General features: G+C 37.0%; 6 protein-coding genes, 2 long non-coding RNA genes and 1 pseudogene across 20 annotated transcripts; 4 read left to right on the top strand and 5 right to left on the bottom strand.

Annotated features, from left to right (window-relative positions):
* Positions 1-128625: 128625 nt before the first annotated feature.
* LOC144339885 (uncharacterized) lies at positions 128626-323056 on the bottom strand. Its single transcript, XR_013415436.1, has 4 exons — positions 322909-323056; positions 147155-147272; positions 129734-129912; positions 128626-128776 (listed from the first exon to the last, which is right to left on the bottom strand). It is a non-coding gene; the product is annotated as an uncharacterized LOC144339885 (long non-coding RNA).
* Positions 323057-347850: 24794 nt separating this feature from the next.
* On the bottom strand, positions 347851-680311 carry CRPPA (CDP-L-ribitol pyrophosphorylase A). Of its 3 annotated transcripts, none has more exons than XM_001105001.5 (10): positions 679839-680311; positions 664711-664987; positions 641323-641472; positions 565117-565221; positions 558418-558463; positions 535968-536065; positions 517813-517905; positions 517277-517369; positions 477409-477540; positions 347851-349315 (listed from the first exon to the last, which is right to left on the bottom strand). In XM_001105001.5, exons 1-10 carry the CDS (start codon positions 680093-680095, stop codon positions 349211-349213), a joined length of 1356 nt encoding a protein of 451 aa, XP_001105001.2. In that variant the 5' UTR covers positions 680096-680311; the 3' UTR covers positions 347851-349210. The 3 variants fall into 3 exon arrangements, with proteins under 3 accessions (XP_001105001.2, XP_014989413.1, XP_077853121.1); XM_077996995.1 differs by lacking the exon at positions 347851-349315 and adding an exon at positions 398553-398696; XM_015133927.3 differs by lacking the exons at positions 517277-517369; positions 517813-517905.
* On the top strand, positions 679472-777448 carry LOC106997510 (uncharacterized). Of its 2 annotated transcripts, XR_001443709.3 has the most exons (5): positions 679472-679749; positions 681771-681829; positions 684449-684496; positions 690421-690602; positions 690813-694393. It is a non-coding gene; the product is annotated as an uncharacterized LOC106997510 (long non-coding RNA). The 2 variants fall into 2 exon arrangements; XR_013415435.1 differs by lacking the exons at positions 690421-690602; positions 690813-694393 and adding an exon at positions 777312-777448.
* On the bottom strand, positions 722686-795767 carry SOSTDC1 (sclerostin domain containing 1). The gene is given in 4 exon segments (NM_001194311.3): positions 722686-724174; positions 726714-727107; positions 760620-760753; positions 795528-795767. Coding segments are annotated over 2 exon segments (621 nt in total). The 5' UTR covers positions 726919-727107; positions 760620-760753; positions 795528-795767; the 3' UTR covers positions 722686-723758.
* On the top strand, positions 792213-845308 carry LRRC72 (leucine rich repeat containing 72). Its single transcript, XM_028845991.2, has 9 exons — positions 792213-792431; positions 797817-797890; positions 802975-803044; positions 825560-825641; positions 827080-827190; positions 835523-835612; positions 836601-836753; positions 843809-843836; positions 845067-845308. Exons 1-9 carry the CDS (start codon positions 792342-792344, stop codon positions 845230-845232), a joined length of 864 nt encoding a protein of 287 aa, XP_028701824.1. The 5' UTR covers positions 792213-792341; the 3' UTR covers positions 845233-845308.
* Positions 845309-847432: 2124 nt separating this feature from the next.
* Positions 847433-850489, bottom strand: LOC714683 (ataxin-2-like protein; annotated as a pseudogene).
* Positions 850490-863474: 12985 nt separating this feature from the next.
* Positions 863475-910752, bottom strand: ANKMY2 (ankyrin repeat and MYND domain containing 2). 6 transcript variants are annotated; one of them, XM_077995089.1, is made up of 11 exons: positions 910467-910714; positions 909604-909773; positions 901051-901115; positions 891852-891990; positions 889464-889562; positions 880046-880206; positions 874792-875006; positions 873874-874009; positions 868394-868522; positions 866071-866200; positions 863478-864644 (listed from the first exon to the last, which is right to left on the bottom strand). In XM_077995089.1, the coding sequence occupies exons 4-11, from the start codon at positions 891982-891984 to the stop codon at positions 864460-864462; spliced, it is 1188 nt and encodes a 395-aa protein (XP_077851215.1). In that variant the 5' UTR covers positions 891985-891990; positions 901051-901115; positions 909604-909773; positions 910467-910714; the 3' UTR covers positions 863478-864459.
* Positions 910753-911097: 345 nt separating this feature from the next.
* On the top strand, positions 911098-971087 carry BZW2 (basic leucine zipper and W2 domains 2). 5 transcript variants are annotated; one of them, NM_001194859.2, is given in 12 exon segments: positions 911098-911258; positions 930105-930169; positions 938633-938809; positions 945838-945941; positions 947250-947315; positions 950448-950583; positions 954342-954451; positions 959321-959491; positions 961412-961558; positions 962588-962726; positions 968985-969107; positions 970624-971087. In NM_001194859.2, coding segments are annotated over 11 exon segments (1260 nt in total). In that variant the 5' UTR covers positions 911098-911258; positions 930105-930111; the 3' UTR covers positions 970653-971087.
* A 47142-nt stretch (positions 971088-1018229) lies between these two features.
* Positions 1018230-1047969, top strand: TSPAN13 (tetraspanin 13). The gene is made up of 6 exons (XM_002803361.4): positions 1018230-1018506; positions 1039998-1040165; positions 1040832-1040912; positions 1041585-1041698; positions 1042806-1042919; positions 1046897-1047969. Exons 1-6 carry the CDS (start codon positions 1018444-1018446, stop codon positions 1046969-1046971), a joined length of 615 nt encoding a protein of 204 aa, XP_002803407.2. The 5' UTR covers positions 1018230-1018443; the 3' UTR covers positions 1046972-1047969.
* Positions 1047970-1049764: the final 1795 nt, after the last annotated feature.

The following is a 1049764-nucleotide window of genomic DNA, read 5'->3' as shown; positions in this document are numbered from 1 at the left end:
TTTCAGTTAAGGCTAGGGTACCCTCCATTATTTTTTGCCTCTTTGAGCAGATACAAAAAAAAAATCCATAGCAGTTCAGCAACTGTATAAAAAAAAAAAAATCCTCTTAGCTCTTTAACCTGAAAAATGTTGTGCTAAAAAGGATATGTAGCTAGAGTTCCAGAAACTGTTTTCATTTTTGTTTCTGCACTGTTTCCTTTGCTGGTCGTATATAGGCAGTATATCACCTCAGTGTGGAATGTGAAAGCACTTGCCTGCTATTGTTTTCGTCTTGGAATTTGAAGTCTCCACCAAAACTAAAAAGAAAGGTTTCCATTTTAACATCCTGTTACAAGAATGTATACTGCCAAGGATGTGATGTAATTGAATTTGACTATCAAAGTCTGTAGTTCTCAGAAAATAGGATTGCAAGAGGCATCACTTATGAGCAACTTGGAAGAATGTGTGATTAGTTTGGATGTTTAATTTTTTGTTTATTTGCATTTATTTCAGACTTTGTGCCAATATGCTGTTAAGATTTATATTGGATAACAAAACAAGATTATGAATAATTCTATAAATGTCAAAATACTAGCAAGCACTCTTATTAATATATTTTTCCATGAAAGCTATCAAAATAATAATACTTTGAAAAATAATTCCTCCTTATAATATCACAGATTTATCTAAATAGACAGTCAAATCAAAGGTTGTTTCTTGCAACTAATAATGCACGATTGATTATTTGGGGCATGGGATAATATGACTACATGCCAAAATGTCTTCTTACGTCTTGAAATTATTAGTGAGAGTTTAATGTAGAAAAGTTCATTACAATTCACAACACATTAAAATAACAAAGACTTTAAAACTTTTTCATAAAGCTAAGGAGAATATGTATAAGTTTGTTAGAAGGGGGTGTCAAAGACAAAAGTTTTATTCAGTCTATTACAATAGGGAGAACACTCCAGATCTGAATATCAGAGTTTCTCAGCAGGATGATTTTGCTTTGGCATTTATAAATAGGAATAAACAAGTTACAGGTGGGCAATTATCCAGTTGGGCTTATTTTTATAATCAGGGAGTGTCTCAGTCAATCAGCTGAAAAAGAAATGTTTATCTCCGTGTCTAGTTAATATCAGGGGACAAACATTTCACCTAATCATTGGTGAGCCAAAGAATAGGAATTTAGAGCTTTTGTATCTGGCCTTGTTATAGGTTAACAAGGAGGTCATCTGTCAGTCTTAGGAGAGTCACAATAAATAGTGGACATCAAATCTTATCTGAATCATATGGTGAAAGGTGGTTCTTTGCAGTAAACAATTTTCTGGAACATAAAATATTGGAGGTTCTGAAAAACACAGAGTGGGGAATGATTCTTAACCACAACTGTGTTGTGGAGCAAAGTGCTCAGGTTCAATGTTGTAAATCTTACCTCTGGATAGGTATTAGGAAACTGATTTAGCAAACCTTCCTTTGTGTTAAAGAAAAAACTAATGACATTGTTATGATTTTAATTTTTATCATTGGTACTTTGCAAATTAAAAAAAAAAAAACATTTACTTTCAGTCGAACATGTAAAGAGCTTAAACTCATCAATCCCATCCTCAAAACTAAAGAAAGCTGAACAAATTGAAAGTTAACAATGCTACTTAAACCCATCAGAGAATTACAGTCCTGAAGAAAATGAGGTACACAGAGAGTCACAATTTGGCAGGAACAGAATCAGTCAGAAGACAGGATCTGGGAACTGAAAAATTGTTGAAGACTGACATGGACTGGCTCAAGGGTAAAACCTCCTGGGACCAGCCTTGAAGAAGCTGTCATACGTTCTGGAGGTTCTGGAGTTTTTACCTCCAGAGGCCCACCAGGTTCTCAGCCTGAAGACTGCAGGAAATACTATCACGATTCTGGCAGAGGAAAAGGAAAAACAACCATTTTTAAATATCCCCATAGTCTTCTGTTCTTCCTAACAAAGTCCTGCCCTTAAGGGAAACTATTTTATCAGAACTTAAACAATTTGGGTTTTTCCAGAGACTGAAGGACCTTGGGGAAGGGAAATACCCAGTTCCAGGCTTCTCTAGCCTTCCTGTCTCACCTAAAGAGGAAAACAAGGCTGACAACACTTTTGAAGGTCAGGGACCAAGGGCAGAAGCCCACTAAAATATTAATCAGAGGAGTATAGAACACTTCCCCTCCTCCCACACATTTCCAACTAGACTACTGAATAGTAACAAGGGATTACAGCTGAAATAAGTGCAAAGCTCAGACCCTACTTAAGAAAGAGTCTAAAAGGAAATCCAAAGACAAAAGGAGGTGCAATAACAAAGACACTGGAGGAAAATTTTAGCCTCTGACACCTGTAGATACAGCCTAACCCCAGCCAGATAATACAAAACTTCATACTAATAACCTATTTATTTCAGCTCCTTGTACCTGATATGTCACTTCTGACTTTGAACAACAACAACAACAAAATCACAAGGCGTACTAAAAGGTAAAAAAAATATAATCTAAACATACAAATTAAGCATCACAATTAGATTTAGAGATGGTAGAAATTGGAATTTTCGGTCTGGAAATAGAAAATAACTATGATTAATATGCTAAGTGCTCTCTCGGAAAACGTAGACCCCACATAAGAAAAGATGGATGCCATAAACAGAGAAGACACAGAAATTCTAAGAAATAATACAAAGTATATGCTAAAAATAAAAAATTATATATTGCAAGAAAAAGGAAAACAAGTCTTTCAGTGGCCTGATAGGCAGACTGGAGGCTGAGGAAAGAATCAGAGACCTGGAGACATATCAATAGAAACTTCCCAAACTGAAAAGGAGAAAAAAGTGAAAAAAAAATAAACAAGATATCTAAGAACTGTTGGACAGTTACAAAATGTGTAACAAACATGTAACTGGAATCCTGTAAGAAGAGAGAAAGGAACAGAAAAGAATCATTTGAAGTACTTAATGGCTAAGAATTTTCCAAAATTAATGACTGACACCAAAACACAACACGAGGAATCTCAGAGAACACCAAGTACGATAAATACAAAAAATACATACCTAGGTATATAATGGCCACACTGCAGAAAATAAGAGTTAAAGGGAATATCTTGGTAGGAGCCAAGGATGGGGAAACCCAAAACACCTTAACTATAGGTGAACAAGGATAGGAATTATATCAGATTTTTTCTACAGAAATCATGACAGTAAAAAGAAAGTGAGTAAAATATTTTGTATTGAAAGGAGAAAAGCACCAACCAAAAATTCCATAAAGAATAAAATTATCATTAAAAACTGGAAGAAAAATAAAGACTTTCTCAGACAAAAGTGGAAGGAATTTGTTGTCTGTAGACTTGCCTTGCAAGAAATATTAAATTATATAGGTCAGTAACTCTACCTATACAAATGAAGGAATAGCATCAAAAAAGGAATTAAACAAAGGTAAAATAAAATAGTTTGCTTTTACCATTCCTAATTGATAATTGGATTTGTTTAAAATTCTAATAGCAACAATATATTTGATGATTATAGCTTATGAGTAAGCGAAATCAATAACAGCAATATTACAAGGCATGGGAGGGAGTAATTGAGAATGCTTTGTTATAAGGTACCTGTACTACACATGAAGCAGCACAGTGTTACTTGAAAATGAACTTAGATTACTTGTAAATGTATATTTCCTAGGGCAAACACTAATTTTTTTCTGGGCCACATAATGCACTATAAAATACAAGGAATAGCAATCATGTAAAATAAGGTCTCAGTTCACAACAAAATTAAAGTAAAACAACAGAATGATAGCTGGAAATCCCCCAAATATTTGGAGATTATAAAGCAGAGTATTAAATAACAGACCAGTCAAATAAGAAGTCTCAGGAGAAATTAGATATATTTGAACTAAATTAAAAGGGAGAAAAAAATCAAAATTTGTAGGATACAGTGAAAGCAGCAGTTAGAAGGAAACTTATAGCATTGAATGTGTATATTAGAAAAAAAAAAAAGACCTGAACTCAAAAAAATCTAAGCTTCCACATTGGGAAACTAGAAAAAGAAGAGCAAATTAAATCCAAAGTAAGAAGAAGATACAAAATTACAAAAATTAGAGCAGAAATCAGTGATCTTGAAAACAAGAGATCAATACATAAAATCAATGAATCCAAGAGCTTTTTTTTTTTTTTTTTAAAGATAAGTAAAATGTATAAACTTCTACCCAGGTTAATACCCCTGCCCCCAAAAGAAAAGAGAGAAGACACAAATTACTAATATCAGGAATGAAAGAGGGGTCATCACTACTGATCCTTTGGATATTAAAAGGATAATAAATAAATATTATAAACAACTCTTTGCCCACAAATAAACCAGATAAAATGAACCAATTTCTTGAAAGATACTGCTCTTCTGGGGAGAGAATTTGAGAAACCGTGCTTTAATTGAACTCAGACTGCCATGATGTTTAAATTTTTCTATCAGTGTTTTTAAACAATCTTCATCTTTAATATTGAAATTCCATTTGCCATTTCTCCTTTATCTTAAAGGAATAACAAAAGCAGACACCTACAACTGTATATCTGTTTATTCATCCTTTAAACTTGTTTATCTGTGTCTCACTGAACACTGCGTAAGATGCAGAGGACTGTGTTAGCTAGGGATCATTTGGTAGCAGTGAGAAAAAAGTTTTAGTCAGCTGAAATGGAAGGAGGAGTTTACTGGTGGAAATCAATCCATCTCACAGAATTTACAAGTAGCGAGTACTGCTGAGTCTGAGGAGGTGCTAAAACCAGGAGCTAAAAAGTTATTATGAATCTAGGTGTATTTGTGCTTATTGCTGTCTCTCTCCCTTTCTCTCTCCCTCTGCCACCACAGCTCCATATTATATCTCCTTCCTTTTCAAGTCCCTAGTTGAGCTGACTGGAGTTATTTTCTACCAATTACAAGTGTCAGGGAGAGAGTAAAATGCTCAATTTTGTCATCTCGACCCAAACATCTGTGTTTTAGTCAGCCTGCAGGTGATTCAGATACATGCTAGAGTGTGAGAAACCTTGGACCAGAACAATTATCCAGGAAGGAGGCTTCTGAGAGTTGCTGGCAGCAACACTGACTGCTAGATCTTGGAGATGAGTGCACCACGGGTGCACTCAATGGAAGCCATCAATGGCTTCCACTACAGGGTGCTAAGTGCTAGCTCCTCTCTTTTTATATTCACTTAGAAAATTTTACTCTAGGACACAAAAAATTCTGAGAGCAGAGGAGACAAGTGTCTTCTAATGTGTCCTAAAATTGGTAATAACCTTAAAATGTTATAGGTCAAATAGGAAAAGGAGCACTGTAGAAGCAGAATGTCTTACAGTGTCTTAAGCATATTACACATTACAATGGAAAACTGCAGAGTACATTGGTCTTTGAACAGAGCAGTCAGAGAAATTCTACCACTGAATAGCATGGCCTCATGGGCTGAGTGCTTGTTAGGCATGTGACCCCATTGAAGCACTTCTATTGAATGTGATTGCAGAACAAGATAGATGGACACTCAAGCCCCACAAGGGGAACTTCAGAGTTCTGGGATAGGAAGCTCTTCATTCATGGATGAGGAAATCCATTTACACACAAAACCTCAGCACAAGGCTCATCAACAATTCTCTGACACAAAAGAGATAACATTTGTTGGAAGATTTGGGAAAACAAATACCCTAAAATAATTTATTAAATAAAATAGAAGATTTTCTGAGAAAATGTACTTAGTGTTCTATCTTACAAAAGATAGAGGAAAATATTGCCTTAATTCTTTCTAAAAAACTGATTCAAATATGTCACATGATACGAATTATAAATGAAGACTCAAACTATGTTTCATTGGACTCTCCTATATAAGCAATAGGACAAAATGTAATTCACTGGAGCCCTATTAGGAATCTTCATGGGGGCAAGTATGTTGGAAGGAATGGCCACATCATTGAACCTACTTTGATGTGCAGAATCATTCTATCCTTTTATAGTGTAATCTAGCTCATGGGCCAAAGGAAACAGTTTCCTTTTCTCTGTTATTATTCACAAGTCCTCCAGTAGTTTGCTACCAGATTCTGAAGTCTAATAAAATATTATCATAACTGGTTAAAAATAAATGACTCATGTCTACTGTAAAAAATTAGCTCATATAATACCATTCTAGGAAGTACTATTAACAAAGTATAATTTAGTAAGTCCTATATATTATGACAGATATAATTTACAAATTTGTACTCTAGTCACCACTAAATAAGCCCAATAACCAAACTCTCGTAAAAGTAATATATAATTTTCTCTGATTAAATACATATTACAGAAGGCAAAAGCAGATTTTGCCAAAGTATATTCCTTTGACACTCTGAGTTGCATACGATTTTCATAAATACTTTTATGCATTATATTGAGTTCAAAATCCATGGCATATGTTTAACATTACATGTTGAAGAAATTCCAAGTTTACATTCAATAGTTAAAGTAAACAAATGCTTAGAAACACATAAAATTCTTATAAACTGTCACTACCTAACTGTCACCTGTCAATGTAAACATTTTAAAATTAACAGACATGTATTCACTGGCTGGAGTGATCACATGAAAACCATGGTCAGATAAAGTTTGGGAAAATGAACATAAAAGTTTCATGCAGATAAAAGAAGATAAAAAAGAAGATGGTCCATTACAATTTGGAGCGATCACAGCTGACCTCCTTCCTGCTTTGTGTGCTGCATGAGCAGAAGAAACAGAGCCTTTTTGGAATCTGAAGAGGGAGACGGGATAGAATGGGTGCTCTGCCTGGGGTGGTCATCCTACAGTAATCTAAGAAGGTCTATGTGTCTGAATTGGCCAATATGTGTGACATAGTCCATACGTACATTATGCTGGCATGCCCAGAGTTGTCATAATCTAAGAGCCATCAATGTATCTTGACTCTGAAGTATCATATCAGTCATCCCGGACTGCTAGTTCATCCAGAAGGAAAAAGATAGTCAAATAGGTGTTTGGTAAGTGTATCAGCAATGCCTTATTTCCAGCATCCTTTCCTACCTTAGAGTGGTTCTGCCCTTGCAGCCAGAATGTTGCCAAAAGCAGATGGCTGCTAGGGTGAGATGTTTTAATAGCTCATCTTATATTTCAAACTCCTGTTAACCAAGCAATATCCTTCCGTCTGGGTACATCTGAACTGTCTGCCGTTCTCTTCTCCAGGCTAGTAGGCAGGGAATGGATATATGGAATGTACCTTAAGACCCAAGTAATCTGGATAACAGGAATCTCTTTGTCCTCAAATTCTCTTTCCCAAATGATCTATCTTAAAATTAGGGGCATGTGGATATTCTGTCCCCAGTAGTTACTCTTTGTCGCCTCTGAAATCTGAGTAAATCCAAATCACAGTTTCACCAGTTATTGGTTGAACAACTCTTTTAACCCCTCTATGGCTTAAATAAATCATGTAAAGCAAGGACAGCAATAGGATTTAACAGCAAAAAAATTTACAAGCCCAGCATCACTATTTTCTAGCTGAGCGACTATGGCAAAGTTATTTAACTCCTCTGTGGCTCAATTTATTTCTGTGTAAAGCATGGATCATAATAGTTTCTGCTTCATAGATTTGATATGAAAATTAAATGAATTAATACATGTGTGTTACATAGAACAGACCTTGGCACATTGTAGACACTGTATAAGTGCTTGTTATCATTACTGATGCTATCATTATCATCATCATCATTATCATTATCACTGCATTTTCCATATTCAACTGAAGAGTTTTTCATGTGATCAATGGATATCTCTGCCCTTATTTGTCAATGTGATCATGTAAAAATTATACCCAGGTTAAACTTTCTTTTTTATGGAGTCTTGCTATGTCATCCAGGTTGGGGTGCAATGGTGCAATATTAGCTCGCTCTAACCTCCACCTCCTAGGTTCAAGCAATTCTCCTGCCTCAGCTTACTGAGTAGTTGGGACTACAGACACCCACCACCACACCCAGCTAATTTTGTATATTTAGAGACGGGGTTTCATCATGTTGGCCAAGCTGGTCTTGAACTCCTGACTGCAAGTGATCTGCCTAGCTCGGCCTCCCAAAGTGCTAGGACTACAGGTCCAGGTTAAACTTACTTTTAACAACTTACATAGATATAGAGATAAATAATAAAATATATAAGTAGTATTTGAATTGTGTTTCAGTGGGCTATTTTTTTCTTCCTTAAACTGGATGTGTTTTTAAAAATGTATAAAAGTATGGATCACAAGAACAGAAAACCAAACACCGCATGTTCTCACTCATAGGTGGGAACTGAACAATGAGATCACTTGGACTCAGGAAGGGGAACATCACACACCAGGGCCTATCATGGGGAGGGGGGAGGGGGGAGGGGGGAGGGATTGCATTGGGAGTTATACCTGATGTAAATGACGAGTTGATGGGTGCAGCACACCAACAAGGCACAAGTATACATATGTAACAAACCTGCACGTTATGCACATGTACCCTACAACTTAAAGTATTATAATAATAAATAAATTTTTAAAAAAAAGTATAAAAGTATCATTGTAAATAAAAATATAAATTTAAAAAATGCTCATAGCTGACAAAGAGTAATAATGAACATCTGGAAAAGAGAAGTATTATTTAATCTATGATGGTTGGACAATTGGCTAGCTTCTGTCAAAATAAATATCTAAAGAAAAAAATTTGGCCAGGCACGGTAGCTCAGGCCTGTAATCCCAGCACTTTGAGGGGCTGAGGCGGGCGGATCACGAGGTCATGAGATTGAGACCATCCTGGCTAACAGAGTGAAACTCCATCGCTACTTAAAATACAAAAAATTAGTCGGGCGTGGTGGCACCCGCCTGTAGTCCCGGCTACTTGGGAGGCTGAAGCAGGAGAATCCCTTGAGCCTGGGAGGTAGAGGTTACCAAGATCAGGCCATTGCATTCCAGGCTGGGCAACAGAGTGAGACTCCAACTCAGAAAAAAAAAAGGAAAAAATGTTAAATGTAAACATTAAATGGTGGAGTGAGGAACTTGGTAGATCCTCTCTTCAATAAAAACAACAAAACATCAGCAAAATCAACATGATATCAAATAACAAGAAAATAAAGGGAGAGACTTAACAAATTTCTGAATAAGGACAAACTTTAGAAGGTTAAAGTAACAGAAGAACTCATAACAATAATACTTTAGGCAAGGTGAGACTATTAGAAAGGTGGAGTGAGGAACTTGCTAGATCCTCTCTTCAATAAACACAACAAAATATCAGCAAAATCAACATTTTTGGAACTCCAGAAATTAACCAAAGGCTTACAATACTCTGAAGAGCAATTATATTCCGGAAAAACTACTGAACTTGGTGATGTTTTAACTTGGCTTACTCCCATCCCCTTGTCCACAGAAATGCAGTTTAAAACCACAATAAGATACCATTCACGCTTACTAGAATGCTTGTGATATTAATTAAGACAGACAATGCAAATATTGGTGAGGATGTGGACAAACAAGCCTGGTGGGAATGTAAATTGGTGCAGCCACTTTGGACGATAGTTTGACAGTTTCTCAGAAAGATAAACATAAAATTATCTTTTGACCCAGCAATTCCACTCCTAAGCACCTACCAAAGAGAAGGTATTTCCACACAAAAACATATGTTTACAGTACCTTATTCATCATATCCAAACCCTGAAAAACTGCTAATCAACTAGATAGACAAAAATGGATGGAGAGACAAAATGTGGCATATTCATACAATAAAATAGCATTCAGTAATAAAAACAATTGAAACATGTTATGTCATGGGTGAACTTCAAAAGTGATGCTACATGAAACAAGCCAAGCAAAAGATACCACGCAGTGCATGATCCCATTTATAAGAGATATTCATAAAAGGCAAATTGTTAGAGAGGGAACGTAGATTAATTATTGCCTGAGCTGGGAATTGGGAGGGGGATTAACTGTACATAAGGAGTGATCCTATTGGAAGGCTAAAAATCAATTATAAAACTGATTTATGTGATGTTTACACCACTCATTAAAGTTACCAGTGATCATCAAATTGTGTATTTGAAAAGGGTGAATTTTATGGTATGTAAAATACACTTCAATAAAGTTAACAACCAAAAAAAAGGTTTTAAGCTAATTCCCTGTCCCATAAACCAGTGGATACTTTGCTAGGTGTATTCTGGGACCAATGGCCTAGAGTCCTGATTATGCAAAAAGGCAGGATTTCAGTTGCCAATAATGTGCTGTGCCTGGCATGGACAGAGGAAAGAATTTATAAATCAGTGTCTGGTGGAGTCTTTGAATAAAAAGCCCATTAAAAATGGTCTTTCTTTAAAAACAGAGTTCTGGGTGTAAACTCAAATTACTGAATGACAGAGAGCCAAATATGTGTAAGAATATTTAAAGCCAAATTTAGGAGGCAGAGCAGGGACAAATTCTTAAAATAGCAGTGAGATAGCTGAGTGGCCTTGGACAGCTCCACATGCACTTTAAAAGAGTGTTATGTTGACTGCCAGGCATAGTTCTTCTCTTAGATCTTAAGTAAGAATGTAAATGTTCAAGGACCAATAACCAAGTGAAGAACAAAGTAGAGCTTTGGTACTCTAGACAAAAACCTTTTGTCACTGAAGTTTTGCTTGAGGAAAATTCAGATTATAAAACAGTTTTGTTTCTTTTATTGAATCCTTCATAGTTTATCTTTCTCCTTCAACAGAGGGTAGGATATTCACTGTACAGTTCACAACTATTCATTAATAATTATTAAGCAAGTATTATGCGTTAAGTACTTGCACTTGGGATATAACAGTAACAAAACAGACTATAACTTTTTTCCCTCATTGAGCTTGTATCCTCACAGAAAGAGAGTAACAAGAATAAACAAATAGATATAGATATCAAGTTAAGTCACATAGAGATGCTACAAAAAGTATAAATAGGGAAGGGGCATGAGCAGCAAAACAGGAAAGGCACTGTGATTTTAGGGTGGTCAAGGAAATGTCAAAGAGAACGTGGGACACTCTGGGAACGGTCATCCCATTGAGTGAGGCAATGTCTGCAGTGGTTGACAACTGAACATGGCTCACCAAGAGCACTCCCAGCCACACTGGCAATGTTTTTTGTTAAAGAGAAATCCAAGTCCACCAGGTGCTCCAATATTCTCAAACAATAAAATGATCAGAATGAGTTATTTACCTGTGATTTAGTTATTAATCTCCATGTATAGGTGGTTACACCCCATGATAGCAAACCCAGATGAGGGAGTAACAGGAGTGTAATACCTGATTGCTAAATTATTAGGTGTAGAAGATAATACACAAATCCAAAAAATGTAACAAGAATGTAGTAGGAGAAATCATCAAAACATAGATGGATTGCAACATGGGCATTTGCCATCTCTTTAATTCTTAGGACTCATAAAATATACATAATATTATTGGTATACTATCTCTTTTTATTCTCAATTACTTTAGGGTACAAGTGAAAAATTGCAGTCATATACATATTTTTAAAGTTCTATTTACTTCAAGTCATTGCCAAATTCTCGTTATGTAGCATTTATTCACATTCTAATGCAAGACAATTTAAGCTAAATCACTGTTATCACAAAGACTTTTCAAGAGTGTATAACTTCAGAAATAATAATAGCTAACATTTATTAAGCAATTTCTACATGTCAGGCATTATGTGGAACACTAGATAACTTATCTCTAACAAATCTGTATAACAACACTACCAAGAATAGTCCAGGATTAATTATCCTTATTAACATATGAGGAACCTGAGGGTAAGGCAGCCTAAATGGCCTGTCTAAGTTTACACAGCTACTAGATTGCCCATCTAGAATCCAGTCTCAGCCATGGAATTAGATGTAAAACTTGTAAGAGCTTTATTGCCAAGAATCCTGTTTGATGGCAACAGGAGATACACTCCTGATAAGGGATGATTAGCAGAGATGAAAGTCATATGTAAATGATCTGAGGAGCACTCCCCAGTCTAGCCTCAATCCCTGATTGCAGTTCTTTACCTCAGGTCTTGAATTGGACAGTCACTCACAAAGAGATTTAGAGAGCCAGGAAACTGAGGACTTAAACAAGAACACAAGAGGTGATAATAGTTCGGTGAAAACTAACAAAGCAATTCAGTTATATATAATTTCACAGAAAAAAAATTATGATCTTTAAAACATGCTGTGAGATAGGGTTAATTCTCTGAAGATATATACAAAAATCAGTCCAGCATTGGAAGAATGGAATGCAATGTTTAAGAAAAGTAAATTGCTGAAAAGTTGTCATTACAAAGAAACTCTGAAGTGTGCAATTGCTTTAGCTGAAGCAGATGGAGTTAATCATGCCATGTTCAAGACTTTTTTTCACCTCCCCTTGAAATAATTAGCCACAAGACTATAAGTACATTTTTCATGTCAAATGGACAGTGGCTTCAAAGAAATTGGAGGACAGAACTCTAGGAGAGAGTGAGAAAAGAAGATTGGATGCACGAAAGATAAAATATCAACATTTTTTGTGTAATCACTGAACATGTGTCAGCAAGTATGAGATCACTTTTTAACTGGGAACAATACAACTAAAATAGGTAGTTTGTTAAATAAGAGAAGCAACGAAGTGGAGCTCATCTTGCTGATCAACTCAAAGTCTTGCAGAATTTTGGGGGCATCATGGAATTTTAGTTAAATCTAAACTCAAACAATACGAGTTAAAGTAATGAAACTGCTAGAAAACTAATATTAAATACAATGCCCGAAAATGAAGAGCAAAAAATCTAATTCAAACCCTACCCAAATCAAACTTGATGACATGTCTTTTGGTCTGAACTGCACACTTGACCTAATAGTGGCAAGGTTGGGTGTCTCAGAAGAACGTTTATGTTACGGAGGGCCTAGTAGAAGCTCTCTTATTGAAGGCTATAAGCCTGGAATTAGTTTAGTTAATCAAAATGTCCATTATATGACTTCTGCCATGGTCATTTGAATCCAAATCTTTAGTAAGGAATGGTGAGTGAGTTTTATCAGATTCAGTTTGGTTGCTCTCAGACTCTAGTTACATAAGCAGAAAAATAGGCATACTTGTGAGTTTGCCATGCTAGAACTACTTACTGTCAAAACCTGTGTAGGGTATCACCAACCAGAAATAATAATCATCATCATAATTCTGGTCAAAGCGCTTTATATATAGTAACTCTTATAATTATAATAATAGTACCCTTTGAGGTAGGTCCAATGATTAAAGCCTCATTTTACTAATAAGCAAGCAGAGGTGCAGAGAAGTTAAGTAACTTCACCACATCACATACTAGCGAGTAGCAGAGTTGAGACTGAAACCCAGTTATCTCATCTTCAGAGTCTGCACTTAACCACAATGATATAACGTTGTGACAGCTACGTGGAGGCCACTTTGCTCTAATATGTGCATATCTCCCTCCTGACTCTAACCACAGGTTTCTTACCCACTATTGCTGACTATTCTGTGGAGTATCTCTTTTTGCTTCCTCTCTAGGGTAATCCAAGTCAACATTTATGAGAATGCCATAACTTACACGTAGCCTCAATGGAATCAAGTTTCGTTTCTTCAGTATCAGAGAACAGGATCCTGGGAGGCCTGAACATAAAGTCAATGGAAATTTACCCCATTCAAAAATACAGCATCCTATATATCATAACATAAAAATGCTCAAAGGGGCTATATCTAAGTTCTACTCATATAACTTGAAAGTAATGATTGAAAAATGTTTTGTAAAAACTCACAAAAAATGTTCTAAGCAGTTTTGGAATGAGTAATTGATGTTTGCGGTACCCAGGGACAAATTAGTCATTCAGAATTTCAGAATGGAAGGAAAGCCCCATGGGTGTTTCTCCAAATATTATTTTACTCCTTTTTTTCCTATTGTCCCTGTTTATTATAATGACCTGTTGGAATTTTTTGGATCGCACCATCCTTTCATCACATAGCTAAGAAACACCCGAATGTTCTGGCGTTCCCTGTATCTATATCCAACCCCGAGCCTGGTCAGCAATGATATAAGGAGTTGCAAATCAGAGAAGTTAACTCAGTTCTGCTGTAATCTAGGGCTTCTCTCTTTTTGGTGTCCAGCAATAATACTCTAGACACATGCCCGTAAGTCTTAGTCTGATTTTACAAGCTTAGTCATTGCTGTAGCCATCTTCTAGGGAAGTCATATGTCTTCCCTTGCTTGCCCCTTTCCCGAAACGAAAACCAACCAGGGTTCTATCTTTTGAATTTGAGTCTTATAACCTAAGGATTTAAACTCCTGCCTATCCCAAACATTGACGAGCCCCAGAGAAACTGTGCTTCTAAACTCCATTTTGATAACTTTTTGCATTTTACTTCTTGGCAGAATATCCTGATGCTTACTATTGCTTCAACCACTACTTGCTTCCTATTGTCATTTATTTTTTAAAAACCCATAACCTTGCTGTATTGCAGTTCTTCTGATCCATAACTTGTTAGATGCCACCCTCCCCAACCATCCTGTCATGTCCCCTACTCTATGGTAGGGCAGCTATTTATTTGTATCATAGTCTTCATGTTCCTTGACAGTAACATTAGAGTTACCAAATCTATTTTAAGTCGAACTAAACTTTAAATTCCAAAGGCGCAGGGAGGTTAACTTTCTTTCTTTCTTTCTTTTTTTATTTTTGTCTTATCATTTGTTAAATTCTTATTGTACAGCACACTGGTAAATTACTGGCATGTAGTGGACTCTTAAAAACATCTGTTGAATAATGAAAGGAAGGAAATGAAGAGGGAAGAAAGACAGGATAGCTGTGAAACTTTAAAAATTAGAACTCATTCAAGAAGTAGTAACGAAAGATAAAGTCCTAGTACAATTCCTGGTTTCCGAATTAAAAAAAAAAAAATACTACATTTTGGCAGGCAACTTAATCTGTTAGTGATGACATTTAGGTCAATGGTCATCGAAAATATAATAATAATTAAGATTTAAATATTTTGGTGCTAATAATTTTATTTAGAAACTAATAGTAACACTTAGATCTCTGATACTAAGAATAATAAATGCTGCATGGTGAGCAGGAAGAACATGAAGTCATACATTTTTCTGTTCCAACTCAGCTTAAGCTCTTGCTAGTTGAGTGAACATGGTTAAGTAAATTAAGCTCTGGGAAATTTACTTTCCTCATTATAAAAGGGGACTAGTAATTTTTATGTAGTTTTGAAATATTACCAATATTTGCCTCTAGGGGCAAGGTAGAATGTTTTATTTAAATGTTAGAGGGATAGAAAAGGAATCATGTTATAAAGAAAATTTAGTCACTTGAAGAGATGTTATTAATACTTTTAAGTTAATAAAAGGTTATAAAAGTTTCTATAACATCATTTTTGTATGTTAATTTATAAATGAAAAAATAATAAAAGTATGTTTTTCCACAAAAGCTACCATGAATTATTTCTGTGTTGTGGTTCTATCACATTTTGTTAAACACAAAGAAATTTATCAACATGTATTATATATTTATCAATATGTATTTATCAATATGTATTATACTTGTATTTATCAATATGAATTATACTTGTATTTATCAATATGTATTATACTCACAAATTGAAAACAAATAGATATAAGGAAAAAGGGAATTTAATATGTGTTAGATCAATGTTTTTAGCACATTTGTCTTCCGGAATAGGAATAACTGATAGATAAAAACTTGTCCAAAGTAGTATATTTGTTTTAATGTTATTTTAAAATCAATTAGTGGTATTTTAAATGAAGTGTGAAAGAAGGTAGTTTTTACTATCTGTATTTTTTAATTCTTGATTTTAAACTAATCAATAATATCGATAACGAAACACATAAATTTTTCTTTTGGTAAGAGAAAATATACTACTTTACTAAATATAGAAGATATAACAAACTTTGAGAGTAGTTTTGGTTGCTTTGAAGAGCTGGTTGTTGATTATAATAATGGTTCATAAAAAGAAACATGGATGCAATGTAGCTGATATTTTCATGATTCAAGATCTCCCTAAAATATTGTGTAGTTTGGCCTGCAAGTTGCACTGGTCTCTTATCCTCATGGCAAGCAAGGTAATGAAATGGGATATTACTTAAGCCAAGTAATTTTATTGGAAATACTACAGTTCAATTGTTGTCGAATCTTTCCAGAACAAGTCAAAATACACCTTAACTTACAAATATCCAAAGTTCTGACCTTTTGATTTTTCATAAATTTTTCTTTACTGACATGAGTTATTCTTCCCACCCTTTTCCAGTTAGTAATTTGGATTCTTTCCTGAAGAGGATTTTTCCATGCACACCACATAAAGCTATCCATCAACTTCTTCCCATGCTTAAGTTTTTATTCATCTTAACCAACACCAATTTTTGTTGGCAACAAATCAGAAAGTTAGGGAAACTACAAATGGAAAAGATACAACATGTCAACCAGTATAACACCGTACAAACAAGATTCTGTCTTAAAATTTACTTATAGTTTTTTTTATTATACCTGACATCACCACAATAGCATCATTATTCTTTAATCACAGAGTAAGAATATTTGCCTTGCTTAATGTTTAATATAATATTCAGTTTTATGTTTTCTTCCTTCCTTCCCAGAGTTGGAGGAAAAAATGAAGAGAAATATTTTGGCTGCATAATTCTCCTCCCATCCCTGCCTATGCCAAGTCTTTTCTTCTTAGTTCTGAACTATTAACTCTTAGTGCAGAGAGCATTACTAAACTAAAAGGGATTTTCCTCAACAAGGAAGAAAAAGGAACAAAATATTTTGTCATTTACTGGAAAGGGGATAAAGGAAAGTTACCCAAACTGTGTTCCTCTTCTCTGCTTAAAGATGGCCAGCACCATGATCCTCCTTATTACCCTTTACCTCCCTACAAATTTCCTTGTCAAGGACTGTCACTTCTCAATTATTTAGCAAATACACAAGCAGTTCATAGTATATAAACAAGCAGTATAGTATATGAACAAGCAGTTCATAGTATATAGCATATTGTTCTAAGTGCTGGGTTTACAAAATTAAAATTCTGTAATCTCAATCCTACAGTTGATATGGACACAAATGAGAAAGAAGTACTATGTAAAAAGCATTTTAAAGAACAATAAACATGGTGCAATGGAAGTATGAAAAGGATGGGTGTGGTGACTGTAATTCCAGCACATTGGGAAGCCAAGGTCAGTGGATCACCTGAGGTCAGGAGTTCGAGATCAGCCTGGCCAACATGGTGAAACTCCGTCTCTACTAAAATTACAAAATTTGCTGTATGTGGTGGTGTGTGCCTGTAATCCCAGCTACTCCAAAGACTGAGGGAGGAGAATCGCTTAGAACTTGGGAGGCAGAGGTTGCAGTGAGCTGAGATTGTACCACTGCACTCCAGCCTGGGAGACACAGCAAGATTCTGGCAAACAAGAAGGAGAAGGAGAAGAAGAAGAAGAAGAAGCATTAATTCTCTGAGAGTATAAAAAGGATGCAGTAAAAGAGGGCTTGAGGTTTGGCATGAGTTATGACTTGAAAAAAATGACTAGAAGGAACTCATCAGTGGAGCTGCCAAACCAATGAAAACAGTATGCAAAACCTAGATGGTGTGAGTGAGTGTGACATGCTTGGCAAGCAGTGCTAAGCCATAAAATGAATATCATAAGATCTTTGATTCATATTCAGAAGAAATTAATCTGGAACTATGGAGAGCTAAAATAATAAATGCAATCTCAATAAAGTTTACATTTCTAAAAGTTTATTCATCTTATTGTTTCAGATCTTCGGCAAAGGTAGAATTTCAAATATTAAATTAACTCTACATGATTGGTGACCATATCTAATATGAAAAAGAGAAGTACTTATGAAATGGTGAGGAGAGTACCTCTAAAAAGTCTTTCTTTCATAAAAAGAATTACAACAAAGATAATCAAAATAAACATTTACAGAATTCTGGAAATTAACCAAAGGCTTACAACAATACCACTAGTGGAACATATTTAAGGAAAACAGCTGAATCTTATTAAGAACAAGGAACGCTGACATTTTAGTCTATTATCAACCCTCTTTCTACAACTCTGGGGCAGCCTTAAAAACCAATACCCTTGTAACCACGGTAGTTGTGAAAACCAGCAGCCTACCAGCCAATGTAGATAACAGAAATGGTTGGAAGTACCCCAAATAACCTGTACCACCAAAAATTGTCACTATTTGACTAGTCTAGCAGCCTCCTAGAAAAGCTTTGATCTTAGGTCTTGTGTTTACTTGAGATGACTAAATAATTGCCGTGTGTGAACAGTTTTATCGCCAAGTTGTCTGTTGGAAACAATCAGTGACAAATGTTTAATGTTGTATTGCTCTGAGCTTGTCATATCAGTTGGGTTAACAAAGGCTGATGAAAATACTTAGCAGAAATTTGGAATGAAATGTCCATGGTAGCTTTGAAAGTTCCAACATATTTCTGGGAATCCAGAAGACCATGTCCATGTGCAGGGCTATGTGCATGCCCAGAAAAGACTTTAGAGGCCTTATTCTCTCACTCTTTATTCTGAGGCTTTACAAATCAGGAAATAAAGACTTAGGCAGAGTTATAAAATGCCTGTCAACACATTAAGAGCATGTCCCAACACACACACATACACACACACACCGTTGGCAAAGACTGAGAGAATCATTTGTTTGATGCATTTAATGAAATCCCTGTCCAACCATGAGCTGACTCCTGAACTAACTGAGCAGAGACTTCAGTGTCCACATATGACAAATAATACAGGCTTTACAGGATTAGTTCAAGAAAGCCAATAAATAAATAGCAACAATAACAAACAAGGGACAGGGGTAGGGGTTGATTTTAAGAGTTGTCACATTATATTATCTACAATATTCAATTAGTAATATAAAAGAAAATGAGACATGCAATGAAGCAGGAAATTATTGTCTACCCATAGGGAAAAAAAAAAAAAAAAAAAAAAAAAAAAAGCAGCCTATAGAAAGTGTCCCTGAGGAAACCATAAACATGAGACTTACTAGGCAAGAACTTTAAATAAGCTGTTATAAATATGCTAAACAACTGAAAAATCTGTGTCTAATGAACTAAAAGGAAATGTGAAAATGGTAATTCATCAACAAGAGAATATCAACAAAGCGTTAGAATTCAGTTTTAAAAATTAAGAAAAATTAAGCAATTGAAAAGTACAACAAATTCACTAGAAAATTCACTAGAGCTCAAAAGAAAATTTAAAATTTAAACTTACAGAAAAAAGAATCAAAAAGCTTGGAGAATGTCAGTTGAGATTATCCAGTGTGAGGAACAGACAGAAAAAAAAGGAAGAAAATGAACAGAGCCTTAGCATCCTGTGGGACACCATTGAGGAAAGGAATGTACTCATTGTATTCATTTTCTGTTGCAGCTATGATAAATGATGTCAAATTTAGTGACTTCAAATCACACAAATTTATTATCTTACAGTTGTAGGGGTCAGAAATCTCACTGGGCTATAGCCAAGGTGTCTATTGGACGGTATTCCTGTGCAGACTTTAGGGTAGAATCTGTTTTTTGTCTTTTCCAGATTTTAGAGGCTGCTTGAAATCTCTGGCTAGTGGGTAAACATCAGCTTGACCTCTGCCTCTGTCATAACATCTCTGACTCTGACCCTTCTGTTTCCCTTTTACACTTTCAAAGACTCTTGTGATTATATGGTGCCCACATAAATAATTCAGAATAACCACCACATTTTAAGACTCTTAACTTAATCTTATTTGTAAAGTACCTTTTGCCATGCTAATTAACATATACACATCCTCTGGGGAGTAGAACATGAAAGTTTTTTGAGGAGTCATTATGCTGTCTACTTCATACATAATGTTCCTAAAAGAGTGCAGAGAAAGTAAAGGGCAGAAAGGGTATTTGAAAAAATTGTGGTTGTATGCATCCCAAGTTTAAAGAAAAATGTTAATACGGCAATTAAATAATCTTAATAAACTTGAAGTAATATGTATATGTAGACACATGGTAGTCAAAAGAGAGACTTTCAAAAGCTGCAAAAGGAAAGTGACTCATGATGTAAAAGAAAACCTCAGTTAGTTTAATGGCTGGCCTTTTATCAGAAACCACGAAGACTAAAAGGCAATGAAATGACTTCTTTAAGGTGCTGAAAGTAAAAACACTGTAAACCAAGATTTATTTATATACCACAACCATCCTTCAAAAACAAAGAAAAAATTAACACATTCTCAAATACCAAAACGAAGAGACTTCATCATGAGTAGACTTGCCCTACAGGAAATACTAAAGAGAGTTTGTGAGGCTGAAATAAAAGGGCATTAGACAATAAAGTGCTTCAACATGAATAAATTAAAGCACTGGTGAAGGTGACTACATAGATGAAATAAAAGTGACAGTGTATGCTTTTTTGTTTGTAAATCTTTTCTTCTATTGGATTTAAAAGATAAGGGCATAAATTAATAATTATAAAACTGTATTGATAAGGTTATAATGTATAAAGATGTAATTTTTAAGACAATTATAGCACAAAGGCAGGGGAAAACATATAGCTATATGGGAGCAAAGCTTTTATATAATATTAAAATTAAATTAATATTAATCTGAATTATAAAATTTAAGATGTTAATCCTTATCCTTAGGGCAGTCACTCAGGGAATAAGTCCAAAAATAACAATAAAATAAGATTTTTTAAATTATATATTAGAAAATATCTCATTAACAAAAAAGAAAGAAGTAATACAGAAATAGAGGAACAAAAACAAAAACACAAAAAAAGTACCTAAGACATATAGAAAACAAATAACAAAATGATAGATGTAAATTTAATTCATCACTAATTACATTAAATATAGACTAAGCTCTCCAATAGAAAAATTGAAATTTATAGAATGGATTTTTTTAAAATATTTTCTACAAAGGACACACTGTATATTCAAAGATCAAAAATAGGTTGAAAGTAAAGTGATCAAAAAATATATACCACATAAACAGTAAGTACAAAAGAGCTCAAAGAGTTATGTTAAAATCAGACAAAATATTATTTAAGATAAATTGTTACCAAAGACATACCAAAGTATTGTATACTGATACAAAAAGATTTGAACAAGACTATAAATCAACCAGACATAACAGACATGTATTAAATATTCAGATCAGTAACATCAGAATACACATTTTCTCTAGTGTACATGCAGAACAGACAATATGTTAGGTCCTTAAAAACTCTTCATAAACTTAATGTTTGAAACTATACAAATGAACAAAATTATGTATGAATAATTTAAAGAGTTTTTGAAAATGTACAAAGTTGGGAAAATTATACAACATACTACTAAATAACCCATGAATCATAGAAGTCAGAAGCAAAAATAGAAAGTACTTTGAGATTAATGAAAAGGAAAACACAGTACACCAAAACTTATAAGATGTGTGTAAAACAGTTTATAGAGGTCAATTCACACCAGTAGAAGTCTATACCAAAAAGAAAAAAAATTCTAAAATCAAGAACCTAACCTTCCAGCTAAAGAAAATAGAAGAAGGAATCAAACTGAATTTAATGCCCATAGAAGGAAGAAAATAATATAGATTAGAGCAGAAATAAATGATATTGGTAATAGAAAAAAGTAGAGAAAATCCACAATGCCAAAAGTTGATTCTTTGAAAAAATAAAAAGTATTGACAAACTAGATGAATGAAGGAAAAAAAAAAAAAAGAGTCAAATTGCTAAAATCAGGAATAAAAGTCCACATCACTCGTGACCTCACAAACCAAAAGAAGACGAAACAAAAAAGACAAAATGACAAGGTAAAGGTATAATAAGGAAAGAAAACTAGATACTACTATCTCTTATGCATGAAGATGTAAAAATCCTAAAACCAAATCCATCAACAATAAAAATGAGTATACACCATGACCAAGTGGGATTTATCCCAAAATGGAAAGTTGACTTAACACATGAAAATAATTCAGTTTAATATATCATATTGAAAGGACAAAGAATAAAAACTACATGGTCATCTCAATAGACACAGAGCAGAAAAGGCATTTCACAAAATCTAAAACTCTTTCATGGTGAAAAACCATTACAAAACACAGGGAATAGAAGAGACCTACTACAATGTGGTAAAAAGTATCTATTAAAAATGCATTTATTCTTGCCACCTCTATTCAACATTTTACTGAAGGTTCTACATGGGGAAATTAGGCAGGAAACAAAATAAAATCGGCTGGGCACAATGGCTCACACCTATAATCCAAGCACTTTGAGAGGCCGAGGCAGGTGAATCACTTGAGGTCAAGAGTTTGAGACCAGTCTGACCAACACAGTAAAATTCCGTCTCAACTGAAAACATGAAAATTAGCCGGGCTGGGCATGGTGGTGGATGTCTGTAATCCCAGCTACGTGGGAGGCTGAGGAAGGAGAATTGCTTGAACCTGGGAAGCTGAGGTTGCAGTAAGCCAAGATCACGTCATTGCACTTTAGTCTGGGTGACAGAGTGAGACTCTGTCTCAAAAAAACAAAAAAACAAAAAAAAACATACATACATAAAATAAAATAATAAAATAAAATTCATCTTGATTGGAAGGGAAGAAATAAACTACCTCTATTTGGAGATCTCATGATTTTGAATGTTAAAACTCATAAGAAGGTTCCTGTCTCTCCCTAAAAAATCTTTTGGAACTAATGAACAAGTTCAACAAGTGTGCAGGAGATAAGAACAATATAGAAAGAATCAATTCTTTTCCTATATACTGCCAAAGGACACCCAAAAATGAAATTAAGAAAACAATTTTATTTACATTTAGTATCAAAATAATAATACTTGGTAATTGCCTGAATCAGTTTAGTGTTACTATAACAGAACAATGAGGCTGCATACTTTATTTAAAAAAACAGTTTTGCTGGGCGCGGTGGCTCATGCCTGTAAACCCAGCACTTTGGAAGGCTGAGGTGGGTGGATCACGAGGTCAGGAGTTCAAGACCAGCCTGGCCAACATGGTGAAACCCCGTCTCTACTAAAAGTACAAAAAGTATCTGGGCACGGTGGCGCATGCCTCTAATCCCAGCTACTTGGGAGGCTGAAGCAGGAGAATTGCTTGAACCAGGACCCTGGAGGCGGAGGTAGCCATGAGCAGAGATTGTGCCACTGCACTCCAACCTGGGCTACAGAGCAAGACTGTGTCTCCCAACCCCACCCCCCCAAAAAATAGTTTTATTTGGCTCATGATCCTAGTGGCTGGAAGGTTCAAGATTGGGTTTCAATATCTGGTGAGTGACTCAGGCCGTTTCAACTCATACTGGAAAGTGGAAGGGATGCAGGCATTTGTAAAGAGAATGCCTTGTGAGAAAGGAAGCAAAAGAAAGAAACTGAGGAAGCCAGATTGTTTTTTAAAACCTGCTTTCATACAAACTAACACATCCCTGAGAGAGTGAGAACGCATTCTGTGGGAGGTCATTAATCTATTTATGAGGGATCTGCCACGTGACCCAAACTCCTCCCACCAGACTTCACCTCTAAACCTGCCACATTCGCATTTCAACATGAGTTTTGGTTGAGACAAACGATATCCAAATCATAGCAGTAATAACATTTAACAAAAGAAGTTCAATTCTTGTACACTGAAAACTGCAAAGCGTTGCTGAAAGAAACCAAAGAATTCCTAAGTAAATAGAAATAAAAGTTTACGGATTGGAAACATTTAATATTGCTAAAATGACAGTGTTTCTCAAATTAATCTACAAATTCAACATAATCCCCACACAAATTCCAGTTGCTTTTTTGAAATAAATTGACTAACTGATCCCAAAATGTCTATGAAAAGGCATGGGACCCAGGGAGCTAAAACAATCTTGAAATTCAAGAACAAAGTTGTGGGACTCATACTTCCTGATTTCAAAACTTACATCTGCAATATTTAAGACTATGTGGTACTAACATAAGTCTAGACATGTAGATAAATGGAATATAATTAAAAGTCCAGAAATAAGCCCTTACACTTATTGTCAGTTTATTTTAGGCAAAGGTGCCAGTATGGAGGGAAAATAGCCTTTTTAAATTTTCCATCATTTTTTGCAAGTGCATAGATTTTTGCAAAAGAGTAAATTTAGACTCCTTCCTCACATCATATACAAAACTTAACTAGAAATGGAAAGTAGACCTAATGGTAAAGGCTAAAACAACAGAACGTTTAGAAGATAACACAGGACTAAATCTTTGTCACCTTGAATTAAACAATAGTTTCATAAATATAACAATAGGCTGGGTGCGGTGGCTCATGCCTGTGACCCCCAGCACTTCGGAAGGTCAAGATGAGCAGATTGCTTTGAGCTCAGGAGCTTGAGACCAGCCTGGGCAACATGGTGAAACCCTGTCTCTACAAAATTACAAAAATCAGCTGGGTGTGGTGGCTCACTCCTGTAATCCCAACACTGTGGGAGGCTGAGGCAGGCAGATCACCTAAGGCCAGGAGTTCAAGACCAGCCTGGACAACATGGTGAAACCCCATCTCTAGTAAAAATGCAAAAAATTAGCTGTGCACTTGTAGTCCCTGCTACTCAGGAGGCTGAGGCAGGAGAATCGCTTGAACCAGGGAGCCAGAGGTTGCAGTCAACCAAGATCACACCACTGGACTCTAGCCTAAGCAACAGAGCAAGACCCTGTTTCAAACAAACAAACAAAAACTATGATGAAGGTAAGTGTGCTCTGGAGTTACTTTAAAATGTCAAGCATCAGAAATACTAAGCACAACATTGCTGAAGATGTGGAGAAATTGGAACCCTCATTTATTGTTGGGAATATAAAATAGCTCAGATATTTTGGAAAAACAGTGGCAGTTCCTGCAAGGGTTAAGCAAAGTTACCATATGACCCAGCAATTCGAATCCTATGTATGTGCCTGTTATGGAGTGAGTTACAAATAATTAACTGCCCCAGGAGGCCAGAGTGCACAAACCTGAGGAGCAAAGCAATCTCTTCCTTGGCTCTACAGGTTGCAACACATCTTTGGTTTCTGCAGGCAAGGCTGCCTAGCCCAGGGTTTCAGGGGACAATCCACAGGTTATGGAAGGTGAGATTACTACCTAGGGTTGAGGGTGTGGAACTGTCACTCCCTTTTGGCCCTGAAGGTGGGGTTGCCACTCTAGTGGGCCTGCAAAGTTGGTCCAGATGGCACACCATTTAGACAAAGAGAATTATTCTCCAGCCTTAAGATCTAATGGAATTTGTTTAGCTAAATTTTGCATTTGCTTGGGATTCACTACCTCTTTCATCTTTACAATGTCTTCCTTTTGGAATGATTTTTCTATTCTGTCTTTTTCACCAAGCATTTTGACTGCACATAACTTGTCTGGTTTTGCAGATTCAGAATTGGAGAAAAAATTCATCTCAGGAACAATGTATCTTGAGTCTCACTCATACCTGATTTAGACAATGTTTAAATGAGACTTTGGACTTGGAGCTGATGCTCAAATCAGTTAGGGCTTTGGGGGCTGTTGGGCTGGGATGAATATACTTTACATGTGTGAAAGAAATAAATTTGGGGGGCAAAGGGTAGAATGTTATGGACTGAATTGTATCTCCTCTCAAATCCTCTATGGATTTGCCTATTCTAGACATTTCATGTAAATGGCATCATATAATAAATGATATTTTCTGATTGACCTCATTTAGAATCATGTGTTCAAGATTCATCCATATTGAAACATGTATCTGTACTTTATCCATTTTTGCTGACATATTCCATTGAGTAAATGTATCACTTTTGTCCATTCATCAGTTAATGGACAATTGGGTTGTTTCTACTTTTTTGGCTATTTTGAATAATGCTGTTATAAACATTAATGTACAAGTTATTATCAGACATGTATTTTTATTTTTAGGGGGAATATAATTAGGAGTGGAATTATTGGTCATATAGTAACTCCAGATTCCGATTTTTGAGAAACCACAAAACTATTTTCTAAAGTGTATCTACAGCTTTTCATCATCCCATGAGAAATGCATGAGCCGCAATTTATTATTGTTCATCCTTTTTATTTAGCCATTATAGTAGTATGAAGTGGTATCTCATTATGCTTTTGATTTGCGTTTTCCTAAAACTAATAATGTTGAGTGTCTTTTCATGTAGAGACAGGGTTTCACCATATTGGCCAGGCTGGTCTTGAACTCCTGACCTCATGATCTGCCCACCTCGGCCTCCCAAGTGCTGGGATTGCAGGCGTGAGCCACTGCACCTGGCCCTCATCAGAGTTTTAATCACAACTTCTTTCATTCTTTCTTCTGCCCTGTGATGACTCCTTTGCTTTTCTCTATCACTCCATCTTATCAAAGTCCTGCCAGCACATTCCCAGAATGCAACACATAAAAAGGAACTTGTAAGGCTTTTTAGAATTTTTTTTAAAATACTTTTGTTTTAGTACTATGACATTTGCCATCACTAAGTCAATTTGGTTTTGCAAGACAAGCTCTCTGAAGCCGGTTAATTTTGCTTGGATACCCTTTCTCCAGTTTTCTTCCAGACAGTTTCTGGGTGCCTGGAGTTCAGCTGGAGTGAGTCTCAGGCAAGGACTTCCTTGTCTAGTGGCAGAACATTTTCACATGAGGATAAAACTAAATTTAAAAAAATCAATATAATTAATTAATGTAATCGCATAAATTATATATGCTCTTGGTAATTAGTTATGTTTGCATAGCAAATTAACTCATGATCTTAGAACAAATTTACACCCTTCCAATAACCTCTCCAATGTGGTAGAAGTCTAAATACTGATGGAAAAATAAATGAGATAAAATAAATATTTTTTATTCAGTTAACTGTGAATTTTCTTAATAGCCCAAGTAAAACTAGTGCTTCTGCTTTCCAGCTGTGTAATTCCTGTCTGTAATTTTTTTTTTTTAAATGACCTTTTTCATTCACAGTGGTCACATAAACCTGGGACATCCTCTTTAACTTTAAATTGCAGATTATCAGTATCAGGCTGGAATTAAGTCATAAAAGATTATTGACTGATTTATTAGGGCTGATGTTGTAATGTTTTTTCAATTCATAAAATGCATATACTATGAAGCCAGAGATTCAGAGATTTTTTTGATACACAGATTTTTCCATGGAAACAGAGATGATCTTGTCGTTTCACAATTTACTAGTAAGGCCCAGGCCAAGCACGTGTTCAAAAAAAATTGGCGGATGGTCACAGCATGCAGAACAAATTCCAGCCCCAAAGTAAAGGCATTACAAATGCCTAAAATTACAATCTTTATCTCTAAGGCAGGTGTTTCAAAACTGGAGTCGTCCCAATTCTTTTTTTCCTTCTTGGTTATTGTTTTACTACAAGAATTTGAAAAGGATATTGAAGATAAAGCAGGTGTTAGATAAGATTCCTCACCAGGAATGACTCATCAAGAGCCAATCAGGGATTTTCTATCTGTGAACATGACCAGGGTGGTGGCTTGGCTATGGCTATGAAAATTCCCTTCAATTCAACAGTAACAAATAGTTTTAAACAAAAGTTTGAAATAATCCCCACTTTAAGGAAAAAAAAGATTTTCCACAGTCACTTGCACTAATTATATTCCAATGAATCTGTTACTGTGTGAACATAAAGTGAGCAGTTCTGACTTTGTCTATTACATTAAGGTGTATTAGATCCTTAAAATTTTAAATTTTATTAGATGATACACTAAATCTCTTAGTTAGTTTAAGTAAAACATATCAAAACGAATTATTAAAACAATATATATTAATCAAAGAATGAATCAGTAGCAAAAGGGAACAAACATAAGAGTTTAAGATGTTCAACACTGGAGTCTTCCAGAACTATGCTATTTTTCCTTGGAATAAAACGGATTAATAGATAATATCAAGACAGAGGTTCATTGGCCCCTTTGTCATTCACCTCCACTGGGAATTACAACAAGGAACAGTTGCCCTTGTTAACCTGTGAACATTTTTCACTCTCTTAGGTCATTGACTCTAGCTCAGGGGTCCAATTTTCCTTTCATTCATTAAGCACATTAGGAAGCAGAGTTCCTAACCCTTTCCAGTCTAAATGTGGAACAATCACATCCCCTCACAATCCACTGCCAGCGTGCTGGGACCTTTACGTTTCACTGTGCTCTTGCAGTGACGCAAGTTTCTAACAATTGAAGGATATTAACTCAAAAACTTGTTTTCTAATTGGAGGAGCTCAAGGGATTTCAAATAAATGAACTTGTATAAACTGGAAGCTGATACATGTGCCTTTCCAATTATTTTTTTGTTCAAATTAGAGGAGAGGGCACTGCTAATCTCAGAAAGCAGATTTCAGAAATTATTTTAGCTATGAAGCCAACTCTGAATAACAAAACTGAGCAGTTATGAATTGTTTAGATAACTGAAAAGATATAATAATGTCTTTTATCTTAGTAAAGATACCATATATTCAGAACAACGTCATTTTATTACTTAAACATGTGCATGTTATTAATCCATTGGATTGCTTTTATTTCACCAATAAGAAGCAAAGGAAATGTCCAATTGAATATTAGATGTTTGCTAGACCTTTTTACTTTCCTCCAATTTATATAAGCTAATTGTGAATGTTTTGAAACACAAAGTGTTTATTTGTAATAATTATGATCAAAGTATTTTCTTTATTAGTCAGCAATTTACTAATAAATCTATATTGCTAGCATCATCAGGGAACAACTTCCCACACTGTTTAAGTTAAGCACATCACCTTCAAGAGACTGAAATGAATGTGTACAGCAGGCTTTCAAGGAACTTTCAAACTGTGCACTATCAGTTTGAAGTTAAAAAAGCTTGATTTGGAAGAATGATAGGGAAATCCTCAGTATTATTTTTCATTTTCTATATCTCACAAGAATGATAGAGAGAGACAGAATATGTATTTGAGAAAAAGAGAGAGAGAGAATATGTATCTGAGAGAGAGAGAGAATATATATCTGAGAGAGAGAGAGAGAGAGAGAGAGAGAGAAGGTAGGGCCTCATATAACTATATCTCTATTCAGATAATATTAGATACTTCTTACAAAGGATGAGATTTAGGCCTCTTCTTAAAATCTCTAATTGATCTTCACAAGGGAAAATTTTCATTAAGAAAATATTTTATTTTATTTTTAATGTAAAATTATGTTAATATATAAATATATTAGAAAATTTGATATTAAAAAGCTGCCAATTCTCACCAACACACACACACACACACACACACACAAAATATCTCCAATGGCAAAATAATGCTTTTATACTTAAAAATTTGTTTCACTCAAATGGCCATACTACCCAAGGTAATTTATAGATTCAGTGCAATCCCCATTAAGCTACCAATGAGTTTCTTCACAGAATTGGAAAAAAACACTTTAAAGTTCATATGGAACCAAAAAAGAGCCCACATTGCCAAGACAATCCTAAGTCAAAAGAACAAAGCTAGAGGCATCACACTACCTGACTTCAAACTATACCACAACGTTACGGTAACCAAAACAGCATGGTACTGCTACCAAAACAGAGATATAGACAAATAGAATAGAACAGAGCCCTCAGAAATAATACCACACATCTACAACCATCTGATCTTTGACAAACTTGACAAAAACAAGAAATGGGGAAAGGATTCCCTATTTAATAAATGGTGCTGGGAAAACTGGCTAGCCGTTAGTAGAAAGCTGAAACTGGATCCCTTCCTTACACCTTATACAAAAATTAATTCAACATGGATTAGAGACTTAAATAACAGACCTAAAACCATAAAATCCCTAGAAGAAAACCTAGACAATACCATTCAGGACTTAGGCATGGGCAAGGACTTCATGTCTAAAACACCAAAAGCAATGGCAACAAAAGCCAAAATTGACAAATGGGATCTAATTAAACTAAAGAGCTTCTGCACAGCAAAAGAATCTACCATCAGAGTGAACAGGCAACCTACAGAATGGGAGAAAAATTTTGCAATCTACTCATCTGACAAAGGGATAATATCCAGAATCTACAAATAATTCAATCAAATTTACAAGAAAAAAACAAACAACCTCATCAAAAAGTGGGCAAAGGAAATGAACAGACATTTCTCAAAAGAAGATGTTTATACAGCCAACAGACATATGAAAAAATGCTCATCATCACTAGCCCTCAGAGAAATGCAAATCAAAACCATAATGAGATACCATCTCACAGTTAGAATGGCAATGATTAAAAAGTCAGGAAACAGCAAGTGCTGGAGAGGATGTGGAGAAATAGGAACATTTTTACACTGTTTGTGGGACTGTAAACTAGTTCAACCATTGTGGAAGACAGTGTGGGGATTCCTCAAGGATCTAGAATTAGAAATACCATTTCACCTAGCCATCCCATTATGGGTATATACCCAAAGGATTATAAATCATGCTGCTATAAAGACACATGCACATGTATGTTTATTGTAGCACTATTCACAATAGCAAAGACTTGGAACCAACCCAAATGTCCATCAATGACAGACTGGATTAAGAAAATGTGGCACATATACACCATGAAATACTAAGCAGCCATAAAAAAGGATGAGTTCACGTCCTTTGTAGGGACATGGATGCAGCTGGAAACCATCATTCTCAGCAAACTATCACAAGAACAGAATACCTAACACCACATGTTCTCACTCAAAGGTGGGAATTGAACAATGAGATCACTTGGACACAGGAAGTGGAACATCACATACTGGGGCCTATTGTGGGGAGGGGAGATTGGGGAGGGATAGCATTAGGAGATATACCTAATGTAAATGACAAGTTAATGGGTGTAGCACACCAACATGGCACATGTATACATATGTAACAAACCTGCACTTGTGCACATGTACCTTAGAACATAAAGTATAATTAAAAAAGTATTACTAATATCTTCATAAAATTCATTGATATAAATAAAAATGACTAATATGATCAATTTGTAGCATTTTGAAGACTAACATGACTCCTTTGAATATATAAAAATAAAAAATAAAAATAAAGAGTTCCAAAAATAGAAAAAAAAATTGTTTCACCTCCTAAAATTAAGGCACTCACTGGTCCAGTTGGTAAAGTATAAATATTTGGGTATAAGATTGTAATCATTAACTACTCATTTAGACATGTTGTTCAAATTACAAAAGTGATTCATGAAGATACACGTGTTGTATAATATTTATACAATACATAACACAACCAGGCCACTAGTTCTGCAATGTATATTACCAGTAGCAAAAATTTTTGAAAACAGTGACTCTATATTTTTTATTCTCCTATGTGTTCTACAAATATTTATTTTGTAATGTATGACAAATGACCAATTTACAATTTCAATGAAACCATATGAGATCCCTGGTTTCCAATAACTATAACAAGATGCAATGTTATCCTTCAAATCAAATTTTTTAAATATTATAGATAAAACATAATATTTTCTTGCTCTTTTATTTGCCTTTCTCTTGATACTAATTTGAGCATATTTCAATGCATTTTTAAACTACTTATGTTACTACTACTTATATTATTTTAAACCACTTTTAAATGCATCTGTATGTTTTACTTGTATATTTTAGGTTATTTTTATTTTTATATTTTGTTGTACTAGAACTTTTCATATAGTCTCTGCAGGGTAGTTACATTGAATGGTTTATTTGGTTACGTTATATTTACTAAAGATGCTTCTTGTAACTAAAACTAGTTATTATTTTTTGTCCTAGGAAAACAATAATAAGACATCCCATTAAGGGGCAACAGAATTAGACTTTAAGTAAATGAATTAATATAGAAGACAATTTCTGTAAAAAACGGAGATTATAAACAAATTATAATAGGAAGTCTTACTCATTACTAATGGGCATAAAAAATGGTACTGACACTTTGGGAGATGGTTTGGTAATTTCATACAAAACTAAACCTACTCTTACCATACAATCAAGCAATCGTACTCCCTGGGATTTATCCCCAGGCTCTGAGCTCACCCCTATGGCCCCAGGCTCCAGGACTGCCCAGCACACCCAGGTTCCAGACCCACTGCAGCACCAGACCAGCCCTCATGGTTCCAGGCTCCAGGCCAATCTCAGCACCAGGCTGATCACGGCCCTAGATTAACAAACCTGTGATCCAGGTCTGTCTCAGTAAACGTTGGCACTTGCCAGCCACCATGGATCTAGGCTACACATCCTGCCCCTAAAGTCCCAGATTCTAGGCCAGCCTTTATGGGAGCAAGACCCTGTAACCTTCCCCCATGACCCAAGGCTGTAAGTCCACCTAACAGGATCCCAGACTGGCCCCCATGGACTCAGGATCAGGTTTGTTTCCATGGATCTGGTGCTAGGCTCACCCCGGGGTGAGCACAAGGATCACAAATAATCAGGAAAACATAACACCAACAAAGAAACAAAATAAAGCACCAATAACCGAACCTAAAAAATATCTGACAAAGAATTCAAAATAATCATCTTAAAACAGCTCAGTGAGCTACAAGAGAACATATATAGATACAAATTAGGAAAACAAAACATGAACAAAATGATGAGCTCAACAAAGAGAGAGAAACCATAAAAAAGAATGAAACAAATTCTGGAGCTGAAGCACACAATGATTGAAGTAAAAAATTCCATAGAGTTTCATTCAACTAGAAGAATCAGTGAGCTCGCAGACATGTTATTTGCAATTACCCACATAGAGAAACAAAAAGAAAAATGAATGAAAAACAGTGAAAAAGACTATAAAACTTATGGGGCACCATCAAACAAATGAATATTCTCATTATGGGAGTTCTAAGAAGTAAGAGAGAAAGACAAAAGGGCAGAAGACTTATTTAAATAAATAATAACAGAAAAGTTTCCAAATCTGGAGAGGGAAATTAGTATTTAGATTAAATGTAAAGAAATTTTCAGTTAGATACATTATAATGAAATTCTCAAAACTCAAAGGAAGAGAGAATTTTGAAAGCAGAAAGAAAAGTGAAGAGTACCTTGTTGACTGCAAGAAAATCTTAAAATGGTCATCAGAGGACTTCTCAGTAGAAACTGAAGAGTAGGAGAAAGTGGGACGGCTTATTCACAATGCTGAAAGAATAAAACTACCACACAAAAGTAGTATATCTAGCCAAGCTTTTCTTCAAAAATGAGGAAGAGATACAGACTTTTCCAGACAAGTAAAAGTTGAGGAGTTCATGACCACTAGACCTACCTTAAAAGAAGAGCTGAAGGAAATTATTCGAGTTGAAAAAGGACACTAATTAACTACATGAAAGTGTAAAGCTCACTGTAAAGGTTGGAATATAGTCAGATTTACAATATCTGATACTGTGTAATGGTGGTGTGCAAATCAATTTTAACTCTATTTTAAACTTAAAAGACAAAAGTAATAAAACAAACTACAGCTACAATAATTTGTTAGTTGATATGAAATATAAAAATATGTAAATCGACACAAATAAAATAAAATCTTGGGGGAAGAGAAGATAAATTGTAGAATTTTTGTGTGTCAAGTTAAGTTGTTATTAAAATAGACTGTTATAAGATGCTTCATGTACACCATATGGCAAACACAAATAAAAAAATATGTATCAGATACACAAAAGATAAAGAGAAAAAAATCACAACATACGACTACAAAAGTCTAGAAATCACAAAGGAAGACAAAAAGAGAAAGAAGAAAGAAAAGAAAGAGAGAAAGAAGAAACAAAAGAAAAAAGAAAAGAAAGAAGAAAGATGAAAAGAAAGAGAAAAGAAAGAAAGATAAGAAAGAAAGAGAGGGAGAAAAAGAAAGAAAGAAAGAAAGAAAGAAAGAAAGAAAGAAAGAAAGAAAGAAAGAAAGAAAGAAAGAAAGAAAGAAAGAAAGAAAGAAAGAAAGAAAGAAAGAGAAAGAAAGAAAGAGAAAGAAAGAAAGAAAGAAGAAAGGAAGGAAGGAAGGAAGGAAGGAAGGAAGGAAGGAAGGAAGGAAGGAAGGAAGGAAGGAAGGAAGGGAGGGAGGGAGGGAGGGAGGGAGGGAGGGAGAGAGAGAGAGAAGGGAAACTTCAAAACATTCAGAAAAGAATTAACAAAATGGCAGTTGAAGGTACTCACCTATGAAGAATTATTTTAAATGTAATGTTATTCTTCCTTTTTTAGTTTTTTTTTTTTTTTTTTTCTTTTTTTGAGATTGAGTCTTGCTCTTGTCACCCAGGCTGGAGTACAGTGGCACGATCTGGGCTCACTGCAACCTCCGCCTCCCGGGTTCAAGAAATTTTCCTGCCTCAGCCTCCTGAGTACCTGAGATCACATGCACCCTCCACCATGACTGGTTAATTTTTGTAGTTTTAGTAGAGATGGGCTTTCACCATGCTGGCTAGGCTGGTCTAGAACTCCTGACCTCAAGTGATCTGCTCGTCTCAGTCTCCCAAAGTGCTGGGATTACAGGCATGAGCCACCATACCCGGCCTAAATTCTTCAATCAAAAGACATAAAGTGGTTAAATCAATTCTAAAGAAATTTTAAAAAACATAAATAAATGAAAGGCTATCTCATATTTCTGGATTGGAAAAATTCTTATTGTTAAAATGTTGATACTACTCAAAGTGATCTAGACTTAATAGAATTGCCATCAAAATCCCAACGATATTATTTTGCAGATATAGGATAAACAATCCTACAATTCATGTGGAATCATAAAGCATCCATAATACCTAAAGAAGCCTTCAGAAGGACAAATCTGAAGGCATCTGAATTCAAAATAAACTACAAATCTACAGAAATAAAAACAGTATAGTGTCGGCATTAAAGCAAGTATATAGACCAATGGAAAAGAATAGACAGCCCAGAAATAAACCCAAACTTAAAAAGTCAACTAATTTTTGTCAAGGGTATCAATAATACACAATAGGGGAAAAAAAGACTCTTCCATAAATAGTGTTAGAAAATCTGGATATCCATATGCAGAAGAATGAAATAAGACCCTTATCTCATACGATATTTAAAAAAAAATCAACTCAAAATGGTTTGAAGACTTAAAAGTAATGGCTGAAATTGTTCAAATTACTGAAAGAAAATGTAGGGAGAAAGTTCCTTGACATTGGTCTGGGTAATGGTTTTTTTGGAGAGGACCCCAAAACCACAAACAACAAAAGCAAAAAAAAAAAAAAATAGGCAAATGGGATTGCATCAACCAAAAAACTCTGCACTACAAAGGATATAATCAACAGAGTAACAGACAACCTAAAAGATGAGAGAAAAAATATTTGTAAACCACAGGTCTGATAAGGAGTGAATATCCAAAATATATAGTGAACTCAAACAGCTCAATAGCAAAATACCCTCCCCAATAACTCATTACAAAATGAGTGAAGAACCTCAATAGACACTTCTCAAGAGAAGATATCCAAATGGCCAACAGGCATATGAAGAAATGTTCAGTATCACTAAGCATCAGGGAAATGCAAATCAAAACCACAATGAGTTATCACCTTACACCTGGTAAAATGGCTACTACTATTTTTAAAAAGATAGCAAATGTTGGGGAGGATATGAAGACTAAGGAACCCTTGTACACTTAGTGGGAATGTGAATTGACACAGTCACTATGGAAAGCATAGAAGTTTCTAAAAAAAATTAAAAATAGAAGTACCATATAAGCTAGTCATTCCTCTTCTGGGTAAATATCCAAAGGAAATTAAACCAGCATCTCAAAAAGAAGTTTGCACTCCATATTCATTACAGCATTATTCACAATAGCCAAAATATGGAATCAAATGGAGCTGGTTAAATCTACTTGGAATTAATCTAAGACTGATGAAGATTTTAATATTATATATGTGTGTGTGTGTATATATATATATACAAACACATATAAAATATTAAAATACACACAAATTATATTTGTGTGTATATATACACAGATATAATATTAAAATCACACATATATGTGTGTGTGTATATATACATACACACACACACAATCTGATATTACTGAGCCTTAGAAAAAGAAGGAAATCCTGCCATATGTGACAATATGGATGAACCTATAGAATATTATGCTATGTGAAATAAGCCAGTCACAAAAAATAAAATACTTCATGATTTTACTTATATGTATAATCTTAAAAAGTTGAACTCATAGAAGCATAGGGTAGAATGCTGATTGTCAGGAGAAGGTGGGCAGAAAGGGCCATTGAGAGACGTTGGGCAAACAGTACAGAATTTCAGTTATGTGCCATGAATAAATTTTGGAAATCTAATGTAGAATATGTTGACTATAGTTAATAATACTGTACTGTACTGTATACTTGAAATTTGCTAACGGAGTAGATTGTAAATGTTCTCACCACAAAAAACTATGGCAACTAGTGAAATGATGGATATGTTATTTTGCTCTATTGTGGAAATCATTTCACAATGTATATACATATAAAAACATCACATTGTATACCTTAAATATATACCATTTTTGTCAGCTGTATCCTCATAAAGCTGACAAACAAAGCCATTGAATGTGCAACACCAAGAATGAACCCTAATGTAAACTGAACTTTGGGTGTAATGATGTATCATAGTAAGCTCATCCTCTGTAACATATGTATCACTATGACTGGGAATGTTGATAATGAAGGAGGCTAGGCATAAGGAGGGGCAGGAGTTATATGGGAAATCTCTGTATCTTTTGCTGTGAACCAAGATTTTTTTGGTTTGTTTCAAGATTATGCTAGTATTGTAAAATGAACAGGGAAACTTTATATCTACTAACATCTATTTCTGCTCTTTAAAACAGTGTATAAAAGATTAGAATAATCTATTTAAATAGAACTCATTCATAAAATTATCTGATCATAGAACTCATTCATAAAATTATCTGATCTGGGTATCTTTAATATAAACTGACTTTCAGCAGTCTTGTATTTCTGCAATGGTTATTGGTATGTTGAAATTTTCTACTCTATTTCTTCTCTAATTCTTGAGCCAATAATAAGGACGATTTAGATAACACTTAAGTATTCACAGATATCATCTATTTTGCATATATTTTCAAATATATTGGCATACATACAGGGTATATTCATTTGCTAGGGTTGGCATAACAAAGTACCATAAATGAAGTGGCTTAAATAACAGAAATTTATAAATTCCCAGTTCTGGAGTCTGGAAGTCCAAATTCAAGATGGTGGCAGGAATTTCTTCTTCTGAAGGCTCTAAGGAAAGAGTCTGTTGTAGGCCTCTTTCCTTGTATGTAGATAGCAATCTTCTACACGTGTTTCTTCATATCATTTTCCTTTTACATGTGTCTGTCTCTAATTTCCTCTTTTTGTATGGATACCAGCCATATCAGATTTAAGTCTAATCACCTTATTTCTAACTTGATTACCTCTGTAAAGACCCTATCTCCAAATAAGGTCACATTAGATTAGGTACTGAGGTTTGGACATTAACATATTAATTTCGGGGATACACAATTTAATCCATAGTACATGTCATCATTTTTTAAAAATTTAATATCACTTAATATCTGTAATTATGCTTAACTTCTCATTTCTAATATTACTTAGTGCTTCTTTTCTTCTATTTTATTTTGTTAGTCTTGCCGCAGTGTATTTAGTATTATTGAAAATTGTGTTCTTATTTATGTATTCCTTTCTTCCGCTTTATATGTTTTTTATTCTACTTTCTCGATACTGATAGAGGCAGGAGGCAAAGAAATTCTGGGCAGACAGGGGCAGGTCCCTGGCATAACCCTACCTTCAAGCTGAGAAGCTGGAAACCCATGGTCCAAAGTGAGAACTTCTATCTCTGTTTGCCTGCTTTCTCCCAATTGGTTCTTTGAATAATGTCTTTTTACCAATTAAATATTGCCTTTTCCAAAATTACCTATGGCCCACTCTGGCCCCCACCCTGTTCCTATAAAGAACCCGGACTCAGCCAGTAGGGAGAGAGACCTGGCTTGACTGGAGAGAGGTTTGACTTCACTTCAGAGGGACAGCTGGACTTCAGAGGAGAGACAGCTTAACTGTGAAGAGGCGGCTAGAGTCAACCAGACTTCAGGGAAAATTATCTGCCCATCCTGTCCCCTCTCCAGCTTTTCTCTCCACTGAGAGCCATTTTCATCACTAAAATTCTCCACCTCCACCATCCTTCAAGTGTCTGTGCAACCTCATTCTTCTTGGACGCTGGACAAGAGCTCAGCACTCACTGAGTGCACGTGCCCAAAAAAGGTTGTCACACTGGCTCTTTGCCCTCACTAGTGGAGGGCAGCTCCCCCATGTGAGGAGGCAAGGGGCCCACTGAGCAGATAACACAGCACTGTTCATGGATGGCAGAGCTAGAGAGCATTGCAACATGCCCTCTGGGGCTGCAGGGTCACAGACACCCCCACCTGTTCGCCGCAGTAGAGACCGCAAAGAGCCTGCTCCTGTAGGTGCCCAAAGCAGCTGGCTGGATCCTGCACTTGATTGCTCATGTGCTCCCTCCTGCAAGAGGTTGAGCATGATGGACTGAGTAAATGGGGCACCCCTGTCGCATGTCCATTGAAGGGGTTAAGAAAAAAATCCTGCATCAATATGAAACTTGGATAACTCATTTTTACATTTGCTTTTGTTGTTGTTTTGAGAGTATTTTGTCCTCTTTTTTTGTTTGTTTGTTTGTTTTTTGTTGTTGTTGTTGTTGTTGTTGAGATAGTCTTGCTCTGTTACCCAATCTGGGATGCAGTGGCAAGATCATGGCTCACTGCAGCCTCAACCTCCTGGGCTCAAGCTATCCTTCCACCTCAGCCCCCTAGAGCAGCTAGAACTACACGCATGCACCACCACATCCAGATAATTTTTTTAGTTTTGCAGAGATGGTGTATAAATATGTTGTCCTGGTTAGTCTCAAATTCCTGGGCTCAAGTAATCCTCCTGCCTTGGCCTCCTGAAGTTTTGGGATAACAGGATGAGCCACCTTGACTGGCCTACATTTTCGCATTTTTTAATAAACTCATTCGTAGATAAACGCATTTTGTCATGAGCATTATTTAAGTCACTTCCCAAAGATGCTAAGACATAGTAGTCCATCTTTGGTCATTTCCAAAGAGTTTCTTATTTTTATTTTTATTTCTTCTTTATCCTAATTTATAAAATAACATTTTAAGATTAATGAGTAGATAATTTGTGATTAAAGAAAAATAATTTAGGCTGCATGGTTCCCGTTTTTAAAAATCTATGGAGATTTATTTGGTCTACGATTTAGTGACTAATTGGTGAATTCCTCACATTTTCTAAAGCAGAGTTTTATTTTAAGAATACAGAGTGTTTATGTGTATGGGTATATACAAGTGTATATATTTGTAGAATGATATTTGTCATTTGCCTTACATTTCCCTAGACATTTTTGTTTGTTAAATCTCCTTGAATTTTTCAAAACTGTTAGGTTAATTCCTGGGACATCTTGGTGAGGTATATCTTTTATCAGAAATAATTTCCCTTTTTCAATTTAATAATTTCACATTAAAATAAATTTATTTTTATTGCTCTGCCTACTTTATTTTGTACTTACCTGCAAATTTACTTCTTATTTCAAAACTTTGTAATATCAGTAGGTAGATGTTGTGTAAGTATATATTATTAGGATAATACTCAGACAATTTGTGAATCTAAAACTTTTAATAGGTTTTATTTCACCAATGCAAGTTTTAACTATTTATATGTTTGGGAATATTTCTGTAATTGTATATTGTATTTCCTATTTACTGTGCTCTTGATAGATTTTAGTCCATTCTTCCTTTTGTTGTTTTATTTTTCCTCATTTTTTTTTCAAGTTATTTTGAGGGCTTCCATCTATATCTTGTGTGCTAATGAACATTATGCTTTTTATTCTGTAGATCTGCCCTTAAATTATTCTACCAAAGTCTAGGATTAAGCAATATCCTCTCCCTCAAACCAATTTTCTCTTTCTCAAAATTTTACATATTTTTATTTCTCCATTTCTGCATTTCTCTTCACTCCCAGGTTCCATTAATCTGGATTTTATATCCATATGTTATATTTTACATTAGAAATAACTGCTACATGCAGTTAAAATTTAGTGTTTTTTCCTTACCATGTGTCTATTACCACTTTTAGCCTAGTTTATTGGACTTATTTTGAATTTTGCTAGAAATAATCCCCTAGTTGTTCTTTTCTGGAATGTCTGTGTTTAGGGAAATTTATGAGTATTTATATGTTTTATGATGTCTTTATTTTGCCCTTTTCATTTATTGATGGTTTGACTAGATAGAAGACTAAGATTTAAACTCACAATCATATTTCCTCAATTTGTTAAATACTACTTTATATGCTCTAGCATCTGCTGCTGACAAGGAAGCCTTATTCAAATATAATTCTTGTTCTATTGTAGTAACTCATTTTTGTCTCTTTAGAAGATTTAACTTTACTCTTTATCCTCAGAGTTCTGCATTTTACCATGGCATTTCAATATGTAGTTCTTTCTTTATTTATTTGTCTTAGGACTTATTCATGTGTATTCATGTATGATGCCAATTTTTATTATGGAAATTTCCTTCTATGTTATGATCACTATGGCTTTTTTTTTCTGTATTTAGTGATTTATTATCATATGATCATTGTTGTATTTGAAAACACCTGTTCAAGTTTTATTAGAACTGTTTCTGATTATAGGAATTTGCATGGTTGATTATGGGAAATGAATATAATATTATTGGATGAGGTGCAACTGTAGTTTGTCTTCTGCATATGGAAGCTCAATCTCCTTTTAAAGAGTTGCTACCTACCTCAGACTTTGTCCAAATATCTTTGTTTCCTCTAACTTGGCCAATCTAAGAGACAGGAGAGGGTCTAGTCAGTCAGCAATTCCTGCGAAGTTTACAATTAATTATCTCAGCAGATCCCAGGGTTATCAGGCTGCTCCTTATATTTAATTACTTTGCTTTATCTTCCATTATAGATATGCTATCTTAAAATGTTTTATGCCATGTTATGTGCATTTTCTTGTCAATCTGATTATATCTCCTTTGTATCTTGCAGAAATTCCTCTCTCATCTACAAGTGCAGGATGCTATATTATGTGTTACCTTTTGAGTCATGTCCTGCATAGTTGTTTCTGTTTGTGTCAGGTCAGGCAGGAATTAAAGGCACTTCTGTTCATTTTCAAATACTATTGAGAATAATTTTCAATTTAAAAATAGTTTTTCTTCTTTTTAAATAGATTTAATTGGGAGTCAAGCCAGAAATATTTTATTAACATGACATTTGGTGATCAATCTTTGTTTGTTTGTTTTTGTTTATTTATTTATTTTTTGAGATGGAGTCTTGCTCTGTTGCCCAGGCTGGAGTGCAGTGGCATAATCTTGGCTCACTGCAAGCTCTGCCTCCCTGGTTCACACCATTCTCCTGCCTCAGCCTCCCGAATAGCTGAGACTGCAGGCGTCTGCCACCACACCCAGCTAATTTTTTTTTATTTTATTTTTATTAGAGATGGGGTTTCACTGGGTTATCCAGGATGGTCTCGATCTCCTGACCTCATGATCCTCCCACCTCAGCCTCCCAAAGTGCTGGGATTACAGGCGTGAGCCACCGCGCCCTGCCTAGTGACCAGTCTTCTTATTGTCTGTCACAGCAATCTGTTCATATAATCAAAAATTCCGTTTTTTTAAAGAAAAGGATATAGAAAGATCTTGCCATAACATAAAAATAAGACTATTAGTATAAGAAATCATATAATATAAATTTCCATGTTTGTTTTTTTCTTGGTATGTCATGGCAGTTCACTGTTTCTGAGGAAATTTGGAGTTTGTTGGCTCTAAGAAAATAGTTATGTTCTTTTAGCTCTCTCTAAAAATTTAGAATTAAAATTATGGCAGCTAATGATTCAAGAGAAGGCAGAAAAGAAAATGAATTCATTCTTTCACTGTTTTTTCAATAGAGCTATGGTTTGTCAAACTGATGTCTGAAACAATGAGTTTAACATCAAAGATTTATCTGGTTTAGGTACTAGAGATGGTTGGGTTCTGACTACATTGTTTTAGGAAGCACAAACATGACTTCTAGATAATTAGGAAAAAAAAAATCTTGCAGGAAATAAGAGTTGTCTCTTCGTAGCCCCTACACTTCCCATCACAGAGAAAAAGCCTTTAGAATTGTTCGATTTTACCTAAGCTAACTCCGCACAATGAATGACTGAACTGAACTTCCTCCCAGGCACCGCCCGTTATTCCACACCACTTCACTCACTAACTAACCCAGCTGGAACTTTATCTAGTCACTTGCCAAAATCCTCCTCCTTCTTAAAGATGTTCTGACCCACCTCTGAGTTTTAATTTCCTCCCACTCTACCCTAGTGATGAGCTCTAACCTCTTCCTTCCAGCTGTCAAACCCACCTACTCCCTGGAGGTAAAATATCTGCAACAATCTTGCTTCTCTGCCAACCATTCACTAAGGTGAAAATGAATTTTCATATTTCTTTCTCAAGTGTAAAAAAGTACATATCAAAGGGAAAAATTATACGCCCCCTTAAAACATATCACCAGTCTACTAGATACATCAATCTAGATGTAAGAAATCATTTTATTTTATTCTTATAATTTCTCCAGTAAATGCACAAGTGCACACACATGACATTAATGAAATATAGTATCTAAAAACTCATTTTTAAATATTAACTCATGAAAAGTAATTATACCATCTTGCTCCTCAGTTATTTGGAAGTGGAATTACTAGGTATTTCTCATATACATATTTTTAAAATCCTCTTTTTATAATGTATTACATTACTGGTTGCCTGTGGCAATCATAGAAGTATAGAATTTTAATAGAAGGGAATATAGAAATCATGTAATATAGCTTTTTGTTCCCAGCATGGAATTTAAATGTATCTAATTTTAGGTGCTTACTATTTTGTGAGGAAGTTTGTTTATTGTTCATTTATTTATTCAATAAATACTTATTGAGTGTTTTATTATGCCCCAAATTTAATCTAGTGGCTGGGCATAAATCCAGGAATAAAATATGGTTCTGCACTTTCAAGGAAGTTACATTTTAGTGGGAAAATAACAAGCAATATTTATAAGTGATCAACATAATAATTTTTAAAGTAATAAGTAATAAACATCATAATTAAATCAATAATGAAATGTGATGAGGTAATCTGGAATTTTACTTACTTGTGAGTTAATAAATTAGACACTGTTAACCTGTTACTGTTTGATAGTTGCTGGCAGCAGACATGAGACTCCTCAGCCAGGGACAAGGTTATCTTTTACTCTCAGCACAGTGGGCAGATTATTAGCAATTTTGCTTAGTCATTATGCAGACTCCCCCACCACCCCATAGGAATTATGCAGATGGGACCAGATGGATTCTGTACATACAGTAAGGTTGTAGCACAACTGAAGAATTCTGACTGTGGGAAAATCATGTTCTTAATCTTCCTTAACATCATAATGTTTACCTGCATTTTTCTATGAGTTTCTAAAGGTAGGTATCAAGAATCTACCAAAATAAATGGGCATAATTTATTTTTAAAATTATGCAGAATTTAGAATTGTGTATCTTCCTGTTGGATTGATAACTTCATCAGAAAATGACTGTCTCTGTATCTAGTAATGTTTCTCCTTTAAAGTTGTTTTATCAGATATCAGTAGAACCATACTAGTTTATTTTGTTTAGAGTACGTGTAGTACATGTCCAATAATTTTACATTTTTTTTTTTTTGAGATGGATTTTTCACTCTTGTTGCCCAGGCTGGAGTGCAATGGCACTATCTCGGCACACTGCAACCTCCATCTCCTGTGTTCAAGTGATTCTCCTCCCTAAACCTCCTAAGTAGCTGGGATTACAGGTGCCTACCACAACACCTGGCTAATTCTGTATTTTTTTAGTAGAGATGCGGTTTCACCATGTTGGTCAGGATGGTCTTGAACTCCTGACCTCGAGTGATCCACCCGCTTCTGCCTCCCAAAGTGCTGGTATTAGAGGAGTGAGCCACCATGCCTGGCCCAATAATTTTACTTTTAAACATTCAAGGACTGTATCTTAGACAGCATATAGTTGACTTCTGTGGTTTTATACAGTCTGACAATGTTGAATTTTAGCTGGAAGATTCAGTTAATTTACACTTTTTTTTAAATTATTTGTGACAGAATCTTGCTTTGTCACCTAGGCTAAAGTTCAGTGGCACAATCTCAGCTCACTGCAGCCTCCGCTTTCTGCTCCTCGGTGATCCTCCTGCCTCAGCCTCCTGAGTAGCTGGGACTACAGGTATGTGTCAACATGCCTGGCTAATTTTTGCGGGTTTTTTTTTTTTTTTTTTGATACAGAGTCTCGCTGTGCTGCCCAGGCTGGAGTGCAGTCGCACAATCTCGGCTCACTGCAAGCTCCACCTCCCAGGTTCATGCCATTCTCCTGCCTCAGCCTCCTGAGTAGCTGGGACTACAGGCGCCCACCACCACACCCGGCTAATTTTTTGTATTTTTTTAGTAGAGACAGTGTTTCACCATGTTAGCCAGAATGATCTCGATCTCCTGACATTGTGATTGATCTGCCTTCCTCGGTCTCCCAAAGTGCTGGGATTACAGGTGTGAGCCACCATGCCCGGCTTGTGGGGTTTTTTTGTTTTGTTTTGTTTTGTTTTGTTTTTGTAGAGACTGGGTTTTGCCATGTTGCCCAGGCTGATCTCAAACTCACGGGCTTATGCAATCCTCCCACCTCAGTCTCCTGAAGTACTGAGATTACAGACATGAGCCACTGTCCCCAGCCTAGTTAATTTACGTTTAAAGTTTTGTTTATATATTGGTATTTCAATCTAGCATTTTACTATAGCTTTTAAATTTTACTAGTAGTTTTGTTCTTTTCTTGAGACTCTTTATTTCTCTTTAATCTATATATGTTCTTATTTTACTTCCCCTCTGTTTGTTATGCATTCCTCATTTTTTGTGGTTACCCCAGAGATTGCAATATTTACCATTTATTAAACTATATTTCAAATTAGTACATTTGTCACTTTCTCAGAAATACTAGCTTTATGTACTTTCTTGCCAATGCATATTTGTCTAAAAAAAATCTATATATTTTGCCTTTGTTTGCAAAGATTACTTTTGCTTATAGACTGTTTGGTTGCTGCTACTGTTTACGCATTTTAAAGATGTCATTCTACTATCTTTTGTCAGCTGAACAGTGAGTCTCAGTCTTACACTGCACCTATGATAGTAATATGATTGTTTTATCTGTCTCATTTGAAAAAGATCTCTTAGATCTTGGTTCTGAAAAGTTTTTCTAACTCATAATGAGATGTGACTTTTATTGCATTTTTCTGTTTAGAGTTTCTATTATTTAGTGCCTAATTCTAATTATCGGAGTTTTCAGTTGTCAAATTTTCACTTGATTCTATTTTGTAGATTTCTCTTGTATAGTGAAATTCTCCATTTGTACCCATTTTTGAACATTTTAATCATATTTTAAAATTCACATTTGATAAATTCAATGTCTAAATTACCTATGTGACTGTTTCTATTTTCCGTTTGTTGTTGTTGTTGTCCTGGTTTTCAATAATTTGGTTCTATTTTCTAGCATGCCTGGTAATTTTTTTATTGCATGCTAAACATTGTATATATAAAAATGTATGGACTTTTTATGTGTCAGAGACTTAATTTTTTTTCTGGCAATGAATCATAACATGGGTGAGTTAGGTTATTTCAATTAAAATTTGAAATAATTTTAGTTTAGATTTCAATGTCATTGAGCCATCTGGATTATATCTGGTATGTTCTTAAATGTAGGAAAGATCTTTTTGTAGGACCTCAATTTATAAGTGTTCTCTCTTCTTCATGAGCACTAAATTCTATTTTTTCTAGGTCTCATATTGTGGGACAGATAAAATGTATGTTTCATTTTTTAGCTCCTTATTGTAACCATCTGAGGAGTTCTACCTCCCTGTTGCACAAAGAAAAACAACAACATTGCAGTAAAGAAAGCATTTAATAGACATGAAGCCAGCCATGCCACCTCAAATCAGTCTCCTTGAAGGCATGTAGTTAGTGGTTTTTCAGCGCTTACTGCTGATAGGTTGGGATGGAGACAAAATCATAAGTGGTCGAAGCTGTTCTCTTGAGCGTAGTGGTTTCTGGGTGGGCCCACAGGAATGGGGGTCAGCAAGTACAGATGGAGTCTCTGTGTCCACGTATAGCTATGAGTGTCACACATGCAAAAAAGTTGTGTATCTAATGACTAGTCTAGACATTAGCTCCTCTCCCTAATTTGATGACCTTTCATTAGCTTTAGAAAGGCAGTTGATGTTTGGAGAATGGCCATTATCATTTAAACTATAACCCAAAAGCCTCTCAAAGTTAGCTTGGTCCAAAAGCCCAGGAATAATTAAGGAGAAGGTGAGATAAGGAAAGGGTTAAATCAGAATCCTTCACTGCCATAATTTTCTCACTGATACAATTTTTGCAAAGGTGGTTTCATTATCAGCTAATCTCTATTCTTAAAAAAATATTTTAAATATGGCCCATACAAGAGTAGTTTAGGAGTTAGGAAATCCCTCAAGAGGAAATTGTACACAGAATGTTAGGTCCATTTCTCTGTGATTTTCTTTATTATCTGGGACATCAGCCCCTCAAATTCTGGCTGGCTCAATGGTCTTAAATTGCAATATTTTACCTCCCAAATACAGATTGATCACAAAAACCTTTAACCTTATTTTTCTGGTAACCTCTATGCTCAGTGCTTTGAATTATCAAATGTCCCAACGTGTAATTGCAGTGATAGATGTATGACTTATTTTGATGCATCTTCTTCTCTTCTTGATCTCATTGGTTGCTTTCTAATCCCTTCAACTGGCTGTTTCTGTTTTTGTGTTTTGCATTTACTCAGCTTTTTTACAGTAGTTGAACTAATCAGCAACATGAGTATGATACATATCTCTGGTTACTTTGACATAGCTAGAAGCAGAAGTCTGTCAAATATCTTTTTTATATTATAATTTAGAAATTGGATTGCAGGTTTATGAGTCAGATTATTGTGCTTTGAAAACAAATTTACTGCTTTTACGATGCCTGAATGTAAGCAAAGTAGTTACTCACTCTAGGCCTTAGTTTCCTTATATGTAAAATAGAAATAACAGAGTTCCAAAATTACAGAATTGTTGTGAGAAGGCATTACAAGGGTTATATGTGTGATGTGCTGTGCATAGAGTTTGGCACTTCTGAAGCACAAAGAAAAGTTACAAATATGAATATCAGTTATGTTCTACTCTAAAGATACTCACCCAGCAGAGAATAGAGACATTGCCCTATTTTTAAAACGAGCCTTGCCAATGCCTAACAATTAAAATTATTCTAAATAATCAAAAAAATTGTAATAATCTGCACAAGAATTTAGTCAGTACTTTTTGTCAAACTTACCAAATTGTGTGTTTTAATTATTCCTTTTAAAATATGGCATTTTTCTGTCCACTGTCCTCTATCACCTCAATTGTTCTGCAAAATTTCTCTAATACTACCTGAAATAATGTACTATATCTGCTTCCTTCCACTCAGTTTGGCATGAAGTTTTATGTTGTTGTCTATTTATGTTTTTATTTTCCCTCCAACAAAATTCTGTATGCCTAGTGAAAGCCATAATTTTTGTTATTGCTGATAATTTTCCTATGAGCAGAGTGCTGAGTACATAGTTTCAATACAATGTTTATTTGTTGACTTTAATAGGAGCATGAATTTAAAAAAAATAAATAGGAAAAAGAGAGATTCCCACTCTAGTTTAAAAAGTTGAAAAGATACATAGGGATTCACACCTCTTAAAATTGTGCTTTGAAGGAAATATTTTATGACTGTTTCCATGGAACACCAGAAGATGTAAAATATTAAGTCTAGTAAAATATGTGATTTACTTTATATATTTTAAAAGATAAAAATACTTTTAAATTACATATTTATTAATTTTTAATACCAATTATGGCATATAACAGAAAACATTAGCTTGTGCTATACCCATTGCACTACAAAAAGCTGCATTAATGTTTTTTGTTACTTGAAAACAGTTAAGCTTGTAGTTTGGTTTTATAAAGTTTCCAGGCTCTTCAGTAAGAGAGATAACTCAAGGAGTAAAAAAAAAAAAAAAAAAAAGGGGAGCTTAGGGAGGAGTGGAGCAAGGGAGCAAGAAGGCTGAATAGAAGGTTCCAATGATTGTTCCTCTGGCAAAGACACCAATTTAACAGCTATCTACACAACAAAAGCACCTTCATAAGAAGCAAAAAGCAGTTAGCACTCATAGTACTTGCTTTAACTTTATATCACTGAGTCTTGAATAGCTGGCACTACTTCTCCCCCATCCCCCAGCAGTGGCCATGTAGTACAGAGAGTGTTTCTGTTCCCTTGGGAGAGGGAGAGTGCAGCAATTGTGAGACACTTCATTGAATTTATCCTCTGTCACAGAAGAAAGCAAAACTGGGCTGAACTCAGCTGACACGTGTATTTAAAACAGCCCTAGCCAGAGGGGAATCATCCTTGCAAGCGGTTGAAATTTGAGTTTCAGCAAGTCTTACCACCACAAGCTAAAGTGTTCTGGGGCTCTAAATAAGCTTAAAAGGCTGTCTAGGCCACAAGGACTGCAACTTGTAGGTGAGTCTTACTGCTCAGAGCCAGTGAACTTGGGAGGCTTGTGACCTACTGAGATACCAGCCAGAGTGGCTGAGGGAGTGCTTGCACCACACCTCCCTCAACCCCAGGTGTCATAGCTCGCAGCTCCAAAAATGACCCCTTCCTTCTGCTTGGGAGAAGAGAGGGAAGAATAAAGAGGACTTTCTCTTGCTTCTTAGATACCAGCTCAGCCACAGTAGGATAGGGAACCAGTAGGAGTTCCCCTTTCCAGGCCCCCTTAGCTCCCAGATGACATTTCTAGAGATACCTTGAGCCAGAAGGGAACCCATTGCCTTGAAGGGAAGAACCCAGTCCTGGCAGCATCTATCACATGATGTCTATAGAGCCCTTAAGTCCTAAATATTCAGCAGCAATACCCAGGTAGTATACCGTGGGCCTTGGGTGAGCCTCTGAGGCTTGCTGACTTCAGGTGAGACTCAGCACATTCCCACTTGTGGTGGCTATGGAGCGAGACTAATTCTGCTTGAGAAAAGCATGGGAAAAAGTAAAGGGGACTTTGTCTTGCACCTTAGGTACTAGCTTGGCTATAGGAGGATAGCACATCAAACAGACTCCTGGGGTTCCTGATTCCAGGCTTTCCCTCCTGGACAGCATTTCTGGACCTCTCCTGAGACAGAGGGCACCCCACTTCCCTGAAGAGTGAGTCTGAGGCCACACAGCATTCAACGCAAGCTGCCTTGAGACATAAGGAAACGTCGGTGGTACCCTGGAAGTAGTCTCCGTGGACCTGTGGTGGGGGTGGCCATGGGGTTCTTTTCTGCCTGTGGAAAGGGAGAGAAGTGTGAGAAGAGCTGTGACTCATTATTTGAGTGCCAGCTCAGCTGCAGTAAAATAGAACACTAGGTAGACTTCTAAGATTTTTGACTCCAGTCCCTGGCTCCCAGATGGCACCTCTGGATCATCTGAGGCCAGAGGGAACTTACCACCCTAAAGGGAAGGACACTAGCCTGGCTGGCTTCACCCCCCTGCTGATTGTAGAGCCCCATGACCTTGAGTGAACATAGCAGCTAGCCAAGTAGTGGTTACAGTGAGCCTTGGGTAAGAGTCAGTGCTGTGCTGGCTTCAGGTCTGACCCAGCAGTCCCATTGATGGTGGCCACAGGGGTACTTGTATCACTCCACCCTTAGCTTCAGGTGGCTCAGAACAGAGAGAGAGAGAATCCATTTGTTTGGGAGAAAGTAAGGGAAGACACTAAAAGACTCTGCTTGGTAATCCAGAGAATTATTCCAGAACTTATCAAAGACCATCAAGCAGTACCTCTACAAGTCTGAAAGAACCACAGTGTTACTGGGTTTGAGATGCCTCCTAATGCAGATAAAGTTTGGATTACAACACCCAAGTCCTTTGGAATACCTGAAAGCCTCACCAAAAAGGATGACTACAAATAAGTACAGACAGCAAAGACTACAAAAAATACCTAACTCTTCAAGGCCAAGACAAAGATGAACATCCACAAGCATCAAGACTAGCCAGGAAAACATGACCTAACCAAATGAACTAAATGAGGCACCAGGGATCAATCATGGAGAAACAGAGATATGTGATCTTCCAGACAGTGAATACAAAATAGCTGTTTTGAGGAAACTCAAAGACATTCATGATAATACAGAGGAGGAATTCATAATACATTTAATAAAGAAATTGAAATTGTTCAAAAGAATCGAGTAGAAATTCTGGAGTTAAAACATGCAATTGAGATACTGAAGAATGCATCAGAGTCTTTTATAGCACAATTAATCAACTAGAAAAAATAATTAGTGAGCTTGGAGGTAGGTTTTTTGAAAATACATAGTCAGAGGAGACAAAAAAAAAAAAGTAAAGACAATGAAGCATGTCTACAGGATCTAGAAGATAGTCTCCAAGGGGCAAATCTAAGAGTTATCGGCCTTAAAGACATAGAGAGAAAGATAGGGGTAGAACAATTTTTCAAAGGGATAATAACTCAGAACTTCCTAAACCTAGAGAAAGACATCAATATCCATGTACATGAAGGTTATAGAACACCCAGTAGATTTAACCCAAACACGATTATCTCAAGAAATTCTAATAATCAAACACTCAAAGGTCAAGGATGAAGAAAGTATCCTAAAAGCAGCAAGAAAAAGGAATAGATAACATACAATGGAATGCCAATACCTCTGGCAGCAGACTTTTCAGTGGAAAACACCAGGCCAGGAGAGAGTGTTGTGACATATTTAAAGTGCTGGGAATTTTTTTTTCTTTTTTTCTTTTTCTTTCTTTCTTTTTTTTTTTTTTTTTTTTTTTTTTGAGGCAAGTTTCACTCTTGTTGCCCAGGCTGGAGTACAATGCATGATCTCGGCTCACTGCAATCTCTGCCTCCTGGGTTCAAACGATTCTTCTGCCTCAACCTCCTGAGTAGCTAGGATTATAGGCACCTACAACCATGCCCAGCTAATTTTTGTATTTCTAGTAGAGGTGGAGTTTCACCATGTTGGTCAGGCTAGTCTCGAATTCCTGACCTCAGGTGATCCACCAGCTTCAGCCTCCCAAAGTGCTAGTGTTACAGTTGTGAATCACCGCATCCAGCCGAAAAAAATTTTTTTGACCCTAGAATAGTATATCTGTTGAAAATATTCTTCAAACATGAAAGAGAAATAAAAACTTTCTCAGGAAAACAAAAGCTTAAGAGTTTTATTGACACCAGACCTTACGTATAATAAATGCTAAAGGGTGTACTTCAGTTAGAAAGAAAAGGACATTAATGAGCAATAAGAAATCATCTGAAGGTACAAAACTCACTGCTAATGATAAGCACACAGAGAAATTTAGAATACTATAATACTGTAGCTATGGGGTGTAAACTGTTCTTATCTTAAATAGAAAGGCTAAAAAATAAAGCAATCAGAAATAAAAACTAAAACAACTTTTTGAGACCTAAGACAGTACAACAAGTTATAAATGGAAACAACAAAAGGTTACAAAGCAGGGAGATGAAGTTAAGGTGTAGAATTTCTATTAATTTTATTTTTTCGTAGTTTGTTTATATGATTATGCAATCAATGTTAAATCGTTATCAGCTTAAGATAATGAGTTATAGGATAGTATTTGCAAACCTCATGGTATCCTCAAGTCAAAAACCATACAATGGATACACAAAATGTAAAAAACAAGAAATGAAATATCACCAGAGAAAATCGCCTTCACTGAAAAAAAAAAAAAAAAAAAAAAAAAAAACACAGGAAGGAAAGAAAGAGAAGGAAGAGAAGACCACAAAACAACCAGAAAACAAGAACTAACTGTCCTGTCAAAAGACATAGAGTGGCTGAATGGATTAAACAACAACAACAACAACCAAGACCCAATGATCTCGGGCCAATAAGAAATATACTTGACCTATAGAAACACACATAGACTGAAAAGAAAGAAATGGAAGAAGATATTTCATCCCAGTGGAAACCAAAATAGAGTAGAAGTAGCTATAATTATATCAGACAAAATAGATTCCAAGACAAAGACTATAAGAAGATACAAAGAAGGTCACTATATAATGATAAAAGAATTAATTAGCCGGGCGCGGTGGCTCAAGCCTGTAATCCCAGCACTTTGGGAGGCTGAGACGGGCGGATCACAAGCTCAGGAGATCGAGACCATCCTGGCTAACACGGCGAAACCCCGTCTCTACTAAAAAATACAAAAAAAGCTAGCCGGGCGAGGTGGCGGGCGCCTGTAGTCCCAGCTACTCGGGAAGCTGAGGCAGGAGAATGGCGTGAACCCGGGAGGCGGAGCTTGCAGTGAGCTGAGATCCGGCCACTGCACTCCAGCCCGGGTGACAGAGCGAGACTCCATCTCAAAAAAAAAAAAAAAAAAAAAAGAATTAATTCAGCAAGAAGATATAATAATTTTAACCCTATTCCTATTTAGAAAAAAAAGTGCAGCTCATTGCCAGCACTCATGTAATTTTACATAAATACACTCTTTGAGGCTGAAGCAAATCTGACTGATTTTCAATGTAAAAATAAAATATAAAAATTACTTTTGGAGTTATTTCTAAACAGAACTAACATCAGAATCATCAGAATCATTCCTTTTGGAAAAAATAAGATTTATCAAATGAATCTTTGTCAACAACTGTTCAAGAATGATGTTAACATTACATGAAATGTCACATTTTCCAAGGTCTGACATTGTCAGTAATCAAGAATTACTATATTTTGTAAATGGAAATACCACTATGTATTATTACATTCTCACACTGCTATAAAGAAATACCTGAGACTGGGTAATTTATAAAGGAAAGAAGTTTAGTTGACTCACAGCTCCACATGTATTGGGAGGTCTCGGGAGACTTACAATCATGGCAGAAGGTTAAAGGGAAGCAAGGCTTTCTTCATATGGCAGCAGGAGAGAGAAGAGTGAGCAGGAGAAATGCCAGACACTTATAAAACCATCAGATCTAATGAGAACTCACTCACTTTCACCAGAACAGCATGGAGGAAACTGCCCCCATGATCCAATTGCCTCCCACTGGGTCCTTCCCTTAACAGATGGGGAATATGGGGATAACAATTCAAGATGAGATTTGGGTGGGGACACAAAGCCACACCATATCACGCTACTAAAAACAGAATGCTACAAATAAAATGATGTCTTGTGTCCAATGTTGATCTACTAGAGCAATACAAAAATAGCAAAAGCGAGATAATTTCATGTCCAAGTTATCTTGGGATAAACTTGGGAACCACAAACTCTGCTGGCAAGTATTCTTGAGGCAGATAGGAAAAGGGTTAAATATACATCCACTGAACACTGGAGCACCCAGATTTACAAAGCAAATATTATTAAAGATAAGGAGAGCAATAGACTCCAATATGATAACAACTGGAGACTTTAACAACCCGCTTTCAGCATTGGACAGACCATTCAGACAGAAAATCAACAAAGAAAAATGGGACTTAATCACACTATAGAACAAATGGGCCTGATACATGTTAGCAGAACATTTTATCTAATGACTGCAGATTATACATTTTTTCCTCAGCACACGGACCATTCTCAAGGATAGATGATATGTTAAGTCACAAAACAAGTCTTAAAACATTCAAAATAATTGAAATAATATCAAGAATCTTCTTCTCTGAAAACAATGGAATAAAACTAGAAATAAATAACAAGAGAAATTTTGGAAACTATAGAAACACATGGAAATTAAACAATATGCCCCTGAAAGACCACTGGGTCCATGAGGAAATTAAGAAGGAAATTAAAAATTTTTGGAAACAAATAATAATGGAAACACAACATACCAAAATCTATAGGACACAGCAAAAGCAGAACCTAAGAGGGAAGTTTATAGCTCCAAGTGCCTAGATTTAAAAAAAGAAGTAAAACTTCAAACAAACAATCTATGTACTTTAAAGAATTTAAAAAAGCAAGCACAAACAAAACCCAAAATTAGTAGAAGAAAATGAATAATAAATATCAGAGCAAAAATAAATGAACTTGAAGTGAAGAAAACAATACAAAAGAACAATGAACCAAAAAGTTGTTATTTTGAAAAGATAAACAATTGTGAAACTTTTAGCCAGATTAAGGAAAAAAATAAATACCTAAATAAATAAAATCAATGATTAAAAATGAGAAATTATAACCGATACCACTAAAATTCAAAGGATCATTAGTGGCTATTATAAGCAACTATATGCCAATTAATTGAAAAATCTACAACTGGGCAAATTCCTAGACTTAAAACTACCAAGATTGAACCACAAATAAATTCAAAACTTGAACATACCAATAACAGGTAATGAGATAAAAGCCATAATAAAAATTCTTCCAGGGAAAAAATCTCAGGACCCAATGCCTTCACTGCTGAATTCTGCCAAACATTTAAGGAAGAACTAATACTAATAACAACTCAAACTATTTCAAAAAAGACAGAGGAGAAGAGAATACTTCCAAACCCATTCTATGAGGCCAGTATTACCCTGATACCAAACCCAGATAAAGATACATCAAAAAGAAAATTATAGGACAAAATCTCTTATGAATATTGATACAAAATCCTCAACAAAACACTGGCAAATCAAATTTAGCAATATATTAGAAAGATTACTCATCATTACAAAGTGCAGTTTATTCCTGGGAAGAAAGGATGGTTCAACATAAGCAAATCAATCAATGTGATACATCATATTAACAGAATGAAGGATAAAAGCCACATGATCATATCAATTGATTCTGAAAACCCATTTGATAAAATTTAACATCGCTTCACAATAAAAACCCTCAAAAAACTGTGTATAGAAGGAAAATAACTCAACACAATAAAAGCTGTATACAACAGAACCACAGCTAATATCATACTGAATGGGAAAAAACTGAAACCCTTTTCTCTAAGATCTGCAATGCAACAAGGATGCCTAATTTCATTCCTGTTATTCAACATAGTACTGGAAATCCTAGCTAGAGCAATCAGAAAAGAGAAAGAATTAAAGGGCATCCATATTGGAATGAAAGAATTCAAACTATATTTGTTTGCAGATAATATGATTTTGTATTTGGAAAAACCTGAAGACTTCACAAAGAGACTATTAGAACTGATAAACAAATTCTGTAAAGTTGCAGGATATAAAATTAACATACAAAAATCAGTATCATTTCTGTATGCCAACACCGAACACTCTCAGAAAGGAATTAAGAAAGTAATCCCATCTACAATAGCTACAGATAAAATGAAATACCTAGGAATTAACTTAACCAAAGGGGTGAGGGATCTGTACAACGAAAACTATAAAATACTCATGCAAGAAATTAAAGAGGACACACAAAAATGGAAAGACAATCTATATTCATGGATAGAAAGAATCAATACTACCAAAATCTCCACACTACCAAAAGCAAGCTACAGATTTATTGCAATCCTTGTCAAAATATCAATGACATTCCTCACAGAAATATAAAAAGTAGCCCTAAAATTTACATAGAAACACAAAAGACCCAGAACAGCCAAAGCTCTCTTAAGCAAAAAGAATGAAACTGGAGGAATCACATTACCTGACTTTATACTATGGAGCCATAGTAGCCAAAACGACATACTAATGGCATAAAAACAGACACATAGATAAGTGGAACAGAAAAAGGGAACCCGGAGATAAATGCATAGACAGTAAACTCATTTTTGACAAAGGTGCAAGAATCTACACTGGAGAAAGAGAAGTCTCTTCAATACATTGTTCTGGGAAAACTGAATATCCATATGCAAAAGAATGAAACTAGAACTCTACCTCTCACCATATACAAAAAAAAAATCAAAGCGGATTAAAGATCTAAATGCAAGACCTCAAATTATAAAACTACTAAAAGCAAACATAAGGGAAACTGTGCAGGGCATTGGACTGGGTAAATATTTCTTGAGTAATACCCCACAAACACAGACAATCAAAGCAAAAATGGACAAATATAATCACATCAACTTAAAAGCTTCTGCACAGGAAAGGAACCAATTGACAAAGTGAACAGGCAGTCCACAGAATGGGAGAAAATATATTCAAACTACCCATCTAACAAATTAATAACCAGAATATACAAGGAACTCAAATAACACTATAGGAAAAAAAATCTAATTATTTGATTTTAAAAATGGGCAAAAATCTAAATAGATACTTCTCAAAAGAAGACATACAAATGGCAAACAGGTATATAAAAAGGTGCTCAATATCATTAATCATCAGAGAAATACAATTCAAAACTACATTGAGATGCATCATCTCACCCCATTTATAATGGCTTTGATCTCAATTTCAGGCACTAACAAATGTTGACAAGGATATGGTGAAAGGGGAACCCTCCTACACTGTTGGTGGGAATGCAAATCGGTATAACCACTATGGAAAACACTTTGGAAGTTCCTCAAAAAACTGAAAATAGAGCTACCATTTGATCTAGCAATCCCACTTTAGCTATATGCTCCAAGTAAAGAAATTCAGTATATCAAAGAGCTATCTGCACTGCAATGATTATTGCAGTACTATTCATAATAGCCAAAAGTTGAAAGCAAGCTACATGTCAATCACCAGATGAATTGATAAAGGAAATGTGTACATATACACAATAGAGTACTTTTCAGTCATAAAAATGAATGAGATCCTGTTATTTGCAACAACATGAATGGAACTGGAGGTCATTATATTAGGTAATATAAGTCCAGCACAGAAAGACAAGCTCCACACATTCTCACTTATTTGTGGAAGCTAATAATGAAAATAATTCAACTCATGAACATAGAGAGCAGAAGGATGATTACCAGAGGCTGGGCAGGGTAGTGGGGGACTGGAGGAAGCACAGATGGTTAATTAATACAAAAAATAGTTAGAAAGAATGAATAGGATGTATTATTTGCTAGCACAACAGGGTGACTACAGTCAAAAGTGATTTAATTGTACATTTTAAAATAACAAAAGGAGTATAATTGAATTGTTTGTAACACAAAGGATAAATCCTTCAGGTGATGGATACCCCATTTACCCTTATGTTATTATCATGCATTGCATGCTTCTATCAAAATATCTTATGTAACACATAAATATATACACCTACTATATACCCACAAAAATATAGAAAATTTAAAAATATATGAGCTTAGCTTTCTTTACCCAGATCAAAGTAAACATTGCTGTCTGTCAACAACATGGTCAATATAAATATATTTCAGTAGTAACAGCATTTATAATACGTTTAAATATGGCATTCTTAAATTTTATTAGTCAAAATGTTGGAAACAATAAAGAAAGTACTATTTACCACCCAACAAACTATTTATAGTACTATTACTAAAAATTATAAAAATTCTTACTGTCTGTTTTGAATTTCTCTTCTGCTACAATCATTCCAAAGAAGTGTCTGTACTTGGGTCTGAACATATCATTATGGATCTCTGAATAACACACTTGTTATTTGATGAAATTCTTCTGGAAATCCTCTCAGTATTGAATTGTAATTGTTCTGTAAGAAGGAATACATAGAAAAGCCAATTAGCTTGCCAGGCTCCACCAGCGTTTTAAAGATGGTATTTAAGAGAGGCCCATGACTACTTTGATTTTACAAATTTCACTAGGTGATAATTTCCCAGTCATCAGAATTAATAAAAATTCAGGAAATGTCAAACTTCAGAGAATATAAAACCTCACCTAAGAACATTTTAGAAGGGTCCAGTAACCATCCTAAGTGACAAATCAGGCCTTCCTTTATGTACATTACAGGGAGAAGAGAAGGTGGAAGGGGAGCATAGGGGTGGAGGGCAAAGCTAGATCTACAGCTTCCTGCAGATGTATCCTCCACTTCCCTGGACAGGGGTCAGTCTAATTTAATTAACTAATTATTTTCATATGTTCTGTAAGAATGGACTATTTGCTACATCTGTTATAGGATGTAGTAATTGGAAGGGTGGATGGAAATACAGAGAGAGGAATTGACAGTGAAACTTGCCAATTTCATACTCTAAGGTGATGTGGATGTCCATCCAAGACCCTTCAGAAACCCTAATTCCAGAAGGCACTGACTACTCTTTAGGGAATTCAGGTCTCACTGCATTATTCATCAGAACCAGTGTCTGTGTAGATGACTGAAATAGCATATTAGATTTTTTTTCTATAAAAGGGAGAAAAAAAATACCGTTAGGTTATATAGATTGAATTTTAGCATGCAACTCTTAGCTAAAGAGAGACATACTCTCCTCTGCAGTCATCAACTGTAGTGCTTTTAATGAAGTTTCTTAGGAATACTATGAAGATCTTACAGGGTCATCTCTGTGTTTCTGGGGTAATCCTTTGCACATACCTCACCCTTCCCTGTGCCTTCAATCGGAAAACAACAAATTCTAGATAGTTGAGTGTCTTAGTCCATTCTCACACTGCTATGAAGAAATACCCGAGACTGGGTAATTCCTAAAGAAAAGAAGTTTAATTGACTCACAGTTCCACATGGCTGGGAAAGCCTCAGGACACTTACAATCATGGTGGAAGGTACCTCTTCACGGAGTGGCAGGAGAGAGAATGAGTGCCAAGTGAAGGGGGAAGCCCCTTATAAAACCATCAGATCTCCTAAGAACTCCCTCACTATCATGAGAATAGCATGCGGGAAACTGTCCCCATGTCTCAATTATCTCCACCTGGTCCCACCCTTGACACATGGAGATTATTACAATTCAAGGTGAGATTTAGGAGGGGATATAGAACCAAATCATATCAATGAGTGAAGTATTTATAAGCAATGGTGCTTTGTGTGGGTTACTCTCTGAAAAGCAGTGCAGTCATTTGTGCCATTACATATATCCCTCGGTATGTTAATAAATTTCTGCTCCATGACCTGTGGGCCTCAACAATAAATTGAGCTATATGACTTCTTCTATTTTTCACACTGCACTCAGAAACACAAGTCTAAAATAAATAGACTGTGAATCAGGGCCATGGGAGTCTCTTCTTTTACAAGGGTTGTCCTTTGGAAGCACTTTCTCCTTCCCTAAAGAGCTTATGTTTTTACCAGCTAAACTTAAAAATGGGTCTTTTCCATGTCCATTTCCTGAATATTTTGTTATTGATCCAAACTATTTTTTTCTCTGCCTTTAATGTTATTATAAAAGTAACCTCATTGTGCCCTAGTGCACATATTAAAATATAAAATAAAAGAAGATTAAAGGTATAAACCGAAAAGTCAGCAAGCAACTAAAAATCCTACCACTTAAAAAAAAGAAAGAAAGTGGGTTAAAAGGTTACAAAGGAAAAGAATATGGGTTTCTGGAAGAGGCTAAAACATAAACAGCCCCCTGACCTTGGGTTCAAATAAGGAATGAATAGAAGGGTTGGACATACTTATTAAGGCAGACAATTTGAAAAATTTAATCCTCAGCTAAACTAAAAAACATCCAAGGAAGGCAGTATTTGAATGTCTACCCTCAAGTCCAAGAGGAAGAATCTCTAGGGATTTTCTGGAGAGAAGAAACTCTATTACAACATTTTCCTGGCCTGAAAGCCTAGTTAGGAGGAAGTGAACAGAACCCAGCCCCAAGGCCAAATTTCAGCTCAAGTGGATGGACTGCCAGGACATCCTACACACTGGACAAAGACAGTGAAGCCAAGACTACCCACATTCCCATGCTTTTAAAACCGGGGAACCTCAAGGGGGTACTTGATTTATGTGGAATAACTGGTCTGCATAAATTCGTTTAAGAAAGAAAACCTTTTCCAGCACCCTCACCTGGGATTGAGGGTTTTAGAAAATGGAAATGGAAGATGGAAATATATTAAATTGCTCCTTGGCTAATATATTAGGACCCTGAAAAAAAGAGCCTAAGGTTCAAATGATAACAATAGACAGCAGTTATTGAACACTGACTGCTCCATGCCATGTTGTTTTACATGTAGAATCTCCTTCTATTGTCACAAAAATCCTATGAAGCATGTAACATCACACCAGGATTTATAGATGAGGAAGCCTGAGCCTAGGTTGGTTCATTAGCCAATGAATATATTATAAACATGTAATGAAGAGCTATAATAGTTAATGGTAGAGACAGGATTCAACCTCCAGGTCTGCCTGACTCAGGGCCTATATTCTTTACAACCTACACTATAGAATGAATGAACCACTGCAATAAATATAATCATGAATTAACAAGCAAACAATACGAATATGATACTCTACTTATATTAATAAATCTTATGAGCAAAGGATGTCAAAGAAGATTCTTTACAACTCACCTACACAACAATAAGAGCTTAGAGGGCCTAATGTTGCAAGATACAATTTGTGTATTTACTCAGGCTCTAACATTCAGAATTTCCATGAATTGGTCCTACTCCTTCATCAACTGTTATTAATCTAATGTATTAATCTTAAAATAATAAAAGTAATAAATAAAAAATAATAAAATAAAGTAATAAAAAATAATAAATAAAAAAATAAAAATTAAGTTACTATAATATGTCATTTCCTGTGCTGTTGCTACACATTCATAGAAATTTTCTCTTTTAATCTAATACCCACTTCAGTGGTTAGTATAAAATATGCATTCAGTAAATATTTGTAAAATAGTATAGTTAGTATTTCCCTCATTTTCCTGATGTGACAATTGACACTCAGAGAAAACTTACCAAGGACCACAGGTCCTTATGTAGGATTCAAATTTAGTTTTTCTAACTTCAAGACCCATATATTTGGTACAATATCAAAAACTACAAAATTACAAAATTAAATTGTTATAGAAATGAATAAAGTGAGTTAAAAGAAGATTACACCTGAGGAGTGTCTTAAATAATGAGCAAAATCTTTCATGGAACAAAAGTTGATTGTATATGGGGATCAGATATTCTTGGCCACTGCTTCCAAATTTGTTCATATCATGGCACATATATTAATATTTTTATGGCACACTTTTGGAAATAAAATGATTCTCAACTGGAAGCAACTTTCTTGTGTTATCTGGCCACCCTGGCTCTGACCAGCTACCCTATGAACTGTGGAATCAATATCACACATTTAGTCCACTGGTTGCATGCAAATATTGAGGATTTACCAGCTGAGAAGCTTAGTTGTATGCATATAAAACAGCATGCAAAAATGAAGATTTGAGGAAATGCATAAACTATTTTTGAAACCTTGAAAAGTTCAGTTTGGTTTAGGAAATATGGTGGGAAATAGTACCGGAGAAGAGTTTAGAGTCAGATCATAAAATTTCTTATATGTCATGCATTTGAACTGTAAAATTACATTAAATAGGCAAAAATTGCATAATAATGTATAGATTTTCGTTTTTCAATTTTTCTCTTCGGCATTGTTTCATTTACTTCAAACTGTATTTATTACTCTGGATTCCTTTCTGCAGTGCAGTATTTGGCACAATACAAATACTTTCAATGAGATCAGCTATAAAAGTTGCATAAAACAAATGAAGCAGTAACAACTACTTAAAATTATTGGAGATTAACTAAGTCAACAAGAAATTGAGGAACTGAGTTCCTGAAGAGAATGGAAGTACATTAGGATGAATGTTCATTTGCATTCACTTTTTTGCATTAGCAACCAATTATTAGCTCTAAGCATAGAAACTGATCATGCAGCAAGAGTCTAAAAATGTGAGGGGCCCAAATCAGCAAACTTCAGAAAAGTGACTTTGACATTCTACACAGTTTCTACTCTTGGCATTTACCAACTCTAAAACACTGAGATTAGAAACTAAAAAATAGCTTAGCAATGATTTTGAAACTTTTATTGTGCTAGAAAGACAAAAAGTAGTATTCAGATACCCCAAATAAGAATGATCCTAAGCACCAAAGCTCTTTTTTAGTTGAGATTTCTACAAACATTGCATAGAAATGACTGAGAACAAACTAAAAATAGGCCAGTTTTGCCTAGATGAAAATGATTTGTCTGTACTTGGGACTGGAAAAAACAAAACACATGAAATTGTCTTTGGAGGAAGATGTCATCTAAATATTCTACATTTTATCCCACATACTGTCCAGCATTTAATGAAAACTCACAAAACATGTCAATAAACACAGTCATTAACCAAACCCAAAGAGAAAACATATAGGAACAGGTGTCCAAGTAATCTAAATTTTGTTGGAGATACACATAGATTTAAAATAACTGAGTTTAATATATATAATAAGATAGAGTACAATTTGAAAATTTCCTAAACATCAACTCTTAAAAAAGAAATTAAGAATTAAAGGATTAATCTAATGGCACCTTAGAAACTGCAGAAGACGGGATTAGTGGCCTATAGATTAGTAGAAAATAATTTGTAATGAAGCACAAAGAAAGGACTGAAAATGACATATATATAGATAAATTAATAGAATTAATAAAAATAGCAGTGTTGCCAAGTATAATTTCTATATGAGTTAATTACATTCCTATCTTAGCAACAAGCATTTATAAATGGAAGTTGAAAGCTAAATCAATTTACAATAGTTTGAAAGTCACCACATACCTAGGAATAAGTCTAATAAAAATTGTAATACTGCTACATAGAAATCAAGAAAATACTACAAGTGAAATCAAAGAAAATATATCAAAGGGAGGAAAATATCATGGTAAGAAATACAGGAAGAACAGATATCTTAATAATATTGAATCCTCTAATCTCTGATTTACAACAAAATTGTTTTTGAAAAAAGACAACTGTGAGATTCGAACAATTCCAAAATTGCTTTTGAGAAACTATATATTACTTGGCTTGATTGTGAGTATTTCACAGTGTGCAAATACATACACAATTTTTAATTTTCAACTGTACCTCAACAAAACTGAGAAGATGCAACAAGGAAAGGGTTATCTTTTCAGTAAATGGTGCTAGGTCAATCGAATTTTTATTAAAGAGGTGATAATTTATTTCTTCTTCACACCCCACACATGAAATTCAGTTGCAATGGAATGTTAATGTAAATGCTTATTGCTCAAGGCTCCACCTCAAGCCTTCTTTCCTCCAACAGGCATCACCTTACCTTACTGCTCTAACAGTCACTTATGTGCTTATTTTCTAAATACTTTTAGGTAGAAATTGTATCACATTATGCTGTTATACATTTTCTTTACCCATGACCATTTTATCTACCCCATAACGTATAAGCTCTTTAAAGAGAAGAAATATGGGTTTGTTGTCCATATCATTAATTTGACAGGCACAGCTCCCCGATGTAAAATGCTTCGTTATCTGTATGTGATTCATCTACTCAAATACTCTGTTAGATTCAGGAAGTCAAGCTTCTAACTGTATTCTTTATTTTCTCAAACATTGAGCCCAATGCCTTGCACAATGAAAACCTCCAATATATACTTATGGATTGAATTTTCCAAGAATTAGGCCTTTATAATGCTAGAGACTAACACCACAAAAGTTTACTTTAATTCTAAGGGCATCACACTCAGCAAAAAAATCCTAATGACTCGCCATGTGCCACAGGTCTTAGGGATCTAGCTCTGTCCCAGTTCCCTGGGGTTCTATTCTTTACCTCTCTCCCCTCCCTCCCTCTCAGTCTAGTCTTATTCTTCTCTCTGCCTGGAATGCTCTCCCAGGTCTTCACAGTGCTTGACTCTTCATATATTTTCAGTCTTTCTTCAAATGTTGCCTCCATAGAGAGGTCATTATCCATCTTGTCACTCCCTGTCCAATATTCACTTTTGTTTTTCTTCATAGCTTCACCCACTCTTACCTAAAAATAAGCTGCCCAAGGGCAGGGATTTTGTGTTTCTTATTTTTGGTGTATCTCCAAGTTTTGCACATACAGTGTGTTCAGTAAATATGTATTGAATATATAAATAAATGAACAAATTGTGTAGACACTTGCAATAATGTTTGACAAAAAGAAAAACTTCTAATTCATAGCATTAGTTCAGAGTGAATGAAAACAAAATCCTGAGAGACAGAGTAATATAGCAATGATACAGGAAGAAGGCACAACCTCAGAATCTGTGGTTATAATTAATTTTAAAAATAGGGTGAATGTGAGTTGTGGGCAAATTACTTTTACAAAACGATAAGATGTGCTAGTGCTTTATAACTTCTAAATTCAGCCGACATTGAATACTGAGCTATATGGTAAATAATCAATAAAGCTCATTATTTATCTATGTCTAACCTTATTCTAAAAAGCAGTGCATCTGGGGGCCAGATGACTTTAGAATCACTTTATTAAAAATAACTCCTGGCCGGGCGCGGAGGCTCACCCCTGTAATCCCAGCACTTTGGGAGGCCGAGGTGGGCGGATCACAAGGTCAGGAAATCGAGACCGTCCAGGCCAACATGCTGAAACCCCGTATCTACTGAAAATAAAAAATTAGGCAGCCATGATGGCACGCACCTGTAGTCCCAGCTACTCAGGAGGCTGAGGCAGGAGAATTGCTTGAATCCGGGAGGCGGAGGTTGCAGTGAACCGAGATCGCGCCACTGCCCGCCAGCCTGCCAACAGAGCGAGACTCCGTCTCAAACAAAAGAAACAAAAAAAGAAAAAATAAGTAAAAATAACTCCTTAATTCTTCAACATAAGTGGAGACAGGCTTCATTATCTCATTTAGCAGAGATAGCTCACGATTGTAATCCCAGCACTTTGGGAGACCAAGACAGGAGGATCACCTGAGGTCAGGAGTTCAAAACCAGCCTGACCAAAATGGAGAAACCCCGTCTCTACTAAAAATACAAAAAAAAAAAAAAAAAAAAAAAATAGCCGGGCGTGGTGGTGCATGCCTGTAATCCCAGGTACTCGGGGGACTGAGGCAGGAGAATCGCTTGAACCCGGGAGGCAGACGTTGCGGTGAGCCGAGATCTCGCCATTGTGCTCCTGCCTGAGCAACAAGAGCGAAGCTCTGTCTCAAAAAAAAAAAAAAAAAGAAAAAGAAAAAAGTTGAGACAGTAAAAAGTAAATGGTTTGTCTAACGTTTCAACATTAATTTGATAGTGTCATGTTGAATATCAATTTGTAGCCACATGTTTGTTCCTGAATTTGTGACATCATTTATGACATAATTTATATTATGAACATAACTTTCAACAGAGTGAGAGAAGCATCACACTCTGTGCTCTAGAATAGATTCCTCTTCTATAATCATTCAATTATGGGTAACCAGAAAGGCAATGAATATAACATGAGGTCTTAAATGTGGACATTTCCCCCATTAACTCATTCAAAATGTGTTGTCAGGGAGTTGGTTCAGGTTCAAAAGTGAGCTGACTTATGGAAAGACATGAATTGAAACCCAAATTAGAATCTTAAAGGAAGTATGGTACTATAAAGCAGAGAAAGTGGGTTTGTGGTGGCACAGTGGTAGTGCATACCAACTTGATGACTCTTGACAAATCACATAGAAGTAGTTTCTTTAAAAAATTAAAATTAAACAAATTGGGGTAATATTGTGATAGAAAATTATTTTTCCTCTTGTGCACCATGTCCTACAGATGCATCCCTTTACTTTTATTTATTTTTTATTCATTGATATTCAAAACTCCATTCTCCCAACCAAAAAGTTCCAGCCTCAAACTTGTTAAAGTCAAAACAATTGTTAAAATGGAAAATAGAAGCAATTTTTATCATTGGCCCACCACAGTTTGGCTCAATTCTTCCAGTCTCTGCTCTAGTGAGAACGAAGCCAGACCACACACTGAGGCTGAATTACAACACTTCAAAAAGAAGAAAAACACTAATGGAAAAAGTCAAATGGGTTTCCAAATAGGAGGTGGTAGACAGTACAGAAACCTCTTAGCACAGCTCTTACAAGGCTAAACTCTGAATCCCAGGCCCCAACAGGCAATCATTAGCTTGCTTTCCCATTCTTCTGTGGTTGTAGGACAGGAAATGTCCATTCAGCTGCACATTGTTCTAGAGTGCATCAGCTTAAGTGGAAATGCATTTTTAGAGCCTCTTAACCCAATCCCCACTTTTGTAAAACGGAACCTGTCATTTATAAAAACAAAAATGAGAGCTGCATGAGATATTTTCTTCCTTAAAATTATTTCAGCAAGTGAATGAAAAAATAAAGGAGTAAATTATTTCAGCAAGTGAATGAAAAATTTAAAGGAGTAAATGTTTGGAAGGAAGTCCTTAAGTTGATAGTGGTAGAGAAACCTAATTTTGTTATCTTGGACACAAATGCAGCTTCCTAACTCCTAGAAGGCAAGTGAATGTTGATAACACAAACTGTGGAAAGGGGCGGGGTACAGACAGGTTTCAGGGAAAACTCAAGAAAGGTATTTTATTTCTTCTGGAATGTTGTCTATCTCTTTTCTCTGGCCATGGCACTTAGGACACAGTGGTAAGCAGAAGAAAATACTGCTCCTTCTTTAAGGAATACAGATCAAAATTTAAAAACAGTCCCACAGATGCAAAATTAGAATTGTCCTGAGTGCTAGAAAAGAGAGGTACCTGTTAATATGAGTATAAAATGTATAAATTGACTAGGGGAGGCTTTTCTGAAGAAATATCATGAAGCTGACCTATAATATGAGCAAGTAAGTCTCAAAATCATGAAGCAGTTTGTCTCCTGAACACAGCCATGCTGAGAAGTTCTAAACTATAGTTTGGTTAGACCTGGGAAGGTTAAGGTCATTTGGCCAGACATATATGTTTCCATGGCTCCTTCACAAACATTATGCAAACTTCTGAAAATCTGGACTTAACTTGACATTTAAGGAGTCCTTTGGGGAAGAGCACAAATAGGAGCTTGAGAGATGCTTTAAATCTAGTCAGCAGAAATAAAAGGATAAAAATAAAGAAGCAACAGGGAAGAAAATTGACATTTTTAAGTGTCAAGCAGAAACTTGATGCTGTATATCAATTACCTCACTGAATCTCCCCAAATACTACAGGCATTGGGTATAGTTGTCCCCATTTTATACTAGTTGAAACTGAGGCTCCTAAGATTTAAGTAGCTTACCAATGATGACAAATTCAGCTACTAGGAATGCTAGGATTTGAACACAGGACTTGCTTTGACTTCTTACTTTGCTCTTCAGTTTTCCATACACAGTACATTTTCTCTAGAGAAACATCAGTAGGCCTTAGGAGTGGATAAGAGATGTCATTTTTAACTCTATAGCTAATTCAATTTAAATATAGGAAAACAGTCCTGAAAATTCAAACTGATTGTCATTATCTTTTGGTTGGTTGGTTGTGTGTTTTCTGAGACAGGGTCTCACTTTGTAGCTCAGGCTAGAGTGCAGTAGTGCAGTCACAGCTCACTGCATCCTCAACCTCCTGGGCTCAAGTGATTCTCCCACCTCAGCCTTCCGAGTAGCTGGGACTACAAGCATGTACCACCCAATCCAGCTAACTTTTTTTCTTTTTTGTAGCAATAAGGACCTCACTATGTTGCCCAGGCTATATCATTATAATAAGAGAGAGATTCCAGAGATTTGTCTTAATTCTGTGTGTCTTGATAACTTTTTCTATCAATTTAGTCATGCCCTAACCTTCTTTTGTGAAAATAGGAGCTCCTCCCTGACCACAGAGACAGACCCATAACTCAGGCTGGGACAATAACACTTTCCTATTCTCCTGTCATAATATCAGTCAGTGTGGCAGCCTTTGTAGTTTGGCTCACCCAATACTCAAATATAATCACATTTTCCCCTACTTGACTCTATCACAGAGACTGAAAAAGACAAAATAATTGATGTCTCAGACTCTTCCGTGGATAAGAGTAGCCATGTGGTCCATTTCTAGTCTATAAGATGTAAGTGAAAGTTTGCTGAATAGGATTTCTGGGAAAGATTTTATTTCCCTGATAATAAAGAACGGACTCAGTTGGCTTGTCCTTTTGCCCATTTGTTCTCTCTCCAGCCTGAAATTCAGATGTAATACCTAGAGGCACAGCACCCATTCTATAACCATGAAGTAATAAGCCCGAGGGCATAAGTCAACACTAAAGATGTTGGTTCAAGAAGATGGAAAGCGCCTGGGTCCTTCAGTCACTTTTCTGGCCGCAAACTGTCTACCTTTGGTTTTGTCATAGGAAAAAATATTATCCAATTGTTTAAGCCACTATTGTGAGGTTCTCTTCTGTTTTATTGCCAAAAGCACTCCTGACAGCCAGAGTTGGGCATACAAAACAAGCCAGGCCAATTGACATTCTTACTCAAGATCTTTCTGACTGAGTGAGAAGGGTAACACTCTTTTCAATATTTTGCCTCAAGGCAATGGTCATGTTCCCTGCAGTTGTGACCACTCCACAGAAACAGGATGGACCCCCAATAAAATTTGGTTTGGATGTCTAGATTGATGATATCCCATGCAAACCAAAAGGGTGTGAAGAGGATAGGGACAAATCCTAAAACAGATATACTGGACCTATATCAAACAAATTCACAAAACAATGTTGGTAGAAATTTTAAAAACCTAAATAAATTGGTAAACTTGCATACAGGTGAGAGAACTCAGTATTTTAATATGTAAATCACCCCAACTTAATTTCTATGTCACATTAATTACAATCAGATCTCAGCAAGCTATTTTTTGGGAAAAGTAAACTGATTTTAAAATTTAGGTAGAAATGACCAACAGTAATCAAAGCAACTATTGAAAATAGTAAAATAATTGAAAAAAACTAACATTTGTTCTCAAGAATGATTATGAAGCTATAATAGTCAAGATTGTCTGCTAATGGCATCAAAAAAAAATAGATCTATGGAATACAATAGAAATTCCAGAAATAGAACTACACATATATAAACAACTGATTTTTAGCAAAAAAAAAAAAAATGCACAATCAATTCAATGGCAAAAGGAGATAAGAGATGGTGCTGGAACAATTGGCTACTGTGAAAAATAAAAGCTTCAATCTATACTCCACGCCATATATAAAAATTAACTCAATATGAAGCATAGACCTAAATGTAAACCTTAAAATATAAAACTTTGAGAATAAAACAGAGAAGAAAAATTTCATCATATTGGGTCAGGCAGTGATTTCTTAAATATTGCACTATTACAATGGATGAGAAATAGAAATTTTACTGTGATTTCAATTTGCATATACCTAATTACTTATGATGTTGAATTTTTTTTCTTGTGTTGTAATTTTTATATCTTCTTTGATGAAACGTGTGCTCAAATCTTCAGCCTATTTTTATATTTCTTCCTCTTATTGACTTGTGTGTTTTCTGTATATTCTAGATACAAGACAGTTATCAGATCGTTGTTTTGTAAATATTTTTCCCAGTTTGTGGCTTGTCTTCTAATTTTTAAATAATTTCTTTTGAAAAGTAAATGTTTTTAATTTAATGAAGCTCATTTTTTAATATTTTAAGTGAATTTAGCTTTATATATCCTGATCAGTCTTTGCTTATGCCAAGATTATAATGATTTTCTCTGCTTTGTTCTAGTTGTATTGTTTTAGCTTTCCCAGTTAGGTCTCTAGTCTTTTGGAAGTTTGCAGTTATGCTGAGGTTCTTTTTTCCTTTCTTGTGTAGGTATTCAGTTCTTCCATGACCTTTGTTGAGATGGCTATACTTTATGCATACTTATCTTCACACTTTTAACAAAATCATTGTTCATATTTATTTATGGACTGGTTATATTTGTAAACTCCCTATTCTGTTTGATTTGTATATTTAAGACTATTATGACCATGTCTTGATTACTGTAGTTTTGTTAAATTCTTAATTCAGAGAATGTGCTAACTTTGACTTTTACTTCTACTGCTTTTACGTTGGTGCAAAAGCAATTGCAGTTTTTGCCATTAATTTCAGTGTTAATAAGCATAGTCTATGTCCTTTGAATTTCCATATTGATTTTTAGAATCAGTCTGCCTATTTTCTAAAGAAAAGCCTCTCCCTCTGTAGCTTCCTCCTCCTCTTAAGTATTCTGACTCACAAATTCCAGCATGTTGTCCTCTTCAAACTCTATCTTTTTAAACTCTGAATCTACAAGGACACCAGGCTCCATTTGGGCTCATCCATCCTACCCTGAGGCCTGGAAATTGCTTCCAGGAAGCATTGGAGCATTTAGAGTGCTGACCCCATTTGTTTTCCTTCTCTTAGAGATTATAATCCTCTGGTGTCTGTTGTTCGATATCTGGAAACAGTTGTTTCCATTATTTTGTCCAGTTTTCTGTTTACATTGAGGAGACATTCTCTGCAACAGTAAATCCTTTATGGACAGAAGCAGAATGCCTGCCAGACATTTTAATATTAGCCCTTCCAGTGGAGGTGTAGTGCATGTTATTGTGATTTTAATTTGCATTTTCTGAATGACTCATGATATTGAGAATCCTGCATGTGCTTATTAGTCTTTCACGTATTTTCCTTTATGAAAGATTTATCAATTTTTGCTTATTTTGATTTTTTTGGTTTCTTTACATTTGTAGGAATTCTTATGTATTCTAGAAACCAGACCTTTGTCAGAAATGTTAATATGTACTGTGAACATTTGCTCTCACTCTATACATTTTCTTTTCATTTTCAGTAATATATTTTTGTAGAGCAGAAGTTGCTAATATAACTCAAATGTTGATTTTTAAAATTTTATGATTTACACTCTTTGTGTCCCAAGATACCTTTGCCCACCCCCAAAGTTACAAAGGTTTAGACATTTTATAAGTTTTAACTTTTATGTTTATATCTGATCCACATGAAACTAATTTTGCATGTATAGGTTAAGGTAAGCGTTGAGGAACATGTTCTTCAAGTATATGTCTACTTATACCAGAACCGTTTTTGGAAATAAATATTTTCCTCATTTAATTATCTTGGTACACTTGTTAAACATGATCTCCCTTTATATTCCCTTTTAATTTGTCTTCATTTTTGAAAGATGTTTCTATTGCGTTCACATTAATTTTTTCAGTGCTTTAATGCCATTTCATTGTATATGATCTTACAAAGCTTCTTAAAATAATTCTGCTGTCACATTTATTTTATTCCTTTGTATATAATGTGCACTTTTTTCTCTCTACTTTTGAGATTTTTTTTTCTGTATTGTTAGTTTTCTGCAATTTAATTATGATGTGCCTAGGTATTTGTGGTAGGTAGAATAATGGTACTCCAAAGATAAACACACTCTAATACTTGGAACTTGTGAATACACTATTTTTTGTGGCAAAGGGAGATTAAGGTTGTAGATGGAATTAAGCTTGCTAATTAACTGACGTTAAAATAGAGTCTTAATTATGTAGGTAGATTCAGTGTATTCACAGGGAGTCTTAAAACTAGAAGAGAGACTCAGAAAGTCAGAAGAAGATATGTCTATGTAAGAAGTTCACAATGAGGTGCAATGTTGCGATCCTTGGAGATGCAGAAATGGGATTATGTGGGTGGTTCTAGAAGCTGGAAAGGTCTTGAATTCATACTATTTGTGGGTTATTAATCCTTATGTATCAGTGGAGTCATATTTTTATTAAATTTGGAAAATGTTCAGCTATTATTTCTTCATGTGTGTGTGTATATATGTGTGTGTGTGCGAGCATATATACATATATATATATTTTTTAGACGGAGTGTTACTCTGTCGCCCAGACTGGAGTGTAGTGGCACCGTCTTGGCTCACTGCAACCTCCACCTTCTGGGTTCAAGCAATTCTCCTGCCTCAACCTTCCAAGTAGCTGGGATTACAAGTGACCGTCACTACACCTGGATAATTTTTGTGGGTTTTACCATGTTGGCCAGGCTGGACTCAAACTCCTGACCTCAGGTGATCCGCCCTTCCAAAGTGCTAGGATTATAGGTGTGAGCCACCGCATCCAGCCCCTCTTCTAATATTTTTAATGATTCTCACTTCAGGATTTGTATAACACTATCTGATATTTATCACAAGCCCCTGAGTGTCTATTTATATATTTTTTTCATTCTTTTTCTTTTTCTCTCTCTTTGGACTTCACTTTGTAGTTTGAGCTACTGCATATTCAAGTTTACTGATCTTTTTTAACATTGTGTTTAATCTGTTAATCTCATCCAGTAAAACTTTTATTTTAGTTCTGTTTGGTTCTTTTTCATTGCTTATATTTCTTTCCTCACATTTTGTTTTAAATACTTGAAGATATCAGTGATAGCCCCTTTAAAATCATTATCTGTTTATTTCACCTTTTCTGTCTTTTTTTTTTTTTTTTTCATTATTTTTTTGAGACGGAGTCTCATTCTGTCGCCCAGGTTGGAGTGCAGTGGCTCAATCTCGGCTCACTGCAAGCTCCGCCTCCCAGGTTCACACCATTCTCCTGCCTCAGCCTCCCAAGTAGCTGGGACTACAGGCACCTGCCACCACGCCTGGCTAATTTTTTGTATTTTTAGTTGAGATGGGGTTTCACCATATTAGCCAGCAAAGTCTCAATCTCCTGACCTCGTGATCTGCCTGCCTCAGCCTCCCAAAGTGCTAGGATTATAGGCGTGAACCACCACACCCGGCCTTCTGTCATTTTTTGGGTTTTCTTCTATTTCTGCTTATAGGTAACAATTTCCTGTTTCTTCTTATTTCTCTCTTTTTTTTTTTTTTTTTTTTTTCTGGAGACGGAGTCTCGCTCTGTCGCCCAGGCTGGAGTGCAGTGGCCGGATCTCAGCTCACTGCAAGCTCCGCCTCCCGGGTCTACGCCATTCTCCTGCCTCAGCCTCCTGAGTAGCTGGGACTACAGGCGCCCGCCACCTCGCCCGGCTAGTTTTTTGTATTTTTTAGTAGAGACGGGGTTTCACTGTGTTAGCCAGGATGGTCTCGATCTCCTGACCTTGTGATCCGCCCGTCTCGGCCTCCCAAAGTGCTGGGATTACAGGCTTGAGCCACCGCGTCCGGCCGTTTCTTCTTATTTCTAATCATTCTTATTTAGTGCTGGGCACTTGTGAATTCTATATTTTTTAATACTAATTTAAAAAATTGTTTAAAGGCTATTAAACTTTGGTCTGTCAGATAGTTATTTGTAGATAAACTAAATTTTTGAGGCTTGTTTTTAAGTTTTAGTAGAGCACGTTTGGAGTAGTTTTGCACTAGGAATTTTTTTTTTCCAGTCCTACTACTAACTCTGCTATGTATATTGAATGTACTGAGTGTGCATTTTAGCTGTGTGCATTCTAAACTCTCCATTCTAGCTGGTCAAAACTATAAAGTCTCCTAACCTTGTAAACTCTGCACTTCTTTAGCTTTCAGGTCTCAAGTCTTTCTTTTCCTAGACTAGTGAATTGTTTCCTATGCATGGACAATTTCAAATTTAGAAACAGACTCAAGGGTACCCTATGCAGATTTCTGAGACTTTCACTCTCCAGCTCCCTCTTTTCTGGCACTCTACTCTTCAATTTTCAGCTGTCTCCACCTCCCTGAAATCTAGTCTCTACCTCTTCAGAGAGATCACTATTCTATATTTGGGATTCCCACCCTACATACACCATGGACTGGAGAATGCCTCTAGAGAAAAAGTCACAAAAATCATAGAGCTCATCACACTTGGTTATCTTTTCTTAATATCAGGATTATTAATATCTTCATGGCCTATAACGACAGTTGTCCAATGTCTGCAAACCATTGCTTCATATATGTATTAGTCCATTTTCACACTGCTGATACAGACATACCCGAGATTGGGCAATTTACAAAATAAAGAGGTTTTTGGACTTATAGTTCCACATGGCTGGGGAGGCCTCACAATCATGGGGGAAGGCAAGGCAGAGCAAGTCACATCTTACATGGATGGCAGCGGGCAAAGAGAGAGCTTGTGCAGAGAAACTCCCATTTTTAAAACCATCAGATCTCATGAGACCCATTCACTATCATGAGAACAGCACAGGAAAGATCTGCTCCCATGTTTCAATCATCTCCCACTGGGTCCCTCCCATAACATGTGGGAAATATGGGAGCTACAGGATGAAATTTGGGTGAGGACACAGAACCAAACCATATCATTCTGCCCCGGCTCCTTCCAAATCTCACATTTTCACATTTCAAAACCAATCACGCCTTGCCAACAGTCCACCAAAGTCTCAGTTCATTTCAGCATTAACTCAAAAGTCCACAATCCAATGTCTCATCTGAGACAAGGCAAGTCCCTTCTGCCTATGAGCCTGTGAAATCAAAAACAAGTTAGTTACTTCTTAGATACAATGCGGATACAGGCATTGGGTAAATACAGCCATTCCAAATGAGAGAAATTGGACAAAACAAAGGGGCTACCAGGCCCATGCAAGTCCGAAATCCACTGGGGCAGTCAAATCTTAAAGCTCCAAAATGATCTCCTTTGACTGCATCTCTCATATTTAGGTCATGCTGATGTAAGAGGCGGGTTCCCATGGTCTTGGGTAGCTCCTTCCCTGTGGCTTTGCAGAGTACAACTTCCCTTCCAGCTGGCTTCAGGGGTTGGCATTGAGTGTCTGCAGCTTTTCCAGGCACACAGTGCAAGTGGTCACCCCAGCAACTACCATTCTGGGGTCTGGAGGACAGTGGCCCTCTTCTCACAGCTCCACTAGGCAGTGCCCCAGTAGGGACTCTGTGTGGGTGTGCCCACCCCACATTTCCCTTCTGTACTGCCCTAGCAGAGGTTCCCCATGAGGACCCTGTCCCTACTGCCTGGGCATCCAGGCATTTCCATGCATCTTCTGAAATCTAGCCGAGGTTCCAAAACCTCAGTTCTTAACTTCTGTGCATTTGCAGGCTCGATACCACATGGAAGCTGCCAAGGCTTGAGACTTGCACCCTCTGAAGCCATGGCCATAACTCTACATTGACCCCTTTCAGCCATGGCTGGAGCGGCTGGCATGCAGGGCACCAAGCAGCATGGGGAGCCTAGGCCTGGCCCACAAAACCACTTTTTCCTCCTAGGCCTCTGGCCTGTGATGTGAGGGGCTGTTGCAAAGTTTCTGACACGCCCTGGAAACATTTTCCCCATTGTCTTGGTGATTCACATTTAGCTCCTTGTGACTTATGCAAATTTTTACAGCCAGCTTGGGCTTGGATTTCTCCTCAGAAAATGAGATTTTCTTTTCTATTGCATTGTCAGGCTGCAAATTTTCCAAACTTTTATGCTCTGTTCCCCTTTTAAAACTGAATGCTTAAACAGCACCCAAGTCACCTCTTGAATGCTTTGTTGCTTAGAAATTTCTTCCACCAGATACCCTAAATCATCTCTTTCAAGTTCAAAGTTCCACAAATCTCTAGGGCAGGGGCAAAACGCTGCCAGTCTCTTTGCTAAATGTAACAAGAGTCACCCTTGCCCCAGTTCCCAATAGGTTCCTCATCTCCACCTCAGTCTGGACCTTATTGTTTATATCAGTATCAGCATTTTTGTCAAAACCACTCAACAAGTCTCTAGGAAGTTCCAAATTTTCCCACATTTTCCTGTCTTCTTCTGAGCCCTCCAAACTCTTCCAAACTCTGCCTTACACTCAGTTCCAAAGAGGCTTCCATATTTTCGGGTATCTTTTCAGCAATGTCCCACTCTACTGGTACTAATTTACCATATTAGTCCATTTTCACACTGCTGATAAAGACATAACTGAGACTGGGAAATTTACAAAAGAAAGAGGTTTATTGGACTTACAGTTCCACATGGCTGGGAAGGCATCACAATCATGGTGGAAGGCGAGGAGAAGCAAGTCACATCTTACGTGTATGGCAGCATGCAAAGAGAGCTTGTGGAAGAAATTCCCATTTTTAAAACCATCCGATCAGAATAGGGCATGTCAGACCTATTCACTATCATGAGAAGAGCACAATAAAGACCCGCCCCCATGATTTGATCTTCTCCCACCAGGTCCCTCCCACAACATGCAGGAATTATGGGAGCTACAAGATGTGATTTGGGTGGGGACACAGGGCCAAATAATATCAATATATTTTGTCCAATTTTCCAGTTGTTTATTGCAGGAGGGTAAGTCTTATATCAATTTCTCTAGCAAGTAAGGAAGTGTAATTGTTTTCTTTAGTTTTTATTGAAAATTTATATGTTGAAAGATTATCAGTATGACTTACCAAAGAAAAAAAGATTTTTTTCTTTCCTGTGTGTTCCTTCATGTATACTAGATTGTCACCTAATTACAAGGATTAATTTGTAAGAAAAAAATAATTGGAATTCAAATGGTGTGCCTTAATCATTTTTGCTTTAATTCCCAAAAGGAATTTTTAAAAATTATTTTCCTCTATGCATATTTTCAAGTAAAATATACATATTTTATTAAATTTTTACATATTTTTGGAAGATTTCCAGAATATTATACAAATTAGCATTAAACCAACCTCCTCACTATTTGTTGTTTGTTTACTGTTTATTTGTTCAATGTTTATTTTTATTGTTTATTGTTTTAATAAACATCATAGCAACTTGATATCATCTATAATCTTTTTTTAATGTATGTGTTGGCTCCTTTTTAACCTCATTTCCAGCAAAGACTATTTTGACAAAATGTAATATATTTTTAGTCTTAAATTATCTTATTGCTTATGTGTTACACTTCTCTGCCACAATAATGAGGACTGAAATGGAAAGTTAATATTTTTTTCTCATTTCCTGAAATTACAATTCTCTGAATATTAAAAAGTGCTTTTTTCTGCATTTTATTCTAATTATTTCTATTGCCATAAAATTGATCCAAGTAAGATATAATTCACATTTTGTTAAGTAATTATTAAACATTCAAAGGGAAGTTTTTTTTTTTTTTTTTTTTAAAGAAATGCATTTCTTAATGAGATAGATAGGCATTTTTTTGGTCAAGTTAGGTTTTAAATCCTTGGATGAAATAAGAAGTAAGGGTTCCGACATCAATTTGCTACTCATTTTTCATTTTTATAGATCTAAGCCCTGAGGAACCATGTAGTCATAAACTTAAAAAATTGAATGGAGGCAGTATTGTTTTAGCTATTTCATTCAATTCTTTGAACAATTTCTGATTTATATGACAGTGTAATATATTATTATTATTATTATTTTTTTTTTTTTTTTTTTTTTTTTTTTTTTTGAGACGGAGTCTTGCTCTGTCGCCCGGGCTGGAGTGCAGTGGCCAGATCTCAGCTCACTGCAAGCTCCGCCTCCCGGGTTCACGCCATTCTCCTGCCTCAGCCTCCCGTGTAGCTGGGACTACAGGCGCCCGCCACCACGCCCAGCTAGTTTTTTGTATTTTTTAGTAGAGACGGGGTTTCACTGTGTTAGCCAGGATGGTCTCGATCTCCTGACCTCGTGATCCGCCCATCTCGGCCTCCCAAAGTGCTGGGATTACAGGCTTGAGCCACCGCGCCCGGCCAATTTATTGTTTAAAATGATTTTTTATAATCAGTATGTAGATAACTAGATTACAGTCTAATCTGGTATTTCTGATTGTAAAGAATTTGAAGCCATCTGATGTGCAAAGAAAAATTTCATTAATCAGTAATTAGAAATTAGTGCCCTTCATTATCATTGGTGTCATAATGTTACCTAGGTATATTAGGTGATGCTAACGTTTGGGGTACAAATGATCCCCTCACCCAAGTACTGAGCATAGTACTCAACAGTTAGATTTTCGACCTTTCCCCCTTCCTCCCTCACCTGCTCTGGTAGTCCCCAATATCTATTGTTGCCATCTTTATGTCCATCAGTATCCAATGTTTATCTTCCACTTATAAGTGAGAACATGCAGTATTTGGTTTTCTGTTTCGGCATTAATTTGCTTAGGATAATAGTCTCTCGCTGCTTCCATGTTGCTGCAAAGGACACAATTTTGTTCTTTTTTATGACTGCATATTATTCATAGTATTCCATGGCATATACGTACCATATTTTCTTTATCCAATCTACTGTTAATAGGCACACGGTTTGATTCCATGTCTTTTTTATGTTGAGCAGTGCTATGATTAAAATATGAGTGTGTGTGTCTCGATATTTTTGAATTGTCCCTTTTCTCAGCTGGCTGCAGGTTTGAACACCATGAGTCACAAATAAAATAAGATTCAACATTTCTGTTGTAAAGCAGAAAAGAGGGCCATTAATTTCTTGACTATAGGCACTTTGTTAGGTAGATGACTCTTAGGAAAGTACAGGCACACCTTATTTTATTATGCTTCACTTTATTGTCTTTCATAGATACTGTGTTTTATAACCAATTGAAGGTTATGGCAGCCCTGCATCAAGCAAGCCTATGGGACAATTTTTCCAACAGCATGTGCTCACTTCATGTCTCAGCGTCACATTCTGGTAATTCTCACAATATTTTAAACTCTTTCCTATTATTATATCAGTTATAGAAATCTGTGATCAATGATCTTCGATGTCATTATTGTAATTGCTTTGGGGCACCACAAAGGATGCCCATATATAAGACAGTGAAGTTAATCAATAAATGTGTGTGTTTTGACTGCTCCACTAACTAGATATTTCCTCATCATTTTGTCCTCAGGCCTCCCTATTCACTAATATAAAATACTATTAGACTTAAGTCAATTAATAACCTCACAATGGTCTCTAAATATTCGAGTGAAAGAAAGAGCTACACATCTTTCACTTTCAGTTAAAAGCTAGAAATCACGAGGCTCGGTGAAGTAGGCATGTCAAAAGCCAGCTAAAGGCTAAACTCTTGTACCAGTTAACCAAGTTGTAAATACAAAATATATATATATATATATATATATATATATATAGAAGGAAATTAGAGGTGCTACTCCAGTGAACACATGAATGATATTAAAACAAAACAGCCTTATTGCTGACAGGGAGACTATTATAATGGTCTGTATAGAAGATCAAAAAAGCCACACTTCCTTATTAAGCTAAACCCTGATCTAAAGCAAGGCCTCAACTCTATTCAATTCTGTGAAGGCTGAAAGAGATGAGGAAGCTGCAAAAGGAAAGTGTGAAACTAGCAGAATTTGGTTCATGAGGCTTAAAGAAAGAAGTCATCTCCATGACAGAAAAGTGCAAAGTGAAGCAGCAAGTGCTGATGTAGAAGCTGCACGAAATTATTCAGAAGATCTAGCTATGATCATTTATAAAGGTGGCTACACTAAACAAGAGATTTTCAATGTAAATGAAATAGCTTTTTATTGGGAGAAGATGGCATCTAGGACTTTCATACCTAGAAGAAAGACAATGCCTGGCTTGAAAACTTCAAAGAACAGGCTGACTCTTCTTAGAGGGCTAATGCAGATGGTGACTTTCACTTGAAAGCAATGCTCATGTACCATTTCAAAAATCCTAGGGCCCTGAAGAATTATGCTAAATCTTCTCTCCCTACGCTTTACATATGGAACAACAAAGCCTACATGACAGCACATCTGTTACAGTAGGGTTTACTGAATATCTTGAGCTCACTGTTGAAACCCACTACTCAAAATTTTTTTTCTTCAAAGTATTACTGCTCAATAACAATGCACCCAGTCACCCAAGAGATATGATGGATGTGTACAGGGAGATTAATTTTGTTTTCATGCCTGCTAACACAACATCTATCCTGTAGCCCATGGATCAAGGAGTCATTTCAATTTTCAAGTCTTATTGTTTCCGACATACATTTCATAAGTCTATAGCAGCTATAGATAGTGATTTCTCTGATAGATCTGGGAAAAGTAAATAGAAAACCTTCTGGAAAGGATTCAGTATTCTAGGTGTCATTAATCACATTTTTGATTCATGAGATTAGGTCAAAATATCAATACTAAGGGGAGTTTGAAAGAAGTTGATTTTAGTCTTAACGGATGACCTTGAGGAGTCTGAGACTTCAGTAGAGAAAGTAATTGCAGATATGGTAGAAATAGCAAGAGAACTAAAATTAGAAGTAGAACCTAAAGATGTAACTGCTGCAGTCTTACAATAAAACTGAAATGGAGGTTGGGCACAGTGGCTCATGCCTGTAATCCCAGCAGGCATGAGCCACAGGGAGGCTGAGGTGAACAGATCACCTGAGGTCAGGACTTCAAGAACAGTCTGGCCAACATGGTGAAACCCCATCTCTACTAAAAATACAAAAATTAGCCAGGAGTGGTGGCGCACGCCTGTAATCCCAGCTACTCAGGAGGCTGAGGCAGGAGGATTGCTTGAACCCAGGAGGCGGAGGTTGCAGTGAGTCAAGATCACACCACTGCACTCCAGACTGGGCAACAAAGCAAGACTCTGTCTCAAACAACAACAACAACAACAAACTCCAATGGATGCAGAGTTGCTTCTTAAGGAACTCAAATGGATGAGGAGTTGTTTCTATCTTGTAGATAGAAACTGCTCCTAGTAAATATGCTATGAACACTATTAAAAAGACAATAAAGCATTTAGAATATTCTATAAATGTAGTTGATAAAGCAGTGGCAGAGTTTGAGAGGACTGACCCCATTTTTGAAAGATGTTCTACTGTGGGTAAAATGCTATCAAACAGCATTGCATGGTACAGAAAAGTTTTTCTTAAAAGGAAGAGTCATTCAATGTGACAAACTTCACTGGTGTCTTATTTTTTAAAAGTGCCACAGCCACCCTAACCTTCAGCACCTACCAGCCGTATCAGTCACCAGCCATCAACATCAATGCAAGACCTTTACCAACAAAAAAGTGACAACTCACTGAAGCCTCAGATGATCATTAGCATTTTTAACAATAAATTGTTTTAATTAACATATTTACATTATTTTTTAGACACAATGCCAATGTACACTTAATAGATTACAGTAACTTTTAACTTTTAAAAGTAAACATAACTTTTATATCCACTGGGAAGCAAAACATTTGTGTGACCCAGTTTATTTCAACAATCACTTTGTTGCAGTGGTTTAAACCAAACCTGCAATATCTCTGAGGTATGCCTGTACATAGATGTAAGTTGAGGATGTAGAAATTTGCCCTGCATTTTAAGCTATTCATGTCCATGCATTACTTGGAAAATCTTTATGTACCCCCACAGATCTCAGTTGGAAGATCATAGAACTAGAAGACTGTGCGAGTGCATGTGTGTGCGTGTGTGTGTGTGTGTGTGTGTATGCTCCATTCTGAATACCTCTAGGGATTGTGCAATCTAGAATAAAAGACGTGGATTCTGCTTTCTATAAGACTACATTTTGGCCGGGCGCGGTGGCTCACGCCTGTAATCCCAGCACTTTGGGAGGCCGAGGCGGGCGGATCACAAGGTCAGGAGATCGAGACCACGGTGAAACCCCGTCTCTACTAAAAATACAAAAAAAAAATTAGCCGGGCGCGGTTGTGGGCGCCTGTAGTCCCAGCTACTCGGGAGGCTGAGGCAGGAGAATGGCGTGAACCCGGGAGGCGGAGCTTGCAGTGAGCCGAGATCGCGCCACTGCACTCCAGCCTGGGCGACAGAGCGAGACTCCGTCTCAAAAAAAAAAAAAAAAAAAAAAAAAAAAAAGACTACACTTTGACCAGGTGCAGTGGCTCATGCCTGTAATCCTAAGCACATTGGGATGCTGAGGCAGGCGGATTATCTGAGGTCAGGAGTTTGAGACCAGCCTGACCAACATGGCAAACACCCATCTCTACTAAAAATACAAAAATTAGCTGGGCATGGTTGTGGGTGCCTGTAATCCCAGCTACTTAGGAGGCTGAGGCAGGAGAATCACTTGAACATGGAGGCGGAGGTTGCAGTGACCTGAGATGGCAGCACTGCACTCCAGCCTGGGCGACAAGAGCAAGACTCTGTATCAAAAAAAAAAAAAAAAAAAAGACTACACTTTATTGGGAAACAGAAGACTGCACACTTATACTGTGTTACTCTATTTCTATAGACGAGGCAAATGGAGCTCAGGAAGATGAGAGAGCATGTCCAGTTTCACAGGCAGTAATTGATGACCTTGGAGCTCAAACCTTGGCTCTGTTAATTGAAAGTCCATGCTTTTTCCTAATACCATCTTCTAAATGGCCAGAAAAAATAGTATAATTTGACTAACTTCATAAATGGAAGTTATCATATGAATATGTATTATTTGGAAGTTTACATGAAGAGAGAGGAAAAAAAATAACTTGGTCTTGAGGAATGGGGAAGATTTCTGTAGATAGAAACAAAGAGCCAGTTAGGTTGAGGCATAGTGTAAAGAATTTGGGAATGTGTAAGGCACATTGTAGAAGAAAGGGAAAACAAAAACATTCGGAGATGGAGTTTATTTGGAAAGCAGAGAAAGTTGGCAAGTTGTTGTGGAGTCAAGCATGGAAAATCTTAAAATGAAAATGATTTTCTTGAGAATTAGGAGGCATTGATGGGTTTTGAACAGGGGACATGGTAAAAGTCATGTTTTACGAAGAATTATCCGGTAGCAGCCTGAAGTATGGTTTGAAAACGGCTTTGACAAGACTACCTAAGTAGGCTGCTGTAATAATCCAGATGTGAGGTTATAATGGAATAGACTAGAGTGTGAGCTGTGGGAATATAAAGGAGAAGACAAATACCAGAGACAGTAAGAAGGAAATCGCAGCCTGGGTTAAATAATGCATGTGGGGAATGGTGAAATATTAGGCAAGAGAGACTACCTTGGATTACACAGAGCCTTTAATGCAAGTTCAGGGCCTGTGTATTTTAGATAGTAAGGAGCCAAAAAAAGTTTTGAGCATAAGAGGAAGAGTGTTTGAAGACTATTCATAGTGAAATAAATATTTTTATCTCATTCTACAGCAATGAAGTTAAAATATAATTCAAAAACCCAGGAATCTAAAGTCTCAATTCCATAAATTAGAAACTCCTTTCCTCAAAGAGTAATATAAAGTTGTTTATTTGTCATATTTGATCTCAGCCAGATTAGCTTGTTTCTGCCATTGTATATTTAAAAGAAAGTGTAAGGAAATGGTTAGTGAGACTTTTGGATTGCTCTGGAATTGTTTTCTATCAGGGGACAAAGAAGATGTAAACAATTTGGGCTCAGCTACCCTCTCCAGACAGTAAAGCTTGTGCGATCAATGGCTGCTATTCCCAACTTCACCAAAACACCACCCAAGACAACTGGCTGCTTGATAAGAGTTTCTACGACCAGGAGCTGGAGCTGAAGGGAGCACTGAAAACAGATAATTGGAAGTGAATCTCCCATGTCATGAAAAGTGCAGGGAGACTTTCAGCAGGGTTTGGAAAGAATTTATCTATTAAGTCCCATGAGAGAATCATAAGGTCAAAGGAAAGGTTGTCCTGGCAAAATCATGCAAGACTGACTGTTTTCTTCAGTGTCCATTTGACTTGCTAAACATGGAGGTTTCTTCCTCTTTCTCTCTCTTTCTCTCTCTCTCTCCTGCTCTCGCACTCCCTCCTACTCTCTCCTACTCTGCAATTCCCTTTCCCATATATCTAACTGGATGAGAGATACCAGTCTCCACTTTGTTCTCAATTTTTCTAAGTGACTCTTAAGGAATCACTCACAAGATTGGAAGTAGGGAGCACTACATTCACGATTCACACTGCAGGGAAAGGAAAAAAAGTGTTGAAAATTTCCCACTGACCCAAGGAGTCGTACTTCATTGACTCATTCTCTTATCTTTCCACTTACAAAGACTGATTGGGAGGCAGTAATGAAAGGATGTTTGGGAATAGCACAGTTAATTTGGTATCTTCCTAAGAAGATTCTAAGGAGGTCTGATCCCCACATTTTTAAAGTATTTTATTTTCAATACTATTTATTTAGATATAATTCCATATTTCCTGAAGATTTTAAATAATATTGCAAATAAACTCATTTACCTAGATTCGTCAATGTTGTATATTTTATTTTATCATCCTACCCACATATCTATCTATCTACCTACCTACCTACCTACCTATTTTCTGAACGTTGGAGACAGTTAGCCTCTTTAAATACTGCACTGTGTATTTTCTTAGGTATCCAGTTCTTTTTAGAATGTGACAGAATCAGAAATTTGTCCCTAGCTTTTGAATCTAGTGACAAAACCCAGAGCAACTAAGAGTCTAACTCAGCCATACTATTATAAAAACATTCTATAAAGTATAATTTTCCTAAAAAGAAAATTGATAAACAGTAGTCTGACAGAAATTTATTATTATATATCAACTACTTATTCAGGTTTTAAGATATACCAGGCAATGTATTTGTAGTTTTACATACTATTTATTGTTCTCATCATATTTTTCTAATCATGCTATTCTTTACAATAAATTCATGATGGAAGCCTTATTTGAACAAATTAGCCATAAAATATTAGTTCACTAAGTAAGGAAACCTAAAAAGTATTACTAGTTAATGTTGTATTAATTACTAATGTATGTGCCTTTACATCAGAGGGGATGAATATCATGTTCTATTAATACAAAACATCATTAAGTGGTTAGGAATATTCACTAATTCTAGAAAATTGCACCCAAGATATAGTGAATGTGTTTGCTTTAGACAGCGAGCTTGGTTAGTTTAATTTTGTACAGGCTTTACTTCACCCTTTTTCAATGGGTAGTCCAGTAGTTCTTTGTTCTTGATTCTTGGAGTTGACTACTTGTTCACTTTTCTCCTGATGTCTCAATGTTCCTTTCCATTCCCTTCTACCCTTTTTATTTTCTTAGTCATATCTATGAAAGACTTTGGACCTTGATGACCTAGGAGAATAAAAGCAACAGAGAGCCAAATATCTACCAAAAAAAAAAAAATTCGATCTCTTAGATAGTCCAGGGTAAAACCATTCTAAGTATAACTTCAATGTTAAGATCTTCCTTTTCCCTCCTCATCTATAAGTGACACAATTTACAATTTTAAAAAGTTGATTTAGCATCTTCTATGTAGCATGCATCGCTCAGCCACTTTATACATAACACAATTTAATCTTCAAAACAATCCTCTGTGTAACTAATGACTGAGAAAAAAATATTATTGAAAAATCTATGACCAGAATATAAATATTATATACTAGAATATAATGATAATAGAATATAAATATAATAAAATACCAAATACTTAAATATAAAGAAAATAACGTGATACTCACATAATAATATCTCTTTATTTGGGGCCATTCTTTTGAAATCATGCTTCTTTTCTCATACTATTGAGTGTCATTTGGAGAAAAAAAAATTAAGAAGTTGCTTCAGATGTTCTCCTTTCTTCAACTTCACCTTGTGTCTTCTTTTTCTGCTACCTGTAACAGATAGGATGGCTGGAGCTCCAGTGATTAACTGGGACCAAAAAGTGACTTTGAGAATAGAAATCTTGTGCTAAGCATGGCAGAGCAAAGGAGACTGAGTTTTTTGATGACTTTGTGAAACCTCCATAACAGCCTAAGTCATCCTGCCTCCACACTTTTTATATATGACACAGAAATATAATTTTCTCATTTATAGGCTACTCTAGTATCATTTTGGATTTTTCTATTAAATCAAAGTAAACCCAAAGCTCCTAACTACAAGTACTTAACTATGCTATATATTTAGGTGCTTGCACTTTATTCCATCATAAGCTTTGCAGAGACATTAACGATTATTAAACAGAAATCAGAGTGTGATCAGAATTTTTGTTTCAGGTATTTCTGACTAAAATATATTTGATACATTTTTTGAAAACTCAATATTGGAGCAGAAAACCATTTAGGAGGTTGTTACAGTGATTCAATAAGAAGATGATGAAAGCCCAATCTAGAAAAGCTATACTTAGGGTAGGGTAGGGGAAATAAAGAATAAATAAATACTTCGGATCTAAAACTGTCAAGAGTAGATGGAACTAAGATGAGAGAGAGAGTGGAGACATTCTAGAAACTCTTGAGTTTCCAAAACTCTGTGGTGCAACCAATAGTGTTAGTGAATATTGAGAGAAGCGTCAGTGGGAAAGTTCAACTTTGCACATGGTGAATTTGAGTTATTTATGGGAAAGCCAAATGGATATATGCAGAATGCAGCTGGATAAAAGAAGACTCTTGCTGTTGTTTACCAGAGAAATTCTGAATTCTACTTACAGAATGTGTGTGTGTGTGTGTGTATGTGTGTCTGTGTGTGTGTGTGTGTGTTTTATCAGAATAAAAATTAATCAACCAGAGAGGGAATGAAGAGTGGAAAAATTCATAAATTCAAGATGAAGTCTCGGGGAACCTTAAATTTGGGGGTTGGTGGAGAAAGACAGATGTTCAAAAAGGAGACAGAGAAGAAAGAGTGATTGAGGAACAAAGGTGTTCAAGAATTGTTTCAATAAATGTCATCTCAAGTGACAAAATAAAATGTGCTCAATGCAAGATCACCCTTGGATTGGGCAATGAAGAAGTCATTATTGTTAATGAGAAAAATTTCTGTTGAGTTGTTGAGTTGGGAAAATACTATAGTAAGTTAGGGGGTAATGATAAATGAAGATGGTTGACCATTCTTTGGAGAAGTTTAGATGAAAAGTAAAAAGAAATATTCAGTAATAGGCAGAGCAAAATCTAGATTAGAAGATGATTAAATGACAACTAATTTAAAAATAAGAATTTTGAAGTTGTCATTATTAAATACTATTTGATTGATAACTTTTGGAATAACACCTGTATCAAAATGATGCCCCTCATCCTAGGTTTAGAGAAATATGGTTTCAGTTTTAAATATTCTAAAGAGAGAGGAGCAACTCAATACAAATTCCAAGTTCTGTGTAGTTATGGATAAGGTAATAGAGACAGAAAATTATAAATAGTTTGAATTTTGATATCAATAGGAAAAAATAAAATAAATCAGGAGAAGAGTGAGAACAATGTTACCATATTAATTGGTCCACTAATATGTTTTTACATGTCTCTTAGCAGTTAAGAAAATAATAAACCAACCACATCTGTACTTTTTCAGTCAGCATACAGATCCAGGAATAGACTCTAAATTAGTTACCATGAAGCCAACGAGCTCATGCAAATGTCAGAACTCACGTTTCTGAATTTCACCATTTCCCAAAGCAAGTTGACCCAATGATCTATATTTGGTGGTGATTTTTATTCCCAGATGTTGAAAACAGCTTCTTTGCTGGCAGTAGGTCCTTGAGGATGCATGTTCCCTAAGCTTTAAATAGCATGCCCTAGGGAATTAGTATTACCCAAGATATAAAAAGATTAATAAGGATTTAAAATTGAATAACTCCAGTAATTCCTTTAATGGATGTGCATCCAAATTATTTCCTTGGTCAGTATTATAACTGCTTGTTTATCACTGCATTCCTAAGAGATAACTCTCTTAATTTAGTGCCCATAGGGTTTCAGTCATAATGCAGTGCTGAGGCGGCCTGCCTTATTTCTTGGCACATGAGCAACCTTGCATAAGTCCATGTGTGAGACTTTGGAGAGCCTATATCCTTTGATACCCTGTGTAGCTTCTTTTTAAAGACATCTGAATTTTCCCTGTGTCTTTCTGGCTTTCATTGAAGATGTTTATTCAATTCAATGTGAGACAATTGAATTCTCAACAAGGATCATGATGAATTTTCTAATTCAAACTGGGTACCAAGAGGTGGCCTGTCATCGTTTTCCTTTTGTTGTACTGGGGAAAAAAAAAAAAAATGGCAAAGAGTCTCCTTGAGAGCCGTTCCCATTTCTGTTTCAAGTTCCCCCAACAAGTCATTAAACATTCTCTGGATTTTGTCAACAGCCTGGTAAACATCCAGAGAAAGAATCAAAATAAGATTGTTTATTTAACATTCTTCAGCTCCAACTGCTGATTAGGGTAAATAGTTTGGATAAAACTCCTATATGATCCAAAAATCACAAGAAGAAAGCATTAGCTATTGGGCAAGTTTAGAATGAGTTAGAAATTCTTTAAACAGCAAAGACATTTTTGCACACTTTGATACTTTCTTCATCTTCAACTCATCTTGTGAAGGCATTGTTAGAGCTAAACATGAAAGTTGAACAACCACTGAGAAAGCTCCTTGGATTCTAAGTGAAAATATAAACAGTGATTTCCAGAACAATATGATGCCTCATATTATATAGCTGTGCAAGCTTTTTAAAGAAAATATCTATCATAATCCTGAAAAAAAGATCTAGTGAAATATGCTGCTAATATATTTTTTAAAATGTTATTTTCTTCTTATAACCTCTAATCCAAATTTCAGTACATTAATTGTGCTTCAATAAGTGGAATATTTAGCAGATCAATTTTTTTTTTGGTGGGGGGGGGAAATGTCTCATTCTGTCGCCAAGGCTGGGGTGCAGTGGTGTGATCTTGGCTCACTGCAGCCTCTGCCTCCCAGGCTGAGGCAATTCTAATGGTTCAGCCTCCTGAGTAGCTGGGGCTAGAGGTGTGTGCCACTGCACCCAGCTAATTTTTGTATTTTCATTTTAGTAGAGACAAAATTTTCCATATTGGCCAGGCTGGTCTAAACTCCTGGCCTCAAGTGATCTGCCAGCCTTGGCCTCCCAATAGATCATTTTTTAACATGAACTTTAACATAAATTTAAGGTTCTGAATAACACAAAATTTCCTCCACCAGCCTTGCTCTTATTTTCTGTCCTGCTCCAGATTAACTAATTTAGTTACAAGGGCCATAGGATAACACTCACATCAATGCATTCATGTTTTTTCTTAGAAAGTTCTCTTTTCCTTCTTCAAGGCTGATTATAATCCTATTATTACTTTCAGAATGACTTCAAATGACACCATGAAGTATTATTTTACTAAAAATAATGATTGAAAGACAAACTATCATTCTGCAGACTTGGATATTGGGCAGACATTTCCTTAAAAATGAATAAAATGAGCCTGGCACTTTGAGAAACACAAGTGACAATAATTATGATAAAATTCGAGCTGTCAAAAGAAAATAAAAATTTTGGAAAGTGTTTATCTACCTTCATGAATTTGGTAGTTTCCTGATACTTAAAAATATGACTTTTCAATAATGTATATCAACCTTTGGAGATCTACATAAGCCAATAATCTGTTATATTACAAATTAGTAATGTATTAAGTTACAAAATCATATATGAGAAAAAAGCCATCTAAAGTATAAGATAAACCAGTAGATTTTGCTATACAAGGTAAGAAAAGTTTGTTGATATAATTTCAGATTCTTACATTTCAACTAACTTGTAAGAAAATACTACTTGTCAGTTGTTAATTTAATACCAAAGAAGAGTATCTGCAATTATCTCCAATCTCCTCCTCTTTTCAATTATATATCTGTGTAAAAGAAGATTTTCTTCATATACTTCAAGTAGAAAGAAATATATTGCTACAGAGTGATTGCAGGAAAAATATAAGAACCCAATTGTCTTTGATTAAGACTTCAAAGAGATTTCCAAAAATGTAAAATAATACCACTCTTCTGGCCAAATTTTTTGAATATATTGGTTATTTTTCAAAATGACTAATATTAAGGACAATTTAAAGTGCCAGTATAAATTTATCCATGAAAAATATTTCCAAGGAAATGCAACTTTATATAAACTCTAGCTCATTTTATTTTCTTAAGTTTTATAAAATTTAGTTGCATTTATTTTTTGAATCCAAGCAAATTATTTGCCTAAAGAAAAAATATATCTAATCTCATTTAAATTTAAGGATTTCTTAATTATTTTATGTTTGATGCAAATCCTTTTAATCGCTTTCTTCCCACCTAATTTGGTGAAAGGAGGATAATTTGAGACGGGATTTTGCAGGTGCTATGAATCTCAATGGAGTAAGGGAGTGTTAACTTCTCAACCTTGATCTCAGATCACTTCGTGTACCATATATGGAGTAATTTGTCATCCGGTTCTCTACATTGCTGGAACTCAGGAATTTTGCAATGTTGCACAATGGGTACTAGAGAACAAGTTAAGTAACCTGATGTGAGAAGAGGGATGAAAAGCATATTGACTAGAAATTTGAAATATTATCATTACCATGTTGATAAATATAGAGAGAGCTGGGTACAATGGCTAGCACCTGTAGTCCCAGCTACTCAGGAGGCTGGGGTGGGGAGACAGCTTGAGCCCAGGAGTTCAAGGCCAAGGTGGACAATATGGTGAGACCTTGTCTTAAAATATATATACATAGTTCATCTTTTCTTGTTTTCTTGTTACATCTGCTTTATAAACAATATATCGGGGACATTTTATCTTCTTATTACATATTCCTCTAAATTATAATTTATAAATGTTGCATCATATTTTATCCTAATGACATACTTCATCTAAGAAATTTCATTTACATGTTTCCAATTCATCATTATTATCAACAATGAGCTTAAAACAGCTGTTCATCTCTTCACCCAAATCTCTGTATTCATTCATGATTATTTCATTAAGACAAATTCCTAGCAAAAAAAATTATTGGGTCAAAAGTTCTATATATTATTAAAGATTTGAGAGGTTTTTTTCAAGATTATTCTCTAGAACAGTTGTACAATTTAGAATTCACCGAGAACCGTATAAATATACTTAATTTAGTAGAGTGAACATTATTTCAGATATGAAATGGCTGTTTCAATATTTTTTGTGATCATTCTATTTATATTTATTGTCCATTTTATTGTTTGTATGTTGGGCCTTTTCTTATTGATTTAATTATTTGTACAATAATTCTTTGAGTGATCTTAATGATACCAGCCTATTCTTTCTTTTGGTTGTTTTACTTGTCTATCCTTTTATTTTTAAACCATGTCTATCATTCTGTTATGAATATATTCTTTTAAAAAGCAAATGTGCCTGGTGCTGTGGCTGATGCCTATAATCCCAGTACTTTGAGAGACCAGGTGGGAGGATCACTTGGGCCCAGGGGTTCAGACCACCTGGAACAATACAATGAGGCTGCGTCTCTACAAAAAAAATAAAATAAAATAATTGACCACATGTGGTGGTTGTGCATGCCTGTAGTCCCAGCTACTCCAGAAGCTGAGGCAGGAAGCTCTCTTGAACCTAGGAATTTGAGGCTGCAATGAACTGCGATCACACATCTGCACTCCAGCCTTGGCAACAGAGTGAGACGCTGTCTCTAAAAATATAAATAAATAAATAATAAAAAAAATAGAAAATGCTAGGTTTTTGTGTTTTGTCAAATTTATATAGAGAAATTTAACATATTCATATATTTTTATTTTATTTTATTTTATTTTATTATTATTATTTTTTTTGAGACGGAGTCTCACTCTGTTGCCCAGGCTGGAGTGCAATGGCACGATCTCGGCTGACTGCAAGCTCTGCCTCCCGGGTTCACACCATTCTCCTACCTCAGCCTCCCGTGTAGCTGGGACTACAGGTGCCCTCCACCACACTTGGCTCATTTTTTGTATTTTTTTTAGTAGAGATAGGGTTTCACCGTGTTAGCCAGGATGGTCTCAATCCCCTAATCTCGTGATTCGCCTGCCTCGGCCTCCCTAAAGTGCTGTGATCCTAGGCGTGAGCCACTACGCCGGCCCATATTCATATATTTTTAAAACTAATATCGAAGTTTAGTTTCAATGCTGTCATCCTCATTGCTTTCTGGGATTTTGTTTGTTGTGTTTTTTAGTGTTGCTTTCTTCTTCTATCTTTTGCTTTTAGATCATGTTTTCCTTGCAATTTTTGTTAGTAATTTGGATACTTTGCATCCTTCTTATAAAAGTTGTCATTACTTTTTAGTTATTAAAATACATCATAACCACAGCAAAAAAAAAAATACTTAGCATCTGTTTTGTAATTAGAATAATATCACTTGAATTATTTCTGTGTCTCATTACTGATCCAGGGGTTGAATTCTACAGGGGAAGAACCCTTTGGGTGATTTTTTTGTGACAATTTTTGTTATTTTAATAGGATAATTTAACATACTCAAAAAGAGTTCAATGAAACTCCATGTACACATTATGCAGATTCAAGTAAGGCTTGGCTACAGCTGTGCCATTTATTATCTTTGTCTAAAATATATTTAAATCACTGTTTCTTCAAATTACCAGTTCCAGTGATGAAAAAGAATCTATGTAATATCTCTTGTAAAAATAACTCCAGCTCATTTTCTTCCTATTTTTCTGTTTTTGTTGATATATGCCTTATTATTTTTTAAACTACACAATGTGGTAAGAATCTTTTGAATACAGATATTATTGTATATCCTGTGAAGTCAATTATTTAGACTTAATTCTGCATCTACTGGTTTCATGATACACCACAGTTTCTTTCATGCCATTATTCTCCAATCTACCCTAGCATATATTTGTGTCATCTTTACCAGGGAAGTATGTGGGTGACATCCTTCCTATGCCCTTGCATGCCTGATAATGTCAATCCGTTCCTCTCGCACATAAATAGATTTGGCTGGTCATAGAATTTTGCCGCTCACTGACAACATGACTCCTTTGTTTTCTAGCAGTTAAAATGCCTATATGATAAAATCCAAATATTTCAATTTATTTTCCATGGTTGGGCACAGTATAATCTTTAAATAGTCTTTCTTGTTCCAGCTCCCAAGTCTTCTGAACACAGTTTTTTGTTCAAATGAGACTGTTTCCTCATTGTTTTCCAAATAAGCCATGTTTAATTGTACTTGCTCTCTTTTCCTCACGCTGTATCATTGGTCTGGAATGGTTTCTATGCTATAGGCAAATTCTCTCCATTATTTTATTCCTAGCTCAAGAACTACTTTTTTCACTGAGCTATGTAAAGTTATCCCAGTTTACACAGTATTTTCTTTCCTGTGACACTCAGATTAGTAATTAATTGTATGATGTCGTATATTTGTTTTCATACATTGAATGAGGAGTTGTCTCATCTCTTCTACTTAGATAATACCTTAAGGTAAGTGGCAGTTAGCAGTAACAGTTTTTGATCTGCATTTTACCTTCAACATTGTATACATGATAGCTTTCAATAAGTACCTGCTGAATAAATAAATGTGTGAATAAACAGAGAAAACAAAACAAACAGACCTAAAAATTGGTTTTCACTTTAAGGCACTTTATATGTTCTTGAAAAAAGTCTAAATTTCTCACTGAAAAATTCAGTTGAGTTAAACTGAGCCTGGCATGGTGGCTCACGCCTGTAATCCCAGCACTTTGGGAGCCAAAGGAGGATGGATCACCTGAGGTTCAGGAGTTCAAGACCTGGCCAACATGGTGAAACCCTGACTCTATTAAAAATACAAAAATTAGCCGAGCATGGTGGCGGGCACCTGTAGTCTCAGCTACTCGGGAGGCTGAGGCAGGAGAATCGCTTAAACCCGGGAGACGGAAGTTGCAGTGAGCCGAGATGGTGCCACTGCACTCTAGCCTGGGCCACAGAGTGAGACTCACTTTCAAAAAAAAAAAAAAAAAAGTCCAAATTATTATAAATGAAAATTATACCACGTTCACAGGGTACTTGAAATGACCTTCAAGGTATCCTTTCTAGGATGAGCAGATAATTGCCTCATTATACAGGCAGAATGGTGAAATGAGCTTTGAAGTGAGGTCGCTTTGAGTTCAACTCTCAGTCCTGAGTTCTGTGACTGTTTAATGATATCTTCTTGGACAAGTTTCTAATCCCACTTTGTCCTGTTCCTTCATCCGTAAAATGGGAATAATAATGGCATATGAACGATGTGTCAGACTAAATATTTAAAATATCTCTGGAAGCACAGGGTCTAGTAGAGCAGAGAATAATAATCACATCTAGCAAACATATCTTTAACCCCTTAAAATGCATTCATTCATCTTTCACAGCTTGATGAGCTGGGTAGTAGTATCACTTCAGTTAAAGATGATGAGACTGACAGATAAAATAAGTACTTTTCTAAAGCCAGATAGTTAAAAAAAAAAACCAACAAACAAGTAGCAGAACCAAACAATTGATTTTGTGTGCATCTAGAGCACACATTCCTGACCTTGAGGCTATCCTGCTACCCAGAGCCACAGGTATTCTTGGCCTATTCTTATTCATCTTGACTCACACTGGCAGTCAGACCTTGTGGGAGTTACCCATCCTCTTGTGGAGCCGGTGTAAGCCTGTTGGGATGTTAATGGGAAATGATAATCCTCCATTTCCCTTGAGGTATGAACAGGAGACAGGAAGGATTTAAGAAAATAGATCACTTCTCAAACAGTCATAAAATCTCTTTTCTGGAGATTTTCAACAATATTATTTGAAATGGTTTAGCAATTTCTGAATGAATGTTACAACTTCTCATGGTGCCCTTTGAGGCCTATAGTACAAAATTTGATTTTTTAATTCTTTGATGTATGATTCAGATGTGTTTCCCTCCGTGCGAAAAATGAAATAGCTGGTATCCTAAGTGGGAAAGAACTCAGAATTTCTAAATTAGGCTTCTATTTATATTCATATATTTTGAAAAAGGTTTTAAAAATGTATTCTATATGCATTTAAATGAGACTATGCCTTTTATAGTTAATGAGGGAGCTGTGCTGGAACAAAGTTCGAAATATCTCATTTTTAAAGTCCTTTCTGTGGCTTTAACACATTCTGCAAATTTTGGTAAAAGTAATTAAATGTCTATCCTAACATACTCATAGCATAGACATATTGAGCAATATTAAAGCATGACAGGAAAAAAAAAAAGGAAAGAAAATTACAGGTCAGCAAAGGAGGAACAAATTACTAGGCTTGAGGCACTGCTCAATATGTATTATCTGATCTCCAGTATCCACATTGGAATATGATGACAACTCTAAAGGCAGCTCCCAGGATCAAACTTGGATGTGGGTGGAGTGAACATGAACAAGTGTGTGAATGTTTTTTCCTGGCTGGACAGATATTTTGCCATTTTGCCAAAGCCATCTTCTGTGTCGAAAAGATGAACTCCCTGTTCCTGATGCCATCACATACACCAGGAAGCAGCAGGAACATCCTGGAGCCAACGCTTTTGGAAAACCAGACAAACTCTTGGAAAAATGCCTCTAAATATTGAGTTCATCCTTGTGTACAAAATAATTCTTTTGGGGTTTTGTATCAAGTTATTTAAATATCCTGAAACCGAGATAGGGAAATGGCACATTATAAAAATAGAAGGGGGCTGGCCTTAAATGCTCATGTGGATCTAGTCTTGTGATGCTGTCATAAAATCAGTGACATGCAGTCATGCGAGAAGATGAGCCATCGAACTTCCTTAGCACAAAGAAAAATATCACAGTTTTCGCTTATGAGGCCATCCCTACATCTCATCACCTTACAGTAATTAAATGTCTCTTTACAGATAGTAAATGTAGATGACTACAGGTGTGGGATATGCAAGAAAGAAAGAAAATGAAAACAATGTTGCTTAAGTAGGTTAGCATCAAACATATTGAATATACTGAACAAGTATCTTCCCCTTTACAAAAATCAGTTTTACAGAAATCTTAGTTCCTTTCCCTTTATAAAAATCCTCTCAATAGCCCTTAAATGATATCACTCCCATTTTTCAGACACCGAGTCCTAACTACTTATAAATGATGAAGATGGACTTGATCTGTTTGACCACAACCCCACATATGAGTTTTCCACAACGTCAGGATGATTCTTCAGATTGTACTAGCTTTTCCAGAACCAAAGCAAAAACCCCTTTTCCTGATTTTAATTGGTATAGTTTCTTATTGAGATATCTGATTTAATGGCTATACCTTCCTCTCACAAGGCATTATAAAGTAACACTTAAAGTTTGGGCCTCTGGAGTTAGAGCTGGAATCCAAGATCTGTCAACTACTACTGGAAGTTACTTTAAACATCTTATGCTAGGAACACTAAGAAGACATTAAGAATTAATGAAATCTAAAAAAGTATGGAGTGCAGTTAATAATAATATATTTTTATTGGTTTCTTATTTGTTACCATAGTAATGTAAGGTGTTAATAATAATGTTACTAATACCCTTGGATATGTGGCATATGCAAACTCTCTGTACTATCTTCGCAATTTTCTGTAAATTTAAAATTGCTCTAAAAATTTATTTAAAACAAAAACACTGTGTTTCAGTGCTCTCACAGTTTTCTTGTTAAAACTGAATGAATTAATTAATAGTTATGCAGTACTTAGTTTCTGATAAATGTAAAATGTGCAATAATTGTTAGCTATTTTTAAAGTATTAGCTATTTTGGAGGATGTTTGGAAAGAGGAGAGGGTTTGAGAAAGAAAGAAACTCTCATTTATTGAGAATGTACTCCAAGTGGCAATGGATTGGTAGTCAAACTAGAGTCCCTGCCTTTCTATGCACCAAAGGTTTGTGCACCTAAAGTCTTACCAGAAATGTGCTTTTTAAGGTTAACAAGTATCCTTAGGTCTTCTAGGGAAAGTTTATCTGCCTGCTTCTCTCCAGCCTATCCCCAGTTACGAAGAAGGGTAAGGTGAGATTGAAGAGAAACACAAGAGGAATTAAACCAAGCCCCGCAGAGAGGCAGACGAATCACACATACACATATAAGTTAAAGATGTTTTGCTTAGACTCAATGTGACCCTGGTTGCTGCACTATGAAGCATGTTGGAAACTCAATATTCTGTTGCCTAAGACTCTCAGTCACCAGTTGTCAATCACCAAATTCCCTCATCCCTCAATATTTGCCTCTACTGCCTTTGGTTACAATTTTCTTACATAGGATGAAAAATTCAGTGTAGTGCCAAAGAAAGAAAGCATATGTGAAAAGATAGCACGTTCATTAGGAAATGAAACTAGGTGTCAGATGAAAAGAATTAACGACTGAAATGAAGACCTATGAATCATCTTGGGAAAGCTTCCATTTGGATGACCTCCACACGTTGGGGAAATGTCCTCCATCCGTTTCTTAAGTCCATGTTTCATTCATTTTTTAATGTACTATCAAAAAACAACCATCTACTAACTTCAAAAGATTTTCCAATAGCTGAAATTGTATATCGATCTTTTCCAAACTTGAAAGTGCATGTAAACCTCCCTAGAGAGTCTTGTTAAAAGGCACATTTTAAATTCGATGATTCTGTCATGCGGCCTGAAATTCTGCATTTCTAACAAGCTCCCAGATCTTTGAACCACACGTTGTTTAGTAAGGTTATAAGGGTTAGCTTAAGATATACTGCATTGTCTGCACATGAAGACCTTAATGTCATCTGGTAAAGGGTTAGCTTAAGATACACTGCACTCTCTGTACGTGAAGACCTTAATGTCATCTGGTGAGTTTAAACTCAATATGGATGAGCAGTCCTATCTATTTTTAGGTGAATAAACTCCTATATTTTGAAATTCTAAAGATACAATATACTTTTACATTTTTTAAAAATAGAAATATTCACTTAGCTCAATAATTCTTAACCCTGGCAGCACCACAGAACTTTGAAAACTGCCATACCTCATCTATAGAGATTTGATGCAATTGATCTGGTGCAGGGCTGAGAATCCGTATTTTTTAAAGCTTGCTGTATAATTCTACCATGCAACCAAGATTGAGAACCACTGCAGAAGAAAGATGAGATTAATGAATGTCTTTCCAGTCTGGTTTATTCATTGATTAGCTTCCTTATGACACCCAAGTAAAACATTAAATAAGTCACCAATGGCCTCTAGAACTCAGAGATCAAATATAGAGTGATTGTCTATTTCTGTATACAGAATACATATTCTGTATATATACATTTCTTATCCTTTCCTTAGAGATTCACAATACATACGTTCAAGGTGTATATATAGATTATCAGAATTTCTGTTGAATATGAGAGGAAAGTCAGAGCTCTGGAGCTCTGTCATCCAGCTAATTGAAAATGAACTTTGGGCAGACATTCTGTAGATATTACACATCTGTGTAGTGTGTCTAAAGCCAGCCCCATCCAAAACCAACTGGTCCCTAGAGATCACTGTGAGAATAACACCAGTGACAGAGAGTCTCTCTGGCCTAATTAAGAACATGGATATCAAGTTAGTATCAAGGAAGTACACTCTAATAACACATTAATTGTAAGATCTTTAAATAGGTCTATCCTAGCGCTTGTTCCTCCTGCTGCTTATCTGAGAGGAGAAGAAAATTTAAAAGGTGTTACAAACAGTAGGGAAGAGGCCTTGCCTTCCAAAGGAAATGTGGTGTCTTCTGTGCTCAGCATAGGATCTTGAATACAATCGGGACCAGCTGCTGGCCAAATTCTCCTTCACTCCACCCTTGGAACCAGGCCAGAGCTGGGCTTCAAAGTATATTTCAGTGAAAGTTCATTTCAACTTTATCAACAAACATGAGTGCAGCCAAGTAATGCTGAATTACCCTTATGTAAACAATGTTTATCTGTTGTTTCCCTTTGAAAATAACTATTGTGTTTTTTGAATAAGCCAATAAAATATTGTTTTTCTTTGTGATTCCTATGTTTTATTTTTCATACAAATTCCACCTATAAAATCTACTTTTAAAGGTTCCCAAAATTTAAAAACATGTAGTGTTTTGCTCATGAATTAGAGTACAAACACAAAGAGGGATATTCTGTATTGTTGACTATTCAAGAGTGTTGTGATAAGAAATGCTACCACAAATATTTTCCCCTTCTCAAACTTCAGTTTCCTCATCTGTAGAAGAGGGTGAAATCCATCTACCTGAGAGGATAATGAAGATTAAGTGAGAAAATATTCACTGTATTTAATAGTGCTAATGGTTTCTCTGTCAAGGGTTACTTACATGATGCATAACAAATGCAAATTAAGACTCTTGTGCGTTCATTTTGTGCCTGACCCAGTGGTGGGGGCGGTAGCATACTGAAAAAAAAAAAAAAAGTGTCATGCAAGTCGGGTTAACTCAGGAAACTTCTAGAGTCTGCATCCAAATCAAAGACACAGAGATAACCTCTCATCTCCTACTCTCAAACTCAGTGATACTCATTTTGCTTTTAATCAGCGCAAGCAGGCACAAGGGTTGGTTGCATTCACATTTCCTTGATGGTCTTTACATTTTAGAATCAGTGTTTTCCAAATGGGTACTCATGGAGCCTAAAAACTCCTTGGAGGGGTTAGGTTGTGAGACATGAGTTCAAACAGGTGAGGCTGTGCCTCCACTGCCACCAGAACAGCTTTATGCCTACTCACTTATACTTCTGCTTTGGAATAAGGTTTCTATGGTGGAAAAGGGTTTTATAGCTAATGTAAGAGTGATAACAATTGCTTTAAAGAACCACAAGCAATGAAGCACAGCCTACAACTTATATCAGTCCTCAATCGTCAAAATAATAAATGTTTAAATGACCTTACATCTTCCTACAAACTCATTTAATATTCCTTTGAAGTGGTATGCTAAGTGGCAATTTTTATGTCAAATTTCATTTCCACCTTGACTTTCTATGTGCTTTCAGATCTTTGTTTTCATTTAAAAAGTTGTTTCCTGCTGTCTCATTGAAAGGTTTAATCAATAAAAATGCTTTTGCCAAGTTGGTTAAAATCCATATATTTTAATCTAATTTTATTGGGACATGCTAGTCGAGCCATCATTCTGGGCATCCAACTGTTTAAAATGTGCAGAAATTAAATCAAGAACAGAAATGGCCACATGGAGATGCTTTCAGGGGCTGTACAAGGATCTCTAACATGTGCTCAAAAGGTTCCTTTAAATTGCTAAGTTTTTAAAGATATTTGCTGATTCTGCACAGCAGCTTTGTGTGTCGGCTGGCAGGATGACTTCAAATATAAAGAAATAGGCACCAGATAAACGAATTAAATTACAGTAACACTTCATTAAATGCAAGGATGTGAGAGTTCATTCAATAAATATGAATACAACAGACCGACCTATTAATGGAATTAATGGGTTAAGTATGTACCTTATTAAAAGGTATGTGAATCTCAAATACTATTTCTTAAATATAAAATTCAAAATGTGCTAATCCTATGAAATAATTTTTTAAAAAACATTCAATTATTCTCTAAATTTGAGTCAGACCATTGTATACATTTGGACTGATTTTTAAAATGATCACAGGGGAAAAAATACTGTGTTTTTGGTCAAGTTCACCTAAGTAGGTTAGAGGGGTAGGTACGATTTATTTCTCGTTTGTTTTAGAAAAAGCAAAGAAGAGAGAATATTTTTATTTTTTCTTTTTCTTTTTCTTTCCTTTTTGTTTAAATCAGGTTCTGACTCTAGAGAGCGCTACGGGGGAGAATGGGTGAATTATATTAATACAATTATTTCAAGGAGTAAGCTACATTTTCCATGAGGTTATCATAAATCGACTTTTCAGTGTTCCTAAGAGACACAGAAAATTTGAAACCCCAATAGATTTCTCTTTGTTAAAGTTTGTTTTTATATGCTTTGAAATTGATGTGTGCAGGTCCATCAAAAGGTATGTAAGAGGATGTTAACTCTAGCATCTTTTTTGGTGGTGAGGAATTGGAGGGAACCTGGAAACTCCTTCATCTCTTGGAGAACATATAGGTACAATGTAAAGGATTGACTCTATGGAGATTATGGAGCAGGTAGATGCTGCAGATTCGATTATGCATTGCAATGTAAATTGATTTTAAAGTCATGATGGTCAATGGAAAGTACAGAAGAGAATGTGATATATAATACCATTCCATGTATGTAAACTAAAAATGTGTGCATTCTAAAAGAACACATATTTTGCTAGAGTACCTATAAACTAAAAAATGCATGCAATGACTGAAGAGACAGATTATTTCAACTCTACATAATCAGAGGCCACTACACACAGGTGTGTAATGTTAGTCCTCAACCATATGTTGTTTAAGAAAATCAAAGACACAAAACAGACAACTCACTGCTTTATCATCCCCTTTCCCTTTTCTGACGTTTAATTAAAAAAAAAAAAAAGAATTAATACTGAATATACACAGTACTGATGGAATAAAGGTCAAAGTTAGAGGTGACCTTGAAGCTAACTTAATTTAATCATCCCTCTGATATTCAAATTTTTTTATAACATTTTCTCCAGGTGCTTGTCAAGTCAACACAGGAACACTTGCATTGAAGAGGCCTCCATGGTCTTCAAAAGGAGTACACATTTTCAATGAGTGTATGAAGATATTCCCTAACAAGGAAACCAACTGGGGCATGAATAAGTCTAACTCCCTTTGTCCAAGGCATTTTTTCATAAGATCTAAAGCAGTGTTTTCTCAAAATTGAGAAAAGGACCAATGGCATCAGTGGGAAAAGGAGAAAGTTATATTTTAAATTTACATTCCTGGGCCCCATTCCAGACCTACTGAATTAGACTCTCTGCATCAAGAAACTTGGATATTTAACAAGTCACTCACCACTACTAAGTGATGCTTGGGTTCATGAAAGTTAAAGAACTACTAGTTACTAAAAATACAAAAATTAGCTGGGTGTGGTGGCACACGCTTGTAGTCCCAGCTACTCAGGAGGCTGAGGCAGGAGGATCACTTGAAACCAGGAGGCGGAGGTTGCAGTGAGCTGAGATCGCACCACTGCACTCTGGCTTGGCAACAGAGCAAGACTCCATTTCCAAAAAAAAAAAAAAAATTTAACGTGTTCCAGTGATGAATTATTTTTTCTGTATTTACACTTCTTTCTTTTCAATCACTGCTCTAAAACATTGGATACACGCTGAAATTTAAAATAGAAGAAACATAAATCTATTAGCTTATTTTAAATTTAAAAGTTTTTGTTGTTGAAGAATGCCAAAAAATCAGGAATAAACTTATAACATTATGGTTATAATTATGTACTTCCATTATAGCAATAAAAAATATTCCTTTAGTAAATGTCCCTATAGTTATCTAATTCAAAAAATTCCTTTTCCTTTCAATACTGTTGAAGAAAAAACAAAACAAACACTCATTCACTGGCAGAGTTGAGAGAAGGCATTAGGGATAAAATGTTCAAGTCTGGCACTGATGTTAATACTCGTCACATATATATGTATGTGTGTGTGTATGTGGGGGGTGCTGTATACACATACACATATATGTAGGTATTTTACAAGAAAAAGACTTTACATGAAAATTCTTAACAAGGATAACCCTCTTTTAAAATGTAAGTTTTCAAAGCCAAAATTCATTGCTCTGAGCTGAGAGGATTACTTTCCCCCCTTCCTCCCGCTTGGTCATTCCTTCTCACCCTTAAAATTTGAAAATTTATAATTATGCTAAGCAAAAAAAAAAAAAAATAGGATAAAATATACTTTTCCTAACAACATCCAGTGGAAAGGGGCATTTAGTAACCAACTCATTGTGTTTTGTAAGGCTGTTATCGTCCTCATTCATTCAGCTTTGCAATTTTTGGAATTCTGACAATGATGCTACAATCTGGGACTTGGGACTTGTAGTATTTTTCTTTCTCTAAAAGTTCAAAGAAAACTACTCCCAGTCAACCCACACACATTAACTACACACTCACAAATACAGGTGAATGTATGTCCATATACCCAAACACAGCCCGTCCTTCTGAAGACAGAAATCTGGCCCTTTGGTGCATTACAAAGAATACTAAGGACCAAACTTTTTAGGCCTGGAAAATAGCTAATGTTCTTGCCAGAGAGTTAAAGCCGGAATATCCCCTTTGTCATAGTCAAATTTATGGCATGGATCAAAAACTATAAAAAGCTACGTTGCATCCTGCCATTAAGGAGAATTAATATTTTCAGTGGTATGTTAACCAACATTTTTCCAGTGTCTCTCGTTAAAAGCAGATTGTTGACTTTTCATCGTGGTGTGCCAAACATTTTCATTGAAACCCTAACAAGACTTTCATCTTAGAACCATTATTTCTTAATGGACTTGGATAAGGGCAACGTAAAGGAATGGCTTTGCTTTGCAGCATTGTGGCATGTGGCAATGGCCTGTCATTAGCGCATTGGGCCTTGCTGAATCATTACACATGTAGACACTTAAGGCATTTCCAGTGTGATTTGATTGTTTTCCCTGAAGCACACTTCATGTTTTATCTATTACACTTAAACAACAGAGGTTCTTTTTCCACTTTCATGTATCTTTATTATGATTCTTTCTATTCAGCTGTTCAGTAAAAACCACAATAAATGAAATCATTCACACTCACACACACATACACACAGAGAACTTTTGCTTTTTTGTTTTTTATTGAGGATATCTATGAAATTTTTCTCTGTGCTTAGGAAATCAATGCATCTTTTTAAAACCCCTGGGCTTCAACGACTTAGCAATAAACTGCGTGACATCAGTTGTTCAGATTCCTCAAATATATATATTTTCAAAAACCCTTGTCTCCATGCAAACTGGAATCAACTGTACTATAGCAAAAGAAGTCTGTAGTCTTGGAGACAAAAGGTGCTGTGTAAACAGCATGCGTCTTTTTTCTGGACCCCTTGATTTGGCTGAATTTGATATACATGATGTGAAAATGATTGTGATATAGTTAGTGAGCTGATGTCGACAGGCTCTAATTTGCCCAATAGGCCTTCTTTTTCCTCAAATACATATTCAGAGTCAATGACAATTAAATCTAGAGATGGAAACTTTGGCTTTTGGCCTGGGCTCTCACTTGAATGTGTTGGCCAATATTTCTATTGAGTGTTTTATGATGTGGTTGATCAAATTGTGGGGTATAACTACAGGCCCTACCACTGATTCTGAAACTGGCAAGCTGAGAGTCACCTGAAGTTAGCTATCAGAGTCAGACAAACTGAAATTTAAGAATGCCTGGAGGAAGGCTGGTTATCAAAGAAATAATACTTAATTCTAGAATCTAGATTTTATGGAGTTTAATATGCCTCTCAAGAAGTTTTATGATTTGGAAACCTGCATGAACTATATACATATTACAAAATCCCTTACTTGGAATATAAGTAAAGATATTCCATTTTTATTCCTAGGAAATAAAAGTCATCCCACTTCCTCTAAAGGTATTATTTCAGTTCAGATGCTTTTCACTGCAAGTAACCGATTTTCAAAACAAAAGTGGTTTTTAAAAAGAAAATTATCAATATAGCTCACGTAAGAAATTCAGAGGTTCCTTTCCAGGTGGGTTAATTGAGCAACTCAAGTTTGCAGGGCCCTGGGTCAGCACCTCTGCCATTTGCTTTCCCTCACAATTGACAGACTGTTGTAGCACCACCTCCCTCACTTCCCTACACCAGAATCTTCAAGATGAGGACAAAAGTAGTGAAGGCTTTCTTTTCACATTTCTCTTTTTTGTCCCCAAAGAAAAGACATTTCTAAAGAACTCCTCAATGGATTTCCAGTTACGTTTTTATTTGTTTATTTGTATGTTTGTTTTCAGCCAGAAGTGAAGCATATATAAGGTAAATACATTGTTAAAAATATTTGAGAGAATACCAAATTCTATTGGATCTAAAAAGTCATGCAACTAAAAATGTTTGTAAATGGTGCAACTTGGGAAATAACCAGAGCGTATGCAGGGACTAGTCAGAATGGATGACAGGTGTGAAGACCAAGGAGGCGTCAGAACGGGAGGAATGACATGTGTTCATTTAGACAGAACATGGACGGTGACGGAAACCCAGACTGGCATGTCTTCCCCCGAACTGTGTGTTTTACTCATGATTGAATCCTTAATGTATAGCATGATGCTTAAAACATGGAAGGCAATTTCTATTCAGTTAATTAATCAATGAATAGATGTAACCAATCACAAAATATCTGGATGTAGCTTAATATGAAATTAAGGGTTTGTTTTTTTTAAACTCTTCCATCTGTTACATTCTCTAATTACTTGTTCAATAGTTTTCTTTCTCTATGCTTTTTTCTTTTTGTGCAGTATAGATATAGTTGGTCGGAACATGTTATTCTTCATGTGACAAAATACCTAACCGTTTTATCATAGGCATTATAGAGTTTGCATAGTCTATAGCTTTGAATTAAATAAATGTAATATAAATGTTCTACAAAAATATACTCTTTATGTGGCATATTTTGCTTCTCCTATGAGGGCAATGATGAGGTTAAAAATAACAGTTCATTTTATACTTTAGCATAACCTATTTGGTTTGTTTCCTCTTAATTTCTGGGTGAGGAAATAATCTGTACATAAGAGTTTACCTTATTATGAGATTATCATCATATAATGTGTGATAAGAGTTTACCTTCACATGTACCCCCGAACCTAAAATAAAAATTTAAAAAAGCCCAAAATAAAAGTTATCTTTAAGAAACATCTTGATTTAGTATACTAGTATGCTGTAAAAGTTTATAAATGGAAGACTATGATAATGAAATTGCCTTAAAAATATAAATAAAATAGTATGATTGTGAAATTAAGCCCTTGTTATTGGTGCCCAAAGAGATAATGTATTTATAAAATTTATACCACCAGGGAAAATCTATGAAAAAAACAAAATATTCAAAATGTGATTTAAAAAAAAAAAATGGAGAGAACACTATTAATACTATATTTGATGTGCTAAAAATACTTTTAATTATTTTCGAATTCAAAATTGCTTTCTCTCACTTGAAATTGTTGCATAACTCAAAAGTACTATTATAATTCAGCCCAAATGGTACGGTACTTCAACGAGCTGGTGAAACTGATTCAGGACATTAAAGAGATGTCGGCAAAATTATAAATCGCTATTCTAATCGGGAGTGAAGAGGTTAATTCAAGATTCCACTAAAAACAGACTGGCAGAAATGTTTCCAGGGACGTGCGTATTTTTTTTTCTTTTCTCTCTCTCTCTTTTTTTTACTCAGTAGGGGTTTGGAGAAGAGGTTTGGAAGGGAAGGAGAGGGCTGGTTCCAGGCCCCTTGCATTCCCCAGAGCCCCGTTAAGGAAGGGGGAGGGCTTCCTGCCCAGGCAGCCATCTGTAACATTCTATGAACAGCAGGAACCCGGGCTGCTCCAGTCCGTAAACCCGGGTGAGGATTCTGTCTGCATTCAAAGAAAAAAAACAGAGGAGTCTCCCCTCTTATTTCTGCGTTCTATCATTTTTTTTTCTTCCTTTTCTACTATCTCTTGAGGGTGAGCAAGGTAGTTGGGGATCTCGGAAGTTGCTTACATACGTAAACTATCATCTCAATGATATCAGAACAGTACTATTGAGAACTGGCCCAACTGGTACCAAAATGCCGGGCCTGCCATCTGGAATGTGCTGGCAGCAAGCTGGGAATGTCATCATCCCCGCTAATGTCACACTGTCACACTGTGGACCGCTTTCTGGGATCAGTGGACGTGTGTCTAATGTTCCCTTAAGTTACTGCTTTCTAGGCTTGAGTCAATTAGAGCTGGCTTTTTGGAAAGTGGTGTCATTTAAAACCTATTTTATGAAAGTTATTTTTGTGCCTATAATTTTGGGGCTCACACGTCTGTTATTTCCTCCAGTTCTTGGCTTGCACAATATGCTGCCTATGGAAAGTAGTAAAGAGTGACAATGGAAAAAATAACAAGCACTTTTTTTTAACTTCCAACATCTGGAGAAAACACATTTAAGGAAATGTTAACAAATAGGTACAGGGATTGATAACATTAAAAAATATATATACTTCCTTATAGAGGGAAAAACAATCAGAATAGATAGAATCTTTTAGATCAGTTTTATACAAAGAATACCAAAAAATTTTACAACAAAAATGATCTCATTCAAGAGGATTCAGTTCACATCCTTTCCTAGGGTCAATCAAATGACTAATGTCAAATCCCCAAAGCACATAGGTACAAAAATCTTTTCTCCAAAAGAAGAAAGACATAGAATTTCAATTTCCAAAAATTTTCTATTTTCTACTTTTCAATAAAGTTTTACAGTTACATTTAACTTCCTGGCAGCGGAGTAGAGAAGTAAACACATTCTCATGTAGAATATGAAACTTAAAAATAAAAAAGAAAAATTCAAGAAGCAATTCAATGCAGAGATACATATTAGAACGAACAATGCAGCAACAGTTTTATTGAAGAAAAAAAAAAAAAAAGCACAAATGTGAATGTACTCTGGTCTTATACACCGAAATAACTTAAAGACAAAATATGCTTCAAGGGAAAATAAATCATAATGAATACCTACTACTGTATTACCAAAAGAGTGGTGGATACATTTCAGCCCAGTTTTTCTACTTTCATTTATTCACATTTTTATACCTTAAAGTAAATATTGGTAAATATTCCACATGTGTCTAAGTTTTTTCCTTTTTTTATTTTTTAACCCAGTTTTACACTATCAGTATAGACTAATTTATAAAGTCGTTGCATCAAAATCTGAAGACACGAAGTACCAAATATAACTCTTTTTTTCCTGGAATTACTCAGTGTTCAGATGAGAAAAAAAATCCAAGCCAGTATTTGGAAATAAATAAAAAATCTTGGTAAAATACTTTAAGAAACATATTGAAAATTGAAAAATCAGGTTTGTAGGAAGTTTTAAAGTTTTAGAAAATAAATGGATTGTTCCCAGGTGCATGGGGATGTGGCCAGTGCTTATGGGGTTATAAGTGCTCTTGATGGAGTATGGGGGAGATACTTCCTGAGGTGACATTAATTTTCTTCTTGTATCCAGTCATCTTGGTGTCATGTTTGGGGTCAAGATTTGAGTTAACATCTCAGAAACTTCATTTCATTTTAATCTTGCAAAAGCGAAGGCAGTGCCATCAACAGGATCAAGGACTTCCATATAATACCAGAAGAGCAAATTGTTAATTTACAATGACAAATGATTATTGTAAAAAGCAAGTTGCCCTCATCCACACAGCCAGCCTCTTCCTTACCTGTAGTCAAGTCACAAAGGAAACCAAATTATATTTCAACCAGTTTATTATTTTGCTGTGAGAACTTCTGTGCATGATGAGAATGGTCCAAATTCTATGACCCACATGATTTCTCCATGAGGGTACATATTCTTTCCTTAAAAACTTAATACATTGAAGAATGTTACAGTCCAGATAGGAGGGTCTGGGATCCATTTTGACTTTTTTAGGAAAATGTAAATATGTTAGATGATATAGAATTCTAAAGTAAAAGTATCCGTAAACAATTTTATCCTCCATTGTTTACATTTTTTCAGGTGCTTTTTGTTTTACTCAATTTCTAAGTATTGACAGCAGAGTTTACTTATATTTATTGACTTTTTTCAATGACTATTCAAGAGAAATGGTTATTGTGACAAACTCCAAATTAATGGAAGGAAGCCTCCATTTTTCCAGCCTAAAGCAAGATATTCATGAACTCTTAGCTATATATGTGCCAATAAAAGGCCTTGAAATTTATTACAGGATGTCTAAACTCAGTTAACCACATTAAACTGCCAATCTGGTTAATCTACAAAACCCTAGGATAAGAAAAATTACCCCTATTTTTCTGGTAAGAAAATTCAACTTACATAAGATTTTCTAGTCATTCATCTGATAAAGACAGAGAAGGTATTTGAATTAGACCTCTCTGACTACTCAGTATGACCACCTGACTCTTCTCTATGTTGATTCATATTTCACTAAATAAAAATAATGCCTCCTAAATTAGAGATAAATAGAGAATAGGAACTATGGCATATGACTTACACAGTCCCAGAAACTAGCACAGTGAAATAAATATGAAACATCCAGTATTTTCTGAATGAAAGAAAGGAAAAAAAAAATGAATGAATGAATGGTATAAACTCAACAAAACATTCAACTGCTGCTTTGGAAAGCTGTGGGTTGAATGTAAAATAAACTGACTTGTATTTCATTAAACTGTTTCTTTTAAATGTATACTAATCATTTAAAATATATACACTTGTACTATTTAAATTCATACAACATTGGAATTTTCTTTTTATTTAGCTCTTTTTTCTTAGAATTGTCAAATGGCAGGGAAAACAGTTTCATATCTACACAATTAAAAATATATATAATCAGAGAAAAATACATTGGTCCACACATATAAGTTCCTTTTTGGACCCTATTCAGCATTGCCCCCTCTCCCAATATTTGGTTTGTTACTTTAATATAATTTATAATCATCCAATTGTTCTTTTTATTATGAAGGAGAACATAATGATCTGTGGATGCTGGTTAATTACTTAAGTGAACTTAACATCTTTCAAGTTGAAATAACCTCTTTGATCCCAGAGATTCCTGAAAAGCCCATTCTTAGACATCATAGGAAATATTGCTGGAAAGTCTTAAGAAAATCAAGAGTTATAAGAAAATTCAGGATTTTAAAATAAACATTATCACCAATACCACCATAGTATGAATTACTTGTTAGCAACAAAATATAATTTATTAAGACCTAGACATAAAGAGATAGCAACAGCTAATTAGAATTGTTTCCTGTTCCACACTCTATGAATTCTATGAATTGATTTGTCAATTCTAGCTTCTGATCAAAGATGTACCTGTGGGCCATATGTTTTTTTAGTCAGCAATTAATTAAAATATGTATTTTTTAAAAAAAACTAGCAAATATTATTGATCACACACTCTAGCCCTGAGTAGGAAAAATACAATAAATATGGTTGACATGGACATATTAAAATGTGTTTTTCTGTAAAGAAACAATTCTTAAATAGAAATAATTACTGTATATTATACATTTTTGTTTTAAAAGTGTATATAACTCAAATTTCCAACATTGAATTAGAATGGCTAAAATATAGCCCTATAATTGATTGGAAAAGTTTTAAACATCATATCTTTCTATTAGAGTTTACAAAGAGTGGTGGTTAAATTCGTACGCTTATGGTTAAGAAGCCCTTTAATGATTTTTGTTTCTGTCCTGTTTAATAAGATCAAGAATGATGTACTGTACACTATATTATTTCTCTAATGCCTAATTTTATCTTTTGTGGCCAATTATAAACACTCAAATATTTAAGAATTCAACTAGAAGAACCATTAAGGAAGTAGAGATACGCAGAAAGGACTCTCAATATTGATTCAAGTCAACAAATACGCTTTTGGCCACAGGACACATTGTTACATGCTATTAAAAGAGTTAGGTAAAAGAAGGCCATGTGGTGTGCTCCCTTCCTTTATTCAGGAGGGTGTCAATGCCAGCAGCCTTCTTTAGGTGATTTGAAACCACTTGGCTTCCAAAGGGAAACTTGAGGTGAATGAACTGAAGTAGTTAAATTTCGCACACAAACCAAGTAGCCAGGAACTCCAAGACACAGACAGGTAATCATTATGGTATCTGGAGGAACCCTTTTCAATACAGAAGTTCAACAGGTAACAGCAGAAGATACTTTTGATACCAAGGAAGCATAAAGCAGAGAAGGCCGAGAACCTAAATAGCAGGATTCACCCACTTTGAGATTCACAGCATGGGCTTCTGGGCACATGTGTTTGGTAAAAGGTAGCAGCGAGTAGTTTGTGGAGGGGGAAAAAAAGAGGGCAATTAGTTATTAATAAAAGCAGTCATTAAAAACTTTCAAAAAGTAGAGAATGTTCAAGGCTTACCAAGCATGCTCTCAATAAACACATTCAGCAACAGAGACTGAGGATGACTTCCCTGAATGTCGTTGTTTTCCTGAAAGACCTTTCAGCAGGAATTGCACTAAAAAATAAATTGGGACATAGTAATTTGATGCTCCTGTATTGCTGTCTACTCATTGTCTCTCTTTTAAATAAGAACACATTGAACATCCATTTCTCAACAGCATCAATGAATACAACTATCTAATTTAAGCTTCATTCAGGAAATAAACAGCAGGTTCTAATACGGGCTCCAGAGGCGTAAATACATGTGTATACATACCAGCATGATGTACATAAGTGCCTTTGCTCTGCCCGGTCACAGCAATTACTACAAAAGCTTCAGTAACTTCATTTTGGCAACAGAATGATAGATCTGCAAACCAAATGTTATCCTTAAGTGTGTTTTTCTCTTAGATCATTAGGTTTCTTTTTTTTTTTTTCTGTGCTTAACAGATGTGTGGAAATTAAATGGGTCTGGAATCATTAATATTTTACGAATATGAAAAGCACTATCCTTTGAGTAAAACCATTATCCAGTTAATCTAAATAAAATATTTCCCTGCATTAAAAATAATTTCTGTGCTCTAACTCCATTTTTTATCTTCTTTGCTTCTGGAAACATAAACAACAACAACAACAAAAAACTACCAGGCTGTGGAATGGAATAAATCCCTTACTTTTGCATTCTTCCTCGCTTGCCTGTTAAACTCAACTCATGTCCTTTTTAAAGAGCAGTGAGTGTCATGCAAGTCCGTCGGCCCCAACACTTTAAATAACGCTAAAGCATGTGCTATGTCATCACACAGGAATCATTGTAAGGAATAACAGGAAGGGACTTCAAAGATTATCTGGTTTAATTTACCCACTTTATAGATGAGGAAACCAGGGTCTAGAGAGGGAAGTCCCCTGAACAAGGTCACATGTATAATTAGTGGGAGACCATGTTTGTCTGTATTAATACGATTCTACCTTCACTGTTCTCCAAACAGCTGGTGGCCCTACAACAGGAAAAAAAAAAAAAAAAAAGTATATTACTGTTTCTGTATGAATAGTGAATGAATAAACATTCATTTATTCAATCAATTTAGTCAGTCAACATTTAACAAACATGTATTGAGCCTTCCTCTAGGCAAGGCAGTGTGCTAAAAGTTGGGGACCCAGAGTTGGATATATTAGGTGGAATCCCAGCAGGAAAGAGTTGCTCTCTGCTTCCACAGGCAACAATCAGAATGAGCTGGTCCTTAACAAGCAAAGGCCATTGAGGACTCTTCATGGCCTATGGACATGGCACCAAGATAATGTCTCCTGCTACATGGAGTGAAAAAAAATCAAAGGGTCCTACCTTAATATTTTCAAAATCAGGCCGGGCACGGTGGCTCGTGCCTGTAATCCCAGCACTTTGGGAGGCCAAGGCGGGCGGGTCACCAGGTCATGAGATCAAGACCATCCTGGCTAACACGGTGAAACCCCGTCTCTACTAAAAATACAAAAAAAGATTAGTCGGGCGTGGTAGCGGGTGCCTGTAGTCCCAGCTACTCAGGAGGCTGAGGCAGGAGAATGGTGTCAACTCCGGAGGTGGAACTTGCAGTGAGCTGAGATCGCACCACTGCACTCCAGCCTGGGTGACAGTGCAAGACTCCTTCTCAAAAAAAAAAAAAAAAAATTCAAAATCAGTCACAGGTGCCACTGACTGTTAGTACCACAATCATGAAAGGCAGCATGTAAGTAGCGAGAACGGAGGTTATGCTAGGACATTGATTCGCACCCTTCACTGATTTTTGAATTGCAGTTTTCCTTATTCTTCCTACTCTCTAAAAACATTACTTTAAAAATTATTTATTTATTCATTTATTTATTATTTATTATTATTATTATTTTTTTTTTTTTTTTTTTTTTTTTTTTTGAGACGGAGTCTCACGCTGTTGCCCAGGCTGGAGTGCAGTGGCGCGATCTCGGCTCACTGCAAGCTCCGCCTCCCGGGTTCCCGCCATTCTCCTGCCTCAGCCTCCTGAGTAGCTGGGACTACAGGCGCCCGCCACCGCGCCTGGCTAATTTTTTGTATTTTTAGTAGAGACGGGGTTTCACTGTGGTCTCGATCTCCTGACCTTGTGATCCGCCCGCCTCTGCCTCCCAAAGTGCTGGGATTACAGGCTTGAGCCACCGCGCCCGGCCTATTATAATTTTTTTTTGAGATGGAGTCTCGCTCTGTCACCCAAGCTGGAGTGCAGTGGCGTGATCTCAGCTCACTGCAACCTCCGTCCCTCTAGGTTTAAGTATTTCTCTGCCTCAGCCTCCAGAGTAGCTGGGATTATCCACCGCACCTGGCTAATTTTTTGTATTTTTAGTAGAGAGGGGATTCACCATCTTGGCCAGGCTGGTCTTGAACTCCTGACCTCGTGATCTACCTGCCTCGGCCTCCTAAGGTGCTGGGATTACAGGTGTGAGCCACCGTGTCCAGTCAAAAATGTATTCTTTAGGTTCAGGAATAAGGGTCAGGAGATTAGAGGACTTTTCCATCAGGTAGATACTCTCAAGGTGTTAAAAAACGAAACTACATTGCAGTTATTTAAGAATATCAGGTTAGATAAATGTCAGTGTTCCTTTTAGAGAACAATTATATTTCAGTAAATGCTTCACAACTTATATTTTTTTAATTTATTTATTAATATTATACTTTAAGTTGTAGGGTACATGTGCATAACGTGCGGTTTGTTACATATGTATACTTGTGCCATGTTGGTGTGCTGCACCCATCAACTCGTCATTTACATCAGGTATAACTCCCAATGCAATCCCTCCCCCCTCCCCCCTCCCCATGATAGGCCCCGGTGTGTGATGTTCCCCTTCCTGAGTCCAAGTGATCTCATTGTTCAGTTCCCACCTATGAGTGAGAACATGCGGTGTTTGGTTTTCTGTTCTTGTGATAGTTTGCTAAGAATGATGGTTTCCAGCTGCATCCATGTCCCTACAAAGGACACAAACTCATCCTTTTTGATGGCTGCATAGTATTCCATGGTGTATATGTGCCAGGTAGTACCATTCAGGACATAGGCATGGGCAAAGACTTCATGTCTAAAACACCAAAAGCAACGGCAGCAAAAGCCAAAATTGACAAATGGGATCTCATTAAACTAAAGAGCTTCTGCACAGCAAAAGAAACTACCATCAGAGTGAACAGGCAACCTACAGAATGGGAGAAAATTTTTGCAATCTACTCATCTGACAAAGGGCTAATATCCAGAACCTACAAAGAACTCAAACAAATTTACAAGAAAAAAACAAACAACCCCATCAAAAAGTGGGCAAAGGATATGAACAGACATTTCTCAAAAGAAGACATTCATACAGCCAACAGACACATGAAAAAATGCTCATCATCACTGGCCATCAGAGAAATGCAAATCAAAACCACAATGAGATACCATCTCACACCAGTTAGAATGGCAATCATTAAAAAGTCAGGAAACAACAGGTGCTGGAGAGGATGTGGAAAAATAGGAACACTTTTACACTGTTGGTGGGATTGTAAACTAGTTCAACCATTATGGAAAACAGTATGGCAATTCCTCAAAGATCTAGAACTAGATGTACCATATGACCCAGCCATCCCATTACTGGGTATATACCCAAAGGATTATAAATTATGCTGCTATAAAGACACATGCACACGTATGTTTATTGCAGCACTATTCACAATAGCAAAGACTTGGAATCAACTCAAATGTCCATCAGTGACAGATTGGATTAAGAAAATGTGGCACAACATATTTTTATAGAAAGTATATATGTATCATTGAAGTATTTTTAAATAGAAACATATCCTAGGAGTGAATATTTAGAATCAGAAATAAGCACCTAGGATATCCTTGTATATACAGGTCACAAGAGACCACTGAAAAATAGTGAACCCTCAGAGACTTTTGACAAATCTCACAGGAAGGATCCCAAATCCTAATCCTAAAGTTAAAAACTAATAGAAAATTGGTCAGGTGCGGTGGCTCACGCCTGTAATCCCAGCACTTTGGGAGGCTGAGGCAGGCAGATTCCTTGAGGTCAGTAGTTTGAGACCAGCCTGGCAAACATGGTGAAACTCCGTCTCTACCCAAAAACTACAAAAATTAGCTGGATATGGTGTGGGCGCCTGTAATCCCAGCTACTCGGGAGGCTGAGACAGGAGAATCTCTTGAACCTGAGAAGTGGAGGTTGCAGTGAGCTGAGATCCTGCCACTCCAGCCTGGGAGACAGAGGGAGATCATGTCTCAAAACAAAAAAGAAAAGAAAGAGAAAATATGGTTAATTTCAAATAGGAAATTGTATTACTCATGATACAACTAGTTCACTAGCAAATAGAGAGACTATAATTTCTAATTCTAAAAGTGTATTGATTAAGAGCCTTGACCCTGGGAAAGACAGATCCAGTTTGAAATACTGGCTCTGTCACAATAGTTTCAGTAAGATTCCGTAACATTGATGACTATTAAGATAAAGTAGCAGAGCATTATATTTTATTTTCTTATGTCCAAAAATATTTGAAATTGAAAATTTTTTATTTAGTATTCCAAGCAACATTTCAGAAATGTGTACAGATCATATCACATGTCTCCTTTAGTCCAGTAAGATGCATATTTCACCAAACACTGCAAATCCCTTTCTGGTTTCCTTACACTGAGATCTTCCACAGCCGGTTGTTATCTCTTATGGACATTTAACCACAACCAGATTAAAAACTGAAGTTAAAGAAGTGACTGAAAACCAAAAAGGATTTACTTAATTGCCTATTTTATGTAAAAACAGGCCTTAGGCCCTAAAGAGGAAAGTGAGTCTGTTTCTTAACAGTTAATTACTGGGAGGATAGTTTCAGTGACCACTCCACTGCCAGAAGAGTCAGCAAATTGGCAGCTTGTTCTCTCCTTCTCTCTTCTTGGTATTTCACCAAGATAAGGTGGTATGAGATCAATTTCCCCAATTTCTCCCTCCCTAAGCTTTCCATCTTTCTCTAGAAATCAAGAACAGTTCCTTTCCTTTTTTCAGTGCCAGTCCCCCACCCCGCTTAGAAATCAATGGAATCTGCCTTGGTTTAGGAAAGTTCCAAAATACTTCCTAGGCAGAATCATGGAAATTAAAGATGTGGAAGACCTCATTGGATCATCTAGTTCATCTATTTCCTATTAAAGAGTTTTCCAGATGGAAGATTTTTGTATGTTGGATGCCTCCTCTCATTTCTGCAGGGCCTGAAGTCAGATTTTGAGCATCCAAGTCTAACGTAGAGAGGTGAATAAGGCCTGCATTCAATAATTTCATAGACAGAAAAGTGCCTTATCCCAAAGGTGTTATCATATTACAACAGCTTTTGGATGGAAATAGGCGACACCTCATCAGAACAGTTATGTGAGAGTGCTGGATGGTTCTCCAAGCACCATGGGCTTGACATTTCTTTTGCAGAGAACAGTGTTTTGTTGCTGTGTCCTGAGCACAATGGAGCCCATTGGGAGCTCAGCTTTTTCTTTCGTTTTTTTTTTTTTTTTCTTTTTCAAAAAATTGCTCTAGGTTTCTACATATAGGAACTGCTGTTTTGGTGACTTTTCCAGAAGGCTCTTGGAAGTGGGAGTGTTGTCCAACAGTACATAGATAGAATTGCAGGAGGCCATCGGCCAGTAACAGACACTTGTTTTATTAGCAATTTATTTATGAATCTCCCCATTCATATATTTTCATCAGCATCATGCAATGCTTCCAAAAAATGACACCAGTTTCTTCCTTAGTGTTATATTCAAGAGCCATCTTAAGTAAGCGCCATTGTGTTTACCTGGTTATGGTTATATTGTAGTCAAGAACGACCTTCAGTTTTATCACAATATAGAAACATACTTTAAAATCAGGTGAGGTGGAATCCTGGCTGGCTTGTTGTATTAACTCTATAAATTTGTATAGATTATTTACCCTGAGTCTCAATGTACACATTTGTGCTGTGATTTTTTTACAAGGCAAAACTAATGTTAAAATATCTGACCCATGCTCAATGCAAAATGAATAATAGTTTCTTTCTTCCCCTTTCAAAAATGACAATTAATTTGAGAGCCTTGGAAGAATCCTAAACATCAGAAATAAATGTTGTTTTTCTCCCCAGTGTCACTTTAAAAAAAGCCCAAATTAATTCTACACTTTTCTGGCAATAATGGTTTGCTTTTGAATGCATAGCTCCTTGATATTTCTTTTTTAAAAGAGGAGATGAAAAGAAAATCTTACATCTAGTATAGAGTTGATAAGAGCAACTGAAAGAATGTTAGATACTGAGCTTATTAGATCCTTCAGTACTCCATTTACCCTTCCCCTAATAAATTAAAATTATATCCTTTAAAAAATTATCTAATGACATAAGAATCATCAGACCGTTCACATTCAGGGGATCAAAATTATTAAGTCTCTTATTTACCAGTAGCAGGAAACAACTTGAACTAACAAGCATAAAGGGCAAAATATAGGAATGGTTTTGAGAGTCTTTGCTTAGAGTCCTCTTCCCTCAGATACGTCTCAGTTTTTCTTGTTTTTCCTTAAAATCGTTATTCAAGTGTAACTTTCTGAGGTTTTACATGACCTCTTTTAATAAAATTATAATCCCCTATAGATTCTCAACTCCTTTTACTTGACATATTGCATATTGACTTATTTATATTGTTTATTTTCCATCTACTCTCACTAAATATAAGATCCATGAGGGCAGAGATTTTATACAATTTTAAGATTTATATATAGACCAATTGCTTTGGCCTCAGCAACTAAAACAAATGGCATACAATGAGCATTCAAATATTTGTTGAATAAAGGACTGAAACTGAATTTTATAAAATCTGAGAAAAAATAAGTTGTGACTTCAGAAAGAATCTGGGTCATGTCATTTCAAAAGAAGACTATTTAGATTTTTCCCCTGGAGACCTACCATTAACATGGAAGCCCATTTTTATGGATAGAATGTGTCTAAAGTCCCATTCGATGTTCATTCTCTGTTAGCATACCCAAACAGTTAGTTTGGAGGAAGATACAACTAACTTGCCTGTCATCATCATTAAATAGCACCTCAAACATTTCTGTGCTTAGATTCTGGAACAGTGACTGAAATGTCTACTTACCACGTTCATATAAAGATGTGAGGCAGTCTAGGTGTAATCCAGTGGGAGAAGTGTACCCTGGTAGTGTACCCTGGTGAGAATGTATTGAAGTAGAAAAAAAAAAAATTCCTCTTTGAAAGAGCAAAACTCCTATTCCATTTTGGCTGAGTGTTCTATTGGGTCAAAGAACATGAATGTTGTTCAGAGCTTCTTATTTTAAAAAGAAGCTGCATATATGGATCTTTTTATAAAACTTCTCAATTTCAAAATTATATCAACCACTTAAAATATTGAATTAAAATATACTGCAAAGGTCATACAAAGTGTATCTAGCAGACTGGTGTGACTGACAGACCATGTATTTATAATTTCTGGTCTAGCTTCCAATTCTAATTATCTGAGTATATCTGAGCCTCCTGTCCACTCAGCAGTGGCATTAGATTCTCGTAGGAGCACAAACAATTGTGAACTGCTCATGTGAGGGATCTAGGTTGTGCACTCCTTAAGAGAATCTAATTAATGCCTGATTATCTGAGTCTGAGGTGGAACCATTTCATGCTGAAACCGTTGTCCCTGGTCACCATCTGTGAAAAAATTGTTTTCCTTGAAATTAATCTCTGGTGCCAAAAAGGCTGGGGACTGCTGTTCTAAGCCATCTTCACTTTATTTGTGACCTTTATACAATTACTAACAAAATCTACTGCTTTTCAAACTAGATTTCTAATACATATACTTTTTTTTTTTAAGTTTTCTTTCTATAGAATCCCCTTTGCTCTCTTGATTATTTTAGCATGCTCTTTAGGATTTTTCTAGTTCTTTATATCCATATCTTCCTTGAGTGCTAAGTAGCACGGATTAAAAAACAAACAAACAAACAAACAAAAAAACAGAATTTGCCTACAGAAAACCTAGACTATCCCTGGACTGATCTATCTCTCACTAGCTATGCAAGTTTGACATAAGCTATTTAAACCACTTAGATCTATGTAATTCTACTTGTAAAATGAACGTAAGAGCCCTGTTCTTTTTCACCTGATGTGAAGTCACATACATGAAAGAATTTGCAAACAATAAAAAGCTTTAAATGTTAAGTCTTGCCCATGCCTATGTTCTGAATGGTATTGCCTAGATTTTCTTCTAGGGTTTTTATGGTTTTCGGTCTAACATTTAAGTCTCTAATCCATATTGAATTAATTTTCGTATAACGTGTAAGGAAGGGATCCAGTTTCAGCTTTCTACATATGGCTAGCCAGTTTTCCCAGCACCATTTATTAAATAGGGAATCCTTTCCTCATTTCTTGTTTTTGTCAGGTTTGTCAAACATCAGATGGCTGTAGATGTGTGGTATTATTTCTGAGGGCTCTGTTCTGTTCCATTGGTCTATATCTCTGTTTTGGTACCAGTACCATGCTGTTTTGGTTACTGTAGCCTTGTAGTATAGTTTGAAGTCAGGTAGTGGGATGCCTGCAGGACACAGGGTGGGGAACATCACACACTGGGGCCTGTCTTTGGGTGTGGGGAGGGGAGAGGGATAGCATTAGGAGATATACATAATGCAAATGATGATTTAATGAGTGCAGCACACCAGCATGGCACATGTATACATATGTAACAAACCTGAACATTGTGCACATGTACCCTAGAACTTAAAGTGTAATAAAAAAATTAAAAAATAATAGAATAAAAAAAGTTAAGTCTTATTCAAGTGGAGGAGCACCGTGGCTTTACAGAACAGTTGGGTCTCTCTGAATGCTTTATTTCTAATAAAATGCTTTATTGCCAATAAAACTCTTTATTTTCAATAACATTTAGAATGCATAATTGCATGGTTTTGTTGTTGCTGCTGTTACCATTGCAACAATATTCTAAGGTGTTTTCTAGACTCCATGAATTTTTCCTAGGTCATGATTTATAATTCAGAGTGTAGTAACTTATACATTTACTTTGCCCCATCCTAACTGATCCTTTTTTCTCCCTTCAATCCACTTTCTGAGTTTTTTTTTTTTTATTGGTAACTATCTCCTTTCAGTCACACTAAATTTTACTTAGGAAATCATATTCAATCCTTTCTTATCATTTATTTTAAGTCACTTCCTCTAGTTTTACCTTTAAAAATCATATTCACACATCAATAGCTACTCAAATAACATGGTTTTTATGAAGCTCTAATTCTTCCAACTAAAATGTATCTCTTACTATGTTGAAACGTCTATATAACTTTGTAACTTTGAGGCTTAATGCCTTTTATTTTGGGGAAAATTTGCATTCATATTTCAAGACACAATGACTCAGGTTTATTCACTTCTATAACCCTGCAGTTTTTAACATAGGACTTTGTATTATATATAATAAGTACTCAAAATGAGTTGAATTAATGGGTCTTCTTTAACTCTATTAATTTTCCTACATCAAACTCAAATGTCATTATTCTTTATTTTCATTGCTTTCATTAAATTCTTCCCTGCTATGTCTACCAACTCAATATTTCACTACACAGAAGACCTTGTAATAAGAGAGAAAAAACTTAAATTTTTTTTGTCTTTATTCTAAGCAATATATTTAACGTATTAGTTGAGATTGTGTTCCAGCCTCAGTCCCTAGGGAACCTTGACACTAACCCTTCTCTAAGTAGAGAAATGCTCATTTATTCCTACACATTACTTCCTGTTATTAAGCCATTTCCACGCTTAAAGACAAAACACTTTCCATAATAACAAGGAAATCGGTTTTTGAAAATTGTGTTTGACCACCTATAGGATATACACTTTCAATCTCTTTGAAAGTGGAAATAAAATTACCTTCTCTTTTGTCCATATCACCTCTGAAAAATCTACACTCGTTTATTTAATAAATCGGTACTGATAACCTTCTATGTGCCAGGTACTGTAAGAGACTCTAAGGATACATACAAGAAAAGCCCATTTTGCTTTCAAAAAGCTTTGCTGTCTGCAATCTGCTAAGAGCTATAATGAGATAGAGAGGCAAACCTCTAACTCTACTTTCATGGATGTCTACGGAGATTTAACTGAGGTGAACACTTAAGTCTTCAAAGACAACTCACTTGATACCCAAGGGACAGGAGGTGCATTCTGAGAAAAAGGAAGAGCACATATTGAGGCATGAAGGCAGGCACCAGCATCATGATGTGGTGGAGGGCATGCAGGCTAGCAGGTGTTTCAGGAGAGGAGCTATGGAGGAAGATGAGATGGGAAGAGGCCCTATTGCAGAAGGCCTTCTGAGCTATGGTGGAGAGTTCCTACAGTCTGGGCAATTAAATATTTGCAGGCAGGGGTGGGTACCAATAAGAGATGTGCTAGAGCGTTTACTCTGATGGTGGAATAAAGAATATACTATGGAACACAAGGCTGGAAGCAGGCAGGCATGTTTGCAAGTTATCTGAAAAATCTAGTCCAATGCTCTGAACCATTAAAGAGTAGCAACAGTAAGGAAAGGAAGGGAGAAGATGTGTTTTTAGAAGATTTAATAGGAATATCCAATTGTGATTGAGTTAATTAGTGGGACACTATTTTCCCCTTATAGAAGCTACGTTACATATCTCCCCAAAAGTTGTATTTTTCTAGGAATCCATGATGCCATCATTCTTTCCAGCTGCTGCCCTCCTGACAAGTATGGGGATACGAATCACCACTCTGAAGTTCCCAGGTTTGCTTCCAGTTTCCTCCCAAAGGACACTGTGTACTGAAAACCATTAGTCTTTGCTACCACAAGTCAGCTTAGCATGACAGCTTGCACATTCTAGCCAAAAGTTTCACCAGAATCCCTGATGACTTATTTATACTAGTCTGTCAATTAAATATAGAGCATAACTCTTTATTTACCAAGTACAACTTTGTTTTACTATTTAACCTGCCATAGTTTGTGTATCTCTTGATTTCCTTTAAAGATGCTCTTATCCCTTCTCTCGACCATCTCTGATCATTCCTCATTTCCCATTTTAGCTTGCCAACGTGAGCTACAGTCAAGTTATTTTTTATATGTGACACATATTTTTCCTTAGGTTTCTGATAAGGTCATTGTAGGAGATTCCAGGCTTCCTGTGTTCTAATTCCTCTCTAAATGATTCCTGTTTCCTTTTACCAGTTTATGTCAATAAGTGAAGATAAAGAATTATGGGCAAAATGGAATTCTGATACATTGTAATTTATATACCATAAAATTAAAACTGTTGAGTCTACCCTTAATTTTGTAATGTTGTTATTTATTAAGAACCAGAAATATAATTAAAGTACTTTGCACTTGTTCCAATAATTCCGTATATTAACTCTAGCATTGTTTTTAAGCACAGAAAATATTTAAAAATAACCTAAATTCTCTAAGATGGTATTCTTAGTGACAGTCATAGTGTACATAGATAATGTGCTAAGCAGCTATTAAAAATTATTTTATTATTTTGAAATGAAAAGCTATTCATTATATGTAATAAAAGAAAAGCATGTTACATAATTAGATATAAGCTATGAACTTACATTGTGATAGGTTTTGTCCATAATTCTATTTGGGTAATAGAATTTCAGATGACTTTAATGTTTACAATGTCTTACCTTCTGGCAAAGAAAGCTGCTCCTTGAAAATTCAGAATCCTTTCTCTGTTTATTTGGGAATACTTATCCTGGGTTCAAGCTCTGCTAACACTTTCAACAAGATATTAGTCATGCAAATGACCAACATTCTATTTTAAGAATGTTTTCAAGACATATTGCAAAACAAAGCAAAAGTAAACCAAAAGACTTCCATTCATCATTTCCTCATAGTTTGGAGCCCCTGTCTGACCAAAGAGAGATACTAGGCCTCACCTGTGCCTGAGCCTAGTCAGGGTTTATTTCACAAGTAGTAATGCCATGATGACTAAATCGAATTGACAACTCCAGAGTAAATGGAGGTAACATACTGTGAATATGCTTAATCAATAAAACTTTCTTATTTCCTATTTCAAGGTTTATTTTGAAACTTTATGTCTATTTTATAAAATAGCAAACAGTGTTTTTCCCTTTTTCTATACTCTTTCTTTTGAAAGAATCTGCACCCCATCACCCTTCAGTCCAGTGACCAACAGCAGCATTTAGCATCGTTATTCCTATACTAAGAAAAAGAAAGGACAGTTCCTGGGCCCACTGACATTTTAATCTATGATCTCTATTTACTTGGTGGCTCACATTCTGCCATTTCACACTTGATAACTAGTGTGGGTATATTGCATGCATTTTTCTCTTATTCCCCTTTACTTTGGCAAGTCTCATGGAAAGGGGAGGTGACTCCTTCCAATATCTAGTGGTCTTTTTTCCCCTCACAATCTTGGAAATTACATTATAAAATGTGAAACTCAATATCATGCCACCAACGCATTTTGCATGTTAATTCACCGAGAAGATAAATTGCATTTTCTCATGTTTCCAGAATCTCTAGGATTTTACGGCATCCAACACTTGCTCCCGGGATGCTCTACCCTGGAGCCCCATCTGGTTTTCTTTTCTAACCGTGTTCCCCTGAGATCTTCTTTAATTTGAATTGTATTAAATTCATCAAACTCTTTAATGAGCCTTGGGCATTGTTCGACTTGTGTGGTGGCCTCTCCTGGATAGTAGCAGAGGGGAATCTTAACTGCCTTCAGTGTATATACTTCTGGGCGTTCCCATCAGGTCTAAGCGCTGTTTCACATTATGTGAATGTCATAAATAACTTGGTTGAAAGGGTCAATGTTTTCTTATCTTGAAGAGAGTCAAAGGGCAGTTTGCATTTATCTAGGAAATGCACCTCACAGATGCTAGTCTTAAAAGCTCCTCAGGGGATGGGTGGGGAAATACTATTATCCTTACATAATTCTAAAAATCTGGGGGGTAGTAAACCAACTGCATAAATCCTTCCCTTTCCTTTTAATCAAGGCTATAGCAAAAAAATAATAATAATAAAAAAATACTGCTCATAATCACAAGTAATTTTATTTTTCTTACAATATACTGCTTTTCTCAGTAGTATATGCTTTCTTTGTTCCCTCTTGGCTTATTTTTTAGGATCTCTTTTACTTGTATACAAAGTGGGTTGTAAGAGGCTTACTTCAAGAGTATCCTTGAAACTGTCTTAAGTATACCTCCCCATATTAAAAGAGAAGGAGCCAAAGAATTTTGTTTGTTTTGTTTTGTTTTTGCTGTGATGAACTGGGATCTGATTTAAGATTTTAACACAAACCAAGTTAAAATAGAGTTTTGCAACTGTATTTTAAAGGCCCCCTACACAGTCTACAGCTGTCTGGATCTGTTCCTGGATGGAAATCATAGATGAAGTCTGTAATATCTCCCTATTGAATTCTTAGTCCACCACCCATTTTCAGTTCATGCAATCTGTCCCTTGCCAAATTCCACTTCCTTTAGGCTGAATCTATGTCCATTCATTTATGTTTAATGTCTGGGAAAATCAGCTTCTAAATTCCAGAGAAGTGGAATTTTACTAGTGACTTTAAAGAATTGATAACACATTCCTGCAAAATTCTTTTTTAAAATAAATACTGTAAAATCAATTCTACTTTATTGTTGAGTTCTACAACTGAACTAGTGAATCTATTTTTGTTGTTGTTTAGCCAACTTTGTTGAGGTGTATTACAATGTACCTCAACAATACAATATACAATAAAATGGACTTAAAATATACAGTTTGCATTTTCACAAATACATTTATATCTATCCATGTAACAACCAATTCAATCACGATATAGAATATCTTCATTCCCCTAAAAAATTCCCTTATGCCTCTTCCAGAAAGCACAAACAGTGCAAAATTTCTAAGGTGGGACTGAGCTTGGCAGGTTAAGGAAACTGACAGAAAGCTAGTGTCGCTGTGGCATAGTGAGGAGGCATAGAAGAATGACATGAAAAGAGGTCAGATAGGCAGGTGGGGCCTGATCTTGCATAACCTTTTATTTTGTGGAGAGAAGTTTGGCTTCCATTCCAAATTCAATATAAAAAACACTACTGGACTCTTGATTGGGACCTTGTACATAGAAGAACGTTATAGTGTGATTTTTCTTCCATCTCCAGCTGTGTAGCTGTGCACTTTCATTCTGGCATAGGTCCTCTGCTTCATGCTTCCCTGTCACATCCACCACTGCATTAAATCGTTTCCTGTGAACTCTCTTTTTTTTTGAGACAGAGTCTTGCTCTATTGCTCAGCTGGAGTGCAGTGGCACGATCTCGGCTCACTACAATCTCTGCCTCCCAAGTTCAAGTGATTCTAGTGTCTTAGCCTCCCGAGTAGCTGGGATTACAGGCACGACCACCACGCCCAGCTAATTCCTTCCCCTGAACTTTCATAATACATTGTGCCTTCCATTACTTATATCGTTGACTCCATTCCATCTTTGAGCATGTAAAAGGAATGGAAGGAAAAAAAGAAAAAGAAGGAAAAGGAGGAAAGAAGCAAGGAAGGACTGGGAGCCCTTTCTTGGCAAATCCCTTGCACATAAATGTTCGTCTCAGGATCTGCTTGTGAGGGACCATACTTAAGGCAGCTTTCCTTGGAGGTCAATGTAGTCATAAATGTAGTTAAGAAGCTGAAGAGTTCTGCAGAATAGAAACCCACTTCAAGTTGTTTAACCAGCATGTCCCTGATTTATGGAACCATACTTAACATTGAGTAGACAATGAAAGTAGTTAAGAAAAACCATTTTTAACCTTTGATAGAGTACTCAAACTCTTAAAAAGCCTACTCTGAGTGTAAAAACTATTTTATATTGTAATTATGTCCTAAGGGGATTATAAGCACATAATTAGTCATTATTTTTATTCTGACATTTTTACCCCCAGACTCTCCTAAATTGCACTGCCAACCCCTCACTTCATGTGGATATAGTTAAGGTGATTACTCATGCCCACATTCATTTGCAAAAGTGTTAAAATTTGGGTGATCAACTATATAAATCCCTAGTTATAGGGAAATCATAATTTTAAAACATTGTCACACTGGCTATGACACTAAATTATATATTTGTTCGGTAATACAGCATTTCCCTAATTGGGACTTTACTGTTTGATATGGTTTGGCTCTGTGTCCCCACCCAAATCTCATCTTGAATTGTACTCCCATAATTCCCACATGTTGTGGGAGAGACCCAGTGGGAGATAATTTGAATCATGGGGGCAGTTTTCCCCATACTGTTCTCATGGTAGTGAATAAGTCTCATAAGATCTGATGGTTTTATCAGGGGTTTCTGCTTTTGAATCTTCCTCATTTTTCCTCTTGCCACTGCCACGTAAGAAGTGCCTTTCACCTCCCACCATGATTCTGAGGCTGCCCCAGCCACGTGGAACTGTAAGTCCAATTAAACCTCTTTTTCTTCCCAGTCTCAGGTATGTATCAGAAGCATGAAAATGGACTAAGACACTGCCATATAAGTGGTTCTATGAAAAGTGAGACAAAGTAAACAATCTCAAGGAAAACTTATCTTTTATACTTCATTGAAAATGCGACTCAAAGAAGTTAAGAAGTTTACTCGAACTTGCACAGCTCACTGAGGCAGAGCTGGTACTTGATTCAGCTGTGATGGGTTCTGATACCTACATTCTTTGCACCTAATATTAGAAAGTATGGCCATAAAGAAGAGTCAACATGTATCTCTTGGGCTGTAGCTGACACAAATGTCTTCTTTAATTACAACAGATAAATACATAAATAAGTAAAGAGTTGGACGTAGAAACTTTTAACATGAGATTATATTAGTCTATATTTAAAATTTTAACTACTTTCAACTATTATTATTTAGTTGGGTTCTTTAAAAGCATATATACAAAGGACTTATGAAGTAATGGTTTGACTTAGGCCAAGGACACATTATGGCTTTGATGTTCTATGTTTGTAAGAAACCATCCCTTAACATCTCCAATCCCAATGCATTCTTCTGTACTTGGTAGGATATTTGGTGGATTGGTGTAACCTCCAGATGAATCTGATATTACAAATATTGATAGACAGCCAGAGATTTCATGAGAGATTCTCTCTAATCTTTCTCTGTGTTCTAGGCAGTATTTCCAAAGAATTGTGAATAGAAATGATGTACAAAATCTGTTCTGTCTTCTCTTAATACACAAAGTCAAAAGACTGCTGCCTACCCTCCAAGTTTTTCTCTCCCCAACTCTCAAACCACTAGAAAAGATATTCAGAAAATTCTAGTGGATCTTATGGACAACAGATTCTGATGCGTTGCTGACTTTTTCTGGGGTCTTTTAAACAAATTGTCTTTTAACAGATCCCAGAAAAAAGAAATATCTAGAGCATATGATTTGGAGTTTATTATTCACACCAATTTTGAAAAGTGGATGTCTTACATACATGTGTACGTTAATTGAAGCACTATTCACAATAGCAAAGACATGGAATCAACCTAAATGCCCATCAGTGATAGACTGGATAAATAAAATGTGGTATATATATGGTACATAGAATACTATGCAGCCATAAAAAAGAACAAGATTGTGTCCTTTACAGGGATGTAGATGGAGCTGAAGGCCATTATCCTTAGCAAAGTAATGCATTATCCTCAGAAAACCAAATGCCACCTATTCTCATTTATAAGTAGGAGCAAAATAATGACAACACATGGACACAAAGAGGGGGACAATACACACTAGGGGCCATCAGAGGGTGGAGGATAGTAGGAAGGAGAGGATTAGGAAAAATAACTAATGGATATTAGGCTTAATACCTGAGAATATAATCTGTACAACAGACCCCCATTACACAAGTTTACATATGTCACACATTGCACATATACCCCTGAGCTTAAAATAAAACTTAAAAAACAAAAGTGGATGTCTTGCAGTGGTACTGATATCTTAAACTACCCAGGTAATGCCAGCTGAATGCTTGTTCTGAAAGTATTGAGGAGAAAACTAGAGAAAACTTCACCATGATCATCTCAGTATGCTACAAATCAATTTCTGCACAGGCAAAGACAATTTCTTCACTAGAATGTATCATTTGGAGCCAGGACCACCACTGTTTATTTATGTAAATTTATTTTCAAATCTGAAAATCCCAATTAGAAACTCAAGATATACCAGTTTGAACTGAAAATCATTTTAATAGCTAGTTTGGCTCTGTGCCATCTAATGATATATTCACAAAGAGGAGATATGAATATGGAATGCATTTGTGATTTTTATACTACCTTTATAATGATCTAGTTCTTGTTTGTGAGATCCTAATCTAATTATCACAATATAAATTATACAAGTCAGCATATTATAAGAGTCTTCATGTTAAATATTAACTTCTTTTAATGTTTTAGAATATATTTTACATACTAATCAATTTGGGCCATTTAATATTTTATTCAGAATTATTGGGACTTTTGCCAAGAAGCAACTTAATTTAAAAAAGGGAAAAAAGGGTGCTTATTTTTTTTAATGGTTTCAAAATTATTTCTAGATATAATCAGTGAAAAGTCACTGATCCAAAACTGCAGTTCTCCTTCCTAGGACAATGGAGAAGAGCAAAGTAAATCAGTAACCAAATAAATGCACATCCTGATTGGTCAGATAAATAGTCCAAATGGATCCTTTTAACTTTGGTAATGAAAGGGACTGGCTTTCAATGACAACACCTGTATTGTTAAAGATAAAATTTAGAAATATATGTCAAGGATTTTATTGCATAAAGCATACCTGGAACAGAATCCTTTTTATTAAAACTATTATGCCAAGGGCTTTTGTGACTTCCAGTTCTTTTATCACCTTACAGTCTTCCTGCTGATCAATTGCCTGCTGAAATGCTCCTCTGTGTTTCCCCCAGAGAAGGCAACTTCATTTCTCTTGGAAACAGCTCCATTTCCTGTTCTGTGGCTGGGGGCTCTGAAGTGTAGACCTTCTCATGCTTCCATCAAAAAGTGTCATTAATTCTAGGGCACTTGACAACCATGTTCTCTTTCAAAGACACGGAGGAAGTGGAAGGGGGATCATTGACCCCTCACTGCCAGTGCAAGATTTTTCAATTTCATCTATGAATGAAGGTTTCTTTAGAATACGTATATTATGCACTTTTTTATTAGCTCCAGAAAGATTATGCCAACTTTTCCTTTCACACTCTACTTGTGACATTTTTTGGACCTCAGTGGGTATAGATCTGACAGTGGAGAGATGTCAGGCATTGATATATTAAAAGAAAAAAGCTCACAAAAATGGAAATAATTGCATTTTTAAAAACCACCTTGGAATTTGCCATCCTACTTGCTCAAACACTTTAGCACTACTCAGAGAATTGTCTAGAAAAGGTAAATAGAAACTGATTTTTCTTTTGGTTAATATGCCCACTTTGAAGGTGTAAACATTAAGATTCATATTTGTAATGAAAGCAATCCCTACAGAGGTAATGCCTCAAATATAAACATTCGCTTAATTTTTAATTGCTGGCTGTGTTCTTCAATTGATTCCTCTAAATATGTTAAAAACAACGAAAATAATAATTTAAAAAACCCTTACAAAAGGCATTGTTATGAAGGCCTTCCTGTTCTCCAGAGCATCAGCTGGAATTGATGTGAGGTCAGAATAAGATGTAATGATGCTTATGTTTAAAGTTATCTCATAGGCGAATCTTCTGATTTCTCAGTATAATGTTTCTTCTTTTTGGAAATAATCTCTTGAAAAAACACAAATTAAAGAGCATGTATTCAACTGTAATGGAGACTTTCTAATGATTTCTTTCATAAAGCGTACATCAAATCTAAGCTCATACTTTGAATATGGGAATTTTCTTAGTGATGAAAGCTATACTTAGCAAATGTGGAATGTGGGCTTCATACTTTAAGTGTTCTTGAAAATAATAACTATGCCAGTGAACTTCAAGACGATGAAGTTTAATGGGCCCTGGAGTCTGAACAGATCTCACTGCTTAGATCCAAATATGAGCTTGCAACCAAGGAGTGTGTAGAATCAGCACAAATCAGCAGAGAGTCATGGCTTTGGTGGGAAAAGCATGTGTGCCCATCAGAAGAGCCCCTGGCTGGTGTAAGTGATTGAGGAATTGAGAACCTTGGCTCCACTGAAGTGTAACCGGGTGCTAGACAGGATTCCACGAGCAAACTTGCACTGAGATTATAGTGGTTTGTAAAAGATGCCAAGAAAAGCACAGTTGGTGCTGCTGGGGCAGACCGAGGCATGAGTAAAGAAATCATTAGACGTTAGACAGGATTAGAAAATATGAAGAATTATCAAATAAAAAGTGTTGCCTTTAGTCTTTGGACCTGCTTTTTTTGTTTATTTTCTTTTCCCTTTTCCTCTACTTCGGTGGTTGACCTAGAGTTAGGTTCACTTATTTGAATTTTCTGGCACTAGTGTCATCTGGCCTGGGAAATCCAATTAATTATTTTTGTGAAATAGCTACTATCTTAAAGCAATTCATTTATACTGGCAGGAGGTCAAAGCTAGTTCCAGAGTCTGGGGTGCCTAAAAAAACGGAAAATGTTCTCTTCTCATGCCCTGACAATGAAAGCCAGTAGGTAGTACTGAAGGGAATTGTGAGGCTTCTGGCATTATTGGCCTTTGCTTTGGTACCAGGAAGAAAAAGGAATGACTTGGAAACATATTTAGTTCTTACCTGGATGAATCGTGTCAAAGTTTTGGTTTTTCCATTTCTCTACATTTCATTTATTTGTCAGACAATGCTCTAATTTCACAAAGTGGTTGTGGAAACACTGCTGACATGACAGTTGTTTATATTTGTGGGTCAGAATGGTCACCGAGAGGTTGGGTCCATAGTGAGTAAACAGGAAGACTCTGGGAAGAGGTAATGGGCACAGAGATATTCTTGTAAATAGCACAAGATATGACCCATCTTATTTTTTTTCAATCAATATAGTTACAAAGTATTTAAACTCTCAAACCCAGTGTGAGGAAAGAAGTAACACATGTAAATTAACATAGGCACAATGGCTCACACTTATAATCTCAATGCTTTGGGAGGCTGAGTTGGGCGGATCACTTGAGCCCAGGAGTTTGAGACTAGCTTGGGCAACATGAAGCAACCCCACCTCTACAAAAAAATATAAAAATTAGCCTGGCATGGTGGCATGAACTTGTAGTCCCAGCTACTCAGGAGGCTGAGGTGGGAGGATCACTTGAGCCTGGGAGATCAAGGCTGCAGTGAGTCTTCATCATGCCACTGCACTCCGGCCTGGATGACAGAGTGAGACTCTGTCACAGAAAGAAAAAAAAAAAATTTCATAGTAATTTTGAGTTTCAAAAATGTAACACAAGAAATACAAAAATCTCATATATACACAAGAAGGAAATATTAACATATTTGAAATTTGGAATTAAATGCAGTATTATTGCCAAATAATGACTGAGTTATCTTATTTCCAATAAGGTCAAGGAAAGAAAATAATCAAACCAATCAACTGAAAACATTTATTTAACTATTTTGTCGATAAAAATTTATGAATCCAATGAGTCTTGTGATCCATCATCTAGAAGAAAGAAAGCTTATCTATTTTTCTCTTACCATTATTTGATGAAAATCTGTAGACTTTTATAAACTCACAGCTGTATGTCTTACTGTAAAAGAAGGAAAGTCTGAGGCCAGTATTTAGAGATATCTCCTTTATGCCAAATGCTTTCTGCACACTAACTCAATCTGAATTAAATGCCATTAAGGGTAGCATTATAGTTATCCATTTAGTGAATAAAAACATGAATCTCCAAAAGAGAAAATAACATCACCAAGGGCATGCTGTTGAAAGTGAAGTTGGATTTTGGGCCAAATCATTCTTATTCACAAATGCATATTTTATTTACTTCACTGACAAGCGAGAAATGGAAAGCAACTAAACACAATTTTTAAACTGTACTTAACACCAAGGGAGTAAAAACATAAATAAATGGAAGAGATTTGGCTTCATTCACACTTCATTCATTCGGCGAGACTCATTTGGAGCACTGAACTGACCAAGGCCCAAGCAAAGAAGCAAAGAAACAACCAATGTGTCTGCAGCCTTCTCTACATATCCTTGTTCCCTGGGGAAACCAGACGGCCTGCCTCACCCGTCATGGTTAATGCAGTCTGTTGGCTTTTTTGGCTTTCAAGTCACTGTCCCTTCAGGCCTTTGGTTTGAGAATACAGTAAATGTTCTTGGCAACCTGACTAGCAGACACTCTTTTTGTTTGCCTTCCAGAGAAGCCTGAGTCAGTTTGGTCAGGTTTCCAAACATCCTTCATGCAAACCATGTGCCTCAAAAGAAGGGTGACTGTATCAGTCTCTGCTTATGGGTGGGCATGATTCGTCTAAGGTAGCCTCCGTCTTTTACTGGCAACTGAGTCAAGTGTGAGTATGGACTTCACTTTAGCCAAATAGACATAAAGTGTTCTGGAGGTTCAAGAGAAGTTCTTTATGGATCTGCTGAGAGGGATAGAGGGAGCTTCTCTTTCACGTTAGAAATGGACTAGATCGTTTGTGACTTTAATGGCTCAGACAACTACTCCCTAAACCTAATAAGAAATAGCTTCAGGATGAAGCCAGCACTGGGTAGGGCAAAGCAGATGGACAGAACTTGTAAACTCATAAAGGTTTGGTGGGGCCAGGGCTCCATCAATCCTAAAGCATGCCCTACCTCTGTCCTTTCATTGTTTAAGCCAGGCTGAATTGGATTTTCTATTGCACTTATGGCTCCAAAATCTTGCAAACTGATATAGGAGCTTTAAGACAAGTGGAAAAAGGCTGAGAGGATCCCTGCCCCTATGTTGGCTCTGCTGGTTATCCAGGACCATGGATTAGAATCTCTACTAGTCCATTTTTGCCTTCCAGAAGGTGTCATATTGAAGGAAATAAGAATGAAGGAAAGCATTTCAGTGAACCTATGTCCCGGAATTGAATCACACAATAGGAAGTTAGTTGAGCCGTGTCAATCACTCTTCTAGGCTGGAGAGAAACAGTAGACAATCCAACAAGATTTCCAATGACAAGGAGTTTACTGTTTCAAAGGAGCAGAAAGGCAATAAACAAATAGACAGGTCTATAACCTGTCATACGGGAATAAGTGCTAGGAAGGAGAGCAAGAATGAGAGTAAGTGGTAGAGATGATAGATAGTAAGAGAGTGTGCTATTTTAAGGAAGGTGGTGAGAAAAGTACTTAAAAAACAGAAGGGGGAGAGATTCAAGCAGTAACTCAAAAAAACAGAGAGAAGCCTTCATGCAGATGTCTGGAGGAAACGTCTTCAGGCAGTAGGAATAGGCCATGCAAAGGTCCTGAGGTGGAAGAACACCTGATGTGTTATAAGCAAACCAAAAAGACCAGTGTGGCTGGAGTAGAGTGATTAGCAGAGTGATGAAAAATAAGGACATGGAGAAGAGGACACAGACCTTGGAGCAGACATAGAGGTAAGGACTGTAGGTTTTCGTAGACCACGATAAAGGCTTCAGACTTTCCTCTTCTCAAGAACTTTGGGCAAAGGTGTGACTTTTTTTGTTGTTGTTGGGGGGGGGATGGAGTCTCACTCTGTCACCCAAACTGGAGTGCAGTGGCACGATCTTGGATTACTGCAACCTCTGCCTCCCAGGTTCAAGCGATTCTTCTGCCTCAGCCTCCCAAGTAGCTAGGATTACAGGCATCTGCCACCATGCCTGGCTAATTATTGTATTTTTAGTAGAGATGGGATTTCACCATGTTGGCCAGACTGGTCTCGATCTCCTGACCTCAAGTGATCTGCCTGTCTTGGCCTCCCAAAGTGCTGAAATTACACGGTAAGCCACTGCCCCCTGGCAAGGTGTGACATTCTTGATGAAGTGAGGAAACAGACTGTGTAAGGAGGCAAGGTTAGAAGCAGGAAGACGTGTTAGGAGGCAAATGCAATAGTCCAAAAAGGAAACAATGGTGGCTTGAACTCAGGAGACAACAGTGGAGGTGAGGGAAGTTGCAAGATTCTGAATATATTCTGAATGTTGCTGAAAGACTGGCTAAAGACTGTGAGAGAAAGAAAGGCGTCAGGAATGACTCTATGGTTTTGCCCTGAATAAACAGAGTACTCTTTTTCTAAGATTCTCGCACCTGCAGATAGGCTATTTTGGAGGGAGAGAGAAATACGAGTTCAATATTGGAATTAGCAATTTTAACATTTGGAATTAGTGGGGAAAAATACGATTTTTATAGGTATTCATTGAGAAGTGTTGAAATGGTTGGGTATACAACTCTAGAGTTCAGGAAAGAGGTTGAGATTAAGGATTTATATGTAAAAGTTACCAGCATGTAGATGTATTAAAAGTTATGGGATAAGAAAACATTATTTGGAGTTGTGTGCAGACCAAGCAGAGGCTTAAGACTGACTCCTGGGCACACCAGGGTTTAGCAGTTAGGCAATAAGTACATAAACTAGGGAAGGAGAACAGAAGTGGAGGCCAGTGAGTTAAAAAAAAAAATGAATCAAGCCAGGGGTGTTCCAGAGGCCAAGTAAAGAACGTGTTTAAATGAGGAAGGAATGAACGAGCGTGTTTAATGCCACTGATTGGTACAGTAAGATGAGAACTGAAAAACGACCACAGTTTTATGAGAAAAAGACCAAATTCAAGCTGCTTGGCTTTTCTTTTCTGCAGGTACTGCCTTATCATATTTCCTCAGCATTTGGAATGCAGACTAATTAGACTATTTATGTTTGAGATTATATTTGACTTCTTATCCTAGCTTAAAATGAGAGTCAATAAATGGTGTAATATTTAGTATGATTAACAAGCTGAAAACTCCGCAATGGTGCTAGCTAGACTCCAACTATATGAGTGAATTAGGAGTACTCTGAGGGACAACAGGAGACACTTGAGAATTTGCAAATAAACCAGCAGATGCATTACATCTTTCATTAAACATCAGTACACACATCGACAAAACCAACATGAAATAAGTTTAAAACCAACCTGATTGGTTATACCAATAGTCAAAGGACAAGAAGAGTAGAGAGCAATGCTCTTTGCAGACATAGGTAGATGCATGATTTGACTGAATGTTTGGCAAACCTTTTGAAAATTTTTATTTAACTGTCATTATATATAGGTGTTAAATTATCAGAGACCTTATGCCAATAAGATAGAGTTAGTCTTCCAAACCAAAACATTTATACATCTGTGAAATACCTGAATATATGTAAGTTTGTAAGTCTATGTACTTAAAAATTTAATTAGGTTCTAAATGGTGTAATAATGAACAATGCAGACTTCCCAAATTCATGTTATACCCAGACTTGAGCCTCTCTTCTGTGTATTCCTTCATCTTGATAATGAAATAGTCAAAGAAAATGTTTTGGGCTTTATTTTTGTCATTTAAAATTTGTTTGTAGGCTGAAAGAAACTAATGCAGTGCGGTGCAATAAAATGAAGGCCACGTTGTTATTTAAATAATAGGTAGCTTTTACCCTTAAGCTTTTTCTTGGTTATTTTTATATAATAGGATTAAAAAGGAAGAACTGCCCATTTGAAATTTTTGGTTCTTAGTCCTACTTTTTGCTGAAAGATTATTTTTCTTTCCTAATGCATGATTCACAGATGTGTTAGTTTGCATTATGTTGGCATTAGTGAATTTCTGTGACTAAAAATTTGAAAGATCCTCAGTGACACTGAATGAGCTAAATAGTCATAATAATCACATATTGTAGACAATATGTTAATCAGCATTTTTATAGGTAATTATACTACTAAACAATTATTTAATAGTTTTTCATGTTTCAGACATTGTACTTAACACGATATGTAATTAATTCCTCAGAAGGATTCTAAGGGATAGGACTATTTCACAGCAGAGCCCCATTTTAAACAATGGAGATTGGGATTTGGAAATTTAAGCAATTTGGTGAAAATAACAGTAATTTGGTATGCCAGGGTCTTAATCAATACTCTGTACTGTGCTATGTGCAAGTAAATTTTACAAGGCTAATAGTACGATACAAAGTCTTTTACCATTAAGAACGTCTGTTCCCATAGGCGTATCATTTAAAGTTCCATCATTAGAATATTTGTGAAGATTTTCTAGACTTTTAAATGTACTAAGAGATGAGGTTTCCTCAGCCCTAGCTAATACAATAGCACAGGTTCGTTACTCATTATTAGTCATTACTTTAATGAGTACCTAGAGACTTAAAATAGAATAAATCAATAATCAAAATTTTTGCAAGTGTGCCTCTAAAAGAATGTTTTGAAAGGCAAGTTTAATGCTTTAGACACATTTAGGTGTACATTTTTAGAATATCCTCTTTCAATTTGTACAATTTAAATTGTAATGGAAATACAATAGCCATTTGACATTCAACATCTATCAAAATACTCATGGCAAGCTCTTCTTTAGTATTTGGGAATTTCACTTCAGTTTATTTTTTTCCTTGAAATACTATTTCTGTTCTCTTTCTCCCCAAATTCATCTCTAAGTAACATATTTTTATATTTGAAAGTCTTTATATTAACCATCCTTTTTTTCACCCTTTGCTGTAACTACAATATATATTCATGTATATTTACATTGAAATTGAAATGTTTTTAATTTCCTGTGACAATGAGTTCTTAAGGCTTAATACTTTTCTTCTGGATTTAATTTTTATTATGATGATTACTGATATGAAAATGATCATATTTTGAATTATTACAAATAATAATTCATCACCAGAACATAAAATTTATTTATTTATTTTGTCTCTTCATGAAGTGGAAATTAATGTTTCCTTATTTAGTGCCCTGAGGTTTTACATATTGAAACAATATATTACAGTAAGATTTGATATGAAATAAGAGCTATACTTATTTAAAAAGTGTGATTATGATGATTGCAATAAGGAAGATAGGAAAGAAGAGTCATCTTCACATGACCTCAGGCATATTCTCAAGACAGATTAGTTTTAGGAAAGGTGCATATGAAATTGAAGGATATTGCAATTGATTGCCATCGAACCTTGTGTACCATAATATCACCTGTGACGAGAATTCCTAGAACTCTCAGGTACCATTAGTTCTCCCACAGGGAGGAAGCAGGGATGTTTCCACAGGTGAATCTTGTAGGTCAAACAGCCTTATGGCCCTGTGTGCCAAAGGGACAGAGGGACAGACGAGAAAGAGAGGGAGAGGCATTGAAAAAGGAAATAAGGCCTATAGAAGAAAATGAAAAACCTACTATATACTATTTTATTTTAGACAGGATAGTGCTAAAAACAGGTAATTTGTTTTTACAAAACATTTGGATTTTATTGAATTAGTATTTTTATAAAAATACTGGCATAAATGATTTTTAACATATATTTTACAGTGCACACATGCATAAATGATATTATTGGCTTAAACTGTATTAAATGGTTATTCAAGTTGTTAAATTTATCAAGGCATTTATCTTTTAATTCCTTCCATGGATATGAGTTGAAATGCTGACTCAAACATAATCATGTAAAAAAATTATAATCCACTCTCTGAGAACGTGTTCATTTAATCATTTTTTTTTCATTCAATAAACATTGAGTACTTTGTATGTGCCGGGCACTATTCTAATTTCTGGAGATAATAGTATTGACTAAAACCAAGTCATTGCCCTTATGAGGCTTCCATTCTAGAGGAAGATATAAACAATTAAAAAGATCAATATATGCAGTTTTCTCACATTATCCCAAAGTTTCTCAAGATTTTAATTTTTCTGAATGGTAAATAAATCCAACAGATACAAATTTTATATCTTATTCATTTTTTAACACAAGATATTTTATTTTATTTTAATTGTTTACCAATTAATAAACAAGGGATCATTAATAACTGTTATTAAAACTATTATTAATAAATGAGCCAAGCAGGACAATATTAGAACATGTTTAAAAGAAAACTAAATGAGTACAATATGAGCACTCAGGGATGCTGAAATTACTTTGTAAGTAGGTACAAAACTGATTTCTTGGAGGTGCATTAGATAAAACTCATTTATGTTTTTATGAATAAGAATATTTTTATTGCTACTATTTCTCTACAAATTACAGTAAGAAAATAGCTCACAAACAATGGAAGGCACATATAACCCAAAAGAGTATGCTAGACAGGACACCAAATAATCTTTGCCTGTTCAAAATCTTTCACATTTTTTCTGACAGTCTATCCCCCTGTGATCATAATCTCAAAAGTTATTCTTGATTATAAAAGGCCTATTATATTGGACCTGATTATTTACATAGGTACAGGAACAGTATTAATTTACCATACAAGCTCCTTGAGTTTGCTTTGCAATTCCTGAGTCATACAGTACTGAACAGCTACAAAGTCCATAAATTAACCTTTGCCTGAATATGTCATAAGGAATCTCAGATTGTACCTTTTAAGAGACTCTATTTTTCTATCTCAAGGTCAGGAAGCTAAGCGTAAGAACCTCTCCCCATCAGATTTCACCAGCAGTATTGGTACATTGGAATGAATTATACCATCTTCTGGAAGTCTCCCAAATTTTTTAATGTTCCTTGCCTGCCAAAAATGTTTCTTACGGTTCTTAAGGGTAAGCCTGTCCCCCTATATGCCAGGTATCACTGGGTCAGTTTCCTTGGGAGAAGTTTGGAGGCATTGGCTCCTAAACAAAGTCCCCCCTTTTTTTTCTTAAATAAAGACTTGTCATACCTGATTTAAAAAGCATAATTTTCAACTATAACACCTCAGGCAAAACATTAGAGGATAGATTCTATTTGTCCCTATGTAAATATTTCCATGAAAAGTTGGGAGACTTACTAAGTTTCTGAATTATGGAGATGGGGTGGTAGTGGGTTGAACTATGTCCCCGAAAATGCTATGTTCAGATTCCAACACTTGTGAATGAGATCTTATTTGAAAATAGGCCCTTTGCTGCTGTAATTAGGAATTTTGAGATAAGATCGTCCTAGCTTTAAGGGGGATCCTGTATCCAATGACTGGTGCCCTTATAAGAAAAAGAAAAGAAAGATTTGAGACACAGACACATTGGGGTAAGCCATGTAAAGACAGAGACAAGAGATTAAAGTTATATACACACAAGTCAAGGAGGGCCAAGGATGTAACCACCGTCAGAAGCTAGGAGAGAGGCAAGGGATAGATTCCCTCTCAGAGTCTTCAGAAAATACAAACTGTGATGACACCTTGAATTTTAGACTTGTGACCTCCAGAATTTTGAGATAATAAATTTCTGTTGTTTAAGTCATCAAGTTTGTGGCAATTTGTTATGGCAACCCTAGATAACTCATATAGGTGGTTATTAAGAATCAAGTATTATCTTAAAATGCTTTAAGTTTAAAAAAAAAACAGATTTTACTAAGTTATATGCAGTATAGACAGCTTAAGAAGAATAAGAGCTTCATATATTCAGAAAATGGAAACTTAAAACAACAGCAACAGTATGCCCAATTATGATAAAATTTTCTTCTTTGATTTTTTTTATTCCCAGGAAACTAATTTTTGTTCTGCTAGTCCTTGGATTAGTAGTCTGCTTTCAAGAGGCAGTCCACTAACATGGTTTTAAAGTTGTCTATGTGATGATGTTAGCTCTGAAGGCTGTACCTGAGTCTAGTCTTTGAAGTGTCAATAATTTAAAAACTCAAGAGACTTTCGGCCGGGCATGGTGGCTCACGTCTGTGATCCCGGCACTTTGGGAGGCCAAGGCGGGCGGATCATGAGGCCAGGAGATCAAGACCATCCTAGCTAACATGGTGAAACCCCGTCTCTACTAAAAATACAAAAAATTCGCCGGGTGTGGTGGCGGGCACCTGTAGTCCCAGCTAATCTGGAGGCTGAGGCAGGAGAATGGCGTGAACCCGGGAGAGCCGAGATCGTGCCACTGCATTCTAGCCTGGGTGACAGAGTGAGACTCCGTTTCAAAAAACAAACAAACAAAAACCTCGGAGACTTTCTTTATTGGTTTATAGCTTATGGCAGAGACTTCAGGCAAGCATCAGAATAAAACAAAATTGTGTATAGATGAAAGAGACTTGATGGCTGTTATTAATTTGTTACCACAATCAGAAACATTATTATCATAATAAAAAGTATCCAAATAAAAAATAGTAAGATTTTCTCTTGGGGTATAATACATAACAAACTTATAAGAGTTTTGAGCAGTTTTCCTCCTGGGGATAAAGCACATTAAATAGGGAAGACATTGACAAATTCTGATATGGACAGGAGACAGGAAAATACTGGGTAGAAGAGGGTGGTTCCCTAGCAAACGCTCCACTCTCAAGCCTGGATACCCACGGCCCTATGTGAGAACAGGCACCCAAATTTTTTAATGTTTTCATGCCTAAAAAGTTGCCTTTTGGCCCTCCACACCCCCTATCCTGTACCCATATAAACCCCAAACCCCGGGCTCCAGAAACAGACAAGGAGATGAGGAGATGATCAGACAAATGGCAGAATGGCACAGCAGAGAAGGAGAGAAGAGAAAGAACATCGGGAGGAGTTTAGCTGGGGACGGTCAGAGAATTGGCCACTGGAATGCCAAAATGCAGAGGAAGATCATCTTTCTGCACCATCGTCTGTCCAGCTCTCCATCCGTCCTGCTGAGAGTCACCTCCATCACTCAGTAAAACCTCCGCATTCATCCTTCAAGTCAGTGTGCGACCCAATTCTTCCAGGATGCTGGACAAGAGTTTGGGATACAGAAAGCTGTCACACTGACCCTCTGTTCTTGCAAAAAGGCAGCGGGTCCACTAAGCTGGTTAACACTTAAGCTGTCCATGGATGGCAAGACTAAAGGAACACACTGTAACACATGCCCATTTGGGCTTTGGGTGTCACAGACACCCACCCCTAGATGCTGCCGTTGGGCCAGAACCCAAAAGTGCTTGCCTCAGTTCCCTCACCTGTCCATCTGCCTGCTCCCCCTCCCATAAGGGGTTTAAGCTGAACAGAGAGCCACACTCCTGTCACATGTCCTGCGGGGGGGGGGAGGGGGCGCAGAAACTCTCCTGTTTCAACTCCAGGATTTTCCATATTTCCAAATATTTGTACTAATACAATTTTACCTAGATAATACACACAGTATCTAGAGAAGTCTGTGTCTCTCCTAACCTGACAACTCTTCCCAAGTAACTCCTGTAATAATATCACATCACATGAACATAAATTCGACTCATATCTTTCTTTCTGTAAGGTTAAAGAACATACCTTGGTGATTTCTCATGGGGCCTCTTGGAAATCTGAAATATAGGTTTAGGTGCAAAATATGCCCTGAAAATGTTTTCATTATTTTCTAAATTCAGGGACCAATTTAGGGAAGGCAAAATCAAGAGCTGTCAGAGGCAATTTTGGAGCTTTAATAGTCTAAAACGGGTACTAAGAAATAATTCCTAGTTGTCTATTTAATAAAACTGATGTTATTTTAAAAACAAACCTAGAGGATATCATTATAAGAACATTAGCTCTTGCATAAGTGAGGAAGTTTTGTTCTTTTTTATTTTTTTCTTAAATAATTGGGAACATAATAAAGTCAATATAAAGCACAGAAAATTATTCTGGTGAGATAAAGCCTCTGCTATCTAGGCAGGTTGCATAGAAATAAAGAAAACCCTTTCATAAAGTAGCTTAAAGCACTAATCAGTAAACTAAGGATGTGAGCTCCTCAAAAGTGAGCAAATGTTACTAAAAATTTAACAGACTTCATAGCTTCTTTTCAGATATAGGTACATTAAATCAAGACTAACAAAATCCACTTTCCAAGTTTTGTCCTTTATTATGCTCTTTCATATTTGCAACATGTTGAACCTCTTTTTTAGGACATCATATAGTTTGGGGTTCCTTGGAAAACCCTCAGAAGATCTGTGAGGTCAAAACTATTTTTATAATAATGTTAAAATGTCATTTGTCTGTTTTATTCTCATCCTCTCATAAATGTGCATTGGAGTTTTCCAGAAGCTATAGGCGTGATACTGCCACAGACTGGATGCAGAAGCAGGTTGAGAATCTACCTGTTCTCTACTAATTTATATTAAAGACATTTACAAAAATATACATCAATGCTACTCTTCTCACTAAGGACATTTTTGAAACCATTATTTTTATAAAAATATTTTCTATTAACATGAAATTTGCTTACCACTTCTATCTCTAAATAAATCAGTGAGCCAGTATTTAAATAATATTTAAACATTTTCTGTTATAATGTTTAATATGGCAAAAAATTATAGTTCTAATCTGCAAAATTATGCTGTTTGAGATCTTCAGCAATTTCTAAGAGTGGAAAGGTATTCAGAGACCAAAAGGTTTGGGAAATGCAGCTTTAAGAAAGTTCTACTTTTTCCTTAAAAAGCAAACACACATACACAGTCATTTTTCTCTGTCACCATTACTCCCTGTTTAGTCTCAACCAACATATTACAACTTTTAACCAGAGTAAAACTTCTATTTCTAAAGTCATTGAAAGAAACTTATTTTTTTTAAATGTAATTTTAAATGTATACATAGGCCATCCTTTTATTTCTGAACTATACAGACAGAAAATAGTAACATCTAAGTAAGTGAACAAAAGCTCAGGAAGATTAAAGGGACTAGACACAAAGGAGCACATGTTTTAGAGATTAACAAAACTTCATTAAAATCACAAGTTATCACACAGGGAATTCAATATTCACTAAGAGACAGGCTCCCTATTTTATGAATGTTGCCAGAAAAACCTAACAAGAGGACAGGAAGGAGGCCTGTCAGAATCAAAGCCAAAGCAAATAGGCTTTAGTTAAAAAAACTTGGTAGACTCACTGAACAGCAACACACTCCTGACTATCTTACTTCTCCCTAAAGGAATGGCAAAACCTGCACTATCTGAAAATTAACTAAAGGTCTAATGACAGACAGGAGCTCCCCAAGAGACTTTCGTTAGTAAAGATGATCGTGTTACCTATGGTAGTGTCTCTATCTGTTCAGGTTGCTATAATAAAAGTGCCATAGATGGGATGGCTTATAAATAACAGAAGTTTATTTCTTACAGTTCTGGATGCTGGAAAGTCCAACATCAAGGCTCCAGAAGTGCCTGGTGAAGGCCTGCATTCTGGTTCATAGATGGCATCTAAGCTGAGCTCTCACATGATGGAAAAAGTAACAGACCTCTCCTGAGCCTCTTGTATAAAGGTGCTTATGAAAGATAAATGATAAGCCCTCCTGACCTAATGCCCTTCAAAGGCACCACCTTCTAGTATCATCACACTGGTGATTAAGCTTCAACATATGAAGTGTGAGGAGACATAAACATTCAATCTATAGCTTGTCCATTTTGCTTATTGTTTTCTGCAAAAACTGGATCTTAGTAGGAAATGATGACCAAACAACAGAGTACAATCAGAGCCTGGTGAAAGAGAAGAAACTACACGTGAATGTGGAAAGTCAATTAGGCTTGAGGAATTTCTAGAAATTGCTCTGTACAGTCAACACAGTTTTATACAAAGCGATCCATACACTTATTGACTGAGAGAGATGGCACCATCTAGCCTTTAAAGAAGCCTTGTATGAACAAAAAGCAATGCTGAGATAGCAAGTTTTTGCTATCACATTGGGAAGCATTATAGAGAATGATTATACTCACTATAGCCAATACATTGGTCTAGAAGCACTCACATACCGACTTTACATCTTTTCTGGAGGACTATTGGCCAAGTAATTAAAGTGTTAAAATGATGACAATTCTTTTTTTTTTTTTTTTTTTTTTTTTGAGACAGAGTCTTGCTCTGTTACCAGGCTGGAGTTCAGTGGTGCGATCTCAGCTCACTTCAACCTATACCTCCCTGGCTCAAGTAATTCTCCTGCCTCAGCCTCTCGAGTAGCTGGGACTACAGGCACGCACAACCACGCCCAGCTAATTTTTCTATTTTTAGTAGAGATGGGGTTTCACCATGTTGGCCAGGATGGTCTCGATCTCTTGACCAGATGATCTGCCCACTTCAGCCTCCCAAACTGCTAGGATTACAGGTATGAGCCACTGCACCTGGCCAAATGATGACAGTCCTTTAATGCAGCAATTTTACTAACAGAAACTTACCTTAAATAAACACTTAGATGTTGTCACAAAATGTTATTATAGTGTGTTAATACTAATACACAGGTTAGGTGAGAAATAACCTAAACACGCATCAATGCAGAATTGGTTCAAAATAGTAACAGTTCATCCATGTAATAAAACACTATTAGTAGTTACAAATAATAATGTGACTTCATTTAATTTGTTTATTCACTTGGCAAATATTTAACTGCTCATAATATTCTTGGTACTATTCTATATTCTGGGCACACAGAAATGAATAAAACAGAAAAAGCTCTGCCTCCCTAGAGATTACATTCTAGCTACAGATAGTATTAAGCAATGTACATAGTATATTAGCACTAAGAAGAAAAATTAAGCAGTTAAATGGGATGGTAGGATTTTAAATAATGTGGCTGAGAAAGGACCCTCTGAAAGGGTGGAATTTGCAACAAGATCTAAAGTAGATGAGAGAATAAGTCACCCGTGTATGGAGGAATAGCACCTAACCCAGAGGGAAGGGCAAATTCCAGTGCCCCTGAGCAACAGAAAGGAGCCTGCATGGACTGAGGGGGAATAAGCAAAAACGTGAGCAGTAGGACATGAGGTCAAGGAGGAAAAGAGGTCCTGTGATGGGCTTTGGAAAGGATGGAAGAGAGAAGAAATGTGAACTTTCCACATTGTAATAAGATCACTCTGGTTGCTGCATTTAGAAAAGACTAGAATTACCTAAGAGTAGAAGGAAGGAGACCAATAGCAAAGTTTCTTCAATAATCTAAACAAGGGATAATGGGGGCTTGGACCTGGGCGTAGGAGGTGGTAAACAGTAAGATTCAGGATTTATTTACGTCAACAGAACGTTTTTAAAAATCAGACCAGATGTGGGATATTAGTAAACAAGTTAAAAAATAGTTCAAGGTTTTTATCTTGAGTAACAGAAAGGATAGAGTTGTCATTCAATGATATAGGGAAGAGGAGTAGGTTTGGCAGATAACATCAGAAAATCAGGTTTGAACTTGAACTTTGAAGTTTTTAATATTAAGTTTGAGATGCCTATGAAACCTCTAAATAAAGATGTCAGTTGTATGCAGCAGTAAGGAATTCAGGGAAGGTAGCAGAGTAGAGATATATATTTGGGAGATGCCACCGTGCAAATGATATTTAAAGGTATCAGACTGTATGTGTACTAAGAAAATGGTTGTGGAACTAGAGGGAAAGTAGTGTAAAGACTAAGCCCAATAATATTCCAATGTTTAGAGACAGAATTGAGGAGAAGTCAGTCAAAAAGACCAAAAGGCCGGGCACGGTGGCTCACGCCTGTAATCCCAGCACTTGGGGAGGCCGAGGCAGGCGGATCACCTGAGGTCAGAAGTTCAAGACCAGTCTGGCCAACATGGTGAAAACCCGTCTCTACAAAAATATAAAAATTAGCCAGGCATGGTGGTGGGCACTTGTAATCCCAGCTATTCGGGAGACTGAGGGAGGAGAATTGCTTAAACCTGGGAGGTGGAGGTTGCAGTAAGCCAAGATCATGCTACTGTACTCCAGCCTGGGCAACAGAGTGAGACTTTGTCTCAGAAAAAAAAAAAAAAAAAGACCAAGAAATAGCAGTCAGAAAAGCAAAATTAGACGAGCTCTGGAAGTCACATGAAGACAGTGGTTCAAGAAAAAAAACCAACAGCGATCCACAGTGTCAAGTAAAATGAAGAATGAAGCTTGCACATTGAAATAGAAGTTAGTGGGGAACTTATCATAGAACCGTTTCAATGGAATGGGTATAAAAGTCCAATTAAATCTATATTTATAGATATGTAACATTTCTAAATCATGTTTAGGAGCAAAAGTAGCATATAAAACAACACACACTTGGAAAATTATATATATACATATATATGTTTATATGTGTGTGTTTATATGTGCATACATGTGTATGTTTGGTATTTAAATACATACATAGAAAAAATCTGAAATAAAATCTCCCAAGATAGTAATAGAGGCTATTTTAGCAAGTAAGACTTTAAAATATTTACTTTTTATGTTCCCTCTACAGTTTTTTTTTTTCTAATTACTATCTATTACTCTTGCAATTAGAGAAAAATAAAAATCCCAATAAAGCAATCTCCTAAAAAATAAGGAAAAAAATACATAAAGAAACAATAAGGTAATCTGTATTATGGTAAAAATATTTGTAAGATAAAGGATAAGTTAAAGAATGTTTAGTTCCTGTTAAATTAGGAAATGTTTCACAAAAGTTTGGTTGTAAAATATATTTGTATTTAAACATTTGAAGAAGCCATAGAACCCTTTCTTCTTACACTGTATTGTTTAGTAAAATGTGTTCTTTCACTTAAAAATACAAATCTGATTTCAATTTCTCTTAATGGTTTAAAAACAAGATGCTGAATTTACAAAATTGAAGAATATGCATTAGAAAGATGAAATTTCATTCCTTTTTGCTGCAAATTTATTCTTATTTTTTCTACAGCTGAATAAGTGTTTAGTGTAGTAAGAACTTATATTTGCACATTTTAATAGTGATATACTTCAGGGAGGCCTCAGTTTACCAAAAAAGATTATCAAACATAATCATGACCCAGGAAGCAGCTGTATCCCATTTCCAAAGAAAAAAAATGTACCATGCCGAACTGTTTAAAAGAAGTAATATAGTGGTGAATTTTTTTTTTTCATGTGATTTAGTTTGAAATACTGTGCCTAAAATGCTGAGCTTGAAGTCCCATAAAGCTTGGTATGCTTTGCAAAAAGCACACCCAGTTTAATTTAGGCCAGGCCTCCTTTTGCTTTGAAGAAACAAAAAAGAAACATTAGCTGTTCTTGGCCTTATCCTTAGGAATCAACTCAAGACTTCCTAGTGGTCATGGTGATATCCATTGCAAACTGAGATAATTTCTGAATGAATGAATGAATGAATGAATGAAAAGAAAACAGTGAGTTATATTTTATCTTGATAGAATGTAAATGTAAATCCTTGAGTGGCTTATAATCAAATATATTTTTCATTGATCTGAGGCAGTTTTCTTTCAAAACTATAATAGCTTTCTATAATAGCTTTCTATAATAGCTTCAGGTATGCACTACTATTTTTAGATCAAGTCTCATTGTGCTGTATCACCTATCTAAAATATATTTAAAGAAAATATTTATATATTTACTCCTAGGTTCAAATAATATAAATAAGGCTTAGTCTATCTCAGATTTGTGATTCCCATCTTCCTGTCTCCTGTTATAAGAACTACCCTCCTCTCTCATAGTCACTCTGAAAATACCTTGTCTTTCAATATCTCCAAAATTAGAGCTTAGAACACAAATTATATTTGTGTTAAATAACCAAAAACTTTTATCCTGATCTCATAGAGAGAAGTTCAAATGAGAAAAGCATGTGGAATGCATATTTTAGTCTATAAAACAACAAAAAATAAAGCAATGAATTATAGATAAAAGTTATTAAAGGGAATGATATGAAATATGTGAAAATATTTGATTGTTCCAAAGGAATATATGAAGACTAATATATATATTAGTCTAATATAATATACATAACTAATATATAAATATATAATCAATATATAAATATATAACATATATTAGTCTTATAATAATATGTCTAATATATAAGAAAGGAAGACTAATATATGTATTAATCTAACATATATTAGCTGAATATATTATATTATATATAATTATATTTTACATACAGGAAAATGGTAGACAAATTCAACAGTGCCAAGAACTACATTAAATGTAAATGGACCAAACATTCCTATTAAGAGACAGAGAAATCAGTATAAATTTTAAGAAATATCCAAGAATACGCTTCTTACAAGAGAAACACTTAAAATTTAAAACCACAAAGCTGAATGGAAAAAGTGTTACCATGCATTTACTAATCTTAAAAAAGTTGTTAATAACTATATTAATATCAGACAAAGTAGACTACAAACAAGCAATACTATCATATATAAAATGAAAGTTATAGGATAAAGGGTCAATTCATCAAAAAGATGTAACAACACAAATATTAATTTAAAAAGAGTTTTACATACCTGTAATCCAAGCCCTCTGGAAGGCCAAGGCAGGAAGATCACTTGAACCCAGGTGTTCAAGGTTATAGTGAACTGTCACTGTGCCACTGCACCTCAGCCTAGGTGACCGAGCAAGACCCTGAAAAAAAAAAGTTTTAAATCAGGAAGAAAAATTACCAGAACTAAAGAAAGAATAAGACAAGTTTGCAATAAAAGTAGATTTTTTGTAGAAGTTTATCATTCCTTTTTCACTAAGCTATAAAACCAACGGTTAAAATAAGCATACAGAACATTTGAACAGCACTACTGCCTTACTACAAACTGCTATACCAAAGTATCATAGACTGGGTGGCTTAAAAGCAGCAGAAAATTTTTTCTTACCATTCTGGAGGCTAAAAATCTGAGATCAGATTATGTAAGTCTGAGATCAGGGCATCGTTGAGTTCTGGTGAGATCCCTCTTCTATTTTGCAGATTTCTAACTTTTCCTTGTATTCTCACATGGCAGAAAGAGAGCTAAAATCTTTCTGAGGTCTCCTTTATAAGGCCACTAATCTATTCAGGAGGGCTTCATCCTCATGACCTAATTACCTCCCAAAGGCCTCGTCTCTTATTACCATCATATTGGGGATTAGGATTTCAACATACTAATTTTGGGTAGACACAAACATTCATTCCATTGTAGCTATCAACCTACTGAACATATATAGACCCAACAACTGCAGAATATATATGTATTTCAAATGCAGATAAAACATCCACCAAAGTAAATATATTGTGAAATAAAACCATAATAATTTCAGAAGGATGTCAAATAGGGTATAAAGACAATGGAATTAAATTTAATCATAATAAAAAGTCTAGATAACTCATTTATTTTTTGTGTGGAATAATACATTAACAAAATATGATTTAAATCAACTAAAGATCAATTCCATTAACAATAGCATAAAAACATAAAATGCCTAGAAATAAATATACCAAAAAATGTACAGGAACTCTGTTCCAAAAACTACAAAATATTGCTGGGAAAGATTAAGAACACTTATAAACACATGAAGAAGTATACAGTGGTCATGGGTCGGGAGACTCAATAATGTAAAGATACCTCATTGTGATGCTAATTTGCATTTCCTTGATTAAAAAAAAAATGCCTACGATCATTCACACATCTTTTTGAAATCTGATCACTAACTGATCCAGCTCTCATTTCACTGTATCTATACAGAGGAGTTGCATCCTTAAGGTATTAATTAACCCTATTTAGTGATAGCCCACTGACCTTCTGACTGAGCTCTTGGTTTATAAAGATAAATAACACAAGGTATCTGTCTTCAGGGAAATTGTAGTCTATATTGACTCTGCTGTAGCACACTGGAAGATACATGTTTTCAAAGCACTGTAGAGAAATTCAGCTGTAAAACCATTTTCTAAATTATCTAATGTGCTGAAAATTAAATTAGACATCTTGATCAATATATAGTCTATCAAAATATTCCTTTAAAAAAAGTCTTCAGACTTTTAATTTGCCACTCATCTAACTGCTCGAACCATGAATAGTAGTTTTTATTCCAACAGACCAACACGCTAAATGTGTGCCTTTATTTCTCAACTGGAAGTGGAGGCCTCAAAACCTCAGAAAGGAAACATTTGGTTTGGCCTTTTTTTAGCTGTCCTCATTGAGAATATACAGACAGCTATGAGAAGGAAGGATCCTGTTAAGTTTCCATAAAACCACCAACTCTGACACCACAGAACAGTTTGTTCCTTTTGTTGGTTTCACAGTCCCTGAAACTTGAAGGTGAGGACGGGAAGAAAGGTTCCTCAATAAAGAAATGAGAAAGTTGCCTTAGAATAATTAGAAGCCTGGTTCTCCTGCAGAGTATTTTTTATCTAATGAAGAAAATAGTTTCAATTTCACTGTGAAAATTAAAACAATTTTAATTCTTTTGAAATGAACTTACTAAGAATATCATTCAGTCATAATATTTATTTTTCATTACTGTATGTCCTAAAGTTTAGGACTACCATGCTTAATTTTGCATTTTCAATTAACAGAACAGGATAAATATACATATAGTAACCTTTTTATCTTATTTGGACATACTAAAATTCATAGCTTTTAATCTAGAAAAAATAAAAGATGTTAATACTTGATATGAGCTTTGTGGCAAATTACAAATTCCCCAAATTATTGTGTGAATAGTGAGATGTGGAGCAACTAAAATCCTCACTTGACACTTTAATAAATGTCAGAAGTAACTCTTATTTAACATTTTAGATGAGGTTAATATATTTTTATCCATTTTTATATAAAATATAATTTGCAATTAGTCTGCAGAATAAGAAACCACTTAAAGTCTATAAATTTAATCATAAAAATAACAAAAAATGAGAATAATAGGAAATATTTACATAGTACTCAGTAAGAAAAGCAACTGGTGTTTGAATTATAAATCTTAATCAGGAATGACTATGAATATATTGAATAACTTGTTAAATCTTGTAGCCAGCCTGAATGAGAAACTCTGATCAAAAGAAGAACCCAGTTTCCATTTCTGGTTTTACCACTAATTAGATGTGTGGTGTTGAGTAAAAATAGAGAACTTTAGAATGAGATGAGGACTCAAAGGTCTCAGTGAAGACATTTTCTCCAATAGACAGGACTGTAACAGCTGATCTTACAGCCTCTGCTTTCACACTTACGTTGACAAAAGCTCACTAATTCATGAAGCATATAGTGTTTTCTAAAAATTACCTGCAATTACTTCAGTTTAAATACAGTGATATAAATGTGCATGTCCCCTATGGATAATTAGTTACCTGGAAGAATCCTAATCAAGACCACGCACCCTGGGCTAGGCACAGTGGTTTACTCCTATAATTCCAGCACTTTGTGGGGATGAGGTAGGAAGATAGCTTGAAGCCAGGAGGTCCAGATCCCCATCTCTACAAAGTTTTCTAAAAAAAAAAAAAAAAAAAAAAAAAAAAAAGCAAAAAAACTAGCTAGATAGATGTGATGGCATATAGTTGTAGCCCTAAATACTCTGGAGGCTGAGGTAGGAGGATCCCTTTGAGCCTAGGAGTTCGAGGCTGCAGTGAGCTAGGATTGTACCACTCCAGCCTGAGTGACAGCTCTCTCTCTTATTAAAAACAAACAAACAAACAAACAAACAAACAACAACAAAAAAAAAACACTTCACATTCTAGGGATGATTAACTACTACCTGGAAAATCCTAATCTGAATCTCACACGGGAGAATTACGTTCATAATCAATTCAATTGTCTTGAGTCATTATCCCTGCTCAGTGTTAGACGGTATGCTAGTCACTCTAAGGAAAATTAGCAGTGCTTTTTCTGTGATAAAATGAGTATTGCCTCAGACGACATGCACGTATCACTTCTGCTACTGATTGAATAGGACATACCAACCTTGGTTGAATCCTTCAAAATAGTGCCTTACGTTTCAGGTTATAATCTCCCATGCTGACTAGCAAACTAATATAATTCTGCTACTGGAATATTGTGACATTTACCACATGGGGACCTTTCATTTAAGTTCATCTCAAGAGTGCCCCCCCGTACCCCCCCCAAAAAAAAAACTTCATCAGGTTTGCTGATGAATTTCGAAAGCCTGATTTGTGTGTGTTTGCTAATAAATACATCTGTGGCAGAATTCAGCCTGGGAGTTGCTTTTATTGTAATGTACCAAATGGTAGCAGGGTGCTGCAGGCTATAGATATCTAACCAAAGGAACCCAATCTTTCTGAGATTCATTTAGGTAAATTCACAACAGCAACCCCTTCTGTTTTATATTTGTGTTAATGTCTCAGAATACCGTTTATTAATCTGCAAAGAGAATATCAAATTTGAAGTAGACTAAACCATGTAAATTAGCTGATGAACACATGAAATATCCTTTATATTGAGCTGACACAAACTTCTGTAAAACTTCTATGCATTTGTCATGGTTTTTGCCTTCTGGGCCACACACGTGAACTTAATCCTTCTAAAGTAGGGCTAAATTTTTAAATATAAACTCAAAGTAGAAGACCCAGAACATGACTTAATTTTCTATTCTGGCTGAGACTTCGCTTGCCAGAACAGCATAAAATTCCATCTCGGTCAGTTTGAGTGCTTGCCCTTTCCAAGTCTTGTGAAAACCCCAGAGTCTTACAAAAGCCTATTCAAGGAATGCTTTCTGGTCTTTAGTTTGTATTTATCTGCTCTAATTTACTATTTAAGACCAACCCATCCCTTGAAAGAGACTACTCCTGTGCAAAGTAGAAAACCAGGGATCCTTGCCATAGCTCACAGGCCTGGTGCTTATACTGTAGAAGCTCTCTAGTTGCACCAGGTCATTTTACTCTGACATTTCACCACTGCCGTGGAACACAGCACTTTGAGAATCTCTGCTATTGACAGAGCCAAATCATGGCCCTCTTCCTACTACTGGGGAAGCAATCCCAGCTAGATTTCTGCTTCCCCATCTCCAAAAAATGTGACCTTATACACAAGCACATGCACACCCATTATCTTCATGTTGTGATGTTTCATCGTATTCTTCCCCATCAGTTCCTACTGCCATCCTCCAGAGGCAGTCACTGTTCTGATTTTTTTTAAACCATAGAATAGTTTTGCCTACTCTAAAATTTGTGTAAATACAACCATGCACATAGAACCATATAAAATGTACTGTATGTTTGTGGAAGGCTTCTTTCACTCAGCAACATGTCATGATTCATCCATACTGTTTGCATCAGAAAGTCATTCCTTTTCATACGTCTACAGTGGTATTCCATGACATGCATATGCCAAGTTTTAGTCATTCTCCTGTTCATTGAAAATTAGGTGATCAGCAGTTTTAAACTACTATGAAAAGTGTATTTGTAAACTTAAATTGTATTTTAGCTAAATGTATTTGGGTGGCATCGCGGGGTCACTGGGTGGGTACATGTTCAGTTCTATAAGAAGTTGCTAAAATGTTTTCAAAAGCAGTTGTACCATTTTACATTCTGACTAAAAAATGAATAGCTCCATATCTCCATCCACATCTGGTGTTGTCAGTCTATATAGCTTTAACCTTTATACTGGTTGTGTAATAGCATCTCATTGTGGCTTAAAGTCATTCTTGTCTCATATATTTCTGTGCCTTTTAGTATTATTAACTTCAACATTAAGCAATAATGAAACCATCTCTTGTGTATCCAAGTTTTAAATCAATAACTTGAAAGAAGCAATCGACTTGGGAAAAGATGCATATACATACCTACTCCTATTGTTTGCAAGGGCTGGAAAAGGAGTATAAATGGAAATCAACATATGATAGTCTAATATTTAAAAGTTCTAACTTGAGCTGGCAAACTCTTAGGTAACAGGTTTTATCCTCTTACCTTGACATATCTACCTGCAGAGGGATCTAGGAGGGCAAACTCAGAGTTCACACCTGAGTGTAGACATGTGAGGAAGCCAAGCCAAAGCCTTCTGACCTCCAGATTCCCAGCTCTGGCTCCTCTCCACCCCACAGAAGGTTACCCAGTGCACACCTTTGTGGACTGTCCAGATAGGGCATCTGAGCTTTGTTCCTCTTTCCATATACAGCTTCCCCTGAGCCATCCTTGGGTCTGGTGAGGAACATGTCAGTGTAATCATCTGGAGGGTGGGCCAACAGATGGACTTTGGTGGGTGTGTCGTTTAAGCCCTACCCAAATCCTTGCTCTTTTGAAGAAATGTGGCCAGAGGCACAGACTCCTTTAAGTAAATCTGAGCAGAGTAGAGTGGGCACACCCATTTTATTTGCTACTGAAGTTTCATTTCACTATTTGCCTCAGAGACATGAATTTCGTATTGGGCCACCACAGTTGCAATAGTGGCAGATCCTGAACAAATCTCTTATTTCCTCAGCCACCTTGGGCTTTCCCCAGCATTTGGCTGAGATGAATGTGATATTTTCACAAGGAAACAAAAAAGGAACAACAAAACTAACAAACAGATTGCAAAAGCATAGAAATGGATGTTGATCTATCTCAGATAACTTTTTATGGCTGACGCGTAGAAATACATTAGTGAAATAGTCAAAATCTAAATAACAAGAGGAAAAGAACACATACTCCCACAAGCAGGCACGCACGCATTCCTACCAAAATTATATACAGCTGAATTACAAATGCTTCCGAAAACATTTATTCATAGAGGTTAAATTTGTAAAACACTATATCCACTAGTCATTGCTCTAAGGGCTCTACATGAGTTATTTAATGCTTACATGCCATTTCTTTTCTTTTCGTTTCATTTGTTTTTTGAGACGGAGTCTTGCTCTGTTACCCAGGCTGGAGTGCAGTGGCACCATCTCAGCTCACTGCAACCTTCACCTCCCAGGTTCAAGTGATTCTCCTGTCTCAGCCTCCCAAGTAGCTGGGATTACAGGCAGGCACCACCACACCCGGCTAGTTTTTTTATATTTTTAGTAGAGACAGGGATTCACCGCGTTGACCAGGCTGGTCTCAAACTCCTGACCTCAGGTAATCCACCCGCCTCAGCCTCTCAAAGTGCTATAATCCCCAAAAGGGATTACAGGAGTGAGCTACCACGCCCGGCATTTTCATCTCCATTTTAGAGATGTGGAAACTGAAGATCAGAGAGATTAGGGTAAAAAGATTGTTACATTTACTTGCTAGGGAGTGGCATAGGCAACATTCGAATGCAGACAGTCTGGCTGCGGAGTCCACAGGCCTGGCCAGGAGGCTATGCTGGGTAGGTCTACTATGTGTTAGGCATTTTATGAGGTGTTTTATATAGATTAGCTAATTCAAACTGTGACATAGGTATAATTATCTCTGCTTGACAGATGAGAAAACAAAGGCTAACTAATTTGCCAAAATTATAAAACTAGTAAATGGCTAAGCTGGATTTTACTAACTTGCCAAAGTTATATAACTAATAAGTGGCTGAGCTCGGTTTTACACTTGATTAAATTATGTTCAGGACACTTTGCCTATGAAGGCAACATGTAATATTTTAAAGAATTATTATTTTTTTTAATTTTTGATTTACACATCAAGGAATAAGATTCAAGTATCTAAGCTTTTTTATTTTTATTTTTATTTTTATTTTTTACATGGAGCTCCTTGTCCTTTAACAATGCCTGATAAATGAGTCATTACTGTATCTCACTACACACAGGGGAGATGTGATTTAATTTCCAGTCTACAGCCAAGACCAAACCTAGGGTTTTGAAGGGTGCATTACAACTGGCTTTAAATGTATTTGATTTTTCCCCAGAAGAAAAAAAAGTGTCTTAGACATAGAAAGAAATATATCCATTAAGTATCAAACACTATTTCATTTCTATGTAAATCTATGGATAAGATAACTTAGTGATTTCATATTTCCCTGTGAATGCAATAAAATCTGATGGAAACTGAAGAAAAAATATCTACACCAAATCATTCAATATGCATTCCTCAGTACATTCCAGAGCTTGGAGCACATACAGGAAAGTATGGAAAAAATGACTGCCTGTGTTCTTCTACTTAGATTTAATTTTCCTTTTGAGCCCTTAGTGTGGGCATAGGTGTGGTGTTTTATTGTACATTTGTCACATGTTTCCAAGTTGCCACTGAATTAAGCATGTGCTTCTTGAATATAAGAGGAATTGAAACAGAAAAATTTCTTAAAGGAACCATTGCACTCTCTGTTCCTACATAGATAAATACCTGCACATTTTAGCATAAAATGGAGAGATTTTTATGCTTGCAACCATACTCACCATGCCCTACTTTTACAATAGTGGGTCTTACTTGAAGAAACATTCATTAACTAATTATTGCGGTTAAATTGTGCTTCAGAGTCTTCACACACATCAAAAAAAAAAAAAAAAAAAAAACTTTTCACAGATCTTGAGAATCCTAGAAGGTCTAAAAAGAAAGTAGTTCCACAATGGGAATTGCCAGTAGCATTCAAGGGCTGGTGATTAGAAAAAGAAAAGCAAATACAATCATAGGTAACTCTATGACTTTTAAAATAGAAATGTCTGTGTGGCCGGGAGCAGTGGCTCATGCCTGTAATCCCAGAACTTTGAGAGGTCAAGAAGGGCGGATCACCTGAGGTCAGGACTTCAAGACCAGCCTGACCAACATGGCAAAAACCCCTCTCTACTAAAAATACAAAAAATTAGCCAGGCGTAGTGGCACACGCCTGTAATCCCAGCTGTTTGGGAGGCTGAGGCAGGAGAATCGCTTGAATCAGGGAGGCAGAGGTTGCAATGAGCTGAGATTGTGCCACTGTACTCCAGCCTGGGCAACAAGAGTGAAACTCTGTCAAAAAAAAAAAAAAAGGAAAAGGAAGAAGAAAGGAGAGGAAGGAGAGGAAGGAGAAGAGGAAGGAGAAGGAGAAGGAGGAGAAGGACAAGGAGGAGGAGGAAGAGGAGGAGGAAGAGGAGGAGGAAGAGGAGAGGAGAGGAGGAGGAGGAGGAGGAGGAGGAGGAGGAGAAGAAGAAGAAGAAGAAGAAGAAGAAGAAGAAGAAGAAGAAGAAGAAGAAGAAGAAGAAGAAGAAGAAGAAGAAGAAGAAAAAGAAGAAGGAAGAAGGAAGAAGGAAGAAGGAAGAAGGAAGAAGGAAGAAGGAAGAAGAAGAAGAGGAAGAAGAAGAAGAAGAGGAAGAAGAAGAAGAAGAAGAAGAGGAAGAAGGAGGAGGAGGAGGAGGAGGAGGAGGAGGAGGAGGAGAAGGAGAAAAGAGAAGAAGGAGAAGGAGAAGGAGAAATATTAAAATAGAAATGTCTGCAACATCTCTCCAACTGAGAATGCCATATCAGTATAGGTCTAGGTTACCAAGCATGGCAATGTTGTTGCTGTTCTGTGTTTCTCTCAACCATATTATAAATGTCAATGTATATTGTCACAAGATTTATCTGTGCTGTTTGGTTAGCTTTTGGAACTTGACTTTCCAAGATTGCTTCAGCAATAAATGGGAGGCACATGGTGAGAACGGACCCCACACAACTTTCGGTACCAAAGCCTGGGCACAGCCCACACATAACAGTAAGCTACTCTCACACATTTGGCAGTCCTGCTGGGGCATGGAGCCATGGGCAACCTGGTTGCCCCAAGTCCTTCCCTAAATGAGAGGGTCTCCTTGGAAGTATGTAAACCAACATCTCCAGTGGCAAAGCTTAGAAATAAATACTTGGAGTAAAAGGAGATGAGAAGGAAAACAAACACATTGCAGTCTCTTTGCCAGCATCAACAGTGGGTGAAGAAATTCTTTAACTTGGTATTTTGGAAACAGGAGCTTTCAAGGTGAAGAATATTTTTCTATTGTTTAGTGATTGAATTCTGTCCTGCTTTGATTTGTGATATATAGCGTACTGGGTTTTTTATTGCTGTTGTTTGTGACTTTTTTTCTTTAAGAAACAAAACCATATCCAACAGGACATGACAATAGGCAGTTACCCTCCAGATTTTAATAAAGTTATGCAGAGGGTATTTCTAATGAACTTTAAACCATTTTATGGAAGGAAATACAATATCTTATGAATCTGCTATGTGCTAGACAGTATGTTAAGTGTTTAACAAGTTATTTCATTTGGTTCTCATAATTAAACTGATAAAATATTTATTTTTATCTCTGTCTTGTTGATGTAGAGTTTAAGGTACAATGAAGTAAACTGACATGCTCATAGTCATACAGCCACAAATGTGATTTTAGAAACTCAAACTTCAGCTCTACCTTTGTTTGACAAAGAAATCCGTTCTGTGTTACCACACTATAAAGCAAATTGCGTACATTTTCTCCTCATTTTTAATTACTAAATAATTTTGTCACATAACAATATCTTATACCAAATATGAATTTAGGTATTTTCCAGAAATCTCCATTGTCAATTGTATAATTTTATTTTAACAGGATTTCTAAGAGATATGTTTTCAGCCTATCTGGTTACATGATTCAAATTGAACATTATTACACAGAATCAAAAAATAATTAAATTAGAAGACTACCTAGGGATTGTCTTGTTCTGCAATGTCCATGGTCATCACTAGCCACATGTGGCCATTTAAATTTAAATTAATTAAAATTGACTTCTGTTTTCTGGTTCCACATGTAACAAGCTTGGAAATTGGCAACCCATTCTAACAAGTAAAAAACTATACAATCAGAAAAATCAGTAACTCTTCTTGAATCCAAAAGAGAGAGTCAGGACACACAACGAACTGCTGCCCCAAGACTGGAAAGACAGGTAGAATGCCAGGAGTCACAGCTTAGCACAACTGCCTCACAAGCAGAAACCTCCAAGGCAACCCAGGCTACAGTAAGAAACCTAACCGTAATTAACAAATTGCTGAAGGCTCAGTGTGGACAACTCCAAGAGTTAAAAACTCCAGGGGAACTCAGTGATTTGGCGGCCCTCACAATTTTGTAAGATTTATGTCCAGGAGATTGGCCAGGTTCCCACAATAAATATCACAGAAAGATCCCTTCATGGTTTCTGTAGGGAAAAGGAAAATAAACCATTTTGAAATTTGCCAAAGCATCCTGTTCTTAATAAGGCCTGCCCTCAGAAGAAACTAGTTAACCACAGCCTAACATGTTGGGTTTTTATTAAAGCCTAACTAACCTGGAGGAAGAGAAACACTCAACTTCAGCCTACTGTAGCTATCCTGTCCTATCTAAAGTTGGTGGACTCAGTAGCACAGTAGCACACATGAAGTTCATAGTTCGGAGGCATAGACTAACCAGAATACTGAGAGCTAATAATAAGTACAGAATGCTCCCCCTTCCCACACACCTTACCACCACATTTCTAAAGGGCTATTTACAGAAATTCCTTTTACCCAGTACATCACATCCCACTATCAAGAAAATAATTACAAAGCACACCAAAAGACAAAACACACACACACACACACACACACACACACACACACACAATTTGAAGAGATGAGCAAGCATCAGAACCAGATATGGCAGAGATGTTGGAATTAACAGACTGAGAATTCGACACAACTATGATTAACATGCTGAGGGCTATAAGGAATAAAGTAGACAGCATGCAAGAACAGATGAGCAAAGTAAGCAGAGCAATGGAAATCATAAGAAAGAACCGAAAAAGAAATACTAGATGTCAAAAACAGTGTAACAGATATGAAGAATGACTTTGATGGGTTTATTAATATGCTGGACACAAGTGGGGAAAGAATCTCTGAGTTTGAGGATAGATCAATAGAAACCTCCAAAATTGAAAAGAGAACACCAAATATTAAAAACAAATACAGAATATTCAAGGACTATGAAATAACTACAAAAGGTGTAACATGCATAATGGGATAACAAAAGAAGAAGAGAAAGGGAAAGGGGGAGGAGAAGGTGGAGGAGGAAGAGGAATGTTTTAAACAATAGTGGCTGAGGATTACCCCAAATTAATGTCAAACAGAAAACCACAGACCCAAGAAATGTAGAGAACACCAAGCAAGACAAATACCAAAAAACAAAACAAAACAAAACAAAAAACCCACATCTAAGAATACAAAAAACTACAGAAAATCAAAAATAAAGAAAAAACTACAGAAAATCAAAGATAAAGAAAAAATCCTGAAAGGAGTCTGAGAAGTAGGGGTAGAGATGAAACATCTTACTTATAAAGGAAAAAAAAATAAAAATTACATCTTACTTCTCCTCAAAAAACATTTAAGTAAAAAGAAATTAAGGGAAAGTATTTAAAGTGCTGAGAGGAAAAAAACTCCACAAATCTAGAATTCTGTACCCTACAAAATTATTCTTTAAAAGTGAAAGAGAAATGAAGACTTTCTCAGATGAACAAAAATTGAAGAAATCGGTTGCCACTAGACCTGAAATGTTAAAAGAAGTTATTTAGAAAGAAGGAAATAAATATAGTTCAGAAATTTGTATTGATATAAAGAAAGGAGGAGGATTGAAAAAGAAATAAGTGAAGATAGGCTGGACTTGATGGCTCATGCCTGTTATCCCAGCACTTTGAGAGGCCAAGGAGGATGGATCACTTGAGGTCAGGAGTTCAAGACCAGCCTGGCCAACATGATGAAACCCCATTTCTACTAAAAATACAAGAATTAGTTGGGCGTGATGATGTGGACCTGTAATCCCAGCTACTCTGGAGGCTAAGGCAGGAGAATCACTTGAACCTGGAAGGCAGAGATAGAGTGTAGTGAGCTGAGATCACACCAATGCACTCTAGCCTGGGAAACAGAATGAGACTCCGTCTCAAAAAACAAAACAATAACAACAAAAATAAATATGTACACATTCTTTTCTTACTCAATTAGTCTAACACTAAGAGCTTGTTCAAAATAATAATAGCAATAATGTGTTTGACTAGGTATGCTTATGTAAATATTTGTGGGCTGTTTGTGTGTTCATGTGTGTGTCTGTGTCTGTGTATATACCTATGTATACTCACACATAAGTGAAATAAATGACAGCAATGATGCAAAGGTCAGGAGGAAGGAATTAGGATTATTTTGTTAGCCTATGAAGTAGTATGGTGTTATTAGAAAGTGGGCTTGGATTAGTTGTAAACGTATACTGCAAATTCTAGGACAAACACTAAAAATTTTTCTTTTTTTTTTAATGATATAGTAAGAAAGGAGAGAAAATTGAATCATTTAAAGTACTAAACTAAAACTACACATGGCAGAAAAAGAATGAAAGACAAAAAGGCAACAAATAGAAAACAGGAAGAAATATAGTAGATATTAATCAAATTACATCAATAAATATTCTAAACAATGATATTCTAAATGCACCCATTAAAAGACAGAGATTCTCAGGGTTCACCAAAAATAGACCCAAATTTATATTCTCTACAAAAAACCCACTTTAAATATGAAGATATATATATAGAGAGAGAGATAGATTGACAGATAGATTAGAAATAAATGAATGGAAAAAAATACACCAGTCTAACACTAATCAAAATAAAGCAAGAGTAGATGTTATAATTTTAGATTAAACCCATCAGTTTGCTGTATTCAGGAGACCCATCTCACATGCAGAGACACACATAAGCTCTAAATAAAGGGAAGGAGGAAGGTCTACCAAGCAAATGGAAAACAAGAAAAAGCAGAGGTTGCAACCCTAGTCTCTGATAAAACAGACTTTAAACCATCAAAGATCAAAAGAGACAAAGAAGGTCATTACATAATGGTAAAGGGATCAATTCAACTATCCTAAATATATATGCGCCCAATAAAGGAGCACCCAGATTCATAAAGCAAGTCCTTAGAGACTTACAAAGAGACTTAGACTCCCATACAATAATAATGGGAGACTTCAACACCCCACTGTCAACAATAGACAGATCAACGAGACAGAAAGTTAACAAGGATATCCAGGAATTGAACTCAACTCTGCACCAAGCAGACCTAATAGACATCTACAGAACTCTCTACCCCAAATCAACAGAATATACATTCTTCTCAGCACTACATCGCACTTATTCCAAAATTGACCACATAGTTGGAAGTAAAGCACTCCTCAGCAAATGTAAAAGAACAGAAATTATAACAAACTGTTTCTCAGACCACAGTGCAATCAAACTAGAACTCAGGACTAAGAAAATCAATCAAAACCGCTCAACTACATGGAAGTCAAATTGTCCCTGTTTGCAGATGACATGATCGTATATTTAGAAAACCCCATTATCTCAGCCCAAAATCTCCTTAATCTGATAAGCAACTTCAGCAAAGGCTCAGGATACAAAATTAATGTGCAAAAATCACAAGCATTCTTATACACCAGTAACAGACAGAGAGCCAAATCATGAATGAACTCCCATTCACAATAGCTTCAAAGAGAATAAAATACCTAGGAATCCAACTTACAAGGGATGTAAAGGACCTCTTCAAGGAGAACTGCAAACCACTGCTCAGTGAAATAAAAGAAGACACAAACAAATGGAAGAACATACCATGCTCATGGATAGGAAGAATCAATATTGTGAAAATAGCCATACTGCCCAAGGTAATTTATAAATTCAATGCCATCCCCATTAAGCTACCAATGACTTTCTTCACAGAATTGGAAAAAACTGCTTTAAAGTTCATATGGAACCAAAAAAGAGCCCGCATTGCCAAGACAATCCTAAGCCAAAAGAACAAAGCTGAAGGCATCACGCCACCTGACTTCAAACTATACTACAAAGTTACAGTAACCAAAACAGCATGGTACTGGTACCAAAACAGAGATATAGACCAACAGAACAGAACAGAGCCCTCAGAAATAATACCACACATCTACAGCCATCTGACCTTTGACAAACCTGACAAAAACAAGAAATGGGGAAAGGATTTCCTATTTAATAAATGGTGCTGGGAAAATTGGCTAGCCATATGTAGAAAGCTGAAACTGGATCCTTTCCTTATTCCTTATATGAAAATTAATTCAAGATGGATTACAGACTTAAATGACAGACCTAAAACCATAAAAACCCTAGAAGAAAACCTAGGTAATATCATTCAGGATATAGGCATGGGCAAGGACTTCATGTCTAAAATACCAAAAGCAATGGCAACAAAAGCCAAAATTGACAAATGGGATCTAATTAAACTAAAGAGCTTCTGCACAGCAAAAGAATCTACCATCAGAGTGAACAGGCAACCTACAGAATGGGAGAAAAATTTTGCAATCTACTTATCTGACAAAGGGCTAATATCCGGAACCTATAAAGAACTCAATCAAATTTACAAGAAAAAAACAAACAACCCCATCAAAAAGTGGGCAAAGGAAATGAACAGACACTTCTCAAAAGAAGACATTTATACAGCCAACAGACACATGAAAAAATGCTCATCATCACTTGCCATCAGAGAAATGCAAATCAAAACCACAATGAGATACCATCTCACACCAGTTAGAATGGCAATCATTAAAAAATCAGGAAACAACAGGTGCTGGAGAGGATGTGGAGAAATAGAAACACTTTTACACTGTTGGTGGGACTCTAAACTAGTTCAACCATTGTGGAAAACAGTGTGGCGATTCCTCAAGGATCTAGAACTAGAAATACCATTCAACCCAGCCATCCCATTACTGGGGATATACCCAGAGGATTATAAATCATGCTGCTATAAAGACACATGCACACGTCTGTTTATTGCAGCACTATTCACAATAGCAAAGACTTGGAATCAACCCAAATGTCCATCAGTGACAGACTGGATTAAGAAAATGTGGCACATATACACCATGGAATACTATGCAGCCATAAAAAACGATGAGTTTGTGTCCTTTGTGGGGACATGGATGCAGCTGGAAACCATCATTCTCAGCAAACTATAACAAAAACAGAAAACCAAATACCACATGTTCTCACTCATAGGTGGGAACTGAACAATGAGATCACTTGGACACAGGAAGGGGAACATCACACACTGGGTCCTATTGTGGGGAGGGGGTAGCAGGGAGGGATAGCATTAGGAAATATCCCTAACGTAAATGACGAGTTAATGGGTGCAGCACACCAACATGGCACATGTATACCTATGTAACAAACCTGCACATTGTTCACATGTACCCTAGAACTTAAAGTATAATAATAAAAAAAGATTAATTTGCAAAAGTCAATCACTTTCCTATATACCAGAAATAAACAAGTGAAATTTGAAATTAAAAACACAATATTATTTATATTAACACCCCCAAAAGGAAAAACTTAGGTATAAATTATATATGCATATGTATGTGTGTGTGTGTATATATATGTGTGTGTGTGTGTGTGAGGAAAACTATAAAAACTCTTATAAAAAAATCAAAAAAGAACTAAATAGATAGTCCATCTTCATAAATAGGGAAACACAATATTGTCAAGATGTCAGTTCTTCCCAACTTGATACATAAATTGAATGTAATCCTAACCAAATCCCAGAAAGTTATTTTGTAGATGTTGGCAAAGTAATTCTTACGTTTATACAGGGAGGCAAAAGATCCAGAACAGTGAACACAATATTGAAGTAGAAGAACAAAGTTGGAGGACTGAAACTACCCAAATTCAATACTCACAATAAGCTATAGTAATCACGACAGTGTGACAGTGGCAAAAGAACAGGTCAATAGATCAACAGAACAAAACAGAGAGCCCAGAAACAAATCCACATAAATATAGTCCACTGACCTTCGACAAAGAGTGAAGGCAATACAGGGAGCAAAGATAGTCCTTTAACAAACGGTGCTGGAACAACTAGACATCCACATATAAAAAAAAAATTAATCTAGACACAGATATTGTACCCTTCACAAAAAGGAATTCAAAATAGATCACAGACCTAAGTGTAAAATGCAAAATTACAAAACTCTTAGAAGACTACATAGAAGAAAATATACATGACCTTGGGTACAGTCATGACTACATACCAAACCAAAGACATAACTCATAAAATAAATAATTTGTAAGTCAGACTTTATTAAAATTAAAAATTATGCTCTGTGAGAGACAATACCAAGAAAATAAAAAAGACGAGCCACAATGTAAGAGAAAATATTTGCAAAAGATATATCTGATAAAGTAGTGCTATCTAAAATATACAAAAAAAAAAAAAAAAAAACAACCTCTTGAAACTCAACAATAAGAGAACAACCCAATGGAAAAAAATGGACCAAAGATCTTAACAGAGAAATAAGATATAGATGGCAAATAGGCATATGAAATGAAACGATGTTCCACACCATATGACATCAGAGAAATTCAAATTAAAACAAGATACCACTGCGCACCTACCAGAATAGCCCATATCTAGAAAACTGACACCACCAAAGATTGGCAAGAACATGAAGCAACAGGAACTCTCATTCATTGCTGTGGGGAATGCAAAATGTTAGTCACCTTGGAAGACAGTTCTTCGTTTTTTTTTTTTTAAAAAAAAAAAAACATACTTTTATCATGTGATCCATTAATTATACTCGTTGGTATTTACCCAGAGTAGCTGAAAACTTATGTCCATACAAAAATATGCACATAAATGTTTATAGCAGTTTTATTCATAATTGCCAAAACCTGGAAGCAACCAAGATGTCCTTCAGCAGCAGAATGGATAAACTGTGGTACACTCAAACAATGAAATACTATTCAGAGTTAAAAAGAAATAAGCCGTAAAGCCTTGAAAAAACATGGAGGAAACTTAAATGCCTTTTAACTGAAAGAAGACAATCTGAAAAGGCTACATACTGTACAATTCCAATTACAAGACATTGTGGAAAAGGCAAAACTATGGATACAGTAAAAATATCTGGTTGGAAGGGGTTAAGTGGGAGGAAAGGATAAACAGGTAGAGAAGAGAAAATTTTAGGGGCAGTGAAAATCCTCTGTGTGATACTATAATGGTTGATACATGTCATTACACATTTTTCCAAACCCACAGAATGTACACCACCAAGAGCAAACCCTAATATAAACCACGGACTTTGGACAATTCTGATGTGTCAAGATAGGTTTGTCAATTGTAACAAATGACCACTGTGATGGGGGATGTTGATAATGAGGGAGGCTGTGCATGTGCAGGGGCAGGGAGTATATGGGAAATGTCTGTACCTTTCTCTCATTTTGTTGTGATCCTAAAATTACTCTAAAAAAGTAATGTCTTTAAAAATGATTTAAAACTAAGTGAACTGAGAACAATTCATTCATTAGTCACATGTTTCAAGGGTTTAATAGCCACATGTGGTTTATAACTACCATGTTGGACAGTGCAGATTATACAATATTTCCCTTGTCACAGAAAGTTCCATTGAATGGTACTGCTCTAGTACTTACTACTTTACATTTCCTATGAAAAAACAAAAGCCCAGAGTTATTGATCATATAACAAAACCTCTCTTGATGTGCTTTCTCATCCTGCTCTCTTGTCACCACACCACACTGTCTCCAAATAAGTTTTATGTGAGCAAAACTTTGGTAAACAATTATAGGAAAAACTGCAATAAATGCATTTCCTGTTTATGACATGCCAAAGTGAATGAGAAATAACACTTTTATAATTTCATCATAAATTATAGGATTGATAGCAAAGGTAGTTATTCATCTGCCAAAATAGCATGTTCTCATTAAACTGCTTCATAATCTTAAAAAAGGGTTATGAAACTTTAATGGATATTTTTTTCTAAATACGTACACCTGTGAGAATTTACCTCTTATTTTTAAGTGGTAACAATTTAATACTGAATGCTTTACAAATGTCCGTGTTGTGATAAAATAAAGTGATTCATTTAACTATATTTAAATTATAAGGTTAAAAATGGAAACTATCAATATGTTTTATATATGAGAAAATAATTCTCAAATTGTTTTAAACTATAATTCTCACAGTACTTGGATCCTCAAAATACCTTCATGTACAGATGCTCCTCATTTTACAATGGGTTTACATCTAGATAAACAAATTGTAAGCTGAAAATATTCTAAGTCAAAAAGCATTTAATACACCTAACCTACTGAATACCGTAGCTCAGCCTCATCTACCTTAAACATTCTCAGAAGCTTTACATTAGCCTACAGTTGGGCAAAATCATCTATCATAGAGCATATTTTATGACAAGCAGTTAATGTCTCATTGAACACTATATTGAAAGTACAAAACAGAATGGTTATATTGGTACTTAAGGTGTGACTTCTACTGAATACATATTGCTTTTGCACCATCACAAAATCAAAAAATCATACATGGAACCACCGTAAGTCAGGACCATCTGTAATTAATCATATGTTTTGTTCTATACCTAAATCTACATATTTTCATCTGGTTCTAAAACTTCATGTAAATAATTGCAAACATATAGGTCAAGACATTATGATCGAGACCAAAAAGTTTTTTTCTCTTTACTTATTTACTGTTAACATGGAGGATCATGTGATTGCCTATTTTCCCTGTAGTAATTACAGCTGACTTTAACACTCCATCGAGGCTTTGCAGTAACACTGGTGCTACTGCATTGTAATTCATATTAGTTTACCACGAAGGATTAAAAATGATTTAGTGATTAAACTTTCCTTACAGCATTCTCCTTAAAAAAAAAAAAATGCTAAATTCTGGTTCACAGGTGGGAAGAATGAAGTGCAACGCTGTGATTATCTAAGGGCTTGTTCAATATACCAGAACATGCAGCAACTTGAGAGTCAGGAAATCTGGATTCAATGGCTCACAAATGACCACAAGCCATGTAAGACTCTTGGGCCTTAATTTTCACATGTATAAAATCAGTGTAATAGCTAAAGGACTCTGACAGATGTAACATCTTATGAATACACCTCGTATACATGTGAGTACGTTCATCTCCTAGGATATCAACCAGGTGGCTGGATTGTATGAAGTAGCTTGGGTGAAGTAGCATGATTGTAACATTTGAAGATGCAGTGTCTTTCATTTTAACCCTCCCTTTCCATCCTTTTGCACTATTCAGGGTATCTCCTGAGAGAGATTGAAGAAACTTAGATTTTATCTCTTACCCTTTAGTGTAGACATTTCAGTTATTTTAAGTTTGCTTCCTCTTTGCTTCTGTATCATCCAAGTTTTTATTTCTTGTCTTTTTTTGTTTGTTTGTTTTAGTCGCTTTTCTTTCTCTTAGGGGCTTTTTTTTGAACCGTGTAGTGATCTTCAGCAGTGATCTTACATGATGGGTGTAGCATGAAAAACTGATCAAGGAGCAGAGGCTGCACATGGGTGGGCTACATCAGTGGGGCTCTGACTGTCCTGGTTCATGGGCGATCCCAAGTGTAACATCTGCAGACTCTTTCTCTTGGAATACACAGTTTCTCCACAGAATTGTTTTCCGAACTATTCCCAGGACAATTATTTTCTGAAAAAACTGCCCTCTCCCGATGAGGGAAAAGGCCTGAGTGGAGTTTCTCCTCTTTGCCTGTGCTACTGACCTGTGAAAACCAAAAGGAAAGATGGTCCCACAAACAAATGAATCATACCCAATTAAGTTCCAAATAAGAGTTTCTGGACCTTATTTTGGTCCCCAGAAATAGTAAAAAAAAAAAAAAAAAAAAAAAAAAAAAAAAAAAATGTTGGGGCTTCATAACCAGATCATTCTGCCTCCAGTATGTACTTGCTTAACCACCTATTGCTTCTCACATCTAATTCATCTCTCCTAATCACAATCTCCCTCCATTTCTTGAACCCATATTACCTCTAGTTCATTTCTCCCTTAACGTGTTTATTTTCCATGTGTTTTGTTCCTCAATGCAATTTGAAGGACATGATCCCCAGACCAGTGATTCTCAAACTTCAGTGAGCATGAACATCACTTGGAGGGTGCAGAAGCATAAAGCATTGGACCCTGCCATCAGAGATTCTGATTCAGTAGGTCTGAGATGGAGCCTGAAGATGGCATTTCTAATAAGCTCTCCTCAGATGATGCGCATGCTGCTGATCCAGAGACCATACTCTGAGAACAACAGACAGAGAGTCTATATTCATCGAAAGATCATAAGGCATAGAAGTAACAAATGACTTCAAGCTATAGCCCTGGTTGGAAGAGAGCTTCTACTATCATTTCTGCTTGGTTGGGTTAACATTTATTGAAAGCTTTATTCAATTATGATTTAAGGCAATACTGCCTTTAATATTGAGGGCTAATTTTCATTTTCTTACATTTAACTTTTTATTCATTCAACATGTCTTTTAATGAATAAGATTAGAGATAGAAGTACACTGTTTAGTAAAAGAAAATAGCGTGGGAAAGGCAGAATATGGGAAACAATGAGGTGGTTTTCAGGATGTGTAAGTGCCCAATTTGTTGAATAATACACACACACACACACGTACACATACACATCCTGCTGGTTCAGTTTCTCTGGGGAATACTAACATAGTAAGAGAAGAAAATTGTGTATATGTGTGTGTGTGATAGCACATGTATGAAGAGCTAGCACGTGTGTGAACATACATGCATATGCATTAGCTCTTACATAAATGCATATATACATGCTAATTATTCACGTATGTGTTAGGAAACATATGTATATTTACATATATTAACATGTATAATGTGTATAAAGCACAATGGTTTGAATTAACATTTTAATAATAGCAGACATTTGAATAAGGAGTTACAGGAAAAGAATTCAAGCTTAAGTGACATGGAGGCAACAGCATGATGAGCAAAAATAGCAAAATCAAAAGGAGTACTTATTTGGGAATAGGAGACAAGGCAGTACAATGAATTCAGGTTTATTTTGGAACATGTTACATTTGATTTACTAAATGGATCGCCAGAAAGGAAATTTAGGTAGTGAGAAGTGAAAGATTAGTAATGCATAATAAAATAATTAGGGAGGAAAGCAACATCTAAATTCCAAAATAACTGGAATAAAACTGTCAAGATTTTTAATGCATAAATATGTATACTTCTATTAACAAATATTAAGGAAAGACGAAAATTTTAATGGAATGGATAGAGCAAATTCTGTATTTTAACAGTAGTTTCTGCCAGTGTTTCTATTAAAGCATAGGCAATTATGTGTTATGAATTTATAATACATTACTTATATTTTTCCTTTTTGTAATGCTTAAGGTGAACTGCTACTTCAGAAAAGTGAGTTCATGTGTCAGGTGTCAAGTATTATTAAGCAGAATAGTATTAATGTTGAACTACCAAAGAAGCAAAAACTTATGGTCATACATACCTATGTACAATTTATTACAGTGATCATCCATTGTATGTCAGACTCTGTGGTATTTACTCTAGTTCTTCCTCAGAATATACCTGCTGGGTAAGTGTTTCTTCCCTAATCTATCCATGAGGCTCTAACTAATTCCCTTGAGCACAAACAGCTAGTAAGGATCCAGTTTGATCAGAACCCAAACTCTATGTGGTTTTGACAACACTTAGGTGTGTGGAATAGTTAACAGAAGAGATTTTTTTCACCCAATGGTTATCAAAATTAAGCATTTCTATTGGTTAGAAATGCCTCAAGAGCATTCTGTGGCTAAGGGTTTTGTATTCTTTTTGGGTTCTGCTCAGTCACAGAGGAAGTTGTAATAAAAGTTCTCTCATGGAAAGACACTTAATTTTACTTCAGCTACTGTCTCCTCCCACTCGCCATAAAAAGTTTATGTACCACAGACCATAAAGAATACAACCGAAGACAGAGACTCACAGAACAGGGTTGATGTAATCTGTGCTCTGCAAACACTCTTCCTATACGCCATTTGTGGAAAGGCACAATAACTTTTCAGACATCTGTTTTTGAGGTTACAAAATCCGAAAACATCTACAGACTTCAAATAACTTTGTAAAATTTAACGCAATCTGCCATATTGGAAACTAATATCACTCAAAATGTATTATCTTAAAGCAACCTTTTCTTCTTCCATATATTATTTGGACAATTATTCCATTATCCATTTGTCTAGCACTGAATATATTTACTGTACCTAGGGATGCTTCCTAGAGCTAAAATAACACTACAAATTGAGCAAGATTGCATACTTATTGTCCTTTCACATGTTCAAGCTTTGACAAAAACCAGGATAAAAGCCTTTGAAGATAGTCCAGAATCTTGTAACAGAAAGGGATGTGTTAGAAATTCAGCTTCCTGAGGTGGTGGAGCTCCAGAAACTCCTGGAGCTCTGTGCTAAGTTACAAATTGGCTAAGGGGCAGGGCAGGCAAGTGACTGCTTACAAAAAGCACTATAAAAGGTAAGTGGAAGCTGACCCCCAACCAAGAACCTAATCTGTTCCTGCTCAGTGATCTCTCATAGGTCAGTCTATTTTTTCCTCTAGAAGAAATATTATAAATTTCACCTACTCTTGGGAAAAACATTCCATACCTCAAAATTACCAAAAGAAAAAACTTATAAAAACAAAGCACAAATATATGCTTTAAAAATACTTACTAAGTAAGTAAATCAAGTAGAATATAAAACCACTTTGCAAATGCCCTTTATGGTGGATGATACATAAGCAGAAATGGCAAACCTATTTAGAAGGCAAGCCCAGTGAAATCAGGAGTGTATATTCCTCCAGCGTCAACCTTTAAGAATACAGACATTTCTCTTTGCACCAGGGTCAAAATTAGGTTTATTATAAATTTGCTATGTATTAAAAACGTTGAAAGCTTTTGAATTGGTAAATGCCAGAGACAGGCTTGCTCTTAAGATCTGCAGGCCCTGAGACTTGCATGTTGCCTGTGAGACTATTTTAAAGCTACTAATCAAGATGGCGTTGTGGCCTGGTTCTCACTAGGCCCCTTGAAGACTATTTCTGTACTAACCCTTGAAGCTGATGCTCAAGAGGTATCGCTCTCCCCCGGGCTGCACCACTCTCTGAAAACCTGATTAGCAATCTGGATCTGCTGGCACAGGCCAAGGCAAAGGCCAGTCCAGTGCCCAGGATGCCCAGCTCTCACTGCACTTGCCAGAACTAAGAATGGGACTGACCCACTCAGGCTCCCTAGAGAGTCACAGAGGCAGAATCTCCTCCCACTCTCCTCACCTTTCCAACTCAAGATTTCTAGGCCATTCTAATCACATTCAAAGTTAAACCACCCCTGCACAGGGAGAGGTGGAATTCAGTTATGAAAAATCTAGTCTGACTAAACCTCACTTTGGGTGATTTGAGGCAGTCAGCTTAAAACAAGAGCAGATCCTTTCCCTTGGCCTTCAGGACAGGGGTTGTGATTTTCTCCCCTTCTCTGCTCAGCCTTCTCCCTACTGCCCCTGTGCACGTGTGTGTACACACACAGGCACACAGATTTCTCTCAGCTCTGTGTCCTCTATCTAGAGGTCTAGATTTGGTTTCAAACATTCTTCCCAAATAATTATGTCTGTTTAGACAACCAGCTATCAGACTTTCAAAAATTTTCCTTAAAAGATCAAAAAGAAAAAAAGTCTTTGTATTTTTGTGTTTGGGATATGCATTGTTCCTCCGAAGCCTGGACTGACTCTAGGAGATTCCCCTTGCTTATATTTTAATACTATCTTCATTAATTTTCCCTAGCTAAAGCAAGTCTCTCAATTCAATTACATCTGCAAGAGAAACGTATAATTGACTAATTGTCATTTCAAATGCAGTTGTATTGTTTCTCATTATGCAGTATTTCTTCCAAAGCCTTTCAAATCTTTTTCTTTAAGTTTTAGAGTATCTTTTTCATGTTTCATTTTATTGGGATAAGAAGGCAACATAAGATCTACCCTCTTAGCAAAGTTTTCAGTGTACGATACAGTCTTGTTGACTATAGGTATAATGCTGTAGAGCAGATCTGGAGAGAAAGGCAGAGCATCTTATTACCTCTTTATGGTTAGATTGAGCTTTGGAAAGAACAGAATATGCCAATCAGCGTTCCCCCTTTCCAGCAGAGATTCACCCCTCTCCATTTCATGCAGTTCTCTTGGGATAGTCAGTCGTGGAGCTTGACCTGAGCACTGGCACCTGGAACAGGAATGTGACCAAGGATTGGACAACCTGAGTATTTCATGCCCTGGTAGCATGACTGGGTCATGACAAACTAAGTTAATCTGACAGAGATACTGAGAAAAGTTATGTTCTCTTCCTCAAGAATCAAAAGTACGTAGAATTAGGAAGGTCAGCTGCCATCTTATTGGCTTGTAGAAAAAACCTTTCTGGAATTGAAGCCAAACAGAAGCAGGGAGAGATGAGAGATAATGTTCTAGCGACAATGTTTAGATCTCTGAATTCAGCTATGTCCGTTTGCAAAAGTCAATAAATTCTTTGATTTGGCTTAGTTTGAATTGGATTTGTGTCACTTGCAACAAAACGTGACTGGAAAATAGCATTTCATTCCGAAAGCAACAATTCCATCTGATTCCTGGCAAATCCACACAGATGTCTCAAAAGCACATCATCTTACAAAATAAACTTGTTTTCCTCTCCCATATTCCATGTCACCAACAAACAAAAGACAAAAAACACTCTCACTGACATTTAGCTTACATAAGTACTGCCACATATACACCTGAAAATGCTTGAACTCATCCTCTCCTGTTTTTCCACTCTTGCTGCTTAATATATAATCTCAATATATTTTTGGCTAACCTATTGCAATAATCTTTTCCTAATTGCTCTCCTCTACCTCCAGTTTTTCCCACATCCAACTGTATTTCAGTTGTTGCCAGAGTGAAATTTCTAAAGTGTACATTTAAACAGGTGACACCCACATGAGCAATTTCAATAGCCCATTACTGCCTAAAAGATAAAGTTCTAATTACATAGTATATCCATAGCTCCTTTATAGCTTGGTGTCACACTCCACACTTCTAACCCAGTCTCCTGCCACTACTACCCTGCAAATAATCTGTGTTCCATACATAACAAATTATCTCTGTTCCTTGAACACACTAGTTGTTCGCATATAATGTTTCTCCTTTACCTGGAAAGGTCTTGTCAACATTTGGCCCTATCAGAAAATTATGTGCCTTCTGAGACTCAGTTGAATTTTGCTTCCCTCTGGTAGATTTAAGGTTCTATATTATCTAAAAATCCTCAGTCCTTCTGCTTTATAAGTTTAGTATTCTATTTGTACACTTTTTCTTAAATTCACTTGGAAAATCAGTGAGGTATGTCACAAGGGAACAGGAAGTAGTAATGTATCCAAGAACTTTGCTGCAAAGAGGCAATATTTATTATCTATTGTTCTGGGAGCCAAGGCAAATGCAAAAATTTAAATCTTTTGATCCTGTACTATTTGGCTGGCTCAATATATCCATGGATTACATACTTGTTCTATAATAGAAGCCCTAAATATGCACTGGCATTTGCTGAAATCATAGAGGACACGCCATGTTGTTTAGGGCCTGCCCCCTTCAGCATAACTTCTTTCCTAGGGCCCAACTGGTAACTTTGCTACAAAAAAAAATTAGGGATTTTCCTGTGTTTTCACAAGCATCTTGCTTTGGGCATTTCCTCAAGGTCTCTGGCATAGATTATTTTTGCTGGCTGTCTCCACTTCAAGCTACTTTGTAGAGTTTACCTATTGTAGCCAACCCACTGGAACTCTCTCCTTGTACATTCCCCCACTTATTACTGACCAGAGCCTCCTTTTAAGTCTGGTTAACAAGAAATATGGATGTTAGCTTGGCCATGAGCACACTTTTAAAGGCCCAACAGTGATCATGAAATCCAGCCAGATATTTTTTTTTTCAGTTACTTAGCACTTCTTCCTAATTCTTGTGTTTTAGCCTCTAAATGGAAGGAAACAAAAGTTCCTGTTTATTTCTCTAAAGTGCCTGCCTGCAACACTGATTTGTTCATTTTGAACCAGAGAATAGCCAAAGCCAGCAATAGTGAGACTTACTCATTTAAAAAGGTTATTTTGGTCCATCTCAGCAGCCTGGCTCCTTGAGGCTTTCCAAGCCAACAATACCTGGGTAAAGGTGGTTTATCATTCACTCCTTGGTTGCATGATGCTTAATGCTAGATTTTTAGTCATAGGTGTTCTGAGAAACCCTCAATGCCCAGGCAAGACATGCTGAATATATTCTGTGCATTCTGGTAAATACATCAAGGTAATAATTACTTCCACATTTCCCCTTTTAAACACACATTTTTTACTCAGGGCCACAGTTTGCCCTTACATACACCCAATGCATTTCAGATTTCTCTGTAATTTCAAGAAAAAGCATTGCTGAGGTGAGCCAAATTTATATATGAGCTCTTTGTGTAAGCTGTTTCAGAGCTACAAAGGCTATGTCCCCACGCTTATATACAGTTTGTTTCCTCAAAATGGCTTTCTGCCATCCATTGGAATACCTTTCTTATAGTACCCCAGATCCCAATATGAAAAGCATTTACTTATTTTTTTATTATTTTTTTTTAAAGAAAGAGTTCTTATGTATGTTCCTAAAACAGGAGGACTGGTTTGCATTTTTGAGATCCTCAATCTGAACATAATAAAAAAGGTGATATATTGGGGGGAAAATAGTGACTTGTAATGCCAGTGGAAAGAATGGGCTCATTTTCTTGCTTTGGAAGCAAGGTAGGGGGTCATATATAACTTTTATTTTACGGTACGGAAACTGAAGACAAAGTATTATTACATGTCTCTACGAAGCAAAGCAAATGTAACAAAACATACATTTGTAATATTATTTATAAAAGAATTCACCTCTGTTATATGCATTTCTTCCTTATGCATACTATATATACAGCATATACTATATATATATATAGTTTTATAATACTTTGAAATCTTCACTATGATTATCAATTAGGTTATCATTTATAAATTCTGTTCAGTATTGATAATGTCTTTTCAAAATGACAATTGTTCATCTACAAGCATTTTTATTAACATTTGAGACTGACTTTAATATTTTTTTCATCACAGGTTTTCAATATAGAACTATGTTTCTTAGTTTCAACTGCTCCTTCTAATTATATTTGATTTGAGAACATTTGAGACTTCATTTTTGGAAGTGGGTTTCTTTGTGCATTGTTTTTACATTTTTCTAAAACAGCCAACAGTTTATAGATGTATTGGGAAGTCACCAGGTTTTACTGTGTTTCTTACTTTTATCCATACTTTCTATTAAAATACCAATTTAAAATAACTCAAAATTCTGTCTGTGGTTTTGGAGACATTAAACTTAAGTGCATCTTGTGAATCAAATACATGTCTCTGCAGAGACAATCAAAAAGAAAAAGCAATTGAAAACTCAAGTACAATGTTGTTATGTTTTATTATAAAGAGTATTTTAAAAGCCAGATATTGTGGTGCCAGATACATTACTTTAATGGTTAACTTCTTGGCATCTCGTCAAAAGGTAGAATTTGTATCTGGAAAAGCTTGATGAGAAAAAAATGTCATAGCTTTAATTTTACTGCCTCAGACTATACAAAATTGTCTGTTCAAGTTTTACCTGCATAACTCATAAAGTCCTGTGTTCAGCACCATCCACGGAGGTTTGTGAAGGAAGTTATCCAGGAACACAAAAAACAGTCATTTTGATGTTTCCTTAGATTGTTTGCATAAGTTCAAAATTAAAAATCACTTTTGACTACCTTAACATGAATTAAATTCAAACCTAGACTTAATTGACCTATTCTCCAAAGGAGAAGTCTGAAATTCCATGAATTCTCAGGATTTTTGCAGGCTTTGTATGAGCAAATCAAAAGACTCAGGAATTATATTTTATAGTATACATTCCTTTAATCACATTTATTCTTCTCTATTTTAATTAAGATCTTCATATCTGACTTCCCAGTAGGCAGAGGGACAATCAGAAGAACAGGGACAGTATCTTTGTATCTTTAGCATCAAAAGCAATGCAACTTATAAATGTGAAGAATTCAATGACTTATCTATAAAGCAGGCCAATGCCACATAGCAGTAGGGACGTGTCATAAGTGAAAACATTTATGTCTGGCATTCAATGGATGCCCCTCCTCTTTCTTTCCCTGAGTAGTTAGTGGTCTATTCTCTGTAAATTACTCAAATGTATTTTTCTACCTGTGTAATTTGCCTTAGTTGATCCTTCATACAGCAATGTAAAAAAGATTTTACCCAAGGAATGAGGAGAAAGAGAAGAGGTAGCTACTAAATGTTGAGCATTTACTTTCTCTTTGAGATAAACAACAGTGCCTCACTTGGGTTGATGCTTCCAGTTGTTTCTAGTCCCATAGCTTTTCTTTGGAAGAGAGTATAGTCAAGTGACTAAATGCTTTGACCCTGGAACCATGTTGAAAGTGTTCAAATGCCAGGGTTTTAAAATCCTGTGCACTTGGGAAAATGATGAGTCCTCTCTAAGCTTTAATTTTCCCTGGAAAACTTGAATAAATGTTAACCTACATCATCAGGTAGTAGAAAGGATCAAATAAGATTGAAGCAAGTAAAACATTTATCTTAGACTCTGGCACATGGTAAGATTTGTTAAATTATTCCCCAAGTGTTAAAGATGAGGCTGAAGGTAAGGAGCAGAGGGAAAATGCATTGATTAATGGCATCCTAACACCGTTTGCTAACTTTCTGATAACAGGAAGATGTTGATAACATTTAATATGAGTCCATCTTTATCTTCCCACTTCTCTTTGCAAGCCAACTGTATCAGTCACCAGCTCTGCTAAACTCAGAGCAAAGTGGGCATTCTGAGTTGCCAGAGAGGGTGGCAAGCTACAGAATGGTAAATGTCTGTTAGTGCAATGGCTTCTTATGCTATTAAAACTGCAGTGTAAGGATTGGGTGGATGAGCATGTGGCTTACAGTGTCCCAAGTGAGACCATATCTGTTACACCAGTTGCTCTTCATCACAATTAAGGATGGAGAAGGGTCGAGCATGGTGGCTCATGCCTGTAATGCCAGCACTTTGGGAGGCCGAGACGGGAGGATCACCTGAGTTGGGAGTTCAAGACCAGCCATGACCAACATGGAGAAACCCCGTCTCTACTAAAAATACATAATAATAATAATAATAATAATAATAATAATAATTAGCCGGGCATGATGGCACATTCCTGTAATCCCAGCTACTCAGGAGGCTGAGGCAGGAGAATCACTTGAACCTGGGAGGCAGAAGTTGTGGTGAGCCAAGATCATGCCACTGCGCTCCAGCCTGGGCAACAGAGCAAACTCAGTCAAAAAAAAAAAAAAAAAAAGAAAGAAAGAAAAGAAAAAAAATTAAGGATGGAGAAAATTGAAATGTGGAAAATGTGAGCAGCTTACATGAATTCACAAAATGTTTAAGAAGAAGAGGTGAATCTTGCCCGTGTTTTCTATAAAAGGTAAATACAATAGCTGTTAATTCCTTGCTCATTATTTTAGAGGCATTGCCAAAGAAAGATAAGTAGCTGCATGTATACTTACTGAGTTGTTTTCTTCAAAAAAGAATGTGTAATTCAAAAGACTGATGTCAGTATAATATAAAAGTGACTGTTAATGTGAAAAAAAAAATCCACAATATTTCCTTGAGCGATTGGCATAACATATCACTTCCATGTGAGTGAAGTGAAGATTGAGAGGGAACATGTCAGTGTCATATCCCTGGTTCAAAATGACAGGTCTATGCACAGGTTTATTCCAGCCTGTGTCTCTTGTTTTTGTGTCAATCTTTGTTCTCCACCTACATTTTAATTTTAAATATAGGGGCCATGACTTATCCTTCCGCTAAGAACAGTTATTACCAAATAAAGTATACATGAACAGATAATGTAAGCCATAACTATGTCTCGAGAAGAATTAGAAGCTTGGCAAATTGGTCCAAGTGGAAGCATGAATTCATGAATACTTAGTTGAAGTCAGGATTAGAGAATCTTACTGGTTCATAGGAAGCTAGAGGCAGAGTACAAAGGCTGATAACTTTAAAATCAAAGTCCTGAGGAGATGGTCAGGCAGTCCACCCTAGGATGTTGTCAACCCAAAGGGACTAGATCATTGAGAGAGAGAGAGAGAGAGAGTCTAAAGCAGTGAGTGGTAAACAAATTAGTAAGAAAAAAACAATCAATCCCATCAAAAAGTGGGCTAAGGACATGAATAGACAATTCTCAAAAGAAGATATACAAATGGCCAACAAACATATGGAAAAATGCTCAGCATCACTAATGATCAGGGAAATGCAAATCAAAACTATCATGCAATACCACCTTACTCCTGGAAGGATAGCCATCATGAAAGAATCAAAACACAGTAGATATTGGCATGAATGCGGCAATCAGGAAACATTTCTACACAGCTGGTGGGAATGTAAACTAGTACAGCCACTATGGAAAACAGTGTGGAGATTCCTTAGAGAACTAAAAGTAGAACTAAGATTCGTTCCAGCAATCCCACTACTGGTATCTACCCAGAGGGAGAAAGGTCATTATTCAAAAAAGATACTTGCACATGCATGTTTATAGCAGTACAATTCACAATTGCAAAATAGTGGAACCAACCCAAATGCCCATCAATCAATGAGTGGATAAAGAAACTCCAGTATATGTATATGTACATATATTATATACACATATATACACATATATAATATATACACATATACACATATATGTGTATATATTTTATATGTGTATATATGTGTGTATATACATGTGTATATATATATGTGTGTGTATGTGTGTGTGTATATATATATGATGAAATACTACTCAGTCATAAAAAGGAACAAATTAACAGCATTAACAATGACCTGGATGAGATCATAGACTATTATTCTAAGTGAAGTAACTCAGGAATGGAAAACCAAACATCATATGTTCTCAATGATATGTACAAGCTGAGCTATGAGGATGCAAAGGCATAAGAATGATACAGTGGACTTTGGGGACTTGGGGGGAAGAGTGGGAGGGGAGCCAGGGATAAAAGACAATAAATTGGTGCAGTATATACTGCTAGGGTGATGGGTGCACCAGGTTCTCACAAATCTCCACTAAAGAAGGTACTCATGTAACCAAATACCACGTTTACCCCAATAACTTATGGAAAAATAAAAAAAAATACATAAGTAAATAAAGCAGTGAGTGGGAAAATAATCTGAAGTAAGTAGATGAACTAAAGAGAGTTAACTGTAGCAATCTTTTTTCCAGGGAAAGGGCAAGACAGGGAGTGGTGGTGGTTTTAACCTGGGACAAGCAGAGGAAAGCAGTCATTAAAGAGGTCAAGCCCCTGTGGGTCACTATGGCTATTTATTGTGAAGACACATTCTCTTAACTTCTCAGTCTCCATCAAGCAGTCATGCTAAGTGATAAATGAGTCAATCGGATAATATATTATAAATATTAATTTTTATTAATATGGAAAAAATATCAAGAAGAATATCATTAATTAAAGGAGGATGTGGTATGATCTATCAGAGACAGATTTGTGTGTGTGCATATATGTGCAATGTATACTTGAAAGAGGAATTGAGAGTTTACACACTGAATTATTGGCAGAATTTACTGATAGGTGCTGGTAATATGGTTGTTTACTATTTCCTTTTTGGTGTGTAACTTTTCTACAATTTTTGTTTTGTAAATGTGTTTTACTTTTGTAATGAGAAAATATACATTTATACGTGAAGAATAACTCTATAAAGTAAATAGCTACTCGGTCATATTATAATTACCATAAAAATAGCTTATAATGGAGCAAAAATATGCATGAGAATCATATAGTCCTTCATTGGACAGTACACCAAGGCATACTACACTTTTCTGATTTCTTACACAGATATATCACTGATTGTCCAAAGTCCCTTAGAATATTTTACTTCTTGACTGCCCATCACATTTCTTAGCTTTGGCTAAGTTTCTTTGCCTTTTTCCCAGCCAGTGTTTCTAAAATTAATACAGAATGAGAACATAATGACATTGGTTCTATAAAGAAATTGTTCTCCAGCCTGGTCAACATGGTGAAACCCTGTGTCTACTAAAATTACAAAATTTAGCCAGGCGTGGAAGTGGGTTCCTGTAATCCCAGCTGCTTGGGAGGCTGAGGCAGGAGAATTGCTTGAACCCAGGAGGTGGAGGTTGAAGTGAGCCGAGATTGCGCCATTGCACTCTGGCCTGGGCAACAGAGCAAGACTCTGTCTCTAGAAAAAAAAAAAAAATGTTCTTCACCTGCAGAGATGCTACAGAGGCATTGTCAGTAACACATGCACTTAGAGTTATGTGCTTGCAAATGTAGATGATGGTGTTGAGTCACCCATACTGTGTCTCTTGATCCCCTTTTGATCAGCAGCAAACATTTGCAAGGCAGCTGGCTGGAATCATGGTTGCATGCTGCATGAGCATAACACTAGCTTTGGTCATATGTAGGAAACTAAAGGGATAAATATCATACCCTTGGCATTATTAACACTGTATTCTCCACAACTGCTAAACTGCATGCCACTATGTATATTTGAACTGGGAGCAAATTCACTATGACATCTTAGACTAACTTTAGATTCACTATTGTTGAGAAACACAAATCAGAATTTTTATAAGTATCGTGTGCCTAGTAGGTGGGTGGACTAGAACAACAGTGGTTTAGAAGAAAGAGACCTGACTTCCAGACTTAGATAAATCATCCTTTAGATAAGTAATTTTCATTGGCCTTAATTTTGGTATCTGCAAAACAAGGGATTTGAGTAGTTCATTGTTTCCAAACTTATTCAGTGTTAATAAGTTCACAAAGTACCGTCTTATGTGACATTTCCCTGTTTGCTGTACATTGCTATTTAGCAGGAATGGAGCCTATGAACTATGATTTTAGCAAATACTCCAAGTAACTGATATGATAAGAAACACTGGATAACACTGGATGAAGTGTTGTTTGACCTCCCCACCCTAACCGTAAAAAGCCCGTGGTATGCGAGGTGGTCATCATCACATTATTGTTAACACATTCCTGTATGATCGGCTACGGTGAGAGATTTGCCTATTGCAACAACAACAAACAAATCTAAGAGATCATTTCCTTTAAGGACACATTGTTTTGCTTTTACAGTATAACTAAATGGCCAAATAGAGATTCACTCATACATACTGTGCATTGAAACCAATGGAGTGAACATGAGTCCTTAGAATAAATGCCTGTTGACATCAAGCATTCAGCTGTTAATCAGAGGGAAATCAGTTGTACTTTTCTACGTTGTAGTCTTATCTGTAGTTACAGAATTCCTTTGCAACATTTACTCTTGTAAGATGTAGAACATGGTGAAATGTTGTAGAAATCATGGAAATGTAGGCTTGAGATGATGCCAGCTTTGAAGATTGTAAGTGTGGACCCTATTAGCACATCAACATGGCACATGTATACATATGTAACAAACCTGCACGTTGTGCACATGTACCCTGGAACATAGAGTATAATAAAGCAATGAATCAAACAGAATATAGTACACACACACACACACACACACACACACACACACACTTGTGCTCATACTCCAAACATTCACACACAGAAACATACTTATGCTCCCCAAAATAAGAACACATGCACCCCTTTTCCGAACACATGCTGTGCCAAACTTTCAACTCTGGATTGAGTTTTTCGTTGATTAAACACATGAAACTGAAACTATCCAAATAAACTCTTTTGGCAGTTATTGAAAGTCTTTTGAAGTAAACCAGAATGCCTCTACAGTCAATGTTTCCATACTGAATCAGTCCCTGTCACAGTGATATTATGTTTATTTTTATGCTGGAATGTAGATTTCTTCTTTCTTTGCACCAGCTCTGCAAAGATAAAAATAAGAGGTAATGAAGCAGAATGCTATGGGTTTGAGGACCTCTTCCCTGGAGAGTGTGTAGGCTCTAATTCTTTTTACAGTCTCTTTATAATAAGATTGGCCTGCTACTTCATAGCGGTAATTGCAGCCTTCTTCTATTCCTCAGAAAGAGAAACTATTTTCTCGCTTCTGTGAATCAGTAATCCGTCTTAATACTTAGTGATTCCCTCCGTCCTCTTATGATTCCAAAGCCATGTGGTCTCTTGGAGCTTGTCATCTGTGACAGGAATTGACTGGGAGCAACCCATGTGGGAAATTCTAAAGGTATTTTTGAAGATTTCCCCAAATGCTTGCTTGTTTATTTCAGCACCCTTTACTGATCACAAACAAACAAAAAAAATTGATAAACCAAACTTAAAACTTGAGTACAAGTATGACAAAATTAAACATATCCAAAAGTGAACTCATAATTTTCTGCACTCCCCATAAAACTACTTCCTTCCTCTAAAAATCCCCATTTTTGGATAATGGCATTGAGCTAAGTGTTAAAGCCATAAACCAGAGTCACCCTTCTCTGCTAGACAAATCCAGTTACTCATCACATGCTGGCTATTCTAAATTCAAAATACCTCTTATTTCTCATCTGTCTGTTCACTCCCCACTCATGAGACCTCAAAGTAGGATCTCATTGATTCTAGCCTGTTCATCTCCCTGCCATTAGTCTTTGCTTACCTAAAGTCCTGATTCCACTGCCAACAGCCCTATTTCTAAAGTAGGAATCTGATTTTATCTTTAACAAATTCTTGAATAAGATGATAAACAATGTTTTTTATGATTGTTAGCTCCTTTATAACCCAACCTCAGTCTGACATCTCAGACCCATTAGTTATTATTTCCTTTAGCCTTTATTGACTTTCTTTTAGCCGCACTGACTTTCTTACTTCCTTCCTAATCATACTTCCTTGTTATTTGTCTATCTTTGCATGGACTATCTCCCAAAAGATGGAATTCCATTACCTCTTACACCACAACACTCCTGCTCTAGTCTAAAAAACTCCATTCAACCTTTAATCTTCTCATGTCACCTTCCCTATGATGCATCCTCAATTTCCTCACAGAGCACCGCATTCCTAATCTTTTAATAAAGTGCAAATCATATTATGGATGGTGCAGTGAGTTGAATGGTGGCCTCCCTAAAAGGTACATCATATCATAACTCCCTGAACCTCTGAATGTGACTTTATTTGGGAAAAGCCTCTTTGCAGATATAATTAAGAATCTGAGGATGAGATTATCCTGGATTATATGTGTGGGCTTTAAATCCATTACAAGTGAACCATTAAGAGACACAAAGAGCAGAGCCACACAGGGAAAATGGGAGACCATGTAAAGACGGAGGCAGAGATTGGATTGACCAAAACCCAAGAAACTCTGGAGCCACATGGAAGAGGCAAGGCAGGATTGCCCCATTAGAGCCTTTGGGAAGAGTGAGCCCTGTAGACACCTTGACTTCAGACTGCTGGCCTCCAAACGGCGAAAGGTTAACCTTCCATTACTTAAATCCATCAAGTTTGTGGGAAGTTGCTATAGCAGCCCTAGGAAACTAATATAGGTAGCTATTTATATATTTGCTCCTAAATATATCTTAAAATTCTGCAGGGCAGATGTCACAGATTGTTTTTGAATTGATAGACTTCATTTGTTGAGCAGTTTTAGCTTTACAGAAAAATTGAGCTCCAAGTACAGAGCATTCTCATATACCCCTTCCCATTTCCCTTATAATTAACAGCCTGCATTAGTGATGTACAGTTGTTACAGTTAATGAGCCAACAGTGATATGTTATGCTTGACTGAAGTTTATAGTTTACATTAAAGTTCACTCTTTGTGTTGTATACTCTATGGGTCTAGGCAAATGTTAATGACATGGATCCATGAATACAGTATCATACTGAATAGTTTCGCTGCCCTAAAAATCCTGTGTTCCACCTATTTATTCTTTCCTTCTCCCAAACCCTGGAAACTGCTGATCTTTTTTACTGTCTCCACCCGCCTTTTCCAGAAAGCCACATAGTTGGAATCATACAGTACGTAGCATGTTCAGATTGACTTCTGTTACCTTATCAGCATTTAAGTTTTCTTCATGTCCCTTGTTCGTTTGATAGCTCATTTTTAAAAAATCACTGAATTATCTTCCATTTTAGAAGTATAAGAGGCCATAGACTTGTATTTCACCCTTGTAGCCTTACCACATCACTCAGAGTAATACATACATGTTCCTTAAATACACAAGTAGATACATATACATGGATGACTGAATAAACAGTGAATGAGTTTTAATGACTTACTGAATATAAAGTGAAAGCATGAAATCCTATAAAATGACTAAAGTGACTGTATTATTTTTTTACTGTCACTGAAAGCACCCAGTGGATGTCACTCAGGAGTTCTAGGCTCATTCTGGGTTCTGGCTTGCATTGAACTGGTTTGTGTTAGATCCTAAGGCCAAAGGAATAAACTGAACTGAAAAAGTCATTATACCTAAACGACTCCTGGCCACATAAGAAATAGCCTTAAACTGCTAGGAAGTGTATAATTCATCTTCACAGATTGAGTGTACTTTCAGTTTCATTATTGTTGAGTTTTGTTATTGATTTTAAAAACAGTTAAAAGGTAAAAAATATGTAATACTTATGAAGCTTCTTCAGGCCACAGTTTCAGGCTGAATAATATCATTTCTCTGTGCTATAGCTGAATGGCTGAGATCAGAGGTATTTGCTTCAGTTACCCTTTTATCTCACCCTCTTTTTTGTTGAAAAGATTAACTTTCAGTAACACTTAATATTTATGAATGAAATCATACGAAATAGAGAATTCAAAATAATTTTGAAAAGTCTTATGGGAAAAGGAAAAAGATTGGTCCTGAGAAGATAATTGTTGAAGCTGAGTAACAGAGATAAGAGGGTTTGTTTTATTATATTCTCTACATTTGTATACGTTTGAATTTTTCCATAGTTAAGAAAACTCATTTTATAAAATAATGATGAAAAGAATGTCAACATATTTTGTTGTTATTGTTACTGTTATTGTTATTGTCGTTGTTGTTGAGACAGAGTCTCACTCAATCACTCAGGCTAGCGTGCAGTGGTCCAATCTCGGCTCACCGCAACCTCTGCCTCCCGGGTTCAAGCAATTCTCATGCCTCAGCCCCTCAAATAGCTGGAATTACAGGCGCCACACTACCTCGCCCAGCTAATTTTTGTATTTTTAGTAGAGACAAGGTTTCACCATGTTAGCGAGGCTGGTCCTGGCTGCAAGTGATCCACCCATCTCAGCCTCCCAAAGTGCTAGGTTTGCAGGTGTGAGCCACCGCGCCCAGCCCACATATTTTTAAAATATGTTTTAAATGTAAACTGAAAGTTGTTTTAATCTGATGTCAAATCAGAATTTTTGATACCCCTAAAAGACCTAATACCCTAAAAATCTGTGTGAATTAAGCAACTTCAGATCTTTACATTGCCTAAGTTGTTTCTCTCTCTGTCATTCTGCCTCCATATATATATTATTATGTAATTATATTATACAATCTCTCTTCATATATTTATCTCCACATATAAAATATTACTACAAAAAGTTCATATATTACTATTAAAAAGTTAGTATAAAATATACACTGTAAGAAAGTTGCAAGAGAAAACATTTGAATAGTCTCTTAAAGCTGTCAGCATATAATATAATTTCGGGTGCATTTTTTCGTGGTGACTTCAGAGAAGATACAGGAAACATTGTCTGATATGCAACCTCACAGCAAATAATTTCGTTTATTCTCAAATTATTGGTACACCACAAATAGGAAGGATTCCCCTTCCCCCATTGTTGGCAATCCTTAAATAAACTGCAAATTCATGTCACCATCTGGCTGGCAATGGACACAGGCAGATTAATCATTTCCTTTTTGAATAATGAAAAAAGTTCCCTTCAAAATGCCCCCAAAATACTGGATAGGAAAGAAAAACATGGAAGTTGTATTTACAATTTCAAATGGTTTGCAACACACGAAACCCTGCAACAGAAACTTGCTTTGCTCAAGCTGGCATTACACAGTTTGATTTCTTATTAATAAACATATTTATTATGTCTATAAGAAATGTCATTTAATAAAAGAATGATATAAAAAATTGAACTTTCGGTTTTCAGAAAGCACAGATTGCTCAAACACAGCATCTTAGTTCCCCAGGAAGCTCCACTCAGTGCCTCCCAACACCTCTCACACTTCAGTCTCCTGCCTTTTCATTCTTCTCTTCCCCATTGTTTATAATAAAAATTTTTAACACATTTATCATCGTTGGTAAAGTAAATCATTGAAACCTGAGTTGCCACCACCTTGCTGTTGAACATGGAAAAGAGCCGAAATCCCTCTGAAATAACCTGTATCACTTGGTTGATATTTTTTCCCTGCCCGTAGCAATGTTGCTTTGGTTTTGTTGTTTTGAAGCTTTCTGATTTATTTTGCTACACACTTTGATGTTTGACTAATAGAAAAATACTTCCTTATTTTCTTAGTCATTACTATGCCAAGTGATTCATTTCTTCTCTTTTTTTGTAGCCTCAGGCATTCTTAGTGGTGCCACTAAATTTATCCTGCAGATGTTAAAAAAGAATCCCCACTAGAATCCTAGTATGTAGACTTTTACAGTGTTATGAAACATGCCTATTTTTTAATATTTAATTAATATTTTAATGTGGTATAAAAAACAGCATCTCTGAAGCCATTGCTGTTCCCAGGAGTCAGGGCAGGCTACATAGAAGACTGTCTTGTTACAATAATGTTCTAATGATTTGGATTATAGTCCTTGCTTCCTTTTTTTGGTGCTATAATAATTTGACCCCTGACCCATACCAACTTCCTAGTCATCTATTCAGTTTTTATTTATTTATTCAATAAATATCTCTTGATCACTACTTTTTTGCCATGCACTGAGTTAAACATTATTAACTATTAGTTTAATACATTGTTAATACATTCAAGTAGCTCACACATCCTAGGGCTTTTTTTGTTCAAAGGGTGTTTATAGACAAGAAAAATGGGAGTAACAATGTCCTTCTGTGACATAAGCATAATTGAAAAAAAAGTAAAATTATAAAAGAGAGAGTTTTGGAAAGAAGAGAAGGTTATGAAACATTTTAGATTGGGAGAAAATATTTGGATTTGAACACCAGGCTTTCTAGCTTTTGACAAAATTCAAAACCCTTTTACATTAAAAACCCTCAACAAACTAGGTAGAGAAGGACTTTACCTCAACACAAAAAAGGTCATATATTAAATATATATATATATATATACACACACACATACACATACACACACACATATATCCCACAGCTGACATCATACTCAATGGTGAAAAACTGAAAGATTTTCCTATAAGTTGAGAAACGAGGCATGTATGCCCCATTCTCCACCACTTCTATTCAACAGAGTACTGGAAGTCCTCAAGATAACAATTAGGCAAAAAAGAAATAAAAGTCATCCAAATTGTAAAGGAAAAAGCAAAATTATCACTGTTTGCAGATGACATGACTTTATATGTTGAATATGTCAAAGACTCCACCAAAAAACAAAACAAAAAAAAAACCTGTTAGAATTAAGAAATGCAGCAAAGTTGTTGATTCAAAATCAACATACAAATATCAGTTGCATTTCTGCACACTATCAAAGAATTGTCCAAAAAATAGATTAAGAAAGCAATCCTATTTACAATACCCTCAAAAAGAATACAAATTTAGAAACAAACTTAACAAAGGAAGTGAAAGTCCTTGTACACTTGAAACTAGAAAACATTGATGAAAGAAATTAAAACACAAATAAATGGAAAGATGGTCGGGTGCGGTGGCTCACACCTGTAATCCCAGCACTTTGGAAGGCCGAGGCAGGTAGATCACTTGAGGTCAGGAGTTCGAGACCAACCTGGCCAACATGGTCAAACCCTGTCTCTATTAAAAAGAATACAAAAAAATTAACTGGGTGTGGTGGTGGGTGCCTGTAATCCCAGTTACTTGGGAGGCTGAGACAGGAGAATCACTTGAACCTGAGAGTTGGAGGTTGCAGTGAGCCAAGATCACGCCATAACCCTACAGCCTGGGCAACAGAGTGAGACTCTGTCTCAAAATAAATAAATGAATAAATAAATAAATAAATAAATAAAATAAAAATAAATGGAAAGACATCCCATGTTCATGAATTGGAAGAATAAATATTGTTAAAAGTGCTCATACCATCCAAAGCAATCTACACATTTAATGCAGTCTCCATCAAAATCCCATTGACATTTTTTACAGAAAAAGAAAAAACAATCCTAAAATCCATATGAAACCACAAAAGACTCCAAATAGCCAAAGCAATCTTGAGAAAGAACAAAGCTGGGGGCATCACATGTCCTGATTTCAAAATATGTTACAAAGCAACTGTAATCAAAATAGTATGGTAGGTATAAGGAAAAATATATAGACCAATGGAACAGAATAAAGAGTTTGAAAATAAACACACAATATGGCCAACTGATCTTCAACAAAGGTACCAAGAATACACAATGAGAAAAGGGTAGTTTCTTCAACAAATGTTGTAGGGAGTGGTGATGGAGCAAGATAGCAGAATAGAAATCTCCACTCATCATCCTTTCTGCAGGGACACCAATTTAACAACTCTCTATACCAAAAAAGCACCTTCATAAAAAACAAAAACCAGATGAACACTCTACCTGGTTTTAACTTCATATCCCTGAAAGAGTCACTAAAAAGAGAGGAAAAGCAGTCTTGAATTGCCAACACCACCCCTCCTCTATCCCTTAGCAGTGGTGGCATGGTGTGGAAAGGGAATCTAAGTGCTTGAAAGAGGGAGAGTACAGCAATTGTGAGACTTGCATTGAACTCAGAGCTTCCCTGTTAATAGCAGAAAGCAAAATCAGAATGAACTCAGTTGATACCCGCCCGTGGAGGAAGCTTTTAAACCAGCCCTAGTCAGAGGGGAACTACTCATCCCAGCAGTTGGATCTTAAGTATCTGCAAGCCCCAACACCATGGGCTAAAGGGCACCGTGGCCCTAAATGAGCTTGAAGGGTAGTCTAGGCCACAGGACCACAACTCCTAGGCAAGTCCTAGCGCTGAACTGGGCTTAGAGACAGGGAACTGGATGGGTGCACCACTTACTAAGACAAAAGTGCTGGCACCACACTTCCCCTAGCCCCAGCCTGCAAAGCTCATGGCTCCAAAAGAGAACCCTTCATTCACATGAGGAGAGGAGACAGAAGAGTGAAAAGGACTTTGTCCTGCATCTTGGGTACCATCTCTGCTACAGGAGGATATAATAGTTGCAAGGTCTCTTTTCTAGGCCCTAGCTCCCAGATGACATTTCTAGACACACCTGGGGCAAGAAGGAAACCCACTGCCTTAAAGGAAAGGACCCAGTCCTGGCAGGATTCATCACCTGCTACCTGATGAGCCCTTGAGCCCTGAATAATAAGCAGCAATATCCAGGAAGTATGCTGTGAGCCCTTGAGTGAGGCTCTGAGACTTGCTGGCTTCAGATGAGACTCAGCACACTCGCATCTGTGATGGACAGTGGGCAAGACTCATTTTGCTTGAGAAAAGCAGAGACAAAAGTAAAGGGAAATTTATCTTGCACCTTAGGTAGCAGCTTGACCACAATGGGGTAGAACACTAAGTAGGCCCTTGGGGTCCCCAGTTCTAGCCCTTGGCTCTTGGATGACATTTCTGTACCGGCCCTGGATCATAAAGGAGCCCACTGCTTTGAAGGGTAAGTCCAAGGCCAGATAGCAATTACCATAAGCTGACTGAAAAGCCCATGAGCCTTAAGGGAACATCAGCAGTAGCCTCCCCATGGACCTGTGGTGCCAGTGGCCACAGGGTGAGGTTCCTCTGCCTTTGGAGAGGAGGAGGGAAAAGTGGGAAGGAATACATTTCATAGTTTGAATGCCAGCTCAGCCACAGTACAAGAGACGAGGTAGACTTCTAAGGTTTTTGACTCTAGACTCCTAGATGATACCTGTGGACCCACCCAGGGCCTGGAGGAACTCACTACTCTGAAGAAAAGGACACAGACTTAGCTGGATTTTACACCTGATGATTATAGAACCCCAGGGCCTTAACTGAACATAGACAGTAGCCAGGGAGTGGTTAGAGCAGACCTTGGGAAAGACCCAACACTGTGCTGGTTTCAGGTCTGACCCAGCACAGTCATAGTGGTGGTGGCCACGTGGGGTGCTTGTGTCATTCCACTCCCATCTCCATGTGACTCAGAACAGAGAGACAGAGAATGAGAGAGAGAGAGAGAGAGAGAGAGAGAGAGAGAGAGAAGAGAGAGACCTATTTATTTGGGGAGAAGTAAGGGAAGAGAATAAGAGCTGCTGCATGGTGACCCAGAGAATTCTTCCAGACGTTATCTAAGATCAGCAAGGTGGTACCCCTGCAAGTCTGCAAGAACCAGAACCACAGCATTACTGGGCTTGTTGTACCCCAGTGCAGATACAGCTAGATCACAACACCCAAGTCCTTTCAGTTATCTGGAAAGCCTTCCCAAAAGGTCAGGTACACACAAGTCCAGACTGCAAAGACTACAATAAATATCTAGCTCAAGGCCCAGGCACAGACAAATATCCACAAGTATCAAGATAATCCAGGAAAACATGACCTCACCAAATGAACTAAATAAGGGACCAGGGACTAATCTTACAGAAACAGAGACATGTGTCCTTTCAGATAGTGAATTCAAAATAACTGTTTATTTTTATTTTTTTTTTATATTTTTATTATTATTATACTTTAAGTTTTAGGGTACATGTGCATAACATGCAGGTTTGTTACATATGTATACTTGTGCCATATTGCTGTGCTGCACCCATCAACTCGTCAGCACCCATCAACTCGTCATTTACATCAAGTATAACTCCCAATGCAATCCCTCCCCCCTCCCCCCTCCCTATGATAGGCCCCAGTGTGTGATGTTCCCCTTCCCGAGTCCAAGTGATCTCATTGTTCAGTTCCCACCTATAAGTGAGAACATGCGGTGTTTGGTTTTCTGTTCTTGTGATAGTTTGCTAAGAATGATGGTTTCCAGCTGCATCCATGTCCCTACAAAAGACACAAACTCATCCTTTTTTATGGCTGCATAGTATTCCATGGTGTATATGTGCCACATTTTCTTAATCCAATCTGTCACTGATGGACATTTGGGTTGATTCCAAGTCTTTGCTATTGTGAATAGTGCTGCAATAAACATACGTGTTCGTGTGTCTTTATAGCAGCATAATTTATAATCCTTTGGGTATATACCCAGTAATGGGATGGCTGGGTCATATGGTACATCTAGTTCTAGATCCTTGAGGAATCGCCATACTGTTTTCCATAATGGTTGAACTAGTTTACAATCCCACCAACAGTGTAAAAGTGTTCCTATTTCTCCACATCCTCTCCAGCACCTGTTGTTTCCTGACTTTTTAATGATCGCCATTCTAACTGGTGTTTAGAGGAACCTCAAAGAAATTCAAGATAACACCGAGAAGGAATTCAAAATTCTTTTAGATAAACTTAATGAAGAGATTGAAGTAACTAAAATGCATCAGGCGGAAATTCTGGAGCAAAAAATGCAACTGATATACTGAAAAATGCATCAGTCTTAGTAGCAGAATGAATCAAGTAGAAGAAGAATTAGTGAGCTTGAAGACAGGCTATTTGAAAATATGCAGAGGAGATAAAAGAAAAAAGAATAAAAAACAATGAAGCACATCGACAGGATCTAAGAAATACTCTCCAAAGGACAAATCTAAGAGTTATTGGCTTTGAAGAGGAGCTAGAGAGAAAGATAGAGGTAGAACATTTTTTTCAAAGGGATAATTACAGAGAATTTCCCAAACCTAGAGAAAGATTTCAATATCCATGTATAAGAAGGTTATAAGATACCAAGCAGATTTAATCCAAAGAAGACTACATCAAGGCATCTAATAATCAAACTCCCAAAGGTTAAGGATAAATAAATGTTCCTAAAACCATCAAGAGAAAAGAAAAACCAACGTACAATAGAGCAGCAGACTTTTTCAGTGGTAATATTATGGGTCAGGAGATAGTGGCATGACATATTGAAGTGCTGAAGGCAAAAAACAAACAAACAAAAAAAAAACTTTTACCATAGAATAGTATTTCTGGCAAAAATATCTTTCACACATGAAGGAAAAATAAAGACTTTTCCAGACAAACAAAAGCTGAGAGATTTCATCAACACCAGATCTGTCCTACAAGAAATGTTATAGGGAGTACCTCAACAGTAAAGAAAAGGACATTAATGAGCAATAAGAAATCATTTGAAGGTCCAAAATTCACTGGTAATAGTAAGTACACAGAAAAACACAGAATATTATATAATTGTAACTGTGGTTTGTAAACTACTTTTATCTTAAGTATAAAGGTTAAATGATGAATCAATTAAAAACAATCAATAACTACAACAACTTTTCAATACATACGGAATACAATAAGATATAAATAGAAAAAAGCAAAAAGTTTAAAAGTTGAGGTAAAAACTTAAGGCATAGAGTTTTTATTAGTGTCTGTGTTTATGCAAACACTGTTAAGTTGTTGTCAGTTTAAAATAATGGGTTATAAGATAGTATTTGCAAGCCTCATGGTAATCTCAAATCAAAAAACATACAATAGATTTATAACAAATAAAAAGGAAGAAGCTAACTCATATTTCCAGAGAAAATCACTTTAACTAAAAGGAAGACAGGAAGGAAAGAAAGAAGGAAAAGACCACCAAACAACCAGAAAACATATAACAAAATCACAGGAGTAAGTCCTTACTTGTTGATAATAACATTAAATATAAATGGAATAAACTCTCCAACAAAAGACATAGAGTGACTGAGTGGATAAAAAAATAAGACCTAAGGATCAGTTGTCTAAAATACACACATTAATCAATGTGATGCATCATATCAACAGAATGAAGAACAAAAACCTTCTGATCATTGCGATTCATGATGAAAAAAGCATTTGATTAAATTCACCATCCTTTCAAAATAAAAACCCTAAAAAAACTGGGTATAGAATGAAAATGACACAGTAAAATTTATATACAACAGACCCACAGCTAGTATCATACTAAATGGAGAAAAACAGTTTTTTCTCTAAGATTGGAAACATGACAAGGATACCCATTTTCATCACTGTTATTCAACAAAGCACTGGAAGTCATAGCTAGAGCAATCAGACAAGACAAAGAAATAGGGCATCCAAATTGGAAAGGAAAAAGTAAAATTATTTTTTGAATATTATGTAAACTTACATTTGGAAAAACCTAAAGATTCCACACACAAAAAAAATCCTAGTAGAACTGATAAACAATTTCAGTAAAGTTACAGAACACAAAATCAACATACAAAAATACAAAAACCAGGAGCTTTTCTTTTTCTTTCTTTTTTTTTTTTTTTTGAGATGGAGTCTCGCTTTGTTGCCCAGACTGGAGTGCAGTGGCGTTATCTCGGCTCACTGCAAGCTCCACCTTCCAGGTTCACACCATTCTCCTGCCTCAGCCTCCCAAGTAGCTGGGACTACAGGTGCCCACCACCACACCCAGCTAATTTTTTTTTTTTTTGTATTTTTAGTAGAGATGGGGTTTCACCTTGTTAGCCAGGATGGTCACAATGGCCAAGAGATGTTTTATATACCTACAGCAACAATCTGAAAAATAAATTAAGAAAGTAATCCCATTTACATTAGCTACAAATAAAAGACCTAGGAATTAACCAAAGCAGTGGAAGATCTCTACAATAAAAACTATGAAACACTGATGCAAGAAATTGAAGAGAACACCAACAAATGGAAAGATATTCCATGTTCATGGACTGGAAGAATCCATATTGTTAAAATGTCAATAATACTCAAAGCATTCTATAGATTTAATGCAATCCCTATCAAACTATAATTATATTCTTCACAGAAATAGAGAAAAGTTCTAAAATTTATATGAAAATACAAAAGACTTGAATAGCCAAAGTAGAAAGAAGAAAACTGGAGGAATCACATTACCTGACTTCAAACTATACTACAGAGCTAAAGTAACCAAAATATCATGAAACTGGCATAAAAACAGACTGTGTGCGGTGGCTCACACCTGTAATCCCAGCACTTTGGGAGGCTGAGGCGGGTGGATCATCAGGTCAGGAGTTCAAGACCAGCCTGACCAACATGGTGAAACCCCGTCTCTACTAAAAATGCAAAAAAAAAAAAAAAAAGTAGCCAGGCATGGTGGCAACCACCTGTAAACCCAGCTAACCAGGGGGCTAAGGCAGAAGAATCACTTGAACCCAGGAGGCAGAGGTTGCAGTGAGCTGAGATTGCACCACTGTACTCCAGCCTGGGCAACAGAGCAAGACTCTGTCTCCAAAAAAAAAAAAAAAAAAAAAAAGACACATAGTTCAGTGGAACAGAATAGAGAACCGAGAAATAAATCCATACATCTATAGTGAACTTGTGTTAGACAAAGGTGCCAAGAACATAAATTGGGGAAAGGACAGTCTTTTCAAGAAATGGTGGTGGGAAAACTGTATATCCATATGCAGAACAATGAAACTAGACCCCTATCTCTTCTATAAATAAAACGATCAAGGATATGGATTAAAGGACTTAATAGATTAAAGACTTAATCCATTGTATTAAAGACTTAAGCGGATTAAAGACTTAAATCTAAGACATAAAACTATAAAACTTCTACAAGAAAATATTGGGAAAACTCTCCAGGACATTGGAGTGGGCAAAGACTTATTGAGCAATACCCACAGGCACTGGCAACCAAAGCAAAAATGGATAATTGAGATCACATCAAGTTCAAAGCTTCTGCATAGCAAAGGAAATAATCAAAAAAGTGAAGAGACAACCCACAGAATGGGAGAAAATATTTGCAAGCTGCCCATCTGACAAGGAACGAATAATCAAAATATATAAGGAGCTCAAACAAATACGTATGTCCATAAATAATCTACTATCAAGTCTCTGTAATCAATAACAGGGGTCACAGGTTGTATTCTGGTTGCTTTCTAAGTCCAAGTCATTCCCAGTTTTGCTCCCAGAAAAACATTTTTTTAAAATAGGAGTTAATGATGTTACTTTGACTTTTTTAACTTTTTAACTCGGGATTCTTCAAAGCTTCTCTTTATGTTACATTAAAATTGAAAATCCCTAACAGGAACTGAAGGAACTACCTGATTTGACTCTTCCTATCTCTCCAAATATATCTTGAGCCCCTCTTTTCCTTGTTTGGTCCACTTCACAGTGGACATCTTTATGTTCATTTGAAGGACATGCTCATTTCTAAATTCAGAACCTTCACACATGATCTTCCTTCTGCCTGAAATGCTATTCTCCAACTCTTTTCTTTTCTATTGCCTTTTTATGGTTTAATCTATATGTTTCATCCACAAAATAAAAAGACTCATCTTGAGTCCTCTCATAACAAAGACTTCATCCTCTATTCTCATCCTTTTTAAGTTGTAATATAAACTGCTAGAAATATTGCCTATTGACTACCCACAGTTTCATCTTTCACTGGAAATGGTCATTTGCTAGGGCCTATACCATCTCGGAGATAGGGACAAAAATGCCTGGCGCTATTCACAATAGCAAAGTCATGGAACCAAGTTAAGTGTCCATGAATGTTTGACTGGGCAAAGAAAACGTGGTACATACACACCATGAAATACTACGTAGCATGTGGTACATATACACCGTGAAATACTACATAGCTGTAAAAAGTATGAAATCATGTCCTTTGTAGCAGCATGGATGTAGCTGGAGGCCATTATCTTAAGTGAAAATGGATTCCATTATCCTAACTCAGAAACAGAAAACCAAATAGTGCAGGTTCTTGGTTATGAGTGAGAGCTAAATAATGGGTACACAAGGTCATAAAGATGAAAATAAAAGACACCAGGGACTCCAAAGGAAGGAGGCAGGGGGTAAGGGAAAGGGTTGAAAAAGAAGATTTCTTCTAGTGTTTCTATAGTTTCAGGTCTTACATTTAACTTGTTAATCCAGCTTGAGTTAATTTTTGTATATGGTAAGACATAGGGGTCTCATGTCCTTTGCAGCTGAGCTTCTTAAAGAGTTGTTACATTTACTATTTCTGCTTCTTTTCTTCCCAGTTCTCTCCTCAGTCAGCTTCAACCAGCTTTGTTGAATCCATTATTCTAAAATTATCCACACCTAGATTGCCAATCTGATTGTTGATAAATTCAACAGAACATTTTCAAACATCAGATTGCAAAGCCTATCTTAAGGTTATATAACAGTTGTCCTGTCTCCTGAAATGACCTTTTTCTTGGCTAGCACACACCTGCTAGCTTTGTATTCCTCCCATCATTGTTCAAAATTGTTCTCAGCCAACTTTGTCAACAGTGTTCTGCAACTTCCAAAATTGTTGGAGTTTTTCTGGAGTTCTTGGCTCTCTTTTTTCAAGGTTTTATAATAATCAGAAGGTAATACCATTCAGTTTTTTGGTCTTATTTATTCCATCCATAACTCCAATGCACATCTCTATTTTCAATGTCAGATCCTGCTCCACCCCTTACTCTACACAGTGCAACCCTACATTTCTAACCGTGAGTTCATTATCTTCCTCCCTCCTCTCTACTGTTCCATTCATCCAGTAACACAAACCAGGAACTTGAGACGGATATTTATCTCATCTCTCCGGTCTCTAACTCACCACACAACTATGAGATGAAACTTTCTAAAATTGTACCCAATTATGTCAGCCCCTTGCTTAAATCCCCTCAATGGTCTTTACTGTCCTCAAGATAAAGCCCCATTTTGTTTGCAAACCTCACTAAAACTTTCATGAACTAAACTTCTCTCTCATCAGAGATATTCTATTTTAGTTATCCTTCTCTGTCTTGTCTAGAAAGGCAGTATAATTCAGAAGAGTCTTGCTGCCTAAATTTGAGTCATGGTTTGCTATCCATGTGATGTTTATTTGTATGGAGCTAGAGACTGAATTTGCCCAGGTCTCATTTTTCCCTTCATGTTAAAATAATAATAGTATTCATTTGGGTATGTATGAGACTTGACATCAGACCCGTAAAATCCTGTGATGGTGCCTGGCAAGTAGAAATCACTCAACAAATTGTAGCTGTATTCATTATTATTAACAGTAATATTTCATTTTAGACATTAAGTTTCTCCAGAGCAGGTGCTATGCTAGGTATACAGTACATATTAACTAAATAATTGTTACTTGGATATAAAATAGTAGAGCTCTACTTTATAAAGCAAACTTATTATACCACCTAATATTTCACTTCTTTAAACTCTGAAATAATTGTGCAAATTAAGCACACTTGAACGAATTGAAGTAAGTATACTCTGGGAGGTTACAGTAGAAATAACATACTCTAATACATATAAAATAAGAAGAGACAGTAAGACTAACCCAGGAAACTCAATTACTTCACATGTAGAGGCTTGATAAATATTTTCTGAAATATCTAAAAAAAAAAAAAAAAGAAAAGTTTTCTGTTAATCTGTTGTGCCTATGCCATTGGAGAAAGTAAACTTTGTAAAAGAAAACTCAAAGGATGTCTTTCAAGCTTTTTTATTCAAACCTTCTGGCAGAGACTGAAAACTCAACCACTTTACTTATCAAAGACTGCAATCAATATAGCAAAGCTTAAGAAAGATAGGAATGAATAAGCTGCTCCACAGACTCTGAAGATTATTAGAGTCTGATAGAGTCAGAGCCAGCCACACCATATGGTTGCTGAAAAATTCACTCATCAAGGAGAGTCATAAAATTGCAGTACATTTCTAAAGACATAAACCCCCTACCTGTTAAGTTTCAAAAATAACCAGGGACAGAGAATTTGCCAGGAAAGAAAGTAAAGCAGGATGAGAAATCTTCACAAACACCATTCCAGGATTTGTACTATATATAACTGCATAGCAGACAGAGAAACACAGGAATTGTCTTTAGACAATACTGCCTCAATGCTTACCCACTACTGACATATGCACATCCATTGGGCATTTCACCAGTGTGTGTCCTGATTCAATTACTGCCATGAATTTTCTTCTCTTCCACAAACTTTTCAGAATGAAGCAAGCACTATTTTTTTAAATAAAACCACAACATTTAGATATAAAAGCATATATATTTCCAAATCAAAGTAAGTCCAACTCTGAGTCACTAGTGAGAAATTCTATCTCTTGTATTGCAAAGCCCCAGGTCCCACGGATTGTATATAATTCAGAACAATTGAAAAAGACCTCCAGTTTTTTTAAAATTTCATTTTCCATTATTCGTGGATCAAGTGGGAATGGTCTTCTGAGGGTAGGAGTCACCACTTGTCTCTCAGCAGGCTTGAGAGAGGAAATTTTGCCCAGACTGGCAGCCTCAGTGTGCTGGATCTAGCCTTTCTAGGATCACCCTAAAGTTATGACCCTCCAAAGTTCTTCTACTTCCTCAGAGGTTTGCAAAGAAGCTGGAAGTGAGTCTTCCAAAATAGCATAAATCATGAATTGTAACTAATCAAAATGTGACTTTATTTTTGCTTCCCACAGACATTTTAGGTTTATTCAATGGGTAATTTTTCTTCATTCTTGGATGAAAACTTAAGCCCTGTGATTCCCTGCACATTCTTACCGGATTGGTTGCTGTAAGTTACAATCATTGTCTTATTTCAATAATTAGCATGTCCAGAACAAGATTTTAATTAGAACTTTGAATTCGTTTAAATATAAATCTCTCTTCTAGTTTAGACTAGTTTTATTCTGCAGCCTGCAAAAGGCATCAGGAGAGTGAGAATCAGATATTTTAAGTCAGCTGTACTCACTGCTCTTGGCACATGATTAAACTTGACTCTTGTGAGGCACTTGTATAGGCTTTTCAGAGGTGCTCAGCTCTAGAAACTTCTATTCTGAAGTCCCATGGCCATCTGATATTCTAAGCAGATACTCTGATTTTTCTTTCAGAATCTAGTGATAAATCCTAACTAGCCTCTCTTTGATGGGATCTTTGCAGGCCTCTATCCACCCTCTTTGACATGATCTTAGATTACCTCAAGCCAACTCTCTATTCCACGTGACCCACCACTGACCTGCCAATCACACTCTCACATCCTCTGCTCTGACAAACTCTAGGAGTGCAGGATGTTTGCAATGATGCAATGCTCTGTGGGCTCTGTCACCAGGCAATTGGCTTGTCGGTCTTCTGCCCACTACTGCTGTCAATGTGACCCCAAACTGCAGAGACACATGGCTTTTCCACTTATCTTGTGAAAGCCTTCCTTACCAGGCTTAAGCAAGTGCCACAGACCCAGGTACATTGTGTGGAAGGTGCCAAATTGGTCATAGAGCTCACAATACCATTTTCCCAAAGACATTGTCCTCAGAAATCTGCTGTCTCCACATTTCAAACTTTTGTATATTCTTCATCTGCTAAGAGTTCTCAGATTGGTGAAGATGGAACTCAAGATATTTTATATAAATATATACTGCATGTAAAGATGTGCCTCATCTCCACTCTGGCATCCCAGTCTCTCTTATGGTAGCATATTTGAAATGGAGTCAACATGAGTCTCCTAACACCCTGCCATAGCAGCATCACCTGCCAACACCACAGCATTTCCACTTTGGGGCAGGGTCCCAGACTTTCCTATAATATTGCTACTTTTCTCTTTTGTTGATCTCCAGAAAAACCACAATTTCTCCTCAATTTAAATTGGCTTTTAAATCCTCCATTCTTGGACTGGAATGGATAAATAAGATGCTCAGACCAATTTTATTTTTTTTCTTATGAATTGATCCTACTATATGAATAATAAAATGAAAGAACTGCAAGGGTTTCTCATGATCTACAGAGATCAGTTACTGCTGGAAAATTATATATATTTTGTATATTGATAAACATTATATGTAATTTCCCCAGAGTAAAAAAATACATGTATAAATATACACATGTATATATGTGGTTTTAAATTTTACTATCCAAATATTTAATGCATTTGTAAGCTCTGACAGCATTTGTGATGAATGATAAATCTCTAATTGCTACTGAAACACTCCTTAGACATGCCAAATACATTCAAAAGAAACTTTCACTGAGGGTGAAAATATCAAAATCAATAATCCTAATAAACAACTTGTTGGTATTTCCAGAATATTCTGACAGATGAGAGAGAAGATTGTTCATCTCTAGATTTTTCCCTCTCTTTTTTCTTTTGATATCGAGTGAGCATATATGTCTTACTTGTGTGCAGAAGTAAAAATAATGCAATAAAGGATTACAAAAGAGGATCTTCATCACAACGGATGAGCCATTTTTTTAATTAACAGAAGAAAAAATAAGGACCATACTGAAACAACTGTCTGAGGTCCCAGAGGTAAACCTTAACACCTACATTTTAACAGGTGTTTGAAATTGAACCAAGTATTGGAATAGAGGCGGCTATAAAAAATGACTATATTGTCAATTATTTCACACTTCAGAAAAATACACATTTGAAATCTGGCAAGCATGAAAAAGGTCAAATGGAAAAGAACTCTGCTACAGATGAAGGTATTGCTTTGCTGTATTACACATAAACTATTGAATAAGATTATAGTATTTACAAGGAAAGAAATATTTCAACTGTCTAATGACTAACAATGCCACCTATCTCCCTCCAAATAGGATGAACTTTGAACATTTTTGTAGGTCTATTCAAAATTATTTTCTCATTCCTTATTGTATTAGGTTATGATAAGAATTTTTCTCTGTGTATATATGTGTATGTGTACACACACATATACGCACCTACACGCACGTACACATATATACACATACACATATGGAGAGAGAGAGTTTATTCAGTTGATGAATCAAGAGTGGTAACATAGGAGAAAGAATGGTTCATTATAATTGTTGCAGGACATATGGTATTTTCTGGCCACAGGTAACATAAATAAGGAGGCGATAATGTCCCTATATTTACAATAATTAAAATGTGTGTGGGACATGCTTAGTGACATATTTTAAAGAGTATTTTAAGCACACAGAACAAGCAATAACTCATTAAAGTTGTGGAATAAACTTTACACCAATTCTTACATTTCAAATGACAGGAAGAACTAGGAAAAGTTTTCTCTGGAGAACACAGCATTTCGTTGAACAGGTACACTGAGAAACATGAGTACTATCTTCACATGTTTAAAACAGCTATGTGGAACAGGAGATAAATGTTTCTTTAGGTGCCAGAGAGGAATGAGAAAAAGATAGAGGGAGATCATATTTGGATCATAGATAGAATGGGATATCTCAGAAGGAAGCAAGTTCTCTACAATCTGAGGTGGTCAGATAGGTGATTTGAATCATGTCTAGGATGGAATTTGACTTGGCTCATGGATAAACAGTATTCATACTGTTTCATCACCTAATATCACATTAAATTCATATGGGACATATTCAAATGGGTTAAAGAGGTACAATAGAGAGATGCCAGTTGATCCCTGCTGCAAGTAGGGCCCCAGATTGACTCCCACTTTTGGGCCTTAGGTAGAACAGAGCAAGTAATTCGGAGTCACAAAATACTTCTGTGTTTTAGCCCTTTCAAAATGGTCAGCCTCCTCAAACAAGCTCTAAATCTACTCTTTAAAATCCTCTATTTTGTTGTTCAATTAATTTATACCCTCGTTTTTTGTTTTCAACCATAAAACTATTCTTTATGGATTTCGTAACTTAAAAATTCATATGCTACATTGACAGCCCAAAAAAAGAAAAGCACTTACCTTTTTCAACATCTGTACTATTGTGATTTATGACCTCTTTTTATTTGGTTCTCTGTCTTACATTTTTTAGTAGTTGGGGGAATAGGAATCTATTCTTTGAAGAGAAACATATATAAATATCTGAACTGAAGTACAATAACGGGTCTGTCGTGATCACACAGTAGAACCAGAAAGATAAATAATGTAGCTGCATAAAAATATCTTATTATGCTTATTATAAATACCTTCGATTTTACCTAAACACAGCCAAGTACACAGTATTCATACTACCCTAGTGTTTTCCATAGAAACCATGAAACATATAAACTTGTATGTGTGTTTATTTTCAGTAATCTCTAATCATTCAATGGAGTTTAGAGTTAGTTCATCTTTAAATTTAAACGATTATTCTATACACATGGAGCTATAACATTTTTTTCCACACGGTGTCATATTTATTTCCACAAAGGAAAAGTGATGACAGAAACATTTTTTTAAAAAAGGGGGTTCCAAAAAATATGTATTAAAACAACAGTAGATTTCCCATTAAGCAAAGAATTCAGTACCTCATTTTTCAGCCAGTTGAAGGAGCGCCGAGAATGTACTGGCTTTGGAAAAGATACCTCTTTCCAGCCAAAACTCTTCAGAGAAGTTCAATAGGAATAATTTCCATTCAGGAATTCCATCTTTCATATGCCAGGTGTCAGGACTGTCAAACCTTTGGACTGTTTAGTCTTATCAAATCTAATAAAACAATCGTACATAACCACAAGGAAACATTTTGTTCCTCTTTTCCTCACAGCATCACTTTTAAGTTCAACTAAATTTACAAAAAACCAGTTTTGCATTTTTGAACATCTTGTTCAGATTTCTAAGGAAGATTTTTCTTCAAAGCACATCAATATAATGAGTTATTAAAATATACACATAAAACAAGAGTGATATTCAAGTGGTTATATACTGAATGTAAACCCTGAGACATGAAGTTTAAATGGTATTCTTTCTGGAGAAAAATAATCTGTGGTTGAAATATTTTAGCCTTATCTTACACAGGGAGTCAGATAATGCTGGCTGGCTGCTGCCTTGTGCCAAACATTTGAAATTCAGTATAGAAAAGGGGCTTGTGAATTGTCTTCTTGACCCATGACTCAGTTTTGTGAGACGATGGTTTCCCATGCAGAGTTTCAAGTTGAAGATACCCTTGTTTTCTTTATTTCTCACAGTTTATAGTTCTACAAAAGGAATGCAGTAGGAAGAATTTCTCAAACTAAATATTTTAAGGGTCACCTACAATTGATATTGTTTAAATCAATTCCTTAACACCATTTCATTAAAATCTGTTTTAGTTTCTCCATCAATATATTAGTGATAAGAAAGCAATTCATTTTCATAGACCACTGTATTGCTCTAGCATAGGAGAAAGCATAATAGAGATTGCATTTTAAAAAATCCTCCCTAGATTACATTTCTCCTGATTTAGAAGATAATAATATAAATTATTTCTTTACTGACCTATCCTAAAATGGTTTTGAATGATCTCAGTGATTCCTAGATTTAAAAATTCCTGGCATTTAGGAAGGAGGTAAATATTTATTTTGCCCAAGTGCCAGACTATGGGCTGGGTGCATATTGTCTCACCTAAGGGTCTCGAGTGTCCCCTGAGGCCCTCAATCAGTCCTGCCCTTAGTTAAGGGGAGGTTTAAGCCATGACTCATTTTCAAATCACTGGGTCCATGAGGCCCTTTCTGATCATAAATTGTAGTTCTAAATTCAGGGATTCAGTATTAGGTTTAAGAGCAAGTCCTCGAGCTCTACATCAGTTTTAGCAGGTGGGTTCATAGTTTATTCTGCCATGCCTGAGTCCTTCTCTCAATAACTGATGTAATATTTCAGTTCCTCCCAGAATGTTTAGTCCTGTTTGCTTTAGCTACATTTCTACAGTGACTGGAGTCTAGTTCTAGTACTTGCTACTGGTTCTGTATCTTTTATTGCTGACTTCCAGCATATCCAGTCATTAATCTATTCTAGCCTCCTATGATAAAAACCATCCCTTTGGAATTACAACTAATAACTAGTGGAACGGAAATATTTATAAACCTGTATATTCTCATAGCAATGCGATACTTTGTAACATAAGCTGTTATATTTACCATGTTAAAAAAAAAAGGAGAAAAGCATTAATTTTAAAGATTACTGAAGTAATGTGGAAGTTGAATTTTTTATTTTGTCCCCGAGTGTGAAAAATCCTCAAAGCCAAAGAGCCATATTCATCATTGTATCCCTTGTCACCAAAATGGGACCTGGCCCAAAGGCCTCTGTCCCACCAGCAGGTCTAATTCTCAGGTTCTAATTCTTTCCAGTCTGATGCCGGAGCTTGATTCTGGCATCTGATAGCTTCATTTTAGAGCTTTCATGGTGTTGAAAAAAATGTCAAAGATGTCAAGATAAGATTAGCAGCTGCAAAAGTTTCTGACACAGCAGAGTAAACAGTTAATAAATTGAGGCAAAAGGGATAAGGAGAGAGTAGGCCTCCTTTTACATCTTAAAACATCAAATATATAAGGTGAATCAAGGTGACTTATTGCTTGTTCCACAGAGCCACACTTGACAAAGGAAAACTTCAGCTTAAAAAAATCAATGTGTTAGGCTAAAAGTATGTAACCTGCATCTTCTTGTTCAAGATTATCCTAATTTACTTAAATTGCAGATTGTTTTTTCCATACTAGTTTCCCTAGCAATTAATGTTCCCATGCATGGACATATCCAGGGTCAGGCATCAAAAATCTACAATTTTGTTTCCTGTAGTCAGTAAAGCATGGAAATGTGAACAGCATAATACATATTACCTTGATTCTTCAATCACTATTAAAATTAAAATTTGTACATTTATACATTTATAAAAATGCACAAATATACTCTATTTCATACATCTAGTTGCATTATTAATAATCATGAGATACAATATGTAGTATTAATCGAATGTGAACATTAATCTCTGTTCTGTTAACCAATTAAAATTTAAATACAAAAATATGGCTTACCAATGAGAACAAATCATTTAAGTATTACAATAGATAATAATTTTTTGGACAAGGGAAACCTTTCATATTTTTCAATGACAGTATTTAGTCCATTTTAGTAACAAACAGTATATCCTCTCAGCCATCCAACAAAGTGACCATATAGCAGGTACAACAGGAAATGCTTTTGGAAAATGCCAGGCATTCAGAAATTGACATCTACAAGGTCCATAAAAGAATGTCTAAATTACAAGTTTTATGTGGTTGTCTACAAAAATTCAGGTAGCCTATAGAACTCGATAGTATATTAGCCTTCTTAAGGAAATATTTGTGAATCCTAAACACATACACACATACACACATACACACATACACACACACACACACACACACAGAGAGAGAGAGAGAGAGAGAGAAAGGGAAGTTAAGAAAGACAAAAGTTTTTAAAAATGTACATTAGACTGGGCGCGGTGGCTCACAACTGTAATTCCAGCACTTTGGGAGGCCAAGGTGGGCAGATCATGAGGTCAAGAGATCAAGACCATCTTGGCCAGCATGGTGAAACCCCATCTCTACTAAAAATACAAAAATTAGCTGGATGTGGTGGCACGCACCTGTAGTCCCAGCTACTCAGGAGGCTGAGGCAGGAGAATCGCTTGAACCTGGGAGGCGCGGAGGTTGCAGTGAGCCAAGATCATACCACTGCACTCCAGCCTGGGAAACAACAGCAAAACTCCATCAAATTAAAAAAAAAAAAAAAAGGAGAGAGGGAGAGAGGGAGAGGTAAAGGGAGGGAGAGGGAGGGACGGAGGGAAGGGGAGAGAGTGGGGGAAGGAGGGAGGGAGAGGGAGGGAAGAAGGGAGAAAAAGAGAGAAAAAAAGGTACATTAAAATGTACATTATTAATATGTTTTGAATGGGTTCATCCAGAACATAACAGGAAGACACCCATACATTTCCTAGAAACAACTGTTTTCTTAAAATCTCAGGCATAGCATACCCTCATCTCTTGCCTAAAATCATCACCTTTTAGTAAATGATTTTAGTTGACGTTTCCATGGAGATCAAAAAGTGCCTGTGTGAGAATGTATATGTGAAGTTCCTTCTAAACTGCATACCATTAAAATGATTCCTGTTAAAATGATGGGGTTTTTTTTACACACACCTCTACTTATCTATCTTATTTTTTATATTATGGTTCTTCAAACTATGACCCAAATGTCCCCTGCTAGTTCTATTTCCTGAGACTTCCAAATATAAAACCCTCTCACTCATTACATACAGTAGGGATCATAGTTTCTTGTCATGAGAAGATGTGCTATGAGATTCAATATAGTGCCACTAGAATAACTTATTTCTCAACCCTCATGATGGTCAGAGACCAAGATGGCATACAATAGTCACACATATTATAGTAAAACACAAAAGATAACTATCAATGTTTAAATGTATATAAAAATAATGGTTTTGCCTAGAATAGATTTGGATTAAAAAAATAGTAATGACTGATGTCTTTAAACATACATGAACAAACAGTTGTTAGTGGTGTAATGAGAATGATCAAATCCTCTATCTTTTTTATCTAATATTTATCCAGTCTATTTTATATGTGCAATTTTAAAGTATCTTTGTGCTTTAAAATATAATCTTAAAGAAAATCTTATAAATGCAATTCATGAAAACTTACAAAAGTAATGAGGAAATATTTTCACCACGTTGGAAACTACATTTTATTAATAATTTAAAAAGGTAGCAGTTGGTAATTTTCTCAAAATTAATGTTGAATTATTTTAGTGTTTGAAATTATTTTTCTCTTTTATTTCTGATTTCTCATGTCATCTATATAGACTGTGGAATCATGTTAAATATTTTAAAACATTTCAAAAACACATTGTACATATATTACATAAATATATGTGTAATATGCATATATATGTATATGTGTGTATTCACACACACACACACTTTGGAGAATATTTATCTATGTATTTGTTTTACCTTGAGTTTTGATTCAAAACCTATGTTTTTCAATAAGATTGTAAGTTTCATGAGATTTAAATCTAATTCAATACTGTTTATTTTCAGCATGTATTATCATTCCTTAAGGATAATGCTCATTTTTTGTAGCTAGCTTTTTGTAGCTTCTATAAATTGTCATTCCAGATGGCACTCCATTGTTTCAAAGTTGATGCCACTCACCTTCTTTTAGGAAAAGATTGCATTTAATAGGAAGCCTGGGCAGTGTTCTTCTACAAAAAGAGAAGGTGTAGATTGAGGAATGATATTAGGTTTTGCAATTGAATTGTTCTTCTATGAATTACTTCCTAAAAACTGATGTAAGCAAATAACTCTTCCAAGTCTCCAAGAACTGCTTTACCACAGGAAATATCCCAACAATTTGCTGCAAATATTTGCATCTGTTCACTCAGAAAGTGAAAATCAAAAGTGATTATTATCTTTTTCTCCTTAAAGAAACCATCGTAGGTTCCCTGTGTCATCCAACACACACCCTAGCTATGGGTGTATGCTGTGTTGAGAAATGCTAATAATACACTCTTGAAAAGAAATGTATCTCTATGTTTCCATTGCAGCATATATTTTTTAATGAATTAAACATAAAGGTCACTGGCAGCAAGAAAATACTTTTATTATTATAGTCAACTCAGTGCCCAGGTTAGAGTCTGACACAGACTAGATGCTTGATAAATATTTACCAGATGAATGAATGAATACAAGTTGTTTATAATCTCAGCTGCTGAATAGGCTAATATACTGCTGCCTCTCCCTGCACATTTTATCATCTCCAGAGATTAAAGAGACCTGAAAGATGTATCAATATCATTTTACCATTCCAAGTGATAAGGCTTAAGAATTGCTTACATTGTGTCTGGTAAAGACCAAATATGGAAACAAATGGTATATGAAAAACTGGCAGGAAAAAAAATCACGCAAGACTGAGAGCCAGGCAAGGGATATTTTCTTGTAGTCCAGGCTATCCCTAGCTTGCTGTATGTTCCTAAGCAAATGACTTTATATTTCTGGGGATCTTGGCACATCTGCTACATGAAGAAGATGCTCTAGCTGCCAAAGTCTCTCACAGGTTCCATGTTCTCAAATGAAAACAACTAGAAATAGTGAAGAGTGGTTAGCTTGCTGAGCAATGAGGAGCACCCATACATTGCTGGTGGAATTTTAGAAAGTGCCACAACCGCTCTGGAAAACAGTTCGGCAGTTTCCTATAAAGTTCAATATGTATCTACCCATAAAATCCAGGAAGTCCACTCCTAGGCATCTACTCAGAAGAAATGAAACATTATATTTACACAAAAACCTATTCACAAGTATTTACATTAGCTTTGTTTATAATTCTTAACAATTAGAAACAACGTAGATGTCCTTCAACCAGTAAAGATGTAAACAAACTGTGGCACATAGCTCAAATGCAGAATTAGCAATAAACAGAGCAAACTAATGGTTCAAAGGACAACATGGATGACTCTTAAATACATTTTGCTGAGGGAAAGAATATGCTCTGGTTTGTGACTTTGTTCCTTTCAGGGATATGGATCAGGAATTCTAAAATAATTACATTTTTATATTAGGATTAAACAAATAAATGAATGTATTATACATAACAAAAGCCAGGTGTCCTGCTATCAGAGAAAGAAGTTGTAAAAAGTGAGGGGGAAGATTAGAATGGCTCCTATGGTGCTGACTTGTAGTAAAGGGTATCAATATTACCTTATTTTTAAGTATGTATATGTATACACACACACATATATAAGGACATGTAACATATACAAAAATAGCTATGAAAATGAGTGTAAGCATGAATTAGTATGCTACACGTATTTCTTACTTTTATCCCTGAATGGGGCTAGAATCACTAAGACTCCTGTAACAAAATAGCACACCTAGCACCCACACATTGGTTTCTCAATACCACTCTCCAATAAATGGAACCAGGACTCCTGTGAGACATGATTGATTCCAGGATTGAGACGGTAAAGTTCAAAGTGAGCCTGAAGTAACTTCATAATGCCAGAAAATAAGAAACTGGGGTAAAATGAGAAATAAAGAAAACAAAGGATGGAGGAATACTGAATAATCACAAGAGCCAAACTGAAAAATCTCCCAATGGCTAAAGCTGGAATAGCATGAACAAAAAATAAGTAATTGGTATTTGAGATAAACTCCTAAAAATAAAATTTTGAGTTCATAGTAACACAAATAAATGGGGTGATATTGTTTGGCTATGTCTCCACCCAAATCTCATCTTGAATTATAACTCCCGTAAATCCCAGTTGTCGTGGGAAGGACACAGTGGGAGATAATGGAATCATGGGGGTGTTTTCCCCCATACTGTTCCTATGGTAGTGAATAAGTCTCACGAGGTCTGATGGTTTTTTATGAGGTTTCCCTTTTTACTTGGCTCTCGTTCTGTCTTGTCTGCTGCCATGTCTGATGTGCCTTTCACCTTCTGCCATAATTGTGAGGTCTCCTCAGCTATGTGGAACTGTGAGTCCATTAAACCTCTTTTTCTTTATAAATTACTCAGTCTCAGGTATGTCTTTATCAGCAGCATGAAAATGGACTTATACAGTGGGGCATGGGTAATGGTTCTTCTTTGTCTATGTATATATCTCAATGGAAAATCACAATTAGAATACCACAGCAAAAATTGCCACAGGCATGATCCAGAGATGGATGCTAAAATGAATGGGCAAAAGTTTAAGCTAAAACCAGGTATTTACAACAAGGAAAACAGAAATTTAGAGTGGAAACTCTTCACAGACACTACTATAGTCAAGTGATTAAGGTTAACATTACCTGTCATGCAAACAGTGTCATCTTCAGTACTCTGATGTGATGCCCGGAGACAAGCATATTATCTGTGACATTCATCTCATAAATGTATAACCTCAATCTAATCATGAAAAAACATTACACAAGCTTAGGTTGAAAGTTTAAGTATATATAAATATGTGACGCTTCCACTGACCAGTTCTCTAATCCATCTTCTTCAAATGTCAAAGTCAAGACTGATGATTGTCACAGACTGAAGAAGACCACAGAGCTTGGACAATTAAAAGCAATGTGGGATTTGAGATTAGATGTAAAATACAAAAAGTACATTAATGGAAGAATTGGGGAAATTTGCATAAATCTTGTGCTTTGGTTAATACCACTGTACGAAGGGTAATTTATTTTGATAAACATTTTTTAGTTATATAATATATAAACATAAGGGTAAAATGGATTAAGGGTAGATTGAACTCTCTGTGCTATTTTTGGATTTTGTAACTGTAAAATTATTTCAATATTAAAGAGTTACATTCCTTGATCATTCAACCAGTAGGTATTCATTACATGATGCCAATTTGAGAATTTTTTAAATTTAGGATAATCTCTAATTTCCTCCTGTATGTTTTCTATGATCATAGGGAAACATCAAAATATCTAGGCACTCCCTAGTCTTAAGAAATTTCTTTATATATAGCACACATCACTTTAGCCTGAGACAACACTTTAAACTGAGACATTTGGCCACATCTAACTGTAAGGAAGTCTGGAAATGGTATCAGTTACAATTCTAGTGCTGTAGAAGAAGGGAAGAAAGATTTTTGGTGGTTGGCTATCAGACTGTGATATAAGAGTAAGGAACATTATAGGAGATTCTCAACCTAACATTTATTTACAATGTTGATGCACTTCATACCAAAAAAAAAATGCTCTTAAAGAAATATGAGTACTGTCATAAATATTAATTGCAATAGCTAACATTTTAGGTTTTATTTTACAAAAGATCTTTCTGTGAAATACTGCTTTTAAATCTATGAAGTAAATATAACAATCCCAATTTATATATGAAAAAAATAATGCAGAGAGAAATTACATATCTAGTGACACAGCTGGGGCAGAGAGACATTACATATCTAGTAACGTAGCTGGGATATAATTCAAGATTTTCTGACCCAACATGGACATTTTTCTGTATAAATTGTTTATAGGTACTATCAGTTTAATTGTTAAGAATGTTTTAAAAATTGAAAAAATCTCACCCCAATATTGAAATCACATTGTCAGAAAACTGTCTATCTCTTGTCTTCAGAGAATTAGGAGTTTAAGAATGAGTCAAATTCTCCTTTTGAACTTGACTTACCCATATTTGTGAAGTTCATAATGACTGAATGTTTCATTTGGGTCAAAGATCCACCAATTCCAGGCTCTGGGTGTAAGCCAGACCTCAAAGTCTCCTATTATTCCAAGAGTACATTTCCAAATATTTTATTTTCTTAATTTGTCTCGTGCTCTGGTTTTGTCCCAGTCAGGTCTCATTCAAGTCCAAGTTCAAACAAGAGCCTTTTAGTCTCACAGTCTCTCATCTCTGCCCCAATTTGTTTTGGCTGATTGCCTCCCTCTGTGGCCACACTATTTCTCTCACTCAAACAGTTGATCCCATATGTCAATGCTGTTTGCCAAGGAGCACTTGAAAGGGCAGGGTTATTCATAGGTAGCATTGTTGACAGACAGAAAGTCAGGAGAAACTCCTCAGTCTGTAACATTCCATTATCTACTACCTTACTGTGGAGTGATAAAATAAAACCCTATGTATCACAAGATTCAAAATCAGTATCTAGTCCTTCTTTCCTATTCATATAAAATTGGTATATCAACATTGCAACAAGACTGCCAGGAATGCTAGTCTGATTTGCATCAATGAGTGGGTAAATGTTCTGAATGGCAGAGCTGATATATATGTCCTTGCTCTGTGATAGTCAAAGTATACTGGAGGCTTTGAGCAAAAGTCATAGCCTCATTCTTTAAAAGACCTACAGAACTTCTGCCTGTAGAACTGTATAAAGGGTAAAGGGACTCAAAGACATTCCACAGAAGAATAACAAGGGAATATATGAAGACTACAGAAGAGAAAACTGCAATTGGAAGAGTTTTCTCCAACTATCTTAAGAGCAGCCCTGAAGAAGTCTTTAGTGAGGCATCATTTGGATTAACTAAAAGGGAAAGCCAGACTTTCTAAATGGTAATTCTTAGGAATAACATATTAGCTCAACATAAAGAAAGATAAGTGTAAGTATAAGAAGTATCAAAAAAAAAAAAAAAAAAGAATGGATATCTCAGCAGAGAGCTAGTTTATCATCTCTTGGAAGGCTTCAGGCAGGAGATCAAAAGTAAGAGACTCTGACTATGTAGCTACATCACAACTGACAAAGTTTATTTAACTATTTTAAAAGTCAATTTAGATTTATTACTGGATTTACTTTTTAGCTGTCCATAAATCTGTTAAGGTAGGTGTAATGGAACTAGTGCAAGTCAAAAAAGTGAGCAAAAGAAAAACAGCATCAAAAAAGGAAGGCATGCAAATGAATTCCTCTCTAGATAAACATATATACACACATATAGATGTACATATCTATATGATGTAAAAATTACCAATAATTTGAAGATAAATAAATAGGCTTCTTGTAAAGAATTAATGTTGCCAGGGATCCCATTTGTCTCCAAAGCTATGGTGCTGGATGCCATGTTGAGATGTTAACTTATTTTCTCCTCTCCCCTTCAAGGAGGTATTTAGCTCTATATTCAATCATTTCAAGAAAGACATGGCAGGACAAAAAAGAGGAATTGGTCACAAGCCTTTTAAGATCTTAGGAAAACCTGGAAGATTTTATGATGACGCCAAGATTCTTTGGTTTCATGGGCATAAGCTTCTGAATGCAGAGGGAGAAGAATTATCTCTAGACTGGAAAAATATGCCTGTAGTATATAAAGAGGGACATATAGAAGGAGGCTATAGATTAGAGACAGGGAGAACTACATCTGGTTTTCTAGCAGTTCCTCTGGAGAGCTAACAAGATGGCAGACAAAAAATGGCTTGACTGTGTTGTGCAGCTCAGTACACAGGATCCCTGAGTCCTACATTGGTCAGGGTTCTCCAGAGAAACTAAACCAATAGGGTCTGTCTGTCTGTCTGTCTGTCTGTCTCTCTCTCTGTATATATACACACACATATATATACACACACACACACACACAATATGTATATGTGTATATATATATACACACACACACATATAAATTTCTCTCTGTGTGTGTGTGTGTGTGTGTGTGTGTGTGTGTGTGTGTGTAATTATGGAGGCTGAGAAGTCCCATGATCTGCAAGAACCAGGGAAGCTGCTTGTTCAAATCAGTCTGAGTCTGATAGCCTGAGAACCAGAGAGCCAAAGGTATATCTCTCCAACTGAGGTTAAAAGCCTGAGAAATGGGGAGACTACTGGTATAACTATGGAAGTCTGAAGGCCTAAGTCCTGCAGTTCTTATATACAAAGGAAAGAGAAGAATGATAAGAATGATGTCCCACCTTCGGAAGAAAGAGCGAATTTGCCTTTTTTCAGCCTTTTTGTTCTATCTGGACTTTCAGCCAATTGGATGTTGCCCTCTCACATTGGGTAAGGGCAGATCTTACTTACTCAGTTCACTGATTCAAATGCCAATCGCTTCCAGAAACACCCTAACAGACACACCCAGAAATAATGCTTTCCCATCTATCTGGGTGTCCCTTAACTCAGTCAAGTTCATAACTAAAATTAGCAAGCCCTCTAGACCAAGCATGTCAGGGAAGCAGCAGGGAGCAACTGAACTTGAAGAGTCTAGAAGGGATCCTCAATGGACATCATGAAGGCAAATCACAGGAACCAATCGCAATGGTCTACATCTTGAGTGACCAATAATCTTGGTAGCCCAGGACTTTCTAGGTGTTAGCACTGAGAGATGCATAACTAGGAAAATCCTTCAGTTCCATGCAAACCAACATTTATCATTTCCCCATCCCATTCTGTGTTTGCCGCACTAGTCCAAGAAGGATGGATATTTCGAGAACTGAAGTTAAACCTTCTACCTTTTTCCTAAGTACTAGAGATTCGGGTCAGAATTTAAAAAAGAATGACCGAGAATAAAGTTATATTTTCTGACACACCGGAGTTTGTGAATCAAGAGTAATGCCTACCATAACTGAATACCATAATAAAGGAAAGAATGAAACTTTTTCAGAGGAAAATTGCTAGCCTCCAATTCTAGACTGAGCCAAAATACTCTATAGAACCACCAAATAGCCCCGTCATTGCAAAAGTTAGAAAACATCATAAATATGTATTTTAATGAAAGTACAAAATAAAAAAATACAAAGAAAAGGCAAAGAGCAGAATGCATTACACAATTACTGAAGTAGGATTCATCATATTGCTTGTGATAATAAATATTAATGAGTTAAACTCCCTCTTAAGTAACAAAACTCTCCATTTGTATTTAAAAAAATAATTCATTCACATGCTGTAATAAGAGTAATGCCTAAAATCAAACATAGCTCTGAGCCATCCAATATTCAGGATCTCTCCTGAAACCCCTCTATAACATGAATAAAGATGTTATTTTAAAAGACACAAAGTGAAAAATGGAAGAAAATGAAAGTAGAGACACACCAACAGAACCCTGAAGCCTGGAAAGCATATGAATAAGTGGCTTTACTCTGATTTACACTGCCAAATCTTCCAAAGACTTGGAAATTGATGTCCAAAGAGACTGTAGTGGGGTTGGTGTTGAGAAAGGAGGTTGGTTGAGAGCTGCTTGAGGACTGTTATCTGCCTAGCTCTCTCCCACTCTGTACCTTTAGTGGCTCCTCCCTGACCTAGCATAATAGATGTCTACAAATTTATTCTCCGGAAACTTGAAAGAGAGGGTCTCTGGAAAGAGGGACACCAGGAAAAGTTGAGAACACATGTGCTGCAACAAAATAAACAAACAACAATGAAAGGAAGATCAAGAGAACATCTTCAAACTGAATGATGAGACTTTCTACTCAGTTATCCCTGCCTTGTACCAGAATGCTACAACCAGGACTTAACTTCTAGGCAAGAGGCTAGAGGGATTTTTCCTAGGAAATACAACCAGTCCAAGAGGAGAGGACTTAAGAGACTCACATTAAGGAAGCCCCAACAAATGTCTCAGATAATCTTACTGTGCCTTACTGTGAATCCCAAGGCCAATGAGTCCCATTCTCGTGCACAGAGTTTAAAATTAGATTTTCAGACCTTTCACTCTTAGACACACTAAAGGACCCAAAGCTACCAGGTGTTTTAGGAAAGTCTCTCAGATAAAAGATAACAGGCCAAAGCAAACAGAAAAAGAAGACAATCTGGAGGAAAAGAAAATAATTTAAAAAGAAGGAAAAAAATATCATTAATAACCTAAGAGAGATACTGAATCTATGATTAAAGGATATAAAGAATCTTTTTAAAAAAGAAATAACTATTTAGATAATTTTTTAAGCCTTGGAATTAATAACACCATGAAAGCCAAGAAAAAACGATGTAAGTTTTGATAACAAAAAAGTTAATAAAAAGATGGAAAATAACTAGTAAGAGTAAGAAAAATAGAAATCTATGCAAGAGATTTAACATCTGAATAAATGGATTTAAGGAAAGAAAGAATTGAGACAAGATTAAACAATGAATGATGTAATTTAAGAATATTTTCCAGAATTAAAGGACTTAGATTTCTAAATGTAAAAGACCTATCTAGCGCCCAAGACAATGGGGTAAAAAAGTTGTACTCCAAGGTATATCACTATGAAATTTCGAAATAATAGAAAAAAGAAGTTCTATAAGCTTACAGAAAGGAAAGAATAGGAAGGCTCATAAAAAAAAATAAGAATGTCTTCCTTCTACACAGCAACACAAATAACCAAGAATATGAAATCATGCCTTCAAAATTCTGAAACGAAATAACGATCAACCAAACAGAATTTTATTGCAGCCAAAATATCAACAAAGCGTTAAGATAAATTAAAGATATCCTCTGACAATCAGTATCTCAAAATATTCACATGTCATTTCAAAAAATATGTTATAGAATATGACACACCGAAATCAATGAGATAAAAAGAATATATGAGAATACAGAAAACATAAAAATCTAACAATGGAGAAAGGGAATCTCTATGAGGATGATGACAGGAAATTTCATGGTGACAGTTGAATTCTGAATGGACAAAATATCTGGTGAAGTTGGCCCAGATTCTTATTCATTATTGTGCTGATTTAACCACGTACTGAGAAAAGTTTTATTCTCTCCTTCATGCTATATAATATTTTTTCTTTGGTGGACTTGTAGGAGCTAGAGGTAAACCATAGTAATTTGAGAGGCAGAACATGCAAAGCAGCCCCAAACTCCCTTCCATGCCCCTGTGGAATACCTGGTACCTGTCCCAGATCACAGTTCTGCCAGACAACTGGACAGTGGTGACCCTTGTGATCCTTGTGTTTTGATACCTACTCTAGGCCATATGATCTGGCTTTCTCAGAAAACAACCTTGAAATCATGCTGTAAAATCTTGGTTCAACTCATCTTCTTCAGAAAATGTTTGTCTAATAATACAACTATTGCCCTTTTCTTGAGCTTGCAGAGTGCTAATTATGCATATTTCATATTCATTTGGATTAACAGTGGTTGACATAATTTTTAAAAAATCCTTAAAAAAAATGAAATAAGAGGAAGGGCAAAAGCTTACCAAAATATGCCAAACCAATGATAACAACAAAAATTCTAAAAAAAAAATAAATAAATAAAAATCAAACAAGGAATATTAATTACAGATAAAGTATATTTTAAGGCCATGAAAAGCAGAATCATTCTGTGTTGATAAAGTGTACAACCCACAATGAAAATATAATAGTCTTCAATATGTACATGTGTTGTGATATGTTAATGCATACTGATAACTCACATCAGAATTCATGAAACAAATGCTGTCTGGAAATTGATGGATATAAAATTGTCATGGGAAACTTGAACTTGACAAAATAAATACACAGAAAATATGACAAAAAAAATAATATTAAGAACTATTTATGACAAACCCATAGGCAATATCATGCTGAATGGGCAAAAGCTGGAAGCATTCCCTTTGCAAACTGGCACAAAAAAGAATGCCTCTCTCACCACTCCTATTCAACATAGTATTGGAAGTTCCAGCTAGGACAATCAGACAAGAGAAAGAAATAAAGCATATTCAAATAGGAAAACAGGAAGTCAAATTGTCTCTATTTGAAGATGACATGATTCTATATTTAGAAAACCCCATGATCTCAGCCCAAAAACTTCTTAAGCTGATAAGCAACTTCAGCAAAGTCTCAAGATAAAAAAATCAATGTGCAAAAATCAAAAGCATTCCTGTATACCAACAATAGACAAGCAGAGAGCCAAATCATGAGTGAACTCCCATTCACAATTACCACAAAGAGAATAAAATAATTAGGAATACAACTTAAAAGGAACGTGAAGGACCTCTTCAAAAAGAACTACAAACCACTGCTCAAGGAAATAAAAGAAGACACAAACAAATGAAAACACATACCATGCTCATAGATAGGAAGAATCAATATCTTGAAAATGGCCCTACTGCCCAAAGTAATTTATAGACTGAATGCTATTTTCAACAAGTTAACAGTGACTTTCTTTGCAGAATTAGAAAAAACTACTTTAAATTTCATACAGAATCAAAAAAGAGCCCGTATAGCCAAGACAATCCTAAGCAAAAAGAAGAAAGCTGGCGGTGTCATGCTACCTGACTTCAAACTATACTACAAGGCTACAGTAACAAAAAAAAAAAAAAAAAAAAAAAAAAAAAAAAACCAGCATGGTACTGGTACCAAAACAGACATATAGACCAATGGAACAGAACAGAGTCCTCAGAAACAACACCACACATCTACAGCCATCTGATCTTCAACAAACCTGACAAAAACAAGCAATAGAGAAAGGATTCCTTATTTAATACATGGTGCTGGGAAAACTGTCTAGCTATATGCAGAAAACAGAAACTGGACCCCTTCTTTACACCTTATACAAAAATTAACTCAAGATGGATTAAAGACTTAAATGTAAAACCCTAAACCATAAGAACCCTAGGCAAAAACCTAGGCAATACCATTCAGGACATAGGCATGGGCAAAGACTTCATGACTAAAACACCGAAAGTATTTACAACAAGAGCCAAAATTGATGAATGAGATCTAATCAAACTAAAGAGCTTCTGCACAGAAAAAGAAACTATCATCAGAGTGAACAGGCAACCTACAGAATGGGAGAAAATTTTTGCAAGCTACCCATCTGATAAAGGTACAATATCCAGAATCTATAAGGAACTTAAACAAATTTACATGAAAAAAAACAACCCCATCAAACACTGGACAAAGGATATAAACAAACACTTCTTAAAAGAAGACATTTACACAGCCAACAAACATATGAAAAAAAAAGTTCATTATCACTGGTCATTAGAGAAAGGTAAATCAAAACCACAATGTGGTACCATCTCATGACAGTTAGAATGGTGATCATTAAAAAGTCAGGAGACAACAGATGCTGAAGAGGATGTGAAGAAATAGGAATGCTTTTACACGGTTGGTGGGAGTGTAATTAGTTCAACCATTACGGAAGATAGTGTGGCGATTTCTCAAGGATCTAGAACCCTAAATACCATTTGACCCAGCAATCCCATTACTGGGTATATACCCAAAGGACTATAAATCATTCAACTATAAAGACACATGCACATGTATGTTTACTGCAGCACTATTAACAATAGCAAAGACTTGGAACCAACCCAAATGCCCATCAATGATAGACTGGATAAAGAAAATGTGGCACATATACACCATGGAATACTATACAGCCATAAAAAATGAGTTCCTGTCCTTTGCAGGGACATGGACAAAGCTAGAAACCATCACTCCCAGCAAACTAACACGGGAACAGAAAACCAAACACCACATGTTCTCGCTCATAAGTGGGAGTTGAACAATGAGAACATATGAACATCACTCACTGGAGCCTGTCAGGGAATGGGGGGCAAGGGGAAGGAGAGCATTAGGAGAAATACCGAATGCATGGGGGGCTTAAAACCTAGATGATGGGTTGATAGGTGCAGCAAACTACCATGGCACATGTATACCTATGTAACAAACCTACATGTTCTGCACATGTATCCCAGAACTTAAAGTAAAATAAAAATAATGAATTTGTATGCTACATTTATCTAGATAAGATTCACATTTTAAGGAAAACATATTACTAGAATTGAACCAATAGGAAGAAAAATCTCAATAATTACTTCCCCAAAAAGACGCTGGAGTCAAATGGTTATGATGGTAAATTTTCTCAATTTTCAAGGAAGAATATGAGAATATTTATATAGTCTCATTTCGAGGATTATGCTGCTACATATGCAAGTGAAGGCAGACTCAAAAAGCAGAATATAAATAGTACCTAAATGCTTTATGTGAAAAATAAATAAAATGTAAAATGAAATGACAATCTTAGAAGGGGAGAAGAAAATTGTGAATATATATGACAGAAATTTAATATCCTTAATATGTAGGAGTTCTTAGAAGCAAATTAAAATTATAGAGGGCACAAAGGGCAAAATATTGAGGTTTGCTCAGGTTTGTGTGATGGGCACACAGACAGGTTGCTCAGAAAGAATTACAAACGACCAAAAAGCTATGAAAAAATTATTTGATGACTATTATTTAAAGAAATGCAAATTACATCCACAATGACACCTAATTTTAATCTGTTTCATGAAGGTTAAATACAATAATTATTATAATGTATTGCTATAAAAGGTGGGAAGTGGGAATTGCCAAAACCATCTAGGAAAGAAATAGGAAATAGTAAAGGAAGAGCTATTAAAGCTGACATAATGTTTTTGCCCAAAAAACCCAGTTCTAGAAAATGATCTTAGGAAAATAATTATACATGCACAAATTGATATATAAGAACAATATGGATGTTTTCATGATAAAGTGAAAATAAGGTGAGTTTCATTAAAAAGTGAGAAACATTCCATATGTGTATCAAAATTGAATGGTTTGCATATAAGGTGATTTATCTACTTAAGAAGTTGTTTTAACCATGAGAAATCATAGTAACAATTAAAACTTTTGGAAATTTCTGTAATATTGTGTAAATTAAATAACTCAATAGAAAATTACATATGTGGTACAATTCCAATATAAACATGTTTGAGCATGGATGCATGTGTTTTATGTGTATACAATTATACACAAATGTGAAGAAGAAAAGGCTAACAATTCTACAAATATTTAACTGTGCTTATTTCTGAGTGATGGAATTAAGAGTGAGATTGCTTTTCTATTTTTTCTATTCATATTCTACTTAATACTTTTATTCAGAAATAGTAAACATTCCAAACAGCAAGCTGCAACCCTCTTCAATGGAATTGGAAAGTGACAAATATGAAATGAATGGTTCTCCAAGGCATTTGATTGCTATTAGAATAGGCTTAGTCTTCCTACTGGCAGAAAAAAATCCAAAATAACCAATAAAACTTGTTCACACAACTGTGCTGACAATGATATTAATGCCTAGAACAACACAGCAGTTAACTAAGGGAAAACCATGCTGGGTTTGACTCAATGAGAACCAGAGGAGGGTAAAAGCAAATGGAAAAAGATGAAATTGACAGGAAAAGCAAAGGGTAATTTCAAGCTCCCGGCCTGGGTGGGCAGTTTGGGTGGGAAACTAACTTCTCCAGAGTTTGGGTTCACTGACCACAAGCGAAACAAGGATTGGCAGAGCAGGCCAGATCGAGGCAAATAGCTATAAAAGTGTTCTGCCCTGTAAGTACCACCCTGAAATATAATTAACCAGAAGAACAAAAGAAAACAGTGCCCAGGGTTTCTCCATTCAGGAAACAAATCTAAAGAGCAGGAACTGGAGACATGTGCCAACACTTCCCCAAGATCAGAGGCCAAGAAAACAGCATAATATCTGAAAAATAAATTTGGTTAGATTCTCGCAGGACTTTCTAACTCACCTCTTTGGAATTGTACTGTTTAGTTCTAAGGGCCACTTATGAAAGAAGACTGGGTATTAATTCTATCCTAAAACCATAACAATTATGAAGTTATGTTTACATGGTATATTTACTTTGATAAACTATATGAGTTATTTCTGACATATTGGAAGCAAGAGCTAATCTACCTGGATTATGAAAAGGTTTATTCTACTTTTAATATAAACACACACATACACATACTCATATACTTGTAAGTATGTATATGTAGATTTAATAGCTTCAATTCTTTTTTTTTTCCTTTAATCCATTTACACATTCAACCATTCAACAAATGTTCTCTAAATACAGGACATTTACTATGCCCTAGGCATTAAGAAGTATATAAAGTTATACAAGTCACATGCATACTTTTTAAAATCTAGTGGGGGGGAATAAAATATTAATACATAAATATAAATAAAAGGCTCTTACTTTCAAGAATAGGCTAGGCTACACTATAGTAAATAACAAAAACAACTTGGTACGTCAGTGGCTTCCCATAATAAAAGTTTATTTATCATTCACCAAAGTCTTAAGGAGGTAAATTGGTTCTCCAGAGCGATGTTCCATCACATGACGACCCAAGAACACAGGATGCTTCTAAAACATGGCCTCCAAAGTTGCTGTCAAAGGAGAAAAGAGATGGAGGAGGCACACTGGCTCTTAATTATCTCAGAGCAAAAATGATGTGTCATTTCGTTTACTATTTGTCAGAACTCAGTAATATCAGCCTTTGGTTGGTTACTCTGTGAAACAGACTCAGCCAACGATTTACATCCAAGTGGTTTATTTCACAAGTAATCCTAGGAGAAATCAATAATGAATGAGAAACACAAGATATGAAACCTAAGCAAGGAGGCAATTTCAGTCATTATCTGTGGATATGCCATTGGATTTGGTGAAATGAACACAGATATAAAACTCAGGCGTTTCCACATCTTAAAGATGAGGCAGCATCAGTACCTGGAGGAAACATCTAAAGGTGAATATACCAATCATTAGCAACAAGCTGGCTGATGGGCACACAGACTGGTTACAGGGGATCTGAGGGTCTGGGTGGGGCAGCAATAGTGTCTGCTCCAAGTTGTAACAAAAATTCAAGAGAAGCTGAAAAGTAAGAACTGTCCTCATGAAGAGGAAATTTTGTAGTAAACATGTGGTGTTGAGTCTACCATGTTCAAGGCTATGTCATGTAAGTAGAGAAGAACACTGCAATAGCTTGGTTATAAGACTGAAGTTTGACAGCTCTGTTCATCCTTCCGGTGATTTGAAAGATGAACAGAACAATGAACAATATCAATTCTTTATCGATCAAAGGAGTGTGTGTCTTATATATCAGATAAGCATTATACTATTATGTCTAATAAAAGAATATGGACTAAAATTCAGATTTCAATAGTAGTTTCAAAAAGCATAGGAAATCAATGTAAAGAGGGCTATTTTCTTCTTTTAGTAGAAAAGGCTTTTGATGTATTAGCCTTAGAGAAAAATGTTGGCCACTTATTTAAAATTATACATTTATTAATGTAAATGAAGGAAGTTACTTTGCACAATGCCTGCACAAAACAAGTTCTTAATAGATATTTATTTTGACATTACCTAAAACCAAAATAAGAAAGTGACTCCTTAGCAAGCACAAAATAATGTTCATGTATGACAATGTTAAGCTCTTAAGAATTTCTTTATAATAACAAAATTTGTTTTGAAAGAACCTTAAGAGATAAATGATCTGATTGTGATCCAGACATGTAAGAGAAACCTAAACTCAGCCTTCAAGCCCAAATCGACCACATTTCTAATTTAAGTGAAGAATACAAAGCATTTTTTAAAATTCAACATCATTACAGATGTAATAAGTGATCCTTTTCAGAGATTGTCATACTTACAACTTTGTAGAAATTTCTTAACAGATTTTCTTTCAATCTTGATGATGTTTTATTCCACATTTTCCTCTTTTTTGTTAATTTGTTCCATTTTCATGTAATTATGCTACTCATATGGTGATTTTCACATTAATGCATACAGAACTACTATGCTATGTGATAATAAAGATGGTTCATGGCCCAATTTTTCCATTGCACTGTCACTAACCAGAAACACAAGAATGGTATCAACCTTAAAATATACCATACCTGGGTTTAAACAATCATCTCAGTTACAGCATTATCATTATTGAAGGTAAAACCAAAATACTGCACTAATGCTATGCAGCCATAAGAAAAGATGAGTTCATGTCCTTTGCAGGGACATGGATGAAGCTGGAAACCATCATTCTCAGCAAACTAACACAGGAACAGAAAAGCAAATACCGTAAGTTCTCACTTATAAGTGAGAGTTGAACAATGAGAACACATGGACACAGGGAGGGGAACATCACACACCAGGACCTGTCAGGGGGTGGGGGTCTAGGGGAGGGATAGCATTAGGAGAAATACCTAATGTAGATGATGGGTTGATGGGTGTGGCAAACCTCCATGGCACGTGTATACCTATGTAACAAACCTGCACATTCTGCACACATGTCCCAGAACTTAAAGTATATTAAAAAAAAAAAAAAAACTTGACTGCCAAAAAAATAAAAAAATACAAAAACTGAGCAAACACACTGAAAACATTTCATCCATAACACTATGTCCTGAAGATTGTTCCTCACTGATTCTAATGACTTGATCCATCCAAACAAAGAAAAATTCCCAAAAGAGCAAGTACTGATACACAGATAGCAGGACTGTCCAAAGTCCTGCTAAAAAAAAAAAAATCCTAAAACATTTTTCTTATGCAATTATCCTTAGAGCAGCAAGAACACAGCTCTTAGTTGGCGTTAGCTGCCAAAATGCCAAAATAAAACCCAAAGAGTTGTAAAACTCCCACAAATTTAGTTCAACTGTTTAAAACATATTTTTGAACCCCCTACTATGTGCTGAGCCCTACTGGCTTTTGTAAGTACAAAAATGTGTAAGATCTTTTCATGCTGATACTGGAGTACACACATTTAATCAAAGCCTGATACCAAGTCTAGATAAATGATGGCTATCTAAAGAATATTCCCAAAGAGATCCATTAGCATTATGATTCAGTCAAAACTGGTGCTTAAATAATAATTAACAATCATTTGTTAAGCTCCCATAGCACTCTAGACTCTGAAATCGACCTAAATATATGAAACTTTCACTCATTCCCATGGTGATGTTGGGAATAATGGCCCTATTGTTTGAAGGTCTCTCATCTCTAATGACTTATCTGCAAAAAAACACCATGTACATTGAGATGCTTTGTTTCATTACATATAATACAAAGTTTACACACGGAGACTGCCCGGTACTTTGTACATATGCTACACTATTTGTCCTTAAGTCTAGGGATTTCCTTTACTTGGCATGAATTATAGGAGAAGTGCCTAACACCCAGACTGAGTGAGTTATTCTAGCTTATGGTGGTGTTGGAGAGAAAAGTGCATAAACCAGAGGATGTCATTAGACCAGTGACAATGGAGGAGAAAATATCCAGTGCTGACAGCCCTGCTCACTTGCAAGCTGATGGGTGTCAACGTGCAGAGCAGTACAGACAGAATGGCTTAGGAAGGGGTTTGCCGCATCTGGCAAGAAAGGAAATGTAACAGCAAAAAGAGAACGAAATATTGTATGTCTGTGTTTGCTCCACCTAGGAAAAGCAGACACAATGAATCTACAGTATGTATAGAGAAGGAACTAACCACATGTATTAATACCGTCTTTGTGCCTCAGCTGTAAAACAGATTCTGGGCTTGTAGTTAAAGTGGCTGCACAGATGGGGACTGTTCCCCTTTCTTTGCAATATTCCATATTCTAATTATGATTTGCACTGCTTCTGGCATGAAAGCAAGGCCACTGATGTGGCCCCAAGAGTAGGCATGATAAAAAGCCAGGCTCATGAACTCATGCGGCTGCTCTTTTCCACTTCCCTCCTCCTCCCTCTGCTAATTCACTATGAAAATTTTCTTTTTTTGGACAGCATTTGGAATTCTTCAGTCTGTCTCTGGTTCCTTTTCACTCCCTGAAAGAAAGAAGATTCAACCTTCTAAAGGAACTCAAGAATTACTGGCAGGAAAGGAAGCATAGACTGATTAATAATGTGGTACAAAACTCTGTAAGTATATAAAGTGCTAATAGCCGATTATAGTAAAATAACTTTTAAGAACTAACTAAATTATCTTGGAGTCTACATAAAATCCAAATGCAAAATCTGTATTATAGGGCACAAGTCTCCCAGCTCATATGGTACTTCATTTTGGCTCTATATGTGAAGTTAGTTCATTGTAATCCTTTCAGGAATAACACCAAAAAATTAATGAAAATCTCTAAATATGATGTTCTAAGTCATCTTATTTTATTTCTTTTATTGCCAGTAGAGCCTTACAAATTTTCTGTCCCGTAAAATTGACGTTTAACTAACGAACTTCACCTTAATATTCTGTCAAACTCTCATGAGAACAAATGTTCTTAATAATAATTTATCATGTAAACTGTATAGCTGTAAATACAGGAAAGAATTCTACATAATTTGTACAAATGTTTTAGCTCTTTAATATTCTAACACAATTACCAGGTATGCTCTTCTATTTCAGTGTCACCTTTTTAAACAATCAAAGAGAATTTTTCTTCTTTTTTGTCTGTTGCAGTCATTTTTTCCCTCAGAATCTCAATAATAGCTTTTGCCATTAGGTAATCAGAAGCATTGCTATACCTACTCATCAACTCACTCAGTTTTTCATTCAGCAAATATTTACTGAATACCAACTACGTTCCAGGCGTTATTCTAGGAAGTACAGTAGTTCATAAAACAGAATGGAGCAAAAACTCTACCCAACAGAGGTAGATAATAGGTAAAATAAACAAGCAAAGTGTATAATAAGCTAGATATATGAATAGGTGTCACGGAGAAAAAATAAATGAATATATAAACAAACAGAATGGAATATCAAATATTGTGACCAAGAAATGTTTCACTGAGAAGGACAGTTAAGTGCATCTGTAAAGACAGAAATACAGTTAGATGGATTTATGATAGAAAGTTGTTCTGTAAAGGAAACAAGTACAACAGTTTTGAAGATAGATTATGAGAGAAGTATGCAAGGAAGAGCAAGGTGGTGAATGTGGCCGAAATAGATTAATAAGTAGATGATTATCACAGAGCCCTGAACAGACCATATTATGAAGAACAATGTAAGCTCATTCCTGCTGTGTTTAAGATGAGAAGACATTGGACAGTTTGTGTAGAAGAGTGACATGTATGAATTTACGCTTTATAAATTTCTTATATTGATGATAAACTGTTGGGATAACAAAGTCAGAAATAAAGATACTAGTTAGAAGGTTATTGCAATTACTTAGACAAAAATTCATAATGATCTGGAATGAACTAAGAGCCGTGAAGAGAGTAGAGATTGGTTGGATTAATGATGTATTTTAAAGGTACAGTGAGCAGCACTTGGTGACAGATTGGACACAGGTTATGAAAGGAGAAAGGTCACATATGACTCCCAGAATTTAGGTTTGAGAAAATGAAAATGTGGAGTTGCCATTTATGGAAATGGGAAGACTCTTTGAGAGCAAGTTTGGAGAGAAAGATGGAGTGTAACTTTGGACTTGCTAAATTTCAGATGCTTGTTGAATATCTAAGAAAAGAGGGCTGAAGTCGAGGAGAGAGACCTAAGCTGGACGCATTCATTCAAATAATTTTTAAAATAACGAAAAAGATGAGGTTGTCAAAATAGTGAGAATAGGGAGAAAAGAGCAGAGTCTAAGGACTGAGCCTTGTGGTACTTTGGCAATTTGTGTTCTGAGAGGTTAAGAGAAATCCTCAAAGGAGACCAAGAAGTAGCAGTCAGTGAAATAGAAAAAAACTGGAGAGTATAGTGTCCTGGAAGCCACATAAGGCAACTTCTAGGGAGGAAGGAGTGATCAACTGTATAAAAATCTGGTTAAAGTTTAAGTAAGATGGTGAATAAATAAGAACCTACCATTGGATTTGGTGATATGGAGGTCGCTGGTACTTTTGATAAGAAAATTTTATTAGAGTAGTGGGTTCAAAAGCTTATTTGGAGAAGATTTAAGAAAGAAGGTAGTAAAACAATTGGGGAGTGCATTTAGACAATGTTTTGAAAGGTTTTTCTGTAAAAGGAAATGAGGAAAATCAATGGTAGCCGCATGGGAGGATGAAGGCAATAATATCCTCTTTTCAGAGGGGAGGAATAAGAGCATGTTTATAGGTTGACATAAACAATTCAGTAGAAAGTAGGGGGAAATGATACAGGAAGGAGAAGAATATCCTGAAGCAGGAGAGAAAGCAAGCAGTCTCCTGCCACATGGAGAGATTGTCATTGGATGGGAACACCCTTAAGTCATCCACTGTCCAAGAAACACATGCAAGTATGTGGTTTGTTATGATGGCAGGAGCTTACGGAAACTCTCTTTTAAGTGTTTCTATTTTCTCTGGAAACAAGGTCATCAGCTAGGAGTTAGGGTTTAGGAGAAAGTATTGGAAGTTAGAGGAGAGAATAAAAAGTATGACGTATTTTTCAGGGAGAGTGGTAGAATGAATGATGTGAAGAAATATGATTGTCAGGTGGCATTAAGGACCCACTTGAGATTAGATGTTATAAGGTTGAAAGAAGACAATCATTAGGGTTATGTTTTTCTACAACTATGTCTAGCAGTATAAAAGCAGATGTGGAGAAAGTAGAGAGATGGATTTAATCACAGGTTAGCTAGGGATGAAAATGTCAACACAGATACACTGTAAGGAGAGAAGTTATTATAATGATAGATCATGGAATGTAAGGTGATTAAATAAAAGGACCAAAAGTTGTGCTAATGGACAAGAAAAAAGTGGTATAAACAGTTGATTTCAGCCCCAGTGGGATATAGTGGGAGTGAACTGGAAAGACAAGTGGTGATCGTAGAGAGAAATGCCTGAAATTGACGTCTTTAAAAGTTAACAATTGTTGGTAAAAACAAGAAACTATACTGTGTAGCCATAGTACCAACAGTCTTACATAGATGGAAGGTGATAATTTAAGAGGAAAGGATATCAAAGAACTGAGAAACTGATTGAAAATAGGTTTTGAAATCACAAAGAATTAAATCAGGAATAGTTTGGAGAAGAGCAACTTTTACCTAAAAACTAAACTGCTGAAGGAAAAAGAGAGAGTGACCTCGAGGTCAGTAAACGAGCGCAACAAGGATGGAAGGGTAATGTATAGTCTCCCAGCATGAGCTTTAAAGCTGCAAAGATGTGCAAGTGAAAGAGAACAGATTACCTAGAAGTGGCAATGAGCAACAAGTGCATCTGCCCCATCTCCAGGCAAGTTTTTAAAAATACTTTTAAAAAGCATTTTTCACTTTTATTGTTTAAAGTTCTCAGACGAGGCCTGCCATATGATTCAACCTAATTTTTCAGACAATTAAATTGTATGATTGCTATTATTTACATCCTCTATTATATGGCTAGAAAACTGTCGAAAGTCATGCACATAAAGTTTACATTATTCCATTAATCAAATGTGAATGGACAGAAAACAAACTCACTTAAATATTCTTTTGGTTTTTAAGTTGGAACTCTCAAACAATAATAAAGGTAAATCCTCCTGGGACTGGGCGCAGTGGCTCACGCCTGTAATCCTACCACTTTGGGAGGTCGAGGTGGGCAAATCACGAGGTCAGGAGATTGAGACCATCTTGGCTAAACAGTGAAACTCCATCTCTACTAAAAATACAAAAAATTAGCCAGGTATGGTGGTGCACGCCTGCAGTCCCAGCTACTCAGGAGGCTGAGGCAGGAGAATAGCTTGAACCTGGGAGGCAGAAGTTGCAGTGAGCCGAGATCGCGACACTGCACTCCAGCCTGGGCGAAAGAGAGAGACTCCATCTCAAAAAAAAAAAAAAAAAAAAGATAAATCTTCCTTTATGTGTTGCTTTGAAGCCTGGAAGTCGAGTGTGGCACCAGTGGGAGATGACTGCTGGCACAATTATAGACAAGCCAGCCTGCCATGTGGCACTAAACACCCATGCTGCAGCCATGATCTCAGTCTTTCAGGCACTCTACCTAAGGTGATCTAGAAACTGGTGTTAGTCTACCGCATTAATAAGAAATATTACATTTGTTTCTTTTCTGTAAGGTGTGTGGTATATAGTTAATTGTACAAACAGGGCCAGATAAAAAATCAAGTGCTTAATTATAAAAGATTAAAGACCCAATTCAAAACTATTTTTTGAGGTTATTGTATCATCTGTTAGTTTTTCATTTATTCTCTCAAACAACATGTTTTGAGTGCCTCATATATGCAAGGCACTTTGCTGGCCAGTGGAGTGGCGAATGGAACCTTAACTTGTGAGAGTTTACAATTTTCTTGCTCTTATGAAAAGTAAGAGTTATTCACCGCCAAAAAGGCAAGATATATATGCACCCACACAAATATATGTGGGTGAGAATAATTTTCATTTGAATATGTTCTCCTATGTATTTCCTTAAAACTCTTGTGAAAACTGAATATATGTAGGAGGTCTTACAAAACTTGGAATGAAGAATCAAATCAAAAATTCAGAGAAAACCAGCTTCTAGGTAAATCTCCTGTGACTTTGAAAGTTAGAAATAAATGTTTCTGTCACCCCTGACGTGGGGACTAGGTGATTAAAATCAACTCATATATCTTCTTTAAAAAAAAAAAAAGTATGAATACTAAAAACATAGATAAGATTAAATAAAAGCAAGAGAGACCGAGGGTTTAAAAAAATGCATTTGGCCATGATTCCTCTTAGGAGCAGCTAAGACAAAATAGAGTAGTGTTGCAGAAAGAAATGAAAATCCCCAAGGCAACCTAGCAAAGGAAGAAGAGGCTCTCTTAAAGTATAAATGGGTCTTTGTTGAATTTTAACAAGCCCTCAATGCACAGATTCCTGGAGATGTCTGAAGTTCTTCATTTAATGTAAAAATACTTTACACTTTTCCTTAAAAAAAAAAAAAAAAAAACCACCCCACTGGCAAGGAGCCAAAGCTTGCACATTTTTTGAGCCACCACAGGAAAAGAGAAAGATGAGAGAGGCCAAGCACTTCCACATTCACACTGGAGGAAGAATGTGCCCCACTTCCCCGAGTTCTAATCAGTGGCAGTTCTGGATCCTGATTAATGAGCCCTTCCATGCTCTTGGCCTCTCTACCCCCAACTACTGCTCTATAGTTTCAATTTTCACTCCAAATCTGGAAATGCCTCCTTAGCGAAGAAAGCCCTAAGATGATGTGGAGGGAATAAACGGGAAACGCAGATATTAGTGCTACCTGGCCAGCAGGAAATTTGAACTGTATCAACTGAGATGGCCCAAAGAGCTGTTGAAATGTAAGGTGAAGTTCAGAATGGGACTACTATGTCAAGAATACGAATTTGAATTTCTTTTTGGAGGAGAGAGAAGGGGGTCAAAGTTTGAATTAAAAGTTTATGAGTCAATGGGACACACCATCACTTTTTTGTTGTGTCCTGCTCTGGACTGAGACTTCTCTGAGTCACAGCTGCAGGGAGCCTTTTTAGTACTTAACCTTCTGAAAAGGACTTTCTGCACCATTTGGGTGGCTGAGCTGGACTAGCTTATCAATGGACTATGATTTATTTAAATATATAAATATGACATTGACAGACATATGTAATAATAATAAAACACGTGTATTTGCATACGATTTACTGGGCACTGTTTGGGTTTTATAAATATTAACTCATTTAACCTCAACAGCATGGCTATATGGTATGAAAACTGAAACACAGGAAATGCAAGTAATTCATCCATAGTCCCGCAGCTAGGAAATGGTAGTCCTGGGAATTGATGATGGTTCCAGAGTTGGTGCTCACAAGTAATAAACCATCTGCTTCACTTTTCCAATAAAATCTCTGAGATGAACACTAGTGATAATTTTCCAACATGTATAGATGCACAAGAGGAACTAACATTTTAGTAAAGTAGAAAAGGAAGGAGTATATAAGAAGGCAACATAAAACAGTGGTTAAGAATTGAAACCGAATTTGAGTTCTGCCTTCTGCCTGTTTCCAAGCAGACTTGGACAAGTAGAAACCTCTTTAAGACTCAGTTTTCCCACCTGTAGTATAGGAGCAAGAGCATTACTGTAAAGTTAAATGAGATGATACATATTAGGTAACATACAAGTAACATAATAACATTATAGTAAATTTCAGCAATTACTTTAATGTCTTTTATATACGTTGCCCCCAAGCAACCTATTAGTGAACTCACCCCGATAAAATCTAAATTTTCCATTTATTTTACTCTCAAAATATATATTAAAAGATTATTTTCTGTAGACCACCAAGAATTCGAGAATGGTAAGGGTTTTCTTGGTTTTAAGGGATATGAACATTATTTTTAGTACATCCAAATTTTTGACAAGCTGACCATATGAATGAAGAAATAATTAAATTTAGAAGACACTAAGAAGTGGCTGTCTTAGATACATCAGAACAAATAATGAGTTTGCACCCCAAATGTCCCTCACTCTTAGGTTTCTTCTAGACCTTCCAGTGTATAGTTAATGTGTCCCTGGAGCAGCAGTTACTTATAGTCAGCATTGTGGCTTATGGTACCAAAAGCAGCTTTGTGACCAGATCACCCTAAGTCACTCTGATGTTTCAAGCTGCCAAAGACTCCATGGTAAGAAGAATGGTAGAAGGCTTCTATAATTTAAGACCAGAGGGTTTTTTTTTTTTCCACTGGAGTGATTCAATGTGCCTGGTGTGTGCACATGTGTTCCAGTACAGATGGAGACTCAAATGACTATCAGACCCTTTGGTGTGAGTTCAAATTTCCTGAAGGTGTTGGAATGTCTGTAAAACATCAGATGCCCTTTTGCCTGCATTTAAAAAAATAAATATAATTTAATTATACACTGATTTGACGTTTTGCTTTATTTTGGGTAAGACTTCACAGTGTCTTTGAAAAATTGTTCACAAAAAACGTTTTTGAGTTTCTGGCAGGTAGCTGACTTTCATTAAGGAGTTATATCTGATCTGTCTATAACAAAAGACCAGTCTTTGTTTGTGTGTGTTCCCTCCCAGAAAATCTTAAATCTTTATTCTTGTTCCAATACTATTAGTCATATTTTACAGAATTATTGGTGAGCTGCTGTCATCACTCTTACAATGCATTTTTCCTACTTAAGCTTCAGAAATTTTTTTCAGGGAGCCTTAGGCAATGTTATCAATACAAGTGCTGGGGTTTTTTTCCCCCTAAGCTTTTTGGTAATTGCAAAGTAGGTTTCTCTGATTTCTTAATTTTACATAAATCACAGTTGTTATAGTGAGAGGAAAGAAGCCTTCTGATAATGTTGTACTTTAAAGCAAGTGAATTCTGTAGTCAATGTCTCCCATCAGCTACTCATATATTTTAGGTAATATCTGAGAATCAAAATGCTAAGAAACTGTGTGAGAGGAGGAGACTGGAGATAGATATGACCTTAAGTAGGTACCCATATTTTCATTTTTAACCAGAAACTCAAAACACAAAAGTATTGATCAGTTAAACTACCATCAGCAATTAACCTTGTAAGTAGACTGAAGTGTAGCTTCTTATATTACATGCTTTAAGGAGCACATAACAATTCTATTTGCCCCAATTATTCTTCAGCATAGCAATTCTTGCTCCCTTTATCATGGCAGAAATTTTACCATCAGTCACTCTTATAGATTCCATACCAAAGATTAAATCAATGCCCTTAGAATGCCACTGTGACTATCTAATGCATGCTACTATAACAGTCAGCATAGGCTAGCTTATACTATTCTAACACACAACCTTCAAATCACAATAACAATACAACAAAGGTTGTTCTTTTTTTCTGGTTCAGATTACATCACTATTAGTGCAACAGAGGGCTTCTGTTGAGCACAGTCACCCAGGGACTTTCCTTATCATCACTCTAAAGGAAAAAAAGATTCCTCAGTCTTGCAGTAACAACTGGGTGTTCAACCCTCCAGAGTGACACCTATCACTTCTTCCTACAACTCATTGGCCAGTCCTAATCACATCGTGCCCTACAACTGCAAATGGGCCACGAACTGCATATAATGTGTCTGAATTTGGGGAATATAAAAGCATTTGCCAAGAGCCCTCATGACTACCAACAGTTACTTCAAAGAAGGACTTCTGATTTTGAAAAGAGCATTTTCCTTTTAACCTGCAAATTGTAAAGTAAGTGCTGAGTGAATAGAGGGAAAGTAGAACAAGCACCATTGAATTGAGAGGCTTCATGGGATGGAAGTCAGAAGGAGAGGACCCTGTTTATTTGGAAGCAAAAACAGGTGTTAGCAATGCAAAAATGAAAGAGGGAGACCAATTTACTATGCAACTTTGTTCATATCCATTTTGCTTAAAATTACATTGTTTTAATTAGAGTCCCTTATTTTAATGCAGATATACTTTAAAATCACATAAAATAATCAAGATTGTTCATGAGAAGATTTTCACCAAAAATATTGCATACATTTACATTTGTGGGGTACTACAATGAACAAAACCAGGTTAATTAACCTGAATTAAAAATCGTTGAAATTTGAAATGTACATACACTAAGGTTTATGTATACAAGTTTCTATGCATGTTTAGGTAAGTGTATTATAAGTATTCTCTAGATTCACTAATATGGATAGCTACTTGCCAGATAATCAATTTTACTTTGAGGACTCTATGCCAGCAGCTACAGTTCAGTTTGTCTATTTCATTCTGAGATGTCAGTGGCATTATAATTAATCGCACTTTTATTTGTAGTCAATCTCTCTAAGTGTTAAGTTACCCATGAATGCCAGATTACTCACTGGTTCTTAATTGTGTCTCAATAACTAATTCCTTTTTATTTCTGCATGACATCATATTGTATGAATATACTGCAATTCCTCTGTTGATGGACATTTAGGTTGTTTACAGTTTGGGGCTACTATAAATAGAGATGCTTTGAACATATAGGTGCAAGTGTTTGTATGGACATGTTTTCATTTCTCTTGGATATATACCTAGAAGTGGAATGATTAGGCCATAGGAAAGTGTATTTTTTTACTTTTTAAGAAATTGCTAAGCTGTTTTCCAAAGTAATTGCTAAGCTATTTTCCAAAGTAATTCTACCATTTTACATTCCTTTGAGCATCATATGAGTTCCAGTTGCTCCATATTTTCACAAACATAATACAGTCTCTTTAATTTTAGCCATTATAATAGGTGTGTAGTGGTATCACATTGTGGATTTAATTTTAGCTTCTGTAATATTGAGCATATTTTCATATGCTTATTCACCATTTGTAATCTTTTGTGAGGTGACTGTTCAGATACTTTGTTTATTCTTTGATTGATTTGTCTCTTTTGTAAGAGACTTGTAAGAACTCTATATACTATTGATACAAATCTTTTATCTAATAAATACACTGTGAAGTGTCCACTAGGTTATGACTTGCCTTTTCATATCCTAATGGTGGTTTTAGAAGTGTAAAGTAGGCCGGGCATGGTGGCTCACGCCTGTAATCCCAGCACTTTGGGAGGCCGAGGTGGGCGGATCACAGGGTCAGGAGATTGAGACCATCCTGGCGAACATGGCAAAACCCCGTCTCTACTAAAAATGCAAAAAAATTAGCCGGGCGTGATGGCGGCGCCTGTAGTCCCAGCTACTCGGGAGGCTGAGGCAGGAGAATGGTGTGAACCCGGGAAGGTGGAGGTTGCAGTGAGCCGAGATCGCGCCACTGCACTCCAGCCTGGGTGACAGAGCCAGACTTTGACCCCAAAAAAAAAAGAAGTGTAAAGTACTTTTTTTTAAAAGGCAATTTAATCTTAGATTAGATATTAGTTTTCTTAATCAAGGAAAGGAACTGTCCTCAAAGTTGCATCCTATTCCTTCTGACTCTGAGATACTGGGAATCATTAAGATGAGAACAGTTCAAACCTAGACATCCTCATAACAGCCACCACCACTACAACATACATTTCCTGAGTACCTAGATTCTATCAAGCAATGTGGTTGGTTACTCAGATAGGAAGTGACTAAGACAGAGGCATTCTGAAAATTATACTTTTATCTCTGCCAAACCCAGCACATTTCTAGTAATATTTTTTCAGTATTCTGACAACTTAAAAAGCAGTAAATTAAACACACACACACACCACACACACATTTGTAAACATCTGCTTCTGGCTCTTTTGTAAACATCTAGCTCTTTTAAAAACTGCAATACTGAGACAGAAAAGAAAAATCATGCAGGTGATCTCAATACGCAGGATCAAGTCTCTTTCCATTCACCCCAGCTTTTAGGAATTGATTGAGCCAATGATATAGCATTACACAAAATAACTAATAAGAGGGCTTGTTTATTTGTTATTAGTGGGCACTTTACATATAGTTTTAAAAATCAAAGCAAATAGTGTATTAAAGCACACTGTGAGGAAAAAATGTGTGAATTTTTAAAGTAAGACATGAAGTTTCTAGAAAATTTTATTGTTATAATGACTTCTGTCAATTCTACTCTCATGGCCTAGGGTTCTTTGCTCATTGGTGTGTGTCATTTGACTCAATAATAACTGAGTTTTAAGCCAGAGAGAGTTTGATGTTTAAGTCTTGAATGGTGGTAAAAAGTTACACATGCAAAGAGTAAGCTCTGGCTTCAATATAATCAGATTTTTCAAGTTAATGGGCTCATATTAAATAAAAAAAAATTCCAACTAAAAGAAGGGATAAAGTAGAGCAAAGATATGGATGTAAAATGTGAAAAATATTGTAAGCACATAGTAAAATGTAGGGTTAAACACAAGCATGTCAGTAATTTCAGTAAAATTCAATCCAATAATATTTAATGAATTAAATACCCTATTAAAGTCAAAGATTTTCAGACTGAATTTATCAACAACAGCAATAAATTTATGCTTATTACAAGAGAACATCTAAAAATAAAGCTAAGAAAATAGTTAAAAGTAACAAATAGGAAAATATAAATAGCTGAAACCAAACTAAAAAAAAAAGCAGCTACCATAATGATGTTGATATCAAAGAGTTTTATAAAGTGGAGAGATATGAGTCTAGATAAAAAGGAACATTTTATAGTGATAAGGGGTGTGATTGACCAGAAAAACTTGACACTTCTAAATGCTTAATTACATGGCTTTAATTTTATGATACAAAATTAACAGAAAAAGAAGGAAAATAGAAAAATAAATATGGAATATTTTATAAATTTTGACCACAACCTGGGCTAGAAAGCAAGAATTAAAAAATCATAAAAATCACAATGTGAAAATTCTAAAGAAAAGATGAAACAGAATCTAACAAAATATAACGGTAAAGTGTTCCAGTAAGGATGAGATCATTCCAGTAATGGTAGGTCTGTTCAGTGTGTTTAATTACCTTAATAGAATTTTAAAATTCAAGAGATTTTGTTTTTATGTACAGAAAAAGAATTAGCCAAACGTCAACATGTATTACTTATAAACACTTTAATAAAACTGAATTTTAAAAATCGTCCTTCTGTAATAAAGTATATCTACAAAAATCCATGGCAGAATACAGAATTATAAAATATTAAAAGCTTTCCACCTGAATATCTTATTATCAATTCTGCTATTCAACATTCTATGGGATTCCCAAGCCATTTTTTTTTTCTTTTTTGAGACAGAGTCTTGCTCTGTCGCTCAGGTCAGAGTGCAGTGGCACAATCTGAGCTCACTGCAACCTCCGCCTAGCTGGGACTACAGGTGAGCACCACCATGCTCAGCTAATTTTTGTATTTTTAGTAGAGATGTGGTTTCACCATACTGGCCAGGATGGTCTCAAACTCCAACCTCATGATCCGCCTGCCTTGGCCTCCCAATGTGCTGGGATTACAGGCGTGAGCCACAGCACCCGGCCCCAAGGCATTATTTTTTAACCGAGTTTATTTAATATGCATCATAAACTGCTGTCTTTCAGTGAATGGAAGAGTTTGACAGAAAATATCTTTGTAAGCAAACATTGAAAATATGTTGTTAGAACATATTTCTTTCTAATGATTTGTATTATGAGTTTACATATGCAGCTATAAAATGTAAGCATGCTTTTTTCTCTCTCTCTGTTTTCTAATATAGTTTTATTTGTGCAGGTTTTCCCTAGCCATTAAAAAAAGACAAGAAAGGAAATAAAATATGTAAGGAATGGAAATAAATAAATAAAATGCTTATTCTTCATAGTCAGAAAACCCAAAATAAGCTACATATGAATTATGATAATTAATAAGTGGGTACAAGATGCTTGCTGGATACAAGATTGTATTAGTAAGGTTTCTTCAGAGTAAGAGAGTCAAGAGGGATTGATTTAAATAAAATGGCTCACACAGTTTTGGGGGCTGGCAAGTCTGAAATACGTAAGGTCGGCCAGTAGGCTGGAAATTCAGGTTAGAGTTGATATCGCATTTCTGAGTTTGAAATATACAGGGGAAGCCAACAGGCAGGGTTTCTATACTGCAATCTTAAGGCATTTGTGATTGAATGCAGCTCACACTGTGTAAGGTAATCTGCTTTACTCAAAGTCTAATAATTCAACTATTAATCACCTTTTAAAATACCTTCACAACAACATCTTGACTAGTGTTTGGCCAAACAACTGGGCACTATAGCTTAGCCAACTTGAAACATAAAATTAACCATCACAGTTCACCCCATGTCAACTTGAAACCCATAGGCATCTCCTTAAACAGTAATTAAATCTAAAGACAATCACAGAGTCATACTTCTGCCTAACATGATACAATGTATCCTGTGTACAACTAAAAATACACTAACCTTTTTATCAGAAGAGGATGCAAATTCCTTGGGTGATAAACACTCATGTTCTTGATAGTCTGTAACTTAAATACAATGATGTAAAGATAACAAAAATACTACGATGTGAAGTTAATACATCTTATGTTTCATGATAAGGAGTAGAGAAGAAAGAAATCAAAATATTATACACACACATAAATATATTCATGACAAAATAAGGAATAAACCCTCATAGCAATTACAGTTCTAATTTCTGCAACTAGTCACATGGTCATAGCTGATATTTATAACTACCTTTTCTCTTTGTTCTGTGACCTCTGAAAGCACCCCACTGGTCAGTTGGTGGTGTTGAGGTCAGTCAGCATCTCAATTGGTGGAGTGACCCAAACCTTCATTCATTCCTTAAGGATCTGGGTCATTAGTAGTTTTGCCTAGATTGAGTTGTTGTAGTTTTCCAGTGGCTTAAGTCACAAGCATGGTAGTACTAACAGATGCCCTATGGGATCTCCTGCACTCTTCCTTATCTCCATTATATAATAGGCACTCAGTTTCTTCTGGGTAGTCAGGATTAATCACCCCAACCAGTATAGTAACTCCTTTCCTTCCCAATTGATTCAGAGATATGACAATCCCAAAGTGGCCTGGATGGCAGTTTTAACTTCCATTTCCATGGAATCATGGATGTCTCTTGGTGAAAACATCCTTTTCTTTGGAACTATAATCTCTATGTCAGCATAGATAAAGTCATGAGAACAGAAAGTAAAAATGTTGCTAGTGAATCACTATGGTTAATAGCGAGTAGTGCCACTTCATTTCTATCCCTTGATTCTTTAAATCCATGAATCCTGGCTATGAGAGAAAGAGTACCATATGCTGAGCACTCATATAGGACATATATAGCCTGCTGGAAAACTTTGTTTCAGCCCTGCAAAGTTTCACTACCTGTCTGGCAATGTAATTGAATCTTCAAAAGGCCATTCCCCCATTCTGTCAAGCCTGTTTCTTTAGGGTGGTAGAGAACATAAGACCAGTTAATTTCAAGAGCATGGGCCCATTGCCATACTTCGTTTGCTGTTAAGTGAGTTCTTTTATCAGAAGTAATGTTGCCTGGAATACCCTGATGGTGGAAAAGGCATTCTATAAGTCCTTGATGATAGTTTGGGCAAAAGCATCTTGTGCAGGGAAGGCAAATCCCTATCTAGAGTGTCTATTCCAGTAAAAACCAAAATACTGCCCCTTTAGTAATGGAAGTGGTCCAATCTACTCAATCTGCCACCAGGTAACTAGCTGGTCACCCCGGGGAAATGATGGCATGGCAGGTGCTCACTGTTGACCTCTGCTGATGACAGACTGGGCACTCAGCAGGGTCTGTAGGCAGGTCAGCTTTCATGAGTGGAAGTCCATGTTTCTGAGCCCATGTATGACCTCCATCCCTGCCACTACAGGCTACTATGTTCAGGACCCATTGGACAATGACAGAAATCATAATCTTTTCAATAAATTTCATTCAGTCAGTTATATATTAATATTAAAAACAACAAGAAAACAAGAAAGGAGTTTCTCTTTTTTACCATACTCAAAAATTAATTAAATTCCATGTAGATTTTCAGTCTAAACGTAAAAGATACAACATTACAGTTTTTAAGAACTATACAGGGAAATACTGTAACGACCTTAGTTTAGGAGCTTTCAAGAGAACACACACACACACACACACACACACACACACCATTAATGTCAAGAGTAAAATATTGAAAATGTGGACTGCATTAAAATTAAGAACTTTGTTCATCAAAATACTACTCAGAGAAGTAAAATGGCAAATAATTTAAGAACATATGCCACTCCTAAATGTGACAAAGAGCTACATCAAATATATAAAGAATACCTGCAATTCAATGAAAAAGACAGGCCACCACACCAAAGAGGCAAATGGATAGAAAACAGGAAGAAGATTTTTCACAATATTTTAGAAAACAAACTACTAGAAATATATCAAATGCCCATCACAGTAGAATGAATAAATAAAATGTAGTATATGAATATAGTGGAATCAAACAGCAGCAAAACAAACTATGGCTACAAAGAACAACATAGGTCAACTGCACAAAACAATATTAACTGCAACATCTTTATTCAGTTAGTAAACATATCAAAAATAGGCAAAATGATTATTTAATACTAACATAAGGATATTTTGGGGAAGGGGTGTGAAATGGACTTTTGGGAGAAAATATTTGCAGTTCACATAGTTGGCAAAGTATTATTACTTAGAATATAGAGATAACTTCTAAAATTAAATTTTTCACACATGAAAAATAATCCAATAGAAAATGAACAAAGAATATAAACAATAAATTCTTTCAAAATGTAAATAACTAAAAATCATATGAAAATGTGCTTACTACATGTCTAATTAGGTAGACATGTAGTAAATTTTAAAATGAAATACCATGTTATGCCTACCTCTTAGAATAGCAAAGTTTTTCATTTTTTTATACTATGTGTTGGCAAAGATGGGAGGAAATAAAACTTAGAAGGATAATTTGATACTTTAAACATTTAGTAAAGTTGATGATGCATAAAACCCTTTGGACCAAGATTTCTATATCTAACTTAGGGAAGAATACTGTAGGAAAATTCTTATCTATGTGCATAAAGAGGTGGAAACAACCTAAATGTCTTTCAGATAGGAGAAAGAATAGATAATGGTATGTTCTTACAACAGATTATTAAGAACTTTAAAATACATGTATATTATTCACATAGTCATAGCTCATTCTTTAACTTGTACTTTACTCTTACTATTTTTTAGATTCTCTATTTATGTATCAGAGAGATATAGAGAACTTTGTTCATCAAAATACTATTCAGAGAAGTAAAATGGCAAATAATTTAAGAACATATTCCACTCCTAAGTGTGACAAAGAACTACATAGAATACATAAAGAATACCTGCAATTCAATGAAAAAGGACACCAAATAGGCAAATGGGTAGAAAACAGGAACATTTTTCACAATATTTTAGAAAACAAACTACTACAAATATATCAAATGCACTACAAATATATAAAACAAATACTACAAATATATAAAACAAACCACTACAAATATATATCTATACACACATATTTATCTCAGGGTATCTTGAGTATAGTAGTAAAACACAAATTAAAGAATGAACTATACATTTATTGTACCATTTTATGTAACATATAAAAGCACACATCACAATATTAAATATTGTTTATAGATACATAAATAGTAAGATATTAAGCAACACTGAAAGGCTACACAAAAATGCAAGGAAAGGGTTATTTTTAGATAGGCAAGGTAATCGAAATATAAAGGAGCCTTCAATTTTTAACTTTTTATTTTAAAAAAATAAAAAATAAATCTGAAGCAAATATGGCAAAATACTATACTTGTCTAATGAAGCACCTGAGTCAAAGCTATGAACTGAATTGTGCCCCCCCCCCCGCCAAAATTCATATGTTGAAGCTCTAACCCCCAATGTGATAGTAATTGGAGCTGGACCTTTGGAAGGTAATTATGTTACCATGAAATCCAGTAGCGTGGGGTTCTCACAACCCAAGGTTGCTGTCTCTTTAGCTGTCTCTCTACCATTTGAGGACAAGGGAGAAGGTGACTGTCTCCATCTGCAAACCAAGAAGGGAGCCCTTGCCAGAATCTGACCTGGCTGGCACCCTGGTCTCAGACTCCCAGCATCTAGAACTCTGTTGTTGAAGGCACCTAGCCTATGATATTTTGTTATGGCAGCCCAAGCTGACTAAGGCAGTCATCATTATATTATTCTTAATTCCTTATATTTGAAAAATCACTCATACTTTTCAAAAATGTATAACCATAAATACCTAGGTTATATTGGCCTAAGATTATACAAAGAAACAGAATATTATTACAATTAAAAGTAAACAAAGGTATTCTTCAAACAAATCAATGTACTGTAAAATCTTTGTAAGCTAGAACTGCAAAAGTATCCTGCTACACACCGGTGCTTAATGTTTGTTGCAAGTGAAGCATACACAGGTTAAACAAAAATTATAATGCTACCTGGGAAATAAACTCCACAAATCAAAGTTTTTCTGAAATCCCCAGTAAAGAAACAAAGCTACAACAACAAAATACTTGTTTTCAAACATGTAATATCTGGAAACAAGCTTTTCAACTTTTAATATTAGTTTAAGTACTACAGACTTCTTAGTCTGATAAAGCCAGTTTCCTAGTATCCTCTTTACACAACTTTCTAATTCTGGCCTCAAAAACTGTGATGAAGCCCTTTCCCTTATTCTCTTTACAATCTGCCTTCCCTAGTCATCCTTTTGTAGTCCAAATCTTGTATCCTTGCAGACTAAACTGGGACATATAATAGCTTCCTTCTTTGCCTCCTTTTGAGCTAATAATCTGGAGTCAGTATTACTTTGGATCAGTCTCAAGAAGTGTACTTCAACTTTGTTAAAAAAAAGTGATCATATTTTGTTTGTAATCCTTCATCACATAAGGCTCAGAAGATGTTTTAAATTGATACACTGATAAACTGTCCTTGTAGGGAACTGCATCCAGATTATGGGCCTGGGTAGAAGTTCTAGAGATGGAGCTATCAGGAAAAATCTGAAATGTGTGGCTCCAAGAAAGAATTTTACGTATGGTCCTCTCCATTTTTTTTAACATCATATGTGTTTATACATTCACTAACTTTTCAAGTGTTAATTCAAATTGGTCTCCTAAGTATTCCCTCCTGTTGGTAGCATTTGGCTGTATAGTCAAATGAGCAGCTGCCTCTAAGCATTTGCTAATGCTTCCTTCCTCAAAGGAAGACTAACACAAATTTGTGTTAATTTCCACCTGAGGCATGATGGCCTCTGTTGGTTTTTGGCAAGTTCAGATAATTGCTACAAAATATTTTTTTTTCTTATTTCCATAATATAGGGCTGTAGCAACAATATGTCCACTGTATTATTAACCTGTTTTATAGTAAATGTTGTTTATTTATGGTATTGTACATGTGGTATCTATTAAGTAACATCTCAAAGAATAAAAACCACTTACTTGTTAAATGGAAAGCAAAATGTCAAAAACAATTTGGAAGAACATAAAAGTAGATGGCAAATGCTGACAGTCATGAGGCTTACTGAAGTTATCAAAAATGCAGATTACTTAGCCATTAATGAAAAGAAATAATAATAGTTTTTCAAACTTGACCAGGACCACTTACGGCAAGATTTCAACATCACTTCACACAACTTGACATATGCAAATTTTTCCAATGCAGTTTCAATTATAATGCCATACAAATTTTATTAGTCACTTGGTAATACTGTATATAATTGGAAAAGTCAGTGAATGATTTATAAAACAGAGATTGATTCCATGAGGCCTTCTTGATTTCAAGAAGAGAGAAAATTAACATTTTTTATATAAAGGAAAAATATACTGTTTTTGTTATTGAATTTATAGCTTATATTTCAATTGTCATTACAAAGGATTTGAGATGGCTAGCCTAAGCACAATGCAAAACACGTTAATTTTTAATGTAAATAATCAAGACTCATTTGGAAGAGGAGAATCTCGAGTACTTTGACCTTAGTATAAAAGTGATATTTCATCAACTGTTTTTTGCTCAAAAAGAGAACTGCCATTGCCTGAAACCTCATGTGATATCAGATCTAATACCAAAATATTCAACTATTCTTCCCTAAGACTGTGCTACACAGAACCTGAGCAAGAAATGCCTGTGGGCAATTGTTCTGCGTAATTTAACCACCTCGTTCATAGTGTGGGAGAATGATGGAGCCTGACAGAACATCCAAAGTGTTGGAACCACTGATCAGTAAATACTTGTGAGCTATGTCCCTACTTGGCCCTTGATGTAGCAGAGTATTGTAACACAAATTCCAAGACTGAAAGAAATTGGGAGATGCCTACTATATCTGACTATGGAGAGGTAGAAAAAAAGAACTAAAAAATAAAAATGCTACAATTTTGGATCGTTAATTCAGCTTGCCAATTTTCATTGATAAATGATAATAAATCCTAATACAAAAAAATACTGCATTCATTTTTTTATTTAGTCACACTCATTTTAAATCTGAGTTCCCATCCTATAAGACTGATGGAAGATTCAGCCTTATTCTTGGGGCTCCCCTGACACAGTGGTATGAAGCTGCTAGTGTTAAGAAAAGGGAATTCTCTTTGGTTGAATATCTACAGTTGATGCTGGCTGCTGAGGGAGGCCTGATATTTCATTGCTGTCAGAAACTCTGGTGCTGCTCCCTTTTAGGCATCTCTGAAAAAGCTGGGATTCTGGAGCCGCCTTCTCCACGAATTTCCAGAGGCTTGTGTGACTTATGGATTTCTCTCCCTTGGGTCACAGAAAAAACCTCCAAATTTTCTGCTTCTCCAAAGCACATCTCTTTGTCCTGCCCTCGCCAGACTCTAACACAATGCCTTCACTGATTTTAGGAGGTGTTATACAGCTTCTATTTTCTGCTGCAAAGTAACCCTAAGGAAAGAAATGACAAAGATTAACTACCAGCTTAGAATAAAAGGATAGGGAAATATGTAGGGAGCACAAAAGCTATTTAATGTGAAAATAAAATGCTGCCACAAGAGTGAATAAAGAATAGTGAAAAGTTTGTCACCAGACTTTAATTTTAATATAATCTGAGCCTAAATCTACAAGATACTTTGTCTTGTCCCATCAACGCAACCATTCCAAGAAATCTTCAAACACATGATACGATTTTTTTCCCTGTCACTTTTGTTCATCTTCCTTTGAACTCAAATTAGAATTGACTTCATTATTCACTAGATTTCCCTCTCCAACCTCCTTCCATCCAATCATTTCTCCTCTCTCTTCTTCTGTGAATTGGCAATTACACTGCCAAGGTAATTCCTCAGAAGTGGTACATCTCGTACTTACTGACTCTCAATGTTTCAGGAACATTTATTGATGTAAGCTGGGTTCTGTCATAGATGCATTCCTTCACAAGTCAACCAGTGATATTTTGCCCACTAGAAACTCAGTTACCAGGTCCTCTTGATTCTACTGTTGTCCACTAATTTCTTTGAAGTGGCATTTATGGTGTTTTGGTTGTCTCATAGCACTTTATCCAGAACCTTGTCTTGAAAAATCTGCCTGCCTACATGCAGATTTCCACACATTCCATCTGCACATCACGAGTCTCTCGACAATGCTGGTTTTGCTTGCTGTGGTCCTGCCCAAAAGTATTAACTCTCTCTGTTGTCAATAAGATTAAGTTCATGCAGTTCAGCTTGGTAATTTCCAATCTTCTAGCATCTAAATCCAACATTGCTTTTCTATCTCTTTTAAAACAAAAAACAAAACCCCAATGAATCTAGCCAAACACTCAAGTTGCCCTCCATGCAACCTATAGATCTCCCCATCCCCTATTTTTATAAAAATTATTTCTCTAGGATATAGATTCTCTTTCTAAATCTGAGGAAATTCCTAATATTCTCTAAGTTTAGATCAGGGCCTGCCTTCTCCAAAATGTGCTTTACAACTTTCTTTTTAGAGGCAGTGGCTTCTCTTGTCCAAAAACTTCCAGCTTTGCTTTACTGTAACCATTCATTGTTTCTTTGAAATATATACTTGATTTAGACTTCTTGGTATTGTCTGACATTTTTAAATCATTCACATTATTAAGTTTTACCTCTGTGTCTATAGCCTCTCCAACTAGGCTGTAGACTTTGAGTGTGAGGCTATGATTCTCTATCTGCCCCCACTCAGAGCTTGGCACAGCCTGTGAAACTCTCTTTTCCTCCCATTAAGAGATCTGAAATGAATGAACAGCCACACATTATACCATAGTCTGTTGACTACAGCAGAGAGTTTAGAGATGAAAATGTCTCCAGTGTTAACATAAAAGAAGTTGCACTGTTATGTCTAAATACAGCCATTTGATTCTTTTATAATTTTCACATAATACTATTTTTAAATGTGTTCTATTAATATGTACCTAGGTGTTTTTATACATATACCTATTAAAGTGCCTATTATAAGTACAATGGCTAAGCACACATCCTAATTTTTCAGAGTTAGAGAAAGGGATCCCACATTTCCCTGAAACAAAGAAAGTAGTAATTTAACTGGTAGAGGCAACGTCTGTCCTCCAAGAGAAGGGAAAAACAATCCCTCCAACCACTGAAATTAAATTTAATTTTTAAAAATAGTTCATACACATGTAAAATATATTTGAATTATCCATTTGTCAAAGCATAAAACTCAAAAAACTCATTTCTTCTCTCCAGAATGGCACCATTGCACATTTCTACTCCAGAGCAATTCTGGTGGATGTATCTGGCAGCCAAACATGAAAGTGTGGGTGCTGTGGTGCTGGCAGCCAGCCCAGCATTTAACCCTGCTGTTTTAGAATGTCATAAAATAAGCACAATTTAATCTTTTCAAATCATTTGGTCAGTGGCTGTGATTTCCGCAGAAAATAACTTCAAAGAAGACAGGCACCTTTGTTGATGCGTGTTTAAGTGCCTTGAGTGCCAATGCATTTAAGAATAGGAAGCGAAAACCTCAAAGCCTGGAGCACATTCCTGGGATTAGATACCAAGAGGATGTGTAGACTGGCCTATTAAATTTCTCTGGTGGTAAGGATGTGCTCAAGTTGATATAATTAAGAGAGAGAGAGTCATCCCCCCCCCAAAAAAATAGTAATCACAAGTATCACAAGTGACTAGACACTGCTTATTGTAATGTATCTAAGCAGAGACGTTGATATAGGGCACAGAAATCAACATACAAAATACTAATGTTTACTTCTGACATGGGCTGGGGGGAGCACTTTATGACATGGGTCTGAAATGCATATAACATCTTTTTTTTTTTTTAAAGTTTCGGGATACACATGCAGAATGTGCAGGTTTGTTACATAGGTATACATGTGCCATGATGGTTTGCTGAACCTATCAATCTGTCATCTGGGTTTTAAACCCCACATGCATTCAGTATTTCTTCTAATGCTCTCCCTCCCCTTGCCCCCCACCCCACAACAGGCCCTGGTATGTGAGGTTCCCTTCCCTGTGTCCATGTGTTCTCATTGTTCAACTCCCACTTATGAGGGAGAACATGTGGTGTTTGGTTTTCTGTTTGTGTATTAGTTTGCTGAGAATCATGGCTTCCAGCTTCATCCATGTCCCTGCAAAGGACGTAATATCATTCTTTTTATGGCTGCATAGTATTCCATGGTGTGTATGTGCCACATTTTCTTTATCCAGTCTATCACTGATGGGCATTTGGGTTGGTCACAAGTCTTTGCTATTATAAATAGTGCTGCAATAAACATACATGTGCATGTGTCTTTATAGTAGAATGATTTATAATCCTTTGAGTATATACTCAGTAATGGGATTGCTAGGTCAAATGGTATTTCTGGTTCTAGATCCTTGAGAAATCACCAAATGGTCTTCCACAATGGTTGAACTAACTTACGCTTTCACCAACAGTGTATAAGCGTTCCCATTTCTCAACAGCCTCGCCAGCATCTATTGTTTGCTGACTTTTTAATAATGACCATTCTGACACGAGATTGTATCCGATTGTGGTTTTGATTTGCATTTCTCTAATACTCAGTGATGTTGAGTTTTTTTCATATGCCCACTTTTTGATTAGGTTTTGTTTTTTCTTGGAATTTTTAAGTTCCTTGTAGATTCTAGATGTTAAACTTTTGTCAGATGGGTAGATTGCAAAAATTTTTTCCCATTCTGTAGGTTGCCTGTTCACTCTGATGATGATGATATTTGTTTTCTGAGCAGAAGCTCTTTAGTTTAATTAAATCCCATTTGTCAGTACTGGCTTTTGTTGCCATTGCTTTTGGTGTTTTACTATGAAGTCTTTGTCCACGCCTATGTCCTGAATGGTATTGCCTAGGTTTTCTTCTAGGGTTTTTATCGTTTGGGGTTTTACATTTAAGTCTTTAATTCATCTTGAGTTAATTTTTGTATAAAGTGTAAGGAAGGGGTCCAGTTTCAGTTTTCTGCATATGGCTAGCCAGTTTTCCCAGCACCTTTAATTAAATCGGGAATCCTTTCTTCATTGCTTGTTTTTGTCAGGTTTGTCAAAGATCAGATGGTTGTAGATGTGTGGTGTGATTTCTGAGTTCCCTGTTCTGTTCCATTGGTCTATATGTCTGTTTTGGTGCCAGTACCATGCTGTTTTGGTTACTGTAGCCTTGTAGTACAGTTTGAAGTCAGGTAGCATGGTATCTCCAACTTTGTTCTTTTTGCTTAGGATTGTCTTGGTTATACAGGCTCTCTTTTCGTTCCATATGAAATTTTAAGTGGTTTTTTTCTAATTCTGAAGAGAAAGTCAATGGTAGCTTGATGGAGATAGCACTGAATCTATAAATTATTTTGGGCAGTATGGCCATTTTCATAATGTTGATTCTTCCTATTCATGAGCATGGGATGTTTTTCCATTTGTGTCTTATTTCTTTGAGCAGTGGTTTGTAGTTCTTTTTGAAGACGTCCTTCACATCCCTTGTAAGTTGTATTCCTAGGTATTTTATTCTTTTTGTAGCAATTGTGAATGGGAGTTCATTCATGATTGGGGTCTCTGCTTGTCTATTGTTGATGTATAGGAATGCTTGTGATTTTTGCACATTGATTTTTGTAACATGAGACTTTGCTGAAGTTGCTTATCAGCTTAAGGAGTATTTGGGCTGAGACAATAGGGTTTTCTAAATATAGAATCATGTAATCTGCAAACAGAGACTATTTGACTTTCTCTCTTCCTATTTGAATACCCTTTATTTCTTTCTCTTGTCTGATTGCCCTGGCCAGAACTTCCAATACTATGTTAAAACAGGAGTAGTGAGAGAGGGCATCCTTGTCTTCTGCTGGTTTTCAAAGGGAATGCTTCCAGCTTTTGCCCATTCAGTATGACACTATGTTTTGTTATAAATAATTCTCATTATTTTCAGATATGTGCCATCAATGCCTAGTTTATTGAGAGTTTTTAGCATGAAGAGATGTTGAATTTTATCAAAGACCTTTTCTTCATCTATTGAGATGATCCTGTGGTTTTTGCCATTGATTCTGTTTATGTGATGGATTACGTTTATTGATTTGTATATGTCAAACAAGCCTTGCATCCCAGGGAAGAAGCCAACTTGACTGTGGTGGATAAGCTTTTTGATATGCTGCTGGATTCAGTTCACCAGTATTTTATTGAGGATTTTCGCATCAAGATGTCATCAGGGATATTGACCTGATGTTTTCTTTTTTTTGTTGTGTCTCTTCCAGGTTTTGATATCAGCATGATGCTCGCCTCATAAAATGAGTTAGGGAGGAGTCTTTCTTTTCCAATTATTTAGAAAAGTTTCAGAAGGTAGAATTCTGCTGTGAATCTATCTGGTCCTTGGCTTTTTTTGGTTGGTAGGTTATTAATCACTGCCTCAATTTCAGAACTTGTTATTGGTCTATTCAGGGGTTCGAATTCTTCCTGGTTTAGTCTTGGGAGGGTGCATGTGTCCAGGAACTTATCCATTTCTTCTGGATTTTCTAGTTTATTTGCATAGAGGTGTTTACAGCATTCTCTGATGGTAGTTTGTATTTCTGTGGGATCAGTGGTGACATCCCTTTTATCATTGTTGTTGTGTCTATTTGATTCTTCTCTCTTTTCTTATTAGTCTAGCTAGCAGTCTATCTATTTTGTTATAATTTTTTCAATAACCAGCTCCTGGATTAATTGATTTTTTGAAGGGTTTGTTGTGTCTCTATCTCCTCCAGTTCTGCTCTGCTCTCAGTTATTTCTTGTCTTCTGCTAGCTTTTGAATTTGTTTGTGCTTGCTTCTCTAGTTCTTTCAATTGTGATGTTAGGGAGTCAATTTTAGGTGTTCCCCACTTTCTGATGTGGGCATTTAGTGCTATAAATTTCCCTCTTAACACTGCTTTAGCTGTGTCCCAGAGATTCTGGTACATTGTCTCTTTGTTCTCATTGACTTCAAAGAAATTCTCAATTTCTGCTCTAATTGCATTATTCACTCAGGAGTTATTCAGGAGCAGGTTGTTCGGTTTCCATGTAGTTGTGTGGTTTTGAGTGAATTTCTTAATCTTGAGTTCTGATTTGATTGCACTGTGGTCTAAGAGACTGTTATGATTTCCATACTTTTGCATTTGCTGAGGAGTATTTTATTTACAATTATGTGGTCTGTTTTAGAATAAGAGCCATGTGGCACTGAGAAGAATGTATATTCTGTTGATTTGGGGTGGAGAGTTCTATAGATGTCTATTAGGTCCACTTTATCCATAGCTGAGTTCAAGTACTGAATATCCTTGTTAATTTTCTGTCTCATTGATCGGTCTAATATTGACAGTGGGGTGTTAAAGTCTCCCGCTATTATTATGTGGGAGTGTAAGTGTCTTTGTAGGTCTCTAAAAACTTGCTTTATAAATCTGGGTGCTCCTGTATTGAGTGCACCTATATTTAGGACAGTTAGCTCTTCTTGTTTCATTGATCCCTTTATCATTATGTAATGCCCTTCTTTGTCTTCTTTGATCTTTGTTGGTTTAAAGTCTTTTTTATCAGAGACTAGGATTGCAACCCATGCTATTTTTTGCTTTCCATTTGTTTGGTAAATATTCTTCAATCCCTTTATTTTGAATTTATGTATGTCTTTGCATGTGACATGGGTCTCCCGAATATAGCACACTGGTGGATCTTGACTTTTTATACAGTTTACCAGTCTGTCTTTTAATTGGGACACATAGCCCATTTACATTTTAATATTGTTATGTATGGATTTGATCCTGTCATCATGATGCTAGCTGGCCATTCTGCACATTAGTTGATGCAGTTTCTTCATAATCTCATTGGTCTTTATATTTTGGTGTGTTTTGCAGTAACAGTTTTTCCTTTCCATATTTAGTGCTTCCTTTAGGAGCTCTTGCAAGACAGGCCTGGTGGCAATAAAATCCCTCAGCATTTGCTTGTCTGGAAAGGATTTTACTCCTCCTTTGCTTATGAAGCTTAGTTTGGCTGGATTTGAAATCCTGGGTTGAAAATTCTTTAAGAATGTTGAATACTGGCCCCCACTCTCTTGTGGCTTGTAGGGTTTCTATGGAGTGATCTGCTGTTAGTCTGATTGGCTTCCCCTTGTAGGTGACTTGATTCTTCTGACAGTGCTTAACATTTTTTCCTTCATTTCAACCTTGGAGAATCTGAAGATTAAGTGTCTTTCGGGTTGATCTTCTACTGGAGTATCTTAGTGTTCTCCGTATTTCCTGAATTTGAATGTTGGCCTGTCTTGCTAGGTTGGCGAAGTTCTCCTGGATAATATCCTGAAGTGTGTTTTCCAACTTGGTTCCATTCTCCCCGTCATTTTCACGTACACCAATCAATCATAGGTTTGTTCTTTTCACATAGTCCCATATTTTTTGGAGGCTTTGTTCATTCCTTTTCATTCTTTAATCTTGTCTGCATGCCTTTTTTCAGCAAGGTGGTTTTCAATCTGTGATATTCTTTCTTCCTCTTGATCTATTTGGCTACTGATACTTGTGTATGCTTCATGAAGTTCTTGTGCTGTGTTTTTCATCTCCATCAGGTCATTTATGTTACTCTCTAAACTGGTTATTCTAGTCTGCAGTTTATGTAACATTTTATCAAGGTTCTTAGCTTCCTTGCATTGGCTTAGAACATACTTCTTTAGCCCAGAGGAGTTTGTTATTACCCACCTTCTGAAGCCTACTTCTGTCGATTTGTCAGCCTCATTCTGTACAGTTTTGTTCCCTTGCTGAAGAGGAGTTGCAATCATGTGGTGGAGAATAGGCATTCTGGCTTTTGGAATTTTCAGCATTTTTGTGCTGGTTTTTCCTCATCTTCATGGATTTATCTACCTTTGATCTTTGAGGCTGATGACCTTTGGATGGAGTTTTTGTTGAGTGGGGGGGTCTTTTTTGTTGATGTTGTTGTTGCTTTCTGTTTGTTTTTCTTCTAACAGTCAGGTCCCTCTTCTGCAGATCTGCTGCAGTTCGTTGGAGGTCCACTGCAGACCCTGTTCACCTGGGTATCACCAGTGGAGGCTGCAGACCAGCAAAGATTGCTGCCTGCTCCTTCCTCTGTAAGCTTCATCTCAGAGGGGCACTGGCCTGATGCCAGCCGGAGCTCTCCTGTGTGAGGCAGTTCTCCTGTCTTGCTGGTGTTCCAGGTGCCACTGGTGTATGAAGAATGTCATTGGTATTTTAATAGGGATTGCATTGAATCTGTAGATTGCTTTGGGTAGTGTGGGCATTTTAACAATATTGATTCTTCCCATCCATAAACATGGAATAGCTTTCCATTTTTTGTGTCCCCTTCAATTTCCTTCATCAGTGTTTTATCAATTTCATTGTAGAGATCTTTCACTTTTTTGATTAAATTTATTCTAAGTGCTTTATTTTATCTATAACTATAGTAAATGAGATTACTTTCTTGATTTCTTTTTCAGATCGTTCATTGCTGGCATATAGAAATGCCAGTAATTTATGTATGACCATTTCAACTGATGGTGGAAAAGCATTCAATAAAATTTAGCACGTCTTCATTAAAAACTCTCAAAAAACTGGGCATACAAGGAACATACTCAACATGATAAAAGCCATATATATGACAGACCCACACCTAATATACTGGGTGAGAAAAAACTGAAAGACTTTTCCCTAAAATCTGGAAGAAGATGATGACTTTCACTACTGTAATTAACACAGTACTAGAATTCCTAGCTAAAGCATTTCAACAAGAGGAAGAAATAGAACACCCAATTGGAATGAAAGAAGTCAAATTATCCTCATTTGCTGACTATATGGTCTTAGATCTAGAAAAACCTAAAGATTCCACTTAAACTATTAGAATTGATAAATTCAGAAAAGTTGTATAGGATAAAAAATATATGTGCTTTTATATATCTAGTCACTTTATATTCATTATAGAAAATTTGTTCTATAAAATATTTTCTGTTTAGCAACAATTGCTGCAAATAAATGTTATTTAAATAAAGATTATTAGGTTATTAAATGTTACCCTTTCTAAGAATTTTCTATTTGCATGGCAATAGAAAATTGTTTTCCAAGAACAAATCTATTGAAATTTTCTCTTGCAGGCAATAGAACTAATGCCTCTATATTTCTGTTTCAGAGGAGAAACAGTCTTTTAGCTGAGCAACAATATCCACCTAAATTTGGCTTTGTTTGCAGGATATGAGAATAAATTTGAATGGACCTTTGAAATAAAACCTAAAGAAAAATGAAGTGACAATTTAATAAAACAAAAGCCGAGTTAATTATTCAGAAATAAGGAAAACAATAGAACACACAAAAAACTCTGGTTCTTTTGTGGGGGCATAATAAAATGGATTAAATATTAACTAGAAATATCAAGAAAAATAAGAACACATATTGAGAAGGAATAAAAATATTTATAAATAGAAGAAATATTTAAAATTCTAACAGAAAATTCAGTGTAAAATAAAAATGATTTTAAACCATGGATCAATTGATTATTTTATGAAACGTGTAACTTACCAAATTGATTAAAGATATAAAGAATTGAATGAGACAATATCTATGAAAGAAGTTAAAAAGTTTATTCAAGAACAAGGTCACATCAGGACAAATAGCTAATTCATGCGGGACTTCAAACCTAGATGGCGAGTAGACAGGTGCAGCAAACCACCTTGGCACTTATGTAACTATGTAACAGATCTGCACATTTTGCACATGTATCCCAGAACTTAAAGTTTAAAAAAAAAAAAAAAAAAAAAAAAAAAAAAAAACTAGCTTACAACGAGCCTAAGTACAAATTGTAGAAACCCTTAGGAACAACAGCAAAAATCACCTGTCATGTGACTATCTCAAAGCATAAAGGAAGCCTATATCATACAAAAAGGAAATTAAATTCCAGTATGACTTGGTTTATCCAAGCTAATAAAATAACATATACTTAAAAATATTATAATCTAATTTGTGATATATTAAAATGCATATAAAATCCAACAATATATTTACATAACTTAAGAATTTCTTTCATAAAGAGTAAGGATATTTGGTATTGGGAAACTTATAAGATTCACTACATTAATATGTTAAATAATAAAAATGGCACATGCACCTTAATATAAATGGATAATCATCTGATAAGATTCAATACCAATTACTAAATCAGAAATATGTCAGAGGTCTTTAACAAGTCAAAATAACTCTCCTATCACAAACCAGTAAGAATATACTTTAGGGTAAAAGTTTAATTTTAAAGAGTACTAAAGTTAGAATTAGCATAAGGGTATCAGTTATCACTATTATTTTATTTTTCCATAAGAAGTCAACAAATCAGTAAATGCATTAAAAAACCAGCAAAGGGCCGGGCGCGGTGGCTCAAGCCTGTAATCCCAGCACTTTGGGAGGCCGAGACGGGCGGATCACAAGGTCAGGAGATCGAGACCATCCTGGCTAACACGGTGAAACCCCGTCTCTACTAAAAAATACAAAAACTAGCCGGGCGAGATGGCGGACGCCTGTAGTCCCAGCTACTCGGGAGGCTGAGGCAGGAGAATGGCGTGAACCCGGGAGGCGGAGCTTGCAGTGAGCTGAGATCCGGCCACTGCACTCCAGTCTGGGCGACACAGGGAGACTCTGTCTCAACAAAAAAAAAAAAAAAAAAACCAGCAAAGAAAGGATGAAACAGAACCTTAATTATTTATAGATTGTATAATCATATCTATAGCAAAGTATAATTACTATACAGATTATTAAGAATTATAGCTCACTTCAATATTTTGCCAGTAGCAAAATATTCTTCTCTACCAACAGTAACTAAATATAAAATATTTATTTTTCTATATTTTTTCGTCTATAAAATTGGTAAAAATACAATATACTTATAAGTAAACTTTTTATAAAATAGCTAATACCCATACAAATGTGATTATAAAAACTCTACTGAAGAACAATTCAGAGATCATGAATGGAGATACATATTGTATCTCAAATAGTAATATTACATTTTTTACAAGATTTCAAAACATCAGTGATTCCTAAGTTAATGTAAAAACTCAATGCATTCCTAATGAAAGCAGACATTTGTCTCTGGTCTTAAACATGAGTAAAGCTAAGAAAATATTTGAAATAAAAGCAATGAGTGTGACAAATCTTATATAACATTAAATTTTACTACAAAGTTAAAGTGATTGGAAACATTTGGTATGATGCAGAAACAAACATATCAATAGCATACAATAGAGAATCTAAAAATAGATGCAAGCACACATGGGAAATTCATATACATGAAAGTTAACATTTCTAAGTAGTCTAGATCATTCATCAAACGATAGTGGGCCAACTGGCTTGCAATTGGAAAAAAATAAAATAAACTTGGAAAATAAATCTGAACACCTACTTGCACCAGAATAAATCTCAAATTGACTTCAAAGTGTCACGCATGTAAAAAACAACAAACATACTATAAAAAATCATTTGTAAATATCTTTCATCTTTGAGGTAGGGAAGCTTTTTTAAGCACGTTACAAAAATCCAAAAACCACAAAGAAAAAAACAATTTTAAAATATAAATTATACAAGCAAAACAAAATTTTAAAGACTTAAAAAATTTGAAAGAAAAAATATGATAGCCAAATGGTCAACAATTACAATAGGGAAAAAATGTTACGTGAGTCATAAAGTAAGCGAAGAACACCACAAAAAAACTTTAGCAAATTTCCTGATGTGGCATTTTAGAGTCAAAAGCTTTTGATGACCTAAAAACATTTATTTATTGATTTCAACAATATAACAATATTATGAGTACAAACGATAAAATATTGGGGCACTGTGGCTGGAAAATGTATTCAAATAATTAGAAAACTTGGCAGAATTTATCAAAACTTCAATTGTGTATATTTTGACCACCTATTTCCAATTCTAAATATTCTTTGCAAATACACAGGTGGCAAAGATTTCTATATGTACTTCATATGTACCGATTTTATAATAGGTAGTGATTTTATACTGTTGGTAGAGAAGAATAAAATTGTTATAAAACCTAAAAATAACCTAAACATTGTTCAATAAGAACTAAATAAATTAACATATGTACTACATAATACAGACATTAAAAGTAACATGAAGATATACATGATACATTTTCAAGTGAAGAAAACAATGTTGAAGAATAAAATATAGAATAAGATTGTATTCATGACTAATTAGTAGTATTTATATTAAGGAAACATGCTCAAACAGAAATGCTTGGAAATCCACAGCATGCATAGTGGAGAGGAGAATGAGATCAGTGTGTGAGTGTGGCGCATGGGGGAGCAAAGAGAAGGATGGTGAAAATGGCCTTGTAATCTTATTTTATATAGTTCTGGGTTACTAGAAGTTTTTTGTATGAATATGTACTATTTGCATTATTTTAAAATGAAAAGAAGAAAAATGAGAGGGGTTGCTTTAATAACTATGTTTGTATAACAGTAAAAAGACACGTATCCTCTGACAATTTTATGACAATGTAAGTTGTTACAATTTTTTGGAAAGCATTTGGTAGCATCCATGAATTGAGTAATGTTCATACACATTGAGCCAATCATGATATATTCAAAAATTACACAATAGCTATATAGGCCCAAGTGAACAAAACTGTTTGAGAGAATGTTCATTAAATAATTGTTTCTAATATTCAAAATTTAGAAATAATCTAAATATTTGACCAGTAAAGAATTGGTTAAACAAATTATAGTAAGTTTATTTATTACAAGGATACACGGCAATATTTAAAGTATTGAAGCAGATTTCTGTGTATTAGCAGAAGTGGCCCATGAATTATTAAGCAAAAGTAAGAAATTGGAGGACCTGACTTAAAATTTGATAATTTCTGTACATTGATAATAGTAACATTATTTATGTAACAACGAGAACCATTAGTCTCTACCTTGTTAGTGTATAATAAAAAATCAGCAATAGTATACACTAATCTATTTATGTACATATAAACCTTTGTTATATTTCAAGGGTAGCATTAAAGGGGTTCCCTGAATTTCTGCTGTCATATTGATGAATTCTAATAAGCATTTATTACTCTTAAAATCACAAAAATTAAACTGTATTACAAATGATAATTTAAAAACACCTCTTTTTAGTAGTTTGGATGTCTATACAAATACATCATTAACATGAATGGTAACTTGACTAGTGAAATTAAGCATTGTGTCTTTGCCATAAAGTAAATCAAAGTTAATCTAATATATGTGAATACCTATCAATACGACATAATTTCTGTTCAATATCCACGAGCTTAAATATTGTTTATTTACACATATCACAGCAATAACTCAGGTGACATTCATAAGTAGATATGCCTGAAATTATTTTCAGAGCAATTAATTTCTCTGTAGATCTGTGCAATATCACTGTAAACAATTTCACTGATGCCCAGATCCTAAAGTTGGTATTGTTTTCTCATTCAGTAACATAAAAATAGAATAACAAGGTTTTTTATCCTCACCTCCCTTGGCTATGGTTGAGAATTTTTCTTTTCACAGAACTTCATATGTGAAAATTAATGAGCTACAATAGTGTTAACCAACCCATATTTCTCACCGTATGCATTATTGGCACACTCTTAAAAATTAATTGCTCAGATTTTCTTGGAAGAAACGTTCTGAATATCAAATCTTCTCTGCTAGTTATCTGAAATGTTTCCAAAACAAAGAAATAGTACATATTTGAGGTGATGAACAACTTAATTATCCTGATTTGATTTTTACACATTGTATGCACATATCAAAATATCACATGTAACCCACAAATATGTACAGTTATGTACTAATTAAAAATGTTAAAAAAGAAACCTTGTTCTCATATGATTTTGACATTTAATCTGAAATTCTTGAGCATAATATTAAAAAAGAAAATTTTATATTTATCTCAAACTTTGGCCATAATGAAAATATCTAATCATTTTTACTTTGAGTTAAAGAAAAAAATAATATAAAAATTTTTAGATTGGTAAGGTACATTTTAAATATAAGAAATTAAAATAAAACTATGAACTAAATCTAATATAATTGAGGTTGAGAAATACATCATTTAAATCAAAGTGTTAAATAGCTAATGTTAAATATTTAATTTATATTTAATTTAAAATGGGCTATAAATGCATATTTAACATGATCTCCTTGAATACATGTTTAGTGAAAAGACTACCTCAATAATATTTATTTTTTATTGTTTAATTTGGAGTTAGTTCTAGAGATTTTAGGTTTCCTAGACATATAGTAATTATGCACCTTAAAAACCCAATTAATTTTTATTTTACACAAAGTCACACAGGAAGGCAAAAACTCTAAAAATTCAAAAATTCTAAAATCCAAGCTGATAATATAAATAACACCAGGAATCTGGGCGCAGTAGCTAATCCCAGCACTTTGGGAGGCCAAGGTGGTTGGATCACCTGAGATCAGGATTTCAAGAACAACTTGACCAACATGGTAAAAATCCGTCTCTACTAAACATACAAAAATTAGCTGGGTGTGGTGGCGCATGCCTGTAATGCAGCTACTTGGGAGGCTGAGGCGGGGGAATCGCCTGAACCCGGGAGGTGGAAGTTGCAAGTGAGCCGAGACCGCGCCATTGCACTCCAGCCTGAGCAACAAGAGGGAAACTCTGTCTCAAAAGAAAAAAAAAAAAAAAAAGTAGGTGGTAATGTATATTACACACATCACAGCAATAACTCAGGTGATGTTCATAAGGAGGGATGCCTCAAATTATTTTCCTGGGCAACAAGAGGAAAACTTTTTGGAGGTTTTATGTTACAGAAGTCAAAGGTTGCAAAATAAGATATATGGATTACCATTCCTTTTGTACAAATTATTTAATCATATACTAATTTTACATGTGCACGTATACAAACATATACACACATACTGCATTTTATATATGTTTACATATATATAACATGTATGTCTACATATATATAGCATGCACGCATATACACATACATGCCTAATCATGCACCTCCTGGACTCTAGAATCAAATTGCCATCTCTCAAGTACAATCACACTCACTTAACAGTTTAAAGAGTAGCGTATGCCATTCTTTAATAAGGCTGTTTTTAAATTTTGAATAATTTCCTCTAGATTTCCATGGCAAAATATATTTTTTAATATTTATATTTTTAAAATACTGAATGGCCTTATTAGCTGCAAGCTATAAATGCCACAAAACAGATTTGGAAATTGGAACACACCCAACATAAATGGTTACCAACAGCAAATGGGAAGGCATAGGAAACAGGGCAGTAAAGCCACCACACAATATGAGGAAAATCATTAAACGATCTGGAAAAGCATCAAGATGGCTGGCCTCTTTGTAGTTCCAGCACAAAGACTGAGCCTTATTTCTAAATATTTTCCCTGGTGGGGAATAACAGCTTGAAAATAATCCCAGATGTATTCATTTGTGTAACTATTTGCTTCTTGCAGCATATAGGCATGGAAAAATTATTGAAGGTTTCAATTTTGGACTTGTATTTTTTAAATGTCAGGCTTTTGAAAAATAGCACCATTTTTCTTTAAAACCATTCATTTACCTGGAATGTTGGCCAGCAGGCCTATAATATGGACTTGGTTTTGTTAAGATTGAAAAAATGCCCAATGGCAAGAGAGGAATGGGCAATTTTAGTGGATAAAACTAAATTTGAACCCAAACTCAGCTGAGCAAATGTCCAAGCAGAGTATAAAACAGTGTTTTTACAATTCTCTAAACCGGCCAAGGACTTCTAGATCCCGTTAAAGAAACATAAATTTAGAGAAAGAAAGTAATCTAGAAAGTTTTCTTTAAAGATACTGAAAACAGCATATTTAAAATAAAGTTTAAGGCAGAAGTCAACTTTACACTCAGGCACTTTTTTTCTTAAAAGCATTCTCTCATTCGAGATGATTCTAGGTAGTGAGACTAGAGCTCCCAAAACTAAAATTCACTTTTATAAAACCATTTAACACAAATATAGATTAAATGGATTCATAGTTCTCTATCCATTGTTGACAAATTTATTTAAACTCAACTTTTTGGAGTCCTAAACATTTATGCAATCTTAAAATTAAAACAATTTCTCTTAAATATGTGTATAACATGGCCTCACTTCTGCAAATGGTCTGTTAAGTATCAGTTCTGTTTTCTACATTTGAGAATACATTATTTTCTTAAAGCAGGGTCTCTTGTAAGTGTGGAGTGTGTGTGTGTGTGTGTGTGTGTGTGTGTGTGTGTATGGAGAGAAAGATTATTATCAGCGTCTTTTTTCCTTCACTTATTTTTTTTTTAATTTTAAAGGATACCAGAAATTTAAACAATTGAGTGAAATTAGCAAAATTTCTAGTAAGCATTCCAGTGCTAAAATAAATGTTGTTGGTGGTTGTTTTATAATTACACTGTTATTTAGAATGTGAAGGTGTGTGTTTGAATCCACCATCCATTTTACAAATATTTAATGAGCACTATGGTATGCCAGGCAGTCTAGCAACTAGGATTTTAACCATGGTAATGTAAACACGGTACATTGGTCCTCCAAAATGCTTCTTCAGAAACAGCTAGAATCATATTCCTGGTTATCTTAGGAAGACAATCTGAAACAAGAGATAAATGGAAGAGTATTTTTCACTTACAGATCTCTACATATTTTATAAACATTACATCAATTCCCACATAATTTATGTAGATGATTTATCACCTGAGCATGTGGAACTGCCATCCTCTGCTTTAGAAGAAAAAGATCTCTTTGAATCAAGTGATCTCTTGCTTTGAGACATACTATTAGCCATCTGACGATGACACCAGGAGGAATGGATTGGATTAATTTCAAACAAAAATAAGGAACTCAATCTAAACTATGTAAAACTCACCTCTGATTTATCGCTTTTTTCAGACCATAGAAGCTGCAAATAAAATTTATGAGGGAAGAACAATAAATTAGGATTGGATAAAGGCATAATTTTAGGCCTCAAGTTGCTTGTAGTTAGATTTTAACACATAAAATTGGGAGCATAATACTAACAAGTTAATAAAATTAGCTGAGTGCTGACATGTAAAAACGTTTCTTTAAACAATTGGTGGGTTCAATCAGTTAGCCTTGTTGACAACTTGAAATTTTAAAAACCTACATTACTTATATTCAATGAAATTAAAAATGTAGAAAAGTTCATAAATGCGTGCATCAGAAATTCATTGGTCTTGGAATATATTTGGTGGGGGAGGGGGGAAGTTACCTTTAAAGTTAAAACTGTAAAATTACCACATAATAAAAACCTGTGCTTTGAACACTAATTGCCCATGCATTAAGTAAGAAAAAGCTCTCTTCCTACTATTGTGAAGGTTTGATGGAAGAACTTTCTTTGGTTTTACTGAGCTGTGTTTTATGTATTTTTAGTTCTACTGCTCTTTTTAGTTTATTCTTGATGTTAATTTTACTAATATGCATTAGTATCAATAAAGCATTAGGTCTATGAAGATTCCTACAGCGTTTTAATTGAGAGTAAATTGCCTACAATAAAAGGGGCCTCCTACCAGCCTAGAAGGCTGGCCCACCCTAGTGGCTGGGCACAATTGCTTGTTTGAAGAGTTAAACCGAGGCACGATAGCCCACTTTGTCAGCTGCCTAGAGGGAAGTTGTCAAGTCTGGGACCCTGCTGCTTTATTCCTATAACTGTGTTTTAGAAACACCTCACAAGTGGAATTGTGGTTGCCTCATCCAGAAAATGTGGAAAGGATTAATGTGGCATGTAAAACAAATCACTCCTGAGCTCAGCTGAGAAAGTGGGTATTAAAAGCACTCCAGTCAAAAGAGCTTTAGTGAGAGGGTCACGGTGATATACAGTCAGCATATGTTGGGCTGGTAATGCTGCAGGGTGTTTGGAAATGGTAATGGTCCATGAGTGTAAAGTCTTTCAAGACCTCTTAAAGGCACATGTGTTTCTTGAGCGTGTTCTCCAAACAAGGACCTGTTATGGGTTAGATTCACTGAAGCTTTTAAACTTTATTGATTGGTTTGTGAGATTCCAGGTTCACTTACTGCTTAAAAAAAAAAAATGTTGATAAACACAGGCAAGAATCCCACTTTAATCTTAACCTTATGAATCAATAAACAATGTGGGATGTTGCCTCCTCATCGATTACAGTACACGCTATTTATTTTTATTATGGAAGTGTTTGCTAGTTTTCAGAGTTAATGGGCAATATATCCATGTTGTTCTTCTAAATCCAGGTGCTTTGTAGATTTATTTTGAGGGGGAAGAAAAGGGAGAGACCTGAAGATTTCTTGCTATTTGAAATATGAACCATAGCCTTAATAAAAACTTGTGGGTTTCAAGTTGAGAGAGAACAAATAAACCTGCTAAGTGTAATTTCATAAACTGAAATGATTTTCCTTGGTATTTCCACTTTTGGAAAGAATTCATTCAGACCCCACATTATAATACAAATATATAATTGTAGCCAAAGATGCATGAACTTGTAAAGAAAAGAAATGTAATACAACAGTTTTGTACACGAAAAAAAAAAAAGAAAGAAAGAAACTCTGTGTCTCTTCTCTTTGGTTTGGTTTACATTTGCACTTCTTTTATGAGACACTCATGCTTTTTCCTACAAAGTTGTACCTCATCAATTCATTCATTTTTCTAAATAACCTATACCAAAGGATCACACAAAGTCTTTGAAAGATGAAAGCACAGGCAAAGGTTGCAATAAATAAGGAGTGCTGCATCTAAGTAGTTGTTAGCACATGTACACAAAACAAGGCTGGGTTTTTAGGTAGGACTTGGTAAAATATCAAGATAGGCTAGAAGGAAGTACTAGTTAACTAACCTAAAAATCTCATCAGTAAAACTAAACAAATAAAAATATGATGTGAAACTGAAAAAAGTCAGGGTGCTTTTGGGTTTAGGTTCAGTGCTTCCAAGTTTCGTCCCAACTTACAACCATGACTGCAAATATTTTTTCACTAACTTCAAGCATGACATTATTTGTTACCTTTGCTTTACTGCAGGCCTAGTAAAAGTCAAGATCAATAATTTCTCAGGAACAGCTCCACTCTACACTGAAATTACAACCAGCCTGAGGGACACGGCAGATATAAAATTTCTTGCCATCACTGTAAAACTCATAAAGCATCACCATTGCCTTGTTTTTAAACTGAACTTCCTGTCTTAGTCTCATTCATGTCATTGCTCTTTGCCTCACACATTTGGCACAGAGAAAGAAGACGGTAAGTGCTCATGGTATTGAATATGAAATGGGTATGTATAGAAAGGAGATAAAAATGTAACAATAAAATAACAAGATGGTAAGGACAAATGAAGCTGCCATTATCATATCTTCCGACTTAGCTTATATTTCCAGCTACCCTTCCAGAACTTCTATGTCAAGAAAGTATTTCTGCATTATATGTAAATGTGTGCAACTTTTATGCTCTCTGTTAGAAGTCATCACTTTCAAACATAAAATGATTCAAAATTGTCTATTCTAGGTTTAAAACTTTTCAAATGATTTCCTGATTGTCAAATATTCAGAAGGTAAAAGTACAATGTTTGTCTGTCCTGTATTATTGACAAAGGTATTTTTTTTTGTAATACTGTAATGATGACGGGAAATGGATGATCCTGAAAACAGTCTTGATTTTGTTAAGTATGTGTGAGTCTGCAACATTTTTGCCACTTTAAATTGAAAAGGATTCTGAGCCTGAATGATGGATTCTGCAGCATCTAACAGTAACCAGGTTTGGATTCTGGTAACAAGGAAATCACTGAAAGCTTGTTCCCTGTGCTCAGTGGTACCAACTTTGAATGCTTCCTCAAACACTAATTGGGGACCTGGATTATGTTGAATTTTGCAGGTTTCCACATCTTCCAGACAAACTGCACATGAGGGCAGACTAACCCACGCCAAGATGTGCTGCACACCTGTACAACAGATGACCAATTTTAATGTGCAAAGAAAAAACTCCACAAAATAATATGATGTTACTTCACATGGTGTACATACAACTCAGACAGCTAAGGGGCTGAATCATGCCATTTAGCTGTAAGTTTTCATTGCTGAAGACATTTTATAGGGCTTAAATTTTATATAGTCCGGTATCAAGTAGTACCCCTAATTGCATGACTTCAAAGTAGACATATGAGCCCCACTTTCATATTATTTTAGTGGCATGCAATCATTGCCCTTCCAATTGTTCCTATGAGATCCTATATTAATATTATTATTGGGAATTTTATTTAAGTTCAATTTTAGTGAAAACTATGCCTCCTTCTTTGAATGAGAATTTGAACATTGAGATTAAATTGATAGAGAAAATCAAGTCTGAATCATTTTATAGCCAAGAGGTACATTGTGAATCCCATAAAGCATTGTTTCAGGAACCTGGTTAGTGTTCTGTACACCTGCTTAATGTTTTTTTCATCATCACAAATGTCAAAGTGCTCAGTAAGTCACCGGGGTTTGAATGACAGCCATGCGCTAAGCAAGCAGTTATGTTTTTTCACTACCAAATTGGACCATAAATGATGAAAAAGAGGTCAAAAAGGAAGTATGGAACCATACAAATTTGAAAGGGGAAACTGCTAATAGCCATAAACCCTGTGCAATCAAAGGCTTGGCAAGTCATTGCAAATTACCTGCTCTGTGAATTACTGATCGCACTGTGTTATGATATAGAACTTTCTAACTCCTTTCATCTGTAGTAACAGTGCTTCTAATAGCTCACAGATCAAAAGCAAAACTCTGCTAGTGGAATTCTGATACAACCATGCCAAGGTTGCATAGGCATAATGCATGTGAACAAAATGTTAATATACAACCAATGTTGCTTTTGATCAACTGTTTAATATAGTGTATGTGTTTTACAATCAAACTTGCCAATAGAATCATTATAGGAAGGGAAGATTGGTAAGGCATGCATGACTAATTTAAAAGGAAGAGTGAAATATTGCGTGATACTTTCATTAGGGATTAATGTAGGTTGGTATGCTTTAAGCAAGATCTTGGCAATCTTTCAGATGCAAGATGCCAAATTCCTAAATCCTTTACTTTTAACTCAAGACTAAGACATGTGGGAATCAGGAGTACTCAAAAATACCCATCCAAATATTTTTCCTATTAGGGAAAATATCTGTATCAATAAGTTTCTCTTTTAAATGTGACATGCCTATGAAGGGTGAGGTTTAATCAGATTGCTTTTGTCCTTCCCCTTTGCTGGAAAGTATGGGTACTGATTAAATGGGTATTTTTATTCTAAGTGGAGAAGAAGAAAAACTATTGGGCCATGAGATATTTCATAGCAAAGATTTGGTTGAAGTGTAACCAAGCTAGATTTTCCCTAATACAAAAATAGCTCCAGTGCCTGGGAGGTAGAGAAGAGGAAGAATTAGATGAGGTAAATAGTTGCCAAAGAGAGATTTTCAGTTATCTTGCTACTTTACTTGATAACAACTCATATGCTTACAATGGAAAATCATTTTCTCATTGGTTTTTAGATCTATATTACAACCATTATTTGTTTTTTGTAAGAATTATTCATCAATGAGTGCTACTCATTGCTGTAATGCTGCAAATGTAACAACGAAATAAGAGAGAGCATTCCCGTCTTTATGGGAAAATGCACATAAATGCACACATGTATATAAATGCACACATTTATATAAATAAATATAGAATATTATAGTACAATAAAAAATAGAAATAGGAGGCTGAGAGGGTTTTTGCATAGGGGTGCTATTGCAGGTAGGATGGTCAGGTGACATTTGAGCTGGCATATGGTCAATATGAAAAAGCTAGCCTTGTATAGATCAAGGTAGATGGAAAAGATCTGACAGATGATAAGAATAGCCAGTGCAAAGGTCCTAAGTCTGCACAGAACTAAGAGTGGTTGAGAAACAGAAAGAAGCACAATGTGGCTGAACCATAGTGAGCAGGGACAAGAATAGAAGATGATCAGGACTGATGACATAAGACTGTGTATCACAATAAGGAGAAGAACAGCATGTTGTAACTGGCTATTCTGTGAAAAATAGGTGATACATCGAAAAGAACAAAAGCAAGAAGACAGGCTAGGTCAATATTGCAGTTGTCCTACATGATGTGGTTTGGACTAGAGTGATGGCAGAAATGAAAGTAATCTGTCTGCATGCATCAAGCTCCCAAAGACATTTTGAAAGGCTCTCTTAGTCCTCCAGTCCTTGTTGATACAGTGGCCCAACCTTCTGGTTGAAGTGTTCCAGTAAATGAAACTCTAGCCTCAACTCTCCAATCAGAAAATTTGTTTCTCTTAACATTACACTCCTTAAATTGGTGAAGTATAGTTTAAAAAAAACTGTTTAATTGAGCTAGGTACAGAACTAGTAAAAAAAAAAAAAAAAAAAAAAAAAAAACATGAATTCTTCATGAGAAGTTTATTTTAAAGTTGTTTCAAATATTTTTTGCACCTGTGGGGTTATATATCCATTGTTGAATAAATTGCAGTTGATGAAATCTGAGCAGCTAAGATAAAGTTTTATTATCATCAGAAATAAAGGTTGGGGAAAATTACCTGGGCAATGGGTATGACACTGGGGAGAGTTTTAGAAAGAACTGTAAGTTCCCTTGTACATACTCTTGCTTACTATGATTTTCACAAATAGCATGCATTCCTGGACTCTGTATAAACTAAGCAAGTTTCTCTATATTAAAGTTCTTTCAAGCATTTGAAAGAGAGACTCTGGAGACTCTCTGCAATAAATACCAGACTGAAAAGAGAAGACATAAGCATGTGGCAGAAGAGCAGACAAGAGAAACGAGAGGTAGGCAAAGGAGTGACTGTCTATCAAACGGAAATGCTAAAGTCTAGTATCCCAGCATTCCTGGGGCCAGGGTTCTGGGAGAAGCAGTTGATAGATAATACTAGATACTTATTCCTATATCTTACTTATAATTGCTTTTGGTACTTACTGGCTCCTTTGTTATTTTATAATTTCTCATGGGAGAAAGCAGTTTTAATTCATTAGTAAATGCAGTGAGATGAGCAATATTGCTCTGTCAGTTATCAGTAGCTGATACTATAAATGTAAGGCAAGTAACAAACACGCCTTACTTCAGGGCTTCCCCGTGCTTTTCTAGTCATAGTATACAGAGAAAATGACAATATCTGCATGGCTCACTAGAAACCAGAGGGATTTAATTGTGTCTATAAAACTCCTTTTGGAAAAAAAAAAAAGCATAACATTCTCTTAACATTATATAGTTATAATAATACAAAGCATAAGGGAAAATATTTAATGTTAAATTTGTATCATACTTCCAAATGAATTATTTTCAAATTTCCAGTGAGACACTTGAGTTAAACTTTACACTAGCTTTTCAGCTTGAAGAACTCATTCTTGTCTTTCACTGATAAATGTATTGTTGGCATTTCTAAAGGTAAAACATTTTTAATCCAATTGAGCTTTCTTATATAAAATATTTCAAACTAGGACTCAGAATGAGTATGCATTACTAAAGCAGTCAACATACAAGAATGTCGCTATGGTTTGAAAGTGTCCTCAAAGTTCATATGTTGGAAACTTAATCCCCAATGCAACAGTGTTGAGAGGTGGGAACTTTGAGAGTTGATTAGGTCGTAAGGGCAGAAGGATTAATGTCATTACTGAGGGGATGCATTAGTTATTTGAAGATTGTGTTTGTTATAAAAACAAATGATGCCTCTCTTGCTCTCTCTCACCATGTGATGCCTTTCACCATGTTATGATGCAGCAAAAAGGCTCTCACCAGATTCGTCACCTCAACCTTGGACTTCCCAGCCTCCAGAATCATGAGCCAAATAAATTTATTTTCTTTATAAATTACCCAGCCCTGCTATTCTGTTACTGTAGCACATAATGGACAAAGATGAAGCTTAAACATTATTAGAAGAATATACATATCAAAAATAGGTATAAGTATCCATATGTGTGAAGACAGAGATTGAGGCTGCTAGTCACAGCTAGGTCTACTAAGAGTTCTTGCAAAAATATCCTCCCACTAAAGGCTGTGTGCCATGATTTTGGGTGTTGGAGACCTGATCTGCTTTTCTAGTACAACTAGCACAATCTGAACCTAAGTCCTGAATAGATGACCATGTGTAGAACACTTTCTTACCCAGGAAGAAAGACTATTCAGATTGTCTGATGGCTGCCGGCATTATTAGGCCTTCCCTCATATTTGGGTGCTTTCAGGCCATCCATACATGGATCATCTGAATATTGCTTATAACTAGAGGTTACTGAACCAGGATGACAGCCACCCTAGGCCCTTCCTGGACTCCTGGGGGCTGCAAATCTGCAACTCATTGCTGAGGTCACTTGTTGGAAAGTTCTGCTTTACAGGACACTATGGAACCAGGGCATATGCCTTCTTCAGAATGCATAATTTATATGCACAAAACATTTGATCACGGGTTTATAAATATAAGTTGTAATAAAATGTAAGAGCAGATTTCTACTTTAGCAACTAATTGCTCTTAAAGGAAGACTTGGAGAGTTAGATAGACCAAAGGAGGTAAGTAGAGCATTCTGTTTCCTATGTGCACAGTATAAAGGAATGAATCCAAGCCCCGAATGTTGAGTGTGAGTTTTAAAGATTTGTCTAATACAAGAATAAAAATTGGGGCAGGAGAGGACTACCATTCTTACTAATGAGGTAAAAAGAGAAATTACTACATTGTATTCTAAGGCAATACTGTCTGACAGCAGTATAATATTAGCCACATATATAATTTAAAATTTAAAAAATTTTTAGTACCCACATTTTAAAAACTGAAAAAGGTGAAATAAATTTCATAATATACTTTATTTTTAACCCAATATATCTAAAATGTTAACATTTCAAAATATATTCAATATTTTTTAAAATTATTAAAGAAATATTTTATATCCATTCTTTCAGAGTCTTCAGAAGCCCAATCATCTATAGCATATCTCAAATGAAACTAGCCATCCTTGAATTTTTTTATTTCAATAGTTTTGAGGATACAGGTTGTTTCTGTTACATGGATAAGTTGTTTAGTAGTGATTTCTAAGATTTTAGTGCACCTGTCACTCAAGCAGTGTACACACGACCCAATATGTAGCCTTTTATCCCTCACCCTCCTCCTAACCCTCCTCCACAGGTCCCCAAAGTCCATTATATCATCATGCCTTTGTATCTTCATAGCTTAGCTCCTACTTGTAAGTGAGAACATATAATATTTGGTTTTCCATTTCTGAATTACTTTACTTAGAATAATGGCCCCCCAGCTCCATCCAAGTTGCTGGAAAATATATTATTTTGTTTCTTTTTATGGCTGAGTAGTATTCTATGGTGATATATATATATATATATATATATATATATATATATATATATATATAAAACATTTTATTTATCCACTCTTTGGTCAATGGTCACTTAGGTTGATTCCATATATTTGTGATTGTGAATTGTGCTGCTCAACATGTATGTGCATGTGTCTTTTTCAAATAATGACTTCTTTTCCTTTGGGTAGACACCAAGTAATGGGACTACTGGATCAAATGATAGTTCTATTTTTCTTTTTCTTTTCTTTCTAAAGAGAATCTCACTCTGTTGCCCAGGCTGGAGTACAGTGGCACAATCTTGTCTCACTGCAACCTCTGCCTCCTGGGATCAAGTGATTCTCCTGCCTTCACCTCCCGAGCAGCTGGGACTACAGCCTATTTTATTTAAGGAATCTCCATGCTGTTTTCCATAGAGACTGCACTCGTTTACATTACCACCAGCAATGTAAAAGCATTCCTTCTTCACCACATCCATGCCAACCTCTATCGCTTTTTTACTTAATTATGGTCATTCTTACAGGAGTAAGGTGGTATCTCATTGTGGTTTTAATTTGCATTTCCCTGATGACTAGTGATGTTGAGCATTTTTTCACATTTGTTGGCTGTTTGTCTACTTGCTTTTGAGAAATGTCTATTCAGGTCCTTTGCCCACTTTTTGATGGAACTCTGTTTTTTTATTGCTGACGGTTTGAATTCCTTGTAAATTCTAGATACTAGTTTTTTCTTGGTTGCATAATTTGTCAATGTTTTCTCTCACTCTGTGGCATGTCTGTTTACCCTGCTGATTATTTCTTTTGCTGTGCAGAAGCTTTTTAGTTTAATTGAGATTTATTTATTTTTTTGTTGTATTTTCTTTGGGGTCTTAGTCATGAATTCTTTCCCTAAGCCAATGTCCAGAAGAGTTTTTCCAATGTTATCCTCCAGAATTTTTATGGTTTTGAGTCTTAAATTTAAGTCTTTGATCTATCTTGGTTTGATTTTTGTATCATATGAGAGATAGGGATGAAGTTTCATTCTTCTACATGTGGCTTGCCAGTTTGCCAGCACCATTTATTGAATAGGGTGTCCTTTTCCCAGTTTATATTTTTGTATGCTTTGTTGAAAATCAGTTGGCTGTAAGTATTTTGCTTTATTTCTGTCTTCTCTATTCTGTCCCATTGGTCTACATGCCTATTTTTATACCAGGTACCATGCTGTTTTGATAACTATAGCCTTGTAGTATAATTTGAAATCAGGTAATATGATGCCTCCAGGTTTTTTCTTTTTGCTTAGAATTGCTTTGGCTATTCGGGCTCTTTCTTTGTTTCATATGAATTTCAGGATTTTTTTTTTTTAGTTCTGTGAAGAATGATGATGGTATTTTTGATGGGAATTACATTGAAACTGTAGATTGCTTTGGGCAGTATGGTCATTTTCACAATATTGATTCTTCCCATCCATGACCATGGGATGTGTTTCCATTTGTTTGTGTCATCTATGATTTCTTTTAGCACCCTTCAATTTTCAGTAGCCACTTGTGGCTACTGGCCACTGTATTGGATGGCACAGCTCTCAGGAATAACACAAGCAAAAGTCCACCTCCACTACTGGCTTCCTGTTGAAGATAGTTCCCTGATACACTCATGCTAGCAGGCCAGAGGGAGAGGGAAAAGAAGTGAGGAGAAAAGTTAAGTGACTGGTTCTGCTTAAGGAATGCTGCATTTTTTCTTCATTAGGCTATATAGCTGGCTAATCTTTACAATATTTCACGGGCTGGCCTCTTTCTTGGTAATACAGAAATACTCCAAATTCTTTTTCCTACCTCATGAAAATGAAAAAACAAATTCAGACAGCACAGTATAATTGCCTGCATTAGGTAATGGTAGAAAAGTTACATTGATGGAGAGGCAGGCACATTAATTAAAATGGTAAAGGAAGAAAAATTATTTCTCAATTATGGTCAAAATACCCAAAGTGTTTTTCTTTGAAACAGGAATAGCTGGTATCTCCAGATAATCCATTTGCATGTTTAATAATAATACTGCAACCATTTTATCATGGTGTACCTTATCCAGCACTGAATTTCAACTTCAAACCCTCTGATCTTCTGTACTTAAGCTTTGTCTGCCACATGTGCACATTGCTAAACTTCCTTTTCCATATTTTGCATTTTATTTATATGTTTCTTTTTATATGGGCCCAATGCATACACAGAGCATTAAAAGAAGTAACATATAAAAACCAAAAGAGTTTTTGTATTTATACATGTAGTGCACTATTTTTGAGTGACAATTTTTTTTAGTATTTTTCCACAATGTATATTTTCCTCTGAAAAATAAAATTTGAAAATAATTGCCAAATCTGTCTTGGAACTTCCACTTTAAATTTAAAACAGATCCCAAATGTCTACTGGGATATATCTCTAGTATGACAAAGAATGTGCACCTGTGATTACCTAAACCAGCCAAAGAATGGCACCATTGCTTCACATAAATGTAGTCACAGATATTTTTTATTTGGTTATAGAATTGTATCATAAATCCCATGGCTCAGTGTAGAATTCTATCTGTCCTACAGGTCCACTTTTTGCCTTTAGATAACATTTTACAGCAAAGGCTTAATGTATTGCTTCTGTCACCCTTTGACCACTAAAGGAACTTAGTACAGCACAATGGGTGAATAATAATGAGACAAAGGGAAATCTCTGCCCTTCTGGCTCAGTCCATGCATATGGTCATAATTTTCCTACTTTATGATAATAAGGGGAATGCATTTATCATTCCTCTGCTCCTTCTCAAGTTGATCCTCTACTGTTAAGTTCAGCAGTTGGCCATTGATATTATAGAATTGTTAAATAATGTTCAGGGTAATGAATGAGAAGGCCAGTTGAGTTTTACAAGGAAATAATGAATGAGGCAGAAAGAGTGGCAGATTTGAAGGACAGTTTCAGAGAAGCATTAACCAAATCAGATGGTCATCTTAAGATTTCCAAGAGTTAAAATAAAACTCAAAAATAGGCTGACAGATGCCAGACTAATTTGTCCTGTCATGCTCTGCTCCGGATAGGACAGCTCTACATTAGCCCTGGAGTAACTCCAATTAAAATCATATTTTTTTCTCTTCGATTGTAGACCACACCTGATAGCACTTAACCTGCTTTATCTACAAACACTAGTACATTTGGATGGTTTTATAAGACTGAGTTTTTCAGGCAACTAATTAAATATCAGTGATTTCACCTGAATTCAATATTGCTCAGTTTTCACTATCAGGCAAGAATAAACAAGCAATCAAATTTTTTAAATTGGGCAAAAATATTGAACAGTTTACAACTGTTCGGTTAAAAGCTATTGAAATGGCCAATTTGCACATGAAAAATTATTCAGTGTCATTAATCATCAGGGAAATTAAAATTAAAACCAAAATGGGACACCACTAGGTATACTCCAGAAAATCTAAACTTTAAAAGACAGAAAATATCAAATGTTGGCAAGCTTGTGGAGTCATCAGAATGTTCATACAGTGTTGATGAGAATGTAAAATTATGCAAACCCTTTGGGTAAAGGTCTACCAGTTTCTTTCTGAAACTAGGCAAATGCCTACCTCATGATCCATCAATTCTACTCTTAGCTATTTACCTGAGAGAAATGAAAACATGTGTAAATTAAAAAGCTTTGTGCAAAAATAACCATAGCAACCTTATTGGTAAAACCCTAAGCTGAAAACTAGCTGAAGTTTTCATCAGCAGAAGAATGGATAAACAAACTGTGATATGTTCATACACTGGAATATTACTCAGAAATAAAAAGCAACAAATCACACAACAACTTGGATATATCTCAAAAACATTATGCTGAGTAGAAGAAGTCTTACAACAAATGAGTTGGAGATTATCTGATTCCTTTGAATGACCATGAAGTCTAAAATGGGTAAAACTAACGTATGACCTAAAAACTGAAACTAAGTGTCTCGGTTTTGGTTAGCAGAGGCCTAGGAGGTGAGGATTAAGTTGTGAATTTGGAATAGTAACATTCTGCACCTTGAAAGTAGTTTTAGTTATACAAGTATATATACACATATACTTTTATATAGATATATATACTTATGTATTTATATACTTATGTTCTTATATACTTATGTACTTACATACTTTAATATACATATACATAAGTATATATGTACTTATACATGTATATGTATATATGCATATGTATATATAAGTATACTTATATATGTACATGTTATATACGTATACTTATATATACATATACATATATATGTACATATATACTTATACATATTCACCAAAAAACCATCATATGATACACAAGACATTTGATTTTTGCCTTATATAAAAATTTACCCAAACAGAAACGTTAATAAATATTAAACTCTAGTTGATGACATGCATACTAAGTGTTTAGGGGTAATGAGTACTGATATCTGCAGTTAACTTGAATTGCATTGGAAACATAAGATCAATTGATTTAATTGCATAATAAATCCCATGGCTCAATGTCGAATTTTTTTTCTTTTTTTTTTTTTGAGATGGAGTCTCGCACTGTCACCCAGGCTGTAGTGCAGTGGCCCAATCTCGGCTCACTGCAAGCTCCGCCTCCTGGGTTCATGCCATTCTCCTACCTCAGCCTCCCGAGTAGCTGGGACTACAGGCACCCGCCACCATGCCTCGGCTAATTTTCTTTTGGTATTTTTAGTAGAGACGTGTTTTCACCGTGTTAGCCAGGATGGTCTCGATCTCCTGACCTCATGATCTACCCGCCTCGGCCTCCCAAAGTGCTGGGATTACAGGCGTGAGCCACTGTGCCCAGCCAGCTCAGTGTAGAATTCTATCTGTCCTACAGGTCCACTTTATGAGAGACAGATTGATGAATGGATAAGTGAAATGTAAAGCCAGCAAAATTATAGATGCTGGGAGCTGAGTATATGAAAGTTCATTCTGTAAGCCTTTCCAATTTTCTATGTGTTTGGAAATTGTCATGATAAAATAGTAGGAAACAGATCATGCAGATGAACTTTTTTAGGATTGCTCCTGAAAACTAAAAGTTGAAACGAAAACAGCAAGAGAAATACTGCATATAGCTGTCTAAATACAAGTCTTTCATGTTCTGCTTGCTATTCTGTTTAAATCAACATCGTGTGATTTAACAAAGGAATTTTGTATTTAACATACAAAGAAACGATTTTCTTCCCTAAAAGGACACCATTCTCAAAATGAAGGGCATGGAAACCAATGTAGAAGTGTGTTGGCCAGGGAATGAACAAGCCTGGTGCATGGCTGCCTGCTCACAGACCTACATCGTGACAATGAGCAAATGGCACAAGCTCTTCCTCTATACATAGGGGGCAAAAGTCATGGAGTTTTAATCTCGAGGTCTTGAAGTCAGGAGCGTCTAAGTTTGAATTGGGCTCACCCCCTCATTAGCTTTGTTTCCCTGTAAACATTATTGAAACTTTCTGAGTCTTGGTTTCATCATTTACCAAATGAGCAAATTATTGGCATGTACCCTTAAGAGTCCTTCTGAGGAATAACAAAGTAATGTGGGTATTAACAACTATTATCACGCAAACACACACACACCTACACACACACACACACACACACACACACACACACACACACACAAACTGAAGAAGAAAACAGAAAAGAAAATTAATTTGATGGGATTTAATGAAAAGTAAATTTGAGCCAGATTTGTAATGATAAACTAAGGAGCTGGAAAGAAAGTATCAAACTACAGAACTTCTAATAAACTGCAATTACTCTGTTGCATTTTTTCCCTTTTTTGCACTACTTGGGTTGCAGAAGTCCCTCCCCCGCCATACCCTGCCCCCTTACCCCCCTTAGAGGTAACAGCAATGATTACTCTTAAGCACAAGTTTGAATGAAAAGCCACATTATGGAATTTTTTTTCACTTTCCCTGTAAATCTTCTCTCAACCTTGTCATAAATAAATGGAGCTAGAATCAAGGAAACTAGGCTAAATTCCTCTCTTACTACTTGGACTTTTCCCAAATCATTCATCATGGATAAAGGCAGATGGGAGCTTCTTTCTGGCATATATCTTCCCCTCCCCACAACCCCCTGAGACAGATTCTTGCTCTGTCACCCAGGCTGGAGTGCAGTGGCGTGATCTCAGCTCACTGTAACCCCTGCCTCCTGAATTCAAGCAATTCTCCTGCCTCAGCCTCCCGAGCAGCTGGCATTACAGGCGCATGCCACCATGCCCAGCTAATTTTTGTATTTTTCGTAGAGATGGGGTTTCACCATGTTGGCCAGGCTGGTCTTGAACTCCTGACCTCATTATTCGCCTACCTTGGCCTCCCAAAGTGCTGGGATTACAGGCATCAGCCACCGAGCCCGGCCTCTGGCATGTATCTTAGATCTGGCTGGGCTAAGGATAAGAGACAAAGGAGATTATGGTCAAATATTCAGGGTATTTTTTGCCAATCTACTGCTTTAAAAAAAATACATGAACAGCATACTTAAGTCAATAAATCCTCTCTTTGCTTAAATTGGCGGTGATGAAAATTGTTCAGGTAGCTCAGAAATCATTTCTAGAACTTTCAGCAGAAAGTGAAGTGATCAGTGAAGATGGGAATGTCTTTCTCTTACTTCTAAGGTCAATGACCTCTAAGAATTCCTAGTGGTTTTCACTGGACTAGAATTCACAGACTCTTTCAATTTGAGTGCTATCTATTTCAATTATGCCATTATTCCTGGGCAAGGAGGATGATCATGTGCAGGGGCACTGGACCAGGGTAGGAATAAAAATATCCTGATCCCAGGGAAATTATGGATGCTGTACATGTTATGGTCCCCGGGAAATATATATATGGTAAGAGCCACAAAACCCACAAGAGATTGCTCTAACAATGGATCTTAACTCTGCCTGAAGTTCTATGTTCTATTTTAAACCTTTGGAATAAAATTTCAAGCCATACAGTTCTCAATGAGAGGAAAAGTTAAAGGGGAAAAAAAATGAAGAGTAAAGCTGAAGCAAAACAACTTTCACAATATGAGTGGCTGTTATTTTCCTTTAACTCAGAGAAACACATTTTTAAAACTGTGCTTTCAATTTTTTAAATGCTTTTTTTATTGCTTTATTTGGGGGGAATAAAATTATTTATGGTGCTTGGGAGTAGAAGACCACCATGCCTTATCTTTGTCGGGCTCCTATGCTTGAAAGATTTTGCCTAATTGTGGTTGGGCAAGAAAACTTCAAGTGAAAAGTGCATTTTATATTTTATCTAATTAAATATGAACAAAGGTGCCCTCAGAGCATTTGAATGAGCATTTTCCGAGTTATGTGGCAAAGTCTGTATAAGAATATAGCCATTGGCTCAATGTCCTTGTTATTGATTCAATAGTTCCTTCTGCTATGGACGACCAAAATTTTCCACTTTGAAACCTCATGCTTTGCCACAGATGAAACACACCTGTTTCTGATATACAACCACTTTCAATTCTTGTTAACTGTGAAAAATTCATGAAATGTAAAAAAAAATCTGCATTTCCCATTCTAGAGTTAAATATAATTTGGAACTTCACATTGTCAATTAAAAGAAAAAATAGGGGACACCTACTCCATGCAACGCAGCCTCTATGGAGTCCAAAAAAATCTGAAGATGTTTATTGAACAGCCTCTTTGGGTCAGGCCCTCTTGCAGGCTATAAAAGGTGAGCTATAAAAACAAAAAGAGGAACAAACAGGGAAGGAAGACAGAGTGCTGGAGGTAGGTTGACTTTTAAATAGGATGATCAGGAACATGCTATTTGGGAAAATAAAATGATAGCAGGGAAATTCTAAGAAAGATTGAAGGAAGTAAGGGTGTGAGCAATGCAGGTCTTTTGGAGAAGACTGCCCCCCACAGAGGGAGCCGTCAAGGCCTTCAGGTCGGAAGTCCTGGACACTTTCGAAAATACAGAAGGCTAGTGATGCTGTATGTGAATGCCTGGCATGGGAAGTGGTAAGAGACAAGTTTGCAGAAGTAACAGGGCAAATTATACATGGTCCATAAGCCATTAGAAAAATTTTGTTGTTGTTTTTTTTTTTTTTACTGTGGTGAAATGGGAGCTTTTGGAGAGGTTGACTAAGGGGAGACAGTATCTAATTTCTGTTGTATTAATAACATAATAGTGCCAAAAACAATATGGTTGCTTTGTTGCATATATACAGTAGAGTGTTAGTATACAAACAGAGAAACCACTTAGCAAGCCATTGAGTACCCCAGGTAAGAGATTATTATGACTGCTGGAACCAGGTGATGATGTGAAACACAGAAAAGTAGTCTGCTTCTGGGTATACTTTGAAGGTAGAACGAGCAGAATTCGTTGGAAGATTGGATGTACCATATGAGAGAAAAATGAATCAATGATGATTCTAATATACGGATTGCCATTTACTAAAGGTAAATAAAAAGGTACCTCCATTGACTAAGGAAGTAAAATAAATTTTATAGTGGGGGTGGGGGGTTGGAATCAGGATTTCCATTTTGGACACATTTCAATTGAGGTGCCACGTAAAGATACAAGCAAAGATGATGTGGCATGCAGATAGACATAACCATCTGGAGTTCAGCGGTGAGGTTCAGGATAGAGATATATATTTGGTAGTCATCAGTATATAGATGGTATCTAAAGTCATAAAATTCATTGAGATCACTTAGGGAGGGAGTGGATATTGATCAAGTCCAAAAACTGAGCCTTACCACATGGTTAAGAGTCCAGATTAAGGAGCCAAAACCAAAGCGGGGGTAAAAAAAAAAAAAAGACAAAAAACAGAGGCAGAGGAATAGAGATAAGAGACCAAGAACTAATTACCATGTGGGGGCCTAGGGGAGACAGATGGGGGGTAGAAGTCAGGAAAGTATCATGTCCTGGGAGCCAAGAGAAATGGTGATATAAAATGGTGATATAAAATGAGGACTATACTTCGTAGTTATGTCGAAACAAGTAAAGAAAATAAGATGATATAAAACAATATTTAAAATGTGGTATAGTGAGTGGTAAGTGCAACAAAAACCCTTAGAAGAAGTGCTCCAGTTGTACAAGGAACTTCATGCCACTCAGTTCAGGAGAGGGCTGCTTGAAGTAGGCAGTATTTAAGCCCAATGTTGAGAGATGGATGGAAAAGTGAAAGGCAGAAGAAAGGAAAGAAGGACAGTTAATTAAGAGGTAACATTTTATAAGAATAGAGCAGGGAAAACGTAAGATATATTCTGCGAACAGTGAGGAGCTCAAGCTAGCCTGAGTATACAGGAGTTAGAGCCTAAGCCTACTTTCTGCACACCTCTAACGCAGGAGTCCTAGGGCCAGAGGTGTTCAGACTTTGTTACTCTTGTAGTATTTTCTGAAACCAAATCTTTAGCAGCAATGGGTATAAGAATTAACACAATATTGAAATGCTTTTTTCAATCCTTTTTCCCCTAATTGAACTCTTACTTACCAGAGCTTGTATTTTCATCTGCAAGTGTAGCAAGAACTATACAGAACATCTATCTCTATCTATTGAGTTCTTGTTCTGTGTAAATTCTGGTAGGAAGAAAAAAGGACTTACATAAATATGCAAAAACATTCACTATGGTGCAAGTCCCTATTGTGTTCCTATTCTGGAGGTTGGGGAAGGAGGCAGAGACAGGGGAAATATTAATAAGATAAGGCTCACTCTTTGGACGGCTGTTCAAATTTATTAGTTAGGACAGTCTGCCTTAACAATTAGAAAACAGAAACTCCGTGCTAAAGTTTGAAATTTGGCACAGCATAATCTGACCTATGCTCCAGCCCCATGGAGACAGGGAAAGCTGTCTTCCTATAAACATACACACACAATTCCTTAGGAATAACAGTTATCATCTCTGAAGTCTGATCAACTCACGGCATTGAAGAGAGAAAGGAGATAAAAAGAGAAGCAAGGAATCCCAAGAGTTTGTGGGTTTTTTTCCTAGTAATAGGAAATATTTTAATAGATTCCATTCCTCAAAATATGAACATGGTAAATTTTCTTACAGATTTTTAAATGTGACTTAATTTTAGGGCCAATTTTATTATTTCCCCCATCGTTGGGTTTCCAATGGCATAGTGAAGTAAACTGAGTCACAAGACCTGTTTCCAGTCCAAACACAGACATCAATTTAACTTCTTTATACTGCATGGCTCTCATATGCAAAATTAGGAAGATAGAGGCATGGAACAGAGTGGAAAAGATTCAACATTTTAGAGTCATACAGACTTAGTAATTATATGACATTGGGCAAGCTACTGAATCCCTGTGAATTTCAGTTGTTAAACTGCAAATTAGAGAGAATAACAGCTCTCCCACAGTGGTGTTATGAGGATTGAAAGAAAACATTTATGGAAAATTTCTGGCACATAGTAGACCCTCAATAAATGTTAATTTCTTTCCTTCTTTTAACTTGGGTATTTCAGTTCCAATATCACATCAAGCCTTTGGCTCCTTAATTTGGGTAAAAAACACTTAGGAAAGAAATTATCCAGTTTTACCATTATTGGCCGTTTTGTAACTTGTTTTTTTCTTTTTAATTGGGATCAAGTCTGTTTTAGAGCATAAGACAACCTGTATCTTCTTTAAGGTAAAAATAAAAACTGGAAGAGTGTTTTTACCTTATGAGCAGTGAGGAGAAAACTGGTATTTCCCTTGAGTAAAAGTTTAAGATTATTTGGGAGAAAAAAAAGGAAGGACGGGAGGAAGGAAATTAGCTAAACAGTTAAAAGGTCTGTAAATTTAAAAGGAACAAAGTAGGAGAAGGTATTTGCTGTGTTGCCCTCCTGGTAAGATAGGTTAGGTATTATGCACAGAATGACAGTCATCTTTCTCTCTCCCAAAATGTAAAAAAATATATATTTTTCTATGAGACCGAATGAGTTTATGGCAGGAACGTCAGTTCAGTGAATGATTCTGTGCTCTTTGTAAGAGGAAATGTATACTTTACAACTTTGACCTTTCTATATTTTTCATATTTTGACTGGCTATGTATTACAACCATTCCTTTCAGTTAGCAATTAAAATCTAATTTGCAGATGCCTTTATAAAACCCTCCCACAAATGAAAATTGTAAAGTCCTCTTGTTTGATCTCATATGATTGATATAACTCAGTGTCATACAATTCAGTATTTGAAACACATAAAATGCCCCAAATATGAAGAAAATGCAATAAAAAGTCACTGGCCATTGGCACCATTGTTTTAATTTGTCATATAGTATAAAACATAAATGAAGAAAAAAGGAAAGGAAGACGTAGTAGTAATTTACACCTGTCTAGAAAGTTTGGCACTGCATCTCCAAGTATAGGGAACCATTTACAGGGGAAAAAATGTAACCAGAGATGATGTAAGTATAGAAGATGAGATCATCTACCAACAGCAATCTTTCAAATTCATAGACACTTCTGTATTCATGAGCTGAGAATGAGCCATGCAGAGGACTGTAAAATTCATCTGTAGTGTTTGAATTTGTTAACACACATTATCAAGCTGTCATTGTTATGAGATAGAGCTCATATTGTAAGTGAAAAAATAATCAGTATAGAAAACACCTCTGTTAATCAAAATCATGACAGTCTTAAGCATCAGAAAGACAAAATGGAGCTCTGAAGTGCTATTTGAAGTGGAAAAGTAAGTCAATTTAGCAGAAACTTACAATCATATTTTCCCCAAAATATTTACCTGCTGTTCTTTTTAAAGACTCATTTGAATGAATTAATTAATTTCAATTCATTTTAATGCATTTGTCTTCTATTGGGCATAATTACATTTTTCTTTTTTTTCTAAAGTTCAAGACAGAATTAAATTTATCAAGAATTTAATAAAGACAAAAGAAAAATAATTTATAGACTTGTGCAACTATCCATAGCTCTCTTTTTCCTTTCCTCCTATAAAACCCAACATAGATATTATTTCAGCTTCCAGATCAGGAGAGGAAAGTGAAAAAAATCTATCTTAGTAGTTTCTCTAGAAACAGGCAACTTAAAGTCAAAATCTATGATTCAGATGATGAAAGGAGTAAGCTGTTTCAGAGTGAGACAGGGAAGAGTAACTGTTATCAATATTGCCTATTTGGAGCCTAGTATGTATTAGAAAACATTAAAATAATGTTAATAAGTATTGCTTATACTTTAAGACCTGTATATTTATTGGGTTAAAGAAAATATACAGGAAAAATGATAGACATTATTACGTTAGGGGGAAGGTCAGAAAAACCTGAAAGGATACCTAAGGACCTCAGCTGTATAGACCAGGGTTTTCAAACTTTAAAATGCACACAAATCACCTAAGATCTCATTAAAATACACATTCCCAGTCAGCAGGTGTGGGATAGCACCCCAGATTCTACGCTTCTAACTCCCCAAGCAATGCTGCTGCTGCTGGCCTGCAGACCACATTTTAAGAAGCAAAGCCCCAGGTAATGACAAAGGAGACAAGATTTATCCTAGAAGTTGCATCTAGGGAAGTCTGAATAGCAAATGATCTTTCTCACCAATTATTTTCCTTTCAATGGAACTCACTCTAATAAACATTAAAAAAACTCTAAAAAACTCCTTCTGCCTCTCCCATTCTTTTCCTTTCAAAGCAACTCACTCTAAAACACATAAAAGTAGCTAACATTTTAAAACAATCACAGTATGACATTTTACTAAGGTGAACAAATTATTTAATCTAACTCTCAAACAGCCTGTAAAGTAAATACTTTTATTATCCCCACTTGACAGAAAGAGGAACTTCAGCTTAGAAAATTTAGTTAATGGTGTCAAGGCCACATATACAGGATTTAGAAGCAGAATTCTGAATCAGACAATCTGACCCCAGAACCTAAATGTCTTAGTCAATGTGACAACAATTATCAAGGCATTCTTGAATGAGTTCTTTGCTTGGTTGCAAACAAAGAATTGGATACAAAAGGTACGATAAGGGATATAGTTATGTAAAGAGGACACCACTATCATTGCTAGCTTCTAAAATGGGAGTCCCCCGGGAATAACTGCCTTTAACATTAGAAATTGTAAATGCATGATGAATAAGAACCTCAGTGCAGTAAACAATCAATTGCAAGAACCATAATGAATAAAAGATGTGGATAAAGCACTTGCTGGATTCACCTACTTAGACTAAAGAAATCACATATAGACTCTAGATAAGGATATACTAGAGGCTCCGCAGACTTGAACATATGGGATAGCCCTTAAAGCTTCACATCAGAAAAAAGAAAAAAAATAGCTCTTAAACTTTAGAATCCCTAAAGGACTTTTACTATTGAAGGGTACACTGTTAAATATTTTATGCATTCTGTTATTTTTAAAGGGTGTAATCCCTCCTAAGGTGTGTTGGCCTTAGGGTCTTTGAACCAGTCTAGATCAGAATTAACTAGGAGTCATCATGTTCATTATAAGCCTGTTATAATTATGTTTGCTTATTTCACACTGTTTAATATACTCCCTCCTGTTAAACTACATCACAATGCCTTCAGCACCTGTTGCTTATTTCTGCCAGGCTGAAAATATTCCTTTCTCTTTATTATTCATGTGTAAGGATAGGATGAACTTGCCAAGAGTTGTCATTCTTGAATGCACCTGCCAAGTGTCAGACTTTAATAGTTGAAATGCTTATAGCATATGCTGTGGTTGCTGCAGCTACCAGCTTCCAGTGTCCAGTATTTCTTGAGGGATTGAATATATTTATGGTGACAGATTAACCTCTTGATGTATACACATGTGAAGATATACCCATGGGTATATACCATTTTGTTTATATAACACATCCCCAGATTTCCTTTGGCTAAAAATATATCTTACAGAAATTTACTACCTTACACCTTCAACTTTTTCAAATCAAGAATAAAGCTCTTGGACTATAATTATAGATTTGTTGGTAGTTGCTCACATTAATGATGGCATTAAACCATGTACTAAAAAAAAAATAAAAATTAGGTTTATGGCTACAAGTTTGAACTTTTCTTCCTGTTTTGATAAGTTCTTTAGTTTTCATTTCTAAAGATGCCTAATACCTTTACCACTCTTTTTAAAGGTCTTCCATCCAGATAGGAGTTCTTCTAAGCTACATTATTCAGAAGTGAGCTCAGCTTAGATAAATAGACAGGGTGAAACTATTTAACTGCTGGGACCTGGCCAGTTGACCCTGGGAACACTAGTCCATTATGTAAAAGACAGCAGCCAACATCCTCCAGTTAGGCTTTTCCTTAGACATAGATGAGGAACAGGACCTAAGAAAGAGTTGTTCATTCTTGAATCCTATGTAAAGTACCCACTATGGTAAAGATGGGAAGGGAAGCCATCTCTTTTCCATGATTTATTCAAGTTTATCCTGCCAATATTTTTAGATCTTATCACTGAAGTGGAATGCAGAGAAAGAAGGGTAGAGAAGGCTTTGTAGAATCCTGGCATATGGCTAATACTAAGAAAGACAAGAATGGAGATGCACTGTTGCTTTACCACATTCCCAAGGACAGGTGAAGACCTCACAGTTTTGCTCAGTTCCTGGGCAGTTCACATGCTTCAGTATACCTTCCTTCCCTGCCCACAGGAGTATGTGTCATTGGCAGCACGTGAACCTCCCTTTCTTCACAGATATAGAAAAAATGCACCTATCTTGTTCTTGGAACTCACAGTGAAATGGATCTTGGCAGCAGCCCTATTTCAAGAGCACCCTGCCTGAAGCAATCTCAGAACCAAGGACAGTTTTCCCTTCTGGAACAGCATCGCAAAATATTCCTAGGTCTTTCCCTCTGCTGCTCCCTTTTGTTCATGTGTACACACACACCACTCAGAGCCCAAACTGCTTCATAATTAAAGACTGAATTACAAATCTTAAGGCTTTTCCTATTAGGATACACATGACTTTAGTCTGTTAACGGCAAGCTTTTATGAATCTAATGCTCAAGAACCTAGGCTGGGCGTGGTGGCTCACGCCTGTAATCCCAACAGTTTGGGAAGTCCAGGCGGGCAGATCACTTGAGGTCAGGAGTTCAAGACCTGCCTGGCCAACATGGTGAAACTCGGTCTCTACTAAAAATACAAAAATTAGCCTGGTGTGGTGGCACACGCCTATAATCCCATGCACTCCAGCCTGGGTGACAGAGTGAGAGTCTGTCTCAAAAAAAAAAGAAAAAAGAAAAGAAAAGAAAGAAAGAAAAATAAGAACCTTCATAGTATAGCACCAGGATGAGATCAGGGACTTTTCTCAGAGGAAGACTCTCCAATGACATTATTTTTCAGAAGTAACTTGGCTCAGCTCTACGTGGACAAATTCATTGCAGTTCCTGGAATGAGAGCTCTTTCTGCAGAGCCACAGTCAAGCTGGATTTTCCTCATCCTGGGTTACTTATGGTGCCTCGGTAACAAAACCTCCTTGGATAAGGATATGGTTCAGTCACAAGTAGGATTTTCTCAAAGCTCTTTGTCATACCTAATTTCTAACTGATGCCACTGATGACATAAAACAAGGACAGAGATAAACTGGAAAACACAAAGCATTTTCTGGTATACTAAGCTCATTTTACCCAGCGAAGAAACAGAGCATCTGCATGTAAGTCCTCTTTGTTCCCATGGGCTGCAAGTCTATTACCTAGCTGGTAGCATGATTGGATAATTATCTAGGAAAACAACACAAGAAGAGGGCTGCTGGTCTTCAGCGTACTCAGAAAAATACAAAGGAGACAGAATTGGACCTCTTTCCATTAGGGCCTAGGCCACTAATCAGAGAATTCCAAAGAGAGTTCTGTGCACAGACACCACTAAAATTTAAAAGGAGATTAGAGACCTATTTCCATCCAGAATAATTTGAAAGGCCTGACATGTACCATTAGATTGTTTGATGAACATTTCCAGAAGAATGAGATGTCTGTTTTGACTTTGCAGTGTGAGTAACACATGTCGAAAAAGCAGGACAGGAGGCTTATTTTTCTTCAGATAGCAGAAAACTTCTCTACTTGTTAAGAAAGTATGGCAGCCTGCTTTTGTCTTTCTTTTTCCTTTGTAATTTGAAAGTCCTCCCAGATAAACCTTTGTGGTATACAACTTGGTTTTGACATCCTGGCTTTATGCCTCTGACTGTTTACAAGTCATGCAAGGAAGTCATCTATCTTGACCAATCTGACTCAGACATATTTTCCATGTTAATTACACATGTTTGGACTGACATTGTAGTGATACTATTTCATTTGTTTAAAACAACAGAGGGACTGGCTCTTTAACTCAACAAATGTAGGTAAAAATTCTTCCCAGGGTAAGTGTAACAAGTCTGGAAATTATAAAGTCACAGGCACTGGTGGCTGAAACCCCAGAGACTAAGAGGCTGATATTCTGCAAGGATCCCTTATTTAGATTAAAAGCATGTTGGAAAAGTACAACATCATTATCAAAAAAATTATAATTATAATAATGTATGTGTTAGGCCCTCCAACAAGATTGGCATCCTAAAACTAATCACCAGTTTAAAAGGAAGCGAGGCATTTTTCACTTTGACCCAATGGAAATGTTCACATTTTGGCTGTGTTTTTGAGCCGGACCTCAACATTTTTTTACACTTACCAGAACACCAGTAGTTAACCCCGTAATGGCCAACTGCTAGTTATTATTCTACATTTGGTCCACAGCTGCAGGGTTGTACTCACTTTATTGTCGTTTCAGCCCTCAACCCATTAGCTGCCTGGTGACCGCTTGCATGCAGAGGGGCCTTTGGTTAACTAAATCCCCATCAGGATCACAGCTGTTGTAAAATATGTGGTGACAAAAATATCCATGTGCAATGCATTGTAGATAAATCTGTAAGCCAATTTAAGCAAAACTTGAAAAGCAAATGAGGGGACTAGTTGGATTCCCTGGCTTCTGAACAGTACTAACTACATTTCTTTTATTTTTAGGAATACCCATCATGAAATTCCAGTGTTCCCTGTTTTATGCATTGGATGATGAGGGCTAAATTTCAAAGTGATAGGGACAATTCAGCAAAAATACTCTTTTCTAACTTCTTCACTCGGCAATAAGAAGATGAATGTCATACTAGATAATTCAAACAAATTCCTCATTTTGGCACAACTCTAAAGTCAACATTAGTATTTATTCAACTGTATGTCTCAACTTAAACCCCAAATGCTTGTCTCAGTTTCTCCAGCCAAGAGGCTTAGCTCTGTGCTTCTATACATACGAATGTATCACACCATAATTATTTAAAGGCGCCAAAGCTGCCACGTCTGACGCACCTACCAGACCGCCCTAGAAGCCCTATAGGTAATTATGGTTGGAGTTAGAATGGCCACCCCATGTCTGGTTACGATATTGGGAGATTTTGCTTCTCATAATTTGAAAACATTTAAGAATGGGAAGCACACAAACAATTAAATGACCTATACCAAAAAGGATGGAGAAATCCATTTTCTCTATTTTATCATGGAATGCCACTCCTTTATCACTTTTTCAAGACCCCAAATCAAGTGACAGAGGTGATCTGAAACTTTCTTAGCTCTAACTAAATTTCAACCCACCAAAGGGAAGTTGTTTCTGGTTCTAAGGTAAAATTTAGTTTTTATTTGCTGGTGCTTATTGATTGGAGTCCCCACCCCAGATTCTGTTCTTTCCATTTAATCATTAAGAATGATTCTTAAAAGTCAGTGACCTAGAGTTTTCTTTTTAATTAATTTAAACATGCATTAAGCACCTACTATGTGCCAGATACTAGAGATAAAATATTGAGTCACAGTCCCTGAATGCAAGGAACCTAAGGTTCAGAGGCATGTAATCTCCCAAGTGTAAAAGAATGAAGATATTTTTCCCCTTCCATTTGTCCTCCTTATATAGTGCTAAAAATGATGCGAATGAGAGGGAAAAGTGCCATTAGCTCCTTGTAGCTGTTTACCCAACTTGGTAAGGTAAAAGACAATTGCTAAGGTATGTGTATTAACTATGCATTAATGACTTATTAACTCATTTCTCAGTAATGTTCACTGAGGAGAAAAATTTTAATTATCAGGTAAATATCTGGAGCATAACTAGTGTATTTTTATGTGTGTGGTGTCTAAAAATAATACAAGACACAAGTTTTTTCTTCAAGGAATTTACAGTTAAGTTGGAGAAAACAAAATTTTAACAAATATTTTAAAGATAGAATAGATTGCATTGCACTTTTGTGTGTGCATGTGTAATAACTGATTTTAAAAATGAGAAATGTTCGTTTTATAGATAGAACTGCCCAGCAAATCTTTATTAGATTCTCATTATCTCACATTGTGTTGCTCTATCCCAATTAAGAAAGAGTAGGTATATGTCAAATAGGTGAAGGGTAGGGATCAATCAGAGGAAAGTGCTCCCAAGAGGAAGACAAGTTCTCAATCCAGTCCGAAGATTTAACTCGCAACATGGCTTTCAGGCTTTAAACTGTCTTCAACTTGGAACGATGATTAAATTTCCACTGATTTCTCATCAGAAACAATATACTTTATTATATTATATAATATATATTAAAATATACTTATATAATATATAAGTTTTTAATATATAATTATATTTATAATTTTTTATAATTTATAAATTATATTTATAAATATATAATTTACTTATAAATTATAATATATAATTATATAAATAAAGTATTAACATATACTTTATTATATAATATATAAGTATATTAAAATATACTTTAAGTAAAAAAGCTTTTATATTACTAAATTTCATAAGCTAGATATCAAAATAATGAAAAATATACATTTTATGTATCTCTTGAGCACTATTGTTTTATTATAATTATTTTAAAAGTGACTATATAACTTTATTAACCAGGAAGTATAATTAATTAAAAATTTTTGTTTTCAGTAATGCTGAATAATGGAAAGAAGCTGAATGTGTTTCCTTCATTTTTAATCAAGTTCTGCCTTTCAAAGGTGTAGCATATACAGTACTAACTGAATGTACTAACAGTTACATTCATCAAGACCACATAACTGGAAAGGAAATGACATACTCCAGAGAATGCCTTAAAGAAATTAGGAGGCTATGTCATTAGTTGGTTTTTGTTTTCAATTTTGGATTATATCAACCTTACAAAAACTTATATTTATAATTCATTAAAGCAAAAGCAACGTTTAGAAAGAGAACATTAATCAGTTCAATTTCAATAAGTACACAGATTACATAGGCCAATAAATCATGCAAGCAGCTGTTTCTTTTTTTTTAAAGCATTGGTAAATAATCAGTTGGACTGAAATTAATTGCATCCGTTCTACACACCCCTACACTCAGCAGTGTGAAAGCATCTGCACACAAAAAATAAATATAAGATTGTCATAAATAATATAGTATCACAAAATTATTCAGCATGCATAACAAGTAATACATAATAGAATCATAGAATCATTGAGTTAATATGTCTACAGAGTATTAAGAAATTAGAATGCAAATTTTCCCAAAGAATATAAACATTTTTGAATGTATGAAAATTTATATACATATATGGATTTTATTCCTTTTGTGGCATTTCCATAAATGATTGTTTTATTTACTCAATTATGTTTCTTAAACTCATCAATTTAATCCAATTATTTCTGATTATAACCCTTTGTGAGAAATAAGAATATATAGGTTGTAGATAACATCTCATTGTACTCTATGAAATTGGGATAATGATTGTGAACAAACTTTGTTAATTCTGAAGAGTTCTATGAAGGTGAAGGGGGAAGTAGAGGAGGGCTGCCTCTGAGTAGTTCCTTCCCAAGCACACCTGCCATCTTGAGCACCAAGAATAAAACTGAATTGTGTTGCTCACAAGGAGCTCACAGCAGACAGCTTCAAGCTTTGAGCTGCTACAGAGGACAGGTACCCTGAGGCCTCTACTTTATCACTTTGCATATCAGCCAGGAAAAAAAAAAAAAAAATTCCACACCCAGAAACTTCCTAAAGTATCTTTCCTCTCTCGAAGGCAGAAATCAGAGAAGGCTGAGACTGTATGTTATGGATTCAAAACTATCCCTGGAACTGATTATTCTTTTCCCTCTAGAGACCTAATCAGGACTAATCCTATCAGGACTCAAATTCCTGTTTATTTTGGTCAACCCTAATTTTAAATCTCCCAAACTATTATTATCTCTAGAACTGCTGAGAGGCCACGTAGCCTGGACACAGATTCTAGAACTCAATTGCTACTACGACCCTGGATCAGTTGCTTAAATTTCCAGCATTTCAGGTTTTTTCTCTATAAAATGGGAAAATATCATAAGGATGTTAGGAGGATTAAATTATAACATTTGTTAATCATTTAGAACAATGGCTGACACAAAGTTTTTCCATGTAAATATTTGTTAACTAAATAAATAGAGTATATCCCCTAATGTGACTCAAGTCTGCCCTCGCTCTCAAATCTTTGTCCTAGGTCTATGAAATTCCAGAATATGTAAGGCCAGCTTCACGGGTATGTGATCTGTACAGTCACACACAGGATCTCACACTTAGAAGGGTCCACACTTGGTATAATGGTTGGAATTCTTAATCTTAAATATGATATCCTGCATTTTCATTTTTTACTGGGCCTCAGAAATTATGTAGCAGATCCTAAACAGCATGTCATCAAGAGATATCCTTATAACTTCAAGTTCACTCTTCTCTGGATATTCTCATTAGCTTCTTAATTTGAGTCCTGCTGACATTCTCCCTACAACAAACAGTATAAAATGGAGGATATATTTTTCTTTATACCCTATATATCATAGTATCACAAGCCAGGAAGTTGAGATACTTTCTGCTTCCAATTTTCTTTATCAACCCCACCCATTTGAAGCTTGAACTACTAAACTACACATTGTACCTCCTTCCTACTCTCATATACTGACCCATTCATTCTCAAATTTGCTGGATTCATTTCCTTCTTCTTTATCTTCATCTCTTATTTCTTTGACATATTTTGAAATGGCTGCAGCAGGGGTTACCTCAAAGGAAAAAAAAAAAAAACCCAGGGTTTGCTCTCCTGGTGAATAACAAATGACTCTCCAAGAGAATGCTGGTTTTGATCAAATAGGAGTTTTATTAGTTGGCACAAGTAAGGAGAACACAGGGTGTATTCTCCAAAGCAGTGTTCCCCGGACGGAAGGTGACAGGAGGGTTTTATGGGGTGATGGAGAGGGGAGAGGGTGCATCATCTCATGTAGAGGAGGAGTCCCAGTTGTGCAGACGTAGTGAGTCATTATGCCAGCTCATAGGTTGCATGTTATGGTAAAGAAGATACAGCTCTTTCCAGGGTAATGAGGAAAATTCACTAGGGTTCATCTACAAATTGTTGGGGTCTGTCAGGAGCTGGTTCTAACCAACTAGGTGACTGCAATCCACACAGTTTAGGAAGAAACAGGCTACAGGGCAGGAGGCCTTAAAACAGGCTGATTACTCAAATTGATTAAATTCCTGTAATCCCTGAAGACTCTTCCAGTTGGCTGACACCAGCCGACTAAAATAACCCTGAAAAACTGTCTTTTGTGGGGGAAATTTGCATCCAGAGAATCTCCATTAATCCAGGCCTTTCCTAAATCTAGAAGAGATTGAGAATTGACACCTTTAAAGGTCTGAAAAGTAACATTTGCCATCTATTCTCTCTGAAGACTGTTACCTATGAGGATTCAACTACATAACAAGGAAACTTTGCTAGCCAGGCCTCTTCCTTTCTCCCTCCCATAACCTGTCTTGCCACTAAAACCTGGTCTACCACCATAACTTTTTTTTGGCCATGCTCTGAGCCCTTATTCTTTTTATAACCTCAAGACAGCATATAAGCTTCTGTATCTTATTGGCAGTTAGGTATTCATTCTGAAGGCTCCTATGTACACATGTTAAATACATTTGTATGCCTTTAGTCTTATTAATATGCCTTTGCAAGCTGATTTTTCAGCGAACCTTCGGAAGGCCAAGAGGAAAGCTTTCCTGCATCATCATTCTTGATAACTTCAGAATTCATAGGGATGAACCATTCAAACCCTGCCTGACAAAGACTTTCCTTCCTCACTGCCAATCACCTTTTCCTCCACCAATCCCCAGCCAGTGGTCACACCCTTGACATTGCATCAGCACTAACTCACCGTACCTCAAAAGCTTAAAATCAACCCCGGTCTCCTCTGGCTGCCACTTGGTGCTTTGTTTGCATTCTCAAGTACTCATTTTGCAATAATTCTTCAAACTTAAATGAAACCTCTAAAACATTGACTTTGCTTTTCATTATCTTCCTATGTGCTTCTGTTTCCTCTTCCCCCTTTACCTGGCTTTTAATCCACGTTTCACTAATTGAAGTAATTATCTTTTCATTATTTTAACTTGCTTGTCTTCCCTAGTATCCTCCCTTGGAAACCCAAACACTGATTAAAAACCATTCAAAAACTCTTTTTCATGCCAATGCCTGAGAAGCTGAATACAATTGTAGAAAGTCATACACTAGGAAGAATAAAATCACATTAAATTTATGCTAAAACATCCATATACATACTTAACACTGCCTGACAAGCCTATTCTCCCCAGTAGAATTGAGACAGCCAGGTGGGAGAGGGTCCCTGGAGAAACTCCAAACAGCCTGTCCACTGGGGTGGAGCCTCAGGAAATTCACTGTTTGCAGAGGGAAGGAGCCTGGCCCCTCCTCTTCCTGTGTGGAAACTGGGATTCCAATGGCCCGGCTGTAAGCACTCTAGCAGGGACTGTGGACTAGCTGGAGTCCCTGTTTCCTCCTCCTTTTCCTTTTCACCCAATAACAGCCTGTATTGGAGGGCACGGTGGCTCACACCTGTAATCCCAGCACTTTGGGAGTCTGAGGTGGGCTGATCACGAGATCAAGACATCAAGACCATCCTGGCTAACACGGTGAAATCCCATCTTCACTAAAAATAAAAAAATTAGCTGGGCATGGTGGCGCACACCTGCAGTCCCTCTGTTGGGAGGCTGAGGCAGGAGAATCGCTTGAACCTGGGAGGTGGAGAGTGCAGTGAGCAGAGATTGCGCCACTGCACTCAAGCCTGGAGACAGAGTGAGATTCCGTCTCAAAAAAAAAAAAAAAAAAAAACCCTGCCTTACTCACCAAATTGTCTGCGAGCCTGAATTTTTGTGGCCGTGGGACAATGAACCCTGCTTTTAACTGAACTAAGGAAAAGTCCTGCAACAGAATCACACACACAATAAAACCGTTTTGTATTTTCTCTTCTCTTCAACTACTACCCATCACTCTGCTCCCCTTCAATGCAAAGATACTGTGATGATTTTTTCACACTCACTGATCTTTTCTCCTACTCTTCACTCTTCAACATACTACACTGTAGCTTCTTTCTTCATCACTCCTCAAAATCTTATCTTCTTTAGGTAATTTGTGACCACCATCTTGTCAAATCTGCTGTTTGATTCTCCTCTTCCTTGACATTCCCTGGCATCCTATGGTTGGCATTCTCTCTTTCTCGAAACCATCTTTTCCTTTGGTTTCTGAAAAATCTGACACTTTCGTATCTTCTACCTACATCACTGGCTATAATTTCTAGGTTTCTCTTTCTTCTAAATAGTTCCCTGACTCAATACTTCTGTGTGATCTTCTTGGTTGCTCTCTTATACATACCATTTATCTTGAGTATCCAACTCTCCTGGTTTGCCAAGGACTGAGAAGTTTCCCAGGACTTGGGACTTTCAGTGCTAAAGCGGGGGTGTCCTGAGCAAACCAGGAAGTTTGATCACCCTAGGTCTACATGCTGCTAACTCCCAAGATTATGTTCCCAATCCAGACATCTCTGATGAGTTTTAGATCTGCTTGGATTTGTAATATTCATTTCAGACTTAAATTTTTTCAAGACAGAACTTGATTTTTGCCTTCAAACTCGTTTCTCCTTATGTTCTATCTCCACAGATGTCATCAGTGATTTTGGCAAAATAAAAAAGCAGAAAACTAGAAATCTTTTATGGCTCCCTGTTACTCTTCCCTTTTTCTCACCCCTCCGCAGCAGCTGCTACCCTGCCCAAGCCACCAGCAGCTCCTCCCTGGACCACAACAATAGCCTCGTAATACCTTCCTTAATTTAACTCCTGTACCTTTGTAATCCATTCTGCACAATATAATCTAGGGTAACTCTGGCTTTAAACTAGAGTTCTTTTGGAAAACATATGTAAAAATTCACTTCTTTATAAAATATTTTGGTGGGTTTCTTTGCTCTATGAAAAGCAACCAAATATCTCTCCAGGACTTAACAACAGTGTTTCTCTACCTATCTGTAAAGAGATGAGTTTGTTTTACTTTTGTTTTTCCATTACACTGTGGCTCTATTTGTACATGGTTAGGAGCAGTTAGCAATGAGATATACCATGTGAGTTTGAAACACCTGAACTGTTCTATGTCCTGAAATGAGTCCAGTGATCAAGTGTTGGATTCTCAGCAATGTGAAAGGTTACAGTAAAGGTATTTAACTTTCATGACCAGAAGTGGTCCACAATTTTACTCTGATCTTCATTTATACAACCCATTCTTTTGCCCCTGAACACAGAGGGCACCCTGGCTTCTTTGTCATTCAAAAGAGCTATCGGGTCCATGGACTCAGCTTAGAGTGTTTTTTGCCCAGCTCTCCACAATAAAGTTTGTTATCTTTCAGGTCTCAGCTCAAATACCCTCTTGAGAGGGGCAATCCCAAACCACCCTTTCTAAATTAGCTGAATTCAATTATTTTCTGACTCATCATACAGCTTATTCCCTTTATAACGTATTCCAGGATATTAACATCTATATTTGTCCAGGTTTATTGAGGTATAATTGATACATAAAAATTGTGTATTTAAGGTGTACGAAGTGATATTTTGATACACATACTTTTTGTATGTCATTTTTATGTTTTAATATACAACTTTTATTATAATTATTTTCTTTTTAGAGATGGGGGTCTCCCTATGTTTTCCAAGTTGGTCTCTAACTCCTGAGCTCAAGCAATCCTCCTTCCTTGGCCTCCCAAAGTGTTGGGATTACAGGTTTGAGCCACCATGCCCACCCTGTATACACTTCAACTTTTTTATGTCAAACAAATCTTTGGTTTTTGTAGGTATCTAGTTAAGAGGTTTCCCTGAACGCTTATATTGTTTATGTCACTTTGATGACTTTGTTCTAAGTGTTTTATATTTGTAATTAATTGAGAACTATATATAAGATATAATGTACTATATAAAATATATTTTATATTTATGTATATACATTTATGTTCATATTGACATATACATATATAAATTATACATAAATATAGCTAAAGATTATATATAGAGAGAATGAGACAGACAGCATTCTATCCAATTGAATCTTTTGCAATGATGGAAAAGTTTTATAATCTTCATTGCCTGATAAATTATATACTAGTCACGTGTAGCTTTTGAGCACTTTAAAATATGGCTAATGTCACTGAGGAGCACACTTTTTAAATCTTATTCAATTTTAATCAATTTACATTTAAATGTAAATAGTGCTTCTTGCTAGTAGCTACTATATTGGACAGCACAGACATAGTGAGAGTGGGTTCAGCTTTGTTTCTCTCTGGATAAATAGCCAATTGTCAGTCTTGGGTATTAAGTAAGTCATTCTTTTCCCACTGAATAGAAATATGAATGTTGCCATATATAAAGTTTTCATATACAGACATCTATTTTCCAGATTGTTTGTTTTTTCATGGATCCATATGGCTAAAAACCATATTGATTTGATTATAGTTGACTTTATAGTCTGACAAATAATGTGTAAAGCAAGTTTCCCAGCTTCTCATTCTCCTATATCAAACTTTTCTTGGCTGTTCTCAGACATATATTTTTCCAAGTGAACTTTAATATCATTGTATCCAATTCTAAAATCAACACTTGAAGTTCTATTTGGAAGTGTCTTGAATTTATAGAACAATTTGTTTAAGAATTGGCATTTTTACTGTATTAATTCTTCTTATCCAAGATCACAGTATGCCTTTCCATAGTTCAGATGTTATATTATGTTCTTCAATAAGATTTCTCAGACACTTTTGCTTAGATCCTGTGTTTCCTTTTTTAAATTATCTATAAGGATATTATGTTGTTTATTGTAAATAGAGTGTTTTTCAATTTTCATTGCCATTTGTTTACAGATAATATAGACAAAAACAGTTTATCTGTACTTATTTATCATGTTTCTATTCTAACAAATTCACTTATTCAAGGTTTTATTCATTGGTATTGATTTTAACAAGAATCTTGGGAGTTTAGACATACAGTGTTATTACAAGAAAAAAATCTAATTTTCCAATGTTTACACTGACTTTAATTTTCTTAGTTCACTATATCAAAGTAATGGTGGTAGTAGAAATTCTAACCTATTTTTCATATTAATTAAAATGAGAGTTCTGTAATTTAGAACCATAACTAGATTTGATTTGAGGTAAATTATTTTGTTGGATTCTGTAGTATATTTTTATTCCTAGAGATTTATTTAAAATGCTTATTATATAATCTTTTCAGGATTAGTTGATATCATATGGTTTTGATTTTTACAGATCGATACAAACAATTTTACTGATAATTTCTGACTATATGGAAATCTCTCTTATTTTACAACTATTTTTGCATTTGTACTTATATGTGAAGTTAAGCTATACTTGTGGGTGTTTTCTAACTTTATAAGGCTTTATATTAAACTTTTTCTGAATAGTCTGTAATAGCATAAGTAACATCAAAATTATCTAGTTTTTAAAGTTTTGATAGAACTCAGCTGTGAAAATCTATAGTCCTAGTTACTTTTGTTAGTGACAGATTTTTAAATTTCTCAGTTTTATGATTATTGGGTTTTTTTTGTTTGTTTGTTTGTTTTACTTTCTTTGGGATCATTTTGGAAATGTACATTATATTAGAAAAACATTTTATCTAGGTTTTCAAATTTGTTGCCATAGAATCTTCTTTAATTGCATTTCTCTAGTTATACTGAGAGGTGAAGCCAGCTGGACTTCCTGGGTTGAGTGGGGACTTGGAGAACTTTTCTTCTAGCTAGAGGATTGTAAATGCACCAATAAGCACTCTGTGTCTAGCTAAAGGATTGTAAATGCACCAATCAGCACTGTGTCTAAAGGATTGTAAACGCACCAATCAGCACTCTGTAAAAATGCACCAATCAGCACTCTGTGTCTAGCTAAAGGATTGTAAACTCACCAATCAGCACTCTGTAAAATGGACCAATCAGCAGGATGTTGCTGGGGCCAAATAAGGGAATAAAAGCTGGCCACCCAAGCCAGCAGCAGCAACCCGCTCGGGTCCCCTTCCATGCTCTGGAAGCTTTGTTCTTTAGCTCTTCACAATAAATCTTGCTGCTGCTCACTCTTTGGGTCCGCACTACCTTTATGAGCTGTAATACTCACCACAAGGGTCTACAGCTTCACTCCTGAAATCAGCAAGACCACAAACCCACCAGGAGGAACAAACAACTTTGGACACGCCACCTGTAAGAGTTGTAACACTCACTGCAGAGGTCTGCAGCTTCACTCCTGAAGTCAGCAAGACCATGAACCCACCAGAATGAAGAAACTCCAGACACATCTGAACATCTGAAGGAACAGACTCCGGACACACCATCTTTAAGAACTGTAACACTCACCGCAAGAGTCCGCAGCTTCATTCTTGAAGTCAGCGAGACCAAGAACCCACTGGAAGGAACCAATTCTGGGCACAATAACTCACATCTCATTCCCTCTCTTGTAAGTTCTTTTAATCAGACTTATTTTTCATGCTTCTCAAATTGCATATCCCTTGAGATTACATTTCCCCTTTGGGGAGTCCTGAGACTGACAGGACCTGAGATGATAACATGCAGCCTTTACCTCATGCATGGCACTTATCCTGTGTGTGGACTCAAGCAGTGTGCCCTTTGCTTTGAGAACCTCTGAAGACGAGAGCCAATCCCAGGCTCCCTCTCCCTGATTCATCTATCAGCTGCAGCTAGTCACTTAATTGTGACCCTCAAATTTAACAGATTGTATCCAGAAGCTAGTCTATTGTGTCTCCCCTAATCTGCCATGGATTCCCATCAAGCTCTCAGTGTTCTCTCTAAAGCTCTTCCTTTAGATCTAAAGAATAAAGCACATTCTCACCCTCTGCTTTTATATCTTGTACTCACAGCACAGCTATTTCCAAATAATTTCACTCTTTAAATTATAATCGTAGTTCAGTCTCAGAAAACTGAAATGACTCTAGCAATTTTAAGTAGAAAAAGGATCAATCTATTTAATTACTGCTTACCAAATTTTGTCAAGGTGGTATGATATAGTTTGGATTTATGTCCCTGCTCAAATCTCATGTTGACTTCTAATCCTCAGTGTTGGAGGAGGGACCTGGTGGGAGGTGATTGGATCATGGCAGCAGATTTCCCTCTTGCTGTTCTCGTTATAGTGAGTGAGTTCTCAGGAGATCTGGTTTTTAAAAGCGTGTAGCACCTCCCCCTTCACCCTCTTTCTCCCGCTCCAGTCATGTAAGATCTGTCTGCTTCCACTTCATCCTCCACCATGATTGTAAGTTTCCTAGGCCTCCCAGACATTTTCCTGTACAGCCTGTGGAACCATGAGCCAATTAAATCTCTTTTCTTTATAAATTACCCAGTCTTGGGTCATTCTTTATAGCAATGTGAGAAAGAACTAATACATGGTGAAACAGCCGCTGAGTTGACCTGAGGATTGACTCCCAGACAACTGGAAAAATGACCCATCAGAAACTGGCCACTTGTGCTACAATTAGGAAACAACCAAAACTATATACCAGGTTCTACTGTAGAGTTCCTGAGGATGCAATAGTGAACAAAATAAACAAGTTTCTGTAGTAACAACACTTTACTTTTAGGAGTAGAGTGGAGATGAGAGTTAGGGAGAGAGAAAGGCAAATATGTAAAATATGTATTATGTTTGAGGCTGATGATTGCTATCAAGACACAATGCAAAGGAGGTTTGCAATATCAAATAGATTAAAGGAGGGAAGGAAGCAAGATATGTTAATAGAGAGGGGAAGAAAGTCCCAGAAGGAGGAAGAATACCTGGCATGTTAAAGAGATAAGGAGACCAATGGGGTTAAAGCAGAGTGAGCAAAGAGTTAAGTCACAATAAAGTGTGGTCACAAGGTGATGAAAGTAGGGGGTCATAAAAACCAAGAACCCTTATTGGGTCTGCAAAGCAGGTTCACCAATTACCAATTCTAAGGGAAGACACCCACTCAGTGTAGGATGGCGAAGATCATCACTACGGAACCACCAGGAATAGGAATCCAAACACCTCTGCCCACTGCATTTTGGGCTACAGTTTTACTAAATGCCTGAGTCCAGTGGGACAGATCTCACTCACATGCAACAAGTTACGTGAAGCAGGTTTATTACTTACAGACAGGCAGTAAAGGGAAAGAAGTTTCAGATCCATTGTGAGCCAGTCACTCAAGCCTCGAGAAAGCTGCCTGGGATGGACAGAGTCTCTAGTGGACTTGCTTTGCTAGTATCATAGCTGAGGGACCTTAAAGACAGCCTGCCCGGGTTATATACCTCAGAAGCTACATTAGTGGTCCCCAAACTTTTTGGCACCAGGGACCAGTTTCATGGAAGACAATTTTTCCATGAACCAGTGGGGTGTGGGGAAGGGATGGTTTCAGGATGAAACTGCAACTGTTCCACCTCAGAGCATCAGGCATTAGATTCTCACAAGGAATGCACAACCTAGATCCCTCACATGCTCAGTTCACAGTAGGGTTTGTGCTTCTATGGAGTCTAATGCAGCAGCTGATCTGATAGGAGGCAGAACTCAGGTGGTCATGCTCGCTTACCTGCTGCTCACCTCCTGCTGTGTGGTCTGGCTCTCAACAGGTCACAGATCAGTACCAGTCTGCCGCCTAGGGGTTGGAGACCTCTGGGCTACATGACCCACTGGGAAAAGCTTTGAAGGACATTTTGTTTCCAGGGGAGAAAGGAACAAAGCCCTGAGCAGCTCCTCCCTAACTCAAGGTATTACATTCCCTAGGAGGGACAGAAACAAGGCCCAAGCCATTTCAGGCAATTCCTTCCTATCTCAATATTGTATTCCCAGCACATTCTATGGTTATTCTGAAAGCTGCATGCAGGAAGTAGGGGGAGCACTGGGTCAGTGCAAGACCGCCCAGAGAACTGTCCTGCAGGGACATGATATGCAGGATCACCAGCTGATCCTGAGGTGGGAGAATCTCCTGAGGCCAGCAATTCAAGACCAGCCCGAGCAACATAGCAAAACCTGTGGCTCAGACAAAAAAGGAGAGAGAGAGAAAATCTTCCATTGTCTCATTTGTTACCCTGGACTTCTACCATGGCATCCATACTGAGGACTGAAAGCATGCGTTTGCTCTTTCTTGTATTTAAAATAAAAAATTCACACCTGTAATCCCAGCACTTTGGGAGGCTGAGGCGAGTGGATCATGAGGTCAGGAGATCGAGACCATCCTGGCTAACAAGGTGAAATCCCATCTCTACTAAAAATACAAAAAATTAGGCAGGCGTGGTGGTGGGCACCCATAGTCCCAGCTACTCGGGAGGCTGAGGCAGGAGAATGGCATGAGCTTGGGAGGCAGAGCTTGCAGTGAGCCGAGATCATGCCACTGCACTCCAGCGTGGGCAACAGAGCGAGACTCCATCTCACAAAAAAAAAAAAAAAAAAAAACTCTCAGAATGGTCCAGACCCACACTTTATCTGCTCAAAATTTTGTTCCTTTTTGGGGGAGAGGGAAACAGAGGTTCCAAACCTCCATGGGATATCTTAAAGTGAGAAAAGGAAGAAATGTAAGCTAGCATTGATTTAGCACCTAGAATGTGTCATGCATCAGGCTAGGAACTTCCATCTTATCTAATCCTTGTAACTATTCCACAAGGTAGATCATATTAATTTCATGTATATATGAAGAACCCTGATTCAGAAAGAAGATAAGAAATTTATCAGGATCAGTGTCAATGCAAGTCTGTCTGAACCCAAGCCCCATGGTTTTGCCATTTAACTCTTTTTACCCTTGAAATATCATTACTTATCTCAACAAACTGACATATATAAGTATGAATGAACATGCTTTAATTAGATTTTTTAATATTTTCTGCATGTACTATCTTTTTTTTTTTTTTTTTTTTTTTTTTTTTTTAAACAGAATCTTGCTCTGTTGCCCAGGCTAGAGTGCAGTGGCATGATCTTGGCTCACTGCAACCTCCACCTCTCAGGTTCAAACAATTCTACTGCCTCAATTCTCAGCCTCCCAAGTAGCTGGGATTACTGGCGCTTGCCACCACACCCAGCTAATTTTGTTTTGTTTTGTTTCAGTAGGGACGGGTTTTTGCCATGTTGGCCAGGCTGGTCTCAAACTCCTGACCTCAGGTGATCCACCTGCCTCAGCCTCCCAAAGTGCTGGGATTACAGACATGAGCCACCATGCCCAGCCTGCATGAACTATCTTTTGGGATAATCTTCCACATCTCTCAGCCAGTTTCTCTGACAATAAATGGTGGAGGGACCTTGGAACCCACGAGTGGCTATCTCCAAAGCATTTGTTGTTTTCACTATAATGTACCATTTTCTGTAGCGAAATACAAATGATTTTGGATTGATAAAATTCCCCTTTATCTCTCTCTCTATATATACACACACTATATATATATATACACACACATACCCTATATATATATATATATATAATTAAGGGTTGATATCAACTCAACTCAGTTCTCCTTTATCTATCTATATATTCATATCTATCTATCATAGCTATCTAATTAAGGGTTGGTATTATTTAGCAAATTTACAGGACTTAATTTTTTTTTTTTTTTTTTGAGACAAAGTCTCACTCTGTCGCCCAGGTTGGAGTGCAGTGGCGGGATCTCGGCTCACTGCAAGCTCCGCCTCCTGGGTTCACGCCATTCTCCTGCCTCAGCCTCCCTAGTAGCTGGGATTACAGGCGCCCACCACCACGCCCGGTTAATTTTTTGCATTTTTAGTAGCGACGGGGTTTCACCGTATTAGCCAGGATTGTCTCGATCTCCTGACCTCATGATGCGCCTGCCTCGGCCTCCCAAAGTGCTGGGATTACAGGCGTGAGCCACCACGTCCGGCCCAGGACTTGAATTTATCAAAGAAAATTTCTCTGTCTTCCTTGCCATAAAGCAATGCCTGGAAAGTTCTGATCCCTTGCCTTGAGGCAGCCCAGTTCTTGTTCAATCTGACAACATGGTGCCTTGAGTTTGGGCCTTGGAAGATGCCAACGATGTCGGCAGCATAGAATTGCTGAGGTGTGTTTGGCATGAACTACGTAGTCCTCCCAGAACTACTCTAGTCCTTCCACTTTATTATACTGATATGCTCAGGAGTAATCATCACTCAGAAGTCTGGACCTTGTCCAGGCCCAGATTCCTGGACTTCTCTGAAGCTCTTATAATGGCCCCATAACCAAACTCTATTAACTGCTGAAGACCACCCAAGAGTAGCCTTTAAACTGGATGTGGCCATATCAAATTTCCCAGGGCTTCCCCAAGCTAAACTGGGTCACCCAGGACCACCCAGAGGCAGAACTGCAGATCAAGTGGAGTTTTGGTTTGCACTCAACTTCCAAAGAATGTGTGTTGTCTTCTTCAGCATTGAGAAACCTGGCTAGAAAGGCCAGAGTCTACTCACTCATGAAAACAGCTTGGATGGAATATATCATCCCACCACTTGGCTTCAGTAATAGGTATAGCATCAGCTGTCCTCATCTAAGAATCACAGGCTGTGAATCCTAAACTGTGAACTTTCCAAGAATGCTGCAAAAGCCATCTTTCTCAGCTACCCTATCCAATAGATTGAGGGAAAAAATGAACTTTGTCTCCTCTCAGTCATCTGATTCTTGAGAAGTTGAGAATATTTTACTCTGGATTTTACATACATTATTAACTGACTGATCATATAGTACACTGCAATTTTTGGATGAAATTTGTTATATACATAAAAGATATCAGCATTATTTGTCATTTAGCTAATTTCTTTGCATGAGTTTTGAAAATAAACATCTATATCATAAAGATTATATCAGGATGAATCCTGTGAATTGACAGTAGGTTAGGATTTAGTACTTTGTAAGTCTGATTGTGCAGGTGCTACAGTTCAACTTGCATGTAGTTGTGTGTCTTTGTTTAATATAAGCAAAAGTAGAAAGTGATGAATGAGCATACTGAACCATTCTCTAGCTGAGAAATTTTGACCTTCTGAATGTGTATTACCATGGCCATATTCCAAGTCGTTCTATTAAATCCCTTGAGCAATTCCAAACTGATATTATTTAACAAAAATTTTTTCTTGTGTACAGATGTAAACAGATACTAGTATAGTTACACTGCAAGTCACCATATAATCTGACTTCAGCATAGACATGTCTCTGAAAAACCTAGGATGCTGCTTTTCCTTCAGCCATCTGTCAACTCAATGACAAAATGTAAGAAAATTCTATTATTTTCCACCTTCCCCCAAAAAACAAGAATTAGAGGTTTCACCAGTTTATGAAATATTTAAAATTTCATCAAAGATAGATAAATTGATGCCCAAGTGATAGTTTAGTGAGAAAAGAGAAAATCCTGGTAGATTTATCTATTTCTTGAATAGGAAGAGGGGTTAACCCAAGAGTCATTTGTCACCTACCATGTGAAATCAATTATGTCAGACTGAGCCATCAATTAAATTGGAAAGCATTGCCCTTATGCTTTCTAGATTATAGAAAAAATCGTATACAAATGAGAAAGAGAAAGCAGCAAGATTGTACCTGGTTGATTCAAACCCCTGCTTTCCTGCAATTCTATTACCAAAGATTGTCTTTCATCACGTCCAGGATTTTCACCTACAACTGCACCGCAATACCAGCATCCAGTTACACATCCACACTACTGCTAAGCAGACAGACTAAGAAATCTCTCCAGTTTAGTCATTTATGTGTCAGCAAGCAGGGAGCCCCACTTCCTTCATTGCCAGAAAACTTACTTCTGCAACACTGCAGTAATGGCTAGACATTTACAAGCCATTTTCTTTGGCTGACAATTTTGTTTTCAAACCCTTCATGAAGCATCTGCAACTACTGTTTTTATTGAACTAATTTCAGATGCAGTTGTGTTTCCAGTAATCTATGACAGTTTTAAAAGTTTGAAGAGACCAGGACTTGGAGACAACAGTAGAGCAGATGTGTTTCATTGGGACTTGTTAGCATCTTGCTAAACTATGTTATAGACATTTTTCAGGAGGCAAACATCAGGTCAAGCAACAACAAATCCTCTCTAACCATACATAATTTCATGTCAAGAGATAAAATGAGAATGCACAAGCCACAAAAATTTTAGCTCATCATGCAAGGATTACACATGTATATAAAATATAACATGAATGATTTTTTAAATCTTGAAAATATCACAACAGATTATTAATTGTAAAGAAAATACGTTTGTTAAAAACGGGCACCTATGGTATGCCAGACACTGTTCCAGATCTGTGGAATTCATCAAAGTCTAAGGGGCTTGATTTCAAGGAGTTTCTGTCCAAAAAGAGTTGGGGGGCAGGAAGGGTGGCAGGGAGCAGACAGAAACAAAGAAAATAACAAGTAAATTATAAAGCTTATGGTAAGATGGTAAGTACAATGAAAAGATGAACAGGTGGAGTAGGGGAAGGGAGGTTCCAAGTGCAGGGATTGGAAAAGGAGGACAGGTCAGAGAATCTGAATTATCTATATGTTCTTTGATAAGGTGACATTTGAATCAACACTTGAAGTGAGGGCATTAGCAAGTATTTTTAAATATACTTGCTATATTATACTTGCTGTATTTTAAATATACTTGCTATATTTCAGTTCTGTTTATCAGATCGGTGTGTAATTCTCAAATCCATAGAGTTACACACCGATCTGATAAATAGAACTGAAGACTAATCATTAAATTTTAGAGAGCACAAATGGTAAAAATACTTTCATCTCACTTGGATTGCTTCTCCCAAAGGCTTCTTTTCCATACCTCTTTCTTTGTTCTCGTTTCTTGCTTTACTCTTCTATTTTTCCTGCCAAATTCATGTGATTTCTCTGTTTCTATATAAGCACTTTTAAAATTAAGTGAATAACTAGAAGTGTTTCCAGTATTACTATCTTCTCAGGAAACCAACATGCCCACTTACCTTATCCTTGCTGTGACCGCTTTTCTTTACTGAGGTGATCATAGGAATCAAGGTAAAGTCTATGTCTCATTTAATGATTTTAAGTGTGTTCCTGAAACCCTTGTCCTAAAATGAAAAGCCACAGATTGAAAAACTAAAACAAAAAAACCACCTCCACTAATTTCAGAAGGAAATTAACATTCATATTATCCCAATCCAAAATTCCCAATTTTTATAGATTTGAACATACATCAATTGAACAGTGAAAACAAGTTTGTATAAATAATAAGTATGAGAAAGATCTAGTTCAAATATAAGAAGTAATGTAATGAAGTTTCTTATGCTCACCAAGGAAGGCAGTGGTTGAATTGGTGTGGCAGTTGGTGCACATCATCAGGCAGGCATTTGATATCAAAGTTGGATATGCTGGATGTATTGATTTCTTTGGGTTGACAACAAATTATCACAAGTTTGGTAGCTTTAAAAGGTAGAAATTTATTCTCTCATAGTTATGAAGGCTGAATCCAAAATCAAGGTTTCAGCAAACTGTCTGGAGGTGGTAAGGGAGAAGCTGTCCCATGCCTCTTAGCATCTAGTGATTGCTGGCAATCTTTGTAGTTCCTTGGCTTAGAGACATATCACTCAGCCTCTGCCTCTGTCTTCACACAGCATTCTTACCTGTGTCTCCGTGGCCAGATTTTCCTTTCCTTATATGGACACCAGTCATTGGAGGATCCACCCTCCATTGTGACCCCATCATAACTTGATTACATCTGCAAATATTATTTTCAACTAGGGTCATATTGAGGTACCAGAGGTTAGGATTTGAACCTAACTTTTTATTGAACACAATTCAGCCCACTGGACAAAAAATGTCTTTGTCTTGGGCTACAAGAAATTAAAGGCTCAACCTGAGAGCAGTTCAAAACATAGAAAACACATGTGTAAAATAAACTGAAGATTCAGAAGATGCTTCCTCTTCGTTCTTCCCACCTGGCATACCAACAAAACAAAAGTGAATTTTAATCCAAACATGATGCTCACTTTTAATTTTTTCCATGTGATACTCTTTGATTAGAGATTATTATGTGAAGTGGATAAATGGGTCTTTTCTAAAATATTATTAACTTAGTATATTGTATTCAAGGTGTTTTGGGATTTAAAAAACTGTTATTTCCACCCAAAAAAAAATGTTACATTGAGAAAAGTGAACTGCGTGGTAAAACTGTTTAACTGAATAGTCATAACATGAAATAAATATACATCTTCAGATTCACAAACAATCCCGCTGTGATCCAGATAATTTCATAAGGACTGAAAGCAATATTTTCAATGTATGCCATTAAATAGACCCTTAAAAATTCTCAAATACCTCTATAGTCTAAAATTTCCTCCAATGAAAAGGAAATGATTGTTGCAATGTGGAGGCTTCAGGGTCAGGTAAGGGATCCTCCAGGTTCATTTTTTAACAAATGAATTTGCATACCAGGTATTATGAGATTGAATTATGTCCCCCTAAAAAAGATATGTTTAAGTCTTAACTCTCAGTATCTTAGAATGTGATCTCATTTAGAAATAGGGTCTTTGTAGATGTAGTCAAGATGAGGTCATTAGAGTGGGCCCTAATCCAATAGGACTGGTATCCTCATAAAAAGGGGAAATTCAAACAGAGACAGACACTATGTGGAGATAAAGGCAGAATGACATGTAGAGATGAAAGCTGAGATTGAAGTGATACATCCACAAGCCAAAGAACACAAAAGGTTGCCAACAACCCACCAGAAGCTAGGAGAGAGCCATGGATCAGATTCCCTTTCATACCCCACAGAAGAAACCAATCCTGCCATCACCTTGATCTCAGACCTCTAGTCTTCAGAGCTGTCAGACAGTAAGGTTCTGTTGTTCCACTTGGTGAGACTTTGCTATGGCAGTCCTAGCAAACTAATACACCAGCCTTGGTTGTAAAAGTGACTTGACAGAAAAAGTTAAAGTTATTGTATGCCATGGACTTTAAAGGTTGGCCTTGATCAATGAAAACCTCAAATGTTGAATGTCAGAAGTCTGTCCTATGCTGTAGCTTTCCTAGACAATCTCATCCACACCTTTCTGAGTCTGTTCTCGTTGCTGCTCCATTAACAATGAGAGATGAAACTTAGCTTCCCATTCCAAGGGTCGTTGTGGATGAAGTTCTGTTTCTTCTCTTTCACTTTGGTTGCTTAACTCCAAACAGAAGTCTGAGATGGCACTGAAATGCTACATGTATGTAACAGTAACTCTTCACTCCCAGTACTATCTACATTCTTTACTTCTTCCTTTGTAAGAGAGAATAGGGGAAGGCCATGTACGCAGCTATAAACGCATTTCTCAGCCTCACTTGCTCAAAGAATGGTTTATATGTATACATATATATATTTATTTATTTTATTTTATTTTATTTTTGAGACGGAGTCTTGCTTACTGTGCGATCTTGGCTCACCGCAAGCTCCACCTCCCAGGTTCACGCCATTCTTCTGCCTCAGCCTCTCAAGTAGCTGAGACTACAGGCGCCTGCCACCATGCCTGGCTAATTTTTTTTGTATTTTTTGTAGAAATGGGGTTTCACCGTGTTAGCCAGGATGGTCTCGATTTCCTGACCTCATGATCTGCCCGCCTCGGCCTCCCAAAGTGCTGGGATTACAGGTCTGAGCCACCACGTCCGGCCTATAAGATATATCTTATAAACAAGATGTTAGGTGACACTTTTGGAAAAGTTTATTCAGCTGACGGATCCCTCTTTACCCTTCTCATTTTTTTCTTTTGCAAAACATGGTGGTAATATCTTGAGGTCCAACAGCCTTTCAAAGATCATAAGTAAAAGGCTAAGAGATCCATCCCTGAGTTCCTGACACTCTTGTGCTATTCAACAGATACCAACAACTGCCATCGCTATACTTTTTATTGATTGACAGAAATAATAGCAATATAAAAATAACACAATTGACATCATTAGCCAATTACAACTTTTCACATATAAAAACCTATCCATGCAGAAATCATCTAAGCTTGTCATACTTTACAACCCAGACTCATATATTAACATTCTTCATTTTTCTCTTTAAAAAACAGTTTTGTTATTGTTTGACCAAGAGAATGTTATTTCACAACTCAAATAGCACAATGCTAATCAAAATAAATATTATTCTTCTGAGGTTTATTCTCATTACATTAGGCAGCTACCTCAGAAATACAGAAAACAACAACAACAACAAAAAAACAAGATCTTTGACCTACTTAAAAATTTTTAATTCATCAGAGCAAGTGATCATCTTTCAATGGCCACAGAATGGGCAAAGTCTAATTGTTCGATATGGGTTTGAGAAAGTTTTAAATTTTGTGGGCTACTAAAACATACGAAGGTAGTCAACACTTATTCACTATTCACTGAGACCTCTCCAAACAGCTTCACTAGCAGAGGAGTAGAAAAGTAGGAATTTTAAAGAGGAAGACTTGAGGATTCTTTATTCTTTGGGTATATTAGCCACTTTTTTGAAACTCAAGGAAATGTCTAGGGCATAGTTCTAAGGAAAGGATAGGCGGTTGTCAATACAAAAATCACTTCAAAAGTTATACCACTGAACCTGAGGACCTAGCAGTCTGGAGTTTTTGGTTTTGTTTCTACTTTTAAACCATAGCCTTATATATAAGAGAATAAATGAAAGCTACCCTTTGCTTTTAGTAATTCTTATTTCCTTTCTCCATGCAAAGAAAAAGGGAAGGAAATAGAAAAGGAGGCTATCATCTGATTTATTCTAAAATGAGGCTATATCATTACTTAAGATAAGGTATACATAATCTTTAACATCATAAAGTTAAAAGCATATTGTCAAAATGACTCTTTAAAACAAAGAGTGAATTTTTAAGAGATTTTCCCTATGTTTTCTTAGTTAACAGAACTTATTAAAAACCTATACTTTTTTCAGCAATTTCTCCCTGCCAATTGCATTATTTCATTTCAGAAGCCTTAGTTCAATTCAATTGCTGAACTGTCAGGCATTATTTCTTTGAGGGAGTTACCTCCCATGTGAGAAAACAAGTTGCCATGATGAGCAAAAACCTGAGATGTTTCATATGATTTGGTTTTCCATCTAAACCACTCCTTGGCTCAGAAAAAGCATGTCATTCAAAGGCACAAGGAAAAATATTTTTGATTAATCACCATCCCAGAAAATTCAGCCAACAAAACATTTTAGGATAGATCTTCCTGATGCTACATGTCACTCACTGGCAATCTTAAACAACAACAGTTTAAGAAATATGCCATAGTTCTTGGCCGTAGGAACAAAAGTCTTAGGTGTTTCTTGCATTCTCATCTTTTTATCTTCCCAGAGGCAGATTTTCAGGTTAGGACTTCTAAATCTGCTATCTTAAGGTAGAGCTCCACCTTGCAACCACCCTTCTGTTTTCCTTTTTATTTTCATATCTATTAACCTTTCAAATCTCATTTCAAGATGACAGCATTCTTCAGTTTTTTGACACTAATATGGATCTATAAGTGTAATATCTTAAATGTGTATGGCATCTTAGAGTATAATGAGATTTCATGTTTCTTATCTTGTTTTTGATGAGGTAGGTCAAGTAGGGAGTGTTACAAATATAAATTTGGAGACTGAGGATAAGTTCAGCTATTTATATAACTTAGGTTCATTTACAGTAAGGGAAGGAGCCAAGCCTGGAATCCAGGATTCAGCTTCCTAGTCCAGTTCTTCACCCACTCTCCTATACTTTCCTTCTATTGTAACTCGGGAAATGGGTACTTTTGCCCCATCAACTAAGAATGAAGTGACCCATAAAAAAGAGTTCTCTCCCACTGAACGGAGACATTCAATAAATGTCTCCAAATTGAATTATTATTGGTGAAAGCTGAAGAAGGTACTAGGGTATAGAAAAATGTCCTTTTGAAATAAGCAAATTACATTACGTTACTGTCAACAATTAGGCCATTTACCAAAACTATAATATTCAATGCCATTCATTGCAAATTTAATACAAAGACATTTTTAAAAGCTGAACAACTGACAAATATTTCCAGAGGTATCCTGTGCCTGAATTATGTGTTTACCTTAGGAAATGTTACAAAGCCAGGTACAGGATATCATAACAACCTCTGCTTGGATCAGAAGATTGTTGCTCCGAAATTCAGAGGACAATTGGCTTGTATTCTTTGTTCCCTTATCTCATAAGCTATTTTTAAGGAAACTTATATTAGCACAGTATTGGGAAATAGTCCATAAGGTTAGCAAAGGCTGAAAATTGGTGGCAAAAAAATTTGGTTTCTCTGTTCTGTTCTTCCATTTCCTACTCAATTTTAGCTCTATCTGTAGCTATGATAATCAGCTTAGCACAACTACAAATTAAGGTTGAATAAGCACACTCACAGCCTAAATAAATAAAAACAAAATTGCAGGTGAGGGTGTAAGTAGATAGGCTTAAAAATCATGTATCCCTGTATTTTTCCTTCTTTTTTTTTTGTTTGTTTTTCTTGGACATCTTTGTGGGAGAGGAGTATTCTGAGTTTTTATACATTAGAGCAAAAAAGTTAAACTTTCTCTCAAACCAAGAAGTAATTTGCTCATTCAGTTATCCATTCAATAAATATGTATTTTGAGAGTTTGTTCCGAGAAAGCCACTGTAATAAACAGTGGAATATGATATATGGTATGTACCTTCATGAAACTTATAATCTCTTGAGAGACAAACAAAAATTAAAATTTAAGTCAAACATAATCAGTGCTACAATATTGAGAATATAGGATTCTGTAAAATAATTTAGAAAAAAACATTTCCATGGGCATACTAAGATCAAACACAATTCACTGAATATTTTGTTTAAATCAACGTGAACTTTCTCTTGTCAGAAAGCTTTTAGGAGTAAAAATAAGAGTGACAGTACTCCAAGGATATTCTTGAGCCTGCTATAATGCAGAGAAAAATTAAGACCATTCTTAAACTTGAATTCATTAAGTTTTTGGAGTATGTTAATTGCAATGTGGTATATTGCAACACTATAATTGTGATTATTTTGAACATGGGTTTGGAGTAAAATAAAAGGATCTACTCTTTTATGCTAATAAAATTTTTTTTAACAGTGGAACTCTACCTTCCTTGGTTCATGTCTTAAATTGGATGCGCTTAAGGGTGTAATTCCATGAGGAAATAAAGCCAACTTCAGTCCATTAAAAAGGTAAAAAAAAAAAAAAAAAAAAAAAAGGCAGCTAATGTGTATCTGCATTCAAAGTGATGAGGAAATATATCATTCCATAATGTAGTCTGTGCTTTAGCATAGTAATACCACAAACATAACATTTTCATATTGTTTACCTAAATCACTGTTAAACTGTGAGTTGTAGCCTGGTACTGATTCTAATAGTCAAAAAATAATAAGGAAATAGAGCAAAGTACAAATTTGTCTTCTATGTCCTACTAAATATACAAAGTGTTTCTATGAGACATAACCAATAAACTTTTGACAAGACTCCATATTGATTGAACAATGCCAGCACAATAACTTTTGGTTGCGGTAGAATCCTCAAACCTCAACTACAAAAATCTCAGCTTTGTGTTGATAATTTGAAAACAGCACTCAAATAGAAGAGACATGAACATTTATTTCTGTTTATGGGTTTGTACTACTATCCACTGGTTTATAAAAACTTTCCAAAGGAACTTTATTCCAGTAATTAAGATAACCCACAACTGGGATAGATAATAATACATATCCAGAGATTAGCCAGTTTGATTTTCAAGGTCTTTCATAATTTGAAATGCCTTTTAATTTCAACAGTAAGAATCAAATCTACTGAAATTTAGTTTTGAGTTATATCAGAGTTATTGTGGTATTAATTTAACAAAGGAATATCTTATTGAAGACATTTCTTCCTTGTCTTTCTAACACAATACATGTCCTCTTAACAGTGATGCAGATTTAAATACAAAGATCCATGGAACTGACACGGATCAGTTGTCTGTGGAACTGACACAACTCAGGCTCCCCCAATCTTAGAATCTGAGAAAAAGTTTGCCAAACTCAGATTTACAACAATCCAAAAGAAATACCCTCTAATTTCTCCATCTAGTCTTATCTACTGAAGGTTACCAACCCTGGCAGCTGCTACACTAAACAGCCCTAGCTAAGCCCATTCTAGAGCAGACAGCGCCAAAGAAAAATTTTTTTGATGTTCACAATCCCCAAGAGAGTAGTTGTCAGCTGGCCAGGGAATGAGTCTGTGTGGGCCAAACCACAGAAATATTCTTATCTAGTGTATATTTATTTTACTATTTGGCATATCATAAATTTGATCCAAATTTCCCTTTCTTTATGAAATGTTAATATATATGTTCTGATCAGAGGCCGGAAATCTCTGCCATACTAGCTTTTAAAAGAATAGAAAAAAAAAAGGTTTTATATTATATCCAGATATTTTGACTTAACACGTTTGTAAAATCTACATTTATATAACCAGCCTCAAATAATATTTAAAATATGCACAATATTCAAAAATAGAAGAATATTCTTATTTCTTTAGCACAACTCTAAGGAAAATATCCTAATTGTTTCTGTGAATATTTTTACTGGGCATATAGCATACAGTACATGCTCAAAAAGATTGAATTTATTGCAAGAGCAAATTAGACATATAATTGTATATAATATCTTATCATATTAGCATGTTAATTATGATTGTCTAAACTTTGATATATCCAGTTCAGTATAAAATCTTTTTTCACTAATCTACTACCAGTCTTTCAAAATAAAAAATAAAGAATATCAGATATTTATTTTTTTAACTTCCTGCTGTCTTCTATTTTGAAAATTAGCATTTCAAAGGAAGTAATTTAGAAGACTTGTCATAATTTATAACTTGAATTTGACTATATTTGTCTTCCTTTCCTATGGCAGTTCACGTAAAATGACAGTAACAATAAAATTAAAGAATGCACTCATTATCGTAGAAGAAACAGAAGAATGAGTAGCATACTAGAGAACTTAAGAACAACAACAGCAACAAAAAATAGATGAGGAGAATTCTTTTTCTGGCAGTGTGGCAGCCTAACATAATCTGCCCTGAAAATAACTAAAATTGCTGGATACAACATGCATAGCATCAGTTTAAATTTGTGAATGTGCTATAAAAAGGTAAGAGTTATCTGAAGGCAAAAAGTAAATGACAAGAACTAAGCAATAAAACTGTTTTCACCTTCAGGATATTTTCCAAACCTAGGTAACCTTGACTGCCTGTCAAGGATACACAGGTCACAAGAAGTATGAGATAAGCCCTATAACTAATCCAACCCTACCGATAATTTTTCTGCATAAACTGAAGAGGATGTGGTTAACATAGTCTTGGTTGGAATATATGTAAACTCTGTTCCCTATAATCTCCCTATAATTCCCCATTCTCATCCCGCCCTACGCACACCTCTGCTGCTAATGATAAAAAGAATAAATTGCTCATCTCGAAACTTAGTGCTGGTAGTGGGGGGGAAAAGTAACTCTCCTAAGCATTTGTAAATACATGTGGGTTCTCAATGAGTTTTGCAAACCAATGCTATACTACCTGGAATGTCTGAAAATGTTAAGCCATAAATTTATTTTGAAGTGGTCCCAGATTAGTAGTAACTCTAGGCTCTGACAGAAAAAAACTTAATATCCTTGTTGGGGACACCAGTGGTAAACCAATACCTTAAGGAAATAACAGACACGTTTCCAAGAAATATGAACTCATCAACAAAATTACAAAACATGTAGGAAGTCAAGCACCATGAAGGTGTACAAAAAAATAAACACAGTAGAGCCGGATTCTCTGTGTGTCAAGTAACTCGTTAAAAATTAATATATTTTTTCTAGCCAATATATTTATATTGGCCTGGATAAATCAAAATTCAAAGAAAGAATTAGATATGTGAGTACAGAGCAAAAAGCTCTAAAATAACTCAGATTGGAAAATAATCAAATTTAACTTTTTTGGCCAGGCGTGGTGGCTCACGCCTGTAATCCCAGCACTTTGGGAGGCAGAGGTGGGAAAATCACGAGGTCAGGAGATTGAGACCATCCTGGCTAACACAGTGAAACCCCGTTTCTACAAAAAATCAAAAAAAAAAAAAAATTAGCCGGGCGTGGTGGCGGGCGCCTGTAGTCCCATCTACTCCAGAGGCTGAGGCAGGAGAATGGCGTGAACCCGGAAGGCGGAGCTTGCAGTGAGCCGAGATCGCACTCCAGCCTGGGTGACAGAGCGAGACTCCAACTCAAAAAAAAAAAAAAAAAATTAATTAATTAACTTTTTTAGTAATAAAAAAATGAATAACTCAGTGGCTAACTTTTGCTTCTGGTCAAATTAAAATATCAGGAACCAGCTTTATCTTTCTGCCTTAAAGAAACAGAAAATTGACAAAATATATGAAATTATAGTTTTCAGATATTATACACCAGAATTTTGATCCTACAGAAAAGCAGAAGTAATGAGGAGAGTTCTGATTGTCAACCCAGGCAGGGGAACCACGCAGAGCCCAGTGGTGTGAACGAGTTGAATACAGAGAGACTGAAATATGGAGAGGTTAAAACAGCTAGCATTTGTTGTACGACTGCTAAATAGGAGGGAGCTGCATATAGAAAAGGCTCCAGAGAGCAAGTATTTGTTGGAATACTGATCTGCACATATGTGAGAGAAAATTGCCTGAGATAGTAGAAATAAAAATCAGGAAACCTTTAGGCTAAACAATCTCTGGCGTTCACACAAATATGAGATTAGTGTTTTATATAGTTCAAAAAAAAATCCTAATACATGGGGTATAGAGAACAACTTTCAAAGATTTATATATAAAGGTTATATATATATATATGTATTTTTTACATTATATAAAACCAAAAAGATTATGTTAATTGATAATTTCATCACTAATTGATGATGCAAAGTATCTGATGAATGTAACAACAATTCATGGCAAAAAAAAAAAAAAAAAAAGAAACAAAACTCTCAACTAACTTAGAGGGAAACCTCATTGTCCTGATAAAAAGCATATATGTCTAACCTACATGCAAAAATCAATCAAAAATCATACTTAATTCAACCAAAATCATACTTAATGAAAGACTAATACCTACCCATTATAACTGAAAAAAAGGCAAAGATATTCCCTCAAACAAATTTTATTTAACATTGTACTGGAAGCTCCAGCCAGTACAATAACACATAAATGTATATAGACATATATGCATTAAAAATGTATACACATTGAAAAGGAGAAAGTAAATCTGTCTGTATTTGCCCATCATCTGGGCATCTACATAGAAAATCCTATGGAATCTACTCCCCCACCTCAAAAAAACAACTACCAGAACTACTAAGTAAAATAGGAAGACTATACCACATAAGGTCAATATACACAAATCTATGGTGTTTCTATATGTGAATGACAAATAATTAGATTAAAAGTTTTAAAAATAATACCATTTACTACATGACCAATAAAGTGGAATACTTAGAGATAAATTTTTAAAATTATGTTTAAGACCTCTACATTGAAAATTACAGAATGCATAAGAAATAAAGCACTAAATACATGAAAAGATATACTATTGCATGAGTCAGAACACTCAGTATTGTTAAAATGTCAGTTCTGTCAGTTTGATTTTTAAATTCAACTCAACTTGAATTTTGATGGGCTTTTTAAAGTAAAAATTAATAAGTTGATTTTGAGATTTATACGCAAATACAGTAATAAACCTTTGAAAATGAAGAACAAGTTTGAATGACTTATACTACATGATTTCTAGACTTGTTTTAATGCTACAATAACCAAGACAACACACTATTGGTATAAGATCAATGGAAGAGAAGAGTCTAGAAATGGACCCCTACACATGTGGTTAATTTTTAACAAATATACCAAGATAATGCAAAACTAAAAGGTGAAAGGTTTATATGCGCTGAAGAGAAACCAGAGAATCCAAGAGAATGCAATAGGAAAAGGGTAGTATTAAAACAAAAACTTTTGACAAATTAAATTTAACAGAGTCTAACTGAGAAAAAAAAAAATGATTTGCAAACCAGGCAACTCTCAGAACCAGAAGATGCTTAGAGAAACTGGGGCTGCTGCATGATTGGATAATATTTCTGAGCAGAAAAAGGAAAGCGATATACAGAAAATAGAAGTGAGATACAGAAACTGCTGATTTGGTTACAGCTCAGCAGTTGCTTTATTTGAACAGTTTGAACAGTTGGTTGTCTGTGATTGGCTGAAGCACAGCTGCTGTGGTTGACTGAGCCTCACCTATTTTTACAGACACATACTCCTAAGTTGGGTTTTCAATTTATTTATGTGCTAAGTTAGGTTGCAATTCATGAAAACTGAACTATGCAAGTTAAGAAGCCTTTCTCAGGTCAAATTTAGTTTAACAATAGTTGTATTAGTACATTTTCATGCTGCGATAAAGAACTGCCTGAGTAATTTATAAAGGGTAATTTGTAAAGGAAAAAGGTTTAATTAACTCATAGTTCAGCATGGCTAGGGAGGCCTGAGGAAACTTACAGTGATGGTGGAAGGCGAAGGGGAAGCAAGGCACCTTCTTCATAAGGTGGCAGAAGTGCTGTGCAAAGGGGAAACAGCCCCTTATAAAACCATCAGATGTTGTGAGCACTCACTCACTATCACAAGAACATCGTGGGGGAAACTGCAGCCATGATTCAATTCCCTCCACCTGATCTCTCCCTTGACACATGGTGATTATGGGGATTACAATTCAAGATGAGATTTGAGGGGGAACACAAAGCTTAACCATATCAGTAGTCTCTCTAACAAAGTATGCTGAACAATTGAATATAAGGGAAAAATTCACCGTAACCCTTATCCTATGCCATATACAAAATTTATTTTGAAAAACATTTTCAAAATAAAAGTTAAATATAAAACTTCTAAAGAAAATATAGGGAAAGACCTCCACAAGCTGTGGGCAGGGAAAGATTCCTTAGGGCAGAAAAAGTAGAAACAGTAAAAGAAAAATTAATTGATAATTGAATTTTAAAATATATATTTGTCACTAGGCATTGTCAAAAAAAATAAAAGGCAAGCCATATACTTGGAAAAAAATTTTGTAAAACATATAATTAGTAAAATACTTGTATGCAGAATATATACAGAATATAAGCAACATGATAGAAAATAAGAAAAACTCTCTGGACATGTTACACACACACACACACACACACACAAAATGAGATATCACTATCACCTTCCAGAATAGCTAAAATTATAAAGATTGATCATACAAAAAATTAATGAGGATGTAAAGCAGCTGGGACTCTCATACATTTCTAATGGAAATGTGAAATGGTACAACCACTTTGGAAAACATTCTGGTACTTTCTGATAAAGTTAAACAAATCACCCAGAAATCTCACTTCATATTTACCCAAGAAAAATGAAAACATACATCCCCACCAAAGATTCGTAAGCCAATGTTTATAGAAGCTTTACTTACAGGAGCCAAAAATGGGAAACAACCCAAATGTCCACTCTTCATTTAATGTGTAATAAATTATGTTTTATCTATACAGTGGAATGCTATATAGCAACAAGATGGAATGAACTACTAATATGAACAGCAATGTGGTTGAATCTCAAAAGCATTATAAGTGGAACAAGCAGGCATAGAAGGCTACATACTTCACGATACCATTTACATGAAATTTTAAAAAAGATAAAAGTGTAGTGACAGAAGAAGATCAGCATTTTCCCTGGGGTTGGATTGGAGAAAGGGTTGATGACAAAGCAGCATGAGACAATGGAATTGTTGGAGATGGAAATTATCTATATCTTGATGCAGTGGTGATTATATGACTATACACATTTTCAAACTCATTAATTTATGGTTTTTAACCTTGATGACTATACTCCATGCACTTATACTTCAACAAAACCAGTATTTTTAAACCAGTGGCAAAAAAAAAATAAGGTGAAAGCAAGTCAACCCCTTAATGTGATTGCATTTTGAGCCAATTTAAAGGAAAATAAATGAAGAAATCATTGAATACCAAGCATTGGAGAATACGTGGCTAAATGCAATATTTTGTGCATTACTAATGGAAGTATCTTCCAGTTGCAACACATTATAAAACATTTTTGTATTAACTTTTGAAATCGGATAACCATATACTCCATAGCCAATAATTTTACCATATGAGCATATTCAAGTTAACTCTTACATATATGAATCATAAAACATGTTTAACAGTATTCATTTTAGCACTCTTTGTAATATTAAATAATGAAACTATTAAATGTATATCACCAGGATGACAAGTTATAGTATATTCTCTCAAGGGAGAATTATACTATAGTAAAAATCAGTTAATCAAAGCCACATGTGACAACACTGAATGAATGTTAGAAACATAAGAAAAATAGTCTCAAAAGATTACAAACTGTGTGACACCCTTTTTATAAAACTCAAAACTGATATTAGTTTTCTAATCCTTGGTTATTGTTGTGAGAGTTCATTATATTAATAATATATTAATGTATGGATCAGTGATGGCAATGTCATAAATAACTATAATTATTTTAATTCTGTATTCCTAGAAGTTATTTTAAAGTAAACATATAAATATGCAACTAGAAAGAAAATGAATAAACAGATGAAAGAAAATAATAGAGCAAAAATATATCTTTTGTCTCTCAACAGGAGATAGAAATGTAAAGAGGAAACAAACTGGAAATGTTTCAGAAAGAAATGAAAAAAATTACAAAAACATAATGAACTAAAAAAATGAAGCATTGAGTTAGATAGCATTGAGAAAGAAAATCCATTTGAGACTGTTCTAAAATTCTTTTTTCTTACAAGTACCACATAGGTTATGACATTTGACCCTTTTAGAATTAAGTGAGAGAGTATATTTCCAGCACAATTTTTGGTTTTGTATAATTATTATTTATAATAATAATTTAAAAAAATTTAAGACTATACTATTGAGTAATATAGGAGACAAAATTTAAAGCATTCTGTGCTTAAGATTCTAGCACAGCATGTAAATCTTACCAATTTTGAAAATGCAAAAGTAAAGGTACAAATGAACAAAGTTAGGAGATGGAGGAAAGAGGGACAGAAGTTAGTAGCATGAATATTCTCATTTATAATTGGGAATTACAAGAAACTGGTATTTGATGAAATTAGAAAGAATTGTCTAAGTGCTTTAACTCAATAAAACCAATAAAATAAAGAAATAGTATTGTAATTGTTGAAATTTGAAAACAGGGACATTTTGTTCCTGCTACTGTGGATAAACTATACCACCATTTGTCAGATTGGAAAATCCATAGTTAATATTTCATAAAACCAAAACATTGTTATAATGATATTAATAGGAGAGACCTCCTCTACTAGGTAATCTTTCTCCTATTTGAATAAATCACTTTCATCTAAATAAATGAGTAAATAATAAGTGATAAATAACACAACACCAAAATAAAATGACTTGTGCAGAACTTTTATCATTGAACTACTGTTAACTAGATGACACAGCCTTATCTGACATCCTCCACGCAAGACTATTTTTACTCCTGTGTCCATGCACTAGCCCATATCATGATACCTATCTTCCTTTGCATGAAGAGAACCTAAATAAATCCTAGAGATGAATTGCAGGAAGTTTTGTCAATAGCTTGTAAAATATTTTATCATCATCCTGATAAGTGAGCTGAATTGTCAGTGTCAGTCATGGGAGAGGAACAGAAAGAAGCCATCAAAGAGTTCCTGAAATCATTCAAGGTAACCTATAGCCAGAGCACAACTGGAATTTAGAGATCCCACAGGGTTGCTCAGATGGTTGCTCAGCCCTCTGAACAGGACTGCCCCTTAATCCAAACACACCTAAACAGATGCAACGATGCTCTCGGTCTGAGGATCACTCAATTAACCTTACAGTGACATAGGATCAGCCAGCAGAGATGTGGCTCCTCTGACGAGTCGGTCCCATTCTGTCTCTAGTTACCCCTGTACAAAGTGTACTTGGTTTGCCTTTTTTTTTTCAAGCGTTAAAACTGAAGAAAATATTGGAGTCAAAATATTCTTTTTGCTTTCTTCCCATAGAAGCAGGAATTACAAATTGAAAATTCGTCCCCTAGTGTGGTAGGTAGCTGACGTTCGCTCAGTTCATTGGGTTGTTTGCTGTTAGCTACCTATGCTATCAACGCAGCTCCCTAGACGCTGTCAAAGAGAATGAAGGATCTTATCAAGGGGCCAAAATGTATTCTCTTCCTCTTGCAATTAAAAGAGGAAAGAGGGAGAGTTCCAATCTTTGTCTTATTGCTAGTTTTATTTTTCCTTTTTTTTTCTTATTTTGGCGGGGCTGGGGGCAGGGGCTAGTGCAGGGGGACAGAGTTTCACTCTTGTTACCCAGGCTGGAGTGCAATGGCGCAATCTTGGCTCATTGCAACCTCCACCTCCCAGGTTCAAGTGATTCTCCTGCCTCAGCCTCCCAAGTAGCTAGGATTACAGGCATGCACCACCATGACTGGCTAATTTTTTTGTATTTAGTAGAGATGGGGTTTCACCAGGTTGGTCAGGCTGGTCTCGAACTCCTGATCTCAGGTGATCCACCCACCTCGGCCTCCCAAAGTGCTGGGATTACAGGCGTGAGCCACTGCGTCTGGCCTTATTGCCAGTTTTAATTCATTCTTCTTTCTTTTCAAGAGATTACTCCCCAGCACATTGCAACCCAGGAACATAGAAACCCCAAATCACATCTTCCTAAAATTATCCCATGTTGGTGGACAAGTGTTCATTGCATGAAACGGATAATTAATATCCCACTTTTGAGTTTCCTAGATCTTGTTTGCTGACTCACCATGTATTCCTACGTCCTGTCCTATTTATTCTCTGCAGTTTTACTTCATCAGAACTGAATGAATCTTGTGTTTGTATCATTTACAAAGCTATGCAAAGAGAGACGAGGAAATAACTTTTCAGGCTAGGCTTCCCAAAAAGAAAGGATTAGTAAGGAATCACTGCCAATCTTATGATAAAATCTGTTTATAGGTTTGGAGTGCTTAATATACAGTTAAACATTAACACAATATAATCACTGTAATGATCAAATAACTACAAACACACCAGTATGTTCTCTAACCTGACAGTTGCTGACTTAGGGTGGTGACTTGAGAATCATCTTTCAGCTCCCTGGGTTTGCTGAACTTTCCATTCTCATGCAAAGAGCAGATTTTCCAAAGTTCAGCTAAGCCTAAATTATGAATAGTATCCCTTCGCATTCAGCGAGAAAAACTGTGTTATTGAAGAAGTATTTGCTCTAAATCTCTCTGGCATTTTGAAGCACCTACATGTATGAAGGAGAGAGGTGTGTCTGCACACACACGTGTGTATGTGATGTGTACTTATGCTGGCCGGCACAGTACTGTGGTATACATATGCTGGCCAGCATAGTACATATGCTGTACTGTTTCTCCAACACACCACATGTCCCCTGGGCTCAGGCCTCTTTTGTTTACTTTTCACTGCCTGCAATGGTCTCCTGAAGGTGACTATATGGTTTGTTCCTTTCACAGCTTTATGCATTGCTCAACTGTCACCTTCTTAGTGAGGTGTCACTGGACCACCAAATTTTAAATTACAACCCCACCATCCCAGCACTCCATACCCTTCTTCTGTTACATTTTTTTCCATAGCACTTAATGTCTTCTACTGTATGACTTAGTTTTTATTTTATATATTTGTATTAAATATAACTTTTTCTCTGTTCTCTAACACCAATACACCTGGTACATCTAGATATATGAAAAAACATTTTTTGAATGAATTAATACATTTAAAGATTATGCAAATGATGTCAGCTGTCTATCTAGACATGGCTATTAATGTGTCATCCTTCCACTATAAACATGCATTTTCTTTTACATTTTATGTTTTTTCTAATACCCAAATGCTGTGGGATTTTTTTCCCTCAAGAGACTCCTCAGCTTCTTCCATTTCCAGTTGCTAACATCTCACTGGCTATCTAGTCTGTCCTCAACCAGTGTTTGACATTTCCTAGTTTACTGAGAACTACCTCAACAAAGAGGGGTTTTCCAAGACAAAAAAAAAAAAAAAAAAGGATCCCACAGAGAAAAAATAATTGGCCCCATTACAAGGGTGAAGAGAACTTGCTGCAAGAGATCACATAAGCAAATTGAAAGATACCAGAGATATAGGCTACATCCACTCAGGAAGAGAAAGAAGCTGGACTGCCCATGGGATCCCCTGGTCTCCTTCTCCTTCCTCAGATGAGATGTCTCTGGCATAGGTTCCATCTACTCCCGTTCAAAGGCAATAATTCACTAGTGGAGCCATTTGGACACATGACTACTTTCCAATCACTTGAGAAGTTCTCCAGCAAATGAGTCCCGTGAAGATGTCTACAGTGTATGATTTCAGAAGGTGGATCTGCCTGAATGATTTCTTGTCTGGACTTGGCCAGGTCTCCCTTCCATGTAGTCTAATTTTTTCAGCCTCGATTTTTATGAGTATCAAATAATAAGAGCATTTTAGATGTCTCTAGTAGCTGAGATCAAGTCTTAGACAAAAGACCTCTAAGACTGAAATATAAATAGAGAAGAGTTCAGGATGACATCATGCTGTATGCACACCAGAAGTGACCACAAATAACCTACAATAACCTTTAAAATTAGTTTTTTCCTGACTTCATAAAACAATATTTTATTTGGCAGGCATCTTTTGGCAAGCTTTTTCAAAAGCTCTATTTGTTTTCTGTATCCAGGAAGACACAACCACTGTTTTCACATAGGTTTCCTCCTATGCTGTGGTTTTGCCATTTTCTGCTTCTTTATGAGTGGCTGCTGCAGAATATTTTTCTTTGGGACATTTATTAAGAGCAATAAGGATATGAATGAAAAACCATCCTTGTAACAATACAGGGTGGGTTTCTCCTTCCATATGTAATGCTGACCAAATCCAAAGTCAGAAGTGGAATATATCAACAGTTATATTATTGCTTTATTCTAAAGCAATTCTATACTACTATACAGCTGGATAAAAATACTGTATAATACATTAAAATAAATCAATCTATGTGCCCTTTGATGCATTAATTAAATCCAAGGTTAGAAAGATAATGTGACATCGTAACATACCTTTAGAAAAAGGCATAAAATCATACAAGCCAAATTGAGGTGTAACAGAGAGCAGGAAAACATAACTTCAAAGTTCTCTCATAGGTTAGCCAATTGTTCTAGCTTTAAAAACATGTTCCCATTTAAAGTAAAAGTGATATATTTTTTCTAAATGTGTTAACATACTCTAAAACTTTTTCTGAATCTAATTTCACATCAAAATCTTCTTCCACTATTTCCTAGAAGACAAAGTTGAGTATGTGTAAAATCTTTGAAAGTATAATAAAAACAAATACTTCCCAAATAAACAGCACTTCCAGAATAAGTCACTATATTACATTTTCTTCTATTTCATGTTAATATTGTACTCTCACAGAGGCAAAAAGAGGAAGGTTCCAATAATTAACCTTGTGCTATTGACCTAACCAAAATTAACTGGCTATGCAACAATTTAGTTGTCCATATAAAAACAGGAAGAGAGATTTCCCCAAGTAACCCTTATTCACCATGAGAAAAACAGCTGGTGCTCTCTCCTTCCATGTAAGCCTGTGGGGCACGGATGAAAGGATATATATTTCTGATATCCTCTCTTGTAAATGGGTGGTTTTTTCACCCATTTACTGTGCCAACAGCCAGTTCCTGAGAGGCAGGGGCCCAAGAAAATCTGGTCAAAATATTTAGAATTATTTCAATATAACATGAAGTCTGTGAAAATGAACAAACTTTCCTTACCAGTGTTACATGAGTAATCACTGCAAAATCATAATGGAAACCTATACCTTTTCCACCTAAGAAAGGAGGGAAAGATTAATAAAAAACATTGCCCTTCCAACGACAAAAATCAAAGTTTTAGTACCAGACTTTTTTGTGTCTCTGTTTTCCAGTAGTTCTGCTACATTTCCCACAGTACACTGCTGGGATTTTTTATTTTTTATTTTCGCTACGCATGCTCACACATCTGTTGCACATGTGTGATCAACCGACTAGATTTTCAAGTTAAATGGACAGAGTGGGCAGAGTATTCCTTTGAGAGTTAGGCTCTGCCTCTGGTGGATTGCCGCCAAATGCAATGGTGTAATAAAGAAAAGAAATCTGCTCATTTGAATTGCATTGAAATGAACTGTGTCGTCTCCTAAAATACCATATGGTAATGATCCCTGGAGGTATGGTGCATAACACCTAGGTCTGGCAGACACCATTGGAAGGCTGTAAACGTCCCTGTGTAGTCAGACTGTGAAAGGCAAGATAGTTGACAAGAAGCATGCAGGGTGAAACAAGAATCCTATCTGATGTCCCTCAATCAACTCGAAATGAAAGAAAATAGATTGAACAAAGAAATCCTAGCAAGTCGTCTTGGCGAAATCCTTCTTTTCCCATTAAAAAGCATTCTTGAATCTCACCTCCGGTAAAGTGAAACCTTATGGAAAGAAAGCTGTTTCACCTGAGCAGTAGCCAGAGTTTCTTTGCAGCAAATTATCTCGATAAGACTCAAGTGTATGTCTGTAAGGCAAAATGCAGTCTTCATAGTCAGACCTCCACCAGAGCAGAGCGCAGATGGACCAAGTAACCGGAGACGCTAAGAGTCATGCCTCTGCTTTGGCTAGCACTCTCAGTGAACCTGATCTTACTGCAGGTAGTAGCAGCTAGTGACCTGCACGTCATTCTGTGAAGTGTCTCAAGGGAGACACACCACACATCCACACACCATACTACACACACACACACACACACACACACACACACACACACAGTTTTTTAGTGAGGAGAAATAATTCAGGTGACATTGGAGAATTGGCAGTGAGATATCTGAAATGTCTGTATGACAGACAAGAGAAAAGGATAAGTACAGCTATAGAAACTTACAGTATGTGCTTTACAACAAAACCCCAATAATCATTATTAGTTACAAAATTTTCATTTATATCAATAGCACAATTTTGATCTTTTGTCTTCCTTGAAAAGGAGTAAATTCCCCACTAAGTCTAAAATCCTGATACATTGTATAGAAATAACATGGGAAGTTACCTCAAGACAAGAGATTATCCTTGCTTGTATTTTTTCATTTCTCATAATTTGATCATAATGGTGTATGTTAATGAGGTGCAAGAATTCCTAAAACTCTGGCTTCTTCTCAGCCTTCACTTTTCTTTCTCTAGAAGTGTAGACAACTAAAGAAAATTCTATCCATAAACCTAAATACCAATTTTAAATTTATTTAATTGTGGTTCTTAACTTTCCTGAAAATTAGCTTCATTTTTTTTAATGTCAAATGTGACTTTGCATTTTGATTTCTACAATTCCTTTGTGACAATTTGGAGGAAACTTGGTTATCATTACTTATAAAAACAAAGATACTGTGTAATAAAGTAGCAGTTAGTATACATTGGTAGTTTCATCTTGTATCAGTTAATAGTAACTCATTTAATCTTAACCATAACCAAAAAAGATAGGTGTTATTATCCTGGTATTTTACAGATGAAGAAACTGAGATTTATCAGGATTTTGTAATTTGTCCAAGGTCAAAAGTAAGCAACACACCGGAGATGCAACCCCACCTTGCTTTTCCAGAGGCAGCATTCTGAAATGTCTATCATACCATCGTGATAAAGGGTTTTGGGTTTGGTTTGGTTTGGTTCTTGAAATTCAGACTCGAGAACTGTCATTTTAAACACGTCTTCTTTCTATTTTAAGACAATCAAAAGGGAAAATTCTATTTACCTGAACAATTTCATAGCACTTTTAAAAACCATTATGTAACTATTTTTCCTTTCTTCAGATCTGATTTCCCATGACTAAAGCATTAATCCATTGTCTCTGATTTCTGCCACTAATAATATTATCTAAAAAGCTTAACTTCTTCCTCAACCTTTTTTCCTCCCACAGAAAAAAAGTTTTAAAATCTCACCACAGAAGTCATTATTCCCCTGCATTCTAAACCGATGAACTTTGCCAAAAGTAGAGATCTATGAGTAAATAATATGTAAGTAAATACATGAAAAATATATTTGGAATGAAGTAAATATGTTTTCAATCAGAGTCTTCCTATCTGTAGGGTCTCTTTCTTTTTATGAGTCATTTTTAGTTGAGGACCTCTGAATACTAAGATCACAAAAATGACTCTTGGAAATTATGTAGTAGGCAGCTGACATTTCCAGGGATATTCATATTTCAGAATAATTCTTATATCAACAAAGATGTTTCTTTTTTTTATTAACGGTAATATCTTCAAATTTGGTGATACTGAAACACCAAATAAATTTCAGTCACTCTTTGTTGATAAAGAGAACATTGGATTCTGAAGCCATGCTCAAATTCATGTGTTACAACACTGCTTATTGTTTCAACAGAGGAGCTCTGAGTGCAAAATGTGTGGGAAGAATACTTTTCTTCTTACAGATCAGAAAGCTGATGTATAGGGATTAAATTATATTTATGAAGTCAACAAAATATTAACAGAACTGTGATGAGCCAAATCTGCATTCCATAAAGTCTAAAATTAAATTGAGTTTCCAAATGACATGTAACTAGTATTTGAAAACATCTCATAAAATTAATGTATTTCTGTATCTGTGCTTTTGACTTCAGCTCTAATTTGGACTGTCAACATTTTATCATATTCGCAGGAAATTCCCAGGAGTTTGTCAGTCGATCTCAGAGCATAAAGTCTGAAGAAGTCGCATACATACACATATGCCTTTTTTAAATTTAAAGAACGTCTATCTCTAAAATGCACAATATCATCTGTACTAGGTCAACCTAACAGTACTGAGCTTGCTTTTCGATGAGGGAAAAAAAAACTGCAGAAATACAAATTCTCACTCTTCTCAGCTTGGCACTAACAGGTATTTTCTGGCCATTTTAAGGATGCTACTAATCGACCTGGATGGAAAATATGAGTGTAGCTGTCTCTTTTTTCCTAATTATTCAAATCTTGATTCCAATAGAGACTTGATATGTTATTTGGGGCGCCCATAAGAACAATTCCGATACTGTGCTGAATTTTAGTAAAATTGTTAGATGTGTTTTAGTGAAAGTGAGTGGCCATCTCTGTCCATTCGCATTTCCAACATTTTAAGAAATAAGCTTCTCATCAGAGATGGTCTGATAATATTCTTAAAAATTCTTTTCAGATTTGAATTACAGTTAAGACACTAACATATGTAGCATCTCTCTCTCTGCTATGTGTGGGTGAGAGAGAGTGAGCAAATAAGCCAAAAATAAGGATTTTGCAGACAAGCCTCAGATGAATGCCTCAGAGACTTTTTAGCCCAGATGCATTCTCTCCGGTTAGCATACAATGTACCCTGTGTGCAAACACTCACAAGTAAACAGGAATCTGAGCTCAGCAATACTCCTGCTTACTTTCTCTTCCTCTCCCCTCCCCTCCACATGTCTTTTTACTTCCTAATCTGCCAAATCAAATGCTAAATCAGGAGCAATAGCCTACAATTAGCTTTTTCAATTAAAATGTAGAGTTCAAAGTTGACTCTAGAGTGAGTAATTGCTTTTGAAAACCACAACCAGCAGGCAGCTGCCAGATTATTACAACAGTTTATTTAACCTCAAAACATCTGATCAATTTTATTATTTGGGCAGAAGGCAGATATCCTGGAGAGTAAGATTTAAAATATACTATACATCCTAGTTGTCTGAGAGAAAATTAAAATTCTTCAACACCATAAATATCCTTTTGCCATCACCTTGCTGAGAAAACAAACTCAAACCACACTTTCTTCATTCGAAAGTCAACGGAAAGGAAGAACATCGTGACATTCAGCTGGGGTGGGAGGGTGGGGAAGGGGCCAGGAACAGACAATTTACAAAATTACAAGGTTTAAAAACATTCAAACATCCGGCTCATGATGTTTGGGGTTTTTATTCATCCAGAAAGGAGAAGCAGAGAGGGCTGCCAACCTCACCAAAACAAAGAGTATCACGTTTCGAGAATCCTGATTTGGCTGCCTTCACACTGGTGACCTTATTATTCCGAAATCCACTCTATGGCTCTAGTAATGCCCTGGATTGAAACCGTGGTAATATATAAATTGACTGGAGGGCTCTCAGAGCTCCTCCCTCCACAGAGTGGCACCTCGAGGAATTTCTCCCCACCCCCTTTTTTTTGACCATACTACCCACAGACTAACAGCCTTTCCTGCAGATCCCTTGGATTTAATTCCACAATGTCTCTGCAAGTCCATTAGAACCTAAGACATTAAGCAGGTTGTATTTCAGCCCCTCCCCAATCTTCTTCCGAGGCAATATTGGATAAGAACATAGACACTAGCAATCTCTGAGTTTTGATCCCAGTTCAACCATTTACTATTAAGTAATAGGATGATCTTCAGGAAATAAGTTTTCCATTGCTCATTTTCCTCATTCATAACCCCATACCTTTGTTGTGAAGACTGAATGATTATGTGTAAAGTGCTTACAACTGTGACAGGTACATAATAAGTGCATGAAAGTTTTAGCTGTTGGTCTTTATCACTCACTCAGGATGCAGGCTTTAGTTCCCCCTGGCTCTAAGCCTTGCCTGTTGGACAGGTTTACCCAGTCTCAGGCCCAGCTCCCAGCTCCTGGAACATCTCTTCAGATAGTCTGGATGAGGGTTCAGACAGCTAGCTACCTGGGCTATCCTTGTGCCCTTACTTGGAGGTCACGTTGTAAGAAAGCTGTAATACAATTATGTACCTCTCATATTTCCAAAAGTTTAACCACCTTGAACAGTGCCCCAGATAGATGCAGAACACAAGTAACTCTCAACCGTAATTGTCTCCAAAATACACCATCATTTGCTGCCACAAGAGTGTTGCTGGATACTACTTCCCATCTCTGCATTGGAAGAACATTTGCATTGCATCTTTTCTGCCCTATTCCAACAAATGTCAACTTGACAGAGAAAAAAATTCTCATCACAAGACAATTTAGAAAGTGTTCATTGCAAATGAACCATTTATTTCTAGAAAACAACACTTCAGTGTCCCTGAAAACACAAGAACACTATCTTTGTGCTTTATTTTTTGTAAAAGATCTTTAATGCCTATTCCCCAATCCCCATTCGCTTTCCCATCTAGAACCATACTAACGTATTTGGTATCATTGAATTTCTATGAATTCTTATAGAATATGTAGCATTTTGTATTTTAGTGTAAAGTGCCCTGATTTATAACCTAATAATCAATGAAGTGTATTGAGTCACACAGATTGTTATTGTCACTTTTAAGCTCTCAACAGTGTTCTTATAATATATGCGTGTTATTTTGTCTACCTGTCATTTGTTGCTTTTAATTACTCCAGAATACTCCAGAGTATGTGCCTACTGCATTTTTACCTAACCACTCAATGCTTGCCATATACAAAAATATTAACATCCAATAGTTAACCTCATATTCCATTAGCCTCATCTAAAGTCACAGCGATTCTGGTTAATTCAGCAAGGGAACCTTTTCCCTCCAATCTTTTATGTAAGAGTTTTCCACCTGAATTATCAAGACACATAATTCTTTCACTTTCTGGTAAAGATGCACCTAGAGAAATCAGCATTTTTTTTTGTTTTGAAATCTGATTGTTGGCAACCAACATGTTTTCTTGATAAAAGTAAATATCTTTCAGAGACACTGAACAACATAAAACACAGACGTCTTAAAAGCTTTGTGGAGGTAGTCAGGCCATGAATGAAATCTAAATAATAACAAGCCAGCTGTGTTTTCAATATCTGTCGAATTTTATTTAGAAAAATGTAGAAAATGCACACGATCCAAAGGTGTTTATTCAAGTTTCTCCACTGCAGCACTATTTGGTATAACGAAATACTGGAAACAATTTAAATATATATTAATAGAAGTCTGGAGTCTAAATAAAATATAGGATTTTATGCAACCATAAAAAATGAAGTAAGTCTGTAAGTACTGACACAGAAACATCTTAAAAATACATTACTAGCAAAAAAGTCAAGCCACTGAAGAATATTTTTCATATGACCCAATTTTTGTAAAAAAAAAAAGTTAAGGAAATATGCATATATAATAACGTGTCTATATACAAGATTGCATGTGCTAGAAAATATCTGAAGAGATTTCAAACTGCAGAGGAATAGCAAGGTCTAAGGGAAGGAGAAAAAATATTTGTTTACCTTTTAATCGTTATCCTTCAGTACAATTTACATATTTTTATTTATCTACAACCAATAAGTGCTAATTTCATACTGAACTTTTCTAAACACAAGAAAAATAAAATGTGACGGGTAAGCCTGGCTTTTGAGGTAGGTTGGAGGTATGGTTTTACTTACAAATGAGAGTAACGAAGGAGCCGACCTAGTCCTAGAGTCATTCAGGAGAGGAGAGGCAGATGTGAAAAAAAAAAAAAAAGGATGTGAAGAGCAGGTCAAGGAATCAGCCCTATCCCAAGTTGCTTATAAAACGGCAACGTACAATCAAAATAACTTCACTGTTTCCCTGTTGACACATCACTTGCAAAGGTGTGTGTGTGTGTGTTTTATTGCAATGGAAAAGAGAACAAAAATGTTTTCATTTAAAAAGAAGCAGGAATATTCAGTAACTGGAGGAGTTGTGGCCACTGATATTAACAATAGGTAACTAAAGAAAGAAATCAGTTAGAAATGGTTTTCAAATAGCTAAGATCATAAGAAATTAAGTTTTTTTCATTAAAAATAAATTTGAAATAACCATACATGTGCTTTTTTTCCTTGCCGAAAATTATGTAAATTCAAATTTAAAATGTACTTTAATATATAAGGAGCTAATAGCATCTCGATTTTTCATAAAGATTTTCCTTTTGAACTTTGAAAATGCTGTTTCATTTCTCAATGTTTCAAAATGAGTTATAGAAATTATTTTTAGTTTATTTCCAAATGATCAAACATAAAAAGTGCAATCCAAAAATCGAACTTGGAGTCTTATGTTAGAATTTGACCATATTTCAATTTATGGAAACCAGGAAAAACATATAAAATTTTTAATGAAAATACAAAAAAGTTAAAATACAGGCCATTCATTTTACCAGAAGTGCTTTTACTCTTGAGAAATACTAATTGTTATTTTTCCTAACGCAGGTAGCAGATTGTTGCTTTGAACTTGAGAATTAAACATTTGATTTTGCTACTGTGTAACCAAAACAGTTGCCCAGTAACAAAATTTATCTTAAATATCTGGGAACACTGTAACAGAAAATGACAGACTAACAGGTAAATATATTGATCATATCCATGGCAAATAAAAACGACAATAACAACAACCCTCCCCCCAAAATTTGATGATGTGTTCTCCTACTCCAAGATGCTTTACATTGTTAGATGCAAACAATCCATATTTCATTTTGAGACAATGATTTTAAATTCTGAACTTTTCACATATAAAAATATTAATGTTACATATTATATACTAATTTTTCTTGTTTTTCTTTGCTTATCAGAATATTTCATAAAATGTGAATAAGAAAAAATTAGAATATAAAAGAGATTCTAGATATTTGCACTCAATCTTGCTTTCCTGCCAGCTTTTACCAGAAGCAAGGCAGCAAGCAAAAGGAAATATTTATGATGTTATACTCCCTCTAGTGGGCACTTTTTAAACGGAAAGTTCAGCAACCTCCCTGCAGGCGCCAGAGCATTTTGAGTTTCAGGATTCTCACCATTCTGAATGGGAAGGGTATTTGCAGTTTGTCTTGTGTTGGAGCAATTCTAGATAAGTCAGCTTATGATTTACCTAAGTGTCGTTCCCTCAGGAAACGTACTGTTTCTATATTAGTATAACTATTGTTAGGAAATTACGTTTATAACAAATCCGAATTCCACTCTTTGTACCATGTAATTCTTGGGCCTCATGAAGAAACTGGGAAGAGTATACTCTCTTTCCCATTCTGCCAATCCTCATGGTATATTTCTAAAATATCTCAGAATGAGAGAAAATACTAAAAATGTGAAAATCAATAACAATAAGCCATTTTAAACTAGATTGTTTCAGGCGGAGGTAACAAAATAAGAATGCATTAATAATCCATGAAATTAGAAACATCAAATGGTTATATTCTTTGCCATTATATATGCCATTGCCCATCACAACCAAAACTAAGGGTTGAATCCAATAGACAATCGTTTGAGCATAGAAAATATGCCCCAACAATGTTTAATTCAAATTTTAAAATGTTTTTCTCTTTGTATGAAACTACATAATTAATTTCTATTTCATGGAAAATCTAGAGCAACTCATTATTTTTGCTAGCCCACAGCAGAAGAGCCCCGTGTGAAGCCTAAAAGGCCTCAGAAGACTCACCGCCCAAAGGGTGAAGCAAAAATATGTGTAAAAAATAGCAGGATTTCGTCAAAGTGACTCAAGGTATGTCTATCTTACCAGATGGTTGAATTCATCTTCCCAGTTTAAAGGGGTTCATACTACCAGGCATAGTGGCTCATGCCTGTAATCCTAGCACTTTGGGAGGCCAAGATGGGTGGATCATCTTGAGGCCAGGAGTTCCAGACCAGCCTGGCTAACACAGAGAAACCTCATCTCCACCAAAAATACAAAAATTAGCCAGGTGTGGTGGCGCACGCCTGTATTCCCAGCTACTTGGTGGGGGTACTAAGGCATGAGAACTGCTTGAACCTCGGAGGCTGAGGTTGCAGTGAGCCCAGATTGCACTACTGCACTCAGGTCGCACAATAGAGCAAGACTGTGTCTCAAAAATAAATAAATAAATAAAAGGGTTCATACTGGAGGTTCCTCAAATAATTAAAAATAGAACTATCATATAATCTAGCAATCCCACTCTGGGTATATATCCAAAGGCAATAAAATCTCCACCTTGAAGTATCATATGTACTCCCATGTTCATTACAGTGTTATTCACAATAGCCAAGATACGTAAATAACCGGTGTCCATCAATGAATGAATGAAGACAATATGGCATGTGTATACAATGGAATATTATTCATCATTCAAAAAGAAGGAAATCCTGCCATTTGTGACAATGTGGATGGACCTGAAGGACATTATACTAAGTGAAAATAAGCCAGAAATGGAAAGAAAAATACTGCATGATCTTACTTATATATGGAATTTTTAAAAAAAAGGTTTAACTCATAAAAACAGAGTAGATGAGTGGTTACCAGTGGTCAGGCAGGGGTGGAGGACAAGGATACATTAGTCAAAAGTCACAAACTTGCCATTATGAGTATTTCTGGAGGCCTAATATACACTGTGCTGACTGTAGTTAATAATATTGTTACTAATATTACTTACTTTTGCACCAACCTAATATATACTTAATATTTGCTAAGTGAGTAGATCTTAAGTCTTCTTTCCATACACACAAAAGGTAAATTTCTAGAGTGATACAGATGTTAATTAACTTGATTGCAGTAATCATTTCACAATGTATCTCAAAATATCACATTGTACACTTTCAATATATACAACTTTTGTCATTTATACCTCAAAAAAGCTGAAAAATAGGATAAAGGCTTTTTTTTCTCAAATTCCTACTATTATATACCCTTTGAGCAGAAAAATCTTCCTGTCTCTGAGTTGGCACAGAACCTACAACTAAGTTGATACTTAAGCCATGCTTATTGTTGATGAAGATGAAGCCCCAGATTGAATGCTTGGGCTTGCCAACATTTATTAATTCCCATTTGCACCATATGACAATTATTGCCTTTTGGATTATCTGCACTGAAAGAAGTGTTTTCGTGGGAAGAGGGAGTCAGGAAAGGTATGGAGATCCATGTGATCCTGGACAAGCCTTGTGGTGTGTGACAGTGCGGAAATCTTGGCAGGCAGAACATTATCAACATAGGATGAGATGGTATTTGAGAAAGAGTGGTAGAGATACCAAAGATACAAACCTATCATGGGCCAGGTCAGATCTGCTATGCCACAGAAAAGAAAGCTTAACCTTTTTTGAAAGCTTAGTGCTACCTATGCCAGAGAATTACAGGACTTTTAGGCAGTAATTCTATCTGCCCTAGGTCTCCTCAGAAGCATGACTTTGTAAAATCATGGGGTGGAGTCATGAGGCAGGGGAGAGGTATCAGGACAGGGACCACTATGGCAGCAAATTTACTTGTAGATGGGGTTGCTTAGGCAACTATTGAAGATTGTACAACTAAACAACAACGTAAGTGCACCAAGCAATCTAAGCAACATTTATCACAGCGTGGCCTTCTATCAAAACTTTAACATTGACCCGCAATTTTTATAAATACTTGCAGCCCAAAGGCTACTCAATCTGTATTCCTACGGGGGCTACCTGATAAGCAACATATTTAACAAACTTACCAGCTGACTTTCTATATAGAAAAGTATTAACATATGAATTATAGCACCAAGAATGTAAACATTTTCCATGTAGTGGGAGGGAATGGTGGTATGGGAAACTTCAGGCTTTAAAATATCAGCCGTCATGAGGGAAATCACGTATAAATCTTTACAAATCTCTTAAAAATTGACATCTGAAGACTAATATACCATCCCTCAATTTTATTTTCCTTCTGTGTGGAAAAAGAATTTTTCTTCTTTGAGCACTACGTTACATAAGTCGGCTAACATTTAGAGGCCACATTGAAAAAATATTTATCTTTGAATTCTAGAACCATCTTGAGCTTAGGGAAATTACACTCTGAGAAGCCCAGGGCAAAACTGAGACCAGCTAAAGTGGCAGCAGCTTTAGATCCTTTTGGTTAAGTGAGAATATGTGCCAATAAATGGAAAAGATGGATGTATCCATTTATTACTTCATCCACCCATATATTGAGCAACTAGTATGTTTAATGACATGAATACCAAGATAAATGGTGACATTAGCATTTGTTGTGCTTCCAAAAAAATAACATGGTGAAAAATTTAAAACGTAATGTGAGAACTTTCTACCCTAGATTTTACTGTCAGGTTGATATATTAAAACACATTAAGTATTCTAGTTAAGTGGAAAAAAAAATCCATAAGGACAACCAGTTAGAAGTTTAGAGATAGGTTTCAATTATTCATGGGTTAACAGAAAGAAAACAGCCAAAAAAATAGTGGCTCACACTTGTAATCCCAGCACTTTGGGAGGCCAAGGCAAGAGGATCACTTGAGGCCAGCAGTTAGAGACCAGCCTGGAGACCATAGCATGACCCAGCCTCTACAAAAAATTTAAAAATTATTCGAGCATGATGGCATGTGCCTGTAGCTAGGAGCTACTCAGGAGGCTGAGGTGGCAGGATCACTTGTGCCTAGGAGTTCGTAGTTACAGTGAGCTAAGATAGCACCTCTGCACTCCAGCCTAGGAGACAGAATAAAACCCTGTCTCTATTCAAAAATAAACTTTTTTTTTCTGTAGAAAAGATGTATTTAAATGTTCATTTTAGAGTATCAGTTTGTTGACCTATTCAGCTGATGGTATTTAAATGCAGTCGTAGTTAGTATCCCTGGACTTCTCTGTGCAAATCCAGCATATTCTCAGGAGTAGCCAACTGTGAGATCTATTTCCATGAATTTCTGCATCTGTGGGCTTGACTGTGAATATGTGTTAACTACATCATCCCCCTTACACCACCACATACCTGACAGTCAGTATGCTTATCAGTGATACTACACAGACTGCAAAGCGGGTCTTACAGTGCCATAATCTCACGGAAACATTTTAAAGTATCATTCTCCTAGCAGGTTGCAAGGTGGCTCACTAGTTTTCTGTCATTCAAAAGCAACAGAAAGTTCTTCCTAACAAATATTATGCACCTCAGAGAATAAACAGCAATAATGTGAACAACGTGATAAATAAAATGTACTCTCTATTCTTAAGGTGGTCATCTGCAAGTGCCTGAAAAGGCTACACAAACTTATGCTTTTATTTTCTAAATATTATATTCATAATAAAGCTGGAAGAGTATTGACTCACTTTTTTTGGCTATAAAAGGAGCATTTCCAAATTGGAGAGAACGTTCTGCAATATATTTACATATAAATATGTGATGTACATTTAAATCCAGTTCTATTTAGAAATTCTCAGTATCTTGACATCTAAACTCTCTCCCACTTCCCCACTACAGATCAATTAACTATGCTTCCTACTCAATCCTTCAACCTACTTTATCCTCAAAAATCTACATACTATGAGTCTGAACCTGGATGTCTTTACGTCTGTTACACCAGTGGCTATGGCCTTTCTATCTCACTAGAAAAACTATGAGCAAAATCACCTCTACTACTTTGAGAACATATCCATATGTCATTTTAAACATCTATATAATCTACCCAGAGAGTATGGCAATCTTCAGGAAAAAGAAAGTTTATCTTTTGAAACCTCCTCCCTATTATTAACTCTTACCACAGTTCTATTTGCCATGGCCTGCCCTCCTTGCCATGCTACAGAAGTACAGTTCTTTAACCATGACCTTCTCTCCCTGCTGTACAGGGGTAGGGAGGGATTAGAAAAGTAATTCTCAAGGGAATAAGGAGCACAAGGAAGGGAATGGTAGGCAGTTTGCATGCTTAGTACTATAATTTAATATATTGAAAAAATATTCTCATAAGAACTTCAGAAAGCAAACTTCAAAACTTCTTTGCTGGTGTATTAGTTTTTTTTATTATTGCCCTAACAAATTACCACAAACCTGGTGGCTTAAAACAACACAAATTCAATTAAATATCTATCATACTATTTGAAGCATACCTACTGCACCACTGAGCCATTGTGAAAAACTATAGAGAAAGCAATTGAATACCATTTGGGTGGTTTTCTTTCATATTTTTGATGGTTGTTAACTCGTTTCATTTTCTCCTTCTGCTAAACTAAAAATTTCTCAGAGAGACATTACAAATAAAATACAGTGGTCATAAATGTGAATGACTACAGAAATCAGGCAATAATGAGTGAAGAAGGCAGCGTGTTACCTCAAGGGGTAAAGGGGCCTGAGAAAAATAAATGCGCCTGTATTAGTCCATTCTCACATGGCTATAAGAACTGCCTGAGACTGGGTAATTTATAAAGGAAAGAGGTTTAATTGACTCACAGTCAGCATGGCTGGGAAGGTCTCAGGAAAGTTACAATCACGGCGGAGAGCAAAGCTGGGCACCTTCTTCACAAGGCAGCAAGAAGGAGACGTGCTGAGCAAAGCGGGGAAGAACCCCTTATAAAACCGTCAGTCTCGTGAGAACTCACTGTCATGAGAACAGACTGGGGGGAACCACACCTGTGACTCAATTGCCTCCACCTGGTCTGTGATTCAATTACCTCCACCTGGTCTCTCCCTTGACCTGTGGGGATTATGGGGATTACAATTCAAGATGAGATTTGGATGGGGACAAAAAACCTGACCATATCAGTGCCCCTTCTTAAAAGGCTAGCTACTCTTCAGGTTGAGGTCACTTGCCTTGAAGGAAAAAGATCCCTTGGCTGGGCGCAGTGGCTCACACCTGTAATCCCAGCACTTTGAGAGGCAAAGGTGGAAGGATTGCTGGAAATCTGGAGTCTGAGACCAGCCTGGCGACATGGCAAAACCTCGTCTCTATAAAAAATACAAAAATTAGCCAGGTGTAATGACAGGCTCCTGTAGTCCCAGACACTTGGGAGCCTGAGGTGGAAGGATCATTTGAGCTCCAGGAGGTTGAGGCTTCAGTGAGCTGAGATCACACCACTGCACTCTAGCCTGGGTGACAGAGCAGACCGTGTTTCAATAAAAGAAAAAAGCCCTTCATTGCTAGATGGCTGCATTTTTATAATGAAATGCCCCAATTTGCAAATGTAAGCACCTATTTTGTATTTTTAATACAGATCTAACAACAGATCTGTGGGCTAAATCCAGCTGGAGGGCTTCTAGTTCTTATAAAGCTAAATGTTACAAACTTCTGTCACTCAACATAATAATGCTCTTACATGAGAGAAAAGACATAGTCATGTATTAAGAGTTGGACGAACCAGCACTATTACTTGAGTTAATATTTTCAAGTATTTCTCCATTTTTTTATTTTATATTAGTCACAAACTACTATTACTATCAAAGCATAAGTCAAATTCTTTCAAAAACAATCTTTATATGAAACAGAGGAAAGATTTTATCACAATAAGATCATTCTGGTCACTGCTGGGAGCCTGAACATCATGAGACATTAATAAGCAAATGCTGAATGTGTTGCTTTAAATGCCAATAAAGCACAAGAGTAAGCATAATTCACAACTTTTGTGACAGAACATCTGAAAACACACACACATATAACACATCAATGTATGCATATGTTTAGATGTACACAGATTTTGTTTCCCTGCTGAGTACATCTCAGTGGACATGCTGAAGTCCAAAGACAAAAACCCATTCTACCACCAGGTGGAGCTTAGTTTCCATTAAAGCAGCAGATATATAAAGAGGATTTCCAGTGCTTGTTTGATTTCTTTGTGTCCCTCAGGAAAGACCTGAAGAAAAAAGGTGAACTTCAAAGGAGAGTGTGTGTTTTAAAAGCCTGTCACAAGTGCCAGTTACCACAGGCCTTTAAGTATTTTTCATCAGCACTCATTTGATCAGGTGCTAGGGGACCACTCATGAATGGCTTGACAACTGACTTCCTTCCTTTCTGTTCTTTTCCCTTTCTTTGTATGAGAATGTTAAATTCCTATACATTTAAGTGCCTGACTTTAAATAAAAATTACAGATTATCACAATAACAGAGCCTAAGAAGTAAAATTACCAAAACAAATCACCTATATTATGTAAACATTGACTCTAATTCACACAGCAGAACATGCATTTGCTGTTAGATGAAATGAAATACAGTACAGAAAGCATCTAGGTGCAGCGCCTGAAATAAGAGTCAGGTGGTAGCAAAAGTGTCTTCCACCATATTCTCAAAGAAGATAACCATAATGATTCAGTCCTACCAAATCGACGTTTGCATATATACGAATGTCATTGTGTGTTCAAATATGGCAGGGCCTTGCAGAAGAGCCTGTTGTAAACCAAAACATGTTGTTTGTTCTTAAATTGAGGAGAAATGATGCTACATTTAATTAGTATATCCCAAGTCAGCATGTATACAGTATGGATTTGTGAGTTTACAGCCTTTAAATATCAAAATAATGGAAAGGTCCAAGAAGGTATGCTAGTTGAGCAGCAACAGGAATAAATACTGTAGGAAGCATGGGAATTGAATAAAAAGAGGGCAGGTGATGTGTTCCCAGTAAGAGCAAGGCCATCAAAGTGCAACAGCAAGAAGGCGATGTATGGGTATGTGGTCAGGAAGGCAACTGGTCTGATTCCACTGAAGGTGCAGGACTAATGTTGGCCTAATAGGTAGGACTAGAATGCAAATAGAGAGGTGGACTACAATGATGAAATACACAGTAAAGGAAAAATGATGGATTTACTTGCTAGAGAAATAAGTAGAGAGTTACTGAAGATCGTGGAATAGGAATGTAGAGTGAGAAGAGCATTATTTGTGGAGCTTAGGAAGGGAAAATAATTGGGGAGGCTCATTTAGTATTGATTCTGCATTTCTAACTTCTTTTATACCTGTCACCAACATTTATTCTTCTAGATTCAAAGAAAATAAAGAACATCTGTATGCCATCGATATGCCTTCTTAAGTTGTCTAGTGTTAAAATACTCTAAGTTCTATAATAAAATATGACATAAGTCTAAAGAAGAACCAAATGTGTATAAAAAGATAACAGCAGGCCACATCAGACAGCAACAGCATATTCAAGGACACAAGGCAAAAAAGACAGTGCTGATCAGGAAATGGCGAGTGGTTTGCTGGAGTGTGAAGCACGTAGGGCGTGAGTGGCTTGTGATGAGTGTGTAGATGGAAGTGATGGAAGGAGAAGTAAAGAAGCCAACTTAGATTTGAGGGATAGCTCAAAGAGAACTAGGTGGTTGGATAGGGAAGAAGGAAAATAGAAAAGGGTCCGAAACTCCAAAAGCAGGAGAGCAAGAGTGAGCACCAGTAACATCAACAAAGACAAGAATGTGGAGAACAAGTCAAGCTTGGGGGAGAAAACATAGTCTGTTTCTAACTGAAAAGATGGACAGATATAAACATGTTTTTCAGTAGACAAAGATACAGGATTGCAGGTCATGCAATAGTCATTGGGAGGCAGCATAGGTCCGGGAGGGAAGAGAAAACTGCACTGAAAAGAGAGGCAGTCATAATCTGTACCTCTCATTTACTACTCAGTATACAGAAGGCAGGACTACTTTGATTATTCATTTATTTTGTCCTGTTCTTTTTCCTCCCCATTCTACTGAAAAGCTTGTAGCCTGGTTTTACAGTTCTTTGCTTCAGAGATTTCAGAAGGAAGGTGATATGGTTTGGCCGTGTCCCCACCCAAATCTCATCTTGAATTGTAGCTCCCAGAATTCCCTCGTGTCATGGGAGGGACCCAGTGGGAAGTAATTAAATCATGGGGGAAGGTCTTTCCCCTGCCATTCTCATGATTGTGAATAAGTCTCACAGATCTGATGGTTTTATAAAGGGGAAGTTCCAGAACAAGCTCTCTTACCTACCATGATGCTCCTCCTTAGCCTTCTACCATGATTGTGAGGCCCCCCCAGCCATGTGGAACTGCCAGTCCATTATACCTCTTTTTTTCCTTTTCTTTTATTTTTATTTTTATTTTTTTTATAAATCCCTGTCTTGGGGATGTCTTTATTAGCATTGTGAGAACTGACTAATACAGAAGGAGAGAAGGAAGAGCCTAAATTTATAGGTGCCACTGGTTGTGGTGTAAAAGACAAAATCCATTAGATTATACAAATGATCCTTGGGTAAGGGAAATGAGGCAAATTAATTTTAATGAAAGCTGGCATTAACTACATAGGTACAACTTAATGATTAGCCTGAAGGGGATTACATCTTAAAAGTAAACAGAGATACATAAAGAGAGCAATCTGGAATATAATCAGCAAAGCGAAGGTGTCCACTGGTGCTATGTGACTATCAAGAGGATATGTTGCCCTCTAGGAAAGTTTAGGGAAGGAATTTCGTAGGAGCCTAAACCACACCTTGAATACTAAGGCCATAAAGAGATAGAGTATTCTCTGCACATCAGATCCTGGAAAGTTCTCTCCTCTGAGCTTCTATGACTATGTAACAATACCATTTACTTCACTCTTATCATATACCACTTTCCATTGTCATAAATTGTGTCTTTCTTACTTTTCCAGAAAACATATCAAGGAGAATAGGAATCCTGACTTATTTCTTCTTAGAATTTCCATGTAACCTAGAGGTCTTGATCATAAGAGATGCTCAATAAATTATTAGGAACCAGGATTTGGTCTGCTACACAGTTCTCATCTTAATGACCAAGAGGCACACATCTGTTGCTAATGACACTGCCAACTGGCCTGAAGCCCATAGAAGCATGAGAATCAAAATTTAAAAAACTGGAACACAATTGAATATGTAGACTCTAAATATATATTTTGTCACCAGATTATTTTCTTATTTTTTAGGATCACTTTTATATCCTAATTGATATGAAGCAGTGTAGGGAGAATACAAAAAATAGGGGCTTTGGGTACTGGCCATGCAACTTACTAGCGGTGTAATTTCAGGATCCTCACTTGGCTTCCGTGAGGCTCAGGCTCTTTTGTAATATACGGGTAACTGTAAGTTCTCAAGAAAGTTACATCAGATAATGAGAAAATTATTTGGTAAAAAGTAAGACACAACTTACTGGTAATTATCGTTAAATAACTCATTTGTTTCCAAGATACTTTTTTACCATAATAAAGATCACAGAGGTTTTATAAAGAAAAAGGCAGAGTCTGTCTTTTATATACATTGCCCATGCTTGTGTTCCTTGGTGAAATCATATGAATTTATTCAAGTCACAAAATATTTCCCCCAGTTAAATATACTTTTGAAAAAAAATCATTTTTTAAAATTACAATGTTACAGTTGACTGTGGCTACTCCAGACTTAGGGAAATGTATCAATACCCACACTGTTTTGTGTTTAACTTGCTGGACACATGAGCATTTTTCTTGAAGAGAATGGATGATAGTGGTATCACCCATTCTAGGAGTATCTAATCTTCATATAACCAATAAGGCACATCCTTTGGATGGGAGTAGCTATTGCTTGCCCTCTGGTTTAGGAGTAGTTGGGGTCAAACATCCAGTGATCTGAAGTGTTTCTGATAGGCAGGTGGAGACAGGCCTGATATGAGTGGCAAAGCCACCTTTGCTTCTGATTGTAGTACATGTTTCTGTTGTCCAGAAAGATTACTGAAGTTTCAGGGAAAGTCTAGCCTCTACCTCCTTCAATTGCATGCATCTGAGATCAAGCTGGAAGAGCATCCCAAACTGATACCTTCGATGCAAGGAAAGGATAGTTAAGACTGGAGGCAGCAGTGCCAGGCAGAGTGGCTTTCTCATGAGGATCATCAGCATCAGAGGTAACAGCATGGTGACAAGATGAAAAATTAAAGGTATAAGAAATCGAGGGGCCTATCTAGAGCATGCATAAAATTGCTAAGAATAACTTGAGTCAGGTTAATTTCTAGCAGTAATAATGTGGGCTGATGTTACAATAATTTGGGTTAAAAAAATGAAAGTGTAATCTCATTTTTATGTCACAGGCTTTTTATGTCGTCAGGCTGCCAACATAAAAGATATGCCATTGCTTTAAAAATGTATTTAACCTGCATTGCCAATGCGCATTGTTAATTGTGCATGTATCATTATTAGGTATAAACATGTATTTTTTATGTATACATATGCACCAGATATATTCATTTACTCTGTTTTCCCGCTTTGCCAAATCAGTGACACCCAGTCTCTAGAAGTTATTGTATATGCATGCAAAGCACAAACTCACAATGAAATTGTTTTCCAACTCTTTCTAGAAAATGTTCACAAAAAATACACTTTTCCTTCTCTACACTCACACGAAAATTAATGGACATGTCATACTGGTAGAATAAAACTTTTGTGTTATCTTTCTTAAGAGGGAGTTTTAGATTTAAGTTGTAGCCCTGGGTCAAAGGTAATAAAACGAAGAGAGAACACCACATTACTTTGTATCTCTTCGAACACAGTTTTTAGTTCACAGGCTGAGACTGACAGTTTCAAGAAGAGAGTATATCAAAAAAGCTCTTGGAGGAAAATATCCAGTCTTTCAAACTATACCTTACTGTGTTCATTGATTTATGTAAATACATAGATTAATAATAAAAATAAGTAATTTGCATATTTTAAATATGTAATAGGGTTTGAGAATATAAGTAGCTTCTAAGTTGAATAGTTGTTTGATATTAAGCAACAATTAAAAGCTAGTAAAATGAAAAAAAAATTCTCTTTAGGCAACATATATAGGCTTGGGAAGGAGTGACATTATACACAATGTCATGATTAACCCAAATATTTTAATATTCATTAACATTCCCAAACCAGAGCCAAGAATAGTTGGTCTATAGCTGCTTCTCCTGGCTATCTTATTATAACATACTGCATTTATCTTCATTTATCTTAAATTCCTGTATTATAGCAGAACTTATAGATATTCCCACTGGGATCCTCAAACTCTTAATTTGTTTACATATTTTGGCTTCTTTCCAGATTTATGTGAATAGTAACTGATCCAAGAAACAAACAGGCGGAAATGTCTTTGAATAACATTCTTTTACCATTGGGTCATACATACCTCCATTCAGTAAAACAGGCAACTGAATTCCTGAACTGGGCAGTTCAATAATACATTTTTGAAACTCAGGTGGGATTAAAGAGAATGATCTTCTATTCAAACAAGAAAAGAAAAAAGAACTATGAACTTAACAAGGTCTTAAAAACACACACAGGATGGAAAAGAATCCTCCAAACTATTGAAGAAAATTAGTAACACAGATTTTATCATCTATTTCCTCATCCTCAAAGGGATGTTTTGTTATCCACTTAGGCTGAAGAGCTTGCTTTCAACCAAATTAAGAGCTCAGATGTTAAGAATAGAAAAGGAAAAAAAAAAAAAAGAAATAAAAACCTGACATACCAATAAACCAACCAATTTCAATAGCCCACTTTATAATGAGGTAGAACAAAGAACATAATGGATAGCGCCAAATGGCAAAGCTCCAGAAAACTCATTCAGTTAATCTTACTAGATGCTTTGCCAAACCTTATCCAAATAACACAATTATTACAGTCTGCAGACTAGTGGAAATTCTTACAAAATTGGCCTCTACCTAGAATCTCAAATCATGTCTCCAACTCGAGTCAAAACCATCTCTACGATTGTCTTGTTGAAGCTTTTGCCTCTGGGCTTAACTGCAATTTTGCAAAATGGAAAATAAGTGAATGCATCCAGGTAAAATTCTGGATATAGATTTAAATCGAGTTTTTTAATCCTTAAGAACAGTCCTTCCTATATGTGATACAATTTCCTAAAAAATTATCCAGAGTAGATGGGCTATTATTGGTCCAAAATTGTCCTACATTAGAAATGCTGGAATTCCAGTTTGGCTTCCAGTGTGCCCAGCGATCACAAGTTCTTAATCTCTGCATCTGCCTTTTTGCAACTGTCATATCAAGAGGATGATACAGACCTACCTCGTAGAGATCCTGCAAGGACTAATTAAGGTTAAATTGAAAGAAAAAAATGCATTTGACAAGCTAGGCTTCATCAGTGCAGCTAAACAGATTCAGATGTTTTAACAACTGTTCAGATCATTTGGTAGCATCCTAAGTAGAGAATTAATTTGCATAATACATCTCAGCTGTGAAGACTTTGTTACAAGCGTCCAATGTTTCAGATAAGGGAAAACCCACCTGGCTCCACTCTGGCCTCTCATCAAACCAGGCACCATTCACCCCAAAATTTTCCTGCTGACCAAACATTGGTGAACATATGTGATTAGGAGAATCCCAAGACAAAGAAAGACTTTATACTTTCTCATTCCTGGGCACTTCTCTGAACCTTTCTTTCTCTAGTAAGGATAGATTTCAACTCTCTTTCATGTCTTGCTGTGTTGCTGAGGCACAAATGGCTACCTGCATCTCTTGTCCATCAAGAAAGTGCTTGCTTCCACTTTCATCTTCCACTTTCAATATCCAAGTGTATCTCATCATTCATTGCCTGAGGAAATCCCAACAACTTTAGAGCTCAAAGAGATAACACTGATAATAATCTTATGTACATCAACAGTCTTCATTGGTTTCACCGGCACATACAGATCCAAGGATGTTCTAAAATATGTCTTTTGGGCATGGAGATGGGGAAAGGAAGAGTACTGAAACACTGAAAAGTAATGGGCTTTACCCATTTTATTTCTCTTGTTATTAAATTTAAAAAAGGTCTCATTTTTGAGAGTCATTTGTTTAAGGGATCTTAAAATAGTATGTTTTTAAATATTGCATAGCATACTGCTCACAAATATAGGTTCTGGGGCTCAATAACCAAATTTGAATCTCATTCCTCCCACTTGCTGCTTGGTTGACTCTGAATATCTGAATAAGTTATTGAAAATGTATGCGCCTTGGTTTCCACAACTTTTTTTTTTTTTTTTTTGAGACAGTCTTGCTCTGTTGCCCAGGTTGGAGTGCGGTTGTGCAATCTTGGCTCACTGCAACCTCCGCCTCCCAGGTTCAAGCAATTCTCCTGCCTCAGCCTCCTAAGTAGATGGTACTACAGGCGCGCACCACTATACCCAGCTAATTTTTGTATTTTTAGTAGAGATGGGGTTTCACCGTGTTGGTCAGGCTGGTCTCAAACTCCTGACTTCATGATCTGCCTGCCTCGGCCTCCCAAAGTGCTGGGTTTACAGGCATGAGCCACTGCGTCCAGCCGGTTTTGACATCTTTTAAATGGTTATAGGTGTACTACCTAGCACACAAAGTAATTATGAAGAATACAGAAGTTATGCACAAGTAAAATAGTAAGAACAGTTTTGGGAACATAGTGATCATCCAGCAAGTTTGCTATTTTTATTATTTATTCTTTTAAATGTCCATATATTTAATTCAATATAATTTCATGTCTAAGAAAGTTTCACCTCTTTCAAAAACTTTTCACAAACACTCAGGTCTATCTTTCTCCTTTAAAAACTATTGAGTAGGAAATGAGTTATCCTCAGAACTTTCTAGTACTCTGGGATCATTGCTCTAACAACTCTCCTATAAGCATTCTGCTTTAGCAAAATGTGTGTCTCTACGTATGTCCTAGATTTGTTAAGGCAAGTATACCTCATATTGCCAAAGATTTTCGTTTGTTACCAATTGGTGTGCAATAAAACTACTCAAAACTCAGTACTAGCAAAATCTATGAGCATTCATTTGGCTCACATATCTGCTGGAGGCCAACCTAACGGGGCTAGGTGGCTCTGCTGATCTTAGCTAGGCCCTTCGTCTGTTTATGGGTTAGCTGGAGGTCAGCTGATATGGGCTCTCGACTTCCTTCTGGAGGCAGCAGGCTAGGCTGGGTATGTTCTTCTCATGGTGGTGGTGGAAGCAGGAGAGAGAGTAGAAACACGAAAGGTCTCTGCAGGTCTAGTCGTAGTGGCACACTGACATTTCTGACCCACTGTACTGGCCAAGGCAGGTCATATGATGAATACCAAAGTCCTGAACAAATATTTCTCCAGAAGGCAATGGGAAGAAAAGATTATTTCTGAGCAATAATTCACCTGATTACAGAGATTAAATCATCATACATTTCTCCACTGTGCCCAAGTATAGGTTTTATATCCTTAGCAGCCACTATAATTGCTAAAAACTAGGAGAAGAAGAGGAAATCTAATTAAGACTTCTGCTTTTATAATCATATATATGTTTATACATGTAATTATATATATGTGAGTACTATAAAATATATATATTTACATACATAGATATATATTTAAATATATATATTTAGAGAATATAGATCTGGACTTCAAATTCTATCTTTCTATAATATAAACCATCACAATGTTATATTTTGAGAATATTACATTTAGTTATTCAATTGTGAGTGAGTTTGAAAAAACATGTATAAACTAAAAAAAAATGCCATTAGATTTTAAATCAATTTATTTACGTATATTTTGTTTTGTAAAAACAACATATTTAGAATCTTTATAGTACTTTTTCAATGTCACCTTAAAAATATGCATATGCTTTTTATAATTGTGAAACTGAAATTAATAAGAACATATGTAAATGCAACTATAATGCCAACCACCATCTACACAGCTACTTCTAGTCCACTGATTTTAAGCCATATTAACAAATAGTATATCAATTAAAATGCTCCATTATTCTATTTTCAAATTAAACTTTCTAAATAACTTCTATCTTTCTTCTTGCATATGGTTGACATTCTAATTAAGATGTTATGATTTATGCCTCTGTGAATCTGTAGTTTCAACATTAAAACAAAGTGAAATGTACAGATTTTAAGACATTTTTTCAATTTGATTTTTATAAGATGATCTCTGTATTTACATAAAGTTGATACTTTTAAGTTAGTGAAGAAAAAAATTTCTGTTAAATTAATGCAAAATGCTTAAAATAATAACCATAACAAAGACTCTGAGAGAATATGGGGAGCTGACGCTTACCTGTAAATGAGTGTACTTGCAACAAGTCATCTCAAATTGAGCACTTCTATGAAAAAAAATAGGACCTCTACCAAAATGTCATTAATCAACCCACTGCTTACGCTGTGATGAATTCCTAAGACGACTAACTTTAATTTGCATTTAACTAACTAGCATAAGTTTAGAAAGAAAATAATCATTTTTCAACACAACTTCTCACAAGAAGAAGCATTTTCAGAAACCTTGAAGCATAATCACTATTATTTTTTACGAGATTTTGGAAAATAAAGTGAGAGTAGACAGCTTTTACTAAAGTAAATTTACAGAAGCAGTGATAAAAATGTAACTGTAAAGTTGCCTCTGGATCTCTTTTTCTTTTTTTGAGACAGATTCTCGCTCTTTCCCTCAGGCTGGAGTGCAGTGGTGCAATTTTGGCTCACCGCAAGCTCCGCCTCCCGGGTTCACGCCATTCTCCTGCCTCCAACTCACGGCGCCCGCCACCTTGCCCGGCTAATTTTTTGTATTTTTAGTAAAGACGGGGTTTCACCGTGTTAGCCACGATGGTCTCGATCTCCTGACCTTGTGATCCACCCGCCTCAGCCTCCTAAAGTGCTGGGATTACAGGCGTGAGCCACCGTGCCCGGCCAGATCTCTTAAACAGCAAAATAATTTCTCTTTTGGCCAATACTTCTCTTCATTTCCTTAACTTTAGCTACAATTTCTTTATGTTGAGAAGGTGACTGGAAAGCCGAAAGCTCCAGGACTTTCATCTAGTCCTTGGACATATGTGTCCCACCCTTCTTGTCCATTTCGCCAATGTTCATTTAGTGCCTCTGGCCTATATATCACATCTTTCAGGTATCTTTCCCAGGGGTCATCGTTAGACAGGAATATAAGCTTAACACTCAATATCAGTCTTCCTGAGTTTAAGTCCAACCTTTCGTTACTATTCAGTCACATGATTTCGGCAAGGTACCTAAGATCCCTGAGCTCTAATTTCCTCAAGAAAATAGTGAGGGACACACACACACACACACTATATATAAATATAAATATATATAAATATAAATATATATAAAAATATATATAAATATAAATATATAAAAATATAAATATATAGAAATATATAAAAATATAAATATATAGAAATATATAAATATAAATATATAGAAATATAGAAATATATATATATGCATGTATATATTTCAATGTTGTGAATTGCTTTGTCTGCTACGAAGGACCAAATGCTATTTTTTTCAAGCACAATTTAATATTTTATTAACTAAATTATACTAAATGTTACCAGTTGCCCAGGGTAATGTTATAGTAAGTGCTCTGGGATAAATTCTTGTCTGCTGTAGGATTCCTTAAGCTGAACTCCATGTTAACTCAGCCAGCGCTCCAGAGATCAGGGTGATTTTGCTGTGCCACAGATATGCCCAGTTTCCTTCTTTCTTCTTAAAGGCACTTACCCTGTCTTTAAAGCCTTGATAACATTTCCCCTTCTTCCTTCATGAGCATGTTCAAAGTCTTAAACATTTTCACCTGATGACTTCAACAGGTGCATGTTGTGGACTCGGCAGCTGTGGTTTTCGCCACACACACAGCCAACACCTGAACAAGGGCACAGACATTCTAACCACAATCCACATGTTGCTCACCTATTTCCACCCTCAAAAACTTAAATTAATGGGTTTTAAATTTCTTAATATTCCTAGAGAGAAAGAAAGTGGCAGGCCCAGGAATTTAGATACAAGCCTACATTCAAATAACACATTTCAATTAGGAGAATGTAAAATAGAAACTCTCCTACTATATAGATACATGAACACTAGAGGGAAAAATCACCCAACATGTTAAATAAAAATTCCACAAGGTAGATATTGTATAGTGTATCTTTAATTGAAAACATTTCATGCAACTTTTATAGTTTCCATGTGCAGCCTAAGCCCTAATCTGTTTCAATAAAATAAATGTATGTTGGCTGGGTATGGTGGCTCACACCTACAATCCCAGCATTTTGGGAGGCCGAGGCAGGCAGATCACTTGTGATCAGGAGTTCAAGACCAGCCTGGCCTACGTGGCGAAAACCCTTCTCTACTAAAAATACAAAAAAAAAAAAAAAAAAATTAGCCAGGTGTGGTGGCAGGTTCCTGTAATCCCAGCTACTTGGGAGGCTGAGGGAAGGGAATTGCTTAAACCCAGGAGGCAGAGGTTGTAGTGAGCTGAGATTGTGCCACTGCACTCCAATCTGAGTGACAGAGGGAGACTTCATCTCAAAAAAATAAAAAATGAAGTAAATAAAATGTATGTACAGATTAAAAGGCACCTCTAATGAATTAAACGACACCCATAATTATAAAATACAAGGGAAAATATTAATATTTAAGATGGATATACCAATGGAAAATGGAAATAAGAACTTGATTTTAAAAGGTAGCAGCATCTGAATCAAAATAACTAATTTAACTCTATGATGTACAATAGATTCTCTACCTGGAAGAAAACTAACCAGGAACTGACCAAAATCACTTACAAAACTTTCCAGACACTTTTAAGTTCATTCAGAAAACTAGAGACCCTTTAAAATAATGTAAGTCATAATTATAGTTCACAAACCAAGAATAACATACAATTTAAAAACAGAAAAGAAGGAGATGACATCTCTTTTAGAGATCTTGAGTAATATGTGGCAAATGGGGAAAACACTAGAAACAAACAGTTCCGTTCCCTGGCCCTCCCCCTCACCCTTTTTTACTAAGGTGTAGAAATTTTTAACACAAGACAAAAAGACAAAATATCACCTGGTGACAGGACAATTACACAAGTGAGAACAATTCTGAAGTTTATCCATTAGCTTCATAATAGTGTGAATGATTAATTATCAGTTAGGATAATAGCTGAAGTTTTCTAAACTCTCATTCCTTGAAAGAATAGCTCACCCATCATTATTTCTATTTGACCTTTCATGTCTCTGTGAAAAGATTCATTTGAAGGCTATTATTTTCCACTTACCTACTATTTTTTTCTGGTTCAGGCAATTAATATTTGTCATACACAAAAGTATTCTTTATTTCATAAATATAAACGTTAATCTGCTTTATAATCTAAGCATCACATCCTACATAGAGAAGATATAAAAGACAATTGAAACATTCTACCACACACAGTAGTGGGGGCATAAAGCACAATAAAGATACTCAAGTAGATGTTTTAGAAAGTAGGTAATTTTCTGTGTTCTTCATGCTATCAGAAGCTGACCAATGAGTCCAGAATTTCTTTCCTTGACTAATGAAGCAATAATGATAGCACCTTGCCTTAAACTCTCCTGTAGCTTCTGTTCATCCTGAAAAGAAAGGATAAAACAATAATATTAAAAAAAAATATATGCCATGTGTTAAATTTGAAAACAAGTCACTTTTCAAAATCTGCTGCTGTCCGGATTTGGCATTTTAGAAACTCAGACTCTAGCCACTGTCATGGACACAGTTCCCAAATAAAGAGGAAATACTTTCACAAACACTTTTCATTAGAGACCAAAAAATATTTGCTTAAGATACAAGGAAAAACATGACACAATTTCAAATGCTAACAGAAAGAAAAGATTATTTTCCCTTAATCCAATTTCTGACAACCTTTGGCTCTTCACTGAAGTGTGAATATTTCATCAATGATGCAATCCTTTTCTTCATCTTGTTTCTGAGTGTTCTCCAACTTTGTTAGGAACTGTTTGTGAGTACTGGTATGGGGGGAAAACCCCTGCTTGCTGTTTGTAAAGTAAGAATAGAGAAAATTCAAGAAATGAGTTACTTCACAAGTTGCTAAAAAGTGGTTTTGCCTTTGAAACCATATTGCCTGTAAGAATCCATTTATTCTAATTATTTATAATGAGGAGATTATAATGTGAAGGGAAAATAGAAACAGAGCTAGTATCTTTCAGGTCTCTGTGTTGTGAATTGTGCTATCTGTTAAAACAGGATGTGAACTCCAGAATCATCCTTAATGCCTTAACCCAATATCCAGTATATCACTAGGATCTACTGTAGCTCCTTCCTCTTGTTTCTTGCATCCATATACATTGGGATAAGGCATTAAGGATAAGGCTGCTCAAACTGCCACTGCCAGCATAGCACCTTCTGTCCTCAATAACTGGAATATTCACACAGATAGTCCCTCTAAAGTCTTACCCTCTTATACTCCATTTCCCACAGGGAAGTCAAAATACTTACTTTAAAATATAGATCTGATCACATCAGTATCCTGACTAAAATCCTTTGAAGATCACTTTTAAACCTCAGGATAAAGTCTGATCTCTTTACCTGATAATAAAATGTCTCTTATCCTCTTGGCCTCTTCTTGATATTCCCCTAAAATTGCTCAATTCTCCAAGCCACATAGAACTGCTTAAAATTGGGCAAACAAGCTATTTTTCTGAGCTTGAATCTTTTTGGGCCAGCTAATTCCTTTGCCAGAAAAGCTTTCCCACACCCTTTCTAGCTTATCTGACCCTAATTACTCTTCACGGTTCAACCTAGGTATCAGAGATTCTTGAAATCTACCCTGACTCCTATCCTCCAGTCCAATTTGGGTGAAGTGACTATATGTTTCCACAGCTGTGAATTCCTCTAGCACACTAAATTTTAATAGTCTTTTTTAGTTGACCATCTACTTTACCAGATGATGCGTTTTTTGATGTAAAGAATTTTTCATTTTATCTTTGAATATGGAACACTTTTCTCAATGCCTAACACATGGTAGCACTCCATAAATTGTAACAAATTCAAAGCAAAAGAGGTTCTGACTATGATAGACATATCACCCTTTTAGTTGAGCTCAGTTGTTAACACTAACTACAATTGCTTACTTTGTTTTCTCCTATTTGCATATTTAGCCTAAAGCCTGGCAATAGTACAAAATAAATATGTTATTGAAGCCTCACCACAACTACTACATGCTCCCACCACCCTGTGTCTGGGTTCCTCAGCTATGAGGATGGTGGTGAGAGGCCATCTCTGCTTAAAGTGCTCTTTTCTATCAATTTCTCCGATTGTGTTCTAAGGGGTAGAGCTGGAAAAGATCTGCAAGATGCTGAATGTCAGCTGCTTTGCTTCTTGAAAGCGAGTTTTATATGACATTTTAAAATTGGATTCAAATGCCATTTTGGTTTCCAGAATATCACAATACCTAAACCATATCTAAACAAATCATAAAACTCTGTATGTTTGGGCTTAAAATACGATTGATTTATATAAGAGTAGATTTCATCTGTGTCACATCATTCATAAACATATAAATATTCTAAAATGAGCAAATACAAACCAACTATTGATATGTATTTGTCATTCTTAATGATCAATTAATTACAGTGCTGCAGGGTCTATAATACACATCTATTCCTAAGTCTCATTTATTAAATTGAGACATAACACAGATGATAATTAAGGTTCCTCTTTCAAAAATAAACAGAACAAGTCTGTCTCTATCGCCCTGTTGAAACCAGTTTATACTTGTTATAATGAAGGCAGCACAGTAACAAATGAAGAAATTAAGGAAAAACTGTTTAAGATCCCAGGGCTAGAAAAATCACATTTCTATATCTTACAATAAATCATCTATGTTCATTTTGATATCTCCATAATGTACATATTTTTAGTAAAGAATTTAAGATGTCCTTTTAAAGATTAATTTACTTCTTCAATTTTTTACAGGCTTCATTTTGAAAGATTAGAATTGAAGGACAAGAAACTATGTCATTCTACTGAACATTTGTTTTCCCTCTCTGCCTGAACTCATTTGATCATTCTACCCTTAAGAAACATGGAAATTTAAAAACTGATTAAGATGGTTAGACACATATATATTCAGGAAACTCTAGTTTGTGGAAAGATTAGATAGTCACACAATTCATGGATTTCAAACTAATCTCAAAATGTGATAACTCTAGAACAGTATTAACACAGGAAAAAACTGCAAACCCAATATATCTTATAAAAGCACTTCTTGCCTCCAGCAAATATACAAAAAAAATGCTTGGGGAGAGTGGGAAGCAGAGGTGCAATACAGGAGATCATTTTATTATTCACATACATAAATGTGTGTGTGTGTGTATATATACACACACATATTACTTTGTGAGTTCCAAATATTATAAACATTTAAAATGTTTATTAAACTCAGGTAAGCAGGGTCAATATGAACAGTGAAAAATCATGCTGATAGTATACACTCTTTAAATTACGTGAAAATGACATTTATGTCTGTGGGCTTCCTCCCAAAAACCTGTACCTCCAGGCTAATCATGAGAAAGACATCAGAAAAGTTCCTATTGGAGGGACATTCTACAATATACCTGACAAGTGCTCCTCAAAACTGTACAGGTCATCACAAGGGAAGTGTGAGAAACTGTCACAGCCAAGAGATGCCTGAAGAGAACTAAAAGTAACATGGGGTACTGGAACAGAAAAACAAATTAGGTAGAACTATGGAAATCTGACTAAACTGTGGACTTTGTTAATAACAATACATCAATGTTGGTACATAAACTGTAACAAACATATCATATTAATAATGGGAGAAGCTGGATGTGAGTGTATGGGAACTTTCTGCAGCATCCTCTGAATTTTTCTGTATGTCTATAAACTGAAGCATATTCCCTTCAAAAAGGCATTTTTAAATTGATGACCATTTACAAATATTATGTGCTGGATTACAAAACCTGAGTTACAAAGGTAATTTATTTTTGCACATTGGCCCATTTGTATATTCCTTGAAAAATGTACAGTATTCCTTTAATAAACTATGCAGCTGGGAAGTCAGACTGCTGCTATTTATATACAGCTTTGACAACTTAAGTGATCTTTGAGCAAACTGCTGAAGTTGTATAGCTCTCCATTTTTTCGTCTAAAAATGGGATAACATTTTTTGTGGGAATTTAGATAAGACATGTAAAACACTGGTACCTAGTAAATATTCAATAACAATCGCAGTTGGAATTATTACCTTTATGAAGTAAACTAATTTCAGCTATGACAGAGTAGTACATATCTCCCTCACACCATATATAGCCATTAAGTCTGGAAAAGTTATGTGAGAATATTTTTTGCAGGTCTTGGACAGTAACATATGCATGTCTATAATCCTTGAAAGAAGAGCCTCCTAACATTCTCCCCAGCTGTCATGCTGAGAGCATTTTTGCAATCTACACAGAAGAAAAACAGAACCCAAGGAGAGCATAGCAATCTCTCTGGGTAGAAAAGACATAGATAACAATTTAAAGCTGTCAGAGTGGCTTGTATTTCTGCAGGCAGCGTCCCTGACAGGAAGGAATTGCTGAGAACTCCTAAAAATCTGCTAAAAATGCCTTCAGTCCTTGGCCAGCTCCTAACTGTGCATGCCCAAGGAAGAACTCAACGAGGCCTAGCAGAGAATAACTGCTGGAAAGTTGGAGAGCCAGGAGAGATTTTTGAGGCCCCACTGTGCCAAGGAACAGGAGGTTACATTTGAGTCCAGCTAGAATGAAGAGGCCTTGGTGAACATCCATGGCTTTCACTGGGATGTCTGAAAAGCCATGACTACAGCCTGGGTATAAGGCAAGACTGAACCCAACCTGCCCTAAAAAAGCGTCAACAACGTCCACAGGATCAAATTGATTCAGCAATACAACCGCTTGCTAGAATAAATTTCATATTCCTTAGAGGACATTAAAATAATCTAGAGCTTTTATAATGTTTGTACTCAAAGCGTGGCATCAAAGATCACTAGATAAGCAAAGACGTAGAAAGCAAAGATTCAGAAAAAAAAAAAAAAAAACCTATTATCAAGAGAAAAAATAATTTAAGCAGACCCAGAAATGAGACATACATTGGAATCAGTATGCAAGGATTTCAAAATAACCATGCTTAACACATTAAAAAATAGAACTAAAGATAAAAATGTTGATGAAAAATGGAAATTTTCAACAAAGAATCTATAATAAAGAGAATTTTAGTTATAAAATCCTTGAAATTAAGAATTAATTGGACTGGTTTTATAATGAATAGGGAGTGCAGAACACAGTATAAGTGATCTTGAAGACAGTAAAAAAACATTTGACCTGTAGCACAGAGAGAAGAAAATGACAAATTAGTATTATAGTCGTTTTAATACTTCATGATCATATTACTATTCTATTTTTCTATTCCTACCTTATCTATTGGTAATCCCCTTAACATTAGGAAACCTGTTTGGAACATTTAGAAAACCACATGTGGGCTATCCTAGCAGCCAAGTCATTTGGGAATATTTGCTTTCATGAAACAAACAAGATAAAGGAAACATCAACCCCATTCCTAGAAAAGTAATGTGATGTAATAAACACAAATAAGTATAAAGTGAGAAGGTAGACAGTATCACCATTTCTGGGCATAAAAAGATGAGGGAATTCAGAGCATGATAACATTAAATAATGCTGAGATGATTCATAAAAGAAGTGGAATCAAAGGATGAGAGAAAGAGGTGGCAAAAACAGATGAGTCCAGATTGGACAAGAAATACTTTGGGAACAAAAGATATGACTTATTTTTTTGTGGCATATCAATGTGATAAGATAGGTCTTACAAAGGTGTTGCAAGAAAAGTAGGTACCCCGATCTCCAGATTAAAAAGTAAAGAAGGAAAACCACTGAGATTACATTCAGCAGCAGTTAATTTACTATCTATAACTAGCAAAAAAAAAAAAAAAAAAAAAAAAAAAAATCTGGAACTGGTTTACTTTGATTCCAGCTCAACAGCCATAAAGAGCATAAGATATAAAACTGCATAACAATGTTTACATATCCACACATAAAAATAAAAAGCATACACTTGTGCAACTTAAAAACAGAACTATTGAATCCTATATAATGTGTTGAAGTCTGCATTTTCTATTAAATCTAAATTATTGTCATAGCCGGTGTGCTTGTTTTATCATCTTGTTCACTTCATAACAGTGTCAATTTTTTTAAGAAAATTTTGTTGTCCAGGGTAGAGTGCAGTGGCACAATCACAGCTTACCACAGCCTCGAATTCCTGGGCTCAAGTGAGCCTCCTGCCTCAGGCTCCTGAGCAGCTGGTACTACAGGCATGTGCCACCATGTCTAATATTTAATTTTTTGAAGAGACAAGGTCTCGCTACATTGCCCAGGTTGATCTCAAACTCCTACTCTCAAGCAATCCTTCTACCTCATCCTCCCAAAGTACCAGGCTTATAGGTGTGAGCTATTACATCCAGCTTCACTCTTTTTCTTGGTTACAACTATATTATAGCAAAAATAGAGACCAGCTAAAAAGGAGAAAAATAGTATACTCTTCAGTAGTCGGCTTTCTTAAAATACTGGGAGGGAAAATATAAACATGTTGACAGAAGTTATTTTTGGATGATGGCTTTATGACAATATTTTTTCTTCTTTCTGCTTTGCTATATTTTCAAAACCTCCACAATGAACACATTTTATTCACAGAGGAAAAACAAATTATTTTAAAATTTAGTTTTAAGACTGTTAAATTCACGGAGCTAAATTTGATTTGTTGTCATAGAAAATCAATAGTACTGAACATTGTCCAAATTCCGGGAGAACATTTCTCTCCATAAATCTTTTCAAAATCTATACAAAGAAAATCTTTTTTGCTTGAAAATTCAAGGCTTTAGTAAAAGGCCCCTAAAGGAATCATATTAATAATTCACAAAGTCTTAGCTTTCGTCTTAGATATAAAGAAAATTATCTAAAATTCCAGCTAAAAGTAGTAACAAAAAAAAAGTGTACTTAATTTTACCCAGCACGTAACAATTGTTCACACAGATCTTAAATAGTTTCATAATAGCTGTATTTTAAGACTATTAGAAGACAAAAAAAATAGCAATACAAAATAGGTATTTTTAATTTTCTAAATCATCAAACTGAATTATTTAGGATTAAAATTCACCATGAGTTTTACCTAGAAACTTATATTTAGCTACTTCTCTGTCACCTATAATTTCAAGTTTAGGATGAAATACACGATGTTTGGGTGAAAGATGCACAAAAGAAGAGATCTAATTACCATTATCTTTTAAACCTTATCTTATAAGGTAATTCTAAATTTAGTCCATAGTAATGAAGTCTTGTCAATAAAATCCCACATGCCAATCTTTGTCTGTGTTTGCCTCTTTTTGTTGTTGAGTTGGTTCTTTTATGATGACTATATCCAGCATCTTTAGCAGAGTAGTGAAGTCTTGATGAAACTTTGAAGGGACTCCTAAGCCTTTGGCAAATTTGTGGGAAATTAGGAGATTTATTTTCACAGAAGATTGGCAATGACAGTGGGACCTCCCCTAACTCATAGCGGCTCTTCTTTTACATCCTTCTCCCCTTCCCACCTCAAAATTTGAGCAAGGAAAGCCTGCAGTGAAGTAAATTACTAATACGTAGCATCTTGCAAGTGTGTAAGTGGTCAGTTTTATATGATGCCCATGTCCTCACAAATCCTTACTTACTAACAGTCCCTTTCAATTTTCAATTTTCTCAAAGGATAATTTTGGGAGAAACTATTCCCAGAGTACTTAAAATGGACAAACCTTTTTTAAAAGTATATTTTAAAACATTAAATCCCATAATTGAACTACACAAATATCAGCATTTGAATTTAAAAAGTGTAAACAAATTTATAGTAGGCTGTTAGAATCAAATTTATGTGGATTTGGTGGAATACCATCTCAAAGAATAGCAGGAAAAGCTATGACGTAATTGTCCTCTAAATCTTTATGGACAAGCTGAAAGGAAATCTCTTAGCGATATCTATCTTCTATACACATCGCTTCTAAAGAACACAATGTACTCTGCTAAAAGGAAAACTATAAAGTTAAAATGTATGCATATGTATTTAAGCTTTAGATGTCTCAAGAGATTACACAATGTTTCTTTAAGGGTAAACATTACATTGTCTCAGCAAATTCCATACCTAAAAATTGAATTACAATTTCCATGAGTTACAAAATCTCCTGAAAATCAGGTTGCTTATAGTTTGATATTAATACCCATCTTCCATCCTTGTTTTGGTGAACTTATGCAAAAGGTATTATTTAAATGTCACAAAATTTCAAACACTAAACAAGTGTACTAGCTATATTTACATCTAGTCATAAATATACACATCCCTATCTCTGTACCATATACAATATACAAAAACCACAAGTGTTAGACTTATTAAACCTTCAACAAGCTTGTTATAAGACCATTAATATCAAATCAAAGTAATTTGAAGCTAAATTTTCTTTTTGTATACATTTTGCCAATATGGAAGAAAAAACTTAACGGTGATACACTGTCCCCTAGTGGAGATGAAAGTAACTTTTCAGTGTATGTCAATTGCCAAAACTGCAGGAAAAAGCGATCACCTATTGATAGGGTGTGAGAAAAACAAAACAGCCCTCTCTGAATGAGAAACATTTTCCTCTTGCTCCTGTGAGTGAAAACAAATGTCTCTCAAAAACTTAGATAATACTAATGAAAAGGCACTTGGGTTTACTGATTAACATAATCATCACACAACAGTTTTAGTCTTTTTTATTTTCTGTGTCTAGAAACAGGGCCTTACAATACAGTAGGAATTCAATAACCGTTTCGGAAAGAGAAAATTAAGAAAAAAGGATCAGGAAGCCAGGTGCCATGGCTTAAGCCCTGTAGTTCCAGCTACTCAGGTGGCTGAGTGGGGAGGATCCCTTGAACCCAGGAGTTCAAGGCTGCAGTGAGCAATGATTGTGCCACTGCACTCCAGCTTAGGTGACAGAGCAAGACCCTATCTCTTAAAAAAGACAAGAGGGAGAGGAGGGAGAGGGAGAGGGACAGAAAAAAAGGAAAGAAAAAAAGGAAAAGAAAGGAAAAAATGAAGGGACAGGAAGGGGAGGGAAAGGAAGAATAGGGGAAGGGAGAGGGAAGGGAAGGGAAAAAGGAGGGATGGAAAAGGACAGGAAAAAGGAGGCATGGAAAAGGGCAGGAAAAACAGAAGGAGAAGGGAAGAGGGAAGGGAAAGGAAAAGGAAAGGAAAAAGGGAAAGAGAAGGGAGGGAAAGGTTGGTCAATAAAATTCAGTAAAACCCTGTAAGGCAGCACCGATACTTTACTGAGTAGGAACAGAGAGTTGGAAAGACCCAAACTTTACTGAGCAGGAACAGAGAGTTGGAAAGACCCAAACTACAAGTGCTCAGAGCCAGACGGCAGTGAGGAAAAATGTAGACAGCCAAAAGGCATCAGACTTCTGGCCTGAAGAACAAAGAGTTCATTACTGCATCCAATATTTCTAGATCTGGGACTTGTGACACTGTTACACTTTATTTTCTGAAATCAATCATAATGTAAATTCCACAACTTAATAAAGTTGAAAAAGCAGTGTCATATACAATGTCTTTTTTAATCAGCAAAAAATGTTTTGATCCTACACAACTCACCCAGCAGTTACCAACACCTGCTAGTTTTCTACTGTCATGCTTCAACCACTGTAAGCTACATTAGCACCATCCTATGCCTGGACTCCTCCAGGATGCTCTAACTGGCACTTCTCTCTGTTTTTGGCTACTGCTCCAACCTCCCTAAAATAGTTACCTTCACTCTATCAAACCCAAATTTTCAGCTACTCCTCTTAGCTTTCAAGGCCATCCACAATCAACCTAATCAACCCTTCTGCAATTCTCATTCTTTACTGTTCAGAATCCACTTTTGTTGCCATCCCAGTATAATCATTATTTCAGCCCCCAGAAAAATGGTTTCCCAGTAACTGTCTGGCTAATTCACATATTTTTTAAAGACCCAGCTGTAATGACTACCTCTTAAGATGTCATCTGTTTTTTATTGCATATCAGTAATTTATGTTATCATAGTTTTTCTCAAAATCCCTAATGTTTTCATCTGGTTTGCAATCTACAGGACTTAATTTCTCAGCTAAGTCGTAAGATACTAAAAGAGAACTCTTCCAAATTCTAAGCTCAATCATAGTACTATGTCCATAGTAGGCACTTGGTAAATATTTTTTAGTTAGAATAATTGGCTAATTAACTTTATAAAGTAGTGACTTTTTAGCTGACCTTAAGATACCTTTGAAATATCAAATGGTTTAGGCTGAGACAATGGGGTTCTCTAAATATACAATCATGTAATCTGCAAACAGAGACAATTTGACTTTCTCTCTTCCTATATGAATATGCTTTATTTCTTTCTCTTGCCTGATTGCCCTGGCCAGACTTTCAACACTGTGTTGAATAGGAGTGGTGAGAGAGGGGCATCCTTGTCTTGTGCCAGTTTTCAAGGGGAATGCTTGCAGCTTTTGCCCATTCAATATGATATTGGCTGTGGGACTGTCATACATAGCTCTTATTATTTTGAGATATATTCCATAAACAACTAGTTTATTGAGTGTTTTTAGCATGAAGCGGTGTTGAATATTATCGAAGGCCTTTTCAGAATCTATTGAGATATGTTCCATAAACATCTAATTTGTTTTTAGCAGGAAGGGGTGTTGAATATTATCAAAGGCCTTTTTGGCATCTATTGAGATAATCATGTCGTTTTTGTCATTGCTTCTATTTATGTGATGGATTACGTTTATTGATTTGTGTATGTTGAAACAGCCTTGTATCCCAGGGATGCAGACAGTTTGATCATGGTGGAAAAGCTTTTTCCTGTGCTCCTGGAATCAGCTTGCCAGTATTTTATTGAGGATTTTTGCATCGATGTTCACCAGGGATATTGGCCTGAGACACAACTTTTTTTGTTGTGTCTCTGCCAGGTGTTGGTATCAGGATGATGCTGGCCTCATAAAATCAGTTAGGGAGGAATTCCTCTTTTTCTATTGTTTAGAAGAGTTTCAGATTAATGGTACCAGCTCCTCTTTGTACCTCTGGTAGAATTCGGCTGTGAATCAGTCTGGTCCCAGGGTTTTTTTGGTTGGTAGGCTAATAATTTTGTCTCAATTTCAGAACTTGCTATTCAGTGATTCAACTTCTTCCTGGTTTAGTCTTGGGAGAGTGTATGTGTCCAGGAATTTTTCCATTTCTTCCAGATTTTCTAGTTTGTGTAGGTATGTTTATAGTATTCTCTGATAGTAGTTTATATTTCTGTGGGATCAGGGGTGATATCCCCTTTATCATTTTTATTGTATCTGCATGATTCTTCTCAATTTTCTTCTTTATTAGTCTGGCTAGTGGTCTATCTATTTTGTTAATCTTTTCAATAAAACAGCTCCTGGATTGAGCAAAGTCTCAGGATACAAAACCAATAATTACTAGCATTCCTACACACCAATAATAGGCAAACAGAGAGCCAAATCATGAGTTAACTCCCAGTTACAATTGCTACAAAGAGAATAAAATACCTAGGAATACAACTCACAAGGGATGTGAAGGACCTCTTCAAGGAGAACTACAATCCACTGCTCAAGGAAACAAGAGAGGACACAAACAAATGAAAAAACATTCCATGCTCATAGGTAGGAAGAATCAATATCGTGAAAATGGCCCTACTGTCCAAAGTAATTTATAGATTCAATGCTATTCCCCTAAAGCTACCATTGAATATCCTCACACAATTAGAAAAAAACTACCTTAAATTTCATATGGAACCAATAAAGAGCCCATAGAGCCAAAACAATCCTAAGCAAAAAGAACAAAGCTGGAGGCATCATGCTACCTGACTTCAAACTATACTACAAGGCTACAACAACCAAAACAACATGGTACTGGTACCAAAACAGATATATAGACCAATGGAACAGAATAGAAACCTCAGAAATAACACCACACATCTATAGCCATCTGATCTTTGACCGACCTGACAAAAACAAGCAATGGGGAAAGGATTCCCTATTTAATAAATTCCCTATTTAATAAATGGTGTTAGGAAAACTGGCTATCCATATACAGAAAACTGAAACTGGATCCCTTCCTTATACCATATACAAAAATTAACTCAAGATGGATTAAAGACTTCAATGTAAGACCTAAAACCATAAAAATCCTAGAAGAAAACCGAGGCAATACCATTCAGGACACAGGCATGGGCAAAGTCTTCATGACTAAAACACCAAAAGCAATGGCAATAAAAGACAAAATTGACAAATGGGATCTAATTAAAGCACTTCTGCACAGCAACAGAAATGATCATCAAAATATACAGGCAACCTACAGAATGGAAGAAAATTTTTGCCATCTATCCATCTGACAAAGGGCTAATATCCAGAATCTACAAGGAACAAATTTACAAGACAAAAACAAACAACCACATCAAAAAGTGGGCAAAGGATATGAACAGATACTTCTCAACAGAAGACATTTATGAGACCAACAAACATGAAAAAAAAGCTCATCACTGGTCATTAGAGAAATGCAAATCAAAACCACAATGAGATGACATCTCACGCCAGTTAGAAAGGCGACCACTAAAAAGTCAGGAAACAACAGATGCTGGAGAGGGTATGGAGAAATATGAACGCTTTTACACTGTTGACAGGTGTGTAAATTAGTTCTGCCATTGTGGAAGACAGTGGCGATTCCTCAAGGATCTAGAACTAGAAATACCATTTGATCCAGCAATTCCATTACTGGGTATATACCCAAAGGATTATAAATCACTCTACCATAAAGACAGATGCACACATATATTTACTGCAGCACTGTTCACAATAGCAAAGACTTGTAACCAACTCAAATGCCCATCAATGATAGACTGGATAAAGAAAATGTGGCATACATACACCATGGAATACTATGCAGCCATAAAAAGAATGATATTATGTCCTTTGCAGGGATATGGATGAAGCCAGAAACCATCATTCTCAACAAGCTAATACAGGAAGAGAAAACCAAACACTGCATGTTCTCACTCATAAGTGGGAGTTGAACAATGAGGATACATGGACACAGGAAGGGGAACATCTCACATCAGGGCCTGCCAGGGGGTGGGTGGCTAGGGGAGGGATAGCATTAGGAGAAATACCTAATGTAGATGATGGGTTGATGGGTGCAGCAAACCATCATGACACGTTTATACCTATGTAACAAATCTGAACATTCTGTACATGTATCCCAGAACTTAAAGTATAATTTTAAGAAAAGAAATATCAAACGTTTTAGATGAAGGCTACGTTGTCATGAAAATAACACCATAAAAATAAAAACCTTATATTTGTACTTGGGAACTGGAAATGGTGTCAAAAATTAGGAATTTGTACTCCAGGATTCTTCCTCCTATGAAAAAACACCCTGTCTAAGAAGTATAAGGGACACTGACAAATCTACACTAACACATCCAAGTCTGGGGGATAAGGGCAGACAATGAGGCAGGCATTCTCTTAAATGGAGTGGATGCATAAATAGAAAGCTATACACAATCTGTTGTTAGGCAACTGATACAATTTCCAGAACATATGTTAACTTACAGGAGGGATAGAAAGCTTAACTTCTCTAGTTAATGGTCCAGGTGTCAGTAGAATAATATTGATAATTTCTTATGAAGCAGAAAGACTGGTTAGATTTGTTCGCATAAAATTTAGTTTCAAAATTTTAAATTATAAACTTAACATCAAAGGAAAAAAGAATAAAATGGACCAATTCAAACATATCTTCTTGGCAGAGACGTGGGGCAAAGAAAAGGATCATTTAAAGGATATTTTTGACTAGTGAAAAAGACCCCTGGTTAATAACTATTAGGCTTTTGAATATTGGTTAGTAGGTGGATAGTTAGTATCCAAAGTGTTAATCTCAAAATTTCACAGTTGTTTACCATTGTATTAGAAATTATTTCCTTCCAAGAAGGTGGCCATGAATTACAACCTGCAAAAATACTTCTGTTCTGAACAGAGCAGTGCCAATTTTTATCAGCCTTAGTTAGCAAAATCCTAGCCTGGCAAAGCTCCCTCCTAGAATGAAGAGCAGAAGCAATCCTTTCTTGAGGTCACAGATGGTAGAATTATTGCCTATAGAGATTCTTCCCAATAGGGAGGTAGAAAAAAATCAGCATATAGATGAAGTAATTCTCCAGGTGGAAAGAACTTCTAAGAATCATTATAATTAAATGTCTCTCTGAAAAGATGCTTTTGAGTAAAATTGGAAAGCATGTTACATATTTTCTGATTTTCTGTCTCAGGAAGACTAAAGAAGAGGTTTCAACTACAGAGGTGGGCACAAAGTAAGAATAATCTGTGTCAGAAGAGTTCATGTGAATATTTAATGTATTTTGAATTAAAAGTCTCATTAGAGGCTAGGCACGGTGGCTCACACCTGTAATCCCAGCACTCTGGGAGGCCGAGGTGGGCAGATCACGAGGTCGGGAGATCAAGAACATCCTGGCCAGTGTGACGAAATCCCGTGTCTACTAAAAACACAAAACAATTAGCCAGTAGTCCCAGCTACTCAGGAGGCTGAGGCAGAAGAATTGCTTGAACCCAGGAGGCGGAGGCTGCAGTGAGCCAAGATCACACCACTGCACTGCAGCCTGGGCAACACAGCGAGATTCTATCTAAAAAAAAAAAAAAGAAAAGAAAAAAAGAAAAAAATCTCATTAGAGGTAGTGTACAACTTACTTTATCACCAAAGCTGTATTATATACATAGAAGACATACTTGAAATGTCTAGAACTCAGAAGAAAACAGTGAAAACAGTGACAGTAAAATCAAGGCATTAATTTAAAATCTAAGGGAATTCTGGAGATAAAACACAACAGATATTGTGGAAGTCATCATACAGGTGTAGAATGGGTGAGGTCAGCAAGATGGCAAAATGGGAAGTCTTCTCCTCCACTGCCCTCCAGAGAAAGTTCAACTAGCAACTATCCACAGACTAGAAGAATATCTTTTTTAAAACTCCAACACTTGGAAACAAGACTAAGACACCAATGTGGTCCATAGAAATGAATGAAATTACAATGAGAAAGGTAAAAAGAATGGTCTCACTCCAACTATGACATCCCTCATGCTCCTTTAAGTTGGCACAATGCCAAATGAAAAGAATTTCCTTGGGCCCCCATAGTTTCTATGAGTTGAGGGCAGGGGTGTGAAATAGAGGCAGTCATACCCATCCCTACCATTCTGGGATGCTTCCTAGACAGCCCACTTTCGTTTTATTATTTCATAGAAAACAGTAGTGAAAATGTCATGGCTAGACTACTTGGGATCAGGTAGAAACAAATAAAGGAGGCAGAGGTCCTAGTGATCAGGTCACGGATCTTGGTGGTACCTCTGTGTTCCTACCAGTTGTGGTATCCAATTACAGATACCAGTCAACGCCCACAAAGCTGAGCTGGTTGCCTTCAGAAACCTGATGGGATGTTCAACAAAACTTAAGTCCTAGACATCATAAGTTGTCCTGCCCAATCTCAGAGACCACTCCAAAGATCCTGTACAGGCAGAAAGGTGCCCACTTCCTTCCATTTCAGAGACATGAAGAGCCTAAATTCGCTTAACCCAGGAAGCCAAGCAGCAGCTCTATGAAGCTAAAAAGTCTACCCAATGACCCCATTCAGGAAAGAAGAATCCTACTTCTTTAGATTTTAGAGAAATGAATGGATGACACCAGTTTGACCAAGAAAGTCAAACAGTGGCTCCAGTAAGCCAATAAGCCCTCCTAACAACTTTGCACAGGCAGGAAGACTTCCACCTCTGTACATCTCAGAGAACTGTAGCCAGCTTGACCCAGGAAGTCAAGCAGTGGTTCTACTCAGCCTAAATCTCAGTTGTTCCACTCAGTGGAACGTAAATCTTAGGGGTTCCAACCAGCCTAAAAGCCCACCCAATAACTTTCCCATTTCCACAAATTTGGAGAAGCATAAGAGCTAGACCTGCTTGACCACGGAGCAAACAGCCACTCAATTCTGCAAAAAGACCCATCCTGTGGCTCCACCTTGACAGGTAGTCAATTATCAATCATGCATTTCTAAAGAGTATAGCCTCTCTTCTGACCTGTCCTGAGCAGCAATTCTGCCTAAACTTGGAGTCCAGCCTGAAGCCTTGCCCAACTATAGATCCCAAAGAGTTGAATTGGCCATCCAGGGAATATATCTTGTGACTAGTCTGACCAGAAGCTACTACAGTATCCAGCCAGAAACTATGCCTAACAGCAGACCCCAGCCACTGGACAGCAGAGCCCAACCAGTAGCCCCACCTGACATTTGAGCAAAAGGCAGTGACTCAGTCAACTAGAGAACTCAGAACAAGTTCTACCTGTCTGGGGTTGTTACCAGCTGTCCCTTCCAGAACCACAGGCTAGGCTAAATAGTGAAGATCTATCCCTGCCAAAGAACACCTGTTAGGCTAGAAGAGGGGGCTGCTGTCTCAAATGTACAGACGACAATGCAAAGACATAATAATTACGAAGAATAAGGGAATCATGACACCTCTAAAGAAAGTAATAAAGCTCCAATTTTCTACCTCAAAGGAATGTACATTTATGAAATGACTGATGAAGAGAATTCAGAATAATACTCAAAAAAGTTCACTGAACTATAAGAATATACAGACAGGAAATTTCATGGAATTTGGAAAACAAAAAATAAGCTTGACAAAGCAATAAAAATAATTTTTAGAAATCAGATAAAAACCCTAGAAATAAAAAATACAATTACTGATCTGAAAAACTCAAAAGAATCCTTCAACAATAGTTTCAATTAAGCAGAAGAATCAATTAGTTGGAAGACAGACATTTAAAATTATACAGTTAGTGAGGAAAAAACACAAAAGAAGAATGAAGGCCTATAGGAATTAAGGGACAGCAGCAAAGGACCGAACATTCCATAATGGGGAACTGCAGAAGGAATAGAAAGCAGAAGGGCCAGAAAAGAAACATATTCAAAGAAATAATGGCTGAGAAATGTCTTTCTGGGGATGCATGCCAACAGCCAAGGACAGAAAGCACAGAGGTCTCTAATCAATGCAACCCAGAAAGAAGTTCATCAAGGCATATAATGAACTATCAAAATCAAAAAATAAATAAAAGTCTGAAAGCAGCAAGACATAAGAAACATATCACATACAAAGGAATGACAATGTGACTATAAGCAGATTTCTCAGCAGAAACCTTGTATGCCAGGAGAAAGTGGGATGATATATTCAAAGTGTTAAATAAAAAAAAAAAAGACAAACAGCAAAGAATACTTTATTCAGCAAAGCTATCTTTCAGAAATGAAGGAGAAACAAAAAGTTTCTCATAAAATAAAAGCAAAGGGAGTTCATCGCTGGTATACTCACCTTATAGGAACTGATAAAGCAAGTTTTTAAACTGAAACAAAAAGTTGTTAATTAATAATATGAATCATAAAAAAGCAAAAAAATACATTGTGTAAGTAAAACAGTCATATTCATAATACTCTAAAATTGTAATGATGGTAAGACTAGTATGAGGGTTTTATACTAGTATGAGAGTTAAAAAAACACTATTAATAAATATAGCTAAAATTGTTAGGGAAATATATTATACAATATGAAAATTCCGACATCAAAAATATGAAATGTAGAGGACAGGGTAAGTACAAAGTAGAGTTAAATGCAATCAAAGTTAGTTTTTCACTTTGAAATAACATGAAATATACAGTTAGAAGATGTTCTACATAAGCCTCATGGTAACCACAAAGAAAAAAATATTTAGTGGAAATACAAAACAAAAATAAAAAGATTCAAAGCATACTAGCACAGAAAACCATTAAATCACAAGAGAAGAAAAAAATACAGTATCTACAAAATAACAGAAAACAACAAAAATGGCAATAGTAAATCCTTACCTATCAATAATTACCAAGAATGTAAATGAATTGAATTATCTGAGACATAGAGTCACTAAATGTGTAACAAAACAAGTAGGCCCAATTATAGGCCTACTAGAGACTTACTTCACTTTTAATGACACACATAGACTGTAAATTAAGGGATGGAAAGGATATTTCATGCAAAGGGAAACCAAAAGATAGCAAGGGTAGCTATACTTATATCAGACAAAATAGACTTTACACCAAATACAGCATAAAGAGACAAAGGATATTCTGAATAATAAAAAGGTCCACAGAATATAACAATTATAAATATATATGTACCCAACAACAGAGCACTTAAATATATAAAACAAATATTAAAGATCTGAAAGGAGATAAATATTAGAATATAATAATTGTAGGGGACAACAATATCCCACTTTCAACAATGAAAAGATCATCCAGACAGAAAATTAATAAGGATATGTTGTACTTGAACAATACTTTAGGCCATATGGACCTCACAGACTCATACAGAACATTCTGTCCAACAGCAATAGAATACTTATTCTTCTCAAGCAGATGAAATATTCTGCAGGACAGATCTCACATGTTAGAGCACAAAATAAGCCTCAGCAAATTTATGATATTAAAATTATATTAAGTATCTTTTCTGCCACATAGTGTAATATATAATTAGACATCAATAACAGGAGAAATGGTGGAAAAAATATAAATACATGAAAATTAAACAATATGCTACTAAAAGACCAATAAATCAATAAAGAAAAGGAAAATTTGTTAAATATTTTGTGACAAATAAAAATGGGAACACAACATCAGGCCTTAGGAGAAAGTTTGTAATGATAAATGCCTACACCAAAAAAAGAAAAAAACATTTCAAGGGAAACACCTAGTGTTACATCTCAAGGAACTAGAAAAAGAAAAAAACTCAGCCTTAAGTTAGCAGGAAAAAAGTGGTAATAATAAAGATAAGAGCAAAAATAAATAAAAGAGATTAGAGGACAACACAAAACACAAATAAAACTAAGAGTTGGTTTTTGGGAAAGATAATTAACAAATATTTAGGCACAGTAAGAGAAAAGAGAAGACTCAAATAAAATATAAATGAAAAAGGACACATTACAACTGATAACACAAAAATACAAAGAGTAAGAGACTATCTCAAACAATTATAAGTAAATTAATTGGGTAACCCAGAATAAATGTATAAATTCCTAGATAAATACAAACTACCAAAATTGAACCACGAAGAAATGAAGAAATGGAAAATAAGAACAGACCAATAACAAGTTAGGAGAGTGAATCAGAAATAAAAACTCTCCCACCAAAGAAAAGTCTAGGACCTGAGAGTTTCGAGGCTGAATTCTACCAAATATTTAAAAAACTACAAGAAAATAAACTGTATTACAAGAACATCACACTACAAGAAAAGAAAATTACAGACCAATATCTTTCAGAAACATAGATGCAAAAGTCATCAACAAAATACTAGCAAACCGAAAAACAAAAGGATAATCTACTATGACAGATGCAAGGATGATTCAACATATACAAATCAACAAGTGCTGTACATCATTACTAACAGAATGAAAGACAAAACCATATAATCTAATTCAGATGCAAAAGAAAAGCACTTGACAAAATTCAGCATCCTTTCATGTTAAAACTCTCACATTAGGTACAGTAAACTTACTTCAATACAATAAAGGTCATATATGAGAAACATTATGCCACAGCTAACAGTATAGTTAATGCTGAAAAACTGAAAGCCTTTCTATAAGTTCCAAAACAAGATAAAGATGCCCACACTTACCACTTCTATTTAATACAATATTGGAAGTCCCTCCCAGAGCAATTAGCCAAGAGAAATAAATAAAAGACATCCAAATAGAAAAGAAAGAAGTGAAACTCTGACTGTTTGCAGATGACATGATCTCATGTATATAGAAAGCTGTTAATACTTGAAAAAAAATACACAAATACAATAAGGTTGCAAAATACAGAATCAATACACAAAACTCAGTAGCATTGCTATATACTAGCAACATACCTGTGAAAAGGAACTCAAGAGGACAATTACATTCATGATAGCAGTAAAAATATTTGGGAATAAATTTAATCAAGAAGGTAAAAACCTATATTGTGAAAACTGTAAAACACTGATAAAAAAAATTGAAGACAACACAAATATATAGAAAGATATCTCATGTTCACATATTGGAAGAATTAGTATTGTTAAAATGCCCCTTCTACTCAAAGCAATCTATAAATTTAATGCAATTCCCATCAATATTCTAAAGTCATTTTTCATAACAATAAAAAATATTGTTAAATTCATATGGAACTGTAAAAAACCTTGAATAGCCAAGGCAGCCATGAGCAAAAAGAACAAAGCTGGTGGCATCACAATACCTGATTTCAAACTATACTATAAAGCTATAGTAATGAAAACAGCATGGTACTGATTAGAGAGAGAGAGAGAGAGACATACACAAACATACCCAAAGACCAACAAAACAGAGTAGAAAGCTCAGAAATGAATACATGCATATACAGTCTATTGATTTTTGACAAAGGTGCCAAGAACACACAATGTGAAATGGATAGTTTTTTCAATAAATGGTGCTGGGAAACCTGGATATCCACATTCAGAAGAATGAAATTGGGCTCTAATCTCACACCATATATAAAAATTAACTTGAAGTGGACTAAAAACTTAAACATAAGACCAAAAGCTATAAAACTACTAGAAGAAGGCTGAAGAAAAACTGCACAACATGGGCAATGATTTCTCAGATCTAACTACATTAGTACAGGGAACAAAAGCTAAAGTAGACAAGTGTGATTAGACCAAACCCAAAAGGAAACAACAGTAGGAAGAGACAGTCTACAGATTGGGAGAAAATATGTGCATGCCATATACCCAATAAGAGGTTAATTTTTAAAATATTTAAGTAGCTCAAACATTCCAACGGCAAGAAAACAAAACAAACAAAATAAAATTAAAAATGGCAAGGGACGTGAATACACATTTCTCAAAAGAAAAAATACAAATGGCCAACAAGTGTATGAAAAAATGCGTAATATCTGTAATCATCAGAGAAATGCAAATTTAACCTACAATAAGATATCATCTCACACCTGTCAGAATGGCTACTACTAAGAAGGTAAAAGACAAGAAATGTTGGCAGGATGTGGAGAAAAAAACTCTTGTGCACTGTTGGTAGGAATATGAATTAGTACACTGTGGGAAACTGTATGGTTGTTTCTCAAAATCTAAAACTAGAAATACCATGTAATTCAGAAATCCCACTTGTGGATTTTTTTTTTTTTTTTTTTTTTAAGACGGAGTCTCGCTCTGTCACCCAGGCTGGAGTGCGGTGGCCGGATCTTGGCTCACTGCAAGCTCCGCCTCCTGGGTTTATGCCATTCTCCTGCCTCAGCCTCCCAACTAGCTGGGACAACAGGTGCCCGCCACCTCGCCCGGCTAGTTTTTTGTATTTTTTTTTTTTTTTTTTTTTTTTTGAGACGGAGTCTCGCTCTGTCGCCCAGGCTGGAGTGCAGTGGCCGGCTCTCAGCTCACTGCAAGCTCCGCCTCCTGGGTTCACACCATTCTCCTGCCTCAGCCTCTCGAGGAGCTGGGACTACAGGCGTCCGCCACCTCGCCTGGCTAGTTTTTTGTATTTTTTAGTAGAGACAGGGTTTCACCGTGTTAGCCAGGATGGTCTCGATCTCCTGACCTCGTGATCTGCCCGTCTCGGCCTCCCAAAGTGCTGGGATTACAGGCTTGAGCCACCGCACCTGGCCCACTTCTGGATATTTACCCAAAAGATTTAAAACCAGTTTTTCAAAGAGATGTCTGCACTCAGTCCCATGGTAATTGCAGCACTATTCACAATAGCTAAGTTATGGGATTAACGTAAGTGTCCACCAACAGATTTATTGTTTAAGAAGATGCAGTACATATACAGAACAGAATACTATCAACCTTTAAAAAAGAAACTGTCATTTGCAACCACTTGGATGGAAGTAGAGAACATTATGCTAAATGAAATAAGCCTGGCACAGAAAGACAAATACCACAGGTCCTCACTTACATATGGAATCTAAACAATTGAATTAGAAGCAGAGTAGAATTGTGGTTACAAAAGACGGGGTTGGGGGAATGGGGAAATAATGATCACAAGACATAGAAATCTCAGACAGGATAAATATGTTTTCATTTTTATTTTTTAGTTCTATGGGAATGTGGTGAATATAGTTAATAATGGGAATATTGTACATTTCAAAACTGCTGAGTAAATTCCAAATGTTCTCACCATAAAAAAATTAAGTACTTGAAGAGATGTATATGTTAACTAGATTGATTTAAATATTTCATATTGTATTCATAAGTTATAACATCACTTTGTACCCCCATAAACTTATATAATTAAAAATTGCCATGCTGATGCCTGTAATCCCAGCACTTTGGGAGGCCGAGGCAGGAAGATTGTCTGAACTCAGGGGTTTGAGACCAGCCTGGCCAACATGGTGAAACCCTGTCTGTACTAAAAATATAAAAATTAGCCAGGCCTGGTAGCATGCGCCTGTAATCCCAGCTAATCAGGAGGCTGAGGCAGAAGAATTTCTTAAACCTGGGAGGCAGAGGTTGCAGTAAGCTGAGATTGTGCCACTGCACTACATCCTGGGCAACAGAGTGAAACGGTGTCTCAAAAAAAAAAAAAAAAAAAAAGTCAATTTACTAAAACATTTTTCAAGAAAGAAAATACCATTAGTTGAACTAAGATCAGGATCTGTAGATAGACAGCTATCATTGGGTGCCTTACAAAATTAGTAAAAGAACAGTAAAAAAGAAGTTATATCTAGAAGATAGCTTCAAATTTAAAGAAAAAAAATCAATAACCTCCAGCAGACAATACAGATTGCTTTTAAGAGAAGAATGATTGATGTGTAACTTCTCTAGAATACTAAGTAACAAAAAACAATGGAATATAAGTAGTTACCTAAGACTCCAGGCTGTCAGAGAAACAAAAAAGGAGACATTGTACTATGTGCAAGGACTTTGAAAGTAGTGCAATTAATGGAAACTTTCTTGGGGGAAAAACTGTTTACAAACTAGAAACTTAATTTGTCCAGTGATTAAATAAGTAATGTTGTGGGAGAAGGGAGAAGAATGGGAACTCCTTTATTCATTCAAGGACTATATTTCAGGAACTTACCTTATGCCAGACTCTAAGCTACATATAAAGATATGAATATATAGATTTTTTTCCCCTGATGGAATATGTAGTTAGGCAAGACAGCCACATACATAAATACAGAAATGCATTTGTAAAATAAAAATCTATGAAAAACAGACCCATTAGCATCAAAATAAATTCAGCATTAAAATTTTCAGGCACAAAATATCTTTCAAACTATGTAAAATATTTAAATAAATACATATAAAATCATGAAAATAAGAAAGCAAGACAAGGCTGTCACAATGAGAGCCTTGAAACAAAATAACAAACAGAAATGAGACTTGAAACACAAAAGACAGATTTTTTGCAAATGAAAAGCATTGTTGAACATAAAGAAAAAAGAATCTCAAAAGCAATAGATTAGATGCAGCTGAAGAGAGAATTACTGAAACTGGAGAAATAATTAAGGAAATTACTCAAAATATATATTAAACAGACAATGAAATGGAAAACATAGTAGGAAGTTAAAAGATTTGGCAGATACAATAATATATATTTAATCAGAATCCCACAAAGGGAGAATAAAAACAACAGGCAAAAAATAATAATAATTTATGGTTGTAAATTTTCCACCAATTATAGAACAAAAATTCATCAAGGAAACCTAATGAATTTCAAGGTGGATTAAAAAAAAAATCACAACAAGTAGATGAACTGTAAGGAAACTGAAATACTAAGTAGAGGCCATCTTAAAGCAACAAGAAGGAATACATCAAAACAGACCAACAATTAGCCTGGCAGTGTCTCTCCCAAAAATAATGGTAGCAAGAACACAGTGACAGTATTTTCAAAGTGCTAAAATCAAAATAAAAACTATCCCACCCCTCAACAAAGCTATCAAACTAGAATGTTTACAACACTCCCCCCTCCACACAGCAACATTATTTTTCAAGGTTAGAAATAAAATACTGCTTCCTTGAAATAAAATATGAAAGTGTATCCTTAAAATCTCTTCTTACACTAAAGTCTGCAACTCATATGGAAGGAAAATAATCTCTGAATCAAGGTCTAAAGAGCAGGAAGCCTTGAAAAATTTAAAAATGATTTTAAAATAAGTACATAAATCTAAACACAGCACTGTCCAGAAAATTACAAATAAGTAACATCTAAATATAAAAGATATTTAAAATAACAAAATCAAAATACTGGATAAGAACAGTAGCATAAAAGTTAGGAGGTAAATGATCAAACTTGAAATGCTCTAAGACTGATAAAAGTGTTGGGAGAGTAAAATACTGACTTCAGATTTTCAAATAAATATGCAAAGAAAAATTTTAAGAGACTGCTCAATGCATAAAAATAGGATGTGAAACTTCTAACAAGTAGAGAGAAATTAGAGTAAAAACAGTGGGGATCTCAGGTGGCTAAAGCCAATGGAGACTCTCAATACTTTCTCCAAAAATAGTACTGAACAAGATCAAAGTAGACACACACACACACACACACACACACACACACACACACACACACCCCTTTGATATCATTTAAGACAAAAAAAAAAAAAAATCCAAACTTCAAAGTAACTGCAAGTTAAAGAAAATAAGAAAAAACCAGCAAATCTCAATGAGCAATTTCTCCTTCTCCTGTTCTGCCATAAATGTTTGTGTGGCAACTAAGGGCAAGCTAAAAAAATATGAAAAGAAAGAAGGGAGCTACTGATGAGTATAAAGTTTATTTAAAACCACCACCAAAAACAGTAATCCTGACTTAAATGTGAAAATACTAAAATGTGTGAAGGTATAACCAGCAAGACTTTAAAGAAGGGACTTATGCTTGATTTGGCAGACTTCTCCTGGAGAAAACATACACACACACACACAACAAGAACAAGGGAGAAGAAATCTTTGGCAATAGAGTAATGAAGAGGAAAAGGAAAAAAATTAGGGTCCTGAAATACAAAAGACAACCAAACAACTGGAGGACACATAACTCCTTTCTCCACCATTAAATAAGACTAATTAACTAAAGAAGCCAGATTCTGCTACAGTGACAGAAGAGGGCAGCATTGAATTAGGTATCTTGTAAACCCTAGTCAAATCCACAAGAAATCAATCAGAGAGAACTTAATAAATGTATAGTTATTACATAAAATAAAATTCAATTATCTCAATTAATGACTCGCCTGCTCTTCAAAAAACAATGAGGCAAAAGACTAAGGTAACACTCCAAACTGAATAGCCTTTGACTATCTGACTTTCAAAACTATGTTAATGTTTAGTACACTCCAAAAAAATAATTAGAATCAAGCAGGATGGAGTGGGAATACTCTAAAATCGATTAACAATATGAAATGAACCAAAATATACTATAAATAAAGAACCAAACTGAAGAAGGTGGCTCTAACTAAATTTGGAAATTAGTATTTTGATTCAATATTCTAAGACAAAGAGCCATATATAAAACTATCATAGTAATTAGTACTATTGTTTTCTAAGAGATATGGGTTAGCAATTCTGAAGGTATACTATGTGTATGCTGTGTTGAGTAAGATACTGTTGGAGAGAGGGATTACATATCAGAAAAAGGAGAGCTAGAAAATTCTATGATGTTGGACTGAAAAATAGAGATATCAACAAATGGTTTCTTTTAGCTAGATTATAAATTACATATAAAGACACTCAGTTACAAATGTAGAAACAGTTATAGATGAGTGTTTCTACGTATAAAAACAGATATATTCCTAGTCCTGTTCGCTTTGAAAGGGCTTACAAATTGTGACATGCAAGTTGCAATGAGCACCCTTAGTGCTCAGGATCTTGGTTTCTAAATACCAATCTTTAAAAAAAAAAAATTAGGTTTCTTGCAGAAATTGCTCATTTCAAACCTGGATGAAGAATAAAATGAGTCTGAAATATCTTTTGGTGCCAGAATATAGGGACACCCTCAAAACCTGATGAGAACAGTGTTAAAGACAACATAAGGCAACACGAAGGAGCTCCCAATCACATGTGGGAAAACTGGAGCAACAAAATCCTAAGACTATGAAACAGAATCCATAAAATAAGACTAAGACTAATGAGTTCATTCAGACAGAATAGATAGATAGAAAGGGGAAAAGAGCAGAAAGAGATAGATGGCACCAAAGGGAAAGATATTCTTTATTGGAAAATTCCAATTAATACATATTTGGAAAGAATGATGGGAACAAAAAACCACTATGTGACAAGCAATACTATATAAAGGCTTCCAACAAGAATCATCGATGCATGCTAAAATTATCATGCAATGGTATGATTAAAAATTGGGATATTTACATGCTTTACAAATATTTTACCATAATTATTAATTATAAAGGTAGTAATATATTTTCAGTGGTGAAACCCAGCAGATGCCACTTTAACCAAGTGATCTAGGTTAATATCAGCAGTAGTGAGACAGACATCATATGATTCCTGATATGACACACTGAGAAGGATATAACACTAATTCAGTGGCATTCTTGCCTAAATACATTTATTCATGAGAAAACAGCAGAGAAATCTAAATAAGAGACATTATACAAAACAAGTCAGTATTTGCCAAAAGTACAAAGTCATGAAAGACAAAGAAAGAATGAGTGGCCAGGTGCAGTGGCTCACATCTGTAATCCCAGCAATTTAGGAGGCCTAGGCAGGTGGATCACCAGAGGTTAGGAGTTTAAGACCAGCCTGACCAACATGGCAAAACCCCATCTCTACTAAAAGTACAAACATTAGCCAGGCCTGGTGGCACTTGCCTATAATCCCAGCTACTCAAGAAGCTGAGGCAGAAGAATTGCTTGAACCCAGGAGGTGGAGGTTGCAGTGAGCCAAGATTGCACCACTGCACTCCAGCCTGGGCAACAGAGTGAGACTCTGTCAAAAAAGAAAAAAAAAAAAAAGAAAGAAAGAAAGAAAAGGAAAGGGAAAGGGAAAGGGAAAAAGAAAAGGAAAGGGAAAGGTCACTATTGCCCATATAGGTCAGTTCCAGAGTCCTCAGTCTTGCTCCTCCAAATATGCAACATTTCCCTTGTGTTATTGTAACTTACTTCCCCACCTTTGAGTCCTGGAGTGACTGTCTCCTAAATGTGCCAAGACATGAGTTAGCTTTAGAACATAACAGGTCAGTGTCAAGGTGGTAAGAAGCTTCTGTGTTCTAATGTAATTACATATTCCAAAATCATGCCATTAAGATCATCCAACTAACTCCCTTTGCTCAATAAATCTTCATCAGGTTTTTGAATTGGCTCTTAGAATGTATCCATTCATTAAGTACTTACAAGGTCTCGGCTCCATCCCAACCACTGTTCTATGTCAACTCCTCATGAACTGGTCGCCAAATCCAGCCAATTTTGGGCGCACCAGCCAAGAAGTTTCACTTCTGTCCCTCTGAAGCCCAGACTGTGGAAGGTCTTACCAACATGGGGCTGCCTTGTGTAGCCTTTTCTCATAGAGTAGAAAGCCAGCCAACCAAGAACACATCTCACTCGGCCTATGGGACATACTGTGCCTGCACTGCTCCTACATGTGACTGCTGGCATTGGGTTAGACTGATCTGAATCCTAGACAAGGAGCCAGAAAACATGCATCCAAGCCCTGCTACTTACAAACTGTGTTCTTGAATAGTCACCTAGCATCTCTTCTTTGACTTCTTGTCTTTAAAAGAAAGTACAGAGGCACAAATACCAATCCCAGTGTGTGGCCTGCTTCCTGAGAGTCAGCACAAGTGAGATAATGTGTGAATCAATAAAATGCTGGACAAAGGAAAGAACTAGGGCTGCCTGGGATTCCTTTTCATTGATAGTTAAGATGAATTCATGACTGTTAACTGTGATGTCTGCAGTGTCTGAGGATGACTGGAAACAAGGTTCCCCAAGGCATTGCTTTCTACCATGTCAGCTCTGAAGAAGTTGGCTAAGGAAAACTAAACTTGAAGTATAAATCCTAGCATCATGGAGCTCAAATGGATAAGCTTTTGTTTTTAAGACATTGATTATTTCTGACCTAAAGACCTCCTTGGTTTAGAGATATGAAGCCTGGGCAGTAGTTGTGTCCTCAGTGGCCCTTGCTCAGCTGAGGATGGAGGGAACCTTTGAAAACAGATCAGAGATAGGAGAAGGTACAAGGAGGGCCATGGGCTCACCTGGGCCTGTGCCCTCATCCTCAGACAACCTCTGCCCCATTCACTCACTTGTTTTGCCTGGTCTCCGAAGGAGTCTTTCTTGATGCCCCAGCCCCACAGCTAGCTCCATGCCCATTCCTGTCCCCAACTTCCAGTCTTGATTAAAACCCACATTTTCCAACCCTGGACTGTCCTAGATTCATCACTTAACTGCTTGATAAGACTCAAAACAATTTCTAATTACAGGGAAGGCTACTATGTGCACAGATGGTAAGACAAGGACTGTGCCATCTACATCATGTGGCTCCTTTGCCCAGCTCTGAGCAGGCACACAGTAGGATCATAGAAAGTGGGTGCTGAATTGAATTATACATATCATTGGTAGACTATGTTCATTTTCAGTGTTTCCATTAAATCTAAAAATCTGAAAAAATATTTAAAAAAAGAGAAAAACATCAAAATCCTTAAAGAGCTAAGAAATAAAAAACAAAGAAAGCAAAAAATAAGGTGAGATATACAAGTCCAAATAATTTTCCAATTTCAATAAATGTAAATAGACAAAACTTGAGGTGAAAACACAGAGATTGTCAAGATGGATTAAAAACTAAATGTAACCATATGACCTTTATAACAGTCATACCTAAAACACAGGGACCCAAAAGTCTGAACGTAATTTAAAAAGATATGCCAGACCAGGTATGCACCAAAAGAAACTTTGGTTCACTATATTCACCATAAAATATAGACTTTAAAACAAAAAGCAGTATTATAGAGTGTCACTACAAAAGTTATAAAAAGTTTAATTCACCAGAGGCTGGTTTTGGATGTTAGGAGCAATGAAGTATGCTTTGGATAAATCTGAAATGCCAGGAAGACATCTAAGAGAAAGTATCAAGTAGACAGTTGTATATGTTGAGTCTGGAATACGGAAAGGAGTCATTTGCAAATCAAGGGTGTTTAAATCCTTAGAGATGTGCAAGAATTCCTAGGGATCACACAGGAGTGACTTAAGAATCTTTAGTATTTAGGAATCTAGTGGAAGTCAAGCTGGCAAAGAGTCCAACAAGGAGCAGACACGTTTTACAGAAAGAAGCCAGGACACTGTTGTGTAATGCAACCTGAGATTAAAAAGTCATAAAGAAGAAAATGATACCTTGTTAACCATTAGTATTTACAGAGTATTACTAACAAAGCCTTTCTCCTTGATCAAACTATAATCAGGCTCCTTTAAGCCCTTTAGGTTTTGACCTTGGTCAGGTCTGTATCATCCAGTTTTATCAGGAATCTTGCTAAATTAATTTAGCAAAAATTATCCACCCTCAATATCTTATCTACCTTAATAGCTGATCAAATTTCTCATCCCCCACCATCCTTCAGGTGCTATCTCATCACCCTGGTCTGCCTTCAATAAGAATCCCATCAAGTGAGTTTAACCAGAATCACCCCTTACCCCTCATGTTTCTCTTAGTGATTATAAAACATTAAATCCAATCATTGTACTATATAGATGTCAGCACTTAAAGAGGGGCATATAAATTTATGGTATCTTTTAGAATCAAATTTATGAGGATTCTGTAATGTCTCAAAGAATGGTAGAAAAGGCTATAACATCATTGTTCTCCAAATCTGTATTTCTACCCACTGGCTCCTCATCTTGTTCCTTGGCTATAAATCCCGACTCTTCCTTGCTGTATTCAAAGTTGAGGCCAATCTCTCTCCCCTACCGCAAAACCTCATTGAAGTCATCCCTTGAATAAAGTCTTCTTTACTATCTTTAACAAGTATTAAAATAACATTCAACATTATAGAAAAAACGAATTGGTTATAAAGAGACAGACAATTGTTCTTAATAGATTATGAAGCAAAGCAACACGACTAATAATTCTGCAAAGATAAGGATTTTGAAAATACATTATTTAAAGTGTATCATAGAACCTGGGAATGTAAAGAGATAATGATAGGGTTGAAAGTGGTAGTGAATTTCTCATTTTACATAACAACAAGCTAATATATATTAAATTATCACTGATCTTAATAAGAAAAATATATACATAGAGAAAGAAAACAGTCAGCAATAGTATAAAACAAGCTTATGTCTTACAAAATGACTAGGGATAGAAGGTAATAAAACTTGAATAACTTGTCCAAACTCACATAGGTAGTGACCGAAAAACCCAGATTTCAAACCAGAATTGAAATCTAGAGAGTCCAACCACTTCATAGCCACATTAGAAATATTATCTGAGAAAACATGCTTTTAAATGACTATTTGAAATTTAGATTCATTTGTTATTTTATGTAATTTTATATCAAATTTCAAAATAGAATCCCTGTCTTGAGATTTTAAATGATTTGGCAGCAGAAAATTGGCTGTGTGGTCTAATACACATTCATACCTCCATAGTATGTATAACTTGCCTCCAGGAATACCCCCTCCACCTCCCAAAAAAGAAAAAAAAAATACCTAGTTAATTTATGTTTACAATGTGAATACAGACTAATGAGAGAATCAAAACTCTTGGGTCAATAATAATAAAAACCTTAACTTGAAAATTGGGATACTAATGATTCCCAAATTTGCAATATCCAGACAAAACGCAGAAATAAGCATTTTTTTCAGTGAATACTGATGGAGGAATAAAAAAGACTTCTGTAAAACAGATGTAATGGACATAAAGCAAATATTTATTGAGTCAAAATGTCATTTTCTCTTATAGTTTATATTGTCACACATATGCATTACAAAGGTAGGCAGGAAGCCTTGTCAACCTCAGGAACTGTTGTGCCATAAAATGATAAGCCATAGGGAAAAACAAATACCAGAATCAGGTTGCTAAAGCAAAGGCAAAAATAAAAATTTAAACCAAAACATACATTGATTTGACTGTCATGGTTGGTCGGGTTTGGCATGATCCCTGGCAGGATCTGTTTTGTATTGAGAAATGATGAACATTTGCTTTCTCTGCCGACATGTTTTCAGTGAGGTGTAGGACATAGGAAACGCTAAGGAACATTTAATTATTGCTCCAGCATTATAATAAACTGAAAGAGATCTGGGGAAAATACAAAAAAGCAGCACATTACAAATCTCCTGTGGCACCCTGGAAACCCTACAAAGGAAATGTTAACATGTTTTCCATTCACTCAGCCTAGGGCATAATTCTCCCGTTTCCTGGATATACTAATTTCATAAAGAATAATTTAACTGTTATATAGAACACACACAATCAAAAGGAAAAGAAGGGCTAGGGCTACAAAATCTTTCTTCCTTTTAATTGTTTATTCATTCTGATTGGGATTGGAAGGCCTTTAAAAGACAAATGTCTGGCAGCTATAAATAATTAAAATACTGGGAAAGAGCAATAATAATTACAAAAAAGAAAGAGTCCATCTTGATTATACACATTTCCAATGAAAAGAATGAGAGACACCACTGAATACTAAACTTAGAAAATAAAAAGCAATTGATAATCTTTATAGGAGCATGTTGTAAGACAATTAAAAGTCAACATGTTCAATAAGAAGTTCTTATAATTACACACATCATTCTTATAAAAACATACTCCTCTTACAGAATAAAATATTTATTTCCATAACATGAAAAATGAAAGGAAAACTTGAACTGAGAATCCCATCCCACTCAGATTTGTTTTGTTTTACTGTCTTACTTGGAAATAAGTCATCATGGCAGGCATAAAAACGAAGCAAAAACATAAATTCATCTAGATTATCTATGAAAACTGTAGCTTACACTGACATTCTTGACGCTATCGTACTCCTTTTTAAAACAATGGTAAGAGTTTAGGAAGAAAGGGTGGGAGAGTTTTGTCTAATTGGTATGGGAGAAACTGGTGGGCCTGCTCTTCATGTTTTCAATAATCAATGCAGGAAGAATATACTGATTTACAATATTTTCAATATGAGGTGACAACTTCTTTGTACACCCCTTTATAGCATATTAACCTTTCTGCCATTCATGAGTTATATAGCATATAGAAGGAATCAAGTAGGTGTTTTCAGAAGGAGGCAAAACAGATTTGTTTCAAAAATAACAAATTTTATTGGTTTTAGCAAGGCACATATTTAGGTATGAGGTTATGGGGCACATAAGGCGATGTAAAGATATTTTAATATCTTATAGTTTGGTTATTTATGCTTATTAATCAAAAAAGTTACGAGAAATTATAAATATAACTGATATATGCTATAGTTTAATATGCTTGAAATTTAAACACCCTAAGACATGACTTTAAGCTTGTAAGTGCTTATTTTTCTTCCCTTCAAAACAAAATAATTAGTTTTCATTTTCTTAGGTCTAATGTGTTGCTAATTTCTAGGGTGCATAAAACAGTAGGAAATCCATTTAAATTGGAGAAGAAGAATATCAAATATAGATAAGCCATAAGAAACTCAAATTTAAAATAAGTCCAAAGGCAAACTATGTCAGACTCATGAGAATTTGTACGTCAGGAAACAAAATGCAAAAACTCCAGTGACTTAAGCTCTGTCCAGCAATACTCATTTTCACATTAATCACAAGAAGCCAAGGATAGTTTCAAAAAAAGAGTTTTATAGCTCTGAGCAGGGACAACCTAACATGTTAGGCCACCCAGTAAATATCATGTAATGGTGATGATAAACTCAAATATATGGATTGTATGCCAAATTGTATGGTGCCTAAGAGGCATGGGAAGAAGTCACTGCAGCACATTAAACTCTGGAAATCCACAAGTCGAGGATTTAAAGGAGATTCTAATTTGTGATTGTTTAACTGTTTTACTTACAATTTTTCACATTTTAGAAAAACACCTAAACAAACAAAAATATGGAAAGGTCTTCTCCAACACCAGTCATTTTACAAAATAAAACTTTATTTAAAAACGTGAATTAAATTTAACTTAAATAACAAACATTCACCCTATTTCTTAATTTCTACTCATTGCTTTACAAAACCCACGTAGACATCCATACCGACATTTAAAATAAAATGCCTTAGGTTGATTTCATATCTTGGCTATTGTGAATAGATCTTCAATAAACATGGAAGTGCAGATATCCCTATCACATACTCCTTTCCCTTCCTTTGGATAAATAACCAGTAGTTGGATTGCTGGATCATACAGGCTCAATTTTTTTTTTTTTTTTTTAGGAACCTCCATACTGTTTTCCATAATGGCTCTACTAATTTGCATTCCCCCAAATGGTGTGTAAGAGTTCCATTTTCTCTGCATCCTTGTTATTGCCTTTTTGATAAATAGCCCTTCTAACTGGGATGAAATATCTCATTGTGGTTTAGATTTGCTAATGATTAATAATGTTGCACATTTTTTCCATGGAATTTTTTGGCCATTTGTATTATTTTGAGAAATGACTTTCAGATTAAACTGTACTATATATATATATGCAATGGAATACTATTTAGCCATAAAAAAGAATGAAATTCTGTCACTTGTGATAACATGGATGATCCTGGAAAATACCAAGTAGAGTAAGTCATGCAAAAATAAATTTGAAGATAATGTAAGAAAACTATTGTATATTTTCAAATAGCTATAAAAGAGAATTTTGAATATTCCAACACACAAAAAAATGATACATGTTTGAAATGCTGGATATGCTAATTACCTTGATTTAATTATAACACATTGTATACATGTATCAAAATGTCACATTGTACCCATAAATATGTACAATCAAATGTCAATTAAAATAATTTAAAAATAAAAAAATATATATAATCCCCTATTTTCATTAAAGAGTGGAAAGAGGAAGATAAAAAGAAAGAATAGCTTTTTTGAAACCAAATCATGCTACTTTAAAACTGTGAATTGGCCGGGTGTGGTGGCTCATGCCTGTAATCCCAGCACTTTGGGAGGCCGAGGTGGGCAGATCACCTGAGGTCAGGAGTTGGAGACCAGCTTGGTCAACATAGTGAAATCCCATCTCTACTAAAAAATACAAAAATTAGCCAGCCATGGTGGTGGGTACCTGTAATCCCAGCTACCTGGGAGGTTGAGGCAGAAGAATTGCTGAAACTTGGGAGGCAGAGGCTGCAGTGAGCCAAGATCGCCCCACTGCACTCCAGCCCGGGTGACAGAGGGAGACTGTCAAAAAAAAAAAAAGAAAAAAACAACTGCAAAAAAACGCAAAGCAGAGTTTTTGTTCCTTTAAATATAATAACTTCTCAATTTCTCGCCTGCCCCCTAATTATAAACAGTACCAAGCATAGTCTGTCGCTTACTATGGGGCCATTTATATAATGTACAATTTATCTAAAAATAGCTTCTCTAATACAACCCAATAGAATAGTTCAGAAGCTGATTAAAAATTAATTCAATGAGTCAACTAGAGAGTAAACACCATAAATTTGAAGATAATGTAAGAAAGCTAATAGCCAAGACATGGTATACTCTCAATTGACTAGATCATAAGTAAAGTTACAGTAATGGACCCCCTTTGTAAATAAGCAAGTGTTACAAATCCTAAGCATATCTTTGAAAAAGAAATCATTATTTTTTAATCGTATGAAACAGGTTGTCTAATGGGTGATGAGTTCAAAATTTATCAGAAGGCCAATATTTTATCATTGTAAGAATTTATTTCAAAAAATTTTCAAGAAGCTTGATCAAGATGGTAGCCTCAGGACACATGCCTTTGTCATTTTAAATCCCTACAAATATATATTGGTGGTAGCGGTGTTAGACGCACAATGGAGGCATGCCCCCACACACATACACACACACACACAAATACATACATAATAATACTAGAAAAGAAAGGTGAATTCTATGATGTGACGAAGAATTGGAGGATTTCTGAGAAATAGAAAAAAATAAAATTAGACTGGAAACAAAAATCACAGACAAAAACATGCACAAGGTAGGGCTCTATAAAAGCCAACACTGGATTTATTTAAGCTTCGGGGATGGGGGCAGGAATCAAGAAGCAGGAAAAGATCCTGTGCCAGTCTTTGAAGTAAGCACCCCTAAAGCTATATTCTTAGCAGTCAATAGGCTCTTCCCCCATTCCCTACATGAATTAAAGAACTGGCAATAAGTATGTTTATCTACTGTCTAATAAGATCATGTGTGCACTTCATCCAGAGAAATAACAGTGTCTTAGGTTTCCGGGAAATCCTAGAAGGAAAAGGGATTCCTCTATAAAGGAAACAAACTATCAGGATGCAAGGCCCAAATGTCTCACATGTTGTTTGTTCTCTCACCCCAGAACCAATGAGTTCTACTTTGGCTAATTTCAAAGATTAACAATACTCAAATGTGTATAAAGGCCAATACCATGAAAGGAAGTCAGTGAATTTAACAAAATATTCAAAGAAACTGTTGGTAGTTCAAAAAAATAAAGAATGTTCCTAATATAAGGTCCATATCCAAATGAGAATTAAAAATCTTCCATGTCTAAAATATCTAGAATTGCATTTGGAGATACTGAAAAACAAAAATATAATCACTGAAAAACTCAATAGAACACTACATAGCAGAATGAGTACAGGTGAAGATAAAATTAGCGAGCTGGACAACTGACTCTAGGAGTTCTTCCAGAACACAGAGAAAAAGAAAGACAGAAATACAGATGACAGACACAAGAGTTCAAAAAATGACTGATAACTTACATGATGTGCTTATGAATGAAAGGAATATTAGTTTTGTCATAGAAAAATGAGAAATAAAAGGCAAAGAAAATTGAACTAATGATTGATTCCCAAATTTGTACAAAGAAAAAATAGTATGCTACAAGACTCAGAAGTAAATGCTATTTATACAATGAAAATAATGTGAACAGTGAATACTGTGCTAACTAAAAGTTGTAATAATATGCAGACAATGTTCTCTCACTGCATTACATTGTGAGAAAGAAGTATGTATACTAGGGTTTCAAGTTTGGTTCACATATAAAAATCAATCAATGTGATTTAATACATTATGAAATTAAAAACCAAACAATATAAACTTTGGATGACAAAAAGCATTTTGCATTATTCAACAACCATCTCTATGAAAACAAACAAAAACTAAATAAAGGATAAAGAGGGATGATTTTTACTTCATGATTAAATGCATAATATGTAAATTATTTCAGTCTTACAGTTCTGTTACAAACAGGAAATGTTGGTATATATTGCTTCAAGTATTGTAGCTAAATCATAAGAGTAAAAGCATATGAGCGAAAGATTAAAAATTTCAGTAATCCATCCAATTTTAATTAGTATTACCACACCCACTATTTTCAGGGGGAAATGACATTGATTTCTCTTGCCACATCATACATCATGCTCTCCCTTTCTCTCATCTAACCTAATTAGTTCATTTTCAGTCCTATGATTTTAACATTTCCTCTGTCACAAGACCCTCATGTATGTTGCCTCCCCTCTAGAATGCTCTCTTCTACCTTCAGATCTCTGCTTGGATGCAAAAGTTGCTATTCATTCTATTCCTCTGCCTCAACAAAGTCTTTGAGCTCCTGCCTAGGTCAAATCCATCTGTCTTAGGCTCTCATTATCTCTCTCATTTTTAGCACATCTCTGTCCCAATTTTTTTTGTGTTTGAATGGAAAATTTGCTATTCATTCCATTCCTCCTCCTCAAGAAAGTCTTTGATCTCTTGCGTTGGTCAAATCCATCCCTCTCAGGCTCTCATTGTTTCTCTCCTTTTTAGCACATCTTTGTCCCAATTTTGTGTGTTAGTTATTCTCTTCTTGCCTGAAGCTTAATGCCACAATACCAGATATCATGTTACATCATCTGTTTTTGTTCAGAATTCCATCCTGAATATGTGCCACGTTACCGAAACCTGAGGAGTTGCTCAGTACATATTTTATCGTCAAGGGGAGGGGAGCTAAGCAAGCTTTGTACAGATTCTGAATAAGTAAAAGTATAAGGAATAGAACTTTGGTTTCTGGAACTATTTGTTGCTGAGTTTCTGCAGCTGTTTCAGGATGCAACTTTTTGTCTTTTCCCATAATATTTACAATTCATCTCCCTTCCTCTCACCTGTTCCTTTCCTCATTGGTATCCAATAACAATGACCAGAAAAGACATTTCTATTTGTGGGTTCCAACCCATCTGATATATAACCATTCCAACTCACAGGACCCATTCTTTCCTGGTTGGTGCCCTAGCTTCACAAGACTGAGGAAGCACACAAATGAATAACTATTGAATTTTTAAAAACTTGTTCCCATTCTACCTTAGATCATCAAAGATTCCATCCATAGCATGCCTATCATACCCCTCAAGTAAACCCATTGTTCTGACCAAACTCTTGATAGGAGTTATCTGTAAATAATAACACTATGATGTTAAAAATAGTACACATTTTTTTGTTGTTGTTGTTAATGGGAAATGATGACGTTCTGCTTTTTAAAGCAAGATTTCTTTTTTTTTTTTTTTTTGAGACCGAGTCTCGCTCTGTCACCCAGGCTGGAGTGCAATGGTGCGATCTCAGCTCACTGCAACCTCCACCTCCTGGATTCAAGCTATTCTCCTGTCTCAGCCACCTGAGTAGCTGGGATTACAGGCACCCGCCACCATGCCCAGCTAACTTTTTGTATTTTTAGTAGAGATGGGGTTTCACAGTGGTCTCGATCTCCTGACCTCGTGATCCGCCCGCCTCAGCCTCCCAAACTGCTGGGACATAATTTGTTTCTTTAATGGTACAAGATTGGATATTTTCCAGGCAGGAGGAAGTAAGCAAAAGTGAAAACAAAGGGTATCTCTAAATAAAGTTTCCAGAAAATCTTTAGTTATATCACAGAAGCCACATCAAGCTACAAGGCTGGCTGGGAAATGCTATCCCAAATAAAAATTGAGTTTCTATAGTGAAGAAAAAAAGAACCCAGCAGACTGTGTCTTGAGTTTTATTTAATTCTTAAAACAGAAATAAACAATAAAAGGAAAAGTTCCATTTCTCTGTTCTATACTATCCATTCCTAAACTAAGGAATGGATTTCCAAAGGGCAAGAGCTAACTTTGTAACACTGACCTCACCCCCACCTTCTGCCAAATTGCAGTAATTAGAAGTCTTCTTGGAATGTTTTCTTTTCCTTTTGTATACTAAGTAGTACATTTATTTATGGGAAGTAATGAGTAATTAGTGTCTATATCCTATTTTTAAAATTAGGTCCAGATGAATATCACCTGGAAGGTATTCCCAGAAGTTTGGGCTTTAAAGATGACAAAGTTTCTTTCCATAGACTGAATATTTGTGTCCCCCACAATTCCTATGTTGAAGCTTCATGCTCAATGAGATGATTTTTGGAGGTAGGGTCTTTGGGAGGTGATTAGGTCATAAGGACAGAGACATCATTACTGGGACTTGTACCCTTGTACAAGTGACCCCAACAAGTTCCCACGCCCTTCCACCATGTGAGGACACAGTGAGAAGATGACCATGTATGAACCAGGAGGCAGGCACTCACGAGACACAGGATCTGCCAGGACCACCTTTACCTTGAACTTGCCAGCCTCTACAACTGTGAAAAACAAATTTATGTTGTGTCTAAAACCACCAAGTCTATTGTATTGTTACAGCAGCCTAAACACACTAAAAGAAAATTGGTACCACAAAGTGGGGCTGCTGTAACAAAACCAAAAAAAGTGGAAGATACTTTGGAACTGGATACTGGATAGAGACTCAGTTTTGAGGTGTATACAAGAAAGAACATACATTGCCATGAACAGACCATTAGAGGCAATTTTAGAAGGAAAAGAGGAAAGCTATAGAGAAAGCTTTAATTTTTTTACAGAATAAGTGTTCTTGAATACAGTGTTGATAATAACAAGGAAGGGAAAAGTCATTCTAATGAAGTCTGAGATAGAAATTAGAAACATGTTATTGGAAACTGGAGGAAAGGTGATTCTTGTTATAAAGTGGTTGCCCCAGGTACAGCTCCAGTGGGCTGAAATGTGACCTGGGATATGGTGGAAGCCCACTTTGGAGTACAAAGTCAGCACATTTTGGCAGCCATGTGCAGAGTGCCCGGGTGTCAAGGCTTTCTCTACGTAGATTTTTCTTTTTTGAGACAGGGTCTCACTTTATGCCCTAGGTTGCAGTGCAGTGGTACAATCTTGGCTCACTGCAGCCTTAACCTCCGGGGTTCAAGTGATTCCCCTGCCTCAGTCCCTCAGGTAAATGGAACTACAGGCTGCACCACCATGCCCAGCACATTTTTGTAGTTTTTGTAGACGGAGTCTCACCATGTTACCCAGGCTGGTCTCAAGCTCCCAAGGTCCCGAGCTCAAGTGATCCGCCCAGTTTGGCCTCCCAAAAGCGCAGGTGTGAGTGAGCCACTGCACCCAGCCACCACTTAAGTTTCAAAGGACATCAGGCAGAGCTTCAGGCTTGGAATCCCACCCGTGGAGAGTTACAGTATAGGACCCAAGCCAGTAGGGCAAACCCTAGGCAGTGAACCACTATAGGGGAAGGGGTACTGCAAATAGCTTCCATGAGGGCAATGCCTAGCGGAGCTGCAGTGGGTGGGAATACCTACAGCCTTGGGGAACCACTTCCTGCCTGGCAAAGCTGTAGGGGTAAGACTGCCAGCTCCACTGGCCTAGAGAAAAGAGTATGGAACCAAAGAGCGATCTTGAGCCTTATGATCTAATGGCATATGCCTTAGGTTTTGGACTTACTTAGGACTGGTTACTCCTTTCTTCTTTTCTATTATTCTCTTTCAGAGTGGCAATGTCCACTGTATGTCTGTAACATCACTGTATTTTGGAAACATATAACATGTTTGTTTCACAGGTTCCCAGCTAGAGAACAATTTGCCTCAGGAGACCTTGACTACGGTGATGAAGACAGGATCTAAACAAATGAGTCTTACACATATAATGAAGAAAGTATATATAGAATTCTCATTGAAAGAGAATAGAAAGGATTCAGAATGACTCAGGACTTTGTAAAGGGAAAACAGTACTCAAAAATGTAAAGTTAGAGAAGTATATGTTTTAATGAGGTGAGAAAGAGGTAGAAAGTGAAAAAGAGATTAAATTATTTCTTCATATGAAACTAAAGTCTATAATAGGTTTTATAATACCGTTGACTCTTGAACCACATAAGCTTGAACTGCATGGGTTTACTTATATGCAAATTTTTTAAAAGGAAATTTACTGAAAAATTCTTTGGAGATTTGCAATAATTTGTAAAAATTGGAAAACACTGTAGCCTAGAAATACCAAAAAAATAAAAAGTTAGGTATGTCATGAATGCACAAAATATATGTAGATGCTAGTCTGTTTTATCATTTACTACAACAAAATACGCCCAAATCTATTGTAAAAAGTTAATATTTGGCTGGGCATGGTGGTTCAGGCCTGAAGTCCCAGCACTCTGAGTGGCTGATGTGGGAGGACTACCTGAGCTTAGGAGTTTCAGACCAGTCTGGGAAACATAGCAAGACCATGTGTCTGCAAAAAATTCAAAAGTTAGTCAAGCATAGTGGCTGGTGTCTGTAGTTCCAGCTACTTGGGATACTGAGGCGGGGGGATCACTTGAGCCTGGAAGGTCAAAGCACTTGAGGTCAGGAGTTCAAGACTAGCCTGGTCAACATGGTGAAATCTCATCTGTACTAAAAATAAAAAAAGTTAGTTGGGTATGATAGTGCATTACTATAGTCCCAGCTACTTGGGAGACTGAGGCATGAGAATTGCTTGATCCCAGGAGGTGGAGGTTGCAGTGAGTTAAGATCACACCACCGCACTCCAGCCTAGGTGACAAAGTGTCTGTCTCAAAAAAAAAAAAAAAAAAAAAAGAAAGTTAAAATTTATCAAACTCAATGCATACAACCATTTACAGACAGTAAGACAGTACACAGCACCACTTGCAGTCAAGAGAAACAAATTTATAGTATTAAGCTACAACTGCATAAAATTAAGTGTAATACATACTATACTACTGTAATAATTTCACAGACACCTCCTGTTGCTATTTCAGTGGGCTTGAGTGTTGTAAGTATCTGCTAAAATGCTGTGTGATGTTAATCATCTCCACATGAGCAGTTCATCTCTCCAGTAAAATGTGTTATTATAGTAAAAAGTGATCTCCCATGGTTCTTAGGTATTTTTCATCACGTTTAGTGTAATACTGTAAACCTTGCATAACACCAGGGGAGCTATACAAAATACCACTGATGATGCTGGAAGTGCTCTCAAAAAGTTAAGAAAAGTCATGGCATTACCAAACAAAATAGCTGAAATGCTTGATATGTATCATAGATTTAGGTCTGCAGCTGAGGATGCCTTCCATTTCAGAGGATTCATCTTGTAAAGTAAGAGATGAGGTAAACTTACCATATCAACAAATACGGTGTTGCACATGTCCTTATGATTTTCTTAACATCTTCTTAACATCCTCCTTATGATTTTCTTAACATATTTTCCCTAGCTTACTTTATTGTAAGAATACAGTATATAATACATACAGCATACAGCAGGGGTCTGCAACCCCCAGGCCACAGACCACTACCAGTCCATAGCCTGTTAGAATCTAATGATAAATGTAATACACTTGAATCACCCTGAAACCATCCTCCCACCGACCCGTCTGTAGAAAAATGGTCTTCCATGAAACTGGTCCGTGGTGCCAAAAAGATTGGGGATTGCTGGCATACAAGATATGTATTAATCAATTATGTTATCGGTAAGGCATCTGGTCAACAGTAGGTTAGTAGTCAAGTTTTTGGGGAGTCAAAAGTTTTACATACATTTGACTGCATGAGGGTCAATGCTCCTAACCCAATGTTGTTCAAGGGTATAATAATCAATAATCAAGAACACTTTCTGAAGTTTCAACAGATAAGTAAAAACAAAAATAAGATTAAATAACAGAAATGACCTAAAAATATGGGCAACCCTGATATTTCTAAGACTTGCTTTTGTAAATTACAATTGAATCACAGCCAGATCATGTGCAAATTCCTTAATTGTCAAAATATTAGAAATGCTCTTGAAAAGTACACACAACTAAATCTAACCATAAAGCAAAGGTAATGTGAAAAGATTTAAGTGAATACTATGTAAAATTTTTCTGAAAAATACAGAAAAAATTTTATATTATGATCACTTACTCATATACCTGTTTTGTTGTCTGGATTTTTGTATTATGTTTTCTTTAAGTGGAACACACTATATTAAATTCATAAATAACTAACACTAGGAACCCTTGGCCAATATCTCAAAGCCATATTATTCCAGTATTCCTGGAGGAAAAAATGGGGATGGATGAATGATTTTCTAACTTTTGAAGATCATGTTTACATCAATTGTTACATGCTCTTTGAATTGCTCACAACAAAACAGAAAAACTTTGCAAAGGTTTTTAAAACAGGATTAATCTAAAATGCATAGCCAGAAGGTTTTAATAAATCTAAACAAGGACAGTGTCAAGCAAAGTGTTAACATATACCTTTGTGAAGACCTCTGCTTGACTGGTCCTTGAATGTTTTGTGGTTAGGTAAGATTTTATTATATAAACTCTATATTGAGCCTTTATGCCTTATAATTATGTTAAGTGGTTTTTTTTGTGAAAGTTTCTTCAAATTATTTGGAATTCTGCTTCCTCAGCTGGCAGCAATTAGACCCAAAGACCACCAGAAATAATTCCTCAATCCCTTTTGGGATCTATGAACTTGTTATGAACACTTAAAGAAGCATACAGAAACATTACATTCTGATTAAAAAAAACAACGCCAGAGGGAAGGTTATTCTTTTCCCTTAGAAAAGGAAAATTCTGCTCATAAATGATTCAAAAGCCAAAAATAAATAAATAAATAAATAATTCTACCAAGGTATGCACCTTTATCTAAAATCAGAGCCACCTTCCATAGAAACTTGTACTTTGAAAGTAACAACTCACACAAATTATTGACTACTTCTTGCCCAGTCAGTACATTCATCTAACAAAGCAATTTCCATATGAGCAACCACAAACATTTGGGGCTTCAGTTGTTAATCTCCCATGAAAAACTATTTCCATAACTATTTTTAACTTGTATGTGTTAGTGATTTTCTGTTTATCTCTGGAGCATGAAAATTCTTATGGTGCCCTTTATTATGTATTTATGTATCACTTTCCCTCACGTGACCTCGGCAGACGGAAGATTCACATCTTCCTCCCAGGAACAAAAGTAGACAGGCACGTTGTTTTCTTTACAATTGGCATCTATTCTGTCTCCCAAATTCTCGCGTTATTGGGACTACTTCTTAACAGCTCTTCAATGTTCCCTTCTTAGATAAAAAGTACACTTATGTAATACTTGAAACCAACTAATGTGGAAGAGTAGATGAAATGCAAAATGAAGTTCATAATTCACTTTGACCATGTAAAATTAAGTATTACATCTTTTACTAAAAATTAGAAATTGATATTTTAAAAGTATAAAAATCCATTTGAGGTATTTAAATGTAGATCTGAACTAAGATTTCTTGCATGCTTTTTATCAAGTTTGTAAATTAACTCATTCAATACACTTAATAACCATGAGATAAGAACATTATTTCAGTTTTGCAAATGACGAAAATAAACTTCACAAAGATTAAATATCTCATCCAAGTTTAAAAACAAATAATGGTCCTGGGTATTAAAATCAGTTCCATCTGAATTCAGAAAACTATTCTTTTTGTGACAATGTTGTATCCGTTTTGAAGTTCAAGAAGGACCCAATTACAAACTAGACTGACTTCAAATACGTAGATCCTGAAACAGAGTTACAATACAAATTATTGCCAACAGTTGCTAAATATCACACATTCTTAAGGAACTCATAATTACTGTTGGGCACAAACATCTTTATTTCCAGCTGTCTCCATTACGTTAAATATGTGGATATAAGACCTTCACTAAGATGATTTCCTGAGAGAAAGAAGGTGTCCATTGTTTATTGGAGTGAGAGTAGTAGGAAGTTTATACACATATACACACATACACAAACATTTTGTACACATAGATCTCTTAAAAATAGGATATATATCTTTTAAAATTTATGTCTAGATTATGATATCTAAGAGACTTCATGAATGGGATTAGTATGCTGCTTAAAGAAGCTCCAGAAAGCTGTCTCGCTCATCTTCCATGTGAGGAAACACGCAGGAGGCACTCACTGTCTATGAACCAGGCATCAGGTCCTCACCAAACACTGAATATGCCAGGGCTTGACCTTGAAATTCTCAGCTTCCGAAACTACAAGAAATAAATTTCTATTGTTTATAAGCTACCTAGTGTATAGCTTACAACAGCCCAAACAGACTAAGACACCTCAGGAAAGAAGTAGAAAAATGGATGAAGGAAAACATTTTATCTTTATTTGATATATTGCTGTATTTTAAAACTTGTTCTCTAAAAAAAGGGCTCACGTATTAACTTTTTAAAAAATGACAATAGCAACAAAGATAGCATTCAAAATTAAACATTCAAAGGAGGGCTGAATTTCAGAGACAGCTACACCAAATATCCTTTTATTAGCATATGATTAAGAATACTATATAATATTTAAACTGATTTTCAATTATCTGATTCCAACAAGACATTTAACTTTTCTTTCAATTAGACTGATCCTATACTTCAGTTTTTATTAGAATATCCAATATTTTGATGGTTTTATTTTTTTGTAAGCATTTCCTACAGAAAACTATCTTGGGAATAAACTTAATAAACAATTCTGGGCGATTCCTCAAGGATCCAGAACTAGAAGTACCATATGACCCAGTCATCCCATTACTGGGTATATACCCAAAGGATTATAAATCATGCTGCTATAAAGACACATGCACACGTATGTTTATTGCGGCACTATTCACAATAGCAAAGACTTGGAATCAACCCAAATGTCCATCAGTGACAGACTGGATTAAGAAAATGTGGCACATATACACCATGGAATACTATGCAGCCATAAAAAAGGATGAGTTTGTGTCCTTTGTAGGGACATGGATGCAGCTGGAAACCATCATTCTCAGCAAACTATCGCAAGAACAGAAAACCAAACACCGCATGTTCTCACTCATAGGTGGGAACTGAACAATGAGATCACTTGGACTCGGGAAGGGGAACATCACACACCGGGGCCTATCATGGGGAGGGGGGAGGGGGGAGGGATTGTTTTGGGATTTATACCTGATGTAAATGACGAGTTGATGGGTGCTGACGAGTTGATGGGTGCAGCACACCAACATGGCACAAGTATACATATGTGACAAACCTGCACGTTATGCTTATGTACCCTAGAACTTAAAGTATAATAAAAAATAAAATAAAATAAATAAAATAAAATAAACAATTCTGCACCAGACTTAAAGATAACTATAACCTTTGCTTTTTTATTACCACAATGTATGCAGTACACAAACCATGATGAATTGTATAATAAATGCTTGTAATTATAATTTTATACAAAATATGAGTCCTGAGTGTTCATTAAACTAGTAATGCTTCATTAAAACCTAAGAAAATATCCTATAGGAAAATATTTTACAGCATAAGCTTTATTCTTTTTTGAAGTGACAAGAAATAGACAACATAAATATTAAGACAACAATAAAACCAGCATGCTGTGAAAGTCAGCAAAGTTAAAAGATCATAAACTATGTCAACCATTTATATGTATATATATTTGACTTACTTCTCCATCCAAAACCTTTATAGCTAAAGATATTTATGTGAAAACAAGATAATCACTTCTAAAGAATGTATGCTGTTTAGTTACCACCTACAATAATAAACTTTCAGGTAGAACAATTGGTTTACAGCTGAAATATCTACAATACCTCAAGAAGAGAATTTGTCTGTGCAAGGATAGCACTGGTAAAGGTACTACATCTCACAGAAAAGGAGAAAAGCTAAAACTGTATACCAAGAATATTTTAGAATCATTTAAAAGCTTTTATGTGAACATGAGAGGATATCTAAATTATACTGCAAGTCTACATTTACCTATATTAACCTGTTTTAGCTACCATCAGTTTCATGTTTTAGCTACCATCAATTAGAAGTGAGCTTGTTGTAACTGCAATCCTACACAAGCTCCAAAGCATAAAAACAGGGGAAAAAATGTAATTTGATGGCTTTGATATACTTTTCTCATTATATAAATAAAAATGTTTACATCTGGCCGGGCACGGTGGTTCAGGCCTGTAATCCCAGCAGTTAGTGAGGCCAAAGCGGGTGGATCATGAAGTCAGGAGATCGAGATTATCCTGGCTAACACAGTGAAACCCCGTCTCTATTAAAAATACAAAGAATTAGCTGGGCATGGTGGCGGGCGCCTGTAGTCCCAGATACTCTGGAGGCTGAGGCAGGAGAATGGCATGAACCCAGGAGGCAGAGCTTGCAGTGAGCCAAGATCGCGCCACTGCACTCCAGCCCGGGCGACAGAGCGAGACTCCGTCTCAAAAAAAAAAAAAAAAAAAAAAAAGTCTACATCTTACGAAATTAAAGAATAGTATAATTTTCTTTAAAATTATCTTATACTTTGACCAATGGTAGAGAGTAAGAATGAGTTAAAATATCTATTAAATATTGTAAAGGGCCCATTTACCCCACACACACATTGTTTTTTTGTTTTGTTTTGAGATATAGTTTCGCTCCTGTCACCTAGGCGAGAGTACAATGGCATGATCTCGGCTCATTGCAACCTCTGCCTCCCAGTTTCAAGTGATTCTCCCGCCTCAGCCTCCCGAGTAGCTGGGATTGCAGGTGCCCACCACCACATCCAGCTAATTTTTGTATTTTTAGTAGATACAGGTTTTCACTATGCTGGTCAGGTTGGTCTCTAACTCCTAAGTGATGCACCCGCCTTGGCCTCCCAAAGTGCTGGGATTACAGATGTGAGCCACCACGCCTGGCCAATTTACCCCCTTTATGAGCTCACTTCAAACGAGAAAGCCATTAAAACTAATAATTGAGGAAGAGGCAACGTGGAGTATTTGGAGGAATACAAGGGGGTGGAAAGAGTAGTCTAGTCAAAGATCTGAGACTTAAGAACATTGTGACCTTGGGTAAATCATTAAGCTTTTTAATTTTTTTCCTTTTGCAAATCAGAGACAACAAAACTTGACCTGTACATCCCTGAACCTACCTGTTCATGCCAGAATTTGTCTAAGGTTTAAATGAAAAGTCTAAGAAAGTCCTAATCAAATATAACATGTTATGAAGTTAATTCTCATACACGCTTTATGACTGATTCATTTGATATTACTGGGGGTAAAGGTAAATTTAAAACCTTATATAATGTGTTTTTCATATTTAAATAATATTAACACTAAAATATTAGGCTGGTACAAAAGTTACTGTAGTTTTTGCGATAAATTTTAATGTTAAAAACTGCAATTACTTTTGCACCAATATAATAATTTAAAATAGAAATGCTGTCTAGAAACGAGAAGCTTCTATCTTTCTCTTTCAACTTGATTATACTTGCCTTTGGATCCCTTTTGCCTGGAACATAGTAAACACAGGAAAAATCGATCAATAAAGGAAGAAAGGAAAAGAAATGTGTCCCTTGAATTACCCAGGCTCAACTCTGCCACATGATTTAAGAATTAACACAATTTAAATATTCCCAACATAGATACTTAGTATAACGTTCTATTTTGGTATTTAAAGATTAGCCACCCAGAATTTCATTACTTTTGCAGAGCAGATAATCTGCTACAAGATGCAGAAAAGTATCTTGTTTGACATACTCTGTCTGGTTAGCCATACTTCTCACAGACATAATTAAATTTAAGATTACTAGTATCTTGACACCATTAAGATTTCTGTTAAAAAAAAAAAAAAGTCAAGTAAAATTATTATTTTTGATTAAATATACTCAAAGGAATACTACACAAGATAGAGTAAAAATGAAAAATACCATATTTATGTTATTATAAATACTACTTGTTTTTACTTTTTAATTAATCAATTATTCATTGAGAGACAGAGTCTCACTCTGTTGCCCAGGCTGGAGTACAGTGGTGTGATCTCAGTTCACTACAATGTCCGCCTCCCGGGCTCCTGAGTAGCTGGTACTACAGGCATGTACCACCATGCCAGGCAATGCCAGGCTAATTTTTTTGTTTTGTTTTGTATTTTAGTAGAGATGGAATTTCACCATGTTGCCCAGGCTGGTCTCAAACTCCTAAGCTCAGGCAATCCACTGGCCTTGGCCTCCCAGAGTGCTAGGATTACAGGCATGACCCACCGCGTCCAGTCCTACACTACTGATTTTTAAGAAGTATGGCCGTATATGCTTTAGTCATACAAATTATTACACAGGACATAAGGATATAACACATGAAGTTGAATCAACAGAAGTCCCAGAGGCAATCTGTCAAGTACTTCTGCAGAGCAGTTTGCAAACTATGATCTTATATAATGCTTTTTATTTCAATCTTGTATAGGACGCCCTTTCTGACTCACAGGAGACTTTCATCAGGTTTGAAATTTTTGCAGACAGCAGTTTCAACGGGTATCAAAAATTCCCCAGCATCTCCTGTATATCTTTTCCAGTAGTCCAGAATGTTTATTTATAAATTTCTGCCATTTCTTACCGATAGAATACCTTTAACAGGTCATGAAATACTAAGAACTATTCATTCATTTATTGTTTATCAAACTGTTTTTTGAGCACCCAGTATGCCCCAAGCACTAAGGATAAGCATGGAACATTTCACATGAAAAAGGAACCAGTATACAACATTTGCTTGTGAATGCCTAAAACTGACTAATGGACCTGATATTAAGAACCTTGCCTAGAGTAAACATCCCCACTTGTCTAAGATCTCGTTTCCCGTGTCTTCTTTCTATGTCGATTGGCATCTTAGACCAGAGGTCAAGAAACTGTTGCCCTCCGACCAAGTTTTTATAATTCAAGTGCCATTGGGACACAGCTGTCCATTCATTTATGATTTGTCTATGGCTGCTTTTTCACTCCAATTGCATTTGAGTACTCCAAAACTCCTGTATCTTCCTAAACCCTTTATAAGAAAAAGAAAACACCAATTTATAAATAAATTATTTTGAAACCTAGGTTTTAATATATGCATTCTGAAATATTTAATCAACAGCATCTGATTTGTAAAAATTATCAAGAACCATTTTTTCCATCTATTCTTCTGTAATTTATGCAAATAAACTAAAAAATAGATCCTAATTAACAGCTATTCAGAAATTTTTATTTAGTGTTCAACAAAACTAAAAAATATGAAATATTAAACACAACATAATTTAAGTGAGCTAATATGAATAATAAAACACTTCATTTTACAGGGCATATCAAAAAGGCATAATATTATTCTATTATTTGCTATAATTCTTAATCCTTCTCAAGCTAGTAAGCATCAGTGTGTTAGAAGGATTGTTTAATCACTACATTTGAAACTGCATAAGAAAAACTCAAGCCAAGCATCTGTATAAGTGATTTTATAAGCCTTGATTTTCCACTCAGTATAATATATGCATGTACTCATCTACCAATGTCAAACATTCAACTTGCACATTACTCTTTTTCTGGCTTGAAGAAAACAGAAATTTATTTTCAGAGGTTGGGTGTCAAGTGCTCGTGTGGGGCTCCTTGGGTCAGACTGTCCTCTATCCTGTCACCCTTCCATCCTAGATCATTGTCCTCACACACACTGTCATAGATGGCCCACCCTCATGGTTGAATTTCAGCCTGTAAGAGAGAAAATAGGGGAAGGGGAAGGAGAATCACCTTTCTCTTTAAGAAAACCACCAAGAAATTATACACGTCATATGTACACGTGAACAGAATTTAAATTAAATGGCATAGCTAGCTCCACAAGTTCTGTTACTAAGAGACACAAACGAGAATGAATATTAAGGGGCATCTAGGAACTCTGCCACAGCCAAAAATTGGCTTCTACATTTGAACTAAGGCAAAAGAATTTTCTTCTTTTCTTTAGCTCCTATTTTAAGTTCAGGGGTACATGTGCAGGTTTGTTACATAGGTAAACTTGTGTCACAGAGGTTTGTTGTACATTATTTCATCACCTAGGTACTAAGCCTAGTACTCAATAGTTATTTTTTTCTTCTCCCCTCTCTCCTCCCACCTAACTTGTATATTAATTTAAATAATGGACAACACTTAATGTGAAACAGTTTCCTCTTTGAAGGATTCTTCTTTGAAGAATGAAATTCTACATTGTTGTATTAAAAAGATTGTGCAGGAAGAGAAAAACTCTATTTACAATTCGAGTTGCTTGGTAATTTGAATATACATGCTAGTAAAACTTTTAGATGTTGAGTTATTCTTGGTCAAATAGATCTTCCAAAGTAGTTCCCACTTATTTAAGTAAAATCTGTGATAAGGGTTTTCCTAGGTTTGTATTTACCCACTATCATTTTAAATTCACTTGGACACTTTCATAGCCTACTTAAAATGCAACATCTAAACTGTAGTATAGATCTGTAATAATTCTTCCCATGAGAATAATATATAATTCAAAATTCTATCCTGTGTTAAATTCTAATGAGGTATTAAGCAATTTTGCATTTTTAGAACATTAATGCATTATAAAATAACTAGCACAAAGAGTAATGAATCTCAATGCTAATTCACCTATAACTTACTTTTTTCATGTCCAAATAAAGTTTGTGATAACAATTCACCAAGATGATTTAAAGGTGAATAATAAATGCCTGAAATATATCAAGAACAAAATAATTATAGTAAAGACTTGTAACTAGGTAGGGTTGGCAGTTTTATACTGTATTCAAAGCTCACAGTTGACAATGTTGGAAAAAGAAAAATATCTTTCCTTGTATTTGGCTGAGTTATTGCAAACAAGGTACTGAGAACAGTTCCTGGCACAGAGTAGGCAGTACCCAAAGTCTGCATCACAATCATTACCACCATCACCATTATTATCACATCTTAGAAATAAAACAAAAACAGAAAACCTCATCTGCAGACAATTTTCCTCTCTAGGAGTGAAGCACTTGAGAGTACAAGAGATGAAACTGTATGTTTCTGGGTATTTACAAGGTGAGCATTTCCACCATTCAGGAAAGGTTTATCACAAGACATTCAAGGAATAAAAAACTTCTTTGGCACAACAATGTCAATATTAAAGTCAGTGGAAATACAGGGCAAAGAAAGGGAAGCAGTGAAATCTATGAGGTAAGAAATGTATTTAAGCCAGGGGTAAGGAGAATAATAAGTATCCATAGAGACCAGTTTATGATCACCTGAAATGAGGTATCAACAAGGTCACTGCATGTACAACTGCTACTCATTCCTCAAAGGAATCCTAAAATGCTGGACACCCAATTCTGACTGAAGAAATATTAATAAAGTCTATTGCTCTCTGACAGGGGAATGATGGAGCTATTAGTTTCTGTAGTTATGTATAAAGCACTAGCGTACCAAGCATCACTCTCTCTTAATGGTAGCATAACACATTAGCAATGGAAAGAGCAATGGAATAAGAAGATATGGTTACATGTTTAAACTGTAAAATGGAGGGCAATTTTCAGAAAAGACAACTCTAGAGGGGTAACATCTGGAAAAGTATGGCAGTTGTCCTGCCAAGTGATAACCAACACCTGAACTACATTGGTCACAATAAAAACAACAACAAAATAAAAGAAAGGTGGGTAATGTCGAAGAAACAGAACTAGAATCCAGAACATTTGGAGGGCATATTAACAAGATGGGAGAACAGGAGGTCCTCACACTGAATCCCTCTACAAAAACAAATATCTGACAGCTATCCACAGACCAAAGTGCCTATGTGTAGCTTTGGAATTTAGGTAGAGGGCAGAAAATTCTAGTGGAGCCAAAGACCCAGGAGGACTGCTTTAAGAAGACAGGCTTATACATTGATAACAAGCCCATAGACCTTGACACCAGCTTCAGAATAGAAACAATCTTGTTCCTGTGTGGAGCAGGCTCCAGTCCCACTCCTCCCCAGTCCTGCCAAGAGCTCCTTTCAACAACAATCCAGGGATGAGCCATGCCCATTCATGCCCACAGTAACAGAGCCTGCCAACCTTAGGCCCAACTGAAGTTCCTGAAGCAGTACTGTGACCTGACTTCTAACTCCATTCTACTTCAGCCGAAGGCAGTCCTACCTGTCTAGAGACATGCCCAAGGGGGCTGGGAGAAGTCATATGCAGGAGTTCAGTCAGAGTGGTGGGAAAAGTTGTAAGAAAAAGTTTCAGGGAAAGATGCCAGCCTTCTTGGAAGGCCAGAAGGTTTTGCAAAGCTTTGGGGAAGGAAGAGCTGAAGGCCGCTGTTCTTACCCTGGGGCTTAGGGTATAGGTACAATGGAATGCAGAGGAGTTTATCTAAATAGCTTGTTTACTCAAGTTGTCCTAAAACTGGCCTTTGATCACTCACACACAGGACTTCTCTACTGTGCAGGGGGCAGGGAGGGGCGGAGGGCAGTGACGTGGTGGGGGGGTGGTCAACAATGTTTTATTTCCCACAAATTGTGTTTGCTCCAAGCCTTTGTCATTAAATCTGTACTAAATAAATGCGAGCGGGGCAGGCTTATGGGGGCTGCACTGTTGGTTGCTGCATTCTCAGCAGCTGCACTCTCTCAGTGGCTGCTGTATTCTCCCGTCGGCAGTGTAGACCTGAGCAGTATGGTCCCCTACCTGCATTGTCAGGTAAAATACCTGTGTCAGTGTACTTCTTTCATCTGTTGCTAGGCCAGACTCTGTGGGACAGACTCGGCAGTCATACCTATAGGCATTCCAGGTCACAGATGTACCAATCTCAGATCCAACTTTAACCTCTGAAGCAGCACAAGGCTCCAGGCTTATCTTGGCCAGGAGGCTGTTGTGCTTACCCAGTTATCCAGCAGAAGTCAAAACCATAAGTGCCCCAGGATTTGGCCTATGAACCTCAGACCTGACTGCTGTCCCTGAAGCAGCATAGTGACTTACGCTCCATCCCTGTGCTACCATAATCTGGAAGCAGTTCTACCTGTTTGGGGACATGCCCTGGCAGACACATGCTCAGAAACCTGAAGGAAGCTACACTAATCTGTGCCCCTAGTAATAGGCCTGACAACTGCGGATATGAGTGAGGATCTTGGCACAACCATAGGACCCCACTCCATCTCACCCAAGTACAATTCCAGAAACAGTCCTATCAGGTTAAAGAAGGTCTGTACCCACTGAAAACAGTCTATAAAAAAATGAAAGAGGAGTCTTCTGTTTCACAAGCACAAACACCAATGCAAGGTTATACAAAACATGAAGAATGAGGCAAATATGACACTATCAAAAGAAACTAATAAACCTTCAGTAACCAATAATAAGGAGATGAACAATCATGAATGGCTTGACAAAGAATTCAAAATCTTTAAAAAGCTCAATAAGCTACAAGAGAAAGTGGACAAACAACTTAATAAAACCAGGAAAACAATATATGAGAAAAATTAGAAGTTTAACTTATAAATAAAAACAATCATAAAAAAAAACCAGAAACCCTGTAGCTGAAGAATATAATCCCTGAAATAAACAAATAGAGATCTTTAACAGCAGACTCAAGCAGAAGAAATAATCAGTGAGCTCAAAGACAAGTCATTTGAAATTACTCACAGGAAAAAAAGAAAAGAAAAAGATGGAAAAAATCCAATTTAATTAATGAAACAGCATCAAATTAAGCAACATATTCATTATGGGAGCACCAAAAGAAGCAGAGAATGAGAAACGGCAATAAGCTTTTTCAAAGAAATAATGACAGAAAACTCCCAATGTCTGGGAAGGGAATTGAACATTCAGCTCTTCAATGTACAAAGAACCTCAAGTAAGAGGAATTAAGAGGTTTTCACCCAGTCACATTACCATCAAATTGTCAGAAGTCAAAGACAATGAGAGAATTTTGAAAGCAGCAAGAGAAAAGTGAGTTGTTAAATACAAACATCCAAATGACTATGACTGGATTTCTCAGCAGAAACCTTTCAAGCCAAGAGAAAATGGGAAAATGTAATCAAAGTACTGAGAAAACAAATTTTAAAACCTCAAACAAACAACAACAACAAAAAACGCTACCAACCAAAAATATTATATCCAGCAAAGCTGTCATTCAGGAGTGGAGAGATAAAGACTTTCCTTTATCTCTTTATTTGTCCTTTCCAGACAAATAAAAGCTGAGGAAGTTCATCACTACTAGACCTGCCTGACACCTGCCTGACAAGAAATGCTAAAGGGAGTTCTCCAAGTTGCAACAAAAGACACTAGTTAGCAAGATAAAAACAAATGACAGTATAAAACTAACTGGTAAAGATAAGTATATAATCAAACTCAGAATACTAATATTGTAATGGTGGTAACACAAATCACTTTCAACTATAGTATACAGTTAAAAACAAAAATATTAAAATTAACTATAGCTATAATTTGTTTATGGATGCAATATATAAAAGATATAAACTGTGACATCAATAAACTAAAATGCATGAGAAGAGATGTAAAAGTGTAGAACTTTTGTATTAATCCAAAGCGAAATGTTATCTTAAAAGAGACTGTTATACCTATAAGATATTTTATGTAAGCCTCATGGTAATCACAAAGATAAAATGTATAATAAGCACACAAAAGATACAAAGAAAGGCAGGCAAGCAAACCACTATAAAAACTCATCAGACCACAAAGGAAAACAAGTTAGGGAGAGAGGAACAAAGGAATTAAAAAGCAAGTCAGAAAACAAGAGATGAATCACAGTAATAAGTTCCTACCAGTCTGTAACAACTTTAAATGTAAAGAGATTAAATTATCTAATCAAAAGACATAGGGGCTACACAGATTTTAAAAATAAGATCAAACTCTATGCTGCCTGCAAGAAACTCATTTAGGAACTCATTTTCAGGGTGAAAGTGAAAAGATCTGGTAGTTTTAAAAATGGGAGTTCCTCTGCAGAAACTCTCTTGCCTGCCTGCTGCCATGTAAGTTGTGCCTTTGTTCTTCCTTTGCCTTCCGCCATGATTGTGAGGTCTCCCCAGCCCTGCAGAGCTGTGAGTCCATTAAACCTCTTTCTTTTATAAATTACTCAGTCTTGGGTATGTCTTTATTAGTAGCATGAGAATGGACTAATACACTCACCTTACCTTTCAGAGAGACAAAATCTCTGGCTTCAAGGAAAGCATTTCCCTGATGCAGGCCACATGTTTTACCTCTATCCCTTCTATACACTTCCAGGGATTAACCCCCAAAATCAAACCTCCCATCAGTAGCCTGATATAATTATGTGTGGTTATAATACCTTCAGTTTAACTTATCAATCACTAAACATCCTTTGTTGAATGTCTGTACCAAGCACAGTCTTCTTATAACTGATGTCATTTATGCACTTACTCATCCTTGTTGAATATGTAGAATAACTTATTGAAGAAAATCAATAAGTTCAAGTAAATGAACTTCCTCCCTTTTAAGAAAAATCTGAAAAGGATGTTTTGCTACTTAGAGTAAGTTGTACTTTAAGCTCTTTGAGGAAATAAAACATTTCTGACATTTTCAGTGCCTATCACAAGGTCTTGGTGCATACTACGGATTCAAAAAATATTTGTTCAAACAATAAATAAAGGCAGATTAACAGGTATCCCAAGCATTCTACCATTTTTATTCTGACTTGCCTAACCTCCTATAAAATTTGACATTCATCCATATTTTACACATATTTTAGTGCAAACTATGTGTCAGGCTTTTCATCCTGTTTATTAATACAATGATGATTTGATCCCACCCTCATTCTTATAACTTGTGGTATTTCGGGTTTTTCAGCCTTAACAAATTTGATGTTGAAATTTATTCCATGAAGTATTTCTCAATCACCTCAAACTAAAATAATCAGTCTCTTCCAGCCCTTTATTGTCTATCCCTAAACTGCTTCATACAGCTGTTATTTATATACATACCTTATTTCTCCCAATGCAAACTTATATAGCATGTTAAAAACCGTTTTACATATAAACAAACATGTATATACACTACACATATACATAAAATAATTTCAGCATAATTAGACATAACTTTTTCCTCTTAAAAGAACAACCTCCAATTTCTCAAAAAAATCAAAAATACAACTGTGATATCAACTAGCAATCACACTACTCTTTATCCAAAGGAAAGGAAATCAGTATTGTTAGATATCTGCACCCCCATGTTTAATGCAGCACTATTCACAACAGCTAACATGTAGAAATAACTTAATGTCCATCAACAGATGAATGGATAAAAAATGTGGTATGTATATACAATGGAATACTATGGCCCGGCGCGGTGGCTCATGCCTGTAATCCCAGCACTTTGAGAGGCCGAGGCAGGTGGATCATGAGGTCAGGAGATCGAGACCATCCTGGCTAACACGATGAAACCCTGTCTCTACTAAAAATACACAAATTAGCCGGGCGAGGTGGCGGGCGCCTGTAGTCCCAGCTACTCGGGAGGCTGAGCCAGGAGAATGGCGTGAACCTGGGAGGCGGAGCTTGCAGTGAGCGGAGATCACGCCACCACACTCCAGCCTGGGCGACAGAGTGAGATTCCGTCTCAAAAAAAAAAAAAACAAAAACTGAAATCCTGCCATTTGCAGAAGCATGGATGAACCTCGAGGATATTAAGTGAAATAAGTCAGGCACAAAAAAAGAAATACTACATGCTCTCAGTCATAAGTGGGAGCTAAAAAAATGAACTCATATAAGTAGTAGAGAGTAGAACTTTGGTTATTAGAGGCTAAGAAAGGTAATGGCAAGGAGAAAACAGGGAAATGGTTAATGTATAGAAAATTACAACTAGATGGGAGAATGAGTTCTATAGTAGGGTAAATACAGCCAACAAGACAGAACAAATCTGTGATAATATTATGGAATGCTTTATTATAATTTTTGCATGTATTTATAAAGTTAGGTAGATTTTAAATGTTCCCAACACAAAGAATAGATAAAAGACTGAGCTGATGGATATGCTAATTACCCTGATTTTATCTTTACACATTCTATATGGGTACCAAAATATCACTCTATCTCATAAATATGTACATTATGTATCAACTAAAAATGAAGAAACTGTATAAAACCTCAACAAAAACTTACAAAAAATGTTTTCTACTCTGAAATGTAATTTATATTTTCATTGAATTTATTTTGTCTTTATCAACAATAAAATATTCATGAATCCTAGTCAATAAACGTATGATTACAAAGCAAAAGTAGGGTATGAATATACATATGGTTTGTTTCACCAAGTCACCATGAGCCAAGTCATTAGTGCTTTGGAAGGAACTGGGTTGACTCAGATTCTATGAATCCCAGGAATCTATATTTTAAAACACTTTTCAGAGGAGCTATGTGTAGCCAGTTTTGGCTCCTCTTGGTCAAGTTCACATGTAACAGATTTGAATAGTGAGGACATTGAAACATTTTTACTCTATCCTGCCACAGCATGGAAAGACAGACCAAGTCCATGATAATGTTACAGAATGCACTATCTAGAAAAGCGTTCTAGAAGGAAAGGGCAGGAAACATGTATATATCCTTTTCCTGCCATGACCATTAATTTCTCATTAGGGTCTGAGAAATTCTAACAATACACATTGGAAACGAGGAAATTAAGGCCATTATCTTGTACTATTTCTACAAAATTTAGCATTCAAGCATACTATCACTTATATTTAAAGAGATACTATATAGCATGCCTCTAAATTCAGAAGGTAACTAGCAAGTTGATTCATAAAAATTACAGTTAAGTTCTGATTACATCTATATAATTGATAGAAACTATTGGCCAGGAGTGGTGGCTTACGCCTGTAATCCCAGCAATTTGGGAGTCTGAGGCAGGAAGATTGCCTGAGCTCAGGAGTTCGCAACCAGCCTGGGCAATACAGTGAAACCCCATCTCTACTACAATACAAAAAATTAGCTGGGCATGGTGGCGGGCACCTGTAATTCCAGCTACTCGGGAGGCTGAGGCAGGAGAATTGATTGAGCTTGGGAGGCGGAGGTTGCAGTGAGCTGAGATCGTGCCACTGCACTCCAGCCTGACCGACAGAGCAAGACTCATTAAAAAAAAAGAAAAGAAAAGAAACTATCATTTACCTCCTTATAGATTCAGCTTATTTTTTAACCTCATTGAGACACTGTGTGTACAATGAAACCGGTATTCCTCATTTTATATAGTCATAGTATTTTTGTAAAATCATTACTTAACCCTTTTATTCTTATAATTAAACAAAGATTTTAAATGAGCAAAATGCCTTTGTAATAATGTTAGATTTATCAAAAACTGTAACTGAATACTTAGTGGAACAGGGTTTATTCGTTTTATTTTTCCTCAATGTAGGAATAATCAGCAACTTTCTGATATCTAGTTTTTAAAACTTATTTTAACTATTAAAATATAAAGTTCCTTGTCTTATTAAGAAGGATAGATATCCTCAACATTAACCAAACAGCTGTGCATTGGAGAATGTTAAAGGGATTCTGGGGATAAATCATCATTTTGAGGATGCTAAATGATAGGACTGAATTTGAAAGAAACCCATGACACTTTGAAAATATGAAACATGGCTTTTTAATGATTGTTTTCATCTCACATCAAAAACATGATATAAAATAGGAAACTATGCTATTTTGCTATTTTTAGAATTTAAAAACACTACCACCATACAAGAAAAAAATGAGTAAGACTTAAGCCTGTAAGTCAGCAACATCTACTGAGCACCATCTGCTATAAGAAAATTTGAAAGGTGCCTTGTCTTAGTCCATTCTGTGCTGCTTAACAGAATACCAGAGACTGGGTAATTTACAAATAAAAAATTATTTCAGTCCTAGGGGCTGGAAAGTCCAATGTCGAGGTGCCAGCAACTGGCAAGGGTCTTTTTGCTGTGTCATCCTATGGCAGGAGGACAAGTAACAGAGTGGGATACCAAACGAGTCCTTTTTATAAGAAACCCACTCTCCAGATAATAAACCCACTCTGGCAAATGGCATTAACCCATTCACAAGGGTAGGGCCTTCATGGACTAATCTCAAACCATAGCATGCCTGTTTTGTTGTCACTAATCAAAAAATCAAATTCTTTGTCAGAATTTTGTTAACAAACCAGTAGGGTTCACTGGTAGACTGATAAAATGAGACAATGTAGATGAGGTGGGAACTGTGTACCTCAATGACTAAATGAGTCAAAGATAATAAATCATTATTCATTAGTGTGTTGCCTCTTCTAAGGCAGGTAATATTTCAGTTAATAACAAACATAAGACAAAGGAGCTTCAAACTAGAAACCATCACCTGAAATCATCAATTTAGCAAAATCTATTGAATAGAAAAAGTACTTAATCAAAACTGGCCTCAGGCTCAAACTTGAGATAATCATATAAAGGAAATGTAGGTTGTGATGATTTGTTTTTTCAAGCAATAGTAAACAAAGGCACTCTGCTCACAGAGGAGCAGAAATACTATCTTGCCTTGTTCCTTGCTACAGTCAGAAGATAACACTAGAGTTATTATGCCCATCTCAATGGTTATATATATTCCTAATTCCAAAACATTCATTGTAGATGGGTAGAAAAACATTCTAAAATATATATTTTTAAAAAATTGATTATCTTCTTCCTAGACATTTTGAAGTGTATTTCTGCCATATGCTTTCTATTTACATATTTACATTCATGTACATTCTTTACAAATTGAAAAAATATTGTACATATTGTCTGATCTTCTAGTTTACCATATATTAGTTAGATTATTTTAAAGACTCCATTTTAAGAAAAGCATAAAATAAAACATTTTCAAAGTAATTTTCCTAGAAAAATACTAGTAAATATTGTGGGAAATTACAATATACTATGTCTTAGGTTAAAACTATGTGCAAATTATACACAATAAAGTTATCCCTGACTGAAAACATTGTGAGCAAATAAAAAAATTCACTCCAAAATTTCATGAAATATTCTTCAAACATTTGAGGTTCTCAAGAAATTCAAAATGGCAAATAATCTATGTTCCATTCCTCCATAAATAATTTTTAAATCATCACAAATAAAGAATGATTATATATAATCAATGTGAATGTGGTAATAGAAAAGAAGCTCTGCATTTTAAAAGTGTAAGAAAATATGATGGAAATGTGATACCATGTAATTCTAGTATTGTATGTATAAGTAGGTAGGTGTTTCATAATCAAGATACAACTGGGAATAAAATCAAAGTAACAAATACCTGAGATGTTAATTTGATGTACATTAAATGTGTACAAAGTATTATAAAATATACTTTATATAAATTTAAAAGTTATATAAGATAAACTTGACTTTATTTTAATAGAAAAAAACAGTAATTTTCCATGTGAAGTATAATACACTCAAAAAAAATGATAACTACCTCCCAGTGAGGGTAGAAAAATGTTACACTGGGACTTCTATTGGACGAATACTTCTTTTGCCTTACTGTGAATTAAAAGTGGCATTCCCATTGTTTAAAAGATTTTCTGCTAATTATTATTTTCCATAAATATTGATAAAATGAATTAGTATTAGGACTGAAATGTTGTGAAACTGAAGTTAAAACAACAGAAAATACTTTACCACTGCTTTTCTTTTTACAGTTCCTCTAATAAAACAATTATACACTGATTCTGCCCTTAGTATTTCAACATGAAAGGCATGGTCTTGGTTTAAAGTTATGAATATGATTTTAAAATTATTTCCAAAGCCTTTAAGTGGTTCACAATGTAAAATAGGACTTTTTTTCTGTAGCACCAATACAACAAACTCAAAGATCTTGTAATATATAAAGTTCTCAAAATATCTTCAGAAATGTGAATTTGTTCTATTTTTCTCTTATATGAGTTTTTAGTTTCTAACGTGCACTTCTTAGGGGGCTCAATGTATTTTCCAGAAAGAAAGCCAATGTTGTATGTTGTTCAGCATAAATTTTACTCTGCATATATTATGATTAGTCTAATTGTGATATTCTTAATAAAAAATGAATATTTGGGATTTTCTATATTTGGAATTCCAACTTTTAGGACAAAGGAGCATGTTGCTCACAGCTTGTCTTTCATTTATGCTTAGCTTTACATAAAACTAACAATGTCAATTTTGCCTTATCAAATTGGGAAAAAATTAAAGATTATTACCCTATCAGAAAGACTCACTGCCAATTTCTTTTCAAAATTTATGTATAAATTACCTATGAGGTATTTAAACTATTATGACATCAACATAAATCAAGGGTCAACAAACCACAATCTGTGAGCCAAGCTCTCCCTGTGGCCTATTTTTATTCAGCTCATGAGCTAACAACAGTTTTCACATTTCTAAAAGGTTTTTTAAAAAGGGAAATAAGAATACGTGAGAGACTATCAGTAGCCTATGAACTCTAAATTATTTACAATATTACCTTGTAGAAAAAAGGCTTGCTTCCCTGGTATAAATAATTTATTAAATATTTTTAATTGAAAAGCTTGAGCTAACTTTCAGAAGATATTTACTGAACAAAGCAAAGCAACCTGCAGGTAAACATATAAACATAAACATTTACCAAGTCCTATTTCCTATAGTTTTCTCACATGAAGTGACCTAATTTTTTTTCAATATATCACATGAAGCAGGCAGATATTACACAAAATGTTTCACAATAACTTAATATCTCAAATAATCTTGTGTCACTGGTATCACGAGGTCCATTTTACAAAGAAGGAATCTAAACTCCTGTGAGAGTAATTTTTCTTTAGAAAACTAAACTGTTCACTTTTTTTTAATCATAAGTAGCATTATCTTTCTACCTCTCCTCTTGAGATAAACTTTAGGAAAAGTAGAATCAAGTGTTGTATTTTAATTTTTTAATGAAAATAATTTGTTTTGTGTTTTATGTAGCAGAACATTAGACATTTAACTACTTAATCCAAAACTACAATTATAGATTTTCATTAGAAACAACTGTATCAGGAAAGCCTTTCATTGAATAAATTGTTTGTAGTGACTTGTGGCTCTCAGGTCATTTCGTACGGTCAAGTAAACTACTAATAGGCAGCAGTATTAAGTAAATAACTTGATGTTAGCAGGGGTTGTGGCCTGCCTCCCACTCCTTGTAATGTGGTAAATAAAAACTCAGTTTTTCTTTCAAGAAATTCAGACATAAACACATTTATTGAACACTGGGTAAGTTTTCATTTTTTGTTATTTCTTCATTAAAAAAAAAAAACAAACAGGATACATGTGCAGGGCATGAAGGTTTGTTACGAAGGTAGATGTGTGCCATGGTGGTTTGCTACACCTGTTGCCCTGTCCTCTAAGTTCCCTACCTCACCTCCAACCCCCCAACAGACCCTGGTGTGTGTGTTCCCCTCTCTGTGTCCATGTGCTCTCATTGTTCAACTCCCACTTATGAGGAACACCGGGTACATTTTAAGGACTTGATTTCCCTCATGAATTATATGTTAAATGTGAGGAAATGCTTATGGAGAAGAGTATATCATATATACTCAGAGTAATAAAACTAAACTTCTGTTACACAATTGTAAGATAAAAAATGTGTGCCCAAGTATTAGTTATAAAAGTAATCACTGTTAAACTAATGTCTATATTTGATCTTTTCTTGTTCTTGACTGTACAACAAAACATGAGTCTTTCTAATAGTTACCCTTGATTAATGCTTTTAAATACTATTAATTTTATTTTACAGGTGATTCAATCTTCAGAGTTTGACAAAAATATAATCAATATTCAAGATGAGTCTTTTTTTTTTTTTTTTTTTTTTGACGGAGTCTCACTCTGCTGCCCAGGCTGGAGTGCAGTGGTGCAATCTCAGCTCACCGCAACCTCCATCCCCTGGGTTCAAGCAATTCTCCACCTTTAGCCTCCTGAGTAGCTGGGACATGCGCCACAACACCCGGCTTTTTTTTTTTTTTTTTTTTTTGTGTGTGTGTGTGTGTGTATTTTTAGTAGAGACGGGGTTTCACCATGTTGGTCAGGCTGGTCTTGAACTCCTGACCTCAAATGATCCACCTGCCTTGGCCTCCCAAAGTGCTAGGATTACAGGAGTGAGCCGCCACCCCAGTCCTCAAGATTAGTCTTTATTACATTTGAATACATCAGTACTGCCACTTTGTGTAGTGTGTATTGTTCTATATTTCTTTTTCTATAGCTGTGGGCCAGCTGTCAGTGCCATAAATAGTCTACAAACATAAATTGTCTTGCTTTAGAGGTGCAAAAATTTCTGCATATCATATTCCCCCCATATTCAAGGGGAAATGACATCACTGAACAGGCTACACACTGGTTCAGACATTAACTCTGGCGGGTCTTATTTACAGTTAACTCATGGACAACATAAGTCTATGCAGGTCCACTTATCCAAGGATGTTTTTTCAATACAAGTTACACTGAGTGAACTTGCCTCTCTTGCCTCCCTTTCCATCCCTGCCACCTGACACAGAAAGATCAACTCTCCTCTTCTGCCTGCTCAGCATGAAGACGATGAGGATGAAGATCTTTATCATGCTCTGCTTCCACTTGAGAAATACTACATATATTTTCTCTTCCTTGTGATTTTCTTAATAACATTTTCTTTAACTTACATTATTGTAAAAATATAGTATATGACACACATAACATACAAAATATCCATTAATGGACTGTTTGTGTTACCAATAAGGCTTCCATTCAACATTATGCTATTAGTAGTCAAGTTTTGGGGGAGTCCAAAGTTTTATGTGGAGTTTTACCTGTGCAGTGTGTCGGCACATCAATTCCCACATTATTCAAGGGTCAACTGTACAAGCTGCTTACTAGGCATGAACAAAAGAAACACAATAATAGAGGGAAACTTTCAAATACAATAAACAAGGGTTCCTTAATCTCAGTTTGGGAAGCACTGCTATCCAGGATATGGCAGGGATATAAGGGGAAGTGAACAGGAGGGGGTAGCATAAACAAACATGATTAAGGCCAATATGGATACTGGATACATTTCATGAGGACTACATCATTTTTTTTTTATATTAAGCCAACACAAATGCAGCTAAACCCTGTATAGACTTACTGAGTTATTCAAAAGCAAAAAAAAAAAAAAAAAAAAAAAAAATGCTATTTAATTACACTATCTAGAATCTTAAGAAGTGTGTTTGGGTAACTGGTCAAGGTTCAGACCTAAAAATAGTTCTAGGGGCAACACTCATTTTATTTCACTTGCTTTAGCTAATAACTGTCACTGTTCTATCTTAGCCAAGACTTTCCCAAGTTTTGGCCACACTTGTACTTTGCAGTCAATTTTTGTGTCTGTACAGATATTGGCAGCTTTTTCAAAGGGCTATGCCAAGGGGTTAACGTCCTTTCTGATGGTGTTCATGAGTAAAGGGAAGAAAATCGATATAGGCTTCTAGTCTTAAGGGTCAGGTGGCAGAAATTTTGACCACACTCAGAATTTCCCTCTGGTGACATCTCTGTAACTTTGCTCCTATTCCTGCCTCTCCCACAGGGACCAGATGCTGGAATTTTATCAATGGCATCTTGGAAGATCAGAGAAAAACTAAAAGACAAGGCACAACCTATGAACGAATTTGTAAAATAATACGTCTACATCTAAGAAAATTCCATTCTATGTTATGCTGAATATTTTCACCTCCATCAAAATTCATGGCAAGAAATCCAGTCTTCATGTTAAAATGATCATAATAACGTTTCTTAAAAAATCTTTTGGGAGTACCATAACCCTAAGAATCTGCTGAAAGCTGTCAAGAGTACTTGTGGAAGAGTACTTGCATTAGTAGAGACTATTTTTCATAATATTTTAGGGGGCTCATAGATTAACTGAAATCAAGCCAACAACCCCAGGAAAATTTTGATTCAATAAAATAGCAAAATACAGCTACAAAGAGGTGACATCTTTTGCCTAACACAGCAAAGCATGTTACCAGCAATAACATACAAGTTTTTTTTGGTGGTGGTTGTTGCTGTTTTACTCCCAATCTAATGGCCTGAAGAAAGTACTTAACTTAATTCCTTTGGTAACAAAGACTTCAAAGTAAATTGCAGGAAGTTTTACAGAAGGAGGAGAAATATTTATTGTGTTTTTGAGGCATTGGGAAATCTTTCAGAACACAAATGCTGCACTTTTTTTTTTTTGCCCTGAAGAGCTGAAAAATGAAATTCATAAGCTTATTGCTATTCTGATTTGGAGAAACAAAAGTGAGGAAGATAAGCAACTGGAGTTAAAGAAAGTACCTGGAAAGACATCTGAGAGCTGGGAGAAGGTTCTCATATGGAAACAATATGATTCTGCAACAAGTCCGTATTTATTAGGATAAATCCAAGTCATCCCAAACATTATTGCAATTATATTAATGAAATATTAAATTTCTAAACCAAAACACATGTTCCAGCTCCCTCTTCTAAAGCTGCTCCCTCTCTCCCAGTCCCCACTCTACTTGACATCACCACCACTTATGCAGACTGCAAGCTTGAAACCAGAGTAATTCCAGGTTCCTACCCTCCTTTGGCCTCACTCTCTAAGACCTGTCAATTCTATCACTATGTTTGAAATCCACCTTGTGCTTCCCTACTCATCATCCCAGCCAAGTCTCAAGCTCAAGTCGTCTCTCACCTTGCTTCCTTTTTGCTTGCATTTCTACTCCCATATTTGTCCAATTCATCCACCAAGCTGCTCTGAAAGGGATCTTTCTACAAAGCGAATCTGATCTCATTATTCTCAGGTTTGATCCCCCTACTTCACTGTCTACCCTATTACCTACAACTTCACTCCAAAAAGTTTATTGGATTTCTAAAACATTTCTAAAATGTTATGTGAAAACCACTTTATGGTTTTACATGGCTTAGAATAAAGCAGAATATTTTAGATCATTGTATTAGCAAATATTGTACCAAGTTATACAATGTAGTCTTTAAACTCATTTTATTGACTAACTGAAAGAGGATGCAAAAAATAAAATAAAGAAGGCTCGGTGTGGTGGCTTATGCCTGTAATCTCAGCACTTTGGGAGGCTGAGGCAGGAAAATCTCTTAAGTTGAGTAGTTCAAAACTAGCCTATGCAAGAAAGTGAGACCCAGTCTCTAAAAAAAAAAGTTACACAGGAACTGAAGCAGGAGGATCACTTAAACATAGGAGGTCAAGGCTACAGTCAGCCATGTTCATGCCGCTGTACTCCAGCCTGGGTGACAGAACAAAACCCTGTCTCAAAAAATAAAATAGAAAAGGGATGGATGCTATTTGTATTGTTTTGTGTTTATTATTTAAGAAAAACAGATGTAAGACATAATGCATATTAAAACGACCGAAATTTTATGCGATTATAAGGAAAAGCATACTATTGTTTCACTATTTTGAGCTACTACAATTGCATAAAAATTATTGTACCCTGAAATTTGAATTTCATATTTTGAGGTTAATAAATCAGCTAGTATTTTTTTAATAATGATATGCCTTATGTTTAAAAGCTACCAAAAAAAGGGACTATTGTATAATTCCATTTGCAAGGACTTTTCCATAGCGACATACATCCCAGAAATACCTTCACCTACTCCGGGGGTTTTAAACAGCCAAATAGGTCCTGCTGACTTGCCAGCAAAGCACCAAGGTCTACCTTAACATTTTGCCCTATCTCTGTCCCTCACTCGACTTAAATCAACTAATTTGCAGTTCCCCATGCCCTTGAACATACCATACTTGCTTCCTGTTGTGTCTTTCTGATTTCCCTTTTTGTAAATGTAGATATTTCTTTCCTTTTTTTTGGTTTTGTTTTTGTTTTGTTTTTGAGACCAAGTCCCGCCCTGTCGCCTTGATGGAGTAGAGTAGCGCGATCTTGGCTCGCTGAATCCTCCACCTCGGGTTCAAGCAATTCCCCTGCCTCAGTCTCCTGAGTAGCTGGGATTACAGGCGCGTGCCACCACGCCTGGCTTCTTCTTTTTTTTTTTTTTTAATATTTTAGTAGAGATGGGGTTTGACCATGTTGGCCAGGCTCATCTCTATCTCCTGACCTCGTGATCTGCCCACTTCGGGCTCCCAAAGTGCTGGGATTACAGGGGGGAGCCACCGCGCCTGGCCAAATGTAGATAATTCTATTCATTCTTTACATCCCAGAGTAGGAATCGCCTATTTTATGAGGCCTTCTCTAAAATATTTTTCCTTTGTACCACCCTTTTATTTCATATATTATACATTATTGTCATTACATACATTTCCCCTTCTGAATTCTGTTTCTAGGGAGTAGGAACCCCAAATCCAAACACAGTATGGAGCAGCAAATACTTATGAATAAATTTCTAATGAAATTTCTAAATGGAATAAAGTTACTTTAGGAAAATAACTCAAGATATTAGGAAATATTAATAGAACAGGGACAGGTGGAAATTTTCTACCCACTGGTCTTTTACACAATTTTATACTAGCATTCTCTCCTTTAAGAGATGTTTTTTATATCTAAAAGATGTTACATGAACTTCATGTATTGTAAGTGAATCTACAATCGCACAGAGTAAACCAGTAAAATATTAATGTGACAACCCAAAATTTTACTTTTCAAAAATATCTTAATGGGTATAAAAATACTCTTAAAACAGTATAGCTTTCCTTATATATCCATTAGTATCCATGCTGACATTTGTTAGCTATCAGCTAAAGACTTTTCTTCACCCTTCTCCGTAACAGTAAAGCGTGGTTGAGACATGACTGCTGGCTAGGAATTGGGTTTCCCAGTCCCCTTTGGCACAAGTGTGATCATGTAATTAATCCCTCATTGCTCATAGAATCCAAGCAAGAATTATGTGACTAACTTCTTTTTTTTAATTTTGTGTTTTGTTTTTATTTGTTTTTTAGCAATACTTATTTTGCAATCTATAAACTGAACTGATTTCCATAAAATACGTAACAATTTCTATTTAACTTGCCTAAGAAGATATCCATGGCCACGGCTTCTGTTCTTTTCACCACCACTTAGAGTGGTTACAACCAATGACTTTGAAAGTTATGCATTAAAAATTGGGAGAGTGGCCGGGTGCAGTGGCTCACAGCTGTAATCCCAGCACTTTGGGAGGCCAAGGTGGGCTGATCACCAAAGGTCAGGAGTTTGGGCCCAGCCTGGCCAAGATGGTGAAATCTTGTCTCTACTAAAAATACACAAATTAGCCAGGTGTGGTGGCAGGCGCCTGTAATTCCAGCTACTTGGGAGGCCAAGGTATGAGAACTGCTTGAACCCAGGAGGTGGAGGTTGTAGTGAGCTGAGATCGTGCCACTGCACTCCAGCCTGGGCGAGAGAGCAAGACTGTCTCCAAAAAAAAAAAAAAAAAAAAAAATTGAGAGAGCCACTGCTGCATGAAGAAGAACTCCTAATTGCCCTGGACAGTCTACCTTGACTGTCACCAAAGACAGAAATAAACATCTATCTTGTCTGAACCACTGCATGTTGTAATCTCCTTGTTAGAGATTAGCTCTTTCCCCTAACTAGTACAGTATGATTAGCTCTTTCCCTAACTAGTACAGTATGAGGCATGAGAAAAGTACAAAGCTTTGTGTATTCCTAGAAATACTATATTTTTATCCTATTTCAATAGATCCTCAAGGCAGACCTTTTAAAACTAGCAAATATTAATTTTTATAATGACAAATATCTTCTGAACTAAAAAAAAAAAAAAAAAAAAAAAAAAAAAAACCTTTGGATACCAAACTTAATTAAACTGATCGTAAAAAGTTAGCTTTCTGTTTTATGTTTATAAGTGATTTGCTGGCAAAGAAAAACCAACTTTTATGCAGAATAGACATGATAAAATTTCTTGTTATGAGGCCCTATAGAAAAGAATGCATAAATGCAAAGATACTAAAAAAATAACCATCCAGTAAAACTCCACCATGTTGGTGTTTTCTATAAATCACTGGGTTACATTAAGTTGTTTTGAAGTTAGAGTAACTTCTGAATCATTAAACATAACTAAAAAGAGTACCAGTTTCTTTTGTTATATGTGGGATATTTAATTACTGAAGAGATCCTAGCTCCTTGGAATATACATAACAGTATAAATACAAGGTAGAATTATATTTGATATCTAGTTTCTGTTAGTTTTCAAGTTGACTTCATTTAGTATAAAAAGTTCTGGTTTGTCTGTATCACATATTTCATAATTCATAATGGAAATAAACATGGTAATAAAGTTTATCTTCTCTGTTTATCATCAAACAGAGGAAAAACACATAAAAATAGGTCTATTAAGAAAAACTGATTTTTTTGTAGGAAGGTATTTAAAGGAGTTTTTGGTACTACAGATATACAGATGAAGAGGTAAGTACTTTCTGAATATTTTTCCTAACATTTGAAGATCATTTTTATTCAAGTAAAAAAAGAGTTGACAGCTCTACAGTATCACTTTTGGCATTATTTTCAAGACTCTAATCAAGACTTGTTTAGTAAAACAGACGTTTGCCTCCTTGGGACACTCATCAATGCCACCAGACCAAAGCTTCATCATCGTTGGTCCTGGGTACTTACAGGGTTCCATTGGAATGCTAAACCATGGGATCCTATTTTTTAAATAAGTAATTCCTATTGAATGGGTCCAAGATTGATTGCCTCGGCTGGGCGCAGTGGCTCACACCAGTAATCTCAGCACTTTGGGAGGCCGAGGTAGGCGGTTCACCTGAGGTCAGGAGTTCGAGACCAGCCTGACCAACATGGAGAAACCCCATCCTTACTAAAAACACAAAATTAGCTGGGCACAGCCCAGTAATCCTAGCTACTCAGGAGGCTGAGGCAGGAGAATTGCTTAAACCAGGAGATAGAGGTTGTGGTGAGCCGAGATCCCACCATTGCACTTCAGCCTGGGCAATAAGAGAGAAACTCCGTCTCAAAAAAAAAAAAAAAGATTGATTGCCTCCATAGCTATCAAATTTTACTCCAAAGTACGTATAATACTTCTTACTTGGAGACTGGGTTTATATAGTTCTCCTTAAAATGTACATCTTTATTTCAAGACAGTGTTAGCCACCAAAGTTTTGTACCAAAGTTACAAAGTAGCTGCATAAGAGTCTTTTCTCCTTGCATAAAAAAGACTTGCATAAGACTTGCATAAGTCTTTTCTCCTTGTATTCTGTTATAACCCAGCAGTCTGCCTCTTTCAGGCTCACCAGGGACTGTATCCTAACCTGCTAGCTATCCTTACACAAGCCCCTCTCTATCCCCACATTGCCACCTTCTTAGTGTCTCTTTACCATTAGCATGTTTTCCCATCTTAAAACAACACAGATCCACACTTGTCAGCTGCATGCCTTCCTCCTCTCCTCCACAAATACCATCATTGTTCTACAGTTTTCCAGCTCTTAGCCTATTACTTCCTGCTATTTGGTTTCTCCCTAACAACTACATTGTAACAGTTCTGGTCACAGGTTACCACTTTTCTACTTAGCTACAACTTTCCTACTTAAGCAAATGCTTTATCTTTCACTAACCTTACCTGGCACCTTTTGGAAATTAGAGAATCCTCTTTGCACCAGCCAACTTTAAGAACACCACTCACCTTATAAGATATGAACATTAGACAGAGAAGTCTATCTATATAGATTATAACCTAATGGTGGCATGTGGCATTATGAAATGCTGCAAACTGGGTTTTTTTTTTTTGTTTTTTTTTTTTTTTTTTGGTATTTGGTAATGTTAACCAATTGTTTTTTCTTGATCTCTTCTTTTCCTTTGTTTCTACAATATCATATTTGCCTGATTTTCTTCCTATGTGTATGGCTACTTAGCATGTCCTCATTCCTCTACTTTTCCCTTAAATGCTGGATTCGTTAGGACTCTGTCCTCGGTTATTTTCTCCACTCTTCACAAGTTGGCCTAGGATACCCTCTCAAATCTTATGGCTTCACCTTCGTATACTCTGATAAGATCTATGTTCACATCCTAATAATAATGATCATAGATAGTATTTCTGTAGCCCTTATATTTTGCTAGACACTTTACAAGTTTAACATTTAATACAACAAACCCTATGGAAAGTGCTGTTTTTATTCCAATTTCAAAGATGTGGAAAGTAAAGCCCGAAAAGTTTTAGGAAACTTGCCCACAGTCACAGTGCTAATTGGTCACAGAACGAAGATCTAAACCAGATAATTGGCCTCCAAGTTTCTTCCTGCATGCTTACAATATTACTACACAATTGCCTAGCTCCAAGTGCACACCATTAAGTCTTATCCACACTCTTCTCCATAGGTAATCACTCAACTGAAGAGTCATTCCAGTGATAGGACATTCTCTTTAATTTTGGGGCTGAAAGTGCTGTAGAAAACACTATTTTACTTTAGATCTTTTTCTTCAAAATGATACAAAATACATTTGTCTACACTCTGCTTTTGCAGAGTCTACTAAACCTAGCTGGTGTTTTAGTGATTGAGAAACATATAATGCCTTTTGAGGTTATTAATAAAAAACTACTTTTTTAATAACATTGCTAAATTTTATTTATAGAAAATACAGCAGAACACATTAAAAAACCAAGCATACAACAGATGATGAAAGTCCTTTTATTTAAAAAGCTGACAATTATCACTAACATCACAAAATCTAAAAAATTACTTTACACACTCCTGTAATACTTTTTATTTTTATTACAAGTTCTGGGATACATGTGCAGAATGTGCAAGTTCGTTACATAGGTATATATGTGCCACGGTGGTTTGCTGCACCCATCAACCCATCAGTTACATTAGGTATTTCTCCTAAAGCTATCCCTCCCCTTCACCCCAACCCCCCAACAGGCCCTGGTGGTGTGTGATGTTCCCCTCCCTGTTCCCATATGTTCTCATTGTTCAACTCCCACTTATGAGAACATGTGGTATTTGGTTTTCTGTCCTTGTATTAGTTTGCTGAGAATGATGGTTTCCAGCTTCATTTATGTCCCTGCAAAGGACATGAATTCATTCTTTCTTATGGCTGCACAGTATTCCATGGTGTATATGCACCACATTTTCTTTATCCAGTCTATCATTGATGGGCATTTGGGTTGGTTCCAAGTCTTTGCTATTGTGAAAGGTGCTGCAACAAATATATGTGTGCATGTGTCTTCATAGCAGAATAATTTATAATCCTTTGGATATATACACAGTAATGGGATTGCTGGGTCAAATGCTATTTCTAGTTTTAGATCCTTGAGGAATCGCCACACTGTTTTCCACAATGGTTGAACTAACTTACACTCCCACAAACAGTGTAAAAGCATTCCTGTTTCTCCACATCTTCTCCAGCATCTGTTGTTTCCTGACGTTTTAATGCTCGCCATTCTCATTGTGGTTTTGATTTGCATTTCTCTAATGACCAGTGATGATGAGCTTTTTTTCCTTATGTTTATTGGCCACATAAGTGTCTTATTTTGAAAAGTATCTGTTCATATCCTTTGCCCACTTTTGATGTTTTTTTTCTCTTGTAAATTTAAGTTCTTTGTAGATTCTGGATATTAGCACTTTGTCAGATGGATAGATTGCAAAAATTTTCTCCCATTCTGTAGGTTGCCTGTTCACTCTGATGGTAGTTTCTTTTGCTGTGCAGAAGCTCTTTCGTTTAATTAGATCCCATTTGTCAATATTGGCTTTTCTTGCCATTGCTTTTGGTGTTTTAGTCATGAAGTCTTTGCCCATGCCTATGTCCTGAATAGTATTGCCTAGGCTTTCTTCTAGGGTTTTTCTTGCTTTAGGTATTAATGTTTAAATCTTTAATCCATCTTCAGTTAATTTTTGAATAAGGTATAAGGAAGGGGTCCAATTTCAGTTTTCTGCATATGGCTAGCCAGTTTTCCCAGTACCATTTATTAAATAGGGAATCCTTTCCCCATTGCTTGTTTTTATTAGGTTTGTCAAAGATCAGATGGTTGTAGAGGGGTGGTGTTATCTCTGAGGCCTCTATTCTGTTCCATTGGTCTATATGTTTTGGTAGCAGTACCATGCTGCTTTTGTTACTGTAGCCTTATAGTATAGATTGAAGTCAGGTATCATGATGCCTCCAGCTTTGTTCTTTTTGCTTAGGATTTTCTTGGCTACATGGGCTTTTTGGTTCAATATGAAATTTTAATCAGTTTTATCAATTCTGTGAAGAAAGTCAACGGTAGCTTGATGGGAATAGAATTGAATCTATAAATTACTTTGGGCAATATGGCCATTTTCATGATATTGATTCTTCCTATCCATGAGCACGAAATGTTTTTCCAGTTGTTTGTAACCTCTGTTATTTCTTTAAGCAGTGGTTTGTAGTTCTCCTTGAAGAGGTCCTTCACATCCCTTGTGAGTTGTATTCCTAGGTATTTTATTCTCTTTGTAGCAATTTTGAATGGGAGTTTGCTCATGATTTGGCTCTCTGTTCGTCTATTGTTGATGTACAGGAAAGCTTGTGATTTTTGCATATTGATTTTGTATCCTGAGACTTTGCTGAAGTTGCTTATCAGCTTGAGATTTTGGGCTGAGACAATGGGGTTTTCTCCATTTTCTCATATACAATATACATATACAATCATGTCATCCACAAACAGAGACAATTTGACTTCCTCTCTTCCTATTTGAATACCCTTTATTTCTTTCTCTTGCCTGTTTGCCCTGGCTAGAACTTCCAATACTATGTTGAATAGGAGTGGTGAGAGAGGGCATCCTTGTCTTCTGCCGGTTTTCAAAAGGAATGCTTCCAGTTTTTGCCCAGTGTGATATTGGTTATGGGTCTGTCATAAATAGCTCTTATTGTTTTGAGATATGTTCCACCAATATCTAGTTTATTGAGTGTTTCTAGCATGAAGGGGTGTTGAATTTTGTCGATGGCCTTTTCTGCATCTATTGAGAAAATCATGTGGTTTTTGTCATTGGTTCTATTTATGTGATGGATTACATTTATTGATTTGCGTATATTGAACCAGCCTTGCATCCCAGGAATGAAGCCGACTTGATATGGTGGATAAATTTTTTAACGTGCTGCTGGATTCTATTTGCCAGTATTTTATTGAGCATTTTTGCATCAATGTTCATCAGGGATATTGGCCTGAAATTTTGTTTTTTTGTTGTGTCGCTGCCAGCTTTTGGTATCACGATGATGCTGGACTCACAAAATCAGTAGGAAGGAGTCCCTCTTTTTCTGTTGTTTGGAATATTTTCAGACAGAATGGTACCAGCTCCTATTTGTACCTCTGGTAGAAATTAGTTGTGAATCCGTCTGGTCCTGGACTTTTTTTGGTTGGTAGGTTATTAATTCCTGCCTCAATTTCAGAAATTTTTATTGGTCTATTCATGGATTCAGCTTCTTTCTGGTTTAGTCTTGGGAGGGTGTATGTGTCCAGGAATGTATCCATTTCTCCTAAACTTTCTAGTTTATTTGCATAGAGATATTTATAGTATTCTCTTATGTTAGTTTGTATTTCTGTAGGATGAGTGGTAATCTCCCCTTTATCATTTTTTGTTGCGTCAATTTGATTCTTCTTTCTTTTCTTCTTTATTGGTCTGGCTACTGGTCTATTTTCTTAATCTTTTCAAAAAACCAGCTCCTGGATTCACCGATTTTTTGAAGGGTTTTTTGTGTCTCTCCTTCAGTTCTGCTCTGATCTTAGTCATTTCTTTTCTTCTGCTAGCTTTTGCATTTGTTTGCTCTTGCTTCTCTAGTTTTTTAAATTGTGATGTTAGGGTGTCAATTTTAGATCTTTCCTACTTTCTCCTGCGGGCATTCAATGCTATAAATTTCCCTCTAAACACTGCTTTAGCTGTGTCCTAGAGATTCCGTTATGTTATATCTTTGCTCTCATTGGTTTCAAAGAACTTACTGATTTCTGCCTTAATTTTGTTGTCTACCCAGGAGTCATTCAGGAGCAGGTTGTTCAGTTTCCATGTAGTTGTGTGGTTTTGAGTGAGTTTCTTAATCCTGAGTTCTAATTTGATTACACTGTGGTCTGAGAGATTGTTTGCTACGATTTCCATTCTTTTGCATTTGCTGAGGAGTGTTTTACTTCCAATTATGTGGTCAATTGTAAAATACATGCAATGTGGTGCTGAGAAGAATGTTTATTCTGTTGATTTGGGGTGGAGAGTTCTGTAAATGTCTATCAGGTCTGCTTTGTCCAGAGCTGAGTTCAATTCCTGAATATCCTTGTTAATTCTCTGTCTCATTGATCTAATATTGATAGTGGGGTGTTAAAGTCTCCCACTATTATTGTGTGGGAGTCTAAATCTCTTTGTAGCTCTCTAAAAACTTGCTTTATGAATCTGGGTGCTCCTATATTGGGTGCATATATATTTAGGATAGTTAGGTCTTCTTGTTGCATTGATCCCTTTACCATTAGGTAATGCCCTTCTTCTTTGTCTTTTTTCATTTTCTCTTTTTTTTTTTTTTTTTTTTTTTTTTGAGATGGAGTCTCACTCTGTTGCCCAGGCTGGAGTGCAGCAGCGCGATTTTGGCTCACTGCAAGCTCCACCTCCCGGGGTTCATGCCATTCTCCTGCCTCAGCCTCCCAAGTAGCTGGGACTACAGGTGCCCGCCACCATGCCTGGCTAATTTTTTGTATTTTTTAGTAGAGACAGGGTTTCATGTGTTAGCCAGGATGGTCTCGATCTCCTGATCTCGTGATCCACCCGCCTCAGCCTACCAAAGTACTGGGATCACAGGCGTGAGTCACTGCGCCCAACCCCTTCTTTGTCTTTTTTTGATCTTTGTTGGTTTAAAGTCTATTTTATCACAGACTAGGATTGCAAACCCTGCTTTTTTCTTTCCATTTGCTTGGTAAATATTCTCCATCCCTTTATTTTGAGCCTATGTATGTCTTTGCACATGAGATGGGTCTTCTGAATACAGCACACTGGTGGGTCTTGACTCTATCCAATTTGCCAGTCTGTGTCTTTTAATTCAGGCATTTTTCCCATTTACATTTAAGGTTAATATTGTTATGTACGAATTTGATCCTGTCGTCATGATGCTAGCTGATTGTTTTGCCCATTAGTTGATGCAGTTTCTTTATAGTGTCAATGGTCTTTACATTTTGGTTTGTTTGTGCAGTGGCTGGTACCAGTTTTTCCTTTCCATATTTAATGCTTACTTCAGGAGCTCTTGTAAGGCAGGCCTGGTAGTGACAACATCCCTCAGCATTTGCTTGTCTGTAAAGGATTTTATTTCTCCTTCACTTATGAAGCTTAGTTTGGCTGCTTATGAAATTCTGGGTTGAAAAATCTTTTCTTTAGTAATTTTTTTTTTTGAGACGGAGTCTCGCTCTGTCGCCCAGGCTGGAGTGCAGTGGCGTGATCTCGGCTCACCGCAAGCTCCACCTCCCAGGTTCATGCCATTCTCCTGCCTCAGCCTCCTGGGTAGCTGGTACTACAGGCGCCTGACACCATGCCTGGCTAATTTTTTGTATTTTTTTAGTAGAGATGGGGTTTCACCATGGTCTTGATCTCCTGACCTCGTAATCCGCCCACCTCGGCCTCCCAAAGTGCTGGGATTACAGGCGTGAGCCACCGCGACCAGCGTTCTTTAATAATGTTGAATATTGACCCCCACACTCTTCCAGCTTGTAGAGTTTCTGCTGAGAGATATGCTGTTAGTCTGATGGGCTTCCCTTTGTGGGTAACCTGACCTTTCTCTCTGGCTTAACATTTTTTCCTTCATTTCAACCTTGGTGAATCTGAAAATTATGTGTCTTGGGGTTGCTCTTCTAGTAACTTCGAGTATCTTTATGGTGTTCTCTGTATTTCCTGAATTTGAATGTTGGCCTGTCTTGTTAGGCTGGGGAAGTTCTCCTGGATAATATCCTGAAGTGTGTTTTCCAGCTTGGTTCCATTCTCCCTGTCACTTTCAGGTACACCAATCAAATGTAGGTTTGATGCTTTCACATAGCTCCGTATTTCTTGGAGGCTTTGTTCCTTCCTTTTCATTCTTTTCTCTCTAATCTTGTCTTCATGCTTTATTTCATTAAGTTGACATTGAATCTCTGATATCCTTTCTTCCACTTGATCCATTTGTCTAATGATACTTGTGTATGCTTCATGAAGTTCTTGTGCTGTCTTTTTCAGCCCCATCAGGTCATTTATGTTCTTCTCTAAACTGGTTATTCTAGCTAGCAATTCCTCTAACCTTTTTTCAAGGCTCTAAGCTTCCTTGAATTGAGGTAGAACATGCTCCTTTAGCTCAAAGGAGTTTGTTATTACCCATGTTCTGAAGCCTACTTCTGTCAATTCGTCAAACTCATTCTCCATCCAGTTTTGTTCCCTTGCTGACGAGGAGCTGTGATCCTTTGGAGAAGAAGAGGCAATCTGGTTTCTGGACTTTTCAGCCTTTCTGCACTGGTTTTTCCTCATCTTCATGGATATATGTACCCTTGGTCTTTGATGTTGGTGACCTTTGGATGGGGTTTTTGTGCGGTCATCCTTTTTGTTGATTTGATGCTGTTGTTTTCTGTTTGTTAGTTTTCCTTCTAACAGTCAGGCCTCTCTTCTGCAGGTCTGCTGGAGCTTGCTGGCGGTCCACTACAGACACTATTTGCCTAGTTATCACCAGCAGAGGCTGCAGAACAGCAAAGATTGCTGCCTGCTCCTTCCTCTGGAAGCTTCTTCCCAGAGGGGCAGCTGCCAGATCCCAGCCAGAGCTCTCCTGTATGAGGTATATGTCAACCCCTGCTGGGAGGTGTCTCGCTGTCAGGGGCATGGGTGTCAGGGACCCACTTGAGGAGGCAGTCTGTCTCTTAGCAGAACTCAAGCACTGTGCTAGGAGATCCACTGCTATCTTCAGAGCCAGCAGGTAGGAACGTTTAAGTCTGCTGAAGGTGCGCCCACAGCCACTGCTTCCCCCTAAAAGTCACTTCTCTTTAATTTTATAAGTCTATTTTCTTACACATTCTCTTCCATACCTAAATTTAATATTTATAATTTTTCTCTATGCATCTCTCCCAACCTCCTCCAAGAAAAAACAACCATTTTGGACATTTTAAATTAATATCACCTGTAAATATTTATGATTATATATGATAAAGGAGAAATACTAAGAGATGAAATGATCTGTTTAGATTATAAAACAAGCAAACTAGCAACAATACTAGAAGCTTAATATATTTACATTTGTCTCACAAACTAAACCCAGATACTTAAATTTTGGCATCTGGGAGAAAGCAGCCACATTTATAAAATATGTTCAGTTATCATCAGTTCCAGGCACTAGGTCAATACCATACACATGTTCTTGTCAATGGAAAATAATATAAGACCACATATGCTTCAGCAGCAATGTCTGTATGGAAACACCACACATGACGAGAAGTCAACAATTAACTAACTCTTATATATTCATTGTCAGATGGAATCCACATGCAAATGCGAATTCAAAAACAGCCTTTTCCTTATAAAATACTTAGAACAAGGTTCTAAAAACATCATAATTCCTTTCTTCCACATTGCTTTCTCTTTCCTCCCCCACCCACTCCCAGTTAGACTGTTATAAAAATTATCTGCACCTAAACATAAAAAGATGGCATAGCTCATGTTGGTAGAACTGGTCAGATGGACTTCTACAGAGGTCATGGCTCAGTGAACTATAACACTTCATAACCCTTTTCAACCTGTAAAATCTTCAGGTTGAAAAGACCATGGAGTTCTAGCTACTTTTTCTTTGCTTTTCCTTCACTTGAACAGCTCCAAAAGCCTGTATTAAATTTTTCTTATTTGAAAGAAAGGACAGAATTCCTCTGATCACATTCTGTCTAAACATGAACATTTTATAGCTACCCCTTTATTCCTTACCTCTTAAGTAACACCATTATTGGTACACAAAGTCAAACCTGTGGGTCTTTTTTTTTCATCAGACTTTGTTAATTACACCAGTTTAACCTGTTTTCATTTGTACAGTCAGACTAAAGGTGATGTGGCTGATAAATATTTATTTCAATGGTTCTTTTTTACAGCATTAGGAGTAGATAGTTGCATGAAGATTCCTAACACTATCGCTGCAGCCTAAACATTTTTTTTTTTTTTTTTTTTTTTTTGGAGATAGAGTCTTGCTCTGTCACCCAGGCTGGAGTGCACTGGCACAATCTCAACTCACTGCAACCTCTGCCTCCCAGGTTCTAGCGATTCTCCTGACTCAGCCTCCAAGGTAGCTGGGATTACAGGCTCATACCACCAGGCCCAGCTAATATTTGTATTTTTAGTAGAGACAAGGTTTCACCTTGTTGGCCAGGCTAGTCTCGAACTCCTGACCTCAGTTGATCCACCCACCTCAGTCTCTCAAAGAGCTAGGATTACAAGTGTGAGTCACCACACCTGGCCAGCCTAAACTATTTTTAACAGGCTATAAGGGAAGTACATTCTATAATTCTCATTTGTTATCAATTGGTTAAAAATACATTGTCCTACTCGAGAGTCTCCAGAGCCTCCTTACTAGCTACTGTGCCAAGTGTAAATTCTCCTGATGACTTTTCAGGACTCTTACATCATGATCTTGCCAGGTTTCCACTGCTCTCAATATGAGCCCAGCACTACTCTGTAAAAACATCCTACTTCTGCCTACCCCTTCACCCATGCCAATGCCCTTCTTGCTTTCTTCCTACCTAACAATACCATCCTAAGCTTGAGTGCAACCTCTTCAAGAAAGCTTTCCCCTTCTTTTCCAACCTGCTTTAATCACCAATTTCTCCAAATTTGTAAGGTCATAACACAAAGTGGCACTCATTTATACGCTATCTCCTACCCGTTTGGGTTGAGCTGATCAAATCTTGTCATCTAACTCATAAACTTTGCAAAGCTCAGGAAAAATCTCATACGTTCTTTGCATATTTGCTGTCAGCAGGTGCCCATATATAAGAAGGTGATCAGTATATTCAAATGTATTAAGAAATTAAAATTTTATCTGCCCCAAGTTTTCCAAGATGGACTATCCAGTCTGGAATAAAGGCATTGGGTCCAAATTGCCGGGTCCATTACTTATAAATGTGTCTCTATTACCCTGGTCAGTGTAGTACAGTATAAAAGAAATGGGCTTTGTAGGTTCTGGATATTAGCCCTTTGTCAGATGAGTAGATTGCAAAAATTTTCTCCCATTCTGTAGGTTGCCTGTTCACTCTGATGGTAGTTTCTTTTGCTGTGCAGAAGCTCTTTAGTTTAATTAGAACTCAAACAGATTTACAAGAAAAAAACAAACAACCCCATCAAAAAGTGGGCAAAGGATATGAACAGACATTTCTCAAAAGAAGACATTCATACAGCCAACAGACACATGAAAAAATGCTCATCATCACTGGCCATCAGAGAAATGCAAATCAAAACCACAATGAGATACCATCTCACACCAGTTAGAATGGCGATCATTAAAAAGTCAGGAAACAACAGGTGCTGGAGAGGATGTGGAGAAATAGGAACACTTTTACACTGTTGGTGGGATTGTAAACTAGTTCAACCATTATGGAAAACAGTATGGCGATTCCTCAAGGATCTAGAACTAGATGTACCATATGACCCAGCCATCCCATTACTGGGTATATACCCAAAGGATTATAAATCATGCTGCTATAAAGACACATGCACACGTATGTTTATTGCGGCACTATTCACAATAGCAAAGACTTGGAATCAACCCAAATGTCCATCAGTGACAGATTGGATTAAGAAAATGTGGCACATATACACCATGGAATACTATGCAGCCATAAAAAAGGATGAGTTTGTGTCCTTTGTAGGGATATGGATGCAGCTGGAAACCATCATTCTTAGCAAACTATCACAAGAACAGAAAACCAAACACCGCATGTTCTCACTCATAGGTGGGAACTGAACAATGAGATCACTTGGACTCAGGAAGGGGAACATCACACACCGGGGCCTATCATGGGGAGGGGGGATGGGGGAGGGATTGCATTGAGAGTTATACCTGATGTAAATGACGAGTTGATGGGTGCAGCACACCAACATGGCACAAGTATACATATGTAACAAACCTGCACGTTATGCACATGTACCCTACAACTTAAAGTATAATAATAATAAATAAATTTAAAAAAAAAGAAATGGGCTTGTGAATATTTCAACTTTCTGCTTATCGGCTGTCTTATTTAGGCACACGAGTCAATCTCTGAGCCATTGACACCTTGGAAAAAAAATCAAGGATAAGAATATTTACATTTCACGGACTTCTTTGATTTCTTTGAATGTATTATGCATACTCTGCCTCAGGGCTCTTCCCTCTGCCTAAATATTTCTTTCCCATCTATTTACCTAGTTAATCTCTATCATTGTATTCTTAACAGAGCTTTCCTGACTCCTCTCTCATCCCACCCTATTTATCTAATGACCATCTTTCCTAGTAGAGACTGTAACATGCTAGCAAGAATGGATCACACTGTCTTATTCTGCATTGTATTATCCTGTGCTGTGTAAATATGCAAATATTTGTTACTATTTTTCCCTTCCCCTGTCTTCTTGTTATGTATGATTTACTTTTAGCCTAAATTCTGTAAGTGACTTTTCTTATTCTTTGATGTGTTTCTTGGCAATTGATTATGGTCACCAATCACTATGTAATAACTTGATATATAAAATGTTTTTTAAGTTACATAAGAAAAGTGACAAAATCAGCCAAAAAATACAAACAGAGGTCAATATTTCCTTTGTGTGAACTGGCTAAATAGATAATTCACGTTCATTGCCAAGTTAGTTGCTCACTTTAATACAACTTGGTTTCCTATAAATGTGCTTTTTAAATAGTTAATGTAAAATTGTAAAATTAAGTGAATAGGGACATATAAGGAATATGACATATCTGGAATACTTTATATACAACCAGTATTAATGGTACTACATTGAAATAGATTTATATGATAGATAACATAAAACTATTAAATTTATAGTCCCCATTTTCATACCTAGTATCCGTGTTTTCAGTCTAATTAAGTCTGAATAAATTAGGACCTAAAATGACACAAGACACTGAGTGAAGTAAAACACACACACACATACACACACACACACACCATTAACATACAATTGAAGAGAGAATGGACATTGATATTCTTATGGAAACAATACACTTATGGCCAAAACAAGAATTCTAACTCCATTCAACCAGAAATATTAGGATATCTATCTAGAATTCTAAAAAAGGGAAACTCAGAGACTGTACAAATAAATTATCTTGTTCAATGTTAGCCAGACTGACGGTTAGGTTAACAAATACACATGCTAAAAGAGAAAGAAATGTACACTACATGGCTTTATTTACACAACAGTTAATAAAAGGAAAGTTTCTCAACAAATGAGGTGATGATAACTACTCAAGCAATTGCAATTAGATTTGGCTGAGTGTACCTGGAAAACCAGTGGTCCCTGAAGGGGTTCTCAAAATCACAACCCTATACTATTAAGGAATTGCAGTCAATGTCAAACTATATGGGAAATTGTGTTAGGAAAGTTTATGAATGTAAGGTTTTTAGGAAACTGAAATCCAACTGTCAGAAACAAGAACTTCTATTCTCCTTAGCTGGCAGAATTGAAACATCACACCTGTCTTACATGAATAAAAAAGATCACAGAAATTACATGTTATTTCCACTCCAATACGTAGCTTATATCTTCCTTAACTTATACAAGGTAAGATATAATTAAAATGGAGAAAAATATGACAGGGGAAGTTTAAAAAGTATATGTACTACATTAATTAAATGGAAATTAAGAACAGGAAATAATGAGGTCAAAAAATTATTCCATCTGAAGAAATAAAAATAGATTAAAAAAAGCTGCAGCTATATATTTGTTTACCTTTACATTCTGTCTAATAAAGTCTCACAATTAAACATTGCTAATCATAATCTAAAACTGTGTGCCAGAAAGGTGAGTACCAAAATGGAATATTTCTCAGACTGGTAAAGTGATTATCTTGCTTTATCATTTTACAAAGTATTAAGTATTCATAGGAGAATGCTTTTAGACTAGAATGTAGGTAGCTTACGCATGAAATTGTAAGGCTTTCAATTCAAGAAAAAAATACGCATTTAATGAGACATTGTCCAACTAACAGTGTGACTCTGTTGCCCAGACATAACCGTACCTGAAATGAAGTTCTTTTTGTGCTACGCTGTATCACCATTTCACTAGTGCCTCTCTCATAGACTATATCAGGAAAGAAAGTCATACACTTCTTCTGGACAACTGGCTAAAATGAGGTTATTTCCAACAACAGTTGTTTTGACTACTTAGACAATGGAAAACAATTCTCCTTAGATCCAGAAAACAAGAAGCACTGTACTGAAGGAAAAGGAAGAGGAACACAAAAGCTAATATTAAGCTATAAATAATTTAGATATTACTGGTAGATATAATACACTGAGTTTAGGAAGCTCTACATTTTTCTGTGACCAGCAGCTAGCATTTCTAATTAATCATTAGGTTGATGCAAAAGCAATTGTGGTTTTAACACATATTAAAGTGAACTTTTAGGCCCTAAATAAAATAGACGATTATAAACAAATAAAATACAGAAGTCTAAATCATAATCTAAAAGTAGGATCTGATTTTTTTTTTTAATTTATAGAATTGACTGTCATAGCTCCTTAACAGGGTTATTTGCCATTTTTCTTCTGTTTCTTTTCCAAGAACAGAAAGTAAACGATTAAATTATACATAATTAATCAACAAATTTAGAAATGAGCTGCCAGAGGAGAAATATTAGAACTCAGTATCTTCTGAAAATTACTACATGATAGATTTTTGGCAGAAAGACATTATTTTTAAATCTCTTAGTAGAAGCATCTGTATAGCAAACATTTAAAATGTTTCTCCAACCTTTTATGTAACTCAACATTGACTGCTCATCCCTTTATGATTAAAAAGCTAATTCATATTAAAAGTTACACAATAAAATATAAACGTTACATATCTTTTTATACTACTTGTTTCTCTTTCTTACTTTTTACCTATCTGTTGTTCGATTTTGAATGTATCTTGTTGATTTTTAAACTCAAAGTTTTTCCAACTCACTAAATAGATCTAAAAGTATTTTCCAAGAAAAGTTGTTTGGAACGAAGAATGCATTTTCTCTTAAAAATAAGTGCTTTCTCTCAGAGGTTCTGCACATTGACACTTCCAGTATACTATACATTTTAACAGGTACACTTGCTCACTGATATCCCTCTTCAACCAATCCTTTGGATAATTGTGGTATAAATGTTTTCCAGTGGTTTAGACACATAATAAAGGCCAACTATCCTACAAGTAGCTATATTTTTCCTCATTTTCTATTGAAAATGTCATTTCAGTTCCCTATGGTTCACCTCCACTTACCAAAGCATGCTTTCTTTGCTTCCTCCCTCAAACAAGCAATGTGACTGCTGTTCCACCTCCTACACATTCTTTACTTGGCAATTACAAGAAATTATTTCCTGATTACTTGCCCACCATAGGTAAGGCGGTAGAGACACTGTGGAATTTCCCCTCTGCAATCATACAAGAAGACTGTAAAAAGTAGAAACTAAGGAGCTTGATACTCATTGTTCTGAAGTTGGGTCTGCATCTAGAAGGGAAAGTGCAGCTATCAGTCAGCTACTGGGGTGGGCTCCATCCTCACAGCAGGAACAGTCAAAAGCAAAGTGGCATGAGGATTGGGCGGCAAAGGAAAAAATGGTAAAGAGCAGAGGACCGGTGTGTCCTACAATACAGGGAGTCTAGAAGGAAATTTCTTGCTGTAGTTACAGTCCAATCAGCCAAGAATATGAGTGTTGAAGAGATAACATTTGGTTATATATCATGTCTGTCAGGTTAAACAGAGGGTTGCCAATATTGGAGTATTGAATAAATGCATGCTGATAATATACGTGAATGAAGACCTCTTAGTGGGTGTGTTTTTCATAAATTACTCATGTATGATCATAAATATTTGAACTGTGAAACTCCTCTCTCTCCTATGTGATTCTTAAATAGTTCTAGAATAGGCGTGTAGGTAATGGACAAGATACTTAACATGGTAATTTCAATCCTAACTCATTTTAGGAACATTTGAATAGAACATGAGGGATCCTGGGGTGGGACAGATCTTTTAAGAAAAATCAGTTTAAGTATCAAGAAGCCATCAACACAAACAAAATATTATAGGAATGCCTTTCTCCCTAAGAAACTAAAACTGTCTTCTTAAATATTAAAACCATGATACCCGTGAAGCATTCCATTAAACATACTTTGTTTTTAACTGGAGAAATCCACAGTTCTCTACAGTTTTATCACTATAATTTTAAATGTGTAGTCAATATTTAACATTTTAAACTAATTTAGACATGTATTCTTTCACAATTAATTAGTGACCTGCTCCAGTGATTATCAAGGTAGTTGCATATAAGCATTATCTGAGAATCTTGCTGATGCCTGGGTCCTAACCCAGACCAATTCAATAAAAAATTTAGGGGTAAAGCCCAGATTTCACTAAGTTCATCCAGGTGATTCTAATGCAGGCTAGGAATAAATTCATTAGTCAAGTGCCATATCTACCTCTTCTGGGGAATATGCTAATTGGTATTCTGGAAAAAAGTATTCCATTGTTATATGTTTGAGACCTAAACCTAGAAGAATCACTATACATAATAATATACCAATCATTCTTTTAGTGAGAGAGAATATGACAAGTATTTCTACTCTCACCACTACATTTAAGGTAGTTGAACAAGTCTTAGTCAATGCTATAAGAAAGGAAAATGAAATAACATATGGAACATGTTATGGAAGGATGAATAAGATTTTTACTCTTTGCAACCTACTACATGGGTCACTTAGAAAAACTAATAAACTGTTAAAACTAATCAGAGAGTATAACAAGATGCCCAATAAAAGACCAATTTATAAGAATCAATGGTACTCCAGTTTAGCAATAAATATCTACAGAATATGATAAAATGAGAGACCACTCACAAAAGTAAAAAGCTATGTAGGAATTAGTTAACAAAGTATTCACTGATCCCTACAGAAAAAAAGGTTACAAGCCTTTTAAAAGGCATAAGGAACAGAGAATAGATTGAGATATTCTATGCCACCGAATAGAATATTAACAGCCATGATCTACAAGTTAAACTATGCTTGTATATTTAATACAATCTGAATAAAAATGTAACCCGTATTTGTTTAAAAACACTGATTAATAGATGGCATTGAAACAAGTAGCTCATTGTATTGAGAAAAAACTCAATTCCTACCTAAAACAACATAAAAATTGGACTCCTGATGGGTTAAAATTTCCAAATGTGGAAGGTAAATAAATGATAACATATACGATAATGTAGGAGAATACATTGCCTTTGTGATCTGTGAGGAAGGACTTCTTTAAACACTTCAAAAAAAATTACTACAAGAAGCCAGACCAAAAAGGCCACAAACTGTATGATTCCATTTACAAGACACATTGCAAACATGCTTTCAATGCAAACAGGTGGTGGCCCAATAGCATCACCCTGATGTAACTTAGAACTGGGTTCTAGAAAAACCTCAAGGATAGGGGAAAAATGCAAGGTTGAGGAGTGGCAATCTTCATCTTATGAAGTCAGGGTCAACAAATCGTTTCTGTAAAGAGGCAGATAGTATTTGTGGACCATATGGTTTGTGTCACAACTACTCAACTCTGCTGTTGTGGCATAAAAGCCACCCCATAGACAACACATATGAGATTGGCTGTATTCTAATAAAATTAGTTAGAGAAATAAGCAAATGGAAGACTTGGCCCATGGGTGTAGTTCGCTGACCCTTGCAAAAAATCCACTTCCAAATAAAGAATAATGACAAATTAATAGTCACTGGTCTTTTAAGCATATTCATAATGAAAAAGCATTAAATGATGAAGACAGGGAAGCTGAGTTACAGAATTAGAGGAAATACCCAGTTCTAATTTTTTTTTTTTTTTTGGCAGAAAGTGCCAAATCAACCACAAAATACTTAGATGTCATAATTTCCATTTTTTAAAAGTAGCACATGGATATTTACATGGAATTCTGTAAAGATAAGTCAATGGATTCTGAATTATTTAGAATAATTAAATATTTCAGTAATATATTCCAAGCAGGACTTCAAAGGAACCCTTACATTATTCAGCAAACAGCTCAATTTAAGATCGAAATAATCTATAATTTGCATCCTACTCTTTGTTAGAGAGAAAGGGATAAACAAGTAACCTGGAAATATTTCCACACATTATTTTCAATAACTAGAAGATATATCTCAGGTCTCCAACTGAGAGAAGAGTGATATTTTGTTTGGTTTTGAGGAACATCTGGAAATTCTTCATAGTTATACACTCATATGGCTTGGTGGAAATCTACTGTACTTTAGGCGGTCCATGGAAACCAATGAAAATGGTTCTTAGAGGCAAAGTCTTAATATTAAAGTTAAACAAATTTATGCATATACATAAAGAGAAGTTTTAAAACTGGACAAATTTGAAAGCATGCTGCTTAGAAGACTTAAACTGATCAGCTTTAAACATGATATAAACCCAAATCACAGTACTCTCTAAAGTATTCTACCTTAAAATAAGCAAAATATTAATATTAACTACTATTAATATAGTAGATTAAAAGTCACAATCTCTCAGTATACTGTTTGTTTCTGTTAAAGTCATTCCACTTTTAACTACATTTTTATATACATTACTTGTTTTTAAAATAAATCATCTTTAAAGGCAGTGAATATCCATTCTAAGTGCATGCATTATTCTAGCTCACTCTTTAACTCTAATGAAAAAGTTAAAAATACCAGATGCAAAGATTCAAACTCTTCTCCATCTTGTGATTCTGTGACTATAACCACTGAAAGACCAGAGAACTCTGAGAACAATTTGTTTCTGCACAGAATCTGCACACCTACCTTTGTTTGCTTTGTAAGCTCTCCAGTCTTTCCCCATTAGATTATCCTTTTAAGTATGTTTCTATGCTAGTCTACAAAGTGGCAACAATGAGAAAACAATGTTTTAATAATTATGCAAATTATGTATAAATTATATAAAGTTTTGAAATTTAAGTTTACAAATGAAGCGGGGAAAAGGAAAGATAAATTGTGCTTGAAAAAGATTATTATGGAATGCAGAGGACCAAAGATTTTGGCATTTCTATTGGATCTCTGAGCTTTTATCTGAAATTAAACTGTATATATGTCTCTCCTATTGATGACATTACTAAGAATTTCAGAAAATGGTGGAAATATTTAGGAGTCATGAATATCTAAATACAGCCTTAAAAGACACTGGTGCAAAGCTCCTCATTTATTGGGGGAATAGTAGGCCCCTAAGTTGCCAATCTTTTTCTCTTATGAAGAATTGTGGTTAGAAGAAGTTACAGATGATATACATCCTGAAGATATGAAGCACTATATTCCATGTTCTCTGTAAACAACCTTAAGTCCAACTGCCCTTCAAAGCTACATTGTATTAAGAGAATATGATTCCAACCATCTTCTTCAGTAATAAAAATGCCATTAAAATAACAAAATATTTAAAGAGAGAAGACCAAATGTCAGTTTAATATCCTAGAGGAAATTGTTTTTCCTAAACACTATGAGTCATTCTACACTCAAAATTTGTTGAATGTTTTCTTATCAGTCCCAATGCCTCTGAACTCTTGACACCAACCAAAGCAATTCACCAAAGTAGCTATATAGATAGCAAACAAGGACATAAAGAGATATTCAATCTCATTAGTAATTGTAGTTATTTTATGGAAATACAAATTGAAACCACATGAGGTACCATTACACACCTATGAGAATGACTAATATAAAAACAAGAATAGTAAGTGCTCTTGTAGGCATGAAGCAACTATCAATTATACATTTCCAACGTAATGCAAAATAGTAAAATTATTCAGAAAAAGTATAACAGTTTAGGAGCTTTTCTTAATAGATGGATTCTCACTATGTTGTTCACACTGTACTCTAACTCCTGGGGTCAAGTAGTCCTCTCACCTCAGCCTCTGCAGTAGCTGCACCACCATACCTGGCAAAAATGTTTTCCCAAAGTTAAATGTGCACTTTTCATATTATTCTCCACTGACCCTCCCAAGTGCTTACTCTAGAAAAATAGAAACATATGATCATATAAAATATTTAATAACTGAACATGAATGCTTATACAAGCATTATTTATAGTCACAAAATCTTGAAACAAAATATCCTTCTATGGGTTGAGTAAATCATTATATGGTACATCCATAAGAATACTATTCAGCATTAAGAAAAATCTATTGATATATGCAGCAACACAAATTAAGCTCAAATGCACATGCTAAGTGAAGGAAGTGAGACTCAACTCAGTAAGTTACATATGGTTTCATTGCATTTATATGACATTGTTGAAGAGCCAAAACTATAAGGACAGAAGAGAAATCAATAGTTGGCAGGTTTTAGGAGTAGGGAGAAAGTATGACCAAAAGGAAACATGATGACAGAATTTTTGTAGTGAGGGAACTGTTTCGTACCCTGGTTGTGCTGATGGTTACTCAATACATTTGTTGAAACTAATGGAATAGTACTCTAGATAGGTGGATTATTATATGTAAGTTTTAAAACTAAAAAAAAAAAAAAAAAAAAAAAAAAAAAAAAAAAAAAGGGCCGGGCGCGGTGGCTCAAGCCTGTAATCCTAGCACTTTGGGAGGCCGAGACCGGCGGATCACGAGGTCAGGAGATAGAGACCATCCTGGCTAACACGGTGAAACCCCGTCTCTACTAAAAAAATACAAAAAACTAGCTGGGCGAGGTGGCAGGCGCCTGTAGTCCCAGCTACTCCGGAGGCTGAGGCAGGAGAATGGCGTGAACCCGGGAGGCGGAGCTTGCAGTGAGCTGAGATCCGGCCACTGCACTCCATCCAGCCTGGGCGACAGAGCCAGACTCCGTCTCAAAAAAAAAAAAAAAAAAAAAAAAAAAGTATTACATATAAAATAAATGAAAAGGAATGAATTATATAATATGTCGTATTTGATATAAATTCATTAATTCAACTTTTTACAAAACAATGCAACATACAGAACTGTAATTTTGTGAAACAGTTACAGTCAAGGTTGTGGAGATCAGATAATCAGGTAGGATTAGAGATATTCACCTGGGGGGTCATCTCCATGTAGATGAAGACAATAAATGTAATAACCCAGAGTACAAAAGGACGTATGTATATGTTTCTACCAAACACTATACAAAACTAAAATGTTTGAAGGAAAATGATAAAAATACCAAGAGGAATTATTTTTATTTTTACTATTTCTAAGACATCTTGTTAGAGTACTAAGAGCAATTAATTGTGGGAAAAAAATTCTCTAGAAATAAAATATTCTAATTAATATTTTTCTTCACAGTTCCAGTGTTCTTTTTAAATAGAAGTACACAGGAGCAAACAGCAACAATTATATACATTATCACTTTATAAAACCAACTATCTTCTTACATAGGCCACCAAATGGATGGCTATTTTCCCTCTGGAATTTCTGTGAGCCTACTGTGACCATTGTGGTTCTTCCAAGCTTGAGAATTCTTAAGCAAATTCTATTTTTATCTTTCTGTACACCCTCTGTACTAACTTTTTCCAGAATATCAAGAGGAAGAAGATAGCTTCAATAAACAGCAGAGAGATTAATGAAGATTTCTTGGTTGTTGTCTAAAAGAAGGGGAAAAAAAGGGGGAAAAATATCAAGTTTGACTAGAATTTAAGACTCTGGAATATTTTTAAAGGCAACTATGTGATCTTTTCCTGATTGATAGAGAGTTCTGGATGCTGAATTTACAGGGGGAGTGCTTACTTGTAAGACTTTGGTCCTAACTCAGTCAGATGTATTGCAGGACAGTGACAGATGGAAGTGACATACACAAAGGACCGTACAGTAATTACTGTGATTCATCTGCTGGCATCTGGAGATTGGTAAAAGTGGGTTATTAGTGATTCCAATACATATGAAGTACAGTTGTTAAGCAGAACTTCTGAAAATTTATGTCTGTAATGCTTCAGAATTTAAAATAAAGAATTAGTAAAAGATGAAGATGAAAGAAAACATTTATGCCTGCACAAATTTTTACATGAATTACTGAGAAATTATGGGATAAACCACGTTGGTTCAGTTTCAAGAAAGAAATGTAGTATTTATACATTATAATCAAACTAAAATCATTTCTCTGTATCTCTCTTAGGCTGCTTTTAAGTTTCCTTGCTAAATAGGATATTATCTATTCAGCTGAGGGCAGAGCATCAGTGACTTATTTTTATATCACTATGGCTACCTCAGGATCTTAAGAGTATGGATACACAAAAACATTAAATGAATATATAGAAGATACATAAATCTACCAAGTCAGACAATAATTAAATGTTAAGTGTCAACATGAGCATTTTTAAGAGATAAATCTACTATACTGACAGCAAGTATTAATTTATGTCTTTATTATGTTCCTACCCCTGTGTGAAAAACATTGAGTGCACTTCATTGCTTCAGTATCAAACCCCCATAAATTGGGTTGAGTCTCTATTTACTGACAAGAAGTACGAAGACATGGAGAGATAAAGAAATAGAGCAAACAGTGTATGCCTTGGGAGTGTTTCAGGCACACACAAGTCTTATCTCAATTTAGACACTATGTTGTAAAATCAAATTCTAATTGCATGGTAAAGCAATCAGAAAAGTAATACAGAATAATGAGCTGAAATATTTTTACATAATTCAAACGTGTCAATATATTTTATAGTTTTCTTAACAAGTATCAAGTACTTGTTAAGTATTGTTTGCACTGTCCTGTTTTCTGAAACTCTAGCACTGAAATTTCTTTTTGTTCTATTCTTCACAGGCATCCTATGCTATGAAAAATTTAAAATGCTGCATTTTTAAAAAGTAGCTCAACTTTATAAATGATAGACAAAAATAAAGCCTTTCTAAAGATGTCCATTCACAAATTCTAGAATCTGTGAAACTGTTGTCATGCATAGCAAAAGAAGTTTTACAGGTATGATTAAGTTAAAAATCTTGGAATGAGAAGGTTTTCCTGGATTATCTTTATCTGAGTGGGGTCAACATAATCACAAGATTCCTTTAAAAAAGGAAGGTAGATGGCTAAGAGAGAGAGAGGTGTAACAACAGAGGCAGAGGCTGGAGTCTTGCGCTTTGCAGACAGAGGACAGGGTCACAAGCAAAGTAACGCAGGCAGCCTTAAGAATCCAGGAAAATAAAGTATGGAATCCTCCACTAGAGACCCCAGAAGGAATGCAACCTGGCTGACACCCTGGATTTTAGTACTTGTGACCTCCCAGAACTATAAATAATAAATCTGTGGTTTGAAGTCATTAGGTTTGTGGCAATTGGTTACACCAGCAACAGGAAACTGATACACTGTGGCATACATTTGTTCAGTAAAAAACACCCAAGGGTGTTTGCAGAAGTCTTTTCTTAGTTATAGTCAACAAATCATGATGTTTATTTATGTCAGCAGATGATTTTCCAAAGAATGACCAGCAATAGCAGGAGCATCCATTACATTTTGTTACATTACATTCATTTTAACATGTATTGAATGAAGAAATCTATGTTTTCTGAGCATCAGCAATAACATCATAAGGTTGTAAGTCAAGAAAAGGTTTTTTCCTAATTTGCTAGGTTTGTTAGAACTCTATAAGTCATGGAGATAAATAAAATTTTATTTCAGTGGTGTGCTATGATAGTTTTGTATATATTCTTGTACCACACAGACAAGAGGTCCTCAACCCAAACTGCATGTTAGAATTACCAGGATAATTCTAGAAACAAATTCTATTGCCCAATCCTACTCTGAGAGATTCTGATTTAATTGGTTTGTGGTGGGACCCAGGCATCAGTATTTGTTAAAAGCTCTTTTGGTAATTCTAATATACAGCTAGGGCCAGGAACCAGAAATATAGATACATTTTAAAAAATATATAACACTATATTTTCTATGACTCTTAATTAGTAAGAAAACTTACTTGAGAGAGTCAAAATGTTAAGTTATAATATATAACAACATAAGCAACAAATACATGAGTGTATTTGTTACACTTTTTTAATAAGATGCTATCCTTCATAGATAATGTAATGGTAGTTTTATTGATCTAGGCCTAAGTGGTTGCTAATTTCTCTAATCTCATTACATGCATTTGTGGCAAGCATTATGTTGTTCATTAATTTCAAAATCATACAATGGAATATATTCATCTAACAATATTTTCTACAATCTTATTCTGGAATTCACTGAAGTTTCACTGTGAAATGCCAATTCTCCAATTGTTATAGTCAGCTTTTTGTCAATAAAAACAGAAAGCCATAAATTCTATGGTAAATATTTAAGGAAAGAAGTCCTTCGTAAAATATAAATATAGCTTATTGGAATTATGTCTACATGTGCTATCTAATGAAAGTCAAAATCAAAACATTCATAAAACTAACATTTTATTAAAAAATATCAAAGATGTATGTGACTAAGATGGCTAAACTTGTATCTCCAAGCTGCTATGGTGCCTTATTCTTGTGCTTTTATATAAAAAGGAAAATCTTTTATGATTGTGTGTTTCACAGAATGGCAAATAGATGCGATAGACATGATTAGAAAAGCTTCACTGTAATTTTAGGTACAATGTTTGTAGAAAAGCCATTATATAAAGATGAAGACTTTAAATTTGTAATATTTTTTCCTCAGGTTTTGATCTTTACTACAGTCAAAATTTTTAAAATTCTAATTTTTAATTTTATTGAAAATTTAAAAAACCAACTATATGATTAAACAATTTTTATTTTATATGTACCACTGAAATGTGATACAATGCAATTGTTTTAAGAAAATGTATTTAGGACTTTTCCTTAGGAAAAAAAAATAAATACTAATTATAAACCCTTGAAAACATACTTCCTTTCCAAATGAATTTAAAATACATCCATATCCATAATCAGTGTTCATTAAAATGTTCTAATAAGATTAGAATCTCTTTTATCATTCATTAGCTATCACCATAATCAAATTGAACAGGTCAAAGAATATATTATTTAATTTTGTTAAATATTATATTGTTAAATATAAATATTGTTAAATTATATTAATTTTGTTATTCTTTATGTGACTCATTTATCAAATCTCTAGCTTCAAGGCATAAACAAAACACATATGTAGTATCAAGTACACCAAAACAAAAACACAAACCTAATGACATGAAATTGATTATTTTCACTGCTATAATCCAAATCATCCTGTCAGAGTACATTTTTTTTTCAAAATCACATTCTCTTTGAAAATAACAGAGCGCTTTTCTCTACTTAAAAAACAGCATAGGCCAGGCGTGGTGGCTCACGCCTGTAATCCCAGCACTTTGGGAGGCCGAGACAGGCGGATCACGAGGTCAGGAGATCGAGACCATCCTGGCTAACACGGTGAAACCCCATCTCTACTACTCGGGAGGCTGAGGCAGGAGAATGGCGTGAACCCGGGAGGCGGAGCTTGCAGTGAGCCAAAATCGCGCCACTGCACTCCAGCCTGGGCGACAGAGCAAAACTCCATATCAAAACAAAAACAAAAACAAAAACAGCATAAATTATTAAATTAATTCAAGGATATTTCACAACATAGGTGTAATTATTTTTCTCTACATATATAACAGCCTCTAAGATCCTTTTATGCTTTAAAATAGAAATATTTGGTGATATTATAAATACTGAAAATAAGGAAACAAAAAAGTACTATATTCTTCAACAATTATAAATTGGTTTTTTTTATTATTATACTTTAACTTCTAGGGTAAATGTGCACAACGTGCAGGTTTGTTACATATGTATATATGTGCCATGTTGGTGTGCTGCACCCATTAACTCGTCATTTACATTAGGTATATCTCCTAATGCTATCTCACCCCCTCCCCCCCCCCAATAGGCCCCAGTGTGTGATGTTCCCCTTCCTGTGTCCAAGTGATCTCATTGTTCAATTCCCACCTATGAGTGAGAACATGTGGTGTTTGGTTTTCTGTTCTTGAAATATTTTGCTGAGAATGATGGTTTCCAGCTGCATCCATGTCCCTACAAAGGATATGAACTCATCCTTTTTTATGGCTGTATAGTATTCCATGGTGTATATGTGCCACATTTTCTTAATCCAGTCTGCCACTGATGGACATTTGGGTTGATTCCAAGTTTTTGTTATTGTGAATACTGCCGCAATAAACATACGTGTGCATGTGTATTTATAGCAGCATGATTTATAATCCTTTGGGTATTACAGATTAATTACATTGTTTATATGTATATGTGTATGACTGTATATTAAACAGCTTAAAAACCGGTAACCTATTTACTGTTAAAACATTGTATTTAAGAAACAATTTTGGCAATGCGGGCTCTTTTTAAAGTTCATATGGAACCAAAAAAGAGCCCGCATTGCCAAAATTGTTTCTTAAATACAATGTTTTAACCATAAATAGGTTACAGATTTTTAAGTTGTTTAATATACAGTTCATATATATACATATAAGCAATGTAATTAATCTATAATGAGCAACAGAACCATTATAACTATATCATCAATATTTATTTCTAAATTTATAAACCTAATATATAATTGCTATAAAGGTTGGTAAACATCAGTGAGCAATAAATAAAAACATATGTAATACATACTCTACATCTGCTTTATAAAATATCTCTTTGCATCTGGCTGAAATACACTGTTTAACATTGTTCTACAACTACCCAACTAATTGCTGCTAGGCAGCATTAATAGGGATAAGAAAAATATTTTGTCCTAGAGAAACTATATCAACTATTATATAATTTTAATAGTAATAATTTTACTAATACTTTTAATTAGTAAAGTTTATGAAATATAAAAAGGTTTATTAGGAATTTGGGGAGGGCTGGGGGTGTTGGTAAATAAGCCACAGCAAAATTCCTTAACAGAAAATGAACATTTAAAATTACAAAAATATAGATTGTCACCATAGTTTGTAAACATCATTTCAAGAGCATCCTATAATAACATCTTGGTCCATTGTTACAAAGGGGCTTTGTATCCAAAGTGTTAAATAAGTGAAGTATTTCATAAATTATCCAAAGCAAAACTCCAGTGTTAACCTCAACAAAATAAATTAACAACCAAGAACCTAGATAGGTCTGTACAGAGCATCTACACAATCTTATTATAATAAGAGAAACTGGAGTCCAAAGAACTATATTTGTTTTCTTCATAACCAAGTTCTCAGCCCTAGTTCCCCAATTCTCACTTTGAGGCACTGCTCACTCAAAGCAATTTTAATCAATCAGTTAGAATCCACCCAAAGTTTAATTGTGACTTGTGTCGAGTTTGTCATCATCTTATCTTTCTTTATTTCTTTTACCTAACCTGTGCCCCTCCACTTTGAGTTTACCCTCATAGAATGTGCCAATGACATTGAGTTGGGGAAGTAACAAAAATGCAGTTAAGCTACTTTCTGCAAAGGCCCAAGAAACATCTATCTGTAAAAATCTTTGTGTTTTGAGTGACAGAAAATATTAAATCACAAGGGCTGACTCAAGTCTAAAAATGACTACTTCTATTTCAAAGTTCAAGTTCTTTACAGTCAGAGCATCAGTTTCTCATCTCAAAGATCTGGGGTCTGTAACTAAAGACCCCAGGGAACTGTAACTAAATGATAAGGTAACTACCTCTTCACATTCACACATCAATCAGTGGTAGAGAAAAAACAGAATAGCAACAATGACAAAGAGAATGACAGCAAAGGAGTAAATGAAAAGCAATCCAACGTCATCCATAACACCCTCATAGTCGATATTCCTAGCGCAGGAAAGTACAGGTTTCCAGGTTTGGGAAGATAACATGTTCCTGGATAGCCCAAGTTTCTGCTTTCTGAAGGGCTGTCTCTTGTTCATTTTCCCCGATGGCCATACTGAGAAAAGTATTGTGGAGAAAGCCATTTCTGGGAGCCATAGTTATCAGCTCATTTTGTCAGAGATGGTAAGCCTGAGAACTTGCCTGATTGATTGAACAGTCTCAGGCTGTTACCAGGACTAGCATTTCTTTGGATACAGGTTTCTCATAAAAATTCGTGAAGCTTCTAGTGTGTCTGAATCTAGTCAAATCTATGGCCTTGTAACTATAACTAGTGAGTTGCTTTAGAGTCCTTCTAGGACTCTGGACACTCTAGTGTTTCACAGGCATAGGGCTCTAACCTTGTCTATTCTACTGTCCTCAGTGTAATGGCCGGTGGCATAGGCAATTGAAAAGATGAACGCAAACTGAATTTATTACATACAATTCTGCCCCTTTGATAGAATAGAGAATGCTCAAAGGAAGGTGCGTAAGAGAAGCCAATAAGGTTAGGTTTGGTCTTTTCCCAACCTTATTTCCTGAAATATACCCAACCTGATGACCGTTGCCAGCATTAATTTTAGTTTAAGGTACAAAATTAAACTGTTTTTCTTTATAAATTACCCAGTCTTTGGTAGTTTTTTTGTTTGTTTGTTTTTGAGATAGTCTCGCTCTGTCATCCAGGCTGGACTGCAGTGGCATGAACTCGACTCACTTCAACCTCTGCTCCTGGGTTCAAGCGATTCTCCTGCCTCAGGATCCTGAGTAGCTGGGACTACAGGCGCACACCACCAAGTCCAGCTAATTTTTTGTATTTCTAGTAGAGACGGGGTTTCACCATGTTAGACAGGATGGTCTCAAATCTCCTGACCTTGTGATCTGCCCACCTTGGCCTCCCAAAGTGCTGGGATTACAGGCATGAGCCACCACGCCCAGCCAGGTATTTCTTTATAGCAGTATGAAAATGAACTAATACACCAAACATAATCCATTTTTTTCCAGTAAATTTTTATAAATGCATTTCATAGAAACATACGAGATTCTAATTAGCAAAGAAAATATAAAATACTCATATTGCTTCATCTCATATTTCATATTTTGTAGAACAAATCTGGTTTTCATATTTTATTGCTATCCCACCTATCTGACAAGTATCACATTTAGTAAATAAAGTAAATAACTTCACTATGAACTAAATATTTAACATGAATAGAAAGTCATATTATTCTTAATAAAAACTCAGAAGATACTGTTTGGGAAGTACATTTTTTGCTGCTTCTCAATGGCAGAGACACTCTAGGGCAATATAATTCAAAGGCACATTCTATTTATTATTGAACATTTTGTTATAAAATGAATACAGTTTCCTTGAAAGGCACACAAAGACAAAGTCCCACAGTGCCTCATCATACTACCTATAGTCACTCTTGGTAATTTTACTTATGTTGTCTTTTGTTTCCTCCAAATGTGTAGGCAGATTGGGTTTTTACAGTTTTGGTATAATTTTGATTGTTTATTTAACAAATATTTCCAATGTTTCTCATAATTGTCATTAGTGATTTTTAATAAATTCATACTCTACCATTGAGGGTATACATCAGTTTATTTAACCATCCCTATAGAGTCTTTTAAGTAATTTACAATGTTGTTTTGGACATTTTTGTGCATGTGATTTTCTACACTTATGAAAACTTAAATGGGATGGACTGTCAAAAGTAAACTAACTGGTTCTAGGTACCATAGACTATTTTCAGACAGACATATCTCTCCATGTGTATTAGTCCATTTTCATTCTGTTGATAAAGACATATCCAAGACTGGGAAATTTACAAAAGAAAGAGATTTAATTGGACTTATATTTCCACATGGCTAGGGAGGACTCACAATCATGGCAGAAAGTGAAAGGCATGTCTCACATGGCAGCAGACAAGAGAAGAGAGCTTGTGCAGGGAAACTCCCATTTATAAAACAATTCAGATTTCAGATCTCATGAGACTTATTCACTACTTGAGAACAGTATGGGGGAAACTGGCCCCATGATTCAATTATCTCCCACCAGGACCCTCCCACAACACCTGGGAATTATGGGAGCTACAATTCAAGGTGAGATTTGGGTGGGGACACAGTCAAACCGTATCACCATGGCTCATTTTACTAATCCACACCTTCATATTTATAGTAGTGTTATTATAACAAGGCATAACAGTGGTGGTGGCAATAGGAATAGAAAGAAAACTCCAATATTTTTGTATGTGGCTCCTGCCTCGCTTCTCCTCATCTGGATAAGCAAGTTTATACTTTGGACGACCATTTCTTTAGTTTTGTCTCAAGTCAATTGATGATTAAGAGAATAATAGTAATTGCAATACGAGAACCACTTGAAATACGTATTTTATATTCCATGAGGGGTTGAAAGTCAGGCAAAAATAAATTTTCTAGGTATCAAGTTCTAACAGATACACCACTATATAATTTAGCATCATGGTCAGGAGGCATTGATTGGAAAAGTGAACAAGGGAAAGGAGTGGCAGTCAAAATAATGACTTACCTATGATAGAAATGAATAAGGAGGCAACTATAAAAGAATGTTTACCTAAGAATTCCATTTCTTAGATTTCTCTTTTGCAGAAATAAACATACATGACTGTACATATTCACACATGTTAATGTGCAGAGCAGCACCAATAGACCATAAAATAGCTTATAGCAGTTAAAATAAATGATACATTTAGATAAACTTGCATTGAAAGTCCTCCAGGACATACAAATCCATATGTATACATACATATATAGACAGATTTGATAATGCAAGTAAATTTATCTAGGTAGATATCTACCAAAATGTTAGCCGTTATTTTCTTTGGAGGATTTTATGGACTGAATGTACGTGCTCCCCATACCCAGTTTAAATATTGAAACCCTAATATCAATGCATTAGAGTTCAGCTAATCCTGTGGTATTTGGAAATGGGTCTTTTGGAAGGTAATTAGGTCAGAAGGAAGAAGTCCTCATGACCTTCCTATAAGGGAGAATAGTATCCTTGTAAGAGGCTAGAGAGCTAGCTAGCTCTTTTCTGCCATGCGCGTGTACAAGAAGTCAGTCTTAGCAACCTGGAAGAAGGTGCTCACCAGAAACCAACCATGCTGTCACCCTATCTTGGACATCCACCCTCCACAACTGTGAAAGATAAATTTCTGCTGTTTATAAGCCACCTAATCTATGGGAATTTGTTATAGCAGCCTAAAATGAGTAAGACAGAGGGGGAACAGAATTGAAAGGAATTTACTGGTTGATACATTTATTTTTTTTATTTTTCAAGAAAAATAAATCTTACAAATGATAGGCTACTTAGTCAAATAAAAATAATAGACTATAAAAAAGAAGTCTTAGCCTCAGTATATGGTACTACACAATTTATATGTATTAAATAGTTTGAGTCCTGATTTTTTGTAAGCTCGAAAACAGAATTTGCTCCCAGGGTTCCCAAATATACACAGAGGATATAGCAGATATAACAGAGCAAAACCTAGAAAACCCAGGAAGGAAAAATACCAAGGAGAGAATTTTGTCCCACCATCAATGGATTCAATGCATTCAACAATGTTCGTTAACCTACACGGAAAGTTTGCTGAAAGAATCAGACAAGATCTAAGATTAAGATTCACATTTTAGGCATACAATTTTAATCTTTGCTCAGGTGCAAAGATGAAAATTAATTATTTAAGTGAAAGTTCCTCTTTCAGAGTCATAGTCTCCACTTTAATAATTTTATTTTTATTAAGTTTCATGTATGCTTCGTGAAAAAGAAAATATTTTTAGTATCCAATATTATTCAAAAACTGAAACAACAAAGATAAGGTTTTCTTGCCACAAGTAGTACCCCCATGATACCTAAATCACTGCCTATCAAAATGCTTAGGCCCATTAAGCATATGTACTATATTATTCCTGTCTGTTCTACTCATATGCATTTAATTAGTCATGGTACACTAAAAACATACACTCAGTTTCTTGACAGATTTCTAGGGGATTTTTCCGTTCCTAAAACTTGAATATTTCTGAATTATGGACCAATATGTATATTTACAGTTTGCTGTTTAGACAAAAAGACATTTTATTAGCATTTCAATAATCCATGCTAGCACAAGCACAAATATTGTAACAGAGAAAACAAAGGAACTGGGACATTTTTCTGAATCCCTTTCAATTCTAACTTCTGCTTGGAATATAATAAAATATTCTTGCTACTTCATTTTTCTGTTAACCTTAAGAGATTCAAGGCAACTCAAAAGTTGCTCAACAAAGAGCATGTGTCGACAATGTGTATAGCACAATTATAAATGTCCTGAAGGAAATAAAAATGTAGTCAAACAAAAACATGGAAGGCTTCATGTGAAGAAAAATGACTGTGACTTTGTAGATCCAAACTCAAATTTGGTAATTTTGAGGGAATATGGGATTGGTAAGAATTAAATAATTCCTTGAGAAAAAGGGAGTTGATGAGGAGGAGACATGGATTTGAGATGATAGGAAGGAAAATCTCCTTTACTGAAGCAGAAGCAGGAATAATGTAATGAAGAGTCTAGAGATTTGTGTGGTTGAAACAGAGAATTACATTGACAATGAATAAAACATCCTTAAAGATTAGGAAGTGCTAATACCCAGGAAGAGTGTTTCAGGCTGCAAGGTAATCTAGTTTGTGGTCTTAGATAAATGAAGAACTGAACCAATGCCAGGACAGTCTGTATGAATTTGGGTGAATTCTTTTTTTTTTTTTTTTTTTTTGAGACGGAGTCTTGCTCTGTCGCCCAGGCTGCAGTGCAGTGGCCGGATCTTGGTTCACTGCAAGCTCTGCCTCCCAGGTTCACTAATTTTTTTGTATTTTTAGTAGAGACAGGGTTTCACCGTGTTAGCCAGGAAGGTCTCGATTGCCTGACCTCGTGATCCGCCCACCTTGGCCTCCCAAAGAGTGAATTCTTTATTTCAATCCCTAAATAATTTTGTCCTATTCTATAGTCAGGACAATGAGAACAAATGTATGGGGTGAGCAAAGACAGGAGGTGAGGGAGCACATTAAATAGATGAGTATTAAATACATAGTTCAATGATAGAGATAGCACTATAGTTTCAAACCATAATTACTGATTGAAACAGGTGCAAAACTATTTGGAGAGTATTTTTAAGCAATGCAACATATAGTATTATAGTTATTAAAGACTTAGAAATCATACTGGCTTGGGATTCTATTCAGTGTCTGCCTCTGCCAGCAGTGGGAGATTGGACATATTACAGAAACTGTCAGAGCCTTGTTTTTCATCTATAAAATAGTAATTCCCCAATAGGTCTACTGTAAGCATAATATCAGGTTAACCTAGAGAAGTCAGTTCATTGCAGGAACACAGTAGGCCCTCAGTAAATAATATTCATCAACAACCCAACTTTTCAAAAGCAGTATAATCCATATTAAATGTATTTACTTTTATGTGGCTTTCAAAAGAAATGTACATATACAATGATAATCTGAAGAGTAGCATGGGAACTCTGTCATCATTCCAATTCAAATGTATTTTATTAATATAAATAATTGACTAGTATACAGCAGGTCTCCAGCTCCTTGAGAAGTGGCTTAACAAGTTCCAAAATATAAACAGCCATATTTTCAGCTCTTCTAGTGAGAATAACTGAAAATAACAAAAATATAAATAAAAATAAAAGAAAAAAGTAACTTAAATGCAGATTGGATGATCCACACTCACGCAAACATTTAGTATGTTGCAACATCATTCGATGTCTCTCAAGACTCTGGTAGATATAAACACACATTTTAAAAAACCTTTGAATGCACATTTCAAAGTTTCCAATTTCCTCTCTCTTATTGCTACAGATCATCAGGACAAGAATAAATCTCAGCAAGAGTGTGACTCAGACTATCTCACAACCTTCATTAGCAACTGGTATATTAACAAGGGAAGTAGTCCCTTAAGCGTGAATAAAATCACTGCAACTCTAGAAATCTGAGACATCACAGAACTGGGTTGGGCACAGCAGAGCTATTTTGCTGTAGTCCAATCTCATTTGATATTCACAGAGGTAAAAAGTACACAAGAAAAATTCAGAATGTACATTGATTTCTACCCAGGTGGCAATATTATCTGCAAAGTTATGGCTGCATATTTACCATCTAACAAGTGAAAAGTATTAGCCAATAAGCATCTAGATGTTTGAGCAAGAGCTACCACATAGCCACATGTGTGTAAAATCTGAATCAGGAACAAAGCCAAAGGCTAAGTCTTACCGAAGAATGAATATTCTTGATGTTGCCAAGTACCACACAGGTTACATTAAACACAACTCTTATAATTTCATATTGTTATTCTGCCTGACAGCAACATCAAAGATCAAAATAGAACATGATATAAGATAATTCATTGTGAATGTGTATTTACTTAGTATTAAGAAATGAATTAGAGACTAGCAGTAATCACAGAGGAATGTTTCTTCTGAGTGGGAAAGAATATTGTACAGAAATAGAATACAGACCACATGGAGAATCCCAAGTGAAAATATTCAAGGTAAATAGGAGGTTTGAGAAATCCTCTACAAATATGTCATGCTTTAGTCTTTTAAATCTGAATATGTTGACACCCATCTTTCTTTTTCTCAATTCTCTTAACAAGTATTTATCTCAGCTCTAAAAAATCCAATATTAGATAACAGTAGAGGAACCTTTACTGATAGTAAACATTTTGAAATCTCTCATGCAATAACTCTTTGGTTCACCATAGTCTTATCAAGATCAAATTGAAAACTTCAAACACAAAAGACTACACTTTCAAACATGAGGCTACAATGAAAATACATGCAGACTTACAAGTGTCAAGCCAGCCTGCAGACACATAAAACAGATACCTACTAGCACGTACATATACCTGCACAAGTGTCTGCCTTAATTGTTCCTAAGGTTTCACTTGAAGTTATCCAGGCAGAGCTAAACTAGAAAGCCATTTTCAATTGCTAACTTTTAATAGAAGACAGTTAACTTAAAAACATTGCTTTATTTAATGTTCAATGCACAAAAATTGGGATTTGAAGCTGTTTTAGGATAATAGGAACAAACAAATTAGGTATGGTAGATTAGGTTACCATGTTACAAAATAAAAATAATAACTATAATGAAACAATAAGCATTCCTCAGTAGATTTATTCCATTTGGCTTCACTGCATACTGAAAATAAAAAGTAATCTTCCAAACAACACAGGTCTGATTATGCTATTCCTCCCGTTAAATTTTCAAAGATCTCCCTTGTCTTTAGAAAGAGTACATTTTGCTGTGGCTTTTAGAAGTAGTATTTTTTTTTTTCAATAGGTTTTGAACAGGTGGTGTTTGGTTACATGAGGAAGTTCTTTAGTGGTGATTCCTGAGATTTTAGTGCACCCATCACCCAAGCAGTGTACACTGCATCCAATGTGTAGTCTTTCATCCCTCACTCCTCTCCCACCCTTTCCCCCAAGTCCCCAAAATCCATTGTATGATTCTTATGCCTTTGCATCCTTGTAACTTAGCTCCCATTTAGGAGTGAAAGCATATGTTTGGTTTTCCACTCCTCAGTTATTTCACGTGGAATAATGGTCTCCAGTTCCACCCAGGTTGCTGTGAATGCCATTATTTTGTTCCTTTTTATGGCTGAGCAGTATTCCATGGTATGTATGTATGTACATATGCGTGTGTGTATATATACACACCACATTTTCTTTATCCACTCATTGAATGATAGGCATTTCGGCTGGTTCTATAATTGGAAAATTAGCAATTTTCGAATTGCTAATTGTGTTGCTATAAACATGCGTGTGCAAGTATTTTTTCATATAATGACTTATTTTGCTCTGGGTAGATACCCAGGAATGGGATTTCTGGATTAAATGGCAGATCGACTTTTAGAAGAACCAGCAATCTTACTTTCATAGTGTAAAGCAAAGGTTTGCCCAGTATGTTCCAGAATGAAGACCCTTTCAATGTCTGAAATGCTCACAGACTATACAACTACTGAATTCAATACAAATGCTGAATTTTTAGTATTTATCAGTTGAAAATGCATAATTATGAATTTAGAAATACTTTTAAATTATCTTAATCAGTTATAACACCCATATATTTGAAGATAATTATTTATCCCTTACAGAGAATTCTGAGAGTAAAATACATTTGCAGACTTTGATAATGGTGGTGTGGCTCATGGTGTAGGAACCACTCCTAAGGTGAAAGAGGAAGGAATTAAGAATTGCCTTGGCACTATGTTTTTACTGTTGTAGCTCCAAAGGTCAGCACTATGCTTGCACACAGTTCACTCAATATTTATTTGCTAAAAGAATGAACTAGTGAATATAAGAGTACTAGTCTTAGTTATATTGGGCTTTGGGACTTTGCACTGGTTGCTTCCTTTAGTGAAATGTGCTACCCCAAGGTATCTCAAGGCGATTTCCCTCAGCTCCTTCAAGAATTTGGCTAAATGACATCTTCCCAATGAGGCAAATCCAGATCTGGGATCCTCAATGGCTCCTCCCTTACCTTATTCCACTTTATTTTTCCCCCTAGAAGTTATCACGGTAATTCTCTTACCATATAATTTTCTTTTGTACTATTTTTACTCTGTCTCCCACTTACAGAATGCAAGATGTACAAGGGCAGAGAGATTGTATGATTTTTTCACTGTGCTTCTAAAACAAAGCCTGGCATAGTGAATTTTTTAATGTTTAATCTTTGACAAATCATTCCATCTTAGTGTTTCTGATCCTTCTCTATAAAAAAGGGATGAAGTCTCCCCTGCTCAGCTCAGAGTGGTTCAAAAAACAAGTGGATTTCTCATTAGTAAATGAAATCCAATGATAGTTCTTAAACTTATGTAATTATACTTGTAATTTTTCCACATAGGATGGTGCGGGTGATAAGGTAAGAGAATAGAGGCATCCTCTCTCTGCTAGATGCTTACTGTTTGGGTGGACGTGATAGTTCACCCCTTCAGAATATACATATTCTGTTGGTTCTGTGTCTCTGGAGAACCCTGAGTGCTACATAAGGTTCTGAGGCAGACTAAGTTGTAAAACACAATGTTAGTGACATGCCTGCTTAGAGATGCACAGATAACATGTACAATCTGATGTGATTTCTTAAGGAAGCTAGTTGCTACAGAGAACTACAAACTGCACATTTCAAGTGTAAAGCTTAATGAGTTTTAACAAATACATAAAACTGTATATCCTCCATGCTCATTAACATGTAGAACATTTCCATCATCTCTCTTGCCCTTTTCCAGTATTCTGATTTCTATTACCTTAGTTTTGCCTGTTCCAGAACATCAAAGAAAAGGAATAATACAATACAAATCTTTCATAAATGGTTTCCATCGCTGAACATGTTTGAGATTCGACTTTGTTGTTGTATGTCTGTAGGTTTGTTTAACCTCCATATTTATATTTCTGATCATCTTGAGTTTACTTTTGCATTAGGTGATAGGTAGAGATTAAAGCTCAATATCCTCTAACAAATGTTTCCAATTCTATAACAATTTGCTGAAATGACTTTCCTTTTCCTATTGAATCACCTTGACACGTTTGTCAAAAATCAGTTGTCTATATATGTGTGGGTCTATTTCTAGACTATTTTAATTCCTCTACTTAGTTTTCTCACACCAATTCTACACAGTCTTGAGTCTGTAGCCTTGCAAGTCTTTAAATCAATTGGTATGAGTCATCTAACTTTGTCATTCCTTTAAAAATTACAGCTAACCTAGACTCTTTGCATTTCCATGCAAATTTGAAAATCAGCTTGTCATTTTCAAAAATAAATTCCGGTTGGCATTTTAATTACAATTGCATTGAATTACCACTCACTCAGTGGAGAACTGCCATACTGTCAATCCATTTATATACATATCCATTTATTTAGGTGTTATTTAATTCCTCTCAGCAGTATTTTGTACTTTTAAGCATAGAGATCTTGAACATTGCTCTATACTTATATTCCTCTTTTATATTTTACTATACTACTATAATTGATATTGTTTACCTCTAATTTCCAATATTTGTAGTATATACATTTTTTATGTTAACCTTATATTTAAGAAAACGATTTCTCTAAAATTAGTTAACTATGGGACTTTTTCATAAAATTCTTACTAAACAAGTTTTTTCTCACTTGTGAAATTAACATTTTACATAAATTACTTCTAAGGCAAATTTGTTTCAATAAACAAGTCTTCATTTACATTAGTGATACACTCATGTTCTCGGTCTCCTGTAGTTTAAAAAATATAAACATTAAGATAATAATTTCACCATATTTTAAGTTTCTGCTCATATAAGCTTGGGAAGAAACCAAACACTTAAGTATAAATACCATAAATATAAAAGGGATTAAATGTCAATTTTATATATATGTCTGTGTGTATACCTATAGGTATGTATACACACACTCAGGCATATATATAAAAGTCTTTACAAATCAAAGAAACAGCACTGCTTTTGCTGAAGCGGGACAAAGATACCTCAAGGCACAACTCCTCTGTGTGCTTATCCCCTGGAGTGTAAACAGGGCCAATTCATTGGGTCTTGTTTCCTTTACTTAGGCAGGATTATTTCCCCAACTTTTAAGGAATTCAGAACTCTCTAGACCATTTCATCAGCAACCTCCTTCAACCAAATAGCTGTGAATCTCATCTTTTATATATTTTGGCTGATATCATGAAAATTGAAAACACTAACGGTAAAATTTTACCAAGATCAGACCATTTAATACTTAATGTAGAATTAAACAAACTTACCTAAGACAAAAAAATTTATTTGTAAAACAGATGAAAAACTGGAGAGACAGATGAGAAAAAGAGGCTTTTAAATCACATGAAGATTCCTCTGCTAGTCCTGGAGGAAGCCTAATCTAGGCCTTTTAGTCCATGTTGTAGGCAGAGGAGAATGTGAACTTAGATTTTAATTCATTAGACATAACACTATTGCCCTAGAACACTGAAAGATAAGGTAGCCTTATACAAGTAGATGAAACATGGTGCTGTCTTTGGCTCCCTTATGACCTGAAATCTCTACTTCCTCAGAGCTTTTACACGCACAGATACTTTTGTTACTACTTATGTTCCAAGATTCATACTCCCTTACCTAATATCCATATACCTTTGTCTCTTAACTGTCCCCTAAATTTGACTATAAAGCTTCTAACAAAGTAGCATGGCAAGAAACTACAATCTGTCAACACAAATTTTCTAAACATGTATTAGAAAAGAGAAAACCTACGGAAAGTATTTCCCTATACCCAGAACAATCTGAGTGCCAAAGAAAGCTAACTTTGGATTTACACCTTGTATTATGTTTTATTTTGCTGTATTGCTTTAATGGTAAGATGTTTCTTGCACAAACCAACTGAATTGCAGCATATAAACTATACTCTCAATTAAGGGTCAAGACAGAAGGTAATGAAGACAAAGACCAAACTGAATGATAGAGTAGTAGGATCTATATTAATATTCTGGAAACTTGTGCGAACTTTGGAAATTATGCTCTAGTGAGTTTAAAACCTTGTTTTTGGTCTTTTTTTTTTTTCTTCTCTTAATATGAAGAATGTGACATTTGGATGGATATTGTTGGGAGGTGTCTTCTTGGAATCACTAGCATAAGAGATTGGAGTAGAGACTTTTGCAGCTTGAAACAATTCCCCAGATCATTCCGATAGGTTCCTGCAATACCACCATTATTGCCTCATCCCACCAAGAATCAGAGTGGTAAATTTTTTAAAAAGCATGAAAAACTCTGTTTACAAGGTTCTTTATATAATCTACAATTCAGAGCCCAACCCAAATCAAAGTAAACCACACAATGATGCCTTGAAGCAAAAGTAATTAAGATGTGCAGATAATTAAGGTGGGCATTATCAGAAAAGCAGTGTTACAGCTTTCTAGTTCCCTCTGGAATGTATCCCACCAAGCCAATTCTGGCAGTGAAACAAAGCAAGTGTCAAAGAACTATTCCTCCTAAAACCAAGTATTTCCACTGAGATTTTGCTGTTTTAAAAAAGGGTTGATATTTAAGTTGACTCACTCTTAATACTTCACTGAAAGATTTGCCCATCTCTTCCTCATACCACTGTAGCTGATTGAGGTAGCCCAGGTAACAGTCTATCTGTATCTTGATGATACTGTAGCCAATATTAGATCTAACTGAGATAGGCATTTCCCAGAAGAGCTGGGAAGGGCCTCAGCTTCCCCCATTTAGAAGTCCTGGGAATCCTCAGCTTTCCTCTGGCCAGAAGACAGAGTCTAAGAAAGTACAGCAATACCTGAACTAATCAAGCAACTTTAATATCTTCCTCCCCATCTCTGGGGCCAGGCTGTGGCTGCTCCATTATAAAAAGCTTCTTTCCTTTCATATGTCTTCTTCTCAAGGAATCTCGTTAGAAGACTCTGATCTCCAAGTCCCCTCCCACACCTGCACATCCATTCTTGCCATGATGATTACAGACCATCTGCTCAGGTCCATTTCTTGCTCTGCACTCCTCCAGAAGAACTGATAATACTGTCGTGTTTTCCAAGCACAACCAGGCCAGATTCCTTGGTTCCCCCGCATCCAAAGCTGAGGAAAGGCCCTGCCAACCCCCATTCCCCACAGCATCCCATCCCCAAAAAGGCAAAGAGAGAAGATGAGACCATAAAATAATCTGGAGATTAATACAAACGAGTTTGCTTCTTAGAATAAAGTGAAAGCTCACTAAATATTGACAGTGGAACATGGCTTTCATTTTATTTTGTACATATATATGTGTATATATGTAGTATATGTATATATGCAAACATATGTGTATAGAGATATAGAAAGTATATACATTGTATTTGTTACTTTAAGAAGCTCTTCTGCTAAAGCCTCACTGAGCATTTGAGCATAGTGGTGTATCTGAGGTCCAAATCTAGTTCAGTCCCTTATTAGCTTATGCATGTGAAGTGACTTGAGTTTCTGGGCCTGGGTTCCTCACTAGCATATTGCAGAGCTAGCAATTCCCACTTCATGCAGCTATCCTAAAGTTTCTGTAAGAGTTTATATGACAGTTCTTGGTGCACACCATGCTCTAAAAAATATGTCTTCTTTCCATACGTTATGAATGGCTAATTTTCATGAATACCCTTCATTTAGCAGCTTTACTAGGCTACTTATGTGAAAAAAATATATACAATCAGAAATAGTGAGGTTATATTCAGCTAGGATGACAGAAGACACACGGTAGATACTAACAAAAGCCCATTCAAGAGAAATGTAGTGTTTCTGAGTAATGTAGCTGGCAAATTCAGACAAACAATGTCAGTGAACTTTTAGACTTTCTACAACACATTATAGTATCCAGAGAAAGACACTCAGGTTTGAGACTTCAGAATTACAGGACTCACTCATAGTCTAAAACAAAAGAGCCATCTTCCCTAATTAGGTGAGAAGGCCTATTTCTATCACATCAAATTTCTGGTCCCATGAAAGCAATAATCACTCTCAGTTTCATTTTTCCCTAAATAACCAAGACAGTGAAGCCACCTAGATCACTCTTAGAGTTTTGCTGCTGTTTCCATACTAATGTGTTTTCATAACCTAATGATGTATATTATTTTTTACACACAAAATAAGCAAACCCTGTTGATTACTCAAATGCTGACGCTTATGTTTTAGTGAAACACAACAGGTGCTTTGTTCATCTGACAACATGTTGGGAAAAACCCTTGGAAAAAAAAAAAAAAAAGCAATCTACCCAAACCCAGGTCAAACAGAATAGGGTAAAAATGATAAACATGGCACACCTACATCATGAATGCACCATTGTGAACCTGAAGAATGCTGGAGGGCAAGAAGGAAAACCAAGTTATGAAACCAAGCCACACACCTGGGAATCAGGGTGGAGAATGAGGACTACGTTGATAGGGACACAGTGGCTTTCCACTGTGTACAAGTATATGTGATTTAAGTTAAAAACCATGTGAATACACTTTCTCAAAAAATCAGCTAAAAAAGACATACGTACTTGAAACCTTAAAAAGAATCAGTAAATTATTTTTTTTCTTTTTTGAGTCAGGGTCTCCTCTGTTGCTCAGCCTAGAGTGTGGTGGTGTAATCAATCATGGCTTACTGCAGCCTCAGATTCCTGGGCTCAAGCGATCCTCTGGCCTCAGTCTCCAGGGTAGCTGGGATGTCAGGTATGTACCACCACACTTGCGCAATGTTTTGTTTTTTGTTTTTAAAGAAACAGTTTCACCATGTTGCCCTAGCTAATCTTAAACTCCTGGGCTCACGCAATCCCTCCTGCCTCTGCCTCTGAAAATGCTAGGCAAAAGTTGGTAAATTCTTTCATCTGAATTTTATATAATATAAAGTAGTAAGAACTGTGAAACTTCCAACACATAATGACTCCATCCAAATCTCTGCACTAGAGGCAACCAAACTCCATCAGCAGAATAGGAACCTCTGTTTCCAGTCTCTCTGGGTAAACAGAATCTTAACTTCTTTGATTACCAGCTAACATACACAACTAGTCTAAACACATACACACTGACCAACCATTTGTAATTTTTTACTGGAGTGCTGCCCTCTCCCAGACTCCCAATACATTGAGAAGCATTGACCTGGACCCCGATGGCTAGTTGAGGGGTCTAACTGGACCAGTGGTTCTCAATTCTGGTTGTACATTACAATCACCTGGAGATTTTAAATTATCCTCTCCCCATCCCTTCATGCTCCCTTAAAAATGACCAGTCACTTCTGCACAAATCGGAAGGAAGCCTCACTCTTCACCCTATCAGTAGTTACTAAATAAAATTTGTTCTCACCACTGTAATCAATGTCTGCCTTTGTTTATCTTTAATAGTAGTTAATGCCTTTCCTATGTGTAAAGGATATGTCCAAAAACCTTAACTTAAAAAAAAATCTGTATCAAAGAATAAAATTTTCCCAATAAAATGGATAATAAAAGAACTAAAATACTTAACTGCCTTTCACACACCATTTAGAATGACTCTAAGTGCAAACTCTGCAGGATGAGCCCTCCTCAAAAAAATTAATCCCAAAGTCATTTCTTATTACCATTAAAATAAAATTCTCCTGAATCTCATTTCTATGTAGAATTTGCATGTTTCCTGTGCATATGCTCAAACCATAAGTTCACTTAAAAAAATTCAGTAAAGATTTTTCTCTCACTTGAAGTATCTTTGCACTGGCTAGATAATTCACTACAGTAAATTACTTAATGGTGTTTCTGGTTTCCAGATTTTGTGATTAACATGGATTCAAGAAAATCAGAAATTTACACTCTAATTTATTCCAAAACCATTGCCTTCAGATCTATAAGATTTTTTTGTTTGTTTTGTTCTGCTTTTTTTTTGAGATGGAGTTTTGCTGTTGTCAGATTTTTTTGTTTGTTTTGTTTTGCTTTTTTTTTTTGAGATGGAGTTTTGCTGTTGTCACCCAGGCTGGAGTGCAATAGTACGATCTCAGCTCACTGCATCCTCTCCCTCCTGGTTTCCAGCAATTCTTCTGCCTCAGCCTCCTGAGTAGCTGAGATTAGAGACAGGCACCACCACGTCCAGTTAATTTTTGTGTTTTTAGTAGAGACGGGGTTTTACCATGTTGGCCAGGCTGGTCTCAAACTCCTAACCTCAGGTGATCCACCGCCTCAGCCTCCCAAAGTGCTGGGATTAAAGGCATAAGCCACTGTGCCCAGCTAGATCTGTAGACTTCTAAAAGTGACTTTGCTTCTATAGGCATTACTGCTTTTCTCCAAAAATATAAACTTCAATCACCTCTCAGGAGTTCTTGTGCAAGAAGCAAAGTGATTATGCTTACATACTAAGTGACTTAGTCTTCAACAAAGTGACTCAATTGGAAAACATTCTCTCACACCAGAAATTAGAAATGTTAAGACTACAAACCTCAAATCTATACAGTATTTCAAAAAGTTGTATTACACAAAGAGTAGTATTAATTTACAGTAATAGTAACATTGACAATGATCATGTGGGAGTACTACATGCATGATCTAAACTAAACATTCTCTGCAAGGCATTCACATCCTACAAATTCGAAACATTGGAATTACTTGACACATAAAAGTTCAATTAAAAATAAATGTTGCTGCCTAATTTGATTTTTAGACATTACATAATTAATCAAGCTGCAGCTATCTTATAATGTCTTAAGATTTTTTACAAGTCAATGGAAATCTGTTTACAAGAAATTTAAAGTCACAAAACTTCTCACAAGGTTTTTTATAAAGTGTAAACATTATGTACATTTAAATGCTTAGTATTGTGAAAGAGTAATAAATTGGCATATCATCAATTCCCTTAAGCAACAATGCAAACCTAACAGACAATAAATTTTCACACGGTAATGCAGTGAGAAAACGTGCAGAAACCTGAAACAAATATCTAATACATAGACATCAAAAATTGTTCTTGCTTAACAGTCTACCACATACACTGAATTCTTCCAATCCAAAAGGAGTCCTATTCTTGTTCATCTATGTTTTTTATATAAGCATTTTTCCTCAATATTTTTGAGCTATGTCTAATAATGAAGAAAATTAAAACACACATGTGAATACATAAAAATATTAAATTTACTGCAAGGAAAATAAATTAAAATAATAGTCACATATCTCATAAGATGAAAGGAGAGATCAAGGGTACACACACACACCATTTAGTTTGATTCCATTTCATAAAATATAGCATTTGAAGTTTCAAAAATGTGTTGCATTTATGTTGAAATAAAAACATGTAAGTATTGCTTGCAACAGGAGACAGACAAATTCCCAGGCAGACAGGGTCGGGTCTCCAGTGAAACTCTACCTTCAAACCAAGTCTAAAGCCTGGAAAACCAAGCTACCAGTTACAGACTGAATCCATGAACCAGAGTGAGAACCTCCATCGCGTCTTTCTCTCAATTGGTTCTTTCTGAATGATGCCTTTTAGCCAATCAAATGGTGACTTTTCCAAGGCCAACCATAAACCAAATGGCACACATTCCCCCATTCTAAGCCCATAAAAACCCTGGACTCAGCCTCACAGGTGGCTACCCACTTTTGGATCCCCTCTTGCTGTTGAGAGCTTTTCTTTCACTCAACAAATTCTACTCTCCCTTACTTTGTCTCCAGTGTCCCTGTATCTTATTCCTCTTGGTTGTGGGAAAAGAACCTGGAACTTGCTGAACTGTGGGAGTGAAAGAGTTGTAAGCTCCTACATGCCGAGCTGCAGGGCAGTGGGAATTAAAGGTCTGTAACACTCTTGTCCACTGAACTACAGGAGTAAAAAAGCCACAACTATATGTTGCTTGCATGTGCAAAACTGTTGAGTTCTTAAATAATTGTATTATTTGCAAATAATGACTGATTTGTTTCTTACTTCCCCATCCTTTATTCTTTTACTTCTCTTTCATCTGACTGTGCTAGTTATAGCATCCAGTACCAGGCATAGAAATGGTGATTATGGTCATTCTTTTCTTGCTCTTCAATTTAAGTATAATGTTCCTAACACATTAAGTTTGATGTTCAATTTAGATTTTTGTTGTATAACTTTACCAAGACATTTTAATTTGCTAAGAGTTTATCATGATTGGTGCAGAATTTAATCATATCTCCTCTCCAACTATAGAGACGATGTCACTAACTTTTAACTTGAATATATGATAAATTACTACAATTGAATTTTTAATAAACTATCTCTGAATCCCTAGGATAAATCAGTTTATACTCATGTTTATGAATGATAATAGCCTGAAATTTGTAACTTATTAACTTTTACCTCTATAACTTGAACCTATAAATATATAAATAATTTAACCACTATTCTGTTCATGCTTTACACACTTTCAGGAATATAATATCTATAGCATAAACAGAAACCATTAGGGTAGTACATTAAAAAAGTGCTACTACTCAAATCTATGATGTCCTTACACAGCTTCTAAGTGTTTGTTCATTTTGCATATTGGTCACTCAATAGTCACTGAGGGCCTACACTAGACCAGGCATCATTCCAGTTCTAGAAATAAAGTGGTAAACCAGACAAAAACATCTTGTCTTCTTTGGCTTCATATTCTAGATAAGGAAGTCAGACAATTAGCATGAATAAGTAAAGCATTTTGTGCCAGATCATGTTAAATTGTTATAGAGAAAAAGCACGAAGAATGACAGGGAATACTTGAGTGAAAGATGGGAAGGTCATTTCACGCTCAATACAAACTGAAGCACATCTGGAAAGATACCAATATGATAAGGAAGCCAAAGCTAAGCATTATGATGAAAACTGTATAAACAAACTATTTTTTTGTGGAAAAGACAATTTTGGCAAGACTGGCAGATATGGTAGAGTAGTATTTCTCAGCTCAATTCATCCTAATGCAACAAAAATAAGAAATGATGTCTATGATGTGACCTACCCTTTCCTTCCTTGCCTAGAGAATGTACTGGAACAAAGATGAGACACATGGGTATCACTATTAGTTATTTTTATTAAAATAAATCCCAAATTTTAGAATTATTTTTAGTGTACGTAACTTACGTATATTTCACAAGTGGTTAAAAATCACTAGGTTGGCAATATTTTAAGGGTTTTATCTAGCTGTACCTTAAGGTCCCCTGAAAATCTGAATCTTTATAATTCCACAGCTAATTAATAAACAAATATTCAAATGTTATATAATTTGGACACAAATCTTTAGTGTCTTCATCTTACTCATTTGCTAAAGAGGAAAACTGCCAAAAATAATAAACATAATGACCTATTGTTTGGGTGTATCCAGCATCTGTTCCTGTGGGGAACGCACCTCACCCTTATTCTCATTCATGGAGTTTGGGTGGGGCTGACCTGGTTCCAGGTGTGGACAAGTTAACTAGGCCTGATTGACAGAAAGAACATTCACATAGGCCACAGTGGTTGAATCTGAAAATGAAGATATATTTTACAACAGGCTTAATGAGAATTAGAACTATAGTTTTTAGTGAAAATATTGGGATAGAGGCATTCTCTTTCCACTGAGTTTACAAAACATAAAATATAAAGTGGGAGCAGTATATTACATAGTATATGCTTGATAGTACTTAGAAAACCTCCTGAGAATAAAGAATCAAATTATTGGGTATAGATAGGGATGAGGAAGAGACTGATGAGAGAGGAAACTGCCCTTTTACCATCTGGGTTTGACAAAGCCTGAAGCCATTATCTTAGAATTTTTTCAGTTATATTTTTAAATCACTCTGTGTTGTGTTTCTGACATTTGCCATTAAAAAGCACCAACTGATAAACCAATTAGTTCATCAATTAATTCAATTGGATTAAAAACTACTCTTCCTTGATACTCCACCAGTAAATTTAGCTGAAATTGACATGCACGGCTGCATTTTAAATCATCACAAAATTTTATTCAGGAAGCAAAATACTGGAATCCATATGGCAACAAATCTACATAAAGATTTGACATATGTATTAATTCATGTTATAAAAACAAAGATCACTATATTCAAAATTTTAAGGATATTGGTTAAAAATTTAGAGATGAAATTAAAATTTGCAACTGTGGTGAGCATGTATTTCCTAGCTCATTAAAAATTATCAATCTAGTCACCTAAGTTATAATTTTGCAATTTACACACATTAGTCTACATTTTACTTTTTAAATTTTTAAATAAATTTGACATGTTGGACAAAACATTTTTACACACTTCCATCTAAAATGTCATAAGCATCAGAAAAATGTATGACAATTGAATTGAGGAAAGGTTAATCTGAATCCAATTAATATCCAAATAATATAAACCAATTAAAATTCTGAGATTTTGCAGCAACATGAGTGGAACCAGAGGCCATTATCTTAAGTAAGCAACTCAAACAGACACTCAGATACTAAGTTTTCAGTTATTAGTGGTAGCTAAATAATGTGTACACGTGAACAAAGAGGGGAATGACAGATATTGGAGACTTGGAAGTGGGGGAGGGGGTAAGGGGGAAATGAATGAGAAATTACATAATGGGTACAATGTACACTATTCAGATGGTAGATACACTAAACGCCAAGACTTCACTACTACATAACATATGCATGTAACAAAATTGCACTTGTTCTCCCTTAAATTTATACAAAATTAAAAAAAAAAAAAAAACTGAGAAGGCACAGAGTTAGCAATCATTTAGCCACCATACCTAAGTCAAATTTTGAAATTTTGAGCCAAACTACAGAATTTTGAGATAATTCATTCAAGTTTAGCACCAAGTAAAACTGAAAAGTCATAGAGAGATAGTCCCCTGTCTTCACAAGCTTTGTTAAAGCAAGGCATCTGTAACAGTAGAATCAAATGTAGCAATTTCTGTGACTTTTCCTAAGATTTTTTTAAAATTATAACTTGGTAACCTTTTGGATTTGTACTGATTATTTTTCTTTACTGTATATTTTACATCAGAGAATTCATAATTCAAAGACCTAGAAGAGAGATCTCTCCACGATTCTTAGCACACATGCTTTCTTATTAAGCCCCAAATATAGACCAGCTGAAAAGATCCTTAATCTCAACACAATATACACAGCACTTCGCAAGACAGAGGCTTGCAAACAACTGTCCCACAGGCAGCAGAAGGCAAAACAGCTATTCACCATCACACTTATGTTCTTGAATTTACAACAAGGGCCACATTTGCTATTGTTCAGCTAACCTCACATGCCTGAGGAGATAATTAAATTCTAAATAACAAAAGGCATGCATTTTTTAACACCCAATTAACCTGATGTAACCCTGGTTTACATGACTTGAGAAAGTTACTGGTGAAGAAAATCCATGTTCTCATGATGTTGCTGGCAAAGCCTGGTGTTCTGTTTATTAGAAAAACTGAAATTATGATATAGAAGGTAAAACTGTAGAAAATATGAATGAGACTCTGAAATTATATTGGCCAGGTCACTTGTTAAAAATTACCCCCCCATCACCAATTGTGTTTATATAGTTGCTTAAACTGGTAATTTTTAGGCTAAATACAATGCCTTCATTATTGAAATTGCTACCAAAGTTCAGAAAGATTTGCCATTGCATGTTTTAATGTTTGCTCTATAATCAGCATGTTTTAGAAAGCTTATGTAAACATTTTCATGTAAAAAGTCAGACTCAGGGATCATGCTTATTTATTTCTTCATGGGCTAGAACTGAGAAGTGAGTAACTAGATTTGAGCAACTTCTTATCTAGGGGCTTTGGCTTATTTCCTCTTATTACAGTGAGAAAATTACAAGCAAGTCTGTGTTAATGCTGGACTTTCTTAAACTATAAAAGTAAAAAAAAAAAAAGAAAAAGAAAAATAGACTACCCTCCCTGAAGAGCCAATATCCTTTAATATCATCAAAACATCTTAAATAAGAAGCCAGAAATTTAATAAAGGGATAAGAGAATTAAGGTGGTGAACATGGCGCAATTAAATTTAAATCCTAGTAATATTTTAGAAAACATATTATTCCTACTTAAAAACAAACAGATCAAGTCAGAATTTAAGATACCTAACCAGTAGATAAGCAAGAAATGACCTGACTCTTCACTGAAAGGCAACTAGAAATGAATAGTATAATGCAGATAGGTGTATTATAAAACCACAAATGCGTATTTTCATACATTAAAAAACTATATGTGGCTTAAGATTTAGTGATTGGTATATTTTCACAAAAGCATATCCCCACTGGAGGATCAAACTATTTTTTGTTACCTTACTTTATAGTAAGAATGGAGCATAAGGTTGACTCAAACCAATGATGTAAATACATACCAGTAGGTAATATATTGTTTAGTGGTCCGTATTTTAATACATTTTATATTGTGCTGGTTTCAGCTTGCAAGCCTATGAACAAAATTAAACTCTCTTTCCTTGCGTCTTAACTTCAATACTTCTAATACAAAAGTATTTTTGGTAAACAAAAAAAAGTAGTATGTTTAATAGTGAACTTTTAGTTCCTTGTGTTTCTGAACTCCTCTTTTGAAAGATTTGTCTGTACATAAGATCTGTGGTCTAATTATTTCTTTTTTCTTTTTTCTTTTTTTTTTTTTTTGGTCTAATTATTTCAATTGTGACTTAGAAACTTTTGAGCCATAAGTACAAATTCTGAACCTTTTTTTAAAAAAAGAAAATAGTAAAAATGAAAAGATTACAAGGTACAATTTTAGCTGGAAAAAGTGGCAAATTCTCTGTGGTACTCTTTTTGAACACTATTTCTTTATATTCCTCCTTACAAAGTGTTTTAGAATGATACAGTGATTACAAACATACATATAAACAATGACAAAAGCATAATAGTCATGAATAGTGTCTGTGTAAAACATCTGTGTTTTTCCTGTCCATTAAAATCCAGAATCTAAAAGGAATTACTGTAGATGTGTTTATTATTAAACCAACTCATTTCTAAACAGCATTAGTACATTGTCACTTTCCATTCAGTAAGAGGAAGTTTGAATCTTAATTAAAGTATACTTCCTTACCAGTTGTCAAAGGTGAATAATGAGATGGAAGAAAAACTAATAAATCTTGCTATTTTCTATAAACAAAACTAAATGCCCAACATGACACACCTTCCTGATTCTCCATGGAGAAAGTCCTTTTATATTTCCATTGTGATCAAAATCAGAAACATTGATAGGATTCTCAGAGACTATAAACACATGCCCTAATTTTACAAACAAGTCTCTTTACTGAGTGGGAAAGAAAGTAAGGAATTTTGCATATGACCCAAATTCTACCACTCTTCCACTCTCATTCCTGGAAAATGGTTCTTGGACAGATAGCTCCTGATTCTGGAAATCACTTACCTTTGCTCTAAAATGATATACAGCATCTATTAGGCAATACGCTGCAAATGTTTCAAAGCATTCAGACTTACTGCCATTGACTTAGAATGTCAAATCTTTAAAATTAGGTTGACTTCACATTTCTCCTATCTAGTTTCATTTCCTACCCTTCTTGATGCTTTCAAATCCTCCAGCATGAACGTGATGCTCTTCACTTGACTCCATTAAACACTGCAATTTTACAGTTCCTTGTACAGCTGCTTATGCAGTTTGGATAATTAGTGTTGCATAAAGTGAAAACAAACAAAGATATCTCCCTCACTCACATATTATTCAAGGAAATTCTACATAAAACTGCTGCAAGCAGGATACACACATTTTATTTCAATGCACTAAAATAATGCCCTGTACATTAGAAAACATTCAATTTTGCAAAGCCTAATTATTCAGTTTGTTCTTTTAGACTATTTGTCATGCCACTATTTTTTCTATATTTCATTACTCAAAATATCAGAAACTAAACAAAGACTAAAATCAAATCCCATTTTCAATTTTTCATTGATGTAAGTAATAGAGCTGGAGTTTTACTGAGTAAATAGTCATAGGAAATCAGATGAATCCCAATGAAGTATATCAATATTTTCTGTAAGTCCACAACATGTTTTCCCTGAAGACTACCAGTAGGATTCCACTTGTCAAATTGCCTTCTTTTTGTTTCTATTCCTCTTAACTTACTATATAACTATCCCCTGGAAATACCTTTCTAGAACCTCTGCAACACAACACCTTTTGTATTACATGCTTTTACTGTATGCATCTCAACTTTCTCAATTGTAATACCACCATTTTCTAGAATTATTTTGTAACACCGACTTCACTAACCTGAATCAAAATAATATAGCCTACCTATGCACTGCCATTAATACAATGCTCTAATTAAAACATTAAACTCATAGTGTCAAAAATAATTCCTTTTATTATGACATGAGTTGGGATAGTGAGGAAGTCTCACAAAAACAAGGGATATGGGACAATTTCTTAAAAATAACTTATACCTCTATTTTTGCCAGTTTAATATTTGTCTTAAGTAAAGTTCCGATCTCCTCTATTTATATTCTTAACACTACTTTTATTGATTTTGCAGTGTTCTATACTGAATCTCTTTTCAAATACATAAGTTGAAAAAGCAATACATTAGGTAAAAAAAAATGCAGTCTGTAATTTCATAATTTCAAGATAATGCATTTAATTTTCTCACTTCATAATGATCTTCTAAATTATGGTGACTCTATGGAGTCTCCTTTTATGACACACAGAAGCTTCCCTGCACCAGGTGAGACAGCACGGCAGGCAAGGTGAACATTAGCCTTCCTCTTATACTATTGTGTGTCCCACCCTTATCAAAGAAGGCTTTCTTTGGCTAATTCATCTTAAAAATGTGGTAGAACAAGGTAGAGAATAAGTGTATAACACCCATTCTTCATATGTATGCCCATGTAATTTTGAAGGATATCATCTCCAGGTGTATGAATTCCTTGAGAACTGAAACCTTGTTGGAAGTTCGTACTACCCCTTGGTGGCCAGCACATTACATTGTACAGAATAGACATTGGGCACTCAGAAAATAAGCTGGATGTTTGGACTTAGAATGAATAGAAAGATTTGAGTCTTTCCGTGCCAACAGCACTCTCACAAACGTGAACATTCCTAAAACCCATCAGATTTTCTGTGAGAAGTGTGGCAAGCACCAATGCCACAAAGTGACAGAGGACAAGAAGAGCAAGGATTCTCTGTCTGCCCAGGGAAAGTAGTGTTATGACAGATGGCAGGGTGGCTCTGGTGGGTAGACTAAGCCAGTTATCCAGAAAAAAGCTAAAACTACAAAGATGATTGTGCTAAGGCTTGAGTGCATTAAACCCAGCCCAACTGCAGATCTAAGAGAATGCTAGCTATCAAAAGATGCAAGCATTTTGAACTGGAAGAAGATAAGTAGAGAGAGGGCCAAGTGATAGTTCTAAGGGTCTTTTTATTTTTGAGATGAGTCTCGCTCTGTTGTCCAGGCTGGAGGGCAGTGGAACAATCTCGGCTCACTGAAGCCTCTGCTTCCCAGGGATTCAAGTGATTGTCCTGCTTCAGCCTCTCCAGTAGCTGGGATTATAGGTGCTCTCCACCACAATCGGCTAGTTTTTGTATTTCTAGTAGAGACGGGGTTTCACACTGTTGGCCAGGTTGGTCTCGAACTCCTGATCTCAGGTGATCTGAAAGCCTCAGCCTCCCAAAGTGCTGGGATTACAGGCATGAGCCACGGCGCCCAGCCCTAAGTGTCATCTTTTGTTTTATTACGAATAAAATAAAATCTTGAGTTTACATTCACACAAAAAAAGAAAGATTTGAAAGCAAATCTAAAACGCAGAGTTTTAGGTTGTACCATCTGAAATACAACCACTACGGAATGAGATCCTTTAGGAATGTATATAAGAACAAGCTATTAAACAAAATATTCATTTTGGTTTTTTAAAAAATTTAAGCTTGGTATCTAAAATAATATAGCCACTTTATAATTAAATCAAGAAAGACAAATTTTAGTAACGTGAGAATGACCACAAGGTTACTGAAGAACCAGAACTTAAAGCTATGGCTGAAGATGCCCATTTCAATATTACATCCACATTTTTTTTCACTTATATGCAATTTCCCTCTCTTTAATAAAAATTAGAAAATGATACAATTGCACTAATGTGTTTGATAGGTATCTGATCCAAATCAAGCTCTTTAAAAACAATTGTACAGATAACGTAAAAATAACTTTTGCCTTTCTACTACCCTATGTCCTCTTCCAGCTGTTATCACTCTCAGTGCAATAAAAAAGTATATACATATACACATGTGTATGGATAGATACATGTATATAATTTGTTTTTTTTTTTTTTTTTTTGTATTTAAACATGTCTAGCCCTATTTACCCTATAAACTCCTTAATCTTCATGGGGGTGAGTAGCAAGAAATACTTAGCCTACAATATCAGCACTTCAGTATTACTGTGGTAGGCAGCATTTGATATGGTTCCTAATGATAACCCTCGTGTAGTTACCTCCCCTGAGTGTGGGTACAGCAAAGGGGATGGGATGTCAGTTGCTGATGTTACAGAGGACTGTGACTTCCATCTTCTGGTTCTCTCTTGCTTTCTATGATGTTTCCAGACACTCTGTGCAAAGGCCCTTGTGGCAAAGAACAGAAGCAGGCCTGCGGTAAGGAGCTCATGAAATCGTGAACTGAGGCCTCAGTGCAATAGCACACGAGGAACTGAATTATGTCAACAGCCAGGTGAGTGAGCTACTTGGGAAAATTTCCGGGAGAGCTTTGAGATGGTTGCATCCTTGATGGAGACCGAGAGCCTGAGGACCCACAGAAACCGTGAGACAATAAATACTGGGTTATGTAGTAATAGCTAACAAATGCACTGTTCAGAAAAATTTGCTCATTAAAAATTTCCATGGCAGCACCCTCCTTAAGTTAGAGGATGCTTCTCTTCATTCTCGTAGAGAAAGTAGCTTTTCTGATCCAGAAAAAAAAAAAAGAAAGAAAAGATCTGGATACAAACATACTGTTAGATAGAAATAAAACCTACTGTTCAATACGTCAGTAGGGTGACAATAGTTAACAATCAAAATACATTTCAAAATATCTGGAAGAGCATAACTAAAATGTTCCTAGCATAAAGAAAAGATAAATAATATTCAAGGTGATGAATATCCTGATTACCCTGATTTTATTTTTACACATGATGTGAATGGATCAAATTACCAAATGTACCCTGAAAATACATGCATTATGTATTGACAAAATAATCTGTAGCAGAAGGTGTGTGTTTAATATTGCATTTCATTTACATATTTCTAAGTAAAACAAGCTTAACGCCATTCTCTAATGAGTCTGCCAAGTAAGCTAACCAAACTCTCTAAAAACAGTTTTTTTCAAAATTACAAATTTTTGAAAACATATTTTATGACCTTTGCATTTTCCCAAAGAATGACTAAGTCTAAACAATAAAAGCCAAAACAATATTGAAAGTGAAAAATATTTAGTCTCAGAAACATTCCCACATCAAAAAAGCCTGATTACTTTGAAGAGGGTATTATGGGTTTCTGTAAACAGATTTGGTGTTGCATGTTTGGTACATCTGCCATATGATTCGGTGCCATGGAAAGTTTTGTGTGTTTAGTAAATAATTCCCAGTTAAATTCCAAGTAATCGTTCATTGTAGAAAGTTGAACTTCTAAATCTAACCTCACCCATAATTACCATAAAAAAATCAGTGTTCTGCTAACTGACAGCATACACCCATTTGTTCTCCAAAGGATCATGCATACTTAAAGATGATTTCTCTATCTAGTGGACACAGAGCAAATGCTGACCTTTGAGATGAAAAAATGGATGTCGGTGGTACCCTATACATTCAGATCTTTAGGACCAAAGCTGTAATAGAGCAGTGAAAACTGTTCCTGTATCATTATCAGTTGATTTAAGGTAATCACACGGAGTTTGACAATCAAGAATGTTTCTTGGATGTCCTTTACAGTAAACAGAAAACTTTCAAAGCCCAGACAATAGAGAAGAACAATATTACTTACGTCATCGAGTAGAACAATATGATTTATACTTTGTAACACAAGACCAATACATACAGGTTTATATAATTTAATTTCATTACCAAAAATATTTATTTTATTGTTCCATATCCTGTTTTGGAGATTTTTTTAATAATAATTCTCATAAATCGTTTACAATTTTTTTTAAAAAAACAAAAATGTACAGAACTGCTTTGGTAACTTTCTTATTTGTATGTCTCTCAGATCTGCAGTTGTAGGAACAAAAGAAAACATAGAATTCAGGTTAAGGGAGAGGATAAGAGAGTGCTTCTGCTTTATCCCGTGGCCTCTCCACGGCTTGGTTTTTGCAGGTCTGCCCATTAGTGCCATCCTTTCCAATGTCCCCATCCAATTAAAATACCGAGTAAGCTAACATGGCTTTCAAAGTTCTATTTCCCACTATACGTTAGTGAAATGACAGTTTAGTGGGGAAGAAATAAGAGAAAACAGATAGGCTAAAATGATATACACTCCTCACCATGCTGCCACATTTAATATGCTCCTCAGCCTTCCTCTGATGGATCCTAACTCCCCAACTCTCTTCCACTGTACTTTGATCAAGACATCTGACAAAAGAACAGCTCCCTCTCTGAACTCTACTGAAATATATACACAGTAATGAATAATTTCTCCAGTAAAAGAAAGGAAATAATAGTGCAGGTGAAGTTTGTGGTTACATATGGAAAGGAAAGAAAAACCAGGCTCAGTTCCAGAATGTCTGTGTGTCAGAGTGAGATATGTATGTATAACGCATCTCTGGACACAGCCAGCAACACCATCCTCTGTCTCCACTTTCTCATCCAACATAGGCTTTAATGTGGAAGTTCTGACATCTGCATTTTACAAATGAAGAACCTGGGGCCTATAAAACTTACATTGCTTGTCTGAGGTGATATAACTAGTTTTTCCAATGTGGAGGGCAACAGACACTAGTTCAGTGAAAGAAACAATCAGTTATAATAGCTTATGGGAAACTTTTTAACTTTGAACTTATGTGCTTCTATTGCTAAATCCCTAAGCATGTAAAATGCACAGGTTAAAGACAAAACTGCTTACAGTACTTTAGATATTTTATAGGCTTTAAAATTTTTACTGTCACAGAAGTTCACATGCAAAATTTAAAAATATATAGTTGCAAATATTTGCATTAAAAAGTCATTATAGAGGTATTTTCAGATTTCAACAAAATTAAGACTACACACAAGCTATTGGCTTAGGCTATTCATGCCAAAAATATTCTGTCTCTGTAAGTTCACTGCTAGATCAAATACAGATTTTTAGGTGATTAGTACAGGTTCCTCAAATATAATTTTGTATCATGGACCTTAACGATGACTTGCATAGAAAAGTTAGATTAATAATTACAAGTGAATAATATTTTACACATAGAATTATTTAAAATTATACTTAAAAGGGACTTAGTCTAATTTAATTTTGCTACCAAAAAAATTCATTTTATTGTTCCATATCCTGTTTTGGGGATTTTTATAATAATTCTCAACAATCTTTTACAGCCAGGCACAGTAGCTCACACTTGTAATCTCAGCACTTTGGGAGGCCGAGGCGGGTGGATCACCTGAGGTCAGAAGTTCAAGACCAACTGGGTCAACATGGTGAAACCCCCGACTCTACTAAATATACAAAAATTAGCTGGGCACGGTGGTGGGTGCCTGTAATCCCAGCTACTAGGGAAACTATGGCAGGAGAATCGCTTGAACCCAGGAGGTGGAGGTTGCAATGAGCCGAGATTGTGCCATTGCGCGCCAGCCTGGGCAATTAAGAGCAAAACTTTGTCTCAAAAAAAAAAAAAAAAAAATTAACAGAACTGCTTTGGTAACTTTCTTATTTGTCCCTTAGTCTCTTTTAAGTATTAAACTATGAAAGCTCATTTTAATTAGCCACAGTCATGTCTATAGGATTATTTGAGAGAGAGAGGTAAGGCCTGGTTTCAATTCATTCAACAAATTGTGAAAGCAAGCTTTATGTTACACTTCTAATCTAGAGCAAGAATTTCAAATCATCCCAAATTACTTTACATGAGTTACTGAGCATTGGATAAAGTCAGAAAACTTTATACTATGTGTAAATGGCCAAGCCAATAACATAATCCGTAAGTCTATATTTAAGCTATCTACAAAGAGGTTGTTTTAAGTAATAAATTTTCTTTTTGAGTTAATGTTAAATCTGAATTTCAAGTAAACATCAAGGACTTTTCAATTCAAGTATGTTCTATGTAACATTTGGAAAATGCACTAAAAATTATTGTTTATGTGAAATTCAAATTTAACTGGACATCATATATATAACCTGGCAACATTACTCTCTACTGGAAAGTCAACTACAGTGCAGTGCATACAGACTCTTTTTGCCTGACCAAATGAGAGTTCCAGGGATTATTTATACTCTCCAATTTCTGATTGAGATTTGCCTCAATAAAGTCTATTTTCTAACTGCACTATGTGACAATAGTAGCATTTGTCAATGACTCCTTTAGACAACAAGAGAAAAAGAACAGATCTTCCCCACTGTAATAATCTGAGTACAACCAAAAAAGCTTTTTTTTTCTTTTTCTTTTTTTTTCTTTTTTGAGACAGGGCCTCACTCTGTTTCTCAGGCTGGAGTGCAGGGGTGGGGATCTCTGCTCACTGCAACCTCCGCCTCCACCTCCCAGATTCAAGCAATTCTCCCACCTCAGCCTCCCAGGTAGCTGGGACTACAGGTGCCCACAACCATGTCTGGCTAACTTTTTAATTTTTTTGTAGAGACGGGGGTTTCACCATGTTGGCCAGGCTCCTCTTGAACTCCTGACCTCAAGTGATCCACCCAACTCAGCCTCCCAAAGTGTTAGGATTACAGGCATGAGCCACCACACCCAGCCCAAAAAGAATCTCTTAAAGAGAAAATATTACTGACCATGGATACAGATCTGAGTTCTGTTACTCTACCAGTTATCTGTCTTTGGGCAAATAAATATATGTAACTCCTTGGGCCTTGGTTGTTCTGACTTCAGTAGCCTCCTACAGCATTAACATTTTGCAATTCCATTATCCGACGTGAACTAAAATTTGCCTAGTTGTTGATAACTGAGGTCATGCTTGCATATTTTGGAAGCAGAAGAAACAACCACCTCTAAGTTAAAAGAAAACCAAGGGACTAGCTAAAAGATGGTCCTTATATTTAATTAAAATGCATAGTTTCAGAAGAAATGTTACCCACAGGTTAAAAATGCAGCTGAAATAATTTCATAAACAATAGCTGTTGTTACCCATAAATAACTTTACATATCTGTCATTCGCTGGACATTCAATACCAAATTATTTTTGAGACCACCAAAAAAAGCAGTGGACTATTTAACTTGCTAGACTCTTGTATGGTACCTCCAAGAAACTCTAAAGTAGTCACAAATTCAATGAAAGCTATCTGTGCACAAAGGACAAATCCACAGATTCTCCAAAGTTTTTCCCCTAAATCTATTTCCTAATAGATTTTCCAAATTCTTTGTTTTAAACAGCATTTCTCTGCACAAAGAATCTGTAATGCTAGCTCATTATGTCTTCAGTGTACCTAGCATGCAGCTGCTGAAGACAGTGACAATGAATGCATTTCTCTAGTTAAGTACCATGCCCTCGTATAATCTGAATGCTAGGCAGTGCTTTCAAATGATTAAATAACCTGTTTAGGGAGAGAAACAATTGACTACCAATATCTTTAACATAACATGAAAGTAAACAATCTTAAATTATACCAGTGGACAAGGATTATGGCTTTGTAGGGTTTCCAGATAAATATAAGAATTTTATTAGATTTGAAATTCAAATTTCATATTTGGAACAAACTTACAAAAAGTATTATATATTTGAAATTCAATTTTAACTGGGCAAATCATGCTTCTATTTGATAAACTTGACAGTTCTATTTGAGATACCTAATATGAGATGTTTGCTCATTAGCATTTCCCAAATACTAGTGAGTTTTATTGGTTTCTATTTTTTTCTAGAGGCAAGAGGTTCTACTATGATAGCACACACATAGATGAGTAACTTTCCAGCCATAATTTCACTTGACATTAATATCCTCTGCTTTTAACAAATCAGATACCTACCATTAAAACTAGTCTACAGAACAGACATTCTGAAGATAAACATTTTACCTACCTGTGGGTAAGATATGAGAAGGCCATATAACAAAATATTTCTTTCTTTTACTTTCTTTGAAAATTCTTTAATCTGCATTAGGTTTTCCATTTTCTGACTGGGAGGTACTAATTTAAAATCAAGAAAATGAACCTGCAAAACACAAAAGACAATCTTTAGAATATCATTCCCGTCAACTTTCTCTGGAAGGAAAAAACATTAAAGAAGCTCAAAACCCATATGATTACAATATTGCAATAATCTTCATTAACTTGTGTTAATTTCTAGTTGTGCTTCAAGACATACCTAAGGTCAATGAATCCTCCTTTATAAATACAGATGTAGTAAACACTTACAGAGAACATGAGGTTGAAAAACCAAATGCTAGTATTCTCTTTCGCTTAGAGTCAAATGCATAAAGTATATGTGATTTCATCAAATCATTCAACTTAATTCATAATTTTTAACTAAGCGAGATAGAAATACAGTATTACATATACTAAGAAATTAACAATATAAATAAAATTCAAGAAGAGTGATCATCCATTTAAGTAAATTAAGTTTTTAAAAAGAATCTCTTTCAATGTAATCAATAATCGTCATCTCTAACATGTAATTATTTCTTAGACTAAGAGGGTTTTTATAGAGACTACTTTTAAGCAGTTACGTTTTTCTTGAAAATATTCTAGTGATCATTTTTAAAACTTTTAAATTTTTTATTGATACATAATACTTCTACATATTTATGGGGTACTGTGATATTTTGTTACATGCATAGAATGTGTATTGATCAAGTCAGTATATCTAAGCTGACCACTGATATTGAATATTGAACATTTATCATTTCTATATTTTAGGAACATTTAAAGTCCTCTTTTCTATTTTTAAATACATAATATATTAACTCTTGTCACTCTTGGCCAGGCATGGTGGCTCACTCCTGTAATCCCAGCAGTTTGAGAGGCTGAGGCAGGCAGATCACTTGAGCCTAGAAGTTTGAGACCAGCCTAGGCAACAAGGCGAAATGCTGTCTCTACAAAAAATACAAAAGTTAGCCAGGCATGGTGGCATATGCCTGTAACTCACTACATACCCCCATGCCAGCTGGACTAAGGAACAACACTGCTGCTTAATGTTAAAAGTCTCAACATTCTATTTAACTTTTTGAACTACGGAATTACCTTTGTTACTTAGATGCCATCTACGAACTGACTTATTTCTATGTTACCCATCAAACCAACTACTTAAATTACAGGAAAACTTCAAGACTTTAAGGAGACATAGGAAAAGTATTTACAGGCTCTTTCATGAATTAACTTAAACACAGATACAGAACTCAACCTTATGAAATGCATAATTAGGTTAACAAAATTCAAGCATGAAGAAGTAGGATGCATCTCAAAATTCTCTTTTACCAGATGCAAAGGCCTGATGATGACATGAAAACAGAAGACAATCTCCTGCAGATGTTCTTCCTAATACCATGAAACTTAAGTGTATACTTTAAATAGTGCTACTAAGTTTGAACTTCTAAAATATACCAACTACTTATATGTTCTAGGAAAAAAATTCAGTTGGTACAAAATCACAATTTTAAAAAAACAGGGCAGTTTTACATAACCACAGCAGACAGTTGCGAAATGATAACTCAAGAGAAATGTAAATGTTTTTGCCTTAATAAAATAAACTTACAGCCAGGACAGGCTTGCATCTATTGAAATACAGCCAAGCATTTCATATAGGTTGAGTTCTGAAGATTTGCTTATAGCTACACATCCAGTAGATATTTTTTGATGTCTTTTTGTACCGTTCACTAATTCACTACATAGAAATTACAGTAAAACAGTATTTCCCATGCAGCGTGACATTTCCAACAGTTCTTTCTTGCATACACATAAAAAAGATAAGGCTATCCTTCTGCCCTCCAAAAAAGAATATCTAATTTCATTTTAATGAAAGGTAGCACATTTACTCATATAAACTGGTAAACTGCTTAAACATTTAACATGTGGTTAGCCTCATGGCTTAGTGGGTGGGCGAGGTTTCTGGCTCTCGGTGTTTGGAAAAGGCTCCTCTGCGTCTTGTGTGTCTTTACACTCAGCTCTACGCAAGCTTTATGTTTGTCTAGCAATCATTTCATATATTCCTGGTCCCAGATGAATTCCAGTTAACTTTTTATATGTTAAAATGGGATTTTTTACTTCCGAGAACAGACATATTAATTAAAGGACTATAAGAAAGTATCCAGCACGAGGTACTTTAAAACCTCACTTTTCACACTTTCCTCTCATTGCAGAGTCTATGTTCACAATAAAAGGCATGCAAAGGGAGTCAGGCTGGGTGGTATGAGGGGAAATAGTCTCTGTTTATTTCACTAAAAAGAAAGTCAATTTCTGAAGCTTAAGTATATACCTAAATATTGCATTGCTTAATGCCCAACAAAGTGGAAAGAAGGATGGTCAAAATGAAAATTCTTATTATGAGTTAGAAAGAATTGGTAGATAAGCTAGAGAGAGTCTTTGAATCTACATAATAGCTGCAAAATTACCAACATGTGCATAAAAAAGTAAATTGCGTTAATGAGACCCAGAATCTTCAAAACATCACTTTTCAAAAGAAATATAATGAATCTAAAAACTGATGAAACCAGCCAATACTAAACAGGTCAAAGTAATATTTGATATGAAGGGTTAGAAAAGATTTTAGAAAAACTATCTTATCAACTATTTAAGAATTAGATTCTATTAATTAATTTAGTATATTATGCTTAAAAATAAGCTTCTAATAGTGAACCACTTCATTGTAGAACAAAATTAAATCAGTCATCAAAGTCAACTCATAATTCTGATGAATAGAAACTAAATTATAAACTATCATTGAAACTCAAAGCAAATGTTTAGCAACTCATTCGTAAATCTTCACAAAATAAAATACCAGCAACACTAAATGCAGAAATAATGGCATCTAATAAAAGGTAGTAAACAAAACACATTGCATTAAAATATTAACCATACAAAAGATTTAAATGTTTCTTTTGAGTCAAAAAATTAAAAAGTAAATGAGTTTCATAACATCAGTACAAATGCTACATGAGTATACACTGTTTCAAATCCTTATTCAAAAGATCAAAGTAATGAAACCAGCAATTCACATTTTAAACAGTTAATAAGAAAACCTAACTTCAAAAGTATTTTAAGTTATAAAATAAATATTTGTTCAAATTATTTTACTTTACAAGGTGGTCTCTCTTACAAGAACGTCACTTTAACACTTGTATTATAGAACAATTATCTCAACATTACATACATCTACAATTACCTTAATTAACATCTGTAACAAATTTTAGAATCAAAAGAACAATCCCACTGATTAATATAAAGCATTGATTTGTTTAGCTAACTAAAAACATAATTCTACGTTCATTTACTTTCTCCAAGAAAATTGTCAGAATATAAATCAGCAAAGAAGTTACAAAAAAAAAAAAAAAAAAAAACAGGTATTCGCTTCTTCAAAATTTATCTGAGTTTACAATGTCATGTTTTAGTGAATTGTCAAAATTTCATTTTACATCATAAAAACTATTACTGCTTAAGCATCAATCTGTAATTTATTATTAAGGTTCTCTGCAGGCCATGTAGGCATGCATTACTTGTCATTTAAAAAAAAAATACTAAACAGTTTTAGAGTTTACTTCACAAATAAAGAGGAGGGCCAACTACTACAAGTCATCATGCTACTTTTAATCTATAAGAATCAATTATGTTGTATGTACCTACTTTTGCAAGTTTTTAAAAAAATAAATATATTTAATGTGTTCCAAAGGCAAAATAATCTTTAAAAAAAACTTTTTAGAAAAGTTTTTTTGAGAAGATGAGGTATTCAGAATACACAGGAAAAAAAATATTCAAAGACGTGACCAAGATGCCTGTAAGGCAGTTATACACTGTATCCAAGTCATATTAGAACAGACTCCGCCAATTCACCCGGTGCCTTCTCTTAGGTGTGACCCAAATCATTAAGTCTTGGTAATGAGTAATTATTTAATAACTTCAGGAACAATGTTTTGGCAAAATAATCTTAGGTTTATTTGAGCCCAGGAAATAGATAATCTAATAATCACAATCAATGTAGATACATGATTAACATCTTATACATATTTATTCTGAATTTGTCATTAAAAATGTGAAAATCTATGAAAAACTGTGCTAAGAAATGTAAAAAGAATGACCATAGACAAAAAGATAATAACAAGAAGTTACAGTTACAGCGCTTCCAATAAAAAACGGGAAGGTCACTGTTGTTTTACTTTGTTGGGCTATTCTGGATTAAAATAAAATGCCAACTTAACATTTGATTTTGAATAGATTTTTTTTTCCATGAAGCTACATCATATGATAAAGCAGACCCAAATCAACGGTTGGCAAAATAAAACAGTCTACAACTGCACTGTACACTTGAGTAGCCATTAGCCATATACTGCTACATTTAAATTCAAATGTATTAGTATTAAAAATAAAAACTCAGGTCATCAGTTTAGCTATATTTCAAGAGCTCACATCCTCAGTTAGATAGTGGCTACCACATATAAGAGAAAGACAACTTTTTGTTAATTTTCATATAGGCAGATAAGATTTATAGTTTACTCTATACAACATGATGTTCTGAAGTATTCATTAGTTGTAGAATGACTAAATCTATACAATGTACACATGTACAGCCTCATAGTTGAAAGTTTATATTCTTTGACATTTCCCTAACCCTCTACTATCTACTGCCATAATATCAACTCTTTCGGATTCCACATGAGCAACATCATTCAGTATTTGTCTTTCTGTGCCTAGCTTACTTCACTTAATATCGTGTCCTCCAAATTCATCCACGTTATTGCAAATGCCAGGATTTCCTTCTTTTTCATGGCCGAAGAGTATTTAATTGTGTATATTTCACATTTTCTTTATCCATTCATTTGTGGATACTTAGGTTGATTCTATATCCTAGCTACAGTGAAAAATGCTGCAATGGACACAGGAGTACTGATATCTCTTTGAAATAATGATTTCATTTCCTTTGGATATGTAGCTAGTAGTGGGGTTAGTAGACAATACGGTTGTTCTATTTTTAATTTTTTTGGAGCCTCCATACTGCTTTCTATCATGGCTGTGGTAATTTTGGGAATGTAAGGGGTCCCTTTTCTCCATATTCTTGTCAACACTTGTCTTTGTCCTTTTCATAACAGCCATTCTAATAGGCGTGAGGTGATATCTCACTGTGGTTGTGATTTACACTTCCCTGATGATTAGTGATATTGAGTATTTTTTCATATACCTATTGGCCATCTATTTCCTTTTCAGATATGTCTATTCAGGTCTTCTACCCTTTTGTTAATATCTTGTTTTCTTGATATGGAGCCAAGTTTTTTTACAGAATTCTGACATTAAGTCTTTATGAGATGTATAGTTCGCATATGAGAGGTATGGGTCCTCTCCTTCTGTAAGTTGTCTCTTCATTTTTCCTCAGCTGTGCAGAAGCTTTTAAGTTTGATGTGACCCCAATTTGCCTATTTTTGCTTTTGTAGCCATTACTCTTGGGGTCATATCAAAAAGTCATCGCCCAGATCAATGTCATAAGGCTTTTCTCCTATGTATCTTCTAGTAGTTTCATAGATTCTAATCTTACATTTAATCCCTAATCTATTTTGAGTGGTTTTTGTATATGGTGTGAGACAAGGGCCTAATTCCATTCTTCTGTGTGTGGATATCCAGTTATCCCAACAATATTTATTGAAGAGACTGCCCATTCTCTATTGTGTGTTCTAGGAAATTTTGTCTAAATCAGTTGGCTATAAACATGGGATTTCTGGGCATTGTCCATAACATTCCATTTGTCCATGTGTGTTTTTATACCAGTACTATGTTGTTTTGGTTACTGTATCTTTGTAGTATATTTTGAAGTCAGGTAATGTGATTTCCTAAAGCTTTGTTCTTTTCCCTCAGTATGGTTTTGGCTATTCAGGCCCTAGCAAAAGCTTTTCCAATTTTTTTAGCTCTTCAAAAAAACTCTTAGTTTTGTAAATCTACTCTACCATTTTCCTACTATTTCATTCATTTCTGCTCTAATCTATATTGTTTCCTTCCTTCTCCTAACTTCAGGCTTAGTTCGTTGTTTTTTCTAGTTCCTTAAAGTGAAAAGTAGGTGAAAGGAAATGTTTCTTCATTTTTGATGTAAGTGTATATTGTTATCAACTTCCCTGTTAGAACTGCTTTCACTGTTTCTCATAGATTTTGGTATGTTAGGCTTCCATTTGTTTGTCTCAAGGAATTTTTTAAGTATAACTTTAAATTTTTCATTGACTCACTGTCTAGTCAGAAGGATGTTTAATTTCCAAGTATTTGTGAATTCTCCAAAGTCCTCCAGTTCCTGATTTATAGTTTTATATTTTGTAGTCAGAAAATATTATTTGGTATCTTAAGTTTTTTAACATGTTTCATAGCCTAACATGATTTACCCTGGAGAATGTTCCATGTGCAGTTGAAAAAAGTCACACTTTTCAGCTGTTCAACTCTTGGATTGAATATCCCGTGTATGTCTGTTATGTCTATTTGATCAAAAGCATAGTTAAAGTCCAATATTTCCTTATTGGTTTTCTGGCTAACTTGCTCATTGCTGGTGGCAGATGTTAAAGTACCCCACAATTATTGCATTGCAGTCTTTCTCTCCCTTCAGATCTATTAATATTTGCTTCATATTATATATGTAGGTATTCCAACATTGGTTGCATATATCACAACTGTCCTATCTTCTTACTTGATCCTTTTGACATTATATAATGACCTTTTTTATATTTCTTTACTAAAAGCATATTTTACCTCATGAATACAGCTATTCCTGCTTTTTTTGTTGTTTCAATTTGTATGGGATATCTTTTTCCACGCCTTCACTTTCAGTCTGTGTGTGTCCTTACAGGTGAAATGAGTCTCTTTTTGGCAGCATATTGTTGGATTTTTAAAAATCTGTTAAACTACTTTATGTCTTGTGATTGGAAAAATATACTTACATTCAAGATAATTATTGATAGGTACAGACTTACAACTGCCATTTTTGTCCATTGTTTTCTAGTTGTTTTGCCAAGTTTTGTTCCTTTCTTCCTGTATCTTCCTTTATGGTCAAGTAATTTTTTTAGTATTACATTTTTAATTTCTTGCTTTTTATGTTTTTGTGTATCTAATGTAAGTTTTTGCTTTGTGGTTACCATGATGCTTACAAAAACCACAATAAATTGTTTTAAGGTGGTGAACACTTTGATTTTAACAACAAAAGCTCTACACATTTACTCCACTCACTCCTCCATATTCAGTAATTATCATGTCACAATTTTCATATTGCATATCCTTAAATTCATTACTATTTTTAATAGGTTTGCCTTTTCACCTTCACACTAGTGATAAAAATGATTTACACACAACCATTACAATATGAGTATTGTGGATTTCACTGTATACTTTTACCATAGAGTTTTATATTTTCAAATGTTTTCATATTATTCACTAGTGCTTTTTTTGGCTTGAAGGATTCCTATTAGCATTTCTTGTATATCAGGTCTGGTGGTGATATACTGCCTCAGTTTTTGTTTGCCCAGGAAAGTATTCATCTTTTCTACATTTCTGAAGGACACCTTTGCTGGGTACACTATTCTTGGCTCACAGTTTTTTTCCCCCCTTTTCAGCATTTTAAGTATATCCTTTTGCTTTTTCTTCGCCTATAAGATTTCTGCCAAAAAGTCTGCTGCTAGCTATATTTGAATTTCTTTATGTTATCTGCTTCCTTTCTCTTGATGCTTTCAGGATCTTCCTAGCATTTAATTTTTGATAGTATTATAATAGGTCTTGGAGTCACCTTATTTGGTTTAAATTTGATTGGAGATCTTTGACATTTCTGTCCCTGGATATTTACATTGATCTCAAAATTAAAAAAAAAAAAAATTCTATTTAAGCTTTCTATCCCTTTATCTTTTCCTCCTTCATGAATGCCTGTGACTCAAAGATTGGCTCTTTGGATGCTGTACCATAAACCCTATAACCTTTCTTCATTCCTTTACTTCTTTTTTCTTCTATTTATTTCAAAATAACCTGTCTTCAAGTTCAGGTTATTTCTTGTGCTTGGCGAATTCTGCTGTTGATGAACTCTATTGCATTTTTCATTCCCTACATTGTATTTTCACCTCCAGGATTTGATTTTTTGAAAATTGTTTCATGCATTATCTAGTAGAAGCTAAAAAATATTATTTCAATCTCATTATATTTCACATTCTGGTCACTTAGTGTTTTCTTCATTTTGTTGAATTGTTTCTCTGTATTTTCTTCAAGTTTGCTGAGCTTCCTTAAAGTTTTGAATTCTCTGTCAGAAAGCTCACATGTCTCCATTTCTTTAGGGTCAGTCACTTGTACATTTTTTCCATATGGTCATGTAATGTTTTCCTGATTGTTCTTGATTCTTGTGATCATTTCTCAATGTCTGCACATTTAAAGATGTAGATACTTATTCCAGTCTTCACAGGTAGGGATTTGACTTTGCTTGGGATAGCTCTGTAGCAGGTGTGACACTGCCTGAAGCCTGAGGTTCACTACATCAGGTGTGGCACCAGATCTGGCCAGAAGCCAGGGGCCACCTGCTGCTGCTGAGTGCTGTTCAGAGGACTGACACAAGCCTGGCAGTGGTATAAATTGGAGATTGAGTCTTCAAAAAAAGACTGAAGCATGGGGCTCTGGGGTCCCACCTGGTGCTACATCTGGTCTACAGGTTCAGTCTGCAGTTACTGGCTTGAAATACAAAGTTGTGGGAATCACCCTGGTGTTGAGCATTATTGTGATGGGCCAAGTGTTGGGGTTCAAGGCAAAATCTCATACTCACTTCCTTCTTTTTCCTTAAGTGAACAATCTCTCTTCTCCATTCCATGCTGCCATAGTTGGGGAGGAGTAACACAGGTAACAAACTGTCCTTCCTACTCTCTTCAATGCGTATTTTCTTACTACCATGCTACAACCAGGTACTGGAATCTCTCATTTGGTTTATTTAGCTCTTTTGAAGGTATTTTGACATGTGGATAGTTGTTCAAATTGATATTTCTGGGGGTGGGGTGACAATCACTGGATAATCCTGCTTTGTCATCCTGTTCCACCCATCCACAACATGTTATCATTGTAAAAAGTGTTAATGGAAAGGGTTTGTCTAAACAAAAGTGGTGCTTATATATTATGATTGGTGGCCATATATCCCATTAAACATTTTTTATCATTAATTTACACATCCATACTGCAAAGGAATTTTTATTCCTACCTAGTGTTACTACTTAAAATCTCACTGTGAAAAATTAGATCTGGAACAGGCAAAATTACACATAATCTAAGCTAAAACAGACTGAGCTTGTTCTTCTTTACATAAAAATATTTCTGAAAATGTGGATGAGTATTAAATGTGTAAAAATTAAACACTCAAAATTTCAATGCACCCAGTTTCTGTTTCTAACTAAGGAGGAGTACTAGGGATGAAATTGTTTTTCTTCCTCAACCAACTTTAAAAAAGCAAACTATATGAAACAATGTTTTCTAAAGACATTATACATGTTACAGTGAAGAAATAATCCCTAAGAGACACAAAACAAAGTGAGCTGTACATGTACCCCATCCTACTGCCCACAACAGAGTTTCAGGACATGGTACATGAAGGAATCCAGATTTCATTTCTTTTAATTGAGAGATGAAGTTCAGAATCTGGGGAGACCAAGGCAGACAGAATAGAGTCACAAGTAGAGTACCAGAGAGGAGAGAGCTTCACAGCGAGAGAGCTCTATAGAACATCAGAATATCTTCCTCATAAAGACAGCAGAGTTGTATTGATCAGTGCACCTATGTGAGAAAATTAGTCAAAGGACTAGAAGGAACAGTACTCCATGCACACACAGGGTTGGGAAGATTGGCAATAGCCATGAGCCATACTAGAAAACTTCATAATTAATATGGTTTAAATTTCCCTACCAAAACTCACATTAAAACTTAATTGCCACTGTAACAGTATTAAGAGGTAGGGCCTTTAAGAAGTGATAAGGTCATGAGGGCTCATGAAGGGACTAATGTCTTTATCATGGGAATGGATTAGTTACTGCAGAAATGTGTTCTCGACAAAAGAAATGAGTTCAGCCCACTTCTATCTGCCATGTGCACTTGTTCCCACCTTCTGCTCTTCCACTAGGGGATGATCTTCACCAATTGTCAGCAGCATGCTCTTGGACTTGCCAGTCTCCAAAATCATGAGTCAAATAAATCACATTTATTTATAAATTACCCAGTTCATGTTATTCTGTTATAACACCAGAAAACAGAGTAAGACAATAATTTATAGGGCATTAGGTAGAGTATAAACAAGGGTCTTCCCTCAGTTGTGGGAAACAATTATCTCTACACTAAATATGCTAACTAGTCCTGCTAAAAGATAAAAAAAAACAAGACCCAAATGGATCAAACTGTTTTTAATTACTTGCATCTGGAACAAAGTTCATATTTACAAGAATATAAAAATACCCATCTCCTAAGATAAAATTCACAATGTCTAATACCTTAAATACCGAACATTTTAAAAAGCAGAAAATATGGCCAATTATGAGAAAAATCAACCAAAACCAACCCAACTGACACCAATATTAGAACTAAAAACATTGAAACAGTTATTAAAACTGTATTCCATTTGTTCAAAAACTACAGGAAAGACTGAACATATTTAGCACAGATGTAAAATAGACCTAAACCTAACTTCAAGAGATGAAAACTATAGGATGTGATATTTTTAAAACTCCCACTAGAAATAATTAACAGAAGATTTGATATTAAAGATTAGTGAACTTGAAGACACAGCCATAAAAATGATTTTAAATGGAACAACAACAACAAAAAAAGACAAAAAGAGGAAATTAAACAGACCACCAGTGAGATATGGATCATATTTAGTCAGCCTAATACACAGGTAACCAGAGTTGCCAATAAGTTGGGAAAACAACAGAAAGACATTTGAAAAGTTAATGCTGAAAACATTCCTAATTGAATGAAAATTTTAAAACCACATATCAACACATCTTGAGTATGCATGCAAAAAAGAAAAATCTTAGGCAAGGAAAGGAGGAAGACACTGTGACCATAATGAGGAGATACAAACTTCCTTTCAGTCTAACCCAGAACTGATAGGCATTAGAATCTTCAAAGATACTATAATGGTTGTTGTAATTAAATTACATATATTCAAAAGTTAGAGAATATATTAAAAAGGACCTAAATCAAACTTCTAGAGGTGAAAGCTACAGTGCCTAATACAAAAAATACTGTTGTTTAAAATTCAATGCATGTCTGCACACATAAGACAGTACAATGATGTATACCATCTCAGCACATGGATGCTGAGCTCAATTAAATGGCCAGCCAGAGCAAAGGAACATCTGTTTGGCACATGCTTTCATAATTATATAAGTTGTGCAACAATAAATGAATGAGTGAAATATCAATTCTGTTGACATATTATAATACTAGTGTTTAAGGTTGAAGGTAACTTTTGTTCTACTTTATATTGATGACAAGGGTAGAGGCTATTCACTTTCAGGCTGCCAGGTCCATTTAATTGAAAATGATAAATTGCAAGAAAAAAATGCTTCTGTACCTGTTAATATTACCAGTATTTAATAGGGCAGTCAGTTTACAACATAATCTAAATAAAAGAAGACAGGAAAAAAAGAACAATTATCATCCATAATTTTTTATTTCGAACTTTTGTTTTCAACCTAACATTTCTAAGTGTTGCACATATAAACTAAAACAGCAAATTCGCGTTCATAATGTAATTTTTGTTTTACTTAATATAGTAGTGATATATTTAAAATTTATTCTGGGATAAATAAAGGATGCTACTTCCAAAAAAAAGTGTGAATATCACTCCCCAAATTTAATTTTTAAGAGGAAAATGAAGTCCCATTTTGAAATGAGAAATACTTTAAAGATTAATACTACTGTTCAGGACACATACAGAAAATAATTTAAAATAAGAAATAAGCAGTCATTTATTGACACAATAAGATGCTTCATAAAAACTAAAAGGAGGCACTTGTAAGTTAGACAATTTTGAAATAAAAAAATGTTTTTCTAAAAGGCAAAATAAAAAAATTTAAAATTGAATTCTACTCAAAAGATCAAGATAGTAAAATACATGAAGTTGAAATTTATGTACTGTAAATGTCATAAAAATGCAGAACTAGTATTATTATTCTCCTTAATAGCATGTAGCAATTACTTGAGTTGCAATTTTTATTATTTCCTCATATCAACCTCCTTCTTTTCTGCAAGTCACCACAAAGCACCTCGTTGTAGAAGACAGCACTGAAGCAGGGTAGGATAGCAGACAACATAACTTGGAACATTAAGGCATGTTCAAATGAACAAATATTTCTGAATGTCTACACATGCTGACTTGTCAGAGGAGAAGGGATATGAGCACAAAGGTATTAGGGAAGGATTCCAAGAGGAAATGTCACTCAAATTTTTAAGGAGAGTTTGGCAAGTAAACAATTAAAAAAAAAAAAAAGTGTTTCAGGTAGAAAGAAAAACTCATGCAGGAAACACATCTAAATCAAGTTACAGGGTACATGTGGAGAACTACAAATAACTTAGTGATTTCCAGAGGGCAAACTACTCAATAAGGAAATGAGAAAGACAGAACAGTGGAATTAGGCAAGAGCCAGACCAGGCCAAGGCTTTATGATCTGAGTTTTGTCCATTAGGAGATGAGAAGCATCTGAAAGTTTTCAATAAGGAGAGTAACTTGGTAAATTTATACAAGCAAAATCTCTCACAGTGGCTATGGTAAGCTCAACTGGAAACAAAAGATAGAAGTTGAGATGAATAGTTCAGAGAAGGAAAAAGACTTTTAAACATTTAAACTGCCTGCATTTGAACATTTCTATCAAAACTTTGAGAAAGGATGAAATTTAGGGATAAAAACATAAGTCAGTGCATGAGTAATACTTTAAATCATGAGGCTTCATGACCCAGAGAGTGCATGTCTGTTAAATAAATGCCTAACACATATAGGATAAAGGTACTAATAACTGTGGCAAACTAGGTCATTTCAGATTGAAAATCTAAATCAAAAGTCAGCAAACTGTGGGTCAAGCCTATTTTGTAAATACAGTTTTACTAGAACACAGCTATACCCATTCTTTTGCATATTGTCTATGACTGCTTTGACATGAAAACAGCAGAGTTGATAGTTGTGAAAAAGACTGTGCAGACAGGCCACAAAGCCTAAAATATTTACTATCTGGTTCTTTACAGGAAAAAACTGCCAATTCTCAAAATAAAACAAGGTATCTTAGAGCCAGGCAAAGAAAGTGCTTGAGTTACCTCTTTAAAATGAAAGCATTCCACTAAATGATTTTCAAGATCCTTTTCTCTTGTAACAAAATAGGTTTCTACTATTCGAAAAGGACAAGTATTGGCATTACTCACGAAAATTACGTGATACAGTGAAATGATCACTAGGCTTAATTTTGAACTGGGGATAATGCTATCTTTGATAATCAACTCTCAGGGTTGCTCTGAAGACTAAAGCCCTGGGATCATTCATTTTAAAGGAAAAGAACGGTGACTCATTATTTCCAGCTTTTCAGTAAGTGTCTGTTATTACTAACATTAACCTAATTGTACTAATAACATACATTAGCAGGCCACATTTGCTGGGAGGGTTCTGGAAATTATAAACGTATTTGAAGTTCCATCTCATACCAATGGGAAGAGCAAGAAATACAAGGTCATAGTTGGAATTTTGATAGTTGAGGAAAAACTCAGAACTCAGTCATTACTATAAACATGTTAACTAAGAAAGTTTAAATCTAGAGGCCTCTCACTATATTCTAGAAGTGGAAGTAATACTCAGTACTCAGAGGAGTCATGCTGGTGACTTTAACCATTCCTACTGTTCCCAAATAAGTTTTTCAGTATTGACTCTGGGACTACCTTGACGACACTTGCTACATTCCACCTCAGCAAGTACCAGTAGAATTAAGCTTAAATATTGAGCATTTAGCTAAAATTAAGTTCCATAATTCCATAAAACAAAATCTCTGGTGCCCAGAAAATTGAATCATATTACACTTTTCAAAATTATCACACATAAACTTATTGCTAACAGGATTCAAGCCAAAAAAAATCTGAATCTAGAAGTTTCTGGCACTGATTCCATTATCTTTCTATACTTTCCATACGAGAACAGTTCAGGCTTTCCAAAACCTGCAAAAGTAATCTATTTTTAGGTGGCTACAGATCTTAATCCTAAGGCAACAGCATATAAGCCTGGTAATATTCTTACCATCTTCCTGTCTGCCAACAATTCAACCAATAGAAAAGGTTTTTTTCTGTTTTTGTTTTTCAGAATATGAAGTATTACAATAAAAAGGATTTCACTAAAAAAATCATCTGCCATACAGACACTATAGAAGGCTTGGAAAAGACATTGTAATATAAAAGATATATTTTAAATTTTGTCTATCCCTAGAACTCTATTAAAATTCAATATTAAGAAAGTCATAAAGGAGTCTAACTTGCCTTTCAAAGTAAGCTTTGAGAGCTTTTGTACACACACACACACATACACACACAAATGAACAGAAAACTTTTGAATATGAATAAAATCTTTTAAATTATACTTTGCCAAAAAATCTGGGATCTTCATATGCCTATTCAACCTTAAAAAACAAACCACAAAGTTCTCGCTTTAATCTTCCCTAGCTTACTATCATTCGCCAAGTTTTATAAGACATAAAATTAGAGGCTATACTTCTTTTCTCTCATTTATTTAAGCTTCAATTCTTAATGCTTTGATCTCTTAAATATATCTTGATTTCATTTGGTTCACTCCCACTAAAACTACCTGCCTTTGTTTCGCCTGCTGTAACACATACCATCGACCAGATGGCTTATTAACACCAGAAATTTTTTTCTCACGGTTCTGGAAGTTGGAAGTACAAGATCAGATTGCCAGCATCATCAGGTACTCATGAGGGCCATCTTCCAGCTTGCAGACTGCCAACTTCTCATTGTGTCCTTAGGTAGTGAGAACAAACTCTGACTCTTCTTAAAATGGCATTAATCTCATTCATGAGGGTGCTACTCTCAAGATCTAATCACCTCCCAAAGCACCCATCTCCTAATGCCATCATTATGGGGGTTAAGATTTTACCATATAAATTTTGAGGGGACACAAATATTCAGTCCAATACAGTAACCTAGTCCTCACTACCACTATTATTTCTTGTACTATTATACTGCAGTAGCCCCCTAACTAAACCAGGAATTTCTCTGCTTATTATAATCTACTTTCCATCCTGCATCGATGATGTATAAGATGGAAATCTGATCACATCAATTACTACTAGGCAGTGCTGCTTTATAGACTTCAAACTTAGAAAGCCTAGCTCAAACTCAAACCAGTCAAGACCCCACACTCAACACTTTACAATCTGCCATTCCTTCAGTTTCAGACGCACTCAGTGGCTCTTTCTAATTCCAACCACTCTATGTGTTTCTTTGTCCATATAGAAATGCCAGTCCTCTCACTCCTCACAGAGTTGGACCCTGCTCCGTCTTCCAAATACTGGCTTCCTCTCACATCCTTAAGATGACTTCTCCAGGCTGAATTACCTCTTTCTCAAGCACACCTGACTAAAGTTCTCAAACCTTCCATGGTAGATAGAAGGGAAAGGGACCAGGGATTTCGTTAACTATCAGTCACTAAAGCACTTCCCTGGCTAACTCTGGTTATTTTAAGTAAACTCTTATTACAAATCCTTATTTTAGAAAAACCAGACCAATACAATTTTTTCCTTAATATATAATAACCTGGAAAATTAGCTTACATAGAATATTTCAGTAATCTAAAGTAAGATGCTGGTTTTTTTTTTTAAAAAAGATTATATTATTAAATAAGTTCCATGTAGGCCAAAATATCTATCGCACAGACATTAAATCAATACTGTGTGAGTCCATATTAAGTAATCTATTAGGTAAGGGAGAGAATAAGATCATTCCCTGCCAAGTGCTAACTGGATAGTATACACAAAATAAGTTTAAAATGAAATGGTAAGAAGAAACAGTGTGAACATTACTCACTATGGAGTCATTCTCAGATGGAAGGGCTTGGATAGACATGAAAGGATAGATTCACTGATGAAAAAAATTTTGTAACAGTTATTAAGCAGAGAGAAAAAATAATGAAACACAAAAAGGGAAAATTTAGACTTAATCTGTAAACATTAGACATAAAAAAGAGGATAAGAAATGGACAAATACAAGAGAAAACATCAAAATAACCTATGAGTCTTGTGATAAGAATTAACACAGAAGGTCTCAAAAATGGCTTGAAATAGGAATATCATATCACCTGATTCATATTTAATATAACTGTTAAAACCTGAATTATTCTACTAAATCTACACATTAAGATCATGCATAAGAGCGTATGAAAGCAAAAAGACTTCACAGCATGTTCTAGTATAGAAAATAATTTTAGAAAAAAGAAGCCATTTAGGGCCAGGCACAGTGGCTCATGCCTGTAATCTCAGCACTCTGGGAGGCCAAGGTGGGTGGATCACTTGAAGTCAGGAGTTTGACACCAGCCTGGTTAACAGGGTGAAACCCCATCTCTACTAAAAATACAAAAACTTAGCCAGGCGTGGTGGCGGGCACCTGTAATTCCAGCTACTCAGGAGGTAGAGGCAGGAGAATTGCTTGAACCAGGAGGCAGAGGTTGCAGTGAGCTGAGATCATGCCACTGTACTCCAGCCTGAGCCACAGAGCAAGAAACATACCAGAATCTCTGGGACACATTTAAAGCAGTGTGTAGAGGGAAATTTATAGCACTAAATGCCCACAAGAGAAAGCAGGAAAGACCTAAAATTGACACTCTAACATCACAATTAAAAGAACTAAAGAAGCAAGAGCAAACACATTCAAAAGCTAGCAGAAGGCAAGAAATAACTAAGATCAGAGCAGAGCTGAAGGAGATAGAGACACAAAAAACTCTCCAAAAAATCAATGAATCCAGGAGTTGGTTTTTTGAAAAGATCAACAAAATTGACAGACCGCTAGCAAGACTAATAAAGAAGAAAAGAGAGAAGAATCAAATCAACGCAATAAAAAATGATAAAGGGGATATCACCACCGACCCCACAGAAATACAAACTACCATCAGAGAATACTATAAACACCTCTACGCAAATAAACTGGAAAATCTAGAAGAAATGGATAATTTCCTGGACACTTACACTCTTCCAAGACTAAACCAGGAAGAAGTTGAATCCCTGAATAGACCAATAGCAGGCTCTGAAATTGAGGCAATAATTAATAGCCTACCAACCAAAAAAAAGTCCAGGACCAGATGGATTCACAGCTGAATTCTACCAGAGGTACAAGGAGGAGCTGGTACCATTCCTTCTGAAACTATTCCAATCAATAGAAAAAGAGGGAATCCTCCCTAACTCATTTTATGAGGTCAACATCATCCTGATACCAAAGCCTGGCAGAGACACAACAAAAAAAGAGAATTTTAGACCAATATCCCTGATGAACATCGATGCAAAAATCCTCAATAAAATACTGGCAAACCGGATTCAGCAGCACATCAAAAAGCTTATCCACCATGATCAAGTGGGCTTCATCCCTGGGATGCAAGGCTGGTTCAACATTCACAAATCAATAAACAAAATCCAGCATATAAACAGAACCAAAGACAAGAACCACATGATTATCTCAACAGATGCAGAAAAGGCTTTTGACAAAATTCAACAGCCCTTCATGCTAAAAACGCTCAATAAATTCGGTATTGATGGAACGTATCTCAAAATAATAAGAGCTACTTATGACAAACCCACAGCCAATATCATACTGAATGGGCAAAAACTGGAAAAATTCCCTTTGAAAACTGGCACAAGACAGGGATGCCCTCTCTCACCACTCCTATTCAACATAGTGTTGGAAGTTCTGGCTAGGGCAATCAGGCAGGAGAAAGAAATCAAGGGTATTCAGTTAGGAAAAGAAGAAGTCAAATTGTCCCTCTTTGCAGATGACATGATTGTATATTTAGAAAACCCCATTGTCTCAGCCCAAAATCTCCTTCAGTGATGAGCAACTTCACTCATTGGGATTGTAAACTAGTTCAACCATTATGGAAAACAGTATGGCGATTCCTCAAGGATCTAGAACTAGATGTACCATATGATCCAGCCATCCCATTACTGGGTATATACCCAAAGGATTATAAATCATGCTGCTATAAAGACACATGCACATGTATGTTTATTGCGGCACTATTCACAATAGCAAAGACTTGGAATCAACCCAAATGTCCATCAGTGACAGACTGGATTAAGAAAATGTGGCACATATACACCATGGAATACTATGCAGCCATAAAAAAGGATGAGTTTGTGTCCTTTGTAGGGATATGGATGCAGCTGGAAACCATCATTCTTAGCAAACTATCACAAGAGCAGAAAACCAAACACTGCATGTTCTCACTCATAGGCGGGAACTGAACAATGAGATCACTTGGACTCTGGAAGGGGAACATCACACACCGGGGCCTATCATGGGGATGGGGGAGTGGGGAGGGATTGCATTGGGAGTTATACCTGATGTAAATGACGAGTGGATGGGTGGTGACGAGTTGATGGGTGCAGCACAGCAACATGGCACAAGTATACATATGTAACAAACCTGCATATTATGCACATGTACCCTAGAACTTAAAGTATAATAAAAAAAATAAAAAAAAATTTATCAATTCAAAAAAAAAAAGAGGTCATTTAGATGCCATCAAAGGCATCCTACTCTGTTTATAGATAAGGATTTTGAACTAATGTTCAAAAACATTAAGTAACTTGGACAGGTAAAGAGACCCTTGTTATTTGAAGACCTAGTACTTGTGACTTAAATCTTAACTCTAGATTCAGTATCCTTCCCATGCTCATTTTACAAGTTACATTTATGCATGAAGTAATGCTCTTTTAAATATTATAACAAAGCCATATTAAAAGGCATATTTAAATTGTATTTATTACAAAATATAACCATTAACTTTAATGATATTGAAAATATAATAGTTGGTTCCATCTTTGTAAATAAATAGCATACAAGAATTAAAGCTAAAGTCTCTTTCCATTATTTAAATAGAAGTCAGTAGCAAAAAAAAAAGAAAAGGTAGTGAGAGAAGTTGCCAGGCATCTTTTTAAAAAACTGAATGACCACATAAATTGTTCACATTTCTTACCTAGGGCTACAATCAATGTGAAATGCCTAACAAAGTCTAGTTTCATTTATTTTGCCGCCTGTGCATTTCATCTTAAATGTTATAAACTGATTTACTAGAATAGCACTGGAAAATAAATTCACAATCTTGCCAATCTCAGTCATCTGACCAACTTGAGAAAACTACTTCCAATAGGGAAATAAATAGCAATACCAAACTCTGTGCTTAATCAAGAAAAATTTACTCATAAAACTTAGACAAAGTTCTCTGGAATTCATTTTATTCACATATTGCTTCAGAATACCATTCTATCTGAAAATAACTTACCATTAAAAGAATGAATACTAGGGAGGTGTGCCCTGTGAGAATCATTTCTTTACACATCAGTTACATATCCATCACAACTAATCTCTGGGAGTATTCTATATCCCGTAACACAAACTTTCCATTAACCATTTAGTCATAAGCAAAGATCCCTAAAACTTATAACAACACCCTCAATTCTTTCTATTCAACATCTCGTACTAGAATGATTTCATCATTCCTCATCTTTGTGTAAGAAATGAATCCATTCATAACCGCAACTAGATAAAATATGCAAAGGTATTTTAACCAGTATTTATTTAGGTTTTCTTATTGATTTAGGTAGGAAATACCTGAGACATACTACATTAGCAGAAAACAAATGAAAAAATTTATAGAATTTATACAAGTAATTGTATTTGTGCCACTGGAGCAGTGTACAACTATGAAAGAGAAAATTTTAACATCTCTTAAGTGCCAACATAAAAATTCAGTATATAATAAAGCTATAGTTTTTCTGACTAAAAAAAATAAAAGAATCCATAAGGCTACAGTAGCAATAAGGCTGAGAGAGGAATGGAAGAGGGATTTGGACTGGTTTGCTCTTAAAGTCAATCATTGGTTATTACACACACACACACACACACATACATATATATATATTCACACACACACTATTCATTTAAAAATGCAAACTATCGGCCGGGCGCGGTGGCTCAAGCCTGTAATCCCAGCACTTTGGGAGGCCGAGATGGGCGGATCACGAGGTCAGGAGATCGAGACCATGCTGGCTAACACGGTGAAACCCCGTCTCTACTAAAAAATACAAAAAATTAGCCGGGCGAGGTGGCAGGCGCCTGTAGTCCCAGCTACTTGGGAGGCTGAGGCAGGAGAATGGCATGAACCCAGGAGGCGGAGCTTGCAGTGAGCTGAGATCCAGCCACTGCACTCCAGCCTGGGCGACAGAGCGAGACTCCGTCTCAAAAAAAAAAAAAAAAGAAAAAAAGAAAAAAAAAATGCAAACTATCAGGGACCTGAAACAGATTATAAAAAGTAAACCCAATATGGATGCAGTGAGAATGAAAATAGCCAGCTCTTTTGTTTGATATGAACTTGTGCCTTGAAAACACATTTTCTTAGTCTAGTAATAACAGAGTTAACAAAAGAACAAGTAGTTAAATAAAAGATGACAAAGATATGTCTGGGATCTGGTATTAAATTTAACAGCATCATCGATTTTTATAACAAATTCAGTAAGGCTCAATACTCTCTATGAAACTAAAGAAGCCATTAGCACATAGAAGGAATCACTGTTTTTTAAATTGTCATTTTTTATTAAGAAGGAATATTAAACACATATATGTGTATATATTTTTACTTTTTCCATGTTATTACTTAGCACATTCATGAGAACATAAAAGTAACAAGTATATATGATACATAGTAATACACTAGATTGATTCAGCTCCTGGCTCTGCCACTGGTGAGCTTTGGAACATTCTGGAAACAATTTACATCTGTGACAGTTTCTCCAGATGTGAAAATATCGAGTGTAAATGGATGGTGACTTTCTTTTCTTTTTTTAATTTGCTGACATGTTCAAATGCTAAATATTTTCAAGTATTTTAGAGATAATTTATTGTAATGTCAATAAACTACTTCCTAATAACTAGAACTCAATTCAATACTTTTGAAGGTTATGTTCCTCACAGTATTAAAATTCCCCTTGGTAAATTATGCTTTCAGCTAAAGTAAATTCATGAGATTTTTAACTCTCATAAAACACCAATAAAATCATTGCATATACAAGCAGAGTAAAGCAAAGCTCTCATATAATTAGATAATTACAGTAAAACTTTTGCTATGGAAAATGCGATTAACTATTTCATCAAGCAAAATTTAAGGGTTTGCTTTATATTTTGAACTTAGATTTGTTGCCAATTTCTTCCCACTTTTAACAATTAGACACTTATTTGGTACCTATTATGTGAACTTGCTGTGTTTCTTTAAAAAAAGCTTTAAATAACAAAATATAGTCCACTATTTTACCTGATAGTAGCAAAGGATATTTTGTGAAAACGTTGCCAGAACCAAATACATAAGGAGCTCTATTTTACTTTTTGGATGTGGGAAGGTATTTTTTGTGGTTTTACAATCGGTTTTACATAATACTGCTAAAAAACACACACAGTTAGCTTTTTCTCCTGAAATCTCCTTTCTCCATCACTGGGTAAAAAATAGCTCTCTGATCACTAATTTGTAAGCAAGGAACTCAGCCTACAGTTCAGATTCTTACTACCTAATAAATCTTCTTTAATGTAGGTAAATTTTTTTTGTTGTTGTTTGTGAGACAGAGTCTGGCTCTGTCGCCCAGGCTGGAGTACAGTGGTGCGATCTCAGTTCACTGCAACCTCTGCCTCCCGGATTCAAGCAATTCTCCTGCCTCTGCCTCCGTAGTAACTGGTACTACAGGCACATGCCACCACACCCCGCTAATTTTTTGTATTTTTAGTAGAGACAGGGTTTTACCATGTTAGCTAAGATTATCTCAATCTCCTGACATCGTGATTTGCCCACCTCGGCCTCCCAAAGTGTTGAAAGGCTTGAGCCACTGTGCCCAGCGAAATCTAATCTGTTTAAAGTGATTTTTACATGAGAAATTTTATGAATTTACCTTTTAGTAGTACTGCAACACATTTACTATATTACTTCATTTTTTAAGAATTTTTTCATCATTACTTAATGAACAAAAACACATAAAAGTAGAAAACAGAGAACTGGGTATGTCCCATGTTCATACCATATTTTTTGTGACAGGTCACCACCCAAAAAACTTTTAGAAAATCGTTTTTGAAAGATGCAATCTGACAGAGGTGATAGCAATACTACACACCCCTGTAAATGCAATGAACAGAAGGCTAACAACAACTTCAGTCAAATCAGGGCAAAAATTGAGCACCTCAATAACAAAGTGCAGACTAAGCACTTAGAGAAATCATATATGAAAAAAACAGTTTCAAATATAATTCTGACACAATTTTATTTTTACAAAAGAAAGTGCTGGTTTATAGCATTAGATTTTTCTTGTTAAGACATAAGGGATCTAAACTTATAAAATTCCATTATGCTGACCAGTCTCTAATAAAAAAATATATATATATTTTCACTTAAGTAGGGATATTCTCTTAGTATAAGGTGTGCTTCTTATCAGGCAATTGTTTCTAAAAGCTGACAGTTAAAAGACTGCATAGAATCATAATATCATGCTAACATACACAGATTCATTAAGAACAGAACATTTAGGGCCGGGCGCGGTGGCTCAAGCCTGTAATCCCAGCACTTTGGGAGGCCGAGACGGGCGGATCACAAGGTCAAGAGATCGAGACCAGCCTGGCTAATACGGTGAAACCCCGTCTCTACTAAAAAATACAAAAAACTAGCTGGGTGAGGTGGTGGGCACCTGTAGTCCCAGCTACTCGGGAGGCTGAGGCAGGAGAATGGCAATGGCGTAGACCCGGGAGGCGGAGCTTGCAGTGAGCTGAGATGCGGCCACTGCACTCCAGCCTGGACGACAGAGCGAGACTCTGTCTCAAAAAAAAAAAAAAAAAAAAAAAAAAAAAAGGAACAGAACAGAACATTTATAATACGACCCACCCAACAATTTCAGGCCACTTGACGCTGAAATCTATTTTACTTCAAGTAAACAATATTACCAGTCTCTAAATAATATGGTTTGGCTCTGTGTCCCCACCCAAATCTCATCTCAAATTGTAAATTCCCACATGTCAAAGGCGGGACCTATAATCCTCATGTGTCAAGGGAGGGAGGTGATTGAATCATGGGGGTGGTTTCTCCCATGCTGTTCTCGTGATAGTGAGTTCTCATGAGATCTGATGGTTTCGTAAGTGTTTGGGAGTTCCTCCTTCATTCTTCTCTCACTTGTCACCTTTTGAAGAAGGTGCCCGCTTCTCCTTCCACCGTGATTGTAAGTTTCTTGAAGCCTCTCCAGCCATGCAGAACTGTGAGAATTAAACCTCCTTTGTTTACAGGTTGCCCTATCTAGGGTAGTATCTTTATAGCAGTGTGAAAACAGACTAATAGAGTAGATGATGGTAAAAATCTGTAGAATTCTGAGAATTCAATATAATTACAATAAAATAAAGTTACATCTAGCAAAACATAAGTATTTTATTAAGTTGGTCAAAGTAATATTGGCAGATGCCTTAAATCATGCTAAATACTATAGGAATGAGAACTTCCCAAAAGAAGACTACATAAAACATATAAAGGAGAATGATGACCAAAGAGATGGCCCAAAAATATTTCTAATATCAAAGGATTAATCATGAACATTTTTAGAGATCTAGAAGTACCCTAAAAATATTTTTGCAAAAATAACCACCTGAAGGCTGGGTGCAGTGGCTACATCTGTAATCCCAACACTTTGGGAGGCCAAGGTGGAAAGATTGCTCGAGCTCAGCAGTTCAAGACCAGCCTGGGCAGCACAGCAACACCTCATCTCTACCAAAAATTTAAAAAGCTAGCCAGGCATGGTGGCGTGCACCTGTACTTGCAGCTACTCAGGAGGCTGAGACAAGAGGATCACTTGGGAGATGGAGGCTTCATTGAGCTATGATCACACTATACTCCAGCCTAGGCAACAGAGTGAGATCCTGTGTCAGTCAATCAATCAATCAATAACCACTTGAAATGAAGCATATCATAACATACTATTATATAATGTCCACAAGATTATACAAAAAGTTTAATTTTGCAAACATAACCTAAAGGATTTTTAAGAAGATAAAACTATTTTAATAAGTATCTTCATTCTTTTAAAAAAAAGTCTCGAATTTTTTTTTTCTGCTCTTCATGGTGAAAATTTGCTCCCTTCTGTAAGTGGATCTTAGAATAGTAGCCTCTTACTTGTGCCAGTTTACCTTAGCTAACAAAAATTTCCCACGTTAAACAATTTCTAGCCCATTTCACCTTTCATTAGAGACAAAAAGTTGATCTTCATGTAGTCAAGACCTCTGCAGAACTTAAATAAAATCCAGTTATGCTAGATACCAATGTACCAACAAGCACCATTAACTATCCACTCACTGCTTAACTTCTTCCAGGAGAAATAATATAGATGAGGTTCAAAGTTACATGTCCCTATTGAATGACAGATACCAGGGAATTTCAAAGTATTTGTATATACTTGAGAATGTAAGAGACAATGGAGGTTTCATCAGTATTGTAGACTGAAACAAATGGCTACCGCTTAAACCTAACCCAATGTTGTTTTTGCCAAATGCCCACCTAAGTTGACATTCAGCTTCATTTTTCTTTAAATATCTGTTCTTGTAGAGTAAAAAGTGATGACATGGCAAATGACAACCTTAACTAGTATCTCTATTGAAAAACCTCATAGATGCCTAATAGCCACAATTTTACTTAGCGTGTGACTCGTTCCTGCTAAGCCTTCCACTCTTCAGATGGACTGAAATTGGAACTTGACGACCCTTGCATAAGAAAAAGAACAATCATAAACTATTGTAAATCTCAGCCAAGACAAAATAGGCCTTTAAATATTTACAATAAATTCATTCAATATCTATGGAATCACATAACTCAAAAATAAAAATGGACATATTTTTCTATAACTTTGATATCACTTTGTAATATATTTTCTGATGAATAAAACCTACTTGTTTAGAGAGGAAAGTGATCATACTTCTTTTGAATATTCTTTTCAAATTTTAAAGTTGTTTAACAAAAGTCTTATATTTAAAAAAATAAAAATAAAAAAAAAGCTTGTGGTAGGGCCTCTTTCTTGGTTTAATCTTCCAGAAAAGTTAATTGAGACAGAATGAAAGAGAACACTATAGCCTCTGAAGTGCCTAGTCTGCAATTTTCCAATTACAAACATATGTATCCATGTTTGCATATGAATTTGCACATGCAACACTCTATGTATGTATGTGCATTAATAGTTTTTCCTCTTACTAATGAGCAAACTGTGATATATCTAGATTTAAGACTTTCATTTTACTGTATTTTATAATTGTCATATTTTCCATATATCTATTAATTTGGTGCACATTTGAAATGTTCTGCCAAATTTTCATTAATAGGAAAACTGAAATTACTTTCTGGCCATTTTTGGTGAAGGAAAAAGGATGAAGCCTAATCAGTCATATTCACAGTCACTGACAGGACAACTCAAACGTCCAAACACTATTCACTTGCCTCTCCATCCAAGAAGCCAGCATTACTTACTGTTCACTTGCCTCTCCATCCAAGAAGCCAGCATTACTTACTGTACCCTTTCTAGTAATTGGTTCCATCCTACAGATACTAGATATAATCTAGTGACACATTTTTCTATTAGGTTAATAATGCTCATAATATCACCACACTAAGTCTGCCTATGCAATGGGAAAGTAACAGGCCTGCCTCAAAAATATCGGGAGTTTCACTCCAGACTCCTGGAGCCAATAAAGCAAATATCATAATAAAATTAGTCACATGAAATTTTTTATTTCCCATGGCATGTAAAAGTCATATTTATATACTATCATCCATTAAGTGCACAATAGCATTATGACTAAAAAATAATGTACATATCTTAAATTAAAACTGTGTATTACTAAAAATCCTAATGACCATCTGAGCCTTCAGTGAGTCCTAATCTTTTTGCTGGTGTAATGGCTGCTGACTGTTCACAGTGGTGGTTACTGAAGGATGGGTGGATGTGGCAATTTCTTAAAATAAGACAACAACATAGTTTGCCGCCTAGAGTGATCCTTCTTTTCACAAAAAAAAAAAAATTCTCTGTAGCATGGGATGCTGTTTGATAGCATTTGACCCACAGCAGAATTTCTTTCAAAGTTGGACTTAATCTTTTCAAACCCTGCCACTGCTTTATCAACTATGTTTATATAATATTGTAAATCCTTTATTGTCATATCAACAAAGTTCACAGTATCTTCACCAGAAGTAGATTCCATCTCAAGAAACTACTTTCTCTTTGCTAATCCATAAGAAGCAACTCCTCATCCATCGAAGTTTTATGAAATTGCAGCAATTCAGTCATATGTTCAGACTCTACTTCTATTCTCTTGCTATTGCCACCACATCAGCAGTTACTTCCCCCGTTGAAGTCACATCCCTCCAAGTCTTCCATGAGGGTTGGATTATGACCCCTCATGAATCATGAATGTTCCTAATGGCAACTAACAGGGTGAATCCTTTCCAGAAGGTTTTCAATTTACTTTGCTCAGATCCATCAGAGGAATCTATCTAGGACAGTGATAGCCTTACACAAGGTATTTCTTCAAACATAAAACATGAAAATCTATATGACTCCTTGATTTATAAGCTGATGAATAAATGTTGTGTTAGCAGATATAAAGTAACATTAATTTTCTTATACTCCATCAAAGATCTTGGGTAACCAGTTATATTGTCAATAAGCAGTAACATTTTGAAAGGAATCTTTCGTTTTCTTTCTTTCAAAAGTGGGCTTAAAATATTCAGTAAACCATGCTGTAAACAGACGTGCTGTCATTCAGGTTTTATTCTTCCATTTACAGAGCACAGAGAGAGAGTAGATTTAGTATAATTCCTAAGGGTCCTAGGATTTTAGGAATGGTAAGTGAGCACTGCCTCCAACTGAAAGTCACTAGCTGCATTAGCTCCTAACAAGTGTCAGTTTATCATTTAAAGCCAGGCATTGACTTCTCCTCTCTGTCCATAAAAGCCCTAACTGGCATGTTCTTCCAGTAGAAGGCTGTCTCATCTACACTGAAAAATCTGTCATTTAGCATTGCTATACTCATCAATTACCTCAGCTAGATCTTCTGGGTAACTCAGTGCGGCCTCAACATCAGCACGTGCTGCTTCACTTTGCACTTCTCTGTTAGGAAGACAATGCTTTCTTTTTAAACCACATGAATAAACTTCTACTAGCTTCATACTCTTCTTCTGTAACTTCTTCACTTTCTGCAGCCTTCACAGAATTGAAGGGAATTAGGGCCTTGCTCTAAATTAGGTTTGGTAGCTTTTGACAGACACAGGACTCTTCCTTTCACTTGAACACATAGGGGTCATTGTAGGGTTATTAATTGGCCTGATTTCAATATTGTTTTGTTTCAGGGAATAGGGAGTCTCAAAGAGAAAGAGAGAGATGAGGAAACAGTCAAAAGAGCAATCAGAACACACACAGCATTTATCAGTTAAGCTGGCCATCTTATACAGGTGTGATTTGCAGGGTTCCAACACAATAATAGTAATATCAGCGATCACTGATCATAGACTACCATAGCAGATATAATAAAGATGAAAAAGTTTAAAATATTGTGAGAATTACCAAAATGTGATAGAGACAGGAAGTGAGCATACACTTTGGGAAAAATACCAATAGACTTGCCAGACATAGGGTTGCCACAAAACTTTGATTTGTAAAACATGTATCTTCAGAGTGCAATAAGCTGAAATATGCCTATGTTCAAGTATTATAAAGGGATAATGTTCTGATTTAGTAAACATTTTACAATATTTTAGCACATAGGCTTTTAATTCTATTTTCAAACTAGTTGTGAGAGACATGTACACCCTAACTAAAGGGTTGTTTATCTTTTCTCTTAGCTTGGTACACGAACAACAGATAGCCAGACAATTCTGGCATTCACTGGGACACATGACATGGAACTCAATAGAAGTCAAGAGAAAACTAAATTCAAATATTTACAGAGGCAATAGAAAGGTCTCAGATTGAGATACAATAGCAATGAACAGAAGAACTAACAGTTAAAAACTTAGGGCTAAGCACAGTGGCTCGTGACCATAATCCCAGCACTTTGGGGGGCAGGAGCATTGCTTGAGGCCAGGAGTTCATGACTAGCCTGAGCAACAAAGTGAGACCCATCTCTACAATAAACAGAAAAAAAAATTAGCCAAATGTGGTGGCATACACCTGTAGCCTCAGCTACTCAACAGGATGAGCTGGAGGGATCACTTGAGCACAAAAGGTTGAGTCTGCAGTGAGCCATAATCATGCCACTGCAATCCAGCCTGGGCAAAATAGTGAGGCTCTAACTCAAAAAATAATTATAAGAGAGCCTAGGGGCCTGTCTGTGTGCATTTGGTGGAGGGGGACAAAGAGAGAAACATAAAAGGAAAACTCATAGGTGGCAGATTCCAATTTGGGTGCCTGTATAGCCACAGCTGTACTACCATTAAGAAAAGAAGTCAACTTACAGAGAATGTGCTTCTGTGATAGATCTGATAGGCTAAACTTGAGAGGGGAGAACTCCAATGGAAATATCTAATAAAATGTTGGGAAATAGCGAGACAACTCAAGATGGCTGAATAGGAACAGCTCCCGTCTCCAGCTCCCAGCGAGATCCACGGAGAAGGCAGGTGATTTCTGCTTTTCCAACTGAGGTACCTGGTTCATCTCACTGGGACTGGTTAGACAGTGGGGGCAGCCCACAGAGGGCGATCCAAAGCAGGGTGGGGCGTTGCCTCACTCGGGAAGCGCAAGGGGTCGGGAGATTTCCCTTTCCTAGCCAAGGGAAGCCATGACAGACTGTACTGGGAGGAACAGAACCCTCCTGCCCAGATACTGTGCTTTTCCCAAGGTCTTTGCAACTGGCAGACCCAGAAATTCCCTCCAATGACTGTCTCAGTAGGACCCACACCCACAGATTCCAGCAAGCTAAGATCTATTGGCTTGAAATTCTTGCTGCCAGTGCAGCAGTCTGAGATCCACCTGGGATGTTCGACCTTGGTGTGGGGAGGGGTGTCCGCCATTGCTGAGGCTTAAGCAGGCAGTTTTATGCTTACAGTATAAACAAAGCTACCAGGCAGTTCGAACTGGGTGGAACCCACCAGAGCTCAGCAAGGCGGACTGCCTCTCTAGATTCCACCTCTGTGGGCAGGGCATCTCTGAACAAAGGCAGCAGCCCCAGTCAGGAACTTATAAATAAAACCCCCATCTCCCTGGGACACAGCACCTAGGGGAAGGGGCAGCTGTGGGCACAGCTTCAGCAGACTTAAACGTCCCTGCCTGATGGCTCTGAAGAGAGCAGTGGTTCTCCCAGCACAGCATTCAAGCTCTGATAATGGACAGACTGCCTCCTCAATTGGGTCCTTGACCCCTGTTTAGCCTGACTGGGAGACACCTCATACAGGAGAGCTCTGGCTGGCATCTGATGGGTGCCCCTCTGGTACAAAGCTTCCAGAGGATGGATCAAACAGCAATAGTTGCTGTCCTGCAGCCTCTGCTGATCATACCCAGGCAAACAGGGTCGGGAGTGGACCTCCAGCAAACTCCAACAGACCTGAAGCTGAGGGGCCTGTCAGAAGGAAAACTAACCAACAGAAAAGATAGCATCAACATTAACAAAAAGGATATCCACACAAAAATCCCATCCGGAGGTCACCAACATCAAGACCAGAGGTAGATAAAACCACAAAGATGGAGAGAAACCAGCACAGAAAGACTGAAAAGTCCAAAAACCAGAATGCCTCTTCTCCTCCAAAGGATCACAGCTCCTCGCAAGCAAGGGAACAAAACTGGACGGAGAATGAGTTTGACAAACTGACAGAAGTAGGCTTCAGAAGGTGGGTAATAACCAACTCCTCCAAGCTAAGGAAGTATGTTCTAACCCAACACAAGGATACTAAGAATCTTTAAAAAAGGTAGGATGAGACGGGACGGGCGCAGTGGCTCATGCCTGTAATTCCAGCACTTTGGGAGGCCAAGGCAGGAGGATCACGAGGTCAGGAGATCAAGCCCATCCTGGTTAACACAGTGAAACACCATCTCTACTAAAAATACAAAAAAATTAGCCGGGTGTGGTGGCGGGTGCCTGTAGTCCCAGCAACTTGGGAGGCAGAGGCAGGAGAATGGCGAGAACCCGGGAGGCTGAGCTTGCAGTGAGCTGATATCACACCACTGCACGCCAGTCTGGGCGACACAGCGAGACTCCATCTCAAAAAAAAAAAAAAAAAAAAAAAGGAATAGCTAACTAAATAACCAGTGTAGAGCAGAATACAAAAGACCTGGTAGAGCTGGAAAACGCAGCACAAGAACTTCATGAAGCATACACAAGTTTCAATAGCTGAATCGATCAAGCAGAAGAAAGGATATCAGTGATTAATGAAATAAAGTGAGAAGACAACATTAGAGAAAACAGTGAAAAGGAACAAACAGAGCCTCCAAGAAATACGGGACTATGTGAAAAAACCAAATATATGTTTGATTGGTGTACATGAAAGTGACGGGAAGAATGGAACGAAGTTGGAAAACACTCTTCAGGATATTATCCAGGAGAACTTTCACAACCTAGCAAGGCAGGCCAACATTCAAATTCAGGAAACACAGAGACCACCACAAACATATTCCTCAAAAAGAACAACCCAAGACACGGAATCCTCAGATTGACCAAGGTTGAAATGAAGGAAAAAATGTTAAGGACAGATAGAGAGAAAGGTCGGGTTACCCACAAAGGGAAGCCCATCAGACTAACAGCGTATCTCTCAGCAGACACTCTACAAGCCAGAAGAGAGTGGGGGCCAATATTCAACATTCTTAAAAAAAAGAATTTTCAACCCAGAATTTCATATCCAGTCACACTAAGCTTCATAAGTGAAGGAGAAATAAAATCCTTTACAGACAAGCAAATGCTGAGACAGTTTATCAACACCAGGCCTGCCTTACAAGAGCTCCTGAAGGAAGCACTAAACATGGAAAGGAACAACCAGTACCAGCCAATGCAAAAACATGCCAAACTGTAAAGACCACTGATGATATAAAGAAACTGCATCAACTAACAGGCAAAATAACCAGCTAGAATCATAATGATAGGATCAAATTCACATATAAAAATATTAGCCTTAAATGTAAATGGAATAAATACCCTCATTAAAAGACACAGACTGGCAAACTGGATAAAGAGTCAAGATCCATCGGTGTGCTATATTCAGGAGACCCAGCTCACGTGCAAAGACACACACAGGCTCAAAATAAAAGGAAGATGAAGATTTACCAAGCAAATGGAAAGCAAAAAAAAAAAAGCAGGGGTTGCAGTCCTAGTCTCTGATAAAACAGACTTTAAACCAACAAAGATCAAAAAAGACAAAGAAGGGCATCACCTATGGTAAAGGGATCAATGCAACGAGAAGAGCTAACTATCCTAAATATATATGCACCCAATAAAGGAGCACCCAGATTAATAAACCAAGTTCTTAGAGACCTACAAAGAGAATTAGACTCCCATACAATAATAGTGGAAGACTTTAACACCCCACTGTAAGTATTAGACAGTTCAACGAGACAGAAAATTAACAAGGATAATCAGGACTTGAATTCAGCTCTGGACCAAATGGACCTAATAGAAATCTACGGAACTCTCCATCCCAATCAAGAGAATATACCTTCTTCTCAGTACCACATTGCACTTATTCTGAAATTGACCACATAATTGGAGGTAAAACATTCCTTAGCAAATGTAAAACAATGGAGATCATAACAAACTGTCTCTCAGACAACAAAGCAATCAAATTAGAACTCAGGATTAAGAAACTCACTCAATACTGTACAACTGCAGGGAAACTGAACAACATGCTCCTGAATGACTACTGGGTAAGTAACGAAATGAAGACAGAAATAAAGATATTCTTTGAAACCAATGAGAACAAAGACACAATGTACCAGAATCTCTGGTACATATTTAAAGCAGTGTGTAGAGGGAAATTTATAGCACTAAATGCCCACAAGAGAAAGCAGGAAAGATCTAAAACTGATACTCTAACATCACAATTAAAAGAACTAGAGAAGCAAGAGCAAACAAATTCAAAAGTTACCAAAAGGCAAGAAATAACTAAGATCAGAGCAGAACTGAAGGAGATAGAGACAAAGAAACCCTTCAAAAAAATCCATGAGTCCAGGAGATGGTTTTTTGAGAAGATTGACAAAATAGATAGACCACTAGCAAGACTAATAAAGAAAAAAAAGAGAGAAGAATCAAATAGATGCAATAAAAATGATAAAGGGCATATCATCACTGATCCCACAGAAATACAAACTACCGTCAGAGAATACTATAAACACCTCTATGCAAATAAACTAGAAAATCTACAAGAAATGGATAAATTCCTGGACACATACACCCTCCGAATATTAAACCAAGAAGAAGTCAAATCTCTAAATAGACCAGTAACGGGTTCTGAAATTGAAGAAGTAATTAATAGCCTACCAACCAAAAAAAGTCCAGGACCAGATGGATTCACAGCTGTATTTTACCAGAGGTACAAAGAAGAGCTGGTACCATTCCTTCTGAAACTATTCCAATCAATAGAAAAAGAGGGAATCCTCCTTAACTCATTTTATGAGGCCAGCATCATCCTGATACCAAAACCTGACAGAGACTCAACAAAAAAAGAAAATTTTGATCCAATGTCCCTTTTGAACAACGATGCGAAAATCCTCAATAAAATACTGGCAAACCAAATCCAGAAGCACATCAAAAAGTCTATCCACCACAATCAAGTCTGCTTCACCCCTGGGATGCAAGGCTGGTTGAACATATGCAAATCAATAAATGTAACCCATCCCATAAACAGAATCAACAACAAAAACCACATGATTATCTCAATAGATGTAGAAAAGGCCTTTGACAATATTCAACAGTGCTTCATGCTAAAAACTCTCAACAAACAAAGTAATTGATGGAATATATCTCAAAATAATAAGAGCTATTTATGACAAACCCACTGCCAATATCATACTAAATGGGCAAAAACTGGAAGCATTCCCTTTGAAAACTGGCACAAGACTCAGTTTTATTTTATTGAGGATTTTTGCATCGATGTTGATCAGGGATATTGGTCTAAATTTATCTTTTTTTGTTTTGTCTCTGCCGGACTTTGGTATCAGGATGATGCTGGCCTCAAAAAATGAGTTAGGGAGGATTTCCTCATTTTCTATTGATTGGAATAGTTTCAGAAGGAACAGTACCAGGTCCCCTTTGTGCCTCTGGTAGAATTCAACTGTTAATTTGTCTGGTCCTGGACTTCTTTTGGGTAGTAGGCTATTAATTATTGCCTCTATTTCAGAGCCTGTTATTGGTCTATTCAGGGATTCAACTTCTTCCTGGTTTAGTCTTGGGAGGGTGTATGTGTCCAGGAATTTATCCATTTTATCTAGATTTTCTAATTTATTTGTGTAGAGGTGTTTATAGTATTCCCTGATGGTAGTCTGTATTTCTGTGGGATCGATGGTGATATCCCCTTTATCATCTTTTATTGCGTCTATTGATTCTTCTCTCTTTTCTTCTTTATTAGTCTTGCTAGTGGTCTATCAATTTTGTTGACCTTTTCAAAAAACCAGCTCCTGGATTCATTGAGTTTTTGAAGGGTTTTTTGTATCACTATCTTCTTCAGTTCTGCTCTGATCTTAGTTATTTCTTGCCTTCTGCTAGCTTTTCAATGTGTTTGCTCTTGCTTCTCTAGTTCTTTTAATTGTGATGTTGGGGTGTCGATTTTAGATCTTTCCTGCTTTCTCTTGTGGGGCATTTAGTAGTATAAATTTCCCTCTACACGCTGCTTTAAAAATGTACCAGAGATTATGGCATGTAGTATCTTTGTTCTCATTGGTTTCAAAGAACATCTTAATTTCTGCCTTCATTTCATTATTTACCCAGTAATCACTCAGAAGCAGGTTGAACAGTTTCCACGTAGTTGTACAGTATTGAGTGAGTTTCTTAATCCTGAGTTCTAATTTGATTACACTGTGTACTGAGAGACAGTTTGTTATGATTTCTGTTCTTTTACATTTGCTGAGGAGTGCTTTACTTGCAACTATGTGGTCAGTTTTGGAGTAAGTGTAATGTGGTGCTGAGAAGTATATTCTGTTGATTTGGGGTGGAAAGTTCTGTAGATGTCTATTAGTTCCACTTGTTGCAGAGCGGTGTTTCAGTTAGGCGATACCATTCAGGACATAGGCATGGGCAAGGACTTCATGACTAAAACACCAAAAGCAATGGCAACAAAAGTCAAAATAGACAAATGGGATCTAATTAAACTAAAGAGCTTCTGCACAGCAAAAGAAACTACCATCAGAGTGAACAGGCAACCTACTGAATGGGAGAAAATTTTTGCAATCTACTCATCTGACAAAGAGCTAATATCCGGAATCTACCAAGAACTTAAACAAATTTACAAGAAAAAATCAAACAACCCCATCGAAAAGTGGGCAAAGGATATGAACAGACACTTCTTAAAGGAAGACATTGATACAGCCAACAGACACATGAAAAAATGCTCATCATCACTCACCATCAGAGAAATGCAAATCAAAACCACAATGAGATACCATCTCACACCAGTTAGAATGGTGATCATTAAAAAGTCAGGAAACAACAGGTGCTGGAGAGGATGTGGAGAAATAGGAACACTTTTACACTGTTAGTGGGAGTGTAAACTAGATTCCTCAAGGATCTAGAACTAGAAATACCATTTAACCCAGCGATCCCATTACTGGGTATATACCCAAAGGTTTATAAATCATGCTACTATAAAGAACATGCACACATATGTTTATTGTGGCACTATTCACAATAGCAAAGACTTGGAACCAACCCAAATGTCCATCAATGATAGACTGGATAAAGAAAATGTGGCACATACACACTGTGGAATACTATGCAGCCATAAAAAAGATGAGTTCTTGTCCTTTGTAGGGACATGGATGAAGCTGGAAACCATTATTCTGAGCAAACTACTGCAAGGACAGAAAACCAAACACCGCATGTTCTCACTCATAGGTGGGAATTGAACAATGAGAACACTTGAACAAGGGTGGGGAACATCATACACTGGGGCCTGTAGTGCAGTGGGGGGAGGAGGAAGGGGGGAGGGGAGAGGGATAGCATTAGGAGAAATACCTAATGTAAACGATGAGTTAATGGGTACAGCACACCAATATGGCACATGTATACATATGTAACAAACCTGCATGTTGTGCACATGTACCCTAGAACTTAAAGTATAAGAAAGAGAGAAAGAGAGGAAGAGAGGAAGAGAGGAAGAGAGGGACGGAGAGAGGGAGGAAGAGAGGGAAGAAGAGAGGGAGGAAGAGAGGGAGGGAGGGAGAGAGGAAGGAAGGAAGGGAGGGAGAGAGGAAGGGAGGGAGGGAGGGAGAGAGGAAGGGAGGGAGGGAGAGAGGGAGGGAAGGAAAAAAAAACTGGCACAAGACAAGGATGCCCCCTCTTATCACTCCTATTCAACATAGTATTGGAAGTTCTGGCCAGGGCAATCAGGCAAAAGAAAGAAATAAAGGGTATTCAGTTAGGAAAAGAGGAAGTCAAATTGTCCCTGTTTGCAGATGACATGATTGTATATTTAGAAAATCCCATTGTCTCAGCCCAAAATCTCCTTCAGTGATAAGCAACTTCAGCAAAGTCTCAGGATACAAAATCAATGTGCAAAAATCACAAAGCATTCCTATAAACCAATAACAGACAAATGGAGAGCCAAATCATGAGTTAACTCCCATTCACAATTGCTACAGAGAATAAAATACCTAGGAATCCAAATTACAAGGCATGTGAAAGACCTCTTCAAAAAGAACTACAAACCACTGCTCAAGGAAATAAAAGAGGACACAAACAATTGGAAGAACATTCCATGCTCATGGATAGGAAGAATCAATATCGTGAAAATGGTCATACTGCCCAAAGTAATTTATAGATTCAATGGTATCCCCATCAAGCTACCGCTGACTTTCTTCACAGAATTGGAAAAAACTACTTCAAAGTTCATATGGAACCAAAAACGAGCCTGCATTGCCAAGACAATCCTAAGCAAAAAGAACAAAGCTGGAGGCATCACACTACCTGACTTCAAACTATACTACAAGGCTACAGTAACCAAAACAGTATGGTACTGGTACCAAAACAGAGATATATAGACCAGTGGAACAGAACAGAGGTCTCAGAAATAACACCCCACATTTACAACCATCTCATCTTTGACAAACCTGACAAAAACAAGCAATGAGGAAAGGATTCCCTATTTAATAAATGGTGCTGGGAAAACTGGCTAACCATATGCAGAAAGCTAAAACTGGATCCCTTCCTTACACCTTATACAAAAATTAACTCAAGATGGATTAAAGACTTAAATGTTAAACCTAAAACCATAAAAACCCTAGAAGAAAACCTAGGCAATACCATTCAGGACATAGGGATAGCCAAAGTCTTCACAATTAAAACACCAAAAGCAATGGCAACAAAAGCCAAAATTGACAAATGGGATCTAATTAAACGAAAGAGCTTCTGCACAGCAAAAAAAAAAAAAAAAAAAAAAAAAAAAAAAAAAAAAAAAACTATCATCAGAGTGAATAGGCAACCTACAGTATGGGAGAAAATGTTTGCAATTTATCCATCTGACAAAGGTCAAATATCCAGAATCTACAAGGGACATAAACAAATTTAGAAGAAAAAAACAAATAACCCCATCAAAAAATGGGCAAAGGATATGAACAGACACTTCTCAAAAGAAGACATTCATGCAGCCAAGAAACATATGAAAAAATGCTCATCATCACTGGTCATTAGAGAAATACAAATCAAAAGCAAAATGAGATACCATCTCACACCAGTTAGAATGGCAATCATTAAAAAGTGAGGAAACAACAGATGCTGGAGAAGATGTGGAGAAATTGGAACGCTTTTACACTGCTGGTACCATTGTGGAAGACAGTGTGGTGATTCCTCAAGAATCTAGAACCAGACATAGCATTAGACTCAGCAATCCCATTACTGAGTATATACCCAAAGGATTATAAATCATTCTACAATAAAGATACATGTACACATATGTTTATTGCAGCACTGTTCACAATAGCAAAGACTTGGAACCAACCCAAATGCCCATCAATGATAGACTGGATAAAGAAAATGTGGCACATATACACCATGGAATACTATGCAGACATAAAAAAGGATGCGTTCATATCCCTTGCAGGGACATACATGAAACTGGAAACCATCATTCTCAGCAAACTAACACAAAAACAGAAAACCAAACACCACATGTTCTCCCTCATAAATGGGAGTTGAGCAATAAGAACACATGGACATAGGGAGGGGAACATCACACACTGGGGCCTGTCAGGGGGTGGGGGACTCGGGGAGGAATAGCATTAGGAGAAATACTGAACGTAAATGAGAGGTTGACGGGTGTAGCAAACCAACATGGCACATGTATACCTATGTAATAAACCTGCACGTTGTGCACATGTACCTCAGAACTTAGAGTTATAATTTAAGGTATAATTAAAAAAAAAAAAAATGTTGGGAAATACTTGGCTGAAACTTAGGAATCAGATTAGAGCTGTGGAAGTTAATTTGGAGTCATCTCATCCAGAGCCAAAAAAAAAGGACCAGACTATTAAACAGAACTAACCTCACATGCCTGCTCAGGGCCTAGCACTGTGATAGAAACTACATTTTGCATCCACTCACTTTCATCCTTATAACAACTTAAGAAGTGGAGTTACTAGCCTTGTTTCTACATCGAAGAAACCAAACCTCAGAACAATTAAGTAACTAGACCAAGAAACAAGTGTTCTGAGTTCAAAGCCTCTGTTATTTTCACTACATTGGACAGTCTCATCAGCATATCTGGGAACATGGGAAAATGAAATTTCTAAGCAAGGAAATGTGGAGAGAGGAATAAAAGGCCAAACATAGAGCTTTGACCTTACCTCTATCCTACAGAGCCTCAGAGGCTTCCAACATTGGATATATTCCATATTGTTCCTAAAAAGCTCAATGAAAGCTTCTGTGTTCTATGAAGATCAGTTACAGAAGAAGCTTGGGTTTCAAAACCAGATGCAACCATGAAAGTTATCTTTATGGTATATGATGAAATAAAGAGGCCACTGAATTAATTAAATCTCCCATAGTTGCTCATTTGTTACTACTTGCATTACTTAGTCAAGAATTATTTATATTGCAAATTATCTTTATTCTTTATTACTAATCTTACCTGACAAGAATTAAATTCCCACAGTATGGGATGGGCCTGAGCTTTAGGAACTGGGAAGTTGCTAGGCACTTCTGAGAGTTTAACGTCTGGAACTCCTTCACACAGCAAAATACTACCAACTATAGATTCCGCTCCTCAGCCAATTTAGAGGGCTTGGGCTCTGATTTTGTTCCTTCCTGACTTTACTGATAGTCCCCTCTGCTATATAGTTTAATGGGCTAATCAAATAAATTCTGAACTAAACGCATACTTTTAGATTTTCATGGAAAAATCTCTCCAAAATTTTCCTAGGCCATTCTTCTAGGAATTCTCTTTAATTTGTTAGTCATTCTACTTTCGCTTTCGGTGGAACAGAGAAAATGAAACAACCCAAGAATCACTTTTCTTCCACTAGGTTTTTTCCTCACATTAACATCTGGAATGCTTCCCTAATATGTGTGTGTATGTGTGTGTGTGTGTGTGTGTGTGTGTGTGTGTGTGTATATATATATACACACATATATATACACACACACACACACATATATACACACACACACACACACACACATATATATATATATATATATATTTTTTTTTTTTTTTTGCTTTGGAGTCTCGTGCTGTCTCCCAGGCTGGGGTGCAGTAGCGCGATTTCGGCTCACTCCAAGCTCTGCCTCCAGGGTTCACACCATTCTCCTGTCTCAGCCTCCCAAGTAGCTGGGACTACAGGCGCCCACCACCATGCCTGGCTAATTTTTTGTATTTTTAGTAGAGACGGGGTTTCGCCGTGTTAGCCAGGATGGTCTCCATCTCCTGACTTCGTGATCCGCCCACCTCAGCCTCCCAAAGTGCTGGGACTACAAGCGTGAGCCACCCCGCCCAGCCTATTCTGATAATATTTTAAATAAAGCTGTTTTACATTATCAAAACAACCAGTTGACTTAAGCTGAATACTTTGCCATTTTAGTGAAGGAAAAAAAAAATGAAATTGGTTGCTGGGTTGAAAATGATTTCCAAACCTGTGAGTGCAACCAAATGATTGCAATAATAAAGGCATTCAGTCATAGAAGTCATAGCTAGGCAGTAAGCAGAAGAATCCACAAAGAAGAGTTTCTTTTGAGTTTGGGTCAGTGCTCTCAACTGGATGAGTTTTTAAAAGTATGTACATTGAGTTACAAAGAAGGAAGCATAAGTGAGAAAAATCTGCATTAATTTCACTTACTGAAACAACAACAACAGGATATAAAATGGAAAGATTACTCTCTTCAAGCATGCTCAGTAACTTCTGGGTTTCTTGAAAATCAGAGGTCATAACCTAAAAGACAAGAAAAATAAAACGATACGAGAAGACTTTTTAAATGACTTAAAAGTTAATTCAAGAAATAAATGGAGAGATTCTGCATAACATTCAAAATATTTATCAAGCTTAGTTTTTAATTTAGAAACAATTTTAAAGGATATCCATAAAGTTATGCATGTCAAATTTTGATCTACTAATTGAGTCAAACCTGTCTCTTATTATCTACTTTGGGCCAGGTACAAATAGAAAATTGAAAATATTGTCCAAAATACCACTCTTCTCATTATGAGAATCAGCTTGTTAAAAGTATTATTTCTCTTTCAAAGATAAAATCTCCAAAAACATGTAAAAGAACTCATCATAATCTCATATATAAATATTTAAGAATCAAATGAGTTCTCTTTCACATTACATTTGCTCATATCCTTAAGTGCTTTCAATCATTTGAATTGACTTACATTCACGCAAACAAAATTGTAGCATTGATCTAAGATGATTTGCTGAAGATGTCTGCCAGCATGACAGAGAGCCTCAGATGTGACTTTTACATGCTAGTAGGAAAAAACAGAAATGAATTCACAAATTAGACCAAACATAAACATCTTTGTTACAAAGGAACACATAATTGCTAGAAGAGAGGCACATAAAGTCAAGAACCATGTATTTTTTTAAAAAATTAATACATGCTGAAGTTCATCAGGCTATCAAGAAAACGTCATTTGAACTATGCTATGAATAATGCATATTTTAGCAAATAACGATATAGAAAATTGTTTCACATAGGAAAAAAATGTAGACATACACAGAATATATTCTGGAACAGGCTAGTAGTCTGGTTTATCTTATACAAATAAATATTGAAGAGCATGTTGAAGGACTAAAAGAGAAAGGTTGCAGAGATGATTGCAGGCATCTGGAAGCACATTAAATAACACAGTTTTAATACAGGGAATAGACTTCACTAAACCGGAAATAACTAGAAATGGGAAAAGCAGTAAGAAATCATCACAACAATATAAGTGAGAGAGAAATAAGACTTAAACTATACAGATTATTCCTAAAACTGTTGGGGAACTTACTTCTACTGCTATAAGTAGTCCCAGATTAGATTAGATTTAGAAAAGAACACACATATTATGCAAACTTTCCTAGTAAGATATTTTTATTCCATATAGCTTAATATTCCATATAGCTTAATATATTCCATATAGCTTAATATTCCATATAGCTTAATATATTCCATATAGCTTAATATTCTAATTAAGCTTAATATTCTAATTAAGATAATATTCTAATTAGCTTCTTTTAAGATTTTTCTAACAATATGAACAAAAACTTAAGAATTACTAGACATGGGATCTGTGATATCTTTGCTATAATAATTCCACAGGAAATCACATTTCAGTGATTCTTACTGGTATTACATTTAGAATGCTTTACATTTCATAGTTCTAAAAATAATAAAATGCTGTTCCTTAGTAAAACATCAAACTCTGTAACTCTACATTATGTGTTTAGTAGCTTAATTTGCTATAATTTTGACAAAATACTGGAGAATGAGAAAAGAAAGTTTGCAAGGCCTTAGCTTTGCTCTAGAAATAAGTAGGCTATTAAATTTTAAAAATTTCAGTTCAGTTTAAAATTTGTATTGAGCTTAAAGCTCAAAGATTAAGAAAAAAGCCAAAAAGTCCATAGTCATCAACAATATATTAACACTACAATAAAAAAGAAACCAGTATCCATTCTGCAATAGTAAGTTTGATAAAGTGGTAACATCTAGATATTACAGGGAGACAATTTTTCAAAAGTCTCTCACGTATTCAAACATTTTCAAAGGCATTAACAGCTAACTTGTTCCATACTTTCTTTGCAAGTATATTTGTACAAATTGCAGAAACAGAGATATTTCTTCCTAGAACAGATTTATTTTCCAGTAAAATAGGGACATCTCTCTCCCTGGATTAGGCTTACTTGGCATTCCAGAGTTATCTCTTGAGGAGCAGATGGGCTGATTTGCCTGTATAAGGCCAGGGTTTCCTACTATCAAGGTTCTTTTTAAAGAACCCTACTGCCTAGCAACAACTAACCCTAATTGCATCTCTCCATGGAAATTGGAATTCAGAAAAAACCAAGTGCTACATTTTTGTTCTTGCTACTGCTGTGGTTGTAATAAATGGTCTTTTCTCTGACCCTGTAGTCTCAGATCTTCCACCAGTATCTATGATACTGTGTCAGGTTGACTTACTTGCATGCAAGTAAGATATAGTTTCACATCCTGCCAAGTTTCTGACTTCACAGATATGAAATAAGGCAACCATATCACCAGATCTTAACTTCAGCAAAGATGCACAAGTGAATTCAGAATTCACCAAAAAAAAAAAAATCTTAAAGTTTCCTTCTTCATGCAGAGAATGAGAACATGAGGGAGATTCTGATTCAGTTTTTTTTGTTGTTGTTGTTGAAGTATTAAAATAAATTTCTTCAGGACAGAGTTTGGGATCTTTGAGGACAGAAACATTCATGTTTTTACCACTAGCAAATGCTTAATAATGTTAACAACAAACAAAACTTTGCCACCAGTTTTTTAAAGAAAAATATCTTGTGTCAAGAAAATAGTATATGTTTTTAGAACGAACAATGTGGAAAAGTTCTTTAAAAATAAAACTCATCAAAAAATACTACATAGAAATAATTACTCTGAAAGGTACGTATCATTCCAACAATTCTCTATGAATAATATATGTAGTCACCAGGAAAGACAAATGAAGGACTAAAAGCATGAATGTTTTATTAAAATGGAATAATATGCATGTCATTTTAAATTATGTAATTTTAGTGAATGCAAACCAAATGCAGTAAAACCAAAAGTATTGCTAAACTTCAGATAATTCATTTCCAGGAAGTATAATTTCTAAAGGTTAAGAAGAGATGCTATGGGCAGGATAGACACTATACTCTTAATAACTCACTTCTTTTTATAAGTCAGTATTCACTGACTTCCTTCTGTGAGAGAAGGAGAGAGCACATTTTAAGTTCTACCCATAGCCTAGGTCTGGTCAATCATGTTGTTTTAAATCTAAAATGTTTATTAGATTCTTATTCTATTTTGTGGCCATAATTAACATTAGACATTATCTAGCTTCAAGGAAAGTGACTTAAAATTTCCCCCAATTCTAAATTTTTCATTTAATTCACATCATTAGATGAATATGTACAAGTAGTGGGTTGTTTTGGAGCAATTTTTTTTTAACAAAAGCGGTAAAAGTTTTAGGTTCCTTGAGTTATCTTAATGAAATAATTTTTGCCCCCATTACAAGGTCTGGGAGATCCACGGGAAGGGTTTAGAAGACATCAGCCTGATTATCATCTGCACTTACTTTCTTGACTGTTACTTTTAAAAACGTCTGCATTAAGTGGGCCCCTCATGTTTGTTTGATTACTGTTAATTTTGCTTGTTTTCTATTGTTTTTAAAGCAATGGAGAAGGAAGATTTTTGTGAATAATCTTTATCATATTCACCTGGCTGTCACTATTATTTTTAAGTACTTTAAGGAATTATTTCATTTTTATATGTACATCTTTAGACAAAAGGAAAGTATTCCCTAACTATTAAGAGTATTTTAAGTATTCCTAGAAGAGCTTCATTTTTCTCATTAAGAACATGCAATTTTATATATATATATTACATGTATATGTGTGTCATTCCCATTAGATTAAATCTAAAATAGTGACTTTGACATTAAAGCCCTTCATAGTCTACTTATATTCTACCTCTTCAAATCCTAGCCACCCATTCCACTCTTCAACACAAATATTCTTAAACTCTGAAGAAATTTTTCTCTATTGTCACAAATACTGGGCTCATTCATACCTACGACAACTTCAGCCCATATTGACTTCAATATCTACTTGCTTCTTCAAAGCTGTTATGTATTTCTTAAACTAACAGTTAATAAGATGTACACTCTTAGAATATATAATGTAGGCCAAGCGCGGTGGCTCATGCCTGTCATCCCAGCACTTTGGGAGGCCAAGGTGGATGGCTCACCTGAGGTCAGGAGTTCAAGACCAGCCTGGCCAAGATGGTGAAACCCCATCTCTACTAAAAATACAAATATTAGCCGGGTGTGGTGGTGGATGCCTGTAATCCCAGCTACTCGGGAGGCTGAGGCAGAGAATTGCTTGAACCTGGGAGGCAGAGGTTGCAGTGAGCTGAGTCACGGGACTGCACTCCAGCCTGGGCAACAGAGTGAAACTCCATCTCAAAAAAAAAAAAAAAAAAAAAAAGAATGTACAATATAGATATATGGAAAGCACAATGCCCAGCCACATAGTGTTCTTGTAATTGTAATTAAAATATATTTGTTCACTTACATGATACATTTAAAACTGTACTTAAAGTCAGTCTTCGCTAATTGCCCATAGACTAAGACAGAAATGCACACACAATATTTACATAAAAGTTATCATATATTAGTATTTTTGTACTCTTGAAAAACCAAACTGTATTTTTTCCTTCTTGAAATTGAGACTCTTAATAATTGATCCCAGTTCAGTGTAGTTCTTTTAGTCATACTGCTTTCCTCCCAACCAGAAAACAATCAACATTTTCCATGCTTCAGTAAAGAAACTTAGATTTTACCTAAATATAGCAAAGGTATCTGTGACACTTTTAATCAACAAAGACCACATTAGACAATGCTATTAGGTTGTTTATATAAAAAAAAAAAATTCCTATGGCATCATGATATGCTGTCATTCCTGATGTTTCCACACTCAAACACAACAAACGGAACAATCTGCTGGCTAGAACTTCTTCTGTAAATATTTTGGTTCAAAGGACATTTAAACAAAATTTAAAACAACCTTCCAATGTGTTCAGTAAATTAAAGTACAACAACAAAAAATCAAACTTTCCTTACATCATAACAAATAAGAGTTTAGGAAAGATTTACCATAAACTAAATGCAAACATCTGTGTATTCACAATATTAATACTATACAAAGCATGGATATTAGGAATAAAGATGGATTGTCAAAAAAGTTTTCATTTCAAAAAGCATTAAGGCCTAACTAAGGCTGAAAGGTTTTGGTTCAATTCCCATGAGTCAGAGGTTCAACCTCTATGTGTTTCTGAAAAGTCAATCATCTTTTTACAGAAAAAGTTGGCTGGGTCATCTCTGAGTCTGAATCTGCCAACTTCTAGCCTTTCTACCATTCAAACAATGGCACTAATATAGGTATAAACAAGTGACCTGTAGAGACATGTATTTTCTTTCCACTCTGTGAACATGATAACAATTAACATCCCTTTTTGTCTATCTAGCATTCAGCATTTACTATTTCTTAGAATAAGCTTTTAAGTTTTTCTTTTTGTATGTGTGTGTATGTGTGTAGTAAAGAGCATGGACTTTGGTACCAAGATCACTGGGTTTAAATCTATCTCTGGAACATCGTTGCTGTGTGACTTTGGGTAAGCTACATAAGCCCTGTGGCTCGGTTTACTCCTCAGTAAAATGAGTACATCATAGAATTGATATGAGGATTGGCTAAGTTAGTATGTGAAGGGTAAGGGTTAACTTTTCCAAGATGTCTTCTCTATAGCTTGTCCTCGTAGAAGGCTTTAAAGAAGTCAATCCTGGTAGAGTTGTGAGCTAATAAATAAATTGGGTTACCAGTCAGCTACGTTGTAGAAGCTATAGCCTGCTAACCGTGAATCATAAGCTGGTGGATCATACCAGTGGCCCTCCACTTCATGACCTGCCACCATAGGACTTAAACCCTAGCTAGCTGGTCATACTAAAGCAGGTTTGATACTCTCCCAATCCCAGACACTGGGTAGGCAGAATAGTACTATAACCAAGGTTCTGAGACATTGCACTGCTATTGGATCCCAATCTCTTATCACACAAGAGAGTGGTGCTTCCCTCACTATGCAACTTAAAAGTCCCAGCACAAAGACTGGAGTCTAACATTCAGCCCAGAAGATCCATTTGCAGTGCTACATAATGCAGTGGACACTGCCTCTGTCTGAGTCCAAGGACTTTTCCCAGCAACTGCTGTTCCAGAAAGTCTAAAGTCTAACGTGTATGCTGTCAAGTCATTCATCTTTGAATATATGTAAAGACCCAATAACATTCATGTTTTGGGTCACCTAATGCACAGTGCTTTATTAAATGCTTGCTGTTATAACTCTACTCACTTCTTAACTTCCACTTTTAGAGGACCCTTTAAATCATATCTCCATTATCCCTTTACATTTAATATATTGTATTTATTGAGGCTTTATAACTTTCCAGAATCTGTGCTAAATACTTTCAACAATTATCTTGTTAAAACTGCATAGTACACCTATGCACAGGCAGGTATTATCATCCTCATGTTATAAAGCCGCACAGGCACAAAAGTTTAATCAAAGATTACACAGCCAGTAAGGGGCTAGCACTCAGACTCAGGCCTGTTGAAACTCCCAGCTCCACATACACAACCTCCAAAGCACACTGGACATCAGTGTTACTCTAGGTACTATTACCTTGTCACAGACATCACAAGACCCTTACCCAGAGAGGAGTAATTCTACAAGTCCCAAAGTTAACTCCAGGGGGAAGGGGTGCCGGGGAGGAACATGTATTCTGGAGAAAGTCAGTTAAGTACTAACAATCTTAATTGCCAGTATACACATTCCCTTAACAGTGATATTTCTGGGTCCTGGATAGGGTAGAAAGTACTTAAGAAGTGTCCTCCAATTTCAGTCTTCAGATTTGATGTCGAAGTAATATCAAGTGCTTCTCACCCACTGCATTAAACGTGTGCTGAGCCATTGGTGGTAGAAGACATTATTGTGGTAAGTCTTCCTTTGTGCGTCCCTCTCTCACTGTTAAAACTCATGTTGAAAACCAACTATTGTTCTGATGCAACATTACAAGGACCACGGAATGGAAAATGACAAGCTCTAATGCTAACGAACCTTGAGCACCTAACACAAATAATTTAAAGCTCCTGTTTTATTTTTTTTTATTATTTTTTATTTTTTGAGACAGGGTTTTGCTCTGTCACCCATGCTGGAATGCAGTGGTGTCATCTTGGCTCACTGCAACCTCCACCTCTTGGGTTCAAGCGATTCTCCTGCCTCAGCCTCCCAAGTAGCTGGGATTACAGGTGCCCACCACCATGCCTGGCTAATTTTTGTATTTTTAGTAAAGTGGGGCTTTCACCATGTTGGCCAGGCTGGTCTCGAATCTCTGACCTCAGGTGATCCACCTGCCTCAACCTCCCAAAGTGCTGGGATTACAGGCAGGAGCCACCACACCCAGCCCCGTTTTATTATACATCCAAAGTTATATAGTATCAACACAAAGTGTAAAGCTGCAAAATACCACCCTGCTCCTTTTTCTGTTGAGCTTTCATGACAGATTATACTATAACTAAAAGACAATGTGTAGTAGATGGGAAATGACTGGCATTAACTCATAAATCATGTTTGGCAGGCATGTTCTGTCCTATTAGCGGAAATCACTAATGATATGTGAAAAAGATACAAACAGTAATATAATCCTTTTATATGTATTAGTAATGCATAAAACATTTGCAAGCTGAGAATTGGCAAGTTAAAATGAACAAATCCTATCTGTCTTAATTAAAAATAAAACAAAATCACAAAGAACAGAGTATCTTAGCCATTGATAGATTAATATAATTTCATTCATTTGACCAATATTTATTGATAGCTACAAGCCAGACACTAAATTGTATACTGAGACCATTTCAATGACTAGACAGGTTTCTTCCCTCAAGAAGTTTGTAGCCTAATGGGAAAAAGAAATAAATTTTAGATGTGTGTTTCTCGAATTTCAATGTCCATGGGAATTCCTGAGAATCCTGTTAGAAATGCAGATTTTAATTCTTTTAGATTTGGGGTAAAGCTAAGAATAAACATTTCTAAGAAGCTTCCAGTTGATACTGATATAACTGTTGCCTGGATCACACTCTGAGCCAGAACAAGGTTCTATCATTTGAATCCACATTAATCTAAAAGCCCTCTCTCATTTTGAGTAGATATTTACTGAGGAGTGTGTCCTATTCTAGCAAATGAAAGACAATTGCAACCTTACTGAACCAAAGCCATTGCCTTTATCTTTATTACATCTATTGGTATGGCAAACATAAATGACTAACATTAAACAATTCATTAATTCAACTTTTTTCCTTCAAATTCTTGCTAAGTTTACAACATAATTTAATTTAAATGCATAAAGTTTTCATTTTTCCTAATAAAGACACTGCCTAAATGTAGTCTGCCTTCAGAATCGGTTGGTTCCACAGCTAAGGATTCGAGCATGGGTCAAAAACATTTGAAAAACAAAAATAAATAATAAAAATACAAATTTATAAAAATACAGTGTAACTATACAGCATTTATATTGTATTAGAGACTGTATGTAATCTGAAGATGATTTAACGTATACAGGAGGATGTATATAGGTTATATGTAAATACTATTTCATTTTCGGTAAGGGCTTAGAGCACCCATAAATTGTGGCATTTGTAGAGCAGAAAGGTAAGTCCTGGAACCCCCCTCTAAATTGAGGGACAACTGTATATAGAAGTACAATTGCAGCCTGTTTCCATATTAAAATGATGTGATGATAAAATGACAATCACTTAAATGACATGATTGATTGACATTGTGCTGCAAATGTTACAATTGCTCTCAAAATGTCTAGATAAGAAATATTAAAAAGGTTCTCAACAACCTCCATTTTCCACCTCATTTTTACAAAATGATAGAAAATAAAGAAAATTAAAATCAGCTATAATATGTATGAATAGCTTACCAAAGAGTCCTTTCACATGTAATCCCAAGAAAATCACGCAAGAGTCTTTCAAGTAATATTCAAACATCATCCCAATATTTGTTCAACCTGAAAACTGCCATCAAACCCTATGTAATAAGCAAACTATTTTTCATTAAGGTATATTCCTCTTGTATGAGAAGTATACTCGCAATATTTATACATAAAATTTCCCTCTCATACAACTTTCCCATTATGACTTATTAGTAGCCTGTTGAATATACATTGTTTAGCTTAGAGCTTCAAAATATTTAAAAAATACTAAGGATAAATTACATTTTGAATTTGTTGTGACTTGTTTCAGAACTATGTATATACCACAGAATATTTTTTAAACAGTATATTTCTAGACAATATAAAAAATAGATTCAAATATCAACATAGAATCTTACTGCAAATTCTACAGAATACATTTTAAAAATATTACTTATGGATTATCTTCTTCACTTCACTAAGAAGGTCCCCTCTGCAGTGCTCATTTCTCCATCACTGTCTTTCTTTCCTGACAGAAGGCTGCTCACCACCAATTTCATCACTGTTGCTAACTCCAGCTCATCTAATCTCTGCAACATCTGCTACCAACACCTTCTCTTCCCTCCTTTTGTGAACATAGTTTTTTCTTCTGGTTAGAAAATCAGTTCGACCTTCTTGGGTATGCTTTGTGTTTTAAACTCTTCTCAACCGGTCCCATGATTGATGGATGATGGCCAGAGGCTACCTCTTTATCTCCAGCAACATATTTGGCTGTTGGCCAGGTAGAGAGGTACTCCAGGAGCTTGCCGGTTCATCATGCTCTCATCTTTAATCACAACTATTTATCTGGCTCCTTCCATCTCCACAGCACTATGTGAGGGATCAGTGATAAGAGATGGTGAAAGAGATGTGCAAACGGATAAATAATAAGCAGGATATGCAGAATGACACAACTATTGATGAGTAATTTAGGAGATCTAATAACTAAAAAAAATGATTCGGGACAACTTCATGGAAAGAGTAATCAACTAAGCCTTAAAACATAAAATTGACAAATAGAGAAGGCATGCAATCCAGTAGAATAGAGTGCAAGAGTTAGAAGACTAATCGCTTCAAAACATGTTGAGCCACAACAGCAATAGCATTGTGACAAAAAGTTCAGTGTAGAGAGCAGAAGATCTTAAATGACGGATCAAGCTGTATAGACTTTTTTTTAACCCTCATATGCTGAATAGTCATTTAAGGTATATAATGCCAACGTAAGAGAGAAAGATAAAGATTTTTTTTTTAACACAAGTTGTAGGCCTTGGAAAGAAGGTCTCTGGTAACAAGATAACGAATAATTTACTGTGGTTATAAGCTCAAAGTGGTATATTTGATTCAGTTGTCCCAGAACCACCAAAACCTTGGAACCATTGTTTAGCTAAAGCTACCAGAACAACAAAATAATCTATTTTGTGGCATTATAAAGTAAAATTATACTACACGCAAACACTTGACATAAAACACATTTCCATACTCAATTATTAGGGATAACATAAGCATAAAAAGATGCTTTGCAGACATCATGTATCCTATAACTGGAGAAAAAAAATTTAATGAAATGAAGTGAAATCACTGAGTTCTGAAACTACATCTCAATTTAAATAGCATAAGCAATTCAGTATATAACATTCTTCAAAATCAATTGCTGACGGTTAACTATAATCTACATACAAAAACAACTTTGGCAACTTTTTATATCAATTTTCCTCTGAACATATTTACTTTCTGTGTAAAATCAAAAAAAAATTCCTGAATTAAAGGCTAAGACTTGACTTTATCAATACATGCCCAAAAATTGATGGTGGTTGGTTTCTGTTTTTATTTCATAAGCTTAGTATAATGGTTGTCCAGAACTTGTAAGCAATGACCTCATTTCTAAGCAGACAAGATGCAAAAGACCGTTTTTACAGATTAACCATCTGGTTCCTTTAGGAAGAGTAATATTTCAACAGGTTCCTGTATTTCAAGAATATAAACAATTAAAAAGATGAAGATACGTGAAATATACAAAGAAAAAAATAGAGAAAACAGCATTTAAAGCAAATCATCCTAGCTCCCTCAATTAATATTTTAAAACCATGACAATCAGTCATTAATATAAACTGTTAATTTTATTTAATACAACATGAATGTAATTCATACCACCTTCTGCAACTAGGTGGTCTATCATTTTGGAGTTTCTTTCCACCTCTGGAGAATTGTTCAGGAAATCTGGCTAACATACCAAATAAACCAAATGAATTCAATAAGATGGTTTTTGGCTAGTTTCTGTATTCTTGTATACACATGCATGCACCACATAAATGTGGTACCATTCAGAGTGAGAGGCGCAAGAGAAAAAAAGGAGCTTTCCAGTGTTATTTCATTGTTGACTATACAGTATTCAGGTGCAAACAAATGAAAAGCCTGTATATTCAGACTAAATATAATATGTATCAAAATAAGCATAAAATAACTGTTTTGGATAGGTCTTAGGATACTGCTGTGGCTTAATTTGCTCTGTTTATCTTCTCTCTGCTTTTCTTTATTGCATGTGCTATTTTTGATGTTTTGTTTGACTAATATGTCATACAGTGAATTTACTGAGGTCTATAATAAAAGGCATAGATCCATACACTGGACACAACCTTGAGGGCATAAGAAAAAAAAAAAAAAAAAAAACTAAGTACCATAGAACAGCCTCAACAAAATCAAAGCATGCTTTACACATGATTTTCAGTTACACCCTGCTTGTCATTTGTGATTACTCAAAACAATAATTAAATTATGTGCTCCAGGAAACAGGAAGGAGTGGATAACCAAAATACGTGAAAAGCCCCTACAGTCCCTGTTTGTTAAAAGTATAGATCAGCATTCTTTAGGAGTTCCATTCTTTTATTACAGGAGTGAATATTGGGTTGAACCCACTTATATGCATTTAAGGTGACATGATGTATGAAAACAAATACTGCAGAGGTTTCCTCTGTAGAACTGTACTTTTAAGAGGGAGCAGCCAAAATAATCTTCTTGTAAAGATGAAGTGGATCATGTCATTTTCAAATAAAGTCTTCTCTCACTTCATTTGCCCCTTAAAACAATATATAAATGATAATAGTAGCAATGGTAACAGTAGAAGTGGTGAACTCAACATAAAAAGCCTACAAGGCTGTCTCTGGGTCTGTCCCCAGCTCTTTTCTTGTCTCCTTCTACTCCCACTTCCACTCCATTTCCATCTCCAACCACAGACGCTTTCTTTCTATGCCCCAACGAAGCTCTTTATGTGCCTTTCACATACTGTTACTTCTGGTTTGTTCTTTAAATCGATAATTATTATCCTTAAAGGCTTAAGTTAAATACCACGTCTGCCAAGAGATTTCACTTACTGCCTTCCACTCCCAATCTAAGTCACTTTCTCTGGCTCTTTTATATAAGCACAGTTAGGTTTTCCTTAGAATATTCATCACAATTTGACATTTTAATTTGCATTCGTTTACTTTTTTATCCCCAACTGGACAATATGCTCCTTGGAAATAGGAAATCATACTTGTTCAGTTCAACTTCCCATATCTAGTGAGTATATCATGATAGGCATTTATTATTTGGTAAATAAACTAGAGAATTTAGGAATAAAAGACTAATCACATCTTCCTACTTATAAATTCCTTACTACCTTCAGTTCAGTATGTAGTATAAACTATTTTGGATATTTACTGAAAATTGGGAAGAAGTGAGAGAGGTCCCTTTACAACTGTCTACTACCACCCTGATCTATCTCTGGAGAGCTCTATCTCCAAAGGTGGTAAGGTCTGTGAAATACTTCAAACTGCTGAGGAAAATGGAAGAGGAAAAGAGCAAGACTGACAGCAAAGCCCTGTCCTTTAAGAATCAGTGAAAAGTGCCTGTGAATGGGGGAAGAAGGAAAGGTGCCTCTCCCCAAGTTAGCTCTTTACTTAACTTTTTAACAACCTCTTCCAGGTATTTGGTGTTCATCATTAAAGTTAGATGTTTGGTTCACCTGTAAGGTATGTTGCAAAATTCTAGTATAGATAATTACAATAAACATATCCAATCTTTTCCCTTAATTTCAAAGGAAAACATTTTTTCTTTTCATGTTAACAAAACAATCCTCCCATTATGTGTTGAGAAGCTCCACACCCACACTGATCTGCCCTACAGATGCCAGGATTTCAATAGTGGTGACATCATCCTTTTTACACATTCTTTCAAAGTAGGATGAAAGCTTTGAGAGGTGAAAATGTTAGAATACATTGCATTTTGTGTTTGTAAGTTATTAAGCTGAAAAATGTCATGAGATAAATTTACCTTCATAAAGGAAGAGAAAAAGTATATAAAACTAGATAAATCCTTTCCCAAGGGGATGTCTTTCAGACATTAGGTATTAGCCCTTTGCCAAACTTAAAAATCTCAGTCTTTTATCTCACCTTTCCTTAGAAGAATATTAATTAGTAGAGACCATTTTGAATCAACTAGCATCTATATTCACTAGTTACATGATATTAGGCAAATCAAACTGCAAGCTTCCGTATTTCTATTTGTAAAATAAAAGGGGGAAATCATAGGATTATTTTAAAGAGAAAAGAACTGCATAGTACTAATACAGACAGGAGGCAGGGAAATACTGAGTAGAAGAGGGCAGTCCCTGGTGAGGGCCACACCCTTAAGCCTGGGTACTGTGACCCAAAGTGAGAACATGCATTCCTGTTTTCCCACACAAATGCTGCTTTTTGGACTGCCCTGCCTCCCATCCTGTACCCATAAAAAACCCCAGGCTCCACTAGCAGAGTGGTGTCAGAGGGGCAGCAGAGTGGAACAGAAGAGGCTAGAAGAGAAGCAGTAGCTGTCAAAAAGAAGCAGTTTGACTTCAGAGGGACAGCTTGAAGGTGAGATTTCAGAAGGACAGCTTGACAGTAGGACCTCAGAGAAGAGTTCAGCAGGGGACAGCCAAACTCCAGGGGAAGACCACCTTTCCACTCAATCCCCTTTCCAGCACCCCATCCCACTGAAAGCCACTTCCACTCCTCAATAAAATCCTCCACATTCACCACCCTTCGATTAACTGATACGGCCTGATTCCTCCCAGATGCCGAACAAGAACTCTGGTACCAAGAGGGCTGGTGCAAAAAGCTGTCATCCTGACCCTCCACGGAGCTGTTAAACATTTAAGCTGTTTGTAGAGAGCAAAGGTAAAAGAGCACAATGTAACACATGTCTTCTGGGGCTTCAGGGGTCATGGATACCCCACTAGATGCTGTCATGGAGCCACATGAAGTTCTATTCCTGCCAGCGTGCCCAGAAGCACTTGTCCTGGCCCCTCTACCCGCTCACCTGCATGCTCCCCCCGTCCCATGAGAGGTTAAGAGGTTAATGAGCCAACCCCTTAGCCAGTCCTATGAAGGTGTCAGGGAAACTACCCATTTCAGTACTACTCCTGACACTGCATAATCAGTGTTGTGACTGTTTCTTTTTCTTTTTAAAAAAATTTTAATTTAATTTAATTTAATTTAATTTAATTTAATTTTTTGAGACGGAGTCTCTCTCTGTCACCCAGGCTGGAGTGCAGTGGTGTGATCTCAGCTCACTGCAAGCTCTGCCTCCAGGGTTCATGCCGTTCTCCTGCCTCAGCCTCCCAAGTAGCTGGGACTACAGGCGCCCACCACCACGCCCGGCTAATTTTTTATATTCTTAATAGAGACGGGGTTTCACCGTGTTAAGCCAGGATGGTCTCAATCTCCTCCCCTCGTGATCTGCCCGCCTCGGCCTCCCAAAGTGCTGGGATTACAGGCATGAGCCACCGCACCCAGCCTGTTGTGGCTGTTTCTAAGAGAAAGCATTCTCTTAAGTCTGTGTGGTATAACAGGTTTTTAAACTTTTAATTCTTTTTAACCAAATTAGAAGCCAGGGAAGGCTTAGCAGGAATGATATCTCCTTTCAAGGTGAACCAAGATTCTCTGAGTAAAATAACAGGACATCCAAAGTTCAGTTTTAGAAGTTCTACATTAGCTATTCATTAAAAATAAATAAAAAGTCTAATTTATCTCCAAAAAGGAAGATATTACAATTAAGAAATTTTTGAGGAACGGTGATTTTCTCACTTTTGAATATATGAATACTTCTTAGTTTTATTATATGAAGGAAATCCCTAACTTCAAGTCAAACCTAATTTTTTAAAAATTCCAAATTTGCTATGTCTATCTATATTTATAGATGAATTCAATACTTGAAATTAAAAGAGAAATGTAAGTGCTCTTTAAAAATTATAAATGGCCAGGAGAGCACACAAAGAATAAAGGGGAAAAAGATTCTGGAACCCTAGAAATATCATTTTAGTCTTTGAATCTCTGCAGACCCTTCATAAAAACAGAAAAGGCAAGGAGGATATCAAAACCAAAAACCTACAGACATTATCTACTATAAAACCAATATTTGGGAGGCTGAGGCATGAGAATCATTTGAACCTGGGAGGCGTACGTTGTGATGAGCTGAGATCATGCCACTGCACTCCAGCCTGGGCAACCGAGTGAAACGGTGTCTAAAAAAAATAATATTAGTGGGTAGGGATAAATTGGTAGCACATATAAAGACACACACAGTTTAAGAAACTGTAGGAAAAAATGGGAGTAAACCAAGAAAGACAGAAAGCAACAAAATCATCATCAGATACTTTCTGGATACCTTAGCAGGCCATTCCATTCTGGGAATAGCAACAAAAACTAGCTGAAAAATGTCATGAGATAAATTTACCTTTATAAGAGAAGACAAAAAGTATATAAAACTAGATAAATCCTTTCCCAAGGGAGGATTTTTCCCTTTCCCAAGGGATAAATCCTTTGTAGATAGATAAATCCCTTTCCCAAGGGATAAATCCTTTGTAGGCTTTAATTCAAAGTTGAAAACAAAGAAGCCACATGAAGGTTCTCTGCTAGGACTATCTGGGGGTATGGGTCCAAAGCACATTCAAAACCAATAAACAGAAGCACCCTTGTATGTTAAAGCACCAACCTGAGAAGTCTAGATGGACCAAAAGAGGTGCACTAGGAACAAAGGAAAGACAAAGTACAGGCAAAGCACGGACACAGAGGTGTTATTTTGACTTATCCCTTCCTCCTAAAACTAGAGAAAGCTCTTTTACTTAAAAAGGAACAATAGGGCTAGGTGCAGCAGCCATGCCTGTATTTCTGCCCTTTGGGAGGCCAACGTGAGAGGATCACTTGAGGCCAGGAGTTTCAGACCAGCCTGGGCAAGATATGGAGACTCCTCTCTCTACAAAAAGGAAAAAAAAAAAAAATTAGCTGGGCATTGCAGTGTGTGCCTGTGGTCCCAGCTACTCTGGAAGATGAGGTGGGAGGATCGCTTGAGCCCAGGAGGCCAAGGCCAAGGCTACAGTGAGCCATGATAGTAGCAGTGCACTGCACCCTGGGTGACAGAGCAAGACCCTGTCTCAAAAATATATATATTATTTGATATATTAATGACAGAAAGAAAGGAAAAGAAAAGACTAAAAAGCAAAATAATATCCCTACAGGAAACACATGCACATCAGAAACACCCAGTCATAAAGTAAATAAATACTGTAACCCAATATTTAATAAGCTAAAAGAAATTAAGAAAATGACAACTATAAAAGTCAGACTTGGAATAACTTAGAAACAAGGTGATGAGAAGAGAAAAAATTTAAAAAATATTTCAGAAATGAAGACTAAATTAGAAAAAAAACACAAAAGGTAATGACTGAACAGAAATAAAAGATGGAAAATAAGAAAATTAAGAAGAAATTAAGAGATTAGAAAAACTCAAGAGAAGGTAATAGCTGTAGATGGCCAAAGAACATGTAAGCTTCAGGCAACAGGAATCTCTGAAGAAAACTGAAGTAACCAAACAGAAAATACTGAAGAAATAATGTCATACAAAAATATTTGAAACTACACAGAAGAATCTACTATGTACCTAGCAATATCAGCCAAAATGACCATAATTAAGAAACCTGTAGTAAAACAAATGGACTTTAAAGGAAAAGAATTATTTGAGCATCCAGGCAAACAGACTAAATCACTTATAAGACAAAGAAAGTCAGATTTTCATCACACTTGACCAAAATACTTTATGACAAAAGAAAATAGATTGGCATATCGAAGATACTCAACAAAAAATTACTGAATCAAGATTGTTTTTAATCTAGCCAAAACCACCTTGAAGATTTTGAGCAAAAGAATAATTTTATTCACATGGAAGAACTTGGGAATACTGTGCCCATGAGCCCTCACTAGAACATCTATTGAAGGATTAGTTCCAGAAAACCGAAATGATTTTTAAGATATCAACATAAGGATTTGTAGTGACTATTACATATATATTTACTTATATGACTAAGAATAATGGTTTGAGGGAGAAAGTATAGTAGGTAATAACATGAATGTAAGAATATATACAGTAGAAAGTTCACTGTCATCTTTCAGCTATAAACTTTAAGTTAAAGCATACTAATTCAAATTAGATTCTTCAGAAAGGAGGAGGTAGAAGACACTGGTTAATTTGTTAATTTTAACAACTCATGTATCTATATAGCACTAAAGTATGAGAACTAACAGTCTGTACTATCTAATACTGTCACACCACTCTGTCAACTTATCATTGAAAGTTTAATTATAGTTCAAATTCATTGAAAACGTACTGCATGCCAGATGCTTCTCTAAGCACTTTAAATATATTCATTTTATTCAACTCACCCAGCAACTTTAGAACGTAGATGTTATTAACATTTTCAATGTACAGACAAGGAAATTAGGAAATAGAGCTGACATCCAAAATACAAGCAGTCTGATATCAGAGCCTGTTCTCTTTCCAACTGCACTATCATGATAAAATTACACAGCTAATGGGTGTGGTGGAGGCTGAGGCAGGAGAATCACTTGAACCCAGAAGATGGAGGTTGCAGTGAGCTGAGATCGCACCACTGCACTCCAGCCTCGTGACAGAGTGAGACTCCATCTCAAAAAAAAAAAAAAAAAAAATTACAAAGCTAAAATGAACTTTTACCCTCTGCTTTTGATGAGAATTATGTACGATGTTAAAAGGTCATCCCATGTTTAACATAAACTCTGATTAGAAGTTATATATTTTAATGAAAACAGGGTAATTAATTAAAATATACAAAAATAAGTTTGGCAACAAAATGCTTGAAAGTTGTCATAAAAATGATTAATGGCAGTGCTTGGTGGTAAAATTATAAAAAGTTCCACACCCTCACACTTATTGCATCTTCTATTTTCCTAGCCCTAATATTAGATATGAGTTTAACTACGAAGTTGGTCACTTCACATTCACTCGCTTTTCCAAAATCATGATTATTTCACCTTTTGTCATCATGCCTCTTATTTTCCCCCTCCCTCTTCTTAATCTCTCTAATCTTCATAGAGTCTACAAACTTTACTAAGCATCTAGCATGTACTGGCCACCATGCCTCTTAAGACAAGTCTCAGCCTTATTCTGGGGAGTGCAGGCATCAGGCAGGGCTTCCTAAAGGACATCACACATGGAGACTGGAAGAAAATCTGCAAAAGGAATGAAAAGGGTGACGGAGTATGTTTCAGATCCTAACTGCTGGCAGACCAAAGGATCTCATCGAGGCAAAATAATAAGAACATTACGATTAAAGGATTTTTATGGTTTTTTCCAAGAAAGATATCTTTATGCTATAAAAGTTTTTGGCAATCAGAATTTATCAAAATCAGTCTTTGAATACTTACATTTAATTCACTTTTTAGCACTTCTTCAAGAAGATGACCTACATGTTTGTTATCTTCTTTTGAATCCATAACTACACAAATCTCTTGGGAAATTATCTCTGAAATGAAAAAAAAAGAGTTTTAAGTTTCAAACAAAACATGTAACAAGGCCCTAGGATGCTGAAACATAAACTTACCTGATGTTCTTAGCTGTTGACTAAGAATAGGGAGGTTTTGATTTCAGGCCAAGTGGAGTAATCTGTGTATACAATGAGATGGCCCTGATTCAGTTTATTACCCAAGTCCATAAATCTATCCATTAAACACTCTGTGGGTGAAGAACCAGCCATTGTGCAACTAACAGAAATAAGATATTTTAGGATGCATTCAAAAGGGAGTAACTAGAGGTGACAACCATTTGAAGTTCAGCAATTCAATCCTTCCATGTTTATAAGGAGTCTCCCAGAACCTAACAGATTTCTACTTCTCAAACAGATTCATTCTTTAGGCCATAGGTTATCTCCTGGGCACAGATTTATTGTGCCATCCAGTGCGCTGGTTAAGTACATCGTGTTCCTTGACATTCCTCTAGATTTTCAACTCAATACAATTAATTTCCTGTTTTGACTATTGGAAAAAGCAAATGAAAGAATTTTCTTCACATCTGAAAGACTTGAGATGGTCTGGTTTAACATTTATAAACTACGTGACACAGTGATAGTCATGTCACCTCTGAAAACCCTGCATGCATTCTTCCAAAAGATATGAAGACCTCCTCTACAGCAGGCAAATCAGAAGGCACCCTAATTCAAGGTAACTTGACCTCTTGTTATTATGATACCAAGTTCAACCATGAGCTGAAGTCTGAGTAGAATTTTTCTTAATCCACATCTTTCTGTCTTATAATTAACACCAATTCTTCTAAGTCTCAGGCATCCTATAGAGAAATTGCCTATATAGCTGCCAGTTAAAGAGCCATTACACAGCATTATATCATGGATTAAGAAAACAAAGTCTAATTTTAAGAAAGCATTCCTGAATCAAAAGTATGTTTAGCTTTTGACCCAACTGCTTCCTACCTGAGCAACTCTAAAATACGATCCATATAAATCACGGATGTAGCAATAGCTAATAATTCTTTCAAGCAAAGCCAGGGAGAACAGGTTACTGAAAATAATATCACCAGTTAATAGCACTGCTATTACTATCTCCTACTTAGCAAGAATATTATGTATTCCAGGAGCTATATGCTATATATGAATACGAATCCTCATGATGACCATACAAGATCAGTATCATTCTGAATCTATGTAACAGATTCAGGAAGCTTGAATTCAGAGAAGTAACTTGGCCAAGGCCACAGGGACATGAGTAGTAGAAAAAAGATTCAAATCCAAAAATAAATAAATAAATCTGTATTTCTGAGTTACATGATGCTAATAAAATTCAACATAATTAAAAACACAAATGAATGTTTTAGACAGTAAATGCTATAGAACATCATTGTGGAGAGAGAAACTGGAGACAAGATCAGATAACTCTAAAATACAATGAGCTAGGAGCTCACTCTTGAAAGGGGAATAGGTTTTGCTTAGGAGTGGGAGAAAGGAGCTTTACAAACAATCAGAAATGATAAGAAAGAAACAAGATTTTAATGTGTATTGAGGTAGGTAGTCACATAAACATAGTGTGACCAACAACCAAGAGAATTACTTGAAAGCTATATTAGTTTGTTTTCACACTCCTGATAAAGATATCTCAGAGACTGGGCAATTTACAAAAGAAAGAAGTTTATTGGACTTACAGTTGCATGTGGCTGGAGAGGCCTCACAATCATGGCAGAAGGCAAAAGGCACATCTCACATCACAGCAGACAAGAGAAGAGAGCTTGTGCAGGGAAACTCCCCTTTTTAAAACCATCAGATCTCATGAGACTTATTCACTGTCATGAGAACAGCATGGGAAAGACCTGCCCCTAATGATTCAATTACCTCCCACAACACATGAGAATTCAGATGAGATTTGGGTGGGGACACAGCCAAACCATATCAAAAGCCATAAAATGATTTAGTAGTGAGTTCTAAAGTGGGATAGTTAGTGAGATCAAATCAAACGGGTCCTTTGCTGTCTTGGATACTAGAGTGTCCTAGGGCTTTCATTTAGAAGTTAACTCATAAAAACAGTGGCTTTTGAAAACAAAGTTAACCCAAACTTATATATCATGAAATTACATGTTTAGAGAAATCTGGGCTTTGTAATGTCTTAGGCTAAAGCCCCAACAGTTCTATTTCTGAAAGCTCCTCATGAAAACATTAGGAAAACTAAAAAAAAAAAAAAAAAAAAAAAAAATGTACAAAAGTAATCTGCAAATGCAACAATTAATGTGATGGTGCCACAAACATTTACATAAATTTGTAAAATAATGTATAACATTTAGATAATTTAATACAAAACAGCATATGTAGGTTTTCCTTGCTTTGTTTCATCATATATCCTTCTTTATAAAATTCTAAGCTCTACCCAGCAAGTGTACAGTAATAAAACTGGTATATTACTACCAACTTACAAAAATGAAATATTTTTAAAAAATGAATTCAAAATCTATTTGCTGGCCAGGCACAGTGGCTCACATCTGTAATCCCAGCACTTTGGGAGGCCAAGGTGGCAGATCACTTGAGGTCAGGAGCTCAAGACCAACCTGGGCAACATGGTGAAACCCCATCTCTACTAAAAACATAAAAATTAGCTGGGCATGGATGGTGCACTCCTGTAGTCCCAGCTACTCAGGAGGCTGAGGAAGGAGAATCGCTTGAACTCGGGAGGCGGAGGTTGCAGTGAGCCAAGATCATGCCACTACACTCCAGCCTGAGCAACAGAGCGAGACTCTGTTTCAAGGGAAAAAAAATCTATGTGGCATTTATCCTATGCCATGTTTCAGTTACCCTAAATAAAAAACATTTGTTGTTTAGCAATCTTTCATTGTCACATAAATTTTTACCATCATTTCCACAAAAACATCTGTTGAGTTTGGTATAGAAATGACATCTTTAAAATAACAAGCCTTCCAATTAACGTGATTTGTCCCCCATGTCCAGAAATCTTTAAGTTTCAATACTGCTTCATAGTTTCCAGTGCAGATCCCTTTCATCTTTTGTTAGATTTATTCTTGTTTGTTGATAACACTATAAATTGATTTTTAATTTCCTATTTGTTGTTATGTACAAAAATACATTTTGATACAGACCTTGTATAGTCAGTAACCTTGCTAAATTTACTTATAAACTGATGTTTTATAGATATTAAATTCTCGGTATATACAAACATCCTAATGAATGATAAAGTTTTATTTCTTTCCAATCTATAATTTTATCTCATAATGAAAATTTTTAAATATTGGCTCTATGCTCATGAAAAAAAATTAGCCTGAAATTCTACTTACTTACAAGGTCCTGTCATATTGTCATTAAACAATTATACTATCCTCACATAATGAGTTGTGTTTTTTCTACTCTCTAGAAGTGTGCAAGATTGGTGTCATGTCTTCTTTTGAATGGTTTTGTAGAATTCACTGGTAAAAGTCAACTGCTTCTTTGTGGGAGAGCTTTTAATAAAAATTCAGTATCTTAAATGGATGAATGACTATTCACATTCTCTATTTTCTGTCTCAGGATAGTATGGTGTATTTCCCTAAGAATGTGTTCATTTCATCTAAATTCTCATTAACAGTAGTATAATGTTGTTCATAACGTCTTAATGTCTGTAGAGTTGTATTGATTCTTTCTCATTTCTGATACTGATTACTTGAGCTTTCAATATTTTTCATGATCACTCTTGCCAAGGTCTTAACAATTTTATTACTGTCATCCGAGGAAATCATGATTGATTCTGTCTTGTATGTTTGTTTTCTAGTTTATGGGTTCTTGTCATTTTCTTCAGTATTTTCTTCCTTCCACTATCTTTGAGTTTTGTTTGCTGCTTCTCTTTTTAAAAATGTTTAAGTTGCTGACTCTCTTCCTTTTTTCTACTACTTATATTTAAGGCTCTAAATTTTCCTCTAATAACAATTTTAGCTGTACCTCAAACATTGTGATATATTCACTCAATTTAAATGACTTCACATTTAGTTTAAAATATTTCATTGCTTTTCACATCTTTCATTTAGAATCACATTATTAGAAGCATCTAATTTCTATTATGGTTTCTTATTTCACCTATGGATTACGTAGAATTTTATTGTTTTTATTAGAATGGTATGTAACAAATTACTATAAATTTGGTGGTTTAAACACCATCTCATTAAGTAGTTCACAATTCTACAGGTCAAGAGATGGAGGAGGAGGAGGAGAAGAAAGGGTGATATGGAAAAGGTGAGAGGGGAGTACATGCACAGAAATGATAAAGTAAGTGAGGTAAAATGTAAACAACAAGGTAGGTAAAAGATAGGGAAGCTATTTGTGTTATTCCTGTATCTTTTAGGTTTGAAAGTTATTAAAATAAAAAAGCACCCTCTCCTGAAAACAAAAATTAAGAAAAAATATATGAAGCTATATTAATAGTAGGAGACTTTAAAGTTCACTTCTCTTAAGATAAGTGAGCAAAACATAAGGATGTAGATTCTAGGCAAAGTAACATCATAAGAAACATGGTGGATTTGTTATTGTATTGGTTTCTATATTGTCAGCTAATCTCAGCTATTTGCATTCCACAGGGTCTGCATCTGATAGGCCAATTTCTTACAGTGTCTATGGACCCAATCAATATGTCCTTTACTACTATTGATAAATTCTCACCCTGTCTACATTCAAAGATTAGACCATATACAAAATCATCATCAATTTCTAATGTGATGGTTATCAACTGGTTGCACATCAGAATCAACATAAATATCTTGTTTTCCTTTCATATTTTCAAATACATATGCCTAGTGCACAAACAAGATACTAGCCTATATTTTTGTCCAAAAGTGATTCTGATGTACAGCCAGATTAAAAACCTCTGCTTAGCTATTGCACTGACTTTTTATGATGTGGGAATTATGAAAGGGTTTATCATATAGAACCTTTATAAATATGGTTTCATATATGATACCACATTTATATTTTATATTATGTATAGACAGGATCTACTGATCTACCATATATATATATATATATATATATAAATGATACTATCTATAGAGATCTACCTATTCATATCTATATTGTATCATATATATGAGTTTTATATGAAAGTTATTTAATAACTTTCAAACTTAAAAGATACAAGAACACAAATAGCTTTCCCTTTATCTACCCAGATTCACTAATATATCATATATGATATATATATGACACTACATAGATGATACTGTATCTATGGGTATAGATAGATTTATATATATATAAATGATACTATCTGTGTGTGTGTATATATATATAGATATACTATATATGTGTGTGTGTGTTTATATATAGTAGGAAATATACATATTCTACTATAGCTTATTACCTAATATGGAATAACTTTGGGGGTAATTTCTCAGTTTTCTTTAATCTTCCGTGTGGCAATTGGAAGATGGTGAGTTTCGTGAGAAAGAGCTGTGTTCGTTGCCCATTGCACAGAGACTTTGACATTTCTGACATAAAACTATTTAAAAAACTCAAACCCACACAAACACTACTCTTATGTGCATGTCTCACTGGGTTTTACAATTAAGAAATCTCTAACCTTTATAAAGATGATATTAAATAAGGTAACATATTTAATAACTACAGATATAGGAGACTTGATAGGCATTCAATAATTGTTAAATTGAGGGAAAGACAATTTTTAAAATTTTATACAATTTCAATTCTGTATTGGAACAGATGCTGAAAGTAGCATATTGATACTTTGGCAGCACTTTGCATGTATGAAATGCAAAGAGACGAAAGAACGATTTCTATGCAGAGTCAAATTTTCTTTTATTTTATTTTTTAAAAGAGTACTAGGAAGCACACATCTGTAAAAGGACAAATCAAGTGCAAGGAGATGGACTTGAAAAGTCTTTTCATTTATTGATGCCTTCAGTGTGTTAGGCATTGTCCACTCAAAATTGAGTAAGAAGTGACCTCTGCTATTAGTGAATTTTCCAACTATTACAATGATTTGAAGATTCATCCCTCAGTATAATAAAATATTGCCATTTAAAAAATAGACCTATGTAAGATGAAAGCAGGAGATATCCGTAAAAGACTACACTTTGAGATTTTAATAAGGATTAGATAATGTGTAAAATTATTTCTAGTGCCTGGTACAAGAAAACACCTAATAGATGACAGAGTTATTGCTCTTATGGACACATACATTCAATAAGAACATAAATTGAAATAACTTTGTCCACTAAAAATACGATAAATTTCTGACTTCAAATTAATCTCTTCTTTATAGTCTTAATATTTCAGGGTTTGGCAAACAATCCATATCAACTGCATCCCACTAAGCCTTTGTTTCAAATTTCACTAAACATGCCATAATCATATGTGACAATGGAATATACATTTTGAGTAATACATCTATGTTTGCATCTCTGATTTGCTTTAAAACAGATGCCAACTCATTCTCATTGTTTATATCTTAGTTTGTCCACTAGGATCTAGGCTGAAGCATTTTATGCAATTGCTACCGATAATTTCAAAAGCATGCTGCACTGACAGTCTTAATTGTGAATGGCAATTAAGATTGTCTCAAAAAAAACCCAGTAATGACTGTACTTGTACCATGTGTTTGGAAGTTCAGAATAGAAAAAAATATAACTATAGGAGCAGGGCTCCAATGAGTTAATTGAACCTCCTCAATCCCAGAGTTATTCTAGGATCCCCAAACTAAAGGAGAAGAGAAAAGGCACACAAAATATTTATAATTCATTTTTTCATGAAGCACAAAATTCTTTCCAAAGATTAATACTGATAATTTTCTCAAAGAAAACAAAGTACATAATGATTACCTTGAGTTTAATGAAATCAAAACAAAAATAGAAGTCTTTAGAATTCTTAATCTTCTGTTATATTAATAAAGCACTTCCTAGAAAATTTCAGAGGTTGAAGTAAAAATATTGAGGGGAACCACAAAATCATTTTACATCCCAGAATTATACAAACTTTAACACAAAAATCCAGTCTTTGTTCTCTCCCTGAAAATAGACTGGGAATAAATTATGAAATATTCAGATTTAACATTAAATAATACATGACCTGTCAACTTGACTGATATGAGCCTCTGAGTTTTAGTTTTTACATTATCCTATTTTTTAAGTAGTTTCTAAAAAATTCCTAAAAGGCCAGTGGCAGATGGCAAAATATTGATGACATAACAAGTAAGGTTCCCCCAAAATAATTTCAACATGTACTCTGATTTACACTGAATAACTCTTTTTTGGTCTATAGCATTTAAAGGTCACATAGCTTGGTGTGATTTGAGAGAGAGAAAATTCACACCAGAATATGATAAAGTCTTTAGACTTATAGTGAAAACCGTAAGCATTAGCTAAGGAGCCCAAATTTTTCAGTGAATACCTCAGCCCATATCTGAGAACCTCTAAATGGTAAAGATATGTATATAATTGCCAATTAAAATTATGTTGACTAGCCACAGTAGCTCATGACTGTAATCCCAGCACTTTGGGAAGCTGAAGTGGGTGGATCACCTGAGGTCAGGAGTTCAAGACCAGCCTGGCTAAGGTGAAACCCTGTTTCTACTAAAAATACAAAAAATTAGCTGGGCATGGTGGCCCATGCCTATAATCCCATCTACTTGGGTGGCTAAGCAAGAGAATCGCTTGAACCTGGGAGGCACAGATTGCAGTGAGCCAAGATTGCACCACTGCACTCCAGCTTAGGCAATAAGGGTGAAATTCCATCTCAAAAAAAAAAAATTTATATATATATATATATATATATATGCACCAAAAAGAAACAATCTACAACTTAATTTTCCTGGCTCTGATGGTTAATTTGTGTATCAACTTGACTGGACCACAGGGTGCCCAGATATTTGGTCAAATATTAAGTGTTTCTGAGAAGGTGTTTTGGAACGAGATTAATATTTATCTAGGTAGAATGAATAAAGCAGATCGCCCTTCACAGTATAAGTAAGCCTCATCCAATCAAATGAAAGCCTGAGACATTCACTCTTCAGATTTTGGACTTACCAGCCTCCATAAGCTGGTGAGCCAAATGTTTATCTGTATCCATATCTATATCTCCTCTTTGGTGTTTCTCTGTAGAACTTACACTGGCATTCTAAGCATTCTTCACCAGATAACTCATAATTCCCAGGTCCTCATCATAGGATTCATCAATCAACCAACACTTCCTACCAATTTCCCGAACGTATCTAAAAAATAAAATACATGTTCCCCTGCCTGTAGTATGATCTAATTCTCCAACAAGGTCCACCTCGAGTACCATCTGTTTTAATAACTATAGCCTGTGTTTTAGATGTATTTTGGTTTGTGTGTTGGTTGGTTAGGAGAAGGAATGCACAGGTGACAATCACCAAGGAGACTTTCAAAACTACAAAAATTCCTATTTCTAATACATAAAAGTATCTCTCTCAAACATATATCAACACACACCCAGCATTCTCCTTCTACTCAGGTAGAAATCAGTGCATTATTGAATCTGAGTATTCCTGAGGAAACGCTTTTCAGTATAGGGTTTCAGAAAAAAAAAAAAAAGAAAGAAATCTATATGTCATACGACCCTTATAAGTTTATTCAGAGCTGATACCCATACATTAGGCACCAAGAGAGCCATGCCAGTTCCTTATAGCCAATAATCATTTCAATAGTCAGCAGACGCATTATGATTATTTAGTGCTCATGTCATACTATATATTTTTAATACTGCCTTTGCTTTTTATTGTAGTAGATACTTTTATATATTTTACCTAATGATTACAATAAAGCAGTATGAATTATTTTCCCCATTTTATAGATCAATAAAAGGTGTCTATAAAGCAAGAAAATTACCCAAGTTCACAGGCATAAAATTGTCAACTTTAAGATTTCCAGCAGAAATCTATGTGAAGTTAGTATCCTGAAAGATTTACTTCCTCTAACACTGTTTTATGTTTTGATTTTACTTTGATTATAGTTTCTACATTACAGTACATTTTTTGTCTTTCTCTTCCACAAGATCACAAACTCCTGAACTCCAGTTTATGATTTCTCAGTATCATCCCAAGCTTTGGAACACAGTTCCAACAAAAAGATATTCAAGACTTATTTTCCAGGCTCTGTGCTAGGATCATGACTAACACACATTGTTACGGGTTGAACTGTGTTTCTCCCAAAATTAGCACGTTGGATTCCTACCCACCAGTATACCTCAGAATGTGACTTTATTTGGAGATGTGATCTTTAGGGAGATGATTAAACTAAGATGAGGTCATTAGGGTGGGCCCTTATAGGAAAAAGAAATATTGGCTGGGCACGGTGGCACGTAGTGGCTCACACCTGTAATCCCAGCACTTTGGAAGGCCAAAGCAAGTGGATTGCTTGAGGTCAGAAGTTCAAGACCAGCCTGGTCAACATGGCAAAACCCTGTCTCTACTAAATATATAGAAATTAGCTGAGCGTGTGGGTGTGCACCATTAATTCCAGCTACTTGAGAGACTGAGGCATGAGAATCTCTTGAACCTGGAAAACAGAGGTTTCAGTGAGCCAAGATTGTACCACTGTACTCCAGCCTGGGTGGAAAAAAAAAAAAAAAAGAAGAAAAGAAAAGAAATACATACACACACATCTATAGAGAGAAGACTATGTATAGACAAATGATGAAGAAACCACCTGCAAGGCAAGGAGAGAGGCTTTAGAAGAGATGAAACCTACCAAAACCTTGATCTCAGACTTCTAGCACACAAAGTTGTGAAAAAATAAATTTTGGTTGTTTAAGCCACCCAGACTAGGTACTTTGTTACGGCAGCACACATAAACTAACATACACATTTCCTTACATCAATTTGAATAAAAATTGAAGTTAAAGACTGTTTAAAAAGGAAGAGAGAGGTAGAGATCAAGAAATTATCAGTGGATTCTTATTTTAGAGAAATAAAAAATACAACCATTTTTCTTTCAAGCCAGTAACAACCATCAATAAGTCAAGCTAAAATATTTAAATATATATATTCTAAAAAAATAAAATAAAATAAGCCTTAAAAAATACCTTTAACATAGTGTAATTCCAACTTTATTAGGATGTAACATAACAAGCTGATGATGCACCCCAAGGAACTACAAAAACAAAAACTCAAAATTTGTAGAAGGAAAGAAATATCAGAACTAAACAAAATAAAGACTAAAAACACATTATAGGCTGGGCACAGTGGCTCACGCCTGTAATCCCAGCATTTTGGGAGGCCAAGGTGGGTGGATCACCTGAAGTCAGGAGTTTGAGGCCAGCTTGGCCAACATGGTGAGACCCCCATCACTGCTAAAATTATAAAAATTAGCCAGGTGTGGTGGTACATGCCTGTAATCCCAGCTACTCAGGAGGCTGAGACAGGAAAATTGCTTCAACCTGGGAGGCAGAGGTTACAGTGTGCTGATATCACACCACTGCACTCCAGTCTGGACAACAGAGTGAGACTCTTCCTTAAAAAAAAAAAAAATCCCCCAAAATGAAAAACAAAAACAAAAAAAAATACAAAGATCAACAAAAGAAGTTTGATTGTAAACCACCCAAAAATAATAATCATCTTCAATAAACCACTACACAAAAAAAGAACCACTAAATAAAATAAACAAAGAGACATTATAACTGACACTACAGAAATACAGAGGATCATGAGAAATTATTATAAACAACAATACGCTGATAAATTGGAACACTTAGAGGAAGTTGATAAATTCCAGGACACATACAACCTACCAAGATTGAAAGAGGAGGAAATAGGAAAACTTAACAGACCAATAATTATTAATGAGATTGAATCCGTAATGAAAAGTCTCTCAAGAACAAAAAACGCAAGACCACATAGATTCACTGCTGAGCTCTACCAAACATATCAAGAAGAACTGATACTAATCCTCCTCAAACTATTCCAAGAAATTGAAGAGGAGGAAATTCTTCCTACCTCATTCTTGGAGGCAAGCATCACCCTGATACCAAAACCACACAAGAATACAACATAAAAATAAAACTACAGGCCAATATCCCTGATAAGTTTTTTTTGTTTGTTTGTTTTGTTTGTTTGTTTGTTTTGAGACAGAGTCTCGCTCTGTTGCCCAGGCGGGAGTACAATGGCAGAATCTTGGCTCACTGCAACCTCCGCCTCCTGGGTTCATGCCATTCTCCTGCCTCAGCCTCCTGAGTAGCTGGGACTACAGGCACCCACCACCACTCCTGGCTATTTTTTGTAATTTTAGTAGAGATGGAGTTTCACCTTGTTAGCCAGAATGGTCTCGATCTCCTGACCTCATGATCTGCCCGCCTCAGCCACCCAAAGTGCTGTTATTACGGGTGTGAGCCACCACGCTGAGTCACAGAAAACCGCTGAAGAAAATATTAGCAAACCAAATCTAGCAGCATATCAAAACATAATACACCACAGTCAATGGGATTTATCCCAGGGATGCAAGATGGTTCAACATACACAAATCCATAAATGTGATATATCACTATCAACAGAATAAAGGCCAAAAACCATATGATCCTCTTAATAGACATAGAAAAAGCATTTGATAAAATTCAGCATTCCTTTTTCACGAAAGCTCTCAACAAATTAGGTAGAGAGACATACTTCAACACAATAAAAGCTATATGCGATAAACCCACAGCTAACGTTATACTGAATGGAGAAAAGCTGAAAGCCTTTCCTCTAAGAAACAGAGGACAAGAAGTGGATGCCCACTTTCTCTACTCCTATTCACCACAGTACTGAAAGTCCTAGCCAGAACAATCAGACAAGAGAAAGAAATAAAAGTCATCCAAATTGTCAAAGAAATTAAATTGTTGTTCTATCATAGATGACATGATCTTATATTTAGAAAAACCTATGACTCTAACAAAAAACTCTTAGAACTGATATTTAGTAAGGTTGCAGGAAACAAAATTCAACATACAAAAATCAGTCATATTTTCATATACAAATAACCAGCTGAAAAAGAAATCAGGAAACCAATCCCTTTTACAATAGCTACAAAAAGTAAAATAAAATACCCAGGAGACAAAGACCTCTACAACAAAAACTACAAAACACTAATGAAAGAAATTGAAGAGGACATTAAAAAATGGAAAGACATCCATGCTCATGAATCAAAATAATATTGCTAAAATGACCATACTATATCCAAAGCAATCTACAGATTCAACGCAATCCCTATGAAAATACAAATGATATTCTTCACAGAAATAGAAAAAAAACCAATCCTGAAATGTGTATGGAACCACAATAGATACCAAATAGCCAAAGCAATCCTGAAAAAAAAGAACAAAGTTAGACGCATCATACTACCTGACTTCAAAATACACCAAAGCTATAGTCACCAAAACAATACAGCATTAGTTTAAAAACAGACACAGAAGACAATACAATGAAATAGAGAACCTAGAAATAAATCCACGTATTTACAGTCAACTGATTTTCAACAAAGGTGCCAGGAATCACAAAATCAACCTAAGCATCTACTAATGGATATGCATGGGGAAAAGGACATACTTTTGACAAATGGTGCTGGGAAAACTGGACATCCACATGCAGAAGAAAGAAACTAGACTCCTATCTCTCATCGTATACAAAAATAAACTCAAAATAGGTTAAAGACATAAATGTAAGATGCAAAACTATAAAAATAACTGGAAGAAAGAAGAGGAAATGCTCAGGACATTGGTGTCAAAAAAGATTTTATGGCTAAGATTCCAAAAGCACAAACAAGAACAAAAATAGAGAAATGGTACTTACTAAAGGAAAAAGTTTCTGCACAGCAAAGAAAATCAACAGAGTAAGGAGACAATCTATTCAATGGGAGAAGATCTTTGCAAACTTTCATCCAACAAGGGACTAATATTTAGCATATACAAGGAACTCAATAGCAAAAAAATAAGTAATCCCATTAATAAGTAGGCAAAGGACACAAATAGGCATTTCTTAAAAGATGACACACGAATGGCCAACAGGTACATAAAAAAATTGTTCAACGTCACTAATCCTCAGGAAAATGTAAATCAAAACCACATGAGTTACCAACTCAACCCCGTTACAGGGCTATTATCAAAAAGACAAAAAATAACAAATGCTGCAGAGGATGCAGAAGAAAGGGAACTCCTATATAGCGCTGGTGGAAATTTAAATTAGTATAACGCCTCTAGGGAAAACAGTATGGAGATTTCTTAAAAAACTAAAAATATAACTACTATGCTACTCAGTATATCAAAGGGATATCTGTACCCCAATGTTTATTGCAGCACTCTTCATGATAGCCAATAAACAAAATCAACCTCAGCATCTACTAATGGATGAACAAAGAAAATGTGGCATACTACACACAATGGAATACTACTCAGTCATCAAAATGAGTGAAATTCTGTCATTTGCAGTAACATGGATAGAACTGGAAGTCATTATTTTAAGCTATATAGGCCAGGCCCAGAAAGACAAATATTGCATGTTGTCACTCACATAATGAAAGATAAAGAAAGTTGATTTATTAAAGATAAAGAAGAGAATGATGACTACCAGAAGCTAGGAAGGGTAGTGGAGAAAGAAATAAAGGGAGGTAGGTGGGTAGAACATACAGTCAGATAGAAGAAATAAGTTTTAAGGCTCGATAGCACAATACGGTGACTATCAGTAGTTAACAATATATTGCATAATTTACAATAGCTAAAAGAGAAGATGTAAAATGTCCTCAAAATAAAAAAATAAATGTTTGAGATGACAGATATTCTCAATACCCTGATTTGATCATAATACATTGTATCAAAATATCAATGCACCCATAAATATGTATAAATACATACCAATTTTTAAAAATCAGATTTTCCTGAACTTTAATGCAATAGGCACATGCATTATTTTCTCCTTACTTCCATTTGAGAATATAGATACACATACATTTACTTATTTCCATCTGGAAGTAGAAAATATTCAATTATGCACCTTATGGTAGATGAAGCATGGTGGAAATGTACTTGTTACATGCCTCCCTAATCACACAATATAATTCTCATTGACAGCTGCTTATCTAACAGAACATTAGCCATCTTGTACTAAAATCAAAGTCATACTGTCCTTCATTTGCATAGTTATATTAATCAATTATGAGTTAACAATACTCTCCAATAGTACTCCAAATCTGATGGTTATGGATATAGAACTTAAAAGTTTTGGCTGCTTCACTGGTCCACAATGTACTAGAGAAGACAATATCCTCAAATACCAAAGACAATTAGTATTTATTGAAGCACATACAATATGAATCAAGAACTTCTCAGGAGGTCAATTGTCCTTTTGTGCAGGACTCTTCAGTGCTATAGCTGTGTACTATTAGGTCCAAGTAGAGGAAGTAAGAGAAGACATGGAGGCTCTTCCAAACAAAATATGTTCCTCTTCCTCTACTTCTTTCAAGGAATTGACGGTAGCACAGAGGCAGAAAGAATTAGAATTCAAGCCATCTCCCCTGAAGGGTACGTTAAGAAATGCCTAGCTTGACATTATGAATGTCAGAGTTTTGACTATATCCATCCATCTGCCAGACTCCTTTTAAATTTTCTCAAATTTCAATCTAGTTGTAAGTGCAACAGAATTTCTTCAGGGGTCAACTCCCTGATTTAATGTTATTTGCAATCTAAAATATAGCCACTTTTCGTTCAAGTACATGATTTAACAAAATGTAGTTGTATATAATGTGGTTTCATAAATTGAACATTTATTTATTCCAGTATTATTCTAACTAAAATCTCTCATAAGCAAAAGGATTTATAATGTATAAATCTCAAAGTTTATAAAAGAGGGCAAAACCTAATCAGTAACACACATATCTTTTAAAACTTCTTCTTACTTTCCTTGAACATCGTTTCTCTTGGTATACAGAAAGTATATTGTCCTCTATAGACAGAAAATGGATGTAATCGGGGGTCTTTTCATTTAATTTTACAAAACAGTAATATGTAAAGTTTCTTATACACACAGCTTCTGCTTTACCATATGACAGACCCATGACACATTAAGAAGCAAGGAATATGCATATGCCTGTATCAATTAATCACTCTAGTAAAAATGCTGTTTGTATTTTACAGGAAACTCAGTAACAATGGAGGAAAGGCAAACAAACACTGCGGTAGATCCTTAAGCAGGTGGGCAAAATATCCAGAAATCTGTCTCCAATTTTCTTGGAAACATTCAACACCATGCAATTCTTCCATCGAGCCTCATGGTCCACTGTACTGACCTCTTGAGTCAAAGTTAGATGTGCCTCAAGAAATAAGAAACAAATATATCAAATCCAAAAGTAGCCATTTCCAAAAGATGTTTCAAGTTGTAATCCATTCAAAGTGAGAGCAGTGGTTTCCATTATCCTATTGCATTCCTTGAATCAAAAGCCAATCTTAGAGTCTGTTTTCTGCCTCACATGAAAGAATTTTAAAGTGATATTAAAGAGAATCATCACTATTGAGTCCTGATATCTCTAAGTTTCATCAGTAAAGGATACTCAAGGTTTATCTGAACACCTTGCAATAGGAAGATATTAGAACAGGAAAAAGGAAGGCAGGCAGTAAAGAAAGGAAGAACAGCCAACAAGGCATTACTGCATTACAAATGGACAAAGAAAACAAATAAAGACTTGCAAATAAACCATACATGCCCACACTGAAAGGTCAAAGTGATCTTCAGAAAAGCTAGTGTAGAAGCTAAATGAGCATGTTTCAACTGGAGGACAAATGGCACATAGGCAGATTTTTAAAAGACATTTAATATTATCAGATCTTAACCACATTTTTAAGTGAGTCACTGAATATAAGATGAAGTTTCCTAACTTAGAACTAAAAGTAAGGACCAGGCATGTGACATCTTGTCTCCTGCACGTGTTTTTAAATGTAAGCAGTACAGTCAAGCATATGACTGATTTCTAACTAAATGATAGCTTTCTTCCCCCTTCTTTGTCTATTAAACTCCCTGCTCCTTAAAACTACTCCACGTGTGTCCATGTTTTTTCTAATTCAACTCAAAATGAAAAACCTGGTGTTCTCCACTCATCGGGGCTATATCAATACCATAATTTTTTTTTTCTTTTCAAAGTATATATTCTCTAACTTAAGTGAGAGAAAAGTTAGAAGGAAAAGCAAAGTTCCAAGGTTAGTGACTCATGAGGATATTTACCAAATGTACTATTTGCTTTGAGCATAAATATCATCATTTGGGTTTTTTTGGGTTTTTTTTAACTACCTACATCAGAGTGAAGTGTCAGTGGCTGGCTTTTGTCTGTTATCAAGTCTTATTTAGCTAGTTGCTTAATACCTCAATGTGACCTTCAAAAGTGACAGATTTACTTGTGTTTGCTTAAATTACTATTTCGCTGACAACAAATTAAGGAAATGGTAAAACTAAAACAAGTGAACTCTACTTTTCGTAATCCTGACCTAAATGTTGAACTTTCCAATTTACTTTTTTTTTTTTTACAGTAAGATTTCAAGGGGAACAAACTGCTCTTAAATCCTGTTGCAGTCTTCCTGCTTTTACTAATTAAAGCTTGATGCAAATGTTCTTACAGATTCACAAAAAAATACAGTCACAGTATTCTTTGAGAGTGAAGAACAAAAAAATATTATGTATAAAGAAGTTATGGTGGTATTGTGAAAATTTGGAAAATGAAGTGTCATACTCAAAGCCAGAAACATCAAATATTGGGGTTACTATATAAATAATCTTAGCTGTCACTCTGCACTGTCCAAAACACATGACTAATCACATAAATGGTGTTATCCCTGGGTATTTAACAAGAAAAAGCCTGATGAGAACATATCGCAGATGCGGAATGTTGTCTGGTCACAGATGTGGAAAACCTGATTTAAAGTTCCTCATCTTTCCAGCTTGATCCAAAGGATTCAAAAACAAACAATCTTACACTTCAAATGTCATGATTTTAAGTAAAAAAGTTAAAGGATCACTAAGAAATCAAGGGACTAGTTTCTGCATATGCATAAAACACACTCCCACAGAGTCTTCCTAGTTCTCAGCAATTCTGAACCAAAGGTATTCTCATGTCATTTTATTCCTTGCAGTCAATGCCAAAGTATATTTAGCTACTTTCAATGTATAAACATAAAAGAATTTAATTGCTCTTCTATCAGTATAGTTTTTCAAAAACAAATAAACAAAATATGGCATGAGGATAAATTGACAGTTGCTAAGTACTTATTGAAAGAAATCTACCGGTATCACTTATCTGAATAGGATGTAGGTTTCTGAACCAATAAGATGCTATATTTCAGAGAAATCAATTTCCTTAAAATACCTAACAAATGGAAAACATTACATAATGACTGGAAAAAAGATTAACTAAAGCCAGTTAAAACCAAAAGGGATGAAATGGATTTCCAATTTTACCTAATTTTCCTCTTTTTCAATACACACCACCATATATGAAAAGAGGCACCATGAGGCAATTTTGTAGCACAAGCTTACTTGGGTTTGTACAAACATAACCAAGAAAGAATAAAATAAAACTTTAAAAGTACTCTTTAGCCACAGAATTAAATATATTAAGTAGCTGAAGAATGGAGGTAGAAAATAAATGCAATGTTTTATTTAGAAATTCCACAGGGGCTTTTCTTAGAAACTCTTAGAATATTGACCTTCATATGCCAGGATATGGTCAGCATACTAAATCAAGTGTGGGTTGGAACTGTTTGTATGGCTTATGTAAATCTATATAAAGTATGTTACCACTGGCATCTGTTACCACTTTAATCATTTGGGTTCATCTGAGCATGCAGAGCAGACTTGGGTGGGCTCAACCAGCTTGGGCGACAAAACTACAATACCTCTTTGTTAAGTGGATATTTACAAACTTCTCAGTCAGTACAGTGTCTTGTTGTACCAATTAATCATACTACTCCCTAGAAAATTGTTTTAAATTTCACTCACAGTAGAAGCCTGAATGAGTCAAACATTAAAGAACAACCAAATCCAACCCTCTACCTAAGAAAAGGATTATGAATCCTTTGTTTTATATAGTTTTAACAAATTTTTAATTATATTTTAATAGACTCTGAAAGACAAATGAAACTACTACTTTCTATACATGTTTTTTCAAACAGTTTACTGTAAATGGAAATCAATATAAACATATTGATGCTAACATAAATTAAGCTTTAAAATTATCCAAAAACATAAGATAAAATCAGATTTGGAGACTTTCTATCTACTACAATTTGGAGATTTTAGTCAAAACATGCCTTGAAGTTAGCAAACCTACACCAAATACCAATGAAAGAAGATTCATTTTTCTCCCAACATCAGAATTCCCATACTAAACCAAAGATGTTGACTTGAACATAAATTAAGATGGACCAAAACACACAAGCTACTTTGGTGACAAGTAAATTTTGGAGTACAAAATGTTCTTGCAAACCATGAGACATGATATTTATCCTAGAAATGTTTTCTAGCACCTGAAAACAAACTAAGTAAACAACGAAATAGTTACTTTAATAGAATACAATTTGTTGACCAGCAATAATTGTTATTTGAGAGAAAAAAACAGCTCAGGAATGACACTAAAAAAAAAAAAAAAAAAAAAAAAAAAAACATGAAGCACTCATCACAGAACAAAAATAGTTCCATCCTGGAAAGGAAATCTGTTGTCTAGATAATGAACATCAACTACCTGAATTAACAACAACAGAAAAAAAAAAAAAAAAAAAAAAAAAAAAAAACAATTAAACAGTACCTCAAATCATTTTAAAACAATTATTTTGATTTGGAATTTTATTATTTTTTCTGAGCATGTCTAGAAATCTGTCATTACAACATTATATGCTTTTCACACATCTTTGATGCCAGTAACACTTTCTAGAAGACTGTACTATGTGCTTAGGAAAACACTGGGATAGAAAATTTTCTGTCTTACTTATAGGATCATTCTTAATCACCAGCTGAAGGTAGAGTTTTCAACTCAGAGGAATCAGAGATAGGCAAGCTGAACTTTATAAGCCACTGATGTACTCACCCAAGAGAGAGCTCTTGAATCCAGCATGTGCTTTAGCAGGCAGCAGGAGTAGCTATGTGAATCAGAGGTACAAAATGGACATGTCCTAGAGTAGAGTCAAACTTAAGGACAATGGAGACCTGAGCTTAAATAATGGATCTTGCTCTTACTAACTGTGTGACCCAGAGGAAAGTAACCTAGGTCAGTTTTCCCACCTGCAAAATGAGAGCAATAGTATATATCTTACAGCATTATTGTAAAGAATCAGTGAGATAACATAAGTCACCTAGCATAAGTTCAATGTCCTCCAACTCTTGGTTTTAAATCTTGACAAAGAATGATCAAAAAAAAAATACTATACCATTTTACTATGTTTAAAAGGGAAAAAAATGATATAGTGATAGATATTCTGGTTCCCTATAAGCACGTGTCAGGAGCAGGCAGAGTGGTAAGGCAGGAAAGAAGGGCCATAAATTCCCTTAGATTCTAGGGAAAAACTGCAGCTGCATCTGTTAGCCTATTATGCAATTCAACTCAACTAAATGTTAGGGGATGCAACATAAAAATTAGACATTCTTTCCACCTTCACTGAATCACAATCTAAAACAGGTTCATACAGCGTTGCAGGCAATGCTGAAATCTAAAATTTTCTTAAAACCATAATAAACAATTGTTTTTATATAAATTTGTGGCAAAATCAGTCCTGAACTTGAACTGGCTTAGAAGCTTTATAGCCTTTATTACTGCTTTGAGCATAAACATTTATGCATCTTAAGTTTCACCTTGTGGTGGAATCCAAAATCCCACCTTTGGGTTTGTACTGGAACTCTACCACTGGCTTTCCTGGGCCTCCAGCTTACAGCTGGCAGATCGTGAGACTTAGCCTCCATCATCACATGAGCCAATCCCTCATAATAAATCTACGTATACATCTTATCTATAGCTCTATATCCTACTGGTTCTGCTTCTCTAAATAACCCTGATTAATACATTAGGAAAATGCCTACAGGTAAATATACAGCTCTCATAGTATGCTATATGCTATATTATATTTTGGAATTTTGGAGTTTTCTCTTTCCTATGCCCAGAGAGGCATTTCTACTATCAGAGATAGTCTTGAGTACAAGTCATAAATGGAAGGGGTAACCTCAGGTGAGCAAACAAGCATTTGCAGCTGGGAGAGCATCGTAAGACTTAAAGCTCTTATTGCAATATAGATATTATTTAGAAATAAATAACCTATAAAAGACTGAGGAGCAAGCTAGAGGAAGATGTCTGGAATTTAACGTACAAATTAATCAACCAGAGCTCCTGTTAAAATGTAGATTCTGATTGAATCAGGTGGGGGCTGAGATTCTAGTTCTCAGGTAATCACAATGCTACGGTCTAGGGCATTCACAGAGTAGAAAGGCCCCAGAGCAGTGATCCTAGAAGTGTACCAGAAGCATCAGAATCTCCTGGGAAGTTATTAGATACACAAACCCTAAAATATAAAGAAACTAAAATTTTGTTGACCTAAATGAGTTGTGTAAATACCTTCCCTAAGAATAAAAGTAGAACATGTTTTAAATACTTTAAATACTTTAAAAATGAAATACTTTAAATACTTTAAAAATGAAAGTAGCAGACCAGAACCTATTACATAAATAAAAGCCATTTCTGCAAACAATTTCCAAAGTCATAGCTCCTGCAATAACACTTGCAGTATAGGTTTTTGCATTTTAAGAAGCCTCTGATAATATGTAGGCCAATTATTACAATTATATTTCTCAGTTGAACTACTAATTGTTAACAAAAAAAAAAAAATCATTTCTATCTTTCCTATGTAGTACATGCAAAGCTCTGTGAAGAAACCAAACTGAGTTTTATATTTCCTTGTACTGAGGACATGAAAACCACATCATGGTTCAGCTGACTTTTCCAGAGTAATGTTTACGCACTGCTTGGTTGATATGTAAATATATGTCAACATTTTGATTTATAGCTATAAATGATCTGTTTACATACACACAAACAGATTCATAAGTTATAGTACATTAATAGTTTAAAACAAAATATCCTTGAAGGACAAAGAACTTCAGGGCAAATCACAAATACATTGTCATGATCAGAGAAAAGATTTTCATTTTCTGAATGTGAAGTCCTTAGATGGTTAAATAGGGTTTCCAAAAATTGTTTAATAAATTGATGCACTCAGAATGCAGATTCAGTACATTTTTTAATTTCAAAAAAGTTTAAATTTAGAAGTTCACCTCTCAATGAAAATCTGAGCATGTAGTTCTAGCCATAATCTGTTTTCAAAGAAATCAGTTACTAACACACTGTAAAGCATCACATGTATTTCAGGATTGGGGTGAACATCTCTGATTTTGCTAGGAGTCCGTATTTTAAAACAGTGGTTCTCTATTAAGTGGAAATTTTTCCCCCCCTAGGGAACATTTGGCAATATCAGGAAACATCTTTGACTGTCAAAACCAGGGGAAGGGGAGTGAGGGATGGGTACTTCTGGCAGCTTGTGAGCAGAGGCCAGGCATGCTGCTAAACCACTTGTAATGCACAGAATAGTCCACACAGCTTAGAATTTTCCAGGCTAAAATGCCAAGATAGTGCCAAGACTGAGAAAGCTGACTTAAATAACAGGCTACAAAAATACAGAAAGACTGTCCCTAGTGCATCTTAACTACATTCCTTGCACAGTGTTAAGCAAAATAACAAATACTTGTTGCTTATTAAATCAACTACCTCTATTTAGCTGGGATCTTTGAGTCAGAGATGAAAAAGAACTAAAAAAGAGTTACCACACCTAAGATATCTACAATTACAAAATTGCAGTCATTGTCAGAACCCAAAAGAAACTTTAAAAATCATCCTGTCCAGCCTAATTTCTCCATTTAGGAAAAATAATGTTTCTCACATAGAAGATGCTGTCTAATGTACTGATACGACATTGTTAACGGGAGAGGGCAGCCCTCTTCGTAGTTAAAATGAAGTGAGATCTTTACAAAATTATTAAAATCAGGTTTTGCTATTTTCCTTCCAATAGTATCAATGTCCCATACTTCCCTCAAGTTAATAAAGTATTTCCTTTATAAAAATTAAAATCAATGTGGTATCATAATAACTGCTATTTCACTAGCATGAAACAACATAAAATGTAATTATTTTCAAAAAACATATCAGAGACCTTAGTGGCCTACAGGCTTTTCTGCTTTCAAGATTGCTGGATTTAAACTGTCATGAGAAATTCCGAACTGGCTTACATTTTTGAAACACAGGAACTGACAGTCATAAGGCCAAACATACCCTTAATAATCGATTCAGCCGCATACAGATCTCGTTTGTAGGTCACCTAAAGGACAGATAAACTTCATTAGACTTAACAGAGCAGGAAGGAATGTGCAGGCAATAAAATAATGCCCCCAGGGAAATTCTTGATTTTTCAGAAGCTATAAACATGTAATACTGACATTTTCTCGATTAGAAAAGCATCAGCAAATTCACATAAAATATATTCTATTTCTACAAATGGCTGATTTGTTTTTAAATCTTTGAATAAATTAAGATATCATGTGGCAGTGGTTACTGAAATCTTAATGTAACTCGAGTATTATACTTAAAGAAAATGTGGCAGCATTTAAACAACAGTGTTAACATGACTGCATAAAAATTAGGCTTTATACTAGGAAAAAAAAAAAGGTAGGGCAGAAGTCTCCATATAACAAAAAAAGTCACCAAGTTGCATTATTAGCTGAAAAAATTCTGAAAGGTCAATTTATGTTAAGAGAGACTTTCTTCTGAATTACATATATCTGTATATACCTAGTAAGATTTTTATTTAAATGTCAATAAAATAAAAAGAGCCTATAGGGTACCACTATGTGCCCAAGAACAATGATGATCTTTCCTTAAAAATATGCAGCCTCCTCCTAATTGTAATCTGTTCCTTGTAATGTATGTGTCTGTCCTATGGCAGATACTTCACAGACCCCCATCCAGTGAGCTCAGGTACAGAACATGTAAGTGCACTGTGTTGCAGAATTCTATATCACAGAGCTGAAATACACAGTAAATAAAGACACAGTATTAACAAGCTTTTATAAGGTCCTAGAAACTGCACTCAAGTACCTAGGTATTTATGATGCAAGTGTTCTAAAAACCCATTTTGAGAAATTCCCACCATATTATTACCTCACCATGCCTAAACTCAGCTGAAATAGCACACAGAAGCAGAATCAAACAAAATAGAGAAAAACTGAGCTGAACTAGGTGAGTGCCAGGTGTTGGGTTGGAATTTCACCTGTACAGGTGAAAGGTACAGAACCTTTCCTCTTCTTCAGGTGGCCCCTGAGGCTCTAGTGAGCACAGTCTGAAAACCAGCAAATTAGAGGATTGAAGTTGTTTCTCATCACTAAAGGACTGATTTTTTTAAGTAATTTTTCATTATAGAGTATTGTGCAAGGTCAAAGGAAGACTACTGATTATGCTAACAGGATAAAAGGAACTTCAATACTCATTATCAGGCTGTTGGTTTTTTAAATTAAAATAAGGACAAACCATATTGTTGTAAAAGTTAGACGGAAAAAATGAATAACCCATCAATTGAGAATTACATTTTCCAGTCATACTGCTTTTGAAGTATGTTAGTTATGTAGAAAAAAATAAGGCTAAAAGTACATCAAAAGTCACTGGTTTGGGTTGGCATGTGTTGTTTAAAAGATACTATATAGCATTTCACATTTTAATAGATTGGTTGAATTGCTTGAACAACTTTTTATCTGTGTTACCAAGTGGGCTGCTACTTTATTTCTGGATGGTAAGGTATAGTTTTGGTCCAGGATTTACCTGCTAGGATAAAGGAATAGCAGAGGAATCTATTTTGGATAGAAGTGCAGTAGCCCACTTCACTAAACAAAGTTTCTGTACAAATCTAGTAGTTAGCTAATCTGGAGGATAAACACTCTAATCTCATAGACACGGTAAGGTAATAATATGGTGGGAATTTCTCATTCCTATCACGTCTACATGTTGTTCTTTCTGTGTTGAGACATAAAATAGTTTTAAAAAAAATCTTTCAGACACAGCCAGTTGGCCACTATCTTCAATAACTTAAGATGACACATAATGTTCTCCCATATCTCCCTTCACAATAAATAGGCAAAACCTACATTTCAAAGATAACAGAATGTTTATTAGGTATAGATTTTTCAGAACTTATTTCCTTACCAATCATATATGTGTAGAAAATATTCTTTTCTGGACACCTATATAAAATGCTAGAAAACTATATAAAAATATCTGAAGAGAAACAATTTCACCATATTGTGTTTTTGAAGTTACAAAAACCAAATAGAGACTATTTTGTTTCTTTTGTTTTTAAACAGATGCTGAAATACTTGGACCTAAAAAAAAAAAAAAAGTGTATTCCCCAACAAAATGAATCCTCAAAAGTCATTCATTCCAATAATATTGTGATTATACAAAAACTTCAGAAACTCCTAAAAAAACACATTCAGACAATGGAACACAGTGGTTAAATTTCTTCAGTAACTGGTTATCAACCTTGTATGGCTTAAAGACAGTTCTGACATTTAGAAACAAGACTTCTGTTCAACTAAGCCTGTACAGTGTAGTAAGAGACCAAGCTAATTAAAAGTATATGGGGTCAAAAATATGGTACAACTCTAAATTAAAGGGACTCAAGTTGTTACGCAGACTAGATGAAATCTCATCAAAATAAGAGTGTTTACTTGGGCCTGTCGAAGCAAGATTACTCCAGGGAAGCATGACAGCTGATCCCTACTCCCAGAACCAGTTCTGTACTCCTCAGTGCCCGTCACCCTGCGGGGGAGTGGGGTACTGTGGTCATTTCTACCCTGCATGGTATTTGAAAGAAAAGAATACTGATATTATCTCCAGACCCCAGAAGAGCTAGCACAGGAAGGTGACATCAAGCCAGAATGTTTACTTTTTACTTTTACCAAAACATATTTATAAAATACAAAATACAGACCAGCTTGGCCAACACAGTGAGACCCCGTCTCTACTAAAAACACAAAAATCAGCCATGCATGGTGGCATGCACCTATAGTCCTAGCTATTCAGGAGGCTGAGGCAGAAGAATCACTTGAACCCAGGAGGCAGAGGTTGCAGTGAGCCGAGATCTTGCCACTGCACTCCAGCCTGGGTGACAGAGCAAGACTCCATCTCAAAAACATAAATTAATTAAATAAAATAAAATACAAAATAATCCTCCTGGGACTTCTGGTGGCAACTGAAATTCTACTACTGAAATTCTAGTACTACATGCATTCCTCAGAAATTTCAAGTCACTCTCTAAACCAGTGCAAAGTGAACTCCCTGACTTTTGAGGGGAAAGGGAAGGTATATTGCTCTGTGTTTCAGAATCCTCCTTTGCCTTACGCTGTTCCATGGTAATAAAATGCCTCCACCATGTCCAAATGTGTATTTTACTGTCAGATTTTGAATCATGTTTCAAGTACATGGCCATGCCATCTGAGTCCAGCATCTTTGGAAATAGTGTAGAATTAGGACACTAATTTCAAAGCATAAACTCCACTGTTGTGTAAAACAAATACTCTCGTCATACAAAATAAGATTACAAAATTAAAGTAAAAGCTTAATGACAAATCTTACAGTGTTATCAAAAGGGGTTAAATAATTAGCTATGAAAATACCAAAAAGAGAAATCAAAGATGAGACAAGAGGCAGAAAGAGAAAATAGGGACTCTGAAAAAAACCTGCAATATTTGCATTCTAGTATCACCTCACTTAACAGGAAAAAAAAATGTGATACTAAAAAACAAACAAACCAAAAACCCTCATAACGTCTATCTGTAAGACATTTTCCCCAATCCAGAGCATGACAGGCCTTTTAGGGTCCAAGCTCCCTTTGAAGCACGGCATTATTCCAATCTCATTCATAAGAGTAAAGTTCTCTACTTCCGTTCCATGTCGAAAGTGATGCTATGATGCTGATTTCTAGGGGACCTCGCCCTTTCGGCATGTGTTTCCCAGGCCTGCTACAGTGAATTACTACAAATTGGCAGGCTTCAAACAACAGAAATTTGGCTGGGCGCGGTGGCTCATGCCTGTAACCCCAGCACTTCGGGAGGCCGAGATGGGTGGATCACAAGGTCAGGAGATCAAGACCATCCTGGCCAACATGGTGAAACCCCATCTCTACTAAAAATACAAAAATTAGCTAGGCATGGTGGTGCGCACCTGTAGTCCCAGCTACTTGGGAGGCTGAGGCAAGGGAATCACTTGAACCAAAGAGTCGGAGGTTGCAGTGAGCCAAGATTGTGCCACTGCACTCCAGCCTGGTTACAGAGCAAGACTCAGTCTAAAAACAAACAAACAAACAAACAAACAAAAAACAGAAATATTTATATTCTCTCACAGTCTGGAGATTAGACATCTCAAATCAAGATACAAGTAGGACCCCTGAAGGCTTTTGGGAAGAATCCTTTCCAGCCTCTTCCTAGCTTCCAGTGATGGCTGGCAACCCCTGGCTTGCAGATGCATCACTCCAATATCCACCTCCATCATCACATGGCCTTCTCCCTATATCTGTGTCTCTTCTATTCTTATACAGATATTAGTCATGTTGGCTTTAGGAGCTACACTACTCCAGCAGGACCTCATCTTAACTTGATTATATCTGCAAAGACACTATTTCAAAATAAGGTCACATTCACAGGTGCCACAGATTAGGACTTGAACATACCTTTTTAGGGGACAGTTGAACCCATAACAACATCCCTAAAAAGGGACTCACCAGTGGAACCAAGAGAAGCACTGTGTGGAAAGGCCAATCAGGTGAGCCTGCACTAATATTTGTTGCACATAAAAGGGGAGCAGAGCATCAAGACATACCTGAGGACTAACACTCTTGCTGGAGAGAACAGAGAAATATGAACACCTCACCAAAAAGAAAACACTGAAGATGGAATGTAACATTCAGAGAGCAATGTGCTGCTTCCTTTTCATCCATAGATCTCAATAGTGCTTTACAAACGTGATGAAGGCTCTGAACACGCACAGAGGTAAATAATCATAGCCCCAAAGATGTCAAAAGTGAGACGAGGGATTATTGACATGTCAGTAGCAATAAAACGCCTTAGAGTTTCCACATTTTTTCTTCGTCTTCAAATTGGGCCTGCCAGACAGCCAAAGGAGTTCCAAAGAAATGTGGGTCAGGATCTTTAATGAAGCATCTAATTGGTAATTGCCAAAAATCCTCATAATTAATATCACTGAGCCATATATAGAAAAGGATGAATAAAACATTTGCCTGCTGGGTTGATGACAACCCAGCAGGCAGGCATTTTAGGTTGTCCTTAAATGAAGAGTAATACTGCATGAATTTTCTCTACTGCATAAAATTTCTCTAGCAGGCAATAATTCAAACATGTCAATATTTTGGAGTCTTAGAATTCAACATTTTAAATATTTAAGATTATCCTGAGACAATCTTAGCATGCAGTAAGGCTGATCACGTTGTTGTGCAAAATAACTGATCAACTTATAGGGCTTTCTGATTTAAAAATCAGTAAGGAAATATGCTTATAGACTCAATTAGAATGAATCTTTACTAATCAGATTTTGATGGATGTTTCATAAAGATTTCCAAAGACTACAAGCAATATTTCAAAAGCAGCAGTATGTATTTCAAGATTATGAAATAATCTTATTTCCAAATGTACTTATTTCTTATTTCCAGACTCTTATTTCCAAATGTCCTGTTCAATTCAACTAATGAAACAAAGAATCACACTCTAAACCATCCCTGGCCTTGATAAGAAGCTGCAGTATGATAGTGCCATTATCTTGTTTGCAATAAGTACTCTATTCCCTCCAAAAGAGGTTAGGCCAGGCGTGGTGGCTCACACTTGTAATCACAGTACTTTGGGAGGCCGAAGTGGGCAGATAGCCTGAGGTCAGGAGTTCAAGACTAGGCTGGCCAACATGGTGAAACCCCATCTCTACTAAAAATACAAAAATTAGCCAGGTATGGTGGTAGGCACCTATAATCCCAGCTACTTGGGAGGCTGAGACAGGAGAATCGCTTGAAATCAGGAGGTGGAGGTTGCAATGAAGTGAGATAGCACCATTGCCCTCCAGTCTGGGCAAGAAGAGTGAAACTCCGTTAAAAAAAAAAAAAAAAAAAAAAAAAAAAAAAGGTAATTTAGCCATTAAAGGAGCTGGGCCCTGCCACAGGAAACAGTCTAATTCCTCACAGTGGGAAAGAGAGTGGATCCAGCCACTACCCCCACTAGGTCGGAACTGTTGCAGATATCCTTTTAACCCAGTTAAGTAGGAACAACCACCCAGGGCCTTAAAGGAAATGTTGATACTGCAGGCAAAGGTGTAGCTTTAATCCAACTGAGTGAAGAAAAAAAAAAAAAAGACTATTGATATGGTTTGCATCTGTGTCCCTGCCCAAATCTCATCTCTAACAATGCAGGTAAGACCTGATGGGGGTGATTGGATCATGGGGGCAGATTTCCACCTTGGAGCTGTTCTGCAAGTGAGTGAGGCCTCAAAGTGTCTTACTCCTCCTTTGCCTTCTGCCATGATGGGAAGCCTCCTGAGGCCTCCCCAGAAGCAGAAGCTGCTATGCTTCCTGTACTGCTTGCAGAACCATGAGCCAATTAAACCTCTTTCCTTTATAAATTACTCAATCTCAGGTATTTCTTTATATCAATGTGAGAACAGACTAATAAAACTATCTACAGAGAGGAAGAAAAAGAAAAAAGTGAATAAACCAATCACAGGTTAAAATGAGATGTGTCTGAGTAAATTATCTCCAAGTGAATTTTCTTGAAGCCAAGCAATAGAAGGGATACTACACACTGATGATTCAGTAAACCCGTGAGATTCCCTTAACTCCCACTCAATGCACTACTGGTTTTCAATGTACACCCACACAAACACATAAAAGCACAGAAAAGAACCCAAGCAAGGTATCATCCCTCTTACCTTCCAGAGGTCTGGTGATCCTTCTACAAGTTTGGCTTTAGTGCGACAGTATTTTAGGGCCAATTGCAAACACTCAGTTCCAAATTCCAAGTCATAGTCAGTACACTGGTGTAGAAACAACAACAACAACAACAAAAAATTAAGCTAAAACACTATTTTAAGTAAGACTAAGGCTTTTATTTCATAATCAATTGCAAACAAAGGAAGAGCCTAGAGGGCTCAAACTATTTAATCAGCTACTGATTGAGCTATAACATCCCCATTAGCTAAAAGCAAAACAGTGAATAGGAATACTGCAATCATCATATGAAGCAAAACAAATAGTGAATAGGAATAATGCAATCATATGAGTTTTGAGATTCCTCAGTAGTTCTAGGTGTAAAATAAATGTAATACTTGGTTTCCTGTGCTTATAAGTTACCTTTCCAAACATGTTTATAAAATGCCTGAAGGTATAGCTGAGGATTATCATAACTATTGATAAATATATATCTAATCTTATTTATCTTAATCTTAATCTCATATCTTGTATTTATATCAGGTCATTTGCAGGTCACAGTTCTCTTGTTTTAATAATTAAAATATAAATATCTTTTAATTATTTACATTTCGTTTATAAACATGGAACATTTAGTCTTTCATTGTGAGAAAAAGTGTAAACATATACATTTAGTAAAAATAAAGAAAACAATTTTTAGCATTTTAAGCAGAGCCATTAAAATAACCAAGTAATAATCCAATTCAGCTGAACAATACTCAGGGTACCTATCCTGTCTCCAAGTTCTATTTTAAGTACCAGATATATAAAGGTAAATGACACATGTATTATGCCCTCAAGGAACTCAGGTCTAGAAGGGGAGGCTGGCATCTAACAAGCAGTTTGTAACAGAACCTGATAGATGCAGCACTAGAAGAATGTCTAGAGGTAGATATTTTATCCATTCTCAGTGGATAAAATACTTAATTCTATGTGAGGGCATCAGGAAGGCCTATCAGAGGAAATGGCTTGATCTCCAACAGTATAATAAAATTGAACAAGGGGGATTATGTTTAAATCAAAAGGTGCCATGCAACGTTATGGAGGTTTGAGACATTTAGTAGACTAATTTTTTTTTTTTTTTTTTTTTTTTTTTTTTGAGACAGAGTCTTGCTCTGTCGCACAGAATGGATCCACCATGCCCAGCCAAGACTTATTTTAGAAAGCATATCCATGTAAGGATTGCAGGAAGGCAACAAATATGAATATGGCATCAAGCACCCCTTGCCAAAGCTGTTTTATTACACTGAAGGTTACAAAATTCCAACTGTAGTGATTTGTAAAATTAGTGAACAAAATATAACCAGATATGCATAGAGTGTTAATTTGACCACAAGAGTCCCAGTTTATACCTTCTATTTTTATATACTACATAAAACAACATATATGTAGGTATTCTTAAAAGACTACTATGAACAGCAGTTACATTCAAATAAGTTGTGATGAGTGTTGGTAAACCTTTGTTTTGTACTTCCAACATCTGTACCACATGTAGTTGTTTGTGATTGAAATGTATGTACAATAAACGAAGTCCTCTTTAACATATGGTTAAATCTTAAAAATAACCTTGACATGGCCGGGCGCGGTGGCTCAAGCCTGTAATCCCAGCACTTTGGGAGGCCGAGACAGGCGGATCACGAGGTCAGGAGATCGAGACCATCCTGGCTAACCCGGTGAAACCCCGTCTCTACTTAAAAAAATACAAAAAAAACTAGCCGGGTGTGGTGGCGGGCGCCTGTAGTCCCAGCTACTCGGGAGGCTGAGGCAGGAGAATGGCGTAAACCCGGGAGGCGGAGCTTGCAGTGAGCTGAGATCCGGCCACTGCACTCCAGCCTGGGCGACAGCGAGACTCCATCTCAAAAAAAAAAAAAAAAAAAAAAAAAACCTTGACTCTTTCTGAGTCACTCCAGAGGGGCAAAATATCAAACACATCCCTGGATTGCCTCAAAAGTACTCACACGTGCCATATTGAGAGGAATCCATAGAAACAGGTACTTCCTATCTCAGGTAGTGGTATGAAACATACTTGATGCTGTGTTCCCACCCACAGTGCCACCAGGCACTGTCCTAGCCAAGAGTGTAAAAGCCTGCAAATTGCATGAAGCCTTTAGGATTCCAGTCACCAGTGTCAAAGGGAAACATGGACAATTATAGGTTAAGTACATTTGAAATATATACAGAAAATGGAGGCTGGACAATCTTAAACTAGTCTGAATTTGTTATTAAATAGGCTAATATTACAAATGAGATTTTCATATTTTTTGCAAGAAAACCTTTCTTAGCAGTCAGTTCAAAAAATGTATGCTTGGCCGGGCACGATGGCTCACGCCTGTAATCCCAGCACTTTGGGAGACCGAGGCAGGTGGATCACCTAAAGTCAGGAGTTCGAGACCAGGCTGGCCAACATGGTGAAACCCCGTCTCTACAAAAATTAGCCGGGTGTGGCGGCAGATGCAGGCAATTCAAGTTACTCGGGAGGCTGAGGCAGAATAATTGCCTGAATAGAGGAGGCAGAGGTTGCACTGAGCAGAGATCGCACCATTGCACTCCTGGGTGACAAGAGCAAAATTCCATCTCAAAAAAAAGAAAAAAGTATACTTAGTAAAAAATTAAAGTCTAAACATTTTAATCAAGAATATTGATGACTTTTTTTTTGAGACAGGGTCTCACTCTGTCACCCAGGCTAGAGTGGAGTGGTATGAACACAGCTCACTGCAGCCTTTATCTCCTGGCCTCAAGCAATCCTCCTACTTCAGCCTCCCAAGAAGCTGAGTACACAAGTTCATGTTACCATGCCTGGCTAATAATTTTTTATTTTTTCTAGATAGAAGATCTTATTATGTTACACAGGTTGGTCTCAAATTCCTGGGTTCAAACACTCCTCCTGCCTAGGCCTCCCAAAGTGCTGGGATTACAGGAGTGAGCCACTGCACCCAGCCTGGGTTTCTACTTTTGTCTAGGATACAGAAAATTGCAAAAAGTAGTGCTCATATCTGAACAAAAGAAAATGCAAATAAACTATAAAAGTATAATCTTTTCTTCAACCCTTCAGAGCTGAAGTCACAGGACAACCTAGGAGCCTTAAACCTAAGAAAGACATGTCTCCCCACCCTGAAGGGAGAGAAGATGCGATTACCAGCGCACGTAAGTCAGAGCACAAGAGGAAGAGACATTGGGTGCCATGCAGTCAGGTAAGAAGAAGAAAGCTAAAAACTTCAAAAATTGGTAAAGAGCAAACGGAAGCTACTGAAAGAATATAAAACCTCTGGGACCCACAGTCACAAAAGGAGTTCACAAACACATGCAGGCTCCTCTCTTGTGATCTCCTATTGGGTGCCCATAACTAATATTATTTGAAGGAGACTGTCATCAGATGTATATTCTAATCTCAAGTCAATTGCTAAATAAAATTTCAGTTTAAAAAAATCATTAGTGTTGGTAAAATGAAATCATAAAACACAGTAAATTCATCCAAAGGCCAACAGAAAAGTGAGAAAAAGAACAGGTGGAACAAATACGAAGCAACTAGCAAGATTATTTTAGACAAGAAAGTTAATGAATGAGAGAGGGTATTGCACAAAATGTTTTGATATTTGTGATTCACTATGGGGAGGATTATAGTTATAATGTTATCATTGATCACATGAGAAACACACACGCAAACATACAGACACTGAAAACCACCTGCCTCCCCAAACTTGCCCCCCCCAAAATAGTGTCTAACAGCCTTCTGCCAAGGCAAAAGCCCTAAGGACACTTATCAGAGATTCCCCAAAAAGCAAGTCCAATCAAGTTATGTTACAGAGAAATGCACAGCCAACACACCCCAAGTAGAAAACTCACCAAGTCTAACCAGTCCCCAGTTAAACATGAGCAGAAAACCCGTATTAAACTGTCATCCAAGGAAAGACTGTAACATGAAAGACCAAAATGGCAAAAATAAAGCACCCGAGAATTTCAAAACTGCAATTTTTAAGAAACTATTAATAGATCTAGGAAGATAAAGAATTTGAAATCAAGTGACAGAGTAACATTTAAAAAGGTGGAAAAGGAAAGAGTCGTATGACTCATCGACAAAGTCAAATATCTAAATAAAAATATTAAAATTTCAGGAAAAACAGAAAAAGACAAAAACAACTAAATAATTCAAGGTATTCCAAAGATTAAAAACATTGAATTTCCAGATTAAGAGAAATTAGAGTGTGGAAGCTAACGGGTGAGGTGAAAGTATGCCAAACCCACTTAACGAAAAATTATCTTACAAACAAGCTGTAATCTAGATGTGTTGGGACTTCATAGAAACAATAAAACTTAGAACAAAGAGGCAAATTATTCACAATTCTTGGGGTAATGATTTTAAACACAGAATTCTACTCCCAGGAGAGTTATCAAGTTTGAGGGCAGAATATGAACTTTTCCTCACATTCAAAGTATCAAAGGAATTTTATTACCCATGCATCGTTTTCTTTCCTACACTTTTTAAGACTTTAAATATTAGATTCATAGCAAAATGGAGCAAAAGGTAAAGATTTCCATATACCCTCAAGCCCCCACATACACACGACCTCTCCCACTATTGAAACCTTGTAAACACAGTGGTATGTGTATCAGCATCAATAAAAACTACATTGACACTCATTATCATTCAAAGCCCATAATTTACATTATGACCCATGCATGGTATTATAAATTCTATGAGTTTTCACAAGTGTACAATGATATACATCCATCACTGTAGTTATCATAGAGGAGTTTCACTATAGTGAAATTTCTCTGTGTACCATCTATACATAACTCCTGCCCCCAACCCCATGCAACCACTCATCCTTTTAATGCCTCCATAGTTTGTCTTTTCCAGAAATACATAGTTGCAATCGTAGAATATTTAGCTGTTTTACATTGGATTCTTTCACACCAAAATATGCATTTAAATTCCCTTTTGGTGATTTTATAGCTAATTTCTTTTTAGGAGTGAATAATATTTCATCATCTTGATGTACCATACTTTGTTTATCCCCTCACCTAAGCTATTTATGTTGGTTCCAGTTTTGGCAATTATGACTAAAGTTGCTATAAACATTCACGTGCAGGGTTTTAATGTGGACATAACTCATTTGGGTCTTATGGTAAAGAGTATGTTTTGTAAGATGCTGCCAAACTGTCTTTTAAAGTGACTGTCACTTCACATTTGCATTTTAAGTTTTACATTTAGGTCTGATCCATTTTGAATTAATGGTTGCGGCAGGTTGAAAGTGTGTCCCTAGATTTATTTTTGGCATGTGGTTGTCTAGTTGTTCCAACAACATTTGGTTGAAAAGGCAGCAAATCTTTGTTATATTGTATTGCCTTTGTTTTTCTGCCAAAGATTTATGTGATTCTATTTATGTGATTTATGTGATTTATGTGATTCTATTTCTAGTGTCTTTATTTCATTCCATTGAATCATTTATCTATTCTTTAAGCCAACACCACACAGCCACAGTTTCTGCAGCTTTATAGTAACTCTTAAAGTCAGGTAGTGTAAGTCCTCCAACTTTATTCTTTGCTTTCAATATTGTGTTAGCTATGTTAGGTCTTGTTCCTCTTCAGATAAACTTTAGAATAAGTTTGTCAATACTCCAAAATAACTTGCTGACATTTTGATTGGGATTGCATCAAATTTGTAGATCACAATGGGGAGAATTTATATCTTGATAACTTTGAGTCTTCCTATTCACAAACATAGGACACATCTCCATTTAAGTAGTTCTTTGAAGTCTTTCAGAGTTTTGCAGTTTTCCTCAAAAAGGTTTTGAACATTTTGTTAGATTTATGCCCAAGTATCATTTTGGGGGTTGCTAATGTAAAGAGTAATCTATGTCTATTTTCAAACTACACATGTTCATGTTGGTACAAACAAAAGCAATGGGCTTTTATTAGCCTCATAGCCTGCAACTTTTGGGCTTCTATTAGCCTCATAGCCTGCAACTTTTCTATTACTGTCCACTAATTCCATAACTTCTGTCAATGCTTTCAGATTTCCCACACAGACAATCATGTCATCTGTGAAAAATGATTTCTTCCTTCCCAATCACAATACTTAGTTCATTTCCTTCTTTTATTAAATAGAAATTCCAGGACAGTGTTGAAAAAGAGCACTGAGAAGGCACATCCTTGCCTTGTTCTTGATATTACCAGGAAAGCTCTTGATTTTCTCACCATTAATAATGTTAGCTGCAGGTGTTCTGTGGGTATTTTTTTTAAATCAAGAAAGATCTCTATTTCTCATTTTCGGAAATGTATCATAAACGAGTGTTGTATTATGTCGAATGCTTTTTCTGTATCCATTAATATGATCATGTGATTTTTCTCTTTCTTGATGTGAAGAAATACATTAGATTTTGAATTTTGAACCAGTCTTGTGTGTATCCAAGATGAATCCCAGTCAGTTGTGGGGTTTTGCTTTTGTACATTGTTGAATTCAGCTTGGTGATATTTTGATGAGGACCATGACATCTCTACATTGATGAGAGAGATTGACCATAGTTTCCTTGTAACATCTTTTTTGTATGGTTTATTGAATTAAGGTAATTCTGGTATCACAGAATGAGTTAAGGAAGTATTCCCTTTGCTTCTATCTTCTGGAGAAACTGTAGAGAGTTGGTATAATTTCTTTCTTAAAAGTTTGGTAGAAATTACCAGTGAACCCACCTAAGTCTAGTACTTTATATATTAGGTTGTTAATTATTGACTCTATTTATTTAACAGATGCTGCCTTAAGATTTCCTAATTCTTCCTATATGATTTTGGGCTACTGTGTCCTTCAATGAACTGGTCCATTTCACCTAAGTTACTAAGTTTTTAGGCACAGAGTTGTTCATTATATTCCTTTATTATTCTTTTAAAGTTCATGGGATCTGTAGTAATGTCCATACTTTCATTTCTGATGTTAATTTGTGTATTCTTTCTTAGCTTGGCTGATCTATTTTATCTTGTCAAAGAACCAGATTTTGGTCTGGTAGATTTTTCTCTACTGACTTCCTATTATCAATTTCATCTATTTCTGCTCCAATTTTTATTTGCTTTCTTCTGCTTAATCTGCTCTTCTTCATTCTAGTTTCCTAAAATAGAAGCCTACATGATTGATTTTAGGTCTTTCTTTTTTAACATATGCATTCAATGCTATCATTTTTCCTTTAAGCACTGTCCTTGCTGCATTCCAAAATTTTGGTGCATTCCATTTTATTTAGTTTGAAATATTGTTCTGAGATTTCTTTTTCACATGTGTTATTTAAGAGTGTGTTGTTTAGTCTCCGAGTATTTTTGGATTTTCCAGGTACCTTTGTTATTGATTTCTAGTTTAATTTCACTGAAGTCTGAGAATAGGGCTTGTGTTATTCCTGTTCTTTTAACTTTGTTAAGGTGTGTTTTATGGCCCAAAAAGTGGTCTATCTTGTTGAATGTTCCACATGAGCATGAGAATAATGTGTAATCTGCTGTTTGTGAATGAAGTAACTAGACATCAATATTACTCAGTTGATTGATAGTGTCATTGGGGTCAAGTATGTCTTTAACCAAGATTCTACCTGTGGATCTGTCCATTACCTTTCTCTTCTTGCAATTCTATTAGTTTTTGCCTCACATATAAGGATGGTCTGTTGTTAGATGAGTACACATTAAGCATTGTTTTATGTCGTTGGAAGAGTGACCCTTCTATCATTATGTAATGCCCCTTTAGTAAATGTCCTAGATTTTGCAATATACTTTTACAACTAATCTGTGACCACTTTCCAATAATGGTGTGCCACTTGGTGAATGGGGCAAGTGTCTTACAAAATAATCCTAATTACTTCCTCCCATCCCTTATGTCATTGTCATTCATTTCACTATGTAAGCACACAATCGGATACATTGTTGCTATTATTGTTTTGAACAAACTTACCTGTTAGACACAGGAAAATAAATTTTACCTTCACTGCCTCCTCAACTGAAGTTTTTCCTTTATGTATATCCATGTTTCTGACCTACATAAATTTCTGAAGATTTTGAACATTTTTTACAAGGCAGGTCTACTGGCCAAAAAAATTCCATTTTTGTTTGTCTGTGAAAGTCCATTCCTTCTTTACTTTTGAAAAAATAATTTTGCAGGGAACAGAATTCTAGGGTGGTAGGTTTCCTCATGCAAACATTTTAAAAATATTTTATTTTCTTCTTGCCTGCATGGCTACTGAAGAGAAGTCAGATGTAATTCTATGGGTAAGGTGTTTATCTTTTCAGTATATTTTTCTTATTTTTTGCTTTTGTGTAGTTTGACTATAATATGCCTAAGTGTAGTTTACTTGGAATTTATACAGTTTGGTATTCCTGAAGGTTTCTGGATCTTTGGTTTGGTTTCTAACATTGATTTGGAGAAATTTCCAGTCATTGTTACTTCAAATATTGCTTCCATTCCTTCCTTCTTCTGGTGTGCTCATTATATGTGTGTTATGTGTTTTATAGTTGCCCATGATTCTTGGATATTCTGTAATTTTTTTCCATCTTTTTCTATTTGCTTTTCAGTTTTGCAAATTTCTGTGAAGATATACACTCAAGTTTAGATAGTCTTTCCTCATTCGTGTCTAGTCTACTGATAAGGCATCAAAGGCATTCTTCATTTTTATGATAGTGTTTCTGATCTCCAGCATTTCTTTTTGGTTCTTTCCATTTCCATCTCTCTGCTTACACTGCCTACATCTGTTCTTGTTGCTATCTACTTTAATCATTAGAGTCCTTAGCGTATTAATCATAGTTGTTTTAAATTCCCAGTTTGGTAATTTCAATGTTGCCATATCTGGGTCTGGTTCTTATGCTCACTATTTGTTACACTTCATAAATTTTCCTTGATAGCTGGACATGATTACTGGGTAAAAGAAACTAAGGTAAATCGGACCTGTGCTTTCACTTTCTCAGTTCTCCCCCTCTCCCCAGAGGATGACTAGAGTGGGATGGAGTTGAGTGGGAAGGCTGGGGTTAGGTAGAGGTAATAGTTTAGGCCCTTATAAAACAATTTTTGAGGGTGGGTCTCCTCGTTAATAACAGAATGCTCTAGCATTTTTCACAATGGTTGTTTCCCTTCCTCCATAGGAAGCACAATAAGATTCTTCTCCAGTACCCATTTTAAGAACCTGGTCAAGCTCCTGGAAGTAAAACTCATAAGACTGTGGGGGCTCCCCTTTGACTGGGTCCTCCTGAAGCTAACTCACACTTGTCTATACTGAGTCTCTAGCAATTCTTCAATTGTAATTTAGGTTTTCCTACCTTGTCACTATTCCCCAAGGAGATTACTGCTCTGGTAAATTGTGATTCTCTGTAGTCACCTGTCTGTCTCTCCAGTTTCGGGGACAGCAATTTGCCCTGTGACCTCACCCCTCTGAAAGATATGAAAAGTTTATTTTTTGGTTGTTCAATATTTTACTTGTAAGATGGAATAACAACTCCTAAGTTCCCTACATACCAGGCAAGAAACCAGAAGTCCCCCATGCACTCTTTTTCAGGAAACTATAGTAGGATATAGTCCTCTATAAAACTGGGAGAGAAAAAAATGAGAAAATGACATGGGATACAGATATCCTATATAGAAGAGCAACAAAGGGAATTGCTAGGACAGTGGTGAAGAAAAACCTCAAGATGATTGCTGTGCAGGCGGCAGAATGAGAAACCAGGTAGAAAAAGTTAAGAATGAACAAAAGCTCTCAGAAGAAATGGGTTATCTCTGGGAGACAGAAGAGGATAGGGTTGGCATGAAGACTTTATTTTTGTACCCTTTGTCATGTATATACTATTCTTTTATTAGTTCTTGCCCAAAAGTTATTGTCATGTTATGTAATGTTTAAGTTATATGTCCTGTGTAGTAAAACATGTTATATTCCTGAAAAACATGCTTATAAATAAGAGTTGTTGTTTTGTTTCTGAACATATATATTTAATATTTCCAACAAATCAGTCTCATGTTCTGGTGATATTTAAGTTACAGATCATTTAAAATTTACACAACTGGCCAGATGTGGTGTTTCATGTCTGTAATCCCAGCACTTTGAGAGGCTAAGGTGGGATCAGCACTTGAGGCCAGGAGTTCAAGACTAGCCTGGGAAACAAAGTGACTCTCTACAAAAAAGGTAAAATATTAGTCATGTGTTGGGGTGTGTGCCTATAGTCCAAGCTACTCAGAAGGCTGAGCCAGGTGAACTGCTTGAGCCCAGGAGTCCGAGGCTGCAGCGAACCACAATCACACCTCTGCACTCCAACCTGGGCAATGCAGAGTGAGACACCATCTCTAATAGAAAAATATTAAGTTATTTAAAAATCTAAACACCCATTGTAAAAATAATACCTATGTATTATTGCTATATTATAAAATTTTAGATCTGGCTACCATCATGATAAACACAGGGTATTCGTTTTCTCACAAGCCAATCAGCTTAGTTTTTTCTAATAGTAATTTAAACGAATGTACAAACTGTACATTACAACTCATAACATGTCCTTAAATAGGATTTGCTTAATAAAAGTGTACATGCGTTCTCATGAATATGAGGCACCATTACCAATTGATTAAGAGCATAGACACATAAGTCAAATAAGACTTGGGTTCCAACCATGGTGTTGCCATGTAACAAGTTGTCAGACTGGACAAGCTATTCAATCTGTCTCTCAGCTTCTTCCACATTGGGGAATGGAAGATAAAAGTTATTATAAAAAACAAACCTAACAGCACATCTGATGTACCTGGCATAGTATCTAGTTTATGACAAATTCTTCATAAAATCTAAATAATTACTGGTTATAGATGTAAATGGTTAACCCTAAAAATTGAGGTTTAAAAGTTCCCAGATGCTAATCAACAACATCTAATGGTTGTGTAGAGGCGTTCTACTTTCTCTGCAGGGAGATTGAGGGTTGCTCTGACAATACGCACCATCTTCTCCTTCTGCTTTTTCTTATACCTAATGTCCATTTAGGAAAAGGGCAGATTCATTCATGTTGTTAAAAATAGTGGGATTTCCTTCTTTTGAGGCTAAGTACCATTCCAGTGGGTGCACATGTGATCACACTCTATCTATTCATCAATGGACACGGTTTTTTTCCATATCTCGACTACTGTGAACAATGCATCAGTGACGTTTCAATGAATATGGGAGTGAGGCGCTTATTTCATTTCCTTGGGACATATCCATAAGTGAAATTGCTAGATTATATGCTAGTTCTATTTTCAATTGTTTGAGGAACCTCCTCATTGCTTGCTTTAATGGCTATACTAATTTATATCCCCATCAACAGAGACTCAAAGTCCTCTTTTGTCCACATCCTCACCAACACTTGTTCTTTCTCTAGTCTTTTTGATAATAATCATTCTAACACTGTGATTTCACCCTTATCTTCACTTGACCAACTGGTTTCTGTAATCAACCTGGAAAATTGGCTTTACTTCTCTCATGGCTCCTCTGGAATTTTCATTGTCAACACAGTCTCTAACTGGAAGCTCCATCCATCATCTCTCTTCCTTACTCCTAACTGAGGCCTTTTACCTCACTGAGGTGTCCAACCCCATGAAACCTTCAATTGCTCTTGGTTAGAAAACCTATTTTCTTAGACTACTCTTATCAACAAGGAGACTATGGTTAATGGCATGAATAATTTTATTAGTAGCACCCCAACTTCCTTGTCCATCCGTTAGATCTTCTTTACAAACCCTAACCACAATATCATGTAATCTGTTTTATTATCTTAACCTTTGGCTTATGCTTTTATCAGTCACACAGGCACATGGTTTAAGACCCAAATATCTCTACAAGGTCAGTTATGAAAAAAAGTCCACCCCACTCCCTTCACTCCCTTTTGTCCTCCCTGTAGGCAATCATTGTTCATTTAACTATTCTAATATGTTTCTCCATATGTAACAGTCAATTTTTGCTGAGTAACAAATATGCACAAAAAAAAACTCAGTGGCATGCAGCAATAAACTTTCACTTCTCACTCACATAGTTGTGATATGGCTGAGGTAACTGTTCCAAGCTGCAGGGCTGTGACAGCTCTGCTCCTTGTGTTTACTCTGCAGCTCAGACCAGAGGGGCAGCAACCAACCACAGTATGCCTTCCTTAAGGCAATAAAAGTAGCAAAACAGGGCAAGTCCAACAGCACAATCACAATTTTGGCCCTCCACCTATATCAATCACATCTGGTAAAAATCTCATTTCGAAAGCAAGTCAGGCAACCAAATCAAGGAGAAGGAAAACAAACTTAATTCACCAGGAGGCCATTGCAAGGACACAAAAGTAGAATACTATTGCTGAAGACTGAACAATTGAGACTATAATTTACCTTTCATTCCATATGTCTAAATTACATTCTTATGATGATGTCTCTCGACTTTTCTGTCTTGGCTATGATCTACAGAAGAATTTTGTCCTTCTTCCAAACTTCACCTCAATATACACTAACACTTCCCATTCCCCCTCCTTTAAATATCATAATTTTGGTTAAATCAGTATTGAGTGTTTAAATCAGTGGCTATGTAAACACTACTCATAGCTGAGTCACATATTATTAAAATTCATTTCCTATACAACTCTGTTTACCAGGAATTATAGCTTATCTTTTGTTTTATGTGGTTTTATGTATGCCTATGACTCATTCAATGCCAAACACTTAGCTATTCATTGAAATCTACTCTCAAGATGCTCAGACACAAGGCACTGCACCAATTTTATATTCCTGAAAAGGTCACCCTAACGTCCTCTGATCTTATCCAACAGACTTCTTGTCTTCTCTGCCAGTCATTCAGCCATCATCCTAAGAACTCCCTACATCGTCGTCTTGGAAAGAGTCTTCATCTCTCTCCCATCATGGATCCCCCAGCTTCTGTATCCCGTGCAAACTGCTTCCTTGATTGACTCATTTTGGAACTCTCATTTTGGAGGGTTGGAACAAATCCTCCAATACCTTTCTGTAGAGTGATTGGGTTAAGGTGTTTATGGGTACCTCTGAGGTTAGTATTTTTAGGTCTCTCTTCCTGCACTGGACAGACTGCCCAAAGAAAATTCTTCCAGTCTCCAGCCTGGAAAAAAAAAGCCAAGCCACCAAGATAACAGCTGGCTGAGTGGGAGAAGCAGCCATGGACTTTCCTATTTGGCAGTCAGTAAGCATATGGTTGTTAGTCACTGTTTCTGGCAACACACTCAGTCCTTCTACAGCATCCTATGTTCTCCCAGTATAGACAGAGCACTTCATCACCACCTGTCTCTGCTAGGGTGGAAAGGAGATTTAGAGATCAGACTGCTTAAACAGCTTTCAGCCAACCCTCCTTATTTTGTCCCCCTCATTCCATTCTAGAGGTACCTGGTGCTGCTAGGTCCTGGACTTTGAGAATTCTACAGCAGACAGTTTTAATTCCTAGCTTCCCCCAACCATTTGCTTGTAATTTGGCCTTCTCCAAGCTGAATCTGTTAGTACTAATTCACTTGTTTTCCAGCTATTCTTCATGTGTCATTGTCACCTCTCCTATTCTTTTGAGAATTTGTAATTTTTAATCGCTTTCTAGTAGCTTTTTTAAATTATTATTATACTTTAAGTTCTAGGGTACATGTGCACAACGTACAGGTTTGTTACATATGTATAGATGTGCCATGTTGGTGTGCTGCACCCATTAACTCATCATTTACATTAGGTATATCTCCTAATGCTATCCCTCCCCCCTACCCCCTCCCCACAATAGGCCCCAGTGTGTGATGCTCCCCTTTCTGTGTCCAACTGATCTCATGGTTCAATTCCCACCTGTCAGTGAGAACATGTGGTATTTGGTTTTGTGTTTTATGATAGTTTGCTGAGAATGATGGTTTCCAGCTGCATCCATGTCCCTACAAAGGACACAAACTCATCCTTTTTTATGGCTGCATAGTATTCCATGGTATATATGTGCCACATTTTCTTAATCCAGTCTGTCACTGATGGACATTTGGGTTGATTCCAAGTCTTTGCTATTGTGAATAGTGCTGCAATAAACATATGTGTGCTTGTGTCTTTATAGCAGCATGACTTATAATGTTTTGGGTATATCCCCAGTAATGGGATGGCTGGGTCAAATGGTATCTCTAGTTCTAGATACTTGACGAATCACCACACTGTTTTCCACAATGGTTGAACTACTTCACAGTCCCACCAATGGTGTAAAAGTATTCCTATTTCTCCACATCCTCTCCAGCACTTGTTGTTTCCTGATTTTTTAATGATTGCCATTCCAACTGGTGTGAGACAGTATCTCATTGTGGTTTTGATTTGCATTTCTCTGATGGCCAATGATGATGAGCATTTTTTCATGTGTCTGTTGGCTGTATGAATGTCTTCTTTTGAGAAATGTCTGTTCATATCCTTTGCCCACTTTTTGATGGGGTTGTTTGCTTTTTTCTTGTAAATTTGATTGAGTTCTTTACAGGTTCTGGATATTAGCCCTTTGTCAGATGAGTAGATTGCAAAAACTTTCCCCCTTTCTGTAGGTTGCCTGTTCACTCTGATGATAGTTTATTTTGCTGTGCAGAAGCTCTTTAGTTTAATTGGATCCCATTTGTCTATTTTGGCTTTTGTTGTCATTACTTTTGGTGTTTTAGACATGAAGTCCTTGCCCATGCCTATGTCCTAAATGGTATTACCTAGGTTTTCTTCTAGGGTTTTTATGGTATTAGGTCTAACATTTAAGTCTCTAATCCATCTTGAATTAATTTTTGTATAAGGAGTAAGGAAAGGATCTAGTTTCAGCTTTCTAGTTATGGCTAGCCAATTTTCTCAGCACTATTTATTAAATAGGGAATCCTTTCCCCATTTCTTGTTTCTCTCAGGTTTGTCAAAGATCAGATGGCTGTAGATGTGTGGTATTTCTGAGGGCTCTGTTCTGTTCCATTGGTCTACATCTCTGTTTTGGTACCAGTACCATGCTGTTTTGGTTACTGTAGCCTTGCAGTATAGTTTGAAGTAATGTTCGTGATGCCTCTAGCTTTGTTCTTTTGGCTTAGGATTGTCTTGGCAATGCGGGCTCTTTTTTGGTTCCATATGAACTTTAAAGCAGTTTTTTCCAATTCTGTGAAGAAAGTCATTGGTAGCTTAATCGGGATGGCATTGAATCTATAAATTACCTTGGGCAGTATGGCCATTTTCACGATATTGATTCTGCCTATCCATGAGCATGGTATGTTCTTCCATTTGTTTGTGTCCTCTTTGATTTCACTGAGCAGTGGTTTGTAGTTCTCCTCAAAGAGGTCCTTTACATCCCTTGCAAGTTGGATTCCTAGGTATTTTATTCTCTTTGAAGCTATTGTGAATGGGAGTTCATTCGTGATTTGGCTCTCTGTTTGTCTGTTACTGGTGTATAAGAATGATTGTGATTTTTGCACATTGATTTTGTATCCTGAGACTTTGCTGAAGTCGCCTATCAGCTTAAGGAGATTTTGGGCTGAGACGATGGGGTTTTCTAAATATACAATCATGTCATCTGGAAACAGGGACAATTTGACTTCTTTTCCTAACTGAATACCCTGTATTTCTTTCTCTTGCCTGATTGCCATAGCCAGAACTTCCAACACTATGTTGAATAGGAGTGGTGAGACAGGGCATCCCCATCTTGTGCCAGTTTTCAAAGGGAATTTTTCCAGTTTTTGCCCATTCAGTATGATATTGGCTGTGGGTTTGTCATAAATAGCTCTTATTATTTTGAGATACATTCCATCAATACCAAATTTATTGAGTTTTTAGCATGAAGGGCTGTTGAATTTTGTCAAAGGCCTTTTCTGTATCTATTGAGATAATCATGTGGTTTTTGTCTTTGGTTCTGTTTATATGCTGGATTACGTTTATTGATTTGCGTATGTTGAACTAGCCTTGCATCCCAGGGATGAAGCCCACTTGATCACGGTGGATAAGCTTTTTGATGTGCTGCTGGATTCGGTTTGCCAGCATTTTATTGAAGATTTTTGCATCGATGTTCATCAGGGACATTGGTCTAAAATTCTCATTTTTTGTTGTATCTCTGTCAGGCTTTGGTATCAGGATGATGTTGGCCTCGTAAAATGAGTTAGGGAGGTTTCCCTCTTTTTCTATTGATTGGAATAGTATCAGAAGGAAAGGTACCAACTCTTCCTTGTACCTCTGGTAGAATTCGCTGTGAGTTCGTCTGGTCGTGGACTTTTTTTGGTTGGTAGGCTATTAATTATTGCCTCAATTTCAGAGCCTGCTATTGGTCTATTCAGGGATTCAACTTCATAGCTTTAATGAGGTTTGAGTCATGAGCCAAATTAGGTAACTGCTCATTTTGCTATCTTTACCCAGGAACAGGAGAGAAACAAGATAACATGCATTCTAATTAGATAAATATTCCAAATTGTCTTCTATAAAAGTGGTTTCAATTTATATTTCCATAAACAATGTATGAGAATATGGCAGGGTTATTAACATGAGGTAAATGTATATGACTCAGAGGAACTGGAAAACTTCTGAAAAAATATTGTATATATAATGTGATTATTTTTCTGAGAAGGGATTCTACAACTTTCAGAGGTTTTATAACAAAAAAAAGTTAGAAACCATTGTTTTATGGTAACCACATAATGGTCCATGGCTACACATAATCTGATTACATATCCTCCCAGCCTTAACATCATTCACAGTATTATTTCTGCTAGGCAGCCCGGGAAGTTTGCCCAACCAAGAACAATATATACATTAGAGTAAAACTAAATCAAAGGCATGCATGCACAGGTTTCTCACTCTGCAGTTATAGCTCCATGCTCACAATGTTTCAAGTAGAAACAAAATAGACAATCTTACAATTAGGTAAACAATGAACACCTGCATTCAATTTATCACCTAAAACTCAAACTTAAGCATTTTGCATATATTTACATTGTTTGAATTATGCAATGTATTTTGGGATTTCATGAGAGACAGTTATCCAAGCAGCTTTGTTCTTATATCAGTCATTTTATGAGTAAATAAACAACTTCAGACTAAGTCCATATGAGGCTCATAATATAACTACAACCATTACTGTTCCAGTATGAATGATCTGGCCAAGGATAAGATTTCTTCTTTGAGTAAAATTAGTTAAATGAATTATATTCATGAGAAGTTTTCAAATGCCTATCAATGGGGAAAACAATAAGCTTATCAGTTTATTCAAAATTTTCTAGCCCCACCTAACCAAAAATCCATTACAAACTTAGAGGCAACACCACCCATATCTATCAAATACTGCCTAATTTTTTTTCAGAGTACAAATAATTGGTGGAAATAAGTAACACAGGAAACAATTTTATCAGTAACTCTATAACTGCCTTTTTAGACATTTCTATTGACCTTCATATCAAACTATTAAAAACTAAGAATCTCCTAAAATGTTTTAGTCTATAATTATAACTTTTGATAAACTCATCAAGAGTTAGACAATAAAAGGAGAAATTAAAATACTTCCCTAACACACAAATTATTAACCTTATATGACAACACTGAATAGATATATCACATGTAATGTACCTAACCCCAATGTAAATAACTTAGGAAAAAAAATTAAAATTATCACCATTCAACCCCAAAGGAAAGGTGTGGTTTATATTCATGCAAGGAGAACTGTTACAACGCTGTTGGCCATAATCTTACTAACAGGTTATAAGAATCTGAAATAAGTCCAAGAAATATAGGGAAGGGAGGGCCCAGATCCAGAAATTGTTTTATTAGCAACAGGACTGGCTACATCATTACTGAAGTTGGATGATGCAGCAGAAAGAGTAAGTCTGTTGGTGAGTTGGAGGAATCAATCAGATTTAAGTTACCCATAGGATAACCACAAAAAGTATTCATAGGCAGTTAAAAATATATGCCTAGTATGTATTGGAGAAACATGAAAAAGACTAATTGGAAAACTGAGGAACATCTATCCTTTTCCAAAGCAAATATTTATGGAAAATTTGCCAGGCAATATACTAAGTCTTGAGAAAGATGGTGAAGCTTAGGAAAAACCATACAAGCAAATGAAATAAAAGACACTGTAAAAGAAAAAACAAAGCATTGCTGGCCAATGGAAGAAACTAAAAGAGACAAAAACATTCTGCTCTGGAGCCAGAAAGAGCCTAGTGCCCTGATGACACCTCAATTTTGGACTTTTAGCCTCCAAAAAGTGAGATAATACATTCCTGATTTTAAGTCACTCAATTATGAAATATTTTTACAATAGCCCTAGGAAACTAATATATTACCCCTCAAAAATGAACACAAAATACCAAAACCTAGTATATAAGATATTGGCTTTGGAAGTTGGCACCAGGGGCAAAGAAACAAAAGTGGGAGGGAAACCCTTGTTATGTAGTGGCCCGTGACTTAGAAGATAATTTAATCAATGTACTAACTTGGGCAAGATAGCTTTCAGAAAGAAGGCTGAAAGCATCAACTGGCATCTTTAAGGTGAATATGTTAAGGTACCACACAAATGAGAAGGCCTAAGAACTGGCTAGTTCGTAAACAAATTTAAAAGGAATTTGAGTCCAGAACGTGACAGCCTAGAAAAACAGAACTCTAATCTCCCATCTCCCCCAAAAACAATTCTCAAAAGAAGAAAATCCTGAGGGTGTAGATGAAATCCAGGGCCCTGGAGGCCAATTCTAGGAAGCAGAGAACTGCGACTTAACTAAGGAATAGTCACTATTCTCAGGGTAAGGAAACCTGACAACACTTGTTGAGCAGGATTTCAAAATGTCTACAGACTAGTGATTGGTATTTGCTTCCTCTTCTTATCCCAGGGAGGTAAGGGAGTATTTAATGAATGTGAGGGGGAGTAATTAATGTGATTATTCCATATAAGTTCCACAACTATATATTGGGTATACAGTGAACAATGTATCGGTCCGTTCCCATGCTGCTATGAAGAAATACCCGAGACTTGGTAATTTACAAAGAAAAGACATTTAATTGACTCACAGTTCCACATCGCTGGGGAGGCCTCAGGAAACTTACAATTATGGCAGAAGGCACCTCTTCACAGAGTGGCAGGAGAGAAAATGAGAGCAAGCTGGGGAAATGCCAGACGCTTATAAAACCATCATATCTCATGAGACTCACTCACTATCATGAGAACAGCACAGGGGAACTGACCCTGTGATCTGATTACTTCCACCTGGTACCAACCTTGACACATGGAGATTACGGAGATTACAACTCAAGATGAGCTTTTTGGGTGGGGACACAGCCAAACCATATGAAACAGAAAACTTCATTTTTAATTCACAAGTCTCCAGATAAAGAGCCGCTGAGCATGATGGTGGGACTAGATGAGAATTTAAGAGGTCCTGGGATATTATTCAGCATATTTAATGTCAAAAGGATATGACCTAACTCTAAACACTTGCCCATATCTATGCCCTTTGCCATGTAATTTTACATTTTTCCCTACTAAGGTGTAAAATATATTTCCCCACCCCTTGATTTTAAGTTTGGTCATATGATTGGCCTTAGTCAATAGAATGAGGCAGAAGTGACAGTATACCAGTTGCAAATCTAGGCTCTAAGAGGCCTTGTATGTTTCTACTCTTGTACCTCTGCCATCTACATGAGAAGAACATGGTTGGATAATCTGCTGGTCAAAGAAGGATGAAAACAAACTATAGCAGAGGCATCCTGCCAAGTCCATTCATCAAGTTCACTCCAAATCAGCAGAACCTCAGTTAATCCACAGAGGCATGAACATAATTTGTCAGTCAGCTCCTATCTTTTTGTGTATTTTATTACATACCATTTGTGTAACAAGAGCAAACTGCTATAGTTGCTTAAGAAGTTGTTTGAGATTAGCCAAAAATGAGAAAATATAATGAACAATTCATAGTACATTAATGCAATCAACAAATGTAAAAAGCTACAGAATACAATAGAAATGAATATCAAACATTGTGCAAAAAAAAAGCACATCACACAAATATATTACCAGCATTATTCTATTCATAAATACATTCAAAACTAGGCAGCTTTGAAAACACCTACACATGTGGTAAAACTGTAGAGGAAAGCAAGGAAATTAACAGAAAATTAAGGACAGCAAATAGGAAGGAAGGGAACACAATCAGTAACATGGATGCAAATAGGAGGAAGCAGAGAAGATGTCCATGCACTGGCAATGTTCTATCTTGTGAGCTGGATCATGACCACAAAGTGAAACACCTCTTATTTGTCTTTAGATCAGTTGACCAAGCGGATAGGATACATACTAAAAAATGTGTTATCGCACACATACACACAAAAGCCTTCCTGAGGGGGAATGGACTAAGGCCTTCATGTCCCTCCTTCACTGGCAGAGAGCTAAGATGTGGTCCCCTATTCAAAATGTACTCCATATCACAGACAGCTGCAGACTGGTGAGCCATTATTTAAAGGTTATAGGTCGGGATTGTCTGATGACACTAGAAAACAAACCTCCTCAGCATCAAGAAGTTGAGATCATTTGTTTTCAACAGCTACAAAAAATGGGTAAACACATAGCCTAATGGACCAGTTTCCTGTTTCTCTAAACATTCTGTTAATTCTAACATAGGCCAGCTGAGAATGCTACTGGCAAACACCAACTCCTCTGGTCCCTCACACCTGACTTTGGGCACTGGTCTTTGATGCAGTTAGACCTCGGCAACAAGACACTGCATTCAAATAACTACCTTGGCTCTTGCCACCTTGAAGGCACCTCTAGCACAGATGGAGGGAAATAAATTGTGCATTACTATCAACAAGGCCTAGAACTACACTCTTTACATCACTAACTTCATTATCTGCTCATGACAAAACAACATAACTATAAAAGGCACTGATAATAATGAGATGAAATCAGAATTATCTCAATAGTGACAGTACCCAAAACATGGAGTTTGCCATCTTTGACTAAATTTATCCACTTTTGCTCCCATACTTGGAACATCAAATGAGATAATGTACTTGTGATGTTTTACAGTTGACTATACTACAGATATTGAGTACTCGCCCTGTCCTCATCCTTTTTTAAGGAAATGTCTAGACCACAATTCCTGCTAAGGATGGTGCAGCCTTATTTCTTGTCATTCCCTGCCTCCCACTCACCTCCACTTCTACTAATTCATCTACTGATGTAGACCTATTCTGAAAGCAGCAAACTTTTTGCTTTTGTTGAATTCATAAACACATTTCAAACCAAGCACTGACCCATCAGATAATCAGTGACTTATAATCTGGATGAATTGGTTGACAAAGATGAGTAAATCATGTTCCATCTGCAAGAAATTTGAACTACAACATGAAGAATTCACAAGTTGAGAAAGGAAGTCAAACCTTAAATGCTATGTACCCCTTCTTTGAGCTGGAGAAGGATGGAAACTAAAGCAGAAATTACAAGGAAACAAATTGTAGATTAGGTAGATTAAGCAGATGGGAAAATTAACAATACATTTATCACAAGGAAGGAAAAAGCCTAGAAATAACTCAGGTCTCAGCAACTTGCCAGTTGCCAATTATATTTTTCCAATAACATGTCTTTCTTGAAAATGGAGTCTCTTTTCCTCGCAAACACAAGAGTTAGTCAGGAGGATTCCATGGATATTGGACTGTTTCAGGGACAATAAGAACTATCAGAGGCAATCATCTCAAAACACTCCTGAAAGAGTGATGACTATATAACTTTGACAGCATCACTGACAACCATTTGTAAATGTGCCAAAGTACCAAAAAACCTTTTCCAAGGCAAAACAAGGAATTATTAGAATGAAATTTGTGAGTATACTATTTAGGTATTCCATTCACCGGACATTTGAAATCACTATAATAGCTCATCTGTTTGAACAGTGATGGAATATTCTGATATGCATAATGGTCTTAAGATACCCTATGAAACAAAGGATTTGATTTTTAACATTAAAGTGCACCAATACAATGGAATCCAACTACCATACAGCTAACATCAACAAGAATGATATTAATTCATTTTAGAATAGTATCGTGGTTACATGTAGTAAAATTGGCAACACAATAAAGATAATCTATCCAAGAACTACTGTTAAAAACAACCATCATGCATACAAATCATGGTCTAGTAGTACTCTTTATAAAAAAAGATTAGAATGTTTTAACATAAGAAAATATGCTTTAAGTAAGAAAATCTAAAAAAAAAAAAAAAAAGCTCAGTGACAGTACTAAGGCTGAAACATTGAACTCCTATCTACCTCCAACTCCAAGTCCTCTGAAAGCTGTATACCCTCCTTAGGTAATAAATATTTCCTCAGTGTTGACATTTATTCCTTGGTATTTAATGTAAGCAAAAGCATAGTCTCTCCCAAAGGATTATCATGATATTAAACAGACATCTAACAGACACTAGCCTAGATCAAGTACAAAGACATAGGAAAAAATAAAACCCAGCTTGCTGATTAGCTTTCACTGTGATGATATCAAGGTTAGGAAACATATGTAGATATTGAAGGAGGAAATCCCCCTTAAAGTAAATGTCATGGAATAAGATAGATCATCTTTCCTACAAAGTCAATCAAAGAGTTCTGTTCCTCTACAGAATCCTCCTGTGAGGAGAGGATTTAATAACCATCAAGTTCATTGCGAGCTAAAATTATCTTAATTTTTAGGCACTGGGACCACAACAAAAACTGAAGCAATGTTCACGGAAAAAAGTGATTAAGTAGATGTTAAAAACTTTTTTAAAATTCTGTGTATATTATATTCTGAAGTTAAAGAGATTCAGTACCTACCTACTAGTTCTTGACAAATCCTATCGCATTTGTTAAGTAGTTGTGTGATTCTCTTTTTTGCCAATAAGTATAATGCTTGTGAAAAAAAGATCTCAGGATGATTACACTAGAGACTAAATGTTCTCTCTTCATCATTCAAATGTATACCAAAAAGGTATAACAAACCTCCTTTCTGATATAATTCCAAATTGGACCAATTTGGGAGCAATTTTGTCAAGAGCCTAACTACTACCGAATCACAAAAATGCTGCTTTATATTTTCACTAGCCAGTACTCCTCTTCTGGCTATCCTGGTGCAATGTATAAGAAAAAAAGTAGAAGATTGGGTCTTACCATCTTTCGTGTTAGAATAGTGAAAATTCATGCCTGGAGTAAGACGTTCTAGCTCATTTTTGCCACAATTTAATTTTTTGTTCTATTTTTCCCCAGGAGAGTAAAAATATTTCATAGGATCTTTACCATCACCTACCTCAAACAAACAGCAGTTCTTTTGCTTTCCCTTTTCTTAAGAATGGAGATATCTTCAACTCACTCCAGGTAAAACTGATTATCTTCAAGTAGAACTCAACCTTAAAAAAAGCTAAGGAACATGGCTGGCCCTCACCCTTTGTTCAAGATGCATCCTGTGCAGACAGGTAAAGAGTAACTCCAAGACCACAACTGTCAAGGAGATACACATGCTCTTCCCAGGGAAAGATAGTCCTACATTCATACGTTCAATTTATTTAAAATGTTCAAGTTAACTGTGGCTTTTATCTTAAAATTGATGCTTATTAAGAAAACCTATCAATATAGGCAGTGAAGGGGGAAGGAGCTCCTTGGTTTAGTAATAAAGGGGCAGCATGCAACACATACTCCTTCTGCTTGCTTTGCATGATGGTGGAAATGCACATCTGATCTAGGTGTGTCCTCAACACCAACTTGCTACAAAAAGCTAGATCACAGTCACCACCACATATTGTCTTTGCCCAAGGCTAAGACAAACCCTCCATAATTTTACTTTCTCACTTCTCCATGAAACGCAGTTGAGATTTCCTGTTTTTGTTTCTCCTTTCATCATATTTAATGTTTTTAAAATCTACATATGTATTTCACTTTATACTAGGTGACATTAATGAACCACATGTCCATTTATTATGTAATCTTTAGGGAGATAACATCTTCTGATTTGTCCAGGATACTAAAGTCTTTTTATTTTCATGGTTTCTCCTCCTGTAGTTTGTTGTTTTATTTTTTTATTTTATTCAGTCTTCTGAGAAAGTCGAGAATCTTGCCTTCATGCCCAAATGATTTATATACCTGGATGTTTCATTATGCAAAAATGCTAATAACTAAGCACATAATCTAAGTAGTTAACTACATTCAAAAACTACCAGTCTTGCTTTCAATTTTCTGTATGTGAAAAGCACCATATAAGCACTAAAATTACATTAAATCATAATATTGTTAGAAAAAAATAAGTGGTTGCTTTCTTTAAAATAACCACAGATAAATAGCACTCTAGCTCCAGGTTTTGGGGGGATTTTGTTTTGTTTTGTTTTGTTTTGTTTTTCTGAGACAGAGTCTCACTCTGTCACCCAGGCTGGAGTGCAGTAGTGTGATCTCAGCTCACTGCAACCTCCGCCTCCCAGGTGCAAGCGATTCTCCTGCCTCAGCCTCCCGAGTAGCTGGGATTACAGGCACATGCCACCACATTCGGTTAATTTTTGCATTTTTAGTAGAGACGGGGTTTCACCATGTTGGCCAGGCCGGTCTAGAACTCCTGACCTCAAGTGATCCACCCGCCTCAGCCTCCCAAAGTGCTGGGATTAAGCATGAGCCACCCCGCCCGGCCTCCAGTTTTCATAATGGAATACTTACTACTGCACTGTGAGAGAGAATATATGGCAATTTGGGGTTTTTTTTAACATGATAGCCTGCCAACTATCAAATAACAGCACACAGTTGGGCCACAGGAGGAAACATGGACCCTTTGAAAATTGCTTTCTTGACTGTACATAACACCTGGACTTAAATCATTAAGACAAGTAACACTACAACTCCACAATGGCAAAATTCATAAAATTAGAAATCTTACCAGAAACCTTATTATTCACAAATGTCCTTAAGGTACAACATTAAAATGAAATAAAACTTGGGGATTTTTCCATAGGCAATTTTAGTTACTGATTATATCTAAGAGGCAAGTCGGGCTCGTTCAAGACCCCACACTTAAATTAATTTGGTGGTGGCAATAGGAGCTACTAAGATAATGAGTTTTTTCCTTTACAGATGACTTCATTGCTAGCATTTCTACCTGTGCCTGACAAATGGAAGTTACAAATGAAAGGTTGCCCCTTGAAGAAACAGCACATTCAAGTTACATTCCAGAAATATCAAAATAGATTCTTACTAAAATTTCATGTAAAGCCCTGGGCAGGCCCTGGAAGCTACAAAATATATTCCCCTCTAGATTATCTGGTAATGTATTATCTGCAGGAATTTTTCATCTGAAACTGGCTTTCAGAATACAATCAGGCCTTTGGTTATCCAAAGAGTGTGCATACTCACTAAATATTTGACTAAAAAACACAATTAGGAGACATATTTAAGTCAATCTGATGGTTTTAAACTACACATATGAAAAATAGACTCTTTACAAGTATTGTATCAGACCCCACCTAATCTTTGCCTCTCATCAGTAAATTGCAGTTATAATACAAACATGTAAACAATCCTCCACACACATACACAAAAAGCTGAGGATTCCGTGGTCAGAGTAGGCCTTAAATTATATATAAGAAATCTTTGATTAATAACAAAAGGCCCAAATAAAATGTAGTTCTCTTTTGGCTACAATCACAAAAGACATAAAAAGGAAAAGTATAGAGGAATCATGATGTTGGTTACAACTAAAAAGAATACTACCTGAAGCCTGTGTGACTTTCAGATCCAATTAGGCCACATAATATTGATTGTTACAGACATTTTCAATAATCTTTCCTGAATTTATCTCAAAAGATAAATCTAAGTAACTGAGAATCGGGAGCTGAAAATTATAGTATATCATTTCCATCTAGCTTGCTTTCTTGTAAGTGATAAATTCTCTGGAACTAACTTTGAAGATCACAATGAAATCTATTCATTCATTACATAGCACACACGTTAAGAACTACCATGTGTTAGAGACTGTGCAAAACAATTAGAACCAATTCATTGTATTCTTCAAGTTCTAAGACACATACAGAATTTACATTTTATAAGCTTATGAATACTTCATTATTATCCAAACTGTATGACACAGCTTAGCAGAAATGAGTGGATTCCATTCTCCAGAGGAGTATTTAAAATAAGATTGTCAATACATACAGTTTTTGTTTCTATACATAAGGAGGTTGGAAGTCTCGCAACTTCATCCTAACATGCTGAACTGCTGAAATATGAACCACTCCCTTTTATATCCATAAGAGAAGTGAGGTCATAGGTCAAGCTGCTGTCCCCAGAATCATAGACAAAAACAGGCAGATTCAGACAATCACAACATATGGAAGCAGAAACCACTGGAGGAACAAGTGTCTGCATAGGGAAAGCTCAAATGTAATTGATGAATTCCTAGAGACCCACTGTGGAGAAGTCTGAAAGTTAAAAACTCCAGGAAAACCCAGTCACAGAGTAGGGCTCCCATGCTTCTGTGAGTTTTACCTCCAGGAGCTTGATCAGATTCTCACACTACTAATATGGGAGAAAAATTTCCTCCTGCTTCCAAGCAGGGAGAAGGAAAAACAAATTTTTTTTTTAAATACTCCAGAGGCTGCTCTTCTTAGCAAGGTCTACCCTGAGGAGACGCTAGTGAGCCACAGCCTAAAGTGCCAAAGGTTTTATCAGAGCATAATGAACCTGTGGGAAAGAAAATACCCAACTCCAACCACCCAGTCCTCCATGTGGGAGAAGGGACATACCCACATACCCAACTCCAGCACACTCTAGCTACCCTGTCCCACTTAAGGTTGAAGGAAAAATTAAGAAACATGTGTTTTACAAGGTATAGGATCACTAATAGACTGTGATCTAATCACAGGACTATGGAATGCTTTCCCACCCCCACACCTTGTCACATTACTAAGGGTATATGTACCGCAGATCCTTCTATGCAATACATTATATCTGTCTGTTAATAAAAAATTACAAGGCATAGTAAAAGGCCAAAAATCACAGAAACCAGCTTAAATAGAAGGAAGAAGATCAGAATCACACAGCAAGAATGTAGAAATTATCAAATATTAATAGAACATTTAAAACTATGATCAACTACAACTACATACAAGGATTCCAGTAGTTAGATGTATGCAAGGAGATGGGAAATTTAAGTAGGTAGGTGGAAATCTTAAGAAGGAATTGAAAAGAAATGCTGGAGATCAAAAACACTAAGAGAAATGAAGAATGCCTTTGATAGGCTCATTAGTAGACTGAAAATGGCTGAGGAAGAATCTCTGAGCTTGACGATATCTTAATAGAAACTGCTGAAAGTGAAAAGTAAAGATAATGAAGACTAAAAAAAACAGAATATAATAATTAAGAGCTATAAAAGGTGTAACATACAAGTATAATGGGAATACCTGAAAAAGAAAAAAATTAACAAAAGAAATATTCGAGACAACAATGACTGATAATTTCTCCAAATTAATGTAAGATAGCAAACCACAGATCCCAGCTCAGTGAACAACAAGCAAGGTAAGTGCCAAACAACTCTACCTAGGCATATTATACTCAAACTACAGAAAATCAAAAATAAAGAAAACAATTCAGAAAGAAGCCAGAGGAATGAACACCTTAGCTATAGAAGGGCAAAGATAATTACATCTGTCTTCTCACAAACCATGCAAAAGAAGGATTGTTGAGTAATATTTTTTTGGTGGGAGGGGACAAAGACCCACCAGGAATTCTATCCTCTGAAACTACACTTCAAAAGGAAAGGAGGAATAAACATCTTCTCAGACAAAAATTGTGGAAAATTGTTGCCAATAAACCTGCTTTGCTAGCAATGTTAAAAGGAGCTATTTAGAGGGGAATGATACAGGTCAGAGACTCAGATCTACATAAAGAAGAGCTTCAGAGAAAAAAAGGTAAAAATTCATTTTTATTATTCTTAATTGGTATAAGAAAGTTTGTTCAAAATAACAGCAAAATGTATTTCTTCTTAAATGTGTACATATACATGCTTATCTATGCTTATGTATAAGTGAAATTAACGACAGCAATGTTACAAGGGATGCAGGGAATGATAAAGACTATTTTGTTATAAAGTACTCACATTACTATAGTGTTATTTGAAAACAGAATTAGTTGTAAATGTGTACTAGAAACTATGGCAAAAATGAAAAGAATTTAATGGGGAAAAAGCTATTACTGAGAGAGAAAGAAGAAAACACAAGTCACAAAATGTTCAATTAAACTAAAAAGCAAGGCAGAAAAACACTGGAAAACAAAAATAGCAAGGACAACATATACAAAATAGTTTAAAAATGTAGTCAATATTAACCCAACTATATCAATAATCACATTAAATTTCAATGATCTAAATATACCAATTAAGAGAAAAATTGTCAGACCAAAGTACAAAACCTCTTATCTACAAAAAACTCACTTTAAATATAAAGACACATAGATGAAAGTAAATGAATGGAAAAAAAAAACACGCTAACACTAATCAAATGACAGTGGGTGTAGCTAATTTCACACATAGCCAAATTCAGCACGATAAGAATTATCAGGGATAAAGATTATAAGATCACAAAGGGGTCAATACTCTTAAGAAGGCTAATAATCTTGAATGTGTCTGGACCTAACACGAGAGGGTGAAAACAGGCTAAAACTGATAGACCTGCAAAAAGAACTAGATGAATACACTGTAATTGGAGACCTCAAAACCTTTCTATCAGAAATGGACATACTCAGTGCAAATACACACAAAACAAAAGCAATAAAGACATAGTTGACCTCAACAGCACCATTCAACAGAATAGAATTGATATATATTGACTACTTCATCCAATAACATCAGCACACATGTGCTTCTCAGACTCACATGAAGCATTCACCAAGGAAAACCACTTCTGAGGCCATTAAAAACCTGTTAACAAGTTTAAAAGAACAACTCAATAACAGAAAGATAGCTTAACATTCCTAAAACACGTGGACATTAAACACCTCTAAATAATACATGTGTAAAAGAAATGAATTTTTGAAATTCATGAAAATTAAAACAGAACTTAGCAAAGTTTCTGAATGCAGCAAAAGCAGTGCTTGGTAGGAAGTTTATAAAATTAAATGCATGTATTAGAAAAGAATAAATTATCTAAGCTTCCACCATGGGAAACCAAAAAGGGTCAATTAATTCAAATATAAGTAGAAGAAATCAACAAAATTAGAGCAAAAAATGGATGTAATGGATCTGTGACATCAGCAAGATGGCTGATTAGAATTTCTTTAGCTTCTCCCCCAATTTCACAAACAGAAATCCACATAGCAATTATCTGCAGACAAAAAATTACCATCCTGAATATCCCAGAACTTGGCAGTAAGGTTGAGACACTCCCTTGGACCACAGAAATGAGAAGCCACAATCAAACTGCTCTCTTTGACTATACTACCACTGCCCCAAGCCAGAATTCCCCGGGCACAATGGTTTCTATGACGTTTGGAAAAGTGAGTTAGAGGCGGACATCCACCTTCCTCATTATTCTAGTACTCTTCACAGGGCTCACTACTGTCTTGTCTAAAAAGAAACATTGGGAGTACCAATGTGGCTAGACCACTTGAAGTCAGTTAGAAACAAAAAAAATCAGGGTGAGGGCCACCAACTCATGGATCTTGGTGGTTGCTCTACATTCTGGCCGACAGTGGCAGCACACCAGATAAACTAGCCAACTGAAGTGCAGTCCATGGGTCTTCCCATCTGGAATCCTTAGGCAGTTTCCTGCATAGCCTAAGTGTCCTCATTCAGGTCAAGAAGCAACTACAGGTCAGCGATCACATGCACAGGGAGCACTTGGGCCCACCTAATCCTAGTAGTAGAGAAGTAATCAAACTAAGCCCTGGTGTTCTTGTTATATCTTCCAAGGTAGGAGGTACCAGCAGGTTAGGGAATACCCACGGAGGGAGCATCTGCTCCCACCTAACCCTAGCTGCAGAGCTGTTACTCCAAACTTCAGTGCTCTGCTTAATCTTAACCTAGAAAGCAAGCCAAACTTCACACATATCTATGAAGCATAGTCTCTGGTCCTGTCCATCCTATGTGGCAATCTCGTAAGACCTCACTCAGCCTTGAAGTCCTTCACACAACCCTGCCTAACTACGGATTCTGAACAGTACTGCCCAGAAAAAGACGACAATATGCACAACTCTGCCAAATCACAGATGATTGCAGAGCCCAGCTGACAGCATCAACTGATGACAAAGTTGAGCCAGTGATTTTACCAGAGCACAGCAATACTACTCAACATCAGAACACAGGAAGCAACCAAGCCCAATTAGAGAAGCTGACACCAAGCTCAGTCTCTCCGGTGTTGTCATCAGTGGTCCCATCCAAATTCCTAGACTAAATACTAAAGGTCTATTACAAAAGGACATTTGAAATAAATGGCTATCTCCTCAAACACAGGCATCAATGTAAAGGCATGAGAATTATGAAAAATCAGGGAAATATCACACCATCAAAATACACTAATAAAGCTTCAGTAATGGACCCCAGAGAAATAGAGATGTATGAAATGACTCAAAAAGAACTCAGAATAATCCTCTTAAAGAAGTTCAAGCCAAGTGAAGTGGCTCACACATGTAACCCCAGCAATCTGGGAGGCTGAGGCAGGAGAACTGCTTGAGTGCAGGGGTTCAAGACCAGTCTGGCAACATAACGAGACCCATCTCTACAAAAAAAAAAAAAAATAGGGAAAAAGAAAAAAAAATGAGTCAGGCGTAGTGGTATGCATTATGGTCCCAGCTACTCAGGAGGCTGAGGCAGGAGGATCACTTGACCCTGAGAGGTCGAGGCTGCAGTGAGCTGTATTTGTGCCACTGCATTCAAGCCTGAGTGACAAAGTGAAACTCCTTCCCCCACCCTCTGCAGACAGAGTTCAGGGAACTACAAGAAATACAGATGGAAAATTTACTAAAGTGTGGGAAACAATTCAGAACAAAATGAGAAGTCTGACCAAGAAATAGAAACAAACAAAATCCGAGATAAAGACTACAATAACTGAACTGAAAAATTTGTTAGAAAGCTTCAACAGCAGACATGATCAAGCAAAAGAACAGTGAACTCACAGAGAGGACATTTGAAATTGAGCAAAACAATAACAACAAAGAAAGAAAAGAATAAAGGTAGGCTAGGAGAATTATAGGACAGCATCAAGCAAACCAATCTTTGCATAATAGGAGTTCCTGAAAGAGGAAAGAAAAAGGTCTGGAAAGCATACTTAAAGAAACAATAGTTGAAAATTCCCAAATCTGGGGAAAGACAATAACCATATACAGGAAGCTCAGAGATTACCAATCGAACCCAAAGAGGGATTCACCAAGACACATCTTCATCAAATTATCAAAAACCAAAAGAAACAATATTCAAAGCAGTGCGCAGGTAAGAAATGTTATTCAAAGAAGCCCCAAGATGGCTTTCAGCAGATTTCTTAACAGAAACCCCTCAGGCCAGGATACAGTAGGATAATATATTCAAAGTGCTGAAGAAAAAATACTGTCAAACAAGAATACTTTGCATGGCAAAGTTCTCCTTCTGAACTGAAACATAATTAAAACTTCACCCACAAAAATAAAACCTCAGAGAGTTTGTTGCTAAAAGGCCTGTTTCACAGAAATTGATAAAGGAAGTTTAAGTTGGAAAAAGGCTACTAATAACAAAAATCATGAATTAAAAATCTCAATGGTGTAGATAATACATAATTGCCTTAGAATTCTCTAATATTGTAAGGGTGATATATAAATCAAATTAATCCCCTTTAAAAGAGTTAAAAGACAAAACTATTAAACGCAACTGTAGCTGCAGTAAGTTGTTAAGAGATACGAATTATTTTTAAGTGTAAATTTTGACATCAAAATAATAGAAAGGGAGAGTGAACACAAGGAGTTTTTGTATGTGATTAAAGGCAAGTTGTCACCTTAAAGTAGGCCTAATATAAAAATATTTTATGTAAGCCTCATAACTACAAAGTAAAACCTATATTATAGCAGTATAAAATATAAAAAGAAAGTATCGAAGCATACCACCACAAAAAAAACTCATGAAACCACAAAGGAAAAGAGCAAGAAAAAAGAAAGAAGGAACCTACAGAACAATCAGAAAACAAGTTACAAACTGGCAGTGGCAAATCCCTATCTGACAATAATTAGCTTGAATATAAATACAGTAAGTTCTCCAACTAAAAGGCAAAAGTGGTTGGAGTAAAAACTAAACAGGATCCAACCATATGCTGCCTAAATGAGATTCACTTTACTGTTAAGAACACAGACTGAAAATAAAAGGATGGAAAAAAGACATTCCACATGAATAAAAACCAAAAAAGCGGGGTAGTGGGGTAGCTATACTTATAAAATAGATAAAGTCAAGACCTACAAAGAGACAAAGAAGGTCATTCTACATTAATATAGAGGTTAAAATAGCAAGACCACAAAAAATTTATATATATGCATTCAACCTTGGAGCACCTAAATACATACAGCAATTATGTAAAAATCTGAATGAAGAGAGAGACTGCAATACTGTAATAGTAGGAGAGCTCTATATCCCACTTTGAAATATGGACAGACCATTGAGAAAGAAAAAAGAAACATTGGACTTTAATTATACTTCAGATCAAATGGACATAACAGACATGTACAGAACATTCAGTCCAACAGCAGAATACATTTCTCTCAAGTGCGCAAGAACAATTCTCCAGCATAGATTACATGTTAGGCCACAAATCTTAAGTTTAAGAGGCTTGAAATCTTCTTAAGTATTTTTTCAGATCACAATACCATAAAACTAAAAGTCAGTAACAGTTGAAATCATGGAAAATCTAGATACATGTGGAAATTAAGAAACATGTTCTGAACCAACAGGTAACAGAAGAAAATCAAGAAAACAAAATCAAGAAATACCTTAAGACTAATGAAAATGGGAACACAACATACCAAAACTTATAGGATGCAGCAGAGTCCTAAGTCGCAAATTTATAGCATTAAACATCTATATCAAGGTAGATCATAACCAAAATTTAGAAAAAGTAAGGAACATCCAGGCACAAGTAACTGAAATAGAGTCTAGAAAAACTATGGGAAAAAAAAATTGACAACTGTTTTTTGGCAAATTAGAAAATTCCTTAGCTAGACTAGGAAAAACAAAGACTACTCAAATAAGATCAGAAATTAACAAGGGGACATTATAACTGATACGACCAAAATACAAAGGATCATAAAAGATTACTAAAAACAATTATACTCCAACAAATCAGATAACCTAGGAAAAAAGCATACATTCCCAAACACAGACAACCTACCAAACTGAATTTAAATAAACCAATAACAATTAAGGCCACTGCAATCAGTGATAAGTTTCCCCAAAAAAGCCCAGAACCAGATATCTTCACTGTTGAACTTCACCATACATTTAGAGGAAAACTAATACCAATTCTTCTCAAACTCACTCCGCCCATCCAAATACAGAGGATATTTTCAAACTCATTTTACAAAGCTAGGATTACCCTGATACCAAAGCCAGACAAGGACACTACAAGAAAACAAAGTTACAGGCTAATATTCCTAATGAACATAGATGCAAAAATTATCAAAATATTAGCAAACCAATTGGAAATGATAGTAAGAGTGCCAAAGAAAAAAATATTACTAAACCAAATTCAAAACACATTTTTTAAAAAGCATTCACAATGACCAAGTGAGATTTATCCCTGGGATGCAAGGATAGTTCAACATAGGCAAAACAATAAATGTAATATACTACATTAACAAAATGAAGGATAAAAGTCATATGATATTGATAGATGAAGAAAAAATAGTTAACAAAATACACTTTCATGATAAAAACTCAATGGTTTAGGTATATAGGGAATATATCTCAACACAATAAAGGCTATATATTACAAGCCAATGGCTAACAATCATTCTCAATGACAAAGAGTTGAAAGTGTTTCCTCTAAGACTAGGAATGAGACAAGAATATCCACTCTCATTGCTTTTTTTCAACATAGATTAACCTGGCTAAGAAAAAATAACCTGGCTAAGAAAAAAAAGAGGGTAAAAATTACTAATACCAAAATGGAAGAAAGGGCATAACTGCAGATTTCATTGACATTAAGATAATAAAGGAGTATTATAAACAACTCTAGGCCCACAAATTTGATAACCTATATCCTATATGAAGTGTACCAATTCCTGGAGAGGCATAATCTAAAATTCACAAGAATAGAAAATCTGAATAGATATAATGTCTATTAAGGAAATTAAATCAATTATCTTTCAAAGCAGAAAGCACCAGCCCCCAATGGGTTCACTCATGAATTCTAGCAAACTTTTAAGGAAGAAATTATACCAATTCTCTACAATCTTTTTCAGAATATCAAAGCAAAGAGAATACTTCCTAACTCATTCTATGAGGCCAGCTTTCCCCTAATTCCAAAAACAGAAAAAGACATTATAAGAAAAAAAAATAACTACAGACCAATAGCTCATGAATATTCAAAAATCCTCAACAGAATAATAGTAAATTAAACCTACTGTATAAGAAGAACTATACACCATGACCAAGGGGGATCTATCTCAGGTGTTTAAGGCTCATTCAACATTCAAAAATCCATCAGTGTAACCCATAGTATCAATAGGCTGAAGGCGGAAAAAAAATCACACGATCATATCATTAGATGGAGAAAACATATTTGATAAAAATCCAACACCCACTTATGATAACAAGTCCGCAAACTAGGAATAAAGGAAACTTTTTCAATTTTGTAAAGAACATCTGGAAGAAATCTACAGCTGTCATCATTCTTAATGGTGAGAACTCAAAGCAGTCCTGCTAAGACCAGGAACAGGGCAAGGATTTCCCCTTTCACCATTCCTTTCCAACATCATACTGGAATTCTTAGCTAATGAAATAAGATAGGAAAAAGAAATAAGTATTCTGATTGGAAAGAAATAAAACTCATTTGCACTCATTTTCACAGGTGACATCATTGTCTATGCAGAAAATGTAAACGCATCAACAAAAAGAACTGGAGTAAGCTATTACGTCAAGGGACTGACAGTACCAGACTTCAACAGTTACTATAAAGTTGCAAAAATAATGAAATCAAGATAGTGTGGTATTGGTAAAAAAAAAAAAAAAAAAAAAATGGTCAAAGGAAAGGAACAGAGAGCCCAGAAATAGACCCACATTAATACAGTCAACTTTGGCAAAGGAACAAAAACAATACAATAAAGCAAAGAAAATCTTTTCAGCAAATTGTGCTGAAAGACTGGACATCCAGATGCAAAAAAAAAAAAAAAAAAAAGTCCAGAAAGACTTTACATCTTTTACCCAAATTAACTCAAAACTGATCACAGACCTAAATGTAAAATACAAAACTATAAAACTCATAGAAGGTAACAAAGGAGAAAAACCAAGATGACCTTAGGGATGGCTATAACTTTAGGTAAAACCCCAAAGGAACAATAGGTACACTGTACTAAATAAAGATTAAGTTTCTGCTCTGTAGAAGACACCACAGAAAATATGAAAAAACAAGCCACAGACTGGGAGATCCTAAGCACAAAAGATATGTGGTAAAATACTTATCACAAAAACACAAAGAACTCTGAAAACTCGTCGATAAGAAAACAGCCCAAATAAAATAATGAGCCCAAGACCTTAAAAGACACCTCACCAAAGAGGAAGTACAAATGTTAAATAAGGATATAAAAATGATGCTCATAGGTCATTCAGGAAATCCAAGTAAAACAGTAAGATAATAGTTTACATAATACAAATGGCCAAAATCCACAACATTAACTACCAAATGCTGGCAATAATGTGGAGGGGAAAAAAAAAAAAAAAAAAAAAAAAAAAACCTCTCGTTGGCAAGAATCCAGAATAGTACATTCACTTTGGAAGACAGTTTTGCAATTCCTTGGGAAACTTGATAAACTCTTACAATACGATCCAGCAATCTTACTCCTTAATGTTTACCCAAGAGTTGAAAACTCAACAACCTGCACAGATATTTACAGCAGTTTTATTTATAATTTCTAAAGCTTGGAAGCAACCAAACGTTCTTCAGTAGGTGAATGAATATAGAAACAGTGGTACATCCAGACAATGGAATATCATTTACTTCTAAAAAGAAACTATGGAGCCATGCAAAAACATGGAGAAACCTTAAATGCATATTACTGAGTGAAAGCATCCAATCTGAAAAGGTTATATACTGTATGATTCCAACTATAACATTCTGTAAAGGCAAGCTATGGAGAGAGTAAAATCATCAGAGGTTGTTAGATGTTGGGGGAGAGGGAAGGTAAATACAGCACAGAAAATTTTTAAGGCAGTGAAATATTCTATGTAATAGTATAATGGTAGATACATGTCATTATACATTAGTTCAAAGCCTTGAAACATAGAACACCAAGAGTGAACCCTAAACTATAAACGCTAGGTGATAATGATAATAACGTATCAATGTAAGTTCAATGCTTTAAAAAAAAAAAAAAAAAAAAAAAAAACAGGGTACCACTCTGGCAGGGGATATTGATCATGGGAAAGGCTATGCACACCTAGAGGGAAAGGGGCTATAAAAGATCTCTCTGTACCTCCTCCATCTTGCTGTAAAATTGCTCTAAAACAAAGCTTTTAAAAAATAAACAATATTGACTTTTAATTGCCACTACTTCTTGCCTATCCATATTTTCCTTTCATATTTAATTGACATGAAAAATTAAAATAAGTGAATAAAATTACCTACAAGTCCTTCTGTTTGTTGTGCAAAGCTGCCCTATTTTCTCAGTGTGTTACCAACTGCCATCCAGAGAAAGGACTGTGTATACATATAAGGTGGGGAAATGCTAGCTTAAACAAGTTTCAAGTTTATTTTAGGGCCTTTAATTAATAACATGTATCCTGAATACTCAAATGTGGGATATTATGTCTACCACTTCTCAAATGTATTTTACAATAAGATTTATCTCCACAATGAATATCTTAGAGAATAATGTTCCATGTAACAGAGTCTGGGAAGCGATGGTTTAACCTTCCTTTCTAAGAGCAACTAGGAAAAGTAGCTTTTCCACTATTTCTGTAGAATCTGCTGTCTGACTTCCCTCCCTTTCCTTGTCTGTCTTCTATTTCTTTCTCTAGTCATTTCTTCCCTCCTTCCCTCTTTGCTCCCCACTGTGGAGTGTGTCACAATATTTATTTCTGGCTATCTTTCTATTTATTGGTTTCTCACTCTGTGCGTATTGGTCTCTGTTGCACATACTGATTTCTGTACCCCCTCCACACACACAGGCACCCACACACCTTATAAAACTCTAATCATGGGTTTCGTGAGAACCATAACATCTAGGTATTAATAACCAACCCATACTTCACAAGTGACCCTCTGATTCTGTGTCCTAAAATTTTATTTTCAGTTCCATAAATGAAGGTGTATGCTTTAATTTATTTCAACATTAATGTTACTGTTTCCAGAAATCTTGTGAATAAGAGCTTAAACATCACCTAAGAAATTTTAAAAAAACCCACTAATTCTCTCTAATGTAAAAATAATACATTTAATTTGAGAAAATGACATGGGAGAAAATATGCTAAGTTAAAAGATCAGGTAAATCATTATTCTAATGGTAATTAAAAGGTCAAAACAGGCACAAACTTATATTTTAGGAAAAGACATTCCCAACTAAAGGAAAGAAATATTTAAAATATTTGTATTTAGTACTGAAATATAATTTCAAATAAGCAACAATGGATGTGGCATGTAAAAGTCAATAACAAAGCTTTGCGTATTTGGCTCTTATTTCATGTTGATAATCCTCACCTCAGGAATAAGTGAGACTTAAAAACATGCACAAGGCTGGGCACAGTGGATCACACCAGTAATCCCAGCATTTTGGGAGGCTGAGGTGGACAGATCACTTGAGCCCAAGAGTTCAAGAGCAGCCTGGGCAACAGGATGAACGCTGTCTCAAAAAAAAAAAAAATACAGAAATACAAAATTAGCTGGATATGGTAGTATCTGCCTGTAGTCCCAGCTACTTAAGGGGCTGAGGTATGACAATTACTTGAGCCTGGGAGGTAGAAGCTGCAGTAAGCCAAGATGGTGCCACTCACTCCAGCCTGAATGACAAAGTGAAATCCTGTCTTAAAAAATAAATAAATAGATACATAAATAACATGCACAAAGCCAAACATGTGAAAATCAAATAATAAATTACATTTTATGGGGACTGAATCAGCAGAAATGGCTTAGTAAGCAGTTCCAAAAATTCATTCATAAAAGTCATGAGAACTTTGGAAAAATGATCAAAATCATTTTTTTCCAGAAATCTGAAATTAACCAAAAGCATGCAATATCTAGGGGATGTTTATTCAGGTATAAAACACTGAATCCTGGTAATAGTTGAAGTTGTAGCAGTTTAATTAACCTTACAACAAAACCACTTCCTCTCCACTTCCCAACTCTTCTGAATCTGAAGGGAGCCTTGAAAACTAACATTGTACAATCACAGTAAAACCAGAAGCCTAGTAGCCAATGAAGAAAGCAAAATAAGGTTGGATTTGCTCCATGTCCCAGTTCACAGATAAGTGCCATATTCGACCTGTCGGGAAGTTCCCTGCAAAATCTATTTCCCAAGATATGTTTTACTTGACCTGACTCTGTTTCCCATTGCAGCATTTTCTTGGAGGCATTTGCAAAAACAGTCAGCAGTAATTGTTTAACATCACAGTTGCATTAGATGGTGATCACAGTTGAGGCGCACAACAAGCTTACCAAAACACTTAAAAGGAAACTCTGTGGAATGAGATGTTCATGGGAGACTTTGAAAAGCTCGAACCTATTCCTAGAAAATTCCTAGAAAATGCCACATACATGCATTGGGCTGTGCACATGCCCAGGAAAGACCTCAGAAAGCCATATGCTCTCCCCTCTGGATGACCACGTGTCTCTGCACATATACAAAGTGAGGACTAAAGAAGAGTTGTCAGTAGCCTCTCTGAGATTTAAGGGTGTGACCCTACACATGCATAGAGCCCCTAGGCAAAATATGGGACAGTTATTAGTTCCAGTTACTAAAGGAAATCTGTCTAACCATGGCTGACCATCAAGCTAATCTAGAAGAGATTTCAGTAACCATATGTAACAAAGAAAACAGACTTTATGGAATTAGTTCAGGAAATTTGTTAAAGAGCAATAAAAGGCCGGGCGCGGTGGCTCAAGCCTGTAATCCCAGCACTTTGGGAGGCTGAGACGGGCGGATCACGAGGTCAGGAGATCGAGACCATCCTGGCGAACACCGTGAAACCCGGTCTCTACTAAAAAATACAAAAAAAAAAAAACTAGCCGGGCGAGGTGGCAGGCGCCTGTAGTCCCAGCTACTCGGGAGGCTGAGGCAGGAGAATGGCGTAAACCTGGGAGGCGGAGCTTGCAGTGAGCTGAGATCCGGCCACTGCACTCCAGCCCGGGCTACAGAGCGAGACTCCGTCTGAAAAAAAAAAAAAAAAAAAAAAAAAAAAGAGCAATAAAAAATTAACACTAAATCCTAGGGAGAGAAGATCTGATTTTTACAGTTATCATATTATGTTAATGAAAATGTTCAGTTTTTAACAAAAACCCAGGAGGTAGGTAAAGCAGCAGAAACATATTGCCAATATAGAGGATGGAAAAGCAGTCAAGAGAAACTGTCCAGCAGAAACCTAGAATTTTGACTTATTTAAAATAACTTGGGCCAGGTATGATGGCTCATACCTGTAATCCCAGGGCTTTGGGAGGCCAAGGCAGGTGGGATCACTTGAGGCCAGGAGTTCCAGACCAGCCTGGACAACATAGCAAGAACCTATATCTACCAAAAGAAAAAAAAAATTAGCTATGTATGGTGGCATGTGCCTAGTCCTGGCTACTTGAGTGGATCACTTGAGCCCAGAAGTTCAAGGCTACAATGAATTATCATCATACCAACCTGAGCAACAGAATGAGACCTTGTCTATTTAAAAAAAAAGAATGAGCCTATTTATAGTCTTTTTCTAATATGTTCAATCAATTTAAGGACTTAAAAGCATGAGAAAGTTGCCCTATCAACTAGAAGATGTTAATAAAAAGGTATAAATTATTTGGAAAAGAAGAGCAAGGTGTAAGTTCTGGAGTCAAAGTACAATACAAATGACTAGTCCACTAGATGGGCACAACAGCACACTTGAGCAGTCAAAAGAAAGAATTGGCATACTTGAAGATACGCTAACTGAGATTGTACAAACTGAGGAATAGAAGGACCAAAAAACAACAACAACAACAACAATCTCAGAGAGCTGTGGATAATCATCAAGCATGCCAAAATATCCATAATGGGAGAACCACCCAGAAGGACAGGACACAGAAGGAGGCAGAAATAATTTTTGGTAGTAATAATTAAAAACTGCCCAATTTTGATGAAAAAGTATTAATCTACATACCCAAGAAGCTCAAACTATAAGCAGGATAAATACAGTCAGGTCCACATATAAATGCATGAAAATCAAACTCTCAAAAGCCAAAGGAATAAAAAAGGGAATCTTGAAAGTAGTAAGAGCTACTCGTCATGCACAACATTCACCAGTAAGATTAACAGCTTACTTCTCATCAGAAATCATGGCAGTCAGAAGGCAATGGGGGATGATGTTCAAAGAGCTAAAAGATAAAAGACTGTGAACCAAGTATTCTATTCCAGCAAAATAATCCTTCAAAATTGAAGTAGAAATTAAGACATTCCCAGGCAAGCAAAAGTTGATAGAATCTGTTGCTAGTCAACCTGTGCTACAAGAAATACCAAAGGGAGTACTTGAGGCTAAAATGAAAGGACATGAGACAGTAACCTGAACCTACATAAAGAGGACCAGCAAAAGTAAGCACATAAACAAATAAGTAAATATAAATGATTATATAAATGTACTTTCAGTTGAGCCCTTTTATTGTCCTGATTTATATGACAACTATAAAGAGTAATCATACAAATATTAAAAGGTATACAGTATATAAATATGGAATTTATGTGACAATACAGCACACAGGAAAGAGAATCCAGTATTGCTGAATCTACATTGTTTAATGAAAAAATGAATTCCTATGCTAAAAATTTTCAGCTAAAAAATATGTAGATATACAGACATACTGGAGGCTATACTTGACCCTCAAGCTGTTAGTTTGGCAACTCTGCTATAATGTCACTCTCAATCCTTTAGAGTTTTTGAAGAGGTAGAATTATCTTTTTATACATGGAAATTGACTCTATAAAAGTATAGAACTCTGCAGCTACAACTAGAACATTTATTCAGGTTTTATCCTCCAGAGTCCAAACGATTTCCTTTAATTCTTTGCCTCAGTAAGTTATAAAAACTTTTGTTTACCCATTGCTGAATTCACTTATAAAAACATTTCTCAAAGTCTCATTGTATATGTAAGTGTTCTAAAGTGTTATTTAGTAAATGCCTGTAATAAACTGATACACCAAAATGAGACACACTGGAAAAGATAATTTTATCTCAAATATAAAGCTGTTTTCATAATTTCTCCAAATGTTTCCTTCTTATAGGAACAAAATAATTACTGAGTGGCTATTCAGTGCCAGGCACCATTGCTCAGCCCTGAGGATGACACAGTGAACAAGATAAAGTCCCTGCCTTCATGGACTGCATATTTAAAAAGGATAAAGGTAACAGACAAGTAAAAACAAACTAAATAATTACAAATGGAAATAAGTACTATGAAGGAAGTAAAAGAATATTAAAAACTAAATAAGAGGAATAACAACAAAGGCTTCCTAAGAAGTTTCTATTTAAGCTGTGATCTAAAGGGTGGAAATTAAGCCGCAGGATAAGGAAAAGAGCTGAGTCAGTTGAGAAAAAGTTGCGGTCAGTCAGGCTTGTAATGTGTTAAAACCACAAGAATGTTACAGGTTCAGCACCCATTGTGTTCATGCAAGAGAAAAAAAAAAGAAAAGAAAAATTAAGATAATCAGTAGAGGCAATAGCTAGTGTTTGTTGACTACTGCAGTAGGCTGAATTATTTCTCACAATGGTTTTATTTCTCTGTGGTAGAATAATGTACTCATACCCTTGCCCTGTCTCATAGATGTGAGGTACACCAGCTTACTGTACTGATGTTGGCTTTGTCACAAGGCTTGCTTTGTCCAAAGGAATGTGAATGGAACTGGCAGTGTGCACATTCCATGCTTAGTCCTCATGAAAAACCACATCTGTCCAATTAATCTCTTGCATCTCCACTACTATAAAAACCTCACCAAGGTAGCTACCTCCCTTTCAGCATGGGCTCCAGGAGAAACAGTCCTGTGTACAACCCTCAGTAAAAAGCCAAGCACAGGCAGATCGGCAGCTATAAGCAAAACCACCCAGTCAGCCGGGCGTGGTGGCTCACGCCTGTAATCCCAGCACTTTGGGAGGCCGAGGCGGGCCGATCACGAGGTCAGGAGATGGAGACCACAGTGAAACCCCGTCTCTACTAAAAATACAAAATATTAGCCGGGCGCGGTGGCGGGCGCCTGTAGTCCCAGCTACTCAGGAGGCTGAGGCAGGAGAATGGCGGGAACCCAGGAGGCGGAACTTGCAGTAAGTTGAGATGGCGCCACTGCACTCCAGCCTGGGTGACAGAGGGAGACTCCATCTCAAAAAAAAAAAAAAAAAAAAAAAAAAAAAAAAAAAAAACCACCCAGTCAAGCCCACTCTAGGTCAACAAACACCAAGTCAATCCACAGACAAGTGATTAAGAATGGTTGTTTTATGCCATGGAGTTTTGAGAATATTTGTCCATAATAACTAATAAATACTTCCAATATCAGGCATAATACTAGATGTTTTAAACGTGTTAGCTCGTCCAAACTTTCCACCAATCTCATGAGGGAGATACGACTTTCAGCCCTATTTATCAGACAAGGAAAGTAAGATTGACACATAAAATAACCTGCTAACAGTTATATAACAAGTAGGAAAACCAAAAAGCCCAACCAGTCTAGTTTCAAAATTCTATGACTCTATTACTGTGATATTCACCCTTTTCCTAAGTGGCTAAAGTCTTATTGCATTATCAAAACATTAGTATCAATAAGGATATCTTTGTCCTATTTCAAGTCTACCACTTACAGAGTGAACAAAAAATTAACCAAGGACTTCTGTTATCAGTTGTTCTTGCCTCAGTCAAGATCCACTTTACCTAGGTGCAAACTGAATAGAGTTCTACCATGTTTTGATGCCACTTTAAATAATGCCACTATTTTAAAGTTCAGAAAACATAGTGAAGAAGCAGTCAGGGATAGTCAAATTAGCAATATGGCAGAACAGGAGGCTCCAGATTCCCCCTTCACCCAGGGACACAGTGAATGGACATCTATTCACAGATGAATTCCCTTATATAAAGTCAGACATTAGTCAAGTCTCCTACCCAATAAGGCAACTGAGAAAACATCCACATTGAACGGGTAGAAAAAGCTGAGGCACACTCAGGCACAGATTCTGCCACAAGTGCTGTATCACAAAATTGGAAGAATCCCCAGCACCCAGCTTCTCCCTGTGGAAAAGAGGGTTGGAACCACATATAGCACCCTAACCTAAGTTTCCTTATGGCTTGGCTCTTAATTCACCAATGCAGGGAGTGAAGAGGATTAAAGACTCTCCAGACCACAGGAAAAAAAAAAAAGGTGGTTTTCTACAGGCACAAAAGCACTTCCGGGGGCCTCAGTCTCTGAAAGCAGTGCAGAGAAGGGACTATAAACAGCTCCCTGTTTCTCCCTGGAAGGAGCTTTATGACATATTCTTCCAGTGGCTCCTTGGCACAGCCCAGCTTCCAACTAGCTTGTATCAAGGAGAAAAAGGGTCAGCTGGATAATAGCTTGCTGGCAGCCTGAGCAGCAGATCAGCACTTCCTAAGCCTTCTTCCTCAGCTCACTCCAGCTATTAACTCCAGGTCTATTAATTTCTCCTGAAAAGAATTTGTCCATCCACTGAATGCTCAAGTTTTACTGCTTCCACTTCAGAAACTACATCCTAAACTTCTTAACTCTTCCAGAGGAGAGCACAATAAGTAAGTCTCTCTAGACTGCAGAAAAAAGCAGCAATTTTATATGAGCAAACAAGCATGTCCAGGGGCTTAATCCCCTGAGAGTAGAGAAAGGGCTCAAAAACTGCTGCTCCCTATTTCACCCTGAAAGAGGTTTACGTACATATTCTGTGCCTAATTTTTCACAGCTGCCACCCCGAGGTAACGCATCCTATAAATCTCCTAGCTCTGGAAGCAGAAGGGACTAGGTATATGAGCGTCTCCCCAAGAGCACCAAACCAAGAGGTAGTCTTAGACATGAAAATACAAGGGCTATGCCCTTTGAGAACAGTGCAGAAAAGAACTCTCATTTTCTCTGGAAGGTGGTTGTTGCACACTCTTTCAGTGGTTAATTAGTGGTCTGGCTTCTAGTCAGCTTGCATCTGGGAGCTAACAAAGCAGACAAACAGTAACCTCTCAGCAACCTGAGCCAGGGCACTGCACATTTCCTAAAACCTTTCCTCTGGTTCACCCCAGTGATTACTTCAGGTCTACCCACTCTTCTTAAGAGTTTATCCATGCACCAAGTGCCACACTTCTAGAGCTAGCTCCCACCCAAGGGACTGTCTCCTTAACAACCTACCTCTGGAAGTCAATGGGGCTTTGTGTTCCTGAACAGCCCTAGACCACAGAGGACAAAGAGGTGGACATACAACAGGACCAGAGCTATCTCCCTAGGATCAGAGGGTGCAGCTTGAATGTAAGTACAATATTTGTAACATATCCTCTCCCTGGTTTGATGCAGAGAATGGGAGATAAATACGCATGCTTAGCTTCATCATGAAAACAGAAGAAAGTAGAACACCATCCAACACCTAAACCTTTTCAGCTACATCTAGAGGGTCTTGGCTTCTACCTTACAGGTATCAGAGTACTGCCAGGATGTGGCACATCCTAACCTCCCGGAGGTCCACAAAAAAACACAAGGCAGTCTGGATAAACATGAGATCAAGAGGTACCTTAAAATCCCTGGCCAGATGAATTACAAATCCTCTCACTACATGAAATTAGTCTGACAAGACAGAGAGGCAGATGTTTTACCTAATATGCAGAAAACAACAGCGTCAAAGAAAATGAAAAAGCAGAAAGATATGTTACAAACAACAGAACAAGATAAATGTCTAAGAAATGACCTGAGTGAAGTGAAGATATGTGATTTACCTGACAGGGAATTTAAAACAATGGTGATAAAGATGCTCACCAAGGTGAGAAAAGCAATACAAAAACTGATAATTTCAGTAACAAAAGACAAAGTACAAAAACAGGTCAAACAGAAATTAAAGCTGAAGAAAATAACTGAAAACGTCAATAGATGGAATCAGCAGCAGACTAGATCGAGCAGAAGAAACTCAAAGTGAACTCAAAGATCACCAGAAATCACCCAACCTATGGAGCAAAAGGAAAAAGAGAATGAGAAAGAGTACAGATTACTTGTGAGATTTATGGGACACCATCAAGTGGAAGAACACATACATTATCCGCATGCCAGAAGAGAAAACAGAAGAAACAGAAAACTGATTCAAGAAAAATAATAACAAACTTCCCAAGGTTGAAAAAGGAGAGAGAAATCCAGATCTAGGAAATCCAAAAGATACCAAATAAGATGAATCCAAAGAGACCATATCAAGAAATATCAGAATCAAATGGCCAAAAGTTAAAGACAGAATCTTGAAAGCAGCAAGGGAAAAGCAAGTTGTTAGAGACATGTGAGCCCCCATAAAATGATCAGTGGATTTTTTTCTGCAGAAACTTTTCAGGGCAGGAGGGAGTGAAATGATATTTTCAAGAACTTGAAAAAAAAATGTCAACCAAGAATAGTATACACAGGAATCCTATCTTTCAAAAATGAAGAGTTAATAAAGACATTCTCATATAAAAGCTGAGAGAGTTGATCACCAATAGACCTACCTTATAAAAAATGCTAAAGAGAGTTCCTCAGCTTAGGGAAGATGACACTAATTGGTAACATGAAACATATGAGTACATAAAACTCACTGGTAGAAGTACATTGTCAAATTCAAAACACTAATACGGTAATGGCAGTAAGTCAGTTATATCTGTAGTGTAAATGTTAAAAAACAAAACTATTCAAATCACCTAAAGCTGGAATAATTTCTTAAGGAGTACAAATTATTTAAAAATGTAAATTTTGACATCAAAAACATAAAACATAAAAGGGAACTAAAAGTGTAGTTTGTATATGCAATCGAAATTAAGTTATCAACTTAAAATAGCCTGTTATAAAATGCTTTATGTAAGCCTCAGGTAACAACAAAAGCCTATCATAGACACACAAATGATTTTTTAAAAGGTGATCCAAAGCATACTACTACAGAAAACCATCAAACCACAAGTGAAGCAAGCAAGAAAGGAACCAAGGACCTGTAAAACAACCAAAAACCAATTGACAAAATGTCACTAGTAAGTCCTACCTGTCAGTAATTACTTTGAAGCTAAATGCACTGAATTATCTAATGACAAGGCATAGAGTGTGGCTTAACGGATAAAAGGTCCAACTATATGATCTCTGTGAGAGACTCATTTCATCTTAAAGAACACTCTGAAAGTGAAGGGATGAAAAAATACATTCCATGCAAATGGAAACCAAAAGAGAACAAGAACAGCAGCACTATTTTCAGAAAACAGACATTAGGCCAAAAACTGTAAAAAGAGACAAAGACAACCATTATATAGTGATAAAGGGGACAATTCATCAAAAACAATATAACAATTTTAAATATATAGGCACCCAACATCAGAGCACCTAAATGCCTAAATGTATAAAGCAAACACTAAGAGATACGAAAGGAAATGAACTGCAACACAGTAACAGATTTCAATACCAGAAATCTGGTATTTAATAAATGGTACTGGGAAAACTGGCTAGTCATACGCAGAAAAACTGAAACTGGACCCCTTCCTTAAATCTTACACAAAAATTAACTCAAGATGAATTAAAGACTTAAGCATAAAACCTAAAACCATAAAAACTCTAGAAGAAAACCTAGGTAATACCATTCAGGACATAGGCATGGGCAAAGACTTCATGACTAAAACACCAAAAGCAATGGCAACAAAAGCCAAAATTGACAAATGGGATCTAATTAAACTAAAGAATTTCTGCACAGTAAAAGAAACTATCATCAGAGTGAACAGGCAACCTACAGAATGGGAGAAAATATTTGCAATCTATCCATCTGTCAAAGGTCAAATATCCAGAATCTACAAGGAACTTAAGCAAATTTACGTGAAAAAAAACAAACAACCACATCAAAAAGTAGGCAAAGGATATGAACAGACACTTCTCCAAAGACGACATTTATGTGGCCAAACATATGAAAAAAAGCTCATCATCACTGGTCATTAGAGAAATACAAATCAAAACCACAACGAGATACCATCTCATGCCAGTTAGAACGGTGATCATTAAAAAGTCAGGAAACAACAGATGCTGGAGAGAATGTGGAGAAACAGGAACACTTTTACACTGTTGGAGGAAGTGTAAATTAGTTCAACCATTGTGGAAGACAGTGTGGCAATTCCTCAAGAATCTAGAACCAGAAATACCATTTGACCCAACAATCCCATTATTGGATATATACTCAAAGGATTATAAATCATTCTACAATAAAGACATGTGTACACATATGTTAACTGCAGCACTATTTATAACAGCAGAGACTTGGAACCAACCCAAATGCCCATCAATGATAGACTGGATAAAGAACATGTGGCACATATACACCACGGAATACTACGAAGCCGTAAAAAAGGATGAATTCATGTCCTTTGCAGGGACATGGCTAAAACTGGAAATCATCATTCTCAGCAAACTAACACAGGAATAGAAAAGCAAACATCGCACGTTCTCACTCATAAGTGGGAGTTGAACAATGGCAACACATGGACACAGGGAGGGGAACATCACACACCATGGCCTGTCAGGGGGTGGGGAGCAAGGTAAGGGAGAGCATTAGGGCAAATACCTAATGCATGCAGGGCTTAAAACCTAGATGGCAGGTTGATAGGTGCAGCAAACCACCATGGCATGTATATACCTATGTAACAAACCTGCACATTCTGAATATGATTCCAGAACTTAAAAATAAATAAAACAAAAAATAATTAAAAACAAATAAATGGGCAAAGGACCTGAATAGACATTTTTCAAGGACAAAGGGCCAGATATATATGAAAAGAAAAATGCTCAACATCTTTAAATACAGAAATGCAAATTCAAACCATAATGAGGTATCATCTCACAACTGTTACATTTCATCTTTGATAATAGCAAATCTAAGAAGCATTGGTGAAGATGTGGCAAAAAGGGAACCCTTGTACATTGCTGGTAATATTGTAAGTCAGTACAGCCACTTTGGAAAACAGTATGAAGTTTCCTCAAAAAATAGAATTATTATATGATCCAGCAATCCCACTTCTGGGTATAAATCCAAAGAAATTGAAATCAATAAATATGTCAGAGATGTTTGCACTCCCATATTCACTGCAGGACGTCACATTAGCCAAGATATGGAAACAACTTAAGCAATCAAAGGTCACAAGGATTTAAGTAAGGTCACACACACACACACACACACACACACACACACACACAATGGAGTACTATTTCAGCCTGCAAAAGGCAGGAAATTGTCATTAGCAAGAATACGGATGAACCTAGAAGATATTATGCTAAGTAAAATAAGCCAGGGACAGAGACAAATGCTGTATGATCTCACTTATACTTGTAATCTTAAACAGTTGGCCAGGCGCGGTGGCTCACACCTGTAATCCTGGCACTTTGGAAGCCCAAGCAGAGAGAACTGCTTGAGCCCAGGAGTTCAAGACCAGTCTGGACAATATAGAGAGACTCTGTTTAAACTAGAAAATAAAATTAGCCAGGCATGGTGGCACTGCCTGTGGTTCCAGTGACTCGGGAGGCTGAGGTGAGAAAATCACTTGAGCCAAGGAGTAGAGGGTGCAGCGAGCTATGACTGAGCCACCGTACTCCAGCCTGGGTGGCAGAGCAAAGCCCTGTCTCTAAACATTAAGTAAAGATAAAAACAGAAAAGTCAAATTCATGGAAGCAAAGAATAGAATGGTGGTTACCAGAGGCTGGAAGGGTGAGATGTTAGTCAAAGGGTATAAAGTTTGCTAGATAAGAGGAAGAACTTCTGGTGACCTATTGCATAGCATGATGACTATGGTTAATAATACATTGAATATTAACAGTTTAAATTTTAATTTGTCAGCTGGGTGCAGTGGCTCACACCTGTAATCCCAGCACTTTGGGAGGCCAAGGCAGGTGGATCACCTGAAGTCAGGAGTTAGAGACCAGCCTGGCCAATACGGCAAAACACTGTTTCTACTAAAAATGCAAAAATTAACCAGGCATGGTGAAGCATGCCTGTAATCCCAGCTACTCAGGAGGCTGAGGCAGGAGAATCACTTGAACCCAGGAGGCAGAGGTTGCAGTGAGCCGAGATCACACCACTGCACTCCAGCCTGGGTGACAGAGCGAGACTCTGTCTCAAAAAAATTAATTTGTCCTTGCTACCAATAATTCAGGTGGTGGGTATATTAATTAGCCTGATTTCATCATTCCACAATGAATACACACATCAGAACACTACATTGTACCACATACATATATACAATTATCAAAAAAATATAACCAAACTTATAAAAGGAATCAAGGAGCTATACCATAAAAAAATTGTTTTACTATTTATCATTTAAACCTGACGGAAAAAAAATTGAGTTCAGTTTTTAAAATGTCCTACTGAAAATAATATTGTCAGGTCACATTGTAAGTACACAATTTGATTGTGACAATATTCTCTTGGAAACAAATGATGGCAAGAATGTTCCTTTTATCAAAAATAATTTAATTATTTTATATGTATTAATAAAGCCATAATAAAAACAGAAGTTTTTTTAAAATGCAACATTCAATATATAGCTTACTTTTATCACATTATTCTGCTTTGTATTAGCACTAGGACATGATATAACATGATTTGTAATATGGTTGAAAACAAAGGGCATTTATGCATTCCACAAACAGAATCAGGTATGCAGTAAGTAGACTAGCCTACTTCCAATAAAAGAAAAGTCTGACTTCCTAAAACTCTTAATTCCATTTAATATTTTGTGGTAGGGAACACACAGACTGCACAAAATGATGTAACCTATCTTTATCAGCCTAATGAGGCTTTGGACATTAAAAAAAAAAATTTAACTTACAAAGAAACTTGAGATTATTTTAGAAGAGAAAAATAGAAGAGTTCATTTTAGCTCTTCTGAGCAATGGTGGATATAAATTTTTTCCTTGCAGTTTTTATTATTATTATTACCCCAAAGACAACTGTGGCTAAGAAAAGGGTGTGTTTCCAAGAAAGGAATTTAGTGTCATTAAACACATATACTTAATGGGAGATTTCCTGAACCTCCTCACTGAAATGCAGCCATCAGAAAATAATGGAGTTAGTCATCTTTTTTAATATATATTTCAAATACATTTATTTCCCTAAGGCTTCCATACAAAAAAACATTCAACATTAAAACTAAACAGCGAAGTTAAACCAGAAAGATGAAAACCACACAAATAAAGGTAGACAATATGTTATAAAAATGTACAGCCAAATATACTCCCAACTAACCAGCAAGAAAATATTCCTTAGCCTTTTCATATTAGGTTACCAAACCTAATCAAAAAGATATTTACATGAGTAATTGTACCTTTTATAGACAAGTATCAAAATGTATCAAAATAAAGCATGCCAATGTTGTAAGAATCAGCTTCAAGAAACATAACAGGTATTGTAATCAGACTAACTTATCTTGTTTTTGCCATTTAATATATATTAACCTCATGTACTACCTTGACTTCTTAACTAAAAATGGGAATATCACTTACCAATCACTATGGCTTCTACTGAGTGGGTAGTCAATGAACTAGTTTCCCTTTCCCTTCACATAAATCAAGAATATCTCTTTAAAAGCAACTGTTTCTTCTCCATCATAATTTAAGACATCCTTACAGTGATTGACCCAGCCAATGTCTTCACCGCTACAACTCATCATGTACTTTAACTGCATCATTCCATCAGTACAGTCTGTTCTGGTTGTTCATATCTCATGCTTATTGTGCTCATGTAACCAAATGACCATTGTATGTCTTTTTAGTCTCTACTCGACGCTTTTTGGATAATCATTACTTTACCCAGCACTTTACTTGTTTCTCAGTCAAAGTCAGAGTTAGAAAGTGTTTTAGTCTAAACTCCTCAGTTACAGATGTGGAAGTAGTCCCAAAGAAATTAAAGTCTGGGACCATTATTGCTTAAGACCACTTAGCTAGAAACAAAAGGTAGCCATCTTGGACTTCCAACATCCTCATTTCTTCTGGCATCTACCACCACTGACTGGTAGAACAGGCTTGAAGTAGAGAGGTTTGGGTGTTGAGATAGCAGGGTGGCAGGGCAAGTCAACCCAGCAAAGGGGCCACCCACCAGAACAGTGGCTTGAGTAGGCATCTGCTGATGGTTCTCATTCATTATTACAGTATAAAGATCTGTGTTCACTGATTACCTCCTATCACTGCAAGCTCTTCACTACTCCAAGTAATTCTAAAAGATCAGATGATTTGATCAGTGATAGTGGTGGCAATACCTTCTTACTGGTTTGACAACTTACATGCCATAGCTAAGCTAAGTAACAAAGGGTAAGTGGAACTGAAAAAAAATTTTTACAGAGAAAAATTCTAGATTGCTTCCAAGTTTATCCCAAAATCATGAAAGAAAAAAATTAATGTTTATAAACTTATCTAAAACTATCTACATATAAATACTTTACTAGGCACTGAACAAGTTAAGCCAAACAATAAAATTATTAACATGTAAGTTGTATTCATTTTTCTATTTCTACATACTTCCTTAACAACCCAGCAAGGAAGGTACTACCTTCTTTCTTGGGTAAAACACCACAACTCAGAAATATAGCACATCAACAACAATAAATAAACTCAAAGCTGTCTGATTCCACATTTCCTGCTCTTATGATTGTGGTGGATTAAAGATAGCCGCAAATGCTTTTGGAGGTGGGGGAGTATCTGGTTTTCCTCTTTTTAAACACAGGCTGGCCTCTGACTGCTCTGCTCTATGTGGTACAACAGCAGTGATGCTGCTTGAGGTCTGGCTCAGGCTATAAAGAGACAGGCAGCTTCTACTTTGTTCTCTTGGAACCCTGCATAAAGTTCCCCAATTCATTCTTCAACCTGCTGTTAATCACAGCCAATAGATCCACTACATTTCACATTCAGGACATTTTTCAGTTCTGGGATTGCCATTTTTTACCCTTTCCACATCTGTCTTAAATTTCCTCATCTCTCATACATGATATCAACCTTTTCCTGTAGATTCATCGTAGTTGTTTTAAACTACTCTGCCATTTCCAACATTTGGGTCCTTTTCTATTGACCTATTTTCTTAGCACGAGTCACAATATTTAATAAGTTTTAACTACACACTGAGCACTGTAAATGATGTTTTACATTTAGAGATTCTGTTAACTTTCTCTGAAGGATGTTGAGTGTGTCCTGGGAAGTGGTCTTCACTCCTAAAATGTGGTTCTCTGGGATATCAATGAAAAGCCAAAGATGTTTATCAAACTCCCATTAATATAGCAGGATTTGAACTCCAAACTGTTTCTCCTCCGCCTCAGCAGCTGCTGAAGTATCTGCTTTTCTCTTTCCACCTTCCCATGGGAAGGTGGATGCTTTCCCATGAGTCCCTTAGAATATTGCCCCCTGTGTACACAGTTCAGGAGTCAGCAAAGCCTTTAGGGGATATTTATTTATTTTTGAGACAGAGTCTCGCTCTACCACCCAGGCTGGAGTGCAGTGGCACAATCTCTGCTCACTGCAACCGCCAACTCTCGGGTTTAGGAGATTCTCATGCCTCAGCCTCCCAAGTAGCTGGAATTACAGGTGCATACCACCATACTCAGCTAATTTTTGTAGTTTTAGTGGATACAGGATTTTATCATGTTGGCCAATCTGGTCTCGAACTCCTGACCTCAAGTGATCTGCCCTTCTTGGTCTCCTAAAGTGCTGGTATTACAGGCATGAGCCACCACCCTGGGTCACCTTTAGGGGATTTTATAGACGTGTGCAGCCTCCCTCCTCTGTAGCTCCACTATTCTAGGATATCCCCCTCAATTTCCAGCTACCTTGGCAGCTGCAAGCTCCTACTTCACAGGACAAAAAGATAGTAGCTGTCTGCCTTGTCACTACAGGAACTGTGAAATGACCTCAGGAGAAAAGCTATCATTCAGCATTCAGTCAAGAGTCATAAATGCCACAATAATCTCAACAGGAAAGATTCCATATAAAGTGTTAACTATCGTAGTTTTATTGCTGAGAAGGAATAAGACAGGACTCAGAGATATCCAAAGTCTGAGGGGGAGTACCTGATGAAGGAGCATACCCTCTCCATGTCTGAGCTGCAGCCCACCGGATGGCAGGGAAGTTTCACGGCTTGAGGTGGGCCAGAGTTGGTGCGTGGACGGCAGGCCAAGGCTGTGTCAGAAACCGCAAATGCCTGGCAACCTGGGAGCCCCCGACTGGATGGCCAAGGAGCCTGAGGCAGAACACAGAATGACAGACTGGCCTGACAAGCTGGAAGTCTACTGCTGGGGTACTAGCAAAATGAGGCTGGCAGGCACAGAGCCACAGGCCAGGACTGGCAAGCAGGAAAATCTCCACAACGGTGTACACAGGCAGAAGCTGGCAGGCAGAGAACAGCAGGCCAGATTGGCAGGGAAAACCTGCTAGAAAGTAACCACCACCAAGTGCCACACACATGGCCATGGCAGCTGTGGAGCCAGCAGGGATGGAAACATGCCAGAATCAGGAAAAGAAGCCCCCTCCTCCCGCAGCGTCCCTTTGGCACCCTCCAGTGATGAAGCTTAAGACGTCTTAAGCAAAAGAGATGTCCAGCAGGCAATGATGGGTGGATTTGGAGCTGGGAAGCGATTAAGTGGTACAACATATAAAGGTAGCTCTCACCCAGTAAAATTACCTTTCACCAGCTAAATCCCTTCTGATTTTTGCCTACTTTCACTCTTAACTGCCTTTATACAAATAGGTCAAACCTATCCTGCCACCCCCATTCACCCATCCATAAAATATATATCACAGTTTATAATTTGTATCCAAAGGGTTGGGCATGCTATTCTGTCATTACTAGGAATCAAAAACCTTGGGTAATGACTTGACACAGAATCTGAAGAATACTATAAGCAGAAAACTCCCACTATTTCATGGTTCAGAGTACCTACTTGAGGCAAATGTACCGGTATCTTGGCATTCAATAGTATAAATTCCACTTGTCCAAAATATTCTGAAAAAATTGCTTTCTACTAATTCTAAAAAAGTAAGAAACTGATTAATGTCAAAAGCATTCAAAATGAGTCTTCTAAATTGTCCATATAATGCAAAACTACATATTTAGCTCCCAGCCTGAAACAACAAGTTTTTTCAAGATATTAAGGCCCACAAAGAATGTCAGTAAAACGATGACTTTGAAATAATGTAAAGAAAAAAATAGATTTTTTATTTTTTAAATCCATAATGTCTAAGTTCTTGTTGAAGGGCATGTAATTTTGTAGGGTATGAATCCTACAAAACTATTTCAGACTTGATTAATTTCTACAAAAGTAGTTCATGAAAATGCTTTAATATTAGCAGTTAATAATCTTTATGTTGGGTTTTTGGTTTGTGTTTTTTTGAGACAGAGTCTCGCTCTGTCACCCAAGGTGGAGTGCAGTGGTGCAGTCAGAGCTCACTGTAACCTAGAACTCCTGGGCTCAAAGTGATCCTCCACCTCAGTCTCCTTCTTGAGTAGCTGGGAGCACCACCACACCCAGTTAATGCAAGTTTTTCATTTTAAACTTCATTTGTCCCCCGAAGTAATGGCATCGTTACTAGTACACAAGTAATTCACAGTGTGATCACAAGTACTGTCGTCATTGAATTGCTTGGTAGTCAACATTGTCATCATTGGAAGAATGTCAGAGCATTGCTTGGATGCTGGTGTGCAAAGCCAGCAGTTTTAACTGTCAGTTATGTCTAATTCTTTAGTGTCCATCTGTGTCACTTCTCAACTTCCTTCTAATTTTTGTCCCCTCCTGACCATCCTCCAGAAGCGAGAACCTAATTTAAGATGCAGATTCTTGCAGTAAATAATCAAGAGAAGATATATATCTCAGTTAATTTTTATTTACTCAGGAGAAGGAGCCTCCCTTGCCAAAGTCTGTAACAAAAAACAGGATTTTAGAAGATAAAACAAAAATCCTTTGACAGTGCCAAGAGAACCTTTTACCTATTGCTTATGAGAGAGTAAGTGTTATATGCCTCTTCTCTTTTATTCTCCATTTTAACTTTCTTACCAGAAAGGCATAAACAGCAATCTTGTGCCTTTGAGATTTCCAGTAATCTCTCAGACTAAAGTCTTTTTACCCCAGAATCCTACTTTTCCAATACAATACCATGAACTCAGGACAAGCCATAGGAAGGAAGTAACAACTCTATTATTGTTGGTGTCCCCACTCTAGCCTCTGCTTCTATGTCCTCCATTTTATTTTTTGTCTTCTGTTGTTCTTTAGATGTTTACAATTGGACTTCATCCACACTGCATTTTTAGAAATTGTCTAGCCTAAAGACAGATGTTCATGTCTTGTTAAGACACGATTCCTGGCCAGGCGCGGTGGCTCAAGCCTGTAATCCCAGCACTTTGGGAGGCCGAGACGGGCGGATCACGAGGTCAGGAGATCGAGACCATCCTGGCTAGCACGGTGAAACCCCGTCTCTACTAAAAAATACAAAAAACTAGCCGGGCGAGGTGGCGGGCGCCTGTAGTCCCAGCTACTCGGGAGGCTGAGGCAGGAGAATGGCATAAACCTGGGAGGCGGAGCTTGCAGTGAGCTGAGATCTGGCCACTGCACTCCAGCCTGGGCGACAGAGCGAGACTCCGTCTCAAAAAAAAAAAAAAAAAAAACACGATTCCTACAGAACAAGTGTGAACTAGGATAAAAAGTATTTTTTAGAAAGTAGTATTGATACCTAAGGATTCTACAATAAGTTCAGTTTTCTATTCTGTAGTACGTGAGGAAAATAAATTGTTTTAAAAGCATGCGGTATTTTATACTATTAAAAAGTCATCAAGTCTCATAGTAACATTCATTAAACATCCATTAGATTTGGGACACTACACTAGATAATAAGAAAAAAGGAAGAAAGAAAATATGGTAAGAGTCAATTACATTAAGGAGTACTTTATCACTCCAAATAACCAAAGCAGTCTTGAAAAAGAACAAAGTTGGAGGTCTCATACTTCCTCATTTCACATGGTACCATAAAATCACACTAATCACAACAGAAGAGGAGGAGGAGGAGGAGGAGAAGTAGTAGTAGTTGAAGTAGTAGTAGTAAAGAGAGACCTATAGACTAATAGAGTACAGAAATAAACCCCCACATATACGTTCAAATAATTTTGACAAGGGCGCCAAGACCATTTAATGGACGAGAAACACTCTTCAACAAATGGTGCTGGGAAAACTGAATATCCATATACACATGAATGAATTTGAACTCTTACATCATGACGTATATAAAAGTTAACTCGAACTGGACCAAAGACCTAAATATAAGTTAAAGCAAGAATTATAGAAATCTTAGAAGACAACATAGGGGCAAAATCTTCATGACTAACCTTGGCAGTGATTTCTTGGATACAACACCAAAAGCATAGGCAACAACAGAAAATAAATTGAACCATATCTAAATTTAAGAATTCTGTGCACCAAAAGATATATCAGTGAAAAAAGCAATCTCTGGAATAGAAGAAAATATTTATAAATCATACCTGAAAAGGGTTAATACCTAGAATACATAAAGAACTCCTAAACTCAACAAAAAATAACCACCCAGGGAATTGAACAATGAGATCACTTGGACACAGGAAGGGGAACATCACACAACGGGTCCTATTGTGGGGAGGGGGCAAGGGAGAGGGATAGCATTAGGAGATATACTTAATGTAAATGACGAGTTAATGGGTGCAGCACACTAACATGGCACATGTATACATATGTAACAAACCTGCACGTTGTGCATATGTACCCTAGAACTTAAGGTATAATAAAAAAATAATAATAATAAAATAAAAGAAAAAGAAAAAAAAATAACCACCCAATTTTAAATGGGCAGAGGAATTGAATAGACATTTCTCCCAAGAAGATATATAAAAATGGCCAATTAGTAGATTAAAAGATGTTCAACATCACTAATCATTAGAGAAATGCAAATCAAAACTACGATCAGATACCATTTCATCGCCATTAGGACAATTACTTTGTTTTTTTTAAGTAACTGTTGACAAGGATGTGTAGAAACTGATTGGAAACGCTTGTGAACTACTGATAGAAATAAAAATGGTACAGCCACTATGAAAAAAGTATGGCAAATCCTCAAACAATTCAAAGTAGAATTATCATACTTTCCAGTATTTCCACTTCTAGGAATATACTTAAAAGAATTGAAAGCTGAGACTCCAACAGATTTATATACCCATATGCATTAGCAGCATTATCCCCCATAGCCAAGAGGTGGAAGTAACCCAAGGGTCCATTAACAGATGAGTGGATAAACAAAATGTGGTATGTATACACAATGGAATGTTACTCAGCCAGCCCAAAAATGGAAATTCTGACACATGTTCCAACATAGATGAACCTTAAAGACATGATGCTAAGTGAAATAAGCAGTCACATACAATGATTACATGAGGTACACCTAGAACAGTCAAACTCAGAGTCAAAGTAAAATGGGGATTGCCAGGAGCTGGGAGAGAGGGGAAGAGGAGTTACCATTTAATAAGCACAAAGTTTCAGTTTTGAAAGATATATTCTGAAGATGATGGTTGCAGAAAAGTGTGAATGTACTTAATGCCACTGAACCACACACTTAATAATTAAAACTGTAGATTTAGTTATATATTTCATCACAAGTTTACAAAGTAACTTTTTAAAAGAGTGCATGTCTCAGTCTATTCAGACCACTACAACAAAATACCACAGACTGGGTAGTTTACCAACAATAGAAACTTATTCTCATAGTATGGAGGCTGGAAAGTCCAAGATTACTGTGCCAGCAGATTTGGTGTCTGGGGAAAGCATCTTCTCATGGTGTCTTCGCATGGCAGAAAAGGTGGAGGGGCAAAAAGGAACACACACTGTGCCTTCACATGGCAGAAGAGGTAGAAGGGCTGGGCAGCTCTGATGCCTGGGACATTAATCTCATTGAAGACAGAACCCTTGTGGCCTAATCACCTCTAAAAGAGTCCTACTCGTAATGTCATCACTTTGGAGTTTAAGCTCAACATGTGAATTTTAGAGGGACACATACAAACCATAGCAGTGTGTCAGATAAGAAATTATCTATGCTTTGAAAATATGTATATTTAACTTTATAAAACAAAGGAGAGAATTATTTGCCTGGACACCTGAGGTATGAGAGAAAGTTATTAAATACAGGCTACAAGATAATGAAAGCACTGTATCTCAATTTGTCACGTTAGAGAAATTCTGATTGTATTAAGTATAAGAAATTCGCGGCTTAGAATATATTTACTAAAATCTAAGAAAGATTTAAAGAATGATCTATGTATTTAACTCAAGATGTATTTGTTTTACTCTTCCTTTTTTTGGCTTGATAATGCTTGTCAGAGGTTTGTCTCAGTTTTTCTGCTTTTGATAATCATTTCTCTTCCTCCAACACCAGCTTCATCTCCCCTTCCCCGTCCCCTACAGATACGTCTTAATTAAAAAAAATACCATGCCTATAAACTTGAGAATATAAAAGAACAGAAGTTTTAGAAAAATATACAAAGCGTCAAAATCGGCAGAAAAAAAGAGAAAGTCTAGATATTCAATAACCATTATGGAAATTGAAATGTTAATTATCAACACCATCAAAAGGCTGCTCCTCCGCCCTGCCCCACCAACCCCTAAAGAAGCTCCAAGTTTAGAAAGTCTTACTGAGGAGCTCTATTGGAATTTCAATAACGAGGTATGACTCTATCTTAAAAGTGTTTCCCAAAAAGAGCAAACAAAAAATGACCCAACTCATTTTCTAAGATTGGCACAGTCTTGCACTGAAAGTCAAGGACAGCAAATTATGAAAACAAGAGGGAAAATATCCCAACAGAGGGATAATATCAGAGGGAAAATATCCCAAATAAAATATCAGGTAGCTAAATCCAGTAGTCTGAAACACTGCAGCTAGCAGTATTCACCCCAGAATCACAAAGGCAGTTTGAAATCAGTAAGTCTATAATGCTAATTCACATTAGACAAAAAGAAAAAAGTAACATGAGAGCTACATGTAGAAAAAGGATGAGATTTCAAAAAGCACAATAGCTATTTGATTTTTTTAGAGAAATAAGCCTTTTTAGAAAAGTGAAAATTAAAGGTAGATTAAATTTGATAAAGTCTTTATCAAAAAAACCCTGCATCAAGCATTATACTTAAAAAATGAAACAGTCTCTTTAGTGATGGAATCTAGAAAAACATACCCCATTACTGCAACACGATACTGGAGGTCCTGGCCAAAGCAACAAAGATAAATAAATAAGGACCAGTGGGAAAAAAGTACAAATTTGTCATTATTGCAGACAATACAATCATGGGAGTAGAAAACTTAGAATTCAAATAGAAACAACACCAGAGTTCAATAAATTTGCCTGCTATAAGTTCAATATACCTGACAGAAAAATGCTGTAAGAGCAAATGTCAGTTAGAAAATGTGATAGAAAATAACATATTAGAACAGATAAAAACTAATCTAAGAAATTACTAATATAAAGTAAAAAATCCTTCAAAGAATGTAAGAGATCTGAATGAACTGTACTATCTTCATAAATAAGAAAATGTAAAGACATCAACTTAATCCATAGATCTTTTTCAGTTATAAAATTTACTGAGAGCAGGAAATAATTATTGGAATACAGCCTTTACACTGAATGTGCCTGAAAGTTAAAGTTGTGTCTTTTTACATTAAGGCATAAAATGTGAGCATCTGAGCCTCAGGTACTTATACCCCAAAGGTCATAATAATAGTGTCCATCCTAAAAGCACTGGCCACAAAAGACAAACATCTTAAAAAATAATTTCAAATCTAAAATAAGTTTGATCAATTGATGAATGAATTCTTTTTTTTTTTTTAATTTATTTATTATTATTATACTTTAAGTTGTAGGGTACATGTGCCTAACGTGCAGGTTTGTTACATATGTATACTTGTGCCATGTTGCTGTGCTGCACCCATCAACTCGTCATTTACATCAGGTATAACTCCCAATGCAATCCCTCCCCTCTCCCCCCTCCCCATGATAGGCCCCTGTGTGTGATGTTCCCCTTCCTGAGTCCAAGTGATCTCATTGTTCAGTTCCCACCTATGAGTGAGAACATGCGGTGTTTGGTTTTCTGTTCTTGTGATAGTTTGCTAAGAATGATGGATTCCAGCTGCATCCAAGTCCCTACAAAGGACACAAACTCATCCTTTTTGATGGCTGCATAGTATTCCATGGTGTATATGTGCCACATTTTCTTAATCCAATCTGTCACTGATGGACATTTGGGTTGATTCCAAGTCTTTGCTATTGTGAATAGTGCTGCAATAAACATACGTGTGCATGTGTCTTTATAGCAGCATAATTTATAATCCTTTGGGTATATACCCAGTAATGGGATGGCTGGGTCATATGGTACATCTAGTTCTAGATCCTTGAGGAATCGCCATACTGTTTTCCATAATGGTTGAACTAGTTTACAATCCCACCAACAGTGTAAAAGTGTTCCTATTTCTCCACATCCTCTCCAGCACCTGTTGTTTCCTGACTTTTTAATGATTGCCATTCTAACTGGTGTGAGATGGTATCTCATTGTGGTTTTGATTTGCATTTCTCTGATGGCCAGTGATGATGAGCATTTTTTCATGTGTCTGTTGGCTGTATGAATGTCTTCTTTTGAGAAATGTCTGTTCATATCCTTTGCCCACTTTTTGATGGGGTTGTTTGTTTTTTTCTTGTAAATTTGTTTGAGTTCTTTGTAGGTTCTGGATATTAGCCCTTTGTCAGATGAGTAGATTGCAAACATTTTCTCTCATTCTGTAGGTTGCCTGTTCACTCTGATGGTAGTTTCTTTTGCTGTGCAGAAGCTCTTTAGTTTAATGAGATCCCATTTGTCAATTTTGGCTTTTGCTGCCGTTGCTTTTGGTGTTTTAGACATGAAGTCTTTGTCCATGCCTATGTCCTGAATGGTACTACCTAGGTTTTCCTCTAGGATTTTTATGGTATTAGCTCTAACATGTAAGTCTCTAATCCATCTTGAATTAATTTTCGTATAAGGAGTAAGGAAAGGATCCAGTTTCAGCTTTCTACTTATGGCTAGCCAATTTTCCCAGCACCATTTATTAAATAGGGAATCCTTTCCCCATTTCTTGTTTCTCTCAGGTTTGTCAAAGATCAGATGGCTGTAGATGTGTGGTATTATTTCTGAGGACTCTGTTCTGTTCCATTGGTCTATATCTCTGTTTTGGTACGAGTACCATGCTGTTTTGGTTACTGTAGCCTTGTAGTATAGTTTGAAGTCAGGTAGCGTGATGCCTCCAGCTTTGTTCTTTTGACTTAGGATTGTCTTGGAGATGCGGGCTCTTTTTTGGTTCCATATGAACTTTAAAGCAGTTTTTTCCAATTCTGTGAAGAAACTCATTGGTAGTTTGATGGGGATGGCATTGAATCTATAAATTACCTTGGGCAGTATGGCCATTTTCACGATATTGATTCTGCCTATCCATGAGCATGGTATGTTCTTCCATTTGTTTGTGTCCTCTTTTATTTCACTGAGCAGTGGTTTATAGTTCTCCTTGAAGAGGTCCTTTACATCCCTTGTAAGTTGGATTCCTAGGTATTTTATTCTCTTTGAAGCAATTGTGAATGGAAGTTCATTCCTGATTTGGCTCTCTGTTTGTCTGTTACTGGTGTATAAGAATGCTTGTGATTTTTGCACATTAATTTTGTATCCTGAGACTTTGCTGAAGTTGCTTAACAGCTTAAGGAGATTTTGGGCTGAGACAATGGGGTTTTCTAAATATACAATCATGTCATCTGCAAACAGGGACAATTTGACTTCTTCTTTTCCTAACTGAATACCCTTGATTTCTTTCTCTTGCCTGATTGCCCTAGCCAGAACTTCCAACACTATGTTGAATAGGAGTGGTGAGAGAGGGCATCCCTGTCTTGTGCCAGTTTTCAAAGGGAATTTTTCCAGTTTTTGCCCATTCAGTATGATATTGGCTGTGGGTTTGTCATAAATAGCTCTTATTATTTTGAGGTACGTTCCATCAATACCGAACTTATTGAGCGTTTTTAGCATGAAGGGCTGTTGAATTTTGTCAAAAGCCTTTTCTGCATCAATTGAGATAATCATGTGGTTCTTGTCTTTGGTTCTGTTTATATGCTGGATTTTGTTTATTGATTTGCGAATGTTGAACCAGCCTTGCATCCCAGGGATGAAGCCCACTTGATCATGGTGGATAAGCTTTTTGATGTGTTGCTGAATCCGGTTTGCCAGTATTTTATTGAGGATTTTTGCATCGATGTTCATCAGGGATATTGGTCTAAAATTCTCTTTTTTTGTTGTGTCTCTGCCAGGCTTTGGTATCAGGATGATGTTGGCCTCATAAAATGAGTTAGGGAGGATTCCCTCTTTTTCTATTGATTGGAATAGTTTCAGAAGGAATGGTACCAACTCCTCCTTGTACCTCTGGTAGAATTCAGCTGTGAATCCATCTGGTCCTGGACTTCTTTTGGTTGGTAGGCTATTAATTGTTGCCTCAATTTCAGAGCCTGCCATTGGTCTATTCAGGGATTCAACTTCTTCCTGGTTTAGTCTTGGAAGAGTGTAAGTGTCCAGGAAATTATCCATTTCTTCTAGATTTTCCAGTTTATTTGCGTAGAGGTGTTTATAGTATTCTCTGATGGTAGTTTGTATTTCTGTGGGGTCGGTGGTGATATCCCCTTTATCATTTTTAATTGCATCGATTTGATTCTTCTCTCTTTTCTTCTTTATTAGTCTGGCTAGTGGGCTGTCAATTTTGTTGATCTTTTCAAAAAACCAACTCCTGGATTCATTGATTTTTTGGAGGGTTTTTTGTGTCTCTATCTCCTTCAGTTCTGCTCTGATCTTAGTTATTTCTTGCCTTCTGCTAGCTTTCGAATGTGTTTGCTCTTGCTTCTCTAGTTCTTTTAATTGCGATGTTAGAGTGTCAATTTTAGATCTTTCCTGCTTTCTCTTGTGGGCATTTAGTGCTATAAATTTCCCTCTACACACTGCTTTAAATGTGTCCCAGAGATTCTGGTATGTTGTATCTTTGTTCTCATTGGTTTCAAAGAACATCTTTATTTCTGCCTTCATTTCGTTATGTACCCACTAGTCATTCAGGAGCAGGTTGTTCAGTTTCCATGTAGTTGAGCGGTTTTGATTGAGTTTCTTAGTCCTGAGTTCTAGTTTGATTGCACTGTGGTCTGAGAGACAGTTTGTTATAATTTCTGTTCTTGTACATTTGCTGAGGAGTGCTTTACTTCCAATTACGTGGTCGATTTTGGAGTAAGTATGATGTGGTGCTGAGAAGAATGTATATTCTGTTGATTTGGGGTGGAGAGTTCTATAGATGTCTATTAGGTCTGCTTGCTGCAGAGATGAGTTCAATTCCTGGATATCCTTGTTAACTTTCTGTCTCGTTGATCTGTCTAATGTTGACAGTGGAGTGTTGAAGTCTCCCATTATTATTGTATGGGAGTCTAAGTCTCTTTGTAAGTCTCTAAGGACTTGCTTTATGAATCTGGGTGCTCCTGTATTGGGTGCATATATATTTAGGATAGTTAGCTCTTCCTGTTGAATTGATCCCTTTACCATTATGTAATGGCCTTCTTTGTCTCTTTTGATCTTTGATGGTTTAAAGTCTGTTTTATCAGAGACTAGTATTGCAACCCCTGCTTTTTTTTGTTCTCCATTTGCTTGGTAAATCTTCCTCCATCCCTTTATTTTGAGCCTATGTATGTCTCTGCGTGTGAGATGGGTCTCCTGAATACAGCAGACTGATGGGTCTTGACTCTTTATCCAGTTTGCCAGTCTGTGTCTTTTAATTGGAGCATTTAGTCCATTTACATTTAAGGTTAAGATTGTTATGTGTGAACTTGATCCTGCCATTATGATATTAACTGGTTATTTTGCTCGTTAGTTGATGCAGTTTCTTCCTAGCCTCAATGGTCTTTACATTTTGGCATGTTTTTGCAATGGCTGGTACCGGTTGTTCCTTTCCATGTTTAGTGCTTCCTTCAGGGTCTCTTGTAAGGCAGGCCTAGTGGTGACAAAATCTCTAAGCATTTGCTTATCTGTAAAGGATTTTATTTCTCCTTCACTTATGAAACTTAGTTTGGCTGGATATGACATTCTGGGTTTAAAATTCTTTTCTTTAAGAACGTTGAATATTGGCCCCCACTCTCTTCTGGCTTGTAGAGTTTCTGCTGAGAGATCTGCTGTTAGTCTGATGGGCTTCCCTTTGTGGGTAACCCGACCTTTCTCTCTGGCTGCCCTTAAGATTTTTTCCTTCATTTCAACTTTGGTGAATCTGGCAATTATGTGTCTTGGAGTTGCTCTTCTCGAGGAGTATCTTTGTGGCATTCTCTGTATTTCCTGGATTTGAATGTTGGCCTGCCCTACTAGGTGGGGGAAGTTCTCCTGGATGATATCCTGAAGAGTGTTTTCCAACTTGGTTCCATTTTCCCCCTCACTTTCAGGCACCCCAATCAGACGTAGATTTGGTCTTTTTACATAATCCCATACTTCTTGCAGGCTTTGTTCATTTCTTTTTCTTCTTTTTTCTTTTGGTTTCTCTTCTCGCTTCATTTCATTCATTTGATCCTCAATCGCTGATACTCTTTCTTCCAGTTGATTGAGTCGGTTACTGAAGCTTGTGCATTTGTCACGTATTTCTCGTGTCATGGTTTTCATCTCTTTCATTTCGTTTAGGACCTTCTCTGCATTAATTACTCTAGCCATCAATTCTTCCACTTTTTTTTCAAGATTTTTAGTTTCTTTGCGCTGGGTACGTAATTCCTCCTTTAGCTCTGAGAAATTTGATGGACTGAAGCCTTCTTCTCTCATCTCGTCAAAGTCATTCTCCGTCCAGCTTTGATCCGTTGCTGGCGATGAGCTGCGCTCCTTTGCCGGGGGAGATGCGCTCTTATTTTTTGAATTTCCAGCTTTTCTGCCCTGCTTTTTCCCCATCTTTGTGGTTTTATCTGCCTCTGGTCTTTGATGATGGTGATGTACTGATGGGGTTTTGGTGTAGGTGTCCTTCCTGTTTGATAGTTTTCCTTCTAACAGTCAGGACCCTCAGCTGTAGGTCTGTTGGAGATTGCTTGAGGTCCACTCCAGACCCTGTTTGCCTGGGTATCAGCAGCAGAGGCTGCAGAAGATAGAATATTTCTGAACAGCGAGTGTACCTGTCTGATTCTTGCTTTGGAAGCTTCCGCTCAGGGGTGTACTCCTCCCTGTGAGGTGTGGGGTGTCAGACTGCCCCTAGTGGGGGATGTCTCCCAGTTAGGCTACTCAGGGGTCAGGGACCCACTTGAGCAGGGAGTCTGTCCCTTCTCAGATCTCAACCTCCATGTTGGGAGATCCACTGCTCTCTTCAAAGCTGTCAGACAGAGTCGTTTGCGTCTGCAGAGGTGTCTGCTGCGTCTGTTTAGTTTACTGTGCCCTGTCCCCAGAGGTGGAGTCTACAGAGACAGGCAGGTTTCCTTGAGCTGCTGTGAGCTCCACCCAGTTCGAGCTTCCCAGCAGCTTTGTTTACCTACTTAAGCCTCAGCAATGGCGGGCGCCCCTCCCCCAGCCTCGCTGCTGCCTTGCCGGTAGATCACAGACTGCTACACTAGCAATGAGGGAGGCTCCGTGGGTGTGGGACCCTCCCGGCCAGGTGTGGGATATGATCTCTTGGTGTGCCTGTTTGCTTAAAGCGCAGTATTGGGGTGGGAGTTACCCGATTTTCCAGGTGTTGTGTGTCTCAGTTCCCCTGGCTAGGAAAAGGGACTCCCTTCCCCCTTGCGCTTCCCAGGTGAGGCGATGCCTCGCCCTGCTTCAGCTCTCACTGGTCGGGCTGCAGCAGCTGACCAGCACCGATCGTCCAGCACTCCCCAGTGAGATGAACCCAGTACCTCAGTTGAAAATGCAGAAATCACCGGTCTTCTGTGTGGCTCGCGCTGGGAGTTGGAGACTGGAGCTGCTCCTATTCGGCCATCTTGCTCCGCCCTCCCTGATGAATGAATTCTTAAACGTCAAAACATCCTAGCGTCCAAACCCAAGGTTTGCCCTGGCAGTTGGTGTGTGTATGTTGCCTTTTGTCCAGATAGATAAGGAATGGAGGCATCTGAAGAACTCAATTTTATTTTCTATGAGTCTCGATTGGTAAGGAAATCCCACAGCAGTGCGTTGCATGCTCTTCTTTATTTCAACTAATGTTTTCAGTGTGTAAAATGTTGTGTAGAAGCAGGAGACTTGCAGTTGCTCGGTGAAATTGGCATGATGCAGATGTCACAGGTAATGTTCAATGATGAACTAATGCTCAACATTATCTGCCATATAATCAATGTGCAGTGTGGCCTAAGCACCACAAAACATCTGGATTTAAAGCATGAATTCTCTTGGGTTTCAAGATTGCTTATTTCCTGAAAATTTTAGTAAATTAAAATCTGCCCCTCAAGCAAATCAAGGAGTAATTTTTGTCATGGCTTAATTTTTATTAACCATCACCCAGCTCACATAACAAATGTTGAACAACAACCTGTTGTTGATGTGTCTCCCAGACTGTGAGAGACACATCAATTTAAAATCTTAAAGAATTCCAATAAAATCTTCCAACTGGAGGGAACTTAACATAAGATTTCAAATGTATAGAAAAAAAATAAAGGTCGATACCAAGTGTATCAGTCACATCTTGTTCCCTGCCTCAGTTTCCCTTGGTCTCATCTGTCTCCGAGGACCCCTTTACCAGAGTGACTAATTGCATGTGGGACCTCATAGTCCTTTAACTGAGGACAGCAGCCAGAGTCTCTGGTTTCTACTCATAGCTTCCTCTGGAGACAGAGAATCATGAGGTCATGGGATCTGGCTTCTCCCTGTGACTGAAGGAGCCAGGAGTTCACTGCCTCTGGGAGAAATGCTAACACAGGGGGAGATGCCAGATGAACTCTGAGTCTTAGAACAGTACATTGGAGGTAACAATACAACAGTTTTGGATAAGCCTGTCTGAATATGTCCCCATGTGATGAAATGACCAGCTGTTTGTGAAATAATGGCCAGATTTGTAATCATCATCTTACATCAGTATTTAAGCCTTGCCTAAGGCTCTATTTGCTAGGGAACCTGTGCTAAAACAGATAATCTTGAAAGTAATTAACAGAAAGTAAAACAATATGGTGGTATCACAGGAGACAGTGAATAATGAACCCAGAAATAAATCTACATATATATAAAAAGTTGGCAACATAATAGAGGCACAAATTAGTCAAAAAAATGGATGATTTTATAAATGATGTTGAAAAATCTCTCTTTATAAAGATGAAAAAGGCAGGTGCCCTGTATCACAGAATATTTTTAAATGACCTCCAAACAAACTTAAGGCCTAAGTGTGAAATGGAAAAATAGAATAAAATACAACGATGATACGATGATACGGACAACAACTTAAACAAGACCTTCGACTCAAGATTTGGCAACAAAGTAATATATGAATGTATTTAAGACAACACTGACAAACAGATTCAAATATATTTGTAACCTGTAAGACCAAGACAAAAATAGTATCTAGGATGTATAAAAAACCCTACCACATCAACAAGAAAAAGATAAGACACCCAGAAGACAGTGGACAAAATACATTAAAGCGTATTAAAATGTTAGTAAGTGCCTTACTCCACTTAGGCTGCTGTAACAAAATACCTCAGACTGCATAGTTTATAAAAAGAATTTATTGCTCACAATATGAGAGGCTGGGAAGTCCAAGATCAAGGCTTCAGATCCGGTTTTTGATGAGGACCCATTCCTGCTAGATAGCACCTTCTTGTTGCATCATCACATGGTAGAAGGGGCAAACAAGCTCCCTCAGGCCTCTTTCCTAAGGGTACTAATCCCATTCATAAAGGCAGAGCCCTCACGATCTAATCGCCTCCCAAAGGTGCCACCTCTCAATACCATCACCTTGGTGGTGAGGTTTCAACAGGAATTTCAGGGGAAACACAGACGTTCAGACCACAGCAATAAGTAACACAAACATAAACAAACATACAAAGCTGCATCCTCACTAGCAATGTAGCTCTAATTAAAACACAAATAAATATACAACCATCAGATTGACAAAAGCTAGAAAACTAAAGAACATTAAAAGCTACAGAAAATGTGGCTGAAACTATAACCACTGCTAACCTTGTATAACTATACTCATTAGTCTTAAAGAAACTCACAGAAACTTACAGAACTAGAAACACTTATAAACTGCCATACATATGAACTGAACAACAGATAAAAGTAATTTATGCTTTTAGGCTAATTTATGTTTTTAGGCTAACGGTTGAGAATGAAATTTCTGGGGGTAACAAATATACTCAAAGAAGATCCCAGCCAAGTCACAGGATCATTTTTTTCTACAGCTCTTCATAATTTTTCCAAAATGGAACCAAAGAAAATGACATGACTATATGAACCTACCTAGTAGAATAATTGACAGAAGTAAACATAAAAGGCAAGAGGGAGGAAAAAAAAAAAAAAAACATGGGAAATATGACAAGTAGGAAGACGCGTGACCTTGAAGAGTTAAATGCTTTCCAAATCCATCATCAAGATTGTCAATTTACTTTCTCTGATGAAATACCATAAATATATAGATCTTGTTTGCATTAATAACTGAGATGTGCCACTTTGCTACTGTGGTTTGCAACTGACTTGTATAAGAAACGATGGTTTGCAAATACTTTCACTAAAGTAACAAGTCAGCTCTTTCTGACTCAAAGCTTCATCTTTAAATCCCTATTCATCTCGCTTTATAAATCATTTTTCTTCGTATGTTCTTTCACTCACCCTCCTGAGAGCTTTTCATTCCTTGCCCCTTTCCTCAAATCTCCATTTAAAAAAACAAAAAAAAACAAAAAACAAAACTTATGCCCTCTTATCTTTCTACTGTACCTCTTGCTCCCTGTGCCCACTGTGCCCCTTATCCAAAAACCCAGTGTGACATGAGGTTTCCCCTGAGGTTCTTCCTTATCTGCAAATCCAATCCAGGTGCAACCAAACAACTAGCAAAAACAGCCAGGGAGGAAGGCAGGAAAGGAGAAGAAATGGGGAACTACACTGTAAAAATGGAAATAAAACTTCTGAGAGTTGTAATGCTTTGTGGATATAAAGAAAAGACACTTCATAAAATTTCATCTTCTTCACTTATCCCTGTTAACTCAGTACTTAAAGCCCAAACTTGTTGACAGTACAAGTCTTATTTATTCTAACGCATGTGGGGTACAGGCAGGCTATGAATTATGAATTGGAATTCCTGTCATATTTCTTTAATTTTACAGCTATTATATTCAGCTCCCCACAGATAAGCAACAGGAATCTTTAAAAATGGGGAGAGGGGTTGTTTCAATTAAGTTAAACAGGCATTTAAAAAATACAGCTTCTCAATCTCCCCTATGAGATTAACACTTAAATATTACATATCTCCACAGTCAAGTCTAGGATATCAAAGCAAAAGGTACATAATTAACACCCCAGAGACTCATTCTGTCACTGGCTGAATCCTGCTGTATCTTTCATGAATTTTAATTCAAACCTAATTAACAAATTACCTTCTAAAATTCTCTATGTACCAAAAACTTGTGTTAGAATCAAGGCCAGGTCTCTGAACAACAAAATTCAGAATACCATCTGTGCGCACAACAACAATTTTCTCAGGAAATGGATTTTAAAAAGCTTTTTTGTATAATAATTTATTATTTTTCCTCAAACTGCACAGAAAAGAATTTCACATTTGAAGATTCAATAAGAATCCACTGGACCAATCCGTGGGCTTTTCTTCATGTTCCTGGAGATCGCATAGTTTCCACTATTGAATTTGTATTATTCTTTTGTTATTTTCTTTAGAAATATTCTCCTTTAGAAAACTCCTAATGTGTTATTAAAAATTCTCAAGGATGAAATAGTTTTCTCCAATATTAATAAAAGAAAACTGGACAAATACCTAGTTACATGGAAAAGTCCGAGATTCTTTAAAAACAAACACATACGAATTTATGTATCTTAAGTAAAATACAATAGATTTTGACTTTTAAATTATCAGTCATTGGCACTAGCAGCATTTTGGTATTCACAAGTGCAATCAACCTTTCTGATTTTGTGTGTGCACTTACACTTACAAACAGGCATATACACATTTTATATAGTTGTTATTACAACTTTATGTATTAGTTTCTCAGTAACATTCTAACATGAACAATTTCATACTCAAATTCTGCAAAAATAATGTTTAGTGACCCTTTAAAGCTTCTATTAGTAAATGTCACAATTTTCTTGATCTCTAGAAATAAAGACTCAGTAAAAATGACGACACTTATAAAAATGCTGCAAATCACCAACCTTACACACAGATCTTTGCCCATACTTCCAAAAATTTTTCAGATGAATTTCTTAAAGATTTTTTAAGGGGACTTCATTAATGTGTATGTACTTAATATATGCACATATATTATCCACACCAAATCTGTTTATATAACTGGCATTAGTGTTAACATATAAAATATATGTCTACATATATGTATACACATGAAAGTCATCCAACAATATTTAAGAACCTAATCCATGCCATAAACTCTTCTAGGTGCTAGAGATGAGACTAAACAAGATAAAGTCCCTGTCCTCACAGAACTGAGGTTTTAATAGGAAAGATACACACCAAAAAAGATATATCAGGTAGTGATATCTAAGAAGCAAACTAAAGCAGAACAAAGTATGATCCTTTTTTTGCCCCCAAGGTGCCAGATAGCAGGCAGTGTTAGCGTGACTAGCCCACTTGGAAGGACAGAATAAGGAGTAGAGATTTACACTGTGATTTTCTTTCCCCAAGAACCACAATAGGAACTTAACAGGAAAAACCAAAAGAACCACAGACCCTTTGAAAGAAGTGGCAGGCTGCAGCCTACTCTGTGAAGACAGGTGAAAAACTCTAAGCATCCAGGATGTAAGAAGGGGAGAGCCTGCCTCCAATCATACATCCCCATGGGGGAATGTGAAAATCCAGACCACAGGAGAAGGCCTTAACCCTACCCGGAGCTGGACTGGATTTAGGGAGTGGTGTGAAATATAAAAGTAGAAGCAATAGCAGGAAGTCCCTTGCAGGCATTCCCAGTCTCCAGCACTAGCCAAGGGAAGCCATTCCTGACTATATTTCAGAGCATCCCTCAGGGAAGTTAGCCAATGAACTCAGGGAGGGGTTGCAGGGTGAAAGAAGCTCCCAACTGAATTCTGTGATATAATCTCAAGTGGGGATAAACTCCCTTGAACAGAACCCAAGGGTAAGTTGGAAGTGTGCCACAGATAGGAGTGCAGGATCTGGGTGCCCAGCCTTGTGGGCAGATGGGGAGGGACATGGTCTGAAAGCCATGGTTGCTATTTCTGCAGGGAATCTAATGGCCTGGGGCAGATTTGAGTCCTGTGTGCAGGCTGCCCAGATCTACATGTGGTGCTGTTAGCAGGGCACTATGGGAGTAACACAGGCCTCACCAATTATGTGGGAGCTGGGTAAGGCTTACTGCTGCCTGCTACTTCCTACTCACTTTGTGAACTCTTCTGCACAACAGAGGCAGTTATACTCCTCCCTGAAACACTACCACAGTGGCTGGAGAACCACCTGTTCCCTACAGTGGCCATGGCAGCCTCCACCCAAGGAGAGTCTGAGCTAAGACCCACCTAACCCTGCCCCTACCTGGTGGTATTTCTCCACCCACCTTGGTAGCTTAACACAAAGGACAAACTTTTGGGAACTTTATGGCCCCACTCATCTCCTGAGAAGCCAGAATACTTCCCCATGGCAACTCAGGGCAAGCTCAAATCCCACTGCTAATACCACAGCTGCTCCTCTCTTGGAAGCACCACCTCCTGGCTGGTAGCCAAGCAACACAGGCCGTTACAGCACCTCAGCAGAATAACCTATCAGACTACCAGCAGATTTCTCAGCAGAAACCTTACGTGCCAGAGGGATTGGGGTCCTATCTTTAGCCTCCTGAAACAAAATAATTGTCAGCCAAGAATTTTCTATTCAGCCAAACTAAGCTTCATAAATGAAGGAAAGATAAAATCTTTTTCAGACAAACAAATGCTGAGAAAATTTGCTACTACCAAACCAGCACTACAAGAAATGCTAAATGAGTTCTAAATCTTGAAACAAAAGCTTGATATATCAAAATGGAACCTCCTCCACATAAACCTCACAGGGTCTATAAAACAACAACACAATGAAAAAAAGTACCTAGGTAAGAGCTAACATGATGAATAGAACAGTACCTCACATCTCAGTAGTAACATTGAATACAAATGGCCTAAATCCTCCATTAAAAGATACAGAATGGCAGAATGGATAAAACCAACCAAGTATCTGCTGTCTTCAAGAGCCTTACCGAAATAAACTTAAGGTAAAGAGGTGGAAAAACATATTGCATGCAAACCAAATGGAAAACAAAAGTGGGCAGGAGTAGTGATTCTTATACTAGAAAAAGGGATACATGATAGATGCTGCTACTTTAAGATTATAAGATTATCAGGTAAGACTTCTTTGAGGAGGTGATGTTTGCTACAGACCTCAATAAAGAGTGGAAATAGGCCAAGTGTGGTGACTCACGCCTGTACTCCCAACACTTTGGGAGGCCAAGGCAGGTGGATCACCTGAGGTCAGGAGTTTGAGACCAGCCTGGCCATCATGGTGAAACTCATCTCTATTAAAAATACAAAAAATTAGCTAGGCATGTTGGCGGGCACCTGTAATCCCAGCTATCTGGGAGGCTGAGGCAGGAGAATTACTTGAACCCAGAAGGCAGAGGTTGCAGTGAGCCGAGACTGTGCCATTGCAGTCTAGCCTGGGCAACAAGAGTGAAACTCCATCTCAAAAAAAAAAAAAACAGAGTGGAAATAAGCAGTTTTAGATCTGTAAAGAGTGGCCTAGGCAGAGGAAGAGCAAGTATGTGGACCATTTTAAAAATATATGCACAGCCTTTTATGATCATTCCTTTGAACGAATATATATACTTGGTATTAGTAATATACCAGGCAGATTGCTAAGAACAAGACAGGTACCATCCCTGCCTTCATAGGGCTCACAGCCTAGCAGAGGAGTCTGACATTTCACAAATGACTTCAAGCAATTATTCAATTATCAGTCTGATGCTGGGGAGAGAAGAAAAACAGGCACTAGAAGAACACAGAATGGGTCAGCCCAACCTGGTGTGGCCAGACAGGAAAGAATTCCTTGAATAAATGATAATTATAGGATAACTAAATAATAAGTAGCAAGGTGGGATGTAAACTTCCAGATAGTGGGAATCTTGTATTTGAAGAACTAAAGTGAACATGGCTAGAGCATATATAAGGGGACAAATGAGATAAGCCAGAAGAAACAGGGAGAAGAAGCAATCCAGCCAGTCAGCATATAGAATGGCAATTAGACACCCGTGACCTTCCAGCACCATTTGAAGAGGAAGAAGTATCTATAACCTAAAACTGCACACCTTTTATTTTACCACATTCTACAGTGACCACGGACCAGCTTGAAATGGGTATCTTCTAACTGACTCAACTTCATATGACACCTTGGTTACAATTGCCAGATATCTGTTTGTGATGGTTAATATTAGGTATTAACTTGATTAAAGGATGCCTGGATAGCTGGTATTGTTTTTGGGTGTCTTTGTGAGGGTGTTACCAGAAGGGAGTTACATTTGAGTCAGTGGACTGGGAGAGGAAAACCTACCCTCAATGTGGGTGGGGCCATTCAATTGGTTGCCAGCACAGCTAGAACAAAGCAGGCAAAAGAAGGTGGGATAAGCTGGCCTGCTGAGTCTTCTGGCCATCATCTTTCTCCTGTGCTGGATGCTTACTCCTGTTCCTTCTGCCCTTGGACATCAGACAACAGGCTTTTCAGCCTTTGAAGGCTGCACTCTCAGCATCTCTACTTTTGAGGCTTTTGGACTCTAATTGAACCACTACTAGCTTCTTTCTTCCCCAGCTTGCAGACGGCCTATTGTGGGACTTCACCTTGTAACTATGTGAGCCAATTCTCCCTAATAAATTCTTTTCCATATATACGTATATCCTGTTAGTTCTGTTCCTCTGGAGAACCCTAATGCACTGCTCAGTTCCCAAATGGTCAACACTATTACGTATTTTCTGCATTCATTCCTCAAAAGGGACAAATTCCAAGTCCTCTCATCACATCTACCAGTCTATCTGCATCTGTCTTCACCTACTCTTTCCTCCTGTCCCTATGGATGAACTACCCATATTCCCAGCCAAGGTCAACTTCAATACCACTAATGTAGTAGGTCCCATCTACTCTCACTTTACCACTGTCTTCTCACTGTGGAATCACCTTCATCAGCATAACAATGTGCTATTTTATCATCCATCTGAAAAAAAAAGTCAGTCTTAATCTATAACTATTCAGCTTCCTCCTCCCATTTCTCTACTCAATATGTATAAAAGTTCCTCCAAAAATCAGCCCTTCTCTTCTTAGATCAATTCCAACAAGATTTTCATATCCACCACGCCCGTCAAACACTGGTAATCTCACATTGCAAATGTTTATGTACAGTTCTCAGTCTCACTTTTTAGAAATCCTAGGCAACATTTAACAGTATAGACATCTGTGACCTTCCAGCACCATTTGAAGAGGAAGAGTTAGCTATAACCTAAAACTGCACACCTCCTTTTATTTTGCCACATTCTACGATGACCATGGATCAGCTTGCATCTGATTCAGCACAATCAGAAAGTACTCTCTTCATTAAGTTTCTGGGATACTACCCTCTAATCCTTATGGCCACTCTTCTATCCTCTTACCTAATTCTTCCTCACCTCCTATAGCAAGTTGACTAAAGCACTAGATTAGTTACTCAAACTTATCTCATTGCAAAGTTTCTGACAAGCTCAATATCTGATATTCAATAACTATTTACTCAAATGGGCAAACAAATGACAGTAAAATTATGTAAGTACAGCAGTATTTCCAAAACATGAAAACCAGAAGCAATCCAGTAATATTAATGAAAATACTTGATTTTTAAGTTACTTACTTTTAACTAAAATTTTGATTAACAAAATGTCTAAGGAGCTGTATAGATAACTTACCATAGTACATCTGAAACTGCTGTTCTTAAAAAGACTGGCTTATAAGACAGGCCCTCAGCCAGCATCTGAGAATTAACTGATAAGGGCAAGCCACTGTGCCTGCCTAGACTGTAGGTATCAACAATATGATTTATGCTGAACACCAACTTTCCTTCTCGAAATCTGGAATTTTTGTATGTGCCAAGCAGAGGATATCCACATGACCAATCCAACACCCTGGGCACTGTGTCTCCAACAGGAGAGCATAAATGTCAATTTGCTGCATTTTCATTGCTGGAAAGAAAGTGTGCTTTGCATGATCCTTCAGGAGAGGGAGGGAAGAGAGCATCTAGAAGCCTGCAAATGGATTCCTAAAGATTCTGCCTGTGTGTCTCTCTTCTGATCCAGCTGTATAACCTTAATACTTCATTGTAATAAGTCTTAGCCTTGAGTATAACTATACGCTCAGTCCCATAAGTTCTGGAAATTTTCCAAATATGGAGGTTGTTTGGGGAACCAAACATAACAGCAGCTTATTCAAAAAGCCCGAATTCTTACCTGCTGATATGCTTCATAAATCACATCAAATAGAAAAGCTTGGGGCATTTCACTTGCTCTGTGTCTGGCACGTTCTAGCGAGTGGTCTAAGCAACCATCAGCAGATGGACTGATGACAGTAGATACAAGAGGTCGAATGGCTCCTGCTGCCTAAAGAACAAACAGGCAAAGAATATATTATTTCACCTACAAGCTATTTTAAAGTGAAGTTCTGAATTCAGTATCTCACTTTTGATAGATCTTACTCATACCTTCAACAAGTTACCTTAAGAAAACATCTGAATAAGTGTGATTGGTTCACAAATGGTTATTTCAGATTAAAAAAAAAATCAATTTTATAGTATTACAGTTGCATACATTAAGGTGAAATTTTTCTTCATTATAGGTTCAAAATCCTTCTGATCACAGGCCATTGAGGTCAACACTTAAAAAAAAGATGCTAAGATCCAACTGGGTATTCTCTGAAGATGAAGGAGGCAGAGAAAGACTATCATGAAATAATTGATATGGATTGCAAATGAATATTAATATACCCTCAGGAGATTTACATATTAGATACGTAAGGAAATAAACAAGTTCTTCAAGATCCCCTAGATGAGACTCAACAATCCAAACAATGTGGGTTGCTCTAATTTGTGTCTTGCTTTAATTCATGAGGAAAAACAGTTCCTTTCAAACACAGTCTCCATGCAATGCTTCCTCAGGCAATACCCACTGACTTCAATTGCTATGATGAAAGCTGTCTTATTAATAGTTGCATCTGAACTTTAGAAGAGACATTTCATGTCTGACAATTTTTCCCTTTATCTTTAATGGAGTCTCATTGTAATACAGTTTTGAAGGCCATTACCAAAACAACTGCCTTAGTGAAACTGCTTTAAAACACAGTTCAATGGTGGGCAGTTAACCAAACCTTATATGATCTCCAAAACATCCTTTCTTCCACACAATTGCTACATGGGGATTGCAGCATATGAAATTAGTGCACAAATAAAACAAGTGTCTTCTTGATGAGACCAACATCTGAATAAGATAAATAGTCCACACACTGGTTTGCAAAAGCCAAGGAATTGGCTGAAAATCAAAGTGAATGTATGAGCCAAATAGACAGTTTATAAAATGTGTCACCCCTTCCAGTGCCTCAAGTAGAAATTTGGAACCTAACCATAAAAGCAAAAATGAGGACACAGGGTGACAAAGAGAAAGCGGTATCCAAGTAGGTGAAGGGTAGGTCAACTGGTCAAGCTCAACACCTATCAGTAGGGCTAGAAGATAAGACAAAAAGGAAATGCGTGTACACACAAACATGTATGCTGCTTTAAGAGAAAAGATTCTGCTGAAACTGTATATTTTTGGAATTCTATACCAGGGCATGAAGTTAAAAAATGCTTAAGAGAACATAAGACATCCAAAATGCCAATGCAAGGGGCTCTGCAGACTCTCTCATCGTTGAAACTAGCAAAAATTATTTTAAGAACCATTAAAAGCCTCTGAAAATTGTCCTAAGGACATTCAGCAAATGAAGAAACATTTATTCGAGAAAATCTACTAAATTTTGGTAAGAACAGACTGTGGTATTCGAGCCATGACCAATTTCTTCTTCTTTCCCCCAGCCAGCTCAGTGTAATGGCTAAAAAGATAGGGCCTCCTCACCCCAAGTTCCCAGTATGAAGGGCAGACTGCCAGCATTTCCTATGCCCCTCAACACTATGGCACAGAGGCTAAAATCTATGCAAGTGTGGCCCACAAGGTTGAGGCCCACCTCTTTCACATAGTTCCCACCCATGCCCCCAGAATATTGGGGCCCTGATCAGTCTTCTTCCAGCTCACACATATGGCAATTTTCATACCAGGGGAAATAAAAGACTAGAGTCTTGTACTGCCCCCGTGTAGGTCAGAGTAGCGATTTTACTCCCAAAAAATGAGTGCACTGTGCCCAGCCACGGTTTCAAAGCAGTGATGTGGTGATTTTTCACAAGTAGAAGACAAAGGATGTGAGAGTAGAGAGCTATGAAGCACTCCCAAAGGGAACTCACTTTATTTGGAAATTCAAACCTAAGTGTACTCTCAAAAGAGATCATCATGGTAAGCAATTAAAAGAATGCTGGAGATACATGAACGCAAAAAGCTAAACTGTCGGACAGCCAGTTTACCAGTGAAAGCCAGGGGAAAACACAGCTAACAAAAGCTCTCCTGGGATTAGGAACAAACCTCCAATACTGGCCTCAAAAACTACCCCTGCAAAGGGGCTAGAATTTAACTGAGACTACAAGGGATATATGCCCAAGGCATTATCAAAAATAAGGGTGAGCATTAGCACACAATGAGTGAAGCTTAACAGCTAGGTGAGATATCAAAGGCAGACAATATAATAGAGATCAGGGAAGGAGACAGTCAAAGAGAGCCCCCACTGAAACCACTATCATTCCAGGATGACTATATAATACTCAAGTGTCCACCCTCTGAAAAAGCAACATCAGAAGCTTTTCCCTGTGCAAGTAAAAGACATCACTAAAATAGGCCAGCCAAGTCATAAACAAATAGGCAAACAAGTCATGCATCCAAATAGGAAAGTGATAGCCTCCAAAGATAGGGTGGGAGGGGAAGGGCAGGCAAGAGGAACTGCCTGAGAAGGCCCTGCCCATATATCAAACTTAGCAGATAAAGACCTCAAATCAGAGTCAGCTACTATAAATATGTTCAAAGAACTAGAGGAAATTACACTCAAAAGTAGTAAGGCAAGGTATGACGATATCACTAATGTTAAGCAGTTTAAAAATACAGAAATTCTGGATTTGAAAAGTATAACTATAATGAACATTTATAAAGGAGCTCAGTGACAAGCTTGGACTGGAGAGGAATCAATGAACTTACACTTAGATCAATAGAGGTAATACAATCCAAACAACAGAGAAAAAAGGATGAAGATAAATGAACAGAGCCTCAGAATAAAGGACACCATTAAGTACACAACAATTTTGTATTGGGAGTACCAAAAGGAAAGACGAGAAAGAAGCAGAAAAAAAAAAAAATGCAAGGAAATGACTGGTAACCTCCCAAAATAAAGGAAAAATTCCTCGTCAAGAAGCTCAATGAACTCCAAAGTAGAAAAATCAGAAAAAAATCTACATCTAGACACATCATAGTGAAAGTGCTGAAAACCAAAGTCAAGGAAAAAATCTTGAAAGTCGCTCGAGAAAAATGATTAGTAAGAGAACATCAATATTAACAAGTGACTTATCAGAAACAATAAAGTTAGAAGGCAGTGGGGTAATAGCCACTAGAAGTAAAAATATCTCATATCCAGCAAAACCAGTATTTCACACATGAAAGCAAAATGAAAACACTTCCACAGAAACACAGAATTCTTTGCTAACAGATTCATCTTAGAAAAAAATAGCAACAAATGTTCAGCCTGAAGGAAATCAACCCGAGACAGCAATTCTAATTCACATTAAAAAACAAAGTGTACCAGTAAAGATAATGTAAGTATAAAAGACATTATATAAAAGTATAAAAGATTTTTCTTTATATACTGGTTTTAAAAGCAATTATGGAACGTGAGAGTTCCCTGACCCCCTCACAGGACCTGAAACAGGGGTGTGGCTCATCTGTTTGGCTGCCACACACTCAAACCCCTTATGGGATGCGGAGCACCCAGATGGGCAGGTGCAATAGCCAAAGCAAGTGCTTTTGAGCTTCAGCCCCACAGTAGCATCTAGGGGTGAGTACCCATGACTCCCAAAGCCCCAGTGGGCATTCATGTTACAATGCTCCTTTAGCTCTGTCGTCCACAGACAGCTTAAGTGTTAACCAGCCCAGTGCCCTCCTGGTATCCAGGTACTTGTCCAGCGTCCAGGAAGAATTAGATCAAACATGAACTTGAAGGATGGTGCGCGTGGGGGTTTTATTGAGTGCTGGAGGTGGCTCTCAGTAGGATGGATGGGAAGCTAAAAGGGGGATGGGGTGGGAAGATGATCTTCCCCTGGAGTTTGGCCATCCAGCAGTCAATCTTCTCTCCCGCCATCCCCAGCTGAACTCCTCTCAAAGTTCAGATGCTCTTTCTCTTCTCTCCTTCTCTGCTGCACCATTCTGCCATTCTGCTGCTCTTCTGTCTGTCTGCTCTTCTTCTCATGGAGCCTGGGGTTTTGGGCTTATGTGGGTACAGGATAGGGAGGGTGTGGCAGGGCAAAAGGCAACATTTGGGTGTGAAAACAGGAAAGTCTATTCCCATTTAGGACCATGAGTTTCCAGGCTTGAGGATGGGGCCTTTGCCAGGGAACAGCCTTCTTCTACCCAATATTTCCTTGCCTCCTGTCTGTATAAATTATATTAAACAATAGATACATAGTTAACTGATTAATCTATAACATATTGAACGGTGTATATTTGATGAAAACAGCAAAAAGGAGGTGGATAGGAATAAAGGTGTACTGGATTAAGGAAATGATACCAGATGGCAACTTGTACCCACAGTAACAAATTAATTAAAAATGACAGGCAAGGAAGTTAATATAACAAACTCTATAAATACATACTTGCAGCTGGGTACAGTGGCTCACACCTGTAATCCCAGCACTCTGGGAGGGAGAGGCGGGCAAATCACTTGAAGTAAGGAGTTTGAGACTAGTCTGGCCAACGTGGGGAATCCCTGACTCTACTAAAAATACAAAAATTAGCAGGGTGTGGTGGTGAATGCCTGTAGTCCCAGCTACTTGGAAGGGTGAGGCAGGAGAATCACTTGAACCCAGGAAGCAGAGGTTACAGTGAGTTGAGATCATGCCACTGCACTCCAGCCTGGGCAATAGAGACTGTCTCAAAAAATTTGTTTTAATTTAAAATTTTAAAAAGTACATACACACACACACATATACACACACACACACACACACACACACATACTTGCTCACCTTTCATCTTCTATAGACAGCAAAATATAAACTAATAATTATTAGGTTGGTGCAAAAGTAATTGCAGTTTTTACCATTACTTTCAATGGCAAAAAATAAAATGGATTGTTGGGTTTCTTACATAGATATAATATGCATAATAACAGTATAAAAAAGGAAAATAGTAGAGCCATGTAATTTTTAAATATCTCACTGGAATTAAGGTAGTACATTCTGAAGCAAATAAATGTTTGCATTTATACTGTAGGCCCCAGAGCAACCACTAACTTAAAAAAATTAGAGAATATAAAGGAATTAAAGTATTACAGTAAAAATATTCACTTACTACAAAAGAAAGCAATAAGAGACATATGAAAAAAGTAAGCTAGCAGACAAATCTAATTATATATTAAAACGAATGGATCAAAAGGCAACAATTGTCAAACTGTCTACAAGAGACAACTATGATTCAAAGACACAAATAGGTTGCATTTAAAAGATGTCCAAAATACAAGCAAAAGCGAACAAAGCTGAAGACATAAACAATCCAACAATAGTTACAAACATCAATATTCTACTTTCGATCGCGGCTGGAACTAGGCAGATCAATATGGAAACAAAAGACTTGAAAAGTACTATAAACCAAATAATCCTAACAGACATCTATTGAACATACCACCCAACAACAGCAGAATACCTATTTCAAGTGCACATGGAGCATTCTCTAGAACAGACCATATGCTGCATCATAAAACAAGTTTTAAGAGGATCAAAATCATACCAAGTATAGTCTCTTAGAAAAGAATAAAATTAGACACAAAGTTGGAAACTTATTTATTCTTTTCTTTCTTTGGCGGTGGGGGAGGCAGGGTCTTACTCTGTCCCCCTAGGCTGGAGTACAGTGGCACAATCACCGCTCACTACTGCTTCAGCTTCCTGGGCTCAAGCAACCTGCCAGTCTCAGCCTCCCATGTAGCGGGGATTACAGGCATGTGCCACCCCACCTAGCTAATATTTGATAGAGACAGGGTTTCACCATGTTGCTCAGGCTGGTCTCAAACTTGTGGGTTCAAGCAATCTGCCTGCCTTGGGGTACCCAACTGCTGGCATGAGCAACCATGCCTAGTCAAAGTTGGGAATTTAAAGTATGTGGAAAATGAACGATACTAAAAAAAAAAAAAAAAATTAATTAATCAAAGAAACCAGTAGCAAACTTGAAAATACTTTTCAATGAAAACACAAACAATAAGAAAATTTATGGGATACAGTCAAAGTAGCCCTTTGAGAAAAAGTGTAACTGTGAATGCCTATATAAAAAGATTCTAGACAAGTGTAATTTTTCACCTTAAGACAATGGGGGAAAAAGAAAGAAAATTAGAACAGACAAAGAGTAAACAAAGAAATAAATTAGAGAAAAGAAAAAGAATAAAGGCCAAATATGGTTCTTTTATAAAATAACAGTTGCAGCTGGGCATGGTGGCTCATGCCTGTAATCCCAGCACTTTGGAAGGCCAAGGAAGGTGGGTAACTTGAGGTCAGGAGTTTGAGACCAGCCTAGCCAATATGGTAAAATCCTATCTCTATTAAAAAATACAAAAAATTAGGCAGGCATGGTGGTGCATGGTTGTAATCCCAGTTACACAGGAGGGTGAGGCAAGGGAAGCACTAGAACCCAAGAGGCAGCGGATGCAGTGAGCCGAGATGGCGCCACTGCACTCCAGCCTGGACAACAGAGCAAGACTCCATCTCAAACCAACAAAAACAGTTCACAACCTTTGAACGAAAAAAATGCAAATTAGTAAAATCGGAAAGTAGTGACATTTCTATCAACCTCAGAGAAATAAAAAGGAATACAAACCACAAACTATATTCCAACAAATTAGAAAAGTGATAAAATTAACAAATTCCTAGAAAGACAATTAGCCAAAATTAACTTGATAATAGAAAGTCTGAATAGACCTATAAAAAGGAAATTGAATTAGTAATTTAGAAACTTTTCACAAAGAAAAGCCAAGATCCGGAAGGCTCCACTGGTTGTGCCAAAAATTTAAAGAACAGTTAATACTAATTCTTCAAACTTTTCCAAAAAAATAGAGAATGCTTCCCAACTCATTCTGTAAGACCAGTGTTATCCTAATACCAAAAACAAAGACAGCACAAGAAAAGAAAGCCAATTAGGGATATTGGTTTGTAAACAATGCAAAAACAGATGCAGAAATTCTCAACAAGATACTTACAAACCCAATTCAGCAACATATAAAAAAGCATTATACACCATGACCAAGTGGGATTTATCCCAGGAATACCAGGTTGGTTCAACGTATCAAAAAAATATATAGTCAATGTAATACACCATGTTAATAGAATAAAGGACAAACACATGAACATGTCAACAGGTGCATAGTACTCATCTGACAAAATCTAGCACCCCTTTGTGAGAAAAGCACAAAAATTATAAATAGAAGAGATCTTGTTCAACCTGAAAAAGAGTGTCTGTGAAAAATCCACAGTTAAGATCATGCTTACTGGTAAAATATTGAGTGTTTTCCCTTTATGATCAAGAGTAAGCAAGGAAATCCACCTTTGCCATATCCAGTAAACATTGTAATGGGAGTCCTAGCTAGGATAATTAGGCAAGAAAATGTAATAAGTTATCCAAAAGAAGTAAAGCTATCTCTATTTGCAGATAGCATGATCCTTATATACAAGATACCAATGAAGTGTCTTCTAACTATTAGAAGAAGCAAGTTGTCAGCAAGGATACAGAGAACAAGCTTAGTATACCAAAAAAAAAAAAAAAAAAAAAAAATCAGTTTATTGCTAGTATACAGAAATACAACAACCCAAAAATGAAATTTAAAAAAATTCACTCACAAAAGCATTGAGAAGACCACTTAAGAGTAAATTTAATGAAGACGTTCAAAAGTTACTACAAAAACTCCAAAAAAAACATTGGCTTCTAATGGCCAATGTCTCTACTTAGCTATTTTTACCCATTCCCTCTCAAATACTTCTCCACATTTAGTATTCTTTCTGTCCTGCCTCCTCAATTTCCAGTCTTCCATTTAATTATGCTCATTAATATACAAGTATGCCATAACTTCTGCCATCATTAAATCAATTCTTTTAATATATATCTTCTTCCAGCTAATAACAAGTTTCTTCACACAAGTATAAAGCCCAACTCTGAATTATCTGTATAAGAGCACATCTCCAATTTCTGTCTTCCTGTGCTTTCTGGAATCTATGTCAATCAGGTCGTTATCGCCACACCACCACAAAAATACATTTAACCAATGTCACCAATGACCCCCACATTGCCAAATCCAATTAATAGTTCTTAGTCTTCTTGAGTGTTTGTTCACTTAGTTTTCAGAAATCATTCTCAACCACACCCTCTCATCTGCCCACACTAACTCCTAGGTCCTTACTTTCTCAGACTGTAAATGGTAAAATATTCCAGAGCTGCATCCTCACACTTCTCTATTGTTAAATGGTAAAAAAACTTAGACAAGTTTGCTCAATCGAGCTTGAGCAAACAAAACCAGCAAAACAAAAATGACTTGTGAATCGCACAGCCCTCCAAACTGGAGCAGTTTTGGAGAACTCCAATAACATAATCTGACAGCATTTACAGGAAATGGAAGTGCTGTGTAAAGATGACTTAATAGGTTACAGCTTAATTGGTTGCAGGTCCTCCTGCAATTAACTAATGCTCAACTATTGTAGTTAAACTCTCTATTGGTTTGGTCTGTTAGGCTTAGTCCAGGAGCCTAGTGCAAGTCAATGGCCTCCTATAAATTTTATGTAACACTATCTACACTCATTCTATTAATGACCACATGAAGTCCCATGACTTTAAACACCATCTACATGAAAACTTCCAAACCTATAATCCAGCCCAGAGTTCTTTTGAATTCTGGATTTGCACTTCCAAATGTCTGTTTAACATTTCCACTTAGTTCAAAATGCATACCTCAACTGCAACAAATTGAACTCAAAGTTTTAGTTTTACCCACTCCACAGCCTCCAAACCTGCTCCTACAGACGGTCATCTATGCAAACATTAACTCTATTCTTCTAGTTATTCTTGCCCAAAATCTTGAATGCTGTCCTTGATTTCTCCCCGACTCTCATAATTCAGTCCATCAGTAATCCAGTCCCTGTCAGCTTAAAAGTATTCCAGATCTGCCACTTCTCACTGTCTCCACTATCCGTGTCTAAGCCACCCATCCTCCCTCTGAGATTACTCCAAGAGCCTCCCAATTGGTATCTCCTTCACTCTTGTCCTTCCACAGCCTATTCTTCACAAAGCAATAGAACAAACCTGTTCATGACGAGTTATATCATGTCTCTCTTCTGTTCAAAATCTTCCAAGAGCTTTCCATCTCAAATAACTAGTCAAGTTCCTTCTATTTAATTCAACGTAAATAATGTTAAAAAATTCAGTGCCTCATTTCCACTAGGAGCATTTTAAGTACTCAATAGCCACATGTGACTAGTAGCTTAAGTACTAGATAGTGGAGTTTGACTATTTCCATCATTGCAGAATGTTTTACTGGACAGCAGTGCCCTAGAATGTTCACTCCATGGCTGCTGTCTCTCCAGCACCTAGAAAAGTGCCTCATACATAGCATGCACTCAGTAAACAGTGAATCAGTGTTGTAGGTCTTAGAGATACTGATCAGGTCACACAAAGAAGTCAAAGTGTCACTTGGTAATACACATATGTCTTCACGATATTTTACACAGCAGCAGCATCTGAAGAAGTTTCAAGATGAGGTCAAACCAAATTCCATTCCCTCACTAAGACACCTATCTTGCTTGATAGAAGCACCCTGTATTTGTAGTGCATGAACAATAATGCAAGTCTCATTCATGCCACTTAATAGCTGTGTTATTTGGAACAAGTTCATCTCTGCTTAATTAATATTCTTTTCTATGAAATGAAAAATTTTGACCAGGTATTTTATTTCAGGCCCCTCCAGCTGTAGTACTATAATATTTTATGAGGAAAGCCTCCACGTGTCAAAACTTCCAATCCAACAATTCACACTAAGTTGTCTCAATAGTCATACCCCTACAGAGTAATAGTTATGTGGTGGCGGTTTCCAAAACCAAAATAGAAATGTCAGCCTGACAAAATGGCAGAATATTGTGAAATCATCCAGAAAAATCCACAATATATCATCACCCATGCAGAAAACATCCATCTCAGTAGAGCGCATGGGCAAACAGTAGCCTTAGATTCTTCATATTTTTGCCCTACTTTCACACAGTTATCTAGTTCATATGATAGATTTACATTATCTGAAAGAGCTTGACAACTATATTCTAAGCACTATGCTCCGCATAATGAGGAATGCGCAAAATGCAATCCTTGCTCTGAAAGGGTTCAGTTTCGGTGAGAGGGAGAGGGTAGATGCAGTCCTTCCAGAGACCAGTTATTAGATGCTAAAGTGCTACAAATACGCTATGAACTCATTTCCCTCATTTCAGTCACTTGATGAACATAAGCCATTAATAAATTGTTTTTGATATTTTAATCTCAGTTCCTAGTATGAAAACTTCCTAATAGTTTCTCAATACTATATTCACTCATTTTTATAACTTTTAAAGAATTATGTAGTTTAAATAAAAACTTGAACACCCTCTCATATACCCAGCCTCCTCCCCTACCCAAAAAACAGTGAAAAGCAGACAGGCTCACAATATTCTCTTTCCACCTGGATACTCCAAGTAAGAATCTCTTAATTACTCCATCTTTTCTCTAAAAAGTATTCTTGTACTTCTTTTAAACATTTCTTGACCACTTTTTTTGTACTATGTATAAAGAAAGAATCCTGTTTTAAGGATTTCAACAAATAAGATAGAATTGCTCTTGTCAAGGATCTTAAAGTCTCATGAACACGACAGATTAGCAAAGCAACAACTATAAGATACAGTAATGCAAAATACTGGGGGTGGAGAGTCCTGAGTTCCAGATCAAGGTGGGAGCCTCTGACTTCCTGAAGTGGTTCTCAAATACTTGCTGGATAGATAAGTGATTGAACAAACTACTTCTTAGGAAACATTAAAAATTACCTAATAGTTTAGAATGCATATATACACAGCAATATTAATATAAGAAAATTAAACAACAGAAGTGGTTTAAGAAGCATACTTAAGAACAATAGGAAAAGGGACTTGATCTAGCAGTATGAAAAGTTATTAGAGAGCTGTCTCAATAGTGACTAAGACAGGGTACAAAAACAGACCGACAGCATGGAAGAGAGTCCCAACAGACCCATGCTTACATAGAAATTCAATATATGACAGAAGTGGCAGTGCAGGTCAGTGGAGAAGGGGATAATTATTCAACAAATGGTGCTAGGCAAAGAGTTACCTTTGTAGCAAAAGACAAAAGTGAAATCAATCCTTACTCCATCTGTAAACTCCAGAAAGAGACGGCACTGTAAAATTCAAAACTATAACACATTTTTTTTAAATGGTGAATATCTTCATGACTTCAGTGGAAGAAAAAAATTCTTAAACCAGGCAAAAATAAAAACCATTAATGAAGACATTAGTGATTTTAAGTATATTAAGATAAAAAATGCTTATTTATAACATCTTATGACTTTAATTATTCCAGATGGAAGAAAATAGTTATAAAATACAGCATACACTGGCCAAAGTATTAGCGTCCAGAATATGTAATGCCTACAAGTCAAAAGCTTAAAAATAAAAATAGGGTAAATTCTTACACGGGCATATCAATAATATTTAAAGCCCATAAATATAACAAGATGCCCAACCTATTAACAAAACGCTAAATTTAAACCACAAAGAGAAAGCATTTTCCAGTAAATAGATTGGAGGAAAGTCTTATATCAAGTAGTGGTGAGGACTAGGGCAACTTGAACTTGTTATACATTACTGATGAGTATAATTCAAGACAAGTTTGGAAAATAATTTGGCATCATCTAGTAAAACTGATAACCAACATATGTCAGAACTGTACAGAAATCCTGCACATGGGCACAAGATATATAATAATGTCCATACTAGTAATGTTTACATCAGCAAAAACACGAGAAAACAAATGCCCATCATCTGTAAAATGAATTATGGCATATACAGTAGTGATTATGAACAAACTATAGCTGCATAGACTTATATGAATACATTTCCCCAAATACACTGTGCAAAGTAACTATGCTGTCAAAATATATGCCAAGCCTGTTTAAAAATCATATAAACATCGCCAAAACATTCTTTGGAAAAAGATGTTACACAACTAAAGAGAAAAGCAAGAAAACGAGAAAAACAAAGTTTGGGTAATGTTTATTCATTGGGGGGATTAGATAAGACTTGGGAGCAGATAGTTTCAACGTGACTGGTGATGATCTAATTATACCAGTAGTAGACACAGAGGTGTCCAAAGTTCAGTAGTTTTTTAAAATTCAACATGTGTATTCATGGGTTCCCATCTTGATTACCAAAAACTAGCTTCAAGAGCAGAAACCATCCATATTTCAGATAAAATTATGGCAGGATTGGTAAATTCCACAAATTACTAGGTTCTTGTCTGTGAAAGCCAGAATATCAGATGGGAAAGTAATACAAGAAGAAGAGAGATCAAAGCACAAGGTGACAAAAAGTTTCAGACATCTTAAACTAAAGGCCCACGAAAACAGATCACAAGTGAAAATAACTTCTTGGCTGACTCCATCACTTGCCTTGCCATCTGCTATAAACAGATACAGAAAATGCTAATGTTAAAAGGCATATATTCCACAGCTGTCTTCATGTAAGAGACCTCTGTTCACAAACGAACATGCAATGAATCCTCAATTTTGTGATGTTTTCTGAAATTGAAAGTATCAAAATTATGACAAGTATAAACAAGCTGTTTAGTGGCCTGCAAGGCACAGCTACCTGGGAAGCTTGTTGTAGGAGGCATCATTCCCGAGTTATCAAGTACAAATGTCTCCTCAAGTATTAGTAATAGGCCCTGAATGGAAGCTTAACAGTTCAGCACCAACCTCAGTGATTACTTGTCTCTCAAGCTAATCTATCACCATATTTCCACATGTCACTGCATGGAAATCATTGATACAAATCATAAAATGTGGAATAATAAACCCCACGTCTACTGTATGCTTTATTGTATAATACTATGATGCATCCATACAGCAGGCACTAACATGCATTTCTCCTCAGGCAACTACATTCTAGCTAATTACAACAATGTACAACAGAAATCCTCCAACCATGTAATTTTGATTTTAGTTAGGCAAGTTGTCTTAATTGAAAGGTTTAATCAGTGTTTGCAGAACGGCATCTCCAAAGCTAATCGTTGGGAATTATAAGATTGAATATTTAACATTTTTAATCATAAAATACTTCCAATCTCCTTCTGACAAACAAATTGAACTGATACAATTTGCCCAATATAGAAATAGAGGTATCTTAGAAAAATCTCTATTCATATTACTGTAATACACCACTAAAAGTGGATATGCAGCAAAAAAGAATAGAGAGGCCTTTGTTTTACATGCTACCTATAAATTCCTAAGATTTCAATAGTACCATTTACCCTAATTATGACATGATTGGGAATATACTAGCATGTTAAACATTATTTCATGTTAAACCATAGATACACTCATCTGTCTTTGACCTACCCTTTCCCCAACTTCCTTTGAAGGTAATTCATAGAGCATAAACACAGAAGTGGGCAATTTGAAATCATTAAAGCAAAGCAAAGCTTTTTCACATAGTAGTTCTTTAGCATCAAAAATAGATCAAGTTTCACCTCATTCCCATAGCACTCCAGAGAATAAGTCAGTCCTTGCTCCAGGCAATTTACCCTTTGTCGAAATAAACCTGGATTTCTTCACGAATCAGAACTCACTGCTTTCTCACAAGTAAAACTTCTTTAGATCTAGGATTTAAACCAGTATCAAAGTTTCTCTAGGAGACAATGCTACGGTATCCAATAAGCCAGGAAAAAAACATTGTGTGATTCCCATGCAGAAACCAGGAAAAACCATTATCTTACCCTCACACATGAATAAACTCTGACCAGAAGTATATTGATCACAATAGACAAGTACAAGTCATTGTTACCCATGGTGAATCCTACTTAATATCACATTTCCAAATGCAGAGTTCAAAAATCTACCAACTGATCAGGGAAATGAAAATCAAAACCACAATGTGATAACACCTTACTCCTGTAAGAATGACCAAACCCAAAACCTCAAAAAAAACAGATGTTGGTGTGGATGTGGTAAAAACAGAATGCTTCTACACTGCCAATGAGAAAGTAAAGTAGCATAACCACTACGGAAAACGGTGTGGTGAGGAGATTCCTTAAAAAACTTAAAGTCAAACTAACATTCGATCCAGCTATCCCACTACTGGGTATCTAGTCTGAGAAAAAGAAGTCATTATATGAAAACGATACTTGCACATGCACATACGTAGCAGCACAACTTACAACTGCAAAAATATGGAACCAGCCCAGATACCCACCAGTCAATGAGTGCATACAGAAAACTGTGATGTATGATGGAATACATATGTATGACACACACGTGACAAAACATGTGACATACGTATGAAGGAAGACATGTGTAACATGCCTGTAACTGAAGACATGTGGCACTTGTGAGGGAATACATGCTATATGTGACAAACGTAACAGAAGACATGAGATGAGATTAAAAGCATGTGTGATGTGACAAAAACGTGTATGACACATGAAAAAAGACAAATGTGATGTGTAATTAAATGACATGACACGAAAGACATGTGTGACACTGGTGACACATGTGACACATTACTGAACTGGAACACATGCAAAACGAGTGCTATAAGAAATGTGCAACACATGGGACACATGTAAAAAACACGTGATTTGGAAGACATGTGTGAAATACGTAGACACGTAACTGACATGTCAGAAACATGTCAGACACATTACCGACACATAACCAACACATGACTGACACGTTATCAAAATGTGATGGATGTGTGACACAACTGACATGTGATAAAAACATGTAACTGACATGTGCACGAAATAGGACCAACAGGAGACATGGAGACAAGCATGACACATGACATGTAACTAACACGTGAAAGACACGTGTGACATGACCAACACATAACACATGTGACAGTGACATGAATGGCACATGTGACACGACAGACACGTGACATGTGACTCGTGGCTGACATGTAACAGACATGACTGACAACACGTGAACATGTGACATGAACACAATCAACATGACTGACAATCAAAATGTGACTAACACGTGACCAATGTGACTGACAAGTGAGACACATGTGACAGGTGAAGTGTCTGACACATGACACGTGTGTAACACGTGACAAGTGTGTAAAAATACCTTACATGTACCTGACATGTTACTGTAAGACATGACCAACAGTGAAACAAGTGACTAACATAACTGACACATGATACATGATCAACATATGGCCAACACGTTTGAGACACGTGACTGATGCAATTGACATGATTGGCACGTGACTAACATCACTGATGTGATTGGCACATAATTGGCATGTGCTTAACATGAGATTGATATGTAATACACAAACTATCAACACATGATCACATTGATCACAAATTATCAACACGTGACATATGACCAAAGCTTGATTAAAGTGTGCCTGACACGTGACCAATACAACTGGCAGGTAATTCACACATGACTGACACGTTTGACATGTGACACGTGACTGAAACTACCACCTGACCAAAACGTGACTGACATGTGATTGACACGATCATGTAATCAACACGTATGACACGTGACTGTGTGACCAGGGCATGATTGACACGTGACCAAATGACACACTACTGATATGACACGTGATTGGCACGACGCATTGTGACACGTGAATGACGCAACTGACACATGATCCACACATGACCAACATGACACTTGAGTGATCAAGACTATCTACAAGTGATCGTCACGTGATCAAGTATGACACATGACTGACATTGTTGACACGACCAACATGTGACAGGTGATTCACATGATTGGCACAATCAACACATGATCGTGTTTGACACGTGTCTGAGGCAAGACCAGTGCTTCATTGACATATGATTGACACGCGACTGACACGATTGGCACGTGACCATCACATGTGATTGGCACGTGTCAAACATGACTCACACGTGATCGACATATGATCAGCCAATCACGTGATTGACAGACGTGACCAACATGATGCAATAGCATGATTGACATGTCACCAACACAACTGACATGTGATTGAAACATGACTGAAACATGACCAACAGTTTGGTGAAGTGACACGATTGACACCAGTGGCATGTGATCAACACATGGGTGAAACGTGACCGATGCTTAACCAATGACTGACATGTGACCAACATGTGTGACACGTGACTGACAAGACTGACACATGATTGACCTGACAAGACTGACATGTGACCAACATATTTGACATGACTGTCACAATTTATACGATTGAAATGCATCCAACACATGACTGATACGTGATTGAGTCATAACTGACACGTGATCAAGTGAGCAGCACATGTGACACGTGACTGACCCATGACAAGGACATGACTGACATGTGACCAACACATGACTGACACGTGATTGACACGATTGACATGGGACCAACACGTTTGCTATAGGTGACAGGCAATTCACTATTGGCACATGACCAAAATGTGACTGACGTGATCATGTGATTGTGATATGTAACATGTAACCGATGTCTGATTGACACGTGACATCACATGTGATTCACACGATTGACATGTGACACAAGACTGATGCAATTGACAGGACTGGCATGTGGTCAACATGCTACTGACACGAGATCAACATAATAGACATGTGATCAACATGTGACATGACCACGTGACCAGAGCATTGATACTTGACATGTGACTGACATGAGAGTGACACATGATTGATATTTGTGACACAACTGACATGACTGAAATGATTGGCATGTGACCAACACATTTGTGACATGTAAGAAATGACTTACAAGATTAGCACACGCCCAACACGAGATGGAATCAACACATGATCCCAACACGTGATCATGATACATGGCCAATGCGTTACCAGAAATTGACATGTGACCAACATGACACTTGACACATGACATATAACTGACATGCTTGTCACAAGTGACTGACAAGCAATTGACATGATTGTACGACTGATACGTGATCATCACGTGATCAACATGTGATGCTGACACCTGATCGACATGTGACAAACATGTGACTGACATGATTGACACATGGTTGACACATGATCACTATGTGACCAACACGTGTATAATGGGAGTGTTGTGGCCAACACGTAATGTGAGTGACATGGCTGACGTGATTGACAATCAACACATGACTGATGTGTTTGACACATGATTGACTCACAAATGACACAATTGGAAAGCAATGAATACATGACACGTGATTGATGTTATTGGCATGTGTCCAACATGTGACTGATGTAATTGACATGTGATTGCACGTGTCCAATAGATGGCACACATGATCACGTGATCAACACGTGTGTGACACTTGACTGGAGCATGGCTGACACGTGACCCATGATTGCCACATGATTGCACATGATTGACGTGACTGACATATTTGTGACATGTCACTGACATGATTAGAACATGATACATCTCCAACACGTGCCATGAGATTCACACAATCAACACGTGACTGTCACATGAACACCTGTGTGACATGTGAATCGACATGACATGGAGCATGATTGACACTTAACCAACACGTGACTGACACATAATTGACAATTGGCATGTGACCAACATGTTTGTCACGTGACTGACCCGATGGACAGGATTGGCATGTGACAAACTGGTTACTGACACGTGATCAACTCGTGATCGTCATGTGATCAACATGTATGACACGTGACCAATGCCTGACACATGACCAACATGTATGACACCCAACACATGACTGACGTGATTGACGTGACATGTCGACACGATTGACACGTGACTGATGTTTGTGACACGTGATTGACATGATTGGCATGTGACCGACAGGATCACACGATCACATCATGATTGACACATGACTGACATGTGAGAAAACCAACTCGTGACACATTACACATTTGTGACATGTGACCAACACGTGTGACATAGCACATGTCCAATATGTGTGATGGAAGACGTGGACACATGCTCAACACATTTCTGACCCATGCCTGACACATGTGTGACATTTATAAAAGTTATATATTTGTAATTGCAGTTTTAATTACAAAGGATACAACTGCCAAATGAAGACACACAGGGTGAGGTCTGTGGGAATCCTAAACCTTTTATGCCTTGTCTCCCTGTACACCACCCTTCCAGCACAGCCCTGTGTTCAATAACCAGGTACTCTCCTGGACCAGGGTCCAGAGTTTGAGGTTTCATGCTAGAGGCATGACTAATTCAATCACTGGCCACCTGGTTGAACTCAATCTTCAACTCCCTTCCTGTCCCCAGAGGCTGAACTGGTTCAAAGCCTCTAATCACATTATTTCATCTTTCTAGTGACCAGCCCACTTCCTAAATCATGTCTTCTCATTAGCATAAGCTCAGGTATAATCCAAGGAACTCATAAACAACAGACTCTCCTGTTACTTCAAGAATCCCAAAGATTTAGAGTCTTCCTCCCAGGAACCTGGAATAAAGGGCAAATTCTTTATTATTCAACAGACTGAAATGCACATTTAACATGGGAATGAGGTAGTCACAGGTGACTTTGGAAAGAATGGTCAGAGGAAAAAGTAGCCAGACTGCCACGATTTATAACATAGATTAGGGGTATGGAAGGTGAGAAATGTGTAAGAAGTCGATCACCAACAAGAGCATAAAATGACTAGAGGTGCTGGAGTACAAAGCTGAGGTAAGAAGGATGTACAAGTAACTTAGAAAATGCCTTCTCCCACCAGGAGCAATACTTAGGAGGTTCCTTTGCTGATATGGTCTCATTTGATTTATCCTATCGTTAGTGTTCTTAGAGTCAATGTAATATTTAACCTGTTGGTCCTTCTTAAAATTATTCTCACTTACCTTTGATTTCCCCACATTCCAATTTATTTTACCCTTTCCAACATTTCCCTTATAACAAAGTCTTCATTGCCACCTCTTTATCTGACTTAATTATGCAGAAAGATACAAGTCATTCTGATTTAGAAAAGATTATGGACCTCTAATTTTGGTAATATGATAGACCAGGTATCTTGAAACACCTCTTTCACTAAAAAAAATAAATAGTATAGGAGAGAATTTTACAAACAGCCTTTTAAGAGTATGTCTGGACTCAACCAATCACCTAAGAGTAAAACAACCTGATAGCTAGAAATCAGAGAAATAAGATGGCAAAGATGCTTTCAGTTAAAAAGAGGCTTTAGTTTTAACAGATGAGAAGAATGAGGACTAAGACCTTGAGGGTGTGCTACTTGGTTATAACTGTAATTTCCACACTAAGACCCATAAAAGGGAAAGTCCCTCATTTAGGTAGTTGGGGCAAGGGAGGAGAGACAAGTGAAGGAAAACAGCAAGCAAAATTATCTTTGCTTGGGATCTCAAAGGGCAGGGACAGTTTTCCCTGAGAAGTTATAACAATAAAACTTGGCTTCATGTGAGTTTAGAGTTTCATTTAACATTACCACAGAATCTATAAAACTTCAAGCCAAGAATTAATGTAAAGTTGTTCCAAGTTAGTAAAGCCCTTGGGATCCCTGGCAGAAGGAATAAAAATCCATGCCTCAGAAACACACCCTTATCCCATGTTCACAGAACTCCTGATGATAAACTCTTGCCAAACATGGGCTTACAATCCAAATTATAAAACAAAGGAGGAAACAAATTATGAACAAAAGTAAACAGAAATGAAGAGTTAGTGAATTAAGCTACCAAGAAGTACTATTGGCTATAGTGTATAAAGTATTATGTTCAGAGCTTAAAAGGCAAAAGAAGATAAAAAACAGAAAGGAGATTAATCATACATTATAAGTTACAAAAATGGGACTCCAAATAATTTCAAAATGTTGGTTTTAAAAGTCCTTAAACAGGATATTAGACAGAGCTAAAAAAAAAAATGAGAAATTGGAAACAAGTTACCTAGAATGCAGCATACAAAAACAGCAATATGAAAGAGAACTTAGGACACATGAAGACTGGATAAGAGTGTATCATACGTACAGTATACATAAGGTGAGGGGAAAAGAGTTGTCAGGACCAGAAATGAGACAGAATCAATATGCAAATTAGATAATTATTCAGATTTTTCTAGAGTAAATATATGAATTAACTTTCATAAAGGACAATAGATCCAAAGCAAGGGAAAAAGTCTATATAGACACATCAGAGAGACTAAACACATAGGAAAAATAAATTATCTCAAAAGCATTCAGAGAGAAAAGGCAAATTACTTTCAAAGGAATACAATTAGGTTGGTTAGACTTCCCAAAAGCAGCATAAAAGCCAGGAGTCAGTGACATAACCTAATTTCAAAATAGTGAGGGTGGGGGAAAGAATTGTAGACTTAGAATTTTATACCCAGAAAAACTATCATCATTAATGTAAGACAGATATAATCCTGATGGAATTTGGTCCCGACCTATGGAAGCCATCTTGCCTCCCGGTAGGGCCTGACAATGTAATATAGGCAAAAAGTAAAACTGGGTCCTTGTGACACTTTTGAGCTCTACAACCTTAATTGCCAGTCTTAATCGCGGACATCTGAGTCTCTTGAGGCAGTCTCTTTACCAGTTTAAGTTTCTTTAATTAAGCAAAATGGAACATAAGTTAAAACAGAGTTATTGTTAGCATACATAACCCACCCCTCCCTAAAGATAATCACAGTGTAGCTTGTTCAGAAAATGTGTCTGAAAGGGACCTTTAGGTAGAACCTGAAAATTAAAACCTGTGAAGAAAAATCATCAGTTAAGGAGTCTGTAGAAAACTAAGATAACAAAAGGCAATGAGTTAAAAGGAGGCGTGGAAAACAGTCTGAACACTGTGTGACTGTGTTTATGTTGTTATGATTGTAAGTCAGTACAGTGTGAGAGAACTGGCAGGACATAGTGCCTGTAGTTAACTGAGAATACTGGGACACTATCCTAATTGTTTTAAGAAAATTTAAAATAAACCAAAGAGGTTACAGGATGTCTGCAATGGACAACCACATGACTAATAGCAGACTCTTCCAGATTAGCTGAATCTAGCCTTGGGCTCTTTTACAACTTTCAAAGTTGTAGATAACCAATAGCAATGCAAAACAATTCTTACCTATAAACATGCAAATAAATTATGTCTACTGGAGTTTCAATTGACTCTCCCATGAAAAAGTCAGTTTTCTATTTTAATTCACTTCAACATACCTTTTTACTTTGTATAAGTGTTTTTCCGGATTCAACTTCAAACCAGTTGTAACATCTGTCTGGTTCTCTCATTAATAAACTTGAAAAAATTATTAAACATGGATGTATATAAAACTCATGAGTTTACCCTTTATGTTTTAACACCAACAAAAACAAGGCAATATTTCTAAAAGAAACCGTATATGAGGTTTACTTAAACAAGTTGTAACGTTTTGTTCTGAACCAGCTTCTTAATCTAATCAGAAAATTACAGATTTCATTGAAATATAATTTGTTTCATTTAAGATGCATTATGTGAGTAAACCTTACAAATTATATTCCAAGAAACAATCTAATAGATACTCCCTCAAATCTGCAAAAAGTAACTTCTATGTATTTTAATATGTTCTATTAAATCACATGTAAGACAATGATATCCTTAGAATATTAATTGGAACAAGATAAAAGGCTTCTTTTGTCTTTTAAGACATACTACCAGAAGAATCACTTTATGGACAATATCTCAGAAAAACTTTCTGCTTATTACTCAACAACAACAAAAAAAAATCACAAATGTGTGCAATTATTATAGTGAGTTTAAGTGAATTTTCCAGAAGGTAACCCAGGCAAAAAAAAAAAAAAAAATTGTATAATATGCATTGGAATGAATATTGGTCTACCAAATTGTATTGTCATCCCTAAGAACTTTTCCAAACGTGCAAAATTTACTCAAATTCTTAAGTTGAAAATGCTTTGCTTCTTTATGCCTTCTCACCACCCTTGCAACTGATTACCTTGCCTCTACCATAATTGAGCTGTCTGGAGAAGAGGAAAGAGTCAAGGGGGAAGGCACAAGAGCCAGGGGAAAGTTTTGTGGTCATTAATGGTTCCTGGAACACAAGTTTCACTACCTTAAATACCATTTATCCTTTTGTTTAAAGGCAAATCAAAATATTTCATTTGGTCTATGAAATTCTTATACAGTTTTAAATTTAAAGTGAAATTCATGTTGCAGAAGGAAGAGATGAAGTTAGGGAAAATTTCCTATGGCAATTCAAATACACATGTGTTATTGAAGTTACAGACTGTGTTTCCTAAATAGGTTTTAAAGAGGAGAAAAAAAAAAAAAAAAACTTCTGGGCACCCAGATAACTAGGAAGGCTTGCCTCCTGTTGGTCTATAATCTTAAAGGAAACTATTACATAGATGTTATAATTCATCTTAAAATAATACCCTTTAAGCACTTAGTATTAATACCCTTTAAAGCACTTAGTATTCTAATAGTTAACATAATTTCAAATCCTAAAATAATCTTACAAGTATTAGTTTCTATATTTTCACAGGTCGGGAAAATGGACTCAGAAAGTTAAAAACACGATATCACTAGTAAATAAAAAGACAGATTTGGGCCTAGGTCTGTCCAACTTCATAGCCTATTTCTACTATACAATACCACGGTTTGGCAATAAATTTCACTAAGTCTCCAATTCAGACTGCAAACAAGTTTAGTATCTATTATCATATTTACGTAATTTTACTTGGTAATAGAAGGGAAAAAATAAACATGCTCCAAAGGTTACAATAGGTCTTTTGCTATCCTGTGTTTATTTTGGTGAAACAAATGGAAACAATTGTCATCTCAAGATGATTTACTCTAAGGGCTATGAAAATCTTATATAGTATATACTAGAAAACAAACCACTTCTGAAACTTTAACACAAAATTGAGTACAATGGACCACATTATACATATCCTATACTTCTGAGAGATTTCTCAGGTATTTTTAATATAACTGTCTTTTAATTTTCATTAAAGTTTCATTCATATCTATAACTGTAATAACTTTAATACATTCTTCTCCAAATACTTCATATCACATTATGGTAGATAACTATAGCAAAAGATATGTTCCAGAACAGTCTCAATCTATAAAGTTCCTACAACCAATCACCATAACATCTTTAGGTCATCATGCACATTTTAAATAATTTGACATTTAAACAGAATTGAATCAAAATTCAGCAAATGAACCACACTACAGTGTTTGTCCCTTCTATCTAGTCTCAAGTAAAAAGACTTACCCCGTGTTCCTTAGCAGCTGTGACAACTTTAAGGAGGACATCTTCCTCAACAAATGGTCTCACTGCATCATGGATAATCACTACTTCTGGCTTAGAGAGTTTAGAGTTGAGCTGATCTTCTGCCAGTGCTTTCAGTCCACTGAAAATTGACCTGTGGCGGGTCACTCCAGCTTCGACCAGTGAGATGCGTTTATGCTGATACTTCTGAATAATACTTTTCATGACTTCCATGTTCTCTCCAGTTACTGCCACAACAATGTCCTTTATCCAACATACTCTAAAAGGAAAGTATGTGTATAATTCATAAGTTAATTCTTAGACAACTAAAGTAACAGAAAATTGAATCACTAATATTGGTATATTTACATAGGGAGATTAAAAGCTGCAAGTGAATAAATCAGTTTTATGTATTTTTATTAGGTCCAGTAAAGAGGCTGATGAAAAAGAATCAGTGAGTGTTTAACACTATAGCTCTAGACAGTGTTTCATATTATGTAGAATATCCTATATGACACAGTATATGCATATAGTATATAGTACTATCAGATGTCATTTTTTTAATTTGAATAATTAGAATATCAGATTGTATGAAAAATAGCCTATAGTAGGAATATGCTTTTAAATTTTTCCAAATACTTTTCCCTTCAATGAAACAATTCAAAGCACTTTTGAGATCCAAAAGTTGACTGTCTCTTTCAAGAATTCCACCGAGATGGCAGCCAACCACTTGAATACCAACAAAGCTGGAAAACTTAGCTAACACAAGCCTTGCTAAATATGTACCTTAAATGGGACCATCATAATTAATATTGTAGCAATAAGGTTTAAGTAAAATGGAAAAGCTTACAATTCATAAAATATGATTGTTCTATTGAGTCATATGTAAAACATAAAGCCATGTTTCTCTTCTAAAACATGCTCAAGACAGAGTCTCACTCTGTGCCCCATGCTGGAGTACAGCGGCACCATCTCAGTTCACTGCAACCTCCGCCTCCTGGGTTCAAACGATGCTCGTGCCCCACCTCCCAAGTAACTGGGATTACAGGCACCTGCCACCATGCCCAGCTAATGTTTGTATTTTTTTTTAGTAGAGACAGGGTTTCACAATGTTGCCCAGGCTAGCCTTGAACTCCTGACCTCAGGTGACCCACCCACCTTGGCCTCCCAAAGTGTTGGGATTACAGGTGTGAGTCACTGGGCCCAGCCTGTAAAACATTTTCTTAAAGAAGGACCTACTGACATACTAGACTGCAAGTAGTCCACATTACTGAGTTGCTGCTGCATTCGAGTCTGGTAGACTTGTCTGGAACACCAGTGCAAATGGAGGCAAGTGTCACTGTAGACTCAACATACCACAGCCCAAAAGCCCAGACCAAGACAACTATCTCTGACCCATGATATCAATTCTGAATAAAGAATTAATTTTTAATTCTTAGCCTATGAGATCCTATACCTTTCATGCTAAAACAGTTAAGTCTTTAGAATCTTTTTAAAGACATGGAAGGGCCTGAATATTACTGCAGAAAGATGACCTTTACTGAGAAATGAAAGTGAACATTGGCTGCTTCACTCAGTAACGTCTCCTACCTCTTGTTATTGAACAGACCCTTTCCACAACCCAAAACCCCATTCTGCCTGTAGCTAAAACAAGACTACCTTGATGAACAAAACCAAGAGCTACTTTAGAGGTGACACTGCCTTTTCATTTGAAGCCCATTTCTTTAATAAATTTTATTGAGCACCAATACATTATCAGCATCAGCTGGGCACGGTGGCTCATGCCTGTAATCCCAGCACTTTGGGAGGCTGAGGCAGGTGGATCACTTGAGATCAGGAGTTTGAGACCAGCCTGGCCAACATGGTGAAACCCGTCTCTACCAAAAAAACAAAAAATTACCTGGGTGTGGTGGCACACAACTGTGATCCCAGCTACTCGAGAGGCTGAGACAGGGGAATCACTTGAACCCAGGAGGTGGAAGTTGAAATGAGCCAAGATCGTGCCACTGTACTCTAGCTTGGGCAACAGAGCAGGACTCTGTCTTAAAAAAAAAAAAAAAAAAAAAAAAAAAAAACACTTATCAAGGATACAATAGAAATAAACCCTCAGAACTTACAGACACGAAACAAGAACACCAATCAACAATTGCAAGCCATGATCATCACAATGAAGAAGTCCACATTCAGGACAACAAGTAGACTGAGTAGCTAAACAGTCTGGAGGAGGCTTTGGGGGCGTTCTACAAGGAAAGGGAGTTTGCATTGAGACACAAGGGATGGGTGGCAGGTAAGCAGGCAAAGGGGCTAGGAGAGAGGGAGAGAGGGCTGGTCCAAGTAAAGGCCACGGCAAGGTCCTCATGGGCTGAGAGGAAGCGGAGCTGGAGTTCCCCGAACAAGGAGAAGGCCCCATGCAGAGCCTGGAGACCCAGGCAGGAGGTGGGCAGAATCCTAGGGGTTTTAAAAACTTTAATCCTAAAAAGAGGATAGGCAGCCATAGAAAAGCTTTAAGCAGGTGAGTACACTCAGGCCAAAAACCAATACTCACTCATTACATTCTAATAGCAGTTTTTGGTAAACAGAATAATGAACCCAGAAAGATGTGCACTTCCTTACTCATGAAACCTGTGACTATGTTACCTTAAATGGCAAACAGGACTTAGCAGAGGTGATAAAGGATTTTGAAACAGGGAGATGGTCCTGAATTATCTAGGTGGATCTAATGTAATCACAAGAGTCCTTATAAAGGAAAGGAGGTCACAGGAGAGTCACTGGAGAAGATGTGATGACAGAAACAGATGTTAGACTATTGCAGGGCCCCAACCCAAAGAGCATGAGTGGCTTCTAGAATTTTGTTTTTTGAAACAGAGTCTCTGTCACCCAGGCTGGAGTGCAGTGGCACAATCTTGGCTCACTGCAACCTCTGACTCCCAGGTTCAACGAATTCTCCTGCCTCAGCCTCCCAAGTAACTGGGATTACAGGCACCTGCCACCACACCTGGCTAAGTTTTGTATTTTCAGTCGAGATGAGGTTTCACCATACTGGCCAGGTTGGTCTCTAACTCCTGACCTCAGGTGATCCATCCACCTCAACCTCCCAAAGTGCTGGGATTATAGGAGTGAGCCCCATCCATGGCCAGCCTCTAGAATTTAGAGAAAGGCAAGGAAATGGATACTACCCCAAATCTTCCAGAAGGAATGCAGTTTTGCCAACCCCTTGACACAGCACAGTGAAACTAAATTGAGACTTCTGACCTCCAAAATTTTAAGAGAATGTGGTTTTAAGCCGTTCAGTTTGTGGTAATTTTTATAGCAGCAATAGGAATCACAAGAGCATAAAGTTTACTCTGACTGCAGGGAGGAGAAAGGATTCAGCAAAGAGAGAAAGGATGCAGAGAGACCAGTTAGGAGGTGGCTGCTGTAATCTGGGCAATGCAATGATGGTCACTTGGGTACCAGGTGGAGCTGGTATATGGCGTTTTAGAGATAGTCTATTCTAGAGGTAACCATCTACATGAGTCAGGAAGAAAAAGTAGCAAAATAAGACAAGTATCACATAATAATAGGCAATATAAATTAAGCACTATGTCTTAAACATTTTTTATATTTTAACGCTTGTAATCTTTACAATACCTCTACACAATCTCTCATACAAGAGACAAAAAGATCAGAATATACAAAGGCATTACTTTTTTCTATACTACCATCTTATTCTTAAAAAAAAATGAAGCAGTAAGAAATTTTTACCATTTTTCAAAATAATACATCATTTCATTTTATTTCCTCTTCTAGAATTAGGCTCCATCATAGAGACAATGTCTGCTTTGTCCATTGCCTTACACCTAGCTCCTAGTGGGTGCTCAGTACATTATTTGTTGAAAATGACTCTAGTCTGTCTCATCTACCGGGGGCAGTATAACATCTTACAACACAGCATAGTCTCAAGGATTATGAAAACAAAGGAGGCTCTCATTACCCCGACTAGCTACAAATATATAAATAAATCTAAGAATGAAAACAGCATTCCCTATGCACTGTGATTTTGTTGATTGTTTTGTTTCTAGGTATTTGACTCTCTGCTCCTATTTCTAGGTCCTAAGGCCCCTCGAGAGCTGAGATTACTTTCATGTTTCACACACCTTGGGAGGATTTTAATCACAATCAAAAATAATTCAATTCAGAACTCCAAAGAACAATCTGTAGTAATCTATACAGGCAATGGAAGTGATTCTGGAATAAGACTAAACATGGGTTGTTCTTTGTTTTGTAGTCCATTTCCTAGGCCTTTCATTGCAAATTTAGCAATTGCAGAACTTACACTGCACTCACAGTTTCAAATTAAAGTTACTAGCAAGTGGTGAGCGACAGTTCTTCAATCCCTCTTCAACGTGAGATTTCCCAAGGTTCTGGCTCCACTGCCACAGCTGTGACCCAGACGGTCATCTCTACCATAATTTACTGCACTAGCCCCTTAGTTGTTCCCTCTTACGCTTCTTATCCCAATACAATCCATTCTCACCACTTCTAGATGATCTTTCTCAAGCACAAATCTGAGGTCATCCCCTGCTGGCTCTTGGGCAAGACTCTTCAAGACCTGACCTCAGCCTACTTCATGCACATCACTTGGTCTCTTCCCTGCCCTCTTACTGTCACACCCAGTGCTCCCTGAAGGGAAGGCAATCTCTCACACTCAGGTATTTGCATGTACTGCTTACCTGGCCTCTCAACACTGTCCCCATCCCTCTCTCTTCCCTAACTGCCCCACCTCCCTGCCGGCCCTGCCCGAGTCCTACTTACTCATCAGTTCTCAGTTCAGGGATGGCTCCCGCCAGGAAGCTTTCCCTGACTGCCATTCTGCATACAACATCCCCGCTTCTCAGTTTGCAGACTGCTTATACACATAGAGTCTTAAGGACTATACTGCACTCTGTTTATAACTTTATCTTCCTCACTAGGCTGCCAACTCATAGAAAGCAAAAACTATGTCCCAGAACTTACCACATACTCAACTTTCAGTAACATAGTAGAAATAACACCTAAAACATATGGAATGTTTGCTAGGTACCAGGCAATCAATATGTAGACTATTTCGCCTGCAATATCTCAATATCCATATCAGCTCTATAAAGCACATTATCATCATCTCAGCTTTACACATGAGGACACAGGCAGTAACCTGCCCATAATCACACAGCTCAGAGACTAAGGGACCAAGCTGTGACCTCCAGTCTGACTTTGGAGCCTATAACTTTAGCCTCTGTAAATAATGCATCAACACTGTCTCTGAGAGGAAGGTGGAAAATCCAGGAGAGAAAAAATCATTTTGGATCATTGTGTCTACAGCACTTCATTTATATTAAGGTTGAAACACATAACATTCCTGCTTTTATAATCAAAAGCGTTCAAGTTTCTTAAAATTTCTTGTAACTCAAGCAGAAGTAGGCATTCTTTCTTGTGTTCATTTAGTCATTCAACAAACATCAATTAAGTATCAAACATTTGCCAGGCACTATACTAGATACTGGTGAATCAGTAATGAACAAAGACTGACAGAATTCCTAACTTCTCAACCACGTGTCAGTAAGTATCTGTTAAATAAATAGGAGAATGCTTGAATAATTAGGCATAAAAACTGCTCTTAGATTTACAGAAAGCTACTAAAAGCATTTCATACATATTTCAGCTGTTTATTAGTGTGACATGTTCCCTTTTTAATATAGGAGTTATAAGTACGTATTCAACTAAATCAGTAGTATTTTTAAAGGAAAGATTACAACTTGTCCTCTATTCGCCTGTTACTTTTCATAGTATATTCTACCAGAGAAAAATGGTCAAACATTTAAAGAAATCAGGTTGCTGCTTTTTAAAGAAAATTTACATTGACTTAAAATGTTAAAATATGATGAAGAATTAAGAGGAAGATAGGATAATACTTGACATAAAGTAATCATTCAAATATCTATTCAATGAATTAACTCCCAATTTTACTAGATTGCCTTAAAACTCAAATTCTCTGTTCCATCAGAGAGAAAACAGCCAAAGTAGCTGTAAATAATTACAAACAGACTCTTATGGCCTTACACTATTTCAAACAATTGTATGAGACTCCAAACAGAAAATGGCATTTTAAACCAATATTTCTCAAACTGCCGATTTCGGGTCCCATTAGAGTGTCATAAAATCAGTTTATAGTAAGTTTTAGACCAACATTGTTGGGTAAATGAAATGGAAATAGAACAGAAAAATTAAAATGCATAGCACAGAGATAGGTTGTTTTCAAGAATTTTCTTTCAAATGTGTGTGAGTGTATAAGTAAATATGTGTTTGTCACTGAGCCATGAGGCAAAAATGTAATTCTTGTAACAGGTCACAAAAAAAGTTTGGAAAACACTGTTTTAGAACACTCTTCAGAGATAGCAGGCTTATAAAGCTATTTTGGTCAGCAACCAAGCATACACCTAGTACTTGCAAGTCTTTTTAAGTACTGTTTGTATTTCTAAGGATTTATTCACATTCTTTTCTAGTTATAGAATTAAAAGTCTTTTACAGTATTAAAATTTAATAATGTAAAATCATGGGACTGAAAAAGACCTTAAGTACCTCACACAGTGCCTACCGATCAAATATTTGCTGAATAAAGAGATCTAGTTTACCTCTTAACTGAGGACAAGTCCACACCAAACCCTCAGCAGCCTAATTCTGTCAAGTTCTCCTGAATATTTCCTTTCTAGCACATTCCATAGGCAAATAGGAACCTAGCCTTAAGCTTTATTACACCTACAGACATTGAGGAAGAAACATAATAACTCAAAAGTTATTTTCTCTTGGAATAACAAATATTGCTTACAGGAATACTCGGCCCAGACAGTTTTTAACAGATCAGTTGGGAACAGAACATTTTAACAAATGCTTTATGAAACAGATGGGAAAGATCAGTCCCTGTTAACACCTCTGAAAGCCCTCTCATCCAGTCTGCAGAGTTTGGCTGCAAGGGGACAGTGGCAGCTGCTGCTCATTTCCATGGCAGCCTTCACGGAAACTTGGCCTCTGGATTGTACTGTGGACATAATTCATAGATCTCTATGTCTCCATACCGACCCTGACGTTTTAGCAGCAAAATATTGAATTGGCATGATGGGGCTGGCTCTTGGATTACCTTTGCAATGTCAAGCCTTCCTACTATGGCCCATGAAGGCTGCCAGTTGTCAGGCCTCAGCCTACCTGCCTTAGTCTTATCACTTATTTTTAAGGTGTTCCATGGGGTCTTTTGGAAATGTGAAACTGACCTCTAATCATCTGATCTATACAAAACACAAGTCCCATGACTCAGACTTGACCGTTTTATTAAGGAAGCCTTGAGACAAAATTTTAAGTCAAATTCATCTAACCACGCAACTAAAAGCATTCCTTTCTCATTCTGAACCTCTAATACAGTTAATCACTAAGAGCTATCAACACTAGCACCTAAATATTTCTGTCTTCTCTACTCCATTCCTGTTATCTCAGCCTAATTCAAGTGATCAACATTGTTCATCTGGACTAACATTTATATCTTTACTTGTATATCTTGTTCAACAGAATTTGCTGTGGTTTTCCAAAATCTAGGACAGAATATGCAAAAGTACACAAGAAAACAAATTGAATAAATGAAGAAAAGTTTTTTTGAAAAACTAAGCTAATATACTGAAACACACACTATGGAATCTTAAACAATAATGAAACATAGACTTTCATTGATTTACAAACCCAATCTCAACCTGAAGATTTAGTTTCCATAATATAAACACATACAGATCTACAAAACATTTTTCTCCCCAAAATTTACCTGGAGTTGTCTGACTCAAGGAGACTAATTCACTCTAGCCAAACTGAAAAGATTCTGAAACATGAATCAGTGCCGATAGATTAACACACAATGATACACACGACTATCATAAGGTCTAGAATACTTTCTAATCAGTGCAACAGCACATTTTCCTATAGATTTATAGGGGAGGCCAAGTCATAACAAACTTTGAAAGCATGAAACCATCTAAACGAAAAAGTTACCTTAAGCATTGTCCTCTATCTAAGAGTTCGAAAACCTCATGAACTATGAGGAAAGCCCTGCCAGACCTTGTTCAAATCCACTGTCAGGAATTCCCACCCCCTACCCAACTCATCACCAAGTCTGAATAAGCATGGCCGAAGTTTGCCTTTCTTACTCCCTTTCGTTGTAGTTGTCATCTTAGTCTATTTTTCAGCTATTTCAGGTTGACCACCCCCAACCCCAACACACACACACACACACACACACACACACACACCATGACACTTTCCTTGTATATTTAAACCAGAAATTAGATTACTGGCAGGAATTTTTGCCTCCTACAACAGATCCAGGGAATACATTTTCTAAAACAGCAAAATCTAGATACATGAATTTATAAATTGTTAGTGAATGTTACGGTTTAATTGTCAGAGGGTTTATGCCCCTGCCAACACCACCACTGTCATCTGATTTCTTGGAGCAATATATCCTGATAGAAACTCAGGTCACAAAGCAATAGTTATCTAAGGGATTAGTACCCCTAATCTCAGTTTCTTGTTAGTAAAAGGTGAAAACTAAGATTCCCTTTAGTTTATAACCTGAGGTTCAATAATTATATTTCAGTTCAGTTAAAAAGCCAAAACAACTTTTGAAATCCTAGAAACATTTTTAATCAACTTCTGAAAGGGTCTAGTTCCCAGCATAAAGTAGAAATGAGTTGTTATGTGATCCTTCCTAGTAATATCCATATGCACAATTCTGGACTACCATTCTTTAAGATTGGAGTATATTAACCTATACACACATTCATATATACTAATACGTATGTCTATACATGTACATGATGGTTAATCATAATATACAAATATATCCACAAACAACATAATCTTGATATATTAAATACTTAGTTGTAAATCTCCATTTTCTCAGAGCCTTTAGCCAACAGGCCTCAGATACTGGTGGGTTCAGAGGTACTTTTTAATCTCATTTAATCTGATAAGTAGTTTTCTAAGCAGTTTCAATGGCACAAAGTAGAACTTGACTAAACTAAAAAAACTTTTCTGATTTTGTCAAAAGGAAAATGGACAAGCAATCTGAAGTTCCAGTCAATTCACAAAATGGATTTCTTTCAATGACTCCTCCAACTCCTTGATTTTAGAAGAATAACTACTTTAATATATGGCATATCTGAAATGTTGAAAACTTCCTTATCTACCTTAGGCACTAAGGATCTCATTGTATCAAAATGTAGTCTCTCTTAATTCCCCCACTGCCATAGAGCACCTAACTCACGTCATTAGCTGTGCTAATTCTCAGCCAGAGAATAAGCCTCAGTATCTGTTAAAGATCTGGGAGTTTTACTCTTCCTTTTCAAGGATTCAATCAGGTGTCCCCTTTTCAGTGTTCTACTCCACCTTCAGAGATACCCTGTGCCTCTGATGCCTATACTTTTTCAAGGTCGTATAACTTTAATCATCTTACTTCCTGAGAAGTTCTACCTGAACTGAAGTTCTACCTGAAGGCTTATGTTTTAGCTTTCCTGGGTTCATTAAATCTGATTAGGTTACCACCGTGCTGAGTTTATTAGTACTTCTTATCTGCTGCACTTCCTCTCATTCTTTCTCGCTTCTGTAGGTATACATTTTTAGCTCCTTTAGGTGGGTCAAGGAAGTAGTGGAAACAAATGTATGTGTAAGTGGCAGTCTTTAACTAGAGGCAAGACTGGTCATGCTTCTTCACAATTCCCTATCCCAATTTAGGGATTTGGGGCCAAAGTTCAGAAGTTTCTCCCTTTCCTTTTGTAGTCCCCGATTAGATTTTGTTCAAAATTCCAAAAGACAAATCAACCCATAAGTTATTTTCGACGGCAGTTTGAATTTCTTAGGTGAGATATTAAAAAAGTACTCACAATTTCTCAACCCTCTATTAGTGAGATAGCAAAAGTTTGGGCAAAGAAAATCCTTACTTATGAGGGGCAAATAAAAAGAATTTTGAAGTCAAATTCAGGGCATCAATTTCAGACTATACTATAAGGCTACAGTAACCCAAACAGCACAGTACTGGTTCACAATAGACACAGCCCAATGGAACAGAACAGAGAACTCAGAAATAAAGTTGACAAATAGGTAATTTTGGGGAAAAGGCCTCCCTATTCCATAAATGTTGGTAGGATAGCTGGCTAACCATATCCAGAGGAATAAAACTGGACCCCTACACCTCTCACCATACACAAAAATGAACTCGAGATAGATTAAAGATTTAAATGGAAGACCTCAAACTATAAGAATCCTAGAAGAAAACCTTGGAAACACCATTCTGGGGATCAGCCTTGGGAAAGAATTTCTAAGTCCTCAAAAGCAACTGCAACAAAAACAAAAATTGACAACTGAAAGCAAATTAAACTAAACAGCTTCTGCACAGCAGCCAGGTGCGGTGACTCACACTTGTAATCCCAGCACTCTGGGAAGCCAAAGCAGGTGGGTCACCTGAGCTCAGGAGCACAAGACCAGCCTGGCCAACATGGCGAAACCTCATTACTACAAAACATACAAAAAAAATTGTATGGGCATGGTGGCACATGACTGTAGTCCCAGTTACTTGAGGGCCTGAAGTGGGAGGACTGCTTGAGCCCAGGAGGTTGAGGCTGCAGTGAGCTGAAATCCTGCCACTGCACTCCAGCCTGGGTAGCACAGTGAGACCCTATCTCCAAAAAAACAAAAGAGCTTCTGCATAGCAAAAGAAACTATCAGAGTCAACAGGCCTTTGCTTGAGAGTGCAAAAACTAATATCCAGAATCTATAAGGAACTTTAAACAATTGAACCAGCAAAAAACAAATACACACATTAAAAATGCACAAATGACACGAACAAACACTTCTCAGAAGACAACATACAAGTATCCAACAAATAAAACAATGTTCCACATCACTAGTCAGAAATGCAAATCAAAACCACAATGAGATACCATCTCACACCAGTCAGGATGACTATTAAGAAAAAGTCAAAAAAAACAGATGCTGGCAAGGATGCAGAGAAAAGGGGAACATGTATACAGTGTTACTGGGAAAGTCAATTAGTTCAGCCACTGTGGAAAGAAGTTTGGAGATTTCTCAAAGAACTGAAAACAGAACTACCATTCAACCCAGCAATCTCATTAGTGGGTATATATCCAAAAGAGAACAAATACTTCTACCAAAAAGATGCATGCACCATGGTCATCACAGTGCTATTCACAATAGCAAACACAGGGAATCAACCTAGGTGCCCATCAATGGTGGATTGGATAAAGACAATATGGTATGTATACACTATGGAATACTATGTAGCCATAAAAAGAACAAAATCAAGTTCTTTGCAGCAACATGATTGCAGCTGGGGGTCATTATTCTAAGCAAATTAACAGAGGAACAGAAAACCAAATACCACAAGTTCTCACAAGGGTACAATGGGTACTCATGGACATAAAGATGTCAACATCACACACCAGGGCCTATGGTGGGGAGTGGGAAGCAGGGAGGGATGGCATTGGGAGTTATACCCGATGTAAATGACGAGTTGATGGGTGCTGACGAGTTGATGGGTGCAGCACACCAACATGGCACATGTATACATATGTAACAAACCTGCACGTTGGGCACATGTACCCTAGAACTTAAAGTATGAAAAAAAAAAAAAAGATGTCAACAATAGACACTGGGGGTTATTCGAGGGAGGAGGGAGGGGGCAAAGGTGAAAAACTATTCAGTACTACACTCATTACATGGGTGATGGGATCAGCCATACCCTAAATTTCAGCATCACACAATATATCCAGGTAATAAATAAACACACACACCCTCTGAATCTAAAATAGAAGTTATAAAAAAAAATCAAATTTGGGGCATCACATACAGCTCTTGAAAAACAAGAAATGACATTCTCTCAGAATAACCTAGATGACTGACAGTGGTGACACCCATTATTTTTCTTATTTGGGACAATGAGAACTGTAGTTTCCCTTTAATAAGTAAAAAGCATGCATAATTTCTCAACAGAGCAAAAAAGTAGTCTTATAAGGCATTTTATACTTCCATGTCCTTTTCCTTATTTGAATTTGTATAAATTATCTTTTTTAATGAAGTGACTGAAGACTTTTGGCACCATACCCTAAGAAAACTATCAACAGTCTGTAGGGGTGATCTTTTACAGAAGGAGATAGGGGCTTTCACTTGGCAAACGGCCAAGCAGCACCCACACACTGCTATAAAGCAACCTTTCCAAGGACTTCCTAGGATATACCCAAAATATAATCATGTTCTATAACTTCTTCAGACATAATAGTGATAAAAACGAGCCATGAAATATTTCAGAATGAAAATTTTGATGAGTTGCTATTGCTATTAGGATTTTGTGACTGCTGTTATCAATTAAGTAAAAGTGGAAGACAAGCATTTTATTTTCCATAAACAAGGCCTTTCCAAACGTTCTTTTCCCTTAAAAGTGAGTATTAGTCTGTTTTCACACTGCTACAAAGAACTGCCCAAGATTGAGTTATTTATAAAGGAAAGAGGTTTAATCGATGCACAGTTCAGCATGGCTGGGGAAGCCTCAGGAAACTTACAAGCATGGTAGAAGGTGAAGGGAAAAGAAGGTGTCTTCTTCACAAGGCGGCAGGAAGGAGAATGAACACAGGAGGAACTACCAAACACTTATAAAACTACCAGATCTCATGAGAACTCACTATCAAGAGATCAGCATGGGGGAAACCAGTCCCATGATTCAATTACCTCCACCTGATCTCTGCCCCGTGATTCAATTACCTCCACCTGATTTCTTCCTTAACACGCAGGATTACGGGGATTAAAATTCAAGATGAGATTTTTGGGTGGGGACACAGCCAAACCATATCAGTGAGATTTTTAGTGTCCACCTATCTTAGGCTGCCTCAGAAGATGACCAAAAATTCAAGTTAATGCAAAAGTTTTCTCCATGGGAGAAAAGTTTAGTGTAAAAGTGACTATAATCCCCTATAGCTAATTACCAAGCAGATAAAGATCCTGCTGGCCAAGAACCATTGTGTCCCATAGAAATGCCTGCATATATGAGCTATGTTGTCACGATGTTCATGGCCACTGGAATATTATAGGTAAGTGGTTCATGAAATGGTTTCAGGGACCCCTCCCCCCATTACCCAGAGAAATGGAATATTGCAACTGGAATCATTTCAAAATTTGAGTTTCAGATGTAATCTTTGGGAAGATTACATAAATTGGTGATTATGGCTCTTTACACTTCCATTTTTCAAACTCCAATATTCAAAAAGTAAAATAGTCATATGAAAACCTGAAACCGACTTTGTGAAAATTATAACTGAGGAAATAAGGACAGTGAAAGATCAGTCCTAACTGACTCCATCTTGCTTCTAACCATTAAGCTGTCCTTGTTCATACCTTGGCGTAGGCCGAACTATCCTTGGGAAGGAATTTAGTTTATGGTTTGACTCAAACAAAATTGATAATAGCCCTTTCCCGAAAAGACCCCCTTCTTGCCTGGGGACCAGTCTGCCTTCATTGGACTAACAAATTAGCTACAAGATTAGAAATTACAGTTTAGGGGTCATGTAGCCTCTGGCTGCAAGAGTCTGAACCTCTCCAAATTGCTCCTGGGGATAACATCACTATTGTAAAACCTAAGGTCAGTGCTTGAGATATTTTACAGACCCTTCTCTCTCCATGAATCAGCTGACACCACCCAGACCAGTAATGTGTCTCAACCAGTTCTGCCATCCCACCCAGGAACAGAAGACACCAAGAAGACCTCACTTGGACCCCCATCTCCAAGCTGACCAATTAGCACTCCCCACTTCCCGAGTCTCTAACAACCAAATTATCTTTAAAAACTCCGATCCCGAAATGTTCGATTTGATAATAATTTTGAGTAATAATTTTTTGAGTAATAATTTGAGACTGATTTGAGTAATAATAAAACTCCAATCTCCCGCACAGCCGACTCTGCGTGAATTACTCTTTCTCATTGCAATTCCTGTCTTGATAAATCGGGTCTGTTTAGGCAGGGGCAAGGCGAACCCTTGGGGTGGTTACAAAACAACTTGAACCTTTTGGCTTTTGAAGCATATGTGAGGGTTTGCGTGGGGCTCCTTACTGGAGAACGTGCCACTTCCCTTGGACTAGAACCTCACTAGCTCGGTTTTCAAAACCTCCTGCAAAGGCTGTGTATGCTAAAGGATGACATCTATCTTGAAATGCAAACGGTTCGCATCAGTTCAAGGCTTCACAAACTACCACAGCTCCCCACTGGCTTCAGAAAAGTTCAGAACTATGTGGATATTTGTAATGCCGCTGCTTCCCACCCCTGCTCCCTCGCTCCAAGCTCCACCTCATTACTCAGGGCTAAAAACAAAGTAAGTTAATATTATAACATACCCCTCCATTTCACTTCCTCAGCTCCTCACTACTGTTCCCCTAGTCCTCCCTATCCCATTCCCTCTGTCCCCTTCATTTCCTCAGCTAGTTAACGTCAGTGCCTTTTCTAAGATAAAGGGGGTATGACCTTTATCTTAGGATTCAGGATTAAAGCCCTTTCCACCATTGAAAGGTTATTAAATTCTGCTCCTCTCCCCTCCTGCAGCACCTAGTAATTAGCGCAGTCTGTCTCACAGAGGGTGCTTGGTAAATGAATGAAAAAACCCAACACACACCCTGGAAACAGGTGTGCACGTACAACTCAATCCACGCATGCGCGCAGGCAGAGCCCCAGGACCGCGAGACTATCCGCACAGCTTCTCTTTAGGCCCCACAGCCAGAACTCCAAATTGCCTAGTCTCAACCCATGCACTCTCTAATCCGGGGCCACACGCCGGGCCTTCCCCACCACCTCATCTGCTTGGGAACGTAAAGGGTTCTGTGGGGCAGCTGCAGCTTTTGTGCCCATCTGTCTCCAGAGCTTCCCATCTCTGGAACGCGGGAGGGAACAGAGCTCTAGCCTGAATAACTGAGCCCGGCCCGGCAGTTCCCGAGGTGAAAGTGCCAGCGCTAGAGCAGCGGCAGGGCGGGGAGCGGGAGGCCGGGCCCCAAGGAACCGCGGGGCTAGCCCAGCTACGTATTACCTTTCCAGGGCCTGTAGGGTGTAGCTGATGAGCGGTCTCTCCAGGATGGAGCAGAATTGCTTCGGGGTGGGGACACCCATCCTCTCCCCGCACCCCCCGGCAGGCAACACGGCTGCCACGGCGAGCGAGTGGCGCCCGGGCTCTGTCCCGGCCGCGCTCTGCAGAGAGGCGGAAGCCGCGTGGTCCGCGCCGCGCTGACCACTCAGGCAAGGACCCGGCTCCACGGGCCCGGAACTGCCAGGCGGCCCGGGCTCCATGGCTGCGGGCGGAGCGGCAAACCACGCTAGCCCCGGGCCGATGCGACCCCGCGCTGCTCCCACCCTCGGCCGGGGTCGCGGGGTGAAGGGCAGACCACGGAGAGGGACGCGGAGCGCGCAAGCAGAAGGCGCCCCCGTGAGCCGCCGGAGCCTCGCTGTTGCTGCCCCGCAGGGGACGATCCCGACAGCCGCGGCAGCAGCTGAGGCTACCGATCTGCCCTCGCGGCGCGGCTGCGGCCTCCGCACCCGGGCCCAGCGCCTCCGGGAGGGCTGACTTGCCCGCTCTGCGCTTCCCCCGGGCAGGCCCAGCTGTCGCCGCAAGTGGAAGTGTCAGCATGCCCTACATATCTAAAGATCGCAGATACTTAAGGGCCATGAGTATGCAGGAGAGGTCAAGCCTCTGTCCCATTCCTCCCTGCTTTAAAATTTTTGAAAAGATTGAGATTCAAATCACGGGATGGGACGTAGGGTGCGTATGCACCTCGATTATCTGAATTTCATTAAGCTCCGGAGGCTTCCTGGTTCCACCTGGGGTAAAGACAGATGGATTAGCAACTGTTATTGTGGCACATCAATAATTCAAACTGTGGTGGCTCTCAAACTTGTCTGCAAGTTGGAACCACCTGGGGAGCCTGTCCTGACACGCTCAGAGATTGGGATTTAATTGGTCTAGTGTGCACCGGGCTTTGGAATGTTTTTAAAGATCCTCGGGTGATTCTGATGAGCAGGCACGTTTTGGAACCATAGGGCCAAAGCGATACTAATTGCTGAACAATTGATACACCTTATGTCATTTAGTCCCTAGGAGAACTCAACTTTTGTCATTTCCCTTTTTACAAAGGGGAAAAGAAGTTAAAATGGTTAATTTATGTAAGATTGCACAATTAATGGCAGAGCAGCCTTAAGGCCCTCGTATAGAAGTAGGCCAAAGTTGAAGAATTCCAGGCCTAAAGCATATCTTACCTTATTTAGTACTCTTGTTGCTGGTGAGGTTTACCATGAAAGTATAGTGAAGAATTTGGAGGAGAGTACTATTGCATTAGTCCCTGGAATGTAAACTCCATGAAAGCAGCAACATTTTTCTTTTGGCTTGGGTTGTGTGGGTGTTCCCAGCTCCTGGAATGTAACAGAAGCTTAATATTTATTGAATGAATTGCTGATTAAATAGATTAATGATCATTAAAGTGTATAATCATCAGTAATTCAGTCTTAATCCAGTGGTTTATGATTCATTAGAAATAATCTTTTTAAACACTGGAAATGTTATCCAATTACAGTATTTATTACAATTTTTATTTTTACCTATTTTCTCAGTTGAGAGCATACAAAATGATGTTTTTTGCTTTTTGTTTAGTCTTATTGAAGCCATTCTTTCACTTTTGTTACTTTTATTATAATTAGCATTTAGGTCCTGTGCTGTTGAGGTTTGTTAGGCTAATAACTCTTAACTGAAAAGTGGTTGCCATAATATACTTCCTTGTAATTTTTATTGCTATTGTTCCTTTCTAACTTGATCTCGAGGTCTCTCTCTTAAGAGTGGCCATAAGCCAGAACAGTCACTCTTCAGGAGAGCTCTGGCCCAGAGAGGAAAGCTAGTTTCTGTTGTGCAGGTCAGACGCCAGAGGAGGCAGCACACAAAACATGTAAAGTAACAGGTGCATTTTATCACTTACAGATTCACCAGAGAATAAGCCTGATGGGAAGTCTGGAGATAACAGGACACCCAACCAGCAGGTGGGGAGCAAGAGAGAGGACCTGTGGGGCTATGTTAAGGTCCAAAAGGCTTTATCCCTTAGGCTTTCCAGAGGGGGTTGTGGATTGACTAAAGAAAACACCAGCAAAGGGGGAACTTGACTGTGGTGTCCACCATTGGGTTTTATCATGGTTAGCAGCTGCGGGATGTGTTGGGTTTTTGGTCATGGAATGAGGAACAAGTGTTCTGTATCACAGGGAGGGGACGTTTTAAGTAAGCCACAGGTGACGTGATACAACTGGGTTTCAAACAGCTTATATCAGACCTAAAAATGAATGCCCAGGCAGCAACTATATGAAACAAGTTTGGCACATTACTTCGTAGCACCACTACCACACCTGTATCAAGCATTTAAATGTTTGTTGACTAACTGGGTGGATGAATGAATGAGTCTATGAGAGCAGGAAGGCAAATCAAGTTAGTATTTCTATTAATATTGATCTTTAAACCTCCCTTTTTAATCTAAAGGTGGAGTTGTTATAAAGGTATTCTTCCTTTACTTAACCTTGAGCAAAGAAAAGTAGAGTAATAAAGCTCTTGTTATACTAATTGCTATAGAATAATTTTATATAATTAAACATTGACAAATTTTAACTAGAATCTTATTTAGTTTTGTTCTTAGAGCAGATATATCAATTTAGATCTTACATGAATCCTTAGATCCTTATATCTTACATACTATAAACAATGTCTAGCAGACCAACTTGTAGGGAAAAAAGGGCAGATTATAGTATTCATTCATATATACAGTATGAAGCAACATTTTTCTCTGTGTCCTTTTTATATAAATATAATTAATTCCATGTTATGCATACTTTGGGGTAACAGACGTAGCTTCCTTGTTACTTAATACCAAGTTATAGCAGCCACATTATGAGAATATCTTCTCTGCATCAGGTAAGTGAAAGTACGTATCCTGAAAAGTGAAATCCTCTGGGATCCACTGGTAATAACCATTCTAAGATATCACTTGAAGAGTTTAGAAAACATAAACCCCAACTGAATCATGAAGCAGAGCATGCAGAGTTGGAAGTTCTTGGAGTCGTTTCTGTTTTGAGCTTCCAGGTAGGCAAAATAATGACTCTCCAAAGATGCCCATATTCTTATCTCCAGAACATATGAATAAGTTACCTTACACTGCTAAAGAGACATTGCAGATGTGATTAAGTGAAAGATCTCAAGATGGAGGGGAGTAGCCTGGATTATCCAGGTGGGCCCTATGTAATCTCTGGCATCCTTATAAGAGAGAAGTCAGAGTTAGAGAAGGAAGTATGAGGATGGAAGCAGCTATCAGAGTGCAGACAGAGGTGGGAATGTAGGCAACTTCTAGAAGCTGGAAGAGGCAAAGAAACAGGTTTTTCTCTTAGAGCCTGCAGAAGAATATAGCCCTGCCACCCCATTTTCAGATTTCTGATGTACAGAACTGTCAGATAATATACTTGAGTTGTTTTAAGCTGCTGAATCTGTGGTAATTTGTTATAGCAGCGAGAGGAAACTAATAACAGGCTTCACACTGAGGAAGATTCTCATTTGGACTATAATCTCCAAATGAAGTTATACGTAGTTAGAAATGCAGTAATATGATTGAAAAAATAAGGCACTGTTCATTCAACTTTATGTCCCATTACTAGACCCCCAGTATTGACTTTTAAAATAAATCCTTTGTCTTATGAATTTAAAAATGTATTCTAAATGTTTAAAGTATAACTTTGTTAAATGTATACCACAATTTCATAAGCTGGCTTTGGCATGCCTTTAATTTTTTAAAGTAGTCTCTAAGAGTAGTTTTAGGTTCACAGCAAAATTGAGAGAAAGGTACAAAAATTTCCCATAACTCCCTGCCCCACACATGCATAGCCTCCCACATTGTTAACATCTCCCACCAGAGTGGTACATTGGTTACAACTGATGAACCTACAGTGACACATCATTATAACCCACAGTCCCTAGTTTACATTAGAGTTCACACTTGGTGTTGTACATTCATTCTATAGGATTGATAAATTTACAATGATGTGTATCCACCATTACAGTATCATGCAGAGTAATTTCACTGCCCGAAAGTCATCTATCCTCTGCCTATTCATGCCTTCCTCTCCCCTAATCCCTGCCCAATCCCTGGCATCCACTTATCTTTTTACTGCCTCCATGCTTTTGCCTTTCTCAGAACATCATATAGTTGGAACCATACAGTATTCTTTTCAGACTGGCTTCTTTCATTTAGTAATATGCATTTAACTTTTCTCCATATCTTTTCATGGCTTGACAGCTTCTGTCTCTTTAGCACTGATTTATTTTATTTTATTTTTTTTGCTGGATGTACCATGATGTATTTATTCATTCACCTACTGAAAGACATCTTGGTTGCTCCAAGGTTTGGCAATTATAACTAAGCTGTAATAAACATCTCCGTGCAGGGTTTTTTAAAATTTTATTTTAAGTTCTGGGGTACACGTGCAGGATGTGCAGGTTTGTTGCAAAGGTAAACGTGTGCCATGGTGGTTTGCTGTACCTATCAACCTTTCACCTAGGTATTAAACCCAGCATGCATTAGCTATTTTTCCTAATGCTCTCCCTCCCCACTCCCCACCTCCCTACAGGTCCCGGTGTGGTTCCGCTCCCGTGTTCTCATTATTCAGCTCCCACTTGTAAGTAAGAACACGCAGTGTTTGGTTTTCTGTTCCTCTGTGCAGATTTTTATGTGTACTAAAATTTTCAATTCCTTTGGATAAATACCAAGGAGAAAGATTGCTGAATTGTATGGGCAAAAGTATGGTTAGTTTTGTAAGAAACGGCCAAACTGTCCTGCAAAGTAGCTATACCATTTTGCATTCCCACCAACAATGAATCAGAGTTTCTGTTGCTTCACATCCTCACCAGCATTTGGTGTGTCAGTGTTCTGGCTGTTGGCCATTCTAACAGGTGTGCAGTGGTATCTCAGTGTTGATATAATTTTTATTTATTTGATGACATATGATGTTGAGCATTGTTCATATGTGTATTTGCCATGTGTATCGTATTTGGTGAGGTGTCAGAGTCTTTGGCCCACTTTTTAGTTGGGTCATTTGTGTTTTTATTGTTCATTTTTGAGAGTTCTTTGTTTATTTTGAAGAACAGTTTTTTCTCTGATATTTCTTTGGCAAATATTTTCTCCCAGTCTGTGGCTTGTCTTTTTATTCTCAGCAGTGTCTTTTGCAGAGCAGAAATGTTTAATGATAATGAAGTCCAGCTTATCAATTGTTTTTCACAGGTCATGTCTTTGGTGGTGCTTTTAAAAAAATCGTCACCTAGATTTTTCTCCTATGCTATCTCTTAGGAGTTTTATAGTTTTGTGGTTTTTTTAGGTCAGTGATTCATTTAGGTCTGTGAGTTTTGAGTTAATTTTGTAAAGGGTATAAGGTTTGTCTAGATTCTTTGTTGTTTTTCCACATAGATATGCAGTTGTTGCAGCAACATTTGTTGAAAAGACTATCTTTGCTTCATTTTACTGCCTTTGCTTCTTTGTCAAAGATCAGTTGACTATATTTATTTGAGTCTAATTCTGGTTTCTTTATAATGTTCCATTGATTCATTTGTACATCCTTTCGTCAATACCACACTGTCCTGATTACTGTAGCTTTTTATATGTCTTGAGGTCCAGTAGTGTCTGTCTTCCAACTTTGTTCTTCTTCAGTATCGTGTTGGCTATTCTGGGTCTCTTGCCTTTCCATATAAACTTTAAAATCAGTTTATCAATATCCACAAAATAACTTGCTGGTATTTTGATTGGGATTGCATTGAATTTATAGATGAATTTTGGAAGAACTGACATCTTGACAATATTGAGTCTTCCTACTCACAAACATGGGGAACATCTTTACTTAGTTCTTTTGTGATGTCTTTCATCAGGTTTGTATTTTTTCTTCTATGGATCTTGTACATATTGTCTTAAATTTATACCTAAGGATTTCATTGGGGGGTTAATGTAAATAATATTGTGTTTTTAATTTCAAATTCCACTTGTTCATGACTGGTATATAGAAAATGATTGACTTTTTTGTATTAACCTTGGATCCTACAGCACTGCTATAATCACTTATTAGTTCCTGACATTGTCTTTTTAATATGCACAGAAGTGTACATTAAATGAAAGTGGCTCTCATCTTTATATCTGAAATACCTAAAACTTACTTTTTTGTTTGTGTGTCTTTACATGTTAGCATACCTCTCTGGAGTACTTGTCTTGGAGATTTCTTTTATTAGAAAATTTTAGTTTCCAGTGGGTAAATTTTTTTTAGTATTAACGCAAATGTAATTAGCACTACCAGTCATACCCCTCCTCCCCAGCTACATTATTGTTTTAGTACCCTTTCTAGAGATTAGTTGGGGTGTTTCTCATCAGTGCTAATGAACAGCTTAGTGGTTCATCCTTTAACTCTATTGAAATTAGAGCGAGAAGAAGTAAATTAACATTCTACCATGGGGCATCCCCATCATTTCTGGCAGCCTATGAATTCTAATTTCTGATTTGCTATTGTGTATCTTATGTAAATGGTACAGTCTATTAACCTCTGACCTTTAACTCATTTTTATACATAAGAACGGTGACACTCAGAATTGAAGTCTCTCTGCAGATAATGCAGACTAAACAATACCACATGACAACATCATTATTACCTTTCATTTTCATAATATTTCTTGCAAAGTTATTGTCAATTGTCTCTACCATCCACTGTGCTTTTCCTGTATAACTAAAAAGGAAGCAATGGTGAATATTTAGCCTTAGGACTGAATTAATAATACTAAAGTTTAACTTTTCATAAGAAGCACCTGGAACAATGGTTTCTATGTAGTATTTTTATGTATTTTATACAATATAATTTACATAGTATGTATTAAAATAATCTTAGAAAATATATTCCTGGCATCTACTGACAGAAATTTCGATTAAATGCCTCCAGAGTAGGCCCAGGAATCTGATTTTTGATACACCTCCATAGGTGATTCCAATGTAGTTGTGAGCCAGACTGAAATAAACAGTGAATTTAAAAGAATTATACCCCAACTCACTTTATATTCAATACATTTAATTTCAGTACCCAAAGCAAAATGCATGTAATATATTAAAATACCATATAAAAAATGCATAAGAAATTTATTTTAAAATTGTGTAAGTAATTCATTAAACTGTTTCATTTCCTTGTTAATTTGTAAGAAGGGAAACACAAGGGAAAAATATTTAAATACCAGAAAAGAATGATGGAAGAGAAACAGAAAACCAGATCATCCCCTGGTATTTCTACAAACGTGTCATTTTGTGTGTGTGTGTGCGCGCACTTAGAATTCATTTTGCCTTGTAAAAGCTGTCATTTAAAAACACAGCATCCTCTGAGAACCATCAAAGGCAGTATCCTTGACCACAGCTTAAATAGAATAGAAATTGTTGCCTGAAACTGCTCTGAGCACAGAACTAATGCATGCAATTCAACTGAGGATGCCACATTACTCCAGAAACCAAAAGAGGGTAATGACCCCTTGCACAAGGGACAATGTGACAGAGATAATATCTTTGAAAGTTTTGTTTAGGAAACAAATCACTAATCTGGAAATGGTGGTGGCCAGCCTTAATAATCTGTGGAACGGAGGAACATATGGAATCATTAAAGAAAAGCAACAGCTACAAAAGGTAGATTTTTCATTTCTGCAAGAAGTATATTGACAACAGCTGTTTATATGCATTTTAACCTTGACTCATTGCTAAAATAAGATTTAAAGAAGAAAAAAAAATAGGCTTTAAGATGCAAATGGTCCAAAGGAATTCAAAGTCATATCTTTTATCTGAGCGATAAGAAAAAAAGAATGCAGACGTTGTGCATTGTGACCACAGCCACCGCCCTCATCAACTTGCCAAGCACAGAGTAAATACAGGAAGTGAGCTATCCAATAGAGTCTGAATTTCAGACATCATTGCTTTATAGTGCCTTACCCATGAGGGCACCACATCTTTATCTTAAGCAGATTGAAAGGGACTATGGTAGGGTAGAAGCACAAGGGGTAACATGGAGAAGGGAGAGAGAGAAGACTGCGACAGTCTTTTCATATAATAATATAGTCTCTTCAGTGATGTCCAAAAGATATAAACAAGTTTTGATTTTTACAAAAAAGAATGTTTCATTGCTCTCTAGCATGGAATACTCACTGGGAAAGACCCTCTCTCCTTCCCCAAGGAAAAGAAGAAGAAAAAAAGAATATACAGAGTCTGGGAAGATGCTGTATAATCTACTTAGGAGAGCAATAAACTACACCGTTTTGGACAATGAAGACTTAGTGGTGACAAAAGGACAATATTTTATGTGGAAGTAACTTGCAGCAGATTGCTAAGAGGAATAAATGAGGTCACTGTGTTGTCTCTACTGTACGTGCATAGAAATAAGTTAAATAGAAATTAAGTACTCTCTTTTGTGACCATTGCTACCACTAATTGGCTTAATACATAAATGAAAGAATAGATGAATAATTGAAAGAATGTTAAACTTACCATTGAATATAAACATAAATCAATAAAGAACAATTTATATGTACTCTTCAGAAAAATTAGAGTGCTTGAAACTATTCACAAAATAAAAAGTTTGTTTTGTTTTTAAGTTTGTACAGACTCTTCTCACCCCAACTTCTTACGTCTTTTCACCTCTCCTACCACTTATCCTTGAAAGAATTCAAGATCTTGACAAGTGATTAAAATGCAAACCAGAAACTTCCCCCTTTGTCAAATATTCCTTAGTAATTATTCTCTCTTAACTTCATAAAAATATATGATTATTAACTGCTATAGTACAATAACAAAAATATACATGAAAGTAACCAACACTGGTCTTGGGGGCAAAGTTATCAAATTTCATTATGCTTGTCTTGGTTCTCCTGGCCTCTCGCCTTTCTATAGTCTTTTTATTTTTCCTCACTACCTCCTGAATTGGGTATGTCACTATCAGCTCTGCTGAACCGGAATTCACTTGTGTCTTCATCTATGAACTTAATCCTGCTAGTCCTGACCAGGACAGACAGCTTCACTTTGTGAATAGGGCGAATCTTGCATTTGTCTCATTGCCTAGAGACATGTCTTACTATTCATGGGGTGTACCCGCCATTTGCAACCTTTTTCCCAAACTTAACCTCATTGACCCAGGTCTTATAACTGGTTCCTTCTTGCAATTTCACATCTCTCTTGCATGAAGTAAGACACAACCCCAGTTTGACTGACTAGGCTTGAGTCATCAGAGGGTTGACTTCTGATTAATTGGCTGAAGAACTGCTATGGAAGGATTAATCACATACAAACAGGATATCACCCCTTGACTGGCTTTAATTGTTATTCTTGGGACTTCTGATGCCTAGGTCTCCCTGGGATACTCTACAGGCTGGCCTTGGCTTACTTCCCATCCTCACCAGCCAGTGCTGCTAACATCTGAGATTGCTCATGTTGTGACACTAAGGCCCTCCTGTCCCTACTTAATCTGGCTCTCAAGAAAATTCTAATCTTTTCATTTATCTTCAAGAATAAGTAGTTATAGTTGTTTGAGACATCTCCACTTTAGTAAATATCAGAACCGTAATTGCTATGATTTGAATATGTTCCTTAAAGTTGATATGTTGAAAACTTAATTGCCATTGCAGTGGTATTAAAAGGTTAGGCCTTTAAAAGTTCATTAGGTAATGAAGGCTTTGCCCTCATGAATGGATTAATGCCATCATCATGGGAGTGGGCTCCTGAAAAAATAATGAAATTTGGTCCCCATTCCTTTTCTGTCTTACATGCTTACTTCTGCCTTTTGCCTTTCTGCTGTGCAGTAACAATCAACCAGATGCTATTAACATGTTCTTGGATTTCCCAGCCTCCAGAACTGTGAGCCACATAAACTTCTATTCTTTATAAATTACCAAGCCTGTACTATTCTATTCTAACAGTAGAAATACACTAAGACAATAATCTAAAGGCTTGGTATTCTAACCCTGGAAATTTCCAAGGCCTGGGAATAATGGCAAGAAGTCAAGAAATATACCTTACACATGAGCCAGTGAAAGACTCATCTTAAAAATGATTCATTCTTTATATCTGAGGGGATGATCAAGGGTAAATATGCTCTGTAACTGATAAATCAGATTAAGTTGTGGAGAACAAAAACTATAACATTTACAACTTTTTTCAATTGTCTATTACTGTATAAAAAACCATTCCAAAACTTAGCAGCTTAAAACAACACCATCTCATTGCTCACAGTTTTGTGGATCCAGATTTTAAGCAGCACTAAAGGAAACAGCTCATCTCTCTTTCACATGGGGTTGGCTAAGGTAGTTCAACTGAAGCAAAGGAAGATCCAAGATAGACTCCTTTATAGGTTGGGGTCCTTGGTGTTGGATGTTGCCTGGGGCATCTCAGTTCTCTTCCACATGGTATTTTTCTCCAGCAGGATAGCCTGATTTTCTTTATAGTGAATGATTTCTTTAAAAAACAAACAAACAGATTCTGCCAACCCCTCTTAAATGTCATGCCCCAAACTAGCACAGTGTCAAATCTGTCTCATTCTTTTGGTCAAAGGAATTCACAAGCCCAGACAGAAATCAAGAAGAGAGAAAGTAGCTGCACATCATGATGAAAGGAATTTTTACAGAAAATGAAGGAATTATTAATGGCCATCTTTGCAGAGAATCTTCGACGGGCACTGAGATGGTTAATTTTGTGTGTGAACTTGACTAAGCACGGGATGCTCAAATAGCTGGGTAAGCATTATTTCTGGGTGTGTCTGTGAGGGTGTTTCCAGAAGAGATTAGCATTTGAATTTATAAGCTGAGTAAAGCAGATATTCCTCCCCAATGTCATGGGCATCATCTAATGTGTGGAGGGCCTGGATAGAACAAAAAAGTGGAAGAAGGTTGAATTGCCTCTCTGTTTGACAGCTTAAGTTTTACATTAATCTTCTTCTAACATAGGACCTCCTGATTCTTAGGCCTTCAGACACAGACTGGAATCTACAGCATTGGCTCTCGGGCTATCCAACCTTCAGACTACATGACCAGCTTTCCTGGGTCTCCAGTTTGCAATCAACCTACCCTGGAACTTTTCAGCCTCCATCATCGCCTGAGCCAATACTTTATAATAAATATGTATCTTCTTCTTGGTGCTGTTTCTCTAGAGAACCCTAACTAGCATAGGCACCAAACACCCATTTTAATAATCCACTTGTCTTCAGATCACAGCAATATCTACTCAAGAGATACAGACTCCATTGATTTCTGGCCACAGGAGGGCAGAAGAGTCAATAGGTATTCTTTGGCCTTCCTCCCAGGAGGGAGGTGTCAAAGAAATTCAGAGTGATCTGTATGGCCCTATCTGATCTTTGGAATCATTTATTTCTACAGGCTGTTTGCTTTTAAGGTATCAATAGCTGTCAAAATCCCTCTTCTTTGCCATCATAAAATCCCAAACTAGGGTTGAAATATTAGCAAAGAGAGTATATGTTTAAGAAATTGTTTCTGATACTGATGACCCTGTTGTTATATATCCCAAGTGATACACAAAGAACTGATTTTCAAGATGTGACAACATTTAGGTCTCACTTATAAGTGAAGCTCTCCTTAGGACCATACTGTATGGACTAACACTTTATTATTAGAAGGAGAAATGGTAGCAGTGAGAATTTCTTCATATTTGTAATTTTTTAAAATTTCAACCATGCATATTAAATGTAACTTTAATCAGAGTTAAAACCATTTCACATGATGATCTTAATTTACAAGTCAATAAAACTACAAATATGAAGGAATATTTGCAATAACAGAGATTAAAAGCAATTAATTTATTTGAAAGTCAATGAACAATTTTTTTTTTCTTTTTTGGAGATGGACTCTCACTCTGTTACCCAGGCTGGAGTGCAGTGGCGCAATCTTGGCTCACTGCAACCTCCACCTCCCAGGTTCAAGCAATTCTCCTGCCTCAGCTTCCCAAGTAGCTGGGACTACAGGCACGCAGCACCATGTCTGGCTAATTTTTTGCATTTTTAGTAGAGATGGGGTTTCACCGTGTTAGCCAGGATGGGCTCAATCTCTTGACCTCATGATCCACCCACCTCAGCCTCCCAAAGTGCTGGGATTACATGTGTGAGCCACCGCAACCAGCCCCAGTGAACAATTTAGAAGGTGGCTTTTATTACCTCAAAGCTGAAAGTTACAACTCTGAGTATTATAATTTTTTGTGGCCATCTACTTTAAGAGAGAGAAATGTCTACAAAATGATATGAGCTTTTTTTCCTCTACCTACAGTTGTATACTCAGAAAACCAGGAATTTCTGAACATTAAAACTACACTATGTTGGAAAGGGAGCCAAAAAGCTCAATATCTACTAGAGATGTGCAAACTTTCTTTAACAGAAGCCACCTACTTATCAGTTTTTGATAAATAACCCACTGGCAGTAACAATAGGAGAAAAACAATGTATTTGGCCTAATGTTCTATCATGTGGACATGGGGTCCCACTTCAACGAACTTGTTTATCTGAGTTAAACCTCTCATTTGAAATCATGGGTGCCGTATTTGAATTGTCAATTGCTTTTTTATATCTTGGGACTGGAACTGGATTAAGAGTCCTGTATTTTAGGAGACTTCTCCCTACTTACACATCCTCTGAAGAGCATAAGTAAATGTGCCGGCCAGAAATAATGGAAGAAACCATCAACAAATGGGGGGAAATCAGATAGGGTCATGGTGTCACTTTGACTTTTGCCATTGCCTGCTATATTCCAGCTTCTGATTCCACTGCAAATGGAAGCAAAGAAAGCTCATGTAGTAATAACAGCAACTAAGGCAACAGTAGTTTTACACTGATAAGCTAGACATTTTGAAAGTAAAAGGCTGGCACATAAACTAAATTAGTAGTTCTCAGCTAGGCTACACATCAGAATAATCTGTGGGGTTTTTATAGCTACAGGTGCTAAATCAGAATCCAAGACAGGGAAGTGAAAGTGCTTATTCCAATGAAGATCTTTGTTGATAGTCACCATACTAGATTATCTACAAAGGTGGAAAACCTGGTCTGATTTAACAATTTGTAATTGATGAAGGTAAACAGAGTGTGATATAATGAACTGAGTACTGAATCAGAGAATAGGTCTAATTTTACTCTGTGAACAGAGTTATTGAATAATTTTAGCTTATTACATGTATCACATGTCAGGCACAGTATTATGTGTGTATATCAATAATTCTTTCAGTTCACAATGCTTTGTGATACAAAGATTATTCTTGCTCCTTTTTTACAGATGTGAAACCTGAAATTAGTGATTTGCCAAAGGAAATGATGGCTATGATCCCAGGTCTGTCTAACCTATACCTGTCTCCAAAGGATAGGACAGTGTTTCTGTTCTCTCCATAGTGAGATTCAGCCTCTTTAATGCCTCTTTTAGCAAAATATTACAATAAACTCTTCTCCAATGAACAGTGAGCAATGTCTCCTTGAGCAGATTTTCTTGGATGAAATGAGATGAGGCAACTGAAGAAGGCATTGAAAACTGTAATATTCCTTAGAAATTAAGATTTCTTCTCATCTTGAATAATGGCTCTTACATCATCCTAAAGTTTAAAATACTTTTTTTCTGAAAATACTTGTTTCTTCATTTCATTACCTTACTTCAACATTTTCCATTATTACAAAATGTTTATTTCAAAAATTGTCTCAAAAATTTTCCGACATAAACCACCACAATTTTTCCTCAGTTGAAGTGTAATATAAATAAATTGAAATCAAGTTTTCTCTTCATTGTAAAAATATTCCCCAAAATTGCATAGTAACTCAATTTTTAATCAAATTTGTTATTGAATTTTGGAAAAACTTTTTAAAAGTCTTAAAGTTCAATTAGTTTTTCAAAGAGCCCGAGTATAGCACAAAAACATCGTTACTCTTACAAAAACTGTATTTTTATTTCCCTAGTAATTTGCCCTGGCAGACTTGGGGGTCAAGGACCCTGTGTTGCAAAATTCCGGTAGTTACCATGTCCAGAAGATATACTGTAAATTATGGTTCCAGAAGTTGGGTCATATAATGGTACAAATGGAAACTTTGATTTATTATTTTGTTGCTTCTTGTTAACTAATTTTAGAAGACTGAAGGTGGGGGTGTCCATGCTTTAGATCCTTCAAAGAAAGGATTAAAATTTGTTCTTGCTCTCTGGTAAAAACTACTCATTGAGCTAACAGCTAAAAAATTGAATTTCAATATTATCATAAATTTGAAGTGCAAAATGTTTCCTTGTGAAGTAGGAGTTTGGGCAAAGTACAAATAAGTAATTAAAATTGTGCTCAACTAAAGAGTTTGTTGTGGAGGGAAACGTGATCTCTTCTTCCTGAATGGAAATTAAATGTTTTTATAGAGTGGTGCCATTATTGCGACAGTGCAAATTATATTAATAGCTAAGAGAGAATTCAAGTAAAATGTTTCTAAGTTACAAAGGCCCACCCCTTTTAATTGAGTTTTGTGTGATTGTCACATGAATGAAATAAAATCTAAATGTTTCTCATCTTTTCTGGTGGAGCAGACATTCATTTATTCAAAATTTTCTCATTTTTTTGTGAAATTGATCAATTCATTTATTATATTTAATGTATTTAAAAGATTACAGTGTATTGTATTAGGAATCGTTTTTTTTAAAGGTAGTAAGAGACTCCCTTTTGTTAGGTTACAAGTTATTTAATACATTCTTTACACAAAATTGTGGATGAAATACGCAGCTCTCCTATACAGAAAGGTGTTTTAACAAAGCATCTCAAATTGTGTTTAAAATGAGAGTGAGTCATTATAAGATAATGAATCTGGTGAGTAGATTATTCTTTTTTTTTTTTTTTTTTTTTTTTGTTTAGGGTGGTTCTTTTTTTTTTTAATTTATTTATTATTATTATACTTTAAGTTGTAGGGTACATGTGCATAACGTGCAGGTTTGTTACATATGTATACTTGTGCCATGTTGGTGTGCTGCACCCATCAACTCATCATTTACATCAGGTATAACTCCCAGTGCAATCCCTCCCCCCTCCCCCCTCCCCATGATAGGCCCTGGTGTGTGATGTTCCCCTTCCTGAGTCCAAGTGATCTCATTGTTCAGTTCCCACCTATGAGTGAGAACATGCGGTGTTTGGTTTTCTGTTCTTGTGATAGTTTGCTAAGAATGATAGTTTCCAGCTGCATCCATGTCCCTACAAAGGACACAAACTCATCCTTTTTTATGGCTGCATAGTATTCCATGGTGTATATGTGCCACATTTTCTTAATCCAATCTGTCACTGATGGACATTTGGGTTGATTCCAAGTCTTTGCTATTGTGAATAGTGCTGCAATAAACATACGTGTGCATGTGTCTTTATAGCAGCATAATTTATAATCCTTTGGGTATATACCCAGTAATGGGATGGCTGGGTCATATGGTACATCTAGTTCTAGATCCTTGAGGAATCGCCATACTGTTTTCCATAATGGTTGAACTAGTTTACAATCCCACCAACAGTGTAAAAGTGTTCCTATTTCTCCACATCCTTTCCAGCACCTGTTGTTTCCTAACTTTTTAATGATCGCCATTCTAACTGGTGTGAGATGGTACCTCATTGTGGTTTTGATTTGCATTTCTCTGATGGCCAGTGATGATGAGCATTTTTTCATGTGTCTGTTGGCTGTATGAATGTCTTCTTTTGAGAAATGTCTGTTCATATCCTTTGCCCACTTTTTGATGGGGTTGTTTGTTTTTTTCTTGTAAATTTGTTTGAGTTCTTTGTAGGTTCTGGATATTAGCCCTTTGTCAGATGAGTAGATTGCAAACATTTTCTCCCATTCTGTAGGTTGCCTGTTCACTCTGATGGTAGTTTCTTTTGCTGTGCAGAAGCTCTTTAGTTTAATTAGATCCCATTTGTCAATTTTGGCTTTTGCTGCCGTTGCTTTTGGTGTTTTAGACATGAAGTCTTTGTCCATGCCTATGTCCTGAATGGTACTACCTAGGTTTTCCTCTAGGATTTTTATGGTATTAGGTCTAACATTTAAGTCTCTAATAAAAAGAGCCCGCATCTCCAAGACAATCCTAAGTCAAAAGAACAAAGCTGGAGGCATCACGCTACCTGACTTCAAACTATACTACAAGGCTACAGTAACCAAAACAGCATGGTACTGGTACCAAAACAGAGATATAGACCAATGGAACAGAACAGAGTCCTCAGAAATAATACCACACATCTACAGCCATCTGATCTTTGACAAACCTGAGAGAAACAAGAAATGGGGAAAGGATTCCCTATTTAATAAATGGTGCTGGGAAAATTGGCTAGCCATAAGTAGAAAGCTGAAACTGGATCCTTTCCTTACTCCTTATACGAAAATTAATTTTCTCATTTTTATCATTGGCATTAAAGGTTTTTGATGGTCGGGTTGTCCAAAAAGCTGAAAAGTGTAACCCAGAAACAGACTGGTAGGAGTGAGTGTGAAAACTTGCACCTCACTAGTGTTTAATAGAGACATTCATAATTGGAATCTGAAGATCAGATTTTTCTAGATTGCTGATTATCCACCCAAAGCTTAACAGACACCCAGAACTCATTGCAAGTATACCTACTCATATCGACTGTCCTCCTTTAAATACTTGTTTAAAATTTATTGCTCATTATAACAGTGATCTCCAAAGAAAGATATGTATGCTTTCAAGTATAAGCAAGATAATCCATTAGGCTACAGGAAGTAAGGAGTAAAGCTTCTATTTATATGTGCTTTGCATTTCATCCCTTTTAAACTTTTAAATTTTTTGAGTTTTGTTATGTATTTACCATTAGTGTTAAATACATGTAGCACACACAGTAGCACATGTACACTACTTAAACTTTTTAAAATATATACTGCTAGTACAGGGTCAAAATTTTCAGTAATAGAGATGCATGTCCAACAAAGTTTATAGCTAATATCCTAAAGTTTTGTGCTCATTTTAGCTCTTAAGTAATGACTGAATCATCCTGAACTCGGACTATCTTTATGGTATTAGGTTAGTGAAGAGATCCCTTTGAGCTTTTGTTTCCTCATTAGATACATTATATAAGATGTAATGATGATTTATCATTCTTCTAAGAAGAGTTTTGTAAGAGATAAAGTGTTACTCAAATACATGTGGACACCTTGAGAGCAGAAAATAACTGAGTTTTGCATCCCCAGCACTTTCACAGTAGCTACCAAATAGATGTTTAATAAATATATGAACAGAGGAATGAATGAGGGTCTATCATTAACGTTCTTATGGGAAAGAGCAGGATGTGGTTACAAACATAAATGATAATAAGTAGAACAACGTAAGTCTTGTTTCATCCCTGGGCTGTGATTTTTGAAAAACGTCATTCATTTTTGCCAAGCTCAGTTTCTTAAATTGAGCATCATAATATCATTTTAATGTCCTACCTACCCCACAGGGTTACTTTCAGAATAAAATGTATGTGAAAACCTGTCATGACCTCTAAAGAAAACTTAATGCTAACATTGGTTATTATTTCTTATTGTTATATCATCTCCTGCTGAATTGCACTTGATTAGAAGGGAGGGTCCCTCACTACCTTGAGTTTTTATTACGTTCCCCTCAGTGTCTAATTGAGTTTTATATAGAATGAGATCTTAAAAAAAAAAAAAAAAAAAAAAAAAAGCGTATTAAGGAATGGTGGGCTTCTGTTTTCAAAGCTGCCCTTCCTTTTCAGCAAAAGATGGTAGTGTTTGAGGGGTTCCAACAAGTATCAACTTGTGTAGCCCCAAGCACTTTTTATCAATAAAAAGGCGAAGCATGAACTAGAGAGGATGCTTCATTTATACCTGTCTAGGCAATCAACCTGCCACCCACAGAAGTGTTGGAAATTTGGCAGTTAATCAGCAAGACAATTTTTGTGCTTTATTCTTTACTGTTGATCCTTTGTTTGTTCCATAATGGTGCTCCTTAGTCATTTTGTCCCATAATAAAAGCTCTGTGGAACTTTGTCCATACTCTACAGCATCTTCAGTGACAGAAGAGTGCCTACCAAATGCTTAGTGAATGCAGGAATTAACCCATGAAAATTAAGGATGTGTGTACTCATTCAAAAACTTGAGAGATTTACCCAACCATTCTTTTAATTTAATTCAGTAAAAGTTTTCCCCAATTTCCTTCTTTTTCTGGAAAAAGAGTAAAAAAACTAGAGTTTGTGTTGAATTATTTTCCAGTGTTTTCAGCTCCTTCCTTATTTAGATTACATTGCAATTTCTCTCCTGTGTCTGCATGTATGCACATTTGTTTTAAATATATATAAATAATAGACATCCTTTTGATTAAAGCTCAGTCCTATTTATGTTCCTATTTTTCTGAGGACTATAATTTTAGTTTGAGGAAAATAAAAAATAATTAATGTGTGTTTGGGCATAAATACATACATTCTCAAAGATGTGCCTTTCTTTGGACTAATTAGGCTTTTTCTCCCAAATATATAACCCAAGAAAGTGTTTTACAAACAAACGAGAGAGGTTATAGAATGAATTTTTAAATTTAACTATTCAAGATATCATTATATTTACTTTCAGAAATTGTGAATTTGAAGATTTGAAAATAATCACATTTCATGCACTACTTAAATTTGCTTTCCCTAAGACTCAAATTTTATATGCATTTTTTTCTCATTCTCCTAAATGGCACTTTTCTGAAGCAATTGAGGATTATTATCTCCACAAGCCTTATAGAGTAAGAATACTGAGATGCCAGAGTTATATCCAGTTCTCAACTGACCAAATAAGTTCCTTTTGCTTTTCTCACCCTGCCTATCTCCTGGGGTTCAATTAATGAGGGGTCAGTTGTCCAAAAGGCAAGGAGTAAGACACGGGGAGAGACAAAGCCCTAACGAAAGAAAACTAGGAAATTAGATCCCCAATAGTCAAGAGTTGATATAAGAAAAGCTCTTTTCACAAAGAACTTCACATTATTGTCTCCTTGCCAGACTGGAGAGTTCAATTGGTCAAGATCTGTTGAGTCGCATGCAGTTGATGTAACCTGACAGCTAGCAACATGTAGGGGTCTGATGACCAAGCCAAGACATTTGGAAGCACAGACTAAGTAGAGATGAATCTTTTTCTAATCAATTGGGATATTTTTCAGAGGTTTCTTAGTCTGTTGCACATTAACAGCATGTTTTAAACACATTTTGTGCTTTATAAAATTGTAATTATAGAAACAAATTTTTTTGGTCACGAATTAATTACAGGAAAAAGTAATGATTAAGGCTTAGCTATTGATTCATTACATCTCTTAAGACTTCCGGGATATTTCACAGGCAGATTGATGTAGTTCAACCTCTTTTCGGATGGACAGCTAACTTGGGTTGACATAGAACTTAATTTAGAGTTCAATCTGTAAATATTCACTTACTACAACAATGCAGTGGGAATCTTTTTTTTTAAAGTGGCACATTCTACTGTCATCATTAAATATATGCATAATATTCCCCAGAGGCCTAAGAGTATAGTCACACACACACACCAAAAAAACACTTTCAATGTTCTAAAAAAAAATAAAAATAAAAATAAAAAAAGATTCATGCAATATTTGAATCTCAGCTACCAAAACTTAATTAATAAAATAAATTGAATGAAGCCAAAGTACCAGATTTCCAGATGTTCTTAATGTCACTTATCTCCATTATAAATCTTCAAATACCATTAGTACCTCCTTTGGGACAGAGCGGATGAAAAGGGAGAACAGATGCTAGCAGAGTCAGGTGGTGCAACCATAGGCATGGTAGACCGAATAATTACACTTCTTAAAGCAAGTATATACAAGGAGCACTGCATAACTGTCCATTACTGGAAAATCATACTGATCAACTGACCAGTCTACAACATCCTCCACTATAGATAGGGCACCTGCTTTTGGACAAATACTCTCAGTAAACAGAAGACAAATATCAGTTTTGAATCACCAAGGGTTCTACATGTATTGACTTTGATTGCCAAACAAGGAATTATTTCCTAATTTGTATTTTCCCAATTGTAAATACTTGATTAATATTGCTACACTCTCTTTGTTTCCTTCATTGCACTTATTGCCATTTATTTCTGTTCTTATTTACTTATTTGTCTCCTATTCTAAGTAAGATTGTCATTTTTCTTGGGGAGGGAGATACGTTTTTATGGAATAATAATGTTCTTACAGGAAAGTATACATATCACTAGTGTAGAACTCAGTGAATTTTTACAAATTGAACACATCTATACAAGTAGAGTCTACATTAAGGAATAGAAAACAAACAGCACCCCAGAAGTCTCCTGGTACTATCTCGTAAGTTGCTATATTCCAAAAATAAGCATTATCTGATTTTTAACAGCTAAGACTATTTTTACCTGTTCTTAGAATTAATATAAATGAAACCATACAGTATGTACTATTTTGTGTCTGACTTCTTTTGTTCAATGTAATGTTTATGAGACTCATATTATTGGGGTAGTCATAAATCATTCATTCTTATGCTCTATGATATTACTGTGTATAAATATACCCCCATTTACTTATCCATTCTATTGGGTTATTTCCAGTTAGAATTATTCCACATAATGCTATAAATATATGTTCATTAAAAGTATATGTTTTTGGTGAACATAATAATATACATCTCTGTGGTGTGTATTAGCAGTGGAATTGTTGAGTCATAGAGTATGCATATGTTCGCTTTCAGTAGATATGCCAAACCATTTTCCAAAGTGGGAAAACCAATTTCCACCTTGCCGTCAGTGTATGTGTGAAGGATTATATCTATTTTCTTCACAATTGTATCTTCTGTACTTGTCATAGTGCTTAGTACATGGTAGGCACTCAAGAAGTCTTAGATGAATCGACTCAATTGATATGTCAACAGTGGCTAAATGACTATTGTCATTTCATTGATCTTTTCAAGCTTGTAAGAAGCCAAAACAACTTTATAGTCCACTTTACAATTTTGCCAGAATCTTTCCCTAGATAATTAGTCCCTTGAGAAAAGACCTCCTCACTGAATGCTTTTTTTCTACTCAAATGGCTGACTCTTAAAGGAATAAGCAGTATTCATTTGATAACATAATAGAACATAGATATATTAGCACAGTAAGGCATTTTAACCTCAAATCTCCTACCTCCTCATTATACAGCTGAGGATACAGAGGGCAAGGCACAGTGGCTCACGCCTGTAATCCTAGCACTTTGGGAGGCCGAGGTGGGTGGACCATTTGAGGTCAGGAGTTCACGACCAGCCTGGCCAACATGGTGAAACGCTGTCTCTACTAAAAATATAAAAACTAGCTGGGCATGGTGGTGAGCACCTGTAGTCCCAGCTACCCAGGAGACTGAGGCAGAAAAATTGCTTGAACCTCATGCTGTTCTCGTGATAGTGAGTGAGTTCTCACAAGATCTGATGGTTTAAAAGTGTGTAGCACTTCCCCCCGGCTCACTCGCTCTCTCTCTCCCTCTCTCTCTCCTACTGCCATGTAAAGAAGGTACTTGCTTCCCCTTAGCCTTCTGCCATGATAGTAAGTTTCCTGAGGCCTCCCAGTCATGCTTCCTGTTAAGCCTAAGTCTCAGGTAGTTCTTTATAGCAGTGTGAGAACAGCAGATTTAACACCAGGCAGATTTAACCCACAGAAGGCTACCTCAAGGCCTCTAATGATCAAACTCCTAAAAGTCAAATATAAAGAAAGCAACAAGAGAGAAGAAACAACATACAATAGAGGTCCAATATATCTGACAGCAGACTTTTCAATGCTGTCTTGTAGCCCATTATTTTTAATTGGTGACAACTTAACACTGATTCCATATACAAACAAACATGGAAAAATAAAACTGATAAAAACTCTACACTTTAACGTCTTCCCTTTGCTTTTTCACTTTTTGTTGTTTCTCTTTATGTCTTATTACACTGTCTATGTCTCGGAAAGCTATTTTAGTTTATTATTTTTGATTGGTTCATCATTTAGTCTTTCTACTGAAATTTAGTAGTTTACACACCACAGCTACAGTGTTATAATATTCTGTATTTTTCTGTGTGCTGACTATTCCGTATTTTTCTGTGTTCTCACCATTAAATATTATGCTAGCTGGAGGTGTTCTGTAGATATTCTTAATCAAGTTGGGGAAGCTCACCTCTCCTCCTAGTTTACTGAGAGTTTTATCATAAATAAATGTTGCATTTTGTCAAATGCTTTTTCTGCGTCTATTGATATGATCACGTGTTTTTTTCAGCTTGTTGATGTGATAAGTCATATTAATTGATTTTCAAATGTTAGTGAGCCTTGGATACATGTGATAAATCCCATTGGGTTGTGTTATATAATTTTTTTATACATTGTTGAATTCAACTTGCTATTTTTTTGAGATTTTTTTGCATATATGTTCATGACAGTATTTGGTCTGTAGTTTTCTCATAATATGTTTGTCTGGTTTTGATATTATGTTCATGCTAGCCTCATAGAATGAGTTGGGAACTATTTTCTCTGCCTCTATATTCTTGAAGAGATTGTACAGAACTGTTAAAATATCTTCTTTAAATAGTAGCTTTTGGTTGTGTAGATTTTCTCTATCGATTTCCTGTTTTCAATTTCATTGATTTCTGCCTTCACTCCTAATATTTCTTTTTTCCTGCTTACTTTGGATTTAATTTCCTCTTCATTTTCTAGTTTTCTAAGATAGAAAGTTAGATTATTCATTTTCGTTAATTTGTCTTCCCTAAAATATGTATTCAGTGCTATAAATTTCCTTCTAAGCACTGCTTTCACTCCATCCCACATATTTTGATAAGTTATATTTTTATTTTCATTTAATTTGAAATATTTTTAAAGTTCTCTTGAGATTTCTTCTATAACTCGTGTTAGAAGTATATTGTTTAATCTCCAACATTTTGGGATTTTTCAGCTATCTTTCTGTTATTCATTTCTAATTTAATTGCATTGTGGTCTGAGAGCAGAATTTTATGGTTTCTATTTTTTTTTAAATGTGTTAATGTGTATTTTATGGCCCCCATCTGGTCTATATTGGTGAATCTTTCATGTTAGCTTGAGAAAAATGTATAAGCTGTTGCTGTTGGATAAAGGAGTCCAATAAATTGATTAAGTTCATCTATGTCCTTACTGATTTTCTACCTAGTGGATTTTTTTCTGATAAAAGTGTGTTAAAATATCCAATGATAATAGCATATCTCATTTATATCTTGTTGCAGTTTATCAGTTTTGCCTCATGTATTTTTCCCTCTGTATCTTCTTACTTATTAACTTATTTTTCTTTCAGACTGAAGAACTCTCTTCAGCATTTCTTGTAGGATAGTTCAGGTATTGATGAAATATCTCAGGTTTTGTTTGTCTGAGAAAGTCTTTATTTCTCCTTAATGCTTAAAGAATGTTTTCACTGGATACACTATTCTAGTTTCCATTTTTTTTCCTTCAGCACTTTAAATATGTCATGCCACTCTCTCCTGAAGGTGCAAAACTCACTGGTAATAGTCAGCCCACAGAAAAATACAGAATATTATAACACTGTAGCTGTGGTGTATAAACTACTAAACTTCAGTAGAAAGACCAAATGATGAACCAATCAAAAATAATAAACTAAAATAGTTTTACAAGACATAGACAGTATAATAAGACATAAAGAGAAACAACAAAAAGTGAAAAAGCAAAGGGAAGACGTTAAAGTGTAGAGTTTTTATCAGTTTTGTTTTTCCATGTTTGTTTGTATATGGAATCAGTATTAAGTTGTCACCAATTAAAAATAATGGGCTACAAGACAACATTGAAAAGTCTGCTGTCAGATATATTGGACCTCTATTGTATGTTGTTTCTTCTGTCTTGCTGCTTGTAGGATCCTTTCTTTATATTTGATTTTTAGGAGTTTGATCCGAAACTCCTAAAAGTGAGGACAGAAATCAATGAAATTGAAAATAGAAAATCGATAGAGAAAATCTACACAACCAAAAGCTGCTATTTAAAGAAGATATTTTAACAGTTCTGTACAATCTCTTCAAGAATATAGAGGCAGAGAAAATAGTTCCCAACTCATTCTATGAGGCTAGCATGAACATAATATCAAAACCAGACAAACATATTATGAGAAAACTACAGACCAAATACTGTCATGAACATATATGCAAAAAAATCTCAAAAAAATAGCAAGTTGAATTCAACAATGTATAAAAAAATTATATAACACAACCCAATGGGATTTATCACATGTATCCAAGGCTCACTAACATTTGAAAATCAATTAATATGACTTATCACATCAACAAGCTGAAAAAAACACGTGATCATATCAATAGACGCAGAAAAAGCATTTGACAAAATGCAACATTTATTTATGATAAAACTCTCAGTAAACTAGGAGGAGAGGTGAGCTTCCCCAACTTGATTAAGAATATCTACAGAACACCTCCAGCTAGCATAATATTTAATGGTGAGAAACTCAGCCTTCCCACCAAAACCAGGAACAAAACAAGGATGCCCCTTCTCACCACTTCTTTCAGCATCATACTGAAAATACTAGCTAATGCAATAAGACAAGAAAAAGAAACAAAAAGTATACAGATTGGAGTGGAAGAAATAAAACTGTCTTTATTCACAGATAACATTGTCATCTACGTAGGAAAACTGAAAAAATGTAAAAAAACACTTGCCTGAGGCCAGGTGCAGTGGCTAATGCCTGTAATCCCAACACTTTGGGAGGCCGAGGTGCATGGATCACCTGAGGTCAGGAGTTCCATGGCCAACACGGTGAAAACTTCTCTGGCCAACATGATGAAAACTTGTCTCTACTAAAAATACAAAAAATTAGCCAGCCATGGTGGCAGGCACCTGTAATCCCAGCTACAATCCCAGCTGTAATCTGCAGCAGGAGGCTTAGGCAGGAGAATCACTTGAACCTGGGAGGTGGAGGCTGCAGTGAGCCAAGATAGCACCATTGCACTTCAGCCTGGGCAACAAGGACAAAACCTGAAACTCCCTCTCATAAAAAAAGGAAAAATCCCAACAAGTTATTTTGTGAATATTGGCAGACTCATTCTAAGGCTTATATGGAAAGGCAAAAGACCTAGAATAACCAACAAGATATTGAAGGAAAAGAGCAAAATTGGAGGAGTGACACTAGCTTACTTCAGATTTATTATAAAGCTACAGTAATCAAGACTATATTTGGTGAAAAAAAATGGACAAATAGATCAATGGAACAAAATAGAGATCCCAGAATAGACCTACATAAATACAGTTGACTAATCCTTAACAAAAGAAGAAAGGCAATAAAATGAAGCAAAGATAGTGTTTTCAAAAAATGATGCTGGAACAACTGGACATGCACATGGACAAAAATGAATCTAGACACAAACCTTACACCCTTCATACAAATTAATTCAAAAATGAACCACAAACCTAAATACAAAACGAAAAAGTGTAAAACTGCTGGAAAATAATAACATAGGAGAAAACCTAGGAGACACAGGATATGGTAATGACTTTTCAGATGCAACATTAAGGGTACTATCCATAAAGAAATAACTGATAAACTAGAGTTTCTTAAAATTAAATATTTCTTCTGTTCTGTGAAAGACAATTTCAAGAGAATGAGAGGACAAGTTACAGATGAGGAGATAGTTTTCTAAAAAGAAATATCAGATAAAGGACTGTTACCCAAAATGTACAAAAAACTCTTAAAACTCAACAGTAAAAACATAACAATTCCCCCTCCCACCCTGACTCTTTTTTTTTTTTTTTTTTTTTTTAGATGAGATCTGGCTCTATTGCCCAGACTGGAGTGCAGTGGCACAATATCAGCTCACTGCCACCTCCACCTCATGGACTCAGGCCAGCCTCCCACCTCAGCCTCCCAAGTAGCTGGGACTACAGGCACACACCATCATGCCTGGCTAATTTTTGTATTTTTTGTAGAGACAAGGTTTTGCCATGTTGCCCAGGCTGGTCTCAAACTAATGAGCTCAAGCAATCCACCTGCCTTCATCTCACAAAGTGCTGGGATTAGAGTCACAAGCCGCCATGCCCAGCCAACGACTATTTTTTAAATGTGAAAATTAGATATCTGAATAGATACCTCACCAAAAAAGATATACAAATGCCAAATTAGCATATGAAAAAAATATTTCACATCATATATCGTTTGGGAACTGCAAATTAAAACAATACTGAGATACCACTACACATTATTAGAATGGCCAAAATCCAGAACACTGACAACACCAAATGCTGACAAGGATGTAGAACCACAGAGACTCTCATTCATTGCTGGTGGGATTGCAAAAATAGTACAACCACTTTGGAAAAGAGTTTGGCAGTTTCTTACAAAAGTAAACATACTTTTACCATAAAATCCATTAATCTCACTCCTTAGTATTTACCCAAATGAACTGAAAACTTTGTTAACGCAAAGAGCTGCACATGGATATTTATAGTAGCTTTAATCATAATTACCAAAACTTGGAAGCAACCAAGGGGTCCTCAGTAGGCAAGTGAATAAATAAGCTGGCACAATAAAAGTACTTCAGTACTTAGTGCTGAAAAGAAATGAAGTACGAAGCTATGAAAATACGTAGAGGAGACAAATGTATATTACTCAGTGAAAGAAGCCAATTAAAAAAAATGCTACATACTTTATGTTTCCAATTATATGCTGAAAAGACAAAAGCATGAATACAGTAAAAAGATCACTAGTTGCTAGGAGTTAGGTGGGACAGAGGGCTGAATAGGCAGTGAACAGAGGATTTTTAGGTAAGTGAAACTATTCCATATGATACTAAAATTTTGGACACATGTCATTATACATTTGCTAAAAGGGATAGAATGTATAATACCAAGAGTGAACCCTAGGGTAGTGTGTCAATATAGGTTCAGTAGTTTCATTTATTGTAACAAATGTACCACTTTGGTGCAGGATGTTGATCCTGGGGGAGTTTTTTTTTGTTTTTTGGGTGTTTTGTTTTGTTTTGTTTTGTATGTGTGTAGGGGAAAGAGAGTATAAGGGAACTATGTGTACTTTCCCCGTGATTTTGCTGTGAATCTAAAATTTCTCTTTAAAAAAAATAAAGTTCATTAATTTTTTTAAATGCAAACAAACAAAAACCCAGGGCTAAGCAGGTTGTCTACATTCCTTAATGATAGAGCAATGCCATATTGGACCTCCAGTGAATGGCTTATTTGTTGCCTGCTCGTGGTATCTAGCCAGCCTTACACTAAGCCAGTGGGCCTCACCTTGAAGTGTCATCAGAATCACTTGAAGGTGTTGTTAAAGCACATTGTTTTCAGAATCACTTTCTGATTCAGTATGTCTGGAGAGGAAGCACAGAATCTGAGTTTTAAACAAGTTCTTACTTGAGACTGAGGCTTCTGGTTTGGAAAGCACAGTTTGAGGACCACTGCCCTAAGTAATAGGGTATGCATTCTTTTCAATCCTGGTCCCTTGTCTATGGGCAATGTCCTTCCTCAGAAAAGATTTTAAGAACTCAGACTTCATATAAGCACATTGCAGGCTATCTCTATATCGTTTTCTGTGGTTTTAACCAAGTTTTTCTTCTTGCAGATTATGCCTCCCCCTTCAGTATTAGGTTTAGGATTCTTAGTCTTGATAAATAAAACCAAAGTCAAAATATAATGCAGTTGAAATAGAGTATGTTTCTCTTCCATTTCATTCTATTTCTATTTTCAATTGAAATAGAAAAATTTAGAATATATTTCTATTTCAATTGATATATTTTACCTTTGTTTTTATTTATTTCAGTTGATACTACACAGAATCAATTTAACCACAGCCAATATGACAGTCCCTGTCACATAACAGCTATGTCATATCACCTATTGTAATAAATAATATGCATGATTCTTCTCCACAAATAACACAGTTTAACCAAAATGAAGAAATGGAGGTGGAACAATGACTTTTATCAAGTACTTGTGGCTCAGACATGGGGTTAGGAATAGAATTTGAGAACAGTTTCTGCTTCTCTGATCTTATTGCTCACACATTTTATGTGCCATGTTCTGTCTCTCTAGAATTAAGCTAGATTTTGTTTAAGAGTCAACTATTTACTCACCACAGGTCATTGCCAAGGGTCATTAAATCTCAGGTCCCATTTGGAGTGGAAAAAGACAATTTATTCAAGAAAAAACAAATTAAATTATTATATCAAAGCTAAAGTAAAGACCTTGTCTAAGCTCTCTCAAGGTTCATTAAGTTAAAAGAATATGTCAATATTGATGCCTTTTTTTGGCTGTGGCTTGCAAAATAATTTACGAGCATTATTGAAAGAAGCTTAGGAACAAGAAAAAAGGAGTAAAACAATCGTAATATAACTGCCTGACTCAACTAGCCCTAAAACCCTATTTTGACGTATGAGAACCATATCAAAGAGAAGATGAATCAATGAGACGTTCACAAAAACCTACTTTGTTTTATCCACATTGTTGAGATTTTTCTGTTTTATTAAACAATGATTCTTTGTGTAAAAGACAGTGTGTATGCACTGTAACTAGTCGTCTGTCTGAGTTTCAAAACCCTGCCTGGAATGCTGATTTCACCTCTCTAAACGACTGAATTACAGAATCAAGAAGTACAGTAGAGGATTGGGAATGCCACATTAAGTTGAGATAATAATCCTGAAAAAAAGTTGGGAAAGCATGTTAAGAAAATAAGGGAAAATATCATCCACATGAAAAAGACTTTTCAGATATCCCTGACACATGCTGTGTTCCCTCTTCTAGCAAACCTTACCAACACCTAACCCTCCTATTGATTAATTCACAACTGCCTATTTAGCAGTCACCTGTTACAAAGGGATCCCAGCCAACCAGGACTCAGGAGTTAACTGCATGGCCCAGCATCAACAGGAAGGTGGAGCTGCAGCCAGGCCTCCTTGCCATGGCTTGTGGAAGATTTCCCATGGTGGAAAGAATAAGACATGACACTTCTGGTCATCTTGCTATCTGAGGGTCTCAAAAGCAACAGCCCCAACTTCCTCACCTACTTGAGGATTCTGTGCTTTGGAAAAACAAGAATAAAATTCTTCCTTGTTAAGAGGGTATCAACCTATTATTAAAGAGCTGCAGAGATGATGCAAAACATGGTCTACCCCTCCAAGAAATTCCAATCTAATTAAAGAAAAAATTGTTGCACCTAAAGCCTAGTGCAATTAAGAGCTCAATTATGTGACTGATGTTATGTAGGCAATAGATGATATGGGTATCCAGTAATAATAATAATATTTCCATTTCTATTCTAGTAGAGTCTGATTGCTATTCTAAGGTTTATACTAATCAAAGCTGGTTTAATCTTTACATAAGAATGGGTTTTCCTATGGAAAACAAACACAGAACAGGAAAGAAAAATCTAGATACGATTTCAAAATTATGAATTACACTTATTTCTCGTATAGAAAAGGAAAAAGAAACAAAGTTTTTTCATCTATAGACACAAAGCTTCTAATGTTCCCAGTGTGCCTTCTTCCTTTTCTAATATAAAAAAGACACTAGTGAAAGATTAATATTCATATTAAATGCAGCCATTAATTGAGGATACAAAGTTTCTAAAGACTATCAAGCAAATTTGCCAAGCATATAAAGAGTATACTGGTATAAAAATGGTTTATCACCTTTATACCAGGAAACTGTGCTGAAAGAATCTTTAGCAACAAAGCCTCTATTTATACTTCTTCCAAATATCCTCTTGTGACACTAAGAATAAAATATATTTCTACATATAGCAGGAAACATTTCCCTGGAATTTTGCCATCGCCTTTTGGAATGATATTAAATATTTTGTTTTCATTCATATTGTCTTTTGGATTTTACTCCATAAAACCATCTTGGCCTGTAGAAGAAAAATATATGTCAAAGAAACTAGTAAATAAGGGAAGGATTAATCAGGTTGTGATTATAGGAAACTATAATTTGTACTGTTCAAGTGCTGACGGCACAGATCACTTAAGGGGAGTAGTAACAGTGAATTGAGAAATGTGCCAGAAATGCTTAGAATTATAGTTCAGATAGACACTATAAAATCTTATGCATTTTCCAAAATTATATGTGGTTTATTATTTTCAAATAATATAGCCAAGTTTACTTGTTCATATTCTTCTTCCTTTATATTTGCCTTAATCTATTCAGGCTGCTATAACAAAATGCCATAAACTGGGTGACTTATAAACAATAAACATTTATTTCTCACAGTTCTGGAGGCTGGGAAGTCTAAGATAAAATCTGCACTAGCAAATTTGATGTCTGGTGAAGGCCTGTTCCCCACGGATGGAACCTCTAGTTGTCCTCACATGACTGAAGGGAATAGCTAGCTCTCTGGAGTCTGTTTTATAAGTTCAGTAATCCCATTCATGAGGTTAGAGCCCTCCTAACCTAATCACCTCCCATAGGCCCTATTTCCTACTACTATCACATTGGGGATTCAATTTTAATGTATGAATTTTGGGGGGACACAGACATTTAGACCACATCAGTATCACTGTTATTTTTTAAGCTTTAATAAATTATTGAAATGTAGGGAGAAAATTTGTATTCAATTTTGTCTTATTCAATATCTGTTTTTAAATGTGTATTTCATAATGTACATAAATTAATATGGTTATGTAATTATAAATAAATGAATAAAAGATACATGGGGAGAGGTGCTCAAAATTCCTTTTTTCTTGGGAAGAGCTTGTTTAAAATAATTAAACACTGACCTTAGGGAGTAACAACCCATCAGTTAACATGAATAATAAAAGGAAAAGAAAAAACAGAATAAAGCAATAATATGAACATTTAGGATTGGATTAATATATTTTGTTGGCATTATAAAAAAACAGGAATGAAGCTGCATTTGTTTCTTTTGTAGAAGAAACAGACAAGAGGGTGAGCCCTGAAGTGATACACTGGTAAAGTAAGCAAGTACAGTAAAAGAATAAATGTGTAAAAATGTTTCTTATATCAATTTTTGTGTTACACAAATACATGAAATAAATGGGAAATGACAACATAGCCAAGAAAAGCAAGCTTAAGATGATTCAAAAAAAGAATAAATAAAGGTATGGTTACAGTAAAAGAAAAACTCCCTCTTTGAAAACTAACACAAGGCCAAAGCTTTTTATCTTTATTTAAAATTAAAAAGATCAGTCCAAAATGTCCTCCAAAAGATACTTCAGGATTTCACCTCAAATCTTCCTCTCTTTTGAACTCTTCCTTCTTTCCTCTGCTTCTCACTATCCTGCTCTGAGCCTACTTTCTGCAGCCAGGACTTGGAGAAGATAAACTCCCTATTCAAGTGGACATTTTCCCTCGCTCAAATAGCTAATCTCAACTTAAGACACATAATAATAATAGCAGTAAAAGCTAATGATATGAGCTCTTACAAATGTTAACTCTTCTAAGGTAGACATAATTAACCCTTTTATGGATGAGGAAATTCAGGCATATATTGCTCAAAGTAATCAACTATTAAGTGGCGAGGTCAGGATTCAAATCCAGGTATCTGGCTTCAGTACCTATACTCTTCACAACTATGCACTACTATCTAGTAATATGCCAAATAAAATACAAGTAACGTTTCCATGAATTTCTCATCTAAACTTTGTGTGTGTGTTCCCATTCCTAACATTCCAGCATTCTAGAGCCTTTATTTGGAACAAGTAATATTACCATAAATGGATTAAGCTTAACATATGGCCTTTCAAGTTAAGGGAGTGGAATAAGAGGAAAAGGGAACTATTCCAGTTACAAAGTTGTTATTTCTACGCAATCAGATGTAGGTGAAGAAGAAATTGCAAAGTTGGCAGTGCTTTTTATCCTTTGTACATCTAAAGACTGCTCGGCAGTGTAACCACGAAGCAAAGCCTGGCACAGCTGTTCGTTCTGTCTCATCGTCTTTTATCTATGCAGTACTTTCCCCTTAGAGTGAGTCTTTGAAATGCTGAAAGCCGCGTGCTTCATTTCCCATCATTCTACACCTATGCCAAGTTTCAAGATTGGCTTTGATGTGTATCTAAAGTGGCTTGGCACACTGCTGTCATCATTCCCTGGATCTGTCCCACTCTGAAACTGATATGATCATCAGTGTCCCACAGGAGGAGACCAGCTGCATGTGGAACCCTAGTGATGTCCTTCTACAACTTTGTGTGGTACATGGGTCATGCTGATGGCTGCTGGGGGCTACAAAGTGAATGGGTTACAGTTACATGTTTTGAAATCATGTAGGAGTCAAGCAGCTACCCTACCTCTAAGTCATAAACCTTCCACCCTAAAGTTTTAGTTCTGGCTTTTTACTCTCACCATCGACTACAATGGTAGCCAAACTTCAAAGCTGCAAAATTCAAATGCTTTCTTTTTCTTTTCTAAGGATGAGGAAAAAGCCTAGCATAGTATTTATTTGTGTTCTAGATAATGCCTTTTGGTGAGCATTAACATAGTTGATGGGTCATTGTTCTCAGTTAATTTTTCATGGTTTATAAAGTATATTGTTTCTATTCAATTAATGTCTTGTTCCAAAGCTTAAGTGACCATTTTGAAATAAACCCTCAAATAGAAATTGTGCATTTAATCATTCATGAATCACTGCATATTCTAATGACATGGTTGTTATTAAAACATCTAACAACATTAATAAGAAAAACAAACAGCCGCCAGATGTGGTGGCTCATACCTGTAGTCTCAGCTACTGGAGAGGCTAAAGCAGGAAGATCACTTGAGCCTAGGAGTTTGAGACCAGCTTGGACAACATAGCAAGACACCTATCCCTAAAACAGAAATAAAAATACCCTCTCCAAACAGCCAAACCCTATCCTGACTCCAGAATGTAAACATGTGAAAAATCCTCAGAGTATATAGGGCTCTATGCTTAACATTCTCCTGTTTTTCATAGGCTACCTGACGATACTGTACAAAAAAAAAAAAAAAAAAAAAAAAAAAAAAAAGTCCTCAGTTTTCATGTCTTTTTTGGCTTTAATTTAGGTTTATTTGTTTCTTGAAGTACATGATAACTGACCTCAAGAGTAAGACATTCAAAGCTCTCAGAATTTCTCCCAAATTTTCTTTCTTTCAGATCCTCATCTCAAGTATAAAGTAATGAATTGGGAAGACTGATGTTGAAAGGGTCCTTGGAGGGCATTTTAATATCTACCTTTTCAAATGAAAAACAAAATAAAACAAGAGATTCTATAATAATTCAATGCCAACTAAATGCAATACACTCTTTCAGATGTTGCAAAGAAAGGTAAGCCCAAGGCTGATCTGTAGGGGTTACATTCACCAGTTCCCAGCCAAGGGGGAGCTCTGGCAGGAGGTCAACTGGAAGAAGGAAGGAAAGTGACAAAGTTATTACTCCCCTGGCCCCCTCGCTTTGTAGGTTCCTCTGACTGACTAAGACTGACCACAGCCCACTGCTTCTCTCCCTGTGTGCTCTCACCTTCCAGGTATCACCTCAACTCCTCCCTCATTTTTGTAGGGCTTGGAGTGGTGACAGCTTTGCTGTTGCTGGCCCTGGGCTTCTGTGCTCTGCCCTGCGCTTTCCCCATCCAGAATTTTATGATTAGTTTCCTTGTAAATAAGCCCTCCCTAACTTATTCTGAGTGTGCCTTCTGTTTCATTTTGGAATACTAACTAAAATAGAGATGTCAACTCAGATTTCAGGAAGCTTACATTTTAGCTGAATCTTCCAAGGCCCTTCAGGAGAGCAGACTTGAGATTAGCATGCTGCTCTCCTAACTTCTGAGAGATGATTTAAGTAGCCCCATACAGCCCATAGGACAGCTTCAACTAACCCAGCAAATCGGAAGGTATGTAGAGTTTGGCAGGTATAGGATATTTCTAAAATTTGCGACTAACATTTAAAAATTGGTAAAATTTATATAAAAGATTTGGATCTATGAGGGTATTTGGCTGTGTCTAGGAGTAGATTTGGAGCTGTTTATACAGCTTTTCTACAGTCTCCACCATTTTGCCTTGCCTTACTCCCAGCCTATTGGTCTGAGTAGGTACTGAGTTTGCAAACCTTGTCTTAATGTGTTTTCTCTTCTAGAGATGTTTGTATGTGAGAGGAATCAAAAATTTCAAATAATAAAAATAATATTTTAATGGTAGAAATTAGGTATCTGTAGTTATGGAAGAGCTGCAAAGGGGTGTTTTGTTTTGTTTCTTAGCCAGGAAAAGAGAGCAGCAGGTCTTTGGATAGCCTTGAAATTACAGGATTTGAAGGCTCCTACTCTGAGCAGCAGTCCTCACGGACTGTGGCTTTTCAGCACTCATTCCAGGGCTATTCTATCATGTTGATTGTGCATCCTTAAAAGTCTTTTTTTCCTGTTATCAGCATTTCCCAGCTCTTCACTTCAGCTTAACATACAGCTGCTTGGTATCATGGTCATCTTCCCATTGAACATGCCTGTCATTACTACTGATAATGAAAGAGAGAGTAAAACACAACAGAAAAAGTCTTAACCTGGAATGTCCGGTAACCACACCTGTTTTGGTTTAATAATATTACTGAATCATAAATGTCTTAACTCTAAAAGAACACAATGATCAAAAAAGAGCCTTGTTCCAGCTCCAACATCTGCTGGAGGCATTTTCTTGGATTTCCCCCCCCATTATATGGATTGAGGAATGGGGATATAATATATATTTACACAAATGCAATTCAAGTCTTTAAAAAAATTATGGCCCTCAAACATATGTTAATAGCTGAGAACCAGTGTAACTTGTAAAATAACAGCATGGCTTACATGATAGCATTGCAATCATCCAATGTAATCCATAAAATTTTCCATATTATTGGAGATTGCTTTCCTGGGACCTTACCATATGCAGCCAGGCAGATCATTCTATCATCACAGGCCCCCCTGCAGAGCAAATTGATTACAATACCATTATTCGGGAAGTGTATAATTAATTTAAAATATCTTTTTAAATAATGGATACAAGCAATATTTAGTGGCCCAGATGGACCCATCTTTACATATTTTGATAGTTTAATTTTTCTACAACTATTGCCTTTAAACTTATGCTATCTTTAGCAATGAAATGGCTTCACCTCATACATGGAAACTAACATGAAACAGGAATTTTTATCTTTAATATGAATATTTAGAAGAAGATGGACTGCAAAAAAGCAACTTATGAACACATGAATAATTAATAATCAAAGGGAAAGATCTCTATAAAATTTCTAACAATTTGAAACAAGAAGATAGGTCCTTTTCAAGAAGTTAGTGCTAAGATTTTGTCTGCTTACAAATAAAGGTGCAGCTCTATTTGACAGGCTTTACAATCATAAAGTAAGATATCTACCTACCAAGTACAATGTTCACTATCTGGATAATGGGTATCCTAGAAGCCCAATCCCCAGCAGTATGCAATATACACATACATGTAACAAACATGTACGTGTACCCCATGAATCTAAAAATAAATTAAATTAAATTAATTTTAAAAATAAAGTTTTTTCCCACTTTGCTTATTATTATTTCCTGTGGTTTATCTCAAATATTTGTGGGGATATTAGCAATACCTTCTGAAATACACTCTTCTTGTTTTAAGTCCAGATAGTACAATTTAGGTGATGGATCATAGCAATGACACATATGAATTTTGCTCAATAATGGGATTATATGTATTTGTCTTTACATTTTGCAACAGAACATTTGTTCCCTAATTGGACTGCCTTTTGTACACCAATGTGTTCTTAGAATCTAAAAGACACAGACTAGATTTTTAACAATTACTAAATAAAGAAGTAGATTAATGAATGAATTTCAGATATTATAAAATATATGGACTAGAAGTATCACTATCTCACCTATAATATGTAATATAATTTTTAAAATAAAAACTTTCAACAAAATATAACATCATTATTTTAAAATAAAACCCAATTCTCATTATATGTTCCAGCCACCTTTTGTTATTATCTCTAGAAGGGAAGAGGTAATAGAGTAGTAATAGAGTTTTTTAACTGAGAAAAATCCTAATCTGTTTTGTACAGAGTTTCCTCACCTTCTCCCAGATCCTTAACATTTTCCTGGTGTTGGATCAAGTTTGGACTAAGAGTAGGAAATGCCTGATAACAAGCTACAGTCTTAGCCCTCCTGAAGCTGGGTCTCCACTTTCATTCTATACTGCCTGTCTTATTGGTTATGATAGCCCATGTCAACTTCCATAACAAGTTTGACCAAAATGTTATTGCAAAAGTTCACATTTGAGTGAGCTGGGGACAGAATCAAAAGTAGAGAGTAGCATAAATCACATCTGCCTTTGTGTATGTCACTGTGACTGTAAATATGACCATATTGTTTAAGACAATAGAATGTGAATATTTCAGAGGGAAGATACTTTAGACATTATCTAGTTCAACTCTCTTAATTTACAAATGAAGTAAGTGAAGCTTTACGAAGCTGAATAAACAAGTGTAAATTTACCCAACAAATTAGGAGCCGCAGAGTCTAATCCAGATCCCACGTCTTCTGTTTCCAAGTTCACATGTCTTGAAAGTCTCTTGTATAAAGTTACTACATTACAAAATTGCAGATGATTCCAACTGAAAACTTTATTATTTTTTAAATGTCAAACTCAGTCAAAGATTAAATGTAAACTGTTATTAGTATAAAAAGTAGACAAAGGGCGGGCTCAGTGGCTCACGCCTGTAATCCCAGCACTTTGGGAGGCTAAGGTGGGTGGATCATTTGAGGTCAGGAGTTCGAGACCAGCTTGACCAACATGGAGAAACCCTGTCTCTACTAAAAATACAAAATTAGCCAGGCATGGTGGTGCATGCCTGTAATCCCAGCTACTCTGGAGGCTGAGGCAGGAGAATCACTTGAACTCGGGAGGTGGAGGTTGCGGTGAGCCAAGATTGCGCCATTGCACTCCAGCCTGGGCAACAAGAGCAAAACTCCATCTCAAAAAAAACAAAAGTAGGCAAATTAATCAACCTTAGGAAAGATAGTGTCAATGAACAGGCAAAGTAGCAATCCTTCACTAGATTATTAAATGCATTTTGCAATTTTTTTGTCTTAGGTTTACAATAAATAAATTTGAAGCAAAAAAGTTTTATAAAGCCCTTTGAGCTTTAGAAAGTAAACCAAGAAAAGCAAAGAAATTATGTTATAACTTATAAAACATATTTGAAAAGTGAGGGAGGAAGTAAAGCAAACAATAATACAGGAAGTTCAGGTCAGTAAAAGTGGTAAACTAACATAAAATATAGCGTTGATTAAAGATTGTAAAGGATTGTTTAAAAGTGCTGGTTAGTGGATGCCTGGGTTCAGTGTTTTAGCCTGTCATTGAATGCCAAATTTGGGTTAACATCTCAATGAATAAAAGGAATTGAATGATCGTTTTGTGACAAATTTGCCGATGTTGTAAGATAAAAAATTTTTTTAATTTCTATGAATTTAAAGACAAATCTTTAAAAAGAAATTTATTTCTTCTGAAAATCATGATGCCTATATTTTTATAGTAACTTATGTTTAAGCCATATCAAGGTCTTTTTTTGTCCGTTTGTTTTTTGTTTTGGGGGGGTTTTTTGACATTTATTTTAGGTTTGGAAGTATATGTGAAGATTTGTTACATAGATAAACATATGTCATAGGGGTTTGTTGTACAGATTATTTCATCACCCAGGTATTAAGCCAAGTACCCAATAGTTATCTTTTCTACTCCTCTCCCTTCTCCCACCCTCCCTACTCAAGCAGACCCCAGTGTCTGTTGTTTCTTTCTTTGTGTTCATAAGTTCCTATCATTTAACTCCCACATATAGGTGAGAACACGCAGTATTTGGGTTTCTGTTCCTGCATTAGTTTGCTAAGGATAATATCCTACAGCTCCATCCATGTTCCTGCAAAAGACATGATTTTGTTCTTTTTTATGGCTGCATAGTGTTCCATGGTATATATGTACCACATTTTCTTTATCCAATCTGTCATTGATGGGCATTTAGATTGATTCCATGTTTTTGCTATTGTGAATAGTGCTGCAATGAATGTTTGCGTGCATGTATCTTTATGGTAGAAAGATTTATATTCCTCTGGGTATATACCCAGTAATGGCATTGCTGGGTCTAGTGGTAGTTCAGCTTTTAGCTCTATGTGGAATCATCGTAGTGCTTTCCACAATGGTTGAACTAATTTACACTCCCACCAACAGTGTATAAGTGTTCCCTTTTCTCCACAACCTCAAAAATAGCAATTGGTTACTTTTTAACTTTTTAATAATAGCCATTCTGATTGGTGTGAGATGTTATCTCATTGTGGTTTTCATTTGCATTTCTCTAATGATCAGTGATATTGAGCTTTTTTTATATGCTTGTTGGCTGCATGGATATCTTCCTATGAGAAATGTCTCTTCATTTATTTCAATGGGGCTGTTTGCTTTTCTCTTGTAAATTTGTTAATGTTCCTTATAGATGCTGGATATTAGACCTTTGTCAGATGAGTAGTTTGCAAATATTTTCTCCCATTCTATAGTTTGTCTGGTTACTCTGTTGAAAGTTTCTTTTGCTGTGCAGATGCTGTTAAGTTTAATTAGATCTCACTTGTCAATTTTTGCTTTTTTGTGATTGCTTTTAGTGTGTTTGTCATGAAATATTTGCCCATTGCTGTGTCCAGGATGGTATTGTCTAGGTTGTCTGCCAGGGTTTTTATAGTTTTGGGTTTTACATTTAAGGCTTTAATCCATCTTCAGTTGATTTTTGTGTATGGTATGAGGAAGGGGCCCATTCTTCACTCTTCTGCATATGGCTACACAGTTATCCCAGCACCATTTACTGAATAGGGAGTCTTTTCCCCATTGCTTGTTTTTGTCAGCTTTATCAAAGATCAGATGGTCGTGGATGTGTGACCTTATTTCTGGGCTCTCTATTCTGTTCTATTGGTCTATGTGCCTGTTTTTGTACCAGTACCACGCTGTTTCGGTTACTGTAGCTTTGCAGTATAGTTTGAAGTCAGGTAACACGCATATCAAACTCTTGATCAGTTTTAATGACAATAAACTTTGGTTTAATATGTCTGTGCCACTGATAATGCCATTCAATTTAGACATCTGTCTCAGATGTAAGTACCTAATCCCATTCCTAAAGATGAAATCAGTAATACAAAGTGACCCTTGGTTTGCAGTTACTTAAGTTAGAGGTAAATATTTTAAGTTTTTTCACAGGAAATCTCCCAAACTGTTTTGCTAATTAACAAAAAATAAATCCTTCAGCAAGTGACCCAAATGCAGATGATAAACTCAGTTTAGTTTGCTCTGGAAATAATTATGCATTCAGTTTGGTATTAATTCATTTTAATCAATTCTTGAAACTGAAAACCAAAACATTTTCCCTTTGAGATTTCAAAATTCCTCAGTAGTTGTTACCCTATAGCTCTTCAAGACAATTTGCGAAATATGCAGGAAAATGCACCAAATGTGAAATTAGCTATTACATTAAGAATGATGCACCAGTGGAACTCAAAATGACACTGACAAACACAGTGTCTTTTGGGATATCTATTTCAGTGAGTCTCTTTGCGGATGCAACAGAGATTTCTGGTGAACAAATGTCTACCTAGTTCAGAAATCTAGACTCATTTCCATTCAACATAGAGCTATATTTTAGTAGGTTCCAATGAAACCAAGGGAAGGAAACATTGAGGGAAGGAAACATTCTAACAAGAGAATGCTGCTTTCTCACACTGAGCATCCTAAGTCATCTCCCCACTGAACTACTTCTCAGTATATTCAAGGATTCCATCAAAACCTTGCCATACATTTCATTTTTTATTAGTATGATATGATCATATAAAGCATATAAATGCTGAATTTAGGGAATGGAGTGAATTTTCATTTTAAGATTAAAAAGTACTTTTCAGAGTTAAATCTAAATCATGTTTTAATTCCAAATATAATGAATTATATTTCGATATCTAAAATTTCATGGTGACTGCAAATTGAGAAATTTGCAAAATACTAAATTTAAGCTTTGAAAAGTTTTAATTTTATTCAGAAATTTGGAAGTTTTCTGATTTGGCTGCTGCTAAATATTATTCTCTCTACTCATGACTTCTTAATATAACTATTCCACTGAGCATCTATTAAAAACATCGTGCTCAGTAAACAGATTATGTTACATAGTAAAAAACACATTTTAACAGTATAGTAGATATTCAATAGTGATTTATAGGATGGATGATACTGTAAGATCTCCTGGCAAAACCTTACTCATTTGATAATAGAGCAGAAATGAATTAAGGCTCAGTGTCTTTTATTTAACATACACATTCTAATTTTGGTTGCTTTTAAAACAATATATAGCGAAATAAACATGGCCAGCAGCGTGTTGCCAGTTATTGGTTGGTTGTAACTAACACAAATTAATAAATATAAATGATCTGTAGTTAAAATATTAACTTTTTTGCAAATATATATATATGTGTGTGTGTATATATATGTGTGTGTGTGTGTGTGTGTGTGTGTATATATATATATATTTTTTTTTTTTTTTTTGAGATGAGTCTCGCTCTGTTGCCCAGGCTGGAGTGCAGTGGTGATCTTGGCTCACTGCAACTTCCACCTCCCGGGTTCAAGCGACTCTCGAGCCTCAGCCTCCCGAGTAGCTGGGATTACAGGCATATGCCACCATGCCCAACTAATTTTTGTATTTTTGTAGAGACGGGGTTTCACCATGTTGGTCAGGCTGGTCTCGAAATCCTGGCCTCAAGTGATCCGCCTGCCTCAGCCTTCCAAAGTGCTGGGATTACAGGTGTGCACCACAGTGCTCAGCCTGCAAATAGATATTTTTAAAGGTTATATGTCCGTGTTTGGCTTAAGTCTAGCATACTATATATTAGTCATTTGTGTATATGCTATTAATTTTTCTTTCATTCTTATTATTGATATATATGTCAATGTACACTTATCTATAAACATCAATATATTTATGTCTATTCATTTGTCTATGTGTCTGTGAAACCATTTGAAGATATCTTTGATGTATAGTGGCCAAAGTAAATTTAATAAATTAATAATTCATTAAATTTAATATGCTTATTAAATTTAATTAAGAACACCTCTAAATTTCTATCATTTCATGGATAGATTTTATGAATGTAAACTAGAGGTAAGAATATGCTAAAATTATCATAATCTACCATTTTGAGATGATAGTTACTAAGGTGATAGTAAAATTATGCAGTTTATCAGATTGGAACACATGAAAGTAAAACACAAAAGATATTTAGCAGTTGAGACACATATGATTTTTAGTATTTTAAAATAATAACTAGAAAGTTATTCTTTCTTTTGGCTTTTAATTTTTACTTCACTGAGACACTGATTTTATTCTAGGCCTTTCTTATCGACTGCTGACCTTTTCCTGTCATTTGATGTTAAAGATGATACAATGAATGCATCATCAATGTAACATGGCCTGAAACAGATCAGTAATTGAATGTGATCATTAGAAATAGATCCAATTTTAAACTTAGCAGAGACTACAGAAGTCTTATTTATAAGCTTCTTTTATTACATTTCTTTTTTCTTCATATATTTATGGTCCATTTGCTAATACACTATTAGGAATCAAATCACTGAAGATTTTAGCATTTTATTATCACCAAAACCTTTGTTTTAGTAAAACACAACAACATAGTCTTCTTGATTGTGAAAAGCTGTTGTCAGATCAAGTCGTTTTTATGCCTCAGATCTTAAGGCACACTAATTCTTGAGACCATCTCTAAGGTCTTCTGTAAAAGGTGCTGTCTTATTGAGAAGGAAGAAATGGCCAAAGTGTCTGTATCTGAAGTTTTCTGTTATATTACATATCCCACATAGAGGATGGATAGGTAAATTAGACATATGAAACAAGACATATTTGGTATATTCAACCTATATTTATTATGAATTTTTCATGTAGTAATATGATGATATAATATGAAATAATTTAAGATGCTTATTAAGACTGAAAGAGAAATCAGTAGTAGGCTATTACTTGTTTCTTTATTTGGTGGTATAACAGTTAGCATTATTATAAAATCTAGAGGTTCTTTTTAGATGCTTCTACTTCTCACAGGGAAGCAACAATATTAATGTTCTTGTTTAGCTTAGTATGCTATATGTAATTTACATGTGATTTTCAGACTTGTAATTACAAAAAGAACAATCTACTACAAAAAAAGTGCTAAGGAGTCTTTCATGCTCAGCATCCCAAAAGGCAAAACCCAGGAAATATTACCAATACATCATGAGCCTCTTTGGTTTTCTTCATTTGGAGTGATGAAGTCAATCATTTGATTGAATTGACACAACCGTCCTTCAACTGTATAATCTGCTTCAAGAAACTATGTTGCTTAATATAACAACATGCCAACATTGAAAACACTGAAAAATTAGCTTTTGTTTCCTTTTTTTATTTCATGTTTTTGGTTTGTGGGCCATGCAATAGTATTCAATGTTCTCCAACATAAGATATTGATTTCTTCACAATTCCTTCCTTTCTCAAATTTAGCTGTACATTGAGATCATCTGGAAAACTTTAAAACCTACTGATATTTGAGCACTACCCCAAGAAATTCTGATGTAATGTGGATGAAAACCTGGGCACTGGGTCTCATAATATCTCCCCCAGGTGATTATAATGAGCAGCAGACTTGGCATCCACTGGTGTATGTAAATTTGATATTCTCATGACTACTCATTGCTGGATTGACACCCAAGTTTTGCAACCTCCCATTTACTGAAGAGGTGGACTCCATGTCTCCCTCTCTCTCCTCTCTTAGAATAGATACTTCTGTCAAAGCTTGAATATGACTTAGAAAACAAAAAAGCAATTACCCTTACACATTTATTCTACAGTTTTTACACCCTTTATACATGTTAAAGGCAACGACAATAACTTTTAGCAGTGTTTATTTTTGTTAAAAGAAACCAGTTGAATTGAAGGTCAAAACACCTTCTGATTGCACAGATTAAACAAGAAAGTATTACGTATTTCAACTTTACAAAGCATCTTATTGATTTAAAAAGATCCATACTATTGATAAAGTTCACCATGAACATATATGTAATAAGGAGAGTAAAATAATCATTTTACATATCTACAACATGTATTTTCATATTTCAAGGTCAACCACAAGTCATATAGGAAAATATTTAGGTCCATGAAAAAGTTCCAAAACATTAAAAAATTAACATTTTGAAAAAAAATCACATGTGAAAGCTCATTAAATAATAACATTGACAAATAAATAGTTAATCAGCTTTACTTATTAGCCGCTGCCATGCATTTCTGGCATTCCATTCCAAGCGAGGGTCAGCATGCAGGGTATAATTTCATACTATGCAACTGTAAAGAGCTACAGGGCTTATTTTTGAAGTGAAATGTCACAAGGTCTTTCATTCTCTTTCAAAGGAAGATCACTCATGGCTGCTAAACTGTTCCCATGAAGAGTACCAAAAAAGCACCTTTCTGAAATGTTGCTGCGAAGATTCATGACAACAATTTTTTTTAACCTTTCTGTTTTGAAGGGGTTTTGTTTAGGATATGGGATGGGCCAGTAGATGGAGGGTATCTGAGAAGCCCTTTTCTGTTTTAAAATATAATGATTCACTGATGTATATAGTATCAACAGTCTTTTAAGAACAATGAGGAATTAAAACTACAGGATACGTGGAATTTAAATGCAAATTGTATTCATGGATATACCTACATCTTGAAAAACTTGAAAAGGAAAAACTATTCCCAAAGAAGGTCCTGATACTTAAGACAGCTTGCTGGGTTTGATCAAAGCAGAAAGCATATACTTTCAAGTGAGAAAATAGCAATGGCAGGCTTGAGTTTTCCAAGCAATCAAATCTGTAAAGCAGATGGTTACTAGTAAGTCTAGTTATGGGAGTCTGAGTTCTAACTCATGCTGTGCTTGCTGGATTTGCTGGCTCTTTTCCGCTCTCTGTGATGCTGGACGGGCTTGGCAGGTGACATGCTCTCAAAGTTGTGACTGGACTCGTTGTGCTGCCGGGTGTACCTCTTGCACTTGCAGGCAGTGACTACTGTGATTTTGTAGGTGCGTGTGCTGCCATCTTGGCACTGCAGCTGGATTCTCTGGGTACGGGTTTTGTCATTGACACACCGCCACTCCTGGGAGCTCCTCCTGCTCCAGTACTTTGTTCCATAGCCTCCTCCAATCCAGTTAGGGAGCACTGGCAGGGGCAAGCACTCACCAGCACACACCAGCTCCTTCAGAGGGCTGATGCTGGTGCACTGGCCATCAGAGATGTATTTGGTGGAACGCAGTTCCCGGCAACCCACTTGAACCCGAGCTGCAGGAAACAAAAAAGAATGTGCATCAGAGACAAAAATGCAAACGAAGACCTTTTAAAAAGTGCTCCGCAATGACAAAAATAATAGCCAAATGATAGAAAATTGCCAAATAGAAAGTGAGCACCTACTTTATTTTCACAATGAAAACAATCTGCCTGGATAGAATGGAGACACTTTCATGAAAATCATCAGTTTACATGGCTATAACTTTTTTGGGAAGAAAAATGTAGGCCCGATTTTTTTTATATATATCATTAGCTGATTGCTTATTAGAGTGTTTGAAAATCCAATTTTCTTAGTCTCACTGTCCAATAAGGGGTTAGCAGCTCTTCCATTTACGTGTAAATATTCGTTATTCAATGAGTTAAAAGAGTATACTTTAATATTCTCTTTCTCAAGGGTCATATTGGTTAATGTCTGCAAGTGCTTTCAATTAGGCTTTTAAAAAATCTGTTGAAAAGAATGTGGTAGGGCCATTGAAATATTGTGTATAATGCATATGCTCTCAGTAATATTTTATTTCAATTTTAGACTTTCGCTGCAGAGACTCATACATGCATATGTGTACAACATCTGACATTTTGCATATCAAACTTAATAACTATGTTTTAAACATAAATTCCCAAACTATATTTTAAAAAATACAAACAGTAAGATGTTTGAAATGCAAAATGCCACTACAACTCAAGATTCGAAGAATATAAAAGCCCCTAAATCAGGAACGTATGGTTGCCATAACAACTTGGCTACATTTCCATGAATTTTATGGCAGAAAAATGCCTAACATGTCTGATTTACAACTGCAAAAGGAACCACGGTGTTCATTTCCTGAATATTGGTCATGGCAAACTTTTTGTTTTAGTTATTTGGATTTGATAGGTATGTTCTCTAATTGGCTGTGTCTTGTTACACGCCTTATGTAATTAAAGCAAAAATTAATCTTTAAATATTTTAAGTTTTCCTTACCCTTGCTTTGTTATCTAAACTTGAGGAGAATTGCTTATAACAAGCTTGAAAAGAAATCAAGGCTTGCCAACCAGGAAAAAAAAAAGGATGTTTAAAAGTGCAGGCTGCTGACATTTTACAAATAGAAATGATAAGGGACACTGAAGTGGTTCTACAAAGAGTACTGAAAGCTAAGTCAAAGTAGAACTGAATCAGGAGTTTCACTTCATCTCTGTATCCTAGTACTTCTGAGGTAAGAGATATAGCTTAAGGGGAACGTGACATTTGCGTAAAAACTTACTTATATACACATGCATGCATAGAAATCTAGAATTGTGGGATTAAAATGTAAAGCGTAAATTGTTTGGTTGGACAGTGTGCTCAGCGTGCCTGATTCTGCCTCCAGTTCACCTTCCTGCAGCTGCCTCAGGAATGCACCTGGAAATAGCCAGAAATAATTTTGACTTGTCAAGCTTTCTGTTCCTGTGTATATACAGATTTGGCATTTTTGCAGTGACAGTTCATTGACAACGAATACCCACCACATTGCTCAGTAATCTAATAATAATCAGATATGTCCTGTGTACTTAAAAGCAACCATCTTCATGAAAGTTAAAACATCTTAGCTTTCTTAGACATTAACAGTCATATTTGGTTTGACTTTTCAAAGGTCAAAACTACTTTTCATAGTTGAATGGAGTGAAGAAGGAGAGGCAAAAGATTTGTGTAAGATTTCCTGTTCACTGTTTCTCTCTCTCTCTCTCTCTCTCTCTCTCTCTCTCTCTCTCTCTCTCTCTCTTAAAACCTGATTATTAGCATGTGGCCTCTTCTAAAGGAAAAGATGGAAATAAAAGTTAGGGGAAATTTGAATCCCCCTAACCAGTGGTCAATTAGTGTGTCAACTAAGCTGTTGTTTTAAATCTCTTAAGTTACAAAAAAGTCCCCAGTCTGTCACAGAAATATACAATTATCTAAATTTTGAATGGGACAACAAGGAATTAGTTTAGAAAAATATGATTCTCCAAAATTTTTAGTTTATCCCTCTTTTATATTGAGCTTCATCAAAACTTTTGACTATCTCACTAGGCATATTTCAGAAATCCAATGTAAACAAATTTTTTCTCCTGGAAGCTTCCTTTTTTCCTTTGTGATTCCCTATATGTATTTGTGGATGGTAACTAATAATACATGTTAGCTACCTTTATACACTTTACCAAAATTGCATACGCCCTGAAATAAATTGACAAAACAACCAGAACTTGAGCTATCTAAAACAATACTTTTTAAAACTCTCATTTTGCATGATTTTGACAGAACCATAGTTTAATTCCTGGAAATGTTTTGTTTGTGGATGTTTGATAAAACTTCAGTCTGTGCTTGCATTATTAAACCACTCTTTTAGTTAGGTTAACTTTAAAATCACTACATAGGGAAGAATGCCAGCCTACGCATGCGGCAGATTACTCCCAAATTGTTTCACAAAATATATATGGTTCAGGTTAGTTACCAATAAAACAATTCTACAGCAATGTGAGCTAATGCTACCAGAAAAGAAAAAAAACAAACAAACCTGTACAAGTAAAACACACTTACTGTTCCGATCCAGTCCAGTGTTACTGAAATGCCTGCCTCCATTTCTGGCTTGATTCATCGTGCTGTTGCTGCTGGGGTGTGCTGGAACAGGTTTAACCACATGTGAATAAAGGATTTCTGTGGCATCATTTTTAAAAGCCAAACAGCTTTTCATTAGGATGCATGCAAGGGGAAGGAGATAGAAATGAATGGCAGGAGGAAGCATGGTGAGTAGAGGATTTGCTTGGCTGAAGAGCTGGTTAATTCCTTTGCCTCTGCTTCTGCACTGTATCTGTGAAATTCCTCCTCAAGCTTCCCTTTATATATCCACAGAGGTTTGGCGTTCATTCAGGTGTAAAGTTGTGTAGAGCTTCAGAGTGAAAACACAGAGAAGGGGTGGGATCCCTACATGACCCTGCAAAAGAATTTTACCAATGGAAAAGAAGACTGCAGAAAAGGAGGAGCTTGGTATACAAATTGCCTGAAATTTCAGAGTTGGACTTCATCACTTGTCTGTGAGCCGACGCAGGCAGGCACATTCTATATCAATGACAGACTCTCCTCTGCCATTTCCTTTCCTGAGTCTAGTTAACATTCGGGTTTAATTTAAACGAAAATACATCGCTGTTCATTTGAAGAGACTGGCTTTCCCACAGTTCTATACTTCCCTCAGATTTTAGAGTATTTGCGTCAGGAAGGGAGTTCTTCCCAGGTAACAGGAGGAAGTTGTGTGAGTTTAAATATTGTAGGACTTGCATGAAGCACCTAGTTAGCGAAACATTGCTTTCTCTCAAGAAGCAAACCAATATTTTTTTTTCCTTAAAGCAAACCAATATTTTTTTTTTTCCACAGAACTAAAACCTGCCCCCTGGACATGCTTAAATAATGCAGCTTTGATCTGCATGAACTACTGTGCTGCTAGGTAAATTATTGCCAGGGGTTCTGTGTGGAGAATAATGAGCATAGTTCTGTCTACATTAAAGTAAGTAATACTCATTTTCATCTTAAAAATGTGTCACAAGCATTAATATCCATAGCGCTGTTTTACATAAAACAAAGCCATTTGTGACAGACTGCTTAGTGAATCCAAAATAATTTTTTCTAGATTTTTTCAGAACACAGAATCGACTCATATTTACTAAATATTTTGCTCATTACTTTCTTTGACTCTGCTGCCCAAGTAAGAAACCTATTTTTCTGAATTACTTTACCTACACCCAGAACACGTGTTCCATTAATTAATTATAGGCCACTGATAATCCCTTTAAAACAGTCATAAAATTCTATTTCATGATGGGACATCTCAATTGGAATAACTATTCTGAATCACCTTTTCAATTATAAATCCATTTTTGTCCTTTGTGTGGCTACCTAAGTCACCTAATTTTTATCTCTTTTCTGTATAAGCTTTTGTCCATTGTAACTGCTATTCACCTATCTGTCTGTCTATCTATCTGTCTGCCTACCTGAATTTCTCCATAGAAGCACGACTGACATTTTGCAAGAGACAGTTCTTTATTATTGGGGAACTGTCCTGTGTGTTTATCATCTTCCCTGGCTTCTACCAACTAGACGCCAGTAGCACCCCCTAGTTGGTAACAAAAATATCTCCAAACATTACCAGATGACCCCTATGGGGTAAAATCACCCCCAATTTAACCACTAATTATCTATCATCTATCTCACTACAAAAGAAAGTAAAAATAAGAATAAAGGAAAAGTATTATAATACCAATAAATTATTGTTCTTTTTTAGGACAGAAATTGTACTGTAGTTTTGTTTTAAAACAATTACTGCTTCTCTATCAGAGGTATATACTGGAATATCCTTAGATGAAATGATTTTATATACTCTTTTACATTATATGGAATAAGCTAGAATAAGCTTCAAAAACAATATGAGGAGGTTAGAGGTGTGAGTGGCAAAAGATTAATTATAAGTTGATGGTTGTTAGAGCAGGATGGTAAAGTATTATATTCTGTTTATTCTTGTGTATGTTCCAAATTGTACATAATAAAAAGTTTAAAAACCAGACTCAGACAATCAATTTAATGGACATATACTCCCTACTAACAATATATCTCTATCCTAGATTGGATAAATAGTCATTTATTCTAACATCCTTCCTGGAAAATCATATGTCAGTTTATTTTGTGCAAATGGAGATTACAGGCATCCTTCTAAAACACTAACTATGAAGAATTTCTGTCCTACTTACCAAGGGACTTGATGTTAATTACACAAAGCATGTTAATATTAATCATTGACCTACAGACCCAATGCCTAAAGGAAATTAAAAGGTCAAAATAATCTAATCTGTTCCTCACTGCTTTTTCTTTTTTGTGTGTCACGAGCAGGGGGTATTTTAATTGGAATTTAATTATCAGGTTGGGCTAATGAGGTTGACCAAACTCATGCACAGTTATTAAATCTGCTGCACCTAGTATTTTGTAGGCTGAACCTTAGGATATCACCTCAGGCAGAAGCAAAATTAGAAGAGAAGGCAATGTCGTTGTGCATGTGGACAGGACAAACTCAGAGTTCTTGGGCCCAATTTACCTGACAGACCTCTAGAGAACTACTTTGAGGCTGGGTGCAGTGGCTTCTGCCTGTAATTGCGCACTCTAAGAAGCCAAGACAGGAGGATCGCTTGAGCACAGGAATTCGAGACCAGCCTAGACAACATAGTAAGACCTTGTCTCTGCAAAAATATAACAAAAACTAGCTGAGCATGGTGATTCATGCCTGTAGTCCCAGCTACTCAGGAGGCTGAGGCAAGAGAAACACTTGAGCCTGGGGTGTTGAGGCTGCAGTGAGCTGTGATAGCACTGCAACACTCTAGCCTGGGCAAGAGTGAGACCCTGTCTCAAAATAAATCAATAAATAAAAAGAAAGAAAACTACTTTGCTAAAACAGAAATAATCATAAGTTTAATACTTAACAGTTATTCTGATCAGTTTAAAAGAGCTCCATTAAAAATAACCACAAACTATTGCTTCTCGGCCTTTTGGCTAAGATCAAGTGAAGGATAACCACAAACTATAATAACCCGAGAAGAATGAATATAGATATTTAATATTGAAATTGATTCTTTCTCATCTTCAGGCATTAGTATGCACCTGTTATTCCCTTTGCTTATAACACTCTTCCCTCACCCTCTTCCTGGACTAATCACCTACTTTTCCTTCCAGTCTCAGTTTAGACGGCACTAGCACTGAGAAAACTCGCCTTGGCCTCTCTTCCCTCTATCTGCTCGTCTCAATCCAGCATACATGTGTCAGAGCAGCTAGTTACCTGATGACTTGGCAAGACCTATGAAAGAAGAACCATTTCTATCTTATGGGTATTGTGGAATAAGTGGTTAAATTAAGTATTTAAGAAATATAGAAAAAATATTCTTTCATTAAAAAGAGATTGGCTAGTATTTGTGGTAGGCAGTCGCTAAGATGGCTCCTAATAATCCCCTTCTCATGATATTCACATCCTTGTAGCAATCCCCTTTTCTTCAGTGTGGAAAGAACTTAGTGATTAACTTCTAATTAGTATAACATACTAACATGATGAGATGTGACTTCTATGATTAGGTTTTCAAAAAACTGTGACTTCTGTCTTTCTGGCTCCTCTCACTCTCTTGCTTGCTTTGGTGGAAGCCAGCTACCATAATGTGTACTTCCCCATAGGAAGGTCCATGTAACAAGGAACTGATGCCTGTGACCGACAAGGGACTGAATGAGGCCCTCAGCCAAAAAATTGAGAATTCCATCAACAATGACATGGGTGAGCTTAGAAGCAAATCCTCTCACAGGCAGGTGAGGCTGCAGCCCTGGTCTACAACCTGAATGCAAACTTTAGGAGAGACATCAAACCAGAGGCAACCACAAGAACTATGAGATAATAAATGTTTGTTGTTTTAACTAAGTTTTGGGATAAGTTGTTACATAACATAATCAGTACAATGTTATTTGTAATTACGTCATTTTGTGAATAATGCTAGGGCCTTGAGAGCATCAGATGTGGAATCATTAGACACGGTGACTGTGCATCTTGCACTCTTTGGGAGAGTGTTAAGACTTATTTTCTGTTCTCAGCTGTGCATCATTGCAAGAAAAATAAAATAAAAATAGAAAATTTTGTTAAAGATTTATTTTATAGACCTCAGCTGAGCTATCACTGTGGTGGCATTATTAACAATCAAATAATGGTATTAGAATTACTACTAGCAGTTTGATTTGTAAAAGCCGGAAACCAATTATGATTTTCTAAATAGTATCATTTATCATATGACTTGGAAATTGAATTTGAAAATCTGAATTTGGATCTGAAACTGAATCTTAGTTCTACCATTTACGATATGTATGAACTTGGATATACAGTTGATCCTTGAACAACACAGGTTTGAACTGTGAGGATCCACTTATACCTGGATTTTCTTCCACTTCTGCCAACCCTGAGACAGCAAGACCAACCCTTCCTCTTATTCCTACTTCTCAGCCTACTCACTGTGAAGACAGTGGAGATGAAGACATGTCTTATGATGATCCATTTCCACTTAATGAAGAATAAATGTATTTTCTCTTTCTTACAATTTTCTTAATAACGTTTTCTTTTCTCTAGCTTACTTTAAGAATAGAGTATATTATATATATATAACTTATAAAATATGTGTTAATCAACTGTTTATGTTATTGGTAAGGCTTCCAGTTGACAGTACACTATTAGTAGTTAAGTTTCGGGGGAGTGAGAAGTTATATGTGAATTGTCAACTGTCCGGGGGTCAGCTCCCTAACTTCTGTGTTGTTCAAGTCGGTTATACTTTCTGAAACTCTCTTAGTCAGTTTCTTCATCTACAAAACATGACCATGCTTACCTACCTCACAGAGGAACAAAAATATATGAAAATGTCTAACACAAAACCTGGCACAGAAGAAATGTGGAAAAAATAGCCATTTAATATGAATCTAGGAGCACGGTTTTACATTATAGCCTTCAAATTATAAACATGAGTTTGGAAAGACTAGAGAAGTCTGAACAAAAATATGATTACCTTATTTAAGGTAAAGAACAAAAAGCTGAGAGAAGGGAGATTTGTTTACGCCAAAAAGTAAGAGATAATAGATAAATGTCATTAGGCTTAAAAAAATTAGTCTAATTGTTTCTAATTTTTAACACGGGATGCATCAGAATACAACAGCACCCTTTATCTCCAGGGCATGCGTTCCAACACCTCCAGTGAAAGCCTGAAACCAGTTCTGAACCTGACTGGCATCATTTGGAACACATTTCTGTTCATCTCTCCCATCCAGAAATTTAATGCCTTTTCCATCTTAACTAAGCGTTTATCATGTACTGTGGCTGTCACTTGTGTGGTTTGAAGGGCCACAGCAAAACTAGCAGGAATTTTTTTCTTCTTTCATGGATTGAAGGTTCTTTCTTACCATAGATCTTAGCAAACTCAGCATACAATTTTTTTTTCTTTCTCTATTAAGTCAAAAACTTTCACCTTTTCACTTACAGGAAACACTTTACGACTTCTCTTTGGCAAACCCGAATTGCCAGCATCACTACTCTTGCGCTTTGGGGCAACTATGAAGTAAAATAAGAGTTCATTGAGCACACAGCACTTTGATGCACAACAGGCGATCTGATAACCTAGATGGTCAGTAAGTGACTAATAGCACTACTCAGAATGGTGTGGAGTTTCAAACTTATCAATTGTTTATTTCTGGAATTTTCCCTGTAGTGAAACCAAGGAAAGCAAAATCACCGATAAAGGGGATTTCCATATATATAAACAAAAAGCATTTACTGAATACAAGAATAAACTATTACTGCTCCTCTCTGGCTTAAAACTATTCTGAGAGTTCCCCTTAAGAGAATAGCACCTGTTAAATGGAAAAGTGATTAGCTATTATAAGTTTAGAAAAATCGCAAAAACTACCATAGAATCTTTATTCATAAAAATCCTTAAAACGAGAATGGACTAATCACTTTCATTCATTTCATATTAGTGTATATTGTGCCCAGTCTTTTTAAAGATGGTGTCATCCAGGCAAAGCTGAATGAGACATGAAGCCTACCCTCTCTTCCTGTTCCAGAAAGTTCCTGGTTAGAATTTTACTAAAGGCACTCCCCTTAACCTACTCTTCCTGTACAATTTTCTTTCTTTCTCCCTCATCACCTTCATTAGTTGTCTCTTTATTTGTATTTTGTTTGAATGCTTGCTAGTCTTATTTGTTGAATATAATGTTTCTTTTATTATAAACCCCCTCACCATGAATAACATTAATTTAGAGAACCCAGCTTACAATGCCCTGTGTAACCTGATATAAAACCCAAGTGAATCTCAAATCCAATAGATGGAGATCTAGATAGGGTTCCTCCAGTCTCCACACTATTGACCTCTGGGCTGGAAGGTTCTGTTGTGGGGGATGTTTAGCAGCATCCCTGGGCTGTACTCACTAGATGCCAACAGCACCTCCCCAACCCAGAAACTTCACAAGCAAGCTCTAGGGAGTAGGTGAGGACAGGAGGGACAGGGCTTCCATCCGATTGCACAAACTAGCGCCAGTAGGAAGTTGTCCTTTTTACTTCAATTTATTACATTACGCAATAGGAATCAATGCCCTCATTCTGTGCGTTCAGTCCAACGGTCCCTGAACTAAATCTGACAAAGGCTGGCAGCATATTAAATATCCTGCCCCCAGTGGTGAATGCAGATTGGAATTAGTTTCGTTCCACCAGCCTAATAGTTGGTCTAAAACAATGTTTCTCCTGAGAGCCTGTTAGATATGCAAATTCTGGGCCTGACCTCAGACATGAGTCAGAATCCCTTGGGCTGGAGCCCAGGAAACTGTATTTTAACAAGCTTTCCAAGTGGTTCTTAAGCATGCTAAAGTTTGAAGTAAACTGTTATAGGATATACACATGCCCTCATAAGTGTGGCCTAGACTCATGATCTCCATGAGGATTGCCTAGTCTATTTAACTGGGCCTGTGCTCCAAATACTTCCAGTTTGCAGAATCAAATGGAAGCCCTGCCCTGAAGCTCCGCCCTCAAGGCCCAAACCCTAACCTGTTTGCTTCTGCTATATTTATTTCTCCCTAGGGACTGGATACTCTCAGTGTCCCTCAGTGCTGATTAATGCTTTGTTTCACAGAAACGGACACAGAGAACCATAAAAATTACTACCTACAGTAGTACTGTCACTCATTAGAAATTCTGGAAGCCACTTCTGATTTGTTCAGAGATCAGCATTGACCCAGATTTAGGTAAAATACTTGGATCATTGTGATTTTGATTATTGTCCACCAGACTTAATGACATCCCACAGTCAAACTGGGCTCCTAGCCCTGGCCACATACAGTGTTGCTTCACTCTTCCCTGAGGGGTCCCTTATTTAAGTACCAGCAGGCTTCATGGCAAGGCCTAAGTCAGTTATGTTCTTACATCACCGGTAGAGACTTGGGCTTAGAGACTTTACAGTGTGAAGTTCCCTGGTGTGTCAGGATGTTGGAGAACCCAAGAATTTAGTAGGATTTGGCCCAACAATACCAAGTCTTTCCTGGAAAAAAAACAGTCCTTGCAGAAGTTTCCAATTTCAATTTTTTTTTTAATAAAATAATTTGCTTCCAAGTTATATACACGTGGAATCTGTGGTGTAGGGCAGGGGTCACCAACCCTTGGGCTACAGACCAGTATTGATCCATGGCCTGTTAGGAACTGCACCACACAGCAGGAGGTGAGCAGCCGGGGAGTGAGCATGACCACCTGAGCACCTCCTCGTGTCACATCAGCGGCGCATTAGATTCTCATAGGAGCGCGAACCCTATATAGTGTGAACTGCACGTGCGGGAGATCTAGGTTGCATGTTCCTTATGAGACTCTAAGGAAGGCTTGATGATCTGAGGTGGAAGAGTTTCATCTTGAAACCATCCCCATCCCCGGCCCCATCCATGGAAAAATCATCTTCCAAAATAGGGCCATGGTGCCAAAAAGGTTGGGGACTGCTGGCGTACGGGGTTTCACAGCAACAGCATAGCTGGAGTGAGGGGGTCAGCATTGGGAAGGAAGGAAATTTGACTCCATCGATTGGAAAGTTAGGTTGGAACAGATTATTGACTACAATTTGCTTTGCATTTGAGAAGTTTGGACATTCTTTGTTAGACAATGGAGAGCTATTGAAGGATGTATATGTGTAGATGTGTGTGTTTATTTTCCTTCTCCCGAAGGGAAAGCAGAGTGTAGCCTCCACCCAGGTCAAGTGATAGAAAATTTCCAATATCAGCTGAGCACAGCGGCTCACACCTGTAATCCCAGCACTTTGGGAGGCTGTGGCAGGCGGATCACCTGAAGTTAGGAGTTCGAGACCAGCCTGGCCAACGTGATGAAATCCTGTCTCTACTAAAATACAAAATTAGCCAGGCTTGGTGGTGCATGCCTGTAATCACAGCTACTCAAGAGGCTAAGGCAGGAGAATTGCTTGAACCCAGGAAGCGGAGGTTGCAGTGAGCCAAGATCACATCACTGCACTCCAGCCTGGGGAGACAGAGCGAGACTCCATTTCGAAAAAAAAAAAAAAGAAAAGAAAATTTCCAATATCTAGAAGTTCCTCTCCTGTTCCATTCTAGTAACTACTCCTATCTTCTCCCTAAAATAAACCACTCTCCTGATTTCTGACACCAGTTATTACTTTTGACTGTTTTAGAAATTGATATAAAAAAGCTGACTTTTTTTCACTGTTGTGTAGTATTGCATTGCATGAATACCCCACAATTTATTCATCCAGTCTACTAGATTGTATTGATGCCAATCGAGGCCACTATGAATAATGCTCCTATAAACGCTCCTGTACCTTTCTTTTATGTATATGGTCATACATTTTTGTTTGATATATATCTAACTGTGAAATGGATGCAATATAGGGTGTGTGTGTGTTCAACTTTAGGAGATAATGCCAAAGAGTTTTCCAAAGTTATTTTAATAATTGAAATTTCCTCTAGCCATGACAGATTTGAAACAGGGACAATATCAACACTATGTTTTGGGATGCTGAATCCAGCTGCAACGTGTAAGATGGTTTAGGTGTGGTTATATTAGAACACAGGGAGGGGAAACATTATTGTGAGAGCCCAGGTGAAAAAGAATATAATCTTGAACTTGAAGGAGAGAGGAAAGGCTAGGACAGAGATTAGAGATACTGTGGAGTTTAGGTTGGTAGATAATTGGAGAGGGAGTCCTACGTGAAAATGATGTTTTAAACCTGAGTGAATGGGAGACTAGTGTCAGGAGAAAGGTGTCTGGGACAATAATGAGTGTGGGCTGAGTTAAGATGAGGTTAGTTTGCTGATGGGAATCTAAGGGAAGATGTCTAAGAGACAACTAGAAATTGTATTAGCCTGTTTTCATGCTGCTGATAAAGATATACCCGAGACTGGGCAATTTACAAAAGAAAGAGGTTTAATTGGATTTACACGTGGCTGGGGAAGCCTCACAATCATGGTGGAAAGCAAGGAAGAGCAAGCCACCTCTTACTTGGATGGCAGCAGGCAAAGAGAGAGAGCTTGTGCAGGGGAATTCCTCTTTTTAAAAACATCAGATCTTGCAAGATTTATTCACTATCACAAGAACAGCACAGGAAAGACTTGCCCCGTAATTCAATTACCTCCCACTGGGTACCTCCTACAACATGTGGGAATTCAAGATGAGATGTGGGTGGGGCACAGTCGCACCATATCAAAACAGAGCTCAAGAATTTGTCCAGGGTGGGGAGAGCATTAGGGAAAAGACCTAACGGATGCTGGGTCGGTAGGTGCAGCAGACCACCATGGCACACGTTTACCTATGTAACAAACCTGCACATCTTGCACAGGTACCCCAGAATGTAAAGAAAAGAATCTGTCCAGCTACTGAAGCAATTTCATGAGGATGTTTTTCTACAACATTATTATGATAGACCTTGGTTTAGAAACCTATTATACTGGTTTAAGACTTTCCTTTATATATCTACAGTCACCTAATCATGCTCCTAGATTTTAAAATTTCACTCCCTATGTTCAGTAATTCTCAAGTAGGATGAACTATTGTGTAGATGTATTCGTACAGGCTTATAAAATGTATACCCTCTGTTTTACATGAAACCATAAATAATACACGTTTCTCAGATCTCCTTTTATATTGCCCATTTACCTACTGGCTTAGTTCAAGTTTTCAACATTTGCCTGAACTGCCATCCTAATTTCTTAGCTCATCTCTTGCCTTCCAGTCACATCACCCTAAAATGAACTCTCTGCAATGAGATCCAGAATGATCTTTGAAAAATGCATATGTGAACATCTCATTCAAAAATTGTTTGTTGCCTTTACTTGCATAATAAACAAACACCTTCATGAGCCAGCTACTCTGATTTCTTGCCACTCCCTTATTTATATTTTGTGCTTCAGTAGTAGTTTCTCATACTCATGACTCTATTTAATGCTTTCATGCCTCTGCATATATTGTTCCTCCTGCCTAGAACACCATTCCTTCCTGTAAATGTTGTTGCCATAATTCAAAATTCTGCTCCTTGAAGTGTTTTTAAATGTATAGACTTAATTAATCAAGCAATGAGAAAGAGAGACAAGGGCAACTGGAGCAAAAGGAAGCTTTTCTGAACATGTGGAGTATGGATCTATGAGAATTAGGTACCGTAATTTAAAATAATGTGAGGACATTTGTTTTAGTCTCAATTCAATTGTGTGATTTACTTTTCCAACTCTAACATACTGCAAAACATATTTATGATTAGTAAAATAATTTAAAATATAATAAAATGAAACTTTAAGATAATGGGGAAAATGCAGATTTTTAACATAGAATATTTAATTTATGAGGTTTGAAAGAGAATACTGCTTTAAATTTTCAAATTTTCTGAACAAATAGTCTTCTTCATGCTCCCACAGCAATAACGAGAAAATTAAAAAGATTACTTAATAATACTTAAACTTATTTTAAAATGTATTGAATACATGCAAAAATGATTATGTTATGAAAAAGACTTGTACAGATTTCTCCCTTTTTTAAAACTGAGGTTATACAATTTTGGAAAATAACATGTACATGTTGTAAAAAATGTAAATAGTTTACTTAGTAGAAGGATAAAATCCACCTCTTCTCATCCTTCTTCCAATGCCATTCTTCAGAGATAATCACATTTAAGAGTTTCTTGTGATGTTTTCCAATATTTTCTGCATTTATAAGCAGGTTTAGGTACACATACATTTATACCTAAACATACTTATAAATGTGCACATACTTATACATGCTTATAAATGTATACATACATATATATTTTACATTTTTATAGAAACTGAATCATGCTATACATATAACTTCTGAAACTACATTTTGCACTTAATAATCTATATTGGATATTTTCCCATATCAGAATATACAGATTTACCCCATTCTTCTTAACCCCTTCATTGAACGGATCGTGTGGATGTACCATAGCCTATTTATCCAGTTCTCTGTTGATGAATATTTAGAGTGTTTTCAGATTTTTTTCTTTATAAATGTGGTGGGATATTTTAAAAATCTAATAGTTTTGAACTATTAGGTTTTTATCCCCCTGTTTTCTCCATTCCTTTATCCAAGTAGGTGGGGAGAGATAAAGAGCAGGAGTGGAAGAGTAGAGTGAGCATGGGCACTTCATGAAAGACCAGAAGCCAAGTCTACTTACTGACAGTGTCCAGACAGAAGACTAGGCTTCAGAAAGGCATGGTAAGCACATACATTCCTTGACGATTCCAAGGACCCAGAAGGATATGTAGTTCCAGAGCCTCTGGACCTGAAGGGATTGTGCAGACTGGGCATGGACACCTTGACTGTAACCAATGGGGAACGATTGCTCATGATCACTGTCTGTAGGGACCTCCCCAGTGCCTTGGTCCTACTGCACGAAAATTTGTAAAGTTCTTGGAGAGTGGCTAGGAAAGGAGAAAGGGGAAAATAAGGGTCAGGGTCCTAAATGAAATTGATTTTAAAATATAAAGAAATGCAATTCAAGTGTTTGGTTTTTTTGTTGATTCATTTTGCACATCTAAGCTTCTTGACTGGAATTCATACCATCTTCATAAACATTTGCAATTTTCAAGGTACCAAGATAGTTAATACATCTTTATACTTAAAGTCAAACTTTAATTTTGGAGACATTTTATCCATAAGAGCCTAAATCTTTTACATTGATTAAAGAGAAAATGTGGGCCGGGTGCAGTGGCTCACATCTGTAATCCCAGCACTTTGGGAGGCCAAGAGGGGGTGGATTACTTGAGGTCAGGAGTTTGAGACTAGCCTGGCCAACATAGTGAAACCCCATCTCTACTAAAAATACAAAAATTAGCAAGGCATGGTGGCGTGTGCCTATGAACCCAGCTACTTGGTAGGCTAAGACACGAGAATCACTTGAACCTAGGAGGCTGAGACTGCAATGAGCCAAGATCACGCCACTGCACTCCAGCCTGGGCGACAGAGTGAGACTCCATCAAAAAAAGAAAGAAAGACAGAGAGAAAGAGAAAATGCCCATTTGAAATGGCGTTCTTTTATCTTGACACAGTTACCTGTGGAATTTTTGGGTATCCATTCTTTTATTTAAAAAAGAATTTCAACAAAAATAAACCATACCTTTACTAGACTCTCAAGTTGTTAGTTTTTTTTGTTGTTGTTGTTTGTTTGTTTGTTTGAGACAGGGTCTCATTCTGTTACCCAGACTGGAATGCAGTGGCACAGTCTTGGTTCACTGCAACCTCTGCCTCCTAGATTCAAGCGATTCTCATGCCTCAGCCTCCCAGTAGTTGGGATTCCAGGCTTACACTACCACACTCAGCTAATTTTTTGTATTTTTAGTAGAGACGGGATTTCCCATGTTGGCCAGGCTGGTTTCGAAGTCCTGATGTCAAGTGATCCTCCCACCTTGGCCTCCCAGAGTGCGGGGGGATTACAGGCGTGAGCCACCGCGCCAGGCTTGTCAGATTTATTATATCACTTTGATCACTTTGTTTTCACACTGACATCAAGCAATGTCTGAAACACATATGAAGAGACAAGATTTAATAATTTATTATGAATATTAAAAAATGCTTTATGAAGAAGTAATGCCTGTATTAAGACTCTTACTTTTTTGTTTGTCCTTGCTTTTACTTTTAATTGATACTTTTACAATCTTTATTGAGGGATTTAACCTTGTTTAAAGTTGGCAAAAGATTAACTCAATTACAAATCTCATGGAAACAATTTAACCATTATTCTCTAATTTAGTGGCATTGATTAAAATTGTTTTCAACAAGGAAAGACAAAGAGGATCCTTAAAATGTCTTATAGCCTAGAACTTTATGATGTCAACTCACACTTCATATTGTCTTTCGAACCTCCAGCATGTTTATATAGCACTTGGGGGCTGTCGGTCCGCCAGTGCTGGGGAAGCCAGGCTTCTCTGACAAACAGCCAAAGAACTTGAAACAGACTGTAGAAAGTCCACTCCTGCCAGGACTATGCAAGCTGTTTAGTGACCATCTAACTGTTCTGCTAGTTTTGTTGCCATACTTGGTAGTCCCAGGAATCTGGCTGGCTTCAGAAGTTAAGCAAAACAAAATACAACTGCGCACAGCCACACCCGTGTCTCCAAATATCATACACGTCAATGGCTGAAGCACTTGAAAGGCTTGTATCCCGGCAGATGAAATCTTTGTAAGATTGAGTCTTTAAAGACAACCCTTAAGCACATAAATATTGTCATTTACAGCACCGTTTCAGTGCTATTTTGCCTTTCCAATTATAAAGGTGGCTAATGCACATGATAATTACAGTTCCTTAAAATTTATTCGCTCTTGAGCAGATCAGCTCAGAAATGTTGGCACAGTTTCAGGGTTCCTGCTTGCCAAACACCCTTTGATCCAGTGAAATCATCGTATGATTCAAAACAAGGCCTACAGCCTTTCAAGAATTTACATCTTAAATCCTCATCTTCGTTGCTAACCCCCCCGTGTTCGATCTAAAAACAGAGTTTTCCTTATCAGTGACAAAGAAATAAAGTTTTTCCCTGTGGGATTCATAATATGCTTTCTTTTTTTCTCTTCATTTACTCATCATTTGAACTAACTTACATTGAGTGCTTCTTATGTACTAGAGACTGTGACCTGCCCTGCAGTTATGGAACTAAACTACCTCCCCTAAACTGCATAAGGCACAGACAGTCAGTTAAGCAGATAATTGCTTTGTAGTGCTTTAAGTAAGAGCAGGGTCGAAGGAAAACAGAGGTAGGACCCAAAGCCTTTTGGTGAGGGCCAAAAAGATTCCAAGTAGAGGTGAATGCTGAGCAGAACATTGAGGATAATAGCAGCAGGCAGATGACAAAAGCAAGTAAGTTGGATGTTCGAGAGACAGAAGAAATAGTAGGTGCACCCAGATCTGGCAGTGAGAGGAAACGTGACCAGTTTTAGAGAAAATTAAAAATGCTTTGCTTGTCTTGAAAGACCTCCATGGAGTAGCTAGAAAAGAGGAGGAATGGATAAGTACACCAAGATTTTAAATCACCGTGTTTTGCCCTCCAAAGAAGTTTGAATTTTATTCTAAAGTCAGTGCGGTCCCTTAGAAGAATTTTGAGCAAAGATGTGACATGACCAGTTTGGGGTCTTAAATAGATAACTCTGAGGAACTGTAGAAGAAAGTTAAAGACAAAATATTTAGCATAGAATGACCACATTTCAATTCACATTATGGAGCACTGAGAAGCTATCTGGCACTGAAAACAGTGCTGGACAAAAAGCTCAGAGGTTGTTCCATTACTTCTGTCGATCAGGACTATCATAAAGAAAGAAAAACTAAGGAGAAGGATAAAGGGAAGGAAAGAAAGAAAAATAGGGGGAATGGAAAGCCAGAGAGAGAAGAGAAAAAGAGGGAAAAAAACTGTGGAGGTGATTAGAAGTAAAGCTTGTGTACATCATAGGTCTCCAATCGGAGATGAAAGAGGGTCAGGGTGGACATAAGATATTCACACGACATTCTATTTCTCCAAAAAAGAAACAAACTATTCTTTTATTCACCTTAATATCCCAACAATGTTGCAACAGTTATTCATTCTCATCTAGCCTGTTCTCAAAATAATACAATGATATTTGAGAAATGTCTTCATACCTTCCATGATTATGATTGAATACCATATCAAATTGATTTATCAAAAACCCCCTGATGGCTCTCTTTCTGTCACACATATCTTAAATCTACCAACAACTATTATCAGCTCTCCCCTCAAATTATATCCAGGGTCCAAACATTTCTCACCATCTTCATTACTACCTTGGTCCAAGACACCATCATCTTTTACCTGGACAATTTCAAAACTTCCTGACTCTTACCTGCTTCCACCCTGTAGGCATCACTCCTTTTTTCATCATCCTCCAGTGGCTTTCCATCATCTTAATCTACACACTGTGAGTGACCTTATCCCTTGCTACCTATTTGTCCCCATCTCCTCCTCCTGTCCCCTCTTCTCACTCTTATCCAGCTACGCTGGGCTTCCTTTTGTCTCAGATGTACAGTTATCCCAGGGGCTGGGCGCAGTGACTCATGCCTGTAATTCCAGCACTTTGGGAGGCCAAGGTGGGCAGATCACTTGAAGTCAGGAGTTCGAGACCAGCCTGACCAACATGGTGAAACCCCGTCTCTACTAAAAATACAACAATTAGTCAGGTGTCATTGCAGGCACCTGTAATCCCAGCTGCTCAGGAGGCTGAGGCATGAGAATCACTTGAACCCAGGAGGTGGAGGTTGCAGTGAGCCTAGATTGCACCATTGCACTCCAGCCTGGGCAACAGAGCAAGACCGTCTCAAAAAACAAACAAACAAACAAACAAAAAATAGTTATTCCACAGCTTCTGCGCTAGCAGCATCACTCTGCTCAAAACATCCCTCCCTTGGATAACTGTTGTCCAAATGTCACTATATCTGGACGGTTTTCATGAAGCCATCTTAAATTAAAATAGCACACCTCACCATTCACATTTTTATTTGTTCCCTTTGTTTTTGTCTCTTCTCACTCCACACCCTCTACCAGATGTAAACTCCTAAAGGAGGGACTTTAGTTTGTTTAGTGTTGGTTCCCACATGACAAAGAATTTATCTGGGACAAAGTTGGTGCTCAATATTTTTTGACTAAATTGATAAGCAAATGGATGAATGGAATTGTCCCCTGAACAGCACTTCTTTTTTGCTTGATGTTCCTAAGTAACCGTTATTATTTACAAAGGTTATCACAGAGAGCTCAATCCCTTCACTTTGCAAACAGAAATTCAAACATTGCCTGAATCCTAGAGGGTAAACATCTTTAGTATGGAAATGAAAATGGCAGTTATTCAGCAGTGGTTTTAGGCTAAAGGTTAGTAAACTGAACCAGAACTTAAAATGTTTTTAGGATTTTCAAATCATCTGGAATGAGCCAAAGTTCTATTCCCATGAAAATGGTAACTTTTCAAAGGAAATAACATCTTTGAGATGGGACAATTCAGAAATGCTTAAGGACAAAGTAAATTTAAAGATCATCCTTGTATGCTGAGAGATAACAACTGCTATGTAGGTGCATCATTGATAATTTTGTTGACATAATATTGAATTGATAGATTCATTAGGAAGAGTGTTTAAATAAAATCTTCGCAATATTTACTCTATCCATTATTTTTATTCATATATTCCATTTATTTATTTATTTATATGTGGTTTTTTTTGTTTTTGTTTTTGTTTTTGAGACAGAGTCTTGCTCTGTTGCCCAGGCTGGAGTGCAATGGTGTGATCTCAGCTCACTGCAATCTCCACCTCCTGGGTTCAAGTGATTCCCCTGCCTCAGCCTCCCAAGTAGCTGGGATTACAGGCAACCACCATGATGCCCAGCTAATTTTTGTATTTTTGTGGAGACGGGGTTTCACCATGTTGGTCAGGCTGGACTCGAACTCATGATCTCAGGTGATCTGCCTGCCTCGACCTCCCGAAGTGCTAGGATTACAGGCGTGAGCCACCATACCCAGCCTATTCCATTTATTTTTACCCTTGAATCAAATTTCATAGTTTCCTTTATATCTATAAATCTTAAGTTTAATCATGGCTATTTTATGTTTTAGCCTTCTGCTGAAATCAGATGTTCTTACATTACATATTCCAAATGTTTGTTGAACTGCTTTTGAATTCAATAATTGATTTTGTACTGACCATAGTAATAATACTTTTTAATACTTTTTCAGTTTTCTCAATGTTTTTTGGTAATCCCATTATGTGTCAATAATAATAACTTTGTTCCTTCCTTTTCAATATTTATATTTTTGTTTCTCTCATATATTGTTATTTATCCCTTTGGTTAAAGTTTTCCACCAATGTTAAAACATGGCAGTAATGATGGGTTATCTTACATTGTTCCTGACTTAACTTGGAATGATTCTAGTATTTCATTTAAACTTTGATGTCATAGTTGTGTTTCAAATAGACACTTTTTAATTATCTCTCTTCCCTTATAATTTAAATTACACCTAAGCAAAGATCTTTGTGTATAAATATTTGTACTTCTTATTTTCTTTAAAATGGATGCAATGATGCTTGATACATGGTGCCAAACTGTTTTCAGTGCTCGCTGTACACATATACCTGCAGTGTGTGAGTCCCACTCTTATCAGCATTTAGCATTGCCAATGTGAAAACATCCCAGAATTTTAGTTGATAAAAATTTGGGGGCTTGGTGAGGTGGCTCAGGCCTGTAATCTCAGCACTTTTGGAGGAGGAGGAGGGAGGATTGCTTGAGCCTTGGACTTCAAAACCAGCCTGGGCAACATAGTGACACCATATTTCTACAAAAACATAGAGAAATTAGCTGGACATAGTGGCGCATGCCTGTAGTCACAGCTAAACAGGAGGCTGACATGGGAGGATTGATTGAGCCTGGGAGGTTGAGGCTGCAGTGAGCCATGATCACTCCACTGCACTCCTGCCTGAGTAACAGAGTAAGAATTGTCTCAAAATAAATAAATAAATTAATTAATTAATTAATAGATAAGAAATGTCATATGTTTAAATTTTCATTTATTTTCTCGTTATTGTATTTGGTTAGTTTTTCACTTACTGATTATCTATTTGCATTTCCTTTGCCAATTCACTATTTTTTTAATTTCACAGTTTGATTTCTCTGTGAGTTCTAAAAGCTTAATAGAGAATTGCTTCTTGATTATTGTATGAGCTCATTTTAGCACGTTTGCGAATTATGCCAAGCTGTTTTCAGAAATATCAAAATAGACAGTCTTCAGCCACATGTGAAAGTGCTCATTTCTTTCAACCACCCCAAAACTGAGAATAATATTTTTTAACTGACTTGCCAGTTGAATAGGTGAAGAGTACATATGTTAAATATTTAATTTTCGTCTCGGAGATTGTTAATGAATGGGATCATTTTTCATGTTTATCATGAGTTTTTTCTTTCTTTATTTGCCTCTTTATCTTTAAATCATATTTACTTTATTCTTTCTGTGGATGTTTAGTGTTGGTTTTATCATAAATAGAAAATAATTTTTCAGTTGGATTTGCTGCTTAATTATGCTTATAAAGTTTTTTGTTGGTTTGTTATATTGAGCATGCTGGTGCCCACCCCTAGTCCTCCAGTCCAGTGTCATCTCTTATTCCAGCCACTGCTGTAATATTCAGCTTCCTTCCGGCTTTGCCTAATTTCAGTTGGGTGCAGTCTGAGTGCATCTGCTTAAGCCCCTTATCCCAAGCCTCCTGCTTTCTGCTCTGGGGTTTCTCTCACCCCACAGTAGGATATCTCCCAAAACTCACTTGTACTCATTGGTGCAACCTGAAAATATGGAGGACTCAATATCCTTTGGTTGCTGCCATCATTGACTATTAAGGCCTGGGAACAATGGAGCTTCTTCTTTATTTCTTCAAGTGGACCTTCTGAGTCTTCTCAGAACATCCTTAGGGCTAGCGTAACCTGACGCATAGAGGGTGGCCAACTGAACAATGCATCCTTTTGTTAACTTTTTCTGCTAACCTATCTCCCTCCTTCCATGACTCATTCCTGCTGTCTGGGATCATATTTCTAAATAAACTACTCACACATAAACCTTTGTCTTAGACTTTGCTTTGAGGCTTAGTTGTGTATGCTTTTTACATATAAGGTTTGTCTATGTCTCTGTGTGGGCATGGGTATGTATGATCACATATCTAAATCATGCATTTTATGGTTTCTGACTATAGTTTCATGGGTATAAGGCTTTCTCTGTCACCAGGGTCAGATAAATATGTATGTCCATTTTAATTCTTTTGGTATAAAGTACAAGGTCATGATCTGTTTTGTTATATTTCCCAAATGATTAAGCAAACTTTAAAATAAAGCCTACTGAACATCTAGCCTTTTCTCACTGATTTTTGTCAGTTAACATTTCAGTTTCAGGAGAATTACAGATTTACAAGAGACTAATCTTTTTCCTGCTCTTCTTCACACGTGTTATGATTATGATTTAATTAGCCAAATATATATAAATGTAAAGATCCACAGTAGAGGAGCAGATGCTTTTTCTTGGTTTACTAACTGGACTTAACAGAGACTGGTGACACTCCATATAGAGGCCTGTCACAGCAGAGTAATAGCCAAACACTGGCATTGCCATAAATCTTAAATAGTTGGGCTTATATCCTAATTCCAGGATAACTGGCATCAACAATGTAATTGCTTCTAATTATGGGTATTTTTAGGGGACACAAAATGATCTAGTTTTTTTTTTTAATTTAGAAAAAAATTAAGCCAACTTACTTATCAGCAAGGTGACAGCCACATGAGGATGGGGTATAGAAAACAGACAGTACACTAGTGTGCATGATTGGTGTCACTGCCTTAATCTTCCCAACATCTCAATAAATGAATAAATAAACCTGTTGCCCCACAATCCTGCACTAAACATTTACGTGTACAGATGGCTGTTTCTGGCCTTCACATCTGTGTCACTGAACTTTCAACCCACTCCTGTGATGGTACTACCAGAGATTACTGAGGCTTTTAAAACATGTTTTAACACTGAACAGAACACATTAGAGAAATGCGAATCAAAACCACAATGCGATGCCACCTCACACCAGTTAGAATGGCGATCATTAAAAAGTCAGGAAACAAGAGATGCCGGAGAGGATGTGGAGAAATAGGAACGCTTTTACACTGTTGGTAAGAGTGTAAATTAGTTCAATCATTTGGAAGACAGTGTGGTGATTCCTCAAAGATCTGGAACCAGAAATACCTTTTGAGCCAGCAATCCCATTACTGGGAATATACCCAAAAGATATTAAATCATTCTACAATAAAGACACATGCACACGTATGTTTATTGCTGCATTATTTACAACAGCAGAGATTTGGAACCAACCCAAATACCCATCAATGATAGACTGGATAAAGAAAATGTGGCACATATACACCGTGGAATACTATGCAGCCATAGAAAAGAATGAGTTCATGTCCTTTACAGGGACATGGATGAAGCTGGAAACATTATTCTCAGCCAACTAACACAAGAACAGAAAACCAAACAGCGCATATTCTCACTTGTAAGTGGGAGTTGAACAATGAGAACACATGGACACAGTGAGGGGAACATCACCCACCAGGGCCTGTTAGGCAGTGGGGGGCAAGGGGAAGGAGAGCATTAGGACAAACAACTAGTGCATGCGGGCCTTAAAAACTAGATGATGGGGCTGGGCACAGTGGCTCACGCCTGTAATCCCAGGACTTTGGGAGGCCGAGGAAGGCAGATCACCTGAGGTCAAGAGTTCGAGACCAGCCTGGCCAACGTGGTAAAAACCTATCTCTATGAAAAATACAAAATTAGCTGGGCGTGGGGGTGCGTACCTATAATCGCAGCTATTGGGGAGGATGAGGCAGAATAATCGCTTGAATCCGGGAGGCAGAGGTTGCAGTGAGCCAAGATTGTGCCACTGCACTCCAGACTGAGAGACAGGACGAGACTCTGCCTCAAACAAAAATAAAACAAAACAAAACAAAACAAAACCTAGATGGCAGGTTGATGGGTGCAGCAAACCACCATGGCACATGTATACCTATGTAACAAACCTGCATGTTCTGCACATGTACCCCAGAACTTAAAAAGTAAAATTTAAAAAAAAAAAAAAAAAAGGAAAAAAGAAAAACAAACAAACAAAAAACACTGGACAGAACAAATCCCTTCTCAGTATTTTCCTTTTTCAAAAATGTGTTGTCTCTTTTTGTTTACTGATCATTCTTGTTGAACTTTAAAATGACATTGTCAGGTTTACCCCAAAAGGTGGTAGACAAAGAGATGCACCCCCAGATGCCACATCAAGGAAGGGCTTGTTGCCCAGCTGCTGGGAGCACATGGACAACTTCCAGCTGTTGACTCCTTCAAGGTCATGCACTTCCGATGTCACTTCCCTCAGGTAACTGGGCAACGTGGTGATAAAGAGAATCAGTCATTTCAGCAGACCCGGGGTAACTCTGGTGGGAAACGCGCGCTCATGAGCTCCTTGCTGGTTTGGCCAAGGCTTTGTTGAGTCTGCATCTCATCTTCACTTCTCATTCCCCTCAATCCTATGACTTTCCCCTTCTTTTCTCAGATGTCAATCTCTAATCAATGTCTTATATCCTAAATTCCATCTCAACCTCTTTCTTTGAAGAATTCAAACCGTGACAAATTTAATTAAAATAGTGCCAAACCTACCTATTTAAAAATTTACTTTCTTTTAATACTTAGTTATTCCATTTAGAAATATAGTGTCTCTACAATGTACCAGAATCTCTGAGACACATTTAAAGCAGTGTGTAGAGGGAAATTTATAGCATTAAATGCCCACAAGAAAAAGCAGGAAAGATCTAACACTGACACCCTAGCATCACAATTAAAAGAACTACAGAAGCAAGAGCAAACACATTCAAAAGCTAGCAGAAGGCAAGAAATAACTAAGATCAGAGCAGGACTGAAGGAGATAGAGACACAAAAAATGCTTAAAAAATCAATGAATCCAGGAGCTGTTTTTTTGAAAAGATCAACAAAATTGATAGATCACAAGCAAGACTAATAAAGAAGAAAAGAGAAAAGAATCAAATAGACACAATAAAAAACGATAAAGGGGATATTACCACGGATCCGACAGAAATACAAACTACCATCAGAGAATACTATAAACACCTCTATGCAAATAAACTAGAAAATCTACAAGAAATGGATAAATTCCTGGACACATACACCCTCCCATGACTAAACCAGGAAAAAGCTGAATCTCTGAATAGACCAATAACAGGCTCTGACATTGAGGCAATAATTAATAGCCTGCCAACCAAAAAAAGTCCAGGACCAGACGGATTCACGCTGAATTCTACCAGAGGTACAAGGAGGAGCGGGTACCATTCCTTCTGAAACTATTCCAATCAATAGAAAAAGAGGGAATCCTCCCTAATTCATTTTACGAGGCCAACATCACCCTGATACCAAAGCCTGGCAGAGACACAACAACAACAACAACAAAAAAAAAAAAAAGGGAGAATTTTAGACCAGTCTCCCTCATGAACATCAATGCAAAAATCCTCAGTAAAATACTGGCAAACCGAATCCAGCAGCACATCAAAAAGCTTATCCACCATGATCAAGTTGGCTTCATCCCCGGGATGCAAGGCTGGTTCAACATACGCTAATCAATAAATGTAATCCATCACATAAACAGAACCAATGACAAAAACCACATTATTATCTCAATAGATGCAGAAAAGGCCTTTGACAAAATTCAACAGCCCTTCATGCTAAAAACTCTCAATAAACTAGGTATTGATGGAATGTATCTCAAAATAATAAGAGCTATTTATGACAAACCCACAGCCCATATCATACTGAATGGGCAAAAACTGGAAACACTCCCTTTGAAAACCAGCACAAGACAAAGATGCCCTCTCTCACCACTCCTATTCAACATAGTGTTGGCAGTTCTGGCCAGGGCAATCAGGCAAGAGGAAGAAATAAAGGGTATTCAGTTAGGAAAAGAAGAAGTCAAATTGTCCCTGTTTGCAGATGACATGATTGTATATTTAGAAAACCCCATCATCTCAGCCCAAAATCTCCTTCAGCTGATAAGCAACTTCAGCAAAGTCTCAGGATACACTATCAATGTGCAAAAATCACGAGCATTCCTATATACCATTAACAGACAGAGAGCCAAATTGTGAGTGAACTTCCATTCACAATTGCTACAAAGAGAATAAAATACCTAGGAATCCAACTTGCAGGGGATGTGAAGGAACTCTTCAAGGAGAACGATAAACCACTGCTCAATGAAATAAAAGAGGACACAAACAAATGCAATAATATTCAATGCTCATGGATAGGAAGAATCAATATTGTGAAAATGGCTGTACTGCCCAAAGTAATTTATAGATTCAATGCTATCCCTATCAAGCTACTGATGACTTCCTTCACAGAATTGTAAAAAACTACTTTAAAGTTCATATGGAACCAAAAAAGAGACCGCATTGCCAAGACAATCCTAAGCAAAAAGAACAAAGCTGGAGGCATCACACTACCTGACTTCAAACTATACTACAAGGCTACAGTAACCAAAACAGCATGGTACTGGTACCAAAACAGATATATAGTCCAATGGAACAGAACAGAGGCCTCAGAAATAACACCAGACATCTACAACCATATGATCTTTGACAAATCTGACAAAACCAAGAAATGTGGAAAGCATTCCCTATTTAACAAATGGTGCTGGGAAAACTGGCTAATCATATGTAGAAAGCTGAAACTGGATCCCTTTCTTACACCTTACACAAAAATTAATTCAAGATGGATTAAAGACTTTAATGTTAGACCTAGAACCATAAAAACCCAGAAGAAAACCTAGGCAATACCATTCAGGACATAGACATGGGCAAGGACTCATGACTAAAACATCAAAAGCAATGGAAACAAAAACCAAAATAGACAAACGGAATCTAATTAAACTAAAGAGCTTCCGCATGGCCAAAGAAACTACCATCAGAGTGAACAGGCAACCTACAGAATGGGAGAAAAGTCTTGCAATCTATCCGTCTGACAAAGGGCTAATATCCAGAACCTACAAAGAACTCAAACAAATTTACAAGAAAAAAACAAACAACCCCATCAAAAAGTGGGCAAAGGATATGAACAGAGACTTCTCAAAAGAAGACATCTATGCAGCCAACAGACACATGAAAAAATGCCCATCATCACTGATCATCAGATCATCAGAGAAATGCAAATCAAAACCACAATGAGATACCATCTCCGCCAGTTAGAATGACAGTCATTAAAAAGTCAGGAAACAACAAATGCTGGACAGGATGTGGAGAAATAGGAATGCTTTTACACTGTTGGTGGGAGTGTAAATTTCTTCAACCATTGTGGAAGACAGTGTGGCGATTCCTCAAGGACCTAGAACTAGAATTACCATTTGACCCAGCAATCCCATTACTGGGTATATACCCAAAGGATTATAAATCATGCTACTATAAAGACACATGCACACGTATGTTTATTGCGGCACTATTCACAATAGCAAAGACTTGGAACCAACCCAAATGTCCATCAATGATAGACTGGATAAAGAAAATGTGGCACATATACACCATGGAATACTATGCAGCCATAAAAAGGATGAGTTCATGTCCTTTGCAGGGACATGGATGAAGCTGGAAACCATCATTCTCAGCAAAGTATCACAAGGACAGAAAATCAAACACTGCACGTTCTCATAGGTGGGAACTGAACAGTGAGATCACTTGGACACAGAGCAGGGAACATCACACACTTCTGGGCCTGTTGGGAGGTGGGGGGCTGGGTGAGGGATAGCATTAGGAGAAATATCTAATGCAAATGATGAGTTAATGGGTGCAGCAAACCAACAAGGCACATGAATACCTATGTATCAAAACTGTACATTACACACATGTACCCTAGAACTTAAAGTATAATTAAAAAAGGAAAAAAAAAAAAAGAAATACAATGTCTCTAAATTTATTCATCTTCTTACACATTTCTTAGCAAACTTTGCTTTATATAAGTTTTACAGATTTGTTTGTTTATTTGTGTTTGAAACAGTCTTGCTCTGTCACCCAGGCTGTAGTGCAGTGGCATAATCTTGGCTCTCTGCATTCTCTGCCTCCCAGGTTCAAGTGATTCTGGTGCCTCAGCCTCCGGAGTAGCTGAGATTACAGGCGCCTGCCATCAGGTCCGGCCAATTTTTTTTTTTTTTCTTTGGTTAGAGATGAGGTTTCACCATGTTGACCAGGCTGGTCTAGAACTCCTAGCCTCAAGTGATCCGCCCACCTCGGCCTCCCAAAGTGCTGGGATTGGCTGGGCGCAGTGGCTCACGCCTGTAATCCCAGCACTTTGGGAGGCTGAGGCGGGCGGATCACAAGGTCAGGAGATCGAGACCATCCTGGCTAACACAGTGAAACCCCGTCTCTACTAAAACGTACAAAAAACAAAACAAAACAAAACAAAAAAATCAGCCAGGCGTGATGGCGGGCGCTTGCTGTCCCAGTTACTCGGGAGGCTGAGGCAGGAGAATGGCGTGAACTCGGGAGGCGGAGCTTCTTGCAGTGAACCGAGATCGCGCCACTGCACTCCAGCCTGAGCGACAGAGCGAGACTCTGTCTCAAAAAAAAAAAAAAAAAAAAAAAAAAGAAAGAAAAAGTACTGGGATTAGAGACATGAGCCACCATGCCTGGCTGGTTTACAGATTTTTTAAAAAGTTTTCCTGGTTTTCTTATATTGGTTGTTATTGGTTTCTCCATTATAAATAGAACTCTATCATCATGTCATCTATGTGATCCATAATGTTATGTAATAAAACATACTTTAACAGTAACTTCAGTGAATTCACTTACAAAACACACTTATTTAAAATATTGTTTACATTTTTTTATCAGACTTTCTCTTTTTCTCTATTATAACTTTTACCTGACATAATGAAATTACAAACCTCATACATCAAAGAGATTTCATTCCGGCTTTCTACATTCTGATAGCAATTTCAGTAATAATATCAACAATTTATTGAGTACCTCTAATGTACCAGGCGACAGCACATAAATGCTCTGGTAATATTATCTATAATCCTAGCAGCCATCCTGCAAGGTTGCGTTATAAACGACACTTTTCAAAGAATGTGTGCACCTTACCCATTATCAACAGCTAGCAAGTTATTGAACCAGGAGTCAAACCTAGGGGAAAAAAATCTAAAGACACTTTTCACAGGCAACATAACCAAACTGACCTTTCCCAAGTTCTCTTTCACTTTTGTCACATATATGACACACCCACACTGACACACCCACACAGACACACCCACACACACAGATCTCACATGTAATTTCTGACTGCATATTCTTTGTATACCATTCAAACAAAAAGAAGCTTAAGGACTCAAAAGATAAATTCCACCTTCACCTTACTCCCTTCCAAATACTTTTCCTTCTCCAGGGGCAGCAACTATGAATAATTTTTATAGAACCCATAAAGAAAGTCAACTTCATTCTCTTTAAGTTCTTTATTGTATCTCACAATGTATCTGTGCTATCGTTTATTTAATTAGTACCCTAATGGATATTTGGATTGTATGTAGTCTTTAACAATAGTGAAACTTTGTAACTTTTCTTGACTAAAAAACCTACTTTCAGTATTTTAATTATAAAAATAATATATTGCTCACTGAGTTGGCGAAAATAAATACTGAACCAAATAAAAGAGGCTGTAAGTTTGCTTTCGCCAAATTTGTTTCTGTCTCTTTAAACACACTTTGTATTTAGTAGGAAATTCTCAGAATTTCTAGGCATGAGGAATTGCAGAGCATTCCCAATGGTGTATCCTATTGGTTAAATCATTAGGAATGGAGAATACAGAGGTACAACATATGTGATCACACTGACATTTTGCTTGGTAGTCTTTTTTATAGCCCAAATTATTTAAATCCCAAAACAAAATTGATTTATTGTAGAAAAATAGAAAAGGCAAATAAGTAAAATACTTTAAATCACTAAATAACTACTGTTAAAATTTTGGCTAGAGACCTTTTAAGAAATCTTATACATTATGTATAGATACACGAATCATTTACATATCCTATGTAAGATCATGTAATTTGTATTAACTATTTTTTAACTTTCTTTACTCAATAATATGTCTTGAGATCTTTGTGCAAATCATGATTAATTTAAGTGGAAAATGAAACCTTGTGTTCTCTTTTTCAAGAAAACTGGGATGCCACTTCTATAGGTGATAAAAGTACAAGCAGAGTGGAATGTTTAACCTAATGGTTCTCATTCTTTTATTTTTTCCCATCTCTATGTAAACACTTCAGCCTAGCCTTAAGCCTCCATATCCTTACTTGTATTAAAATTGGACTCTACAATAATTGTACTTTACTTTAATGGACATCCAACTTTTATTTGCCACAAACTTCATCAAATCATGTTTCTTCTTATGTATGGTCTCTAGCATATATTTGCATACTCTTTAGCAATTTGTTGATTTGTCAAACATTTCAGTATCTTGCGACTGCTTTCTAAAAGTCTGTAAATAAAAAAAGATTAATTTTTATTCTCCTGACTTGAATAACGCAATCTGAATTGTAGACATTACTTGTGCTAACATATCGTTGGACTTAAAATTTAGTTACGTTAAAAATCCAAAAAGTTGTTCCAAACTTAATCACTCCTCTAATTGTCTAATTTTAGTGCAAATTAAAGAGAGCCATAAATCATTTTTCTCAACTCACAATTTCCACCTGTGGTTACACACAGCTTGCTTTGTACAGTTGTGCATGCAGTACACTGAACAAGTCTAGGGGTTACCATTTACACTGCAGAGATAGATTGACAGATACATACATATATATGCATACATACATACATCTTTCCAGTACATAGCAAAGAAATGCCTCGTTGTAATAAAAGCAGGTTCCTATGACAATTTTCAAACAGATGATAAGGGGCACATTTTTCTAATTTGCATGCTAACAGACTGAGGAGATCAGTTGTAGTGAGCAGATCTCATACTATCCGGGAAAGGATAGTTTAGCTTTATGATCAGAAGTCTGAGAAAGAAGTATATTTGCTATGTATCACACTCTTTTATTTTGATTGTACTCTGCCTCATTTTGTTGCAGTTGTTTGCAGTCTCCACCACATATGGGACTGCGGCAACCTCAATGCTAAACATATAATAATCTCCTTCAAGGGGCTTGAGTGCCAGCCTGGAGGTGGTCCTGAAGGCCAGAACTGGACTAGGCAAGGTCTTGATACCTCAGGAAATTGGGGTGCCAAAACCAAGCAGAGTTGAAGCAAATTATTTTGTAAGAAAGGTCTTTAACTATTATAACTCATACAAATACACATACAGACACACACACATATGTATATACATGCATGTATGTATATATATAAACAAAATATTCTCATCTTACATGAATTTATTTCACTGCAAAATTAACTAATCTTGACCATATTTTTGTCCCTAAAGACATTCTATCTTGGGAATTTAATGGTTTAGAATGAAGGTTTAGCTATATGCAATGCAAAACCAGAATCACAACAACTTGTTTAAGATTAATTTTTGTTCTCCTGACTTGAATAACGCAATCTGAATCGTAGACATTACTTGTGCTAACATATCGTTGGACTTAAAATTTAGTTACGTTAAAAAAAAAAAAATCTAGCCCCACAGCCACAGCTAGCTGTAAGAATGTCTGGAAAATGTAGTCTTTGATCTGGGCCACCATGAACCCAGCTGAATATTTTATTGCTAAGGACAAAGGGAAGAATGAGTGAACTCTGTCCCAGGCTATGCTCAATAACCTCATGATTCCATCCAGAAAAGAACCCTAACAACCACTTTTCTAGTGGAAGCTTCTTGCTTTTTTCCTTAAAATAGTTGATCTAATCCTTTTCTAACGCTTCTTAAAATTGAATTGAAAACGCAAGTAACTCAAAATGAGAAATCAAGTTTTGTGAAGTTTCTTTACCTGAATCTATTAGCTATCATGACTTGGGCCAACGTATTCATTAGAATGGTCTAAGAGTCATTCATTCGAACAAATATTTATTGAGCAATAAGTTGCTTACATGGATTCTGAAAAACATATCAGAAAAAGTAACAAAGAAGACTCTCAGTATTCATTTATCTATACATATAATTTCACCCAAATCATCTGAATCGATAAATATTAAGGAAGAAATAGAAGCCAATTTACCAATGTTATTTCTATCATGAAAACAATTATGTATTTTTGACTTGTGTAATTTAAATTTTCTTGTAAGATTCAGAATGTAAGGCCTTTACATTTACAAGCAAAAATAAAACAAAAAAGATAGATGAATATATGAACAATCTTATAGCCAGGAAATTTTTCACATAAGTTATTTGGATAACATATCTGATAAAGTGAAACATGTTTTTCGTGAAAAATAAACCTGTCTTTAAATATAGAGAACAACAAGAATAATACAAAGTTAAAATAGAAGACAAAAAGAATTTGAAAATGAACTTCAGAAATTCGTAACACACTGTCTATCACAGGGAGTTTATACATTCATCCCCACTTATTTGAGGAAAGGCCTTTCTTGATATTAGTTGGACTCATCAGTGTGCATTGAAGGTGAACATTGATGACAGATCACAAGAAAAGGTTCTCAGGAACTGAGTGACAAAGTATAGCTGTCTACCAAATTCACTTTATAAGATAACATAGATGGCTTAAGCTTTTGTGAATTTTGCTGATAGGCATTTTAAAATTCTGGATCATGATAATACAACATGCTATATCAGAGGACTTTTGTCCTGAGGCTCTTTATGCCTAACAGGACAATGACAAATTAATATACACTATATATTTCTTCCATTTAGTCTCATGAAGCCTGTACGTATTTCTTTAGGCAGAATAAATACGTGCATTTTCTGACACTAGCATTTACTTTTTGGGAAAGAAATATTCAGACAGTAAATATATGCCTTTCTTGGTTAAAAATGAAATCTTCCAAGGCATACCCCAACCAGACTGTGCTGAATGTGATAATTTGAACACTGAGTGTATCCGCCCCCATTCCTTACTGCCCATTTGCATGTAACATTTACTGACCCATGAGCACAGCATTCCAGTAAACCCACAATGTACGAGAGTTCAGTGAGGCTCAAAGCAAGTACAAAGTAAACGTGTAATGTCTGTTATGGAGTAAATAGGATGGCAGTGGGGGACGCTGACACTTTCCTTTTTAAACCAGAAGTTACTTCCAACAGAGAAAACAATACCATGTCTGTCTAAGAAACACAAACAAGCATGTCATATCTTTTCTTCCTGTGTTACCAACCACTTACACTGAAAATGATGACACAGAAGGAAATGGAAAGACTGGGCAAGTCTAGCTACTTTTCTTTTTAGTTCTTCCTTTCTCACCAGTATGCCAAAGGCAGAGTGTTGGCAGAATGAGCATATATCAAGATGTGAAATGAAAGCAGTTGGGTTAGTTTTGTACAGTGTTTACACTCTCTTTGTAAGAACAAAATGCATATGCACATACAAGCTGTAATCTATGAATTGTGGTAATTTCTGTAATTCTGCGTGTAATTAAATGCTTTTATATTTCTATTTAAAACTGACATATCATCTTTAAAAGTGATATAAAGATAAATGATAAAATTCATACTCAAATTTTTTAATTTAAAAATTCATTAATTTTAAATTTTTCTTTACTTAGAACAACATGAAATGGCAAGGAAAAAAAACTCATGAAAAGTTGAGAAAGGTTGCAGAATAAAGGAAAGAGCTTTATATTTTAGTACCTTCGATGGAAGTATTTTACTTGAACAAGTGGACTCATATTTTCATTTTGCACTGGGCCCCACAGTGTATGTAGTTCTTGTGTGAGCTCCACTGTCTCTGTCACTCCGCAGCCTCTACAATATGACTTAGGCATTGTCCTTTTTATGTCATTGCTAAGTCTGACTCTCTGTCCCTCCTACCCCCAGGATTTATGAGTCACCTGGTTCCTTTGACAAATTCCTTTTCTGCTTAATCTAGCTGGGGCGGGTTCTATTTTTTGTAGTTAAGCACACCGATGATAATAAAAATAATAACTAAAATTTATAGATTATTACTGTATGCTAGTACATAGTCCCATAATGGTGAAGTATACACTATTATCTATAATTTACAGACAAGAAAACCTAGGGTTAAAATCAAATAAGTTGTCTGAGTTGACTAGCTAATGCATCCAGGGCCAGGATTCAAACCCTAGAAATCTAACTCCAATTCCGTGTGGAGTCGTGTTTATGTTATTATTTGTCCTCCTAAACATTGTTGATCCCTATGGCAAGAATTTTACTATGTTCTAAATAGGCACAGTGCCACCTAAACAAATAGCCACTGTTACAATCCAAGACAGTAAATGTTTAAGTATTGTTGCTGAAAACATAATTCTTAGGGAAGACACAATAAACTGTCTTTTCTGAGAACCACTTTGGTGGCGACAGAGAATGTTCAATGGCTTTTACATTTTGGGGAGTTGTTATCCCTGGGTTTGATTTCCCCGGATTTTAGCTTTCTGAGTTTTACAAGATTTTGCCAGCACATGATAACGTTGATTAGAAAAGGCAGATAAAGTGAGAAAGTTAGATAGCTTGAAATAGGAATACTCACCTTTTTTTCCTGTTTATCAGAGGTGCTAAAATATCTTTCCCAACAAGTCTTTTTCATGCTGTGTGTGCTATGGTTGCCCTATGGAAGTTCACACAGATATCCTCGCAGGATACACATTTTGCAATTACAACTGATTCTTGAGAGTTCTTCACAAATAAATGAGGAACCATAAAGGTTGAGATTGATGGAATGTGGGAGCTTGAACAATACTTACCTGTACTAAGTGTATCATTTTGCCATGAGTCCCTCACTCTGTGAAAATTAAATCATTCTGACTTAGGGACGCATGTCATTTCAGTTTTTAATGTTTTCAAATTTTTATGATAAAAGGTAACAGAGACACGGTACATTGTTAAAAGCATGCAATTTACTATTTTTTTTTTAAATAAAACATGTTATGTGGGCTAAACTGTGCAAGTTAAAACATTACAAACCATAAAGGTGAGGATCATAGGACAAATATTTCTCTACCAGCTATGAGTGGGATGCTGCCTTTGTGATTTATTCTAAAATAACAAAACAGTCTGAAACAATGAAGTGTTTCTCTGTGCTTCATGAATATATATTAATTCAGTTCATGACAGAACAAGTCATTGGCTGCCTCTGCAAAACAGCCAAAAGGGAATGATTGATTATTTTATGCAGAACCTCACAGGGTCTAAAGGTACTTGAAATCTGGGTTGACAAAATGCAAAATACTGCCAAAAAATGAATGCAACTCTTGAATATTATCACGATATTTATATTGATGACCAGAAGTACTTGAGAATTAATAATCATAAGCTTCCCAAATCTACTACAGACATCCATATAAAAACTATGTTTTCATTACTTCCTTAAACAAAACTATTATTGCCTTTAAAGTATATACACACTAGAAAATAGATTTGATTAGCTTCAGTTGCTCACTTCATACTTGCCAGTGGTTTACTGTTTTCATGAGAAAATGTTTTTACCATAAGTTAATATGAGCAAGTAGCTTATTTTGTTTACAGTCAAATAAGGAAAATGGCCCTTCCCAAAAATTATTGACTTACTTAGAATCTGAAATAATATCTTTGTGTAATTAGGTAACCATTTATTACTAAACTCATTTTTCAAATTTCTGGCAACTTAAAATTATTTTAGGGGAATGAGATTGCTGACACTTACTTCTGTCCACAAATACATTGTCTTATTTTGGCCCCTAAATGTAGATCTCATGATACGAAATGAGATTTATTTAAAGGGCATTCACAGGAAGCAGGAATGGTGGACCGGGGAGGTTAAGAAGGCAAGAGGCCAGCACAGGCATGCACTATTGCAATGGCTGCTGTAGGCAGCAGCGGAGAGGCTGCCAGAACCTCTGAGAAACAGCACACCCACACTCTCTACTTGAGGAAGAGCTACTGTCCTCCCTCAGTGCATGCAGGGTTCCCTGGGCACAATTACTCCCTCACACCGCTGGGCTGACAAGGCCCCTATGGTTTCAGAAAAAGATCTGGCTAGCAGTGCCAGTAAAATACTAAACCTAATTCAATTCAGATTTTATTTTATTTTTTTGGAGACAGAGTCTCACTCTGTTGCCCAGGCTGGAGTGCAGTGGTGTGATCTCGGCTCACCGCAACCTCTGCCTCCCGGGTTCAAGCAATTCTCCTGCCTCAGCCTCCCGAGTAGCTGGGATTACAGGCGTGCACCACCACCTGGCTAATTTTTGTATTTTTAATAGAGATGGGATTTTGCCATATTGGCCAGGCTGGTCTAGAATTCCTGACCTCCGGTGATACTCCCACCTCAGCCTCCCAAAGTGCTGGGATTACAGTCCTGAGCCATCGCACCCAGCCTAAATTAGGATTTTAGATAGCACTCCTGTCACCTGCTTGAGGCAGGGTGCTGTCAGCATGAGTTCGAGCTTGCCCAGACCTTGCTGCCCCTGTTACAGCTAAAATTAGAGGTGGCCTGAAGGGAGGTGAAGCAAGGAACCAAAAGCATCTGCTGCCCATGGGTATTTATTTTAAATAAAGAATAAATCTACCACCTTCACCAGTCACACAACCATACATATTCATCCTTATGCATCTTCATTTTTCTAGTCAATACTTCTATCGTTGGTAATAGATCTCCACTTAACCTCCTCATAATAATCTTTTTATTCGATTCTGTGTAGTGCCAGCCTTGCTTAAGCAAGATTATATCACAGGTTACTTACGTTTTGAATTCTCTCAAGTCCTCATAGGTTTGCTTGTGCTATTTTCTTGTCACACTGTGATCACAGATGCTTCATGCACTACCAGAGTATGTTAGTCCAGGCCCTCTGAGAAGCAGGTTCCAAGGGAGGACTAGCTGTGCAAGAGATTTATTAAGGCAATGTATTAGTCCATTTTCATACTGCTATGAAGAAATACCCAAGACTGGGTAATTTATAAAGAAAAAGAGGTTTAATGGACTCACAATTCCACATGGCTGGGGAAACCTCACAATCATGGCAGAAGGTGAAATAGGAGCAAAGGCACATTTTACATGGCAGCAGGCAAGAAAGTATGCACAGGGGAACTGCACTTTATAAAAACATCAGATCTCATGAGACTTACTCACTATCACAAGAACACCATGGGATAAACCCACCCCCATGATTCAAATACCTTCCACTGGGTTCTTCCCATGACATGTGGGGATCATGGAAGCTACAACTCAAGATGAGCTTCATGTGGAGACACAGCAAAACTATAGCAGGCAAGATCTCCTCCTTTGAGGAGGAGTTGGGGAGGGACAGGGGAGTAGGGACTGGTCAAACCAGGATGCAGCCTGATCACAGGTAAATGAGAGAGGAAAGGAAAAGGGAGGGTAGAAGTGTCATTTTTGTTGTTGTTGTTGTTATTGTATTTAAAATATTTAATTGACAAATAAAAATTATATATATTCAAAGTGTGCAACATGATGATTTCATATGTGTATATATTATATAATGATTGCTACTGTCTAATTAACATTTCTATCACCACCTATAGTTACCATTTTTGTGTGTGTGTGTGTGTGTAGAGAACACTTAAAATCTATTCTCTTATCAAATTTCAAGTAGACAATACAGTATTATTAGATATAGTCACTGTGCTGTACACTAGATTTCCAGAACTTATTCATCTGAGAGATGAGCAGGGCCATGGGGGAATCCACCTTCACAGGAGTCCAGCAGCCTGCAGGAACTGTGCTGGGTAAGTGATCCTACCACTCCATCACTGGCCAGGAACCACGCATGGGAAGCATGGCTTCCATGCCGACAGGTATGGAGTTCGTAGCAACACAGCTGGGCTCCTTGCAGTCCCAGATCTGTAAGGCTCACTTTCACGGCTGGCCACTAGAAAAGAACTTTAACCAGGAGAGATAGAAAAACATACCTGCTAAACATGTACTCATTAATGGACTGAGAACCCTATTTAGAGATAATTTTGAAAATGCTTAAGGCACATATTCATGAAATTTAAGCAACTGTGATATCTGATTTGTAAAGATATTTTGGAGCAGGGAAATTTTATAACATTTTTTCAAATCACAGCTACTTAGACATCAGCTTATTTCAACAGCTCCTTAGTTTTCTTGCAGTGAACTGATGAGATATAGTAATAGTAGCTACTTCATAGGGCTACTATAAGAATCCTATGAAGATAATGCAGGTAAAGCTCTTAACATAATGCTGCCAAATAGTAAAAGTTCAATTAATATTACCTGTTATTGAACAACCATTAAAAACTAATATTAATATTAAGCTATTGCTGAACTACCATTAAGTTTAATCAATATTAGCTATTGGTGAACTGCCATTAAAAACTAATGTTACATGTATCCATATAAAAATCATCTATTTTCTGTATGAATCCTGGCTCCACATTCCCCAGGAAAGATATATCTCCTTTCCCATTGCTTAAAAAAAAAAAAAAAACTAAAGGAACGGGTCACCAAGTTTGATCTTTTTACTTGAAGTGACAGATCTCTGTAGTTATGAATATACAACTCTCAATCTACCGATTCTATTTTGGCATCTGCTGCTGCCAAATAATTCACCCCTGAAACTTAGTGGCTTAAAACAACAAGCACTCGTTATGTCTCAAGTTTCTGCTGGTCAAGAACTCTGAAAGGGCTCTTGTGTGAAGTTCTCACTTGGAGTCACTTACGTAGTTGCAGTGAGATGTCAACTGGTCTTGCAGTCATCTGAAGGCTTAATTGCGTCGAGAAGATTCATTTCCAGGGTGGCTCACTCATTAGGCTGGCAAGTTTATTGGAGGCCTCAGATTCTCTGCACAGAGCTGTTTGAGTCTCTTTTCAGCATGACTGCCGGCTTCCTCCAGAGCAAGTGATTTAAGAGACACAGGTGAAAGTTGCAATGACTTACATGACCTAGGGTCAGAAAAAACACATCATCACTTCCACTGTATTCTGCTAGTCACACAGGGTTAGCACACAAGGCTATGAACACTGGGAGGCAAAGATCATTGGGGCCACCTTGCATTTAATGTATATATTAATATCTCCTACAGGACATATATACATATAGTATCCAGAAGAAACTGTTATGATAATAAGAGTGCTGACTGCACTGGAGAATACAGACAAGAACCATCTTTCAACAGAGCTCAACTAAGCCTTGGTTTTTCAGCCTTGTATACACACGCAACTGCCGCCTTGTGATCTGCCTTACTCTTTTAGGAAAGGTATAAAGCAAAGGCTAGAAATAGGCAGCTTTCAAGCAGAATTCAGCCCAAAGTCAGATTCAACTTGGCCTAATCAGTGCATTTAATGAGTAATGAATATGTAATTAAATGCCTTTAGAACAGTATTGGGTTCTTTACTTTGTCACCACTCTCTGCAGTCTTAAATTCTACAAGTTGTATATTATCTGCCTAAACCCTAAAGGCCCTTGCAATCCCTGCCTTAAAGAAACTGAGGGCCGGGCGCAGTGGCTCACACTTGTAATCCCAGCACTTTGGGAGGCTGAGGTGGGTGGATCATTTGAGGTCAGGAGTTTGAGACCAGCCTGGCCAACATGGTGAAACCCCATCTCTACAAAAAATACAAAAATTAGCCAGGCATGGTGGCAGGTGCCTGTAATCCCAGCTACTCAGGAGGCTGAGACAGGAGAATCATTTGAACCTGGTAAGCAGAGATTGCAGTTAGCCGAGATTGTGCCACTGCACTCCAGCCTGAACAATAGAGTGAGACTCAGACTCAAAAAAAAAAAAAAAAAAAGAAAGAAAAAAAGAAAAAAAAGAAAAGAAAAGAAACTGAGATAAGAAATACAGAGAAAAGAGCATGAGGGTGGGGTAGCATTGGGAAGCTAAGAGGGACTGAGAAAGAGTTCTTGAAGCAGCTCCCTCAGCTGTCCTCCTTCCCCGTGAGAGTATTATGAGAACAAATAAAGGTCTTGGCAGTATCACTGAGGATTTAACATAGGCAATGACAGTATTCCTGAGAATGAAGTTTGTTAAATACTAAAGCAAGACAATGGAAACTCCTTCTCAGGAGGTCTTTAGAAATAGGAAAGATTGTAATCTTTCTGGAAGAATTTAGGTGTGGTTTCTCTTGGGGGTAAATGGGTTGGTTTATATAACTTTGCAAAGTTTCCTATATTAATTTTTGACCCCTTCTATGACTTTTTAAAAAGTTACTCCCCTTTCTTCCTTTCCCTCCATGCCCCAAAGGCCCCTTGGGTGCAGAGTACATCATGACTTTATCATGAAGCTCATTATTTCCCGCTTCTGGGAAATGGGAGACCACCCACGCTGGCAGCGATAGGCTGCCACCTAAAATCTGCATATTTGGCTTGCTGTAAATTGTCTGTCATTTCATTTTGCCATTTGTAGAATTATTTTTAAAGTCTCATCATTAGTATTATTTTTTAAAGTCTTTATTATTTTGTATCTTTTTTCAAAAAGTATTCCCCATGCAGAAGTATTCTAACTAACTTTCAGTATCCAATAATATATGTATATTTTTAAAGCTCAACACTTTCAAGGAAACAAAAAAAGTAGTCTGCAATTTATGCTTTATCCAAGCCTCATCATTTTCAATGTGTGTGTTCTCATGTGAAGAAATCCAATGCTTCCAACATATTCTTTCAATGTTATGTTTTCTTTTCTAAACAAACAATGTGATGATCAATTTCAATCTTATGCCCAGGCTTCTATACAAGTGTGTTTTCCATTAAAGTTCATCATAACTTTTCCCAATGTGTTTCTCAAACAAATCAAGATCCTTTTATCCCCACATAGCTAAATAGTCTTGATTTAATTTGAGAAAAATGTTACATATCAGAGGTCAACAGAAATTGTAGATGTCTGAGTGCCACTGTTAAAAATTTTATTACACTAATAAAAAGATACTATATATATCACTTTTTATATACAAAATCTAGAAATTCCTTAACTCCCTTTTTCCCTGTGTGGTGCTATAACTTTCCGTGTGTTCATACAAGGGAGTCTCACCTTTTAAAACCACATTCTTTCTTCCTTTAGTTTTTCCAATTATGTACTGTAAAATTTCAAACTTAAAGCAAAGTTGAAAGAATTTTACAATGAGAACCCCCTATGTATACTGTCTTTTACTATAACCTTCACAATATCTCTTTACCACATCCAGGCCCATTTTGGTTAGTCTGAAGCCATCACCCCTTACTCCCCATAGGCTAACACACAGGTTTACCTTGACAATCTTCGCTATGTTGCCTTATATGCCCACTAGACAAGAAAATTTAGACAGGCTTTATATGCCATGGTTCGAATTACAATGATAGCAGATTAAAAATAACAATGACTGCAATGGATTAAAACACATCAAACATGTAGGGAGTTATGAATTTATAATAAAACTTTAACAAAACTTCACTGATCGTCTTGGAGGTTGGTTAAGTCCCAATTTACCATTCTGAAGATGAATCCATAAAGGGAAAAAATAAAGCATTTGTTCTTTTTTTCCTATACAAACTGTATTTCTGGGTAGTTAAATCACAGGCAAGAGAAAGTTATTCTTAGAAAATGATAGCTAATAAATGCAGGCAGAATAAAAGAAGAGTCATAATTTTACAACCCCTAATAAAATAAAGGAACTAGACAAATCGCCAAAGGCTGCTAAAACCTTTAAGTGAAAGAAAGGTTAATAGGAAAAGTTACAATGAGATCATCAGGCTGAAATCTCTTGAATGCACTGACTTTTTTTTTTTTCTTTTTTTTTTTTTTTTTTTTTTTTTTTGACAGTCTTGCTCTGTCCCCCAGGCTGGAGTGCAGTGGCAAGATCTCAGCTTACTGCAACTGTCACCTCCCCAGTTCAAGAGATTCTTGTGCCTCAACCTCTCAAGTCGCTGAGCTTACAGGCATGGGCCACCACTCCCGACTAATTTCTGTTTGTATTATTAGCAGAGATGGGGTTTCACCACGTTGGCCAGGCTAGTCTTGAACTCCTTACCTCAGGTGATCCTCCTGTCTTGGTCTCCCAAAGTGCTGGGATTACAGGTGCGAGCCACCACACCCAAGCCCACAGATCAATCTTAATGTTAGGGACAGGAGGCAGGGAAATTCTGGGCAGAAGCGGTCCCCCACGAGGGCCCCACCTGCAAGCCGGAAAACCTGAAACCGTGGCCCAAAGTGAGAACTTAATCCCTGTTTTTCTGCTCGAACGTTGCCTTTTCCAAAACCACCCATGGCCCGCCCCACCCGCGACCCTGTGCTTATAAAAACCCCAGAACTTCGCGGTAGTGAGAGAAGCAGCAGCTGGATGTCAGAGACTACAGCTGGACGTTGGAGAGAAGCAGCTTGATTTTAAAGGGACTGCTTGATTGCATAACCTCGGAGAAGCATCTGGCCAGAGATAGCTGGATTTCAGGGGATGATTGCCTTCCCTCCCTGTCCACTTTTCAGCTCCCCTTCTCGCTGAGAACCACCTCTATTGGCAATAACATCCTCCGCATTTACCATCCTTCGTGTGACCTCATTTCTCCTGGACATTGGACAAGAACTTGGAAACCACGAGTGTGGATGCAAAAGGCTGTCACACTTGCCTTTTGCCCTGGCTGGTGGAAGGCAGCCACCTCACGCAAAAAGGCAGAGGGCCCTCTGAGCTGTTAACACTTAAGCGGTCCATGGATGGCTGAACTAAAAGAGCGCTGTACCACTCCCTCTGGGGCTTCAGGGGTCACGAGCACGAGTGTGTTCTTGCCGGGGCTCAAAAGCATTCACCCCAGCTCCGGCAGCTGTTCACCTGCGTGCTCCCTCTGGGGAGGGGTGGAAAGCAGCGGGTCTGAGTGAGTGGAGTTTGCCCCGGCCAGCGCCGAAGTGGCCGGCCAGTTCCAGCGCCTGTGCACTCCGGTTCCCACCTTATTTGCTCGCAGGTTCCCTCCCACGAGGACTTGAGAGCTGCGGGATTAGTAAATGAGGTACCCCCTTCACTAGTCCCTTCACGAAGGGGTCAGGGAAATATCCTGCTTCAATAGCACTAAAGGAGGACAGAAGACATTGTGGGTCTTCTGAATGATGCAGTAGGCAAGGCTATCTGTAAAATATTCCTCTCTAAAACAATTGTGCTAGAAACCAAATCAAGCCTCTGAATAGGTCTAACTCCCAGTATACCAAGAACACAGACAAAAAGGACATAATAAGTAGTAATGAGGAATCAAGCAACCAAATGCAGAAGATAGGACATTATATACAGGACCAATGAGCTGATTTATTCAAAAACTAAAGGATATTAAAATGGGATAGGGTGGTAAGTGGAAGTACATTAAAAGAGACTTAAGAAACACATTAACCAAATCCTAATTATGGACCTTGTTTGCATCTTGACTGAAACAAACCAATTGTAAAAAGACATTACTGAAGCAACTGAAAAAACTTGAGCATGAAACAAATATTAAATTATATGAGGTAATTAATAAAAGTATTTAGTGTTTAGTTAACTTTATCTTTTAGAGTTATAAGCAAAATGATATGACATTTGGGATTTGTCTTAAAATACTCTAGGAAAAAAATATGGAGATAGCTAAAATGAGATTAGCCATATACTATTCTCTCTGCCCTTGCATATGTTAGATTTTTTGCATTAAAATAAGAAAGAATAGAAAAAATATTATCAGGAGTGGTGATAATAAAGAAGGCACGTGAGGAGAAAGAATAGAATAAGTAAAGTTTCCTTAAGCTTTAAAATATATGTTGTACTTACTTAAAAAAGTAAGTTGGGACATAGGAATATGTTGAAAAATTATGTTGGAGTCCTACTGTGTGTGTGCATGTGCGCGTGTGTGTGTGTGTCAAGGGGTTCCTTCAATCGCATATTAAGGATTCAGTAATTTATTTTGTAATAAATGTGAACCCAGGAAGGAATTTTTCACTGAACAGTAGTATAATTAGCCCTGTTTTGAGAAAAATAAGTTATCTTAAAAGTTTTGCAGTTAACCAATATTAAGTCACTGGAGCATAACTTAACAAAAAGAAAATAGAAAGATTTGCTTGTTTGTTTATTTTTATACTATACAATAATATTATAATAATGAAAAAGTTTTCAAACTATTATTCACCTCCAGAGATTCTGAGATGTTCTGTACTTTCTCCATCCCACTCAAACCCTAACATTAAGGTGAGAATTTTAATTTAAGGGGGGATAGATAAAATGGCAGACTGAAGACAGAGAAGCAAGAGGTCCCATAGCAGCAAAGGGTGAGAAGCAGAAAGAAATAAATGCAGAAGCTACCATCAACCTCCAATACTCAAAGCCTTGCCATTTTCCCCACTGACTAGATATAGAAAATGAAGCATCAAGGTAATCAGGCCCAGACAGATTCTCGACAGAGTCTGTCATCAGCTAGAGCATACAGAATAAGGAGCTGGTCTATTAGATCTAAAGCTAGAAAATCAAGAAGAAATAATGAAGCTCTCCATTGGGAATCGTAGATATCAAGTTCAGATAGCATTCAGCTACTATGTCGGTCTCCTTAGACAAGCAGGAGTTTTCCCCAAATATGGAGGGCTTCAGTGACTCATTTTTTGCGAATGTTAAACAAAGCTTCACTGGGTAGGTCACTGCAAGGAGTCCCAGAGAAATCTGGCCACAGCTTCAAGCTTCGCAGGCAGTCTTATGGAGACAGCAGGGAAATGAGGTCACACAGTTTAGGGAAAGCCTCCTAACAGAGACAAAGATTGGAAATTGAAGAATAGATACAAGTCGCAAGAAGAGGTGGTATTGATGAAGTGGAATCAAGGAGAGGGCCTAGCGTGAGAGCTGCCAGGTGGGCTGATCTGGTGGTGGGAGAGGCCAGGGAAGGCAAGGAACCTAGGAAATACAGAAGGCAAGGAAAAAATGAGGGGAAAAAAGAGAAGGTGGGAGCAAAAAAAAAGGGAGGTTAGGGGGAGAAAAGCAAAGAAAGAAAGTGCAAAAGTGGGTGTTGAACCAGCCTATGGAGCATCTTTGTACATATTTAATGTATAACACATATACACCTAACACCCAATGTGCCTTGGGAAGAATAATATCAAGGTATAACATCAAGATGAACTCAAGTTGCCTTCTCCCTAAGATGTGCCTTTTTAATAAGATATTAAACTGTTTGGATTTTTTTCTCAGAAGTGAACAATATTCTTTGCTAAGTATATAGTAATGTATTATTATCTGTTATTCAAAAAAGTAAATATGGAAGCAATTTGTTAGACGTTTGTTTTTATTACTTGCTTAGGTATTGGTTTCTATATCAAAATATGTCATATGCCATTTCCCATCTCTCCGCTGCTTGGACCATCTAGCAGTGTGAAGATGGCTCTGCCCCAATAAAAGAGCTGGGTCCTTCTAGCCTATTTGCTGGATTGTGTGTGCTTCCATTTTTCCCTCTTGTCTCTGCTCTAGTTACCAACTCCAGACACTCCATTCCAGAGTCTTCACAATCTTTGTTTCTTTCTTATTGGGCTTTACAATATGAGTGCATTTACCTGGATTTGACTTTAAATATCTGCTAGCCTAGAAGTACCTTTAATGCTGTGCCTTGAGCAAAAGAGAAAAAGAGAAGCTGACACAAATTATAGAGACCTGGTGGTCTTCAAGGGGGTCTAAGCCCAAGTATGATGCATGTCAACAATGAGATTTGTAGCAGGTTAGTCCTTGCTGGGAACACCTGGAAAATTTTGTCTCCTAGGTTTCAGTCTCCTTCCTGCCTGACTGCTGCTAGTTACTTTGGTTACCTGCCTTCATCTGACCCATAACTCGCATCTAAGAGTCATTCTCAATCTCAACTGCCTCTCCTAAGAGTCATCTATGAGACTTTAACAAATACTGTTGCCAAGGTCCTGGCCTTAGCAATATCATTGCAACTGGCTGTGGTGATGCCTGGGCTTTGGGATCTTTTGAAGCTCCTCACTATCTTTATTGTGCAGCAGAGATTACAAAATGCTGCCCTAAAACATCTCTCAGACCTCTGGCTGCCTAAGTTGAACTTCAATCCAACAGTCTCTACTCATGTAAATCAGGGAGAGGGAGTGGGCTATATGGTATCTAAAGTGCCATTTACTAATAAAATAATAAAGCTAAAAATAATAGAGCAAGTCTATTACTATGCATTGAAACTATGTAGCATTACCTTAGCCTATTCAAATAAATTAATAAGCCATCTGGACTGAATGACCTATTTTGATTGCAAGGAAAATGTTTATGTTGCACTTGGTTTAATGTGGAAAAGGAGCATAGGAAGACTGAAATCAGAAATATGTGGTGTTCATAACAGAAAGTCAATGCCAGATCCAATTCTAGAGTATTATGGAGTACATGAAGAGAAGATGTCAAGCATTGGATGAGAAGGAACAAGAACTATAGCAGCGAAATGAGGATCAATGATCAGGAATGGAAAATAGAAAAGGCAAGAAGAGACAAGTACTAGATAGCTCCAATTAATTCTAGTGCACAGAATATTGCACAAAGCCACACCTGCCCACTTGTGCTGTGCAAGTATAATTTAGCACCTGGCTGTTCACAAGTCCTAAAGAAAGGGAGTTTATTTTGTTTTCTTTCAAGCACATTGTATCCGTCAGCATAGGCTGACTCCAATACGCAAGTCATGCCATTTTTCCCACTAACAACAGAAAATGAAGCAGTTGGGCCTGGTGGTTCATGCCTGTAATCCTAGCACTTTGAGAGGCCGAGGCCGGAGGATCACCTGAGGTCGGGAGATCGAGACCAGCCTGACCAACATGGTGAAATCCCATCTCTACTAAAAGTACAAAAATTAGCCAGGTGTGGTGGCAGGCACTTGTAATCTCAGCTACTCAGGGGGCTGAGGCAGGAGAAGCTTGAACCCAGGAGGCAGAGGTTGCAGTGAGCTGAGATCACGCCACTGCATTCCAGCCTGGGCAACAAGAGCGAGACACCGTCTCAAAAAAGAAAAGAAAGAAAATGAAGCATATTGCAGTAACAAGTAATGCCTTCCCCACAAAATTTCAGAGAAGCAAAACCACAGAATGTCATAGTCACAGACCACGCCCATTGGGAGCAGGTAAGGTAGAAGGGGCCCCTTCAGTAGTCACTCAGGGGCCCAGCCTGATGAAGCAGCCACCATCTCCAATGCAGTCCAGCTTCATGACACAGCAATAAAGATGACCTGGAGGGTCCTGCACTGGCATTTAAATGCTCCAGCTCAGAATTGCCCCAACTTACTTCTATTTACAACTCACTGGTGACAACTAGTCGCCTGGCCTCACTCAACCAGAAGGAGTCAAAGAAGTGCAACTTAACTACGTGCCAGAAAGTGGGAAGGACCAGAAATATGACAAGCAGCTCAAATGGTACCATGCTTCATTGAGAAAAAGTCAGGTTTTTGTTTTTCTTGCTTTTTATAGAAACATCTATGGATAAAGATATAGCATGTTGTATAACTTTTTTTTACCCACTAAAATGTAATCTTCATGAGGTCAATACTTTTTAAAAATTATATATATCTATGACTTAATCTAGGAGAGTTCAAACAAATACTTTAGGGTAAATAAACTTGTGAAAAGTAAGCACAGACAAAAAGAAAAGAGCAAGTCATAATGTTATCATTTATCAGAATGATTTCTATTAATATTAATATTAAAAGTATTAATAACTACTTACTATTCATGATATTAAAAATCACCATGTAACAATGGAACAGAATAGAGAGCCCAGAAACAAATCCACACACCTACAGTGAACTCATTTTCAACAAAGGTGCCAAGAACATACACTGAGAAAGAAACAGTCTCTTCAATGAATGGTGCCTGCAAAACTTGAGATCCATACGCAGAAGAATGAAATTAGACCCCTATCTGTTCCCATATACAAAAATCAAATCCAAATGATTAAAGAATGAAATCTGAGACCTCAAACTATGAAACTACTACAGGAAAACATTGGGGAAACTCTCCAGGACACCGGCCTGGCAAAGATTTCTTGAGCAATACCCCAGAAGCATAGACAACCAAACCAAAAGTAGACAAATGGGATCACATCAAGTTAAAATGCTCCTGCACAGCAAAGGAAACAATCAACAAAGTGAAAATACAACCCACAGAATGGGGGGAAATATTTGCAAACTACCCATCAGACATGGGATTAATAACCAGAATATACAAGGAGCTCAGACAACTCTACAGGAAAAAAAAATCTAATAATCCGATTTTAAAATGGGCAAAAGATTTGAATAGACATTTTCCAAAAGAAGACATACAAATGGCAAACAGGCATGTGAAAAGGTACTCAACATCATTGATCGTGAGAGAAATGCAAATTAAAACTACTATGAGATGTCATCACATCCCAGTTAAAATGACTTTTATCCAAAAGTCAGGCAATAACAAATGCTGGCAAGGATGTAGAGAAAAGGGAACACTTGTACACTTTTGGTGGGAATGTAAATTAGTACAATCACTATGGAGAAGAGTTTCCAGGTTCCTCAAAAAAACAAAAGTAGAGCTACCACGTGACCCAGCAATCCCACTGCTAGATATATATCCAAAAGAAAACAAATCAATTTATTGAAGAAATATATGTACTCCCATGTTTGTTGCAGCGCTGTTCAAATAGTCAAGATCTGGAAGCAACAGAAGTGTCCATAAACAGATGAATAGATAAAGGAAATGTGGTACTTATACATAATGGAGTACTATTCAGTCATAAAAAAGAATGAGATTCAGGCATTTGCAACAAAATAGATGGAACTGGAGGCCATTATGTTAAGTGAAAGAAACTAAACACAGAAAGACAAATATTACATTTTCTCACTTATTTGCAGGATCTAAAAATCAAAACAATTGAACCCATAGAGATAGAGAGTAGGAAGATGGTACTAGAGGCGGGGAAGGGTAGTTGGGGAGGAGGAGGGAGGGAGGGGCAGGAAAAGTTAATGGGTACCAAAAAATAGGACAAATGAATAAAACCTAGTATTTGATAGCACAACAGGGTGACTACAGTCAATAATAATTTAATTATACATTTAAAAATAACTAAAAGACCAGGTGCAGTGGCTCATGCCTATAATCCCAGCACTTTGGGAGGCTGTAGGTTACCTGAGGTCAGGAGTTCAAGACCAGCCTGGCCAAAATGGTGAAACCCTGTCTCTACTGAAAATATAAAAAATTAGCTGGGTGTGGTGGCAGGTGCCTGTAATCCCAGCTACTTGGGAGGCTGAGGCAGGAGAATCACTTGAACCAGGAGGCAGAGGTTGCAGTGAGCCGAAATTGCACCATTCCACTATAGCCCAGATAGAGCAAGACTCTGTCTAAAATAAATAAAATAAAATAATAGAATAAAAGAAATAAAAATAACTAAAAGAGTATAATTGGATTGTTTGTAACACAAAGGATAAATGCTTGAGGGGATGGATACCCCATCTTCCAGGATGTGATTATTACGCATTGCATGCCTATACCAAAACATCTCATGTACCCTATAAATATGTACACCTATTATGTACACATAAAAATTCAGATTTTAAAAAAACGCCAAGCAAGAAATTTTTATAGCTAAATGATTTACCAACTACATTCAAATGATGCTGTCACCGCTTCCTCAAATCACTCCAGGAGTCTTATCCTAATTCAGATTAAGTACAAATTCTTTCATTTTAACCACAAGTAGCCAAGTCAGCCTTGAAATGTAAAAAGAAATCTAGGGGAGGTACAAAGAAGATGGACTTGCCTTATTAGATAGATTCTCAATAAATAGAGCAACGTTTTGTGCTCCTGTACCTAGATGGGAAGTCTTAATCATTTATGTTGATAGGAATTTTCCTTAAATCTACACATTGAATGCAGTCCTGGTCAAAATTCCAGTGGGACTATTTTCCTTATGAAAGTTTTTTTTTATTTTAATTTCATCAAAGTCCTAACTTCCATAGGTAACCAAATCTTACCCAAAAAGTCTTTGACATTTGCTAAATAGCCAGATTCAGTTAGATAAATGCTCAAGACCATTGAAACCTGGTGGTGATTTTGTGAAGAAATAAAACCAGATGGGGATAACCACCATGCCACCATGGGAGAGGATATGAAGCCCAGTGTTCTCTCCTACCCTGCGGCCACCCTCAGAGTGTAGTGATGGGAACTCTAAGCATGAGGTCTTTCCCCCTTCATCAGGTCCCAGGACCCTCTCAACTACCTGCTGGACCTTGTGACCAATTAGAGAGATGTGCCCTTGGAGTTCAAGCTGAGTCTTCCCCCAATCTTGAGCCCAGAGTCTGAGCTGCACAAGGGCAGAATCTGGCCATTGTGTGGTTTGAATCCAGCAAGGAAGCCCAATGTTACTGACAGAATGACAAGTGACATCATATGGTGACTGTCATAAAGAAAAGAAGCAGCCATCACCACAGGAATAATTCTAGTTTTGTAGCCTTGCCTAGGGGGCTCTGCATTCTGGATGTTTGTCGTCCCTTGTGGTCATAAAGAAAACATAGCTTCTTAAATTAAGTTGCATGCACAAGACTCAAAGGCAGAAGGCTGGCACATTAGCCCTGGCCACTCATCCCGCCAAACCAAGAACTGAGCCTCATTCCTGCTGTCTCATTTCTACACCCCAGAAACAGCCACTTTCCAAGCTCATGATGGAGTTTCCTTAAACTTCTCCTGAAGGGAATTAAACGGAAACCAGGTCAGGATGTTCCAAGTAGACCATTCATGCCTGAGGGCTGGTCAATCCCCAAAAGAAGCTCCAAAAGGGACCCTTGAGCCTCTTGGACCCCTTAGAGCTTTTCCTTCTAGTGAGGATCCTCGATGGACTTGAGCTCTGTCTGGGATTTACCTGGGGTGGACAGGTAGGTACAGGGGGACTGTTCAATTCCACAGGATGAATTATTAATTTCTTTCTCATCTATGATTAGTTTCTCCTGGTTTTCTCCTGTTACAGATAATCCTGTAATAAGGTTTTTTGTTTCTGTTTTTTTACCCAGGGTCAGCACACAGTATGGAGGATAAAAGCATGGAAGCCAGGCCAAATGAGGGGGGGTAAATGCCTGCCTCTCTTACTAGTTGTGTGACCCTTGACCAATTTCTTAACTCTCTGTCCTTCAGTTTCCTCATCTGTAAAATAAGTCTAGGGTGAAAATCTTGCAGATAATACGGCAATATAAAAGGCCTATTGCCACTCTAAGTGGCCTTCTGGTGGCAAGAACAATGCAATTATTATAGGGACTTCTCAGAAGGATCATGACGTTAACTCTAAAAAAGGCAACTATTGTTTCAACTTCATCTCTGGCAGAACAGAGCCAGATTCTTATTTTTTATGTTTTCCAATTGATAGCTATCACTACAGTTATAAAAGTTAAAGTGACAATTTTAACTTCAGATACTTCTGATGGAAGTTGGAAAGGGGCAATAACTACACACATTTATTTGTGAAAACCACATTTATTAGCTGTCTTAGGTACCATGGCAACAGTCTGCATGCACCATCACAGCTTTCTATTCTGACAACCCCATTAGATTTGCTGTGAGTGGAAAAATCCCATAGGTTTGTTTTTGTTTTTTGTTTGTTTGTTTGTTTTACTTTGTACATAGCTATTTGCCATATCAGCTTGCTTCTTTAAATAGGTGCCTATAAAAATCGCGTCTGAGCAAGGTTTTAACTCTTAATGAAACAGATTTGCTGGGTAAGTGGTCTGTCTCAGAGGCATGAAAAAGGGAACAGATGCTAGAGCCCAAGCTGAGTGAAGACAATGTCTGTGCAGTGGATCCACATTGGGGATTCAGGGCCTCAGCACGTTGTAGGGAGCAACCCTGTGAGTGGAAGTGAGTAGGAGCCCAGGCTCAGTGTCAAGAGTTCAAGGCAAGTGAGAACATTAACATGGAAGCAGGGCAGCCCAGCGGGTGGTATAGGAGCTCCAGCAGGGTGAGGAGGGAGGTCCAGGTACACAAGTGTGGACTGTCAGACTCCACCTGAATGAGGGGAGCATCAGCTTGGCAGAGGAACCTGGCATGGTGTATCAGAGCCTGAGCAGGGTGAGGAAGGGGTATAGACCAAGAAGGGAGTGTCCTAGCTGTCATACGCGTCCGTGTGAAGAGACCACCAAACAGGCTTTGTGTGAGCAACATGGCTGTTTATTTCACCTGGGTGCAGGCGGGCTGAGTCCTAAAAGAGAGTCAGCGAAGGGAGATAAGTGTGGAGCCGTTTTATTGGATTCGGGTAGGTAAAGCAAAATTACAGTCAAAGCGGGGTTGTTCTCTGGCGGGCAGGAGTGGGAGTCACAAGGTGCTCAGTGGGGGAGCGTTTTGAGCCAGGATGAGCCAGGCACAAGATAATGTCATCGCTTAAGGCAAGGACCGGCCATTTTCACTTCTTTCGTGGTGGAATGTCATCAGTTAAGGCAGGGCAGGGCATTTGCACTTCTTTTGTGATTCTTCAGTTACTTCAGGCCATCTGGGCATATACGTGCAAGTCACAGGGGATGCGATGGCTTGGCTTGGCCTCAGAGGCCTGACACTAGCAATGCAAGTTAAACAGGCACAGGGAGAGACGGGTGTGGGTATTCATGCAGGGGCAGAATTGTTGTAAAAAGTTTGAGCCCAAGAAAGGTAGGGAGAGTATCCATGAGAAGGGGATACTCTCAGCCCTCCAAAGAGCCGGGATCACAAGCGCAAGACACCATGCCTTAATTAATTAAAAAATAATAATAAAGTATAGTGCTGTCATCTGATTTCAAACATCCCTTTAGAGTGGGGTGAACACACCTCAACGGCACTGTGATGACCACTAAGCAGGGTCCATGCTGGGTGTGGGAAGAGAGATAGCTAACCTTTGTGGGCTCACATTACTCCACGCTCTAGGTAGTTGGGATGAGCTGGATATTTGTGTCCCCCCAAATTGCATATGTTGAAATCCTAACTCCTAACACAATGGCATTAGGAAGTGGAGTCTCTGGAAGATAATTAGGTCATGAGGGTGGAGCCTTTATGAATGGGATTAGTGCTCTTACAAGAAGTGTGAAAGGAAAATATCTTGGGCTCCCAAAATCACTAAGGAAAACTCCAGCTGGGAACTGCTTAGGGCAAACCTGCCTCCCATTCTATTCAAAGTCACTCTTCTGCTCACTGAGGTAGATGCTTATCCGATTTGCCTCCTTTGGAAAGGTTCATCAGAAACTCAAAAGAATGGAGGCATTTGTGTATCACCTCTCTGTGACCTGGAAGCTCCCTCTGGGCTTCGAGACTTCCTGCCTTTGCTGCAAGTTGTCCCACCTTTCCAGACCAAACCAATGTACTTCTTACATATATCGATTGATGTCTCATGTCTCACTAAATGTATGAAACCAAGCTGTGCCCTGACTACCATGGGCACATACCGTCAGGACTTCCCGAGGCTGTGTCACGGGCTCGTCCTCAACGTTGGCAGAATAAACTTTCTAAATTAACTGAGACCTGTCTCAACTTTTCAGGGTTCTCAGAAGAGACATGAGAGCACTCTCTCTGTTCTCCACCATGTGAGGATCCAACAAGAAGATGGCCATCTGCAACCCACAAGAGGACTGTCACAAGAACCCAATCACGTTGGTACCCTGATCTCGGACTTCCAGCCTCCAAAACTGTGGGAAATAAAATTTTATTGTTCATAATCCACCAGGTGTATGGTATTTGGTTTTAACAGCCCAGACTCTCCTAAGAAGGGGACCATGGAATGTAGGCCCTCTACTTTCTCTCAAGAGTGACACGTCAGTATGTGAATCCTGGAACTGTTATGGCTATGTCGTGATGGGGAAAGGCAACCTGAAAAGAAAGCCAACTTAGAGGAGTGTGGGATTTAAAACTATTAATAGCAGAGATTTAGAGCTCTGGCCCTGATTGTATGGAACCTAAAACTGCTCTCCCTTTAAACTTCTTGCTAATGGAGGCAAGACACTCCTTTTTTTTTGAGATGGAGCCTCACACCGTTGCCCAGGCTGGAGTGCAGTGGTGCAACCTCGGCTCACTGCAAGCTCCGCCTCCCGGGTTCACGCCATTCTCCTGCCCCAGCCTCCCAAGTAGCTGGGACTACAGGCGCCCGCCACCACTCCTGGCTAATTTTTTGTATTTTAGTAGAGACGGGGTTTCACTTTGTTAGCCAGGATGGTCTCGACCTCCTGACCTCATGATCTGCCCGCCTCGGCCTCCCAAAGTGCTGGGATTACAGGCGTGAGCCACTGCTCCCGGCAAGACACTCCTTTTTTATTTAAACAAGTAGATCTTGGTGTTCTGATATTGTAATAAAAACATTTTAATAGGTAACAATACCTTTACTCCAAAGTTAGGGTATCATTGCCAGTGAGTCTGCTAGCAGCTCTGCACATGGTAAATAGGAGAGACTTATATTCTGGGTTATTGGAAACAACAGGTAAGATTATTTATAGATAAACAGTGTAGAAATAGGAGGTTGGAAGCTTCCTCTTGTTTTTGTTTTGTTTTTGTTTTTTTTTGAGACAGAGTCTCGCTCTGTCGCCCGGGCTGGAGTGCAGGGGCCGGATCTCAGCTCACTGCAAGCTCCGCCTCCCAGGTTCGCGCCATTCTCCTGCCTCAGCCTCCCGAGTAGCTGGGACTACAGGCGCCCACCACCGCGCCCGGCTAATTTTTTGTATTTTTTAGTAGAGACGGGGTTTCACCGTGTTAACCAGGATGGTCTCGATCTCCTGACCTCGTGATCCGCCCGTCTCGGCCTCCCAAAGTGCTGGGATTACAGGCTTGAGCCACCGCGCCCGGCCGGAAGCTTCCTCTTAACCGGGAGAAAGCCATAGCCCAGCTTTACGATTTCCCATTGGGTCTCATGTGGGACTACAGACAAGAGCCTCAGGGTCATTCCACTGGTTAAATAAAGTTTCCTTTCTTTTTTTTTTTTTTTTTTTTTTTGAAACAGAGTCTTGTTCTGTCACCCAGGCTGCAGTGCAGTGGCACAATCTCGGCTCACTGCAACCTCCACCTTCCGGGTTCAAGCAATTGTCTTTGGTCTCAAACTCCTGATCTTCAGGTGATCCACCGACCTCAGCCTCCCAAAGTGCTGGGATTATAGGTGTGAGCCACCGGGACTGGCTTACAGGAAGTTTTTCTCTTTCTTTTTTTTTTTTTTTTTTTTTTTTTTGAGATGGAGTCTTGCACTGTTGCCTGGGCTGGTGTGCGGTGGCGCGATCTTGGCTCGGCTCACAGCAACCGCCTCCCGGGTTCAAGCAATTCGCCTGCCTCAGCCTCCCGAGTAGCTAGGATTACAGGCGCAGGCCACCACACCCAGCTAATTTTTTGTTGTTGTTGTTGTTGTTTTTGTTTTTTTGTATTTTTAGAAGAGACGGGGTTTCATTATGTTGGCCAGACTGGTCTCGAATTCCTGACCTCTTAATCTGCCCACCTCGGCCTCCCAAAGTGCTGGGATTACAGGCGTTAGCCCGGCCAATGAAGTTTCTTAAATGTCCATAATTAATGCAAAGCATAAACTTGTTACTACCATAGCTATATAGTTTAGGTGTGATCCATATCTAAGTACCAAAATTAAGTTAATGAAAATAATTTTGTTCAAATAAGAATAATATATGAAAAAATGAGGCAAGATTTAAAAAAATAGCTGTAGGGTAAGAAGAATTTAAGCTGGGGAAGCTAGAATTTCTTAGCAAAGAAACTGTCAAGTTTACCAATCTAATAATGTTCTTGGTAAATTTTCTTGTCAAAGGACTTCCGACAGACAATTCTTGAACTTTTAGAGAAAACATAAAAATACCAAGAGATTATGTCAGAGAGCAGCATAAATTTGATAGTGGAAATAATTTTCATTGTGGACCACACCAAGACAAACAATTATGGAAATGCACATGTAATTCTTTGAGCCATTAATTTGTAAACGACAAAGATCGGAAATAAGGGATTTTCTTCCCCCAAGAGACATGCTAGTTACTAAAGCTATGATACAAATTATAACAAAAGTCAACAAAAGGAAATTGAAGAGGAATGTGTGTCATTACAGCAAAGACAGGATGCATGATATTTTTCACCACCTAATATTACAATAGGTAAGTGGATTAGCTAACTATACAATCTGATTTAGAAAACGCAGAAAGGATTATTTAAAATAATGCCATGTAAAGGTCTTAGTTGACTTCCTTTTGTCTAATGGTATTCACACTTTACTGACAGTATGTTAAAAGTTTATGAGTAAAAGTAGGAATGCAGTAAAATATTTTTAGACCACCTACAGCTAGCATACATTAAATTACACAACACATTCTTTTCAATAAATGGCCTTTTTATATCATTCCAGTTACTGATAGAAACTGAAAACAGGGCTATGACATTTAATTAATTCACAAAATGCAGCTGTTCTTCAAGTTTTTGGCAGTTGTCCAACAATTTTAATGAAAATTTTTAAAAAGAGAGAACGAGGAAAAAAAATTCCACCAGAAATAACTTCCATTTTCCGATTAGTCCTTAATACGACAGAAAAGGTCAAAAAATGCAAGCTCTGGGCAAGTATTACAACAAAAATTAGAATCAATATGGGCAGAATATAGACCCAAGAAATGACATGTAAATTTGAAAATGCAATCATATTGCAAGCTACTTCCGCAAGATAATGTTACCACATCACAGACTTGGTCAGACTCTTGATTTAAAGTAGAAAAATCTAATGCAAACCAGCTTAAACCCAAAGGGTAGTATATTGACCTGCATAACCAAACTACAGTAAACACAGGTGTGGAGCTAACTAGAACGAAGGACTCAAATACTATTAGAATTGATCTTCTCTTGCTCTCTGCATTAGTTTAGTTTTCTTCTACTGTCCATCTGCTTTCTATGTTGGAAGATGCATGGCTGATGGCAGCTTCTAGGCTCATGCACTAATGAACCTGGAAGACTCATGCTTAATGATAAGACAATGGAAACATTTTAGGGAAGGATTTTAACTGGCCTAGTTTGTATGGTTGACCAAGAGTTGTGACTCAAGTTTTATGGTCCACTTCAGTCCCCACCTTTAGACCAGAAACTGTGACTGGGAGGTGGGCCATGTAGTTCCTATTCTTATTGGCTCATTAACAAATCCTCTCATTATATGGATAAGATAGAAAAATGAATACTTAATACATATAGAATAAATTCGAATTAGCATTAATTAGAGAAAGAGTAGAAACAGTCTGTATGAAATCATTAGGTTGTAAAGCAGCCCATAGATTGTAAGAAAGTATTTGCAAATCACATATCTGATAAGGGTCTACCATTGAGAATAGATAAAGCACATTTCCAACTCAACAAGTAAAGGACAACTCAACTAAAAAATGGGTAATTGTCTTGAATAGACATTTCTCCAAGGGAGATTTGTAAATGGCCAACAAATGAAAAGATGCTCAATGCCATCAGTCCCTAGAGAAATGCAAATTGAAACTCCCATGAGTGTTGGTGAGGAACTGAGAAGTTAGAGCCTTCATACGTTGCTGGTGAGATTGTAAAATGTTGCCGTCACTGTAGAAAAGTGTTTGGGGACTCCTCAAAAAGCTAAACATAAAATTAGCATACAACTCAACAGTTTCTTAGATATATACCCAAAAGAATGGAAAATAGGTATTGAAATGAAGACTTGTAAACAAATGTACTTAGCAGCACTATTCATAATAGGCGAAAGGTAGAAACAACCCAAATGTTCACAACTGATGAGCAGATTAACAAAATCTGACATACTCATACAATGGAATATTATTCAGTCATAAAAAGGAATGAAGTACTGATACGTGCTACAATGTATGTGAACCTCAAAAATATCTTGTCAAACGAAAGAAAAGAGGCATAAAAGCTCATATATTGTATAATCACACTAATATAAAATGCCCAGAATAGGTAAATTCATACAGACAGGAAGCAGAACCTGCTACTCAGGGATAGGCAACAGAATATAAGAGCAGAACAGGAAGAGGAACTTGCAATTAGGCCATTTGAGGTCCTCTCTGTTTCACATGTCAAAACAACACATGATATTAATTTTAGGCCTTATGCCACACAGCTTCACTGCAAATAATACTGCTCCTTTCTCCTTAGTTCCAATTTGAAAAACCTGGGGAAGGAGAATTGTTCTGCTTAGACTGGCAAAGGTTGCATGCCTACCCTTAACGCCAGGAGTACAGCAAATTATATTTGTCAGCCTAACTGGGACACAGAATTGAGAATGAAACAGTGTCCCCAAAAACGACATTCTCTTTTCAAAAGATGAGGAGGATCAAAAGGCAGCATAATTCCTAACCACTCTTTTTATTTCTCTCCTTCCTTTCCTTCGCACCTGCTTCTTTATATTAAACTTCCTTTCTCTTCCCTCCCCTTCTCTTCTCATCCTTTCTCTTATCTTCTCTCATTTCTTTTCTTCACTCTGTCTCTTCTCTTCCTTTTCCTTTTTTCTTCTTCTCTCTTTCTCTTCCTTCTCTTCATTTTTGTTCTATTCTCTGTCTCTCACTCTCTTTCTTTATCCCTCTGCCCACTTTTAATATGCATTCCAACAAAAGCCACCCACAGTCATCACCTACACAAGTTGTAGGTGATCTGGTGGCCTTTAACTTCATTTCTACTTCTTCCTGAATTATTCAGATCACTAGATAAATGGTAAATAATTGGATAGAGCCTGCATTCACTGCGAATCTATCTTGCCTATCCAAATTTATGGAAAATTGCCAAGTTCTTGGCAAGTATGAAAACAGATTTTCTTTCTTTGTTATAACTACAAATGAATTCATGACACAAAAATTATTTTCTAAAACTTTAGAAGCCTTGAACTTGCTCTGCTAAAATCTCTCAATACCTTTGCATTTTTTATGAAAAAGATTTCTTTTGAACTGCTTTCCAACATGTACTGCCTCTAATTAACATGATTATTGAACTTTACTCTACTATTTGCTTTGTGTGCAAAGGTGGTAATGAAAACATCATTAATAAGAAGTAGCAGCGGAATAAAGGCCACAAAGAGCACTCAGTTAATGTGGTAAGGAAGATAGTTTGGAATTATGTATGAAGGCAATTGAAACACTTCAGGCTCTAAGGAAGTAAGAGTAACGTCTTTAATAATCCATTTGATTGCCAGTCTTATCAAACAGACCAAATACAATTAAGGTAGGTTTAAAGCTGTGGGTACTCAGGCTATTTGCTTCCTAATGGTCATTCCTTAGAGACTGTCTTATTCACATCCCCCAGTTCCTGGCAGAGTGTGTGGTTTATGGTAGGAACTCAGTCAATTTTACTGCCTGCCTGGCTAAATCAATAATAAATGAAGGGTGCCAGATTACCTAAAATAGTTTCTTCATATAGTTAGAACACTTTAAATCACTTGATGGTCCACGTCTGGCCACACATGGTGACCCAGGCTTCCTGAAACTGGTTTGGGAGTCTCTTCCTGCCACTGTAGCTTGTAGATGAGAGCAACAAAGACTCTGCTACCAAGAATCCTGAATGCCACTGCTAACAGAGATCACCTGCAAAACAATTCCAGGACAACAAAGAAAATGACTTCCAAGGTGATTCTTCTTTCTGAAATTCACCTTAAAAATTATGGGAGTATGGAGAAGAAAATCCCAGTATATTCAAATGCTTAAGTTAAAAGGAATCAGAGAAATTCATACGTTAATAGATAGTGAAACCCATGTGTTCACAAATAATACCCCAATATTTTTTTTTATTAGGAGAAAACACATTACCTTTACTTGGTTAAATGACAAAATAACCAAGTAAATGAGTCAAATAATTCATTTATCAGGATAATCAAAATGAGTCAAAATAACTCAGAACAAATTAATAACACTGAGACAGGAAATGATAGACTGAACCCTAAGTGAGGAAGACTTCCCAGTGGACTCACATCAGTGATGGGGCGAACATTCATGACAAAGCCAGTAGTTCTTTCCCAGACTCTTTTTTTCTTTTTGGAATCCTCAATTCTAAACAACCCAGCCAATCCAATCTATGTTCAAAACAGTCAGTGTCTCTCATAGAAGGGTGGGTGGGCCCACTTCAAACCTACAGGAGCACAACCAGAGTCATCCTAATGTGAAACCTGGTGCTTCCGTTTCTACCTCAGTCTGAATACTGACACAAACCTTTAGCAGATGGAAATCTTTCTTTTTTCTTTTTAAGAAAATTAACCTTTAGTAGTATAATCCCAAGACCATGTTCTACTTATTTATTTGGAAAAATAGAAGCTGGAGACCACTGTTTATCCCATGACAATCTATTCTATGAGAGTAAACAGGAAGAATCATCGTTGTGACTTTGAAAAATATAACCTTTAAAAATACTTATATTGGGAAGCTTTAAATATTACATTGGTTAGAAACATTGTTAAGGGAACTTTCTTTTTCTGCCTGTAGTGGTTCAACTTCTGGTGAGAGTATATGCTGATAGAAAATCTAGAAGTCATGGCTTTTAGGGAATTAAAGAAAAGTAGCAAAATATGATTGATATGCAAAGATTTTGAATAAGGGACCTGGAACAGGAATAAAAGGCAATGAGCTCCAGAAAATAAGCTACCCCCAACTCAAGATAACCTACTACTGAAAGCAGATCTACCATTCAACCCAGCAAATCCCACTACTGGGTGTCTATGCAAAGAAAAAGGAGTCATATCAAAAAGACATCTGCACGTGTATGTTTATTGCAGCACAGTTCATAATTGCAAAGATATGAAACCAGCCTAAATGCTCATTGATCAATGAGTGGATAAAGAAAATGTGGTATATATATACCATGGAATACTACTCAGCCATAAAGAAAAAAGAATGAAATAATGTATTTCACAGCAACTTGGATGAAGCTGAAGGTCATTATTCTAAGTGAACTAACTCAGGAATGGAAAACCAAATAGCATATGTTCTCATAAGTGGGAGCTAAGCTATGGGTACGCAAAGGCATACGGAGTGGTATCATGAACTTTGGAGATTCAGAAGAGAGAGGGTGGGAGGGAGGTATGGGATAAGAAAAACTACATGTTGAATACTATGTATACTACTTGGGTGACAGATGCACTAAAATCTCAGACTTCACTGCTGTACAATTCACCAATGTAACCCAAAACCACTTACACCCCAAAAACTATCTAAATTTAAAAAAAATAAAGATAATCCAGAAAGAAAGTAATAAAGTCCTGTGAAGAATCATTAAGGAGGGAATATCTGGAGATAGCCTGACTAGCTGTGTGACCTCAAGAAAAATTAATTTATTTCATGTAATGATTGTGCTTTACACTGCCCCCATGTTTTTTAAGTATGTAGCACATTTGCAAAGCTTTTCATAAACAGGTAAGAAAAATATGTTATCGTTTTAACTTTTATTTTAGTGCAGGTTTGTTATATTGGTAAACCTGTGTCATGGGGGTTTGTTGTACAGATTATTTTGTCACCCAGGTACAAAACCTAGTACCCAATAGTTATTTTTTTGTGTACTACTCTCCCTCCTCCTACTCTCCATCCTGAAGTAGGCCCCAGTGTCTGTTGTTCCCTTCTTTGTGTTCATGAGTTATCATTTAGCTCCCATTTATAAGTGAGAACGTGTGGTGTTTGGTTTTCTGTTCCTGTGTTAGTTTGCTAAGAATAATGGCTTCCAGCTCTATCCGTGTTCTGACAAAAGACATGATCTCTTTCTTTTTTATGGCTGCATAGTATTCCATGGTATATATGTACCACATTTTCTTTATCCAGTCTATCACTGAATGGCATCTAGGTTGACTCCATGTCTTTGCTATTGTGAATTGTGCTGCAATGAACATTCACATGCAGGTGTCTTTGTGATAGAATGGTTTCTATTTCTCTGGTATATATCCAGTCATGGGATTGCTGGGTCAAATGGTAGTTCTGTTTTTAGCTGTTTGAGGAATCACCACACTGTCTTCCACAATGGTTGAACTAATTTACACTCCCATCAACAGTGTGTAAGTACTCCTTTTTCTCCACAACCTTTCCAGCATCTATTATTTTGAGAAAAATATCTATTGACTTGGTAATAGTATACATTCTGGCGAATGATTTTTTAAGTCAACATTCAACTTAGATTACTTAACATTAAAAATATTTGCTAAATTATCTCTTATGTCAAAAAAAATTATTTATTTTTACGTTTGAATAGGAGGCTGCATGCAGATGACATTCCAAGAGTAAATCTGTCTTTCTAGATTTAAATAGTAACCCAGGAAGTGTTGGGTACAAAATTTTGTCAAATTTTTACTACATAGACTGGCAAGGATAAGGATTATTTTGAGAAAAGCTGAGCTTGACCCGAGAGATGTCTTTTTCGGGTCTTACGTATATTTGTAATTTCAATTTACATAGCATATATGTATAATAACTAATAATATACGACATAGATATCTACATAGCAAATTATCTCAAAACGTAGCTGCTGAAAACAACCAGTATTTATTATCCTCCTTTCTGAATGTCAGGACTTTGGGGGTTGCTAGGCTGGGTGCCTCCAGTCAGTCCCCCATCAGGCTGCAATCCAGGGCAATACTGTGGTTATCTCAAGGTTCCCTTTGGGGGGATCCACTTCCAAGCTGCCTCACCTGACTGTTGACAAGCCTCAAGCCTTCTTTGGCTGTTGGCCACAGACTTCAATACCTTGCCATGTGGGTCTCCCTGTAGGTCAGCTTACAACATGGCAGCTGGTTTTCCTCACAGTGGGCTAGAGAGCAAGAGAGAAGGTGCTCAAGATAGAAACCACAGTGTTTTTATCACCTAATCTCAGAAGTGATATCCTGTCCTTTGTATTCTGCCCACTAGATGTGAACAGAATCCCGCCCACATGCAAGAAAAAGGGATCAGACAGGAATGTGAAAATCAGGAGGCAGAGACTACTGAGGGCATTGTTGAGGGTGTGCGCATGTATGCACGTATGTGTGTATATGGTCATGTATATGCATACCACTCATACATACACTCATATTTAAATACACACAAATGCATGTGTGTGCACACACACATATATATTTATGCATGCATGTATCTATATATTTCCAGAGTATTTATGCTGCAAATGCCTGACTGTTGTATCATATGTGTGATAATATGTGGCATTCCTGCTAACATTCACAAGACTTCTCTGTCAGTTTAGGCAGAGAATAATTGTCATTTATTATCACCAAGTCTAAATTAAGCAAAGTGAGGAAAGGGTTAGTACTTTCAGTGGTTTCCAGCATAATGGAAGTTAACTTCCATAAGTTATCTGACTTTTGCATTCTGTTCCATCTCTAATTTCAGGCTAGAGGCTTCTGTCCTTGACTCCATGATTTAGAAGGGCTGCTCTGGCCCTCCTCACTGGAGAAGGAGTTCCCACTGGAGATCTTACCCCCTCATCTTTTTCACACTCTACCCTGAAATGACGGGCATGTGCTCCCCTAGGGGCACAAGGGATAAGCAAATGGTGGCTGTTTATGAGGACAGACAGAGCTTAGACATGGGGACCCATTATTCTTGGGAGGAAATATGAAATCACACTGAAGCTGTACTGGTTTGGAATTGAAAATTATTATTATTATTATTATTATCATTATTATTATCATTTTAGTTAAGCTGAAGTTGTGTCTAGAAGCATCTAGCTTTTCCAGACAGTGTAGGAATGTTTACAAATCTGACCCACTTTGTGTTCCTATACAGGTAGGTATTTGGAAGATTGTGTGCAAATTTTGAAAGAGAGGAGGTGCATATGGAAGAAGTGGAAGTGGCTGCTTTCCTGAAAGAGCTTAAGAAAAACTGCACGTGAGCAGTGCTTCTTCAGAACCTTGATGGCAAAGTGTTACATGGGTTTGGAGTAAGACAGTGTTTCTCCTATCAGCTCAAAACCCACCACCACCCTAATAACTCAAAAACAAAAAAGTTGATACTTAGAACATCAGGTGATAGCATCCTGGGCATGGACCCTAGAGACTAGCAAAGGAAACTTGGGCTTAGAGAAATGAAGTTTATTTCAATAGTCTGAAGGGCAGCAGGCATTAGGCAGGAAGAGGAGGGCAAGAGAAGACAGCTTTGTAGGATGCTGCAAGGTGACTTGAAGCTACCCATTGATGACTTCAAGAAATAAATGGCAAACACTCTATAGATCCAGCTTGCAGGGCTTTATTCATTGGCATTTGGATGTTAAAAGTTAAGCAATGAATATGAAAAGACCATTCACAGAAAAAAAAATACAAATGACCAATAAGTTTTTGGAAAGATCGTAAACTTCCCTAAATAAATATAAACCAAAACATTGAGATTAAAAATTTCTCCAATTAGATTGGCAAAGTTCAACAAAATTGATATCCAATAGAGAAAGATACCCTATCCAGAAAGGGGCATTATCATATATGATCCAATAGTCTCATGAGGGAATTTCAGCTACTGGAATAGTAATCCAGGTATGCAAAGACATGTGTTACAACATTGTTTGTTGCAGCAAAAATCTGGACAACATATATGTTCATCAATAGAGTAATAAGTAAATGAACTGTAAGATACATTACAATGAAACATAATGCCACAATTCAATTTCGTAATTCTATGTACACTTACTTGAAAAGATGGAGTTTGATGAGATGGTAAAGAGAAAAATGAAGGATGAAGAAGAACAAATTACATGGTTTAATCTCATTGAAAATCCACCTATATACACAGAAGCAAAAGTTAGCCTATCACAGTTTCACAGATGCTGGCAAAAGATGATACTTCTGGCTTAGAGACAAAGGATAGCTTATTACTCATGGTAACAGCATAGATAGAATATTAGTATTTCCACCAGTTCTACCCACAATTTCCAGAGGGCAATGTGAAATGGGTCAGGTGATATGGGCACATAGAGTGGGTTGTGTTACAGAAGAGGAAATTTGAACTTAAGGAAGCCAGACCTTTTATACTGGGCTGTAAGCTGCCTGAGATTATCTTTATAATAAGTGAGGGAGACATTATCTTTATTACACTGCTCAGTAAAAATAAATAAATAAGTAAATAAATAAACAAACAAACACCTACTCTTTGCTCTGAAAGTGGACACTATATCTACCAAAGCTGTAATAGACACTGTATCTTAAAAGGCTATTTGCTGTACAAATATCCTTGAAAGTGTAGTCCTTACCAAAGCAGTTAGTGCCTTTGCTTATGTGCAGTAACAGGGGAGACTCCTGGAAAATTTTCCCCCAATATTCCATTGTTACTTGCATTTTATGTAAACAAAAAAAGAAGAATGGTAGCTATCAATTACAATGGGATGTTATTTTACCTAAACTTATAACAATGAAAATTTTGATAACCTGGTCGTTGACTATCATAAAAACATGTATTTTATAAATTTTGAATATTTATTATTTTTTTAGAGATGGGGTCTCACTCTGTTGCCCAAGCTGGAGTAAAGTGTGTGATCACAGCTCACCACAGCTTTGAACTCCTGGCCTCAAGTGATTCTCCTGCCTTGGCTTCCCAAAGTGCTGGGAGTATAGTCGTGAGCCACTGTGCCTGGCCAGATATATCTTTTTATACATGTGATATAAGAATATGTATATTGATTGTGGCCGATATATTGTTTATTCTATGCTCATTTCACCCAGTAGAAAATGAGTGATAATGATCATTTTACCCAATACATATTTTTCAGTCACTTAACAAAACAATATCTAGATTGATAACTGGAATTATTCAAGACAAAATTAGAAAGTTTTAAAATTATGTAGCTTTAACGATAGCCATCACATGCATATTTTTTTCTCACATATTTTTCACTGAAAACTTGTTCTTAAAAACCTATTCTATATCAATACGAGAATCTTTTACTCTGTAAACAATACACACTACCTGTCTAGGAGAGTGAATTAAATAATAAATTTTTTGAACTGAACTTCCAGCTTTTACTGTTGAAGAAACTGAGGCCCAGAGACATTAAGTGATTTGAAGGTGGCCAACAAGTAGTTAATGTTAGAGCTGAGACGAAATCCCACATGCCCTGACTTGGAGCAGAGGGTTCCTTCTTCTTATCCAAATCCATATACATGATATGATGGAGCTTTCAAACTGGGGTATGCATACCCCTGCGGGCAATGGCAGCAAGCCAGGGAGGTAAAGCCACAGGATCAACACAGGGTGTCTTGCTTCAATGTAAATATTACACAAAGATTTGAGGCGAGTTAGGGGAACTGCTTTATTTTTATATTAAAACAAGATTGATTGTAAAGAAGAATGCATATTTTACATGAATTTTAAAAATTCCAGGCTAGATTCCTCAGGCTATAATCCCACCCCATGGAGGTAAAAGTTCTCTCTGTTCACTCTGCTGGGAATAATTCTTTTGTAAAAATTTCATGTCACCAAAGTGAGAATGTCTGGGAAGGAGCTTTTATCCAAAAAGTGCCTTCATTAACCTCCATCCTTGACCTTCCATAATTAAATTTGCTTTATTTTAGCCTTCATGATGAGTTAATTTCTTCTTTAAGAAGGAACACATTGAGATCTTATAATAAGTGAGTCTTGAGTTCCTTTCCTAAGAATAGGGTTTTTTTTAAAATTACCTTTTTAATATGAGGTAAAACGCTGAAAAAATAAAGAATAAAAATTTTTGATGTGATTTTAGTAGAAATTAACTGGCGACTAGTTTACATCTGCAAGATGCTCCTTAAAACTATTTTGCATATGGTTATTAAGTCACATTTGTGTAATGTAGAAAACTGAACAAGTATTGTTCATTTCCTTTTTTTCTTGTAGCACATTCATGAATAATATCTGCAATGCTATAACACACATCAACAGCAAACATGAGCCAACGAATTATTATATATGCCTCCTCAGTGGACCATTTCTCTCATTTGAGTTTTATTTCTAGGATAGAAACTACTTAAACAATAGTTCTTAGATGATTAATCCCTCCACAATAACTTGGAGAGCTTTAACCCCCACCTCAGCCCCAAATACATATTAGAACTACTGAAACAATGTGTGCTTCATTTCCCCACTGAGACATTTTTTAATGTTTCATTTCAACACCAGCATTTTTTTTTAACGCAAGTAGCTTGACCCATTTCAGAAAGCTACATTTGATTCCTAGATTTCAGGTTCAAATTGGGAGCCAAGAAACCAATTCATTTAATCCAGTCAACATTAATTAAGCGCAGTATGTTAGGCTCTGGCAGAAGAGAGAGATGTCTTAAGCAGGATCCTGCCTCCAAAGTTACCCAAGCTAGAGGGAACAAGGCTCATATAAATAAAATCACAAGATAATCTATGCTAGAGGTTCCAATACAGTTACAGGAGACAGCAACTTCAAAAAACAAAAACAAAAAACGAGGTTGAAAAGATTGGCCAAATAGTGGCTCAATTTATCCATTTCCTGTCAGAGAAAAGATTTCTCAGCTACTGAAACAATATGCACTTGTTCTTAGCCAATAAAGTCAGTAGAGAGTTCCTTCCATTTTTCTGTGCACCTGGACTCTTCCGGAGCCTTAATACTACCACCCCCATCTTCATCCCAGGTCTGGGTCTATGGTGAGGCAATTAAGGCAGTGGCCTTGGATCTGGATGTAAGAAGCACCATAAAACCAAAAATTCAGCATTCAAAGTGAATTTTTTTTTTTTTTTTTTTTTTTTTTTTTTGAGACAGAGTGTCCCTCTGTCACCCAGGCTGGAGTGCAATGGTCTGATCTTGTCTCACTGCAACCTCTGCCCTCCAGGTTCAAACTATTCTCCTGCTTCAGCCTCCCAAGTAGCTGGGATTACAGGCGCATGCCACCATGCCCGGTTAACTTTTGTATTTTTTTTAAATAGAGACAGGGTTTCTCCATATTGGCCAGGCTGGTCTGGAACTCCTGACCTCAGGCAATCCACCTGCTTCAGCCTCCCAAAACACTGGGATTACAGGCGTGAGCCACCGTGCCCGGCCTCAAAATAATTATCTTAATGCAACATTTAAAAAAAGAAAAATCAAAATGTATGCAAATAACATGCATAATGAACAAAATGTCAAGCTTTTAAATAGAGACACGATCAGTAGTACTGGCTTTTTTCCTTTTGCGTCAAGATCCACAGTGACTCTGCAGGGCACCTCGTCACCCCCACCCTGTACATGAGGCCAGTGGTCCATACACACGTCTAATTTTCAGAAACCTAAATTTCCTGATATTCAAATCTCGAATCAAAGTGATGATTACTGGGTGACTGCTGTTGAGGCGCTCTGACCTCCTCCTGGTCCCGGACATAGCTGACCCCCTCTCTCCGGCATCTACCACACGCATCACCACAAGCAGAGATAACAAGCGTGTGTCCGAGGCGCAAGCGTGGGTGTTGCAGAATCACACGCGCAAACGTCACAGAAGTCAGCGTTTGGCTTCAAATATTTCCCAGTGTGGACTGGCTTTTAGTCAACGGGAATGCGGTAACTGTTGGTAACAGAACAATGAGCTGCGCGCCAAGCCAAGTCTCTTTTCGGTGCCACCCGCGGGCGAGGCCGGATTAATCACCGCTGCTGCCGGCGGCCCGTGTGTCCTGATGTCCTGGGACCCGAACCCCGTTCCCCGTGCCTTGCGATGCTGGAGCCTACGGAGGGCGTCCGAAACTGCCCTACAGAGCAGTCGCCGGGTAAGCGGCACCTGCCTTCTCAAGCCATCAGCCCCTCTGGCCCCCTGCCTGAGGACTCCAGGCAGATACTGACTTTGGAAGGGAATTTCCGTATCCTAAAGATGGAGATAGGTCAGATTTCAAATTAATTGGTCAACATAAAAGGAGAACAAGGAGTCCAGCACAAAATTGGAATGTGAACAGCGTTTAGCGGTGGCAAAGCCCCCTCAGCAACTCTGCCTGGGCTAGAGGTCCCTAATCTCCTGGGTGGGGTTTGAGAACTTTCCGATCCACACTAATAGATTTACACTGACCTTTTACCACTCAGCATCTGCTGCGTATATAATTATGGTGGTTTGTAGATTAAGTGAAACGGAGATTAAGTAAATTTTGCAGTCTTGATTCTCCAACAGGGGTGTGTGGGTGTGGGTGTGGGTGTGTATCCCTAATATATTGTTCCCGGCAAGTGCAAATCGACACCTTGAAGAGGAAACGTTATTTGATGATCCCTACAAGCAGAGTCCAGAGCAGTTAAAATAATGATTAAAAGAATATTTGGATATTTGGGTGGGGAAAAAGAATCTCAGAATTGTGCCAGGTGAGACCTAGCAAGGCTTTCTGGAGTTCTCTGACTCATCTGCAAAGACGGGGGCTGCTGTGATTAAAGGAGGCTGAGAGTTCTGTGTTGAATTGAAAGCTCTTCACACTAAGTCCTAACTTGTGCCTGCGTGTTGCATGGAGGTACAAGAATTTATCATCAGAGAGGACATTTTCTTCTATAGGTTTTAATACTGACCTTATTCTTCTAGGATTTAATAATCCTACCATTTTCAAACATTTTTTCCCTTTGATTCTAGATCTTCAGGCATTGGGCGGTGGAGGAAGCAGCTGCTGTTCTCCCCATGCTAGAACTGTTCACATCCCAATTTTGTGATGGCCTCTTTTTATTTTCCTTTTAGGCTGACCAATTAATTTGAAATCCAACTTTTCGCCCTCTTTCAAGCTACTGATATTCAGGCCTCTAAATTCAGTACCTTTTCTGAGTGACATCCTCCACCAGCCAAAACAATGCTGCACATTGAAATTCTACCTTCTTCAAATGCCCCTCTGCCTCCCACTGTCTTGTTTTTCTACCTCACTTGACAACGATCCTCCTCTGTCTCCTTTCCAACATGTTTCCCTCTCCTTTCTTTCCATGAAAGGAAAGACACTTCATCGTGATCTTCCTTGGATCCCACTCTCCTCAGGTTAACTGACTCATCAGATCAGCACAGCTGCCTGGATGAGATCTCTGATGAGTTCCACATTTACCCTTGCAGCTTTCTGATGGATGCCTTGACCAGTATGTTCCACCATGGCCTCAATTTCAGCATTTCTCAGCTGCATCTGTCTTCCCTCCCAGTCACCTTTCTCATCAAGTCATCACATCATCATCATCATCACCTGTGACTTCCCTCGTGCTAATTCTCTGCCTCCTTTTACTTGCCAGTTCCCATTCATTCTCCCTAAACATGCCCCATGTCATATCTGTTCACTGCCCATTCACACTTGCCCCCACCCTAGGGCAGGTTCCTTAGCAGGTGGACTTTGTTTCCCAGAGGTAGCCTTGCTTCCTGTCTGCAGTTCTCACTGCACCCCAGGCCCCCATACACATCACTGCTAGAGTCATCTTCCCGAAGCCTAGCTTTGTCACATGTTTTTTCTAGTTCAAAAATCCAGTAATATCTTCCTATTCCCCCAGAAGTGAGCACAATGCTGAATCACCCAATAGTCAGTTCTGTGCCTTCAGGGTACCAACAAAGCAAGGGCACCAACGGAGAAGGAGGAAAAGTGTTTGTGACATAATTTGATACTGGATATTGTGTAAAAGCATTGACATTGTTATCCTTAATTAGACTTTCTTACATGAATTTTACCATACAGCTACTTAGAATATATATTTCATATATATGTACATATACATGTATTTATATATCATATAAAATTAAATGATGTTCAGTTAGAGTTCTCAAGGCCTGAAGAAGTTTTCTCTGAGCACTGATTAAGTACACAGTTCTGAGCCTAAATTTCAAGGTTGGCATAAATAATATGACCCCAACCCACCTTTCTTATTTCTCACAATAGCCTTCCACATGCCTTTTACTTCAGCCAAAGGCTGTACAGCCCCACATACCTTATACATTCTTCTGCTTCTTCTGTTTTGTGTGCTTACTCTCCTCTTCCACCAACATCCCGTTTCTAATTTCACCTCACCTCTCAAGGCCCAGCCTGACTGTTAGTTGTGCCCTGAAATCTTCCAACGTGCCCGGGCTAACAGTACAGGCATACTTCATTTCTACTGTGCTTCACTATATTGTGCTTTGCAGATATTGTGCTTTTTTTTTTTGAATGTTACTATCATATTTGTTTAAGGGACCACGAACTGTGCCCCTGTAAGATGGCAAACTTAATTGAATTCCTTTAGATGAGGGCATATGGTAGTAGTGAAGCTGTGTGTTAACTGGGAACTGGAATTGTTCCACCACGGATTCACTGAAATGTGAATTGGCACATTTTCATGTTTCTTGGTACTTTGATATTAATATTTTGTACCAGATTCATGTAAAATTATTGATTGGAAAGAAACATGCTGTGACAAAAACTTGTGTAAATAAATAACTATGATAATGATTTACATATTATGCTGATACATTCAATTTCCCTTTCACCTCATATTTTTTGAAATTTGATTTAAATTTTTAAATATTCATTCTATGGCTACAATTTTCAAAATGTGCATTACTTTCTGATTATCAAATTAATATATGCTTATTGTAAAATACTAACACATCACTAAAAATAAATATTGCCTAGAAAGTGAAAGTCCCTCATGATCTCAAGTGATGACTTTTGCTAGTAATTTGAAGTGTGTGCATTTTGTATTCATATAAATATGACTTTTAACAAAAAGATTGTTACACATATTATACTGCCAATTACTTTTTATTTATAAATATATTTTAGATATCTTTAGATGTCTAGATATCTATTTGTATCAGTTAGAGTTCTCCAGAAAAACAAAACAATAGGATATATAGAGATATATAGAAAGAGACTTATTATGAGGAATTGGCTCACTTGATTACGGAGACTGAGAAGTCCCACAATCTGCTGTCTGCAATCTGGAGCCCAGGAGAGAGCCAGTAATGTAGTTTAGTCCAAGCCCAGAGACCTGAGAACTAGGAATACTGATGTCTGAAGGCAGAAGATGGATGTCCTAACTCCAGAAGAAAGCATGAATTCACATTCCTCTGCTTTTCTGTTCTATTGGGGCCCTCACTGGATTGGATGATATCCACCCCCATTGGCGAGGGTGATCTTCTTTACTCAGTCCACTAATAGTAATGCTAATCTCTTCCAAAAACTTCCTCAGAAACACACGCATAAATAATGTTTTACCAGCTATGTGGGCATCTCATAGTACAGTCAAATTTATATATAAAATTAGCCATCAGACCACCTCTCTATATTTGGAAACTACTTCACAGTATTCCATTGTGATGTCACATGTCAATTTAACCTGCATTCCAGTTAATGGGGACTATTTCACAACCACAGAAAATGTATGCTGAAATAAGCAGTGATAATCACATTTGTCTGGGTGTATGCACCTGTGTGTTTCTGAGTCCTGGAGGTAGAATGGCCGCATCAATTTAAAAGCACATTTATAATTTTAATAGATGGCTGCCAAGTTTTAATTCTTCTTTGACTGGGCTATACCACCCCAAACACTATGCAAAGATGTGACTGACTGTACATAGTAGAGGCTGATAGTTGACATCTTTAAGTTAAAATACCCAGATGAGGGCCGGGTGTGGTGGCTCACGCCTGTAATCCGAGCACTTTGGGAGACTGGAGCAGGCAGATTGCCTGAACTCAGGAGTTCGAGACCAACCTGGCCAACATGGTGAAACCCCATCTCTACAAAAAATTAGCTGGGCGTGGCGGCATGCACCTGTAGTCCCAGCTACTTGGGAGGCTGAGGCAGGAGAACTGCTTGAACCTGGGAGGCAGAGGTTGCAGTGAACCGAAATCATGCCACTGCACTCCAGCCTGGACAACAGAGCAAGATTCTCTCAAAAAACAAAACAAAACAAAACAAAACCAGATGAGAATGTCTAAGCCTGATCCAATGGGTTTTTCCAAGCCCCAGGCTCGGCTTGTGTAACTGGATAACAAAGCACCCTGATGGCAATGCCTAACCCTGAGCCTATAAATGCTCCAAGTCCCTAGATTCAGCTTGCTTAACAAGGTGTCAAGGGAGGTTCGGGACTATACATTTGCAGCTGCTGTCCATCACTAGGATACCTACCTTCCTCATTTCTTTAAATACGTTCATTGCACTAAATATAACTCCTATTGAAGTCCTCTACCAAATAGCAAAACTACTGTCAAAATTTCATATATCACCCAGAAAGATTTATAAGTCAGTTATAACCTCACCATTCATAACAAATCCCAGCTAAAATTCAGTGATTGTTTTGACTCTGATAATTACAATGTTTGTCAGATTCCAGGACTGCAATGATTATACTTTTCACTTTTGTCATGTCTTGTTAGCTCTACTTTTTCATGGCAAATTACAGACAGACTTTACTTTTTTCATCTTATTTTAGGTCATGTGGCCTATTAACGTTATTTTATAATTTAGCAAAGGACTTTAAAAGAAAAAAGCAAAGCATTTAAACAGCTGTTGCTAAAGTTTTATTTTTAAAACAGAGCTATGGGAATAAAAGTTGCTTCTCCACCAAAAATTCTCACAGTATGAGTATGTTAGCAACTCATGAAAAATGAAGTCACTGTTGCTTGCCAAGCAAGGGAAAATGTATTTATTCATTTGTTCAGAGAAAAATGACATGTATTCATTCATTTCACATTTTTCGAGAACTTACTGGGTGCCAAGCATAATGTGATAGGCACAAAAAGAATGTCCTATAATAACATACATTTTATCCTACTCTTTCCACCTCCAACCCTATACTGGGCGAATTCTCTGTAGGAAACCTATCAAATACTAATTCTTCATGTTCAAAGAAACATTTAAGAATAGTTCTTTAAAGACCAAATTACCTGGCCTCATAGAGAATAAAAACTTGCTTTTGGTGTATATGTACACATGCATATTTTTTTCTCTCTGATTAAAAATTATTTAAACATCTGTGCCTAGGATTAAGGATAATGAAATTCAACCACAAAAATGAGTAAATAATATATAATTGTAGTGTTGGAATTTATCAGTTTAGAATGGTTATCTCCATATTCACCTTTCTTTTGATCTTCTTGTAGACATTATTGTTATTGACTGCAAATGCCTCAGCATTTTTGTTCACTGGAATGTAGTTTGACAGATTAATTATATGTTATCAGGCAGTTGAAGATCAACTAAAGATACGTGGCCACAAGAGGGATGCTGATGTCTTTGAGCTGTTCCTTTCTAAAAAGTAAGTGTACTTAACATAAAAAAATGAAAGAGTATCATGTTATCATGATCATGTTAAAATGTTTCACAGATTCAAATGTTCCTTTCCATTTTTGCCCCTCAAGGACTGGGTAGGCAACCACACTCCAATTATTTTACCACTTCCTGGAGTCCACAGTTTTCTATTGGAGAGACAAAATACTGAAACTGATTTAAAAAAGAAAAAAAGATTATGGAGACAGGCTGTTTGAATCCCAGCTCTGTCTCTTCCTGTTGGGTGATCTTGGGTATGTCGTACAACCTCCCTATTAGGATTGTCAGATTTAACAAATAAGTATATAGGACATCCAGTTGAATTTGAATTTCATAGAAACAATGAATATAATTTTAGTTAGTGTAAGTATGTCCCACACAGTAGTTGGAAAATTCATTGTTTCCCTGAAATTCAAATGTAGCCCGATATCCTGTATTTTATCTGGCAACGATATTCCCTGGGTATAATTATACTACCTCATTCTCAGGGTTGTTGTGAAGCTTAGGTGAGTTACTAAAAGTTAGTCAAAGTTACTGGCACACAGTAAGCACTCAATGAGCATTAGTATGGTTAATATTATTACTATTATTGGGAATCATTATACCACATACTATGATAATGACCCCCATTGTACTACAACCTCTACCTATCCCCATACAAATTTTACTGGTAAGTAGAAAAATCCCTCTCGCATATCAACAGCCCACTTTGATTCCACTCGAACTCCTCAAGGGGGCAGACAACAAATTGGGTTTTTCTATAGAGTAGAATGAGATAGAACACAGGTATGAGAGGAAGAGGGAGTTATAAATAAAATTAGACTCTGATACCGCAGTTCTCACTGGCCAATAAGTGACACTGAAGTTTGCATTTTAAGCACAGTGACCCTATTCCTATATTGTGTCCCCCTTACTTTGTGCTTTTTAATGCCTCTGAATTCTGTGTATTATTTTTAAATAGGCTTCCAGTAAAGAAAATGCTTTAGTTTATCAACAAATTTAATCACTTTTATTTCTAGCAATTTGGAGAAATCCTTTATTATTATATATATTTTATCATAAATAAATATTTATGTTTATCAGTACAGAGAAAAGTGTTTATCTTTGTAAGGACTCTGAATCTCTTGGTAGTAAAGGAATACATTCATGACAAGTTTGAAATATTTAAAAATACATTTAGTATGGAACACGTATGGTAGAGCATTCTGACACATTTAAGGTCATGCTTTGAGCCACTCGATATAGGTCAGTTAGTTTTAAAATAACAATAAATACTTCATGTGGTCAAAAGATTGCATCTTTCATGATTTTGACAATTGTATACTATTGATCACTACAGTAAGAAGATAATAAAAGTAGCTTTAAAATACTAGAAAATTTGAGATATTGATCACCTGACAGTAGGTAATTAATGGTCTGCTTATGAGAAAGAAAACACCTTTTACATTTTGAGGATACTAAGTTACCATTTCATCCAGCTGTGGACAAAAACTATTTCCCAGTCCAGATGCCAATACACTAGTATACTGAGTTATCTATTTGCCTAAGTTTCTGTTGACTCTGGGAAATGGAAAGCATCTTATTGACGTGTTCTTGAGTGATCATGGAGAACATACATTGTAACAGGATGTTGACAAGTATTGTCAGCATGAGTCATAGCCATCATTAGTAGAATTACCTCTCATTTATCCTTTGACTGGCCTCACCTTATAATGTAACAGCTTGTTATTGATTTCGGACAGGTTTATGTACAGAATAAACCCTTCTGACATGAAATAGTTAGAGTACCCTTGAAAAGTGAATTTATATGATATTAGATGTGGCCTTGTAACATTTTTTTTAAATTAAATTTTAAAAAAGAAAAATGAAACATAAATTTATTATATTTCCTAATCAATGAAAATTCAACATTGATATTACTGTTACAAAAAAATTAATGACAGTAACTTGACACAGTTAATACTTTAAAGTTTTAGTGTATTAAAACAACTTTCACACCACTGCACTCCAGCCTGGGAGACAGAGCGAGACTCAGTCTCAAAAAATAAAATAAAATAAATAGAATAGAGTAAAATAAAATAAAATAAAATAAAATAACTTTTATGGGAAATCCTCTGAGTGGGGCATGAGATACTCTAATGTAGCCATGTAATGATTTCTTTATTATTTACCGTAGGAACAGATGAAGTTAACATACTCTCACTATCACCCAATGCAATAGTTACGGTGCCCCAAGGTCCAAGTACTCTTTCCCTGAAATAAGCTACATATCTACAGTGAGAGAGGAGAATGTATTATTATTTGTACAAATTTCCTACTAAAAGTTGCTTTGAGGCCAGACGCGGTGGCTTACACCTGTAATCCCAACACTTTGAGAGGCTGAGACAGGTGGATCACATGAGCCCAGGAGTTTGAGACCAGCCTGGCCAACATGTGAAATCCTGTCTCTACAAAAAATTAGCTAGGCATGGTGGTTTACACCTGTGGTCCCAGCTACTCAGGAGGCTGAGGTAGGAGGATCTGATGAACCTAGGAGGTGGAGGTTGCGGTGAGCCAAGATGGAGCCACTGTACTCCAGCCTGGGCAACAGAGCCAAACCCTTTCTAAGAAAGAAAAAAAAAAAGTTGTTTTGGAAGAATCTGAAATATTTTGTTGTGCCAGGGAAGTGCTCAAAAACTAATGGTACATATCAAAGAGACACACGATTTTGCTTGAAATGTCTTTTATAAGGGAGAATTTGATCATTGTTTTAAGTGATAAAGGATTAAGAAAAAAACTTGAAAATTCAGGGAAGATGGGGAGGAGAATGAATGAGATAGAAGAGGACGGAACAGATGTTCATTACATAAGAATAGCAGCTAATAATGTAAAAAGAATAAGAACATTAGGAAAATCATTTTATAATCCTAAATCTATTGGCTCAGATAAGGATCATCAATTGAAGCTAAAGCGATTGAGTAAAGAGTTGTCAGGGAGAAAGATATACACATGATCTCAGATATTTGCCTCATGTATGACTTTCCAATTATAAAATTTGTACTTTTATAGTGGCGAGAACTGGCAGATACCCTCTTAACCAAATGACTGAATTTAGCTTCATCAAGAGTGGGGCAGACTGACATCATTTGGATCCTTATGTGATTCAGTAATTACTACCCATGTAATTGAGAAGTAGACATGATCTTCCTTGCATTTGATCATTAGGAAACAATCCAAAAAAATCAATAATGTAAGACATTCTACCAGACAGTTATCCTGGACTCTCCAAAAAGCTAATGTTTTTTGGTTGGTTTGTTTGTTTGAGATAGAGTTTTGCTCTTGTCACCCAGGCTGGAGTGCCATGGCACGATCTCGGCTCACTGCAACCTCCATCTCCTGGGTTCAAGTGGTTCTCTTGCCTCAGTCTCCCAAGTAACTGGGATTACAAGCATGTGCTACCACCCCCTGGCTAATTTTTGTATTTTTAGTAGAGACGGGGTTGCACCATGTTGACCAGACTGGTCTCAAACTGCTGACCTTAGGTGATCCATCCACCTCAGCTTCCCAAAGTGCTGTGATTACAGGTGTGAGCCACCATGCCCAGCCCAAAAAGCTAATGTTAAGGGAGAAAAAGGAAAGAAGATGATTACCTTTAAAAAGACTCAAAGATTACATCACCCCAAATGCAATGCATGAATGTTAATGGGATACAAGATTTTAAAACACCAAAGGAAATGTAGGAACAACAGGGAAACTTTGAACATGAATGGCATATTAGATTAAATTACTGAATTCCATTTCATCTTCTTAGGTGTGAGGATGGTATCTTGGTTACACAGGACAATGCCCTGATATAGGAGATACACAAGATGAACTCCTTAAGCTGAGACACCTGCAATAAGCCTGCAAATTTATTTTCAAATGATTCACCAAGAAAATTATCAACCAATAAATATATAAATTAGATAGATAGGATAAGCATGTGACAATATGTTAAAAATTATGATGGGTATACAAGTGGTCATTGTACTATTCGTTCATCTTTTCTCAGGTTTGACATTTTTCAATATAAAAAGTTAGTGAAAAAAGGTTTATTTTGTTTAGAAATGTTTGCATGCTTTCAAAAAATGTATGTTTTTATAAAAATTAGAAAAATATTATTCCTTCAGCGTCCCAAGGTTAAAAATAATTGTGATAAAATTTTACCGTAAATGAATTAATATCTGTAATAATAGTAAATATTGATATTTTTATGCTTTGAAAAGTACCTGGCACACAATACGTGATCTATAAGAATTTGATAAACAGATAGCGATATGTGATCTGTAAGCATTTGATAAATAAACAGATATGTATATGTATACATACTTGGGTTCCACAATTTCTGCCCTGAGAAATAAGAGATCCAACTATTCTAGGCCACATCAATCAAATGACCAACTATCTCAGACAGTGCCCTCTCCCAAACCCACAACTGCCCCTTTGATAAGTGAGCTGCCTTAGGAACAAGAACCAAGACCACTTGGATAGGTGGAATCTCATACCATTCAAGAGAAGTGGGTAATATTTTAATCCTATAATTAATAAATAAAGGGAGAATAAAGCACTTCACACAGTGTCTGTCTCTTGGTGTCCTGCAATTTCCATCTGAGTCCAGTCTGGCTAAATACTTCAAGGTTATTGCCCCACAGTAATAACCCACAGACGATATTGAAACAGGACCCAGCTACGTTTCCCACATTTACTTGAAAGTCCAGTATTAGCTTCACTTTTTTCCTTTGTCCTCTCCCCAGTAAAACTTGTTTTGAATTAAGGTTCCAATAAATTCAGTCATAATGAGGTGTAAATTTTTGCTAATGTGGTAAAGTGCTCCCCTCCAAGTATTAGCTTTAACTAGCTGACAAAATCTTAATCCAAATGAATGAAGTTATAATGATGGAATTTCTGAAATAAGCAGGTGAGTTTGCCAACAATTTTGAAAGGACAAAGAGAGAGAGAACCTTCTAGTTACTACGAAGCCATACTAACTACATGCCCAGTCTTACCTACGTGTGAACTGATTGTTGCTAATGTCCACATTTTTTTTCTTTCCAGGGAACTGACAGAGGTCATTGATCTCTCTAGGTTTAAAAAATTAAAATACTTATGGCTTCATCATAACAAGGTAGTGTTGTATTTTATCTTTCAATTACTAGAATTAAACTACTGTCTTAATTTTATGTTCCTAATAGAACTAATCTTTAAAAGTATTAATATTTTTTGCTTAAAATTTAAATTCAGCTAAGAAACCAATATAAAACACATATATCTGGTACATATATGTCTGGTGTGTGTATACATATATGTGTGTGCATATATATATCTGGTATACATACACATATACACACACGAGATACATTGAATAAGGACAATCTGTGAGGTGCTATCAAATTGCAATTTTACTTTTGTCTCCCATGTCCTATCAAGTCCACTTAGTGGAAGCTATTCCTACTAAGGCTCCTGAAAGAAAACTCAGGCAGCCCCATAACCTTTTTCATCTCTCTTAGGTAATACAAAATCTTACAGCCCATTGAGTCATAGTCATAGTCTCAGTTCATAAATGAGAATATAATAGCCAACTGTCAATCTTCAATCACAAATGAGATATGCCCCCATCTATATCCAGCTATGGCTGACTGCAGATGGCCACCTGCCTTCTTTATTAACTAGAAAGCCATGGTTGGCTATTTTCCTTCCTTCCTATCTCCACTTCAGCCTTCTCCAGGTTTGGTATGGAATGGGGTGGTGTACTGGTAGGAAAAAGGCAAGGGAGAAGCAAAGTTCTTTGCTTTGTACCCTGTAGTACTAACAGATGTTCAAAGTTGATCGTTCCCTTTATGGCTTATTCAGAAGTTCCTCTGCTAGGCCTCTCCAACACTGACTCCTCTTCACTGGCCACTCCTGGCTCACCTCACCTTTATCCCAGGGCTACTTACAACTGAGGGTCTTTTGGCCTTGGCAAATCACCCTCATGTGCAGAATCCCTTATACAATGCCCCAGGTCAGCATACCTAGTCCTCAGACTCACATATCTTTGTCCTGCAATCAGAAGCCAAGAGGGTTGGTACCTCCCAGTTGCTACCAGATGTGGTTTGGCTCTGTGTCTCCACCCAAATCTCATCTCAAATTGTAATCTCCACATGTTGAAGGAGAGATATGATGGGAGGTGATGGATCATGGGGATGGTTCCCTCCATGCTGTTCTCATGATAGTGAGTGAGTTCTCACAGTATCTGATGGTTTTTAAAGTGGCACTTCCTCCATTGCTCCCTTTCTCACCTGCCACCATGTAAGATGTACCTTGCTTCTCCTTCACCTTCTGTCATGATTGTAAGTTTCCTGAGGCCTTCCCAGCCATGCAGAATGTTGAGTCAATTAAATATGTCTTCTATATAAATTATCCAGTCTCGGGTAGTTCTTTATAGCAGTATGAAAATGGACAAATACAGAGAATTGGCACTGGCAGAGTTGGGTACTGCTATAAAGATAACCTGAATATGTGGAAGCAACTTTGGAACTGAGTAGTAGGCAGAAGTTGGTGCAGCAGTTTGGAAGGGCTCAGAAGAAGACAGGAAGACATGGGAAAGTTTGGAATTTCCTAAAGACTTGTTGAATGGTTTTCACCACAATACTGATAGTGATATGGACAGTGAAGTCCAGGCTGAGGTGATCTCAGATGGAGATGAGGAACTTATTGGAAACTGGAGTAAATGCTATGCTTTAGCAAAGAGACTGGTGGCATTGTGCCCCTGCCCTAGAGACCTGTGGAACTTTGAACTTGAGAGAAATTATTTAGAGTATCTGGCGGAAGACATTTCTAAGCAGCAACATGTTCAAGACTTAACCTGGCTGATTCTGAAAGCATTCAGTTATATGCATTCACAAAGAGATGATCTGAAACTGAAACTTTTATTTAAAAGGGAAGCAGAACATAAAAGCTTAGAAAATTTGCAGCCTGAGCATTAGGTAAGAAAGAAAAACCCATTTTCTGGGGAGAAATTCAAGCCAGTCACAGAAATTTGTATAAGTAACAAGGAGTCAAATGTTAATAGCCAAGACAATGGGGAAAATGTCTCTGGGGCATGTCAGAGATCTTCAGGGCATCACAGGCCCAGGGCCCTGCTGCTCTGTGCAGCCCCAGGACTTGGTGCCCTGCTTCCCAGCCACTCCAGCTCCAGCTGCTAAAAGGGGCCAAGGTACAGATTGAGCTGTTGCTTCAGAGGGTGCAAGCCCCAAGTCTTGGCAACTTCCACATGGTGTTGGGCCTGCAGGTGCACAGAAGACAAGAGTTGAGCTTTGGAAACCACCTAGATTTCAGAGGATATATGGAAATGCCTGAATGTCTAGGCAGAAGTCTGCTGCAGGGGTGGAGATCTCATGGAGAACTTCCACTAGGACAATGCAGAGGGGAAATGTGAGGTTGGAGCCCCCACACAAAGTCCCCACTGGGGTACTGCCTAGTGGAGTTGTGAGAAGAAAGCCATCTTCCTCCAGACCCCAGAATGGTAGTTTCACTAACAGCTTGCACCATGTGCCTGGAAAAGCCACAGGCACTCAATGCCAGGTCATGAAAGCATCTCTGGGATTGTACCCTGAAAGACCACAGGGGCAGAGCTGCCCAAGGCCATAGGAGCCCACCCTTTGCATCAGCATGCCCTGGATGTGAGACACGGAGTCAAAAGACATATTGGAGTTTTTTTTTTGTTTTTTTTTTTGTTTTGAGACAGAGTCTCGCTCTGTCGCCCGGGCTGGAGTGCAGTGGCACGATCTGGGCTCACTGCAAGCTCCGCCTCCCGGGTTCACGCCATTCTCCTGCCTCAGCCTCCCGAGTAGCTGGGACTACAGGCGCCCGCCGCCTCGCCCGGCTAATTTTTTGCATTTTTAGTAGAGACGGGGTTTCACCGTGTTAGCCAGGATGGTCTCGATCTCCTGACCTCGTGATCCGCCCGCCTCGGCCTCCCAAAGTGCTGGGATTACAGGCGTGAGCCACCGCGCCCGGCCGAGATATTGGAGTTTTAAGATTTAATGACTGACTGCCCCACCTGCTTTCAGAATTGCATGAGGCCTGTGGCCCCTTTGTTTTCGCCAAATTCTCTCATTTGGAATGAGAACATTTACCCAATGCCTGTACCTCCTTTGTATCTTGGAAATAGCTAAATTGCTTTTCATTTTACAGGTTCATAGGTGGAAGGGATTAGCCTTGTCTCAGATGAGACTTTGGACTTGGACTTTTGGGTGAATGCTGGAATGAGTTAAGACTTTGGGTGACTGTTGGGAAGGCATGATTATGTTTTGAAATGTGAGAAAGACATGAGATTTAGGAGGGGACAGAGGCAAAATGATATGGTTTGGCTCTGTGTCTCCACCTGAGTCTCATCTCAAATTGTAATCCCCATGTGTCAGGGGAGGAACCTGGTGGGAGGTGATTGGATCATGGGGAAACAGCAGTTTCCTTCATGCTGTTCTCATGATAGTGAATGATTCTCATGAGATCTGATGGTTTTTAAAGTGGCACTTCCTCCTTCATGCTCTTTCTCTCCTACCACCACGTAAGAGGTGCCTTGCTTCGCCTTATACCATGACTATAAGTTTCCTGAGGCCTTCCCAGCCATGTGGAACTGTGAGTCAATTAAACCTCTTTTCTTTATAAATGACCCAGTCTTGGGTGGTTCTTTATAGCAGTGTGAAAATGGACTAATACACTATCCAAGCTGATTTAACTTCCTCAGGAAGTGTCAGGCACCAGGCCACCATGCCCCCAAATGAGGGAACATGTCTCAAGATCACCAAGTGTGGCTGTTGAAGCTTCTCTTAAAGGCCAGGGTTAAGGAGGCAGTGCTCTCCCACCCTTCCCTCACAGTGAGAGCCTGAGTGTTGGACTCCAAACTTTTTCCAAGCAAAAGAGCAAGACTGAACTAAAATTCAAACCTAGACAATCATTACGGTAAGCTAGTGACTAGGTTGTTTGCAACTTTCAAAAATTCATCTTCCGACAGCTTGTATTTGTTCATTATACAGTATATTGATAACTCAAGCTTAGCATTTTGAATGTAGACTTTCAAACACTAGCTGACAAAAGAAATAATTTGAGTGTTTAGTAGTCATCTGCCTGTCAAGTAGTACATCCAGATCTCAGCACTGATATAAACAGCCATGTTTATAAAAATATTTCAATATTTTATTTCATTCTTAGTCTTTTTAAACACCAACTAAGTGGAAAATGGAAAATGAAAGTGATTTGGTATTAACTATAACCATAAATCTCATAAGCTTGAAATAATTTCTAGGAGAACAAACACGAATATCTTCATGACCCAGGCAGCTAACAGCTGGAAAGTGCACACACTACTTTAGGGCATAAACATTCAAAACGCTTTTAAAAAACATACTGCTGGCCAGGCGTGGTGGCTCATGCCTGTAATCCCAGCACTTTAGGAGGATGAGGTGGGTGGATCACGAGGTCAGGAGTTCAAGACCAGCCTGGCCAATGTAGTGAAACCCCGTCTCTACTAAAAATACAAAAATTAGCTGGACGTGGTGGCAGGCACCTCTAATCCCAGCTACTCGTGAGGCTGAAGAAGAAAATTGCTTGAACTCGGGAGGCGGAGGTTGCAGTGAGCCGAGATTATGCCACTGCCTTCCAGACTGGGTGACAGAGTGAGACTCCGTCGCAAACACACACACACACACACACACACACACACACACACACAGAGCCAAAACTTAGCCTCAGTCACAGTGTGCGACTTCCGTCAGAAAAAGATGAAAATCATCAGGCATAGCAAAAGTGACTAATCTTTGTTTTTAGTGTGTGTTCCTGTGGTGCTCAATGGTGTCCAGTTTGGAGGGAAAGAACATGTACAAATGTCTAGAAGGGAGAGGTATAATTAGGGATTTTATAATTTTTTTGGAATATTTCTGGGAATGGATATAATCTGACTTCCAACTACTCATTGAATATTCACAAAATGGACTTGCAGATGCATCTGCGCTTAAAAAGGGATCGCATGCGCCATCAACTGTTTTACTTTCTTTTGTTTTTGAAGGGGTGGGGCAGGAAAGGAATACAACAGAAGGCTGAATGTTTTTCTTTTGCTGGATTATTTATATGCAACAAACTATATTATTTCTGTGAACCCCAAATATCTGAGACAGGTCTCAATCAATTTAGAAAGTTTATTTTGCCAAGGTTAAGGACACGTGCCCATGACAAAGCCTTAGGTGGTCCTGACAACATGGGCCCAAGGTGGTCCAGGCACAGCTTGGTTTATGCATTTTAGGGAGAGTAGACATCAATCAATTTTCCACCTGTGACCTGAAGAGGGCTTCCAGGTCATGGGTAGATAAAAGACAAATGGCTGCGTTCTTTTGAGTTCCTGATAAGCCTTTCCAAAGGAAGCAATCAGATATGCATCTATCTCAGTGAGCAGAGGAAGGACTTTGAGTTCTGTGTCCTTTGTCCCCAAAGAATTTCCTTGTGGACAAATTGTGAGAGAGCTGTGTAGCTTTTTTTTAAATCTTAGTAGCTATCTTTTTTAGGAATAGAATGGGAGGGAGGTTTGACCTAAGTAATTCCTAGTTTGATTTTTCCCTTTGGTTTAGTGCTATTGGGATCCTGAGATTTATTTTCATTTCACATTTCTAAAATCATTATCACTTAATTTGTTCTTTATAAAAGAGACTTGTTTAGTCCATGTAGTACTGAAAGGATTTCATACCCAAAACAGCTTTTGAGTGGTCATGGGATAAGCAAATGAGCTAATGTGAGTTTTCTTATTGATCAATAATTGACTGGATGCTAAGCCACCTAAGTATTCATACCCCATCAAAAATTAAAGTCTTATTCAGATCCCAAACTCTAACAGGCATATTAACTAGTATAATATTTCATCAAACTTCATATATAAAGTTTTAATTATGAATTTTCTTTAAAATCTAGATTATACTAGATTGACCACTAAGAGGAAACTGTGACACTGTAGAAATGATATAGAGATTTGTGAAAAACATTAACCCTGAGATATGAATATATTTAGAGTTATAACACATTGTTAAGAATGATCTGAATTCCTGACCAGCATTATTCTTACATTAGTGAATATTTTAGCTACCCTCTATTCAGGAAAAAATAAGGCAAAAGGAATAAAATAAAGGGAATGTATTTTTTTTTTGTTTATTCACTTATTCAATCCACAATATTTATTGAAGTACATGAGGTCATTATTTGTTGTCCACTCATGTCCATTCGTTCCTTCTTCCTGTCCAACAGAATTTGGGTTTGAGTTTTGGTACATACTCCTCCTCCATTCTACTCAAGTAGGTGGCCCCACCCAGGTCCATGGGTGGATCCTGAACTGTCTAAGCCAACCAGAATAATCCCACTCTTCTGGTGAGTGACTAATCAATGAACAGGCATCTAACCCAACTGTAATAGAGACCAGGGCACATTTGCTGGGAGGTTCCTGGGAGAGGCTTTCTTATTCCTAAAAGGGAGTATTAGAAGAGTACTTTTGCTTCTGGATGTTTTCTTACCTGGATATAAAGGCAGGAAGTAACTATCCTATGAACTTGATGAATCCAACACTTAGAGAAAGGCAGAGCCCGGAGATTCATGGAGATGCCAAGACTAAGGCTATCACAACTTCTGCGCTTGGTGATATGTGAGACAATTAATGAACTTTCTTTATTTGCCAATTTGAGTTGGGCTTAAAAGTTACTTGGAGCCCAAAGCGTCCTACTTGGATACAGCTTATTCTGTACTTGCATTAGGCTGCTACAGAATTTAACAATAAATGTGATGATCCCTGCTCTAGTGATAAAATTACGAGGGGTAAAGGGAGTGGCTCTGCTCCTAGCAAGTACACTGTATTTGCTAGCTGCCTGGAATGAGACAACACAGTTGTCTTTGAAGGCAATGAATGTAATTTGGTAAATGTGAAGCCTATTATGCTGGAAGGGTGCGTATTTCTTCAAATCATTATCTAGTGGGTGATAAAACTTGAGCTTCTGGTCCAAACGTGAACTAGCTGATGAAAATGCACAGGTTTATTTCTAAGGACCTCCAACGTCCTAACTTTCCTAGGTTTGCTTTGGCAACTCTACTTCTTTCATTATGCTCTGAGGGCTTGTTTAGCTTCATATTGCATAGATATTCATTAGTGCTGCATCTCCTCCTCATTGAGATCATGTTTTCCTAACATCTGCTGACATAATTAGTGGGAGGCAGCTGCTCTTAGGTCTAAAGTCTTCCTTCCTCATTTCATTCTCTAACAAGTCTGACCCAGAGAATTTTAGGTCCATGAACTCATTCTTTCCAGCCTCTCATGAAAGGTTGAGTTTGGCTCAGATAAATGACCTAAGTGACCTATATTTTACACAATAATTTATATGGCACATGTATATAATCACCTTCTGTCTTTGCTCATTACTTCAAAAATTTTCTTTTATGGATGTCCAATAATGACTATGCATTCATAATATTGATGCCACAATGTTAATATCCTTCTGTTTCTGGAAGTACAACAGTAGCTTGGTATATTTCATTTCGTCTCGATGAAGAACCTGTCTAATGCCTCCCCAAACAACTATTCAAAATGGAACCTGGGTTTCTGCTGTGCAGCAAAAACCAATAGTTAACAAATTTTATAAATTCAGTTTACATAAAAAGATGCTTCTGGCAAAGTCATTGTTTACAAACATCATTATATAAAGAATAATTGAAATATTTATAATAACATCACTCACACTGACTAGAGAATGGTCAGATTGGAATAAATGCTTTAACATTAGGAAAAATACCTAATGCATGCAGGACTCAAAACCTAGATGACGGGTTGATGGGTGCAGCAAACCACCATGCCACATGTATACCTATGTAACAAAGCTGCACGTTCTGCACAGGTATCCCAGAACTTAAGGAAAAATAAAATAAAAATAAAGAATAAATGTTTTAAGAAATGTCTTAGGCTCAATCTTCTAAGATGTTATGATTGCCAAGCTCCTAGACATGAAGCGCATATTGAGAATTCAGCAAATAGCACAAATGTATGTATTTTAGGAAGAAATATTGGTTTATAAAATTAGCAAATCATACTTTGGAAATTGAAATAATTATTTTTAATGTGCTGTTATAAATATTTGATAAAGAATTATTTGAATGGCCATACGTTTTCGGTAGATTTACAACATGCTTTGTATCATGGAATTTCTGTTGGCCTCTTTAATCAGATTTATTTGTTTATTAAGTTTGGGCATATATATTTGTTTATTCATTTATACATACAATACCTTGTTCCAAAAACTATTTAGAGCAGTACAAACTCCACTCTGGGATGTAAGAGCCGTTAAAAAAACAAAATGAATTAGCATACATTCCATATATTTTGGGCTCTTATGTGTTTCTGTTACCTTAGGGCAATATTAATTATATCCTTAGTGTCAACTTTGTTGAAAAAATTGTATTTTGCTCCATATTTAAAAACTTCTTTAAAAAGCAAATAAATATAAATAACCTAAATAACACTTCACTGCATGGTTGTGAAATTTGAAGATATGTACAATACATATCTAGTTATGGTTTTTAATGATTTAACCAAAAAAAATCCTATTTTTGGAAAGAACAGGTGCAAATATTTTAGTATGTCGGAAAAGAGAAGGGAAAACATGAGAATAAAAGTCTGGATTGGTTAAAAATAGTTACTTCTGAATATTTTTAAGGTATAGACTGTGTAAGTACTGTATATATTTTAAACTAAGATAGAAATGAATGCATTGTTTTAATTTATTGGATAAGAACACCATAAAAATAAACTTAGAAATTTTAAAAGTACATTGAAATGTACTTTTATTCCTATATAATTCAGGGTATATTATTAAAATGCTTCCCAACTAATGTTTCACGTTCTAGGTAAATTTACTGCATATTGGAATTTCAGTACTAAACATACAATAACATACTCTTTCAATTAACACATAAGTCCAGAATTTTTCAGAATTTTATCATGTCATTTAATCACTGGTCTATGTATGCGTCTTTGCCCCTACAGTTTTTCAACCTTGCTACTATTGTGATAAATATATATATATATGTATATATATATATATATATATATTTTTTTTTTTTTTTTTTTTGAGACGGAGTCTGGCTCTGTCGCCCAGGCTGGAGTGCAGTGGAGCTATCTCGGCTCATTGCACGCTCCGCCTCCCCGGTTGACGCCATTCTCCTGCCTCAGCCTCCTGAGTAGCTGGGACTACAGGCGCGTGCCACTACGGCCGGCTAACATTTTTGTATTTTTAGTAGAGATGGGGTTTCACCGTGTTAGCCAGGATGGTCTCAATCCCCTGACCTCGTGATCCACCTGTCTCGGCCTCTGAAAATGCTGGCGTGAGCCACCGCGCCCGGCCTGACCTGGATAATTCTTGGTGGTGGAGTATGTCCTGTGCATTTTAGGGTGCTCAGCAGCATCCCTGGCCTCTACCCATTAATGCCAGGAGATGCTCCCCAGGAGTGGCAAGCAAAAATATTTCCAGATATTGTCAAATGCTCCCTGGGGGGCAAAATTCCCCCCTACCTCCACTGAGAATCATTCAATATAGTAGCGGAGTGATCTGTGGAAACCTAAGTGAAAACATGTTACTCCTCTGCTCAAAACCTCTGATGGTTGTCTGCTACATTCATCCAACTTCTTACAGTAACCAACAAGGTCCTATACACATCGGGCCTCTGGTTCTCTCTCTGACCTTATTACCTGCCATCTCTCCCTGGCTCATTCTAGTTTAGCCACCCCAGGCACTACACTGTCTCGGGACCTGTGCACTGGCTTGTCCCCAGTGCTGTTCCTACAGACATTCCAGTGGCCCTCTCCCTCCCTGTGATCAACAGTCTGTTCAAACATTGCCTCCTCCATAAGGCCTACTCTGTCCCACCCCACTAAAATGTAACTCTACCTCACTCTACCACTTCCAATTGATGGCGGCGGCAGGCCGTTTGGAGCAGCTGCTGACATTACACCAGCTGCACCAGGGAGGTGTGGACAGTGGCAGCAGGAGCAGCTGTGGGAGCAGCAGTGGTGCCCCCCATCCAATTGTACCACCTCCACCCTCGCACAGCCAGACAGGACCCGCTCCCAGGCCCAGAGCCTCCAGTGTGGTCTTAACCTCACTCCTTGCCATATCTTGGGAACCTGTGATTACCCAGCTGAAGACACAGCCAGGAAAACATGGAGGGGAGGTGGAAAGGTCCTGGAGCCCAACCCTGGGGGACCCCACCAGAGCCTGCCACTCTGGGAGCTGCCGCAGTGGGGCCAGGCCAAGTCACCCACTGGTGGAGGAGCAGTGTGGTTGGGCACGGAGTGGGGGGAAGAGAGGGGTCCCAAAGCAGAGCTGGGACTGGGGTGGTGCCATATTCCACATAGACGGTGGGAGCTCCCCAGGCACAACTGCAGCTGCCCAAGCCATGGCTGCAAACTGGGTACCCCGGTGCTCTTGGGAGCTGGGAGTAGGCAGGAGCCCCATCCTCCCAGGCATAACTGCAGCTGCCCAAACTGCCACTGTGGATCCACGCATCTCCCTGCACCCAGGAAGGCCCCTCTTACACCCACAGGCTCAGAAGTGCCTCCTCCTGCTGTCTGGCTTCTCCCTGCTGTCAGCACCCACTCCGATAACAGAGCAAAGTTGAGCCCTAGCCCAGGAGCTGTCACAACCTGGCTGGGGGTACACACACTCAAGCAATGCTGGTATGCCAGCCCCCTGCCACCTCGGCCCCCTCCAGACTTTGGGCACCAAGAAGTGTGGGCGGGAGGCTAAAGAGGAGCTAAGGGCAGCTGGGCACTGACCTGCAGGTGCCCCTTGACATGAATAACCTGAGCTCCATGAACAGTGGCAGGAGGCACACAGGCTCCTGGGCAGGTGGCAGGTCCCCGGTGAAGCCCCGCCTTCAAGTTAGAGAGGGCCTAAAGGCTGAGGGCTGGGCTTTCAGTCCCGTAGACCAGAGTGAAAACTTGTGGTACCTTTTCCAAGCCTGCCTGTGGCTGCCCATGAACCAATCAGCAAGCACTTCCTCCCCTCTAAGGCCCATAAAAGCCCTGAACTCAGTCAGACTTGAGGAGACAACAGGATGACCAGCTGCAGAGAGGAGCTATCTTCTCTGCTGAGAGCTGGACACTTGTTGGGGCACCCTTGCTATGGACAGGAGCTGCCCACTGCAGGTCTTCTCTAAGGTGTTCTATTGCTCAGTAAAGCTACCCTTTGTCTTGCATACCCTCCAGTTGTCTGTGTAACTCATTCTTCCTGGATGTAGGACAAGAACTTGAGACTCACTGAATGGCGGGGCTAAAAGAGCCATAACACAAACAGGGCTGAAAACACACCCCTTGCCTGCCACATTGTGGGTGACAAGAAGGAGACAAGAGAGAAGGAGAGAAGAGAGAAGGAGAGAAGAGTTGAGGCCCTTTGGGAAATCCACACCTAGGAGCTCCCCAAACCAGGGCTGTGACACCCTCTTTAGGGTTCTGCAGTTCCTGGCATCTTCAAACTTCTGGATACCATGCTACATTCCCGTGTCAGTCGTGGAAGCTGCTTATGACGCACCTGGTCCAACCACAGCCTCACAGGAAGCTGGCACCCATGCCAACCCCTGGAGCTGCCTGTCCTGCTACAGCCGACTGGACCCCACACTTGCTCACACGCCCCTCAGTTCTCTGTGCCTGGCTCACCCTTGACAGGCATGGGATCCAAGCTGGTAGCAGGAGCTGAGCACAGCCTTCCAGGCTGATTGGGCAGAACCAGCCCAGCAGGCCAGAGCAAAACTCAGGCAAAGGCACCACTGGCCATAGAGGTTTCCGGCTGGTGAAGCAATACCCCAAAGATCCCGCAACACAATCTCCAAGTTTCATTTTTTCACATAGCACTTATCAACTTAGGTTGTAATATATAATTTACTCATTGTATGTATTATTTATTTAATCTTTCCCTACTACAATAAAAGCAGAGATTTTTGTCTATTTTCTTCATGGCTGTTCCCCCAGAACTTAGCACAGAGTCTGGCACATAGTAGATGCTCAACAAATGTTTGCTGAGTGGAAGAATAAGTAAATTAAAAGTCTAATATTGAAATAAAAGAGGACACAAACAAATGGAAGAACATACCATGCTCATGGATAGGAAGAATCAATATCGTGAAAATGGCCATACTGCCCAAGGTTATTTATAGATTCAATGCCATCCCCATTAAGCTACCAATGAGTTTCTTCACAGAATTGGAAAAAACTGCTTTAAAGTTCATATGGAACCAAAAAAGAGCCCGCATCTCCAAGACAATCCTAAGTCAAAAGAACGAAGCTGGAGGCATCACGCTACCTGACTTCAAACTATACTACAAGGCTACAGTAACCAAAACAGCATGATACTGGTACCAAAACAGAGATATAGACCAATGGAACAGAACAGAGTCCTCAGAAATAATACCACACATCTACAGCCATCTGATCTTTGACAAACCTGAGAGAAACAAGAAATGGGGAAAGGATTCCCTATTTAATAAATGGTGCTGGGAAAATTGGCTAGCCATAAGTAGAAAGCTGAAACTGGATCCTTTCCTTACTCCTTATACGAAAATTAATTCAAGATGGATTAGAGACTTAAATGTTAGACCTAATACCATAAAAATCCTAGAGGAAAACCTAGGTAGTACCATTCAGGACATAGGCATGGGCAAAGACTTCATGTCTAAAACACCAAAAGCAATGGCAGCAAAAGCCAAAATTGACAAATGGGATCTCATTAAACTAAAGAGCTTCTGCACAGCAAAAGAAACTACCATCAGAGTGAACAGGCAACCTACAGAATGGGAGAAAATTTTTGCAATCTACTCATCTGACAAAGGGCTAATATCCAGAACCTACAAAAAACTCAAACAAATTTACAAGAAAAAAACAAACAACCCCATCAAAAAGTGGGCAAAGGATATGAACAGACATTTCTCAAAAGAAGACATTCATACAGCCAACAGACACATGAAAAAATGCTCATCATCACTGGCCATCAGAGAAATGCAAATCAAAACCACAATGAGATACCATCTCACACCAGTTAGAATGGCGATCATTAAAAAGTCAGGAAACAACAGGTGCTGGAGAGGATGTGGAGAAATAGGAACACTTTTACACTGTTGGTGGGATTGTAAACTAGTTCAACCATTATGGAAAACAGTAGGGCGATTCCTCAAGGATCTAGAACTAGATGTACCATATGACCCAGCCATCCCATTACTGGGTATATACCCAAAGGATTATAAATTATGCTGCTATAAAGACACATGCACATGTATGTTTATTGCAGCACTATTCACAATAGCAAAGACTTGGAATCAACCCAAATGTCCATCAGTGACAGATTGGATTAAGAAAATGTGGCACATATACACCATGGAATACTATGCAGCCATAAAAAAGGATGAGTTTGAGTCCTTTGTAGGGACTTGGATGCAGCTGGAATCCATCATTCTTAGCAAACTATCACAAGAACAGAAAACCAAACACCGCATGTTCTCACTCATAGGTGGGAACTGAACAATGAGATCACTCAGACTCAGGAAGGGGAACATCACACACCGGGGCCTATCATGGGGAGGGGGTAGGGGGGAGGGATTGCATTGGGAGTTATGCCTGATGTAAATGACGAGTTGATGGGTGCAGCACAGCAACATGGCACAAGTATACATATGTAACAAACCTGCACGTTATGCACATGTACCCTACAACTTAAAGTATAATAATAATAAATTAATTAAAAAAAAAAAAAGAAAGAAAATGTGGCACATATACACCATGGAATACTATGCAGCCATAAAAAAGGATGAGTTTGTGTCCTTTGTAGGGACATGGATGCAGCTGGAAACCATCATTCTTAGCAAACTATCACAAGAACAGAAAACCAAACACCGCATGTTCTCACTCATAGGTGGGAACTGAACAATGAGATCACTTGGACTCGGGAAGGGGAACATCACACACCGGGGCCTATCATGGGGAGGGGGGAGGGGGGAGGGATTGCATTGGGAGTTATACCTGATGTAAATGACGAGTTGATGGGTGCTGACGAGTTGATGGGTGCAGCACACCAACATGGCACAAGTATACATATTTAACAAACCTGCACGTTATGCACATGTACCCTACAACTTAAAGTATAATAATAATAAATAAATTTAAAAAAAAAACACATTCAAAAAAAAAAAGTCTAATATTTTCTCATAAATACAATATTTTCATTTTGTCAGTGAATCCAAATGGCATGTAATTAGTCACCACTTATAAATTTGAGGAGGGCAAGTTGATAATATTTTGTTTAGTATTTTACTTTTTGTTCATTTGAAAATGTCAGTTTCTGTTTGTTGGACATCATGGCTAAGAATATTTCTTTGCATGAGTACTAGTTAAGGTAACAGAAGTTCACGTGACAGAAGCATGCTGTCCAGTCACTGGACACATCCACTGTCACCACTGCCACCATTTCCACTGCTATGGAAAGCAATATTTTTTCTCTCCATCTCTACCACCACCAGAATTAACTTTCAACTGTCTCCGCTTCTTTGTATGACTAGTTCTTGATTAGAAGTTCAGAGTGGGTGCATCAAGGTCAAGAATCCATGCCCTACCTGCCAGAAGTCTGGAAAAGCAAATATCTTGTATAATGGGGTGTAGTTTCTGATTGCCACCAAGACTTATTAGACAAGAAATCCTTGAATTGTGGGGAGGAGTTTTAGAGCTACACAGCCAAAAAGGTACAAGTGTATCCCATCTTTTATTAATGTTTAGAAAGATAAAAGTAAAAGGAATAGTACTAATATCTGCATTAATGATTCCTGTTAGAGTACCAGGAAACGATAGTTCTTAAATTAACAGATGTTTTCAGGTGAGGTGGCTCATGCCTGTAATCCCAGTACTTTGGGAGGCCATGATTAGAGGGTTGCTTGAGTCCAGGAGTCTAAGACCAGTCTGAGAAACATAGTCAGACCACATCTCCATAAAAATTTTTAAAATTAGCCATGCATGGTGGTGTGTGCCTGTAGTCCCAGCTACTTGGGAGGCTGAGGTGGGAGGATGCTTGAGTCCAGGAGGGTGAGGCTGCAGTGGCTGTGATCACACCACTTCACTCCAACCTGGGCAACACAGTGAGACCCTATCTCAAAAAATAAAATAAAAAATGATGTAGAACTGAGAACTGGAGTATAGCAATGGTCCTATCACTAACCAGCTAATAATATATAGCAAATCACATAATATCTCTAAAACGATGTTCTTCTTAGACAATATGGGGTATTTATTCTTTCAGACTGCTTCCAGGGTTGGCATGAAAAATAAATGAGATGACAAGTGTAAAGTACTAATCAAAGAAACTTGCACACAGTAGTCACAGAATAAACAGTAAGACCCAACCTCCTTACTCCTTTTCTTCATGTTGTTCTTAACATAGCTATATAAACATATAATATTAGTTGAAAGAATTGGCTAATTCTCTAAGTTAGCAAGGGTTGCGCACATCTGCCCTCACTTGTCATTTCCCAGTTGCAACAACTTCCAATTCTTTTAAGTGATCTTTTGTTACTTATCAGCTTTTCTCTAAGTCACTTGCTGGTATTGCTGCTACTTCTTGATTTTTCTTTTCTAGAAAATAGCTATTGAATTTTCACTAAGGAAATGAGCATTTAATTCTTTCTCTTTCCTGCCCTCACTTCTACCACACACATGCATACTTTCCATTCCCCATTCTCCTGATGTGGTTGTATTGTAATTTTGGTTAAATCAATATTCACTGGTATATTGTTATGACAAAATATGCTATTCAGAGCTAAGCCATGTATTCAGCTTTATGTTTTCCTTGATTATACTTCCTTCAATTCCCTGGAGTTTATATTTGTTTGACTTTTTTGTTAGCTTTTTGTTATGAACTGAATTGTGTCTCCCTCAAATTCATATGTTCAAGCCCTAATTCCCAGTCCCTCAGAATGTGGCTGTATGTGGGAACAGGGCATTTAAAGAGGTGATTAAGCTAAAATGGGTCATTAGGGTGGGACCTAATCCAATATGACTAAAATCTTTATAACAAAAGGAGACTAGGACAAAGAAAGCCAGAGACTAGACATATGCACATAGACAGAGATCACATGAAGACACCAGAACCAAATGGCCACCTACAAGCCAATAATAATACACTTTTTGACACCATTCTTTATATTGATGACACTATTTGGGTTTAATGGACGTCTCTGTGATGTTATGAAATATATATTTAGTCCCAGTCCTGATTTCCTGGCATACAACTCCCCAAATCCTTGGAATCTTCAGAGTGATAAGCATCTTTTCGTGTGACTGATGGTTGGCAGCTCCCAGGCAGCTTCAGGATGGGGGCTGGTCATCGAAAACACTAAGGCAAAATTAGAAGGTTGGGACTTCTGCTCCCCAGGAGCCCTACTTCCAGGAGGGGAGAGGGCCTGAAGGTTAAACTGATCACCAATGGCCAATGATTTAATCAATTATGCCTATGTAACAAAGCTTTCATACAAATCCTAAAAGACTGAGTTCAGAGAGTTTCCGGATAGCTGAACACATGGAAGGTGCTGGAGGGTAGTACCCCTGGGGAGGGCATGGAAGCTCTGCATCCCTTTCCCCATACCTTGCCCTATGTAGCTCTTCATCTGTATCCTTTGTAATATCTTTTATTTAAAAAAAAAAAAAAAAAAGTAAATGAAAGTGTTTCACTGAGGTCTGTGAGCCACTCTAGCAAATTTCAAGTCCAGGGAGGGGGTAATGGGGACCCCAATTTACAGCCAGTTGGTCAGAAGCACAGGTAAAACAACCTGGGGCTTGCAATTGGCATCAGAAGTGGGGTGGGGGGGGCAGTCTTGCGGGATTGAGCTCTGAACCTGTAAGATCTGATGCGATCTCCAGGTAGATGGTGCAGAAATTCAACTGGAGGACACACACTTGGTGTCTGCTGCATAATTAGTTGCTTGCATGGCATGGTATGTGGGGGTAAAGCCCCACACATTTGGTCAAAAAGTCTTCTGTGTTGTGTGTGAGAGCAGAGGAGAAAACCTGTTTTTACAACTCAGTCCCCAAAACTGATTCATAAGCTAATAATAATGAGTTGTTATGAAGCATAATTTGAGGAACATTCAAAAGTTTTCTCAGATCGCACATATGTATTCAAGGATGTTAAAGTCAACAATTAGAGCATCATTGATTATAATCTTCTAATTTAAAAGAAATACCCTGAGATGGCTAATGTATTAATCTGTGGGGAGAATATAATAGTTTACCTCTGGAACACGCAGAAATGGGACTCCAGAGCATGTGAAAAGAAAGGAAGTGTGCAGAAAAAGAGGACATTGGGATGGTCAGGGTTAAGAAGATGCCAGGAGGAGAAAAAGGAATGCTGAAAAAAAGAGTGGAAGAAGCCAAGAACAAGTGCAGTTACTTATGCATGATGTTGCTTAGTGCCGGGGTTGGATCTTCTTTTTAGTTTGGATTGATTGGTGACCATATACATCTATCTAGGTTCTGCTGAAAAGTCCTATAAAAAACGTAAGAACACCACATAAGAGGTGGGGAAAAGACAGGACAGTGCCTGCAACTCAAAACTAGCTTAAGAGATGGCAGCCCTGTTAGAGCAACTGTTGAGAAGAACCCAGAAAACTTGAGAGGTCAAGTTAGATCAGGTGGGTAGAACAAGGCAGGCCAAGGCTCAAACCAAGTCTGAGAATGAGCTGAGCTGGACAGTTCAACTTCCCGTCCTGAACATTAGTAAGGTGCAGTGGTTTCCAGCAGGGACTGTGGAGCCTGGGTCAAAGCCTACCCAGTTCCACCATGTACTAGCTGTATAATCTTGGGTAAATTACTTAACCTTTCTGGGCCTCAGTTTCATCATCTTAAAATAAGATAATAATATAAGTTTGTAGTAAAGATTAGTAAGGCAACATTCTGTTTATTTTTACAATTTGAAAGTTTTCAGAGATTATTACATTTCTTCTTTCCATTTCTGGTCAAAATGTTTGGATGCATTTTAGACACCTTTTGGGATTATTGTTGAAATACTAGGAATAAATTGATGCATCGAATATTTTCCAGTGCTCAATCTAATAAACTTATACACTTCAACATATTTTCAAATTAGTAACTTCTGGATGGTTTAGATAGAAGTCTCCCCAAATTAAAGAACTCCGTTATGATGTAATACATGCCAATGTTTGGTTTGGGAGTCAGATAGACTTGGGTTTGAATGTTCACTCTGCTACTACTTATGATCTCCGGACCTTGAGAAAGTTGTTTAACTTCTCTGAGCCTTGGTTTTCTCCTAGGTAAACTGGGGATATGGGGGTCAAATAAATAACATTGGGCTTTTGTTAGGATTATATTGTATAATGTCTGTGAAAACATCTAGCTTAATGCCCAGCTCATAATAAGCACTTAATACATATATTTTCTTCTCTTGCATGTAAATCAGCAGTTGTCAACTGGGGGTGTTTTTGCCTCCCAGGGGACATTTCACAATGTCTAGAGACATTTCTGACTGGGATGTGTCTGCTACTAGCATCTACTGAGTAAAAAGCCAGGGATGCTAATGTACAACCTCAGGGCAGCACCTTTCCCATCAACTCCAACGAAGAATTATCTGGTCCAATATATGTGATTGCTGTAGAGATTAAGAAACCCTGAATTCTTTCTTAATTTTAAATTCATGGTGGTATACATTTGTGCCTAGTAGTACCCTAGTGATTAACTGTATGTATTTTACATTAAATATAAAAGCTCCCAGTTCTATAAAATTAATACTAATGGTTAAATAATAGTCATCTATTGGGCACTTGCTATGCTCCAAGCCTAAGCTAAGACATATGATTTGTGAAATGCCACACTAAATATAAATCCTACAGCAATCCTGAGAATCAGTAATACAGATTTCTCTAAACGGATAATAATAATAACATGTTATGGCCAGGAGCAGTGGCTCACACCTGTAATCCCAGCATTTCAGCTGGCCGAAGCAGGCAGATTATCTGAGGTCAGGAGTTCGAGACCAACCTGGTCAACATGGGGAAACCCCCATCTCTACTAAAAATAAAAAAGTAGCAGGGTGCGGTGGCGCACGCCTGTAATCCCAGCTACTCGGGAGGCTGAGGCCAGAGAATCGCTTGAACCCAGGAGGTGGAGGTTGCAGTAAGTAGAGATTGCACCATTGCACTCCAGCCTGGGTGACAGAGTGAGACTCCATCTCAAAATAAATGAATAAATAAATAAATAACATTTTATTTTAATAATAACTGAGTATCAGGACAATAGCCTGTCTTATAATGTTCCTGACCTTAACAACTTGCTATCTTGCAATGTATATTGAATTCTACCTTGAAATACTCCCTCAATTTCCTCCATTTCTTTCTTCTCTCGCCACCATTACTCCATTTGGGCCACTACAAATTCTTCTGAATTAGGGAAACGCCCTCCTTATTCATCTCCTGCCATTGTACTTACTATCTCCTGTAAATCGGCCATTTTCTTTCTAAAATCTAATTGGGCAATAACATTCTTCTAAACAAGATCTTTTAATAGCTCCCCAAGGTCCTCATGATTTGGCTTTGACTCCACTCTATCTCCCTTCACTCCCCCTCACCTTCACAAACAACGCACTCCTATAATCCCAATAATCATGGCCCAAGGATGTTAATGCTCGTGGGAAAACTATGATTCTATAACCAAGGTCAAACTGTGGGGTTTATGAGTGTTCTTCCTGTGTTAATGAGCAATGCAAGAGAAATTAAAGTCTCAGCTAATTAGTAATGTTCTATTAATGTGTGGTTGGCAGGTAACTGGAAGAGAGAGGAAAAAGTCATGATTTCTGCTGGCGTTCTTTTCCTACATTGATGTCAAGTGTGGCTACTATTAAAGCAGGGAGTAGTGAGAGGAAGAACAGAACGCAGCGAATTGCTGCCAGGAGGCCAGTGGGAAAAGTTAGAAAGCAATAAGGAGCCAACAGGGACACTCACCTTCTGGCTTTGAACGGTTTCTCCTACCCTGGGGAAACACGGCTTCTCTCATGACATAACAAAACCTTTGGTGAAATTACTAGAGGTCCTCCAGGAGTGCTGGCATAATTTGGTGGAGATGAGTCTGCGAACAATCAGATGAACAGCACATGAAATCCCTTTTATAGCTTCGTAATTTGTGAATGTTGCCAATATAAAAACAAAGTAAAGAAAATTCCTCAAAGAAGTTAGTTTTCAAACCTTAAATACAAATCTAAAAAGGCTTTTCTGAGATTTGAGAGAGGCATGAATAAAATGTCCAATAGGCCGGGTGCGGTGGCTCAAGCCTGTAATCCCGCACTTTGGGAGGCCGAGACGGGCAGATCGCGAGGTCAGGAGATCGAGGCCATCCTGCCTAACGCGGTGAAACCCCGTTTCTACTAAAAAATACAAAAAAACTAGCTGGGCGAGGTGGCGGGCGCCTGTAGTCCCAGCTACTCGGGAGGCTGAGGCAGGAGAATGGCGTAGACCCGGGGGGCGGAGCTTGCAGTGAGCTGAGATCCGGTCACTGCCCTCCAGCCTGGGGGACAGAGCGAAACTCCGTCTCAAAAAAAAAAAAAAAAAAAAAGTCCAATAAATCCTAACTAAGTCAGATGGGTTGGGATCCTTTTCTGAATCTGTTCATCAATGAACAAAATATTTTTATTTAACTAATAATAATAGTTCCTGGACGGACGTGGTGGCTCATGCTTGTAATCCCAGCACTTTGGAAGGCCAAGGTGGGTGGATCAGCTGAGGTCAGGAGTTCAAGACCAGCCTGGCCAACATAGTGAAACGCCATCTCTACTAAAAATAAAATATTAGCCAGGTGTGGCGGCATGTGCCTGTAGTCCCAGCTACTTGGGAGGCTGAGGTAGGAGAATCACTTGAACCTAGATCCCAGGAGACGGAGCTTGCAGTGAGCTGAGATTGTGCCACTGCACTCCAGCCTGGGTGACAGAGTGAGACTCCGTCTCAAAAAAAAAAAAAAAAAAAAAAAAATTAAATATTTCCTATGATAAGCTTTAGAAAACATACAAGAAAAAATTTACCATCAGGAACATATATTTTTGTATACATAAAGTACTAAATAATTGATCAATAACTCTTTCACGAGGATATTTTCCCTGCTAGATCCTGTGTTAAATGGTAAAGTTATCATTCTTACATTTAACTTACCTGCAGTTCTTAGAACATAACTGCTCCTCTTCTACGGCTCTACCATGTCTCATCTTCACAATGCAAGTACATCTTTTAAATTTGATGGATGTTATGGAGTCAATATTTAAAAAAAAAAATAGCAGTTCTCCTTACGGGGTACCAGAATGATTTCTGACATACAGTTTAGCATTGAATACCCCGTATTATGTATACAGTACCTAATGGTTCATTTGAGGAATTTTGAGAGAGTACTTTTTATTATTTCCATTCATATGAAAATTTTGATTCTAACCTTAAAAGTAAAATGTGACTTCTTCACTATATTGTTAGGAGACTAGGGAGGTAGAAAGGATAAGGTGCTGAAGAAACATGGTTCCTTTCCTTGAGGAACGCACAAAACTCTAGCGTTCAAGTGATTAACTGTACAAGTCAAAATAAGCATTTGGGACGGTCAAGAAAATGGAGGTTCGTGAGCACAGGAGTTTTCAGGAAAGGCTTTGTGAAAAAGGATGAACTCTGAATGATGAACAGGATTGTACTGTGCCTTGCCCTCTAATTACAGATGGTGGCTGGTTGAGCTGTTAGTTCTGGGCCTGATCTGGCAGAGCTGCCTCCTGCGTGTATTCAGATTGCAGAACCCATAGCTAAACTGAGATCTGTTTACTAGAGGGGCAGAGAACCAGAGAAGAGGAGATGGTTGTAGACAAGGCCGTAAAGAAAGAGTCCAGGATTAGACCATCACTCAGGAAATCTGACTCGAAGTGCTGAAGCAAGTAGAAGTTTAGAGAAAATAAAGTGGGTCAAAATAGGGCACAAAGACAGCAGTAAGGTACAAGGAGGTCAAACCTTGGTTTCAACTGATTTCTGCAAGTGAAAACTTACTGCGGCCATCCACTCACGCACGGTTTAGTATGCCTTGCTGGCCTAGGGCTAATCCTTAAAAATAATTTCAAGTGTACTAAGAAGGAAAGACATACAGACAAAGGGAAATCATGACTCCTACAGATGCAGAAATGGCCTCAGCATAAGGAGAGAGCCCTTGGCACATGATAATATTAGGTGGCGGATATGTGATGTCGGATCCAATGAGACTATACGGAGCAGAAGTAGAAGAAATATTGTTAGCGCAAAAGAGCTAGGCCAGGTTGCAGAGGTTTTGAAAGCCAGGCAAGCGAGTTTGGCTAAGATGTGGTAAGAGAGGTTTAAGTTAGCTAAAAATATTCTTTTTATCACATTCTCCTCAAAGACAATCCAAATGTAACTTACAGCCAGACCAAAAGGTCACAAATAATAATAGCAAAAGTCAAACTTTTATTATCTTATTACAATTAAATATATTATTTTTGTATATCATGTTATCTATATTTATGTTATATATGCAGTTATTATAAAAAGTATATTGTTCTCTAACTCTCATTTTTAGCTCCATGGAATAACATTTCTAACTAGAAACTATTGTCTGACAGAACTGTATCTAAACAATAATGCAATATTTGAGATAGAAGGTATGTCTTAAATTTTCTGTTGATTTAATAGATTTTCAATTAAGTACTTTCAACTATGATAATTGCTAATGACATGCAAAAATCTGTTTTAACATTTCTGCTGAAAATATATTAAGGAATCTATTTTTAAATGTTTTAATGTACATTTTATATTAAGAAATGTGCTATTAGATTACTTTTCTAATTTAATATTGCCATGTGTCTTATTCAAAATTTAAAATAATTTTTAACAAGTATTTTAGACATAAACTAGACATGTGGAAGCAAATTTTAACAATAGTTGGGAGCATTGATAAATACAAAAACTTAATAGTCTTAAGAAATTTTATTGGCAGTATGTTCTACCAGCCAAATTCCTGCTTTCACTCTGAGTTAATTTTATATGCAAAACACTCTCAAAACTGATAATTTCAAGCCATTCGTAAAAGCACGTGGCATACCATGATCATGAAATACAGAGGTACAGTACAAAACACTTTTCTTTAATATCATATATCATAGAATAAAAATGTCATACATTTTAAGGCCCATCATGATTTCATACACCACTAAGAAAGAACATCTTGCCAATGAAGCTATGACATGGCTATCAAAAGACACATCCCACTTTCATTTATGTTAAAAATGTAGGAAAATAAACAATTTAGAATCCATGAAAATAATATGAATATTTGGTTTCCAGTTATGTACAGAAAATACTTAGCTATGCAATTTGGAGGAGATGAGTAATTTTTCCCTTGACTAGCATTATAAATCTAAGTAACATTGACAAGCAAAAAAAAAAAAAAATCCAAAACCAAAACCAAACAAAAAGAAGAAAGAAACTAAGCCCTCCAAAATCAATCAAACAAACAAAATCATTGCTACATTTTAAAAAGTAAGACAATCTGGTCACGGGGGCTCATGCCTGTAATCCCAGCACTCCGGGAGGCCTACGCGGGTGGATAACCTGAGGTCAGGAGTTTGAGACCAGCCTGGCCAACATGGTGAAACCCCGTCTCTACTAAAAATACAAAAATGAGCTGGGTGTGGTGGTGGACACCTGTAATCTCAGCTACTTGGGAGGTTGAGGCAGGAGAATCCCTTGAACCCAGGAGGCAGAGGTTGCAGTGACCTGAGATTGCGCCATTTCTCTCCGGCCTGGGCAATAAGAGTGAAACTCCATCTCAAAAAAAAAAGTAAAACAATAACAGTGGAAAGAAATTTACTCTGTATTCCCACATCACAATTAATTGTATGAATTATATCTTATTGTATTCTTAATAATAATTTATAATATATTATTAATAGTTATTCCTTCTTTATCCAGCTATCATATGTTTTCCTTTTTAGTTAGCATGTTAATTAGCATTAAAAATGTTTAGTTTTATTTGCAATAAAAAAATTGAAAAAAATGTTTGAAATCTTGTAAAAATATTCTTTTTTTTTTTTTTTTTAGGCCTGCATTGTTTGCCTTCATTGAATATACTCCTGCTACACCACAATGAGTTAACCAATATTGATGCAACAGTGAAGGAATTACAGGGAATGCTAAATCTGAAGATCCTAAGTAACAATTTGCAATTTTATATGGCCATAAATTAAAATAGTATTAACATAAGACATTTTTCCATTTATCAAGTTTAAAATTAGAGGAGCAATGTTTATAATTAAGATATTTAGGCCAGGCACTGTGACTCACGCCTGTAATCTCAGTGCTTCGGCAGGCCGAGGCGGGCGGATCACTTGAGCCCAGAAGTTCCACACCAGCCTGAGCAACATGGTGAAACCCTGCCTCTACCAAAAATACGAAATTAGCCAGGTGCGGTGGCACATGCCTGTAACCCCAGCTACTCAAGAGGCTGAGGCGGGAGGACAGCTTGAACCTGGGAGGCAGAGGTTGCAGTGAGCCAAGATTGCACCACTGGACTCTAGCCTGGGCAACAGAGAAAGACCCTGTCTCAAAAAAAAAAAAAAAAAAAAAAAAATAGATATTCCTGAAAATAAGACTAGATCTTATTGTCTTTTAAGACATGCTTTCGAAAAAACAACAGAAAAATTTTTGTGTGTGAAATGCTATCTATCACATGTCTAATGAAAATGACAAAAGTAGCAAAAGGATTTACATGTTTAAATTTATTTTGGGTTTTATCTCAAAAGTAAGTTTTAACACACATTATATGATTCCATTTATATAAGTGTCCAAGTAGGCACATCTATAGGACAGCAACACTGAGAGGTAACTGTTTTTAAATAGATGAGCATTGCCAACGGCCAAGGAATTGGGGGTTGTGACAGCCAGAGAGTAAAGGGTGTGGGGTTATTTTTGGGGTGATAAAATGTACTAAAATTGACTGTGGTGATCAGTTGCATAACTTTGTGAATATACCACAAACACATGAATCATATGTTTAAACTGGTGAATAGTGTGGTACATGAAGTATATTAATAAAGCTGATACAAAAAAAAAAAAAAAAAACAGAAGACTTTTTAAACTTTCAACTGGATAACCAGCAAACTTTATTCATATATATTGAATCACACCCAGCAAGGAACTAACCTATTGAAAAGAAGTGTGAGATGAGTCAAAAAAATAAATAATACACCACTCCTACTCTCAATAAGCTTATGGTCTTGAAGGGTAGATAAACATGTATACAACCACAATACAAGATAAAGGATTCTGGGTGTATTAAGGTAAAAGACCTGCAGATCAAAGAGGAGGTTTTCAGACTTTAGAGTTTAGAGACCTCTTTATAATAATGTAATGCAATAGATATATTTTTAAATTCCTTTTCTATTCATTTCTCAGAATTGCCTGAGACAGTATTTTGAATAGTTGTAAACTAGTATTGATGGTGAAGGTTCTAATCAGATAATCAGATCAATGTAGAGAGAGTTACTAAAGTTTCCATATGTTTTCAGTGTTGTCAGTTATATGTACTATACTGAGAGAAAATGATTCATTTGTTACAGTTAGATTATTTAAACCCAAGTATTAAAATCACAAAATTACACCAAGTTCATGGCAATTTTATGCTTATTTTGGAGACATGAGAAGGCTGCCTGCTGTCAGGAGGTTTTTTACAGCTTTTGGATCTTCTGTGAAAGAATTGGCCTGCATATTTGAGTTACCTGGCCCGTATCTGCTGAAAAAATGCTGCTATAATTAAAAGACTAGTTATGCTAGACCTAGGACACTTACCTTTGTTTTTCTATAAAATGGGCTGACAGCTACTTCTCAGGGTTGCTTTAAACATTAGGATAACTCTGTAAACACTTTTTAAGAAAACATTTCTCATCATTAATGTTATTTTGAAGCAACAACAAAAATTGAAATTCTAAAATAAGAAATAATTGTTTTATTGTGGATTATGTAAATCAGATAACGAAATAAGTTGCATCCAGTCTCGAAATTCTGCTAATAGACTCAAGAAAACAACTGCTATTTTAAATAATAATCATACAGTAACATGTTTGAATGTCTTTCTTGTTGAAAAAAATGTTTTATTATAGTCTCATTTAAATCTTTACAGCATCCTATGATGTAACTAGAATTATTCCCTTTAATCACGGAAATGCAAAGCTCACAGATTTAACCAAACTCTTAAGGAATGTTGAAACACAAATTCATGCCTTGTTTTACTTATCATTTATTTATTTATTCATTCATTCAATAAATATTTATAATGTATTCATTCATTCATTTAATAAATGTTTATCACACATTCACTACATGATACTATTCTAGATAATAGGACTCAAATTTGAACAAGAAAGACCCAGTCTATACCTATATAGGGCTTACAAATTTGTAACACTCAGACTAAATATATCTTAGAGTTGAAGGGGTTTGATGCAAAATGATTTGCTACTTTAAAAACTCTATAATTTGAGGAAACTTGTTACAAAACAACATTTGGAGAGTAGTAAACAAGCTTACTCCCATAGTAATAAACAGAGTTATGCCCATAGTAATAAACAAGGTTATGCCTTGAACAAAGGTGCCCAGCCCAGGACCAAATAGATCCTGAAATCTAGCCCATACCCTACTTGTCAAGGGTGTACGTGAGCATAGAATTGTGCCAGGCATAAGGGGTGGGAGTTTTCTAGTTTTTAAATACCAGTCTGGTAGTATAATGTCCATATCATTACCAGTCACAATAGTTTACGACCACTATTTAAAATCATAGTGACGCAATTCAAGTTATGTAACTGTAATTTTCCAGTTGAGAATCTTGTTGTGGGATCATTTGTTTGAAATGGAGAAAACGTTATGTCCAATTACAAAAAACAAAAAGCGTTTTCTAAAAATTCACATTTTGAACTCATGTCCCATTTTGGTTAAAGATGTTGCATGTAAAATAGATTGCATTTATTAGATAACTAATGTTATTTGTGCAGTCATGTCTTCAGATTAAGTTTCTATGAGCCTCATTTGCAATCACAGATTAGCTTTAGCTCATTAACTAAAATGAGAAATCTATGTGTTTTCAAATGTGGTCATTTTTGTCTTTTTAAGTTGTAAATCCATGTGCAATTATAAAGTGTTGTTATTATTTCACTTAAATGACAAGTTCTTCAGAGGGTGAGAAAACAGCCTGAAGGGCAAAACACTAATCCATTCTCAGCATTGCACTTTCCATTGGCATTTATGAGGAGAATTGCCAAGGATTGCCTAGGAGACGCATGGCTGAGAGCTTCAGGGAGGCCTAAACCAGCTGCAGAGTGTGAGGTCCTGGGAACTGGAATTCCTGTCTTCCGGGCAGAGTCAGGGGACTCCACCTCTTCTCTCCAGGCAGTCTACCTTTCCACACCCTCTCTTTCCAACTCAGTTTTCCTCTTCCTTTCCCTTCCCTCCTCCAAATTCTTTCTTTCTTTTTTTTTTTTTAATTTATTTATTATTATTATACTTTAAGTTGTAGGGTACATGTGCATAACGTGCAGGTTTGTTACATATGTATACTTGTGCCATGTTGGTGTGCTGCACCCATCAACTCATCATTTACATCAGGTATAACTCCCAATGCAATCCCTCCCCACTCCCCCCTCCCCATGATAGGCCCCTGTGTGTGATGTTCCCCTTCCCGAGTCCAAGTGATCTTATTGTTCAGTTCCCACCTATGAGTGAGAACATGCGGTGTTTGGTTTTCTGTTCTTGTGATAGTTTGCTAAGAATGATGGTTTCCAGCTGCATCCATGTCCCTACAAAGGACGCAAACTCATCCTTTTTGATGGCTGCATAGTATTCCATGGTGTATATGTGCCACATTTTCTTAATCCAATCTGTCACTGATGGACATTTGGGTTGATTCCAAGTCTTTGCTATTGTGAATAGTGCCGCAATAAACATACGTGTGCATGTGTCTTTATAGCAGCATAATTTATAATCCTTTGGGTATATACCCAGTAATGGGATGGCTGGGTCATATGGTACATCTAGTTCTAGATCCTTGAGGAATCGCCATACTGTTTTCCATAATGGTTGAACTAGTTTACAATCCCACCAACAGTGTAAAAGTGTTCCTATTTCTCCACATCCTCTCCAGCACCTGTTGTTTCCTGACTTTTTAATGATCGCCATTCTAACTGGTGTGAGATGGTATCTCATTGTGGTTTTGATTTGCATTTCTCTGATGGCCAGTGATGATGAGCATTTTTTCATACCATCAGAGTGAACAGGCAACCTACAGAATGGGAGAAAATTTTTGCAATCTACTCATCTGACAAAGGGCTAATATCCAGAACCTACAAAGAACTCAAACAAATTTACAAGAAAAAAACAAACAACCCCATCAAAAAGTGGGCAAAGGATATGAACAGACATTTCTCAAAAGAAGACATTCATACAGCCAAATTCTTTCTAAATCAGAATCCACATGTGTTAAAGACCCACTTTGTGGCTGATGGCTTTCATTAACTCCTGCCTCCTTTCCAGTACTGAGGGAAAAAAAAACCACCACCACAAAAAGCCACAGCATCAAAATGCTTAAGCCAGTCTCCTGTTCTAAACCTTCAGTTTTCTCATTTCTTTCTAATTTTCTGTTTTATTAAGCTCCACTGTTGGAAAGTTATGCTTAAGACTCCTGCATGCCATAATTGTTAAGACCTGCTTCCTACTGGAGCTTCCAGGAATCAGCATTGGGAACAGGGAGCTCCTCCTTTCGAGAGAGGGTCTCCATGTTTCCACAGGTATTGCTTTTAAACATTGTCTGCCTTTGTCTTTAGCAGTGGCCCCAATCCACTGCCGATTGCAAAAAGACAGCGGTGCAGAGGGATGCTGGGAGATGGGGTGGGACTAGGATCTCCAGGGTCCCTTCCTTTGAGCCTCTTTTCCTATAATACCCTTCCAGGTGGGACCACCCCTCCCAAAAGACAAAACGATTCAGCAAAGAAAAAGAACCAATAGTGTTTTTCACTACTGTTTGTCCTGAAAAAGATAATGTTCTGATCCCTCCTCTCTCGATCCTCTGCTTTATCCTAGTTTGCCTTTTACAATCAGGGGTGATTTCCATATTAGCACATGGTGTGTGGTGGCCACCAGATTTTTAGTTAAAACAAGATGATGATTAACAATGGAGATGCTGACCTTACTAAGTAAGCTTGACCCAGAGCCTCACAATCCTGGTATCTGATTATTGACAGCTGAACTTCCTTCCACAGGCTGCTCTCTATAATAGGCTTTTAACTTCTCCATGTCATTTTCTTTTTCTCATATATTAAAATTGGGATGTTGGTCTCTTATTAATTACATCAACTTTCTTCGAAGGCAGCCTTAAAAACATTGGGGTTCATTTAAATAACGATTTTAAATACTGCTTTAAAAGTTTACAAAAAACTAACTGGAGCCAATTATTTAGATATCTTTTTTTTCGCCTTCTGTCTTGATAATAAGTGGCTTCATACACGTGACTCATGTAAGTCAAGCTTGTGTGGTAAGGTAGTAGAGACATTTTGATATATCATTGGGTAAATGTAAATTGCTTAGACTCAGAATCCCAAATTAAGATAAGCAAGACAGTGCTGGCGCCACTGAGGTGTACACTGTAAGTAGCCTAGAGGGAAGGTGGATTAAATAGTATTAACCTATTGAAAGTGAAAGTGTAAGCAATTTCTCTTCATAGTTTCTAAAAGAATGTGCCTGTACATCATAGAAGGCTTTCAGAACATTCAGACACAGGAAACCGATTTCACATCTTAGACATTTAATTTATGTTGATTTTAGTAGCATCAATCCAAAACTCATAAATCCAAAATGTTAAATGTTTCATAGTATAGAAGGAAAAAAGAGAGTTAAAAATAAGATTGCTTCCTTCTAAAATTTAAGAGCTAGGAAACAGTGAATAATAATGATGAAATGCCTTTCAAGTTATTTAATTCAATTTTTTTAAGTTAATTTAAGCAGAGGCTGGGCTAACAGTTCAGATTTCTGATTTTGTGTCATTCAGTTTTGACTTTATGATGAGATGAATGGTCAACCACAAGTCCATAGAGTTTTTAGTATCGATATGTTGTTAATAAGTAATGTAACAGTAGTAAATCCAAGTTTTGTGTTTTATTTAGCTGAAGCTAGTTTTTGAATTTCCACATAGAAGTTACTTAACCAAGGCTTAGCAGAAAAAGCCAAGGAATGAAATGAAATGGATAGTAATGTCCTCAGAGGGAAAAGAGAAGACGAAGGGTGCACCTAGAGAAAATGTCATTGAAAGATGTTGGTACATTTTCCATTAACGTCATATGTAAAGGCAGACTCTACTTCCAGATGCTATAATGTGTAACAGGGTTATGAGGTGTCAGATGTGATTCCCCAAGACAGTAACCACAAAGCAGACTTCTGTGCTAAAGCATCTGTGACTTTTTCTTCCTTCTGAGTTCTCATGAAAAACAATTATGCTTTGCTGAAGAGGGTCCTTTTCTTTACTTTCTCTGGCTCGAACTACAATTCATGATCCCGATGGCTCTTTTAAAATCTGTCCTTATTAGTGGTTTAATATACATCTGTTCTATTCCCTGTCCTTCAGTTATAATTATTTGTTACCACTTTAAAATGCTTCTCTTTTAAGAATAAAATTCAGATCATTTTCTGTCACTTAAGAAATCTTGAAAAAAAAATTGTTTTGTCTTCTCATTTTCTCCATTACATACATATTTCCTTTCTTTTAAATTTTTCTGTGGCTCCTGGCTCTACATTTTCCTGTATGCCTTTCCTCATTCCTGTAACTTTTGTTTATTATGCACCAGGTGTCTTCCATTGCCTGCTTTATGTCCCTCTAAAGCTCGTGTTTTCCACAGGGAATAGCTATATATAATGCTTTTATTAGCCAGAAAAAGTTGTGTTTATACAACAAATATCAGAATGTTTTATTACTACAGAGAAAACTTCCAGATGATTGACCTTTTTAAAGTTTTTATCTAGTTTGTTATCTTTTAAGCATACACCCACCCCAATCTTCTTTATGTTACAAACTGCTCTTTATAAATATTAATCAGTTTTTTTCAGAGGTTCTAATGCTTCCTATTTTCAGGCCTTTATCAAACCTCTTTGTATTTATGAATAGTCTACAACAGTATTCTTAAATTTCACATGTACATTAAGTGAGCTTCATTTTGAGCGAAGTAGTTGTGCAGTAGCTGGAGCTCTTTCTCTTACTGCCATCTAGTGGTTCTCCTCATTAGTTGTATTTTCAGAAGTATTTCCTAGAAATTGCACGTAGGTAGGCAGAATCCGAATAACTAAAGATGCCCAGCCAGGCACGGTGGCTCATGCCTGTATTCCCAGCATTTTGGGAGGCCAAGGCAGGCGGATCACGAGGTCAGGAGTTTGAGACCAGCCTTGCCAACATGGAAAAACCCCGTCTCTACTAAAAATACAAAAATTAGCTAGGTGTGGTGGCAGGTGCCTGCAATACCAGCTACTCAGGAGGCTGAGGCAGGAGAATCGCTTGAACTCGGGAGGCAGAGGTTGCAGTGAGCCAAGATCATGCCATTGCACTCCAGCCTGGCAACAAGAGCAAGACTCTGTCAAAAAAAAAAAAAATGCCCAACTGAAAATCTTTAAAGTTTTATTTCACATTGTGCTGAAAAAAAAAGTTTATTATCATCTAGGATGAATAGGGAAAATATCATTTTTTAAAAAATAAAGCCCTCACAACTTCTAGTTGAAGATGTTTAAGAACACCTATGTGCTGATTCCCAAGGGATATGATGTGAGAAGTGCCAGGGCTGCTTCTGCATCCATGTGCCTCATTCTTCCAACCACTTCATTAGGAAGTGCGGTTTATCGCACATCCTAGCACCTGCACACCAGGATCTCAGAAATGCACGTGCCTGGCCAGAGACAGACAAAATGCAAGAGCCACATCTGCTCAGCTTTGGTCCTGCTGAGATCTGAAACTACTATCGACACATTCTGAACTATGAGCAATGGTGTGGAGGAAATAAATTCTATTAGAGCAGGATGTTGTGTCTCTGCCTATCTTCACGCATGCACCCTTGTGAACTTGGAGACCAAAAGAAGACTACCAAGTGATATTTTAATAAAAAGTAACCTCAAAACTCCAATAGAGCTGATATCTAGTTCTTCATTTACTAATTTATTTATGGACATGTTAAAAATTTCCTTCATTTGTGGCAGATTTGGGTCAATGATATGATCATAGCCCTTAGCACAGTTCCTAGTAGATAGTAAGCACTTGGTTAAAATTTGTTGAATGAATGAATTGAACAGATAGAAAAATTAACTGCTGCTCTAAGTAAAGGTTTCATGGGTCTATTGCTGGATATGAAGAAGAGCTCTATAAGTTCTTATGTTTTATAGAATCTCTTAATTTTTCATATTTTATAAGTGATACGTGAAACGGATTTTGAAATCTGACATTTTGTTTTGGATTCTTCATTTGCAGGTCTATACCAAAATCCTTTGTGCCAATATAACCTGTATCGTTTATATATCATCTACCACCTTCCAGGAGTGGAGCTGCTTGACCGAAATCGTAAGGACCCTTCCTTCTTGCAAAGAAATATTTGAGAAGTAGTCTTATAGCTCAGTGGTTATAAATGAAGACTGCCTTTGAAAATACGTTTTTGTAAAAAATATCCCTTTGAATAATTGTTTTTGTAAATGAAAGTTTTTCAATTACTTATTTTTGAAAGATTTGCTCTCTAAAATGTGCCCTGATTTAGAAATTCACGTCTCTTTACTACTTGATTAGAAAGGCCCTCTAACTGAGCATGAGGAAAGTGGTCCTTCTGGTTCTGGTTTTGACATTAACATGTTGGATGCCAAATCGTTTACCTCCCGGCACCTTAGTTTCTTATCTCAAAAGTGAGGGAATTGGAATAAATCTCATAAGGCCTATTTAAGTTCTAAAAGTCATGCTTTTTAAAATTCTGTAAATATGTATATATTGAAACATACAATGAATGATGACTTCTTTATGAATGCACCTTCAAGATAGCATGTCAGATTTCTATATGCCACATGCACACACACACAATCAACCTCAGCATATTACGCTTAACATTTTTTGAGGCCTATTTTGCTTCCAAATGCTATATTATCTATCTACTTACCTTTCTGTCTCTACAGGTTTGAACATTCTTAATAATTTATTACTGAGTAACCACTTTCTATAGGATACATCAGAAACTTACGGTTATACCTCTCCTTTCTAATAGCCTTGAGGAAATGAAAGGATGTTTCATGCTAAAATTTTAATCATCCTTGGTGATGTGTTAAAGGGTGTTCGGGATGCATTAGACTGAAGGATTAAGCTCTGTCTTGTGATGTGTGGGGTGTATATTGAGTGCTTGTAAGATTATGGAAATAACTGTGATAGCTCCTTTACAAAACAATTTTGACAGGATGTTCACATATAGCATAGTTTAGATAAATACATTCTTGAAAGTATTCAGTTCTATTTTGAATCACTCTGCCTATTTATAATGCTATGCAATAACATTACTTTTTGCATTTATCAGAAGTTACAGAAAAAGAAAGAAGATCAATGATTACCATTTTTAACCATAAAAAGGCTCATATCATTCAATCAATAGCATTCAGAGGAAAAGTAGATGCTTCCTGGGGTCCTAAATCACCATTTAAGCAAAAACCAGCCCAGAGAGTACCTTCAGGTATTTTGCAAAAAAAAAAAAAAAATTTAATGAAATTAAAACTTCTCAAACTTTTGGGTAATTTGATTGTAATAATAGCAACTACAATTTACAATAAACTTAAGTATCTAAATAATGGAATAATTTCTAATATATTTGCTAACTTTATAATACTTTTAGTCCAGTTAAAGTAGGTATGCAATTTTCATCCTCATTCATGCATGTGAAATCAAATGGGGTGCTGTGATAATAATGAGATAATACATTGAAGCCTCTATCCCAGTATCTAACACAGTATAAAGGGCTCAATAAATGAGCTATCGTTATTTTTATTACCACTGACATGGATGATTTTACCAATTAAGGCTATATAATTTTTGATAATATAGAAAAAATACGAAGAAGAAATAAAGATCATCTGCAATTCTGCCATCCAGAAATAAGCACTGGTAATATTTTGATTATATTCACAGGGTCATTATATGCAAGTATAACTTGAATATTTTCAGGATGTTTCCTTAGTAGGAATTTAATTTCATATTTGTAACAGAAATGGAAAAAAATAGGGGTTTAGTTTTTTCAGACAGCAAAGAATACAAAAGTACGGTATCTAGGGTTAAAGTTCTATGATGTCATCAGTGTTTGAGGATATATCTGTCTTTTGTTCTGCTACTCTTAGTGTGCTTTATGATTACAAGGTGGTTGGTATACCACCAAGCCTTACATCTCCATTCCAGGAAGGAAGAGAGGGTGGATGAGAAAAGGTGCAAAGGTAAAATCCTTGTCTTTATGACACTTTGCCAATGAGACAACATGCATGTTTTAAAAAACCAAATCAAGTATTTAGAAATAAAGGGGAAATTGAATTGAAAAATAGTTTGGAAGAAATTACCCAGAATGCTACATGGAGAAAGAAAGCGATAGAAGATATGAATTAGATATTGAGAAAAGGAGAGACATTAGAAAGAGAAGGTCCAATATAAGCTTAGTAATAGTTCCTGAAAAACAAATTATAGATAGAAATTAGCAGAAGGTAATGTTTAAAGTGATAATGGCTGGAAAATTTCCCAAACTGTTAAATAAATTCTTAGACCGCCCAGACAATTACCAGAATTAGCAAAGAATTCATAGATGCACCAGACAAAATGAATCCAAACACAAAAAAGACACATAACAACAACAACAACAACAACAACAACAAAAGTCTTCACCAAGGGCAAAACCATCTTAAAGCAGTCGGAGAGAAAACCCAGATGACCTACAAAAGAATAACATAGAGATTCACCACAAACTCCCCAGCTACAATCGTGGAAGTCAGAAAACAGTGATCAGAAGTTTTTAAATCAAAACCATAATAAGATACCATCTCACACCAGTTAGAATGTAGATCATTAAAAAGTCAGGAAACAACAGATACTGGAGAGGATGTGGAGAAATAGGAACGCTTTTACACTGTTGGTGGGAGTGTAAATTAGTTCAACCATTGTGGAAGACAATGTGGCATTCCTCAAGGATCTAGAACCAGAAATACCATTTGACCCAGCAATCCCATTACTGGGTATATACCCAAAGGATTAAATCATGCTACTATAAAGACACCTGCACACGTATATTTATTGCAGCACTATTTACAATAGCAGAGACTTGGAACCAACCCAAATACCCATCAATGATAAACTGGATAAAGAAAATGTGGCACATATACACCATGGAATACTATGCAGCCATAAAAAGGGATGAGTTCATATCCTTTGCAGGGACATGGATGAAGCTGGAAACCATCATTCTGAGCAAACTAACCCAAGAACAGAAAACCAAACACCGCATGTTCTCACTCATAAGTGGGAGTTGAACAATGAGAACACATGGACACAGGGAGAGGAACATCACACACTGGGGCCTGCTGGGGGCTGGGGGTCCAGGGGAGGGATAGCATTAGGAGAAATACCTAATTTAACGGACAGGTTGATGGGTGTAGCAAACCACCATGGCACATGTATACCTATGTAACAAACCTGCATGTTCTGCACATGTTTCCCAAAACTGAAAGTATACTAAAATGTGTGTATATATTTACAGTTGTCTAACTCACCAGGCATGGTGGCTCACACTTGTAATCCCAGTACTTTGGGAGGCTGAGGCAAGTGGATTATTTGAGGTCAGGAGTTTGAGACCAACCTGGCCAACATGGTTAAACCCCATCTCTACTAAAAATACAAACTTAGCCAGACATGGTGGCAGGCTCCTGTAATCCCAGCTACTTGGAAGGCTGAAGCAGGAGAATCGCTTGGACCTGGGAGTTGGAGGTTGCAGTGAGCTAAGATTGCATCACTGCACTTTAGCCTGGGTGGCAGAGCAAGACTCTGTCTCAGAAAAAGAAAGAAAAGGAGGGAGGGAGGGAGGGAGGGAGGGAGGGAAGGAAGGAAGGAAGGAAGGAAGGAAGGAAGGAAGGAAGGAAGGAAGGAAGGAAGGAAGGAAGGAAGGAAGGAAGGAAGGAAGGAAGGGGAAAAAGAGAAATATGTACAGTCTATTCTCTCCGAAGCCTGCTACCTGGAAGCTTCATCTGGATGTTAAAGCCTTGGTCTTCACAACCCCTTTTCGTAACCCATTCATTTCTATTGATAATAACTCTTTCAACCAATTGCCAGTCGGAAAATGTTTAACTCTACCTTCTGACCTGGAATAGCAGCACTCACCCTGCTTTGAGTTGTCTTGTCCATCCAGATTGAACCAATCTAAATCTTACATGTATTTGACTGATGTCTGTTATCGGAGTAGACCATGCTGTGGAAGGAAAGTAGTCTTTAGATAGCAAATCTCCCCTCTTAAAAACAGTTAATGCACACAATAACAAACAATGCAAGGTCAGCCCCCACAATCTATTTTTCAGTGCTATAATTATTATCGGTGTGATCGCCACCTTTAGGGCTCTACATTTCTTTTGTTTAACCAGACTGCTGAAAGAACTAGAATCGTTTTTTAAATTCTCTTGGCTCCTTTTCATATTGAACCTCCAAAAACAAAATCAGGAGCAGAAAAGATAAGGAGAGTATTTTATTGCATTTGAAACTTTTTCTTCTTAATTAACAGATATGTTGACTAAAGCCTCTAATAATTGACAGGACAATTATTATAAATCTACTCATTTTCTGCAAAAGGTCACTATATCATAACAACTAAAAAGTATTTTTAGCCCAGAGTATGGCTTATTTTAGCATACCTTAATTAAGCAAACATTTATAGTAAAACACACTATGTAAATTTTTAAAATTTATCATATCATTTTGTAGCTTCTGTATTTGTTTTGTTATAAATCTTACCTTATTGTGACTTTCTAAAAAATTATTAGGGTAATTCTAAGAGAAATATGAATTATTTTATTGAAAAGAAATTACACTTAAAAATGTTTATGAAGCAATCATAAAGCCACATTTTGATTTTATTATCCTTAATCTAAAGTTGAGAAAGAAACCAATTATATTTCTAATATCTTGAGAAGCAAGATCAATTTTAAGTTTTCTTCAAATCCCATCTATCAGTCCTTATCAAATAAGTATGGTTAAAAGGGTTGTACAAATTTTCATTACTGTCTCTGGGTTTTATTGCAAGATAGCCGGTATTCTCAGAACCAAAACACTTTGGGCTTCTACCTGGCATTAAGGAAACTCATTTGCAGATTTTTCACCAATATATCTAGATGTGGAAAGACATTAAGGGGAATTTAAAATAAAACACCAACAAGCTTTCAAAATGTCCATTAGTGGTCCAAAAGTGAGGCTGCCAGATTTCCACCATGTTTGCTGAAGACAGAGCTCCAGGTGCTGAGCCCAAGCTGGGGTATAGTGTCACAGAGCCTGGGCCTGGCAGCTGAGGCATGTACTACTCAGGAAAAGGGAAGGGTAAGTCCAAAAAGGAAGACCAGGCAGACTATTTAACAAACAGCAATTCACCAAAAAGTGCATCAGTACAGACAAGGCAGGACAGAATCCAGAGAAAACAGATAATTCAAAGTTATGAGCTGGGAGATCAATGGCTCAGGAAATCAAGTCTTGAAGACGTTTCTGACTTTGGGTAGCTATGACATACCAGGCACACCCAGAAGAGTAAATGCCAACCCCTACCTATGCATGAAGGTTCAGGTAGGTATTAGAGGTCAATGTGAGATCTAGAGATTGTTTGGCATAGGGCTGAGCAATTGAGGGAGCTGTGTAGACTCAGAAAAATTTGTGAAAGCAAAAATCAGCAGTCAACAGAGCTTCCATGTTGCATAACTTCAATGGACACTCTTAGCACAGCAAACATTTACTGAGGCCCCCTCTAGAATTGTGCCAGAAAGTAGCCCTGGGCCAAAGAGATAAACTAGAACTACTTTCTAAGGGAGACACCATATACAAAGATAGATTCCAGAGGGATTGAATATCTAAATGTAAAGGAAATAAAAAAGTACTGGAAGAAAATACTTTCATAATCCCAAAGTGAAGGCCAATCAAAACCTCACACAAAACTCAGAGGCCATCAAAGAGAAATGTTGACAGATTTAACTACATAAAAATGAAAAACAATTATATGTATCCCATAAATATGTACAACTAGCATGTATCCACAATAATTAAAAATAAAAAGCATCATATAGGAAGAAAATTAAAATGCAAGATTGGAGGAAGTCTTTATAACATATATAATAGGCAAAAGTTAACACCCATAATTTCTAAAGGACATCTCCAAGTCAATTTAAAAATTCCAGTAGAAAACAAAATAAATGACATGGACAAGACATATGTACAAAGAAAGAAATGTAAATAATGATCACCTTCACTAATGATCAAATAAGTGGAAATCAAAACAATGAGATACTACTTTCATCCAACAAGTAGGCAGAAGTTTTAAAGGGTTGTTAAAGATGAGGGAGAAAGAGCACAATTCATGTTATTGATGGGAATGTAAACTCGTTCAACTCTCTTGGATGACCATATGGCAGTATCCACCAACATACAAAATGTGCAAACCATTTGACACAGCAACTAAATTTGATCTCTCCCTTACAGAAGTGCTTGCACATATGGACAAAGAAAAAATATATGGGTATAAGTCTGCATGTTGCAATATTTTTTATAATAGCAAAAGTAGTAGAAACAATTTAAATAGTCATTCATAGGAGAATGTTAAATAGACTATGGCACATTTGTATAATACAAACTATTCCATTATAGAATCAATCCATAATATATTTGGGGGTATTAAAAACACCTTGACAAGGTGGGCAGATCACCTGAAGTTTGAGACCAGCCTGGCCAACATGGTGAAACCCCGTCTCTCTTAAAAATACAAAAATTAGCCGGGCGTGGTAGTAGGCGCCTGTAATCCCAGCTACTCAGGAGGCTGAGGCAGGAGAATCACTTGAACCCAGGAGGCAGAGGTTGCAGTGAGGCAGAGGTTGCAGTGAGCCGAGATCGTGCCACTGCACTCCAGTCTGGGCAACAGAGAGAGACTCCGTCTCAAACGAAAACAAAAAACAAAAACCATACTCATTGGAAAAGCAGTATACTATGAGTAATAACAAAACTGGAATTTTGTCAACAAACAAATCTCTATGTATATGTACATGTAGACATGTGAGTACATATGTGACATACAGGCTGGAAACATACACACAAAATTTTTAATAGTGATACTTAATAGTAGTAAGAGGAAGTGGAAAGGTTAAAGGGAAATTTCCCTTTTTGCTCACTATTTTCTTTATTGTTTATACTCATTATAAGTAAAGTATGTGCTTTTTGTAATTAAAAATGTAGAAGAGAACAGGGGAGTCCTGTCATTTTTTGACAATATGGATGACACTGGAGAGCATTATACCAAATGAAATAAGACAGACACAGAACAAATACTGCATGATCTCACTTATATATGGAATTATAATAGTCAAACTCATAGAAGCAGAGAGTAAAATGGTGGTTGCCAGGCGCTGTGGGGAAGGGGAGATGGGGAGATGTTATTTAAAATGTACAAAGTTTAAATTATATTACACAAATGAATAAATTCTGAAGATCTTACGTAATGTGACGATAGTTAGCTGTATTGTATACTTGAAATTTACTAAGAGGGTAGATCTTAAGTGTTCTCACCAATACACACAAAAAACGGCAGAGGTCTGGCTGATGAATATGTTATTTAGATTGTGTTGATTATTCACAATGAATACGTATATTAAAACATCAAGTTGTACACCTTAAATATATGCAGTTTTTATTTGTCAATTATACCTCAATAAAGCTGGGAGGAAAATGTAGGAAAAGATAGCCTAGGATGATCCAAAATGCACAAGAGACTTTTGTCAGCCACTTATGAAGAGAACAATGCTATGAATTCTAAGGCAGAGAGGCTGTGTGGTCGCTGCTGCTTGTGGAGTGGCAAGAGCTGATACTGTGGGCTTTACTGGCACAACAGGTGCTGGTAAAATCCATCTCTGGACGGGCACTAGGCTTTCTGGAGGGAAATCAACAAAGCAGTGACCATCTCTGGAAGACACCATAAGAAATCCAGGTTTTGAGGACTAGTCTTGGAGCTTCAAAGCTAGGAAGATCTAGATTCTTGTGATCTAGTATTTGTTTATTCTGTTTCTTTACAGTTAATGCCAAGAATCCAAATAGTTGAAATGTTCCTAACTATTTCTCCTCATTTGGACTGTTAGTCCATTTATAGACGCATGTGCCTTTCAGAAGAAAAGGGATAGGTTTCAGTATCTTATATCAGCCTCAGTATATTAATTACAAAAATTTCCACTTAGATTCCATTGGTACATTATAAATTGACTAAGCTTTCCATTCTCAGGGTTTTGAAATTTATATTGTACTAAAAAAATTGCCTCAAAACCTAAGGCAAAACCCAGTTTATCTAAGAGAAAGTTTTGCTTTGGAGTTAGATAAAAAGGGATTTTTGACAGATTGAACTATTTGTGTAAAGGATAACTTGAAAACAGAAAGCCCTGTTTTATACTTTTCCTTTATAGCATCGTTCCGTTGTTTTCAAATGCTGGATAAATATTTTAAAATACTAACTTTAAAATGTATTTTTTTTAGATTTTGGATTTGCAAATAATGTAGACAAGTAAGTAATTTTATCTATACATTTATTATCAGATTATTTCATAATTGTGTTGTCCCTTTAAATCATCTCCATTTCCTAAAATAGATTTTAATGAGTTAAAAAATGACTCACTCTTCAATAGATGAGAAAAATTGGTAGGTCTTTCTGTGATGAATGAGTTCAAGCTCTGTATTCATATCTGACATACTTGGGCTTTTAATATTACTATCAAAATCCCAAATAAGTAAAAAGATAATTTGATGCTTAGAAAAATAAACCTCGGCCAGGCGCAGTGGCTCATGCCTGTAATCTGTGCACTTTGGGAGGATGAGATGGGCAGATCACCTCAGTTCAGGAGTTCGAGACCAGCCTGGCCAACATGGTGAAAACCTGCCTCTACTAAAAATACAAAATATTGGCCGGGCGTGGTGACGGGCGCCTATAATCCCAGCTACGGGAGACTGAGGCAGAAGAATCGCTTGAACCCAGGAGGCAGAAGTTGCAGTGAGCCTAGATCACGCCACTGCACTCCAGCCTGGGTGACAGAGTGAGACTGTTTCAAAAAATAAAATAATAAAAACTAAACCTTAACTATTAGCTATTCTGAAAGTGGGGCTGTACATTCCTTGTTTAGCTATTCTCTAAATATGTTCGGTCATAGCAGTTATCATGTAGACTTATATTTTATATTCACTAGAATTTACATTTCCAAAAGCAAGCACCTCACTAAAAGTCCATAGAAGACTTTTCAAATTCATGAATACTGATGAATTTAGAGTCATCATTCCTTTTTATTTTTTCACTTAAGATGTTTTTTTTTTTTTTTTGATACAGTATGGAAAATTATCTCCACATACATTTATAAAATATGGCATAATGTAGAAAAAACTTAGGAATACAGTGAACTTAAGATAATAATATGCATATATCTATAAATATTTTAATCATCTCATTTAACATGGTTTTAAAACATGACTGTATGAGTATGTGAGACCTTAACTCTACTAACTGATCCCCAAATATGTTCAGATACTTCATTTATAAAGTAAACAATATATACAATATAAATAGTGTCACTTAGCCTGAAAGTCATTTGTCAGTGGAGCCTGCAAATTATTTGTTAGTGGTACACAACTAATAACACAAATAACACAGAAAAACATGGCATTAATGCATTTGAATAAAAATTTGATTTTGGTCAAATTTTCATTTTTGATTGCTTTTTTTCTGACATAATTGCTTTTTTTGCAGAACTGTGTTCAATGACCCAGAAGATGCTGTTTTTGTGAGGTCCATGAAGAGATCAGTGATGACTTTGACCTCTATGAACTGGAACACAGTTCCAACACGAGAGGAAAGATACCTCGAAGAGGAAGGCACAGAACCGGCTCAAATGCTCACAGTTACACTGAGATGAGCCCTGGTATTTCTAGAAATCGTAGTGGTTTTCAGTTGTATATTAAACTTCCCCGTGACTTAGCATATTACATACTACTATGATATTATTTGAGATATTTAAATGTAAACAGAAACACCAATAATGAAAAATAATTCTTACATTTTAGGTTTTTTAATGTAAAATTGTTTAAGTATAAATGTATACAGAAATGTATAAAATTCTTAAGTGTCCAAATCAATGAATTTTTAAAAATTGAACATGTTTATGTAACTGGCATGCTAGATCAAGAAATAGAACACTATTAGGACTCTGAAAGCTCCCTCCTTCCTGTACCAGTCACTACTCACCCTTCCAAAGTAATCACTGTCCTGATTTCTAGACAATAAATTAACCATGTCTGATTTCGAAAGGCATATAAATGGAATCATAGAAGATGAATATTTTGTGTCTGGGTTTTTTCACTTGACGTTGTAAGCTTCATCCATGTTGTTGCTAGAAGTAATGATTCTATCATTCTTACTGCTGTATAGTATTTCATTGTAAGACTATATAACACAAGTAACTTATCTAGTGTACTATTTTTGACTCTCCTCTCTGGAGATATTTGCCAGTTCTGGCTAACGACCTGGGTTTGGTATAGCCAGAAACTTGCTCCTTAGGGAAAAAAAAATCCAAATGCTTTTAGCAGTTGCCTAGTACTGAGTGACAAAAGTGGACATTGAACATAACTCAAATTCATTACAGTTTTCCCTAAGGAGCTAGATAAAAAGCTTACAAAGGGCAGAGTGACATCTCCCTCTAGCTGATGGTGCTTGGGAAACACAGACACACTGTAGAAGTGGACTGGAATCAAAACAGGCAAGAGATGAAAGCCTAGAAGGAATAATGAATTGACATTGAGAATCTACAGCCTTCATTCACCTGTGGGCACTTATCATTCTGTGCACAGCCAGAGTCTAAAAATTCAGATATGGTCCCTGGAAGAAGGTTGCAGCTAGAATAAAAAAAAACGCAAAGATTTGCCCATTCACGTAGGTGAGTTGCTGGTATCATGACAAAAGTGGTTGTTTTTGACTTCCAAGATTAGGTGATAGAAAGATTTGAAGCATTCTCTTGCTTGGGCTTGGGCCATAATCCAAAAGACAAAAGACATAGTCCCAAAAATGTAATTCTAGAAAAAATAATTTAAAAAAATTAAAAGACATTTGTTTACATTTTTTAAAACAGATTTGTTTGAGAAACATTATATCTACAGAACATTTTATAGGCTACTAAATACAATAAAATAGGCAATAATCACATACATTTTTGCAAGTATAAGCACTCAGTTATACTAATGACAGTTGCACAGGTATAACAGTTATGAGTAGACAAACCATATTCATAAAGAAATAGGTCAAAAAGTAAAATGTATATCGCAAATGCAGACATACAGAAAGAACATCTCTTCACTTATTGAGGAAGTTTCAGTGTTTTCATGCACACACACACAATGCTTAAACACAAAACAGTGTTGCAATAACATACTTTTGTGAAGTCAGATTTGTGAAAAATTTATAAAACAAATTATAACTCTAAGTCTTGACATGATTCCCATATTGGAAATAGAGGTATAAATTAGCAAATTATAAAAAGTAATGCTCACAATTTAAAATTGTGAATAAAAAACTAAAAAGACAATTGTACATATGAAAAAGTATATTATGGGAATAGGTTATAAGCTATTGGGACGAAGTAGGCCATAAGAGTTGGCTGACTTTCACAATTATTTAAATATTTATTTATTTATTTATTTATTTATATTTTTATGTAATAAAAAGTAAAAGTTCTTGTCCGGCCATCCTCCTGGGGCATCCATCTGTCTCTCACACAGGCCACTCAAGTTAATGGAAAATAAAGAACAGGGGACCTAAGTCTGAGGTTACAAACAACAGAAAATAAAAGATCTTCTGTGTCCAGCAGGGGAATAGATGAGAGGATGCGAGGGCAATACTGGGTGGGGACAGGCAGGGACAGAGCAGGAACCCCCCACCCCTGCTGGACCCTGGCGCTGCCCTCTGTGAGGCCCCTCCCATTCAAGGTGCTTGGCAGGAATTCCCCAGCTCCCCTGGGGAAAGGGGGGATGGGGAACTGGGAGTGGTCTGAACTGCTGGGGGAAGAGGCATAGATCACTCTTCCCTCCACTCATGGAGGTCTCGGGTCTCGGCCAGGAAAGTCTTCAGTTCCCCAGGGGGTGGAAGGGGAGCTGCTGGGAGGGGTAAGATTGAACTCTGGTAAGTCAGGAGACAGTCGGGGTCAGTGAGAGCTTGGGGGTGTCTGATGTAGGGGTAGGGTGAGGGTGTGGAAGCTGAGAATGCAGGCACCCCACTCTGGGGCACTGCACTTTGGGGGTGACCTCCCATGACTCTGGGGTGGGTGCAGCAGCATCACCTGGGGTGGATGGGGAGCCCCAGGGTGAGGGGGCAGGGCTGCAGTGATTCCAGTTTGGACATGAGCCTCGGGAACATGGGCCATGTTGGTGAAGCCATGGGGCAGATGCTGGTGGTGGATGGCATACACAGTGGCTGGCTGGGGGAAGCTGCTCTGAGGGGACCGGGCAGAAGGTCCCAGAGGCAGAGAGGGCAGCATGCCGGCCAGGGCCCCTGGGTGGTACAGATTCTACTGTTGGGTGTCCACTGCCCAGGTGTGGAGCCACTCCTGCCTGATGCTGGACAGGACTGGGGGCTGCAGTCTGGTTCCAGGTAGGCATGGTAGCCGGCTGCAGCTGGTGGGCATGAAGCTGTGTGGCATAGTGTGGGTAGGCCTGATGAACAGTGACATAAAGGGCTTGAGGGGTGGGCTGCTCCGCAGAAGGGTACTGAAGGGTGGAGGATGACACAATGACCTGGGGATGTCTGCCCGACGTCAGCATGCATGGATTGCTTTGAAGCAAAGGGGCAGACACCGGCTGTGAGGCGTAGTGGGTCATGGGCTGCATCATGGCAGGTGGGCCTGGGAACTGCTGAGTGTTGTAGGAGATGTAGGAAGAATAGGGCGTGGCAGCCACCGAGGTGGGGCTGAGGCTGGCTGGTATTGGTCCCAGAGCTATGGGCACAGGGAGCATTTTGCTCTCCAGTACTTGCCCTGCTGCCCAGACATTGAATTGGATCCAGGATACGAATACATCTGAGATGCCTGCACAGCTGGTCTCATGTGGATCTGAGGTATGTAGGAGATGTACTGGGGGCTGTATAGCCCACTCTGGCCTGCTGTCAGCACTGGGATGGAGGGAGTTGAATGAGTCCGAGGTCCTGGAGAAGTTGGGGTACTGGTGGATTTATTCACAAACAGCAGAGACTTTGTGGGACTGAACTCCTTGGTATTGGGGTTCAACATTGATTACTTGTTCAGCAATAGGGCCCTCATCCTTGTCCTCTCCTTTGATGAGCCCAACTGGGGGGCTGCTGGTTTGGCTTGGGCAAGGTGGGGGGGAGGCTCTGTTCTGGACCCTCAGTGCCTCCTGCTGGTGCCAGGGGTGGTCTGTCTTCCTTATCCCATATGGACTCTGTCTTGGAGGGAACCCCATGGGATCTGAAGTCAACAAACCATCAGCCTCCTTCTCCTTTCCTTTGGCCTCCTCCTTTAAGATCCAGGGAGGAAAAGGATCCAGGCTGTTCTCAGGGGAACTATTGGGCTGAAGCTTAAACTGGGCCCCAAACTTTCTGAGTTCTTCCAGTTGGAATAGTTTCTGTTCATTCTGAAGACCAGGGACTTTCCCAGCTATCTGAGCCAGCTACTGGGGCTCCAGGGTTCTCTCAGTTTCCTTGGTAGAGAGTTCTTTTACATCTGTGGGGGCCAGGGAGATCTTTGGAGAAACTGAGGAAATGGAGCCCATTCCAGGATCTGAGACTGATGAGGTCATAGGGATGGAGGCTGAAGATGTTGGCACTGCCAAGCCAATGGGAGGCTCAAGACAGGAAGCTGAGATTGGGGCAGGGGCAGCAGACTTGGGAGAACTCAGGGGATATATCCGGCCCACTGCAGGAGGAGGAACAGAAGTTTCTCCAGAAGGCCTATTATTGGGTGAAGACAGGGTCTTGGCACCTCTCAGAGGCCTCTGTGCCTTTGGGGACATGCAGGAAGGGCCTCCATTGATACCACGGGCCTCAGAACCTGGGCCAGGGTTGCTATTGTCCAGATGGTGAGGGCCACGAGGTGGCAAAGAGCTAAGGCCAGGCCGACCACACGGAGAGCTGCTGCATCAAACTCCTCCCTGGGGACCTTCCTGGACTCATTGAGGCAGAGGGATGATATACTTTATCTTCCTGGATGCCAACCTGGGGCTCTCCTGCCCTGAATACTGCCATTGGGCCGCCCTGTGCTTCTCCACTCCAGTGGCCCATCATCACTCTCCATGGCGATCCACAGGCGGTACTGAGGGCTTGATTCAATCTCTCATGCCAACTGCGCCAAACGCAGGTCTCGCTGCTGAAACTCTTCCGAGCTGTCCTTTTCTAAGGGCACTGTATAAGAAAAAAGACTGCTATCACAGGTGGTCTTCACACCGTAGTTCTCCTCGTTGAACTTGAACATTTCATTGGGGTCCCATCCATTGGACATGTCGGACTCAAGGTCATAGTTGTCGCTGTTGCTGTCACCCCCCTCCCAGCGCTGAAGCACCTTCTCTTTGTGTTCCCCATTCCCTTCTAGTTAATGGCGATGGCTGAATGGGTGAACTTGTCTTTAGCAGCGTAGCTGAAGTCAGCATTTCAGAAGTGAACAAGCATGACATCACTTGGCTTAAACACCATGGTGTCTACAATATCCTCCCGACAAGGACCACCTGCTGGCTCAGATGCTTTCTGGTGTACAACATCCACTGCTAGTTCAAAATTTGAGCTCAGCCTCTTGAAGATACCCTCATAGATGGTGTCATTTTTCACCTTTACATCACAAGTGGAGCCCACAACAGCTGTAAGGAAATGCAGCATTCTGGAATTGTTGTACACGCCTTCAAACACACGTGACTGTGGGGGTCCCTTTCCTGTGCTTTGTCCCCTGGCGCTGCCAGTGGCAGCGGCCCCCGGCCTCTCCTGGTGCTGCTGCTGCGGAGGCAGCTGCGTCACCAAGATGCTTTTGGCTTCCCAGCGGAGCCCGCTCCTGGCAGCCGAAGGCCCCAGGCAGGGGGAGGAGGCCGCAGGAGGCCCCGGTGGAGCTGCAGAGGAGGCATGGCCTGCTGCATGGGGGGCGGCTGCTGGGGCTTGGAGAGCTCTTATGGCGGCTGAGGCTTCAACATGATAGCAACGTCCGGAAGGGGAATTAAACTGAAGGGAGGGAGAGAGGGGGCCGGAGCTGGGGCCCGCGGGAGAGCGTGGGAAGCCACTGGGATTGGGCAGCCAGGCCCGCCATTGGCAGGCAGGGGGAACCCTGAGGTGTCGGGGGTAGAGAGAGCCCCAGTGCTTAATATATTTTGAAATGTTGATGCAGGATTTTTTTGCTCCTTAGTTCGGCTAAATCCAGGTTCTTGTCTCACAACCAGGAAAAATTAGGCATGCAGACATGTTGAAAGGTGAGGAGGCCAGAATTTATTAAGTGAAAGGAAAGCTTTGAACAAAAAGAGGGGTCGTGCACGCAGGTTTCCACCTCACAAACTGAATGCCAGACCACAACGCGAGTTGAAAAGGTCAGGCTCCTCCCATGTGTTAGGCGTGAATTCCGGGTGGCTCCACCCCATTCTGCCAGTGCGTTTGGGCTTCCGGTCCTTTGTGGGCATGCCCAGGAAAGACCCTGTGCAGGTTCCCTTATCTGCACAAAAACTATCTGGCATAAACACTTGTGGAGCAGAGATTCTCCAGGGACTCTTTCTTATCTGCATAGGCATTTGTCTGCCTCCGGTATCTATCAGTATTGCAGCTTCATGAATAGCTGCTTTTTTTTTCTTTTAGGCATGGCTCTCCTTGTAGAATATGTTCCATTCTTTTCTTCTTCTTCTTCTTCTTTTTCTTTTAATATTTTTATCTTTGTGTTTATTTTTTAATCTTTTCCCTTTTACAAGAGATGATCATTTGACAACCAAATGCTGGATTTGAATGGGAAATTTCCAAGGATTATCCTTGTTAGGACAGATTTCTCCTACATAGAACAGCTATTAGCAGTAGCCAAAAAATAAAAATAATAAATAAATAAAATAAAATAGGCCAGGAGACCAGCCTGAGCAACAACATGGGGAGGGTGAGCCCACTTCTTTAAAAAATAAAATCCGGGCAGGTTGGGTGGCCCAGGCTTCACACCCAGCCCAACTAAGTGAAGCCATGTCGTTGTCTGGGGTAAATACCTGGGGTTGGTTGTCTCACCAAGGAAAAACCCAATAAGCACAAGAAGTGGGTTTAGGAGCAGAGGTTTAATAGGCAGAAGAAAGAGAAAGGAGAAGAGCTCTCTCTCTTGCGAGAGAGGGGCTTCCAAATGGGACTTTCTGCCCATGGCAGAATGCACCGGATTTTACAGACAGGCTTGAAGAGGAGGTGTCTGATTTACATAGGGCCCACAGATTGGTTGGACCAGGTGTGACATTTACATAGTGCTTTGGGAAGCTGGCTAACCCACCCTAATCTTCTTCTTATGCAAATAGACTTTCCACTTCGCAGTGCCATATTATCTGCTCCCTACTGCACAAGTGATTGGAAAGGAAAAGGGGAAATGGAGCCAGCATTTTGAACATTCCTAGTCCCAGGTGGCCTTTTCCTATTGGCGCAGCTGCCGGCATTCACCCCTGCAAGCTTCTAGCTTGCTTGTCTATGTCTGCAGCTCGATTTTATAGGCTGCTCTTTATTAGAAAATAAAATAATTTGGGGATGCTTTTCATTAAAAGGAAAACCTTATCAAGGACTTTCTTACTATCAGTCTAAATAATTTCTTCTTAACTCCTATATCATCAGGAGGCTGGGGAGGCTGGGGCAGGAGGTCTGAGGATGTAGTGAGCTAGGATCATTCCCACTGCACTGCAGTTTGGGTGACAGAGTGAGACCCTGTCTCAAAAAACAAACATTGGTTTGTGTCATCTGAGATGCAAAAAGAAAGAAAGAGAGAGAGAGAGAGTAAGAGAGAGAGAGAGAGAGAGAGAGAGAAAGGAAGACCAACCAATAAAAAAGTTAAAATTCTCCAGTGATGCAGCTATAAGAATGATTTTATGCTTTTTACAGCAACATGGATGGAGCTGGAGGCCATTATACTCAGTGAACCAACTCCAAAGCAGAAAAGCAAATATTGCACGTTCTCACTTATAAGTGGGAGCCAAACAGTGGGTATGCATGGTCATAAAGATGGAAATAATAGACACTCAGGGACTCCGGAAGGGAGGAGGGTGGGAGGGGGACAAGGGATGAAAAATTCCCTGTGGGATGCGATGTTTGCTATGTAGGTATTAGGTACACTAGAAGCCCACTTCCCACAGAATGCAGTATGCTCATTTAACAAACAAGCGGATGTGTCCCCTGAATATTAAAAAAATAAAATAAAATCAGACAAATTGCTGTCTATAGGCAGCAAATGCAAATCAAGGCCCTTTCAAAAAAGGGAAGTAGAATAAGAAAAAAGGCTTATTGATCCTCTTGTGATTGATCGAGACCATACATCTAGATTGATCTGTATTCTAGGACTATAAGAAATCTTCAGTGCACGGAATTAAATACAACAATGCTTTCTACAGCATTTAAAATCAGCAGAGATTAGGAGCACTTCACTCAATGGGGCTTGTACCACTAGAAAAGAAAGGCAGGTTGTGAGATGGATCTGTTTCAAAATTTTCGTTTTCAATTCTTGTATTATTATTATGCATCTGGACTGGAACATGGACTGGAGAGAATCAACCCATCAAAAATATGACCAGGCCGGGCATGATGGCTCATGCCTGTAATCCCAGCAGTTTGGGAGACCAAGATGGGAGGATTGTTTGAGCCCAGGACTTGGAACCTGGGCAACAGAGTGAGATCCTGTCTCAAAAAATAAATAAATGAATAACAACAAACAATAACAATGAAATAACAATAACAATAAACAAGTGGGAGTGAACAAAGGTCAAAGGTAATTAAGATCACAATTAATTGTACTTAAAGGAAGTTTCTTTTTACTTGTCTCTGTCTGTCTCTCTGTCTCTGTCTCTCTCTCTCTGAGACAGGGTCTCTCTGTCACCCATGCTGGAGGGCAATGGCATGATCACAGCTCATTGCAGTCTCGACCTCCCCGGCTCAAGCGATCTCTCTAGTCCCAGCTACTTGGGAGACTGAGATAGGAGGATCACCTGAGCCCAGGCAGGTCGAGGCTGCAGTGAACTATGGTAATGTATCTGCCCCCATTCATTTTCTACATGGTGCTGCTCTTTTTGAAATTCTTCTGTGATTTAATATACATTCACAGGAACATTGCCTTTTAAATTTTCCCATCTTCTGTACCATGCTTCTATGTTGTTTGGAGTGCTCAGAATCTGTTCTGTATGCACTTATAGACAGACCACTAATTTGGCAGAAATGATATTGGTGATGGAACAGGAAAACTGTTGTGTGTTTTCCTGTCCTACTGTGCACATAATTATTTTCGAACCAGTCAGTAATTTTACTGGCTTCTCCAGGCAAATGCAGAGAAAGCTATTAAAAGCTCCTAGAATTTCACAGTTGGAAAGAATGCCAATGCAGACAAATTTCTAAACTCAAGTTTTTGTCATTGCTGTATTATGCGACCAATCCACTTATCTGATTTTTTTTTTCCCCGAAAGCATTGGGCTGATTGGAAAACACACGCTTTATTGATAACACCTTGAAAGTCACTTTTAGAAGGCTTGCTCATACCTAATTCCAAATCTGTCATTATGGTTTGAGGATTTAGTTGGAATCCTTTTTGTTTGTTTGTTTGTTTTTTTGCAAACTCCACCAAATCTTCAAATAAACATTTGTAAAGTGGTTCACTTTTTGCAGTCATTAATACATAAATGAATGGATAGGCTCTGTAATTTTCAGATCCAATAGGGGCATGAATAGCACCTAGCTGATTAAAAAACAGTGAGGACAGTTTTGAATATGCCATTTGATAACTTACAGGTCACATTTGGCAGGCTTCCAAATTACCTGCCTGGGGAAAGTCTTGTGATTCATGTGAGTCCCTTAAATCTTATCATGAGTTCCTCAAACTGCTGATATACTGATTAATACATAACTTACTGACATTGACAAGGACACTGATTTGTTTCTGAATCATGAAGTTGTATTGATTGTCTTGCACCTAGAACATTTAAACCTGTATTGTAGCCAATGATGATAACCTCTATATTGTACCCTCCAAAGAAAAAGGACAAGTCCAATATGAGAAGTCCTTCTCCCTTCTCCTAAACTTCCTTATAAAAGCATTCCAGCTTGTAACAGACTTTGGAACATGCCTAACTTTATTGGTGTCTTCCCATGTCCATACTCACATTCAGTTTCCAATAAATTTTTATCAAATTATTACTGCCTCAATAGCCTTAATTTCGGTCAACACATCCATGAGCCAAAGTGAAGCATCTGCTAGCTTTTCTGTTATATTTTCAATAGAAAAAGTCTGTCTTCTTCAATAGTCAACTCCCTTACCAAGAATAGGTCACCACTTAATTTTTTGTAATGCTGGAGGAATCTCAAAACCAGCAAACATCTTTGGTTCAGAAGATCTCTGAACTTGAATATTTTTTGTTCTCTGATGAAGGGCATATTTTAAAAAGGCAAGCATGGTGTTATGTGTGAAGGGGCAGGAGTAGTACACAACTGCATAATCTGGCAGGAGAGATTTCTTTTTCTTTTTCTTTTTTTTTTTTTTTTGAGATGGAGTCTTGCTCTATTGTCCAGGCTGGAGTGTAGTAGCCCAATGTCAGCTCACTGCAACCTCTGCCTCCCAGGTTCAAGTGATTCTCCTGCCTCAGGCTTCCAAGAAGCTGGGATTACAGGCATGCAGCCCCACACCTGGCTACTTTTTGTATTTTTAGTAGAGATAGAGTTTTACCATGTTGGCCAGGCTGGCCTCAAACCCCTAACCTCAAGTGATCTGTCGGCCTCGGCCTCCCAAAGTGCTGGGATTACAGGAGTGAGCCACCGCACCCGGCCTTTTATATTTTTTGCTTGCATTTTCATTTCTTTGATGACCTTTGAAAAACTAGAAATATTGAAGGCAGATCTTCCCCACCCAATCCACTAAGACTCAGACACTCATCTCTGGAAATACCCAGGCACACTGAAAACAATGTTTTACCAGATCTCCAGGCATTCCTTAATCCAGTTAAATTGACACTTATGGTTAAGTCCACAAGTCTACCCCTTGTCAGCTTGGCATCCATATGCATCTCCTTAAACCATACTTTATTTCCAAATAACGACAATAACAAGGTAATAGTTCTGTCTAATATGCTGCACTATCCTGTGTACAACTGTAAATGCACTAATTGTGATGGGGGGGTTCAATGTTAGGGATTTTTAACTTTAGGGATTTTGATCTTTAGAGGTAATAACGTTTGGGATTATGGCATTCGGGATTGTATCTTTGGGAATTATGGTTGGCACTGCTCTTACTGTCTCTCCTGAATCACTTATATTGGGGGAATCCAACTGCCATGTCATTATAACATTCAAGCAGCCCTCTGGAGTGGTCCATATTCTGAGGAACTGATGCCTTTTTCCAAAAGCCAGTACAGTGCAAGGCCTTCTGCCAATTTATACTGCAGACCCAGTTAAACTCGCAGATGACTACAGCCCTATCTGAAACCTTCACTGTACCTTCAAGCCAAAGAAATCTGAAACCGGAACCACCCAGTTAAGCTGCTTCTGGATTTCTGGACGCAGAAATCATATAAGATAATGCTTACCGTTGTTTCAAGCTGATACATTTAGGGATAATTCGTTCCACAGCAACAGATAACTAATACAATATCCCACTGTAATCCAGGGTCCTTCAGTGGAGTCTCCAGCTAGCACTGAGAGGAGAGTCACAGTGCAGTTTCAAGGGTTCTTGAACAAGGCCATACCATCTGCAGCAGAGAACTATTGTTTAAATAGCACGTCCAGGCATGCTGCTGCATAGATTCTACTACTAATTGAGAGTCCGACCCTTGACCAAGTAGCTGTTTGACCAAAGCTACTCATCATGAACTGAGTACTATCAGGTCCACCAAGCAGCAACATTGGGCGGCAACAAGCCATTTCATGATGGAAATAGTATATTTGGCATCAGGTTTAAAGTGGCCCATAGTTGCATAAGAAGTATTAATTTTTAATCAGATTGAAGTAAGTTAAGGATAGGCTAATGTAATCTCTTGGTTAACCACTAAAAGAATCATTTTCAAATGTGTAGACTTTGACATTATATTCGTAATCCCACAATGACTGAAAATAAAGCATTTACTCCAATTTTAAAATGTCTAAAACATTTTACTTAATCTGGTAAGAGGTAGAAATTATTTTTCTTTTTACAAAACTGTGTCACCTGCATGAAAAAAAAAGATGTGCTTTAGAACGCACTCCTTAATACTGGATATGTTATTCAACAATAAAGAGCTAATGAGTGGCCCTTCATTATTGTGAATGGGAAACATTGTATGAAATACCATTTCAGGAGAAACACAAAATAGAAGACATGATCTTTAAGTTACCTAAACCTCTGCCAAAATGGAATACATCATTATTGAGAGAGTATTTTAAATTAAGTTCTTTGCTTTAAACAAGAGACCGGATGGGTGGCTCACGCCTGTAATCTCAGCACTTTGGGAGACCAAGGCAGGTGGATTGCTTGAGCCCCAGAGTTTGAGACCAGCCTGGGTAACATGGCGAAACCCTGTCTCTGTCAAAAAAAAAAAAAAAAAAAAAAAAAAATTAAATCCGGGAATGGTGGCATGCACCTGTTGTTCCAACTACTTGGGAGACTGAGGTGGAAGGATTGCTTGAGCCTGAGAAGCAGAAGTTGCAGTGAGCTGAGATTGTGCCATTGCACTCCAGCCTGGGTGACAAAGCTAAACCTTTTCTCACAAAAAAAAAAAAAAAAAAAAAAAAAAGAGAAAGAGAGAAAAGAAAAAAACAAAAAAACAGTAACAACAACACAACAAGATGACCATTCAAACTGTCTCAAGTGGAAGCATATTTATTTTAGGATCCAGTGGAATTTCTCATGACTGGCAAACAAACAATAATGATATATAGATCTACAGAGGGTTTGGCTAAAAGCTGGGGCTTTGGAATCCAACAAATCTAGCTTAGCTGTTCCACTTACTAGATGTTTCTTGGAAAAGTTAGTTGACCTGTCAAGGTTTTGATATCCTTTTATTTAAAACAATAATAGTAGTTACCTCATAGAGTCTCAGAGATTAAGTTAGCTAATGTATGTTAAGTGCTAGGTAGAGTGTCTTTCTTAAAGTAAGTGCTCCGTATGTTAGTTATTACTATTATTCTTATCCCAAGGGCAGTTGTGCTCCTTATGGACTATACTTGGTGTTATGGACTGAATGTTTGTGTCCTCCCAAAATTCCTATGTTGAAATCTAATCCCCATTGTGATGGTATTTGGAGATGGAGCCTTTGGGAGGTAAGTAGGTCATGAAGGTGGAGCCCTCATGAATGGGATTAGTCCCCTAATAGAAGAGGCCAGAGAACCAGCTCACCCTACTTTTTCCACTTAAGTAATACAGTACTCTGTAGACCAGGAAGAGGATGCTCACCAAGAACTCAGTCCTGCTGGAAACCTGATCTCAGACTTCCAGCCTCCAAAACTGTGAGTAATAAGTATCTGTAGTTTTAACCACCCAGTCTATGGTAATCTGTGACAGCAGCTTGAATTGCCTAAGACAAATGATCTATTAGTAGGCTTCTCCAGAGAAACAGAACCCATAGAATACACGCATATATAGAACTAGACATTCATTTTAAGGAATTGGCTTATGCCATTGGGGGGAGTGGCAAGTTCAAAGTTTGGAAGGAAGCCAGAGCTTCAGGTGTGAGTTGATGCTGCAATCTTGAGTTGGAAATACACAGGACAGGCTGGCAGACTGGCAGGCCTTTGTTGGGACTTTTTTTGATCTGTAGCTGTTGGGGTTTCCATGTTTCCAGCTTCTTCAGCTCCAAGTCTGGGCTACATCAGGCAAGAAGAAAACCCAGAGAACTCAGCAGGTGTTGCTACGCGGAACCCTGGGTCCAGGATCCCAAGCCAGTCTACCTCCTCTCCAACTTTCAGTCTTCTTCTTCTTCTTCTTCTTCTTCTTCGGGGTTTTTAGCTTTCCTTAGTGGGAAGAATAGTGAAAAGTATGTCTACTCCACCTTCCCAGGGGCAGAAGTATTCAGATTATGTTTTAAATGTAGCTGAATTTGTTTCCTTTTGTGGTTTCTGGGTTTAGTATATTTATGAAGGCCTCCTTCATGCTAAAGTCATAAATAATTCTCTCATGGTTTCTCCTGGGATTTTTTTTTTTTTCCACATTAAAATCTTAACCATTTGGAATCATCAGATAAAGTGGTTTTGTGTGAGTACTTGAATTAGCTAGCTACATTGCTCTGAAATGGTCCATTACACAGCTACCTGCTTTATTCTATGCAAAGTATGATCACCATTTGCCTTTGGCTATTTATAAAACTAAGACTTTAAAGGATATATACAACCAGCATTACCAACAAGGCTAGAGCTACCTTTGGGGGTAAACTCTGCTCATCTACTGAAATAATCATGAGAAGAAAATTTCTTTTTACTAAATTAAGATATTGTCTTTGTTCATAGAAATGATGCATTGATATTATCAAAGTTTACATAAACATGCCCTATTCCAATTTTAAATAAATACAAGTTTTTTTTTCTTCAAAATAAACATTAGTAAATAGATGCAAAAACATTTTGTGTTGGTTTTCTTTCCAACAAAAATAACTTCAATCTGTCCACCAAAAGAGTCAAACTCTGTAAAATATTCAAAGAGATTTATTCTAAGCCAAATATGAGTGAACATGGCCTGTGACACAGCCCTCAGGAGGTCCTGAGACCACATGCCCAAGGTGGTTGGGGCACAGCTTGGTTTTATATATTTTAGAGAGGCATGAGACATCAATCAAATACATTTAAGAAATACATTGGCTTGGTTCAGAAAGGTGGGACAACTCAAAGCAGGGGACTTCTAGGTTATAGGTAAACTTAAACATTTTCTGGTTGACAATTGGTTGAGTTTGTCTAAAGACCTGGAATCCACAGAAGGGAACGTTCAGGTTAAAGATAAAGGATTGTGGAGACCAAGTTTTATTGTGCTGTGAAGAGGAATCTCTCAGATAGCAGACTTCAGAGAGAGAGAGTAGGTTGTAAAATGTTTCTTATCAGACCTAAAGGGGTGCCTGGTTCTTAGCTGATTATCTCCTGGATCTGCAAAAAAAAAAAAAAAAAAAAAAAAAAGAAGGAAAACAAAGGGGGAAGGGGATTCTTTATAGAATGTGGATCCTTTCCACAAAACACTTTGCAGGGCAATTTCAAGGCATGGCAAGGAAATATATTTTGCAGTGAAATATTTTTTCCTTGTCTCATAATGTTATGCCACAGTCAGATTGAAAAGCAAGTCACAATATACAGGGTCAAATAACACCCATCTGATGAGAATCCATGGTTTGTAGGGCATGACCCCCTAGACCCCCTGGGTAGGAATATGGACAAGATAAATAATCAGAGGTTAGTTCTTAAATCTAATTTGAAATTTGAACTGCCATTGTTAATTTTCTAAGAGAATATAATCATAAAATTCAAGTTCTATGCCTTCAATTTTCTTTTACCTATATTTGCATGTATTTAACTTTTGAAATTTGCTTTTGTTTTCTAGTTGCCACAAGATGTTATTAATAAGGATTCTTTGGTTCTAAGTGACAGAAATCCAAATGGGAATGTATTTGCTTATGTAAGCGGACCTTGTAAACCCAAGTGTGGACTCTGTCAGAGCCCACTAGATTCGACAACTCAAATAGCGTTTCCTGTCTCTATCCCTGTCTCACTGGTGTCCATTTAATAACTGCATTTTCAGGTGCCTTCACATGTCAGGGGTCATGGCCTCAGTTCTGGAGCCAAATCCTTGTACTTTACAACTCTCTAAAGGAGAGAACAAATAAAAAAATAATAAAAGCCTCCCTTCTTCAACTTCAGGAATGAAAAAAATCTCTAGGAATTGCTCTGATTGTCCTCATTGTGACCAAGGAGGCCAATCACTACTGGCAACAACCATAAAACCATCTAATCGGAACAGTCAGTTTCCACTCAAGAAGGGCACTAATTTTCTTCAGAAGTGGGGGAGACAGGATCCTGAGAAGATGAAAACACTGTAAGAATATCCACTATAAGAATTTCTGGCTGGGTGCGGTGGCTCATGCCTGTAATCCCAGCACTTTGGGCGGCCGAGGTGGGCGGATCGCCTGAGGTCAGGAGTTTGAGACCAGCCTGGCCAACATGGGGAATCCCCTTCTCTACTAAAAAAATACATAAATTATCCCATCATGATGGCAGGCATCTATAGTCCCAGCTACTCAGGAGGCTGAAGCAGGAGCATCTCTTGAACCCAGGAGACAGAGGTTGCAGTGAGTTGAGATTGCACCACTGCACTCCAGCCTGGGGGACAGAGTGAGACTTTGTCTAAAAAAAAAAAAAGAGAGAGAGAGAAAGAGACAGAGAATTTCTATGATGTTTTATACGCAATAACATTAAAACTCAAGTAAACTCATATATATGAAAGATGACCAAAAACAGTGATTTTTTTTTTCAGGACCTTGTGAATATCCATTACACCCTGTAAAATAACAGCTTGTCTTCAACCCTGTATGATCTTCTGGCTGCAGGGATACTACAGTGAGGTTAACATGTTAAGAATGTATAATGTATTAGTTAAAACTGCAGACCTCGCCAAGTACCAGCTCTACAATTTCGGATAAATTAGGCAACCTCTTTAAAGTTCCTCATCTGTGCTACTGGATAAAGTCTAATTCACAGGGTCATTGTGAACATTAAACAAAATTATTTCAGGGATAGAGTAACTTTCACTGTTAGCTATTATTATCCACTGAATTAAAAAGCAGAATCCGATTTCTTAAACCAACTGGTCAATTCAATACTGTATTACATCAGCTCTAGGTACAAGAAGTATTGGAATAGTAAGAGTATTCAAAATCCTTTAGGTCCTATTTTTGTTTGAGAAGAGTTTTTTGATAGCATATTGAAAACAATTCAACATGGGAAAAAAATAATCAAGATGACCGTGTGTTCTGTTGGTATAATGGAAAATGCTGTTTTAGATAATTTATGATAATCAGAACCAACCCCATTTTCTGACCACCCCTTTCCTAACATACATCTAAGGAAATTTTTGATATTGAAATGGCTTATGCTTGAATTTCTCTTTGTCCAACGTTAAAGTTCCTATTTATGCCAGCTCTATCTGTTAGTTCTGATTCATTTAGTAATTCATGGCAATAAAGGAGAAAAGTACCTCTCTGTTGCCTCGGCTCTTTATTTGCCTAATTTGGTTACCAGGGCAGTCCAAGAGATAAAGCTGAAGAAGCTCATTATTTTCTTAAACAGCTTTTTTTTTTTCTCCCTAGTCTCTTTAAGTAAGTCTGCTTAAAAGGACTCCATGTGGTCCAGGAGTTTCAGGATCCTTCCCCAGTGACTACAGGAAGATAAGGCCTGAGTGAAACTCAGCAAACCAGAAGCAGAGACTCCTTGCTACCTTTAGATCATTAGCATATCGTTATAATGCTAAGCTTCTCACCCAGAGGAGAATCGCTGCCTTGCTGAACGTGGGGTGTATGGAGACACATTTATGATCTATGCTTGTGCATCTGGAGTTCCTCTATGCTTACCTATCTTCCACCCAACATCTAACTCCTTGAAGTTCCCCAGCTTCCCACAGCTTGGGAGGTAGGTGTCTTTAGAGCAAGAGCTCTCTCCTTTTCCATTCCTGGCCAGGAATAAAACCTGCCTGCCTTTTTTCCCCCAATTGTATGTTCTTTTTTTGCAGCTAATGCAGAGCAGGGAAATAACTCAGTTTACTGGGTGACAATTTCTTCTGCTTTTCCACAACCCTCATGGTATGCAAAGACAGGGGCCACGCCCTCTTGCCAGAGTCCTCCACAGTGTGTGACAGCGTGGGGTGAAGAAAAGGAGAATTGATGGTAACACAAACATTACAAAAAATCACGAAAATCCCGGAAACTCAGGTAAAAAGCATGTCAGTGGGAGAGGAATGACTGGGAGGGCTCCTTTACTACCTAAAGATAAATGTTCATCAGTGTGTGTATAGATGAAGTGCTTGGATGAATGATTTTATTTTTTTCCAAGGGAGGCTTGTCATGATTAACAAATTCAGTCTAAATTCACCTGCTGAATTCCTAACCAGTTAACCCTCAACATTGAATTTACTCAAAGTCATCCTAGAACCAGCATGGTACAGGGTCTGTGTGGTATAGGGTATATGTTAGGGCTAGGAAAAAAATAGAGTGTAAGGAAGATAAAAATCCACAAGATAGGCTGGGTGCAGTGGCTCACGCCTGTATTCCCAGCATTTTGGGAAGCCAAGGCAGGTGGATCACCTGAGGTCAGGAGTTTGAGACTAGCCTGGCCAACATGGTGAAACCCCGTTTCCACTAAAAATACAAAAATGGCCGGGCGTGGTGGCTCATGCCTGTAATCCCAGCACTTTGGGAGGCCGAGGCGGGCGGATCACGAGGTCAGGAGATCGAGACCATCCTGGCTTACATGGTGAAACCCCGTCTCTACTAAAAATACAAAAAATTAGCTGGTGTGAACCTGGGAGGTGGAGCTTGCAGTGAGCCGAGATTGCGCCACTGCACTCCAGCCTAGGCAACAGAGTGAGACTCCGTCTCAAAAAAAAAAAAAAAAAGTACAAAAGTTAGCTGGGTGTGGTGGTAGGCACCTGTAATCCCAGCTACTCAGGAGGCTGAGGCAGAAGAGTCACTTGAACCTGAGAGGCGGAGGTCTCAGTGAGCTGAGATAGTGCCATTTCACTCCTGTGTGGGCGACAAGAGCCAAACTCTGTCTCAAAACAAAAACAAACAAACAAACAAAATCCACAAGATAGAATTTGATCAGCAAAGTGAGGTGAGAATTCTAGTCATTTTGTTCTGCTATTGTACATATTAAAATAATTGTTACTTTGCTGTTCTCCAATATTTGTCAAGTTCCCTATTATTTTTTAAGTTCTCTAATATTTCTGCAATATTTGCCACTCCCCAACAATAAATTATAAAACAAGATGAGTTGTTTATATTTGTAGGCACAATTTATTTTAAAATCCACACAAGAAACTTAGAAATGCAGCACTATCTTCAGACATCACATTCTAGCTCTGTTTAAATACTACATATGCTAAAAACTGACACCAGGACATTCTCTAATAGAGTTACAAATCAGTTTCTGGAAAGGAAGTGCTCCATGAAAAGCTTATAGCAAGATAACTCAGGCTTTCAGGTGGAGTATGGCACGTGAATTAGCCTTACAATAATTGTGTACATAGTATGTTTAGCCATTATTGAATCAAAAGTTTCAGGAAGTACCTTTTTTGCACATGCTGAGAGAACCGTCAATACGCCTTTGTTCCTGCTGAGGGATCTGCCATTCTGGAGGTACAAATACTGCAGATAGAATATCACCGCAGGACTATGTCAAGTTCAGAGTGTTCAGGATCATTTCTGTATAAAACTACAACTAGCTGAACTGTGGCAAAGGTCCTTGGACATGAAGCTTTTCTTCATTTCATTGCATCTTAATAAGTAGAACGCCACTATAGTAAATGCTGTTTATATGTATTTTATTCACATATAAGTTACGATTTTTCTAACTACCCATCTCTGTAGCTATCAATTTTTTCTCTCCTGAAAATCTCTCTTCCACATCTGTTCTGCTTGTCCCTTTGTTCCCTAAAGCCTATACTTTTTCTTTAAGGGGATCTATTTTCCTTTGAAACAACTGCTGGAAAGCCAGCCTCAGAAAGGGAATAGGAATGTTTTTCCTGTATTTTGAAACAAAACATTTTCCATAGGATTATCTGTTCAATTATAGAACAGAAATCAATAGGAAATTAGGGCATGGTCAACAGGGGTTTCCTTGAAAACCTCTATTCTATGAAATGTGGAATCCTGCCATGGTGCCATGCAGGTATAACGAGGCGAGGACAATGCATTCCCATGAGTTTTCCAGCTTCTTGCAGGGTGAGGACCATCCCCACTGGCACTTGCTCTGGCTTTTACTCCTCCGACACCTGTGGCCCTGCAGGAGCATCCTGTAAGCCTTCCAACTCAGCTTCACTTTCAAGAGATTCTTTCTTTCCTTCCCTGGAATCTTCAGGATTGGAATCTTTTTGGGAGATACCCACTTCAGCCTCTGGTTGCTCTTCATTAACACAGTTAGAATTGACATCAAGTTTGCCGTCTGATTAAAAAAAGAAGAAGTTGTTATTTTGTTCCTACCATGTGTCAGACACTCTTCTCAATGCTTTACATGTATTATTTAATCTTCATATCAACTACATGAGGTATATTATTATCTCTACTCTCATCGCTAACATTATTTTACAAATGAGAAAACTGAGAAGAGCGAGGTTTGGTAACTTGCTACAAGTTTCCTAGCTAGTGAAACAGCAGAACCAGCACTTGAACTCAGGCCTCTGGTTCCAAAGCCATCTCTAAATCAGGATTGTTGCTTGGGACTTGACAAAGCCTGTATTTGAATACAGCTTTTCTGTGAATTCGTTTGATGTCCTTGGAGAGGTAACTGCCTGCATGCAGTTGTTTCCCTTGTCTGTAATATGTAGGTAATAAAGGCTAGCCTCCATTGGTGAAGAATAAAGGTGTCTGTAATATTTAGAGCAGTGTTTGGCGCATGAATGATGCTTAACAAATGGGAGTGCCCATTCTACTGACAATCTTCTCCCTCAGTGGTGTGTTAGTAATGAACATTTGTTACTTTCTGTCCTTAGCACATAGAATAAAAAAGTCTGGTCAAGAAAACAAGAGAAGGCATGGCAGTCAGAAAGCCTGACTATTAAGGATAAATGGTTTAATTGTGTACAAATCATTTAATTCCACTGAGAGTATTTCTCAACCCAGTAGTAAAGGGGATATGGTTCCTTGAGAGGTGGAGGCAGAAATGCCTGGTATCAGAGTAACCGAGGCATCTTTTTCAAACTACATGCACTCCCCCAGAACATACGACATATTCTCTGGAATGAGGCATGAGGGTGGGGGCGGTTCTCCTCTCCAGTCTGATCATCACTGCTGAAGCAACTCACTATTTCTGATGAAAATGGGTCACAAAACCTCAAGAGGGATGGAGAAAAAAATAATACAAAATTCACTGCTCTGACACTTGTAGAAATTTGATCGGTATATTAGAGCTGCAATTTAATGATTTATAAATGTACTCTGTAATTTCACCTATAGTTCTGAAATTTAATTAAGGAATTTAAAGGTTTCCACCCTTAAAATCTTCTGGTAGCCATTAGTGGAAATTTAATTAATTCTGTTATTCAAAGACTTTAAAATCCTTCATGAGCAGCATATAAGTTGATACCCATTAAGAATCCCATTGTTCCAGGGCAGTCACCTAAGCTAGAATGTGGAATATGAAATAAACTACATCCCTCAGAATTTAACGTCTCTGTTTTCCAGTGATGTCTAGGCTGACTATATCCCAAGAACTTAAAAAAGGGACACATTTAAATTTAAATGTGATTCTTTCATTGGTCACTCCTGAGCTCCTATGGCTTCCAGAGAAGACTCAGTTCCAGTGTGTTAAGATCACCTATTATCTCTCTCTCCACTAAGAAGCAGGGTGAACTCGGTTTTTATATACGTACGGTTTTCCTCTTGTCTCTTTTCTTTGGCAGCCTCCAATTGTTGCTTTTCGTAAATGTCCTTCAGATTCTTACAGATTTTCTTATGAGTAAACCAGTGTGTCTTCTGGCAGGCTTGATCACAATATATCACCTGAAAGCAATTGTTGGTTTATTTTCATTTCCAGAGCTCGGGTTGTAAGATTTCCCAACTATGACTAAGTTATAAAAATGTCATTTTCCATACTTTATTTTAAAACCATAATATGTGGTTGATATAGTTTGGATGTTGTCCCCTCTAAGTCTCATAGTGAATTGTGATCCCAAATGTTGGAGGTGGGGCCTAGTGGGAGGTGATAGGATCATGGGGGCGGTTTTCTCATAAACGGTTTAGCACCCTTCCCTTGGTGCTGTCCTCACAATAGTGAGTGAGTTCTCACAACATCTGGTTGTTCAAAAGCATGTGGCAACTCCCCCACCTCCTCTTGCTCTAGCTCCTGCCATGTGACATGCCTGCTCCCCCTCCACCTTCCACCAGAATTGAAGGCTTCCTGAGACCTCACCAGAGGCTGAGCAGATGCCCGTGCCATGCTTCCTGTACACCTTCAGAACCGTGAGCCCATTAAACCTCTTTTCTTTATAAATGTAATTTCTTTAGAAATATAAAAAAACCCAGTCTCAAGTATTTCTTTATAGCAATGTAAGAACAGCCTAACACAGTATCTGTGTATTCATTTAGATTTATAGTGTGTAGCTTTACTTTAAAACAATAATGAATATATAACAAACAGTCTACCAAAGACTTTAGCAAATAGCTTATTATGAACCCGCCATGTGCCAGAATTGGTACAGCACAATGACAAGGAAGATAGAGTTGTTGTCCCAAAGGTAGCTAGGGTCAAGAAAAAGAAAGATACGGAAGAAGGGAGAGAGGCAGGCACCTAAATACATAATTTTAAAACATAGTACAGGAGGTAAGTGATGGAGGCATAGAGGAAGCAGCAACTCACTCTAGCTGTGGTGAGTCAAGGTAGACAGAAAAATGGGAAAGAAGAATTCTGACTGGAGAAAATATCTAGTACAAAAATGCAGGAACAGGGACAGCAAGAAGTTTTTGTAAATGGCCTTATATTTTTGCAAGTGGGGGTGGAAAGGAGATGGGAATGAACGTTATTAAACACTTATTATATGCCAAGCACTGTGCTAGGCCCTTATACATATATTGTATTATTGACCCCAATGCTTCATTCATCCTTGCATTCATACACTTTCTCATATGATTTCAAAGTTCTCTGCACTGAAAGGGAGGAGACTTGACTTCATACTGGCCCATGTGATTTGTTATGGCCAATAGCATGACACAACATGGCAATTTCAAGGCTAGTCCTTGAGAGGCTTTCTGTGTTTCTACCTGCCCATGTGTACCTTTGCTATTGCCAAGACAACATGCTCAGCCTAGCCTGCTAGTACAAGCAGCATGAGAGTCACATGGAGCACAACTGCCCCAGCTGAGAACAGCCAACCGTAACTGTGAGAGAAAGACTAAATGATTATTGTTTTAAGCACTGAGTTTCAGTGTGTTTTTATAAGCAGTAATAGTTAACCAATATGAATAGTTTGATTTAATTCTGGAATTTCATTTAATTCAGGAAACTCAGGTTCAGAGAAGTAAGTCATTAAACAAGATGAAGCTGAAGAAGTAGGTTACAGTAGATTATAATGGGTTTCATACAACATGCTGAAGAATTTCAACTTTAAAGTCAACAGGCAGTTGATGCTACCTATGGGATTAAGTGAATGTACAGACACATGCATGTGCTCAGTATCTGGATATGAGAACACAATCAGATATGCCTTTTACAAAGTTAATTCTGGCAGAAGGGGGCAGTACAGTCCATAGGGATTAAAGACTGGCAACAGTCAGAAATTGTAGTTTTACAAGGATATGTTGATGAAGACACTGTCATTAAAGTCAACATCAGAAGAGTAAAGAATGTATATTTATGAACTGTCCTATTCTAGGTTTCATATCTGCACCAGCCTTGGTCTCCTTGCAGATAATCTTTCTCTTATTTTCTCATATTCATTCATTCATATCCTTTCTTTCCATGAGGTGGCCAACAAAGGGGCAAAAAAGACTGGCAGTGTAGCAGAAGACACAGTAAATAACTATACTGATCCTATTAATTCTCTTCCAAAACTACTTTTTAAGTATTAAATAAAATATTTTCATTGCTACAATTTATTAGAAAACTAATGTCTATTCTTATGGAATATTAAAACTCAATCATCAGCTTGGCTGCATCTACACCAGAGGTCAATGAACTAAAAAGAACTCCATTCTTACCATTTTGCAAACTGAACATCTTTTACTTGCTCCCTTTTCTCCACAGGTAGTGCAAAACTCCACATCCACAAAACCCACCTGGCCAGTGATGGCTTGGGTAAGGACGGAGAATGCAGTGGGATCAGAACCCTAGAGTGGGCATGAAGAGGAGAAAAAACAAACTCTGAAATCACCATGGAAACACTACAGAGGTATCAGCCCATGGATACTGCTGTCCTACAATATTGACACAAAAAGGAAGAAATCATTAAGGCTATAGATTACACAGGCTTTAAGACAAAATGACAAAAATCTTTTAGAATATACCATTTTCTGTACAAAACATATGAAAAGTCAGTCACAGGTCCAGATAATTAAAGAGAAAAATACACCCTTAACTAGAATAAAAGTATTTTTCCAGTGAGGATAATTCAGTAAGCCCATAGCGATTCAGATTTAGGACAATGACTCCAGAGTGGAATTTTTTTTCTGAGAACTGACAACCAGCAAATGTTCATATTCCTTGAAACAATTATAGGGCACATCAAAAATGTTTATCTTAATTCCAAAAAGTTTAGTATAATATAAGTATTTTAAAGGCAATATGTTTAAACTCATTTGCTTTATGTTGGCTTGCAGTTCAAATAAATTATCACCATTATAATTGGTATGTTCCAAATTTGTTAAGAAACACACATGCAATTGAATCAAACTATTAAGAAAAACCAAATGTGTGAAACTTATTACTAGCGGGCAATGGAAAATTTAAAAAGGTTGTTAAAAAAACATTTATAAATTTTTTTTTTTTTTTTCTTTGAGATGGAGTCTCACTCTGTCACCCGGGCTGGAGGTGCAGTGGCTCGATTTCGGCTCACTGCAACCTCCGCCTCCCAGGTTCAAGTGATTCTCCTGCCTCAGCCTTCTGAGCAGCTGGGACTGCAGGTGCCCGCCACTACGCCCAGATAATTTTTTGTATTTTCAGTAGAGACGGGATTTCACCATGTTGGCCAGGATGGTCTCGAACACCTGACCTCATGATTCACCCACCTTGGCCTCCCAAAGTGCTGGGATTACAGGCGTGAGCCACTGCGCCTGGTCTATATATTTTTTTTACAAAGAAAATTATAAGGGGCTGGGAGCAGTGGCTCACGCCGGTAATCCCAGTACTTTGGGAGGCCAAGGCAAGCAGATCATTTGAGGTTAGGAGTTTGAGAGCAGCCTGACCAACTTGGTGAAGCCCTGACTCTACTGAAAATACAAAAATTAGCCAGGCATGGTGGCACGCCTGTAGTCCCAGCTACTTGGGAGTCTGAGGCAGAAGGATCACCTGAGCCCGGGAGGTACAGGTTGCAGTGAGCCGAGATCATGCCACTGCACTACAGACTTGGTGACAGTGCAAGACCTTTTATTTAAAAAAAAAAAAAAAAAGGGGGGGTAAGTATTTATGTCTGAGACGATGCTACTAAAACTTATTTAGCAAAAAATATTTACACAGTATCTATTTTTCTTACCTGTTCCTAACAGTTCTTTGTTCTGAGTTTTTCAAATTTCTTCATTTATTCCAAACCAGAATTTTGATACTTTATAATTTTCATTTTGAGTATTTGCTTTTTCTTCCTAAGAATATTTGTTTTATATTATCTTACCAATTGTACATAACAGAGATTTAAAAATATCACCCAGGAACAATGTCCTTCACTGTTCTGTATACTCAAGATAGTCAAAGAAAATACTCAAAGATTCAAGAAGCATTTTAAAAGTAGCACTCATTTTGGAACTGCCATGTTCTTCTTGAATACAAATAATAATGACTGGGTTTGCTTTCACATGAAAGTGCTATGAATTCTCTTTTGGAATAAAGATAGTATAATGAGGAAAAATTAGGTGAAATCAAGTTTCAGATATTAGACACTTCAGTTAATAATTCCATCAGGAATGAATGTCTATTTTAGTTGTCCTCAAATGCTGGACTGCATCAGAGAACCTGGTAAAAATGCAGATCCCTCCCACTGCCCCATACCTTGTAACTTAGAATTTCTAAGGATGTGGTCTAGGTACCTGCATTATTACCAATATTCCCAGGTAATTCTAAGACATACTAAAAGTTTGAGAATTACTGGTTCTTAATATTACACTGAATGTTTACAAATCTGTATCATTCTTTTGCCTCAAAAGTAGAGTACTGAATCGTGGAGCAGTCTGCCCCACAAATCAACAGAATATGATATATTCAACAGACATTACGACAATTATATTTTCATGTTCAAATTTTTTCACAAAACTGCTTGAGACGTGTTCAAAATCTCCCACGAAATGGGACAGTTGTGGGAGTCATACCACACACTGACATTCTCACAGATGTAACTCAAGAGAAAACTGAAGAATATTTTGCTAGGAGCACACCTGTTATGTGAACTATGGCTGATAAAGAAAAGTAACAGTGGTACAGATGAGTAACCATGTTTCTTGGTACTGGTGTTGTGACAATAAATCCCTTGTTATATAAAATCTTGTCATCTATTTTGTTAGAGAAGAATCTGCTTGGGTGTCAGAGCTCCTCCCATAGAAAGATACTCAGCCTAAAAACAAACAGGATGTTTTATTCAATGTATGCTATAAAATCACAGACATTTTAACTTCCAGAAGTTAAAATACATAGTGTCAATAGATAAAGCAAAATTATCTTTAACGGTATGATCTGCTATGATGCTGGAGCAATCTTTCTAAACTTAGCCATGCCTCACACTTCCTGCTGAGCCTTGAGACAGGCAGAAGCCAGAGTTCCACAGTAGGCAGAGGGAACCAAAAGCTGAGCAGAGGGCCCAGGCATTAGCACTGTCAGAAAACAACACAGTGAAGCTCACAGCAGCCAGCCCTGGGAACCATGGTATGCCGGGAAAAGGTGGGCATCACTTCAGAGGCTTAGAACTTGCAGAATATGAAAACGCATTAGGCAGTAAACAATAGCTGTGATATGCACAATCACAAGCATTTGGGATCAAGTTTTCCAGAGAGGAGAACATAAAACTTCCAAGAACAAAAATTGTTAAAGAAAAGTCTTTCCAAAATGCATGAAATACTATCCTAACTTTATTATAAACCTTTTCTTGATGACTCAGATCACTGGGGTAAACAATAATCATTATACTCTAGGCCAGGTATAGTGGTTCACGCCTGTAATCCCAGCACTTTGGGAGGCCAAGGCGGGCAGATCACCTGAAGTCAGGAGTTCAAGACCAGCCTGGCCAACATGGTGAAACCCCGTTTTAATAAAAATGCAAAAAAATTAGTCGGGCATGGTGGCGTGTGCCTGTAGTCCCAGCTACTCAGGAGGCTGAGACATGAGAATCGCTTGAACCTGGAAGGTTGAGGTTGTAATGAGCCGAGATCACGCCACTGCACTCTAGCCTGGTTAACAAGCAAGACTCCCCCTGAATAAATAAAAAAATAAATAAAAATAATAATTATACTCTATAAATTCTAATTACATTATTCTATTACATGGAGCTAAGATAACTTGTTGACCATGATATTGACCTGCCTTTTTTTTTTTTTTTTTTTTTTTTTTTTAAGAACTCTGGCTTGCTGTTTTAGTTTTTCTGTTTTTTCTCATGAAGGTAAAAGGTCAGCAACCATTTGTGAGTGCTGGAAATCCCACATAACAGGTACTGCTAGTTGCTTCTGTGATATCAATTCTCCCAGCTTCCTCACTAACAGAAGTGTAATTTTGTTCAAAGCAGCAGTGTTTAGAAAAGCCAAAAATACTTATTTCCCCAGACTCCTGTGTAGCTAAGGAAAGTCATGTGACACAGGCAGAGGGCTTCTGGGAGAGCTTATGTTTTCCAGATATGGACCCCTTTGCTCTTCCTGCCTGCCTGGGATAGGAATATGAGCTGGAGGAGGAACATCAAATGCCTCGTAACCATGAGATCGTAAGTATGCGTATAAGAACCTACATAGCTGAGGAATATTGGAAGGGAAAGATGAGAAAGTGTTTGGGTCCCCAAACTATTTTTAAGTCACTATACCAGACCTAGTGCTACCTTTGGGCATCTATGTATATGTGAATACATAAACCCTTATCTATTTAATTCATGGTTGGTTGGGCTTTGATATGTGCTGCTAAGACACATTTGTAATTGACAAATCGTAATTTGCTAACTTTATTCTTCCAAAAGCATAACCACTAAATAGCCAACTATGTTAAAAAGTATGAGTAAAGAAACCCTTGAAAGTAGGGGGAGCACACATGAATAAATCAATACATGAACTTTATGAGATGGTCTTGCCTGCTCAGGTCTTTCTTGTTTATTTTATGGTTCAGACTAGGTAAATTATTAATGTACGAAGGAGCATCTGGAGCCCACTTTGAGCCCTGATGTTCCACACTGAGGATGACATAACAACCCAGAGAGAAAGCATAGAGAAGGGAACCAGATTTGCCAGAGGAAGGGAGGAAGCCATGGGTGGGACTGGTCTTAGGATCAATTTCTTGCCTGATAGACAAAAGCTGATCAAGTTTTTGGTTGAAACATATAAAAGCATGAATGGGTATAGATAGGGTAAACAAAAATGTATTCAAAACAGAAAAGGTGGCTGGGCACAGTGGCTCATGCCTGTAATCCCAGCACTTTGGGAAACCGAGGTGGGTAGATCACCTGAGTCAGGAGTTTGAGACCAACCTGGTCAACGTGGTGAAACCCCATCTCTACTAAAAATACAAGAATTAGCTGGGTGTGGTGGTGCGCACCTATAGTCCCAGCTACTCAGGAGGCTGAGGCAGGAGAATCGCTTGAACCTGGGAGGCGGAGGTTGCAGTGAGCTGAGATTGTGCCACTGCACTCCAGCCTAGGCGACAGAAAGAGACTCTGCCTCAAAATAGAAAAGGCCAAATAAATTAAAATACATGACAAATGAATAGCAAGTAATTAAAATAACAGATAAAGTTAACAAAACGCACTTATATAGTGGGTAAGTATAAACAGGTTTTAGTATGGACATTTTCTAATCAGAGGCATTAAGGAGGATTATGGGAAGCTGGAGCATACTTTGAGATTGTTATCAGGAACCACAAGGAGCCTTCCCATGGCTTATCCCACTACATCCCCACTGCCTGGATACTATCACCCTAGGCAATCAATTCATACTTGCATCTAGTGTATGACTTTGTGCTGGTAATTCATATAGCTACAAGTGTAAGTGTGTACCTATATTACACAGTGGATGTATATAAAATGTCAGTTCCTACCCTAACTATCTACATTTCAACATAGGGACGTCCTGATTATTAAACTATGAACTATAATAAGGTAAGAAGAAGATCGTGAGATGGGAAATAAATCAACAGGGACAGGTTTGGCAGGCAAACCTATCTCCACCTTTGTTCCTAAAAATATTCTGAAATAATAAAAATAAATACTAAAGAGAACTTGCCTTTAACAATACAATATGTGGTAATTAGGTCTTACTGATAGAGTCAACTTAGGTAAGAGGAGCCTTACAATTTCAACAGGAGCAATGCTTCGAACCAGCTGCTGGAGGAGTGTAGCTTCGCAGTAAGGAAATTTTCTGATACTTTCTCTGATGATCTTTTCTTGATACACTGGAAAGCCATCAGAAGCTCGGCCTTTTAACAAGCTGAAAGATATTTTTTAAAGAGTATTTGGAGTTGAATCACTAAGCACTCTCTCCTAGCTGAACCCAACAGTTTTTAGTAGTATCTTCTGTTACTTAGGATTTCCTTTGTCTCTTCAAATCATGATGACGGGCTCAATTCAAATTGCTCTTCAACCCATATGTCACGCTAGGCCTTATAAGGTTTTCAGGCCCATTAAATGAATATGGAAAGGTGACTATCACCATAAAACACGTTAAACACTGTTATCAGATTAGCTAGTTACTTATTACCATGTCAGTTATTTGTACTAAGAATAAAAACTCTCATAGGGCCACACCCTTCAGACTTAGTTCCCTTTTTTAGGTAAGTATGCAAGAGAATTTGATCTCTGGTGGTCAGAGAACCAGCATAAAACACAGCTCTCCAAGGTACAGTAACAGAGACACCCTGGATGCCATTATAAATCCAGAGCTGCAACCTAGGGCATGAAATATGCTCAAATTTAGACTTGGGCCACTTTCTCACTGTGTGATCTTACACATGCTATTTAACCTCTCCAAACCTCAGATTCCTCATCTGTAAATCGCTGGTAACAACAAAAACATCACAGTAAAGAATACAGAACTGAATAATCACTCAATGTAAGTATAACATTATTGTCTGTTTGTCAAAGACTAAATGTGATTCCAACAACAGCAATTGCTGCCAAAATGTTTAATTTTGAAACCCATAATAATCAGGCTTCATATAAAAAAAAAATCCAGTTGAGTGTATTTTATAAACGACGTAGTAAAAAGAGTACCTTTTGATCAAGGTGTCCAGTTTATTCTCTCCATCTTTCAAGAAGTTAATGCATTTCTGAAAGATACAGCTTATGTAATGCATTTTCATAGCCAATACTTCATTCATGTCTCTTTGCTTCATACATTTCTCACAAATCAAATCCATCACTCTGTAGCATTTATTCAGGGCTGCTGCTTCTGTCAGCAGAGGATTCTCATTTACAAGCATCACGATCTAGAGGAAATCCCAGTGTACTCAGGTATTAAAGGAGAGACTTTTCCATGTACAAATTAGGTAGTCCATTTAGTTGATTTCAAAAGATTGCCAAAGAAAGCCTTCCTTAGGATCATGAAGTTATTATGCTATTTGTTAGAATGCAGATTACCCGGAACAAACATATAGAACAATATAGAATGACCGTAAAGTAGTGGAATCTCTTAAACTCTGTATATCAAAGTTATAATGTGATCTGCCATCTACCTATGCCAGAGTGCCAGTATGCCACTCAAGAGTACATGATTTTACAGTCTCTGTTAAGTGCGCTTTGACTAAAGATAAACATGGCAAATTTGAACATTTTACATAAAGAATCAAATCATTGAGCAATAACCACTTTTAGTTAACATTACTCAGCTCTAGAATTTCATGGCTAGGAGAGCTACAATTCTCATTAATTCTTATTAAGCATAAGAAAATGAGATTTTTTCAGAATGAAGTCTAAAAATGAAATATGCTTTACTTTCCAATTAACTACATTTCTCTGCGGAAATTTTCCTGAAGATGCTTCCGATCATCTACAGTCATGAGAATAGGTCAAAGAGGAAGCCATAAATAACTTTAAGGGGGAAATATTAGAATGATCAAATCTTACACATTATGAGTACCACATTTCCTATGTACGCACAGATTAAGTGTAATTTAGTGTAATAAGTCAAATTTAGTGTAATAAGGAGTATTTTTGTATTAGCATTGTTGTAGGGTAGATTATTTGAAGTGGGTCTGCATAGGACTGCTGTAAACATCCATGGTGGTATAATAGTAATGTAAACATGAATGTGAGTGTGGCAGGAGGCAGCCAAATGCCTAGGCAGATGGGGTGGGTCCTTGATGAAGCGCCATTTCCAAGCCAAAGACAGTTTAAAGCCTGAAAGGCAAGCTACAAATTAAATCCTCGAACTGGATTGAGAACTTGTCTTCCTGTTTGGCTCAATTTCTTCTGACTGATCCTTACCCTTCACCTATTTTACATACACCTACCCTTTCCTAACTGGTTTTCTACACTGTCGTGCCCACCACTGAGTGGTGTCTTCGCTTTAACCTTTTTCACATACTCACAAACCAATCAGCATGCACTCCCCATTCTGAGTCCATAAAAGGACCTGGACCCAGGCACACGGGGGACTTTCCCACCTTCGGGTAGGGGAACCACCTCCCTGCATCCCCTCTTTGCTGAGAGCTTTCCTTTCACTTAATAAATTCTACTCCACTCACTCTCCAGTGTCCACGTCTAATTCTTCCTGGTTGTAAGACAAGAACTCGGATCTAGCTGAACTGACGAGCACAAAGACCACAATAAATGTAACAGGGTCACAACTGTATGCACAGAGCAGAGAGCCAGTCAGTACTTGCTAACCTACCTGTTACAGCTAAATCAATATCCCAGGGACTGTACATGTCAGGGAACAACAGGTAGAGTTTCCTGAATTAGTTTCTTTTCTTTAGGCATGAAAAAAGATCATCTATTAGTAAAGCCCATAGCTAGCCCTCTAATTAGAAATTTAACACAGATGAAATGTCCCTGTAAAATTAAATGATTTTCACTTTTTGACATTATTAGATTTATATACAATCTAGTGTTTTACAAAAATCCAGCACTTAATAATAAGTTATTAGACTTAATGAAGCAAGTATAATCAGAATCCTTATTGGTAAATTTCTTGATAACTCTCTCTACCAAAACATACTTTGGCAATTTATGGTAGAGAAGAAAAGACTCAGTAATCATCTGTTTATACTTCTGCTAATTGTAATCATTTAAAATTGTTTGATCAGTATTTTTATATGTGGCATTTATAATCAACTATAGAATCTTAAACTTACAAGTGAAATTCTTTCAAAAAATTTCAAACAGAACCCAGATTAATAATTTTTTGTTTGGAGACATTAGACCTTATCTATTTTTTAATACACAGCACAAATATACACCAAGAAAAATGACAAATAACCACATCATTAACATGAGCTTAATGAAACAATTACATAGCTACACACAAAAGAATAATATTTGTACTTGTTTTCTTCCTCAATCTCTGCAGCATTATGAAGTAATATATTACAAAGGAAATCCTTTTTATTAATTAATGAGGAGGAGCATTTAATAAATATATTTCTATTGGCATTAAAAACTAGATAAATTTTTACCATTCAAAGGATTGCTACCTGAGAATATGTTCATGTAGTGGCATTTTGAATTCCTTGTAGTTTTTAAATCCCATTTTTAAAAACTGCTAAATCTACAATACCAGGCTTGAAAATCACAGTAATCAAAGACAGGATTGCTGTGTGCACATCTGCCTCCTGTCCACTCATAGACCCTGCTCTGCTGACATTTTTTCCTGTGATTTGGTTTTTCTTCTAGATAACCTTCATATTCTGGGCATCAGCACAATCCTCCAAGTCCCTTTTGAAAACAAATGCATCCTTATTGCTATGGCAGCCACTTAGCCTAGACACAAATATAGCTATGTTAGGTGCACTGTAATGAAATGTGAGGTGTGTACTGGGGAGAATTTCTGAGCTTGTTTTAAAAGCTGTTTGACATTATACAGTGGTTATTACTTTTTAAATAATACTCCATAGGAAAGGCCATGCTAGCTTAGAAAGGGGTAGAGCAATAAAAACAGGCCGCAACAAAAAAAGCAACTGGGTGGCTTTTATATCCAAAGGATGGATAAAAGAAAAGCTTTCGAGTGAATAGATCATTTAAACCTACAAAAAGCAAGGTCTGGGCTGGAGGAAGGTATATAATAGGATAGTCCCCTTTATACTCTAAAAAATATTATGTAGTCTATTTCAGACTATACACCTTTACAAATTATTGTCTGCATAAATATGCCCTCAATCTAATTTACTTAAAATATACACCTTCAAAGATAACTGAAGACAGAGTATTAATAATTTTTAGGACACTTAACCCTGAAAGACTGGGTTCCAAGTAAACATAAAAAAATATTCCAGAAGCCTGGCCAACATGGAGAAACCCCATCTCTACCCAAAATACAAAAATTAGCCAGGCATGACGGCAGGCACCTGTAATCCCAGTCACTCAGGAGGCTGAGGCAGGAGAATTGCTTTAACCCGGAGGGCAGAGGCTGCAGTGAGCCGAGATCTGCACCACTGTACTCCAGTCTGGGTGACAGAGCAAGACCCTATCTCAAAAAAAAAAAAAAAAAAAAAAAAAAAAAAAAAAAAAAAATCCACAAACCCTTACTGCAATCTGAAGGGGTAGAAACCTAGATATGAAAGACAGTGAATCAGAAAAATACAGGGCAAATCAATATAAGCCAGAATATCCTGTATTGCTCAGGCAGTGGAGGAACAAGGGTCTTACAGAACCAGACACATTCTCTACATTGAGAAATACCGTCCCCTGACAGAAACCTGTCTCCCCATCCCAGCCAGCCCATGCCTGAGACAGCACCATGGAGAGGAGCCAATGCTTCTCTAGGGAGTTCTCTTTTCCCTACGTGTGCTGGGAGGCAGAGAACCACTAACAAAGAAGAAAATACATATTTTTTAAAGGTTAAATTCTAAGCCCTCTGTAGTCTCCACTAAAAACATGAGTATGCAATTCACAGCTGAATTTGCCCACTTAGTATCACTAGTGTTGCCTCTGGCAGTTCTTCCAGAATATTAAGAAAAATGCTTGAGTTTTCTAAAATAAAAACAGCAGATTTCACTTTTCTGTCTGATGGGAAAGGTATCTATTAGTTTGTCATCTCTCTTAAGGGCCTAGAAAATTAATTTGGGTGGAGGAACACACAATGAGTAAATTTGGTTTGTTTCTCAACCTTCAAATACTCAAGAAAGATGTACAGGGATGCATCAGCAAAGCAATAAGATTACATACGTTTTGGATCTTATATCTTTGAATGAGGGTCACTCTTCAACAGAGTTACTTATAAGAACTGTCCACTCATTTTCATGATGCTCAGCAGACTCCACAGATTCTTCTTTTGTAATAAACTTCTGGGAAAATCTATTTTCTACATGATAATAACGCCTTATGTTAAGGAAGAACCTTAACTTTTGACCCAACTTACTATCTTGCTCACTTAAACAGCTCTGAACTACTATCAAATCTTTACCCTGTGAGTAAAAGCATGTGACAGATATTGAAATTGAAATAGGACCTCATCACTGTAGCACACATGTAGCTGTGTAGTTTTCTATGATGATTATTGAGGAAATTATACTTGTTTAGCTGGATTTTTTTTTAATTATGCTGTAAAAACAGTAAAAGCCCATATTTTTAAAATCTAGAAGACAATAGCCCTGAAATATTTCAGAATAGCTCTTGAAATTTCCCAGTTAAGCCATTTGAACTTATGTGTTCATCTACGAAATTTGACAATCTGTTTGATTTGATGAATTACTGGAAAAACTATGTTATTTAAAGGCATCAAATAGCCACTTACCTTAAAAACGTTCCCGTGATTACATTTCAGAATCTTTCTTAAAAAGGCAATTATTGTAACAGATGCTGTTAGTGCCCCACCTACATCCTTTTTACCAGGCCTGTATACCAGGCCTCAGAGGCTCTCAGGGTCAGCTACTATGGTCTTTTCTCCAGAAGACTGCCCTCATTGAAAGGGAGCCACCTCACTTGGTACTATCTGGGAGGCTGTCCTTTCCCTCTGGAGACAGGCCCCATCCAACAACAGACTGATGAATACAAAAGCTGGACTCCCTTGCTTCTCTGGAGCCACTCACACTCCAGAGCTCCCAGTGGGATGAGGTGGAAGCTAGGCTTCAGCGAACCCATCTCTTTGCGTGGCTTTTCCTGATGCTTTAGTCTGTTTCTCTCTCACTCACTCACTTCCAGGTTTCAACGGAGAGTGCTCCTTCAATAAATCAACAGGCCAAAAGAGCCCACTGCAAGCTCTACATCTACAAAACCCAACCCAAGACAATTATGATCCTGTATAATAAAAGCAGTTTAAGCTCTGAAGCAATATTTACATAAAAAGCAAATACAGTAGACAGCACACTACCTTGACAGGATGAAGATTCGTTGTGGTGATGATTTTGTGCAGCGGGCCTGCCAACTTTGGGGGCAGTTTTGGCTCTTTATCCAGTCCCTGGGGCTTAGTGTAATAATCCAGTCTCTCTCGAGGAAAGAAATTGTTGATTATGGTCACACAATCATGTTGACCTTTTCACAGAAAAAGAGAAAAGTTGTGTTTTAGTATTAAAAATAACACATCTGGATTTTAAAATTAATTATGTTGCCATTTTTGTGATGTAAACATGCACCAATATCTTTATTTTTCAGGAAAGGAGAGTAGAGAAGGAGGACAGGTAAAATATTTTAGAGAACATTTATAAACATTCCTTGTAAAGTTGATAAACAATCTTTGAAAGACACAGAATCCAAAATACATATGAAGATTATGTGGATTACAAAAGAAAGCACTGTTCAACTTGTAAGAGACCCTGAGTATTTCATAAGTTGCTTGTAAGTTAAATGTCTCCTCTTCTCAGCCTACACAAATGATGCTCATGTTTCCCTAATCACATCCGGTTGTATTCACACAAAATTTAAATTTACTCCATATAAAGTATTGTTCTTATTATAACGATAATATTAAACTGAAACCCTCTCCCCCTTACCCACTACCCCCCGAATTTGAGAAAAGCTTGCCCTCTTTGTGAAATGTAGAGAAAAGGCTTTTGCTTCCATAAGCTTGGAATCCATATCGTGGCTTTGCACAGAATTCCAAGCCACTTCTCTAAGGCATCTCTAATTAAAAATGGTTCTACGAAAGCAAACTCTTCCCCGGGGAAGCTGCTGGCCTGCAAGTGTGCTCCTGTGGCCTCCCGTCCCTAGCTCCCTCTCCACTACCTCTCTGTAGCAAAGCAGTGGCCACTCTGGGCAAGCAGGCAGAACCCACAGGGCACACAGGAGGGCGCAGGCTCTGACTGGATCTCCGGAGGAGAGACTTCTTCCTCCATTCTGACCGATGAGGGCTGGGGGACCAGCGGAGGCGCGCCTGGGCAGAGCGTGCAGACGCCATGGTCCCCGCTCCCGGAAAGTGGTCCCCCTGGGGCAGTCTGCGTGGCCCCTGCCTGCTTGTGCTTGGTCCTGGGAGCGTCTGCTTGATCCTGCCGACAACAGGTGACCTGCGTGGGGACAGCACTGTGGGCCGGCTGGACCCTGGTGCTTGAGGCTGGCAGAGGGCTCTGCTTGTCCCTGAAAGTTCCTGGAAGAACCCAGGGGTGGCGGGCTTCATCCCTGTGCCTCAGCTGGTTTGCTGACCAAACCAGCTTAATGTCTCAATTAAATGGTTGAACACTTTTGATGAGATATTTTAGAACTTTTTTTTTTTTTTTAATGGGAACAGCTATCTTTTTATTGCAGCTGGATATAAGATTTTGTTTTAAGGAAGCATATGCAGTTTGTCTTCATCTTCTCTGGTTTCTTCATACACAGATGTAAATTTCCACACAGTTACCTGGGTTGATTTTGATGCGGTGTTCATAACCCATTTGCATTAGATTTGCTTGGTTGAATGTCATTTTTCTCTCTTCTTAAAGATTCTGGAAGGAGGGGTTTTCATTTTCTAAACTAACTAATTAATGTCTTAATTGAGACATTAAACTTTCTTCTTCCACTGATCCAGGACCCTATCAGCTTTACCTGACTGCCTGGGAGGTACAGAACAAAGTACCTATGGGGATCCAGCAATTCTGAAGATTATGCAATGCCTCCAACAGAGGGCTTCTTGGGTTGGAAGTGTGTGGATAACATTTACCCTAACAATAACCACTACAACTACAGCAAATAAGAGCATTTAAGTTAAGCAGATTCAATTATAATATATAAATAGACTTTCAAGAACCACAGAGAGATTTAAATTTTAAAAATTAACAGGCAAACTGAAAGAGGCGATCCTGGTGACTATTGAGAACTAAATTAGTAACACAGAGGATCAAGGCCAGTCATGGTGGCTCATGCCTATAATCCCAGCACTTTGGGAGGCTGAGGCAAGAGGACTGCTTAAGCCTGGGAGGTGCAGACCACCCTCGGTAACATAGCACAACCCCTTCTTTACAAATAATTAAAAAAATTAGCTGGGTACAGTTGTACATGCCTGTCGTCCCAGCTACTTGGGAGACTGAGGCAGGAGGATTGCTTGGGGCCAGGAGTTGGAGACTGCAGTGAGGGTGTTTTTTTTTTTTTTTTTGGTGAGAGAGTCTGGCTCTGTTGCCCAGGCTAGAGTGCAGTGGTGTGATCTTGGCTCATGGCTCACTGCAACCTCTGCCTCCTGGGTTCAAGCAATTCTCCTGCCTCAGCTTCCCAAGTAGCTAAGACTACAGGTGTGTACCACCACACCCAGCTAATCTATTTTGTATTTTCAGATGGGGTTTCACCATGTTGGCCAGGCTGGTCTCAAACTCCTGACCTCAGGTGATCTGCCTGCCTTAGCCTCCCAAAGTGCTGGGATTACAGGCGTGAGCCACCATGCCCAGTCAAAGCTGCAGTGAGTTTTGATCACACCACTGCATTCAAGCCTGGGTAAGAGACATCCAGTCTCAACAAAATAAACAAACCAAAAAGATCGAGTGGATGAAATATCTCAAAACAGAAAAATTCAGATATAGAAATCATTATGCAAGAGATGAAAGAGCTAAAGAACAAATCCACGAAATCTAATAGTGAAAATTAACAGAAATCTCAAAGGAAAAAAAGGAATAGATGGAGAATTAAACAAATGATAAAAGAAAACCTCCCTGATTTGAAAAGAGAAATTAATAGTGATCACAATACCATTTTTGGTACTCCGTGCTTTTATTAAGTACCAGAACACCCAATTTCTTTCTTTTTGGGGGCTTGGGGGAGGTGGGTATTTCTTTTATTTCTTTCCCTAGTATATACGTCTTGAGAAGTCAAACAGTAGCAATCTATATTAAAAATGTGAAATGAGCCAAGGTGCTCTGTTTAGAAAATGAACACCTCTCCCAGAATCTTCAAGAGAGAAAAATGACATTCAACCAAGCAAATCTAATGCAAGTGGATTATGAACACAGCATCAAAATCAACCCAAGTAACTGTGAGGAAATTGACAACTGTATATGAAGAAACCAGAGAAGATGAAGACAAACTGCATATGCTTCCTTAAAACAAAATCTATATCCAGCTTCAATAAAAAGATAGGTGTTCCCACAAAAAAAAAAAAAAAAAAAAGTTCTAAAGTAGCTCATCAAAAGTACTGAACCGGACACAGGAAGACCTGAAGATAAAGTAGTCAGAGAAAAATATGGAATTAGCTTACAACTATATCTTCTCGTCAGTCCTCCAATTAGTACAGTCAGGGATTTCTTAATTATACCTTTTTTTTTTTTTTTTGAGACGGAGTTTTGCTCTTGTTGCCCAGGCTAGAGTGCAATGGCGCGATCTTGGCTCACGGCAACCTCTGCCTCCTAGACTCAAGCAATTCTCCTGCCTCAGACTCCTGAGTAGCTGGGATTACAGGCATGAGCCACCACGCCCAGCTAATTTTGTATTTTTTAGTAGAGGCGGGGTTTCTCCATGTTGATCAGGCTAGTCTCTAACTCCCGACCTCAGGTGATCCGCCCGCCTCAGCCTCCCAAAGTGCTGGGATTACAGGCGTGAGCCACTGCGCCCAGCCTAATTATACCTTTTTAAAGAGAAAAAAAAATATTACTTTACCTTTTTTCCCAGATTAAGCTTTTTTATTTTAGGTAGTGCTTATTTTGATATTTTCATTAATCTGCTAATAACATATTTGAATAATATGTTTAAAGTTTATCTTTGTAAATACTTAATCGTTTAAGTTTAAATTTTTGTAATTGAAATTCTTAAATATTTTACTGGTTTTAAATTTATAAATTCTGAATATACATAAATAAAATAATACTATTAATATAGAAAATAAATGCTGCGGGTGGAAAAGCCAGTACATCATGTTGCTCCCATATTACAATCACTAGATTTGAGTCCTCTAGACTTACAGGGCTCACTGAGTGTGATTCATAGGAACACACACATACAACAAGACTTATCCTATTCAAATTTTTTATTTTCAAGGATAAGCTGAAAATCAAACGCTCTTCCAGAATGAGAAATGTAAAGTTTACAATGGAAAGTAAGTTGAATTCTCATTTGCAAAACCAGAACTTAGAAAACTGTAGAATAACTTCTATATGTCTCAGAGAAAAGAACTGTGATATGAGTCAGAAAGCTAGGCAAAATATGACTCACATTTCAGAGAGAAAGGTATTAATAGTTTTGTCATGATGGGTTTCAAAGAATATACAACCTACGTAACCCATTTGAAAAGGTCTATAACCAAAATCTAAATGAGAACAGAGATCTAAAGACAAAAATGGAGACAAAGGGGAGGAGAGAGAGGACAGTAAGAGAGGGAGTTCATATGAGTGGGTGAAGATAGATGACAGGCAAATCATACAGCTGGTGGTGTGGATTACTGAAAGAGAAGCAACACCCTGTCAATGACACTCTCACTACAGCTGGTACTAAAAATACTAGACTCTCTCAGCAAAGTCCACAGCTACAGGTATGATGGCACAGGTTTTGAGGAAGTATCAGAGGAGGCAGAAAGGAAAGACCTGTGGCCTGACAAGGCAAAAACAGAGAATGTGGAGAAATAAATGAAGTATAAGGATTTCATCTTGTAAGGTTGCTAAATGGGTAAATACGGGGCCTTGGGGATGGGGGATGTGGTACTGTACAGTTTTGACCAGCCAATCACTTTAAGGAAATACATGTGTGTGCGCGCGTGCACCCACACACACACACACACACGCGTGCACAATGTCAAGTAAAATAAGGAGTAAAAATGAGGTCAAAGAGGAGGAATGCAACCACATATATCAGTAATTACATTAAATATACATAAGCTAAATACCTGTTAGGAGAGGGAAACTATCATTTTGGGTTATAAAACAGAACCCATCTATACATTTGTAAGTTATACTACTTAAATGAAATGATAAAGATTGAAAATAACAGATGAGCAAACAGCTTATTGACAAAAAAAGGAATTAGGAATAGCTGTAATATCAGTAAAAGTAGAACTAAAAGAATTCAACAAGAAAAAGAGTGACATGATACAATGATAAAACCAATAGCAATATCAAATTAAAAGTGAAAAGCTAAAAATATTTTCATTAAAAATAGGAAAAAGACATGTCAATTATCACTATTACTTTTTCTAACTTTGAAGCCCAAAGCAAATTCAAATAGAAAACAAGATAAAATATAATAGCTATAAAATCCATTAAACTGTAATAAAAATAAGAAAAAAATACAGAAATCAATAACTTTTCTCTTTATTATCCATAACCAGCTGGAAGGGATTGAGTGTGGAGGTGGTAGTGCAAATTCTTACCATATGAACAGTAACCACAAATTACTAAGAAATAAATTTTGAAAGAAAGGATTGAGATGAAGGAACCTATTAAATGTTATCCAAAGACCAAAAGTCAGTCCCCTCCCCTAAAAGAAACGTAAAGGCATACTGTGTAACTGGATGGAAAGTCCCAGCATCATACAAATGTTAATTCTCTGCAAATAATTATATAATCATTTAGTAAAATATAATTTAACTTACCACAAAGGTGGTATTTCAATTCAGTAGGATAATGTTAGCTGGTGTAATAAATGGTACCATCACAATTAGCTATATATCTGGGGAGAAATGAACTCTAAACAAATTCTAGAGGTACCAAAAAAATCATAAAAAATAACTGAAAGATATTTAGGAGAATACTTATATAACTTCTGGTCAAGAGGCCCACTTTTAGCAAAACAAGAAACACAGAAGCTATAAAAGAAAAAATATGACCACTTAAAAGTAAATTTCCTGATGGGCACAGTGGTTCATGCCTGTAATCCTAGGACTTTGGGAAGGACCTGAGGTCAGGCGTTCGAGACCAGCCTGGCCAACATGGCGAAACCCCAGCTCTATGAAAAATACAAAAATTAGCTGGGTGTGGTGGCACATACCTATAGTCCCAGCTACATGGGAGGCTGAGGCAGGAGAATCGCTTGAACCCAGGAGGTGGAGGTTGCAGTGAGCCAAGATTACACCACTGCACTCCAGCCTGGGTGACAGAGTGAGACTCCATTTCAAAAAAAATAAATAAATTAAATAAATAAATAAATAAATAAATAAATTTCCTATGGCAAAGGTCTCCATAAAGTTAAAAAAGAAGAAGAAAGAAGGAAGAAGAAGAAGAGGAGGAAGAGGAGGAGGAAGAGGAAAAGGAATAAAAAGAAGGAGGGGGAGGAGGAGGAGGAGGACTGGCATAAAATATTTGAAACACATTTGTTAGATAATGGATTTGTATGCATAAAGCTCCTCAAAGCAATAACAAAGGGCATCCCCCCACAAAAAAATGAAAAAAAAGTATAAGTGGGTAATCCACAAAAGTGAAAATACAAACTACCAACAACAGAAGTGCTTAATTTCATGAATAATGAGGGGAAAATACGTACCATCTTTTTAACTATCAGACTGGAAAAAATGAAAGAATGATAATACCCAGCTCTGGTGAGGACATTACTGTGAATTACTATGCCCTTTTGGAAAGGAATCTAGACTTACATTAAAATTAAAACTCTAGGCCGGGCATGGTGGCTATAATCCCAGCACTTTGGGAGGCCAAGGTAGGCAGATCACGAGGTCAGGAGTTCGAGACCAGCCTGACCACATGGTGAAACCCTGTCTCTACTAAAAATACAAAAAAAAATTAGCTAGGTGTGGTGGCGCATGCCTGTAATTCCAGCTAGTTGGGAGGCTGAGGCAGGAGAATCACTTGAACCTGGGAGGCCGAGGTTGCAGTGAGCCGAGGTTGCGCCACCACAATCCAGCATGGGCGACAGGGCAAGACTCTGTCTCAAAAATAAATAAATAAGTAAATAAATAAAAAAATAAAAAGTCGGCCGGGCGCGGTGGCTCAAGCCTGTAATCCCAGCACTTTGGGAGGCCGAGGCGGGCGGATCACGAGGTCAGGAGATCGAGACCATCCCTGGCTAACATGGTGAAACCCCGTCTCTACTAAAAATACAAAAAACTAGCCGGGCGTGGTGGCGAGCGCCTGTAGTCCCAGCTACTCGGAGGCTGAGGCAGGAGAATGGCGTGAACCCAGGAGGCGGAGCTTGCAGTGAGCTGAGATCGCGCCACTGCACCCCAGCCTGGGCGACACAGCGAGACTCCATCTCAAAAAAATAAAAAATAAAATAAAAAGTCTATATCCTCTGTCTCAGCAATTTTACTTCTAGGAAATACTTTAGAGATACTAAAGTTCTAACATGTAAAAAATATTCAAACACTAACTTATAAAAAATAGAAAATCAAGGATGATTATTACCTTATTTGTGGAAAAGTGGTTAAAAACCTGTAAAATTGGTCAATAAGGGAGAGCTTACTGAACTGTGGAACATCTGTATCATGGAATATCACGTAGCTGTTGAAGGAAATGAATTATGCCTACTGAGATGGGAGGAACTTCCATGATATATTACTAAGTGAAGAAAACAAGTTACAAGGAATATCTGCTGTGTGATAGATGGCATTTTAAAAAAATGACAAAAGTCTTATGTATGTATGTACACATGTATACATACTGATCCACTTGAAGGAAACAAAAAGGGGAGAATGATCCTTTTTAAAGGCTAATTATTTGGAAAATACAGTAACAACTGGAAGGGTGCAATGTAATTTTCTGTCTGTGAAATTAAATAGATTAAAAAGGAATGAAAACATTGCTCTTATGTTAGGATAGGATTGCAAACAATTTCTACCGTAGTAAAAATTTTGTTAGTATTGTAGTGTTAAGAAAAAGAAAGGAGCATTGTATTAATGCCTGAAAGAAGAGACCCCTCCATTTCCAGACCTGTGATCTTGGGATAATTATTTTACCTCTATCTGAGCAATATTTTGTTACATTGTGGATATAAAGAAAACTTGTACAGTTAAATAGAACTTCAGAGATCACGTAATTCCCCTGCTTCTTTGCATACAGATCAGAAAACTGAGGCCTATGGAGGTAAAGGAATTTGCCCATGATCCTATAACTAATCATCAGCACACATGAACTCAAGTTCAAGTCTCCAGATTCCTACTGTAGTGTTCTTTCCCCCTGCAGTGATACCCTCAAAATTAGCTTAGAACTGAGATGGGGGCAACTTGGGGCCTGTACGTATGGGAGTTAAAATATTTCTCTGAAGCTTACACAAGGCCACACCTTTCTCAAGTCCTTCTGAAATTAAAATAAGGATATTTCTTCTAACAGAAAAAGCTGTCATAAGGCAACTGAGTGTCTGGCTTAATCAATGGCAGCTTCTATGAGTAGTTTCAAGAAAATAATATAATAAAATTTAACATAATATTCAGTTACCATCCTCCATACCTAATTTCCACTGTATCTGAACTTGACTTCTCTCAAAACCCCCTTGAATGGGATAGATCCTCCTCTTCTAGGTATTTTTATGGAGCTCTGAAGTTCTACCTTGGAGTATATATTTTCGCACCATTTGTCATTGCTATTATCCTTTAAGTGCCATGAAAGTATGAACAGCCTGTCTTATCACTATAACCAAGACACCTACAGTGATGCTTGCTTTATAGGTTGTGAACATTATTTGTTTAATGAATTATTAGTCCCTACAAGGCCACTTACTGCACTCCCAATAAATCAGATGTTGCTATCTTTGCTTTTCTCTCAGTGGAGTCTCTTCACCACCAATTCAATGGCGTCACAATACCAAAGAACAAGAATTCACTCCCACTCTCTCCTTACATTATGTCAAGTAATAGGATTAACACGCCAAAAATTATTGGGCACACAAAACAAATGTCTGTGGTTGATGAGAATGATAATGAAGTAGTTGTATATTATTATCAAGTACTCTTTCCTAAGAGTTACATCATTGTTGTAATAATTATTAACAACACTAATACCATTTATTTAGTGTTACATGGAAAGCTCAAGTCTATCACCTCTTTTAATCCTCACAATAACCTAGTAACATTTTACCATGAGGAAAGTGAAGGTCAGAATTATTAAGTACTTTGCTATCACGTGGCACAGCCAAAATTTAACTTGAGATTACTGACTTCACTCTTCATATTCTTAAACAGTAGGGTTAGCTACTTTCATTAGAGACATAAATATACATGTTATAAGCATTTGTGAGCAATTAAAATGGCCCCACTACTCTTTGTATTCCAAAAACTGGAAATTCGAAATAGCCGTTTTTCTCCAGAGTCACTAGGTATTTCATTAAGTTACAGTGGACTGTAAATACTTATGTTTTTTAAAGCAACATGATAATATTTCCACCAAGAGAAGCAAAGTGGTTTTTTTTCCACAAGGGAAATTTTGGGTATAATCTAATGTAAAACTGCAGCAAAATCTCACCCACAAAGGCTGCCATCTGAGCTGCTGTTCTTCCCACAGAGTTGACAACATCTGTCTCAGCACCAGCTTCCAACATTACCCACGTGATGTCTTTATTACCTAGAGTTTTAAAGGAAACATATTTGTTAATGTTAAGGAGGACACAATTTAAACATCCCTTTTCTAAACTCTTTATACCTTTTCTTCCCCCAGTTCATTTTAGGTTTCGGTCATGTGGATATTTTCATTCTTTTAAAACATGAATCATAACTACAGTAAAGAATAAAATGCTATAGAACCTACTTGGAAATTAACCTTATTTTCTGGAAAACAAATCAAGCAATGCAAAAGCAGTCTGGAATTGAATATCGCTTTTTTAAACAAAATGAAATATGTTTTCCTAGAGGTAACGCTTAGAATAAAATCAAAATACACATACAAAAACATTTTTAAAAAAGAGATAAAATGAATAGGGCTCCCCTTTAATATCAGCTAACCCATCCCATTCCTCACACTTACAGGCTCTGGAATAACTATTAACCACTGGGGTATCTATCTTTCTACAACTTTTTTCTATCTAAACATACACATGCTATTCTATTCACATTCTTCTACTAAAGTAGTCATTATGGGTATTTTGCTATTATGAACTATACTCGGTGAAAAGTATTTTCCATTCATTCTCACAAGTTTGAATTATGATTTGCTTAGGAACAGCTCCTGGGAAATATTGCCAGATCAAAGGTTATGCATATTTTGAATGCATTTTGCCAGGCTGCCATCCAGCAAGGTTGGACTGACATGCACTCCCCAAAATAGTGTAAAGAAGTTCCTGAGCATTATAGCTCTTTCTTAACATTTGCCAGTATAATAAGCTAAAAAATAAAATTTATTGTTCTACTTTACATTTATTTGATTACTGTGCAAAATGTTTTATATTTTGATCAGCCAGTTGTATTTCTTTTGTTTTCCATCCAATTTTCTTTTTTTTTTTTTGAGGCTGAGTCTCGCTCTGTTGCCCAGGCTGGAGTGCAGTGGTGCGGTCACGGCTCACTGCAAGCTCCGCCTCCCGGGTTCAGGCCATTCTCCTGCCTCAGCCTCTGGAGTAGCTGGGACTACAGGCGCCCGCCATGATGCCCAGCTAATTTTTTGTACTTTTAGTCGAGACGGGGTTTCACCGTGTTAGCCAGGAAGGTCTAGATCTCCTGACCTCGTGATCCGCCCGCCTTGGCCTCCCAAAGTGCTGGGATCACAGGCGTGAGCCACCATGCCCAGCCAAGTTTTCCATCCAATTTTCTACTGCAGTATTTTTCTTTTTATAATTGATTTATAATAACTCTTTTTTTTTTTTTTTTTTTTTTTTTGAGACAGAGTCTCACTCTGTCACCCAGGCTGGAGTGCCAGGGCATGATCTCGGCTCACTGCAACCTCTGCCTCCCAGGCTCAAAAATCCTCCTCCTCAGCCTCCTGAGTAGCTGGGACCACAGACGTGCACCACCGTGCCTGACTAATATTTGTATTTTTGGTAGAGACAAGGTCTCACCATGTTGCCTAGGATGTTCTCGAACTCCTGGGCTCAAGTAATCGGCCTGCCTTGGCCTCCCAAAGTGCTGGGATTACAGGTGTGCGCCACTGTGCCCAGCTAAAAGAACTTCTTATATTTAACAATATAATCCTTTAAGGTATATAATAAATATTTTTAGTTTTTCGTTTGTATTTTAACTCTATTTATGGTATATCCTACAAATGAAAATGTTAAATTTTTATCAATATTGTTCTTTTTGGATTCTGTGGTTTATACAGTGCTTAGAAATGCTTCTGGATTCCAGGATTATGAAAATATAGATTATTATCTTCAAAGTACAAGGATATTATATTACTTCTGTATTTTTCAAAGAGCTACACCAATTACAGATAACCCCACTTAATTTTAGACAGTGTTTCTAAATTGTCCTTATTCAGCAAATAATAAACAATACAAATCCAAGTAAGTTTCTAAATGGATCATCATATTTAGCACATAAGTGCCAGTGAGGCAAACAGATAGCTCTATCACAGCGACTGTTTGTTCAAGAGAACAAAGAAATTTTCGTATCACTTGAAAATATAAAGATATACAATATCAAAGGCGGTAACTTGAAAGAAAAACAGATCCAGTTCCTCAATTCCATCAAAATGTTGTCCACATAAAGAATCAATTGATTTAAATAACAAAAGAAATAGATCACCAAATTAATTATATAATTTATTTCCTGCATTATAGCTTTTCAAAAACCAATCGCCATCATTCCTTTCCATAAAACTTGATCATAAAATTAATAAAATCAAAATGCATTTAATCTTCTAGTATATATGTACTTATAACAAGTTTGTATAGGTAACTAATATTTATAAATACTAAAACTTCACCAGAAAGTGCAGCAAACATTAGGGCTGTGTATCCATGTTCATGCTGATGGCAATTTACATCGGCTCCATGTCGCAGTAGTAATTTGCACATATCAAGTTTTCCTTTATATGCTGCATGCATTAGAGGAGTCATTCCATTCTTTAATAGAAAGAGGGAAAAAGTATTAATTTTACTGTTTTTTCTGTACCTATGAACAATTTCTGCAATTAGAAATATAAAATGAATATGAATTAATTAAAATGATCTTTATAATATGTATTTGTATATTTACTTCCACATTTGGATCTTCCATAAACTTCTGAGGAAGAGATGGTTTTATTACTGGAGATGTTTTTACAGATTAGCAAACAGATTCAGAGAGGACTTGCTCAACCTCACATGACTAATAGTGGTGGGAGGGACTGAAACCCAAATTTTCCAAACATACTTACTTTCTCAGAAAGCAAATGAACAAACAGATACAAACACATTTTTTAAAAAGAAGAAAAATCTCAAACAGTGCCTCTCAAGAGGAAAGTTGAATAAAGTATGGCATATGCATAACATGGGATATTTAAATGAATGACTTCATCTGTATGTACAGAATGGAACATTTTTCACAAATTATTGTCAACGAGAAAAGGTGCAGGAAATGCATATTACAGTGGTATCATTTTTTAAAACCATGATTCCCTAAATCACACACATATTTTGATTATACATATGATTTGATTATATGTGATTGTATAAATATAGAGAAATGGTTGGTAGTATTTAGGCTACACTGGTCAAATCACACGTGTATTTTGATCATACATATGATTTGATTATATGTGATTGTACATATATGGAGAAATGGTTGGTAGTATTTACGCTAGGCTACACTGTTTGGTCTCCATATGCTTTGTGCATATTCAACAAAACATCCAACCTTTTACGTACTAGCTACTACTATTATTTGGTAGATTCATGGATGAGCTGTTACTGTGAGTGAATTTTCTCAGTAATGTAGGCGAAACGCTGTAAGTACCAAAACAGCAAAGTTGTTTTGGGTGAAAAGCTCTGTAAAACATATAATCCGTTACCTTAGTGAAGCTTAGAATGCTAACATAATGTGAATTATTCTTGATGCTTCCAAATTATTATTATGAACATAAGCCATCATCTTGTTAATGCAGTACACACTATGTTCAGAGGGTTGTGGAGACGAGAATGATAGAGAGGCTGGGACCTTTCATTGCAAAAGAGAAAACTCCATGGAAGCCATGGACATTGCTTGAGAGTAAGAACGGAAAAATGATAAGCAGATGATAACTTTGAAGACTCCCTTAGCTAGGAGTCTCTACAGAGATGGAATGTTAGCATGCTGGGAGTGGGTGGGTGGGTATGGGTAAATCTCGTTGTACAGAGGCAGCTAATGGAGTGCTTTAAGGGAGTAGGAATGGACTGCATGGCCTTTAGCTTTTCAATAAGGCAAAACCATATCGCGAGCATGACTTGGGTGATATCTCCTAAAGGATGATAGAATCTGTCCATAAGAAGCTAGTGTGTAGCCTGAGGGGTGGTAGGGGAAGGACACAGGACCATCAGAAAGGCCACCACAAAGAAGCAAACAGCTGTTTCTTTTGCAGATTTTAGGACCAGACTTTACCATGGAGTTAGTTTTTTCTGTTTATCCAGAACAGGTGGGCAGTCAATCACCCAGCAATCCAATCCTACAACAAGAGGTTATCTAGCTCTGAGAATGAATAATCCCCAGACTATAGAACTGACCTATAGTTTAAAAAACAAAACAAAACAAAACACAAGGCTTTCAACAGAATGTGATGATCTGCTTAAGAGCAAAAGAGATATGCAACGCTTTTGAATCTCACATCACCAACTGTCTTTATTTTCTTGTGTTTGTGTTTTCACTGTCATCTGTGTTAATCAATTCTGCCCATTTACCTGTCTCCTACTACTCCCTTTCCTCTCATTTAAAAAAAAAAAAAAAGTCCTGTCTCTTTTCTCTTTCTCACTTGTTGTTTTTTGTTCACCAGCTGTCACCTTAGCTGGAAGTGGTTTTTAGAGCAACCCAATGAGAGAAGTTTCTTTCCAGAAAGGTAAATATCGGCCTGGCAAGGTGGCTCACACCTGTAATCCCAGCACTTTGGTAGGCAAAGGTGGGGGGATCACTTGAGGTCAGGAGTTCAAGACTAGCCTGGCCAACATGGTGAAACCCTGTCTCTACTAAAAATACAAAAATTAGCCAGGTGTGGTGGTGGGCACCTGTAGTCCCAACTACTCAGGAAGCTGGAGAAGGAGGATCACTTGAACCAGGGAGGTGGAGGTTGCAGTGAGCCAAGATGGCACCACTGCACTCCAGCCTGGGCGACAGAGCGAGACTCTGTCTCCAAAAAAAAAAAAAAAAAGGTAAATATCCCAATCATAGCATCTGCTGTGCAATCTCCGAACCTGCTCCTTTTGTCATGTTTATAATTCAGTATATGATTTTCCCATATCAAATTTCAGTGCTGTGGTAGATGGTCCTGGGTATTTAAAAAAAAAAAAACAAAACTACTGATAAGTAACAAATTTACACTTATTTTTCAAAGAAGTGGATATCACATATACTTTCCTATCTTAGTTCAATTTTGTGTTATGAGAATTTAGAACAGTGCGAAGGAAAATTATAAATTTTGACTGCAATGATTACTATGCATTATCTTGGTTCTAGTACCACGTTGTTTATAAAAACTTTTCCATGGGCAAAGAGAAAAGAAGTAATATTAATAAATTTTGATGCTCCATAGAGATATAAACCCACCATGCTATAAATTTTCTATTTATTCTAGTGTTTTTATAGTATTTCAGTGTAAATATCCAGAAAAGGAAATAATTTGAAACAATACTGCTTATCTACTAGAAGTAGAAGAGAATATTCCCATGTTCAAAATACATGATGCAACTTAATTTAAAATGTTATATTACAGTTGTAAAGATGAAATAACTTAGCATCAGACAGAATATTAAAATAAATGTCCACCTCAAACTAGAAAGGTAGTGATAAGATTTCATAAAATGTTATCATACTGTAATTCATCAATTCTAAGATGCATCTCACTTTTATATTTAAAATCTCCAGAACTGTCACTTTACTAAAGTCTCACAAATTACCATCAGTTTCCACTCCCCTCATTTAAAAAATATCTAGATGACTTTTTAATCGATGGCATCTCTGATTCAATGATATGCAAGAGTAAAAATCCTCACGTCCTTGTCATTTCCCAAAGATAACCTTGCAGGTAGTCTGCTTAACTGAACTGCATGAGAAACGAGCTTCTACAATTCTTTAGATACAATCACCTTAAATATAAAGTTCCTCTCCCATAATTCTTAAGTCAAAGAATTAATCAACATTAGGCTATTACACTGGAATTCTGTCATTAAATGCAGCATCCATTCAGCAAATATTTAATGAGTGCTTAATATATGTCAGGCACTGATCTATACATTGGAGGTAGCAATAAGCAAACTTCATGACTCCCACAGTCTAAGTCCCTGGGATTTACAGTACAGGTGACTAGATGGATAGTGATACAAGTGCTAGAAGAAAATAACATTAAGTAAAGGGGAGCAGTGCCAGAGGGAAAGCGAAGACTATTATTTTAAAGAGGACATTCAAGGAATGTCCCTCTGAAAAGGTGGCACTTGAACAAAGCCCTGAAAGAAGTTAGGGAGGCTAGGAATGCAAATAACTACTGGAAGAATGCTCCAGGGAAAGGGAATGAAAGTGCAAAAAACTCTGTGCTGTGTTCAAGGATGATCACAGAGGCCAAGTCTGTCTGCAGCCCACTCAATCTTCAGGAACACGCAGGAAGTTTCTTGTCTTGATTCTGGTACTTCTATGTGAATATTAAGTATGATGCTAAAGTTTGTGGAAGGTTTCTGCAAATCTTCTATTGGGTTACAGAAGAGTCATTCTATCCTAATTTGTTAGTTTATACCATCAAAGGTTATTATATCTTATAATATACATTTTAGCATCTGTTGAGATGATCCTATTTGTTTCTGTTCTATTCTGTAATATAGTGAATTACACTGAAAGGTTTTCTAAAACTGAACTATCGTAACATTCTTGGAAAAACCTTACTTGGCTATCATGTCTTATAATCCTTTTAATAGATGGCTGCATCAACCTGCTAACATTTTTAGAATTTTTGCCTCTGTATTTATAAAGTGACCCGGGTCCATAGTTTTGTGGAACTTCTTACTATTTGGCATCAGCATTATGCTAGCCTTATCAAATAAATGAACATCTTCCCATCTTTTTCTAAACTAATGGTATAATTAGTGTAAAATGAGAATTAACAGGTCCTTAGAGTTTGGTAAAGCTTACTCTGGTTTGCAGCTTTTGAAGGCGGTAGGAGATTTAAAAATATTTATACAAATTTTCCTCAATTATTGATTATTCCAGTTTTTCTACCTTTTTTTTTTTAGACAGTCTCACTCTGTCACTCAGGCTGGAGTGCAATGGTGCGATCTCAGCGCACTGCAACCTCCGCCTCCGGGGTTCAAGGAATTCTCCTGCCTCAGCCTCCCAAGTAGTTAGGAGTACAGGCGCCCGCCACTACGCCTGGCCAATTTTTTGTATTTTTAGTAGAGAAGGGGTTTCACCATGTTGGCCAGGCTGGTCTCCAACTCCTGACCTCAGGTGATCCACCCACCTCGGCCTCCCAAAGTGCTGGGATTATAGGCGTGAGCCATTGCGCGGGGCCCAGTTTTTCTACTTCTGTATGAGATGAATATATCCATTTTAATTTTCTACAAAGATCATATGGGTTTCCAAATGTGTTGGCTTAATAAAAAAGTCATGACAATCTTCTTTATAATTGTAGTTATGTTTTTCTTTCTCCCTCCCTCCCTCCTTCCCTTTCTCATTTCCTTCCACCCATCTTTCCTTCCTTCCTCTCTCCCTCCCTTTCTCCTTTCCTTCCTTCCTCCTTACTGTTTATACATATTGTTTTCTTTCTTGTACTTCCCAAGCTGTATCTATATTTTGGTTTTAAGTTGATAATTTTTACTGTTTTTTATTTCCTGTTTTATTGAGATACAATTCATACAGAATACAATTTACTCAATTAATTTGTACAAATAAATGGTTTTAATATACTCACAGAGTTGTGCAGCCATCACCACAATCAATTTTTGAATATTTTCATAATCCCTGAAAGAAACTCCATACCCATTAGCAGTCATTTCCCACTTCACCCCACTCCCTTACTCAGCCCTAGTCATCCACTAATTTACTTTCTGTCCCTATGAATTTGCCTATTTTTGGTATTTTGTATAAATGGAACCCTAAAATATGCAGTCTTTTGTGAGTGACTTCTTTCACTTAGCATTAATGTTTTCAAGGTTCACGCACATTGTAGCAAATATCAGCATTTCTTTCATCTTTGTAACTGAATAATACCCATTGTAGGATTATACTACATTTTGTTGATGTATTCATCAGTTGAACATTTGGGTTGTATCTACCTTTGGCTATTATGAATAATGTTGTTATAAACATGCATTTGCATATGCAAAATTTTGTGTGGATATATGTTTTCATTTCTCTTAAGTATGTATGTGGGATTTCTGGGTCATATGGTAACTCCATGTTTAATCATGTGAGGAACTTAGAGACTATTTTCCAAAGTGGCTACACAATTTTACATTCCCACCAGCAATGTATGAGGGCTCCAATTTCTTTACATCCTCGCTAATACCTGCTATCCCACCTTTTTGATTATAGCTATCCTGGTGGATATGAAGTGGTATTTCACTGTACTTTTTATTTGCATTTCCCTGATGGTTAATGATGTTGAGCCTCTTTTCATTATGTATTGATCATTTATATATCTTCTTTGGAGCAATATCTATCTAGATCCTTGGCTCATTTTTTAATTGAGTTATATATTGTTTTATTATTGAGTTGTAGAAGTTCTTAATATTTTCTAGTTACAAGTCCCTTATCAGATACAATTTGTAAAATTTTTGTCCCATTTTATAGATTGTCTTTTCGCTTTCTCGGTGATATGCTTTGAAACACAATAGTTTTTAATTTTGATTATTTCCAGTTTATCTATTTTTATATTGTTGCTTATGTTTATTTGCTTTACAATTTATCTCTCTTTTTTTCTAAATCATTTCTATTTTTCTTAGTATACTTACTTTTTAAATAATTTCATGAATTGAAAGCTCAGAACACCACGAAGATTACAAGTGCAATGATAAACACTACAAAATTTCTTTTTAGTATCACTTTGGCCAGCAAACAAAGCTTTTGATAAATGTTGTATTTTCAGGTGTAAACAGTCGGCAATTTTTATTTCTTTATCTTCACTAACCTAAGAATTATTTTGAGTCAAAAATACAAATTCCAAGATATGTGCTTCATTATTTGGATTATATTTTTGTTTCTTTTCGAATGTATTATAGTACATTTAGCAAAGCTGTCTGAAATAAGCTACAATTTCCTTTATAAAATAGTATTATACATGGATTAATTTTTATCAATGTTACATGTAAAGAAGAAGATATACTATTTTTTTCTGCTAATATACAGTCCATGTACTGTTAATTGGGTTATCCAAATTTTCTACATCCTACGTTACTTTTTTTCTATTTAATCCGTTAGTTTCTAAAAGGTGCTATTGCGGTCTTACAGATTTCTTCTTGGAGCACCATCATTTTTTTCTTTATGAACTTCAATGCTTACAGTTGATAAGTTTATAAGAAAAGGTTTAAGGCTTTTATGTTCTTGGTGGATGATTAATTTAACATATAAGACAGAATGTCCATATAATTATTTTTTGCTTTAAACTTTATTTTGTCTGATATTAATTTTGCTACCCATGTGTGGGTAAAGAGTTAACAGAACCCCTTTCCCTTCTGCATGAGAAATTGAAGTTCAATGAACTTTTTAGCACTAGACTGTGCTATATAATATAGTCGCCACTAGCCACATATGGCTATTAAAATTTAACTTCTAATTAATTAAAATTAAACAAAATTAGAAACTGGTACTTCTAGCCAAGATTAGTAATGAAAACCAGAGTTATCGTCTTCCCAGAGTAACAGAAAAACAGATGAAGTAACAATTTGCAAGACACTGTCGGTTAGGCAATAAAACACGTGATCCCTGAGAAAGGGAGAGCAACTGAATTGGCTCCTACAATTGCCTAGCTTATCACCTTAAGAGGGTTTCTAGGTTACAGTATATGGAGAGGTCAGCCAGACTGAGCCTGGCAGACTACATTGAGGCAATGGAGTTGAGCACCCAGGGTAACCAGGTTGACTTAAGTTCCCAGGAAGAGTAAAAGAGAGAAGAGAGCTGCACAGAAAGAGAATTCTAAAGATCTGCAGAGGGTTTCTTCAGAGTGTTTGGCTGGAGTACTGATCAACACATGCATATGTGGAAACTACCCAAGCCTGGGCAAAGAACTAGCTGACAGCATTACAAGGAACAGCATCCAGAGCTCACACAGGGCCAGGAAGAGTGCCTGTTCAACCAGCCAGGCTGAAAAACCTCGAGCATCTGAGAACATTGCATAGAGGACAAGGAAGTACCTTAGTTCAACACCAGGAAAAAAATCCTTCACTGAGCATTTTGCTAGTTCCACCTAACAAACATGAAAAACTAGAACTGAAATAATCCAACTGCTTCCGAGTAACTTAACTGTGTTCATGAAAAAAAGCTCAGGAGTATTTATCAAAATACAGAATCATACAGCACCCAATAAGGTAAAATTTACAATGTCTAGCACCCAATAAAAAACAACCAAACATGGAAAGAATAAAAACATACAACCCATAAAGAGGAGATAAATCATTCAAAAGAAATAAAAACATATGTCCATCCCAACATTTGTATATAAATGTTCATAGAAGCTTTACGGTAATAGTCCCCAAACGGGAAACATCCCAAAACTCTATCAGCCGTTGAATGGATAAAAAGACTATGGTATACACATACAATAAAAAAAATTACTCAGCAAGAAAAAGGAATAAGATATGCTACAGCACAAGTGAATCTCTATGCTAAATAAAAGACGCTAGATTAGAAAAAAGAGTACCTATTGTGTGATTTCATTCATACGAAATTCTTGGAAATGCAAACTAATATATTGTGACTAAAAGCAAATTAATGCTTTCTGCAGGAGTGGGTGGGGAAGGGCAGGAAGGAGAGATTACAAAGGGGTATGAGGAAACCTTTGAGGTGATGGATATCTTCATTATCTTGATTATAGTGATGGTTTTACAGGTATATACATATGTCAAAGCTTAACAAATTTTGTACCTTAAATATGTATAGCTTATTGTATATTAATTATACCTCCATAAAGCTGCTAATAACTGAAAGACATGAAGGAATCTAAATATCCAGTTCCTCAGTCAAACTTTCCTTATTTGAAGTGTTTAATGGTCACACATGGCCAATGGCTACTGTAATGCTCGGATGTTACCATCATTTCCAAAACTTATTTTAGAAGCCACTATCCTAGGAAATTGAGTTTACATTCACTTAACTTTCCCTAGAAGTGAAGTTGCTGGATCAAATAATATACTCAGTTAAAATTGATACATATTCCAAAAGTTTCTACAGAATAGTATATCAATTTACACTTAACCATTAGCATTTAAAAGTCCATTTTTCCCCATGCTTGACAAGAAATAATATGATTTTGACTTTATTTGCACTTATTTGATTATTAATAAGACTAAACTACTTTTACATGCTTATTTGTCTTTTGTGACCTATTTGCTTACATTTAGTTTAGGAATTATTAGGATAATATGAGCAAAAATGCTAGAAAAAAAAACTTGTATTAACAAATTTGAAGGCTGGGTGCAGTAGCTCATGCCTGTAATCCCAGCACTTTGGGAGGCCAAGGTAGGAGGATCATGAGGTCAGTGTTTGAGGCCAGCCAGGTCAACATAGTGAAACCCCATCTCTACTAAAAATACAAAAATTAGCTGGGAGTGGTGGTGGGTGCCTGTAATCCCAGCTACTCGGGCGGCTGAGGCAGGAGAATCACTTGAAAGCGGAAGGCGGAGGTTGCAGTGAGCCGAGATTGTGCCACTGCACTCCAGCCTGGGCGAAAGAGCAAAAGTCCATCTCAAAAAAAAAAACTGATATATTATCTCTTCTTTTAGGAAGTAAAATCCTTTATTAAACTTCCAAAATCTTACCTCATCCAAACAGTTGACACGAACATTCTTGCTGGATAATAATGTTCCAGCTTCTTGGACAGTACCTTGAAAAAAAAAAAGAAAAGAAAAGTAAGGTTATTTATCACTAGAATAAGAGAAAAATCTAACATCAAGGAAATAAACTTTAAGGAGTTACCTGTAAAAGTAAGTCTAGTCAGTGTAGGTTGCTAAGAAATGAAACATCCAATCACAAACTATTTATTTTACAAATTAATTGTCCAGTAGAATAGATTTACAGAAACTAAAAATAGCTTCATCTTGTTTTTATTTTCACTGACCTTAAAGTATATTACATTGGCCACATTTTCCTTTTGGCAGTAATACAATAACCACAAAGCATAAGATTTAATACTGAAAAAAATCTTAAAGGGCATCTAATCCAAATCACCATCTGAAGCTTAAATTCCAGTCAATGTAATACTTGGAATTCAAAATGCAGTCAGTATTTATATAATTTGTCAGCACCACATCTGGTGAATTGATGGCATATTTATAATAGAATGCTTGGTTTGGAAATACTTAGGTGAAACATATCTTTAATGTCTAGTACTATATAAAAGTGCTCTGTGATCAGTACTCACCACCCCGAAAGTCAACTAATGTAAACCTGAAGGTCACTCCTCTGTAAATTTGGAAAGAAGCTATAATTGGGCCACAGTTGGCAGGTTTTTCCAGTCTTCTACAAGGCATAATGACAGAAGCATACTTGCAGGAGAGAATGTTGCTATTATCATTAGCACAAGTCAGCCACACATTTTGCCAAGAAATTTCTGATTTACTGGGAAAAGAACAATGAAATTGAATGTGCTGAGGGAGAAAGGCTAAGATAAGCCTCTCCTATAAAAGAATATAAAAGAATAGGTAAATCTCCCAACCAGGTTATTTCCTCTCTTTAAGTTTAGACTTGTAGTGTGAGAATGTGCTAAACTCTGCTAGCCTTCTGGAGTTAAAGATGAAATGCAAAGTAAAGATGAGCATGCTTCTTTCTCTCTGACCCACTTCTTAAGCAAGTCACCCGAGTTCCCCTCACCAACAGAGGAGAAACAGAAATGTCTCCTAGATAGACAGAGAAATAGCTCTGTTGGGAAAACGTCAAGTGAATGATCTACATGCCCCTGGAGTATGATGGCAGCTATTTTATATATATATATAAAATATATATATTATATATAATATATATATATATTTTATATATATATATATAAATAGTGCATTTTTCTGACCCTGTATTCCATCTGAAAGCAGTTAGTATCACTGGCTGAATGGCTATGAGAGGGCCAAGCTCTTGTGTGTGTGAGCATGCAAGCCAGTTCTACATGAAACCTTATTCATACCTGTGGCTTCTCATCAGAGACTTTCTCAAAAATCTTTATAGAAGAATAAAAGCAGAGCAAAAAACCCTGCACCCCACTTTCTCTTGAGGAAGATGCTTCATCCAAATCCCATTCTCCACGGAGAACCAAAGTTATTTTCTATCTTTTTCTATCTGCCCAGGAGATGTTTTTGCAAGAAAAGGAGAATACTACAGGGATTATGAGCATGTCAAAGCCTACTACATGTGAAGAGTAGAATGGGGATTAAGACCATAAACATTTGGTTCTCATTAGAGAACAGGCTGATAATTCTCTAAGATGTTTGCCCAACAGCCAACAATCTAAGTTAATATACTCTGTAAGGGAACAATACATTTTAAAGATGATGTATATATAATGGAAAACAAACTGTTCTCTCCTGCTAAACTCTCACTCAATAGTCTCAATCCTTCACTTCTGACACCAGATATATGGGGGTTTCCCCCATATACACAAAGCAATTCTCCACTGGACACCAATGGGTATCCTATAATTTAACTCATTTCTAACACTGTTTACCTGAAGTTAGAGTCACAACTAATAGGTAAAGGGCTCAGTCCTCAAGACTGTCCCCACTTCAGATGCCAATCATAAGCCTCTGTACTTCTGACTGGCTATATGTCAGGGTTCCCATGATCCCCTCCTCATGTTCCATAATTTGCTAGGACAGCTCACAGAACTCAGGGAAACACTACTTACATTTACCCATCAATTGCAAATAATATTACAAAGGAAAAAGATGAACAGCCAGATAGAAGAGGGACAAAGAGCAAGGTATGTGGCACGGGGCACAGAGATTCCACGCTCTTTCCAGGCACCCATTCTTCCAAGAACTTCCATGAGTTCAGCAATCTGGAAGCTCTCAGCAACTGGTAGTTCAATAATATTTATGCAAGCTTGATCACATAGGCGTGACCTATTATTAAGTCAGTCTTCAGCTCCTCTCCCTTTCCTAAAGATGGGGGGAGGGGTGGAGTTGAAAATTTCAACCTTCTAATCATGGCTTGAACATTCTCATGACCAGCCCCCATCCTGAAGCTATCCAACAGTCACCTCATTAGAACAAAACACATTTCTAACGCCCAGGAAATTCCAAGGGATTAGAAACTCTGTGTCAGGTAGCAGGGTCAAAGACCAAATATTAGAACAATAGATGCACCCAGCACCCCTATTGCTCAGGAGATTATATGGGTTTTAGGAGCTCTGTGTTAGGAGCCAGGGGCAGAGACCAAATAGATATTTCTTATTATATCACACACGTACACACATCCACAATCACACACGCACCACTCAACAGGTTAAGGTTAGCCTTTTGAAATGCAGGGACTGGAATGAGAAAAATAATCTGAAACAGATTGGGCTTCTAGAGAATAAAAATAGATTTGGAACATGGATGAGCAAAACACTCCAAGAGGAAAGACTGTGTTGATTTCCAGTTTGCTGTTCACAATGTAATGACATTGGTCAGAAATTATAGAAGGTCCAGAATAGCATAGAAATGTGAAACACATGGCTCACACAGAAGGATTTTTACTTTATGTCATTCCTACTGTCCATAGTAGACTTAAATAATATTTTACAAGTAAGTGTAAAAGATTAATTGCTTTATTCTGGGAAATAAATGTGTTAAATCTGATTTAACAAACTACTGGGGGTGGAAGATAGAGTACCATAAGAAGGGATGTGCAAGGAGCCAACATTTACCTTCATTGGAGATAAGAAACAACAGACCTAAACTAATGAAAGTAATAATTAGTGATTTATTTCACTTTAGAGAATTTCTCCAACTGCTCAAACCAAAGAAGAAAATACAGCATAACCTGCCTCATTAGGGTGGAATTGATCACTTTATCTGGATGAACAGATATATATATTTTATATTTTAAATATATATATATTAATATATATATCTTAAATATATATATATAATATTATAAATTATATTTAATATATATATAATATTATAGATATAGATATATAATATATTATATATAGATAATATATAAATATATATATCTTAAATATATATATTTTAAGGAATATATATATAAAGTTTTAGGAGAGAAGAGATTACGTACATAATATTTTCCCAGCATGGACAACATAATGAGATCCCATCTCTACAAAAAAATTTCTAAAAAATTAGCCAGGTGTGGTGGCATGCACCTGTAGTCCCAGCTACTCAGGAGGCTGAGGTGGGAGGATTACTTGAGCCCAGGAGGTCGAGGCTGCAGTGAGCTATGATCATGCCACTGTAATCCAGCCTAGGCAACAAAGTGAGACCCTGTCTCAAAAAAGAATGATATTCTTAGTGTTACTGCTCTCTCTTCTACTACATTATAGTTTTGTCAGGAATACTATAAAATGGAACAAGACCTGCAAAACTTGGCCAGGCGTGGTGGCTCATGCCTGTAATCCCAGCACTTTGGGAGCCAAGGCAGGTGGATCACCTGAGGTCAGGAGTTCGAGAACAGCCTGGCAAACATGGTGAAACCCCATCTCTACTGAAAAAAAAAAATACAAAAATTAGCCGGGCGTAGTGGCACGTGCTTGTAGTCCCAGCTACTCAGGAGGGTGAGACAGGAGAATTGCTTGAACGCAGGAGGCGGAGGTTGCAGTGAGTCAAGATCACGCCACTGCACTCCAGCCTGGGTGACAAGAGCGAGACTCTGTCTCAAAAAAAAAAGTAAATAAATAAATAAAAAGACCTGTAAAACTCTGTTTCCTTACCTACAAAATAAGGATAATAATATCCATCCCACAGTTATCTGAGGGATAACTGTGGAGCACATATAAGCCTTTATTAGATCTTTTTATTTTGTATTCAGAGCAGCACAATATAATTCATTGTGACATTTCTAATATCTAGATCGGGAACACGGGTCTCTACTAAAGACAAGCAGATGTAGCCAAAACAAACAGAACAGGAGAAACAAACATTCTGTTTTCGGCAATTCATCACACAGCCATGAGATTCAAACACGTATAGATTTCAATCATTATTCATTATTATTATTTTAATTTTTTATAGATACAGGGCCTTACTCCATCGCCCAAGCTGGAGTGCAGTGGCATGATCACAGCTCACTGCAGTCTTGAATTCCTGGGTTCAAGCAATCCTCCTGCCTCAACCACTTGAGTAGCTAGGACTACAGGTGCATGCCACCACACCCAGCTAATTTTTACATTTTTTTATAACAGTGGGTCTCACTATGTTGAGACCCAGGCTGGTTGCAAACTCCTGGGTCCAAGTGATCCTCCTGCCTCTGCCTCCCAAAGTGCAGAGGGGTCACTCTACAGGCATGAGCCACTGTGCCCAGCTGGACAGCAATCATTATTTATTGGAATCCATGAAAACGGATATTTTAAGGAATATATAATCGAGGTAAGGATTTAGAAATCTATTTGGCTTTGTTAGTTGTTAGAGTGTTTACGTATAAGTAAAATCATATAAAAATGTTTAAAGTGCCTTAATTTTAAAACAAGAACATATGGATATAGATTTTGATATAATCATAGATATAAAGCTGTAAATATATTTTAAAAGTGAAACTCCATCTCTACTAAAAATACAAAAATTAGCCAGGCATGGTGGCACACACCTGTAATCCCAGCTACTCAGTAGGCTGAGGTAGGAGAATTGCTTGAATCTGGGAGATGGAGGTTGCAGTGAGCCGAGAGTGCACCACTGTACTCCAGCCTGGGTGACAGAGTGAGACTCCGTGACACACACACACACGCACACACACACACACAAAGTGGAGACCTCTAAGTATAACATGCATTTTGAAATCGTGAATTTGTGTGATGTTTCTAAAAGGTCTCCTACTCATACCTATTTTTAGACTTTGTAACAAAATGATCTTAAATTAGTATTACGGAGCACTGTATAAAATTGAGAGTAACTAAAAGAGCTGTTGTTGTGAAAATGAACATAATGAAGATAATGAAGCCCATATAGGCTGCATAACCTGTTCAGTCATCCAACTAATGGTAACCATATATTTTAAGTTAATTTTTTTCTCTGAAAGCTGTATTATAATTGGTTGTAAGCAGACTTGAATGTTTCTCAACCATAACGACACCAGAAGCATTATTAATGACACAGGACCTTAGAATAGGATCTTATTTCAATAGTCCCAAATTGGAAACAACAATTGGGCATCAATGTGATGGATGCACAAATAGTAGTATATCCTTCCAGTGGAAATGAAAGAAGAAAATAATCTACGTACTATTGGTATACACAATAAATACGAACCCGAAAATCATACTGTTGAATGAAAGAAGCCAGCCCCCCTCAAAAAAAGGATACTTATTGTATGATTTCACCAATATAAAACTGTAGAACAGAGAAATCTAATCAACAGAGGCAGAGATCTGTTAGTGGTTGCCTGCAGATAGCGGTGAAGGTAGTGACAAATCACAAAGAGGCATAAGGCCTTTTTAGGGGGTGATGAAGATGTTCATTGTGTTGATCTTAGTGATGGTTTCACAGATGTATATTTAAATCAAAACTGATAAAAAAAAAAAAAGTGTGTACCTGTAATATGTGCAATTTATTGTATCTCAATAAAGTTGGTAAGAAAAAGCCTTATTATCTAAACCTGTTTCATAGCTCCTTTACACAGATAAGAAAAAAAAAAAATAGGAAGTATAATACTTTCTTGTTAGCAACAGTGAGCCCAGGAATTTCAGGTACTAAATAAGAGAAGTAATGGGAAAATTATCTAGCTCATAGCCTTAAAAAAGGTTTAATTTATTTCATAATAGTGCTTGCTTGGAGATTAATGAAAAAGGTATCAAAGCTTAGGAGAATGGGTCACTCTACAAGTAATATAAGCCAGTTAAACACAGTTCAATTTTCTCTTATATATTGTTAAATGAATGCTGTCATTAACTATGATTTAAATGGGTATGTTGGAAACAGATTTTCATTTTCATCTGGAACTTCTTGGCATTCTAATAAATAAAAAGCCCCACTTACAGTCTGGTAATTTCTGGAGAGCAGTGGCTGGCAGATGGAAATCACTTAAATGTTTGCCGAGTTTATTTCAGATTGGCCAAGATGCCAGGCCAGACTTTGCTGAAAAGTTATTGTTAGTTCAAAGTACTAGAACTTACTGTCTAGTCTAGAGTTTTTCAAAGTTGAAAAATCTATGAAAGAAAAAAAAAAAAACTCCTCACTTCACCCACTTTAAAAAAAATGCCTCTCTTCGGCACAAATATAAACTTTGCTTATGACCTTTCTTCAACTATAAAACAAAAATTTAAATTTAATGCACACAGAACTACAAAATCAGTAACATTTAAAACTGAGTTAACTTGACAGATGTTGTTTTGCTAAAACTAAATGGCCTCTCAAAGTGAATATTGTATGGACTGCTATGGCACTGGTTTCATGTTTTGTTTAGTTTGTTTTTAAGTACAGCCTATTTATTACCTATGGGCCCTGTGATACCTGTGATACCTCTTCTCTGCCACTCACCTGTTTGACACTGTTTCCTAACTTCCCAGTCCCTCAGTTTCCTTGCCTATAAAGTGAAGATTACCATATTTATCACAAACACAAGCAGTGTTTTAAATGCTTTAACTATACTAACTACTTTCATCCCTGTAACAACATTGTGAGGTGGCTATTATTATTATTATTCCTATTTTTCACACAGAGTACTTGAGGCTCAGGAAAAGTCACTTGCCCAAAGGCCACATTACCAGTAAATGAGTTAGAATTTCAAACCAGACCTGCATGGTTAACCACTATCCCATGCTGTCTCTCATACTGCCATAGCTTAAAATAGCTCATCAAAATTAAATGCATTAATATATGTAAAGTACTTAAAATTTTGTGTGGCTTGCAGTAACAGTCAATAAACGCTGGCTGTGATTGTTTTTCTCATATCTCCCATTACTTTTCTTTATGAGTGCAAGTGATGTCCCATAGACCTTCATTTGGCAAGAATGCATCACATACTAGGTCCACGTCAGTTCTTTTCTCACTGGCATGGTCCAATTAAAGTGATGAAAGCATCAGTGCACTCATGCAACTTGATGCACCCTATGAGCCCAGAAATATCATGGCACTAACCAAAATAAATGCCCATTAATTTAGGTTTATATAATCTTTGAAATAAATACTGGTGGACACCTGAGAATATATCCAAGGAATCCTTTCTCCCCTCTCAAAGACTCAATTTATAAAACTGCTCATTATTTTTCACTTTTAAGAGATCACAGGATGGGCCAGGCCCAGTGGCTCATGCCTGTAATCCCAGCACTTAGGGAGGCCGAGGCAGGAGGATCACTTGAGCCCAGGAGTTCGAGACCAGACCTCCCTATGGGCAACATAGGGAGAACCGCCCCACCGCTGACCCCCATCTCTACAAAAAAAAATCTTTTTAAAGTAGCCATCATAGTGGTTCACACCTATAGTCCCAGCCACTAGGGAGGCGGAGGCTGCAGAGAGCTGCAACTCCAGCCTGGGTGAAGAGTGAGATCCTGTCTCAAACAAACAAGAGAGACAGAGGGAGAGTGAGTGTGAGAGAGAGAGAGAGAGAGAGAGAGAGAGAGAGAGAGAGAGAGAGAGAGGACATGTACTAGCTCTGTACTGCTTAAAATAATTTTTGTCCCTGGTGGATTGATCCTTTGTCTCCTTTGTGCCCAACACACTACCTGGCAAACAGCGAAAACTTACATGCTTGCTTAATTGAATCCCGGAGCCATCAAAGGCAGGGAGAAATTACCCAGAGACAGGAAGAACTGAAAGACTGAAATGCCAAATAGGTCAGCGAGAACCATGCAGTACAACAATATAAACTCTAACCCAAATCCCCAAATTCCAGGCAAAGAACACATCATTGATATACATAGCTGTGACTGACTTAGAATAGTTGAGATCAGATCGAGTGGGCTCAGCTCATCAGCACCTGTTGAGTTCAAACCTGAATTTTTTCTCCTTCGCCTGTAGAATTTCCTTGTCGCTATGAAGAATAAATCTGCCTTATTCTCTAGGATCCCACATTTCGGCCTGGCTACTAAGTAAATAAAACTGGAAACTGGGAAGCCTTATGCTGCAATGACTGGCACCTCTGCCATTCGAGGAAAAACATAGCCATCCTATTATCGAGTTTAAAATCACCACATTAATTGCCCGGAGTCCCACACATCCCCATTCCCGCACCGTGAGGGTGCAGGAGAAGTATGCAGTCACGCTGATGTCACCTGCCAGGTAACGGGACTCGGCAGGGAACTCCTCTAGGACTTCCACTCGGGGACTCCGGGGAAATATGGCTTCTGGCTCGTCCTCGGGGCTCCCCGCTGGGACTCAGCACAGCGGAAGTGGGGCACGCACTGGGAGAGTGGACAAGAAAGCGCGAAGGAGCGCGATTAGAAGGTCGCATCTGTGCAACGTGGGCCGAGGGGTGGGTGTGGAGGCCTCGCCAATTTCCTTGTCTCTCTAGGGTTCCTGAGGCTGTCGGAGCTTCTGGAAGCCAGGGAGGCCCTGGATGCGGAAGTCTCAATGCAGCAAATTACAGACCTAGTTCTGTGCCCTTATGAAGCACCCCTCTCCCTAAGGGCGCCCTCCACTCCCAAGCGGGGGCGGGGATCGGCAAAGGATCCAGATCATTCGGCCTGCGGAAGTCTAAAGAGCCATTTAGACACCCGCCTAAGAACCTGAAACTACCAGGACCGAACGCAGTCAAAATCCCTGGGGAGCAGTGAAGAATTCACACACTGGGGCCCACACCTCGGGACGCTCGCATTAATCTAAGGCGGGGCGTGGAAATCCTTACGTTACCAAAAGCGGATTTAGAGGCCGAGCCTCTGTAACTACCTCTCCTGTCCCAGCACTGCTTCTACCTCCCCATCTCTCCGCCCCTGCAACCCTTCCCAGACCAAAGGGAGAAACGCTCTTTCCCGGTTCCAGGCTGCCAACCTTGCAGAACCGCAGCCAAAGGTCACGCAGGCCAGGGGCGCCCCCCCGGATCTGCCACGCCCCCCGGCCAGGCTGGCCGCGTCGGCGTCGCAGCCCAGCACCCGTACCTTTCCCGATGACTTCCAGCAGCTCCTTCTCCTCCTGGGTCAGCTCGCCTTTCTTTATGTGAACCATTGCTCCCGCCAGCTTGAAGGTTATTCTGTTTCTTAGGAAGTATTAAAAAAGAAAAGATGCGTCTGTATTGGGAACGCCAGCCGCAATGAGGCAACTTGAGACCAAGACACTGAGTAGCCAACCGCGGAAACGCTGCGCTTCTCTCCTCCCTCCCGCGGGCTGGCGGACAGCGGGCGAGCTCGGGCGAGCCAGGCTGGACGTCTCTGCAGGCCCAGCGGCAGTCACCGCCCGCCGCCTGTCATTGGCCCGGCCGAGGAGGAGGAGCCGCAGGAGGTGGCAGCAAGAGATCGCCATTGGAGAAACCGGGGAGGGAAAAACCAAATGCAGAAAGCTGGAGGGGGGAATTAAATTGCTCTTATACGTTCCGCACCCCTATCCTGTCCGGTTCAAATATTTCGCCACACGCAATATTGAAAATGCTACATCTGGCAGTTCTGTGCTCAGCGACGGCTTTTTGGGGCGTGCAGAGGTTCCCGGTTGTCGCCGTACTCCCACTATACCCCCAGGAGTGGCGCGGTCTGGGCAGGGGCGGTCTGGGAGGCGGGGGCGGTACGGGAGGCGGGGCTGCGCCGGGTTCCGTGTGTCTATGTCAATGTGTCTGTCCTTCACTCCTCCATTGTCTGCTGCCGCTGCTGCCGCTGCCGCCGCTGCCGCTGCACGAATCGCCGCAGTCCCCAGCCTTGCGCGTCGTCGCTACCTCCTCGGACAGGTGAGAAGCAGCCCAGGTGAGACAAGGGGTGCCGGGAGGGTTGCGAGAGCAGCGACTGCCGCCCAGCCGGGGCTTCCATCGGGCCGGAGCTGGCGGGGAGGAAGCATGTGCCTCCTGGGGCGGCTTCCTGCCTCGCGGTGGAGAAGCCCCCGCTCCACCTCATCATCACCGCGCTTACGGGGTGTCAGTGACCTGGGATGAAGACCTCCGACTCGCAACGTTTGGCCGCCCCGGGAGACCCTGGGACCGCAGGCGGGCGGGTGGGGGCCAGCCACGCGGTGAGAAGTGGCGGGTGCACATGGTCTCGTGCGTGGCACCGCCAGACGCGGCTCCCGGGGAGGCTGGGGCCAGGGCTCTGGGCTAGGGGTCGGGAGGAGAGCGCCCCATTACTAGCGAGTCAGTGAGGACAGACTCGGGAGAAGGTAGTTTTTACGTTGGTAATCCTCGCCCTCCCCACTACTTGTCATCTCTTTGGCCTCTGTGGAAGCTGTAGAAGAAAACCGGAGCTGATCGCCTAATGTTGCTTGTTAACGATGTTTGGAAACAATTTACACTTGCACTAATACTTCGTTTATGAGAGACAGCCTGGGGGAGGAAAGGGCTTCTTTGCTCTGCTAGAGTTCTTGGTTCTCTTTGTAACTCAGATCTTGAGATTTATGGAAATAGGGAGTGGAGGGTGGGGAGGTTGGAGAGGGCGGAGATTAAATTGGTGTTGCTGCCTATATATAGCCTTAGATTAGCCTCTTAATCCAACGTTCATTCAACTGTAATATGTAGCCTGGAGCTTCAACCATAGGTAGATGGGGATAAATACAAGTGTGTACTCAGAAATAAGATTTGCTTGCTAAAATGTGGGAATCAGTGATTTCTCCAGGGTACACATTTATATTTACATCATCAATGAAAGTTTCTTTGAAAATTCGTGTTTATGTTTTACTGTTGTTTCCCTACAGAGTAGTATTGATGTTTCTCTCAATATGTGTGTCAAAGAGACATGTATGTGTCAAAGAGAAATATTTGAATAATTATGTAGGTGGTTTTTGTTAAGCATCCCCAGGACCACTGTTTCTTCTCATAGTGCCATACAAAAAGCGAAATCCATTTTCCTCTGGCCTTAGGCGTTTATTTTGTGTGAAGCTTTCACTAACACATCTGAAATCTCCTGGAGTATGTTTATCATTATTTCCTGCCTTTAGCAAAAATCTTTCCTAAACTCCAGCTGTTTTTGCCCCCTAAAGCTTCAGCTTCAAAGGCTGGGACAGATCTGAGCCAGAACATCTTACATGAAAATGGTTTGAAATTATTCATCTCAGTGTATAACAAAGATACTTTTGTTGGATGATGCTTTAATAATGATGTGGCTGTTCAGGCAAGTAGTAAGGCTTCTGAGAGTGACCGATCTTTTGTAATGCTGTTAGTTCCAGAGTTACAATTGATTTATAATACAGTATCATGCGGAAGAAACCCACAAACCTAAAAAAACGCGTGAGTAGTAACCTCCTGGAACATGTGATTTAGCATCTTACCAGCAGATGCATACACAGAATTGGGTACTTCATTGCTAGTATTTCCATCTCTTGTGCCAAATCTGGGCCATGGTTACTTGAAGGTCACACCTGTTTGTCTCACTGGAGTTGTCAGTTCCTCGAGGATAGCAACTAACTATTTTCTTGATGCCTTATGACACTTGTTTGGTATTTAGTGCTCTCTGAATACATGACCAGTGAATTTAGAGACAATAACATTGAAAGAGAATCTAACATCTACCTAGAAATGCAGATAAATCATGTTCAGTTTACATTTCTAGAAACAGATTCATAATGGGTACTGTTCATTAGATGGATTGATCACATTAGTAGTTGTATGGTGTAAATATTTAATGTAGGAATAAGATTAGATAATGAGCATATTAAAATAGATTCACATCAAAGAAGTTTTATTGATAATAAGATGGCTACTTCATATTGAGTATTTAGTCTGTGCTAGATATTCTACCAGATGCTTTGCATATAATTATTCTATTGTTATGACAACTCAGGAATTAGCCAATTTTATCCCCACTTCTGCAAATAAGAGGACAGAAACTAAGGGAAATAGTTTGTCCACAACCCCATATTAGGAAGTGTCAGAGTCAGAATTGGAATAATGATTTCTGAAATGTGTGAAATGTTGTATGTGTCCTCTCGTATCTTTTTCTACTACTACCACTCTAGACCTATTGCAATGCATCTTAAGTAGCCTGCTTCTCTCTCACCTGTCTCTGTCTAGCTAATTCAGGGAACTACCAGTTCAATAATCATTGAGCACCCATCATTCTGTGAATGGCTCTCCTCTGGCCACAGAATAGAGGGCTGGGTCTGGCCTGGAAGGTTCCCAACCATCCATGGTCTCAGCAGGCATTTCCAGTCATCTGGGCCCTCCCACACACTGAGCTCTAAGGTCACCACTCTGCTGGTTCCCCAACCTGCCGGTAATTTCCACCCCTTTGTTCCTGCTTTTCTCCTTTTCCGAATGACTTCCCTTCCCTTTTCACTGAATCTCCTCTCCAGATCTGATGAACTATTCAACTTTTCAGACATAATTTAAACAAAAACTCTTTTCTTCAGCTTTTGTGTTCATCTCTCTCTCTCTCTGTCCAGTAAGGGAAATATACGTGCTAGTAAATACATTTATTCATGTCTCTTGGCAAGGGTTATAAGTAAAATCTTTGTATGTGGAGGATATTGATATGCAACATGGCTACTGGTATCACTGCTGGCAGCCTTTAATTCTCTCATCTTATGGATTCTAGCGAACCCTCTTTTACCACCCCCCTGCCTAAATTGACATCATTGCTTCTTCACCTGAATCTCCATGAAAACACCTAAAGCAAGCACTTTCTCATCACATTCTATTATACTTATTATTATTAATCTGTTTGGTCCCTTCTCATTCTAGAGTATACATTAACTAGGTCAAATTTATCTTTGTTTCTAAAGGTTTAACCCAGTGTCTTGCACCTAGTGTATGCTCAGTACAAGCTGAGTTGAATTCAGTTTGATCTCTAAGTTATTTTAGGTGGATTTGTTTTCCTACTTGACTAATCCTTCCTGGCAATGTGAGGTGAGGTGGCACTAAGCACGCACAATCATAACCAGAGGCAGAAAGTCTTTACATGTTTTGGATCTCAGGCTTCTTGACATTCTGATGAATGCTGTCAACCAAGAAAAATTGTTCCTATGCACATGTTACAAATTTGGCATGCCATTCTTAGATTTCCCCATTAAAGACCCTGATTTCCAGCTGTCTAAGAGAATGCTGCCTTTTAATTGCATGTTTGAGTATTACATCTTTCAGGGTACTGTTTTGCTTGACATTTGACTTTTTTTCCTTAGACTTAGGTATCTTTATTAAGAAATTTTGATTTTTTTAAAATTTGAAGTAGATTATGGTTGTATGTTTAAAAGATTACTTATCTTTTAGAGATAGGAACAGATTTATTGCAGAACTGGATGAGAAGACAGCTGAGATTTGCTTTAATATAATTCTGTGACAGAAAGGAAGAGAGACTGAATGAGAATATAAATGAGATAAAATTGACTATGTTAACAGTTGAAGATGGGTGATGAGTACATTCACTTGATTATACTGTTCTCTCTACTTTTGGATATATTTGAGATTTTCCATAATGAAGTTTTTAAAAAGAAAATTTGGAAGTATTACAGCCTCTAAGAAATCTTTTTTTTTTTTTAACACAACATAAGAAAGTAATATGAATACAAATGTTCTTTTTTCTATACTTAGAGTTTCGCTTATGTGATTATTCGTTTAAGCGTTAAAACAGTTACACCTAAATCTGCAAAGTACTGTCTTGTGAACAATGCATTTCCATAAACATTTCAGATCACATTTTAACTTCTCCAAAAAATGAAAGGTTGGTGGCATTACTCAGTGCTTGTAGAACAAATTGATGAATATCTTACTGGTAGTTAATCCTCATCTTTTTTGAAAATTGACAAAGTAATTTTCAGAAAATTTTGAAGAAGGGGTACAGATATATTTAGTTTAACTGAGAAAATCAAGAGGTGAATGAAGTGGAGATACTGACGTTCTTCTGTGTGTCATAATCCAACTCAGAAGGCATTCAAAAAAAAAGAGTACCAAAACTGTTTTAAGCAATGTCAGCACTGTTAGGATAAGTATATTAGTCTAGGAAAATCAGGAGCAGGCCCAGGATAGGGTGTGACTGGTAGGTTCTTACTCAATGTTTGCTTAGCTGAGTACTTACTCTGACACCTACTTTATAATTTGTGCAATTTTTTAAACTTATTTTTTGATGTTTAAATTTTTTATTGTGTTTTAGATATATTAAATGCCCTTTATAGCATGTCATCCTAGACTTTGGGATCTTAAAAGAATATTTAATTAATATGAAATCCACCAATATTAGCAGGTCATAAACAAGAATACTTTTCATTCTTAACTCACTCATGTCTGTGTACGGAGGCCATGGAGCTCTTTAGCAAGTATCTTTTGGACAGTTAGGTGCCAAATGGAATGATTTGCCCTGTTCTAAATTTGGCATGTATTAAGTGAAGAGTGCCAAAAATGTTCAGATAGTCATATTTGTAAACTATTTTGAAAATAAAGGTTTGGATATTCATTGAATGAACCATTCTTTGTTAAATGCCAAAAAGATGTTTTCATTATCCTGTCTTGATTTTTAGCAATAGGTGTTTCCATTGATGTTTTTTAAGTTTATGTCAAAAATGAAAGGAAAAAAGTATAATGACAATAAGAAAGAATAAAGCGCTGTATTAATATTTAAGATAGTATAATCCTTTGGCTATCTTTAATCCTTTTAATTCTGAAAATATTAATATTTTAGTAGGAAAACAATAACTTAAGATGTAGAATTATTTTTTGTGTCAGATGTAGAATTATATCTTCTTCTCACATCTCAACTTATTTTTATGCTAGATGAGAACTGTAAAAAATATAACAGGTGTACTGTTATTTTTGAGGACTTCTAAATAAGTCTCAAGAAAAGCCCTAGGGCAGAGATGAATAATAAGGGATAACAGCACTGTAGAGAATATATCATAAGCTACTATTGGATGATATTCTACTGTCATCCTTTTTATAATCCGCACAGAAGACTTTAATGCTTTTCAAACTAACCTGGATTTATGGTCATTTCTAAGAAGAAAAAAAATGTTATATGTTTTTCTCAGTGTACAAGGTAATTGAATGGCACTATTATAAACAGGAAAGAGAACCCCTGGTTGTTGGTGCAGAGGAAACTGCTGGCTGGAGGAAAAGGATGCGGTGTTAGTATTTGGGAGTGTGAAGATTGTGTTTTTGTTAGAGTTGAGCTTCTGCAGGAAACAATTTAAAAACTGTATCCTATAGTGCTAGAAATTATGGTGCCATAAATTTTCTAATATTTGTGTGTCCCTAAGAGGCAGTATTGTTAAATTCTCTCTCTAAAGATAAATACCTTTTTTCCCCCCCTTAATAGAACTCTTTGGAGAACTCTTTGGTATTTTGGAAGTAACATATGCTAATTCAATTTATCCAAGTGGTGAACCCAACTTTAATATTTATGCTCTACTCCATCTAATTCTAAACTATAAAATTTATGAGGCAAATAATGAAAAAGCTGCCTTCGAGAATCATATAAATAATTCTCTAAGACATTGCAGCAGCTTTAGTTGGCTCCCTGGAAAATGCACTGAGTGGAGACAGTGGATCAGGTTCTGGCCCCAACTCTTCCACGTACATAAGCTCCAGATGGGCAGGGATCTTTCTGCTTTGATCTCCACTGTCTTACCAATGCTAAAATGGAATTCCTGACCTCAGCCAAGTGGTTTGACATCTCAGTGCCTTATCTGAGGGTTAGCTTAGGGACTGGGCTTACATCCATGGTTTTCCGTTCTGCATGAATGCCACTTGTAAGTTAAAAAGTAAAAAACGAAAACAAAAACAAAAAAAACCGCACTTAATTATTAAAACGTTAATAAACACAACTGCAACTCAAATGCATCGTTTGTTGTCTTTAAACATACTGGAGACCATCCGTGCTTGCTAACTTGTTCTGCCCGATTGTGCAATACTTGAAACAAAGCTCCACCTGCTAGAAAGTGACCTCCATGAAACTTGCCTGATTTAGTGCTTGCTGCATCCCTATTGACTAGTACCAGACCTACTGTATTTGGTAAATAGATAAATGAATGATTCTCTGTAGGTTTAAACCTTTTTTTTTTTTTTTTTTTTTTTTTTTTTTGAGACGGAGTCTTGCTCTTGTTGCCCAATCTGGAGTGCAATGGTGCGATCTCAGCTGACTGCAACCTCCACCTCCTGAGTTCAAGTGATTCTCCTGTCTCAGCCTCCTGAGTAGCTGGGATTACAGGCGCCTGCCACCACGCCTGGCTAATTTTTGTATTTTTTAGTGGAGACGGGGTTTCACCACGTTGGCCAGGCTGGTCTTGAACACCTGACTTCAGGTAATTCACCCACCTTGGCTTCCCAAAGTGCTGGGATTACAGGCGTGAGCCACCATACCTCACTTAAACCTTTTTAAAATGTATGATTGAGAGAACTTGTAGCTCTGTCCTAGTTCTTTTTTATTTCCTTTAATTTGACTTTGTATGGTCCACTTCTATAAAGTTGTGTCAGGGAATCCAGTCCGATATCATGGCTTGGCATTTCTAGCCAGTTCATGCTCTCATTGTGTAATAAGCATGCATATGGAAAGTAACTTTGTGTGTGTGTGTAGCCCTTCAAATAAAGCTTCACCTGCTAGACAGGCTTGGGCAGGTCTCCTTCTGGGAGGATGGGAGTTCCTTGGTTGAGAGAACTAGTAAGTGAGCAAATATTTGGACTCATGCCCACCACCACCTTTGAGCTTCCTGAAGGCCCATTATTACGGTTTTTAAGCAATTGCTCCAAACAAAATTCTCTCACTGGTTACCAGTCTAGGCCTTTCTTTTCTTTTTATTTATTTATTTTTTCCGAAGATTTTATTTTCCCCTTTTCCTTGATTAAAAATCCTCTGAAGAGAGGCAAACACTTCAACACCCTTTTACTGTAGTAACTTTTCTTCTGACTTCCCATTGGACTAATAGTCACCAACATTCCTATCAGTTTTATGTCTTTCATAAACTAACTTGCTCTCTGGCATTGCCACTCCACTCCTTTCTGATTTTCATCTCCTGGTTTTCCTTGCCTCAGTTAGCAAGGCCGGTGTTGTGTGTGCTGTCCATAGCTCCTTTCCTCTAGGTGGAAAGTAAATCTCATATAAAATCATCTTTCTCCTCTACTACATAAAGCTCAACATATAGTTAGACATCTTCCAATGAAAAAGCACTTTTCTGGAGGAAGGAACATTGGAGATGAGAAGACTCATTAATATTACTTTTGTCTTCAGTGGAGGTGAAAATCTCGAATGCATAGGCATTTTCTAAAAGGTTACATAGGATGATGTTAAAGGGTTTAAATTATTATCTCCATGGAGTGGGGCTGGGATATAAGGTCAGGAGTGAAAGATTGGGTAGAGCACTACCCTTCTGTACTGTGTTGGGGTTTTTTGTTTGTTTGTTTGATTTTGTTTTGTTTTTGCCATCAGTGTATTATTACTTTATAGTTTAAAAGACTCGTTAAAATAATATAGAGACTGGCCAAGCATGGTGGCTCATGCCTGTAATCCTATCACTTTGGGTGGCTGAGGTGGGCAGATCACTTGAGGCCAGGAGTTCCAGACCAGCCTGGCCAACATGACGAAACCCCATCTCTACTAAAAAAAAATACAAAAATTAATTACTCGAGAGACTGAGGCACGAGAATCCAAGGGAGGCAGAGTTTGCAGTGAGCCAAGATTGTGCTGCTGCACTCCAGCCGGGGAGACAGAGTAAGACTCTGTCTCAAAAAGTAGTAATAGTAATATAAAGACCATCTTGCTTTTTTTTCTAAGCTTAAAATTATAATATTATTAACAAATTTCAAGGACATTTCCCTCTCTATTAGAGTTTCGCGTTTCCTAAAGTGATGCAGTGGAACGCATGACTTTTAAAATAAAGATTCTAGAGGATATCACTGAATCAACTTATATAACTCCAAGTCCAAATGCAAATCATTTTTTAAATTGTACTTTAGCATAATATGAGAAATGATGGTAGAACTGAATTTTAATATTTTTCTGTATGTAACCCTCCCCACCAAAAAAAAAAAAAAAACCCCAAAAACGGAGGATATGTATTTATTTATGAGACAGAGTCTTGGCTCTGTCATCCAGGCTGTGGTACAGTGGCACGATCTTGGCTCACTGCAACCTCTGCCTCCAGGGTTCGAGTGATTCTCGTGCCTCAGCCTCCCAAGTAGCTGGGATTACAGGCGTGCACCACCATGCCTGGCTAATTTTTTTTTTTTCCAGTAGATACACGGTTTCACCATGTTGCCCAGGCTTGTCTCAAACTCCTGACCTCAGGTGATCCACCAGTCTCAGCCTCCCAAAGTGCTGGGATTGCAGGCATGCGCCACCGTGCCCAGCCTATGTTTAAATGTGAACAGTGGTCGTTACTGAAAGTTAGGCTGATAGGTTTTTTTCTAATTTTTCCTTAAATATTCTATAATATACATGATAAGCTAACCTTATAATCAGTCATTTTTAAAGGTTACCTCTCACTTTCAATTAAAGATGCTGTTATTTCTCAGCTTAATCACCTACTTTTTTGCTTTTTTTCAGTATTTTGTTATAAAAACCTGGTTAGACACACCAGATAGCTTCAAAGTGGCCACCTACTTTTTTCAATGGATTAGACTCTGAATGATCTCTGGCAATTTTCTAAAATTAAATCTTCTATCCAACAAGGAAATTTCTCATCATTGAGGATAATCAAAAGAATGCTCTATAGACTCTAGAGGAAATTCTAGAACAGGTTCATAAATCTATTAATTAAAGGGGGTTTTGATTAATGGAAACATTATTAGTTTGTAGTTTTTCTTTATTGAAGGAAGAAATTACTTTGATGGGTAAATGCTGGAAAATGTTTTTTTAAATTACTTTAAGATACTATATAACATTTTGTGTTTATGTGTATTGCTTTGATAAATGTATTTAAAATACTTTGTAGAAAAAATAATTTTTTGAATAGTTTCTTAAAGTTTTGTTTTTAACTGACATATAGTAATTGTTTATATATGGGGTACAGTGTAGTGTTTCCATACACATATACATTGTGTAATAATTAAATCAGGGTGATTAGCATATTCATTACATCGAGCACGTCATTTCTTTGTGGTAAGAACAATCAAAATCCTTTCTTTTAGCTCTTTTGTAGCATATGATACATTATTGTTAACTATAATAACTCTATTGTGCAATGGAACACTAGAGCTTATTCTTCCTAACTGTAACTCTGTACCTGTTCACCAGTCTTTCCCCATCCCCAGCTCACTCCTATTTTCCTCTGTCTCCGGGAAACTACTATTCTACTCTCTACTTCTATGATACCAACTTAGTTTCTACAGGAGTGAGATCATATGATATTTGCCTCCCAAAGTGCTGGGATTATAGACCTGAGCCACCATGCCCAGCCCTAAAATACATATGGCTTCCTGTGTTTGCCATTGCTTCAGGGTTCTATGTATACATAATCAATTTTATTTCTTAATCATTTGAGAGTAGGTTGCATACACTTTCTGCCTTTATCCCTTATTTCTTCAGTATTTATTCTGTAAAAGTAAGACACTTTTCTTACAGAACCACAGTGCAAAAAAAAATTCAATAAATTGTAACATAGATACCATAATTTTATCTCTATACTGCAACTTCTTAGGTTGTCACAATAGTGTCATATATTTGTATGTATATATATGTGTGTGTGTGTGTGTATATATATGAACCACTATATATATACATAAATATTTTTTCCCAGTACAGCATTCAGTCGAGGAATGTGTATTGCATTCGGCAACGCCCCTTTAATTCTCCTGGAACAGTTCTTAAGCCTTTGTTTTGGAAAGATGTTGCCATTTATGAAGAATACAGACCAGTTGCTTTGGAGAATGTTCCTAGATATACATCTATTTCCTCATGATTAGCTCTTCAGATCATGTGTTTTTGTCTAGAGTACCACATGAGCAATATGTCCTTCTAAGTGTAAAACATCTGAAGTTGTAGTGATTGTATGTTGTCCTTTGGTTACGGTGTTGTCTTGTTTCTCCAATGTGTAGTTATATATTTTTTAAAAATTTTATGTGAAGATGCTTGAAGGCTATGTAAGTATCCTGTTGATCATCAAGCACTCCCCCGCACAGCGCACAGACACACACACACACACACACACACACACACACCCCTACCCATCTACCCACCCATATAGGTTTAGCATACATTGATTATTCTTGCATGAATCAATTTTTTATTTAATTGTTGCAAAATGGTGATTTTCTAATTCAATGTTTCATTCTCTGTTTATTAGTTGACATTCTACTGAAAGAAAATCTTTCACCTCCTTCCCTTTCCTTGTGTACTGAAAAATTTGTTTTCTTTCACATGAACCAAAAAGTTATGAGCATGGACCTGTGGGTTTGTATTTTGTTGAATGGGTTATTAGCTATTGTCCTTAGTTATTTGGGTCCTCAAATTGCCCCGGGCTAGGCCAGTGGAATTGTCCTCAAGACTGCTCTTGTTTTGTTTTAGCTTGATTTTTTTTTAAGGCACTTGTGAATTTTCTGACACAAGACATCCCAGGATCGTAGTGAATCTCCCCTGCTCCAACCTTGGAATCAGCCATTTATCCAACGAACCTTGGTTTCTCTCAGTAGGGAGTGATATTTAGATCCTGTGGCACATGTCTTTTTATGCAAAAATGTTATTATTGCTTGTGACTCCTTGAGAATTGGTTTGAACGTCAAAAGAGTTTAAAACCTTTTCACTTAAGTATATACATTTTTCTAATTATAAAAAGGATATGTATTTATATTACAGAAAATATGGACAAGGATAGGTAAGAAGAATAAAAGGTACCTTGAACCCACTACTCATGTTGACCATCACTGGATGTAAGTGTGTTTTACATAGCCAAGATCACATCATGTATATGGAATATTGCATTTTGCTGTATCTACATAGCATGTCATTGTTTTCTCAAAGTCATAGAAATTAGACAATTTCATTTTTAAGTCACACATTGTATATTAAAATTTCTCTTTTCCTTCTTGTTTTTTGTTTCCATTGATGCAATACCCTAAAGTAGAAAAAGTTTGCTGGTATTGAGCTTCTTTCTCTGCTCTCTTTAAAGCCCATATTCTTGCCTATCCTCTGCCCTCCCACTGAATTGCATAAGATGTAAAATTACCAATTTCAGAAATAAATTGTTAGTATCAGAGACTGGGAAACATGTATTTTGTACATTCTAACTGTACTTTTGGTTTGAGATATGACTATCTATTCAGTGATAAACTTTGTTTTTTCTAAAATGTGACACCAGTGTTTGGCAAATACGAGTAAGTAGTTCAATGAAAACATGCTTAGTTGCCACGGGTGTGTTTAGACCTGGGTGCAGAATTTTCAGCCCTTGAGAGCAGGGACCATCTCTGGCTTTGCTCACCATTGTTTTCTCTCTACAGTAGGGTTTCTCAACCTCAGCACTTCATTGAAATTTCAGACTTAAGTGTCTTAACTTATCGAGGGCAGAGGTTTTAGGGCATTTTGTTAAAGTACCCTGAAACATTATATTTGAGGGATGGGTTTTCTAAAAGCCAAAGTATGCTACGATGTGGGTAGTGTAGATGTGTTTATGTCTTTCTGAGTGTTGAAAGACATAAGAATGACATCAGCAAAATTAGACCATCTGGAAGATTGAACGAGCTGGCCAGCTGTTGGGGGAAGGGCAGGGCCTGGGAGATAACTCATCTGGGGAAAGTGCAAGGGCCCAGAGGAAGGAATGCACATGCCTTAAGGGGCCTCTTAGAAAAGTAGAATTGCATTAACTAGAGACCAGGAAGTGACTCCTAGAGCGGAAAGATTTTAGGAATTAATTTATACTTCTTAAAAGTTTTTGAAAAAAGCTTCACTGAGATAAAGTAAGTGACATTGTGTAGTTGCCTTAAATTGTTTCTACACGGATATTTAAAATGTAATTTTTGTAATATTTTTATTTTTATTTAAAAGGAAATTTTAAAAACAAGCATTTACAACTTAGGTCTACTAATTAGTTTAAGGTGTAAAGTGGTTTTGGAAGTATAATAAAATGAAAACTTTATCACGGTGCCTTTATGTTTAATTAAAGGAGACTTACATTAACATTTAACTTGAAGTGCTCTCTTCACAGAATACAAGTTATTTGGGCTTTAATAACTCTTCATAAGGTAGATAGTTGGTGCAAGTAAAGAGTCCACCATTAAAGTTCGTCACTGGAAAATACATACATTTTTGAGGAGAGTATACTTTAAAAAATTTTTTTTTATTATTTTTTAAGAGACCAAGCTTTGCCATGTTGCCTGGGCTGGTCTCCAACTCTTGAGCTCAAGCAATCCTCCTGCCTCAGCCTCCCAAATTGCTGGAATTCCTCGCCTGACCCTGTTTAATGCTTTTTTTTTAAAGTTATTTTTGTTCTTTTATATTATTCAGGATAAGAATGAAAGGAATAGGGATATGATAACTATATATATATATATTTTTTTTTTTTCTTTTTTTCTGAGATGGAGTCTTGCTTTGTTGCCCAGGCTGGAGTACAGTGGTGCGATCTCGGCTCACTACAACCTCCACCTCCTGGGTTCAAGTGATTCTCCTGCCTCAGCCTCCCAAGTAGTGCGCCACCATGTCTGGCTAATTTTTGTATTTTTAGTAGAGACAGGGTTTCACTATGTTGGACAGGTTGGTCTCGATCTCCTGACCTCATGATCTATCCTCCTCGGCTTCCCAAAGTGCTGGGATTACAGGCATGAGCCACTGCTCCTGGCCAACAGCAATATTTTTATATTAGAAAAAAGAGCATTTGACTTTATTTTTCCCTTAGAGCTGGACTATCAGCTATTTTTGAATTTTAATTTTTTAAAATTGTTATAAATACTACAACTTTCATAGTATTTGTTGGTAATTAAGCTTTTTGTACTGGCTGAGTGATTTTGAGTAGGCAGAGCCTGTTACAAAATCATGATAAGGATATTAAACAAGCTAATGTTATTTCAGGCAACAAATTGTTAGTGTTATTATTATAGGCATATAGTTAGTTTATTGCTTAGAGTATCAATAATTTAAACTTTTAAAACCAATTTAATTATTTTTTGTTTCTTTGGAGAAAATGATAATACAATGTTATCAACCCAAAAGACTCCTGGATTCCTTTATTTTCTGTAAAGGATTTTATATTGCTTGTTCTTTTAATTTTAGCATTAATGGAAAGGAAAATGCTGTATAGATATGGGTAATTTTTAAAGTTTATTTTAATAGTAGATCATTTTACTCATTTAAAATATTGAATAAAAGGTAATTCTTGAAACTTGTTATTAAATACAAAGTACTTCATGAGAACACTGCAGTGAAGTGTCTCAATTTTACTGAGTTTTGTGTGTTGTTATTATATCTTTATGAAACATTTTATACTTTGGGAATGATATTGTTGCCCTATAATTTTTAGACTCCAAAGTCTTTTTTTTCCATCTCGGGCAACATGGGGAAACTCCTTCTCTACCAAACTATATAAAAAATTAGCTGGGCCTGCTGGCATGCCTGTAGTCCCAGCTACTTGGGAGGATCTCTTGAGCCCAGGTGGTTAGGGCTGCAGTAAGCAGAGATCACACCCCTGCCTGTTAGCCTGGGTGACAGAGCGAGAATCCATATTAAAAAAAAAAAAAAAAAAAAAAAAAGTCTTTTTTCCCTCAAGTCTTAAACAATATTGACTGCACACAGAATATTACTTTGAAATGTGGTAATTTTTCTTTTTTCCTCACTATGGCCACCTGGCTTTGAAATATGTGCAGAATACTCTTAGAGCTGCTTTATTTGAAAAATATTAATTAAAAATTTCTATTCTTTAGATTTATTTTTACCTTTGTATCAAATTTAAGCGTTTTGGGACATAAGAATTGCATGGCCCAACATAAGTAACTATTAGCCACACTGTTTAAATTTAGTTAATGGAAATAAAATAAAATTAAACATTTATTTCTCTAGTCACTAGCCACATTTCAAGGGATCAGTAGTGGCTACCGTATTAGATAGTGCTGATATAGAACGTTTCCATCATCACAGTCACTTCTATTGGATACACTGCTCTAGAATAGGAGTTCACAAAGGACCTCCTGGGAATCCAGTCTGGTCCACGACTTGAGTTAATATGAAGTTTTATTGGAATACGGCCATGACCATTTGTTTGCACATTGTCCATTGCTACTTTCACACTGTAACAGCAGAATTGAGTGGTTGGAACAGAAACCTTATATCCCACAGAGAGAGTAAAATATTTTCTTTACAAAAAATGTTGTATTCCCTGCTTTAGAGTATATATGCTCATAAAGTTAAAGTTGTTTGAATAACATATGCATAGCACATGTTAGTAATATAGCATGTTACATAAGGCAGGTTATCATAGTTCAAAGATGAGTCAGACGAGAACAGTCAAAAATAGAATCTAAGACCAAAGTGCTGGATAATTAGACAGGAGCAGTCATTCCCTTGTAGGGACAACTAGAAGGTAAGTCTTCTGGTAGATCAGTTCCTTTCCAAAATGGAGAGAAGTAAAGAAGAGTCCCAGGTAAGACTGATCAGTTTACATCGAAGGTGCTAATCCACTTAAGGTGGGGTGGGCAACTGGAAGGATTAGTGCACAGTTGCCATGAGATGCACCTGTGCCAGTGTGGCTCATTGTTACACCTGAGCCCAGAGTTAAGGGACCGAATTTGAAAAAGATGCTAGGACAGTTAGAAGATTAACAGAGTGAGGTAGGTAACAGAAATAGATGTAATAGGTTAGACCTAAAAACCTCTCAATTTACACTTAAAATAGGAATTTGCAAAAGTGTTCAATTCATTAATATAGTATCAAGTTTCTAAATATTTGATTGATTGGATCATTTTAGTATTCTTATAACCTTCTTTTACTCTTTATATGGACTATCCAAGAAATGTAGTCTCTTAGATGACATGTGAAATACTTAAGTCCATTTTGTTTACCATTTTACATACAATTTTAATATTATTTTAAACCATGGAACTGTTCCATTTTGGTAGAATATGTGCGTATTTTGTGTGTGGCTTATAGTTTTTAAAACAGAATCCAAATTGTCTTGATGCATAGGTTGTACCCCACAGGGATTTCTCTCTGAGGATACTGTTAAACTTTTATTTTTTTAAACATGTATTTTTAGTTATTAGATTTGAAACTACATTGTAGGGCAGTGTACTAACAGCCTTTGACATTGGCCTAATAGAACTGTCATTGTTACTGTTTCTTTGTTATTTTCCTAGGTTGAAGCTAACAATTTCTTATTCAAAGTGTCCTTGCTTCTCTTAGGCCAGGGCTTTTATAAGGGCTCAGTGAGTACTTTATAAAGGCTGACCCTTACTGGAGCAGATTATAGTGTAGCATGAAGAGCTAAATTTAGAGGGAAGCGGGGCCTCTGCTCCAAATAGTAACAGCTAAAGGATAGACACTCTTGGAGAGTAGAATATCTTCATTTAGTCTGTCACCACCAGTGGGTGAGTTTTTGTTTGTTTGTTCTAATTTTGGTTGTTATATCAAAGTCTTTGTGTACATTTTTATGTTTGCATGTTATTATGTGTTTGTGCACATGGAACATATCGAGGGTATGAAAAGTAAGCCCACATAGCTGGGTTATAAAGAAACAAACTTTTATGCTTAGAAAGGAAGTAAGTATAAAAGCTAAAGATTTTGAAAATAGAGTAATTCTTTCATATGCTGTGTTTGGTGGTACTTCTCCATTAACAGAAATAATAGAAACAAGGTGCAGAGAGTTAATTAGGGAATTCCATGAGTTTGTATTCTAAACCCCAAAATAAAACTTTTAGGAGGGACTCACACTTTAGAATTTTTGAAATTACAAATTAAAAACCATTTTTAGCCTGGAACAGTGGTGTGTGCCTGTAATCCCAGTTGCTCAAGAGGCTGAGATGAGAGAATTGCTTGAGTCCAGGAGTTTGAAGTCACCCTAGTCAACATAGTAACACTCTCATCTCTAAGGAAGTAGAGAGAGAAAAAAAAAAGGAAGGAAGGAGAGAGAAAGAAAAAGGAAGGGCGGAAAAAAAGAAGAAAAACATCTTTGGCAGAGAAATCTGCTGGAGAGATTTCTGCCTAGTTGAACTACATTCTTTTCGCATCTTGGTACAAGACCCATCACCCAAATTCTTTGACACATATTTTTCTTTGCTAACACAAATACATTTTGTATAATATTTGTGTTTGGAAGATATGGAGACAATAATATGTATATCATCATCACTTTTGCAACAATAAAGTATTGGCTGATCCAGAGTGAATCTGTTTATAATGCCAGCTGGAAAGTTTCTGAATGAAACTTTTGCAGTGAATATAAATGATGCATTAGAAGCTCTGTTTTCAACATCCATCAAATGAAATGAGAATTCATTGATTAAGTTTATAGAATTTGTAATGACTTCAATATGTTGCTGTTGCCCCATACACATAAGCAATCACTTTATTCTTGCACTGGTCTGTGTTTCTACTGTTTGAACTATTACATTGTGTTGCAAATGTTTGAATTTTATCCCTCCCAATGAGTTTCTCGAGGGCATGGATTCTGGCTTAATAACCTTTGTATCTCGAAGCGTGATGTATTAAGTTCATTTTATTTTATAGGGTTGATAAAAATTATTTCTCAAACCATGTAATTACTTTTTGTGTTTTTATGTGACTTTTAATTAGTTTCCCTTCTAAAATAATGATTAACTTGAAGTTTTCAATAATAAACAGATTTTTTATTATGTGAAGCTACAAATTTCTCTTTTATGCAGTAAGAAGGAATATTTGGTACATAAATAGTTTTTTCATGTTCTTTAGGATTTAAACAAACTTTCAGGAGTAATTAAATTACTTGAATAATGTAAATTTGTTATTGTTTGCTGGCATAAGTAATTAAGGAAATCTAGACATTTTCAAATGAATGCTAAAATCTTTGGAAGGTAATTAAATAATTTGCTCGAGTAATGCATGTTATATTGAATGTTTGGCCTTCATAATTGAAGCAATCTAGACATACTTTCAGTTTATGATATGTATATCAACAAGCATATTCTCAATTTTTAAGAAGTCTTGTGGAGCAGGCCTTACATTTTTTCAAAGATAATATTACATTTTTTAAATTGTGTATTAAATCCAGTAAAATAGTATGAAGTACTCAAATCCCTGTCCATTAAGGTAAACCAAAAAATAAAAAAATTATTAATAGTTTCTTTATCCTTCTTAAATTGTTGTTGCGTAGAAAACCATATATTCTATATACCCTCCTTATAACCAAATACTTTACATTCTTTTATTCAGCTTGCTTTTTTCCACTATCATTATCCCTTGAGCATCTTTCCATATCAGTCCAGCAACTTATTTGAAAAGTATTTATTATATGTTTATACTTTGCTCAATGTAAAAGGTGCAGAATGGAGGAGCTAAAGGAGCTCTATGGAATAAAAACCTACAAGGTTCCTGTCCTAGTGGAGGTTACACTCATTGGGGGTATAGACCCTAGACAAAGAGATAATAATAAAATGGCAGGCACTGCTAAAGAAAAATAAAGCTAGGTAAGGAGAGCTATTGACAATGGGCCACTTTGGTGGAGATGGTCAGAGAAGACCTCCCTTTTCAGGGATACATTTGAATGATTGCAAGGAGATAGCCATGTGGACAGCTGGGGAAGATCTTTCCTGAAAGAGAGGCAGGAACAGAGCCTCAGACGCCACACCTTATCTGGCCTATTGGAAGAACAACAAAGAGATCAATGTGACTGGAACTCAATGAGCGATGAGACAAGATGTGTATTGAATATACATATATAGTCAGAAAGGTAGCCAGGATCAGAAATGTAGTACAGTTAGATCTAATTCATGCTTTCATAAGCTTCATGGTGTCCCACTTGGTGGCTACATTACAGCTTATTTGAGGACATTTCATTTTCCATTTTTATGTATACAACAATGCTGCAACTGAAAACAATGCTGCAACTAAATCCTTTTACATATACAAGTATATTTGCATTCTTGTGTGAACATAACTATAGGATAAATTCCAGATAAGGTATTGCTGGACCAAGGTTATGCCCCTGTAAATATTTATAGATACTCACCGAAATTTTCCTCAAAGTATTTCATGGAGTTTAACCTTTACATCAAAGTTGGTGTCTGTGGTGGTTTTTCCTATGTCCTTTGCCAACACTGAGTATTGGTAAACTTTAAAATTTTGGCTAGTCTGAGTTAAAATTAGATCTCATTTTTAAAAGTGTATTTATGCCGGGCGCCGTGGCTCATGCCTGTAATCCCAGCACTTCAGGAGGCCAAGGCAGGTGGATCACGAAGTCAGGAGTTCAAGACCTGGCCACCATGGTGAAACCCCGTCTGTACTAAAAATACAAAAATTAGCCAGGCGTGGTGGCTCACGTTTGTAGTCCCAGCTACTCAGGAGGCTGAGGCAGGAGAATCACTTGAACCCGGGACGCGGAGGTTGCAGTGAGCTGAGATCACACCATTGCACTCCCATCTGGGCGACAGCAAGACTCTGTCTCAATTTAAAAAATAAAAGGCATATTCAGTAATGAGAGAGGTTAAACATATGTTCAACCAAATTTATTGCCCATATTTTTTTCATATAAACTGCTTATTTGAAATACGTAATCTTTATTTTCTTTGTTTTCAGAAATTTTATGAATAAGCATCAGAAGCCAGTGCTAACAGGCCAGCGGTTCAAAACTCGGAAAAGGGGTAGGTTGTGTGTGTGTGTGTTTAAAGTTGTAACCAAAATGTAAGATTGGAGAAGAAGCTGAATGATTCCTGTTTCCCCCAACCTCACTGATTCTACTCATTTGAGCTCTGAGTGTAGAATCTGACGTGCTTTAGTGAAACCATAGAACTTCTAGTTACTTGTTGGACAAGTTATTTAATTGGCCTACGCTACAGAATGGGATAGATATCTCTGTTCAGGTTGTCTTACTTTCATGTGAGGTTATGAAGGCAATTGGTGAATTTCACTGGTTTTGACGTTAGCATTGTATTTGATTTTTGCTTTCTTTGTCATTTTATGAAAACGTTGATGGCAAAGATGATAAAATAAAAAGTAAATTAGGAAGTGAGATATTGAAGAGTTTCTTAATTTTTCAGAAATGAGGAAGTCAAAATAAATCTACTGCCCTAAATTCCCCTTAAAAACCATATTTTCAAGTGTCTTTCATTGTGGTAAGGGTAGTTATAGACCCATGTTGATGATGACTGGTGAAATTTCTATTTGTGTGAGTGACTTTTTTCTTTTATAACGTTCATCTTAGCATTCTTTTTGTGTAAATAATATTTTATACATTTTTTTAGAGACAGGGTCTTGACTGTCACCCAGGTTGGAGTGCAGTGGTGTGATGATAACTTACTGCAGCCTCAAACACCTGGGCTCAAGTGGTCCTTACACCTCAGCCTCCCAAGTAGCTGGGACTATAGGTGCACACCACCACACCTGGCTAATTAAAAAAAAAAAAAATTTGTACAGACACGGTCTTGAACTCCTGGCCTCAAGCAGTCCTCCTCCCTTGGCCTCCCAAAGTGCTGAGATTGTGGATGTGAGCCACTGTACCTGGCCTGTATAAAGACATTTATGTATGTATGTATGTATTTATTTAGAGACGGAGTCTCACTCTGTCATCAGGCTGCAGTGCAGTGGCACCATCTCGGCTCACTGCAACCTCCGCCTCCTGTGTTCAAGCAATTCTCCTGCCTCAGCCTCCCAAGTAGCTGGGGTTACGGGCGCCCACCATCATGCACAGCTAATTTTTGTATTTTTAGTAGAGACGGGGTTTCGCCATATTGGCCAGGTTGGTCTCGATCTCCTGACCTTGTGATCCACCTATTTATTTTAAATTAATTATTGGCTTATTTTTTTTTTTTGAGATAGGGTCTTGCTCTGACACCCAGGCTGGAATATAGTGGTGCCATCACAGCTACTGCAGACTTGACCTCCTGGGCTCAAGCGCTCCTCCCACCTCAGCCACCCAAGAAATCACTTTTTTGTGGAGACAAGATCTTGCTATGTTGTTGAAGCTGGGCTCAAGCAGTGTTCCTGTCTCAGCTTCCCAGAGTGATGGGATTATAGGCATGAGCCACCACACCAAGCCAAGAATATTTTAAACATGATTTCATATTTAGTCAGTTTTGCATAATTATATAGAGGTCCTCTTGGATATAAGAATAGCTGAACTGGGGCCAGGCTTGGTGGCTCACACCTGTAATCCCATGCTTTCGGAGGCCGAGGCAGGTGGATCACCTGAGGTTGGGAGTTTGAGACCAGCCTGACCAACATGGTGAAACCCAGTCTCTACTAAAAGTACAAAATGAGCCAGGCGTAGTGGCACATGCCTGTAATCCCAGCTTCTCTGGAGGCGGAGGCAGGAGAATCGCTGGAACCCGGGAGGCAGAGGTTGCAGTGAGCCGACATCGCGCCATTGAACTCCAGCCTGGGCAACAAGCAAAACTCCATCCCAAAAAAAAAAAAAAAATGCTGAACTGAAACTCAATAGGGAAACTTTTTCAAAGAGGAAAGATGATATGAGTGATTAAGTTAAATAAAGTTGAAGGGAATTACTGAAAAATATTTAAGGTAGTATGTATAAAGATAAAAGATGTTGGAGCAGAATCCCATGTAATGATCTTGGAGGACTAAATTATTTCATTGATAACTGACTTTATATGCCTTTGGCAGTCACTGCTAAGCAGCCTGTGTTGTCTTGCAATGCTATGTCCATTTAAGTAACAAGTCTAGTCATGTAGACAGAAAAGAAATTTCAATATAATAGATCATTTGGATCAGAAGTGTTTGTAAGAGTCACTAGGAAGCAGTAAGACTGAATTTAACTGTGTGCTGTCTGCTGGGAAGCTTCATGTTCAAAGTAAAATATAAAAATAAAAATAAAAAAATTAACTAACCAAAAAATACTTTGTACAATTCTTCTGTTTTGCACTCTCCCTTTTCTATTTTTTTCATTTCTGGCCTATCCCCATAAAAAGAGTAAGTGCAAGTATAACCTGAGCCACTTCTCTATTTAGTCCTCATCTTAGTCTTTCAAATTGTGCCCCACTGCATTGCCCCTTGCCATCTGGAAGCGGATATCAAACACAAAGTGCTAACCAGAATTCATTGTCTTATTGTTCAAAGCAGTCTTGGAAAAAAGGACATGGATGATTTTAAAAGGATTTATCAGTAATGAACAATATGGTTCAGAAACCTGTGATAATAGCCAATATATGCCCAGCTATGAGGCACAGAAACGTTTGCTATTGCCTGCCCCTGGGGGATCGTGTTAATCTCGGAGCTGGATCTCCAGCTCAAGCATCTTTATTAGTGTGACGCTAATCCACTGGAACTGAGCTCAAGAGAGGGCCTCAGAATGTGTTGCACAACAGCAGACGTGAGTCAGCGAGTAAACTGGCCCTTACAGTTTGTCTTCAGTTTAGAACCGGAAAGTTTCCTCTCCTTCAGAACCGGTTTGCCTCTGAATCACTTGGTGGTCAAGATTGTGCTGTTGGAGTACTCAGGGAGAGCCACTGAGAAATATATATTATTTGCCAGTTGATCTGGATTTATATAACTCATATCTCTTGGGGATTTAACCAACACTTGAGCCATTTTGTGCCACACTCCTGATGGGGGAATAAAAATGGAGTCAACCTCATTTTCTGCTCCTCTTAGTAGTGAAATGCCTCCTGATGATTTCTCATCCTTAACTTTTCTTTGCTATTATGAAGGGGCTGACATCAAATAAGTGGTTAGCAATTTTGTAGAGCTGGGGAAAATTACTACTGAGGATATTTCAAGGTCCTTGTGATAGGCTGTTTTCTGAAGATATGTCTTCACTTTGAAACATTTCCTAGCAAAGCGAATGCTCCTGCATGCCAAGTTAGTACTGACAGTGTATTTCTTATTGCATTGTCGTTATTGCTTAGCAGTAAAATACAAACGTCATGGCAGGACACATTATGTAATAGAACTCTAATCAGATTCTCTTTTCCTTTATGAAATACATCTCGCTTATGATATATTCTCCAAAGTAATTATGTTTTTTACTGTGGCTTGTGGAAATCTGAAAGGATGAAAATTTCTCCCGTGAGCAATTGGATTATGCTTTGCTAAATGAAACATTTAATAATCGAACTGGTCTTTCTGCACATTTTTAGAAAAATTGGATTACAATTAGCGAAAACAAGAGAGAGAAAAAAAGGTCAAACTGCAGGCATTCAGCATGACCATGCGCTCAGGTTTCTCCCTGAGACTTTAGCTCTGTAATAATGTTTTTTGTTGTTGTTGCTGGAGACAGAGTCATCTAGACTCTGTCATCTAGGCTGGAGTTCAGTGGCACAATCTCAGCTCACTGCAGCCTCTGCCTCCCGGATTCAAGCGATTCTTGTGCCTCAGCCTCCCAAGTAGCTGGAATTACAGGCGTGCACCACCACAGCCAGCTAATTTTTGTAATTTTTAGTAGACATGAAGTTTCATCATGTTGCTCGGGCTCGTCTCAGAACTCCTGGCCTCAAGTGATCCATCCACCTTGGCCTCCCAAAGTGCTGGAATTCCAGCACTCCGAAAGTGCTGGAATTACAGGCTGGGCATGGTGAGCCACTGTGCCCAGCCATGTAATATTGGTTTTAAATCACTTTTAGCTTTATAGTAAGTGGTGTTAATAACTAAATGAGTAAACCTTTAAATCTTGAAATATATGTGCAAATATGAGTATATGTATATATATATAAAATTAGAAAATACATTTGATTTTACAGGAAAAAAAGAAAATATGTGATTTTAAAATTCATTGCTACATCTCAGTGATATTCAGAAAGGGATATAGGTTCTGCTGTTATATTACTTCACTAATGTGTTTTTAACTAGTTACTGTAGTTCCCACAATAAGCAAGTTAGTTAACGTATAGGCATATTTGAGTGTCAGAATTAGGCCCATTTCTTCTCTGTGTCAGTACAGGGTTATTATGACTAACTCTTGAGTATCACAATTATGATTCACCAGCACAGTTTAAATTGGAGACCCCTAATTATATCCTTCTCACTTCAAGGGAGACTTGAACTGCCAAATGGAAATCTAAGGAAGCAATGGCATATTTTCATTCGAATTTTGTTAGTATTTCTGCTAGACTGTCCTCTAATAAAATACAAACTACATTTACTGTCCTTTCAGATGAAAAAGACTCTTTAGGTCCAATGTTGTCTTGTTTCTCAAGTTTCCATTAGTGTTCTTTCCATTTTCTTATATAGGAATTTTCTAGTCCTTTTGATGGGCAGTTTGTTTTAGCAGCTGGGAGCTTTTTTCAGCCTGCAAAACAATTATTAGTCGTATCGGTCCATCATAAGTTTTTAAGATTCCCAAGCTGTAAGTAATCATTTTGACCTACCACCCTTATTGCTCACTGTTGAAATATCCTTGGCTGTAGTATGCTATCTTCCTTTTTCTCTTTGCTGGTAATTCTTTTGGAATGGGAGGATGAAGATCCTTTTACAAACAAGTTTTCAAGTTGTGTCTTAAATTGAAAACAAAGTCCTCTGCTTGGATTCTTGGCATAGTCTGGGTTTTTCCTCATTTATCCATTTACATTTCCCAGTACCTCCATTTGTAATTTTCAAATCATCAAAATCTGTTCTACCACCTGAATCAACATCCAACCATGTTGTAGGGCCTTTGTGGGAATGACCTTATTTGATTTTGGAAACTGGTCACAAGACTTAATATAACAGCATGTAGTTGTTTTACTTCTACCATTCTCATATTATAGGAAAGAAAATATCTTTCTTCAACAGGGAAGGAGAATTGCCTGTTGGCTAGACCCTGAGTGGGAGGTGAAGTTTTCTGTGCTTGTCAGTGGGTTCCTTTTGTGTAGAAACACAGTTATCCCCTCCTCCTGCTCCACCTAATGTATTCCTCTAGAATTCCTATCCGTTTTCCTCCCCCTCTACACAACAAGACCCTAATTATATTTTTTCTGCAGTCACCATTTGCATGTTCTTGACTGCATAATGTTTTGCTTACAGCATCAAAAGGACTTTTTATCTCTTGTTCATGATGAATATTGTCCCAGTTAATTTATGTGTGTCTTTATGGTATCTCACGCTGCGTGACTCTGACTGGTACTGGGAATGCCATTCTTCTCTCGTTCTCATGCTGATGTGACTAGGGTTAACCACTTACAACCCAGCCCTTCTGTTAGACCACTTACAAGCAGTACAAACTAGGCAGTTGCTGTATGGTTTTAAAATGTAGCTTTTAATTGTGTCAAAGTTATGCATGCACATAGTATGGCTAGTTGTTGATTTTTCTGTTGGAGATATTAAATACACGTTTTCTACTATGGAAAATGATGATTCCGCTCTCTTTCATTGCTCACTTTTCCCCACCCCCATACTTCCTGTCCTTCTCTATTCTTTCATTGTATCATAGTTTCAGCTACACCAATGTTTAGGGTTTATATTTTTGTGACTTTGTACATGCTATTCACAGCTGAACTATGACATGACTGCATTTTTAAAAAATAACATTATTTTGTTATCGCTCGATTTAATAAATGTAATTATCTCTTGAGTGGGGTGGGGCTTAGTTTTCTGTGCCTTAAAATTAGACAACTCTAACCTTTCCCTTTGTTGTATAAATCTCTTAATACAAAACACTTAAGGAAAAGCTTTAAATGTCCTTTCACCATTATCCACAAGAGTACTATTGCCTGTCTTGCTTTTCCCCTCTTGCCTGGGGTCTCATGACTTACTCTTCAGTTATTATCTATTTTTGAGGCCTTGGGTGTTTCAGTATATGTATGTTCATATTGCTCTTACCCTTGATTAGTAGTTGGGCTGGGCCAGGCACAGTGGCTCATGCCTGTAACCCCAATACTTTGGGAGACCAAGGCCGGTGGATCTTTTGAGGCCAAGAGTTTGAGACCAGCCTGTGCAACATGGCAAGATCCTGTCTGTACTGAAGATACAAATCTAGTACCTGTAGTCCCAGCCGCTTGGGAAACTGAAGCAGGAAAATCACATGACCCCAGGAGGTGGAGGTTACGGTGAGCCAAGATTGCGCCACTGCCCTCCAGCCTGGGTGACAGAGTGAGACTCTGTCTCAAAAAAAAAAAAAAAATGTTTTTCTTTTGGCTGAACATTGACAAGAACTCTGGGCTGGAAATACTTTTCCCTAAGAACTCTGAAGAAATGTCTTCTGTGTCTCGTATTTCTGTCGAGCAATTGAGTTGCCTGATACTTTTTACATATCACTTTTTTTTTTTTTTTTTTTTTTTGCCCGGGAAACTTCAGATAATTGCTTTGTTCCCAGTATTCTGAAATCTCACAGTGATCAATGTACCTTGTGTGAATCTACTTTCAATCTTTGTGCTGGGTTCCCAGACAGCCATGTACTTGGAAACAATCTTTCATTTCTATGAGGTTTATTGAGATTTTTCAAAAAAGTTCCTTTCCTTTGTTTTCTCATTCTGTTAGATGTATTTTTTTTTTTTTTTTTTTTATATTTGACAGGTCTGCCCTTTTTCTACTCTTTTTGCTAGTATTTTCTAGGTCTTTGACCTTTTTTCTAGTTTCTGAAAGATAATCTTAGCTTTCTCTTAATGCTTCCATTGAGTTGTTTACTTTTTCTATCATATTTTTTATTTCTAAGAACTCTTTATTTATGAAATATTTTTGTAATATTCTCTTCCCTCCCTCCCACTTCTGTTGCAGTATCTTTCACCACTAGAGATATCTATGATGCAATTTTTTCTTTTGAAGTTTTGGGTTTATCCTTTGCTCCTCTCTCCTCACATCCAGAGTTATTCTCCATGAGTGTAGGCAAAAAAGGTGATGTCCTTTGAGTTGAACTACAGACACTTTACCTTTAATCCACTAATTTTTTTCCACCAAATCTGACATGTAGTTTGTGATCTTCACTTCTTATCAACAGTGTATGATCCCTGCTTTGTTCAAGACCTGGCTCCAAGTCGACCTTCCACAAAGTTTTGCTAGAGTCTAGACCAAAACTCCTTCCAAACCCAAACTTCCAGTCACCACACCAAACTACTTCTGTAGGTTCATGTGTCCATTTCACTGTGACAGCTCATTTGTGCTTTTCATGTGTGCCTTTGTGATTGCTCTGTATTTGTCTTATCCACTTTGCTAAGGAAAAAAAATTGTATCATATCTATATCCCTGTCAGTCCTCTGAAGCCCCACAAAATCAAAACCATTTTTATAATGATACCAATATATTATTCACATCTTTCACACATTCTCTCATAATTTTACAGAAGAGTTTTCTAGAGTTTAAAGATGTACGATCATTAAAGAGATTTGCAAGAGTATAAAACAATACTATCCTTCTCACTAATTTTTTTGTTAAATAAATACATAAGATGTTTTGTTTTAATTTCTTAAAATAAGTATCCATAGATTGAACCTCCATAAACAAAAACTCCCTTTGGAATGCTTGGGAATTAGGATTCCAAAGAGTTTTTGGATTAGGATCCAAAACTTTGGAATTAGAGTTCCAAAGTTTGGGATCCTAATTATAAATGTACATTTTAAGTGTCAAGAGATCATGAGACCTAAAAGTTTAGCACATGTGTCCTGAAGCTGTAGATATACATATATGGCTCATTGCATCTATTAAATATTTAAATACTCTGCAATAAATTCTTTTTTATTTATTTTTATTTTTTTGAGACGACGTTTCACTCTTGTCCCCCAGGCTGGGGTGCAATGGCATGATCTCTGCTCACCGCAACCTCCACCTCCCGAGTTCAAGTGATTACCTCAGCCTCCCAAGTAACTGGGATTACAGGCACCCGCCACCATGCCCAGCTAATATTTTATAGTTTTAATAGAGACGGGGTTTCATTGTTTTGGCAAGGCTGGTCTCGAATTCCTCACCTCAGGTGATCCACCCACCTTTGCCTCCCAAAGTGCTGAGATTACAGGCGTGAGCTAGCACACTTGGCCTGCAGTAACTTATTTTAAAAGAGACATCCCTTCTTATTCCCCTCCACCATCTTTATTTGTTTGTTTATATTTGTATATTCTCCTACATTCTTTGGCGATGCTCTGTGATGTTTTTTCCTATCTTAGATAAAATAGAATTTAAGTTTTGATTGTTATACTCTCAGTATTTATTTATTTATTTGACTGTTATTTTGAATTGTTTTATTTTAGATGAAAAAGAGAAATTCGAACCCACAGTCTTCAGGGATACACTTGTCCAGGGGCTTAATGAGGCTGGTGATGACCTTGAAGCTGTAGCCAAATTTCTGGACTCTACAGGCTCAAGATTAGATTATCGTCGCTATGCAGACACACTCTTCGATATCCTGGTGGCTGGCAGTATGCTTGGTAAACCATGCATTATTGCTTCTTGTAGTATATTTATGTATTTTTAATTCTATTGAGGTATTTCCTTATAAGATAGAGTCTTTATAAGTTTATGTTTATTAGAGTGGATAGAAATACAAATGGAAGCCTATAATTTTTACCTGATTTATGATTTGGAATGGTATTAATGCGGATGTGAAGTAATGATTGGTTAATAGAGGCATAGGACGGAGGACTTTGGTTAACGTTACAATGAAGTCGGCCGCTTTGCTTTTCCTAAAAGCCACCTTTCTCATGTGTCCATAATCTGTCAGTGTTTCTGGAGGGGCCATAAAAGGGGTAATTTCTGCAAAAGACTGTAACTTAGTGTATAAATTTCCAAGGTTTAATTAATGACATTTCATCCATAAATAAAGCTTACAAGAAATATAGTTTAAACCTGGTTTTTGAAAAATCATTTAAATTGTAAGTATAGGTAGAAAAATTAAAGATAGAAGATTAGAAATTGTTAAAGATAGGTAAAAACAAAATAAAAGCTATACCTTTTAGAACAGAGGCATCAGGAAAGAAGGCTTCAGAATACTATTTAAGTTTATTAAGTAGATGATTCTAATATTTATTAAGTATAACAACCACCCATTTTTCCTCTCATAGTCATTTTTAGATCTGAGTTCTTATAGTTAGTTCCTGTGGTAGCTGTAAATCACTAGAGATGGTCGAATTTCCTAGGCCGGGAATTTTTAGTTTGCAAATGTGTGCAAGTGTTTCAGTTGTTAAAAAGACTTGAGAGGGGAGGGCAGGTATGTGTCTACTCTGCTATGCAAAGAACATGCAACATCATGAAAGATTGCCTTGCCCAAAGTGCCATCATTGTCTTTCCTTGAGAAAACACTGCTTAAGCCAGCCTACCTTGGCTTTGAAAAAGAATGTGCATACATTCCTCCATCTTGAGGTGGAACTGCCCATAAATTCCTTTTTCTCTGAGCTCTTATTTCAAGCAATCTGTTTGGTACGTGGCCCAATTGACTTCTAGGCCTTCTGTCATTCTGCATTGCTAGTTTTCACCACATAATGAATTAGTTTTGTTGTTCTTATTGTTATGAAGAGCTTACATTATGACTGTAGATAATTCAAGTATAACAGCTACCTATATTGAACTCAAATCCTATTACCCGAAAATAATCATTGTTAACATTTTGGTTATTTCCCTTCTAGAAATCTCTTTAGCAGCCAGGCGTGGTGGCTCACGCCTGTAATACCAACACTTTGGGAGGCTGAGGCGGGTGGATCACCTGAGGTCAGGAGTTCGAGACCAGCTTGGCCAACATGGTGAAACCCTGTCTCTATTAAAAAAAATACAAAAATTGACAGAACGTGGTGGCGGCTGCCTATAACAATCCCAGCTACTAGAGAGGCTGAGGCAGGAGAATCACTTGAACCCAGGAGGCAGAGGTTGCAGTGAGCTGAGATCGAGCCACTGCACTCCAACCTGGGTGACAGAGCGAGACCCTGTCTCAAAAAAAAAAAAAAGGAACTATCTTTACCTCATAAACTTTGGAGAATGGATGATATTATGCAAATATGATATTATGCATGCTGATTTGTATTTATTCAGCAATATGTTGCTGCCTTGCACACCCATGTGTGTTATACTGGATGATTCTAAAAAGAATTAAAGCCAAACGGATGTTAAAGAATATTTAGAGGCCGGGGTGGTGGCTCACGCTTGTAATTCCAGCACTTTGGGAGGCTGAGGTGGGCAGATCACCTGAGTTCTGGAGTTCAAGACTAGCCTGACCAATGTGGAGAAGCCCCGTCTCTACTAAAAATACAAAATTAGCTGGATATGGTGGTGGGTGCCTATAATCCCAGCTACTCAGGAGGCTGAGGCAGGAGAATTCCTTGAACCTGGGAGTCGGAGGCTGCAGTGAGCCTAGATCGCTCCATTGCATTCCAACCTAGGCGACAAGAGTGAAACTCTCGGGAAAAGAAAAAAAAAGAATATTTAGGCTGTTTGCAGTTGTTGCTATTATAAACAACAGTTATGAGTGTCTGTATGCACCTATCTTTGTGCTTTTACCTGATTACATCTTTATCTACTTAGCAACGGATTAATGGATTAAATAAAAGATGGAGACATTTTTATCTATATTTATCTCCATTTACCTAGCTGAGAGAGAAAAAGTCTTCAAAAGGAACATTATGTTTAATATTTTATCAAAAATTATGAGTTCCTATTTACATACACCTTTAACAATGTTAGCTACCTAATTTCATCAGTTTTCTAGATATCTGAAATTAGGTAAGTGATAAGTATTTTCATTTTAAAACTTTAATAGTGGAGTTGAATATTTCCTAACATATTATTGACTTTTAGTATTTCATTAATTATGATATATTTTTATCAGAGTGATTTTCAGCGAGTTTTGGTTCTTGTCAAAGTCACGTGATTGTAGTAGTCGCTTATATGGACCCTTTTCAGACTGAGTGACCTCCAGGCAGCACTGTTGGCCCTTTTGTCATTCTTGAACTCTTTTATTTTCTTCCCTTACACGAGACCACTTAGACCTCCTCCTGACTCTCTGGATGCCACTTCTTACATTACTCCTGGCTTCCGTCGTTAACCACCTCCCCATATAAAATTATCTGTGTACTTTGTATTGAGTTTCTTAAAATTTCATTTACCATGATCAGCAGATTTATATCTGCAGCCCAGATTTCTTTCTTTTTTTTTTTTTGCAGTTACAAGATTTAATAGAGTGAAAACAGAGCTCTCATACAAAGGGAGGGGACCCAAAGAGGGTAGCCGTTGCTGGCTCGAATGCCTGGGTTTATATCCCAATCATTGTCCCTTCTACTGTGCTCTCAGGCGATAGATGATTGGCTATTTCTTTATCTCCTGTTTTTGCCTAATTAGCATTTTACTGAGCTCTCTACTACCTGATTGGTCGGGTGTGAGCTAAATTTGCAAGCCCTGTGTTTAAAGGTGGATGTGGTCACCTTCCCAGCTAGGCTTAGGGATTCTTAGTCGGCCTAGGAAATCCAGCTAGTCCTGTCTCTCAGTCCCCACTCTCAACAGGAAAACCCAAGTGCTAATGGGGAGGTTGGCCGACGACTGCTCTAACTACTTCCTGCTGAACTGGGGTATAGTAGGTGTTGTGCAGTTGAGATTTCCTTGGGAGGGGTGCCTTCTATGTCATTAACATCAGAACATGAGCTAGCAGGCCGGTCCAGGGGTTCTTGGTAGATCTTAGTCATGGACTGCATCTGGGGCTCCATTTGTATTTAAGAACCATTTGTAGTTTTACAGCTTCGATTCTGGAAGAGACAGAATTAACAAGGAGGTTAAAGATACAGGGATTGAGATGTATGGACCGCAGTGCAGAGAATTATTTCTTTGGTACACTTCACAGGCCCTGACTATCTGCTTGATAGTTTTGAAAAGGCCTGGTCCAGTAAATAATAATTTGGCCATCTGATGGGTGCTATCAATGCCTAAGTGAAAGGTTTGGTGAAGGGTTTTAAGCAATTTCCATTGGTTAGTGCAGCCCAGATTTCACTTATTCACTCCATGTCTCTACATTCAAGAAGAACATAGGGCCAAATGTTTGGTATGACTTGCTTAGCATAAGCTGTACAACACCAGATGTCTGCTGAGTCTGGACACGTAATGTAAGGACTGAAGCCTGCTAGGTGCATTCTTCTTATATAAACACTTTGTTTAATTATTATGTAGAAATTTTCTTGACACTCACAATTTATCTTCTTCCATTGTTCTTTTGTTTTTGTTTTTGTTTTTTTTGATGTTGTCCAGGCTGGAGAGTTGGCTCACTGCAACTTCTGCCTCCTGGGATCAGGCAATTCTCTTGAGTAGCAGGGATTACAGGCATGTGTCAGCATGTCCAGCTAATTTTGTATTTTTAGTAGAGACGGGGTTTCCACCATGTTGACTAGGCTGGTCTCAAACTCCTGACCTCAGGTGATCTGTCCCAAAGTGCTGAGATTACAAGCATGGGCCACCATGCCCAGCCCCATTATTCTTAAAACAGCAGCTATCTTGGTCTTTCAATATTACCTTGTGTATAGTAAATACAATAAATATATTAAGTTTACTTCTACCTTGAGAAAAACAGCAGGCACTCCAAAAACATTAGAAATGGCAAATAATACTTGGTCCTAATATCAGCAAAAATTTTAATGCAAGCTGTAGCAATATTATTAATATATAATAAGTGTTTTATTTCATTAAACAATGTAACTTTAAAAACATACCTCTCAAAAGTCTGTAGTTTCGATATCAAACTTCAGTTTTGTAATTTCTATCAAAAGCAATAGCAATAATTAGCCCAGAGGTTTTAGAAGATTATTATCTAAGTTTGTTCCATATCAGGGGAACCAGCCCCCAATATTTCAACGTAGGTTCTTTTCTATTTTCCCTAAGTGTTGGCTGGTCTGAGAAATAAAGAGAAAGAGTACAAAAGGAAGAAATTTTACAGCTGAGTCTCTGGGAGTGACATCACATGTTGGCCTGAGCCGCAAAACCAGCAAGTTTTTATTAGCGATTTTCAAAGGGGAGGGAGTGTACAAATAGGATGTGGATCACAGAGATCACATGCTTCAAAGGCAATAAAATATCACAAGGCAAATGGGGACAGAGCAAGATCACAAGGCCAGGGCGAACTTAGAATTACTGATGAAGGCCCATGTCCTGCTGGGCACACATTGTCATTGATAAACATCTTAACAGGAAACAGGGTTCGAGAGCAGACAACCAGTCTGACTAGAATTTCGCCAGGCTGGAATTTCCCAATCCTAACAAGCCTGGTGGCACTGCAGGAGACCAGGGCTTATTTCATCCCTTATCTACAACTGCATAAGACAGACACTCCCAGAGCGGCCATTTTAGAGACCTTCCCCTGGGAATGCATTCATTTTCCCAGGGTTATTCCTTGCTGAGAAAAGAATTCAGCAATATTTCTCCTATTCGCTTTCTGAAAGAAGAGAAATATGACTCTGTTCTGCCCGGCCCTGCAGGCAGTCTGACTTTATGGTTATCTCTCTTGTTTCCTGAAAATCACTGTTGTCCTGTTCTTTTCAAGGTGCCCAGATTTCATATTGTTCAAACACACATGCTTCACAAACAATTTGTGCAGATAACGCAATCATCACAGGGTCCTGAGGCGACATACATCCTCAGCTTACGAAGATGACAGGATTAAGAGATTAAAATAAAGACAGGCATGGGAAATTATAAGAGTATTGATTGGGGAAGTGATAAATTTCCATGAAATCTTCACAATTTATGTTCAGAGACTGCAGTAAAGACAGGCATAAGAAATTTTAAAAGTATTAATTTGGGGAACTAACAAATGTCCATGAAATCTTCACAATTTATGTTCTTCTGCCGTGGCTTCAGCCGGTCCCTCCATTCGGGTTCCCTGTCTTCCCGCAACAGTTCCAGATGGTTATATTCATTTAAAAGGGCTAATTAAATCTCATGCATAAATTAATTGAGTGAAAATAGACTCCTAAAGGGGCTGACTTCTCCAAAAACTAATTTACTTACTAAACCGTATGCTGAAGTCTGAAGCCCATAGAGGGGATGATAAGCTAAGGAAAGTATAACTCAATTGAATTCTCATTTGCCTATGTCTGCTAAAAAAGGTGACTGTGGGTGGCCCTTTTAATCCAGAGATCTGAAATCACAAGTTAAATCAAGGTGATTATACACTAATACACAAACAAATAAAGGGAGTGGCTAATGAGTAGAGAGTGTTTGTCTTTTCAGCTTTGACCATTATTGTATCCTCGGTGCCTAGCACAGTAGCTGGTGTAAGTATATACACTACAAACATTTGTTGTGTATATGAAAGATATTAAGCTAACTGCTCAAACCTTCTACCTTAATTACAAACAGAAATTAGAAATCTTCTACCTAAATTAGAAAACAGAAATTCCTAATGTTGTCATTCTGCTCTTCTAATCAACTAATGCTTCTAATGGCTACCACTGAAACTTGTAGGAGGACCCTTTGAATATGGAAAGTTAATTGAAGAAAAAGGCATCTAATCTATTGAGTCCATGGGGAAAAAAAATGAGAGAGAATAAAATAATTTCTTCTAGCCAACATAGCTGCTGGGTGATTAAATTCAAATAGCGAGCATCAGAGTCCATGCTATTCAACCAGTCATGGATAACTGGGTTAGCGAAGGAGGAAGCAATTGTAATAGCTACTCAAGTAGAAAGCAAAAAGATCTATGAGTCAGGTCTGGTCCGTTCTGTAGTTGGTGATATCTAGGTAGAGTATCCACAAAATACTTGCAAAATGTTAGCAAGCCTGAAGAAACAACTATGTCCTGGAGTGGGAAGTATCTGGAGTTGCATTGAGAATAATGAAATTAAATTTACTGAATAAAGGTTGTTCTTTGCTTCCATGATTAAGAATATACTTTGGAAAGAACCAGACTTATAGTGATAGAATGTAGTGAAGTTGAGGATGTGGAACTAAAATGAAGTACACTATGGTGGGAGCACGAAATGAAACAACTAATTTATATTATATTGGAAACATGAAGTATACAAGGCCAAGTACAGTGGCTTAAGCCTGTAATCCCAGCGCTTTGGGAGGCTGAGGTGGGCGGATCACAAGGTCAGGAGTTCGAAACCAGCCTGACCAACATGGTGAAATCCCGTATCTACTAATACTATAAAAATTAGTTGGGCATGGTGGTGCATGCCTGTAATCCCAGCTACTCAGGAGGCTGAGGCAGGAGAATTGCTTGAACCCGGGAGGTGGAGGTTGCAGTGAGCCAAGATTGTGCCACTGCACTCCAGCCTGGATGACAGAGCAAGACTCCATCTCAAAGAAAAGGAAAAAATATACAGCAACATGTGTACATCTATGTGTGTCATTCTTTGACATTTTATGTGACTCTTAGATTTTACATCTACTTTCATTATTTTCTTTCATTTGCCAGAATTGATCTGTTCTATAAATGCTGTTCTCAATTTCAGTATTATCCTAACTATAATTACCTTTCTCTTTTCAGCCCCTGGAGGAACACGCATAGATGATGGTGACAAGACCAAGATGACCAACCACTGTGTGTTTTCAGCAAATGAAGATCATGAAACCATCCGAAACTATGCTCAGGTAGAGCCTATTTGAGAGATTGCCCTTGAGTCAGAAGGGAAGCATTTGAAGAGGATTGAGGAAAACTCTATAGAAGCTCTACAGCCCACCCACTTTTTAAATAGGAATCTTAGAAAAAGCCTTTAAACATATGAAAATAATGGGCATTAAAACTATAAAAATAGGCCTAGCAGAGTGGCTTGAGCCTATAATCCCAGCACTTTGGCCATGGTGGGTGGATCACTTGAGGTCAGGAGTTTGTGACCAGCCTGGCCAACATGGTGAAACCCCATCTCTACTAAAAAATACAAAAATTAGCTGGGTGTGGTGGTGGGTGCCTGTAATCCCAGCTACTTGGGAGGCTGAGGCAGGAGAATCACTTGAACCCAGAAGACAGAGGTTACAGTGAGCCGAGATCGTGCCACTGCTCAACCTGGATGACAGAGTGAGACTCCATCTCAAAACAAAACAAAAAGAACTGCAGTAATATAATGCTTTTTCTTTTCTTTCTTTCTTTCTTTTTTTTTTTTTTTTGTTAATCTCTCATGGGAATTTATTCTTGGATCAGGAGAATTCGTTTTTCTTGTATACATGTTAAAGAATATGTGAGTATTAGTGTAAATTGGAAATAAAATTTATGGGATTTTAATGTAATTTATTTCTTTTGCTTATCGTGTGTTAATTCCCTGCCTGGGTCATTCTTTCCCCATAAAGGGCAATTATTATTTTTACTCTTGGACTCCATCTTGATTACATTAGGAAACGAATACCCAAGAGTTGTAAGTAGGAGTATAGCTTGTGTATAGGAGAAAAAGGAACTAGATTAAGAAATCATTTCCACAGTTATTAAAATAACCAATATTTACAAAATCCCCATTTAAAAACATCATTCCACTTAAGACTGTCTAGATCCTAATACAGTTGCCAACTCTGCTTCACAGTTCTAACACAACCATAGGGGCCAGTCATCCTTTATTGCCAGTAAATTATAACATTTTTTGCTCATCTGCTAGAAACATGTTTGTTGTTTACCTAGAGTAGAATCTGTCCTGCACTCCGCTCTCCTCCCCATCACATCATTATCTAAGTGGTTATATCTTTATAATGAATGAATTTGTTTTATCTTACATGTACATTTTGATCGTATTTGTTCCCCTAGGTCATGGTAGCATCTTTGAAATGCTTATAGTTTTTATATTACAGTGTGAGCCTGTTTAACTATACACTTTTTTTATTGTAGATCTATGGTGTCATTACGGTGAGTTTCTATACCCTCCTTCTGTGTCTTTTTGGTTGACCTAATATTTAATGGTTCTGTTTTATGTTTAGGTCTTCAATAAACTCATCAGGAGATATAAGTATTTGGAGAAGGCATTTGAAGATGAAATGAAAAAGGTAAAAATTCAAATATAATGCCTATCTGTTTTATAGTAATGAAATGGAGGTGGATAAAAATTTTATAAGTGGCCGGGTGCGGTGGCTCACATCTGTAATCCTAGCATTTTAGGAGGCCGAGATGGGTGGATCACAAGGTCAGGAGTTCAAGACCAGCCTGATCAAGATGCTGAAATCCCGTCTCTACTAAAAACACAAAAATTACCCAGGCGTGGTGGCCTATAATCCCAGCTAATCGGGAGGCTGAGGCAGGAGAATCGCTTGAACCCAGGCGGCAGAGGCTTCAGTGAGCCAAGATTGCTCCACTGCACTCCAGCCTGGGCGACAGAGCAAGACTCCATCTCAGAAAAAATAATAATAAAATAAAATAAAATTTTACATGTACAATGATATTCCAAAAGTGCCATACACGTGGTAACATTTAGTGAGTTTTTAATAAATGTTTGGTAAATAAATGAGTATGAAAGATCATTAGCTAATAGCTATAGGAAGAAATATGTGATTATTCTGGACTTTTTCCGTTAATATTTAATGTAAGACAGTGTGCTTTGTTCAGTAAGAATAGTTTTATGGGGTATAATCTCTGACCGTGCAGAGGTTAAAATGAAAACTAGAATCAAGATAAAGTGGTTTAAGTAGTTAAAGCCTATGAAAGAACATAGCACAGCAGCTAATGTTCAGCAAAATTCTTTAATTCTATGCAGTTTAGCAAAGGGAATGGAAGCACCTCTTTGGAGATAGAGTGTATGGGTGTAAATCTCAGTAGTCTTTCTCATCAGTGAAATAGCTGTAGTAAGAGGATATACCTTATGGTTGCTGTGGGAATATATGAAATAACATATAAGGAGCTCAGTGTAGTAATTGGTCTCTAGTCAAATCAACAGTAGCATCTCCTTAAAGATGTCCTCTTTAGAGTAATTGCACGTTCCCTCTTCCAGTTTGTAACTCCTGTATTTATATATAGCACCCACTACCTTTACCTGTTTCAGATTTGTTCGTTACTTTGTCATTGCTTCCAGTTTTAGATATCTATCTAAAAGTAAAACACCAAGTGAAAAAAGTAACCATAACATATACTTACTTCTTCCCTACTTACTTACTCTCCCCACTCCTCCCCACACTAACTGCCCCCCACCCCACCCAGTTTAAAGTAGTTCCGTGTATAATATTGAAGAGCAAGTTGACAATAGTCATTAAAAGAAATGTTTCTTATATAACCCATGCCCCGGCCTTCATGGATTTATAAGAATCCATTAGCATGGATATATAAAGCTATATGTATAAAGATGTCACCACAGTATTGAAAAATAGCCTAAATGTTCATTGGTAGGAGATGAAGACTGGTTAATTAATTTACAATCTATACAGTGGAATACTATGCAGTCTTTTATACATGTAGGCATAACTACATGTATTAATAAGGGAAAATGCCCATGACAAATTAAATGGAAATGCGAGGTGCAAAGCAACCATTTGGTAGCAGTTTGACCTGGGGCAGGCAAATTACTTAATATCTTTGTACCTTAGTATTCTTTTCTGTAATTGGAGATGGAGCCTGTTGTACTTATTAACACACATAAAGTGATCAGAAGAGTTGTCTGGCCCACTCCACAAGTTTTAGCTATCATTAGCATGTAATGCAGTGAAAAACAATATGTGTGTATACATGTAATTATGTTTTAATGTTGATTAATATAATTGAGCAATGTGGTTATTATTTTTATGATGACCTAATTTTTGTGCCATTTCTATGTGATTAAGTGTATTTTAAATGAATCTGGTTATATGCGTGAACTTGAAGAAGTGGTGTTAAAATTTTATTTTAGAGGCTATTTTTTATTATTCTCATTTAAATGTTATTTTTATAATGGAGAAAAAGGACAAATTGACATGAACTGTCTATACTTATGTTAGTTCTTTCATTCTTCCCCATTCTTGATGCTCCTTGGAGCTTAAGCCTTTGAAACCCTCATTCCCTCACTCCCTGGCACTTACTTAGATGTTAACTTCTTTTTAATTTGTTGAGAATTTAATAGGTATACATTGAGAGGCGAATGGACTGGTTTGGTTCCAGTTCTGCCACTTTCACATAATGTAAATAGTCTATAATGTAATAATCCTTAAATTATTGGGGAATAGTAAGTTAATATTTTCTTACCCCCTATGCAGCTAGTGGAATAATCACGTCATCAGGATGGAGACACTTAAGTCTCTATCAATGCCAGTGAATTTTGCATTGGCACAAAATAATGGAAAATCAGCAAGGCTCCTGTAGTGATAGTGGCCCCTGAGGAATTTCCATGGCAAGCCTAATAACTGGTGAAATGGAGAAAGTAACAGTAGAATGTAGTCAAAGCACAAAGCAGAGGAGAGTTAGAAGAGAGAAGGACATCCCACAGGGCTAACTACTATAGGAAAATATAATATAGGAAGTGGGTTTTTTGTTTTGTTTGCTTTGAGCTTACATTCATATTTTTCTAGGGTTGCTACTTTTTCAGTTCCCTGCCTCGGGGGCAAGAGAATCTAAAAGTGTACCCAAAAAACATCAAGAACCTAGAAAACCCCTTTCTCCCTGAACAGTCTTGTTTTGAAGACTGTTGTATTCTGTGAGCTCAGAAAAGTATATATTAAATGTCAAAAGCTTAACTTCGACTCTTTCCTGGTTTTTTGTTTTTGTGGGGCTTTTTATTTGTTTCTGTTTTTGCCGTAAAAATTCTATTCAGAGAAAACGGGCATATGTAGCAGGGGAAGAGGTAGTCACCCAAAGAAGTGGAAAAACTTGAAAAACAATACATTTCAGAAACATGTCCATCGTGTATACTTAACCCTTTTGCATGCACATAGTCAAACATAAATCCATCTGTTTACATATCATCCAAATATCTCTTTTCCTTTCCGTGAATGTTATCTACAGCTGTGAGTAAATGAACTGAGAAGAAAGGAACCTGCCTGCTCAAGTCACTTTCCACGGCATCCAATTTATCATGAAATGAATTACTATGCTTTGCATATGACCTTCTGGCCATGGATGTTCACACTGTTTATCTTCCCACTTCAGTCCTTTGCTTCATAGACATGGTTCCTTTTTTTTTTCTTTTCTTTTTCTTTTTTTTTTTTTTTTTTGACCCACAGCTTCTCCTCTTCCTTAAAGCCTTTTCCGAAACAGAGCAGACAAAGTTGGCGATGCTGTCAGGGATTCTGCTGGGCAACGGCACCCTGCCCGCCACCATCCTCACCAGTCTCTTCACCGACAGCTTAGTCAAAGAAGGTAATGAGGCTCCTGTTTTCTCGCCTGTCAGACAACAAAGGAAAAATAAAGCCACAGATAGTTATAAAAATGCCAGTTGCTCCTTTTGGTATCCTCTACTACTCATTCTTCACATAAGAGAATATCTGTGTATGTGTGTATATTGCCTTTCAAATAATAAAAGGAGTGGACATGTTAATTGTAGGACATTTGAAGGAAAAAAATATGCACACCTGTACAAAGACATATTAAGAAAGACTAATAGCCAATTAAAATCTCATGGAAGACTTGATGCCTAGGTCAAATACCCTGAAATCGATTTGGTGACCTTTTTGCCCTTCAATACAAAATGGCAGCCTTTAACTCTCACCCCTATTGTAAGAACAAAAACTGTTCCCCTCTCAAGGTCTAGAGAAACTGATGCTCAGATACTCATTTTGATTGCACTTTTTAAGATATTCATTGTCTCAGTTTTAGAAAACAGTTTTAAGTCTGCTGCAATAGAAGGAGTCTTGTTTTAATTTTAAGGCATTAAGAGTTGGATAGGCATGCATACCATGATTTGGTTATAGAATAAAACAAAAGTGGGCTGTTTACTTGTAGGAGGATAATGATAGTCAAATTACAATGCAACACAAAACAGTTATTTTTCCTTAAAAACAAATTAAAAGAGCTTTTGTGCGAACATCTGTTTCTTCTGAGAACTTAAAAAGTTTTCCTCCTACGTATATGAAGTCCTAGCCTCATTCATGCCTGTAGTGAAAGGGGTTATAGTTTTCTTGTAGCTAAGAAAAGAATAGTAAATTGAGAGTCAATTGGTCTTATTCAAAGACTCTAGTTTTTAGCTTAAAATCACTCAGATTTATGACAATTCAGACTCTGTAATTGTTGGATGTTATTAGTATTATGACATTTTAAAGTATTTCCCTGAAGAAAATTCACAGTACAACACACATCTTATTTTTGCTATTAGCCATTTTGCACACAGAAAATCAACATAGTATATAAATGTTAACCATTCATTATTTTAAATTATCCTAGCCAACATAACAGAAAATAATTGCCTTTCTAGTTATTTTAAAAACCTAAATGATGTCTGTAACTTCCTTTGTAATGTATCCAAAAATTACATTATTAGATGGATAGATATGTGATAAAGCAAATACGGAAAAATATTAGTTATAGAAACTAGATGGTGGGCATGTGAGTGGTCATTGTTCAGTTTGTTCAGCTTTTCTATATGTCTGGAAATTATTATAGTAAAATGTTTGAGGGGTGGTGAGGAGAAAAATAACTTTGCTATGGAAGTAGTATAGTGCCTCTGTTATATGGCTTTTCCTTAAACTCTGCCATCTTTTACAAACTAGAGGTTTAAACTCTTGCTTCCTAATTGGAAAAGCATTGAGAAAATGGCTGGGTATGGTAACTCATGCCTGAAATCCTAACACTTTGGGAAGCTGAGGTAAGAAAATTGCTTGAGGCCAGGAGTTTGAGACCAGTTTGGGAAACATAGCAAGACTCTTCTTCTCTACAAAAAAAAAAGTAAAAACTAGCCAGGTGTGTTGGCACACCATGCAATCCCAGCTGCTCAGGAGACTAAGGCAAGAGGATTACTTGAGCCCAGGAGTTTGAGGCTACGGTGAGCTATGATCACATCATCTTACTACAGCCTGGGCAACAGAGAAAGACTATCTAAGATTAAAAAAAAAAAAAAAAAGAAAAGAAATAACGAAAATAGTTAAGAAATTAATCATTTTCACCAACTCATCCAATATATGACCAAGGGAGATGGGATTATCCTACTCAGTAGAGGAGTAACTATAAAGAAAGTTAAATCTCAATTTTAGGCTCCTAGTTTCAAGCATAGTTTTTCTTTACTTACAATACAGATTACAGCCTAGTATTAATTTATATTAAATTTTATATTGGTTGTATGAGCTAATGATAATGCTAAAAATTCATTTTAACAAGTTGTTTAACATGAACTTTCAGTTAAGATGTAATGCATGTTTTGTTGTCATGGCCATTTTTTTTTAAATTAGTTTATCTGCTTATTCAAGGGAAGAAAATCAGGTTTAGTTGGTGTCTATATGAATGATAGACGAATTAAATGCTTTGACTTTCCAGTTACTGGAAGACCTGGGTCAAATTGGTATATAAGGACTTGTATTTCTTATGTAACAATAAATGGAAAATTAGGACAGACTTCAGGCTGAACAGCAATATCGTTCAGAACTTAAGTATTTTTCTCCTGTTATCATTCATAGCATTAACTTCATCCCAAGGATGCTGCCCCCTCTTGTTATAAATGTCTGCTGATACAGTTATGGCATATTCTTCCTGGTTCCGGTTCAGTGAAAGAACACTTCTCCTGAACACAGGATAATTTATCTTCCCTTCAGCTGATTGGCTGACACAGACTGCATGACCAGTACAGGTCCAGTAGCAATTGCCAGGGGGGTGCCTTGGGCAGATGAGCTTGAGCGAGGTCACTAAATTAATCATCAGAAAGAGGTGGTACCAGAACTTAGGCTAATGAGGAGTCACCTGGACTGGATAAAATGGGACCTCTTTTAGGAAAGAGGTAAAGAGAATAGAGGCTGCTTAGGCCACATTATCATTAGCTCATAACAATAGTAGAACCTTCAGTTTAGAAAACTCAGTTAAATGTTTCAACTACATCTTAACTCTTCATTAAATAACCACAACATAAATTTAGAAATTTGAAGTGTTCATAGAACTGTCTTCTTATTATCTGATTATTTCTATTTGGAAATAAGTGGTAATGTAAATGTGGACATGTGATTGAATGGTTTCCTGATTTAACATAACTAGCTTAATAACGATTTTTTTTAAATCCAGAAAAGTTTAACTTGAAACAGCCTTGATATTTTTATAGCTTAACTCAAGAATATTTTAAAATGCTTTTTATGGCTGGGCGCAATGCCTCATTCCTGTAATCCCAGCAATTTGGGAGGCCAGCACAGGTGGATCACCTGAGGTCAAGGGTTCAGGACTAGCCTGCCCAACATGGCAAAACCCTGTCTCTACTAAAAATACAGTAATTAGCTGAGTTTGGTGGTGCATGCCTGTAATCCCAGCTACTTGGGAGTCTGAGGCAGGAGAATCACTTGACCCCAGGAGGTGAAGATTGCAGTGAGCTGAGCTCGTGCCACTGCGCTCCAGCCTGGGCAACAGAGTGAGACTCCATCCCCCAAAAAATAAAAATAGGAATAAATAAATAAATAAAATGCTTTTTATAAAAAGTAAAACTAAGGTAAATGATGTGTGTTCATCTATTCGTAGCAGTACTTATTATATCTATCACTATCAGTGTTCTTGTACTGGCATCCTTTATTAGCAAATTACTTGATAAAGGTGACATTACAGTTTTGTGTCTCCTAATTTTCTTGTGCCTCAAGATCACTGTTATAAACATGAAATACATATGAACCAGAGGGTGAAATAAAGGCAATAACACCGAAGATACTGGGTGTTAAATATGTTTTTGACCAAGGTAAAATAACTTACAGTTAGACCAGGTTGGATTCAAAGAGTCCAAATTTGAAAAATATTTTAATTTATTTTCCTTTTCCTGAAAATGTTCTATTTTGAGTAACGAGAAGAGGAGAATTTGCCTAGAGGTCTATTGACTTTTCCTTTGTACCAAATTTAGTATTTTAGTTATTTACCCACTTCAGGAAACCTGGGTGCTTTGCACACCATCACAATTGGTTTTGCTCATAAAAGGAATGAAATTCTCTTTTGTTTTTGAACAGGCATTGCGGCCTCATTTGCTGTCAAGCTTTTCAAAGCATGGATGGCAGAAAAAGATGCCAACTCTGTTACCTCGTCTTTGAGAAAAGCCAACTTAGACAAGAGGCTGCTTGTAAGTGTTTTCTGGTGAAACGGTTGTATGTATGATGCCTTTCTTGGAGCTTAAGCAATGCCTGCAATGTAGTATATGAGTAATATCTCTGGATCTATGTTGACTTGGAGCACTGTTCCTTTTATTTCTGTGTAATTGTTAATAGAAACTGATTTCATTTTAATCTTTATTTTGTCACCAAATGGCACAATAAAATTAAAGAATTGTGAGGAATATAGACTTCCAAATTTGTAAGTTTGTTGACATAGTGTTAATATTTAATCAGAATTAAGACTTTCTTTTATAGCCATAACTTTTTTTTTTTGGAGACAGAGTCTGGCTCTGTCACCCAGGCTGGAGTGCAGTGGCACAGTCTCACTCACTGCAACCTCTGCCTCCTGGGTTCAAACGATTCTCCTGCCTCAGTCTCCTGAGTAGGTGGGATTACAGGCGCTCTCCACCACACCCAGCAAATTTTGGGATTTTTTTAGTAGAGATGGGGTTTCACCATGTTGGGCAGGTTAGTCTCAAACTCCTGACCTCAAGTGATCCGCCCACCTCAGCCTCCCAAAGTGCTGGGATTACAGGTGTGAGCCACCGCACCCAGCCTATAGTCATAACCTTCTAGACATTTTAAGGTTTTAATATGATAAAAATTTCATCAATCTCACTTAATCAAATACTTGTGATCTCTATTTTGAGTAGCAGTCAGACTGTGCTCATCTCAAATGTGTGTTAAATAGTTTGCTTAAAAAAAAAAGTTTAAACAAGATTGCCTTGGAAATACTTAAGCTGTTGCAGAAAGTAAACAAGTTAATTGTGTCACAGTTGCTTGATTATATTTTTATTTCTCCATCTTTGTGTATTTCTAAGAAAATCCAGAAAAATGTTTTGTTTTTATAATGTCTTTTTTTTTTTTTTTTGCCACGCAATATCTCATTTTATTATTATTTTCTATGTGCTCCCTACAATTTCTTTCTTCTTGATGCAGCAGCTGTGAAATGCCAAGATTTTTCCAGGTGGAATTGCTTTTACAGTTCTAGGATAAAGTGTAAAAATAAGACACATCCCTGCCATCTTCTTTTCACCTGGCCTTTTCTCTGTTGTTCTCTTCCAGTGTGTTTCAGTGTGCAAGGGTCCAATCCCATGAGATAATTCTAAGACTCTCTCTCTTCCTCAAGAACACATGAAAGTAATTTTAAATGTAAATACTTGCAATTTAAATCACTTAAGAATACTTTGTTTCTTGACGTTTACCTTAAATAGATTTGTGTGTTTACAGTTTTTACATTATGGTAAAAGTCTAGGTTCTAGCTCATAATAATTTTCATTCCTCATATGTTTACTGAATGCCTACCCTGAGCTGGGCATGGTACGACAAGCTGCAGAGCCAGTAGAGAACAGGACAGAAAAGTTGCCTGCCCTTGTGAAACCTACTTTCTAGTGGACTTAGGGCAAATCCCTGTAAACAGAAGCAAAAGTCACAGAAGATAAGTGAATAGGTTGCTGAGGAAGGTGGAGGTTCATACAAAGGGAACATATTTGTTGTCCATGAGGCTGTGGGTTGTCTATAGGTTAGCTCTATCTTGGCTAAGCCTGACTTAGTTCCACATGCCTTTTCATTCGGGCGCAGGCTGAGGGAGCAGCTCCCATCTGGCCCATTCTGTCTTCACGGCAGAGTACCAGAACACAGAGACTGAACTGAACCTCTCAAGTATCTTAAAAACTCACCTATGGATGCTGCCATGCCTGGCAATAGACTGGGAAAATCCAGTCCACTAATAGGCTGCTTCTCCACCTCTGCAGATAGACATAGCAAGGAGGGGGTTCTCTTAATACTCTTTTGAAGCAGAGGAGGTGGATGATTGGGAAAAAAGATACAGTCTATCCGGTTATTTCTTAAAGCAGTAATTTTCTTAAAGATATTCACAACTATAGCCCGGTTAGCTTAATTAGGTGGCTTCATTTAGAAAATTCTAATTTCTTTTTGGAAATGCCATCTCGCTGTTTTTACTAGGTTTGTGTGTGTTTGTGTGTATATGTGGAACATAGGTGGTGGTTTCTGCGAGAAACACATAAACTGGGTGAGAACAGGGTAGTTACCTATGCACTATGCCTGCCTGATATTTGTTGAATCAATAAGAGAATGAGGAACTAGTGAGTCAGTTCCCACTCTTTAGGAGGAAATTTTGTTTCATGAACATATACAACAAAATTCTCTTTAACTCTGAACTACTACATTTTAGGAAAATTAGTGTATTACCAGACTTTAGCTCTCACCCACTATTATAACACAGAAGAAAGAACAATTTATAGCAACTCAGAGAGGAGAGGGAATGGGAAAAAACAACCCTTATTACTGACAAAGCAAGTAGTGATTAAGAAATTAAAGATATTGCTCTCTTCCTTTATTTATTCAATAAGTATGTATTGATTATATTATATGCCGAAACTTCCAAGAGCTGGGGAGATTGAAAGGAACCAAACGAACAGACCCTTTCCTTCATGAAGCTTATATTCTATTTCAGGAGAGTGGGCCATAAACTAAAACCCATAAAACATGTATTATAATAAAGGTAAAAATTAAGTAGGGGCCCAGTGTGGTGGCTCACACCTGTAATCCCAGCACCTTAGGAGGCAGAGGCAGGTGGATCACTTGAAATCAGGAGTTCAAGACCAGCCTGACCAACATGGTGAAACCTTATCTCTACTGAAAATACAAAAAATTAGTTGGGCGTGATGGTGCACACCTGTAATCCCAGTTCCTCGGGAGGCTGAGGCAGGAGAGTTGCTTGAACCCGGGAGGTGGAGGTTGCAGTGAGCTAAGATCACGCCACTTCACTCCAGCCTGGATGACAGAGCAAGACTCCATCTCAAAACAAAATTAAGTAGGAAAGAGTTAGAGAGCTTCCAAATGTGGGCTGTGATTTTCAGTGGTGGAAAGCTCTCTGTGATAAGATGACATTTGTGTAAAGACTTGAGGGAAGTGTGGAGCGAACTGTTTAAGTATCTCCACATAGAGCATTCCAGGCAAAGGGAATGGGGAATGGGAAGGCCCACGTTGGGGACAGCAAGGGGAGAGCAGGTAAGAGCGAAAGTTTAGATAAGCTCAGAGAAGTAGCAAGGCCCGTATCATCTAGGGCTTTGGCTTGTATTCCAAATGAGATAGAAAGCTTTTGGAAATTCTCTGCAGAATGGTGTGTAATGTGATTTTGAGTCTCAACAGGATCACTCTTGCTGTCACTTTGGGAATAGACTCAGGAGCAAGAGCAAAAGCAGGGAGACCTTAATCTAGGGATGAGATGATAGAGATTTGTACCACGGTAGGGTTTCTCTAAAAAATACAAACCATGTTCCAAGTCAAAAAATGACATGGTATGATTCAGACTGGCTTCCCCTCAACTTAATCTGAATAATAATTTTTAATGTATTCTATACTATTCATAAGAATTTGGAATGTAGTTCAATAAGTGATATGTATGAGTGATATGAATATAACTTTAAATCAAACTTTGCAGTCACACTCTTCCTAAATAGAATATTGAGTGCTAGCACAGAGTAATGGAATAAGTATTGACTTTGGGGCACACAGCTCTGTTCTTAAATATTTTTGGCAGCATAAATTGGGTCAAGCTGCTTAACCTTGTTGAAACTTAGTTTATCATCTACAAAAAATGTCTGTTTTACCCAGTTGTTATGAGGAAAGTGCCAGTACATTTTGATTCATAGAAGAAACTCAATAATAAGTACATTAGTTCCCTGCCCTGGAGATTTGGAAGATGTGGAGTGGTAGAGGAAATATCAGTGATGCAGTTTCAGTGTGGTATAAAATGTTTGCTTTATTATGAATGCATGTTTGATAGCTGCTCCCACCAGCTCTCTTCTGACATTTTGAAACATATGACTCAACCGGGGAAATTAATAGGATGATAGAACATTGAAATTTGAATCCTGACATAGGAGCCCTCCAGCTGTGTTCCTATAGGTGGTGGCAAACCCATTACAGATCTACTGAGGCTTTTCCTGGAACCACATAGCCATTGGCCATATGTATGCAAATCTAACCAATACAAAAGCCTGGATATATTTTTTAGACCCTGCAGCAGTCTGAAAAATGTGAGAGCTTTGAAAATCATCTTAATTTCATAGATGGGTGTTGAACTCACCCAGGATTAGATCGTGACTAAGTGTTACTGAGATTCTGCCAAACTGTGTAGGGTAAAATGGAAATGAGGTGAAAATATGAGAGCAGCTATGGTATATTGCTCTTTTTGAAAATTTCCATCAGAATTATGTAATAAACTAGAATTGGTATGGTGGGTGTCTTAGACCTTTTTTATTACTTACAACAGAACACCTGAAACTGGGTTATTTATACAGAAAAGGAACTTATTTCTTACAGTTATGGAGTCCCATGTCAAGGGGTTGCATCTGGTGAGAGCCTTCTTGCTGGTGGGGACTCTGCAGTGTCCCACGAAGGCTCAGAGTATCACATGGCGAGGGGGCTGAGTGTACTAGCTCAGGTCTCCCCTCCTCTTTTTTAAAGCCACCAGGTCCCCTCCCAACATAACCTATTAATCCATTCATGAGGGCAGAGCCCTTATAATCCAGTAACTCTTTAAAAGCCTCACCTCTCAATACTGGCACAATAGGGTCCAAGTTTATCTCAATTGCTTACCTTTTTTTCTTTTTCTTTGTGTAACTGCCTAATTTCAGAAGATGTTTAGCTCAATAGCTCAATAAATAGACCAGTGATTTGTTGTTTTGTAAAACAGTCTTATTCTTTTCTTCGAAATATGAGATATTCTAAGTGAAATGAAGATTTTGTCCTTTATGCTTGCCGAAATTTGAATGGCTTTGTGTATAACAGTCTCCCTTTTTCTCTTTCAGGAACTCTTTCCAGTTAACAGACAGAGTGTGGATCATTTTGCTAAATACTTCACTGACGCAGGTCTTAAGGAGCTTTCTGACTTCCTCCGAGTCCAGCAGTCCCTGGGCACCAGGAAGGAACTGCAGAAGGAGCTCCAGGAGCGTCTTTCTCAGGAATGCCCGATCAAGGAGGTGGGAGAACACGGGCAGACATCACTGCAATATACATGAATGGGAGGAATTACATGGGCTGTGTAGCAAAGGCTTTCCTTAAAAAGTCTGCCCTATGCTTATTGCTATAAATTTATCCACTTATTCCTACCATTTAAATTAACTCAGCTTCAAAGTATAGATTTAGAATCCTCCATTTTTGTTAACACTCTAGGATGGTCCAGAAATTAATAGTGATTTCCACACAAATGACATTTTACCAGGCTGCTATGATTTTCAAAATATGTCATCTGTCAAATAGATTTGACTATCCACTATCAGTATAGCCCATTATATGGTAGTTTTTAAATTTTGTTACAGATTATCTAACCTGATTAAGCATCTGCCTAGTGTTTGGAATTAACACTGGATTTTTTGTTCATCACTCTGTATGAATATGTAGGCTTTTTATTTGAAAAAAGCTTGAATTCCTATCATGGGAAAAGACTAGTTGAATGTGTGACTTGTTTAATCCCACTCACACTTGAAATAGCTGTGTTTCCCTACAATGTAAAAGCTATCTTTTTTATAATATGCATATACATAGTTCATATATACATGCTGTCGTTCACAAAGCTATGACTATATCTTTTTTTTAATTTTTAATGTATCTGGAGAAAGCTTTCTATTTGAAGTTTCAAATCTTTCACACAACAATCTAAAAATTAATATAAAGCATCCTTTCTTTTTTTCCACCTGCTCCAAAATGCCTGACCTGCACCTACTTCATGCTCCAAGCCCTGCATGGCACCTCACATGGTTGAAGGCTGGAGAATGTAGGACTGATACTATCCAGCAGGTGGAGGTGTTGGAATGACAAATATTCTTAAGTCTCATGATATTAAGGATAGCAGTATATTCAGTCATAGTTCTCCAAGCAAGAATTTGTACATGATTTTCCATGGGGAAAAGAGGGAAACATAAAAAGCCTTGTGATGCTTGTGGATGCCAGGATGTCACACTTTCATGTGGCTTCCTCCAGCCAGCACAGGGACTGGGACTGCCCAGCTCCTTCTGCTTTCAAAGGCTACTCAGGTCACTGCTGGCATTTCTACACGCCAGGCCAGAAGTAAAGAAAGCAATGTGTTTCCACTAAACAAGAAAAGGGAGGAGAAAAAGGTTTTACTACTACTCGCAAACTAGTATGCTGGAGATACCATGATGACTTTTAATCACTTCTGAGGTCCAAACCTCTATTTATTATTTTATTTTAAAAGGAAAAAGCCTTTCAAATAAATTTGATATAAAATACATTGTTAGGCAAGCCTATATTCCATACTGTCAGGGTTGAGTATAAATTTGCATATTTATACATAATTCAAAAGGGAAAATAAGTTACTGAATACTGCTGAATTGATGTATATGAAATCTAAAAATTGCCTTTGCACTTTACAATTTATTTACAAATTAACTTTTCACTGAGATGGGGCATAACGATCATCAAAAGTAATGATTGAAGAATAAATTATGGAGAATGAACCTGTACAAACCCAAGATGGTATCCATCAAGAGGTTTTAAAGTTTAGGGATGTAGATAAAAGTTCACAACTCTATTGCCTTCTTTAAATCTCCAAAAAGTCAAACTGGCCCAAGTATCCCTACTGTACTAGACTCAAAGGGGTTTCTGTATGAGGAAACAAAAATCCTCTCTTACTCCACATTATCCAGCAGCTCCTGACCAGAGCTAAGCCTATTAATTTTGGTACTAAAAATAAGTCTGCTTGAGAACAAATCATTGTATTTTTTCTCCCTCTTCCAGTCTGAGAATCCAGACAAGGAAAGGAGAAGCCAAGCAGATTGTTTCTTAGCTGCCCCAAAACGTTGACTCACTGGGCAGCTAGGAGGGAGGAGGGAGCTCTCCATCTGCCTGTTACTTTCTGACCCCATTTCCATGAAATGTAGGTGGTGCTTTATGTCAAAGAAGAAATGAAGAGGAATGATCTTCCAGAAACAGCAGTGATTGGTCTTCTGTGGACCTGTATAATGAACGCCGTTGAGTGGAACAAGAAGGAAGAACTTGTTGCAGAGCAGGCTCTGAAGCACCTGAAGGTAACAGCCCTTAGCAAGGAACTGACCCAGCCAAGGGCAAACTGCAGCTTTTTTTTTTTTTTTTTTTTTTTTTTTTTTTTTTTTAATTGAGACAGAGTCTCATTTTGTTGCCTCGGCTAGAGTGCAGTGGCACAATCTGGGCTCACTGCAACTTTGAACTCCTGGACTCAAGCCATCCTCCCTCCTCAGCCTCCCAGCTAGCTGGGACTACAGGTGCTTGCCACCACATCTGGCTAATTTCTTCATTTTTTGGTAGAGATGTTGTTTCACTATGTTGCCCAGGCTGGTCCTGAAATCCTGCATTCAAGCTATCCTCCTGCTTCAGCCTCCCTAAATGTTGGGATTGCAGGCATGAGCCACCACCCCTGGCCCACATTTGTCTTAATTGAGAGTATGACAAATGGGTTCCAACTACAATTACCCCAGACTCAGACTAAACATATACTTCCTAATTTTTTTCAAGTTTGCACCCACCGTTCATGAGAACATAGCAGTGAATAAACTATCCATGTTACTTTGATCAGGGAAGGCCCTTTAGAAGAGATAAGTATTGAACTGAGTAAGTCTCAGAAAAACAATGGCTGTGCATCAGTGTCAGAAAGTCAAGGATATTTCTAAATGAATGCTTTTTATCCCAGCAGCTCATCAAGATTCTTTCTCTGTACCCACTAAGAGTCCAAACATGAGAATCTGCCTATATTAAAGATAATTGCTATGCCTGCTATGTCTAAGAAATATTGTGAAAATGCAGTCATATCCTCATACAATATCCATTGTATTACTGGACTGTGGCTCTGCCATTGAGAAAGTGTAAATCTTCTTCCCAGTTCCCTCACAGGTCTGCCATACTGCTTTGTTCCTACTGTTCTGTTCCCCTCACCCTGTTGGACACAATATGATGATAACAAGGTATTAATCCTAAAGTCAGTCTTTTCTAAGCAACCCTCCAGGTTATTGTTATGGTTCCTGCAGTGTCAGCTGTGTACCTCCCACGCAAGTGATGGCTTTTACTCTACACTTCTGTTCTAGCAATATGCTCCCCTGCTGGCCGTGTTCAGCTCCCAAGGCCAGTCAGAGCTGATCCTCCTCCAGAAGGTTCAGGAATACTGCTACGACAACATCCATTTCATGAAAGCCTTTCAGAAGATTGTGGTTCTCTTTTATAAAGGTATCCATCCATGTGCCACTGCTGTGCTTCTGTGTTTTGCTGAAGCTCTTTGAGGGGCAGAGCAGGGAATGAGGCAGAGGAGGTCATGGGGCTCTGTTTAGAGATGGACAGCAAGATGCTAATTTGTGGAAGTTTTATTGAGGCAGCCATACCACGTAGAGAGAGGAGGCATACACGCCACATATGTGTTGGCTTGGAAACCCTGCTTAGGCCCCTGGGCACTTCTCATTGGTAGATGAACTGGTAATTGTTTCTTGGGGATGGTGGAAAAAAATGTAATTATATAAAATTGAGCCTGTTTTTGAATTGTAAGGATTAGCTCTAATAACAATGATTATCAAAATGCTATATATATTATGTTCAGACCCTTTTAGGTACCATAAATCTGACTTTAAAATTACTGAAGTAATTAGCCTTTTTACTTTGTATTTTAGTTACTTGGCCCAGCCATTCTTCTATTTTCCAAGGGAATGGCTATTTTTAGGTTTTCACATTTACTGTCTTTTCATTGTATTTATAAGGATTAGGTTGCCATGACAACTGGCACTAAAAAATGAATGCTAAAGGTTTTAACTGATCTCAATCTGTATACCTACAGCATACAAAAATGTCCTAGGCTATTTTTTGGGCCTAAATTTGTATAGTTTTGTGAGGGAGAAAAAGGAACACTTAAGAAATGATACATTTTGAACATTGTAACATGTTTATGTTATTATATTCATAAATATCATGATATCAGAAAAGTTAATACCAGCCAAATGTTTATTTTCTCTTTGATGTGTTCCTAAATTTGTCTGTTTTGAATTATATCTTGGGAATTTGGAAAATAAAAGTTTTACATAAATAATAGCTCTTTTAAAAATGCTTAATAGCATTTCACAATGAATTTTAATTGGCCACATAGATTCTTCAAATGAATGAATCTTGTCCACAGGTGTTTGGGTGATATTTTACTTTTTCAGAGCACAAAGTATTCAGCAACAATTATAATAGTCAGTAGGAAAATATGATGGCCACCCATTACCACTTGAGGTTCAGTAATTGGTGTTTTCTCCAACCAAATCTGAGTTGGGTCTTCTTGGATTTAGTCATAAGATAGCAGTGTCCTAAAACTAGGCCCCACCCAATGATACCCAAAGCGATCCACCCATCAGAACCAAACCTGCAAGCCGTGTTACCAACTCATAGATGGTACCCAGCAGCCAAGAATGAGAAGTGGGGCCCAACCTTCCGTGGCCACAGCTGGCTCCATTTATAAAACTGGCAGAGAGACTTATGGAACAGGTTTCACTCTTTTGAGGGTGGTAAATTTTTTCCACTACAGAAAACCAAACTGTTCATAAACTAGTTACCTGAACATAGTTTGCTTTCTTGTCATTTAAAAGATAACCAGTGTTTCTCACCAAATTTTTTTTTAACTGAGACATCATTGTTTGAGTCTCATCTTCAGGAGCACCCTATCTTGTTATTGCAATGAAATCACAAAGAATCAGCAAACCCCTTGTTATGGGAAATGGCATCTAGGTGGCATATGAACTATTAAAATCCTGCAGATTTCTCTATTTTAACCACTAATGCCAACCTCCTTTTCCTTTAGACTTCTTATAACAACTACTGACAGGTAGTAAAACTGGCTACTTTGAGTTTTTTCTCATTCATCAGCCCCAGATGCTAAGGGTCAGTATGACCCGAAATTATAAAATAACTCAAGAAGTAAGCACTGGGAAGTAAAAAGAAGAGGCATGAGCTGTTAGGCTTATTGATTAACTAGGTAATCAGCGTTTAAATAACCTAAAATTAGTTAGGTCTGTGGCAAGTATGACCTGGCCCCAGGGAACACAGGAAGGGTGAGTGTCAACATCAATTTTAATTCTGCCTTAGTTATTTTTGGAAATGAAATTGGGAAACTTTTTTAAAAGTGGAAACCTAAAATACATCACTGAACTAACATTTTAAATACCATTTTCTAGGTAATTTTGTAATTTTCCACAAAATGATATATATAGTCTGTTTTCCTAAGTGAAATAATTCCATGTTTTCTCTTGAGAACATGGAATCCCTGAGGAATGATTGTTCCATACCACATTAAGAGCATTACTGTGTTAACTATGTTTACCGTCTTGTCTCTTTTTTGCCAGATTTTTACTTTCACCTTATTTTGTCCACCAAACACTTGTGCACCAGGAGACATGTATTTGATTTGTTTCTGTAAAGATCTGATGCTCTCATTCTGTGTTTTATATGCCTAGAAAGACTTAATAAACAGTGAGTGTTAAAGCACTCTTTTCCTAATATGCCTAAGAATTACCCAGAGAGCTTGGTATAAAACACAGCTCCCCCAGAGATTCTGATTCAGTAGGGCCAGGATTGGGCCTGAGAATTTTCATTTTAGCAAGTTTCCAAAGTGATGCTCTGACTGTTGTACCAGGACCACTGGTGTAAAGTATATAGAATTCAAGAAGCAACAGATGCTATGAACTCCAGTAACATGTTCAAGATTATACTTACCTTTGATTTCATGTACATATCCACATCTTACAAATATGGAATAGTGTCTTCTCTGCTGCTTTTACCAAGTTTCTGTGGATTCCTTTAGTTTGTCATAAGGAACATAGTTTTTAAAATGTGGTTTTTAAAATGTAATGGAAACCGTTGCTCCTTTTTAATTCTCATTTTTATCTCTCTCTTACACACACAGCACACACAAACACATACATGGACATACACACACACAGCTCCCCTTTCCCAACATGTCCAGAACTTGAGGATAACAGAAACTTGGGCATATGATTAGCCATGGCAAATCCAATTACTTAATTGAATATCATTATTGAAAGATTTATGAATCTTTTATATAAATAACAGTGGAATAAAAGCAAATTAAATAATACTAGTCAGCAAAGAAAAAAGTGGTGATGGGTCATTTTGCAAAGATTCTCTTTCTGTATTAAAATCTAGATTTGTATATTTCAGGCAGTAAGAAAGAGTAAATCCATTGCTAACTTTCAAGCATCACATTATTGACTTTTAAAAATAATTTTCTCTTCTTTTTTTCCCTGAAGATAAGTCCCATAGACTCAGCATGGTCTAAAACATATAAAACTACCTTGTCAAGTACTGTTATTATCTCTGTCATGGGTTTTCTTGTTTGCAGAAGTTTTTTAGGTTAAATTCTATCCTGCATGCAAATTTTTCTAAAAGGAGTTTTTTATTCTAGTTCTAAAAAAGGGTGAGTGCCCTTCTCAGCATATATTCCCAGCATTCTTAGGGTAAATTATTTTTGACTTGTGTCCCTATGTGACATTCCTAATAAAAAAATTCTGAATTTCAAGAGTTTCAAGTGACATAGTTTTAGACTAACTTTCTAAATAACTAACATGATCTAAAATTTAGCAGTTCTCAAGCCACTTTTACAATATTGTCTCTTTGATCCTCATGAATACATTAGAACTCTACAAATTGAGAAATATTTATTTTTTTCTCATCAAGTTAACAAATTTATTCCTTATACATGTGTTGAATAGATACTATAGGGCAGGTGTTTCATTAAATGCTGGAAATGAGATGAACAAAATATAGTGCCTGACTTCCTGAATTTCAGGATGTAGAAGAAAACAAAGAATTACAGTCACCATGTCAATTGCTGAAATAAGCCTCACACAGAGGGTGTCAGAAGGAATAGGACCACAGAGGAAGGGCACCTAACTTGTTAAAGCTAATTTGGAGGGGGAGAAGTGAAGGCTCTCGAGGTGCATGCATCTCACCAAACATTGTGAAGAAGTTGGCCAGATAGAAGGGAAAACATATATGCCAGTCTCTATGTGCCATCATACAATGTCTTCCTTTCTTACTGTCTTTTACTGTTATTCTGTATTCCTAAGAGGCATTTGTGGAATATCCCACCAAACATGATTTCTCAGTTTTAATTAACTCTTTTCCCCACTTTATCCTTAGTGAGGGAAAAAATTGTCTGATTCTTTATCCCTCAAGGAGTTCTTTCCTTTTCAGACCTTTCCTTTCACTAAATAGAAGTTGAATTTCTTCTTACACTCTTTGATGTTAATGCTTTGCCTCTGTGGTGTTCCATGTAGATACTTCAGTAGCTTTTAGTTAATAATTCTCCGGTGCTAGAAGTTTGATCTTTCAGCAAGTAGTTATTACCAAACTGGGTTCTTCTAAGAACTCAACATTACACCATTAATATGTAGACTCCTCTTATTTTAAATTCTCCTTCCTATTCTTAACATTAAATATTCTCAATTAATGGCAATTTAAGAATATCAAGGTACAAGATTTGCAGTAAACAATGCATTTGATAGGTTTTGCCTGTCATTTAGTGTGCTTTTCACAAGCACTGACGTCGACAAGCATTTCAGTAGTTGCATGGTCTCTTTCAGCCTCTGTGGGGCAATAAAACACAGGAATGAGCTCTCAACCTTCAAAAGGAAAGCTCAGACAAATAGTATCACTAAACTGCAGTCTACATCAGCTTTCCAACCTGTACTTTGTATCATCCTCAGTTCAGTAAGGTGTGGAGAAAAAAATCAATTCTCCTTTCCATGTTTGTCACAGTTTAAAATTATATTGTTTGTTTAGAACATTAATAACGATAGTTCAGTAGTGCATGAATATAATTTATAAACTCAAAAATATACATACGTTGGGTGTATATGCCCAAAATTATTCTACAGACAGGAAGACATGATCCAGTTTGATAATTACGGATCTAATCACAAGCATCTTAAAGACAAATTACAAATTACATAAAAGGGACTTTTAAAATCTCTGTTAATGTTCTTTAAAAGTCTCTGCAAGGCAGTCTTGCATAATAACAGGTCAATTCCTTGGGACACAACTGCCTGCTCCTCAACTCTATGACAGTTAGGCTCTGATGGCTAGTAGAAATTTCTTTTATCTCAGTGGAGAGCTGGAAACAAAGAGCTAAAATAATTAGAAGCTAAGAGTAATTCTATAGGACCCCTGATTGTAACTCTTACATCCAGTCTCTATAAGTAAATTCAGACTTCTTGCTTCGTTTGCAAAATGTAGTGTTTTTAGTGATAATAATAAACAAGTTTTTTTAAAAAAAACCAACTTTTATTTTCATAAACAAATCTTGTTCATTTTAGTCAGGTCAGTCTCTTCAATTTAATCCAAGAACATTTTCCAAGAGCCAATAATTCTTTAAAAATAAAAAGCCAGTGTTTTTGTTATGAAAATATCAGTGATGTTTTAAATGAAAACAGTATTAAACTGTTTCTGTCATTTTCATAAGTTGAAATTACATTTTAACTGAAAATATATCATTCGAGTAATTTATTAACATTATATGGCTTTATCAGTATTTGTACTGAATTGAGCACATCTCAGGGACAATAATAAATGCGTTGTACCTGTTTTCTATCTCGTTTCCCACTACAAATTCCCAAACAACAACCCATTAGGACATTAGAACATTGGGAGAATATGTACACTTATTTTTATATTCTCATTCTTAACATTAAATACTCTCAATTAATGGTATCTTGAGAATATCAAGGCACATTTGTGGAATTTAGAGTTTTAGACAAAAGATAGTTAACATTTTTTTGTTGTTGTCAGAAACCTGTAGGAAACTAGCTAATGTGTCTATTTTCCCTTAATGTAGTAGAGGAAAAATATTACTCTTATAATTTGATATACTGTGGGAAAATAAGTCGTGATTTAGTGATGGAGAAAGTGTGGAACTTCAGTTTATGTGTGTATTACTCCCACAACCCAGAAGTTCCTTTTTATATCTAATTGCTAACATTATTGCATATTATCTACATTTTTTTCCTTTGCCATTTTTCTCCTAAAAAAGAAAATCCCAATCCCCTTAAAAGACACTGGTGATTTGAGGTTGCTCTTTAATCAAGATATGGTTGAACTTGGCAGGACACAAAATGTTCTAAAATGCTGGAATTGCTGATTCATTTGCCAAATTACAAAATAATTCTATTTCCTACCAGCAAATTAGCACTGTGAGAGATTTCCAAGTCCTAGTAGTGAGCTATAGGCTTGCATTATATCATGCCTAAGATGCCTACTTAAGCCTTTAGTAAGCTATCAAAATAGGGCACTGTGCTACATGAAAATCAACTTGGTTCCTCTCTTCTGATAAGTAACAGAATGCTTTATATTAAAAACGATTGCTTTCTATTAAACTGTAAGACATGAAGTTGTTTTGAAACATGACATTTGTGTAGTAACTTTGAAATCTTTGATTTCAAATTGCAGCTGATGTTCTGAGCGAAGAAGCAATACTGAAATGGTATAAGGAAGCACATGTTGCTAAAGGCAAAAGTGTTTTTCTTGACCAGATGAAGAAGTTTGTTGAGTGGTTACAAAATGCAGAAGAAGGTATGATTCTGTTTAAAAATTTTGATGACCTTTAAACACTGTCTCATTATATGTCAAAATATTTACCACAGATTTTACTTGCTTTCCTAAAACTAAAATTCTTGAGTTATCTTTTGTATCAAACATTTTGCCGACATCTTAGCTTTCCTTTCTGAAATCACGGCAATAAAAATCTCTACATGTAAAAACAAAGAACGAAATGAAGTGCTTAAATTATCCACTCTGATGGAGGACAGTAAAGAAGAAATGATCAGTAGATGTGAAAGGAGAAAAATACATTTAGCTTAATCACACATTATGGAATTCTATAGATTTTTATGACACCTTTACCAATTAACTGGCAATTTTAAATAATAGAAATGTAAGATGGAAGGATAATAATAGATAAGAGTGAATTCAGGCCAGGTGTGGTGGCTCACACCTGTAATCCCAGTGCTTTGGGAAGCTGAGGAGGGCAGATCACCTGAGGTCAGGAGTTCGAGAGCAGCCTGGCCAACATAATGAAACCCTGTCTCTATTAAAAATACAAAAAAAATTAGCCAGATATGGTGGCACATGCCTGTAGTCCCAGCTACTCGGTAGGCTGAGGCAGGAGAATCGCTTGAACCAGGAGGCGAAGGTTGCAGTGAGCCAAGATCGCGCCACTGCACTCCAGCCTGGATGACAGAGCAAGACTGCATCTCAATAAATAAATAAATAAATAAATAGAGTGAATTTAATTAAGAATAAAAAGTTTAGACCCGGCGCAGTGACTCATGCCTGTAATCCCAGCACTTTGGGAGGCCGAGGCAGGCGGATCACGAGGTCAGGAGATCGAGACCATCTTGGCTAACACAATGAAACCCCGTCTCTACTAAAAATATAAAAAATTAGCCAGGCGAGGTGGCAGGCACCTGTAGTCCTAGCTACTCGGGAGGCTGAGGCAGGAGAATGGTGTGAACCTGGGAGGGAGAGTTTGCAGAGAGCCAAGATCGTGCCATTGCACTCCAGTTTGGGCAACAGAGCAAGACTCTGCCTCAAAAAAAAAAGACAAAGAATAAAAAGTTTATCTTAGGTGATCCAAAGAAGAAAAGTTGTATTGTTTAATTTTATATATATTCAAATTTTTATATAATTTATATGTATATATGTTTGTATATTTTTATATAATTTATATGTATAAATTTTTATGTAATTTTATATAATTTATATGTATAAATTTATTTTTATATAATTTATATATAATTTTTATATAATTTATATGTATAAATTTAATATATATATAATGTATTCATTTATAAGTATTCGTATATATATGCATGTTGCATTTTTAGTCAGGCAAAATTTACCTGAAAGCAGAAAAGAGCAAGAGTTTGCCATCTGCCTTCATGTGACTATTTTACCTAATAATGGGTGCCTAGGGTAAAAGTATGCTGGCGCAATGGCAGGGTTCTGGGTTGGTGACTGTAGTAATTTATGACCTTTATTAGAGGAATCTGGGGGGAAATACCTAAATTCTTTCTTTCTTCTCTCCTAGAATCTGAATCGGAGGGTGAGGAAAATTAAATGGCTCAACAAGCACAATACCTAGGTTACCACACACCACTTTTTGATTGGGAATGCTGAACCATTTGAGAAGAGAAACTTGGCTTCTGTTTTCGCAAAGGAAAAAATATAGGATAGGCTTCTCTTGCGCAGAGGGAGAAATGGTTTTGTTTTTGTTTTGTTTTTAAATGGAGCCCTGAGGCATCACCTATTATACTTGGGACTCTACCTCTCACTCACTATATGCTAACTTAAAGCCATTCAACAAGGAGTCAAGTAGGAATCTGAAATTAAATACTCAACAGACTCCTCTTTTTTTAGCTGTATTTTTCAGGTACTGTGTGGTGCCCGCCCCACTGGTGTCTATTACAGGCCACTTTGGTAGTTGTGTATCTGCTCATGTATGTGATTTGACAAACCAGTTTTTTAAAATAAATGGCTTTTTAAAAATCTGGGCTTATATTGTCAGAGCTTTTATTTCTTTCCTGTACGTGACTTCTTACACAGATGGTATTTCGGTGTTTTTTTCTCTTCCTATCCACAATATTGAATGGTTATATTTCTTGTCATCTATTAAAAACTATTCTGCTCATGCCTGTAATCCCAGCACTTTGGGAGGCCGAGGCGGGCGGATCACGAGGAGGTCAGGAGATCGAGACCATCCTGGCTAACACGGTGAAACCCTGTCTCTACTAAAAATACAAAAATTAGCCGGGCGAAGTGGCGGGCGCCTGTAGTCCCAGCTACTCCGGAGGCCGAGGTAGGAGAATGGCGTGAACCCGGGAGGCGGAGCTTGCAGTGAGCCGAGATCGCGCCACTGCACTCCAGCCTGGGAGACAGAGCAAGACTCTGTCTCAAATAAAATAAAATTTAAAAAAAAAAAAAAAACTATGCTATTTCTCTCATCTCATGAGTAATACATTTCAGTTATCTTCATGGCAAAGGAGAAATTAACCCCAAAATACATGCACATTGGTCTTATTAATAATACTGTGGTTATATTATTAATAATTAAGCATATAAATATATGTTTCACATTGCTCATGTTTTTCTCAGCACTATTTTCTCCCCACTTAGAGGAGAGCTAAAGATTTATGTATATAGGTTTAGGTCTTTGTTTATATTTATTTATGACTAAGTTATTTTATCCTTTAAGTTATTCTTCTCTCAATAGTATTAATAACAGTATAAAACATCTGAACATTTCAGAAAACTTTATACAGAAGTCTTTTTTTTCTTTTTTTTAACTATTGAAAAGCTTAAGGTACTGCCTGGTGCTAGCCTGATGGTAATCTCTTAAGAAGGAAACATTTTATCTAAGACTAGAAGCAAAAGGATGATACATCAGTAACCCTTGTACTCATTCAGATAAGCAAAAGGAAAATTGTCATTGTATCATCATCATCCTGTATCTAAAGAGGGTTTTCTGATTTCCTGTTTGTCTTCAGGAAAGAAAAATATTTTCCCTATGACTTGACCACTATTTATAACCATAAAATGATAGATCATTTTCTCTTTTTTTGAGAGGGGCTGGCGCCCTCTGTGGTCCAGGCTGAAATGCAGTGGCATGATCACAGCTCACCGCAGCCTCAACCTCCCAGGCTCAAGCGATCCTACTTCAGCCTACCAAGTAGCTGGGACTACAGGCACGTGCCACCACACCCAACTAATTTTTAAGTTTTTTGTAGTAATGGGGTTTCACCATGTTGCCCAGGCTGGTCTTGAACTCCTGAGCTCAAGCAACCTGCCCACCTCAGCCTCCCAAAGTGCTAGGATTACAGGTATGAGCCACTGTACTGGACCAGTCTTCCCATCTTTTAAATATTAAACATTTGATAAATGTCTTTCTTTCTGCGTAGTTAGAGCTCTGTCAAGTTCTCTGTCCCAGCTATGGACAAAGTAATATCTGTTTAAATAGATATGTTTTTGTTTTGTTTTGTTTTTTTGACACTGAGTCTCGCTCTGTTGCCCAGGCTGGAGTGCAGTGGTGTGATACCGGTTTACTGCAACCTCCACCTCCTGGGTTCAAGCCATTCTCCTGCCTCAGCCTCCCTTTGAAAAATCATCTATATGTGAGAATGCTATTTTCATTGCACAAGAAATAATGACAGGACAACTGTGGTCAAGAAGAAAGTCATAGAATAAAAAGCTTATGTCACCTTGGAGTGCTTAGCATAGCCCTGGAGGTAACATACATATTCTTTCCTAAAATTGACCTACTAGATAATGTCCCTTTTTTATATCCTGATTTTCCTTCACGGTTGCTTTCCTCCTATTTTATAAAAGAAAATACTAATGCATCCATTCCAATATGGTACACTGCCCCAAGGATGACAGGCAGATGGCACTAAACAAAGGGACAGTTGTAGAATGTGTGGCTCTTTTAGGCTAGTCCCTTGAGAGAAAAGCTGGAAACTGATGGGAGAGGTGGCTGATTTCTAACAGGCCATCAATTCGTGGCAAGTCTCCATTATCTGTCTACTCTTCCATCTATCTTTTTTTTTTTTTTTTTTTTTTAGAGGCAGAGTCTTGCTCTGTGACCCAGGCTGTAGTGCAGTGGCACTACCTTGACTCACTGCAACCTCTGCCTGGGCTCAAGCGATTTTCCTGCCTCAGCCTCCGGAGTAGCTGGGATACAGGCGGGAGCCACCACACCCAGCTAATTTTTGTGTTTTTAGTAGAGGTGGGGGTTTCACCATGTTGGCCAGACTGGTCTCGAACTCCTGACCTCAGGTGATCCACCCACCTCGGCCTCTGAAAGTGCTGGGATTACAGGCGTGAGCCACTGTTCTTGGCCCCCTTCCATATATCTAAAAATTATAATTTTGAAGATAAATAGTAATTACACCATGTATGTCTATTAATGTGCTTATTTGAAATGAAAAAATGCAAAATTTTAACTGAAAAATAAACTTGGCCAACTAATTTGACACATCCTGACTGCCAGTTAGGATACATGGCTAGAATATTCTATAAATTGAAAAAGTTAAATATCATATCTAATATATTGACAAAATTTAAAGATGAAATATTGAAAACATGCTACAAATGTTATGTCAACTTTTATGTGTTTTTACATGTCAATGTGTAAGAGAGTTATTCCTCCACTTTAGCAGAATATGAGCAAAAAATGTGAGCCAACAACTTTGTTGGCTCCAGCATTTCCAAGGTAACCAAAAAGCATAGTCATCCAAGGGCTAAGAATGGAACCAACATGGAACTAGAAGTCTATGGAATACTACTTAACATTTTCCAGCACAGAGTATTTTTCCCAAACAAAACTTGAGATAGCGATTGTAAGGTCAGCACGCGTCGGGAAGGGAGATGAATGCTCAAACAGCAGGGACTCAATAATGAATCCTCAAACCAAAAGCCCTGTCTTTCTCTGAAAGACAATTTCCTGTTTTTTGTTTGTTTTTATGTAAAACCAGTTTCTATTTTAAAAGTAGTTAAGTTAGTTATCCATTGCTGTGGAACAACTTACCCTAACATTTGGCCATTTGGCAGCTTTAAACAATAAACATATGTGATGCCACAGCTTCTGTGGGTCTGGAATCTGGAATCTGGGACTGGCTTGGCTGTGTGGCTTCAGCTCAGCCTCATGAGGTTGCCATCAGGCCATGGGCTGGAGCCACTGTCTTCCCAGGGCTGTAGAATCTGCTTTCAGGGGACTCACAAGGTTGTTGGTGGACCTCAGTTCTTGCTGACTTTTAGCCAGAACCTCAACTGCCTGAGTGACCTCATGACATAATCGCTGACTTCCTCCAGATTGAGTGATCTGAGAGACAAGGAGCCCAAGAAGGAAGTCATCTTTAATAACCTAATATTGGAAGTGACATAACATCACTTCTGCTATATTTTATTGGTTACATAGACCAACCCTATATAATGTATAAGAGAACTGAATGAGAGTGTGAATACCAAGACATCAGGATAATTTAAGGCCAACCTGGAGACTGGCTACCACAGTAGTTAGTACATACACAAAAATAATTTCTGGATAAATTAAAAACGTTCACCTTGCCAGGCATGGTGGCTCACACCTGTAATCCCAACACTTTAGGTGTCCGAGGCTGGAGGATCCCTTGATCCCTTGAGTCCAAGACCAGCCTGGGGAACACAGTGAGACCTCATATCTACAAAAGTTAAACAAACAAACCTGGGCATGGTGGCACCACCTGTGGTTCCAGCTACTCTCAAGCCTGGGGCAGGAGGATTTGCTTGAGACCTGGAGGTCGAGGCTGCAATGAGGTGTGATCATAATATGCACTCCAGCTTGGGTGACAGAGTGAGACCCTGTCTTAAAAAAAAAAAAATTAAAAATTAAAATTTTCACCTAATGGTAAAACAAAGCACTAAAAAAAAAAAAAAAAAAAAAAAAACAGAGAAATGTCTTTATAGCCTTCACATAAAGAAAACAAGACACAAAAGCAAAAAATAAAAAGCTCTGAATATGGAAAGTTTAAAATGTGTCTATACTGAAAGGCATATGAATGATAAACACCAAATACATATGAGATCAGTAGAGCTTCAACAGATGGATAAAAATAACAAAAGAGTTAATACAATATAAACAGCTTCTATAAATTAATAAGAAAAAGAATTTAACTGAAAATATACAAAGAGTATGATGAGTCAATTCAAATGGATAATTAAAATGAAAAGATGCTCAACCTTACTGTTAATTGGAGATGTACAACTTAATAAAGTCAGAAAAAAAATTACTAAAATCAATAACGTTGGTTGTATGAAAAGTGAGTTATTTTCACATATGGCCTTTACAGTTACAATCTGGCAATAAATGTCAAGATTTTTTAAATGCATGTCCATTGATCCACCACTCTATTTCTAGAAATCATTCCACAATTGTACCCAAAGACCTATGTGCACTGATCACTGTATTAGTGATAGGCTGGTAGATGTAAAATGTGTACAAGAAAAAAACCACCTGGCTGTGCATGGTGGCTCACGCCTGTAATCCCAGCACTTTGGGAGGCCAAGGCAGGTGGATCACCTGAGATCAGGAGTTTGAGACCAGCCTGGTGGAATAAATTATCCTAACATTTAGCAGCTTTAAATAATGAACATTTTTAAAACATTTTTTCTGCCATAGTTTCTGTCGGTCAGGAATCTGGAAGCAGCTTAGCAGGGTGGTCCCATACATGCATTTCTATCAATCTATGACTCAACAATTTTAGAATACTGCTTGACATCTTCTAGCACAAAGTATTTTTCCCAAACAAAACTTGAGATAGTGATTTTAAGTTAAGGTAAACCAAAAAAGATGTTAATAATATATTATTCAAGGAAAAATGCAAGTTTTAAAGAATGTTTTTTCATCAAAAAAGTTATGTGTATGTATACTTTACCCTTATAAATACATAAAAAGAGAAAAGAAATACTATCTAATAATTGTTATAAATGTTATTTTTGCATGTATCTTGGATAGTGATGGGATGAGGAAAGGGAAAGAATAATTTTTCTTTTTATTCTTCATACCTATTTAGATTTCCTTAGAAAGAGTATCTGATACATTCATAATTTTAAAATTAATGTGTTTATTTTCGAAAACATCAAAAAGCTTTAGAAAAAAATAGACATTACACAGTATTCAATCAGAAAAATGAGAACTTCTAATGTTCTTATATTTTTGCAAATACAGTTTTGCTTAATTCTTTAAAAAATTAAGTCCATTCTATATTATTTTTATATCCTGCTCCTTAATCATACTCTGTATTTTTACCATATCAATAACTATTCTTCAAAAACATGTGTTCTTCATCCAGAAGGGTCACAATTTATTTAATTATTCCAGAATTCTGTATAAGGTATCTTTAACTTTTTGCTTTTAAAAATTACCATTTAAAATATTCCTTTATATAAATTTCTGTTCATGTGTGGTTATTTAGAAAAAACATGGAATTTGAGTCAAAGAGTTTGAACATTTTAACACAATGTGATCTCACTTTCTGGATTTGCATTTATACATTTAAATACATTTTACTCCCATTTTGGACATAGTTCAAGGCAATATCATTTCAATAAGAAATTAAAAATTATGTGTTAGTGTCTAAAAATAGAACACTACACTTCGAAACTTCTGGAATTCAGCAGTTTCCAATTTGCAAAATTTTGTTGGGGTAGAGGGAAATAAAAATCTTTCATTTTCAAACCAAGAAATCAACAGTCGTGAAACGTATCATGTCTTGCATAGTCATAGAATTGTTTGGCTTGAGACAATGTGTGTCCCATTACTAATTCTAAAACACCTCCCAGCTCATGCTCATTCAGTGTTTCTGACCTCATCTTCTCTGAACTAATGGAAATCATTTCCTTTCTGCTGTCTGTACTTTTGAGGAATCATAGACTTCGAAGTCCCTCCTGGTATACCCTACACCTGATATATACCCTGGTATACCTTTTCTTGTGAAATACATGGGTGTAAAATGCTTCTTCCACATAAAACACCTTTTTAGAACTAATCTTTGCATGATCGAAACCTTTACATCTTGTTTTTATGTGTGTTTTAACTATTTTATTGACATACAGCATCTAGAAAAGTGCATCTAAGTCTTTGGCTTGAATGGAAATAGCACACCTGCATAATCAGCGATCCAATGAAGAAATGGAACATTAGCCTCCTTCTGCCTCTCCCAACCTTAGCCTTCACCTGAGAAATCATGATCCTGGATTCTTTTTGCCTGTGTTTGAAATGGATGCATTTAATATTATTTTGTTAATGTCTTCTTTTACTCAACCTTGTTTTACCTTTTCTGTTGTTCTTTGTGTTTAGTTGTTTTCTGGTGTGTGATTAAGTAGACACAGTTGACCTACCAACAATAATGCCCAGCTCTTTCAGCAGAAACCTGTGAAATGAGAACATTATTTTTTAACGAGCCTGAATGTTGCACTATGTTCTTGGCAGAGAATAATTTCTAGGTACATACCTGTTTTTCGGAGATAATCTTTGGAGCACATGCTTTTCCTCATTACAAAAAAAAATCATCCGTGTCTTCTCTGGAAGAGTAGTCACATCTTTATGGACAAGATAGATTGTTTTAAATGAAATCATAAACTACTGTGGCTTCAGTCCTCTGGACTTCTTTCCACATTTGGCTTTTGTGGCTGTGTAAGTAGAAAGGTAGAGATAGGAACTTGGAATTGATTGGCTTGAGCATGTAGACACCATTCTGCCACTTAATTTGCTGTTAAACTAATTAGCCACTTAACTCTTGGTATTTACTTTGCTTAATTGTAAAAATAAGAGCTTGGACAAGGTTCAGCCTTAAACCAATAGTGTGAGCCACCCAAAGTAATCTGCAAAACTCTGTTTTCATCAGATTGTCAGTGGTCTGTGACTTAAGGAAAGTAAAATATGACGGGGCTACCTTGCTCATCCTCAAACTTCAGCATGCATCAGGATCACCCAAGGGTTTGTTACGGTTGATTGCACCCCTGCCAGCGTGTGTCTGACTCTGTAGGCCTGGGTCGAAGGATTTGCATGTCTAACAAGTCCCCAGATGACACTATTCTGTGTCAGAACCACATTTGGAGAACCGCAGGGCCAAATGGTTACTAAGCTCCATTTCTGCGCTGACTTTCTGAAGTCCATTATGTCTTCAATTAAGGAGACAAATGTATTTTGTTCAACTCTGTATCTTCAATTGCCTTATACTGTAGCACATAGCTTGGCAGGAAGTTGGTGTCCCATAAAGTTTGAATGTCTAAATGAGCGAATGTGTATTAAGAATTCCTTTTTAGGCCATGCGTGGTGGCCTAAAAAGGAAGCCCAGCACTTTGGGAGGCTGAGGCGGGCAGATCGTGAGGTCAGGAGATCGAGACCATCCTGGCTGACACGGTGAAACCCCGTGTCTACTAAAAATAAAAAAATTAGCCAGGCGTGGTGGCGGGCACCTGTGATCCCAGCTACTCAGGAGACTGAGGCGGGAGGATGGTGTGAACCCAGGAGGCGGAGCTTGCAGTGAGCCGAGATCGCCCCACTGCACTCCAGCCTGCGAGACAGAGTGAGACTCCATCTCAAAAAAAAAAAACAAAAAAATAGAAATCCTTTTTAAAGAGCTGATCATAAATTCATCCTAAATTTGTCCTATACCTTCTTTAAAAATTTCAGCATTGGAGCCACAGCCTGGCTGTTACTTCACGAGAATTTGGATTAATGCACTAAATAAAAACGCATCATTATTGATTGTGTCATTCTCTGGAACAGAGCCAAATACAATGTGGGCCCATAATTTATTTACAAAATATTCCTGACACTTTCTTTTATTATTTTTCAAACGGAGCCAAAAGAACTTTACTGTGAGGATTGTCTAACCAGGTTCTGTAACAATGCCACTTATTCTTTTTTAAAAGTTGTTCAAATTTTTATATGTTTAGGGAGTACAAGTACAGATTTCTTAGGTGAATAGATTGTACAGTGGTGAAGTCTGGGCTTTTAGTGTACTCACCGCCCAAATAGTATACATTGTACCCGACAGGCAATTTCTCACCCCTCAGTCCCACCCCTGCCTTTTGTAGTCTCCAGTGTCTATTCTTCCACTCTATGTCCATGTGTGCCCATTGTTTAGCTCCCACTTGTGAAAGTCAATACATGTGATATTTGACTTTCTGTTTCTGAGGGTTTTTTTTTTTTCCTAAAATCCTAAAGGTTGTTTTTTTTTTTTTTTTTCAGCCAGGCGCAGTGGCTCACGCCTGTAATCCCAGCACTTTGGGAAGCTGAGGCGGGTGGATCCCCTGTGGTCAGGAATTCAAGACCAGCCTGGCCAACATGGTGAAACCCCATCTCTACTAACAATACAAAAGTTAGCCAGGTGTGGTGGCTCACACCTGTAGTCCCAGCTACTTGGGAGGCTGAGGCAGGAGAATAGCCTGAACCCGGAAGGCAGAGGTTGCAGTGAGCCAAGATTGAGCCACTGTACTCCAGTCTGAGTGCCAGAGCCAGACTCTGTCTCAAAATAAAATAAAATAAAACAAAACACTTTTAAAGTATTTTAAGAGGTACAGGAGGGTGGGAAATATCTCAATTCAAATAGTCTTGACTTTTTAAAAAAATTTTTTAGTTCCCAGGGAAGAAGCAGTCCTTGATGTTTTACAACCAACTAAATCCTTTGAGGAATCTTAGACCTTTTTGTAACATTATCTTTTCTTTTTAGCAGGAAATCCTCATGGTTTTCTGAGTGTAGTCTCCAGACTGGCAGCACGGATATTCCCTGGGGGCTAGCTGGACATGAAGACTGTCAGGATCCCCCCAAGACATGCGAAATCAGAAACTCTGGAGGTGGACCGAGCAATCTATTTTGACAAGCCCTCCTGGTGATTCGGACGCAAGCTTAGGCTTAAGAGTACTGACCTAACCCAAACTTCAGGTGTCAAAACATCTTGGAACACATTCCCAAGGAGACATAAAGGCAAGCAGACAAGAACTGAGGCAGGACCAGGCTTTGGCACAGGATAAGGGATTAGTGAGATGGTAGATTTCATCTTTCCTGAAAGCTGATTAAAGTCTGGCAAATATCTCTCGGGGCAAGATGTCCTGGCATCCTTCAGTGGGTTTTACCTGATGTAAGAGGTTAGAAGACGTCAGTGCCCTATAGCTATATGACAGCTAATCTGAACTCATTCCCAAGTGTGTGGGAACACTATGAAAAGTAATAGTCCTAAAACTGGTCTTTCTTGATTTTTTTATCTTAGTGAGCAATAAAGTGAAAATGTATTTAGCTTTTTTTCTTTTTTCCAGTGTGCTCACAATTACAACTAAACAACAATTTTTGTTGTGGTACCAAACAAAAACTTCTAAATACAAGAAAATCTAAGAGATGATTATTTACAACATATCTAAAACTCTCAGAGAATAGAGAGTAACACAGGCTACCGAGTAGGGAAAGATGAATTTTCTGTGTATATGCTTCTAGCAGTCTAGATAGGAGGGTACCAGGCTAACTAGCTTGCAACAAAGGATTTTAAAATTCTGATACTGAGGATAAAATAACATATGAAATATTTGATTATTTATCTTGCTTTGGACCAACCTTAAAGTTTTTTCATGGATTTTAGAAAAACTGTTCACTTTGCCAATATGGCCTCTAGTGCTTTCTTCAAATCACAACCTGTTTCACATCATAGCTTGTACCTGCTAAATGGCTTTGAAATATTTTGAGCAATGACAATGGCCAATGAATTATTTACAAGCGCATTGTTTAATTTCCATATATTTGAGGTTTAAAATATATGGTTGAAATTACTTTCTAGTTTAATTTCATTGTGGTAGGAGAACATAAATGGTAAGATTCCAAAGCTTTTAAATTTATTGAGACTTGTTTTATAGCCCAGCATATGGTCTATCTTGGTGAATATGCCATTTGCACTTGAAAACAATGTGTATTCTACAGTTGTTGGGTGGAATGTTCTACAAATATTGATGAGGTCTTGGTAGTTGATGGTGTTGTTCAGAAGTTCTGCGTCTTTAATGTTTTCGTTTTGTTTTTGTTTGCCTGGTAATTGTATCAGTTGCGAGAAAGGGGTATTAAAATCTCAGACTATGACTGTAAACTGTACGTTTCTCTGTTTAATTTGGCCAGTTTTGCTTTATACATCTGGAAACTCTGTTATTAGATGCGTACAGATTTATGATTGTCATGTCTTTCTCATGAGTTGGCCAATGAAATGTCCCGCTTTACCTGGTAATAATCTTGGTTTTGTCCCCTTTTTAATCCACAGATATCTGATTTTTATAAAACAACTTTAACAGTCTTCAGTTTAACTTTCTTTTTTTTTTTTTTTTTTTTGAAATGGAGTCTCTCTCTGTCGCCCAGGCTGGAGTCCAGTGGCACGAACTCAGCTCACTGCAACCTCTGCTTCCCAGGTTCAAGCAATTCTCCTGCCTCAGCCTCCCGAGTAGCTGGGATTATAGATGTACACCACTGCACTGGGCCAAGTCTTGCTTTAAAAAAAATTATTATGACAATTCCAGCCTTCTAAATGATATGTTTGGCTCGTTATTAATATGGTTGCTTTAAGTCTATAATTTTAGTTTTCTCCTGCTTGTTCCTTCCGGTTGTATTCCTCTGCTCCTCTTTTCCTGCCTTCTTTTTGGATAATTGAATATTTTTTAGAATTCCATTTTAATTTATCTATTGCCTTTTAGCTGTACCTCTTTATGTTATCTTTGTAGTGGTTGCCCTAGGGATTTCACTGTACAATCTTCAATTTTCAGTCTAGTGAGAGTTAATATTGTAACCCGTTGCATAAAATATATCGTGTAATTGTACAGGTCTATTTACCCTCTCCTCAATCATTTGTATAACAGTTGTCATATATATTACATCTGCAAAGATTCTGGACTCCAAAATACAATGTTATAAATTTTTGTTTTAAACAGTTCTATTCATTTTAAATTAAGAAAAATGTGTTTTTCACTGGGGCTTGTTGGGATGGGGGGAGGGACTGGATCAGGAAGAATAGCTAATGGTTGCTAGGCTTAATACCTAGGTGATGGGTCGGTCTGTGCAGCAAACCACCATGGCAGACATTTACCGATGTAACAAACCTGCACATCCTACACGTGGACCCTGAAACTTAGACAAACTAAAAATAAATTTAAAAACAAAATAAAAAAAGCAAAATATGTTTTATATTTACCCATTTATTTACTATATCTAGTGTTCCTCCATCTAAAGATCTGAGTTTCCATCTGGTATCATTTCTTTTTTTTACATATACATATAATGATTGTACAAATTAATTACAAAACAAAAACAAAACCCTACTTTTAGAAGTGTAAATCTGCTGAAAAATGATCTTATTTCCTTTTGTATGAAAATGTCTTTATTTTGCTTTAATTTTTAAAGTATATTTTTATTGGATAGAGTGTTCGTCTGGGTTTGCAGTTTTTATCTTTCAGCATTTTAAAGATCTTGTTACATTTTCTTATGGCTCCATTTTTTCCTGATGAGCAGTCAGGGAGCTTTCAAATCATTGTTCTAGACCTGCCCCCAGGCTAAAAGCTATCTCTCTATACTATGTATGTATGTACATATGTATGTATGTATGTGTGTATCTATCTATCATCTATCTATCTATCTATCTATCTATCTATCTATCTATCTATCTATCATCTATCTATCTGTATCTATCTATCTATGTACCTACCTACTGATTAGGTCCTATAGGATAAAAATCTTGATTAAAACTTAGGAACCAGGAATTTATGTTGATGTGGGCAAGAAACACTACCTTTAAGTCATAGCTTATCACATCACAAAATTAATATCACACAGTGAATGAGCATCAGTATCATACCATCTAAGCAGGGGATCCAAGGCATGGCAGCTGTCAGGGCTCTGATTGTTTTGTGGGCTTCTAGCACCTTCAAAACATATTATACCATTTTATGCTCTAGTTGATTGGAAAAACACAAAATTACAAATCTTGCCATATTCCCTGATAGTTTTTGAATCACCTCCATTGGCAACTTGTTCAAAGCACTTAAGAGATAATGATAATAAACCATTTTAGAAACAGATTATGGGTTTCATTACTTTCTAGAGCTGACTCAATGTCTCAATTATTTACTGTAGTGTGATATCAATATATAAGGATACTAGAATCTATATTAGTATTCTACCAGAGAAACAGAACCAGTAGAATGCAGGAGATTATATATATATACACACACACACACACACACACACACACACACCCACTCACACATACACACAGATATACAGATGCATGTACATGTATGTAAGTGTGTGCATGTGTCTGTGTATGAGAGAGAGAGATTTATTGCACAGAATTGGTTTATGTGTTGTAGGGGTGACTAGGCAAGTCTAAAGTTCACAGAAAAGGCAGGCTAGAAATCTTTAGCAAGAGCTAAGATTGCAGTTCATGGGTGGAATTTCTTCCTGTGAAGACCCAGGAAACCAGAAAAACCTAATTTTTGCTCTTAAAACCTTTCAACTGATTGGATAAGTCCTACTCAGATTATGAGGATAATCTCCCTTACTTAAAGTCATCTTATTGTAGATCTTAACCACATCTACAAAACACCTTAACCAAGTTGACACACAAAGCAAACCATCACATATTTACATATTTAAGAACATTAAGTACTAAATAGGACTAATCATGGAATAACCAAAAAAAAAAAAAAAATAATACTGTGAGTTACAGACCTGCTGGAAATGGAGAACGTGTAGCCTAGTAGGAAGAAAAATAAGATTTGTTTGTTATGGCAAAAGTCCCAATACTGTTGAAATCCTCCCCTGATAAATTACTCTACTTCTCCCCCTCCACTCTCACTCCCTATGAGGGTCCCAAGAGAACCATACACACAAGAATCAAGAGTAAATAGAAATGATAATATCACAATGTCATATATATTACAATATCTTTTACAGGGTGTGGGTAAAATTAAGAGAACACTAATACATTCTGAACCTACTCCTTCCCTTTGCCTCCCCACATCTGTCTATATCTTGATTGTAGCATATTTAGAGGCATCTTTAGACAGAAGGAGATTATCAGGCTCCCAGAGAGACCCTGATTCTATTTACCTGACAAGCCACATGGAAAAAGAAGAAGAGATATTACTGGCCAGAGGGCAGGCCCTGCTATCTGTACTTACAGCATGAGGCAGGAAGAGGTTCAATACCGAGATGTTCACTTTCTGACACATACAGTGTTTCTACTCATGAGCAACTATTTCCTCATCCATGGCTTTAAATACAGTGGTGAGATCAGCAGCTTCTCTTCTCTGGAAGTAAGGATGAAGCATAAGTAAAATGTGGACAGACACAGGGCTTAGCATAGACAGAGGAAGTTTTACGATCCCCTCCTCCTATTCGACTTTTAGTAAAAATTTAAACAAACAATATCCTTAGAAATCAGGGCAGATTACTAAAATACTTTCTTGGTTTTTAAAAATTCTTATTAATTAATTAATTAATTAATTTCTTATGAAAATTTAAAATTTCTAACAATCTCATAAAATACTACTAAAATATTTCTTTTAGTGCATAATTAAATTTGGCAAAAGAAATGGATTTTTCACATTTCTCTACATTAGAAGCAAATGTATATTCACAGGTTGTTTTCATTTAAGGTTAAATTCTAGTGCTTAGTAAAAGGAGAATGAGAAGAGGTAGGTAGAAAAACTCAGCAATGACAAGATTTCCATTTTTCTCTTTTTAAATTCCATATATTCTTTTCCCCTTCTCACTACTGTACTTGACCAGTCTTTTAAAAAAATAATAAATTTTTTTTTTGAGACAGAGCCACTAGCATCCAGGTAGTGAGGGCTTGCCAAAAGTAGCTCATGGAAGTTACTTATAGCCAACAGCCCGCCTCCCACGTGAAATGTATGTGCCATTTTGAATATCAGAGTCTCTCTCTTTTTTTTCTTTTATTTTGAGATGTAGTGTCTCTCTGTTGCCCAGGCTGGAGTGCAATGGTGTGATCTCGGCTCATTGCAACCTCCACCTCCTGGGTTCAAGGGATTCTCCTGCCTCAGCCTCCTGAGTAGCTGGAATTACAGGCATGCACCACCATGCCTGGCTAATTTTTGTATTTTTAGAGATGTGGTTTTGCCATGTTGGCCAGGCTGGTCTCGAACTCCTGACCTCAAGTGATCCACCCACCTCAGCCTCCCAAAGTGTTGGCATTACAGGTGTGAGCCACTGTGCCCTGCCTCACTTGAGTAGTTTTAAAAAAATAAGTTCCACATATTGATGCATACAGATCTTAATTATGGCCAAAGCAAAGAGACTTGGAGACTAGAAATAGCATATTTTAATGCATAAGAACACTGATCCTTATTACGTTGTGTGTGTGTGTGTATCTATATGAGTATCTTTAGTTATCATCCTTTTAAAAAATTAGTAACCATAGATCTATTAATTCTGTAGTTTACTTTCAGTTCAGATTAGCTTCTTTTTTAGTTCATTTCATCAGGGGTGAGAGTAGATGAATAGCAACAAAGGAAAAAAACTAATTTTCTCTGACATATCATATCTCTCTAAAGACATATTCTTACTTGATGGCAAAATTAATGTCTTTCTATATTTATTAACAACAATAAAATTAATAGTTTATATTTATTGGGTGACTTCTATATTTCTAGCAATCATGTTCAACATGGTGTATGCCTTATTTTATTTGAGCTTCACAAATTTTTTGAAGTCAATGTGATTGATTATATTTTCACATATTGCAAAGATAGAAAAGTTAAGGAACACACCCAAGTTCATACAGATAATAAAAATGGATCCAATGCAATCTTATTTCAGAAACCATGTTCTTAACCATTATGTGGTTATTCCATTTGATATGGTTTAACTCTGTGTCCCCACTTAAATCACTCCTTGAATTGTAATAATTTCCACGTGTCAAGGATGGGACCAGGTGGGAGGTGATTGGATCACGGGGGCGGTTCCCCCATGCTGTTCTCATGATAATGAGTGAGTCTCACAAGATCTGAGAGTTTTACGAGCATCTGGCATTTTCCCTGCTTGCGCTCACTCCATCCTGCCACCCTGTGAAGAAGTTGCCTGCTTTTCCTTTGCCTTCTGCCACGATTGTAAGTTTCCTGAGGCCTCCTCAGCAATGCTGAACTGTGAGTCAATTAAGCCTCTTCCCTTTATAAATTTCCCAGTTGTGGGCATTTTTTCATAGCATTATGAGAACAGACTTATACATCATTACATGGGGATAACAAGATTACATTTTTTAAGTGCTGAAAATATTATGAATTCACGTTTTCTTCAGATCAAAATTATATTTCCCTAAACCGTCCAGAAAAATCTCTAAAATAGATATTACAACCTTTTTATTCTTACAATAGCTTGTGGGGAACCATGTTTGTTTATGTTCAGAGTCCGAATTAGCATAATTTTGGAGACAAGTGCATCGTGTGGGGAGTCAAAAGATCACAGCTTCTCTATTGTTCATTCTTATCTCCTCTTGTCTTGAGTTCCTTCTCTTGCAATGTCAGAGGTTAGACATGATGACCTCTAGTATTTCTCTGAGTCTTTCTAAGAACTATTCCACACTTCCATAAATAAGACCTGAGACTTGGAGATGATCCAGAACTGCCTTCTGACCTCTTTGAATCAACACTCACAGGATACCCTAAAAAACGATTATAAGAGTAAGATTAGACCAGACATGGTGGCTCATGCCTGTAATCCCAGCACTTTGGGAGGCCAAGGAGGGAGGATTGCTTGAATGCAGGAGTGTGAGACCAGCCTGGGCAACATAGTGAGACTTGTCTCTACAAAAAAGAAAAAATTAGCCGGACGTGGTGGTGTTTGCCTATAGTTCTAGCTACTTGGGAGGCTGAGGCAGGAAGATCGCTTGAGCCCAGGAGTTTGAGGTTACAATGAACTATGATTGTGCTACTGCACTCCAGCCTGGATGACAGAAAGAGACCCTATCTCAAAAACAAACAAACAAAAAACAAAAACAAAAACAAAACAGAGAGATTGAAAGATTTTCTAATTCCACAAATCACAATTTTTTAACAATTGATGAAATTCATAAAAGCCACTAATATTCGCCCCCTTCTGTTAAAAAAAGTTATTTCTATATACAATGACCAACAAAGTTGGAAGCAAACAAATTAACTCCCCAGAATCTATTATGATTTGTGCATTATGTTAGATATGGGGAAAATATTCTAATTCTTAAAATCATTCTGAAAGTAAAGAATGATTCTAACAGTGAAAGATTTGTAACTGAAGCAATACAGTAGAGGCCTTTGAAGATTGGACTGCAAAATATGCTAAAAATGTGTGCACTCAGGAAAATTACATAGGACACATGAAAGAATATGCCACTTCTACAAAAAACAAATAGCACCCAGCTAGTGAGGGCTTCCCAAAAGTAACTCATGGAAGTTAGTTATAGCCAATAGCCTGCCTCCCACATGAAATGTATGTGCCATTTTGAATATCAGTCTCTTAACTGAATCTCATTTTTGTCCTGAGGGCTGTTCTTCCTTCTGACATGTTCTCACAATGGAAAAATGAAGAAGAAAGGGGAAAATGCGGTGTGAAGAGTAAGAGAGTTACAGAAAGGAATTGTATGTCAATCGGTGCTGACATAACGAAGTGCCTGCTCCAATGGCCCCTTTCTCCTGTTCACGACTCAGCAATTAGCCTAAGAACACTGCATAATACTGTTTGAGGGGAAAAATATTTTAAAAAGCAAAAGCCCATGTTCTAAGAAATATGATAACTCAAATTATATTTTTGTTTTTAAAAACTCAGGTAATAGGTCCGGTGCAGTGGTTCACCTGTAATCTCACACTTTGGGAGGCTGAGGCAAGCCGATCACTTGAGCCCAGGAATTCAAGACCAGCCTGGGCAACACAGTGAGACCCTGTCTGTACAAAAAATCAAAAAAAATAACCAGGACCTGGTGTGGTGGCTCACGCCTGTAGTCCCAGCACTTTGGGAGGCCCAGGTGGGCAGATCACTTGAGGTCAGGAGTTTGAGACCAGCCTGGCCAATATGGTGAAACCCCATCTCTACCAAAAATATAAAAAATTAGCCAGGTGTGGTGGCTTGTACTTGCAATCCCAGCTGTTCTGGAGGCTGAAGCAGGAGACTGCAGTGAGCCGAGATTGTGCCACTGCACTCCAGCCTGGGCAACAGAGTGGGACTCTATCTAAAATAAATAAATAAATAAATAACCGGGCATGGTGGCATACACCTGTAGTCCCAGATACTTGGGAGACGGGGTGGAAAGATCACTTGAGCCTGGGAGTTCAATGCTGCAGTAAGCTGTGATTGTACCACTGCACTCCAGCCTGGACAACAAAGCAAGACCCTGTCTCAAAACAAAACAACAACAACAACAGCAAAGCTCAGGTAATAAATTTGAATTGTCCTATAATCAATTAAGGATTATGGTCTAGTAGTGTTTCTTTTGGATGCATTCTTCTTTTCTTCCCCTAAACACTGAAAACAAAATTTAAAAAATGAAAAACAGTGTTGAAGATCTCAGTTTTGCAACGTGACTGGCATGGTTAGAGGTGGTGCTAGTTCCCAGGATTGCGATACCCAGAATGAACTAAATTTAACTTTGTGCCTCGCCTTTTTTAAAATGTGAACTCCCACAGCCCATCTTTCAGCAGGATTGTAGCAGAAAGTGCTGGAGGACACACACAGCAGAACAACCCTCCGTTTACTGCCTCAGAACATAAATGAGGCCAGGACGAGAGAGCAAGCACTGAATTTGGCCTAGAGAATGAAGGGGGATGGAATAATATTTTTATTCTACGTGGAGGCAGAAGTAAGCAGTAGACAATCTGGGCTCTGAATCAAATAGGTGAGAGGATAGTTAGAGGAAATTTCCAAGATCAATATTTAATTAAGGAAAATAAAAGTATTGCAGTGGAGAAACATTTTTTATATCAATTTGGTCTGATGGTTCTAGACTTATCTCAAATAATAAAGGTTCAGGGTGAGTTAATTCTACTCAAATTTGCAGGAAACCCAAATTAGATTCAGCAGGGATGAGCAGTTAACATTTCCTGATAAGAGTCACTAACTGAGTCTAGGTACTGGCGTTTCCTTGAATCGTCCTCTAAATTGTCTGTCATAGATTAATTTGTTAGTGATTTTGTTATAGTGAATAAGCCTTCTAATCTATATCTTAGCCACATGTAGCAGAATCCTAGCTTTTTTTTTTTTTCTTTTGAGATGGAGTCTCACTCTGTCGCCCAGGTTGGAGTGCAGTGGCACGATCTCAGCTCACTATAGCCTCCGCCTCCTGAGTTCAAGCGATTCTCCCACCTTAGCCTCCCAAATAGCTGGGATTACAGGCACCCACCACCACACTCAGCTACTTTTTGTATTTTCGGTAGAGATGGGGTTTCACCATGCTGACCAGGCTGACCTCAAACTCCTGACCTCAAGTGATCCGCCCGCCTGGGTCTCCCAAAGTGTTGGGATTACAGGTGTGAGCCACCCTGCACCAGCTTCTAGCTACATTATAAGACAGCTTAGGCAACACAATTCACCTGAGACTTCGACTACCTTTCAGGTTGGTCAGCAAATGGAGGCAGTGACTTGAACAGCATTAATCTCACAAACACAGACCTAAAAGCGACACCACAGACTAAATGTGCAAATCCCACAACAGAGATGACTGATAGCTGATTACATACAGATCATTGCATTTGTTTCCTAATGACATTAAAACAAATTACCACAAATGCAGTGGCTTAAAACCACACAAATGTATTATTTTACAATAGGCAGAGCTGCTGTATTCCTTCTGGATGCTCTAGGGAGGAATCCAGGTCCTTTCCTTTTCTAGCTTCTACAGGTTGCCCACATTGCTTGGCCAGTGGCTCCTTCCTCCAGCCTCAAAGCCAGCAGCATAGCTTCTACCTCTCTGGTCACAGGACCTACTCCCCTTCTTAGAGGACCCTTGTGATTCTATGGGACCTACCTGGATAATCCAGGATACTCTCCCCATCTCAAAATCCTTTCTTGATCACATCTGTAAATTACACTTTGCCATGTAAAGTAATATATTCACAAGTTCCAGAGATTAGGAAAAGGACATCTTTGGGAGCTATTATTCAACCTACAACAACTGTCAAAATGTGAATCAGAATATAAAGCAGTTTTATTACAATGCTCATTCATAGCGAATAAGGTAAAAGAAATTATAATCCCCAGATACTTTAATGAAGCCTTGATTAAATTAAGGGGAAAGAAAAGGTACTAGACAAAGATTTCTAAAAGCAAACCTGTAAGGAAAAATGGAAGGGTGTCGAAATAATAGACTGAGAATGCAAGGTACTAGGTTAGTCATTACTATGTGCTTAGAGAGGTAAGGGAGAAAGAGAATGAATGAAGATATTTAGACTTTATTTGCCATAAAAAATAAGTTAAATCTACATTTAGTCTGTCCCTTATCATCCTAAAACAGAATATCTTAGTCCATTTACCAAAAAAGGGAAGGGAAATCTCCCTTAATATGTCAATTTTGGGTTTTTTTTTACATTTATATTATTTTTATTAGTTATGCTGTAAGGAATATTGACCTTAGAACCCTTTCATCTTATGAAAAACAATGTTTGTGAAAATATTCATTTTAGAGAATTGTTTATTCACTTAAAGTTGCGAACAATGTTTGCTTAGGAGGTTGAATTTACTCACCAGCCTGGTGATCATTATTGACTATGACTTCATTGATACTGTTGTAATCAATTCAGCCAGTTAAAAAAATAGAAGTTCAGTCATATAAGTTAAGAAGGCTATTTACTCATAGCCTTCTTACTTGGAAAACTTTATTTACAAATCAATACTAGTTGATTTTTTAAATTGTCATTTTTAAAACACAACAAAAAAATCTTCCCATTCTCTGTAGCGCAATATGTTTGTGTCTTCTGATCCTTCTGACTCTTCTCAATAGACTGCATTTGTGCCTTGCATGTGGATGTCCAATTCTCCCAGCATTTCTTTTTTGTTATAGGTTTGAAATTTTCATAATTATAATTGAAAAAATTTAAACTGTGCTTATGACCATTCAAAAATATACATTTGAAAAGAAACAAAAATATACATTTGAAATTATATTTTAAGAATCTAAGGCCGGGCGCGGTGGCTCAAGCCTGTAATCCCAGCACTTTGGGAGGCCGAGACGGGTGGATCACGAGGTCAGGAGATCGAGACCATCCTGGCTAACACGGTGAAACCCCGTCTCTACTAAAAAATACAAAAAACTAGCCGGGCGAGGTGGCAGGTGCCTGTAGTCCCAGCTACTCGGGAGGCTGAGGCAGGAGAATGGCGGGAACCCGGGAGGCGGAGCTTGCAGTGAGCCGAGATCTGGTCACTGCACTCCAGCCTGGGCGACAGAGCAAGACTCGGTCTCAAAAAAAAAAAAAAAAAAAAAAAAAGAATCTAATGGCACTTCACTTCTTTCATTGCCACATGTGATACTGAAATTTCTGTGATAATGCAAATGGTTTCAAATCCATACAAACTTTGTAAATGTTAAGTATGTCAAAGCAATATGGAAGCTTTGATTTGCAACATGGATTTTAGAGCAATGACACTTCTGCAAACCTAAACCTCACTAATAGTGCACACCATCTGTTATAAATGGAGAGAAGTCCCAAAGCATAGGATCTTTCAAAAGTCCTGCTGCAGTTTTAAGTTTTAGTAATTTCAGAAGAATAAATCCTTCAAAATTTAAAAAGTGAAATGCAATGATTTAAATATATTACAATCAGGACATTTTGAGAAAGTTTCAATAATACTTTTTTATTGTAGTAAAAAAAATGTAACATAAACTTTACCATCTTAACCATTTCTAAATGTATAGTTCAGTAGTGTTAAATATATTAGCATTGCTGTGCAACCAATTTCCAGAACTTTTTCATCTTACAAAACTGAAACTCTGTATCCATTGCAGTGGACTGATATTTGTATCTCCCCAGAATTTGTAGGTAGAAATCTCCCAATGTGAAGTATTAGGGGGCAGGGTCTTTGGAAGAGAATTTGGGAGGTGATAAGGGTGAAGCCCTCATGAATGAGATTAGGCCTTATAAAAGAGACCCCCAGAGAGCTCTCTAGCCCTCTTTCCCCTTATGAGGTTACAAAAAAAGTCAACAATCTGCAACCTACAAGATAGCCCCCACTAGAACCTGAGCATGTTGGCATCCTGATTTCAGACTTCCAGCCTCTCTGTGAAATACATTTCTGTTGCTTATACACCACTTAGTCTATGATGTTTTGTTGTAGCAGTCCAAACTAAGACACCATTAAATAATAACTCCCCATTTACCTCTCCCCTCAGCCCCTGGCAACCACCATTCTACTTTCTAAATATTTGACTACCTTAGTTACTTCATATACGTGGAATCATACAGTATTTGTCTTTGTGACTGGCTTATTTCACTTTGCATTATGTCCTCAAGGTTCATTCATGTTGTTGCATGAGTCAGAATTTTTTTCCTTCTGAAAGCTGAGTCATATGCCCTTGTGTGTATATGCCACATTTGCTGATGCACTCATCTGTTGATGGACACTGGGTTTCTTCCACCCCTTGGCTATTGTGAATAATCCTGCTATGAACACGGATGTACAAATAACTCTTCGAGACCTATTTTCAATTCTCTCAGATATATGTGTAGAAGTGGAATTGCTGGATCATACAGTAGTTCTATTATTAGTTTTTTGAGAACCACTGTGTTTTCTAGAGCAGTAGCCCTATTTTACATTCCCACCAATGGTGCAAAGAGTTCCACTTTCTCCATATCAGTGCCAGCACTTGTTCTTTTCTTTTCTTTCCTTTTTTTGATAATAGCCATCCAAATGGGTGTGCAGCGATATCTCATTGTGGTTTTTCTTTGCATTTCTCTAATGATTATTTCATAGACTTAGCCAAATAATACATTTTTAATTTAATCTTTAGTGATGTCAGTGTCTGCCATCTTTAGAGGGATTACAATGTTTTAAAAATTAATTTTTCAAATATCTCAAAACTAAGTACAGATAAATTTAAATAGTCTTCTTCATTTTGTAAGTTTGTAAGCTCATTTTGTATGTTCACAGTATCTGTACTACTAAACATATTAAAACTCAAAACTAAACTAAGACTTTTGGGACACCATGTATGTAAAATTGGAGATTCAGGTTTGCTGGCTGGAGCCATACCTGGCCTGAGTCCCTACTGAGCCACTGGGTTTCAAGCACTGCCCCAAAACAGTCACACCTGGAACTACTAGACTTGCTTTTGGGCACATGGAATGTAACTCCTACAATTCATCCCTGAGCTCCTTGCCCATGATGGGCAGTGTCAGCCTCTGAAGCTGTCCTGCAGTACATGTCCCGATGGCAGAACACCTCTTGGACACCATCAAGGTATCAAAGAGGAGGGGTGGATGCCCGTGTTGCTAATTTTGCTCATTGTTTTAGAGGTGCATGGATATCCCCTTAAACTCCTCTCCCTTCAGGCATCCTCAAGGCAGGCAGCTGCCCATGTCTGGAGTTCACCACAATGGGGAGGTCAACACCCTCAGAGCCTACTTAGTCACCACTGAGCTGCAGAGGTCTAGTTGCATTAGATACCCGAGTCTTCTTTCTTTGGCTGTGATTATTAATTAGCTCTTAAAAATCTGTTTGTATGGCTGAGCATGGTGGCTCACACCGGTAATCCCAGCACTTTGGGCGGCCAAGGTGGGCGGATCATGAGGTCAGGAGTTTGAGACCAGCCTGGCCAGCATGGTGAAACCCCATCTCTTATAAAAATACAGAGAAATTAATTAGCCGGTCCTTGTGGCGCGTGCCTGTAATCCCAGTTTCTTGGGAGGCTGAGGCAGGAGAATTGCTTGAACACGGGAGGCAGAGGTTGCAGTGAGCCGAGATCACACCATTATACTCTAGCTCTGGGTGACAGAACAAGACTCCATCTGAGGGGCGGGTGGGGGGTGGGCAGGGAGGATCTGTTTGTATTATCAGCCTAATTGTTCTCTTTTGAGCTAGCAAAATTTTTACAGCTTCAAATTTCTCAGAACTTTTAAAGAAGTATTCAGAATACTTCCAGCATCTCCTTGGCTTTTGATCTCAGCAGAGACTGCATTAGCTGGCAGTGTTCTCTAAAGGCTAATGAATACAAACCCAAAGAAGTAAAGTCACAACAAGACTTTGAATTTACCCTGGAGTTCCTTTATGCCAATGGGCCCAAATCTGTAAAATGTCACTTGCTAGTTCTTCTAAATCATTTGAATACCCTGAGTGGTACATAAATAATTGAGTACTGGCTTTTAATTAAGGCTCTGTAGTGAAAGCTGCTTTATGCAAAATTAAATGCTTTTTAATAGCTAATTTAGAGACCACTTTTTAACACTGGAAGTACCATACCAGGAAACTTAGCACATTGCTAATTTGATCTGGCAGTGTTCCTAGATTACATGTAGGATTCAGTTCCGTTTTATAAATAAATGTTCCTTACACACAGCTCCGAATTTTATTTCGGTATTACCAATACTTCTCACAGAAGAAAGATATCAAGTGAAAAAACTTAGATCACACAATATTTCATAATCGTATGAAAATTAATATAGCCTGTGAACACTTGAGAGCTTAAAAAAACCAGGTTTCATATCCTTATCTAAGCTGTATAGATATCAAAGGTAACTAGGTGTTATGGGTTCAATTGCATCACCTTCCAAATTTATACGTTGGTGTTGTAATCCCCAATACCTTAGAATGTGAACTTATTTGAAACTACAAACATTGTAGATGTAATTAGTTAAGATGAGGGCATAATGGGCCAGGTGCAGTGGCTCACACTCATAATCCTAGCACTTTGGGAGGCAGAGGCAGGCAGATGGCTTAAGTCTAGGTGTTCGAGACCAGGCTGGGCAACATGGTGAACACCATCTCTACAAAAAAATTAAATAGTTGCCTGGCATGGTGGCATGCACATGTAGTTCCAGCTACTCAGGAGGCTGAGGTGGGAGGATCGCCTGAGTATCTGAGCCCGGGAAGTGGAGGCTGCAGTGAGTCAAGATCACACCACTACACTCCAGCCTCAGAGTGACAGAGCAAGACCCTGTCTCAAGAAAAAAAAAAAAAAAAAAAAAAGATGAGGTTATAATGGAGTAGGATGGTCGCCTAATCTGACTTGTGTCCTTATAAAGAGGGACAGTTTGGGCACAGGCATGCACAGAGGGAGAACAACATGTGCCGATGGAGGCAGAGATTGGGGTGATTCATCAGAAACCAAGGAGCACCAAAGGTTGCCAGCAAACCACCAGAAACCGAGAGAGCAGCATGGAACAGATTCTCCCATGCAGCCCTCAGTAGGAACCCACCCTGTGGCCACATTGATTCCAGACTCCCAGCCTCCGTAACTGTGATACGATAAATTCTGTTTATCCCAGCAGCCCTAGCAAAACGTTACTCACTGAATGTTTGTGTCCCGCACAAAATGTAAATGTCGAAGTCTATCTCCCAATGTGATAGTGTCTGGAGATGGGGCTTTGGGAGGTGATTAAGTTTAGATAAGGTCACGAAGATGGGGCCCTGTAGTGTATGCTTATATTTATGCTGCTTCAGCATCTATTTTGAAATATGTTGGGCTTTCCCATACTAAAAGCTTGGCTCAGTCACCCTTGACAGTTTCCAGTTGTATCCTTCCTCCCAGCGTCTCTGTGTGGCCAGTCCAGACATCTGCCTTATACAGCTGCTCCCTGCTGACCACTTGCCTATGGGACTGCTAGAAGCAGCCTAGGTGACTGGCCTGCTGCCCCCAGATCCATGGACTGTGCAGACATGCCACAGTGACCACCTGTCAGTCACTGTGCGACCTCCTGAGAGTCCTGCTTGCTTGCTCTAAACCCACCAGTTGAAACTCCCCATGGGAAACCTGTTGGGATAAATGCCCTGGACCCAATAAGGGCACTGGCTCGTAGGTCCCTCTGTCTCTCCTTGCCTGTACTCCCTGACCTCCGTGTAGGTGGCCTACAGGCATGCGGGGGAATCTGCCTTCCAGAGTCTGTAGGTAGTAAAAACTCTTAAACCTTCACACTGTGGTTGTGTCACTGAAGCCATGCCTGAAATCCAGCCCCTGATGGCAAGGCCATTGTGAAGGGGCACATGCAGGTGGATCCACTGCTGGTGATTTTTCCTCTAGACTTCTAGTGGCTGCTGGGGACAGCAGCTACTATCTAGTGTGGCAAAATGGAAGAGAAACTCCAAAAGTTTCATTTCCAACAGGCCTTCATTATGGGACAAGTCTCTCTTTTATATATATATATATATATATATATATATATATAGAGAGAGAGAGAGAGAGAGAGAGAGAGAGAGAGAGATACATATAGATACATATATATATATATAGAGAGAGAGAGAGAGAGAGAGAGATACATATAGATACATATATATATATATATAGAGAGAGAGAGAGAGAGAGAGATACCAGAGAGATTGTTCTCTCTCTGCCATGTGAGGATATAGCAAGAAGCTGCCCTTGCAAGCTGGGGATGGGGCCCTCACCAAGAACCCAACCACGCTGGGTCCCTGATCCTGGACTTCCCAGCCTCCAGAACTATGAGAAATGAACATTGGTTGCTTAAGCCACCCAGTCTATGATTTTTTTTTTTTTTTAATAGCAGCTGAAGCGAAGATACCAAGATGCCAATTAATACACTATACACTACGAATCCAATAAGGAAGTCCAGATTGAGCATGAAGCACAACAGCTCTGCTAGTATTCTTTTTTCTTTCTTTTCTTTTCCTTTCGTTTCGTTTCTTTTCTTTTCTCTTTCTTTCTTTCTTGAACTGCTGGGTTCAAGTGATACTTCTGCCTTGGCCTCTCAAAGTGCTGGGATTACAACTCTGTAAGCTCGAGCTATTAATCTGACTTTGCAGCTGATGAACCATTTTAGCAAAGCTGAGTAATTCATATAAATCTTTACATAATAAGTCATGGAAACCTGACTTCCAGGCATGGGTACTTAAGTGTATGTTCTATTACCTTAAATAAAATGCATAACTTTTTTTTTTTTTTTTTTGAGACGGAATCTCACACTGTTGCCCAGGCCGGAGTGCAGTGGGGCGACCGGAGTCTTGACCTCCCCGGGCTCAGATGACACTCTCACCTCAACCTCTGGAGTAGCTAGATGGACTACAGGCACATGCCACTACACTGGCTACTTTTTGTGTTTTTTATAGAGATGGAGTTTCACCATGTTGCCCATGCTGGTCTCAAGCTACTGGGCTCAAGCGATCTGCCCGCCTTGGCCTCCCAATGTGCCTGGATTACAGGCGTGAGCCACTGCACCCGGCCCATAACTTTCAAAGTACAAATTCTAATAAGTTTGTTTTGCAAGCCTATTATTGTACGAATAAAAAACTTAAAAATGGGCCAGTCATGGTGGCTCACGCTTGTAATCCCAGAACTTGGGGGGGCCCACGTGGGAGGATCTCTAGAGCCCAACAATTCAAGACCAGCCTGGGCAACATGGTGAAACCTCTACAAAAAAAATTTTTTTTAATTAACTGCATGTGGTGGCATACGCACCTTCAGTCCCAGGTACTCAGGGGGCTGAGGTAGTAGGATCACTTGAACCTGGGAGGTCAAGGGTGCAGTGAGCCACGGAACCACTGCACTCCAGCTTGGGTAACAAAGTGATACCCTGTCTCAAAAACAAACACACACAAAACTTAAAAATGAAAATTGTCTTTGAAATTTACCATATCTAACCTGTGATCTCATGGAGCTTATATTCTCTTGGGGAAGGTGAACACATAAATGCAGAGGCAACTTTTCCACTGCAATTGGTGGAAATCCTTTGAAGAAAAAATGCAGAGTTAGAGAATTAACTTCAGAACTAAAGGGTAAAAGAAATGAAGTCAGGCCTCACTGACAAGAAAGCGGTGTGGGGACCTGGTGTTTAGGGTGGGAGAGGAAGAAGAAGGGTTGAGAGTGGACAATTCTGGTGGAATCAACAATGAGTCTGCATGAAGATGCTTTAAGAGACGAGAGATTTGAGGAGGCTTCAGAACAATAAAAGGAAAGGAGGTCAGTGGAGAGACGGAAGCAGGGGAAGTGAGGGCAGTGGACAAGTGGGCTGGGCCTAATCAGTCAAGTTACACAATTTGGATTTTATCCCAGAATTTATAAAGCTCCTGAAAGCTCTTCAGCAAGATTGTATCATACATTTTGTGCTAAGAGAATAAGAGGGGAAGAAGAGAAGCTGGTCAGAGGCCATGCCAGGAACCCAGGTACAATATGAAGGGTGATTGGGCACCGTGAAGGCAGTGGAGATTTTGTGATACGTTTCTAGAAAGTAAAGCAACAGGACTTGATGACTAAATGTGAGCATGGAGTTAGGTACAGGGACACTCAGGAGGCTTCAGTGAGCTGAGATCGTGCCACTGCACTCTAGCCTGGGCAACAGAGCAAGACTCCGTCTCCGAAGAGAAAAAAAGCTAGAATTCTCCTACATGTGGCTAAGATATAGATCAAAAGGCTTATTCACTATAACAAAATCACTAACCAATTAATCTTAAGATAGACAATTTAGAGGACAATTCAAGGAAACACCAATACCTAAGCTCAATTAGTGACTCTTATCAGGAAATTTTAACTGCTTATTTCTGCTAAATCTAATTTGGGTTTCCTGTAAATTTGAGTAGAATTAACTTACCCTGAACCTTTATTATTTGAGATAAGTTGCAGTGAGCCAAGTTTGTGCCATTGCACTCCAGCCTGGGTGACAGTGCAAGACAAGACTATCTCAAAACAAAACAAAACAAAACAAAAAAGAACAGCAGTACCCATTCCCTACTAGCTCCTTGTTCTCCAAATTATTCATAAAAACTCTGAACTCTAAACCTTTGGGCAGATTGATTTGAGTGATGACTCCAATTCTTCTGCATTGGCCGGCCTTGTGTCTAGTAAACTCTTTCTCTGCTGAAATGCCCCATTCTCAGTGAACTGATTTTGTCTGTGCAGTGAGCAGGAAGAACTCACCATGCAAATACAACCCCATCATGTCATCTTTCCGTGTCAGTTCAACCAAAAGAATAATTTCGCTTTTGGTGAACTGCTGCAGCCAGGCCTTTCAGAAGCCACCTCTAAAAATTTAAGTATACATAATCTGAGGAAAGTCTGTAATCAGTGAGTTAGAATTTCAAGGATCAAAGATAATAGGTCTCTTGAAGTCCCTCTCATCTCTACAGAGCTGTCACCAGGCTAATAGCTCAGACACTCTTAGTCTCTCTCTTTCCTGTCTTTTTCATTCTCTCTGTTTGTAGCTTTGTGTTCTGTCTCTCTTTCTCTCTTTTCCCCCATCTCCAGTTTTAGGAATATGATATTTGTTTATTTTCCTTTGGTGATTATCCTGTGATTGTCTGTTTCTATCTTCTGTGCCCATCCTGCTGTACTTCCTCCTGTCCCTCCCATTAAACAAATAAACAAATATTTATTGAGCTTCTACTTTGTATTAGGCTCTGTGCTAAATTCTGGATATTTAACTAAAAATAGATAAGAATTTTGCCCTCATTTGTAAACATGGTGCTTGCATTTCCCCTTTCCTTCAGTCTGTCTGCTTTCTCTTTCTCTTTTTCTTTTTACTCTTCCAACTTCATTAACTGGGTATAATGTGAAATTAAAGTTTTGTATTTTATTTTATTTTATTATATTCTATTTTTGAGACAGAGTCTCACTCTGTCACCCAGTCTGGAGTACTGTGGCATGATCTCGGCTCACTGCAGACTCCACCTCCCAGGTTCAAGCAATTCTCCTGCCTCAGCCTCTGAGTAGCTGGGATTACAGGTGCCTGCCACCACACCCAGCTACTTTTTATATTTTTAATAGAGATGGGGTTTCATCATGTTTGCAAGGCTGGTCTCAAACTCCTGACCTCAGGTGTTCACCCGCCTTGGCCTCCCAAAGTGTTGGGATTACAGGCATAAGCCACTGTGCCTGGCCCCAAATTAAATTTTTTGAAATACCACTTATCTATATTGAATCTAATATTCTACCTCCCACTCCATGTTTTAATGCATTTTTCCTTCAAAAATCAAAGTAAAATGATAAATAAAGCTAATTAAGCAGGATTTGGGGTCTTGCCCAGGATTCAAGAACATTGATAATTCTTAGCAAAATGTATTAAGATTATTTACATCTGGCTGGGCACGGTGGCTCACACCTGTAATCCCGGCACTTTGGGAGGCCAAGGCGGGCGGATCACAAGATCAGGAGATTGAGACCATCCTGGCTAACATGGTGAAACTCCATCTCTACTAAAGATGGAAAAATTGGCTGGTGCCTGTAGTCCCAGCTACTTGGTCGGCTGAGGCAGGAGAATGGCGTGAACCCGGGAGGTGGAGCTTGCAGTGAGCCAAGATCATGCCACTGCACTCCAGCCTGGGCGACAGAGCCAGACTCTGTCTCAAAAAAAAAAAAAAAAAAAAAAAAAAAAGATTATTTACATCAAGTGAACTAAATAAAGATTATACTTAATTTCATGTCATTTTAGGTCAAATTTTGCTACCAAAACAATCTCAACACTAGATATAAAAATTTGTATAATTTTCAGAGTTTTTTAGTTTAGAATAAGCATAAAGGATTTTTCATTTGCCAAGTGCATGGCTAGTACATAACATAAACTAAAAATAAAATTCTAAGGCTCCCAACTGTCTGAACAGACCATTTATTGGCCAAAAGGACCCAGAACTACCTTGAAAACTTGAGTTCTTGGCGATGATGGGACAGGGGTAAGATGTACATCTTATACCCCTTCCCTTGCAACCTATGATTAGATTTTCTTCCATAAGGGCTAAATAGAAACCACCCCTTTCAAAAGATTCCACCACAGATACCAACCAATCACCTGATACTGTCACTCATGTTTTACCTGATAAGAGAGCACGAACAATCAAGTTGCTTTGGCCAGTCTATACAGAATACACAATAAGGATTTTCAGGTCCTCTGCTTTATCTTTTGATACTCGGATCATGCTAATGCCACCATTTATTGTACATTGACCCAAGAAGGGGCATGAAGCTCAATTGCACAGGTTCATGTTTCTCCTTTCATAACTATTCATGATGCCTCTTATGGCTTATTGAATATGTATATCTGGGCAGCCTGCTCAACATAAATTCCTGTTCCCCTTGCCCCTCCCTCAAAATATCTGTTTTTGATTTCTGGTTGGAGGTTATGCTTCCCAGCTTGTCAGAATGGCCAACCTGCAGGCTGCAGCCCTTTATGAAAAATAAAGCTCTCCTTTCCAAATTTGTGTATGAACCTCATCATTCTTCAGTTGACAATAGTAAGGAATCTTAGAAATATATGTTGGATGAAATTTCACCTATTTAATTGTCTTGTATACCTATAGTCAAAATATGTGCATAATGAAAGGACAAATACAAATGAAAAATAAGAGGCTTATTTCTCCCTATTGAAAAGGGAAGCATTTTTTTCTCTCCTCTTATTTTGAGCATTTGCTTTTAAAAAACTTGTAATTGTAGATATTCTCTTCTTCTTTTTAAATGTATATAAATCCTTTTGAAGACTAGATTGAGGTTTCCAGCTTTATGACCTAGGAATGCCTTTTTCAAGGAACTGGGGGCCATTACTTTGAAATGTAAACATCGAGGGAGATAGCACCCTACATACTGGTTTCAGTGGAGATTATTTAGGTGGGCACCTTGCTTCAAGTTGCACAACTGCCTCTTGTCATAAAGATAGGAGAAGTTTGTTTTTCCTCTGTGATTTTTTTTTTTTTTTTTGAGATAGAATCTCACTCTGATGCCCAGGCTGTGATCTAGGCTCAACGCAACCCCCACATCCCGGGTTCAAGTGATTCTCTTGCCTCAGTCTCTTGAGTAGGTGGGATTACAGGTATGTGCCACCACACCCAGCTAATTTTTGTACTTTTAGGAGAGGCAGGGTTTCACCATGTTGGCCAAGCTGGTCTCAAACTCCTGACCTCAAGTCATCTGCCTGCCTTGGCCTCCCAGGGCACTGGGATTACAGGCATGAGCCACCATGCTTGGCCTGCCCCTCTGTGATTTTTTTTTTTTTTAAAGAGGGATTCAAACATCTTGCGATCTGAGACACCAAAACAGATTCCCCTTTATCAACTAAGAGGAACTCCACAGTTGAGGAAACAAAATCACCTTTAGGAGTTGAGGGTTCAGGGCTTAGCTGGCAAGGCAGATTTCTAAATCTTTATGGCTCTAAACTTCCTAACAATAGGAGCTACTGGACCTCTCATAACTGTGATTTATAAACCAAACCACTACATTCTGACTGGACAAAGGATAGACATCTTTTCTGATGAGCTATTGCAGACTTTAAGCCATTTTAGCCAGTTTATGGAGCCTGCACACACACAAACTATCTCTGTGTTCATCTTTTGAGATAAAGAGCCGAATTTCACTTCATTTTAATGGTAAAACTTCACCACAAGGTGAACATGGAATGTATATGACATATGTATTTACTCACTGTGCATGCACTCAGCTCCTCCCCTAAATGTGTGTGCTTTCTCCCCCAACCTGTTGAATATGTATGACTCTATTGTGTGATACAGGCCCTGTGAGGCATAAAATCCAACCTGTCCTTATCCTTTTCCAAGAGAGAACACCTTTGGCACATGCCAGAGAATGTCTCTTCCGAGTTTGCAAACCAATATTGCTCAAAAAGCTCTCCTTTCTGCCATTTAACCATCCTGGTAGTCTTTTGGATGACATTCTGGATAAAGTCAATTAACTAATATAGATAGTGTGATATGGTAAAATATATATTTGGTTTTCTTCCTTGTTTCCTGGCATACAACTCTTAAAATTCTTAGATACTCCGAAGTGATGTCTTTTTGTGTGCTAGTGAGTTGACTGATGGCCCCTAGGTAGCTTCAGGATGGGGGATGGTCACTGGAAATATTAAGGCAGAACTAGAGAACTGGGACTTCCAGCAACACCCCCGGCCTAAACTCTGGGGAGGAGAGAGGGGCTGAAGATTAAGTTGATCACCAATGGCCAATGGTTTAATCAATCATACCTATGTCATGAAGCTTCCACGAACACCCAAAAGGACAGGTTTTGGAAAGCTTCCTGCAGCTGAACAAGTGGAGGCTTACAAGAGGGTGAACAAGAACTCAAGCATGTGCAGGAAGATGCAGCACCCCAAGTCCATGCAGACAGAAGCTCCTGCACTCAGGACACTTCCAGACTTCACCCCATATGTCTCTTCATCTGGCTCTTCACTTATATCCTTTAAAATATCTTTTGTAATAAACTGGTAAATGCAAGTAAGTTTCCCTGAGTTCTGTGAGCCACTCTAGCAAATTAATTGAACCCAAAGAGGGGGTCATAAGAACCCCAACTTGAAGCTGGTCAATCAGAAGTTCTGGAAGCCTGGACTTGCAACTAGTGGGAAGGAGGGGATAATCTTGGGGACTGAGCCCTCAACCTATGGGATCTGAGGCTATCTCCAGGTAGATAGCATCAGAATTGAATTAGAGGACATAGGGGACACCCTGCTGGTGTCTGCTGCTTGGCGTAGTGGGGAATCCCCTGCCCCATTTTTTCACAGATGTATTTTGTGTTGATTGTTGTATGAGACCGAGAAAAAACACAGATGGTCACCCCAATTGCTAGGTAAAGTAGGATAAACTATGGTGTGACAAATGGTGTTGGCAGTCCTCTTATTTGAAAACTACTTGGCCAGGCATGGTGGCTCATCACCATAATCCCAGCACTTTGGGAGGCCAAGGCTGGAGGGTCGCTTGACTGCAGGAGTTCGAGACCAGCCTGGGCAACATAGCGAGACCTCATCTCTACAAAAGCTAAACAAAATTAGCTGGACATAGTGGCACAGACCTATAGTCCCATATACTCTGGAGGCTGAGGTGGGAGGCTCTCTTGAGCCCTGGAGGTTGAGGTTGCTGTGAGCCGAGATCACGCCATGGCACTCAAGTCTGGATGACAGAGTGAGACCCTGTCTCAAAACAAAAGTAGTTATTGCTTATCTTGAAAGCATGTATGTAGTGGATGATATCTGGTTGACGATATAAGAGGGTGAGATTACTTTTTGTTTTTGCAATCTCTTAGAAGATTGCCTATGATGTACATCACATTCTGGTTTAATGTTTATTCAGTAATAAAAGTGTTTGCTTTCTTTCTTTATTATCATTGTGATTATTTCTGGTTTGGGAGAACATTTTTTTACTAAGTTGATTTTTCCCAGTAATTTACACCATGATATAGTAGCCATAGTTTAAAGATAATGTTCAGCTAATTTTAATTCCTTCCTAGTATAATTAGTGGTGCTCACCAATTATTCCATCCGTTTGATTCATTCTGGCCAAAGGACTGTGAGCCAAGTTGCATGAATCACTTTTGAGTGGAGGTTTTGACGAGCATGTGTGTGTTTTCTCCAGGCTCTCTCCCTCTGGTGTGATAAGACAGAAGCTGCTCAGATTGCTGGGTCACTGTACGAAGGAACGCTGCTCTGACTCAATTTTGCACGTGGGAGGAATAAACTTTCTATTACAGCGTAGTCTACTGTATCTGACTAATACAGAGCCTAACCCAGACCTAGGAGTTATAAAGGCCAAGAGTAAAAAGAATATCAGAGAATTAAAAATAGTTTAATGTGACTGGATCAAAGAGTGCTTGAAGGTCAGTAAGAAGAATTAGGTTGAAATATAGATAAGGTCCAGGTTTTGAAAAACTTTTTAAACTGTTAAGGAATCTTTAAAATGGCAAAGAGCCGTTGAGGATTTTAAGCTAGAGTGACAATCAGGTCAAATTTATTTTTTAGAATGATTTCTTTTGTTGAAGGGTAGAGAATAGATGGAAGCAACTAAAGTCTGAGATAAGAAGACGACTTATAGATGCTATAGTAGCATGTCAGAAGAAAGTGATCCTGAAATAGGCAGAAACTGAGGGTGTAGAACAGGAAGGAATTAAAAGATTATAAATAGGTCTCTTCCAAGGCCTTGGGAGGGATTCTGGGAACGTGTTCACACAGTCCTATGCTTTTGTAAAATTTGCAAACTTAAGATACTTAAATTTCAAACCGTTAAGGCTGTTGACTCTACTACAACTTCACCTCTGCCAGGTGGCTTTATAGAGGCCATCAACATATTGGGATTTAGTTAGGGGTAAGTTGAGTTAGGGATATATTTAGTTTGGACTTAGTACAATGTAGTTATATAGCCTGCAGTCACTTCCATATATAGTTAATTTGTTGTTGGTCCCAGGTATGAAGGTGCTTCCACTGTGTCAGTTCATGTGGTGAAACACAATGGTGCCATGCCAGAGATCATAAAGAAATTTGTTAGGGTGTAGTAACTAGTCTCAAAGATGGCCCCCAATGTTTCCTGGTATTCATGTTGTTGTGTAGTCTTCTGCTCTTGAATCTTGGTTGGCATATTACTTTATTTTGACCCAAAAACTGTGGTAGAAGGATTGAGTGACTTCTGAGACTAAATCCTAAAAAAAGTCTTGGAGCTTCTGCCTGGATCTCTTGAAACATGTAGGGGAAGCAAGACATCGTATAAGAAGTTCAACTACCCTGAGATTGTCACGCGATGAGGAAGGTTAAGCCAATTATGTAGAGAAGGCCAGTATACCCCAGCTATTTCAGCCATCCCAGCTGAGGCTCCAGAGAAGTGGTAAGAAGGCCATCTTCTATGTCCAGCCCATTAGAGCCTTCAGAGGACTCTAACCCCTGCTTCCAACTAACTGGAGCAGAATGAGGAACCTCAAGTGAGAAACACTGAACTGAGTCCAGGCAATCCACAAAATTGTGAAAGATGATAATAAATTGTAGTTTTAAGATCCTGTGTTTTGAGAGTAGTTTGCTAGGTAGCAGTAGATAACTACAACTGAATCACTGGCCACAAAATCTTTGCTACAACTCCTACCAAGAGGTTGAGTCTATTTCCTCTCTCCTTGGACCTGTGCTGGCCTGTGACTGCTTCGCCCAAAAGAGTACAGCAGAAGTGACCCAATGCCAGTGCTGAGGCCTGTCTTTAAGAGTACTGGCAGCTTCTACTTTGTCTCAGCACAGTGAGCCACTGTGTAAGAAGTCCAACAACCTTGCTGGAGAAACCACATGGAGAGGTCCTGAGGCTGTATGGAGAGGGAGAACATCCCAGCTGAACCCCAGCATGTGAGGCTGGACCCTCCAGACCAGCCTGAGTGTCACCTGAACACCACAGAGTGACCCTGTTGACACCATAGGGGCAGAATTGGCCCTCCAAGCCCTGCTCAAATTCCTTACCTACAAAATCCAGAGGTATAATAATATGGTTAGCATTTTAAGCTGCTAAATTTGGGGGTAATGTATTATATAGTTATAAATAATTGAGACAAAGAATTTCCGCGAAGTTATATAGTATGACTAATAATGAATTGTGACTATAAGTTGTAAAGAAGAAAACAGTTAACGTAAATTATTGATAATAAATAGCTTTAATTAACCATGCTAGAGGAAAGACTTAATTATTTTTCTATTCTCTCTGGAAAATATTACAAAACTATTGTCATACGAAGAAGATATGAAAAAGTAAGCAGCCAAAAAGGTATTAAATGCTGGGCGTGGTGGCTCATGCCTGTAATCCCAGCACTTTGGGAAGCTGAGGAAGGTGGATCGCTTAAGCCCAGGAGTTCGAGACCAACCTGGGCAATGTGGTGAGCAGCCTGGGCAAAATTTCTGAAAAAACATCAAAAAATTACCTGGCATTGTGGAACGTCCCTGTAGTTCCACTACTCAAGAGGCTGAGCTAGAAGGGTCACTTGAGTCCAGAAGGTTGAGGTTGCAGTGAGCCGTGACCATGATCTTGTCACGGCAGCCTGGGAGACAGAGTGAGACCCTGTCTTAGAAAGAAAAAAAAGAAAAAAAAAAGGTAGGAAAAAATGTATTATAGAGCGATTTGCATATTGCAAGGCAGTTAATTAGTACAAACTATATAATATTTTTCAGGATTTTGTGAAGGAGGCTTGTGGTATATATAATTATATCATTTGTTTTGAATATTTATAATTTGCTGTTTTGAAATGTAAATATTCACATTTGTACCAAATTTTGTACTTTGTACTTTGTATTCTTTTTCTGAAAGAGCTTCAGCAAATTTTCAGAACACTGCAATCGAAGTCAAGATTCTACAAACTTCCAAAGGGAAGGAAAAAAATAATAATAATAAAACCAAACCCAAATCACCGCGTACAAAGAATGGCGTTGGACCTTTCTACACCACTGGAAGATAAAATTTAACAGCCAAAAGCCCTCAAACTTCTAGCAGGAAATAATTTCCAACAGTGTAGCATTTAATACACTGTGAAACCCTTGATCAAAAGAGAGAGAATAAAAATATTTTCTGACTGGTGTATACGGCTTTAAACATTTCAACCATTCACCTTATTTCAGGAAAGTACTAAACAATGTGTTCCAGTGTAGTTGCACTTGTGTAAACAGGATATGACTTAACTCTGACACACTTTTATTTCCAAAACCTCTGTGTCTTTGCCATAGGTTGTATCTAGTAGACTTTGTCAGAAATATCATGAACACACAACTGGTACATTTTGACAGTAACAGCCAATATGCAAAGTCCTTTGAAGTGAAATGAGAAACGTCACCTCACCATCTGCATTCTTTAATAAACAGCTACTGTTCTAAAGAAAAATGTGTGTAAGAAATTAAGTTTGAAAAAGTACACAGATGGTTTTACTAATTTTTTCTATGATAACATTATATAATCTAAAACTCAGATTACTGGTACATTAGGCTATAAGTATTTATCTTACATTCTCTGGTCTCTTTTATAGCTTAATCATAAAGTAATCATCTGGGTACATTATCAACATGCAGGGATTCAGACCCTGTGGTCCTTTCCAATTACTATTTTCCCACCCCTGGACCCCTGAAATGCGTGACTCCCCTGACTTTTATGATTATCTGGCCCTCACTTTTATTTATAATGTCACTCTTTAACATTCATCCCTAAACACTGTAAGTTTATATGTTTTTGTTCTGTAAAGAGAATCATACAATATATATTTTTGTACTTCTGGTGTCTTTTACTCAACTCTGTCTTTGTAAGGCACATTCATATTGTTGCTGTAGCTGTATTTTGTTTGTTTGTTTGTTTGTTTCTAGTATTGGATAGGTTTCTGTTATGTGAATGTACCATGATTTAGTTATCCATTTCTAGTATTAATGAAGATTTGAGTTGTTTCCATTTTGGAGGATTGCCAGTACACCAGGAGCTGCATTAGACTGATCAATCTCCCTTTTAGGGCTCAGAAATTCTTCATAGATAAGAGACAGAAAGATGTTTTTATAACATTTAAGAACATGTAATCACTCTTATAAACGCCAAGGTTACTTCCATTTTCTTAAACACAATGACAGCTTATTTAAATAAACTCAGCTGGCCACTTGAATTGCACTTTCCCCTGTTCGTTCTTACCTATTACTCTCTGATTTATGTGTATTAATTGAGGCAGTATTGATGCAGGATTTTTCTTGGCCACTTTGTCAACCAGGGACCTCCACAACTTTTGATGGCCCTCTCCCCTCTTTTTTTTTTTTTTTTTTTTTGTGACAGAGACTTGCTCTGTCTCCCAGGCTGGAGTACAGTGGCGCTTTCTCGGCTCACTGCAACCTCCGCCTCTTGGGTTCACGCCGTTCTCCTGTCTCAGCTTCACGAGTAGCTGGGACTACAGGCACCTGCCACCACGCCTAGCTAATTTTTTGTATTTTTAGTAGGGACAGGGTTTCACCGTGTTAGCCAGGCTAGTCTCAATCTCCTGACCTCGTGATCCACCAACCTTGGCCTTCCAAAGTGCTGGGATTACAGGCATGAGCCACCGGGCCCAGCCCCGCCCCTCTCCCCTCACCTGGGCCTTGTTCAGGCCCAGGCCTGCCACTGGAGGCACCCCACCCACTTGGCCCACCTGTGCTATAGCTTGTACCCATGTTTGGTGGCTCCTGAGCATTTGTCACACGTCCAAGAAGAATGAGGATACACTGACAATTGAAGGGTGAAGATGGGCAGAAAATAATTTTATTGAGCAATGAAACAGCTCCCAGTGGAGAGGGGAAGTGAGGTGGTCCCACCCCCACAGTCGGGTGATTTCTCTCCCAATGTGGCTGAGGCCAGGACTTCTATGGCCTCAGAATAGGGGAGTGTGTACTGATTGGTTTGTGAGTATGTAGAGCAAGCCTAAAGCAAAGGCACTACTCAAAGGTGGGCACAGCAGGGGAGAAAACAAATTCAGAAAGGGTAGGCATATGTAAAATAGGTGAAGGGTGGAGATCAATCAGAGGAAAGCACGCCAAATAGGAAGACAGGTTCTCAATCTGGTCTGTGGATTTACTCCGGACTTTTAGCTAGGCTTAAACTGTCTTTGGCTTGAAGGTTGGGTTTCACCGGGGACCCTCCCATATCTTCTTAGGCATTTGCCTGCCTCCTGTCACCATCAGCATTATTAGCTCTCAGAGACAAACAACGTGCATCTATTGAAGTGGCCCTTGGACACAACACATTGGCCCACAATATTCAAAATGGAAACAGATTCAAGCCTCAGAATCCAAAAGTGAGTAAAAGACCAGTGGAAAGGGAGGATGCAGAGAATAAAGAGGCAAAGAGTAGATGGATTATTCAGTCATTAAAGCTGATTGTCCCCCTCACTGAAGGCAGGTTGTCAGTGGCCAGGCTGGATTTGTCTGGTTTTCGAGCTGGATTTGCTCTTTAGGCTCTGGAATTATATGTAATACTGTAGTAGCTAAATATACCACTAAAAATACTCACTTCTAGAAATTTAGAATTGAGATGTTAGTGCTAATATAATCTAACCAGATGGTCAAATAGATATGTATGTTTTACTCTTGATCATATGAAGGAGAAAGAAAAAAAGAATTTACATTCAACATCTGGCTGGTAAAAGCCAGAAAAAACTTCACATTTAATTTGTGGTTGGAAGAAAAACATTTTCTGAAATTGAATTCTGGTTTGAAGTCCTCTGGTATGAACAGGGATACATCCTGCACAGCAAAAGGGAGACTTAATATTATTGTAGGAGCAATGAATGTGTTGCATTTAATTGCTAATGTTTGGCAATACATTAAAAAGAGTAAGATAACACAGAGAAAATATAGCAAGGGATAGACTTAGAAGGAGAGAGACTTCTGTTGTTGATCAGCTTCTTTGTCTCATTGTCAGCCAAGAAGCTCCCTGCCCATGCTTCGTTCAATCCGAAAGATTGCAAATCATTACAAGGGAACGTTTTCAGTTCTTTTCTTTGTTTGCTTAGGAAGCAGAAGAATCAGAGGAAAAATGGAAAAAAAAATGTAATAAAAAATCTATTTGTCATTAGAAATAATTTAACCGAATCAATCCACTTAAAATCATTGACTGATGTTTTTTAAATTGTCACAATTTATTTAATAATAATATTTTATTGGCTAAGGAAATATTACACTGAAGTTTAGCAATAGCAATGTGGACTACAATTGAAGCAATTTAAATTAACTATACCACTGATATTTTATGTGACTATAACTTATCTATGATAAACAATTAGATAAGCAATTATAAATTTATCTAATTCATGTTTATATTTCAGAGAAGTCAGGAAAGTATTTTGGTAGGCTAGGTAACAGTGCTGTATAACAGTTTAGGAGTAATTTTGCTTAGGATTTATTGGGGACAATCAGATCCTAGTGTTCAATTATTATTATTATTTTTTCCTCCTATGGTCTTGTCTGAAAAGGATTGAATAATATTTGGGATTTTTTTTTGTTTGTGTTTGTTTTTTAGAGAAAGGGTCTCACTATGTTGCCCAGGCTGGGTTCAAACTTCTGGGCTCAAGTGATCCTCCCACCTCAGCCCTCTGATTAATCAGGACTACAGGCATGTGGCACTGCACCTGACTGTCATGTTGAATTCTTTAAAAATAAATGTTGACCTTATGTTTGAATAATAAGAATTTCACAAATTCGAGTTAATGTCAAGCTAAACCTTAACCGTGAAAAGAGTTTTACAATAAGAATTGTTAAAATCTGGCCAGGTGTGGTGGCTCATGCCTATAATCCCAGCACTTTGGGAGGCGGAGATGGGCCGATCAACTGAGATCAGGAGTTCAAGACCAGCCTGGCCAAAGTGGTGATACCTGTCTCTACTAAAAATACAAAAATTAGCTGGGCATGGTGGCGTGTGCCTATAATCCCAACTAGGCAGGAGGATCGCTTAAACCTGGGAGGCAGAAGTTGCAGTGAGCCGAGATCATACCACTGCACTCCAGCCTGGGGGACAGGGCAAGACCCTGTTTCAAAAAAAAAAAGGAAGAATTGTTAAAATCTGAAATTGATTACCCAGTGAAGTGAGAGAATTTTCTTCCCCGATAAAATGATGAAGACTTCAAAACTGAAAGATGGCTTGAAATGTGACTAGAGAAATCTTTGTAGAATACAGGGAAAAAATGTAATCAGAATTATTTTTCAAGAAAATGTACTTCTAAGATCTATTATGAGGAGCATAAATGAAGCCAGTCCCATGTTATGCTCTGAAATCCATCACAGCATTTGTGCTGATATTTCCAGCCTGTGACAGTGTGGCAGGGACACTAAGACAGGGTCATTCCAGGAGAGCATGTGGGATTTCTCTGACATCTGGCTTGGACTCCCAGTTGGCCTTGCCAAATCTCCTTAAAACTGCACTGCAGTCATAGACCCTTTCTTCCTTCCTCTCTCTCCCCTTCCTTTCTTCTCTTCTCTTCTTCTCTCTCTCCTTCATAGAAGTCAAACCTGCATTGTGGTCTTTTAGCTCTCCCAGCCTCCAAGAGCTCCCTTCCTATTTCTCCTCATGGACATTTCTCCTAATTAATTGCTTGCACATCTAACCCAGTTTTGGCACCTACTTCTCAGAAGATCTGGACCAATGCACAAGAATTCTCTCATTGCCCTGACTCAAAAACCTGTATATATATGTATATATATTTTTAAAAATGTATATATATATGTATTTTATTATTTTTATATTATTTATTACTTTTTTTTTTTGGAGAAGAGTTTTGCTCTTGTTACCCAGGCTGGAGCGCAATGGCACTACCTTGGCTCACTGCAACCTCCACCTCCTGGGTTCAAGCGATTCTCCTGCCTCAGCCTCCTGAGTAGCTGGGATTACAGGTGCCCACCACCACACCCTGCTAATTTTTTGTATTCTTAGTAGAGACGGGTTTTCAGCATGTTGGCCAGGCTGGTCTGGAACTCCTGATCTCAGGCGATCCACCCACCTTGGATCCCTCCCAAAGCACTGGGATTAAAGGTGTGAATTACCATGCCCAACCTCAAAAACGTATTAAATGAGCAGGAAGAAGAAGAAGGAAGAGGAAGAGAAGGAGGAGGGGAGGAAGGGGAGAAGAAGGAGGAAAGGAGGAAGAGGGGGAAAAGAGGAGGAAGAGGAGGAGGAAGGAGTGTACCGATCTCCTAAATTGTTAGAAGGTCATCTCATATTAAAGATTTATTCAGAGACTAAGAAAGTATATGTAAAATGGATGTTTGTCTTTGTTATTCCTAGTTGAAAATTGTTAAAAATAGTTTGCTTATGTAGTATACGTTAAAATTTTATGCTGCCACGGCCTGTATTTTGAAGTTGGACTCATATCAGAAGCAGAGCTCAGTTTCCAGTTCTACACATTCCCAGTTTCTCAATGTGGCCAATCCAGACATCTGCCTTATACAGCTTCTTCCTGGTGACCACCTCCCAGTGGGACTGCTATTAATAGATGCAGCCTGCCTGACTGGCCCGCTGAGCCTCACACCCTGCATGGACTGTGCAGACATGCCACAGTGACCGCCTGTCAGTCACTGTGTGACCTCCTGGAAGTCGTGCCTGCTTGTTATGAACTCACTAATTAAAACTCCTCAAGGGAAACCGCCGGAACCAATAAGGGCATTTGCCCACAGGCCTCCATCTCTCTCCCTGCTCAGACTCCCGGATATCTGTGTGTGTGGCCTCCAGGCATGTCAGGTATCCAGTAAGTAATAAAATCTTTATTTCCATCTTGTATCTCTTCTAATCATTGGAGGGGTACTCTGCATCTTAAAGGTCTTAAATTAAAACAGTTTAGAAGACCCAGTTTTTAAGAAATAAATTTCAATTATCCATTCTATTGATTTTGTGGATAAAGACAACTTTATTGTATAAAAATAAAACCTTGGCCAGGCCCGGCATCTCACGCCTGTAATCCCAGCACTTTGGTAGGCCAAGGTGGGTGGATCATCTGGGGTCAGGAGTTCCAGACCAGCCTGGCCAACATGGTGAAACCGCATCTCTACTAAAAATACAAAAAATTAGCAGGGCTTGGTGGCACGCATCTGTACTCTCAGCTACTTGGGAGGCTGAGGCAGGAGAATTGCTTGAACCCGGGAGGTGGAGGTTGCAGCGAGCCAAGATAATGCCATTGCAATCCAACCTGGGCAACAAGAGTGAAACTCCATCTCAAAATAAAATAAAATAAAAGCTCTCCTTCCACTCAGAAATATACATAATCTCATAGCTTAGTCTCCAGTATAACTCTAATATAACTGTAGTCCAGTGTCCCATTCTTTTTTTTCACTTAAAAAAAGCAGTTTTTCATCAAAGGAGCAACATGGAGGCATAATATGAAATAAGGACATTGCCTATGGCAGATTTTATTTTCTAAAGACACCACAGTATGTCTCATCACATACGCTCTTCCAAAATGTGGCCTTTTACCCTTGAAGGAAAATAGAGCCTGAAGTAAATAATATTTACCCCCAGAAGAAAATGGCACATCCCTTATTCTGTCAGGCTGCTGGTGTGGGTGCCTAAGTCCTTCTAAACTATAGTTAAGCTGGATTAGGGTTTGCTATAGGTTTAATATATTCAGTTCATTATTGGCTTCAAATATTCTTGAAGACGTGATCAAGACTTTCCTTTTACAGAAAGGAAGTCGGTATAGAGATTTCTTTGTGCTTTGCAGCCTAGCCACCAGCAATCTGAGCCTTGGGACATTCTCTGTGTTTTACAACCTGTTACTTTTTTGTTTGCTGGGTAATAGTCTTTGCTCTCCACTCACATCCTTGGCTTTCTGTATCTTGTGAGATCTCTTGCTGTTCTGCGGTTCTGTTCCAGTCGTTGGAGGGCTCTTTCAGTGTATCATAGAGAGAATTTTCTTTTCTGCTGCTATGTTAGCCGTGGAGTTAAAGAACCAGATTGCTTTATTGGAATTTTTCTCATTTTTCCTCACTTAACCCCAGTTTTTAGCCACTATCTTGCGTTTGGGGAAGGCCTATGCACGTTGAAATAGCTGGAGATGAAGAATATCTATTAGCACTTGACATGGTTTGGCTATGTCCTCACCCAAATCTCAGCTTGAATTCTATCTTCCAGAATTGCCAGATGTTGTGGGAGGGACCCAGCGGAGGTAACTGAATCATGGGGGCTGGCCTTTCCCATGCTATTCTCGTGATAGTGAATAAGTCTCATGAGATCTGATGAGTTTATCAGGGATTTCTGCTTTTACTTCTTTCTCATTTTTCTCTTGCCACCACTATGTAAGAAGTGCCTTTCGCCTCCCGCCGTGATTCTGAGGCCTCCCCTGACACATGGAACTATAAGTCCAATTGAACCTCTTTTTCTTCCCAGTTTCGGGTACATCTTTCTCAGCAGCATGAAAATGAACTAATGCAGCACTCTTGCCTGACCACAGCCTTTGTAGCTTATATTTCCGGTTTTAAAAGAAGGCCCATGGGTTACAGCTGGCAAGTAGTTGCAGAGTCATTCTGTAGCTGGGGCTCTGGATTATAAACTGTCACATAGTCCAGGCAGGGGCATTAGAAGATGGTTAAATAGTCATTTAGTTTCTCCTTATCCCCCTCAAAGGTAGTGTCTCCCTTCCATAGCCAGTCTATAAGAGATGAAAGTGACTATGGGTGTTTTTTCCTCCTCTAATAAAGTCTCATCACTTCTTGGATTTTAGTTCCTTTAGATGCCATTAGCCCCTCAGCTCTTTGATAGTTTTTTGTTGTAAGTATGATTTGGTAGCTTATCTAGCTCGTTCTTACTTACCTTGAGACGGGGTCTTGGTCTGCACCCCGGCTGGAGTACTGCGGCACCATCACAGCTCACTGCAGCCTTGATCTCCTGGGTTCAAGCAATCCTTCCCCCTCAGGCTCCTGAGTAGCTGGGATAGCTGGAACTACAGGTCTGCACTACCACACCCAGCTAATTTTTTCAATTTTTAGTAGAGATGGGGTCTCACTATATTGTCCAGGCTGCTTGTTCTTATTAGGGTGGGAGCAAATGGTCTTTTGAAAATTTCTATATCCAATCACGAGAAATCACAACATATCCATTTGTTTTCTTTTCCTACTTTCAGTAGTTGTTTTGTTTCCTCTATCAAAAGCCGTATCTCCTATCAGACAACTCTCCTACAATTATAGCTCTTGCCTGGCTTCTGTAACTGTTCCCTTAAATCACTTCCTTAGTCTTAGGGGTAATTGGAACTTCCTGCTCTTACCATCTCTGAGCTGCCTCATCATCCTTTGTTGGTTTCCTTTTTTTTTTTTTTTTTTTTTGAGACAGAATTCCACCCTGCTACCCAGGCTGGAGAGCAGTGGCACGATTTTGGCTCACTGCAACCTCCACCTCCTGGGTTCAAGTGATTCTCCTGCCTCAGCCTTCCAAGTAGCTGGGATTACAGGCACCCGCTACCATGCCCAGCTAATTTTTGTATTTTTAGTAGAGACGGGGTTTCAGCATGTTGATCCGTCTGGTCTCAAACTCCTGACCTCACGTGATTCACTACCCTCGGCCTCCCAAAGTGCTGGGATTACAGGTGTGAACCACTGCACCCAGCCGGTTTCCTTTAACTTCATCCACACTTTTGAAAATAGTCCCTTTATGAAATTCTTCTCAATTATGCTATTTGGATGAGTCATCTCCTTTTTGCTGGGACCCTGACTGATAGGTGGTACTTCTCTGGGAAAAGAAAGTGATTCAGCCTGTAGGGAGATAGTGGAGTATTATGCAGAAGGCAAAGACAGAGTTGCAATAGTTGGTTGAGTAATAGTTGAAGTGGTATTTATACTGGTGACACCCAGGAATAGGAAGAGAATGAACAGATCTCACTGCCAATGCCTCATCTTTCGTAAACCTCTGGCTATTAAAAAGGAAAGTTGAGCATCATCAAAGCATTGTTTGTGTTTGAGGATCATTTTCCAGGTTAGTTTTTGGAATATTTCTAGCTGTATATAAAAAGTTAATGTGGAATACAAAACCTAACAAATGAATGAGGTCTTGTTGGTATGGTGGGGTCAGGGGAGGGAAGGAGAGGCTGCAAGAGGGAGCAGAGAATTCTAAGAAGACAAATTATTTTATTTTATTTTATTTTATTATTTTTTGAGACAGAGTCCCGCTGTGTCGCCCAGGCTGGAGTACAGTGGCGCAATTTCGGCTCACTGCAAGCTCCGGTTCCCGGGTTCACGCCATTCTCGTGCCTCAGCTGCCCCACTGGGACTACAGGCACCCACCACCACACCTGGCTAATTTTTTGTATTTTTAGTAGAGATGGGGTTTCACCGTGTTAGCCAGGATGGTGTCGATCTCCTGGCCTCGTGATGCGCCCGCCTCGGCCTCCCAAAGTGCTAGGATTACAGGTGTGAGCCACAGCGCCCGGCCGACAAATTATTTTAATCAGCTGCAATGTTTAATACAAATTTAGCATTTACAATTACATAATTTACTCCATATAAACCTTTAGGTTAGATACAGTATTGTAAACTTGCAAATCTCTTTATAAAACCTTTTTCTTTGGTAGAAGCTACTATAAAATAACTAAACCTTTATTGCCTTAGCTTAGTGCCTGGAACACAGTAGGCCTTTACAAAATGTTAGATCTACGAATACCAGCTGACATTTATTAAAAAGTGCTTGACATACTTTTAAAATCCCAATTTATAGGTGAAGAATTAAGGATACAAGATGCATTTCTATAGTAGAGAAGCAGTAAACTGATAATGAATTAATTGAGGTGAAGTCTGAGTTATTTGAAGATTTTCACAGTTATTTTTGTGAAAAAGTAAGTTTACCGAAATTCACGACCAGAACACAAAATAATCTCTCTTGATTTTCTTTTTTAATTTTTTAAAAAAAAACTTTTGTTGACACATAGTAGGTGTATATATTTACGGGGTACATGAGATGTTTTGACACAGGCGTGCAATGTGAAATAAGCACATCACGGAGAACGGGGTATCCATCCTCTCAAACATTTATCCTTTGAGTTACAAACAATCCAGTTACATTCTTTAAGTTATTTAAAAATACACAATTAAGTTCTTATTAACGATTGTCTCCTTATTGTGCTGTCAAATAGTGGGTCTTATTCATTGTTTCTATTTTTTTGTACCCATTAACCATCCCCACCTTCTCCCTCTCTTGATTTTCCTTTGCATGCATGTATTCATAAAGTTTATTAGTATTCTGCAAATCTTTATAGGATACGTCTGACCTGTCACAGGTCACAATTATAGGGCACATATCTTATTTTCTGAGAGAAGCAGGGATTTTATTCTTTTTTTAAAAAAAATTGTTTCACTTATTTTCTCCCTTTCATGTCCCTCCACTTCGTTCTCTTTTAAATCTTTCACATGTTTTCATTCATTACTTGCTTCCTGCCTTCCTTCCTTGAATAAGACCAGGTGCTTAGTTTTGAAATCTCATTCAAAATGGTGCCACGTCATCTGCCAGGACCAAGAATCCAGAGGTGCTGTCATATTTCTCCTTGCCAGCGTGGATCTCCTCCGAGCCCCGCCCTCCCTCCTCACCTGCTCCTGGGGAAACCACACCGATGTTGCCAACACCAGTTCTGGCCTGGGGCTCCCTCCTACACTGCCTTGGCCCCTTCCCCCTCTCCCGGGGACCGCTCCGCCCCTCCCGGATCCCGGCCGGCGGAGCGCATTTATTTGCATATTTCTACCTTTGTTCCCTGCCAGCGGCCAATCAGCGCGCTGGGCGAGACGAAGGGGCTGGGCGGGGCTAGGGCTCCGGCTCCGACTCAGCTGCAGCGGCCGCAGGTTCCAGAGCTGGTCCGAACCGCCGCGCGCGCTCCGCGTATTGCAGCCCCAGGCCCCGGCCCCGGTCCCCCACCCACGTCCGCGCTGCTGCCCCTCCTGGGCCAGGCCCCAAAGGCAAGGACAAAGCGGCTGTCCGGGAACCTCCGCCGGAGTCGAATTTACGTGCAGCTGCCGGCAACCACAGGTTCCAAGATGGTTTGCGGGGGCTTCGCGTGTTCCAAGAACTGCCTGTGCGCCCTCAACCTGCTTTACACCGTGAGTATCCCCAGTCCGTTCCTGCCCGCTTGGGGGTTTTGCACCTGCTTGGGCGCTCTTTGGCTTCCCTGTCTGACCAGCGACTCACTGGTTGCATCCCGCTCCCCCTTCCCGGCTTCCCACGCTCTGCGCGCCCCCGGCCTCACCATCCGTCCCCGCCGGGGACCGGGCGCCGGCGCTTGTCGCAGTCTCTTCCTTTCGTTCATTGTGAAGCCGCCGTCTTTCAGGCTCGCTGGCCGCGTCTCTGCCACATTGCTCCACCCCGCCCCCTCACCCACCGCCTTGTTTTTCAAACATTTAACCGGACCTCCCCGCTTTCCCACCCCGAACCCTTCTGCCGCTCGCTTCTGGCATCCAAACGCATCTGGGCCAGACGTGGAGGCGCGAGAGCGGTCCGGGCTTGCGGACAATTTTGCAGAATGGCGTGACCTGAAACTGACGAGGCGGCATATGGCTGGTGTGCCCCAGGGTTAGCTCTACGTGCCCTCCGGATTTTAATTGAGGCCACTGAGTAGGTTCACAGGATGTCCGCTGCTTCCGAAGTTTGTTTCGTGCTCGCAGTAAAGGGATGTCTTTTTGTTGTTGTCAGTTTTGCTCGTACATGGTGCTTTTTCTGCGTGTCTTGTCCATGATCAATATCCTAACTCCATTTTAAACCAAGTCCTCCAGGAAATAAGCAAGCCCCCACCCAAGTCGTTTCTTTCCCTGCCAGCCAGCTTGGGCCTCTTAGTTTTAACGCTGCAGGCTATCTTTGTGATTTTTTGAGGCGCAATTCTGGGTGAACAGAAGGATGGGCAGGACAGATCGACGTTTATTGAATGCCTATCACGTCCCAGGTTTTACGTACACAATGTTCGTTCATCATGCTGCCAACCTTCAGAGGGAATGGGGCATTGTCTACATTTTATACATAAGGTAAACGACCAAAAAGGTTTTAATAAGTTTACATAGCTGGTAGTTGACGAGTCAGGAGTGGAACCTAGGCTGTGGAATCCAGATCTTTCCACAGGCTGCCTCTACCAGGCGGAAGAAACTTCCTCTTCTGTCATCATCCCTCCATTGTAGTCTTGCTCCTTTCTATAAATATACCTGGCGCTTTGCAGCACCCACCCTGAAAACGAACCCAGCACCCCTGCATTAGCAGAGAGCTAGGCCATCTGTACAAGCTTAGATTACATCCTTGGAATAGAGAGGCTGCCTTGTGGTCACCAACAGGAGGAGGTTGGGTCTTTTTTACCATTACTCGTCCTTTGTATATGAACATGATTGCAAGCTTTGAGGGCAAGACAGAAACAGGCATTGAGTATGCTTTTATGGCTAGTTAGTAAAGAATATAGTCAGCATGGCCATTAATAGTAGACTTGGGGGAAAAAAATTTTAGAACACCTGGTGATACAGTTAGTTCCCTGGAGACACATGTCAAGTTTCAGATCAAAATTCATCTGTATCAACCTGAGGCATGCTTATCACCGTGGCTGTTTATTAAGTAAATGCTGACCAGTTCTCTAGTTTTTTTTGTTTTTGTTTTTGTTTTTAAATCAATGTGAATGGCCTGCTTAGAACTTTAAATTCCTTATTTTGTGCCCTGAGTTTTTTGTTTTTTTTTTCTGCCAATGATTTAGTCATCTGTTTGCCAGACACTTAATCTTGCAGTGTCTGCTTACACAGAGTGGAATGTCTACTTTGCATATTTACTTGACTGAGGGGTCTATATAAATTAATGTATAATATTTTTTAGAAAGGCAAGTTATTTAAAAATGAAGTTCCACTGCTTTCTAGACTTACCATTTTTAGTTGTATTTAGAGTATATCAGGAAAGTGAGGCAAAAGAAAGGTGATTCTAAAGGGACATATTAAGACTATTTAATATCTATTCTAAATCATTGACCTTCAAAGTGTGTATTCTATTGGTTTTAATAGCTGAGCAGTAAAACTTAATGAATTGGAAATTCACGGGACAATAAAAATGGCTAGCTCTTTTAAATCATAGACTTTTTAGACAAAGGGACATTTCTTAAAATGAATTAGTGACTACTTGTTTCTTTTACATTTTAAATAGGCTTAAATAAATGTAGCAATTTAAAGTGGAGGCAAGTGACAGGTAAGGTGGATCAAGTCTTAGATAGATACTGAAAATGTGCTATGGCCGTTATTTAGCTTCTATTTCTCCCCTGATCTCTTTCTCAACATTTTAAGATGAAAAAAGTGTGAGGCAGTTGGGGATGGTTTGAGCATGAAGATTTGGGAGATATTTCTTTATAAGTCATGAATAGAAACACTCTTTGTAGGTTCTAATCCCACCCTGGTCACTGTCTCTAAAATGTGCTCCACACTACAGGATTACATTTGAGGTCATTTCTAAAAGTGTTGGTTAAACCAGGATTGCATGTGGAAACAGCAGGTGCAAAAACCATGGCTGCCTGAAGCATCATCACTGCTGTGTTGAAGCATTTTCTCGAGGAAGCATTTTCTCAAGGAACTTAGGACTGTATCAGCTGAACTGTCCGCATGCTCTGGTAGCTTGCTAATGAGCCTGAGATTCGTGCCACGTTCATGGTCAGCTCAGAAAGCATGTCACTAAAAACAAGTTGCAAGCCCCAAACAAGGAAATTTGATCATTAGGCAGAATTTTTTTTTTTTTTTTTTTTTTTTTTTTTTAAAAGATGGAGTCTGTTCTGTTGCCCAGGTTGGAGTGCAATGGCATGATCTTGGCTCACTGCAACCTCTGCCTTCTGGGTTCAAGCGATTCTCCTGCCTCAGCCTCCTGAGTAACTGGGATCATAGGTGCACACCACCATGCCTAGCTAATTTTTTGATTATTAGTAGAGACAGGCTTTCACAATGTTGACCAGACTGGTGTTGAACTCCTGACCTCAGGTGATCCACCTGCCTTGGCCCCCCAAAGTGCTGGGATTATAGGCATGAGCCACAGCGCCCGGCTGGCAGAATGTTAGCAGTTGGTTTTTGTTGTTGTTTATGGCTTGATTATTTTAGTTAATAGGATCGCCAGTACTGGGCAAGCTTAAATTAGTGTAGTATGTGTTAACAATTTGTAAATATAGAAGAAAAGGGGGAAGCTACATTCCGAATTCACCTTCACGGTATTCTAAGAGAGTGACTGGCCTCAGAACTTCCTGCATTTAAAGAAACTTTCAGTTTCTTCATTCAACAAATACTTGAGTGCCTACTGTGTGCCAGGCTCTATTCTCAGTTTGGAAATACAGCAGCAAACCAAACAGGGCTTAAAAATCAATATGCTTTTATGAAGCCTCGTTTTTATTTACTCCCTTTTCCACACATGTTTTCAGGAGTTGTATTCAGTCAATAAATATTTGCCTACTGTGTGCACTCTTTTGAGAACTGTGGGAAATAAATACCTACAAAGGCAAATGCACTCGGAAGACAGGATCTAGATGAGAGATATGGAGTGGGAAAATTAAATGGCGTATAAGGAATATACTGACTTGAGGCACCATAAAATTTAGGAATGTGGGAGATATTTGTGGGTTAGAGAAGTAGGGGGAATAAAGGAGGTGTGATTGAATCAAGGAAATGTAGAAATAGTGTGTGGGTCTTTTTGATACCATTTAGGGTATACATAAAAATGAAAATGATTTGGGAAAATGACTTATTTTTAATAGTTTATAGGAATATTTTAGGCTGAAAAGAGTTTGACAAATAGTGAAAAAACTTTTGAAGATTATGCTTAGCGATATGTGGGAAATTTTAGAAAATATGAAATAAATTTTGTATGAAAATATGTAATATTTTGGAGCTTTATAATATGTCTCCTTGTGCTTCTTAACCAGAGAAGAAAGCTCTGTTGAAAACACCCAACCAGAAAAAAGGTAGCTGACTTAGTTAAATAGAACCAAACTGAAAAATATGACCAAGCGTCTATTTACTGGGACTTTTTAAGAGTCGCCCTGCCGGTTTTAAAATCAGGAGGGAAATTTCAGAAGTTACCGTTTTGTTTCTCCTGTGTGTGTTCATTCTTCTAACATCTGTCCATGTTTGTTTCTTTCTCTTTGTCATAATGCTTTTTCCTTATACTTTTGGTGGTTTTGAGAAAAATTCTCATGCAGCATAAAAATTATACCGAATTACATTATTTTGAAAACACATTAATTTATATTTTTATCATCTCTGAAATTGGGATGCATTTTATTGTTTTTATTTTTATTTTTGAGATGGAGTTTCACTCTTGTTGCCTAGGCTAGAGTGCAGTGGTACGATCTTGGCTCACTGCATCCTCCGCCTCCTGGGTTCCGGCGATTCTCCTGCCTCAGCCTCCCGAGTAGCTGGAATTACAGGTGCCTGCTACCACATCCAGCTTATTTTTTCTATTTTTAGGGGAGACAGAGTTTCGCCATGTTGGCCAGGCTGGTCTCGAACTCCTGACCTCAGGTGATCCACCCGCCTCGGCCTCCCAAAGTGCTGGGATTACAGGCATGAGTCACTGCTCCCAGCCTGGGATGCATTTTATAGTAGATAAAGTGTGCCATATCTATTAGATAAAAAAATATGACCATACAATTTATGGGAAAAAAATTCTGTTTTTTTATCTGTTAGATAAAAAATATGTCCATACAAATTATGGGAAGAAAGATCACTGGATTTATGAAGAAAACTGAAACTTTTCTAACTCTATTACTAGATAGACAGCTTACTTTGAGTTTAGTTTCTTCATGTGTAAATTGGTGATGATATTTTTCAGTCTTCCTTCATGAAGCTGTGTACGGATAAAATCAGATAGTGTATAAATGATTTGGATGTATAATAGAAATAAGTTGTTACAGCTTCAGGTGGAAAAAGTTGAATTTTGCTGAATTTATAGACTTGGCTGCTTCTTTGCAGCTATTCTTCACAGGTAAAACTTGCGTAAAGAAAATGCATATAAAACAATATTTTGTTTCTTTTAGCTTGTAGTGATCAAGATTAAATGCAGAAGCACAGCTAAATATTTTAAAGCATGAAAGTTAGCATTAGGTTAAAAAGTAGTAATATTAAGTAGGAATTACTTTTATTTATCCACTGTAGAATTGGGTATTTCTTGTAATATCCTTTTTTTTTCCCCATTATTGGCCAACCTTTCAAACATGTCTGGATTTCCTCTACCCTTTCTCTTGAACAAATATACTTCCTGTAAAATTGTATTACAATTGTAACTGGTTGGGGTTATTTGTGAGTCTAATGTAAGTATAAGATGTGCCCAAGTTATTTTCTTTCTGTTCCTTATTGTAATCATGAATATTAATTGAACATCAATAGCAGTGAACGAAACCCCAATGGCGTGCCTTCATGGACTTTACGTTTATGGGGCAGTGCAGTGTAGGAAATGAGGTCAGAGAAGTAATGGGTGGACCCAGGAGAGCACCATAGGGACATGAGCTTTTATACCAAGTGAAATAGGGAGCCAATGGTGTGTTTAGGTTTGAGGGCTGATATAGTCTGATTTTTATATAAAAGGCTATATGACTCTTGAGTTAAGAATAGATTAGAGATGGCACAGGTGGGAGCATTGAGACTAGTTACAAGGCTATTGCTACAATTTGCGCATGAGATGATGGAGGCTTGGATTAGTATGGTGGCAACAAAATTAAAAGAAATAGATTCTGAGACTGTTTTGGAGGTAGGGCGACCTGATTTACTAAAAGAGACAAGTCACAGATTACTTATGATTTGTGGCTCAAGGAACTGGCAGGATAGATTTGCCATTAACTAGGATGGGGAAAATGGTAGGTGGAGGAGGCTTTGGGATGAATTAGAGGATTCAGTATTAGATGCGATGCCAAAGAAACCCAAGTGGAAATGTCAGGTAGCACTTATAGTAACCACACTGTCACTCAGGGGAGAGGACTTTCTGGAGATTTAAGTTCAGGGAGCCATTTAAAGAGTTGGGATTGGATGAAATCAACAAGTTAGTGAGAGTAGATAGAGAAGGGCAGTGGTCCATGGATTGAAGCAGTGCCATTCATACATCAAGAGATGCAGGAGATGAGGAACATTCAGCAAGGGAGCCTGAAAAGGACTGGCCAGTCAGGTAGGAGGAAAATTGCAGAGAGGTTGGTGTCTCAGAAGTCAAGTGCAAACCCTTTCAAGGAGATGGGGGCCAAGAGTTGGTTCCTGAATTTGTCAGTGAAGAAGGCATTGAAAAGAGCAATTACCGTTTTGTTTTTCTTATAATCCTCTGAACAATAAAGGCCATGTCCCAGTCATTCTGGCTTTCCTGCCTGCCCGCCACAGCCCTGGCATGTGGTTGGCATTTAGTCAATTGAATGCAGGAATCAGTACAGGGTTCTTCTACCCATACTTCATTTCTTGACTTCCAGAAATGCTCCAAAGAAGGAAGTGGTAGGGTGGGGTTGGAACTTTGTTGGCAGCTGTGGAAGTCACTTCAATTAGTTGGAAAGTGACAAGTGGAGGTCCCTTACTTTCAGTCACCTTTATATAATTTCCATATACTTTGTATTTTTTGTTTAGTAAGTATAAAAGCAATGGCATCATAGAGAACCATAATGAAGAAAAATATTTGCAAGAGCACTTCAGGCTTTCTGTGTCATTTGAAGAATGATCCTAAAGCAATCAAAGAACTGAGGTTTTGGCTTCAACACTCAATGTCTGGCTATTTAGCAAAATCTAGATTATTTATAGAGTTTTCACATTTCCATCCAGACGTTTGGCATCGTAGAAACACATGCTTGATCTTTTCGGAATTGCTCTTTAGTTTTCCACATTAAGCAGAAGTTCAGAAGAGAGTTCAGTATTCACACATAATTCCTCATTGTGAGTATTGAGGCATATTGAGGAAGATAGTCTGGGGCTTTGTTTTCTTTTTTTAGGGGCAGGGTCTCACTCTGTCACCAAGGCTGGAGTGCAGTGTGTGATGATAGCTTACTGCAGCCTTGAACCCCTGGCTCAAGCAATTCTCTCACCTTCTCTCCTTCTGAGTAGCTAGAACTACAGGCATACTCTACCCTACCCAGCTAATTTAAAAAATTGTTTTTGTAGAGACAGGTCTTGCTATGTTGCCCAGGCTGGTCTTGAACTCCTGACCTCAAGCAATCCTCTTGCATTGGCTTCCCAAAGTACTGAGATTACAGATGTGAGCCATTGAACCTGGCTACCTTTGTTTTCTTTACATGTCTGTGGATGCCATATTACGTTTTGTTGGTAGAGTCCTTCTGTATCTTACTGCTGTTTTAAATTTGCTTGCCTTCCACTACCGTCATAACTTCTCTCTTGCTTTAGTGCTAACAAAACATTTTTGAATAATTTACAACATCTAATCTGGCTTTTTCAAATGTTTTAAATTCTTTCATCCTCAAAGCAATTCACTTACCTTGGAAGAATTTTGATACTCAAAAAAAAAGGTAGTTGTTTTCACAATATTAAAATCTGCCTTTTCATCTTGTTTTTGAAATGTGGTGGATATTTGATGAAAGATTGAAGGTTACGTAGACAGAGAATAATATGGAACATCATTAGGCTGACTTTCTTCCCCTCCAAATATTTTATAGATTGGAGAATTAGCATTTCCTTGTCCGGAAAGGGTAATGAGCAATATCATATGCTCTTTCATTCAACAGTATGTTTTGAGCACCTCTTCTGCTTCACAGTCTTGGCCAGGTGCTAGGAATATAAGATAACTTGGGCCTTGATTGTCTGGTGCTTAAAGTGTAGAAGGCCCATCAGAAGAATTCCAAGGATGGCTGGGAGGAGGAATGGTGGCTAATGAATAACCTCGGGTGATAATCCAGGCCCTTCACATCTTGGGATTTGTCAGCCTTGGAGTATGGACTTTATCTCGAGATCAGAAACAAAGGACAGCCAGCGTAGAAGTGACCTGATCTGACTGGCTTTAAAACAAAGACCACAATGTTAGGAATAGAGTTTAGCCCAAAGTAATAGAAACCCAGCTATCACTGCTTAAAATGGTAAGGTTTATTATTTTCATGGAAAAAGAAGTCAAGACCCAGGTAACCCAGGGCATGTGCACAATTCAAGCATATTGTCATGGGCCCAGTCTCCGTCAACTTTCCTGCCCAACTGTCCTTGGCATGCCGCCAAATTACATACAAAACTCTAGGTACCATGAATTGTTCCATGCCAGGCAGAAGATGGTCTAAAATGTCTTTCCTTGTAAAGCTTTGTCTTTTGGGGGAAACAGATCTATTGAAATATTATTGACACAGTAAGGCGAATATACTTGAAGTGTAGCATTTGATAAGTTTTGGCATATGTATACACCTGTGAACCCATGACCACATTCAAGACCTCTGAAAATCTCCTCATCCTTCTTTGAAATCCCTTTTTCCCACCCCTAAACCCCCCTCCTAGTCTGCAGGCAACCATGGACCTGCTCAGTGGTAAAACTTACATTGGTGTTACATTTAGTAACGCCAAGGAGGGTGTTTGTAGAAAAAAGATGGGACATTCCTCTGGCTCATTGATTCCATTCTTCTTTTGATGGCAGAGTAAGAAGCTTTAGGGATGTCTTTTCAGCTAAAAGGGAGTGCTCATGGTTTTAAAAACTTATTGACAAGGTGAGAATTTAGATTTGGGGTTGGTAAGGAAGGTGGTCTCAATGGTGAAGGTAAATAGGGTCAGTGCAAATTTGCAGGTATTAAAAAATTGTGATAAACACAAGGTGAAGCTTATATTAATCAGGTTACTTCATGGGTTATCGATGTTCTTGAAACAATCATACTGGCTCATATAACTGGGACATCCAATAGTTGAGTCATAAGGTTTTGTGGGATCAAGGGACTCAGAAGTCGCTCGCCCCTTTCATCTGCTTTTCAGCTTAGCTTGCCTCTGCTTGGTTTCTTTTGGGGGCTAGATCTTTCCCTGTACATGATGGCCACTGGCAGAATCAATGTCGTCCTTATAGCTTGCTAGGTCAGATGAACCTATTGTTTTTTTCCTTTCAGTATTCCTTTACCGATCTTACAGGACACACTTATTGACCCTGTTGGCTTATGGACCCATCCCTTGGATCAATCACTGTCGATAGAAGGATGGGCAACCATGGTTGGTAGGCCAGAATTTTGTGTGTCTGCTGCTGATGATGGTCAGAGGGGCCAGTCATTAATGGTTGTACTGGAAATATATGTGTTAGGTTGCAAAAACAACACATGTCTAGGACAGAGGTCATTCTTATTCTGGGCAGCAACTTTCCCAGTTCTTCTATTCTTAATTCTAGCATATCCTAGCAATTTCTTCATCATCTGCAAGGCTTAGTATAGTGGTTTAATATTTCAACACCTGCATATACTGGATTATAAAGAACATTATGCATATGTCTTTCTTTGTTCTTTATTTTTATTTATTTATTTTTTGAGGCAGAGTCTCATTCTGTTGCCAGGCTGGAATATAGTGGCGTGATCTCAGCTCACTGCAATCTCTGCCTACCAGGTTCAAGCGATTTTCCTGTCTCAGCCTCCTGAGTAGCTGGGATTACAGGCACGCGCCACCATGCCCGGCTAATTTTTTTTTTCTTTTTGTATTTTTAGTAGTGACAGGGTTTCACCATGCTGGCCAGGCTAGTTTTGAACTACTGACCTCGTGATCTGCCTGCCTCGGCCTCCCAAAGTGCTGGGATTAAAGGTGTGAGTCACCGCTACTGGTTCTCTTTGTTCTTTAATACCATTATTGTATATATCAATCCGAAAGATACATAAACACTTGTTGCTTTATGTTAAAACAATGCTGTTTGCTAGAGTGATCTCAAATATATTGTTTCTTAATTCCAAGTAGAATTTCTTGTTCTTCTATTCTAGACAACACACAGTGTGCTCTTCTGCTTGTATGTGAATGTACGTGTATGTGACAAAATTTCTGAATCAGATAAAAGTAAAAAAGCACAAAATGAATAAGCTTAACATTTTGTAGTTAACTAATGGAAAGGTCAAATGAGTAGAGGGCATTACTGGTCCTTAACACATCACTGTGTGACCAAATCTCATAGGAAGTAAATTAAAGAAATGCTATTCAAATACCTGTTGATATGCCTATAAAGCAGGAACTACAATTTCTTATGCATTATAATAGTGTCTTTAATATTACATCTCAGTGTAAAAAATTTCTTAAATATATTCCTAGGCACTATGATGCAGTTCTATAGGGAGAAAAAAAGTCACATTACTCCTCACCTATAAAATGAAAGGAACAGATTAGAATCTCTAGCCAGGTACTTCAGTGCCATGGTGACCTCTCTCTCTCTCTTTTTTGTTTTTGTTTTGAGACAAGGTCTTGCTGTGTTGCTCAGGCTGGTCTCCAAACTCCTGAGCTCAAGTGATCCTGCCTCAGCCTCCCAAAGTGCTAGGATTATAGATGTGAACCACTACGCCCCACCTGTGCTGTGGTGTTCTGTGTTTGTGCTGTGAGCCCTGGCTAAAAATTTCTTTCTTTTTGAGACAGGGTCTTGCTCTGTTGCCCAGGCTGGAGTGCAGTGGCATGAGCACAGCTCCCTGCAACCTTGACCTCCTGGGCTGAAGCTATCCTGAGTCAGTCTCCCAAGTAGCTGGGGCCACAGTTGGTTGCCACGGCACCTGGCTAATTTTTTTATTCTTTTGGTAGAGACAATGTCTCGCCATGTTTCCTAGGTTAGTTTCAAACTACCTGGGTTCAAGCAGTCCTCCTTCCCCAGCATCTCAAAGTGCTAGGGTTACAGGCATGAGCCACTGCGCCTGGCCTGGCTGAGAATTTCTATGTTCCTTGCTGTAGCACCTTCCTGTTTATTCACCTTCATTAGACTCTATTCACATGTACACTTGCAGTTTTGCCATTGTCACTTTCTCTTGGGGTTTACTTGAGGAAGAAATGCTAGTTTTAGACACTTTTTATGTCCAGTTTTATGATCTTGCTTTGGTGTACCTTTTCCATTACAGCTCCTTTAGTTCTCTTTTTAAAACTCTTTTAATATGATTCGTCTTTCTTTGTCTTAAAGAGAAAACGGGAAAGGTTGGTGCTTCCTTGCTTATAAAAACATTATTAGCAATGAATTAACAGATGCTGCATAATTCCTTTTTTAGCAGCATTCTGTCTCCCAAAGGGAAGGAAACTGTTTGTCATAGGTGTACATTTACTTTCTATTACAGTTGATTTCATAAGAAAACTGTTATTATAATAGAACAAAAGATTCTTTGGAGTCCCTTTGTCTAGCAAGTTCTAGTGACAAACCTAGGCTTTTTAATTATGCAATTAGAGTTAACTGTTTGAATCAACAATTTTTAGATCACTGGTTTGGAAGACCTCATATAGTCTTATTCTCTTCACAGTTACAAACCAACCATAACAAATTATTATCACTACCGAGAAATAAATTGTTTTATTATTATCTTTAAAAGTCTCCTTTTTAGTAAAGTTAAAGATACGCTGATAATCAGATCTTATTAGAGGTATATTATAAATCAGGTGTTATAATTTTAAAAGTTAACTTGGGTATTTGGGGGATTTTTAAAATAATGTGTTAGAAACACTAGTCATACACAGGAAAACACATTGTTTTTGACTTTTTAAATGAACAAATCCAACATACTTTTGGTTGTTTATTAGAAAATTGGTTACCACAAACAAGTTTATGATGTACAGTTTCACTGTTGCTGTAATAAGTGCAAAATTTGTTTTGGATTGGACAGTTGAGTCTATGTTTTCTTTCACCTTTGGGAATGGTCCTTACAAATGAGAATGTGTATTTGCATGTGCATGTGTGTGCGTATGTGCACCTAGGAGTTGGGCATGAAAATGGGGCAGGCAGTGTCTTGGTTCACATTTGAGACCATCTGACTGTGATGAACCCAGAGCATTGCCTTCTGTTATAAACATGTGGAGAATCAGCAACTTACTGCCTGTTGCCTTCAGTTGTATACCACCTTCATTCCCAAGCCTCCTCTTTCCTAAATAGGAACAAATTATAGGAGGGAATGTGGACTGCACTTGAATATACATAGATGGGAATCGATGTGAAATATTTGAGAGACAAGTGAGACTGTCTAGATTTAAGTAGCTGGGTTTGGGAGATCGTGGGAGCTAAGGCTGGTTGAGGAAAAGTTGAACTAATTTACAGAGGAAAGCCAAGCAGAAGAATTTAGAATTGGTGACTTAGTAAGAAGGGGGTTGTTACATTTTTCAAGGCTAGTTTTAATTAGGAAATTTCATATGTGCAGGAAATAATGCAGTAGACCCCTCTGAACTCACTGGCTTTATAAATTTCACATATGCCAGTGTTTTTTTTTTTTCTCTCTTGAGATGAGGGTTCTCTGTGTTGCCCAGGCTGGAGTGCAGTGGCTATTCCCAGGTGCAGTCACAACGCTCTACAGCTCAGGACTCCTGGGCTCAAGCAATCTGCCTCAGCCTCCCGAGTCCCAGCTACTGTTGAGACTATAGGCACACCACTGAACCCAGCTAATGTCTTTTAAGAAGATAAATGTTGCTCTATAACTAAAGGCCCACTCTCCAGTCCCTTTCCCATTTTCCTCTCTCAAAGGTAGTCACTGTCCTGAAATCAAGATCTGTCATTTGCATGAATATGCATGACAGTGTCATATGTTACATACATTAATCATGTACAAATAACATATAGTATTGTTTTTTGTGTTTGAAAATTTATATAAATGATATGTTTTATCTGTATTTATGCAACTTGTTGGATTTTCTTTACATTTTTGAAATTTGTCAATTTAATAGAAATAGATAAAAATCATTTGTATTCTAATGTGTGATCACACTAGAGTCTGTGAATTCCCTAGTCATGATGTTTGCAAATGTTTTTAATTTTTTACTGTAACAAACAAGGCTGTGGCAGAATCCTGGTATATGTCTAGTTGGGGACATAGGTGTTCTCTTGGGGATTAACCTAGAAACAGAATTGCTGGGGTAGTAAAGGATACATATCTTTAATTTTCCTAGGTGTTGTTAATTTGTTACATAAAGTGGCTACCACAATTTGTATTTCTACTTATACATGAGTTCTAGGTTCTTTACATTCTTGGTGTCATCAGGCTTAATTTTTGCCAGTCTAGTGCATATGAGATGGTATTTCCTTGTTTTAATTTTTGTTTCCCTGATTTTTGATGCGATTTAACATTTTTCATGTGTTGGTTGACCTTTCAATTTCTTTTTCAATGAATTGCCTCTTACTGCCTTTGACCACTTTTCAGTTTGCTTTTTGTCTTAAGTTCATTTGTAGGCATTTTAATTTTAATTTTATTTTTATTTTTGAGATGGAGTTTCGCTCTTATTGCCCAAGCTGGAGTGCAGTGGTGCCATCTTGGCCCACTGCAACTTCCTCCTCCCGGGTTCAAGCGATTCTCCTGTCTCAGCCTCCCAAGTACTTAGGATTACAGGTGGGTGCCACCACACCTAGCTAATTTTTTGTATTTTTAGTAGAAACAGGGTTTCACCATGTTAGCCAGGCTGGTCTTGAACTCCTGACCTCAGGTGTTCTACCTGCCTTGGCCTTCCAAAGTGTTGGAATTACAGGCGTGAGCCACCGTGCCTGGCCTTGTAGGCATTTTTAAATATTCATGTGTGCTGGAAATATATTCTCCTAGTCCTAGGCTTCTCCCACATTTGTCTTGTATTTTTCACTGTACAGTACAGAAGTTTAAATTTGTAACAGGTAGGATGGTATGGTAGGCAAAAACACAGATCTACAGCCAGGTAGCCTGGGTTCATATCCCAGCTCTATCCCTTCCTTGCTGTCTAACCATGAGCAAGTTACTTAAGATCTCACTCTGTGCACAGCTTTTCCCATCTGGAAAATGGAAGCAGTAGTACCTACCTCTTAGGAATTTTGTGAAGATTAAATTAGTTAATAAATGTAAAATCCTTATAATATTTTCTTAAACAGAGTAAATGCCATGTCAGTGTTATATGTGCGTTTTTTGAAACTTGTTTCAAAGACATTTTTCCTTACCTACAAAGTCATTAAAATTTTTTCTGTACTTTTAAGTTGTGCTTTTAAGCCCAGAGTTTGTGGTTTGAGGTAGGGATAAATAATATCAGTTTTCAAAATGAGAAGGTGATTGTCACAAGGCTACTTATTAAAGCCTACTCTTTCTCTACTGACTTAGAATTTTACCCGTCTCAAAGACTACGCTGCTGGCTTATTTAGATCTGTATCAGTTACCTGCTTTAATGACTGAACCATTAAAATGAGGTATTTGTCATATCTCTTATTTTATTTTTTTTTAGACAGAGTCTTGCTCTGTCACCCAGGGTGGAGTGCAGTGGCATGAGTGCAAACTCTGCCCCCCAGGTTCAAGCTATTTCTGGCTAATTTTTGTATTTTTAGTAGAGACGGGGTTTCACTATGTTGGTCAGGCTGGTCTCGAACTCCTGACCTCAAGTGATCTGCCCGCTTTGGCCTCCCAAAGTGCTAGGATTACAAGCATGAGCCACCATGCCCGGTCATTATAATAAGTTCTGATATTTTTAGATGGTTTTTAACTTAGTTTTTAAATTTTATGTATTTAATTTTACTTAAAAAAAAAAAGGAAATACATCCAAAATTTGTAGAGTCAGGCTCAAGTTTTACAGACATGGGTGAAAACAACAAGGGTGGCATTCAGGACAGTTAGATTGAATCACTGACAGGACTGATTTGCTACCCAGGAGCATTTCTTCTTCATGGTTCTGGTGACAGTGCAGCTGGGCTGAGAAAACGTGCAGCAGATACAAGCTTTTGTCCTTAATCTTTATCTCTGTTTATTTTACGTCTTTTTTCATGTGCTTCAAATACATTTCACAATTTTCTTCATGAAGATCTTGGACTATTTTTGTTGGATTTCTTCATATATACCTTATATTTTGGGGGCATATTACAAATTATAGACTAAAAAGTACATGAAAAAAATTTTTTTGGTGCGTCGGCATGTTGTTGATTTTTGTATATTGATTCTGTTTCTAGCAACTTTACTGGTTCTTACCAATTTTAATTTTTTTTTTATTTTTTGGATTTTCTTTGTAGATACACCTAATAATTTGTGAATAATGAAAGCTGTGTTTCTCGCCTCCCATTGTTCTTCTATATTTACACTTAGTTGTCTAAAACCCCACTATAGTGCTGAATAGATGTGGTGAAAGCCCACACCCTGTCTTATTCCTGAATTTTGGAGAAAATGTTTACGATTTATTTTTATCTTTCCATTGGCTAGAGTAATCTTTCCTGTCTTTTGTCACTGAGTTTGATTTTTGCTTTGGGTTTTTGATAGGTATTTATCAGTTAAAAAATTTGGAAGGATTTATTATTAATCTTTCTCTTAAATAACTTTGCCAAGGGCTGTTACTTTTTTCTCCTTTAATGAAGCTTTATGTATTCTTTCTATTGTAAGTTTCTCTTCCTTCTCCTACCATTGGGTTTGTTTTATGTGGCTCTTTTTTAAGTTTGCATTTGTAAAAATATCGTTTTTTTAATAGTTTTTATTCCCCCTTTAACTTTTTATTTTATTTTTTCTTTTTAATATTTTTAAATTTTTTTTATTATTATTATTTTTGAAACGGCGTCTCACTCTGTCACCCAGGCTGGAGTGCAGTGGCACGATCTCTGCTTACTGCAACCTCTGCCTCTCGGGTTCAAGCGATTCTCCTGCTTCAGCCTCCCAAGTAGCTGGGATTACAGGCGCCCACCATCACACCCGGCTGTTTTTTAAAAATGTTTTGGTACAGACAGAGTTTCACCATGTTGACCAGACTGGTCTTGAACAACTGACCTCAAGTGATCTGCCTGCTTTGGCCTCCCAAAGTATTGGGATTACAGGCGTGAGCCACCAGACCCAGTACCCTTAGATCTTTTTAGTCAGTTTAAAATGTTTTGTTTTAGTCTCCTTCAGTTAGTTCTGTCATCTCAAGTTCTTGGGAGCTTTTATCCTTCTTTTGTTATATTTGTCATATCTCTCTCATGGTAAATTTTTTTCTTAGTCATTTTGTGATTTATTGAACGGCACAATGTTTTTATTTTTTTCTTTGGAAATCCTGTATGGGCTGGGATTTGGAAGGGTCCATCCTGAGCAAATTTTGGATATGCTTTTATGAGCTTTTCTCCACCAAGTGCCATCAGCTTTTATTTGAAATGTTTGTCTTGAGGATTCCTGCATGCCTGAGGCAATGCACTCTTAGACTGCAAGCATGGGCATGGTAGGCTCTTGTTTGATAGGCTCGTGTTTCTCTTTCTTGCAGACTTTTTGAAGAGACTGACAAGTCTTTACTGTCTTTCTGGATAGATTGTTGTGGTTTTTCTCTAACCCCTGACACTAAAAAAACAGCTTTCTGGACATCCCAGTTATGCAGGAGTCTCAGTTACACTTCCTAGCTCTGCTACGAAACCTAAATCCATTCCCGTTAGGGACTGTTCTGACGCAGGAACTCCTTGCCCACCTGCTCATGGGACCCCAGAGCATCAGCTGTATGCTTGCAGTTCTAGCTTTCAGTTCTCCTTTCATTTCTGACCTGTAGGAATTTCTCATAGTTTCTCTGTGCTCAGTTACATATTTAAATAAAATGTTACAATCTTTTCAGTGTTTTAAAATATTTGTAGCTGAAAGGATTCTATGGTAGCTCAGTTGCCCATGTTCCAATAACCCTCTGTGGTGGGCTAACATACTCCAAAAAGTCGTTCATATCCTAATCCTTGAAACCTACAAACACGTTACTTTATGTAACTAAAAGGGCTTTGCAGATGTGATTAAATGAAGAATCTTGAGATGGGGAGATTATTCTGCATTATCTGGGTGAGCTTTATGGAATCACACAGGTCCTTAGAAGAGGGAGGAAGGAGGATCAGAGTCGAAAAAGGATGTGCATATTTGAGGGATTTGAACATGGTATGCTGCTGGCTTTGAAGACAGAGGAAGGGGTTATATGCCAAGGAATGCAGTAAACCCCCAAAAACCAGACGAAGCAAGGAAACAGATTCTCCCTCTGCAGTTTTCAGGAGTACAACCTGACCAACACGGCCTCCAGAACTGTAAGGCACTACATTTGTGTTGTTTTAAGCCACTACACTTGTGTTAATTTGGAAAAGCAGCAATAGGAAACCCTCTTTGATGGTTTTAGAGGACTGCCTGGTAGTGGTAATTAGGGTAGATGGAAAATTATATTGAAGACACAGCAGAATCAGCGTGGTGAGGAATGCCCTTGACAGAGGGTTATATAGAAGGAAGCAGCCTCTTTTTTTCCCCTATCTGCAGGAAAAGAAAAAAACAGAACAGAGGTACTTGTGAATATTCTAGATAACATTCTCAATAATAGCATAATGCCTAATCTGAGAATTAAACTAGTGCTCTTTTTCCTCTTTTTGGTTGTAGAGATCTTTTTTTTTTTTTTTACATTTACATTAATAGATTCTCATTATTAATGAGCCTATTAGTTGGCAACTGAGTGAGCATTGAAGAGTTTCCTCATTTTGCCAAAACGATGAGGCAAATAGTGTATTTGCTTTGCTGGGAGGATGCTGATGAGGGCACCAGAACACTTTACCCCAGCTACATGGTAAGGGTTCCACTGATGGTAAGATTCCAGGCAGGTTCTATAAGAGTGAGAGGTTCCTGATTTGTCAAACTCCAAATAGATGAATTGTTCTGTATTTCTTTTCTAGGACTGCTGTAGCAAATTACCACAAACATGGTGACTCAAAACAACAGAAATTTATCCCCTCTGGACCTGGAGACCAGGAGTCCAAAATCAAGGTGTCCACAGAGTCAGGCTCTCTCAGGGACCTCAAGGAGAATCTGTTCTTGCGTCGTTCATTTTCTGGTGGCTGCTGGCATTCCTTGTGGCTGCATTAGTCTCTGCCTCTTTTTTTAATGTAACTTTCTACATTGTGTGTGTCTCTCTCTAATTTCCCTGTGCCTCTTTCTTAAGGATACCTATTATGACATTTAGGGCCCACCTCATAAAAGGATACAACATTTAGGACCCATCTCATAATCTAGGATAAGCACCTCCTTTAAAGATCCTTAATTTAGTTCCATCTTTTACCATATATGATAATATTTATTCTTGGCCAGGCATGGTGGCTCATGCCTATAATCCCAGCACTTTGGGAGGCCGAGGCAGGTGGATCACCTGAGGTCAGGAGTTCGAGACCAGCCTGGCCAACATGGTAAAACCCCGTCTCTACTAAAAATGCAAAAATTAGCTGGGCATGGTGGCATATGCCTGTAATCTCAGCTACTGGAGAGGCTGAGGTGGGAGAATCACTTGAATCCGGGAGGCGGAGGTGGCACTGAGCCAAAATTGCACCATTGCACTCCAGCCTGGGTGAAAGAGCAAAACTCTGTCTCCAAAAAATAAAATAAAATAAAATAAAATAAAAATTATTCTTTTGCTACTTAAGGTTATATTCACAGAGGGGTCAGCTGGCCTATTCTATTTTTCTGGATTTTTTGTGTGTGTGTGTGTGGGAGATTATTGTTCTGTACTCTGACTCACCTTATAAAAAATCTCTGGTGTAGCAATTATTTGTCCTATTGTAATTTTTCATTTTCTTCTGTACTGACTTCTAGAGCAAGGGTCCAAAGACTATATAGGTCACAGCCAGATCCATCTCATTGAAACTGTTTTTATACAGCCTGCTAGCTTAGAATGGTTTCACATTTTTGAATGTTAAAAAAAAAAGGAGGAATGATATTTTGTGATACACTACAATTATATGAATTCAAATTTTGCTATGTATAAATAAAGTGTTATTGGAACACAGCCCTGCCTGCTCATTTGTTCACGTATTGTCTGTCACTGCTTTTGTGTACAGTGGCAGAGTTGAATAGTTGTGGCAGAGACCATGTAATCTACAAAGCCTGATAATAAATAACTGGCCCTTTGCAGAGAAAGTTTGCCAAGCCCTGTTCTAATAGGGATGTCTTGTCTCTGGCGTTTAACACACAGTCAGCATCAAGTACTTGTTGATGAATAATTAACTTTCAATTTAACATTTAAGCATGTGTAACTTTTAATATTCTCATATTTAAGAATTTCAGTAATATGGTAAGGTTGTAGTATAATTCCCAAAAGGATTTAAAGAATCTTTTAAAGATCTTAAAGAACTATGGGGTTAGAAGAATTTTATTAATAATACCAGGTTGTTCATGCTTCTTATCTTTTTGGCTCTAAGACTTAAAGGATACAATGTAGTTTTCCCTGTGAATTTACCTGAATTAGGATATGCATCACACCCAGGACTTGGATGTTGGCAAATGTGATGGTTAATTTTATATGTGAACTTGGCTAGGCTATGGTGTCCAGTTGTTTGGTGAAGCACTAGACTGGATGTTAGTATTTTGTAGATGTGACTAACATTTACAATCAGTTGACTTTAAATCATATTACCTTCCGTCATGTGGGTGGGCCTTATCCCATCAGTCGAAGAGCTTAAGAATAGAGATTAAGATTTTCTGAGGAAGAAGGAATTCTGCTTGAGTTTCCAGCCTGCTGGCCAGCCCTACAAATTTCTGACTTGCCAGTCACGACAATCATGTGAGCCAGTTCTTTAAAATCTCTCTGTCTCTGTCTGTTTCACCGTTGGTTTTTCACTCGGTAGATAGATAGATATAGATATATTTCCTACTGGTTCTGTTTCTCTGGAAACAAATACAGCAGGCTGCTCTGATGTCTTGCACATGTGGACCGTCTTCAGTGTTTGGTACCATGATGCAGCAAGGATGCTAAGCATAGCCCTCCTGCCGCGCATCATCCAGTTCTCCTTCTTCCTTCGCACCTCCTTCAGGCTTCTGTCTTGTACAGCTCCCGAAAGGAAATGTGTTAAATTTGAATACCACAGAGTCAGAAATAAGCTCACTTGTGAAGGGGCAGAGGACTTTTTCTCAGTCCAAGACTGTTTGAAGTTGTGAGAAGACTGTCAGTGTGTATGATAAAATGAAACAGAGGCAAATGGGCCTGCTGATGAGGAGCAGTTGGGAAAATGAGAAGGACTAGGTGAATTTCTGAGTGGCAAAATTTGTGAAAATTTTTGCCTCTGCTTGTCCCTCTGAAAAGAAAAGCTTGCTGGGTGTACCGACTGCAGTGGAGCCCACCAAGTCCATGTAACTCTCTAATTTGATTCTATTATGCTGTAGATGGTTCCTTTTATTTTCAAGTTTTGTCTCTTTGGCAAAAAAAATACAAAAAAAATTTTCTGTAAGAGTACAAATAGACACTCATGTAGCAGTTTTGCTTGTATCTCTACATATGTAAGAAGGTTTACTATGCCAGTAGATGTTAAATTTGCCTGATAAACTATTATATTACATATGAAAATTTATACATTTGAGCAGAAAAAGATCCATTTGAGTAAGTGGTAATTTATGTTTATATTTCTAAGCAAAGTTTATCAGGCTTTTAAATGGTACTAGAAAATAGATATTTTGTGTTTTGATTCTTCCTAATTGGGTATTATGCTGTCAGATTGCTCCAGAAAATGGTTGATCCACGATTGAAGTGAAGATACTGTTTCCTTCCTGTTCAACAACCTGTCCCCCATTCCTCCCCTAATATCTATGGACGCTTCATCTTCTATAAATGAATCATCATCTTTATGTGGCATACTATTTTTAAGTGGGATTTTAAAGAAGTGATGTCATTTTGAGTTTTACAGGTCATAACCACTAGGCATGTGCTCTTCAGCCAGTGTTGTTTTATAAATAATATGGATAAAACAATTGGAATATCAAATAATTTCTTTTTGCTCAGAATACTGGTTCCCTTTAAATAGCTAAAGTCTCTTACATTCTTTTTATTCTGCTAAGAGTTTTAATGATCTGTCTATATATGATTTTTAATAAAATAGATGATGACATTTAAAGCAATTAATTTCAGCAGCAATTCTATGAGCAGTTTTTGAGTATTCCCCAGGGACCTGGTCTTGTGCTAGATTCTGGGGCTATATAGCGAGGTGAAAAGATGTGGGTCCTTGCTCTCAAGTTGCTGTCAGTCTTCTGGAGAGTCAGGCTTGGAAACACAATGTGTGATGAAGGGAACGAGAGAACCATGTTCCAGGAACAGAGATAGACCAGACAATGGAGGGATTTATTTAGTCTGTTGGGGACTAGGGGGGCTTCCCAGAGAAAATTACAGTGCATTTGGGCTTTGAAGGAAAGATGGGTGATGTCCATTTGAAGAGATCAATATGTTGGACTGAGATTGGCATCTAGAAGTTTTTGCGTGTATGATTTCTTCAAAATCTTAAGTAGCATGCGTTTAGGCTCTACAAACAGATGACTTCTGAGGCTTTGTGAGAATTTTGGGTGTTAGCATATTAGTCTTTTTTTTTTTTCTTTTGCAAGAATAAAGCACGACTGGGGATTAATGTAAGTTGTTAAGAAAATACTGCCTACTGAGATCTTCTGTGTGTTCTTGTATTGAGTTTTAGGTGCTTATTTGTAAGAGACTAAGTAGGCGCCTGAAGGATGTTGTTGATATTTAATTAACTGGTGTTTTCCCCATTCTCTCTCTTCTCCTTCATCCTGTACCCCTGTCCCCGGGTGTTTTTGCAGTTGGTTAGTCTGCTGCTAATTGGAATTGCTGCGTGGGGCATTGGCTTTGGGCTGATTTCCAGTCTCCGAGTGGTCGGCGTGGTCATTGCAGTGGGCATCTTCTTGTTCCTGATTGCTTTAGTGGGACTGATTGGAGCTGTAAAACATCATCAGGTGTTGCTATTTTTTGTATCCTTTTTAAAAATCAAGATTTTACCCTTGATGACTATTTTAATGGTTACAACTAATTGAATATTATCACTAGGAAATTTATTGCCAGAAAGCAACTCTAAGCAAGCCTTATGCATATTTGTTCAAGAACTATTTGAAACATTTCTTGGGGTAATGTTATTGTATGTTTTCATATTCTCACCCTGCCCTTGTGACATCCTGAAGAATATATTCTGCAAGTTCAGTGTAGTCCTATTTATCATGTATTGTAAATTCAGAGTTAAATTGAATTGATTTGGTGACTTCTAGGCCCTTTTTTACACATTCATGTTTGGTTGAGAATTTCAGTGTTTTTTAGACTTAATATTAAAAAGCTTACATGTATTTATCTATACTTATTTCTGTTTTGTATATGTAAGAATTTTTATTTTATTCTGAATGAAATTCTAATCTATTTTTAGTTATGTAATTATCATGACTAGTATTTTTCTATATAAATTTGATACAACTGTGTATTACCAAAATAATAATATGTGTATCCTTTTTGAACTTCCTCTAAGTGCCATCTGTTCTGTATTCTGGGTTAATTGCTTCTCGTGCAATCTAAAGTTGTCGGTACCTCTGTACCTCTGTTTTATGCCATTTTAAGAATATTTAGAAGTATCCTTAACTTCTAACTCTCAGTATATGATTATTCTCTTAGTTGTATTTATTGTTCAGTTTTCTGTATCTTGTGCTTGTTTAGCCCTGAACCAGGAGCAACAGGTAAGCTAAGACTTTTTTCTTCTACTTTATTATACCACGTAGCATGAGTATGAAAAAAAGGAGAGAAATGATTAGAATATAAAATAATTTCATCTTGCGCAGAATGCCACCTTCACTCTGGATAGCAAAACTCTGTTGTTCCCTTTGCATTCGTGCAGCAGGTTGGAGCCGGACACCATCAGGTGTTGCTATTTTCTGTATCTTTTAAATCGGATTTTGCTCTCACTGGGTAAAAAGTGCTATGGCTATAAGATGTTCCCCCAATCTTTTCCCACCATTATGCAATGAAATATTTGCTCCAGAATGTTTGCGGCTCCGTTCTAGCAATGACTGTTTTCAAACTCTAATTTGTAGACAAATTCAGGTTTCTGTCATGGAGCAACAGAACTTTTGCCTTGTTAACACCCTGAGAATTATGCCTTTGAACCAAGTGCTTCTTTTAAATTGCATGTAAATTCTTTTAAATGCATGTAAAAAATTAGGAGTTTTTCATCCTTGGGATAGAAATAGTGCCTTAATTTTTGCTGCAAACTGAGGAATAAGCCTTTGAAGAGTTTTACTGATTTTTAAAATAAAAATTATTTTAGGTACACAGTACTAAAAGTTACAGGCTCCAGCTTTATACATTTTCTGCAGGGGTGACACATTTTACATATTAAATACATTTGCTAGGGTCAGCTTCTGGAGGTTGGTTGGAACAGTACGGCAAGCGCTCGAAATGACATCCAGAGAAATCTAAACTGCTGTGGGTTCCGAAATTTTAACCCAAATGACACCTGTCTGGCTGTAAGTACATTGTATATTATATGTTTTTGGAAACGTATTACATACAGATAAATAATGATTAACATGGAAGAAATGGACTTTCTGATGCTGAGTTGTATTTCAGAATTATTTTATATATATATTTACATTATATTTCCATGTCCTCTGTTACATCATTTGCCTGTTCTCAAATACCCACTCCAGAGAGTGCTGAGAATTTCAAGGCCCTGTTGGACACAGATGCTAATGGTTTATTGTCCCTAATTTCTTCCCATCCTTCTCTTCCTAGAACAAGTTATTAAAGAAATAACATTAGGTCAGTTCATGTGTTCATATTTTGGGGAAACTCCTGTTATCACCTCCCTGAGCCCTAAGCTGAATATTTCCTCAATGAGGCTTCTTTTGTGAGATTATCTCCTTGTATGGGGTCTGTGTTATGTTTCTGTTGCTGCATAACACATTATTACACAGCAATAGAAACACATGGCTTTACAGTTTAGTGGCTTTAATATCCATTTAGTGGCTAAATACCCATTTATTATCTCACAGTTTCCCTGGGTCAGGCTTGGCTGGGTCCTCTGCTCACCTGGCTGAAATCAAGGTGTCCCATCTGAGGCTGCAGCCTCATGTGAAGCTTGAGGTCCTCTCCCCACGCTCAGTGGTTGTTGGAAGAATTCAGTCCTTGTGGCTGTGGGACCACCCCTGTTTATTTTGCTGCCTGTTGGCTGGAGGTCTCTCTCTGTAACTAGAAGCTGCTGTCAGGGACTATGTTACTCTTTCACAATGTGGCAGCATCAAAGTCACCATGAGAATCTCTCCATTCTGTTCAGATGGAGTCTTATGTAATGCATAATGGAGTCTTATCTAATGTAACGTAACACGGAAGTGACTGTCCTATCATATTCACAGTTCCATCCATACTCAACAGCAGTGATTGTACAGGGTGTGTACACCGTTGGGGTGGGAGTGCAGGAGTCTTGGGGGCCATCTTAGAGATTTGCACACTAAAAAACCAAGGCCTCAAATTGGATGTAATACTCTTAGACACTAATTTTGTGTGTATGCAGTTTTTATGTGCTTTTTATGAATGTATTTTGAAGTAAAAGTTTTTTACTTTAATTGGTGCAGAGCTGTTTTAAAAGTGGCCACCCGTGCTCGCCATGTGCTCCGATCATAGGAGAATATGCTGGAGAGGTTTTGAGATTTGTTGGTGGCATTGGCCTGTTTTTCAGTTTTACAGAGGTATGTGCAAATAACAATATTTTTCCTCCTTTGTCACAGAGGTTTCTGTTTTGTATGGCAAAGGGCCTTGATTCTTGTAACGTTATCAGTGAGCATTTTCATTGAGAACTAGCACTGTAAAAAGAGGAATCTTGGTTCAGAATTAAAAGATCTTACAAGTCTATCAGTAGCACCAACTTTAGGACCGGGTGAAATGCTTGATCCGTCTCCTGTTATGTAAAATTTAATGAACTAATGAGTGAGGTTAGACTGAATTATGTCTAGGATCTCTTCTATTTCTAGAGTTGTATGATGAATTATAATTTTAAGTTTAATTTGGAAAAGGTAGGAGATTCACATTCTTTAATGATTCACATTCTTTAATATGTATGTTAATATCTATAATACACAGATATACTTACATAAAAAGATATGCTTTGAAAAATTACCTTCCTACACCATTTTTCATGCCCCTGTTCCTAGCCTTCTAAAACCTATGCATAATGTCTATATGTGTATAATGTACTGTGTATAATATGCAATATATAGTACATTATATATATGTGTATTTATCATATATTTTATTCAAGTTTAGTTTCTTTTTTTCCTCATCAAGAATGAAATATGCACATTTGGCTGTCATTAACAGCATAGGAAAAATGAAGACCAAGATTAGGATTCATTTTTGATTTTTGTTTATTTTATTTATTTGTTTTGAGACAGAGTCTTGCTCTGTCGCTTAGGCTGGAGTGTAGTGGTACGATCTTGGCTTACTGGAGGCTCCACCTCTTGGGTTCAAGTGATTCTCCCACCTCAGCCTCCCACGTAGCTGGGGTTACAGGCATGCACCACTACACCCAGCTAATTTTTGTATTTTTAGTAGAGACAGGGTTTTACCATGTTGGCCAGGCTGGTCTGGAACCCCTGGCCTCAAGTGATCTGCCGACCTCAACCTCGCGCCCGGCCCAGTATTCATTTTTTTAAAATTCCCTCTGACTTCCCTTTTTAGTTTGACCATTTTTTCATTTCACTTTTTCTCAGAAAAGAGCTATCTGACTTATGAGTTGGTTGTGACATTAATTCTAGAAAAATGATATACAACTTGAAAAGAATTTGGTGATTTCCCTTTTTTTGTTTAAAAACCATAGATTTTTGTTATGAAAACTAAAAAACACAGATAGAGAAAAACTGGAGTGAGTAATGCCTCTCCACACACCAGCTAGAGTCAGCAGTTATCAGAATTTTGCCACGTGGCTTCTTTTTTATATCTGGAATTTATTTTGAGAATTTAGTTCTTTTGAGCAGCCCAGTTTTCTTGTCATCAGATCACACTGCCTTCAGTTATGCTATTTTTTAAAATAGAAGTTCTTTAAAAATAGAACTCATGAGTCTTAGATTTCTAAAGTGTTCTTTCATGGAATCCTGCTTTATATCTTACATACTATCTCCTTTGGAAACCTGGCTAGAGATTTTTATAACTTCTGCAACCTGATATTTTTTGGTTAGTGATAGTGGTAGGCTCTCTCACTTTTTAAGTTTATATTTTGCTTAATATTTCACAGAATCACAGATTCTCAGAATTTGAAGGGATGCAGTTACTTAGCTGATGACTTCTCGTAGGTGAAATAGAAAGATTTGATTTGAACTATTTATTATACCCTTAAGCAAACCTAAACCATGAGAGAAACATTGATTTAGAATCTGAAAAAATGGTACGATGATTAATATATGTTCTTTGTGGTAACTTGAGAAAATACAAAAAATTATGAAGATGAAAAATTAGATGTAGCTACTAAAATTACCTACTCAGAAATAATCATTTATATTTTGGCATATTTCCTTCTGCCTGTTCTATATTTAATAAAATGAGTACCAACTTATTGCCTGTTCTACATATAATTTATTTTTCTACATATACGTTTTCATGTTATGAGCAATATATTTTGGTGACCTACTGCACACTGGGTGTAGGTTCTAGAGACCGCATAGTTGATGATGATGTTTAATCAAAGTTACCTTTGAAAAGTGCTCCCTTAATTATGAGCACTTTTGTAAGCTTGAAGTTCAATAATTATCCAGTTTTGATCTTTTTGCATTTTGGATGTGGCCTCCCCTTCCATCCCTCTCTGAACAATGGGGCAAGGAAGGAGAGAGATTTTCCTCTTTTGTCACTTACAGCCGAGTTGGATGAATACAATTCTGATAAAATGTGGCTCTAGATTATGAGTATTTAGTATGTTTGATTGCTTTGCTTCCCCTAAGGACTGTGATTTATACTCTCAGCGTATATCCAGGGGTGATAGTCAAAATATTAACATCCTCAAAAATTCTGACCAGAAGCTCCCTGTGCCAAAAACTTCCAAGGTGGGGAGCTTTGGCAAATGATGGTTGGGCAGGTTGACATGGGGGCGGGGGGTGTCAAAGAAGTAGTTGTTTAACAACAGATATGTAAGTATTTCCGTGTTGTAAAAGCTGGTGTGGTTGAGAACAGCCAGTGACATGTCAGATTGCTGAATAAAACCACAAAAGTGGGGTAGTTTATGGGCTCCAGGTTTGAACATGGGCTCTACCACTGAGGACCTGTATGATGATTCTGTTTAACCTCTTGTTGCCTCAGTTTCCTCACTGGTAAAATGACAATATTGTATCTATTTTATGAAAGCTGTTGGGAGGATTATATGAATTTGTAGTTTGTAGAATGGTACCTTTCATAAAGAACTCTTTATTATGTTTGTTAAATCAATTTCTTTTCCCCCGTTAGATGGATTCCAAAAGAGATGACTTTCCACGTCTTCAAATCAGGCTTACCTTTCCTTGATTCAACCTGCAGACCTCAGTCCACCAGCCCATACATGTTGTAGCTATAAACACTGCCAGTTGTGAACCTTACAGTAATTTGTGGATTCTTATTGTGGTCAATGGAGAGAATCTGGGACTTAGCTAATTCTCTAGAAGTAGTTTAAAAGGGCTAATGGTGGCTACAAAGTCACATAAACAAAATTTAGGTTAAAAGTTGGCACACATGTAAAGTGGAAGATACAGTTTAAAATTCATTTTATTCTATTAAAATTTTGTATCTTTTTTAGTCTAAAAAGTTAGAATTTTCATTTATTTAAAATAAACCAACTTTGAAATAGAAACAGAGCACATGTTTCTTAATTTAAAAAACTGTACTGGCTAACAATTTAGTGAACTTGGTGTGGGAAATGGCACGGTAACAGCTTAATCGCTTCCTACCAAGAGAGGTAGGAATTATAACATTTTAAATTTCTGTGTTGGAAAATTTGTTCATTTTAAGATTTTTGCTGTTGCTTACATTTTACTGAATCTAGTTTATTCCTGAATTATCCAAATATATGCTATTTTAGCTATTTAGACTACTGAGACTGTAGTTTTCCATATTTCTGCTGTAAGAAGTTACCTTGCACTTAGTTGCCTAAAACAACACAAATGTATTGTCTTACAGTTCTGGAGATCAAAAGTTTAAAATAAAGGCACCTTCTGGAGGCCCGGATCACCAGCCCCCCGTTTACATCTTCAAAGCCAGCAGAATTGCAGCTTCTCTATTTCCCTTTACTTCTGCTATCACGGTGCCTTCTCTCCATGTTTCTGACTCTGTCCTTCCTGCCTCCCTCATATAAGGCCCTCTGTGATTATGTCATTGAGCCCACCTGGATAATAATCTCTTTATCTCGAGCCGCTTAAACACACCCACGAAGTCCCTGTTAATCTGTAAGGTACCATATTTGCAGGTTATAGGAGCTAGGACATGGACATCCTTCGGGGCCAGTCATTCAGTTTACCACAGTGTTCGTTTTAATTTTTTCTTAGAGTGCCTTGTGTGGTTTACTTCATTTCAAAAAGAAAAACAATCCCTCCCTGTTGAACAAAAAGATGCGAAGCAATTCACATGTTCCAGAGTTATTTTATGGATAAACTGAAAAAACATACAGAAATGTTACTTTCTTTTTCTTCTTTTTTTTTTCCCCCCATTCCAGATCCTGGGTGTTTGGCTGACCTACAGATACAGGAACCAGAAAGATCCCCGTGCGAATCCCAGTGCATTCCTTTGATGAGAAAACAAGGAAGATTTTCTTTCGTATTATGATCTTGTTCACTTTCTGTAATTTTCTGTTAAGCTCGATTTGCCAGTTTAAGGAAGGAAACACCATCTGGAAAATTACATTATTGATAGTGGAATTATATATTTTTACTCTATGTTTCTCTAAATGTTGTTTTCTTTTTCCATTGCTGAAAAATATTTGAAACTTGTGGTCTCTGAAGCTCAGTGGCACCTGGAATTTACTGTATTCAGTGTCGGGCGCTGTCCACTGTGGCCTTTCTTAGCATTTTTACCTGCAGAAAAACTTTGTATGGCACCACTGTGTTGGTCATATGGTAAATCTAAATGTACATCTCACTGGTATAATTATATGTAGCACTGTGCTGTGTAGATAGTTCCTGCTGGAAAAAGAGTTGAAGTTTATTAAAATCAGAAAGTATGAGATTCTATTATGTTAAGGGAAATCCAAATTCCCTTTTTTTTTTTTTTTTTTGTCTTTTTGGGAAAGATGTGTGGTGGTAAAATGTGTTAGTATAAAAATGATAATTTACTTATAGTAGTCTTTTATGATTACACCAATGTATCTAGAAATAGTTATGTCTTAGGAAATTGTGGTTTAGTTTTTGACTTTTATAGGTAAGTGCAAAGGAGAAGTAGTTTCATGAAATGTTCTAATGTATAACATTTACCTTCAGCCTCTGTCAGGATGGAACGAGTTTTGAATAATCAGGAAGTATATCTATATAATCTTGATATTGTTTTATAATAATTTGAAGTCTAAAAGACTGCATTTTTAAAAAAGATACTATTAATGCGTTGGCCCATGTAGCAAAAAGATATTTGATTATCTTAAAAATTGTTAAATACCTTTTTCATGAAATTTCTCAGTATTGTAACAGCAGCTCGTCAAACCTAAGCATATTTGAATGTGATCTCCCATAATTTGAAATTGAAATCGTGTTGTGTGGCTCTGTATATTCTGTTAAAAAATTAAAGGACAGAAACCTTTCTTTGTGTATGCATGTTTAAATTAAAAGAAAGTAATGGAAGGATTGATCAATGAACTAAGTGAGGTGGAATTCTTTTCCTTCTCCTTTAGGTTCTCTCTGTTGGACTTAGAGCTGGGTACTGCTATTTTAGTGTATAATCAAGCTGTGGAAATACATTTCCAGCATTAATGTCTATTGGTAGTCATCCTCAAATCCTTTCTGGAAATGTTTCAGTGGCTAATGTTATCTCCATAGTGATGAAGAGTTTTTCTAAAAAGAGAAACCATTAATACTCATTTGGGAAAAATATGTAAGTTCTTTCCCGTTACTAAAAATTACTAATTTCTTGTTTTACATTCTAGGTAGCATGTGGTATTTTATTGTCTTACTGGGTTTTTAGACCGAGAGAGGGTAAATGGTTGATCTATAGAATTTTAGAGCATTTTGTAGGTTTGTCACTTCTATGACTTTGCAACACTAGCTAGTCTTCCAAGGAAACAGAATTGTGCCATTTTCATAATGTCATATGAGCTCTGGGGTAGCCCTGACAGTGTCCCCACTTATACCATAAGATGAGATTATAAGTGACACATGAAGGGAGATTTTATTATTATTTTGTGTTATTATACTATACTTTAAGTTCTGGGATACATATGCAGAATGTACAGATTTGTTACACAGCTATACATGTGCCATGGGGGTTTGCTGCACCTATCAACCTGCCATCTAGGTGGGAGATTTTAAAATTCTATCTTCCTTTGAGGCATTTGGCATTTTCCATGTTTGTTTTGTTACATTTTGAAATTCTTATAAGGCTCTAGAATCTCCTAATATGATACTTTCCTTGGTACAAATGATTATATGTGGAAAGCGCTATTCCATAGAGAATCAGCCCTTACCTTGGTTTGTGCTCTAATTGCAGTGCCCTTATTTGGGTCAACCCAGTATGCTTTATGGATCATCTGAAGTTAAATGATGCATCCTGGAAATTCTAACAAAGGAAGATCTCTCTTCTGTTCAAATATAGATTGACTGATGTCAACCCGCCTCAAGTGTGTTACTTAAAAAGCAAGGTGCAAAGAGAACAGCTGTCAGGGTGAGAAGTCTAAACACATTTTTGAAAGTAGCCTGGTGCTGACAAAATGCATTTAATCATGCTCAAGACTTCATGAAATTGAGTTCATTAAATTAGGATTTTAAATCATTAAGGCTAAGCAAAACATGTGTATCTAAATATTAAATAAAACAAAATGTAAAGATATCTAAGATGTTAAGATTTTAGTAAAATAAGTTAATGAAAAAGAAAGTCAGGGTCTGGGAAGTATGAATATTTAGGACTACTAAACTGTAGGATTATAAGAGTGGGTATTGACAGCCACTCAAGAAATACACATTTTCAAGCACCAAGGTTGTCTCTATCAAATGAGTCTGGGCTTTCTGTTTTCTCAGGCACATCTGAAGGTGATAGATTACCTAACACCTGCTGTGATACTTCCTGTGATCTTTGTGTCTGGGTGCATATTTAGTGGAAAAAACCTCTGAATAAGTCCGTCCTGAATTCCAGATGGCCCTGCTATGATCCTGCAAAGGTCATCCTGATCCCAGGATTAGGGAGGGCCACTGCCCACGTGCACAGAAATGCTGCCACAAACACGTAGTGTCAGAGGAGGATGAGTTTCAGATCAGGGTCTGTCCTTGAATTACAACAAAGGGCTGTAAGGCAAACCGAGACCCTAGATGTCCTTTCTTCCCAAGCCTAGCATTTCTTTAAAAAGGAACTGTACTACTTTAAAAAAAAAAAAATCTCTTATTCT

This window comes from Macaca mulatta, chromosome 3 (genome assembly GCF_049350105.2).
Source record: "Macaca mulatta isolate MMU2019108-1 chromosome 3, T2T-MMU8v2.0, whole genome shotgun sequence".
Lineage (NCBI taxonomy): Eukaryota > Metazoa > Chordata > Mammalia > Primates > Cercopithecidae > Macaca > Macaca mulatta.
The sequence above is the reverse complement of the archived record's forward strand: the minus strand, read 5'-3'. Positions and strand labels throughout refer to the sequence as shown.

Excerpts from the sequence above, each read along its gene's own strand:
- CRPPA (XM_001105001.5), bottom strand. The coding sequence starts at position 680,095 with ATGGAGCCCGGGCCGCCTGGCAGTTCCGGGCCCGTGGAGCCGGGTCCT. Across the intron at positions 517,906-535,967 it reads TGCTAAAAAGTGAATTAAAT|CATGTAAAAGTCACATCTGA; the intron begins GTAAGTATTCAA and ends TTTTCCTACTAG. Across the intron at positions 477,541-517,276 it reads ATCCTGTTGTTGTTGTTTCA|GTTCATTTTCTTGATTTTAA; the intron begins GTAAGTGAAATT and ends TGTGTTTTGCAG.
- LRRC72 (XM_028845991.2), top strand. The coding sequence starts at position 792,342 with ATGTCCTGGGACCCGAACCCCGTTCCCCGTGCCTTGCGATGCTGGAGC. Across the intron at positions 827,191-835,522 it reads GCTAAATCTGAAGATCCTAA|GTCTATACCAAAATCCTTTG; the intron begins GTAACAATTTGC and ends CTTCATTTGCAG. Across the intron at positions 835,613-836,600 it reads GGAGCTGCTTGACCGAAATC|AAGTTACAGAAAAAGAAAGA; the intron begins GTAAGGACCCTT and ends TGCATTTATCAG.
- ANKMY2 (XM_077995089.1), bottom strand. The coding sequence starts at position 891,984 with ATGACTCCTCTAATGCATGCAGCATATAAAGGAAAACTTGATATGTGC. Across the intron at positions 868,523-873,873 it reads GCATTGCTCCTGTTGAAATT|GGTTCTGATCCCACTGCATT; the intron begins GTAAGGCTCCTC and ends TGCCCACTCTAG. Across the intron at positions 866,201-868,393 it reads GATGTTCAGTTTGCAAAATG|GTGATATATTGTGATCAAGC; the intron begins GTAAGAATGGAG and ends AATTGCTTTCAG.
- BZW2 (XM_001104484.5), top strand. The coding sequence starts at position 930,112 with ATGAATAAGCATCAGAAGCCAGTGCTAACAGGCCAGCGGTTCAAAACT. Across the intron at positions 959,492-961,411 it reads AGGAATGCCCGATCAAGGAG|GTGGTGCTTTATGTCAAAGA; the intron begins GTGGGAGAACAC and ends CATGAAATGTAG. Across the intron at positions 962,727-968,984 it reads TGTGGTTCTCTTTTATAAAG|CTGATGTTCTGAGCGAAGAA; the intron begins GTATCCATCCAT and ends TTCAAATTGCAG.
- TSPAN13 (XM_002803361.4), top strand. The coding sequence starts at position 1,018,444 with ATGGTTTGCGGGGGCTTCGCGTGTTCCAAGAACTGCCTGTGCGCCCTC. Across the intron at positions 1,040,166-1,040,831 it reads ATCAGGTGTTGCTATTTTTT|TATATGATTATTCTCTTAGT; the intron begins GTATCCTTTTTA and ends TCTAACTCTCAG. Across the intron at positions 1,042,920-1,046,896 it reads TGTTTTTCAGTTTTACAGAG|ATCCTGGGTGTTTGGCTGAC; the intron begins GTATGTGCAAAT and ends CCCCCATTCCAG.